General features: G+C 40.3%; 2 protein-coding genes, 1 long non-coding RNA gene, 1 other non-coding gene and 1 pseudogene across 11 annotated transcripts; 3 read left to right on the top strand and 2 right to left on the bottom strand.

Annotated features, from left to right (window-relative positions):
* The first annotated feature begins 137,431 nt into the window (after positions 1-137,431).
* LOC101285192 (methionine aminopeptidase 1-like) lies at positions 137,432-138,592 on the top strand (annotated as a pseudogene).
* A 348,889-nt stretch (positions 138,593-487,481) lies between these two features.
* Positions 487,482-964,784, bottom strand: SEMA5A (semaphorin 5A). Of its 8 annotated transcripts, none has more exons than XM_049708240.1 (24): positions 964,301-964,784; positions 846,136-846,202; positions 840,956-841,050; positions 789,592-789,788; positions 742,314-742,413; positions 725,031-725,076; positions 664,484-664,546; positions 653,518-653,616; positions 651,700-651,913; positions 632,460-632,745; positions 627,450-627,585; positions 618,853-619,057; positions 590,050-590,257; positions 574,471-574,588; positions 566,089-566,270; positions 560,449-560,592; positions 549,787-549,934; positions 515,732-515,957; positions 514,274-514,492; positions 510,381-510,551; positions 508,739-508,894; positions 507,291-507,338; positions 502,286-502,497; positions 487,482-494,986 (listed from the first exon to the last, which is right to left on the bottom strand). In XM_049708240.1, exons 4-24 carry the CDS (start codon positions 789,710-789,712, stop codon positions 494,867-494,869), a joined length of 3,222 nt encoding a protein of 1,073 aa, XP_049564197.1. In that variant the 5' UTR covers positions 789,713-789,788; positions 840,956-841,050; positions 846,136-846,202; positions 964,301-964,784; the 3' UTR covers positions 487,482-494,866. The 8 variants fall into 8 exon arrangements, with proteins under 8 accessions (XP_049564197.1, XP_033292489.1, XP_033292492.1 ...); XM_033436598.2 differs by lacking the exon at positions 964,301-964,784 and adding an exon at positions 853,561-853,796; XM_033436601.2 differs by lacking the exon at positions 846,136-846,202.
* On the top strand, positions 796,975-805,476 carry LOC117203062 (uncharacterized). Its single transcript, XR_004485649.2, has 3 exons — positions 796,975-797,532; positions 799,309-799,473; positions 801,097-805,476. It is a non-coding gene; the product is annotated as an uncharacterized LOC117203062 (long non-coding RNA).
* Positions 964,785-967,482: 2,698 nt separating the features above from the next.
* Positions 967,483-967,552, top strand: LOC117203086 (small nucleolar RNA SNORD123). Its single transcript, XR_004485686.1, has one exon. It is a non-coding gene; the product is annotated as a small nucleolar RNA SNORD123 (small nucleolar RNA).
* A 77,909-nt stretch (positions 967,553-1,045,461) lies between these two features.
* Positions 1,045,462-1,046,353, bottom strand: TAS2R1 (taste 2 receptor member 1). The gene is given in 3 exon segments (XM_033436697.1): positions 1,045,462-1,045,649; positions 1,045,652-1,045,855; positions 1,045,858-1,046,353. Coding segments are annotated over 3 exon segments (888 nt in total).
* Between the last annotated feature and the right edge of the window lie 107,080 nt (positions 1,046,354-1,153,433).

The raw sequence follows: 1,153,433 nt of genomic DNA, 5'->3' as shown, positions 1-1,153,433 counted from the left end.
GTAAATCTCTTAGAAATAATGGAAATGAACAAAAGCAAGTCACAGAAAATATCTTTCCATTTATCTCTAGGCCAAACCACACAGAACTAATAGATACTGTAACCATATGTTTATGTGGTAAAGTGATAAGAAAGTGAGGGAATAATAAAAATTACAAAGAGTAGCTGAGGCAGAAAACAGTGGGTTGGAAGAGTGTTCAAAGCAGACATCAAAGTTCCAACAAGGTCCTAGTGTTTAAGCTGGATGGTGGGTAATATATTGTTTTCATTTTATTGTTACTACTTGCAAATACATATATTTATTATAATAGTATTATGTATTCAATATTTAATACAAATAACCTTCTTAAAATGGAAAGATACAAATAAGATGAAAGTCTTGTCCTTTGCCAATTTACATTTTGATGTAGCTGGGACCCATATCATTTGGACCATGCTCTACGCGTATGCACACACCCACATACACACATACATAGTCACAAGATGGATTCCTTTAGAGGTAAATATATCACATAGGAATGTGTGGCACTAACAAAAAGAAGGGAAGAGATATATGATGGGGGGACAAGCTATGATTCACACCAGGGCTTTTTGGAGGTGCACTGGCTTTCTTGAATGACACCTTGAACTGTAATGACATGAGACCCCTCCAACCAGGATTTGAGTGTTGGTTGGATCAAGGAGTCAGACAAGAGAAGAAGAGACTCTTTGGGAGGGAGGGTAGTTGCAGTGCCTTCCTGGCAGAAGGAAAAAGAAGAGGGGAAAAAAGAGTGGTTGGGAGAGAGGGGAAGCTGGGGAGATGACAGAAAGCCATCTACTTCTCAATAAACTCCTTCCCTGCGACCCTGTGACCACCGAACCTTCAACAATAGCTTCCAAACTTATGTGATACTTGCTGTAGTTTAGTTTTTAAATACAGAAATGAGTAAAGGGACTGAATTTGTGTTTGTTTGACAGTGAGACAACACGTTCTACCTGAGTATAGATAGGACTTCGTGAGCATAAGCTGAGACATTAAATAACAGAAATTGTGGGGAGAGCTGAGGACTTCCAAGGCCATGGACTTAGGAGTCTGAAATAAGGAACCAAATATTCAAGGGGCAGGAAAGCCCCAGCCGGCATCCACCGGGGAGGCATGTGCCCTACACGAGGTTCCAGGGCCCTCGGCTTGCTGGCTTCAGTGCTGACTTTCTGGAGTGGCTCCCGAATCTTCCATGGTGCCAATTTGTTTGTGATCTACATGGCATCCCCGCCCAGTTCGTACTCAGGCAGAAGAAAAATTATGAGTCATAACAAAATTCACTGTTTTCCCCTAACTAGGATTCAAGTGGCTGAGGGCCAGGCTGGTCCCAACACCAGTTGTACATCCCCCAACCATGAAGGCCGTGGTGAGGGTCCCAATCAGACTCCAAGAGAGGGAGGACCGGTTGGGGGGTGGGGAGATGCAGGTCAGTGTCTGGATATGGAGCAGGAGGGAGTGGCACCAGCCACAGGGCACAGGAATGGCCCTCTGATTTCTGGGATAAGAACATATCAGAGAAGATGGGATGCAACTCAGACATTGAAGAGAAGATTGGATCACAGGTCACAAGGGAAGATGTCAAAGGCCCAGTCACTAAAACTGGGTGAGGGGTCAGAGCCCAGCCAGGGCAAGATGAGCTGGCACTGGAACGGGGCCCTCATGTTCCTGGCACACCTGGTGCTCAAGACAGGAAGGCCCCAGGATCTGAGGAACCGAGAGACGCAGGTTAAGGAACCCCAGCTTTGAAAGTTAGAGGGTCCTGAAAACAAGCTGCAGGTGAATCATCACAGGTCAGCAATTCAATAAAGACCAGGACCACTGGCTCTTATCCATTCCATGCAGAGAGAAATTAATGCTAACCACAAATATTTTTTAAAAAACAACATTGTGTAATCAATACAAATTTTAACGGAAAGAAAAAAAGATAGTTTATAAAGAGCAGCAGCTCATTATGAAGATTGCCTTTAAAGACCTAGTTTACTGAGGACAATTTAAGGCCTTTGCAGTTGACACTTCTTTTTTTTTTTTTTTTTTTTCACTTTTAGCCAGTGTTCTTTTGCTATTATGGTCAAGGTCAGACTTTAAAAATTAATTAATTGTTCATATCAATAAGTCTCAAAATGAAGCTCTAAATCCCACTAATTAAGCTTAGAGAACACTCCTAGTACTCAGGGTCATAGATTTTTCCAAAGTTCTAGAAAGATATTTAAGCATTCACATAATTAACTATTGGAGGTTTTTTTCTTTGAATTGAATTGAATTTTTTTTTATACAGCAGGTTCTTATTAGTTATCTATTTTATACATATTAGTGTATATATGTGTCAATCCCAATCTCCCAATTCATCCCTCCCCCTCCCGCTTTCCCTCCTTGGTGACCATATGTTAGTTTTCTATATCTGTGTCTCTAATTCTGCCTTGCAAACAAGATTCATCTGTACCATTTTTGTAGATTCCACATGTATGCGTTAATATATGATATTTGTTTTCTCTTTCTGACTTACTTCACTCTGTATGACAGTCTCTAGGTCCATCCACGTCTCTACAAATGACCCAATTTCATGCCTTATGGCTGAGTAATATTCTATTGTATATACGTACCACATCTTCTTTAAACATTTATCTGTCTATGGACACTTAGGTTGCTTCCATGTCCTGGCTATTGTAAATAGTGCTGCAATGAACAGTGGGGTGCATGTGTCTTTTTTAATTATGGTTTTCTCTGGGTATATGCCCAGTAGTGGGACTGCTGGGTCATATGGTAATTCTATTTTTAGTTTTTTAAGGAACCTCCATATTGTTCTCCATAGTGGCTGTATCAGTTTACATTCACACCAACAGTGCAAGAGGGTTCCCTTTTCTACTATTGGATGTTTTAACATTGACAAAATTACATGAAAAATGCTGTACATAAAAGCCTTTGAACTTATTTGTGATAATTTAAACCAACTTCTACTGGGCCCAAACCAGTATTACTTTAAGTGCTTCTTATTAATTATAGTCAATGATCAGTATTTTATCCTCAAAATGTAGCAATGTTTACACATATTTTCTAGTTCAAGAAAGAAATATTCCCTCTTTTTTTCCTCTCTCTCAACTCAATTTTAACTCTGAAAGGGTTGCATATTTAATTGGTTTTATTATATTTTTCTGGGGCTCAGGATTTGGACTCAAAGCAGGTAATTAGGACTGTAATATCATATTATATTGTTTTAATCTCAAACTTGTCGCCAAATGTTAAACATATTTTAGGTTTTGCAGGCCTCTGAAATCAAGTGTGTGTTGAATGCATTTAAATATCAAGTGTTTTTTTTTAATAGTTTGATTTAGCTAAAATAATGCCAGTGAGGATGTTAATGATAGATGGTAGATAGATGAACAACTAGCTGCTTTCTATCCATCCCAACTATCCAACAATTATTTAGCACTTACTAGGGTCATCCAACATGGAAAGTGAAAAATACTTCTTCTTCATATTGATTTTTATTTGGTTTCCAAGGATCAGTTTCTCCATAATTATAATTTCAGGTATTCTTGTTTTCAGGTAGTTGGTTAATTAAAGGCTGCCCTGATTTCTCATAAATGACTCATTAGCAAAGTACATGCCCTCAGCTTCTCTGAGGAGGTACTTATTTAATCTAAAGGGTAAATCTGAGAAAATCATATAAGAACAGTGCTTTTCATTACATAGCTGCTCTCAAAGACATTAGCTCTACTGATCCTAAGAATTATGCTAATCTATTATTAATGTTTGTGACAATTATGGGATTATCTAATAGAATCCTCAGAAAAGCCCTTATGTAAAGAAAAATTCACATAAAAATAATGTGCAAAATATATTTCAGCTAATAATTACATGTTTCAAGAAAAGGATGACAGTATTATAAACCAACATTAAAAATGATCAGTTTATTAAATCACTATGGAGTATTCTGCTGCTATTTTTTTGAAGTAACCAAGAAGAAAGAAAGAAAGAAAGAAGAAAAGAAAAGAGAAATGAAAGGATAACAGTAGGGAGAGAGGTAAGAGGAAGAGAAAGAAGGAACAAAGAAAAGAAAACATATGAGTTCTTATAATGATATATATCTAAGAAGAAAATATTGTTTTCCATATGCCCAGGAAAGGTTTATTTTTAGATTTGGCCACTGATAATCACTGCACTGCTATAAAGCTGTTATTCCAAGTCATGGCTTACTGCAGGTATTCTGGTGGAAAGGAGACTGGAAATATACAAATTAACCCATGACAATTCAAAGAAGGCCTGTTTACTCTAATGAATTTCATGTGAGAACAATAACATTAACAGTTACACATCACTCTCTCATTCCCAGGTCTATCAAATCTCTTTGTTTTATCATTTAAGGGAATCCTCAACTCCCATCACCTCCATGTAGGTTTATTTCAAAAGAAATAATAGCTGACATCAAAACCAGACAAAGATATCTGAAGAAAAGAAAACTAAAGACAAATACCTCATATGAACAGAGACACAAAAATCCTCAGCAAAACACTAGCAAACCAAATACAGTGAAATATAAAAAGCATTATACACCAGTGTTTTGCTAGTTGCAATGAACAATATGAAAATGAAATTGAGAAAAATTCCATTTATAATAGCATAAAAAATAAAATTCTTAGAAAAATACCTAATAAAAGGAATACAAAACTTATACTCTGAAAACCAGAAAATACTGTTGAAACAAAGAAGACTTAAACAAAACATAAGATATCCCATGTTCATGGATCAGAAGACTTAATACTTCCCAGATTGATGTACAGATTCAATGCAATCCCTACCCAATTCCAGCTGGCATTTTTGCAGAAATTGACAAGCATATCATACAATTCATTTGGAAATGCAAAAGAGCCTGAAGAGCCAAACAATCTGGAAAAAGAAAAAAGTTTTCCTCGGTTCTCCACCGCTTTTGGAGAACAGCATCCAATCAGGATGTATTAACCTGGTTAAGCAGAGCCACAGGCACAGAAGTTACTTCCAGCACTTCTCCTGTCTGGCTTTGTGAATTTGGCCGTGTGGCTGACAGGATCTTGGTGCTCCAGCCAAGCATCAGGCCTGTGCCTCTGATGTGGGAGAGCCAAGTTCAGGACACTGGTCCACAAGAGACCTCCCAGCTCCACGTAATATCAAATGACAAAAGCTCTCCCAGAGAGCTCGATCTCAACGCTAAGACCCAGCTCCACTCAACGAACAGCAAACAACAATGCTGGACACCCTATGCCAAACAACTAGCAACACAGGAACACAACCCCACCCATTAGCAGAGAGGCTGCCTAAAATCATAAGATCACAGACACCCCAAAACACACCACAAGAAGTGGTCCTGCCCACAAGAAAGACAAGATCCAGCCTCATCCACCAGAACACAGGCAACAGTCCCCTCCACCAGGAAGCCTACACAAACCACTGAACCAACCTTACTCACTGGGGCAGACACCAAAAACAACAGGAACTATGAATGTGCAGCCTGCAAAAAGGAGACCCCGAACACAGTAAATTAAGCAAAAATGAAAAGACAGAGAAACACACAGCAGAAGAGGAGCAAGGCAAAAACCCACCAGACCAAACAAATGAGGAAATAGGCAGTCTTCCTGAAAAAGAACTCAGAGTAATGAGAGTAAAGATGATCCAAAATCTTGGAAATAGAATGGAGAAAATACAAGAAACATTTAACAAGGAACTAGAAGAACTGAAGAGCAAACAAACAATGATGAACAACACAATAAATGAAATTAAAAATTCTCTAGAAGGAATCAATAGCAGAATAACTGAGGCAGAAGAATGGATAAGTGACCTGGAAGATAAAATTGTAGAAATGACTACCACAGACCACAACAAAGAAAAAATAATGAAAAGAATTGAGGACAGTCTCAGAGACCTCTGAGACAACGTTAAATGTACCAACATTTGAATTATAGGGATCCCAAAAGAAGAACACAAAAAGAAAATATTTCAAGAGATTATAGTTGAAAACTTCCCTAACATGGGAAAGGAAATAGTCAATCAAGTCCAGGAAGTGCAGAGAGTCCCACACAGGATAAATCCAAGGAGAAACACCCCAAGACACATATTAATCAAACTATCAAAAATTAAATACAAAGAAAAAATATTAAAAGCGGAAAGGGAAAAACAACAAATAACATACAAGGGAATCCCCATAAAGTTAATAGCTGATCTTACAGCAGAAACTCTGCAAGCCAGAAGGGAGTAGCAGGACATATTTAAAGTGAGGAAAGAGAAAAACCTACAACCAAGATTCTCTACCCAGCAATGATCTCATTCAGATTCGATGGAGAAATTAAAACCTTTACAGACAAGCAAAAGCTACAGAATACAGCACCACCACCAAACCAGCTTTACTACAAATGCTAAAGGAACTTCTCTAGGCAGGAAACACAAGAGAAGGAAATGACCTACAACAACAAACCCAAAACAATTAAGAAAATGGCAATAGGAACATACATATCGATAATTACCTTAAAGGTAAATGGATTATATGCTCCAATCAAAAGACATAGTCTGGCTGAATGGATACAAAAACAAGACCCATATATATGTTGTCTATAAGAGACCCACTTTAGACCTAGGGAAACATACAGACTGAAAGTGAGGGGATGGAAAAAATATTCCATGCAAATGGAGATCAAAGAAAGCTGGAGTGGCAATTCTCATATCAGACAAAATGGACTTTAAAATAAAGACTATTATAAGAGACAAAGAGGGATACTACACAATGATCAAGGGATCAATCTAAGAAGAAGATATAACAATTGTAAATATTTATGCACTCAACATAGGAGCACCTCAATACATAAGGCAAATGCTAATGGACATAAAAGGGGAAATTGACAGTAACACAATCATAGTAGGGGACTTTAACACCTGACTTGCACCAATGGACAGATCTTCCAAAATGAAAATAAATAATGAGACACAAGCTTTAACTGATACATTAAGCAAGATGGACTCAATCGATATTTATAGGACATTCCATCCAAAAACAACAGAATACACTTTCTTCTCAAGTGCTCATGGAACATTCTCCAGGATAGATCATATCTTAGGTCACAAATGAAGCCTTGGTAAATTAAAAAAAAATTGAAATTCTATGAAGTATCTTTTCCAACCACAACACTATGAGACTACATATCAATTACAGGAAAAAGCTGTAAAAAATACAAACACTTGAAGGCTAAACAGTACACTACTAAATAAACAAGAGATCACTGAAGAAATCAAAGAGGAAATCAAAAAATACCTGGAAACAAATGACAATGAAAACACAATGACCCAAAACCTATGGGTTGCAGCAAAAGCAGTTCTAAGAGGGAAGTTTATAGCAATACAATACTACCTGAAGAAACAAGAAACATCTCAAATAAACAACCTAACCTTACACCTACAGCAATTAGAGAAAGAACCAAAAAAAAAAAAAAAAAAACCCAGTGTTAGCAAAAGGAAAGGAATCACAAAGATCAGATCAGAAATGAAGGAAACAATAGCAAAGATCAATAAAACAAAAAGTTGGTTCTTTGAGAAGATAAACACAATTGATAAACCATTAGCCAGACTCATCATAAAAAAAAAAAAAAAGGGAGAAGACTCAAATCAACAGAACTAGAAATGAAAAAGGAGAAGTAACAACTGACACTGCAGAAATAAAAAGGATCATGAGGGATTACTACAAGCAACTCTATGCCAATAAAATGGACAACCTGGAAGAAATGGACAAATTCTTAGAAAAGCACAACATTCTGAGACTGAACCAGGAAGAAATAGAAAATATAAACAGACCAGTCACAAGAATTGAAATTGAAACTGTGATTATAAATCTTCACCAAACAAAAGCCTAGGACCAGATGGCTTCACAGGCGAATTCTATGAAACATTTAGAGAAGAGTTAACACTTATCCTTCTCAAACTCTTCCAAAATATAGCAGAGGGATGAACACTCCCAAACTCATTCTATGAGGCCACCATCACCCTGATACCAAAACCAGACAAAGATGTCACAAAGAAAGATAACTACAGGCCAATATCACTGATGAACATAGATGCAAAACTCCTCAACATAATACTAGCAAACAGAATCCAGCAGCACATTAAAAGGATCATACACCATGATCAGTGGGGTTTATCCCAGGAATTCAAGGATTCTTCAGTATATGCAAATTAATCAATGTGATATACCATATTAACAGATTGAAGGATAAAAACCATATGATCATCTCAATAGATGCAGAAAACGCTTTTGATAAATTTCAACATCCATTTATGATAAAAACTCTCCAGAAAGTAGGCATAGAGGGAACATACCTCAACATAATAAAGTCCATATATGACAAACCCACAGCCAACATCATTCTCAATGCTGAAAAATTGAAACCATTTCCTCTAAGATAAGGAACAAGATAAGATTGCTCACTCTCACCATTATTACTCAACACAGTTTTGGAACTTTTAGCCACAGCAATCAGAGAAGAAAAAGAAATAAAAGGAATCAAAATCAGAAAAGAAGTAAAGCTGTCACTGTTGGCAGATGACATGATACTACACATAGAGAATCCTAAAGATGCTACCAGAAAACTACTGGAGCTAATCAAGGAATTTAGTAAAGTAGCAGCATACAAAATTAATGCACAGAAATCTCTTGCATTCCTATACACTAATGATGAAACATCTTTAAGAGAAATTAAGGAAACACTCCCATTTACCATTGCAACAAAAAGAATAAAATACCTAGGAATTAACCTACAAAAGACCTGTATGCAGAAAACTATAAGACACTGATGAAAGAAATTAAAGATGATACCAACAGATGAAGAGATATACTATGTTCTTGGATTGAAAGAATCAACCATGTGAAAATGACTCTACTACCCAAAGCAATCTACAGATCCCATGGAATCCCTATTAAACTACCAAAGGCATTTTTCACAGAACTAGAATAAAAAAAATCACAATTTGTATGGAAAAACAAAAGACCCCGAATAGCCAAAGCAATCTTGAGAAAGAAAAACAGAGCTGGAGGAATCAGGCTCCAAGACTTCAGACTATACTACAAAGCTACAGTAATCAAGACAGTATGGTACTGGCACAAACACAGAAATATAGATCAATGGAACAGGATAGAAAGTCCAGAGATAAACCCACACACATATGGTCACCTTATTTTTTATAAAGGAGGTAAGAATATACAATGGAGAAAAGACAGCCTCTTCAATAAGTGGTGCTGGGAAAACTGAACAGTTACATGTAAAAGAATGAAATTAGAACACTCCTTAACACCATACACAAAAATAAACTCAAAATGGATGAAAGACCTAAATGTTAGGCCAGCCACTATAAAACTCTTAGAGGAAAACATAGGCAGAACATTGTATGACATAAATCACAGGAAGATCCTTTTTGACCCACCTCCTAGAGAAATGGAAATAAAAACCAAAATAAACAAATGGGACCTAATGAAACTTAAAAGCTTTTGTACAGCAAAGGAAACCATAATCAAGATGAAAAGACAGCCCTCAGAATGGGAGAAAATATTTGCAAATGAAGCAACTGACAAAGGATTAATCTCCAAAATATACAAGCAGCTCATGCAGCTCAATATCAAAAAACAAACAACCCAATCCAGAAATAGGCAGAAGACCTAAATAGACATATCTCCAAAGAAGAGATACAGATTTCCAACAAACACATGAAAGGATTCTCAATGTCACTAATCAGAAGTGCAAATCAAAACTACAATGAGGTATCACCTCACACCAGTCAGAATGGCCATCATCAAAAAATCTACAAACAATAAGTGCTGGAGAGGGTGTGGAGAAAAGGGAACCTTCTTGCACTGTTGGTGGGAATGTAAATTGATACAGCCACTATGGAGAACAGTATTGAGGTTTCTTCAAAAACTAAAAATAGAACTACCATACGACACAGAAATCCCACTACTGGGCATATACCCTGAGAAAACCATAATTCAAAAAGAGTCATGTACCACAATGTTCATTGCAGCTCTATTTACAATAGCCAGGACATGGAAGTAACCTAAGTGTCCATTGACAGATGAATGGATAAAGAAGATGTGGCACATATATACAATGGAATATTACTCAGCCATAAACAGAAAAAAATTTGAGTTATTTGTAGTGAGGTGGATGGACCTAGAGACTGTCATACAGAGTGAAGTAAGTCAGAAAGAGAAAACCAAATACAGTATGCTGACACATATATATGGAATGTAAAAAAAAATATATATGGTTCTGTAGAAGTTAGGGGCAGGACAGGAATACAGACACAGATGTAGAGAATGGACTTGAGGATACAGGGAGGGGGAAGGATACGCTGGGATGAAGTGAGAGCATGACATGGACATATATACACTACCAAATGCAAAATAGATAGCTAGTTGGAAGCAGCCACATAGCACAGGGAGATCAACTCGGTGGTTTCTGATCACCTAGAGGGGTGGGATAGGGAGGGTGGGAGGGAGATGCAAGATGGAGGAAATATGGGGTTATATGTATATGTATAGCTTATTCACTTTGCTGTACAACAGAAACTAACACACCATTGTAAAGCAATTATACTCCAATAAATATATTAAAAAATAAAAGAACAAGAACAGAGTTGGAGGACTCACACTTTTAATTTAAAAACTTACTATAAAGCTACAGTACACAATACAATGTGGTATTAGCATAAGAATAGACATATAGATCAATGGAAATAATTGAGAGTCTAGAAATAAACTCTCACATTTATAGTCAATTGATTTTTGATAAAACACCAAGAAAATTCAAAAGGGAAAGAATAATCTTGTGGACCCCATGATGCTGGCTATAGAAATGCTCTGGGAGAAGCTGAATGATTTCTAGGGAAGAAAACATTGATGGGAAGCAGACATAGTAACGTAGCATAACACTGAGACTCAAAGTTCCAAGTGTTTTATTTCTCAACCTGCTTTAATCTTATTTCCCTTCGTAGAGAATGCTTGTTAGAGCCCCCAAACTCAGAGGCAGTAGATTAGTCATTAGAAGTGTGAGGGGAAAGAATAATTTTCCCTCTATCCTACAAGGATCTTGGCTGAGACACCCACTATAATAAAGAATAGATTAACAGTACAAAAACAATCAGAGGTTTAATAACATGTATACCTCCTATATACATGGAAAATACCCAGGAAAACTGAAATGGTCCAAGTCACTATCTTAAGTAACATTTCCAGCTAAAGACAAAAGGAGATGTTGGATAGGATTGGGGGGTAACTTCTACTCAGAAAAAGAAATGTGTCTTACAAAAGGGTAACATACTCATTTTTCAGACCCTCTTTAAAATAATCATTATGCCAAAGAGGCATATTTTGAGGTGGTAAATTCTGCTCCCCTTCAAAAATATATCAAATCATCACATAGTACAATTTAAATGTAAACAATCATATTTGTTAATTATTTATCAATAAAGTTGGGGGGAAAACTACTCAAACATCTGAAAGGAAATCATATGTGAAGAGAAATATTACCTCAAGAGAACACATACAATGGTCAGGCAAAATTACACATCTCATTTTTAAGATTTTTTTTTAATGCCTTTCATGAGTAATTTTTGCATTGTCAGAAGCACCTTGATGGTGTCCTCTAAATCATCTAAACGATGCTGGAGATGACTTTTTCCCATATCAAATAAAAAACACTTGGAGAAAATACAGTAAGTCCCCTACATACGAACCTTCAGGTTGTAAACTTTCAAAGATGCAAACGTGCATTCTCACGTCCAATCACATAAGTTAGTTCATGTGTCTGGCGTACATTCCCACGTGCGTGCATCCTCTACAAGTGGTTGTGCTTTTGTGTACTTTACTGTGCAGTACTGTATAGAGTAGAGTAGTACAGTATCTCTATTTCAAGCCAAGGATGTGTGGAAGCAAGCATAAAAGCAGCAGTATATAGCCAATTGTGTTAGTTGGGTACCTAGGGTAACTTTGTTGGACTTAGGAACAAATCGGACTTACGAACGCACTCTCGGAACAGAACTTGTTTGTATGTAGGGGATTTAATGTAAAATTTAAGAGCAATTTAATAAAAGAGAAGTCACTTTTATTTCTTAGAAGTCACAGATGCTTTGTAAGGACAATAATAGCAAGTGATCTTAAATAATTCAGGAGTTGATGTGGAGATAAAATTAAGAAGCAATTCTCCTCCCTGCCAAATTACCCCTCATCAGCCACTTTTGAGGTTGGGAGAGATGAGAACAAGAACTGAAAAGAAGAGGTCATGAAAACTTGGTATTTTACACATTCCTGAGTTGGAGGTAGTGAAATTTAAGGTGGCAAGAGTCTCCACACAATTCCACCTTCCCCTACTCTTCCAAACTACAGTTCAGATAACCTCACCCCATTTACTTTCCCAAAGAGCAGAGACTCAAAGTAGGAGTTGTAGCCCTTGTACCTTGAACAGTGAGAGGTGCGCTCTTCTATATAATGAAGATAGACATCTGTAACCCAAGCCTGTCTGTGTTAACAGCATCTCCAGTGGCTGCCATGACCAGTTTATAATTCGGGGAAATTAATCACAGTGGTTAGGCACTGGAGCTGTGCAGTCTGACAGCCTGATGTGGAGACATGGCTCTGCCACTGACCAGCTGACCAATATTTGCAGGTCATTTAACTCCTTTTCATCTCAATATTGTCACTTGTACCTTGGAGATTATAATACTGCATAACTTGGAAGTTTCTGAAAAGATTACATGAGGCAGTGCATGTACAGCTCTCAGTACAGTTAACATTACAGATCACTCAAAATGTCAACCGTCATTTAACTGTCCTTTTTGTCATGCTTATCAACTAACTCTGCATCCTTGAGTAGTTTTTAAATACCAGCTGCAACCACAATTTAAAAACTATCATACAAAATAAAACCTATACTGCCTACCTTGACCAATGAATTTCTTCCTCAGTAACTGATGATCTCAACAGTTAGCCTGTTTTCTTCAGTGCCCAATGATATGTTAATACTTTCCTTGATGTGATAAATAATACATGTGAGCAATATTTAAAAAAAATAATAACATGTGGGAATTTGCAAAGATATTGATCAGATATGTGTTAGTATTTTTACTTGAAGAAAAAACACAACTACTTTACATTCCTGTGTCTGTATCTGGGGTCTCCAAGATCATCCCTAGGTTCAGTGATTTGTTAAAAGAACTCACATTACTCAGCATATAGTTGTACTCATAACTAAGATTTATTACACTGACAGCTGCAAAGGACAAAGGGAAAGGACACATGGGAATGAGATCTGGAGGAAACCAGGCACGAAATTCCAAGTCCTCTCCCAGTGAGTCACACAGGACAAGGTTAATTCCCCCAGCAGTAAGCTGTGACAATATGCGTAAAGTGTCCTCTACCAGGGAAGCTCATTAGAGACTCAGTGACCATGAATTATTGGCGAACTCATAGGCACCCTCTACTACCACGAGACAGAACTTTTAGTCTCCCAGGAAGAAAGCAGGTGTTCCACATAAACTACATTGTTTGTACAGTCTAGGCACAGTGAGCCACTCTTATCATTTAGGGAGAGTTCTATATCAGTGCAGGTAATAGTTACCAGCCAAGTTCCCAGAAGCTGCAAAGCATGAACTTTGCAAACAGGTCTTCCTAAGGATGGCAGTCTCAGGCCTGCTATGTTAACTCTCTGCACAATGACTTTTAGTGCTTGTAGACACAATTATTTAGGCTTTTTAGTTATATTTACTTTTTAAAAATCTGTATATAGCTTTTCTTAAGCATACTGAATAAAACTGGTATTGGATATTATTTAAATATAAACTTACTTTCAGTTTTTTAAATGGCTTAGATTAGAAGACAAAGGGGAGATTGATTCAGGAAAATATATCCAAACAGTTAAGAGGAAACTAATTCTTATTTCCATCTGGGCAGCAATTGTACTTTTTTGACAGACTTTTCCTTTCTTATTCCCTATTCAATGCACTATCATTTTAAGTTACAGTGCTGGAAAACTAAAAAGTTTTATGTAATGGAGAATAGATCACCAAATACTTTATATCATTCTTGAGGGCTATTTACTATGCTCATAACCATCTTCATCACAGAGTTTCACTCTAAATTTGTTTCTTCCTGTTATTGACTTATTTAAAAAAGTAATCCTTAAACAATAGTTAATAATACTGTATTACATATTTGAAAATTACTAAGAAAGTAGATCTTGAAAAAAAAGAAGTACTCTTTTCTAGATTCTAGATTCCGAGTGATATTTCTAAAACATTACTCAGTGTAAGTTAAAGCATAAAGTAAAAATGCCCTATGGCATTAGAACTTTTATTACTTTAGATCGCATCTCTAATTTTAGGAAATAGAGCTCCATTTTATTTATTGATTTATTTTTATTATTATTACTATTTTAAATTGTACTTAGATTGGTTTTAATATTCATGAAGAAGACAGGTATGAGAAGCAAAGAGCTTAATAAAATAGTAAGATAACTTATATAATTAATATTTATTAATTATATATATTAATTATATAATTATATATTATGTTATATAATTATATATATAATTATATATAATATATAATTATATAATTAATGCTAATATCAATATTTTTACCAATATATCCAACTTTGTTCAATACTTTCAACATGCCAAATTTAGTAATAAACCAGCCAAAATCATAGTGGGAAGATTGGTAGGTGTAGCAAATAATGGAACACTCTACAGTATAAAAGAACTAATTTGATCTTCATTTAGTCAGTATACACATTTTTCCCATGTTCTTTCCATAGATTTCCCCAATTCTGCAGCATCTGAGAAGTCCTAAAGCCTATTTAATCTTAGCACCACAGAGTTCTAAATAGAAAAGAGAGTGATGAAATGATAAGGAAAGACTTTTATTTCCAGGAACTTTTAAGAGTCAAGGCTTTATGGCTACTGATCAATATATAAGCTCACCAAGGCATTTTATTGAAGCCATGAATTAACACCACCCTGACTCCCCACTTCATGACCTTGTTTTATTTGTTTTGTTTTGTTTTCCATATGTTGAAATTAGTCCTCTGCATCATATTATTTTGAATGAACACAGTGGAGCCCATCTCCTGATAGCCAACAAAACCTCTAAGCTTAAAGGATAGCCAGACCTTCCAAGCACAAAACAATTTTATTTTAAATATTTATTGAGTGTATAACATATGGTGTAACAACCCAGAGGTATGTATTCAGAGTCACTGCATAACTGTGACCTTTTTAATTTTATTAATTAAAGTCTTTGTCTGGAATTCAAGGCAATTATGTCTTAGGCTAAACTCTACTGCAAAGTAAATACTGTTAGAGTGAAGTGGCTACTATTAGACTCAGTAGCCAAAGTATGGAATGATAGAATTGAGGAGCTTTATTCTATTATATTTTGAGATGTAGAAGTTTATATGTTAAAGTAAAATACTACTGGATTATTATTTATTACAACTCTTCACACAAGGCAAAGTCTACCATAATTCATATCCTTTTTGATTGGGTGGAATGGAGTTCAAAAAAAGAAAAAGAAAAAGACTTCCTCTGTTCTTGAAACTATCTATTCCAACACAGTCATGTAATTATACTTTTATCTTAATAGGTATTAACATAGACAAGATAGCAACAAATAATGAGTGGGGACAAAAGGCAACTTGGAATCCCTATCACTCACTGCTGTCTGGTTGACCAACAAAGGCCAGGTGACTGTCCTGGATTCCAGACTTTATCCTTCTTCATGGACCCAACATGACACCCACAACTCATGAAAGCCTGTCTAACCATGGCCATGAGCAGAGCTCAAGAAACAGACATATGGAGGGACAGGCAGGCAGATGAAGTGGAACCAAAAAAAAGAACAGTCATAGAGGAAGGGGAAGGGTCAGAAGAGACAGTATTCTGGATGTCAAGGAAGGAAACAATTCCCTGATTATACAAATGGTGAACACTACTTTCGTGTTTGCTGAGAGGAACTGAGCAGCTATTGGATATAAGACTCAGTTATTTATAGAACTCCAGTCATCAGCATTCTACAGGAGTCACCATTTACTACTTTGCCTCCTGATCTGAGAAGACCTTCAAAGAAGTTGCAAAAATGTCTACCCAGACAGTGCCCAGATAATGTGCCCAGATAATTTCTAACAGCAGAGAGACAAGGGTGCCACAAGAAAATGGGCCTGGAATGTGTCTGGGAAAGGCTGTTTGATTTAGCTTTATGGTAGGCAGCAAGGAAATGCCACATGAACTGTGAGATGCACCGTGAACTGCATCACAATCACTTTAATAGTTGGGTAATACTGACAAATAAAATAAACCAGCTTTTTAAATGGCCATTGGCAAGTTTTCTCCAATTTGTGTTTGTTCAAGTAAACTGAAGTGTGAGAAAATAAACTTATCTCCAAACTTAGATTCCTTTTCTAAAGTCCTAACCCAAGATATTAAACTGATTCTTTCAGCACACCTCCTTCAAAATATATTTTAAAAGCTCCAGAAGTTAGTTAAGACATAAAACTTGTAATTTGTAGAGGTGATGAAGACAGAATTGTCAAGCTAGTCTGAACAATCTTAAAAGCTGTCTGGGAATCCAGCTTCCAGAACTTTTTATGTGTCTGCCCTGAGTCACTGCATATGGTTTGGAGCAGGGCTGTAATTTAGGATGCCGTGCATCCACAGCTTTGTTCTGCTGGAAGGTACCTTCACCCATTGTAAACACCTCTACCCCCTGAGTTTAACAAACCACCTTACTAGTGAAAAGTGGTAACTAGTAATGGTAACCAGAAGAGTTCTTGGTATGTATGGGTATTTTACCAAAATTTCTAACTCTGATTTGACTTAGCAACATCTTGATTATGTATGCCATATAATTTCAATTTGTAAATAGCTGAGAATTGAAAACAAATAAACAAACAGAAAACAAGCCTGTGGAGGAGTCCATTGCAGGCCCTGACATGATCAGACACCCTGGAATCCTTGCTGCTGCTGAGGTCTGAGCTAATCCCCTCCCGGCAGTGTCCAGGAAGAGCACTGGTCTCGTCGTGAGATCGTTCAAGACAGACTCAGCGTTCAAGTTTCCAGGTGGTTGCATGTTTAAAAAGCAACTGATGCTGATGATCATTTTGTTTAGGAGTCTGTAATTTAGGTAATAGAACCAGATTGAGGTTCCATTCAAATACAGTATATGGAATAAATAAATAAATAAATAAATATATATATATATATATATATAAACACCTTTATACCTTTATATGCAGGTTTTGAATAGTGATTAAACAAGTTGACTCTTCCAGAATTAAACTACAAACCCAATTTCATTAAAAGTCATCGGAAGCTTCCAAAACCTTGTAATTATAAACTAATGGAAATACACATCACATTCACATGGCCACTGTCACAGAAAGAGTTATTGGCTGGTTCATTTTCTGCTGTCCCCACTGGAATGTAAGTTCCAAGAGAGCAGGACGCTGCCAGTCTGTTCACCGTCTTACTTATCAGTGCTCAGATAAACCACAAACTAGTAAAAATTCCATAAATTTTAGTGACTCAGTGAATCAAATAAACAAACTGATAAATGTATAATTATAAAATGAGAATTTTTACTAAGAAATGTGAATTATTATTAAGATAAAATAGTGGATATTTTGTTTCCCGAGAAAGTACTAATTATACTGGACCTGAAGGGTGAATACATTGTTTGCTAGACAAAGAATTGGTGGGAATGGAGAGGAAGTGAGTACATTCCAGGCTAAGGGCATCCAATATAAAGGACGAGCATGCAGAACTGCAAGAAGCCCCCAGAAGCTGGTCTGAATTACCTTGAGTTGTACGTGTAATTAACAAAGAGATGGAACATTCCTGCATTACTTAATGTACTACTACAATAAGTTACTTTGGAAATTGGTCAGGCTTAGTTGTAATACCTAATGAGTATTTTCCCCTAGATTTTTAATAAAATGCTCTGTTATTTGTCCCTAAGGGAATAAATACAAAGGAAATCGTTCCAGGAATGCTTCGATGTACTATTCCACAACAAAAATATTTTGCTATATTATCTTTGAAAAGACAAGAAATTATCATGACAAACACAAGATTATATTTCACTTAAAATGTCATCTAACAAAAAGTGCTATTGTCTTAAATTACACAAAATTACATTTAAAAGATCTTATCAAAAAAGCCTTATGTTATCAAAAGTGAAGAAGCAGTAGCAAAGGTATAAGTATTATCTTTCCAATCAAAGTAAACAAAGCATGGAAAAAGAAAAGTTAAGATTTCCTGCAAGTACCACAGAAGACAAAGATGAAGGAGCATTGTGAATTTGCTGCCTGTGAGGAAAAAAGAGAGACCGAAAGCTTGACATTGAAATTGAATGTTTAGAATTTTTTTTTTGGGCCATGCCACAAGGCTTGTGAGATCTTAGTTCCCAACCAGGGATCAAATCCATTTCCCCTGCAGTGGAAGCATCGAGTCCTAACTGGACCGCCAGGGAATTCCCATATGTTTAGAATTTTAAACACAAAATCAGGGAAGGGAGAGCTCCTACCTGTGGCCAAATATATGATGTGGTGAGCAGGTTCTTGCTCTACCAAACCCATGGTCATATGGGGAAAATGGCTGTTAACCTCCATGTGGGATGCACTGTGGTCACTGGCTGTACCACCTCATATATCTGAATGAACTTCTGAGCTTCCTGCAGGCTTCCTTCCAACTGGCTCTTGTTTAGGCCCTGGTTCATGGTGCTGTGCTGCTCGAGGAGATAGGCCATTACTGGAACCAGTCGCCTTGACATGCCCTGCCAACCCTGACCACCCCACATGGAGTCTGACTTGGAAGCAAAATAAGCTGCAATGCATAACTGAAGTGTGCAAACATGCTTGCTTCTCCATTTCGCCAAAAGTCCTCATCTGTGGCGTCTCTCTCATTTTAGATTTGAACTCATCATATTTGGGGAGTCTCTCCACTTCATCATAAAAGGAAATGATCAGAAGTGAAAAATACAGAGCAGAAGTTATGGCTGACTTTAATTTGGATAGCATATGCATAAAACTCCTCAGCCTATTTTAAGTCCCTTGGGAACTGCCTAAATGCATATTATTATATCTGTCTGGTAAACCAGGTATCCAAATTGAAAATCCAGCAATCAACAACATCATATAGATTTATTACTTTCCCTGTTAGAGCAATGGGCCTACAAGGCCATGAAGAGAAAATTATGCTAGTTTTATTGGGAGAGCTTATAATTTTGTTATAACATCATTCACAAGGGCTGTAAAAATCTCTACTTGTCTTTTTGCCTTATTGTTATTCCAAGTTATAAGAAATAATAAACTTATTTAGAGAATAATAAACTTACTAGAAATCTGAGAAATATGCTACATTTTGCATAGTGAGAAGGCAGAGGGAAGGGGAGAGGTAAGGGAGACAAAAGGGAACAAAAGAGACAAAAGAGAATAAAAGAAAAGAGATAGATTTTCAGGTAGAGAAAAAACATGAATAGGGACATGGTATATATAAGGCAAAGACCTGAATTTGCTGAGAATTTAATTCTCTCTATGTCCCAGAGGCGGGGAGTGTATCATGTGTGATGAGCTCTGGGAAGGAGGAACTAAAAAGTAGAGAAAGGAATGTTAAACTCTCCTGGAACAGAGGACTGAATCAGGAAACCACAAGCCTTTTAAAATTTATTTTCATAAACTCTAAATCCCAGTACAAATAATAACTGATACTCATCAGAATTTCATATAAGTTGGTATGATATAAATAATTTGCCTATAAGAATATGAAACTACCATTTATAACATGCCATTCTAGTACTTGCTTTTAATAATAGGTTAGAGGTATGAAAGTATAATGCTTTATAAAAGTAAAAGTATATGTGCAGCATTTGATACAATGTACTGCATGCTACAAAATGAGAGGAAAAAACAGAAGAATTCTAGAATGTTGGGGCTAACTGAATTTTACCTGCCAGGTCCAATACCTGACTTATTGTCAAAACCTTCCTATGGCAATTATATAGTCCAACACCAGTCAGATGAGGAGACGTCATAAGGTCAGGTGAAGGGCACTGCCCTCTACCTAGTTCTGGCTGATGGTCAAGCTGCAGGTCTTATACTAGGGCACTGTTGCCATGTTGCTTAAAATTCATAAGGATTGATGTGGTAAAATAAGCAATAAAGTTGCTGATATCTAGATTTTAATGATAAGATAAGACTTCTATTTAACACACTTAATTGTTTCTACATGCATAAGATGCCTTCAGGATCTAGCACTGCTAAATTTGGTGAAATATAGGTTGAACTGAACAAGCCCATAATCATCCAACTACATGCTTCAGGACTAATAGATTTTTATCACACCCTTTACTCCCTTGCTTGCTTCTTCTACCCATCTTGCTTCAAACATACATTGAGTCCGGTTGAAAAAGGTCAAAACCCTTCAGTTAGTCCTCCAACATCCCACTCATCTGCTTGGTCATTTCAGCTGTCTTATTGCACCCTTTTAACTCCATCAGTGAAAACCAGCCAACCCTGAGGAGCCTTCCTGGTGACAGACTCCCCACCTCCGTGTCCCCTGCTAGTTTGTAGAAAAGATTTAGCCTCCTTGGGCTCCCCCAAATTGCAAAGAGCAAATTTAATCAGAGAAATGCAGAACAAAGGAAAACAGTCAAGCAAGACAAAATAATAGTAGTTTAGTCATAAAACAAAGTCAAGGGCCTTTAGTTCCTCTGTAAAGGTTTTATATAATATCCTGAGCCATAACCTGGAGTTGTTTTGAGGGTATTAAAACTCCCCACCATGTGGAAGAAGTTAACTGCTGACCACCAGTATGTAGACCCAAGACTGGTTGGAACCAGAAGGTTGATGATGTTGACTCCTGACTACCTCACCACCAACCAGTCAGAAGAACGTCCACGAGCTGATCAGGCACCCCACAACCCTCTCCCTCACCTTGCTTTAAAAAACCCTTCCCCAGGGCTTCCCTGGTGGTGCAGTGGTTGGGAGTTCGCCTGCCGATGCAGGGGACATGGGTTTGTGCCCTGGTCCAGGAAGATCCCACATGCCGTGGAGCGGCTGGGCCCGTGAGCCATGGCCGCTGAGCCTGTGCATCCGGAGCCTGTGCATCCGGAGCCTGTGCTCCGCAACAGGAGAGGCCACAACAGTGAGAGGCCCGCGTACCGCGAAGCAAAAACAAAAACAAAAACAAAAACAAAACCCTTCCCCAGAAGCCATCAGAGAGTTTGGATCTTTTGAACATGAGCCACCCATTCTCCTTGCTTGACCCTGCAATAAATGCTGTACTTTCCTTCTCTACAACCAATGTCAGTAAATGGCTTTGCTATGAGGCAGGCAAGCAGACTTATGTTTGGTTCAGTAGTATAAGTTAGGATTCGTGAAAAACAACACTGCACAGACTACTCCACATGCAGACATACTATGGTTGGGTCTGAATATTTTTAAAATTTGTTTCTCATAATTTTTATAATGAAGCTTTGAGTTTGCATTACTATTGTATTACTGCTGCCTTAAATTGGGCATAGTTTTAAGGTGCTAACCACAGTAATTCCTAACTTGTAACTGACACATGTGGGGAATAGTTCATGGTTGTTTAATTGCGATATTTGTACTTAAAAGTGGTAAAGAATCTCTCCTAATCACTCTTTTTATTCTGTACCTGAATCCCTTTTCTATTTCTCTAATGAATTTGGAAACTGTAGTATATAAATGACACGTACCTTTCCAGATGCTGATAAATAGAGATCATCTGAAAAAGTAAGAATAAGAAAAAGAAAAATTTAATCACTTATTAATGCTGATTACTGACAAAAAAAGCACTTTATGCATTTCAGATGGAAGCATCCCTAGATTAAAACTTTTCACCAATATATAGCAGTCAGTGTGTTATCATGAATATAAGTGAGCAAACATATGCTAGCATAACTAGCTCATAGTGGTAAACCAACAGAAAAGACTAGACATGTTTTATTTACATGGATTTCCCCACCAATCTCTCTCTTATTAATTAGGTGATAATGTGACCTTGATGTTTTTTAATTAATTAATTAATTAATTAATTTTTATTTTTTGGCTCTGTTGGGTCTTTGTTGCTGCATGCTGGCTTTCTCTAGTTGCGGTGAGCAGGGGCTACTCTTCTTTGTGGTGCACGAGCTCCTCATTGAGGTGGCTTCTTTTATTGTGGAGCACGGGCTCTAGGCATGCATGCTTCAATAGCTGTGGCACGTGGGCTTAGTAGCTGTGGCTCACAGGCTCTAGAGTGCAAGCTCAGTAGCTGTGGCGCACGGGCTTAGATGCTCTGCGGCATGTGGGATCTTCCTGGACCAGGGCTTGAACACATGTGCCCTGCATTGGCAGGTGGATTATTAACCACTGCACCACCAGGGAAGCCCATGACCTTGATTTTTTAATTAAATTTTTACTTTGAGGTCAACGTAGACATGCAGTTCTAAGAAATAATACAGAGGGATTCCCTGTTAATATCTTTCAAAACTATAGTAAAATACAGAATACTGACATTGATACAGCCCAGACACACAACAATTCTATCACCAAAAGGATCCCTCCCCCTGAACCTCTGTAGTCATTCCTGTCTCCCTCCCTCTCCCCACCCCAATCCCTGGCAACACTAATCTGTTCTCCATTTCCATAATTTTGTCATTTCAATAATGTTATATAAAAGGAATTACGCAGCATGAAACCTTTCAGGATTGGATTTTCTCACTCAGAAAAATTCCCTGCAGATCCATGTTGTGGAATGTATTAGCAGTTTGTGCTTTTTATTGCAGAGTAGCATTCATGGGATAAATGCCCCAGCATGCAATTATTGGACATTGTAAGACAGTTACATGTTTAGGTTTTTTTTTTTTAACATCTTTAATGGAGTATAATGGCTTTACAGTGTTGTGTTAGTTTCTGCTGTATAACAAAGTGAAACAGCTATATGCATATGTATATCCCTATACCCTCTCTCTCTTGAATCTCCCTCCCACCCTCCATATCCCACCCCTCTAGGTGGTCACAAAGCACTGAGCTGATCTCGCTGTGCTATGCAGCTGCTTCCCACTAGCTATTTTACATTTGGTAGTGTATATATATTCATGCCACTTTCTCACTTTGTCCTAGCTTATGCTTCCCCATCCCTGTGTCCTCAAGACCATTCTCTACGTCTGTGTCTTTATTCCTGTCATGCCCCTAGGTTCATCAGAAACATTTTTTTTTTCAGATTCCACATATATGTGTTAGCATATGGTATTTATTTTTCTCTTTCTGACTTACTTCACTCTGTATGACAGCCTCCATTTCCATCCACCTCACTACAAATAACTCAATTCTGTTTCTTTTTGTGGCTGAGTAATATTCCATTGTATATACGTGTCACAACTTCTTTATCCATTCATCTGTCAATGGATGCTTAAGTTGCTTCCATGTCCTGGCTATTGTAAATAGTGCTGCAATGAACACTGTAGTACACAGCTCTTTTTGGATTATGGTTTTCTCAGGGTATAGGCCCAGTAGTGGGATTGCTGAGTCATATGGTAGTTCTATTTTTAGTTTTGTAAGTAACCTCCATACAGTTCTCCATAGTTGCTGTACTAATTTACATTCCCACCAACAGTGCAAGGCGGCTCCCTTTTCTCCACACACTCTCCAGCATTTATTGTTTGTAGATTTTTTGATGATGGCCATTCTGACTGGTGTGAGGTGATACCTCATTGTAGTTTTGATTTGTATTTCTCTAATGATTAGTGATGTAGACGTTTCACGTGTTTGTTGGCCATCTGTATATCTTCTTTGGAGAGATGTCTATTTAGGTCTGCTGCACATTTTTGGATAGGGTTGTTTGTTTTTTGATATTGAGCTCCATGATCTGCTTGTATATTTTGGAGATTAATCCTTTGTCAGTTGCATCATTTGCAAATATTTTCTCCCATTCTGAAGGTCGTCTTTCAGTCTTTATTATGGTTTGCTTTGCTGTGCAAAAGCTTTTAAGTTTCATTAGGTCCCATTTGTTTATTTTTGTTTTTATTTCCATTTCTCTAGGAGGTGGGTCAAAAAGGATCTTCCTGTGATTTGTGTCATAAAGTGTTCTGCCTATCTTTTCCTCTAAGAGTTTTAGAGTGTCTTGATTTACATTTCGGTCTTCAATCCATTTTGAATTTATTTTTCTTTATGGTGTTAGGAAGTGTTCTAATTTCATTGTTTTACATGTAGCTGTCCAGTTTTACCAGCACCACTTATGGAAGATGCTGTTTCTTCTCCACTGTATACTTTTGCCTCCTTTATCAAAGATAACGTGACCATATGTGCATGGGTTTATCTCTGGGCTTTCTATCCTGTTGCATTGATCTATATTTCTGTGTTTGTGCCAGTACCATACTGTCTTGATTACTGTAGTTTTGTAGTATAGTCTGAAGTCCAGGAGCCTGATGCCTCCAGCTCTGTTTTTCCTTCTCAAGATTGTTTTGTCTATTTGGGGCCTTGTGTTTCCATACAAATTCTGCAATTTTTTATTCTAGTTCTGTGAAAAATGCCAGTGGTAGTTTGATAGGGATGCACTGATTCTGTAGATTGCTTTGGGTAGTATAGTCATTTTCACAATGTTGATTCTTCTAATCTACAAACACAGTATATCTCTCCATCTGTTTGTATCATCTTTAATTTATTTCTTTGGTATCTTATAGCTTTCTGCATATAGGTCTTTTGTCTCCTTAGGTAGGTTTTTCCTATGTATTTTATTATTTTTGTTGCAATGGTAAATGGGACTGTTTTCTTGATTTCACTTTCCGATTTTTCATCATTAGTGTATAGGAATGCAAGAGATTCTGTGCATTAAGTTTGTATCCTGCTACTCTACCAAATTCACTGATTAGCTCTAGTAGTTTTCTGGTAGCATCTTTAGGATCCTCTATGTAAATTATCATGTCATCTGCAAACAGTGATAGATTTACTTCTTCTTTTCTGATTTGGATTCATTTTATTTCTTTTTCTTCTCTGATTGCTGTGGCTAAAATTTCCAAAAATATGTTGAATAATACTGGTGAGAATGGGCAACCTTGTCTTGTTCCTGATCTTAGAGGAAATGGTTTCAGTTTTTCACCATTGAGAATGATGTTGGCTGGATTTATCATATATGGCCTTTATTATGTTAAGGTATGTTCCCTCTATGCCTACTTTCTGGAGAGTTTTTATCATAAATGGATGTTGAATTTTGTCAAAATGGATGTTGAATTTTGTCAAAAGCTTTTTCTGCATCTATTGAGATGATCATATGGTTTTATCCTTCAATTTGTTAATATGGTGTATCACATTGATTGATTTGTGTATACTGAAGAATCCTTGCATTCCTGGGATAAACCTCACTTGATCATGGTATATGATCCTTTTAATGTGCTGCTGGATTCTGTTTGCTAGTATTGTGTTGAGGAGTTTTGCATCTATGTTCATCAGTGATATTGGCCTGTAGTTTTCTTTTTTCATGACATCTTTGTCTGGTTTTGGTATCAGGGTGATGGTGGCCTTGTAGAATGAGTTTGGAAGTATTCCTCCCTCTGCTATATTTTGGAAGAGTTTGAGAAGGATAGGTGCTTAGCTCTTCTCTAAATGTTTGATAGAATTCACCTGGGAAGCCATCTGATCCTGGGCCTTTGTTTGTTGGAAGATTTTTTAGCACCATCTCAATTTCAGTGTTTTTGATTGGTCTGTTTATATTTTCTATTTCTTCCTGGTTCAGTCTCAGAAGGCTGTGCTTTTCTAAGAATTTGTCCATTTCTTCCAGGTTGTCCATTTTATTGGCATATAGTTGTTTGTAGTAATCCCTCATGATCCTTTTTATTTCTGCAGTGTCAGTTGTTACTTCTTTTTCATTTCTATTTCTGTTGATTTGAGTCTTCTCCTTTTTTTTTTTTTTTTTTTTGATGAGTCTGGCTAATGGTTTATCAGGTTTGTTTATCTTCTCAAAGAACCAGCTTTTAGTTTTTATTGATTTTTTCTATTGTTTCCTCATTTCTTTTTCATTTATTTCTGATCTGATCTTTATGATTTCTTTCCTTCTTCTGACTTTGGGGGTTTTTTGTTCTTCTTTCTCTAACTGCTTTAGGTGTAAGGTTAGGTTGTTTATTTGAGATGTTTCTTGTTTCTTGAGGTAGGATTGTATTGCTATAAACTTCCCTCTTAGAACTGCTTTTGCTGCATCCCATAGGTTTTGGGTCATTGTGTTTTCATTGTCATTTGTTTTCAGGTATTTTTTGATTTCTTCAGTGATCTCTTGTTTATTTAGTATTGTTTAGCCTCCATGTGTTTGTATTTTTTACAGATTTTTTTTCCTGTAATTGATATGTAGTCTCATAGTGTTCTGGTTGGAAAAAATACTTCATATGATTTCAATTTTCTTAAATTTACCAAGGCTTGATTTGTGACCCAAGATGTGACCTATCCTGGAGAATATTCCATGAGCACTTGAGAAGAAAGTGTATTCTGTTATTGTTTGGAACAACAGAATATGGAGTGTCCATATATGGACATGTCCATATATGGAATGTTCTATAAAGATGAATTAAGTCCATCTTGTTTAATGTATCAGTTAAAGCTTGTGTCTCCTTATTTATTTTCATTTTGGACGATCTGTCCATTGGTGAAAGTTGGGTGTTAAAGTCCCCTACTATGATTTTGTTACTGTTGATTTCCTCTTTTATGGCCATTAGCATTTGTCTTATGTATTGAGGTGCTCCTATGTTGGGTGCATAAATATTTACAATTGTTATATCTTCTTCTTGGATTGATCCCTTGATCATTATGTAGTGTCCTCCTTTGTCTCTTATAATAGTCGTTATTTTAAAGCCAATTTTGTATGATATGACAATTGCTACTCCAGCTTTCTTTGATTTCCATCTGCATGGAATATCTTTATCCATTCCCTCACTTTCAGTCTGTATGTGTCCCTAGGCCTGAAGTGGGTCTCTTGTACACAGCACATGTATGGGATTGTTTTTGTATCCATTCAGCCAGTCCACGTCTTTTGGTTGGAGCATTTAATCCATTTACATTTAAGGTAATTATCAATATGTATGTTCCTATTACCATTTTCTTAATTCTTTGGGTTTGTAAATGTAGGTCTTTCCCTTCTTTTGTGTTTCCTGCCTAGAGAAGTTCCTTTAGCATTTGTTGTAAAGCTGGTTTGGTGGTGCTGAATTCTCTTAACTTTTGCTTATCTGTAAAGGTTTTAATTTCTCTGTTGAATCTGAATGAGATCCCTGCTGGGTAGAGTAATCATGGCAGTAGGTTTTTCCCTTTTATCAGTTTAAGTATGTTCTGCCACTCCCTCTGGCTTGCAGAGTTTCTGCTAAAAAATCAGCTGTTAACCTTATAGGGATTCCCTTGTATGTTATTTGTTGTTGTTATTTGCTTTTCCCTTGCTGCTTTTAATATTTTTCTCTGTATTTAATTTTTGATAGTTTGATTCATACGTTTCTTGGTGTCTTTCTCTTTGGGTTTATCCTGTGTGGTACTCTCTGTGTTTCCTGGACTTGATTATTTCCTTTCCCATGTTAGGGATGTTTTGGACTATAATCTCTTCAAATATTTTCTCAGACCCTTTCTTTTTCTCTTCTTCTTCTGGGACCCCTATAATTCAAATGTGTTGCACTTAATATTTTCCCAGAGGTCTCTGAGACTGTCCTCAATTCTTTTCATTCTTTTTTTCTTTATTCTGTGCCCTGGCAGTTATTTCCACCATTTTATCTTCTAGCTCAGTTATCTGTTGTTCTGCCTCAGTTATTCTGTTATTGATTCCTTCTAGAGTATATTTAATTTCAGTAATTGTGTTGCTCCTCATTGTTTCTTTGCTCTTTAGTTCTTCTAGATCCTTGTTAAATGTTCTTGTATTTATTCCATTCTGTTTCTGAGATTTTGGATCACCCTTACTATCAATAATCTGAATTCTTTTTCAGGTAGGTTGCCTATTTCATCTTCATTTATTTGGTCTTGTAGGTTTTTACCTTGCTCCTTCATCTGTAACAAATTTTTTTGTGGTTTCATTTTTTTTTTTTTTTTTTTAAGGGTGGTACTCTATTCCTGTCTTACTGGTTGTTTGTCCTGAGACGTCCAGCACTGGAGTTTTCAGGCAGTTGCATAGTTCTTGGTGCTGAGATGAGGACCTCAGGAGGACCTCCTTCCTCAGGAAGGCCTCACTTCGATTGACATTCCCTGGGGTCTGAGGTTCTCTGTTAGTCCAGTGGTTTGGACTCGGAGCTCCCACCACAGGAGCACAGGCCCGATCTCTGGCCTGGAAACCGAGATCCTGCAAGCTTTGTGGCACAGTAAACAACATAAAAAAGGGAGGACGAGGGGACAATGGCGGAAGAGTAAGACATGGAGATCACCTTCCTCCCCACAGATACACCAGAAATACATCTACACGTGGAACAACTCCTACAGAACACCTACTGAATGCTAGCAGAAGACCTCAGACCTCCCAAAAAGCAAGAAAGTCACCACGTACCTGGGTAGGGCAAAAGAAAAAAGAATAAACAGAGACAAAAGGATAGGGATGGGACCTGCACCAGTGGGAAGGAGTCATGAAGGAGGAAAGGTTTCCACACACTAGGAAGCTCCCTCGTGGGTGGAGACTGCGGGTGGTGGAGGGGGGAAGCTTCGGAGCCACGGAGGAAAGCACAGCAACAGGGGTGCGGAGGGCAAAGTGGAGAGATTCCTGCACAAAGGACCGGTGCAGACTAGCACTTACCAGCCCAAGAGGCTTGTCTGCTCACTCGCTGGGGTGGGCAGGGGCTGGGAGCTGAGGCTCGGGCTTCGGTAGGAGCGCAGGGATAGGACTGGGATTAGTGGCGTGAACACAACCTGAAGGGGTTAGTGCACCACGGCTAGCCAGGAGGAAGTCCGGGAAAAGTCTGGACCTACCGAAGAGGCAAGAGACTTTTTCTTCCCTATTTGTTTCCTGGTGCGCAAGGAGAGGGGATTAAAAGCGCTGCTTAAAGGAGCTCCAGAGACGGGTGTGAGCCGTGGCTAAAAGTGTGGACCCCAGAGACGGGCATGAGATGCTTAGGCTGCTGCTGCCACCACCAAGCAGCCTGTGTGCAAGCACAGGTCACTAACTATACCCACCTTCCGGGGAGGCTGTGCAGCCCGCCACTGCCAGGTTCCTGGAATCCAGGGATAACTTCCCCGGGAGAACGCACAGCACACCTCAGGCTGGTGCAACATCATGCTGGCCTCTGCTGCCGCAGGCTTGCCCCGAACCCTGTACCCCTCCCTCCTCTCAGCCTGAGTGAGCCAGAGTCCCCGAAGCAGCTGCTCCTTTAACCCCGTCCTGTCTGAGCGAAGAACAGATGCCCTCCAGTGACCTACATGCAGAGGCGGGGCCAAATCAAAAGCTGAGCCCCAGGAGCTGTGAGAACAAAGAAGAGAAAGGGAAATCTCTCCCAGCAGCCTGAGAAGCAGCGGATTAAAGCTCCACAATCAACTTGATGTGCCCTGCATCTGTGGAATACATGAATAGACAATGAATCATCCCAAATTGAGGACGTGGACTTCGACAGCAAGATTTATTATTTTTTCCTTTTCCTCTTTTTGTGGGTGTGTATGTGTATGCTTCTGTGTGAGATTTTGTCTGTATAGATTTGCTTGCACCATTTGTCCTAGAGTTATATCCGTCCATTTTTGTTGTTGTTGCTTTTTTCTTAAAAAAAATTTTTTTTCTTAATAATCATTTTTTATTTTAATAACTTTATTTTATTTTATCTTACTTTATTTTATCTTCTTTCTTTTTTTTCTTTCCTTCCTGCCCTCCTTCCTTCCCTCCTTCCTTCCTCCCTTACCCTTCCTTCCTTCCATCCTTCCTTCCTTCCTTCCTTTCTTTCTTTCTTTCTTTCTTTCTTTCTTTCTTTCTTTCTTTCTTTCTTTCTTTCTCTCTTTCTCTCTTTCTCTCTTTCTCTCTTTCTTTCTACTTTTTCTCCCTTTTATTCTGAGCCGTGTGTATGAAAGGCTCTTGGTGCTGCAGCCAGCAGTCAGTGCTGTGCCTCTGAGGTGGGAGAGCCAACTTCAGGACACTGGTCCATTAGAGACCTCCCAGCTCCACATAATCTCAACTGGCAAAAATCTCCCAGAGATCTCCATCTCAACACCAACACCCAGCTTCACTCAACGACCAGCAAGCTACAGTGCTGGGCACCCTATACCAAACAACTAGGAAGACAGGAACACAAACCCACCCATTAGCGGAGAGGCTGCCTAAAATCATAATAAGTCCACAGACACCCCAAAGCACACCACCAGATGTGGACTTGCCCACCAGAAAGACAAGATCCAGGCTCATCCACCAGAACACAGGCACTAGTCCCCTCCACCAGGAAACCTACACAACCCATGGAACCAACTTTAGCCACTGGGGACAGACACCAAAAACAACGGGAACTACGAACCTGCAGCCTGCAAAAAGGAGACCCCAAACACAGTAAGATAAGCAAAATGAGAAGACAGAAAAACACACAGCAGATGAAGGAGTAAGATAGAAATGCACCAGACCTAACAAATGAAGAGGAAATAGGCAGTCTACCTGAAAAAGAATTCAGAATAATGATAGTAAAGATGATCCAAAATCTTGGAAATAGAATAGACAAAATGCAAGAAACATTTAACAAGGACCTAGAAGAACTAAAGATGAAACAAGCAATGATGAACAACACAATAAATGAAATTAAAAATACTCTAGACAGGATCAATAGCAGAATAACTGAGGCAGAAGAAGGATGAGTGACCTGGAAGATAAAATAGTGGAAATAACTACTGCAGGGGAGAATAAAGAAAAAACAATTAAAAGAACTGAGGACAGTCTCAGAGACCTCTGGGACAACATTAAACACACCAACATTCGAATTATAGGGATTCCAGATGAAGAAGAGAAAAAGAAAGGGACTGAGAAAATATTTCAAGAGATTATAGTTGAAAACTTCCCTAATATGGGAAAGGAAATAATTAATCAAGTCCAGGAAGCACAGAGAGTCCCATACAGGATAAATCCAAGGAGAAACATGCCAAGACACATATTAATCAAACTATCAAAAATTAAATACAAAGAAAGCATATTAAAAGCAGCAAGGGATAAACAACAAATAACACACAAGGGAATCCCCATAAGGTTAACAGCTGATCTTTCAGGAGAAACTCTGCAAGCCAGAAGGGACTGGCAGGACATATTTAAAGTGATGAAGGAGAAAAACCTACAACCAAGATTACTCGACCCAGCAAGGATCTCATTCAGATTTGATGGAGAAATTAAAACCTTTACAGACAAGCAAAATCTGAGAGAGTTCAGCACCACCAAACCTGCTTTACAACAAATGCTAAAGGAACTTCTCTAGGCAAGAAACACAAGCGGAGGAAAAGACCTACAATAACGAACCCAAAGCAATTAAGAAAATGGGAATAGGAACATACATATCGATAATGACCTTAAATGTAAATGGACTAAATGCTCCCACCAAAAGACACAGATTGGCTGAATGGATACAAAAACAAGACCCTTATATATGCTGTCTACAAGAGACCCACTTCAGACCTAGAGACACATACAGATTGAAAGTAAGGGGATGGAAAAAGATATTCCATACAAATAGAAACCAAAAGAAAGCTGAAGTAGCAATTCTCATATCAGACAAAATAGATTTTAAAATAAAGACTATTAGAAGAGACAAAGAAGGACACTACATAATGATCAAGGGATCAATCCAAGAAGATATAACAATTGTAAATATTTATGCACACAGCATAGGAGCACCTCAATACATAACGCAAATACTAAGAGCCATAAAAGGGGAAATCAACAGTAACATATTCATAGTAGGAGACTTTAACACCCCACTTTCACCCATGGACAGATCATCCAAAATGAAAATAAATAAGGAAACACAAGCTTTAAATGATACATTAAACAAGATGGACTTAATTGATATTTATAGGACATTCCATCCAAAAACAACAGAATACACATTTTTCTCAAGTTCTCATGGAACATTCTCCAGGATAGATCATATCTTGGGTCACAAATAAAGCCTTGGTAAATTTAAGAAAACTAAAATTGTATCAAGTATCTTTTCTGACCACAATGCTATGAGACTAGATATCAATTACAGGAAAAGGTTTGTAAAATATACAAACACATGGAGGCTAAACAATACACTACTTAATAACGAAGTGATCACTGAAGAAATCAAAGAGGAAATCAAGAAATACCTAGAAACAAATGACAATGGAGACACAACAATCCAAAACCTATGGGATGCAGCAAAAGCAGTTCTAAGAGGGAATTTTATAGCAATACAATCCTAACTTAATAAACAGGAAACATCTCGAATAATCAACCTAATCTTGCACCAAAAGCAATTAGAGAAGGAAGAACAAAAATACCCCAAAGTTAGCAGAAGGAAAGAAATCAGAAAGATTATATCAGAAATAAATGAAAAAGAAATGAAGGAAATGATAGCCAACATCAATAAAAGTAAAAGCTGGTTCTTTGAGAAGATAAACAAAATTGATAAACCATTAGCCAGACTTATCAAGAAAAAAAGGGAGAAGACTCAAATCAATAGAATTAGAAATGAAAATGGAGAAGTAACAACTGACACTGAAGAAATACAAAAGATCATGAGAGATTACTACAAGCAACACTATGCCAATAAAATGGAAAACCTGGAAGAAATGGACAAATTCTTAGAAATGCACAAACTGCCAAGACTGAATCAGGAAGAAATAGAAAATATGAACAGACCAATCACAAGCACTGAAATTGAAACTGTGATTTAAAATCTTCCAACAAACAAAAGCCCAGGACTACATGGCTTCACAGGCAAATTCTATCAAACATTTAGAAAAGAGCTAACACATATCCTTCTCAAACTCTTCCAAAATATAGCAGAGGGAGGAACACTCCCAAACTCATTCTATGAGGCCACCATCACCCTGATACCAAAACCAGACAAAGATGTCACAAAGAAAGAACACGACAGGCCAATATCACTGATGAACATAGATGCAAACATCCTCAACAATATACTAGCAAACAAAATCCAACAGCATGTTAAAAGGATCATATACCATGATCAAGTGGGGTTTATTCCAGAAATGCAAGGATTCTTCAATATATGCAAATCAATCAATGTGATACACCATATTAACAAACTGAAGGAGAAAAACTATATGATCATCTCAAAAGATGCAGAGAAAGCTTTTGACAAAATTCAACATGCATTTATAATAAAAACCCTTCAGAAAGTTGGTATAGAGGAAACTTTCCTCAACATAGTAAAGGCCATATATGACAAACACACAGCCAACATTGTCCTCAATGTTGTGAAAAACTGAAAGCATTTCCACTAAGATCAGGAAAAGACAAGGTTGCCCACTCTCACCACTCTTATTCAACATAGTTTTGTAAATTTTAGCCACAGCAATCAGAGAAGAAAAGGAAATAAAACGAATCCAAATCGGAAAAGAAGAAGTAAAGATGTCACTGTTTGCAGATGACATGATACTATACATAGAGAATCCTAAAGATGCTACCAGAAAACTACTAGAGCTAATCAATGAATTTGGTAAAGTAGCAGGATACAAAATTAATGCACAGAAATCTCTGACATTCCTATACACTAGTGATGAAAAATCTGAAAGTGAAATCAAGAAAACACTCCCATTTACCATGGCAACAAAAAGAATGAAATATCTAGGAATAAACCTACCTAAGGACACAAAAGACCTGTATGCAGAAAATTATAAGACACTGATGAAATAAATTAAAGAGGATACAAATAGATGGAGAGATATACCATGTTCTTGGATTGGAAGAATCAACATTGTGAAAATGACTCTACTGCCCAAAGCAATCTACAGATCCAATGCAATCCCTATCAAACTACCATTGGCATTTTTCACAGAACTAGAACTAAATATTTCACATTTTGTATGGAAACACAAAAGACCCCGAATAGCCAAAGCAATCTTGAGAACGAAAAACGGAGCTGCAGGAATCAGGCTCCCTGACTTCAGCCTATACTACAAAGCTACAGTAATCAAGACAGTATGGTACTGGCATGAAAACAGAAAGATAGATCAATGGAACAGGATAGGAAGCCCAGAGATAAACCCACACACATATGGTCACTTTACCTTTAATAAAGGAGGCAGGAATGTACAGTGGAGAAATGACAGCCTCTTCAATAAGTGGTGCTGGGAAAACTGGACAGGTACATGTAAAAGTATGAGATTAGATCACTCCCCAACCCCATACACAAAAATAAGCTCAAAATGGATTAAAGACCTAAATGTAAGGCCAGAAACTATCAAACTCTTAGAGGAAAACATAGGCAGAACACTCTATGACATAAATCACAGCAAGATCCTTTTTGACCCACCTCCAACAGAAATGGGAATAAAAACAAAAATAAACAAATGGGACCTAATGAAACTTCAAAGTTTTTGCACAGCAAAGGAAACCATAAACAAGACCAAAAGACAACCCTCAGAATGGGAGAAAGTATTTGCAAATGACGCAACTGACAAAGGATTAATCTCCAAAATTTATAAGAAGCTCATGCAGCTCAATAACAAAAAAACAAACAACCCAATCCTAAAATGGGCAGAAGATCTAAATAGATATTTCTCCAAAGAAGATATACAGACTGCCAAAAAACACATGAAAGAATGCTCAACATCATTAATCATTAGAGAAATGCAAATCAAAACTACAATGAGATATCATCTCACACCAGTCAGAATGGCCATCATCAAAAAATCTAGAAACAATAAATGCTGGAGAGGGTGTGGAGAAAAGGGAACCCTCTTGCACTGCTGATGGGAATGTGAATTGGTACAGCCACTATGGAGAACAGTATGGAGGATCCTTACAAAACTAAAAATAGAACTACCATATGACCCAGCAATCCCACTACTGGGCATATACCCTGAGAAAACCATAATTTAAAAAGAGTCATGTACCAAAATGTTTATTGCAGCTCTATTTACAATAGCCCAGAGATGGAAACAACCTAAGTGTCCATCATCGGATGAATGGATAAAGGAGATGTGGCACATATATACAATGGAATATTACTCAGCCATAAAAAGAAACGAAATTGAGCTATTTGTAATGAGGTGGATAGACCTAGAGTTTGTCACAGAGAGTGAAATATTCAGAAAGAGAAAGACAAATACCGTTTGCTAACACATATATATGGAATTTAAGAAAAAAAAAATGTCATGAAGAACCTAGGGGTAAGACAGGAATAAAGACACAGACCTACTAGAGAATGGACTTGAGGATATGGGGAGGGGGAAGGGTAAGCTGTGACAATGTGAGAGAGTGGCATGGACATATATATACTACCAAAGGTAAAATAGATAGCTAGTGGGAAGCAGCCACATAGCACAGGGAAATCAGCTCGGTGCTTTGTGACCACCTAGAGGGGTGGGATAGGGAGGGTGGGAGGGAGGGAGACGCAAGAGGGAAGAGATATGGGAACATATGTATATGTATAACTGATTCACTTTGTTATAAAGCAGAAACTAACACACCATTGTAAACTAATTATACTCCAATAAAGTTGTAAAAAAAAAAAAAAGAAAATTCTAAGTGATCACATAGAAATGCAGAGAATGCTCACTACAAACTTACAGCACCCAGTGCCCATTTTAGCCTTCTCCACATAAGGGTTGGGATAAATTAAAAACAAGGAATAAAAAAGTCATGAAGTTACTCTGATAAATTTTGATAAAAGAAACTGATCTCTATTAAAGAATAATTGTTGGAATGGCTACCTTTTCTCAAAAAATGATTTCAGTTGTAAAAATAAAATAAAATGGATGATCAGAGTCTGGATATTTAAGGAAAGAGCCTTGCAGTCAGAATTTCACCAAAATCTGACTTTTTCTAGTGTTGACAAAAATCTCTTTCCATGAAAGAATCATGGATTCTGTCTTAACTTTTATATGTACTCTTTGGTGTAAGTAAATCAATGAGTAGATTGGCAGGAATGTGCCAAGTAAAATTAATTAAATTTCCTTAATACATCTGCTCTCTCTCTCTCTTTCTCTTTCTCTTTTCTGAGCAAAGTTTGGAATCATTTTGAATGCCAAAGGAAATACTCTATTTAACAAAAGATATATTTGAATTTGAGTGTATCTTGATTGAATGTCAAAAATGAACACTGATTTGCAAGGATCGAGTATGCTTTGATCCAGAGAAATTCATGGCAGCTAATTTTTCCTTTTGTATATTGAAAATAATTAAATTATTTCATTCAAAAAGAAAAAGGAAGAAAGAAAAGGAGCAGTACAATATCGAAGAATAAAAAACAAAATAAAATTAGAAAGGTAAAATATATATTAGGAAAAATAAACTATAATTGAAACAATTGCAACAGGGTAAAATAAAACCCCAACAGAAAAAAGAGAAAGAAAAACGGGGCAGGGCGGGTACAAGCCAAAAGGAGAGAACAATAACAAAGTATAAAGAATAAAATATAATTAGAAAAATAAAAGGTTAGGAAAAATAAAAATATAAAAGAATCAACAACAATGAATCAACAAGGTTAAACAGAACCCCAATCTAAAAGAGGGAAAAAAAGCAAAAGCCTTGGCTATGGGGGCAGAGTCTAGGCAGGGGTGGAACTTAGGTCCGGGTGGGGTTTTGGGTGAGCTGCGACCTAGGCAGGTTCAGGGGTAACTTTTGAGCATGGGGTGGGGCCTCTGCTTAGGACCTGCGTGGAAGGGGAGAGGCAGCATGTAGAAAGGGGGGCCTCTGGAGTGTGGAGTTCTGGAGTTTGGAGGAAAGGCCCTGAGTGAGGGTGTGTGGGTGGGGTTTAGGCCCAGCTCATTGGAGGGGGCATCAGAGGGGGTCTCCGAGTATAGAGGTGGGGCCCTGGGTGGGGAGGTAGGGGCGGGGATTGGGCTCTGCACGGCAGGAGGGAGGCTCCAAGGGCAGAGGATTAGGCCCGGGAGCCCAACAGGCTCCAGTGCCTACTCGGACAGGGAAGGCGCTGGCCCCTTTCCTTTCCATTCCTTCACGCCCCTCCCCCACCGTCTCCCCCAGGGCCTCCCCCAACGCCACTGGACCCTAACCGTGGGTGGGTCCCTCTGGGTGTAGGAACCCCTCCCCTCCCCTAACCACCCCACAGGGGTGCTGGTCCCAGAGGTCCGGACTTCACTTTTGCTCCCTCTTCCCTCCCTCCCTCCCTCTCCCTCAGGACCCGCATGGCTGAGGGTATTAGGCGCTTTTTTTTTCTTTTCTTTTCTTTTTTTTTTGCAGTACGCGTGCCTCTCACTGTTGTGGCCTCCCCCAATGCAGAGCACAGGCTCCAGACGCGCAGGCTCAGCGGCCATGGCTCACGGGCCCAGCTGCTCCGCGGCATGTGGGGTCTTCCTGGACCGGGGCACGAACCCATGTCCCCTGCATCGGCAGGCAGACTCTCAACCACTGCACCACCAGTAGGCAGAGGATCAGGCCTGGGATCTCAGCAGGTTCCTGGGGGCCCAAGTGGGCAGGGGAAACCTGGCCAAGCTCCTTTCTGATCCTCTGCCCTCCCAATGGTTCCCGTTTCCCCCTTTGGGGATGGGATCCCTTCCCCTTCCCCAGCCACACCTCAGGGGCACCAGTCCTGTCCAGCCTCCATTTCTCCTCCCCCTTCACTCCCCCCACGCCCCACATCCTACCCAGTCTCTGGGGGTTCCTCCCATCCCCTTAGGTGTCCAGGGTCCCCCACTGGTGCCTGGTAGTTGCCCTAGTTGTAAGGAGATGCAAATTCCACGTCTTCCTAGTATGCCATCTTTAGTCCACCCCACATGTTTAGTTTTATATGAGTCTGCCAAACTGTTTTCCAGAGTGGCTACACGATTTTAGATTCCCATCAGCAATGTATACATATCTAGTTTCTTTGCATCCTTGTAAACATGTGGTTTTGTCATTACTTTTCATTTTAACCATTCTAATACATTGTAGTACTATCTTATTGTGGTTTTAATTTGCATTTTGCTAATGGTTAAAGATGTTGGACATCTTTTCATGTGCTTATTTGCCATTTGTATATCCTTTTTGGTGAAATTTCTCTTCATGTATTTTGCCTACTTGCAAATTGAATTGTTTTTTGCTTTTGTGTGTGTGTGTGTTTTAAACAGTTATGTATTGAAATTTCCCTGTGTATTCTAGGTACTAGTCCTTTGTTGGATGCATGGTTCATAAATATTTCTCCCAGTATATAACTGTCTTTTGTTGTTCTCAAGGTCTTTAAGAATAAATGGTTTTAATTTTGATAATGTACAATTTATTGATTTTTTGTTATTGATTATGCCTTTAATGTAAAGTCTAAGAACGTTTTGCCTAGCCTGATGTCATGAAAGTTTTTTTCTATTTCTATACTAAATGTTTTATAATTTTACATTTAAGTATGTGATCTATTTAGAGTTAATTTTTGTGCACGGTGTGACGTTTAAGTTGAAGTTTTTTGTTGTTGTTTTTTGGACTTTGGGGTTTTTTGCCTATAGATATCCAATTGCTCCAGCATCATTTGTTGAAAAAGTTATCCTTCGTCTATTGAATTGCTCTTATACCTTTGTCAAAATTCATTTGGGCTAATAGGGACTTTTCATCTGAGCAAGATGGTATAGACCCATTTCTCTGTGTTCCTCCTCACTAAGCACAACTATAAACCCTGGGAATAATGCAAGAGACATCCAGAGGAGAGCTCTGAAAGGTGGCAGGAGGTTGAACTGACTTAGGGCATCAGGACTGGTGAAGAGCACAGTGGCAGGATGTCTTACAACCCTATATCCAACAGGAGAAGGCAACTCAGGCCTGTCATTTCCTGACCTCTAATGTAGCAACAGAAGGTCCATTCCTCCCTCCAAATGAACAGGAGTCTCCCTGACAAAATCAGTGAGCTAAACATCATTGACAATGGGACAATAAGGACCCTCACCAACAGAAATCAGCCAGGGGAAGCTCTCCTCTGCTGAGAAATACTTAAGTGGGCAGGCAACAGCAGAGCGGGGGACCTGGCTACAAAAAGCAGCCTGGCCCAGGAAGACTTTTGATTCTACTTAATTGAGACTCCATTCCCTTACCAGAGACACCAGGGCAGCCAGAGGGCACCAGTAAGGGAGTCTGACCACAATAACTATACAACTTGGGAAATCCTCTCCATCCCCAAGGGATAGGGGGCATCTTTCCACAGCAAGTGCCCACCCAGGGAAACCTCTTGGTCCCTGTGGGTCTGAGACTCCTTTCCCCAGTAGAGAAACAGTAGGAAACCCTTTTTGCTCCATCAGGCAGCACCAGCAGGGTAGCAGGGCTCAAGTCGTATCACATAACCCAAACAGATACAATAAAGTAACACCCTTCATACAATAAAAAGTAAACTATCATTGGAACCACAGCCCTGAAAAGCAGTCTAGGACCTGCATGCCAAACCTGAACAGAGTGGACATCTACTAAATAAAAAATCTGAATAATACTGGAGTCTCCTAACATAGTAATCAAAATGTCTAGGATATAATCAAAATTCACCTGTCATATCAGAACCAAGAAAATCACAACTTGAATGGAAAAAAAATCAACCAGTTGACAGCAACACTAAGATAAATCACAAGTTGGATTTATCTGACAAGGATTTTAAAGCAGTTATCATAACAATACTTCCACAATCTATCACACATCTTCTGAAAACAAATGAAAAGATAGAAAATCTCATCGATAAAATAGAAGTCATAAAAAAGAATCAAATGGAAATTACAGAAGTGAAAAATGCAATAATGGAAATTTAAAAAACTGGATAAGGTCAATAGCAGACTGGAGATGACAGAGGATGAATCTGAGGACAGATCAATAGAATTCACCTAATCTGAACAACACAGAGAAAATAGACTTTAAAAAAATGTAGCAGAGCCTCAGGAACCTGTGGGAAAAATAACAAAAGACCCAACATATTTATTTTCAGAATCCCACAAACAGAGGAGAAAGAGGGTTAGACTAAAAGAGTATTTGAAGAAATGATGACTGAAATTTTCCAAAATATGGAAAATATACACAATCACAGATTCTAGAAGTTGAGAAAATCCAAGTAGGAAAAACCAAAGAAATCTACACCAAGACACATCATAATTAAACTTCTGAAAACTAAAGACAAAGAAAAAAATCTTAAGAGCAGATAGAGACTTTTTTCCTAATAGTGGAAAGAAAGAGCTGACAAAATTGTGCAAAGTTTTACCTTCATTGAGCAGACTCAAGAGAAATCTGAGAATTATACAGACTTCCAATTAAATTTTATTTTTAACATTTAAACAAAGCCAAAGATCACCAGGAACATACCTGTAGTCGAATAATTTGGGTTCAGTACTTGTTGCAGCAAAGGTGAGCATATGCCATGGAGAATAGTGGGTGTCTCAGTAAGAAAGCATTAAAATGAAGATATACTAATACTACAGTATTTAGATATTGGTTAGGTAGATGGTCAAGGGGCTTCCTGTATATCTGATGCCGTCAGAAAGCTGGGGTGATACTGTTGTTAGATAAAGAAGTACCAGTCACTCGTTTATTAAAAAGGGGTGTGTTTGGTATTCTGTGGGTGGCACAGTGACTGTCTCAGTCACTTTGGAATGCTTTAACAGAATACCACAGACTGGGTGGCTTATAAACAACAGAAATTTATTTCTTACAGCTCTGGAGGCTGGGAAGTCTAAGATCCAGGTGCCAGGCTGGTCAGGATCTGGTGAGACCACTACTCTGTCTGGGCTACAGACTACTGACTTCTCACTGTGTTCTCACATAGTGGAAAGAGGTTGAGAGAGTGCTCTGGGGTCTCTTTATAAGGACACGGATCCCATTCATGAGGGCTCTACCCTCAAGATCTAAAAACCTCCAAAAGACCCACCTCCTAATACTGTCAGACTGGGGGTTAGGTTTCAACATATGAATTTGAGGAAGACACAAACATTCAGTTCATAGCAGTGACCTTGTTTTTGTCTATGTTTAGACAAAATTATAAATTGGCCTTTTTTTGGTCTCACTTTATCATAGCATCAGAGTAAGTAAGTTTTCTCTGAGATTACTTATGTACAACAGGAGGATAATGTGGCCTAGCTGTGAAAGCCAGGTCAGCTTCCCAATGTCAGGAGCTGCTCCTTTTTTTTTTTTTTTTCCTTTCTCAAATGTTATTTGCATAACATTCTTTTGGATGGTATAAGTATTGAACCTATCTATGCCTTTACAAACAGAGTTGCCTCTTAGATATATGCTAATTAGATATATTTATATCTAATTATGTAAATTAGATATATGCTAATTAGATATAATTCTAACAACTAGATTCGATTCTTCTTGTTTTCTCTATTTCTAAGAACGTTCCATTTAATAGCGAGTAATTGAATTTTACAGTGCAATTAGGGTAATTCTAGCAACAACTTTTGATATTCAGAATGGTGCAGACAACAACTATATCTGTTAGAACACATTTTCAGGGATAATTAGGTATCTGTTGAGACAAGTCTATTGGCCATATGCTCTGGTAGGTTGAACTGAATTGTATTCCAATTGACATATAATTAATAAAACAATGAAAACACACTGGACTACAAAAGAGCCTGTAATATTAGCATAAGACACTCACAGACACTTGCCTAAAGACTGAAATATAGAACTGGACTCCCATCATTGTCTGAACCCAGACCATCTGACCCAGAGCCCCTGCATCTAAAATACTCAAAAAATCATGATAAGCAAACAGGACATCAATTGTGCTAACAATACTCAAGGCCAGATTTGGATTTCTCTCTAGTGGCTTAAGTGGCCAAGTTGGCAAGCTCTGAGGTGGGAAGTCGCGAAACTGCATGTGGTGTGGAGAGCAGGTTTTTACAGTAATCAGCTGAAAAGAGTTGTAGAACTGACTGCAGGTGGAGAAAAATGCCCGATGGAACTGGATCTCATGCTCTACGGGCTCTCGGGAATGCCACAGGAAAAGCAAGGAAGGAGGGAGGAAGGGGCAATAACTCTAAAACTTAATGAATATCATTGGAGAACATGTGACCTGGCTCCAGACAAGGCATTTTAAATAGCGCCCACCATGGCCTCCGTGTGATGAGTTCTTTCCTGTGTCTGCTGCATGTCTGTCTTCTACTACACTGAAATGTCTTTAACTCTGATTTCTCAGGTAGCTTTGCCCTCACCATCTTCCTTCCACAGAAGAACCTCTTCTGACGGCTCTAAACCTCCCTGATCTTGCTTGTCTCCAGAAATTATTTTTATGATGTTGCAACTAAGTATGTTTTTAATAGAAATGGTCAAATCAATACATTTTAACCCACTAAGTAAACAAGAAAAGTGTGCTTGAGTACATACAGACCACTTTGTTCAAGGAGCCGAACCATACTTGAGGAAACTGTGCCGCCCCGCAGCATGGCCTTGTAGGACAATGCCTAGCTTCTGATTGTTTGACCTGCTGTTGAATTGTGAAGGTCCATTCCTTAGAAAGCAGAGCTCCCTGAAATGAAGCCAGCAGTATCTTACCCTTTTTCAAAGATGTCAAGGAAGGAATAATATTTAAGTTACCACTGCCCCATAGAGCCTTCAGATAGTAAATAGATCCAGAGGCCCCCATTTACAGATACAATCTGGTAGGGGGTAGAGGGTGAGGGGGCGTAAATCTCACCAGGGAGGATGAGAGGATGCAAATTGTTTTCCCTCCTTTATTTAAATATTTAAAGTCTGCTTCTTACTAAAATGCAATTTTCCACAAACCTAATTTGTGGCACTTTTGAGTTAATCAAAGAAATTATAAAGCCGGCATCACCTAATTTACAATGAATGTGAGTGAAAGAGATATCTGAGGGGACTTTGTACATAATTCATATGGGTACGTATGAATAGATGTGCTAACTAATCAAGGCTGAAAATAGGTATGAGAATATGTCAGCCTGCATAATGATTTCATATGCTTGTGTGAGCCCGGTTTGCGTATAGAGATGTGGCTTTTATCCCATGCACTTGGATAACATATTTACTTATGAATTACATGGTTTCCTATAAAAATTCATGTGCAGGAAAGGAATTATATATAATCTAAGAATTTTGTTTTACAACTTTGTTTCCAAAATGGTCATGTAAAATAAGGTCCCTGAGATTACTCAGAAAAGAAATGAAATTTATAGAAACATTTGGCATGGAGAAGATGAACAAACTCAAAAAGAATGGAAGAGAATCCAGTATTAGTTGCAGCCTGGCTATATATCCAAGTTTCTTTACAACATGCATTTATGTATAGTTCATAAAATAATTTTATTTAGGATGACCTAAGTTTCCTGATTTTATTTTTTAAATTATAATTGAATGTTATTATTGCTGTTTTTAATAAGTTAACCTGCAGGCTCATAAACAGCACTTAGAAGTGTGGAAAACATTTAAAAGCAAAATATTAAGAAAAATAATTTTGAAAAATATTAACTTGAATTCAAAGATCTGGAAGTATTTTATACATAGCAATAGAGTTAAAAGGTCTAATTTTTAAAAAATAAAGTTTAATTGAAAGAATACATTGTACAACAACATTACTTGATTTTCGTCAAATGCCCTCTTCAGCGTTCAAGGAGAGAATCATCCATTTCATTGCTCAGCCCTTGATTCCTAGCTCTTTGAAGAAGAAACTAGTTTTGAGAAACTAAGGCCTTGATCTAGACTAATATACGAAGAAAATAGAAGTACCCAGAGATATTTTCCCCCAATACAGAGTTGAATGATTGTTTCATGATGTTTACCAAAACATAAACATATTAGAACAAATTTACTCAACAATTTGGAGCAAATTTACTAAAACACCCAGATCTGAACATTTTATAAATAGGGTGACAATATAATTTATGACCCAAAACTGGAACACTCTTAGAAACAGGATGCTATAATTACGCCAGGACAACCAAAAGAATAAACTAGGATTTAACTCTCCTTAGAATTAATCTTCAGACAATCAACCTTTAACCATTTTTCTTAGCTGATATATCAATGATAGCACATTCCCATGCAATTCATTGAAGCCTTGTATAATAAGGCATATCTCATTTGTGTGGATTTCATGTTTTATGCTACAGATTTTCCTGTGAGTGTGTACGTTTGTCCCTTTGCCTTCATGATATTTCGCTAGGATAGGGAGATGGATGATAAATAGGAAGTGTTGATTAATCCATTCTAATTTGAATACAGAAGTTTAAATTCAAACGTTTCAAATTACTTACTAACAAGTATAGAGCTCTTATCTAAAGATACAGATTTCATAGTTCCTCGACTTTCAGGCACTTAGGGCTTAACCTATGAATGAAAGAGACAGAATACTACATTATTTCTAAAGCACCAAAGAAATTGATCCCTTTGTGTCTTTTATCACAAGTATGTATACATGAATAAGTTTATTAAATTACTCCAGAGGCTTCTGATTTGGGTTTAATAATCCTGATTCATTTATCTTCTGTGCAAGCCTTTAACAATCAAAGAAAGACTCTGAATTTTTTCAATTTCCTCATATCCCTTGTCAATGGCAAAATCTATCAGGGGATCAGCTTTGTAACACTAACTCAATGCATTTTATTTTAACTTGGACCTCAGCAAAGAAACAAAAGAAGGTTGTGAGGTTTGTAGCCCTTAAAATGTTCTGACCAAACAAGAGGAGGCCGGGAGAAGTGAAGGGGGAGGAATGCAGGAAGCTCTGGAGTTAGATCTGCTTTCAAATCCTAACCCCCGTGGGCCCAGGGCAAGGTGTTTAATTTGTCTGAGCCTCAGTCTGCTCATCTGTAAGAGGAGGACATCCCTATTCAGCATGGAGAATTGTGTGAAGGACTATAGATCACATGTAAATGGAGTCCCCATACCTGGCACATTATAAATAGAGCAGGGAGGCTACTTCTTTAAAATAACCTCTGACACCATGACACCAAATTTGACTTGCAACAAAATCTCTGAAATGCATCTGTGGTACCCAACATAGCAAATCTACCCAGTGCCCTCTGGTGAGGCCAAAACAGGCCTGAAAGTTAGGAAGGGGAGATTCATTGTGTAGCATCACACTTCATGACATCTGTTCAACATGCTCTAAGCCCACACAGCATCACTCTAGCAGGTTGAAACTCTGGGAGTTAGAAATCAGGCCTTAGCCATGTGCTTGCTGACTCTGAAGAGTGCCCACTGTTCACAAAGACACCCCATTTCAAGCATCTTCCCTGATGATAAAATGCACTCCCAACTGGCTCGTGGTCTGTTTTGATTTTACAGTCCTTCTTCACCTCTGTGTTAAATTCTGAGGATTTTCCTTCGTAAACATACTTTATTCCTAATCCCCACTTATGTTTGTTTTGCTTGTTCTCCATCCTCCCCTTCCATTTATGAATTTCCAACTTTAGTAAATGTCATCAGTCCAGGGAGAACTTAGTACAGACGATTCACACCTTTGGGACACTGAGTTGTATGGACTCTGCCAAAGGGGTTCTCACTGTCCCTAGGACATAACCCCAAAAGTCACCACAGCCTGGCCTTGCCTGGACCACTGAGAGGCAGCGTCTGCTCCCAGGGAGCAGGGTCAAGCTCCACAAAGCACCTGTCTTCACAATAAGCAGAGACAATTTCTCCTTGAGTTAAACACAGATAAGACTTTTTCCTCCAGTAAATTACTTCTAATCACTAGAAAGTTAATGATTGTAATTTTTAAACCAGAGAGAGTCTATATCATGCTTAACTCACATCTTCAAAACATTTCAAACCAGGAGAATTAAGTATGTTTAAGAGTCTTCTTTATTAAAAATAATAGATAATAAAATGATTTTGTTAAAATAAGAATGCTTGTAATTAGGTAGTAAGTAAGTGGATTTCAGAAAAGATCACTTCAATATGAAGTCAGGACCCTAAGAAGGAAGAAAACAGTGGAATTCACTGTGACTATTGTGGACAGACTAATAATGTTTTCTCTACAAATGGAAGACAAATTAGGATCATTTAGTGTAGAAAAAACTGATGTCCATGTTCATCTATTGAAGACTTAGGAATTAGTTTTTCTAAGTTCTCACTGATTTCTCACATTATTTACAAGCATATAATTCACTCTGAACTCAGGAGCTCAACTTTACATTCTAATTTGGAAATGTCATTCCTGTTTCCTCAATTTCCATTTACTCGAAGGCAGGTCTTACAGCGTCTCTATTTTAGCTATTATTCATTAAACATGCACTTCTTTTTAGTAACACTGCCTTACAGAATGATTTTAAAAAGGGTTATTAACTGATAAATATTTTAAGGCATTAAAGCAGTGTTGAATGTCTCTGAACACATACACTTGATTATAAGAGTGACAAAGCAAGAGATCTGATTTTGAGACTCAGATTCATTACCAAACACATAACTTATTGTTCCTGTTTTCTTTAGTGACTTATATGGTTGATTCTACTTCCTTCAATAAATAACTGACAAAGCAATCGAAAACAGGGGTACAAAAGATGATAAAAGTAAGACTTGTCCATTTTTGGCCCTAATTTGTTTAAAATAGATCAATCTGTTGTTTTCTTCTTGGTGATAACTAATGATGCTTTTTTTCCCCACTTCTCATTTATCAATATTTTAAATATTTCTGCTGATTCTCAAGATAATTTGTTTTTCTCTTACTCATACAAGAGTACGATAGAGCCTGGACTTTTACCTATTTGTGAGATGCTGGGCATAAAAATGAATAAGATGTCACCCTGAACCTCAAAAAGTTCATAAAACAGTTATCAATGCGTTAAAAAATATTATGATTAAGCACTGTTCTGAACACTTAGAATACATCAATGAACAAAACATAAACATATACCTGCTTTTGTGGAATTTGCATTTTAGTAGTGGGAGACAAACAGTAACAATAACCATAAAAATTAGTATATTTTATGGTATGTTAGAAAGTGCTAAGTGCTATGGGAAAAAAATAGAGCAAGATAAGAGGGGTCAGGAATGCTAGATGTCAGTAAGGAGGTCATGGTAAGCCTCACTTAGAAAGTGATATTTGAGCAAAGACTTAGAGGAACTGAAAGAATCATTACCCAACTGGATACTGATGGAAGAGCTTAATAGGTTGATGGAAAAGCAAGGGCAAAAGGTTGACATTTTAGAGAAAAAGTAAGGAAGCCAATGGGGCTAAAGCTGTGTGAACAAAATAGAGGGTAAAAGGGGAAAATGACAGGGAGGAATGTGAGGGCAGAGAGGAGGGTTTTAAATTTTAGTAAATGTAAAATGCGGACTGCTGGAAGTTTAGAGCAGAGGATTGACCAAGAGCTCCAATACTGTGAAAATACGAATCATAACTTAGGATGCTGGTAAAGGAGGGAACTAATGGAATCCTGGAAAAATTGAAAATTCAATGGAGGATTAAAGGAGGAGCAAGAATTACCCAAGAGGAAAAAATAAAGGAACTAATGTCAAAACTGACACCATTCGTAAGGAAAGAGAGGTAAGGATGAGCATGATGCTCCTTAAAAAAAAAAAACAGGGGGTACATATGGGGGTGCAAGAGCCAAAGCTGAAAAGTAGACTGATCCTAGAGTAGAAAAGGCCAGTGAAGAGGAAGAAGGAAATAAAACTGAAGGAGCTAGGGTGGGCAGCAGCTGGGTCTGACATGCTCATGTCCTCCTAGTCCTTGAGGACAGCAGACAGGTCTTCAAAACATGGACAGTTGTAACAATGCATGTGTAATGCACATTATATTAACATATGACCATGGCCAAGGTAGCAAGATGGCACTTGCACTGTAGTAAAACATGGTACATGAAACTCAGCTGTTAGATCCAAATGACCTGGCTTCCAAAAGGGATATTTCTGTGACCATGGAAGATACTTATGCTGGAGTTTCGAGATGGTGTGATTGGAACTGTAAGAATCTTAGTAAGCTCTTACTTAGCATTTCCTGCATTTGGCAAAGCCTCACTCTGGCGAGGAAGAACCTAATGCATTTGCCGTTAGAAACAAGGGGGCCTAGAGGGCCTGAAATTGCTGAATGTTTCCCAGACTAAAATGATCAGATAACATCTCCTGAAGACACAGTCTTTGTGCCTATGACAGTCTAAGACTGTGGCATCAGAGTGCCCTTTTTGTCATTCTTTCAATTCAATATTTTCAGGGAATAATTCAGGATACTTTCCCTACCAACCAAGTATGATCTTGAGAACAAGGGACTTGAGGAGCAAAAGAGATTCAAGAATAGCCCTCAAGTAGAATGAGGGACACCCTGCCTCTAAGGCTCTGGGGCAAAAGGAGAGGTGCAGGTGGGTGTAGGCAACATTTTCAGTGGATTGTGTGGTAGACTGACTGCACCAATGCCCCGAGTCTTCCTTTGTCCCAAATCCTCGCCCTTTGCTATGTCCTTCTACACAGCCCTCCCACTCTGGGTCCGACCATGGTATTTGCTCTAGTCAATAGAATGTCAGCAGACAACACAAGCAAAGCCTTTAAAAAGTGCTTATTTCTATCTCCTCTCTTGTGTCTCTATCTTCATGAAAGGACATGTCGAAACTACCTGCACAGAACAGAGCAGAGTCACCCTAGTCATCTCAGTCAAATCCATCCTCACTGAGCCTGCCTGGTGATGACCACAGCTGCACAAGTAAACTCAGTGTGGGTCAGCGGACCCACTACAGATTAGATGAACACCACAAACCCATGATCAAAATAAATGTTTGTCGATGAATGCCATTGAGGTTCGTGGTTGTTTGAGATGCAGCATTGTATGGTAGCAGGGAATTGATATTTTAGTTGAGAACAGTGATTTGAATTTGTCTCTATTTAGGGTAGACATAATGCCTTGTCCAAATCAGGACATATTTTACAATGAAAGGGGTAGTGTTAATAATTAGCCATAAACAAGACAAAGCAGGCAAAGCCGGGCATATGGTAATTTCAAATTTACCTGAGAACCTCTATTTATCTTTGAAAAGATGAAGTAATATCATGTGACTAAAATAAAAACAATAAGGCTAAGACAGAAAGCCTAAAAATTTAACACATGCAGCTCAAGGAGAATTAAGGTCTTGGTCAGAATGTAAGGCATCCAAGTTTAAGATTTCATAGTTATGGCACTCTCCCAGGAATTGTGAAAGGAGTGGCTTGCTGAAGTGGACTTTGGTGAGTGTGTGGATGGATGGACAGATGGACAATGGATGGGTGATGTTAGGAAGATTGAACTATTAGGTAGGAAAAATGCCAAGCATATTGCTGGTACAGGGCAAACTCATTAAATGTTAGTAATTGCTATAATCATTACAACAAAGAACCCTGCTTTACATATGTTCATTCAAAGAACTAAGGAATGAACTACCTCAGTGTTCGGAAAATTGTTCTACAGATAATTGAATCACAAGCAATGAATACAGATGCAAAGACTGTTTTGTTTTTGTTTCTGTTTTTTGCCATAGTTAATAGGCTCAATCTAGATCTTCTGGTGCTAAGCCAATTTTCTTTCCACAACTTGAAAGGGTGGGACAAGCAAGATGTATTTGTTTGCTGCCAGAACAGTACCACAGAGTGGGTGGCTTAAATAACAGAAATTTATTTGCTTACAATTTTGGAGGCTAGAAGTCTGAGATCAAGGTATCAGTAGGGCTGTTTTTTTCGAAAGTCTCGCTCCTCGGCTTGTAGATGGCTGTCCTTTCCCTGTTTCTTCACACAGTCTTCCCTCTGTATCTGTGTCTAGACTTCCTTTTCTTATAAGACCACCATATTGGATAAGGGCCTACCCTAATGATCTCATTTTTAACTTAATTACCTCTTTAAAGGCCCTATCTCCAAATACAGTCACATTCTGAGACACTGGGGATTAGCATGTCAACATATGAATTTGGGGGGAACACATTTCACCTCATAACCTTGTATAATGCCCAACACAAGGAATTCTGTTCCTTACAATTTACAGGCAGTTGTTATGATAATGAGTGATAAACTCCCAGAGGCTCTGAGTCCTGCTAAGTCTAGATAGGGGTGAGCAGTGTTGGGCACCGTGTTGAATGTGCTTTGTAGGGGGCCTGGGTGTAGGTAACAAAAGGCAGGAAATCCAGGAGAGGTCAGCACCCACAGCTGGTTAGCCAGAGAGGGAGCAAGTTGCACAGTAGGAATAGCATGACAATATGGAAAGAGGAGGCTTTAAGTGTCAGTAATTCAAGAGCCAGAGTTCAGGTTGGGCGTTCACTCACCCGTTCAACAAATGCTCATTAACTGCCTACTACCTGTCAGAAATTGCATCAGACACTGGGCAATGAATAATCACCTTTATTTACTGTACCTAATGTGTGCCAGGCACTGCATATACAGTCTCAGTATTTATCACCAAAGTGAAGATGAGGAAACTGAGATTCAGGAAGAAATCAACTTGTTCAAGTGGCTGCAGTGGTTCAACTCCAAAGACTCTTTTCTTTCCTCCAAGCTGCACTGTCCTCAAAAAGAACTCAATTCCTGGTAATACAGTGGTACATGACATACACATGGTGCAGGATAAAAGCTAAAGAGAGAGATAGATAAGGAACTAAGATGTTCTGAGAGGAAAAGATTCAAAGAGGTTTGGGGAGCTTTCTCACAGTGACAGCTGCATTTTGCAGACGCTGGATAAAAGAAGGGAAGAAGAAGGCAATTACAGGCTGGGTACATGGTAGAAGACGCTATAAAATAAAGACATGGCAAAAGAGGTGCCGCAATCAGTGGCTGCAGACTGGCAGCCTGCAACTGAATTCAGCCCACAGAAATATTTTATCTCTACTGCATTAACCCCAAAAATGTGAGAAAAATTACTTCCCAATATTTCAGAAAGAGAAGCATTCACATAAAAATTCCAGTTTTCAACCCTTTTAGAGAAATCCAGACAACTGGGCAACGATGGTCCTCTGTTCTACACAAGCAACAACTGACTGAGCTTTCCTGACGGTCGGGTTTGCCACAGTCCTTACTGCCCCTTGGCCTGCTCCACTAATTCAACTTTTAACTGGCTCCTGGATATATTTGAGTTTGTCATTCTCGTGGGGACAATGAAGGGCTTTGGGAAAATTTTAAGAAGAGAATTATGACCAAATTTGCACTTTAAATAAAAGGTGGTTGTATATAGAAAGAAGATACCTGCAATAGATAAGAGATTCCATTCATTCATCCTTATTCATGTATTCATTTATTTTATTTATTCTCTCATTCTTTAGACATTTATTGGATATCTCAGGCATTTTGGATACAATGTTGAGCAAGACAGTAAAGACTCTTCATGGAATTTAATTTCTAGCAAGAGAGACAGACAATAACCAAACACGTAACTGTTGTCATGATCACAAACAGTGGTTCCTGCTAGAAAGGAAACAGAAGGGTAATGGGGTGGAGTAACCCACAAGGCTCCTTAAATGGGATGACCAGGGAAGAAGAAACTGGGGCTGGGCTTTGAGGACTGAGGGATCTGGGGAAGAATGTCTCAGGTGGAAAGGACAGCCTGGGCAAGGGTGCAGAGTCGGAGAGGATGTAGGTGATGGGAGCATGATGGGAAGCAGCTTGGCTGAGTGAGGAACAGGTGGAGAGAGTGGAGAAAGATACGATCCCAGAGGTCCCAGAGCTAGTCATGCAGGGCCTCCAAGGGCCATGGAAGGGAACGAAAATTCTTCTCCTCCCAGAAAATTCAAAGTGTATTCAAGCCTGACAGTGGTACTGGCACTGAAATAATCTGGTTTACTTTCTTTTATCTGATTTAGTTTCTTGTGTTTTTGCTTTTTATAATTAAGGTCGGGCAACCTTACTATTACATTAACATGATTTGCCTTTAATATAGGTAAATAGCTTTTGATACTTTTTATAAAGTGCTTTTTTTTATTGTGGTAAAATACATATAACATAAAATTTTGCATTAGCCATTTTTAATTGTAAAATTCAACAACGTTAATTACATTCACAGTGTTCTGCAATCACCTCCACTATTTCCAAAATGGTTTAACTTTTTAAAAGCTCATCCTGGCTGCCTTGTGGAGAATGGGTTAGAGAGGGACCAGTAGATAGTTTGTATTCCTTATACAAAAGAGCCATGCGGTGCTCTTCTATATATAATTTCTCAGTATTAAATATGTTACATCTTGATTTCTTTAGTTTTTTTTTTTAATTCCTTTAGAAATTTGAAAAATCAGCTTCTAAGCACTAAGGAACTGGTGAAACACAGAAAAATAAGATGGTTAACTAAAAATGCCTTACCACAGAGCCGTTGGGAATTGTATCCACAGTGCAGAAGGAAGGTGAGGTGTCCAGACTTCAGGAAATGGTAGGATCGTGCCCCAGGAAATCCAGGGCCTTTGAAGCACAGAGTGCCCAGCTCAACATGAGGAGAGCCATGGAACTGTAGAGGGCATCTCAGTCAAGTTGCTCAACTGCAGAACAGATGAGAAACCAAATATTTATTCCTCAATGGAAACCCCTTTAATGATGTTAACAGTTTACATCTACCAGCACCTTAATTGAAGCATTTATAATAAGCTCTCCAGAGATCATGAAATAAATAACAGACATTTTATACTCTGACAGAAATATCTGCTTATAGTCATGGCTAGACCATGAGCTTCCCTGTGTGTGTGCATGTGTGTGTGTGTGTGTGTGTGTGTGTGTATTGAAAATGTCTGTTTGCAGTTAGTGAACTCCATGCCATTAAACTGCATAACATTCACAAAATATGAAGTTAATGCCATTCATTGATGCAATTAAAGTCATTGAAATTGTATATGACTTTTATTGCAAATGCATAAATGATCATTATAGGCTTTTCTTCAATAAAGAAATCAACTTAAATATTAACGGAAATAAGACCAAAGCAGAGGATTGGTATACACTATTTTCTGTTAATAAATCTCAAATATAGTAAACAGCCCAAAATAATGTGTATCATGAGGAAGAATATGTGGATATTTAGCACTATGTGACCGAAATATTTTCAAGCAGACACCCTGGTGTCATGTAGCTATATGTTGTGAATCCAGCATCCCAAATGCTTTTGGAAGCTCTTTTGGAGGGCTGGAAAATCTTTATTAATTATGTCACCAATAGGTAGTATGTCATTTTGGTTAGAACCAAAAACTTCACAACCAAACTGAGTCTATGCCTTGGATCTACCACTTACTATATACGTAAATCAAGCAACTTACTTTCCAGCGTTTCTGAGTATCTTTTTGTAAAATGGGGCTAATAGTATTATCTGTGAGTTAGTATACTTAAAGCATTTAAAAGAATGCCTGGCAAATAATAAATGTCCCATAAGAGTTAGCTATTATTATTATCATTATTATTTACTCCCAATAACTAAATATTAATTTGAAAATAATGAACAGAAAACAGTAGTTCATAAATACTGTTCTGAGATTAGTTGAATAATTAGGAATTTTACAATGATATTTCTTTATTATGTTTATTTTAAAAAATCAATTAGTACTATTGAGTTACTTTAGTAGGGCTGCTATGACAAAGTACCACAAACTAGGTGGCTTAAACAACAGAAATTTATGGTCTCATAGTTCTGGAAGCTAGGATCCCAGGATCAAGGTGTTGGCAGGGTTGGTTCTTTCTAAGGGCTGTGAGGAAGACTATGCTCCATGCTTCTCTCCGGGCTTTTGGTGGTTTGTTGACAATCTTTGGCATTCCTTGGCTTGTAGAAGCATCATCCTGATCTCCGCCTTCATCTTAGCATGAGGTTCTCCCTGTATGTGTGTCTGTCTCCAAGTTCCCCCTTTTATAAGGAAATAATCTCCAAAAAAGCTTACATTCTGAATTAGTCTGGGTTAGGACTTCAACATGTGAATTTTTAGGGGACACAATTTAACTGGTGACAGCTATGCATTTGTACAATTCTATTTTTTGCTATGATAATTATACTACCTTATTCTTCCAATATGAATATTCCAAATTAATTTGTTAGTCATAGACTGCTTATCTCACTTGAAGATATTTTCTTATTTTGCATTATGATTATTTGCTATTTTAATACTTATTAAAACCTCAACAATAAAGTAAAATAGAAGAAAATCAATCCATTTTAGGGTCGTTTGATTCCTTGGTAAATTGTTTGAAAGGTACTAGTAAAAACTGAATTTGAAAATCATGTTTAAATTCAATTATTTATGCCAATATTGTTCCCAACATTATTAATGATCCAGTCTTGATTATAAATTATCAAGTATTTATTCAAGTTGACTAGTTCTTTTAAATTAAGCAGTAACTCTTTTGTGAACAAAAATTCTTTTAAACTTCATCTTTTAAAACAACATTCAGTTTATCCTTGTATTGGTCAGTATTCTCAGAAAAACAGAACCAACAGGATGTGTACATATATATTTATTTCTAAAGACTTGGCTCACACAATTTGGGGGGCTGTCAACTATGAAATCTGCAGAGCAGAATAACATTCTGAAGACCCAGGGAAGCGTTGACACTGCAGTCTTAAGTCTGAAGGCAGAATGCCCTCTACCTTGGGTCTTTTTCTCTTAAGAACTTCAGCAGATTAGATGAGACCCACCACTTTATGGATGATAATCTGTTTTAATTAAAGTCTCTGATTTAAGTGTTCACTTCAACCAAAAAATACCTTCATAGGGACATTTAGACTGGTGTTTGACCAAAAACTGGGTACCATGTCCACACTGACATGTAAAATTAACCATCACAATCTTGTCTTATTAAATTCTGTTAAGACTCAAGATGAAGCCATACCGTGTGATTCATACAGACAAGAGTGAAAGCAGTGCTTTCACTGTAATAACTGATTACTATCCACCAAAAACGTCCATATCTAGTTTTGATAGCCTCCCCCTCATATGTAACAGTGTCTAATCAACAGAAAAAAAGATAGTTAATAAATTTATCCAAATAATTAGTATAATAGTATTTAACCATTAAATAACCTTATATTATGATAGGGGGAAAAGATAACTTTTAATTGAACTATCACAGTGTCTCCAGTAAAGTGTATTCATTAAATTTGATCAATGCAAAATATGGAGGCAATATTTAAGTTCAATTAAATTCTCAACACTTCTCCTATTTTGATGGATATAGGTTAATTTTTACCAGCCTAATTTATTTACAAGCCTAACTTATCTTTATAAAACACATGCACAATTGCTGAGCTGAAGATTGTTTTTAATACTGTGCCAGAAAAAGTAACATCTAGCCTCATCTTCTGTACTACCCTGCATACACTGCATGATGTGTTCCAGCTATGGTAAACTACTCGCAATTTGCCAAGTTGAGTCATACCTGGAATATTGCCTGAAATGTCCTCCTCTCACCCCCATCACATCGCCTCCTAAAATTCAGCTCATAAATCACTCACTATCCTTCCTTGGTTTGTCTGGAATCCTAAATTCTTCTTTTGTACTACCATAGTGTGAATGTGAGCATCACATTAAACTGTAATCAGTTATATACTTATCTATCTTTTGCTATATAGTGCTGTTTCAACTTGGCTAAGGCTGTGAACTACATTTCCCAGAATCTCATTTCTTGAGTAGCTCCGGGCTACAGTTCAAAGGAAGAACTTGAGAAAGATTTGGAAAATGGGAGCCTACTATGTTCCTAATTTATGTTTCATGTCTGGTGAACTGATGTCTCACTTGAATCACCACAGCAGAGAGTTTAAAGCCTCTCCACTAATTCTAGAGTTGAGTCAGTTTCCAGACCCAGAGTCTTTTGAATGAAATGAAGGCCTGATATCCTTGAGGAAGGACGATGCCACACTGCCAGAAATTAATACTGTAGTTTTTCCTCTTACTCATCTCCAAAGGGACCTAAGACTATCTAGCAGGATGACTGTATTTAGGGAAGGGAAATAAACTTTGTAGGAATTATTAGACGTTGGCTCTAAAGTGATACTCATTCTTGTGGACCCAAAATGTCATTATGGTCCGCTAGTCAAAGTAAGAGTTTATGGCAGTGATTAATGTAGTTTTGGCTCAGTTACATCTCACAGTGGACCCAGTGAGTCTCCAAATTTATTCTGTGGTTATTTTTCTAATTCCAAAATTCAAAGTTAGAATAAAAATTCTTGGCTCTGGCAGTATTTCTATATTGGTTGCCTCACCTGTGAGAGAAGAGTGAGAACTATTATACCAGAAAAGGTAAAGTTGGAAGGCTTCTACTTACAAAGCAATAAAAGGAATATAAAACTCTTGGAGGATATGTGGAGATTAGGGCCTCCATCAAGGACCTAAAGGATGTAGCTCTTATACAGGAGATTTGGATCTTGGAAAATGACAATGGAGCATCATAAACTTAATCATATGGTAACTCCAATTGCAGATGCTGTTCCAATTGTGATTCCTTTACTGAAACAATGAACACATGCCCTGTTACCAGGTATGTGACTAATAATGTGGTGAATTCTTTTATGGCCATACCTTTTAATAAATGGTACTAAAACCAGTTTACTTTCAGCTGGCAGGGTCAGCAAAACGTATCAACTCTGCAGCTCTGTATAATAATCTAATTCACAAGGAACTTGACAACCTCCATAATCCACAGTACATCATGCTGGCCTTCTACATCAATAATATCATGTTAATTAGATATGGCGAGCAAAATCGAGCAAATATTCTCGATACATTGACTAGATAAATACATGCTAGAGATGGGAAACAATCAGTGAAAGACACAAGGCCTTGCTACTTCGGTAAAATGTCTACAGGTCCAACGTTCTGGGGGTATTTTAAGATATCTCTTCCAAAGTGAAGCCCTCTTTGAATTTGTAGTGTGTTTCTTTGACCTATTTAACAAGAAATCTAAAAGGCTATCAGTTTTGAATGAGGACCAGAGTAAAATAATGCTCTGCAATATGTCCAGGCTGCCATACAAATTAATCTGCCACTGGGGCCTTATGATCCGGTAGATCTAAAAGTGCTTGAAGTATTTATGGCAGACAGGGATGCTATACAGAGCCTTTGGAAGGTCTCTACAGAATCACATTGCAAACTTTCAGGATTTTGACCAAAGCTCTGCCATCTTCCACAGATGCGTTCTCTTTTGATAGCTTCTGGCTCACCACTACACCTAGCAGACAGAACATCTAAAAGCCACCAAGTACCCATTGAACCTGATCTGCCCTTCAAGAACTGGGAGATGTCTAAGCCACCAGGTAAGAAAGCTGAGTGTGCATAGTAGCACTCTGTCATCAAGCTGATGCTTTATATATGAGATTTGGCTCCAGCAGGGCCTGAAGATAAAAGTAAAACAAAATGAGAGATTCAGACTTGCATGGCTCCTTCTGCTGCACTGTCTTTTCTCTCTGAACCCAGATAGGGTCATGTGGCAACTTCTTTGCGATTTGTTGATGGAGGAAGAAAAATTTACAGTGAGTCTGTGTAATATGCTGGTACCACCTGAAAGCAGATCGCTACAGCACTGATCCCCACCCTGGGGTACCCTCAGTAGCCCTTCTCTTCAGGGACTATGAAGGATTGTGATGAATGGAAACCCCTTCAGTGGGCAGAATTTCAAATGATGCCCCGGTTGTTCATTTTTCCTGGAGGGGGAGATTTTCAGATGTACATATCCACACTGACTCATGAGCAGTGGCTAATTGGCTGGCTGGGTGGTCAGGAATTCAAAGCAACAGAATTGGAAAATGAGTGACAAAGAGGTCCTTGGCTAGACCTTTCTGAGTGGTCACAGCCTGAAGATATTTTTGTCCCATTGTAAACGCTATGAAAGAAATGCAGAAGGTAGGATGGAGTATGTAGAAGGGTTTAAATCAGTCATTCTTAAGCTTTGGGGTAGGGGTTGGGGAGGTCACAGATTCTTTTAAAAATGTGATGTATAGAGCGTCTCTCCAGAAAACACACTTAACTGTACACTTTCTGGAGGTTCATGAATCTTCTAACACAAACCATATCTACAAACCTCTTTGACCTGAGGTCAAGAAAACCTTTTAAATAGTACAGACCTGTGAACAATTGGAAATCAACTAATTACAAGATTTCAACAGGAAAGGAAAATCCGTTGAAGCCTAATCCCCAAGTAAGCATCATGGTTAACTGGATACTTTAACAAATCAGAATTTATCCAATCTATCTTCCCACTCAGTCTAGTTTATTCTCTTTGCCTGGTTCACTCTCTTTAACTAAAGAACCACAAAATTTTGTAAATGATCTTAGAGATCAACTAACCTAACTTCTCTTGCTCTGGATTTTATTGATAAAGAAACAGACACAAAAGATGAGGTGAATTACAAGATGATACGATAGAAAATCAGACATAAAAATAAAAATTATAATATGTACAGTGTACTTACTTTCTCTGTGCCAGACACTGTTCTAAGCGTTTTACGTGCATTGAATCATTTAATTCTCACACAACCCTAAAACTGTCATCTCCAAGGAAACTGAGGCTTGAGAAGTCAGTTGAGTTGTCACAAGTCACATAGCTGGTATGTGATGAAAGTTCTTGATACAGGGTCTGACACAGATAGGAATTAAGTGAATAATTAATAGTAATTTCTTTTCCTTTTCTTTCTCAAGAGAACTATTTAATGACAGAGGACTAGAACTAAATTTTTCTAGCTCCAGAGCCTTTTCTACCCACAACTCATACTCTTCCCTTCCATGCCTTCTCCTCTCCTGTCCCCAAACCTGACCATAATTAGAAAACAGGATCTATAGTTGACTAAATGCAATTCAATTCCTTTTTTTGACACAAGTCTCCCTTGAGTCCAATCCTACAAGAAGTTTACTTGAATTAAGTTCCTTTTCACTTCCTTGTATTTTCATTTCACTGAAATTTTACCTGAATTAAGTTCCTTTTCACTTCCTTGTATTTTTATTTCACTGAAATTTCACATTAATATAAAATTTCACATTAATATAAAATTATTTTATCTTACTAAAGTAATTTCTGCATATTTCATATATCAATAAATTAATATTTACAATAAATATAGATGTATAAATCTATATTTATTAATATAAATCTCTAAATTATTATAGTCTATTTTTATTGTTTTCTCAGTATACACTCCCCTTAACTGAGATTCAGCCATCTGACATATTTACGTAGACTTGAAAGCCTCTGAGATATTATTTGGTTCTTCATTAAAAAAACATATAATCAGAGGTAATGTCTGATCAAGAATCACTAGGGCACTGCACACTTGGCTTATTAATTCAGGACTCAGGCTAGAAACCATCAACTGAGAGATGTTATTTATCTTACTTTTAAAAGTTGATTGTTGATCCACTTTTTCATCACAGAATATTCTATAAAATGACACCATATCCTTTGCAGTAAATTCTTCTAAGTTTCCACTCTGTATTCCCAGTGCTGCACGAGCTGGAACGTGGGTGTTTAATTATACTGTTTCCCACACAGAGACTGTGACTATCCATGAATCCTTTTAAGCCAATTTCAGCATTCTGCATTTAAACTTACAAACAAGTTTCTTTAGGGATGCACATGTAACACAGCAGAGCTTACAAAGCAGTCACCAAACCAGTATTTGACAGGTTTTTGTTGTTGTTGTTGTTGTTTTTGCGGGCCTCTCACTGTTGTGGCCTCTCCCGTTGCGGAGCACAGGCTCCGGACGCGCAGGCTCAGCGGTCATGGCTCATGGGCCCAGCCGCTCCGCGGCACGTGGGATCTTCCCGGACCGGGGCACGAACCCATGTCGCCTGCATCGACAGGCGGACTCTCAACCACTGCGCCACCAGGGAAGCCCTCGACAGTTTTTAGGATTAAAAATTAAATTATAAAGCATCAAAGATGTTATTCTCCAGTATTCCTTTTTCTTCCATTTCGAAAATTTGTTGCAAAATCCCTGCTGTAGGTATCAAGCAGTTCCTCTGAGGAATTTTTTTTTTTTTTTAGTCTACTGTAAGACATCTATTCATCCACACTTTCACTCTTTTTTGTTCACTCTATCCCAACTGTATACTTGCGAAAACAGTAGCACACCAACTAGACAAGCTCATTTCCATTTTCTGCACTGGAACTTTTTTAGCAGCTGTGCAAAATCTGAGCCTGAAAGATGTTGGGTGTAAAGAACCATGGACACAGTGTACCTTGCAACCATGATTCATAGGTTAATTTTCAGAGCAGCCAGAGGTCCACATGTGGAAAGATCAGATGAATAAAGAAGATTCCTCTACAGGAGTTATCAAAATCATGTCATTCCCACGTCCCTTTGAACAGTACCTACATTTTTAAAAGAATACAAATATTTTAAATACTGGAAAAGACATTCATTTGAGAACATGCCTCACTCAACAAAAATTATCAGTGTTTATGAAAATAAAAGATCTTAAAAATGTATCAAAGTGTCTGAACTAACTTATAAGCACCAGGACACGACACCAGGGACTTGATCCCTATGTCCTAAAGCCTAGAAAAGTGACTGGTACCTAACAGTAATGGTAACTTTGGAACATTTACAAGGTATCAGGCACAGGTCTACTCGTTCCAAGTATTAACAATCCTTATCCACCGCCAGGGAACCACCACCCTCGGTTTCGAGATGAGAACTGAAGCAAGAGGAGAGTTCACCCACTCAAACACGGCAGTAGCAGATGGGTTCAAACTCAGGCCGTGTGTCTTTAGAGACTGAACGTTTCATATTTGTTGAACAAATGAATGCTGTTAGTTAAGATCAAAATTTTTTAAAAAAAGGACGAGAAGGAACAGGGAGGGAGGGAGGAAAGGAAGGAAGGAAGGAAGGGAGGGAGGGAGGGATGGAGGAAGGAAGGGAGGGAGGGAGGGAGGGAGGGAGGGAGGGGAGAGGGGAAGGAAGGAAGGAAGGGAGGGAGGGAGGAAGGAAGGGAGGGAGGGAGGAAGGAAGGGAGGGAGGGGGAGGAAGGAAGGAAAGAAGGAAGGAAGGAAGGAAGGGAGGAAGGGAGGGAGGAAGGGAGGGAGGAAGGGAGGGAGGGAGGAAGGAAGCAAGGAAGGGAGGAAGGAAGGAAGGGAGGGAGGGAGGGAGGAAGGGAGGGAGAAAACCCAAGGGGAAGATGTTTTACGAATTCTTTGGATAAAATGGTCGAATTTCGGATAGGTCAAGGCAGGCAGGGGCGGCCTCCTGAGATAAGTCTCCTCGGAAACCAGGGTCATGTCTGTCTGAGGAAGAAAAAGCTCTGCCTCAGCAAATAGGAGGAAAAAAAGAAAGAAGTAGTAAAATAAAGGACAATGAGTGGGTAAGAGGCGGAGAGGCCTGGCCTGACCTAAACACCCCACTGGACTACATGGGGGCGTGTCAGGAACTCAAAGGGGAGGGGACCCCAGCGGCCGCGTCGCTCCCATTGAAGAAAGGACCTTGCATCCCACGGGCCGGACGTCCCAGGTCACCTGCGCTCGCACCCCGGGCGGCCGGACACCTGGACCCGAGGAGAAGCCTCAGCCATCATCCAAGTCTTCAAGCTGACAGACCCGCTCCTACCAATGCCGGGGGGCGGGGCGGCCGCCCAGGCACCGCCCACATGCCGGGCGCACTGTGATTGGCCCCAGCGCTGCCACAGGCACAGCTTCCTATTGGTCGTGAGCGCGGGCGCAGCTGGAGGAGGCGCAGCCGGCGCAGTCGCCGCTTTCCCGGGGCGTCCAGGCTGAGCGTACTCACGTGCGGACCTGTTTTCCTTTTCTCCCCGATGCGTGCGCCCCCCCAGCATGGGCCCGAGGTTGAGTGGCTCGGGGTTGGCGAGGGCACCGGCTTCCCCGCCCCCGCGTCCCTTCCCCGGCCGGGCTGGCCGCGCGCGGGTCGGTCAGGACCCCGGCCCCTCGTGGCTGCGGGCGGCGCGCGCGGAGGGCGGGCTGCGCCGGGGACTCGGCCTTGAGGCCTCCCACTGCCTCTGGGAGCGGGTCCCCGGTGGCGCCGCGGCATTTGCACAGCGGAGCCGGTCCCGCAGGTCCCTGTGGGCCCTTCCTCTGTCGGCGTCTTGGTTCGGAACACTTTTCTAGACGGGGTCAAAGGGCACATCGGGGCGCAGGGTCAGGAGAGCGTGTCCGGATGGGGCGCCGGAGCGTCAGGAATGTTGGGAGTGCGGACCCGGCCGGACGCTGGCTCATGCTCCGCTGTTTCTCCGCCGGGCCTTGCCCTGCGGTTGCCGGCGAGCCGACCCCGAGAAATGCGGGGTGCAGTAGCGGCTCTACGAGGTCGTTATGGGGCTGAGGGGCTCATGCTCTGAAGCTCCTAGGACCGTGCGTGGCTCCTGGGAAGTGCTCCAAGTTGTCAGCTGTCCTAAGGAACAGTGTGTTTATCATCACATTTTCCCAATACACGGTGATCCCTAACTGTGTTTTGCCTTTTCTGTATTATCTGGGGGGAGTTAGAGTGTCATTCATGCATTTAACAAATAAGTATTGACATTTAATGTCATTCATTCATTTAACAAATTTGTACCTGCTCTTTGCCCAGTGCTGGTCTGATGCCTGGGAACAGAGTTGAGGTAGATATATTTAGCGAATTTACTTTTTAATATGTTGTCTAACATGATTATTTTACTAATTACTTTCTTTAAGGTTTAGTTTGCTTTTAGTCAGATGTAATTGTCCAGTGGAGCATAAATTTGATTTTAATTCTCAGCAGTCCAAAAGCCTAAATTAACGGTTTGAGTTTTAGTTTAAATCTTTCTTTATGATCCTTTCCTGACAGTTCCCCTAGATGTAGATACTGTGTAATGAGTGTCAGAGTTCTAGGAATGAATTTTATTTTACTCTTGGTAATCTCCTGTGGAAAAGCATAAATGTTTGAGTGTATTGGAATGTTTTTCAATAATATGCTCTTTTTGAGTATACTTATTGTGTACGACAATTAGTTTGCTCGGCACTAGAATGAAAGGTCCATCAAGAAACCTTCAATTGTACTTGAATATTTTTTTTTTTCTTTCTGGAAAGAGCAAGAACAACAAGAAAACCTGTTTTGTAAGCTACACCATGTTGCAATCACTAATTGCATTTAGCAGATAAATATTGTTATTTTCCCCACTTTAAAGATGAGTCCTCTAAGACCGGGTCAGTTTAGTAGCTTGCTCAAAGTTACACATCTCATGCATGGCACATTCCAGGGTTCAAACCCATGGAGTCTGGATTCTGACTTTGAAATCGGCGCTTCTGAATTAGGGATTAATTTCTCTATTACTCCTAGTATAATGGTGAAGATTCTCTCTTTTTAAAATAATTTAGAGTTAATGTCATTAACTCTAGTCACAAGTCTAATTTAGCACATCTTCAGCAGAGTAGGTACAGATTTATCTTACTCTTGAATTTTTGTGCCACAGTATGTCTTGCTTGTCTTCTTTTGTGAATGAAGGGACATTTCTTCATTTACAAAAGAAGGACATTTTTCTGTTGTTAAATATGGCCCTTTTGGCCCTTCCTTCATCATATACGCTCTGAAGGACCAAAAGCATCTCAGAGGAAAGGTAGATAAATCTAGTATATTTTTACTAAAACAAAATTTTATTTGCATTTTTATGTGGATATTGTTGCAGTCTTCCAGAGTTGAGAAACTTGATATCTTGCAAGTCTGTTAACTGTTTAACAGTAAATTTCATTTTTATTTTTATGTTATGTAGCCTATAGCAATCAAAGTCTCCTCATTGCTTTACAGACATGCTATATGATGACAATTTTTTTTTTTTTTTTTTTTTCCGGTACGCAGGCCTCTCACTGTTGTGGCCTGTCCCGCTGCGGAGCACAGGCTCCGGACGCGCAGGCTCAGCGGCCATGGCTCACCGACCCAGCCGCTCCACGGCACGTGGGATCCTCCCGGACCGGGGCACGAACCTGCATCCCCTGCATCGGCAGGCGGACTCCCAACCACTGTGCCACCAGGGAAGCCCCTATGATGACAATTTTTAAACCTTTCTTAGAGGAATGGCCATTTGTGACCTTGTGTTTATGTCCTCTTTTAGAGAGGAATTGTTTCTTGAGTCTTTGGAACACCCTCACCTAGCGGTGTAGAATCTTGGTAGGTGTTCATATAAACACCTTCATCTGGTGCCTGATTCTTAACTAGAGCAACCCATCAGAATCTCCATGGGACCCTTTACACACGACATGTCTAAGTCCTACTTTCTTCCTAGAGTCCAATTCAGTAACTTTACTGAGGAAACCCAAGCCCCGTCAGTGGGTTATTTTGATACGGATTGAGGACCATTTGTGTAAATTTGCTGCATGCTTTTTTTTTTGCTAATCACATGACTCTGAATCCATGCTAAATTTTGCAAATCACGTGAAGTAGCATTACTACTAAGCTTTAGCATTAGTAAGCATTGGACTGGGATTTAAGATTGTTTATGAACTTACAAGTTTGTTGCCAAAGGTTATTGGAAAAATTCCCTGAAGGAGAGAGAGAGGATGGTAGTAAATCCAGGCTTATAAGTAGATGTACACATGCCTGTGGTGATCTAATGACCCCACCCTACACGCTTGGCCAGTCAAGCTTCTGCAGAAGTTACTGCCCAGGGCTACCAAAGACCTATAGAGCAGTTTCATGTTCTAAATCGAGCTCTTTGTCTTTAGACTTTCACATTATACTGTTTCAGACAGTTCAGGCTACAGTAACTAGCAGAGGCTTTTATACCACAAAATGACTTGTGAGCCACTATAATTAGCAGCCATGGTACTTCAAAACTTATCCCACCAATACTCCTACAACACGGAAGTCAAGAAAAGAGTGTCTCAAAGGAGGAGAGTAGTCAACTGTGTTGAATGCTGCAAAGAAATTGGATTTAGCAACTGGTGACCTCGGGGAGGCCAGTTTCAGTGGGGCAGGACTAGAACCACAAAGGGGTTGAGGACAAGGTGAATAATACAAAGAACTTAAAAAATATATATTTTGCTATGACGTGCCAGGTTTGAATCAAATCCATTAATTCACTGCATACTAAATGCCAGGCACTGTTAGGATGTTGGGTGACACAGGATGAACATGATACATGCCCTACCCTCAGGGACTTACTAACTGTTGGGAAAGTCACAAGAATACTTAGGACAGTAAGTGTTTTGTAAGGGGCTACCAGAGCACCCGGGGGTGGGCGACTTCACCCTGTCTTGTGAGTTAAGTGAGTTCAGACATGTAAGCCACTTAGAAAAGGACCAGGCACATAGTAAGTCCTCAATGTGTCATTAATAACAATAGCAACATATACATAGCACATATTATATATTAGCATAAATGAGTTGTAACTCACTTAATCTTTACACCATTCGTAATCAATATTATTCCCATTTACAGACAAAGAAACTGAGGCATAGAGAGAAAAGTGCCAAAGGTCTCACAGCCCTTTAGTGTCAAAGCCAGTATTTGTCTCTGTGCAGTCTGATTTCAGTCAGGGTAACTTAACCCACTAAGCTATGCTGCCTCTTTGTGAGGGTGTGTGTGTAAATGTAATAGCTAATGGCCTTTCCTGGAGATACATCCAAGCTGAGATCTAAAGCCCAATGAAATGGCTGCGGGTGGAGACAGTCCAAGCCGAGGGGCAAAAGTGACAAAGGCTTAGAGGTGTGAAGAAGAGCTTGGTACTTTCAGGATGAGTAAGTCCTGAAGTGTGCCCAGAGAAATGAGACAGGAAATGAGCACAGGTTAGCAAGACCCAGGTCCTGAAAGTCCTTCGACTCCTATTAAAGAGTTTAGTTTTACTCTGGGGCAATAGGGAGGAAGCATTTGAAAGACTTTAATTGTGGAAAAACTTGACCAAATTTGCATTTAAAACCGTCACCCTGACTGAAGGCCTGAGGGTAAGTGCCTGGAGATGAGTCCGGGGGAGGGACTGGTTAGGAAATGTTCAGTTTTCCAAAGAAAGAACTGAAGGGGTGATCTGGTGACTTAGCACAGGGGAGAGAGTTTAGTGAACTAGGGGGATTTGGTAAGAAATTTGTTGTAAAAAATTCTGCACCCTGGGTTTCCCTGGTGGCGCAGTGGTTGAGAGTCCACCTGCCGATTCAGGGGACGCAGGTTCGTGCCCCGGTCCGGGAAGATCCCACATGCCACGGAGCGGCTGGTCCCGTGAGCCATGGCCGCTGAGCCTGCGCATCCGGAGCCTGTGCTCCGCAACGGGAGAGGCCACAACAGTGAGAGGCCCGCGTACCGCAAAAAAAAAAAAAAAAAAATTCTGCACCCTAAATTATTAGTCTTTATTTTTTTCTTTCTCCCTTTTCTTCCTTTCTTCCTTCCTTCCTTCCCCTCCCTCCCTCTTTCTTTTCTTTCTTTCTTTCCTTCTTTTTTCTAGACATGATTAATAGCCAAGGATTTAAGTGGTGAATAGCTGGAGCTAAAAACCTATGAGCACTGAAAATTGTTGACTACTTAAAGCAAAGGGAAACAGTATCTTTAGGACTTTGGGTCAATAAAATCAAAAATTAAAAGAAGAGAAGGTCTTTTTTGGCTGAAAACTCTGAAAGACCATTTTTTTCTGAAGCTACAACTTCATTTTTTAACATTTCCATTTTTGTGGAAGGGGGTGGGTAAACACTTAACAACAAAAAAGAAACCCTCCTGATTTGATATTGCATATTCCTCATCTGCCGTCTCCTCCCTTCCTGTGCCTGTGACCCTCCGCAAACTGGTCTAAGGCTCACTGATTCTGAAAGGCGTGAACCTCCTTGACTCTGATGGATGTGCTGATAGTACAGTGACTGCAACACAAAGAAACCAGATAGCAAACAGGTTGATTCTGTCTTTCTATGTGACAACTTAAAGGGTTTTTTGTTGTTGTTGTTTGTTTTCTAAGTTAAAAAAAAAAATTAACTGCAAGTTGTAAATTTTGGTATAGAAAGTACAAATTTTAGTTTGAAAATGAAATATTTTTCTAAATTTGTATAAGAACTTTAAACTGAGACTTACTTTTCCTTTTTGTTATTCTAAACACTAATGAATGAATCAAGTTACTGCAAGTTACTATTACCAAGTATTGCATTGGTTATACTTTTGTTTATCCTGAAGAGAGTGTTAAATCACATGCTCTGGGGACAAGATACGTTAGATTCTTGGTTAAGAGTTTGATATGATATCGCTTATATGTGGAATCTAAAAAAAAATGATACAAATGAACTTATTTACCCAACAGAAACAGGCTCACAGACTTAGAGAACAAACTTATGCTTACCAGGGGAAGGGTGGTGGGGAGGGATAGATTGGGAGTTTGGGATTGACATGTACACACTGCTATATTTAAAATAGATAACCAAGCAACAAACAAAAAAAGTGCCATCAGAGCAAATTCAGATTCTGCCACATTGTGGCAGACCTTGGGCAAGTGATTTACCTCCCAAACCCAGGGTTTATCATCCGTGAAATGCGAATTATCCCAGTTCCTGTCTCATAAGGTTATTGAGAAGTAAAATTGTCCCGGCACATAGAAAAAAGAAAAGCCATTGCCTATAGGAAGTTCAGGTCTTCTGAGCAGGAGCTGTCTTTACTCCTTGCTTGGCACCCTGTAAATAAACCCCCTACTTTGCTGAAAAAAAAAGAGTTTGGGGAGAGGAGGAAGTAGCAAATGAGACTGAGAAGAATGGCCAGTTAGGAAACTCAAGAGTATGATGCACTAGAGAGCCATAAAGTGTTTCAGGGAGAACGTTAGCGGCGTCTGGGTGCATCACTGTGATAGGTGTAAGAGGCAAACTGAGAAGTATCTATAGGATTTAACAACACTCAGGTCACAGTGACCGACAAGCAATTATAGTGGAGTGGAGGGCACAAAGCCTGACTAGAATGGTGGTAAAAAAAGCCACCAGGGGGAGAATGGGAGTCCCTGGCTATTAACATACAATCCACTTGTATGCGTGAATTCAAGACACTGAAAGTAGATAAACAGATCTTTAAACTTAGAGAGTTTAATAAAAAGAATAGTGGGATAAAGAAGAAGGAAGGAAATGAGGGAAAATTAAGCAGGGTAGAAAAAAATTTAAGTTAATCATTAAAATCCAAATCTAAGTTCTTTGAAATGATGAATAAAGACAATGAAGGAAAAGAGGAGAAATAAGCATCATGGTGGGTTATCCAATGGGGGTTCTGCTGCTGTAGCAAAGGAAAGACTCCTTTAATCAGAATACCAGCAATCTGGGGAGGTGGTAGACTCAACGTCCCCACAAAACTATCTCCAAAGATTCTGCTCGGCCATGAACCTTTTAAAGGGAAGGAGGGAAGTAATCCCAGTTAATCACTGAGATAGGGTCAGGGTTGTCACCATCCCCAGCTGTGTGCAGGCTTGTGTGCAGGCTTGTGGACTCCTCATGATTCCCCTCTAGACGTTATCTTGTTCACACAGCTTGGTCACACAGTTTGTTCAGGAGTTTACTGAAGGGAAACTAGGGAAGAGATCTGGTCATTGGTTAATTACGTAATCTTCATTTCTACTTCTTTGATCCAAGGAAAGAACCGACAAATTAAGCAAGGTATTGTGTGATTAAAAGATTTAAAAGGTGTGCCAGAGATGAGTAGAGCATGAGGGGTGCCTGTTTTAAAAGCTAGTTACAATATAGCTTTGCTAAAGTGACACGAGACAAAAGGGGTTCCTGCTGAGGGCGGTTTCCTGCTAAGAGCTGCTTACAGAAAGGGGGACATAACTGTGTGTCTTTTAGTTTCTACATATATGAGAATTTTTTTGTGTATATTATGTTATTAACCGCTAATTTAATTAAAATTTTTTTCAGAGCATGTAGTGTATATAATATCAATTGTCCAAATTCTGTGGTAACTTTATCTAGGTCTAGTTTATGTTTAGTCTTTTTTTAAAGTTTCATGTGTGTTTATGAAGAATATTTATTCACGATTTGTCAAGTGGACAATTTTATATAATATGTGTATATATGTGTATATATGTATATAAACACCCTTATTAAGTCAAACATTAATTATATTTTTTAAATCTGTAATTCGTCTAATTTTTGGATTACTTAACCTAAAATTATTAAAATACATATGTTATATTTCTGCCTATAATGAGTCTGTACCCTTTTTTCTCTGTAGTTTTGTCTGTTGACCTTCTGAGAGCATCTCTGACACTAGATTAACCCTCGGGGAAACACTGCATTTTGCATTTGTTCACTCCCCCTACACTCTTATAAGGTTTAAGCTCACTTTTCTATTTTTCTGTCATGAAGGAAACTGGGAGTGGTCATGACAAGAGCTTTCTTTCACTTATGGCAAGTTTAGAGTGATAGATTGAATTACTGGTCCCAATTCTCTGCTTTGGAGAATGGCCTCATGATAGGCAGAGTGCACTTGCACACTCCTTGACTTTAGGCTTGTCCAAGTGACTTGCGTTGGTCAGTAGGGTGGTAGTAGATTTGATGCAAATGGAGGTTTGAATGGTACTTGTGTGCAGCTTGCCCTCTTAAGCTCCAACAATCTGCCATGAAACGAGTATATCCCAGGCAGCCACTGACATTCAGCCTAGCCCCCAGAATGAGACACATGTCACAGACCAGATGCTGTGAGCACTAGCTGGTCCAAGAAGGATGAGAGGTACATGAAATGAAATTGAACCTTAACTTCAGCATGGATCCTAGAACCCAGAACCTGGATAGAGTTCAGTCTTCCCTGGCCAAGTGAAGTCAATTCATGAATCAATGAGATGAGAATAAATAATTGTTATTTGAAACCACTGAAATTGGGTGGTTTGTTACATATTGCCGTTGTGCCTATACCTGGCTAATATGCCCAGGAAATCATTAAAATATGTTTTATTTAATGTGTAGATACTTAAGCAAAGAAGGAGTCTTCACAATATCTACTAGAAACAGAAAAACAATTTTCCATTACTTGATCCTACTTCCTACAATGATGTATCCTTCTTCATCCAAAAGAGTTAGTTGAAAAGCCTTAACCTACATATCAAGTTATGTAGCAAAATTATATAACTTAGTAATTTATATAATCACATATATATCAAACTGCAAGTAACACAGGGCATGGCTGCAGTGTGTTTCTGGTATCAACCACCAAGCAGCCCAGCGTGACCAGGTGTTAGATGATGTCTGGGGACTTCTTAACAACAATTACCCTACTTGCTTAGATAGGACAGAGTGAATTGTGATTGCTCTAGGTCAGTTTTAGTAATTCAATTACACCTGCTGGAGACTGACTTGGAAATAGACAGACACATGATCTACCTCTTGTCCATGATGTAATAACTATCATTTACTGAGCATTTACCATGTGCCAGGCACTGTGCTAAAGATATTCCATGGATTAACCCAATCTCCAAAGCAACTTAAGAGACTCGCACTAATCTTATCCCACTGGAATAAGTTAAATGGCAGGGATAAGATATAGACCTAGGTGATTTTCAGGGTCTGCACTAGTCACCATGCCTCTCCTTTGCCACGTCTATTCATTCTTTCACCCAACCAGCAGACTGACATCCTTGGAGATTCGGCGTGCCATGGTCTGTATAGGCGGAATGGAGGAGAGAATAAGAACACAAGGTGACCCCTCTTCCTGAGATTTGCACTTTAGTCAGGGGAAAAAACATGTCAACAAGTAAACGGATTGTGTGTATATGTGTGTATAATATAAAACTGGAAGAGAGAGAGTCTGGGGTGATGAGTTTGGAGTTTATTTTAAATAGGATTATCTGGAAAGACTTCTCTGAGTAGATGCCCTTTGAGAAAAGAGTAGATTCCACTGAGGGAGTGACAATGGGGAAGAACAAATCTGACTCCACACTGGATCTGTTCCTTTAAACTTTGTATTCTATTGCTTTCGCTACAAGTTAGTCACTAAAGGGATGTTGCCTTCAGCTTAAAGTAAACATAATGGCCCATCTCCAGGACATTGTCTCCTATACCTGAGTGTTAAGCTAAAATACCTTTGTTTAGCTCACTGGAAACACCCTGACCAGGCGCAACTGTGAATAACCGCAGGAAAGAAGAAATTAACACATCCCCTCCAGAGTCTGGGTGGAACCAGGATAAGTTTGCAACAACGTGTTGCCTTTTTTACTTTACCTCCTCACCTCCGCCTCTTTGCTCTATTAAAGAAACTAGCATCCAAACCCAGGCAAGATGGGTCTTCGGGACACCAGTCCACCATCTCCTTGGTCTGCTGGCTTTCCTAATCAAGTCGCTACTTCTTGCTCCACAAGTCATCTCTTGATTTATTGGCCTGTGGTGCAGAGGGCAGTACGAGCTTGGACTCAGTAACAGTGTCAAGATCTTGAGGAAGAGCATTTTATTTATTTATTTATTTTGGCCCTGCTGTGCAGCATGTGGGGTCTTAGCTCCGTGACCAGGGATAGAACTCCCACCCCCTGCAGTGGAAGCACAGAATCCTAACCACTGGACCACCAGGAAAGTCCCGGAAGATCATTTTAGAGATACTCTGTTGTACTGTTTGATTCCTAGCATCAGATGATATTCATAACTATAGAGATTTTTGAACCTTTATTGCCCAGACTACTATACATACTCTGCTTTGCTGTAATTTTGATGCAACTAGCTGTTGCACACAGTTCTTAAGGCACTGCCAATTCTGGTCATATCAGTGACTGCTGGATGGGGTTTTGCAGGCCTCTGTGCCTCTCAACAGGGAAAAGACCACCTTCCTGTCTGAGGCATAACTCAAACACTCTGCTACTTTAATTTTAAATATGAAGTCAATGCCAGAAAAAACAATACACACAAACTACTTAAAATTCCAGATGCTCTGCTAAACAATCTTCTTTAATTATCTCACTCCTCACAACCACCCTGTGATGTGTCTGCTATGAAAACTCTTGAGATTTGGCTATTTCCTCTCACTATTGGACTGGTCATACAGCAGTCATTAAAAGTCATCTCCTTCTTACTAGCTTTTTATTTCACTGTTCACAGCTGCTCTCCATGGATTTTAGGGTTGGCTGCTGATACACCTGTTCTGGATGTATTATAGAATGTCAAAGTAAAACTGAGACAGGCTTGAGAGAGATTTTGGTTTGGGAGAACAGGATTTTGACGAAATTAGTACTTGTCCCCATCACTCCTAGGGTAGATGGATAGAAAATGTCTGTGCAGAGGAGTTTGTCCATTGAGGTTGCCAAACCTACAGAGAACGCAGTGGTAGAATGAAGGAGGCCCAGATAAGCATAGCTTTCCAGTTCTTTCTACTAAACATGATGCTTAGAAAGAGGCTTCCTTCCTGGGAAATATCCTGTCCTGTGGTGCTGACATGTTCCAGAGGATTAAACTCAGGCATAAATGTCAGCATTATGTTTCCATGTGGATTATCTTCTACGTGAAAAACGCATTTTTTAAAAATATTTCCTTAAGACCATAACATTTTCTTCAACTTTCTTTAATTTCTGCTAGTTACAGTTTCAGTCAGTTTTGTGGCATCACATTTTGTTGTTATCCCTCCTAAAAATTGTTTTAAAATATTTCTTTTTTATCCATCTTTGTATTTTGGGGGGATTTTTTTAAATCACCATCATCATCATATTTTTAAGTGGCCACAAAATTAACATATGGTTCTTATACCTCATAAATTATAGTATCTCCTTTTGTCCAGTGTTGCAGGGTTGTCATGCTATTCTTTCTACGTTTAAGTTAAAATAGAGACTCAGTTTCACTGCCTTTATCTGATTAGCCTTGATAGCTCACGGTAATGGCCAATGATAGAGGTTAAGTTTAAGATAATGATTAAGTTTAAGATTTTGATAAATTTGTAAAGGCTTAATTCAGTTTCACATAGTGTTAAGAGAGCATCACACTTGGACTCACAGGACCTGTATTCAAAATGCTTGTGCATTCTGCAACATAGGATGAGCGCTTTTTTATTCTCCAGGCTTCAATTTTCTCATTTGTGAAATGAATCTCTGGCTTCTCTTTCCGCACCACTAACTCAGTGGCCAGCTTTCCCTCAAAATAATGCTGCTTCACTCAGTGACTCAATTGTCCTGTAAAAATCACACCAACCTCCTTTCAAAAATTATTTGAGGACATCATTGAAGAGTCCATGAGAAACCAGTAACATTGATTGTCTTCAAGGAGAGGAACAGCAAGGCTGGGAGACAAGAGGAGAAATGAGATTTTTCATTGCACCCTATAAACCTCATGACTTTTGTCCATATAGACTTACTACCTGTTATCACAAGGAAACAAACAAAAAGCAAAATTATAAATAGGAGAAGTGACCTGCGGGGGAAAAAGCAGTCTGCTCTGTTCGGTTCTATGGTTACGGTGACTCCAAAACAACACTTTACTGAAGTTGTAAGGGTAGAAAAAAATATCATTAGAATTTTCTTCTGTCTTTACTATTCTACCAGTAGGAAGAAGAGCTAATGAGCAACAAAACAGCCAGAAGAAAGACTGAAAAATATGAATAATGTATTAAGCCTCTCAGCATTGGAATTCTTGCATTTATTCAATATTTGTTTGGTGTATATATTTCAGTGAGAACACTGACAAATCTAGAGCTAAAACTTGAGATCCTAACAGTCTTACCACACACACCCTAGGAAGATGTTCCACAAAATATTTACTTCCATCTTACCATAGGCCCCAAACATTAACTGAGCAGTTACTATATGCCAGGCATGATGCTACCCTCCATGGGTAAAGACATTTACTCATTTATTTTTACAAAGATTTAAGGCAGAAAATGAGAGACCTTGTTTCCAGTTCTTTGGGAAACAGGATCCAATTCAACACTAATTTTTTGTAATCGCTTTGAGTAAATAGACACATTTTAAACCCTCTTGTACATTTTTGACAAATAATCATGAATTTTTTTTTGAAAGTATTCCGGAGGAAAGTTGTGTTTGAACACCTGTTCAGTGGAGTTAACAGATTGTAATATAGAGTGAATGGTATCTATTCTGGCCATTGCTTATTCTGGCACATAGACATGGAAACATTTTATTTTGTTAAGGATAATTAATCTGTACTGATACTTCTCAGAGAAGTGAATACATAAGAATCATATTTTAAAATGTACTTTAATTTTGGAAAAATATCCTTTGCTGTGTACTGTTAAACATGTTTATGTCAACATAAATAGTACAAAAGTTACAACCATGACTTATATTCCATGAATATTCCTTAACTACCTGCACTGAGATTCAAAACTGAAAAATAAAAAAAGTACCTCATTATACCATAAATTGAACTCCATGGTCTCTACCCAGACCCTCTGCAATCTCAAAACCTCTCACTGGTTTCTGAAAATCCCCCCACTTTGGGAAGAGAAAAAAAATCTTGGCATTTAATTCAGGACCAGACAAGATAAAGAGAAGTGAGCCATTTAGCTTTTGAATGATGGATGATCATGGGTTTACGTTTTAGATAAGATTTCTAAGAGAATGACTTAAATATAGGCTTTTACTGGGAAAATCTTAATGAATTCTCACTCTTCTTTTTCCCCTTGACTGATATTCCTGCCCAGCTGGAGACTCTCAATTTAATGAGGTGATACTCTATTTCTGAGCAGCAGGTCCTGCTTTGAAACAGTCCTGTTCTCTTCTGAAAACTCGAAGATGCTTTCATGCAAGGACTATCGATTAAGAAATTAGTCCTTCAAATGAAGAAAAGAAAAGTTCCATAAGGGGCTTAGCATTGAGAAAGTTTAATTTTTAAAGAAAAAATCCTCCCCTTCCCTAATCTTCCTGGATGCTCTGACTTTGAAGGTATTTCCATTAACAGTAACCATAGTTCTATGCTTTATTTTCAGTCATCATCTTATATTTCTGAATCTGTAATTTGCATTTCATAAAGATAACAGGTGAAAGGGCATTTCTGACCTTCTGAATAATTAATCATAACTTTCTAGCAGTGCATTCCAAAAAGCCAGGAGGGAATAAGTATTTACAATAAAAGCTGAAGAGTAGGATGTGACTTACTGAGTTATCTCAGTTATTCAGACATGTACGTGGACCACCTGAACTTGGAAATTTACCTAACCTAACCTTAACCCTCCTAACCCTACCCCTAGCCCCTAACCCCATGGTTTCGAGCTTAAATTATAGGTGTCTTTTGTATCTGTTTGACAGAGGGATGGTTTAAGTGTCCTTTAAAATGCTTTTTATAGTATAATAGTTTATTGGTCAAGAATTAATGACTGATTCTAAGAATGACCTCAACGAAAATTAGCATGAGTCTATTCAAGTTCTATTCTACTCTCGTACTTTCCACTATAATTATTTTCAGACTCTAGAAAAAATTTATTATCTGCTATTTATTTTTGAAACATCTACAAGAGTAAATGGTAGATCTTAAATGTATTATACGTATAGAAGATTTAATTACAATTTAACCGTTAAACATTCTTTAAAAATCTTTGTTGAACTGTTGCCACTCCTCCTCTCTCAATGTAAGGGCAATACAAATTAAAATTAAGAGCTTAATTCTCCTGATTAAAAATAAAGAATTTACTTGGGAAAATATGTGCCTGTAAGTTCTTTCTATTTTTTTTTTTTTTTTTTATTGTGGTACGCGGACCTCTCACTGCTGTGGCCTCTCCCGTTGCGGAGCACAGGCTCCGGACGCGCAGGCTCAGCGGCCATGGTTCACAGGCCCAGCCGCTCTGCGGCATGTGGGAGCCTCCCGGACCGGGGCACAAACCCGTGTCCCCTGCATCGGCAGGCGGACTCTCAACCACTGTGCCACCTGGGAAGCCTTGTGCCTGTAAGTTCTTTCTGTCTCTTTGAAATGTATGTAAATCTTTTTACAAGCTAAATAGGCCTCTTGACAACTTTACAACCCTAGAATATCTTTCTCCAGGCCCTGGGAACGGTCTCCTTGAAATAAAATCATCTAGGAAGATATGTTCCTATCTCCCAGTTTCAGGCAAGGGTAGGAACCTAACTTTGGTGGGCACCTGTCTCCAAGTTGCAAAACTGCTTCTGTCATAAAGATATGAGGAGTTTATTTTCCTTTGGATAAAGCCAATTGACTAACAAATGGTAACCTCCATTAACAAGTGTATTTAGGATGAGCTATGTGTGACAAATAGAACTGTCAACTTAAGGACAAGTTATTGATTATTGAGGACGTAGGAAAGAATTTTCTCTCCCCTTCAAAGGTTCCTTTGGCTGGTCTAATTATCAAATCGACCTGAGACAGATTAACAGGAAAAAAATAAAATTTAATTTTGTATGTATGTGAACCTCACATATCTAAGAGGTTCAAAGACCTCCACATACATGAGAGGTTTATTTAAAGACAGGTAGGTGGGCTTCCCTGGTGGCACAGTGGTTGAGAGTCCGCCTGCCGATGCAGGGGACACGGGTTCGTGCCCCGGTCCGGGAGGATCCCGTATGCCGCGGAGCGGCTGGGCCCGTGAGCCGTGGCCGCTGAGCCTGCGCGTCCAGAGCCAGAGACCGCAACAGTGAGAGGCCCGCGTACCGCAAAATAAATAAAAAAATAAAGACAGATAGGTAAAATGAGGGGTATATGCCATCCTAAGCTAAGGAATGAGATAGGGACCTGGGGTTTCTAAGGACAGGAGGGTAAGTCAGGATGATAAGAAGAAGAGTAGATGCTGGGTAATTAGATGTTTGCTCTGCCATACAGCGGGCCACTCAGATAAAGTTTATCAGTTTATCTCTGGTAGTAACTATTATGCTGGGAAGGACCCCCAATTTAAGTCTTTCTAGATAGTTAAAGGGAGGCAGAGTTTTCTCTTGAGCCTGGAGTGTCTCTATTGCCTTTGGCTCAACATAATCCGCATGTCAAGGGGCCACACTTTGGGAAGCTCTTTCTGAACCCCTTCAAGAACAAATATGTAATGGATTGTATGGGCTTTCTTATATAAAATGTGAGATTTTTTCTTTCTTTGAAGTCTGAGCAGATGGCCTGTGAGGTACATCACATTCTGGTTTAATGCTAATTCAATAATAAGACTGTTTTCTTTCTCTATTACCTTTTTGAAGAGGTCTTCTTGGTTGGGAGAAGGTTTTGTTTTTAATTATATTTCCCCAACATCAACAATAATACTCCCCCCATTACTCTCTCCCCACATACAATTCACACAATTTCTACAGAAATAGCTTGTGACAAATCTGGGGACTAAGGAAGGCAGGAACTCAAGTACTGGATCTCTAAAATACCGCAGTGATAACTTTTACTAAACCTTATGCTCATATGACAGGGAAGAAGATAGTGACAATGGGTAAAAAGTGCATCACACACTGAGATCATGCACCTGTGGCCATCATTTATCGTGGAGATTACTGGACAGTGTGGTGAGATTTGTCTCTTCTCTCGATTTCTGGGACACTAAAAGGAGTGTAGCTAACCAGTGTCACAAAGAATGAGTTAAATATGTTTTTTATTTTATGTACCTCTTTTTCTTAAATTTATTTGCCTTTTTCTTCCATATAAACATAATATTTCTACCTCTTCCCAATAATAATAGTAAAAGACAGAACAGAGAAGCCCAAACACATTTTTTTCCCAACAGTTATTTTGCCAAATATGTCTCCTTTTGACATCCATTTCTTGTGAAATCCCAACTAAAGTATTTTGTGTACATCTTTGTGATCTTTAAGTGGAAATGACAATGTTCCCTGCTGTTAACCTGGGTGTGTTAGGATATGCGCAGCCAGGGTCTTTGTCTCACCGAAAATGGGAGAAAAATCTTACAAGTCATTGTTTTAGGAAGTGTTAGAAAAGCAAACACAGTCATTAAGCACAGTTAGTGACTATTTTCCTTTATTCTGTACATAATAGATTTGTTTTCTTTCTGTTTCTTTTCACAGGAGTCAATAGCCTTGATAGTCCTTCTTTTGGGTTCAATTTCAAAGAAGTTGTGCCTGCTTTTAAACTTTCAAAGTCAGGCTTAATTATTCAAGCAGATGCTGACTGCTCTGTGAGACTGTCAGACAGAAACTACTTAAGGAAAAACCACTCACCCCATGGTGAGCTCAGTTCCTCCAGAGAAGAAAATTTCTGGAGAAATGTCTGGCACCAGTCGCTAACGTGCACTGTTAAAATACTACATAAAAATCGTGTAGTTTTCTTAGGTTTAAGTTTCACATATCATCAATTCACAGATGAGGACTCTTCTATAATATGTGGTCAGGTAGTAACATTTACAATGAAATACTTTATCCAGAGAGTCCAATTATCTATCATTTGGCTTTTAAAATACCATGGTCATAATAAATCCTAGTGTTTATACTCCTCTAATAATAAGGCTGTTGGAATTCTCCTACCTTCACAAAAGCCATCTGGTTCTGATTTTCCCAGAGAATTTCAATAGAAAAAGAAGTCTGAATACTATATCAGAGCAACCCTGCTTACACAAACTTTTGAGAGATGTAATCAAGGGCTTCCGTCCCTTAAAAATAATATAAAAATGGTTACATACATATTCCACCTCAAAAATAACTCCTCAGCAATGTTTCATGCTAATCTGCCCTTAACTTAATTTAGTGCTGTGATTTCACATTGCAATACATGTATCAGAGATTATTTCTGATAGCATAATGAGGTTTAATTTAAACTTTGTAATTACAAGTTCAAAATTAGCTTTGTTGCCAGGGTCTTGACTGTGTTCTGTTCTAATGAAAAGATAAGGGGATAAAGTTCTGATATATCTGTCTCTAATTCTTCCAAGGGTCAGAACTAGTGTGGAGGAAACCCCAGTACATTTGGAGAGCAGCATATCCCTGTGAATTCTGCTATCCATTCCACAGGTAACTAGGGACTTGGGTCCGGTGTCCTGTACTTGTCTGGGACTGAGGCTACAGAGATTCCCTATGGATCTTTGACCTTGATATTCTAGTGAAGGACAGAGAAGCAGAGTGCTCTGGGAGCCCAGAGGAGGGGTGCCTGGGAGGGGCTACTCAGGGTGAGGGAGGGAAAAACATGTGACAAGAGGATACAGGGCACTTCAGCAAAGGGGAGCAGAGGTGGGGAGGCGTTGGGCAGCATTTTACACAGAGGGCACTTGGCACAGTCAGGAGGCCTCCTCAGAGGGAACAGGGGCTGCAAAGGGCTAGTGGCAGGTGATGGTGGGGGGAGAAGTAGGCAAAGGCCAGTCCAGATGAGCATATGTGACACTACAGACCTCTATCCCCAGATGATGAAGGTATGCTTTACTGGTCTCTTGTGAATACATTTATTAACATCAGTAATATGCCTGGTTTATAATTGATAATGAATAATAATAATATAATATTTTAAAAGCTTTTATCAGTTTTAAGCTACTATGTGTATAATATAAACATATATATACAGTTGGGTGTGAATGTGCAGGTCCACTTATACCTGCATTTTTTCCAATAAATACATACTACAGTACTATACAATCCTTGGTTGGTTGAATTGTTAGATGCAGAACTGAAGATTACTGTACATTATATGTGGATTTTCCACTGTGCGTGAGTCGGCATCCCTAAGCCCCGTGTCGTTCAAGGGTCATCTGCAGTCTTAATCCTCCCAGCTAATATTAGTGCAAAGTCAGTTGACATATATGTTCTTATGATGCACACAGAAACATTGCAAACTGAATAGGCACAAATTTCTTTCTTTCTTTTTTTTTGTTTTTACTTTTTGTTTTAAGTTCAATTGTTTAGTCTTTTTAAAAAAATTTTGTTGGAGTATAGTTGATTTCCAATGGTGTGTTAGTTATAAGTGTACAGCAAAGTGAATGAGTTATACATACACATATATCCATTCTCTTTTAGATTCTTTTCCCATACAGGTCATTACAGAGTATTGAGTATAGTTCCCTGTGCTATACAGTAGGTCTTTGTTAGTTATCTATTTTATATATAGTAGTGTGTATATGTCAATCCCAGTCTCCCAATTTATCCCCTCCTCTTCCCCCCTGGTAACCATAAGTTTATTTTCAACCTCTGTGACTCTATTTGTGTTTTGTAAATAAGTTCATTTGTGTCATAGTTTAGATTCCACATATAAGTGATATCGTATGATATTTGTCTTTCTCTGTCTGACTTCACTTCACTTAGTATGATAATCTCTAGGTCCATCCATGCTACTGCAAATGGCATTATTTCGTTCTTTTTTATGGCTGAGTAACATTCCATTCTATATATGTCATTTCTTTCTTTTTGTATAAATCAGATGTAAGAAGCTTGCTATTTGTATATTTTAGAGATAAAACAAAACTCTGTTTTTTTTTGCCTTTTTGAAAAAGTATTTTCAAAGACTGGCTCATAATCAGTCATTTCATATGAGGGTTTTTGACTCTCCCCAGCTCCATTTTCTCACAACTACCGCTCTTTATTTAACAGTGCATCAAGCCAGACTTCAGTAAAATGCCGTGGAGTAGGTCTCTGAGTCTGACTTGTGCTTCTCTGGCAGCACCAGGCCTTACTCTAGGCAATATGTGATGGTTGAACCCACGTGGGTGTGGGATCATGCAGTGATGTCCAGCCCTGACTGCTCATTTGAATCAGCTGAGGGCCTTTTAATGTAGCATCTTAAGCAAAAGAGAAAAAGTAAAGTGTTTTACTTTTTGAGAATGACATTCTGAGAACAGAAATATTGCAACATTGAGAAACCAACTAGCAAATTTAGCCTCAAGCTCTACTATTTATCATTTCTGACCTGTAGAATCAACTCTATTCCAGAAAACTGACAGGTGCAGGGCTTGACTTATGATTTACTTATGCCAAGACCTAAAAGAAACTTTTAAGACCCTAGATACTAATAGCTCATATACTGACCTATAAGATATTGGATCAATGAAATTCAAAGTAAATTCACACTTGAGTTGCAAAACCACATTGTACTAAACAAAGTCATCTATCTCGATGTCTTGTTTAAAATATTTCATATCTTGTCATTAGACTGCATTTTAATAAGATGGCCTGAAATGATTTGGAGGCACAGAGATTTAGGAATAATTAAAAAAATAACCCCAAACCCTGTTCTTTCCAAAGCTTATTATAACCACTTTTTCTAATTGCTTAAAATAAGATCATCTCAGTCATGCCAGCTGTGAGTAAATTAATTAATTCATTTTAAGAATGAAAAAAAAATATCTGGAGAATATAGCTACCACTGAGCAGATTGCTCTTCGTGCTTTTAAGAAATGGAAAAATAATGCATTGATAAATAACCACCATAGATAAATTTGTCTTGGCTTTATTAAAATGAGATTTCCCCCCAACATTAGTTATATTTAATATTCTTAACTCTCAAGGTAAACAATGATAATAGTTTGGTATATATTCTTTCACACCTTTCTCTGTACTCCTACAGATATATGCTAACATATATGGGTGTTTTTTAATAATTCCTATTTTTTAAAATTTATTTTATTTATTTTATTTTTGGCTGTGTTGGGTCTTCACTGCTGTGTGCGGGCTTTCTCTAGTTGCGGCGAGCAGGGGCTACTCTTCGTTGTGGTGCGCAGGCTTCTCATTGTGGTGGCTTCTCTTGTTGTGGAGCACAGGCTCTAGGTGCGCGGGCTTCAGTAGTTGTGGCACGCAGCCTCCGTAGTTGTGGCCCGCAGGCTGTAGAGCACAGGCTCAGTAGTTGTGGTGCACGGGCTTAGCTGCTCCGCCACATGTGGGATCTTCCCAGACCAGGGCTCAAACCCGTGTCCCTTGCATTGGCAGGCGGATTCTTAACCACTGCGCTACCAGAGGAGCCCTTAGATGGGCTTTTTTTATGGGCTTTTGTTTCCTATTTACAAAAACAGAATCTTAATTAACATATTATTACTTTTACTTTATTATTATTGCATACTATTACTTATTATTAGTCTGCAATCTGCTTTCTTTGAAATCAACTTTACCAAGGTATAGTTTACATACAATAAAGCACTCTCATTTTAAGTGTACAGTTCAATGAGGTTTGATATAAACTTATGTAACCATCATTATAGTCAACATATAGAACATTTTCATCACCTCAAAACATTCCTTTGTGCCCAAAGCATCTCCCACCCAACACCCTGACCCAAGCAAACACTGATATGATATACTTTTTGTTACTGTAGATTAGATTTGTCTTTTCTAGAGTTTCATGTACCTAGAATTACAAAGTATACATCCTTTTGCGTCTGCATTCTTTTGTTCAGCATGATGTTTTTGAGATTCATCCATGTTGTTGTGTATATCAGTAGTTTACTACTTTCTATTGCTAGGTAGTATTAGTTTATATGAATATACCACAATTGTTCTTATATTTCCCTGGTGATAGACATTGAGGTTATTTCCAGTTTGAGCTATTATGAGTGTATCTGCTGTGAATATTCTGGAACAAGTCTTTGTGAGAATGTATACATATTTTTTCTCTTGGGTAAGCACCTAGGAGTGGAATTTCTGGATCATATGGTAGGTATGTAAGAAAGTACCAGACTGTTTTCCAAAGTAGTTGTACCATTTTACCAGCAAGGAATGAGAGTTACAGTTTCTCCATATCCTTTCTCACCAACGCTTGGTATCAATACAGGGTTTTGTTTGTTTGTTTGTTTAACCATTTTAATGAATCTGTAGTGGTGTCTCTACAATGAGATTTTGTTTGAGTAACTGTTTGAAATTAAAGGGAAGAAGAACGATTTTGATTAAGATGTTAGAAATTAATGTATGATACTAACTTGTTAATCCTATAAATACTCTCCTCTTCTCTTGGAAGTAAGGGTGCAGAAAGACCAGTCATTATAATCCTTTATGGCCTCATGCAATTTCTTCACTAGAAGCTGGAGAGCCAGTACAGATTCAAGGGCTAAAACAGTATGCTTTTACTCTTCATTTGGGACTGTAACAATTAGGATACAGACAGTTGCAAGTAACATCAGTGGCTTAAACCTAAGGACACATTGATTACTTAACCTGAAGCAAAAGGCATGTTGTCCCTAGGGTATTAGTTTTCCCACAGTGGCAGGACTGTGACTGATGCTAAGCAACACCATGACTTTTTGGCTCTTCCCCCTCAGGGTTCCAAAAAGGCTGCAACAATTTTAGCATCATTTCTTATGTGACCACCTGTGTGGTAGGAAGTAGCATAGTTGGGCAGTATGAGATTCCTCTGACTGACTGGACTCTCAGTCCTTTCCAGAAGCCCCCAGCTGACTTCCCCACAGTTCCCATTAAAAGAGCCAGAACTGGAGGCCACTCCCACAATAGAATATAGGATGTGAGCCTCCCTGGCCTCTGTAGTTGGAGGTAGTTCAGGCAGGAGGGCATGGGAGGGCCTGGTGGCAGCCGTTCCTACCATGGGTGTTACAGAGACTTTTGGAAGGAAGCGCATTCTAGAGAACAGTGAGACACACCACTATGGTGTGAATAAAAACAGTAGCTGGATTACCTGAACTGTTAAATTAAACATGCCTAATGAATCTTTCTGAGCTGCTCTGCTTCTAACAAACATGTCTCTTCCTGTCAGTCACGTGAGGTCTTAAGTAATAGGGACTCCACATCTACACACCGACCTGGGTCAGAATATCCAGGGAAGGTTGCTGAAGGCATATCTCTGGGTTTGCAAACCCTGGATAACTGGATTGTTCAGCCCTGAATTTGGGTATCATTTGGAAGGAGAAAACTTTTAAATTCCTTCTTAGTAGGGAAACTTATTCTTAGCACCTTCACTTCCACCACCTTGTTTTAGGACTTCATTACCTCTTTCCTAAATAATTGTAATAGCCTCTTGACTGATTCCCCTCACCCATCCTTCCTGCCTTCAAGTTATATTGTAAAGATCTACCAAAATAACATAAGAGCAATGATTATCACATACCTTTAGTGACCTGCTCTGTCTACAAGATAAAATCAAATCTTCTTTTCTGGCATTGATCTTCTTTTTCACATGTTGGCTCTAATATGCAATTTCAGCCCCATCTCTCATCATACTTGAGCCAAGCTGGGGTCCTCACTTTTCCCTTTCCGTCACCTGTGATTGCCCATCTGTTCCTTTGTTTATCCCATTTCTGTTTCCTGGAATAAAATTCACCATGTCTGTATGGAAAAGTCCTTTCTATTGCAAGTGGAAAGCTGCCATTTTTTCCATGTCCAACATACATTTTTCAGAGACCAACATCCAAATTTTTTAACTCTGCTCCAGCTATTCACAATTTGTGGGAAGATTGGTCAACGTGAGATGTCTACTCTGGGAACAGGTGGGTGTGGGACCCAAGACAGACTTGTGGACCCTTCCAGAAAGGTGCCTGTTAAACAGGTAGCACCAAACACAAATGGCATTCACCCATGAGGTAATCACCCCAGAGGCAGCACCCTGATGAGAATCTCTGTTCATTTTCCTTTCAGAGCCTAGCCCTTGGAAGCCTCTAAGCTTACTGCCTTTCTGAGCATGGCTGTTCCACCCCCTTTCTCTGAGTTGCCTCACTCACTTCCTGTACCTCACTTTTTGTTATATTTCTTAGGCAGAGTAAATTGTGTTTCATGCAAGCAAAGGTTCTGGTCCCCTGTTTCAAAGACTGAGTCAATATCTCTGAGTGCTTTCCACAGTATTCTGAACAGACGTGCTTTCCTACTGTGCACAATTTTTCTTTGTGTGGTCACTTTTGCTTCCTCGTATAGCAGTTATCTGTGCAGGTTATTGACGTGTTCTGACGAGGATGTGATGTGAGTCTGTCAGAGACGGAAACCGCATCTCAGTCATTTCCGCACCTGGTCGCCATCATCAGCACTCTGGAGCTCTCTGTGGAAGCAATAATAAGGACAGCTTTTGTCAGGACTCTCTTGTGTTTTGATACATTGCCTCACAAGCTTGGTTATTTCCTGAATGTTCCATGTCTTGGCAAAATATGTGTATTAGGATGTCTCTGGCTGCTGTAACAAATTAACACAAATATAATGGCTTAAAACAACATATATCTGTCCCTTTCCAGCGATGGAAGCCAGACATCTGAAATCAGTGTCCCTGGGCTAACATCAGTGTATCAACAGGGCTGGGTTCTTCTAGAGGTGCCGGGGAAAGTGATTTCCTTGGCTTTTCCAGCTTCTGGTGGCCGCCTGCATTCTTTGTCTCACAGCCTCTTCCCCACAGCATTCCAACCTCTTGTCTCTGGCCAGGGATCGGCAGCCCAAGAATGAGGGACTGGCATTGGGCAGGTCCTTTCTTCTCTGTGGGGCTGTCATGGGCTGAACTGTGTCCCCCTCAAATTCACATGTTGAAGTCCTAACCCCAGCACCTCAGAATGTGACTGTATTTGGAGACAGAGCCATTAAAGAGGCAATTAAGGTATAATGAAATGAGATGACTAGTGTGAACTCTAATTCAATATGACTGGTGTCCCCATAAGAAGAGGAGATTAGGACACATACACACACAGAAAGAAGATCAGGTTAGAACGCATCTATCCATAAGCTGAGGATAGCAATCTCAGGAGGAACCAACCCTGCCAACACCTTGATCGTGGACTTCCAGCCTCCAGAATTGTGAGGCTATAAATTTCTATTGTTTAAGCTACCCAGTCGCTGCTACTATGTTACAGCAGACCTAGTGATACAGACTGAATGTTTATGTCCCTCCAAAATTCATATGTTGAAGCCTAATTTCCAATGTAAGGGGATTTGGGAGTGAGGCTTTGGAGGGTAATTAGGTGATGAATAAGATTAGTGCCCTTATAAAAGAAACCCAGAGAGTTCCCCTGCCTCTTCTGCAAAGCACGGACACAGCAAAAAGACCACCATCCCTGAAGTGGGAAGCTCTCACCGGGCACCAAGTACACTGGCGCCTTTATCGCAGACTTCCAGTCTTCCAATCTGTGAGAAACAGATTTCTGCTGTTTATAAGCCACCAGTCTATGGCATTTTGTTACAGCAGCCCAAATGCACTAAGACACCTCGCTAACTAATACAGGGGCATAGTGTGTCGAGCAGGGAAACTCAGTTGAAGCCTAGTAGCTCCATTGGCTGAACTGGAAAACATCTGAGAGATGAAGAGAGAAGGCTCAACTCAATGGCCACAGGGACACAAGGCTCTTTCCAGGGTCACACGAGGCCTTGGCTCAGGAACCCAAGAGTTTCCAGAGCCTTGGTCAGGGTTGATTCACATTTGGTTTAGGCCCAGCCTGCAAGTGAAAATCCCATAGCTTGTGGGTCTGTAAAGGCTTTATGATGAGTAAGTTATGAAATACTTTTTTGTGTTGCTTTTGTGTATCTAGAAAATAATGGACAATGCTTGTGATGCAACACAAATAAAAAAGCACTGCTTAAAACTATATAATCTGTGTGAAATTAAATTAAAAATTTGTCCATATCGATGTAAAAGTATATTTTAAGTTCTCCTCAATTTCTCTTACAATTGTTCCTGGGGGGCTCAGGGGTGCTATGCATTTTCCAACAATTCTAGAAGAGTCTGCAGTTAGCCAAAGCACACAAAATTCAAAGCACTATTTAAATATAAGTTTATAAATTTTAAAATTTATAAACTTTTAGTAGAGGTAACTGAGTGTTATCTAAATGTCAAGGAGGATATTCTGAATCAAAAGAGCCTGCATCTATGGAAAAGAAAATATCATTTGTTACCTATCAAGTCTCACCTCTTCATGTACTGTCAGGTCAAATTCCTGGATTTTTTGTCAGGTTTTGATTTGTTCCTCATAAGTCATCTTTTTATCTTTTCATGAGTTCATTAGAAACAGTGTAAAACCATGATTCCTCAGGCACAATTTCCTCCAACAAGGTGGCTGGGGACAGTTTTAATAAAACATTCATTTCAGGTCAGTTTGCTGTTCATGGTGTAGTCAGCTGGTCTGGGAACTCATGCTTCTTTTTGGCTTTATTGATATTAGGACAGGAGGCACTAAGCAAAGTCTGAATGTATGTCCTGATCTGGAAATGTCTTTAAAGACTTATTGGGCCAGATTCCCTGAACATTCCTATTTAAAATCATGCAATACAAATAAATACCCATTCTCTTGATGATATTGACAAACAGAAAATAAGCAACCTCTCAAGTTTTTCCTGAAATAGGCCTCCACTTCTCTGGACCTTGCTCATAGGGTTCTTAACAGTAAATGACTTAAGCGAACATGCCGAATAGCTCATCTTATTTTTCTCATTATCCTACCCTCCTGTCTGTCAGAGGGAACAGGACTGGTGAGCTTGCCAGTCACTGTGAATAAAATAATGGAACAAAGATGTTCTGGGGCTCCCCTGGTGGCGCAGTGGTTGAGAGTCCACCTGCTGTTGCAGGGGACACGGGTTCGTGCCCTGGTCCAGGAAGATCCCACATGCCGCGGAGCGGCTGGGCCCGTGAGCCATGGCCGCTGAGCCTGCTCGTCCGGAGCCTATGCTCCGCAACGGGAGAGGCCACAACAGTGAGAGGCCCGCGTACCGCAAAAAAAAAGAAAAAAAAAATGTTCTGGGTAGTATTAGCTATAATTTTTTTCAGTGTGGGCCATATGCCAGACAGCATCCTGGGTACTCTCATGCTTTGTTTTCACAATATTTCAGCAAAGCTAGTATGAACTGATCCATTTTACAGAAGGAGCAGGATAAAATAATTGTCAAGGCACTTTCTGAGTCAACATGCCTTCCCTATATGGCACTGAATCTAATTGAGGATGGGGTGCTGAGGAATTGGGTCTTGTGGATATTGTGCCACCATGATTGAATTGTATGTAAATATGTGTTTAATTAACCATCTTTCCACTAGACTTGAGTTTCACAAAGGCAGGGATGGTGAATGACTTTTGGGAATGTATTCCCAAAATATGGTAAGAGTTCTGGGACTGAAGGGAGGTTCAAGCCATATTTAAGAACGAATGAGTGTATTGGGTTTTCAGTGCTCCTAACATCTCTACTGAGAAGACTGCCTTGAATAGCAACCTCTACTATGGAGTGAACCCACCATCTGCTTGCTCTTCATCCTGCACCAGTTTACTCTTATTTACCAGATTCCACACACAGTTGCTGGCTCTGTCGCCTTTACTCTGAGGGACCCGCCCTCCCATCTTGGCTTAACAGTTGCTATAACATTTGGGAAAGAGGAGGGTCTGTCTCTCATCTGCTTTCAAGCCACCCACTTGTCTGCAGTTCCTTGAGTATCTGTATCATGACTGACCCCCACGTTCTTTAAAGGCTGTGGGTCACCAGCTTCGTACTGGATTGTGCAATCTTCAGACCTCAATTTCCCTCATGTGATGCTGATCTCTTGAAAACAGACACCGAGAGTCCTTGATGTTCCAGGTGGACACACATCAGCTCACGTGAGCTCTTCCTGCCCAAAGGAGTAGCAGGTGTGGCCCACTTAGGGTTCAGTGTCCAGAGGGTCATTGGTGGGTAAAACATGTGTTATCTATGGACAAACTTGGATACAGCAAGAGAACTGACCATGGAGAGAAAGAGAAGCCTCTCCCTAAGATTCCCATAATGAGCAGGGGGGCCCACCCTCACAAGGCGAGAATTTACCAGGAGACAGATCAGCTTCTTCTCTTACTGCTTCTCCACATTTATAACCTACTCTGTGGACCTCCTGGGAAAATACCACCACCTCCACCCTCAAAACCAGTGTCATGTGCCTGTCTATGACAGCAAGCAATGCAACCTTACACTTACACCAGGATTCAGATTTAAACTTGTTTACTACCTTTTATTGATCTTTCAGTGGAGAAAGTGTGCTTCTACCAGCCTTCTTTGCTAACGGTACTGGAAAATAGAGAATGATTTGTAAGGTTAAAGAGAATAAATCTTGCTAAAAGTGATCATAACTTTCATTTTAGACACAGAAAAATGTGAAATAAACCCAATGGCTAATATTGGATTTTTTTTCCCTGAGTTCTGTTATATATAAGCACTAAATCTTTGTGTAAGCCATTTGCATACAAACGCTGGACGTGCCCACAGTGGGATGCAAACTTGGTGACACAGTTACACTGGAAGAAGCCTAAGTGACTGAATTACATAATTATACCATTTGCAGTGATAGCATTTGACTCTTCTCATTGGAAAAAAATGTATTGGTACCATTTTTGCATTTTCCCATTGAATATTCTTCAGGGGTTACATTTTTTTCTTTGTGGTTTTGGGCTTGTTGAGAACTCCTCACCTCCTGCATATGTAGCTATAAAAGGACTTGTGTGTCCCTTGTGGCTTATTAAGGTCAAGATGCTATTAGGTATAGCCTGGTCATTTAAGGTTTTAATTTCCATGCCCATTTTCTCAAGTGCTCCTGTAGTTTGGCATCCTTAAGCAACTAGGCTAATGATGTCCTTTACCCTTGGAGATCACTTTTTTTGAAAGGAGAAATTCTCTCACCTCTTTCGGGTTTCATCTTCTCAGTCAACTTTCACATCAAGGTAGGAATCACAGTGCTGTAGCGAGACCAGCCTCTTCCAGGTCTAGATTGAGCATGAAAGCCACCTATGAAGCTTTCTCTTGTTTTGTTTCTGTGTTTCTTCAAAGCTGTTCTGTCACCTGTATATTCTGATTAAGCAGTCCAGGCTCCCCTTGCATGTTTGCAGTGGGGTCCTGACATCAGGGCAGCCTTCAGGAGCCCATGCTCAGAAGGATCCCGGGAGTGGTGCAGTGCTCTGCCATTGTTGACTTGAGTCTTAATTTTTAAAGAAGGGGCTCTGCATTTTCATTTTGCACTGGGACCCACAAATTCTGTAGCTGGTTCTGCCTAGAGTCGAGACTTAGGTAACCTCCTGAAGCAGGCTTAGCATTAGTCCTAATCACTTCTTCCACCTTCACTTTGTAGGAATCTCCAAGTTTCTCCATGGCATCCTCTTTGGGATTCATGTCTCACCTTCTTGAAATTTCTGCCTTCTTTGGGGGTCAGTGAGCTGGAAGGATAGTACTCAATTATCTCAGGAATAGCTTACTGGCCAATGCATTACCCAGCCCAGCCGTGTGACATTTTACATGGGAAGAGTGGTGACTAATGATGACCAATTCTGGAATTTCAGATGTCCCACATGAATTGTGTGATACTTTCGTCTAGAGGGAAATGTGTTCACCCCCAGTGGTAACTGCCAAGGACACTTTTCAAGTACCTACCCTGTGTAAATGCTGGTCCCTTACTGTATTTATTCTCTCCTTATCTCTCCCTCCCACTTCCACGCTCCATCCAAAGGACATGCTTAGTGAACATCTGGACTATTTTAAATAAATGAAATGCTCCATGTCCAGACTATTCTGCAGAGAGGAGAAAGGGGTCAAGAACTGCAAATCTGAGGGAGAATTAAGAAAACAGCTCTGACTTCTCAAGGTGCTGGCACCTGCTCATCCCCCATTTACAAACCCTCCCTGTTCTGTGTCCTAGTTTCTCTTTCCCTGTCATCACCCTCTGTCTCTCCTTCCTCTCAGCTACTCTCTCCAGGATCCCTTCTGCGGAATCACTGTTTGGGTACAAAGTTGTCTTTCTTTTCTTTAGTGGGAGGAGGAAGTGCCTATTCTCCATCTTCGTCCATCTGCAAATGTGGCCTTGGGTGTCTCCCTGAGATGCTTGGTTAGAATCTCTCACCTTCTGGGTATGCTCCCTATAAAAACACTCATGTATACCTTGGGAAACCTTTGCCTGAGAACTCCCATCTGGGGCTAAAAATTAATTTAAATCTGCTTCTTATAATATATCCACGTGGCTGTCGTATCTTGGTCAAGACATATTTTCCTTATTGTAACACAGGCCTTCTGAAAGTGTTCACTTTCTCCCCTGGTTTCTAGTTATGACCTACTTATATTAACCCAGAAGGAAGCATCCCCTAATCTGGATTATGTTGGTGTTTATTAAAGGAAATTTTAACCAAATAATACGCATTTTTGCAGTTTCATATTATAGTATTCAAAGTTGAAACATGTTACCTTCCTGCTATCACATTTAAATATGGAGCAGGGAATGGACATCTCCCAAAGAAACTCCATGTTCTTTCTTTGATGTTTAAAATTCTATAAATATCTCATATTGTCTACTTTCTGAAAAAATAGTCTGCCTCATCTCCAGTAATGAGCCCTTCATTTATAGTGATTAATTTTTAATGTTAAAGATTAGTGTAAGAACCTGTTTAAACATTTGCCAGGAGCTAAAAAATTAATTTAAAATAATTGATTTGAAAGCCTGTAGAGACATTCGTTTCAAGGTCAGATTCCCTGGCAAACATTCAGCCACTTCTGTGAAGATCTGGATGGTCCTGGAAAAGTAGAGTCAATCATCACAGTGAGGTGTGCTTTAAAGGGCACTTAAAACCTGCACCCAGATGTCCATTTCACTGGGCTGCTGTGGAGATTCCTGCTGTCTTATCTTATCCCCACAGTTATTCCCATAGTTACCTGGCTAACTATGCTTTACCTATGCAATGCAGTTTTTATTTTAAAGAGTGAGATATAGCTATACAGCCAAGATACATGACTACTTTAAAAAGAAAAATGCAGAAGTGTGTGGAGTCTGATTATTGTTTTAGTAGCAGTTTTTGCATGACATATTTTTTCTGGAAGGAGACATTGGAAACGTCGTAGTGGTTAATATTACAAAGAGATTGAACTTTGTGGTTTTATTATATTAATTATAAATTTTTGAACTGTTTGAACTTGTAATCATTAGCACAAGTAACATTTTTATTAACATCAATATGGTGTGTATTCATACAGGCATAGCTTATGCACAAATACCCCAACATCTCAAGGACTTCACATCACAAAAGATTATTTCTCACTCCATGTGGATTGGCAGGAGGTCTTGGCCCTCATGGTGGAGGTCCTGCCATCTGGACCACATGGCCAGATGGAAGAGGGAGAGAGGCTGGATTGGAATCAGCACAAGCTCTCCAACCAGGAAGCAGTAAGTAGGCATGACACTCCTACTCAAATTCTGTTCCCTGGTACTAGTTTCAAGACCCTACCCAATTGCAAGGAAGGCTGAGAATTATAAACGTCCTTTAAATAATTCCCAACCTTAGGGGACATTACTGTGTTAGGCAGATAGATATTGTTTCTGAGACTACAACAGATGGCATAAAAATGTTTCTTGGGAGCACCTCTGATAACTGGCATTTTGCTGTTACTACAATGTAATGGTTTCATGTGCTATGTCCTATTTACCATTTCAGTGAGGATACTTCCATTTCAGGTGTGGCTCTGGCAATATGGCTGCCAGATCTCTTAATATCATGTCCTCGTGCAACTACATTAAATGGTATGAAGAGAAATTTTTTTACTTACTAGTTTCTCTTAGTCAGCATATTAATAAGGGTTAGGTTCAGCTGCATGGCTCCAAAAGCTAAATTTTGCAGTGGCTCAAATACACGAGATGAAATATTATCAAGTTGATGGAAGCAGGGGTGTTCTTACACTTTTATAACTCTATCTAAGTCCCAGGTTTCTTGCACTATTACACTCTGCCAACCCTAGGGTTTGCCTTGTACACCATGGTACATGGTGGCCACAGGAGGCTCAGTAGTTACACCTGCTTCATACAAGCAGGGATAAGAAAAGAAACTAATAAAAAGAGACAAAGGTCTATACATGCTGTCTTTTGAGGGAGATTCCCAGGAGCTTCCCCTGACTCTTTGCTTACTCACCATTTTCCAGAGCTCAGTGATATCATCCTACTTGATTGGGAGAACCTTGGTAACACTACAGAATACCATACTGTTTTTGTAGGATGCTTAAAAACGCTTTCATCTTCTATGTTCAAATATGAACCTGGCCTTTAACTAGAGGATTGTTGGAGTGTTTGGTGACACTGATTCCAGAGTTTTGCCTCTGTGTTTCTGTGAGACTTCTAGCACTGATACTTATTAGCCACTTAGAAAATTTAGTGTGTGTCATTCTTCCCAGATGTTACTTTCCCAGTGGTTTCCACTGAATAGAACCTGGGCCTTTTAGAGGGCCATTGACTGAGATCATAGTCAGAAATTGAACCTTGAAAAACTAATAATTAGTATCAGTTAGGATAAGCCAAGCTTATCAAAAGAGTTTACTGACTAATACCCCAAATATGGAGATAAATAAGCACAGGAGGAATGGTAGAAGTAGAAGGCCAAAATTTTGAAACCTCTAATAAAACAACAGTTAGGCAACTGACTGCCAGCCATGGCTGCTAATACAATAGCATCAGTGAACAGTTGATTGTTATCTGGGTGATGGATATACTAGGCAGAAGCACTGAAACACACTAATTGTAACATCAGTAAGAGTGGCATAAAGAGAAACTATTTATCCTCTGATAATGATGCAACTGAGAAGCACTAATGGAACAGATTTTTGGCATCATTACCACCTGCACCATATGGACTGAAAATAGAGTGTTTTCCTAAAGGAGTACCCCCAAATCTACATCTTTCCAAAAGCATAGTTGGGTACGAATTGGGAGGAACTGCATGTTGTGTTGAACCAGAATATCTCTTCCATGTTTCTACTCACTGGGAGACAGACGTTTCCCACTTTCTTCCCTGAGCATTCACCTTCATACCAACACAGCCAAGATGTAAATGATGAAATTAAAGAGAGGCAGTGACAGGTATAGACACAAACACGTTGGTACAAATCGTGAGAGAATGCAAACGCTAAACTTCTGCAATTGAAATTAACAGACAATAAAACTTTCTTCATCAAAAGACTCTAATTTAAAAATATGCCTAATTACATGTAAACCAGTTAAGGGATAGAGACAGGGAATAGGAAAAGTTTCCTATGGTTGTAAAGGACGGGGTCTCCTTGGATTACTTAAATCAAGGAAGAGGGTTAGGAGATATGGTGGGCGGTTAGTGGTGGTGGCAGTCATCCTAAGAACATATGAGCCCATTAAAGGGGGAGGGGGAGGGATAAATGAGGAGTTGGGGATTATCAGATACACACACTATATAAAGTAGATAAACAACAAGGACGTACTGTATAGCACAGGGAACTATATTTAATATCTTGTAATAACCTATAATGGAAAAGAATCTGAAAAATATGTATATATAAATGTATAACTGAATCACTTTGCTGTATACCTGAAACTAACCCAACATTGTAAATCAACTATAGTTAAATAAAAAAAAAAAGAATATATGAGAAATCAAGAAACCTTGGTCTTATGCTGAGACCTCTTGGAAACCCATAAAGTTGCATAAGCAGTTTCTCTGAAGCATTGGTCAGCTGTGCAGACAGGCTGCAGAGAGCTGGGAAATACTGTTCAGTATAACACAATCACCCCAGTGCCTTCCTAAAATCCTCTCACTCAAAATGAAACCCACATGGTTTGTAGTCTCTCCGGCCTCATCGCAACCCACTGGCATCCTCTTCACTCTGCAATAACTATGGGGATTTATCTGTGTTCATCAACTCACCCAGGGGCCCATCTTGCTCTTCCTTCTTCCTGGAAGACTCTCCTTCCAAGTCACGGTCTCTGGCCGCACACTCAGTCCCCATTTCATAGATCTCCTCCTCCAAGAGGACTGTCCTGACCACTCTTGCTAAAGTCTCCTTCTCCCCAGTTTCTCACTGCTGTACCCTTAATTCTAGCACTGCTCTCATCTATGGTTACCAATGAAATTTTCTTTTCAATGGACCTGAATGAGTGTAATCTATAAGCGCAGACATTTCATAATCTGAAAGAAATGAATTTAAAAGGATGAGAAACACTGATTAAGGACCACAATTGCAGCCTGATTTTATGCTGTTGGTTATAGCATGACTGTGCTAATGAGGGTAAGGAGAACTTGTTATGCGCATTACAGCTGCTTTCTGTGAGTGGCAGCTGGCGAGATCACGGAAGTGTAAAGTGTAAAGTGAAAAATGTGACCAGGAATAATAGTTCTGCAGTGACAAAGTGAAAAAGGCCATAACAGCTATTGCACCCTGTGAAGGCTGGATTTAATAAAAAGCCCGCATATGCACAGTAATAGTTTTTATGGTTAGACATTTATAGCTACTAAAAACATTATCAAGTAATTTCCCACAGAAGACAGCTTTGTTTCTGTGAGTCTGAAATGCTCCCCAGACTCCATTTAAAATCACTGATTTTATGATTTTATTTTTGTAACACTTTTTTTTAACTGTAATTTCAAATTTACAGAAAGATTTCAAGATTAGTATAAAGAACTTTCATATACCCATGACTCAAATTCAGGAATTGTTTGTTTTGCCCCATTTGCTTTCTCCTTCTCTCTCTCTCTCTCTCTCTCTCTCTCTCTGTCTGTCACACACACACATAAATATTTTTGTATCTCTTTTTCAGAACCATTTGAGAGCAATCGGGGGACATTCTATATTCCCTCACTAAACATCTTCTCTTGTTTCCTTGTCTAGTGAGGTGACCCAAACCTCATTCCTGAAGAGTCTGGATCATTAGCAGTCCTGCCTGAATTGGATTATTATAGTTTCCCATCAACTTTAATTACATACTTGAAAGTCCTAGAAGATGCCCTTGATGACCGCTTTCCAGACACACTCCTCCCTGCCTGCATTATGCGGTAGTCACCCACTTTTCCCTTCATAGTCAAGGTCATCACCACCACCAGCACAGAGACCGCCTTCTCTGCCTGTTGACCCAGAGGAATGAGATGCTCAAAGAGCCCAGGAGGCAGTGCTAACTTCCAGTTTGATGGGATCATCTGTCGTGCCCCCTTGTGAAAACATTCCTCCCTTTGGACTTAAGACCTCTAAACAGCAGAACCTAAAATCATAGCCAGGCAGGCAAATAAACCAATGCTGAAGTCAAATTAAGGAGCACTTTTTTCTATATAAGGTAGAGTGATGTATGTCAGGGGGTGCTGATATATAATAGTAATGGAATACTCAGAGCAATGAACCCAAAGAAGGCAGCTCTGAGTTGCAAAAAGCTACCTGTCAAGCAGTGATTAAAATTAGTGGCTGCCATTTGCAGACAGAGAAATCGATACTGATGACTGTAAGATTTGCCTTCCAGGCTGGAAACAAATGGTACACAGCACTGCAGTGGGAGTCCCTACCAGGAGCTCCTTACACAGCAAAGAGCCCATGTATGGGGGCTTCTGTATTCTTTTTGATGCTCATGACCCAGAGGCAGTCTTTAGTCAATCTGGAAACCCAGCAAATAAACCATAGGGAATTTTTTAAAGACTAGAGTTCTCTTGTTTCTAATTTTTAATCCTTCCATTCATTTTTAATAGAAACCTGTGTTTCTACTTACCACATAAGTAGACAAAAATGATTGAAACTTCAGTAATAACAGTACTTTCTGAATGATTGTTCTACAAAATAAAATATTAGGAATATCACAGTGTATATGGGTAGTCCTGAGAAAGAGATGCAAAAGTTTATGTGATTTAGAAAATGTACCCAGAGGTCTTGAGAACCATTACTTTTAAATAGAATTTTTAATTTAGATAATTGTAGATTTACATGCAGTTGGAAGAAATAATACGAAAATATCCCATGAACCCTTGGCCCAGTTTCTCCCAATGGTAAACATCTTGTAAATGTGGTTGTGTAAATTATCACAACTAAGGTATTAACACTGATATAAATCACTGATCTTATTCAGATTTCCTCAGTTTTATATGTACTTGTGTGTGGTATATGTGCAGGAGAATGTGCATTTTAGTTCTATATGATTTTAACACAAGTATAATTTGTGTATCAGTATCACAGTCAAGATTCTAAACAGTCCCATCATCATAAGGGTCTCTCATGTTGCCTTTAATAACCCCTCCACCATCATCCCTAACATATAATGATCAGTGATCTATCTTCTATTTCTAGAATTTTACCATTTCAAAAAAATATTACACACATGAAATCATGTGGTACACAACATGTTGGTATGGGTATTTTTCATTCAGCACGATGTAGTCTATCCACAGTATTCTGACGCATACTACAACATGGATCAAACTTGAGGACAACATGTTGACTGAAATAAGCCAGTTACTGATAGACAAATAGTGTATAATTCCACTTAAATGAGGTATCTACAGTAGTCAGGTTCACAGAAACAGAAAATAAAATGGTGGTGGCCAGGGGCTGGGGAGGGGAAATGGGCAGCTATGGTTTAATGGGTATAGAGTTTTTAGTTTTTCAGAAAAAAAAGTTCTGGAGATTGGTTGCACAACAATGTAAATATCCGTAATCCTACTCAACTGTACACTTAGAATTAGAATTGGTTAAGATGGTAAATTTTATGTTATGTGTTCTTTATCACAATTAAAAAATAATAAAAATTGTATAAAGACATATAAAGGACTAATACCTATCTTTCTCAAACTATTGCAAAAAATTGAAGAGGAGGCAACACTACCACATTCATTCTATGAGGCCACCATTACCCTAATACCCAAACCAGGCAAAGACACTACAATCTGAAAAGGCTACATACTGTGTGTTTCCAGCTACAGTAAGTCCCCTACATTAGAGCCTCCAAGTTGCGAACTTTCAAAGATGCGAACGTGCATTCCATCCACTTCAGGTGTGAGTGAAATTGCAGCTTGCCCTCCGTCTCTTATTGCTGATGATCCTTCAGCTCTACCATCTCCCACCTCTTCTCCCTTCTCCAGTCAGTAACTCTTCCTGCCTGTTCACGCGATGCCAGCCCCTGGATGCCAGCTGTTGTACTGCACTACTGTACTTTTTCAAGGTAGTGTACTGTAAGATTAAACATGTTTTCTTTATTTTTTGTGTTTGTTTTTCTGTATTATTTGTGTGAAAAGTATTATAAACCTATTACAGTACAGTACTGTATAGCCAATTGTGTTAGTTGGGTACCTAGGCTACCTTTGTTGGACTTATGAACAAATTGGACTTACAAATTCACTCTTGGAATGGAACTCATTTGTACTGTATATGACATTCTAGAAAAGGCAAAACAAAAGAAACAGTAAAATTATCAGTGGTTGCCAGGCGTTGGGGGTGTGGGGATGAAAAATGAATAGTCAGAGCACAGAGGATTTTTAGGGAAGTGAAAATACTGTATCTGATACTCTCATAATGGGTACCTGTATGCATCTGTCCAAATCCATACAACGTACACCACCAAGAGTGAATCTTACTGTAAACTGTGGACTGTGGGTGATTATGATGTGTCAGTCGGTGTAGGTTCATCAGTTGTAACAAATGCTGCACTCTGGGGGGGGACGTTGATAGTGGGGGAGGTCAAGTGATGGAGGGGCAGGAGGAATATGGGGAACCTCTGTACCTTACTCTCAGTTTTGCTATGAACCTGAAAAAGCCCTAAAAAATAGAGTCTTCCAAAAATTATAGAATTCACAGACAAAGAAAAGACTCTAATGAGTTCAAGAGAACATGAGCTGATAGCAGTGGGGAGAAGGAAAAAAGGAGCATGAAGGCTTAAGAGACCAAAGGCAAAGGCACAAGAATGAAGGAGAGGAAGTGTGAGTTAGGAGACCAGTTAGGAGCAGAAGATGCACCTTTAACCCAGTTAATCTGTACAAATGCAGCATTGACCTTCACTCAGGTTTTCTTTTACAGGCTCCCAGCAGGGGGCAGACTTCAGTCTCATTTCCATCCCCCTCTGTCTTCAGGTTCACAAAGCTTTCTCACATCCTAAACGATCACAACTGTCTATTACAACCTTCTCAAGGTCTTTCATTAGAACCCAATTGTTATTGGCCTGATATAAATGGGAACAACTGTGCATTTGTCGGCAGCAACCTGTGGCTTATGCAGAAGTGAATACTGTGTATATCTATAAGGTGCTATTATCTCCTTGAGCACCAAGAGCAGCCTCCTTGGCATGCCTAGAAGAATCGACAAGCACTCATTTCCATAGCTGACTTTGCAGAAGTTCCGAGCTATGCTCTGGGACTAAACAAAGACTCCTCTCTGCTTGTTGAAAAGGCCTGGTGAACTGGATGAGCAACTCAGATCAAATAAAGTTGGGGAAAAAGAGCAACTCTGTAGAGAGGATGTCTCAGCAAGCTGAACACTTAAAAAGAAAAGTAAATACTGCACTGATGAATATTATGAAGAAAGGCTTTAGGTAAGCAGAATTATTCTCTTAAGAAAATAGCAATTAACACATATGAGATAGTTGCAGAAAAAATTTTAAAAGAAAGAAAAGATATTGATTTCTTCCTCTTCTGTAATAGTAATAGAATAAGAATAATGCCAAACCTCTAAAAGATGATTTAGCAGTTTTACTGAAAGCTAAAGACGAAACAATTTCAAAATAAAAATGACAACAGGAATCCCTAAATACTATCTCCTTTTTAGCTAGGCTCCAGAATAAGGAAAAAACAGAGTAGCAAGAAAATGAAATCTTTATCATTAAGGCTGGTTTCATAGTCTCTGTAAACCCTGGAACCAATGAAAAGAAAAAAAATCCAAAGAGGGAGTATTTAGTTATTTAATGAATAGCACATGATCTTTCTCCATGTCCCTTGAAAGGAAGAGGGTAAAACTTTATACCTTTCATCCCATAAATCAGTGGTTCCAGGATGTGGTTCCCAGTCCAACAGCATCATCACTTGGAACTTGTTCAAAATGCAAATTCTGTGCCTCTACCCCAGGCCTACTGATCCCGAAACTCAAGGGAGCATCTCATCAACATGTGTTAACAAGCCCCCAACTGTTTCTGATACACACTAAAGTTTGAGATCTACTGCCCTAAATTGTGTCCATATTCCATTTTTAAGCCTTTCTGAAGATTGTGTAAGATGGAAAATATCATATAACTGGACTCAATGCATTTATAATTCACACTTCCAGAGACTTACAACTTGGGAGTTGTACTGACACCTCCCTACTACAGGAATACTGGCATTTGAACAATGATGTCCTGGGAGAATTTTCAAGCAATGAAGAAAATGGGTGTGAAAAGTAAGAGGGAGTTTTATCACTCAAAATTGTCCCATTGTCCAGAATCAAGACAATGTTCCAGGACTTTTCTCTGGGGACCGCCCTCTTTCTGAGAAGTGGGACAGGAGAGAGATCATTATAATCAATACAGACTAAAGCAACATGAATTCAAAGAGGATCTTAGCGCTGTGGTTGACAGGCTTGTGATTGGAAAGTAGCTCACCAGATAATGTTCGTCGTGGTGATATTTTATACACATTTGTCTCCAGTATCCAAGGGGTTGGTTCCAGGACCCCTGCAGATACAAAAATCCCTGAGTGTTCAAGTCCCTTAATATAAAATACTAGTATTCAGCCCTCCACATATTTGCTGGTTCTGCATCCAAGGACTCAACCAACCTCGGATGTATTTTCTGATTGATTGGCAGCTGCAAAACCTGCCAATAGGAGGGCTGGCTCTATTCACTACTTTCTTTCTTATTTATGACTTTTAATGATTTTCCCTTAATTTCCTGTGAGTGAAGAGTTTGATGATTCTGGGAGTCTTTCTCTCTCCCTGTTCCTCCCATAATGTTCCAATATATTTCAGTTTACTTGAAAAAAAATTTTTAAAGGCTTTAAAAAATGATACAAATGAACTTATATACAAAACAGAAATAGACCCACAGACATAGAAAACAAACTTATGGTTACCAAAGAGGAAGCGGGGGAGGGATAAATTAGGAATTTGAAATTAACATAGACACACTACTATATATAAAATAGATAAACAACAAGGACCTACCATATAATACAGGGAACTATACTCAGTATTCTGTAATAACCTATAAGGGAAAAGAATCTAAAGGGAAATAGAAATATATGTATGTATAATTGAATCACTTTGCTGTACACCTGAAACTAACACGACATTGTAAATCAACTATACTTCAATTTTAAAAAGGCTTATTTTTTGCACTTTGTGAGAGCAATTTAATATTTTTAAATTTAGATTTATTAATATTTAATATACCATAAAGCAGTCCTTCTAAAGTGTACAGTTCAGTGGATTTTATTATATTTAGAAAGTTGTGTAGGCATCATCACCAATTCTATAACTGGGAAATGCAGCAGTTTCCTTTTTTATTCCTGTGAAATATGTTGCTTCTCTTTAGTGTCCTCATGAGGAAGCTTCAGAGAGTGGAGTGAATTCAGGTGCATGTGATAGCACCTGTTGTAGACTCCCAGGAAGCAGTAAGTAAATCTGAAAAGCACAATAGCATCAACTAGATAATAGCTTGAGTTTTACAGTCAGCCCTCCGTATTTAAAGGTTTCACATACAAGGATTCAATCAGCCACAGATCTAGATTATTTGGAAAAAATTTTCAGAAAGTTCCAAAGAGCAAAACTTGAATTTGCTGCATTTGGGCACCTGTTTACATAGCATTTACATTGTATTTACTACTATTGACATAGCATTTCCATTTATTAGGCATTATAAATAATCTAGAGATGATTTAAAGTATATGGGAGCATGTGTGTAAGTTATATCCAAATACTGCACCTTTTATAGAAGGGACTTGAGCATAGCAGATTTTGGTAACCATGGGCATCCTGGAACCAATTCCCTGCGGATACTAATGGACAAACTACTGTACTTTGCTTCTTAATTTCTGTAGTACTTGAACATAGAAATTCCAGATGATTACATAAATGCCATGATTTTCACTCGTCTTTTGGTATAGGTCCTCAGGATTTAGAGAAATGCCAATCTTTTAAACTTCACAGAAACAAGAGTAAAAATGAAAGGATCTCCAAACTTTCCTCCTTTTCCCAGATGTTTGCTATTATCTAGTTCTTATCTACCAGGCAAGAATCAAGGGCACCTTGGAAAGGAACCGCTCTGAGGCCCAAGCATTAGGTCTGCAGCATGAGGGAGACCAGATGTATCTCTCTGCTGCCTGCACGCACTGCACCTCACATCCTTCTGGATCTGGGTCTTCCCCCTCTCTGAGTTAACATCTGTGATCCTACCAAGTCTCATGTGACCAAATTATGTCAGCTTTGATCCTGCATAATTGTTTGGAGCTCTCTTCTCTGAATCCAGATGACCAATCCTGCAAACATAGTCAAAATGTCTGAGCATTTCCCAATCCTCCTGGAGGCCATTCAGCCAGATACTGTCCAATACATCCATCTGGGAAACTGAAGCAGAGGGAGATCCATTTTGATGAAACACAGAGCAAGACAGTTTTGATATTAATATGAATGAACACAGAGAGATGTAAACCATGACAGAGTCTTCTGCTGTCTGGCCTCTGAGGCTTAAGTAAGAGCAACTACTTCACATTGTTTGATCAACACAAGAAGCCACAAGGTCACCCCAGACATGCAGAGGGCCGGGGTTTCTGAGGGGACACCAGGACGCTCAGCATCCAGTCCCTTATTCCAAAGCTGTACCCGACTGCTGCTGTGCCGGTGCTACATGAGAACTGTGTTACCCGGGCCACGCTTCTCTCATGCAGGGGAGCGAGAAACCAAGGCCTGAAAATGTGCACAACTCAGAGACCCTGAGGCCACCCCACAGACCTAAGTCCTTTTGTCTCAAATCAGAAGAGAATTTCAAAGGGTTGGGACTATAACAACACTGATTGTTGTTATCTGGTTGATAGGGATTAAGGAAGACATGCATTTAATGGTTTTCCAACTTGGTAAAAGAGTGAAGGTAGCATGTATTAGAGATAGCAAAATTAAATACATTTATTGAGAGCCTGAGAATCAGACGCCATTAAATTACTCCCAAATTTACATTTTTTAAGACTTTTTGAAGATGCATTTTCCTATGTGATTTTTGTTTTAAGAAGGACTAACTTTTTTTTTTCTAAGAACTTTTTCTAAGAACTAACTGAAAGTTATTTATTTGGCATCCAAGAATCATCATGAGTGTTCATTCATTTATTTATCCACTCATTTATTTATTCACAAATATAATAAATTTTACAGAGCTTCTACCATATTCTCTGCCCTGTGCTGGTTGGTGGAGAGATGGGGCAGCCATGGGCTACTTAGTGGGGAACCTCAACATTACTTCTAGAAAACGCAGGCAGATCCTAAATTTCCCTTAGATTTCTCCCCCCCCACCTTTTATTCCTGCTGATTGACCTCTCTACCCTAAATAATTGAGGTATTAATTATTGACACTCTGACAAAAGACGGATTCACATTTTCCCCTCCCAATCCAAGGAAATAATATTCAATATTGAAGCTCAATTTCATTTACATGGACAAAAGATTTACTCAAGAAAGATATTTCCCTGAGCTCTAAATTTTTAGATAATTTTTTCAAACTCACAAGAAAGGAAAATATTATTTAAATACAATTTGGAAAATAGATATATCTTTATTAACATAATTCTAAAATCATCAAATTTCAGATGAAAACATTTCTAGTTTGAAAATTTAAGGATATAAGCCCAAGCTATAATGGATTTAAATATAAAAGTGTAGAGGTGGCACTGTTAGAGATTTTCTTCACAAGTGGATATGATGGATTTTGTAATGCAAGAGAGCTCCTGAACGTCTACGACGCTGAATCATATTTTAACCTTTAGCTTTATGACAGAAGAAAACATTAACTGTAGTCTTACTCACATTGCTTTTGCAGGTGTCAGTCTCTCATAAAATCCTGGAATCTTCAATCAACACTCTGAAGCACAATTGTGCTATTCAGGCTCAGTCTTGTGCTTCAGCTGCTTCTGAGATAGGACCCTGGGAGGTGCTAATAGTGACAGGCTTTTAATCTGTCTTTTTTAAGATTCACATTTTTTATAAGGTCCCTGCTGCTGCAGCACCTACTGGAATAGCATTTTGAAGTTTGAATATGGTGTTGTATTTAGTCTGAATATGTGAGGACCCCAAAGGCATAATGAGGTACAATTAACTCTCTCTCCATTCAGACAATGCATCCAACCCTATTAAGCATGGAGTTGGATGGTCAGATGTAGCTAGTTTGCATATACCAACATCCTTCAGGGATATATGCAAAATGACACATCTGTAGGATATTGGCAGGAATCATCATTAATAGATATAATAAAACTTGCCAAATAACAGGAAAAACTAAAATTTGGGAAGGGCAGACTAAAATGCCAGAAAGAGACACAGTGCCACCTTATATTGTGATGTTTAATTGTATGGGAGTTGCCATGCATTGTCAAAGCATGCTGATCTTAATCCACTGCTAAAAGTAGATTTCACACACACACAAAAAAGGTAACTATGTGAGGAGTTGGATGTGTTAATTAGCTTGACCATAGTAATAATTATAATCATTTCACTGTGTATATCAAATCATCACATTGTACACCTTAAATATATGTAATTTTTGTTTAAAATTTTCTACTAAAAATTATTTTAAAAGTGACCATAATTCATAGTGTCTTTGGCATACCAAGAGATTAAGATGTTTGTACTAGAACTAAGTAGCCTTTCCACAGGGCTGGTTTCAGAGTTAGGGTGTGACATATGAATAGTGTAAGAAAATTTATTCTGTAATATTTTATGCAGTTTTGTGCCATTTTGAATTTATTATGCTAGGGACTTTCAATCTGATTTATTTCTTAAGTTTCAAAACCCACTAAATTTGAGGAAAGAACAAAACTTTTTGGCACTGTGCAACTGCTAACAAATTCATCTTAAATATTCCACTGAGTACCTAAAGAAAAGCTTGAGTGCACTTGAGGAATTCAGTCATGTATTGGACATCAGACATACTCTGGTATGCTAACAGAAAACTACTATAGCTATTCAATGAATTTGGTAAGTAGCAGGATACAAAATTTATGCACAGAAATCTCTGGCATTCCTATACACTAATGATGAAAAATCTGAAAGAGAAACTAAGGAAACACTCCCATTTACCATTGCAACAAAAAGAATAAAATATCTAGGAATAAACTTACTTAAGGAGACAAAAAACCTGTATGCAGAAAACTATAAGACACTGATGAAAGAAATTAAAGATGATACAAATAGAGGGAGAGATATACCATGTTCTTGGATTGGAAGAATCAACATTGTGAAAATGACTATACTACTCAAAGCAGTCTACATGTTCAATGCAATCCCTATCAAGGTACCGAGAGCATATTTCACAGAACTAGAACAAAACATGTCACAGTTTGTATGGAAACACAAAAGACCCCGAACAGTCAAAACAATCTTGAGAAAGAAAAACGGACCTGGAGGAAACAGACACTCTGACTTCGGACTATACTACAAAGCTACAGTAATCCAGACTGTATGGTACTGGCACAAAAACAGAAATATAGATCAATGGAACAGGATAGGAACCCAGAGATAAACCCACGCACATATGGTCACCTTATCTTTGATGAAGGAGACAAGAACATACAATGGAGAAAAGACAGCCTCTTCAAATAGTGGTGCTGGGAAAACTGGACAACTACATGTAAAAGAATGAAATTAGAACACTCCCTAACACCATATACAAAAATATACTCCAAACAAAATAAAGACCTAAATGTAAGGCCAGACACTATAAAACTCTTAGAGGAAAACATAGGCAGAACACTCTATGACATAAATCACAGCAAGAACCTTTTTTACCCACCTCCTAGAGAAATGGAAATAAAAACAAAAATAAACAAATGGGACCTAATGAAACTTAAAAGCTTTTGCATAGTAAAGGAAACCATAAAAAAGATGTAAAGACAACCCTCGGAATGGGAGAAAATATTTGCAAATGAAGCAACTAACAAAGGATTAATCTTCAAATTTTACTAGCAGCTCATGCAGCTCAATATCAAAAAATCAAACAACCCAATCCAAAAATGAACAGAAGACCTAAACAGATATTTCTCCAAAGAATGTATACAGATTACCAACAAACACATGAAAGGATGCTCAACATCACTAATCATTAGAGAAATGCAAATCAAAACTACAATGAGGTATCATCTCACACTGGTCAGGATGGCCATCATCAAAAAGTCTACAAACAGTAAATGCTGGAGAGGGTGTGGGGGAAAGGGAACCCTCTTACACTGTTGGTGGGAATGTAAATTGATATAGCCACTATGGAGAACAGTATGGAAGTTCCTTAAAAAACTAAAAATAGAGCTACCATATGACCCAGCAATTCCACTACTGGGCATATACCCTGAGAAAACCATAATTCAAAAAGAGTCATGTACCAAAATGTTCATTGCAGCTCTATTTACAATAGCCAGGAAATGGAAGCAACCTAAGTTTCCATCTACAGATTAATGGATAAAGAAGATGTGACACATATATACAATGGAATATTACTCAGCCATAAACAGAAACGAAATTGAGTTATTTGTAGTGAGGTGGATGGACCCAGAGACTGTCATACAGAGTGAAGTAAGTCAGAAAGAGAAAAACAAATACCATATGCTAACACATATATATGCAATCTAATAAAAACGGTTCTGAAAAACCTAGGGGCAGGACAGGCATAAAGATGAAGATGTAGAGAATAGACTTGAGGACACAGGGAGGAGGAAGGGTAAGCTGGGACGAAGTGAGAGGGTGACATGGATATACATATACTGCCAAATATAAAATAAATAGCTAGTGGGAAGCATCTGCATGGCACAGGGAGATCAGCTCAGAGCTTTGCAACCACCAAAGGGATAAGAAGGGTGGGAGGGAGATGCAAGAGGGAGGAAATATGGGGATATTCATATGTATATAGCTGATTCACTTTGTCATATAGCAGTACCTAACACAACACTGTAAAACAATTATACTCCAATAAAGATGTTAAAAAATATATATATACAGCATATCAAAATATGTTGAAATCAAATAAAGTTGTGCTGAAAATGAAAGTAACAGCACTTAGAAATGAAGAAATGTCTGAAATCAGTTATTTTACTTCATAGAAAAGAAGAACAAGAACAAAGTAAATAAAAAACAAGAAGGAAGTGAATAAAAAATAAGAACAGAAATCACTGAAAATAAAAACAGAAAAGTAGAGAAAAATCAGCAAACTCAAACTGATCCTTTGAAAAGATCAGAGATCAGTAAAACTGAGAAACCTCTAGCAAGACTGATAATGAAAAGAGAACACCCAAGTTACAAATATTTGGAATGAAGAGGGATTTTCACGACCAGTCTCACAGACATTACAAAAATAAGGGACTACTACAAATTGCACTATGCACATAAATTAGACAACTTTGATAAAATGGATTAATTCCTTGAAGAGTACAAACTATCAAAACTCACCCACGATAGACCAAATAATTGAATAGTCCTACTAATATAATGAAAATTTAATTAGTAGTTAAAAACTTTCCAGAAAAGAAATTATCAGATTTAGATCGCCTCACTGGTGGAGTCTACCAAACTTTAGAGAAGCAATAACAAGAACTCTGTCCAATCTCTTCCTGAAAATAGAAAAACCACTTCCAAAATTATTTTTGAGTGCCTCATCTTCCTGATACCAGAACCAGGCAAAGACACTACTTTAAAAAAATAAAGAGAATTATAGACCAATATTATTCCTCAGGAACATAAACACAAAAAGTCTCAACAAAATATTAGCAAACTAAATCTATATCTATATATCTAAATCTATATATCTATTTATGTATCTCTCTCTCTCTCTCTCTCTCTCTCTCTCTCTCTATATATATATATATATATATATATATATATATATATATATGTATAGTGTAAGCCCTTGCCACCAAATTGGGGAGTTTGGTTTACTCCTGTGAAAAAAAGATAGTCTACTATTTTAAAAATATCTATCAATATAATTTACCACATTAATATTCTAAAGAAAAAATGCCACATGATCATATCAGTTGATGGAGAAAAAGCATTTGGTAAAATTCAACATCTATTTGTGATAAAAAAAAATCTCAACAACCTAGAAATAAAAGAGAATCATTTAATTCTGAAGAAGAGCATCTACAAAAGCCTACAGCTAACATCACACATACATTGAAGGGTACAGGAGCTCCGAATGGGCAACGCTGGAACAATTTGGGCAAAATAAATAGACAAAGTATCATTAAACTATAACACAAAGTATAAAATAAATATCAATGAGTTCATACTAATATAATAATTGAATAAATTAATAAATGATGGAGAAGAGACCAATTTTTTGTGAAGAAGAATGCTGAATAATTTATGTAGATTCTTCACCCTCAAGAAGAGGGAGCCCAAGCCCCATTCCTTACACATAGGCTGTGCAGGTGGCTTCCTTCCAAAGAGTACATCATGGAAAGGGAGGAATAAAGAGTCACTTTACTATGGAGAAACTTGCAAACACAACTTCCACCAGTGATCGTCAAAATCAACAGTGGTAAAACATGTTGATAATATATGTCCCTGATGTGATAAAAATGGCACTTAAACTCTGGTTTTCCTCTCCAAAATCCATAACCCCAGTTTAATCATTAGAAAAATATAAGGAAAAAGTCAAATACAGGGACATTCTCTAATACCTCACCAGTACTCTTCAAATTGGTCAAAGTCATCCATGTCAAAGAAAATCTGAGAAAATTTTACAGCCAAGAGGAGTCTCAGGAGAAATGACAACTAAATACAATGTGGTATCCTGGAGGGGATCCTAAAACTGAAAAAGGACATTAGGTAAAAACCAAGACAATATGAATAAAATATGGGCTTTAGTTTAAAATAACATATCAATATTGGTTCATTAATTGTAGCAAATGAACTATACTCATATAAGGTATTAATAATAGGGGATACTGGATGCAGGGTATATGGGAGCTCTCTGTAATATCTTCTCAAACTTTCTGTAAATCTAAAACTGTTCCAAAAGCTAAAACTGATTTGAAATCAGCTAATGCATTCCACCATCTTATGAGAATAAATGAGAAAAAACATAATCTTATAATGTATACATAAAAATAACTTGACAAAATCCAACAACCATTTATGATGAAATCTCTTAGCCAAATTGAAGTAGAACATTCTAAATCTTATAAAGAGCATATAAAAAACCCTACAACTAGCATCACATTTAATGATCAAATATTGAATTCTCATCTCACTATGATCAAGCACAAGACAAGATGAAACTCTTACTTCTCCTACACATTAACAAAAAATGGACCAAATATTTTAATAGACATTCCACAAAGCAATATGTATGAATTGCCCATAAACACATTAAAAAGTTATCAATCTCAATTATCATTGGGGAAATCTAAATTAAATCCATGATGAGATATCTCAAACTGAAAAATGACCACCAAAATGGCTAAAGTTTAAAAGATCTAAAACACCAAATGTTGGTGAGGAACAGGGAAGCTGGAACACTCATGCAATGTTAGTAGGAATGTAATATGGTACAAACACTTGAAAATGTTCTGGCACAGAAGATATTCTGATGGTTTCTTAAAAAGCCTAACATATGCCTTTTCTACGACCCAGAATTCTTCTCCTATTATTTGTTCCAGAGAAATGAAAACATGTTTATGGAAAGACTTTCCCAAGAATGTCCATAGCAGCTATATTTATAATAGTTAAAAACTGGAAAACATCACTTGTATCCATTGATAGATGAATGGATAAATAAACTTTGGTACATTCCTGCAATGCAACATTACAATGAATAGGAACAAATGTGTGACCTATGCAAGACCATGGATGAATCACAAAAATATGCTGGGCAAAAAGCCCTACACACAATAGACTACACGATTCTATTACATTTATACGAAATTCTACACAAGAAAAACTGATCTTGGAAAACAAATCTGAACAATGATTGCCAATTTGAGTGAAGTAGAAATGAATACTGACTGGGAAGCGGCATAAGGAAACTTCCTGTGGTGAGATTAATATTGTATATTTTGATAAGGTTTAGATTACATGTATACCTTTGGAAAAACATCAAATGTAGACTTATTATTTATGCATTTCATAGTGTATAAATTTTACAGAGTCTCTATAAACAAATATTGAAATCTAGTTATTGGCATACATGTTTAAGCATCTAAAAAGTTGTGTACTGATGTCTGCAATTTATTCTGAAGTGCTTCAGAAGTTAAGTGATCAATATGTGATAAAGCATGCATAATAAAATGATAATGGTAAAATCTAGGTGGAGGTATTTAGATATTCATTGTAAATATTTTTCAATGTTCTGTTTTTGAAATTTTTCAAAATCAAATCTTGGAAAAATTACAATTCTTTATACAAATGTCATTTTCCCACCAAAGCAGAAGATAGGCTGATGCAGAAACTGCTTTTAATCAACTCACTCAATCTTAATAAGGTCACTGAGCCCCTTGTTTACCATTTTATATTTTTATATTTTATATTCATAACTTTCCCTATCTCTCCTACTGCTGTAATCCAACAATAAATTTATGTGCTCTTAAAGATTATGATATCCGGGCTTCCCTGGTGGCGCAGTGGTTGAGAGTCCGCCTGCCGATGCAGGGGACACGGGTTCGCGCCCCCGTCCGGGAAGATCCCACATGCCGCAGAGCGGCTGGGCCGGTGAGCTATGGCCGCTGAGCCTGCGCGTTCGGAGCCTGTGCTCTGCAACGGGAGAGGCCACAACAGTGAGAGGCCCGCGTACTGCAAAAAAAAAAAGGATTATGATATCCCAAGAAACTTCAGACTAGCAAACCTAATTGTTTGGAAGGCTCTTATTTACTAACCTATATTTATGTGCCATGTGTGTATGGTGGGGAGCATACAAACAACGGTAATTCTCCACCAGGAGGCACATTTTAATAACTGCTTTAAGGGAGCAAAGGCTTACAGGGTCTGCTTCCAGCATGTTTCTTATTTACTCTAGGGTCTTAGCTAAGATTTTAAACCCTGAATATAGCAAAGAGACTACATCTTACCAGAGTGCTGTGAAATTACTCATGTATTGGAGTTACACTATTTTCTCCATCTATTATCTTCTCAGCCAGCACATGGTATCCATGCCCTTGAAATCAAAGTGGAAAAGTTTTACACAATTGGACAGAAAAGGTGGTTTTTAAGGACTACTCTCTGAAGTTGAGTTAGGATGTTCTAAAAGAACGTGTACGGGGTGGTCTATTGAGGGCTGTCAATTGGGGCAGTTACTGTTAATGTGCCTCCATTTGTACAAATAGTATGATTAGTGTAGGGAACCTCAAGGTGTATGAGGTCATGCTTTGGTTATTGCTGTTAGCAACCCCCTTAAAACTTAGTGGTTTGAAATATGATTTATTTACACATGATTCTGCAATGTAGGCAGGGCTTAGAGGGGAAAGCAGTACTCTGCTCTACGTGGTGTCACCAGGTGGCTCGACTGGTCTGTAGTATTTGTTTCCAAGATGGTCTTAATCACATGGCTAGCAGGTTGGTCTGGGTTCTGCTACTTGTGGGTGCCTTGTTTTTCTCTGTGCCTCTCCCCATCACTTACAGCATGGCAGTCTTGAGGAAATTGGAAGTCTTACCTGGTAGCTGGCTTATCCCAGAGCACAAGAGTCAAAGCTGCCAGATATTTTTAATAACTGAGCTTGGAAGTCTCAGAACATCACTCTGCCACATTCTACTGTTTAGAGCACTCAAGGGCTAGTCCAGATTCCCAGGGAAGGAAATAGATTCCCCTTTTGAATCAGGGGTCAGGAGAGACAAGAAACCATTGCCAAAGAGCATATGTGTTGAGAGATAGCATTGTGGCCATTTCCCTAACACAATCTACCACATGTACCACATCTAACATAGTCAGGTTTTAATGCATTCATTACATCCTATTACTCATAGGTTTCCTGACTAAAGGGAGACAACATTGCAGAAAAGCCAGCTAACCAAGGATACAGAAATTTATTCTCCAACAATTCTCCTTATGTATGTACGGATTCCTCTCACCTCACTTCTCCTAATTCTCTGCTCCTCAAATACACCTCTTGCTGGGCTCAAGAGAAATTTGTCTTGACTTTTAAAATTAGACATTGAAGTGTCTTTGCTTTACCTTAACTTGTATCTATAATAGTTATTTAGATTTCTCAGTGGTAAGATTTGTCTTTTCCCTCATCCTTTTATCACACTTCCTCTTTATTAGCTTTTGCTAAGGCCGCCAAAGTTACCCCTTTCCTGATTCATGCCCCAGCTATTTTTCTAATCAAGAAGGATCACATCTTTATACCATGTAAGCCACTCTTTGAATCCCAAGTCAAAAAGTGGGGGTAGCAGGAGAAGGGGGCGTCAGAATTCTTGAAGGGCCAAGGAATACGTAGCACCACATATGTTAATTAGTGAAGTTAAGAGATGTTGTTAGTCAATTAAAATAGCCTGTACACACTGCTACATTTAAAATGGATAACTAACAAGGACCTATTGTATAGCACAGGGAACTCTGCTCAATACTATGTAACAACATAAACGGGAAAAGAATTTGAAAAAGAATAGATACATGTATATGTACACCTGAATCACTTTGCTGTACATGTGAAATGAACACAACATTGTTAATCAGTGATTCTCCAATATAAAATAAAAAGTTAAAAAATAGCCTGTAAATTGGCTCAAATTTTCCCAAGGCTTCCAAACTTCCAAAAAGTTCAACCATACTCCAAAGATAATGAACAGCATCATCAATTTCTCCTCATTTCATCTAATAAAGAAAATTAGTGTCTGACAACAGCCAAACTCCCTAGTCCTCACAAATCACCTTGGGCTTCTTGTGCACATGAAATTATATAAAAATAAGAAGATATAAAGGAATTTCTTGCTTATCTTAGGAAAGACCACCTCTAACAGGTTGAAGTTTGGAGGTGACTAACATGCAAGTTATGGAGAGCATTTTTTTTCTATTTTCTAGTCTTTGCTTCTTCTTTGTAATCAATTTTTGCCCTGTCATAAAACTGGCCATCTTGTATTTTAACTTCACTTCCCCTCCATTTGCTGAAGTGAAGTAAGGGGAAGGATGAAAAAATAGAAGACAATTTTCAAAAGTATCATGGGTCATTGAGTAACCTAGTTTTGTGTCTCTTGGCTTCTGCCTCAACAAAATTACTCTCCTTTTTAAAAAACCTTTTATTTTGTATTGGAGTATAGCCTATTAACAATGTTGTGATAGTTTCATGTGCACAGCAAAGTAACTCAGCCATACATATACATGTATCCATTCCCCCAAAAAATTCCCTCCCACCCAGCCTGCCACATAACATTGAGCAGAGTTCCCTGTGCTATACAGTAGGTCCTTGTTGGTTATCTGTTTTAAATATAGCAGTGTGTACATGTCGATCCCAAACTCCCTAACTATCCCTTTCCCCCACCCTTCCCCCCAGTAACCATAAGTTTGTTCTCTAAGTCTGTGAGTCTCAACGAAATTACTCTGATGAGCTTATCTGGTTAATATATACCTGCACACAAACATACACACACACAAAGGCATATGCACATATTTCTCTTTGCTTTCCTCTTTCAGAGCTTAAAACATTTTATTACCTGATTTGTGCCTCAACTTTGGATTTGTAAATTCTCAGATTTCATGTCAAATATATTTCTTTTCACAGATAATGAGTTTGAAGTCTTTATGAACATGTAAAGGTATTATGCTATTTTATCCTGGTAATGAGAGTAGAGGAGAATAAATGAGAGATGTGACTCAATTATGAGGCAAATTAGAGTTATCAGATTAGGGGAAGAATCATGGCAAGATGGGGTAGAAGAGAAAAAATAAACTATGCTAAGACTCGTCATAAGCAGAGGAGATTTGGGGTAAAATACAGAACCTTTAGATTTCCTGTCAAAATCATCACAAGATTCATCAGTGGTTTGAAAGAGGCAGATGTGTGAGCAAATAATCATGGTAAATGTTGTCCCTGATCTAACAGAAATCTTTAAAGATGCTATGAGAAGAAGATGAAGAAACCAGAACACTTGAAAAAGATTTCCTGGAGGAGGTAGAATTCAATCTGATTAATGAGGAGGATGAGAAGTGGTAACGGCCCTTTGGGAAGCTGGACGAACAAGTGCAAAGTATAGAGATACCCAGAGCACTGCCTGGTTAAGAAGTGGTGGAAATCCTGTATTCTGGTAGCCTCAGGTGCATGACCTGGAGAGGTGGGAAAGGATATTGGGGCTCACACACCTGACAACGTTGAATAGGCAGAGCTGCTCCTCACTCTAGGAAAGAGAAACTGAGGACAATGAGGCTCAAACATTGGTGCTGGGGTCAACAACAGGCTGGTGGAGTTTCAGAGAAGGATGGAGAGAAATGGGCTAATGGTTTGAACTTACTATGAGGGCAAAGGCAGCAAAGCTGAGATGACTTTGTGGGCAGTTTCCCCAGACCCCTAATTTTCCCTCCAAGAGAAATAACCCAAGTTTGATTTTGGGGGCATTTGAACAGAAGGTGTAGGGAGGAAGTTCCCCGAATCCACACTGCCTGGAAAGAGAAGAGAAGGGAGAGAGTGACAACTAGCTGAGAAAAGAGACAAGAGCAGAAAAGGCATGTGCATCTGCCTGTGAGGTGGCAGTCAAAAACAGGAGCTTTGGTGGCAGAGGTGACAGCTGAGGGAGAGAAGGGGACCCCACGTGGGAGCAGGGCTGAGACCCACAGTGGAGCCCCCATCTGCAGCATCTGCACAAATATTAACTCTCCAGCCTGAGAGAGAAACTGCTGGAGCTAGTAAAATTTTATTTTATTACAAAATAAAAGCATATGTATGGACATTGCAATAAAGCATATCAGGGAGTTATTAGAAATCCTCAGAGAGTTAGAATCTCTTGTTTTGAAAACTGCTGCAAAACTGCAAAGCAAATACCCACAAGCTTAAAAGTAGAAATTAAATTTAAGGATATCATATTCGATGGTAAATAACACTATCTCCATATGAACCTTTAGAGGAACATATTATTGATGAGGAGGATAATTTTAAAATGAATTGCTATGTTATTGAAGATACAGTGATTGACTGCAGAAACAGGAGTTTTGAATTGTGTGCAAATCATGAATCTGCTTTTGGGTTCTTGTATTTCATCCACAAGTTACAGGAAATGACAGAGGAAACATTAAAACATGATCATGGAAATTTACTTTTAAAATGAAATCGGTACACACAAGAACCTGCACACAGGTTCTTGTTTATAGCAGCTTTATCCATAATCACTAAGACTTGGAAGCAACCAAGATATCCTTCAGTAGATGAATGGATAAACAAACTATGGAACATTTAGACAACGGAATGTTATTTAGTGCTAAAAGGAAATGAGCTATTAAGCCATAAAAAGACATGGAGGGACTTTGAATGTTTATTACTAACTGAAAGAAGCCAATCTGGAAAGATGATTCCAACTTTATGATATTCTGGAAAAAGCAAACTACAGAGACAGTAAATAGATCAGTGGTTTCCAGAGGCTGAAGGAAGGAAAGGATGGAATTGGAGGAAGGGAGATGGGACACAGAGGAGTTGTAGGGCAACAAAACAGTTCTGTATGATACTATAAAGGTGGGTTCATGTTACACATTTGCCCAAGCCCACAGAATACAGAATACCAAAAGGGAACCCTGAAGTTAACTATGGACACTGAGTGATTATGATGTGTCAGTGTAGGTTAATGGACTACAATAAATGTACCATCTGGTGGGGGATGTAGGTAGTAGGAGAGGCAATGCATGTGGGGGCAGAAACTCTCTGCACTTTCTGCTCAATTTTGCCTTGAACATAAAACTGCTGTACTATGTAAAGTTTATTTTTTAAAAATAGCAAACTGAATTTATATTCGAATACAAAGTTCATAATATTTTTAAAAATTGTTCCACAAAAATGATTATCTTTAGGTACACTAAAAAATGTATTTCTTTTTTTTGAACACTGAAAAATTTATTTAAAACCATACAATTTATGACCAAGTGACAATACATTTTAAATTCAAAGTGTTTGCTGACACTTTAAATAGTACTTATTTTTATTAATTAAAATTTTTTAAATCACATTTCAAAATAATGTAACAGAAATTTATCCTACAGTTTTCACAGCATATAATAACCTTCAGTCATAGTTGCATCAACAAAAGATTCTACTTAAAATTAAAAAATAAAAAAAAATGTTTTGTGACCTTTCATTTGCCAAGAGCAAGTGATGTTGCTGTCAATTATGTCAATAGAAAATTAAATTGTTTTTCTGAAGAAACAAGAAAAGTCTCAAACAACCTAACCTTACACCTAAAGGAACAAGAGAAAGAAGAACAAACAAAACCCAAAGTTAGTAGAAGGAAAGAAATCATAAAGATCAGAGCAGAAATAAATGAAATAGAAACAAAGAAAACAATAGCAAAGCTCAATAAAACTAAAAGCTGGTTCTTTGAGAAGACAAACAAAATTGATAAATGATTAGCCAGACTCATCAAGAAAAAGAGGGAGAGGACTCAAATCAATACAAAATGAAAATGAAGAAGTTGCAATGGACACAGCAGAAATACAAAGCATCATAAGAGACTATTACAACTGACTCTATGCAAGAAAATGGAAAACCTGGAAGAAATGGACAAATTCTTAGAAAGGTATACCCTTCCAAGACTGAACCAGGGAGAAATAGAAAATATAAACAGACCAATTACAAGTAATGAAATTGAAACTGTGATTAAAAATCTTCCAACAAACAAAAGTCCAGGACCAGATGGCTTCACAGGTGAATTCTATCAAACATTTAGAGAACAGCTAACACCCATCCTTCTCAATCTCTTCCAAAAAATTGCAGAGGAAGGAACACTCCCAAATCAATTCTACGAGGTCACCATCATCCTGATACCAAAACCAGACAAAGATACTACAAAAAAAGAAAATTACAGACCAATATCACTGTTGAATATAGAAGCAAAGGTCCTCAACAAAATATTAGCAAACAGAATCCAACAACACATTAAAAGGTTCATCCACCATGATCAAATGGGATTTATCCAAGGGATGAAGGATTCTTCAATATACACAAATCAATCAATGTGATACACCATATTAACCAATTGAAGAATAAAAACCATATGATCATCTCAATAGATGCAGAAAAAGCTTTTGACAAAATTCAACACGTACTTATGACAAAAACTCTCCAGAAAATAAGCATAGAGGGAACCTACCTCAACATAATAAAGGCCATATATGACAGACCCACAGCAAACATCATTCTCAATGGTGAAAAACTGAAAGCATTTCCTCTAAAATCAGGAACAAGACAAGGATGTCCACTCTCACCACTATTTTTCAACATAGTTTTGGAAGTCCTACCAATGACAATCAGGGTAGTAAAAGAAATAAAAGGAATGAAAACCAGAAAAGAAGAAGTAAAACTGTCACTGTTTGCAGATGACATGATACTATACATAGATAATCCTAAAGATGTCACCAGAAAACTAATCAATGAATTTGGTAAAGTTGCAGGATACAAAATTAATACACAGAAATCCCTTGCATTCTTATACACTAACAATGAAAGATCAGAAAGAGAAGTTAAAGAAACAATCCCATTCACCATTGCAATGAAAAGAATAAAATGCGTAAGAATAAACCTATCTAAGGAGGTAAAAGACCTGTACTCAGAAAACTATATGACAGTGATGAAAGAAATCAAAGACGACACAAACAAATGGAGATATATACTATGTTCTTGGTTTGGAAGAATCAACCATGTGAAAATAACTATACTACCCAAAGCAATCTACAGTTTCAATGCAATCCCTATTAAAGTACCAATGGCATTTTTCACAGAACTAGAACAAAAAAGTTCACAATTTGTATGGAAAAACAAAAGACCCTGAATAGCCAAAACAATCTTGAGAAAGAAAAACGGAGCTGGAGGCATCAGACTCCCTGACTTCAGACTATACTACAAAGCTACAGTAATCAAGACAGTATGGTACTGACACAAAAACTGAAATATAGATCAATGGAACAGGATAGAAAGCCAAGAGGTAAACCCACACACCTATGGTCAACTAATCTATGACAAAGGAAGTAAGGATATGCAATGGAGAAAAGACAGTCTCTTCAATAAGTGGTGCTGGGAAAACTGGACAGCTACATGTAAAAGAATGAAATTAGAACACTCCCTAACATTATACACAAAACTAAACTCCAAATGGATTAAAGACCTAAATATTTAGACCGGACACTATAAAACTCTTAGAGGAAAACATAGGTAGGCCACTCTTTGACATAAATTACAGCAAGATCTTTTTTGACCCACTTCCTAGAGTAATGGAAATAAAAATAAACAAATGGGACCTAATGAAACTTAAAAGCTTTTGCATAGCAAAGGAAAGTATAAGCAAGGTGAAAAGACAACCCTCAGAATGGGAGAAAATATTTGAAAATGAATCAACAGACAAAGGATTAATCTCCAAAATATATAAACAGCTCATGCAGCTCAATATTAAAACAAACAAAAAACCCAATCCAAAAATGGGCAGAAGACCTAAATAGACATTTCTCCAAAGAAGACATACAGATGGCCAAAAGTCACATGAAAAGATGCTCAACAACATTAATTATTAGAGAAATGCAAATCAAAACTACAACGAGGTATCCCCTCACACTTGTTAGAATGGGCATCATCAGAAAATCTACAAACAATAAATGCTGGAGAGGATGTGGAGAAAAGGGAACCCTCTTGCACTGTTGGTGTGAATGTAAATTGATACAGCCACCATGGAGTACAGTATGGAGGTTCCTTAAAAAACTAAAAATAGAATTACCATGTGATTCAGCAATCCCACTACTGGGCATATACCCTGAGAAAACCATAATTCAAAAAGACACATGCACTCCAATGTTCATTGCAGCACTATGTACAATAGCCAGGTCATGGAAGCAACCTAAATGCCCATCAGCAGACAAGTGGATAAAGAAGATGTGGTACATATATACAATGGAATATTACTCAGCCATAAAAAGGAAATGAAATTGAGTCATTTGCAGAGACATGGATGGACCTAGAGACTGTCATACGGAGTGAAGTAAGTCAGAAAGAGGAAAACAAATATCGTATATTAACACATATATGTGGAATCTAGAAAAATGGTACAGATGAACCGGTTTGCAAGGCAGAAATAGAGACACAGATATAGAGAACCAACGTATGGACACTAAGGGGGGAAAATGGGGTGGAGGTTGGTGAGGTGAATTGGGAGATTGGGATTGACATATATACACTAATAGGTATACAATGTATAAGTAATAAGAACCTGCTGTATAACATAAATAAATATATAAAATTCAAAAAAAAAAGAAAGTTAAATTGCTTTGGATACTCATTTTGATGAGTTAGTAAAGGTATTTTCAGAAAAGGGAGCCACAGAAACCTTATGCTCAGTCAAGATATCAAATTAATGAAATATTTTTATTATTTATTTGTTTTATAAAATTATTACACCAGAATATATTTTTCAATTTATAAGTTTGTGTTGTTGCTTTTGTATAAGATTACTCCTATGAAATTGTATTAATAATAAAATATTTCTAAATAAAAAGAGTCTCTGTTTCTAAGTTTCTAAGTACCTTTAACTGTACTTTTTTTTTCCTGCTTTTTGAACAAGAGGGCCCACATTTTATTTTTGCAGGAGCTCTACAAATTATGTCTCTGGTTGTATTGGGTTGGCCGAAAAGTTCATTTGGTTTTTTTCTGTAGGAGTTATGGAAATGTACTTATAAATGTACTAAATACATAGGATATATTTATTTGTCTACCTCAAATGTATTTTCATTTCTTCTTAGAGGTAGTTTAAGCTGCTCAGCTTCCTCCACATTACTAATGTATTCTGGCTAATTTTCTCTTTCAGATTAATTACTCTGGATGAATTGCATGGGCCTATAGGGTAAACAAGTCTAATAATTTGTCAACTTCCTCCAGCCCTCTGTGTGCTATAGTTTGTAATAGAACTTGTCACTAATGTATTTGTTCACGTTTGTGAAAGTTTCTTCCTCCCAGTGAATACAGGTGCGTTGAACCCATCAGCCTGAGGTGGTGTTGCCTAATCCCCAGTTTAAATATGAGCTGGCAGAGCATCAACACTGGTTCTTCAGGAACCATCCCCAGGATTGGTTCTTGGACACCACGAATGGGTTTGCATCTGCAGTCTGTGGGCCCAGAAACTGAGGGGAACTTCCTTAAACACTACTTTGATCCCAGCTGTCCCCTGGCTTGTAGCAGATGCCAGTGCTGTGCCAACTCACTCTGTGTCACACCAGGCCTTGAAGATCCTAAGAATAGGGCACTACTGTCCCTTCAAATTGGGAGAGAGTGTGCTTCAGGCCTGGCCAGCAGCGTGGCTGGTCTAGGGGAGCCGTGGAGAAAGTGCATGGACAGGGTTCAACAACCAACCTTCCAGGGTGTGAGTTCATACAAATTCTGATTAATGACTATTGCTACTGTTTTAGGAGAAGGGGAGAGATACTCTGCCATGTGATATAGGATGAATAGTCAATCTCTGAATCTAAACTATTTTGTTAGAAGAGGCAGAGAGGTGGTGATGGGAGTGGCCTGGGGAGATGTGAGTTGCCCCACAATCTCATACTCACTCCCAATCCAAGATATGACAAACCTACAATATAAGAAATATAAAAAGCAGAGGATGTTTTCAGATAAGCACTCCGAGACCCCTCCTTACACCCAGGTTGCTTCCCTAAGCCCTTTCTATACAGAAATTCTAGAACCTCCCCTGGGGAAGAGGACTGATGGGAGGCACGGAGGCAGACAGTGCCCTCCCAGGAGAAGCGTAGATTCCTGATGTTCTGTGATATGGAAGGTTCTGGAGCCAGGTACAGAGGGAAATTTGCTCACACCATGGTGACCTGGTGCCGTTTTGGTAGTCCAACAGAGACGGAGGTCTCAACATAACCGTGCAGTGTTTACTCAGCGTGAGGCTGGTCTTTCTCCCAGACGTGATCTGGCAGTCTGCTCACAATTCTCTGTATCCTCTGAAGACTTAACTGCCACTCTGTTCTCTGCTGTGGATGATTAACTTCAGATCTCTAGCTGAGAAGTGCCAGTGCCTTCCTTCGACTACACACCATACATAATTTATCTGTAACAAATCTCTCATATCAGCCCTTATTATCTCTCTTAGCTTTGATTTATGACATAAGGTGTATAACTGTGTCTTTTACTCGGTTCTCCAAACTGATATGGAATTTCTCCTTCAGTAGTAAATGTAAGGCTCCGTTTTCTGAGAGAAAATTTATTAGACATGATCCAAGCAGAGATGGATTGCTGGGGGGCCGGTTTTCTTCCTGTGAAGAATACATGGGCTATAGGCCTGTAACCATCTCCTCAGCATCCTGCCGGGAGGGAGAGGAGTGACTCCCCTGATTGGCCAGTTCTGGAGAGTAACCACGCATGCTCAGCTAGGATCTATTCTCTGCCTTGGGAACAAGCTAGCTGAGGCCACCGCTGTCCAATGTAAACTGAGACTCAATGAGAACATCTGTCTTATTCTGGAATGCAGTGATCTCTCACATAAGCTACATCCTCCAATTTAGCCCCTAGCAATAAACAGGTTATAATTTAACCACTATCTTTATTGAAGGTAGATAAAGGGAGAGAGGCAAGTAGAGCATTGCTATTTATTGTAGGCCATGGGATAACCCAATGTGTGTTTTTTGGTTAGCAGAGTCAGTTGAATTCCACACCATTTACCACTGAACAGTACAGTTGTCTCTACTGGGTGAAGATTAACTTGACCTACAATTGCTTAGTTTTCCTCACAATTATTTACAGAAGTATAATTTGCATACATCCCAAGAAACCCTTAAGATTGAAACCCTTAAGGCTAGTTAATGTTTGAAGATGAAGCACGGGATAGTGATTATTTCTGGACAATTCAATTATGAAGAATGTATGCATCTAGGCGGTGTTGCCTCTGGGTCCTTCCTGCTTTCAGGGTTTCTGGCAGAAATCTATGATGAAGGACCTGCTACTGGTGAACTAGTAATTGCTGGGTTCAAGTGTGTGTGGTGGCCCATACTTCATCTCTACAGAAAGCTGCTCCTACAGAAAGCTGCTCTGCTACTTTGAGATCCTCATTATTGCATTTTGTTAATCCCAGTATTTCAGAATTAATCCGTGCTTCATCCAAATGCAAAATAGGTGCTAGTGCTACAAATGAGCAGAAAGCTAAGAGGAAAACAAACAACAATGACTGAGAAAGAACCAGTCATGAGACAGGCTTTTGATGAATTGTGGAGCAGTCTTGGCGGTAATGTCATGGTTAACAAATCACTTGTTGCTGCACTATTACACTATTTTTATCCACAAAATGTAGTCAGTATATTTTCAGCAAAATTTATTCTAAATCTAGCATAGATGGGGAATTCAAAAGGTGCTCCTTGATTTGAAGGACTCATGGGGGTGGAGAAACTCACCTCTGAAACTGAAACAAGTAGAATTCTACACTTGTGCAAGAGATCAGCTGAAGGTACAAGAAACTTCTCTGAGAGGTGATTTAAATTCTGTTAATAAAACCAGTGTATCTTGTCATTAAATCAGTAAGATGAGATGGTTTTGAAAATATGTAGCATTCTTGTATTTTCTAATGATGTGTAATCAATTACTACAGTGTTATCATGGCCTACCTGGATTCTCTGTTCTGGGTCAATCCACGTTACAATTTGATGTCTGTTGGAATGCATTCTCATCTGGAGGCTTGACTATGGAAGAATCCATGTCCATCTCATTCAGGTGGACAGAATTCATCTCCATGGACTGTTGACGGAGGGTCCTGCTTCCTAATGAATGGAGGCTGCCCCCAGAATTGAGAGGCCACCCACAGTTTTCTGCCACATGATTCTCTCCATAGGAAGTCGTGACACGGCAGTTTGCTTCTTCCAGTCCAGAAGGAGCCTTTCCTCGTAAGGTCTATTTCCTTATAAGGTCTCCAGTTGTCTTTTAAGGGTTTTCACCTGATTAAGTAAGGCCCACTCAAGATAAGCTCCCTTTTGCTTAACTCTAAAAAATCAGCTAATTTATGATTTAATTATCTGCAAAACCCATCAATTTTGCCTTACCATGTAACTTAATGAAGGGAGTGAAAACTATTCCTTTTGCCAATAACATAGCCTAATCAAAGGATTGACATCTATCACGTGTCATATTCTATTGGTTAGAACCAAGTCACATTTTCTGTCACACTCAACAGGAGGGGATGAATCCTCGAAGGTCAGCATCAAGCGTATCTGCCACAATACTTTATAGTTTACAATATTTGCTATAACTTGTTATGTGGCAAATTGAGTAGATTTTAGAAAGAGGGAATTCAGTATCTTCTTAGATTTACCCAGTTCGTCCCAGAGAAATGGGGATTTGACTCTAGCAAATTTTTATTGGTTATGTGAACAGATAAATACCACTCAAGTTTTCCTTGACTAATGAAAGTACCCCTTAAGAAAGTCACTCCCTCCATTCTAACTCTGCTCATCAAACAACGTTGTAATTTACATTTCGTTCTTCTGAATGAACATACACATCACAAGAGGCTGTTCTCAGAAAATTAATAATACCAACAGCTCCAACCCTGTTGTGAATGATTAAATTGTCACTCTGTTTTTCTCTCCATTTTGAAATGTTTTTAGTTGAGATACTGCCTCCATGCTTGATCAACTGGAGTGAGCTAACTTTTTCCCGTAGAGACCCATATAAAGTACCTGCACTGAGCAGCTCTGTCTGAAGTGGGCAGGACAGTTTCTTCTTCAGCATCACTCTATCTGCATTGCCTCTCTCTGCACTAATGTGATCTTCACGGTCTTCTGTCAACACGGATCTAGAATCCATGTTCTTCTGTTAAGGGAATGGTCTCTCAACAGGGCCTTTTAGCAGTAGAAACATCTCCCAATACAGAACCATTTCTAGGTGGTGATAAATGAGGGAAATTACTATAGAAGCAGACAGCTGACAGAAACCAAAGTGTCTGGGTCTGGCTTTAAAACAACATAGTGTTAAGACACAGGTAGAGTGTTTTTCTCTGTCCTGCTGCTGTTACCCCTTTAAGAATGGGGGCAGTGACTCCCCCCTCTGCCCCCAGAGCTGTCACTTAGGGAGTCATGGCAGTCCTGACTTGTCAGCTTTGAAAATTCTCCAAAAGCCTTTCCATGCATTGCATGTTACTGCTGCACACAGTAGGTCCCCGTTGGGAACTCACAGGCATTTCAGGTTTGAAGGAATGGGGCTCAGTCTCTACACGCACCACAACTAACTAACTGAATACCAAGACCCTGGATCCAGATTTTTGGACCCAGAAATCTTGATTTCTGAACCAACACTCTCACCAACCACTGCTGTCTCTGGCCTTAGATTTCCCAGCCTGAAATGCAAATCACATTAGTGCAAATTTACCAGCTCCATTTGAACTTAGCCTCAGAGAGCTGAGCAACATCATTAATAGTGAACTACGTACTTCCTTACCAGTTTCCTCTCCCATCCTAAGTATGGGGGAAGCTCTGGAGATCAGGCCTTCCTTGTGTGTCTTCTTTTGAAAGACTTTTCCTTCCCCACCTCATGTCCTTCAGTGCTTGTTAAGATCCCACCACATTTATTCTCTCTAGTCTTCTCCCTTTATTCCTCTAACTACATTTCCCTTGTATTGGGGATGAATCTCTCCGCCACTCCAGTCCCTGTTTAAGATTTCTTCATTCCCTCATCAAGAGAAACACTCTTGAAGATACCCAATCCAGTAGGAACAGACATTAAGTAGTATTTTTGCAGAAGATTTTAAGAATTTAAAGGTATCATGAAGGTGTTCTCTGGATTTTGTAGTTCATCTACGTTGCCAAGACATAATATTAAAAGATCATACATTCTCCAATACATCATACTTGACAAGTGAGCTCTTTTTGAATATATATGATTCTTAACATTTGTTCCATTTACAAATTTTTTTTTTTTTCCTAAGGCTAGATGAAGTAAACGGTCAAAACCAAAACACCAGAAAAGAATTACTGTAATGAACAAATTTTCTAAGATTTGGAATCTTAGAACTGGAATCTCAGTATGACAAACTGTCTAATTCTAAGAATGCAGCATTGATTTCAATCAAGCTACCTATTTGAAGGTCAAAGTGGAAAGTACACACAGAGTGACACCTGGAACATCTTTTATTTTATTAAATGACACAATAGGATGTCTTACCCACCTTTCACAGAGATCTTGGAGAATTCCCCACGTTCAGTAAGTTACAGTTAAACGAAACTATGTGAAACACATGGTAAAGCCAAATTCAGTGACTACCTTGTTTAGAACACTCATCTCTGGACCCTCCCCCAAAATGGCACAAGCACAAGAAACTTCCCAGGAAATACCATCCAGCACTCCTGCTGCACAATCTCTCCACCTGTTCTCTTTTGGCCACTAATCCTGAATCACTAGTCCCCAAAATAAGTTGTGTTCGAGTATCTTTTTAGTTTAATTTCACATTGTTAAGCCTAAGAACACAAATGTCGCATATCTGTAAGCAATCATCTGAATCAGGTTTTGTTTTCTGTCTTTGGAGTCTGACAGTGAAGGCCTTCTCTGGTGTAGAAAATTCTGTGATTCTCTTTTTGGACAGAAGAGTCCATAATCAACCTAGGGATGTGCTATGTTCAAGGAGAGACAAGTGTCGACCTGAGACAGACAGAAGAATTTATTTGATGGAATAGAGAATGCAGCTTCTGCCAGAAGCTCCTGATGATTTTTGTTCTTCAGCCGCTGTTCTCAACAATTAATTAATCCACTAATGAATATGTACTGAGCCCCATTATTAAATATCTATTACATTTATACTTGTGTTAAAGGCTCCAAAGGGAACAGAAATTAGATTGATGAGATATGCATAATGATGATTACAGAAGTCTCAGAGAATTTGCAATAATGGCCACCTCTGTTTATTGTTTTCCTTCCATGTGCTGGGCACTTTTCTAGGGGCTTCACACAAATTATCTGAAATTGTCCTTGGGGTGGTATTACTAGCCATCTTCTAAAAACAAGGATGGTGGGACTTCCCTGCTGGCACAGTGGTTAAGAATACTCCTGCCAATGCAGGGGACAAGGGTTTGAGCCCTGGTCCGGGAATATTCCACATGCTGTGGAGCAACTAAGCCCATGCATCACAGCTACTGATCCTGCACTCTAGAGCCCACGAGCCATAACTACTGAGCCCATGTGCCACAACTACTGAGCCCGCAAGCCTAGAGCCCATGCTCTATAACAAGAGAAGCCACCACAATGAGAAGCCCACACACTGCAACGAAGAGTAGCCCCCGCTCGCCCAACTAGAGAAAAGCCCATGTGCAGCAATGAAGATCCAACGCAGCCAAAAATAAATAAAAATTTTTAAAAAACATACAAATAAAAAAATTAAATTAAATTAAATTGAAACAAGGAAGGCAAGGCTCAGAATAAATTTACCCAAATCTTCACATACGTAATACATGAAAAAGAAAGCATCACTATTATATTAGCATGACGATATAGCCAACAGATAATTGGTGAGGGCTTCTTATGCAAGTGGGATTATCAGAGGATGAGATGTGTATCTGAGGAGTTGGAATGAAAATAGGATGGATTTGAATTGAATAGTTCAAGTTTTTTCAGGCTAAGATGGAATAGTTTTAATCTTGGGACCTGAAAATTAGAGAACATTTATCTAGCCATGGTCTTGGTATTGAAAATACCTATCTATAAGCCAATTTAATATCTATAAGCCAATTTATTTTTCCACTGAACTGGATAGAAATGGCCAATTTTAACCTCTGTGATTACGCTGTTTTCTTTATGTTTTATGACATTTCCAATTTTTGAAGCTAATGATGAAAAGCAACGAAGATGTCAATGATAGAAAACAACCATGGACAGAGCACATTGTACGTTATTTGCCAAAAGCATGAGAGTGGGGGAGGCAGTTATCTTCACTTTCCTCAGCTGTAGAGAAAGGAATAGCTAATATACATGATGTGAAAATGAATGAGATAATATATGTAAAGTACTCAGTATCTTTTAGGCATATGTAAAGATAGAATTAGTAGATATTACCTTTGGATGGGAAAATTCATCTTTGTCTAATTGCCATCAAATTCAGCTTTCAAAATAAAAGTTCTTGGGTAGTATCTCAATTCATTTTCCTGGTGAGATCCTCCTCTCAAATAAATCCACCAGTTTTCAAAAGATCAGGCATATTATGTAGCCAGCTTTTCATCTTGCTCAAATTTCAACACATTTGAAGATCTCTGATATCAGTTTCCCAGCACCAGTTATTGAAGAGATTGTCTTTCCTCCATCTAGAGAAAATGCTAATCCAAAAAGATACATGCAGCTCAATATCAAAAATACAAACAACCCAATCCAAAAATGGACAGAAGACTTAAATAGACATTTCTCCAAAGAAGATATACAGATTGCCAACAAACACATGAAAGGATGCTCAACATCACTAATCATTAGAGAAATGCAAATCAAAACTACAATGAGGTATCACCTCAAACCAGTCAGAATGGCCATCATCAAAAAGTCTACAAACAATAAATGCTGGAGAGGGTGTGGAGAAAGGGGAACTTTCTTGCACTGTTGGTGGGAATGTAAATTGATATAGCCACTATGGAGAACAGTATGGAAGTTCCTTAAAAAACTAAAAATAGAACTACCATATGACCCAGCAATCCCACTACTGGGAATATACCCTGAGAAAAACATAATTCAGAAAGAGTCATGTACCACAATGTTCATTGCAGCTCTATTTACAATAACCAGGACATGGAAGTAACCTAAGTGTCCATCAACAGATGAATGGATAAAGAAGATGTGGTATATATATACAATGGAATATAACTCAGCCATAAAAAGAAATGAAATTGAGTTATTTGTAGTGAGGTGGATGGACCTAGAGTCTGTCATACAGAGTGAAGTAAGTCAGAAAGAGAAAAACAAAAACTATATGCTAACACATATATATGGAATCTTAAAAAAAAATGGTTCTGAAGAACCTAGGGGCAGGACAGGAATAAAGACACAGGCATAGAGAATGGACTTGAGGACACGGGGAGGGGGAAGGGTAAGCTGGGACGAAGTAAGAGAGTGGCATGGACATATATACACTACCAAATGTAAAATAGATAGCTAGTGGGAAGCAGCCGCATAGCACAGGGAGATCAGCTCAGTGTTTTGTGACCACTTAGAGGGGTGGGATAGGGAGGGAGACGCAAGAGGGAGTGGATATGGGGATATATGTATATGTATAGCTGATTGATTCAGTTTGCTATAAAGCAGAAACTAACACACCATTGTAAAGCAATTATACTCCAATAAAGATGTTAAAAAAAAAGATACATGCACCCCAATGTTCATAGCAGCACTATTTATAATAGCCAAGACATGGAAGCAACCTAATTGTCCATCCACGGATGAATGGATAAAGAAGATGTGGTACATATATACAATGGAATATAACTCAGCCATAAAAAGAAATGAAATTGAGTTATTTGTAGTGAGGTGGATGGACCTAGAGTCTGTCATATAGAGTGAAGTAAGTCAGAAAGAGAAAAACAAAAACTATATGCTAACACATATATATGGAATCTTAAAAAAAAAATGGTTCTGAAGAACCTAGGGGCAGGACAGGAATAAAGACACAGGCATAGAGAATGGACTTGAGGACACAGGGAGGGGGAAGGGTAAGCTGGGACGAAGTAAGAGAGTGGCATGGACATATATACACTACCAAATGTAAAATAGATAGCTAGTGGGAAGCAGCCGCATAGCACAGGGAGATCAGCTCAGTGTTTTGTGACCACTTAGAGGGGTGGGATAGGCAGGGAGACGCAAGAGGGAGTAGATATGGGGATATATGTATATGTATAGCTGATTGATTCAGTTTGCTATAAAGCAGAAACTAACACACCATTGTAAAGCAATTATACTCCAATAAAGATGTTAAAAGAAGAAGATACATGCACCCCAATGTTCATAGCAGCACTATGTATAATAGCCAAGACATGGAAGCAACCTAATTGTCCATCCATAGATGAATGGATAAAGAAGATGTGGTATATATACACAATGGAATATTACTCAGCTATAAAAAAAGAATGAAATAATTCCATTTGCAATATGAATGGACCTAGAGATTATCATATTAAGTGCAGTAAGCCAGACAATTATCATATGATATCACTTATATGTAGAATCTAAAAAAATAATACAAGTGAATATATTTACAAAAGAGAAGTAGACTCACAGGCATAGAAAACAAACTTATGTTACCAAAGGGGATAGTGGGGGAGAGGAAAGATAAATTAGAAGTTTGGGATTAATATATACACACTACTATATATAAAATAGATAAACGACAAGGACCTACTGTATAGCACAGGGAAGTACACTCAATATTTTGTAGTAACCTATCATGGAAAAATATCTGAAAAATTATATATATATGTATATATATACACACACACATACACACACACACACACACACACGTATAACTGAGTCACTTTGCTGTATACTTGAAACTAACACAACACTGTAAATTAACTATAGTTAAATAAAAATAAAGATTGCAGAAAGTCAAAAAAAATCTTTAGGAATGTCCAAGGTTATAAACTAGTGCTGGTATTAAAAAGTTTTGCTTTTGGTGGTGTTTATCATCAATGAATTTAATATTATTCACCATTAGGAGTTCTTGGCAAATGATATATCATACACACAGTTAAAACATGTAAAAGAATGAGGCCTTTAAAGAGTTCTAAGGACCTAAACAAAACTTAGACCTGGCTTTAAATTCTGACTCCCTCAGAGATCTTTTCAGATTGGAAATAATTATCTTCCCTTCAGGAAAAAATGGAATGAAATCTCTGCATTCTGGTATCTCTTTCTACTTCTACCTGGAGGATTAAACTGACGGAAACTGTAATCAAAATGTTGGATCTCAGTTAACAGTTCTAGGACAGGAAGCTTGATCTGACCCAGACAGAGACAATTCTCAGTGAAATCTCTTTCTCATTTTGTTGGCGCAAGGTCCCATTTGAACAAAGTTAAATTCAGAGAGTAAGTGGCTTTTCAGGTATGCTTTTCGGGGTGGGAGGGACAAAGTCTAGCTTGATGTCATGATGGTGAAAATCTGTAAGACTATATTTTTTGTAAAACCTTTTACAAACAACTTTTCAATGACAGCTTTAATAAACAAATCTTAAATCATGCAGAGTTCTTTAACTATTGTATTGGAATATTTTGTTCCTTTGAAAAAACTTTAACGCTCATTGGAATATTCTGTACCAATTCCAGTGAAAGCAAGGAGTTCTTTTTCAGTCGTCATCTCTATCCTACCAAGGAAACAGAATCTTCTTAATAAATAAGGCCAGTAATGGTAATACCATGACACTCTCAACTGCAAACTTGCATTTACCAGATGAATGGGGAGCTATTCTGGCTGTTCCCCTACTTCCACAAAGAATCTAAAATTTTAAGAATTGAGCAAAGAAGATTCATAGAGAAGGAAAGGAAATATTACAATTTGTAGGATTGAAAAATGTGTACTAGTTCTATTCCCATAGACTATTTTGGATTTTTTGGAGATGCGAAGGATTTAGCCACCAACTCGCACCATCCCAGAATCTCATCAAAGAAAGATATCAGGCTTATGCTTTGAAGCCAAGAAGAACCAAGTCACAAATTGTGGTCAGAAGGATGCCTGGAAGAATATTGCTGACTCTTAGTTTAGGTCCACAGTCAAGCTCTTAAAAAAAAAATCCTAGCTTCTCACTGTTTACTGGGAACCAGCAGGTTGGGTCCCCTGGTCTGAATACACCTGCTGTAGGTCACCTATTCTCTTTGCACCTAATTTCTATTTTTATAAAATGAGACTAGCCTCAAAGATGCTTTGCAGTTCTATAGCATCAAAGTGGGAAAATGTGCATGACAACAGTGAACTATTCAACACATACTTATTAAACATCTGCTACAGAAGAAGCTGGACAATCTAAAAATGAACAAAACATAGTCTCCTTTTATTTATTTATTTATTTATTTATTTATTGGCTGCATTGGGTCTTTGTTGCTGTGTGCAGGCTTTCTCTAGTTGCGGCGAGAGGGAGCTACTATTCATTGCGGTGCACGGGCTTCTCATTGCGGTGCCTTCTCTTGTTGTGGAGCATGGGCTCTAGGTGTGCAGGATTCAGTAGTTGTGGTGCACGGGCTTAGTTGCTCTGTGGCATGTGGGATCTTCCTGGACCAGGGCTCAAACCCGTGTCCCCTGCACCACCAGGGAAGTCCTAGTTTCTGACTTCTAAAGCTTATAGTTAGTAGTCTCTGTTGAAAATTATCATTTGAAAATTTAATTATTTTTCTCAACTACTATTCTTAGGATAAATTACTGGTTTCACCTCATTGTACAGAGTTGGAATAAATTACTGTCTCAGCTCGCTTTCCATATATTTTACATTAACAAGTGTCATTTAAGAGAATTTTTAATGCAACACACCAGGTAACATAACCAGGTAAAACATTAAAATTTAGTTATTGGAAATTTAAGATTTATTGCATCCCTCCACCAGTGGGGGACTACTAAATAACCAAAGGGAATTTCCATCTAGGAGACTACATGCTGGAGTAGACAAATAAGGAAGATAAGATTACAAACCAATAAATAAAAACACCTGCATGATATGACTTTACAAGGGCAATGTGCTCTATGATGGAAGGTGAAGACGTTGATTATACAAATCAAACATACAATGAAGAGAAGAACATGGAATCTGAGAAGAGGATCCACAGTATGTTCTGGATATTTTTGCAAGAATGCATGTTCTCTCCTTTCCCTTCCTATATGAGCTGTTCCAGAAATGCCAGAGATTATGCTTTTGGGTGGAGCTACAGTCTTTGTCCAGGTGATAAACTCTATTCCCTATGCTGCCATAAATGTGTACTGCCCTCCTGCCCAAGTGGGTTTTGGAAAGCAATTGGAGAAAGGGAACAGATGTGAAATGTTTAAGTTGTAAATGACTGCAAAGTATGATACTACTTCTTAAAAAACAAAACTGGTAACACAAAATTGTATTTGTTCTTTGAGAAAAACATCTAGGTATTGTATTGGTTGTCAGTGACTTAACAAGATGGGAATACAATAAGATTCCTTCCAATGCCAAGATATTTATGGTTTTCATGTGAATGATATTCATTCAACATTTTGTGAACACAATTGTTTATAAACTGACACTTGTAAAAGTGATTTGTTCTATGTCATGCCTTTTGTTTTCTGTCTGTATCTGTCCAATTCTTCTGAGATACTGAGAAATCAGAATTTGTCCACCTCAAAAGGAGAATATTTATCTTACATCCTCTAAGGCCTCCATATCAGAACAAGCTCCAACCAAGTATATAAAATTTTTCTGGATGGTTAAGTAGTTGAAAATATTAGCCGAAATTATGAATTGTATTGATTTCACCAGATGATGTTCCAATATATAGAGTATTTTTAAAATAATTTTAAGGTCAATAGGAGCCTCTATACTGTGCTTCAGTACACAGCTTTCTCTATTCAGGTGAAACTTGCAAATCAGCTTGCGTGTTGCTTTCTTGGCATTCCTTGCAGCCCTCAGCCTTAGAGCCCTGTAGAGAGCAGGCAACCAGTGAACCATGTGGAAGTAAATGCTTCATCTTCACAATGCTGGTGAAAAGAAAATATACTTCAGTTTTTATCTCATTAAACAGTGTAATTTGGAAATTGATAAGATCAAAATAAAGAGGTTAAAAATAAGGACAAATAATCAGAAGAGTGAAAGGAACAGTTAAATGCAATCTGGAAACCGTCCAGTTTTTTTTGCCCAGTGCTTTTTATAGACTGTTGTTTGTTCCAATGAAAGTCATCACTGAATTGTCTGGTAGAAATAGTCTAAATCTATCTTTTTAAATAAAACTTTTGATTTAAAAATAGATTAGGAGAAATGTCTATTTAGGTCTTCTGCCCATTTTTGGATTGGTTTGTTTGTGTTTTTTTTTTTAGTATTGAGCTGCATAAGCTGCTTATATATTTTGGAGATTAATCCTTTGTCACTTGCTTCGTTTGCAAATATTTTCTCCCATTCTGAGGGTTGTCTTTTCATCTTGTTTATGGTTTCCTTTGCTGTGTAAAAGCTTTTAAGTTTCAGTAGGTCCCATTTGTTTATTTTTGTTTTTATTTCCATTTCTCTAAGAGGTGGGTCAAAAAGGATCTTGCTGTGATTTATGTCATAGAGTGTTCTGCCTATGTTTTCCACTACGAGTTTGATAGTGTCTGGCCTTACATTTAAGTGTTTAATCCATTTTGAGTTTATTTTTGTGTATGGTGTTAGAAAGTGTTCTAATTTCATTCTTTTACATGTAGCCATCCAGTTTTCCCAGCACCACTTATTGAAGAGACTGTCTTTTCTCCATTGTATATTCTTGCTTCCTTTATCAAAGATAAGGTGACCATATGTGCGTGGGTTTATCTCTGGGCTTTCTATCCTATTTCATTGATCTATATTTCTATTTTTGTGCCAGTACCATACTGTCTTGATTACTGTAGCTTTGTACTATAATCTGAGGTCAGGGAGCCTGATTCCTCCAGCTCCGTTTTTCTTTCTCAAGATACAAATCAAAACTACAAGGAGGTATCACTTCACACTGATCAGAATGGTCATCATCAAAAAATGTACAAGCAATAAATGCTGGAGAGGGTGTGGAGAAGAGGGAACCCTCTTGCACTGTTGGTGGGAAAGTAAATTGATACAGCCACTATGGAGAACAGTATGGAAGTTCCTTAAAAAACTAAAAATAAAACTACCATATGACCCAGCAATCCCACTACTGGGCATATACCCGGAGAAAACCATAATTCAAAAAGAAACATGTACCACAATGTTCATTGCAGTGCTATTTACAAGAGCCAGGACATGGAAGCAACCTAAATGTCCATCGACAGGTGAATGGATAAAGAAGATGTGGCACATACATACAATGGAATATTATTCAGCCATAAAAAGAAACAAAATTGAGTTATTTGTAGTGAGGTGGATGGACCTAGAGTCTGTCATACAGAGTGAAGTAAGTCAGAAAGAGAAAAATAAATAGTGCATGCTAGCACATATATATGGAATCTAAAAAAAAAAAAAAAAACTGTTCTGATGAACTTAGGGGCAGGACAGGAATAAACATGCAGATGTAGAGAATGGACTTGAGGACATGGAGCGGGGAAGGGTAAACTGGGACAAAGTGAGAGAGTAGCATTGACATATATACACTACCAAATGTAAAATAGATAGCTAGTGGGAAGAAGCTGCATAGCACAGGGAGATCAGCTCAGTGCTTTGTGACCACCTAAAGGGGTAGGTTAAAGAGGAGGGTGGGAGGGAGATGTAAGAGGGAGGAAATATGGGGATATATATATATATATATATACATATAACTCATTCACTTTGTTATACAGCAGAAACTAACACAACATTGTAAAGCAATTATACTCCAATAAAGATGTTAAAAATAATACCAAACAACTCTTGGAAGTTTATCTATTAGAAAGAAGCACAATTTCCCGTATTGCCTTTCTCTCCTAATTGCCTCTGTAATTGCCCTTTCCTATTATTTTTTACCCTTGTAATACAATACCCTCTTAACTGGTGTCTCTAACTTTTGTGTCTCCCTTCCCCAGTCTTTATTCCACATAGCAAATAAAGAATTAGGTTTGTGAAGCACACAAAAAAATAAATAAGTTAAATTAAATTAAAATAGATTACGATTTACAGAACATTTGTAAATATAGTACAGAGAGTCCCCATATGTCCTACACCTAGTTTCTCCTATTATAAACATTTTATATTAGTAATGTAAAGTTATTAAAATTAATCAACCAATATTGATATGTTTTCTCTTAACAAAGGCCATACTTTATTTGAATTTCCTTGGTTTTACCTGATGCCTTTTGGTAACAATACAAGGATTTTTAGTCTAGGATTCCACAACACATGTATCTGTCATGTCCCTTAAGGCTTCACTTGGCTGTGACGATGTCCCAGTCATTTTCATCACATCATATCTAGGGTACATTTATCACCATGACTTACCACTGTTGACGTTAATCTTGATCATCTGCCTGAGGTAGTGTTTGTAGTGTTTTTCTACTGCAGAGTTACTCCCTCCTATTTCTGTGTTGTACTTTTTGAGAAGTCACTATACACAACCCACAACTAAGGAATGGGGAGTTATATTCTACCTCCTTGAGGTTGAAGTAACTACATAAATTATTTGAGCTTCTTCTGAAAGGAAATTTATCTGTTCTTCAATTTTATTTTCTTACACAGTCATTAGTTTATATTGATATGGACTCATAACTGTCTGGTGTACACTGGGTTACAATACAAAACTTATTAATTTTGTTGTTAAAATTCTCCAGCTTTAGCCATTAGGAGCTCTTTTAGTCTCCTGTATCTCTTTGATGTATTCTCATCACTGGGCTTTTTCAAACACTTACTTTCTGGCACTATAAAATGCTCTAGGATTATCTAGGATTTTTCCATGTCCCAGTCCTAGAATCAGCAATTTTTTTCAAGTATCCTTGGTTCTTTTCATTGCAGAATGGTATTAGAAAACAAGACCTGGCTGATAGGTGTGCTTGTTGCTACTGGGGTGTCATTGCTTCTGGACCCTCTCAACTGACAGAGCAAGGAAATATATGTGTTTATACTAACCTGTCTATATGCACATATCTGTAAATATCTCTGTATGTATGTATGTATGTGTATATATATTCACACTGATTTTTACCACATGGATCATTCATGCCTCCCCCCTTTGCTTATCTATAACCTTCTATTCCAATAAGCAGAAATCTGGTTCCCACCATCTGCTATCCATTTATTTAATTATTCAATGCCAGTTGTTCAATTCCAGTCCACATATATAATGGCTTCACAATTTTTAACCTGTAGGGAACAACTTAATCAGCTATAGCATAGTACTTATGTACAGTTTCCTTTGCTTTTTCTGCATCAGTTGATAAAGTCATAAGATTTTTATTTTTTATATATGATAAATTACACTGATTTTTGAACTATGAGCCAGTCTTGCATACTTGGAAAAAAAATGTCACTTGGGTCATGATATATAATACTTTCTATATATTGTCAGGTAAAATTTGCTAATATGTTTTGAGACATTTTGTTTACATTCATGAGAGATATTGTTCTGCAGTTTTCTTATGATGTCTTTATCTGATTTTATTGTTATAGTAATGCTGGACTTGGATAGTAGGTTAGGAAGTATTCTTTTGTTTCTAATTTTTGGAATAAATTGTGCAAACTTGGTATTATTTTGCCTATGTCAAAGGCAGAAGTGTTTATCTAAGGAAATTTACAGGAACACTTTGATGGGATACATTAGATTTGTTTCCATTACAGCAGATTCTTTCAGAGTGAATAAAAGTTACTATCAGTTCTCATGATTTCCTGAAAGAATTTGAGATTACTAAAAGAATAAAATCAATGTAAAGCAACTTCACATTATATTACAGATTTGAAGAATATGCTTGTTTCAGGGAAAATTTACTGAGATTAGTCTAATCAACATGCTGTAGTCTGGTGCAGGAAGAAGGAAGAATGAGGACTTCTGCTTAGCTGATAAGTTAGACTACTTCATACCTGAGAAGCAACAATGAGCCTAGATGGAGGTTTCTTCTTTACTCAGAACGGTGTCGACTCTCACCCTGATTTACCAAGTATGGTCTCATTTTTCCTATTGTCCAATCAACTTGTCCAGTTTGGCGTTAGTCCTGGATTTTTCATTTTTAAAGAAGTATTGTTAATGGTTGTATGAAAGTAAATTCAGATGTTTGAGCCAGACTTCCACATCGTACATCCAGCTTCTCCTTTGGTTGTCATCTAACCCCATAAATAAACCTATATGTTCTACATGCCACTAAATTTTTTTAAATAAACAAGTCCTCTATGTTTTGCTTGTTTTTGTTAAAACCTGTTTGGAAATATTTAATCAAATATCAAATAAATGTTGGATCAAAAGACGTCAACTTTGAAAGCTTTGAGTGAGTTCCAGGTAGGGAAAATGAAGTTTACATGTAGAAAGCATTTTCCCTATGAAAACATGGAAGAGACTACAACATACATAGATTTATAATTGCACTGTGGAATACTTGGCCTTGTGGGAAGAGTCTTTTGGTGGAGTTTCCATTTTTAATTTGATATGTTATTACTAAGTACTGCAACAGAATATTAAAATACCTGTGGACTTTCGGCATTTAGACTTGACAAAACTTTCAAAAAATCGTAAACACAAGGAATAGTACTCTGGAAAACTGAAGGTGCTCTTTGTACATGGGAAATATTCACACATTCACTTTAAATATTTTTGTGTTGAGAATATGCTCTACTTAACAGAGTTTGCTCTTAGGTTAGCAGGTACTATGGCACTTAGAGAAATAATATTTTTTCTATTAAAACTATTATGATCTATGGAAAAGAGTCAAAGTTGATAACAATTTCAAATGTGCTAATCATAAGATGCAATTTTGAAAATTAAGACTAATATAACCATATTAATAAAATACACTCTCATAATTATGCACTTTTGGTGTGAACCGAAAAATATTATATATTTGAATATGAATTGTGGTGGTGGTAAAAGCATTAACAGACTAGACGGGGGGTGTGGGTAGGTACTGCTGTTGGGAGCTGAGAAAAGAAACTATGGCTGCTCTCTTGTGTGCACCATATTTTGAGTCTGAAAAGAGGAAGCCAAAGCTGGGAGGAGCTCGGTGAGGGGGTCCTCCAGCAGCCAGGCAGCATGGCGGCCTTGGAGATGCGTGTGTGCGAGACGGATGGTTGCAGCAGCGAGGCCAAGCTCCAGTGTCCCACTTGCATCAAGCTGGGCATCCAGGACTCGTACTTCCGCTCACGGGAATGTTTTCAAGGAAGTTGGGTTACTCACAAGTTACTACATATGAAAGTAAAAGATGAAAAGGCCAAGCAAGAAGTATCTTCCTGGACTGTGGAAGGGGATATCAACACTGACCCATGGGCATGTTATTGATATACTAGTAAACTCAGACCACATTATCCACTGATGTCAAGGCCAGTGCCAAGTCATAGTCCAAGACCAGATTATGCTGATCACCCTTTAGGAATGTCTGAATCTGAGCAGGCTCTTAAAGGTACTTCTCAAGTTAAGTTACTCTCTTCTGAAGATATAGAAAGGATGCTACTGCTATGTAGGCTTGCTAGAGAAGACTATGTGGACATTGATGCTGGGGTGATTAAACCAGGTGTAACTACTGAAGAAATAGATCATGCTGTACACTTAGCATGCATTGCAAGAAATTGCTATCCTTCTCCCCTGAATTATTATAATTTTCCAAAGTCTTGTTGTACTTCAGTGAATGAAGTGATCTGCCATGGAATTCCAGACAGATGGCCCTTGCAAGAAGGTGATATTGTTAATGTGGACATCACTCTTTATCACAATGTTTATCATGGGGACCCAAATGAGATGTTTTTTGTTGGAGACGTGGATGAGCAAGCATGGAAACTGGTTCAGACCACGTGTGAGTGCCTGATGCAAGCCACTGATGCAGTGAAACTTGGTGTTCAATACAGAGAATTGGGAAACATTATCCAGAAGCATGACCAAGCAAATGAATTTTCAGTTGTTCAAAGCTATTGTGGGCATGGAATCCACAAACTTTTTCATACAGCCCTCAATGCACCTCACTAGGCCAAAAATAAAGCAGCTGGAGTGATGAAGGCCAGCCACATATTTACAATTGAGCCAATAATTTGTGAAGGTGGAAGGCAGGATGAAACCTGGTTGGATGGCTGGACAGCAGTGATGAGAGATGGGAAGCTGTCTGCCCAGTTTGAGCACAACCTGCTGGTCACGGACACTAGCTGTGAAATCCTAACCCCGTGACTCGATAGCTCGTGGCCTCATTTCATGCCCCAATTTTAATTTCTCCTGAGATGGTACATCTTGGTGATAACTTCTGGCTGTACTTTGCATTTTATTGAGAGTACAGAATGGAAGATGAAATTTTTTAATTACTTGTTTTGTTTTGATTATAGATAAGGAAGGACTACAGCATTTGATGTGTGTCCTCAAGAACTTGTCTTGGGTCTGAAAAAGCCAAGAAGAATAAAGGAAGCATTTCTCCATTCTTCTCAATGCTCCCCTCTCCCCACAAAAAAAGTCTCTGCACACCCATTTTCTTATGTTCCCTTTGAGCAATTTTACTTAAACCTGCTCCTAAGGTGATTTTATCACTGCCACAACTGGGCCATTAAAGTCAGCTTTTTTCCAGGTGAATGTTGGAGACGAGAATCCTTGAAACTTTATCAACATACATTGCTCCCGATTTTTTTATTATATATGTATGGAACTATATATGTATACATTTTAAATTCCATATATGTAATTACTGAACACTATATGACCTGGGGTTTGTGTTGATTCTGCTCTGACAAGGTCAAAAGCTGTCATAAATGGACTTGTCATTTCCAGTGATTTAATCCCCATCTGGGAATTGGCCTCCCTTCCCCCTGCTAATTATTTACTTTATAATTGTGTGTAAGGAAGCACTCAGTCAGCGAGACTTGCCAATGTGGATTCTGTGAGTGAATGGATGTGGAAAAATTCACTTTGGAAAAAGGTTATCAGATTTTAAAAAATCTAGTTTATGGCAAAAATAGCCATGTTCCAAGTGGAAGCTGGCTGTGCAGAGAATGAGATTTTTGTAATCCATTGCTATTTCAGACCTCTGTTTGGTCCTAATGGGAGGAAAAACGCTCCCTTCCCCTCTCTGTCTTATTTCAAGGTCATCCCTTGGAGATATTCAGAGAAGGGTGGAAGGTGCACTGTGGATGTTGATGGGGAAAGACAGTTCTGAAATCTCTCCAGCAGTGAGCAGAGTCTGGAAATTCCAACGTTCAGTAAACCTGGTGGTGATGAGAAATGAACCTCTTTGGAGACTGGACTGTTCCCTTGCAGAAGGGATAGAGCTGTCCTTGGTGTGCTGAAAACACACTTCTCCTTTACAAAGTTTGGAATCTCATTAGAAATGACCTCAGCTGCCCAACATCTGTGTTCCTTTCAGTAGTTCAGTCGAAATGGGAGTGTATCCGGTGAAGACATATCAGATCAAAGTCATTGTCATTAGAGTGTACTTGATTACTGGGTATCTGGTAATTTTATTTTAAGATAATTTGATATCACTGACATGTTACACTTGTACGAGAACACCTTTCCCAGAGTGCCTCAGACCTTTATCACTTTAAAGGAATTATGATAATGTTTTCATTACTTTTATTATTTTAATGATTTAGTAAAGTGGCTGAATTTGGTATAGACTTTTGGGGGTATGTGTGTGAAGCTTTTTAACAAACTGTAATATTTGTGAATGGAATGCCTTGCAACATGAATGTTAATATAATGTGTAAAGTGAGATTTTAAAAGTTTGAATGATTATCCTGCCAAAAGAAAAAAAAAAAGCTGATAAGGGATTGTGTACACCCAGGTGGAGGGTGTAGTCATGCATTCACATACAGCCTGCACGTGAAGCAAGCGGACCATGCAGAAACAAATGGCTTCATGATTTCATTAGCTCCATGATCAGAAACAATATTAATTAATTGAAGGGAGATCCAGACCCACCTCCTATTCCCACCGAGATACAGATACTGTTGCATAATTGCATTTCTTCCCCACACCCAACTCATCCCTACTCCTGGAGAAGTGAGAAGATGCAGGTCACATCACACCTTGTCTTCTCTCTCTCTCGGGAGCTCACTGTAACTGGGCAGAAGAGAAGAAATGACAATGATTGATTCCTAAATGTAAGAGTATTATTTACCCCAATAGAAGTAATATTTAATAACTGTATTAAACTACAAACTCCAAAATAACTTTATTTTTTTTATCTAATCTCTAGAATGAATGGGGAAGAGTGAGTAGGACAATGGCAATGTGGCTTAAAAGGGGCAAGGTTGATAATGATTACTAGAATAAAACCTGTCCTATCTTTGCACTTCACTGAATTCACAAGAAAAGATAAAATACTCTGAACATCCACCCACATTCTAATGCCAGATGATTCAGAATTGGCCTTTACCTTTCCTTATTCTCTATCTCACAAGCCTTATTGATTTTATTGGGTTGTTTTGTTTTTGTTTTTATATTGAGCTATAGAAGCTGTTGGTATATTTTGGGAATTAAGCCTGTGTCAGTCACATCATTCACAAATATTTTCTCCCATTCCATAGGTTGTCTTTTCATTTTGTTTATGGTTTCCCTTGCTGTGCACAAGCTTTTAAGTTTAATTAGGTCCCATTTGCTTATTTTTGCTTTTGTTTCCATTACTGTAGGAGGTGGATTATAAAAGGTCTTCCTGCACTTTATGTCAGAGAGTGTTCTGCCTATGTTTTCCTCTAGGAGTTTTATAGTATTTGGTCTTACATTTGGGTCTTTAATCCATTTTAAGTTTATTTTTGTGTATGGTATTAGAGAATGTTCTAATTTCATGCCTTCATATGTAGCTGTCCAGTTTTCCCAGCACCATTTATTGAAGAGACTGTCTTTTCTCCATTATATATTTTTGCCTCCTTTATCGTAGATTAATTGACTATCAGTGTGTGGGTTTATCTCTGGGCTTTCTATCCTGTTCCATTGATCTATTTGTCTATCTTTGTGCCAGTACCATACTGTCTTGATTATTGTAGCTTTGTAGTGTCTTTTCCTTTCTGTGTATTTCCTGAGAATGTTAACTTCTTTCCAGCACCACCACCATCAGCCCTCACCAGAATTAATGCAGTTTTCTCCCAACTGTTCTCCCTGTCTCCATGTTAGCTCCTCTCCAAGTTATATTCCACAAAGCAACCATAATAACATTAAAGAGCATAACCACACAGGAATTAATCAATTCAATCTATTGCTCTTTTATTTCTATGAAGTGGTTTCTTCAGAAAATAAAATCCAAGGTCATTTACATGGTCTAATTGGCCCTGTGAACGACCTTTATCTACTGTTTCAGCTTCATTTCCTACCACTAAATTTTTTTCTCACTATACCCCAGGTGTACCTATCTTCTATTTCCTGATAATCCAACATCAACTCTTATCTCCCAGTACCTTCATACTTGCCCTCTACCTGGGTTGTTCATCTGCTATGCTTCACCTGGATAACTCCTACTAATCCTTCCTGCTTCAACTAAGTGTCACTTCCTTCATCTTCCCACGCTTGAATTCTCCCAGACCATTTTGAGTCTGCTAGAATTAGCTATTTTCACTTTGCACAGTTCATTATGATTTTAGTTAAATACATTGTGCCACTATGTGTTTCATATCTGTTTTGCTTTTAGACCATAATTTCTATGGCAGAATGAGAAGGAGTGAGGGGAAACCCACACCAGCCTTGTTAACTGAATATTTGAAAGGACATGGACCAGATGGCATTCTTGAGAGTGTTATCTGGGAAAGAAAATTCTCTGTTATCCAAGTGGTGATGGAAGCATTGGCCATTCAACACCATGGGGAGTCTCCCTCTTTCCCAGTGGTTTTATAACTTCTTATAAGTCATTTTGTCAGCCCCTCCAGAGCCCAGCATAAGCTGACAGAATCAGGAATCTAAGCTGGAAAAGTGTGACTCTGTTGACTAACACATGAATCCATTCCAGAAAACAAGGATTGTATTACCAGTTTCGTTAGTAATTTTCTCTGTGCTCCTGAGCAAAGTACTCAGCATTTTCAAGCACAACTTCATCCCTTCAGCAAAATGTTGACTTGGCTCCTTAGGGAAATAACATATTGTAGTGTATTTCAGATTTTAAAAAAATGATATTGAAATGCAAAGCAATTACTTTCTTATGATGTAATATTGATCACTATCCAGCTATCTTATTGACCCAACAACACATTAATTATTGATATCAATTGTTTGCCTGAATCTAATTCAATTAAATGTTGTCGTCATCACCCTCATGGTAAAGTTGCATTTATCACCAGGACTGCTAGACAGTTTGAATGTCCTGCCAGGTGTTGCTTTGTGAGTGGGTTGCTTCATAGCTAAACACATGCCAGAGAATGATGGGCTTGATTCTAGTAGGATGTGAAGGGCACACTCAAATGCCTCACTAGATTTCTCCTAAATTGTGACATGTTCAGTAAAACACTTAAACTATTAAAGGGACTCCTTCCAAATACTCCAAGGGGGCGGGGGCTTGGCTGCTTCCCCAAATTTCTAAAGGCACCTAATTCTTCTTGATTTAAAAGAGTATCACTACTTAGCAAACTATATGTTAAGTAGATTCAAATTAACTAAACTAGACCACCTGATTTTATTTTTATTGTCTTATATATCTAAGCTTGTTAACAGAAATTACAGTGCCAGAAAATCTTTGCTATCATATAAGAAAACAAGAAAATCTACCACAAGCAAGGTGATGAATGTTAACTAGATTCATTGTAGTGATCATTTTGCAATATATACAGAGTCATTATATTGTACACCTGAAACTAATATAATGTTAAATGTAAATTGTACTTCAGTTACAAAAGAGAAAGTCCAATGATATATAACCAAATTCATCGTTAAAAAATAATATATTCTTGAGATGAACACTCTCCTGTACCAGGCAATTGATTTTGTTTAATATATAGAAAAATCAAATATATATTTGTGGATTTTGACATTGGGACCAATTCACAAGAATTATACAGCACCATATATTGGTTTAATAAAAAGAAAGGCTTTAAATGATCCAAGAATAAGGTGAACTATATAGTGAATTCCTGGTCATGGGGAATATAGGCCTAATGATCACTGTCAGATAAAAATCCCATATGATCCAGATGGTTTATTAAAGATTGTCTGATAGCACCCCTGCCTTCAAAGTTCCAAATGTGGGCCATAGAAATAAATTCTGCCCCTAGCTAACATTCACAGCCTTGACTATTGCTATATTAGTTATCCACAAGAGAGTTCATGTTCAGAGTCTCTAATGAACTTGCAGTCAGATGGTGCCTGGAGCTGCAGTACTCTGAAGGCTTAAATGGGCTGATGGATCCAATTTCAAGGTGTCTCTCTTGCATGCATGGCAAACTGGTGCTGGCTGCTGGCCAGGAGACCCAGTTCCTCTCAATGTGGGCTATTTCACAGGAGTACTTGGATGTCCTCATGACATGGTGCTCACCCCAAAGGTGAAAAATCCAAAAGGTCAAGGAAGAAGCTACAATGCCTTTATAACTTAGTCTCAAAAAGCACATATTGGCACTTGGATAAATGTGGGAGGGAACGACAGATTGGCATAGATATTAGGAAGCAAGGCTCATTGGAAGCCATCTTGGAGATTAGCTACTCTAGTCCAGCTTCTGCGTTCAATCTTTCCTATCTCACATGTAAAGCACACGTATGCTTCGTTGAGAGACAATTCTTCAAAGGTCTTTCACATTTGTGCACACCTTATGAGCAGAAGGACTGACTGCCTTTTGTTTCAGACTCTCTTTTCGGAGGTGTTTGTATAATGAGCACCATGAACAATACAGTTTTTTTCCTCTAGAGGAAAAGACAGGTTTGTTTATAACCTTAAAATGTAGTATCTTCCTCTGAAGCAAAGTAGATGAATGCTTATTTTATGGTAAGATAAATATAATGTCTTCCTCTGGACGAAGGACAGGGAAGCTTTCTGTTATTTAAAAATATGGGTTTCCTAAACTCAGTGTTTCTCTCCTGTAATGCAACCAACTCTGCGTGCAGATACCTACCTGAGCCTAACTGCATTGTCTCCATGCTACTTGGGTGTAGGGAACTGACACCATTATACTTATGGTCATGCTTCTTGCTGTGCATTGAGTAATAAAGTGCTTTTTCTCTGACCAGGGTACCAGCATCCTTGAAATTGTGGCAAGGCAACATGTTACCATGTAAGTATGGTACACCATCCCCCAGTCTTATCCCATTACAGCATCAGCTTGAAGACTAGGATCCTGGCATCCAAATCAGATCCAGGTGCACAGGTGTAACCTCAGATACAGCTCTGCGAGGGCAGCTCCTTGAATTTAGTTCCTCTCAGTCTGAAGACCTATGAACTAGAGGCAAGTTATGTCTCCATATACTCAGCATGCAGTGGGGACAGGTGTAACATAACTGCTGTAGACCGTCCTCTTCAAATAGGGGGAATAGGAGGCACACATGAATAATTTCCCCATTGTAAAAATCTCCATAGGAAAATCCTGTGGGGCACATAATGCCAGTTCCTTGACGAGGGCTCAGTATGACTGCCTGAAACCTTGGTAAAGTCTCTGGGCTCTTGGTTCTGACCTCTTAGGCATCCTTCCTTTTGGATTAGAGATAGCCAGTGTTTGCCCTGAACTACCTGAGTAGCTTTCCTAGCTTGCTTTTTGTTCATAGTAATTGAGGAATCCACAGCCTCTTTGTATTTTATACTGACTCTGTCCGTTTTAGTCCAAGCTGGTGGTGTCTCATCTAGTACAATTATAGTAAAAGTTTGTGGGTCTTTTATGGATTTTTCAGGGATTCATTTTACTGGAAAATAGACACACAAATCTTTTGCTTCCTATAAGCCTGCTGTAGGACAATGCCTTATGATTCTTAGAATTTGTATTTGTTTTTAAATTGATGATACATGGGATGTATGCCCTTAATATCCTTAGAGGGGCTTTGGTCTGTTTGAGGCTTCATCTTACATATTTCTGGGATCATTACAAAAGGCTCAACATTTACGTCCTGGACTTCACCAGTGAACCATGTTTTACTGACAGTGTCCTGGGTTTGATCTTTGTCTGGAAGCCTTTTTTAAATTTTAAGATCTTTTACTATCTGGAAGACTAGCGATGAGAAATAGTTTTATATTTGAACACAGCAGCCCTGGTTCCTTTACCTTTAGCAGGTTTTTTTTGTTTTCCTTTACCTTTCTCTCCTCTCTTACATGTTGCTATTTGTTGCTACAGGAAGCTGGGCAGCACTTCAATACCTTGCCTAGAAATCTCCTTAGATAGATCATTAAGTTAATTATGTACTCTGGTGGGGGGTTGTGTTTTCCCACCTTACACAGGAAATAGTATTACTAAATTTCCTGCCATTTTAAAAATGTGATCTCTTTCCTCCATTTTCCTCAAATTATGTTAAACACTCACTGAGAACCTTCCTGAAGGCCATCACTCACGTTTAACAGTCTCTTCAAAGCTTCTTAGGATTTTATTAACACTCTTCCAAGGTACTTGCTGCTTCTGCCCACTGCTGGGTTGCACCACCAATCTCACATGTTTTAGAATTTTTTTTTTTTATCACACCACTTCACTTGTTTGTACCAAAATCTGTACTAGTTACCTATTTTTGTGTAGCAAACCATCCGAAATTCGTATCTTAAAAAATAATCATTCATTATCTCCCAAGGTTTCTGGCAGTCAAGAATTCAAGAACAGTTTGGTAGGGAAGTTCTGACTTGAAGTCTTTTGTTGAGTTCCAGTCAGATTCTGGCCTGGGTTAAAGCTATTTGAAGGTTTGACTGGGTCTGGGTTATTTTCTTTCAAGATGTTTCCCTGACTTTTCTATGAAATAGTCACTGGCTTTGGGTCAAGGACTTCTATTCCTCTCCATATGGGTCTCTCCTTGGGGGTGTTTGGGTGACCCTACAGAATAGTGTCTGGTTTAGCCCAAAGAAAGTGATTTGAGAGACCAGGGTGGAAAGTGTAATATTTTTAATGACCTAGTGATAACTTCCATAAACTTCACTGATCACACCAAGCCAGCTCTGATTCAATGTGATGGCATGTATACCACATTAAAGAAGTGAGGACCACTGGAGATCTTCTTGCAGGCCCACTATTACTGCTACCAGTCATGAATCTAGAAATTTAAGAGTTCTCCATGACCCATGAAGAAGAAAGTGGTGAGAAGAAAACCATTTATGTGCTGGGTATTGTTGATCAGAGGAATATAGTCAGACTCAAAATTTTGCGATTCAAATGTGGAAACAAGGGATGATCCCAAATCCTGTTATCAGGTTGAAATGTGTATGTCTGTATGTCTGTGTTTTTAACTTTTTTACATGAAACATGAGATTTAAAAAATATATAGATATAAGCCTTTTATTTTGAAATAATTTCAGATTTATAGAGAAGTTGTAAAGATAGTATGAAGTTCCTGTATACCTTTCACCCAGTTTTCCCTAATATTAACATCTCATATAACTGTGGTACATTTGCCAAAACCAAAACATTAACATTGGTGAATCATATGGATTAAACTGCAGCTTAGTTTGGATTTCACCAGTTTTTCCACTGATGTCCTTTTTCTGTTCCAAGATTCAGCCTAGGAAACCGCATTACATTTAGAGAATGTAAAGTGTCACATCCCCCTCTTGAACCACACCTCATGTTCCCAGCTCTCCTGCTCCCTCTCTCCCACCACAATCATTTCAAACCTTATTGAGTTGTCCAGTCCCTCATCTCTTTCCTTTTTCCATTCATTCTCCTCTTGGCTTTACTTAATTCTCTATACACCTGGACCACAGGTTTCACTACACTGGTGGTCATTCAGTTTTCACTGCATCAGTTCTCCACCTTCCACAGGTTTTCACTATCCATCAACAGAAAACTCCATTTCTGGATAAATGAAGTCTCCAAATCTGCCCCCAACCCATCCTTAGATTGGTGAGCACTCTTAGAGAATACATACCTGCAGATTAGGACCTCTGAAAGTTCACACTGTCTAATCGCCAAGTTTCCTCAGTGCTCCCTGGCAGTTCTCCTGAATAGCCCTCATCACCATCCCCTATTTAGAATGGTTCTAAGAGTCAATCACTATTTTACACTTTTTATACTATTACACCTATCCCCATCACCATTCAGAAAACTCTCTCTCCAACTTCACTTAGGAAATACAGGAATTAGGAAGAACGTACCAGACTTCTTCCATAGCTGTACCCACCCTGACTCCACACTTTCTGGCACCTGCTCTCATCTTTCCTTACCCCCTGCTCAGTGGAGGAGGTTCTGATTTTGACCATGGACGGTCATCCACATCATACTTGTGATGTACACTCCTTCTGCTCCTTGGAACCTCACCCCATGAGTCATCCCAGCTCTGCATCAATCTGTAACCTCTCCCCACTTGCTGCTCTGCTTCCTCCTGCCCATGGGTTCGTGTCCATTTCCTGCCTCAGAAAAACTCTCTTGCAATCCTACTTCCCCCCTTGCCTACTGCCCTAAAGACATTTCTTTGGTTTTCAGATGCTGTCTTGGGACCTACATGCATTGTTTTGGCTTCACTTTTCATCATTCACTCCTCAATCTTGACAGTAGAGCATATGTCCCATTGCTCCATGAAGCTGATCTTGCTGAGGACACTAGAACCCATATACTGTCAAATGTCACTGCACATCATCAATTATTTTTCCTGAGCCTGCTGCAGGATTGGACTCAATGACCTAGTCTTCCTTCCAAAACACTCTGTCCTTTAGCATCCAGATGACAAGGACTCCGTCCTCTCCTGATCTTGCGGGTTGTTATTTTTCCTCTTAATTCTCTTTCTCAATCTCCTTTGCAAGCTTCTTCTTTTCCACTTTTAATATTGGGGTTTCATCCTGGCTTCATTTTCTATTCTTTCTTCATGGTTAATGAAATGATCATACCAACCCCTCCTATAAACTATCACCCCGCTGGCTCCAGAATAAAATATACCAGGCTTAGGTTTCTTCACACCTAATTTATTTATAGAGCATGGATTTTCAAGTAAATAAGATTTTTAAAACTTTTTTTTCTGAAAACACATGTGTGAAAGTTACAAATATTCAAAAATATTTGAATTTGAAATAATTATTAAATTAAAATAATTTTAAAATTTCTTAAATTTTACTGACATTTTCTAAAAACTGGTTAATTACAGTTTGATATTATTTGAATGCTATTTCCTAGAGATACATATAGGGTAAAATTTTAAATACTTGTCATTTCTTCTTTTATTTTCACTCTTTCCTCATAAAAAATGTCAAATATTTATTCCTATTTGTGTTCTTCCCAGTGGTATTGCAAACTTTGGAAATATCATCAAAGTTATACCTGCAATTTGAATTTTCTGTGTAATACTTATGCCAGAAATTTTAGTTTTTGCATAACTTAATACTCAAAAAAAGTTAGCCATAGTATTAGTCAATTTTTCCTATGTAAGAAACAACCACAAACTTTCAGTAGTTTACAGGGGTCCTGGGTCTGAAGGTGAGCTGTGGCTAAGCTGCTTTGGGCTGAGCTCAGCTAAGTCATACATTCCAGGCCTCCAGAATGTTTCCGGGGTGCTTTCCAGGTCTTCATTTGGGGGGCACAGGCTGAATAGGACAGGGACCACCTGAGGCCCAAGAGCCAAGCCCAACTTCACAAGCACATTTAAAACTTCTGTTGGATCAAGTCCAGTAATGTTCCCTTGGCTAATATAAGTCACATGGTCAAGTCCATCACCGATTTGGTAGAGAGGTGCATTCCACCCCAAGGAAAGGCACTGCACTGTTCCTTCCACATATAGTCCTACTATGGTGAGACAGCGCAGCATAAAGATATAATCTGACCTGCCAATACCAGTGTATAGCTATTAGGGTGGATCTTGAATGACCATCCTGATCATGGGGCATGAGCAGGAATCTGGGCTTCTTTCACTATAAACACTAAACTTATGTTCAAGAAAATCATCTCCAGCATCTTCTCTCTTTATCAGCCAGAGACAGATCCTCCAAAATATGTATTAAGCTCCAGCTTTTTTCAAGACACCAAAAATTCCACAAAAATATTTGACCTTTTCAGTGTACTGGCTTTTATCTTTTTAATTTAATTTTCTATAATTTGTTTCTGATGTGTCCTATATGGGAACTCACTCAATTTAAACTATCAGAAATCCATGGGTAATGAAAAATCACCAACAATTTTGAAAGACTGCCAAGACACAGACCAATCCTCCAACCCTGTTCTCAGACCCTTGAAAAAAGATGTACTCCAGCACAATTATGTCAGGGGGAAATAAGGAAGAAATGACCACTTCACCCAGTTCTAAAACATATCAGATATAGTAAATATGGAGTTACTCCCTATAATGCAATCTGTGATATTCTTAGGGTTAAAGGAATGAGCAAAAATTCCTCGGTATCTCATTCCCTGGATTATATTTTACTCAGTAAGACTGATTTTCATAAATCCATTTGGTCAGGAGTTTCCATTTACAGCCTATTTCCCCATAGCAGTTTCATAAAATCCTACATTAATAGAGTCTTAATAAGCATTATCACCCCTCCCAAATGCCAAACACATTTGGGGAATCGTTAAAACAAGTTATTTGTTATAAGTTTAATCAGAAGATTGAATCAACTAAAAGGCTTTCAACTTCCGAGAGGAAACACAGATGTTCATGGTTTCCCATATGCACTGAACCCCAGACTCTTTTCCTGTGGAGCATCTTAGGCAATAGATTTCTGTAGAACAAGAAAGGGAAAGGCTTATCTAGGGAATGACCCATGAGAACATAACCCCCTCCCATATGCAGGGGGTGCTATCGTGGTGATTGGTCTCCAGTGGGGCTTCCTGCTGGGAAAACAGTGTATGCCCAGCCTCAAGGGACTGACAGACCCCACCCGCTTCAGATGAATACCTTAAGAACAGAATTTCATTAGTGAGAAAATGTAGGGGGAGAGGGAGGGGCCCTGGGATCCCAAAAATTGCACATTGCCTGAGAGGGTCCTCAGGTTCAGGTGGGGTCATTGTCTGTAATCACCTATTTGTCCCTTCACCAGTGTTGCATTTGTTCTGTTTCTAACAGACTTTGAAAACCAAATCAATTAGTCTTTTCTCTTCTAGATTCAGCCTCTTCCTATCACACATGGAGTTAATTTGTAGGTAGAATAGAAGCCTGTGTTCCACTCCATCTAAATTCTCCTTTCTGCTGTGAGCTTGAGCCCAAATAGTGGAAGGCAATATGATGATACTGTCTAATAAGGCAGACAACAAAGTACAATGAAGATGCTTCTCCTTATGTCTATAAATGAGCTATTACCAGAGGTGGAATCAGCAGGAAATCCTTAATGGAAAGAGATGAAGGTAGATTAGATAGACCATCCTGCACAGGCAACAGGGGTTGCACAGGTAGCTGAAGGACAGGGGGAGGGTAGTAACTATATCTATCCCTGGCACAGGGGACTGAATGTGGTGCAGACTCAACAGACTGCTTTTAAATAAATGGTAACTACAAAGAACTGAGAATTGTCCAGCAGACGCCTCAGGCTTAGAGTCTGATGAGTGTTGTGGGAGACGAAAAAAATTCTATTTTTGAATAAAATTTCCAGAGCAAGTGTTAGATGATTTGCCAAAAAGCACAATTTATCTTGATAAACTGTAATATTAAAAAAGGCAAAAAGTACAGCTGGCATGATCATTTCCCAGGTAATCAATGCATATGGAAAGAGGGGTCCTAAAAAGGGGAAATGATGAAACCTGGATATTAATGTTAAAACCGAGACAATCTTCTGTCTTTCGTTATCATAAAGTGGCAGGCAATTAAATTAAGAGGAAAAACTTTTCTCAATTAGAACTATGCCTTGGCTCAGGGACATTCAAAAATGATATTTTGCAATAACATGCCCACAAGAAATCACACCCTTTCTGAAAAACAATCTGAGATTAAAACTATATTTTTAACATATTAAAATTCAAACCCTATATCAGAATATAAATTAAAATGTATTTGTACATGTGTTCAGCTGTCTGGAGATTCCCCCTGACCCCAACTGCCTCCAGTCATATGCTCCTGCAGGTAATAACTTTCAACAGGTTCTAGTTTCCTCATTCCTCAGATGGCTGTCATTATAACATTAATCATCATAAAATAATTTATGTTTTATGCTGACATTTAAATGTGCTTATATATCTATATCAGATTCTCTACCTCTAAGATAAACAATTTCTCATATTGGATAGGAGAAGAGCAGAGTGGGGGAGAGACAAAATGAGTGTGTATTGTCAACTTAAAAAATATGTACAACCTAAAAGTTGAGGGTTATGTTTTATTACTATTTTTTTTATTGAAGTGTGATTTTATTGAAGGTTGATTTACAATGCTGTGCAATCTCTGCTACACAGCAAAGTGACTCAGTTATACACATCTAGACATTCTTTTTTTATATTCTTTTCCATTATGGTTTATCTGTGGTGACCTAAATGAGAAGGAAATCCAAAACAGAGGGGATATATGTATACATATGGCTGATTCGCTTTGCTGTAGAGTAGAAACTAGCACAATATTGTCAACCAACTAGACTCCAATGAAAAAAACAAAAACGAGTAATCCTAAGAGTTCTCATCACGAGGAAAAAAATTTTTTCCATTTCTTTAACTTTGTATCCATATGATATGATGGATGTTCACTAAACTTATTGAGGTAATCATTTCATGAGGTATGTAAGTCAAATCATTTTGCTGTACACCTTGAACTCACAGTGCTGTACGTCAATTATGTCTCAATAAAGCATGAAGAAAAAAAATAGAATAGTTTGCATCTACCAACCCCAAACTTCTAGTCCATCCCTCTCTCCTCCCCGACTCCCTTGGCAATCACAAGTCTGTTCTCTCTGTCTGTGAGTCTGTTTCTGTTTTATAGATCGGTTCATTTGTGCTGAGAGTTATGTTTTATTTGGAGAAATTTTTAGGACTCCAGGCCCAGGAGAGAGCATATCAAGTAACCCTGAGGGAACTGCTCCGAAGAGGTAAGGGGAGAGCTAGTATATATAGGAGTTTTGCAACAAAGGGCAGGTAGTCTGAACTTCAAAAGATTATTGTTAATTAAAGAAACTATATATCACAAGTTAAGGTATTTAGTGCTTTTCTATGTATGGGAAGGTGCAAAGAATCTGGGCTTACTGCAATCATTCCTTTGATATGCACTTTAGCTACATCCTGAGTTTCCTCAGGGCTCACCGTGAGGAGTGGCTGCAGTGTGATGGTTGCTAGGTGGCAGGTGTTCTTTCTTTCCTTCCCGAGTTCCCTCAGGACTCACCAAATCACATCGTCACTGATGACCCTGACATCCTTTGTTTACTGATATGGCAAGTAATATTCCATTTCTCAGTATAATATGTATAAAATTGAGAGCATTTCAAATATCCTCCCATGTGCTTGAATAAACACACCAAATAAATTATGAATTACAGTTAAGATTGACTCTAATCTTTCTCAAATTGGGAATTTAACACAGCACTGAACAAATATCATTATTCCCCTGAGATGGTAAGGGCTGGGTTACACAAAACCTGCAGCCTTCCTGCTCAATGAAAATAAAAATATTGCAAATCTAAGTCTAGGGGATTTAAATTTACAAGTTCAAATTTAAATACGCCACATGCTCAGGTATTTTTCTCTTCTTTTCTTGAGCTGCAGTGATACATTTTGCAGAAATTCAGAAGTGCTGTTACCCCCTTAAAAGTAACTGCCAAAAATTACACTCCTGCCAGCCAATACACGCCTTGGAGTGAAGAAAACAGCAGGCTGAAACCTCTAATCCAATCTGAGTGAGATGGCAGGGACTCCATTTCCTGCTTTGTCCCAGTAGCTGTTTCAGATGTGGCAGCTGACCCACCAATGGAGTTGTTGTTTGTGCTTGTAAGGAATGTCACACACATGTGTCAGGGTTGGCCTTGTCCCCAGTGGCCACCTCGCTGTGATTCCAGGGTTCCTGTGGAGGCTCATCACCCTTCTCCAACTCTCCTCTTTTTCTCCACTCCCTTGCCAAAGTAAAAAAAATGCACAACGTGAGAGGTGTGAGTTAAGTTTTATTTGGGGGAAAATGAGGACTACAGGCTGGGAGACAGCATTTCAGATAGCTCTGAACAACTGCTCCCAAGAGACAGGGGGGGTAAGTTCAGTATAGATGTGATTTTGGTGAAGGGGGAGTCCATGCAATCAAGCACTTTTATTTTTTTTATTTTTTTTTTATTTTTTTTTGCGGTACGCGGGCCTCTCACTGCTGTGGCCTCTCCCGTTGCGGAGCACAGGCTCTGGACGCACAGGCTCAGCGGCCATGGCTCACGGGCCCAGATGCTCTGCGTCATGTGGGATCTTCCCGGACCGGGGCATGAACCCGTGTCCCCTGCATCGGCAGGCGGACTCTCAACCACTGCGCCACCAGGGAAACCCAAGCACATATTTTTTGCAGAATGTTCTGCTAGTCTCATGAAAGTTTCTGCTAGTCACAAGTAAATATCACCATGAAGGATTTTAGTGCTTTTCTAGATACGAGGAGATGGAAGAATTGGGCTCATTAAATTGTCTCCTGAAAATATCTAACTATCTGAAGACCTGTTCTGCGAGTTTTTCCCAGAGCACCGAGGGCGTCATTTCTGCTCTCACCCTGAACTCCTTTCACGGGGTGTTGAAAATCAGCAGCTACAGCGGCTCATGAGAGGTAGATGGCAAGTGCCAATTTGTAGTTGACACCCTGAATCTTTTACTGTTTCAGCATTATAATCTTATAATAAAGGCCATTGTTGTGTGGATTATTTCCAAGATTAAGGTAAGGGCCAGCACTCTTTATCCAATTTTACTGTAGTTGGATATTTCCCATTCCTCTAAATTCACAGTTTTATTAAATAGGACCAGAGCTGGAGAACAACCAGACCCGTGACTGAGGGTTTGTCAGAGAGGGTAGGGTGGGTCCGCGGGAGAAAAAGTGGATATGTGAAGTACCAGTACACAATTTTTCTTCTTTGAACATCTGTCAAAAAGCTAACATCTGTCGAAAAGCTTTCTAGAACTTCATGGGGGAAAAACAGATGGAATTTGCTCATAAATTAGTCCGAAAGGAAATCCATAGTCAGATTCAGAGTGGAGTTGAGCTTCCTTCTCAGTATTACACGTGTGGAAAGAGTAACTGTGCTTTTGATCATCAAGGTCTATTTGGCAGTCGCTTCTTATGGTCACACATTCCTTTGATGAGGAATTGGGACTTTGATCATTTGGGACTGACATTCAGCATTCTGTTTGCTCAGGCAGTCCTGGGTGTCATTTCAAAATCTAATTTGGATTTTGATTTGATTGGGAAAATGCTTTGCTCATTTGGATGTATGGTCCTCTGATGCTGGTAAAACTAATAATAACATTCTTAATGAGCGAAGTTGGTAGAGCAATTATTAACGAACTTTGGTCAGAATTGACATTAAGATCAAGTAAGATGGGACAAACAGAGAACCAATAGTAATTATAGTCTGTGTTAAACACTACAAATCTAAAAGGAAACAAGCAGTGAATTAAGTAAGAGAGTTTAATCTATATAGATGCAAAAGACCTGTCTCAAACTGCAGAATTAAAAAAAAGAAAAAGACAATTTAAAATCCTTGGAGACCATTAGGTCACAAAGTTCATTTTCCAGCTCTGGACTCCTGATTTTTCAGTTATTTGGGGATTTTTTAAAAATTTATTTTATTTTTAACTTTCCTAAGCAGAGATTTCATAGCTATTCAGATCACCCTTTAATATTAATGTGAAGCAACAGTGGCTCTGTGGCCATAGGATTTAATTTAGACTGGGTGGTTTCATAAATCTATCAACAGTACTGGGGTGGAGAACCAATTTAGTTATTTTCTCCTTTGGGAGACTATAGCATGCTGCAGTGATAATTTGAGATGCTGAGCCTTGAGTGGACCTTGTTTTCTATGCTGAGGAGCTAGCATTTTTTGATAGCTGTTTTATGTTACTGTCTAGACGAGATTACCCTTATATGAGACCCAGAGGAGGAAGGCATTAGTTCTAAGGGAGGGAACCATAATTTGTTCAGGGGAGGGGGGATTTCAGTTTGGAAATACTGATAATCAGTGGATGTTAGGATAGGGTGATAGTCAGGGGAGCGCTAATGACATTTTGATAGGTGCATTCTTTATTGTAGATTACCATCCCCCACATTGTAGGACTTTTAGTAAACCTACCCTCCTCCCCATTGTGTCCCACTCAGGCATTATAGCAACCAAAATAGCTCTGCACACTTCTGTGTATCCCACAGAGGGGCAGTATTAACCACACTTGGGATTGAGGGTCTTACTGGGACTAGACCATGTAGAGCTTTCGATCATGTTGGTTTAGAGCCTCTGAGAAAGAGATCTCAACCCCACAGCCACATGACATTTTATTTTAAAGGGCTATGGCTGCATGTGTTTGGGTCAGAGCCAATTCTCACAGGCTGCAACAAAGTTGTCGAGCTAAGCTGGCCTAGGCCAAGCACAGGCCATTCATTCTCAATAAAACCAAAAAGGCACTTGGGTACCAGCAAATAAGTATGTCTTGGGGGTGATCATAAGCAATGGTAGGCATGTGAGCTGTCACTTGACATTGAACTACAAGGGCAAAGACATTGGGCCACAGAAACCTGAAAAGGCATTGTGGTCCACAGAGGGCTTGATTAGCAGGTGTACCTAAGTCAGGGCCTCCTGGTATAAATGCTTAAGGGGACAGTCTATTCCTCTCCAACAGACACCATGAGGAGGCCCAGCTCTGCTCATGACTGGGTGGGAAATTTTACCTAATTCAGGAGTTCAATATTGCCATCTGATCTAAGATACATTTTCCAGTTGCTCTCCTGGGTAGGAACACATAGGAAGTGACCTCAAAGCCCCAACAGTTTCCCTGCTCAACAGAGATTCACATTCTGTAACTCACGCAAACTGTTGAGTATATTGTGACGATCAATTAATCTGAAATGAAGCCCTCACACACTAGGGTTTTGAGGGCTGGTGGAACTGCTGGAAATATTGGGTAGATTATTCTGAGGAACATTATGGCTTCACAGAGGAAGGAATTAAATTAATATCATTATGTAAGAAAGTATGAGAGTTTGGACAGAGAATGCTAATGGTTTCATATTAGATTGTTTCCTTATAAACATGATTTCAAAGACTGAAGATAGCATCTGACGTGAGAAGTGAAAGGGAGTTATAATATGGGTTAAAACAAGACTTCACGTCTGTGTTGCTTTGTTTCCTTATACAGCAGGTACACAAAAAGACCAAGTCATGTTTTGAGAGCATTGCTGTGGAATTTGGTAATGAAGAGTTCTGTTTCACTGAATTGTTTGAAGCTCTTTTGAGACAACATTTGCTGTAGTATTATCAAAATTCACCTGTGATCCAGCTCAGAAGTGAAGACTTTGGAGCATAATATGATGGCAGGTCTTAGTACCTTCTGGAAGGCAGTCACGCTGCTGAACAGTTTGCGCTGGTCAGGGGTGCTAGAGGAATGTGGACTAGCGTGTGGCTGAGTTGGCCTCAGAACACAGAGATGGAATCCTTTAGATCCTTTTAATTGTTGCCCATTTCCCAGTTGCCCATGTCCTCTTGGCCATATCAGCAACAGCAGTGTAAATATTCATAGTCTATTAGCTTTAATCATCAATCAGTATGTAGGACCTACTCCACCTACTGATACTGGTAGCTATCCAATATCACTATCAATTCCAATATCCAATATGAATATCAACTCCAGAGTAGCAATTATGATACACAGCTCAAAATGGTTCGTTTTCTAATCTTCAGAGGTATTGACATTTGAATAATTTTTTAAAAGCCAGCGTAAAATTTCCCAGTTTCTCTCCTAAGCTAATCCTCTGCAATCCCATCAGGGATGTGAACCTTATCTTTAGTAATCACTGCACAGTACCACTCGGAATCTTAAAGTTCCTGTGGTTTGTAGCCACCTGGATCTCAGAGGCACCATCTCCCAGACAAGGGGACACAGGCTCCCTGTGGTTTCCCAGCTCCGTGGAGACATCTGGGTTCTGGGCATGGCCCAAGGCCCAGGAGGATTTAGTGTCATTGGTGCTTTAAGATCTTGAGAGTGTTTCCCTGCAGTGCAGACCGCCTCTCCTCACCATTCTCAAGATGATGCATTTGATCAGTGCCTTGGGAAAAACTAAAGCAGGGGTCACTTTAATCTTCATAAACCATCTTTATGGCTCCTCTCGGGGTTAGACTTATGGCTTCCTCTTGTGGAAAACCCCTTTAAAGAAACAAAATGCTAAGCAGAAATGCTCATGTCAGATGTACACAAATCCTTTGTGAAATTGAAAAAAAAATTCAGAGGATTTTTATTAATCTTTACAAACTGACAGAATGAGAAGGACCATTTTTAATGTTATGTCCCATGTAATGACGGCTTCCTGTCTTAGTCTGCTCAGGGTGTCATAACAGAATACCATAGACCGGGTGGTTTAAACAGCAGGATTTTATTTTCTCACAGTTCTGGAGGCTAGAAGTCCAGGAACAAGGTGCCAGCAGGGCTGGTTTCTCCTGAGGCCTCTGTCCTTGGCTTGCAGACCATCACCTTCTCTTGCTGCATCCTCGTGTGGCCTTTCCTCTGTGAGCACACACTCCTGGTGTCTCTTCCTCTTATTTGTCCTGTTGGATTAGGGCCCCGCCCTTATAACCTTATTTAGTCTTAATTACCTTCATAATGGTTCTATTTCCAAAGACAGTCACATTGTGGATTAAGCTTCAACCTATGAATTTTGGGGGGACAAAATTCAGTCCAGGAAACCCCTCATGCTATGGGCTTTCTGCTTGTGGCATATGAGGTGCTCACGTTGGAAATCAGGCTGCAGGCTTCACACTTAATTGTGCTCATGTTAAGAGCATTAGGAGGGAGCTTCCCTGGTGGCGCAGTGGTTGAGAATCCGCCTGCCGATGCAGGGGACACGGGTTCGTGCCCTGGTCAAAGAAGATCCCACATGCCGCAGAGCGGCTGGGCCCGTGAGCCATGGCCGCTAAGCCTGCGCGTCTGGAGCCTGTGCTCCGCGGCGGGAGAGGCCGCAGCAGTGAGAGGCCCGCGTACCGCAAAAAAAAAAAAAAAAAAAAAAAATTAGGAGGCTCGTCATGTTAACAAGCTTGTATCTGTCTGTTGGTCTCAGATCACCTGAATTGTATAGGGATGGACAGGAAATGTAATAAAATGAGTAGAGAAATGCATTCCCAGCACATTTCCGAGCGACTTAGGGTCATGTCATAGTTAGCTTCATGAGTCAGAGGCTGGCACTAACAGGATACCACATGGGTCAAATAACGTCCCAGAGATGCAAATTCGGATACATGTTCCCAGGAGACACCACAGACCGAGGTCCTTCCCAGAAACACCTCCTCCGATCATCTGAGTTAGAGAAAGCTGATCAATTGTCACTATCTTAATAAGAACCCAAGGTATAAGCCTTTGAAATAATGTGTTAGTAAGACTGTATTTTTCTTCTGTTGAAAATTTCCCTGGCCCTTTCACAATAAAATAAGTCTGTGAGATGGACAAGAGTGGCACCCAGCTTCCTCATTCTCCCTGGACTGCAGGGTCCACCTGGGATCTCTCAGCCTTTAATTCTAGGATGTATAGATATAGAGGGACTGGCTGCATGTGGGGGTAGTCGTTGATCCCTTGCTCCATTACTCCCCAGATGCTACTCCTTTCACATCGCGAAAGGCTCAGGCCCTGGGGCCCCTCCACCTGTCACCAGGAGCTTGTGCTGGATTCACTTCCTTCCCAACGGCCCTTGTCCTTTGGCAGTACCTGCCTGACAAAACCCCAGCCTTGGAGAAGCCCCTTTCTCTCCCAGCACCTGGACAAGTAAGCACTCTGAGAAATTAACTGATCCATATGGGATCCAGATTTCAGAGCCTTGTTGGCCCCAGACTCTGACCCATGGAGCTAAACACACACAGGATTTAAACTTGCTTGGACATGTTCTTGCAATTTCTTTTTCATCTCATTTTATTACCTTTTCAGCCAGTCCCTATACAACTCAGATTATCTGAGACCGATTGACAAACACAAGCCTGTTAACCTGCTGCTCTCCATAATGTTCCGATATGAGTATAAATGAGAGTGAATCCTTTAGCCTGGTCCAGACTTTACCTCATTTCCAGGGCGAGCACATCATTTTTCACAGGCAGAAAGACTTGATGTGACTGACCGTTATTTAGTGGACATATGTCAAAAATGGCTCTCAATTTGTCAATTTTCATAAATTAATAAAAATGCTCTGATGTTTTTTTCCATCTCATGAAGGATTTGTGCAATCTGAAATGAACAATTCTGCTTCGAGTTGTCTTTCTTTAAAGATGTTTTTCCATAAGGGGACCCTGTAAGCCTAACCCCTGGGATGTCTCACCCATGCTTAGTCATGCACACCATCATCACTACTGCACATAACTCCCTCTACACAGATCACCAGTTTCTCTCTTCTCCATCACAGCCAATCTATGTCAAAATGTCTCCAGTCTCCTCAACTCTTTGACACCTCTGTTGCCCTCACTCTCAGCCTGTAGAGGAAATGGAAACCAGCAGGAATGATCGCCCTCAGTTGCTCTGACCCCGACCTTACCTGCATCCTCCTCCTGTTACCTGGGGTGCATGTGTTTCCTTCCCCCCAGCCCAGTTCCTCCTCTGAGACTCTAGACCCCATTACCTCTTCTCTGTTAGGAGTGTAGATGAACGTAATGTTTCTAAATGTTCTAATCATTTTATTAGAGCAAATTATTAGTGATTGAATGGCAGGAGACACACTGTTTGAGACTTTTGGTGTATGTTGGTAAATGGCCTCCAGGTAACCTGAACCACTTCACCTCATACTGACTGTGCATGAGTGTACCCACTGCCTTACCTACTCCCTAATTCATTCTGGGTGTTGTAATTGAAAAAACAAAACCAAAAAACTTTTGCCTGCCCAGTAAGGGGGAACTGGTATTTTATTATTTAAAATTTGTAACATTATACTAGGGAGTAGACATTTCTTACCATTTTTTTTCTTTGCAAGTGCTTATTGACCTTTATTTCATTTTTTCTCTTTTGTCATTGTCTAGTATTCTTTATCCCTTCTCCAGAACACTTTTAAATATTCCACGGTGGCATCCATAAGAGGTTTTCAAGATTACAAACAGATGAAATATTAACACTTTTTCTGTGCTTATTAGGTTTTAGGAATAATTCTTAGTACTTTTATTCTTTTATCTTATTTAATACAGTAGCAATGCCCAGAGCTGAACTTTTTACTCTATCAGGTTTCCCCAATGTGTATATAATTGTCCCCATCCTATCCAATAGTCAGCCTTGCAAATGAATTTATAATGAATCTGTATTGGTTTCATGAATGAACAAGTCAACGAAAGTATGGACGTTTATATGTGACAGTCCAGATCTGAGTATTTTCTTGCAAACTTCATATGACTCAACTCATCTGCTGAATTATAAATCACTATTTGATTTATATGAATGTAGTAGACAACACGAATGTCGTTTTTTTTTTTTTTTTTTTGCTAAGCCCAAAGAAACAGATAAGAGTCTAGAGGTAGCAAGCAGATGCTGACAATAAAAGACCAGGATGCCCTGTTGTGAACTCTTAGCGCCGCTCCATGCGGAGGGCGCCCCCTTTAGGCAACATTGGGCATCTCACGTTCGCTGAAACCAGCAGAGGCTCCGCTACCAGCGGCGCCCCGGCGGGTGTAGACACAGGCCTCCAGCTCTGAGCATAAGCCTCAGGTTTCCTTATTGGTTTGAAACGCACTGGGCCCTAACTGGGCAGATAAGAGAGCGGATACCTACGAAGCTGTAAGTTTTCCTAAGTAGCATGATGCGCGCGCGTTTGGAGAGTCCGACGTTAAGGCTTCTTTGGCTTCTTTACCTGCGCCAGGTGTGCCCTTTGCGGACGGCTGGTCTCTCTCTGACCTGGCTACGCTGCAGGCCCCCGCCTCGCCGACGTGGCCCCTGAGCTGGAGGGTGGAAAGTGAATCTGTGAGGCTCTCAGGTGCGGGAACGACGGTCCTGGGCCAGTTCCTGCATTTCCCGCCGAGAAACCTGTGCCTAAGGGTCCGAGGCGTCTCTTTTTTTTTTTTTAAACAAATTTATTTATTTATTTATTTATTTATTTATTTATTTATTTATTTATTTTGGCTGCCTTGGACGAGGCATCTCTTGACTCCCACGGGGCCGAGCCTCCCCGGGGCCCAGGCGCCCACGGCCAGTTCCCTCTACGGAGCCCGGGCCCCTCCGGACAAGGTCTGGGAAGGTCAGGAGCTTGGCCAGACCAGCCGATCCTCGGTCCCTCGGGGCCGTGTCTCTGCTGAGTCGCTTCAGTCAAAAAGCACCCATGTCACCCAATTTATTTTCAGTGTTACAACCTTACCGACTGCCATTTTGATACAGGATTTTAGCCGAATCACCCTTTACAGGTCATAACTTTGCCAGATAAAGTTGACTCATTCTTTTTCTATAAAGTTCAGTTGTCAAATTCCATTGCAGCTTCGAGTTATCAAAGTACACTTTTTTTTTTGGATGGCCTCGAAGTTGTTTTTTCCTCCTATCTTTTGGAAACTTGCCCTGCATGGAACTGAAATGTCCCAGGGGAATGACCCTGATCACAGCCAGATCTGCTGTGTGAGATGCTTGAACAGGGCGGGTTCCAATCCCCGGGCTGCTGGGTTGAATGACACACGAGTGAGATGTGCTACTTGACAGCACAGATCACCAGCACTTGTAAATAGTCTATTAGAAATTACAGGTGATGTGACGGTCCCTAGTGGTGTTTGTTACCATAACTGTACAAAGTGGGAAACCCAACAGTACCAACCAACATAGGTTTATTCAAACCTAACATATTGAAAGACTTTGACTTTAGAAATAATGGCGTTTATGAAATCATTCCCTAAATGTTTATTGAACACTTGTGATGTGCAGTTACACATCTTCCGGGTAGAAACAAGACCTCCTCTTCTTTCTCTTGTTTCTGTATTTTTCCATGTCCACAGCTTCACAGGTTCCAGCAGGTTCCCGACCCCAGCAGGGGCCAGCGCAGTCCTGGGGGCCTGATGGGCAGGTACACCCTCTCCCCCTCCTCACATCACGTGACTGAGGCTGAGCCCAGCTCCTCCCACCAGCTCCGTCTGGTCTGTCAATCACATTATCATTTCCTCAGGTCAGGAGTTTGCACGTTACCAGGGTTTGCCTTCACCAGGGTCACTTGGATTCAGCATTTCCTTGCACACCTATCCACACATCTAGAGAATTCTTCACGTTCTCTTTTCCTTCTGTAATTTCTGCTCCTTCCACCACCACCTGACACTCACCTGACACTCCTTCTCTTACCTGGATCATTGCAAGTGTTCCTTAACTAACCCCGACTTCATTATTGTTCCTCCAGCTTCCCTCCCAGCCTCCTCCTACCTTTCCCTAATACACGTCTATCCAACCTGCTGCAGCCAAGTTGATCCACTTCGATTGTCAGGTTCATAAAACGTCACGAGATTTTGGACCATTTGCAATATGGCTCCAGCATTTAGTTCCATTTTTCTTTCCGAACTCTTCTTTCCACCAAATCTCTGCTTCAGACTCATTGATTAATCTGGGGCCTTTAAAATATGCCAGGTGCTTTGCGTTCACTCTCTTCTCTACTCTTTGTTGTCTTTCTCCTCCTATCATTTTTTTGAAGTTAAGCTTGTTCACACTTTGTGAGTCTGTCCATCTCGTATGGCTCTGATTTTCCTAGGCTTCCGTCATTCTCCTCTTCTGGGCTCTAAGTTATCATCTGCTCCATTAACTGGGCCTTTTCAGTCATGCCTGTGTGTTTTCATAGCTTCCAAAAAACTACAGATGAGCTTTCCTGTGTCATCAGTTATCCTGCCTCCATCCAGGGCTGGGCAATATGGCCTTTTCTCTTCATCTTCATTGGTTTATGCCCCTTCATTAGCTTAGCATAGCTTAGCATACATTCATTAGGCATCTATTACAGCATAGGCCCTCTGCTAGGTGCTGGAGTTATAAATACTGTAACCTCCCTGGTCCCAGGACACTCACATTGAAGTAATGGCTACCCACATAAAAATAGGCAAATACATTTCAATGAAGAACATGTTGCTATCATATCATAGCACCCATTATCATAGGGTGCTATGATAATAGGTTTGAGTCTAAAGCATGCTGATTTTAATCAATTATTTTTATTGAAGTATAGTTGATATACAATGTTGTGTTAATTTCTGCTGTACAGCAAAGTGATTCAGTTATACACATACAGACACATATATATACATTCTTTTTTTAAATATTCTTTTCTATTATGGTTTATCATAGGATATTGAATAGGTCTCTGTGCTATACAGTAGGACCTTGTTGTGTATCCATTCTCTATACAACAGCTTACATCCGCTGACCCCAACCTCCCACTCCATCCTTCCCCCAACCCCCTCCCCCTTGGCAACCACCAGTGTGCTCTCTATGTGTGTGATTCTGTTTCTGTTTCGAAGATAGATTCATTTGTGTTATATTCTAGGTTCCACATATAAGTGATATCATATGGTATTTGTCTTTCTTTTTCTGACTTACTTCACTTAGTATGATAATCTCTAGTTGCATCCATGTTGCTGCAAATGACATTGTTTGTTCTTTTTTATGGCTGAGTAGTATTCCATTGTATATATGTACTACATCTTCTCTATCCATTCATCTGTTGATGGACATTTAGGTTGTTTCCATGTCTTGCCTATTGTGAATAGTGAAGCATATTGATTTTAAAACTTGCTCTATTATTTATTATTTCTCTCTCACATAGTGTCTGTGTTCAGTTATCTTCTCACTAAGATGAAATGAACAATAGCTCTATCACATGGTGATTGTGAAGATGAACATGATAATTTGATGCAGCACTTAGCTCAGCACCTGGCACCTTATACAAGCCCAACAATGGTCCAGATTGTCATTATAACTCAGCCCAAGCACCAGGGAAACCATCTGAGACTTACAAGCAGGGAATGAGGCAGGGGGTGTGGGCATACAGGCATTAGGGTTACAGGGTAAGATTTGAAAACTTAGTAAAAATTATTTTCTCTGCTGTTATTCTGACTACTTATTCTCCTGATAAAAATTTGCTCCACAGAAAGATTTGATACAAAATCAAGAAAGGGGGAAAAATGAATTAAAATTCAGTTTTAGAACACACAATGTGTTTAGGCAGCAGTATTATTCCTGGAAATACTCTTTTAGGAGAGAAATTTTCATATTCCTGTGTAACTCCTCCTTAGAAATGTTAAGGAATAAACTTGGATAACCCAGTCTGTAAAATTCTCCTCTAGTTCAAAAACACACCCCTTCTCCCACTTGGGACAGTAGAAATCAAAGAGAAGTCCACTCTTTTCTGGCCAAGGAACTGTGGGGAGGAAGGATAGGAGGTATTGGTTCTGCTTTTCCCACCCCTGGAAAGTCAGGCAAGGAAACCCCTCTCCCCAACCCCACAATGATGTGTGAGTCCAATATCCTCTCCCCTGAAACCTGGACTTCCATGAAGTAAAGAAATAAGGAGGGCAGCCCTCATAGACACTGGGCAATTTCTGAATGAACTAAATGAGTTGTTGGTAAGATGTTTGGGCACCGAGTAAGCTGTTTGGGTATGGAGCTCAACAGGACAAAAAGATAAGTTTTGGACAAAGAAAGAGATTAAAATTTCTTTGCACATTTTTTTCTTAGTCAAATTTGCACCATCATTCCATTAGTGGGGACAGAGATGAGAAGTAGCATAATGACTGTGGGAAAAACACTCAAATGCTGCGGTCAGAATAAGGCTGGATGTGTCATCTCTCTTACAGTCATGTCCAACGTGTAAACCCCCAAGCGATGACAGGAACATAAGTGACCTACTGGGAGTGTGTGCTTTGTGCACTCCAGGGCTGGGCCGAGTTGTATTTATTTTTATTTTATGACTTCTACTGGCAAATGGAAGACCTCCCTAAAGTAAAAATAGCTTCCTTTGTCATCTTATCATGGTTTGTTTCTTGTCTAATATTTTGCCTCATAATTTGTTGCTAGCATGATATATTTGGAAGCCAAGAGCAGGACACAGCAGTTAAGGGGGTCACAGGTCATGAGAAGGAAGGAGGAGATCTTTTCACAGAGAGGATAGAGTGGGGGAAAAATTTGAGAAAGTTCTGGTTATAATTGCATATTTTTGAAAAAAAAAATACAGTAAAGTGTTCTGAAATATTGCCACATCCACTGTTCTCAGGGATTAGTGAGTGTTGGAAAGGAGCTGGGAGAAGGAAGCTTAGAGACAGAAACCAGACATGATGTCCTGGTACAGCTGGTATCCTGCCTGCCATGACTGAATGTTTGTATCTCCCCCAAATTCACCTGTTGAAGCTCTGCCCTCAGTATGATGGTACTTAGAGGTGGGACCATTGGGAGGTCACTGGGCTGTGAGGATAGAGCATTCATGATGAAATTAGTGTCCTTACAGAAGAGCAGAAGGTGGCTACCTGCAAACCAGGAAGCAGGCTCTTACCAGACACCAAATCTGTCAGTACCTTCATCTTGGACTCCCCAGCCTCCAGAACCGTGAGAAATAAATATCTGTCATTTAAGGCACCTAGTCTGTGGTATTTTGTTATAGCAGCTCAGGCAGACTGAGACACTGTTGTTGTCTTCTGCCTGCCTTTGGGTGTACCCAGGCATTAACACTGCAAGCCCAGGTTGGAAAGAGCCCTGTGTGCTTATTTCTCAGGGATTTGCTGCCAATGACAGTGTGAATGAAACATCCTTTTGTTAAACAGATTGTACCATGGTTCCTCAATGACTTTGATGCAAAAGTATGACCTCCCAGGGCACAAAGTTAGCAGGTTGGCAGATAATCACTGATGACCACGGGGTGGACATGATGTAGGCTGGTCTCTCCTGAGTGTAGGTAGGAGCGATGACTGCCTGGACATCTCAAGACTGCCCACTGCCTTTTTCAGCCACCTCATCCACTGGCCCCTTAAACGTGCCCAAAATCCCCAGAGTCAGAATCTGTGTCAGTCAGGCTCCAGCCAAGAAAAGAAAAAACAATCTCAACATTGAAAAGCTTAGAGATTTAGCTACACCGGAAACAGAAGATGGGAGAAGCCAATGGGAGATAGTAAGACAGCTAAAGAAATTTCTCCACACGGTCTGGGGGCACTCACAGAGGGGCTGGTGTTTCTGGAGCCCAGGAGCTGGGGTTGCCTGGCAGAAGCTAAGATATGGCCAGTCCGTTGAGTGAAGCTGGATCTAGAAAGACCAGCCGTTACTAGAGATGACACTTGGAGCAGAGGAAAAAGGTGGGGAGTTTCCTGGTTTCTTCCTTCCTCCTGCTCTGCAGTTGCCCCATTGGCAGGAGCCAGGGAAGAGGGAGCCTGGGATCGGCAAATCTCTGCACACGGAGCTCAGGGAGTGAAATGCCTAAGGATCAACCCAGGATGACAAAGTATTTATTGAGCATTAGCCAAATCCAGCGTTGTGCCAGGCACCCCTGGAACATGCAATAGAATCAGACTGTGAAGAGCTTATGGCCTAATGGGGGGTTGGAGCTGCCCACAAAAATCAGAGTGGAAAGTCGTAAATGCCAGGAGACACTGCAGGTTAAGTGCTGTGGGAATTTAAAAAAGGGAAGAGTTTACATCTCACTAGGAGATCACGAAATTGACATGGCAAAGTAGAATCTGAGGTGCATCCTAAGAAGAGGCTGAGTTTGTGTGTGTGAACATGGGGGAAACACACCCAATCCAGGCTGAGCAAATGGGAGATGAGATGGCACAGGGCTTGTGCAAGGGAACTCCGGATGGGTCATTTGGGCTGGAGCCCTGGATTGTGAGGGGGGAGGTGGAAAGGTGGCGGGCCTTGAAAGCCAGGCTGGGGGTTGCTTTACATGGAGTACCATCAGGTCCACTGATGGAACAAGGGTCACAGTGAGTACCACCTTGGAGTAGACGCTATGCATTTTCTCTGTCTCAGAGCAGGCAAGAAAGGTCAATGTCAGTCCTACAAGAAGCCCCAAGGATGGACCTGGTGGGTGCCCCAGGATAAGAGGAACTCAGGGTATGCTGAAGGAGGAGGTGATATTGAAGGGAAGACTGACTCAGGACTTGTATAAAATCCCCCTTCCAAAGAACTGTGGAATTTTATCAACTTTCCTGTTCTGTAGAATGGGACTGACTTCTTCCCTGGGTGGTTTGGAAGGATTAGATGAAGCAATGTGCAAAGTTGCTGCTGCAGTTCCAGCCACAGCAGGCACAAGTCACGTGATAGTTTTATTCTGCTTTGGTAAAAGGCAGATTTGAGGAACTAGGACTCCGTTTTCCTAGGACAGTTTTTCTGTTTTCGTAGGAACTAGGATTCCGCTTTCCTAGGAAACGAGATGGCTGGGGGTCCCACCCTGTCTTGCATCATGAAGCTGATGTAAATGAAGCTGTGAGCCTGCTGAGTGCCCCCTCCCAGGCAGGATGACCCAGGAAGGTGTATATGGTCAGCATCCACTGTATGGTATACATTTCTCACTCCTGCTGGGTGTGGGACCATCTCCACTGGAAGAGGCTGAGTACAAGCTACACATGGGATTTTGGCGTGTCTCAGTGACTTTTTCCCAGATTCTCTCCCTGATTCACCAGACATAGCCTCTTCCACCATCAGCATCCTCCACCAGGGTGGTATATTTGTTACAACTGATGAACCTACACTGCTACATCATTATCACCCCAAGTCCATAGTTTACATTAGGGTTCACTATTGGTGTTGAGCATTCTATGGGTTTGGACAAATGTATAATGACATGTATCTACCATTGTAGTATCATAAGGAGTAGTTTGCTCCACCTACTCGTCCCTCCCTCTCCCCAAACCCCTGGAAACCACTGATCTTTTCACTGCCTCCATAGTTTGCCTTTTCCATAATGTCATATACTTGAAATCACACAGTATGTGGGCTTTTAAGACTGGCTTTCTTCACTTAGTAACATGCATTTAGGTTTCCTTCATGACTCTTCATGGCTTTATAGCTCTTTTCTTTTTATCACTGCATAATATTCCATTGTCTGTATTAACCACAGCAATAGATCCTTTTTAAATAGGAGAGTCTTATTTTTTAATTACAAAAGTAATACCTATATAATTGCTTTAAAGAGCAATTTATAAAACAAAGTTGTATTGTTGGTCCTATAAACTATAGAATTTTAATATGTTTGACAGTAAAAGCACCAAGGAGATGCATAGAACAGAGCCATACTGGAGTAAGAAATGGCATCATTTGGTAACTTGAATACACAGGAATAACTAAAAAAACAGGACTAATAAATAAGAAGGTTCATATACAAACACTACAAATATATACTTGTTCTCCTTTCTTCTCTCAGCTTCTTTAAAATATGTGAAAATATATAAAGTAATAATCATAACAAAGCACTTCTGGGTTGAAAACATTAATAGTGGGAAAATTTGATACCTCACTTTCAGTAATAGATAGAACTACTAGGCAGAAGATAAATAAAGAAATAGAAGACTTACACTATGGAATAAAGCAGACTTAACAGGCATCTATAGGACACTTCATTCAACAACAGCAAAATACACATTCTTTACAAGTGCACCTGGAGCATTCTCCAGAATAGACCATATATTAGACCAAGAAACAAGCCTCAATACATATAAAAGTACAAAAATCCTACAAATTATGTCCCTGAATATAATAGAATGAAGTTGAACATAAATAACAAAAAGGAATTTCGGGAATTCACAAATATATGGGAATTAAACAATGTACTTCTATGTAACCAATGATTCAAAAAAGAAATAACAAAGGAAATTTAAAAATACTTTGTGATAAATGAAAAGGAAGACAAAACATATCAGTACCTAAGAACTGTAGCTGAAACAGTAGTGAGAATGAAATACAGAGTTTTAAATGCATATATCAAAAAAAAAGAAAAGAACTCAAATCAATAACTTAACCTTCCACCATAAAACCTTGGGAAAAGAAGATGAAATTAAACATAAATAAAGCAGAAGGAAGGACATACTTAAGGTTAGAATGGAAATACATAAAATAAAAAATAGAAAAACAATATAGAAAATGAACAAAACTAAAATTTGTTCTATGAAAAGATCAACAAAGTTGACAAGCCTATAGCTAGACTAATAAGAAAAAAAAAGACTCCACTTTCTAAATCAGGAATAAAAAGGGAATAATAACACTAATTTCAGATAAATAAAATATCATAAGGGAATACTATAAACTGCTATAGGCTAACAAATTAAATAAGTAAATAAAATGGAAAAAGTTCCTAGAAGGACACAAACTACTGAAACTGACTCAAAAAGAAATAGAAAATCTGACTAGATGTACAGCAAGTAAACAGATTGAATTAGTACATTACAAACTTCTCACAAGTAAATGCCAGGCCTAGATGGCTTTACAGATGACTTATAATTAACATTTAATAAAGAATTAAAATTCTTCACAAACATTTCTAAAAGCTAGAAGAGGTGAAAACATTTCCAAAGTCATCCTATAAGGTTGGTATTAACGTGATACCAAAACCAGACTATGGCATGACAAAGAAAAATTCTACCCACCAATGTCTCTTATAAATATAGATGCAAAAATTCCAAAAAAAATACCAGTAAACAAAAAGATACATCATGTCTAAATGAGATTTATCTCTGGAATTGAAGGCTGGTCTAGCATATGACAATCAATTATTTTAATACACCATATCTGTAGACAAACTTTTAAGTGCACACACACACACACACACACACACACACACACACACACACACCCTGATATCTAAACTTCCTGCAAAGCCACAACAATTAAGACAGTGTGGCACTGACATAAAGGCAGACATATAGGTCAAAGGAAATTGAGTTTTCAGACATAAACCCTCACATTTATGATCAACTGATTTTTGACAAAGGTACCAAAACAATTCAATGGGGGAAATAATATTCTTTTCAAAAATGGTCCCGGGACAACTAGATGTGCATATGCAAAAGAACAAAATTGGACCTCTACCTCATACCACACATGGAAATTGTCAAAACAGATTGAAAACCTAATGTAAAAGCTAAAAGTATGAAATTCCTAGAAGAAAACACAGGAGTAAATCTTGGTGACCTTGCATTAGGCAGTCCTCTTATATATGACACAAAAGCCACAAAAGCATCAACAACAAAAATAGCTATACTGGATTTCATCAAGATTAAAAACTCTGTGCTGTAAATGATACAATCAAGAAAATAAACAGGGCTTCCCTGGTGACGCAGTGGTTGAGAGTCCGCCTGCCGATGCAGGGGACAGGAGTTCGTGCCCCGGTCCGGGAGGATCCCACATGCTGCGGAGCGGCTGGGCCCGTGAGCCATGGCCGCTAAGCCTGCGCGTCCGGAGCCTGTGCTCCGCAAGGGGAGAGGCCACAGAGTGAGAGGCCCGCATACCACAGAAAAAAAAAAAAAAAAGAAAAAAAAGAAAATAAACAGTCCACAGAAAGGAAGAAAATAATTTTCAAAAAATATATATATGATATGAGCTTTTAACCAGGATATATAAAGAGCTCTGACAACTCAAAAAAAAAAAAAAGTAGAAATTGGCAAAAGGATCTAAACAGATGTTCAAATGGCCAATAAGAACAAGAAAAGATATTCAGGGCTTCCCTGATGGCGCAGTGGTTGAGAGCCCACCTGCCGATGCAGGGGACATAGGTTTGTGTCCCGGTCCGGGAAGATCCCGCATGCCGCGGAGCGGCTGGGCCTGTGAGCCATGGCCGCTGAGCCTGCGCATCCGGAGCCTGTGCTCCGCAACGGGAGAGGCCACAACAGTGAGAGGCCCGCATACCGCAAAAAAAAAAAAAAAAAAGAAAAGAAAAATGAAAAGATATTCAATATCGCTAGTCATCAGGGAAATGCAAATCAAAACCACAATGAAAGATCACATCACTTACACCAAGATGTTTAAATTAAATTAAAAAACAAAAGAAAATAACAAGTGTTGAAGATGTGGAGGAACTGGAACTCTCATTGTAAAACATTGAATCTACGTGGGAAAACAGTCTGGAAGTTCCTCAAAAATTTAAACATAGTTACTATATGACCCAGAAGTTTCACTCCCAAGAGAAATGAAATATATGTCTACACAAAAACTTGTACATGCATGTTTATATCAGCATTATTCGTAAGAGTCAAAAAGTGGAAGAAATCCAAATGTCCATGTGGTATATTCATACAAAAGAATATTATTCTGCAATAAAAAGAAATAAAGTCCTGTATATCCTACAAAGTAGATGAACTTTGAAAACATTATGCTAAGTGAAAAAATCCATAAGGTAAAAGACACACCCCTCACTCTATGATTTTCATGCCTGTGACATAACAGCCATGCTCAGCCAAGATCAATGATCAAACAGCATTATTAGTTAGCTTTTTAATTAACTGCAAAAACAAAGTACTGTAGCGCAGCAGTCAAAGGATACACTACAATGCATAGTGTTCAAATCGAAATAAAGAGGCAATAAGAGAAAGTCAAATTTTTCTCAGGACAGTTGATCCTTTCTTAATTTAATTTTTAAAATTCCTACAGCTATTTTTGTTTCTTATTGTTCTGGATTTTTAAAAACTTTTTTGCCCAGATTTATCTTTGTAAATAAATTTATAATTACCAACTTTAATCCACGAGCAAGCAGTTCATACATTTTCATGAAAATCAATATATAGTAAAATGACCAAATTATAACCATTTATAAAGTCTATCATACATACAGGCACAAGGTACTTTTTATAAACGTTACATACTAAGAAAACAAACTTTGTACGGGTGCAAAAATTCATATTTTCATGGATATTAGTCCACACAACATATTTATCTGAATTTAATTGAATGATGGGCCTGAAAGTTATTCTTAATACACAGACACATAATTAATTTATTTATCTGGTCTGGATTTCCTATTAAAACTTCTTTTTTGTTTGTTTGTTTGTTTTTGTGGTATGCAGGCCTCTCACTGTTGTGGCCTCTCCCGTTGTGGAGCACAGGCTCCGGACGCGCAGGCTCAGCGGCCATGGCTCACGGGCCCAGCCGCTCCGCGGCACGTGGGATCTTCCTGGACCGGGGCACGAACCTGTGTCCCCTGCATCAGCAGGTGGACTCTCAACCACTGTGCCACCAGGGAAGCCCCTATTAAAACTTCTTATAGGCTGTGGTCGAGTAAACTTTATAGTGACCGATAAAAACTTATAGGACTGTCTTCTGAAGTGTGGATTCGAGCACAACTTGGATGTACCAATAAATGAATTCTGGGTATTTTGGGACACAGCAGCTCCAAAGAAAAGCTACTGAATTCTCAAAAGTGCATTTGTATGGTCTACATCCTACATTTAGCTTTCTCCAGCACGAATTCTTGAAAAAACTGGTGCCTCAGTTCCTCACTTTGAACAGGTGGCCTAGCTTCCAGAAGGAATATTTTTCAGTGCCTGGAATACTGAGCAGAGTAACGTACACCCTGATACTGCGCAGGACCAGCTTGTACCCACTCCCAAGGGCCAGTTGTGAAATTTTCAGGAATTTTGTGAGCTGGTTGACATCAAGCTAGTAGCTTGAAATAGGCCATCGTGGGACTATATACACCATAGACATTGGCAAGGACACTTTTACTCCACTCCTCGGAAGGGGAATATTGAAGGAACACTTCCAACTTCTCTCTTTCCCTCCAGAGAGACTTTCCAGAGTCTGAACTGAGCCTGAGTGGCTTTGGATCTCTGTACTTCACCTCATTCCAGATCTGCTACCCCGGAAGCTCTTGTCCAGTGTGTGCTCGGCTTATCAGGGTGGCCACTGGTCTGAGACTGTACAGTTCTGGCTGTCATTGCACATGTTTCCTTCCTGGTGGAATGTTAGGAAGCCCACAGTGGCCACACATCTAGATCAGTTGGGGCAGCAGTAACCATGGTTACATGAGGTTATATCTATCAGATCCTGGATCTATCTATACATGGTTACATCTATCAGAATCCTGGATCTGTCTTCAGTTGGTGCCAAACTCAGAAGGGGAAGAAAGATGCATAGCTTTGGCCTTCAAAGATACTCCCAATATTTTCCTCTTCAGATTAACCACTTTCTTATTTTGTAATTAAAGTTCTCCCAAATTCACCATCTCTCCCCAAAAAACAAATCCATAAATTCAATTCCCTTCTACTTCTTCTCCATTACAAACTTTACTTTTTTAAATTATTTTTTCAAAGACTCAACAGCTTTGTCTTCAATTTTCTGCAGTCCAGTGTCCTTCACTTGTAATTATCGTGTGTTATACTCTGACACATTTGCTTGGATCTGAATCAGCCAGCCCCCCTACCTGGAAATGACTTCCTTTCCTTTCGTTTTTGTCTCTCACATTTCCCAGATTCCAGGTTGTCCTAACCTTCTGCTTTTTAAGTCTGAAAGTCCTGTGTAGGAGCCTTACTGTGAAGGTTAATTTTATGTGTCAACTTGGCTAGACAACGGTGTGCCGATATTTGGTCCAACATTATTGTGGATGTTTCTGTGAAGGTGCTTTCAAAGGTGAAATTAACATTTAAATCATTGGACTTTGAGGGAAGAAGATTATCCCCCATAATGTGAATGGGCCTCATCCAATCAGTTGAAGGTCCTAACAAAGACTGACCTCCCCTGAATAAGAAGAAATTCTGCCTCCAGACAGCCCTTGAACTTGAACTGCAACTCTTTCCTGAGGCTTCCCCAGTTATGTTTTGGACTCTCTGAAGTAGAGAGAGTCAATTTCTCAAATAGAGAGAGAGAGAGAGAAGTCATTATCTTTTACACACCTCCCAGTTCAAACGCCATTGTTCTCCTGGAACTGTTCATTTTTCCCCATCTAAACCTTTTCTGCAGTTATTGTTTCAGCACTGAGGGAGTGAGGATTTGGGGCCTAGATATAGAATCGCCATAGTTTTCTCTGAAACCTAATTATTTCAGAGACCTCTCCCTTAATATTGGTTTCTTTGCAGATGCAAATCTCAGTTCAGATACCTTGTTCCCACGAATAAGACTTACAGTAAATTATGTTCTTAGAGATTAATTAATCAAACTGATAGTCTGGGCTTCCCTGCATATAGTTTCTTGGAAGCTGGCCTCATATTTGTCTGCAAACTCCTCAGCACACATCTCCTCTGGGAAGGGTTTTCCTGCTGCTCCCCCACCCCTTCCTCCAGACTTTGGAGAGGACCCATGCACAGAGGGCAGAAGCTACCTTCCTCTCTGTTTGCTTTCCTCACCTCCACTTGTCACTGTCCCGTGCCTACGTTTCTTCCTGGCATCCCTGTCTTTCATAGCAGACGTTTAACGTGCACAATCCACTCCTTCCAACCACACACATATACACACTTAGACTTGATATTCACTGCTCAGTGCAAACTCTAGAAAAATCAGCATAATTATCTGCATTTAATGGATGAGAAGACTGAGACAAAGACTTCCCTCAACACTCACATCTACTAAGTGACAGAATGGAAGATGCTACTTTTGTCCTGCACCTACACACATCTGACCAGGTACCCCAAGGGTCTTTCTATCCAGTCTACTGACCTGTAACTTCCCAGGATGAAGTTCCTTTCTTGACACTGAATGGATGGTAAGAGAATCCTGACTTCTTCCAAAATATGCGGCAAACCATGGACCTGCATTACTCAGAAGTAGCCTTTTAGGGCTTCCCTGCTGGCGCAGTGGTTGAGAGTCCGCCTGCTGATGCAGGAGACATGGGTTCGTGCCCCGATCCGGGAGGATCCCACATGCTGCGGAGCAGCTGGGACCATGAGCCATGGCCACTGAGCCTGAGGTCCAGAGCCTGTGCTCCGCAACAGGAGAGGTCACAACAGTGAGAGGCCCGCGTACCGCAAAAAAAAAAAAAAGTAGCCTTTTAAATAACTTAATTACAGTTATCTCTACATTTCTGGTATAGAATGACCAATGACTATTAAAAAAACTTTGTGAAAATATTTTTTAAAATCAGATGTATAAGTATTTGTTTTCCAACTCACAAGGCATTCCCACTATGGCTTCTCTCTAGCTCCTACAGCTATGTCTTTAACATTAGATTAAATATTTAGAACTAAATTATTGTTTAAGAATGAATTGGACTGATTATGATTTTTAATACATTCAGTTGGACGAAAATCAGTTTGTAATCCACTATGAAAATTTATAAGTGAATTGCTTCAACCGGGGCCAACCTAAGATGCCTTAGAGGCTGAGCCCCATCTGCTTTTTGATGTTGCATGTTTTCTGAAAAGACCAAGGAATATGGAAGTATAATTTGCAGTTAAAAATAAAAATTTACACTAATGCTCAGATTTTATGATGGAAAATCTAAATCTTCCAGATAAAGTATAAATAGGCATAGTTACACATGCAGAGTCTTATGTACACAATTCCATTCACACAGCCCCATACACACACACACACACACACACACACACACACACAGAGTCACTCAGTTGTGTACATACACATGCATTCACATGCATAAACTCCTTCCTCTTACATTGTGAAAGAATATTAAATGAAAGTTATTATGAGAAACTAAAAAGCATATCAACAATTAAACCACAAATATGGCAACAGCAACAAAACAGCTTAAAACTAAGTCCCATGTGACCTCTCTGCCTTGGCTTTAATGCTAGTGGACATGAACTTAGCCAGTCTGACTTCACCTGGGATGCTCTCACATTTATCTATCAGCGCCTTTGAGGAGCAAACACAGATATGCTCTTTTGTTTCTCGTGCTCTTTACCTCAAATCTACATTTCACATTAGAAAATAATCCAACTTAATGGCTTCTCCTGGGAGATATCTCTAGATTTATACATTTATTGATAGAGTGGTCGAATGGAAATTTAATCTAATGTACATTTAAGTGGAAAGAATAAGAACAGGCACATTCATTATTTCTATTTATCCCAAGTTAATGTTTTGAGACTCTACAGCTGGATATTTTTTAATGAGTATTAAGTGAAACAGAGATTGCCTCATAATTTAATGTTTCTGCTAATGTGTTTCTTGATTCTAAACTACTATAAATTCATTGCAATTAAGTGGCAGAATTATTTAATGCGATTTTGCCTGTCTGAATCGATTATCGTTTGTCCACAAGAAGCTGTCTGGCAAATACCAAGAATGTATATCACTGACAGGCAAATGGATTTCCCCTCTCAGCAAAGCGTAACATGTAATTTTAATTCATTATCTGAGGATGTAAGATCACATTAAATATATAGAAAATAATCATCCTGACCAGGAGCAGCTGAATTTCCACTATCAAAATATTTGTCTCTATCACGTAACACTTTATCTTGAAAAACAGAAGAAAACAGAAGAAAAAATTTTTATCAGATTCGCCACGTGTATTTGTCAGATTCTAGAATGTGTCCTACATTTGTCCACAACTCTTTAGCATTAAGCCAATAAAGAGACCACATAACTCCCTCTTTCTAGTACGTGGACTAGCTGCTGGTCCCCCTTCTACCTCTGTATGTTGTATGAGTACCAACATCCTAAAAGCCCTTTAAACTCTGATATTTTATTAGTTTCTGAAAACAGATCTGTTGGCTTTTTAGCACACCAGAGTTCCATTCAGGATATTTCCTTCGATTCTAGAACATTCAAGTGGAAAGCAACCTACAAAATCTGTCCCCTGGCCCATTTACCAGATAAGAACATTGAGGCCAAGAACTGGCAAATGACTTGCTCTTGTGTAGAAGCACAGCAGCTTTGAGTGTTTAGTGTATATTTCTTTCCCTGGGCTGCCTCTTTAGGTACATCTTACCTGTCCTTCTCCACTGTCCATGCTGAATAGGTCAGCACAGACCTCTTCCCCTGAGGGCTGCCTACCCTAGGGAAGACTTCTGAGACCTCAGAGGGCTGTGACTGGTGGCCCCAGGGTGGTTCTCAGCAGCAGCCAGGCTTCAGGCTGACCTTCTCCATGAAGCCCCAGACTCACTCCATCACGTCCCCACTGGGAACATTCCCCATGCCTCACCCACCGCTGACTCATCACCAACCTCAGTGACATTTCCAAAGGGAAATCCACAGGAGGGTCTTGCTGAGCCTCCTACTGGCAACTGCAGAATCACAACCACCTTTTGAAAGTCAAGATTCCCTGAAGGAACTCACTCAGAACTCTCCACAACTGAGCACATGAAAGAGAGAGACACACACACAGGCACAGCAGGCTCCCATCACATTCCTTCATTCAGGAGATGTTTATGGGGCAACTACTGTGTAGGCTCTGGGGATAGATACATTGGTGAATGTGGATGACACAGTCCCTGCCCTCATGGTGGTGGGGAGGGAGCAGATTATAGAACTAGTCAGTACGTAACAAACAATATTACTGCAGAAATTGTAAGTTTTCCAAAGGAAATAGTCAAGGTGAGGAAAACAAGACAGGTTGAGAAAGCTCTACATTAGGTGGATCTTGGCTCTAAGGAGGTGATGTTTGAGCTGAATTCAGAAGCATAAAAATAAGCTTCTCAAACTCCAGTCACTTTTACCTTTACCCATGAAGCTCCTGCCTCAGTGGCCTCCACTGAGAACCCTGAATCTCCAAACTTGTTGCTGCCTCAGGGCATTTGCTTGAGTGTTTCTCATTCCCAAGGTGCTTCCCTAGAAATCTCAAGGTCAGCTCCTTCTAATCTGTCTCTCAAGTTTCATGTGACCTTCTCAAAGAGGTGGGCCCCACTACTCCATATAAAGTAGCCCTTGATGTTCTCAAACACACCACCCTGTTTCCTTAATTTTTCTTAGGATTCCAGAAATAAATTATATGACCTATCTTTTATCCAACCTTGGTTAAAATTCTAGTTGAAACTGGAAACGTGTAGCAGTTAATTAAAAAATTTTTGAGAGAAACTAGGAGTAGAAGTTATCAAGAAATATAGTGGACAAAAATATATTAAGTGTATAGACATAATTTTTATAATGTTGATAAGTTAATATATATAGTATAAACATATTAAGTGTAATGTAAATTCTACACCTCTTTAAATATTAATTAAAACAACTTTTCTGGTTATAGAAAGTATATGCCGTCATAAAAACATTTTGAAAAGGTAAGAAAAAAATTGTAACAAGAGGATGTCTCATTATCAATAAACAGAGACAAGTGAAAGACCCAGTAGCTCCTAGTAACTGCTCTGATGGAGCAGAGGTGATCCACAAGTGTCAGTCAGTGCAACACTTGTTAAGTGGTTTGGTTATATCCAGTCAAGCGGAAGAAGAGCAAGCTCACAACCCAGCCATGCTCCCAGGTAGATAACCTAGGAGACTTTACACTCCTGCACAAGGACATGTGCACAACAAGTTCATATTGGCATTGGGGATGCAAAAACAGGACACTACCTCAATTCTTATCAGTAAAATAGAAAACAATAATTTTTGTCTATTTCTTCACATGTGCAATTTTGTAGAAGAGTGATTATAACCATACACATCAACATGAAAAATCTCACAAATGTGGCATAGACCGAATGAAGCAAATCCCAGAATACATATGTAGAGTTTAAAAACCTTCAACACATTTTGTTTAGCTATATAAACCTACACAAATACATATATTATAAGACTACTATGTACCGACTATTAAAAAAAGCGACACGAGAAACAGGAATTTCAGGATGGTGGCTCCCTCCTGAGACAGGAAGGGGAATGGGATTGGGAAGGAATACAGAGGGCTTCCAAGGTGTGGGGATTGCCCACATATCAGGTTGAGTGGATGGTATGGGAGCATTTGTTGTGTTGTTATGTTAGTTGCGTATGTAATTCATATAAATTCATTTATGAAACATTTCATAATGAAAATGGGGTCTAGAAGAAGAGAAACCAATATAAGAGCTTTTAGAATACAAAATTCTGACTTAACCATTAAATTAATATAGACATAAGGAAACACAGAGACTATGAACATATCAGTTCTCCTTAAAAAAATTAAATCTCTACTTTCTCTGTATCTTTTTTTAAGATGTTGGGGGTAGGAGTTTATTAATTAATTTATTTATTTTTGCTGTGTCGGGTCTTCGTTTCTGCACGAGGGTTTTCTCTACTTGTGGCAAGGGGGGGCCACTCTTCATTGCGGTGCACGGGTCTCTCACTATTGCGGCCTCTCTTGTTGTAGAGCACAGGCTCCAGATGCGCAGGCTCAGTAGTTGTGGCTCACAGGCCTAGTTGCTGTGCGGCATGTGGGATCCTTCCAGACCAGGGCTCGAACCTGTGTCCCCTGCATTAGCAGGCAGATTCTCAACCACTGCGCCACCAGGGAAGCCCCATCTCCGCATATTTTCATTGTCGTTAATTAATTTTGAAACTTTTATTTTATTTTTCACCCCCTCTCAAAATACTGTTTTTTAACACAGGCTTTTGGGCTTAAAAACAATATTTTCCCTTTTTTAAAATTGAGGTATAATTGAGGTATAATATAATTATATTAGTTTAGATGTACAACATAATTATTGGGTGTTTGTATATATTACAAAATGATCGCCACAATAAGTCCAGTTAACCCGTTGCCATACATAGTTAACAAATTTTTTTTCTTGTCATGAGAACTTTTACGATTTAGTCTCTTAGCAACTTCCAAATATGCAGCACAATATTATTCACTATAGTCACCATGCTGTTCATTGCATCCCCATGACTTACTTGTTTTATAACTGTACCTTTTGACCTCCTTCACCTATCTTGCCCACTCCTCAGTATATATATCAAGTAAACTTGCCAAAACCTTTGTCACTTAAATTTCTCTTAAATTTATAAACTGCTTGTCTTGGAGTTCATTTTGATCACCAACCTTCTGCTAATTAAGAAGGGAGAATGACTTCTCTACTGTGGTTAAAATGAATTTAACCAGCTTTCAACAAGTTAGTCTTCAAAAATAAATTACTAGATATACGAGGGTAACTGCAAAATGCCATGTTTACTCAATTTCCTGGAGCTCTGTTACGATAATTTCCTGTTTGTCTACTTGATTATTTTTCCACCCCTTCATAGAATGTAGACATTATGAGAGGAGGTTTCCCCTGTGACACAGTTCTTAGAATAGTATCTAGCTTCTAGTGAGCCTAGATAAATATTTGCTGAATACATAAAAATTAAAAAAAAAAAAACCTCTTCAGAGATTTTATAGGCAATGGGCATACATCACAAGAGAGTCAAGTAAAGCCCAAGTCTGAGCTTGCTACACACAGAGAAAGTTTTCAAAATTATTGTCAACTAAAATTTTAATGAATACTCTTCATTCCTCATGACTTTCCCCTAAGAATAAAAGATGATATTTCTGATGTTCTTAACTTGAAGGGACATGGTTTTCCCATTAACTTTCTAAATAGTCGATGGCCATTATCCTTGTTGGCAAATATCAAGCAGTGTATTTTTATAGAAATTGTTGCAATGATTCTATAGACCTTCAGTCCTGAATCCTCACATATAATTTTATCAATATTTTTCTACATATTTCTACTGATTTTTTCCTTAGGTGACTATGTTCCAATTCCTGTTATCAGCTTCAGAGAAGATAGAACTAGCTTTTGAGTCACACATGAGCATGGAAGATCTACCTTGTTCATCTCCCTATCCCCCAATCCCGGTTCAGATGCTGACCAGTGGCCCATGAGAGCTTTGACAGAAGGAAGCAGCAGTTACCAGGGGTAAGAGAAATCACAAAGGGTATTAAGATAAATCAAAATAGACATTTTAAAATTCTTATGCCGGACAAAATGGCAGGAGTCGCCATGGCTTTGAAGCCATTGAACAGGTAACTGAACAAGATGAGGATGAAAACTGTCAATACAGAAAGAACTGAGCTGTTAAAATGGCAGGTTTAGAAGGTTCAGGATGAGAAAGCAGATGCTGAATAGACAATGAGTTATAAAACTGGCTAATGTATGCAGTTTGATGAGTTTGGACGGATGCATAACCCATAAGACCATCACCATAAACAAGGTAATAAATGTATCATGGGCGTGTGTATATGCCAAAACTCTTTAAGTTGTGTACATTAAATATGTTTTTTTGGTATATCAATAATGTCTTAATAAAGCTGTAAAAAAAGAATTTTGGCAAAAAAAAAATCCCTCTACACTGAAATGTAGACTATAGGAAATGGAAAGATTCCATTATCTTACATAATGCAGAATTCAAACACAGTCAAGAGAAGTACAAGGAAAAAAATTATATAGGCCATTCTCACCTATGAACACTAGTTTTAATCCTAAGTGAAACATCAGCAAACTGAAAAAAATTTGGCTAAGCTTTTGTAACTTTGAGAAAGTGTAGGTTATGTAAAGCAGACATCATTGTATGGCATGAAGATAATCAGATAATATAAAAGGCTACACTTAAAGATTTGACAATTTTTTTTAAATGGCTAAATACAGGAGTGAAAATTAAAGCGAGATGAGACTGGTTAACTAATAAAAGCAGTAGGTAATTTTTTAGCGTTAATTTTGGTTTACATGGGATATCATTTCCAGTAACTCTACTGTATATGCCTACTGGATAATTTATTCATTCCTGCTTTCTAATCAGCTGTTTATTGGAGGTCAACCACATGCCAGGAACTGGGGGTTGAAGGTTGAATAATTTTCCACCTACAACCCCAAGAAATACATGGTGTTATCTGAATAATCTTTTTGTGCTGTATCCTTGTTGAAAACATATTCCACCATTATACACTTATCTTATTTTTTAATTTGCTGTACTGTTAAAATACAAATACTCCTGTGTGGGATGCTAACATTGTAAATATAACCAGTCATACACACTTCTAATAATTCTAAAAAGTAAGTTAAAGAAAAAATAGCAAGCATTATCACCCTCTTTCTTGATAGCAGATTTATTGGGAGTGATGGAGAGGACAGAAGAGAAGGCTATGAGAGCTTTGGGCGTCTCTCCAGGTAGAGGTACAGAGGCCCCTGCCATGTATAATGTATGGAAATAGTCTCAGAAATGTCTACCTTATATTTAAAATTTTTCTTAGCACTGAAAACGAACATGATTCTTCATGATAATATAACACATTTTAAATTGCATATTTTGATTAGAATCTTCATAGAATTTGACTCATTTGCTAATAAATAGCTGAATTAAATATACTAATTGTTATGGATTGAATTGTTTCTCCCATAAATTCCTACTTGGAAGTCCTAAGTCCAGTACCTCAGAATGTAACCTCGTTTGGTATAGGTTCTTTACAGAATTAAGATGAGGTCATTAGGTCAGGCCCTAATATGACCGGTGTCCTTATAAGAAAGGGAAATTTGATACAGGGAGAACCCCATGTGAATACAAAGATAAACACCTGAAAGCCAAGGAGAGAGGCCTGGAACAGATCCTCACTCACAGCCCTCAGAGGAAAAAAAAAATCTGCTTACATTTTAATTTCAGACTTCTAGTTTTCAGAACTGTGAGGAAATAAATCTGTATTGCTTAAGGCACCCAGTTTGTCATGCTCTTGTGACAGCCCTTGCAAAGTAATATACTAACAATATCTATTGCAGAAATAACTTTGCTTTATTAAATATCAGACTTTCATATAGCTTGTGGTTTAGAAGGGCTATGTTTAATGCATACTGGAATATTTACAGAGATCATAGAAAACCCATGGAGTTCACTGTGACTATTCTCTAAGTGATCACTTCTAGCAAATTAGGAGGCTTGCAGTTTTGAACTGGTTTTTCAAAATTTCTGGATTCTGTTGTTATAATTCACAAAATGAAAGAATTTGGTATAAATTTAACAAAATATGTAAAATATCTATATAGGAAAAACTACAAAACTCTGATGAAAGAAATCACAGAAGAATTAAATAAATAAAGAGATATTCCATATTCATGGATAGGATGACTCAATATTGTCAAGATGTCAGTTCTTCCCAACTTGATCTATAGGTTCAATGTAATCTCATTCAAAATCCAAGCAAGTTATTTTGTGGATATCAAAACATATTCTAAAGTTTATGTGAAGAGGCAAAAGACCCAGAATAGCCAAAGCGATATTGAAGAAAAACAAAGTTGGAGGATTGATGCTCTGCAACTTAAGACTTACTATGAAGCCACAATAATCAAGGCACTGTGATATTGGTGAAAGCATAGACAAATAGATTAATGGAACAGAATAAGCCCAGAAATAGAACCATATACATTTAGTCAACTGATCTTTGACAAAGGAGCAAAGCAATACAATGGGGGAAAAATAGTCTTTTGAACAAGTGGTACTGGAAGAGCTGACATCTACATGCAAAAAAAGGAAAAAAGTCTAGACACAGGCCTTACACTCTGCACAAAAATTAACTCAAAATGTGGATCAAAGACTTAAACATGTAAAACTTAAAACTATAAAACTCCCAGAAGATAACATAGGAGACAACCTAGATGATCTAGGGTATGACCAGGGTATTTTAGATACAACACCAAAGGAACAATCCATGAAAGCAATAATTGATCAGCTGGACTTCATTAAAACTAAAAACGTGTTCTCTGAGAAAGACAGTGTTAAGAGAGTGAGAAGACAAACCACAGACTGGGAAGAAGTATTTGTGAAAGACACATCTGATAAAGTACTGTTATCCAAAACATACAAAGACCTCCTAAAACTCAACAATAAGAAAACAAACAACCCAATTAAAAAGTGGGTCAAATATTTTAACAGACAAGTCACCAAAGAAGATACAGATGTCGAATAAGCATATGAAAATATTCTCCACATCATGCGTCATCTGTGAAATGCATAAAAAAATGACACCACTACATACCTATTAGAAAACCCAAAATCCAGAACACTGACAACACCAAATGCTGACAAGCATGTGGAACAACAGGAACTCTCATTCATTTTTAATGGGAATGCAAAAGGTACAGTCACTTTATAAGACAGTTTGGCAATTCTTATAAAACTAAACATATGTTTATCATATGATCTAGCAATCACACTTCTTGGTATTTACCCAAAGGAGTTGAAAACTTGAGTCCCCACAAAATCCTGTATTTTAATATGTATAGAGCTTTATTCATAATAGCCTAAACTTGGAAGCAACCAAGATGTCCTTCAGTAGGTGAGTGGTGCATGGCACAACCTGACAGTGAAATATTATTCAGCACTGAAAACAAATGAGCTATCAAGCCATTAAAAGACATGGAGAAGCCTTAACTTCATATTTTAAGTGAAAAAAGTCAATCTAAAAAGCTATATACTATATGATTCCAACTATGTGACATTCTGGAAAAGGTACAACTATGAAGACAGGAAAAAAATCAATGGTATCCAGGGGTTGGGGAGGGGAGAGAGAGATAAATAAGCAGAGCACAGAGAATTATGCAATTATGAGAGATATAAGTCATTATATATTTGTATAAAACCATGGAATGTACAACAACATGAGTGAACCATAATGTAAACTACGGACTTTGATTAATTATAAACCACTGTAGATTCATCAGTTGTAATAAATGCACCAATCTCTTGGGAAAGGTTTTTTTTTTTTTTTTTTTTTTTTTTTTTTTTGCGGTACGCGGGCCTCCCACTGTTGTGGCCTCTCCCGTTGCAGAACACAGGCTCCTAACGCGCAGGCTCAGCGGCCATGGCTCACGGACCCAGCCGCTCCGCTGCATGTGGGATCTTCCCGGACCGGGGCATGAATCTGTGTCCCCTGCATCGGCAGGCGGACTCTCAACCACTGCGCCACCAGGGAAGCCCTGGGAAAGGATTTTTAATGGGGAAGTCTATGTGGGTGTGAGTCTATGCATGTGTCAGGCCAGAGTATGAGAAATCTCTGTAATTTCCCACCAATTTTTCTGTAAAACTTAAACCGCTCTTAAAAAATAAAGTAATAATAAAAAATAAATGTACTGAGGGGTTTGCTAAATTCTGTCAATAAAATAGTAAAGCTAAATGAAATCAAAATAATTGTTTCCAACTAGTATTTTCAGTTCTTGCTACATTTGAAAGTATCATATTTCATATTTTGCCCTTTCCATTAAAAATATTATGGTCAATACTTCTCCAATATATGGTCATTGCCATCAAATTGAACTTCTATCAAAATTCCCTTATTTGGTAGTTGGCATATGTTGGCTTCCATTTTCACAGTATTGTTTGATAGAAGTCTCTAAGAGGAGTGTTGGTTTAATTCACCATCTATTGGTATCTTGTTTGTGTGAAAGGTTGTGTACATTTTATCTTCATTGCTAATGGGTGTTTCACTCATTCAATGTCTGGGGAAAGCAGCTTGATCTCCTGCTTCACTAGGATGAAACTTAAAACCCAAATTTTCCAGAATCCCACATAGGTCTTCTGACAACAGTCCATAATACTTCTACTTTATGGTACTGTACAACTTTTATGTCTGACATACAATGTCCACTCTCATTCAAATACATAATGTGTGTATAGCAACAATTCCATGCCCAATATGTGAATTTTCATTCTGTTACTGCTCTGCTTTGTATATTTCAAAATATATCATACACCAGCCTAATTTTATTTGTCAGTAGCTACTAATTCTTTACATTCTACTCTTTATGCCTATAATTAGTCATCTGTTTTAACAAATCATGTATATCCTGGGGGTATTAATTTACATATAGACACATTCTGCATATTATTTAATCAGTTTAATACTGGGGATGGATATCAAGACATTGAAGTAACTAAATGCAGGTATATTTTTATGTTAATTGGCATCAATACAAGATAGTATTAGATAGAAAAAAGGAGCGTGCAGTCTTACTTAAGCAGTCCTACTTAAAAAGATGTAAGTGTGATTACGCATAGAAAAATGTTAATAGAGTTTATCTATGGGAAATGGAAATAGAGTAGGTTTTCCTTCCACTTTATGATGTTCTGAATTAAGGAAGACATGTTAAATCAACCATATGCTATTTGGGGAACTCAGACACCATAAGTTCTAGTCGCTAAGTGAGGTTGACTATAGTCCTAGGAAATAAGAATCTTTCAATTATTTATATCCTTTGGAGAACTTCAAACCTTCAGTTTCTGTGAATAAATTGATTAAAATATACGCAAATATAGTTTAGTAAAATAATACAGAATACAGGAGGCCCAGCACCAGCTATTCCTGAACCATCATCCCCAGGAGGGTCAGAGCTGTATCCTAGGAGCCTTACAGGGGGTCAGCCCAAGAGAATAAGTTTTGTTCTGCCAGATTTTGGGAACTTTGATCTTTAGGATTCTTGCATTAGTTTACTGGGGCGACATAGTGCATTACCAAGTCTCTCTTTTTTTTTTTTTTTTTTTTTGCGGTACGCAGGCCTCTCACTGTTGTGGCCTCTCCCGTTGCGGAGCACAGGCTCCAGACGCGCAGGCTCAGTGGCCATAGCTCACGGGCCCAGCCGCTCTGCGGCACATGGGATCTTCCCGGACCGGGGCACGAACCCATGTCCCCTGCATTGGCAGGCGGACGCTCAACCACTGCGCCACCAGGGAAGGGAAGCCCACCAAGTCTCTTTTTCTAAACGTAAGTGGTCTTCAAAGAAATGTTTAGTTCAAACATTTCAATAAATTTACTTCAGCCATTTGAAAGCCAGCAAAACTTTTGAACATAGATCAAACTTGCCAGAGTAAAGAGAAATCAGCCACAGAAGTTTGAATAGGATTAAAGCCTGCTCTTAATTACAAAACCTTTTGATTTTATTCCCTCACCTAGCACAGGGCTGCTCTCAGCATAGATCCACAAACTTTATTTTATCTTTAGACACTGTTTTATAAACTCTGTATCCTCCTTAACACTGTGCTGTCCCCATTGACTGAAATATCCAGTTGCAGGGGACACATTTGCTCAGGGTCTTCAGCTCTGCTCTTCAGCTCTGCTCACACCTGGTGGGAAGATATGCCCTGATTCTGGCTCAGCTAGACCTGGGCCCCAGGCCTTCTCTTCTTGTTCTAGGGCCTCCTGCACATCCTTTAATTCCTCTGTGCCTCAGTTTCTACAGTTGCATAATAGCACAGCTCTTTGATGATAATGCAGCTGTTTGATAAAAATAAAACTATATTCAACAGGCATAGAATTTTTCAGGTGAGCACCTGAGGCCCTGAGATAAGGAACAGTGTCCCTAATCTAGTGGCAGAGGTGGGACTGAATCCAGGTTCCCTTCTCTTATAGGGCACTGTCACGGCCCTTTCCTAGACTAACCAAACTGGGAATCACTCCTAAATTTCCTATGAGAAATTTGGTGTGTAAAATGTAGTGGACAGTCCTTAGGATATTATTCATATTTTATAAAATGATGGTGTCAGATTTGGATGGCGCCCTTTAAAGAGCAAGGTGTAAAAAGTGAAGGGTGAATCCTGCTCAGAAAGAATGTCTCCAATGATACAATGAGGCAAACGCTTGGATAGAGTTTTCTCCCATTCTGCCTACACTCAAGCAGAGAAATTTTTGTACCAAAAGAAAACAGCCGTCACTGAAAATCCAAGACCCACTAGCTGAGGCTTTCCTACAAGGCAAAGGAGTAAATCCTTCCCATTTTCACTCAGTCCAGGGTGTGTCAGCAGTAAATGCATTTGAAATGCATTTACAAATCTCTTAGACTCTTTACACTAATGAAATTCATGACTTTGCCCTTGCAAATGTTCTCATGCATAGTGTGTGGCCTTGCAAATGTTCTCATGCATGGTGGCTCTTGATTTCTCTAAAATCCTTTGGCTTTGGCTATGATCCACACAATTTAGCTGTGGGTTATCATGTATTATTTTATAATTGATTCACATTGTTCTCTAACTGATTTCTGTCTGAGTCACGTCACTGAAACCATGTCAAGGAACTCTCCAGAAGCTTAAAGAGACTGAAGGAAAATTACCATCTTCTACTGGGAAAATCTTATAAGCAAACCACTACTATAGATAAATAAACATGAATATATATATTCATATATATGAATGTTAAGACCAAGATGGTCTTATAACATTTCCTTCAGCTTGACTAAATTTAAACAGGCTTCTTTTTGACTCCAGACCTGACCTCCCTTCACTTAGAGCATTTACTTGGGAAAATTTACCAATTGTTTTCCGTTCTCTTTGAGATGTAAATTTTTAAAAGGCCTCTTGCCAGTTTTGCAGGCCAGGGATGCCTTTCTCGAGGACCTGGGAGCGATCTCTCTAAAGTGCAATCAGCAAGGAGGGTAGCACCTACCCCCCAGTCTCTGTGGGAGGGTAGGAACCTAGCTGGAAGGCTCTTTGCTCCAAGTTGTAAAACCACTTCCTCACATGAAGATAGAGGAAAGTCCACATTTTGTCAATGAGCTTTGAAACCCTTTCCCAGTTTCCTAACTCTTACCCTTCCCAAAGGCAGCAGTCACCATGAACCTAAAGCACTGCTTCTGGTGTCCCTGGGAAAGGGAAGAAAGATACACAGCTTATAAACCAAGACAGCAGTGATGGGTCCTGAGTAATGTCCACATCCTGCTGGGTTGGAAGAGCAAGACTCACTGCCCTGGCAGAGGAGTCGTCTCCAAGGTGGTAACCTGCCCGCTGGAATCCCTCCCCTTGCCTGTTGTTCTCCAAGGACCCTTTGGAGAGATGCAGGGGAGGCTGTCCCTTCTGGAAAAGCACCACTTAGAAACCTGTTTCTAAACCTGTTTCAGGTTGGGGCCTCAGGGTCACCATAGGGTATAAGCAACCCCAATTCTTTGTTTTCAGCGGACCCCCCGTGTCTTTGAGAAAACAGTCCTGTGAAGGTAGATTGTCTTTCTGTTGATTTGCATTTGGTCAACACAATTAATTAGGGACCAATGCTGAAATATTGTTCCTGGATCAAGGGCAAGTCTGGGATATTCTGCCTCTTAGAAATAGACCTGAATATGGGCCCAGCTCCACAAAGTTCAGTTTAATATGTATCTTGCTCTCTGCCTCAAAACAACAGTTAAGAAACAATGGAGAGTCTGCACTTTGTCTGGAGGTGGAATCCTAGATGAGGCCATGCACAATTCTGATATTTGTTAGACAGGGATTGGGCCTGGGAGAAGCAGACATGAGCCAGATGCCCTTTGCATCTTCAGATATATTTCCTGCCCTGGAGCTGCTATTGGCACTGTAAAAGATTAATAAACAGAAACCTCAATTAAATAGAGTCAGGAGACCAGAAGGGGGAGTTCTCATGCCCTGTGACTATAGCAGAGTCCAAGAGGAAGAAGGAAGATGCCTCTTCTTTCCTAGCAAGGATCCAGCCAATGAAAAGCCATGGACTCTTTATTTACTATGGCCCTTCCAACTTTCTTTTCCCCTGTATGGAATTGCCCTCCTTCCCTGGCTGTGAGGGGACTAACACGTGGCTCACCATGGTTGCAGACCAGAATTGCAATTCTCTGCTGATCCCAGATAAATACATCTTTGCTGGAGAACTATCTGACAATTTATCTGTTTTATGTCAACAGTACCAATTTTAGTTTAGGAGTTGGGAGCTGGACTTTTCCAACATTAAATACTATGATCTCAATGGCCATCCTAGATTACGGTCCTAGGGAGAAAGGTCTTCTTTCAGAAAAGCTGTGTTTTCTCCCTCTTCTAATTTATTTCCAATGCCTTAAATGTTTTCTATCAAGTCCTTGAAAGTTCAGCCACCATTGACACTTGGTGTGCATTCCAAAACAACAACAGCAAAAAATTTAACAAAATGCTGTGCTAACCCATAGCAGGCTTTCCTGCTCTGTCCTCGGGAAAAGCCTGGAGTGAAAAATGACCTTTGCTTCCTCCACGTGTCTTGCTTCAGCCAAGCCCACAGTTAGCATCTCTCACTTGTCCCACCTCAGCTGCAGGTGTCATTCTCTGGACCAGTTAGAGTTTCCTGAGTGCAACTGACACACTGCCACTCTGGCTAATTGTGATTCAGGGAGGCTGAACAATGAATCCTCAGAAGGACAAGAGCCAGAGAACAGTGGAGTCCTGGGAAATGAGATGCAATGGACAGTCCCTTAAAGGTGCAGAGATTCATATATTTTTATCCTTGATTCTATCTCCCAGTCAAGATTCAAGTTCCAGAACAGGGAAACTCTGATTGGCCTTGTTTAAGTCTCACGCTATCTCCTGTGACCAGGGGTTATGGAGAGGGCAGTTTGGTAGATATTCTCACTGTGCAGGATTTGGGGGAAATGGGATGAGCAATGCTTGATTTTTCTGGGAATTACCCAGTTTTATTACTAAAAGTCCTACACACTGGGAACCCTGTCAGTCCCATGAAAAGTGGGGTTAGCTGCTCACACTGAGGGAGACACTCACCTCCTCAGGGAGGGCTTGCTTCTCATAGGAAACTGAGACACTATTACCTTAGGCAGAGTGAATGATGGGCTGGCCTAAAACTGTTAATATCCATGACCAAAAAACAAAAATTAGTGTTATTACCAAAATAAGTATGGATTCTGGGCAGGCCCAAAATTGTAAGTGTTAACTTGTGCCCTCTTTTGATTTCTGTTGTGGTATGTAATTTTCTACATGCTACTGGGTCACCAGAGTGGGAAACATGGGAGAGAATGAGAGCGCCAACATGTGGACTTAGTTTTCCATCCTTGGAGCTCTAGACTCCTTTAAAAGGAGGGAGAGTTCATTAGTTAGCCAGGAACATCAAAGCACTGTCATCGCCTTTTTCCTTGTGTTTTTTTTTCTGATTCTAAAACAAGTTTCCTTAAAAAGCATGGGTTTGAAGGACAGTGTGTACCTGCTCCACACTGACCACATTGTGCTGTCAACAAATTCAGGATATACCAGCTCTAACTCAGCATCTGTTCAAAAACAGGCACAAAAACTCACGTGGAGTTACAAACATGACCAGGCTCTAGACCACAGCTCTGAGGAGCATGCAATGGAGTGGCCCCAGTCATGGAATCAATTTCCTTGGAATCAGTTAATTTTGCTGAGTTTCACGGCCACAAACTGTACCTTCCACCTCCTGCAAACCTCCCTCCAGTGAGTCTCCAGGAGTCCAGAGGAATAAGTTTCCACACGTCTTTGAAACTATCCTGCCTCTCCTGTGAAATCTATAGACCTCCTTAGTACAGTCTGTGAATATGGAGTGTTCCATACATACATTGCACAATTAAATGTAATTTCTGTGTCATGATTAAAATTACCAGGTGACTAATATTTGATGATACATCAACTTCACATTTCATCAGAATTCTTACTTCTATTTCCTATTTCATCAGAAAAGGTATATTTTAATATGTACAACTGAGGTAGCTACACTGGGGACACCTAGGAACTCAGCATTGCCAAAGTCATATGTGATATCTGTTCAGCAGTTGCTGAACATTGTTTTTAAAAAGCCAAATTTTAAAAAGCCTCCTTGAAAATTTAACTTACGCTTCTACTCTGAGAAGATTTTGGAATGTAAGAGCTAAAATATTAGTCCTTAGCTATTCCTTTAGACTTAAGAGGATTTACTCATTTTTACTTCAAGTTTTGATTTTTTTTGCATATGTCCAGATGCTTCTTAATTGTTGTAAAAGTAGATCTTTCTATTTTATTATATTCTTTGCATTCTTTAATCCTAAAGCCATGCACATCCCAAATTTGCAAGGGATGTCCCAATTTATATTATTCCATTTTCTGCATCAGAAAAATTAATCAGATATTCCAATGTTCAGTGTTCAAAGCACATCTCATGGACAACCTCTTGCAATAAAAATGGCACAAAGCTGATGTATTGTACAATTTGCCCCAATTTTTGTTTGGGAGAAGAGGATGATACTCTACAGATGTTGCCCTGAGGAACCAAGGCAGGAGCTTCAGCTGTCTCTCTGCCTGAAAGTTGCAAATGTTAAGAGCAGCTTTGATGATCACAGGAGCATGGACAACATACACTGTGTTTTGTTTTTAGTGAACAAAGATGCATAATGTAATGAGTGTACAGATCCTGCAATTAGCCAGAACATTTCCTGTGAGGCAAGTAAATGTTCAACATATTACTTGGCGTAAAGAAGATACAACAAAAATGGGGGACACAATGCTTTGTGTTACGGGGTGAATTGTGTCCTCCCCAAAGAAAAGTTAAATCACTAAACCCCAGTACCTATGAACGTGATCTTATTTGGAAATGGGGTCTTTGCAGATATAATCAAGTTAAGATGGGGTCATCAGTGTTAACCCTAATCCGGTATGATCGGTATCCTTATGAGAAGATGGAAGTTCAGATTTAGACGCAGGCACACATGTGATGACAAGGCAGAGATTAAGGTGATAAAGCTGCAAGCCAAGGAAAGTCGAGGACTGTCAGCCACCAGAGCGAAAAAAGAGTAAAGGAAGGATTCTCCCCTACAGCTTTCTGAGGGAGCGTGGACCTACTGACACCTTGATTTTGGACGTCTAACTTCCAGGACTGTGAAACAATAAAAGTCTGTTGTTTCAAGCAGCCAGTTTGTGGTACTTTGTTACAGCAGCCCTAGGAAACTAATACCTCATCTTTAAAAAACAGCACTGCACAGAGATTTGTTGATCACCAGCTTTGGAATAGACAGTGGGTAATTTCTGGGGATGCAAAGACGAATAAAATGCGGCTGACTTCTTGAAGAAGTGTGTATATTTTACACTATTTGGATGTTTTGCACAGCTGGGCACGATAGCTGAGGGAAGCCCTAAAGGGCAGTTTTGATTTCTTGGTGCCATCATGCACTTTAAAACCATAGTTGTATTGTGAACCTCTTCCCAGGGCTGTAAGATATCTCAAAAAGGTGTCGATTTATGATGATAAAACCTAACGACAGACTGTTATGCAAACTGTAGTTTTCAGCTCCTATATTAAGGAAACATTTCTGTAGGCTAGAAGATTAAGGGTGGGGATTATAAATCATTGCTTCTCAATATGTTATTTTGAAATCTCCTGTAGGACTCCAAACAAGAGAAGTCTGTGTTCTTTACTGCTGTCTGGTCCTGAGTCTGTATTTCTTGTTGGTGATTGCTCTTGATCTTTTGCATAGCACCTTTGTGGAAGTATCTCTCTTTCTGTCAAACGTGTGATGTTTGATCTTAGGAAAATATTAGTGGCAACTGGTAAATTTGGGATGTCTACCTTTGAAATTGCATTAAAGGCAAAAATACCGTCTGTTGTCTAAAGCTTTTATTTAATTCCAACTATCAGAATCTTTAATAGGAAAGTAAATTTGAGGATAAATCCACAGTGTAAGGAATCCTGAGAGATTCTGGCACTATGAGGAGGATTGCTTTAAAATTATTGCATGGAGAAAACCAAAATTCAAAAAGAGTCATGTACCAAAATGTTCATTGCAGCTCTATTTACAATAGCCCAGAGATGGAAACAACCTAAGTGCCCGTCATCGGATGAATGGATAAAGAAGATGTGGCACATATATACAATGGAATATTACTCAGCCATAAAAAGAAACGAAATTGAGCTATTTGTAATGAGGTGGATAGACCTAGAGTCTGTCATACAGAGTGAAGTAAGTCAGAAAGAAAAAGACAAATACCATATGCTAACACATATATATGGAATTTAAGAAAAAAATGTCATGAAGAACCTAGGGGTAAAGCAGGAATAAAGACGCAGACCTCTTAGAGAACGGACTTGAGGTTATGGGGAGGGGGAAGGGTGAGCTGTGACAGGGCGAGAGAGAGTCATGGGCATATACACACTAACAAACGCAGTAAGGTAGATAGCTAGTGGGAAGCAGCCGCATGGCACAGGGATATTGGCTCGGTGCTTTGTGACAGCCTGGAGGGGTGGGATGGGGAGGGTGGGAGGGAGGGAGACGCAACAGGGAAGACATATGGGAACATATGTTTATGTATGACTGATTCACTTTGTTATAAAGCAGAAACTAACACACCATTGTAAAGCAATTATACCCCAATAAAGATGTTAAAAAAAAAAATTATTGCATGGATTCCTCTTTTAGCTTTTAACCCTTAACAATGGTGTCATGACAAAGTAGATCACAATGGATCCATCTTTCTTCCATATGGTCTCACTGTTTAATATTAACACCTGCCCTGGGGTCTTGTAAACTAACCGTACACTTTTCTTAAGGAATATTACAAGTAAAAGAAAGGTTAGCCAACATTTCTCACCCCATTTTATGCAAATGCACTAAATTATGAGCTCTGAAAAAATTAGGAAGGCTATGGAATCAAATACTATCTCTTTCATTGAGAAAATTAAAATTTAATACTTAGAGATATCATGCAACTACTGGGTATTGAACTCTGTCTCTTTTTTTCACAGAAACATATCTGGAAAAATTCAAATAAGGACTTAGATTTAGATATTATCTTCTTACCCTCCTTCCATTGGAAAAAATAAATATCAGGCCCAGAGTAGTGATGTTTTTATGATTATACAAATGGAATTATATATACTGAAACCAAGAGTGTCATTTTAAAATATACCCCAATATTTATTTGGGATAACCCATAATATGAAATATGCTGATATGTGATATTTCATTTCCTAGAGAATAATAGAAGAAAATTAATTTTGATTACTCTGTGAGAAAAATAAATTTTGGTGAATATTTTCGTGTCTATAGTTAAAGCTATACTTTTAAAAAGCAAATAGAATTTAATATTGACCGGATAGTATCATATCAGTAGTATCATTATTCTTCTAAGCACTAAGCCAACTTTCACACAGAATCCTAGAGTTTAGAGCTTCCCCTGTCCCATGCAGAGATCCTGATGGGAGTGAGGGAGCTGCTGTGCTACACCTACCAAATAGGGTGATAACACCACCTCCATAATTACATTGCAGAACACCACCTGACCCCAAGCACATGGACTGGCTTGATTAAATTCTGGCTGATCCCTGTGGCATTTGATGATTGTGTCCCTCTTAGGCAGTGATGTTGGGGGAGTCATTTAATTTCAAATATTTTCAGTCTATGACTTGGGAACACTAGCAATTTGTCACCAGTTTCCATCAGAGAATATGCAGAGCTCAGTGGTTTTTGTTTGTCTGTTCCGAATCCTGAACAAGACTTTTCACATTTGGAATGATTTGGGAATCTTGCAGAAACACAGGGGAGGAGCCGTAACACTTCTGCATCTCCCCGTTGAGCATGGCCCCAGTATTATTATTTATTTCATGCTCCTTTGGAGTAACTATAAAATCACTTCAAAAGGTAGCAGCTTGGGCTTCCCTGGTGGCACAGTGGTTGAGTCCGCCTGCCGACGTAGGGGACACGGGCTTGTGCCCCGGTCCGGGAAGATCCCACATGCCGTGGAGCGGCTGGGCCCGTGAGCCATGGCGCCGCTGAGCCTGCACGTCCGGAGCCTGTGCTCCGCAACGGGAGAGACCACAACAGTGAGAGGCCAGCGTACCGCAAAAAAAAAAAAAAAAAAGGCCCGCGTACAGCAAAAAAAAAAAAAGGTAGCAGCAACATTTAACTTACGTAAAGTATTTTTTGTTATTGCCAATAAAAGTATAGACATATATAAAAGATATATTTTGAAGAGTTCTACTTTGCTTTGAATTAATTATTTATTTGATAAACTGCTAAATTAAAAGAAATACACATAACATGTGAAAAGAAGACAGGAAAGAGGAACTTGGATCTTAGTCAAAACAAAAGGCTTTAGCTTCATAAGGAGATTGGGATTGACATGTATACACTGATGTGTATAAAATGGTTGACTAACAAGAGCCTGCTGTATACAAAAATAAATAAAATAAAATTATATATATATATATATATATATATATATATACACACAATATGTTTATCTGGCAATTGGAAATAAATATCAGAGCAGTGTTTAAATAATATGTTTGTTAGTTTACTAAAATACTTCCCCAGCAATTACCTTGGGGAATTTATTTTAAAAATATGATTCTTTAAGGACTCTTGTTAGGAAGAAAAGTAGTGTTAATTATCAAATGAAACAACTATGTAACTGTTGCTAGCTAAAACCCGTTTGAATTTATTACAACTACAGATCTTCCTCAACTTATAAGTGTTATCCTGATAAGTCCATCATAAGTTGAAGATACTGTAAGTCCAAAATGCATTTAATACACCTAACCTACAGGACATCTTGGCTTAGCCTAACCTACCTTACACGTGCTCAGAGCACCTACCTTAGCCTACAGTTGGTCAGTATCACCTAACACAAGGCCTATTTTATAATAAGGTGTTGAATGTCTCATGCAATTGATTGAATATTGTACTGAAAGTGAAAAGCAGAATGGTTCTCTGTACAGAATGGTTGTGAGTATATCACTTGTTTACCCTCATAATCATGTGACTGACTGGGACCTGCGTCTGCTACCACTGCCACGCATCAGGAGAGAATAAGTATCACACCAAATATCACTAGCCTGGGAAAAGATCAAAATTCAAAGTATGTTTTCTACTGAATGCATATCACCTTCCCATCATAATAAAGTTGAAAAATTGAAGTGGAATTATGTTAAGTCACGAACCACCTGCATAACTGAGGGCAATATTTTTAAGGGGATTCTGACTTATTAGTGTTAACTTTTAAACCATAGTTTAAAATAGATTAATGCTAGTGAATATACACAATATTAATGAACATATGTTAACGCCTACTCTTCAGCAAGTTACCTAACTTCTATTAGTATATAAAATGAGGTTGAAATAATATGTGTCTCCTTGGGTTGCTGGGAGGAGTAAATGAGTTGATATGCTATAGCAGTATTGATTAGTATTGCTATTGATCAAAGAATGTGTGTGTGCGTGTGTGTGTGTGTGTGTGTGTGTGTGTAATGTAAATAGCCCTACACACTAATTTTCACTTCTCATCATACCATATACATTTTCACTTTGTGTTACAAATTACCCTTCTATCAATGTCTGTGTATAAATCTTTTCAAAAATAGATTCTTAGAAAGTTCTAACATCAAGAAAACAATTGCTGTACCAAAAAATGTGAAAAAAAAGTAGGCACCTAGAACATGTTACCCAATTACATTATAAAATTTCATAACAAATATCTATATAAAACAAATATCTATTATATAAATACATAGAAATAAATATATAAAAATATATGAATTATGTATATATATATATATTTCCTTTTTTTTTTTTTTTTTGCGGGCCTCTCACTGTTGTGGCCTCTCCCGTTGCGGAGCACAGGCTCCGGACGCGCAGGCTCAGCGGCCATGGCTCACGGACCCAGCCGCTCTGAGGCATGTGGGATCTTCCCGGACTGGGGCACAAACCCGCGTCCCCTGCATCGGCAGGCGGACTCTCAACAGCCGCATCACCAGGGAAGCCCTATATATTTCCTTTTCACTTCAAAGTAAAAAGTGAGTTGATGGCCTAAAAGATGGAGGCCTGGATAATACACCTGTTACAGGTCTAGACTCTGTTTTGGTCAAGTGTGCAGAACCTGACCAATGCGGGGGGCCTTACCTAAGTGCTCCTCTTCTTGCAGCCTTCCCCATCAGCCCTCCATACTGGGGTCAATGCCATTGTCAGCTCTTTGATTCTTTAGTTTGCAGCTTCTCTAGGGCAACAGCTACCTCAGATTTACCTTTAATGAGTCTATCTGGTTCCCATTCAAGTCCTGTGAAGTTGCCCATGAGGACATGCAAGTTTAAGTGGGTCAGGCATGCATGTAGAGGGAGGTGTTAATAGGTTACAAAATGACTGGACGGTGGAGGATGCTCCTGAGTGAATCAGGGAGGTCTGGGCAGTCAAGGAAAGAGTTGTGGAAATAACGACTAGCTGGTGGGAATGAGCACCGTCTAGTTATTCACAGCTTTTGCTACAGCAAAAGTCAGTCACCATCACTTGCATTTGGCAGAAATGTCTCATTGTGGAGAACAAGGAAGGCCTCAGGTGTGCCCTGAATGGAGGCTTTTGGCATGGGGAAGCTGGAGGTGGGCTAACTAGAAGCAGAGGGCATCCTTTGTGACTGGTTAGGGTGCATATTTCTCTGGTTGGTCCTATGTGGGAAGTAGGGACAAAAATTAGGGACGCTGTCAGTTATTAACCAAATCCTACCCATTTGGGCCTAACGGTTACAGGGGTCGTTGTTTGGCTTCCCAGATTATTGCTAGAGACAGTGGTCTGACTTCCTACAAGTCTGATGTAGACAGCAGGCTGGCTTCCTGAGCTGGTTCCTTGGTTTCCTGGGCTGGTTGCTGCAGATGGTGGGTGGGTCCGAGTTCTATTGCTCCATATGGTCCGTGTATTCAGTCTCTCAGCCCGAAGACTATGGAGGCTCCTCAAGGCACAGAAATGGGGTCTGACACATATGTCACAAATACAGCTTTCATTGCTTTGCCCCTTAAATACACCATGGCTGCTCCAAGCAGTTGTGGGGTTTAGCAAACTGATAATCTAAGATCTCAGAATTTCTCTCACCCCAGCTTCCACACATTGCCCTGCAGAAGTGTTTCTGTAAAGAGAGATCATTATTCATCTTTGTTCTGTTAATGGCAAAGGAAAAATACAAATGCTGTACTTCTCGAGAGATTGAAAGGATGACAGACGAAAATTTCCTCTTCCCCTGAGACTTTACCGAATTTCACTAATAATGTTCTAATTCAAAACAACAAAATCTCAGTTTTTATCAAAGAAGAGCAGACTTACATCATTTCTAGCAAAATAAAAGTTGGTTTGTGAGTTTGAATTTACATTCCCCACATCACCTGAAATTCTTAATCCCATCAGGTATGTAATTAAGTGATTTTCCCCCGACTGCAGAAATAGCAGATCCTTGCTTCTTTTGCTGGCTGTCATACCAATGTGTTTGTCTGCATTATGGATACACCAAACCTCACAAGTTTGGCATTTTGACAAAACATTTGACCCCGAGTCTTGATGGTACTCATTACTGGCTTGCTCTATGTTTCTGCGAGCTGTATCTTGAGAGAAGGCTCTGTTGCACTGGCTGAAGCTTTTCTGAGCCTTGCAGTGAAATCTGGCAGTGACCTAACATTGACCTCCCTGGGCTGGGGTCTTGCCTTCAGAAATGTGATCTAAAAGAACATATCAGCAGCCTGCATCCCAGACTCCTATTAAACACCAGATGTAACGTTCATGAATAATTTTCACAATCCTGACTCAACTACGTGATGATTTGGAATCTATGCTGCTGTCTCTTCTAGGACAGAGTGTTTGTAATATCTACATGTTGAAATGTGCAAATTGTGTTTTCTGAGATCCAGCGGAATAATCATTGTATTTTGTGAGGTAGCTAAGTGAGATGTGTTGGTACCTTCCTTTGGGTGACCATTCCAATGAACTGCTAGAAGTTCATTATCTGTGATTTGTACATCCAGTGGGCAGTCTCTCTCCAAGGACTTTTCCCTGATCGGAATATTAATCCATCAAATAACTTCAAAAAAGAAAGCTGGTCTGAGAAGTGACAGGGAGAGGTGAAACAAGATGAGAGACCTCATGCAGAAGAGTCACAGGTTTGAGCAGGAATCAGTCTACAGACTTAGGGACCAGAATGAACAAAGAAAAGACATAAATTGTGTGCAAGTTTATTCACAAGGATCAACAGACTGACAAAATTATTTTGTGATAAATAAATAAGCAAGGCTAATGAGTATTCCATTTCTTTGATTCATTCAGAAAATATTTATGTCACTTATCAATCATGTGTTGGGCCTCTCTAGGCACCATAAGGGATACAGAGAAAAGACACACAAGCTGATCACAGACACCATGAAAACTTTCAAAGTAAGGGAGGAGAAACTTGAGTCCAAAACCTTTTCCTGAAGACAAAGTGAAAACTCCTGGAGAATGGGTAACAATGATTGTTTTAGAATTCAAGAATCCGATAAGTCTCCTGGGGGAGGTGATACTTGAGACAGGCCTTGAAGATGAGATGGATTTCAATAGGCAGAAGAGGGGGGAGGAAACAGCTGATATTCCAGAGAAAAGTAATGACATGAGCAGAGACAGAGGCAGAAAAGTGGAAATTTGTTGAGTACATTAAGTTGTGGGTAATAAACAGGGTGAGTATATGAGAAGATTCTCATCTGTCAGATACCTTAGGTGGTTTGTGTCTTCAATGTTAGAACATTTCACACAAGCTATTACAGATTCCAGTGAGCTTTCATATTTAAACAGAAGCAATGCTATTTTTTTCTACCACCCCTCACAATTTGATTCTTAGTTTTTGTACCACTTGTGTTGAGAAAAAACTTTGCACACATCTTAACTGCACAGTTTGGTAAGTGCATACAGGCGTGCAATGCACATTCCTGCACTGATATAGAACACTTCTATCTTCCCAGAAATCCCCACCCCTATTCCTCCGCAACCAATCATCATCCCCATCCAGAGGCAACTGCCATTCTTATTTCTTCATCTAGGTTAGTTCTATATAACTAAAATCACACAGTGTGAATGTATTTATGTCTGGCATATTTCACTCAGATTTATCCATGTTGTTTTGCGTATCAGAAGTTTTGTTTTTAACTGGTCAGTAGTAATTCATTGAGTTAATATAACTCAGTGTGTTAATCAATTCTCCTGTTGATGGGTATTAGGTCTGTTTTCAGTTTTGGGTATTGTAAGTAAACTCAAGTCACTTTGTGGAATATTCTCCAAGTATATTATTAAAATGATTGTGAAGTTCATCCATGTTTCTATGTGTATCTGTAGTAGTTGTTCTTTTTTACTGCTGAGTAGTATAGATTGTATTGATACCCTACAATTTTTTAAATCTACTTACCAGTTGATGGACATTAGAATTGTTTTGGGTTTTGACCATAATTAGATAATATGAATATACACATACAGGTTTAATTGTAGCTATCTGTTTTCATTTCTCCTGAGTAAATACTAAGGAGTGGGATGTTGGAGTCCCATAAGCACATGGTAAATCTATGTTCAACTTTGTAAGAAACTTCCAAACTCTATTCTCAAACTGGCTGTACCGTTCTGCATTTCCACCAGGTAAGCTTGAGAGCTTCAGTCATCCTTCTTCTTCACCAAGACATGGAATAATCAATCCTTTTGATTTTAGCTATAATAATGGTATGTATAGTGGTATAATATTATGGTTTTAATTTGTGTTTTCCTAACATCTAATGATGCTGAGCATCTTTTCTTATGCTTGTTGGCCATTCTCATATCTTCTTTGGTGAGATGTCTGTTCAAATATCTTGCCAATGTTTAAAAATTGAGTTAGTTGTTCTCATTATTATATAAGATATTGTTCCCTTATTATTATATGAGTGATTATTGAGTAAAGTTATTTCATATTCTGGATACAAGTTTTTCATCTGATGTGTGCTTTGCAAATATTTTCTTCTTAAACTCTGGGCTGTTCTTTATTATGTTAAAATATTTTTTTAAAGAACAGAAATGTTTAATTTTGATGAGCATCAATTTATCTCTATAAGATATTTACAATTTACAATGAGGTAAATTTGTCCATATAGATAACCATTTTTTTGCACCATTTGTTAAAATACTTTGCTTTTCCCCTTGAATATCTTTGAAAACTTTGTTAACAACCAATAGTCAGAATAAGTGTGGGTCTATTTTTGGACATTTTATTCTGTTTCTTTGTTTTATTTTTGTATCCTTTTGCCTTAATATTATTTTAACTGGTTCATTCATCAAGTTACTGGAGAATATATCAATATTTCCCTCAATAATTAATGTCTTAAAACATTTGTTCAGTTACTCTATTTATTTGTGATTGACTTCTCAAGTTCTTGACTTCTCCGAAGGGGCATATTCAGATGAAAAACAGACTTAAATCATGCCGATGTGAAACTGGAGTTTAACTTTTGTATATGATGTAAGTGATTAATTCCTCATTTATCTGCCATTTTGAATAGTGTATAATTATGTTATTCTTTTCATCTCCTTTTTCTAAAATTAAGGAGGCTTTAAGTTGACATTTCTTACTGTTTTCTCAGACTACTGATAGGCTTTAGTGCATACACCTCAAGAAATAATGCGTGGGTTGAACACAGCTTTGTCAATCTACTACACAGTTCAATTTCTCCTGCTGCCTAATCTTGCTGCCTCCCTATTCGTTTCATAGGTGTCGATCCCTAATTTCCAATTTATATCCCAAACTCAAATCAAGCATCTGATTATGGAGAAACTGATTTGAGTCAGGAACATAAATCTGTCAGAAGGGGGTTTAAAATAGAACATTCAGTGGAAACTCCTTACTTCATCTATCTTGTAACAACTTCATCAGTTCCTTCATACTAATGCTTTCATCAAATGACCAATTTTGGGGGGGAGAATGTGTTCTCTTTTTGACGCAGAAAGATGAACTGTGTTTGTACAGTTTGGGGGACGAGGGAATCAGTCAGCATCTGTGTCATTAGTTTTGACTCACTGATGATCACTGCTGCCAGGCAGCCTCTCTGGAGCTCCACAGAACTGTGTTATACGTGTCATAGGTGTGTGATACTTTGGGAGTCATTGTGATCCTTACCCTATTTTGTTTTACCATGCATGTTTGCTAAGATTGTGCAGAGTTTCTGAGAACAAACCAACAGATAACAAACAAGGCACCACTTTTTCCTGTCAATCATTCACTCAATTATGGCAAAATGCCCCACGGATGATGGAAGGTAGACAGCTACCTTATTGGAGATACCTCCTTTGTGTCAGCTTAGATGTGTCCCCGAGAGGAGGGGGAATAAAAACCAGGAGTAAAGTCAGTTCAATCTTGTGAAGATGGACCCAAAGTTCCAGTCTCTTGTGAGGCAGGTATCTCCCCATGTTCTGGTACCTCCCTTTCCATCTGCCCACATCACCCACTGCACTTCCAGCACTTGAATTTAACAGACACTGAGTGAGGCCCTCACCATTTCAGATGCCCCTCCCTGCCTCCTTCCCCCTGCCCAGGGGTGGAATCCACAGATAGGTCATGGTTGAAAAAGGAACCAGAAACTTAAAAAAGAGGCCAAAAACAGGACAAAATGGGTTCAGAAATATATGCCATGAGGACTTGAAACCAGGAAGTTTAATGCCAACTATACAAATTAGACCTCAACTGGAGAAATTTCCTCTAAGATTTGTTTTTATATTGTATTTTTTTTGTTTTAATTAATTTTTATTGGAGTATAGTTAATTTACAATGTTGTGTTAGTTTCAGGTGCACAGCAAAGTGAATCAGTTATACATATACATATATCCACTCTTTTTTAGATTCTATTCCCTTATAGGTCATTACAGAGTACTGAGTAGGGTTCCCTGTGCTATACAGTAGGTTCTTATTAGTTATCTATTTTATATATAGTAGTGTGTATATGTCAATCCCAACCTCCCAATTTATCCCTCCCCATCTCCCAATTTATCCCTCCCCATCTCCCAATTTATCCCTCCCCGTCCCTTTCCCCCTTGGTAATCATAAGATTGTTTCTACATCTGTGACTCTATTTCTGCTTTGTAAATAAGTTCGTTTGTACCATGTTTTATAGAGTCCATATATAAGCGATATCATATGATATTTGTCTTTCTCTGTCTGACTTACTTCACTCAGTGTGACAATATCTAGGTCCAGCCATAATTTCCAAACCTTTGATTAGGGAGCTCAAGAGGATTTCAGTTCATGGAATTTTGGCGATGGGCTCTGAACTAGAGTTTGGATTAATTTCTGAGGGCATCTCTTGAGGGGTGATGTGCCAGGAAGATCAAAAAGAAATCACTTGCCTTTGGGCACAATGGGAATTCCAGGGACATTGGTCATCATTGGAGGGCATTACTTTAGGCCCAGGCTATAAACTCAAACCTGAGATTTTGGAGACTCAATAATTCCTTTTCATTGGTTATTGAATGCGGCAGGGGTCAGTGACAATCCAGGTGGAAATGAAATACAAACAAGAGATGTGAGGGGCTCATTTTCCTGACCCAGATCCACTGCCCCAAGTAATACATCTTCTGAAAAACAATAGAGATTAAAATTTTAAAGGTTTCTAGGCAGCAAGAAAAATGGAAAAATGAATCGCTTTTTGATGGTTTAGGAAGTTTGAGGAGGAAAAGTCATTTCTAGACCTATAATTATGAATACATTTCACATATTTATTTTCTTAAATTAGCACTGAGTACTGGATTTTATGTGTGTGTGCACTCTCTTTTTACAATTGATTGGCATGTGTTGACATTTTTCACATTTTCACAGCAACCAATTACCTGCAAAATATTTAATGTTTACAGAAAATGTATTCAGTGATTCTGTAATGGATTGTTAGCCCCTGCTCTTCTTGTTTATAAATAGCTATTTCCTTTTATTGTTCTTCAGGTTTGCTACCAGAGTCCAGAACACGTAAAGTTGATTTTTTTGGTATTCAGGGGACAGTAGATGCTGTTAGCAGGTGAGTGTATGGGGATTGAAACTGGAGGATGGGAGATGTCATTTCCCTTCACAGAAAATCTTTCTCATCTAAAGTAAGGATGCGGTAAGAAATATGTCCAGTGCTGGGGATGATGTGGAAGACTACACTGATGCTCCTACAAAGTTGGGTTACATATCAGAAGAGGCACATAATTTCTAAATCAACAAGAATATTTGTATAGTGGCTTTCATCTGTGATGGTTACTTTTATGGGCAACCTGACTGGGTTAAAAGATGTGTTAAAACATTATTTCTGGGTGTATCCATGAGGGCATTTCAGGTAGATATTAGCATTTGAATCAGTAGACAGAGTAAAAATGACCACCTCCACCAATGCAGATGGGCACCACCCACTCCGTTGAGAGACTGAATAGAACAAAAAGGTAGAGGAAGGATGAACTCACTCTCTGCTTGAGCTGGGACATCCATCTTCTCTGTCCTCAGACACAGGTACTCTTGGTTCTCCAGTCTTTGGACTCTGACCAGGAATTATACCTTCTGTCCCCTGATACTCAGGTAACTGACTCCAGTTGGGACTCACACTATCAGTTCCCCTGGTTCTTATGCCTTTGGACTTGAATGGAATGACTCCAGCAGTTTTCCTGGTTCTCCAGCTGGCAGACAGAAGATCCTGAGACTTTTCACCTCCATAACCTGGTGAACCAATTCCTGTAATAAATCTCTCCTTACATATCTCCCTATACATCCTAGTTGTCCTGTTTCTCTAGAAACCTTAATTCAGCATCTCTCTTTCCTGCTAGTCTGTCCCACGACATGGAGAACACAGGTGGAGTAGATCTTACGATTATCTCAGCATTTAAATGAAGAGGCAGATCAGAGAACTTAGGAGCCTGCCTGAGGGAACTCAGGACCTTGGACTTCACACTCAGAACACCCCTCACCAGCCTTGGACAAGGTTTGTTCTCCTGCTCCTAGAACAAGTCCAGGCTGTAATAAGCCATTGTTTAGCTTCCTCATGAGAACCTGGTGAGGCCGTCAGGGCTGGACCCCAACAGGCTTTCCACAGGCAAGGAGCTCCCCATCAGTCCTGTGAGGCCTGAGGAGAAGGGTCTAGTTTTAAGTAAAAAGCTGCATTCACTCACAATGAATTCACACCCTTGTTTCTCATTGAGAAGTTTTCTTTAGCTTTTCAATGTTAATTTTTATAAGAATATCATTGGGTGATTGAAGTGAAAAGAACGTTAGAAGAAGCAAGACAGCTGCTTCCAACTTTCTTATGGTTTCTTTTTCTAATGGAATAAGTAACATCGCCTCTAAATGTATTTTCTAATTAAAAGTAACACATATCTACAAACGATGAATGCTGGAGAGGGTGTGGAGAAAAGGGAACTGTCTTGCACTGTTAGTGGGAATGTAAATTGATACAGCCACTCTGGAGAACAGTATGGAGGTTCCTTAAAAAACTAAAAACAGAACTACCATATGATCCAGCAATCCCACTACTGGGCATAAGCCCTGAGAAAACCATAATTCAAAAAGAGTCACGTACCACAATGTTCATTGCAGCTCTATTTACAATAGTTAGGACATGGAAGTAACCTAAGCGTCCATCAACAAATGAATGGATAAAGAAGATGTGGCACATATATACAATGGAATATTACTCAGCCATAAAAAGAAAGGAAATTGAGTTATTTGTAGTGAGGTGGATGGACGTAGAGTCTGTCATGCAGAGTGAAGTAAGTCAGAAAGAGAAAAACAAATACCATATGCTAACACATATATATATGGAATCTAAAAATAATGGTTCTGAAGAACCTAGGGGCAGGACAGGAATAAAGATGCAGATATAGAGAATGGACTTGAGGACATGGGGAGGGGGAAGGGTAAGCTGGGATGAAGTGGTAGAGTGGCATGGACATATATACACTACCAAATGTAAAATAGATAGCTAGTGGGAAGCAGCCTCATAGCACAGGGAGATCAGCTCAGTGCTTTGTGACCACCTAGAGGGGTGGGATATGGAGGGTGGGAAGGAGGGAGACGCAAGAGGGAGGAGATATGGGGATATATGTATATGTGAAACTGATTCAGTTTGTTATACAGCAGGAACTAACACAACATTGTAAAGTAATTATACTCCAATAAAGATGTTTTAAGAAAAGGAAGGTATTACTCCAAATAAATTATGCATTTGCTTTGTAGGTACCTCACAAAGAAAAGAAAAAGTAACACACCATGTTTGGTTTTTGCTTTTGCTTTTTGGATCCCTAATTGGCTAGTTACGTCAAAGGAGATTTGAAAAATTAAGTGGAACTACTTTCTACTTGCTGTATTTTTCTCTAGGAAATATTTCTGCCTTATCTGTTCCTGTTCTGCCTTTATCCATCTTCTAAATACATGTTCTTTTTCCTACAGAATACTACACATTTCTTCCTGTGCTTGAAGGAACATCAGACCTGAGAGAGAGAGAATTGGAAGAGCTCTTATACCACCGGGTCCATGTCTTTATTTCTCCAGGAATCACTTTATTTCATTTATTTTTCCTTGGGTTTCGAGCCGCCCCACCATTTACCGAAGTTCAATTACTTCATATGGTCTATTTCTTTCCTGACTTTATTTGCTTATTGAATATATTAATTCATACTTATAATGAATATATTAATTCATACTTATGATAGTCCTTGGCCAATATACTTATTTTTAATGAAAAAATAAGTGAGGTAGGTAGAACAATAGACCCCCCAAAGACCTCCATGTCAAATTGCCCACAGTTGGTGAATGTGATATGTTACATGGAATTAAGGTTGCAAATGCAAGTAAGGTTGCTAATTAGCTGACTTTAAAATAGGGCAATTGTCCTGGGTTATCCTGGTGGGCCCAATATAATCACACAGGCCCTTAAAAGCTGAAGAGGATGGAGGCAGGAGAGTGAGTTAGAGGGACAGGACAAAGGAAAAAGAGGTCAGAGAGATATGAGGTGTGAAAGGGACATGACACACTATTGCTGGATTTGGCAGTGGAGGAAGGGCCGGAGGACAAGGAATGCAGGCAGCCTCTGGAAACTGGAAGAACAAGAAAATGGATTCTCCCTTACAACCTGCAGAAAGAAACCAGACCAGCCAACACCTTGATTTTGGGCCAGGGACACCCATTTCAGACCTCTGGCCTCCAGAATAGTGAGGAAATGAATTTGTATTAAGCCTCCAAGGGATAGTTTGTTAGAACAACCATAGGAAACTAATCCAATGAAGAAAATAAAGCCACGTGGGAAGGTGACAGTCATGATCAAACCACAGCTTTCTAGTAATGAGCTAGCTGCTCTGTTGCCTCTGAGTCCATCCCGAGGAGATGGCGCCTGCAAGGATAGCGGACTGGTTGTCATGGGAACATATGTGCAAAAGCCTTCGAATTTACATGACCTTTTCTTCAAATGATATATAATGATTGCATTTGTGTGTGTGTGTGTGTGTGTGTGTGTGTGTGTGTGTATGGTGGTGTGTTCTAAAATTTTGTTTTGACATTCATATACATTTTTAATATGCCAGGAGCCTAAACACTGGGTATGGGGAAGCTCCGTGATGTCCCACTGGGCATTTCTGAGAATCTTCATCTTCAGAGAGCCTGCCATCAATCTCTGAGTGTTTTATTACAGTGATTTTGCCTTTGTTCCCTCAGGCAATTAAGACCAAGAAATGCAGCATATTTTCTTCTTACCTTTGAGGAACTTTTTATTCCCTTTCTAACTATACACAAAACTACGGATAACACTGCAGGCTCCTTTCCTACGTTTTCCATATATACATTTATATTTATATATATTTTATATTTTCAAAATATAAAGCTTGAAGAAATGAACAAAATAAATGTAATCATCTGTGTAAAATAAAATTTAAATGATAAATCAACTGCCTCTTTAAGCAATGAATGCATAAGATTATATAGAGTATACAGTAGTTCCTGGTATTTAAATTATTCTGTAGAGTTAAACCAGTGGCAAATATTTTCCTGCTGTAGAGTAGTCTGTTTATATTTTCACAACTATTTATCTTTTTTCCATGTTTGGTTAAAATTATTATTCTTGAGGTGCTCTGCATACATTCTATGTTTTGGAAACCCTGCCTGTCTTGTATTTGTGGTGTTTTTAGTGAGCACAGCTAGCACGACATGACACTATTGCCTGTCCTTTATCCTTTATTGAATTAAAAGGTATAAATACATAATATGAGACTGTGTTTATAAATATTCATGGAAAGGCAATGTGATTGGTGTCACCAATTTTATGCAAATTTCAAATTTCCATCCTTAAACACTTTCTATGATCGTTATGAAAATTAGTGAGAACCATGCATAACCCCATCACAGCAGATTATCTGTGTGGGTATTTTTTTACAGTAACTTACTGAGACCTTGAATTCTATTTTTATTATCTTCAAATGACTGACTTAATCTTTCCAGATAGCTGTATAACCATTGATATAGACAAAGAAAATATGCTGAGAATTTTATAAATTATTATGTTTTTAGACATTAGGAGCTGAATTGTGTCCCCGCTCCCAGCCCAAATTCGTATGTCTAAGTCCTAACCCACCAGTACCTCAGAGTGTGACTGTACTTGGAGATAAAGCCTTTAAAGAGGTAATTAGGTTAGATGAGGTCATTAAAGTGGGTCCTAATCCAATGTGACAGGTGTTCTTGAGGAAGAGATTAGGACACAGGCACACACAGAGTGAAGATGATATGAAGATACAGGGAGAAGAAGGCCATGTATAGGCCAGGGAGAGAGGCCTCAGGAGAAACACCCCTGTGGACTTCTTGATCTCAGACTTCCAGCCTCCATAATTTGAGCAAATACATTTCTGTTGTTTGAACCTCTTAGTCTGTGGTACTTTGTGATGGCAGGCCTAGCAAACCAATAGACTAGATCAGGATCTTGAAAACCAGCAACTCAGCTCCTCCAAATGAAGCAGAGGATGGAGTCTGTCATTCAATAACTACCATTTCTTCTAGACAGCTCGCTAAGAAAATTGGTGACATTGACAGTGATTTTACAAGTTTTAGAATTTTTAACTTATTTTTTTACATTTTGATTAATATGTCCCTGAAATACATTCAAAACTAACTAGAACTTAAAAACATATACATTTTACATGAATTTATTTTACTTTTGTTTTCCATTAATACTCGTATTAAATTTTCCTAATCTGTTTGATCTCTTTTATTTTCTAGATTTCAAGTTTATATTTTTGTCCAACCTTTGGATTTCAGAAATTCCCAGGCAAGAATAACTGGAGAAACCAGAGTCTCAACTATTTTTAACATTTGCAATCATTATATGCTTGTTTATAATGAGAGTGTTCATTAAAATTAGCATAGATGATGAGAGTTCCCACTTTTATTTTTTTCTTCAACTATGGGTTCTACCCTTTCTAACTATAGAAGATTAAAATTAGCCATAGGAGGCAAGAAATCACTGGAAAATTGAGTAAGGGAAAGAAATAAATTGGAAAATGGTAAAAGTAGGATGAGGTAAAGATACTTTGGCATGTGCACTTCAAAACAAAAGCAATTTTGGACAATAATTTTCAAAGTTACTTTCTTATTGCAGTTGAGAGCAGTGACAGCCCAGGATTTTTATTATTTATTATTTTATTATTTATTTATTATTTCTTCAACCTTTTTCAAATTTCTATAACATTTTGGTCATGTAGTTATTTACCATATTTGGAAAGATTCTGTAAACAATTGTTCATTGTCTCAAAAACTACCAGTTTTTAAACCATGCAGATGCATTTAGATAAAAAAATAAATAGAGGCAAGACTGGGTTTAAACAACATGAACTATAAACATTAAAAACATGGTTCACTGATTGTTGGCTACTAATGCATTGATTGTGTATTTGCTTGTTTTTGTCCACAGGGGTAAGAAAAGTAGTAAGGCAAGTGTACTATTGATTACTTTCTTCAAGGAGGTTTTTTTGATTTGATCACCTCTGAGTTACAATCTTTTTCTGACCTTTAGAGTAATTTATAATTAATGCCTATTTAGAAGTAAAAAAAGTCGTGGATATTTAATGTATAATAACTTAAGTGTTCAGAGTCAATTAACCATTGTACCATGACCCAAGGATAAATGAATTGCTGGAAAGAACAGTGCTATTCCAGTTTGTTCAACAGGGCTGTGAGCATGAGCTGTTTTCGCTTTAAAATTGTTCTATGAGCTTCTAAAATGTGAAGGCTGCCACATGCCCTTTATTTTTCCAATAATCATCTTTTTTTGACAAACAATAATTAATTCTGTGGTCTCACTTGGCATTATTAAATATTTCTGCTAATACAGACTAATTGCATTGGAAAAGTAGACCAATCCCGGCAAAAATTATAAATGTACAGGTAATATCTAAAATTGTCTTTTTTTTTTTTTTACTTTTCAATGAATAAAAAGAAATTCTATGTATATAACTCTTAAAAGTGACTTAGGGGGCTTCCCTGGTGGTGCAGTGGTTGGGAATCTGCCTGCCAATGCAGGGGACACAGGTTCGAGCCCTGGTCCGGGAAGATCGCACATGCCGCGGAGCAACTAAGCCTGTGTGCCACAACTGTTGAGCCTGCTTGCCACAACTACTGAAGCCCGTGCACCTAGAACCTGTGCTCCGCAACAAGAGAAGCCACCACAATGAGAAGCCCGTGCATCACAAGGAAGAGTAGCCCCCACTCCTCGCAACTAGAGAAAGCCCACACACAACAATGAAGACCCAACACAGCCAAAAATAAATAAATAAATTTTCTTAAAAAAAGTGACTTAGGGCATTTTTAACATTCTACATTTACCTTAAAGTTTTCTTCTGAATTTTGAGCTGTTATTTTATTTTTACTTGTATTAATTTATTAAAAAATTTGTTTTGAACACCTACTATATAGCAGGCTATCTTCTAAGCTCTAATATGTTACTTAAAATATACCAGTTCCCAATGAAAACAATTTAAATTGAACTAAGAGGAATATCTGATCATCTGTCTAAACTTATTAGACTCTCTAGATTGTCCTGATGTATTCTCTGATATCTCAACTAAGTTGTCTCATTTTTACTTCTGTTACAGGCATATAATAGTTCTAATATTGATTACAGATTAATATGGTAGATTACTCTTGGGTCATAGTAGGAAATCAGTTGATGCCATCCAAAATTCAAACACAGTTAAAATAGCAACAACAAAAATAATTCCAAATTTTATGTTTGTGATAATCCTATTTATTAGCCTTAGAGAATTTTCTAGAAATTATTCCTTCTTAAAGTTAAGAGAGATCTAATATAAATTCAACAATTTTTTCAACGTTGCATCTTCTAAATTCAAGTAAAACCAAATAAAATATAATACTTTAATTACAATTGTTCTGTACAATCAAATATATATCTTTATATTATTGTTTTTCTATTCATTCTTCTGTATGATTCTAGGCAGAGGGTATTGTAGGATGATATTTAGGTAACATTAACAATGGTTATTTATGGGTCACGAGATAATTATTGATGTTAAATTTCTTCTTTGAACTTCCTATACTGCAAGGGAATATCTGAGTGATAATGCAGTATTCCAAAATGAAAATAGGGATTAATTTCCTCCCCAATAAGTGTATGACTTTATTATAAAGCAAAAGTCTAGTCATGTTATCTAATGGTACAAGTAAAATTTAACCATACGTAATTGATAATTTAAATGCATTGATTTACATTCTAAAAAATTGTGTTTAGGCCTATTTCCTTAAAATCTCCAAAATATACTTAATCACTCCAAGGGTATATTTCTGGATGCACTTGACCAACTCTAAATGACTGCTTTGGATGAAGGTACATGATAATGGAGAAGAAAGAATCATCAAAAGTAGGAAAACACAAAGCCTGTTTTGGGAGGCAGGAACAGCCCATGTGGTCTCAGGACTAAGCCGCAGTAGGTATCCCTAGGGGACCCCGGTCTTTAAAGTGGAGTGCAGACAGACTGCGGGGGATTTTCCGTGTGTGGTCCATGAGTTTGTGGCCAATTACGGAACCACTCGACGTTTTGATGAATAGAACCTCATTCACTCACTCATTCATTCACTCAACAATCATTTGCCGGCTGCCTCTCCAGCAACATAATGATGGAGACAAATGGGAGAAAGTCATGGCTCCCGCCCTCGTGAAACTCTGAGTCCCCAAAAGGAGACAGGACAGTGAGCCAATAATGAAAGTCCCGGGAGTTAAGGATTAGTAAGGACACGTGAACAGGAGCACAAGGTGGGTGGGATGAGTTTTCCGGGGGCTCATCCTTGAACCCGGGCAATAAGGGCCCCGTGTGTTCTGTGGGCCACCGGGTCCTCAGGGGTCCACGTGCAACAGCGCGTTCAGTGCGCACCAGGCCGGTGGACTTATCCCCCGCTGCCCTCGGATGCAGAAGCACAGAGAGGGCAGGAACCTGCCCAGGTGCACACAGCCCTTCTGCGGTGCAGGTGGAATCCTTACCGCACACGAATGCACTGGTAGACCCCATAGCCTACTGTGTGCATTCTGATTTTCATTCGATATGAAAATTTGAGTAAACTGCCGAAATTTAATTCGTTCATTCGGAGTGTTTTGTTTCTGCAGAGTTAGACAGGAAATGGTAGTGCTCTTCGACTGTTTTTTCAGCCATGTATCCTAGAGCAGAGGTCAACGCCAATTCTTTGAGGAAGACATTAAAGAAGGAAAAAGATTATCAGATTAAGTTCTGAATTTTCCCCCAGTCTTCAACAACTCTTTTGTTTCTACTGGCTGTTTTGAAAGAATTGAAATTCAAAGCTATTGGAAAGAGGAAAATAGGTTGATTTAAACCAAATGTCTTACTAATTCTGTCTGTCTGAAATATCTACAGTTCCTTAGTGGCACATACATTTACGCTAGAGGAAGGAGGCTTGAGGGTCACGAAGAGGTCATAGTGCTTCCAAAAATGCAAACAGCTCCACTGCTCCCACCTAAAACTGGTCCCAGGGCAGAGGGATGGGGGCGGCTGCTGCATCAGGGGGGCGAGCACGGAGCTGAAGGTCCAGGAGGAGACTCTGGGGCTTACAAAGCACCCGCTCCCGAGTTATCCTGTTTGTTCCTCATGAGGGTCCCACGAGGTACGGGACTGCATCATCTCCATGTGACAGATGTGGAAGGAGGGATTCTGAAGGGCCGGGCTCCTTGCCCAGAGCAGTGTGGCTCAGTTAGGGGCACAAGGATGGGAGACGGGCTGTGGAGAGGCACCCCCAAGAAGGACGCAGCCCAGGGATGGCACTGGGGAGCAGGTCCGCAGCTGTAGGTGCACCCACACCGCTACTGCTGCTCAAGGCCTGCTGGCTGGAAATACACTTGCATTATTAGACGCCAATTAGACTCTCTAATTACAAGAACGTGAATGTTCTTTTTGCAAAAAGAACATATGGATTATGACTAGTTAACTCCTGTAATCTATTGTGTCCCAAATCCTATGTAGCTGGCCTGTACTGACTTACAGGTTTAAATGAGTTTCCAGTGTCAGCCACATCATAGAATGTGTTTTCTTGTTTGGGTCATAAATTGTACCTAAGTGCAGTGTTTAAAGGTCAGTGTATGTTTTAACAGCACCGTAAATGTAAACTTGGTACAACAGAGTGTCGTATTGGCTTCAAGGAAGAAGTAGCATTCAGTAACTTTGGGATATATCCCATTTTTAAATTGCTCTCTATTGTGAATATTTCTATGAACTTGGCCAAGTTTTCAGTTTAACCAGGATATTTCTCTCAGGAGCCAGCCACCTGTATCATTCTCTGTTAAGTAGATACAGAATCAAAATAGGCCAAACAATATTACTGGTATTTATGCTACAGAAGACATTTCTGTCCATAGTTACTCAGACCTCAGTCATGCCTCCTGTAGGTTTTACTAATAAATATAAGGGTTTTTTAACTGATCATTTGCTGCATAGATCTTTGGATGGAAGTAGCTTACACTGTGGCAGGAAGACACATTTTTGAGCAGCCTTTTGCCTGGAATTCAAGGCATCCTTTTGTAGTGTGGGAATCTGAGTTGGGAAAACATTTGAGAACATATTTTGCCTGAATATTAATCATCTTTTGAATGTGGAGTTTTCTGCATTAAGAGAAAAAACACAGCAAAACTTTTGTTTCACTAAATAAAAAATTATCATAAACGATATATTTACTAAACCAGAGCTTGCTGGAAACCTGGGACACATGAAGGTCACCCTGTTTTTCTCTACTTTGGGGACATCTGCAGCAGAGGCACGGGAACATCCTGATATTTGTAAACACTGCTGCAGAAGTCTGGTCACTAAGAGGGGACAACAATTCCTCAGTTACTTACCCTGGAAGGAAGATCAGCAAGGCAGAATGGCATGTCTCTGTGGTGGTTTGCTTTCACGGAAAACTCTCAGGTGTGATAGTTCATTGGATACGTAAGACTGCCTTTTGTTAATCTTCCCTAACTCTATACAAAGCAGGGGACACTGGTACCTTTGAAGAAGAAAAATACAAGTTATGTTTGAATTGGTTTGAACCGGGGCTGAGAACAGCAGGATATTTGCTGGGAGATGGAGGACCAGGTCGGCCTCCGTCTGTTGCTCTGGGATCAGAGGATTCTCACAGTCAGATCTGGAAGACCGCAATTGTCACTGTATCCTTTTTTTCCTTCTAGAAAGTTCTTTCTTCTCCTCCATAACAGACTTCTAAAAAGCATCTTTCATAAGTACCAATTATTTTCTTTGTGTTTAAATTCGTTTTTCTGAAGCCCTTCTGTTGGAGAACTGAGTTGCATTTTTTTCCAAAGACTGGAAAGCAATGTATGTATTGAAACATTGTCTGTTTGTCACCTCTGGGGGCCTGGTCATAGTGGGGCAGGCTAGATCAGAGATGACCATGAGTGCAGAGACCCGGACTGGTCAGGGGCAAGCTGTGATGCCAGAGAGGTCCCAGGAGCAGGCAGTGGGAGAGACTGCTTAGGTTCAGCAGGGAGGTGCCCCAGGCAAAGGAGAGAATGTGTCTTAGTAAGTACTTTTATTCTGCATGTAGTTAAGTGTTATATGATGAGACCATGAACCAGGAAGAAAGCAGGAGACTCCTTAATCTGAGCAAAAGCTTACATAATGACATTGAACACAATGTTCTTTCTTGTCATCTGGCCGTGTATCTTACCAGATCTCCCTGTCTGGTAAGATCTCCTGACAATATAAGCCCTCCTTCTCAAATATTCTCTCCTACTTGACCAACCTCTCTGAGATCAATCAGTGTAATCAAAGAGGGGACTATAATTTTCATATTTAGAACTGAGCGATCATCTTCATACATCATGCAAAGTAGAGAGTGGTTCCAAGTTAAGAAGACAATGGGACATATATAAACAAACAAGCAAAGAATGCCAAATGTTCTAGCCAGCACTGAAGACTTAAGCTGAAACAACGAACACTGACATATTTAATGTTTTTGAGTTTCAAAACCTTGGAAGCAAGTCTTCTGAATTTCCTGACAAAGATAAAATATAATAAGTTTCCAGGAAGATGCATGAGCTACACCTAGGCTTAGAAGGATTTGCACCCTTTCCTGTAAATTTGGGTAAGAAGACTGAAATAATGGGCGCTTATCTAGATGAGAGGGTAAAACACTCACACACACACACACACACACACACACACACACACACACAAAGACTGATATTCTTTGGGCTGATGCAGTGAATGGAGTGAGATAAAACCAAGTTTTAACTTTAGGTTCAAAATTGAAATTAGCTAAATTTTTCCTAAGTTGGCTTTTTAGTGTTGAACTATTTGACAGCTCAATAATAATTAATTTCAGACCTAGTTTTGTTCACAAAATTATCATAAATTACAAGAAAAACAGGTAACTGTAATTTTGATCAATAAAATATATGTTTAAAACTTTCTAAATAAAGCATATATTTTGTGGTACAGAAAGTCATGATATCTATTCAACATCTTTCTAACTGCTGAACTTAAAAAGAATAATGGCTTATGTTATTTTATTTTATTTTTTTATTATTTTATTTAGGCTTATTTATTTTAAATTTTGCCCTGTGAGAATGCACTTGTGTCTCTGTATATATAAAGAATATTTCTACTTTCTGTACATTTTATAAAAATAATACAATTCACCTTCCTTTCTCAAGAATTCAGATATTTTGCAATATTTTTGACAAAATTCTTTCACAGATAAGGAGAAAAGAAATAAGCATTGGAGAAATGATTACAGAGACTTTTATTCTGAGGAGAGACCTCAGGAAGAATATTGAGCTATATATTTTTTTCAAATTGTCAAGGTTTTTCAAAGATGACATCACCTCTGCAAATGAAGCCCATAGATGTTTCACCTGCCATTGTCCAGAAGGTGAACATTATGTACAATCAAACAGCAAATGATTCTTCTTACTCTTCATCTGTCACATGATTCATCTTATGGTCTGGAGATCCATAAGGAAGGTGGTATTAAAAAGTTTAATGCATCCCACATTTAAAAATCAGCTAGTAGGGCTTCCCTGGTGGTGCAGTGGTTGAGAATCTGCCTGCCGATGCAGGAGACACGGGTTTGTGCCCTGGTCCAGGAGGATCCCACATGCCACGGAGCGGCTGGGCCCGTGAGCCATGGCCGCTGAGCCTGCGCGTCCGGAGCCTGTGCTCTGCAACGGGAGAGGCCACGACAGTAAGAGGCCTGCGTACTGCAAAAAAATAAAAAAAATAAAAAATAAAATAAAATAAAAATCAGATAGTAAATGCCACTTCTGTAAAGACAGCCAACAACCCTCTAAAATCTGCTCCTCCATATAAGCAATAAGAACACTGGCAAAAATTGGCAACACCAACATTTTCAAAACTCTGGAAATTAACCAAGTTTTAAAAAAAATTATTCTACATAATAACCGAATATTGGTAAAAACAGTGGTATTTTAATGTAATGTAACTTGGCTGATTTCTACCACCCTCCATGATAGCCTTAGAAATGAACAGCCTAGCAATCATTGTAGCAATGAAAAACAGCATTCTAGAAGTCACTGAAAGGGGCACAACAGGTTGGAACTCCCCAAAACCCCATCCTAGAGAATTGTTATTATTTGGCCTGTCAATTTTCTATCAATAGATACCCCAACTCATAGGCCTACTCCTGACCCAGGGTTCAGTCAGTATGAACAGCCTTTCCCCTGGGATTGTTTCTTGAAAACAATTAGCAGTAGTTGTTTAACACTGCAGCTGCCTAAGGTGAACCAGTTGGGACAAACAAGAAGTTGACTACAGAATTTAAAAGGAAAAACTCTAATCTCTCACCTGTGGCTAGCCTTGAGGCTTGGCACAGTAGGAATAAAAGGAAAGGCCAAGTTGTAAACTGCCTGCTGTAGAAATTAAAGCATGCCCCAACACGCACAGAGAGCCCCTCAGCAAACGCTGGGGGACTTCTGGGTTTAAGTCATTCTGGAAAACTTCTGTCAAAGAGTTAGGTGACCACCAAGCTTACTGAACAGAGATTTCAGTTGTCATACACAAAAAAGAATATGGCCTTTGTTGAATTACTTCAGGAAAGTCAGTAAACAAGCAAAGAGAAAAAATAACAACAAATCCCTGAGAAGGGGAAGATGCTGATTTCCACAGCTGGCACATTAAATGTTTTTAAATGTCCAATTTTCAACAATAAATTATTTTTTTCATTTTATTTTATTTTTTTAATTAATTTATTTTTTAACATCTTCATTGGAGTATAATTGCTTTACAGTGTTGTGTTAGTTTCTGCTGTATAACAAAGTGAATCAGCTATACATAAACATATATCCCCATATCTCCTCCCTCTTGCATCTCCCTCCCACTTTTCCTATCCCACCCCTCTAGGTAGTCACAAAGCACCAAGCTGATCTCCCTGTGCTATATGGCTGCTTCCCAGTAGCTATCTATTTTACATTTGGTAGTGTATATATGTCCTTGCCACTCTCTTACTTTGTCAAGCATAAATTATTACATATGCAAAGAAACTGAAAAGGAAGACTCACGGGGGGAAAAAAATAAGTAAACAGAAATTGTCCTTGAGCAAGCCCAGATGTTGGACCTACTATGCAAAGAATTTTTTTCTCCCCAAATTGTGATTCTTTTTTCTAATTTTTTTTTTAATTGGAGTATAGCTGCTTTACTATGTTGTGTTAGTTTCTGTTGTACAATGAAGTGAATCAGCTCTATGTATACCCATATCCCCTCCCTCTTGGGCCTCCCTCCCACCTCCCACCCCCCATCCCACCCATCTAGGTCATCACAGAGCACCGAGCTGAGCTTCCTGTGCTTTATATCATGTTCCTGCTAGCCATCTATTTTACGCATGGTAGTGTATATATGTCAATCCTAATCTCCCAATTCATCCCACCCTCTGTCCTTTCTCTACGTCTGCATCTCTATTCCTGCCCTGCAAGTAGGTTCATCTGTACCAGTTTTCTAGATTCCACATACATGCTTTAATATCTGATAGAAGCTATTGTGTATTCAAAGAACTAGGTACCTAAAGAACTGAAGGAAAATAGAAACAATGTCTCACCAAATAGAAAATATAAATGCAGCAACAGAAATTGGGGGAAGAGGGGTAGTGGAAAAACCAAATAGAATTCTGGAGTTGAAAGTACACAAACTAAAACTAATAAGCATATTTGAGGGAACAGATAAAAGAATCATTGAAAATTAAGATAGGACAATTTAGATTATCTATCATGAGGAACAGAAAGAAAAAAATAAAGAAAAATAAAAAGCACCTCAGACACTTGCAGGACACCAATAAGAATGTACATTATGCATAATGGAAGTCCCAGGCAAAGAGGTAGAGAAACGGGCAGAGGAAAATTTGAAAATACTAATGGTCTAAAATTTCACAAATGGGATGAAAAACTTTATCTGAGAAAAAGAAACCCAGTGAACTCCAAAGTGGATAAACTTGAAGAGATTCACACCAAGATACATTGTGTTAAAACTGTTGAAAGCCTAAACAGAATCTCAAAAGCAGCAAAACAGAAGCACCTTATTGCATGCAAGCAACCCTCAATAAACTAAACGGCTGGTATCTCATCAGAATCCGTGGTGATCAGAAAGCAGTAGAATGACTTACTCAATGTGCTGAAAGTCTGTCAGCCAATATTTCTATATAAAACAAACAACACTATCCCCTTCATAACTGAACATTCCCAGGCAAACAAAAACGAGGACAATTAGTTACTAGGAGTAATGTCCTACCAATAATACTAAAGGGAGTCACTCAGTCCCCTGACCTGTCTCCCTAAGTCCCTGATCAGCACCCGACTCCTGAGCATAGCCGCTCCAGTAAGAGTTTGTTCCCACAGGTGGTTTGTCTCTTCAGGGGTGGCCGAGGAGCACTGAGGAGCTGGAGCGGGTCTGTGGGTTGCACCTTCCCGGGTGGAGGTGGAGCCAAGAAGAAGGAGGAGTTTTGGCTGACTGGCCCCAAGTCCTGGGCTCTCAAGATATGGCTCGACGTCCCTTAGTGGCGATGGCCTTGCGCAACTACAGGGATTGCCTTTTCTAGGCCCCAGGGTCCCTGAGATATTTTGTTCATATAGAGCCTATGAAGCTCTTAAAAAGTGACTAGGGAGATCAGCTTGGTGCTTTGTGACCACCTAGAGGGGTGGGATAGAGAGGTTGGGAGGGAGACGCAAGAGGGAGGAGATATGGGGACATAGGTATATGTGTAACTGATTCAGTTTGTTATACAGCAGGAACTAACACGACATTGTAAAGCAATTATACTCCAATAAAGATTTTTTTAAAAAAGTAAGTGATTAAATTCTGAAAAATAAAAAAGCAAATAGCAAATAAAGGCATGCTCTCTCTCTCTCTCTCTCTCTCTCTCTCTCTCTCTCTCTCTCTCCCCACCTCCCCTTCTCTCCCCCCAACACTCTCTCTCACCTTCTTACCTCCTGCTTCACTGATTTCAATTCTCTCATTTTGGTCTGCCACCATAACATGTAAAATGACAAAGTCCTTTATTCAGTGAGAGGAAGGTACAATTTAGATCCAAGATGATTATCTCAGAATCTGCTTTGTGTGTGTGTGTGTTGCTCACTGTAGCTGCGAAAATTCCTTTATGTTTTTTCATCCTCATAATAACTATGCTTTCATTCTCCACAGTATGAATTAACTGACAGGACTTCCTGCTGCTTATTATCTTCAGTTATTAGGTGGAGGTTTAGTTACTAAGATACCTGATACCTCATCTCTCTCCAGGCCTCATTATATGCATGTGCAGCTCTCCAGGAAGATTTAGAACATAATCACACCATCTTTATTTAAAATAGACAATTCTGTTAAAAAATACCTAAATGTTTACCATAAATAAGCCATCAGTTTTCTCTAGTGTCTTCTAAACTTACTTTTATGATAGACACAGATATTTTCTTAGCTATTTTTCCAGCCAGAGAATTGTAAGAGGCTTGAAGATGATGGCTGGAATTCAATGTCCAATTCATGAAAATGTACAGAGAAGGAGAAAAGGCTCCAGCAATTAAATCCCCCATGAATCCTATGAACAGAGGCAGTAATGTTATCCACAGCCTTATCTTCATCCCAGGTGCCTGCTGTTACCAACACATCTGTCACTCCTCCATGATACAGCACTTCCTCTGCCACCATATCTTTAATTGAAGAAAATTTGTACTCTGAATGGTGATTGCTCATAGGAAGCCGTGAACTGTCAATCACTACTTTGAAATTGAGTCTCTTCTAACCTTGTGCTTGTCCATCGTTAGCTTACTTTCTATGTTTGGGTTTTGTCATTGAGTGTTTCTTTTTTAATGTTTTCTTTGGTCTTTCAAATTTGATTCCTTAAGACAGAAAACAGGGAAATCCGCACATACACAACTTACAGCAGCAGGCTAGTTTAGTGCAGTGGCTGAATGGGTGGACTCCGTGTATACTGACTAGTTTCAAGATATGACTCTGGCACTTCCAAGCTGTGCAACCTTGAGAAATTACTTAACCTCTCTGTGACTGCCAGTTAATTTTATGCATCAACTTGGCTAGACTTGGGTGCCAAGTTTTTCGGTCAAACATCAGTCTAGATGTTGTTGTGAAGGTGATTTTTAGACATGATTGACATTTAAATCTCTAGACTTTGAGTAATTCAGATTACTCTCCATAGTGTGGGTGGGCCTCATCCTCATCCAATCAGTTGAAGTCCTTAAGAACAAAGACAGAGGTTTCTTGAAGAAAAGTGAATTCTACCTCAAGAATGCAACACAGGAACTCTACCTGGGTTTCCCACCGACTGTCCTGCAGAATTTGGATTCAATACTGCAACATCAAATCTTCCCTGAATTTCCAGCTTGCCAGCCTGCCCTACAGATTTCAGACTTGCTTGAGTCCACAAGCATATGACCCAATATCTTAAAATCCTTCCCTCTCTCTGTAGTTCCCTCACCTAAAACCCTGTCATTACCTCACAGAAGAAGTGTAATGATATGCTGCCCTCATTTTAAATTTTTTCTTTGTTTATGCATGAAAACAAACATTTATGGGAACTAGGGATATAGAAATTCAGGATCTAATGAAACAAGAATGAACACAACTCTATGTGTGAAACATTGAAATAGACCATGATTATGGATTATAATTAAGGCTATTATGGTAGAAGAAATATTATCTCCTCTTCCTCTCCCACATCCTGTGGGTAAGTTGGGCTTGATAACTGAGCTTATGGACACAGAAGTCATTGGTGCAAATGTCTTTGAAGAAAAAGGTACAAAGAATCACATGGAGATGAATTTTACAAGAGCAGGAATGGTGCAGAAAGACCTTTAAAAGGGACTAGGCACCAACTGTGCATGAATTGTGTGGTACATAACATTCCATAAGAACATTTACGCTTCTGGTCAAGGTGGGACAAACTATAGATCTTAATCCTCAAGGCAGGAAGTTTGTAATTGATCCAACCTCTTCCTTAGTGTCTAGAGTTTATCAATTGAACTTGTATGGAAATACAAAACAGGAATTTGTGATTGGTTCATTTCCTTGGTCAACATGAAGATCATATAAAGAAGTTCCAATAATTTTTCTTTGGACTCTGTCATTATTGTCTTCTCTTACTCTTTCATTAAACCACGCACAAAGCTTTACTGAGTCTCCCACCTTCTACCCTCCACCCCCTTGTTAGACCCTGAGCCAAGCACTGAAAGCACAGCAGCTGAGATATGATTTTGTTTCTGTGACTCATTGAAACTCAAATTTTAGTGAATCAGCAGAACTTTCTAAGATGGCCTTCTTCACTTACATGCTTAGATTTTAGTGGCTTTGCTGTTGCAGAGAGAATTCATTTGTAATTTCTCCAGACTTCATCATTCTGCACTTCCAAGTTGATATTTCTTTCTATCCTCTTGCGATTGATCCTAATGAAAGACATGTTTTTTCCATGATAATTATACAATGGCTCTCAGTCATAAGGACTGATTCCCCAGGTGGAATGGGGTATTTTTTTTAATAGGTAGGGGTTTGCCCAACTTCTATGGAAAGTTCGAACTTTGCAGTGGTAGAAGCTTATATTGCATGGCTTCCAAGAAACCTTTACCAACGGACCCAGGTCTACCCTCCTAGGAGTCAACACCTTTCCAAGCTTCAGGTGGAGTTGGAGTGCAGACAAGGGGTCCTTTACTAGGTTGCCCAGTGCTGGGAAGACTTGCTTGGATAGCGCTTATATCCAGACCTTTTTTCGGTCTGTCTGTTATAAGCAATTTGTTGTGTTGAAAGGAAAAAAACCTGGACATCAGACGGACCTTACTTTGAGTTTTAGCTTCACCAATTACCATTTGTATAATCTTTAGAAAATTACTTATATATGGTAATCCTCAGTTCCTTCAATGTAAAGTAGAATTGAAAATATCTACCTTGAATTACTTCAGTGATTAAATTACGGAACAATAACTCTAACGTCCATGCCATGACCCAAGCTTGCGTATATGTAGGGAATAGAAATGATCCACATGGTGAATGGATTTCAGAAACTTCATATATGTGTCTGAATCTCAGTGGAGAGATCGGGGCCAAAATATAAAAATGGAGCCTTCAGCATATAGGTGAGAACAGAAGACATAGATTGAGAGGAGATGAGAAATGAATGTGAAACCCTGAAGGGCCCCCAAATGAAAAGAACCGGCAGGAAAAGTAGAAACCAGGTGTAATGGCTAAGATCAAATCAAGGAAAAGATTGCCAAGTGTAGCCAAAAATTTAAAACTAAAATACACTTTAAGTTCTACTCAAAAAAAAAAAAAAAACTTTCACAACACAAATGAAGGAAAATATACAAGAAAAAAAATCATATTAAATGTTTTGCTTTTGCCATTATAACAACAGTATTAGGTGAGCAAGCTCACATCATTGCTTTGACCCTTCAGGGAAGAACATAAGACGGTCCATCAAAGCTATGATGAATTGGATTAAAGGATGAGATAATGTAGAAATTTCACAATTCCACTGTCTCTCCATTTTACTTGTTTTAGTGTAATAGTCTAATGCAATAAAATGTAAGCAATATGTATGACTTTTATAAAAACATGACACGAATACAGTAGCAGAACAAACTCTTAAAGGTTTCATTATTTTAATATGTATTTTGGCAAAAATCAACTCTTTTCTGTGGGTGTGAAAATAATAGCAGTAATTACTGCAGGAATGATAACTCACATTAAAGTTGTGAATATCAAAGTGTGGTAAAATAGTATCTTTTAAAAGTGATTGATTGACATACCATACAAGCCAACAACTTTATTAAAGAATGACATTTATTTGAAGGTACTTCAGTGATATTAGTAACAACATGGCAATATGTTCCAAAATTTACTGTTTCTGTCAAATTCCACTGGCTATTTTGAGGCTAAGTATGAGTACAAATATTATAAATTTTCTCAAAGAAACCTAGTACACAATTTCCTGTCAAATAAAACATTTTGTGGAATTCTTACTGATATTTTCAAAGAGTGAATATGATCAATGGGGCAAATTCAAGATTTCTGTTACCATGTTTAAATCTGAGATTAAATCGTGATGAAATTGAAACATGAAGTTTTCACTGAGGAATAAGGACATAAAAAATAGAATATTTTGAAACTTGGACTGCCTGTTAAAAACATAAAGCACTGAGCATCTAATATTTAAAAAATAATTTTGTTAAATTAGGGAGTCTAAAACTCTCTAATGGTGGTGATAATTTGTTTTAATGTAATCTTGATAGCTGTTGTGAACGTAATTTTGTACAAATATGTTTAAAATGTATTTTAAACATATTTTGATAATTTTTAGTAAGGTTGAAAATTTGTATATTCTACAGCCCAGTAATTACATTAGTAGATAAACTTTAGCTCCTTTTACCAGAAGTTAAGAATATTCAAGAGGCTGTTCATAAGAGCAAACAATTCAGATGGCAACGGGATGATGGATTCACACCTTGGAATATTAAACAGTCCTGAAAAGGAATTTACCACAGCTACAAGCTGTAGCATGAATTAAATTTTGTGACAACATTGAAAAAAGAAAAAAAAAACAAATACATGAAGACTAGATATAGTAAATTAGCCTTGGAATAAAATTAAGCAAAGTGGTAACAAAGCAAAATGATATTCTTTTAGGCATATACATATATATGGCTAGATAATACACAGGTTCTGAAGTTTGCTCTTGGAAGAGGTGAAGTGCCTTTGGTGTTCAAATTGTATCCCCTCATTTCTTGGTACAACTTTGGCTGTATCCATATCTGTGTGGACTCAGCCCCCTGTCATGTAGGGGAACAATAACAGAGGCTTTCTGTATGCTTCTCAGTAGTTCCTTGCGTAATCAAGTCCCTGTGACCTAGAGCAGTGACCTTGAAAATCCACCCACTAAGATTGTCAACTTTGGTGGGTTGGCATGGGTTAGGAGTGGAAGGCGAAGAATAGTCTTGTAAAGGAATAACCATTTAGATATTATAAGAACAAGAAAATAGCTCTGCAAACAATTGCTACCAAAAACAGCTTACAAAATATTTAAAATAAACCCCAGCAAGGAATGTTAAAATCCTTTTGTTAAAAAATATTAAACTATATTGAGTAGAGTTCCCTGTGCTATACAGTAGGCCCATGTTGGTTATCCATTTTAAATATAGCAGTGTACACATGTCAATACCAATATTATGTAACAACCTAAATGGGAAAAGAATTTGAAAAAGCATAGATACATGCATATGTATAACTGAATCACTTTGCTGTACACCTGAAACTAACACAACATTGTTAATCAACTATACTCCAATATAAAATAAAAAGTTAAAAAAACAAACAAAAAATATTAAACTATATAAAACCTATCTGCGCCCTGAATGCATGGAGAGATATACAGTCTTCCCATTTAGGCAGACTCAAGAGTGAAAAGAAAGCAATCTGGCCATAATTATAATATAAAATCAGCAAATTTTGATAAAAATTTCCCAGGAGCTCTTTTATTTATCTTGATAATTTTTTTTTTTTTTTTTTTTTTTTTTTTTGCGGTATGCGGGCCTCTCACTGTCGTGGCCTCTCCCATTGCAGAGCACAGGCTCTGGACGCACAGGCCCAGCAGCCATGGCTCACGGGCCCAGCCGCTCTGCGGCATGTGGGATCTTCCCAAACTGGGGCACGAACCCGTGTCCCCTGCATTGGTAGGCAGACTCTCAACCACTGTGCCACCAGGGAAGCCCTATTTTTTTATTTTAGTTTATCTAAGGTGTTTTACAATGTTGTGTTAGTTTTTGCTGTACAGCAAAGTAAATCAGTTATCCACATACATATATCCACTCTTTTTTAGATTCTTTTCCAATACAGGTCATTACACAGTATTGAGTAGAGTTTCCTGTGCTATACAGTTGATAACTTAATTTTAAATTCATTTAGAAAAAATCCCCAACAATGATCAAAGACATGTAAAACAATAAAGGGACTTGCCTTACCAAGTAGCAAGGTACATTATAAATCCAGACTAATTAAAACATGATATTGATATATAACTATGAAATTCAGTCATTGAAACACAATGAGATAATAAAAATAACATAATAATGAGATAATACATATATATGAAAGCAATTAATCATAAAGATAATATTTCAAATCAGTGATGAATAAAGGAATACCAAAAATAAATTCCACAAGAAACCAAGTAATAAATGTAAAAGAAAGCAAAGCTATAAATGTATTATAAGAAAATAAAAGGAATTACTTTTTAATTTTGAGGTAAAAATAATTTTGTAAGCAAATAAAAAATGAGAGTTTTTCCCTTTATCTCAATAACGATAAGAAAACAAAGGTAAATTTGACATCATGAAAATATGCTTGAATAAGACAAAGTCACTATAAATTTAAATATGAACTAAAGACAAGAAATATTTGCAGCATGTATAAGAAAAAATGATTAATATTTAGAGTATATTTAAAAATCTATAAGTATTCAAAAAACATAAAAATCCAATAGACCAGGGGACCATGAGTGGAGAAAGAGAATTCAGAAAGGAGGAAACCTCAAGGATCCACAAATAGACACAGGGTCCAATTCTATGCCTCAGAGCGAGAGATGTGAAAATAATATCAAGATTTCTTTTTCTGTAAGATTTGCAAGATCAAAAAATGTAAGAATGGCACCATCTAATTTTGTTGACAATGTAGGGAAACAAGCACTGTCATTCACTGTGATGGATTGGTCCAGCCTACAAAGGACAACTTGAATCTTTATAGACATGATCAATGTGCTTCACTTTTAATTCATTATTTTCACTTCTCTGTATCAAATCTTAAAACATACTTGCATGGGAAAAAACCAAGATAGTAACAAAGTTTTCATTGCACCTTTGTACTTAATATTAAAATATGGGGGGAAAACATTTTGACAGTCATCTCCAGGGGAATAGTTATACATCCACATCATGAAGAAGTACAGGGCAGTCTCCACATTAGTCAACCTCTCTCAAATTCCATATTCCTCAAATGTAGCTATGCTAAAGTGTAGTGTCTGTCTTCCTTGAACTTTAAATATAACATTCCAGAGTTTTATTTGGAAATTATATATACATATATGTGTATGCATATATACAAATTTGCATATGTATGCATATAAACCTTTAATATGTAAATGTATATATAAATAATAAATAAATTTGCTTCATATATGTTTTTTAAACACAAAGCACTTTTCTAGCTATATTGTTTTGTATTTGTATTTTTTTAGTTATTAAGGTTGTGGAAATATTCCTATAAAACCCATACGATTTTTCCTTATTTGTATTAACCTTGGTTTAAAAACTCTTAATTGACTATAAAGCACAGGAGAATGATGTGTGTGTGTACATGTGTGTATGCATGTATGTGTACTTGTGTCTGTGCATATTAATTTTTAATTGTTCAACCAAACTTGAATTCCTGGATAAACCCAAATTGATCATGTGCATTTACTTTTTTCCTTTGTTTATTTCATTTTTCACTTTTTAAAAACTGAAACATAGTTTATTTACAATATTATATTAGTTTCAGGTGTACAACATAGTGATTCAATATTTTTATAGATTATACTCCATTGAAAGTTATTACAAAATAATGGCTATATTTCTTTGTACTGTATTATATATCCTTGTTGCTTATTTATTTTATTTTATTTATTTTTTAAAAAATTTTATTGGAGTATAGTTGATTTACAACGATGTGTTAGTTTCAGGTGTACAGCAAAGTGAATCAGTTATATATATTTCCATTCTTTTACAGATTCTTTTTCCATATAGGTTATTACAGAATATTGAGTAGGGTTCCCTGTGCTGTACAGTAGGTCCTTATTAGTATCTATTTTGTATATATAGTACTGTGTATCTGTCAGTCTCAATCTCCTAATTTATCACTTCCCCCTTCGTTTCCCCTTTGGTAACCATAAGTTTGATTTCAAGATCTGTGAGTCTGTTTCTGTTTTGTGTTTTTGTTTTTCATTTTAACTTGCTGACTTTGTTAACAATTTGTGCAGAATTTTCGTATTCACATTCAAGAAAGATTGTCCTGTGTCTTTCTTTTCTAGCACTGTCCTTCCGAGTATTAGCAGCAGTATTTTAAAATTCATGTTTTTGTATTTTCTGTGTGATCTAACAGAGGCTTATGCTTATTTACTATTCGATATGCTTATTGGCTCATACTGCTTATTTGCAACATAATACAGTTATTATACTTTTCATTATACTCTAATAATAATAATACTGGTATTCGCCCTGGAACTCTTATTTTGTGGATATATTGTAATTTATTCAGCTTTAACCCTGAGCACAAAATCTTTGTTCTTGTGAGTCCATTCATTCTGTGTGGCTTTAATGAGCTCTGTGCTAATGGGCCTCATGGTAAAAACATCATGCACTGCTTTGAACAGTGAGGGGCAAAGGTGGAAAATAATTAGTATCTATTTTAGGCCTCAAGGTCTTTCAGTGACAATAGGAAGAGGAGAGGGCAAAACAGAATAATGAGGAAAGAACTTTGCCCAGCAGGACACTGGCGTAATTAATTTACCCCAAGTTAATCTGAAAAGAGTGGAAAATGGACTCAAGATGCTTATACTCACATGCATGTATTTTTTAATCACTAAGTTTTTATTGGAAATTTTGCTTTATCCCAGTAAATAACAAATTTATTTACTTTAATGAAGATACTCTATAAACCTGAAGCAAAAAAAAGGAACACTATCATTTATTCATTTTAATGCCTCCATTCTTTTTTAACCAAATGATAAACATTGACAATAAAGGCATAAAATATGAAATGAAATGGAAGGGAAATACTTCTAAACAAATATTGTTCCAGCAATAATAAAGTCATTTTCTTCATGCTTTATCAAGATGACTCATATGTGATTTTTAGTTATGCTTATTCTTTAATTAGTATTTTTGTGATGTTTTCAATTAGGACCATGAAGCAGATTCAAGGTCCTGTGTGCATTTCAAATAGCCCTGAGTGATCAGGAAAAATATGGAGAGTTCTCTACTAGTTCCAAAGAAGAGAAAAAATAATTTAAACAATATATGAGCATTACAAAGAGATTCACTCTTGGGTTTTTAGATTTTTCTAAGAAACAACTTTCTGAAGAGATTACAACCCAAGACAATATCAAAGTGAAGCAATTAAGTAATTTATCATGATGTCTCAATGAAAGAGTCTCTCCAAAATCAAAGACTTCTAATGGTCTCTTTTCATCTCAGTTCCTGACCTGGAAACTTCACCGAGCCCCTTCTTGCATGAGGACCTCTTTATTAAGAATATGTGCACAACACGTGCTGTAAGTATTGTCACAACGTACAGCAAACTAGTCCATGATCCACTGCATGGTTGTATGATGAGCAGCTGTGATGGTGAATAAAGCAATGTGAGACTCACAATCACAGAGACTCACTTTCTCAACGGTGTCCATTTAGAAAGCCCCGTGACCTTTCTAGTATCATTTCCTCAATTGTAAAATAGACATTATTAGTCTCACTTTATCGGATTTTTAGTAAAAAGGATCTTTTCTTGGAAAACTTTCCTCACTATGGTAGTATTAATTTTAATTAGGTTACATCAAATATTTCCTAAATTCCCATCTTAAGATACTGCAACTGATACTTTGGAGTGATGCTGCCAATCATTTCTCATGAAGTACTAGGTATTGGATCTTACTCTGGGCATAAATCTCGGGATAAACAGATTTATCTGTGGATTTATCTGTAGCCTGTGGACTCCTGTGGGTGGGTGTACATTTGGAAGGGAGTGAAGTGCACTGAGCTTAAACCAGGAAAATGGTATGTTTCCTTTCAACGACTGAGATAATTGTAGATTCACATGCTATCTCAGTTTGGGCTGCTGTAACAAACTATCACGGGTGACTTAAACAATAAACTTCTTTTTCTCATATTTCTGGAGCCTGATATGTCTTATACCAAGGTGTCAGCAGATTCAGTGTCTGGTTAGGGCTCTCTTCCTTGTTCATAGATGGCCATTTTCTCATGGTGACCTCACATGGTGACCTCTCAATGGCAGATTGAGAAAGAGAGGGAGACAGAGAGAGAGAGATTGATTGGCTGAGACCACTAGCACTTGTTTCATGATAAATAAATTTGGTTTATCTTCATTTTCTTCTCAGCTCCTAGGCTGTGATAACTACCATCAAACTTTTTTGTCATTTGATTCCCAGCTTTTGTAAAGGCTACTCTATGCATAACATCAATTTTGGACCAGGATATGACCATCTGCCTTCCTAAATGCCCCTAAATGACATCTGAGCTTCTGATAACCTTCACTGCTCCTGATCTCACACCCCTGCTGAGAAGCACCTGTTTCTACACTACACTCAATGCCCAGTGCCCACTGGGGTGACACAGGAATGATTTTTGTGTCAGTTCCTCCAGACCTCCACAGACCATGCTGGGAGCTGCCTTCAGATGGTTATTATTCTCGGCTTCAGCCATGGCCCCATTAAAGGCAGAACTTTAGAGATAAAAATTCCTGGATCTCATTATCCATCCCTTTCAGACATGAACTCTGAAATTTGAAGGCTCTTCACGTGGCTTCTGCACCTTAAAGACGCCATCAGTATCTCCTACCTGAATGAAGGCTGCACGAATTATGGCCCTGAGATGCACAACTATCTTTCAGTTAATTGAGTTCATTTTCTAGTTTGCAAAAAACACAATTAAGAAATTGTGTATGTTATATTTTTTTGCAGGTCAACTTTGAAATGATAGGTGTTTGATCTGCTCTAAATAAAATGAGAAAAACAGTCCATGCTGAACTATTCATAGGCAGAGGTGATGAACATATGTTTCTAATTTGAGCTAGGAGAAAAGCAAAAATATACAATTTTAGCAAAAGCTTAGTTCTTGACAACCACTCACAATATATTTCAGCTAAGAAATGAGCATATGTTTCAAAGTATAAAGAAACTAGCTGGCTTGATATGGAAATGAAGCTCCTAGGCTCAGAGTTTCATGACTGCTGTAGTCTTGTTCTTTTCTGAGGTTGAGTCTTCAATAATTTCTGCAGATTCTCCCATCAGCAAAAGGAGGCTGCTGATCCATGCAGGTGAGTACTGTTGGGATGGCATGGGTGCCATCACTATTTTATATCACACTTTAGGTGGGATGAGTTTCACAAGGAGATTATTAGGTATCTTCAGAGCTGCCACATCTGGATGTGATCAGGTAGCTTGATTTACTTCAGGGAAGTGTGAAGTGTGATGGGAGAGGGTGTTGATTGCCATCTGAATGGCAAGGAAATATGGGCTCAAAGTGGAGAAGGAGTTTGGCCACTATGATGCTTGGCTTCTTTTTCAGCCAGAATTGCTTTATTCCAGTCAAACTATGGGCAATTTATTTTATTTTTGGCACATCTGTTTTTTTTTTAATTCCTAACCCTAGGTATACAATACTGGCTTTGCATTGTAATTTATAGATAAAACATTGCTTTTAAGCTACCTCTAATGACTGAGTCGGACTCTGAGATGTACAAGGTCCTTAGATGACCCCTGCACACATTACAGTTGAGGAGTGGCAGGAGGCACAGTAACAGTCCCAGCTATTTTCCACTTGTCTCTTAAAGGGCAGCTGAGCCAGGAGCAGAGGACTGGAGTTGAGGCCATGCACAGACCCCTCTGCAGAGGGGGTGGCAGAGGTCCCAACATCATACCCACTTTGACCTCAGCTAGCCTCTTGCTTGGTGACCCATCCCTTTGGTGTTGCCTCACGTACTGATTATGTATCACCAGCTTCCCTGGAGTCATAATTCATTAAGATGCCAGCACTTCCTTTCCAAATAGCATTCCTCAAATGCTGCTTCTCATCCCAGCAGTAATGGCCAGGTATGTTCTTTATGTCTCTCCTACACCCTCACCCTTCTCAGACCACTGGGATTTTTATGAAGCTGTATCTTCCTCTGTAGTTGCAAGGAGACCCTTGTCTGAGGCTTGTCTTCTTCCCTGCCCCACTCACTGGAATGTGACCACAGGTTCTCTGCTCCCAGAACCTGGTTTTTTAAAGAAGGCTCTGTAGTATCTTCTCTTGGGGGGCTGGAGGCTAGAGGAAATATCCTCCAAATTCATTTAGATCTAACTCTTATCTTTTCCAAAATTATTTCTCTCTAAACCTTCAATTCCATTCAGGCAGAAACCCTGTTCTGTCTGCCTGGATCCTCTCTAAGACCCTTCCATCCCCTCTTGGATATATACTAACTTTAACTGATTTCACTCCTGAGTTGGAGGTGAATGGCCATCTCTGTCTCTCACCTGCACTGAGGTGGTCATAAGTGAAAAGAAACAAAGGTGTGGGCTATTTTCTCAAATTTACTTTCTCCTATGAAGATTAAAGCAGCTGATATGAGGGGTCCTGCCATCTACAAGATGAACTTTGCCAACCCTGTTATCTAGACCCCGCTTGAGGTCCAGAAAGATGATAAGCACATTTATCTCTAGAAAGAGATAAGCACATTTTGGGTTTTAAAGAAGTGGCTCTAGATGCAGGATGAGTAGAGGTCAGGAGAAAGATAAAGACAAGACCAAAGGGCTGGTGGCTTTCACCAAGGACTGGGTCCAGATCTGCCCCCGGATGCCACATCAGTGGACTGCCTGTGCTGTAGACAGTGGGTTAGGCTAACCTAATTCCAATTGTCTACTAGCTTACTTAGTTGGGAAAAACCATTTTGAGTAGCAGAGTTACTTTACAACCCAAATGCTATTTGGTTTCCCATTATTTCTGCAGTCCTTAAAGTGAGTAGTGGTCTACTATCAGACTTTGCAGACAGGCTTCGTTCCTGAGAGTGCACAGCACACCTGCTCATTGGGAGTACAGGTTTGTTTGCACAGGTGTGTAAGTGTCCAGCTCCTTTGGGGGGACTGGCCTGTACAGGATGGTTCCCCCTCATGGTTCATGAGTGTTGAGACCTCACTGGTGAGCAACACTAGTCTTCCACTTCCTCAGAATGGAGGCCTTGTCTTTACTTCTCTCTCCTCATCCCCTGCAAGGGAGTTAGAAAGGACTCACTTCTCCTTATGCCTTCGATTGAAAAATATCATGGTAGGATGTGTCAGTCATTCTCTCAACCAATACTATGACTAACCTTTCCAAATAAGGTGTGGAATTCGAGCTATAGAGCATTCCATAAACACATTCCATAAACACAAAACAGCATAAAGTCTGACTCCTGGTGTTTAGTGACATGTGGGACTTTGTCTCACCCACAAGTAGAACTGGAGTAGTTTATGTTCTGGGATGGACCCCAGACTGTGTGCTTGAGGACATGTCTCTGAAGAACCCACCCCCCGCACTGTACACACAACTGTGTACATCTTTTCTCATATCTTCCCAGAGCCCTTTTCACTTCTCTTCCCACCTGTGCTATAAATCTCTTTTGTGTGGGTCAGCTGAATTATTTACCACAATTTGCTGAAAAAATGCCCATAAACCAGATTTGCTAGAATGACCTTCCCATCCATCAACTTGGCCCTACGAATCATCCCAGTTAAATGGTTGGACAAAGTTTCTTGGAAACTGACATTATCTTCAGAGTATGCTCCCTGAAAATGGAGCAAGAGAGAACTTCTACAGGAAACTGTTATTTAAAGGGAATTAGATGTGTACTTGTGTTTCTCAAGCCCATCCCCACAAATAAAAAGAGACTCGTGATCTGTCACTTTTGTTTCATGGACAAGAGACTGCTGCTCATAATGGTAAAATTAGGTGCTCAGATGCTCGTGAGAGTGTAAAAAGTGTGTTAGTCTGTAAACCAGCTACTGCTGGAAAGAACCTGTGCATTTGAAAATAACAAGAGTTGATGGCTAACCAGCATCCTTGGAGTACTTATTATCCCAGTGAAACCAATCATTGTATAATTGAGCCACAAAGATCTTTCAGGCCACTGAAAAGGTGTCACCTCTTACTACACAGCAAGAACAAAGCTTGTAGGAAAATACTTTTGTTTGGAAAAATTACTGGAGATTCTGGAAGCAAAAATGAACTTCCACTTCACATGTTGTATTTCAAACGTATACACCTTGAAATGTAAGTTACTTTTATATAAGAATATATACCTTGCTCTTTAGTTATCTAGAGGATAAAAGGGACTTTTAATATCTACTTCTATAATTCTTTATTGAAGGTAGGTGAAGTTCAGAAATTTTGATTAAAAAAATTATTGTGGCGTCTTTGTGGATCAGTTGAGGTAAGTAAATCCGTGGGCTGCCTCATGTTCTTCCTTTAGTCATGTGTCTTGATTTTAGTTATTTTGTAGGGTGTGGTTTTAAGGCTGCACGATATATTAATATTTTTATTTGGTTGTAGGATTATTGTCTCAAAGTTGCATCTTTAAATTAACTTCAGCTCAGAATGATTCCGTTCTCACTTGTTGGAATAACAGTATTAATAGATAGTCTTAATAGCATGATAGTCTTAATAGAATTTGATACTTGAGAAGTGAAAATATACTTCAATGCAATCCATCTGAGCTTTAAGTTTATATGAGATTATAATATCAGGCCTTGTGAAGGGAGTAAAAAGATAAGGGAAAAATTATTACATCCATTGGCAGTAGTAAATCAGTTAATTTAGTAATTTATTCAATAAAATGTTTGGGTTTCAATTATGTCTTTGCTCCTGTGTTTGCTGGGTATAAAACTTCGGAGGCTACAATCTGTGCCCTGCCAAAGTTCTTAGTCCAGTACAGAGTTACCCAAACTCAACACTATTGATATTTTGGTCCAGATGATTCTCTGTTGCAGTGGAGAGTGTTGTGTGCAATTCAGCATGTTTAGCAGCATCCCTGGCCTCCACCCACTAGATGTCAGTAGAATTCCCGACCCCAGTTAAGACAACCAAACAAGTCTTCAGAGTTTGTCAAATGTCCCCTGGGAGGCACAATCATGGGTGACTGTCCTAGTTGGACAGAGAGTTTAAGGTCAATGAGAGGTGATAAGTGCTAGGAGAGCACAGGGTGCCTAAAGAAAGCTGTGAACTCACCTCACATCAGGGCTAAGAGAGGCAGAGTGTCCTTAATGGCTTGTTTTGATGACAGTTCATGCAGTAGAAGTAGGCTAAAATTTTTAACTTAATCTGGTAGAAACTGAGATATTGTGCTGGCCAAAAAGTTCGTTTGGGTTTTTCCATACCATGTTATGGAAAAACCCAAACGAACTTTTTGGACAACCCGGTACCTCTAAAGTCTTATTCTCCCTGAAGTGATAAGATGAACATTTTTGTTATCAGCCAATTTCTCTGTTCTGAGACTTGAAACTTGTTTATGACTTTAAGATGGGGAAGATTTTCCTAAATATTGTCCTAAGCTTTTTCACAAGTGTTTTGCTTCTTACATTCATACAATATATTCCCACAATTTTAGACTGAGGCATTGATCCAATTTTATTTCCTTCGTGTGGTGAGCAAGTTTTTCAGCCTGGTGATCCTGATTGGTGGTGCTAGGCTCTAAACAACTGTGGTTTGCACTCTACACTTCTTCTATTCTTCCTTATTAGCGCATTTATCTGTATCTTCCTAAGAGCCAGTCTTTGGCTTTGTAATATTACCTCCTATCTAGTAGAATAAGTCCTCTCTTTTTCTTTATCAGAATTGGTTCATAAATCTAGGAAAACTTGTACTACCATAAATTTGAACACCATCCAGTCTCCCCAAAATCGTTTAGGTTTCTATCAGTCACATTAATATTTTTTTGTTTTATTTGGGAAGGATGGATATCTTAACAATGTTTTTCCATATACCTTTTATCTACACTTTATTTCACTAAATAACTTACTTTCTAAAGAGCCAGTATGCCTAGGGTAATTCCTGGCTATGTGATAATCTAATGTTTATGCAAACAGTATACCTTACTGAATTTTCTAATAACATTTTCTGCATTGCCTTAGGTTTATGTTTTGACCCTTATAGCTACTTTGTACTCACACTTTATCAGTCTTCTGTTGATTCTTCTGATTTTTGTATGTATCATATTTAAATATACCCTGCAGATAACAATATTTGACTTTTTTCTCCTAATTCTTATGCTCCTTATTTTTCTTTTCTTGAATAAAAGTATCTAAATGAAAATCTTTATAGATTCAGCTACATTATAATTGGAGAAAAAAACAGAAACAAGAGGCAAGTGATTATCCAGAAATTTATATTTCTTATATAAATTGACATATGACTATTATCTAAAATATTGTAGTAACTCTTAAAATCAATATGGATAAAGAAACATAATCCGGTAGATTAATTATCAATAAATCTAAAAAGGCAACTCATAGTTTAAAAAATCTGAATACCCAATAAGTTTGAGCATCTCTCCATATGCTTATTAATAAATGAGAGAATAGTACATTTAAACTTGAAATATTATTCTGTCTCCCAATTGTTAAAGTTTAAACAGTTACAAAACTCATTGCCAAGGAAATATGTAAACAAAGTTTTAGTGAGAACCTGAACTAATGCAGCAAATTTGAAACAAAATTCAAGCATTTAAATAAACCAGGGTATATGTTTAACTTAAAACACAGTGGTTCCACTACCAAGGAATATACTCGAAGGGAGTTCTGAGTGAATAATTTATTGTGCATAGTGGAATGAAAAGGAGATGTTAAAATTATCTGATCTACAGCAGTCATAAACCATGATCGCCCCAGGCAAACCTGGAATATCTGTAATGCTCATGTAAGTTCAAAGACATCTAAAGAATGCTAATTTCATCATTGTAATATTGAAAAAATGGAAAAGTCTAGATCTATCAATAAAATGGACAAATAAATCCTGGCATATAAATATCTTGAAATACCATAAGATAGCCCAAAGTAGTACATGTCTACATATCAATATAGATTTACCTGAAAAGCAAATTGGAGACGAAAAAAATGTAATCTCTTATATATGGAATTATATGTTTCTATAAAACATATACATCAAAAACACTATTTGCTCATTATTTATTTATATATACATAGTATCTTAGTCTGTTTGGGTTGCCATAACAAAATACCATAGACTGGGTGGCTTAAACAACAGAAATTTTCTCGCAGTTCTGGAGGCTGGAAGTCTGGGTGGCCAGCATGGTCAGGTAATAGTGAGAGCTCCCTTCCTGGATTGTAGATTGCTCTTCCCTGCTAATGCTCACATGGCCTTTCCTCAGTGCGTGTGAGATCGATCTCTCTCTTCCTCTTCTTATAAGGCCACAAATCCTATTGGATTAGGACCCTACCATTATGACCTAATTTAACCTTAATTACCTCATAAAAGCCAACAGCTACATTGGGAGTTAGGGCTTCGTCATATGAACTTGGATGAAAGGAACAAAATTTAGTCCATACAATATAGTAAATCAATAGATTTTTATTCATTTATTATAAGTATCTTTTATGAAGTTTTTATGTAGACATTGGTTTATATGAACACTAGTGTTTCACACATATAAGCATATAGTACATATAAGTATATAAGTACTTATATACTTATAAGTATATAAGTATTTATAAGTAGACATATAAGTATATAGTACATACTATAAATACTTATAAGTATATAAGTACTTATAAGTATACATATAAGTATATAGTACATGGGAAATAGATTAGGATTCAACATATTCAAGTTGCTGTCCATGTGGAAAGGGTAATAAAATAAAGATGCAGAGGAAAGGGTCAAAAAATAAGGCTGTCCATGGACTGATGGATGACAATGTATCCTATACTGGGAAATATAATTGATGGTATAAATTCAATTCTATACCAGTGAGGATAAGCAGATTACAATATATGAATTTAAAACTCCAACAGTGTGTAGAATGAAAAGTCCTTTGGTAATATATCTTGGAAAACTCCCAAGTCTAATTCAAGGTTTTGCTTATTTTGACCAGAGATGGCGGTTAGCAATTATCACCTCATCCATTGTACCCTGCATGGATTCCAAAGAAAATAAAGCAAAAATTCAGTGCAATGTTTTTTTTTCAATCTAGTCTTCTGTGAAAAATAAATAACATGGTATCACAGTAAAAAGAATAAAAATCTAACAGTGTGAAGTGTAATCAAGTGCATGAAAGTGTGGAGGGGAATAAAAATGAAGGGTAAAATGAAACTATTATGAACGAGCAAAGTTGAATTCATGAGAACTTACAATTGTACTCTAAGTAAAAATAAGGTCATATTTTAATAGATGTTAAGTGGTAGAAATAATACCAGTTGAAGGCTAGCACACATGCATGATTTTGCCCCATTTAGATGAGGGCAAATCCATTAATATTTGTGATATTTGTAGCAATTAATAACTTGAAGATAAGATATAAATAAAATGAAGAACTCTAATTTAGATGTGGTGTACTTAATGTGATTCATTTATGATAGAATAACATTTTCACTTATAAGATTAGCACAGGCACATGCTTTCTTTAATCCAGGACAATTCTCATCAGCATCTCATATAACCTCCATGTTGTCACGCCCCATGCTTACTTCCCTGTTCTCATCTTACTCATTTTTGACACAACAGATATTTCTCTAAATAACCTTTTTTTCCCTACTTCCTTATCTGTTTCTTTCCAATCTCACTTGCTGGGTTGTTGTGGGGTTTTTTCCCTCTTCAAACCTGCCTGGGGCTGCTGTTCTCTCTTCTCTCTTCCCTTCATCTGTACGTTCTCTCCATAAGTGGTTTAATCCATCATATGCTACTGACTCACAAATCTGTATCTATAGTCCTACCTTTCTCTGGATCCCTGGTCTTTTACAAACAACTGCACACTTGATATCTCTCCTAGGATGTCAGATATGTATATCACATCTAACATACCCCATATATAACTCTTGACATCTCCCAACTTAGTTCTATGATTTCCTCATGTTAAGAAACAGCACTAGAATTCACTGAGTTGCTGAAATCCCAAACTTGAGTCATCTTCCTTACCCACCCACTTCTAAACTCTTAGCGTATCCTGATGAGGAGGTCTTGAACTACGCATCTTTCTGCATTCTCACTGCTCTCTCTCTAGTCCATCATCTCTAACCCAGATGCTTGCTGGGGAATGGTTCCTGCTTCCAATCTTGCCTTCCCTGGAGTGTCCCTTCCATGTAGTAGGTAAAATGACCTTTCAAAAATGTTAATCAGATCATATAATTCTCCAGTTTAAAAGCCTCCCAGGGTTTCTGATCTTACTAAGGATGAACTACCAACTCCTTACCTGGGTGATTCTGGATCTATATCAGTTGGCCACCGTCTGACGTTCTGACCTCCATTCACTGGGCTCCCTGCTGATGTCATGTCCCAGGCACACAGGCATTCTTCGTACACTGCAGTGCACCGCTGTGTGGCATTTATGGCTCTAGCTCCCTCTGCCTGGGATTCTCTTCCCTTGGAGCTATACCTGGCTGATGCTGGCATGTCATTCAGTTCGCAGGCCAAATGCTTCCCCTGAAGAGAAGTCTTCCCACATAATCCAATCTAAGCAGGACCCTCACAGCCCTTCCCCACACCTATCTTGCTATCACGTTGCCTGGATGTATTTTTTTCATATTATGTTTTCCTTTTTTATTGTAATTATAATTATCGTCTTTACTTCTTGAAGTCTTTTGGAGTCTCCTTTATCCACTAGAACTAAATTTCACGGAGACAAAGATTGTCTCTTCCATTCATTAATATATATTAATATGTTCCTGCTGTGTAGAAGGGACCTGGCACATGGGGAACAGAAGGGCTGATATATTTGAATGCTTGTTATGAACCAGACATGGTTCAAAGAGTGTTACCTTAAATCACTTATTGCTTTAAACAACCCTGTGCAGTAGATGTGATTAGGATTCTGTATTACAGAGGAGCTGTAGTAGACAAGGACAACTGGCTTCCTGGGGATGTATTGCTAATAACAAGCAGAGCTCGGATTTTAACCTAATACGTCTATGTCCAGAGCCCATACTCTACATGGAACATTGTTACTGTGTCTAAGTGTAATGAACTAAGTTGAATGAAAGAACAAATAAAAATCTTTTATTCATGCTGTCATATATTATGTTAGTTCTTATTTTAAGACTGTTCAGATTATCTAATACCCTCAATGTTAAATGTTGGAAATGCCCCAGCCACTGGAGGTGGGAACAATAAATATTATATAAACAAAACTGAAACCATAAAATCCATTGATAAAGTACTATGTATGCTTATTTCCTCATGAATAACTGGAAACATTGAGAGTAATGATTTATACCCACTACCCTGAACTTACAGGCTAAGATCCAAGAGGCCTGAGATCCCTCAGTGAATCCTAAATTATCCAATGTTTTAGGAACGTTGTCCTGAGCATAGATTTTTCTTACATGTAATTATTCTGTCTTTGTGGCATAGTCTTCCATGCTCTTCTTCAGTTTCAGTGGATGACTGTACCTGGATGGTGGTGAGCCAAGGTGCAGCTTACTCCCATCCCCTTCAGAAAATCAACCCAACACCCAAAGTGTGAGATGTGTTTATTCTTATCATTGTCCCCAGTCTCCCACCCGCCATTGCTACTAATAGTCATTAATGAACAATACCAATAGGTGGATCCATGAGTCTAAACCTGTGCCTTTAATTCATGATTTATGCCTTGTATATTACAATGTATACCGTGTGGACCCCCTGTGCAGATTCAACTTCACTTTGTGACTTTGCTTTCATATGTGCATAACCGCAAGGAAGTCAGACAAAATGGCATTCCTGCTAACTACTGAATTTCAGCAAAACTCCTATAGGGCTGCTTATTTTGGACAAAACTTCTGTTCATTTTAGCTGTCAGTTAATAACATACATCATCATGGCAACACACTCTAGGTTTATAGAACTGAGGCGTAAGACTTCACCTTTAGCTACTGAAATAGCAATTTTCATCTTAAAGAATACTGAAGTATGAAAGCTATTGAAGAAAGCTTTCAAATGATTGTATAAAAAAGGGATTCTAATAGGCATAAATCTATCTCTACAGACCCGTTTGCTTTTACTGAGCCTGGCCTTATTTCAGTAAGGCCAGGTATTTATGAAGGATGTCTCTGAATTGAGATAAGGTTAATGAGAAAAAAATATCACCTACAGCATCTGAACCAGGGAAGGGACATAACCTCATGTCAATTTTTTTTTAAGTATGGTCAAGGAAAAAGACCTTCTGGAGAGGAGAAGGTAATGCAACATGGCTTTTTCCCTAACCACAGCCCTATTTGTGTCAGTACTGTGAACTGATTCAGTCCCAGCAGTGCTCACTAATACTAAGACTTGGAAATAATCAAAATGAAGTTTCATGATTAACTTCTTCATCTTCTGACTGGGGGAAAATGAGTGAAAGTGAGTGAGTTAGGAAAGCAGACAAGAAGACTGCTCTCCTCTGAGTTGAGATTCCATAGCTCCATGGTGAATTGAGAAATGATTTGAAAAATTAGGGTATTACCCTTGGGGAACACACACACACACTCACAAACACAACACAGTATATGGTAATGGTCCTGATCTAGAATATTTAACATACTCAAAGGAAAAAACCACAGCCAAGTGATCTAGGTAAAGAGGAGACCACCAAGGTGGGGTTCTCTCCTCTCCAGCACCCAAGTCATTCCCACAGGCTACATGCAAGGGCACTGCAATTCTGGACAGAAAATAAACTGCTACCCCATAGGATGGGAAGAGAGTCTTATAGCTAGCATATTACCTTGAGAGGACCAATAGGATGCCTGCCCAGATTTGATCATCATGAACAGGATAGAATGTTGAATATGCAAACATAGAACAAGGAGAAATATACATCAAAGGGGACAGGAGAAAACAGAAAAAATTAGGACAAAACTTAACTCAGGATGGAGGAAAATGTTATTAATTATTTCCTGATATGAAACTCAATAAAAAAAGTTCATATGAGAAGCTTAGATATAAGACAATAGGAAAATGAAATGCCGTGGGAGATTTCCAATGAGGAAAATAACGTTATGATTTAAAACACCATGATTATAGGTCAAAGTAATGGATTAGATCAAGGAACAGAATAGTATTATAAATATTTAATCACTAACATAGAGGAAAGATTGAGATCATGATAGAACATATATGAAAACAACAAATTAAGAAAATGTGGATGAATATGGAAGACATACAGTAATTTTTATTCCTAAATTATACATTTCAGCATATGAAACAGATATACTTAAAGATATATTAAAATTTTCTTCAGAAATTAAAATATACTGAATCAACAAGTCAATTGATAACATCATACTCCATGGTACTTGGATACAAAATGCTAAATACTAGCACATATTTGAGTTAAGTGATTAAATCTCAAGGAAAAAATCCTTGAGGCATCCAGGGAGAAAATTAGGCAGATCATATTATCAAGATTTGAATATTGGTCTAGGCAACAACCATAAAGTTCTGGGTGTGTGTGACTTAAGGACACTCTACATAACGAAGCCTGAGATAGCTCAGGAAACATTACTCTAGAAGCCCTCAGAAAAACTAAACTGACTTAACAATGAAATTCTTCCAGTTAGAGATAAATCAAAATAAGTATCTCAGAGACTGAGAAACCATGAAAAGTTGAGTAATAAATTCATTTAGATATGGCACTAAAATATGTTCACATGATATTTTAAAAGCTATAGAAATAAATTAGCATTAATACTAAATTTGTGTAACATTTACAAAGCTAGAGAAATTAGAGCTGTGTAATGTGAATATTCCATAGTGATCAAAGATCACTTCAATACTTGATTATGTTAGGACTTCCCTGGTGGTCCAGTGGTTAAGACTCCAGACTCCCAATGCAGGGGACACAGGTTGGATCCCTGATCGGGGAAGTTCTGCATGCCATGGGGTGTGGTCAAAAATAATAAGTAAATAAATAAATGGCATAAAAAATAATTGATTACATTAAACAAAGAAAATATATATTCTAGGTTTGGGAAATATAAATAAATGTTTATACTCATTTTTTAATTTCTAAAAATAAAAATGTAGAATTATTTTGGTGATGAGTAGGTAACTTTGTAAGTTTTAAGAAAATGAGGTTAATATATAGAATTTCTTACAACAGAAAAAAAGAGAATGGATGGAATGGCTAATGACGATTTCATAGAAATTGGAAATCACAAGTATCTCTAAATTACGGTAATAAGTGGCCTTAAATATAGTCTTTTCTCTTTCCCACACAGATATTAATGATATCTCTCTATGCAAAATATGGAGGTGAAAGCTAAGTTTTATCAGCTTTGCAACCAGCCAGTTCAATTTGCCTGATTGTTTTGCAAGTGAGCCTTGTATCCTGTGTCATTCCATGACTTCAGCTGACTTCTTTTGTGTTCCTTGTCAGGGTTGTTCCAATGCTTTGGGGGATATGAAAATAACATACAAAGCCCTGATTTTCCCCAAATGACTCCATCCTGTAGCCAACTGTTGCCATTATTAAGGTCACCCATGGGCTGGTGACTGAAAGAAAGGACAATATTTCCAAAAGCCCGTAGTAAACTAATACTTCTCATATATCACTCGCATATTTACCTAAATTCATTATTTCATTGACAGTGATCCATCTGTGATCCTGTTGAAATACTGAACTTGATTTAAAATCTTGGTACCTCAACAGGATTAGCTCAACACCAAATTAATGAGCCAGTAATAAAATTGGCCACAATTAAGAGCAAGCATCTTGCTCCAAAGCCATCAGCCCCCAGTCCTGTGAATGGGAGGCTGATGTTTTTCAGTACTGCTGCTCTATTCTGTAAGCTTTAAATGGCTTAGCTTAAGTTTTATTGGATCTATTTATGTTTAAATATTTTACAAAACAATGTCATTAATTTGCTTTCTGTTATTAAACACACACACACACACACACACATACACACACACACACACAAACAAATGGTTTGTTTATCCTTCTGAAATCCACTCTGGAAGCTGAATTCAGAGATAGAGACTTGAGGAGTTTTACTTCCTACCAATAAGAACTTTCACACAAAGTTGCCTATTTTAAAATATTATTGGAAGTGCTCAGTAGAAATAGACATGCTATTTTGGGTAACTTTATTAGGCAAAACTCTCATGCAGCTTTATTTTCTAGTCTTCCTATCCTATTTCCCTCTCCCTCTAGTGATCCCATACTCACACTCTAAGGCAAGGTTGGCATCACTTCTTGGCCTTAGCTCCAGACACTATCCCACACCAAACCAGTCACCTGAAAATGTATTCCCACTATTCTTTGTGAGCTAAGGTAAACATTAAAGTCTAAAGATTCTCTTCCTCCCAAAACCTTTTCTTTTCATTCCAACCCCAATCATCTCCCCCTTTTGTGAATTCCTGGAGCATTTACAGTGACCCCAGTGAAACCTAGTTCCAGGTCATGTGTTAGGTTTCACTTTCTACTGTTTCTAGCGGACCATCTATGTCTTGTCTCTAAGCGGCTAGACCATATCTAGAAGAGGCAGGGCCCATGCTCCTTGGGTACCCGCAGACCTGAACACAAAGCTGAGACCCTCTGTGTACTAGACCGTCTTAACTGTACAGTGTCACAGCCAGGAGGATTCTAGCTAAAAGCTTCCTGGCCTGAGACTCTAACAAGGCTCTCATCAAAATTTATAAAATAAAATAATGTCAGAACCCAGATAAAGCGTCCAAACATATACACTTGTTTTAGATAGCATGTGATTGGCTCCAGCCTTTGTTCACAAATCTGCATCCCAAAATAATTACCCAAAAGTTCTGAATAAAGAAAATATTCTCATTTGAGAAATGTTTTATTACATTTCAAGGCAGGTGCATTATGTCTTCTTTTAAAATCCAGTATTCAGCAAGAGTGCATTTTATATGTGTTGGTTTATAGAGTCTAAACATGGTTTATGAACAAAATGAGAGAAAGAAGGTGTCAGACAATATGAACGATCTCCCTCCCAACCCCAGACAGGAAAAGCAAAAAAACAAAACAACCCTGGCGTAATATGCCAAATGTGTCACCATAATGTTAGGTGTCTACAGTCTACATAAAAAATATGTTAAAATTCACAAAGTTCAAAATGATGAGTCTTTTCACTTATCAATCTAAATTCTCCTCCCTCAGGGAAATTTAATCTTACAGATTTCAGTGGGAAACACACTTTGAAATAAAAAAGGACACTACTTTATCTTCCTCAGCAAAGCTGTCACACGATTCTCTGCACGAGAAGAAACACTTATATTAGTGCAGACTTGTTTGCAGGATGTAAATGTTAGTTGTTAAAAAATAACCTTTTTTTTTAACTTTTTAAAGTTATTCTTCTAGAATTTATTCTTCAAAAAAGACACTTTAAGCCATCTGAATAGTATCTTCGAAATTATAACATCCTAAAATCCTTAGAGTTTTTATTTCTTCACTTTTCACACATATTTGAGATTCTAAGCAAATATTAGAATATATTCAATCAACAGAAGCAATTTGTTAAGTACCTACTATGTGCCAAGCATTGCGATGGATGCTGGGAATATGCTAGTGAACAGGACATCCCATCTTCCTGGGAGACAGACAATGAAACCTGTAAAGCTTAATCATGTGATAATGGGAGACACACAGGGAACTAGGGAATGTGACCAAGGTCAACTCAGCCAGGTCTAAAGATCAGAGGAGGGGGCCCTGATAAAGATATATTTAAATTGAGCACTGAACCAGAGGTGAAGGATGCAAGTGGGGGAAGACTGTTCCAGGTGGAGGACACAGCAGAGATGAGAGAGAATATGGCAACTTTGGGACAAATGAAGGAAGTCAGCAGACCCGAACCCTGGAGAGGAAGAGTGATGACAATGAGGGAGGAGAGGCCAGATCTGGAGGGTTTGAGAGAGCCCGGTAGTTTGTACATAGTCTGCACAGTAATGGGAGGCCATTAAGGAGTTTAAGTACCAAAATTATGTTTATAACCATCCCTCTGCTGTAGCATCTAGAAAGGCAGAACTGGGGGCTCATGATAAATCAGAGAGCTGGATCTATAGTCCTGGAAAAAGATGACTATAGGTCCTGCCAGAATTGAATAGGAAAAAAATGGAGGGTTGCAAGAGATATTCCAGAAGTAGAGTTAAACATATTAGGTGATTGTAAGGACTTTGACGATGAGGAAGAAGGAGAATATTAGCATACCCCGTAAGGCTGTGCAGGTTGGGCACTGAGCAACCCAGGGGTACCATTGTCATCACATCTATATTAAAGTCTCTTGATGAAGCTGTGCATTATGGTGGAATCTGAGAGACCGAGGATGAAAGGCTATGTCTTGTTCTCTAGCCTGGCCAAATGAAAATGGTGGTGCCATTTACTGCAAGGTAGGAGGCAAATCAGGTTCATGATGGGTAGGTGGGTAGTGGTGGTAATGACCAGGGGAGATGACAAGGTGACTGCTAAACAGTTTGAATGAAGATGGATGCTAGTCAAGTGTCTGTGTGTCTGCTATTCAGGATACTGGCATGATGGTGTATGTTTGAAGCATCTCCACATTCAGATGATAATGGAAGCAAGAAAGTTTCCTGAGATGAGACAAAGAGTGTGTAGGGACTGAAAAATCCTTTGGAATTTCAACATTCATTGGTAAGGGAGAAGCAAAGGATGAAGAGGTGGGAGAGGTAACTGAGAAACCAGGGAAGGTTGGGGACACAGGGTCCATGGATGAGAGGGAGGAAGGGGCAAAGTAGCTGAGTTTAAAAAAGGGAAAGTGTCCGCAGGGTATAATGACACAAGGGTGGCCTTGATTAGAATAGTTCCATTAGAAAGAGGAGCAGCATCCAGGCTCTAATGGCTTGAGGATGGAATAGAAAATGCAGAAATAGAAACAGGAGGTGTTGACAACTCTTTCATGCAGTTTAATTAAGGAAATTAGAGTGAGTAGGGCAGTAGCAGAGGGAAAGGTAGAGTAAAGGGAGGTTTTAAAAATGCAAAACAGGAGTAATTTTTTTTTAGCAGGTTAAGCAAGCAAAGTTGAAGCGATTAGCTTCCTGTTGAAGCAGATACATATCGTGCTTTGTAATAAGAGAGACTGTTATCCCACACACTTCTTATTTCTGTTTCACTTGAGTTAGCTCTAATCAAAAGGAAATAAACTGATACAGAAAGACATGCAGAAAGAAAATTTTCAGGAAACAGCTTGAAAAATCATATGTTCCCTAATACAATTACTATTTTATCACTTTTTGGAGTTCTTTTTCCCTTTTCAATTTACCTGCTCGGTGGCTTATAAAATTTTAATATTAGTAGTACAGGAAACTCAAATAGTGATACACACACGGCAGCAAAAGAATATCAGTTTTATACCAAGTTAGTTATAGAAACCTTGAAGCTGAATTTCAAAGCAGTAGCTGGATTTTTTTTTTTTTTTTTTTTTTTTAGGTACGCGGGCCTCTCACTGTTGTGGCCTCTCCCGTTGCGGAGCACAGGCTCCGGACGCGAAGGCTCAGCGGCCATGGCTCACGGGCCCAGCCACTCCGCGGCATGTGGGATCTTCCCGGATCGGCGCAGGAACCCGTGACCCCTGCATCGGCAGGCGGACTCTCAACCACTGCGCCACCCGGGAAGCCCCTGGATTCTTGAAAGAAGCATCCTCTGCTACACATCCACAGCCTGGCAACCAGAAGTCCACATTTTTTTTTCTCATAATATTCAAGGAAAGAGTAAAAATTAGTTATAAATAGAAATCCAACAATTTTTGATCAGAAAGGAAATTCAATACTTTGAGTATTTTCAATATATATTAAAAAGAAGAGAGATTATAAATATTGTATTTATCATTTCAAGAAATTATCCAGGGAAAGATTATTTCCAAGAAAAAGTATTTGAAGAAGTTTCACAGATTACTTCATGAGAACAACACATATAATACTTTTGAAAATAGTAATTTTAAATAACTTGTGATTGCTTCTGTTGAAATAGTTTAATTCCTGTTGAAGGAATTTTCATGTTAGAATTGGAGAAACTATCAACTCAGTATTCATTGCAGGACCTAAAGTAGCAATTCCATATAATTAAACGCTATTACATTATATATTTGGTTTTCCAAGCCATTTTCTTTCTCTTGAAGATTTGGTGATAATTCTTTCTTTCTCAAATGTATGCCTTTCATTTACACCAGGGAATTTGGGGGTCTTCTGTGTGATTCATTTTCAGTGTCTGTGTTGGCACATCCAAATGGATGGTCCATTAGCTGGGAAGCATCCAGCCTGTCTGCATTTGGCATCTTAGTCACCTGGAGCACCACCTGTCAGGCTAACATGCTGGCATTCTCCCATATTATAATCAGGTTGCAAAGTCCTACTCTCCGTTAGTGTGAGTTCACTGATTTCTCTTGAGGTGCTAAATTTCTTCAGCTTGATGTTTGTGTATGATGGATAAAATAATCGAATCCAAGCATGGCTTCAGAGACACTGTATTGTCCAGTAAATTATTTTTATTTTGTAGAAACTGTCCCATTCTGTTCTCTTTACTCCTGCAGTGTCTAAGAAATTTTCTGTTTTGCTACATCAGTTTACCAAATTGGAGAGAAATGACAGAATATTTAATGATAATATATGGGAAGACTAATTATAAATAATTAATAGATAAGGTGATACATTTGTTATTTCCTAATTATTAGGAACATTGATCATTTTGATTCCTTTTGAATTCTAACTTTTTAATGCATTTTTTATAGTTCCACTTCCCAACATAGCAAAATGTAAGCATCATTATATGACATTTCGCATAAGAATAAGAAGCACTTTTCTCTCAACCCTCATCACCTGACAGTCAGTTCCTGGCTCTACCACCCCATAATAATTGCTTCTAATTGACAAGAAACAGTAGGATTTTATCCACTGTTAAAAACGAAACTTAAAACAAAACTGTTAAAGCTGTTAAAAAACAAAATTTTTTTTGATTCCTTATGTTAGAAGTTTTTGATATTCTAAACAAAACTCTACTTATTTTTGAGTAGCAAAATCATAGAGGCAAGATAATTCCATATATAACATGTATAATATATGTAGTTCTCTCCAAAGATCCTGAATTTTTTTTCTTAAATTAAGTAAACAAAGTGATGCAAAGTATAAAAGGCTCCTAAAGCATATTAACCGTGGTCAGCACACTATTCCTCCAGAGTGTCTCTTAGTTGAGAAGGACATATTCACTCTCAACAACCAAAACAAATCTCTGCATTTGTTAGTCCCCAAATACAAGATTCTTGCTGTCAACTGAATGGCAAGGCTGGTTTTGAGAGTAGGAGGGATGAAAATCACTGGCCTCATTCCCCTCTTTTACTAAAGGAGGCTCTTGTTAGCATCTCCTTTGCATTCTCTTGCACTGGGTGTAATTTTTGTTGAAGGCTCATACTTAGAAAGAACTCGTATATTTGTTGAATTGAAAATAATGTTCACACTTCTGTATTGACACCGTCTGAGACTTTGTGGGAAGGAATTAAGGAACCAGAGGGACACTGTCCTCTCAAAAACTCAGGCAGAATCTCACATGACCCAGGGCATCAGAAGGGATGGCAGGAAGTAGCAGACTGAGAGGGGAGGGCCGAGGACAAATCTGAAAAGGCTTTTCTGTGATAACTAATACAGAACCTCAAGGCATCACACAATAAAGTGTTCCACTGCAGACAACACTCCAGGGCATTTGTTGTTCTAGGCATCCTCCATCTTGTCATGCTGCCACCTCAACATATGACTTTGAGTCTGTCACTTGTGGGAAGAGAGAGAGAGAGTCACTCAGTAGGTCTTAAATGTTCATGCTCAGAAGAGACAGGGGCCATGCTGCTTGTATCACATTGGCCAGAATTTGTCACATGTCCTTACCGGAGAGCAAGGAGGCTGGAAATGTGGATGAGGTTTGGGCTGTCCAAAACACAGGGGATACCTCTGATGCACCAGATTAAATGCTTTGCCTGGGGTTTTTCTATCAAGTGCATCACGTCTAAACCCTTATCAAGATGTCACATGTGGTGTGTCAAATCTCTCCTCCTCTCTCTCTCTATTTTTCTGCTCTGTGTAAAGTAGTCAGACAAGGAAAGGTGGTCATGCAAATAGGAAGTGAGATACCATTTTCTCATTTATGAAAGCTATGTTCTTTAGAAAATATTAATTGAGGTCTTCAGTTGAGGATGTGAAAGATTTGAAATTTAAGGAGAGCAAATATGGTGTGGAGGTCCGAGGAAGAGTAGTAGGGTTGTCTCATAGGGTAGAGTGTCTTCCTGAGATTTGCTTGTGGGTCCTCATTTGAAGTGAGTCTGGCCGGTACAGACACCGTTTTCTCAGTAATCTCTCAGCCGTGTGTGTGCACTTGTCTTCAATTCTGGGAAACACTTTTCTATTGTTTAACTATTGTCTTCTCTTCATTCACTGTTTTATCTCCTTCTGGTGCTCTCATTAGAAAGATATTCGAAGATCTGTTCTTTCCTCATGCCTTAACTTTTCCTTCATTCTGTCAGTTTAACACCCTTGCTCTGTGTTCTGAGAAAATTCCTCACTTCCATTTTCCAGCTTCACTGATTTTCTACCTATTTTGTATTTAAACTACCTATCACATATCTGTTTTGTCAAAACTGCTAATTTCCTAGTCTCTCTATGATACCCTTTTCTCTTGAATACAATATTCTCTTTATACAATCTGGGATGATGACTACATTAATTTTTAATGTCTACTTTGTTGGTTTTAGACTTTTGTTTATTTCTTTAAGAGGGTACACACTTTCATTGCTCTATTTCATTCTTGGATCCATTTCACCACATCACAAAGATGCTTGTGGATAAATGTTCACCAACCTATAGTCTTAATTGATATTTATCTTACACATGTTAATATGGAAATAGAAATATTTTATATTTATGTTTCTTTGCCCATATATTAACATTTATATACAAATATTTGAGTCATTTATAGTCCTTCTAACTACCTTGTAGTTTTCCTCATATATTCAGTATATCTTTGTTTTGGTTGAATTGGCCAGTCTCTTAATGAAACTGGTTTTTCTGTGTTCTTTTTATGTACTACAGTCTATTTTTTGATTTACAGCTTATAACCTAGAAAATCACATGCTTTCAGTGTCAAGACTTCAAAACTTTCTGTTAATGTTGGATGATTTTCTCTCTTGTGAGTTTCCAGCTTTGGTTGCAGTTGTAGGATTTTTTCTGGGCTATTTTCAAATATTTAGCTATAGTCTCTACTCCTTCTCAGCAGCCAACTTTTACTTTTCAAAACGTTAATACCTCTTTAACAACAAGTGTACATGATTGGGCACATGGACGGTCATAAGGTCAAATATTCTCATGACTTGTGTGTTATTTCCTAGCAATGATGGATATGACCAGTGACAGATGTGATATTAAATGATTCCGTTAGAAACACAACTTGGCTACCTTGCACCTCAGTTTTTAGTTGCCTTTGTTGCTCATTCAGGCAAAGAGTTTTGAAGGGAAATTTGCCTTAACACATTACCTAAGTAGACAGGAAGCACTCCCTAAGAGTACCAATGGCCCCCCAAATTGGGGCTTACTCTTCTCCTTTCTTCTTCCATCTCAAAACTTCCCCAGGGCTCCAGTTACTGGAACAGGATGTGATTCTTCTATCTGATCCTTCTCTAATCCTGTTTATCATATCTGTGCTATGGGGAGGGTTTGGGAATAAGCTGGTTATGAAGTTTCATTGACATATTTATAAGTGAGGCACAGAGAAATCATCTGTTTATCATTGACTCAACTGCACTAATTTAAGGAGAAAACTTAAGCAAATTGTGGGTTTTCTTGTATCTAAGGCTAGTTTTAGGGTCCCTCATTAATTTAATCAGCCTCTTCTTGAGGGAAGAAATATACTACAAATAATACATCAATTATAAGGTACCATCTAATTTTTTAAATATTAAATGCTTTAAAAATTGTGTTTTAGAATAAAGGTATGCAATTGTGAAATTATGTCTCATTTTGATTCAAGATACATATTGTATGCAATACCTATCAATTATCTGAATTCTGGCATTTCAGAGAAAGGGTACAAAAACAACATTTGGTCAGGGCTGGCTACATAATTTGTAGGATGAAGTAGAAAATAAAAATGTAGGCTTCTTGTTGAAAAAGCAGAAAAAAATATGTGAAATACTAAAATATGAAGGTTTTTCCCTTATTCTGTGGTATCTTTATTTGTTATACTGCTTTTTGTATTTGTCATTTAATGTCACTGTAAGTAACGATAGTAAAAATGATAAATTATTAGCAGGTGTTTTACCATTCATTTTTATATTATGCAATACCAATGTTAAATTCAAATATAAAAGAATTTAATTCATTTGCAGAATCACCGAAATTATACAATTCATATTTTATGTCTCATACATACATGCATCTTTTGTTCTTATCAGAAACACTGTACAACATTAAATCACCTGCTTTTTGGTTTTTGTCATCACTTCTTGATGTGCCTGCTTTTTACCAACATTCTCTACCTCTGGCTTATCGATGAGTGAGGAAGGACTGAAAGGAAAAGGAGACATGGATTATTCTATTTTTCTCTTTCCTTGTCATCATTTTTAGCATAAGTGGTTGACTAATACAGGAAAGTAACATAGGTTAAAAAAAAGATATGATTATGTTCCCTTATCAATTGTGTTTCTTACAATAATATTGCCTTCTTTCTCTGTTTGAAGCAAATTCTTATTCAAAGCAAAGTCTGGTTTGAATGGAAAGATTGGCTTCTCAGGGCTGCCAGTGCCCCCATTTACTTAGCTGTAGACCTAACATGCTCACCTTGTGTTCGTGTTGAACCTAATTGAAACACCAGCACCATGAGTCCACAGAAATGCTGTGCTCATTGAATATTAAGAAGGCTGTCTGGACACAGACTGTACACCCTTCCTAAGAATAACTCAGAATGGATCACAGACCTAAATGTAAGATGAAAACTATAAAACACCCAGAAGATAACATAGGAGAAAACTTAGATGACCTTGGGTATGGCAATGACTTTTCAGATGCAACATCAAAAGCACGACCCATGAAAGAAATAACTGATAAGCTGGTCTTCATTAAAATTGTGTTATGGTAAAGATAATGTTAAGAGTCAGAAGACAAGCCACAGTCTGGGAGAAAAGATTTGCAAACAACATATCTGATAAAGGCCTCTTATCTAAAATACATAAAGAACTCTTAAAACTCAACAATAAAACAACAAATTTTTTAATGTACCAGGAACATAGGAGGGAAAAAACCCAGTACACAAGGTGGCACCCTTGCCAGACTAACTGTGCATTTAGATAACCATAAACAGAACTTAAAGAAAAAGCCCCCTATTTAAGAAAAAGCAGTGGACCCACACATTTGTGTCTTTTAATTTCACTCCCAAGCTTTAAAGAACCTAGTGATTGTTTCCCTGTGTCTGCTGATGAATCAGAAGCAAAATAATCTTTCCTGAGTGGCGCCTGAATTCTGTCAGTTCTGCGGCATATTCTCCGTACTTGCTTCAAGGAAAACTTTTCATGAACTCACCTCCCAAGCCACCTACTTTCTGAATCACTTTCTGAATAACAAATCTTAAAATAGAATTAACTCTTCTGGCTCTGGTTGGCTCTAAGAACTTTGATGACCTTAAAGGAACATGAGATATTGACTATCTTCTGCTTTATACATATACTTATTTTTACACGTTTTGTAATTCTAATTCAACGGTAAATGAAATACAAGACAAAAATGTCTTTTTTCATTTTATTGGTAGGAAGGTACCTAATTTATCTCTTTATGTAACTCGTTAGTGTGCATCTAGTTTTATTTCTTATAGCCTATACCTGTGTCTTAAACCTCTAAAGGTTATTTCTGGGTATGTGATAAAATAAATGTGCTTCCAGGCTAATTGCCACCAATTATAGAATTGAAGTGAGAATATCAAAAATTGATGATTGGGACTTCCCTGGTGGTGCAGAGGTTAAGAATCTGCCTGCCAATGCAGGGGACATGGTTTCAGGCCCTGGTCCGGGAAGATCCCACATGCCGCAGAGCAACTAAGCCTGAGCGCCACAACTACTGAAGCCCACACGCTTAGAGCCCAAGCTCTGCAACAAGAGAAGCTACCGCAATGAGAAGCCCACGCACTGCAACGAAGAGTAGCCTCCACTCGCCTCAACTAGAGAAAGCCCGTGCAGCAACAAAAGACCCAATGCAGCCAAAAATAAATAAATAAATTAATTTTTTTAAATTGATGATTAATGTATTTAAATTGTATTAAAGACAGAATGTAAACAAAAAAGAACATTGCCCTCCTTCAAGCCAGCACTGATGCTGCAGCTCTCACCCGTGTTCAGGTTATTCTTTAATCCCATGCTCACCAGTTTTCTCACCAAAGCTGCATCTCCAGTGCTGGACATCCACACTCTGATTTGTCAGCCTCACCTAGAGTTCAACAAATGCAAAAACAGATTCACCATCTAACTTCTCCTCCTCTGACTCTTCCCTTTTCCTAAGGATACAACTTTTTCAGTCCATCACCCTTGGTTGAAGCCTTGTCATCTTTTTTTTTTTTTTTTTTTTTTGCGGTACGCGGGCCTCTCACTGTTGTGGCCTCTCCCGTTGCAGAGCACAGGCTCCGGACGCGCAGGCTCAGCGGCCACAGCCCACGGGCCTAGCCACTCTGTGGCATGTGGGATGCTCCCGGACCGGGGCATGAACCCGTGTCCCCTGCATCGGCAGGCGGACTCTCAACCACTGCGCCCCCAGGGAAGCCCACTTGTCATCTTTTTTTAAACTGTGATCCTCATTTTTGATTGATCAATTTCTTTCATCCCCTTGGGCCATCCAGCCACCAAACCTTTTCCCTTCTACCCACTGCACAGGAATTAACATATCAGACCTGAGACTTCTATCCTTAGAAAGACCTGCTTGCAAGGTTGGTTCCTGGCTGGAGTCTGGGAACTTGGCTGGTATACAGTGCCCTGCACTGATACAGAACTTCCCCTAAATGATAAGAATGGCTCACAGTGCCTAGGCTGTTTGTACAAACAATGTGGTCCATGCTGAACTAGTCCTTTCCTCGTGGGAGTCAGGGATTATACATGGTAGGCAGAGAATGCCTACTTGAGCAGCCCCTTAGGAAAACCCTGGGCACTGAGTCTCTAGTGAAGCTTCCTTGGTAGATGACACTTCTCACACACTGTCCCAACTTATTGCTGGAGGAATTAAGCACATCCTGTGTGACTTCACTGGAGAGGACTGTTGGAAACTTGAGCCTGGTTTCTTCCAGGTTTATCTCCCTGCACGTTTTCCCTTCATTGATCGTGCTTTGTTTCCTTTTGTTGTAATAAATCTTAGCTGGGAGTTTATCCTGAGTCCTGGAGTCTTCCTAGTGAATCCCTGAACCTGGGAGTGGTCTTGGCGACCACTGACACACTAGTCATTTTGTCCCACTCTTTTCACTCCTCTTTAGATCTTTATTGTACATCATATGCTTCTATTTATTTGAGCCAAAACCCTAGCTTGCCTCTCTGGCTCTTGTCTTTCCACCTTCAAAATAACTCTAGATTATTATTATTATTAATCTTATAATATTAATTATTATTAATAATTATTGTTATTCTAATTCTTAAATGTAGTTCACGTCTCTCTTTCTTACCCCACTTTCTCACTGGGACCATTGTGGAGGAGGGTTCATCTGCAACCATCGGGCCCTCATCTTGCCTAGTCCATCTTTCCTAATTTTCTAAAATAACCCATGACAGACACAAGAATAATCATGATATCCCCCATTCATGACACTACAAAAGCTCCCTGAATGACAGTCACTTGATATGTCTCTGGAGGCCCCATGTCCCTAACTTATCACTTACTGAGTCTTAGCTTGTCCCTATAACCCTCCCATAGCTACCAGTCACATCAAACTGCTCCCTGTGTCCTGGATACACCAGATCACTTAATTGCTTCGGGTCTCTGAAAAATGCTTCCTCTCCCAGGGCTATTTCCACCTTGCAGCAACACCTGAATTTCCAGAACTCACATGAAGAGTATTCTCCTTGTGAAGACCTTCTTATATCCCATTATCCTCAGGAAGATTTGACCATTTTCTGTGTGTTGTGCATCCACTCCTGGCATGGCTTCCTTCTGTTCTAAGACTCATGTTTGTATACGGGTGTGTGTGTGTGTGTGTGTGTGTGTGTGCGCACGTTTGCAGACACACATATATCCTTCCTCACAAGAAGCCCAGATGCCCCATAGCATGTTCATCCTGAGTCACTCATGCCAGCTCAGCTACTGTCCTGGATTAGGCATATAAGCCTCACTGAGGACTGAATGATTTTGCTCACCCTCTTCATCATAAAAATTCATTAAGACCCAGGAAAAGGAAACATGGCAGCAACTTCAGCATGAATTAAAAATAAAATTAAAGCTGTGAAACGAAATAGGTGTAATGTAGACAGGATGCTGTTTTCATTCCTTTTTGATATAGATATATCCAGGCAGATAGTGTGAAGTTATTTTCAGTAGTCAGGTAAATAAGGTAAATGATTCATATTTGTTTCAGATGAAGCTGTTTAGGATAATGCTTTCATATTACCTTTCACTGTTTAAAGCAGATTGCCAAAATATATACAATGATTTATTTCTGTGGTTGAACTGGAGAAAATCTGCAATATATCGTATAGAGAATAATAAAAAAATAAGGGCATGAATGATTCTGATGTTTTAACTTGTGTGATATCACATATTTCATAAGGTAAAATAACACATTTTTTCTTTAAAAGGAAGAAGAAGATACAATTTGGACCAGTAAATAAAAATGTACCAGAAATTACAAGGAAGTATGTTTAGCCATATGAATATGAAAGTTGAATTAATGATAATAAAATAACAAAAATTTTGAATTCTTAAAGTAAACGTAATAAAAGACAAACTTTCATTCAACAACCTCCTGGCAAAAGAAAAGTGGGTGAATTTGTTACCGGGTTGGCGTGCATTGTGTCAAGTAGCTTCAACCGAGGAGGTAAACAGGAAGATCCGGACCCGCAATCTCGGTCCTTGTGATAGCAAGCAAAGAATTGCAGACTACCCCTTCTGGTAAGGGCAAAGCAAAGGGAGACCAGGCTGTTTCTGCCAAGTGAAACCAGAACTCCTGCACAGCCTTAAGGGTGTTTATAAGGAGCTTTCTGCAAGGAGGCGGTGGAGTCGGAGGGAGACGGGGTGGGGGCAGCGATTATGGATGAGAGACAGGTGATCATTATTTGATTGACAGTCCCGAGCTACGTAACAAGTTCATTATTGCGCATGCCCTTACCCATGATTCGCTAAAAAAAAAAAAAAAAAAAAGCCCACGGTGTGTGTGGGGGTTGGGAACACATGCAGATTTTATTATAATGATGGTATAATGAGTTTGGGTTTACTATGGGTCATATGCCTGTCTGGTCTGGGCATGCGCAGCCCAGGGAGGTTCCCTCATGTTCCTGTGCTCTGTCTTTAAGTTGCCCACTACCCGACGATAGTTTCACCCATTCTAGGTGTGGTCACAGGAAGGTCCCCAGACGGTTGGGGTGTGACTTAACTCTTCCCCTTTTTGCCACTGTCACCTCCTTGCTGTTCATGTCTGACTACCTAACAAATTGGTTGTGAATATTGAATTTAATGTACATTATTAGGTATTATATGAGTTTTCCTCACTGAGTTAAATGTAGGTGAATGCAGGTAAATATAAAAGGTTGAAAAATCATTGAGTTCATAAAATCAGCATCTGAAAGAGTTTCACATTGTGCAGAGTAAGATTTGATAGTTGTTGAAGTTCAGAATTGTTATCATTGCAATAGGACCTACACAATCTTTTTAAATATACACAAGGTACATGTGTTATGACTATTGACTTAAAAATCAGTCTGATTAGAACTAGCTAGAAACCTGACTCCACAGGGCTCTCAGCTATAGTGCTGGACTGTAGCTCACGAGCAAGTTTCTCCAAAGCACTCTTATGTGATCAGTAGGCCCTGGGTGTCTTGATTGTGCTTGAGTAGTTTCCTGATGTTGCATTCAGGATCAGAGTGAGATTTGGTTATCACTTAGAAATTAGGACTTGCAAGAGGGAAGAGATATGGGAACATATGTATATGTATAACTGATTCACTTTGTTATCAAGCAGAAACTAAAACACCATTGTAAAGCAATTATACTCCAATAAAGATGTAAAAAAAAAAAAAGAGACATGTTAAAAAAAAAAAGAAATTAGGACTTGGAAGGGGTGGAAAACTGCTAAGGACTGTGTATTTGCCATCTGTGCTCTGGATCTGATATCTAGGTCATTTCTGGTGTGTTTTATTTATTGGCTCAAAAGTATACCTTCTTTTTAAATAAAAAAATATTATTTTACCTTATGAAATGTATATGAGATTACACAATATCTAGCACAGCATATGAATAGCAAACATTTGTAGAATAGTGAATAAAATTTAAAAATTAAAATTAACTTTATAATAAGAGGAATATTTTTGGCTATATCTGGACCTCTGATAACTGTTGAAGAATTGGAACTTCGTGAAAAGTGTCATAGCCAGCTCATAATTCTCCAATAAAAATTTTGACCAGGAAAACCTGAGTATTTTGATCTCAATAACTTAGATTTCCATGTATTTCAGAGAGTACAAAAAATAATCAAGTCATTCTATAATAAATCCAGAAAAAAAGTGTACAAATTAGGTTCAATTTTCTTTATCACTTAATTGATATTCTAACCTACAAGAGTAATCTATTTAATAAATTTAAAGTGAAGTCATCATAATTTTTTGTAACATTCAGAATCACTTTCTTTTTAAAGTGAGTATACTCGAATTGGAGCCAGAAAGTTTTTTGTTTGTCTGTTTAAACTTTATTTATTTATTTATTTTTGGCCACCTGGCATGGCTTGAGGGATCTTAGTTCCCCAACAAGAGACTGAACCCAGGCCACCACAGTGAAAGTGCTGAGTCTTAACCATTAGACTGACAGGGAATTGAGTATATATGTATGGGTTTAAAAAAGAAGAAAAAATCGGTTAGAAAATACTGAGAACAAGCAGATTATGTAGTATCTTGCTGACAGGAATTCAATCTGAGTAAAACTCAAAGGTATTTGGAGGGTTTTGAGCAGAGGATTTGCATGATGTCATTTACATTTTAAAGGATCACTCTGACTGCTGTGTTGATAGCAGACTTTGGGGGGGGGGGCGGTCATGGTTGGAAACAAAGACCATTATTATTGTTACATGTACTAGTTCAGTAATTCATGTATGAAATGATGGCGGCTTGAACCTGAATGATATCAGGAAAGGTGCTGAGAAGTAGTCATATCATAAGTGTATTTTGAGATGGATTTGCCAGAGAACATTTCCTGATAAATCAGATGTGGAGTGCTGGAGAAAAGGAGGGGTAGGGGGGGCTCAGAAATGAATACCATACTTTTGCTTGAGCAAGTGGAAAGATGGAGCTCCCACCAGAATTTGGGAAGGTGGCATAATTACGGGGAATTATTGAGTTCTGTTTTGTACACATTAAGTTTAAGGTGTGTATTAGATGTTCCAGTGGATGTTGAAGAAGGAGCCAGTGATATGAAACCTGAGAGCTTGAGAGAGAGATGTCATCTAGTACATAGATGCATTTGAAGTCAGGAAAGTAAAGGAAATCTAAGAAAAGACTATTGATTAAGAAAGCAAAGAGGACCAGAGACTTGGAGCCTTGAGTTTCTCCAACATTAAACGTCAGGGAGAAAGGGAGAAAACATTAAAAGAGATTGAAGGAGGAAACTAAGAGTGAGGTGTCCTCAAAGCCAGGTTACTAAGGATGAAGAAGTGATGCAGCTATGTCAAATGTTGCCAAATAGTGTAAGGACTGAGAATTGATCCTCGGAATTCACAGCACGGAGATTATCGCTGACCTTGGAGAAGAGTTATGGTGGAATGGTGGGGCGAAGCCTGCTTGAAGCAGGTTTAAAAGATAACAGGAACATAGGAATCCAAGACAGCTTGTACAGAAAACTCTTTGGAGAAATGTCATTTTAATGGGGAGCAAGGAAATGGGCAGTTGTTGATGGGAAAGTGTAGTGAAGAGAATGTTATTTTTTAAGGTAGAAGATGAAACACCATGTTTGTGTAATAATATGAATGATCCTATAGAAAGAGAAACTTTGATGATGAAAGAAAGAGGAGAGGGGAGATGTATCAATTTTTGCTCTGGAGTAGGTAGAGGAGAGGAGAACAAAAGTACCAGTGGAGGTACCTGTGCTAGAAAGGAGTTGTGTAGTTCATAAGTACAACAGGAAGTTGGGGTAGGTGGGTGCAGTTGGTGGTTGATGTGTGTAACTGCTAGTGGGCATCTGTGAAAGTTGTTTTTATCAGTGAAGGGTCCTGGTCATCTGCTGAGGGTCAGTGTGGGAAAGGAGAAGTGGCATTGTTTGAGAAGAGAGCCCAAGGTATGAAATGCTCACATAAGAGAGTGGCTAAACAAATGGAAAAGAATATGTAGTATGATCACCAGGTAGCATTGAGGGCCCAGTTGACGTTGATGATCATGAATTAGATACAACGCCATTCAGGGTGTTGTTGCATTTTTATCCAACCTTGATCAACTGCTTGGGTGCAGTGCAGAGCTGGCAGAAAGCCAGCAACGAACTAGAGCACAGCAAGAGAGGCACAGGAATTTCAAAGATGTATGATGCAGTAAGAATATAATTTTACTGCCTTAGCTTATGATTATATTTTTAACTTCATCTCTTATTTGTTTTACTTCTTTACCTTCACATAGTTTGGTCTTTACAAAGTGGTATATGTTCTTCTAAAATTGCCAAGCAGCTCTTAGAAATGTCTGTCCTCTTTAAGAGTTTATTTTCCAACATATTATCTTTTTGTTGGTCTTCAGCACTTTCTCAGAAAACTGTTTTTCCTCATTTCCTTCAGTTATCCTAAAACAAGGCCAACCTTGGTCCACCTTATCAGAAGACACCTTGGATTGATCACTAATGTATGGTTGACAGGTAGAGTCTCTTCTTTAACCCATAGTGAGAGAGACAGAAGGATGCTCACAACTCCCATTCTTATTACCATTTTTTTCACATATATTAATTTTAGTATTTACTGTATCTAACTGTAACTAGGTGCTTTTAATTTTTGTTTTTAAATTATGATTCCCATTTTCAGGGGTAAGAAAACTGAAGTTTAGAGTAGTGAAGCCACACTGATATCTGCTTTGAAAATTCCTGTGTAATAGCCGTGGAATTTAAACTTTCTTTTTGTTGTGTTGATGACCAGATCATCTTTACAACCATTCTATAATATTGTTTGCCTGTAGTTACACCTACAAGTCCAAACCTATAAGTGAGTTTGTCATCCCTACCATGGATTTCCCAAATTTCCTAGCCATGGAATCTCTGAGAAAAACAATATAGTTTGTCGTAACGGAAAGATAATTAGAAGAACAAGTTAATTCACTGCGATCTATGCTGATCACAGATTGCTTCTTTTTCTTTTTTTTTTTGAATTTTATTTTATTATTTTTTTGCTGTACGCGGGCCTCTCACTGTTGTGGTCTCTCCCGTTGCGGAGCACAGGCTCCAGACGCACAGGCTCAGCAGCCATGGCTCACGAGCCCAGCCGCTCCGCGGCATGTGGGATCTTCCCGGATTGGGGCATGAACCCGTGTCCCCTGCATCGGCAGGTGGACTGTCAACCACTGTGCCAGGGAAGCCCCTGAATTTTATTTTATTTTATTTTATTTTTTATACAGCAGGTTCTTATTAGTTATCCATTTTATACATATTAGTGTGTATATGTCAATCTCAATCTCCCAATTCTTCATGGACCAAACTTTCAGCTCTTGGCCAGAGATAATGCCTTGGCAAAAAGTCCTACTGCAGCTTTCTTGGTCAGAAGTACTCTTAAATACTCTCTTATTCTAGCTTTCATTGAGTAAACATATGCTCATTTATCATTTCTACCCCAATACTGAAAAAATGTTTTTCATTATGTTAAATGCTTCTTTATTTTTCAAACTATGAATTATTCATTTCAAACTTATTGCCTTGAGTGAGAATATTTATTATATATATATTTTTTTGTTGCTGATGCCAAATTAACAAGTTTTAGAATATAATGATAGCAATTATTTCTACCCAAGTCTTTTGGACATTTGAACATATGGCTATTCTGTGCATGGTTTTTCATTGTGTAGCATAATTTTGCACTAAATCAAAGATGTTTTTGGCAAGATCATTATGGAAAAGCCAATAGGATTTTGAGATGTGTGTAGGTGCCACTTGGTTCAAGTTTTTGTCCAATATATTTTAATTTTGAGGCTGATAAATGCTTAATTGAACATTATATCCAGACACAGTGAATATAAAAAAAGCTGTGGCTGAAATCTAAAATGAATGGAAGCATTCTTTAATCTCATTAGGATTAAAATAGGAAAACAGTCTGCACATCTATTTCAATAATCTCTTGTATAAAATTTTAAGTTATTTTAAAAGTGTTTACTTGAAGATTATAGACTTTCCAAATCACAAGTAAACTTCAAGATCATAATGGACTTTAACTTTTTTAAAAGAAGTTTCATAGATGTTTGTTTTGTTGTTGTTGCTGTTTGTTTGCTTCTTAGATTTTGCTTTGAATGATTTTTCACTCTGACTATTTTGTTACTCTCAGTTCCTTGATTCATAACCTTTATCTCAAGGGCTCTGAATCCCCAGAGCATGAGTATTTGAAGTGAAGACTAAGAATGCCATATGACCTGGATACTATATGCATGACACTAAAGAAGTCAAGGTCAAAGGTTTAATCTTCATAAATTCAAGTTAATACCACACAAATTAAAATGAAACAAAATATGTACAGTTCAAAAGAAAATTGTATAGTTCAATGTAACCCCTCATATCTACCAAAACTAAGTAAATAAACAAACATATGTGTGTATTAACGATGGTCTGATAACATACTTCTAAATGAATTCCCCACGGTAATATACAATAATTAAAATTAGGTCCTATTAGGTTTATTTGTTCTTCTAATTATCTTTCTGGTATAAGAAACCATTTTGTTCTCAGGGATTCCATGGCTCAGAAGTTTAGGAAGTCCATGGTAGGGATGACACACATCTCTCTCCTGGATGTCTGGGGGCTGGGGGCACAGCTGAGAAGACCTTCATGACAGGAAGGTGGGACACCTTGTTCCTGGTAAATTTTTGGAATTTGGAGATGAGATAGGGAGGTTAAGAAAGTAAAGTGAGGATTTATTTAAGCAAGAATATGGTCTCAGAGGGAAAGCAGGCAGACCGGTGAGGAGATGCTTCCCTGGGTTTCTTTGGCAAGCCTATTATGAGGGGCACACAAACGAAGGGGTGGAATATTCACTGGGGAAGGAGGAGTTTGGGGATCATATTCCCTGATTTCCATCCCAGCTCCATCTTTCTGAGTGGAAGAAGGATTTTTGTCCTTAATTAGCTTAGTCCAGAAGTGTCATGGTGTCAGTGCATGATGGGTACTTCTTATCTGCAAGGCTGATTTTATTATAATGAGAGAATAATGAGCAAAGGTTACATTAAGACACAAGAGATTCCCGCCTTTCTCCACATTTCTTTGTCTTTTTCCAGGACATTTATCACCCAAAATGTGTGGTTTCCTCTCAGTCTGGAGGTTCCTGCTTTTCTTGGCTGCCCATTGACCCCCGGGGTTTACAAGGTGCTTGACTTCCTGCCACCTGGCCTGTGCCCCCGTTTCTCTTCTCATATCTAGCTACCTGCCTGCTGTAACAACCTGGCTAGAAACTCACTTCCAAGGTGGCTTTCACCCTCACTGTTCTGATGCCTAGACTAATACTACCTGAAGGCTGTTACCACTGAGGACCTTTCTCCAAGTACCCAAATGAAGCCTCTCCACATGACTTGGGCTTCTCACAGCATAATAACTGAGTTCTGAAAAAGGGCATGTTCAGGTGGGGCCTCAGGAAAGAGAGCTTCCCCATGATACAAGCAGAGGTTACATGACTTTCTGACACAGCCCCAGAAGTCAAGTGTGGATTCCATTCACTGTATTCTACTGGATGCAGGAGAAAATAGTCCACTCAGATTCAAGGGGAGGGGACATGCCTCCACCACTTCCTGGGAAGCATGACAAGGTCATGTGGTATAAGAAGATGTGGAAGGGCAATGATGCTGCAGCCACTTGGAGAATACAGTTTGTACACCTGAACGCTATTACCATTTGCTTCCATCTCCCAGGATAGTCACATGTATACAGAATACATTCAAACACCACATATGAAGCCACACTTATGCAAATAACACAAATATCCTGAAATCTCCCTTGAGCCCTCTGATGCTGCTACTTGGATCTTGGCTTACTCTTGAGATACCTTACATGAATTATTTATTAAAAAAATCCATATTTAGTTATACTATGACAACAATTCTCTTGAGCATGTTAACAGCACGTGTACAACACAGAGTAATGAAGATGAAAATCAGTGTTAATGATTTCAGTTCCAGACCAAAAGTGGTGAGATACATTTTAAAGTGAAATGGAGCCAAATCAAAGGATATGTACTATCATCTATTTTTTAAGTGTTAGGAGGGAATTGGGGCAAATATAAGATGTTTTGTAATATTTTCTATATGCACTGTAAATTGATGTTATATCAAAAATAATCTAAGAAAAAGTATTCAACCACAGCCTACTACAATATGCATTTTTGTCAATTCCCTTCTGCATAAATATGAAAGATTTCTCTGAGCACAGAGGGTCTGCTGAGAGCAATTTGCTTTGCTTAGACTGCATTTTTTAGTTCACTACTTAGAAGTTTTAAAATAAAATATGTTACATACATGGAATATAGGAAAACATACAGAATTCTACCATACTATATACGTTTTTTATTTTTACTGAATGAAAGTCCTTCCCCCTTCAGGAAAACTTCTGTAGTCAAGTGAATATATGCATGTAATTAATTGGATTACCAAAATATAATTTATTGGATAAAATAGATACATATATGTATTGAGACTAAATAACTGTCCTTTAGATTATTGCATAAAGCAGTACTATAGTACCTGCAGTTGACTTATTAAAAGAGTAACATAAATTTTAAAACTTAAACTACTTAATTAGGTACGTTGGTGACACCTAAGCCTAATCAAAAGTAATAAAACAATATTTATGGAGGAACTGTTTATTATTTTTGGTCATGACATTTTTTTATTAGACATCAGAATCCATGCAGATACCTACACCATTTAAAGAACATCTATATTTTCAGAACTGATTTGCAAATTGTCCAAATAAATCTCTGACCTTGTACTGCTTCTTTCAGACTGAATGGGGTCAAAAGTTACTTGCTCTTCTCTCTCTCTCTCTGTCTGTATTTTATTATTGTGTATTCCATGCTATGTTATTACAGCTCATATATCTGGTACTGCACTTGACTATCCAATCAAGTCCATTACTGCACTTGATTATCCACTGCTCTTGATTATCTATTATCCGTTATCCATACTGCACTTGATTATCCATCTTTCCATCCCCAGTGTCTAGCACCATGAATAACAATCTCCTATCAAAAACAGGAATATTCAGTCAAATTTATTATTTGGTTGAATAAATGAAAGTATGAATGTTAATTCACTTCTGAATCTGCTACAAAAATTGCTATTATCTATCAATTTTCTAATTTTTTTTTCTGGTAAAATCGATTATATTAAATTTATTAGAGTTATCCAATTAGATAACCCAGTTAAAGCTAGGTTTCAGTCATTTCTTAACCTGGACTTGTACTGGATATCCAGTGAGAATTGCTTTATCAAGTCACAGTGTTCCAAGGGTTTTCAGAATGATCCATTAATAAGCGAGTGAGGCAAAGCTTAAAATATATCTACTATATTCATTTTTCCTATTTATTAGATATTTGGTACAATACTATACACACATGTGTTCACCCTGGATTTTTGTACTAAATACATATAGATGATCATTCCAAAAGAAGATGTAGAGTTGTTTTTAGTCATTTTCATAACTGCAGAGGTCTCCACTGGGAGAATGTATTCATGCAACCAGGCTGCTACACATGGACATAGTTTTAATCATTTTTGCTATTACAAAAAGTGCTGCAATAAACAGCTCTATGTATATATCTTTAATTTTCTGCTAGTTTATCTTTGGGATAAATTTTGAAAAAAAGTTTTGAAGACATGCTAAATTGTGCTGTATTTTCAAATACCCCTCTGACGGATAAATACTCAGAAGTGGGATTACTGGATCATATAGTAGTTTGTTTTTTTTTTAATTTTCTGAGGACTCTTCATACGCTTTCCATCATGGCTCCATTTTACATTCCCACCAACAACAGTGCACAAGGGATCCAATTTCTCCACATCCTCAGCAACATTAATCTTTAAAAGAAAAAAGCAATCCTAACAGGTTGTAGTGTCAACCCTGCCTGACCCTTGGGTTTTCTCTTTTTTGTAATGCCAGTGCCTGACTTAAGCTTTGATTCCTGAGGCATCTACTTCAAAGACAGCTATCTCTAATAAACACGTTGCCACCACAAGACTAGATAAACACTCAGAAAGACAAATATCACGTGATACCGCTTATATGTGGAATCTAAAAAAGGGTACAGATGAACTTATTTACAAAACAGAAATAGAGTCACAGATGTAGGAAACAAACTTATGGTTACGGGCAGGGGTGGGGGCAGAGAAGTGTGTGAGTGGAGAGGGATAAATTGGGAGATTGGGATTGACATATATACACTACTATATATAAAGTAGATAACTAATAAGGACCTACTGTATAGCACAGGGAACTCTTCTCAATACTCTGTAATGACCTATATGGGAAAAAAATCTAAAAAAGAGTATATATATATATATATATATATATATATATATATATATGCATAACTGATACACTGTTGTACAGCAGAAACTAACACAACATTCTAAATCAACTATATTCCAGTAAAAATTTTAAAAAAACAAAAACAAACAAACAAAAGAAGACTCAGTTCTCCTCCCTAAGTCCCCTACCCCCAGGCTCCTTTGTTTTAGAGATTTTGATTGATTTCATTAACTGACTATTCGTATCACTTGTTTTAATCTTCCTGCACTTCCATTCCCACTCTTAGGTTGTAAATTCACCAATGAAGCGTGAGCCTGGGAGACCCTAGGCCCTGACCCTCAACCCCAATAAAAGCAGAACCCCAGACCTGGGTTCTCCCTCTCTGTCTCTACCAGGTACCTCTCTGGGTGGCCCCACGTATGGTAGGTAATTTCCGGATCTGTGAGCAGCAAAACTTTTTTTCCCCAAAGTTTCTTGGTTATTCCTGAGAGTGTCTTGCAATCATAATAAGAACCACAAGGGCCAGTCCAGCCATGAATTTGATTAATAATAGTTTGAGACCTGAAACAAAAGACAGGTGTGAGGTGATCTTTCATTGTAGTTTTGTAACAGGGAAGAGCCAATTCTGACTCCATGTTGGATCTGTTTTTTTGACTTTAGCCTTTGCTTTTCATTGCTTTTGTTATTATAATCATACGTAAATGACCTGCCATAGGGAACCCTACACACCTGTGGATGGCTGCAAGAAATGAGAAATTAACACATCCCCTCCGAGGCTGGCCATTCCAGATGTTTTGCAAGACCCTGGCCCTTTTTACTTTACTTCCTCCCTGCTTCTCCCTCTCTATTCTGCCTTTCCACTTTACTCCCCTGTCTGATTCCATAAAAGAAACTGACATCCAGGGCCCGGTAAGATGGTTTTGGGGGGACCCTACTCTGCCATCTTCTTGGTCTGCCGGCTTTCCGAATAAAGTCGTACACCTTGCTTCTACACCTCGTCTCCGATTCATTGGCCTGTCGTGTGGCGAGCAGAGCGGGCTTGGACTCGGTAACAGTTTTGAGTTGCATTTCCCTGATAATTTGTGGTATGTGAATGTAGACTGAAAAAATACACGCAACCTGAAAGTTGAGAGTTATGCTTTATTGGGCAGAAATTTTTAGGACTTCAAGCCTGGGAGGCAGCATCTCAAGTAACCCTGAGAAAACTGCTCCGAGGAAGCGAGGGGGGAGCCAGGTTATATAGAAGTTTTGCAACAAAGGGCAGGGAGTCTGAAAGTCAAAAGATTATTGTAAATTAAAGAAAACCAGATAGCCCAAGTTAAGGAATTTAGCGCCTTTCTATGTATGGGAAGATGCAAGAGTCTGGGCTCACTGAAATCATTCCTGTGACATGCACCTCAGCTATCTGGGGCCAGTATCCTGTGCTTTCCCATCCTGAGTTTCCTCAGGGCTCTCTGTGGGGAGTGGTTGCAGTGTGATGGTTGCTAGATGACAGGCATTATTTCCTTCCTGAGTTCCCTCAGGGCTCACGTTGGAGGCCTGCAATTGCTGATGGCTGTGACATCCCTTGTTTACTGATATGGCAGGCAATATTTCATTTCTCATGAATGCTCCCTCAATAAAGCTGCTAAAATTAAGATAAATACAAGTTATAAGCTATATTAACAAACTTTCAAAGGTACAAGACTTCGTTGGCAGGATTAAACTGGTAGGCAGGACAAGGTATTAAATGGAGCACCTCTTGATTTCCTTTGACCAAAGGTTGGGTACAGTATTCACTAGGGAAGGTGATTTTAGCAAGCGGCTTCAGAGTCTAACATGCGTTATATCAAGACCCAGTTCCCATTTTTGCCCTCAATTAGGGAGTGTGATATTTTCCTTTCTAATTTGTAAATAAAATTTCAACATTTGTGTATTCCAGTGGCAACCCTTACAGATTTCTTTTCTATCCCTGAATTTATTCAGAAGCCATGGGTATATCTGCAGAGTCTCAGAGCTGAGAGGGAAGTTATTAGTCAATAAGTCAAGAAGTATGACCATAGTCTTTCGAAATAAGAAAATATACGTCTAGATGTTTTTGTTGTTTGCCAAGTCAGAGGCTACTGGATTCTGGAAAGAAACTCATTATTTCAGTTCAAAACAGCTGTCCCACTGTATGGGGTGGAGGGCGGTTCCAGGAGCTGTCCCTCCCAGCCCCCAATCTCAGCCTTCCCCCCAGTCCGCAGATGCTCACATGTTTTATATAAAGTGGCAGAGTACAGTTGGCACTCCATATCCATGGGTTTCCCATCTGCAGTTTCAACAAACCACAGATCAAAATTTTGAAATTTCCACCCTCTCTTGAATCCACAGTTCTGAAACCCTTGGATACGGAGGGCTGATTGTCTAAACAAAACACAGGGAGAAATGGTTTCATGAGCCAGCATTTGAGAAGTAATAAGAGCCTATAGGACATAAGCCCTAACAACAACAGCAACAAAAATACACCAGGTAAGTACAATTTGGCTATACGTGTTTGTAGTTACCTGATAAATCCAGTTAGTGGCATTTCCTATCATTTTGAAAAGAAGCTTATGAAATCCACTTATGGGATAATATAACACCTCATTTGCCTGAGCAAATTTTTTCAGGAAATAAGCCAACATGCTATAACATTATGTAGATTATTTAAATCTAGCTTTTTTTTTTTTTTTTTGCGGTACGCGGGCCTCTCACTACTGTGGCCTCTCCCGTTGCGGAGCACAGGCTCCGGACGCGCAGGCTCAGTGGCCATGGCTCACGGGCCCAGCCGCTCAGTGGCATGTGGGATCCTCCCGGAGCGGGGCATGAACCCGCGTCCCCTGCATCGGCAGGCGGACTCTCAACCACTGCACCACCAGGGAAGCCCTAAATCTAGCTTTGACAATACTGTTTCCCATGATATTTTTTACCTTTATTTACTTTTTAATCATCACTTTGCCCTAGAAATAAATATGTGTGTGTGTGTATTTATATATATATACACATATATATACATATATATGTATATATATGTATATATATATACATATATATATGTATATATATACATATATATATATAATTTACTATACAGGCTACTATTGTACTTTTTATTCTAATGCTCATAAGAGCTAAAAATTATATTCGCTATCATCGTGGTTTCACCAATTTACATTCCCACTAATAGTATATGAAGGTTCCCTTTTCTTTATATCCTTGCCAACATTTGTTATGTGTTCTTATTGATGATGGCCATTCTGACAGGTGTGAGGTGATAGCTCATTGTGGTTTTGATTTGCATTTCCTTGATGATTAGCAATGTCGAGCATCTTTTCATGTGCCTGTTGGCCATCTGCACTTCTTTTTTGGAAAAATGTCTAATCAGTTCTTCTGCCTGTTGCTTAATTGGGTTGTTTGATTTTTTGATGTCTAATCAGTTCTTCTGCCTGTTGTTTAATTGGGTTGTTTGATTTTTTGATGTTGAGTTGTATGAGCTGTTTATACTTGTTGGATAGTAATCCCTTATCCCAGTGTGAATTGGTGCAGCCGCTGTGGAAAACAGAACTACTGTTTGAGCCAGCCATTCCACTCCTGGGTATATAGCTGAAAACAAAAACACTACTTTGAAAAGATACATGAACCCCAATGTTCATAGCAGCATTATTTATAATTGCCAAGATGTGGAAGCAACCTAAGTGTCCATCAACAGATGAATGGATAAAGAAGTTGTGAGATATATATATGTATATATATATATATATATATATATATATATATATGTTCAGTGGGATACTACTAAGCCATAAAAAAGAATGATTTTTGCCGTTTGCAGCAACATGGATGGATTTGGAGGGCATTATGTTAAGTGAAATAAGGCAGACAGAGAAAGACAAAAACTGTATGATATCACATGTGGAATCTAAAAAATACAACAGGGATTCCCGGCTGGCTCAGTGGTTGAGAGTCCGCCTGCCGATGCAGGGGACACGGGTTCGTGCCCCGGTCCAGGAAGATCCCACATGCCATGGAGGGGCTGGGCCCGTGAGCCATGGCCGCTGAGCCTGCGTGTCTGGAGCCTGTGCTCCACAACGGGAGAGGCCACAATAGTGAGAGGCCTGTGTACCGCAAAAAAAATAAATAAATAAAAATAAAATAAAAAATAAAATAAAAATACAACAAACTAGTGAATATAACAAAAAAAATAAGCAGACTCAGAGATATAGAGAACAAACTAGTGGTTGGTACCAGCCAGGGTGAGGAGGGGCAGTATAGGTGTGAGATAGTGGGAGGTACAAACTATTGGGTGTAAGATAGGCTACAAGGATGTATTGTACAACACGGGGAATATAGTCAATATTTTGTAACTGCAAATGGGGTGTAAACTTTAAAAACTGTATAAAAAATTTAAACATCATTGTGGTTTCAATAAAAATCATAAATACCACTGTTCACTTTATTGGACGTTTAGAAACCAATGACAAATTGAAATTATAATGGAGTAATCATAGTTCAGGCATACAAAACTGGAGGGGGTCAGCCACTGAGTTTCTCTTCTCAGACACATCCCTGCACCACTGAGAACTTGAAATTTCTGTGAACTATACCTAACCCAAGGACACCAGTGTTTTTAAAACAATATCTTCTAGCTTCTACCTTGTCTCTTAAGGTTGTTTCCCTTGTAACTATGCAACCATTTCGGGCCCCAACCAATCCCTACTTAACAAGCACCCATTTACCTCTTACCAGCTTCAATATAATTCTTGATAAACCACTCACGTAATTAACTGTGACCTTGTGGGTTTTGCTTTTATAAGCCTCCCCTATTTTGTAGTCTGGCAGAACAATTCAAGTCCTTCTTGAATCTGTGTCTCATGGGCTGCCGTCCTAACCAACCCCAAATAGATGCCTTTTTATTTCAGTCAAGTCTCCATTTCTTTGAATTTTGGTTAACGATACTAACATGACTTTATTTTCTGTAACTGATTTTATTCTGGCCATCTGCTTTTACTGGATTTTTTTTTCAATAAATCTGTATAAGAAGACCCAAAGCTGTTGGAATTAATTTCAATATATAATCAATTTATTGTATATATGTTTGTTTCTCACTTTTTCAGTGACATTATTTGAAATAAGTTTATATTCATTATTTGAACTTTGGATCTGTCCTATAGTAGGTGTACCAAGTCAGTATTGACAATATTAGCAGCTATTAATTGGCTGGCTTTACATTTGTGTTAGTTCTGTCTGCATAGTGTTTATTCTTAACTCATGGTTAAGAAAACTATTACTTATAGATGTTTCTGACATATTAATTTCTTTTTGATAGTGCCAGTCTTGGTTATTATTGTTGTTGTTCCATGGTTGTGGTTCTGGTTTCCATGACAATTTTTACATGTCATTGTACAATTATGATCTGTGAACAATCACTAGATAAACTATGAAAATTATATTTTTTCATTACATGAGTTATTAGTCTTCATTTTAAATTTTACTTTCGTTGGAATTAGAGTATTTTTTATTATTGTTAGCAAAAAATGACCTTTCCATTATAACAACTCAAAGGGAAGCATACTAAAATCATAGCTATAGCTATGTTCCTTTAATTAATTAGGACTTTAGTCTCTAACCATGTTCTTAAGGGAAGTAAAAATGTATTTTTTTTGACATTTAACAAAAGCGTAGGAGAGAGCTTCTTGCTTTCTGTTAGATTTAATGTTAGATTTAAATACTTTGGTACATACCAATGTTCAATGACTATTCAAAAAAAATATAGACTATTTTATGGCAAATTATTAATTGCATCTGCAATTAATAATTGCATCTAATTATTAATTGCATCTAATTATTAATTACAAATTTCTCTCCTGACTTGAATCCCATCATTATGGGATTCTAATTAGAATATCCACTAGTATCCAATTTGGTCTTTCTGAGAAATATTGGTTTGAATACACAACATTGATTCTTTCTTGTTGGACATCTTGCTCATTGTTCTTCATCCCAGGAAGGCTGCTGTCTTAGGATTTCAGTGGCTCTTTTATTGTCTGTTTTAGACCTCCCTGTAAAGTTTTTGAGGCTCCTTCCACAAATGGCAGAGTCTAACTTCTCTCCCCTTGAATGTGGACATTTGTAATGAAAAAAGAAGCAAAATTAAAATTACATTACCGCTGAGACAAGGTTAGATATAGTGATACTGCTTTTGCCTGGCACTCTCTCCCTCTTCAGATATGTGCCTTGGAAACCCTAAGGCAACTAGTAAGAAATTTGCCTACTGTGAAGACACCATGCTGGAGAGGCCTCATGGAGAGGACACATAGAAGGAGAAATGCCCAAGGCTTAGCAGTGCCCATCTGTTTGAGTCTTAGCTCAACCCTCTGACGTGGGTGGGCAAATCTTCAGATTATTCCAGTCGATTTTAAGGCTGCCCTACTTACTGCAAATCCTGAGATGACCCTGCCCCTTTCTGCCCTGTCAAAATTCCTGTTCCGTAAAGTCTGTAAGCATAAAAGATGATAGCTATATGCCAAAAAGTGTTTATTTGTTTTGCAGTCATAGTAACTGAAACCTTTCTGAAATATATTCTGTAAAAGACCTAATTAATCCATTGATATCACAGGTCCCTTCAGATGTTCTTTCTCTCTCCCATCTCTGAATTTAAATCAATTTGCTAATCAATAATGGAGTATAAAGGACATATCTGAACAATAAAATAAATAACTTTATTTTATTTTAGAAGCTAAGTATAAAGCTATTAATCTTTTCTACACTTTGAACATATTTAATTCCAATAAAATATAACCTTTATTTACATTTATTTTTAAATATTACCTCTTTCCTTTTTAGACAATGATCATTTGAGTTGGACTAAAGCCCATAAGTGTTTCCTAAGAGACAAATTTTATATGCAAATCATTGAGCCTCCTTCTTAATGAAGTTTATCATTCAATATCCGGATAGGTGAAATTGTTCAGCAATGAGTACCAAGTGCTGCTGAATATTTACAAAGATGAGGAATGAGAGAGACTACAGGTTAATGGTAGCCTTTTTGAGAGACACTTGAATGGAATTTCATGATAACCAGGAGTTTGAAGGATTAATAAGATATGGAAAATAAAGATAGTGAGTATAGCCAATTCAAGATTTTAGCTGTGAAGTTGAGAAGAGATATAAAACTGCAATTCCTAGCCAACGTAGAACCAAAGGAAGGTGCTGATTTTCCTTTTTGTTCTTTTTAAGATGACAAATACTTGAGCAGGTTTAAGTTCTTTATTGAAGGACTCAGTTGGAGAGAAAGATTGACAATACAGGTTTTAGCAAAGACAGAAAAGAGATCAAGATCCCTAACTAAGGGAAAATAAGCTTCCTCATTTCCTACTGAGCTCACAAGGAAGGATTTGTTTAGAGAAGAATAAAGGGTATCGCTTTATGTAAGATAAAATAATATTAAGTGCTAAATAGAAGATTAAACTGAATTTGCCAAAAAATATAAATCCTAGAGTCTTGAAAGGATGAAAGGAGATAGAGAATAATCTAGAAAAAGATTTCTATATTAAAGGACTTGCACTAGGATACTAAAGACTATGACTTCTAGTAAAAGAAAAGATGGGGAAACTCTTCCATCTCCAGCTCTTCCAAGCTAAGACTAAAGAACTACAAATATTTAAAATATCTTCCACAGCTAACAAGGAGGTCTTCTGGCAGAGATGTCCATCAGGTGTCCTTCCTTTTCTCCTCCTAAAAGAAGTAAAAACGATATTTTCATATTTTTAATGATCGAAGCCCTCAATTCCAGGAATATATTATACTACTCTTTTGACAGTATTTCTTTGACATGATGCAAGTGAATAAATCTTCTAAATATGATAACATTTGCCACTACCTTTTTGTCAAGTCATAAAGAAACTACATTAAGTTGTATAATTAGAAGATCCACTTTATAGCTACAAAATGTATATTCTGTGTATGTACCCATGAATCTATGAATAAAGATAAAATATACATGCAGCATTTTCACTTACATTCAATTGCTTTGACAAATAAAGCTATGGGTTGGTTTAAAATTCCAAAAATACTTTGCGGAGAGTGAAGAAGTGCTATAACACAGTAACATTTTGGAGCCATTTCTATTGCACATAGGTGTTTAGGTAGTATTTATTTCTCAAACAGACTTATCTCATCTCAAAAACACTATGGAATAAACAAGATTTAAAACGTCTTATTATCTTTGCTATGTGTAAAATTATTGTGTTCGTTGGTTAAAACCTCCAGCCATAACACAAAAAACAAATCATAAATAAACATTTATGAGACTCTAGACATTTATAAACATTTATGAGACTCTAATTTGGAAGTATTCTTCAATTTCATCAACTTGCATTGTGCCATGGAAGTAACCCCTACTTCCACCAAATATCATTTGGACATTACTGTCTAAAAAAACTATTTTTATCTAGGCAGTCCTTATTATTTTTCAAGCATAAAGCAAGTAACTTTAGCATTTTTTTCTGTCAGACTTTATCATTATTACATTTTATTTCTTAACATCATTCTGAGTTTGAGTGACAGGAGGAGTCTGCTGAAGATCTAGTCCATGGTCCACACTAAAATCCTTAACTATAGGAACTTTGTGGAAGTATAACTGTAGTTATTAGCATTTGTTTGTTTATACTTGCACCCCAGCTCACACATGCACAATATACAAGGAATAAAACAAAGACAAGATGCAGAAAACTGTCAGGAAAGGAACCCAAATGAAAAGATAAAGGAGTCCCAGAAGTTCAGCAATGTCTGGACACACAGGGTCTTATAAAGGAAAGACAGAAATGAAGTGAACAAGAATAATGGTTGTTACTGAGAGGTCAGAACCAGTACTTGTGAGTGCAAAGGTAGCCAGTCATCTCTAGGGGACAAGATAAACAAGGCTTACCTGCCATTAGAAGTTGGTATTGTTGAAAGAGCCATTGGCTTGTCTGTCAACTAACTGATTGTTACAATCAGCAAATCATTCAATCCTTTGAGGTTCAGCTGCTTCATCTGTAGAATGCCTGGGACTGGTAAAACAGGAAATATAAATTTAAAGGCAATAGTACAGGATAGAGAAGTCCAAAGAGTAGACATTAGAAGCAGAAATTCTGCTTTGCCTGCTTCTTCTCAACATCACTTGGGTATGGAGATATATAGATATATAGATATATAGATACACACACACACACATATATACACATATATAATTTCATAAACACACATATATGTATATGTATTTGATTTACTGAAATTTTGTTTAGAATATTTGTCTCGATGTTCATAAGGGATATTGGTCAGTGGTTTTCTTTTCATGTGATTTTTTTTTTTTTGGTTTTGATATTAGTGTATTAGGTGCTATATAATGAGGTGAGAATTGTTCCCTCCTTTTCAATCTTCTAGAATAGTTTGTACAGATTTGGTATTAATTCAGTGTTTCTTAGAATTCTCATTGAAGCTATATGGGTTTGGTGTTTACTTTATGGAAAGGATTTTACCTATATATTCAATTCCTTTGATAGGTAGAGTTCCACTTAATTTTTTTATTTCTTCTTGAATAGGTTTGGTAATTTATTTATTTCATGCAGTTGTTCAGTTTTATCTAAGTTATCAAACACTGTCACAAAATTAATCATAATATTCCCGTATTATTCTTTTAATATTTTAAAATTTTAGGGCTTCCCTGGTGGCACGGTGGTTAAGAATCCGCCTGCCAATTCAGGGGACATGGGTTTGAGTCCTGATCTGGGAAGATCCCACATGCCGTGGAGCAACTAAGCCCATGCATCGTAACTACTGAGCCTGCTCTCTAGAGCCCGTGAGCCACAACTACTGAGCCTGCGTGCCACAACTACTGAAGCCCGCGTGCCTAGAGCCCGTGCTCCACAAGAGAAGCCGCTGCAATGAGAAGCCCGCGCACCGCAATGAAGAAAGTAGCCCCCACTTGCCGCAACTAGAGAAAGCCCGCGTGCAGCAACGAAGACCCAACACAGCCAAAAATAAATAAATAAAATAAATAAATTTATTTTAAAAATTAAAAAAATAAAAATTTTATAGGGGGGACCTTGAAGATGGCGGAAGAGTAAGACGCGGAGATCACCTTCCTCCCCACAGATACACCAGAAATACATCTACACGTGGAACAACTCCTACAGAACACCTACTGAAGGCTGGCAGAAGACCTCAGACCTCCCAAAAGGAAAGAAACTCCCCACGTACCTGGGTAGGGCAAAAGAAAAAAAAGAAAAAACAGAGACAAAAGAATAGGGACGGCACCTGCACCAGTGGGAGGGAGCTGTGAAGGAGGAAAAGTTTCCACACACTAGGAAGCCCCTTCGTGGGCGGAGACTGCGGGAGGCGGAGCGGGGAGCTTCGAAGCCGTGGAGGAGTGAGTGCACAGCAACGGGTGCGGAGGGCAAAGCGGGGAGATTCCGGCACAGAGGATCGGTGCCGACCGGCACTCACCAGCCCGAAAGGCTTGTCTGCTCACCCGCCGGGGCGGGCGGGGCTGCGAGCTGAGGCTCTGAGGCTCGGGTTTCAGTATCGGACGGAGCGCAGGGAGAGGACTGGGGTTGGCGGTTTGAACATAGCCTGAAGGGGTTAGTGCACCACGGCTAGCCGGAAGGGAGTCCGGGGAAAAGTCTGCACCTGCCGAAGAGGCAAGAGACTTTTTCTTCCCTCTTTGTTTCCTGGTGCGTGAGAAGAGGGGTTTAAGAACGCTGCTTAAAGGAACTCCAGAGACGGGCGCGAGCTGCGGCTAAAAGCGCGGACCCCAGAGACGGGAGCAAGCCGCGGCTAAAAGCACGGACCCCAGAGACGGGCGGGACACGCTAAGGCTGCTTCTGCCACCACCAAGGGGCCTGTGTGCGAGCACAGGTCACTATCCACACCCCTCTTCCGCGGAGCCTGTGCAGCCCGCCACTGCCAGGTTCCGGGGATCCAGGGACAACTTCCCCGGGAGAACGCACGGCGGGCCTCAGGCTGGTGCAAAGTCACGCTGGCCTTTGCCACCGCAGGCCCGCCCCGCACTCCGTGCCCCTCCCTCCCCGCCGGCCTGAGTGCACCAGAGCCCACGAATCAGCGGCTCCTTTAACCCCGTCCTGTCTGAGCAAAAAACAGACGCCCTCCAGCGACCTACACGCAGAGGCAGGGCCAAATCCAAAGCTGAGCCCCTGGGAACTGTGAGAACAAAGAAGAGAAAGGGAAATCTCTCCCAGCAGCCTCAAAAGCAGCGGATTAAAGCTCCATAATCAACTTGATGTACCCTGCATCTGTGGAATACCTGAATAGACAACCAATCATCCCAAAATAAGGAAGTGGACTTTAGGAGCAAGATCTATGATTTTTTTCCCTTTTCCTCTTTTTGTGAATGTGTATGTGTATGCTTCTGTGTGAGATCTTGTCTGTATAGTCTTGCTTCCACCATTTGTCCTAGGGTTCTATCCGTCCATGGTTTTTTTTAATTTTTTTCCTTAATAATTAATTTTAATAACGTTATTATACTTTACCTTCGTTCTTTCTTTCTTTCTTTCTTTCCTTCCTTCCCTCCCTCCTTTAGACAACGAATCATCCCAAATTGAGGAGGTGGTCTCTGAGAGCAAGATTTATGATTTTCCCCCTTTACCTCTTTTAGTGAGGGTGTATGTGTATGCTTCTGTGTAAGATTTTGTCTGTATAGCTTTGCTTCCAACATTTGTCCTAAGGTTCTATCCGTCCCTTTTTTCTTTTCTAAATAAGAATTTTTTTAATTCAATAACTTTATTATACTTTATTTTATTTTTACTGTATCTTCTTTCTGTCTGTCTTTTTTCCTTCTTTCCCTCCTTCCTTCCTCCCTCCCTCCCTCCCTCCCTTCTTTCTTTCCTTCTTACCTTCTTTCCTTCTTTGCTTCTTTCTTTCTTTCTTTCTTCCTTCCTTCCCTCCTTTCCTTCTTTCTTTCCTCATACTTCTACTAATTCTCTCTACTTTTTCTCCCTTTTATTCTGAGCTGTGTGGATGAAAGGCTCTTGGTGCTCCAGCCAGGAGTCAGGGCTCTGCCTCTGAGGTAGGAGAGCCAACTTCAGGACACTGGTCAACAAGAGACCTCCCAGCTCCACATAATATCAAACGGCGAAAATCTCCCAGAGACCTCCATCTTAACACCAGCACCCAGCTTCACTCAACGACCAGCAAGCCACAGTGCTGGACAACCTATGCCAAACAACTAGCAAAACAGGAACACAACCCCACCCATTAGCAGAGAGGCTGCCTAAAATCATAATAAGGCCACAGACACCCCAAAACACACCACCAGACGTGAACCTGCCCACTAGAGAGACAAGATCCAGCCTCATCCACCACAACACAGGCACTAGTCCCCTCCACCAGGAAGCCTACACAACCCACTGAACCAACCTTAGCCACTGGAGACAGACATCAAAAACAGCGGGAACTACGAACCTGCAGTCTGCAAAAAGGAGACCCCAAACACAGTAAGATAAGCAAAATGAGAAGACAGAAAACTACACAGCAGATAAAGGAGCAAGATAAAAATGCACCAGACCTAACAAATGAAGAGGAAATAGGCAGTCTACCTGAAAAAGAATTCAGAATAATGATAGTAAGGATGATCTGAAATCTTGGAACTAGAATGGACAAAATGCAAGAACCAGTTAACAAGGACCTAGAAGAAATAAAGATGAAACAAGCAATGATGAACAACACAATAAATGAAATTAAAAGTACTCTAGATGGGATCAATAGCAGAATAACTGAGGCAGAAGAACGCATAAGTGACCTGGAAGATAAAATAGTGGAAATAACTACTGCAGAGCAGAATAAAGAAAAAAGAATGAAAAGAACTGAGGACAGTCTCAGAGACCTCTGGGACAACATTAAATGCACCAACATTCGAATTATAGGGGTTCCAGAAGAAGAAGAGAAAAAGAAAGGGACTGAGAAAATATTTGAAGAGATTATAGTTGAAAACTTCCCTAATATGGGAAAGGAAATAGTTAATCAAGTCCAGAAAGCACAGAGAGTCCCATACAGGATAAACCCAAGGAGAAATACACCAAGACACATATTAATCAAACTGTCAAAAATTAAATACAAAGAAAGCATATTAAAAGCAGCAAGGGAAAAACAACAAATAACACATAAGGGAATTCCCATAAGGTTAACAGCTGATCTCTCAGCATAAACCCTACAAGCCAGAAGGGAGTGGCAGGACATACTGAAAGTCATGAAGGAGAAAAACCTGCAGCCAAGACTACTCTACCCAGCAAGGATCTCATTCAGATTTGATGGAGAAATTAAAACCTTTACACACAAGCAAAAGCTGAGAGAGTTCAGCACCACCAAACCAGCTTTACAACAAATGCTAAAGGAACTTCTCTAGACAAGAAACACAAGAGAAGGAAAAGACCTATAATAACGAACCCAAAACAATTTAGAAAATGGGAATAGGAACATACATATCGATAATGACCTTAAATGTAAATGGACTAAATGCTCCCATCAAAAGACACAGATTGGCTGAATGGATACAAAAACAAGACCCTTATATATGCTGTCTACAAGAGACCTAGAGACACATACAGACTGAAAGTAAGGGGATGGAAAAAGGTATTCCATGCAAATGGAAACCAAAAGAAAGCTGGAGTAGCAATTCTCATATCAGACAAAATAGACTTTAAAATAAGGACTATTAAAAGAGACAAAGAAGGACACTACATAATGATCAAGGGATCGATCCAAGAAGAAGATATAACAATTGTAAATATTTATGCACCCAACATAGGAGCACCTCCATACATGAGGCAAATACTAACAGCCATAAAAGGGGAAATGGACAGTAGCTCATTCATAGTAGGGGACTTAAACACCCCACTTTCACCCATGGACAGATCATCCAAAATGAAAATAAATAAGGAAACACAAGCTTTAAATGATGCATTAAACAAGATGGACTTAATTGATATTTATAGGACACTCCATCCAAAAACAACAGAATACACATTTTTCTCAATGCTCATGGAACATTCTCCAGGATAGATCATACCTTGGGTCACAAATCAAGCCTTGGTAAATTTAAGAAAATTGAAATTGTATCAAGTATCTTTTCTGACCACAACGCCATGAGACTAGATATCAATTACAGGAAAAGATCTGTAAAAAATACAAACACATGGAGGCTAAACAATACACTACTTAATAATGAAGTGATCACTGAAGAAATCAAAGAGGAAATAAAAAAATACCTAGAAACAAATGACAATGGAGACAAAATGACCCAAAACCTATGGGATGCAGCAAAAGCAGTTCTAAGGGGGAAGTTTATAGCAATACAAGCCCACCTTAAGAAGCAGGAAACATCTCAAATAAACAACCTAACCTTGCACCTCAAGCAATTAGAGAAAGAAGAACAAAAAAACCCCAAAGCTAGCAGAAGGAGAGAAATCATAAAAATCAGATCAGATATAAATGAAAAAGAAATGAAGGAAACAATAGCAAAGATCAATAAAACTAAAAGCTGGTTCTTTGAGAAGATAAACAAAATAGATAAACCACTAGCCAGACTCATCAAGAAAAAAAGGGAGAAGACTCAAATCAATAGAATTAGAAATGAAAAAGGAGAAGTAACAACTGACACTGCAGAAATAAAAAAGATCATGAGAGATTACTACAAGCAACTCCATGCCAATAAAATGGACAATCTGGAAGAAATGGACAAATTCTTAGAAATGCACAACCTGCCAAGACTGAATCAGGAAGAAATAGAAAATATGAACAGACCAATCACAAGCACTGAAATTGAAACTGTGATTAAAAATCTTCCAACAAACAAAAGCCCAGGACCAGATGGCTTCACAGGAGAATTCTATCAAACATTTAGAGAAGTGCTAACACCTATCCTTCTCAAACTCTTCCAAAATATAGCAGAGGGAGGAACACTACCAAACTCCTTCTACGAGGCCACCATCACCTTGATACCAAAACCAGGCAAGGATGTCACAAAGAAAGAAAACTACAGACCAATATCACTGATGAACATAGATGCAAAAATCCTCAACAAAATACTAGCAAACAGAATCCAATAGCACATTAAAAGGATCATACACCATGATCAAGTGGGGTTTATTCCAGGAATGCAAGGATTCTTCAATATACGCAAATCTATCAGTGTGATAAACCATTTTAACAAGTTGAAGGAGAAAAACCATATGATCATCTCAATAGATGCAGAGAAAGCTTTTGACAAAATTCAACACCCATTTATGATAAAAACCCTGCAGAAAGTAGGCATAGAGGGAACTTTCCTTAGCATAATAAAGACCATATATTACAAGCCCACAGCAAACATCATCCTCAATGGTGAAAAACTGAAAGCATTTCCACTAAGATCAGGAATAAGACAAGGTTGCCCACTCTCACCACTCTTATTCAACATAGTTTTGGAAGTTTTAGCCACAGCAATCAGAGAAGAAAAGGAAATAAAAGGAATCCAAATCGGAAAAGAAGAAGTAAAGCTGTCACTGTTTGCAGATGACATGATCCTATACATAGAGAATCCTAAAGATGCTACCAGAAAACTACTAGAGCTAATCAATGAATTTGGTAAAGTGGCAGGATACAAAATTAATGCACAGAAATCTCTGGCATTCCTATATACTAATGATGAAAAATCTGAAAGTGAAATCAAGAAAACACTCCCATTTACCATTGCAACAAAAAGAATAAAATATCTAGGAATAAACCTACCTAAGGAGACAAAAGACCTGTATGCAGAAAATTATAAGACACTGATGAAAGAAATTAAAGAGGATACAAATAGATGGAGAGATATACCATGTTCTTGGATTGGAAGAATCAACATTGTGAAAATGACTCTACTACCCAAAGCAATCTATAGATTCAATGCAATCCCTATCAAACTACCACTGGCATTTTCCACAGAACTAGAACAAAAAATTTCGCAATTTGTATGGAAACACAAAAGACCCCGAATAGCCAAAGCAATCTTGAGAACGAAAAAAGGAGCTGGAGTAATCAGGCTTCCTGACTTCAGACTATACTACAAAGCTACAGTAATCAAGACAGTATGGTACTGGCACAAAAACAGAAAGATAGATCACTGGAACAGGATAGAAAGCCCAGAGATAAACCCATGCACATATGGACACCTTATCTTTGATAAAGGTGGCAGGAATGTACAGTGAAGAAAGGACAGCCTCTTCAATAAGTGGTGCTGGGAAAACTGGACAGGTACATATAAAAGTATGAGATTAGATCACTCCCTAACACCATACACAAAAATAAGCTCAAAATGGATTAAAGACCTAAATGTAAGGCCAGAAACTATCAAACTCTTAGAGGAAAACATAGGCAGAACACTGTATGACATAAATCACAGCAAGATCCTTTCTGACCCACCTCCTAGAGTAATGGAAATAAAAACAAAAATAAACAAATGGGACATAATGAAACTTCAAAGCTTTTGCACAGCAAAGGAAACCATAAACAAGACCAAAAGACAACCCTCAGAATGGGAGAAAATATTTGCAAATGAAGCAACCGACAAAGGATTAATCTCCAAAATTTACAAGCAGCTCATGCAGCTCAATAACAAAAAAACAAACAACCCAATCCAAAAATGGGCAGAAGACCTAAATAGACATTTCTCCAAAGAAGATATACAGACTGCCAACAAACACATGAAAGAATGCTCAACGTCATTAATCATTAGAGAAATGCAAATCAAAACTACAATGAGATATCATCTCACACCAGTCAGAATGGCCATCATCAAAAAATCTAGAAACAATAAATGCTGGAGAGGGTGTGGAGAAAAGGGAACGCTCTTGCACTGCTGGTTGGAATGTGAATTGGTTCAGCCACTATGGAGAACAGTATGGAGGTTCCTTAAAAAACTACAAATAGAACTACCATATGACCCAGCAATCCCACTACTGGGCATATACCCTGAGAAAACCAAAATTCAAAAAGAGTCATGTACCAAAATGTTCATTGCAGCTCTATTTACAATAGCCCGGAGATGGAAACAACCTAAGTGCTCATCATCAGATGAATGGATAAAGAAGATGTGGCACATATATACAATGGAATGTTACTCAGCCATAAAAAGAAACGAAATTGAGCTATTTGTAATGAGATGGATAGACCTAGAGTCTGTCATACAGAGTGAAGTAAGTCAGAAAGAAAAAGACAAATACCATATGCTAACACATATATATGGAATTTAAGAAAAAAAAATGTCATGAAGAACCTAGGGGTGAGGCAGGAATAAAGACGCAGACCTACTAGAGAACGGACTTGAGGTTATGGGGAGGGGGAAGGGTGAGCTGTGACAGGGCGAGAGAGAGTCATGGACATATACACACTAACAAACATAGTAAGGTAGATAGCTAGTGAGAAGCAGCCGCATGGCACAGGGATATTGGGTCGGTGCTTTGTGACATCCTGGAGGGGTGGGATAGGGAGGGTGGGAGGGAGGGAGACGCAAGAGGGAAGAGATATGGGAACATATGTATATGTATAACTGATTCACTTTGTTATAAAGCAGAAACTAACACACCATTGTAAAGCAATTATACCCCAATAAAGATGTTAAAAAAAAAATTATAGTGATGTCCTCTCTATTATTTTGATAATTTTCATCTTCTCTTGTTCCCCTAATCTGTCTTGCTAGACATTTATCAACTGTATTGATCTTCTTAAAGGATAAAAGTTTTATTTTGTTGATAATTTATTTTGCTGTTATCTATTTTATTATTTCTGTTTTTTTAGCATTATTATGTTTTCTGCTTACTTTACTTTGATGTGATATTACTTTTCTAGTTTCTTAAGGTAAAAGCTAAGGTCATTGATTTTATACCTTTCTTTTTTCAATAAAGAGTTTATTAGTATAATATAGAATTCCCTATGTATACTGCTTTAGCTATATCTCAGAAGTTCTATCTGTTGTATTTTAATTTTCCTCCAGTACCAAAAATTTATAATTTCCCTTTTGATTCCTTTTTGTCAGATGTATTATTAAGAAATGTGTTTTAGTTTCAGAATGTCTGAGGATGTTTCTCAGATATCTTTCTGTTAGTATTATACAAATCAATTGTATTTGGGTCACAAAACCTACTTTAAACCACTGAAACTCTTAGGAATTTATTGATGCTTGATAATATGGCTGACACCAGGGTCTACATGGCTTGCCTCCATATTTGCAGGTTCTGCATCTGCTGCTTCAACCAACTTCAGATTGAAAATATTCAGAAAAGATTCCAGAAATTTCAAAAAGCACAACTTGAATTTGCCATACACTGACAACTATTTACATAGCATTTACAATGTATGTACTGGGTTGGCCAAAGCATTCATTCGGGTTTTTCCATATGGAACAATACAGCTATTTATATTGCCTTTATCTTGTATTATAAATAATCTAGAGATTATTTAAGACATATAGAAAGATTGTGTGTAGGTTTTATGCAAATACTACATCATTTTAGTTAAGGGACTTGAGAATTCACTGATACCAAGGGATGACTGTGTTGGAAAATGTTCTGTGTTCACTAAGATTGTGTATTCTGGTGTGTGGAATGTTCTAGAAATGTTGATCAGATCGAGTTTGTTGCTGTAAGTCTTCTCCATCCTTACTGATTTTCTATCTTACCTGCTCTATCAATTATTGGGTACTGAGTGTTGAAGTCTCCAACTATAATTGTGGACTTGTCTCTCTCTCCTTTCTAAAGCGCTGTAAGTGGGTGCATGGTATAAATTATTGTGTCATCTTGTTGATTAGACATCTGAGAGTAATCAGAAAAAGTGAACAGAAATCTATTATCTCAATTGCCTTTGAATGAAGTTGACCGTATTTAAAAGGAAGTTGTTTTTCTGTTTAAGACACTGATGAGTTTACACAGACAAATTAGTGATTTAAAGGATACAAGATGGAGAAGCAATTTAAGTTCTGGGGCGGAAGCTCAAAGGGAAGATGCAGGAGTCAGCATATTGATCAGGGCTTTGCAGAGAGAGGGGATCAAGAGGGTACCCAGTGGCAGGGGGACCAAAATGGTACCTTGCAGATTTGAAATGTCTAAGATGGGACTGGTGTTTTCTGTGGGGTGTCTGGCATAAATCTTTCCTAAAACTGATGCACCGAATCTTCATTAAATTCTGCTTTTATACTAATGCTCTCTGTTCGAACAGCAACTTTTTGCTCAATTCAGAACAGTTTTGAGTTTTAAGTCTGAGTCACCATGGTGAGGCCCAAAGACTGACCAAGTGCAAGAACACTGGGTCAGTGTGGCCATCAGAATGGGGATGCCTGAGAGTCTGAGGGAATTTAGGAAGCTTTGGACTTTTTCAAACCATGGAATTTATGGCTGAAGGTATTCACATATGTTCTAGCTGGAAGAAAAAGTTACAGCAAAAGAAAGGATTTTTAATCATTAAATACACTAGATTTACCCTTTTCAGAAGTGGATACAAGGGCAGTCCTAAATTTAAAAATCCTAAAAATTGTACTGCTTCCTGTACTTACTAGACGAAATCTCAGTGGTGAAGCATATCACTGCAACTTTGAATGATTTGCCATTTGTCTATGGTCAGATGTTTTCTGGTTATAGTTTTGAGAACCACAATATATATAGGCTTACGCATTTATTGACATCAGAGGTTCCACACATGTGCTTATAATGAGTCACAGGGTCATTTGAAGGAAATTTACATTTAGCTGAGGAAGCCTTAAGAGCCATTACTTAACATGTTTTGAGTTTTGTTTAGAGTTTTCCATATGTCCAGACTTTAACAATCTGTCACCCAGATTAAAAAAATCAGTTGCAATCACCCAAGTTTGCTTCAGCATAAAGAATATATACCCAGAAATGTTTGAAGATAATTAAAATGAAAACCAGCAGCTTACAGCATACTATGAATTAAGGTATGCTACCTGATTTAAGTGAGAATTTTTTTGAGAAACAGGTGAGCACTTTTCTAAAATGTCAATAGCTTTCACTGATTTACAGGGTCTTTAACTCATTCAGTCCAAATGTGGAGATGGTGCTGTGGGAAAACGAGCATGGGTGTGTTGCCAGCCGTGAAATGTCCCCATAGATGGAATGTTCTCAGAATAAATGTTGAAAAGTGAGTAACAGTTTTTAATAAGTTAATTTGGAGACATCATGAAAAACTCAAAAATTCAACACCCATGCCTCATTCAACCTGTGGAATTGGGGCTAGTTCTTCCCAATATAACTTTACTGTATTTGAAATTTACAAAGCAGTTTAAAAACAGAGCAGACAAAAATCTATAATTATACTGGAAGCTGGTTTATAAGAATGATCAAAGCACTGGCTTCGTATTTTGCTGCAATAAGACCTCATCATGTATCCGTAGGGCTGTTATTTCACTTCTCTGAGGATGATTGGTTCTTCATCTAGAAGACAGAGATGACGATTTCCTCTCCTGATGAGGTTACTTTGAGAACTAAACCAACACGGTACACATGGAAAAAAACTCAGAACCAGGCACTGTACATGGTCAGTGTTCAATAAATGCTTGCTCACATTGTGAGCAAATTCCCTTGTCAGAGGAAGGACATTTGGCACCTTTTGTACTGATTATATGGCACACTACACCTCGGGGATGTATGTTTTAATGGCTTTCATAAATATCAAAGTAAAGGCTTTTCGTTCATAGCTTTTTAAAATCATTCAAAACATTTAAGCACTGGGAAAATGGGTCTGTGTCCTGAGTAAATATAAGCAAAAGGCATAATAAGGGGTCAGTTTATTGTTTGGGGGAGAAAATGATCATTGCCTTAAGGCATCAACCTCTATTATTATGTTAGTGCAGGAACTTTTTGTTATGAAGTACTTACAGGATGGAAATTCAGAGACATGCAGTTTACTCCATCTCACTAATTATAACACTAAAATGAATGAATGGTTTACTTTATAAGCTTAATGAACCGTTATAAAGGTCTGATTTACTAGATTATATCCCTACCATAGAGATTAAGTAAAGGCATTTGATTTTGCAGTACAGTAAAATTGTGTCATCGGGCAATAAGTGAGGTCCAACAGATTCAATCATGTAAAAATGCAGGTTGTATTTTTATGAAATTAGAAGAAAAAGATACTTTGCTGTTCATATATGTCATCATGAAAAGCTCCAAATAAAAGCTAGTGAAACATACAGCAGCCACTGAACTTTCTCTGAACTGAGGAAATCCACAACATCAGACATCAATCACTTCTTATCAAGTTCCCTGTAATGAAGAGCTTGAACCCAACCACATTTGACAACTGGGGCTAACAGAAGGACAGAGGTTGCCGGTGTGTGTTCTTGAACTGGAATTTACTGTCTGTTTCAATGCATCTCTTCTTGCCAGTCCACGTGCAGTGAGAATCTTACCAGCTCCCACTCAGATGTGAACCTCATTGTTAAGATGACACTCACTTTTCTCTGACTAAATTACGTGGTCAACAACCATTCTCGCTTGAGGGTGAATTGTCAGTAAAATCTAAAATTCATGTAACTCAGCTCTGGCTGGATTGTCACACTCCAAAGCTCCTCAGCCCTTCGGAAGAGGGGATCCCAGAAGCCACCTATGCCCCACACCTCCTGGGAGGGTGACCATGGTCTTCATAGAGCAGAATTCTGCCCTATGACTACACTGAGGTTGACACCTGGTGACAGTTCTCTGCAAGCCCAGGTAACCTCCCACAAGCACCATGGTCCATTCTGTGGGACTCAGTGGTCCTTGGGTGTAGCCTGGGCTGGACATTAGGACTTCTCGTCAGCCAGGACAATTTGGTGTGAAGAGTCAGATTCCCAGCTCTCTCATTTGTCTGCACAGTACTGAGGTGAGCTCTACAGGAGGGTTGAGTACTAGTCTACATCTACTAATGCCGCCAAAATCTGTAGGGGATTCTTTTTAAAACTGTGCTTCTCTCAGTCAGGGTGCCATTTTTTTTTTCATCCATAATTCTCTATATATATACATGAAGGAAATACAAAATAATAATAAGAGGGCTATTTGGGTTACCTGTAACTTATATTCTTCTAAATTCTAAATGAATGAATGAATGGATGAATGAATGAATAGCCCTCTCTCTTTCAGAATAGGTCTCTGACCAAATATAACCTCCCTAAAGAGGCATCTGCTGACCTCCAATTTAAATTAGGATTCCTGTGACTCTTTAGGAAAGGATAAGTGCTTTTCTTCAGAACACTCATCTCTACCTAACATCGTATTTTAATGTAATAGTAAGAATTATATTTTTCTATCTCTCCTGCCAGAATGCTACTCCTTTAAGGCAAGTGACTGTCTCTTTGGTCCCCTGTCACATTTCAGCACCTGGAAGAGCACCCGGCACAAATAACAAGCTCAGAAATATTAGATGCATAAATCACTGGATAAATAAATGAGTGATTTGAGCACAGGCAATGATGATTCCAGCGCTCAGCATTTCCCCATGGTAACAGTGCTTTGAGGATCCAAAGGTGATTAAGACAGATCCCTGCCATCAAGCAACTAATTCTCCTGGAGTACATTGCCCAAGCTACGATTTTTAACAACTTTATTGAACTCTAATTTGCATACCAATATTCCACCCACTGAAAATGGACCCAGTGATTTTAGAAAATGTCAATAATCAAGCAGTCACCATCCCAGTTCAGTTTTAGAACACTTCCTTCAAACCCAAAAGATTCCTTGTGCCTATTTTGCAGATAATGCCCACTCCCAGCCTCCACCCCAGGCAACCATGAATCTGGCTTCTGTCTCTATAATTGTGCCTTTCCTAGAAATTTCGTATAAATGGAATCATATAATAAGCAGTCTTTGCCTCTGGCTTCTTGGACTTAGCATAATCTTCTTGAGGTTCACCTATGCTGTTGCATATATCAGTAGTTTATTCCATTTTTTTAATGAGAAGCATTACAATGCATGGTTATGCCTCATATTGTTTATACATTTAACATTGGATGGACATGTTTTGGCTGTTGTGAATAATACTGCTTTGAACATTCACGTACAAGTCTTTGTGTGGACCTAGGTTTTCATTTCTCTTGGGTAGTTACCTGGGATGGAATTTTTGGGTCATCTGATAAATGTATGTTTAATATTCGGAGAAGCTACCAAACTGTTTTCCAAAGTGCCGTTTTACATTCCTACCAACAAGGTACGATAGATCTACTTTTTGTAAATCTTTGCCAACAACTGGTATTGTCCGTCTTTTTGATTACAGCTTCTCTAGTATGTATGCAGAGTTTTCTCACTGCAGTTTTAATTTCCATTTTCCTAATGACTAATAATGTTGAACATTTTTGCATGTGCTTATTAGTTATCCTCATATCTTCTTTGGTGAAGTGTTTTTTCAAATATTTTCCCATTTTTTAACTTGATTATTTTATTTTTATTATCGAATTGTAACAGTGCTTTATATATTCTGGTTATGAGTTCTTTACCAGATAAATGGCTTGCAAATATCTTCTCCTAATTTGAAGAAGTCCAATTATCAATGTTATTTTACAGATCATGCTTGTAATACCATACGTGAAAGTCATTGCCTATCCTGAGATAAAATCAATTTCATCCTCTTTTCTTTTAGAAGCCAGATAGTTTTGACCTTGTAGCTATTAGTTTTCCTTCACCTGTTGTCTTTTCTCTCATCTATCACTTTTATTCATTGAAAACTTTTCCTCAGATTTTTGCAACCAAGGAATAATGGGGATCCCATTCTCTTCTTTAAATAGAATGAGCAGCTGTCATTTGTTTTTGTTTGCTTGCTTTATCTGTTTGTTGTGGTGAGAAATTGCCTCGATGCAATGGTAGCTTCCACGTGTGACAGCCAGGATCCTCCAGGGGCTATGGAAAAGAAAGAGACACTGATCATTTGAGCTACATGAATCACATGGGGTGTATATTTTTAATTTTTCCGGCTTTACTGAGGTATACTGGACAAATAAAAATTATATAGGTTTAAGGTGTACAACATGATATTTTGTTATACATATACACTGTGAAATGATTACACCACAATCAAACTAATTAACATATTCATCACCTCGCATAATCATAATTTTTTGTGTGGAGGGGGAAAACACTAAAAATCTCTCTTGGCAAACTTTAAGTATACAATACAGTGTATACCTATTACCTATACTCACCACACTCTACATTAGAGCTCCAGAACTTATTCAATACCAATCCTTTGTATCCTTTGACCAACATCTCCCAATTTTTCCCACCCTGCTGCCCCTGGCAGCCATAATTCTATTCTCTTCTTTTGTGCTTAGACTTTTTTTAAGATTCCACATGTAAATACAATCATACGGAATTTTCTTTCTGTTTCTGGTTTATTTCACTTAGCATAATGTCCTCCAGGTTCAGATATGGAAATGAGCGTCCATTGATGGATGATCAGATAAACATATGACATATCTAATGAATTTAAAACATCAGCAAGAAGCAAGAAGAAAAAGAAGCAAGGGGGAAGAGAGTAGGATACACGCACAGTGTCAGGAGTTCAGCTGATCTGGGAGACAGAGAGCAAACTGTCAGGTGTGGGAGTAGCTGATTCAAGCAGGAAACCCAGAATGAAAGAGGCAAACCTTAGTCACTTACTGTGATTAAAGCAAGTGTCCAAAACTGGAGAAAGTGCCAACTTGCCATGTTCCATTTGTCTCATGGAGAAGCACACCAATCCTGGGTCAGGTGGTCAGTGCAGACATGGGGGCCATTTACTTTTGAGGGAGCCCTGAACAAAGGCTCCGGCAGATTTATGGGCCCAGTTTTATGGGCCCTGAGGTCAGAGGAAGGGCACAGAGTTGAACAGTACTAGGTACTGAGTCAGATTAGGGAAGGCATTTCAAGGTTTCCTGCTTCTCCCCTTCACGAGGAGGTCTCAGCAGAGAGGTCAGAAGAGGACTTCTGTGGAAGGCTGCAGGAAAAGAGACAGGAATGAAGAACAAACACTGGGCTTGCCAATAACCAGTTGAGCAACTGTAGCTTTTATCTGAGAACCTCAGACAACAAACATGGAGCCAGATGATTCTACTAGAGAGTGGCTAATTTAAGGATAGCGTAGCTTTCAATCTGAGGTGACAAGATCAGTGCCTTATGCAGAGATACAATTTACTTGGTTCATCCATTCTTCCCCATTGAATTCCAGCACAGACCTAACACATCTTACAAGCTACTTGCTTCTTTTTATTTTGTTTTGTTTTGTTTTTAAGCAGGATGGAATATTCCATCATCTCAAGATCTTGGAAGAAAAACCACTGTTGTCCTCGTATATGAATAACACGCACAAGATTTTGTCAAATTACATTGACAGTATTTAAGAAGTACATCAAAATAAGCTTGGATTCTTAACACTGTAAAATCAAAATTAAAACCAGAAGATGGTATATGACAACTGTCTAATTATTAGACAACTGTCTACATAAGCAATTCAAAATGATTGGATTTTTTAAAATGTAGAATGAAGAGGAAATTTTTTAAACTAACTTCAAATTCATTTGCTAATTAAAATTTTGCTTTGTTAAATGAAAAAAATGACATATGATTTTTATTTAGGTAGAGAAAAAACTCAGCAATGAGGAATAAAAAAGGAATCACTGAAAGAAATGTTCAAAGCAGTGGGAACATGTGTCATTTCATAGCTGTATTCATATCAATCTTTTCAAAGTAAATTTTAAGTTTTCATAGACTGTAGGGGAAATTAACATATATATGGCAATACATGAATATATGATTTATTTGGGTCCATACATTCATTAGTCTTTTTTCCACAAGAGAAATGAGAAAGTCCACAGAAGACCTTACAAAATTGGCACATCTATCTTCAAACCTGAATGTCTTTTTCATGCTTTCTTGTGTGCCTTCTAGTATATATATAATAAATTACTTTTCCCAAAGTATTACAATGGTAGGTATGGTAATTAGAGTGAAACAAATTGCAGTGGTCATTTAGTAAGATGATAAATTGGTCAGAACCAATTAGAGGCAGAAAACTTAACATTAAGACTATGATGAATGGGTGAGTGATGGTAAGACTTATCTATGAGATGGAGCTTGACAAGAACTAACTCTCCATATTCAAAGCAACAAACTCTTCATGGTGAAATTGAAGATGCCCGTAAGTTGAAGGGAGATGGATTTCAATTTCAATATATCATGCCAAGTACTTCATTTTATGGCAAAATTACCTTTCCCCTACAAAGAGGACCCTTACTCCTTCAAAAAACAAACTGCATATTTGAAAAAAATCCTATCTTTTTATCCCAGAAAATTACTTTTTACTTCTATGGCAAAAGTGACATTCCTTGAACTCTTATTTTACTTCTCTACTATCTTTAAAGTTTTTAAATGGATTAAATTCCTCCCCATCCCATCATACGACTTTGTTGATCCTGTACCATTAAATAGCTTTTAATTTTATCCAATGGAAACTGTATTAAGATTACTGAAAAGAATCAACTTATAGTAGAAATTTCAAATATACTCTGAATCTAAAAATGTGGTAGTGAATGTGACTGCAAAAGGGAAAACTATTATTTTAAAAGTAATAATTAATTAAAATCTCAAATGAGGACTTCCCTGGTGGTTCAGTGGCTAGGAATCCGCCTGCCAATGCAGGTGACACGGGTTCGAGCCCTGGTCTGGGAAGATCCCACATGCCGTGGAGCAACTAAGCCCCTGCACCACAACTACTGAACCTGCACTCTAGAGCCCGTGAGCCACAACTACTGAGCCCACGTGCCACAACTACTGAAGCCCGCAGGCCTAGAGCCCATTCTCCGCAACAAGAGAAGCCACTGCAGTGAGAAGTCCGTGCACCGCAACGAAGAGTAACCCCTATTCACTGCAACTAGAGAAAGCCCAAGTGCAGCAACGAAGACCCAACGCAGCCAAAAATAAATAAATAAAATAAATAAATTTATATTAAAAAAAATCTCTAATGATTTTATGACATTGACTTGTAGAGTATTGTTAAATGCAAATACATACAAATATACCTGTACCCTTTTGAATGAGAATTCTCATCCACTACCAATAGTACCCTCTTCTGGAATTAAAGAGAGCTCCAGGTTGATTCAAATTAATCTTTTACTTGTACCAACTTAAAACTATAAAACTATTTATGGGTAAAATTATCTGTAGAAGTGACAGATTACTAAAGATTAATATTTGAAAATACATTATAACTTAATGCATTTTTTACTCATTATTGCAGTAACTAAAGTAAATTACATCAGCTGTGTAACAATGGTTACAAGAAGGTTCTTTTCCCCACACACACAGGATTGTTACAGATAAGGCCATGTAAATGCAGTGAATGTCAGCTCCATCTCTGTGATTGAATAAAAGATGGTCAAAATTAATCAGCTTTTAAAAACTAGGAAGGTAGACCCAATTTCACTCCATTTCTTTTGCTGTTTTTTTTTCTGTGCTTAATCAAGAAAAGAAAATTTTTTTCACATTTAGTTTATTCACATAATTAATTACATCTAAATATGGATACCTTTTTGATAAGTCCCCTAGAGATATTAAAAATGTCACAGTAGGATTTCCCTGGTGGCACAGTGGTTAAGAATCTACCTGCCAATGCAGGGGACACGGGTTCGATCCCTGATCCAGGAAGATCCCACATGTCGTGGAGCAACTAGGCCCGTGCACCAGAACTACTGAGCCCGCGCACCTAGAGTCTGTGCTCTGCAACAAGAGAAGCCTCTGTAGTGACAAGCCCACGCACCACAACAAAGAGTAGCCCCTGTTCACCACAACTAGAGAAAGCCCATGCATAGCAATGAAGACCCAACACAGCCAAAAATTAGTTAATTAATTAATTTTTAAAAAATGTCACAGTACACCACCATTTCTCACAGCGTACTCTATTAGAGCTATTATAACAAATAATTAAAAAGTAATTCAACAAGAGTAATTTTAAACTTTTGAATGATGGCTGACAAATGGGGTATGGGCTGATGACTCATGGGCAGGTGAGAACAAGTCAGGTTCCTTATAACCTTGCTCATGGATGCTTAGCCTTTCTGGTGTCATATTCTAACTTTAAGCTTTCCTTGTCAGATAGATTTCTACAACACATTATAAGCACCTCCAAAAAGATAAGAAATTTATGAACATCATACATATGTGAAAATGGGGTCAAGACAGCAAGGTAAAGTTCTGATAAGCTATCAGCATTTTAATTTCCCCACTTTTCTATGAAAAAGAGTGGATAGTTAATTTAAATTCTCTTTTCAAACAAAGTTACCAGAATGTAGAATGTCACTTGCTCTGGATAATCTTTAAGAACTTTATTTGGCATTGTATTTGTTCACTTTCCTTTCTTCAAATCTAATAATGTTACCAAGTCCAACACTGTATTGCTTGCCAAATGACAGGCCAATAAGTCAAGAGACGAGTTGTTAGGGAAAGGAATAGTGACTTTATTTGGAAAGCCTGAGAAGATGGTGGACGAGTGTCCCAAAGAACCATCTTACCCAAGTTGGAATTCAGGCTTCTTCTTTTTTTTAAAAAAATAATTTATTAATTTATTTATTTTTGGCTGCATTGGGTCTTCGTTGCTACGTGCGAGCTTTCTCTAGTTGTGGCGAGCGGGGGCTACTCTTCGTTGCAGCACGCAGGCTTCTCATTGCAGAGGCTTCTCTTGTTGCTGAGCATGGGCTCTAGGCATGTGGGCTCAGTAGTTGTGGCATGTGAGCTCAGTAGTTGTGGCTCACAGGCTTTAGAGCACAGGCTCAGTAGTTATGACGCATGGGCTTAGTTGCTCCGCGGCATGTAGGATCTTCCCGGACCAGGGCTTGAACCCATGTCCCCTGCATTGGCAGACATATTCTTAACCACTGTGCCACCAGGGAAGCCCGTCAGGCTTCTTTTATACTAAAAATGGAGGGAGTGTGGCTGGTTACTGTAAACTTCTTGGTGCCAGAATCCTTTGTTCTTGCAGCTGTTCCCATAGGTCTGGTAACAATGTTCCTCCAACAAGACAGATGTTATTCTCTGTTCTGCTACTTTTTATCTATACAGTGGGAAAGTGTTATACCTTTAAAGGTCACGGCCTTGAGAATGGCCTACCCTGTATATTTCAGGCTATAGGTAACATTCTTTTACAGAAGGTGCAGAGCCAGCAGGACTAAGCACAGGCAACAGAGCACAAGGGTTAGAGCTAAAGGAATAGATCCAATATGGAGTCATGTTTCTTCTTCTTTATTACAGTAAGATAAATCAAAGGCTTGCCCATAGTAAAAACAGAGCCATGTGATATTCTGGGCTCCACAGGCCCCCTGCAATTAAAGGACCCAGGGGATCAGGCATTTTCAACACTGATAATGGATTCTATGAGTGCTGACAATATCCATAAGGATTGTTTGGTCCTTCTGAATATACTCTAGGATTTCTAGGCCCCTTGATCCTAGAGAGGGTGCCCTAGCTGAGGGATACCCAAATTCATCTTTGGTTTGTCCTGGTACACCTCCTATAGTGCATGAATGCTCTGTGGATAGCAGTTAGAAGAACAAGATGCAGATGATCAGGGAGATCTTCAATTCTTGAATCCTATCATCTTTTCTTCATGGCAACTTGAAGAAGATCCAGAGAGCTGTGGACCCACAGAAGACAAGCCTGACAAGAGAATACATATTGTACCATTAAGTCAGCACTCCATGGCCTGAAGGCATGGTCCAGTGCTACCCCCTAGGAACTGGAACTGTAGCTAACAAGCATACTTTGCAGGGCTGGAGGCAGGCCCAGGGCTGGCTGAGCTGCTTCCTGCACACCTTTCCATCTTGACTTGCCCCTGAATCAAGGATTTTATTGACCCTCTGATGATGATGAAGTCAGTCTCAGGAAAGCAGGACAGTCATCAAGAGGAAGGTAGCCTAAGGGCAGGAGAGCAAGGCTGACACTTCTTCATGAGTTAACTTTTCTGACTATTCCTGCAAAGCTCTCATGTTTGGTAAATCTATATTTCATCTCTGCAGATCCAGAAAGGACACTTCCTGGGCATAATCTTGGAAAACAAATAAATCAACATGGAATTCAATACAAAACAGGAAGAAAAATGAAGTACTATCTGCCATCTTTTTTACATTGTAAAACCAAATTTCAGTCAGTAGAACTGGAGACACAAGAACCCATTGGGTGAAATCAAATTATGTGATTTACCCTTAGCACGTTATACTTGATCTAGGGAGCAGTTGTCTATGAGAAACTGAGAGCATTAATCCCTAATCAAACTTGGGATAAGGCTAAATGTGTAAAATCCCTTTTACACTTTTGACTTTGCTAGAAAGATCTTGCTTAGAATGACCTATTAATTTGGAGCTCTACCCCAAGATAAAGTCAGCTGGGGTAAATAAATAAACCATGTAAGCAGAATAATGGTTAGAAACACTTCTCACTGGTGATTCTATTTCACTGCTGAGAGAACTTTTCTGGTAAAAAAAACAGAGTTAATAGGATACTTAGCTCATCTGGAAACTGTTAATTCTCTTGAATGAGCTGAGAGGAAGTTAACCAGGCATGTTATCCCGATTTTACTTCATCTCTAATACTCAGTTGCCTGCCACAGGTCCTACATCCAGTTCACCCCCATGCTTTTGCTTTATCTTCTCCATATTTTCCTGGACTGGCATTGTCATGAATGCTGCTGAGTTCTCACCTTATGTATGAATACAATATGTAATAAATTAGGATGACATTAAAAAGAGGTGGCTCATTAAATCGTGATAGGATCTTACTATTTATCATCCATGTTTGATCATTCTTCTTTCAACTTACTGCCCTCTGGCCCCATCAGGGTTGATGGAAGCCTGTTTTAGTCACACGGGGCTCTTCCAGCTGTGTCCTCACATGTCCCTCTTCATCATCCCTCCCACATCTTTGCCCAGACTTGAAAACTGCAAAGAGTATTGATCTGATGATCACGGGCTACTTTTTCCTGCAGATGTAGGGTCTGGCCCTGGTCAGCATCTGGGTGGCCTTGGACAAGTAGATAACCAGAGTCTCAGCGTCTAAAGGAGATGATAGTTCCAGCCTCAAAGGCAGCTGAAATGAAACGACTCAGTGCATGTGAAAGACTTACCTATATTTCCACACTGTTGGCTATCATTAAGGTTCCCCACCCCCACACTCAGCACCACTGAAGTTTGCTCCTCCTTTTCTGGACATCTTTAACATCCTTGTGCCTCAAATTTATGTCCCACTTCTTTCTTACGGCCTTTCTTTGAAATTCCAGTCCCCACTGGTCTCTCATTTCCTTGAACTTCTACAAAGACAGTGGCTCCTAACTTTATACCTGATTCTATTCTTCCTAGGTTTGCTATGTCCTTGAGTCTGAATCTGAGTTGTCTTCATTCAGGATGTGTCTAGGCAAAGCCAGATTATATAATGTAGATTTCAGCTGAATGAGTAGAGGCTGAGCATGCTCCTGACTCTCTTTCTGCTCTCCATTTTCCTTCATAGGTTCTCCGTACCTTGAGTAAGAACACATTGCTTATTAAAAGTTTACCTGTAGTGGGCACCATACACCCTCTTGGTTTCATAGGTGACTGTTAATTAGCAGACAACATAAAACTTTTTTTTATTTTTTTAATTTTTAAATTTTTTTTATCATAACAGGATTTTATTTATTTTTTAAAATTTATATTGGAGTATAGTTGATTTACAATGTTGTGTTCATTTCTGCTGTACAGAGAAAGACAAATATCGTATGATATCGCTTATATGTGGAATCTAAAAATATGGTACAAATGAACTTATTTACAAAATGGAAATAGAGTTACAGATGAAGGTGGGATTTGACCTAGTAAATAATTCAGGCTTAGCCATCAATAACATGATCTTTTAGGAAAGAGCAATAAAATAAACCTTAGTATAACCACTTTTGTGATTGGCATCTAATCAGATTTGGACTCTTTTAAATTGGTATCTAATTAGATTTGGACTCTTTTAAATATGTTAGATATGCCAAATCACCATATTTGCTTACAAGTAGCCTATGTATTATGTAGCTTCTTAAAATATTTTCTTTCAGTTAGAATTGTATCTTATTGTCATGCTTTATTCCTACTAATTTAGAAGTCTGCCTTTAGGAACAAAATAAAAACGTAGGGATTTTGCAAGTTTTAAATACATCCACAATTATTTGCTATATAAGTATGCCCAGAATGCTATTAGTTGCCAAATTAGGCCAGAAAGAAATGAACTATATTTGAAAATTCTCAGAAATACAGTCTATCCAGATATAAGCAGTTTCTAGAAGCCAAATAATTGTGATTGTCCAAAAGTTCTTTGATAATTTGTCTGCCACTCTATAGAGGGCTTTCGGGAAATCTTGTTCAACACTCACAACCAACACCCTAATAATTATGAATGCCTGCACCATGCCCTAAGAGTGGAGAATGCCATCATTTTCTGGAACTCCATAGTTTATTTGCATTTACTGATATCTATGTTTTTTCATATCGTAGAATGAACAACTTGAATAGTTTACAGTGCTCTCCCAGACATTATTAAAAAACTCACAACATTCCTTCCAGATAAATAACTGAGCAAACAAACCTCTCACTTTGTTATTTATTTAGACACAAGGTTAATAGATAGTAAAATCTAAAAAGAAAGATGCTAAGACAACAACAAAAGATAGCAGCCTGGAAACTGCAGGGCATCTTTTTGAGGCAAGCTAGACCTAAAGTCTTGGTCTGTGAATGATGTAGAGAAAGGCCTGGGACAGCAGTGGGAATACTTCCACCAGCTTACGTGCTTGGCAAGTTCTCTGCATCCAGGAATCAAGTTCTCTCCATGTGCTCCTGCCTAGGGAGCTGCAGGCAGCGGGCTCCAGTTGTCCTTCTGTGTTCACTGAGAAACATACAGGCTCCAGCATTCTGAGGTCTTCCCCAGAAGGCTGATAACTTCACTTGGCAAGATTCTTTAACATTGTTTATTGCTGGGAACCCTCAACTCTACTTGGTTCTACCACTGCTTAGGGTACCTGCACCTCCCTTCGGCCTTATCTGTATCAACCAAGTCCTCTTCTCACAGCTGTGGCCCCATTGGGTCCTGATGGTGCAAAACTGAGATCTGAAACCGCACATTCATCCCTCTGAATTCTTATCTCCCTGAATGAATAGAATTAATAAAAAGAACCCATCTTCCTACTCCTTGTAGTTGACATATAGATTGTAAACATTCATTAAGATATTTGTTTTAACTGTGTTGCTTTTTATCTATTACGATTTATTTGCTTTTTGAGTTATCAGACAGTCCCTCTCCTCCCCACTTTTTTAATGTGCTTCAATCTATCAGTTTTTTTGATCAGAAACATTCTCCCATCTGCATCCCTATAAATATTTTTAAGCTTTGTTCTGGGACACAGTTTCTTAGAAAGTTACTTAGAGACTCGTTGATGTTTTGGGGTCTTGCTTTTTAAGACTTAAAAGCAGGGGAAGAGCTGTTTAGTCCAGGGCTGATTATTTCAAACCACTGAGGCAAGACCCTTCTGAGTATTCCACCCAATGACCCAGGAATTAAGAAATGTTTGAATGTGGCAATGCACACTATTTTCACCCCTGTGTGACTTTCAAGTAGAGGTCTCGCCAATGATTTCAGGAGAGTCTTCCGTCACATGCATGAGCTGATAGCTCTCTGCTGAATAAGGGTCCTCCATGGGTCTCCAGAGTTCCCGTTAGAGGCAGGATCTCTCCCCTTGGTGTTCTGTCCTAAGAACTCCGATCACCTTGCTCTCGCCAGATTTCTGGCTCTATCTCCTTAATGAAGGAAGACCACTGAGTTCCCCCTGAGATCCCAATCCCTGCCCCAAGGCAGGGAAATTCTCCACCAGCAGGAAGCTGGAGAAATTTCACTGCTCACCTCATTTGGATCCTGTCTCTGAGGAACAAAACCCTTGGTTTCTCAATGTCTATTTCACATATTTTGCTTTGCCATATTTGTCTACATATTTCTGTTGTTTCAGACAGGAGTGTAAATCTACCCCCTTTTGCTCTATCTTGGCCAGAAGCAGAATCCAAGTACCATTCTATTTTAATTACTATTCCTTTCTGTTACGTGGTTGACATCAGGGGGTCTTGTTCAAGCTTGTTCCACTGCAGTTTTGGAAACGTTACACCAATTCATACACATTTATTTTTCAAAAGTTCTTTAGAATCAGTTTATCTATATATAAAAACAATCCTCTTTCATTTATTGGTGTCCATTAAAGGCATAGGCTAATTTCTGGAAAAATGGTTTCCATACAATAAAACCTTTTATATTCCAAGAATAGGATGTGCTTTCTTATTATTCCAATCTTGTACACATTCCTCAGGAGCATTTTTAAATTGTATTCCTATGGAATGGGTACGTATTTTGGTTTATTCCTACATATTTACCCACTTTTGTTGGTTTTGAAACTTGATTCTATTGTTTCTTTATATTTATTGTGTTGTTTCTATTTGGGAAAGTTATTGATTTTTGCGTATTAGTTTTGTACACAGGAACTGACTGAATTCTGTTATTTATTCAAAAGTTTTTATTTGAATGTTTTGTTATCTTTTCATACAGTTCTATATATCATAGATACCTACTCTGAAATAATGTATTATTCGTTTGTATATTTCAATATGCACACAGCCTAGGTCCCCTTGCTTTTGGACAACCTTTATTTCTATAAAGTTACTAAGTCCTGGTTCTACCTCTCACTTTTCTCCACGTCGGTTAGAAAATTGTAGTTTGAGGGCTTCCCTGGTGGCGCAGTGGTTGGGAGTCCGCCTGCCGATGCAGGGGACACGGCTTCGTGCCCCGGTCCGGGAAGATCCCACATGCCGCGGAGCGGCTGGGCCCGTGGCCCATGGCCGCTGAGCCTGCGCGTCCGGAGCCTGTGCTCCGCAACGGGAGAGGCCACAACCGTGAGAGGCCCGCATACAGGAAAAAAAAAAAAAAATTGTAGTTTGAGAAAAATCTCATTGATAATTCCTCTCTGCTTTTACCTATTCTTTTCCACTTCAAGGGAGTATCACGTGAATATATAAGGTAAATTTCTTGAAATGATTAAGACTGTTCAAGAGAGAGATTTTACTTAAGTATTAAGAGTTAGCAGAGTGCTTTGTCTTATAAATGTTCACAAATAAAGAGATAGTAACATAAGAATGGTAAGTGGGTTTGGCTGTGTTAAGAATTTAAGCTATGTGTTCACGAATTAAAGGTTCATTCTCCTAATTTACATTAGGAGACGTTTAAGTACATGACTTGGAGAAATTCAAATGCAAATATGTGTCATCTCATGTTGCGCATTGAGAAAGGACACAAAAGAAAGTAGATGTGCTGAGTGTTACAAGGGTGAACAATTTTCACTGTATGTCAATTTTTTAAAATTTTCTAAAAATATTGTGATGTCTATTAACTATAACAGATTAATGCTACAGGGGATAATCAATATCCAAACTTTCAGCAGTTTACCATAGAAATTTGTTCATGCATTTCAGGGATCAGTTGGGATAACAGAAGCAACACTAAGCATTTTGGATACAAAAGGTTTAATATAAGAAATAGCATCTTATACAACTTCTGAAGATCCAGAAAGCTGCCATGGCCGTCTCAGGCAGCCTGATACACTGAAGTGTTTCTTAGTCTCACCTGGAAGCTGCAGAAGTTCTCAGAATCTCCAAGAAGCTCCTGTCAGCTGTGGGGGTCAGTGGCAGTGTGGAGAGCACTCTTCAAGGGATCACTGGGAAGCCACAGTGAACCTTGCATCCACCCAGAATCTGCCTGTAGCTGGTTCTGAGAGTGATGGCTCCTCCTCTGCTGTCTTCTAAATCATGTACGTATAGTCTCTGTGGCAAACTCTAACCTGGACCCAGACAGGAAAGGGAAGTCTCTGCTTCAGCAACACAGAGGTGTTTACAAAGGGGTGATAGACAACAGAGAAAAATGCAAACTCATGTAATGGTGCAGAGGGTAGTGGGTAGTCCTGGCTGGTGTGCTGTCTGGTAGTTGGGAGGATGAGGTAATACTCGCCTGTCCAACATGCTCACTTTCGTCCCCAGCACTTCACCACTTTCCAATAACAGGGATAGGCTATATGGCTCCACCCAGCTACAAAAGGGGCTGCCTCTCAGTGACTATCCATAAGACGGAAGGAGGAAGAGTAATATGAGTGAAAAGTTAGATTAACAAGTAAATAATTTAAAGAAAAAAATTCAATTAACCTACAATCGGCAAAAAAATAATGCTGGATCTAGTATGTAATATGAAATAATAATCTATCAAACATAAATTATACTGTTCACACCTTAGATTTTCTTATTCGTTGAATGATTACTTTTAATATCTTAGAAACAGTCTAGTGTTTTCTTAGGATACAAATATTAGTGCTGAAAATCAAAGCTGCAATGAGGTACCACCTTACACCACTCAGAATGACCATCATTAAAAAGTGTACAAATAACAAATGCTGGAGAGGGTGTGGAGAAAAAGGAACCCTCCTACACTGTTGGTGGGAATTAAATTGGTGTAGCCACTATGGAGAACAGTATGGAGGTTCCTCAAAAAACTAAAAATCGAGCTACCATATGATCCAGCAATCCCACTTCTGGGCATATAACTGGACAAAACTATAATTTTCAAAGATACATGCACCCCTATGTTCACAGAAGCACTGTTTACAATAGCCAAGACATGGAAACAATCTAAATGTCCACCGACAGATAAATGGATAAAGAAGATGTGTTATATATACACAATGAAATACTACTCAGCCATAAAAAAAGAATAAAACAATTCCATTTGAAGCAACATGGATGGACCTAGAGATTATCATACTAAGTGAAGTAAGCCAGACAAAGACAAATACCATATGAGATCACTTATATGTGGAATCTAAAATATGACACAAATGAACTTATTTACAAAACAAACTCACAGACATAGAGAACAGACTTGTGGTTGCCAAAGGGAAGGGCGTTGAGTGAGGAATAGAATGGAGTTTGAGGTTAGCAGATGCAAACTATTATATAGAGAATGGATATACAACAAGGTGCTACGCTATAGCACTGGGAACTATATTCAATATCCTGTAATGAACCTTAATGGAAAAGAATATGAAAAAGAAAATATGTATATATGTAAATGTATAACTGAATCACTTTGTTGTACACCAGAAAGTAATACAACATTGTAAATCAACTATACTTCAATAAAATGAATTTTTAAAATAAATAAATAATTAAAAAACAAATATTAATGCTGAACTAACCCCAAATTTTATTTTTTTATATTTTTTTACATCTTTATTAGAGTATAATTGCTTTACAATGGTGTGTTAGTTTCTGCTTTATAACAAAGTGAATCAGTTATACATATACATATGTTCCCACAACTCTTCCCTCTTGTGTCTCCCTCCCTCTCACCCTCCCTATCCCACCCCTCTAGTGGTCACAAAGCACCGAGCTGATCTCCCTGTGCTATGCAGCTGCTTCCCACTAGCTACCTATTTTACGTTTGGTAGTGTATATATGTCCATGCCATTCTCTCACTTTGTCACAGCTTACCCTTCCCCCTCCCCATATCCTCAAGTCCATTCTCTAGTAGGTCTGTGTCTTTATTCCTGTCTTACCCCTAGGTTCTTCATGACATTTTTTTTCTTAAATTCCATATATATGTGTTAGCATATGGTATTTGTCTTTTTCTTTCCGACTTACTTCACTCTGTATGGCAGACTCTAGGTCTATCCACCTCATTACAAATAGCTCAATTTTGTTTCTTTTTATGGCTGAGTAATATTCCATTGTATATATGTGCCACATCTTCTTTATCCATTCATCCGATGATGGACACTTATAACCCCAAATTTTATTGTATAAAAGTATTGAATTAATATGCTAACTTTTCTCTGCTGACAGTCACAATGATCCTTGTCCTTAAGGGAATGGTCACATTTCTGGGAACTTGCAGAAAACCTACCTACACTATAAAGTGACGAAGAAGATCTGAAGTTTGCTGATAAAACACAGTTTTTGTACAAACATAAAGGAGACCCTTTTGAGCTTCACTCGATCACATATAGTATGATTATGTGAAGTTTTACAAATAAATCATTTTATAACCTTGTTTTGGCTAGAAAATAGAGTCTTGGATTTCACTCATTATTGTGAGAAAAATTAGAGGTTACCTGTGGAAACTTTTAGTAAGCCATGAGAGAATGAACATATTTATGTTTTCTGAAGCACCTTCTATTAAGTCTGGAAGGAGATTTGAAAAATTACTTAAGCTAGGAACATGTTATACATTTAATTCACCTAAATACATCTCACTGAATGGTTTCTGAATGAATGAATGGATGAAGTAAATTATTTATGTAATGTGTTTACTTCTCTGTCTCTATAACAAGGCTCTCAAAATCAAATATTTTATTGCCTTCACCTAACAATATCGGCCACATTAATTTTTGTGAATGAATAAAAGTGGAAATTACAGTCAGATGTGCCTGATCGGCCCTTTTCCTCTCAACTAAATATCCTAATATTTCTCTGTGCAAAAGGATCTTAATTATGCATTCACATCACACCAATTTACTTCTCTTATGCTACTGTCCTCTTACACTATTGAAGTTCAAATAAAATCTACACCATTAATATTACCCAGTCACCTACTCTATATTTAGCTTGCAATGTCACATGCATTTTTACTACAAAAATACTACAGAGATAGATACACTGTGTTTCCCCAAAGCAGCACTACTTTTTAAAAGCACAAGAAGAGTTTTACTGTATGTCTCCAGGTCATCTGAGTTATTACCTAAATAGCCTTAACCATTAGTAGCTGCCTGAATTATAGCTTCTTCAGGGATTATCTGAAATTTGTTTAAAATTTGAGAACAATTAACAGAAACACTGCATTATGGTAGGCAATAATTACAGCTCTGACAAAGGTATTTTACAGATCATATATTTCCAAACAATTTTTTTGTTCTAAAATAAACAGCACAAAAATCTTGTCTTGTAGATGTGTTATCTAAAAAATTTAAGCAAAGTGGATTGAAAAGTGAATAAACCACAAGATAATAAAAGCACATTTCCATGTAATCTAAGGTTGAGAGTAATATAATTTAAATTCTACAAAGCAACTTTTCATGTATGGGGTTTTCATACATGTAATTGTAAAATGCAATTCACAATGGTGAATGGAAGTGGCACATATAGAGTTTGTGAATAGTCAGGTCAGGGACAATCTAAGCTTATAGGAAATTGAGTACCTGTCACTTTATGTGTTTGTAAAGAAAACCTAAAATGAAAGGTAGTAACAGAAATTCATAACTTCCTCGAAAAGGGGACATGAAGTGTGTGTGTGCGTGTGTGTGTGTGTGTGTATACAGACCTTGAGAGCAGGTGCATCTTACAGCCCTCTCAGAACTGTGTTGCCAGGTAGAATAGATTCCCTAGTGTACTTTCCACTGTGACTTACAGTAATAGAGGCAGTTTCTCAGGATAGATTGTAGCATGCTTGGCATTACTGTGTTACTGGTCCTAATCAGCTGTTACATCGGTGTTAGTTTTGGTCATATAAATAGGACTGCATTTTTAAATTATTATGACATATTAAGTAAATAAAAATATAATTGAGTGGGATTAATGTTGTTATTTTAATCTAAAATCTGATAATATATTCTGTCACTGGCACATATTTTAATTTGTCACTAGGCCTCCATGACAATAGAGAAGGTAAACCTGTTATTTGAGATATCTATGCCTTTTCCATAATTAACTATGGAGAAATCAATTATTACAGAAGGTGCACAGTAATTATTGTCTTGTAATTTTATCTCATAGATGACTAAACATTTTGAAGACTTAATTATAAATTAACAAAGAAAAGATAGACATGATAAGGAATATTACAACAGGTTATTGCACCTGTTAATTAAGCAGAGGAAATTGATATTTGTCCACCAGGAAATATCTGTAATCACATAGTATTATATAGAAAACAATTATATTGTCTTGATGAATAAATGAAAATTGATGTTTTTATACCCCAAATTGTTGGTCTATATTTTACCTACATTTGATGATTTTTAAAACATGAATGAAGTTATTCACTCTGTTAAAATGCTAAATTCACTCTATAATTATACTAAAGGATAGTATGCCAACTTTCTGTTCTTTGGCAGATTTTTAGATTAATGAAATAATAGCTTAGCATTTATTATAGTTTTGTATTTCTTATATAGTAATAAAACAAACTAGTAAAGCTTACTTAAAGCAATCTATTTAAATAATTGAAAGTCTACAGAAAGATCTAGACAGAATGTGCAGCTCAAATTGCAAATACTCCATCAGAGCTAATACCAATGTAAACTCTGGTCTGCATGAAATCATTACAAACTAAACTGAAAAAAACTGATATGCACTTGACTGAGCTATTCAGTGTTTAATACCTCCTCACGTGTGCATTTTATTTTTCGATGTATATTTTTGTCAGTTCCTTAGTGCATTTATATAAGAACACTTTTTTCCCCTGGATTAAATTGAATATAAAGCTCCTTAAGGACATTATGTTGAAAAATACTGAGTAGCATTAGAAACTTTCCACATAAGAATTTAACCTACAGGAACAGCGGAGGTTTCAAATGTTGTGAATTATTTTAGTAATGCCAAACCCTGTCAAACAACACTCAAACTTTGCTTAAGGTTAAACATTTTTACTTATAGGGATAGAAATTAACATTTAAATATTTAATTTGTATTTTTTATGTTTCAAATTTTTGAATTTTACATATTCTTTATTTTATAATGTATTTATTGACTAGTAACAAAGTCATATTTTTATGCATGGCAGAATTTACTTTTTTATATACAAAGCAGTGACAAAAATAACTTTGAATTGAAACACTTTTTTTTGTACATTTTTTTTAAACATCTTTATTGGAGTATAATTGCTTTACAGTGGTGTGTTAGTTTCTGCTTTATAACAAAGTGAATCAGCTATACATATACATACATCCCCATATCTCCTCCCTCCTGTGTCTCCCTCCCACCCTCCCTATCCCACCCCTCTAAGTGGTCACAAAGCACCAAGCTGATCTCCCTGTGCTATGCAGTTGCTTCCCACTAGCTATCTATTTTACATTGGGTAGTGTATATATGTGCTTGCCACTCTCTCACTTTGTCCCAGCTTCCCCTCCTCACCCCGTGTCCTCAAGTCCATTGTCTATGTCTGCGTCTTTATTCCTGTTCTGCCCCTAGTTTCTTCAGAACCATTTTTTTTTTTTTAGAGACACATGTTTATAAGTATGCCACTGGTAAAGACAAAAGACATAGCAGAAAAAAGAGGAGAGTAATTTCAGAGAGGAAGAAAAGACAGAGGTGTAAGCACCAGGTAAGAGACTGTGGGCATTGTGTTTTGGTTTTAACATTTGCAGGATCATCACCCTTTTTGGTGAGCACTCTCTGTTAGGACCCTGATAAAACACAGCTAATCTCTTCAGCACCCTCAGGCAAGCCCACGGAGGAGCTCTGGAGCCAGTTCGGTCATTCCCCGCTATTCATCTAACTTCTGAAAAGACCTAGCTATGTTTGTGTCATAGGAACATCTTTAACACTTAATTTTATTACTGTAAAAATGCCAATCCATTGTTTCTGACTTCCATTGCTTCCATTGAGAAGTTAGCTGTCAGCCTTGGGGTTTTTCCTTTGAAGATCATGTGTCTTTTATTATTTCAGTAATGCCAAATTTAAATGTTATATTTCCTTTGATTTTCAACAGTTTTACTATGATGTTCCCAGGTGTTGTTTTCATTGTGTTTTTCTTTTCTGGGGGTTCTCCGAAGTTTTTAATATGTGGGTTGGTCATCTGCATCATCATGACTTTGATTTTTGCTCTGTACCCATTCTCCCTCTTCACTTTTTAAATTGGTTATGTATTTATTTTATTTAATATTATATGGTAGCTCTATTTTTAGTTTTTTGAGGACCTTCTATACTGTTCTCCATAGTGGCTGCACCAATTTACATTTCCACCAACAGTGCAAGAGGGTTCCCTTTTCTCCACACCCTCTCCAGCATTTATTGCTTGTAGATTTTTTGATGATGGCCATTCTGACTGGTGTGAGGTGATATCTCATTGTAGCTTTGATTTGCATTTTTCTAATGATTAGTGATGTTGAGCATCTTTTCATGTGCCTCTTGGACATCTGTGTGACCAGCAATCCCACTACTGGGCATATACCCTGAGAAAACCATAATTCAAAAAGACACATGTACCCCAATGTTCATTGCAGCTCTATTTACAATAGCCAGGACATGGAAGCAACCTAAATGTCCATCAACAGAGGAATGGATAAAGAAGATGTGGTACATATGTACAATGGAATATTATTCAGCCATAAAAAGGAACGAAATTGGGTCATTTGTAGAGATGTGGATGGACTTAGAGTCTGTCATATAGAGTGAAGTAAGTCGGAAAAAGAAAAACAAATATCCTATATTAATGCATATATGTGGAATCTAGAAAAATAGTATAGATGAACCTATATCCAGGGCAGGAATAGGGGTGCAGATGTAGAGAATGGACATGTGGACACAGGGTGGGAAAGGGAGGGGGGGATGAATTGGGAGATTAGGTTTGACATAAAAACACTACCACGTGTAAAATAGATAGCTAGTGGGATGCTGCTCTATAGCACAGGGAGCTCAGCCCAGTGCTCTGTGATGACCTAGATAGTCAGGACTGTGGGGGTGGGGGTGGGTGGGAGGGAGGTCCAAGAGGGAGGGGATATGTATATACATATAGCTGTTCACTTTGTCATACAGCAGAAACTAATGCAACATTGTAAAACAATTACACTCCAATAAAAAATATTATATATAAAATACATACATACATACATACATATATACATATATAAATATAAGTTTCTGCTGGTTTAATACTGAGTCCATTGTTTCAGATATATATATATTTTTCACCTTTTGAATGTCCTTTGGCTAATTTTGTAAATTCTCAATTCTCCATTCTTTCATACAGTTTATATATATTTTTAAATATTTTCTTGAACATATAAATAAAGTTTTTATAGATCCTTTTGTACCAGCTCCAATGTCTGAACCAAATATGATCAGGCCTCCTTGCGTTGTTTTCTTTTTCTTTTTTTATTTGACATGTAATTTTTTTTTACCTTTTCATGTCTCATATTTGTTTCTTATTTTATGTTAGACACGGTATAGAAAAAAAAACTTTGGGGCCTTCAGATGCAGCTGTCTCCAAAAGGAAAGATTTTAGTTGAAGGGCTGATAACCTCAATCCAGTCAGGATGTGGGGCTGGGCTAACATTTAGTCCTATTCACTTTTATTCTCATTTGTTCCTGTTCCCTAGGTGTAGTTTTCTAGGATTTTAACTGTGGGTATCCATCTCCTTAACTCTAAAAATACTGTTGGAAATTCAGCTTTGCCCTTTAGAAATTACCAGCTTGACTGTTGGGCCCACACACTGTGGTAATTTGCTAATATCATGCAGAAGAGACCAGATGTGTGTTTGAAGAATTCCCTCAGATTGGGGCTTGGTTCCTAAACACTGCAAGACTATAAGATATTTTATTGTGCATTGGAAAAGCCTCTAATATAGCTCTGACATATTTTTCTTCTTTATATTACTAACATCCTTCCTGGCATTTGGTGTATGTTAAGTTTATTTAAATTTTGATCCATTCTTTCCAATAATTCTACTTCATATGGCGTATGATATTTTCTTGTTTTTATTTCATAATTTTTTTTTTACCCTGGGGTAGCTAATTCATGGCTAGTTTATTTGAGGAGCAATTTCAGAAAGCCCATGAAAGAGAGTGGGGAGAGTCAGGTTGCTACTATTGTTGCACAGCAAATTAACACCAAACTTAGATTCTTAAAATTACCGTTTCTTTGTTTTGGGGGGTATGAGTTGTTGGTATTTTTGTGGGATTTTTTTTTTTTTTTTTTTTTGCTCTTGAATTTTTGGATTAGGAATTTGGGCTGGACTGCTAGAGCCCACATTTTGTCCATCAATAAGTTAAATTTCTTCCACATGAAAAATTCACTTATCTCTACCCAAGAACCATGAAAATTTTCATCCTGTTATAGCAATGGTCCTTGGGTTGTTACTATCCCCATCACCTGAGAACTTGTTAGAAATGCAAATTTTCACTAACTCTCTCCCCAGATCTACTGAAGCAGACCCTTTGGCAATGATCCCAGCTATCTCTATTTTAAGAAGCCCTCCCAGTGAATAAGATGCACCTATTTAACATTGACTAAGAACGTAGTGACTGAAGTTTCCAACATTTCTGGTTTGAGTGAATGAATGCATCAGCTATGATTTGGGGAAACACAATTTGAAGACTGTAAAGAGTCTTGATTTAAACACATTGGGTTTTTTGTGCTTATAGCATATCCAAATGACCATATCCCAGCGGAAAACTGAATACATGCCCCTAAAACTGAAGGCAGTGATAAGGGTTGAAGTTTTAAATTTGAGAATAATTAGCAAACTGTTGAATAAAACTGCTATTTTGGACAAGGTTGCCCAAGGAAGGCATGTAGAAAGAGAATAACAATGGACCAAAAATATAGTTCACATTGGACCAAAAATATAATTTTTGGTATACAGAGGTATACAGAGGTATACAGGTATACAGAGAGATGGAGAAGAACAATGGACCAAAAATATAATTCACATTGTACAGTAGGTATACAGAGAGATGGAGAAGAGAGATCTGTGAAAGGTAAAGATAAGGAAAGATTGGAATTAATGGAAAAAAGCCAGGAAAGAGGAGAGGTATGCAAAATTTATTAGTCAGATGGTTTCAGTTCCCTATCAGTAAAAATCCATTCAATTTTTGTAGGCCAAAGGCGGAAATTAGTTCATTTAAGTAATAGGGACATGTGAATGAGGATTGCTTCAGCTCAGATGCCTTCAGCAGTTCAAAAGGTGCATTAATATTGTTTGTTCTCGGTCTCCCTTAACTTTACTTCCTCAGTCTCAGGCTGATTCCTGCCTTGGGGTGACCATCAGCAGCTTCAGTGCACATTCTGAGAGATTCAAGTTTAGTTGAAAGGAATGTTTTATTTTCCAAGAAAATCCTGGGAATCAGTCTGATGGCATCATCCTTGAATCAAACACCAAACACAAAACTCAGTGCTTGCCTGGGACGAAGTGAGAGAGTGGCATGGACATATATACACTACCAAACGTAAAATAGATAGATAGAGGGAAGCAGCCACATGGCACAGGGAGATCAGCTTGGTGCTTTGTGACCACCTAGAGGGGTGGGATAGGGAGGGTGGGAGGGAGGGAGACACAAGAGGGAAGACATATGGGAACATATGTATATGTATAGCTGATTCACTTTGTTTTACAGCAGAAACTAACACACCATTGCAAAGCAATTATACTCCAATAAAGATGTTAAAAAAGAAAAATTCAACGCCTGCTTTGCTTTGGCCTGGGTTACATACCCATCCCCTAAAGCCAGGATTAGCCACCAAAACACCATACACTAAAAACACAAAGTGTGTAATTCTTCATGGAAAATACAGGTTATTTTAATGAATAAGAGGCAAGTGTTGCCAAAACTCGATCTCTGTTCACTGGTGCCGAATAAAAACGTGGAGACAGTTTTGGGTGAAGTAGAAAAGAATAGTTTTTATTGCTTTGCCAGGCAAGGGGGCCACATTGGGCTACTGCCCTCAAGACTGTGTGTCCCACCCTGGAGGGGGTAGTGAGGGGTCTTATAGTGTTAAATGAGCAGGGCGTGGTCAGCTCATGGACATTCCTCTGATTGGTTGGTGGTGAGGTAATCGAGTTAGCATCATCAGCTTTCTGGTTCCAACTGGTCTGGGGTCTAGGTGCTTGTGGGCAGCGTACAGTTAACTTCTCCCACCTGGTGGGCGTTTCAGTATCTGCAAAACAGCTCAAAGGACATGGCTCAGAATATTATATATAGTCCTTGAGGAAGAACTAAAGGTGCTTGACTTTGTTTAATGGTTAAAGTATTATTACTTTGTCTTGCTTTCCTGTTTTCCTTTCTTTCTGCATTTTCTCACTTCTCTGATTAAATTTATTCGTTGACTAAAGTTTTCCTACAGACAAAAGGCAGGTGGAGGACGTGGGTGGGGATGTATTCTGGGAAGGCCTCATAGGGTCCTGCTCAGTTACACAAGAAGCACACATATGCCCACAGAACATAACCAACAGAAGTAACCGAGTAAACATCTTCAAGGAGTGAGCTATTGGTAGTGGCAAATTCTACAGAAAGATTCATGAAAATCATACTGACTAGTGTTAGTGGGTCATTATCCTCCCAAATATTATTGTCTTTAAAACTACTAATGCAATTCTTTTCCAACACCTGTATTAAACACGGGGTTTTTTTTCACACAAGCTAACCTTTTTCTTGCAGTACCCAACTAGATTATTATTTCAACTCTTTAGAATATATTATTTTTTGAATCAAGTTTTGTCTGATAGAGACATTTGCAATAATTTCTCCCAAATAGCTCTGATATAAAGGCATTCCTGTTCAATATTATTTGCCAAGATAAATAAAATCTAGTTATATTTTTTAAATCATCTTTTCAAAGATTGATCTTGCCATCATAATAGCAAAAAAAAATGTATTTACTGAACCCCCATAAAGATGTTTAAATTGAAACCCAAACACATTAGTGAATTAGTCCATTATTTTCTATTTGTTTTCCTTACCAACACACATATTGAAATGTTCAATATGTTTCACATATTTTGGTAACTATAAATTTTTCAATATTTTCTTCTTAAATAAGTTTGAAATTTAACAATTATTTAAAATTGAATACAGGAAATAGTTGATTTGGAAGAATCAGTCAAGAATAATAATAAAAAATAACTAAATTTCCTGCTGCTCTGACGACAGACCCAGCTTTGTGTTCAGATGCAGATATTTTCTTTCATAATATTTTCTTAATTTTTCTCCTTCCCTCACTTTATTATTCAGCTTAAAAAATTGCTTGTGAATATTATTGTTTGGGGGCAGTTCGCTATAAACTCCTTCAATTTATTTGAGAATAGTATATTTAAAATGACTGAAACGTGAGTAAATTGTTGAATTATGAATTTTTCAATTTAGTGTGTCACTGATGGTATTTTGTAATGTAGCTTTCCATACTCAAATGAGGTTGTAGGTTGTTATGTGACACTCATTCGTGACATTTCGCATTCTATGTGCTGTCATAAAAGCTTGCTCTTTCTTTAAACTCCCTAGTGGCAAAGTGAGAAAGGCTGGAGAATTAGCAGAAATAATTAGTCTCTCTAGGACTTAAAAGAAAATCTTTCTTTAGTTTACGTACTTTTAAAATTTGGGGCAGTGTCTTATTTGTTTGTTTTCAGGAAATATACTGAAGCAATTGCCTTTCCACACTCCTGAACTCTGATCAGAGCTGAGGGTCTCTTTATAGGAGTGGTAATTATACCACATATCTGCGTAAGGAAATAAATATCCATAACGCTATCCTCTAACAGTCAATGTTTTCAAGGGATTATTGTTAATGCAGAAATCTCTTTCTGCATATTTTTTTCTCATGAAGTAACATTTTAAGTTATCACTAATGAATGACTGATGCTTCTTTCAACGTATATTTTACAGTTTTCTAAAATAATGTAGGGAAACCAGCTAACTGCCAAATTCATTTTGCAACCATTAATACTCTATAAATCCAGGGTAAAGATGATTTTTAAGGATACTTATTCAAGTTTTCTCAGTCATGATATTTTACGTTCAACAAGGTAATATTTTAGTTTGATGATTTCAGTGACTTATGGTCACATTATGCTAGCGATTTACAAAGATTTATTTGATTAGCTTCCAATTTTTCTCTCTCTTCTCTTTCCTAATTGAAAATATCTTTAACTCTTCTCAGTCATGATCATATTTTATATGAATTTCTATATACAGTGTTCTGACCTTTCTATATCGATTCAGATTTACTTTCAGCTCCTAGTAACAAAAACCTGACTTCAGACGTCTGTACTCATAAGGATTCATTCCCTCACATAAAAGGGCAGTGGAAGTTGGCTGTCCAGGGCTCAGAAAGCAGCTCCACTAAGTTGTGAGAGATCTAACGTATATGAATCTTCTATCTATTTTGCCACTTTTACCATAAAGCTTCCAGCTATAAGAACACCTCATGGACCAGGATGGCAGCTAGAACAGCAGAACCCATGCCCATCACATCAATATTCCTGAATGTTGATAAAAGGAAGCCTGCTGTTAGTATATTCCCCCATGTTGGACACCAAAGTTAATGAGATAAAGACACATTTTTAGAGTGAGAGTGAATACAATGTTGAAAACATAAATTTTTACTCACAAAATTTCTTAAATGAGTAATTAGATGAAAGATATGTTTGGACAATGTGAAGGTTCCTGAAAAACAATTTCATTTTATTACAGGCAGAGAGTTTTCCAGATCTATGTTTATAAACATGGTCATATAAAATTGTGGTTTAACAAATCATTCCTTCCGAAAATTTAAACTCTTTTTTTTTCCTTTTTCAGGAAATTCAAACCTCAAACGTCAATGCTGCCAAAAATGGTAATGAACTGAAGATGGTCTACATCAATGAGTATAACTTGCACACCCCTGTGTTAGCAATCTATTGATCATAACCAGCAATAAGAAAGTACATCACCAGTGACTTACAATATATTTGGACCATTAACAGTTTAACATGTCAATCACCCTACCAAACTGATTTATCCCTAAAGATGCATATTTATTTATAAGATTTATTAAAATATTCCTACCTATCTATATGCAGGGCATAAAGTTTATAGTGGTTGGACTATTAAATAGTTATAAATTGTTACCTCATAGAAATTAATTTTATTTAATGGCCGTTGATTTCCCAATAAACAGCTTATTATGCACTTCAGCATCTTGTGAAATACGCATCTTCATACTTCAGTGAATACATGAAGCACTTAAAGTGAATATTCTTCTAGTGGAAGCAGTAATGTTCTCAGTAACAATATTGTAAACTGCTCGTGCTTTGCTAGCATATTTCTCTCCACATGCTTCTGCCACACATACTTTATTAATGCGTTACATCTGCCATTAAAATAAAGTGACTTAAATCTCTCAAAACAGTACTATCCACTTAAGTTATTCATCCCATTTCAAATACTTTGTGCAAAGGGGAAAGTTAAATTAACACTCTGAAACTCATGAAATCCATGCCCAAGATGGTTTTTCATGGATTATTCTGAAAATAGCCTGGTATTAAGTTTATGCCTTGTTTATTATTTGTCTTGGAATCTCTGAAGATTTTGAGGTGCCTATGGCTTAATTTGAAATCCACCCTCTCCTTAATATTTTCTTCTTAAATTAACTCAAAGAATTCTGAGAATTTTAGCACCTGTGTGCTGAAGTGAGCACAGAAACACGAGGACTGTCTTCTCAATCTAGTTTGAGATTTTAGTGCTCTGCTTTGAAATGTATCTACTATTGGAGCTATCAAATCTAAAGAATTCTAGTCTTGGACTGCCTTGCCTATAAGCGTGTCATGTTTCATAAATGGATTTTTCAAGTGATTTTTGTCTCAGTTAATCACATTCAGTCAATTAACAAGTATTGACTTAATATCTGTTGTATCTGAGGCATAACATTTACATCTGAACTGTGTCTTCTGCTGACATCTTACCGTCTTAGAGACTTTGCTCCTGTATTTGAGCCGCTTTTTTAAGCTCCACATCTGTGCTGATCTAAAACTTTACCTCCTGATGACTTTCCACACGCCTGCCTCTAGGACAAGCCTGGCTCTTCACCTTCTCCCAAAGACCTCCATTCCACTCAACCGATTTGTTTAGAAAGTTCCAGCATGTTCCTGGTGTTTCTTAAATTACTCCTGAGCAAGTTTATCCAACTACATATTTCATTTGCTAGTGTAAGGAAATAAATTCATAGATAAAGTTTGAATCAACTGCATGTAAAAATCATCAATAAGAACAGGGAATGGGATTTTATTCTGGGATTTAGAACTGAGACCCTAATGAATTTCTGAGAATTATTTATAATAGTTTATCAGATAGATTGTATTGCTTAATTCATGGTGTTCTCATGATCTTCTTCTTTTTTTTTTTATTTTTTGTGGTACGTGGGCCTCTCATTGTTGTGGCCCCTCCCACTGCAGAGCACAGGCTCCGGACGCGCAGGCTCAGCGGCCATGGCTCACAGGCCCGGCCGCTCCGCGACATGTGGAATCTTCCCGGACCGGGGCACGAACCCGTGTACCCTGCATCGGCAGGCAGACTCAACCACTGCGACACCAGGGAAGCCCCATGATCTTCTTTTAATAGTACATGGAAACCAATGAGTGTATTGTCTAAGCTTTATATACTTCTACTCACTAAAAGCCAACACGCTTCTGACAGAGCTATATAATCTTGTGGGGAAAAAAACAGATTTTAAGTGCTGGACAATAACTTGTCATTTTCCTTGACTTCTTATCCAACTTTGTCTTTGGCACTTGTCATTTAGAATAAAGCATTTTACATTCATTACACTTTTGTGACCCTTGACTACTCTTGTTGGAAAAGCCAAGCACTTCAAGGAATAAAATTGTACTGAAAAAATCCATGAGATCATCTCATCTCTCTAGGCTGTCAATTCAAGTCCTAGTTCCTTTGGGAAATTGTTCAAAGGGACCTCAATGTCATTTCAATACAAGGATACTGAAATGTGTCTTTCATTTCACAGGAAATAGGAAAAATAAGGGGAAATTACTCATACCTCTATGATTTCACGGCACCTTCAACAGACCCAGTGGGGTGTATTTTTCTGTGTTTACTTGATTTGGCATCTAACTCCCCAGTAAGGCTATAGTTTTTTTTGAGGGACCGTTAAAAATATAAAACCTCTCCAGTATCTAGCATAATATTTGTTATATCAATAGTGATCAACACTCACTTGAATAGAGAAATATCATAGCTGCTAATACATAGTATATATGCCTGCTTTTAATTGATTTGATAGATGCTATTTCTAGTTTAGTTTAGGTAAAGTTATTATATCTTATTCATTTAGGCTTGGTGCAAACTTGTACTTTGTACATGATAGTCATGTAGCTGAGAATATATGCTTTTTCTTTTTGTGTTGATATGCAACACTGCAGCTCAGCAGCCTTACACAAAGTTTCCATCCTATGGCTGAAGGTCTTCAAAGAGGAGATACGGGCTAGATATATTTTAGTGGGGTGTTCCTATTTTCTTGATACTCTTGGCTCAGTGAGAAGTATTGTTTGTCCTTTACTCTTTGTTAAATGCAAGAATGAGTATGGACTTCTAGGAAATGCTTTTTCATGTAAACTTCTAAATATTGCCTCACATTCACAGCTTTATTAATTTTGAACTTCTCGTGTTTCTGTAACTAACATTACTTTGTCTTATGTGCTGTCCTTCTTAGATCTTACTAGATTTCACGGTAAAGGCTTTTACGGATTTTTGTATTCATATACAGATTTTAATGCTAGCACATATTAATCTGAATAAGATAAACTATGTTGAAGTAATGAACAAACTCCCAGTCTCAGTAGCTTAAGCAAGAAAGGTCTATTTTTAGCTGATGGTATAGATGCAAAGCTGTTGAGCAGGGGACTCCATAAAATCACTCAGGGACTTTAATCCAAAAAGTCATATTCATCCTTTTCTGGCCCCATCAGCAGGAGCATGAGACCTTCAGGGTCACTGAGGCAGAGAGAAAGCATAGGAATCTATGCTTTCTTTCCAGCCGAATGTCAGTTCTTGCAGCCGCTGGCTTGAAGTGTGGACTTGTGGCTCACTAAGAGGTTGGGTTGTGTAGTCTTTCTTGTGCCTGAATGCAGAATTGCATATTGGTAAGCCATGGTAATGTGGAACATGTTTCTATGTGTTATGTTCTGGAAGAATTGCAATAATTTATAGTGGCTACTTCCTAGGATTTCTGTGATGATTAAATAAGTTAATATATGTAAAGCAAATAGAGCTAGGCACATAGTAAGTACGAAAACCTGGCTGCTGGTATAATTATTATACCAATTAGGAGTAATAATGGTGGTGGTATAGTGGTCAAGATAGTAACAACAATCGCATTTACGTTAGTAGCAAGAGTAGTAATATTGGCAATAGCAGTAACAGCAGCAGCAGTAATAATAGCGACAGTGGGGATAGTAGGAGTAGCAGTAGCAGTAGTCATACAGGCAGTGGTGGCAGTAGTTGTAGTGGGAGCACTAGTAATAGTAACAGTAGTAGTAGGAGTAGTAACAGCAGCAATGGCAGCAGCAGCAGTAGTATCAGGGGAGCAGTAGTATTTGAACTACAGACAGACCTTGGGGATATTGCAGGTTTGGTTCCAGACCATTGCAATAAAGATAATATCGCCATAAAGCCAGCCACACAGATTTTTTGGTTTCCCAGTGCATGTAAAAGTTATGTTTACACTATTCTGTAGTCTATTATGTGTGCAATAGCATTATGTCTAAAAAGACAATGTACATGCCTTAATTTAAAAATACTTAACTGCTAAAAAATTCTAACCATCATCTGAGCTTTCAGTGAGTCACAGTAGTAACATCAAAGGTCACTGATCACAGGTCACTATAACAAATATAATAATAATGAAAGTTTGAAATATTGCAAGAATTATCAAAATGGGACACAGAGACACAAAGTGAGCAAATGATGCTGGAAAAATGGCACCAATAGGCTTGCTCAATGCAGGGGTGCCCCCAAACCTTGAACTTGTAAAAAGCTCAATGAAGTGAAATGCAATGAAACAAGCTGTCTGTAGAGCAAGAGTGGGGTTAGTAGAAGCAGGAGTGGCAGTAATAGTAAGGTAGCCACAGCAGCGGTCGTAATAACTGTACTATCAGCTCCCTCAGCACTTGGCAAAACTCGTGTATGTAGGCATATATACAGCCCTTTACTTTTTTAACACTTAGCTCTTAGATTCCATATTCCATTTTCAATTTGCTTAGTTTATTGTTCTATTCAACTTTCCATTAGACATTTAGTTAAGCATTAACATTTTTACCTTCATTTATTTAAAAAAAATGTTGAAATATTCATTCTGTGATTGCACCTTATATGCTCACAAGACCGTTCTAGTATCCTCTGAGGTGCTTAGATTCTTGGATACCAAAACTAGATTTTTCTGGGCTTTGGTGCTGGCTCCCACTCCTGAGTTTTCTGTTTCCTCAACTATAAAGTGTGAATCACAATAGTACCAACTTTGTAGAATTGTTTTAAGGATTAAATGAGTTATATATATGTGAAGTACTTTGAACGGTGGCAAGCCTAAAACAATTGCTCACTGAGAATTAGTTCTTACTGTTACTTAGATGGTGTCTCTTTTCCTGTGCTATTTATTTGCATCTGCTCTCTTTCTCTCTTAATCACACTTGTCAAAGATTTCTCTATCTTTCACTTAATTGATTGCTTTTCGTTTCTGGCTCTTATATTTTGTAATCCACTCTCTTCTGCTTTCTTTGGCATTTTTCAGTTGTTTTCACCAAAGTCCTACAGTTGTGTAATTAGTGAATTTAATTTCAGTGTTTGTTCTCTCAATATAGGCATTTAGAGCTATACTTCTTTTCCCTTCTTTTCTCTCAATATAGGCATTTAGAGCTATACTTCTTTTCCCTAACAGTTTGCTTTGTATTTCCTTAAGGACCAATAACGTACAGTATTTTGTCATGTCCTTATTGGCCATTCATATGTCTTCTTTGTGTTGTGTCTGTTTAAATCTTTTGCCCATTTTTATTAGGTTTTTTATTATTGAATAGTAAAATATTTTATTATTTATATTATATATTATGTTATACATATTTATATAATCTAGGTATACATTCTAGATGCTGCAAATATCTTCTAGTTTATGACTTGTCTTTTCATTTTTTTATGACATCTTTAAGAGTGTACACATTTTTTATTTACATTTCCTTTACCATTTTTGATTTTTGTATTCTAAGAAACTTTTGTGTGCCCCAAGGTCACAAAGATTTTCTTCTATATTTTCTTTTAGAAGTCTTACAATTTTACACTTAGGTCTTTGTATGGGGTGAGATAGAGTCTATCCTCCCACACCCCCTGCATATAGGGACATCCTACTGCTTTAATACCGTTTCTTGAAAATAATACACCTGTATCTATTATTTTACTGTTTGTTTTCTTTTGATCTCACCAATCTGATATATCTTTTTTGTTTCCTCTTTTAATTTCTTTTGGATTAATTCATTAATTATCATTATCTGCTCTTTAGTTGTACACTCTTTTACATTCAGGAGTTGCTTTAAAGATAAACAACATACTTCAATGAATTATTTTATCTTAAAATAAGTTATTTTATCTATATCTTCTTATACTAGTATTTGAGAATACTTTAACTTCATTTACATCAAAGACTTTTTAAAATTTTATTGTGCTTGCCTATTTTATATTTACACATATTTTATATACTACATGGCATTATTATTGTTGTTTTATAATGTTAAAATTCATTTATATTTACCAATAGATTTATTCTTTCTGTTGTCCTTGATTCTATTCTAATTTCTTTTTTTCCATCTTGGATTATTTTACTCTGGTGAGAAAACTACCTTTAATATTCCTTTTAAGGGATATCTGCAGGTGATAATTCTGTTTTCATTCACTTTGTCTTTATTTATTTTAACTGCATATTTGTAGGGTGTTTTCACTTGATATGGGAATTCTAGATTGGAAATTATTTTCTTCAGCTTTTAATACTGTCATTTTATTTTCTTCTGACTTCCTTTATGTGCTGACAATAGCAGCTGTCAGTCTTAATCTTGCTCTTTGGAAAGTGCTGTATATTTTTACTTCTGTCTGCTTTTCATAATCTCATCATTTTTTACCAGGACTTGTCTAGGTGTGGTTATTTTGTATTTAAGCTGCTTGCACTTACTAAACTTCTTGAATCTGTAGAGAGTGATCCCTTTATTGATTTGGGGAAATTATCAGATTCCTAACTCTTTCTCTCCTTTTCTTCTGGGATTCTGATTATATGGAAGTCAGACCTTTTGACTAAGCAACCTCCTTCCAGTTTAAACTTGGGATATTATCTTATTCCAGAAAAGGTTCACCCTATCCTATGGTAGCTAGCTGGAGTGAAGCAAATAATTTTGTTCCAGTATAGATCTGGCTCAAATTTGTGTTGAAATTTGGAAACTTCTGCCTACCGCTGATTCACCACTGCTACTACTGCATAGCTCTTCAGTTGTCAGACTTAGAGTCTAATGTATTGCCAGGGTTCCAAGCACATCTTAGGTACTCAGCTCTAGTTTCTACCTCCTCTACATTGCAAATCAACTGAAAAATACTCTCTGATGTTCAGCTTTTATCAGCTTCGTTCCTCATGCTTCACCTGTGCAGTTTAAGAGTTTTGCACTGCTCAACCCTTCTCTTTTCTCCAAGATTTTGGCCTCTTGAACATGAATTGTCTACCATTTTGGTTCCAATTATGCCTTTGGAATAAAATTCTAGCATAGCAATTATTGGGTAAACGTCTTAACTTAATAAAATTTTGACACATGTTGCTAAATTGTCTTTCACAAAGATTGAATCAATTCACTCTTTTACCAAAGTGTATGGCATAAAGTGTATTTACTTGTAAAGTGATTATTTTCTATAGTCTCTTGCATCAATATAGGCAATAAATGAAGACGAACAAAATTGAAGGAGTGGTTTTATCTGTAAGAAAATCCTTCCATAAGTAAGAGGGGAAATGAGTGGCAGAGATTCCTTTTAGCTTAATAAGAGAAGATAAACTAATGGCGCTTCCTTGATGAATCACAAGCATCATATAGACATCACCATAAATTTAGCACTAGACAGTATATCAAAGACTCATGTTACAGAGAATTTATCATTTCACTCACATCATTTGGCTGTGAGAAGAGATAAGTCTTTGCTTTTTCCTTCTACGGGTTTGTGTATATTTTTATCAAGGCATAAATGTTTATGTGTTTTAATAGACTCTAAATTATCTGAGGTTTGGGACTCTGTCAGTTCTCCTCCAGTTACATGTCACAGCACCCAGTGCATTGTGGGTATTTAATAAAAGTGTGTTGAGTGAATATTTCTGGAAGGATGCAGACTTAGCAACATCAGCAAAATCTTTAACCTAAAATATGTCATCATATTTGCCTTTTTCTAAGAAATATCTCATGAGTTGGTAATAGATTCCTCTTTGTAGGTCAAAAAACATTACTGGAGCATCCAAGACACAGAGAAGCCTGGACCAGTCAAATGGGTCAATTATCTTGTTAAACATATTATCTTATAATTTTAAATTTCAGAATCTTTTCTTGCTAGTACAGCTAGTATCCGAACAAGAGGGAATTGTTTGTTTTTACAATATTAAAATTAAGACTTAAAAATATGGTCTGGGGGCTTCCCTGGTGGCGCAGTGGTTGGGAGTCCGCCTGCCGATGCAGGGGACACGGGTTCGTGCCCCGGTCTGGGAGGATCCCACATGCCGCGGGGCGGCTGGGCCCGTGAGCCATGGCCGCTGAGCCTGCGCGTCCGGAGCCTGTGCTTCGCAACGGGAGAGGCCACAACAGTGAGAGGCCCGCGTAATGCAAAAAAAAAAAAAAAAAAAAATGCTCTGGGAGGGCTTCCCTGGTGGCGCAGTAGTTGAGAGTCCACCTGCCGATACAGCGGACATGGGTTCGCGCCCCGGTCCGGGAAGATCTCACATGCCACAGAGTGGCTGGGCCTGTGAGCCATGACTGCTGAGCCTGCACGTCCGGAGCCTGTGCTCTGCAACGGGAGAGGCCACAGCAGTGAGAGGCCCGCGTACTGCAAAAAAAAAAAAAAAAAAGTATGGTCTGGGAATCTTTCATGATTCATGCCCTCAGACTCCCAGGGTCTATAAAGTATGGACACATATGAGCCTGAGAACAAATTGTGACTCATGCAAACTAGAGGAAAGGACTCAGATCACACACACACACACCACAGTGTAGTGGGGACGTCTGAAGAATTATTCACAACTGTTTCACTCACATCTTTTAGTCAAAGTTCCCCTTGTCCCATAATAAAGGCCACATGGCTTTGTTCACCCTGATAGATTAAATGTGTCTGCAGAGCTTCAGGCACATCCTCACAAACATTCTCTCCAACCACATGTTTTACAGGGCAATGGAGCCCAAAGTATCGGTGAAACTATTAATCAGTATTATTCTTTAGAACTCTTAAATTACAGCCTTTAATATCCTTGTGACAGTCATGATTTGAAAGGACCTAGACTTCACTGTTTTTATTTGGTTAAAAATTCCCCCAAATTCTCAAAAACTTAATGTCCTAAGACACAAAGTTTCTTCCAAAATGCAGGCATTTTGTAGAATTAAATTAGAAGAGTATCAGGCCTTAAGGGAAAGTCCTTGTCAAATAACCATCTCAACAATGTTGGGGAAAGATTGTTTCTGCTTCAATGATTGGGTCGCCATTTACTATTTCGCTAAGCCAGGTGCAAGTATAGTTATAATTGGAAAGTAGTTTACCATATAAGATTAAAAAGCAACATGAAATGTATGGACACCAAGGGGAGAGAGTGGTGGGGGGGTGGTGGTGGTATGAATTGGGAGATTGGGATTGACATGTATACACTAATATGTATAAAATGGATGACTAATAAGAACCTGCTGTATTAAATAAATAAATAAAATACAATTAAAAAAATAAAAGAAATAGAAATAAAATAAAAGATATAACTTGCACTTTGCTGAGTGCACAAATCTTAAAAAAAAAAAAAAAGCAACGTAGGGCACATTTAACAATAGTCAGGTTTATGATCAGGAGTGCTCTTACCTATAAAGCTGCTAACTTTCAAACCTTAAAGGGAAAAGATAAACACCAGTGGCCAAAACACCAGTGTTTTGGTTATACAACAAGAAAGCCTGGACAATGAGAATTTTTTCTGGGTTGGTTCCACTGATGCTTTGTCCTTGAAGTCAGAAAGTACCTTATCATTAAGCGACTGCATTTTAAAATTCTATTGATATTGAACAACTCCTCTGGCCACACAGAACCCCATGAGTTCAACACCAAAGACATTGAAGTGGTCTACTTGGCCCCAAACAAAACGTCTTTAACTCAGCCTCTGGATCAGAGGGACATAAAAGCCCTTAAGGCTCATTACACATGGTACTCTATGGAAAGCGTTGTCAATGCTGTGGAAGAGAACCCCGACAGAGAGGACATCATAAAAGCTGGGAAGGATTACACCACTGAAGATGCCGTCATTGTTATAGAAAAATCCACAAAAGCCATCGATCCTGAAACAATAAGCTCCTGCTGGAGAAGTTTGTGTCCAGATGTTGTCCATGATTTCACAGGACTTACAACAGAGCCAATTAAGGAAATCATGAAAGAGATTGTGACGATGGCTAAAAAGGCAGAGGAGAGAAGGGTTTCAAGATATGGATCTTGGAGAAATTCAAGAGCTAATAGACACGCCACCAGAGGGATGAACAGAAGACAACTTGATGGAGATGAGAGCTTCCGAACCAGCCTAGACAACAAGGAAGAAGACGTAGAGGAATCAGTGACAGTGGAAATTCCCTGGTGGTCCAGTGTTAGGACTCTGCACTCTCATTGCTGATGGCCCAGGTTCAATCCCTGGTAGGGGAACTGAAATCCAAAAAGTCGCTCGGCATGGCCAACAAGAAAAAAAAAAATGTAAAAGCAGCAGTGCCAGCAAACAAGTTGACATTAGACAATCTGGCAGAAGGGTTCCAATTAATCAAGATTGTTTTTGGCTTCTTTTACAATGGGGACCCTTCTATGATATAGGCACTGAAACTAAAGCAAACAGTGGAAGAAGGCTTGATACCACATAGAAACATTTTTAGAGAAATGAAAAGCCACAAAGTCAGAAATTACGAGATATTTCTGTAGAGTTACACCAAGTGTGCCTGCCTCTCCTGCAACCCCTTCCACCTCTGCCACCTCCTCTGCCAACCCCAAGACAACAGGACACACCCCCTTCTCCTCCTCTGCCTGCTCTGCATGATAACAATGAGGATGAAGACCCTGATGATGATCCACTTCCACTTAATGAACAGTAAATAATCTCATGCTGTACAGTTAAGAGACTCACCTCTTGTGTATGTGTGTGTCTTCATGTGAAATCTAGTAACTGTATGGCAAGAACCATATGAGATGCTTTTGTACCATCCTCATCATCACCTAAGTATTCATTGTGTAGAGCATTGTATGTAAGACTTGTACCAAGGCTACACTTACATGGCACAAGGTGAGTGATATTTAATATAAAATTAATAACATGCTATTTTTCTTACTGCTTTATAACTTTGCTTTCAAAGAATTACATTGTTGTACAGTGTGCCTCTCTCTCACTTGGAGAAACTGAGTATCAGCCTATCATCACAGCTAGGTAGGTGTTTTTTTTAATGTAACAATGTTTCCAATACTGTATTATAAATATGACTGTAATACTGTATGCCATAAAAATTTTATAATGACTTAGTCATTAGAGTATAGGCTAAGCTACCATGAAGCAGTTGTATCAATTACACTAGGCTACCCTAAAGCAATCTTATTGCTGCTTCTTCATTATCAATGCGTAAGTTGTTATACCTGCAAATAAATATGAATTTATTTTTCACACGGTCTTTTCATTTTGGCATCTAGTGTTGTAATACATATAATGACTACATTGTTTTGTATCATATAAGATAATACTGATGTAGGTACTGATAGATAATTCATCTTGTAAACAGATGATGTAAACGTACGTTATCAATAAATACAGTACAGTATTGTAAATATATTTTCTCTTCCTTATGATTTTCTTAATAACATTTTTTTCTCTAGCTTACTTTATTCTAAGAATACAGTATGTAATACAAAAACATGCAAAATGCGTGTTAATCGACTGCTTATGCCATTGATAAGACTTCCAGTCAACAATAGGCTAAGTTTTGGGTTAGTCAAAAGTGATATGTGACTTTTGCCTTTACTTACCCAGAGATCATAAAGGTATTTTTCTATGCTAAAAAAAAGAAAAAAAAAGTAAATAAAAAGCTCTCTCCATCAAAAAAAAAAAGTCTACAAATAACAAATGCTGCAGAGGATGTGGAGAAAAGGGAACCCTCCTACACTGTTGGTGGGAATGTATATTGGTGCAGCCACTATGGAAAACAGTATGGAGGTTCCTCAAAAAACTAAAAGTAGGGTTTCCCTGGTGGCACAGTTGTTGAGAGTCCACCTGCCGATGCAGGAGACATGGGTTCGTGCCCCAGTCCGGGAAGATCCCACATGCCACAGACCAGCTAGGCCCGTGAGCCATGGTCACTGAGCCTGCGCGTCTGGAGCCTGTGCTCCACAATGGGAGAGGCCACCACAGTGAGAGGCCCGCGTACCACACACACACAAAAAAACAAAAACAAACTAAAAGTAGAGTTGCTATATGATCCTGCAATCCCACTCCTGGGCATTTATGTAGAGAAAACTATAATTTGAAAAGATACATGCTGTTCACTGCAGCACTATTTACAATAGCCAAGACATGGAAAAAGCCTAAATGTCCATGGACAGATGAACGGATAAAGAAGATGTAGTACATATATACAATGGAATACTACTCAGCCATAAAAAGAATGAAGTAATGCCATTTGCAGCAACATGTATGGACCTAGAGATTATCATACTAAGTGAAGTAAGTCAGAAAGAGAAAGACAAATACCATATGATATCACTTATATGTGAAATCTAAAATACAACACAAATGAACTTATCTATGAAACAGAAACAGATTCACAGACATAGAGAACAGACTTGTGGTTGCCAAGGGGGGACAGTGGGTGAGGGATGGATTGGGATTTTGGGAAAAGCAGATGCAAACTGTTATATATAGAATGGATAAACAACAAGGTCCTACTGTATAGCACAAGGAACTATAATCAATATCCTGTGATAAAACATAATGGAAAGAATATGAAAAAAGAATTTATATATATGTATAACTGCATCACTTTGCTGTATGGTAGAAATTAACATTGTAAATCAGCTATAATTCAATGAAATACATTAAAAAAAAATAAAATAAAAATACAGAAAAAAAGAAAAAAAGTGATATGTGAACTTTCACCTGCTTAGGAGGTCGACACCCCTGACCCCAAGTTGTTCAAAGTGGGGGCTGTATACTTAAACCGTTTACTTAAAAGGAGATAAACTTGAAACCTCAAGACAATCCAGAGAACACATTTTAATAACGGGCACCAACATGATACCTAGAGTAAATAGGAAGAAGAAATAATTGACTAATGGGTGTTTTCTCTCCCTCCCTCCCTCCCTCTCTCTCTCTCTCTCCCCCTCTCTCTCTCGCTCTCTCTCTGTCTCTCTCCATCTCTGTCTCTGTCTCTGTCTGTCTGTCTGTCTCTCTCTCTCTCTCTCTCTCCATCTCTCCCTCTCTCTCTTCAGTATTGCATACTTGAAATAGTACGTAGGAGTCTGTAGGAAGAAGAAAAAATAGTAGCATATCCTGGATAATTCTCAATCTAAATAATAACACTCCAATGCTCTTATTTGGCTTAAAATTATCTCTCTGTACGTAGAAATGGAAGGGCTGGAATTTCTAATAAAATATACAGGTTCCATATAATATCCTGGTGTTGTTTTAAAATTAAGGACACACAAACTCTTACAAGTGGGAAAACTCTCATGACACTGTGTCTATCCAGTGTGTTTGGAGCAGTTGAATTATTCAACTCTATGCCTATAGAGTTACCCTACAAGTAATAGAGTATACCCCTATTACCCCTGCCTTACCTAAAGTCGTCATTAGGTAAGATAAGCAATGCCAAACACTGAGAGGGGGCAGAATTTTTCAAATGCCTATTTCAAATATTTGTGTCAGTAGCTGGAGAATGGGGGAGCACTCTTTTTCTCCGCAGCTTTACTGAGATATAATTGGGATATATCATTGCATAAGTTTAAAGCATACAATGTGTTGATTTGATACATTTATATGTTGTGAAATGATTATCACAGTAATCATTTGGCTAGTTGTGAAATGATTATCACAGTAATCATAAGGCTAGTTAACACTCCTATCACCTCACATAATTATCGTGTGTGTGTGTGTGTGTGTGTGTGTGTGTGTGTGTGTGTGTGTGTGTGGTAAGAACATTCTCTTAGCGATGTTCAAGTATATAATAGAGTATTGTTAACTATAATTACCCTGCTGTGCGTTAAATCTCCAGAATTTACTTATCTTATAACTAGAGGTTTGTACCATTTTGACCAACATCTCCTCATTTCTTCCCATCCTCAACCCGTAGCTATCACCATTCTACTCTCTGTTTCCATGAGTTCGGCTTTTTTATACTCACTACATAAGTGAGATCATACAGCATTTGTCTTTCTCCCTCTGATTTATTTCACTTATTTCAATACCCTTCAGTCCATCCATGTGGTCACAAATGGCAGGATTTCCTTCTTTTTATGGTTGAATAATATTCCATTTTATGAATATACCACATTTTCTTTATTCATCCATCTGTCAAGAGACACTTAGGTGGTCTCCATTTCTTGGATGTTGTAAATAATGCTGCAATGAATATGGATGTGCAGTTAATCCCTTCGAGATAGTGATTTCATTTCCTTTGGATGTATACACAGAAACGAGAATGTTGGATCATATGGTAGCTCTATTTTTAATTTTTTGAGGAACTTTTGGGAGCACTTTTGAAACCTGAAAATTTCTCTTGTATATTCATTAAAATTTCACATTGTTCCTGGTCTTATTCCATATCTTCTCTACTGATGTATGAAATACTACTTAATGCATCTAAATACAAAATATTTTCTTTACATAAATTGGTAAGCAATCATATAGTTATTCCTATTTAGAACTTGTTAAATGCAGTAACATACACAAACAAGATAAGGTACTTGGGGATATGACACTGTCAGTGGATTATATGATCTGTGCCAGTTTTTTTTTAAAACACAGATTCCTCCTAATCTTCCTCTCATTTCTGATGATGTCTTTATAAGTCACCAGCTGAAAATTACGTATCAAAAATATTTGTTTAATATACTAGTTGGATCCCTTTTCCCTATTGGTAAACTTGCTTAGAAAATTAAAAACACAAAGTACTTTAAAAAATATATTTTCTTGGAAATGTTTCATATTTAGAGAGAACAGCATTTACAGCAAAGCAACAAAGAATTAGATGTCAAGGTTGAGGATTTTCGGAATTTTCTCCTTAGATTTTTAGTGTAACATTTTAAGCATGTCACTTATGGTGTTAAACCAAATATGACAATGACATTATATATTTTGAAGGTACTTTACATTGGAGTTCTGGGAGTTAAAAATGCTGCTCTTCCATCATTAAAAATCCTGAAATTGCTGTTTTAAGAACGCTCTGTTCAGTAATACATTTATTTTCAGACATCCCTATTTAGATGAATTTAACTGCTGTCACAATGGTGAGTCGCTGAAGTCAGATAGAACATTTTGCTGACAAATACTAATTTTCTTATATTGTTTGTATTCCATAAAAATTATTCAACATATTTGAGGCCATGTTAACCATTTTTAAAATAAAATATTAATGGTATGTTTTCCTGTGGATATCTGGAGCATCACTACATATGGTTTTGTTGTCAGTTGCATAAAAGTATAAATCATAGGTACTTAAATATTGGTATATGCATCAGTCCTACTCTACTCCATTTGCACTTCCAATTTAAAAAATATTAATTTTCACCAATGCAGTAAATGAATGTGTCCATATAATCATATCTTTACAATCTGATTTATAAAATTATATCATTGCCTGAAATCCCCAGGTTTATATACCACCTTCATTCACTGCAAATGTAAGATGCCTCAGGTAGTGCTAGCGGTGCTAACGTGTCTGCATGGAAGGATAGAGTATGGATATTCTGAGGGGAGAGAATAGCAAGTGTGTCTTCCACTGACAATATCTAGCAATATAGCTAGATTCTTCCACATGACAGCCACCGACCCTGGGCCATGCAAGAAGTCCAATTCACTGGGAAAGTTAAAGCAGTTTATCCACCAGACTGCAGAGACATTTTGTAGTTAGACAGTCATTTCCCAGCATGTTCCCTTGTGTATTGTCATTGACTTGAATTCTTGTGGGCCAGCATCCCACTAACCAAATCTGAATTTCTTTTCTTTGACATAGTTGATGTCTGGTGCTCTGACGGCAGACACCCTAGGTCACCTATCGTGTTTAGTACATGCATTCAAAAGTGGAGTGTTACTGTCCTGTGTTCTGCTAGGCTACTGCTACATCTAAGTGCTTATATAATATTTGAAGGCTCAAATTAAGAAATGTATGCCCTCCATACATTTCCCAAAGAAATGTGCATTAACTGATCATATCAAAACTTACACTCAAATATCCTACTATAAACTTTGCTCCTAAATATTTACTTTGGTTTGTTTTTGAGGGATAATAAAAATTACACCAATTTGTCACTTTTATGTCACTATATATATCACAGGAAAGTAAAAGGGAGGAACTGGGAAGGAATGGTGAAGAAACCAGTCATACCCTCCAAAAAGGGTATTTAGTAAGCAGTAGCTTTAGGAAAATACCTTTTTCTCCTAGCTGATGGAGAAGCTTTATAATGACTTAATTTCCAATAAAGTTCATATAATTAATAAAGTTGTCACTAAGTAAAAGTTGGTCAAAAACAAGAATGCTTCTTTTATCTTTGGAATTTAAAAAATGCTTTTTTATACACTAAGGTGATCTAGATCATTTTAAATACAATGAAAAACATACCCACTTTGCTGAAACTAAAGTTTCAAAAGCATTATCAGATTAATTGCTTAAATGGCATACAGCAAACATAGCCTTGATGACTTGAGGCTATTCATAGGAACATTAAGTTTTGCAATGTCCCAGGAACTATAGGCCTTTCAGATGTGGCACTGTTCTCATTAGCCTATATTTGCCTCTGCTCTTGAGCTACCTCGGCTCGGATTCTCAATCTTACCTTCACCAGTTTAAATCCTCTGGTTGTCTTTTGCTCCCCAAATCATCCTCCTAGGCATGTCTTTATCAAATGCAAGTTAGTACAGTCAAACTTCCCTATTTCTTTCATTCTGATCTCATGTGACTGCCACCCATAGCTATTTATAGCCAGTTCTCTGTCAACAAGACATTGCAGGGTAGAGGTCAGGGAGCAGCTTACTATTTAGTCTGAGGCTCATAGAAGGGGTCAAGGCTGGAGACTGACATTTAGAAGTCATCAATGTGGAGACAGTATTTGGTGCCTATACATTTAGCGTCACTGGATAGTGTCTTAGTTCGGGCTACTATAACATAATACCATAGACTGGGTGGCTTAAACAACAAACACTTATTTCTCACAGTTCTGAGGCTGGACATCCAAGATCAGGATGCCAACGTGGTTGGTTCTCATGACAGCCCTCCATCTTGTTCAGACAGCTGTTTTCTCATTCTGTTTCACATGGACAGGAGAGCAGAGAAAGAGCAAGCTCCCATGTCTTCTCTTATAAAGGCACTAATCTCATCACAGGGGCTCCAACTTCATGACCTAATTACCCCCCAAACTCCCCACCTCCTAAAATTATGACCCTGGAGTTTAGGATTTCAACATACGGATTTCAGAGGGACACATTCAGTTCATAACAGATAACCTGTGATTTCCTGAGAGGGAGAAGCACCAAGGTCTGAACTCTGAGTTACTCAACCATGTAAAGGTTTTACCAAGAGATTGGGACCAGCAGAGGAACTTCTCAAGGACTGGCCAGTAAGAACAATTGAAAACCAAGAGAAGAGGTCTCAGAGAAGCTGAGAAGTATAGTGTTTCAGGAAGGAAGGAGAGGTCAAAGGTTGAAAAGTTTATGAAGAAGAGGATTTTAGGCAAAAAATGGTAAACTCATTCTCCTTTAAGGCATTGGTGCTTTGGAAGATCAACTGTCCATGCACACAATGAAAATACCTACAACTGTATCATAAATGTAGGACACTCTTTCTCTCTCTCATTAATGTGAATAATTATAAATCTCTTCATCACAGGTATTTTAGAAAATGTTAGTTTAAAACCTTTCTAGTATACTTTGAAGGCTAGAAGCCAAGTTTGAAAAGCATTTACTGTCATGGAACCATCTTCTGTGCCAACTGGCTTAGTGGGAAAGGTGCTGATGCACAGCCAGCCAATATAAAACAAAAACAAAAGCAAAACCCTTAACTGATCATTGAGATAAAAGCAGATGATGTAATGGTGTAACAGAGGAAATGAGACTAGAAGGTAACCATTCATTCTCTCAAGGTGCCTGGGTTTCATCCTCTGTGGTGCAGTAAAAGAGCACCCTTTGATGTCAGTCGTAGAGACAGCACTCTGATTCTGATTAATCTCTCACAAGCTGTGTGATTCTGGCCAAGCAGATCAGCTTCTCTCATCCTGTTTTCTTGCCTGGAAAATGGGGGAAATCATATCTACTTCATGGAGTTTGTATGTAGACTAAATTAGATATTTCTGTAAAAAGTTTAGAAGGGCATTCAACTGTCCCTCAATAAACATCCTCACCCCCAACATATACTGATATATTTCCACGTTATCTGAATAACAACTAACCTTTAATATATTTTTAGATGAATAAGTAAAATAAATTTCTCTTATTATATACTAACCTTACTCATAATCTCCTATATGCTTGTTAAATAATGATGGAAAGATAATCTTTGTCTCCTCTCTGTTATGTTTTAGCTCCTGTATCCCCCAACTCTTAATATTTTAGTTGATTTTTTTTTCTCAACGTATTTTGCAAATAAAAAAGCTTCAGGTCATAGAGGATGAGGGACTGGCTCATAATCATATAAACAGTTTGGAATGAACAAGGGAAGGAAAGTTCATCCAAACCTTCTGTTCTGTTCACTAGTCAGAGATTCCGGAAAGCATGAAGATTGTATCAGATTAGTTAAAACTGTTGCACCGCTAGTTGTATGTTTACCCTAATATTGTGTACTTGTGGGTGTTTAAGACATCATATCTGTAATTTAGACCTTTATAATACTTAGAAAAATTGGGAGAAACCCCATAAGGCCCTATTAGGAGTTATTCACATAAACTTGCAGAAGAGGGACATTCAGTGATCACAGATAGTTATCTTGAACAGCACCCAGAAGTGACTTTTTATCAGTTATCATTTATTTTAGAGATATTAAAATTTTTTTGGTTAATACTACTTTGAGGATATAAATAATTCATTTTTGCTGTTATTTTTCTGTCACCTCACAGCGAAAATCCATTCAGTTTATTTTTAACATGAGACATTAAGTGGGAGGTTTAATTAATTTTACAACAGTGAATCACATGATTGTCTGAGTTTTTTAAAGTGTGTTGTCTTCATTTAAAAGTTCACTGTAATTTCATGACAAAAGATTAAATCCCAAAGTCACTTTACATAAACTGGAGAAACAATTTGGCTCTCCAGGTGTGTGGGATGTTTTTACTTTAACAATTAACTGACCGAAAAATAAACATTGTCACCTAAAGATGCCAATTACTGTTGTCTGTTGGCATGGAGGATTTGAGTCAATATGCCTTGTCTAGAAGCACTTTGTTATCGATAACATATGGCTGCTGTACCTTCTCAAATTCAGAGCTAATCCCATAATATGCTTTAACTTTCATTGAAAGTTAAACTGATTCCAAACCAGTTTAATTAAAGTTTTGAGGGGTTATCATTATTAATATTTTAAAGCTAAATATTATAGATCATGTTCATCCACACACAGTTTATAATCAAAGAGAATTAATCATCCTTGATAACCCGCTGACAGGTCAATTTGAAAGCCTGCCCCATTTCTTAGTTCAATTTTAACCTAAATAATCAGCCACGTTTCCTAGTTCGTATTTGAAAGGTGCTGTCATCCATGTGCCTGAAATTATAAATAAATGGATGAATGAAAAAATAAAGAAAATGAAACAATACCTCCTTTGTCCTGTATAGAAGTATTATCAGCATATAATATAAAATGTAAAGATACAGAACACAAAGACAAAAGCATCACATTCAATGCCCTCTCCTGAGAAAAATCACTTTTTACCACTTTTACAACTGTGATGTTTTCTGCCTGTAACAGTGTATTTATAGAGGTGCGTATGTACCTACGTGTGCGAAGTTATACAAACACAAGAGGATGTTTCCACATACATATGGGTATAGATAGTCGTTTTGCATATTCTATGTTCTATTTTTCTATCAGATATTTCTATTATTTTTCATTTTCTAATAAGTGCTTACGTTCAGTTAAGTGGTAAATACCATCCCTATGCAAAATCCATCTCAGGCTCTTCAGCAGCTTGTTCCTGCCGTGCTGGAGAGTCTACCTGAAGGTGAGTGTACTACCAACTTTACTGTCACTTCTGTTCAGCAGCCACGCTAGCCCACAGTCTGCACCATATTTCATTTTACCCATAGCATCTTAAACCCTGCTTTCTAAGGACATGGTCTTTTTATCTCGCTCCCTTTGGAAACAAGACTCAAATTATACTCTTAAATTTTGGATTTTTTGCCCTTTGGTTTCTCAGAATGAGAGTGATCAAAGAAAAAGACCCACATGAAAGGAAACATTAAAAATTCTGTACATTTTTTCTCTGCCCCAGACAACACTGTTTTGCAAAGGAGAATATACTTATGATACTAATAGAAACATTTATCTCAATAAAATGAGTATTGTAATTGTAGAGATTGTTATTAAGGGCAGAGGTGGTATTTTATATGTCTTGAGAGGTCAATTCTTTTTTTTTTTTTTTGGAAATTTATTTCTTTTGGCTGTGTTGGGTCTTAGTTGCTGCACGCAAGCTTTCTCTAGCTGCAGCGAGAGGGAGCTACTCTTCATTGCGGTGTGCGGGCTTCTCATTGTCGTGGCTTCTCTTGTTGCAGAGCATGGGCTCTGGGCACGCAGGCTTCAGTAGTTGTGGCACATGGGCTCAGTAGTTGTGGCTCTCGGGCTCTAGAGCACAGGATCAGTAGTTGTGGCTCACGGGCTTAGCTGCTCCTCAGCATGTGGGATCTTCACGGACCAGGGCTCGACCCCATGTCCCCTGCACTGGTAGGCGGAGAGGTCAATTCTTATTTTAAAAGTTTGGTGTTTTTCATTGGTAAATCTGTGTTTTGTTATTTATTAGTGCATTGATCTCTTAACTTCATTATTAATAACATATTTACAGTAAATAGAATTCTCTCTCTCTCTCTGTCTCTCCCTCCCACTTTCTCTTCTCTCTCTCTTTTTTTCTCTCCTTATTCTGACCTTCCAAATGCCTTCTCCACCCAGCTAATTCTAACACTGTGCTCTTGGACTTCAAATATTCCTGAGCTAGGGATAAGAGAAAAAGAACAAAATTTATTTAATTTTTTTCCCCAAGGACAAAAGAAACAAGTTTCTGTGACAGGGCAGAGAAGAGAGCAAGTTAAATAATTTATCAAAGAAAAGAAAGCCCTGCCCATCAGCCTACAGAGAAGTTGTCAGCTCATTATCTCTGTGCTGACTGGTGGACACACTGCTATACCAAGGTTAAAACCAAAAGCGGTCACCTTATGTTGTCTTCAGGCAAAAGATTCCCAAAAGATAAAGCACAACTTTTTAATTTCTCCTGAGGTTAAAAAATAAAGGTAAGAAAATGAGCCAATTTATTTAGGAATAATCAAAAGCAATGTTTTCTTTATTAATCTAAAATGTTTAATTACTTACCATACCATTTGACTATTATACATTAATCACATGATTAATCTAATAACCTTGATATTCATAGTAAGAAAACCTTGTATGATATGCACAAAGTGAATCTAGTGAGTTGAGTTTAAGTTGGAATGATATTTAAAATTTTTGAAAGAAGAAAACTTAAGAAACATATAAAGATATGTGACAGATTTGCATAATTATATAATATTTTTATAAGTTACAGAATACGTAAGATGGGCCATGATTCATGATTTAAGAATGCATCACATCTATTTCCTAGACTGCATTTCTCTCATAGGGTCCTAGGAGTTTTGCTTTAAGACGAGGTGTGTCTACTTCATAAAGAGGGACCATGAGAACTGTGCATTTCATAGTCTACACAGACTTTGAGCCTGGCTTGAATACATTGGGTTCTCTTATCTGATTTCACCCTCAGCTTATGATTAACTTTGAAAAATGTATATAAAGATACAAAGTAAGTAAACACTGGGAAACATGCCACACCTCCACCCAACAACAATGCTTATATGTAGAATGTTAGAGGTTTCAGGCATTTTCGTATTATTTGCTAAGAGTTTTTAACTTGGGCATTCATAGTGAATAGATTGTTCAATATTTATTCCCTCCAAAAAACTATTTTTTTTCCTTTACAAATTTCTAATGGATACTTTTCAAAAAATGTTAATAGTTTTCCTTTTTTATTAAGTGAATGAATGCACATATGAATGTATTTTTAGTAGAGCCTATCAGACATCTTAACCTTGGAAGCCTCAGAAATGTCAAGTCAGACAACACATATTGAATAATTCCATGATGCAAAAGCAATTTCAGAAACTGTTTGTCCCAGGCTGAAGCATTCCATACTGTGTTGCTCCTTGAGTTATTACATTTGCTCTTTATGTTTTTTTTTTTTCTTCTTCTTCTGCTGTCTGCTGACATTGCTCAATGCCAAGCATATCCATTCATTGAGGAATCTTTTCAATGATGTATGGTATCTGCTCTGTTCTGGGAAGCTGCATGCCCAAACTGAAAGTACGGGAAGAAAGTAAATGAGATATCTGAGAAGAGGCACATCGTGTAGTGCCAGAAGCGAAGTGCTCAAAGAAAAAAGAAAGAAAGAAAGAAAAGACTAGAATAGAAATGAGAACACACTGTCAACTGGACACAGGAGCCAACTGAAATAACCAATAACCAAAGCTGGAATAATCTGGGCATCAAAATTAATAAATAAGTAATGGATTATAACCCAAAGTAGAAAATAAATATCCATGAGTGTATATTAATATAAATAAATGATTGAATAAGTAAATAAATGGGAGGAAAAGTTTCCTATGCAGAAAAATTCCAAATAAATTATGTTTATACTCTATCCTCCTTCAGGTGGAGTTTACTCCCCACTCCTTAGATGTGATCTTCACATAGTGACCTTCCAATTGTACAGCAGGGAAAGAGGAGATAAAAGAATAACTTTACAGAAGAGAAATCTGACAAACGCCATCTCAGCCAGTTGAATAAGGTCACCAATGGCCATAAATCATGTTGAGATTATATACCCTTGATATTATGTGATGAGAATGGCACTTTGCCTCTGTGGTCTTTGTCCCAATAATCCATAACCCCCATCTAACCACAAGAAAAATGTCAGACAAACACAAACTGTGGGATGTTCTACAAACTACCCGGCCAATACTCCTCAAAACTGTCAAGGTCAACACAAAATACAGAAGTCCTGAAAAACTGTCACAACCAAGAGAAGCCTTACTAGATATGATGGCTAAATGTAATGTGGTATGCTAGATTAGGATCCTGGGACAGAAAAAGACATTAGATACAAACCAAGGGAAATCCAAAATAAATTGGGACAACTGCATGAAATAACGAGTTAAGAATAATCTATTGGGCTTCCCTGGTGGCACAGTGGTTAAGAATCCGCCTGCCAATGCAGGGGACACGGGTTCAAGCCATAGTCCGGGAAGATCCCACATGCCATGGAGCAATTAAGCCTGTGCACCACAACTACTGAGCCTGCACTCTAGAGCCCACGAGCCACAACTACTGAGCCCGCGTGCTGCAACTACTGAAGCCCGTGCGGCGAGAGCCCGTGCTCTGAAACAAAGAGAAGCCACCGCAGTGAGAAGCCCGCACACTGCAACAAAGAGTAGCCCCTGCTCGCAGCAACTAGAGAAAGCCCGCGCACAGCAATGAAGACCCAACGCAGCCAAAATTTTTAAAAAGTAAATAAAAATAAATGTATTTATTTTAAAAAGAATAATCTATTAACGTTTGTTCGTTAGCTGGGATAAATGTATCATACTAATATATGCAATGTTAGGAATATGCAAGTTGGGTTGGGGTATACAGCAACCCTCTATACTATCTTTGCAAATTTTCTGTTAGTCTAAAACTATCCTAAAATAGTTTACTATTTAAAAATAGCAACAGCTTATTTCATAATACTTGAGTGTGTTAAATCCCCCTATTATTTATGGGAGGTGTCATATAATCTGTCACTTTAAATCAGTGTTTCCCAAACTCTAATCTGCGTAAGAATCACTAAAGTCTTTGTTACAATCTTATAAATAGTTCAGAACTGCTGTATGTTGGCTTTCCTTGTAAAACTACCTATTCCCGCACCCCTCACTGATAGACTTTAATTTATTTGCTCTGGTGTGTGCCTGGACAACAGGATTTTTAACCACTCCCCAGTGATTTTGACGTACTGACAACAATGTGAAACCCTGTCTTCGTCTTATATTGCAGATGATAGCAGTGTTTTTTCCCCCTCAGGATGTGAATAGCTGACCAGTTTTTTACACATGAACCTTCCTGGTTTCTACTCCACAAGTTAGAATGATGATCTCAAGGTTTAGGTCAAGAAATTCCAATTTAGCAGCAAATTGCTCTTATCCCTGTGTGACTTTCAATTGGTTGATAGTGTAGAGTCTTAAGGAAGGAGAGAAGCGTGGGGGGAGAGAATGATTTAGGGAGGGAGGAAAGAGGAGGGGGGACAGAGGGGAGCCAAAGGCAATGGAAAATAAATTTTAAAGACTGAGAAGAGAATAAGAAGACAGAGGAAGAAGCCAAAGTAAAGAAAATAGGAACTAAAAGTTATTGGGTTTATGATTATCCATCTTCCATATATTATGTTCAATATATTGTCTTATTAAAGTCTCATAAGAACACATTTTTGGTGGTATTGTTGTTCCTATTTTACACATGAGGAAAAGACTCAGTGAGGGTTAATAACTTGCCTTGAGAGAGTCTGTGGAGCTGGGAGTCTAGCAAGCACCGAGGAGGGGTGGGAGAGAGGGGTGTGAAGCAGGTGTTGCCTGCTGCCTGGGAGAGGACAGAGGGAGTTGATGATGCAGCTGGAAGATTTATATCATCGAAGCAATAAAATCAGGTAAACCCACAGCAATTCTTGTGTCTGAGTCAGTGCTTCTATGGAGAAGTGCTCTTGTAAAGTCAATACACCCCTTAAATAGCTTAATATTAGAATAACTGCATTGATCGATGTAACGAGTGCTTGTCTTGACCTTTCATTGGCGTTTTACTTAAGTTGTTAAGTATTTCCTTTTTGAAATAATGTTTTGTTTAATATAATCATAAAGAATGTGTGCATTCACCATGTATTATCTAGCTGTGGATGCTTCCTCTCTTTTCCAGGGGGTTTCTTCTAGCGCACCTGTAAAGAAGTACCTGAGTCAGGGGGACTTGTATCAGAAGAGGTAATAACCCCGTGTGGGCTCTTCTGCACGGGGCACTGCACCAGCTGGGATGAGTACATGGTAGGAGTAAGTATACATGAACATGAGTGTTTCAGGTCCCAGGATCGAATTCTGAGAAGTGACTGGGAAAAGCTGTTGCAGAAATGGCCACAATATGGAATGAGAATATTTAATGATGCTGTAGAATATGTAGACACTAATTGCAAATGAGAAACATCAGGAAAAATACCTCTTCCTATTTGGAAACATTATCATAGTGATACGTGCTTTGCTTAGGGAGAGAACTATAGTACTATTTAGCTCAGGAAACATGGAGAGAAATGTGTTCTAAGAAGAATTAGGAAGCATCCCTTGATAATGATGAAGAGCTCAGCATATGCCAAATGGAGGAACTCATTCATCAATGGGTACCACTTGTGTTGCTATATTCAAATGAAATGAGGGTCTTGGCTGCAGACAGTGAAAAGGAAACTAGTGGGGCCAGCTGTATAAATGACTTCAGAGGGAGATTCCATCTCAAGCTACCTGAAAGACAACAGAAGAGAAAGCAAAATCCTGTGGTGGGTGTTCAGGTTTCATTCACAAAACTCTCTGATGTTGCTAACTGTTTACATGGAAAGAAATTAGTCTACAAATGATTGAAAAAAACTCAGCAAATCAGGGGGTTAGGGAGAAAGGCACGATAAAAGAAATGAAAATAGAACTTCATAAAGATAAGAAATTTACATTTGTGGAGATATTTTCAGAAGAGAACACATGCTGGAGTAATTCCCTTTTTTTTTTTTTTTCACTTTTTGTTATTGTTTCCTATGAGTTGCAAACCAGGCATGTTTTGGGTTCACTCCTCTGTATATATTAAAATATGGTATATATATGCAATGAAATGTTGTTCAGCCTTTAAAAAAGGAAATTCCACCATATGCAACAACATGGAAAAACCTGGAGGACATTATGCTCAGTGAAGTAAGCCAGACACAGAAAGACAAACACTGTATGATTTCACTTACTTGAGGTACCTACAGTAGTGTGACCCTGATCTTGAATTAAAGTTGTTGAAGTGTATGACAAATATTGACAGCCATGTATGTACAGAGCTGCGAATTGTTCATTCATTAACAGCATGAAAACAATAAGATAATTCCCTACTGCTGACCTAGTGCCCTGGCAGGTAGACAGGGAGTGTAACTCTGGGTTCCCCACTTGGAGGTCTGGTACCATGAGGATGTGCGTGCCCTCTGGTAGGCTATTCCACGGCAGCATGCCCTGTGTCCACTGACAGACCAGCCCTGGGGATGTCTTCCCAACCTCAGACCTCAGATGATGCAGACTCGTGTGTGTGTGTGTGTGTGTGTGTGTGTGTGTGTGTGTGTGTGTGTGTGTGAGAGAGCGAGAGAGAGAGAGTGAGTCTAATTATCAGCCAATATCTAATTGATTTTGTCTAATTATCAGCCTCCTTTCAGTTTCAGCCCCGCTTCATCCTTAGGAAACCCAGGGTTTCCTGGGTCCTGACATAAGACAGCATTAACTGAGTCACTGTGATAACTTGCTTAATATGGTCAACAATTTGTGGAAATAACAGAACCAATACCACTCATCTACTAACCTGAAGTGCTAACGTTACCAGAGATGTGCCGTGGCTTGTCCATCTCCCTAGATGTTGTATAAAAATATTTGAGAAAATAATGTGTAAAAATCATTCTGGTGGGCTTCCCTGGTGGCACAGTGGTTGAGAGTCCGCCTGCCGATGCAGGGGACATGGGTTCGTGCCCCGGTCCGGGAAGATCCCACATGCCGCGGAGTGGCTGGGCCTGTGGGCCATGTCTGCTGAGCCTGCGCGTCCGGAACCTGTGCTCCGCAACGGGAGAGGCCACAACAGTGAGAGGCCCGCGTACCGCAAAAAAAAAAAAAAAAAAAATCATTCTGGCATTATTAAATGCCAGAAGCTATTTAATATTAGAGACTGGTGAGGTTAGATCTTGACCGTATAGTTCAAAATGCTGATTTGGACTGAAAGGCATCCAGGCCAATATAATTAAATTCAATTTATTAAAGTAGGAATCTTTATTATAAATATTCATATTTAACATAATTCCATAGAATTTTTAACATAACTTAGGTAATATTCAACCATAAATCATTTTAGAGGTCAACCTTTTCTTTTTGTATTTTGAACTGGAATGGAGGGACTGACCCTGGGAGGTGACTGTTTTGTATAATACATAGCTTTGTTGAGGTATAATTGATATACAAGAAACTGCACATATTTAAAGTATACAAGTCAGTTAACCCCAATATATACACCTGCAAAACCAGCCACAGTCAAAGCAATAACATACTCATCACCTCTAAATTTCCTCCTGTTCCTTTGTGTTTGTTGTTTGTTTTATTTTTCATTGTGGTAAGAACAGTTAACATGAGATCTACTCTCAAAATTTTAAGGGCACAATACGGTATTGTTGACTACAGGCACAATGTTGCACATCAGATCTCTACTCTTTATTCATCTTACACAGTAGAAATGTTATACCCATGAATAGCAACTCCCCATTTCCCCCTACCCCCAACCCCTGGCAACCACCATTCTACTCTCTGCTCCTATAAGTTTCACTTCTGTAGGTACCTCATGTAAGTGAAATCATACAGTATTTGTCTTTCCGTGTCTGGCTTACTTCACTGAGCATAACGTCCTCCAGTTTTATCCATGTTGTGGTATATGGTGGGATTTCCTTTTTTAAAGGCTGAATAACATTTCATGGTATGTATGTACCATATTTTCTTTATCCATTAATCCATAAATAAACATTTAGGTTGATATTTTGGATATGACACCAAAGACAAGGGCAACAAAAACAAAAATAGACAAGTGGGACTACACTAAACTAAAAAGCTTCTGCACAGCAAAGGAAACAACAGAATAAAAAGGCATCCTACAGAATGGGAGCAAATATTTGCAAAACATATATCTGCTAATAAGCTAATATCCAAAATATATAAGAAACTCCTACAACTCAATAGCAAAAAACCACCAACTAATCCAATCAAAATGGGCAAAGAATTTGAATAGACATTTCTCCAAAGAAGACATACAAATGGCCAACAGGTATATGAAAAGGTACTCACTATCACTAATCATCAGGGAAATGCAAATCAAAACTACAATAAGATAGCACTTCACATCTGTCAGAATGGCTATTATAGAAAAAAAAAATACTGGTGAAGATGTGGAGAAATTGTGCATTGTTGGTGTGAATGTATTGATAAAATGGTGCAGTCACTATGGAAAACAGTATAGAGGTCTCTCAAGAAATTGAAAATAGAACAACCATATGATCCAGCAATCCCACTTTTAGGTACATATCTAGAATAACTGAAATCGGGATTGAAAAGATCTCTGAACTCCCATGTCAATTGCAGCACTGCTCACAATAGTCAAGACTCTGGGAGATCTTGCTGCCACATTAACTTAACACATCCAAACATGAACTCACAAGTTCTTGAGCAGACCAGTTCCCAGACCAACCATCTGTTGACCATCAATTTTCTACCTGAACATCTCTCAGGTTCTTTCTCTCTCTCTCTCCACCCATTCTCCTGGCTATCCATTTGGGACCCTGTTGGAAGAGGTGTGGACACAACCCAGTAGATAGCAGCCCCCATCAGAGCTAGTCAGCAGTCGACTGGGGGAAATGATGGTCAGGATTCCTGGGGTTGCAAAAAAGCTTGCTAGAGGGTGAGCACCATCGTGGGTACCCCAGGCATACCTTTGGTAGCCTTGAAGCAAGCAAGTAGGAAGCCCACTGGTATAAATATTTTTAAAGCCCTTTCTCATGCAGTGTCCCTCCAGCTTCCCACCTCCTGACATAGTTTAACATCTTCTTAGTTGGAAAAGGAGAACTACTTAATGTTGCTTGTTATTTTATCATGGAGCAAGATGAGGGTGTATTTGGAGACGAGGGGCAATAAATTGATAAGTGACCCAGCTGCTTTCCTGGCATTGTCTTTGGTGTGTTTTATTGGCTCATACATTTTTATTTTGTGTTTTCTGTCTTCCAGAGTACTTAAATCTGACCAATGGAGGCCCATCTCAGCACTAGAAGACTGAGGACTGGTTCACACAAAAGGCACTCACAACATGGCAAATGAATTGATAATTCAGTAAAGAAAGCAGGACGTGGCGTGCATCTGTGGATGAGAAGAGCTTAGTCATCGTGATTCATTTGTTCAACAATACTGGAGTGTTTAGAAGGGTCACTGTCAGAGAAAAATGTGAGCACCTTAGTTTGTATAAAAGGAATCATTCATTTTAATAACAAGGATATAAACATATAAACTCAACATATTTACACATAAGAACTTGGTTATAATCACAATCAATAAATTTTTGTATTGTACTGGGGAGCTTATTACCAAAGTATAAATCAATCTCAATCTCTCTCTCTCTCTCAGAATATTTTCATAATATGAATAATGTCATAAAGTATTTTTCACAAATTCAAAATTGTAACACTCTACTTTCATAAAACTAGATGATCATGAAACTGGTTATGCCAAATATATTGAAAATCACCTCTCTGCCCACTTGTGATTGTGGCTGAACCTGGATCATTCTTCACTGATAAAGCCAGGCCATTATCTTCATAAAGTTACTGTCTCCTGCCTAGGGAGGACAGGATGAGAGATGGCTTTAACTTCACCTGACAATCAATGCCAAAGTGTGGAGACAAGCCCACCACATAAGCCAGCAAACCCAAACTCTTATTCAAACAAGAGCCTGGATTGGAATCCACTGAAAATATCCTGAAGGATGTTAAGAGTTGCCATAATCTATGTAATGAATTGGGCTTTTACAACTCCTCCCAAGAAAGGCTTCCTCCTAACTGGTATTCGAGGAGTTTTTTGAGACATGTACTGTTTCACTGTGAAATAAATAATGACCAAAGTATAAGTGTGGGGAGATGTAAGGAAGGGGAGCTAGAGAGTTGGGGGAGGGTGTCAGTCTTATTGGAATGAGGACCAGGACAGCCACCTATTTGGCCATTCAGCGGTTTAATTTGTGCTACGGTTACTTGGGAAAAATGGAAAAATCTTTACTCCAAGAATTGTATTTCTTTTTAGATATGACTAAGTCTTGATGACAAAAAAATGAAGTTAAATGAATTATTTTGTTTAAAATCGATAAAATAAGTTACAATATTTTCTTCCAAGAACGATCTAAAATAACTGTTTATATATTCAGCTTCAGTAAAATGCCACCAGACCTCATATAAATATAGGATATCCAGCTCTTAATGATGCATGAAATATTAGGAATGATTACAGACCTTCCTATTAGTTTTATTCACATGGTAGAAGCTCATTAAATGCTGAATAATTGACAGAACCTGTAGACTGAGACACTGGACTGGAAATCAAATTCCATAGGTAATTTCTTTTTCCCCTGGATGATTCCTCCACATTGCAATTCCTGAGTTGTGAGGAAGCTCTCAAAAGAGATGTCAGTGTCCTTTGGAGGATTATTTACATTTCCAATATAGTGTGAGTTAAAAGACCCTCAAAGAAAAATGGCATAAAATAACCTGGGCCCCAGGGGACCCCATAGGAGGATGCGACTGGAGTGAGTTACTTGAAGAATGTAAGGCAAACACCACCCTGTCAATAAAGACAAGCTCTTTCAGAAGATGAGTTGTGGGAGAATGAATCATAAATAGGTTTTCAGGTGTCAATCAGGAAATAAGCCATTACTTTTTCCCAAGTGAAACAGTTGGGGACAACAGAGCAGAATATTGCATATCTGGAAGCTGCCACGAGCTCTGGGTACCATGACAACCAGGACAGCATTGGGAGTAACAATCATTCCCAAAGGAAATGGATCACAACAGGTTTCCCTTCTGAACTCAGAATACAGAGGCTAAGAGGTATAAATGGATCATTTATTTCACTAACTTCATGCATGACATTCTGAGAATGTCCAGAGTTCTGGAGACCATCAGGCAGGCCCAGGGCTATGGGTGGGTGATGGAGAGCTAATTCAAGCAGTCTCTCTTCCCTCCCTTTCTGTGTGAAACCTAGCAGCATCTCATTTTCACCCTGTACAGAACAGCACGGCTCAGAATCTTTACCAACTGCCACTGGGAAGCAGACAATAAGGGAATGAAGTGGAGATGTTTTGAAATCAAACAACTTCAGATAACTTATATTTTGCATAGAATGTGAGTTATTTGCTATTATAGAATGATAATTTTGAAATTCTAAAGACTTTCATCACCCATTCATCCTGGGATCTTAGTAACAAGAAGAGCTGGGTGGCAGGACACTGGGTGATCCCCTTGAATTAGTTCTTTGATTCTTATTTTTGAGTGACATTTCTTTTAAGATAATAAAAACAAAAAGCTTGGATCTGGGCTTATGGAAATACGAGTGGGCCAGAATCAGAATGTACCACATGAGACATATTGATTGAAAATTTAATGTGCTATTTGCAATCTTCCTTCTATCACAGTTTTCTCTGCATTAAAGTGGCAATCTGTCTGTTAAAGGCTAAATGAATTAGTTTTTGGTATAGTCAGGATCACTCCACAGCCTGTTTAAAAAAATACTTTTGAACTCCCTTACTCCAGACCTTCTCAAGTTATGGCTACAATTCTGTACCCAGTTCTGATGTGTGGGATTTTCCCGCACACCAAGCAATTCTTCTCACCAGCTGGATAGCCTAGGATTCAACTCAGTTCTGATGCTATCTACCTGAAGACAGCATCAGATTCCACAGGTTAAAGGTTCAGTCCTACAAGACTGGTGACGTGGTGTCCACGTCAGACACCAATCAAAAGGCCAGGTTGTTATCTGGGCTTCTGACCAATTTGCTATGGTTTGGAGGTTCCCACAACTGCATCCTTGGTTCAGTTAATGTGCTAGAGCAACTCACAGAACTCGGAGAAATATTTTACTTACTAGACTATCAGTTTATTATAAAAGGATAGACCTCAGGAACAGGCAGAGGGAAGAGACACATAGGGCAATGTATGGGGGAAAAGTGCAAAGCTTCCATGTTCTCTCCAAGTGTACCATTCTATCAGAATATCCACATGTTCACCAGCCTGGAAGTTGTCTGAACCCCATCCTTTTGTGTTTTTATGGAGGCTTCTTCACATAGGCATGGTTGATTAAATCTCCAACCTCTTTTCTCTCCCTGGAAGAGAGGTCAAGGGGGTGGGGCTGAAAGTTCCAACCCTCCAATCTCAAGGTTGGTTCCCCTGGTAACCAGCCCCATCCTTAGGTGCTTGTCAAAATTCACCTCATCGACATAAACTCAAGTGTGGTTGAAAGGTATTTGTTATAATTATAAATTCCAAGGGTTTAGGAACTCTGTGCCAGGAATGGGGACCAAGACAAAATACATATTTCTAATTATAAATCACAATATTTTAGTGACTCATATGTTCCTGTGGGCCCAAGGCATCTTCTCAGATACAAGAATTCTGTAAAATCTTTATCATGTTGTGTTTTTATCTCATTGAGAGTCCTGATTTTTTCTGTATTTTAAGGAAAACCTTTTCTTTTAAATGTATAATCTGTGTTGAAGGATCTTTTCATAGAATAAGCCCTTTGATACTTCAGTAAGTCTTTTGCAAAGTGGGATTGCATGTTCTTGCTATTTTATTTCAACTTTAAAGGAAAATATTACTCAAGTTGGGGAAATCTGCTCTGTTCACATCTATGTACCACTTGTTCCCAGAACTTTGGCATATAACCCAGAAATACTAAGCAATTTGCCTCTTTCTGGGAGTCCAACATGACTGCCCTGTTTTACTCACTCTCCTGAATACTAAAATCAACACCTGTTAACACCAACATTGAACAGTAAAATACTAATATGAAAAGTGAACAGAAAATCTAACAGGTGTTGAGAAAGTATCAATCTGTACGCTTTTTTTTTTTTTTTTTTTTCTTTTTTTGGCGGTACACGGGCTTCTTACTGCTGTGGCCTCTCCCATTGCGGAGCACAGGCTCAGCGGCCGTGGCTCATGGGCCCAGCCGCTCCGCGGCATGTGGGATCTTCCCGGACCGGGGCACGAACCTGTGTCCCCTGCATCAGCAGGCAGACTCTCAACCACTGCCCCACGAGGGAAGCCCCAATCTGTATGCTTTTAACGCAAAGAAAACACTTCAGATTTTTACTTTCAGTATTCAAAGATGTGGACAGGGAACAGAGAATATGACTAAAGCAAAAAAATAAACTATTTGGAGGCTGAGTAAATAAATATATGACTGCTGATTAGTTGTAAATCCATTCAAGCATTAGAATTAAACCAGAGTGTTAGGAGACAATCCTCCATGTATTTCTCAAGTCTCTGAGAGTCATGTGAACCAATTGGATAATTGACTTTATTCTGGACTATCTTTCCAAGGAAGTTTGTATAGCAAACAGCTTTAGAAGATAGTGATAGAGGGCACACTTACTGCTTAGTAAAATAAAGACAGCTTCTCCCTCCAAGCAAAGAGTAGGCATGTTTACTGCCTATTTTAAGAGATTCGGGTTCCTGAAGCACAGAGTTCCTCTTTTCGAATGCAATCCATGTGTGGGTACAAATATCATCTAACCCTCCTCACATCTTCCTGTCGCAAGTGAAAAATGTGTGCTTGAGCTCATCTAATATGAAATAACAGAGATATAGAGCTATGGAATTCAGTTAATGAAAGGTTAATGCAGACTGCTCTGGTTCCAAAGACAGACCTGAAAACAACTGGAGGGGTTTGCAGGAAGGTCAGCTTCTGGAAATTCTGAGCTCATCAGAATTGAATTGGTTAGTTTTTGAGGAAGTGTATCCCCAGTTTTTTAGCAGAGTCTGCACAGTTATGCAAAGAGATGGGATCTGTGCCTCTGGTGATATTGGTTAAATGAGCTCCAAGTGGCCTCATTATATTCCTTTACTCTGTGGCTGGAGGACCTGGCTGTTGAGAATGTGGAAACCACAAAGGCTCAGCGCTCAGACCAATGTGTTCTGCATATTCCATATTAAAGCACTTGCAGCCACTGAAAACACTACTAAGAATGCTAGCAATGTGCCTGCTTTCCTATCCTATCACCTTATCATCGCGAATCATCTTTGTGTACCGAGTCCACTCCCTCTGCTAGCTGCAGGACAGGCCACTGAATCGGAGAGGAGATGTTGAAGCAGGGAGTACGACTTTATTCGGAAAGCTGGAAGACTAGGGTCCCCCCAGAAACCATCTAAAATCAGAGAGGGAGAGGCAGTGAGGAAGTAAAGTAAAAGGGCCACCAGTCTTTCACAACATCACCTGGAATGACCAGCATCGGCGAGGGTATGTGTTAGTTTCTTCTTTGCTGCAGCCATCATAGGTGGGCAGGGTCAGGTCGTCCCCCAGTGAGCTGAACTGCAGAGGGGCAGGGTTCCCTGAGGCAGGCCGTTATGTATGAGTATAATAACAAAAGCAACGGAAAAGCAAAGGTTAAATTCAAAGAAACAGATCCAACATGGAGTCTTTGCTCTTAGCTCTTCCCTGTTACTTTTGTTTCCTTTTTTCTTCTGGATAAATAATGGGAAACATTCATATTGAGAGGAAGATCATTCATCAGTAAAATATGTCATATGCCATTTATCTGGGATTCACCTTTAAGGATTATCCCAGTATAAATTTTCATGGTGGTTACACAACACTCTGCATTTGTCAAAACTCAGAAATATACCCCCAAAAGAGTAAATTTTACTGTAGATTAATTAAAACATATGTTTTTTAAAGCTGACTTCTAAGATTTCTTCCAGATCTAACAGTCTTTATTTAAAGGAAGATTTTCACTTCCCAGAAATGTTTTCCAACATTTCAGCAGAGACTGCCTTTGAAGGTTTGCCTTAGTATAGGGTCCTGACTTATACTGGAGATCTAATTAATATTGAGAGAGGGCTACACCGTATTTTTCTTGGGCTGAAAAGAGTTTCAAATTAGTAGTAGTCATGAAGTTGGCTTTCGAAGGAATGGAGTCACTGACTGAGTTGAAATAGCTTCCATTGGAGTTTGCAGAAACGCAGCATGTTTATTTGATGCAAAGTAACACCTGGTGGTGTTTTTTACTTCCATAAATGACTGAAAAAAAATTTCTAAATATACTGACACTAACAATCTTGGGGCACTGTGCAAAATGTTTCAAGTGGATTGTTACACTTAACCCTCACAACAAATTTGCAACCTTGATACTGTATGTTATTTTCATCTTTTGCAGAGGAATAAAATTAATTCACTCATGCATGATCATTCAACTATAACAGACAAGGCTGAGATTTGAACCCAGGTCTGGCTGTCTCAGAAGCTCACCTTGTCAATGACATACAGTAGGTCACATACATCTCAGTTTCTCTGAGCTCTATTTAAATTGATTTTGAAGCTCTCTCAGAGGCTGGATAAACTTTGTAGCCTTCTTAGAAAGCAATAGGAACTCACCCCTCTGTTAAGCATAAAATCCTACAAATAGGGTGTGGAAATGCTGCTTTCTATGACTTAAATAACCACTTTATTTGACTTATTTTTTTTAATCTTCTTTTAAATTTTTAAGAGTTTTGGGCCACGTTGTGCGGCACGTGGGATCTTAGTTCCCCGACCAGGGATCGAACTCGCGCCCCCTGCAAAGGAAGCACAGACTCTTAACCAGGGGAAGTCCCTGACTTAAATTTTAAATCAACATTTAAATCCACCATTGTTGCTTCCCATTTGAGATAAGGAAACAAAGCACTCTTTGGGATTGTGAACATTCTCAGCCAATGTGACTGCCTATGAGGTTTAACAAACTCTGTGATTCTCCTGAAGTGAGACGTGCCCTGTGGACGCCTGCAGGCTCCAGGGCCGGGATCTGACGACATCATCCAGTGGCTGCCCTTGGTTTTCCTGGAGGGACAATATGTGGCTTGGGGGCCAGCAGGGGGTGACACATTAAGGTGTTCAGCCATATGTTTGCTTCTGCACGTTACATTGAACCAGAAGTCACTCTCCTCTGTGTCTGTCATGTTGTCTTTGACAGATTATTTTTTTTTGTCTTTGTTATTTTTTCTGTCTTTGACAGATTATTTTTTCCAAATTATTTCTGGAAAAGTTCAGTGGCTTGTGAACTTCACGCTTTCTTTCTGATCTATAGGCAAAGAAGTTCTGTTCGTGATTCAGCGATCGGGGGTGGGGAGAGGAGGGGCTCCTTCTTTGCCTGTGAAGCCTCCAGGTGACCATCCTGTACAACGACGGGAATTGAAATTACTGACCTCGGTAATTTAGTCTATGTTGCTGTTTAATCACTTTCATACTATTGCTTTAGGGAGGTTCCAAAGTCCTTTACATGTGTTTTCTACAGATTCCTTTCCCACAACCATATTCTGTTCCCCCTATAAAATTACCAGTACTTGGGAAATATTCAATACAAGTAAAGCTTCTGTATTTTCCATTACTACCACTTTGTTTTCTGTTATAACAATCTGGTTTATGAAGCAATAGAAAGGACCTATGTTCACTTAAGAAAAGAGAATAATAAAGTCACCCCAATCCATTCAGTTTCTTAGTGTCAAGATTTAGGTGAAAGGGAGATAAGTCTATGATAATGGCTTTAAGATATTTCTCTTCTTCCACAAAGCTATGTTCGTGTATCTATGGACCTTGCTCAGCAACTGTCTGGAGAACAGGAGCCACTCCATAAAACATGCTGCGTTGTGTGTGTGAGGGAGGTTTTTCCTTTTGCCTAATTTGGAAATGCATGCTGCAGTGGTTCCGTACAGAACATTAAAATCACAGGGCTGTGAAGCGTGAGTTCCTCTCACTAATATATCATTTATTTGCACTTGGATCATTCTCTGACACTGAACATCTGGTCAGGAGCTTACTGGGCCCAACACGTCCCCCCAGAGCTTCTCCAGCAGGAGAGCAGCAGGCTGGCCTCAAGACCAGTCCAAATGAAACTCTGTGCGTTTCCTTTTAGTAGCAGGTGCTGCCTGAGCTACCATAAGCCTGACAACTTAGAGAAGGAGAGAAAAAATACAAAGCGATAATGCCACAAAAAGTAACTGCTGGCTCAGTCTCTTAAGACTCGTAATTTCACAACTTCTGCTGAGAACATGAATGGGGAATTAATTAGCCATTGTTGTGACTGATACTGAAGTCCATAATTTTTCTTTTTATGGGACCGATGTGTTATCTAGGCTAGTTTGCAGAAGTTTTATAACAAGAGGTTTCACACCAGCATGAAAAATAAATCACATGTGATGAAAACCTATTAAAAACATTCAAATAATCAGTCTGCAAACTGCCACTCCCAGTCACTGAAGGTCATCAAAAGATAACCAAACAAAGGAATCCATTGAGAGCTTCAGCTCAAATTCCACATTAAAAAAAAGGACGGGCTTCCCTGGTGGCGCAGGGGACAAGGGTTCGTGTCCCGGTCCAGGAAGATCCCACATGCCGCGGAGCGGCTGGGCCCGTGATCCATGGTCGCTGAGCCTGCGCGTCCGGAGCCTGTGCTCCGCAGCGGGAGAGGCCACAACAGTGAGAAGCCCGCGTACCGTAAAAAAAAAAAAAAAAAAAAAGCAAGGCTGATCCTATCACTTTTCTGTTTAAAATCTTCTAATGAATTCTTATCAGATTTAGGGTAAACGTCAAACGCTGGCTCATCAAGGATCTGTATGTCTGGTTCTGCCATTTCTCCATCCTCCAGCCTCACCACTCTCCCCTCTCCCACTGCAATCTGACGTGAGAGCCTTCTTTTTGTTCCTCAGCCACCTCAAAGAGCCCATTTGTAGGACCTTGGGAATAACTATCATCCCTGCTTGATCTCTACATAGCTGGCTTCTTCCTGCCACTCAAATCACAGCTTAAATGTCACTCTTTAGAAAAATGTTGTCTGCCCCACCTCCATCACATAACGCTATTGAAACTCTCATTATTACTCTCCTTACTGGCATTGTTCTTGTTAATTTGTTTGTTGTTTATAGGCTGCCTCTCCCAAATGTAATTAAGGTACATGAAAACGGGCTCTGTTCTCTTTGATCAAGTCAGACTGTGCCTGACACCTAGAAACTCAAATACTATTTAAACAAATTAATTGTTATTTCCCCAGTACCTCACAACCGCACTTGGCACGTTCAGTGAAGGTTTTGAAGGTTTTTTTTTTTAATAAATGAATCCTGGAAAAAAGAGCCCAAAAGACACTCAAGAGTCATCCAAGTGTCTCATTTCTCTTCACTGTATCACTTGAGTAGGCAGTAACATGTAATTTTCATAATCTTTGAATCAAAATACCTCTGTGACAGCTGGCAGCCGAGTACTCTGATATGCCTAATATTCTCCTTCCGTTTTGGACATAGAAGCCTTATCTCAAGATTGTCAACCCGATTTGTCATGTATTGTTAAAAATTGTCACTAAGTGTTATCGTCCCCCATGAATCACAACCATGTGTCCTGTTTGCCTGAGGATGGAGATTAGTGCACCTGTCTCATCAAAAGAAGATTAGACTCCTCTTTAACTGGGTAGGGGGGCATTTCCTTCTCTACTGGGAAACATTTCACTCTCAGATGCAGCAGTCTGATTAGAAAAATAGGAGCGTATTTGCAGATAGGCTGCAATAAGCATTTATTGTAGAATAAATAAGTAAATTAAGTAGATATTCCTTTACTTCCCCACAGAAAGCAAAAAGCTAGTTCAGTCTGAATAACGAACACAATCAGATCTCACTAAAACAGCCATTTATCAAATTGACTCTGTTGCACTCATGGGGTTGAGGGAGGAGAAGAGGAAAATGAGAGTATTGAAAACATCATCACCCAACTGGGGTCTGAGCCCGAGAGTACAATAAGGTGGTCAGCAGTCTCGGGATAAACACGGCTTATTATACTGCAGCACTGATTTATCTCAAATTTTGGAGAAAATGTTAGGCAATTAAACTTACAAGTTAAGATCATCATTTTTTTAAATTAAAATAACACATTCTTAGGAATGCTAAGAAGCAGAATGCATGTTCACAAGAATTTATGTGATATAAGATGAAACTGTAAAGGGAGACCCTTTAGGCTTAAGGACTGTTTAGGTTATATAATCTGGGCCTCTGGGGAGTTCCCACTGCCATTCATTTCCCACTGCTATTAGAAATTTCAGCAGAAAAATTCAAGAAGCCCAATGATGAACAAGACCACCTTCCTACTGCCTTTGCCCTAAACCCCAACAGACACATCCACCTTCCAGCTGTGCTCTTTCCTTTCTTGGCAAACCCTAACTGGCTCCTCCATGACCTGCTCATGGGCATTCCCTCAAGGAGATTTTACCATAAGGAAGACACGTAAAGTACCCACCTCACATTCCACAAGCTGCCTAGACTTGCCCATTCCACTGGCCTTCACGATCTGCTCCACCACCAGAATGGAAGCTCCATCACTCAAGCAGCCAAGCTTCATCTCTGCATTCCTGACTTCTGGTACCATCAGGCCTCGATAAATGCCTGAAGATTTCATGGACTTACTTTTCTTCTTAGATAATTGTGCTGGACCCGATGATAGAATAGTGGACAAGAAAGTCTTATGAGCAAAAAGAAGCGTAAAGAGGGTAGGATGTGAGGGGTATAACGATGTGAGATGATACTGGAGAGGTAAGGAAAATCAGACCATGCAGAGCCTGGAAGGTCAAGGCAAGGGATTTGGACTCAGAAGAGGTGCAATAAGAAGCCTTGAGAGTTTTCATGGAGGGCACTCATAAATTAGCAAGTTATTGCAATTTGCATATGATGGCTGAAGGACATTTTGCAAAGTACTTTTAAATCTTAAATTCATATAGTCTAAAATAATCTTAAATGTGTAGAGTTTATATGCAATTAAATGGATGCAGAAAGCCAGAATAGGAAGTGGTTTCATTTATTTTAAATATTTAATATGATTTAATTAAATTTTCTTTAAATTTAAGTAAAATTTTAGCATCAATAAAAAATTTGACATAAAATATTGTATTCAATAATTATGTTTATATTCTCTTCTAATTTAGATGTGTAATTCTTAATGTTTAACTTTTTGTCACATTTCCTTTAATTTAGATGTTTGAGGAAAATAAATTCAACTTTGTATACTTCAAATACAATTACATTTTACTTTTAGTCTTCTAGATTATGAATATCGATAGGCTAAAAAGTGAATTTGTGTCTCACAAAATTGGTGTGAAAATCTTGACTATAAAAACAGTAATTTTGTCTCAATGTTATTATTTATCCAAATATTGTCATCCTACTAACAGAATACTCAGACACAGGCAATTATAATTTGTTTCAGTTATTTTAATATTTTGTTGACTTTCAGTTATGTAAAAAACATACCTTTATTCTTTTTCAATGTAATCATTTTAACAATATATCTGGAAATGTAGGATGAGAGAACACATTTTATTGGACAAATTGTTAGCTTGATTTATATGTATTATCTGTGACATGGTTTGTCCCCTTGTTATGAGTCCTGCAATGTTAGGGACAGATCCACTGCCCTTCACAGTGAAGCACAATCAACTCTTACCCAAACTGGTGATTCCTTTGCCTTTGTCTTTCTACTTCAACTCTGATCCAAACCCTGACTGTGATTAACACAACCGTATTTCATGTGCCTCCTACACCTGGGAGCTGATCTGGGTGGGGCAGGGTCTGGGTGGGAGTTTGGGGATTCAGAATCATACAGATGAAGCTACCACAAATTGGTCCTGTCACATTGATTGGCCCCTCAGTGCTTCACCACAGATACTGTGTATCCCATAAGGCTGTTTCTCCTCTGATGATGATGATTATTTCCATCCTCTGCTCCTCTCCAAAGTGAATGCTAATGAGTCAGAAGAGTTCATTGACAAGAGCAAGTATCTGAATTCTATCTCCACTATTTATTTAACTTGGGTAAATTCCAGAGCTTCTCAGAGCTCAAGATTCCTCACTTGTAAAATAGAGATAATAACCTCTATCCTTCAGGGTCACCATAAGGATTAGACATAATCAATAGAAGGTTCCAGTCACTCTTGATACGATATGTAAATGGTAAGAGTGTTACCAGATCCCCCTCCTCAAAAAACTCGCAAAGAAGACGTCATTACTTCCCCCTAACAGAAAACGGGAGCCATGGAGCAAGACCTTTCTCAACTTCCTGAGTGACCCGTTAGTAATTACTCATTTTTTTTCTCCCTTCTCTTCTGTTGCAGATTGTCCCTGCCCCCCATAATGTAAATGTCATACCCTTACTTTCAATGACTACATATCCTCATCCAATCCCCACTTTATTGTATCTTTATCTTCCACTGCCTATTAGTTGATACTTATTGGCTTTTAAACTAGCTTATACAATACAAAACCCAAAAATTTTCTCCAAAGGAACATTTTGTGGCTTAGGTCTTCTGTCCCAAACCATCCCTCCTCCCTTATGATCACATTCTTTATGTGGTTTTACTGGTAGTGATTTTTACTAAGGTGTGACCATGGAAGTGAACAGGTCAGATGGGTTTTACCCTTGATTCTACCAGAGTTGCTGGTTTCATCAATCCAGGGCCACTTTGTATGGTCTTGTTGCACTTCATATCATTGGTATTCCTGATCTGTGCAGGTAATGCAAATTCAGACTCCACACTGCTGTGTGGCCAGAACTCAATATTAATTTTCCATAATTCAACAGCTATTAACTGAGCACCTGTGATGTATGTGGCACTGCTCTGGATGCTGGTTACAGCTGTGAACCAAAGAGGTAAAAGACCCTGTCCTCATGAAGCTTACATTTTCAGAGGGTATAGGGTCTCTTACCCTGGGTTACAGGAGGAGAGCAAGCTCTCTTACCAGTTCTGGGTGGTGGTGGTTTTCCTTACATACTTGGACTGGCAGCATTGAAAGAGCTCTGTCTCTGGCCAGGCAGTCAGCTCTATTTCCCCTTCTTGGGTAGACTCAAGGCCACAAAACCACCTTCCCATGGGAACACTATCTATGCAGGATATATGTTTAGAACCCTATCCCCTTGTGCTGGTATCCAGATCCTATATCACCTTAACCTGCTATAGATTCAGCTTGAGTTCTCCAACAGTCAGTGTTTCTCTTACTTTTGAGCTAAGCAATTTATTAAGGTCATTTTTATTATTTAGTACATCTCAGGGTATCCACAGAGCCTGGAAATAAAGATTTTTTTATACTAAAGATGCCCTAGATGCTGTTTCATATATTAATCTATGTTTTCAGACTTTATGGACACAACTGTCTGTAGAGAGCAGGTTTTGATTCCACTCAGTCCACCAAGCCACTGAAGATACATTCAGAAATCCTGCAGTCTTCACGTCGGGTACCATGTCCACCTTCCCACTTCTCACTTTAACACATTCTTATTGTGGAGCAGTAGAAAAGGAATGAGTCACAGACCCTGTCCTGATGAGGATATACCACTCTGCACAGTCTAAGGAGCCAACGCTCTCTCCTCCTTCTCTTTCAGGACTGTGATCTCTGAGTCCATCCATTGTATGTTCTCTATTTTCTTCCAGGGTTTTGTCTCTGCCACCTAAGCACTGGTGGGCTATAAGCCTTGGTCCTCAGGACTCTTTGTTTCCCACTCTCCCCTAGGTGGTAAACAATATTTGTTCTGCACGCCCAGCATCTCTTCCTCCATCCTTGGTTACAGTGGTCCTCTCCACCTAGGGAACTCTTTTCTTCCTCCTCCATGGTTGCTGGTGGGACTGTTACCATGAGTGCTCTGCTCTCCATGACAACAGGAGGGGAAGAGTGAGCCAACCTGGCCCATTGTATAGCAACTCCAATATTTCAGGTATGACAGCTGGGCAGTAAAATACCCCAAAACTCAGATTCTTAAAACCACCTTAATTTATATTCAGTAATGTGTTCTGTGAGATCATAGGGTAGGTCTTTTGCTCTAAGTGAAGTAATCTGGTGCTGGTAGATGTTCCACCTGTAATTCCTTAGGTCTGTCCACTTCTCAGTCCCCTTCTCCTGTAGCTAATTTATATCCCTCATCAATTCTTATGGCAACAGACTCCTTCCATTCATCTTATCCTATCCCAGTGCTGTTCACACTGTTGTCATGGTGATATTCCTGAAGTACACATTTGATCATGTCCCTTGCAGGACAGAATCCTGCAAAGTCTCCACTTAGACTTCAAAGAAAATCCAATATGATGATGTAGCATGAACGAACCTGTAATCTGCTCACTCCTTTTATCTTTTCCAGCCACACCTCTTACCATATTTCCCCTTGCTTCCTCTGGGCTTCACCCATACTGAAATTGCTTCAATTCTCTAAATATATTACACTTTCTCTAGAAACAGGGTTTTGAAACTCTGACTAGATTCCCTTTTTGCCCTTTCATCTGATCCCCCACTGAGACCACTATAATGTTTGTGTCCAGGGGGTTTTGGTAAGATTGAGGCAGCAAGTGGGAAGGAAATTATGAGATGAATATTAATCCAATATAAAAATGGACTTATCCCTGGACTCAAAAATTATACTTCTAGTTACCTAGTAGAAAAATTACTCAGAGTTGCTCCAAAATTATTTAACTGAAACATATTCCATCACAGCAAAAATTACAAACCATCTACATGTCTCTCCTTAGAGAACAAATGTATGGATACCAAGGGGGAATAGAGGGGTGGGAGGAATTAGGAAATTTGGATTGAAATATATACACTAATATGTATAAAATAGATAACTAATAAGAACCTGCTGTATAAAAAATAAATAAAATAAAATTCAAAAATAAAAGAACCTATATGTCTCTTGATAAGAGACTGATTAAAAAATGTTTTGCACATTTATACAATGAAATATAATACTAGGCCCCTGCTAGAGCCATATGTAATAGGACTAAGAGAAATATATTATTAAAGAATATGAAGAAGCAGGGAAGCTGAGCACTTGGGAATGCTGCACATAAGAGACTGTTACTTTCTCTGTTGATTGGAATTTTATTATTTATTATCAGAAAGAATGTATATGTCATTTCTGGAACATAGAGGTAGAAATGAGTTTAGATGTATCAGCAAACAAATCTTAACTTCTAGGTCAGAATTAGAAAACTTTCATCCTATAATAAAATCGTCTATTTTTCCCTTTGACTCTTTCTAGCTTAATTTTCTGTCTGCATTTTGCTGCTAAGGTGCATGAAAGATCTATGGAAAACAATCAGCTATGTTTGAGGAGTCACTTTTATTCTAAACTCTTGTCCTTAGTCACTTATAACTTCTTGAAAAATATTAGATTTGGACCTAAAATTTCTTTAGCTGCCTTCAAGCCAACAATAAATTTTATTTTAGAACACTTAAAGGGGGAAAAAACTTAGCTCCTTTCAGTTATTAATATTTAAACCAATTGTGGTTCTTTATGCATAGAGAGAAAAAAATAACATTTAAAGCCTTCTGCCCTTATTGATTAAAACCTGAAAAGGTTTACATTGAATTGACCTCAGATGAGCATGGTTGCAGTCTGAATTTTTTTTTAGTTTTCTCTATTTGTACCTACATCCAGGTGAGTAAAAGTGAGCAGTATTGCCTTTGTGACTTCTCTGTATAAACATCAATTTCCATGTGGATCCATGCAGATAAATAAGTCTTTTCATGGAACCAGACCATTGTTTAAGTCTTTCCTTACATGAACACATTTCTTTATGCTTGCTTTTAATTATGGCAGCAAGTCAATATGGCATCTCTCATATTTTTACATTATTCTCTCTCTCTCTCTCTCTCTCTCTCTCTCTCTCTCTCTCCCTCTCCCATCTGTTCTTTGACTCCAGTAGACATTTTTTCTCTTAAAATGATGAACGCTAGCATGGGTCTATTTTATAGATACTATTTATCTAAACATTTCTTTCCATCTTCCTTATTTTAGCTCCTTTGTTCCCATGCCCTGTGATGCTAGATGGTGCCAACTTGTAAGCCATTTGAAGAATCTGCCATGTAAACTGAGTAAACTGAGGTTCCCACCTTCTCTCAACATGCTTTTAGAGTAGATGTGTTCTTCCTCAAATCACAACATTATCTGGAAGCCTCAGGTGTCCCAGGTCTGTCATCAGCATCTTCTTCCAGATTCCAAAACCCCCTTGCTCTTGTGGCCTCTCCCGTGTTTTGTGTCTTTTTAAAACTAGTTCTGTTGTGATTTCTGGAGGGAACAGATTTACTTCTTATAGCTTGAATTCCATCTTCCAACTTATCCTAGAAGTTGTGTATAAACTTTAATATGAGTGCAACGTAATTCTGCCTTGTAAGTGGTTCTGGTAAGCTGAAATGGGCAAAGAAAATTTGACCATGACATCCACGATTGATTCCTTATTATCTTAGGCAGAAAACAGGCTAAACTCTTCAGAACTACATGTAATAGACAGAATAGCATTTTGTACAATAACAAATTAAACATATTCCAAAGCAGCAGTACTAATGCATCTAAGTTCCTGTGTTACTGAAATATTAAAGAATCATTTAATATCTTACATGTTAAGATGCAAAGTTAAAACCTTACCTGTAAAATATACAAATAAGTTAAAAGAGAATTATGTAATGTCTCTGCATGAGGTGGATAATTATTGATAACTTCCCAGCTCTAAGGTATTTGTTCTAAACCATGAACTAGAGGAACATTTGAAGTGAGTTTTATGGTACATTTTTTATTATACAATTCAACTTCTCCTAAAAGTACAATTAGAAATTTATGAGAAAGGAATCAGAACTCATTAAAGAGTAAAGCTGATATCAAATTTCTAATTTGTGGACTTTCAAACTTTTAGCCTTCTAAATTTACTTCTGAAAAACATAACTCATTCCAAATATGTTTTTTTGGAAAATGGGTCTATACTCCTTAAAAGTGCATAGAATGAGGAATGCTGGAAAAAAAGTATGGCAATTATACTCGGAATGAAGATAACTGTAAATTGAAGAAAGGAGAATTAAAGAAAACAATTTTATTTATTTCAGCTTTCCACTGAATTTCTCATTTTGCATAAGCAGTCACACAGAAAATTAATTTAATATGTGATTAAAAATTTGAAACATTTCTAATTGTTTTGTTCTTCACTGATTCCTAAAGTGCTTTATGAGAATAAAATTCATGGTTATAGCCATTGAAAAGATGCATGTTTTTTTGCACTATCCAGAAATAGCATACATTATTTTCAGTCCTCCTCAGACAGTTATTGGAAATATGCTTGTACATTATCAAAGTGTTTCTGCATTGATATAATAATAATTATTCTTCTGTCCTGTGACATACAACTTTTGAGTTTAGTCAACAGAGTTTAAATGTAACAACTTCTAGATTTGTCCCCATTCAATTAATAGTTGCAAATATCTTAGATATATATAAAGTAAAAGGTTACTATTTTTTAGAAGGATGACAAATTCTTTTGACTTTCAAAAATACAAAAACATAGTGCATGCATTTTATCTCAGAGAAATACTAACATATGGCATATTGTAGTAAATTTCTATTTATGTGAAATTCTCTCTCTTTAAAAAAAATTCAGGGGGTATATCATAACATTCAGTATTCAGAGTGACTTTTCTAAGGCCCTGCAAAATCTTGACTCTTAGATAAATGAATGCTTCTCAACCTGCCAGTTTCTCCCAGGATCCCAATCAATTAAGAACTTCTGAAAATGGGGCTCAGGCATAAATTTATTTTTAAAATTTCCCTAATCATAATGTGGATACAAGGTTGATAATTACTGACAAAGTTCATCAAATAGAGGTGTCTGTTATATCTCAATTGTTATTTTTCTGATAAATATATATATGATAAATAAATACATGTTTGCATATAAACTATTAATCAGAAATTTAATTCCAAATAATCCTGGATAAGTTTGTATTTTATATTTGTTTGTTTGATAGAATATATTAAAAATAAAAATTTAATCTAAATACACACTGTAGAAATGAGCTCCAAGGCCCTCAGAGAAACTATAGAGCAGAGAAAGGGTTTATCTCAGTGATAAAACTCACCTACAGATCCTGGCTGAAAATTAAATGACCTCAGATGAATTATTTGCTTTTTTCTTTTGTTTACTTCTGAATATTTCAATTTTTAAATAAAGTGATGCATGTAAAACTAAAAAAAAAAATAAGGAATAAAAATTTAATATAGAATAATAGGGTAAAACTAGGGTGCCTTGACATATATCATACAAGAGAATAAATATAAACTCACTGAGTTCCTCCAAAAACACTATGAAGGGACAAAACTACTGCCATTTTAAGGTAAGGAAACCAAAGCACTGAATAGCAAAGTAACTTGCCCATAGTCACAGGAGAGGGAGGAACCAAGGATGAACCCAGACAGTCTGGCTTCAGAAGTCCCTTCCTTTACACTTACACCCATACTTTCCTACTCATATAGCAGTGATTTCCAATGAAAAATAACCTTCCTGGAACATCCATTCCAAAGGTGTCTTCCTTCTGAGTCTCATAACTCCTGAATTGTTTTCTATTACTACCTCTCAAGATAACCAGAGAAAATATTTTCATTCTTTTTTCTAAGGACAGTACCCCCGAGTCTTGGTCCCTATTATTTCTATGGGGTATCCTGGCTCAATTTACCATGTACACACAGTTCACCAGTAGCTCCTTCAAACAGCTTCTACTCTACAGCAACGTGAATGTGGCAGATGCTCCAAGTCCATGCCCATATCCCCTAAGGCCACCCAGAATTTACCTGCAGCTTTGGAAGAGAGCTTCCAAATTCACCTATGGCCTCATTGCTCATGAACCCTTGTCCTTCTGCCTAAGGGCTGTTACTGAGAGCAGGAGTGTCTAGACTCACACAAGTGGCAGGGAGTTGATGTTTCAAAAAGCAATCCTTTACCATGAAGGGAGGGAGAACAGTGGATAAGAACCCAAGGTTCCTTCCTCCTCAGTGGTATAATTCTGTGTTGTGTTTTACACATTCTCTCAGAGGTTGCCCAGTGAGAGCCCTCTACCCTGTAGCCCATGGTGATCGCCCCCTTATTAATGCATCCCTTACTGGCTTTCCCTATTCCCACTTTGTGCTCCTGGGGTCACCTTCAAATAGATTACATGCACCAAATTCTTGATTCAGAGTCATTTCTTGGGGGAACCCAAATTAAGTTTCTCTCCTTCCATTCCTTGTTACTCTCTGTCCACCTCCTAAGGAAGCTCTTCTTGCTCTGTCCATTACTTGAAGGATGGTATCCTCAGGATGCTGCATGGACCCTATTCTCATCTCACTTCCAGAGGGAGCTCATCCATTCAAAATTAAATTATCTTAAATTACCATCTGTATGTTGATTGTTCCAAAATCATTAACTTCAGCTCACATGCCTCTCCTCTGTTTTATCATTGTCTTTCCAGTCAGTTATTCCACAGTATTAACTACACATTTAGGTTGTGTCTGGCACTGTTCCGGCCATGAATATGAGATCTTCAAACACAAATCCTACCTCAGGGGGTTCACATCCCATTATGGAGAGAGAGAACACCAACAGACAATTACAAAGTATAACTGACAAGATTATCTACTGAGCATAATAGAAATACAATGAAAATTGTGTCAGAGATTCATGGAGTTGAAGGCGAACTTTGGCTAAGATGGCCCAGGAAGACCTTCTGCAAAGTTAGTACCTGAGATGAAACCTGAGTTTCCTCCCCTCCGTTGAACAATGCCATCAGGTACCAGATTATCTTTGTGAGAGCTCCACTTAGGTGTCTAGCTATTGAAAACTGAGCACAACCAATACTAAATGTGTGATTTTCACCCAGCTATGCTTTTTCTGCATTCTTCCCCATGGTCAATTCTATCGGTCCAGTTTCTCTGGACAAGGGAAAAACAAATGACCCATTTAAGTCTTGCTTTTATGATAAGTTAGGTGTGACCAGGGCAGTGTTTAATGTAGACTTAAGTATTCCTCACTATGAAGGCAGGACCCTTTGAGCATAACTCTGTCTCTGTGAATTAGATGTTGTAGTCTGGGTCATGGGAGCAGGTGCTCTTCTATCTGATTCTCTTGGCAGTTTCCTCCTCCAGATTTGAGGAGTTTATTTATACATATACACTATTCAGTACTCTGTGAAACATACTCTGTGAACATCTCCAGATCAAGACCCTCTGAAGACCTCTGGGTTTCTTTCTCTCTACAGGTCTCTTTCCTCTCTGATTCTCTGTCCTGGCAACTCTAGCCAGCTTGGTCTTCTGCTGATATTGGAGGAAGTAGTCAATTGATGTCAATTATATCCAGTTGATTGATGGTGCTATTGAATTCAACTGTGTCCTTCCAGATTTTATGCCTCCTGGGTAGCATGTGTCTAATTCTGATAGGGGGTGTTTCCAGCTATAATAGATTAATTTATTTCTCCTGTATTTCTATCAGTTTTTCCTCATATATTTTGATGCTCTGATTTCAGATGTATACACATTAAGGATTGCTATATCCTCTTGGAGAATTGACCCTTTATTGTTATATAACACCACTCTTTACCCTTAATAATTTTCCTTGGGCTGAAATCTGCTCTGTCTGAAATTAATACCGCTACTTCTGCTTTCTCTTGAATAATACTAACATTGTATGTCTTTCTCCTTCCCTTTACTTTTAATCTATATCTGTCTTTATATTTTAAATAGGTTTCATCTAGACAGCAGACTTGGGTCTTATGGTCCACTATGATTATCTCTTTTAATTGGTATACTTATAACGTTGACACTTAATATGATTATTGATGTAGTTGGATTAATATCTACCATATTTATTGAGATATAATTGACATAGAACTTTGTATAGTTTTAGGCATACAACATAATGATTTGATATATGTATATATTGTGAAATGATTACCTCAAAAATTTAGTTAACATGCATCACCTCACATAGGCACTAATTACATTCTTTGTCATGAGAACTTTTAAGATCTTCTCTCCTAGCAACTTTCATATAAGCAATACAGTATTGTTGACTATATCACCATGCTGTGCATTACATCCCCAGAATTTATTCATCTTGTAACTGAAAGTTTGTGCCTTTTGACCACCTTCACACAAAACTTTCTGTTTTTATTTGTCATCCTTGTGTTTGTTCCTATTTTTATCTTCCACTCTTTGTATGCCTTTTTTTGTTTTAATTGAGCATTATATATATTCTATTTTCTCTTCTTTATTAGCATATCAGTCATATTTTTCTTTACCTTTTTAGTGGTTGCTCAGGAGTTGGCAATATACATTTACAACTGATTCAACTCCACATTCAAATAACATCATACCACTTTATAGATAGTGCAAGTACATTATAACAACAACAAATTCCTAATTCTTCCTTCCCATCCCTTGTATCATTACTGTCATACATTTTACTTATACATAGGACATATATATTTGCATAAATAATCAAATGCATTGTTGCTATTATTTCTAACAAAATGTTATCTGTTAGATGAATTAAAGGTAAGAAAAATAAAAGTTTTTATTTTACCTTAACTGATCCCTTCTTCCATACTCTTCCTTTCTTTGGGTAGATTCTACTTTCTGAACAATATCATTTTTCTTCCCCTTGAATAACTTATTTTAAAATTTCTTGCAAGAAAAGTCAACTGGCAACAAATTCTCCTAATTTTTGTTTGTCTAAGTTAATCTTTATTTCTCTTTCACATCTGAAAGATACTTTTGCTGATCATAGAGTTCTAGATTGGTGGGTTGTTTTTTCTCTCAACAATTTAAATATTTCTTTCCATTTTCTTTTTGCTTGTATGGATTCTGAGGAGCTGACATATGTAATTCTTATCTTTGCTCCTCTGTAGGTAAGGTGTTTTTTCCTCTGGCTTCTATCAAGATTTTATCTTTGATTTTCTGAAGTTCGAGTAATATATGCCTAAGTGTACATTTATTGGCATTTATCCTGCTTGGTGTTCTCTGAGCTTCCTGGATCTGTAGTTTACAATCTGACACTAACTGGGAAAAATTCTCAGTCCTTATTGCTTCAAATATTTCTTCTGTTCTTCTCTCTCTTCTTCTTCTGGTATTCTTTTATGCATATGTTACACATTTTATGTTATCCCACAGTTCTTGGATATTCTGTTCCATTATTTTTTGCCTTTTTTTTCTCTTCTCTTTTCTGTTTTGGAAGTTTCTCATGACATATCCTCTACTCAGAGATTCTTTCCTCAACTGTGTACAGTATATTAATGAGTCCATCAGAGGCATTCTTCACTTTTGTTACATTGTTTTTGTTCTCTAGCATTTTGCTTTGATTTTTTTCCTTAGAATTTTCATCTCTCTGCTCACATTACCCATATGTTCTTGCATGTTTCTACTCTTTCCATTAGAGCCCTTATTATATAGATCATAGTTGTTTTAAGTTCACAGTCTGACAATTCCAACATCTCTGCCATATCTGGATCTCAGTCTGACACTTTCTCTGACTCATTACATTGTGTTTTTTACCTTTCTGTTTGTGTTATAATTTTTCTTGAAAGGCGGACATGATATACTGGGTAAAAGGAACTGCAGTAAATAGATCTTTAGTAATGTAGTGGTAAGGTGTGAGGAAAGGGAAGTGTTCTATAGTTCTACGATTAGTTCTGAGTCTTTTATTGAGCAAGTGCCCTTGGACTGTGAACTTCCACCAGTGCTTCTCAGTTATTATTCCCCTCCTAGGTGGGCCAGGATGGCTAGAGGGGGCTGGATTTGGATATTTCCCTTTCTTCATGTTCAAGGCTAGAGGGAACTAGAGTTGGGCATTTCCCTTCCCCCAGGCTTCTTAGGCTCTAATAAAACCGCAGTAAGTTAGGCTCTGGTAAAATAATTGCTCTTGAAGGCAAACCTTGTTAAGAAGATAGAATGCTCTGATGTATTTCAAGATGCTTACTTTTCCTCTCTCCCTGCTGGAAGCCAAGGGGATTTTTCTTAGATCTCCACTGTGAGAATCTGTTAGAGTTCTAGGAAGTAAAGCTCACAAATGCATGGGGACCTCCCTATGACCATGTCCCCCTGAAGTTTTTAACTCACAGATCTGTCCATACTTAGTCTCCAGCAATTTGTCAATTACTGTTAATGTTTTCCTACCCCAGCACTGGTTTTCTGGGAGATTTCTGCTCAGGGGTTTCTGTGTAGGTTAGTTGTGATTCTCTGCATCTGCCTGTCTTTCCAAATTTGGAGGCAACAGTTTGCCCTGTGATCTCACATCTCTGAAGTATCTAAGAAGAGTTGTTGATTTTTCAGATTGCTCAGCTTTTCACATGTTGTCAGGAAGTAGTGGCCAATTCTGAACTCCTTAAATGACAGACCAGAAAACAGGAGTCTCTGATTCCACTTTGATTTTTATGCTACTTCATAGATTAACCTTCATACAAGTAAGGAAAAGAATAAAATTTTAAATATAAACTCACTTTTTAAATACTGTGATTAAAGTGCCATGAGCTGGATATACAGTTTTCTTGGTTGCTTTTTTATTTTATTTTTTTTCTAGTGTGATGTATATGGTTTGAAAAGAAAAGAAAAAAAGCAATTCAGTATTTATAAGTCCTGGTATTAAATATATCTTCATTGAACACTATATTATGCTTTTAGCCAACACTGAAGAGTAACTTATAGGACTATATCCAGAAGCATGTTATTAAATATCCATGAAATAAAGATTTTATACTTTCTGGAGTCTTTGCTCACTTGGTAAGACTTCTTAGCAGAAAAGGAGGATATAAAATTTGTATCCCTTGTGAAACTTGATTCTATTTAAGAGGTGTTCCCCCCCCAAATCAGGCATCAAATCAGTAGTCAGATATTTTAATGGACAACACTATGTTAATTTTAAGATGAGTTTTAGGAAAGGAAGACATTTCTGATATTAGAGAAACATGCTATCTTTGTTAAGAGTGCTTCTGCAGAGCCTGCTGTCCATGGAAAAAGGAGGCTTTCACACACGTGGCCATCTCACTGTGGAGTTAACCCAGGTCAAAGGAAATTCTCCGAAAAGACAGTTCCCAATTGTACCATCTCTTTAAAAAGTCATGTCACATTTAACCACAGCCTGACATGAATGTATTGAGCAAAATGTTTTTTAAAAAAATTTAAAACGTTTGGTGCAATATGTGAAGAAATCAGATTAATACTTTACTTAGAGTCTTTTTGAAGCGATTGTCATATGTGGGTACATCACTATTGACTAACCCAAAAACCTCTTTGCACTTAAATAGACAAGATGCAAATATATGTCCTCAACCTCCAATCAGGTCTCATTGCTCTCTCTTTTCCTTGGTTTCTTCTCTCTCTGTATCTCTCTCACACACACACATGCACACACACATATACACACACAAACCAGAAAATCTAAATTCAGTTATCAAAATTCATCCCTTCTCACATCTTATATTAATTGTTCACAAGTGTTAAAGAAAGTTTATATGGTGATCTCTGAGTTATTCAGATAAAACTTCAAAATATTTTCTAATTATATTCTGTTATATTAAATTAAATTAGTTCTCTAATTTAATAATATTGTGTTACTGTGTAATCAACTACAGAAGATAAATGATTTCTACACAAAGTCCTCAGTTTGATCCTTCATATAATGAATAAATATGAAATGGGACTTTTAAAATATTTATGTTTGCATTATTTAAAAAAATACTTATTTTTTAATATGAAAACATTGAGAAATCTAAAAGAAAATTGACCTGAAATTTTGTCTAGAATTAAGATTAAGAGTAAAAAGTAGTTATTTGATCATTCCACAGACAAAATATAGAAAGTTCAGAGTGAAATTCTCTATTATTATTAAAATTGCAAAATTTTATACCACAAAAACATTATTTCACTAAAACATAGAAAGGATAAAATTATCATTCTGTTCATGCTGCTCTTTGATGAATAGACTATGAAATATGTAAATGCAATTTAATATACAAAACAAAAATTAATATTAATTCCTTTACATGTAACAATACTTTTATTAAGATCATTGTCTGCATTTAATTATATTTTCATTTTGTTTGAAGCTCTAAAGTCTTACTAAAAATACCACTTAAAATACACTATAAAATAACAATTGTGGGCTTCCCTGATGGTGTAGTGGTTGGGAGTCCGCCTGCTGATGCAGGGGACGCGGGTTCGTGCCCCGGTCTGGGAGGATCCCACATACGTGGAGCGGCTGGGCCTGTGAGCCATGGCCACTGAGCCTGTGCGTCCAGAGCCTGTGCTCCGCAACGGGAGAGGCCACAACGGTGAGAGGCCCGTGTACTGCAAAAAAAAAAAAAAACAGTTGTTAGAATAATAGCCTTTTGTAATTAAAAAGGTTTTTTTGCGGAAAATCATATAATATTGTACCAAATATTTCATTACTTTCCCGATATGTACTTTTTCAGAAGTTATCATTTATAACAGGGGAATTAATCCAGAAAATTCATCCTGAGTTATTTTTTCCCTACTGATCAATGGCAGAGCTAAATACTGATGCAATTGGAATATTTCCTACTTACATATATTTTTCCTGAGGATAGTTTGAAATTACTTACATTTCAGTCATTAATTTAAATAGCTTGTATCACAAAAAATTCAAACAGGACACACAGAGCAGCTCCTTGTTTATGGTTTACTTGTTGATTGATTGAGCCATTGATTGCTTCACACCGTATGTACTTTCAGAAAGGCTTTAAGGCAGTTCGCATTAACGCACATGATGTAGTAAGATAAAATACAATTAAAGCTCAACTGGAGCTGGAGAGTGGGCCATTCTTTCACTCGTGTGTCTCTATCCTGCCTTCCTCCACAGGTCACACAGTGTTACTCAAAATCTCTAATTCTCTGAGAGAAAAAAAAGGACCCATCAAAGCGAGTCGAATCTGACTAAGACACATGGTGCTGAATGTTCTAGAATGTCCCCTGTGGGAATTCTGACCATTCATGGGTCTACAATTTGGGCAATTTTGCATCTGGCAGACGTATTTCACACGCGACCACCTGACTATTCTTGTATTATACCTCTTTGCAGACTCTTTTACTTCACTTTTTAAAGTGGAGAGTTTGTCTTCCTAATCACAAGCTCACACAGAAGGAATAAGAACTGGAATTTATAATACTAGTGTTGCAGAAGCTTAGGAAATGCTCTGTGCTGTGGGACCAACACCTGCTGGCCATCCAAGATAAATAGCCATAAGCACCTGGAGCAACGAAGGAGAAAGCCACAGCCTCTGGCCAGGCCACCAACACATTCACTTTCTCAGGGAATCAACTCAAATAGGGCCTAATCAAAAGATAATTATAGCTACACACGACTTCTTGATTTGTCCTATTTGGTAACATAAAAATTTCCACCAATAAAATTATATTCATTACTTTTATAAAAGTCTCCATTACTTGAGCAAATTTACTTGCTTCATAGATGTGTAGTTTTATACCACTTCTCAAAAGTGAGGCAAAATGAAAATTTTCGCAGGATAAAAATTTGTCCATCTTGACAAACTGGTGGTTTACCCTTTTCTTTCCTAAAGCTGATTGGACAAGTGAATCCTAGAAAATGTCATCAGACCTCTGTGTTTTCCCTGAATTCTTTTCTGTCCCCTCTTCACTCAGACCACCAGTCAATTGATTATCCACCAGGTGCATAGGGTGTGGGAGACCCATGTTAGATCCCAAAGACACAAACCCTACAGCACCTATCTCCATCTAGGTGCTCCTGAAGCTCTAGGTCCATCGGAGTAGATTGTCCAAACAAGTAAGTAAGTAAATCAATAGGGAAATGATTAGAAACTGTGATGTGCATTACAAAAGCATGAGAACAGTGATGTGGAGTGAACCGCACAAGTCCCAGGAGGCTGGGCTCTGGGCTGGGCCCCCAGCAGCGTAAGAATCCAGAGGTAAGAGATGGGGGTGGGGGAGTGGATTAGGAATTAAAAGTGACTTCTAGAGGTTGTCATACCGAGTGAAGTAAGTCAGACAGAGAGAGACAAATATCATATGATATCGCTTATATGTGGAATCTAAGAAAATGGTAGCAATGAGTTTATTTACAAAACAGATATAGAGTCACAGATGTATTTAAACAAACTTATGGTTACCAAGGGGGAAATGGGGTGCAGGGAGCGATAAGTTGGGAGATTGGGATTGACATATACATACTACTACAGTATATATAAAATAGATAACTAATAACAACCTACTGTATAGTGCAGGGAACTCTACTCAATACTCTGTAAGGCCTATATGGGAAAAGAATCTAAAAAAGAGTGCATATATGTATTCGTATAACTGATTCACTTTGCTGTACAGCAGAAACTAACATAACACTGTAAATCAACTACACTCCAATAAAAATTAATTTTTTTAAAAAAGTGACTTCTAACTCTATGACCCTGGGCTAATAACCTCTGACGTGTTTCCTCACACTGTGACTATTGAACTTGACATATAGTACAGTAGGAGTGAGTAAATATTTAGTCTGTTCACCTTCCCTTTCCATTGCTCTCCCTTTTACAGTGCACTTCTTCTCACCTCCATTCATACCCCAACCTGCATTTCTCTCTATTCTTGAAGAACTCACTGGGTCCAACCCAGGACTCATTCTACTCTTTAAGTCCTTTCTAATCCGATGACCAGGGAACCCCATATATACCTGAGTTCATCTAAACAGGAGATGTGCCCTATGCCAACATAGCCTTTAGTCCAGCTTTCCCTTAAGTCAGCCACACAGGAGTCCAAACTGGGGAGCTATGGAAGGAGACAGTCACAGAGAACACTGCCACTTCCAGCTTCAGAGCAACAAACCTACACATGGCCTGTGACCATTCCAGGGCTTTTGTTGTACTGATGAGGGCATATCCTTTTTACCTGAGGATTAGCTACCAGTGCTTCCAGTCACAGGTGATCCAGGGTCCTCGATTCTTCTGTTACAGACAAACTGGCCCTCGAATTTTATGTGTAATATATATATACCTGCACTCCCCACTAGTGAGAGTTATTGTGTTTTTTATTATAAATCTGTGTTGTAGACAGAATAATGTCCCTCAAAAATGTCCACATTCTAATCCCTTGGTCCTGAGAATGTCACCTTACATGAAAAACCAGGGGCTTTGCAGATGAGATTACATTAAGGATCTTGAGATGGGGAGAAAATCCTGGATTTCCTGAGTGAGTCCAATCTAATGGAATAAGTCCTTGAAAGCAGAGAACCTTTCCAGGCTGTGGTCAGAGAACTACGTGACCACAGAAGATAGATCAGAGAAATACAATGCTGCTGGCTTGGAAGAAGGAGGGAGGATGTTTTGTATTCTTTCATGGATGGTCAGTGAGGTATGACCAGAAGAAGACACACAGGAGAGATGCAGGAAAGCAAAGTGTATCTCACTACAGGTCCTAGAGAGACAGAGTTACCGTACATCATGAGGGGGTCACATGGAGGGAGGACGAAGGGAGATGACTCCACCCAGCATGGGGGGAGCCCAGAGTGAGGACCCTGGACCAGTGCCTTTAACGGGGTCAGGGTGAAGTACATGAGCAAAGGGCACGAGGGGGTCTCATTGGTGCATGTGAATGTCACTAGGTCACAGTCAGGGGAGGGCAAGAGGGGAAGCTGGTCCCCTGGGAGGAGTATTCACAGTGTGTTGGTGGGAACCTTCAGGCAGCAGGAAAATACTGTAATTAAAATTCATAAAACTGACCTAAATGGGAACGAAACCTAAAAAAGAGTCGATATATGTATATGTATGATTGATTCACTTTGCTGTACCACAAGAAAATAACACAACATTGTAAAGCAACTGTACTCCAACAAAAATTAATTTAAAAAAATTAAATAGATAAGTCAATATAATTTATTTATTTTTGTGGTGCTTCAACATCAACAATACTAATTGGGATGGATGACACTTGCCACCTGGGTTGTGGAGAAGTTTAGGTGACTAGGACCATGTGACCCAGCCCCTGAAGGCAAACTTTGATAAAGGCAACAACTAGGAAGAGTCCCGTTAGGCATATGATGAGGGTTTAGTTCCCACTTAGTACTTTGTGGGAAGAAGTACTCAGGCTCCTCTGGGTTAAGGGAATCTGTTGGAAGATTTGGTTATGTTATGAAAGACCTTTATCTCTTGGCCTATTCCTCATACCTTGGCCTGCACCCGCATTTTATGTACATTCAGCTGGAGGTGCCCTGAATGGCACAAACCCCTCCTTCCCTGGCTAGTAAAGCCAGTCACGAGCCAGTCTCTTACCCATACCCTTGGCCCCTGGGGACCCTGGCAAATATGGGAGAAACGTCTGACGTCCAAAGCTGCCACGGGTGCTGATATAACCAATGACCCTCCTAACATATGTCAGCCTGACCACTCTCCTCCCTTTGGTCCCCTCCCAGTGCTACAGAAGCAGAGGATCCCCATGCGGGCTCTATCTGGAGATATGCCAGGGTTGAAATCTCTGTTCATCACGTCTGGATGTGACCTTGGGCAATTACTGAGCCTCCCTTGACTTTAGTTTTGTCCTCTCTAAGATGGGGATAATAAGTAGTATCTACCTTCTTGTGTTACCATGAGAATTAAATGAGTTGATATATTTAACTGCTTAGAAAGAGAGTGAGCATGTAGTTAGGGCCAGTAAACTGTATTTTTCCCATGGTAATTATACCTCCTGACGTTCATCTGAAAGGGGAAAATTTAGAGGAAAAATAAAAGCAGTCAAAAAACACAAGCACAAAAAACATTGGTTTAGATGCAGAAAATTTTAGGACAGAAAGAATCGTAGATATACTATCTAATCCAAATTCCTCATTTTCTGAAGTAAGGAGGAAACTGTTTTGTACTGAGTACCCTCAGTGAGTTAGCAGCAGGACCTGGCTGGAATCAAAAATGGAACCAAGTGCTGGATCAATGCCCTTTCTATACCACTGAGACTTCTCTGCAGACTCTTCTTCCAGAATCCAAGTGGAGAATTTATTTGAAAACCACCAGGGAAAACCAGGGTGACAGCATGTACATTCTGATGAGATATATTTGCTTTTCTCTCTTATAATTCATTTTTTATTTCTAGTTTTCTATCTATGATAAAAAAGAGGAAGAACTACTTACTATCAACTATTCCGCATTGTGAAGAGACGTTAAATTATCTATAAACATCTTCTAAATCAGCCTGGATAAAGAAAAACCATCTAAGTCATTTATCTTCTGCAGCACACCAAGTTCTGACAACTCTGTAAATGTCACAAGACAAAGATTTTGTTGTCACCTGTTGGGTTCAACAGGTCTTTGAACTCTTCATATGAGAAGGGCTTTTAAAAAATCCCTCAAACACCAGGACACACACAAAGACAATTATACCAAGGAGACAGTTAGAATTGGGTGGTCTAGCTCTCATTCTAGGCGCTTACCAAGAGTATTCTAAGTAAAATGGGTAAATATTTACATGATGAGGATTGAGAGATGCATGAGAATTGCCCTTTAAAAGTCAAAAATTTCCTTTTGCCCCCAAGAAACTAAAATTTTATTTCTTGGGTACCTGGAAGCAGAGGTCTGGAGGAAAGGAGTGAATACATATAGGGCTGACCTTCCTGATTTCAAATTACTGAGATAAGCTTGGGGTCAAATAAAAATATATCTCTTGTCACAGATGTAGAGAACAAACTTATGGTTACCAAGGTGGGGAGGGATAAATTGGGAGATAGAGATTGACATATGCACACTACTATATATAAAATTGATAACTAATAAGAACCTACTGCATAGCACAAGGGACTCTACTCAATACTCTGCAATGACCTACATGGGAATAGAATCTAAAAAAGAGTGGATTTATGTATATGTGTAACTGATTCACTTTGCCATATAACAGAAACTAACAAAACATTGTAAATCAACTATATTCTAATAAAAATTAATTAAGAAAATGTAGGGACTTTCCCGGTGGTCCAGTGGTAAAGAATCCACCTTCCAATGCAGGGGATGCAGGTTTTCTCCCTGATCGGGGAACTAAGATCTCACAGGCCACGGGGCAACGAAGCCCGTGCGCCACAACTACTGAGCCCCTGCACCTAAACCAAACATCCTGCATACTGCAACTAAGACCCGACACAGCCAAAAATAAAAAACAAATAAATTAATAAATTAAAAAAAATATATATATATATATTTTTTTTTTTTCTTTGCAGTACACAGGCCTCTCACTGTTGTGGCCTCTCCCATTGTGGAGCACAGGCTCCAGACGTGCAGGCCCAGCGGCCATGGCCCACGGGCCCAGCCACTCCGCGGCACGTGGGATCCTCCCGGACTGGGGCACAAACCCGTGTCCCCAGCACCGGCAGGCGGACTCTCAACCACTGCGCCACCAGGGAAGCCCAATAAAATATTTTTAAAAAGGGAAAAAGTACCTCTTACCCCAGATGTGCAAATTATAAATGTTTTAAGTTTCTTTTTGCTTCCCAGGCTGTTGCTAAGGTGCTATTTGGTCCCTATGCACTGGGTCGCTTCCTCTCTCCCCAGCCCAGTTTGGCTCATTACTTTTTGTTTGTTTAGCTTGGCTTATTCCTGTTGTTTCCCAACCTCAACTTCAGGTGTCACTTCCTCCAAGACACCTAGCTGACCCTCACTGTAGAGGGCTGGGGGTTCTTCTATATGAGACCCTGTTCAACCACTGTCATAATGATTATCACACTGTGTCTCCATTGTTTTGTCTATCTGTTCCTCTGAGCAGTGAACTCCTAGAGCACAGGAGTCTTCCATCTCTGTCTCCATGGCACAGAACACAACTCCTGGGGCATAATGGATGTTCGGAGAAGACTTTACTCAAACTCCAGCCCTTTCTACTCTCTGACACCATCAGGGCACATGTGCTAGCTTCCATACCAACCCTTTATTATCCCCTCATGAAAGAGTTATTCGAATGCAAGTGATGGAGGGTCAGGTTCTAAGGGTAGCACTCCATCAACTTTGATATACAATAAACAAAGAGATACTATGAAGCCACTCTAACTAGTAACAGATGGCCTGTAAAACACCTCATGTCAGATTACAATTTATAGGTGTTTTACTAATCTGGAGCTGATAAACTAGTACTCGTGGATAAGGAAAAAGAAAGTTCTGTGGAACAGATATGTCCCCAAAACACATGAAGACACAAATATTACCTTGGCTCGAGCATATTACCTATGCTCCCCCATATTACCCATGTTAAACACAAAGATATGGGGTGAGGGGAGCAACTGTCAAGAATCCCAAGTTAAATGTTACTTTACAATAATATAAGTGTCTGCCTATAGCAAATATATAATGACTCTCCTCCAAGGTATGCTAAGTACTAACCATAGAGGGGTAAGGTATAGTGAATTCAGGAACTACTTCTGCTATATCTACTTAGATTTATTTGGTAGCCAAGTCTACCCTGTTTTCCTGACTGTGATTTTAAAAATGTAAATGTTGACTCATACTATAAACCCAGATCACAGTCCTAGTTCACAGAACCACAACAGGAGTTGAGTAAAATCGGTTGAGGAATTAACATCAAGCGAAACGTTAGGAGATGAACTCTAAGCTGAAAAGAAATGTTCTGCCTTTGTTCCATGGTCATCAAAGTGAAAAGTGTTCTAGGCGCCATGGAGTGCACCTAATGACCATCCACGTGGAGGGATCCATCCTGTATTCAGTTGTCTCCTGGCAGTCATGTGTGTACAGAGCACCAAACTGGAGATGTCAGCCCCCTTAAGGGAGAGCCAGATGTCAGTGCAGGGTTTCAGAATCAACACTGGCAGACAGAGATGATGTTTTAAAATCAAAATGCTGTTCAGAATTTTTAAACATCTACTTTCTCCATGGAGGTCAGTGCTGATGGCATCTCCCATAGTAATTCAGTCCTGTGAAACCCCAGTTTGATGTTCAGTTCTGTTGTGGTGCATTTGCTATTACCCTGTGTGAGGGTGTGGACCTCACAGGGGGAGCTGGGCAGGGAACATAAAGGCCAGGCTCCAGCCTGGCCCCCATATTGCACTTGGGTGCAGGAAGCTCTCTGCACTGAGTTTCGTCCAGTGACGATGACAGTGAGTGAGGACCTCAGCCCAGAGAGTCCACCAGAGAGAAATATCTGTCAGGATCCCTTGGGGTGTTTGAAACAGAAGAGAGCATGAGAAATGGACATTGACAAGGAGTGAAGGATGATTAAAAGCATCAGATATGAAAACCAGGGTGCAGTTTTACCTCAATTGTTTCAATGCTGCTCTCTCATTAAAGTCCATGAGCAACAAATGTCTACATCTTAAGGCTTAAGGAGACTCATAAGAGTGAAGGCAACTAACTTACGCAATAAGTTGCAATAATTTTTCTGAGATATCGAGGCCTCACTATCGTCTGTCCCTGGGTGAGGTAAATCATAAGAACGTTACTTTTCTACACTGATGTCCCCCGTGAGCCCCCATCCAAGCCCATGTGAGCAAAGCTTCAATAGCAGCTTTCCGTGAGTGTGATTTACTGGCTCATGGAGAACTGACAGGAATGCTATGGACTTGCACATCAATGTCTCAGTCTTTTGTGTAAAAACCATCAACATCACATAAAAGGTATACAATTAAACATGCGGGATGTTACAAAAGGCAAAGTTCCACATATAACAGAAAATGTGCCAGCCCTCTTGGGAAAACAGAGCCCATCAGTAAAGTGGGTTATATTTTTACTCTGAAATTACTGGTTAAAATCAGAAAGTAAACAGGAGAGAGAAAAAGGGAGAGATGAGAGAATTTCATTATATTTGGATTTTAAGTTCATGTATAATTATTTTTGTAGGCTGTTGGATTTTTTCCATTGGGATATGGAATTGGTCCAATATTTTTTATTTAATAATAACTATATTATGAGATCAGCAGAGATATTGTGCGTGTATTAAGGACTTTGTTCTTTTTATCCTACAAGCACTGAAAAAAATTATTGGAAGGTTTTATTAAGGGCAAGACATGATTAAATTTACTTCAGAATCTAAAAGAACATTCCCCATAGAGTACAGAAAACGGATTAGAGGATCAAGAAAGCTTGTGTTGTTGGATTGGACTGTTTCCATGTTCCTCTTTGGCATTAAATGTCATGATTCTAAGATGAGGGTCTCAAAGCAGCCTTTTTTCCTTGTATGTGAGTCACATGAACTTGACCAAAAGTTACATTCTGTAAAAACCCTTCAAGGATTGGTATTACTTTTTCCAAAGATGCAAAGAACAGCTTTGAATCTATAAGACAGCAGGAATTCTAAGAGGCCAACAATAAATTCAAACAGGGTATTCAACAAATTCTGCAGCCAACAGAATATCAGTGTTCTGTATCGAATGCCTTTCAGGATGGCGAGATTTCAAGAAAGTTTATATGACAACTGCAAAGATCAAGATCGTATTGTGTTGTAGGTCATTTTAGAAACAGTATGATATATATATATATATATATATATATATATATGTCATTTGCCAAAACTGAGAATTTCAATATAGGCCATTTACTAAAAGGATGGAAATTGTGTGGATGAACTAACTTAGTACTTTCATTGGACCAAACTCAAGGAGGTTTTGTGAATACTCAGATGTACCTTTCCCCCAATCAATCAGCTATGAAGTTCTGGTTATCTATTGCTGAGTAACAGCTAACTGTATTAAAACAATTTGTCATCATCTCTCACAGCTCTGCCAATTGATTCACAGTTCTGGTTCATCTGGGTATCTCCTTCTTGGGGTCCCCATCAGTTGAGGCAGGTCAGGGCTGAGCCTGGAGACATCTGAAGCCCTCTTACTACATGCTTGGCATCAGTCCTGGACCCAAGATGGATAGAAAAGCTGGGGGTAGGCCAAGCACCTCTTTCCATTTGTTAAAAACAATCTTGGGATCCTTGCATACACAGTAGTTTCAAGGGGTCAAACATCTTACATGGCATTTGGATTGCACCAGCGCAAGTGGTCTGAGAAATCATGGCACAAGTTTCATAGTGTCATTTAGGTTTCTTGTAACTTAGTCCCAGAAGTCAGACAGCATCACTGACACTACATTCTTTTGGTTACACAGAGTCAGCTTGACTTAATGTAAGAGAGAGCTACCCAAGGGGCGTGAATGCCAGTAGGCATGGTTAGGCATGGTTCATTGTGTCATTGTTCATCAGGGCCATCTGGAAGACTAGTTACAAGGAGGTTATATACATCTACTGGAGGCTAGTGGAGCAAAGAAGCTGTGACAATAAGGGAGTATAGGTTTTCAGCCGAATTTCTTTGAATAAGAGGGATGTGTGTTACACAGTAAATCAGTGCCGTGATGCCTCATTGAGCACACCCCACACTGGAAGCCAGTTTAATTAAAAAGGAAACTCATTATTATTTAATATTTGTTCATATTTTGGGAGGAAGCAGAGAGTAAGATAGGCACTGAGCATCGCTATATCTTCCTCCTAGAAAAGGATTAAACAACTGAAATATCTCTTGGAGTCAGCAGGTTAAATTTACTTGATAAACATTTCAGGAATGGTTATTTATTGCCAGGAAGTGAGGAACCAGCCCACTTCTTAGAATCTATCAGACCCTTGAACAGTCCCAGCAATCAAGGAAACTAGTAAATGATTTACCTGGAGACCAGAAATGTCATTTGCCTCTATCACCAATCAGGAAGATGTCCTCTTGAGATGTTGTAAAATGTGCTGCCTGGTAAAAATTAGCCACGATGAATGGATCTCTTTCTCCTCATTTTCCTCATCCTTTGGTGGCTACTGTCACAGGAATCACTCCAGAAACTCAAAAGCCCCAGGGCCTTTCTGTTAAACGCTGCAGTTATCTAAATTCTCATGATTACGAAAGCTGAATGTCAAAAGAAAAAGAACAATTCCAAAAGTGCTCTAAAAGTACCTCCTTGTTTAATTTGTCTGCCAGACAAGTCGGCTAGTCTCCAGCAGGACAGAAGCCGCCAGCAGGACAGAAGCCGCCTTTGCAGGAAGTGTGGAAGCCGATGACTAATACAAAGCAACTCGACGTGAGAATTTAAGTCAGGAAAGAAAAATGCATATGCGATTGGAATCCCAAGAAGGAGAATCTCTGTGGGCACCAGGAATGATTCCAAACTCTGGAGAAGAGCCTGTGAGGCCCGAGGCCCCAGGAAGACCTGGGCTTAGATGCTCAGGGGGAACCTCAGCCATGGGAAGACCCGCCCACCACCAGGCCCCGCCAGTGGGGTTCTGGGGCTGTGGAGGGGAGGTCCTTTGCCACCTGCTGGGCCACTGAAGACCCAGGAAGGTGCAGCGATAAGCAGTAGGACAAGAGGGATGCTGCACACATGCACAGAAGGTAGAAGCACCTGAGGACGAGCTAGTTTATGGACGTGTTCTCAGGGGATGAGACTCAATGTGGATTTGCAAATACGTGAAAGAAAGTCATCAGGTTACTCACGTGCCACATATTTAAGCTTTTCCTTTTTTGCTAGTTCTAGAAGTCTGAAGTGAGTCAGTGTATAAATTGACTCTGTCTTGGAGCAGTTTAACAAACAGGAATAGATACGCAAGGCAAGCAGCACATCTCCACCTGGAGGACCAGGAGAGCAGCCAAAGGCGGGGCAGGCAACCAGGCTCATTTCTCTTCTCACCAAAGTCCTCTTTGTGTTGGGCGAAGGGGATGCTTTGTGTCACCTCCCAGGGAAGGACGTGCTGGGGTGCTGGCGCCTTCAGGGCCCGGGCACCCTCACTCCTCAACCAGGGACATCACGCATGCTAGTGAAATGGCACATTCAGGCCCAACCTGACCTCAGGAAACAAAAGTATGTTTGGCTCTGAATGGACTCTGTCAACACAGGACTGTTCCCAGCAGCTGTGCAAGGCTATTAGTGAACACAGTCAGCACTATTCTTGGTTGATTTATTTCTCCTTATTTCACTTTGCTAAGTCTCCCCAAATTCCCGGGATTAACAGAAGAATGCAGTGTGGGGAGGGGTAGACACAGAACTCTGTGCTGGGCCTTAGGACTTGTTTCTAGAACTTTGTAGTTTTACAGCCTTGCTTGTCAACTCCATCCATTTGGATTTCATCCTCCTTAAACAAAAACACAGGGTTTGGACCAGCAGATCTCTGACCTTCTGTGGCATTTAGAGGAAGCCATGAATGATCATGAAGCATAATCAGGATATTGTTGATTTCATTCATTCATCATTCACTTATTCCATATATGGCTTTAAAGCCTGATATATGCCAGAAAGTTATGATAACAGAGATGATACAATGTAGCCCTGGTTCTCAAGCACCCACCACCATAATGAAGAAACAGAGGCACAATGTCTTTGATTATGTTAACTGATATATTAAAAGTAATTAAAGTTTAATGTTTACTAGAAAAAAAGAATGACCTCTGACCTGACTCTTCACAATTTGACACCACTTGATTCCACGGCTGTCAAAGACCCACACCCATGAAGCTCCTGTGATAACGGGAGGAGTGAAACCAGGCATCTCTTAATACAGCTTGTAGGGGTTCAATGAAACAATAGCTCATCAGGTGAGCAGGACAGATTAAAGTCCTACTACCTTCTCTGTCACACTTTTGACAGGTCACTAAACCCTGAGACAATTCTAGGATCCAACTCAGAAATTAAGACGTCTAAAGGATACCCCCAAAGTGAGACTTCAATAAAAGTATGACAAACACTCTACATGACACGCGACATTCCCCCAGCCACTGTCACGTGCGATATTGCATTTGATTATCTCAGAATCGTGTGAGGTACACAAATGAGAACAAGCTAGGTTCTGGGAGTTTAGTCTTCCCAAATCTTCCCAGCTGGTAAATGGTCTCCGTGAATTTCTTTCAGGTGGAAATGCCGTCCTGTTTGTTGAAACAAAGGATGCCAACCCCAATCTGGCCTTCGTTCACTTAATGCTTTTACCTGGGGTTCACTACTTGGGGTGTGTTATCAGAAGTCCCGCTCACAGGCACAAGAGAACAGCTTCTCGTGATGAACTCTAGCCTGCTCCCCCAAGGCAGCCACTTTAGCATTTATAGCCACTTCTTAATCCTCATGGCTTTTGCCCTGTGTCGCTTTTGCTTGACCTCTAGAGTTCAAGCTGTTCTATGCTGGGTTTTGCTTTTTTTGTTTTTGTTTTTGTTTTCTTTTCCACTAGGCATGCTCTGTGAAGCATCAGCTCTCTGCACAGAGTGAGCTCAGAGTGACTGTCATTCGAATCTATGGGCAAAGGTCTAGAGAGAGACCATGCTTCACGGAGAAGCTCAACACACTAAGCTGTTCGCAGGTCATCAGGGAGAGGACTCAGATGTCAAGGGCGATCAGAAGTGCTCCTATAAGGTCAGAGCTGAGAACCACAGACTCCAGTAAACTGGAAGGAGAGGGGGTTGGCTGGGCTTGGCTCTGTCACCATCCCACTCCCACGTTAGCACAGGATGGGAAAGGCAAGGCTGTGAGAAAGTCTAGGGACAGGCCCTGGATGGCCCAGAGCGTGTGGGCAGTGCTGGGTCCTGCAGACATGCCTCCTAATTCCCAGCCCAGAGTCCTTTGACCTCCCTGGGACCCTGTGCCTGGCTTTTCCCTTTGTCATTTACAATGACCATATTTATCCAAGAATGGTGCCCATGGGGCTTTTCAGAGGACCTTGGGGAAAGGGTATTTCTTGCGAGGTCAGGATCCTTGACACTTAGAGCTGAAGACTGACGTGAGACTAAATCACACCAGCCACTTGTTCCCAACAGATACGCACTCAGTGCTTGTTGTGGGAGCCTTGCAGGTGGAGCTGGTGCACGTTCTCTGCAGCCCTTACTTCTCCTGAGCTGCAGGAGGCTGAATGCAGTCATTCCGGGGATGAGAAGTGAACCGGGGAGTCTCAGCTTTCCTCCACGTCCAACAGCCTCTGAAGGGGCGGGTCCCACACAGGCTGGGGCTGAGACCCGGGGCTGATGAATCAGCAGAACAGGGCAAGTGCGTGAGTGCATGTGTGTGTGTGTGTGCATGTGTGTGTGTGTGCATGTGCGTGTGAAGGGGAGGGAGGAGAGAGAGGTGGGGTGGGAAATGCCTCTGAGAGTATGTGTGTTTTCAGCATAGGTTTGAAAATGTGTTTGCTGAGTGGATGATGAGTGTAAGAGAGTGTGAGTGGGTGCGTATGAGAGTGTGCAAGTGTGTCTGTGAGCACCTTGTGAGTTTGTGTGGACGCGAGTGAACCGTATATGAAAATGCAAGATTGTACTTGTGACTAGACGGATGGGTGTAAGAGTGTAGGAGAGCGTGAGAGTGTATTTGTGTATCTGTGAGTGAGTATGAGTATGTGGATATGAGAGAGCTTCTGTGTGAAAGGGGATGTGTGTTTGCGTGTTCTATAGGATTGGGGAAATGTGGTGAGAAGGGACATAGAGTCAGGCATTTTCCTAGGAAAACACAGACCCTGGCATTTCCCCTAACTCATGCTCGTATGTCTTGCTGAACCACAGGCCCCGAAAGCCTGTAAAAATGATGTGGCAACCCTACAAAATGAAAAATAGGATCCCTTGTAAATACAGCGTCCCAGTGTGCATTCTTGTCCTGGCCCTGCAGGACCTTTACCTTGCGGGCAGCTCTCAATCCAGGTGTGGGTTTGCAGTGTGGCTGGAAAGAAAGTCAGCTAGAACCACCTGTGCAGATCTGGTGTCCTGCTCTCTTGTTTTTTCAGCCTGTCCTGTAGTCCCTTCGTACTTTCAGAACATATGATGCTGATCACTTCTGGGCAATAACTTTCAAATAGAAATGATTTGGAAAAGGTCTGTTTGCTTGTTTTAGATTCTGCTTCCATACACCTGTTAAAGCAACTTACGTAACAAAATCAGCAGAGACTAGAAAAATTTATGAATTTGCTGTTTCTGTTTTGCCCTGAAGGAATCCCCATAATTGGGCACTGGCAGCTCATTTGAAATTGTTAACCGGGGAGCACGGCTGCACTATTTTCCCTTGTAGACAGAACACCCCTCCCCTGCTGGGAAAGGTCTTTCTCTCATGGGCATTGAAGGGCTGCCATGGAGCAAAGGAAAACCCTCATCACGGCCACCTCTTCTGCCTAATCTCTCTGAGAAAATGAGTGTTGTCAGCTCACATCCCCCCAGACAGCTTCTTTCAATCCAGGACTTCTCTAGAAGAAGGAAATGCATTCACTTAGGGAGAAGGCAAAGATGCAGGAACAAGGAAAGAAGACAGACTGTTGGAACGTCCCATGCGTGAGAACCTGGGCCCAGGAGTCAGGACCCAAGGTTTCCTCTTCAGGCTTGCATCTTGACATGTGATTCCAATTCTGAAATATTGACATCCCATATAGATACATTTAATAATTATTTTGAGAAATCTTGCCTTAGTCTATGAGAATCAAAGATCATGTTATAAAAGTCTATTTAACTACAGACTTTTGAGTCACAAACAAAGAGCTATCAGTGGTAGCACCTCAACATGGGAAAGTTTCTGTGTCGATGATGCTGAACTACAGGCCCAGGCAAATGGGGATGGAGACATTTCAACCTTTCCGTTGGCCTTTGTCTTGGGTCCATTCTGTAGCTCCCTACAGTGGCCACTGTGGTCATGGTGTCAGGAGATGACCTATACAAAGAGGAGGCAGAGCTGGGTCAGGGTCTCCGTGCTCCCAGACGTTGTGACCCCGCCCTGTAATTACTTGGTCTTGGCTGCTTTTTCTTTTCTGAAAATGCAAATAATGCCTCTCCTTTATCTATTCATATCAGTATATGTGTCATTATTGATATAGTTGATCCTACTGGAAGAATATTCCTCCTGATTTGTTTCTTTATGGATTTTCGCTTTTACGACCCCCATGGTTCTAAGATTCGACCCAGAGCCAAAGAGAACATACCTGCTAATACTGAGAAAGGCATTTCAGTGTCATTTCTCACATTTTAAGAAGCCAAGATATTTTCATTTCCAAGAACAGCACCCGCAACAGGGACTATGCCTTGAGCTTTTCTTACTGACTAAAAATAGAGACCCGGGGCTTCCCTGTTGGCGCAGTGGTTGAGAGTCCGCCTGCCGATGCAGGGGACACGGGTTCGTGCCCCGGTCCGGGAAGATCCCACATGCCGCGGAGCGGCTGCGCCCGTGAGCCATGGCCGCTGAGCCTGCGCGTCCGGAGCCTGTGCTCCGCAACGGGAGAGGCCACAACAGTGAGAGGCCCGCGTACCACAAAAAAAAGAGACCCGGAAGGATTTTTAAAACCTCTAGATTGAAGAATGTGGGGAAGAGTGCAGTTCCACATATTAGTGACGTCTCTGGAAAGTTACCTGGGTCATCTGTACAGGGCCTGTCTTAATCTCTCTACACCAACACCGACGGACTTGCACTGGTTTCCTCCAGCCTCAGAAAGTCAACCCAACATTCTCCGGTTAGGTGTGTGCTACAAAGAATTGAGGGAGAAACAAGGAAGACAAAACTAAGATTCCACATTGAACACTGGAGTGTTTTTCACTGTAAGGTCACTACATTCAGATGAAAATACCTGTATATATTGCTGTATGGTGACCAGGCCTTGTATCCAGTGAGAAAGGTATCTCCTTCAGTGAAGCTGAATATGAATGTTTTAGCTTTAAGTTCCTTAAAGAGAAACCAGATTGCTGGTTCTGAGAAGATACTGAAACTAAAAGATCAGTGTGATGTTTAGATAAAAAAATTCAGACTTCCAAAATGGTATATTCTAGAGCATGGAATTTAGAAGAAGCAAAGTACTTTTAGTGAATGCTGGAGCGAAATTTAAAAATGTGCATCCTGGCATAGTTGAAAAGATTTTGTTTTTGGAATGTATGGAAAATGCAAGTACAGTATTGTGTTACCCTACTGATACAGGTCCCAGGAACATAATGAAAAGAAGAAAGAATGCATTCATATATACCAATTTAGACATTAAGAGAGGAAGCTCATTGAAGGAAAGCTATAAGACATCTAATTGCCAATCAATGAACTATAAATTAAACTCTCATCTAAACAGAGATACATCTATTTAAGTAGAGCTAAAAATAAGAGTATTTCTCATATTGTTCTAAGTGTACCACAACCATTTTAGTTTTGTATTCATTGTCTCCATAGTATTTTGGACAACTTGATACGCGCTTTCCATGTTCTGAAACAAGTAGCGGAATTTGAAGCTATGGAAGCGTACCGTACCATTGCCTACACTCAGAAAAACCATTGCCACTGAGGCGAATTTGCTACTCTTAAACATACCTTCTTGCAGCTGTGTGTTTTAGTCAAGAATGTAAGCTTGCTTAGTGGAAGGTAAACCACGCTGCTTGGATATTCCATTTGCTTTGAAAGATACAAAGAATAAAATACAGGTACTGAGTTGGTTCCACAGTTGCTGCCATGACAAAGGACCAAAAATACAGAGGCTTAAAACAAAAATTTATTACCTCACAATTCTGTAGGCTGGAATCAAGGTGTCAGCGAGCTGTGTTCTTTGCTGGACACTGGAGCTTCACTCCTAGGCTCCTGATGACGGTTGGCAGAATTCAGCACCAGGTGGCTGCAGCTTTGAGGTCCCCATTTCCTTGCTAGCTTTTGCCTGGAGGTCATTCTTAGCTTCTAGAGGACACCTGAATTCCCTGGTACATGACTGCCTTCATTTTCAAAGCCCATGTCAAATCCCTCTCAGGCTTCAAATCTCTCGACATTCCTTTCTGCCTCAGCAGAAAACAGTTCTCTGCTTTTATGGGCTCATGTGATCTGATTGGGCCCACCTGGACAATCCAGGAGCATCACCCCATCATAAGGTCCAGAAATTGAATTAGATCTGGTAAATCCCTTTTTATTTTTAAGTGTACATTTCTTTAATTTTTAAAAGCATGCACAAGAGAAGCCATGTGTTTCACATAAGAGCGTACATATTAGTAAAGCATTCCTTAGTTTTCTAAAACTATTATAGCAGTCTGAAATTTATTGATTAAATATATCCAAATTTTTAATGTTAAATTGAAATCCCTAAAACTACTGGACATGCTAGACTTTTTCCAAAACCAAAAGAACAGAGACTCTGAATATGGTGTGTACTAAATAAAATTTGTTTTTAGCTCTACTGAATATATTCTATAAGATGCACCATTATTGTGCCTTTACAAACAGGATAACTTTCTTTAAAAACTGACCAAAATTTTCAACACTTATAGTGCTATATGACAGATTACCGTGCAACACTATTCTCATTGTGTGACTATAGACATATTATAGAACCCAAGAGCACCAGGTAAGCAAAAGAAATACAACTCTGAGCCATCTGAACAAGATATAATGGAAAAAATTCATGGGATTCAGACATTGGGGTGCAGACATCTCTGTGTAGCCATTATTCTTTCTGTCTTGGGTACTGTTTTTAAATAATACAGAAAGTTTAACAATTATCCCCATATAAGCATCTGCTATTTTGGAATAAGATATTAGAATTTTCAATTTAAACTATTTGGAGTTATTTAATACTGAATTACATTGTTCAAGGATCTTGGTAAGGATATATGTCTCATATTGTTTCCATTACTTATGTCTCTTACTGCACATGCACACATAATTTGTATGTTTGTATTATATATAAAATATAGCATATGTATACATGAATGTGTGCATATTAAAAGAATAAAATAAAGGTCACCGAATTTTTCTTATCTGTATTGAGTATTTCAATCTCTGATGATTCATTACTTTCTCCTTTCTACTGTTTTTTGATGTTTGTTTGTGATTTTGTTGCTCTTGTTTTTTGTTTTAATGGTTATCATTTATTTTCTAAGTCATTAGCAAAGCATTTAAAGACAGTTTCATTGGGGAAGAAAATGCTCAAATAAACATGAAGGAGATCTGCATCTCTTCTCCTACACATTTTCTCCTATAATATAGTGAATTATTTTAGGGCTTGTACAAAATGTAGTGGGTTATCTCTCAACCCAAATGCTATGATTGTTAATAGGGAAAATATAAATTAATAGGGGAAAACTAAAATGATTATAGTTCACATTTTATTTATCTTTATAATGGTCCACATTATTTTTAAGGGCATAATATTTACGTTTATATTTTGCATGTACATTTTTGCATTCATATTTACTAGAATCAAATATTTAACTTTCAAATTGCAAACTGGGTTGATTTCTAAGAAATATATTCCAATGTGATCCCACAGAGGATAGATAGTTGCAAAGACAGGGCCAGATGCTAATACCTGATGCTTCAGAAATCTTCATTCCAAAACAATGACTAAAATACTGAGAAAGGGGCTTCCCTGGTGGCACTGTGGTTGAGAGTCTGCCTGCCGATGCAGGGGATACGGGTTCGTTTCCCGGTCCAGGAAGATCCCACATGCTGCGAAGCGGCTGGGCCCGTGAGCCATGGCCGCTGAGCCTGCGCGTCCGGAGCCTGTGCTCCGAAACAGGAGAGGCCACAACAGTGAAAGCCCCGCAGACTGCAAAAAAAATTAAAAATAATACTAAAAAAGAAGACTGAGAAAGCACCCAGCACATTTGCATTTCAAGGGAAGCCTTTGGCTTTTCTCAGGCCACAGAGAAAATATACTAAAACGCTTAAAAGCCTGAACGATTTTTGTTGCTCTAATAATTTGTCACAGTTAACACTGGACAGGAGAAAACTTTGCTCCTGTCTGTCCAAGTTTCTAAACAAAGCACTGAAATTCAGGTCACCATATTGCCAATACTCAATATGTTTTCTTCTTCTTTTTTAAAAAGTAAATTCTTTTTTAAACAACAGCTTGTAATTTCTGTTCAAAATAAAAGGCTGATTTCAACTCATTTGCCATAGAAAGTTTCTAATGTAAGAAATTCAGAGCAAAATAAATTGAATTAAATTTCTTCTAATGCACTGCTTAGTGACGGCAAAGACTTTCGGCAAAGAGACAATTACAGCACTAAATGTTACATAAAAAGGAACCCTGAAAATAAAATGACAGAGAGGAAATATTAAATATGAGAAAAGCTGCCCTGAGCAAATACTGTGCATTGATGTCTTGATTTCATGGCATTTCCAACATCGTTTGTAAAAATGTTCTACAAATTGCCTTTAATACTTTGAAAGGAACTCGATAGATTCAGGCAAAGTTGAGGAACAATATCCACCAGTGGAAGCTAGGGCGCCTGGCTTTGGCACCAGCGTTGACCTCATGGCCTCGGACCCCGAGTCTCTGCCAGCCTGTGAGTCCTCCTCTGACGTCACCCAAGTGCTTGACGTCAGTGAGTTGCAGCAATGAGTGACGTCACCCCAGGCAGGGTGAGGGCAGGTCAGTCGCTTCAGCCTCACTCACAGGAATGAGAACACACGAACAAGGATGTGGTCACGGCACAAACAGTTCAGTCTCCCCGCGACAGGCAGGGGGTGACGGGGAGACCAAGGAGTATGGTGCAACCCCCCAGCCCCATTTCCCCACCTGCCCTCTGCATCAGTCGGGGAGTCAATGAGCAGATGCCTCATTGGAGCATCACCTCCGTACCTGGTAAAGGCTGTTTGAAGGACACAGGCTCCTGCAGAAGAAAGGATGCTCCTTGAACCCGGGAACAAGCCACTCTCCCTCCTCCGCCCAGGCCAAGGGCAGGGTCTGCAGGGCAGACTCACTGGGTCGGGCAGGTGCCCCCAGAGAGGCCAGGACAGGATGGAGCCGGGCAGCTCAGCTCGCTCTTCCCAGGGTCCCGGCTGGACACGGCTCTTCCCTGGGTGCAGGGGGGAGAGTGGGGAGAAGCCGGGAATCACACTAAAGAGCTCCCTTCCCGGGGGTGAAGAATCAGGGATGGGACTTGCCTCCAACACACGGGCTTTGGGGTGAGACACCTCTGACCTTGACTCTGGACCAGCCACCCAAGATAGGCAAGCTTCCTGATTCTCATGAGGTTTCCTTTCCTAATATGTAAATGCGGATACAGTTCATTATGTAGATTAAGGAATGGGAGATGAAATATGTGAAACAGCAGATGCTTAGTAAGTTAATATAAAAATTGTGACTCTGAGCCAAATGTATATTTAGTCAGTCATGGTTTTTTGATACTTATTCATACATTAACATCTGGCTGGTTACAGTTACTCCACACCACAGTGTCACTCCACTTAATCTATCTGCATTCATTCTGATACAAATCAGAATATCCTGGACAAGGATAATGGCGTATTTTCAATCAAATGCATGCAAGTGTAACTAGGTTATAGCCAGGTGTTATAGACTGAATGTTTGTATCTCCCCAAAATTCATATGTTGAAACCTAATCCCCAATGTGATGTAGTAGGAGGTGGGGCCTTAGGGAAACGATTAGGTCATGAGAGTGGAGTCCTCGTAACAGGGTTAGTGCCCTCATAAGAGAGACCCCAGAGAGCTCCCTCACTCTTTCTACCATGCGAGGACACAGAGAGAAATGGCTCTCTCTGAACCAGGAAGCAGTTTTACCAGACACTGAATCTGCCAATGTCTTGATCTTGGACTTCTCTGTGTTCACACTGTGAGAAATAAATTTCTGTTGTTTGTAGGCTCCACAGTACATGACATTTTTATTACAGCAGCCTGAATGGACTAAGATACCAAGCTTTCCCCCCCAAAATCCCTCTATTAATCTTACCTTCTTAATATGGCTTAAATTTGTTTACCTTTCTCCACTTTCTCAGATACAACCTTGGTGAAGGCAGCTCTTACCTGTCCTCCTAAATAGGCTTCTGGTGACTGATCTGCTGCCTTCAATCTCTACCCCAGCTAACTGAGAGAGATTCATCTAAAACTGCAAATCGATTCAAGTACTTCCCTTTGCCTCAAGACAAAATCTAGGCTCTGCTTCTCTCTGCAACTTTATCAAATGCAGTCACCTCCTAGAATCTGGGCTCCAACCATCCTTGCTTTAGACTGAGTCAGTTTCCCCCGTGTGCCCACCCTCTGGACCTTTGCCTTCTCTCATCTGCATCCTGCTCTCCTCTCCTGGCCTGGTCAACTTTACTAGTTTTTCACCTTCGTGAGTATATCAGTCTTCATATTAGACGTGACTTTCTCAGGAAAGCCTTCTTTGACCACCCAAGGCTGGAGTAAACACTTAATATTCAGGCCATAATCTTATATTTCACTTTATGTTATAACTTAATTTTTAGCTGCCACTCCCACCAGACTGGACACTCGGCCAGAACACAGAGCAAATTACTTCATGAGCGTTCTCACTACTAGGCCCAAGGATAAGCACATATTATGCCTTGAATAAACACTTCTCCAATTGACTAAGAATGAATGAATAGGATAAAAGTTCATGACTTTCCTTCAGTGACTCTCCTCTCTCCGTTCCCATTCAATATTCCTATTTTCCCAGTCACCACCTTTCCATCCCAGAGATCAGCTGTGACATTCCTTTACACTCCACAACCCCTAGTGTAATTAATGTCACACTTCCTTCTTTATCTGGAATAATCAGGGTAAGATTCAAAGTCAAGGTCACTACTGTGACATAATGATGCAATCAGTAGAGTTCTCAGCATAAATATTAAAACTATAGGACCCACTTGGTGCATCCCTTTGAGAATCTTTTTTTCTTGGGTTTCTTCCTCTTTGATTTCTCGTCTTTTGCATCCTGCTTAGTACTTCCTCCTTCTGCATGTCATAATCATCCCTATTCTTTTGGACTGGTCAACTTGAACATTCTTTTGGCTTTTATATATTCATTTATCAGCTAAAGCTGGCTACATCTGCACAAAACTAACATCCGGAACTTTAGAATGGACAGGAAAGAACCCAGAGGAAAAAGATTCAAATCTTTGACCAGCTATATGAGACTTGAGAAAGTAAGCATCTCATTCTTCTCCTTACGAAGTAGAAACCTGTGGAGGATGAAAAAGAGGGGCAGGTCTAGGTGTGTGAAAGATGCTAAAGACAAGTGTTTTTTATTCACTCTGGCTGTCCTGTACAGGTCAGAACCAAGTCTGTGCAACTAACATCCAGTCCATACTGGTCCACCAGGCACAAGTCTTCCACACTGTGTTCCTAGATCAAAGAAGAAAGTGATAAACATTTGCTTACTCTTCCCTGCTGATCTCCTTCAGATCCTTGCAGAAGTGGGTGGCGGTCAACTACTGGAGGTTTTAAAGACCTTGTATCCAAGCTATTTCTCCATGGTTTCTACACAGACAAGGAGGATATCCTTGCCTCCTGATGAGGGGCAATCCCCCTCCTAGTGTCTCTGACTTTATCTTACCTTGCACGATTAAGCATGACTTCTATCTCGTGTCTCCTTTCTCCTCTCTGGTTGCCCCCTTCCTTTAGCATAAAGCAGTCTCTATTAGTCATCTTCTCTAAAAGAAATCTTTCCTGAATCTTCTCATCATTTCTTCCTCTCATGCAGCTGACCTATCTCTATCCTTCCCTTTTCTTCCAAACTCCTACAAAGAACCATCTAGAGCCACCGAACCCACTTCCTTAACTTTCATTAATTGTGTAAGTTCCAAACTCTGTTATCTCCTTGAAATCAAATGGGTTCTTTCTTATTTTCTGGAAATTCCATTTGCCAAGGTCAACAGCGGCCTGTAATTTGCCATATCCAATTATTTTCTTTTCATTCGAGGGACCTTTTCTAAGCAGGCTGTTAAAATGTTCTGGGGGCTCTTTGGCCTTTTGAAAGCATGGCCCTCTCCCTGACATCTTTACTGACAGCACTTCCTCACAGCTCACCTCTCAGTCACTCAGGTCTTCTCCTCTTCCACTCCCTCCCCTTATCTGGTGTCACTCAGAGGTCTAATATGAGGCCTAATTTCTTCACCGTCTCTGTGCCATTTACAGATAATACTATCCATCCCCATGTCTTTAGCTACCACTAACACCTTTTAAATGTCTTTTAGCATTTTGACTTTTTTTTTTGAGGTTTAAATCCACATTTCCCAACTGCATAGAGAACAGTTTCATGAAAACATCTTAAGGCAACTGAAATGTAAACTTCTAAAACCAGATCTTATTATCTATCCCTAAACACACTCTCTTCTCCTATACTCCTTATGGAACCAGGATGGTTTTGTTAATAACGGTTTATTAATTATTTAAAATCATTACTGTTTTCCATAGGGAAGGCACTATAACAGAGGCATTCTTATTGAGCTACAGAACACTTTGGGGTGGATGTAAAGCTGAGTTTATCAGTGAAAGCTGGAGTGAGTTAAATGCTTGACATAAATAAGAATTGTGAGTGCCCACGTACTTTCCAGGAGAAAGAATGAGGAATTAATACAGGATAAGGGAAGAAGAGAAAAGAGCAGGCAAAATAATAAACTGCAGTTTGATTTGGTAAAGAGGAGTTAGTGAGAGACTGTCAGGGTCAGGGTAGCTAAAAGGAGACACAGGTCATTGTGAGTTTCAATTCATACCGAGTGCAAGGTGTGCCCTCTCAGCATTCCAGGAAAGAACCTTCCAACCAATTTAGTGATTGCCTTAGATAGAGGGAATAAAGCAGAAAGGATTATTTCTTGGGTCTGGAATGTTACCAGGGCAACGACTTAAGGACCATCTTAAACCAGACAGAAGACAATCAAATTCATAGAGGTAATATGTTGACAACAAAGACAAGGAAATGTGGACCCTGATGAAAATTTGGAGACATCTGGGGGATGCGATCAGACTTCCACAGTTTTTGGAAAAAAGGTTGGAATCAATCTTTTCTGATAACTCCCCCCAGAGTGGATTTCCTCAACTGAGTTCACAACTTGATCACAACCAGCTATCTGAGTCACACTCAACTGAGAGATATTCACCATTACCACCTACGTCTCCAACGGGTTCTGCTTCTTGACCTGTTGGTCTTTACCCCATTCGTCTCCATCTTCTTGCTGCTTTCTAGCACCAGGTCCATCTCTGCAGGCTTCATCTCCTATTCTCCCATGACAGCTTTGTTCTGGTGGGATCCGGCCAATGGGAGGCTCCAGAAGGAAATGAGAGGGTAAAGAGAAGGGAAAAATCAGAGCATTTCTTCCCTCCATCTATCGTTGGTGGAGTCTTTGTCAGCCGCTAAGTCTCCTCTGTGGATCCAAACAGAATTCTGTGCTTGTCCTGCCACTCGGTGACCCCAACCCTGGGCTCTGTAGACTGTCTCCTGCCTTTGAGCTTCCAGCTTGCAGAGGAGTAAAGTCCTGTCCTGTGTGGCTCATCCCTCGGTGGCCTCACCAACACGTTCAGATTCTCAATTTCTCCATCACATGTATAAGCAACGTTGTTTAAATCTTCTCTGCTTTAAATACTCAAAATGGTTTCCTTTTTCTTGTTTAAAGCCTCACTGATAAATTACTTATGGACGAAGTTTCCCCAAAAAGCCCTAATGAGACATATACACTTGTGTTTCAGTTTGGATGACATATTTCAACCGATATCATTTCTCAAATTTAATATTAGAAAGATATCTAATGTATTAAGTACATAATCTATACTAAACAGGGCTATGTGAAGGGTAAAAAAGCTCTGGAATGTAAAATGTTTTCTTGGCATTTTGAACAAACCAGAGAAAGGAAAAAAAGTCGTTCATCCATTCATTTCTCTGCACCTATTTGTTTAACAAATGTTTAACAGCATCTCCCATGAATCAGAAATTCTCCTTTGTTTCTGCAGGAGAGGGATTAGAGGCGTGTGGACAGGGATAAATGACAGCAAAATCAGAAACAACAACAGAACTGGTTTCTGCCTCTGAGGAGTTCAGATTCAATTTCAGGAGGAGAGCATAAACAGATAATTACTGCCTCCAAAGAGGTTCTGCTCCCGCGTAAATCAGTGCCAGCTGGGGAAGGAAGAAGCCCACAGTCATTCTCATTCAAAACACAGAAGTGTTAACTACTAAAAACAAAACAAAACAACACCAAAAAAAACCACACAGAAGTATGACTTTTAAATAAATATGTATTATCTCCCGTGTGTTTACTCTTACTGCAATTCGCTTTTCTGCATCTTCTGTTTGACTTTCTTAAGCTTGTTGGATGCTCTGTCCTGCAAGCCTTGCATTCTCACAGCTGCTGGGGACTGAAGTCCATGTTTTTGTGTGAATTTGATTTATCATACAGGAAACAAATGTGTGCTCTGCCAAAAGGACCAGAGCAGCCACATAACAAGAGACTTATTTTAAAACTGACTACATTATGTATTGCTTTTTTTCCAATTCATTGAATATTTCCCAGAGCAGAAATACATTTAAATTTGTTATTTCGTAGACTTATCTGTGCACCACCAAACACAATACTTCATTTGATTTGAAAGCCAAATGCAGTCTAAGCTGTTCCCCATATCTTTTATGAAATGTTACAGCATGGAGCAAACCTTGAAGAATCACAGATTGTGAGTGATGTCGTGTGGATCACCTCAGGATCTGTGGAGCCAGACCCATCTCCATGATTCATAGCTATGGGCATAATTTAAAAGGGGCACAAAAACATTTTTGAAAATCAATTGTGTGACAGACTGTATATACAAATGGAAAATGTCAGACCATATATGGAAATAGAACTCTGACGCACAGTCTGCAGCACCCAGCCCAGGAAACCAAACCATTATCCACATAAAGAGCCCAGGAAGCCAGCCTGCTTTCTGTGTCACACTTGTAGGAAGTCAGGCCACTATCTCTAGTGGCTAATCCTAGAAGCTAACCAATAACCCCTGTAACAATTGGCCAAAAGGAAAAAAAGACTTGGTTAATAACTGACAGCTTCCCTAATTTTTGCTCCCACTTTAAATTGAGTGTATTAAACCAAATACACACCCCTAACAGTCACATAGGATACCTCACTTCTAGTGAGCCTGCCTGCACCTTCCCCAGGCCAACAGCTTCCAATCAGGGCACACCTGAAACTGTCCCTTTTTTTTCCAAAATAGAATTTCCCACTCCTCTGCCTGCCTTTGAGTCTGCCAAAATGCAAGTGATAGTAGCTGACTCCCTTGCTATGGCAAGTTCTGAATAAATAGCTTTTGCTTTTCTCATTTGGTTGGTCTTTATTTTCACATATGATTTCTCTGCTTTCTCTTTGCACGTGCCAGACAAAGAGTTCATTACTGTGTTGAACAATGCACTCAGGTTTTAAAGCAAGATTAATTGACAGAGCTTCAATAAGCTACTTCTGAGAGAGACTGTGAAACTGTTTATCATAGCATCTTGACTCTAAACCTGAATATATCTAATAAACCCAATAAATGTACTAAGAGAAATTCCCTACTGGGGTCTATGTCATTTGTGCTAAGCAGAAATGTAAGTTCTTATGGGGACAAAAGCTAAAGAGGTGAAATTAGAATGTGCCTGGGGAGCAACTCGGCCATATGAAAGAGGATCCTTAACAACCACAATAACTGGGGAGAGGGTCAACAGGACACCAGGATAGGTCTGGAAGCCTCATTAGAGTGTGCCAGTTACAACAGGAGACAGTCCACCCACAGCAGAGATAAAGAAGAATTTCACAACTTTAAAGGGATCTGTGGTTGGAAGGAAAAGGCAGTCTGTTTTGTGATGCTCTAAAATACAGTACAGGGATTAGCATGTTGAATGTATATGGAAAAAGGTATTTCAAATGTATGATTTGGGGTGGGCATTAGACTGGATGATTTCTTATCTGTCTCTAAGATTTTATGATTCCACACAACTATAATTATTATACTGAGACAGTAAAGTAGCCAGATATTTGCTTTGCAAATCTCCTAACTAGTGTACTTCTACTGAACAAATCCAGGACATTGTTTTGAATTCAGGAAGGAAGTTTTTCTCTCAACAGTAGCAAGAGCTTGCTTAATAAGAAGAAACGATAAATAAATCCCATGTTTTATCCTAGGTGAAATCCTGGAACAGAATAAGGAGAATAGGGAAAAACTAAGATAATCCAAATAAAGTATGAAGTTTAGTTAATAACAATGTATCAATCTTGGCTCTTTAGTTGTGATAAATATGCCGTACAACGTAAGATGTTAACAGTGGGTGAGAGTGGAAGGAGATCAAGATGGTGGAGTAGGAGGGTGCTGAGCTCACCTCCCCACCACAGACACAACAAGATCCACCTACATGTGGAGTAATTCTCACTGAAAATTACCTGGAGTTTGGCAAAATGGCTCTTCTACAACCAAAGATAAAATTAAAAGAGTCCATTCATACTAAAACGATTTTACAAGAAGTGTTAAAGTGTCTTCTTTAAGTGGAAAAGAAAACACTACAACAAGAAGTAAGAATTTATAGGAAAAGAAAAATTCCACTAGCAAAGGCAAATATAAAGTAAAGGATGTGGATCAACCACTTAAAAAACTAGTATGAAGATTAAAAGACAAAAATTATAAGATCAATTATAATTACAATAAACCATTAAGGGATAGACATGAAGATATAAAATATGACATCAAAAGCACAGAATGTAGGGGAGGGGAGCAAAAAATGTACTTTAGAATGTGTTTGAATTTAAATGATTATAAGTTTAAAACAAGTAGATATAGTTACAGGTCAACATATATGTAGCCCATGGTAAGCACAAATCAAAAACCTACTATAGATACACAAAAACTACTGAGAAAGGAACACAAGCATAACTCTAAAGAAAATCAACAAACCACAAAGCAAGAGACTAAGAGAAGAAGAAAGAGCAGAGAAAAACTAAAACAAAATAAAACAAAACTCCAAAAAGCAAGTAACAAAATGGCAATGCAATGTGTACACACCTATCAAAAATCACTTAAATGTCAATGGACAAAATAATCAAATCAAGACATACGGTGGCTGATTGGATAAAAAAACCTGGATACACCTACATGCACCCCAGTTTTCATGGAAGCATTATTTACAATAGCCAAGATATGGAAGAAACTTAAGAGTCCATCAACAGATGAACTGACAGAGAAGATGTGCGACACACACACATGCACACACACACACACACACAATGGAAGAATGGATGAAATTTTCCCATTTACAACAACATGGATGAACCTGGAGGATACTATGCTTAGTGAAATAAGTCAGACAGAGACAGACAAATACAGTATGTTATCACTTATACGTGGAGTCCAAAAAATAAAACAAGCAAATAAATATAACAAAACAGAAACAAACTCACAGATATAGGGAATAAACTAGTGGTCACCTGTCAGGGGAGGGATGGGGAGAGGGCAAATTAGGTATAGGGGCTTAAAAGGCACAAACTACTATGTATAAAATAAATAAGATACAAGGATACATTGTATAGCACAGGGAATGTAGCCAACAATATATAATAACTTTAAATGGAATGTAATCTATAAAAACATTGAATCACTATGTTATACCTAAAACTAATATAATATTGTAAACCAACTGTTTTTTAATAAAGAAAAATACAATAGAGGAAAGAGTATAAAATATACAGGAACTCTCCAAACTACCTTTGCAGCTTTTCTTGAAATCTGAAACTATTGTAAAATTAAATGTTTATTATAAAAAAATTAATGCTCCTTGAAAATGCAAATGACTGAAAGTGCATAGTTTTTTTTATTTTCTCTTTCACTAGGGTTATTCAAGTAAGAACATGTCAAAGTCATAACATATCAGAGATATTAGATTAAGTTCTAACCTAAATCTGTGAGGTGGGAAATTCAAATAAAGTGAACAGAGCTCATGCTACACAGACAATTCACAATAGTCAATATATTTAGGAAAGTTTGAGATTCAGTCATTGCCGTAGTTTCAACCCCAAACCATTTTTATTTAATAGTTTTTCCAGTTTTCGAGATTAATGTTAAGGCATGGGAGTAGAAATCTTTATTACAAAATGTATAAAATATTTTTAAATGGGCAGGTTCTTTCATGAGATTCCACTTATGGATTTGGATTTCCTTTCTAAATAGTGCGGGAATTTTACTTTTAGTCACTACACTAAATTAACTGTTATAACCAAAGACTCTAGATAATGACACATTATTTAATAAACAGCCACTAACAATATTCAATTATTGGGGGCCTTCCTTGGTGGCGCAGTGGTTGAGAGTCCACCTGCCAATGCAGGGGACACGGGTTCATGCCCCGGTCTGGGAAGATCCCACATGTCACGGAGCGGCTAGGACCGTGAGCCATGGCCGCTGAACCTGTGCGTCCAGAGTCTGTGCTCCGCAATGGGAGAGGCCACAACAGTGAGAGGCCCGCGTACCGCAAAAAGAATAAAAAAGTTAAACACGAGAGATGAAGGAAAAAAAATAAAATATCTGTAAGCAATTCAAGCAATCAACGCTGGATTTCATTAGGAATTCATCATAAGATATTTTATTTTAATGCATGAAAGTTAAATTATAGGAGACAATTATAGAAAGATGACTTACTTTTGCATTTTGAAGTATGTATATATGCTGGAGCTTTAAAAAAGTTTTATTGAGGTGTAATTGACATATAATAAACCATATATAGAAACAGTAAAATATGTGCAAAAAACATAAGACTATTACCACAATCCAGATAGTGAACATATTCACCATCTCTGTAAGAGTCTTTGTGCCCTTCTGTAATTTCTCCCTCCCTTCAGTGTTTGCCTCCCATCCCCAGGCAAATACCAATCTACTTTCTAAAGTTTCTAGATTTATATATAATTAGATGATAGGTAAATACACACACACACAGAGAATATACTTCTTTCACCCAGTCTATTTTGTGATTTATCAATGTTGTGTGTATTACAACAATAGCCCATCCTTTTTAATTGCTGAGTAATATTCCCAATATTTTATGGTATGGAGGTACCAAACTTTGTTTATCCATGCACCTGTTCATAGACATATCAATTGTTTCCAGTTTTTGTCTGTTGACAGTAAACCTACTATAAGCATTCACATACGAGTCTCTGTATGGACATAAGCTTTCATTTACATTGCCTAATACTTAGAAGTGGAATAGCTAGGACATATGATAGGTGAATGTTAATGTTCTTCCAGATGGTCATACCATTCCATGTGCTCCTCAAGAGTGTATCTCTGCACCATCAACAATACTTTTTGTGGGCTCTCTAAACTTTTAGCCATTCTAGTTGGTATATATCTCATTATGGTTTTAATTTGCATTTCCCTAATCACTAATGAGGTTGAGAATTTTTCGAGTGCATATTTGCCATCTATATGTCTTCCTTGGTGAAGTGTGTTTTGATATATTTTGCCCATTTTATTATCAGGTTGTTTCCTTTTTATTGAGTTTTGAGGGTTCTTTATATATTCTGGATACAAGCACTGTATCAAATATGTGACTTGTAAATATTTTCTCCCAATCTTCTGTAGTGTCTGTTTTAATTCTCTGAATATTGCTTTTCAAAAACCAGAAGTTCTTAAATTGGATGAAGTAATGTGTATCTGTTTATATTTTACATATCTACATGTGTGTGTAATTTTATTACATATAAATCACTTCTTCCATATGTTGTTTGCTTGTTCGAATTTGCCCAGCACATTCTCATTCTCCAGGAATCCTAAGAGCCGAATGTTTAAAAGACTCACCCTCCCCCAAGGAAGTGAAGTATATCTTCTCATGCCTTAAGTGTGGGCTGCATATAGCAACTGCCTTCTGAAAAGTACAATACTGAAAGGAGTAAAAAGAGTAATTTCACAGCGAAGAAACCTGACAAAACTACCTCAGCCAATTGATCAAAGTTAACATCAGTAGTAATTAGTCATGTTGATAGTATGTAACTTTCATATGATGTGAGGAAAATGGCACTTTATCTCTGTGGTCTTCCTCCCAAAACCAAGAACCCCAGTGTGAGAAAAATAGACACAACCCAATGCAGGGGGATCCTACAGTATAAGGGACCAGTACTCCTAAAACTGTTACAGTCATCAAAAGCAAGGAAAGTCTGAGTAAATGTCACAGCCAAGCAGAGCCTTAAGGAGACATGACTGACTAATAAATGCAATGTGATAGCCTCAATGTATCCCAGAACCAAAAAAGGACATTAGGTAAGAATTAAGGAAATCTGAATAAAGTATGGACTTATAATAATGTATCAACATCAGTTCACTAATAATAACAAATGTACCACACTAACGTAAGCTGTAAATAATAGAGGGAATGATGTGAGGCATATGGGAGCTCTGTGTATTATCTTTCCAAGTGTTCCTTAAATCTAAAAAGGCTCCATTTTCAAAGGTATATTTTTAAAAATTGTCTAAGGACTTGGACTTAATACCTTTAAGCTCTACTTTGGATGTAGATATTACGAACTGAAGTGTCATTTTCTATATTTCTTGTAATAGAAATTGGTTACCAACTGCCATAAAGCTGCTGATTATATAAGAGAGCAAATGTTCCTTTTCCTGTTCCTTTGGTCCAAGTGAGTTATTATCGTGAAAAGTCACTGCGTATGATTTACAAAAGTAGATAAATATTTCACATCAAAGCCTCCCATGGCTTATAGAATTTTCTTTGCTTGAGTGGTTTCTGAGGATGAAGTTCAAGCTGGAACAGATATTATAATGAAATCTTAGTGAACTTTGAAGAGTTCTGAAGGATTGAAAACATTTAGTGAAACAAGAAAAATATCACTCCTTTCCATAGATAATGCAGTAAAAATATAACCAACTGAACTATTATGTTAAATAACTTTAGTGACATTTAATATTTTGACAGTTCTGTATTTACCATATGAACATAATGTGAGGATTTAATTACACGGTTGCTATAAAATCATTAAAAACAGAGTGGTAATAACAGGAAGAAATAGTGCAAGGTGGTATGTCAGATTCTGGTCTCCACCTTACTTGCTATGCTATTTTAGGTAAACCATTTAACCCAGGGTGTTCATTTTTTTCCATTCTGTAAAAAAAGGGATAATAAAGTATCCACCTCCTAGGATTATGAACTACTGTTATTTTTGTCATATCATTTACCCCTAAATACATCTTAAAACCTACTTTATAGTGCTATTCTTTTAAAAGTCAATTTTCTTTTAAATGAAATAAAGAAGAAAGAACCACTGTCTTTTATAGTTAATCATCCATTTATCATGTATTGTGCTCACCATTCCTACCTCTAGATCCAAGTTTCCAGCTGGCCTCATGGCCTTCAGCCTGAAGGACAGTCCATACTTACCATTTCCTGTGTTACAAATTGTCTCAGCTTTTGTTAACGTGAAGGTATCCTGATTTCTTCTCACTTTTGGAGGACTTTTTGGCTGATAAAATTTTATTTTTTAACATTCAATACTTTAAAAAAAGTAATGTTTCTGTAAATCAGTTTTTCTTATCTTTACGTGCCCATACATAATGTGTCTTTTTTATCCTCTGGCTGTTTTCAAGGTCCTTTTTGTTCTTTTCTTTGAATTTGGTTTATACCATTTTGACTATGGTATGTGTTGTGTGAGTCTTTTAATACTTAGTTTGCTTGCGTGTTACTGAGATTCTTGCATACATAAATAAGTTTTTTCATCAAATCTTGAAAGGTTTTAGCTATTATATCTTCAAATATTTTTTCTATTCCAATTTTACACTTTTCTGTTTCTGAGGAACAATTACATATACAATAGATAATTCGATATTATCTACAGTTCCCTAAAGAGCGTGTCATTCTTTCTCAATCTAGTTTTCTCTGTTTTCAGATTAGATAAATTCAATATTTATATTTATATTTTAATATCATAGATATTTACTATTTTATACATTTTATAGATAAATATTATAAATGTTTAATATGAATAATATAATATATAACACATACACAATATATTACATATTATTTATATATATGTTATATATTATAATTTACAATATAATTATTAGTAAATATATATTATATTAATATGAATATATTATAATATAAATATTTATAATTCATGTAAATGATATATAAATATATTTAACCTATAAAATTTAGACATATTTAATTTATATTTTGATTATACATAAGGTGTCTAGTATATTATATAAAAATAATGTATAAATATTATAATATTCTATGTTTAATATTTTATACATAGTTTATGTAATATATTTATATTTAATATAAATATGTAAGTATAGATGTTGTATGTGACAATATGTATGCATATATTTCAATATGTATGCATATTTTTGCTTTAAATAATATATGTTAATTTTTTTATGACTCAGATGCTTAGCTCCTCCATTTATCTTTTTGCAGATTATAATTATGTAGCAGTTACCACTGTCCTTCCTCAGTAGATTTGTATTTCCTTGATATCCTGAGCTCACACATGGCAATACAACTTGCTTTGGTCAATGAAATGCGATTGAGAGTGACATGTGACATTTCCAGACATTGCTATAAGAGTCAGTGTGCCCTTCATCTGATATTCTCTTTTCTCTCTGATTTGTTGTCTATCCGTCTTCCAGAAAGTTGAAGTCTCATCAGGCTGAGTTTGGCATGAAAATTACAATCATGCAAAGCAAAGATCTAAAATGATCTGAGGGAAGAATAAATATTTGTTGTTCTAATCAATGAGATGTGGGTGTCACTTGTTACTGTAGCCAAGTTAATTTATCCTGCTGATACCTTAGATAATATATGTACTAACGTATTACAGTTTTAGAATAACATGTCATTTTTAACTACATTCCATTAGATATTTCTTGGAATTTTATTACTCACACAGAATAATTCAAAGTAATAGACATATTTAGATCATTGAATCATCCCCTTCAAAAGGATAATGTGTGTTTCCATTTATGTAAATCTTCTCTTATGACACGAAGGAGGCATTTTAGTGTCTGTTATAGCATAATTTATGTCAACCTTTTTCTAATGAACAGTAAGTATTTTTATCTTTAATCTATTAATAGTAGGATAATAAAATTATTCTGCATAAATATTTGACATGACGTCTAATTAATCCCTCATCATAAATGCATAGAGTAGGATTATTAAATTAAAGATGATAATGATTTTTAAACTCTTTTTTTTTGCTGTATGCGGGCCTCTCACTGCTGTGGCCTCTCCCGTTGCAGAGCACAGGCTCCAGAGTCTCAGGCTCAGCGGCCATGGCTCACGGGCCCAGCCGCTCTGCAGCATGTGGGATCTTCCTGGACCGGGGCACGAACCCGTGTCTCCTGCATCGGCAGGCGGACTCTCAACCACTGCACCACCAGGGAAGCCCTAAACTGTTGATTACTGACAAATAATATCTTAGAAAAATTGTTTGAATTTACTTTCCCACCAGCAATACATCTATACTTGTAATTTCACACATACAATATTATTATTATTATAAAATTTTATCTTTTCTTCAGTAAAGCATTCAGATGAGTGAGTAGACGGATAGAGAAATAGGTAGATAACATGTGTGTTTTGTGAGTGTTGGTGAGGAAACCTCCGCAAATAACAAGTATTTTAAATGTATGTATGTATATGTGTGTATACACACGCACGTGTATTTTTCACCTAAACAGTGAAATATACAGATATATATACTTACACATATTCATATATTGTTGGCTGTTGCTAGCAGAGTTAGAAATCATTATTTGGTCAGTCTTACTTAATTTGTAGCCTCTAACTTCCTATTGGAGCACAATGCAAATCCCAGACATCATATAATTTTACCTATAAATTCTTCACCCAAGAATCTTTCACAGATAAGAATGCAGCACCATTACTGCTATTAGCAAAATCATAGTGCTTCCTTATATTGATAGCTATATAATATTCACTTTGTTCAAATTTCCCCAAATATCTCACAAATATTTGATGTTTCAGACTTTTTTTGTTTTTCTGTTCCATTTATCAATGGGATTTTAGATGAAAAATTACTTAAAATAAGACTGCCTTTAACATGCTGTGCATATATCCTTGTAAATGTGTGATTCATTTTATCTTTGGTCTCTACATAAAAGTGGAACTGTGGGATCATGGAACAATGCATCTTCTCCTTTTTTGGGGGGGATGATACTAAATAATTCTCCAAAGTGTTTATACTTATTTATCTAACCACTAATATAAATTATTTTTCTTATTTCTTATTGATCTACATCCCAGCTAGAATTTACTTATAATAGTCCATTATCTATTGCTAGATCTGCTTTCTCTAATTATTAGTGCAATCGAGAATCATTTCATGTTTAATTAAGGCTTTTGTGTTCTATCTTGATTTTTTGTTTAGATCCTTGGATATTTTTCTCTAATAAGAAGCTTTGTCTTATTATTATTAACTGTTAAGATAATTTGTAAGATACCTATATATATTCTGAATATTAATCCTTTGTAATAAGCAATATAAACATTTTCTTCTAATCTTTGTTTTGACTTTTACAAGGTTTAATGGCACATAGAAGTCATGTAGTTTTACATTTTAATGCAGTCAACCTCTTCCTTTATGCATCTTTTTGTTTCCTGTATAAAAATTATTCCATATTACAAGACCATAAAGATATTTTATATATTCTCTAAACATTTTAAATGGTGCTTTCACATTTACATGTTTAATCTATCTAAAATGTATTTAGGATATTTCTCCACTTGGTTAGTCACTTTTCTCAAAACCATTTTTTTTTCTCATTTTTTCCTCAACATTTCTGCTATTCCTAGGTCTCATTCATGTTTCTACTTCTTGTTTACCTGTTTTTTAAAAATTTATTTATCCCTACAAGAAGAAAACTCAAAGATGGTGTAATTATAATTTTCTGATAAATTATGTTATCTTGATTAAGTCAATTACTACTATTCCTCTTTTTCCTTCAACATTCTTCTTTATTGTTCTTAAAATTTTATTCTTCTACAGGAAGTTTAAAATTAGCTTATCAAATTTGATTTGAAAAATCTTATCAGGATTTTGATTGGAATTTATTAAATTCATACATTATTATAGATAAAATTAACATTTTACTTTGATTATTCCTGTATTTCCCCATTGTGTTATTCTTTTTTTTCTTTTCTTTTACAAAATATTTCACAGTTTTCTCCATATGTTACATCCATCTTTTTTTACTGTTCTATTTCTAGGTGATTGCAGTAGACTTTTCTGCTTTTTACCCACACTTCCATTCTCTCCTCTAGACCCTTGGAAGGATTAAACTACCCCACCTTGAATTTAGATGTGGACAGGTGTCTTGATTTGACCAATGAGATGTGGACAAAACTGATGTTTATGATTTCTAGATGTCAGCATTTAAGAATCAGTATCTTGGGCTTCCCTGGTGGCGCAGTGGTTGAGAGTCCGCCTGCCGATGCAGGGGACACGGGTTTGTGCCCCGGTCCGGGAAGATCCCACATGCCACGAAGTGGCTGGGCCCGTGAGCTATGGCCGCTGAGCCTGCGCGTCCGGAGCCCCGCAACGGGTGAGGTCACAGCAGTGAGAGGCCTGCGTACCGCCAAAAAAAAAAAAAAAATCAGTATCCCATTGCTTATGATCCTATAATGAACTCACAGCAACCAAGGGTATCTCATGTTACACACGGAAGCTAAAGGACAGTGTTGCCTCCTTCAGCCTGGATGGTTGGTATACGGGGGATATGAAGGATAATTGATCTGGAGACACAATCAGACTTGCAGTGGACCCTGAATCAGCAAGAAAGATTTCCCGTGCTAAACTTCTCAAGTTGGGTGTTCTACAGCATAATTTATCCTAATCTGATTGATATAGTACCCTCCCAGTAAATTTTCTATGTAGACTATATATATACAGTAAAAATATTCTTTCTTCCTTTGTAACCCCTATACCACTTATACATTTTCCTCATCCACTTGCATTGGAAAGAATCTTCTGTGCATTATTGTACATGCACTGAATGCTCATTGGATAATAAGGGGACAGAGGATGACTTTGTTTTGCTCCTTTGCTTAAGGGAATAGCTATTAAGGTATCTCTAAAAAGTACTACTTTTGTTGTAGGTCTCTGACCACTGATCTTTATCAGGTAATAGAACTTTAACTTTTATTTCTTCTTTATTTGATAAGTTTGGTTTTTTCTTTTTGCAGTATGCGGACCTCTCACTGTTGTAGTCTCTCCCATTGCGGAGCACAGGCTCAGGATGTACAGGCTCAGCGGCCATGGCTCACGGGCCCAGCCGCTCCACGGCATGTGGGATCTTCCTGGACCAGGGCATGAACCTGCGTCCCCTGCATCGGCAGGCCGACTCCCAACCACTGCACCACCAGGGAAGCCCCTATTTGATAAGTTTTTTAAATCGCATATGAGGCCAAATTTCACCAAACATTCTTTATGTATCTTTCTCATAAGACTTGGAATCTGGTGATAATTATTCAAGGTAGTTTTGTATTCTAGGTCCTTTGTTTTTACACAGAAAGTTTAGAATGGACTTGTAATTTTCAACAACAAAAATAAAAACAAAGCAACAACAAAACCCACTGTGATTTTTGAATTCGTCAATCTATTTGGGGAGAATTAATAGTAATAGCAATATGGAATGTTTGTTAACTTCATTATATGTCATTAGTTTTATATAAAAAGAGTGTAGACTCTAGGTATGAGCTGTTTTGGTTTACTTGTTTGTTGGTTCTGCTTTTTTTCCTGCAGAAAAGATTATCCCTGTCCTGTTAGGCTGGTGTGATGAGGGGCTGATTTCAGTTCAATCAGGAGATGAAGAAGGTCCCAGTTGATAGCTGCGTTCGTGACACCAAGTCCTCCTCTGGTTTCTAACATGTGTAGCCTGTGGGCTCTGCTGTTAGGCTTGTTGCAGACTCTTCCTCCAGGGGGACTTTGTCTCTTGGACTCCAAGAGGATGCAGCCCTGCTGTTTACCCTCCCTTCCCAGTCCAACACTAAGCAAATGCTCCATGGAGAAAAGCAGCCTCCTCCTAGATGGGGTCCCCCTGACGTCTGACCTAGCAGCCTTCCCACTCTGCTGGTGTCGTTCTCTTGCAGAGTCCTGTGCCCTGAACCAAGATCATTTCCTCCAAGAATTGCCAGATGGCCCAAGAAAATAATGTCCCATATCTCAGCCCATTGACTGAGGGCTCTTCTCCATAGAGAATTTTATTTTAACTGGTCCTCTCTCTGACTCTCCTTTATCTTTAAAAATTTGATTTCTGTAATGTGTCCACCTTTTTTCTGGTTTATGTGGTAGGGGGCAAGAGTTTGTCACTATCTACTATATACCCTTTAAAAGAGGAAGTTCTTGTAAGATTTTTGAATGAATTCTTTGGCAATTTTGAAGAATTTTACCATGATTACTGGTATTTTGAGATTTTGTACTTCTTGAGCTAAATGTGGTAATACTGTTATCAGAGCATTATACATTCATACTTTCATGCATTCATTTGTTCATTCATTGACTTTTAATTATATTAGCATAGAAATGTACATAGCTGTCTACTACATCATCTTGTTACAAAGTTAATTCATGTTTTCACTATTTCAAATTAATCAGTGATTTATTTGTTTAAGCACCTTAATCTCTTTTTATCTCATTTTCAGTTTACACTTTTACTTTCCAAATTTTATTCTCTTTGCTTTAATGTGTTTGATGTTATTTTCTACCTTTTCGAATATCCCTATATGTAAGAATACAGAGTGAAAATTTCTGCCCAAAATAATGTTATAAACATTAAATGAGATAATAGTGTAAAGGCTCTTAACACAGGTCTTAGCCCATTTTAAGGGCTCAACATCATAATGATATATAAGGCTTTATTTAATTACATCTTTGACTTATACTATATTTTTGATACATATTACTCTCCTTATAATTGTTACTTTATATAACTTTTAATTCAGTCCTTAGCCCATTTCTGATCCTAAACTTATACATATAATATTTATATAAACTATATATGGCCACATATGTATATATTTTTATATAGAGATACACACATATATATCTAGAGGTGTACACATATACATATAGAATAGAGAACTTACACAGAAGGGAAGATTATATTTAATTGCTCTCCTTGATAAAATCTTACCACGGACATCTCTCAGTGGTCCCCTCCTTTTGGATCTCCCCTCTCTCCTGCAATCGGCAGTCTCCTGCAGCCTCCCCGCCCCTCCATCGCCCACTGTGTCTGAGCACCTCTCTCTAAGGAGCCATCCCCTAGCGCTCATCAGGCAGTGTTCTGTTCATTATGATTTGGGCTCATACCCCTCTGTATTCCTTCGTTACCTTTATTCTAAGCAGGAGGATACATTTCCTGCATTCACTTACAGCAAATGAAATAACTATTTGAATTATAAAACGTTATACAAGTTTTGTGTTGTGATTTTTTGTTACAATAAACTCTTAAAGTTAATTTATCTCCCTTCATCCAGTAGGCCTTAGGAAATGGAATTCTACATCTTCTCGCAAACGTCCAGTCCTTTACCATTTACAGAATGTGCGTTCCCACCTTCATTAACCCGAGAGAACAGCTGCTCTGGGGGCCTTTCCCAGCACTTCTCCGGGAAGACAAAGACGTGAAAGTCCTAAGGCTCTGTGATCATTTAATCCTACTTGTAAACTGCTGGCTGCACGAGCTATGGTCTCACATTACTCCATGCACTCCGAGCCTTGCAGCCATCCTTCTTGCCCCTTCACTTCCTTTTCCTTTTCAGATGTAGGATGGAGTTCTCGCCCAGCTGGGAGTCCCAAAATACTATCTTTATCGGGTACAGACACGTCGTCAGTTGTTGGTAGCACCCCGCCCACCAACCCCAGCCTGACAGTCCCCACTCCTTCATTCAAGCAACTCTGAAGAACAGTCATCTCCGTGGGTTATTCGACCCCCGGAAGAGGCTCACTCTTCTTCTGCGTTCTGAGGCCCCAAGTCACATTCAATCTTTGCTTCTCCATAACAGTAACTACACCACAGGGCTGCTTTGTCCATGTTTCCCTGCACCCAGGCAAGTGGAAGGCCCCCTCCTGTGATCATTTCCTGTGGATGCCGCCCTCACCTTCCCACACATAGCTCCCAGCCGGACCCCTGGGTGCTGTGGGCCCTCGCACCTCTGTGTGCCTCCGAATTTGCAACCCGAGGTGATCAGGGGCAGTAGAGACCATTGCATCACTGTTAGCAAAATGCTTTGTCCAAAGTGGAGTCTAGATTCACTTCAGAAAGTGCTGGGATGTGGAGCCGGGCAATCTTGGGTCCTGAGCAGAGAGAAATTCATGACTTCTCTTCTCCTTAGGCAACCATGTTCTCATGACAACCAGCTTTTTGATGGGTTACAAAATCAGGCAGAATACTATACATTAAAATTCACAAATACTGAAGACAATTAGAAGTGAGAGTGTAAACCCATGATCTTTCAGGGCCTTGCTGCCTGAATCCCTTCCAAAGAGAGGAAGGGATTCCAATTTCGCTGGCTGGAATGGCAGCACAGATGTCTTAAGGATCCCACACATAATCTTTGGAGTAGGGATGAGCCATATGGGAAACCAATGCACTCCATGATGGAATATTGTAAAAAGCTGCTGAGAGAAGTTTGGCCAATCTTTCTGACCTTCTGTTCTTCTCTCAGTACCTTTCCCAGAAGGTAAGACAAGAGGAGAAACTTGCAGCAGTGTAGTGAAGCTTTCTTCTGACCCATGTATTATTTGCCTGACCATTTGCTGGAAGCACTTGCTAGCACTAAACCACCAACAGTCCCCTGTTTTTTTCTGTTTTTAGCTGTTGTGTGTCATCTCATGCATCACATCTCCATTTTAGCAAAGGTACAATTGATGTAATGCCAGAGACTTTCCTAGCTGCTGTCATTAGCCAAGAATTCTCCCTCAAACACCTGTTACCCTGCAGACAGAAATATCATTAGAGTATATCAGCCTTAAGGAAACATCTTGAACCCTAAAACAGTGCTTCTGGAGAGCAGTGCTGCTTTCTTTGAGGGGCTGAAAAAAATGAAGTCTTTCCCTCCTTGGCACTTTCAGAGCACAGTCATTCAAGGGAGGGGTGATTCTTGCATATTTCTCTGTTCCCCGTGAGGACACAGTTGACTGTTTATGAGGCAACATCTCCTAGAGTCTCCATTTCCAACTCACTTGTTAAAATATACACACTTGCCCTGATTCTAGTCAGTTTCTGCAAGGGAGCAATTTCTCTGTCTTACAGCAACACTTCTTAAAATCTTCCTCCTGGCATAAATCTCAGGGCAGAGAGAGAAATGGACCACTTAGATGTCAGGGTGAAAGTATAGCTTCAGAGAAGCTGAAATTCATACTGAACCCTCATGTTTCACCTGTAAATACCATGTGAATTTTTACCATGTGCCATTTACATTTATTTTTTTCAGAACAGTAGTATTTTGTGTAACTCATCTTCAAGCAAAATTAATTCTACCTGAAAGTTCCCCATCTTCATCTTGCAGTTTCTTGTCCTCTCTGACATATTGAGTCCCAGTTTTTAAATTAAGGGTTTAAGTTTCTTAGTTTCTCTTACATGGAAATACTGTATCTCTTAAGTAGCAGATCATGGAATAGTTTATCAGTCAACTAGTCAATTACAGTTTAGTATGAATAAGCTTGTTAGATCTTTCTTAAGAAAGAGTGAGTGCAGAAGAAAAGGTAGGATAATTATGAGGATGCTGGTGAACTAAAAGGGGAGAATGGATAACACTGAGTGAAGATAATGACACGGAGCTGAACAGGAGGACCAACGAATGACTGTGAAGCAACACACATCCGACTGTTATTTTAGGAACTAGTACTAGGGATCAGAAGCTGGCCTTACTGTTTAATTAAGGCAATTTTAATAACTTCTATAAGCAGTAGTTCTTTTAATCTTATAAACTACATTCCTAATAACAGTTAGGAATAAAAAGTAGAACATATTCCCAGATTAAAATGAGATCTAATAGGAAGTAGATATGAATGATTGAGGCAAAGGCAATGTATCTAAGCATGCCTCACAAGGTTGGCACCTGCCCTAGGAGTTCAGTTCATGGAGAAGGGGCCATGGAGCTTTTTAGAGGATGAAGATATATTTAATAGCCTCATATGGATAATGTGGATAGTAAATGGATAGACTAGAAAAAATCAAGTTGTACAGGAAAAGAGCTCATGGCACATTTGAAAAATCACCAATTTTTAAAACCAACTTCATTTTTTTAGAGCAGTTTTAAGTCCACAGCAACATCAAGCAAAAGTATAGCAATTTCCCATATACCCCCTGCCCTCATCAGCAACTTCCGCATTATCAACATCCTCCCTCAGAGTGGTACGCTTGTTATAGAGCTGATGAACCTACACTGACACATCATTATCACCATAGTTCACATTAGGATTCACTCACGGTGGTGTACATTCCATGGGTTTTAACAAATGTGTAATGACATGTATCTGTCCTTACAGCATCATAGAGAAGAGTTTCACTGCCTTAAAAATCCTCTGCGTTCTGCCTATTTATCACCCTCTCCTTCAATACCTGATACCATTGCTTTTTACTGTCTTCATAATTTTGCCTTTTCCAGAATGTCATATAGTTGGAATTAGACAGTACGTAGCCTTTTCATGTTGGCTTCTTTCACTGAGTAATATGAACTTAAGGTTCTGCCATGTCTCTTCATGGCTTGATAGCTAATTCCTTTTAAGTGCAAAATAATATTCATTTGTCTGATGTACCACAGTTTATCTATTCACTTACCGAAGGGCATATTGACTGTTTCCAGTTTTTTGGCAGTTATGAATAAAGCTGCTATAAACATCTATGTGTGAGTTTTTGTATGGACACAAGATTTCAGCTCATTTTGGGTAAATACCAATGAAGACATTGCTGGATCGTAAGGTAAAAGTATGTTTAGTTTTGTAAGAAACCACCAAACTGTCTTCCAAGGTGACTGGACCACTTTGCATCCCCACCAGCAATGATGAGAGCTCCTGTTGCTGCACATACTCACCAGCATTTGGTGTTGTCAGTGTTTTGGATTTTCATCATCCTACTAGAAATCATCAGTTTTTAACTTGGCTGGAATTCAGGGCATTTGTAGGGGAGTGGTAGAGGCTAAATAAGTAAATTGAGCTCAGGCTGTAACTGACCCTAACAGCCCTCCTAGAGAGACCACATCATTCACTAGACACATGATCTAAGTGTCCTCTTCCCATTTTCCAAAGGTCAACTCTTTCCAGGTCCAAGTGGAAAGAGGACAGAGTTTATCTTACAATCCTCCAGTTTGGGGCTCTGGACTTGCTTTTCCCTGGCCTCACCCAGTCCCTCCCAACCTGCCCATACCCTCCCCCCCACCTAGTATCTCTCTGCTCATTCCCTCCCCCACAGTTCCCTTCCTGGCCCCTTCCCACACTTCTCATTCTCTGCCCCCATCCCACCCTCCTTCTTACTTACCTCCTTACCTCTCAGCCCCTGCCCATCTCCTCCTGCACTTTTCCTCTCCCACTCTCCCCAGTGGGGCAGATGCTGCACAAGAAGATGTTCCTCTGCAAGTGTAACAGGAAGGAGACCTCAACTGCCTTGACTTCTCTTCTTTTACACCCTGTCGCCCGACCCCACCCGAGGCTCTACAGGTGGGTCAGGGCACACCTGAGCTCCTAACACAGTATTTTCTCCTCTTCACATGCCATAACTTTGAAGAAAGGGCACCACCCCAAACCTGTGATGGGTCAGTCTCTACCTGCCTTTCCAAAAATGGGACTCAAACTCATAGGGGTGGATTTGCCCCATAATCCATCCCCTCTCCCAGAAGTGCATGTTGAAATCTGACTCAAGAATGACCTGTGACATCCCAGGTGCCAAGAAGGTCCCAGGAAGGGCTTTCATGATCCAGCTAAAGGTCCCAAGGGCTTCCTGGGACAACCCTGCCTACCCCCTTCAGAGGTCATGGCTTCTCATCTTTGCAGGTGAAAATTTACTGTCAGACACAGGAACCACACACGTGTGTGGAGATTCTCCCTGCACAGACATGAACTGCTGACACCGGCTCACCTGCAGCTTCCCCCACTGCCTAAAGGCCACTGGTCCTAGTCCAGCCAACAGCCTTGGACTTCGCTCCCATCTATTACCACAGGTCCCCATCCCAGTGACACTGGTGTCCAGGTACTCATCCTTTTCCTGGCATTTTTAGAGACAGCTATTTCATGAAGCCTGAAATATGGCTTGATCAATGTGAAAACAAATGCCTGCATGCCTGCTTCTGGCTTGTCTGGACTTGGGCACCCACTCACTTGTGAGAGATAATGACATAGTGAGAGAGTAATTGAGGTCAGCTTCTGTCATGCCTGGACTGTGGCTCTACCCTGAATTTTTTCATTTTTTATTTCCTCTTAGCCTAGGAGAGGTCACGACAGTAACTGACCAGTTTAAAAAAAACACCAGTATTTTGATTTTGCATTTGAAGGTGTGTTTTGAAGGTGGTCATTGGAAACCATCAGCACACTCAAGGAGATTTTGTGAGAGCAGGCTTATCTGTTTCAGTAGTTTAAGCATTTTGCTTACAAGAGGATAAATAACATTATAGAAAAATATATTTTCAAAAAGCAATGCTTTCTCATTAGTTTGTCAACCGAGGAAGATAACTGGCATTCTGTTCTGGACAGGGATGCACATGAGGCAAGAGCACTAACATATGGGAGCCCTGAAGTCGTAGAGCTTGGGGCTTGGTTACCATGACCATCACCCACCTCTCACCTATGGTGCACCTGTGATAATTAAGATTAACTGTTGTATTTTACTTTGGGCCCATGGATGGACATCACAAAGAGCCAGTTTGGGAATTTACACAGTTAAAATCCCTACTGGAATAAAGTATTCCCATGACTGGGTCCCACCCAGAGATTTTGGCTTGCTTGTTCTGTGATCAGACCTGGACACTGGAATGATTAAAATGTTCACCCAAGATTATATATCCCTGATCACCATGCAAGGTGGGGATTAGGTCTTAGGCAATATTGTTCCAAAGCTTCTTTTCTCTTTTGAGTCTTGGTTTGAAGACTGATTAAAAAAATAATAATGGTAAGGCACCTCTGTTCACACATACTCTCCAGGATTCCAATTAGCTTTTGATAAGCACAAAGTTTTCTGGGCTTGATGGGATGTTATATTGAATCCAAGCACCTTTCCTTTTCCCAGGAGGTGACTTACTTTACGTTAACAGACCCAGGAATGAATGACTTCACCAGGAACATGGAGGCCATCTGAGGGCTGACCCACATGGCCCTAACCTCCACCACTCATGGCTTTTCAACTTGTGAACTGAAGGTGTTAAACTGTGTTACCATGAAGTTCCCTCTCAACCTGCATTTCTACCAACAGCTTAACTGTGTCACAGACATTAGAGATATTTACAAACGGGTGTCTTGTCCACCTTCTTCTGCACATGTCAAGGCTGAATTTCATTTCTCTCTTTAAAAGTGGGTTAGCATGTGAGTTGATTTGGCCATTCAAGTATGACAACTTAAATAAGTAGATAAATTTCTCCAAAGATATCAACTAAATTGACAAAAAAAAGAAGTAGAATATTTGAATAGTCTTATGCCTATTAAAGAAGTAGAATTTGAAACTGAAAACCTTTTTACAATGACACAGCAGTTCTAGATGACCTCACTGGTGAAATCCATCAAATATTTAAGGAAAAAAAAATACCAATATTACTCAATATTTTTAAAATAAAAGGGTAAAATATTTTACAAATCCTTTTATAAGGCCAGCATTGCCCCATTACCAAAACCAGACAAAGATAATGTAAGTAAAACTGTGACTTTCAAGAGCACTTATTCAAAATCCCTTAAAAAATATTATTATTTAGCAAAATAAATATAATATAAAAAAGTATAAAAACTTAATTCATTATGGCCAAATGAAGTTATTCCCAGGAATGTGAAGTTGATTTACAAATCAAAAATCAATTATTTAAATTCTTCATATTGAGAGAATAAAAAAGAAAAACTATATGATCATCTCAATAGAGGCAGAAAAAAATATTGTCAAAATTCAACACCCATTCACAAGTTTAAAAATTCCTCAGAAAACTAGAATTAGAGGGGAATTGTCTCAACTTTAAAAAGATCATTTACCAAAAATAATAATAATAATAACTTTACACACAACATAATATGGAATTGTGAAAGAATAAATCCTTCCTGTCCAAGTTTGAGAATACTCAAGTATGTCTTCTCTCACAAGTTCTATTAAACATTATATTGACGATCCCAACCATTGAAATAATGCAGGAAATTATTACATTGTAATGCAACGAGATGGATTATAATGAAATGGACTCATCACATAGAATATCCTAAGGAATTTTCATTAAAGCTATCAGAGTTTATAAGTGATGATTGAAGGGTAATAGGATATAAAAAGTCAACACACAAAATAAATATATAATATACAAAATGAGATATATACACATACAAATGAACACTTGAAAAAATAAAACAAAATCTCCTACAATTACATCAAAAACACAAAACTAGACAAATTTAATGAAAATATTCAAGAGCTATATACTGAAAACTATAAATCATTGCTGAGAAAAATTAAAGATCTATATAAGTGAAAAGATATATTTTGTCCCTGGATCGGGAATCTCAATATTGTCAAAATGTCTATTCTCCTCGAAGTGTCTATGGATTCAAGGTAATTCCAAATCAAATTCTAGCAGGTTTCTAAGGAAATTTGACAAACTATTTCTAAAATGTATGTAAGAAATGCATATAAATTAGAATAATCCAAACAATTTTCAAAAAGAACTACTATAGTTCTTTGTTTCAAGAGTTATGTTAGAGCTAAAAGGCATTAAATTGGAGCAAGGTGGATAAACCCACATGTGGCTTCATTTTAACCCTGAGGCTGTAGAAATTATGAACTTCTAAAATCATGATTCCAGAATTCAGGATTCAGTCAATGACAGAATCATCAGAGATTGTCACTAAAGCCGTGGCTCACTTCTGCTCCAGGCTACACTAAGAACAGTGGGGCATGGACCTGTAGACTCAGTATATCCCCATTCAGAAGCCCTGACAGCCTGGGTATTTCTGGGCTAAGGAGTTAAACATCCTTTAGTCTTATTTTGCTAATTTCTTATACCTGCCTTTGTGGGGCGGTGGATGGTCTTCTTTTAACTTTTTTTAAAATTCTAAATAGTCTCCCTTAAAATTACAAAGGCATGTTTAATGCATATAAAACCAAGGGAAACCATAAGGGAAGAAATTAAGATTTGACCACTGAATAATGAGAAGAAACTACTTAGTACTATTTTTCTAAAGCCATACAAGCAGAGATACAGGCAAACGTGAGATGAATGTCGAATGAATATTAAGAAACTGGTTTGGACTTACCTGTAGCAATAAACGTCAAGACAGTAGTTGCCTTCAGGAGGATACAGAGTAGGAATGAGCACTTGGAAGCCTTCAGGATGCTGGAAATATTCTCTAGTCACATGTATGTGTAAATACGTAGAAGTAACTCTGCTGCACACTTAAGATTAAGTGTGCACCTTACTCTATGCATGTTTCCCTCAATTAAAGAGCACAAGAGAAAATTTGGGAAACTTCATCTTGCTAGATGTGCTGGGAGAGAGAAAATACAAAATTAAATATGGAACTATTTTATTGTCCTGTCAGAATCTTTCTTCTTTTAAATAGATCTAAAACATATTGAGGTCAGGAGAGGTAGGCTTTGTTTTATCACACAGCTCAGCAGTCATGTGGGATCCAATTAATGAGAAGAGAAATAAAATCATCCCCCATCAGTGAAAGTCCCCACCACCCAGGACTGGAGTTCTGCTGAAAGGCTGAGCAATGACCTGCTGACTTCACAAGCAGCATGCCTACGAGAGTGCCCTGTCAGTCTTTATTTATGACACTACACACTCTCCCACGACACACTCTCTCACACTTAACACAGGCATCCCATGTACAGGTTGTGTGTGCCAGCAGATTTTTAACTACCAGGGTCACTCTGGATCATGCCACTTGCGGGCAAATTCCCTCTCTGAGAATTGATGCCCACCAATTGTTCGTCTTTCACTGATGCTACATAGACAAGGTAGCAGCAAATTAAGGAAGACTGAAAGCTGAACCCTGGGAGGCTCTCTCCGCACAGTTGGGTTTATTTGTTCTCCTTACAAGGCAAGATAATAAAGGCCTTTAACTGGGTAGATCCCAATATTATTGCAGATGGTAATGACTGACTAAGGGACAGACTACTTAGCTAGCGTAGTGTAGAGTATGGAAGTCCTGGGCTTTGTAAAACAAAGGTCCTGCAAGGAGACAGGGTAAAATATTCTGTGTGAGCATTTACAACCATTTCAAGTAAGACAAGCAAAATATTTGGAGGAAAAACAGGTGAACCAGAAATCCCAATGACTCAGCATAAGAGAAAATTATTTCCTGCTCCTGTAAAGTACAATGGATGTATTCAACTTTGTGCAGACATTCAGGTGTCCATGCCACTGGAAGCTCAGCCATATGCAACATGTAGGTCCCCAGGCCACCTGCATTTGACTACCTCCCAGCTGATGGGGGGAGAGAGAGATTGGATGAACATAAATTATAACCACCCACATCCAATTTACCAGAAATCAGTGACCCCATTCAGATAAAAAAGGGGTCATCAAAAATAGCTACATAATGGAAGAGATGCATGAGTCTTTGGTGACCAGAGAGCTTTCTCCACCACAGACACCGCAGTACTGTTTGAAATAAGTTTCAAGACTATTAATGCAGTAAGGTACTTACATGGGTCCAAACCAGAAAACGCTTGCTCTGAATATCAAAATATCCAATATAATTAGGTGAGACTATCCAAAAATAATCTGCTAGAAAGATTTGTCTTCGGGATAAAATAATTTCCACTTTTAGGGGAGAGCAATAAGCAAGATTTAATAGGATGTGAATATACATGTTGAGAAAAGGGAATAGAGGCCAATATTTCCTAATTAGAGAGAGTTCTTAATGAGGATATGATTAACTAATTTCCCTATTAGGGTATGGGAGCAGAAATTTTAAAACATATACAACATTTAATTTTTTGAATAGCTGTTTTATTGAAATGTAATATATAAAAACTGCACAAGTGTGCACCTCAATGGATTTTCACAAAGTGAACATCCTAGGAAATACACACCCAGATGGAGATAAAGAACATGACCAGCAGCCCCCAGCCATCTCCTGTCCTACACCAATCACAAGGCCAGATATAGTTAACTGCTCTTCTGGCTTGTTGCTATTCCATGCCAGTTCTACCTGATTTTGAACATTATAGAAGAGGCACCATATGTTACATGCACTTTTATCTAATTTCTTTTCCCCAACATTGCATTTGTAAGATTCATACATGCTATTGCATTTAGCAGTAGAATACACACTTGGTTGCTGAATGATATTCCATTGCTACTTCTGAGACTACTCGTTCCCAGGAGTTTGTGCATAGCCTTTGTTTTCTGTTTTCTCTAAAATCTTTCTCTAGAATTTATCTCTAATTTCCACATAATACTGTACTCTCACTCATTCCACCTCAACCTGGACCCCTCTGCTAATGACAATGCCTGCCTTTTTTGAGAAGATACTAAGCATAGAGCCTTGAGGTACAGAGACTGGTCTATGTAAGTTCTGTCTGCAGCTTTCCCCAGTCTCTGCAGTTAGGTATGGCCATATAACTGGATTTCAGCCAATGGCATGTGTGTCTAAGTGATGTCTGAGACTTACAGGAATGGCCCACAGGAATCGCGTTCATTTGATCCTCCGTGTTCTTTTCTCCCCATCACCAAGCATGGGGACCTTGGAAATCACCTGCTCAAGATGATGGAGGCTGCACTCATGAATCACTGCTTGAAGGAGAGACTTCTGCCAATCCAGAACACCAGTTATGGGATTTCTATGAGTAATAAGTAATCTTCTACTCATGCTTGAGATATTATATCTGTTTTTGTTTCTTACAGCAGCTAGAATCACCTTAACTAGTACTCCTGCTGCAGGTGCACATAGCCAGCTGCCCACTGACAGCTCCCCTGTAGGTTTCATAGGCTCTTCAAGCTTGGTAGAATTGAACCTGTTCTCCAGAATTGAACCTGTTTCTCCTTCCCCACCCCCAAATGAATTTCATTTTCTCCATGCCATGTGTGCAATCCACCCACATATTTGGAAGTCAGCCTGGGACCACCATAACCCCAGAGTAATCTATCCCAAAATTTTTATGGATTCTTCCTCCCAAGTATCTCTTTCTCCCATCTCCTTCTCTCATTTCTCAACATCATTGCCTAGTTTGAATCTCTATCATGTCTCACCTGAACCTCCTTGTTATTTCTGCTCTCTGATTACTCTCTGTATAAATCAGGGTTCTCCAGAGAAACAGAACAAACAGGATATATAGATATATAAGAGCAGATTTATTGGGAGACTTGGCTTATGTGATTATGGAGGATGAGATATGCCAAAATATGCCATATGCAAGCTGGAGAAAAAGGAAAGTCAGTGGTATAATTCAGTCTGAGGCCAAAGATTTGAGAAGTGTGTGTGTGTATGTGTGTGGCAAGGACAGGTAAGGCGTGCTGGACTAAGTCCCAGAGTCTGAAAGCCTGAGAACCAGGAGTTCTGACTCCAAGAGCAGGGTAAAATTGATGTCCCAGTTCAAGAGGAGAGAGAGAATTTGCCCTTCCTCTACCTTCTTGTTCTATTTGTATCCTTCAAGGGATTAGATGAGACCCACCCACATTGGTGAGGGCTGATCTTCTTTATTCAGACTAATGATTCAAATACTACTCTCTTCCGGAAGTACCCACAAATATTCTACTGGCTATCTGAGCATCTCTTAGTTGAGTCAAGTTGACACATAAAATTAACTGTCATACCGTCTGTCAGAATATTATTCCTATAATAAAAATCATTCCAAACTTCAAAGTCCTTAATGGTCCTTAATGTTTTTTTTAAAAGGCCAAATATAGAAGACTTTTTAGGATCTATGATTACTGTCCAGGCGCATCTGACACTTTCCCCAGCCCCTCCACTGTGAATGTCCCCATGCCTAACCACTGACACCATCCTGTGATTCACCTGTGCTAATGAACTTCCTCTGACATGTGAAGATGTGTATTTCCTGGAGGCTTTCTTTATTCCATGTTCTCTGCCTGGCACACCCAGCATCATTTTCTGAATTTTGGGGAAATCTACTCAGAGCTACCCGTTACCACAATCTACCTTCCTTAGAGGGGAGCCAGGGTTATTAAAATCATCTGTTTTCTGTATCAAAAGCAATATTCTCTCTCTCTCTCTCTCTCTCTCCCCCCGCTCTCTCCATACTGTTTTCCTTGGCATATCAACTTTTCTAAGCATTTCTGATCCTGGAGTTCCAAGCAGCTTCATTCATACCCAAGAAATTTAAGTCACTATTCCAAAGGTGAGGTTTCATCTTCCATCATTAACAACTCATTTCACAGCAACCTGGCTTCCATGTCTCCTCCATCCTCAGATATTTCCTTTGATTTCCTAACATAACTTTAAACAAAAAAACAACTTCAGTCCTAACAACTTCCCATCTCCTTCAGCCATGACATCGAAGAGTTTAATTCCATCCTGACCTCAATTCCCTCCACACTGCTTGAGCCCTCTCTGGGTTTGTTTGGGACTCTTGCTAAAGTCACACTAAAGTCACACTAAAGTCACATTTCTTTGGCCGGCCCCTCCCTCAAAGGCTCTCTCACAAGCTCTGTCCCTGACTCTCCAGGTTTCTGGTTTACATCCTTTCCTGGATGTCCTCGTGCAACTCCCAGTGCTGTCTGATAGCACCTGGGTGATGAGGATTGAAGATCGGTACCCCAGCTCTCCTCTGGACTCGGGATTTCCTCTGGTGCCTAAAACTCATGATATCCCAAAGAAACCTGCTTTCTCTACCTACAAATGTCCTTCTTCACTTTCCACTCAGCTTTTCAAGCAGTAACGTTTAAGCCTTCTTCAATCTTTCTTCCTTCCGTCTCCCAAATCCCTCTACCTCCAAAATCTCTCTTGTGTCTTTCCACCTGCATTCCTCACCAGGTGAGGGCAGGGTCCTGGTTCTGCCTCAAGGGATACAGATAACAATATTTTTGACTGTTTATAGAACCAAACCCCCAACAAATGGAGTTAGCCTTCTTCATTACAGAGAAGACGACCTGAAGCCAGATTAAAGGAACCAGAGAAGCTCATCAAGAGATTACTTGAGACCAGATTAAAGGAGTGCAGGTCCTGCACACACCCTAATGTTATCAGCAACCCTGCCCTTGAACCATTGTTATAAAACTCCTTACCAAATTGGGTAAGGACTCACAGTTTTCAAAGGCGGTGTCCCGCTGTGTCCCACTTTGCCTGGCAAAGCAATAAAGCTATTCCTTTCTACTTCACCCAAAACTCTGTCTCAGAGATTCGATTTGGGACTGGTGCACAGAGACCAAGGTTTCATCAGCACTATCAAGCACTTACATTCTATTTTGTGTTATACTTCCATGTTGGAATTTGAGATACTACTAAAGCAAACCCAGGAAAATTTGTATGATGTCATTATTAACTTTGAGAAAACGTTCTTTATTCACATTATTATTTTTCCAGGGCCTCCTTTTTTCATAGAAGCTTTAAAGGTTATGTTCAGCACAGCTTGTCTAACTACTGTGAACTCTGAGCTAATGGACTCTGAATGAGATTTTAGAACATAGAGTACTTTCTATTGTGGAACAACATGATTGACATATTAATAGCCAACATAACAGCATTTAAAGTTGAGGATTCAAGACAAGTCAATCACTTTAAATACCCAGTAACTTAACCGATAGACAAACAATGACATTGGTAACAGTGGTCCTAAATATAATTTCATGTACTTTAAATCCTTAGATATTGTCTTCACCAATATGGGGGAAACACATGACAAATACACTGGTAGTGAAGATTAAATAGCAGTTAAAAAAAAAAAACACTCATGGCGAATGTATCAGACTCATGAGGAAACCAGCTGGATATTCTTTTCATGGTTTAAAAATCTTGAGATAATGTAATGTATATAAGAATAGTCAAGAGTTGAATGCATCTCAGGCCATCTACAAAAACAGAAACTCTTAACCATAGGAGAATTCAGATGCAGTTTCTATAAGGACAGCAAGGAAGCCAAAATGGGTCACAAGAATACCCATTCTTGAAAAGGTATTCCCTTTCCTGGAAAACATCAGCACTTACCCTATATCATGTACACATAAAACTGGAATGCCACCAAGGACTTCTTGAACTAGAGATACCAAACATTCAGCTTCTGGACAGCCTACATTATAAAGGACAGAGCTTGACTACATCACCTTGCTTCTCCAACAAAAATATATCCCTTTGAAAAGAACAAAAGACAAAAATTCTCCATACTGAGCTCCTCTACATTTTTTGTTTTTTGTCTCCCCACGTATTTTTTTTCCAATGTCAATCTTTATAAAATCATATTTGCTTCCTAGCCTGGTGCTTGGGCTTGGCTGTCTACCAGGATTATTGTTGATGTTGTGATGCTGTTGATTCTGTAATTTAAGAGGATATCTAGATGAACCATTTCTACTTCCTGACACCTGGTGTTGAAGGGCATGTCCTGGCTGGGGAATCTATTCCATGAGATAAGCATTACATCTTTAATTGCTCTTCAAACAGTCTTCTGATCCATAACAGTCCTTTGCCTCTTCCTGAAGAAGAATCAGTCCTTCCTTCAAATGTTCCCAAGTCACAGAGTCACTAGTACCAGTGTGACAGCACAGAAGGAAAGAACAAGTTTCATATACTAGAGGGAGCATATATTTCTTTTCTTCCTTTCATAAGTATACTATTTTTCATCTTAATAACTGAGTTTACTTGGGTAATTAGTTTTCAAAGAAGCTACTTTAACTCAGTTTTTCATTGATCTGAGGATTTTTTGTTTGTTTCTTTTTAAGACTGAGGAGTATTCTACATCATTTTTCATTAATGAGTTACTGTGATTTTCTGCAACAAATTTTCTCAATAGTTTTGTTCCATGAACAGGTGGCTCGGAACCTTCATCATTTTGTTGCATTGCTTCCTTTTCCTCAGTTCATTCCTATGGCTTCTTAGGGAATTCCTGATGATCGGGTGAGAGAAAATGTAAAGATTCAAGCCTGGTTTACAAATGGGTCTGCACAATAAACTAGTAACACTTGAAAAATCAACAACTACAGTATTACAATCTCACTTGGAGAACTTTCTCTCACCTCTGTCCTTCAAGGTCACCTCTGAGTGCTGGGGCAGACCCTTTCTTCCTCTTATCCTCTGCCTAGCACAGCCTACCTAGATGTCCAGTTGCTCTGAGACCTGGGGGTCTTCAGTGTTCTCATGAAGCTGGGGCAGCAAGAGGGTCCTCCATGGTCTTTGCAGTCCGAGGTCATGAGCCCGTGGGAACTTCCCCAGAGAGGAGGACAAAGGGGCAGTCTTGTGTGTTTTGGGGGACACATAGGGCAGCCTCTAAGAGCTTCCAGAAATAACTGGAGGACTCTTGGGGGAAAGGATGGATGCTCCATCACTAACACAGAAGGAATTTATCAATTCAATGGCTACTGACTACGTCATTGTTTCACACAGCTGTGTTACTCTCCCCATGAGCAGTTCCCATGGTCTCTTGGTTAGGTGGTTTATACCATTTATACAGCAGACTTCACTTTCTCCTAAAGAAATGTATTCATGTTCTTATCATTTCTCATAATTCCAGAATTCCACTCCCCAAACTGATTAAAATTGAAAAAAAAAAAAAAAAGATGATTCCCCTAGCACTATTACTGATGTTCGATTCCTAGCACTAGTGAAGGTACTTCGAAACGAAGTAGAAATATATCAGGATAACCTTTCCAAAGAGCAATTTAACAATCAAATAAAAAGCCTCAAATACATGCCTAACTTTGACCCAGTAACTTCTTTTTACAGGAAATGTCTTGAGAAATGGAATATTTCTTGCCATATCAGTAAATAAAGGATGTCACAGTCAACATGATTGCAGCTACCTCCAACTGTGAGCTGGTGAACCCTGAGGGAACTCAAGAAGGAAAAGAATACCTGCCATCTAGCAGCCCTCAGACTCCAGCCACTTCCCACAGTGAGCCCTGAGGAAACTCAAGGTGTGAAAACACAGGATACTGGCCCCAGATAGCTGAGGTGCATATCAAAGGAATGATTTCAGTGAGCCCAGACTCTTGCATCTTCCTATACATAGAAAAGCACTAAATTCCTTCATACAGAGTGAAGTAAGTCAGAAAGAGAAAAACAAATACCGTATGCTAACACAAATATATGGAATCTAAAAAAAAATTTTAAATGATCATGAAGAACCTAGGGGCAAGACGGGAATAAAGACACAGACCTGCTAGAGAATGGACTTGAGAATACGGGGAGGAGGAAGGGTAAGCTGGGACAAAGTGAGAGAGTGGTAGTGTATATATGTTCATATATACACTACCAAATGTAAAATAGATAGCTAGTGGGAAGCAGCCGCATAGCATAGGGAGATCAGCTCGGTGCTTTGTGACCACCTAGAGGGGTGGGATAGGGAGGTTGGGAGGGAGGGAGACGCAAGAGGGAAGAGATACGGGGATATATGTATATGAACAACTGATTCACTTTGTTATAAAGCAGAAAGTCACACACCATTGTAAAGCAATTATACTCCCATAAAATTGTTAAAAAAATAAATAAAAGTGCAAAGGAAAAAATAAATCATTAACAATAATATTTTGATGTTTAGACTACCTGCCCTTCGTTGCAAATCCTGACTCCCCCCCTCCTCGTCAGAGCAGTTCTCTCAGGGTTACTTGAGATGCTGCCTCCCAGGCTTGAAGACCTAAAAATTTCCACCGAATAAAACATAACTCTCAACTTTTAGGTTGTGTGCTTTTTTCAGTCAACAGTCTTAAGACGTACTTACAAAGATAGTCATCTCAGCCTTGTTTGTAATAATGACTCTTGGAAATGACCTAACTTCCCACAAATAGGGATTTTACATTTGTGACATGGAAGCTATGGAGTCACTTGGCATAATGGAGAAGAATACCTAACAGCTTGTTTCATGGAACAAATTCATGTACAATGTTAAGAGAGGAAAAACAGGTTAAAGAGTATTTGGCTGCATATTTATAAACATATGTATAAATGCCTGATCATGCAAACCCCTCACTGGAATAGGCACATTCTGGATATGGGTTTGCCTGGCTAGCGTCACCATCCATAGATTCACAAAATCCTTGTCTATTATCATGGTGTCCACACAACAATGCTTTTGATCAAGAACTCACTTCACAGCAGTAAACACTGCAATGGGCTTATATCCATGGAATGGACTGCTATCATTACATTTCCCCTCACGTGGAAGCAGGTGGACAAAATGAATGGTGGAATGGTTTACTGGGGACTCAGGTATAGCACCAGTTTGATCACAATACCCTAAGAGAATGACGTCCTTCTGTCTTACAGGTGCAGTTTATTCTTTGAATCAGAGACCATCATATGGTGCTCTCTCCCCCATAGCCAGAATGCATGAGTCTGGGGATCAAGGGTTGAAAGTTGGCATGTCTCTTCTCAATATTATCCCTAATAGGCAACTCACAAAAGTTTTGCTATCTGTTCCAGACACATTGAGCTCTACTGGTTTTGGGGTCTTATTGCCCAAAGGGTAATGTTTGAAAGAAGGGATACAGCAATAGCTCACTGTGTTGGAAATGAGACTACATCTGGACATTTTGGTCTTCTTATGTCATTGAATCAACAGAAAGAAAAGGGGTAACTCTACTGACTGAAGTGATTGATCTTTATTACCATCAAGAAATGCAATCACTGCACAATGGCAGACAGGGAATACAGTCTGTAGAACCCATAGGAATTCTCTGGGCCGATGCTTAATACTTCCACGCCCAATGGTAAAAGTTAATGGAAGACTACAGTAATCAAAATAGTAGAACTCTTGAGTATCAATACTATAGAGGCATGAAATTTTGAACCACTCCACTAGCTAGAGAACCCTGACCAGCTTAGGTTATGGCTGAGGGCAAGAGAAATGTGAAATGTTATTGGAAGGAAAGAGCCAGAGATAATCAACTACAGTCTTGTGACCAATTTTTTAAATGGGGATTATTGTGTTGATATATTTGCATATCTCCTCATATTTTATATATATTTATATTATTTGTAGATACTAATTTGTTTTCTTTTCCCCTCCTTTCCATTTTTATTTTATAGGCAAGTTATTGGCAGTAACTTTACTATAAGTCTTTAGTGGTTGTTTTGGGAGAGACTAGCTTGCCTTTTAATTATCCATGCTTTCCTCCTTCCTCAGTCTTAACACTCAAGTAGGTAAGAAAAATTATTCCATAGGACTTGGTGAATATGCAAATGAATGGTTATGCCCACGCAAAGTCAATTATAATTAAATTTATCATGCTTTCAGCTTGGTCTGATTCATTACAGGAAGGTAAGTTTTCAGGCAACTTTGAATTAATACTAGAATAGAATTTTGGTCTCTAGTTCCTTCCCTTGAAGCACTATTAACAGTCAGCCAGTGGCTGTGATTTAAATGCATTCCATTTGGAAGCCAGCCAGAGGGACTTCCCTACAGAATTAAGAGGAAATGAAATAACTTAGCATTTTCATAGGCTTATTTCAAACTGCACACCATCAAAATTCATTGAAAAATGTGTTTAAAACTCAGCTTCCGAATCTGTTCATCCTTGTTTGGTCACATTTCTAATGTAGTCGTTGAACTAACACGCATCTTCCCAAAGTCACAGATGAAATCTCTGAACTTCCAGCAGTACAAAAGTCAAGCAACAATGCAGCTCAAAATACATGACATTACTAGCCTCAGTTTCCTTTTCTGTAAAATGGGGGTCAACTTATCAATTTCAAGATTTACTGGATTTAAATGAGATACTATTTTAATACCCAGTACCATGACCACCTCATAGTAGGTATGCAATTGATATTTGTATTCACCTCCTTTTCTACTCACAAACTTCAAAAACTAACTTCTGCTCGGTCTAGGGCTCAAGTTTATTCTCTGTTTGGTTTCAGTTTAACTTCTACCTTGCCTTCAATTTTTCTCCTAAGTCCTCAGCTCTCCCCTGAACCGTCTTGGTATCATCTTCCAATCACTGTGTGTTACCACCTCCAGCCTTGCTTCTGCCCTGGCTGTTCTCCCTCCCTTGCAGGCTCTCTGCTCTCTCCAGCTCCCACACCTTGGCGACCCCCAGTTTTCCACCTGCTACCTCATGAGGGCCTCTCCCACCTGCTGCAGCCATCTATTGGATCTTCATAGCAGAGTCACCATCTCATTGTGAAGGTGAGGCCAGGTAGCACTAAAGTTAACGGGGTGGGTGAGGATCTAGAACACCTGACTTACTTACTAGTCGTGTGACTTGGGCAAGTTCCTTAATTAATCTTGAGGAGTCTCATACCCCTGTCTGTAAAATGGGATGACAGTGTGCCTGCGTCATAGATTTGTTATGGGTAAGAATCAAATGATGGGCACACCTGAAGTGCTTAGGATAGAGCCCTGCAGGTGGCACATGCTCACTAACCCCAGCGCCCTGCATCATGCAATGACACGGATCCTCTACTAGGGGACCTGGCATCAGATGACTCATCCCAAAGCTCTCAGGGAAGCAGGATGCAAAGGGAACACCTTCTGGTATAAGCGAAATCTCACGTGTCCACCATTGACAACAAATAGGTTTCCAAAACAATGGAAACTGAAAACGCTACATTATACTTTCTATATTTCATGTGGTACCACTTGATTTCTTTCATTTTATATTTTAATTAGCAGCATGATTCCTCTAGGAAACTGAGAAACAATTAATTAAAAGGTAAACCGCCTGCTCTTAATTTTAATTACATTACATATTCTATACATCATACTTTAGTTGAAAAATATTAACCCAGACTCTAAATCCAGCTTGAAAAATTACTGGCCACAACACCCTAGAAAAATGCATTTCCCTTCAAGAGCCTTATTGTTTTTATTTAATGAAACACAAATAAAACAGCTGCCCTCACAACCTAGTGTATTTACTGAGAGTTCAGATTGAATAATTTATATGAAAGCTGTGTGAGGGCTTTGAACTACTATTGAGTCACAGAAGTCTATCAGGAAGCTGAACTTACAATGTTTTAAATTACAAATTGCCTGGTGACAGGTTTTCAATGTGTCAACTGCTCAAAGTTGCACAGAGCAATGGGTTGTTACTTTAGTCCAGTTATGGCTTTTTGGAATTCATGATCAAATCAAACTGGACAGGGGGATGAAGTGTGGCCTTTTCTTTCCAATCTCCTTAAGTTAATTATTAATGAATCAGGTTTGATTTGTGTGTTTTTGTGTAGGAATAAGACACACAGCCATTTATGTTAATGTCTAGACTCTCAGAAAAACCATAGAGAAACGACATACGCTTCTGCTAGAAGGGAGTGATTCAACGATTGTTTAAAAGGCAGAAAGAATGCACGTGATTCCAGAATTTTAAGTCTTCTTACTGTTTCCAGCTCCTTGTGTCCAACAGGATTTCCCTTCACAGCACACCAGAATAACAAGAGTGTCACGATTGTGTGGTGCTGTCTATCTACCTGCTGTGACAGTGGCCATGAAGCAGGAGATGGGTACCATCACCAGATAAGCAGTGCTGTTTGTGTTTTTCTGCTGCTCAAATGCTGTCTAGTTTTGCAGAAGTAGAGAGAAGTCACTGCAGAGGTTGAGAGCCATTTAACTCTCCAGCATTCTATTGCCCCATGTACGGCATGGGGATGATGGGACCATCCCTCACAGCACGGTAGTAAGGATTAGACGAGAATTCACAGACAGTGTCATGGGAATCCTGTGTCAGGCTTTTCTTCCCTCTGTACCTGCCTGGACACACACTCCCTGCCTGCAAGCAGCTGGACTCCACAGGATTCCTTGTGCTAGTATAGGAGGCGTCAACAGGTGCGTCTGCCTTGAGAAAGCTTGCGATTTCTGTGGTTTCCATGAGCGCTGCTTTCTTCTAAGTAGGATAAAGCACACAGAGTACCATTAGAAGGACCTTCATGGGGTTTGCCAAGAGTGAGAAAGACAGGGGCCCCTTAACCTCTCCCCACCAGAAGCTGCGGAAAGTGCAGGAGATCAAGGAAGGGAATGGAAAGAACTGGAATCACCAGACATTTTCATGTTCCCTTAAACCTCCCCAACAGCACTCTGAGTGGGGTTATCATTCCTCCCATGAAGAAGCTAGGAGGGATAAGTCACATTCTTATAGTCACGCAGAGAGGGCACGCTGTTCCTGGTTGCCTAGGTACAGACTAGATCTCTTGGAAGACCCTGCATCCCCCTGGCAAAGGAGGGGACCAGTTCACCTCCAGGCACCCATCCCCCTGGATGTGAGATGAAGGAGGGCAGGGGAGGTGGGGAGAATTACTCTGTGGATTCACAAAACTTTTGCTTGGGAAGAATATCTCTTTTGTCGAGATGAGCAAAAAAGGTCTTCCTTTCTCCCTGTCAAGGGCTTTATCATTTTTCTCCTTTCAGTAACTTGGAGCCAACAAAGGATTGAGAAGCACCGGGGGAATGCCCCTCTCCCGTAGCTCAGAATGAATGACAGGTGGCCCATGGGAGGGGGAGGTTTTGATGAAATGCCTCTTAGCCAAACCATTCACCTGGTAAAATGCTGACTCCTCCGTATGTCTGCCTCAGCCTTTGCCAAGACATTTCTTGGCCAGTACGAGCGCAAGCCAAGATTCTTATGCATTCCTGGAAAGGAACAAAAGAAATACTCATTTAGTGAATCTGAAACTACAGAAAATTGGTCAAGTTAATGATATACACGTCACCATTTATCATAGAACAACTAAATTTATTCTGGATGTTGCAAGAAGATGCTATTATGGGACATTCATTTTCTAGTTGAAATTATCTTCTATATAGCATGCATTTGTTGGCAGCAATGAAAATCTTTCAGATCAAAAATATAATGGTTTGTAACTTAGCCAATTCAGAAGTCCTGGTTTAGTAAGAGGCAAGCAAAGTCTGGATTGTGGTTGATACTGTGCCTCAGAATGGTTTACAAATCGAAACTGGCAAGCAATTGCTTCGTCCATATATTATTATTATTAAACATTTATCATTGAATTCTTAATTTAAATACATTTCAGTTGCTTGCATTGGGAACACCTCATAAATGTATAAAAAAGAACGAGATAATTTGGATATTATGGCATACATGTTTTAAAAGATTCTTTGAATACTGTGATTTTGCAGAGGTGACCTTTATAGCTTAATATAAATTTTGAACACAATATAGTAAGAGGTGTGACATTGGAGCTTATATACTTAAATATTAATCGAAGGTGTGTGATACCAGGAAACTGAAAGGGCAGATACAGATAGGTCAGGGCAGCAAACATATGACACATGAAATGTCTTCTGTAGAAATCATGAAGAAATTGTGCTGACTCCATGGTGATATGAGGGCAGTAAAATTTGCATTTTCAGAAAAAAGAGATTGTAATTGTGCATTAAAATTGCATACTTAGCATGTTCCTGGTACTGTGCTGAGGATTTTACAGGAATGTCTCATTTAACCTTCAGGATTTATCAGTGAAAGAACAGCAGGACTCAGCAACAAGGAAAAGCAGTGAACTTCAGATTCGACTTAATAAGGTGGTATTGAAAATTACTTTTATGAATGGCAAGACATCCCCTGCCATCTAGGAAGAATTTTCTGCAAAGTGAGCGTTTCTTGACAGTGTATGCATGTCAAAGAGTTTCAGTTATTCTGAGCACCCTGTAAACTGGTATAGTGTAAGGATAATGAATAAACAGAGAAAAATGCACTAAGGAGGAAAGGAAATTAAATAGGATCAGATCATCAAACGAAATGGAGGACTTGCTCAGCCACACCCGCCAAATCCCAGAGTCAGACCAAACACATGACATCCTATCTTATTCTTATTACATCATGAGCTCATCTGGATCAGTGGTTAATTGAAGCAGAAGCTGAAGAATTTCTCTCTAAGGGATTGAATCATGAATGTATTTTCAAACTTTTTTTTTCTTGTGTGTGTGTGTGTGTGTGTGTGATACGCGGGCCTCTCACTGCTGTGGCCTCTCCCGTTGCGGGGCACAGGCTCCGGATGCACAGGCCCAGTGGCCATGGCTCACGGGCCCAGCCGCTCCACGGCATGTGGGATCTTCCCAGACCGGGGCATGAACCCGTGTCCCCTGCATTGGCAGGCGGACTCTCAACCACTGCGCCACCAGGGAAGCCCCAAACATTTTTTAGTACCATAAATAATACAAGTTGGACATAGAATGAAACTGGGTCATCCATCACACCTTTTGACCCATCTAGCTGTGACTTCGGGATACTCAGTTTTGGGGACTCTCATTTTCCTTATCTGTAAAATTTGGGCAATTGATTACCTTGTCCCTTTAAGGTAGATGATTCCATGGCTCTGAAGAATATATCCCTTGCCAGGGAGTTTTATAATAGTGCTACACAGAAAATGTCAAAACATCCAACTTTCCTGCCCAATAGGTGAATTTTGTTTTCACTTCAGAACCCAATGTTCCCATAGAAAGATTGACACACCTACCCCTAAATAGAAGTAGTCGGGAATAGCAGTATATGACAGGTTCTCGAAATGGGGCCTGAGGACCCTAGGGAGTACCTGAGTCCCTATCAGGCAAAATACAATGTCAAAACTATCTTTATAATTATTCTAAGACATGATTTGCCTATTTTACTCTCATTCGGGTAGAGTTGAGTTTTCTAGAAACCCCATGCATGATGTCACCATCACTCTGATAACTAGTAGAGTGTATGTTTGTATATTCCTGTATTTTCTAGAGTTTTCTAAAGTAGTATATTTAGTATACAAATATAAGTGTGTACATTTTCAGAGATCAACTCAGTTGATCTCAGTATTCCTACATCCAGTTCTATCTTGAGCTATGCCTGCTAAATTTTCTTTAACCTCAGTATTATTAAGTAATAGTTACTTTCACAGCTGGAAATTTTCCTTAGTCATATGCAGAAACACAATAAGAGGCAAGTACAATTTGTTTCTTTTGCAATATATTTTTATTTTTTTATGAAAAACATTTCTAAATTTTAAATTTTTATTTATACCTTTATTTATTTTAGAATTTGATAATGTATTATTTTAAAATACAAGATTATTTATATTACCTTTTCATATTACCATACGACCCAGCAATTCTGCTCCTCAGTCTATACCTAACAGAAATGAAAATATATATCCACACAAAAACATGTACACAAATGTTCACACAAGCATTATTCATAATGGTCAAAAAGTGGAAACAACCCAAATACCCATCAAGTAAAATGTGGCATAGCCACACAATGGAATATTATTTGGCAATAAAGAAAGAACGAAGTACTGATACATGGTACAACATGGCTGATTCTTTAAAGCATTAAGAATGAAAGCTAAATAAAAGAAGTCAGTTACAAAGAATCACAAGGTGTATAAGTCCATTTACTTCAAATGTCCAGAGAGACAAAGTATATTAGTGGTTGCCTAGGGCTGTCGGGAAGGGGAAGTAAAAAGGGGAATGACTGCTAATGGGTAGGAGAGTTTTTTCAGGGTGACAAAATGTTCTAAAATTGATTGTAGTGTTATTTTTCTGGATTTTGTGAGTTTATAGCACTTGTCATCTTTTTTAAAATTTATAATTCATTGTGATTTGTTCTCATTCTAAATAGTCTCTTCTGTAAAAATAAATAAATAAATAAATTTTGTTCACAAAATCAGAAAAAAAAAAGTTAAATAAATAAATTAATTAAATTAAATATCTGATTATTTATATTACCTTTTCCTTGTGTTTGATGTTCCATCATTGACCTAAGAAGGTGTTTCAGCACTCACTTTCTCAAACTGTAGCGGCACTGTCTGTATCTAAAAATGCTGAAAAAATGGGGTTTCCATGTCAGAGTACTCTGACTTATGAGAGAAAAGAATCTACTCCAAAGAAACTGGGTAAAGCTATATATAAGATATTAAAATAGGATGCAGACAATTTTTCCTCTGGTTTCATAGGTTTTAATAATTGCCTATATCGAATCTCATGTAATAGAACATTTTAAATAATATTATGGTGCCAGGTAAGTTGCAGCATCATTTTGAGACTAATCATTCAAAGATTAAAGAAAAAGGAATTGACTATACTAAGTGTAGATACAATGAGCTCCTTAAGAGACACAAACTGTTACAGACTTTCACACCAGAAATGAGAAAACCAGGAAGCATCTTCCAGGGTGAGTTACTGCAACGTATTGGCTGAGGGACCACAAACATCTGAGAAATGCACTGCTGAATGCATTGTCACTTTCCCAGGATTCAGTAACTTTTTGATTCACAAATTTTGCTACAAAGACTGAGTCAATATCTCAGGGACAGAATTGCACTTTGCCTTACAAATGGCTAAATCTATAGATGTGATAGGACTTGCTGTTCTGCTCACATTGGTCCAATATGAGCACCAAATCATCATTTAAGAAAGATTTTCCAGTACAGTAAATGAATATTTAACACAAGACTTAAGTGGTGCTGAAATATTTGAACTATTGAATAGCTTTTAAAATCATAGTTTATCCCAGAACAAAAAAAGTATTGATATTTTCACTAATGATACAGAAGCAGTGGTGGATAAAACTGCTGGCACATGAATCAAAGACATTGCAGGAAACTGTACTAGCAGGCTGTATTCCTCCCTACCACATACCCCCATTAAACAAAAGAAACAAATTTCAAAAAGAGTTATAGTTAAGAATGTCCTAGATGAAGCAGTAAAAGTTATTATTATTAAATTTCAACCCTTTAGTATACATCCTTTCAAAAATATTTTGGGTGTTAAAATGGGAAATGTAATGGTTATCTCAAGAAAAATCACTTGTGTGATTTTTTAAAAAATTAATCTATTTATTCTTGGCTGCCTTGGGTCTTTGTTGCTGTGCGCGGGCTTTCTCTACTTGCGGGCGAGCGGGGGCTACTCTTTGTTGCCGCGAGCAGGCTTCTCATTGTGGTGGCTTCTCTTGTTGCGGAGCACGGGCTCTAGGCACGCGGGCTCAGTAGTTGTGGCTCACGGGCTCTAGAGCGCAGGCTCAGTAGTTGTGGCACAGGGGCTCATTAGTTGTGGTTCACGGGCTTAGTTGCTCTGCGGCACGTGGGATCTTCCCGGACCAGGGCTCAAACCCGTTTCCCCTGCATTGTCAGGCGGATTCTTAACCACTGTGCCACCAGGGAAACTCCTTGCATGATTATTTGAATTACAAATAATACTAGCTATTTTTCCACAGAACACCTTTTACATTTGAAAAAATAACTGACAGATCAACTATGGTTTTTCGAACATAGATATTTGGCAGATACTTTCTTAAAAATGAATAAAATGAGGCATTAACTTCAAAAGAAATAGCTGACAAGACTCGTTTTCCATGACAAAATCTGAGCTTTCTAGTAAACACTGAATTTTGGAAACTTTATGTTGTCCACTGTGAGCTAGACTGCTTCCTGATATTTTAAAAATGTTTCTTATGAGCTCGGTAGCCATATTAACAAAAGTGATTATTTGCATGATGTCTCAGTAGATGGAACACTCATAAACAAAAGCTCTTTTGGATCATTCCTTAATGTTTTAAGAGTATAAAATAGCCCTGGAACAACAACAACAAAAATTTGGAAAATTAGTGTAGTGAACTGTTGCAGGAAAACAGAAGAGAATCAGTGGAAAATAAATCCTGGTCAGACCTACCAGAAGAGAGACAATTTTCTTACTTCAATTCAGCACCTTTGTGAGGAGGGACCAACAGTATTTCTAATATGGAGCCACTCTAACATCAATATGGTTGAACCAGAGCTGTGTAAGCTGTGCCTGAGGAAGACCAGATCTCACTGTGTGATGTGGGGCTCAGCCTTGCCTGGGTGAATGACCAAGGGACATCGGTATTATTGTTACACAGTTCATGCTCACTCTGCTCACCGTACGACAGGCCAATAAATCAGAGAGGGGGTGTAGAGGCAAGGAATACGACTTTATTCGGAAAGCTGGCAGACCAAGAAGATGGCAGACTAAAGTCTTGAGATAACCAACTTATCGGCGTTTGGATGCCAGTTTCTTTTATAGCACAGAGAGGAGGAGGAGATGAGGAAGTAAAGTAAAAAGGCCATAAGTTTTGCAAATGTCCCCTGGAATGGCCAGCCTCGGGGAGGGGATGTGTTACTTTCTTCTTTCTTGTAGCCGTCCACAGGTGGACAGGGTCCGGATGCTTCCCTGAACAAAGGCACTTTGGTTTAACATTCAGGCAGAGGGGCAGGTTTCCCCGAGGCAGGCCATTATGTACAGACAGTATCCTTTTAGTGAACCAAAGCAGCGGAAGCAAAGTTTAAAGTAAAAGAAACAGATCCAACTTGTAGTCAGATTTGGCTCTTCCCTGTTACATCATGGCCGATGAAAGCACTAATGTTGGGATAACAGGTACCTACACGTGAGTCCTGGCTCTGTCCATAACCACTCTGTGACTTAAGTTGGGCTAACTGAGAGTTTTCTTATTTTTAACGTTAGGATACAGCAGTACATAACTCATAGGGTTGTTAAGACAATGCACATGCATGCAATGTCCTGACAAGAGTGCCTGAAATAGAGTGAAACCTTAGTCAATGTTCTCTGCCTGCAGCAATTTCGTGCCCAGAGTGGCCAAACGGAAGCCATCTTCCTTAGAGCAGTGGTTCTCAAACGTGAGCGTGTTTTCGACCCTCAGCAGGACACTCCAGGGCCTTTGCAATCAGGTGCCCAGTTCTTTTACAGGCTCAGCTCCACTGTATGAACAGACTGTGATCTAGTAAATCACCTGCCTGGCTGTTCCCATTCCTGGGCCCCCTTCCCCTCCCTAGTTTCCTCCAGTTAAAGTGGAGCAGCTGTGCTACTTCTATCAGAGGCCTCATGCACAGCCAGAATCAGTGTCCCCATCTTCTGATCCATCATCACCCTCTGTGGTTTCTTATTACAGAATTATTTGTTATAATGTGTGTCTTTCTTATATATGAACATACCCAACATTCTATGTGACACATAGATGACAATCTGGAACTGTTTCCTGAAATGAACTGAGAAAATTTCCTCAACAAAGTGGCATATTATCAGAGAAGATAGAACCTTCTCAACTTCAGGGTGATCTTCCTGATATCAGTGTCTTGGTATGTAATGGTGGCATACCAAAAATGATAAGACATTGCAACAAACTCTATTGCTTTTAAATTAATGTGAGAAAATATTTCAATAAAAAGTCATGTCACTCTTTTGATGCAAGTCCAATATAATGACCGAAGTGACTAGTGACAAGAATATTCTTAAAGTATTAAATGAGTAATCACCTTTTATGTTTATGTAAACTTTCAGGAAGCAATTTCTGAACTTTATTAACTTAGAATACTATTAGATCATGTCCAGTCCCTGGTCATATAGGCAGTTCTTTAGAGGCCAAATTTTGCACCTATAGAAAGATAAAAAGAAGTCAACTCAAAGTGTGGCCTTGTCGCCTTTATTCAAGCTTGTTTCACTTCAAGTAAAAACTGTTGATTCAGTAGGATGGTAAAGTATATGTCGTTCACATTTAATATGCAGAAAAACTAGTAGACACTTCTAAAAAAGTCTAAGATCATAATACATGTGGAAAGTGAGTGTTTTATGGGATAAAATTATTCTTGGTTGTATTTGGTTCACTTGAATGAGTTGGGGTACCAAAGATATCTATCACAGGCCTAATATTATGTTGCTTATTGGAACAAGTTTGGGCTTTGAACTTGGTCATCGACACCTGTCTTCACATTCTAACCCTTACGTGTTTGGCTATGATGCAATTTACATTATTTCTCTGTGCCCCAATTTTTCTAACCTATACAGAGAGAAGGAGATTTTCACTTCTTGGCATTTTTGGAAAACTAAATGTGATACAGTACTCAAAGTGCCTGACAGAGGAGTCATTATTTTTCTGTTTATTTTGTTTATTTGTTTTTCTTTTTTTGGAATGTCGCAGGCTTCTAGGATCTCAGATATTTTAGAGGCTGCATGGGTGATCTCATTTCCTTATTTATGAAGGCATGTAGAATATGGTACTGATATTAGGGGCAAAGGATGAATTAAACAATGAGTAGTATTTACTCAATAACAGGTCATTGCTACAAAGAAATTACTGGACAAAGACACCAAAAAAACTGGGTTTGAGACACTTGCAAAATGGGCCTAATTATCTTTTTCTTCTCCCACAGATGTTTGCAAGATTCAAATCCAATAAATGGAAGTACTTTGAACACACACGTATACACACATGTGCACACATGAAGGATACTGATTTTATTCTGAAAATTAAAGAGGAATTAGATTTAACATAAAGGAAAATATGCAACAAACTATAAAATAATCTAATTGTTCACCATTTTCACTGGATCCTCTTCAAGAACTTAGAATATGGATATTGAACACTCCCCACCATGTATTCTTTCAACCAAATTATACAGCAAACTCTGTGACAGGCAGGATGTCCATGCTATGAACAAAAAGAACACTATTCTGCCTTCAGAGAACCCTTTGTCAAGCCAAAAAGACAGACATTTAACAAATACGAAACAAGAAAACAAAGACAACTTTAACTGCATGTGTGTTAAGTCCTATAAATGAAAACAATTATGAAAAAGCAGTTATGAAAAAGAACCTGGGGAGGGGGCGGGGCCCTGATTTGGACCCAGGTCAGGGCAGTCTCTGCCAGGGTGATGTCTACCCTGAGATGGGAAGGATGCATGGAGGTGAGGCAGGTGAGGCAGTGGGCGATCTCCAGAGGGGAGCAGCATGTGCCAACACCCTCAGCTAAGACAATGGGCCACCGTGGCTGGACGTTAGAGCGCAAGGGGGGGTATCGGGAGTTGGGGTGGAGAGAGGACATATGAGAGGTTGTTTAATTTAAACCATGTGCAATGGGAATCCATGGAGGGCTGTCACATGGGAATGGCAGGATCCAGTCAAGGACTGCAAAGGTCACTCGAGATGCTCTGCACAGAGTACACAGGAGGGGAGCAGGTGGGTGAAGGTGGATCAGCAAGGACAGCATCCCTGCCACCAGGTGTGGGGGGGGAGGAGGGCCTCTCGCTCCTGGGAGGGGTGGGGGGAGGAGGGCCTCTCACTACTGGGAGGGGAGGGGAGAGGAGGGCCTCTCACTACTGGGAGGGGAGGGAGAGGAGGGCCTCTCACTATTGGGAGGGGAGGGGAGAGGAGGGCCTCTCACTACTGGGAGGGGACGGGGGAGGAGAGCATCTCATTACTGGGAGGGGAGGGGAGAGGAGAGCATCCTGGGTACTTGGATGAGAGGAAGGAAGACTGGACCCAGAGGGAGGGAAAGAGGTAAGTGGAGTCGGGATATATTTTGCAGGTAGGAAGGCCAGGTAGGTTTGCTTAAATTATAACAGGCAGACAGCATCATCATCTATCTCACTGTGTGGGAAAGGCAATTATATGAGCAGGAGGAAATAGCATGACTCTTTTAAAAAGAAAATTTTGCTTGACTAATGGCTTTTGAAAATTATTTACAAATATGATTTAAAATGTTGTATAACTCTATTTTCCTCATGGGAAAAAAAAGCAATATTCTAGTAATTTCTCAAAAAACAATTAAAGCAAAGTATTGGGTGATGCTAAGAGTGATAATTGGCAATTACTTTAGTCAATATTATTGTTTCATTTATCCCAAAATTGAAAGTTTATCATCATAATTCTATAATAATGATTTTTATCATTAGTTTTTGTGATTATACTTCAGCACTATTATCATACATTTTCATTTGCTACTTCTACTTTTCTAAAGTTTCCCTACATATATTTTTACAGAGATATTTTTATGTTAAATGTTTCAATATATTAAGCCTTCAATAATTACATTACTCACAGCTCTATTTTTATCCTATTGTCTTTTTTTAACTTGATTTTATAGCAAGGGTATTGCAAGATATGGCAGGTTTTCATAACCATTTTAAAAATAGTTGTACTTAGGATGATATTTCTCTGTAATTTTGATAAAATAATAATAGCATTATGACTAGTTTGTCAAGGAATGGAAAAGGAACTTTTCACTGTAGATACATAAATCATACACATAAATCATACAGAATTTTACAATAAACTGGCCAGCCAACTAGCATCTGAGATAAATGTCTTCAGGTTTTATTCATTACCACGTTTAAGCTTGTTACCTCCTCTGCATTATTATTAAGAACTCAATTATCCCTCCTCCAGCTCTGTCTGCACTCATGGTACTCCCTTTTGGGGAGCTGGGCAGGGTGGGAGGATGCATGTTCTCTCACATGAGGTACTTAAGCTGTCTGAAATTCTTCATCCTCTTTGTGATTTTCTCACAGCAAATGTTTCCATATACTCCTTTCTTTTCAACGTATCCAGTGACTGATTCTGTAATGCATCTTTCATTCACCCAGGCACTCATAAAAATAACGTCGTTTGCTCCATGACATCAATAATAGGAGAACTACACCTGCTATTTGCTATGACTGAAGATGCTACCTATCAGCCAATTCATGTGAAATACACTGATCATAGCAGCAACACTAATAAAGTTTTATAACAGTTTCATGTGTCTTAAGATTGTGAATCGTGGCCAAAGCAGTAAATAATTAAGAATCAATCAACTCCACGGAGATTAATAGCTTCCAACTTAGCAGGAATCTCAGGAAGCCACCTATGGTACAGGGAGAAAGGCTTCCAAATTCCCAAGAGCTTCAGTTCATGACTTTATGGAGACACTTAGCCCTCCTGGAGGGGCAATCTTGGGGAAGAAAGAACTGGAGAATAAATTATCTTGGTTTCTCTTAGATGTTTTCAGTTTGGTCAGAACCAGCAAACCTTAAGCTACCTGCTTAGGATCAAAGATGCCAAAATTGTTTATCTTCCTTCTGAGCCCTTAAAATTCATGTAACTCCAAATACTGGGGGTAAAAATAGGGCGTGTTGAGTTGTTTTGGTTCTATAGATAATATTAAATTACCCAGGAAATAAATCTAATTTTGTTTCTTCTCATAGTTCTGTCCTCTCTACAGAACAACATAATTATAAGGAGACATTGCGTGTAGTTTGTCTTCTCCTATAGAAAAGAAATTCTATTAAAAATAACAATGAAAGTTTTAAACACTCATTGCATAATTCTAGAAAGTTGACATAGGCTTCCTATCAGTCTCTCATTTTTATTTTATCTACATAGCAATGCAGTGAGGAAGGCAGAGGGGTCATTGGCTCTATTTCATGATGGAAAAGATCAGACAGGAAAGTTGTATAATTTCCCAAAGGACTTGAAGCTTGGACACGGGGGAGAGAGATTCAAGGCAAGATGTTCTAATCTCTTCCCCCAGTAAGCTAAGCCTCCTTACTGCTCCTTTCTTCCCACTGGTTCGCAGTGCTTTGGGACAGGGACTCATGTAAATTCTATTGGTTTAAGGATAAAGCTACATGAAAATCACAAATGTATTTAAATAATATTAGTACCTATTTTCATTATATTACTTTGTGTTGGCTTGGCTAGGTTTCTAACAAGTTATCAGTGGATTTGCACTCTTCTGATAATTATATCAATAGATTAGTTTATTGCACTCCAACCCTCCCACCAAGAACAACTAGAGACACTGACAAAATAAAAGGGAATATCTGTTTGAAGGCTTTGTAGAACTACCAAGGCAGGAGAAGCCAAGATCCCAGAGATAAAAGGAAGTGCAGAGAAGCAAATTGACCATGAAACATGATTTTTTTCCCTTGAACCATTTGTAAATTAAAAGGCTAGTTCCCACTGGCTCAGAAGCCAATCAGGTAGCTAAAGCTGAGAGGTTAAGAAGCTGAGCAGAACATTCAGAAGTCTCATTGTATTAGAGACACCAAAAATGGAGTTCAGATCTCAGCAAGAGGAGAATGCCTGGCAATTAACCCAGGCATTCAGTGCAAATCCTGAAGGGCTACATACTGTGAGTAAGAACAAACTGAAATGAACCAACCCTTTAAGAAGAATACAGCTCAACCTCTAGTTAGTTAATCCCTGGTCAGTTTCAATTTATGGTTTGCTTCTGAGCCACTGGGTTCTGAATTTTTAGTTCACAAAATCTCAAGGGTCAATTGGTACTTAACAATGAATTATCTGCTTGTCAGAAGTAAAAACAGATCATCTCTAAGGATGATAACAAATTATCTTTACAACATTTAAAAATGTATGTGTGGCATTAAATTTTAAAAAGTACTTAACACACCAGGAGATAAGATCAAATGATAGAAAACAAAGAAAACAAACAAAAGGAAACAGACACAGAACCATGAGAAATCCAGACATTTTAATTTATGTTATCAGACACAAACTTTAAAGTATATACACACATATTAATATGACCAAGAAATTAGATGGCAAAATGGAGATTATCAATAAGGAAATTGAAGCTATAAAAGTAAATCTAATGGAAAATATAAAATTAAGTGTATGGTATAAATATAATTAAAAGCATAATAGATTGTTTGACAACAGGATATTGAGAGCTGAAGAAAGGATTATTAAGTGGAAAGACAGGTCAAAAAAATAGACTAAAAGTGAGGGAAAATATGGTTCAGAGTATACAAGATAATATAGTTCATGATGAAAAAGATCTAACATTATTATGTTTAAGTGGAGTTTCAGAAGTAGAAAAGAAAGAGAATGCAGAAAATCTGTATAGGAAAAAATAAATGACAAGAACTTTCAAAAACTTATAAGCAATATACTCTATACACTAAACAAAAAATGTGAAGAGAAACACACCCATTAGAGTAAAAACTTTCAAAATTTAGAGCAAATAGAAAATCAAGAGTGGATAGAGGGGGAAAACAAAACAGAAACTTCAATGATGAAAAAAGTTTGACAGAATTTCTCAACTGAAAAAATGCAAACCAGATTACCTGATAGTAAAATCATCAACATGTTGAAATAAAATATATGCTAAACTAAAATTCTATCCCCACCTAAATATCATTAATTTTTAAAAGACAAAATAAAGATACTTTCAGACAAATAAAAACTGGTGGAATTTGTAACTTCCACACCAGATAAATTATCCCAGATAGGAGGACAGAGATATAGAGAAGAAAAAGAGCAAGAGAAAGAATTAAATATGTGGGAAAACACCTAAATGAATATTGACTTTCTCAGACAATTATATTGTTTCATTGAGTTTTAAATATCTAGAGTATTAAAATATATGGCAACAATAGCACAAAATATGAAAGAACAGCAAATAAAGTGTTCTAAATTCCATGTAGTAGTAAAAGTAAAAAGTATATATTCAGGTTGTAAACTCTCCGGCATTTGTGCACCAAGAGACATGAATAAGAATGTTATAACAGCAGTATTTGTCATAGAAAAATGAAACCTGGAAACGACCCAAATAGTCATCAACAGGAGAATGTCTAAATAAAGTATGGTTCATTCATACAGTGGAGAACTATACAGTGATAAGAATGGACACACAATATGAATGAATGTCAAACACACAAGAAGCAAAGCACAGCAGAATACTACTGTTCATGACTTCCCTTATAAAATTGTCAAAAATCATTAAAGCTTAGCTATGCTATGTGAAGTGAAGATAGTGTTATCCGACTCAGAGAAGAGAAAAGAGCTGGTGATAGGGAAGAGCAGAGGTGAACTTCTGATGTGTTGGAAATACTCTATCTCTTGATATGGGTGATGTTTACATGCTGGGTTCACTTTGTGATAATTCATTACATAGAACATCTATTATTTCTGCACTTTTCTGTACATATGGTATACTCCAATAGAAAAGAAAGGAAAGATGTCTTGGAAACTAACAAGTAACGATAATCTGTGGCCCCTGATTCTCAGGGTAATATAGAATGCCCTTTTCCAAAAGCCACCAGTGTTTGTGCCAGGCTGGAACCTCTACTGAACCAAAATATCTGCTTTTGCTAACTCCTGCAAATTCTTCTGTGTTTTCCCCAATGTTGATATTTTACTTTTTACTGAGGCTGGAAGGAATAAGGGAGAGGATGAGCAGGAAGTGTGAGGATTGTGTGGGATTGCATGAACGTGAGCCGTACAGAGTAAGCCGCCCACTTGACTGGCCTGGAGCTGTGTTTATAAAGCAGTTAAGTTAGAATACATTTGGTTATATTAAGTAAAATGTCTCAAATTAAATTTAAAAATTAGAATAGAATTACTTATATTTATAACCATACCAGCATTATTCATTTATAAGTTTACTTCTGCTGGAACATTACCCAAAGTGTAAGACTGGGTTGAAATGAGTTTACAACTCATTGGCAACTGTATTAAAAGATCAGAAATCAACCACTGAGATTTTTTCCAGTAAAATATAAAATAGAGAGTACACACAAGTTCCACTACTTCTCACTAGAATACCATGAGTAATACTTTTATAAAGTTAGCTTTTCTTTATTTCTTTGAACACCCTTCTCTCTTCTATTTTTTAGTATGGAGTGATCTGGAATAAAAAAGTTTTTCTCCAAATCAGAAGTAGGCACTGAACAATATCATTGTACATTCCTTCTTTCGTTCATTTCGTGGTCTCTTATCTATTTGTCTTATGAAACCCCTGAGCTCTATGAGTCAGTATTGAAATCAAATTCTACCAGATCCTTACAAAAATAGTACATGGGAAAAGATATAACCAATAGACACAGAAGCTACATCATATTCAGAGGGGATTTTCTTTCTATCTTCATTCAAAGTCATTACTAAAACTCTGCAAACTTAAATCAATGGTTTATTTTACAGTAAAGATAGCAAATATGTAGGAGAAGTTATCTTTCGATTAAAATAAACATCCCAGAATGGGATGAGAATTTGTTCTCATCCAATCCATTTGAGTCTCTAAACTATGACCAATTCACTTTCCCATTCTCTATGGGTGATTTCAAATATTTTCCCTTCTCCTAAAACTCCACTTCCATAGAAGCTCTCCTTTCTAGCATCTTTGGGAATTTAACCATTGCCTGATCTATGTCAGATTTTTATCACCAGTTCCACGCAGAAGTGTTTTCACTTGTATTCATCATTCATTTCTCCCCTTCTGTCCTTGGGAGCAGATGCTTCTGAATTGAGCCAAGCTTCTCCCCAGATACCCTGTGGACTCACCCACTTAGCCACCTCCTCAATTCACAGCAGCCCTGAACTAGCAATTATCTTATTCTGCTCTATAGTCAACCTCACCATTTTTTTTTAATCTCCTCATCAGCATTTTTAAATGCTCAAGATTCTCCCTTCTTAAAAAAAAAAAAATCCCCTTGACCTTATATATTCCTCCAGTTACCCACATACCCCTCATTTCACACCAAAACCTTCTTGAAAATTTGCTACATTTTTTCCCTCCATTTCTTCACCACTACTCTCCAACTCGATCATAGCTCTCATTTCTCCCAACATGCAGTTCAAACTACTGCACATAAGGCTCTAGTGACTCCTTGCGGTCAGACCCAATGAATGTTTCACATCTCTTCCCGCCCAGAACGTGATCCTCCTTTCCCAGCGGCACCGTGTTCTACCCAGAGTCAGAAACCTAGCAAGGGGTGCCGCGGAGATGAGAAGAAACATCATCTTCCTGGTTCACTGCCCATCCTCATGAGATCCTGCCATGTTTCGCAGACGAAGTAAATGCCAAACGCTTTTTAAGGTTCTTGAAATATTTTGGCAATTATCTTCCAGAATGTTACATCAGTTTATTATTCTACTTAGAAGTTCACGAAAGGACTGGATTTGACAACCCTGGGATATTTTCATTCTTTCTTTTTGTCTTGGCCAACGTGGTGAGTGAGAAATGGTATTTTATGTTTTTGAGTTCCAATAAGACTGGGATCCTTTCCCATAGCTCTTGGCCCTTTGTGTATTTGGGGCTTGCATTTTTATCTTTGGCTCATTTCCGTATACTATGTCTACTTCTTCCTGGTTTGTAAACACTCTAAAAATTTATATGACTCTTTTGAGTACATTTTTTACCTATAAAATATACCCAAGTTATATATTATTTTAAGTCTATTTACATATATATAAAATACAATCAAATAAAATCAGCTCAGAGTATGGTAGAAGATCACCAACTGTCATTAATAAAATACCAGCATCATGGTAGACCCAGCTTTGGGGCTGGGTAGATAGTAATAGGGCCAATGAATTACATCTTACTCAGAGTGAAGAAAAACCTTGAGTGTTTTACTAGTTCATTCTAGGACAGACACTATATTGCTTCTCAATGAAGCTCAGAGTTCTTGCTTTTAGTCAGTCTTCAAGGCAGGAGGATTGCAGTCTTACTTTATAGTGAGTTGTGAGGTGTCTCCAATCTCTCCCGTGTGGGTGTATGTCACTGTGATGAGCAGCTGCTCTGCCCCTCCTCTGGGGCTGGGGCAGGGGCAGTACTGGACGGTCGGGGTGAGCTGCAGAACTGAGCACAACAGCTGTCTCATCAGGCCCCAGTATACGTGAGAGTCAAACACTGGCTCTTTACAATTATGTGATCTCAGTGCTGAAAAACAATGATATGCAGAAATCCGGACTAAGCAAGAGATTGTTTTCAGCTCTTAGCAGACAGACTCCACAGGGTTTCCTGGGCGCTCTCACCCCAGCTCTCTCCACTCCTTACCTGGAAGGTGCAGCCGACCTTCCCAGCCTCCCTCCCTGCAGGGCTCCCTCCCAGCCCGAGTTACGCAAAGTCAGCTGATACGTCTCCCCAAACTTTGACTTTGGTGCTATCACCCTCTCCGGGCTCTAAAGGATAAGAGTAGGTTTAGGATATCTAGTTCAATGTCTGGCACTTACTCCCTGAAGAAAGTATGCGTTCCTTTTCCAAACTTTGAATGATAATGATAATTCTTTTTTGTTTTATTCGCTAGTTTGTTATGTTTTTAGACTCCACATATAAGTGATACCATATAGTATGCCTCTGTCTGACTTATTTCACTTAGCATAATGCCCTCTGAGTCCACCCATGTTGCTGCAAATGGCAAGATTTCATTCTTTTTTGTGGCTGGGTAGTATTCCATTGTATATATATATATACCACATCTTTATCCATTCATCTGTTGATGGACACTTAAGTTGCTTCCAGACTCACAGATTTAGAAAACAAACTAGTGTTTACCAGTGGGGAGAGGGAAGTGGGGAGGGGCGATATAGAGGTGGGGAAAAAAGGGTCATTATGGGATTATATGAAATCACATGTGTGAAACTTTCAAAAATTGTAAAGCACTATAGAATTTAAAGAATCTTTCATTCAATAAAAAAAATAAAGATACTAATAATTCAATGAATCCCCTCTTTACAGATAGAGTGTAAGCATCTCAGTACCCAGTTGAAAGCCTTGCCTCCCCAGAGGTATCCATTTGCAGACAAGATCCTCTGTCCCCCTCTTCATTCTCCCCTAAAGGACCCATGGACCCAACTCACTTTGACCTGCCTTCTGCATTTACTAGGAGTCCTGGCTCCTCCCTGGGAGCCCCCTCCTGACTCAGGATGGGAAAACCCTATCTTTCACTGGTTTTCCTCCAGCCCACATGCCCACAAGGACCTCAAACTCCCAGTGTGTGTGTGATGAGCAGCTCAGCATCCCAGAGCCTCAGAAGATGCTGCATCTGGACACGCCCTGACCCCTGGGTCAGAATTTTAAAAACATCTGGAGGCCAGTCAATGCTCCTTCGAGTCCGAAAGCACTGATGCGAACACCCTCCACGTGTGACTAACCCACAGCTGTCAGCACCTGTTTTCTTAGCTACCGAGAAGCAGCCCTCGGCCTCTCCTTCCCTTTGCCCCTGGGCTCTCCAGGCATTGGCAGTGATCAGAAATCCACTGGGCCTTAACCCCAGTCCCTCAACCTCCTGGCTTACAGGTCTCAGGGTTGCCTCCCTCTCTTGCCCGGAGCTTCTGCTGAGGCAAGTCTGGACCTGCCTGCTGGTACCTGGATTCCCTCATGTCCCACATGGGGCTCAAGGCTACACCTTCCCACGGAGTCTGTGGCTCAGCCCCTGCTCAGCCACACACGGCCCTGGCCTGACAGACCCCTGACAGCGCCCCCTGCTCTTCAGATGACAAGTAAATGCACCCTTCATCTGGGCCTCCCCCTGATGCAGGCATCCCACACACAGGATTTCTGAGATTCCTGAAGAGGAAGGGGTTTCCTGGGACCACCTGATTGCCCTGGGCACTGCTGGTATTAGCAGGAGAATCAGAAATCACAGAAGTACCTTCTCTCTGACACTCCTCCCTGTACCAGAAAACGCAAAGAGAAAACCCAGTATGAGCAACCGAGAAATCTAAGCTTATACGTGGGATTATGATCTGCCCAAGACAGCTTGTTTTAGTGAGGCAAATGCCACCTGCAATTTGTGGTGAGGGGAATCCAGTATTCGTTCCAAATCCCCTGAACATTGGTTTGGGTTTGTAACTCCAAGGGAAAAAAGGACAGAAACGAAATCCCCCACTTTGCTGCCCTACATTCTATCCCCTCAATGCCCACACATGATTCTTAGAAAAAAGGAGGCAAGTACAAATAAAAAGAAAAGGCCAAATGGCAAGAGTATTCACGTCTGATTCCTGTTGCTTTCGGAATGGTAAAAATCGCTTAACTCATTCAAATACAGAAGCCACTCTGATTAGTTCCTATGTGATCGTAGCACATAGAACACTGATAAAAGATTTGGTTGATGAGTTAAGCTATTAAACATTTATAACAGTTTATATTCATTCAGATCAATTCATATTGACTCCTCATGAAGTCTGATTATATAGATCAAACTGAGGAAGAAATTTTGTAATCACGCAGTTACTGTCAAAGATGGTAATTGCCAACATAGATTAAGTCAGGTAAAAATGGCCTTCATTTCATGCCTCAATTATGCATTTTCACTGATCCTTGAAATTTTCCATTAAGAGGACAAAATAGAAAATCATTCAGTCTAGCCATTTGACAATAAAGATAACTACTAAGAAGGCTAGTTCTTCCTAATTGTGGCATGTCATTTCTTCTTTGATTTTGCAGAAAAGTTGATTATTTTCTTCTAAAATCTCTTTCCTTTTTTACCAAATTTGTCATCATAATAACCAGTAAAACATGTTGAGACTACTGTATCACTTTAAAATAAGGTGAATATCTGTCTAAATGTGTGTGTGTATGTGTGAAATATGAAAGTATGAAAGGTTAAATGTAATCAGGGTAAGTTAAAGGAAAAATGAGTAGATAGTAACTACCTTATATGTGTCTAGTTCTGTGTTTCTTCTTGTTTTATCTTCTAATAAGTGCCTGTGGTCACATTTGGTTGCTGTTTTTCATGATGATTGTTAAGATGTCTGGAATTCTGTTGATACGTCTCCTCATATTATTTTGTAACTTGTTTCAGAGTTTCCTTCAACTGCAAGTAATAGCAAACTGAATAATGAGAATAGACTAATTAAATTTTCTCCAGAGGCACCAGAAGGGTAGATGCATTCTGGTTGGAGGAGTATCTCTAAACTGAACCTCAGAACCAAGTTCCTCCTACCTTCCTGTTCTGTGATCCTTAATGTCTGACTTTCATCCTTATGTTCACGGAATGGTTGCTGTGCCTCTAGGCATCACATCTGTAGTCCAGGCAGCAAAAAAGAAGGCGGGAAAGGGTAAAAAGAGTGTGCCAGCTGAGTCTGACACTTTTTATCAAAAACAGAACAGCTTCTCCAGAAGGCCCACCCCCAAATTTGGATTCTTTCTTATTGGGCAGAATTATGTCACATGGTCATCACTAGCTAGAAGGCAGCCTGGAAAATCGAGATTTTTTTTTAGCTGGACACATGGCTGCCCAAAATGACATAGAGGTTTCCTTAGAAATGGAAGAAGAGGGCTAATAAATATGAGTAGACTAATTACAGTGTCTTCTGCAGTTCCTGCTATGGTTAGGGTATAGTTATACGGTTATTTTAGATGTAATAATTAACACTGGATATGAGTTAGAGATATGTAAGACTCATAATATTTGTGGTCTGAGAAGAGGGAGCTGTGATCCAGTATGGAATCATCAAACACTGTCTGACTAGTGTGTGGCAGTGCTCACGGGATTGTCAGATGAGCCCCTGGAAAATGGCTCTAGTACAGCTGCCGATGCTGTTAGTGTGTGTTCCCTGGGTGTCCTGGTAGGAGAGTGGGTGGGAGAATGGCAGGGTGTGAACCGGGAGAGAAGGGGCTCCCAAGGTGCAATGTGGACGGGGAATGACTTACAGAAACCCTGAGAAGGTTCACTCCTGTGCAGGGCTTCAGATACTGCATCACCGTTTCCCTTGATTCTGTGTTCATCACAAGTAAGTATATTTTCCTGAAGTCCTGCAAACAGAACACTGTCTAATTTCTCCACAGGACACTGACCACCCCAGGGGGACCAGTGATGGTCATTATAAACACAAAAATTTATCCAACATGTGCTAGTAACTGAGTTAGATTTTTTTATTGATACTGCAGCAGATGCTGTGTTGGGTTCTTCACCTGCAGGGTCTCTTCTAACCCTTGTAAAAACCCTGTGAAGCAGGAATTATTAACCCCATTTACACATGTGTACCCATGACCAGGCAGATCTCCTGCTGACCCAAGTCCACATGTCTACAGCATTGTATTATTCAGAGTTCTTCAGAGAAACAGAACCAATAGGATGTATATATATATATATATATACCTGTGTGTGTATGTAGTGTGTGTGTGTGTGTGTGTGTGTGTGCATGTGTGCACCTGTATGTGGGTATACGCACATCCAGAAAGCAGGGGAGGGGAGAAATGGAGAAACAGAGGTACCCGCTGATCAGGTTAGAACCTCTTGGTCCAGCCATGCCCAAACTAGATTTCTGCTCTGGGAGCCATTAAATCCTCATTTTACATTAAGCTAGTTTGAGCTGAGTTTCTGTTTGGGTAGAATCTTTTCAACTGCATTTAATAAGCATCTCTTCTTCCCCTGCTGCCAAATGGATAACAAGCTGTACACATTTCCCTTTGAGGGGTTCTCCTTTCAGCATACATGAGCCATCCCCAGGGTCGGGGCGGGGGGGAAAGAACAGGTCAAGTGCAGCTATCACAAAAAATAAAACATGCACAAATACACCAACACACAGTTCCTAGCCCTGAGAGAACTGTCCCTGCAAGGCTCTGCATGTGTAATTTTGAAGTCATGATTTAGCAAAATGGATTTGTACTCTTGTATAAAGAAAATGAATCTGCTCACTTTCTCTTCATCATATCTCCTCATTTTGGTGTTCTTTGCCAATGTAAAACAAATTAGGATTCTTAGTAGAATAGTTGATATTCTTAGATTGTGTTAAATCGTTTTGCATCAGGAAAATAAACCAAGTTTCGATCTGTGATGATACACATAATCTTTCTTTCATATGGAAGTCCTAATACGATGTGTCAGACAGCATTTATATTCTCTCCCACCACTACTATGACAATTGCATCCCGAAAGGAGCACTTTCCTTTCCACTTAGTCCATTGTGAAACCCTCTGCCTCATCTCTATCCCTCTGTGAGAATAAACTCTTTCTCAATACATCCTTTCATGCAGTCACTTTAAAATACAACCAATTTATTCTCTCTTTAAAATATCTATTTTAAAATCTTTATAATTTCTGGAACTCATTGGCCATGTTTCATGTTGACAAGAAAATCATCTGATTATATGATATATATTTAATGTATTCCATATGCACACAGCCAGACTTACTCTTCAGAAAGTAGTTTAGTAGCATAAATTGAGGACAAGCGAATTTACACACCTAGAAATAGATGTGGAGTTCTTTTATTCCTTTACTAATTTTCCAAAATGGTTGTCCTGGCACCCCAGCATTTTAAATCTGGCTAAATAAGGGAGAGCTAAATTCCTCTTAATCGTCTCAGATGTATCACCATGTCCCATAACTTCTCTTTCTGAGCAGGACATTCTCTCCCCTGACCAGACTTCCCTCTGCTGGCACTTAGCATCTCCCAAATCCAAAAATAACAGCTAATTTACAGGCCGTTTTGTTTCCACTTCTACCTAGTTCCGTGCCAGTTGTTAAGAACCATTTAACTAAATTACTGGCGAAGATGATCAACCTTCAATTGACAATATTAGAACCAATTATTAAAAGCACATTTAGTGATTTGTTTTGTTTGTTTTCTCTTTTTCTCCTTCGGGCTTCAAGAAGCAGAAAATGTTTGTGTATTAGATTAAATCATAAGCAAATTTGTCTTTGACCTTGTTTCCCAAGGTGGGGAGGCGTGTGGCTAGTTGAGGGTCATACAGATTGTTTTTGAGTTGGAAAAAGGCTTTGATACGTGTGAAAACAACCACATTCAGAATGGACAGGGTCACAGGTGGAACATCATCTGGAATGTGGGTAGTGGGGTTTCATTTGCATATGACACTTGGGGAACTCGGTGAGCTCCAAGTGAATTTTTACTTGTGAGTCTGCCAACAACTGTGGCTATAAGGACATAGCTGTGGAGTCTCCAGCGATTATCTTTGGAAAACCATGCAAGATCCAAGAGACTGCTAAAGCATAGAAAAAGATACTCTTTTTTTTTTTCGTTAAAAAAAATGGCTAAAAGGAAAACCTTCCAAAAATCGAGGCGTAGATAGTCAAATTTAACACATAAAAGTATGGAATGAATTGCCAAAGAATCCATTTGTACTCACTTTCACAATCATAAGGGATTCAGTCCAGAAATCTATAGAGCTTTGTGAGGAACTTATTCAAGAATACCAAACCAATTTACTCAGCTATTATGACATGCCTGAAAGCAGACAGGGCCAGTCTCCTGCGAAAGCCATCGATCCCTCCAGCTCTCAGACCGCAGCTTAGAAAGTTTGGTCCTTGAGGTCTTAGAAGAGAAACACAAATCCCCTGTAAAATTAGCCAGCACTGCAAGCCAGTAAACTGAGGATATAACCAGACATAATTCCCAGCAACTATTTACTAAGAAAATCAACCCTGGGCAAAAACAAACAAACAAACAAACAAAACTTAAGAAGAGGCTCTCAGTATGACTATAATAAAATTAAGCAAAAGAGAAAACATAAGTTGCACTGTTTTAATATATCTCTATTGGAACTGTGCCTTCTGGGGCCTTAATTACTTAGTCATCTTAATTCATCTTATATTTTACTCAATAATCCAATAATATTGTTACTTACTATTATTATTGGTAATATTGAAGGGATACTATTACTACTATGTATATGCAATTTCACATGCAACTGAACCCCAGTCATGATGCCATCACAATTTCTGATTTTAAAGAGGAAGGATCTGGGTCTTCATCAGTTCACATAAAGTGTCCCAAATACACACAGTGAGTGGCAAGAGCAGAGATCTGAGTCAGGTTGTCTGAGCCCAGAGCCAAGTTCTGTGCACTTAGGCATCGCTGCCTCCCAAATTCCTGTACTTATTATCTGGGATTTATACATTGAAAAGGATCTTGAAACCAAGGTCACTAATTTCATCTCTGCTGGAGGCTTGACTTGTGTAGTTGTAGAAAATCCTCCCTCTGAGATTGTCTTTCTCTCAAGATGTTTAAATCAACTTTTGTAGCAGGTGCTTAAACTAAATGTCCGCAAGGCCAGGCAGGTAACCTGAATGTGTGATTTCTCCGAGTATAAGAAGATACATTTCAAATATCTTCACCCATCTGGTAGGCTGTCTTTTTGTTTTGTTGATAGTTTCCTTTGCTGTGCAGAAGCTTTTTAGTTTGATGTAGTCCCATTTGTTTACTTTTTGTTTTTGTTTTCCTTGCCTGAGGAGACATATCTAGAAAGATATTGCTAAGACTGATGTCAAAGAATGTACTGCCTCTGTTAAGTTTTATGGTTTCTGGTCTTACATTCAAGTCTTTCATCCATTTTGAGTCAGTTTTTGTGTACCGTGTGAGGTAGTGGCCTAGTTTCTTTCTTTCTTTCTTTCTTTCTTTTTTTTTTTGGCATGTGGCTGTCCAGTGTTCCCAACACCATTTATTGAAGAGGCTGTTCTTTCTCCATTGAATGTTCTTTGTTCTTTTGTCATAAATTAATTGTCTATATGTGCTTGGGTTTATTTCCAGGATAAAGAAGATGCAGAATATATATAAAATGGGATACTACTCAGCTATAAAAAAAAATGATGAAATCTTGCCATTTGCAACAACATGGATGGAACTTGAGGGCATTGCGCTAAGTGAGATAAGTCAGAAGGAGAGAGACAAGTGCCACATGATGTCACTCACATGTGGACTATAAAAAACTAATAAACAAACAAACAAACAAAACAAAATAAATGAACAAACCAAACAAAAATGAATACATAGATACAGAGAACACAGTAGTGGTTACCAGAGGGAGAAAGGTGGAGGGAAAGGTGAAAAGAGTGAAGGGGATCAACTGTCTGGTGACAGATGGAAAATAAAATTTTGGTGGTGAGCACATCTCAGGATACACAAAATTAGAAACATAATGTTGAACACGTGGAACTTATATAATGTTAGAAATCAATGCCACCTCAAATAAACAAATAAAAATACAAGATGAAGAGGTCTGTATCTAAACATACACACACACTCACACACACAGGTGTGTGCTCACACAAATACTACCCCAGGCATTCAAATTCACTTTTATAGCACAACATAGGCTGACCGAAGGAAAGTGCTCCACAATCCAGATTGTACTTGTGGGCAAAGGTTTGTGGTCCTATTTCTGATGTCAGCAGTAAAATCAAGTGAGAAAAATGCTCATTTAAAACTTTGCTCAAAGTACAATTAGTGAAGAAGATTCAGACTTTGAGGTACCTTTGTGAATGCTCTGAATAAGTAGGTTGTAAATGGATATTCTTTCACAGGATTGAAAAGGAAAACTATTGGAATGAAGTAATAAACTTATACTGTTATTCTGAGGGCTATTACACTGAGCTGTAGTGGAATAAAAATTGGGCCATACTAATATTCTAATTATATGCATTGTTGAATGCTGCTGCTGTTATAGACTTCTAAGTTTTTCAGAGGTTAAAGTCTTCTGTTCTTATCTGATGTGAACAATCTTCAGTTATTATAAATGAAAAACTAGGGATGCCAAAATGAAATTTTCAACTCATGCAAACTCCTTGAGCATTTGAATCTATTCTGTAGCAAGTTAACTGAGAAAGATAAGGTTCTGAGCTTCTATAATTCATCTTTTTTAAACTGTAAAATAGTCTAGTGTTGAATCAAAAATGACTGGGAATTATATTTACCAGTGTTGGAGAATATTAAGGTACAATGTACAATGTAAACCTGCAACTGGGATTACCATGATCATCGGGCCACTTCAACAATCATAATGTAACTACCTTTCGGAATCACTGTTTTGGAAGAAATAACCTTTTAAATTTGTACTTTAGCTGCCTTTGGTTGTCTATACCTTACATCAGCAAAATGTTGTGTTGACATTGGATTCACACTAATTTTCAACTGTAAATGGAAAAAAAGAAACATAAAAAGAGGTAGGACTGTAACAGAAGATGTCCATGTGAAGGCAGAGACACCGAGACAATGTCCTGTGAAACTGGAGGATTGGAGTGACGCATTTACAAACCAAGGAGTGACAAAGATTCCCAGAAAACCACCAAAGGCTAGGAAGCGGCAAAGAAGGATTTCCCTACAGTTTTCAGAAAGAAAATGTCCCTGCCAACACCTTAAGTTCAGACTTCCAGCCTTCACAATTTTGAGACAATAAATTTCTGTTGTTTTAAAGCCACCTAATTTGTGGCACTTTGTTATGGCAACTGTGGGAAACTAATACAGTGGAGAACCAGAAATGCACCTAATCAGTACAGTTGCCAAAGACATTGCCATTTTACATTGGTTATCTTATTAATAACATTCAGGAGGTGGTAATTTTAAATAACCTCTGAGATAGAAAAGAAGTGTAGGCAACGTGTACTTAGTTGACATGCAGGAAAAATGGTTGCTTCAATTCCTAGCTCAGTTAATCTGCCTGTGAATGGCAAAGCATTCAAAAGATTCAGGAACAGTGAGTAGAAACTCAGATAAAGAGAAGAGGACTCTGTGAGTTCCCATTTTTTACAGCTTTTAGCTGAGGCCAGGCTTCAGTCAGGGTCATGCTGGGTGTCTAAAACCCAGATGGAAACACAAGGCCTTATTGGCTTGAGAAATGAAAGGACAGAGTTCAAAGTGAACATGGAAGCTGGAAAGAGAGAAAGGAAATCCTGATATTGGGAAAGCCACAGTGGAAGAGCCCCAAATTCTGTATATAAACTACCCACATCTCTGACTGACTCCAGAACTATCCACATGTAGTTCTACATGTAGACTAAGCTAAGTTCATCTAAGGCTAAAAAAACAGAACAGAGATTTTAGCTACTGTCCATTTCTAGGGAGACAGGGTGGGGAATTTGAGTTTAGTCACAACAGAAAACTAAATCGACACTTTTGAGAGAAATATGTCAGATTTCATAGTTTTTATGATATCTCAGTCATAATGCACATGATACAATCCAAAATTACCAGATGTACAAAGAAACAGACAATGTGACCGCATACTCAAGAGAAAAGGCAATCAATGGAGACCTCCTTCCCTGCAACTTCAGCAAAAGAAGAAAAGAAGCAAAACACTCAGCTATGACCACTTTCTGGCATATAGAAGCTAGGTAGAGCCTTCTGCCTTGGAGTACCCACAATATTCTCTTTTTATTTTCACAGTTCCATTGTCAAGTGCCCTTACTCCAAACCCTCATCAATTAACTTATCCTTTATTATTAGAGTGATGGACAAAGATAGCCTGAGTGGGAAAGAGTGGAAAAGAGGAGGGAAAGCAGTTTTTTTTTCCTAGTTAGGTGAGTTTGTTTTACCTTTATTGGACTTGAGGATATGACACTTACGGGAGCTGCTAAGGAACAATTTTTGAGCTTTGGTGATCCTGCTGTTCATTTACTATACTTTGCAGGTCTGAGCAGAGAAGGTAACTATGTCCCTGTCAAAGACTGTGCATTGTCTCCATTTACCTCCAAGTCATATTTCCTAGTTGCTTTATTAATTTCACTCCGTAAGAGCTTAAAGGGCCCTGGGTATCATCTGATCTACTCTCCTCTTTTAAGAATTAGTCCCAGAAAGCTCAATATATTTACAAAGTTAAACAGCTGGTTAGTGTCAGTACTGGACTACAGCACCGTACCTTAGTGCCCAGCACCTATGTTCTCTGCACTTCAGCATCCTTCCACCAATCAATCGTTTGATTAATATATTGAATGTAATTTTGTCACATGCCTATTGGGTGCCGAGAATTGTCCTGGGAGATGGAAGTGCATTAGTGAACGTGATAGTGGAGGTTTATGCCCTCGGTCTATACTTAGCATTCTGTCTTGGAAGCTATACATCTCCTGACTTGGACTTTTAATCAACTGATAAATTATTTATATTTATTTTTTAATTTATAATTATTTATTATAATTTTCACTTCTGATAAAGAAATTTCATTTGTTGATTTTCCTAAACTGTTAACCCTCGGCCCCTGTTTAAGTGAGTTTGTTAAATAAAACTAGAAGTTAAATAAAACCAGGCATTGCAAAAAACAAAATGATACCTATTTAACCTTTGCTATAACTAGGCTTGCTTCTAGGCATTGCTCCCTTCCATTTATGCTATTAATCATTCATTAATGATTAATATCTATGAATCATTCATTCATGTGACAATGGACCCATTAAAGACCATTTGAAATGATACAAGTTACACTCCATGGAATATTCTCTATTCCAGAGTCATTTAAACACCTTTTACTTGCTATCCTCTTGCTGCTTTGTTCACTGCTGAGAACAAAGAAAACAACAGAATGAGTCATTACTTTTTACTTACTTCTTTTGGTAAAATTCATTGTGATCTAATAAAAATTCATTTTTCAAAAATTTTTTTAAAAATTTGCATATTAATATAAGATTCTTGTTGCTTTCCATGATTGTCTTCTCTTTGTTGAAACTTGACTCATGATATTTGGCCTTCACTGATTGGCTGTAACTATTAAAATTGAATTCAACTAAACTGTAACTGCAAAGCAAACACTAAAATCATGTGGTTATTCATTTGCTCTAAGGTGACTGAATATGTAAGTGTGAGTGTTTATGCGTGTATATGTGTGGGTTTGACTATTTTACTACATCTATGTTATCAAAATAAAAAATAATGTGATTTTTTTTAGAATGAACATGTGGAATACCTTTTATGATACACTAGGCTATGATTACTTCTCATTTATATGCTTCAAAGAAGCCCATATCTTAATCTACACTGTTGTACTATTCAATATCTAATATCCAAAACCTAAAAATCGGTTAGCCAGCATTTTAAGACATTAATTATACTACTCTCCAATTTACTCAATAAAAGAGTTTCATTAATAAAGTATTACTGAATCTTCTAGTCCTTTAATCTGTGCATGTACTTATATAACAACAGGAGGAAGAAATTTCCTTGAAGATCTAATCAACCCTTGAGGATATTTTTCAGATTCTCTTCAAAGTTTCCTTTGTCCTACTTTCCAAAAGTGAGTCATTATTTCTAAGATTAGACTTCTATTCAAAAGAGCAGAATATGCCCAAAGAACTCTGCCTTCCACTCAAAAATATAGAAAAAATGGAAGCACACACACAGACACATACACACACTCAAATATAGGTTAAAAAAATAAGCAAAATTAAGGTAATATATCTTTGTATATTTCGACAGAGGGGAGCCAAATATTTAGATGTCTAAATATTCTAGAATTAGAAGCAAACAGTGGAGGCTCACATTTAATTTGTTCAGAGCAACAGCAATTGAATGCAGCCCACTAGTTGCAGGAGACCATAAAATGCCTCCCTACATGAAGGGAGGCCTAAGTCTGAGTTCTTTTCTTATGAGCAGAAGCTGAACATGCCCTGGGAACCCAGCTGCCATATTGTAGGGAAGCCCAAGCTGTCCCACACAGAGACCACAAGGAGAGTTCACCTTCAGTGGAATCCCAGGCCCTGGCTGAAAGCCAGCATCAACCAGCCAACATATGAGTGAATGAATCCTCAGATGACTCTAACCTCTGGGTTTTCCACATGAGGACCCTGATATTGTGGGGCTGAGACCAATTGTCCCTGATGGTCCCTGTTTGAATTCCAGACCCACAGAATCTCTGATTGTAATAAATGTCTGCTTCACACTGCTGAGTTTTAGGGTATTTGTTACATAGATGTAGTAACCATTCACAATTTATCTCTTTATAATTTACTGAATGTTGATGATTTTGCCAGAGCTCAGGACAAGAATATGATTTATTTTCTCCCAACGTTTTATTTTCATTAGAGAAAAATGCAAGTAGATATGCACCAGGCCTGCTCTGCTAATCTTTTTCATTGGTGACTTTTGTCAATATGTATTTGCTATTTAAATTTATGTAAATAAATTGTACAAACTTTCCATAACCAGGGTTTCTCAGGATATTTTTTCATTAAGATTCATTATATCTCTTAGGTGGAGGTGAGGTGGGGAGAGTGTTTTTCTCACATTTGTTCCTATATTCTCCCCAAGTCCAAGGTTTAATTAGACTCTGCTTTCTGTGTAAGAACTCGATACTCACGACACTTATGCTCCACTTCCATCCACACATACAATTTTGTCTTAAAAATAAGTAAAGTTCTAAGACCAAGTCTTAGTAATTTCCACATCAACCAGAAATTAGAAGCTATGTGAAAAGTGAACTCAAGTCTGAATACATAATCTTTTCTTACTATTTAATTGAAAGTTGGCTTTTATATAAATTCTGCAGTCCTCTAAAGGCATATTACAGGGTGTTCTTTGGCTAGCTTTATTTCTTTGAATAAATTAATATTTTTGGAGTCACTTAGCATTTTTGTCACTATACCCTTTTTCCTGAAGCCAATATTACCAATGCAGTCATCTGACTGGCAACACAAACAGCAATTACGGTGGTTACTTGTCAGCTGTTATTCATGACTGTATGTTTTTAGTATTTTCATTAGACAAATTTCTCTCTAATCCACTGGCTTCACATATCATGTAGATTTGATGTCCTCCTCATTTGCACTAAGTATACATTTCCATAGATGATAACATGAGACACAGACTCTTTCAGAGTGGACCTCAGGAGGTAAATTCCAGTGTTGTGCTGAAATTACAGTTCTTATGTGTTCTGCTGAGGGTAATTTAATGTCACTCTATCTTAAGTTACTAGCAATGGTGATAGAAAATAAGATCTGGTTGAACACCTCGGGTGTCTACTCAGGGTGATGAAGATGGAGTGAGAGTCAAGATGCCCTTGGTGTTAGCCAAGCCTGGCCATATAATGCCCCCAAATGTGTGATGATGAGTTTTCTATAACACCTAACAGAGTACTTCCTATTGTGAATAATTATGTTGTTATTTTGCGTGTGGAAACACGCATGCTTCCCATAAGTTATCCTGCTCATAGTTATGAAATTCTACCCTCTTGACAAGCGAACTAAACTCCTCTCCAAACTTTTGTATTTTTAGAGATGTTTTCTGCTCTCCTTTTTCTTTAATTAAACAAAAATCTAGAGACATAGACTATCATGACTACACGCCTCCTTATTTACAAAAAGGCAGGACACTGTTCACTACTAGTCACATCACTGGCAATTCAGTCCCACGTGTCTACAAGGAGCTGAGTTAGAGCAGTTGCAGCAAAGCATCAACTTGCACGTTCTCTACAATTCGAACTATGTGGAGTTAAGAATTCTTATAATATGATTTCAACACATTGAATGGTCTACTATTAAAGTGGGAACAAATAGTTTGTTTATTTATTCACATGTTTATTTTAAAAATTTCTTAATCTAGCTTTCAGGGAAGACCTGCTGTATCTTATGTTAGACGCATTAGATGTGAAGGACATAATAAGATAAAATCCTTTCATTCGCAAAAAAAAAAAAAGTCTAAAAGAGAAAAAAATAGATGTTAACTAGAGAGAAAATAATCTACAGTCTAAGGCTGCCTTGTGTCCTTTCTTGAGTGAACTCTTCCATTTTTCTAAATTCTATAGCAGTGTTTGTCCTTGCATCTAATATGACGGGCATCTGTCATGGAAATGGGAGAGAGATCATCCAAGTTTGGGGAAAAGATTATTTATGGTTGATGTTGAAAGAAAGCAAATTAAGGACATTGTTTTAAAATCCAGCATAAAATTTAAAAATCTTACATTTTAAAATTCTTATATCAATCAAAATATACTCCCCAATTTTAAGCATCCAATGCGTACTTACTTCCAAGTATTCTACTTCACAATCTCACACAAGACTTCCATTGAGATAATCATTTTCGGGTGAGGAATGACTGCCTTTAAGTGAAGCAATGCCTTTCTAGACATGAGATGATTTCATGTTTGAAACTGGAACGCACAGGTGGAACTTTCCTCCCTACTTGAGTTGCAGAAAGCACATGGTTAGCTCCTTCTAATAAGTTAGCCCCTTCTAATAAGCTACTCATACTGCTTTGCTGAAATCAAAAGATGTGAAGAAATGATCTTCCTTCTTTCCTTCTTCAGGACCCCGTGGGAACCTGGCTGGCCCTCCTCTGAATGAAGCCATCACTATTTACCACTCTTCTAGAACTTATCAATGTCTCCCTGGTGTTCTTACATAAACACATAATAAAGTATGAGCTTCTGCAGGGCAGAGTCTGTGATTATCTCGCATCCCAAACAGCCCCAATGACGGGGGTTGACTCTCTGAGGTTGACTCTCCACCGTGGCTTCTTGAATGTGAAAGGACGAGTTCCAGGATCCTCACAGATGCTTTAATTCCATCCCATGCTCAACAGGGCAACAGCTGCTGGTGAACAGCTCCCTTATATTTAAGAGAGACATTTTTTCCAGAACTTGGAAACCCCTGTTATTATTATTATTAGTTTTGCGGTACGTGGGCCTCTCACTGTTGTGGCCTCTCCCGTTGCAGAGCACAGGCTCCGGACGCACAGGCTCAGCAGCCATGGCCCACAGGCCCAGCCGCTCCGTGGCATGTGGGATCTTCCCAGACTGGGGCACGAACCCGTGTCCCCTGCATCGGCAGGCGGGCCACCAGGGAAGCCCCACCCCGGTTGTTTTTACTTGTCATAATGCACACTTGTGCTCCACAGATCTGCTCTCTGCCTTTTCGTTAAAATACGCTTGGCTCTGTCTATTATCCCAAACCCACATCAAGTGCAGCAAAGCTCCGTGAATTTGTGCACGACCCAAGAAGACAGGTGTATGGATACATCTCCTTAATGAGGCTGGAAGATCAGTCTTGTCTGTAGGCAACTAGCGTGAGAGTGAGGGCCGTGCCAAGCGTGTCATCTGTGTTTTCATGCAGCTCAGGGTGCTTGGTGCCCTTTGCCTGGCTGAACTGAGAGGGGGGACCTTAGGGACCTGAGTGACACTGACAGGAGGGAGACAGCCGGCATAGACCCTCCCACACCGGCTGCTACAATGTGTGTTAGGCCAGATGCACACCCAGGAGACCCCACCCCAGGACGCCAAATGTCAGAAGAGTAGATCCCAGCCCTGACTCTGTCCCAATGACATCTGGGACCTGGAAAGTCACTTTGCCCTCCTGCTTCGGTTTCCTCAGGGGTGGAATGATGGGGCTGTAACCAGATTAGCTCCAAAGGCAATGCAAGCTCTGGTACTTGGTTCTTTAAAAATGTCAGAGACAAACACAGTCATCTTGAGTTCTATCATCTGCCCAAGAGTTTTGTGACTGTAAAGGATGTACCTCTGTCTAGAAAGAGAGTTAAAACGAGATGTGTGCAGCTGCAGCTAGTGTTTCCTGTGACAGAGAAGCTTGAAGATGGTCCTAAATGATCGCAGGCCTGTGAGGAAACAAAAGGCATACAATATCCCAGGATTTCTATTTTTCTCTGAGGAATTTACAGAAGCCAAGGCCCTTAGATTTTTATTCTGACATCATACAAAAGAGAGGAGTGTACCCCAGAGCAGCACAGCCTGAGGGATCAAGCTGTCACTGGAATAGGACTGTGAATACAGTTTTTGACAGTAGTTTTGTTTTATGAGGAGAAAGGTTTCTATCTCATTTAAATTGTATTACCTTGAAATCCACGAGAAAAATGAGATGGCAAAGATCAAAGAATCATTATCAAAATATGTTTATTGTATGCTTGGTCACTTTAAAGCATAGAAACACTTTACAGTGATTTTGCTATGGGTGTCATTTTTTTCATAATGTTCATGAAAATTTTGTAGCTATAATTTGGAATTAAGTTTTCTTTAAAGATACACATCCCTAAAACCTATCATGTGTAAAATATAAGTATTATCAGATATAAGATGTAGCTATTTTTGGTAATATTCTTCTATGACTTGATTACTGATGCAGGGGATTGTTACAAGGCATTCTCATGTCCAAGACACTCCTCTATGAGGTGATTTATGGATGTGGCCACCTTGGTCTTTCCTCTGGGGAGTTACAATCTGCGAGATAAATGCACACACAGATAACCACAAAACGTCACACTGACAGGTAAATACCTATAATAGTACTTCTTGGTGTAGGTTGTTCCTTCTTAAACATTAACTTTGTGAATCCTCTTCACAAATCTGTGGAAGAGAAAAGGGTAGATGATATTATTCCAAGTTTACTAATGAAGATGTAACCTCAAATCACCCAAGGGCAGAGTCAGCAACTGAGAAATGCAGGATTTTACTTCATCCCAGTACACCAAGCTATACTTACAACTCAGAGGTGAGCATGGTTACTGTATGCCCCTGTTGAGATCAGTAACCGGAGAAAGCTTTTGATTTGAGTCAGAAGGAATAGGTGTGAGTTATCTTAATGGAGCCCAGGGTGTTGACACTTCAGATGGAGGAAAGAGTATGAGCAAAGGACACGCGTGACACGGTGTAAGGGAACAACACACTGACTGATGTATGAGGCACCCGGAGGGGAGCAGGGGCAAAAGGGCACAGAACAGAAGGCTCATGTGTCAGATCTGAGCTATCAGGTGGTGCTTGGTCACAGAGAATTAGTCCATGGAAACTGAGAGTCACTGGAACCATGCTAGCAAGCCAACGATGGGTCAAGTAGGTGATTTGGAGAAAGTACATTGGAAGCATCTTTTTGACTTAGCCTGAAAGAATCTAACTGGAAATAGAGTGAATTTGGAATTAATGAGGGTGGAGGGTAAGAAACTCCACTGAAATTAAATAGCAACTCAATGATAAGCCACTTTTACGTCTAGAGGGCTGCCATTTCCTAACCACCCCAGCTTTAAAACCTGCCAATCCTAGTTGGAGAGATTGGGTTTAGCAAACATGTATCTTCCTTGCTTAAGCAAATAAGAAACTCAGTGGATAGATATATGAGAGATGATGATAGATGATAGATAGATAGATAGATGATAGATAGATAGATAGATAGATAGATATTTCATGGTAACCTCTTCCTTTGACAAGTGGTGGTTCCACCAAATTTCCTTGAAGAGCCTCTCTTGGTCTCATTCCAAGAAACCTGAAACAAGAGGAGAACCCAGAGGGCCGCTTGATCCCCACAATTGATAAGCCTTTTGAACTGCTGCTCGTGAGTCCCGAAATAGTGATATCAGATCTGACCTATTTCATGGAGCTTTTACTGTTGAATTTATTTTCTTAGTCTACAACTTGTCTTAAAAAATAGGCTTTTGAATAAAGGAATTTGACCTTTCCTGGGGAGGTGCAATATTTGGTAACTATCGTCACAACTAATCTGATTCTTGTACTGCTTGTCTCACTTTTACTTTTTGTTCCCTTATCTGTACCAAGTCCTGTCTTGTATGTTTCCTTTTTTTCTGTATCATGTCTGTTGAGTGAACAAGGGGCTGCTCTAAGGGGAGATGCAGGCATGGGCCAAATAAGCCTCCAATCAAGCGAATCCCATGGACTGATGTTTGGAATCTGCAAGAATAATAACCAATTTGGGCAAAGGCCAGTGACGTTTGGATCTCCTCTTCTCCCCATACCACCAACCAAGTCTCTGTGAGGACATTCCTTGTCTTATCAAACCCTGAAAGAAGATCACGTTGCTAACTACTTATTCTGAAGTCAGTCTGCCAGGTTGTATATCATATGGCTTTTTGCTAGCCTGTATTCTTCAAAGACCCAAGACAGCATTCATTAGTTTAGACTCCTGACAGACTATAGCCTCATTCATGTTTGCCACGAGCTTGTCTTCATCAAAGCCACAACCTCCTCCAAAGGAACTCCTGTTTCCTACGTTTGTCCTCTCAAAATAATCCCTGTGACCACCCTGATAACTGGCAATAGTTCATTAAAGAAGACCTAGAATTGCAACAGGCATTAAGTAGATGTTTTGGTATATAAAAGGTACATTTAAGAGGAACTCTAGAAAACAGATAAAAGGTGAAACATAGTATGGTCAGCTTTCTCTGACTGGATTTGGAAGCATCAACAAAAAGAAAGGCTCCAGAGGAGCCTCCTTAAAAATTCTATAGGAGGGCTTCCCTGGTGGCGCAGTGGTTGGAGTCCGCCTGCCGATGCGGGGGACACAGGTTCGTGCCCCGGTCCGGGAGGATCCCACATGCCGCGGAGCGGCTGGGCCCGTGAGCCATGGCCGCTGAGCCTGCGCGTCCGGAGCCTGTGCTCCACAGCGGGAGAGGCCACAGCAGTGAGATGCCCACATACCACAAAAAGAAAAAAAAAAAAATTCTATAGGAAAACCAAGGAAAAAACTGCACTGCCACCCAAGCCTTCTGAAACCTACACTCTTGCATCTCTCTACCTCTGATTTTGTCTTCACTGCTCATTCACACCACTTCCATTCCTTCTACTCCTCCTTCTGACTTTCTTAAAGTGCTACATTTTGCTCAAGATTTGCTTGTATCTTTACTTTTAAATAGAAAAGAAAAATCACATTGAAAAACTTCCTCTTAAAATGTCTAGATCCAAAGCACATGAATTTATACCCTGGTCTAGAAATGAGTTGAGGACTTTAAAGTTATTTCCCTAACGTTTAAAAGTATTTATGCCTATTTCATGAAGACAGACATTAGTGACAGAATTCAGGATTTTGTTACATAATTATTGTTGTGGACTACTATGTCTGTATTTCCTTTCATTCTTAGGCCCTTGGAAGGGGAAAATGGTTAAAGCAACATTGTGGGAAATTCCAGGAGAGGATTTAAATAATCTTATTGCACATAAATCAGAAAATGGGCTTTAGAAAAGGAAATGTATTATCTGAGGTCATTTCGGAAGTATTTCCCTTAAGTTCAGATGGGGCAAAAACATAAAATTATAAACAAAATAAAGATGAATCAAAACAAAGGTGAATATCTTTTAAAATAGGACAGAAATAGTTCAAACAATATTCTGGGGGGACTTCCCTCATGGCACAGTGGTTAAGAATCCGCCTGCCAATGCAGGGGACACGGGTTCAAGCCCTGGTCCGGGAAGATCTCACATGCAGCAGAGCAACTAAGCCCATGTGCCACGACTACTGAAGCCTGCGCACCTAGAGCCCATGCTCTGCAATGAGAAGCCACTGCAATGAGAAGCCCACACACCACAACGAAGAGTAGCCCTGCTCGCCGCATCTAGGGAAAGCCCGCGTGCAGCAACGAAGACCCAACGCGACCATAAATAAATAAATAAAATTATTTGGAAAAACCCCCAATATTCTGGGGTACATAAAGAGTTGAATTGAAGAGAGATTTATTCCTCTTTAAATGAGGTTCAAATATTAACAAGAGGCTTAAAAATGGAATTGGAGATTGTCAACTTAGAAGACTTTGAACATTTGGATGAATATCTTCAAAAAGCCCTAGAAAGTATTTGCAAATCATTATCTGATAATATGTTAGTAATCAGAATATGTAAGAACTCCTAAAACTCAACAACAAAATGACAAACAACCCAAACAACTCAAAAATGAGCAAAAGACTTGAATAGAGATTTTCCAAAGAACACATACAAATAGCCAATAAGCCTGTGAATGAATGTTCACTATCACTAAACTCTAAGGAAATGGAAATCAAAGCACAGTGAGAAACCACTTTACACTCACAGGATAGCCATTGTCCAAAGTATAGAAAAAAACAAGTGTTCACGAGGATGTGGAGAAATTGGAACCCTGATGTATTGCTAATGAGAATGTAAATGGTTCAGCCACTGTGGAAGACAGTTCCTCAAATAATTAAACAGGATCACCATATAATCCAGCAATTCCACTTCTAGTTATACGTCCAAAATAATTGACATCAGGGACTCAAACAGAAAACTGGACACCAGTGTTCACCAGAATCATTCATAATAACTAAAAGGTAGAAACAACCAAATATCCATCGATAGGTAGATGGAGAAGCAAAATGTAGTGTATACATAAAATAGAACATCATTCAGCCTTAAAAAGGAATGAAGCTATGATGCATGCTACAACACGGATAAAACTTGAAAATATTATGCTAAGTGAAATAAACCAGACACAAAAGGACAAATATTGTATTAGTTGACTTATATGAGGTATCTAAAATAGTCAAATTTGTAGAGACAGAATAGAAGAGGGGAGATTAGGGGCAGGAAGGAGGGGAATTATTCTTTAATGGACACAAAGTTTCCATTCGGGATGATGAAAACGTTCTGGAAGTAGTTAGTGGTGATGGTTGTACAACAGTGTGAATGTATTTAATGACACTGAATTAAGCACTCAAAAAGGATGAAACTGCTACATTTTAGGTCATGTATATTTACCACAATTTTAAAAGAGAGAAAGTCCTAGAAAGTAAGCAAGCTAGGAACCAAAACCGATGTGTAGCATTCTATATAAGAAAAGCTGGATCCCCAAACAAAAACATGACCCAAAGGCACTTTAATTTTTTTTAAATTAGGAGACTATGGATCAGGACCCTTGTAGATAAAATAAGCACAAGGACTCCTGGAAGGACCAGGGTCCCATGTTGTCTAAGAAATAGAGAACAACTTTCAAAATCTTCCCAAAGATGCTCTGGACACATCATCACCCACAGATTCCATGTCTGTATTTCCCAAATCCTGTGTTGAATTTGTACATAAGTGTAAAATAACATGACTTTTTTTTGTGGACATGAGTCCCTCTATAGCTACCATTTATTTTGATCACTGATGATTTAGAGCATCGATGATTTGTGTGTAGGTCTTAATTTATAAAAGCAGTGCAGTGACGACATGCAGAGGTCAATGACATTAAAAGTTTAATGTTACTCACAGTCCCCTTAGAAATGAAAGGCACAGCATGCCATGCAGGCCACAATGGGAAACATCAGAGTCATTCAGGAGGGAGAAAGGAGAGAGGGGAAGGCATAGACCAGAGTCTTTACTGGAATCTCCAGGGGAATGGCAAGGCAGGGAAGAGTAAACAGTTTAGGATTTGCTAGTTTTAATAATTCCAGCCAGCTTTGGGGCAAAGGAGCTATCCCTAGTTGTCTGATCCCCTGGCCCTGGGTTGATTTAGGGCAGGGGAAATACCAGCCTGGGGTCTGAGAGTCAGATAAAGGATGTGGCTGGGGGTATGGACTTGGGATTAGTTGCTTCTATATGAAACACATAAGCTTTGTGAACTCAGAACTTCTCTAACTTCCTTTATAGCTTTGCCTGAATTTGTAACAAGAAGAGCAAATAGTAAAATTTAAATACAAGATGATGATTACATATTATAGAGTATCATATGTCCCAGACAGTTTTTCCTAGAATGACCACCTCTTTGTGAATCTGATGAGAACACATAACACCTAGCCACCCCCCTCTCATTCTCGCGAGACACACAATTATAAATGGATAACTTACTCAAACTCCTGCAGATCAGAAAACCCACATGACATTCAGCCTTCTTTGAAAAGAAAGGGAGCCAGCTCCTTTCATATCCATCTACTTTCGATCTGACCTCTTTTACCTTTAGAACATGGCCCTTATTTGCCTGCTACTCATTTTCATTCCCAGGATTCTAGACAGGATTTCCCAAACCATGTACTATGGAACACTGTGCTGCATGGAAAAAAAAACAAGTTGTAAATAAATAATTTGGTGGAAACACTAAAAAATAAATGAACAAACAAACAAACAAACAAAAATAAATAAATGAAAGGGAGCCAGAAGTCGAGGGAGAATCATCCAGTTTGGTTTAAATACTCCTTGACTTTAACCCATGTGTTGTTTGCAGAGTCATAGCTGCTTCCATGATGTGAAAATGCTGAAAACAGAAGAGATGACTTCATAATAGAAAGTACATAAAATTTGATTTCTCCCATGGTGGTGGAAGGATTAAGAGCCATTCATTTGATTTGCAAGCTAAAACCCATTAACGTACTATTTCTTGTCAGTAAAAGTAATATGATCATGAATGTAAAACATTTCCTCAAATGTTATTCAAAGTTAATTTCAATTTTAATAATAACAATTCTTTCCTGATCTTTAAATGATTCATAGTAACTGATTATGCAATATAGGAACCACTGAGTTGTCCCTTCTATATTGGCATAATTTAAGAGACAGTAAAAACACTTAATAATTTCAAATGTTTCTTTAATATCCTAGCTAACATTCTTGTTGCTAATAAGCTGTTTTTAAGTTGCATTACTCCTTAGAGACTATGCTTAAATATAGTCCCCCTTCAAACTCTATCGTAACAGTTTGCTAATTAAAAATAGAGAATAAGTTATTCCTAAAACTATCAACAGAGTAGCAAATACAGAATTTGACTAGAAATAAAAAGATACTACACAATTCCTATCTATTGCAGGTTTACCTTTTTTGAGACCCAAATCATGGTTGATACTGAGTGCAAAACTAAGCACGATGGGGCCTTTATGATTGCTGTAATCGGAGGACACATTCTCTGAGGAAATCAACAACCACCACTATGCATAAGCTGTACATTTCAGAGACATGGTATATACTTAAGGCTGCATCAGTAGGTTTCCCAAGAACAATTAACACACTCCAATGGGATATTGATAATGGTGTGTGCAAGGTTAAAATAGAACCAAAACGACGTTCTAACACCCCAGATTTAGCAATTGTAAGGCTGTGACCCACCGTAGGTGTATGTCATGGGGGGAGAGCAGCTTTCAGAACCCAAAGAGAGAGTTGTAGCTAGAGAAAAAGGTCACACATAAGAAGCAGTGCCCTTCAGTGAAGGACCACAGCCACTGTCCACCCATGGTCCAGTAGGCAGTGAACTCGGATTAACTATTCAAACTTTCTTTTCCTCCCAAGTTATGATCTGCTCCTAGGACTTCTCATTGCACAAGTTCAGCTGGAATCCTGGGGACAAGGGAACCAACTGAAGCAGTGCATAACGGCACAGAGCAGTGGAGATAGGAGGTGGAGAACAGATCTGGCGGAACAGATGGAGAATATCCAGCACACGAGCTTTGCTGCTCTTCACGTCTAGCGGAATCCTTCTTCCCTTCAAAGGGCAACAAGAACATCACCTTTCCATGAAGCCTGTCCTCTTTGAAATGTCAGCTGCTCTTCGAGCCCTTTATACTGACCACACTGTATTGTTTCTCACCCGCAGAGCTGCTCATTGTGACCTCATCGTGAACAGAGACACTGTCTTATTCATCAGTGTCTTCCCAGCACCTGGCAGGATACCTGGCATAAAGTGTATAAGAAAGGTTTGTTGATCGAATAAATGTATAATTTATTGGCACAATAAAACTGTTTGATATTAGTTAATATTATGAAAGGACTTTTCATTCAGTGGGGAAATTATAACTACAGTGGAACCCGGTTCTTCCAGAAATGCCCCTAGTGCTGTGTTCACTTCAGTAACAATCTTATTTTTGCCCCCTAAGGCCGATTTCATGGAGTTTTCAGAATACTGCATTTCCCTGTCATTCATTACTACCATATATCCTCAATCAGACTCAATATCCTAATGAAATGTATCCATCATGGAGAAACTCCTAGCTTCCTATCTTCCCCTAAACCCTGTGCTCTGCCGTGATTGTCCTTTGATCCTGGTCCAGAGACGTACTCCCCTGAGTCATCTCCAAACGCAGAGCAATTGCCTTCAGTGGTCACCAAATTCATTTTGACTAGTCTCTCTGAATCAAACTAAGACTGAGGGAAGGTTTTCTAGCAAATTCCCTAAACAATTTAAGAATCCAAGTCCCTTTTCCTCACCTTCAATTCCAGCTGAGCTCTGCCCTCATTGATTGGGTCTCAGGGCTCCTCTTTCCCTTCCCGAGTTTCGTCCGGAGAATTCCAAATCCCTCTCTCTGTGTCTCTGGAGGCTTTCTCATGAATTGAAGTGGCTTTCTTATCAAAATATTTCTTCCAGACAAATTTAGCACAAAGCTCAGTCCATTGTAACCACCAATGAATATTAATTTGCAGAAGAAATAATAGCTAACATTTATCTAGAGCCAGCTCTCCTTTTTTATTTTTTTTTCGGTACACGGGCCTCTCACTGCTGTGGCCTCTCCCATTGCAGAGCACAGGCTCCGGATGCGCAGGCTCAGTGGCCATGACTCACAGGCCCAGCCACTCCACGGCATGTGGGATCCTCCCGGACCGGGGCACGAGCCCACGTCCCCTGCTTTGGCAGGCAGACTCTCAACCACTGCGCCACCAGGGAAGCCCCAGCTCTCTTTTTAAATGAACTCATTTAGTCCTCACTAACAGCCTTATGCAATAGCTGCGATTATGCACCCCATTTTATGGGATGAGAAACTAAACATAATCAATTTGGCTTGACCCAGCCTGAATAAATCACCAGCAAGAGGAATGGGGGACCTCCTGTGCTTTGTCCTAATCAAGACAATTTCAGCTGCCAGCTCGTGAATATACACGCTGCACTGGTGGAGTGTACTTAATGCTGAGGGATAAACAGAAACATCTCATTTGCAGGTATCAGAGCACAGTGGCCAGGCGCACTGACTGGGGGGCAGGCCTGCCTGGGTGCAGATCCTGGCCCCTCCCTCATGAACCATGTGACTCCAGAAAAGTTACTTAAGCTCTTGCAGCTTCAGTTTTCTGATCTGAGAGGTAGGGTAATAATGGGACATACCTCAGTAGGCATGGTTTAAGGATGAAATTAGCTTAGGTGACTTAATGTTGAGAAGCAACATACGGGCTGGTACGCTGCCATTTCCAGTTAGATTTTACTGCCCAAACACATATATAACATTTACTATCTGTTTGTTAAATGCCAAAGTGATGGTATAGCTTCAGACTAATAATAAAATTTCTCAAACTTTCATATTTTAGGAGTCTGTAATATTTTTCACAGAGAGGGGGAAATTGGGGCCTGCCCGCTGGGTTGTGGAGGACACAGGGACCTTATGAGGGAAAGGTTTTAAGATCCACAATGAGAGCGTGTGAGGCATGGGGTGAATGGGCCAGGACAAAAGAGGAGCTAGAAACTTCAAAGCTGGAAGTTTATTACTTTTCCTTGTAGAAAAACAGGTAAAAACAATAATTTGTAATAGAAATTGAGCATTTCTAGGTGTCAAACAGTGTGCTTGGAGGTTTACAGGAGTTATGAGCAAGTAATAGTTTCATACTCATCTTCTAGATAACGAAACAAAGACAGATGTTCAGTATGTCAAAATTATAGAGCTAGTAAGAAGAAAGAAAGAAGAAAGAAAGAAGAAAGAAAAAAGAAAGAAAGAAAGAAAGAAAGAAAGAAAGAAAGAAAGAAAGAAAGAAAGAAAGAAAGAAAAGAAAGAAAGAGAAAGAAAGAAAGAGAGAAAGAAAGGAGGGAGGGAGGGAGGGAGGAAGGTCCATCCGTTTCCCATGCTGCTGCACTTTCCATCTTACCACTGCTCCTTACTGCTCACGGGGCTCTATTACACCCCCAGACAGCTCCAAAGTGAAATAACACCACCAGCCACCTCCCTGCTTTTATTTAAAATGCATTGCATCCATTGCAGGCTAACCACGTTTCACTTTGCTCCTTTGCCAAGAAAATCCATGGCCCTGAGCACTTGCACAGGGTGTCTAAGGAATTCACGGCAGCGCAAAAGCCAATGCACGTGAGACGGCAGTTTGCTCGGGGGGTCAAGCCCCTCTCAGCCCCTCAGTAGGATCCTTTCATTCCATTCACACACATGGTGTTTGAGTTTGAAAATGGGAGGGGAGAGGGGATATTTTGGTGAGGGGAGACTAAACTGAGAAGAGGAGAACTTTGAGGGGTCAGGGGACACCTGCTTGCTGAGGTCCCTGGTGCTGGTTTAAACCTCCCAGCAAGAGAGGATTCAGACGCTCCAGACTGCTGACCTGGCTGAAGAACTTTGTCACCCGGGTTGCTGAGCAGCTGACCTTGTGTCCAGAGTCACAAAGCAAAGCACCTTGTTGCGGGGAGACCCCTCCTGCCTCCCGGCTTCTTCTCCCCACCAGCCTGCAGCCTGGAGGTCCGGCAGCTCTGAGACAGAGACTGGGACAGCAGGGGGTCTTCCAGGGGTCCTGCAGGCAAAGCCGGTGGGACAGCGCGGGGCGGGGTGCGGGGGGTTGCCAAGAGAGGAGGACAAAGGCACAGGATTGTGAGGGTATATGGGGCACCCTCGAAGGTCTTTCAAAACTCACTGGGGTGGAAAGGATCCTTGCGGCAAAGGACTGATGCTCCATCACTAACACGCTAGGGACTTGGCAACCCAAAGACTGCCAACCACGTAATTATTCTACGCAGCACACCGCTGTCCCAGACCCAGTTCTGGTCATCTTCCAGTTGAGATGGTTTACGCCTTTCATACACATGGACCTCAGCTTCTCCTAATTATCTGCATCTTCTTAGCACCGCTCACAATTCCAGAATGATGTTACAAAGATTTTTTTTTTTTTTTTTTTTGCGGTACGCGGGCCTCTCACTGTTGCGGCCTCTCCCACTGCGGAGCACAGGCTCCGGACGCGCAGGCTCAGTGGTCATGGCTCACGGGCCCAGCCGCTCCATGGCATGTGGGATCTTCCTGGACCGGGGCATGAATCCGTGTCCCCTGCATCGGCAGGCAGACTCTCAACCACTGCGCCACCAGGGAAGCCCTGTTACAAAGATTTTTTAGAAAAAGGTGATACCCCTTAGCACTAGAGATGGTATGTGGAAAGCAGGTGGAAATACAAATTGGGATAACCTTTCTAAAGAGCAATTTTGTAATCCAAAGCCTCAGATACCTGCCTAACTTTGACCCAGTAATTTTATTTACAGGAAATATCCTAAGACGTACTTACAAAGATAAGTCATCACAGCCTTGTTTGTAATGACAGCTGGAAACTACCTAACTTCCCCCAAATAGGGGTTGTACATTCCTTACAGGGGAAAAAATGAGCCACTTAACATGATGAAGAAGCAAACAGCTTGTTTCCTGGAACATATTCATGTACAGTGTTAAGAGAGGGGAAATGGTTTGAATGGTATTCAAGTCTGTATTTCTAAAACCATTTGTATATTCCTAATAAAATGAACGTTAAGTGATAGCCGTCATCTCTGGATGACAGGTTTATATGGCAGGTACTGCTTTTTATCCACATATTCACCCTCCTGCCCTTCGTCCCAAGAGAATCCTTCCTTTGTTTAGAATTGCAGCGTACCAGGTAAAGAAGGATACTTTCCAAACTCCCCTGCACCTGGAGGTTTAACCAGATGAGATGGTGCGGCCGTCTGCCAACAGTTCTTAGGAATATTTTGCTACTCCACAGCAGGGACACCCTTTCCTCCTCATGCCCTCCTACCTGCTTCCTGTCTGGAGTAGAGATGACACTTGGAGTTGCAGGAGGGCAAAGACCACTTGCTAAGAAGAGTAGAAACACTATGAATAGAGGTGCTATAAACATCTGTGCACAGGTGTTTGTGTGAGTATAAAATTCACTTCTGTAGGAATGCAATTGCTGAGTCATATATGTTATATATATGTATATAGATACACACCTATATATATGATTTATAAGAAAATGATCAGTTCTCCAAAGAAGCTGTACCATTTTGCATGCACATATCACAATAGTTTATCAAGGAATGAGGCTGGATCTACCGATTGCTAGTCCAAAGACCTTTCTTCTAACTTGCCGTCTGCCACATTTAGGTTCAATTGTTCATATTTACTCTATGTTCTCAATATGTTCATATTTTCTCTAATATAACTCAATATGTTCATATTTACTCTAATATAACTCAGTTATGAATGAATGTCATAAACGTTGCTATTCTTGTCTTAACATTGTCATTCTTTTAGTATGCTTCTACATATAGGTGTCAGCACCTTCTCCTCCCTTAAATCTGTGACTTAGAATCATTTCTATCTTGTCCAAGTTCGAGAGGCGCAATGAGACGTACTACAGGTAGGTGCCGTGAAGGCTCCACAGCCAGCAGCAAGTGGAAACAGGGTGAGATTCTTTAGACTCTGTAAGGGTTGGTAATTAAAGTTTCTAAAACCTCAAATCATGGCTTCCATCTTTAGAAGGTTTCTCTCCTTGAAAGCACTTAAAGTATCTTATCTTCCTAGAGGATTCCAGAACCTTATATTTTCCATTTCTCATCAATGCATAATCTCCATGAACACAACAGTGATTTTTCACAGAGGCTTGACATTAAAGGTACTGAAATTCTCTCTAGGCATGACCTTGAGCAGTTCAAAGCCATAACATAGAATCTCTGTCTCTTTAAGAAATTACCTCTATCTTCTAGTAAGTACTTTGATTATTTTGGGCTAACATGGAGAAAATATACATGGTGTAAGTTCAAGATCTTCATTAAGTTCAAGATCTTCTTATGAATCAGAGCCATTTTAAACATTGCTTATCTCTAATGATACAGCAGAGGGAACTGACCAAACAAACAGTCTTGAAAAATATTACAATTATCTTTTTAAAAGATCAAAGGGCTTAAATGCCTGAAAGAGGAAGCATGTTTCTATAGAAAGAGACATTTTAAGTGATGTGTGTTAACATTTAGGGTAAGCAAACTGACTGAAAGAATAGATCTCAAATTGCATAATGGTTCAAACACCATAAGAGTTTGGTTCTTGTGTACATGTATTACCCTGGTCAGTGAGGCCAGGAGCCGGGGCAGGCGGGGGGAGGGGCATGAATTATTGATATATTGGTATATCAGCAACTAATTATCCTGAGTCTTTTGAGGGTCCCCAGTGGCAATGCCAATGCCTTAACTCCCAAGGACTCATGGACACCTCCAGTCAGCACTTGGAGACTCACACTGGAAGTGAGATATATCCTTTTCCGTTGCTCACAGCCCATTGGTCAGAATCCTTACCTCACTTAAAGGCACTAGGATAGGGAAATGAAGTCTCTCTCTGCATAGCCACTTCCCAGGAACAACTCTGGCCTATAATTGGGGAACACCAATCTTTTATGGACAGTTAGCTCACTTTGACAAACTATTGTTCCAGAATTTGTCATTTGTTTTATTCATTTATAGAATACCGGGACATTGAGATATGTCTTAGATATTTTTCCCTAAATCTTTTCCTCTTTATTTTCCCTGAGTGTCTAATCCTTTTAGTTCTATCAACTGCATTAAATCTAAGCAAGATAGTATAAGCTGGTATCCGACAGTGCTTTTGAGTATTAATATACAGACGTAGCTGTATATTAAATCTTTTCATTGTTTTTGTCATGACTCTTAACTTCTATTTTGTATTTCATAGCTGTGGTTCATTTTGTCTTATTTCCTCAGTTCTCTCTTCTAATTACTGTCTTCTCATCATTCATATCTAATTTACCATTTACCCTTCTTTTGAGATCTTTTTCAATGATTATAGGTGTTTTTTTTCAGAATTTTGATGGATTTTCTGCCTTTCCATTTTCTTTGTTCATCATGCCCTATTCTTGGCTTATAGATTCTACCATTTCTCTTATCTTTTCAAACATCTTAAACATACTTATTTTCAAATCATTTTATAAGATTTGAAGTAGCCCCAAACTAGAAATAACCCAAATGGTCATCAACTAATGGCAGTGTCTGAATATCTCTCAAGGTGGGGTCTTCTCTTATGGGCCCATATTCTTTCCTTACCTTGTGTGAGAACTGTTTCAGGGAGACACACGTTGCCCCCTGGTGTGGAGAATTTATAATGAAACTTTACATTTGTCTCTGTCTGGTCCACAATATTTTATCAGTTTCTAGACTTAATTTTTTTCCGTTGGCATTACTGAAATATATAAATAACACAAAATAAATTTTAAGGGTAAACTTTCATCATTGTTGACAAACATGTACATTCTTTTAACAATTATAGTCATTTATATCACCCTAAAATGTCCCTCTAGCTCCCTTAGAAAGAAGGAGCTCCCTTCCCGCCACAGCCCAGGCAACCCCAAATCTGTTTTCTGAAGCAACAAGGATATACTGTACAGCACAGGAAATTATAACCATTATTTTCTCATAACTTTTAATGGGGTATAATCCATAAAAATACTGAATCACTATGCTGCACACCTGAAAGTAATATAATATTGTAAATCAACTATACTTCAATAAAAAGAAAATCTGTTTTCTATTACTATGATTTTGCCTTTTCTAGAATTTCATATCAACAGACTCACAGATCACGTAATGTTTTTGTGTGTAGGGCTTGTTTCACTTAGTATCACGCTCTTGAGATTCAGTTATGTTGGTGCGTATCAGCAGTTTATTCCGTTTCGTTACTAAGCAGAATTCCATTTTATGAATATACCACAATTTATCGTTCACGAGTTGCTGGACATTTGGAATGTTTTTACCCTTTTGCTACTGTGAACAGAGCTGCTATGAATTTTGCATACAAATATTTGTGTCGTATTTTCTCCTTTGCATGCTCGGTGTTAATGGGTGCTGAAAATTTCAAATTTGTGTTGTTTAATGTTGAACTTTATTTTATTCCTGTATAGAGTATTGGGACTTGTTCTGATGACCAATTATGTTTCATTTCAATTGCTTTGATCTTTCTAAGATTTGCTTCTAAGTTTGTTAGAACATGAGCAGATTTTATTGTTAGAACATGAAGCAGACTACCCTTCAACCTTTATTTCTATATTACATTTTTGCACAGCACACAGGCTGTGGGTTCTTCGTTGTCACGGGCTACTCTTTTCCAACCATAGCCCGGAACTTGTTCTCACATGGGCCTGGGATTCCTAAGTAGTGAGCACAGGTTGTTCATCCTTATGTCATGGATGGGCCTGACTTCCCAGTTCCTGACCCTATATCACAAGGTCAATTCTAGTTCGCTCCAGCACAAAAGAATACCATCCTTGCAGAGGCATTGCCTGGTTCCATTGTGCCCTACTTCTCTACAAGAATGTTTATAACCTCAAGTATAATTTGCACAACCTTCTGCTTTAATAGAGCATTTAGTTTAAGAGACAGCAGGCTTTATGGTAGAACTTTCTGGATGGGAAACCCTTAAGTATCACAGCTTTTTCTGTAGATGTATTCTATTTCCCTAGAGACACTCTTTGACTATGTGCAGGATGGGTAGCATAGGAATAGGGGACTTGGTAAGCACTGGTTACAGTACTTTACAGGTGATATAAGAGCAACGCAGACCTGCTTTTCCAAAAGAAATAGTTTCCCTCTTCAAAACACATATAATCGTTAAAGGGAGAATCCAGTGTAATGGAACAAAGAATGATTGTCTTCTCAAGACAAAACTGGCAATATTCTCTCTAACGAATCCATTTGTGAGTTACATGTGTTAACTTGCTTTTGTTTTAGGCTATCAAAATTTCGTAAATGACGATGCCCAGTTGCGGCAGTAGAGATGTAGGATTGAGACACGCCGGATATTTCCCCTAATCCCTTCCTCTCTGTTGTTACCATGCATCTAGTCCTTTTCTTTCCATTAGCCACGGTAAGCTGGGCAAGGAGAGTGAGCCGCCACCTCTCAGGTACTAGAAGCAGATTCAAAGCGCATTTCCACCTGGGCTGGGTAACATCCCATTGTCTCACTAAAGGATCACCTTCACAAGCCCAAAAAACTTCTTAGACTGTTCGATAATAGGGTTGATTGTTACCTAGGTCCCATTTTCATTTTATTACACTCTTGAAAATTGTTTTCTGAAAAGCTTCCAGAAAATAACCTGACCACATTGTAAAGTTCACAGTGATGGGTTTTAAGATAAACAGGACGGCTGGCTATTTTCTAAGCACTGAGAGCTCACCCTGGTGAGCGTCCTGGTCTCCAGGCCTGGCAACCTGACATTTGCTGACTGCCAAGGATCGAGGGCCCAACACAAGCCCAGCCCCTGGCCAAGGGGCCTTCCGTGTTCTCAGCACACCTATCTTCCCTCCTTCCTTCTCTCCCTCTAGATCACAAAGCCGTTTTCCCCTAGCTGTGCTGCGTTTGTTGCCTCTGGGTCTATGAAAGGACCATCCCTTCCTGGTGATGTCTTCCAGGCGCTGATTCTTCCCAGGGCAGCCATGTGGTTGGGAGTTTGGACGGTACCTGCGGCCCTGGCCATGGGTGAGAGCTTGGAAGAAGGTCTCTCTACGCCTCGCCATACCAGCTCCACTCTTAACTGTTCTAATTGTGCTTCACAAAAATTTTATTTTAAAAAGAAAGGAGCCGCACAATTTAAAACAAACAAAACAATAAGGCCACTCATTTTGCGTTGTTTGTGTTTTTGACAAAGGCTCCCAGCGCCGTCCGTGGCGGGCCCCTCCTGACCTTTCTAACTTCTCTCTCCCCTCACCTGGCTCCACAGAAACGCTCTGTCCCCTCAAACTCTGCTTCCTCCCGGCCTCGCAGCAAACTGCCCCAAGCAGCGTCTCGGGCTTTCACCAACTAATACTCTGCTTTGCCTGGACATACGGCTGCTGATTGTGACACCTGCCCTTCCTCTGCTCGGTCCCCGCCTCCCGGGAAAGAGGCCGCAGGGTCTCTCAGGAGTCTCCTCCTCCCTGGTCCTGGCGACTTCACACCAGAGCCTGACGTCTCTCCTCCTTCCAGGCACCCAGGGCTGTGAGCAGAGTCCCAGCTGCCCTGCATCTGATGGCCCCTCGCTGCCCCTGTGCCCACAGCAGCCCGCAGAGTTGCCTGCTAGCTGGGAGCCAGCAGTCACCCCAGCTTCACGAATTCCAGTTTTGCATAACTTTAGACAGAGGTTTGCGTTTTCAGGAAGACATCTTCCGATGAGATTGCTCCTATGAAGGAGTAGGTTGTATTTAAATTAGGCTGCTGTCAAAGGGATGATTTTGCTGAATTACGTTTATCCGAGCAGGTGCCGGTCCCTCCCCAGGGATGAGGCGTTTGGATGCAGTCAGTCGACCTGATCTGGCACGCGGTCTCCCTCTTGCGAGGACAGGGACCTGCGGATGAATGGGAGGAGGAAGAAGGAAAGAGAAAAGCACCGAATCTGGGTATCTCTCGATGAAGGCCGATCACATCTGGGTGCGGGCAGTTGTGGAACTTACTGAGATGCCTGACGCCGCCGTCCTGCTGGCCGTCCTCAAGCCAGGCATTTCCCACGTGGCGCTGGCGTATCTGAAGGGGTTTCCAGGCCCTCCCACTGCACGTGCGGCGGCTGTGCTGTCGTGATCACGCACACACCATCCCACACTCCTGCCGCCAACTGCGCACGGCGATGCGGGGCTGTCCTCTCGCGCATGCGGAGCTCGCTCGCGCCTGGGTACCTTTGGGAGGTGACGCGCGGCAGGTGGGCTGGAGCAGATGTGCTCCCGCAGCTGAAGGACACCTGCGGGCTCCGTGCTTCGGCCTCACCTGCCCCTCAGGTGCTCCGCAGGTGCTCGGCCCGCGGCCACCTGCACCCCAGGACCTCGGGAGCCCCGGGCCGTGTCCAACGGCAGGACGTGCACCCGTGGCCACACCACAGGAAGGGGCCCCGTTCTTCTCACCTGGGCCCACTGCCCTCCCTGAGATCAGCACCTCCGCTGCTGCCTCTGCTTGCGGTTGCTACCACTCGACACCGCCCCCCCCCCCCCCCCCCGGGGAAAGGCAGGGGTCTCGCCCAGGGCACTGCTCTCGTTCCCAAGACCCAGCGCTCAGGGGACGGAGAGCTCTGGGCCCGCACACAGCGTGGGGAGAGAGTATTCTCCCCAACTCATGCCGCTTCTCAACACCACACCAAAACTGTGCTCCCCAAGACGCCCCAAGATACTTGCCTTCTCTTTAAAACCCTTCAAAAGCAGATAAACACTCACAGAAGGAGTTTCACCCAAGAGCCATCTGTTTCCCTGGGCGGTGGCCTCTGCTGTGGCTGACACTGCTTCCAGGCTGAGAAGCCCCGGCCCTGACCTCCCTCCCCCCACCCGCTGATCCCATCGCGCCTCAGCCCGCCTCACCGCAGCGCTCTCAGAGCCTCTGCCCGCCTCACCTTGTGCCCAACCCGGGGGTCCCCTTGCTTCTCACCGGGACCCTCCCGACTCTCCTGTATATCGAGGGAGAGCACGGGGACCTCTGTGTCACCTGGTCTCACTGGACGCCAGGAAGACTCGATTTCCTCTGGTGGCTTCCTCCTCACTCACACCTTGGCTGGAGCACTGAGACTTACGGCCCAGCCTCAGTTCAAAGGGGAGAGGAAGCAAGGAAAACAAATAAACAGGAAGACTGGGAACAGAAATGCAAACTAAGTCATTTCAAAAGTGCTATCCTGGGGCTTCCCTGGTGGCACAGTGGTTGAGAGTCCGCCTGCCGATGCAGGGGACACGGGTTCATGCCCCGGTCCGGGAAGATCCCACATGCCGCGGAGCGGCTGGGCCCGTGAGCCACGGTCGCTGAGCCTGCACGTCCGGAGCCTGTGCTCCGCAACGGGAGAGGCCACAACAGTGAGAGGCCCGCGTACCGCAAAAGAAGAAGAAGAACAACAACAAAAAGTGTTATCCTGGTTCATGTTCCAATCAGAGCGACACCTGAGCCCCTTTCCAGGCACAGGATAGGGGCTTTTACCCACTTTCCTCCGTTGATCTCCTATCACCAGCTGTGGTGGGTTCTCCGCTCTCCTTCCAAAGAAATCTCATCGCCCAGGTTCTGGTCACATGTCTAGGCCCTTCCATTGGATGCCTCGGCCGGATTGGCGAGAGGCTCTGTCACCCGAAGCTGCTGCCGCCCCCGGTCTTCTTTTTATCTATTTATTTTTTATTTTTGCGGTACGCGGGCCTCTCACTGTTGTGGCCTCTCCCGTTGCGGAGCACAGGCTCCGGACGCGCAGGCTCAGCGGCCATGGCTCACGGGCCCAGCCGCTCCGCGGCATGTGGGATCTTCCCAGACCGGGGCACGAACCCGTGTCCCCTGCATCGGCAGGCGGACTCTCAACCGCTGCGCCACTAGGGAAGCCCTGCCCCCAGTCTTCAAGCTGGGTCTGGACCTGGCTCTGTCCTCCTCGGAAGACAGTATCGTCAGGGCAGTGGGCAGCCACTTACCGTCAAATGTCTAGACTTTCAATTCTTCTGTGAATGGCTCTCCTTTGGACTGAATCACAATAGCTAAAAGGACATGTTTACATTTAGTTCTGTTTTCTGCAAAGTTTTCTTTTTCTGCTGCTCTCAAACACCAGAATCTGGCCAAGGCTACTTTGTATTTATGTGAGTCTGTGCAAGTAAGACCCCACCAAGTGGCTTTGGAGTCCCTCCTGTGGGTGCAGTTTGCATGGCTCCATTCCAGCTGACTTTACTTGTTCATGTATTGCTCTTACCTGGAGCCCCCTCCATGCAGGGGAACACTTCTGGAAAATTCCAGGACGCAGGCTGTCTGAATTTTGGTATTTTACAACTTTTCCATATCCTGATTTTCATAAAACTTCTGAAAAAACCGAAGCAGTGAAAAATCAAACCGAAAGATCAAATGAGAAAACATAAAATACGCGGGTCATAAAATGTGTTTTCTCTAGCAGGTAAAGAATTCAACTGCATGTAAGACTCCTTCCTCTTTCCATCCTGATTCCCCACCCCCTTATCACATTTCCCCTTCTAGTAGGGGGCACTGGAGTGGCTGTGGGCATTTCTGGGAGGGTTTGTGGGGAAACTGAGGTGGGGACTACATTCAGTTGGACTTCGGGAAGAGGGTGCACGTGGTTTGTAGTCACCTCCATGTAAAGTGATGTTATTGCAGAGTCTTGTTGTCGATGTGGCAGCACTCAACCTCCCTCCGTCATGTCACCATGTGCTGACACAAAGATGTGGCATTGGAGGGCCCGTCCTGCAGTGCACAGCCCCCAAGTCTGTGAATAGTGAAGAAAGATTTGGAAACACAGAGCCATAAGCTGGTCTGCGTAGGTAATCATCCTACTGTCTTAGCTTGTACCTGAAGGGAAGTTGGTAGAAATGTTCCAAATGTTGTTAAAAATGCTAAAATTTTACATGTGGTTACACATAACAAGGTAATCCACCTTGATTAATAATTATTTTCTATTCTCTCAGTAGAATAGTTTTTATCTGGCAGTTAACACATGTACTCTGTTATTTTTCTTCAATTTATTACATATGTAGTTTCTGTCGTAATTTTTTTAAATTTGAAGTTTGTACAGATTTCTTTTCTAAATCTGAACGAACATGAATTTTCATCCTTGACTTCATCGTGTGAATTTTGTATTCCTTTTCTTTCAAGGACACTCAAATTACATAAGCTTCAGATGCTTTAAAGTGGGATCTATGTCTTACAAAATGCATGTCACAAAGAGTTAGGTTAGAATGACTTGAAGCCCATGGAAAATGTATCTCCCAGTTCAGAATGGAGCCCCTGCCGCTGTCCTGTGTACGAGTGTGATGAGTGTGTGTTCCCTTGTCTCTTCAGCAAACAGGAGCACCTCCTAGATTCAGAATGGGAACTTTCCAGCTGCCGTGCTGATCTGCGAGTGTGTGCACTTGAATCCTCCCACTGGATGGCTATCTAGTCCTGGCTGCCCATCTGTCCTCCGGATGGGAATGTCCGGGCGCCATGTTGCTTCCCCCAACCATGCTTCTCTCAGGGAAGGGCGATGCCTGGCCACCAGGGGGCGCCTGTCTCAGGCATCTAGTAGCAGGAACAAGGAGGTGACAGCAGTGCTGAGGTGAGAGAGAGGAAGACGGAAGAAACTGAAGAGGAAGAGACCTGTGGACAGACCTCTGCACAGCACTTGAGTGTGGCTGTCTTCACTGCTCCCAGCTTTCTAAGGAAAGGTGGCCCATGAAACTGTAATCAAACCCAGGTTTGGCCAATAATTTGAGAGGCAAGTGTCAGCAGAAAGGAAAGGCGCCGGGAAGTTGGTGGACTTGTGTCCAGAGACGAACTCCGAAGATTCCGCTCAGCCAGGTTGGTTTTTAAAGGGAAAAATGGGGTGGGGTGGGGGGAGAATCTCAGTGAATCATTGAGGCAGGAGGTTGGGTTCTGCATCTCCACTGCGTGCAGACCGGCTGACTCTTTCTTCAGACGTTATCCTGCCCAGGTGATCTGCCTGCAGGACTGCTTAGCGGGGCCTACTGGGGGTAGAGAGCTAATCTTACTTCTTTTTATCTAGGAAAAGTATCAACAGGTTAGAAAAGACATGGTGAGCATTCAGGAGATCGTAAGTCAAGAGTTAGTTTCAGTTGCTTAGTGATCTCACTCTTATAATTAGGTTCTTTTAAGGTTAGAGGGGAAGAGAAATGGGCAAACAGGAAAGGGGCAACAGAGCTGCTTTCAAAACCACCACTGTGACGAACAATTCACCCTCTGGCAAAGGCCACGACAAATACCTGACAAATATCGTGGAGCGCACATGCATTAAGATTGAAAAATCATATGAATTTGATTTGAATTCATTTGGATCATATGAATTTGAAAAATAATATGAATTTATTATTCATAAAAGATGCAGAGATTTGGGTTATAGTTCAGCAAAGTTTTCTCTGTGTTTTATGGTAAGACTCATTTTCAAAATATTAATAATGGCTTTTGAAACTAGAGATGAACTTTTGCACTTCCTGTGTACTCAATGAGGGATCATTTCACAAAGGGTTATTACTTTTTGACTTTGTTTCCTCTGTTACGCTTTTAGTAACTGGTCTAAGGAGCTCTGAACTGCCCAGAACTACCAAATGTTTATCAAATGTGTTCCTGTTGTTTTCAGATCTGGTTCTGATTGTGACCGCAGGGGTGGGGTGAGAGCTTCATATACTCCAGAGGAAAATGTATGTCAAGCCGATTAATGAGAGAAAGGCCATTTCAGACATCACTTTCTGTTTGATTTTATAAACAAACTCCTTTAAAGAAGTAAACCAAGTATAAACAAGTGTAATTCCAGAAAATAAACATAGTTTCAGATACTATTTTAAGGAACATTTCTTCTTACATTAATGCCCTACAGTTGTGCAGTCAATACATTCAATCATCCCTACTATTCTTCACAAGCTGAGCTCAAGGAGGAACTTTAAATGGAAATTTACATTGTATATTTCAAATATGTCCAGAAAGGTATTTTAAATGACATTTCAATTGTATTTGTTAAGAGTGAATGAAGTAGATACTAAAAAGAGGAGATGGATACATGAGCATTGGGTGAGAATGTCTAAATATTAGAGTACATCACTGTAAATACAAAGATTCAGAAAAAAAATCACAAGGAAGAGAATTGTGGGACCGCATTTATTCCACTCACTTTCTAAACTAACAGTCAAATGTAGGTTCTTCATGGAATGCTTTAAGATTTTAATATTTCATCTAATACAGATACTCAGAATCCAAACTGATTTGGTCCGAGATGGGGTCCGGGTGATATATATATTTTTCAAAGTCCCCAGATAATCCTAATATGCAGCCAGAACTAATAATCTCCTGGACTGTCAGGAAAAACAGACCTCCCCCAAAAGCTGTAGGAAATTATTCTTCTGCCCTTTTAGCACTAAAGGACATCCAACCTTCCCAAAGCAGAGAAGTCTTTTAATGTGTAGTCAGCCTGGATCATCTGGGTAAAGACAGATTTTATAAATTAATATTTCATTAGTTGGGGTTAAAAGTAGTTTAATCATTATCACATGTTTCGCTAGTTTATATTTTTGTATAGCTTTATTTTATTATGTTAATGTTTGTATCCATATTAAATGGGCCTTTCAGCTTTGTGCTAACTGGAAATTATATATATGTGCAATTATACACATGTATGTTTATATTTACATGAATGTGAGTATATATTAGACATATATATGTGTGTGTGTGTATATATATATATACACATATATATATACATATGGAGAGAGAGAAGGAGATTTCACGGGATCATGAATACTGAAATACGTCTTTCAGGCATCTTCTAGCTGTGTTCATGCTAATAGTCAGCACTTCATTGTAGAAAAACCTTGTTTTATGCAAGGAAGAATGGAATATGGTGTGCTGTAGAGAAGGCGAGCTTAATATAACGGTAAACCAATCATCAACAGAACAGGTTATCAACTCCTTGTAAATGAAAAACCTGATCGATTTTCCTTGGCACACACTTCTTATTGTCCATGGAAATACTTGTAAAAGTTGTCCACGGCGTCATAGAATCATCACAAAGCTGGCTAGTCTTGTCTTGGCCTCCACACAAGAGGCTGTGTCATCTGATCACACAGGAGCGCGTTATGGGGTTCTCCCCAGAGGTCGTCTGCAGTCTCAGTCCAATGAAACGCTCTCCTTCAAGTAGTGATCGCGCTCAGCACATCTGGGGACACAGGGGCCACTGAGGCTACGCAAAGAAAAATGCTACTAAATTGTTTCCTAAATGGTGGAATTTATTTCAGTGCTAACTTACAATGGAATGAGATAAACTATCTACATAAAGCTTAAGTACAAAAAATATAATACAATTTTTACTGTACATAATCAGGATTCTTTTATTTTGTCCCCCAAATGTTGGCAGATAGAGATGAAGAGGGGGCTGGTATGGAAGGAAGCTTGGGGGACTGTTGGCAATACTCGGGATCATCCTTCATGAATTTATTATTCATAAAAGATGCAGAGGTTTGGGTTATAGAACCTGGCAACTTGCCAAGAGCAGGGAGTGAGCGGGACACTTTCACTTCTGGGATACCAGCTCAAAAATATGCCTGTTTTCCTCTGAGTTCAGGCTGGGAGCCCGTGAGAGTTGGTTTCTGCTGACTGGTTGGGAGACATCTGCCTGCACCTTCCCTGAACTTATGACATTGATCCAGGGCAGCGGGCAATGGGCGCCCTGCCTGCACTGCCTCAGATGGTGTCTTAAACTGATTTTGAAAACAATGTATCTACCAGGTGTCATTAAACAACTTTTGTAGATATAGACCTGGACAGCTCTCAAGTGAGCATTTAAGACCAGTGAATTGATAAACAGAAAACAATGAAGACCACTGGAAATCGGTATTACACATTTTTAACAACAAGGTTTCTAGTGAAACCTTGAAAGTCAAATGTAAGGGCTGAAAAACCCTCATCCCCCATTGGTCCTGAGGGGGAATACCCAGAAATCCACAAGCATTCCAACAGGGCAACCAAAGCTCTGTTTTTCTCATTCCAATAAAGGGGAGACAGTGCTACCTCATTCTAAGAAAGCTCCATTATGATTAATATATATGGTCTTTTAAAAATTAATTTCAAGATCAGTAACTTTCTGTAAGTATACCAAGGGGTCAAGGTGGCTTCGGGAAAAGCTTCCATGAAAAAAAAAAATGAAATAATCCCAAATAAGTTTATTTTGTATCACAAAACAGCAACAGCAAATTAACACAGAATGAGGCATTTAACATTTCATAACATCTTCAAAAGTCACATCAAGTGGCATAACACACAAATTTAGTTACACACTTTTGAAGAATCCTACATTGGACTGAGTTTGTGCACTTCCCTTGCAGACAGTGTAGAATTTTGGTGGTGGATGTAGGTGCTTGTGTTGAAGGTTCATAGTGTGCTTTCTCCCAAAGTGCAGAAGTTCAAGTCTGATTTTGGCCAACAGTCATGGTACAGGGGAAAAGGAATCAAATTTAGCAGAGAAAACACTGTTAACTTTCTTAACCCAGACTAAGAATGAAAACTTTGTGAACTTATGAAGCAAGTTTGACATTGAGTTCAAACAAACAGCAGGCCATATTCTAGGTGGTTCTCATTCCACTCACCATATCTGTGCCAGTCATCACCAGCCTATGTCTGATTTTCCTGTATCTACAGACTTGCCTGAAGACAGACAGTAACAAAACCCTCTAACTTCTATAGGCATCCTATTGACATTCCTACTACAGAACGAACGTTAAGGTGTTTTTTGGAAAATGTAGAATTAAAGTGATGTCAGTTTCTGGAAGGCTGGGTTCACCTAAATTCTGAACACATCGTGGCACCCATTCTGGCATCATAGCCGCAGTGCGGGTGGAAATCACATCTGACGATGATGTACTTCTTGTTCATTTTCTGTTCCTGAGTTCAAAGAGGCATATAAGAATGATTTTCTTCAAAGTATAGCCAATCAGTCCTCTGCTTTCAACCAATAATATCCAGATGAAATGATAAATCATTATCTTAAACAAGGCACTGGCAACTTTTAATAGGAAATTAAACCATCTGCACTTACTAATCAGGCTCTTTCTTAGTGACACGTGAGGAGGATAGTTTGGATTTTCTGAAATCCAGATTTTGCTCTCCAGCTTGTATTTATCTAAAATGGGGATCATTTTGAACTATAATATTTGGGCCATTTTTGGCATTAAGTTGCCAAAAATCTGAGAAAGTACAGGATCGTGTTTGAACTGCTGGCCTCAGATTTCTGACTGATATGCAAGGAGTGGAATGAATTCTATTGCCCATCCAACACGTTAGTTTAAGAAATACCATAGAGTGGTTTTCTATCTCAATTTTTCTCCCTTCTGGTCTTAAAGTATATTTCACTAGTTACTGTCATCATGGCAACAAAGTAAAACATGTTTGCCTGAATGAGAATTGGTACTGAATCATGGGAAACAAGCTTGATAGCTTTTTTTCTTTTCTATGGCAAAACTAATACGGTCTTTTGAAAATACTATATGAGACACCTTTCACTAGGAACAGTACATTCATGTCAGGCTCTGATTTTGGTTTTGATGATGCTCTTAGACCCTTTGCAATGTGAACTTACATTTTCAAAAGAGAACAGGTCGCCATTCTTAACGCTTCTGAAACATGTACCAAATTTTTGATGATGCAACATATGATCATTAAAAAAATCCCACTTTGATCCATCTGCTACAAAAATATCTATAACACATCTTTAACATAAAACCATAAAAAAGACTATGGAATAGTCATTTTAAAAATCCCTGCCAATGGTCCAACTTTACGTCTTGTTCATTACTTTTCAATTTCCAAAAGAGAAAATAAGCAAGGATGAAAGCAATATATTTTCTTGTGTTTTATCAGGTTATCAAAATGGATAATCAGAATGCATTGGTTCTGTATTTATAGAGTTACAAAACATCTTTAAATCAACTAATATTAATGACTTCAATAGGAGAGAACAGCAGAAATAAATTCCACAATGGCCACTGGTCTCCAAATATTTTATCTTACATGGTAATACACTTGAAATATTTGGCATTCCCTTTTGTACATTTCTCAGGCCAAGATGAATGTTCTCCCACTTCACACCCATTGATCAGAATGGCTTTCTAGTGTCTGATAATAGTTAAGGATAGGTAATCAGAGGTAATCAATTTTGGTAATGTCACGTCAACATGAATCACCAAGCCAACATAAATTACCATGAAATGATAGAAACAGTAGAAGGAATAAATGTGCTGGGCATGGCCAATGAGATCTGTGTACTCCAATTTGCATCATCTTAAAAAATAAGAGCAGAGAGTTTGCATATGAGTAGATTTAAGGTTAGTGTTTTAATTCCCTGCCTTCACGGACAAGGATTATTGGAGCTGTGAGATTTAAGCACAGCCCTGCCACATGGAGAGCAGACTCAGTGCTTGGCATCCACTACTGCTACCCTACCTGTTGCCTCTGGATAGATGTTCCAGAGTCACTTTCTGAAACAGAAAGACAGAATTAAATACAGTTACCCCAAAATGCCACACATAAGAAAACTCCACTGAAATATAAAAGACACCCTGGGGCTAAGGAAAGTTGATGCCCGCAGGGCTAAGTCAATGCTGACAGTGGTTTGACAGTGTTGGGGTAATGGACATGATTGATTGATTCTAAAAGTTAGGGAAATCTCATAAAGGGGCACTGGGATATTTGTAAATTCAGACACTAAGGAGGCTGCACCTCCAATGTGCATTAAGGACGTGTTTACACAAAATGACTAGCTGAACGCAGACCTGATATATTTTTTAATAAAATCTCCTTTGATCTGTGGTTACACAAATAGCATCCCTTCAGGTAGCCCCTGGGATTCCCCTGCTGAGACTTTGTCCATAACTTGAAAGGCATCTGACTCACGAACTCTACCAAAGTCTCCAGTGGGAACTCTCACCACACAGGCTTTGATTCTCATTAATTTCATCCTTTTGCAAATAAATAAGGAAATAGAGGCACCTTCGCCTGCACTCTGGGCAGTTGATCCTGCAAGATCCAGGGATCAGCCCACAGGACTGTGCAAGTGGATCGTGGGTCTCCACCTGGGAAGGACCAGGGAGGGTCCAGGTCTCCTTCTTTTCAAGGTCACCTTCTCCCACATTCACTTCCTTTCTCTTTGCATCACTGGTGAGTCAATGGGGCCAGACCCGTGGCTCACACCGTTCCCATGGGCTGAACCCTCCTGGGGACAGAGGCTTCTTCACAGCAGGGGGCCCTCACGTCCACTCGCCCTTTATTCCTCTCAGTTCCTTTAAAATCTCTGCCCACCCTTGACACACACAGGGAACCCTCTTTTTTCCCAGTATTAATGCCGATTCTAGTCAGAATCTATAGGCTTAGTGAAATGTCTCTGAAGGAGCAGGGAAGTTCAGAACCTCCCATAAGCGTCCAGGGGCAGCAGCACAGAAACATGCCTAAAGCGAGTCAGACAACTGGGTAAGGAAACACCCAAGTCTGGGGATGCTGGGTCTTCACGCAACAGAGGCTGATCCTGTGCCCCCCAGAGCACCTCAGAATTCACAGGAGTCCATCTCATTCAGGGTGACAAAGCCCTCAGTGCCATCAAAGCCATCATCTTCAGAGCTATTTGGGGAAGGCCACCTGCTATGCAGCGAGCAGGGATTCCGTGGCACTGCAGGGTTGATATTAACAGTGACTAGTCTAGTCTAGAGAAAGCACTGAGCACGGGGAATCACTTCCAAAGAATTTAAATGTGAGATTAAAGCCAGTTTCCTAATGAAAACCAGCCAAACTTCAATGGTACCCAGAAATAACCCTAGAAATTAAACTGTGATTAATGTCATTTGATGTTAGGCTCAGAGAGATGCAATTTAAAAATATTAGTCTCTATCTGTACCGCTTGTACCAGAACGAAAGGAAGGAAGGAAGGAAAGAAGGGAGGGAGGGAAAAGATAAAGAGAATGAAGAAATCACACAGTAATTTAAAAGGTGACAAGTGTTGGCAGGAATCCCAACCATCCCAGCCTAAGGAAGAGGTGCTTTATGAAGGTTCCAGCAGAAGTGGTAGGTACCAATGTGAAAGCCCATCACATGGCGGCTTGATGAGGGCTACGGAGGGGAAGCATAAACACATAAGCAACAGCTCTACACTGATGGGAAAACAAAAGTTATTCCATAGATTCTTAAAATACTTGGATTATAGCTAAAACTAAACAAACTGATATCCTGTTAAGTAAGAAGGCGGGATGGAGGGAGGGAAGGAGGACGAGAGAGAGAGGAGAACAATTTTCTTTTGAATAGAGTGTCAGGGAACAAAAATGAGTGAATTTCTTTGCAGTGATAATTGTAAAGATTTATGTAATCAACAACATGAAAATTCCGTTGTAGGGAAGGGTGGTTTCCCTAGTCATTGCACAAGATTGATTAAAGACCAACTTTGATGTCATTTGGGAAGCATTTCCCATCAAGTCCAGTGATACTTCTTTGAAATATCAGTATCCTCTTTCCTAGGGGAAAGAGAATGAACTTTTAAGCCTTGAAAATATTGCGGGGGAGGAATTAAAAAACCGGCTAAAATACGCTACACAAATGAGGACATTTTTCTTATAGGAAAGTGATGAGACAGGTTGAAGCATCCAATGAAAATCCAACCCAAGGAAAATTAGAAAACTATCTGGCTAAATTTCACTTCCTAAGTGTGGACTTTGCGTAGAAACAGAGCACTCTCATACAGCATACAAGGAATACGGGAGATGTAGCATGAACTTCCCACTGGAAAGACCCGGAAAATCATTCATTTGAAATCTATCAGACCTCCCAGAGCCCAACTGCAATTTAGAATTTAATTTTAGTAGAGTCGTTTCTGAAAATTTGGGCATATAAGAATATTTTGAACTCATCAACATTCATTACTAAACATAGGATTTTTCAAATCTTTAAATTGGATAGGGTGAAAACCTAACCAACCTGTGTAGGCTAAAAGTCTGTGTCCCTCAATGCCCACACTGTAAGTTTTCCCAGATCTGAAGTTTCATTTATCAATAAGAACATGTCTTTATGTCCACCCAGGCCTTTATCATGACACCCAGAGGCATAAAATGAATAATTTCAATCTTGTTCTTACTTTCAATAATTATTCAACCAACTACTATATGTTATGCATCAGTTTTTTGCGAGTAATCTACCCTATTTTTTTTTTTTCTCCTGGGGACCCCTCTGGATAGTATCATAACACCCTGAAATGCTTATGAATGATCGAAGCTCAGAACCATAGAATCATTAAAATCCTTACTTGCCAACACCCTGACCTCTCAAGGTACTTCTTGAAATGCTGCTGCCCCCATGCAGGGAGAAGTGGGAGCGGATGGATGGCAAAGCAGCACTGAGATCAAAAACAAGAGGCACCAGAGCTGAACATCTCCTCACCTGAACTAGAGGAAGCAAATGACAGCTTGGTACTTGGGGAGCACTTCAATATGTACAGCAACAAGCTGCAGAAAGCCAGCTTTACACATCATTAATGCTCTTGGTAGGGGCTGATGGCCATACATTAGTTCTATCAGGGAGACAGAAAATAAAAAAGTTGCTTTTCATTAAATGTCAGGTTTTTCAATACTTTCTGTAACATGGAAAATAAAAAAAAAGTTGTCTTCAATTATATTTCAGTCCTTTCAATACTTTCTTCATCAGTATCATGAATGTTCAAGATTTTTCTTTGCAGAGAGAGGGGAGGTGTAGAGTCTGTTATCCAAATGCTAAACAAGTGGTTATTTTACAGAGTGGTTCTTTAGGATGTTACTGTGGACCAGACAGGTGGGCTACCAGGCCGATGCGTGACAAGGAGCTCCCTGAAATGCCATGAAATCCACAAGTCAGAATAAGGCGAGCTTCACGACAGCATGTAGAACACGTTCCCCCTTCATCGTGTCTGTACCTCTGCTCTTTACACTCACCTACCCCAGGGACAATACAGTAACGGCAGCAAGACCAAGGGTAGAGCATCTCACGCCTCATACCATCACCTTTGCAGATATAAGCCAGGTTGAATCCCTGGGTGACCTCAGGCAAGAAGCATTCCAAGTCCAAACACACACAGTATCATCCAGATTGAGAAGATGGAGATCCATGGTGAGTCACTGTATGGCCACATTCAGATTCTTCATTTTATCAACACTATAAACCGTGCGGAGGTGGGGAGGCTCTCATATAAAGTGCCTAATTTCTTGAATTAAAACATCATGAAGATTTACGCTCAAGGTCAAGAAGATGTTCACATTTCTAAAGACCCCTTCCATTGTGGGTGGTACAGTTATGAAAAAGCTCAAGAAAACAACTGACTTGTTAGAAAAATGGACTGAACACAATTAAAAAAACCCTGCACACCATGGCTCATTAAACAATGATCAAGAATTGTAGACCAGATTTTCACGATTAGATTTTTGTTGCTTTTAAGAATGTGTCTTTTTGGCAGCAATGGGACACTAGTGGCTTGAAATGCACTTGAGATGTACCCAAACTCCATCTCTGAAGTCTTGGAGACATGGGCAGTCATGGAGCACAGGCCTTGAGGAACTGGGGCAGTTACAGGAAGCCAAAAATAGAAGAACTCTTAGTACTCATCATAGTTATTGAGATCTGTAAAGTAGGCATTAGAATAGGTCTTCCCAGTGAGATGTGGGTTGAAGTATTTGTTTCTTTCCTCTAAGATCAAGTTGTTTTTGTTAAATGCCTGTAAAAAATGAAATAGAAGATTTAGGAATATTCAGTAAGTAGTATTTCAGAAAGAGAATATAGTTAGGAGACAATTACAGTTGACCCTTGAACAATGTGAGTGTTAGGGGCACTGACCCTCCTCGAAGTGGAAAACCAGAGTATAACTTATAGTCTTCCCTCCAGATCCGTGGTTCCTCCATATCTGAGGTTCCCCTGTACCCTCAGTGCTGCATCCTGGATACAACCAACCTCTGATCATGTAGTACTGTAGTATTTAATACAGTAAGTCCCTACATACGAACCTTCAAGTCGCGAACTTTCAAAGATGCAAACACGCATTCCCATGTCCAATCACATAAGTTAGTTTACGTGTCTGGCGTACATTGTCACATGTGTGCATCCTCTACAAGTGGTTGTGCTTTTGTGTACTTTACTGTACAGTACTGTATAGAGTACAGTAGTACATCTTTATTTCTTGCCTGTTCACTCGATGCCAGCCCCTGGATGCCAGCTGTTGTACTGTACTACTGTACTTTTCAAGGTACTATACTGTAAGATTCAAGTATTTTCTTTACTTTTTGTGTTTGTTTGTTTTTTATGTATTATTTGTGTGAAAAGTATTATAAACCTATTATAGTACAGTACTATATAGCCGATTGTGTTACTTGGGTACCTAGGCTAACATTGTTGGACTTTCGAACAAACTGGACTTACGAAGCACTCTCAGAACAGAACTCGTTCGTATGTAGGGGACTTACTGTATTGAAAAAAATCTGCATATAAGTAGACCCGCACAGTTCAGTATTGTTCAAGAGCCCACTGTATGTGGAATTCGAGCTCTCTCCTAAGGCTCCATTATTTTAAAATGTGTTTTCTCACTTCTCACTTGCTTCCTCACATCATTTGCTGAGGACTTGCCTGGTAACTAGAATGAGGCTGGTAGGCTTTTAGACCAGACCGCTTCTGAGCTTTACTCAGAAAGTCTACTTTTGAACTTTAGTCAGGAAGTTTCCAAGTGTTAGAAAACCTAAATCAAAATCTCCCAGAAACCTAAAACTCTAGTGATTTCAAATTCATAAATGCTTTGAATATTACCACTTATAACTGGATAGGTGTTTAAGCAGCTTTTGGATTGTCATTGGTAAGAGATTTTGAAGGAAAATATTTAAATAAATGCATGGGATTCTTAGTTTCTCTTCATTTTCTACACTTGTTGGAAGGTGACTACCGTGGCCATTTCTGACACAGATGCTCTTCCTCATTAACAGTCATGAAAGTTACCCGTACTTTTAAAGAGCTGAACTGTCCGAGAAAGAGGGTAACTTTTAAGAGGACCAAAATAAAGATGTGAGGTCGTAGGCACGTCCAAATGCCCAGGACTCGTCTGGGCAAGGAGTCAGAAGAAAGTTCTAGAAAGATTCATTAGAGACTAGGCAGCAGTACTTTGCCTTCAGAGCAGCAAGGTTTCTGATGAAGTGCCTACTGGGTCTTCAGTGAGAACAGAAGACCAGCTAAATTATCTTCTGATGCTTGAAGCAGTAGTCACCACAGATAAGCTGATGGGATGGGATCACATTGAGAGGGGCTGCATTCTTGGGTCCTGGAGGTTTCTTCTTGAAGAGTCTTGGTTCTGAGAGGGTGCGTGGGGCGTGTTATTAATTCCTGGTGCTTCACTTCCTGGCTCTGTTATCTGATCAGTATAAGGTGCTGATGGACTCTGGATCCTGCTGTAAGTAAGACCCATGAGTAGAAGTGAATTGGCTCCGTCTCTGTGCATGTGGGTGCCTCATGGCGGGGGTGGGGAGGGCAAGAGTGAACACTGCAACTCCCAGCACATGAGACCCTCCAACCAGTGGCAGTTGTAAGGGCTGAAGATATTCCGTACTCCCACATGGGAAGGAAACTGAATTTCAAAGGAAACCATCATAGCAGAGAGAGGGCATCAAATACTCCCTAAGAATATTAAGGGGAACCACCAACTTAACAGGAATATCAAAATTTAGGTAACTTAATGAAATATTGCCATTTGCAGCAACGTGGATGGACCTAGAGATTATCATACTGAGTGAAGTAAGTCAGACAAAGACAAATATCATATGATATCACTTATATCTGGAATCTAAGAAACAATACAGATGAACTTATTTACAAAACAGAAATAGACTCACAGACATAGAAAACAAACTTACAGTTACCAAAGAGGAAAGGTGGGGGAGGGATAAATGAGGAGTATGGGATTAATAGATACACACCATTATATATAAAATAAAAAGCAAGGATTTACTGTATAGCACAGGGAACTAGATTCAGTATCTTGTAATAACCTATAATGAAAAAGAGTCAGAAAAGAATATGTATGTATAACTGAATCACTTTGCTGTACACCAGAAATGAGCACAGTATTGTAAATCAACTATACTGCAATGGAAGAACAAAAGAGAAAAAAAAAAACAAGAAAAAAAATGAAAGTAACTTAGCTCATGAGAACTCCCTGCATTCATGTGGGTGGTAGGGGAGGTTGGGTGCAGTAACAAGAGCCTGTGAGGTCTTTCCAGCCACATTCCTGACCTCTTGTGTAGACACAGTAAGAACAACAGCCACTATTTGCTGGATGCTGGGCTTCATGTACCTTAGTCCATTTAAACCTCACAACAATGATACAGGAGTACATAGTGTTAACCCATTTTAAAGATGGAGAAACTGAGGTTCAAAGAAGTAAGTAACTTGTACTCTGAACCAGGATGCAAAATGCCTCAAATAAAAACCACTTTTATTTTGCCAGGTAGTGTTCAAGGCATTGTGTATAATTTACCTCACTTTATTCTCATTATCTCCAATTCACCAAGAAAAAAAATGGAGGCTCAGTTAGTATGAATACCTGGGAGAAGTCTACCTGACTGGTAAGTGACTCATAAACCTAGATCTGTCAGGCTCACCCTTTTTCCACCTTTTCTTCCTTAGAACAAGAAGGAGACTGGTCATTCACTCTAAATTTCTGGGTGAAACACTGGGCTATTAATCACCCACTCAGGAAATTTAACACAATGCATCACCTCCCCCCACCAACTGCACCAGCATCAACATTACACAGAATTGAAGAAACTTCATTATGCTTCAAAGTTATTAGAAGGTAGTCTTTATAATAATGTAACAATTGTTCTCAGGATGCCATCCTGGGGATTCCTGTAATGGACCTGTACATGGACATGTATATCCGATTGACCAAACCCCGTCCTCATTTCACTGCTCAGCATGTGCAGGTCCTCAGCACGGAGCTCTTCTCTTTGGTGGGACTGCTCTTTGGGTGCTGAGGCACAGTGGAGGCAGATCTGGATGGTGACCAATCACTCGATAGTTTCCAGCATTTTATTTGTTGCCATTTCCATGTCCCATTTTTAACCTACTTCCCAATATGAGAAGCCACCTTTTCACAGGAACAGCGAAGCTTAAAAGGCATGTCAGAAAATGCTTGCTTCCTCCCTTTGTAGCCGTTGAGATGTCTGCCATGTGGCTGACAGGGTCCTGGTGCTCCGGCCGGGTGTCAGGCCTGAGCCTCGGAGGTGGGAGAGCCAATTTCAGGACACTAGACCACCAGAGACCTCCTGGCCCCACGTAATATCAATCGGTGAAAGCTCTCCCAGAGATCTTCATCTCAATGTTAAGACCCAGCTCCACTCAACGACCAGCAAGCTATAGTGCTGGACACCTTATGCCAAACAACTACCAAGACAGGAACACAACACCACCCATTAGCAGAGGAGCTACCTAAAGTCATAATAAGTTCACAGACACCCCAAAACACACCACCGGATGCGGTCGTGCCCACCAGAAAGCCAAGATCCAGCCTCATCCACCAGAACACAGGCACCAGTCCCCTTGATTAGGAAGCCTACACAAGCCACTGAACCAACCTCACCCACTGGGAGCACACACGAAAAACAATTGGAAATACGAACCTGCAGCCTGCGAAAAGGAGACCCCAAACACAGTAGGTTAAGTAAAATGAGAAGACAGAGAAACACACAGCAGATGAAGGAGCAAGGTAAAAACCCACCAGACCAAACAAATGAAGAGGAAATAGGCAGTCTACCTGAAAAAGAATTCAGAGTAATGACAGTAAAGATGATCCAAAATCTTGGAAATAAAATGGAGAAAATAGAAGAAACATTTAACAAGGACCTAGAAGAACTAAAAAGCAAACAAACAATAATGAACAGCACAATAAATGAAATTAAAAATTCTCTAGAAGGAATCAATAGCAGAATAACTGAGGCAGAAGAACAGATAAGTGACCTGGAAGATAAACTAGTGTAAATAACTACCAAAGAGCAGAATAAAGAAAAAAGAATGAAAAGAATTGAGGACAGTCTCAGAGACCTCTGGGAAAAATTAAATGCACCAACATTTGAATTATAGGGGTCCCAGAAGAAGAAGAGAAAAAAAAAAGGGACTGAGAAAATATTTGAAGAGATTATAGTTGAAAACTTCCCTAATATGAGAAAGGAAATAGTCAATCAAGTCCAGGAAGCACAGAGAGTCCCATACAGGCTAAATCCAAGGAGAAACACACCAAGACACATACTAATCAAAATATCAAAATTAAATACAAAGAAAAAATATTAAAAAGTAGCAAGGGAAAAGTAACAAGTAACATTCAAGAGAATCCCCATAAGGTTAACAGCTGATCTTTCAGCAGAAACTCTGCAAGCCAGAAGGGAATGGCAGGACATATTTAAAGTGATGAAAGGGAAAAACCTACAACCAACATTACTCTACCCAGCAAGGATCTCATTCAGATTCAACAGAGAAATTAAAATCTTTACAGACAAGCAAAAGCTAAGAGAATTCAGCACCACCAAGCCAGCTTTACAACAAATGCTAAAGGAACTTCTCTAGGCGAGAAACACAAGAAAAGGAAAAGACCTACAAAAACAAACCCAAAACAATTAAGAAAATGGTAATAGGAACATACATATCGATAACTACCTTAAATGTAAATGGATTAAATGCTCCAACCAAAAGACATAGACTGGCTGAATGGATACAAAAACAAGGCCTATAAGACACTGATGAAAGAAATTAAAGATGATACAAACAGATGGAAAGTTATACCATGTTTTTGGATTGGAAGAATCAACATTGTGAAAATGACTATACTACCCAAAGCAATCTACAGATTCAATATAATCCCTTTCAAACTACCAATGGCATTTTTCACAAAACTAGAACAAAAAATATCACAATTTGTATGGAAACACAAAAGACCCCAAACAGTTAAAGCAATCTTGAGAAAGAAAAACGGAATTGGAGGAAACAGACTCCCTTACTTCAGACTATACTACAAAGCTACAGTAATCAAGACAGTATGGTACTGGCACAAAATCAGAAATATAGATCAATGGAACAGGATAGAAAGCCCAGAGATAAACCCACGCACATATGGTCACCTTATCTTTGATGAAGGTAGCAAGAATATACAATGGAGAAAAGACAGCCTCTTCAATAAGTGATGCTGGGAAAACTGGGCAGCTACATGTAAAAGAATGAAATTAGAACACTCCCTAACACCATACACAAAAATAAACTCAAAATGGATTAAAGACCTAAATGTAAGACCAGACACTATAAAACTCTTAGGGGGAAAACATAGGCAGGACACTCTATGACATAAATCACAGCAAGATCCTTTTTGACCCACCTCCTAGAGAAATGGAAATAAAAATAAACAAATGGGACCTAATGAAACGTAAAAGCTTTTACACAGCAAAGGAAACCATAAACACGATGAAAAGACAACCCTCAGAATGGGAGAAAATATTTGCAAATGAAGCAACTGGCAAAGGATTAATCTCCAAAATATGCAAGCAGCTCATGCAGCTTAATATCAAAAAACCAAACAACAATCCCCAAATGGGCAGAAGACCTAAATAAACATTTCTCCAAAGAAGATGATTGCCAACAAACACATGATAGGATGCTCAACATCACTAAACATTAGAGAAATGCAAATCAAAGCTACATTGAGGTATCACCTCACACGAGTCAGAATGGCCATCATCAAAAAATCTACAAACAATAAATGCTGGAGAGGGTATGAAGAAAAGGGAGCCCTCTTGCACTGTTGGTGGGAATGTAAATTGATGCAGCCACTATGGAGAACAGTATGGAGGGTCCTTAAAAGACTAAAAATAGAACTACCATGCGACTCAGCAACCCCAGTGCTGGGCATATACCCTGAGAAAACCATAATTCAAAAAGAGTCATGTAGGGGGCTTCCCTGGTAGTGCAGTGGTTGAGAGTCCACCTGCCGATGCAGGGGACATGGGTTCGTGCCCCAGTCCGGGAAGATCCCACATGCCGCGGAGCGGCTGGGCCCGTGAGCCATGGCCGCTGAGCCTGCGCGTCCGGAGCCTGTGCTCCGCAGAGGGAGAGGCCACAACAGTGAGAGGCCCACGTACCGCCAAAAAAAAAAGAGTCATATACCACAATGTTCATTGCAGCTCTATATACAATAGCCAGGACATGGAAGCAACCTACGTGTCCATCGACAGATGAATGGATAAAGAAGATGTGGCACATATATACAATGGAATATTACTCAGCCATAAAAAGAAACAAAACTGAGTTATTTGTTGTGAGGTGGATGGACCTAGAGACTGTCATACAGAATGAAGTAAGTCACAAAGAGAAAAACAAATACCATATGCTAACATATATATGGAATCTAAAAAAAAAAAAGGTTCTGAAGAACCTAACGGTAGGACACGAATAAAGATGCAGATGTAGATAATGGACTTGAGGACATGGGGAGGGGGAAGGGTAAGCTGTGACAAAGTGAGAGAGTGGCATGGACATATATACACTACCAAATGTAAAATAGATAGCTAGTGGGAAGCAGCCGCACAGCACAGGGAGATCAACTTGGTGCTTTGTGACCACCTGGGGGGGGAAATAGGGAGGGTGGGAGGGAGATGCAAGAGGGAGGAGATATGGGGATATATGTATACATATATACAATTATACCCCAATAAAGATGTTAAAAATAAATAAATAAATAAATAAGGCAGGTCATCCAAAGAATTTAAAGAATAGATACATGTATATGTATAACTGAATCACTTTGCTGTGCACCTGAAACTAACACAATGTTGTTAATCAGCTATGCTTCAATATAAAATAAAAATAAAAAAAATAAGAGGAGCCACTTACCTTGTCCCCCACCCTGTCACCTATGCCACCACCACTGAGCTTCGCCATAAGGGTCCACCTGCCTTCTCTGCACACCTGGCTGCAGCGGAGGCTGCTGACCCCTTACCTTGATGGCCTCCACCGAGTCATACTTGTCCAGTTTGTTGATGTGGTTAGTTATGCTGGTGTTGAGAGGGGCGGGTGCAACGGGGTGGATGACGGTGTTATCGTGGGACTGCTGCTGGTACCGCTGGCAGTAGGTGTAGACAAGCAGCGTAAGAAGGCAGCCCAGGATGGAGCTGCTGAGCCCCACGGCGATCATGTGGAACAAGTTGAACTCTGGGAAGACAACGTCAAAAGTGAGGCCACCCTGGAAAAGGACGTGCTCCTCCCCAGCTCAGTGGGCTCAGAGAAAAAGAGAAGGACGCCATGGAAAGCTCCACACTCCTAAAACTCAGGAAATCACAGGGCCTTCCTTTGAAATGTCGTGGCCACCAAGACACTTCTCTGCAGCGAGCTCAGTGTAGTTTAAGTCAACGCTCTTATGGATTATAACCACCGTATAATATGGTGATCTTTTAAAGATCACCAAATACGCTAGCAGAGACACTTTTTTCTTTAAAGGCTTGTAAGAGACTGTTCTTCTGTTTCAAGTGCAGCATGATCTGTGGTCTGGGGGGTTTCTAGTGAACATGTGTTCCGTTTTCCTGAACAGGCTGAGTCCCTGCTTGCAGCCTGGCTGTGTCCCGGGAACAAAGCAAGGATGTATCTAGTACTTCCAATCACTGCTCACCTGCAAGCCCGACTATTTCCCCCTCCTTTATCATTTCATTTTATTTAAAAATGTGTTCCGATTATATCGTTCTTATGTTTTCCATTACATTTTTTGGAAAATGAAGATACACATATTGTATAACATTTGATTGCATGAAAATAAAAGTGCAAAAGGATATACAAGAATAAATCTTTTTTTCTTTCTGAGAGGAAACCACTGCCACCACCTTCTCCTGTGCTCTTCCAGAGACACTCCGCGCACTTGCATGCTACGTGTGCGTGTTGTAAACGTTATCCTGGGTACCATTTTTTCACTCACATTGTATTTTGGAGACCTTTTAAAGAAAATGGCTTACTCCAAAGAAACAAAGGATTTGTGTCAAAGGAATATGATCTATTAATGGTCATGAAATGACCCTCTTTTTTTACAGTGTTTTTTCTATCTAATAGCATCTTTAAGTAATTTTCTTTGAGTTATAAATACATAATGTTGAATAAACAAGCTGACATGGACTCATGTCTCTAAGACAGGATTGGTTTGAGTGACATCAAGGTAGCTTAACCAAGAACTGCTTAATCTCTGACAAAGAGCAACAAAAGAAAAAAAGATATTCATTGTGTGTTGGTAAAACACCTTACAATCAAAATTTTAATCCTTTCAGGGAATAAAGACAACATCTGAGCCATGACCATGAAGCTGAGATTACTGAAAATCAGGTAAAACAAAACAGGACCTCAATTTTTCTATGCTGTGTTGGCACCGTATAGCTAACCAGTTGCCTAAGTGTTCTTGGCCCTGTGTCTCCACTGCACATCCCGGGGATCTGGCTTTTCTTCCAAGGTGTCCCCTTCATGCACCACCAGAGGGCTGAGTGACACCCTGGCTCTCCCTGCACCCAAATGGGACCACTGAAGATGCCTGCTGGGCACCCCTGTGGATGCCGGGTGAGACTGCTGGGCCATGTGGGGAGGTCCCCAGGGCTCTCGGGGACAGAAGACCCGTGAGTTTGTCTACTACACCCAGGTTCTGGGATGTTTTCTCCTTAAACACCTGGGATCCTCCCGAGGACTCTCTGAGCTGTCCTCGCCTCACCTGGGATCCACAGCACAGGTGGAACATCCTTCATCCGTCCCTAAACCCTCTAAGCTTCTCCCTTTAAGCTGTGCCCCTTTGCTGTTCCTGGACACTGTTTTTCGGGGCCCTGGGCCCTGGGAGGTAGATTCGCTCCAGGAGGTGGATGAACACCGCGCGGAGAGGCAGCCTCGTCCTCTGTTCTCTGTGAACCGGAACCAACGTACTCCACCCACGCTGAGACTCCAAACAGGTGACTCCTAACACGCGCCTCAGGTGTCTTCAGCACCTGGAGCTGGATAATCCAGGAGGACGTTACTAGAACATTCCACAGATATCACCCACTCCCTGACATCCACCTCAATTTTTCACTTCTTGATTATCCTGTCACTGGTTTAACAAAGTGAAAGGAATCGCTAAATCTTTGGCTGTTCCTGATTTTGTCTGAAGACTCTAGGGCTGAACCTGGGACAGCTGGATAAAGCACCCAGGGGCCATTCTACCAGCAACGCTAGAAGCTTCTACTCTAACCCTGAAGCTGCCCTCAAGATAAGCAAGAGTGATTTCATACCTGTTGTCATCTCTCGATACTTTAGCCGTTTGGACCCCCCAGGGTCAATGCAGCATATGAATAAAAGTACTTCTGCTGCACTGATAAAATAATATATAGAAGATGTATGGCCCTCTCCCTATGCAGGTACTTTGTTATTAGTCAAATGAATCATTCCTGCAGGTGCCTGGGGAAGGCTGGGGCCAGCTGACACCTTTATGATGATTATACAGTCTTTGTGCCTCGTGCAACTAAAAATAGCTAAGTCGGAACATTTCCATAGGCCTCCATTTTGTCTGCATAAGTGAAGAATCAAGCCTATTAAATCTCTTGAATCTGCTTAGCATGGCGCTTTGCTTTGAATACAATGCTTTTTGCTGTTGATTTTGGTCAGTAAAGCTAGAATAGAAACCAACTACCCAGCGATTCAACTGGCTGATTTTCTGTGCAAAGTTTGATTCTTCTCAACAGACTGAAAAAAGCATCCCCAAACATCCTTGCTAGGTGATTGTGTTTACCTCTCAGCCCCACAATTAGCCCCATCGGACCTCTTACCCACCTACTCTGCTGTGTCAACGTCAGCAGCCTAAGATCTAAACGATTGGTTCTGAATATTATAGAGTAATTAAAGTTTCTGTGACTGAATCAATAGCACCTCAAGGCTTGATCTGGTGCAGGCTTTGGGACAGCTGGTTCAAACACACAGAAGCTGCCTTTTAGGATGCAAGCGAGCCTTCGGCACCCTGTCCTCCCGGGTGCTCAAGGCCTTGGCAGGACTCCCGTATCTGAACCCTGAGAAGGCTGGCCGAGGAAAGTGGTTTTTGAACTTGTGTTAGGCCTGGAGGGCATGCTGGCTGCCCCCAGGTTCTGCCTTGACCTCCCTCAGGGCAGGAACACTCTCTACAAGCTCTGCTCCAGTGGTGACCCCGGGCGTTGTCCAAGAGTGTCGCCTGGCCAGGGCTGCTGTGGCTGCATACCCCAGACACCCTCCTCTGGGACACTCTGCACCAGGCCCCTTTTCCCGTGGTGCTCCGGGCTGAAAGCTCACGCTGGGATCCCCTTGCCCAGATCCAAAGCTGGCTTCACTTAGACTGTTTGTGTGAACCTCATCTCTCTGACCCTCACGATCCCTATTTATAAAATACAGATAAAAAGACGTGGCTGCTATCCCTTTCCTACAATCCCCCAAACAAAAATTTCTCTGAAAACTGATTTTTCATCACTCACCTGGCAGTGAAGCCTGACCTGACCTGATCATTTGCTGCAGAACCAGGATGATTGGCAGCTTCACTTCACCTACATTTAACAGCAACGTCATTAAAGAGGTTGGTTACAGAGTGCGACCCCCAGACCTCGCTGTGTCATACCTTGTATGACCCGTATTACCCATCTGTAATCTGAAGAATGCTGACTTCCAAACCCTGCTCTACCTTCAAGGGTTTTACATAAAGAACAGTGGGCTGTGGCACCCATGCGAATGCTCTTTGTGAGGATGAAACAGGATACCTCTACGGTGTCTGGCACACAGTGACTGCTGACCTAAAAATACTACAGCTATAATTCTTTTTATGTGAACAAGCCAACATTCATCTTGCAGCCGGATCCCCAAGTAGTGGCTCACTGAACTGACCCAGTCAGACACCAGACACTGCCCTTCTCAGGCACAGGGCTCTCTTGGGATATGACTTTTGGTTCCAGAGGGGCTGGGGCTGTTTGAGTCCCCACTGTAAGCTCAACACCCCTCACAAAACTGACACAGAGTGGGTGCTCAGGAAAGATGATTGAACAAATGGATTAACAGATGGCTGACTAAACAGATAGAGCGTCACAGATAGCAGAATCTTAACCAGTGTAGTTAATAAATAAGTACATTCCTAAAACACACCGATGAAAATCCAGATTCCTTCTGAGTGTGAGAGACCAAAGCCCGTTGGGCTGAGCTGCCTGGGACCTCCCGCTGGAATGGATTATGTTAGAAATGGTTAGGAATAGTCATCAGCTGCACACATGAAGATGCTGGTCTTGTGTGTGGTTTTTGACTCTGACACCAAAGGTGGACCAGGGCTGGGCTCTGATCAATGGACAGCCAGTCCCTCCCATCCAAACAGGATAGAACTAGATGGGAAAGTCCAAAAGCATTATGGATTTGACCCAGAGAATGTGATTTCTGTCATTCAGGGTTGCAGGAAGTTAGAAAAATATCTCTGGAGATATAGGTATAGCCTTTTGCCCATAATAAAATTCTGACATTTTATCATTTCAGCAGTTTGGAGATTTGAGGCTGGTTTCTATGGATTTGCACTATACATATAAAGAAAATGGTTGAATTCTGTTTTACTCATAGGAAATCTAACTGTAGCTAATACCCAGATCACTGGGCCATAAAGCTTATGTCCACTAGACTCACCTGAAGGGCTTATTAAGCCAGAGTGCTGGGCCCCTCTCAGGGAGGTTCTGACTCTGTAGACGGTGGTGCAGCCTGAGAATCTGCATTTCTATCAAGTTCCCAGGTGATACTGATGATGCTGGTCTAAGGACCCCCTGAGAACCACTGATCCAGATGTCAAATATGGACTCCTTAGCATTTCTACTGCCAAAATATAAGGTGTTTGGATTCAGGAGTTTCTCCAGTTTTATTTTATTTTTTTCTTGGCCAGTAGCTGAAACATCATATGAAACATATGGCAAGAGAAATGACTGGAAAATACCTGAAATTAATTAAGAAAAAGAACTTACCTCCACACCTTTTCTCTTCTACGCTGCTGGATCTTGCCACAGATACTTCTGGAAAAACAAAGTTTAATCACAATGTATAAAGGGTGTAGGGAAGGAAGATCACATTAATGATTCATTTATGAAATGTCTAATGATTTTGAGTTTTATGTGAGTCAGTTTCCAAAAGCCTGATTAATTGTTTTTAAAAACATATTTCTTTCTTTTTTTTTTCTTAACCAACCGGAGATGTATTTGGTCAAGGTCACCTTGATTGGAAAGGGGTGAGATTCATTATTACAAAAAGAAAATGCTATGGTCCCTTGGGTTGGAACCAGGGCACTAGCTTCAAAGTAAGGCTGGCATATGGGCTGATTTTCTGTTACAATGTATTCTGCCAGCTGTGGAACCCCACAGTGTTTGTCTGTAGTATTTCTGCCTCAGATTTTTTGTCTCATCAAAGTCAGTGTTGTCACATTGTCTGGGGAGGGGGACCACTCCACCAGAGCTCAGAGGAACTTGCCAAAACAAATAACCTTCCTACTCGAGCCCATTCATGATCTTTGCCATGGCCCATGTGAAACTGACAAGTAGGATGCCAACAAAAGGAGAGATCCACCTAAACGTTTAAGCCCAAGGATAAACACCATTTCAAGAGTCCAGAAACACTATTCTCTCCTGTATTGATTTCTCATGCGTTAACAAGAATTAAAAATACGTCTATGGTTGAAAAGGAAACAACAATAAACACTCTTGCAGTTCTAGACCACAGAAGATTGAGGTGTCTTTTGAGGCTGAAGCTGATAGTTTTTTCTAAAATAATATCTTTCCTTTAGTGAAGGAAAACAAGGCATTCCCTGTTATTACCTTGTAAGAAGTGAGTCTCTGCTTTTGGCCCACATCAGAGTGCTAAGGCACGTGGTGGGCATATATGCAGGCCCGTGCCTACAGTGAGCATGTGATGGGTGACTAGCTGTCACTAATAACTAAACATCGATTTCACATGGAAAAGCCTGTAGCCAAAAGGCCAAGCCAACCTCTTCTCCAAGATGAGAGCAAGGACAGCCTCCCTCTTTCCCAAATAAACTAAGGTTGTATGAAGAGAATGGCCCTCTTTTCTCTGTGCAAACACATACGCACAACCTTGCCAAAGCATTTAACTTAATATTAAAGTAACCAAATAACCTATTTTCATTTTTTGAACAAACTATTCTGACCGTGTTATAGGCAATAAATTGTAGAAGAAGACATTGTGCTTAAAAAAAACCTTAAAACTCGTGGCCTAAATTCAAGTCTACAGACGTAGTTATCTACAAATCTATAATCACCTTGAAACCACAAGAGTTGATTGAATCATCTCTGTTTTAGCAAACAGGACCTCATAGAGCAGATAAAACTCCCACCTAAGAATCATTGTCTCTCAAAATATCGGAAATGATTTTGTTTGCACTAATAGGCATCTCCCCTCTTACCCGGGAGGAAATTGGAATCAAAAACACAGGGCCGGCTCTCCGTGGTGTTTCCGGAACACTGGCTGCCCACGGGGAACAGAAGAATGCACTGGCGGATGCGGACCTGGACCCCAGACACATCACACTCGGACCATTCTGACCACTCCGACCAGCTCTCTGCAGGGGCCAGAAGACAGGAGATGCGGCAACAAGACCCACTAAGATCCATCGATCTGGAAGTTGGGTCAGCTTATGTACATAAGGTTTCATATGATGTTTATAGTGGGTCTGTGTATACATAAGATGGACTCGTATCTTATGACCAGTCCAGTAAATAGAATACAAAGGAGCAAGAATAAAAGAACTCATATACCTTTGATTAGAAATAATGTGCTTAAAATACATTTTCTAAAACTCACATTACTTTAATGCTCTAAATTAAGCCTGGCTGTGTGTGATCCTTCCTTGGTGGAGAAGAGATCATCAATGCAGACCCCATTCCTACGGGGTCATACTCAAATCCTTCTCCAGAAAATTTCTACAGGCCTCAGTGCTCAAGCAAGAGAAATGACAGTGTGTTAATGAGAAAGTCCTGGTTGTGAAAGGGGTTCAAGCTACTACAAATACTTTCTTTCCAGTTGTGAAAACAACTTTGCAGGGTCAGTACACCAAAGGCAGGCTGTACTCATGGTAGAATTCACTCTATCCCTTGTTTACTGCCACTGAAGCACATCCACACACAAGTCATCAAGGCCAAAAGATGAACTAGCTAAAGTCACTTTACCCCAAAAAGGTAGATTCGCTAAGATGTGTTAAATTCACTGGACCTACAGATGTGTGAAAAGAGAGAATTAATACTCATTTTATGTAAGGAGGTTAAAAAAATGAACTCTCAATATTATTTATGAAATATTAATAATGTAAAATAATGTTTTTCTATGCAGCTTGTTTTTTTCCTCTTTTTAAATTAAAATTGGCAACCAAACTTGTGTTTTGATCCATTGTAAAGGGTATAATTTTCCTTAGAAATTTGTAAAGTGCCAGTTTTGGGGATGACTGAGAATCTGGTTTCTAGGCACTTTTCAGTATACATGGAACCTTCAAGGAAAGTCTGCAGGAGCTAGTTAAAAATGTGTGTGTGTGTGTGTGTGTGTGTGTGTTTCAAAGTCGAAGTTAGACTCAGAAGAGATTGCCTCATTTTCATTCCAAGTGGTCCCTACATGGCAGAAAACAAAGCTAATTCTTGGATGGGGTGGGCTGCTGCAGGGCATCCACTGGGCACATGGGCCAGCTGGCCTCGGAGCCTGGAACCCCCATGCCCACGGTCCTGGGGGGATTCCTGTGAAGCCACTTCACAAGGGCTCTCCTGCTTCCCCACCTTGATTCTAAGCAACTAAATGTCAGCTCCCATTACCAGCTTAAATATTTTAAGAATACTTGGTTATCACTGGTTTCTGTAACTAGTTCTGCAACTACAGCATGGTGGGAATGATTCCATTGCAGAACAATGTATTAGGAGGTCACATCACTGGCAATAGTGTGGCATTGACGTGTTCCCCTCTTTTGGTCTTATCGTGATGTGGTTTCATCGTTTCACCATTTGTATATCAGGAAAAGGGTGAGTCTGCCCTGCTGTCTGCACGGGCCTGGCCAGGTTGCTTACCGGGGCAGGGCTGCGTGTTGCAGAGAGCCTCTTCCGTGTGCAAGCCCAGGCAGATGTCGCCTCCATAGGCGGGGGCTGGGTTTGTGCACGAGCGGGTCCTCATATAATGTCCACCTCCACATGTCGCTGAGCACTTTGACCAGGAGGACCAGCAAGACCACACGCCATCCACTGGGAAGGGACACAAAGTCACACCGCTTCTGAAATCCACATCTGACCCATGCGATGTGGCTACAGAGAGTCTGCACTGTGCGAATGCGTTGTGCGCACCACTGACCATCACAGGAGGGGATTCAGGACCTTCCACCTGGCTTTTCACATTCCTCTCTACGCTTCTTCAGTTCCTCCTATTCTTTCAGGAAATAGTTCTAAGCATGTAAAATACAAGCACGAGGATGACCAAGGAGTGCATGTACATATGCAGTACAAAACCCAGTCTCTGGGAAAGACCATGAACTACAGAACAATGTTCTGTAGTTGTTCAGGTGAAGCCCCAGCTAGCGCTACCTCTGCCAGCTGCCCAAGACAGAACCAGTGTCTTATCCTCCTTTTGTGTCACTTGCAGTTTACAGAACAAACTGTGGACTCAAAGATTTCATGGACAGAGAGGCGAGGAGTGTTCTTAGCACACCATAGGTACTTAACTGATGTCATCCACAGAACACACACCTGTCCAAATTCACTTTGATTCAAAAGGTCTCCCCTCCATGAGATTCTCACTCACTGTTCCTTCTTCCTTGCACTTACTGCTTTCATAATAAAGAAGAAATAAATTATCTTATTGAATTGGAATATGACTTAGGAACAAAGAACCATCTGCTGTCCTTTGTCAGCCAAGGTCTGGAATCAGTTCTGAATCAAACACGAATTGAGAAAAAGGAGTGATGGAGAAAGACCAAGCTATTTCTCAATGTTGGGAATAAATTATGTCAGTGAAAGTACTAGTTAGACCAAACCACAGGATCATTTCAACATGGGCTCAACTTTCAAACCTTACTGCAAGTTTTGATCCACATTAGAATTGGAGATCGAATTTTTCATTGATTAATTTAAGAGGTAGTTTTATATTTCTCAGGTCTTCGATTAATTTTCAAACTTAATCATAATGAGAAAACTTGTTTTTAAAGAAAATATACCACCCCTTTGTAACTGCTTCTTGTGGACCCAAGAGGACAAAGGAGGAGTAAATGCATAGGGAGGAAAGAGTCCTAAATGAAGTAAAAATAGCCTATAAGAGCCCTGAGTCTTCCAACCCCTCCGTGTTGAGTTGCATCCTGGCCTGTGTTAGGAATTTTCTAGGAGGTGGGAGAGAGAATTGACATTTGCCCCACTCAACAACCCCCTGAACTCATGCATTCCCAAGTGGAAAGTGAGAAGGGCCACTCTGAATATTTTCACATCCCTCTATGGAAACTTGGCTTTCAAAAAGAAGGTGAGGACAGAGCTATTTCAAGACATTAAGGTTACGTGTACCTGATACTGTCTTGACCATCAAATCAACGAAAATAAAAACAGCCACTAGATCATGTTAATGGGAAGTCTCGGACGCGGGCCCGCGCCTTACACCCGAAGGCCAGGGCAGCATCCGAGCATCTGGAGGAGTCTGTACATTCAGCCGACAGCAGCATGGACCTGTGTCTGGAGCCTGGGGAGGCAGAGTGGCTGGAGGGATCCTGACTTTCCCATGTGGCTTTCCCTCCCCCACTTTACAGGATGGATCCTCATCTAATCATGTTGCCCCAGGGGTCCCCTCAGCCCCCGGGGAGGAGCCCTTCCATTCTCCAGGCTGGGGCTGTGGGAAAGACATGTCTCTGTGACCTTTCCCAGCACCTCAGCATTGCTTGGCCAGGAAAGCTGGGTAGTTTGGAGGGAAGCATCTCCTGAGGCTGGAGAAACTCAGGCAGAGACAGCAGAGGAGGACTGGAGAAGCAGGGACATTACTGAGTGGCCCACCTACAAAGCTGGGAGCTGTGTTTTCAGCTTAATGTATGTGTTGATTCATCCATCCATCCATCCATCATCCACTTATCTATCCATTACCCATCCACGCATCCACTCCTTCATCCACCCATCATCCATCCACCTATCCATCCATCCATTATCCACTCATCCATCCATCATCCATCCACCCATCCACCTATCCATCCCTCCATCATCCACTCATCCATCCATTACCCATCCACCCATCCACTCCTCCATCCACCCATCATCCATCCACCTATCCATCCATCCATTATCCACTCATCCATCCATTACCCATCCACCCATCCACTCCTCCGTCCATCCATCATCCATCCATCCATCCATCCATCTATCCATCTATCCATCCATCTAATAGATGCTCACTAAGTACTGCTACAAGCCAGTTCCTTGCTTAAGGAACTCAGAAAGTTGTTTGTACCAACTGAAAAAGATGCTATATTTGCAGTGGTGTGTGCCTTTAAAACCAATGTACACAGTATTTGGAATGACGCCTCATGCCCCACCCCTGCTTGTCTATATGACCAACTCCCATCTGTCCCTCAAGGCCCAGTCCAGGGGCAGCCTGCTTGGCATAGCTGCCATGATTCCAGCTCCATGGGTCCCCAGCTGATGTAGCCATTGCATCTTGTCATCAACCCAACCATACTGGGTTGACATTATTCACAGGATGCTTCCTCACTGAACTCTTAAGTTCCTTTCTGACCTGGACCAGGTCACTGTGTCTTTCTTTACTCAGTGAATAGCACACAGCAGGTGATCCAAAATTGTTTGCTGAAAAACTGAATGAATAAAGAAAGGAAGATCAAGTAACCAACTGCTTATTTTCTCATCATTCAATAACCATCACTGAGAGCTATTTCGAGTGTGTGCCAGGCCCACGCTGGGAGCTGAGGGCACTGCCGTGAGTGAGATGGTCCTGCCCACCTTGGGTGGTCACTCTGACAAAGTCAAAAGGCAGGATGCACAGCCAGAGGCCAGCACTCAAGATGGCCGTGAGGCACTGGGTTAAATTAAAGATCCTCTGACTGTGGGAAGGTCAGGGGGAAGCGATCCAGGTGACAGAGCTGCACTCAGAGCTGGGGCAAGAGGAAGGCACAGATGGTTAGAGCATTAAAGGTGACAGAGGAGCCTTTGGGGCTGTATTAGCAGACAACGCCCTGAGCGGGGGCGAGGGGGCTCCTTAAGGTCATTTTATTAACCCTGTGCTTCTGTGGGAAGCCTGCGGAATGAAAAGCCAGGGGTCAGGAGGAAGACCCAGACAACACAGCTCCTGTGGGTCTCCAGGAGAGGATGCTGCGTGTTTAGAGGACTGACCTCAGGAGGATGTAGACCCCTGTCAGCTGAGGGCACCAGGGACAGGCTTGGCAAGGCCCTGCTGGGCCACCCCTGATAACTGTCACTCTGGTGAGGACTCTGTGGTATGGAGGGAGGTCAGTTCTGGGGGGCGCTGGGCACATCAGAGTCTGGGAGGGACCAACCTCCAGTTTAAAGACAGGACACTGCTCTCTGGACCATGGCAGCCCAGCCCACTTCTCAAGTGGTGCAGTGCTTGGGGCCACAATCCCTTAGAGGGGCTCCCGAGAATGCTTCAGTTTCTGTTAAAGCAGAAGAAATAGATGAACATAAGCCAGCCTAGGTGATATCTGTCTTTATACCAATGTAGTTGGAAGATTATAACTATATCTATCTATATCTATATCTTTATCTACATCTGTATCTATATTTATAACTGTTATATATCTACATCAATATCTATGTCTATACTTATATCTACATCTACATCTACATTTATATCTATCTATCTATCTACCACAAATTATGTCTCAAACATAAAGCCAGGGAAGCTGAGTGAGAAAGTCTTCCAAGGCCCTTGATGTTTCGGTCTTTTCCAGATTACTCGATCCACTCACCTGGGCAGGGCAAGATGTTGCATTCCTGGTATTCCAGGGAGGGGCCCAGGCAAGGCATGCCCCCAAACTTGGGCTCCGGGTTGTTGCAAACACGCTTCCGGTTGCGAATGCCCCTGCTGCAGTCTCGGCTGCACTGTGACCATGAGGTCCAGGCTGACCAGGCCCCGTTGATGGTGTGGGAGGAGTATCTCCCAGCACGCAGGAAATCACCAGAAAGGCCTGCAAGGGAAATGGCCAAAGCACGATTCTGTTAGGAACTCTTAGAATAACCAGAGTCCAAACTAACTTTCATTCTGTAGCACTGTCTGCTTTGCTTCTGCAACTATACTCTCAAATATCAGTGGAACACTTTTTACACACCTCAGAAGCACAAAACTAAATAAAAATAACATTGTAGTTTGCATGATAATCTCCTATAACTCAAGCTTCTTTCTCTGCAGTTGCTATTAACAGGGGTGCAACTAAGAACTCAATTTGTCAATGTAGCAAAGTCCTTATACAAGTAATAGGGTTTTATGGGTAATAGGTCACTTATTGTTCTGAGAAATTTCTTACAAAGAAAATACACCTTTCTCACTTCCATTGGGAATTCTACAACAAATTGTCCTTGTGCAATTCATGTTCATTTTGATGCAAATGCCTACTGACTTAAAATATGAAAAAATATTCAGTCATTTTCTCAAAGGTAGGCAGTGTGACACAAGTTTTAAGAAAAAACTCTCAAAGTATGCCATGAAGTTCTGGGGAAATGTGAGAAGGCAGATGTGTGAACAGTTCTATCCATTGTTAAGTTTCTTGGTTCTCTACTTAAAAATTCTGGCTCAGAAACCTAGGCAGATGCTCTTCAGAGAAAATAGATTAGAAACCTTTTTCTCTGATGAGAGAGTAGTTTGTGGTTAATCAATAAAGAACACACAATTTAGCCTAATTTCATGTGATCAGAGGCAAACAGGTCCAATTTTGTATTCTCAAGATATCAATACCAAAACGTATGGCTAGTCATTAGAACTTGAAGCCATTAAGATACAAGAAGGATAAAGTATTTTTTAAGCCATGCCCACAATATACTTTTGGAGGAAATATAAGAAGTCTTTTATAAATGTTTATCAAAATTTTTCCTTAGTTTATATCATTTAAAATGAATATTAGTGTTGGTTTTATAGGTACCTGAGAATGGAAGGATTAAAAAATATATGTTTGGATAAGAGAATAAAGTTAAAGAAACAATGTCATTCATTTTCTCTTTTTTTAATTTGATGTCGTAAGAAGTAAGTTCACAGCCTGCTCTGAAATAAGGGAATAAGTGACTGAATTGGAGACAGGGTTTTCAGATTTAGCAAATAAAATACAGGAAGCCCAGTTAAATTTTAGTTTAACTGGGCTCTTCTATGAACTTAGAGATAAGACAGATCACCTGTCCCTGGAAGCGAGTCAGTCCCTACAGAGTCGCTTACTCACCGTCGGTGGAGCAGCTGCTGGTTCCATCACTAGAACAGTACCGCATCTCAATTCTCTGCCTTCCCACTTCCAGCAAGTTTGGATCAGGCAGGCGGGCCTTGCACGTGTACCGAAATCGCTGCTCGTAGTGGCCCCCATTGTCAGAGATGTTGACAGGCGTCCAGGGCGTCCAGGGTGTGGTCTTTTTCAGCTCAGGGCATGGGTTGGTATTACAAGGCTGGTACTCCTGGAGGAGAAAACACATGAAGTATGCTTATCATACTGCAGAAATAGAGACAGGGGCATCCTTCCTTAAGTGAAGGAGAGGGCTCTCTAAAATTTCAGGTCCTTACACCCACCAGCTACTCTGCAAAGTTAAAAGCACACTTTTTTGTCAAATTAGGCATTGAAGAGAATGTTCGGTGTTCAAGTTAACTGCAAAGAAATCTGCACAGTTTCTACATCAACAATGAGAATGAGATAATAAATGTAATTTTGTGTGAATAAAAATGGTGATTCCCCCCAAATCATCTTCCTTTCATTGATAAGTGACCCAAAATGTTGAATATTCTGACGTTAACTTTAGCTTTTTTTTTTTTTTTAAGATATTAGTTAAAATGAGGGAACCAGAATTTGATTTTTGGACCTCATTATGTTCAGTCTAAGATTTATATTTTAAGCTCTGGATCACAGATTCAAAGTGTTAGAATGGTAGCTTTCTAGTTGGTAACACAATACATGATAACTTTTGGTCTATAAGAAATTTTCACAAGATTTCCCTAGTTAATACATGGTTGGCATTTTTCAGTCTCACCTCCCTTCCCCAGTAACAGATACCTCCATTGTAAGCACAGCGGGGAGGACCCTGGCAAGTGGGACATGCCATTTTTGGGAGGTGGACTTTAGGACTATAAATTTGGGTCTCTTAATCTGGCAAGAATTTTAAACATTGTGTCTTCAGAAGCACGACCAAATCTAAGGGGCACAGGGTTTGACCTTGAACATAGCACTAGATGTTTCATTAGAGGGAAAACCCACAACATATAATACATTCAATTATGGCCATACTTTTTTTTTTTTTTTTTCTTTTTTGCAGCACGCGGGCCTCTCACTGTTGTGGCCTCTCCCGTTGCAGAGCACAGGCTCCAGACATGCAGGCTCAGCGGCCATGGCTCACAGACCCAGCCGCTCTGTGGCATGTGGGATCCTCCCGGACCGGGGCACGAACCTGTGCCCCCTGCATCGGCAGGCGGACTCTCAACCACTGTGCCACCAGGGAAGCCCTATGGCCATACTTTTAAAATAATTTTATTAATGTTAAACATACACAGAAAGGAAGAGTTAAATAGCTTTCTAAGATTTATTATGAAAAAGAGAATTGTTTTATCCTTCCACCATCTCTTTCAGTTATCTAGATACTTATCCCTTAGAGCTAACAACAAGAATTTTCCAGCATCAGGCATTATCCATTAACTGTGCACTATGGGAAAAGATTTAGCTCTTTATTCTTTACCCCTTTACCCCTCTTCCTGTGTCTCCAACCCAGATGCAGCCTTCCCATCTCCCATCATCTTAATGTAGTTATGCTGCACTTTTGGTTAGATCCAAATCCAGTGTTTGCACTTATCGCTAGATGAACATTATCCACAGGTGGCTGGTGCAGAGAGCTGATTGGTTTCTGTTTTGTGTCCAGTTCCCTCCCAGTCTGACTCAAGGACTCGCCTGGTTTGTCGGGGTAGTTGTCTAGTTTCTATGAACTTGTCATGAATTCACTCCCCATCAGGTATTTTGACACAGTAGGAACTGTGATGGCTGGTTTATGCTTGGAAAATAAAAAAGTCTCGGTAATATTGTATAACTGAATTCTGGTAGGAGAGAAAGTAGCCATGTGTATCCACACCAGAAGGTTTAACTGGAAGCCTGTTAAAATATTTATTTTGTCATGATTCTAATTAGTCTAACTAGTTTTCTTTACGCAGGGCCTATCTTTTAAAAGTTTTTTACAAGGGACAATACTCGAGGGCTCTTCATGTTTGTGACTTCATACGCTTCTAACAGAAAACATGTAGAGTAATCATCACCACTTTCCTGATTTGACACCTCTTGCTTCCCTTCCCTGGCCCACACTGATGCTCCCCAACCCCACACCAACACACACTGGAAGACAGATGATTTCATTTTCCTTTGTTTACAGCATGTTTTATTATGGCATCTTTTGGATGCTGCCTTTTAAGTGAAAAAATAATAACCCCAATGGATGCCATAAACTCAATCATGTGAAACACTAGACAGAACACGTGTGTGCTCTTTTTCACTGGAATGGAGACCACGTAATAGGAATGCAATCGGCCTTGTCTGGGACCTTCCAGGCCCAGTGTGTGGCAACACTGCCAGCCCCAGATTGAAAATGCCATATGCATTCCCTTCATCACTCTGCGTCAGCCTGGCTGGGCAAGTGTCCAGGGGCGGCTGGCTCCTTGCCTAACTGGACTTAAAACATATGCTGTTTATGGACCCCTGCTTTTTGCATTAACAAGTTTGACATCACCTACAAAATAGTAAGATCCCGTGTCTCAATAAACAAACACAGAGGGTCCTCCCAGTCATTCTGAGCTTCCTTGCACTAGAAATTTCACCTCTTCTATGGAGATGAAGTTTTTTTTTGAAACAGATGAATAGAAAATATATTTTAAAGCCTGGTTGGCCTCTGTGTACTGGTAAAATGCTCAGAAGGGTGGGGGGATGGTGGCGGCTGTCACATGTCCCAGAGGTGGGTACACCTCACAGGTGAAGAAGATCAATTCAGGCCCGTTAGACCTCAACCTCTGATAACAAAGTCTGTTCTTATGTTCCATTAGCTCCTCACTGTACAAAATCCAACAGGAGTCTCAGGACCTCTCCTTTCAACTGCCTTTTAAGATTTGATGATGATGCATTCATTTAAAATATCAAATTATGAAATACTGAGAAATGGTATGACTGATGTGTTTTATATTAATGACCAAAATTATAAAGTGGTTCAATCCAGTGGTGAGTAGTTGTATGGCTTAACTGAGCCTGTATGCTCCAAGTTACTGAGGAACTGCTGCTGTGAGTAAAATAGAGAGATGGTGACAAGCCAAGCAAACCCAAATTTGAATGGAACTTGAACAGCATTATAGTTGATGCTTAAAAGAGAAATTATTTTAAAAGGGATTTCAGGGAGCTAATTATTATACCTGTCACATAGGAGTCTTAATATTCTGGTGGAAAATATTAGATAAGAATGGTTAATAAATCAATCTCACTGTTGCTATATATCCAAAGGAATTAAAATCAGGATCTCAGAGAGATACCTACACTTCCATGTTCATTACAGCATTACCCACAATAACCAAGATATGGAAACAACATAAGTGTCTAGCGACGAATTAATGGATAAAGAAGATGTGAGATATAACTGATTCATTTTGTTGTGAAGCTGAAACTAACATACCATTGTAAAGCAATTATACTCCAGTAAAGATGTTAAAAAAAAAAAAATAATAAATAAATATATAAATAAATAAACAAAAAAAAAAAAAAAAAGAAACATCCTACAAAGAAAATCCTAGGACACACACTACAAGAAAACTAGAGATTGATATCCTTTATGAATGTAGATTAAAAAAAAAGAATGTTCAAACCAAACTCATAAAAAATACACATAGAATTTTACACCATAACCAAATATGATTTATCCCAGGAATGCAAGAGTGGTTTAATATATGAAAACCAATGTAATACATTATACTAATATTATAAGGGATAAAAAAAGAAAAAAAAAAAAAAAAGATGTGAGAGAGACAGACAGACACACACACACACACACACACACACAGTGGAATATTATTCAGTCACAAGAAAGAAGGAAATCCTGCCATTTACAACAACTTGGTTGGACCTTGAGGGCATTATGCTAAGTGAAATAAGTCAGACAGAGAAAGACAAGTTCTGTGTGACGTCACTTGTATGTGGAATCTAAACATGCCAAACCCAGAGAAACACAGAGTAGAGTGGAAGTTACCAGGGGTTGGGGAAAATGGGAAAATGTGGGTCAAAGGGTACAAACTTCCAGTTACAAGATTATCAAGTTTGGGGATCTAATTTACAGCATGGTGATTATAGCTAATAATACTGGATCCTATACTTGAAAATTTCTAAGAAAGTAGATCTTAAATGTTCTCACCACAGTAAAGAAATGATAATTTTGTGACAGGATGGAGGTGGTAGCTAATGCTATGGTGATAATTATTTTGCAATTTATAAATGTATCAAATCAACACATTGTGCACCTTAAACTTACATAATGTTATATGTCAATTATATCTCAATAAAGCTGGAAAAAAATAAAATAAAGACAGCAGCCGATGCAAGGACAAAAAAGAAAAACAAAAGGTCAAGAACAACAAAGGAAAAAATAAACATGGTTACTACATCAATTTGAAACAGTTCTCCTAACATGTTGCCTATGTTTTATATGTCCCAGTCAACAGTGATACAACCATCCATTTAAAAGTTTAATCTGGAGACCTGGGAGGCACCTGCCTATTCTCCCTCACCTCTAGGCCAAGTCCTATAGATATGGCCTCTTAGGCTCCTTCTCTCCTCCCCTTCTCAACTGTTTCTTTTCTAATTCAGGTCACCATCATCTCAGTCCTGTTTCACAGAATCAAAGCGTGTATTTCACTGACATTTAATTGTGTATTTATAAGTCTGCCTCCACAAACAGATTGTAAATTTGTCAAGAGCAAGAACTTTGCCATATTTATTTTATATTACCAGTCCTAAGTATAATACTATAATTTTTTGGTGAATGGATAAATCAATTCACAAATAAGCCCATTCTGGTGGAATCTACATAAATCTGGGGAAAAATTAGATGGTTAAGCAGGGCCCCATTTTGCTGTTTATTTTTCCTTTGAGAAAACTAAAATATCTTACATTCCATAGGTAGAAAGTAAAATAGATGGTAACAGTCCAAGAAAAATTTTGATACCATGTGTTTAGCACAAAATAAGAAAATTACCCTTGAAGTGTTTTCATCAATAGCTGAATATGTGAACTAAATATATTCTCGTATGGAATACCTATGGTTTCCATATGTACTTATCAAATACTCTTTCAGTAACTAAGTTGTTACACTCTGAAACAGAAAGCCATTCTGCACCAGAGGAACAAGAGAGTAATGCAGCTGTGCTTGCGAAGGGCCAAGGTACTGAAGCATACGTACAGAGGTAGATCTGTGATCCCAGGAGCTTGAGGAAGCAGAGCACAGATTGACAGGAAATCCTGGAAATTAGTTTCGTGGTCCCAGCAAGAAAGAGAAAGAAAAGGGAGACAGCGCATTCAAAATTATAATGCCACGGAATGACTTCTGCTTCCAACCAAGATGGGGTAACACAAATGGGATGAACTCTTTCACCAAGAATAACTTTAAAATACATAAAACAATAGTTTGTAAGACATCGGACGTTAGGCAACGAAGGGCAGTGATCACCAAGTTTCGGACCCATGAGGTGAGCTCCACAACCGACCCAGCCTACAAACTGGAGAAGGTTTCCAGGTGATGGTGGAGGAAGAAGAGACCCAGGCACAGACTAGTGAGTGGGGAGACAGAACTGGGAGGTAAAGGAAGCCAAAGGGGCCGGGGTTCTCAGCAGGAGAGGGCTGCACAAAGAAGAAACTCCAGTTATGCACAGCTCCCTCGTTAGGTATTCAGCTGAGTAGAAACCCGTGAATGTATGTGTATGAAGAGACTACACATGGGTGGGGAAAGACCCACCTGAAAAGATCAGAGGGAAGAGTGCACGCTGGGGATACTGCTTGCTCCTAAGAGCCAGACTGAAAAGCTTCATAATTCTCCTCGCATCAGTTAGGGTACCAGGAAGGGTCTTGTCTCCACCGTGCGGAAAAATCACCCCAGACTAAACTCTGCTCTCATCTCAACTAACAAAGCTTACAAGCAAAAACCAAACAGATCAAACCTAGTTTCACATAACTTGATCTTGTCCCAAAGGACAGCTCTTGCATAATCTGGGGAATACAAAAGTGTCCAACGTACAACAAGGAAAAGGTCACAGTGTCTTAAATCTAATCTAAAATTACCAGGTATGCAAAGAAGCTGCTAAAAAAACACAACTTAAACTGAGGAGAAAAATCAGTCAATTGAAATTGGCACAGGAAAGCCATAGATGACAGAATTTGTAGTTAAGAATATGTAAAACTGTTATAATAACTGTATTGCATATGTTCAAGGAGCTAGAAGAAAGACAACCTGTTAAGTAGAAACATGGAAGATATAAGGAAGAAATAAAATCAACTATACACAACATTCTATGAGGTCGACTTTAATCTGGTATAAAAAACCAGACACAGACATAAGAAGGAAAGAAAACTACATGTGAATATTCCCCATTAACTTAGACACAAAAGTGCTTAACAGGATTTTAATAAGCAAAACTCCAAACTATTTAAAAAGGTTAATAGCTCATAATTATGTAGGGAGTATGTCAAGGGTGCAAGGTTCATTAACATTTAAAATTGGATCAAGGTAATTCACTTTATTAACAGTCTAAAAAGTAAACCCATATGGACATCTCAATAGATACAGAAACGTCATTTGATAAGATGCCCAAACCCACTCCTTATAGAAACTCTCAATCAACTAGGATAGAAATAAATTTCCTAAGTCTGACAAAGGACATTTATTAAAAACATAAAAGCAACATCTTAAAGGTTAAAGCCTGCATGCTTTTCTTAAAGCTGAAGAATATAAGATCAATATAAAAGATTAAGTCTGTTTCTATGTACTAGCAATGAGGAATCATAAATTAAAAGAATGCCATTTACAATGCTCTCAAAAATATGAAATACTTAGGAATAAGTCTCATAAAATATGTGCATGACTTGTACACTTAAAGAAAACTTAATCTTCTAAATGATCTATAGAATCAATGCAATCTTAGTCACAATTCCAGAAGGCCTCTTAAAAAAAATAAAATTTGACAAGCTAATTCTAAAATTCACACAAAAATACAAAGTATCTATCAATAGAATAGCAAAAGCATTTTGCAAAGAAAGGACATTGTTGGAGGACTTACACAACCTGACTTCAAGATTCATTATAAAGGTACAATAATCAAAATGCTGTGGCATTAAGATTGAAAGATTGAGCAAAGGAGTGGAATGAAAAGCCCAGAAATAGACCCACATGCATATGGCTTATTGATTTTTCAAAAAAGGTGCAAAGGCAATTTAGTGGTAAAAGCAGTCTTTTCATCAAATGGTGCTGGAACAATTTGATATCCATATGTGAAAACCTGAACTTTGATCAATAACTTGCTCTACCCATGATAATAAACTCAAATGGACCACAGAACAATATCTAAAAGCATAAAACATATAGAATAAAACCTGGGAGAATATTTCTGTGACCTTAGGTTAAGCAAAGATTTCCTAGATACAATGCCAAAAGCATCAGTCATAAGAGAGGTAAAAATAAGTTGTGTTAATCAAAATCAGAAACCTCTACTTTTGAGAGACACTGACTGTTAAGAGAATGAAAGACTAGTCACACATGGGAGAGAATATTTGCAAATCAGTTATCTGATAAAAGGCTCATACCCATTATACACTTAAAAACTTAAAACTCAACAATGAAAGAGGAAAAACAGTATAATAAGCATTGTCAAGCGTTATGGAGAGACATTTCACCAAAGAAGATATACAGATGGCAAAAAAGCATATGTAAAGGTACTCAACATCGTTGTTTTTTGTTTTTTGTTTGTTTTTTTAAGAATAAAAGTAAATTAACACAGATATAGGGAACAAATGTATGGACACCAAGGGGGGAAAGTGGGGTGGTGGGGTGGTGGTGTGATGAATTGGGAGATTGGGATTGACATATATACACTAATATGTATAAAATGGATAACTAATAAGAACCTGTTGTATAAAAAAAATAAAATCCAAAAAGAATAAAAGTAAATTAAAACCACAAGAAACCACCACACACTTATTAGAATGGCTAACATGAAACAGAACAAAAGAAACCTCGAACCTGACGATATCAAATGCTGGTGAGCTTGCAGAGCAACAGGAACTCTCATATCCTGCTAGTAGGAATGTAAAGTGACACAACTGCTTTGAGAACTATTTGACACTTGGCTAAAAGCTTAAACATACACTTACCATATGACCTAGACATTTCCCTGCTAGATATTTACCCAAGAGCAAAGAAAGGATATGTCCATACAAATACCTGTACATGAATGTTCACAACAGCTTTATTTGCAATAGCCAAAAACTGGAAACAATGCATATACCCATCAGCAGGTAAATATCTAAGCAAATAATATCCAAATAAGAGACTACTCAATAATAAAAAGAAATGGACTGTTGTTATATTCAACATAGAAGAATCTGTAAAGAATGGTGCTACGTGAAAGAAGCCCCCAAAAATGGAACGACAATGTATAATTCCATTCACATAAAATCATGAAAAGAGAAAACTATGCAGAATCAAAAAGATGAGTGGTTACCTGAGACTAGGGAAGGCAGGGAGGTATATGAGGGAGGGGTTACGAAAGGAAACAAGGAAACTTTTGAGTTGATGAACACATTCATTCTCTTGTGTTGATGGTTGCATGGATGTACATATCTGTTAAAATTTATCAAATGCTAAACATGTGCAGTATATGGTATACCAATCATACTCAATAAAATATTAAAAGCTATGTGGTCACTGAAAGACAATTCTCTTTCTAAAAATTGGTGGTTATTTTGCTAATTTAGAAGTGATATTCAAAACAGTTGTGTTTGCACGTACCTGCACACAAACTAAGATTACAGTTATTTTATGGCATTCATGCTGGAATATTTGAGACCGAACGTAACTACTATTTGTAGATAAATGTTTCACAAATACAAAATGTGCACGATCAAGCCAATTTTACCTGTCATCCCACATCCTACATTGTATGATAGAAAATGTTATTTTCTATCACACGATCAGCCAGTGTAGCAACTGCCTGCTTAGCCTACATATACATGTGCATCAACTGCATTCTTTGATAATCTTATTCCTCTTACAATCAGTGTCTTTAGCTTCAGTGCATTTTCATGCTGATACAGGTCTTTGAACACGAAGGAGTTAAAATTATCTTCCGTGGGGTTTGGAGATGTTTGTGAGTCACAGGATGGCTTGGTGGAAGTAGCACTCAGCCCCAAGGCCACCTTCTAACTTACTGTATAATCCTTGGCAAATCTTTTGAACATGTCTTAATCCGTTCAGGCTGCTATAACAAAATAGCACAGACTGGGTGGTTTATAAACAACAGGAATTTATTTCCCACCATTCTGGAGGCTAGAAGTCCAAGATCAGGGTGTCAGCATGGTTGGGTGAGGGTCCTCTTCCGGGTCACAGATGTCTCTTTTTATCCTCACATGATGAAAGGGGCTAGCTGGCTCTCTGGGGCCTCTTTCATAAGGACACCAATCCCACTCATGGGGGCTCCACTCTCATGATCTAATCACCTCCCAAAGGCCCCACCCCCTACTACCATCACCTTAGGCATTAGGTTTTCAACACATGGATTTTGGGGGGACACAAGCATTCAGCCCATAGCAGAACACACTGCAACAAACACCAAATGAAGGGTTACACAAGATGATCTCAAAGTACTTAACAAACACATTTTGGAATCCAGAATCTTGCTTTTAATCTAGTCGGCCAACCCCAAATAAATATTCAGTGATGCACTTGAATCTGGTTCATAGAAGGTAAAACGATTTGATATCCAAAGGCTACATGACAGTCTATGCTAGCTACTTTGAAGAGGGGATGCTGATTTAGAGATTTTAAAGAATGTTCTTGTTTTATTTCCATTACTATTATTAGTCATTAAAGGCCCAATGAAATAAAATAGAAATACTCTTTAAAATGTGAAAGCAATATTGGAACAGAAAGAGTGAATATTTTTAAGTAGAAAATCCCACTGTTCTATTGCAGTAACTGCTTGCATTTCAGCAGACCTCCTCTGGGTAGCCACAGTCCTCTCTTTGGCCATGTTCATACATCTTTACTGTATCACTCGTTTGCCTAAGGGTCTCCAAACCCTGCAAGCGTTCTGAGGGTAAAGCCTGGGGCTGATGCAACTTCCTTCCTCATTTGGGTGACTGGCAGCACCTCTGGCTCCAAAGGGGGAGAGGATTGAGACGAACATCTCAAGGGCTTTCAAATGGGTGCATTTATCAATACTTTCAACAAGCAGTCAACCTGCGTTCTTCTAAGTGCAGAAAAAGCAGCAAAATACTCCTCTGCTTTCATATTAAAAAAAGATGTGTGCGCCTGTGTGTGTTAGATTATATGCATGTGCATATCTATAAAAATGGAGCTGGCTTTCCTCCTTACACATACTTTTAGGCATTCCTTTTTATAACACTGTAGAAATCCCAAGAGAATAAGAAAATCAGTGCTGTCGCTGGTAATCTTTTTTTATTATGGAGGCTGTGATTTGTGGGCACTCTATAAACTTACATCTCAAAGGAGAAGATCCATTTATTTGGTTTATTCTCTCACTATCATGCCCTTAAATTCTTAGTCCCTGAGGGCGAACATCAAGAATTCAGATATCTTTTTTTTTCTGGCAAATACCTTGCAACAAGAGGAGAAACTACTTTTAGTTAGGAGTGAAAGCCTACCATTGGGAAAAATGTTTCCTTCCCAAACTGACCATTGAAATGGGTGACCTTGAGCAAAAAATCCACCCTTTATTTCCATTCCTCCATTTTTAAAGAAAAAAAATGCTTAACTGTAATATACTTGCTTCAGAATAGTTGGACCTATTTTAAGAGTTCTTATGAGGAATTTCGGAAGAACAAGAGTAAATAACACAAACCAAACTGACGTTGTGTTATTTAAGATCGAGGCTTTGAAAGGACAACTCATGGGGCATTGCTTTTACACTAATACATGGGGGCAGTCGCCCTGGATTCTTTTAAGTACAAAAAAACAATAGTCACTTGCCTTCTTACTAGAAAATGATCCTGTGTGTGGGGGTGGGGGTGGGTGGGTGTGTGTCTCACCACCTCACTGTACATATACAACTGCAGAAAAACATGGCTTAAGAAAAGAAAGAAAAAATACTCCCTATCATCATAGGATTTGGATGTTATGGTTATAGCCATATTTGTGTGGGCTAAAGTGGCTTAATTTCTTGGCAAGAAGATGCAAAATCAAATTAGATTAATGGAGTGGTTATGGAAAATTCAGTCATGAAGATACAGGCTAAAACCATACTCATGGCTTGGGCAAACCCTAATTAAAAAAATTAAATGTATTAAAAGCTGTTACTTAGCAGCCTAGGCAACCGTTGGTATTTTACCAACACCTGGTTATTAGTCTGTGGTTTGATAAGTAAACATTTATTTTATATATAAATTAATTTCTAAAATAATTTGTTTTGAGCTTTTGAGGAATGTATTAAAAATAAATGTGAGGGCTTCCCTGGTGGCACAGTGGTTGAGAGTCTGCCTGCCGATGCAGGGGACACGGGTTCGTGCCCTGGTCTAGGAAGATCCCACATGCCGCAGAGCGGCTGGGCCCATGAGCCATGGCCACTGAGCCTGCACGTCCGGAGCCTGTGCTCCGCAACGGGAGAGGCCATGACAGTGAGAGGCCCACGTACCACCAAAAAAATAAAATAACATAAAATAAATAAATAAATGTGAGTCAGATGGTGATGATAAATATATACAACTTGTTTTTACCTGACCATTGACTGCAAAATGATTAAATACCATTTTCCTCTTTTAGATAATTTGGATGCTTTTATTTTTTTCTTTATTCTGCATGTGTAGCTAAAGGGACATAGGCCAAAACAGAATTGTAATGTCTTTTTCTATTTGCTTACTCAGCTGACATCAGTTTTCTTCTGCCTTTCATCAGGCATGGAGGGTTGAGTAGTCCTACTTGGAGCCTTGGGTCTGGTCTATTTGGTCATTAGTCACCTCCACCATGCTTCCTTGGTTATGGCACAGCTATGATCTTAAGGGTGCCCTGACAGTAAGCACCCACTCGCAGACTCTGGTAGGCAGAATTCTCACACGCCCCCAAGAGCCCCACCACCTGGGTATCACATCTTATGTAATCCCTTTCCTGTGAGTGTGGGTGGGTTCTATGAAAATGATGGCATAGGGAGGTTCCTCCTAATCTAAGACCTCCTTGTAGTGGACTAAAGACAGATTCTCCTGCTGGCTTTGAAAATATTGGCTGCCACATTGTGAGGGGACCACATGGCTAGGACCTGAGGGCAGCCACTGACAACATCCTCCTACCTACAGCCAGAAGAACACGAGGACCTCAGTCCCCAAACTTCAGGTCACTGTGTTTGAGTGAAATAATGTTGGGTAAATGTCTTTTGTTTAAGGGCACGAACAGAATTTAAGATGGTGTTCTGTTCCTTCTATGGAAGAGCTTTTCCTAAAGTGTATCTTCATGGGGTGCTCATGGCACTACAGAGACAAAAGCATCTGTTGTCAGGAGGGACTGAGAAGCTCTGGGTTCAACAGAGTTAAACGGGTTTCGTCAAACCAGGAGTGCTCAGGGCTGATCTTGGAGCCCTTTTCTTAGAGCTTCTCAGGGAACCAGAGTGGAATAGAGGGCACCTTAGCAAATGCTGTCAGAGAGGATGCTACCGGGAATCAAACAAGTTCTCAAAAGGTGAGAGCAGTTTTCTCATCGGAGCACTGATTCTACAATCAACTTTATTGATTCAAACTGAAAATAGGGGTGTATCCCCAGAGTTCTGAAGTTGTATGGAAGTCATCCCTCTTCTGCCAAACCTAACCAGGATTTAACAGACTGAGGATGCAGTCCTACGTTCATAAGATCCTTAGCCCACTTGACTCCATGTTCTAATCAGGAAAGCCATCTAGAATATCCCTCTCCTTTAAGCCTGTGGGTGGGTGGCTTTCCAGAAAGTGTATGAGGTATAGGGAGCTGGTACTTCATTTGTCTTGCTCCTCCAATGACTTCCAGTCTGAGGTTATCTATAAGTGGGCTAATCAGTTCTTATTGTGAAACTCTTCGCTCATTTCCAAGTTCATTGCCTTATGTGATAACCAGGGGAGGCCACCAGGTCTTAACCTAACCTAGGGCCTCAGCTTTCTCATTTGAAAAATGGGCACATAAAGAAACATCATTGGGACTTCCCTGGTGGCTCAGTGGTTAGGAATCTGCCTGTCAACGCAGGGGACACGGGCTCAAGCCCTGGTCCGAGAAGATCCCACATGCCGCGGAGCAACTAATCCTGTGCATCACGACTACTGAGCCTGTGCTCTAGAGCCCGCGAGCCACAACTACTGAGCCCACGTACCACAACTACTAAAGCCCATGCGCCTAGAGCCCGTGCTCCACAACAAGAGAAGCCACCGCAGTGAGAAGCCCGTGCACCGCAACAAAGGGTAGCCCCTGCTCACCGCAACTAGAGAAAGCCCGCGTGCAGCAACAAAGACCCAACACAGCCAAGAATAAATAAATAAATAAATAAAATAAAAAGAAGCACATCATAATTATCGGGGACTGTTAACAAGATAAGGTGTTCACAGTGATTAGCAGGGATCCTGGCACATGGGGCATCTTTGGTCTGCACAGAAGCCTGGAAATGAAGATGGGATGCAGAACGTGAAAATATTAGGGGTTCTGCAAAGTTGGTCACTAGCAATCTTGAGAAATCACCCTCTGTCCAAGAAAACGCGGATGGTCACAAAAACCCCTAATGATCCCAGCAAGGTTACACACAAGGGAATGGATTTGCCTACCTGACAAAAAAGGTTTGAACTTAACTTGCATCCAAGTTTCCAGGTACATCATTTCACTCGCTTGGGAATGTGATCATCCAGTAGAAAATTATCTTCGAAATTTGTTCTTAACTGAGTTTACATGAAGCTGACTTTCTATCAGTTCACATTCCTTAAATAATTAGTTAAGATTTCATGTCCTAAAAGATAGTAGTAGGAACATTTATTTAATCTAAAATTCCTACACCATGAATGATGCATTTGGAACACTCACTGCTAAGGTCAAAGTTCTTCTGTCATTTCCTTTCACCAGTATGGAAATGTTCAGAACTCTTGGGTATTCTTTTGCCTGTCTAAGCTGGGATCCCATCATTTAATGGATATGGGAAATGAAAAACACGTATGTTTTATCAACATCTTTGCTTAGAATTTAAAGCACAAGGAACCCTTTTTTGGCTCGTCTTTTGGCCAATTTACCTTGGGAAATTATGTTCCTCAAATAAAGTTGTGTAAATGACTTTCTTCTTATAATTCAGATGAACTAGGTTTCTATTACCTCATGAATCTTTCCTGCCAGAAATTATGGGTAATGTCCTAAGTATCTAAATTTAAACAATTATATTTTTGAAATTAAAAGTCAAAGTAATATTGTACAAATGACGTTTTCAATGAACAACACAGTCATGAAAATAGAAGTATCATGTTATCCATCCACTCATCCATTAATCTTTATTCCAGTCATCACCGTTGGAGCATCTATACCTCGTGCAAGATGCTAAGCTACATCCTCAGGGGGTCTTAGATGTTAGTGGTGAAAATGAACAGGGGGAGTTCAAGGTAGACACGTGAAAGTGCCATTAAGTCCCACACCAACTATGTGTTATGGGAATTAAGATGCAGGGGGAACTTGATCTTAAATCACATGAGGACACAGTAATTGACACTGTGGCCAATGCCATGGGCCACTCGGCCTGGGGTTCTGTGTCTGACAGACCGACCAGTTTTATACCAAGGGGTGTATTACTCCCCAGCCACAGCATCAGAGGTTGGACGCACCCAACAGCTTAGTTGCCTTGAGCAACCAATTCTGGCTAAATTATCCATGCCTTCCTAGTACGATGTCACTGCTAATACAAAACAAATGAAAACCCCAGTGCAATCTTATCCACTTTAAGTTTCAAGTTTTGACTACAGAAAATAAAAAACTAACAGGTTAAAATATAAGTTGTCAAAAGAGTTGGGTATGTGTCCATATTTTTTCTTAATAAAGTTAAAATTCGTTATGCTCCAATTTTATAAGTGTTCAGAATGCATGCACAGGGTCCCAGCAGCAGGTCTGATGAAAAGAGGAAAGTGCGACAGTGACCTGCTCAGGACTGTGGTCACAACTGATGGCCAAGGGTCATTCCAAGGCCTGGGTGCTGTCTCCAGATCTTCCTTACTCTACTGGCTTTCCTCTCAAAGCTGGGAGCTACATTCACAAGCGACCACCAATCTCCCAGCAAAGGAGACTCGTTTCAACCTGAGGATAGAGGTGTTGCTCTTTCTTGGTAGAGTCACAATCTCAATGCGGTAATATAAATATATAACGACTTTCCTAATATCATTTTCAAATAGACTATCACAAAAGTGAATGATGTTTCTCAAATAAACTATCACAAGAACGAATATTCTGTCTAAATGAAGTGACAACATCATAACACAATCATTTGTCTAAGACCGCTCTTGAAGTATAAGATTTATAAACTTCTCTCCCAGAACTTAATTTAACAGTTTATTGATGTCTTGGGGTTATAATTAAATTTATTTATTACTGACAATACTATTAATGCATTCGGTTTGTTGCTGTTGCTGTTTTCCAGAGCCTAAACACATTTCTCACGTTTGCCTGAATTTTTTTTTCCGTGACCTGAGTTTTCGGCCACAGCTCTGCTGTCTTATGCCCCCGCTTCTCGCGGTCCTCTTTCTCCCTCCATCTATGTGATATTCTGGACAATGGATCATTAAGCTGATTGGAGCACACAGCAAAGAGAACAGGCAGAACTTGTGAGGGCTTGGAGTCTGTGCCACAAGGCTGGACAGCAAAACCTTTGTACACACCTGCTTCCTAAACCTGGCCTGACCCTGGCTGCCAGCATTGATGTGGCGGCTCTCCCGTTGCTGAGGACTGCGGTCGAATTAGGATATTCAAGATGTTAAGTTCAAACTTATAAGTTAAACAATTCTGGCCTTTAATATCCTTAACGTGTGGCTATGATGCAAAACAGTTTACCTAGAAGTTTGCTATAAAAAATAATTGTCCAAATCAACTTTTAATGACTGATCTACATTATGGATTTTCATCTACTTAAATACAATTTGAACATCTATAAATTCCTAATATACAATATGGTGATTAAATTATTAAGTGGGTAAAATTCCATCAAATCCATATATTGGTCAAAGATATTTATTTATCCTGACATAATTTGTACATTCCTTAGATTTTAGCCATACAAAACTTCCCCAATTGTCACTATATAAACACACTTGTATGTGTGTGTGTGCGTGTATATATATATATATATATATATATATATATATATATATATATATGAAAATAGAAAAACTTATAATGGAGGTCACTTATGTGGAAGTTCCTACATGAAGATTATCTAAACCAATAAATGTGGCTACAAGTCTCTTGTTCTAGAATGTTACTTCTTTAATAAAGCAGGGATGTTTCTTTTTTCTTATTTAAAGTTATCTTTCAGGACTATAGAAAATGTCCCAGTTAAAATATTTAGGATTCTGTACTGTGAATGACTTTAAAATTCATTTTTTCTCTTCTAGGAAATGTTGTAAAATTTAAGCAAGACTACTGACTGCTTTCTGCTTCAATTTATATTCATTTAGGCAAAAAAAAAATCATAAGGCGGCTGAATAAAAACTCCTGTCCTTCCAAAATATGACTGAAGTAATTCTAAATTGCTTAATTTTCCTACAAATATAAGTATATTGAATAAGAAAAATAACTGGTACGTTAGGGTGACAATAGACATCTAAGTTTTCTCTTATGTTGTGACAGAAAAAAGTTTCGTTTTCTTCTTTTCAATCATTCCTCAGTGTTAGAGGTTATTTGGCTTTATTATACCATGAAAGGTCCTTGCCCATATTCAGACAGAACATTACAGTCAGGGGAGTGAGATGTGCGGTGTTTTCAAACAAGAGTTTATATGGGCAGGCAGGAATGACACCAGCAGCTAGAAGCCTAAATATGTAGTAATATATAGAACATGCAGTTATATATGAAATATATATATATAATTTCACAAAATTATAGTCAAGGTCATATACAAGGAGGCTCTACCGTAAGACAGTCTGAATGGTGGAGGCGGTAGCCTCGACAAACGCTGGCTAATTAGTGTTAATGCATTTCCGTGACTCCATGTTACCAGCAGGATAAAGCCCAAAGTGCTCAGCTTTCCAGACTCAAAAAATTAGATCCACTGCACTGGCTCAACCCCTCCCATCCTGTGGCCTGTACCTGAGCCATGTGGCAGATACATGTCTTAAAGACCCACAAATACACACTGTGGCTTCAGGCCTCTCTGCCTTTGCTGCTGCTGCCTTTACTGTAACATATGATTCTCCTATAGTTACCTGAAAACACCACTCCCTCCTTCACGTCACATTGTGCCCTGGAAAGTAACAGACGAAGGATGCAGCGTCACAAGGACCTGCCCGCACAGGGTGTCTCCAGTGATTTGTGAAGACACCTGCTACCTAGTTCTTGTGTTCTGTTTCTAGCTCAGCACTGGACACTTGCTGCTTGTCACACAGCAGAAGACCTCCCGGCCCTTCCTCCATCAAATATGGCACTAATGGGGTCCATGCATCTGAAAACCAGCCTTAGCTCCTGTATTTTTGATAACCTTTCCTCAACGGTCCACAAAATCTTTAAAAACACGGAATAATCTTTCAATCAATAAACAATACACGAACAGACAAAGATCAAGCGGCCATGGTTCAAGTGGGGTAGGGGCCAGGAGCTCGTCCAGCTGGGCAACAGCCCTGCCCCCAATGCCACCTACAGGGGCTCAACGGGGTGCCCTTTGCCAAATACACAATAACGTCTGGCCTACAACTGAAGACTGGCCATTAACTAGTAGCCCCTGATCTTTGAGACACAGGTAAGTGAGCTGGCAGGAATCCTTGGGATAAATCATTCCCATCCTTGACCTGACAACTCTTATTTCTTTGCCTTGTTGTACTGAATTGGCCATGATCTCCAGAATAATATTAACATTAGCAGTGCTGGCAGGAATCCATGGCTTTTCTTTGACTTTAATTGAAAAGCTTCTAACCTTTCACCATTATGTGTGATGGTGTTTGCTGTATCATTTTAATAGGTATCCTTTGTAAGGTTAAAAAAGCTCCCATCTGGGCTTCCCTGGTGGCGCAGTGGTTGAGAGTCCGCCTGCTGATGGAGGGGACGCGGGTTCGTGCCCCGGTCTGGGAAGATCCCACATGCCGCGGAGCGGCTAGGCCTGTGAGCCATGGCCGCTGAGCCTGTGCTCCGCAACGGGAGAGGCCACGACAGTGAGAGGCCTGCGTACTGCAAAAAAAAAAAAAAAAAAAAAAAGCTCCCATCTATGCTTTATGCTTTGTTTGTTGACTTTTTAAAAAACTGTTATGAATGAGTGTTGAATTTTATCAAACATTTGTTCTGCATCTATTGGAATGACTCTGACAGTCTTTCTTCTTAATCTTATTAATATAAAATATATTATTTATAAATTCTCCATTTGCTCATTGTAAATGTCACACTATGAATATGAACATATAAGTGCAATGTAAATATTTATATATGTAAAATTTATATTTGTACATAAAGTCTGATGAATTAAGGTTGTACAAGGTTGCACAATATGTACACTGCAAAAAAGAAGATCCTGGCAAAGGGGCATGTGAGAGCTGAAATTCAGCCTGCATCTTCTCCTAAGCCATGAGTTTTGGCAGAGGGCTGTCTGTCCTCAGAGAAAGGAGCCTAAGAACCTGCTGGCTGCCTGCCAAGACCTGAGCCTATGCCGTTGTGACCCTCAGAAGGGGAAATATGTACTACTTCACACAAAGGCACTTTACAGGTTAGCAGTGCTTCTGGGGCTCATCCATTTCTAGCCCTCGAGGTCCATGTCATTTACCAAGCAACTCAACCACTGGATATCTTGGGAGAACTTGCTACAGGATCCTCTCACGTTTAAACAAATTGTCCCTTTCTGTCTACTGCTCAGAATCCCTGCCACCATCTCTACGAGCTGGCACTCTGATTTTTAATGCCTTTCCCCTACTCAAAGAGGTGGCCACGAGAAAAGGGACACAAATGTTTACGTGAGGGAGAGAGATACAAATACAACTTAAAATGATGAAGACCTGACACTTCTTGCAAATATGATGATCGTTTGGGGACCTCTGGAGAGAATGCTTGATCTCTGCTCCTGGTTTAAATTTGTGACAGTTCTCCCTTCATGTGAATTTTTCCAGGGCCTTTCACACAATTCATTGAGCAGCTAGTTTGTGCCAGCTACTGAGAAGGTGCTGAGGATGCAGGGCTGAGCCTCAGAGACAGGGCATCTGCAGCTGGTGGCTTGGAATCTCACAGTGTTCTCTGCAAAGTATCCCCAACCCCCTGGGGAATCTCCCCTCGCTAGTGGAGAGGACCACAGAAAAAGCATCACCCAGCTTTCTCGAAATTCAGGCTCACCAATGATTTCACCCTGGTCCAGTTACAAGGACATGATTGACAACTTAAAACTGTGCCCAGCAAAGTTCTGTCTTCCACTGAGACATAAATAGAATGTTTGCAAAGTGTCAGATTGTAAACCTTTTTTTTTGGCCAGGGATCGAACCCGTGCTGTTTGCAGTGGAAGTGCGGAGTCTTAACCACTGGACCACCATGGAATTCCCAGACATGTCTTTTATAACACTAGACCCTTATCTTTTTTAACTTGAGTACATATGCTGAAAGTTAATTAAGATGCCTTTCAAACAAATGTGGCAAAACCCGATAAATGTGTAGTAAACTCATAGCCACACCTACTCAGAGGCCTCCCCTACACAAATATTAGTCTAAAAGCAACAAAAGGGAAATTTTAAGTTCTGCTAAAGGACAAGGAACAATGAGTACTGGGAAAAAAGTTACAACTTCTATGGATTATATATATATTTTTGCCAAGATCCCAGTAAAAGATAGAAGTGAAGAGTCAGAATTTGAAAAATTGACAATTTGTATCAGGATGGAATTGGATTTCCTTTGGCCAGATTCCTTTCATTAGGCTGTGACTCCTGGATCACATCTAAGAATAATACGATCTATGAGCACCAAGGATGACGAACAAGAGAGAGCGGGAGAGGCCCTGAGAAGGTCATTTAAGACATATGCACCCAAGGAAAAGGCTGCCAAACCCTCACAAAGGCGCCCACGTGGAATGAAACCTCCTTAACAGCCCCAGGAATTGGGGTTTACAGGACCTAGAATCAGCCCCAATGGACCAGAAGTATGTACATTTCCAGTTTACTGGCTGTGCAGGCTAAAGGACCCGTTTGCTTCAATGAGATCCGCAGCGCATGGAAAACATAACAAATGCACTGGAGGTGCTTAGGCAGATCTCTATTCCGCAGGGTAAACAGGGGGAGTCCCTCAGTGGATACATGGGGGGTACCGGAGGCAAGGCACCCCAACGTGCACCCTCGGGGAAACGCCAGGGCCTCAGCCAATTCTAGTGCCAACCCCTCCTGTTGGAGCAAACTAGTGGGGACACCATTTGTATTTGAAGTCCCACTGAGCGCTCGTCTTCCTAACTCTCAGTAACCCCTAAAACACCCAACTGACTTCTCCTAAAATAGTGAGGTGGGGCTTGTCCAGGGAAACCCATCCCGTGTACAGGGGGCTTAAAATTGCAAACTTGACTCCTTGCATCCTCTGGACACCTGTAGCTTATATTCAATATGCCACTGTCTACCAGGAGTTTGTGCTATGGGGTTGTTAGTCCCAGGCTGAGAGCTCCTTGAGGTCAAGAAGAGCAGCTTACCCAGATTCATATTCCACCCAGCCTACATCCCAGGCCGTGGCTCATACACATAGGTGTTCAAGACTAACTTGTCGAGGGAATAGAGCTCGACTCAACATTGCCTGGGAGCATGAAGTGCACCAAAGGAAATAATACAACATTTGACTAGCATGCAGGACGATGGTCTGCAAAGGGCTCAGGGCCATTACATTTAATTTCTTATTTACAAAGGAGAGCTCAAATATTGGAATCCGTGCAACTGTAAAATATTAAATTCAGATTTCCTTTTCTAATTGGGTGCTCTGTAATAGTTATATGTACTCAAGTCTTGCCTATGGGGGTGTGATAAGGTCTTGGAAGGTCACTGCCAAGTATAATCTAATATCAAAACCAATTTTAATGAACTTCATACACTATTACTGCAGGCATACTGGCTTTCAGTGCTAAATTTGATTCGTTTGGAGCAGCCTTGTAAAACTAATTAGGAAGAATTCGAAATAGTTTAAGAATATGAACAAGAAGTGAAATGTTCCTAAGCTAATATCATGGAAAGAAAAATTAAATATGAACGAAAGGCAGCTCCACTGGGGTATGAAGAGTCTCTGTGAAAGAATAACCACAAAATATGTTCCTTTATAAGAAACTGTAAGAAAGAACCAAAGAGTAGACAAAAACAATATAATGCACAAGAATGATCACTTCGTTTGAAAAGATGTTGCTAACATTTTGCCAAATTGCCATCATCTTTTAAAAAAATTAGTACATAAATTTAATAACTAGTTTCATTTATTCATTTTCTTACACTCTGCTAGGTATTGAGGATATAATCGCAAATAAAATAGATATCGTCCTTGACTTTAAAAATCTCAAATATCTTCTTTTTTGGTATTAATAAGTTTAAAAACAAATTAATTTATCTCATAGTAACGTTATGGAACTTTCCCCTTTGAAATAGGACTAAACTCAAGTTTCTATGACATATTTGGGGGCAACACTGACCTTAATTTATATTATTTTAGGTTTAGAAGCACCTACTAAAGTTGAAATAATGATTGTGGGAAAGTAGCAAATTTAAGAATAAGGACTACACATCTACACACCCACACGGATTTGCATGCCTAACGTCAGGTATGTATTTACAATTAGATGGCTGCTTTTAGATAGTAAAATCTAGACGATTCTTTTTTCTTTTTTGCTATAAGGAAAAATAATTGAAAACATGATGTGACTTACCTGCTTGAAATCACTGATGGGTTTATATTGTGGAAATATTAACACAAGAAAGTTATCCTAGCCCCAATCATGTAACTGAAGTAGCAAGTAAGTAAGAGTCAAATGGCTATCTATGCCCTTCAGTCTGATACCCAAGACCTATCAGGAATGAAACACCTTACTTTCCCTGTCTGCGTCTTGCCATATTCCTTTATGCATCCTCAACCACGCAAATGACACTACTTACGGATCGCAGTGTATTCCCCACACCCTTTGATTCACAGCCTTCGTTCATGTTTCTTTCACAGAGAAGCTCCCATTCCCATCTCAACTTGGCCAAATCCTAGCCACACCTTTGGGACCCTTAACCCAGCCAGCCAGAGGTAACCTCTCCCTCCTCTGGACTCACTGTTTTCTCTTAATGGTTCCATTGGCATTCCTGGCTTCTTCCTTATATTCTGGCCATTAGGTTTATATTTTTCTCCCTTGGTTCGGAGTTTTCTTGTATGCATCTGCATACCTTCATCTTCCATAGGACCTCGTACAGTTCTTTACACACAGTAAATAGTCAACATTTTTGGTTGACTACTTATATAGATGAAAAGATCTGAAAATTCTACAGAGGGTAGAATGGAAGACATGAATCAGTAACTGATGTCATTGAGAATGTTCTTTTCTTCCATATGTAAAACTGTCTAGAAATTAACAATTACATATGAGATCACACCAAGCTTTAGGGAAATCAATTATCAAACACGACTCATGTAACAGGCAGAGTTCCTTTCCACCCTTCACTTTCAGATGTCAAGGCTTATCCCTAAAAGCTATTAGCAGTGGCAAGAAGATAAGAGAAGGAAATCAATTACGTAAGCTTCCTAAGGAAAACTGCTTGGCGAACATCAGAGAGCTCCTCCTGATGTCTGGATTCCATCTGTTTGCCACTGCTATTTTTGTCTCTCTCTCTTTTGAGAGGCGATGCCTCATGTGCTCCTGCGGAGTCTGAATAATTTTATAAGGTAGATTCCACAGCTTATTTCTTACAGCCACTGCCATTTCTTTTTCCCACATGATGACACTCGAGTTCCTTGAAAGACTGCTTTTCAATAGTTGTAAACTGGGCAATTTCATGGGACTAGGATAGACTGGAACAGATGTGGAAAACCTTTCACATCATGATAGAAGCAAGATCCCAAATAGTAGTGTGTAGGATGTTACTTTCTCACGCAGCTTGGCTTATATAATAATGCAAGAATGTGACATGGTACGAGCCAACTCCATCTTCAAGAGCCTTTATTGCAACTATTTCTTTCAAACCAGAACCTCATGAGATTCTGCATGTCAAACAGATCTTGAAAAAAACACGCTGTGGAGTGAATTGAACAGACAACTGTTCTAAGAATGTCTGTTATTATAGCACATCCTTAGATCACAGAGCAAAATAATTCAGCTTTTTAATTATTCTGACAAATGTTGAAGGCTTCTAAATGGAACCTTGTATTTCTACTTAGAAAAAAATCTAAATGGAGCAGTAGCTTCTTTATTCTTTCTTGTATTCACATAGATGAGTTCTGAGCTAGGCTTTTATTCTTAGAAGATTTGAGGATTAATAAAGGGATAACACTTGGGCAGAAAGAAACCATGGCATCTGTGAAAAATACTCAGTGCTTTAAACCATTTTTTTTCACGTTCCAACATCTGTTACTTCCTTCTTTACTTAATTACAAGTTGCTTTGAAAATTATTATGTATGTGCGTTGTTTTAACAACTGAAATTATACATGTTCAGTAATTCCATTGCAGGCACTCAGATGAAATAATAAAAAATAGGAAATGCAAATCTTAAGCAAAACACCAGTTAAAACATATTGTTGATGTAATTAAACACTTACGCTACTTCCTCCAAAAGGAACAACTGTAGGCTATGAATAAAACCAAGTGACGAGTATAACAAGTATAACGATCAAAACTTATTTTAAAACTCTCTGGCTGCAATAGCATACATGTGAACTCTTTCTACAACACACCTCACTCTTGCTAAATCAAAATTGGCACTAAAGAATATTCTGAACGACAGCACCTACAAACCAAAACAAACTAATGAACAGACTTGTGCGTGGACCAGTTCAGGTTAAGCTTCACAAGTGAAGAATCCTTCCCAAGTTTTAAGCAGGAACCATGAGTCCCTTACTCACTGTGGTATCCCCAGAGCCTGTTATAGGGCAGAAGCTTAATAGTTATTCAATAATAATGGCATGAAAATGAGTAAAAAAACTAAGATGCTCAGATTCTAGCTACATTAGTATGAGTGCATGCAAACATCTATTAAGACTGTGATGTATGCAGGTCTGGCAAACCTGAGTCAGCACAAGAGGCACAATCAATTAAGTAAATGACAAAAGGCTTTGCCGATCGGAGGGATGTCTCCCCAGGCTTTGTTTGCTTGTTTATTTCCTTGCTTTTAGAGGGGATTTTAGAAATGAGTCAGCTGAGTCAGTATGTTGGCTTCTATAACATAGAACCTACAGTAGATCGGACCCTGGCTTCCCTCCATCTTTCCCATCAGTTGGTTGAGCAGAGTTAGTCTCAAGTAGAACCACAGGTCTCGGATTGGGATGGCTGGATGGACAGGATGTTCTCATGCAGCCATGGCTCAAGATACTGTAAGATATGAAAATATCTCCTGGAAACATGGCTCCAGCCTGTGCAGTGAGGTGCTGGACCGAAATATGATTTTTTTTAAATTGGGGTGGGGAGGGAAATGCCCAAATGCAACAGTGCATCCTTGATGCTACAAACTGCACATGGAGGACAGGAAGTCCTCAACTCCAAATGAGAAGGACGGCAACACAGCACATCATATAAAGGCCAACTTGACAGGATAAATAAATGGCTTTTTAGAAACTATGAACAAGCAAAGCCTTTTCAGACTCCAAGAGAGCGTTCTCTTTAATTGCAGTGGCAAGTGCCCGGCACAACCAGAAGGAGACAAGGTGAGCTACAGAAATTGACCAAAAATAAGTGTCCAAATTGACAGAGACATCAAATCGACTAAATTACCCCAGGAGTGTTCTCTGTGGATAACCCACAATTAGCCCAGAGTGTCAACAGGCCTACCAAGACTGAAGATGCATTTGGAAAAGACTATTCCCTAATTGTTTTTATAGGAACTTCTACTAAGGCTTTAAATTTAGAAAGCCACATTTAATTACTCATTTTGTAGCAGGTAAAAATCTGGCATCATTTAAAAGAGGCCTGGGTTTCCTATAGCTGAGTATTTATTTATGCCATTAGAAAATCAGTTTCTTCTGTGTGTACTGTGTATTTGAGTAGGCCTCCAAAAGATTTTTAAGCTCATGGTCATTTAGTGGAAATTGGTATGGCTGAGAATTCTGTTACTGTGTTTCCATAAGTAAATTTTAGGTATTTTAATATCAGGTATTGGAAAACCTTTATCGTGGAATTTATTGGTAAACTGTCAAGGAAGAATTTGTGTGTGTACGTGTCTGTCTGTCTCACTTAAGTCACTTTTACAACAGAAGACCTCTATTCATGAAAACTTCTCTTTTCAACTAACTTTGCAATCACTGTATTTGAATTGTCATAGGCAGAAACAAACCTGATTCTTTGCAAAGAAATCTGGGCAACAGACGCTTCTAACATTATAAATAAAACATTTTTGTGAAATGCTCCAGATCTCCACACCAACTATAATTACCAGAGATTGTAGAATAATTTTTGTGCTCTAGAGGCAGACTTTTGATGGAGTAACTCCTACAATCCATCATTTTCTCTTCTCTCCGTCTGCATCATACATCATTCTTGAACTTGATGACCAAACTTCCAGGTCTAAATTTCAGAATGCTTACACTTCTTCAGCTCTCCACTGTACTACTCCTTGATTTTGTGCACTGATATTAACTTTTTCGAAATACTCAAGCCTCTTTTAACAACATGTGGCATCTTTACACTGACAATCTTTCATCTTTGCAAGCTCTTCACTGAGATCTCACATAACAAAGGAAAGCCAATTTTGCATTCCCATGCTTCGGAAGGTGTAATATCCAGCCAGTTTTAGCTAGGGAGAGCGATCATTCCCCTTGCAGAAGAATATGTGGAAATACACGTGAATGCATTTCATAAGCACAGTGCAGTGGAAGAGTGACAGTGATGAAAAATATTATTTTTAATCTATAAAAACGTTTCACTGTTTCCACTGATTTAGAATCAACTATTTGAGTTTTGCTTAATTTTATTTATTAAATGGTACTTCAGAAAATAGCCTTTTTAGAATTATGAAATGGTATTTTCATAAACAATGGATAAAGTTAACTGTATCTAACCCAGAAGGGCCACTGGCTCATTAAAGTAACTAGAGCTTCCAGACAGCTCAATGAGAAGCCCATGCAGGAAGCCCAGGCGAGAGGTCAGCGTCTGTGACCGAGCTTTCAAGGTATTGCTGGGGCAGCAAATAAACATGCAGAAATGGATCTTGGTCCAAAGTGAAATAATAACCCTTTAACTAACACATGCAGCTTGACATCAACTGGCAATGCTCAAGTACCTCAATCTAGCATAAGCTGGGCTTACCTTGTACAAACTTAATAAATGCAAACCAACATAATCGGACAAAAAGAAAACGTGCTATGTACCTCCTCGCAGAAATGTTCCCGTCCTCCACGGCAGGACTGAGGATCTCTAGAAAACCACCTTTAAAAGTGAGGAAACACCAAACCGGAGTGCAAAGGAAACCAACCACCCATACCATCAAGCAGCCAACTCAAAAACTACTTGTTCAGGTTTAAAAACTTGAGTCTCTCCCAGCTGAGGTTTCCTCCATACTTTATGCAGAAAGGAGGTGCCAGCTATCCCATCTGAAGAGACGCAGGTGCCACTGCAAGGAGGTTATTATTCTCTTGAAGGTAACTTAGTACTAAAAAAGGAAAGAAAGATGGGGCAGTAAAGATAACTATCATTTAGGAGAAAAGGAAATGAGTCTTCTAATAACTCCTTTTTTAACGGATCCAGCTTTGTGGGCGGGGACATTACCTCCTGTCAGTTAATCAGCTCTTGTTCTAGCATCTTCTGAGGAGGCCACAGCATCCTGGACCTTTCAGCTCCTTAGGGGCAGAAGACCTGGACCCAGGGTCTTGCTCTGACAACCTCAGGGTTTCGTGCCCATAAACTATTTTCTCTGGGCCCAGATTTTCTTATTTGGAAAACCAGGAACACATGAGATGATATTTCTCAAAATATTTTGCGAACTCCACTGTGCTACACAAAAACAAGTTATCTTTGTAATATTGTCATTATTTTCATACATTACAACCTATTTAAACTTCCAACTGCCAGGTTTTACTTGCTTCTAAATGTATCCATGGTGCCATTACTTGACCCAAACAAGTGTTAGTGTGTCATATCAACTCTGATTAACCTTCACGGAATCCCTTTGACAGCATGTATTGATTTTAATGTCTTTATTCTCGACCTTTCAGGGGCTTCTGTGGTCCAGTTCCTTTGTATCTAGGATATAGATATCTCTCCTATATGCTCCCTGCTGATATGTGAAATCACAGCTTTTGTCAACTGTTTTACGCCGTGTGTGATATTTCAGTAATAAATATAGTGCTGGCAGGAGTAAGTCTGTTTCTGCTTTTGAACGATCTTTGCTGTATGTGACACAGTCTTTAGCTTTATTCTTTCACACATCTGCTAAACCTTTGAGGGAATTCCGAGTCACATTAATTTGAGAGGCAATTCTATTTATGTACTATAACATTTTGTCTTTCTTCCTTTCTTGTGTTGTAATTTTCAAACAAAACATATAATTAAGATTTGGGTTGTGAGTTCAATTAATTTCCATGATCATGAGAATCTATTAAATGGAATTTTCATGGTTGGCAGAAAGGATATTATTGCAATATTATGGACATCAAGGGTGCTAATGAAGAAGAGAAGCGTTATGGAAAAAAAAGAAAAACCTCCTCTTTCTTTTAAGATACACTTTGTACTTAATAAGAGTAAAGAAAAATAAAATCTTATCATTTATTACTTAACATTAATCAAAAAATATTATGCAAATGTAGTTGTGTATTTAAATTCTATTTGTGCCCGAAGAACCAGTTCTCAAATGCTGGCCTAGTCACCCACTGGCAACTGGGTACTGGCTAAGTTCATTAATCTTTCTCAAGTTGAGTTTTCCCATCTCCAAGTGGAGAAAATAGTAAAAACTGCCTAGCAGGGACACAGGGAAAATAAACATAATCTATTTTGATCACTCTTAGTACAGTGCACGGCCGCAGGTGCTCAATAAAAGTTATTTGATCATGTAACACAGAATTTCTGTCTATCATAACACACCTAAATAGTAACTCCAGTCTGCTTGGTTATAGTTTCAATATCTCATTTGATATCAAGCAGTAAGTTGGGATTTGTAAGACTTGATATAACAATTATCATCATGGCTATCATATATGACTGAAAAAGGTTAAAAATTAAACAAAAATATGCCAAAGGTAATTAAGACCCAAGTGGCTATTCTAAAATGATCTAATAATTTTACGTTAAAATAATTATAACCTCAAACTTCTAAGTCACTGCTGTGGTCTAGGCTTGAATCCCAGCAGTGGGACCTGGAACAGACCCTGACCCTCTCTCTCAGCCCATCTTCTCGCAGGTAGAAGGGAAAGAGTGAGCAGAATGGTGCCAGTTCTCCCTGAGGCCCACCCCTCCAGGGGCAGGCTCAGTACCCTCGGGCACTTTACCCTGGGCTGTCTCACTTTCCTTCATCCATAAGCAATGGTGTAGCAGAGTCACACTTACAGAGTTGTAACAGAATGAGAGCAGATAGATCGCACCCAGCTCTCAGCAAGTACTCAATAAAGAACGCCATTTCTCCTTATTTCTATTGCCATCCAGGGTTACTGTGAGCACTTTGTTATATGACACAGGAGTCCAGCCTATCATAACATGCCTGGATAACAACCCGAGTTTGTCTAATGATAACCTCATTTCAGTAATTCATGTGACAATATGCAGTAAGCTAGGATTTATAAGATTTGATCTGACAATCATCATCATGGTTACCAGGTATTATCAAAAGAGGTTAAAAGCGAAACACATATGCCAAATATAGGTAACATAAAATAATTTAAATTTAATATAAATTTATATATCTATATAAATACAAATTATAAATTACACAAATATTAATATAAAAGTAACTTTAAATAGAAAAACATAAAATGTGACTTGTTAATGGTATATTATTCAAGAATAGAAGCATTGTCCTGGAGACTGTGACTTGATGCCAATAATGATGGTGACAATTTCTATTTGTGTTTGCCTATGTTGCTTTGTCACTGAGTAGGATATATAGACATGTATCTCATACGTTCTGTGTATCCTCCGAGACAGCCAGGTGATTGCATTCGAGGATGCAGCCTGGAGATGCGAAACAGGGCCCCAAGTGTCCTGCCGACTCAGAGGCAGAGCTGGGGGGTGGCTTTTCCTCTCTCACCTGCCTACTCGCTCTGGGAGGCCACAGGCGTGAAGGGATGCTGTGGAGAGCTGGGGAGGTGCAGCGGGAACCGGAGGAACCCAGCACTCCTGAGGGTTCTAGACAAGCTCACTTGGAAGTGGGAGAAAATGTCTGTCCATTAAGGATCCTGATGTATCTCATTCCAAACTCATCAGAGACCTCCGCCACCAGGGAAGGACACGTGTGCCACCAGGGTCCAGAGAAGGGGTACCAGGATCACAGAATCAGTCATTTCAGGGCCAGGGAACTTGGACTCTAGCTGGCTTTGCCCTGCACTTCGCGGAGGAAGACAGGGGCCCCGAGGATAGTGGGTGGGCCTTGGAGTCACACAATTAACTGACTGCAAAAGATCCAGGCCCTCCCTCTGTACGCGTCAATCAGCTCCCCAAACAACCCAAGGCTCCATGGGCCCCCAACATCTGGAACTTACTTTTCTTTAACTTTACTTTTTATTATTTTATTTTGTCATGGTAAACATGACAAACATTTAACATGAGATCCACCTTCCTAAATATTTCAGGGCTCAGTACCGTGTTGTTGACAGAAGGCACAATGTTGTAGAGGATACCTCTAGAACGTGCTCACCTTGCTTAGATGAAACTTGATTTCCCCATTTCCCTCTCCATGCAGTCTCTGGCAGCCACACTTGCACTCTTTGATACTATGTGTCTGACTATTTCAGATACCTCCTGTAAGTGGACTCACATGGTATTTGTCTTTCTGTGACCGGCTAATTTCACTTCTAGCACCAATTTCACTTAATGTCCTCGAGGTTCGTTGATGTTGCCACACAAGGTAGAATTTTCTTCTTTTTTAAAGGCTGAGTGGTATTCCGTTGTACATCTCTACTGCATTTTCTTTATCCATTCATCTGTAGATAGACATTTAGGTTGTTTCCGCATCCCGGCTATCGTGAATAGTGCTGCAATGAACATGGGGGTGCAGAGTGCTTTTCAAGATCCTGATTTCAATTCTTCTGGATGTGGAGAAATCGGAACCCTTGCATGCTTTGGATGGGAATGCAAAATGATGCAGCCACTACTGGAAACATCGTGGAGGTTCCTCAAACAATTAAAAATAAAACTACCATACGACCCAGCAAGCCCACTTCTACATATGTAAGCAAAAGAACTGAAATCAGAATTGTGAAGAGATATCAACATTTGGAACTTTAAGAACAGAGTTTCACAGAAAAAACAAATGGCTCTCAATGAGGGTCTTTAACTGTCTGAACTGACCATCTCTTACTGAGATTTAAATAAAGGCATGGAGGTTTAATCAAAGATAAGGACGTATGAATTTCACAGGTGAAATATGGGAAATCTTTTCATGAAACTTCAGTTTAAAAATGGTGGCGCAAGAAAAGTTTCTCAAGTCTTTTTATCCCGTTCATACCTGAAATTGAAACCAACTCTTTTTTTATTGGCTGCTGTAGTGCTCAGGAAATTCAAATTGTTATACTTTTCACAAAGCTGTCCTTTACTGTGTAAATAACATTCCATTAGTATACAGTCATTTGTAATAAGCTTGGACTCAGAGAAGCAGCTGAAGCCCAGGAATAACAATTAAAGAAATGAGAGTAGGAAAGAGAACTCACAGGGAAGGTGAGACCTTGTGGCTGAACATCAGGGGCATCACCGCACCTGATACAGCAGCTCTAGGAGGGATGAATGATCACCTTCTTCTTAGTGGGGGAGACAGAGACTCAGAAATATCACCTGACTTGTCATCCAGCCAGATACCGGCAAGGAGATAATCAATTTCATGAATCCAAAATCCATAAATTATACTTACAGCCACTATCATTTTTTCCAATTTAAAATGTCCTTACATTTGTTTCTTAATTCTGTTTTTTTTTTTTTTTTTTAAAGGAACAGATCTAATATGGAATCAGATTTGTTCTTCCCTATTACAGTAGCTTCTTTGGTTGGAGAGCCCTGCAGAAAATACATGGACTCCCGTATTTTTTTTTTTGGCTGTGTTGGGTCTTCGTTTCTGTGCGAGGGCTTTCGCTAGTTGTGGCAAGCGGGGGCCACTCTTCATCGCGGTGCGCGGGACTCTCACCATCGCGGCCTCTCGTTGCAGAGCACAGGCTCCAGACAAGCAGGCTCAGTAGTTGTGGCTCACGGCCCAGTTGCTCCGCAGCATGTGGGATCTTCCCAGACCAGGGCTCGAACCCGTGTCCCCTGCATTGGCAGGCAGATTCTCCACCACTGCGCCACCAGGGAAGCCCCCTTAATTCTGTTTTTTAATGTTTAATTTAATTTTTATTTTATATTAGAGTGCAGTTGATTTACACTGTTGTGTGCCACTATCTTGGTAGAAGACAAAACATCAAAAACAAACATACTTCATGGCCAAAGATTTCTAAACTGCAACCAGAATATGATCAACATATTACTTTATCTAAATAGCTATTAGTTTTTTTTAAAAAATCTTACAAATTGAACTGATAGGATACATTTTCTAAGCAAAGAAACCAAGCCCCTCCTTCATTCTACTTATGTCCCTCATTTGGCATTCCTGCCTTAGAAGAGACAGAAACTGGAATAAATAGAAAAAAAGCCATGCAGGAAAAAAATCAATGCTGCGCTTCTATCGTAAAAGAATAGATTGCTCCAGTGTACCATAATAACACCTTCCTGGAATTACATGGCCAGTAGATTAACTATGGTGGGGAAGAAAAAGAAAACGAAACTAAAATACCTAAAAACTTATATTAGGCTTCTTAGAAACATTCATGATATTACTCTGGATTTGAAAACTGATGTTATATTTTTTCATAAACCATAATTTTGTAAATTTAGACACAAATAAAGCCAAAATACATGAACATTTTGGAAAGACATTCAGTTTTTACATTTATAATCATATGTATCACACACACACACACACACACACACACTCCAGTGACTACGTAGGAGATAGCCTACTCTTTCCTTAATATAATTTTTCTTTCATTAAACTGTTTTTAAATGTAATAATTGAAGTCAGTTTGCAATAAGAAAATGAAAGACCTGAAATGTTTTCTGAGTTCTTCGTATTGCAAAGTTTTAGAGACTAAAGTGCAAGATCAACTCAGGTCATCCATCCCTGTGGTTTCCCAGCAGAGGAGACAAACCTTGATATGGGAGTGGAGATCCCAGTGTTAAATGTCGAGCCACCGGGAACAGGACGATATATTTCAGCAAAGAATAAATCTACCACATTTGAACTGTTTTCCTAGAACATGTGACTGTTCACAGATTTACCTGCCACATTTTCATAAATAATTTAAAATCTTAGCATCTGAAATATTAATAAATACATCATCCTAAACTGGATACTAAGATTTTCCTTGGTTGAAAGCTAGTTCAGTGTGACCTGGAAGGAAGTGCCACTATAATCAGTGATAGATTCGATTAAAGTTACTGCAAACTTTGCCAGTGCAAAGGGGAAGAAATCTAATTGCAAATCCCAATAACAGAAATCTCCTTGGGTTGGACGTAATATCTGGCAAAGCATCTAATAATCCTCTTCTCTCCAAATTTCCCAAGGCTATCTGGAGTGTGTGGCCTTTGCATCTCACAAAAACAAACTTTACAGCAACACAGAAACATCCTAAGCCTCATGAGCCAAGGTTACAAAATTGCTGCAAAGACCAACTGGAAGACCAGTGAGGAAGGGCGCCAAGCCAGACCTGCTCAGGCTGAACCTCTCCACCAAAGCACCTGCACTGTCTTTGCAGCCACTCTGCAGTGCCAGCCCCAGGGGCAGACAAATAAAGTGAAAGCCCAGCAGCCTTTGGTGCTCAATCATTCTGACAGATGACACAGGACGAGCAACAACAGGCCCTTGACAAGTGGAATTTTATTTGAGAGTCTAAAGTGTTAAGGGAAATAGGACCCGTTAAGGCAGAAGAAAAACAAAACCATCGTTTGTCTTTTATTCCCTCAGAATTGGCACCAAATGTGCTCTGACAATGGCCCCATAAAGGTTCTCAATCCTCAGTGTCTCAGGTTTGTCCACATTTTATAACTTAGCGCAGGCCTGATATGATGACCTTATTCCATTTCCCAAACCAAATATAGTGCCCAGAGTTAAGCAGACTGAAGTTTCTGTACTAGCTCAGAAATGAGAACTGGAAAACTCCTGGGGCAGTATATCCCACATGAGAATATTTATTCCAATCAGCCTTCAGGATACTCTGAATTTCCAGTATCTCCTCCAGACATTCTCATTAACCAGAAAGACTTACGTGATTCACAGCATCTAGTGCCTCGATGTGTCATGTCTATGGAGCATTTAATGTTTGCAGTATATCTAGTGTCTGCGGAGGATCTTGTGTTTGCAGAATATCTTGTGTTTGCAGAGCATTCAGAGTTTGTAGGACATCTTGTGTTTCCAGAGCATCTCGTGTGTGCTGACTCTGGACTCCCAGCTCTAGACTGTGGGCTGGGGATGAGGAGGGCTACTCACCACACTACAGCCCGCACAGTCAGGACCATTCTCGCAGGTTCTGCGGCGAGCTTGAATGCCGCCTCCACACTGTGCTGTGCACCGTTCCCAGGGACCCCAGCCTGTCCAGAACATGTGTGGGGGGCACAGCAGATGCTCATTGCAGTATCTGTAATGAGGAAACCAAGAGGAAAAAAGCAAGGGTTTAGTGGAACGTGAGGCCACAGGCTTTCCACTCTCTGGCCCTGCACGGGATGTTGAACCCATGGGCATGCTCCGCGTGAGGGGCGTTTCGTGTTCCGGGTGGTCACCCAGGGAAGGAGGCGGATGTGGCGCTGGCCATGCTGTGTGTGCACAGACAATGGGATGCAGAGGAGACAATGAAAAAATGTTAGACTCACAATGCAGGATGGATCTTCCTGTGCAGCCAATTAGAGGAGAAACAAACAAAAAACCCTTCAAACAGACACTCAAAAAATGAGAACACATAGAAAATACCTAAGTAGGGCATGTATCTTCTAAACATAAACACTGAAAGATAAAGTAGGTTATGAATATAAAGGCAGCAAATTGTATTTGGAATTCATTTCTCATCCTCGAATCAAATAAGGCCCGCAATCCTACTAATATAAGTCAAAGAAAAGTTAGTCTAATTTTAGCATGAAGCTTCAAGTCACATACTGCCAAGTTATTGTATTTTTAAATTTATTTGTAGACTCTCAGAATGATATCCAGCTACCTTAATTTAGATGACCACCTGTTGCCCAAAAAGAGTTGAATTACTATTGACAATTAGTCCTAATTTTTAGTGATTGACTATACTTCTACATGTACATTCATACTGCCAATTTTTAGCCAAATATACATGGCTTTCCTTAGCCTTAGAAGGATCAAATTTCTCCTCATCTTTAATACTACAAGTGAAATAAAGCGAAGGGAGGGAAACAAACAAAAAATAAGAAGGAAACAACCTGGCAAGGCACAGGTTTACAGCTCATAGGGAAGATGTTATTCTGAATGTAGCCAAACTTAGTGAGACACATCTGGCAATTGTGTCTCACTAAGTGCTCAAAATCACAAAGAGTACTTCCCTATCACAGGTGTGTCCAACCTGAGATGCATACAGGGAAACAGACCCAAGTCCAGGATGTGCAGGATAGAACACACTATCTTTATTTCCTTATTGAAGTAGACTTAATTTACAATGTGGTGTTAATTTCAGATGTATAGCAAAGTGATTCAGTTTATATATATATATATATATATATATATATATATATTTATATATGATATACATTATATATATTTTTTCATATTCTTTTCCATTATTGTTTATTACAAGATATTGAATATAGTTCCCTGTGCTATACAGTAGGTCCTTTTTTTTTTTTTAACCTATTTTATATGTAGTACTGTGTATATGTTAATCCCAAACTCCTAATTTCTCTCTCCTCCCTTTCCCCTTTGGTAACTCAAGTTTGTTTTCTATGTCTGTGAGTCTGTTTCTGTTTTGTAAATAAGTTCATTTGTATCATATTTTAGATTCGGCATGTAAGTGATATCATATGGTATTTGTCTTTCTTTCTGACTTACTTCAATTAGTATGATAATCTCTAGGCCCATCCACGTTGCTAGAAATTGCATTATTTCATTGTTTTTTATGGCTGTGTAGTATTCCATTGTATATGTATACAACATCTTCTTTATCCATTCATCTGTCCGTGGACACTTAGGCTGCTTCCATGCCTTGGCTAGTGTAAATAGTGCTGCTATGAAGTGGGGTGCATGTATCTTTTTGAATTAGAGGTTTTTTCCTGGATATATGCCCCAGAGTGGGATTGCTGGATCATATAGCAATTCTTTTTTTATTTTTTTAAGGACACTCCATACTATTCTCCATAGTCAGAAAACACTATCTTAATGAGCAAAAAATAGACGTAAACAGCTGATTTCCAGAATGTAAGAGAGGTAATTTGGGGAACGTAGTTTCCTGACAGCAAATGTTGATACGATTCAACCGTCTTCCCATTAAACCAGGGACATTTAATGAAGAATGTGATGGGTTCCGTAACAGGTACAGCCATGAAAAGCAAGAAGCCAGGCCAAGCTGAAGGGAGTCAACAGGATGAAGCACAGTGAGCATCATTGGGCATTCTGGAAAAGAACAGAAGGTAGGAGTGGGAAGAGTGAAGTAAAAAGGGGATTGAGGGGCTTCCCTGGTGGCGCAGTGGTTGGGAGTCCACCTGCCGATGCAGGGGACACGGGTTCGTGCCCCGGTCCAGGAAGATCCCACATGCCGCGGAGCGGCTGGGCCCGTGAGCCATGACCGCTGAGCCTGCGCGTCCGGAGCCTGTGCTCCGCAACGGGAGAGACCACAACAGTGAGAGGCCCGCGTACGGCGAAAGAAGAAAAGGTGACTGAGGAGAAGTGAATAGAAAAAGGCAAAAGGAGTGGAATGATCTATCTTTACATGAATAGGGTGGAAGAATTTGAACTTTATTTGCAAGGAAGCAAGGAAATCCCACCAAGCTCCAGAGACAAAATAGCACCGTCAGAGTTAGAGTGAAGGCTGGACTACAGGAGTTGGTGTCTCCTCATCCTGCTGGCGCTGGAGCCCCTGAGGTGAGAGGAGCTCTCCATGCCTGAGGGAGGGGTCTGAGCCTCCAAAGGCTCAGGGTGAGGGGTCACGTGCAGGATGAGTTTCTGGAGCAGATGCCGGCCAGGAGGGCATAGATGCCAGCCACCTGAGGGAGAGATAGCCCAAGGTGAACAAAGAGGGTGGTGATGGCAAGGGAAGGGACGGGACATCACATCCACGGCATCTGGTAGAATGGGAAAAGATGGCAGCCATGTGGACTACAGAAAAGCAAATAAGTAAACAGCAGAGTCCAAAGTCAGCCTCTCAAATGTAAGGAGGAGGCATGCTTCTAGGGAGAGAGGGTTGATATCTCACAGCGGAAGGAGCCTTCAGAGAGTCGAGAACCAATCAGGAAAATGGTTAGGTCTCTAAATCTCCACATGAAAGAGTAGCCAGTGCAACTGAATACTTATCACTCTTCCTTGTGTGCTTGATTGTTTAAGACAGATAGTCCTCTGGGGCCCTGAGTCTGGGAGCTCAGGACTCTGGACAGTTTCACATGTGGGAAGGAAGGGGAAGGAGGCTTCTAATTAAGAGAGTGTGACCTCTAGATAGAAGAGCCAAAACAACACTGAGGACACAATAGATGAAAAGCATCTGACCTCAGGAAGCCTGTGCAGATGTGTAGAGTTACCATAAGTAAAGCAAAGCATCCTGACTCCTTAGTGATTATTAGCATACATGTTGGTGCAAGGATTGTTCTGTGAGGCAATTGCCATTTGTTTTAAGAACGCGTTTGGAAGAAGTAAGTCAAGAAAGCTCAGAACATCAGAACTTTCAGCATTTAATTCAAAATATCCATGTGTAGCTTCTCTCATTGTGGATAGAAGGCCACTCCTGTTTCCAAGGTGATTTTGCCCATATTTAAAAAGGAGTCCTTGACTCCTTGACATGAATTTCAGCTTGCAGAAACAAAAACAAACCAGCAATAAGAGTAGGGAGGGCAAAGGAAAATCTTACCAAAAATACTTATAAAACCTTTGACTTTTAATAAAAGGCACAGCAACTGAGCTCCCACTTCCCCACAGCAAAATAAATCGTAATGCATAAATCCTTTCTCATCTCTGCCTACAGCAGGCCCTCCCTTGAACACACTCAGCGTATTATTACAGCTGAAAGTCCACAGCTGGATAATTTGATAACTGCGTGTAGCATAGAAATTTCAACCAGTGTTATAAATGATTTACTTGGCCTCATTTTTAGGTGGTCAACAATGTGCTTTCCCCCTTCTCTTTCTCTTTCTATAGTAGTCCCATGACAAAAGGCACACCAGGATATGTGACTGTCGCCCTCTGCAAGGGAGGTCAGAGGGAACTAGAAATTGCCAGTTTGTCCCTTTATGTCTGGATTTCACTCACGAATTCAACCTGGGAGAGTCTGCTCAGAGGCTAAGCCCTTACAAGCTCCTAACTCTGGATTCTCTGCAATTTCAAGGGAGTACTGTCCCTCTGCCCCGCTAACTCCTTCACCCAACAAACACGTGCCACTGAGAGACGTACCTCTTGTTAAACTCCTGATTGGGCCTCTAGTGTCACAAACAACAATGGGCGTCTAAACTTAGTTACCTTGGTGACTCTGGGTGTGCAAGGATTTTTATTAATTTATGGATAAAATAGCTACACAGTAGACCAGCCACTGGTTCCTCATTCTCTAGTCCTTAACACACAGCTGGCTTTTACCAAATGATAAGCTAAACAGTTTTGAAATTTTATTTGCTCTCCTGGACCTCTAGCTTCTTAAAGCACTGACAGTCACAGATACATTTCATGATGCATTAAAAATTAAGATTTTAATTTTACCCATGACTACTCATTCTCATTTTGCACTTTAAAAATGAATTAATAGCCCAGCAATATTTCTCCATAAATTATCCATTTTTCCACAAACCTAGTCTCTGTGAAGAGCACTGTCTTTCACAATCCTGTATAGACTAGACTTTCAATACCATATCATGTTCCTTGTCCTATTTCTCCATGCTACAAATTGTGTTCTGCTGTGGTTCAATCCACGTTGGTTTCTCACTGAAACCTCTGTTAGCCTGAACCAATCAGAGTACTGTTAGAACTATTTTCTTCTTGGTTTGCTTTAAGTGATTGTTCCTTGGCTGGGCCACACTGGGATAATGGAATCTTTTGTGGCACCAGAGAAACCGTACATGTATCGAGTCCTCCATAATATTATTTTTTACCCCAAGGGAAAGCTAAGGGAACCAGTAGGATAGAGTGATGATAATGACTTGCAAAGAGCATCACTTTGGTTCATCACAGGATTAAGTAAACTTGCCCATGAAGACGAAGAAAAATCATATAATAAACCTCCTTGGTTCCTGGGTCTCTTAACTTTGGTAATGCAGTGGAAAGACTCTAGCATGGTCTTCATAAGCCTTGCTTCCTGGAATTCACATCCTGTGTAAACCCCTCCCACTCAGTGTGGGTGGGACCTGGAACTTGCTTCTAACCAATAGAATATGGCAAAGATGACAGGCTGTCACTCCCATGAATATATTACATAACAGTGTAATGTCCTTCTTTCAAGAAATTCTCTCCCTTGCTGGCTCTGAAGTAGTAAGCAGTCGGATGCGAAAGGCCCAGGTGGCAAGGAATTGTGGGCAGCTTCTGGATAACAGCTTCAGTCCAACGACACGGAAGGAACTGAATGTGGCTGACAACCACGGGATTTAGGAAGCAGTCCCCTCCCCTCTCCTACTGAGCCTCAGATGTGACCACGGCCACAGTCTACACCTTGGTGCACCCTTGTGAGATCCTGAAGCAAAGGACCCAGGTAAGCTCTGTCCAGACTACGAAACCACAGAAACTGTGAGCCAATAAAGCATGTGGTGTTGTAGGCAGCTAAGTGTGAAGTAATATTATTATGAATGACAACTAAGACAGATCTTGGCACCTAGGCATGTAGTGCTAGTGTAAGAAATATCTAAAAATATGAAAGAGGCTTCAGGACTAGAGAATGAGTAGAAACAAGCAGAATTTTGAAAAGCATGGTAGAGAAAACCCAAATCACCTTGAACAGACTGTTAGTATACATGTAGACTTTGAGGATGCTGCCAGTGAAGGTTTAGAAGGAGATAAAATAAAGAAGTAAAGCTCAACAACAACAAAGCAAACCCAATTAGAAACTGGGCAAAGGCCTAGACATTTTTTAAAAAGGTATACAGATGGCCAATAAGCACATGAGAAGATGCTCAACATCATTCTTCTTAGGGAAATGTAAATCAAAACAACGAGACACTATACTTGCTAGAATGGCTATAATCAAAAAATGAAAAATAACAGGTGTTGGCAAGGATGTAGAGAAATTGGAACACTTGTACATAGCTGGTAGGGATGTAAGTGATGAAGCCAATGTAGAAAACAATTTTGCAGTTGCTCTAAAAGCTAAACATGGAATTAATATATGACCTAGCAATTCTATACACACACACTCCTACATATATACACAAAAGAACTGAAACAAGGACTTGAACAGATACTTGCATGCCAGTGTTCATGGCAGCATCATTCACAGTAGCCAAAAGGTGGAAATAACCCAAATGTCAACTGATAGGTAAATGGGTAAACACAATATGATGCAGCCATGCGGGAAAATATTATTCAGCCGTAAAAAGCAATGAAGTTCTGATACATGCTACAACATGAATGAACTTTGAAAACCATATGCTAAGTGAAGTAAGCCAGACATAAAAATATTGTATGATTCTACTTATATGAAATCTCCTAAATAGGTAAATGTATAGATTAAAGGTTATCAGGGGTTGGAAGGAGGAAATAATAGGGAGTTATTGCTTTTTGGTTTCAGAGTTCCTGTTTGGGGTGATGTAAAAGTTTTGGAAATAGTGTTATGGTTGCACAATACTGTAAATGTAATTATGCCACTGAACTGAACAGTTAAAAATGGTTAAATGGCGAATTTTATGTTATATATATGTATATATATCTTTAGCGCAATAAAGAACTTAAAAGAAGATAGGATCATATTATTAGAAGCTAGAAGAAGGGAGACCCTTGTCATACAACGAAGACAGCTTCCAAATTTGTCACCGCAGTTATATGGAAAGCAGAATACGTAAGAGTGACTTGAGTTATATAGCTAAGGAGATTTCCAAACAAAGTGTTGAAGGTGCCACCTGGTTTCTTCTTGCTGCTTATAGTAAAATGTGGAAGGAAAAATAATTGAGGGAAGCAATATTAAATGGAAAGAAACAGGTCTGGATTGTTTTGGAAATTCTTGGCCTCTCCTGATGGCAAAAGATGCTAAAACGAAGAAGCAGCTTCAGAGCACTGTCAGGAAAGGTGGACATAGAGTAAAAAGCTGAGGATGTGACTGTACAACCTTTTGTTAAAACCTCAGAAACATCAAAAGATCAGAGTAGTGTTCAGTCATACAAGGAGTCCTTTCAAAAGGTCAAGAGCAAGAGTCGCAGATCCTTTCAGTCACAAGCAAGCTGGAGGGTGTTGTCCCTCAGCCATCTCAGCAGGAACCCCAGGTAGAGAAGGGCTATCTCAAAAAGATCTATGGGTGTAGATGTCTTCAGCGGAGTAAACCCCAAGGAAATTCACAGAAGACTTATAGAGTTTATTTCAGCAAAAAGATCGCCAGCTTAGACTGAAATGTATGGAGAAAGTACAAATGAAATGAGGCTGTTGGAAACCCAGACTTGTACTGGCAGGAAGCAGGCTGATTAAACTGCCCAGCTGGAAGCACATGCTACCTTTCATGAGAAAGGAAGGATGATTCAGGAAACAGAAGTGAGAGCCCAGAACACAGAGCTAAGAATTGTGGAGAATCATGGCCAAGCCTTGAAACTTAATCAAGCAACTCCATACACTTGTCTGAATAGATTTCAGAATTTCAGTGGAAATTTCTTTGTACTTTCCATTTCCCCCCTTTTTCAACAGAACTATCTGTAGCTGTAACCCTTTGCCTGTCCCACCGTGGGTTCACTGGGGGTGTTGGTGGCAGATAACGTGTCTCTCATTTTAAAGATGGACAGACTGAGATGAACTACACCCAGGAAGGCTCATTCACATATGGGTCTGACTTAAATAAGGTTCTGGACTTTGGGGAAATGATTGAATGGTATAAAATTTTGTGGAAACTTGGGAGGGGAGAAATGCATTTTGTACACGTCAGGGACACATAATCGACGCTGGCAGATAAACTATATGGTGAGCCCAATGATCCCTGCCCTTCTGATGTTCGTATCCCGTGTAATGTCCCCCTCTTGATTGAGGACTGGGTCTGTAACTTTCTTCTAGCCAATAGAATATGGAATGGTGGTGGTTTGTCACCTTTGTGATGACATTACATAGGAGAGTGATGTCCATTTTGCAAGGAGATTCTCTTCCTTGCTGGATTTGAGGAAGCAAATGACCATATTGGGAAGGCTCACTTGGCAAGAAACTGAGGACCGTCTCAGGCTGACAACTAGTGAGACGCCAAGATCCCAGACTGACAGCCCACAAGGCACTGAATGCTGATAACAACCACATGATCTTGGAAGTAAATCCTTCCTCAGCTGAGCCTCAGATGAGACCACAGCTCTGGCTAAGCAGAGAGCCCAGATGAGTCATGTAGGAACTCCTGGTCCACTGAGACTTGAGTTAATAAATGTTGTTACTTTAAGCTATTAAGTTTGTGTCACACAGCAGGAGAAAACAAATACAGACAATGACATTTGCATTTTGATAATATTTATACACAGAGATCCATTGCTTCATCCTTGCTGGTAGTCTTTTTAGGAGTGAGTGCTTCTATTCAGTTTCTGTTACTCAAGAAAATCACTTTCCAGGAAGTTTCAGAACAGAAAAACAAAATGCCCATGCCTTTTAAAGTACAGCTAGAATATAAGTTACATATTTTCTTTATCCATTATGTAGAAAAAATGATGTAGCTATTTCTGAGATCTCTGTTGCAATAAAGCTCTCATTGAATTTTTCATATATTGGAGATTTTATCCCAAATCAAAAGTCACTGACTGTAGTCCTAACATTAACTTCGGGACTTTCCCAGGAGAGCCAATTTATTCATTTGTGGCCACTCAGGAGTTCTTTATGGTTGACGGTGTTCAAATAAACACAATGTGATTTTATTAATGATTGTGTATGTCTAGTCCATCGTCTTTTGTACCTTCTCAGGGAGACAAGGCTCTCCTTTACTCTCGAGTTTAGTTCTCAAATTTCCCTTTTTTCAGAATCAGAATGGTATTTCTTTATATTACTTAGGTAGAGAGACTTCCTGCATAACATGGCAAAGAAACCTAAGAACCGTTTGTTTGTGAAGACCAAGAAACTGATATCGTGTGTTTGTCTTTTCTAGTTTTCATTATTTTCTTGAATCCTCCCTAGAAAGGCAGTTCCAAAGGGAGACTTCCCCGGGCCACAGGCCTTGTTCTTATCATCCAGGCGTCTCTTACTTAAGTCCCAATGTTCCCTTCTTAAGCAAATATTCATCTAGCCCAAATGAGTGTTTCTTCTGTAAAATAAGAATATTTTAAGTGTAAGTTCCCCAGACACATTAGCCATCCTGATCTCTTTCTGAAAATGAAGCTTTATGAGCACTCGTAAATGGATACGGAACATACACCTATGTTAACCACAGAATTAACCAGCTTCTTCCTTCCTGCGTGCTCAGCCTGGGAAAGGTGATAACAGGTGTGAGGTTGTGGAGGTGCCGTGATTTTAGGAGTGGCTTCGCACAGATGAAGGCGACTTTCCTGAATGGGCTCTATTACGTGACAACGTATAGCATTTTACAACTTCCAACCAATTTAAATCTTATAACCCTGGGAAATAGCAGGGAGACAACTTCCCCATAATCGGCTTTCCCACTTATCAACTGGTGTCAGATTGGAAATGACAAGCTTATGCAAGTCTGTCACTGGGGACTACTACAAAAGCGACCCACCCTGCTTTGTAAAGGTCATCCTTCATTTTTCTCTCTGAGTCAAAAGAACAAAGTCTTAATTGGTGATTTAGGAACACAGTGAAGAAAGAAAAAAAAAATGATTCCAGTTAATTTCAGGTTGTGATAAGTATTTAGTAGAGAATTATCTATACACTAAGCCTGTGGTTTTGTCTATATAAATATTAATCACATAGCAAATAACTGCATACAGTATTTTCCTGAGGCTCCCACTGAACCCATTTCACTGGCTATAAGCCTTACTACATTTTAATTAAAAAGTACCGAAAGCCAGCTTGTTTCTCATGGATCAATGGGATAAGTTTATGTGATATGGGGAGTAAGAATCCTGAAAGTGATGTGAAATTCACCTACTTGGATTTTCTCCCATAAACGAGAATGTACTTTAAATATGCAAGAAAGAGTCAATTATGACAACTGTAGATTTTATGAGGCCAAAACCAAATGTCTGAGTCTATAGAAAGCAACAAACTGTTAAATGCGAGACTGAACTCAAATGTCCCTATGATGTGTGGAAAGCTTAAAATACACGTGGAAAAGGATCCCCCCTTCTGGGTTGTCCTGCAGCTTCACTGAGGGTACCTGTTAATAGACAAGTGCATAGTTGTAAATATAACCAAAATACTGACTATGTTCTCACCTACATGCCAGTGCTTAATTTAGTTGTGATGGAAAACTTACCTCATCCGAGCAATACCATCTGGACCCAGGACCAGCTCAGGCCCTATTCAGGATTGGAGGTTTGAGACTTGAATTCAATTCTAGTTGAATTCTAACAAGAACAATCATTCTCCAGCAGACCCATAGGCTTAGTCTCTGGGGAGCCCAGCACAGAGATGCCCACTATCCTTGCATCTCCAGTCCCTTGGAAACTGCTCAGCTGAATGAACTGTGCAGGCTCCACGGCGGCCCAATGGTGCTGTCAACCCCAAGCTTTGGTCAAAATTAAAGAATGCCAGGAAAAGAGGAGGGTCATTGAGCTCAACAGAAAGGGATGCCACAGATAAGCCGAGCCGGATGCAAAACTGAAGCTGCAGGGGAACCGACCACACTGGGATGACAGTAAGCGCGAGAATGGCGATGCCGGGAGCAGAGAGGGTACATACCTTTCCTCGCGGTTCTGTCCCACACACACCCGGCCCCCGTGTCGCGGAGTAGGGTTGCTGCAGGACCTCTGGCGCACCTGGAAGCCGATCCCGCAGGTGGTGCTGCAGGGAGACCACAAGGTCCAGGGGGTCCAGCCTCCACTCCTGGGGGGAGGAAGCCACGGGGTCATTGGGTCCAACTGGCTCGGAGCCCAACCTCTGTCTGCACCCGCCCCCAAATTCACACGTTCCCGACACGGACCACTGACTGTGGGCTGTGAAGGAAAAGCCCGCAAAGAGCCATGGGAATAAAGGTCCTATCCAGGAACCTCAATCACTGTGAAGTTTTCTTCCCCACGTATCTGATTTTAGAATCAAAATAGAAAATCTGAGAGTCAGGTTTTAGCAATATTAGGAGCAATTAAGAAAGTTTAGTTATGAAAACATTAAACTATAAACTATTGAAAAATAATGTTATTTCACCGAAAAGCAGTTAGAGATGAATCCCTGAAACCTGAGAGTTTAGGAATTTAGTTGACTTGTACCATGTCAGTTATCATCTATGAAAACTGCACATTTGAACAAAATACTCATCTAAATGTTTATTTTAAAAACCTGTTAACATCAGTGAAAATCAGTAACTTTCTCGATGGCATTCACATTGATAAAGAGCACCGTAATGTGCGAAGTTTTAAAACAAGCTTTATTAAAAATGAAGAATGGGTATTTTAAATTCAGATTCTTGGCTATTTTCTTGCAATTTGACAAAGATGTAGTATATAAATAGGAAGTGCAAATTGCATAAATCTTTATTTATGTTGTTATACATATAAAATAAGGTGGATATATTAAAAATGTAAAATAAAAGAAAATGAACCACTTTTATAAAAGTGGTTTACAAAATAAACTGCTCCTAGCAGCTAGAGAAAATTTTTGTTTGATATTGTATTTTTTCCTTAACATGGCTGCATGTAGAATATTCATAATTTAAATAACTCCCTTAGCAGTTTGTCCCTGCTGTTTAAAAACAAGCTATAGGAATAAAAAAATTTTTTTAAGTATTAAAATATCTGTTAAATCCAGAGTCCAAACTCCCACATAGATGGTTTACGGCATGTAGAATTTTTTTTATTTCTCTAATTGCATATGTGTTTCTAAATAGCTGTTACCCTCATCTATAGGATTGATAGTTCCACTGAAAAAAGTCAACTCACATGAATTCTTATTTTACTTTATATGTTCCTTTAAAAGCATGGCGGTCCACAGCTCAAGGTACAAACAACAAATTACATATGTAACTTCTAACACAATTTCAAATGAAAGTTCCTCTGAGAAAATATTTAGTGTATTTCATATTTCCCTACTTTATTTTCTGAAACTTAAAAATAATCTCAATAAAATATAAAGTGATACCTCGATGTACAATACAATAACAAAGCTGCTTTGTGAAAATTTAACCAAAATAACACAAAATAAGACAGACTTCCCAATTTGCTTCTAAAAGTAATTAGTATCTTATACGTCATTACCTACACAATTTTAAAAAGTATCCAAGTAATTCATTGAATTACATGCAAAAATAGCAATTTCAACATGAATAAAATGATATTTTTGCTTTCAAAGTTTCTTTATATATGAAAAAAATGGTTAGATAATGCAGGAAACACTGCTTCCAAAATTGTTTGGAAATTCTTAATTTCCTAAACCTTTTAACAAACGTGACATCTGATGATATAGTCTACTTACAATCTATGGAACCTGCTGTATACAGGGAGGTAGGTAAGTGGAAGTGTTTGTAAATAATAGGAGTATAATACCTGAGGGAATAAATGAATATATTGTCCATGAGTGTGACTATTCTACGGAGCTGGGTTTGCACAACTTAGAAACGCTGCTTAGCGGCAGATGTAGTAGCAGGCAACCAAAGAAGTAAGCATATATCAGCAGATGGATCATTTTTGTGATTAAGTCAGTCCAAAACAATCCACTTATGCATTTAAAACATCACTAAAGCAGGTTCATTTATTTGAATTTTAGTCTTGAAATAACCACTAATTGTATCACGGCTCTGCTTAGTGAATGACATTCCACAGCTAGAACCAGAGCCGAGGAGGTATCGATAAACAAGTCACAGTAAGGCCTGTGATCGTCCTTGTTTTCCATGAAACAATATAAAAAAGAATATTACTCATTGACTATAATCTTCCAACAATAACAGTTCTATGGCTTTTATAAAGTTTCTGCCAGGCATCCGTGGAAACCAACTTAGCTTTCTAGAAATAATGCAGCACATAATGCAAGGTTGATATGTTGTAGTTTTCTGTAATAACACAAATAATGTCATCTCTGTAGCCCTGATGGGCTCCTTTCAACTTTGTGCAGTGATCTGAGCTGGCCTATGGAAAAGGTGAGCAGAGGGCAAAATCCGCCCTTGTGGCTTGCCTTTCCTTATCTGACGGACCTTCTCCTCTTGGGCAGGCAGAGCCCTCACGCCCTGGGTTCCCATATGGTGTGGTCACCCAACGTGCTTTTCAGTGTTAGTGATGTCACAGACAACTCGCCCAGAGGTCTCTGCATTCTATATAGGCTCCTGGAGAGAAGATAACACTTAATAAAAATATCCTACATGAAGTGAGGCGGAAGAGTTCGGACACTGATCCAAGAAGCTTTCCTGGTGCTTGCTTTTTAAAATTTTTTATCTTTTTTATTGAAGTGTAATTTACTTCCAATGTTGTGTTAGTTTCAGGTGTCCTGGTGCTTGTTTTAAAATATGAAATATTGCTGTGGTCACAGTGCTATAGGTGATGCGGGGAAGGGAGGACCAAACTGAGTATAGTTGTAAAAGAAAAATCAAACAAACGACAACAAAACAATATACAAAGGAAACAGGAAACCTACTCCACGGATCACACTGTTTGAACCATTCTCCGGCAGATGTTAGCTGAGCTGGGACGTTCGGAGCAGAGCTGTGTGATTAAGGACTTGGCTTCTATCTCCCAGCTACTGGGAGATAGTGCGCAGTAGTGGACGCTGTGGTCTGCCTTTCTCCAGATGCTGAGGGTGTTGGTGGTTACGACTCTCAGGTGAGAGGATCTAACAGCATCAAAGAGCTGCCAGCTCTGGAGCTTCCTGTGCGACCAGCTGAGGTCTTTGTGCGGCCTGCAGCCCAGCTCTGCCCAGCTTCCTGCTCCCCTCCCCCACCTCAGCTGCAGATGCTCAGAGCCCTCTGCAGTTTCATTCCCGCACACAGATGATCTCGCTGTCACTGGTTCTCCGGACCAACCCAGGATGGACACAGGTTTTGCTCCTAGAGAAAAGTCCCCTAAGAAGGTATAGGTAAGGACTTCCCTGGCGGTCCACTGGTCAAGACTCTGCGCTTCCAATGCAGGGGCTGCGGGTTTCATCCCTGGCCGGGGAACGAAGGTCCCACCTATATGTATGTAGAACTGAATCACTTTGTTGTACACCTGAAACTAACGCAACACTGTAAATCAACTATAGTTCAATAAAAAAAATTTAAAAACAGAAGGTATAGGTAACAAACGTTGAAAGTTGCAGACTTATTGTATTTAGATGACAAAGTCCTGTCAAGGTTTCAAGCCTTCCTTGACGTTCTACCTTTCTGCTTAGCTAGTTACAATTCTCTCTCTCTGTTCCTCCCTCCCGCCCCAGGAATTAGAATTCAGAAGTGACATACACATTCCTGTGTTCATTTTAATTATAAAATTAAACCAGATTTTCCTGATTGATAGGAAGTCTGACTTGACCCTGGTTTGATAATAAAGTCTGGCTTAGCTAATTACCTTATCTTGTGGGTTCATTTCCATAAATTGAATGCCTTTAATCTGTGGCTCCAAGATAGTGAGAAAACAAATTTAAATGATGTGATACAATAAAAGCGTTTAATCAAAGATACTATATTTGCAAAATGTATTGAACTAGCAATATTTTGAATTTCCCAACAGTTTCTGAGTATATTGGATTAAACAACTACAATAATAAATAAAGAAGAACAGGTTTAGCTTAGCATCATTAGATCAGTCTTTGTAAAGACTTTTGGATGTACTTTGCACAAATTGAGGAAGCCCTTGACGTTGCTGACTGAGCCAAAAAATATGGGTTTGTAAGTTAGGTGGTTTCCAGTTTTTTGCTTCCAACAAAATCGAGGCCAATATAGACAGGTTATCAACTGATAAAGGGCATTAAAAACAATCTCTGATGTTAGATTACCATACTCTGGGCAGACAACTTCAAAGGAATATGTAGACTAGGAGTCCCCTGCTGCTAGAACAAAAAACATTTGCTGCCAACTGGCCAAATCCACTTGCTCCATTGTCTCTTTCCTTTGACAGCATCAGTGGCTTCCAATGGTTAGAAGCAAGTGAGCGGAATGGGCCATCTCTCCAGACCCTGCCCTGAGGTGGTTCATAAGAAAGAAGGCAAATCTCAGATAGAATCTGGTGACACACACGAAACTGTGACATGGCCTGTTTTTGTAAATGATGGAGTCCCAGCTTCCTATCCCTCAGGCATGCTGAAATGTTCACTCATGAGAGAGTCACGGGAAGCAGATGTGATGCTGCTGACAGCAGACAGCTGCTCCAGCCAGCTTTCTACTCAGAGCAGGGAAAGGTATCCTACTCCGTTATCAGGGCAGACGCTACCCCCCAATCCACGCAAGGACAGAGATGCACGGTGTATCAGCTCATGTCTTCTTGGACACCCCTTAATTCATCAACCTAAATTTATCCCTAACAGCCCATATACCAGTAAGTGACGCTCTCATGCACATTTGGAAAGCAGTATGCACTGTTAGAAGCAGGCTCCTCTGCCATGTGAGCACCAGTGTAGGATAGTTTTGGTAGTTTCAGAAGAGGCCCCTAGAGTGACATTCCTGAATCTGTAAAGGACAGATATAGGGTAGCAACTAAAGTTCCCGTGATGTAGCTGTGATGGGACAGCTGTCACTCACAATGTTTGTACTTGGACAGTGTGGTTTCCGGGCACGGTGGTCTTCATAGCAAGTTTCTCACCTGCCCCCTAAAAGAATGGTGATAAACTAGATACCTCTCAACTACTTGTAAGTTGGCATCAAATTTTTTTTTCGTCAAAAGCTTCAAAAGTTGCAAAGGTATAATTTCTGTTACATCATTATTTAAATGTGTGAGGGAATTTAAATGCCATAGTGATTTGATAGCCACTTCTCCATTTAAAAACTTGATGAGCAGGGTCTAATTAAACATTCAGAAATGTTATGCTTTTCCTTCTTCTAACATCGTGCACTCTCAAAATACTTTCCCTCATCTAACAACGAACACATGAATAGGTTTAGATTTATCTCAACATATAAACAGGCTTAGAATCTAATTTGTAATGTTTTAAATTGAAGTACAGTTGATTTACAATATCGTGTTAGTTTCAGGTGCACAGTACAGTGATTCAGTATACATACATATGTATATTATATATATGTATATTACAAACCTAATTTGTAATTTTAAATCTGCTCTCATAGATCACATCATTTTTAAGTGGTAAGTGTCCCTCTTTTTCTGACATTTCTCTTGAAGAGGGAATGCACGTATTAGAAGTGATTTCCTAAATTCCTCGGCAGGCTGAGCTCACACGTGAGTTTAAGCCCGAGTGTTGCGAGGGACACACCTGGAACAGTTAGCGATCTCCATGCGGGGGCCCTCGCACTGCCAGCCGCCGCACTGGGGGGCCGGGCTGTCGCAGGAGCGGGTCCGGCAGAGGCAGGATCCCACAGTGCTGCCGTCGGTGTGCGTGCATGGCGTCCACGCTGACCACGCGCCGAAGTGCCCATCCACGGTGAGATTCCTCATCTAGGAAGCAGATACAAACGTGGATGTCAGAAAGGGTCAAGGCTGCAAACATCATAGGGAAAAAATGAAAGGTCTCCCACAAGACCATCAGAACTCATCTGGAATATTTCATATTACGATTAAAAAGAGAGGAACAGGGATGTATTTTGAAGTAAAGCAGCAGAGGTCATCGGTGGAGACAGTGATGGAGGAGGGGGAGGGGAAAAAAGAGGCAGAGGGGAGGAGGGGGCAGAAGAAAAGAGGGGTAAGAAGGATATGGTTCTATCTGCCTCCCTCAAGGAGGAGGGGGAGATGTAACGACTTGTCAATCAAGCGATACTAGGCTTGTTCACTCAAGTGAGAAACCCAAGGAACAAGAAGAATTGGAGTGAAGAATCGCATCTGTACTACTCTGTTGCATTTTTATGTACCTTAAAATAATGCAAGATTGGTCAGCTAGCATTATGTAAGACCTGGCCTCAAAAGTCACCTCAAACTGACAATATTTAATTTATAACGTATTAAAAGAGCGTGTATTAAGCAACCGGAACCTACTAGTTGTTAGGCGCATCCCCGTCAAACCCGTCCTATATCCACCCTCCAAGAGTTTGTAAGCTGGCCAGGAGGAGCTGGACCACTCATCATTACTACAAGTAAATCCAGTGATGGAGCTCTGAGCAGGGGCTGTGGGCAGAGAAGGGGCTCTCGGCAAACTCGCAGGATCCTTAAGGATGGTTAGGAGGCTGCGCTGTGCCCTGAAGCACGAGAGAGGCACCAGGTGACGGAGTCGGCTGGAGCCGCTGAGGGGAGCAGCCTGAGTGATGACAGAGGGGAATGATGCTGCTGTGTGGTATTGAGGGCAAGCAGGCTCTAATGTCGCTGGGATGCGAGCAGGTGGTCCAGAGGAAGCAAAACGGAGAGCTGAGCTAGGAGCCACGGCAGGGTCTGAACAGGGGGCCCGGATGCTCTGTGATGTGGACGTTCTGAGGGCCTCCAGGGAGGGTGGAAGGCAGGGGCCTCTCTGGCGGGCACCCCGGCCCATGGTGACTAGCTCCAGTGCAGGTGGAAGACCGCACGATGTCACTGTAAATCTGACCAGGGAATTTTCTCAGGAGCTAGAGTGTCCTCCAGATTTGAGAGTTTGGGGCCCAGCCTTCAGATCACCCAGACCCCAAAAAGGAATCTCCCCTCTGAAAAGGGACAGAAGAAGGCCTAAAGTCCAAACCTCCTAAATTTAACATGGGGCCTTATGCATTTCTTAGAAAATATGACAAACGAAGAGAAGGCATCACAAGTAAGTTAACGTGCTTTCACGTTACTCTCTGCTGCCCCACCTTCTCGCCCAAATGGTCCCACCCTGGATGATTCTGGGGGATTAAAGACTCATCATTCACACAGGAGAGGACTCCACAGATGAGACAGTTAATTTCTCTGGGGCAAACTGTACCTGCACGACACGGTTTCAGAACAAAGCTGACACCATATTTTGTGTGTGAAAATCCAAGTGAGCTTTACCTCTGCTCTGTATCCAAATACAACAGGAAAGAGTAAACATTAAGCATGTTCATCTCCTCTGACCTGGCTGGTTGCCCATCTCCAGCTGCCACAGTTATGACTCTACCCCTCTTGTTTCTTATCGATACTCCAAGACCTTACACTCCCACTAACCACACCTGGCTATTTCTATAAGAAGCAGGGACAAAAGGGAAAGGATGACACTGCATGGTCCTCTGGATTCAGAGTGATTCACCGGATCCCACCCAGAGTGAGGTGATGTACAAAGGCAGATTTTTCCTAAGAGGAAAATATCCCCATTTCTAAGGTCCTGTAACCTCCCCCATCCCACCAGGATAAGAATACAGCTCCTACCGTACGGTGACCTCAGTGTTTTCTTGGAGAACAGACCCCTGCGGGACAAGGGGGTTCACACCACGAATTTCTCCCTGAATTTGTTGTTAAAGCAGCAAAGGCCCTGCCACTTGTGAGTTTCAGGATTCCTCCTCCATCCTTTAACAGCCCTCTTGCTGCCTCTGGCCGAAAGGGCTCTTGTGCAGGTAGAAAAGGGATCAGCAGATGCTCGCACTGGGGTTGACCATGCTCACAAGTCCAAACACCTGCCCGCTATGTAAATGTGGCTATGACTGTTTTCACGGTAAAAGGCGTGAAGCCCTTGCTCGTGGAGCCAGCATCAGTACTAACAGTGATCACACAGCATATTTGTATGATATCTACACAGTATAGGTCCATATTATTTTGACTGATCGTGATCATTACTATTACTTTGTGAATGTGCTCTGAATCTGGGGAGCCCCCCTCTGCTGCTCTGCCCTCAGGGTGCCGTGCGGGGCTGGGCATGGGGGCTGATGCACCAGCTACCTGTGCTATGGGGGTGGGGGAGGCGGGGAGGGGGGCTGGGGCGGGGGACCATCCGTCCCTAGTAAAGAGGGGTGATGAGAGTTTCTACCCTTGGGCTGTGCTCGGAGGCTAAGGAAAACGGCACCTGAGTACTTGTCAAGTGGTTGGCACAGGGACTACTGTCTAGTTAAGGGCCGACCAGAGGTAGAAGCGTTGCACGGATCACACAGAAATGATGCTGAGTTCCATTTCGATTTCACAAATGCAAATATGGTTCTATCTGCCTCCCTCAAGGCATCCAAATGATGCTGTACCTCAGACAAGACCCAGGTCTGGGCCACAAGGAAGCCAGTTCCCTAGTCTTCCCCATCTGCTTCTGACATGTAGGTGATGGCTGGAAGGGGAAATTGGGGACAAGAATTCTTATAGTGGGATAAAAAGGAGAAGGGGGGCTTCTACTACTGCTTGACACAGTTTCACATTGAAAACATTTCACAACTTTTATTCAATTTCCTGGTAGGCTTGGGCCATTGGCTGGCTTTGTACAGGATATGAGGGACTCCTTACTGAGCGGGTTATGGGTGAACAGATAAACTGTGGAAAGGGGGGATTATCAGAGCCCAGGACTGGACTGTGCTTCCAAGGTGCTGCTCTGCGTGTGATGTCGGGGTACATAGTTGTGCCTGTTACACCCCAAACACACACACAAACATATATGTCGCAGCTCATGGAAAATCGTGCAAAGACCTAAGGAGCTTAAAAGTGAATTTTTAAAGCAACATGAAAAACCAATCAAAAGAGAATATCACCATCCATGTAGTTTATCACATCATGTTGACTCTAAAATTTTACATCAAAAACGTCCTCCTTCTCTGAAGGCCTGCTGTGCTGTAGACTACACTCCAACCCAGCCCAGAAGGAGCCAGAACCCTCTAGAATGTTTGCTGGTGGTTCAGGCAAAGGGAGCCCACGAGTTACAGAGTATAAAATATCACGGCTTCATGGTACCAGTGAGGTTTCAGAGGTGAAGATCCAAGTCTTAAGCACGTGCATTTATGATGGTCCTGGCAGGAGTGTGGAATGAACGTGATGAGGGCAACCTGGGCAGAGGTGTGGGTGGGATTAAGGGAACCATCAAGGGATGCGGAAGCCACAGGGAGCAGAAACACGGGGAGCTACGACCGTGCTCATTGCGCCGGCCTGCTGGGGAGAGGGGAGGACAGGTTATGGGGGCCTGAGGGAAGAATAGAGCCTGGGAAGGGGCTGCCTGACAGAGGCTGTGATGCGGCATGAAGCTCTGGTCAAAGCTGCAGGCTGAGCTGAAGGAGGGCAGGAAGGAGGACCCCAGCCTCATTCTCCTGCCCGTGGTGCACACTGGCCAGACCCAAGACAACAAGAAAGCCTGGGAGGAGAGAAAGAACAGTCTGGAAGTGGGGAAGCTCAGGCCCTTGGGGCAGGGGTGGGGAGGGGATGTGGACTGACTAGCATAGACCAGCATCACCATCACCAGAGGCTCTCTGAGACTTCCGGTTCCTTCCATTTGCCTCCTTGTCTGTGATGGTGAGAAGGGTCATGTAGGTCAGGGAAGTCCTTGTGATTTTTGAATGTCTATGAATCCTCCCAATACTGATTAGAAACTTTTGTAGGGGCAGATGATTTGGGGACCTGCAAAGATGGGTTAATTCTCTTAAATCCCCCTTGGCTTCCGTTTCCTTGTCTAAAATGCAAAGGAAACAGCACAGAGATTGTTAGGATCTCTATAACAACAAGAGATCATGAATATACAAAACTCAAAGATTTGTGAAGTCGGGGAAATACAATATGATGGTGATGAATGAATAAAGATGGAAGCAGCAATCATTCGGAATGTTGGAAGACGACATTTTATGATGGAAAAATATGTAGAAACTGGCAAACTAAAAGAATAAGTCAGTGACTTGTAGAAAGGGGCCTGCGGGGCCATGAGTTGAGTGCCAGCTGAGGTGGCCTTTGTAGAAGCTAAGCTTATCAGTGAGGTGAGGCACTGCACTGAGTGACTGACAGGTATTATCTCACTGCATCTTCACAGCATCCCTAGAGCGTACATCTCACTTTATAGATAGGAAAACTGAAGCCCAGGTGTCACTCAATTAGCTCAAAGTCACTCTGGTTGTAAAAGACCCAAGAATCAGTCTAAACAAGCTTAATCCAGAGCCTGTGATCTCAGCCATTTCATTGGGTAACGTGATTCTTAGAACTTTCTTTGATGAGACTCTTATGGAAATCAGCTTCATGCACTTTTACCACCAGTTGTGTAACAGCAAAGTTCCCTTCACCTAGGAAATAATGGACTTCCAAGAGCTGGCTAGAGCCAACTTTTGTTAACAAGCATAATCCTGAATCCCACTTTTGATTTATTCATGTTCAATTCATTAATTCCCAACTGATGAAGGATGTAGATGCATTTGATGAGCATAAAGGTCCCTGGAGCATATCTTTAGGTTCTTACTGTTCTCCAACCATCATGTTCTTACGACTAAATTGAAGTCTTATATTTTCTATTTGGATATTTTTTCAGAACTTAAAATGTTTTCCTTTATTTACTTTTAAGGCTCATGTACCTTTGGTCAGAGACTGTAACAAAACAGGATATTGGATGCACTCTTTGGAGTGGCTTGTCTCATGTTATGACATCAACTTAATATTTTCCTTAAGTCTATCTGTATAAATGAAGTACATGAAGGGAAGATAGCACCTTTGAAGAGAACTAAGATGGAACTCTGTGTGGCCTCCGCAAGATGGGTGAATAGAGGTAATCTTTATTGCCTCTGAATCCCACTTCTTCCATCTATGAGACAAAATGGAAGCAATAACATCATGAACATTAAATGAGATACTCCACTGAAAGTTGCCTAACACGGCACCGAGCACATGATCAAAACACCCAATTAACCTCAATTCCCTTTTCCTTCTTTTACAGTTGATTTCGGTGATACCTCTCAGGCTACATGAACATAATATGCCGATGACTAATGGGTCACCAAGCACTGAGTCCACTGATCAGCCACTGCTTTGGAAGACGTTGACAGCTGGGAATTACATCATCTTGTAGACTAGGAATAATGTCAGAAGTACTGGATTTAAGTCGATTTCTTTCTCAGTGTAGTTTCAGAATCTTGTGTAAACCCTTTAGTCTCTGGTCTATGGTACTGGCATCTAAATAAAGGGCTCTGGGCTTAATCACTGCTAAATTCTCCTTTCACTCCAAAGATGATAATTACACAGTAGCCAGGGAAGAATCTGTTATTTTAACACATTTAGGTGCTTATTGGGTCTATGTATTTTGCTAGTCACTGTACGACGTATTTTGGAATAGAGACTCATTGTATGATATGGTATGCTAATAACCTTATGTCCACACAGGATGTGGATGACATTCACGCATAAATAAAGCCCAGGTAGATTTTTAAGATTATGCTATCCTTGTTAAGCAATATTGCAAGTTATGCAGGACGGATATATTATTTGAATCACGCTAGGTATGTAAATTTAGATCTTGCTTGAGTACTTCAAATCTCTTAAACCGAGAACAATGTTTTTAATTACAATAATATAAGAAAAGAGAATGTTAACCAATATGTTGGTCAACTATTGCCCTGTCTCCTGGACAAAAGAAATCCATAAACATTTTTAAATAAGGATCTTTAAGTGGAAAATAGTTCTCTGTCTTTACTCTGCTCCATAAAGTCAAGCCTTTCTTCCATTTCAGTCAAAAATTTAAAAAAAAGAATAATATAGAAGCAAATTACTATTTTAATAGCTTTTAAAAATACCTCTCTAAGTCTGCTCTATATTAATGCTAATCATTTCATCGAACTCATTTCTTTCTAAGAGATTTTTTGAAATGGATGTATAATTAAAACAATATTTGGGTAATATGGGATTTCCCATTTTCTATCTGGTAGCCTATATAAGTCAGAAAAAATATGTTTTTCTTTCCTGTGGTTTGCTCAAAGTGATAAAATTTATTGTCCGTTGTCAAATGCTTTGCATATTCTTATCAGGAGTATATCTTGATAAATGACAAATTACACTGCATGAAATGACAGAGATGGTTTTGTATAATGAAATCACCTCAAACCAGAAGAAAAAAAGACCTTGTCATGTATGGTTTAGGGACAGCGAATCAGAGATCACGTCTCAACTACATTTTTTTAAAAAGAGATAGTGGAGGGGCAGCTGTGAAACCAGCGCAGGTCCACATCGCCCTCTGACCTTCCCTGAGTTTATAACAGAAGCTGTCCTCTCAGCAGAAAGAAGCCACTTTAGTGATAACCCTCCTGTCGCTTCTTAAATACCAGGTCTTTCATTTTCTGACCGCAGAAACATACAAGACGTACTTGTTATAAACTAAGTGGATGAGTGTGTATTTCCCCTTGTGTAACTAAGCATGTCCCAGATATCCACTAAAACAGCCTTGAGTCCTGGACCAATGGCTTTACTGCTTGAGAAGAACTGCTATTATCTTCCGTCTTTTTTTTTTTACCATTAAAACTCTAAGGTCAAACATCTACAAGAAGATGCGCTGATTCTTCTAAAGTGTGTGTCTGAACTTTAGAGGTACATTTCAGATAGCGCACTTTGTGTTTTCTTTAGCTGCAAAGAATTTAAGGTGAACACCTTGTGCTTTTAAAGTGTGTTGCAGACATTAAGAAGGAACTTCACACAGACAGTGGCATGTTTTAACCAGTTTCACAAGACACCACAGAAAAGTCTGCTTCTAAATTCAGAGATCCAAAGCTAAATAACCCAAAGGAGTAGCAGCTAACCCCACTGCAAGGCTTTGCTCAGAGCCTGGATGTGGTGACACACCCGCTCTCCAGCGAAAGGCCTAGATCTCCTGCCAACATTTGGGGAACAACACTGATTTAATAGCCCTTGCCTCCCTCATGACACTCTGCCTGATTTTCTCACTTACAAACTTAAGGACAGGCTTCCTGACACGTGGCTCAGATAATGGAAAGTGCAGGTTCCTTCATAAGAAATGGACAGACTGTTCAGACGCCTCAGGCAGTTCTGAACAGAAGGAACAGCACGGATTTAAAATAACAGCCTGTGTCCCTTGCCTTCTCACCTCTGTCTTGCAGAGGTGCGGCCAGAAATGACAGCATGGAGATCAGCAGTGATGTGACAGCCAAGGGACTTACTAAATTTTCAAATATATTGAAGTTAATAGCTGTTGTTCATGTTCTCTGAGAACAGAAAGAGACTTGGAATGACTTGATTGAGGGCTCTGAAGACAAAGGGGAAGAAAGGCTGGATCCTATAAGTGAGGATGCAAACAAATAAATTGGCAAAGGAAAGTGTGAAATCTGTTTTCTTGGATTCAGAGTCCGGCTCTAAACACAGGGGAATTTCTCCCTATTCTGCAGGGTTCCCCGTGGGAATGTACATTAGGCTGTTTCTCCCAGGACTTTTTGTGACCCTGAGCAGTAGTGAGGAGACTGTCCCACATGGCGTTCCATCATAATATCCTTTAGTTTATTCTTTCAATTGCTATTTTATTAATGCTACAAAGGGCAAAATAGTCCACACCAAGCTCTGGACATAAAAATCCAAGAATAAAACAGAAATGTTGCATCCCATTTTCAAATCAGCACTGCTCTCTCTTAAGATATTTCTCTTCAAAACAGACAGCAAGGTGTCAGCAGGATCCCATGTGGCTCCATGCAAGGAGGGGCTGAAAAAGTTAAGAGAGCACAGACTGGATTTGCGAGGAAGGTTCTAATATGAAAATGCATGGACACCACGGAAGCGTGGGTTAGGATTGTAGGACAGCTTGGTTCCCATGGACAGTGTTTCCAGAGCTGGACACACAGACACTCACAGGACAGGTGGAGATGCTCTGCTCCCACTGCATCATGCTCAGGCTCTCCTCCAGGCTCGTGCATTTCTTCATCACCGAATCCCAGCCACAGTAAGGGTCCTGGGCCCCAATGCAGGCACTGGAAACACACACCAAAGGGGCAAGAGAAAGGCAGGTTTATCTAGTACCGTAGATGCAAGCTAAGAATTGACTCTTAGGCCTTGACATGGGATGAGAAACAAAGTCTTCGTCTGCACAGTAGAGAACATAGCTAACTGAATATGACAGTAAGTATCTAATTAAAATTAAATAAATTAATTTTATTTGAAATATCTATTTTTTTCTAAGATCCAGGGCTGACAACCAAATGATTGTCCATGCTAACATGAAGCCTTTTGGTGTCATGAACAATCTAGAGTCAGAATCTTGCAAGGCTCCAAAATACTAGTTGTCATCACACCATCATCATCCTCACCCCCTTAATGACAGGTACTATTTGTTGAACATCTACCGTGGTATATAAAATGATTGCATCCTTTATACAGAAACAACTTTTATAGGAATGTATTAATGTTTTCACTTTATTTATCATCATCATCATCACCACCACCACCATCATTGCTACTATCATTATCATCATCTTCATCCCCTTAATAATGGGTATTATTTGTTGAATACCTACTGTGATATATAAAATTATTATGTCATTTAACCATTTAAACAACTCTAATGAGGGAGGTATTATTATTTTAACTTTATTGATGAGAAAAAGGAGACACCAAAAATTTCTAATATTTGCCCAAGGACAAACAAATATACCCCAAACCCTGCAACGTGGTCGGTTCAAATTTAATAAAATAGAGAAGTGTTCCTTTTGAGTACCATAGCTTAAAAATGCATTAAAATTTTCAATTTAATAGTGGTTTAATATAGCCCTGTCTACAATATTCAACATATTAAATCAGAAATACTGTAGATGGTAGATATTTTATTTTAGCTTTGTCTAAACGAAAGAGTTCATATACAACATGGGCATCATTAGATGAAGATTTCAGCCCCTAAGTTATAAACACAATATAGTGTAGATGTGGGGAGGGAGGAAACAGACAGAGATGACTGTGACAGTCAAAATTACACAGAAGATGACCCCACAGAAATGCAGGACATTGGACACCTTTTCTCTGAAGGGTCAAGAGATCAGATGTGCAGGAAAGGGTTGTGAGGGAAGGCAGGTGAGTTCAGCACGGAAGTGCCAAGGTCTTCTGAGTTAGGGCAGAACTTACAAGGGGCTGAATCTGTTACAGAGTTACCAGTTTACCAAGAGTAGGACTAGAAATCATAGCATAATCATCAAACATGGGGCCAGGGAGGCAGTCGAAGTAACAATAAGTCATTAATATTAATGATATTAAAAACCCTTATTAACACATCAAATATGTAAACCTTGCATAAAGCACTGTTCTAAGAACCGGACCTCGATTTGTTCATGTAAACCTCATAAAACCTTTAAACAGAGTACCTCCATCAGCTACTCTATTTATTCTCGTTTTAAAACGAAAAAATCGGAGCAGAGAAAGGAGAAGTTCAAGTTCCACAGCTGGGGAAGATACATGTAAAGATAATAAATGAAGCAATAGAGGTATAAAACTATTACTGAGGGCTTCCCTGGTGGCGCAGTGGTTGAGAGTCCGCCTGCCGATGCAGGGAACACGGGTTCATGCCCCGGTCCAGGAAGATCCCACATGCCGCGGAGCGGCTGGGCCCGTGAGCCATGGCCCTGAGCCTGCGCGTCCGGAGCCTGTGCTCCGCAACGGGAGAGGCCACAACAGTGAGAGGCCCACATACCGCAAACAACAACAACAACAACAACAGACTATTACTGATTAAGTTACCATGCAATTATTGTGTATTAACCAGCCCAAGAAGTTCAAATGGTTAAAACTGGCGCTTCTCACAGCAGGACTAGGGCTGGGAAGGAGTGTGAAACAGTTACCTGTCACCATAACCTCACTGGAACTTTTTGACAAGTGACCCTGTACCTGTTAAAAGATAAACTGAGGTCGATTAAACTGTTCAAGAGTTCATTGGAGCAAACATCGGCAGCGCCAAAGGGGCCCTGGTTAGGAGGCTCCGCCCACAGGGGCTGAGGAGAGCCTTTTACAGGGAAGATCCAGAAGCAAAGCTCGAAAGTTATTCGATTGCCTACAGCCTGAGCGGTGCCTTATCTGGGAAAGCCTGGCTGTGCTCTTGCCGTTGGTTGTTCTTAAATTTCATCTTTTCCGATTCCAGGGCATTGACTGGCGTAGGCAGGACCAGAGTCCCAGTCGTACTGAACTAGCGTCACTGCTGGATTCCACGGTGTGCATCACACATCGGAATCCTCTCCGTGTTTGATCCCATTTTCCCGTCAGGGGGCAAAAAGGGCAAGGCTACACTTCGGGAATTATTCAAGAAGCCTGAATTCCGTTTCATGTTTCTTATTCAAGCAGTATGACCATGAGACAAACTTAAACTTCCAAAAACGAGGAAATCCCACCAAGCCCCTAACGTTGCGGCTTCCCCCTTGCAAAGCTGTCTGTAGAACTGAAGCAACGCCACAGGGTTACATGGAATATTTTAAGCTGTTTTCAATGAAAAGCTGTTTGTAATAACGTCTCTTTCTTCCGATACTGCAGATGGTTCTGTAGATTCTTAAGATTACACTTAAAATACTAAAACTTCTCTACAATCACAAGTGCCCATTCATTAAAAATACCGTTTATATTAAATATGTTTTCCTCACTTAAAATGTTTCATACCATGGGGAACATTCTGACGAACTCTACCTTTATTCTAAATTATACCTTAAGAAAAACCAGTGATCATAACTTACTATTTTTGGAAGTTGCGTCCCTTAAGGAGATCATGTGGAAAATCACAGAATTCCTATGAACGGAGCCATCACGAAAGTGGCTTTTCTTTATTCCACTTTGAAAATGTTTTTCTTTGTGTGATGAATATTTTTAATAATTTTTTTCTTATTTTGTTAAGAACCTTAGATTATTCTCACGTGATATACTGCCCTGGTATCTGAAAGTATCTGAATTCAGAAAACAAGTTGGTCAGAATCTGAGGTTTAATTTGAGAACACATTTATTGAAAGCGTATTTTAGAGCAAAAGCATATTTAGATGTAGGCCTTAATTCTAGAAGGATAAACTACTTTCTTTCTTACAGGAAATTAATCTAATGACATTACAGTTTATAGAAACTCTTCCTTTACTTTTTTTGGTTTTTGTGGTACGTGGGCCCCTCACTGCTGTGGCCTCGCCCGTTGCGGAGCACAGTCTCTGGACGCGCAGGCTCAGCGGCCATGGCTCACGGGCCCAGCTGCTCCGTGGCATGTGGGATCTTCCCGAACCGCGGAACGAACCTGCGTCCCCTGCATCGGCAGGCGGACTCTCAACCACTGCGCCACCAGGGAAGCCCTCTTCCTTTACTTTTTAAAGTTTGCAGTTACGCTATTTGTTGAGTAATAGAAATAAATGGGTATATTCATTAAAATCTTCCACTGTATTTCTGCAAAGCTGGAGCTAATTACTGAATATGATCCCCTTGCATATTAGATTATCTAAGTATCTATGACTTCATCTGGCTTGTTTCTGCCACACTAACTGCCATTATGTCAGTTTATTTCTGATATTAAGAACTCTTGCCTTATCAACAACACGTATTCATTAAACATGGGATTTCAAAAGTATTTCCATCATTCATTTATTCAGCACACACTTAGCACCTGTCTTGAACTGATTTTGAGAGTGTTTCCTGGGTGTACCGGGAAACAAAACTGACACAGTCAGTTGTACCCAAAGAACTCACCTCTTAGTGAAGGAAATAAACATTAAACAACTGCCCAGATAAATACCAGCAGCCAGTTGCAAAGGAAAAAACAAAAGGGGGAGGAGGAGACATATGGGGAGAGCCATTTAAGCTGGGACCAATGAGAGGAACAGAGTGACTGACGTGATACTTTTCAGCAAAAACAGAGCGTTTCGGCAGGAAGACCAGCATAGGGAGAGCGTACAATGTAGGAGGGAGTAAACTTGAGAGTTTGAAGAAACGCCTAATAAATGGAGGTGGCGCTTTGGCGGAAGTTTGGGGTGTAGAATCTGCTGAGTCCTCAAGCCTCCCTCCCTAAGCATTTAGGTTCCCTTGTAAGTGCTGCACCTTTAAAGTGCTTCCCAAATTCTGCACAAAAATCACATGTCAAACGTCACTATTTTTATTTGTATTATCATGGTGATGACACTGAGAGAGAACAATTTATCTATTTGTGAATAATAGTGTCTTAAGACCTAAGACAATCTCAGTTGCCTTATTCTTAACGGCTATGTCACCATGTACTTCAGGACCTGCTTTTACTTTGAGTTGCATTAAAAACATTACCTCACTGAAAATAAGACTGGAAAATTCCAATTGGACAGTAATCTTCCTGATGAATACATTCTAAGACATCCACAAGTCCCTCAGTTAGTAAATCCAACCGGAGCATATTTTTTTTTCAGTTTCCTCTTCTGCAAAACTAGGATAATACCTCACTGGGCTGTTCTGAGGATTAACTTACATCATGTGGTAGAAAAAAACAAAGTTTTTTGGAGATGGGCTGCATATACTTATTCTACTTAATCTATAAACATAATTACAAATTAATATATGCTGTCAATTTCTGGGAGTGTTTGAAAACATTCTATACCAAAAATACTAAATCTGTGAATGCCACGGAGTCTTTATTTAATAAGGTGATGTGAGACACCACAGTGTGTCCCATTAAACGGTGCAAAGTATTTCAGCTACATGTTTGGATCCATTCACAATGATTTCTTTTGCTACTTGCATGTGCAAGCACAGTGCCATGTGTTGAAGACACAAGGATCACGAATGAACTTGCAGTCTAGTGAGGGGGGAAGACGACGTTCATGATCATTGCTTGACAATGTCATAGTGAGGAATGACTATTGAGAAGCCCTGACAACCGGTGCTATAGGAATCAGAGGAGAGAGCTGTGGCCCAGAAGAGTTTCAGGAAGAGGTGCTATTTAGGCTGGCCTTTGAATGCAGCTGGGGTTTGGCTGAATAAGAAACACATCCCTGGTCACAGTGGTTCCAGGAGAGACAACAAGGAGTCCTGTGCACATGGCATGATCCTGTGAGCTGAGCAGCTTGGCTGGGTCGAAGTTTCCTCAAGATTCCAGAGAAGTGTACTGATGTGATTAAAATATGGGGGTTTTGCTTAAGCAAGGGCAATTTGGCTGTGGTGCGTAGGATGTGTCAGATAGTGAAATCTACTAGAAGAAGAATTTATAATTCCCAAGAAGAACTGAGAGACAAGTACAATTGCAACAGCATTTTTAAAAGTTAGGACACATGCCAAGTAAGCAAAGACACAATTACCAGTAAAAATATATGTTTACACTCAGTCACTAACATTTAATATATTAAAAACTGTTCGCTATTGGCTTATCATTAAATTACACTGATTAAATTAAATGAGGATTTTTTTTCACATTTCAATTTGCTTTTTTTATTAATTAATTTTTAAAAGGGATTATTATAATAATAATTTTTTAAAAAACTAGTTCTTCATGCATCCTTTCCAACATGTTAAAGTGAATTATTTATGAATGAACCTTAGATGATGGTGATTCCATATTGACTATAGTATGAATTATCACTGACTGCAGTGCACTGTAGGAAGTAGGTGCTCAATACACGTTTACTGCATGGCTGTGACGTCACTGTGCCTCTATTTCTAGCCCCAAGCTGTAGGAGCAGTCTCATGCATTCTAGAATCAACTTATGTTTGTTGTACTCTCTGAGAAACTTCTTCAACTTTATCTTCTAAACTTTTTATTGAGTTGCTCATATTAGTTTCTTAGTGCTCTTAAAACAAATACCAAATTTAAATAATATCAAATTTAAATAATTCATTTGTACTGCCAGTAATATTAAGCAAACGGTTTTTAGTTAAAATCTTAGGGACTTCCCTGGTGGCGCAGTGGTTAAGAATCCGCCTGCCAATGGAGGGGACATGGGTTCGAGCCCTGATCTGGGAAGATCCCACATGCCGTGGAGAAACTAAGCCCGCGAGCCACAACTACTGAGCCCGTGTGCCACAACTAATGAGCCTGCATGCCTCGAGCCTGAGCTCTGCAATGAAGAGTAGCCCCCGCTCGCTGCAACTAGAGAAAGCCCACACACAGCAAGGAAGACCCAATGTAGCCAAAAGAAAAAAAAAAAAATCTTATTAGGTAGATATAAAAATTTTACAGTGAGACATTATGGGAAAATTGATAGTTTAAGAAAACAGTGAAAAAAGTAGAGGGCATTTGAAGTAAGCAAAACAAAAATGCTTTCTGGAAATCTAGCACTTGCAGTCAGCTTTGGTTTCTGATGTGGACAGTCCCATTTCACCTAATTTTCCTGCCCAGATTCCTGAGCTGTTTACTTTGGCCTCTGGGTGGGCCTTAGTCACTGGGGACTTTTCTCTAGAACAAACACAAAATTTTTCTGGAAAGGCCAATTCTGCCGCCTGAGGGAAGCTCTCCAGGGAAGGCAGCCTGTCTAGCCTTGTACTCAGGAACAAAAGGGGCACAGAGACTAAACATGAGCCCTTCACAGCTCAGGGATGTTGAAGTAATTTCCAGAAGTGACTTGGAAAATGCTGTGTCCCTGTGCCCGGGAGGGAAAGCATCCACTGGCCCCTTCATTCAAGGAAAAGCCTACACTCTGGTATTTGATCTTCTGTTGTCTGTAAACTAGAGGTAATCGTAGGTTTCTCCAAGTCCACTCTCTCAGTCTACCCTCCTCTCCAGCCAGTCAAGGATAAAAATGAAGACACAATTATTTCTTGTCCATCTCATGTTTCTTCAAGAGAAACCCTTCTGTACGTGAGGGTTTAGTAGGCAGAATCAGAAGACACGGAAGAGGTAGAAGGGTCAGCAGTCACACCTGAAGACTGTACGAAGTGTCAAGTTATCCATCTTAAGTTTTACACAAAACCCTAGAGGACAATACGTCCAGAGAAATTTTTATTATTATTATTATTTTGGCTTCTTATAATTCACTCGACTTAGCAGTTTGCCTGCGACTGAGTGGGTGAGGCTTGGGCCGAGGCGTCCTCCTGTGGAGCACAGCCCACCCCAGGAAGGACATCCGCCCCTCTCAGCAGAACAGTTGAGGCACGTGTGGTACCCACCTTGCATCTGGATTCTCTGTTGCCCTCCCCAGCCACTGGGATGGGCAAAGGTAAGCACTTGGCTCTCCTCACACCCGGCCCTGTCCAGCCTCCATCAGCCCCGCTTGTATGCATATGTACCTGCTCACTTGAGATGGGGGATTACTGAATACCCACCGACAGACGCCCCTGCCCGTTGGCTGGGGCCATGCTGACATCACTCACCTACACACAGAACGTGCTCGAGGTAGAGTCTCACAACCGCCAGAAAATCCATTTGCGCAAACAGACCAGAGCGAGGTAAATAACTTAATGCAAGGAGCGGAATCTGGCCTGACGGGCCCTGTACATCTCAGAAAATGTGAAGTTGTTTAAAGGTGGAAGAACGAATTCACAACAGATTAGTTTGCCCTCTGTTAGGTCCAGAGGCAACGTGAAGTATATCTGGACAATGAAAGCAAATCATGTGTACGAGAGCAGCACCGGCTCAGCAGGACGTACATGAACTGAATATAATGCCCACGCGGCATAGGAGAGGAACCATCTCATATTGGATTCTTCTTATTTGCCAGACCCATTAGATGGTCTCTGTCTTTTGCTCTAGTAACCCACTGAGTAACCTCCACATAATCACACACCAAGCCAAAGGCTTATCCAGGATCCACCTGCATCCAAAGCTCATGATCTTTCCGTATGCGAGCTGTTTTGCAGACACATAGGGATGACGATTTCCTTAAGAATCGTTAATTCACTGGACCAGGCTGCAAATACAACCTTAGGAGGAGCTCAGGGTATAAAAGCCAAGGTGTTTCTGCTCAGAATCGCTCAGATGCAAGGATCTGGAGCTGAGAAAAACTGCTGCAGCCCAAGCCTCCCCATGGAGTTCTTTACATAGCGTTAAATCTGGGAGCTCAAAAGCAGGAGATCTGTAGAGTAGACATTAAATAATGAAACCTCGCAGCGTGAGCCCTTCAGTTGTGCCTCTCAAACACAACTGAGGTACAAAAGGTTGGTAACTGTACTGATTTTAAAACTTTATCCAAGTGACTATCTGGATTGCCATTTAGAAGACAGAAACATGCTCTTTTAGGAAACTGAACAGGAAATGGAACCTGAAACTGTCGGGTGGCTATAGCATATCTACAAGATGGCACTCAAATATTTTCTTTGCTTTTATTGTCCACCTGGATCATACGTACGTTTATATCATTGTCAAAGGTGGATTTACCATGAAGCTAAGGAAGCTTGAACTTCCTTACTTCATGAGACCCTTTAGGATTCTGTGATTGTAGGTGACATGGATGGAACTAGAGACTGTTATATTGAGTGAAGTAAGTCAGACACAGAAAAGACAAGTATCGTGTGATATTGCTTATATGTGGAATCTTAAAAAAGTGGTACAAATGAACTTATTTACAAAACAGAAATAGAGTCACAGATGTAGAAAACAAACTTATGGTTACCAAGGGGGAGGGGGGAGGGATAAACTGGGAGATTGGGATTGACACATACACACTACTATAAATGAAATAGATAACTAATAAGGGCCTACTTATAGCACAGGGAACTCTACTCAGTACTCTGTAATGACCTATATGGGACAAGAATCTTAAAAAGAGTGGATATATGTATATGTATAACTGATTTACTTTGCTGTGCACCTGAAACTAGCACAACAATGTAAATCAACTATACTCCAATAAAAATTAAAATAAAAAGCCACGGCCATATCTGATTTCTCTCTGTATTCCCTGCATTCAGAATAAAGCTTGCCTGGAACTGTTCAAAGAATGTTTGATAGATGAAAAAAAAACGATTCTGTGATTGGCCTCCGTCATGTTTGTATTTATAATTTGATATTCTTTTCCTTAGAATAGAGAATTCCTTTTAGAATAGAGAATCCCTCCCAAATTGTGTGTCACACCACACATAACCTACATTTTTCCCTGATTATTACAGAACAGTAGTATGACTTACATGTCTTAATTTACTAGTCTAGTTCATGCACGTTCATATTCTACGTATCACATTTTGACTGTTCCTTTTCCACCCCGCCCAGGACTTGGGGGTGTAACTAATGAGTTTCTGGAAGACGCTGTGTTCCAGCCCAAGCCCACCTCGGACCCCCTCTTACAATGTTGCAATTAGCATGTTAGCATGTATTTCACGGTTGTAATTAGCACGTTGGCATGCATTTCACGGTTGTAATTAGCACGTTGGCATGCATTTAGCAAGCAAGTTGGCATGTGTTTCACAGCTATGATTGGCACGTTGGCATGTATTTCACAGTTTTAATTAGCATGTTGGCATGTATTTTGGAGTTGTGAACAGCATGTTGGCATGTATACTTTCGGTCTTTTCCTTCTATGTTTTAAACAGTATTAATGATGGCAAACAAATAACGTGTCTTGCTTTTTTCAGGTAATATCATATCATACAGATGTCTTCACTGTCATCATTTAATGCCTTCAGAATAACCCACTGAGTGAATACTCCACCAAGTCAGTATATCATAACTTGGTAATTAATTCCCTTACTATTGGAAATTTAACATTGGAGCACTGGTTGTGATTCAGATATAGCTTAAAAAAATAATTGTACAGCGATGGCAGGCTTGGAGATTAGGTCCTAGTGGAGTCCAGGGTCAGACTTTAATGATAAATCGATTTGGGGATAAAGTCTAAGGTAACTCCAAGGCCCTTTGGCTTGAATCCACAAGAGATATTTGGGAGATTTTATGTATGTCAGAATTTCTCATTAGATTCTGAGCCCCGCGAAGACAGGGTCAGTGATGTCTCATCTATCATCATACACTCAGAGCCTGGCTTGGTGCTTGGTACACATAAGATTCAATAAATATACTATAAGTGAATTAACTAAGGAAAATCCACAGTCGTTAGAGGCTACACCAAAGCCAAAGCAAACAAAAACTCAAGATGTTGAGATTAGGGAAATATTAAGTTTATTTTGAAGGGAGCATATTTACTTAGTAAAATGGGTAGATTTCAAAATGTCCTTCTGATGTTTATATGATTCATAACTGAATGGCTAGGGCTGTCTTGCTGGGGCACCTTGTGGGAATCCCGCAATTGCTCTCTATACATTGTGTTTCTCCCATCAGGCAGATGCTGTCTTTAGAGAATATGTAATTAATAAAGGTGACAACCTATTAACTCCACCTTTTAAACTGTAGCTCTTTCAAGCAATAAATATCCTGCAGGAATCTCATTTCCACACTAGTTTTCTTAATGAGGTGTTAATTTTTTTATTACAGGCTAACTGAACTAAGAATGACTAGACACCCATTCACAAATGGAGCCAACGTATTTTTCTTAATGGTTTCCTCTTTCCCTCCAGTTTTATAAAGCAAAATTTAGAAGCCATGTCTCATGTTATATACAGGCTATTCATCTTCCAGTTCCCAGCTTTCCTTCTCTCTCCAAATAGCTTTTACAGCAAAGCAAAAATAAAATAAACACCTAAGGACGAAGGGTTTTCAATCCTTTGGCTAATGTTTTATATCACTGCACTTTTCTGTAAAGGGAGCTTTACTGTTACACAAGAATTGAGGTTTTCTTTTTAGGTTATAAAGAAAAATAACAGAAAGGGGAGAGGCAGAGTGTCCATTTGTTAATTTGATAAGTATTTACTGAGCCTGTCTCAGGCCGGACACGTGCTGAAGGCTGTACGGAACCTGGAAAGACAATGCCCAGCCTTCAGGAGCTCACATTCCCAAAGGCTGAAGGAAGAATTCTAATTTCTGTTCTCTGACTGATGATTCTTTGGACATTCTCTCTCTGATTCCGATTGCTCCCTCATCTATAAAATGTTAACACTACAAGCTGATAGGTTTATCTTACCTCAGAATCGTGGTAGGTGTCAAACAGAAACTAAAGAATATATGAATGTCTGAAGAGTAGAAAACGCTCTGTTGTTAATTTACTAGGGTTTAGAGTTAAACTATGTAATTTAACACTTACTTTATGTAATTTAACACCGAATTTTAAAAATTAGTGTATGTAATGATGTAAGGCACATTCATTCATTCAAAAGGCGTACACGATAATAATCTAATTCAGGAATCAGCAAATGACAGTGCATGGCCCTAATCCAGCCTGCTCCCTAAAGTTTTACTGAAACACAGGGTAGGCGAATGCTTGACCCTCGTGCCCTGGTGGCTTTTCATGTCTCCACATAGGGCAAAGCTTAACTACAGCTAAGCTAAGCTTTGGCAGAGCGCCCTGGGACCCGCCTGATCACACGCATGGGAGGATTATGAGCGCCTGCTACAAAGCTGTTTTCCTCCCACCTCCCTGTGCTCCAGGGAGGCTGTCAGGAGATGGTTTCTCATCGCCTCCTGGGTTCTAATGAGATATAAGGCTTTTTGCCTCCTACTCTCGCCCCTACTGGGAGGCAGCTGCAGGCTATAAAACCGCAGCACAGAATCAGCTCCTCAGCAGCGTGGGGCCCGAGTTCTCCTGCGCATTGTCATCTGGCCTCTTTTGTTTTGGTGTCATCTGTGGGATAAGGGACCTGGGTAACTGACACCTTTTCTGCTCTTACTTTTGTTGTCTACATAAGTAATAAACTGACTGAATCTAAAAGTGAATCCTTCCTTTGCCGGATGAACCTGTGTGCCTTTTGCTGACACACAGCCACACCCACTCACTATGGTCTGTGGCTGCTTCCATGCTACAAGGACAGAGTTGAGCAGCTGCAAGAGAGACCCTATAGCCTGGGAAGCCTAAACATCTTCTGTCTGGTTCTTTACAGAGAAAGTTTGCCAACCGACTGATCTAATTAATGCACAATCCTTAAAATGGTTTTAAAGTCTAAATCAAAAGCCTTTCCATCACCACTTCCCCAAGCTTTCCTTTCCTTAGGCCTGAGGAGCTTCAATCAGCCAGACTAACTGAAGGTTACACTATTTCCTTGGGGGTGGTGGTGTGGGGAATAACAGCTTGATTTCTGGACGTGACTATTGCAGCTCAAGTCCTGTGATCATTCTTTTCTTCTTGAAGCAGGGAGATAAGACCTCTATCAGCTCTTGGCCAGTCTGTTTTCCTCCAAGTGGCAAGTTATGACTTTATGTTGGTACTTACATCAGTAGGAATAAAGTTAGTGGCTATTCTTGCCTGCTTCACCTCGTGCATCCCTATGAAGACCTTTTACCACTTTCACGCTGCTATTGGGAGCCCCTGGCTGGGCACCGGCCTCAGGTGAGGGTGGTGTCAGCTTCCCTACCTTCCATTTCACATGCTGTACCCACACGCAGCCCTTTCCAGATTCCCATCTTCTTCAGAATTCAGCAAATATTCATTCATTTCATGAAACTAACACATGTGTGTGGTAAGTAAGTCTTAGAGTCCCAAGGATACACAGGAAAGGTAAAATTTCTCTCCCACTCTACATCCCCAGAAGTCACCATCCAACTTGATGAACTGCTTTATCATTTGCATAGTTTTTCCAGGCTAGTTCTTAAATGGATTGTGCAAAAAAAAAAAAAGGTTAAAATCAAAACAAAATCTTTCTGCTTAGTGTTTGAGGTCAAACTCATCTGAAATATATGTTTAAAATATTGTTCTTTCCAAACAGCTTTCCGAGGAAAACAGCTACGGGAAGTTAAAAACACTGTGCCGTTGGCTCCGTTTCAATGTGTGCACAGTGTGGAGGGCGCAGGCGTGCACTGTTTGCAGCCCCTCCTGGGTCCAGAGTCACCTCTAGAACAGCTAGAGAATGGAGACTCATTTTACAGTAACCCAGGGGTACAAAACCTCTTTTTGGTCTCCTTAACCCAGCCTGGTGGCAGGCATGATAAGGCAGGAACTAATGGGAAGAAGCCGGGAGTACTCGTCCGTATACCTGAGTTCAGCCTGTCCTGGTACTAACTAGCTCTGGCTCGCAAGAACACCACGAAAAATGCCATCGAATGGCTCATCCCTGGCTTCCCTGGTGGCGTAGTGGTTGAGAGTCCGCCTGCCAATGCAGGGGACACGGGTTCGTGCCCCGTTCCAGGAAGATTGCACATGCCGCGGAGTGGCTAGGCCCGTGAGCCATGGCCGCTGAGCCTGCGCGTCCGGAGCCTGTTGCTCCGCAATGGGAGAGGCCACAACAGTGAGAGGCTCGCGTATCGAAAAAAAAAAAAAAAATGGCTCGTCCCTGCTGAAATCTGACCACTGAGCATGATGTCCTCATTGTACCAGGGGCAACACAATGAACCAAAGATAAAGTCTGGGCCTTGGGGTCAGAGAGTCCGGCTCTGAACCTGGGTTTCACATCACATGAGCTATGTGACTTTGGACAGGATGCCAGAAGTCCCAGACACCATTTCCTCCTCTGAAAAATAGAAATGATACTTGACTTTACTGTCAGGGTGTAATGATGAAGGAAAGTGGGGATAAGATATAGCACAGTGCCAGACATGTAAAAGAATCCTGGGAAATTGTATCAACTGTTATCATTTATAAGCATTTTAATTGATATCAAACTGCATTGCCTCTGAAAAACAGATATTCAAAAAAATGAACAATGTGAATATGATTTTGAAGGAGACAGGTAATTTAGTTAAGCTCAATTTCTCTTCTAAACACTTCAAAATTCATTTATAAAAATGATTTTCTGATAACAAAATTACTTACATTGTACTATGAAAAATATATTTAACAAAGAAATGAGTACTTATTGTTACTCAATTGTTATCCTGTCCCTATGCCGTGTATTTCTTTAGGCGTATTTCTTGAAAGTTAAAATTGCTTTTGTCCAGAAAAAAAAAACAAAACCACACTATCTTTCTCCATAATTTATAAAAAAGAGATCTGGTCATGTAGACACCAGTTCCTTAAAAATGGATTTTTTTCTGCAATGAGTGTTAGAGAGGTCTTCCTATCTTTCTATAAGAGGAAGATAGCAGAGAAACATGGGGAGAAATCCTGAGAAACTCTTGGGTTGAAATGTTTAGATTTTCTTTTCTCTAATGGAATATTTAAGGGTCAAACACAAACTAACCCACTCTGGGTGTGAGCACACAGAGGACCACAGTCTACCAGTTTACAATAAAGTTATCATCTCTCACTGCTTTTCTCTGAGCGAGTGGACAAGCAAACAGCAGGGAGATTCAGCTCTAGCTATAACTGTAAAATCTTGTCCTCCCAGGAGCCTGATAAAGACAGGCAAGGGGCTTATTCTCCTTGAAAGAAAAAGGGGGAACTGTCAACTCCTCCTGGGCAGCTGGGCCTGGTGGTGGTTGATGCCTGTGGATTCATGGTTGAACTTCAAGTGCAGCTGCCTAGGAGACAGGAGTGCGCAGACGATGCCTGGCCTCCCTGACCTGATGCAGGACCTAGTTGCCTAAGTTGCACCTACAAGTTGCTGAGCTAGCAGAGCACCAGGATGAAGGTGAATTGCCTTGTGCTTTGCAAACCAGAAACTCTCATTTCAGCACCAGAAATACCTGTGTATGGCACAGGCCTGTTTTCCTGCCTGTTATCCCCTGTCATGTCCCCCAGAGCATGCTGGGCTGCAGCTGGAGGACTGGTGCCCTTCCAGCTTCATTTAACTTGTGACACTCCTGTTAAAGAGACCCCAACCCTCCCTGTCGCCCACTGAACCATCAGCAACTGGGCTAGAATAATTCCTGCCCTAGGCTAGTCCTGCAGGAAACACAAATCAGAACAAATTTCAAGCAGCCATCAGTTAAATTTAGGGAAAAGGTGTTATATAAAAGATAGTTGTTAATCAATGTCACTATTTGTTATTATTAATCACAACAGCATCATTATTAGTTGGGAGGTCCCTAAGGTTATTTATTTCTCGACACTCTGATACCAAAGGAGGTATCACATTATATACCTCATTGTCTAAAATCATCTAGAAAGGAATATTGTAACGATTTTTATTAAACATAAAAACCTTCCTTCTACATAAGAATACCCATTTTGCCCATTTGCATTTTACATTACATATATTTTCCCATTTGATTCTACAGCAATTCACATGTGTTAGATGAGAAAGTGAGGTTTAAAATACTTTAGTGGCCCGGTTAAAAAAAAAATATGTGTGCGTAGCAGATTAATTCAGGAACACCAAATATGGGCATCATCACTGAATGTTATAACGCACTGAAAAATTTATTTTAATCCTGACATCTGCTTACAGATGTTACACAGTGGCTGCTCCCCCACAGATACTGATGTGTTACTGTCATCACCACAGCCTGGTTCGCATCAGAGCTCTCTGCGTCCTGGGATGCAGGATTCACAAGGATGCTGAGGTCCTCATCCCATTCAACCACGGGAAATCTGAAAGCCCTCGGGGCTCCTGTGCCCTCTCTCTTGGTGGCGCCTCGACAAGGGGCGCCAGCACGCCGGACGGTCCCCTGGGGCTGCCCTACCTGCGCGTGTGGTGGAACTGGCACCTCTTCAGTGGGATCTTGGCCACGTGCTCCCGCAGACCCACGAACAGGACGCTCTGGCTGTGGAGGATCTGCAGGCTTCTGATAGGCTCCGGCCGCCTCTCGGGGAAGAGCTCCATCTCTTCCAGCAAACAGCTGCCCGAGGTCTGAGTCAGGGGCGCCCGCACTTTTTTAATGGTGCCGTAATCTGCGGAGGCGACAGGGAAAGAAGAAAGTGAGGTCAACGGGTCGCACCAGCCACTCGCCAGCTGAGCCACCGGGGTTCTCCAGCCTGGCTATCAAGTCATCTAAAAAAGGAAATAAAATCAAGAACCTCTGGCTTCAAGGCTTCCGATCAATCTGCTAATCTCACAAAAGATTTGGACATTAAATACCTTTACAGTTTTTCATTCCTAGGAGAGTCCTTAGAGACGAAGGATGTTTACATTTAGAGAGAAAATACCTAGGTGGATATATATTATCCTAAGTTCATTAAGAAACGTATATCCGAAACATCTCCAGTGAACATTTATTGATTATGAACTGACTGCTATAAGCACTATGCATGTGACAGTGTATAAAATTATGCATATATTAATGTATGCAGTATCAGTAAACCACTGCTTAATTTTATTTTAGGTTAGCTGGTTAAACATGTCACTTTTGAGAAAGTTCAAGCACAAACAGGATAACTATGTATACTGGGAAGATTAAAAATATAGTACCTGTCTCTTTTTTTTAACATCTTTATTGGAGTATAATTGCTTTACAATGGTGTGTTAGTTTCTGCTTTATAACAAAGTGAATCAGTTATACATTTACATATGTTCCCATATCTCTTCCCTCTTGCGTCTCCCTCCCACCCTCCCTATCCCACCCCTCTAGGTGGTCACAAAGCACCGAGCTGATCTCCCTGTGCTATACAGCTGCTTCCCACCAGCTATGTATTTTACATTTGGTAGTGTATATATGTCCATGCCACTCTCTCACTTTGTCACAGCTTACCCTTCCCCCTCCCCATATCCTCAAGTTCATTCTCTAGTAGGTCTGTGTCTTTATTCCTGTCTTGCCCCAGGTTGTTCATGACCTTTTTTTTTCTTAGATTCCATATATATGTGTTAGCATACGGTATTTGTTTTTCTCTTTCTGACTTACTTCACTCTGTATGACAGACTCTAGGTCCATCCACCTCACTACAAATAACTCAATTTCGTTTCTTTTTATGGCTGAGTAATATTCCATTGTATGTATGTGCCACATCTTCTTTATCCATTCATCTGTGGATGGACACTTAGGTTGCTTCCATGTCCTGGCTATTGTAAATAGAGCTGCAATGAACATTGTGGTACATGACTCTTTTTGAATTATGGTTTTCTCAGGGTATATGCCCAGTAGTGGGATTGCTGGGTCATCTTTAAGGGAAGTGTGTGTTTGTGAACGCACAGCAAGGGAGTGGGCGGGAACAGAGAGAGAGGGAGAGACGGGGAGAGGGAGGGGGGAGAGAGAGAGGCAGGGGAAGTCTACGCAGCAAGGCAGCATTTTAACAAATGCTCACACTTAAAGTGTGCAAAACAATTTGTATGTATTTACTGTGTAAGTCAATCTAATTTTGACCTGGAGACCACAATTTCCAGCTGGCGGGAAATCCAACCCAGTGATGTTTGGGTCTTCCTGCTTGCATGGGGCAAAGCATCAAAGATGAGCCCGGCACCATGGCAGGGATGGGAAGGGGCAAAGCATCAAAGATGAGCCCGGCACCATGGCAGGGATGGGAACAGGTGGCAGCTTCAGGGAAGGTGACCTCAGCGTAGTGTCTCAGCCCCAATACCCCGAGAGGAGGTCTCCCCCGGCAGATGGAAGTGCCAGCCTCCTGTGGACCAGTGACAGGCACGGAGCCTTTGCTGCCCTTTGGGACATCCCGACAATAGGACGCGGTCCGAGACAGAAGTTAGGAGCCAGGGCCTGCCCCCATCCGGTGAGCTGCAAGGCTCTGATGAGTCTTAAGTAGAGACTCTTGGGAATAAACACACCACTCTATATAAAATAGATAACTAGGGCTTCCCTGGTGGCGCAGTGGTTGAGAGTCTGCCTGCCAATGCAGGGGACACGGGTTCGTGCCCCGGTCTGGGAAGATCCCACATGCCGCGGAGTGGCTGGGCCCGTGAGCCATGGCCTCTGAGCCTGCGCGTCCGGAGCCTGTGCTCTGCAACGGGAGAGGCCACAACAGTGAGAGGCCCACGTACCTCAAAAAATATATATATATATAACTAATAAGAACCTGCTGTAGAGCACAGGGAACTCTACTCAGTACTCTGTAACGGCTTATATGGGAAAAGAATCTAAAAAAAAAACCAAAAGAGCAGATATATGTATATGTATAACTGATTCACTTTGCTGTACACCTGAAACTAACACAACATTGTAAATCAACTATACTCCAATAAAAATTTTAAAAAGAGAGACTCTTGGGATAAAACAGAACATTTTAGAGCAATGCAGGGGTGGAGGTGAGGAGGGCCAGAAGAGGCGAGAGTCCAGGTGGCGAACTGTCATCTTTTGACAGTTACCACGCTATTTTCATGGGAAACATGGGTGAGAGAACTAAATCCTATTCAACAGGTGCACAGAGACTGCTGGCTGTTTATTATTTATTTTGCTGATGGATTATTACTCTGAGAAACCAATCAATAACAATTCAAACGTCAATATGCTCATACGCACTTGGAATTCTTAAGCTGTTGTGCGGGGAAAAAACAAATTTTCAAAGATCTTTACTCATTTGATTTAAAAGAGCTAACCATCATTGATCAAAACTTCTCAATGTGTATTTCTGCACGCCTTGTATCTGACTTTCCAGCTGACTGGGATCTAACAAAACTAGAGGACTTCTTAGCATTTCAGAGAAGGGTACTCAGCGTGGACTTAGGTGCTCGTCCACCATCTATGCCTCTGCTGGGTCTTCTTCACTCTGGGCCACCCGATCACGTGAGGAGACTCGTGAAGTTCCCCGTTCTGTTGGCAGCAGGGTCAGCACATCTGGACCCCAGGAGCCTCCTTCTGTTCCCTCGACGCCTGCCCTTCCTCAGCCGGCAGCTTGGCCACACTGTTCACACACTGTCACCTTAGTGTAGAACACCTTCCTCACCTGGACGCCCCCAGAACACTCACCCTACGCTCCTGTCTCTGGCGTGAGCATCTGGACACGTGCACAACCACACCCCTCTCCTGCCTCGGACCCTCTGCATCAGGTGTCAACATGGTACCAAGTCACCCATGGGCCATGTGAGGCCCGAGCCCCAGCTGGTGTCAGTAAATCAGCTTGACTGCATGTGGGCAAATGGACCCAGGTTTGGTTTGGTAACAGAGCAAGGATGTGGCAAAGGCATTTTTTTTGTTTGTTTGTTTGTTTGTTTTTTCTTTTAGAGGCAGAAAGTCAGAGCCTGGCTCCTAAGAGACCAAGGCACAAAGATCCACTTCCTTTGAGAGGACAGAACAGCAGGACTTGGGGGGGTCCCTCAGAGTGCTCTCATGTTTTGCTGTCTTTGCTTTATAATATCTGCCACAGTTTAACTACTAATTTAGTTGTTTTGTGGCTTCTACACTTGCTGTTATTAAGCTCCACGAGGGCAGACACCATCAGTTTTGTCCTCTGATGTCTGCAGAGCGGCCACCACTGTGGCCTCACTGTGGTACTCGTGAAAGAGAGCTACTGCAAGATTTTTCATTTTCAGGCCGATGACAGCTGATACAGTATGGTTGTCATTTGAAAGACATGAATAGTTGTAAGTATATGAAAATGTAAATATTGTGCTGAAGAACCTATATTTGCCTAATTTCAGCAGAACAGGAAGCATGCTTATACTTTAGGGGGTGGGCAGATTCAATAAAGCATGCCCACTTAAATAGATAAACCATTCATTTTTTTAGTATTAGTACATCCAATTCAATATTATTCATGGTTTACCTGAAATTCAAATTAAAGTAGGCATCCTATATTTTTATTTGTTAAATTTGGCAGCCTTATTATATCCACATCTCATGTAATCATCTCAGCAAGCTGGTGAGGATGTGACAAATATATGCATGAGTATTCCCACTTTACAGATGAGAAAACTGAGTTTCAGAGAGTAGAAGATCTGATATATATTTCCTATGAACTGTACTTTTAAAATCCTGTAAGGGAGTCAGACATGAAATGGAGGTTCACGTCAACGCTAATGAACAAGAGAAAGTAACAATGGACCCCAAATAAGCATTAATTAAAAAGCCAGTGTGATACCTAGGAAAGGGTAGTTATATTTATTTTTTTAATTTTATTTTATTATTATTATATTTTTGCAGTACGCGGGCCTCTCACTGTTGTGGCCTCTCCCGTTGCGGAGCACAGGCTCCGGACGCGCAGTCTCAGAGGCCATGGCTCACGGGCTCACCGGCTCACCGGTTCCGCGGCATGTGGGATCTTCCTGGACCGGGGCACGAACCCATGTCCCCTGCATCGGCAGGCGGACTCTCAACCACTGCGCCACCAGGGAAGCCCGGTAGTTATATTTAGATTGTTTGCATACTCTTTTTATTCCATGAAATCTTCTGGAAGTCATGAAACATAGCCAGTTGGGAGGTAGTTAGAAGGAAGGCAACATCCTGATCCATCGGAAGCTGCCCACGTGGAGGACAAACACGGCCAGCAGCTGCTTCAGAAAGCACCGGGGCCTCCTTGTTACCAGGACCACATTCCTTCCCACAATCCAGGCAAAGACAGGCAAACACGGTGACTGATGTCTGTGCTCCCTTACACCGTCTATCTAAAGAGTGAGGCATGCAGAGCCAGATCAAACATGTCTGGATGAACAGAAGTTGTATGTACACTTAAAAGGCAGTATCTCTGGGAATAAGAGAAAGGGACAACTATCGCCCAAAACAACAGCCATGCAAGGCACCGTCACCAGACCAGACCTTGAACAAATGAAGGGCTTCACTGAAGTGCTTGCCAGGGATATGAGAACTCTTCTGGGCACAAATCATCAGACTGTAGGTCCAAACAATTCCTAATACTGATTTTTTGCTGGTGACTAATAAAGTCATGGAAGACCAGAGGCACATCTGACGGCAGGTGGAAAACACAGAGGCAAAATTGGATTATCGTAATAAGAGAGGAATTCATTTCAACCTCAGTATTCTGAGCCGTTAGGAAAATGACCAAAGGAAAAAGCAAAAGTCATAAGCAAAATCGTATACTAAGGTGAAGCTGGAACATTGTCACATGAAACAGTAATAAATCCAATTTTAAAAGTGATTTCTGGGGAAGAAATATTTACATAAAACTTATCAGAAGACTGGAGGGTTACTTGAAAAGGACATGAAGAAATCCCCCCCAAAATTCCAACCACAAGAAACGATCCATGAAACACTGAAGTTTGCTCCACGACCTCCAACCCACAGCAAAATATGTGCACGTCCTATAGCTAATGAGCTACCAAGCACCTTAGGGGAAGAGTAAGTAAAATGAGAACAAAACCAGGGCTTCCCTGGTGGTGCAGTGGTTAAGAATCCACCTGCCAATGCAGGGGACGTGGGTTCGAGCCCTGGTCCAGGAAGATCCCACAGGCCACGGAGCAGCTAAGCCCTTGTGCCACAACTACTGAGCCTGTGCTCTAGCGCCCACGAGCCACAACTACTGAAGCCCGTGCGCCTAGAGCCCGTGCTCTGCAACAAGAGAAGTCACCTCATGGACATATATACACTACCAAATGTGAAATAGATAGCTAGTGGGAAGCAGCCGCATAGCACAGGGAGATCAGCTCCGTGCTCTGTGACCACCTAGAAGGGTGGGATAGGGAGGGTGGGAAGGAGACGCAAGAGGGAAGAGATATGGGGACATATGCATATGTATAACTGATTCACTTTGTTATAAAGCAGAAACTAACACACTATTGTAAAGCAATTATACTCCAACAAAGATGTTAAAAACAAAAAAAAGAGAGAAGCCACCTTAATGAGAAGTGCACTTGCTGCAACTAGAGAAAGCCCGCACACAGCAACGAAGACCCAATACAGCCAAAGAGAACAAAACCAAACAAACAAAAATGTGTGTTTTTCTGCAGAAAAAAATATATTTTGGTTTCAATGAAAAAACGTTCTTAGAGCAAAGTGTGGTAGTAAAGAAAGCTGCCCGGACACATTCCTAACGCATTTCATGGGAACAGAGCGACTTGCACATGGGACCTGAGGAAGCAACAATGACTAGAATCCCCACAAAACTTTCGAGCACTGATGGCTGGAGGCGAGAGCCCACAGAGTGAGTCTAGACCGGCGTCATCCAACGGAACTGTAGCACCATCCATGCAAGTAATTGAAAATTTTTCTAGCAGCCACATTTAAAAAAGAAAAAAAAAGAGCAGGTGAACTAAATTTAATTACAAGTTTTTATTTAACCTGATGTATCCAAAATAGTGTACAATCTTCCAATACATAATCAATATAAAATGATTGAGCTATTTTGCATTTTTTTTTCTACTAAGTCTTTGAAATGAGGGTTCAGATTACCCACGTTTCGGGTGTGCAGCAGTCACATCAGTTTATGGCTATGGTATTGGACAGCTTAGAGATGTAGAGAGGTGGCCCAGTACTGCCCTGAAGAGCCAGGTGCCCACCACTGCCCAAAACGGGCAACAGCTTCATAACCCACAACATGGCAAGCTTCATTTCACATATTTAGCCTTGCCATATGATTTCTACTGAAGAAAGGGTTTCAGCAGGAAGGGCTGAGAATAACTGAACAAATGTTTGAGAATGCTTGCACTAGAGATCCTACTGCAGGTAAGGTGATGCAGGTCCTCAAAGGTTAACTGAAGGCTCATGGTGTCCAGCCAGTGAGTGTAGCCCTGATATTAGAACCTGGCCCCTAACCCCTCACCTGGCCACCTGTGTCACCCGCTGGTAATCTGCCCACAGGCAAATGACAGATGTCCTGTGAGAGTGAATGCAATTACTGTCAGCTTATATCAGAACCTTATGGACTGCCACAAAGCACAACCACTAAAGAAGATTCCTTCTGTTTTTGTTCGTTTTCTTTGTAGAGTTTTCCTTTAATTAGAGGTTAAGCTTGTCCCTACTCTTTTGGAGTAGAGCTTCTGTATCACTTTTCTGAGAAAACCAATGACCCTGACTGCCCTCCCAAACAGAACTGGTGAGGGCGAGGAGACTGTTCGTCGTTCACAGCCTGGATAATCAACATATGAAAGCCAGTGCAAACAAGAAAAAAAAAACCAAAACACTGATGTATTTATACCAGAATTAAGCTAACAAGGAAAGAGAAGCATAGATGTAAACTTGATGTACAAATAGAAAACTACAGACCGCTTTTATTTTCCTAATTCAGTCAATTTTCAGAATCCAAGATAAGTCCTTGGGGGAGAATACGAGAGACCCCATTGGTATGGGTACGCTAATTGCAAATCATCTACCATCATTATGATTTCTAAACTAAAATTTCAAACAGTCGTAGGACATTAGAGTTGGAAGGAACCTACAACAATCTTTTGAATTTTGCAGGTGAGGAAAGCAAAGCCCAGAAAGGTTGAGTTCCAAAGATCAGACGATTTGGGCCAAAATGTAGGTCCTCTGCATATCAACCAAGTGCTGGTTTCTAAATTTTTGAAGGTATTTTTGTTTTGAAAATATGGAAAGTATAATATACAATCCTTATAATGGTGCATCAGTAATAGTATGGCTGATAAGTTTCTTAAAAGATCAGGTGGTCTTATCAGACAGTGTATTAAGCAGTAGTGGTTATTCAAGACAAAGATTAAGCTATGATTTACAGACACGCTTATCTTATCCCAGAATTCCCTACACACGTAACTAATATATAAGTGGTGCCAGGACAGACCTGACTTCTCTCCCAGGCTAGGGACTCTCATCTCCTCAAGTTCAGGAAGCAAACATGAGAATAAGTGGATGAAAAATGCCTAGAATATTCTAGTTCAGTTATTTTTTTTAAAAAAAGAGGATTTAAGGTGACAAAAGATTGGTTTAAACAAAAAACTTTTACAATAAAAATGACTCTCTAACCACTAATTGCTTTATGTGATGTAAACTGTATGTAATATAAACACTAATGGATGTAATTCAGTTATTAGTGGTTGAAAATTCACTATATTTTTGACTTTGGGGGAAAATAGCTGGTCTTTCTCTAAATTTCAGCGATCAGTTTGCTAATTAACATGGATTCAATAGTTTAAGCATGATTCTATTCTGCCTCTTGATAGGGATGTTCAAATACAGCAATCTCTCATTTGCTGTGAAATATACCTTATAATAAAATATGGATTATTATGGGCTGGATTGTACCCCATCAAAATTCTTATGTTTAAGTTTTAATTCATAATACCTCAGAATGTGACTGTATTTGGAGATAGGGCCCTTAAAGAGGTAATTAAGGTAAAATGAAGTCATGTGGGTGGTTCCTAATCTAATGTGACTGGTGTCCTAGTAAGAAGAGGAAATTAAGACATAGACTTGTGCACCCAACATGTGAGGATACGTCTGGAAGATGTCTGTCTGCAAGCCAAGGGGAGAGGTTTCAGAAGAAATAAACCCTGCCAACACCTTGATCCCGAACTTCTAGCCTCCAGAACGGTGAGCAATCAACTTCTGTTGTTTAACCCACCCAATCTGCACTACTCTGTTATCTTTGTTAAGGCAGCCTGAGCAGGCTATCAGAGGGACTCCATGTCAAGAGTAAGAAGATCTTGTCACCCAGATAATTTGCTCAAAGCAATTTCAAAACTGGACTGCAAATTATTTTTCCACATTTCCCTAAGATATTATGACTCAAATTCTAATGCAAAGGCATTATAAACTATATTAGACAATTTTCTTTTTTCCTTGTATGATTGCAACGTAAGATTCATCTTAGTAACAGCCTGGTATTATCAAATATTGTCATGTATTTCACTTAATCCCCTATACATATGATCCTGGGCTAGAAATGCAGCAGGAGATGATACAGAACACGTAGTATTGTAGAAAACTGATGCATTTTGATAAATATCATAAAATAATTCAAATAGCGGAAGCCTTGCTCACAACCTTTATGCTAACAACCCTGGTGATCTTTGGGGGACAATTAGACCTAAATGAGTGCTCAGGAATGAGCTTTCCAGTATTTGAGGGAAAGGTCATTGGTTATAATGAATTTCTTTTTGGAGGATGTCTAGAATTTTTGTTTCACCGAAATTTTGAGGGTTCATGAAAATATTTTTTTTTGGAAAGAGGGAAGGCAGAAAGGAAGGAGGGAGAAGGAGAGGGAAGGAAAAGAAATATGATCAGCTCAATATAACATTTACTACTGCTATAAATAACAATAATAATTTTTGATTTTTCGTAATTATATACGATCAGACAGCCTTCTGCAATTCATTAAAGCTTCAACAATGAAACAATACCAAAAGAAAAAACTCATCATGTCCTATGGTCCTACGTGTATAGCGGCATCAACTGTAATGAACTTGAGAGCCCTGAACAATGAAAAAAGGCCGAGAAATCAATTCTCCTTGAGTATAGCAGCCCGAAGCACTTCCAAAACACTTTGGAATAAATATATATTTCCTCTAAGGTGAAATAAAACACTTAAGAGGGTGGAGCTGTAACATACTGGATACATAGAAAATTTTTGTTTTAAGAGAGGGAAAAGTCACACCATGAAACAAAGAGAGGGCTAGTTCAGGGAAATGTGATATAAAAATGAAGGATTATTGCAAAGCCCTGGACGGTTAAATCTTTTATCTTGACTCTGTTTTCCTCTTACTACTTTTCTAAGTTCTGTTGTATTTTAAAGGGATGTTTATTATTCAACTTGCCATGTGCTGAATCCAGTACAGAAATTAAACCTGTGAACGGGACAGGCAGTTCTGACCATGGTTGCCTGTGACAGGGCTGGAGATTCACTGCGGACATCAAGGCCACTAATCAGGGAAGCTGAATTACCTTATTTCCAATTGTGCATTTGACTCTATTTGATTCTCTGGTGTTGTATCCAAGAGACATTTTTCGTGTTTGTCTCATTGACCCAGAGTTACTGCAGAGTAAAAGGAAGCACTTTGTATTTGCATCTGTTACTGTTCTGAGCATTATCAGTGAGGTAATGATGAAATGCCCTCTTCCACTCACTGGGCAGCATGTTACCATAGCAACAGATCGTTAGATAAAGTTCATCAATTCAGCCAGTTGTGACTCCAAAGTAGCAGACAGCTAATATGTGTCAAAAGTTCTTTCTTTTAACCCATAATTGAGCAAATGAATTAAATTGGTCTTGGCACTGGGAGCTCAGTATCGCATTTATATAGTAAAAGGGAATTAAAAGAAGAAAACAAGCCTTCTTGGCTAGTGAATGCCTGAAAAGGAGATTTTAATTAACTCAGTTTATCAGATTCAACTAATGGCTTATTTTTTCTCAAAAACAGATATGTTAGCCAGCTTAAACATCCTAGTCATAAATTATATGCAACATTCTTTTATCCCAAAGTATTATTTTTAAACCATATTCCTGTATCCTCACCCTCGGCATATAAATTCCAGGTAGTCAGGTGCTGGGGGACCTAGCCTGTCTTATTGACAGTGATCTTACTGGTGTCTGTGCCTGACACACAGTAGGTGCTCAAGCAGAGCACATGGTTCCGTGTGAGGACCCTGGAGCCCGATGATCCAGGTTAGACTCCTGTCTCCAGGTCACTCACATCTGTGTCTCCTTCACCCTGGGGTCCAGCTCACAGGCCAGGGGCCATGCAGTGAGCTTATCTATGCAGAAGGCCTGGACAGTGCCTGGCACGCAGGATGCGTTATCTGAGAATTCAGTATTATTATTTTATTGCTATGTTTAGCTTATAGATTATAATCCTTACCCAAGTTTTGTCTAAAATGAGCAAGCTCCCTGCCTCTGTCAGTACTGGCCGCACATAAAGCAGAGGGGTGGATGATAGCTCTACTGCCTTACTGAGAAACAAAATGAAACAAAACACTCCTTTAAGTACTCCAAATCATAAGCTGGTGCTTTTAGGAAATTTACCAGTGGAGTTTTCTGTGAATAAAAACCATATTCCACTTAAACTGAGAGTGCAACTAATAGAGTCCTCTGGGTATCTTTTCTAAGCTCTCCTCTAACCCCAGAGCTTAATTCTAACTCTCATCATTCTGTTAAGGAGACAATTCAAGTTTCTAGAAGGTAATAACTTACCTTAGATTTACTCTATCTAAATTACAAAACAACGACCCAGTTGGCAAAGTCGGCAGCCCTTCTCTGACAGTCACCAGGCAGGAACACAGAGTCTAAATTACCCTCTCACCCCAGGGGTAAAATTTATACTGTGCCTGGTCCCATTAGGTGTGGACTGAGATGGCTGAGGAAAATCTATGCAAAGAACTTTTGTAATTTTGCATCATTAATTTGGAAGAAAAAAGAGAGCTCTCTACTCAATGGAATGAGAAAATTATTTTGTCATTTTCCTGAATCATTACATTACACTGATTATGAACTAGTGGCTGAGATTCCAAGCTATTTTTTTTAACATCTTTATTGGAGTATAATTGCTTTACAATGGTGTGTTAGTTTCTGCTGTATAACAAAGTGAATCAGCTATATGTATACCTATATCCCCATATCCCCTCCCTCTTGCGTCTCCCTCCCATCGTCCCTCTCCCACACCCTAGGTGGACACAAAGCACGGAGCTGATCTCCCTGTGCTATGCGGCTGCTTCCCACTAGCCATCTATTTTACTTTAGGTTGTGTATATATGTCAATGCTACTCTCTCACTTCGTCCCAGCTTCCCCTTCCCCCTCCCCGTGTCCTCAAGTCCACTTTCTACATCTGCATCTTTATTCCTGTCCTGCCTCTAGGTTCATCAGAACCTTTTTTTTTTTAGATTCCATATATATGTGTTAGCATATGGTATCCCCAAGCTATTTGGGAGCTAGATTTTCACATGCTTTCTTCAGGCATGATCTCACCCACTTCTATAACTTCAAAGCCAATCTGAGGTCTCTGTTACTGATCCAAACCTTTCTCTTTGGCCTCAAAGAAGTTCCAACCGACTGTCAGACCTACCACAGGAAACTGGAACTCAGCATATCCCAAAACTGAGCTGTGTCTCCCCTTTGGCTCAAATCTGTTCATGCATCTGAAATCCCTTTCCATTTGTTAGGATAAAATTTTCAATCTGACACATCCCACATTTTAGCTTCACCTTCTGTCTCTCTATCCACAATGCCAGCCTTTTAGAACACTTCCGCCTTTCAGAACACTCTATGCCTTTCTATATCTGCAGGTTTTCCATATCCTGTGCCTTCTCCCAGGAAGGTCTGTCCAAACCTTCTCCACCAGGCAACCATCTCCCACCTTCCAAGGGCCAGTTCCCCCTCTCCTCCGTGGGGTGTTTCTGACCCTCTCAAGCCAGGTCATTGTTCCCAAGTCTCTGTGTCTCTGGGATCTAGAGGGAGAAACCCTTAACCAGTCTTTGAGGAGAGGATGGGGAAGGGAAAGTCTACACTTTTCAACTGGACCTTGAAAGATGAATGTGCATTCACCCAGCAGAGAAGGAAATGAGGGCAGGTCGAGGAGGGAGGGTGTCCTGACCAAACTGGGGAAGACTGGGGACCGTGGCTCACAGACATGTAGGATTAAATGTTCCTTAGAAGGGTGATGCATTGGGTTGGAGCCAGAGAATGAACACTGCGGAACAGTCCAGTTTACATGTGTTTGTGCAATGCCACAAACTGGATCAAGTGCAATGAAGCTGTGAGTTCTGCAAAACACTTTGGCAAGCAATTTGGAATAGTGTAGCAGAATTGAAGATTCCAGTACCCTGTGAATCAGCAACTTCCGCTTCCCAGCCCACGGGCCATGACTAGGTTACACATATACCATGATATAGACCTCCTCCACTCCTGAGGCAGTGTGGGCAGCTCTGCCCTGCTGGGTTGGTGCCCATGGTAGCAAGTGACCTTGATTTTTCCAATGTGCCGTATACAGAATGTCATTTTCTATGGTTGCCATGATTGGGAAGCCCTGTCCTGGACACAGTTCTTGGTACAGGCTCCAGGGGATGTGCACAGGGATGCGGGGGCAGATGTAGCAGCACCACTTACAACAGCAAAAGACCAGAAATCCCGCAAAGGCCAGTCAACAAGATTACCTTAGATTCAGGCAGATAATGAAAAACTGTATATAGTGGCAAAGATGAAGGGACTTCAGTTGCGTGCATGAACATGGATGAATCGTTAATTTAAAAAATGTTGAACAAAATTTTAAAAAGAGAATCTTAAGAGAATATGCATAGACCCATTTACCTAAAGTTCAAAAGCATATAAAATTAAGCTATGCCATCTAGGGAATAAAATATGGTGATATTATAAAAGAAAGCAAGGAAATAATAAAAACAAAATTCAGGGTAGTGAATACTTTGGAAAGAGGGCATGGGTTTGGGGTGGTGGTGAAAAGGGGGGCCTTTAGAACACCTGTGCAGCTCTGCTGTGCGACTTGGCTGGTGGGTAAATTGGTGTGCCCATGTTATTACTCCTTATACATAAAATATCTAATATCTAAATATCTAAAATAAAATAAAATATCTAATATCTAAATATCTAAAATAGTAGTCTATAATTTCTCCCCCCCAAAAAAACTTCTTAAAAATGGAAAACTACTATATAGAATGCAATTCTTGACCTTTGCATACTTGGCTTCTTAGGTGGATGAACACACCTATCTCTTATACCATGTGCTATACACCCCCCTCAAGACATACACACACACACACACACACACACACACACACACACACACACATGCTTATACCATAGGAAGATAATTTAGATGCAAATATATTACAATAGAAGTGAGTATTAAAAACAAAAGGCAGGGCTTCCCTGGTGGCGCAGTGGTTGAGAGTCCGCCTGACGATGCAGGGGACACGGGTTCGTGCCCCGGTCCAGGAGGATCCCACATGCCACGGAGCGGCTGGGCCTGTGAGCCATGGCCGCTGAGCCTGAGCGCCCGGAGCCTGTGCTCCGCAACGGGAGAGGCCACAACAGTGAGAGGTCCGCGTACCACACACACACACAAAAAGGCATTATAAGTATGTAATAAGGTGCATACACTTCTATTCCCTAATATTCCTCTAGGATGGAGGCAGGTATTCCCTGGAGCGTGTCCTGAACAGAGCTTGAGATGGGAGCCGACACGCTTCCCCTTTATCTGCCCTCTGCACCGGATATGGGGAGAGGTGTCAAGGAAGAAAGGCTCCAGATGAGATATGGGTAGAATTTTCGTTGGGAGCCTATTGAGAAAGGGTGAAAAGATAAAGGGGTGGGAGAGAGAAGGTAGGGAGATGGAGGCAAACTGCCAATAAACCTTCCCGGTGACCATGGAACCTTCATGGCGTCTTCTAAACTCACGCAATACTTGCTATGTCTTGCTCTTTTCAAACACAATCTGGAGAAGGAGACGACTTTGTGTCTGACAGCGTGAGAAACACAGTCTGCCTGAGAGTGCACAGGACTTCGTGAGCATAAGCTCAAAATTAATAAACAGAAATTGTGGGGAGAGTGGAGGACTTCCATGACATTGGGAGTCTGAAATAAGGAACCAACTATTGAAGGGGCAGGTAAGTCCCAGCTGGTCTCCACTGGGCGGGCATGATGCATGTCATTAAATGTCTGTGGTGGGGGGAATAGGCTTGCATTGTGACTCGTTACCTGAGATGAAAAGCTGGGGTATTCAGCCACTAAACATGCCGCACACTAACGACGCAGATTCCGGGGCTCTGGCCTGCTGGCTTCAGCGCTGACTTTCCGATGCGGCTCCCGAAATTACTGTGGGTGCCGATTTGTGATCCACATGGCATCCCAGTCCAGTTCTTACTCAGGCAGAAGACAAATTAGGAGTCCTAACAAAATTCCCCGAACTAGGATTCAAGTGGCTGAGGGCCAGTGTGGTTCCAACACCAGTTGTACATCCTCCAACCATGAAGGCCAAGGTGAGGGTCCCAATCAGACACCAAGAGAGAGAGGACCAGGGGGGCAACAGGTCAGTGTCTGGAGCAGGAGGGAGTGGGCACCAACCACAGGGCACAGGAATGGCCCTCTGATTCCTGGGATGAGAACATATCAGAGAAGACGGGATACAACTCAGACACTGTAGAGAAAACTGGATCACAGGTCACAAGAGAAGATGTCAAAGGCCCAGTCACTAAAACTGGGTGAGGGGTCACAGCCCAGCCAGGGAAAGAAGACCTGGCACTGGGCTCGGGCCCTCGTGTTCCTGGCACACCTGGTACTCAAGGCAGGAAGGCCCCAGAATCTGAGTAACCCAGAGGTACAGGTTAAGGAACCCCGGCTTTGAAAGTTAGAGGGTCCTGAAGACAAGCTGCAGGTGAATCATCACAGGTCAGCAATTCAATGAAGACCAGGACAACTGGCTCTTATCCAGTCCATGCAGAGAGAAATTAATGCTGCCCACAATAAAAAGAAAAAAAAAGAGCCAACATTATGTAAGCAATACAATTTCTAATTTAAAACAGAAAATTAAAGTTTAACTCAAAGAGCAACAGTGCATTGTGAAGACTGCCTTTTAAAGACCCAGTTTACCAAGGACAAGTCAAGGTCTCTGCCAATGGGGCTATCTTTCACTTTGAACCAGTGTTCTTTTGCTATGGTCAAGGTCAGATTTTTAGAATTAATTGATTATACCAGTGAGGGCCTGCATTAAATGCCTACACTGATAATCTTTGAGATCACTTCCAATACTACAGGTAAGGATTTCGTTTTTTATGAGATTTTGAATATTTAGACAATTATTGAAATTTGTATCATTAACACAAATACATGAAAATTGAGGGCATGAAAACCTCATATCTGTTCTGGGGGTGTGAAAACCAACTTCTACTGGTCCTAACTCAGGATCATTGTAAGCAACTTTTACTAATTATAGATAATTCTCAATATTTTAGCCTCACATGATAACAATGCTTAACACATATTTTCTAGTTAAAGAAAAAAAAACACCTATCTTGAGCAAATTTTCTTTTCCTTTCTCTCCACTCAAGTTTAATTCCTCAAATAGAAAAAATTACATATTTAATCAGTTTCATTATACTCAGTTGGAGGGCAACATTAGACTAAAAGTAGATAACAAGAACTGCCCTCTGAACATTGTTTTAATCTCAAAATGCCTTAAAAATTTCAAACAGAGTTAAGCTTTTGTAGCCTTCAGAAATTAAAAAAGTGATGATAATTATTCACTTGGTCAAAAAGTTAATTTGCATTAAATGCTCTTAAATGGTTAAAAAGCTCAGAGTGTTTTTTCTTCTTTCTTTCATATTTGGGCTTAGTTAACACAATGACAATGGAGCTTGGTGACTGGAAGGATGGCTGGATGGCCAGATGGACATCTACCCATTTATTCAGCATTGATTTAGCATTTACTATCAGCCAATGCACAGCGGGGGAAGGTACTTTTTTCCTTCATGTTCACTTTTCTTTGGTCTACAAGAGTAACTTCGTACGTAATTATAATTTCTGATATTCTTGACTTTAGGAGTTGGTTAGGTTTGGGCTGCCTTGATTCTTCATACAAGGTCTCATTAGCAAAAGTCACGTCCTCAGCTTCTCTAAGGAAATACTTACTTATCCAACAGGTAAGTCAGATAAGACCAAGTAGGAAGAGCATTTGCCCCTAGGGACATTGGCTTAAAAATTATTCCATTCTTAACACTATGAGAATTGTATGGTTCCTTGATAAGAACCTCTGCAGCATCTTTCTGGAAAGACAGTTCTGTTTAAAGACCATAAAATACCCTACTTAAGAAACATTGATTTGGCCACTTCAATATTTCAAAGAGGAAAGGGGGATGAAAATAGTATAAACCAATAATTGGACAGCTTTTTAATAGCACCGTGGGATTATCCAATTTTTTTGCAAGAAATAAATGAAAAGAAATTCTGATGTTGACATCTCTGCGAATGACAAATACCGCTTCCCACACCCACACAGGTTTGTTTGCAAACCTGCACTGTCAATAATCACACCACCATCAACTGTTTGCACCAATCCCAGTTTGCTGCAGGCATCCTGGTGGGAGGATGAATTCCTTCCACCTGGGTTAATTCACCACTTCCTTTAATGGGCTCCAGGTGGGAACTATAATATTAGCAGGTATACCTCGCCCCCTGTACCTTAGTGCTCTCTTACTCCTAGGTCTGTCAAATCTCTTCCTTTTTGCACTAAGGGATTTCTCTACCCACATCTCCTCTGCAAAGAAATGATGGGGTGTTTTTTTCTTCCAGTCACTCTCCTGTGTAACAACTTCTGGAAGAAAGCCTGTATATAACGTCATTGCTAATGATATTTCATCTTTCGGTGGAGACTGCACTTCTTCGTTCCTGGTCCTTCTGTGTGCACTGCTGTCTGCTTTAGAATTTAATTACCTGGAGGCCATGGCCTAAATCTGCTTAGTAATGCTTGGTCATCATTGTTAGGCAAGGGTCACATATACAAGCCAGTAAGGAAGGTAGAAAGTGCTTAGACGAATGAAAAAGGTAGATGGTCAAAGCCAAGGTGTAAACAATCCTACAAGTAATTTGCTGCCGTGATCAGATGTGGGTCCACTTTGGCCCAAGCAACCCGACACCTTTGCAAAGCTTCCATTACCATGTCCTCCTGCGTGTCAGACGAAATCATTTTAGAATGATTTACTCTGAAGACCATGTTCCTTTCAAAAAGTGAGAGGGGCCAGCACTCTGGCCGAGTTTTCCTAGTGCAAAGATTCAATTTGTTAAGACATCATAAACAGAATCAAATCATTCCAGACTTTATGGTACTAAGAAATGTCGCTTTCTGATTTAACAGCTTAGAGAACGATAGTGGTGGGCCAGTTGATGGCAATTTCACAGATTACTTTAATGCTCACCAGCAATGTGGAGGGGTGGGAGAGTCCTAAGAGTCTCTTCCTTGCATTCCCAAAGGAATCACAAAACTGCAACTTGATCCTGTGTGTTCACAGAGGTCCATGTCAACCTCAAGCGTCCGACAGGCTCTTCTTGTGGGAATCCTGAGAGTTCCCCAGTAGTCCTGGAATAACTGGGTGTCAGAGAGGCAGCACTACCTGGGGGAGATAGGCAGTCGCCTCCCCGCCTGTAGGATGATGTCAGAAGGATTCTCCTGACAGGGTGTGTGTTTATCTCTATAGTCAGGAGAGGCCCACACCTCAAGGTCACAGTACGAAGAAAGGAAGGAAGAGAGAGAGAAGGCAGACATGGTGATGGCCCTTACATTTTTAATGTTGTAAGATATTTCATTTGTTTTTTTGTTTTTGGCTTGTGAGGGAATTATCTGTTAAATGCCATAGAATATATGGCATTTCCCCCCTGCCTTTCACTTCTACATTATTGATTTTTTTTTCCAGTGCAGACATTAGCTCATGGAGCGCCGGAGCCAATGAAAAATGACTTCATTCTGCCATGAGCACTTCAGCCGGGTCTAGATGACCAGGCACAGAACAAATAATTGATGCAACTAGGCAGCTCAAACTAGAGCAAGAGATGTTTTTTTCCCTTTACATATGAACAGCCCTAGTAATTCAAAGTGTAGATGTTTGCCCCAAGGAGAAACATTTTATATTTAATTTGAAACTTTCACAAGCAAACTTATATTTAGGAGCTCTTTTGTTGGTTTGTTTGTTTGGTGGGAGTGGGTAGCAGGTATGGGGTGGGTGTTTCAAGAGACTTCCTGTAGTAGCAAATTTCTAGAGTGGCTCCACAATTACATGGGGGTGTGTATATATATATATACACACATATGTACCCCTTCTTCCTGAGTGGCCCAACCTGTGATGATGGTATGTCATTCCTGTGATTAGGTGACATTATGTGGCAACAGTGAAGGGATTCTGCAGGTGTCATTAAGATCCTAAATGAGTTGATTTTGAGCTACAGTGGGATTACCCTTTGTGGGCCCGACTTGATCAGGCGAAAGGTCTTCAAAGAGGGGCAGGACCTTCCCTGAGAAGAAAGGCTCTTTGCAGCCTTGACAGAGAAGCCTGGCTGGGAAGGAGCTTCAGGCAGCCTGTAGGACATGAGAGTGGCCTCTACCAAGAGCCAGCAAAATCCTGGGCCCCTCAGTTACACAGCCACGAGGACATGAACTCTGCCAACAGCCTGAATGAGCTTGCATGTGGATTCTTCACCAGTCCAGCCTTCAGATGAGACTGCAGTCTTACCTAACATCTCAACTGCAGCCTGGTGAGACCCTGAGCAGATAACCCAGCTAAGCCCAGGCTTCTGACCCACAGAAGCTGCAAGATAATATACGTAAGTTGTGTTAAACTGCTAAGATTACATATATATATATATATATATATATATATTTAGATAAAATCCCTTTTAACAAGTTTCGTATGAAGAGAAGTAGTTAACAAGTGTTGGTAATAATTGTACAATGTATTTAATGTGTTTTGTCCCAGACGATGAAATGAATGAGGATGAAGTAGCCATTTAATTGGGAGATTTATTACCTATGGAGATGTTGGTTTTTAAGATCAACTAGAAAAGTTCTTTTATAATAACACTTGCAGGTTCATCATCACATTGGCAGACAAGTGAGTCTTCTCATAACTGAATTTCCAGGATAAAAGTATCTGCAAAAACATATTCTAAATTATGCATTCCAATCAATGGTGATCTACATTAGACTCGCCTTACCACGGCATGGCTTGTGGGATCTTAGTTCCCTGCCCAACCAGGGGTCGAACTCAGACCCCTTGCAGTGGAAGCTTGGAGTCCTAAAAACTGGACCCCCAGGGAAATTCCTCACAGTAAGTGGTCTGAATGTTTCTCTGCAGAAGTGGAGATCTATAATTCACAAAACAAGAAAACCTGGGACATCGGGTGGATGTTGCCAAAACCTGTTTGGAGTTATGACATCATTTCACACAGAAACAATTATATACTAACTAGAATTTTGTAGAAACAGGAGGACAGCAGTCCTGGGAACATGATGCAGGACCTGCCATGACATCTAAAGAGGTTATATCAAAAATGCACATCGGGCAGGATTTATATGAAAAGATGAGGTGAAGAGAGATAGTTTGTATTTCTTTCGTCCACAGACTGCAACAATTTACTACCTGGGGCAACTGTCAGTCAATCCTGATCATGTGAAACATGAAAGACAGAATGAAAGATTTACATGGGTCTAAAACAAAGAAAGGCAGGAGAGAGAAAGCAGACGGAGAGGAAAACAGCAAAATTGTCTCCTCTCTAAAGGCGGAAGTGGATTGCATCAATTTAGAGTAAATTGGGACATTTACTAATTAGCGTATAACTTCAGATTATTTTGTGGTTGGGGAACTAGGCACAAAGTACTAAAATTACTCAGAAAACATGTTTAAAACCAAAACACATTAAAAAGTAAAAATTAAGGTTCCTATATTTAGTAAAACAAAACAATTAATTGTTGTTATACCATTTTAAGTGATTTGGCATATATTAAATTGTATTCAACAGATTTTTCATTTTAATCGGGCCTGACATAAAGTAATACTAAAATACTGATTTTGGTTTTTTTGGTGTATTTTTTTATGAATAATGAATGGATTGTTACTGTATTTATAAATATGTATAAATACAAAGTCATATCCTCAATATATTATATAATATTAGGTGAAGTATAAAATCTATCCCATGTTTTCCAATATTGACTTAAGATCCTAGAGGATTTATGAATAGATAATGCTGCTTAATACACTCATAGAGTTTATCAGATCCTAATATAAAATACTAATTTTGTTTGTCAGGTTTAGGACATTGAGAAATGTCAGGGGAGCAGGAGAAAGCCAGGCTAACGTTTTAAATTGGCTGCAAGGTCAGGTGCAAAGTGAAAAAGTATACCCAGGTGGATTAGTGTCCTGGGGCAGCTATAATAGAATACCATGTTCTAAATGACTTAAAGCAATAGGAATTTATCATCTCACTGTTCTGGAGGCTAAAAGTCTGAAATCAAGGTGTTGGCAGGGCCATGCTCCCTGGAGACTCTGAGTAAAATCCTTCTTTGTATCTTCCCAGCTTCTGGTGGTGGCTGTCCATCAGTGGTGGTCCCTGGCTTTCAGCCACATCCAATCTCTGCCTGTGTTGTCACATGTCATTCTCCTGTGAGTGTCTTTCTCCTCTTCTTATAAGAACACCAGTCATATTGGATTAAGGGTCCACCCTACTCCAGTATGACTTAATCTTATCTAATTACATCTGCAAAGACCCTATTTCCAAATCAGGTCACATTCTGTGCTATTGGTGGGTTAGGACTGCAACATATCCTCTGTGGGAACACAATTTAACCATAACACCAGGTAATTGGAATTTTCCTACATTGTTGTTATTCATTACAATTACTTTATCATTAAACTCAAAATTCATTAAGTTTTATCAAATAAGCACTAGAACGACATAATGCTCCCTTTCACCTAGGGAACACCTTACATAAATGGGCACATATAGAGAAAATCCAGCTTAGGTTTGGATTTCCAATTTCCAGTGAAAAGGACAGAATTTGGAGTGATTGTAAAAAACCTTTCGCCTATAGGATTTTCACATTTTTTTTTTTTTATACTTCTTTTGGCTGCACTGAAGGCCATGTGGGAACTTACTTCCCTGACCAGGGACTGAACCCGCACCTCTTGCATTGGAAGCGCAGAGTCTTAACCACTGGATCACTAGGGAAGTCCCAGATTTTCACAAATTAATGTTTGCTTGTGACACTTAGGTAGTTACAAATTGCGTGTAAATATTAAGGGAGATAATAGTAACGGCAACAGTAAATGTATTACTTAATTTCTGGTGCCTGTAAAGATTTCCCTAGGGTCCTTAAGTCTTATGTACTTTAGTTCAAGGCAATACCTGAGGTCTGTCCCTCCCTCATTATTATTATTATATTTGTATTAAAGCCTTACTATGGTCTATAGAGCATATATCATTTATCCCTGCCTTCGTTTGTAACCGGACAACTCTGCATGGTTGGGTGAATTCTTCCTTAGTGTGATTGCCTAGAAAGCAGAGTATGAAGCAAGGATTAGAAGCTGATGCATCGTTAGGGGTACAATCCCAGGGCTGTGTGAGTGAGGGAAGAGATACAGCAGGATGAGGGGAGTAGTGCCGCGTGAAGGGTCACCATGGGCTACTCCTGTATGCTGAGCCACAAAGAGATATCTGCTTGGCTACGTGAAGAACCCATTGAGTTCCTGAATAGCCCATTGGAAGGAAAAAAGAGAAAGGAATTTATTAGGTGGTTCCTTCCCATATCCTGCCTCTTGTTGGTTGAGATTAGCCTCATGGGAGTTAATACCCCTGCACTTCCGCGTTGTATCTCCCAGATCCTTTAGCATCTGCTTGAGAAGCTATATCCCAGGCCAGTGGTGTGATGTCTCATCCATGTCCAGAAGTGGCACGAGGGCGTGGCCATCAGCTGGTCAGCCCCAGTGGGAAGAACCTCATGGTCCTGCCCAGGCATTTATCAGCCCAGGTGACAGCTGAGATGGAGCAAAAGGCTGAGGGTCCAGGAGAAAGGAAGGCCAAGGAAATCTGAGGAGGGGCTTAAGACATGTCCAGTTCATGGACCTTCTCTGAGTGTTCTGTACACACGATGCTTCACCAGCTCTCAGAGCCCTTCATGTTCTACAGGACACTTTATTTTTTCTTTCATCTGAAATTAAAATGGATCCTCAGTTCACCACCCACCCTTTTTCCACGACTTCTTTCCTGATATTTCCATTCTGATATTCTTCTTTCACTAGAAATCAGGGTTTTCTGTTTTGATAGATGCTACATCCCTCAATTCTCCATGTACCTTTATTTCTGAAGGAAAGATTAGCCTAGAATGAAACTCTTGAGTCACATTCAATTTTCCTCCAATTTTTACATATATTGCTTTACTTGAAATCTGGTCTTGAGTGTTCCATTATTTTGTTTTATTTTGTTTTCCTTTCTTTCTCAAAGCTTCTCCATCATTTGTTTGGCTGAATCTAGCCAGTAATTAGCCTTGTTTTTGCTTGTAAAAGACACTCCTGGTATTTATTCTATTGCTTGAGATTTTCATTTTGCGGCATGTCTGCCTGTTTTCTTTATTGCTGGTTGAACATAATACTCTTGATTCATATTTTCTTTTTTTTTCAGAATATTTTTGACCACATTTCACAGATTTATGCAGTCAGACAGTGTTCTGGAGCCACCTAACATTGTTTTCCATGTGTAGGTATTTTGTTCTCCTGAGTACCGGAATAATTCTTTCTTTACTTTTGCAATTTAAAGACTTAACCTGACTACATTCAGTGTTCTTTTATTGAGTCAATATTGCTCAAATATGGTGTGTTTTGAAATGTACAGACTCAATTCTTCCTTTATTTCAGAGAAGTCATTCCTAGTACTTTTGCCTGTCCCTGCCTAGACCACCAGGTTCTATTACATATGATTTCTGACTTTTTTTTAGCCTGATATATTGTAGTCATTCTGTATCAGTTTGCTGCATCCTAAAACATTTTCTTTCAAATCAAGTCACATCTGTTTTGCTAACTAGTTAGCAAATCATACCAGCAACTACAGAGATGAACTGTAAACATGTCTGCTCCGCTCATGTTGGATAACAGATTTTATATCTGCATCACAAACAATTAGAAATCCAAGCACAGAGAGAGGCAAGGTACATTTATTATAGAGAAGTGATTCTAAATTTAAAAAAAAAAAGAAACAAACAAAACAAAACTATTATTTCCTCTAGAACGGCAGTACTTAAATACGGACCAGAAATGCCCAGCATTGAGTTGATCTGGGATCCTGTTAGAAACACCCTACTCTCTGTGCTGAATCAGAATCTCATGGGGTTGGGCTCAGGAACCCACATTTCTCATGCCCTCGAGGTGAGTCTTAGCCATGCCCTCGTTGAACAGACACTGGTCTAAAATAGCGCTCCAGAAATAAGAAGGGTTTGAGTTAAGGGAATAAACAGTTACGGAAAAATAAAATAAATGGTTAGCAGAGGTGGCAGAGGATTCAAAACTATAGAACGTGGTACCTGAACAAAAACAAGAAAGCATATGGGAGAAGGGGCAGATTGGTAGACACACTGGAATTGAGATCAAGTCAAAATAAAGTAACATATTTCACCCTAGAGAGGACAGTAGAAACTCTGAAACTGAATGGTATTTCCAGGGAGATACCATAGAATTAGAACAATCATAGCTAAGGGCAGAGCAACAGCCATAGGTGAGGGGCAGAGAGAACACCTGGAGCTGGCAAAGGAATATCACAGAGGGAGAGGTGCCAGAAGAGACAGGGCTCCGCAAGTCAAGATTCCCAGAATACGCGGATGGTCAACGTGATGCTAATTTTATCTTTGTAGAGAGGCACTGAGCAGCTGTTTGGATATAAGACACAGCCACGTATAGATCTCCAGTCATAAATATCCTAAAGGAGTTACCATCGCCATTTTGTCTCCTGCTCTGAGAAGACCTTCAAAGGAATAACTTACAAAGTATCAGCACAGTCATGGCCCAGATAATGTGCCTAACCGCGGCCGGATTTCCAAGAGGAGAGAGATGGGAGTAGCATGAAAACAGACCCAGAAGGGGGCCGGAAAAGGCTGTTTGACTCAGCGGGGTGGCCCCCTGAGTCAAACAGCCTTCCCTGGTGGCCAGCAGGGAAATGCCATTCCAGCTGCAAGAAGCAAAGTGAACTGCACAATGAACAGAGGTTTTTTCACTTCAATTTTTAGATAATACTGACAAAATTAACCAGCTTTCAAATGGCCATGGATAGGAGTTCTCCAATTTGTGCTTATTCAAGTAAAGTCCAGGTGAGAGAAAATAAGTTATCACAAAACCTGATTCCCAAACCCAAGATATCAAACTGATTTGATAAGCAAGTTAGGAAGTATTCCATCTTCACATTCACTGGTTGTGAATGTTACCCTCATGCTCTGTCGGCTGAGCACTTATTAATTCCTGACTGAGGTACAGCATGTGGACACAGTTTATCATCAAATGCATCCAAGGTTTGACTTGACGTAAACTACTTGGGCAAGATATAAATAAAGGACCACATAAACATCAGCCTTCTGAATTTTAAAGGTCAAATTCTGTAATCTTTGTCATCCCTACTTGTTAGGAGTTGTTCAGCTCTTAGCTGGTTTAGTTAAAACAGACTGGCGTTTTTGGATATTCTTTCTAATATTCCATTTTTACATTTCAGTGCCTTAGAAATAAAGAAGAAAGCTATTTGCTGGATCATTAAAAATAACATCCTTTAAAGCTAAATTTTATTCCGAACTAAAACTTGTAAAAGAAGAGATCACCTTCAAAATGTATTCATCAGTGCTATAAGAGATAAATGAAAAGATCCAGAACTTGGTTGAGACATGAAATTTGTACTTTAAGAGGTCCTAAAGTTAGAACCATCAAACTAGTCTAAACAAACTTAAATAACATCTATGTATCCAGATGCTAGGAGAACTCTGCATGTCTACCCTGAGTCCCTTCATGTGGTTGGGAGCAGGGCTCTCTTTGGGACCCCATGTATCCATGGTTATTTTCCTGCTGGAAGGGGCCTTCACCCACTGCAAAACCCCTTCCCCTTGAGTTTAACAAACAACCTGACTAGTCAGTCATGGAAACTGCAGAAGAGTTCTATGTATGGCATCATTCTCCATAATCCCATCCTGTGATTGCTGTTAGTACATCTTGCTATGCCATGACTGAATTTACAAACAGGCAGCAGATTAAAACAAAAGCAACAAATCAGGTCTGCAGAACAAAAAAGTGAATCTCTGTAGGACATATTTGGTGAGTGGCTTGCAGTCTATCATTATCAGAATGAGAACTGCAAACCTGGAGCCAGGATCAGACAGCCTGGGGTAACCATAGCTACTTCAGGCTGAGCTAATCCCCTAGCTTTAGCGTAGGAGGGGATGGGAACCAGAGGGGGAGGGGAAGAGCAGCAGCCCAATCATGAGATCATTCAAAACAGACTTGAGCAAGCAAGTTTCTAGAAGGCTGTACTGTTTAAAAAGTCACAGATGCTGACTATAATTTAATCTCAGATTGGTAATTTATCTAAGTTGTTCTGTTGGAATTTGATTTAGATTCTGTTCAAACATGTTGTTTGTAATAAAAATCCTCAAATATTTTATCCCAGTGGCCATGTTTTAAGTTGACAGAACAAGTTGCTCATTGCTATGGACTGAATGTGAGAGGCCCAAAATTCACACTGAAGCCCTAATCTTCAAAGCAATGATATTTGGAGGTGGGGCCTTTAGGAGGTAATTAGGTCATGAGGGTGGAGCCCCATGATGGGATTAGTGCCCTTATAAGAAGGGACAGGAGAGAGATGATCTCTCTCTCCACCAAGTGAGGACACAGCAAGAAGATGGCCATCTACAAACCAATAAGTACAATGCAAACAAACATGACCTTCCCATGGTCTTGGTTGTGGACTAGGTCTGGTTTCTCAAGTTGAGGTCATAGGCTGCTCTGTGCTGACCTACCCAGGCCTGCTCAGGACCAGCCCATCTCCCTTCACCATCCCTCCTCCAAGTACTGATGAGGAACTCATAAGCCTCCTAGATTTCCAAGAGGACTCTATTCTCTGTGGCATCAACCAGAACATTTATGGGAGAAAAATAAAGGAGAAAATAAAATAGGAAAATTTTGGAAATGTCCATTTCATTCATTCCTCAAGCTACCACACCCTATGGGGGAATTAAGATGAAAATAGCAGAAAAAGGGTCATGGTTCCTTATTAGACTCTGGTGAGCGAGATAGACACTGTGATGGTAATTCCTTATCTGCTCTTAAAACAGACTTGAGGTCCCATCCCCTCGGGCTAACACATCAATCTTCTACAGGCCTTCACTGAATAGCTTCCGGAAGCCTTGCTCATGGTAGCTGTTTCCCCCTAACCTCCTCCATGCTCCCTCCCTGTCCCCCACCTCCCTCAGACTGACCTTTAGAGGCACCAGTGGCCTCCTTTGGTGATGCAATGGTCACATCTCTGTCCTTAGCTGAGCTGACCACACAGCAGCACCGGCCACAGCTGACCACTGCTGCATCTGGCTCTTTGGCTGTGTCCCTCCTTGTGCAAACCCAGCTCTTCCTCCTTGGTCAGCTCTCAGCTTAACCTCATCGGCCAAGCACAGGAGCCTTCCTGGCTCTCCTACCACATCACTTTAGTCACACCCACTGCATAAGCTTGGCATCACTTCTCACGATTTCCTTAGTGGTTGGTTCGTTATGTGCTGTCCCCGCAGGAATATAGAGAAAGATGCTGCTGGTCTGCTCACCATCTCACTTCATCAGCACTCAGATGAACCGCAAAATAATAAAAGCTCAGTAAATCTTAGCAACTTTGTAAATAAAATTAACCAACTGATGGATATAAGATATTATTAACAACAACAGTGGAAACTGTGTTCTATGAAAAAGTGCCAACTATACAAAACACTGGACAGAGGATGTAGCGATGGGGTGGACTTCACAAAGCGGGATTTTCTATACAGGAAGACCTGAAGCAAGAAAGAGCTGGGCAAGTTTATAAAACTAAGACCCAGCCATGAGACCAGCCTAGGGCACCCAGCACTCTTCACGTAATGAACAGAGATGGAACCTGCCTTCAACAGGTGAGATACTGTGGAAACCGAAGAGGTCTAGTTGTCACTGATAATTTGATAAGCATTGTTGCCTGTGTTTTCTGTAAAATATTTTCTTATTTATGCCCCCAAACATATTCTTCAGAATGCTTCTACCTACAATCCTACAACAGGAATATATTGCTGTGAGCACTGTTTGTAAACCAATTGGAAATCATATGACAATCTCAGGATAATATTTCACCAGACAATGTCCTCTAACAAATTTCACTGTCTTAAATTATCTGAATTAAAATGGTCTTTCCAAGAAAAGATGTATTTTATGAGTAGTTGAGAAATACTAGTTAAGAAATCAGTATTTACAATAGCCAAGACCTGGAAACGTCCTGTCCATCAACAGATGAATGGATAAAGATATGATTATATATATATATACAATGGAATATTACCCAACCATAAAAAAGAGTGCAATAATGCCATTTGCAGTAACATGGATGGACCTAGAGATTATGATACTAAGCAGAGTAAGTCAGAAAGAGAAAGACAAAGACCATATATTACTTATATGTGGAATCTAAAACACGACACAAATGCACTTATCTATGAAACAGAAACCAGCTCACAGACAGAGAGAACAGACTTGTGGTTGCCAAGGGGGAGGGTGGGCTGAAGGAGGGAAGGATTAGGAGTTTGGGATTAGCAGATGCAAAATAGTATACATATTATGGATAAACGACAAGGTCTTACTGTATAGCACCAGGAACTATATTCAATATCCTGTGATAAACCATAATGTAATAGAACACAAAGAAGGATACACACACACATATATAACTGAATCCCTTTGCTGCATAGCAGAAATTAACACAACGTTGTAAGTCAACTATACTTCAATGAAATTGAAAGAAAGAAATCAGGCATTGGTTTTCCAATAAAAATTATAACTAACACAGTGAAAAAAGATGATGAGATTATTTTCGGAGGATGACGAAGATAAGGAAGCATCCTGGGCTTTGCTGCTTGGAGGAAAGAAGACAGGCCCAAAGCTTGACACTGAGATCTCATGTTTAGAATTTAAAACACAAAATCAGGAGATGATAGAAAGCTCCTCAGACGAGGGCGAGCTCCTACCTGTGGCCAAATAAATGATGTGGATGAGCTCGTCCCTGCCCTGCACCAGGTCGACGGCCACGTGGGAAAAGCGGCTGTTGTCCTCCATGAAGGAGGGCACTGCAGTCACTGGTTGTACCACCTCATGCATCAGGATGAACTTCTGAGCATCCTGCAGGTTCCTTTCCGTCAGGTTCACGTACAGGCCCTGGTCCATGGTGCCGCACTGCAGAAGAAGACATGCGGTTACTGGAACCAGCCACCCCAGCTGGAGGGCAACTGGGAATCTGAACACCTGAGTGGGCCAGGTGTGCTCCCTTCTCCATTTCTGCCGAAGTCCCCATCCTTGGTGTTCCTCCCATTTTAGGTTTGAACTTGTTATATTTGGGGAGTCTCTCCACTCCCATCATAAATGAACGATGAGAACAAATGAACTTATCTACAAAACAGACTCACAGACTTAGAGAACCAACTTATGGCTATCTGGGGGGGATGGGTGGGGGGAGGGATAGTCAGGGAGTTTGTGACTGACATGTATACACTGTTATACTTAAAATGGATAACTAACAAGGACCTACTGGATAGCACAGGGAACTCTGCTCAATGTTGTACAACAACCTAAATGGGAAAAGAATTTGAAAAAGAATAGATACGTGTATATGTTTAACTGAATCACTTTGCTGTACACCTGAAACTACCACAACATTGTTAGCCAACTACACTCCAATATAAAATAAAAAGTTAAAGAAAAATAAATGAATGATCACAAGCTTGAAGAAAATGGAGTAGAAGTCGTTGCTAACTTCAATTCTAACAGCATATACAGAAAATCTCCGCATCACATGTGGAGTCCCTTGGGAGCTGTCTGGCTAAGTGCACACTACTCAATCTGTCACACAAATCAGGTTCCCAGATGGAAAACACAGCAATCAAATGCATCACGTAGATTTGCTAGTTTTCCTTGGAACGGCGGGTTTATAAGCAAGACATGGATTCCACCGAGATAGAATTAGGTCATTTTAATCTGTAAACTATGTGATATTGTTGTACTGTCTTTTACATGGGCTACAAAACACTGTGCTGGCCTTATTGCTTTGTGCCCATATTCTGAGCTAGAAGAAGCAAAAAATTCACATAGAGTCGAGCATCCGAGAAAAAACATGGGGCAGGGGAGCAAAACTTCCCACCCCAAAATGTCTTTCTGGCGTGTGGATTATTTCGAGCTGAAAACAACGAAGGCCCAATAGACTCAGGAAGAAACTTTGACCTTCCCCCTAAATGCCTAAAAAATTTAGATGGAGGGCCTGTTCCTGGAATAGAGATATCTCCAGAGATATCAGCAAAGAATATGGGCTAAGTGTGGTGGGAGAAACTCAGCAGGTCCTAGAGATCAGAGCCCCCTCGGGGTCCCATTGTCTCTGTAGGCCCAGCAAACACTTATTTACCAAAGATTTGCTTTTCTATCTCCAGGTCAATTGCTTTCCTCCCCTTTGAAGTCTCAAACCACTACCCTCAACATGCTCTTTCATCTTTAGCTAAAGATGGTATTTAAGATGAGGGTTTCGGCCACTTGGGTGAGTTACTCAGTTTTCCTGGGTCCCTCCCACGTATACATGTTATTAAACTTTTGTTGGATTTTCTCCTGTTAATCTGTGTCATGTCAATTTAATTCTTAGACTGGTCAGAAGAATCTAGAAGGGCAGAGGAAACTTGCTTTCTCCCCAACAGTGATGAATTTTCAAGAAGAGAGGGGAGTAAGATAAAGGAAGTGAGGAAGGAAGGGAGATGGGCAGAGAGGAGTGTAAAGGAAGAAATCAGAAGGAAATAGGAAGGAAGGAAGAAGATTCTCAGGTAGAAGAAATACCACAAAGAGGAATCTGTGATACACAGGGGAAAAAAAAAATTAGGCCTGGAAATTGCTGAGAATTAAACTCAGAGCCGTACTGCGAAAAGGCTGGCAGGTGTTATGTAGGATGGTCCTGGGCAAGGATGAGGTTAAAAGAGGGGTAGGAAAGCAAGCAAAGCTTTCCTGGGGCAGAACATAGAATCAGAAAATTATCACCAAGCTTTCTCATTTCTTTCATAAACTTTAAATTGTGGTTCCAAGAAAGGCTGTTCCTCGGCAGAACTCCATAGAAGTAGGTTTGATGGAAATGAATTTCCCTGTTCATACCATCTGAAACTACCTTTATAACATGTCATTTCTAATACTTGGTTTTATAATAGGTTAGAGGTGCAAAAGTATAAGATGGACACGGCTTTTTAAGAATAGACGGTATTTTTGTAGCACTTGATAAAATATCCTACCATGCCATAAAATGATAGGCTGATTTAGAATTAAAGTATCTTGGAGCAAAATGGATTCCAAGACTGGTCCAATGCTTAGTTGAATGTCACACCCTTGCAGGGGGCCCCAGGTACCAGGTGGTGGGATGGTCAGGTGAAGGTGAAGGGTACAGCTCTGTGGTCTCAGGTGAGGCCCTGCCTCTCAGCCTCTGCCTCTTTACCTATAAGGTGGCTAGAAAAACACTTCCTCTGCTCACTTCACAGGGCTGCTGTGAGGCCAACTGAGACTATCAGTGGAGAGCATTTGTAAGTTAATTGAAAGTGCCTGTAAGTGCCAAGGAACAAGGCCGTGTGCCTGGCACAGAGAAGCCATTCAAACAATGGTAAATGGTCAATGGGTCCGTCTAGTAGCAGGGCAGCAGTTCTATGGGCCATTGAGCTGCAGGGGCCCGAGGGAATGAATGAATAAATAAAGGGAGGAAGGAATCAGTGGGTGAATACATAGCAGTTGTATTGGGGCGGGGGGGGGGGCATGCCAGGAGATTTTCCATAATTAACGTATTTAACAGTAACACTTGGAGGATGGAGACAGTGCCTGTTGACCAATGTGTTACAAAATGCTCTGAAGTCTATCCAGGTGAGTTCTAGTTCCGAGAGTGACAGTGTGTGGCGGTTTTCTATTCCTGAAATCAGCAGCAATACTTAAGTCACGGGTAGCAACGAGCAATCGGACTGCTGGGTGAAGTTTTGCATGCAGGTTTTGTTTCCTATGCACAGTGTAAAAAAATGGCATCAGAAAGATCAGGAGACATAATATAAAACTGAGGACCTCTGGCTGCTCTTGAAGAATCTGGGGACCTAAGTGACGCAGAGGCCTGGGTGGGCTGGGGCTTCAGAGCAGGAACCCCGACTGTTCCTTGTCGTTTTCACGATGCTTTATCTTACTTAAATCAGCAACCTGCATTGTCACTATGATATTGTGATTTATAATAAGAAATATATATTTGGCCTTTGTCCCTGTTCTGTCACAGAGCTCCTAAAACCCTTGAAATTTCCTAAGTGATGAGAGCAATACAGGTGTCTTTTGTTATGTTAATAAGGTGACTTTTGGACCTCACCTAATGATGGGGGCTAGTCCTCAGCGGACCCAACCATGTGATTAGAGGGTTGGAACCTTCAGTCCCACCACCCTGACCTCCAGGAAGGAGAAAGGTGCTGGAGGTTGAATCCATCACCAATGGCCAAATGATTTCATCAATCACGCCTATAGGGAAGCCTCCATAAAAACCCCAAAGCATGGAGCTCTCAGAGCTTCCGGGTTGGTGAACAAGAGGAGGTTCAGGGAGCGTACCCACCTCAGAAAGAGCTCCATGCCCTTTCCCCATACCTTGCCCTACTTGCCCTGTGAATCTCTTCCATCTGGCCCTTCCTGAGTTGTGTCCTTTATAATAAACCAGTGATCTAATAAGTAAAATGTTTGAGTTCTGTGAGCCTCTCTAGCCAATTAATGAACCTAACGGACCTTGGAATGTCCCACCTATAGCCCACAGGTCAGAAGCATGGGTGACTACCTGGACTTCAGAATAGCATCTGAAGTGGGGCTCAAGGGGAGAGTCTTGCAGGACTGAGTCCTCCACCTGTCATACCTGATACTATCTCTGGGTGAACAGTGTCGGAATTGAGTTGACTTGTTGGACACCAAGTTGGTGTTGGAGAATTTCTTGGTGGCGTGGGAAAAAAACCCACAAGTTGGAACCGACTGACAAAATCTTTAGCCAAGAACTGGTTTTAAACTATACTCTGTACTCCACAGTGTCCTTGTTTCTTTTGCCAGTCTATAATGAATATCTCACCCAAGGATTCTTTTTCAAACATTTTGAAAGCTATTTAAATTTATAGCATATATTTATTGGATCATAAGGAACCCATTTAGCTCTCTAATGGGCTGCAAATGTTCTCACTGCACCTTATACATCGGGCTCCTGCAGTGTCTCTGCGACACCCCGGGTACTCTGTGCAAGAGGAAAACAATAAAAATAATAAGAACACAGCCATCATCCTCCTGTGGCTTACCACCCATAACGGTTGTCTTGCTAACACCTCTGAAAGTAATAAGATCAATACTTGTACTAATTCTTAATACAATAATACTTGCACTCTTGTTTATTTTTTTCAAGGATGACAGAACCATCCTCATCCTAGCTTGCCAACCCTTGGTGGGCAAGTCCACGATCACCTAGCCTCATGATGAAAGGGCCTGATTTTGATGGTACCCTTCCTCCCGTCTTGCTGCAAACATGTATCCTGTACCAAAGGGTGCTGATGGCTTGACCAAGTTCCTCCATCTGGTCCTCCAGCAGAGGCCTCCTCACCTGCCTGACCACTTTTGAGGGTCTGTTTTCCATTTTGGCTCCATCACTTTTGATTGGTGGTAATCAAAACCACCAGAGTCTGTCCCACTGCAGGTGTGCCACTGGATCTGAATAATGTTTTCTGGAAGTGACTGATGCTTTTCCTAGTGAGGGCTCAGAGCCTGGGTGACTTCGGGGACTGAGGCCTCTAACAGGGCAGCCTTTCACAGCACCACCTACCATGGTTTCTAGATTGCAACTGATAAAAATAGTACTTTGTTTTGTTATTGTTTTCAATGGAGATTTCTGTATCAAATCTTGAAAAATTATGCATTGTTCCTCCTAACCCATTCTTCCTCCTGAACCTGAATCATGTTTCTGCTCTCCTAATTAATTAGCTACTTCTAGTACATAAGTAGTGCATAAAATTCCAAATGTCAGTAGGCAAACAATAATAAAAAATCTAACCACTTCTAACTGTTGGTTATTGCAAACATAAGGTCCATTATACACAACTAGTGAAGGGATCCTTAATTCAAAACATATTCCCACCCTATGCCTGCCTAGATGGTCTCATGGAAGTCAGTAAGGTTGCCTTAAGTTAGCACGGTTATCAAGTATGGTAAACCGAAAGAAAACATTTGGTACCTACTTGCACCAGGAATTATACAAAGGATCACCATAATCTATATCTCTCACTTCGTCCCAGCTTACCCTTACCCCTCCCTGTGTCCTCAAGTCCATTCTCTACATCTGTGTCTTTATTCCTGTCCTGCACCTAGGTTCTTCAGAACCATTTTTTTTTTAAGATTCCATATATATGTGTTAGCATACAGTATTTATTTTTCTCTTTCTGACGTAGTTCACTCTGTATAACACACTCTAGGTCCATCCACCTCACTACAAATAACTCAATTTTGTTTCTTTTTATGGCTGAGTAATATTCCATTGTATATATGTGCCACATCTTCTTTATCCATTCATCTGTCAACGGACACTTAGGTTGCTTCCATGTCCTGGCTATTGTAAATAGAGCTGCAATGAACATTGTGGTACATGACTCTTTTTGAATTATGGTTTTCTCAGGGTATATCCCCAGTAGTGGGATTGCTGGGTCATATGGTAGTTCTATTTTTAGTTTTTTAAGGAACCTCCATACTGTTCTCCAGAGTGGCTGTATCAATTTACATTCCCATCAACAGTGCAAGAGGGTTCCCTTTTCTCCACACCCTCTCCAGCATTTATTGTTTGTAGATTTTTTGATGATGGCCATTCTGACTGGTGTGAGGTGATACCTCATTGTAGTTTTGATTTGCATTTCTCTAATGATTAGTGATGTTGAGCATCCTTTCATGTGTTTCTTGGCAATCTGTATATCTTCTTTGGAGAAATGTCTATTTAGGTCTTCTGTCCATTTTTGGATTGGGTTGTTTGTTTTTTTGATATTGAGCTGCATGAGCTGCTTGTAAATTTTGGAGATTAATCCTTTGTCAGTTGCTTCATTTTCAAATACTTTCTCCCATTCTGAGGGGTGTCTTTTCATCTTGTTTATGTTTTCCTTTGCTGTGCAAAAGCTTTTAAGTCCGTGCAAATCTTAAATTCTACCCAAAGAAGACACACTCAGGTAAGCAATTTCCCTGCCTGAAAGGCATGCCACATTCTGCAGGTTTCATTCATCACACTGCATGGCCCAACTCCCATCTCATAAACGTGAGTAAGCCCTGGCATTATAAAACCAGATGCCCATGGACTCAGGAAATGAGGGGATTTGCTGTTTGCTACAAATATATCCAGACAAAGGGGCTAAAAGTTATCCACTGCCTGGAGTCGGTTAGGCATCACAAAGTTTGTTAAGTCACTGTTCACCGTGAAGACACTTGCAATTGAAACGTCAAGACATTAAAAGAACCCTATAAGTATGGTGAGCATCTTTGTTAATTTTTTTTGTTTTAAACTTCAGGATTTTACAATCGACTTTCTTAAAGGGAATGATATATTTCACCTTCATGGTTTTTACAAAGGGCCTTTTTAAACAGTTACATTACCCCAAGAGCCAGGGGACACAGGTGGGGTTAAGATGCAGAGACTCAACAATGGGGCAAAGAGAGTCAGTGTTCAGTTAATAATTACATAAACTGTATATATCAGGAAAAGTGACTACTTCATGTTTGGTTCCCACTAAACCGTCAGCTTGCCCGAATTTCTTTGTCTAGTACTGAACTTGGTTAGTAGTGAGGCTTGGATAACAAATGTAAATCTGATCACTCAGTTTCCTGACTTATAAGTGGGACTAATGATGCCCACTTCATAGAGCTGCTGAGAAGAGAAAATAAGACAAAGCACCTAAAAATAAATAATCCTAAAATAGTCCTCCTTCTTCATTTTATTGATAAAAATTAGGATGGGAGATGCTAAATAATTTTCCCAAGTAAAGCAGCAAGTGGTAAAGTGGACATGTAAACCCATCCCAATTGCCAGCCCTGTGATCTTTAGGAAAAAAAACCTCAAAACAATTAGAATTGAATGGTCCCTGCCAAAGTCCAAGTAAAGCGTAAAGTAACTGAACTTTTCCCTACTAGCAGTTTTCTCAAAAGCCAAAGAGGTTTCATGTGTTGGGATAACAAACCCACCAGTATTTGGAGGCCTGGATACAGGACCCAGTTCTAGTACTGATTAGTTACGAAAACTAAAGTTTCTCTAGTCGGAGGAGGTTGAGGCTTTGTATCTGAGGACTGGGGTTGGGAGCCCAGCTCGGCCACTAATCAGCCAGTGTCCTCGGCCTAATTATGTGCTCTGAGGTTCAACAAATGCCCTTCTCTGTCTGTGGGAGAAGCTGTTACCAATCATGGCACAGTTGCCAGAATGCGACGAGATACATGGGAAGCACTGAGCCCAGTGTCTAGAACTTGGTGGTTCTAAAAATTACACCCATGATGATGATGATGACAATGCCATGAAAGTTCTTCTCAGAAGAAAGGCCCTCAAGGGAAGCCTGCTGTTATGCATGAATGTCTCCCCAAAATTCATATGTTGAAACCCTAACACTCAGGGTGTCTGTATTTGGGGTTGGAGTCTCTAAGGAAGTGACTGAGGTCAAATGAGGTCATATCGGTGGGCCCCTGATCTCATAGGATTAGTGCCACTCCATGTTCACTGAGGAAAAAAAGCCACATGAGGACACAGTGAGAAGGTGGCCGTTTGCAAGCTAGGAAGGGAGCTCTCGTCAGAAAGTGAATTGGTCAGAACCTTGATCACGGACTTCTAGCCTCCAGAATTGCAAGAAAATAAATTTCCCATCTGTGGTATTTTGTTACGGCAGCCCGAGCTGACTAATACACTTGCTGACTGACCAAACATGAGTAGATGGCTTCATCTCTTTGGGTTTCAGCTTCTTCTGAACATGGGTATATGGGAGGAGATGATGTACAGAGCCCCTTACAGCTTGAACATGTGGCAATATTGTGATTTGTACATGAATGGCCTCCACCTGCTCTTTATTCCCTCACAGCTGCCCCATGACATCCCATTCACCCCAGCGGGAAATCTCACCACATTCCCAATTAGAGCTCAAATTCTGTTTGTGCATCTCCACTGCTCTGTGTCCTGGACCCCATTCATTACAGTGTCATTCATTAGGAGTCAGAGCTTCTGGGGACACAGAGTCCACCATCATTAGTACTAATTGAAGCTTGGATTCCCAACCTGTTGCATTATGCTGGCCTTTTTCAGGCCAGGCTCAGGCGTCACAGCTGACAAAAGGCCCTTTTTCGGTCAGGCGCCTCAGTAGACAAAAGGCCTCGGTCTATTTACATGAGACAAGCCGAGTGTGGGGCTGTCCCCAGGGGCTGGGTGGCAGTGGCTCACAGCCGTACTGTGCACGCGCTGGGGGGTTACATCGCCCCAGCCAGTCTGTCTACACAAGGACTCTGCATGCTATGTGGGGGGATGATGGGAAGAGTGCCCCTTTGTCCCCAGAATTACCTGGAAGTTGGGGTTAGGGTTGGGATACGGTAGCCAGGCGGACCGAGAGCTCTCCTGGTACTTGAAGGGCCCGTTAAAGGCCTGCGAGATGGCGCTGAGGTTGAAGACGCACACGGCAGAGGCAGCGATGCTGTTCCTGGGAGCCGAGGAAGAGAAAGGAGAAGGCAGGTCAGAGAGCCCCGCTGTGATCCCTGTCCCAGGGCCCTCCCACGGGCCCTGGGTGCCAAGGAAGCACCTTCTAGGGGAAGACTGACCATTAGTTTCCTAAACACCCCAAGGATGAAGCTGAAGCACCTGGGGTTTCTTTATAGGGGAACAAACACTTCACTCTAGGAACACGGGTATTCAGCAGTTATGACACTCATACTCCTGCCAGATGAGATGAATTCACCCAGCCACAAGGGGAGTGACAAACGCTTTTGTCCCCATCAGCCTGGCAGGGCTCTCCCCACCTGTTCATCTGCTTACTTTAGCTGGCAGTGGGGCAAGCTGCTGCTGCTGCTTTTTAAAGGAGCCCCAGATAGGGCTTCCCTGGTGGCGCAGTGGTTGGGAGTCCACTTCCCGATGCAGGGGACGCGGGTTCGTGCCCCGGTCCGGGAAGATCCCACATGCCGTGGAGCGGCTGGGCCCGTGAGCCATGGCCGCTGAGCCTGTGCGTCCGGAGCCTGTGCTCCACAACGGGTGAGGCGGCAGCGGTGGGAGGCCCACGTACTGAAAAAAAAAAAAAAAAAAAAAAAAAAAAAAAAAACGCCCCAGATAGTTGTGGTTATATGTTATCCTTTAAAAAAAATACCAACTAAAAGCATTTTGCAAAAAGTGCCTGCCAGAGACCCTTCATATATATATATATGTATGTATATAATGTATCTATATATATTTTTTTTTAATTTAAAAAGAATTTTAAATTCAAAGGGTCAGAGAGAAACATTTGACACAGCACTGACACAGGACATCTTGAAGCCTTAATTTAGAATTCAAGCTGTACAGAATTGAAGGCTATAAATGAGAGGCTCTCAGAGTCCCGTGCCCTTTACTAAGTGGAAACAGCAATATTTTTTTTGTTGTTAAATAAATCTGCATTGTGAGCTCAGCTATGGTTTTAAAATTTCGTGTTAATGCTTTTAGCCAATAACATGTCTACTTATCCATTTTTCCCCCCTGAATCAAAGAAAAAGTCATGAAACTCCAAAATGGAAATATCTACCTTAAACTTGGTTCATCTGAAAAACACTGAATAGGTGGTAGACACCTAAAGGCTTTACAAACTCCAACTCATTTAAGCTTCATAAGGTAGGGGAAATTCATTGTTCGGAAATTGGGACCCAGTGAGGTCAAGACACCTGCCCCAAATCACCCAGCCACTAAATGGGGGAGTTGGACTGAAACCCCAGGTGGGTTGGTACCAAAAAAGGAAATTTTTGAATTCTTTGTGACAGCTCTGTGTGGATGGTAATAAAAAACACCCCCCTGGAAGGTTAGAGCCTTGAGAGCAGGGGTGCGTGTTCCCTCTGGAAGCTCCAGCACAGAGAAGAAAGTCTGGTGGGAAGATGCGTACCCCTCACTGCTGGCAAATAAACTGATAAACGATAAATATGAACTTATTCATATTGCTAATTTTACTCTTTTTTAAGAAGATGAGAAGTCAAATTGTGTAAGGAAGAATTAGCCTTTGGACATGTGACTGGACTTCAGCGAGAAGTCAAAGACAGCTCTGCTGGAGCAATAAAGGCCAGCCAGACCCACAGGAGAGGTTCTACCTGGGGACCAGGTGACCTCGCCTTGGCCCTGGCACAGTGACAGTCGAGGGTGGAGTGTTAATAATACCTCCCTGAGCCCTCTGCTGAGTGCCTGAAAGGGAGCATCTTATGTATTACAGGGAGCCTCTAGACCCTGAGACCAGCCTGATTTTACAGATGTAGGAACCAAAGCACAGGGAGGTTACTGAACCCAAGTCGCAGGCTGAGGGGAAGTAAAGCAGGATTTACATGGGGCCCAGGGGTTCATGCCTTTGACCCCATTGCTATGCTTCTTCCCGGGAAGGGAAGAAACTTATCGTCTCCCTGCTGGCATCCCATTTCTCAGTTCGCTGCGTTCACTCACTCTGAAGGGGGCTGGGCGGGGTCTCTGGTGTCACTCTGGATGTCCCAGTGGCTGCCAGCCTGAGCATCCCTGACAGGTGTTGGTGGACACTTCTTTTTGCCCCTCAGTGAGCTGAGGCCCATCGGTACAGCACATGTATGCCATGTGCACAACCAACACACACACACACGCACTTTCCTGTTCTCCCTCTGCCCTTTAACTTGCGGTGATCTGAGAAGGGTCAGGGGCGAGGACTTGGGTGACTCCCCAGGAGCTCTTCCCCCGCTCTTCCTGGGATGGGCCTCCTGCTAGAACTGTGCATTACTCACCTTGCCTGTCCCTGCACGCAGGGGAGGCCAGCCCAGGTCTAGACTACTATGACCTTGGGGCTGCGTCTGCTTAAAGCTGGGGTCGGTAGTCATAAGCCCATTTGGCTAACAGACCTTCAGTCACATATCGCAAGCTGGCCTCTATCAGTAGTCATGGTGATAACGTGGCCTTCATCTAATGCTCTGTTTTATTTCTTTACTTGTTTACAGCCCAGGCAGGTAAAAGTGGAGGTAGCCCCCGGCCCTTGGTGAGCCCAACAATATGGGAACTTAGAGTTTCCTTCCTTAATCTGCTGGAAGCCGCTGGTAGAAAAGTAGAGAAGTTCCTCCTAGCTCTTCATCTCCTAAGGAGGGAAGAGAAATCAAAAGTTTTGCCCTCCCCCACTCCTACTACTACATTATCTGAGAGCCAGCATTTTTAGCTTTCCAGGAAAAAAACAAGCAAAACCTTCAGAGATTCTGTGGCAGGAGTGTACCACTTCCTGCAGCCCAACTCATGCCCTAGGGGTTGAGAAAACCCCACAGCCCTAGGGACAGAATGGGCTGGAAGAGTGAACTTTATCCCCATTCCCCAGTGCTAGGGACCTTGATGAATATACAGGGACAAACCAACTCTGTGAGCAAAAGCCCGAGAAAGCTTAGCCAGGGCATTTTTAGTGATCAATTCAGAGACGGGACATAACCGGTACCTCGAACTGTCATTTTCTTTCAATACGGAGCAAGTCTTACCAAGAATGCAGTCACCTCCTGAGAGGGTAAGAGCCAGGCAGAGACAGGAGAGGGAGCCCAGGCAGAACATATTATGGGCTTAGAGATGAAAAGATGAGAAAGTTGTTCCCAAGACCTAGTGACAATAAGTATTCAAGAGAGAAAGGGAGGTCTAGCAATTCTATTTCTGTTAGTATAGATGCCCCATATAGGATGATTTCCAACGTGATGGGCATTTGCAACACTGAACAACTAATCTGGAATAGTCTGAAATGTATTTTTGCAAGTATCCAAATTGACTATCCACCCTCTTGGAATGGCCCAGACACAGTAATTTTATAACTTTTTAAATTGCTTGTTTTTGCCCGGAGCCAGGGGAATGAACAGCTCGGGAAGCCAAGCTCCCATTGTGTGTAAAACTGATGTCAACAGAGCAAGCGCACATCTGTCTCGTGCAGCCTATACTACTTCTTAAACAAGGTTTCAGAAGGCAAATCAACCTCAGAAGCTATACACTGATGTTTTTCAAAAGAAACTTATCAAGGAGAGAAAATAACCTCTGGGGTTGAAAACCAGATTTACAGGAAAGATGGGCGTAGTGGGGTTGGGGACGGGGAGGGAGCCGTCCATTTTAGTCTAATTTTCCTAACTTCATGTCACAAAGAAGACCCTTCACGAGTAAACGTCATTATCAAGCGAACGTTAACACTTCAGCTCAGCTGTAGGATGAACGGGAGGGGAGAGGAACAAGGAAGTAAGATGCAGATAAAGTGATTCTTCAGAAATGCAATTCATGGGCAAGCTTCTGATTGCAGAAGAGATGAAAAAGTAAGTTAGCAAGACTGGGGAAGCTGAGGAAACATCACAGAGTGACCGACTGTCCTGGTTCGCCCAGGACCGAGAGATTTCCCGGGATGCAGGGCAGTCCTCAGTGCTAAAAGCTGTGCAGTCCAGGACAAACCCAGATGGTTGGTCATCTCACCCCGTGGATCGGCACTTTTAACCCATCCTGATTCATATTCTTTACTTTGGATACAGATATTTGGCTTTTGTCCAAACCATTAGGTCACCAGATAAGAGATTTCAAAGGTGACGCAAAGCAGGACCCACACTGCAGAATCATCATGCCCACAGCCAATGCGGAGAAAAGTGGAGCTCAGAGCCTCTGTGATTCCTGGGGGTGGGGTGTGGTCTTGTGGAGTCTTAACACATCAGCTAAGAATAGACATTAAGTGTGGGGTTAACCTACACTCCACCAGACAAAGAGTGAATGAAAGACAACTTCATATGCTTTGCCTGGTCCAAACAGAAGTACCTCCCCACAAGAAATCAAATACTGTAATTTTTTACAAAAATATTTAAAAAGTAGAATCATAATTTTAGAAATGCCTAAGTTAGCCATCATCTAGAACATTAGTTTACAATGCAGCTATGGGAAAATGAGGAGGTGCATTTCCTACATGAGCAGGGGTCCAGGTAAGAGTTACATTATCTCAAAGATCAAACTCTCCAGACAACACTGCTTTCATTATGCAGAGACATGACTTGTGTATAGGAAAAAAGAAAGACATCTAATACATTCCAGCATTTCCAAAAGTGCCCAGAGCACATTGGTAAATCAGGAAGGAAAAACTTACAGAGGATAATTTGATGCTACCATGACATAAGGATCGATCAAAACTTTCTGATTAGCTTTATTTTCCTAATACCAGTCTCAGAAATCACATCACTTTTTGTAACATTTAATGCATATGCAAAATTTCTTTTGGCCGTTAGCCCAGTAAAAGAAGAAAGATTACTTTTAAAGCAACTTGTAAACCTCAAAGGTCAGAGAACAGTAGACTCATTCAGAAGGAGTAGAAAAGCAGGGAAGGAATGATTTCCAGTTACGTACACGTTGGTGGTAAAGATGCCATAGATCAGATCCAGCTCAGGCAGGAAGAAGGTGCCCTGCAGCTCATTGTAGTAGAAAGGGAGCTCGCCAGGGCGGGAGCAGTTGAGACGGGCCTTCATGAACGTGGTCCATGTGTCCTCCAGCAGGAACCGGCCCCCGATGTCGTTCTTGCAAAGGCGGGCAGCTCGGGAGAACACGGTCTTCCCACAGTCATGCTCCACGGCATTTTCGCGGAAAAAGAAGTAGGTGAAATTCCCGATGTCATAAGATGACACGAAGTTTGGTTCTAGAAACAACAGGAAAGAAGAAAAGTCTCAACCTACTGGACAGCACAGCAAACTCTGCTGGATATTATGTAACAACCTAAATGGGAAAAGAATTTGAAAAAGAATAGATACATGTATATGGAGAACTGAATCACTTTGCTGTACACCTGAAACGAACACATTGTTAATCAGCTATGCTCCGATATAAAGTAAAAAAGGTAAAACCAAAAAACAGGAAAGAAGAAAAGTCTCAGCGTCCATGTGCTACTCCTTTGTGTCTTGCCTGCTCTGTATTTCTTCCAAGGAGACCTGATTTTCTGCGGAAACCCACGGTTCTTATAGAAGAAACAGGAAGCCCTAAGAGCAACTTAGTGGTCTATGCCACTGGGTAGGACTCAGTACATGAGCTCTAAGTGACAGGAAATTACCAGCGTGATTCCAAACATCACACATAAACATCCTGAGTTAAGGCAGCACTTAGGTACATAACATTAATACCACCAAAAATGGGCAGCAAAAATGTGCAATACACTCTAAAGCCACAGATAGCACTTCACTTGTATACTCTTACGTAATCTTCAGAAACAGTGGGAGATGAACTGATTTACAAAACAAAACAGACTCACAGACTTGGAGAATGAACTTGTGGTTACCAGTGGGGGAGGGATAGATTTGGAGTTTGGGATTGACACGTACACACTGCTATGTTTAAAAGAAAATAAATAAATAAAAGATTAAAAAAAGGAAAAATAGGGCTTCCCTGGTGGCACAGTGGTTGAGAATGTGCCTGCCAATGCAGGGGACACAGGTTCGAGCCCTGGTCTGGGAAGATCCCACGTGCCGCGGAGCAACTGGGCCCGTGAGCCACAATTACTGAGCCTGCGCGTCTGGAGCCTGTGTTCCGCAACAAGAGAGGCCGGGACGGTGAGAGGCCCGTGCACCGCGATGAAGAGTGGCCCCCGCTTGCCTCAACTAGAGAAAGCCCTCGCACAGAAACGAAGACCCAACACAGCCATAAATAAATAAATAAAGCAAACTGTCAACAAGTAAAAATAAATAAACACTATTATATTAAAAAAAAGGAAAAATAAATTAGACACAGTGAGAGACTAGCAACTATAACAATAAAATAGAACAATTATTTCAATATACTATAATAAAGGTTATGTGAATGTGAAAAGAAAAAGAAACAGTGGGAGGAAATGAGATTAAAACATGAAATGTGATTCAGAATATAGGAGTCTGGTATCATGTTTGTGTAGAAGACACCAAAATTCTTTGATTTTACTTATATACACGAGCATGACTTTGACATAAGTTATGTGCTTTTAGTAAGGACTTTAAAAATGGTTTCCACTTGTGAAAACTGAAACTATAAGGTTAGTGTCCCGAATCAGCTTTAGCAATTCCTGTTACTATGGTGACCATGTAAATGTGATGATCAATTCTTATCTTCCTATTTCTGGGTTGCTGGGGCATCCATTTAAAGGAGGGAAGTGTACTGAGATGGAGCCATTGTCTGGAAGCTTTCTGACCTCATGATTAGATTAAAATTAGGAACTTAGAAATGAAAAAAAATTATGGCAAACTTTTACTTAATCACCACTCTCATTAGGCATTCAGGAATTTTTTATAGATTGTCAACTGAATTCCATTCATAGCATTGGAAGTGTTATCTTCACAACTTCCTGTTTGAGTCTATTGATGATAAGGATGATATCCTTTCAGATACAGGTGTGCCCTAATACTGATCTTTAATAACCAGGTTTGATTCTTACTCTTCTCTCTATTGCTAAGAGCTTTCCACTCCATTAGCAAATGTCTTAATTTATGGTGCAATTAGGATAATAGGACAATATCCTTTGGCGTTCAAAATTAATGGAAAGATATACACAACAGCTATATCCACAAGGACATATTTCGGGGATAATTAGTTCTGTAGGACAATTCAACTGGCCTTGTATTATTCCAGATTCAATCGGACTGTATCAACAGACATGCTATTGGCGGGACAACTAAAAATATGTTTGGCTACAAAATGACCCATTAATGTTAAGAGGAACACCCACCACAGGCTCACCTGAAATGCAGACAATGATTCAGAGGCTGACAGGCAGGTGGCACTGAGTACCCTGCTATTCTGTTCAGAAAGCCCAGTTTTCAGTCAAATTCAACTGAATTTCAATCAATATTTGCTGTCATCACAAAATGCTTCAATTTAATTCAACTTCACATTCTAAAAATGTAACAAATATTCTCCATTGTATATGTCATGTACTTTTCTCTTCAGCCCATGATATTGTTCTTAAGTCATGTTAAGTACGTTAAGTAATAGAGAATTTCATAAGAACTGATTTTAATTTATAAACTGTCAAACATAGTGTCTGATCACTTGCTTTAACTTGAAATGGATATTAAAAAAAAAAACCAAAACACCCTGGATTGCATTAACAGGTATGAGATGGAAGTTAGAAATATTTACTGTGCAGTACGCTTTAATATCCTGGAGAGACGCTCACAAAAACAGGAGGTTACACATCTCCGGCTTGTGTTTTTGGAAAGTAAAGCAAAATATTGGGGGATTTTTGAACCTGTGTTCACTGTGAGTCTCACAAAGAGAATTACTCACTGAAGCAGATCCCAAAAGCAAAGGTGTGAAACAATTACAAAACTGTATTTAGTTTCTGAAGATAATATTCACATGTATGTCTAATTCTGAAGAGAAGGCTAAATGATATGAGAGCAGGTTCTGCAGCCAGGCTCTTATAACCAGACTGCAGTTTGGTCCTTGTACTGAAAACAAACAAAAAACCACCATCATCAACAAAAACAAACCTTATCTAAAATGAAGAAAACAAAGAAAGAAGATGCAGGACACGTGTGTCTAGCTACAGGTCCCAGCACATGTGGACGAGGTATGAGGCAGAGTCCACAAGGTTTATCAAACACCCTCATGACTACCTACTTCTGCTATTAACTTGGGGACAAACAGCATGCAAACCACATAGTAAACAGTATGTAGGAAGTCTTGCGTAGGAAGTCGAGGAGCTGAAAAAGTTAAAAGATCTGCCTTGGTTTCTTCCAGCTCAAAGCTGGCCTATAGTTTAAAAACCCTGTCGAGTGCGAAACTCTTGCGTGAGGCTCTGAGCTGGGTGTCCCCCCTTCATAAGCTCAGTAAATGCACAGGAATTATAGAGGGAGATACTGTGTGACTCCTCCCATTTCATAGATGAAGACACTAAATCCTGGAGGTTAAGGAACCTGTCCAAGTTCACACAACCAGCAATGGTGGTTGGGTTATGTCCCAAATCCAGACCATCTGACCTCACAGCCTACACACGTACCCTTATACTACACTGAAGAAAATAATGGACTGCAAGAGAACAATCAGTTACATTAACAACAACATTCAAGAACAGGACTTGGAATTCTGGGCAATGCTTTAGAAACCAAAGTGGTGAGTGGATTTACTCAGAACCAAGGTGAGGAGGGCTTGGGAACAGACCAGAGGGGAAGACAGATGCCCGGATGAATGTTTACTCTGGAGCTATTAGAGACATCAAGGATGCCACAGAAAGAAGAGCAGGAAGAAGAAGCCAACAATCCAAAGGCTTATTAAACAAGAATATTGCTGGGAAGCGTTTGCCCCAACTCCAGAGATGACGTTTCCAATGATGCCCACCACAGCCTGGGAGTGCCCTCCAGGGACCATGAGAGCCTCTCTCTGTGTTCGTCATTTCCACTGCCCAGCCACTGAACAATTTCACCCAGATATCTCATATGGGAGGAGTACTGAATCATGCCAAGCAGATTAGCCCACGGCTTCCTCTTTCCATGGAGAACCTCCAATGTCTCTCCAAATCACTGCAAACCCACTTTATGATAGGGTGACAAAGAGCCTTTTAGATAGAAATGCTCAACTATATTTTTTCCTGCTGGGAAAACAAGGGAAGAATTTGTGCCTTGTACGTAGTGTATGTGTTTCTCTAACTCACCACATATTACAGGTCATTTTAGTTGGGGAGCTAAACTACATTTGGAAACACATCCTGCGGCCCCACAGTGGTCCTGCAGGCAGATGATGGGCCCTGACTGGGTGACCTGCTGTCACATCAGGAGGCTCCCGAGACTTTGGAAACTCAGCCAGCATCCTATTCCTTTTCCAAAGATAGAAGAAAAGCAGAAATAATTGTTAAATAGACAGCCAAGTAGCTCTTGCGTTTATAGATCTAAACCTGGAGGTAGGGGATGTTTGAATCTCACCAGGCAGGATAATAAGATGCATATTGTTTCCATTCCATTGTTGAAGTTCTGTCTCTTGTTAAAATGCAATTCACCATAAGCTAGTATCTGTCACTCCTGAGTGAACTGAATGAGCCGTAAATCAGTCAATGGCCTCCCTGTCTACAATGAATGTGAGTGCATGAAAGAGCTCCTTTATTCATTATTATTATTAGAGCTACACATGAATAGAAGGTGCTGCTAATTCAGAATAAAAACAGACATGAGTATGTGTCAGCTTATTACAAATATATGCATGGAAAAGCTGTTTTTTTCCTCATGTTTTTAAACATATTGAGTTACGGACTACAGAGTGTTCTACAAAATATGTCAGGTTTTAAGAAGGACTGTGTTATGATATGAGGACTTTTATTTGGCACATTGACTTACATAATAGTGGTCATGCGAGTACTGGGAGTACTGAGTAGGGAAACACAATATAAATAAACAGGAACAATAAGAAGAGCAAAAGTATCAACATCTCTGAGAAGATTCTGACCATGTAAAACCAAACACTGAACATCCTGATGGATCCTTCCCCTCTGTCTTCTGTCTATTCCAACGCCTACTGCATCTGTCTGGAGGGGCACCAGGTTCAATGGTCCAATCTGATGACTGACTAGATCACTGAGAGGCTCTCGATATAGAAATATTTGTCTAAATTGATGAAAATGGACATTAAAAGGAAAGGAATTCCAATTTTCCAACTCTATAAAAATCTTACTAGCATCAAAATCTATCAAAATTATTTTTCAATCAAAGGCCACCTCGTGATACACCTGTCAAAGGCAGACTAGAAAATGGTGGGGTGGAGCCTGTATGGGTTGGACCCCGCCCATCCCAGCTTGAAACCCTGAGCTGGACCACTGACATCTGGAATGTTCCTTTATCCTGCAACAATTCGACCTAAGGATTAAAGAGAATGGTACAAAGTAGCCTCGCAATAAATGATGGTTATAATTTTTATTTCATGATTTACTTTTTTTTTTTTTTTGCGGTACACGGGCCTCTCACTGCTGTGGCCTCTCCCGTTGCGGAGCACAGGCTCCGGACGCACAGGCTCAGCGGCCATGGCTCATGGGCCCAGCCTCTCCGCGGCATGTGGGATCTTCCCAGACCGGGGCACGAACCCGTGTCCCCTGCATCGGCAGGTGGACTCTCAACCACTGCGCCACCAGGGAAGCCCTCATGATTTCTTTTTGATTTCCTTTTTAATAATTTCTATTTAGTGGAACTTCACATAATGATAATGAGTAATCAAACATGTATATATTAAAGGTGATCAGAATTTGGGAAACATAAATAAAGCCAGGCTGAGTTTTTAAAATAGCAAGCGATTCCACAAAAAAGAAAGGAGTTAATGGAAACAATATTTAGACATGACACACAGTGAGCCAGAGGTTTTCAGTTCCCTAATTTGTTGATGTTGGTTACAGCGAAAACCATTTCTGTGCATATTCCTAGATTTCAGATACTCTCTTTATTGTGAACAGTTTCCCTTGTCACATCTACACGAACATGTGCTGCAGAGGGTTCCAAAGTAAAGCTAATTTTATCTAGAGATTTATTAAGAGGGGATAATTAAACCAAAACTAAATTAAGTAAAAAGTGGTTTAAAAGCCATTGATATACTAAAATTCTTTCCTTAAGATTTCTAGGAAAAGATTAGATATATAGATATATAGATAGATAAATAGATATAGATAGATGGATAGATATACATGTTTGTGTGTGTATGTTTTTTGTGTGTGGCATACATATGTATAGGATTGAGGTATATGTATATATGGCTCAATACTTCCACCTACTGGCTGTATGAGCTTAGTCAAATTACTTAACAACCTACATTCTCAGTTTCCTCCTTTTAGAACGGTGATAACAATACCCAATATGTAGTATCATTGTGAAAAGTCAAAGGCAATGCATGCCAAGTGCTTACCACTTGGTCGCTAATCATCAAAATATAGGTCACTATTTATTTATATATATAAACTATCATATAAACAATAAATACATAAATTAATAATAAACATATACAAAAATATATAAATGAATACAAATGCATATGTTGGTAAACATACCATCAGTATTTACTTAACAAGTTAACTCATTAGATTTGCATTCTGTATATCAAATTAGGGTCTGTGTTCCTTTCAGAAAATCTGGAACCAAACATGGTGGAGGGTCTGTGGTAGAGGTGGAGCCTTGCGTGCCAGCCAGAGCACCTATATCACCAGGTACTTCCTTACCACCCACTGTGGGGCTGTCCTACTGTCCTGGGCCCCAGGTATTCCGCAACCCATGCCCTCAAGGCCTTTGTAAGGCAACAAACAAGAAACAGACCAATGAGCCATCACAGTGAGGAGAAGACTATGGGGGCCAGGGCAGCGAGGTGAATTCGAGAATCAGAAAGGAGGGGAGCAGGGAAAGGGCAGATGCCAGGTTCGGATGGGGCTCCGGGCCAAGAGCAGGAGAGAGAGCAGCTGGAGAGAAGACCCTAAGGGTGGCCAGCAATGGAAGGAAGCTAGTGTTGGCACAGAAGGAATCAATAGGACAGGCGGCAGAAGGCTGGGCCAGGCCAGCGATCCACAGAAAGGAATCTGGAATTCAAGGGCCACTGGAGAGACACTGAAGAGTTTTAAAGACAAGCTTATGACCCAAATTTCCGTGTGTGTGGTGGCAATATCAGGTGAAGGTGGGAGTGGGATGTGGTCCAAGCGTGTCCTTAGTGATCACTGACATAGTAACATGAGCTTTGGAGCCCCAGGTCCTTCACTCACTGAGGCCCCAGCAGAAAGAAAACCATTGCTAAATCATCTTGGGAGGACGAGAAACATGGCTCCAGCAAACATGATTCCTTCCTTCTTCAGGGGACCATAATCTGTTGAAAGTGTGTTACTTATATAGATTTGCAGGTTCAAGTAGGAGCAACTTGTACCACAGGGACACGTTGCTGTCTCTTCCTAAATGAGAACTGCCACCTGTACATCAGCTGTACCCTAGGAGCCCAAACTCTCACCAAGCATCCTCCCTCTCTCAGGGTCAACAGGAGCTCCATTAACTGGCTATTGGTCCACCTGTTCTAGCTCACAGGGCCAGAGACATCCTTCTCTATCCTGCTGGCTCACTCCATTCCAAGCACCAAGCCCCTGGCAGCCTTTCCAATCTCCTGTAAGATTCGACTGAATCACACAGTCCAGGGGCTCAATTAGTTATAAGGAATTTCATGACTATGTATTTCTGAACATTTTCAAAGCTTCAAGTTTCCATTGACCATGTTTATTTTTTCTTGATTATATTTTAAATGTATAGGTTCACTTCTTTCAGGAATTAATCATTTTACCTGCTGAATTGTAAAACGTAAGGAGTTTTTAAATTGGAATATTAACTTAAATTCAAAGATCTTAGAGATATTTTAATGCCTGTAAAATATTTTTAAAGACTAAGAGGAAAACATGCAAGATTTAATCGAAAGAAAATACTGGGCTACAACACTGTGCAGTTAGAATAAGTAAACTCGTATGATGGCTTGGTCTTTGTCTCCTGAGCTGATCAGGGCCAGGGCAAGAAAGAAGACAAAAACACAGAGATTATACCGTCCAATGTTCAGCAGTGAATGAAAAAATGTGAGAGGCCACTGACTGAGGGAAAACAAGAAGTTTAATACAATAATATGGAGACAAATTTACTGAAACACAGAGAACTGAGTATCTTATAAACAGGATGACAATATGATTTATGCTCCAAACTGGAAATCTTTTGAGAGGGAAAAGGAGTAATGTTAATCATGCCAGGTGTCAGGAGTGATCTAGGACTGTCACCAGGAAACAGCTATGATGTTTAGACAATGAACATCAAAACATTTTCGTGAGTGGTTATATAAGTACTAGTAAATTTCTATATAGCATATTGTGTTCTCTATAATGGGGCATATCTTCTTTGCGTGGATCTTTTTTTTTTTACGCAGGTCTCCATATGCCTTAGTGTATACAGTTGGTGCCTCTGGCGTCATAATATCTTGATGGGGGAAGGAAGAGTGGGATTTATCCATTCTCTTTTTTTTTAATAAATTTATTTATTAAATTTATTTATTTTTGGCTGCATTGGCTCTTCGTTGCTGCACGTGGGCTTTCTCTAGTTGTGGTGAGCCGGGGCTACTTTTCACTGCAGGGCATGGGCCTCTCATTGCGGTGGCTTCTCTTGTTGCAGAGCATGGGCTCTAGGCACGTGGGCTTCAGTAGTTGTGGCTCATGGGCTCTAGAGCACAGACTCAGTAGCTGTGGCACATGGGCCCAGTTGCTCCACGGCATGTGGGATCTTCCCAGACCAGGGTTCAAACCCGCGTCCCCTGCACTGTCAGGTGGATTCTTAACCACTGCACCACCAGGGAAGCCCCATCCATTCTCTTTTGAAATGTGTAAATTGGAAGTCCAAATTGCAACTGAGCAGGACCCTTCCCAGGACAAACGCCCCACCCCCGCTGTCCTCTGCCTGCCTCTTGTCTGTAAAAAAAAAAAAAAAAAAAAAAAATTTGGCCAAAGAATAAATTTAATCAGAGAAATGGGAAAATACAGAAGCAAAGGAAAACAGTCAAGCAAGACAAAATAATAATCGTTTAGCCATTAAACAAAGTCAAGGACCTTTATTTCCTCCTCAAGGGCTATAGATAATATTCTGAGCCATGTCCTTTGAGGTGGTTTGCAGATACTGAAGTCCCCACCAGGTGGAAGAAATTAACTGTACGCTGCCCACAAGCACAGAGACCCCAGACTGGGTGGAACCAGAAGGTCAGTGATGTTGACTCCTGGCTACCTCACCACCACTCAATATGAAAAAGATCCACGAGTTGATCATGTACCTTGCAACTCTCTCCTCAGCACATGGCCCCTTCCTCATTTCCCTGTTTAATCTTTGAGCAAAACCTGGGGAGTGGGAGTTGGCTCCTGGGGACATGAGTCCACCTTCTCCCCAGAATGGCTGGCTTCCTCAATAAAGCCATCTTTCCCTTTACCTAACATTTGTCTCTCAGTATTGGATTCTTGAGGAACATGCAGCCGAACCTGAGTTCGGTGACAACATGACTTATTGGCAAGTATAGAGCCTTCATCACAACACTAAAGGGATTCTGTGGCTGCCCAACTTTCAGGAACTCAGCACTCAATGACTGGGACAGAACACACTAGTTTCAAAGAGCACAATAATTGATTCCTTCCTGTCACCTACCAGATGTTTGTGTCCATAAAGGGCTGTGTTAAATAGCCCCACAGGCTCTTCTTCTTTGGGTTTAATAACCCCAGCTCATTCCATCTCCTTTTGCAAGTTTTCACCAATCAAGAAGCACCGGCCACTATTTCCAAAGTCCCTGGATCCCGCTTCCATGGCAACTTGTGCATAAAAATGTGGACATCAGGAGAGAGACGGAGGCAGCTTATGGTGGCAGTATTTCCTAAGATGTTGACTAAACACAGGGGAGGCCAGAAGTCCACAGAGGGGGAAGGATCTGTCTTCAAGTCCTAGCTCGTGCCTGCTTCAGCATGTAGCCCTGGTTCAGATAACACCTATGTGGAGTCTCCCAACCACCTGTAAGTTGAAAAGAGCCACTGTGACTCCCCCTTGCACCTGGAGTAACAACTGGATGTACCAGAGGCTCCAGCAGGTGCACGGACAGGCAAATGGTATGCAGGGAGGCCATTTATTTAAACCCTTTTTCTGACCCTATAAAGATCATCAGACTTGGTTTACAACACTCTTTCCAAATGGTGTTTACATCCATCCCACACAAGACAGACAATCTGCCCAACGCCCTCTGATAGGTTTGATCAAGCCTGAAAATTAGAAAAGGGCAGCTCGTCATGCGGGGTCTCATGTCACACAACTTTGCTCCCATGCTCTAAGTCCACGTGCCATCACCTTCCCAAGTTGAAACTTCACGAGTCAGCTGTCAGCTGTTAGCCTTTCAGCTGCAGTACTGAACAGAGCCCACTGTTCACAAGGACGGCCCTCTGAAAGCATCTCCCCAGGTGCTGTCTGGTAAAGTACAAAACTAGGCTGCTGATGACACAATCGTGGTTTTTGTTCTGGGTTTTACCTAGCTCCTTTTCCTTGGTAAACACTACAGATTTCCTAAACAAGTACACTTCATTCCCAGGCCCCTCTTGTCTTTATTTTGCTTATCTGGGAACTGCCTGCATTTATGAATTTCCTGCTTTAGCAAATCTTGTCTGTCCAGAGGAGCCTAGTGCAGACTGTTCACACCTTCAGGGACTGCACTGTGTAGACTGCCAGAAAGTGATCTCACTGTCCCCAGGATGGAGCCCAACAGGGTCACCGCAGCCTGGCCATGTCTGGAGCCCCAAGAAGTGGTATCTGCGCCCAGGGAGAAGTAGGGAGCTCCACAAAGCACCTGTCTTCATGATAAGCAGAAACTATTTTTCCTTGAGTTAAGCACAGAAGGATTTTTCTCCCTCCAAGTAAGTTATCTTTAATCACTAGAAGGTTAATCATTGTATTTTAAAGACCTCAAAGAGTCTATTTAATGTGTGGGTAACATCGATAGAGTTATTTCAAACTAGGAGAATTTGAGATAGTTACAGACAGAGTTTTCTTGACTGGAAACATAATAGCTCATTAAAAATGATACAATGGGGCTTCCCTGGTGGCGCAGTGGTTGAGAGTCCGCCTGCCGATGGAGGGGACGCGGGTTCATGCCCCGGTCCGGGAAGATCCCACATGCCGCGGAGCGGCTGGGCCCGTGAGCCATGGCCGCTGAGCCTGCGCGTCCGGAGCCTGTGCTCTACAACGGGAGAGGCCACAACAGTGAAGGCCCGCGTACCGCAAAAAAAAAAAAAAAAAAAAAAAAAGATACAATGGATTTCAAGTGTGTTTTCCTCCAGGTGGAGGTCAAGCCTGGAATCTCAGAGAATGGGAGGAAGCAGCAGAGTTCTGTGGAGAAAACCCAAGAGAGAGACAAACGCTGCCTCCAGGGAAGGAAAATAAGCAGGTTGCTGCCTGCCAGTGAGATTAGGCCCCCAAAGATGTCCCTGCTGAAAGCTCACTGACAGATTCCTTTTTCCAAGTTCCTATCGAGGTTTTAGTCCATGTGCAGGCACGCAGCTCCCCCAGAACCCACACACTCAATCTGTACGATGCTACTTTGCAGACGTATTTTTTTTTCCCTTTTCATGGGTTGACTGTTTCCCCGATTTGATTGCCAGTTTCTTGAAGGCAAGTTTGACAGCTTCTCTATTTTAAGCATAGACCATTAAACATGTATTACCCTGCTTTACCATAATCATTTAATAAGGGTTATTAACAATTAGTATTTTAATGCGTTAAGGCTGCTAAGGTACTTCTCTAAACACGTAAGTTTGTTCGAAGAGCGATTTTTGCACGGGAAAAAATCCGATTTTGAAACTTATAGTCGTGACCAAACATATAACTCAATGTTTCAAGTTCCTCCAGAACATTATCCAATTAATCATACTGTCTTTGATAACTAACTGAATACATAATGGTTGAAAATGGGAGTCCACATGAGAACGGCAAAAGAAGATTCTTTACATGTTTGGACCCGCATCAGTTTCAAACATACAAATCTATATTTTTAAAGTTCTGGGTTACAACTCATATGACACGCTCCCTTTGTTAACAACAAAATTCGTATTTCTGCCACTTATGAAACGTGCCTATCTCCTAGTCATTCAACAAATATTGATGGAGTCTCAACTGTGTTTCAGGCACTATATGAAATGCTGACCACACAACAATGGATCCCACCTAATCCCTGCCCTCAAGGAATTCAGAAACTCATGGGTGGGGAAAACAAAGATGTAAACTACTCATCTATTAGTTCACTTATTCAAAAATGATGTAGTGGGTGTTTACCATGTGTCCAGCACTGTTGAAAGTATACGGGATCCATCGGTGACCAACAAGTAAGCCTGGCCACTAGGGAACATTCATTCTAGTGGAGGAAAGGAGACAAGTACTAAAAGCATAACACTAAGGATAAAAGTCTAACGTGACTAAGGGGAATCAAGAGGGCCAGACGGAGGAGGGGGTCGTTTCAAATAAGGTGGTCAGCGGCGAGGTCCCATTGAGAAGTGGCATTTGGGCAAAGATAATGGAGCTAAACCCACTGGCCAGCTGGATTGCCTGGGGCTGAGAGCTCTCCAGATAGAACAGGGACCAGCAAACTACAGCCATCAGGCCAGATCCTGCCCGCTGGCTATGAATAAAGTTGTATGTGCACGCAGCGTGCATTGGTGACGGCTGCCTTCATACTACGATGGCAGAATTGAAAAGCTGCAACAGAGACCATACGGATGCAAAATCTAAAATATTCGCTCTCTGGCCCTTTATAGAAAACGTCTGCTAATCCCTGGAAGAAAGGAGGGAGCCAGTGGCAATGCATGTAAGAGGTTAAAGCAGGAGCAAGGGTGGGTAGGAGAGAGCACAGGGAAGCATCGGGAGCTGGCCAGCACTGCCTCAGCTTTCTCTGCAGGTGAAATGCGGATGCGAGCGGGGTTGGAGCAGGACAGGGGCCACGCGCTCCAGCATCGTGGGGTGAAGACAGCCATGCACAACGCCCGTCAAGAAGGGATGAAAGGGACCCACCGAGTCTTGGGGAAACTGCAACTTCAACTGAAGCTACGGAGGAGCAGGAATTACGGATGAGGGAAAACTCAAGGGAAGAAAGAACAGTATAAACAGCACGTGGGAAGGAGCATGGTGAGGAAAGCACAGTGCAGCCAGGGAAATGCACACTCCGCCTTAAAGCATGCTGAGAGGGCACGTGGGCAAAGGAGCAGCGGAGTCAGATCACACAGGCTGGGAAAGAGAAAACCCGATGAAGGTGTCACAGCCAGCCCTGCTCTCCTCTCCACGTCAGCCCTTGCTGGCAGCTGATGCACGGCCACCACCTGGGTCTTGCTGCACTGGTGCAGGGGCGCAGGCGGGACACCCACTCATGGGTGGACAGCTGTAATGGTGGTGGTATCATAAGACAACGCACCTGGAACTCTGGCATTAGATCCAAGGCACTTAGCTTGCTCAGGGCATGTTGTTGGAACCCTACCACGTAGTATTTATGCTGGGTCTCTGGGAGGTGTGGTGGGAAGATTAGAGGCTTGGTAGGTCCTTACTCAGGGCTCTCTGTATCCTGGCAGGACGTCACCCTGGACAGCCTGATGTCACCACTTGCCTGAAGAGTAGCCCTGAAGCAAAGGAGGTCCCCAGAGGCTTGGGTCCCTGAAGGGTCATGACTTGCCATGTTTGTCTACATGTTCTGACATTCTGAAGAGCATCCTTTGTGCCGTGTGCTTCTCTTGCTCTGGAGGGTCACAGTGCTGAGTTTTGCCAAGCCTTCACTGCAGCCCTTTGAGGGAGTAATTCAGACACAGAATGAGGGGGATGAAATCCGCTTTAGAATGCTGCCTAAGAGAGAGGCACCCCTTCCCCAGAGATCGCGAGGTGGAGGAGGGATGCACAGTGGATAAGGCTACAGTTTAAGCGGATGGACTGTCCACCCCAGTGCTCTGGAGCATGGAAGGAGGAAACGGGTGCAGGCCGGCTCTGCCCTGGGCGAAGACAACAACCCCTTGAGCCCTACCTGATGACTTCTGACGCTTTTTATTGGGAACAAGAAGGGAACACTGTCTGTCGAGAACGAGGAGAACACAGCTGAGACCAGGAGACTGAGTGTGGCCAGAGGATTCACCCGCAACACAGAAAGAGACGTAACAGTGTCATTGGAAAATAAGACGCAGAAGTTTAAGATTTCAACATTTGAGCGTTTCCTGATTAGGGCACTATTGCGGGTTGCATTGTATCCCCCCAAATATATGTTGGTACCTATAAATGTGACCTTGTTTGGAAGTAGGGTCATGGCAGATATAATTCGTAAAGATGAGGTCATACTGGGATAAGGGGGGCCCTAATCCCATAGGACCCATGTGAGGACACAGAGCCACAGGAAGAAGACCGTGTGAACAGAGGGAAAGACTGGAGTGTTGCTGCCACAAGTCAAGGGATGCTGAGGGCTGCGGAGCTACAAGAGGTGAGGAAGGGCCCTCCCCTGGAGGCTTCAAGGAGAGCACGGGCGGCCGACACCTTGATCTTGGACCTCTCGCCTCCAGAGCTCTGAGCGAACACATTTCTGTTCTAAGCTACCCAGTTTGTAGCACTTCGTGGCAGCAACCCTAGGAAACAAACAAAACAAACACAGCCAGCGTCCAAAACGTCGCTGAAGGCATGGCTTGAGGCAGTGAAGTTGGTTGGTGCCTAGCTGCTGGCTGAGGCGGGAGATGCCTGGCACAGGGCTGGAAGAGGCAAACGAGAAACGCTAGCGACCGCTGTACCACTCATGCCGTGAGTTTGCCCTGTACGAGTTAATTAACCCAATTATGGAAAGGGTCTACCTCCCTGTACAGGCAAATTATCCTATACACAATTTAATCACAGCAGGGAAGCTGAAAACAAAAATTCTGCTGACCACGGTTCACAGGTGCTATCCCCCACACCTCCCCTGCCGAGAAAGTTTTCTTTCGTCAACAGAGAAATGTTGGCAGAAAACTGGTAAATGTCCAAACCAAAGACAGGAGCTCTGCTTATCATAACCTGTAAGCAGCTGTTAGCTGAGTGATGGCCTCCCAGGGACCCTGAGCCCGGTAGACACCTGGAGGTACTGAGGATTGTGCAGTAGGTGAATGTGTCCGGGGGACCTGGATGTGGCAGCAGCAGGACATGGCAGTCAGGAGAGTCCAGCCCAGAGGGGCAGCAGGGGGCACAGTGGGGAAAGCACAGAGGAGGCTTGTCCGTGTCAGGAAAGATGGGAAACAAGAGGCTGGTAGGTGTCAGTAATCAGGAACCACAGCCCAAAATGTTCCTCCACGAACCCAGCCAACAGACATTTACTCACTGCCACTACGCATCCGATGTCGTATCAGACTTTGGGGAGTTCTCAGTAATTACGTCTATTTATCGAGTACCTGCTGCATGCCACCAATATTCGTCATATCTTCATGGTCTGATTTTTTATCTCACAACTGCCAGGTACGGCGGCAAGTTATTTCCAGGTTGCAAGCGAGGAAACCGAGAATTGAGACAAATCAGCATCCTGAAGGGTGAGCACTGATTTGCCGGCAGGACTTTCCACCTCCAAAGCCTCCATCCCCTACCTTCTTATACGACCACTGAGCCCACTAAAAGACAGTGACCTCTGCCCAGATAACCTTGTAAGTTAATAGATGTTTGCTACCCTTCTCTCTATCTCCTGCTCTTGACCTGGGATGGAGGGCTGCCCTTCCCCAGCTCCTGGGGCCTGGGTTCTGGGATCTGCAAGTAATAAACCTTGTGACTGTACTTTCTTTGCGTGAGTGTATTGAAAACGCACCTTCAATCAAAGCCCCAGGGTTTTCACTTCCCCAAAACGGGAGGTTGGATGCTGAGGAAGCTGCCTGCCAACCCCACGTGGAAGCTTGTACCTCTTCATTCAGCAGGTCATAATCTGCATATTCTTAACACACCAGCCCTGGGATTTTCCAACACTAAGCTCTATCAAGAACAAATCTAACTGTCTGATCTCCATTTACTGGGCACCTAATATCACACAGGAAATAGGACTCTTCTTGGATACTGCAGAACTAAGGGTGTTTTTAGTTTCATTGCATTTCTTTGCCTTTGTCTCATGGAAGAGGGAGGAGATCTGAGCATTTTTATAAAAAGATGGTGATTATCACCAGAGAGCAAGAAATTTAAGGATATGGAAAAAAAGGATAACAGGTAAGGCACCAACCTCCAGTAAAGAAAGAAAATTACTCCAGAGCACAGTGGAAAGAACAGAGACAGGGTGTCTGGTCAAAGGGCAGATGGAAGGAAAAGTGTGGATTCCAAGAACAGTGAGAATAAATGTCCCTGCATCCGGGCCCAGCAGGGGCACAGAAGCAGAGCTCAGTGGGGCTCAGAGGCCAGAATCTATGCTGGAGGGAGAGTCAGAGCAGAAAACCAGGGCCAATCAGAGGTAGAAATGATACCTCAGGGTTCAGTAGAAGAAAGTGTCCCAAGAGAACACAGGAGAGGGAATCAACACTCAACTTGGGAGCCTCAGGGCTCTCTGTGCTCTGCCCTGGGAGTGAGGGCCTTCCTAGTGGCGAACAAGAGGGTGACACTCCCTGAGGACGGCGGGACAATTCAGTGCCATGCGAGTTATGATGACACCGTGAGCAGAGTGGCGGCTCCGCCATGTTCACCTTGGACTTATTTGCAATCGCCACAGTTGTTGGATAATATCATTTATGATTTTAGGACATATATGCCTACAGTGACTGTGGAAACCCTGGGTGAGCTCTTCAGCTGTCCTTATGACATCACCTGACTCTCAAATGGGAAAGATTACACCCAGAAGGTTAACAGCATCTGAGCACCTGATCAGCCTGGGCATCTAAGTCACATGGAAAGAAACAGTGTTTCTAACTCATGCCATAACCTGAATTATTTTCCCAAGATATTCTTCAGGGTGTCGCTTCCGGGGAAAGAAAGAGATTGTACTCCGAATTAATTTTTACTTTGCTTTCAGCAAACTCTAAATGCAATGCTTGTGGCTGGGGAATAAGTCATTTTGATTTTTAACTGGAAACTGCTTGGCCAGTAAAACTCAACAAATGAAAAGAAAGAACTTTAAGCTACACAGATGAAAGAAAGCATCAGAGCGGAAAGGAAACCTTCCACAGAGAGTCGAAAGGTCCAGTTGAAACCAGTTCAACAGAAATAATGCTAACCTAGGGAATCTAGTTCGTGCTTGGGTTTGAGAAAACAATTCACGTTGCCCTTTGGAAGCTCACGGAGTCATTCAACTTGCTGAAGAAACTGGATGAAGACTCTTTTCTCTACAAGGGAGTCTTTTAAAGGCAAACTGTGATGGCTGGTTTGACTATCTTATTTGACAAAATGCTCGTGTGTATATATACACATATGCATAAATATGCAGACGTGATCATTCTAAACCAGTGGTTCTCAAAGAGAGGCAATATTTCCCCCAAGGAATATCTGGCAGTTTCTGGACAAAGTTTTTGTTGTCGCAATTCAGGAGGTGGGCCATGCTATTGCAACTAGTGGGTATAATGCAGGGTTGCTGCTAACCACCCTGCAATAATCAGGACAAACTCCCTCCCCCCAAAAAAGAATTATCTGGCCCAAAGCATCAATAGTGCTGAGGTGAGAAACTCGGGTCTACAATAATGAGCTGGTACTTGATGAAAAGCCAGTAAATCTTCGTAGGACTCGAAAGCTCAAAATAGTAAATATTATCATGGCAATTACAAGATTTCATCTTTATGCGAACTATCAACTAAATGACTGAGGGAATGGATTACATATGGTGCATACATCTATCGATAACATTGTGTTTGCTACTGTGTGTGTGTGTGTGTGTGTGTGTGTGTGTGTGTAACATTGTGTTTGCTAGTGTGTGTGTACCCATATGCAGAGGGCTGAATTTCAGCTGGCAGGTCTCAGTACCTAGCCAACTTTAACTTCAATTTGGGTGGCTGGAATCACTTTCTATTTGTTAATTGAGCAAGTGACGAAGTTCTAGCCCAGGATTCAAGGGAAGTCTTCTGGGGGTTTCTGATTTCTTCAAAAAAAGGACACAAGGAACGTGGTTCTTCTTCCCCTGGATATTGTCATGTCTGGATGCAGTACCAGGAATTGTAGCCGCAGGCTTGCACCCATGAGCAGAGCTAGCCTGAGGACCAACCTGACAGACTGTGGGTGGCAGAGACAGCGGTGACAGGACTTGGGTCCCTGACTAATTCTTGAGGCATTGAAGTGAGCAACTCTGAAGACACCTACCCTGACCTTCCAGTTGTATGACTTGACACCCTTTTTTAAAAAACTGTGGTCAACTTATATGTGGAATCTAAAAGAAAAAATGATATAAATGAACTTATTTACAAAACAGAAACAGACTTCGAAAACAAACTTATGGTTACCAAAGGGGAAACGTGGTGCGGAGGGATAAATTAGAAGTGTGGGATTGACATATACACACTACTCTATATAGTGTAGCACAGGGAACTCTACTCAATATTCTGTAATAACCTATGTGGGAAAAGAATCTGAAAAAGAATGGATACATGTATACGTAGAACTGAATCACTTTGCTGTACACCTGAAGCTAACACAACATTGTAAATCAACTACACTCCAATATAAAATAAAAAATTAAATTAAAAAAGCACTGGTCAAGTTATTTGGAGCTACCTAAAGCCAAACACATTCTTTTACACAACTGCCTGAAACTTTCATGAAACGCTAGTAATTTCCCTTTTTAGGTATCTAATAAAGAAGTTAAGAAAGAAGGCACATGAGGCTACAGATATCTTTGACATGACATCGGATTTCCTAAACTGCAAACAATAATATGAAAAAGCAGCTTCAGTTTGAGGAACGCTCGTATCACCATTAGCTTTATTATCATGTCCTAAGTGCGGAGAATATCACTTCTCTTCCGAGTTGGCAAAGAGCCATCTGATACCTTTCCACACTGAAATCCAAAAGCGGGTACATTTTGATTTCTTTAGAAAATGAAGAAATTATTTTATTTTTAGAAACGGTGACAGTTTGCTTTTGAACACCAAGTCACCGGGCATCACAGACCAACGAGAGGGGAAACTGGGAGTGAAGGTAAGACTTACCGTTGAGCCATTTGGAGTTGTACTGCGCGGTGCGGAGAGGGGGCAAGACGCCCAGACTTCGGTAAATGGCGGGATCGCGTCCGGGGAAATCCATGGCCGTGGCTGCATAGACCTCCCCGCCCGCCGTGAGGAGAGCCGTGGAATTGTGCCGAGGGCTGTAAGGACAGCGTGCCATGCCGCTGATCTGATCATGGATCTCCGTCAGGTTACTCAGCTAGGTGTGAAGACGAGACAGAGAAACAAATTATCCCCCGGGAAACCCCTTTAAGAGCGTTAATGGAGCATATCCACCCAAACTGCAAAGGAAGCATAAACGCTAAACTCTCTGGGGCTCATACAATGGGACAAACTTCTGCACTCTGATTGGATGAGAACAGTACACTGTGGTCCTCCTTAGACAATCTACCAAACAAGCTCTCTCATCATCCTTTGAGAGTTACTGAACCTCTGGCTTTTGGATACTCACAAAAGATGAAGTGAGATTATTGTCTATGACTTTATTTATAATGCATGGGACAGTGCAGATTTTTCCACTTTAATTTAAAAACCCAACTTCAATATTTATAGAAATACAAATTGCAATAAAATTTATGTACAATTTTATCAATAAAAGTGAATCGAAATATTATGAACAGCGCAAAACTGCATTCATGGGTAAGGATGTATGGACATTTAGCTCCACGTAGCCCAAATTTCCAAGCCTTTAGTCTTTAGTTTTCAGAGAGGCCACTCAGTGCCTTGCAGTCAAGTGGTGGGAATCCAGCATTTGAAGAGCTGAACAATCAGTGCATGAGAAAAGTTCTTTGGATGGGGAGGGAATCTTTGCTCTCCTCTGGTTTCTTTACTCTTACCTGAGAGGTACAAGAGCAGAGGGGTTAGGCAGGGGGGCTCAGATACACTGCCTGCTTTATTAGACGTGTAGCCCCGGGTAAGCTACTTCAAGTCTTTAAGCCTTAGACTCTTATAAAGTGGTGACCCAAAGGGTAAGCAACACATAGGGTGGATGTGAGGATGAAGTTGTAAGGTGCTTCGGACAGGCCATGGTACCTAGGGAGCTCTCTGTGAGCATCACTTCTTATCATCAACATCCTCCCTTTCTTTCCAATAACTGAATGTTATTTGAAAATAATGAATACTAAAAGAGGATGGTAAGCTCAGGTCTTGAGAGAAAGTGTGTAACCAGGAAATTAACATAGTGATATTTCTTCATCATGTTCCTGGAGGAAGATCAAATGAATGTCCCATATAAGGAAGATTACACGTGTGCTCTGATAACCCGGCAGTTCTACGGGTATAAGACCTGGATGCTGAAAATTCCCCTGTCAATAATGACAGGTTAAAATAAAAAGACAGAGGGTGGCATATAACTTTACTTTTCCTAGGGTTCCATTTGTTTGCTAGTTTGCTTTACTTTTCTGACACTCTTCTCATCCAATTTGTAAACTGTATTTTCTTCACTTGGATTATGATTTTAGGTTATTTTAATACTTAACAGCCTCCCTACGATAAAGAAGAAAAAGAAATAAGAATACGTTTAGGATTATGTTTAGGGTCTGGTGGGAAATAAGCTGGTAGAAATAGTCTGAAAGCATATTTAAATTTAATTAAACAAGCTAGAATTATTACCAGTTCTTTATATAATAGTGTTACTAGTAATAGGTCAGTACATCAAATATTTACTCAGTTTGACAAAAGATGTTTTTTAAAATTAAAAAGCAACTCTTTGGAGAATAGAAACACGTTTAAAACTAGGGTTTGAATAGAATGCTTGGATTTTCCAGGTATTAAAATCTGTCAAAGCTCCACCTGAAGCCGTACCGTGCGGTTGGTGCAGACCGGCGTGAAAGCGTTGGTTCCACAGGTAAATAACCTGTCGCCACCCACCAACAGTACCCGGATGTAGTTCTGACATTCCTCCTGAAAAAATTAAAAAATCACAAGAAACTCGTTAAGGAGGCCTGAGCGCAAGAGGAATGGTGAATATGAATACATCTTGTCTAGTTAATAGATTAGATGTTAATTAACCAGTAAAAACAAACAAACAAAACAAAAAATCCTCTCGGATACTGACCAAAAAATAACAACAGAACTCTAAAATAGTCTGACTTTCTCTGCACACTTGCTCAATGGAGGATATTTGTAAAGATAGATATAAATAGACGATCAGTTAAAATCTCAAAGCATGTGTCTTCTTTTGAGGAATGGGCTTTCATTTTGAGTTGTAGCAGATAACAGTGTGAGCCCTAAATTGCCTTTGACATATATTAGGAAAATAAATAAACACTGCTCATGAAACAGTGTCTTAGAAAACTTCCCCGGGAACTTGAAAAAACATGGTGAATGCTTCTCCAGATGCTAGGGTCACATGGGAAACTCTGATTGCAAATTGCAAGAAGTTTCACATAAAGTTCTCAAAATGCATACACAGCAAGAATCTATAAACATGTTTGATTCTTTGATGAAAAATTAAAATATAACTAATAAGTCAAGGATGTCTGGAACAAGAGGCATGAAAGCTCATGCTGAGGGATGGCTCACAGCTGAATTGTTTTGCTGTGATTGCAAAACATACATAGAAGTCTAGGACATGGTCACAGTAGTGCAGGAACTTTCAGGTAGAAAGCTCTTCATTCATTCAGCCAGCAAGCATTTACTGATTAGATACTCTTTGGCAGAGACTGTGGAAAAAGTCACAATCTAGGCCCGTAGCGCAAAATTAAAATACACGGAGCTGTCCACGTACTCTAATGAGGAGTCACCGGAGAGCAGCATATTGCTAGCTCCGGAGGAGAGGGGAAGGGAGGAGGTGTAGGAAGGCTCCCTGGAGGAGATGACACCTGAGATAAGTTTCAAAGGAAGAGTAGGATTTGCTGAGGCTTCCTTGAGGAGGTACCCCCTGACACTTGCAGGATTTTACCGAGCAAAGGAGGGAAAACACATTCTCAGCAGAAAGAATGGGCTGTGACAAGGCATCATGGTTGGAGAAAGCACCATGCTTTCACTATGTACAGAAGAGGTAGACATAAGCTGGGGAGCCAGACACAGGCCAGGTGTGCCAGACCAGTGAGTTTACTTTTTATTCTGAATGTGAAGGAACCGTTTTATGTTTTTACTGCATGCAGTTGTTGTTTTTTTAAACATCTTTACTGGAGTATAATTGCTTTACAACGTTGTGTTAGATTCTGCTGTATAACAAAGTGAATCAGCTATACATATACATATATCCCCATATCCCCTCCCTCTTGCGTCTCCCTCCCACCCTCCCTATCCCACCCCTCCAGGTGGTCACAGAGCACCGAGCTGATCTCCCTGTGCCACTGCATGCAGTTTTGACCTGAGGTGATGTTTGTAAATGAAGGACCACTCTGGACCATGTGGAAGCTAGTAGAGATGTGATAGGGCAGTTCAGGAGACGGGTAAGGAAACTACTTCCACAATTCAGTCCCTCCTGCTTCCGTGTGAAAGGGCAAAGTCAGACTCCAGCAAATGAACAGGAAATGGTGACTGACCAACCAACCAGACCTAGAAGATGCTGCATGATGATATATCGGTTTGACACACATTTCCCCAATCAGGAGGATCTGGATCTAATGGCACAGCAGTGCTCTCTTCAGTGGAATGGAGCCTCAGTCTCCACGAAATGTTGCTTTGCCATAACTCAGCCTGTGGCATGGCCTAGCTGTGGATATAAAATGAGCTACAATATTTGAATTTGTTTTCTAACTGTAAAGTGAAATATCGAAGGTAGATAATTTTCCTAATACTACTACTAACAATAAAAGCAACAAATTATCCTGCAGTCTAAAAAAAAAACAAACAAACAAAAAAACAACTAATACTAAACTTTCTTTGATTTTTTTGTATGGAAATATGTTAATATAAATGTTTCAGACATTACATGAAATTTCTAAAAATCTTATATGTTCTGGTATAATGTTATAAGTCATAATTCTAGTTATTACTTTAAAATGTATATCTCAGAAATAACTAAATTTCCTTGCCAATTGCATTATTATGAACTTTCATCAAATCTTTAACCGTGGTCATTTTTAAGTCTTTTGTCTTTTACAGACAGTTCTGGGTGTACTCTGATGCTTTTGCAAAAATGTTCCAGTAAAAGGGTTTCATCTTCAAGGAATTCATGGAAAAGACTCTGACAAGTACAGGTTTCTGGTAACTGACTATACTGCTGAACTGAATGAATAAGCATTTTCAGAACTCTAATGGAAAACCGATGAATTCATAAAAGTGCTAACAAAAGATCAAGATGAAAAAAAATTAATTACATGGGACTGAGTGAACTGATGAGGATGATTACAATTTTTGTGACTTTCTGTTTGAATTAAAAAAAAAAAATCCCACGAGGACTCAGAGGCAAAAAATATACCAATCAATTTTCACTGCAAAGTAAAGGAGCTGTTACAGTGGAGGATTCCTGGACTGAATGTCAATATTATGACATAGTGTGAGTGTGTTTCGTGTTTGGTAATTGCAATCATTGTTGCTTCTGTCGTGTTCATCCATTTACAATGCTTGGTGTCAGTCTATTTATCTCCTGTAAAAATAAAATACAGTGTGTGTGTGCGGAAAAAAAAAAAACAACAAATTATCATTGGCTGCTAAACTGAAGATACTTTGAAGAAAAAAAAAGACAGAATGAAAGATCGAAATTAACTATTAGACGAATTAAGAAATGAGTGTCAAAGGAAGACAATAAATTGAGTAACTGAGAAAGGTACACCTGATAGGGAGGCTTATTTTGTCCTGCTCTGTTTTGCTTTTATACCTGGGGAAAGGGAAGGAGAGTTCTGAAGAGAAAGAACAAACCAAGACATCAAAAAGGCACATCGTTATCCCTTCCCAGGGTCAGGGAGCTCTCACTCAGAGAACACAGAGGAGGGGGTGCGCCGCCTCAGAGAGCAGAGGGGCACAGAGCTTGCAGAGACAGGATCAAGGCCAGGGTGGAAACCCCAGACCTAATGGCGTCTGAGGGCACTCCAGAAAGACAACTCGGGGAACACAGGGCTGAGATGGCTCTTGATGGCCGGAATGGACAAAGCAGACACAACAATGACACTATAATAAAGAATGAGAGAAAATTACAGACAGTGGAGAGATGTGGAGATTTTGTTTGTTTTCTGTTGCTGCTTTTAGAACTCTCTCAAGAATGAGTCAAAACATAAAAGAACTTTTCGCGTTTTGTTTTTTTAAAGCAGGAGACTGACACAGGTAGAAATGCTCTAGAGGCAGTCATATCACCGTGAACTTGGCCAAGGGTAAGTTATTCCAAGAGAATCCTCCCCATTGAAAAGAGGTGCTCTCATGTCTGAGTCTTACAGACCTGGTGAAGAAAAAGCAAGGGCCTCTAATCAATTTTGGGAAGAGAAACAATAAAGATAACAGATGTGGTGTTTATCTTAATCTCCCAAAAGAAAGACAAAGTGAAAACAGGACTGTCGGTCATTAACCTTCCTGAAGGCCCATTACAAACTTGATGAAGAACTAGAAAGATGGCTGGGGATGTGATACCCAGGATGCTGACGTGTGTCAGAGCAGAAGGACAAATCCAACTGGTTGTCAAAAAAAATCCTGGAAAAAAGTAAATGAGGGAGGGCACAATATTATTTCAATTAGAACAGAGAGGGACTTCCCTGGTGGTCCAGTGGTTAAGACTTCGTCTTCCAATGCAGGGGGTGAGGGTTCGATCCCTGGTCGGGGAGCTAAGATCCCACATGCCTCGCGGCCAAAAAACCAAAACATAAAACAGAAGCAATACTGTAACAAATTCAAGGAAGACTTTTTAAAAATGGTCCACATCAAAAAAATTTTTTTAAAGAATTAGAACAGAGAATTTAAAAAGTATGTTCTGGAAATCACGAGAATACACTGTACCCTCTGGGAAAGGTTACCTGGGCTGTGTGTCTCCCCGATGCTGATAGGCTCCCTCATGTTGAGTGAGGATGTAGGGAAGGAAGCAGGTAAATGTCAGGAAACTGGACAATCGGACATGGAGGCTTATGCAGTCTTTACTAAGAGGATGCAGGCATCACCAGCTCCGTGAAAGCCGAAGTTGCTTATGTACGGTAAGTGGGGCCTGAGGAGGGTAATGCTTTAGGTAAGCCCAGCATGCAAGGTTGGAGGGAACAGAGAAGAGGATGGGGGGGGGAAGAGTTCTGTCCCATCACCAGTGAGGCTGGACGAGCTCTTCTCACCCTCTGTGTCCAATAGGAGGAACCACTGGAGGCGGGGTGGTACTTCCGTGTTTCTTCTTAACTGTCCAAGGCTGAACTCATTCGCCCGACAGTCTGGGTCAGCTCAGCTCAGCCCCTTCCTGTTTCACTCCCCTAAATGTTCCCTCATGGTTAATTCACAAACTGCTCAACTGATTCTATCTAGAAACAGACTGGATGTGAATCCTAAGCAAATAAATACATTGCAAATAACAACTTTCTTTTTCTTTCTTTTTTTTTGATGAGAGATTGGAGAAAGTCCAAGCAAAACAGAATGTAAAAACAGAAATGAAAGAAAGCAGAAGTACTTTGCTTTGGAGCAGAAGATCAATTTATGAATCAGTGGTGGCGCAGTGGTTGAGAGTCCGCCTGCCAATGCAGGGGACGCGGGCTCGTGCCCCGGTCCGGGAAGATCCCACATGCTGCGTAGCGGCTGGGCCCGTGAGCCGTGGCCGCTGAGCCTGTGCGTCTGGAGCCTGTGCTCCGCAATGGGAGAGGCCACAACAGTGAGAGGCCCGCGTACCGCAAAAAAAAAGAAAAAAAAATTTAAGAATGACAGGAAACGGCTGAGTGCCAGGCCCTGTAATACTGAGTCTCCTCATGATGGTGATCCCCAAATCCAAATTCTCCTATGGGAAAATCCATAGTCTATCACTTTGTCAGTCTTTGCTACAGACAGGGGCTTTTCACGGGTTACCTGAACCTACTACAAGTACTGCTTGGACCACGTGTTTTAAAATAGAACACAGAAGTCCTTTCAGGAGGTTCTACTCTAGGTTTATCTTTTAAATGAGCTTATCTAAATGTCCATGATAAGAATCTCACCTGAGAATTTGTTTCTTTTCTCCCATTTCTGTAGCTCAAAAATGGCATAAGGGGATTTAAGGAATTCCAGTTTTCCAGGAAGACACAGTGCACATTCCAAGGCTCCCGGGAGCCTGCCAGCACATGGCTTCTGTTGTTACAATGAAACTCATCTACCTCACTTTGATAATAGCACTTAAACATTAAAATAACCCGCTTGTGCCTGCAGTCCCACCGGTGGGTCAACCTGTCCTTGACTTTGAAGCAATTCCTGCTTGAATTGAGAGCTGACATGCACAGTTGCTGACTCACCGAAAGAGCTTTTAGATGCGACAGCCGATGCCCACTTGATCTCAAGGACATAAGACCAAGGCCCCAGCAGAGAGAGCATGTGTTTGGGGACAATTTTCTTCATGAAATAACTGGGTTTGCCCTGCAGCACTTCCTCATATTTATTTCCCAAACAGATGTTCTGCTTGAAGAAAGGCTAACTGTGGGTCTTGAAAAACTGGACCATCCAATCAGATGTAAATATATATATAAACACACACACACATATATAAGACATATATACATATATAGGAGACATATATATTACATATGAATATATATGCATACATATTACAGAAGCATTTATATAAATATATAGACATACTATTATGTCCATATTTAGATATATAAATATAGATATTTATATGTATATCTATAAAACTAAAAATATACGGATACACATATATATGAATATATATTAAAAGAGTGTATGCTATATAAGTGTATTAAGAGAGTATATTATATATATTTATTTACCTAATGAGATTGTTTTCAACTGAGCTCTGACTCCAAGGGGAACTTGTTAAGGAACCTCAATTTTATGAACCAAAATTTGGTACGTGTAATCTGCACAGGTTGTTAGTATCTGATCTTAAAGAACCCTCCATTTTTGGAGCAATTATACAGAACAAAGGCAGTTCTGTATTGTGCTGCCTGCACCAGTTAACTCATAGCTTTCCAAATATTGGCACCTTGGATGAAAACGTTGTTTCACCCCCTACATCACAGGTTCCCAGGCGGGATGGCATCGTGTTTTTCTTCTCTGGAATTTACCTGTTTATGAGCAGAATTTGACAACCTGGGAAGCAGGACCACAGGACACAGCAGGAAGAGCAATACACAGAGCACTGGATTCTAATCCAAACTCTCCCACTAACTTGCAAAATCATTCTAGGAACTTGCTGTTAAAAATACTGAAATGAGATCACAAACGAGAATCTTTTGAAAATTATAAAGTATAATATGTGCATAAAGGAGCTCTTTCATTCCCTTAATAATCGGTTGTGTTTCCTCTGTGAAGTTCCTAAAGGTCATGGTAGGAAGGGCTTTGGTTTAGACATAATAACCCCAAGCAGACAAGGAGCTTTTGTTAGATCACAAGAGAATCAACTATTTACGTTTAAAATAACATTTGTGTAAAACACATTTAAATACTTCTAGAAGCCAATGTCTAGAGTGATGTTTCAAAAATAACTAAATCCAACAGATTTTATTATGAAACCTTTTTGAATCCATAAACAACACAGATTTCCCACTCCTGTTTTCATAGATAGGATGTTTAAGCCATTTCAGGTCAAGTCACCCCTTTTCTCCCAAGTGAGCTGAAAATTTTAAGTAAAATAGAATTCAAAGCTCACCAAGAATTGACAGTCTCCGTCCTCCCTTCTCTGCTACACAGGCTCAAATCAAAGATCTGGCTACATTTTCTTGACGTTGATTCCCTAAATGGTCATTTTAATCGACTGAACGTGAAATGATGTCCGTGTCGGTCCCAGCAACATGGGGAACACGAGGAAATGTGCCCTCTCTCTTCTCCCCTCTGCAGCCCGCGGAGGAATGCTCTCCCCAGAGGACTGAGTGGGCGCACCCCTGAAGGCCCAGCGCCTCATCCACGCTCCACATTCTTGGCTCTGCAGTAAAAGGCATTATGTGGAGAAGCACAGACCACTTTTCTTAGGGTAGGAAAAAATGAGTTCAGACAAAATGGCTAGCATTTTTCACATTTTTGAGATGTCACATTTTGCATTACTCTATTTCAGGGAGAAGGGAAACTTTGTAAATTTGTGTGTAAGTTTCCATATTACTCTAACGCCAACAAAAATAGAAAACAATTGAATTCTTATTTCTAAACTCAGGGCTACTAAGAAAATCTGAATTCCACTCCCCCAAAGAGATGTTACATTTCAGTCAAATGGACACTATGGAAATGTCTCCTGATTTGGCTCCTTGAAATGTCAGAACAGGGAAATTGGGGTTGAATGAATTCTGAATTCAGGGACTAGACCTTTGGAGCTGTTTGTTTCCTTCCCTTCTGTGTTCCAGGAGCTGGGCTCAGGGTCTCTGATGGCTGTTGTGCCAGGTGCCACTTTAAGAAAGCCACAGAGATGCTATATAAGAGAAAGGAACTAGTAACAGAAAATGAAGAGTCCTGGTTGTCCCTCTGCTCTCACCAGCCCTGGACCAGCCCAGCAGCACTGCCTAGGCTGCTGCCTTCATAGACCTATCACATCATTTTGTGCACATGAACTTCATCGCACATGGTTCTGCTACAAAACCGAATTCTATTTCAACCAAGCGTAGGTTGTTCAAAACTGTCTGTGAGTTTATCAGTGTACTTCATGCAACCTAAAAGAATATGCCATTTCTCTTTCTCACACTGGCACTTTGAAATTCATCTTCATCTGTCTTAACGCATTCATCTTAAAAAAAAAAAATCCCATCCACAAACACAGTTTTGAATCGATTTATAATTACTGGGGTTTGCCATTGTTCTTAGCCCATTGAAACCAGAAACATGTGGAACTTAAAGGTACGATTTTCTTTGACAATGTTTGTTTTGCTCATTTTCTTTCTGTGTATCAGGAAACCTCAATTATGTATAATAATGATCTGTCCTTTCTGTGAATCAAAGATATATTCCTAATAGGCATGAAAGATGGCCTTTCCTGTGTGTTCTCTGGTTTTTACTTGCTTAATTTCTAAGCATCAAACAACCAATGATCACAGCTTAAGGAAAAATATGGGACCATTTTGATTCAGCAGAAGCAACTTTTCACCCCAAGGAGTAATAATCTACTAGTATAAGGCTACCACACGGATTGTTTTAAAATTGTAGACTCATAGACTATTAGCAGGAGAAACCTTGGCTAGATTAAGTAATTGAATGTTTTCCTTTAACACACAGGAGACTGAAGTCCACAGAGAGGACATTTTTTTAAAGCCCTTGAAATGTATAAATAAGTGTGAGCTAGATGAAATATGAAAGTACTCTTAAAGGGAGAGCAAAATTCAAAATAGACAATGTAAAAGTTGCCAATACAATACCATCTTGGGAATTACGCCTGGGATTTTCACCCAAGTCACTGTCCGGCAATGTCTGGAGACATTCTTGGTTGATCTTGGTTGTCATGATGGGTGAAAGGAATGACTGGCATGTGGCAGGTAGAGGCCAGGACAGACTCCACCACAAGAAGTGGCTCCGGCATCGGGAGTGGTGAGGGCAGAAGCCAGATGAAGGCTTACGTGTTTGCTCGCTCCTTCGTGGATTGGAGTCAAACAGCCACTACAGGCTGTGTCCTGGGCTCAACAAGAATTCATGTGGCCCAGCTCAGGGGAGGGGGCTGAATAACTAAAACGCAGCCTGACCAGGAAATACAAACGGCTACTGAGAAGTGATGCAGAGTGGGGTGGGACAGGTCAGGCAGGAACCCCTGAGGAGTGGGGACACACAAGTCCAGGGAGATGGGGGAGGGAGGCAGGGTGGGGAACAGTTAGATGGGGCCTCGGAAGGGAAGGGAGGCCCAGCCACCCGCCGACCCAGGGCTACCAACTACACATGTCCTCAGACAGGCCTTAAGACAGGCAGGTGTCCACAAAGATTTTGGCGGGGTTTCCCAAAACTGAATAGTGCTGCTTGTGGGTGTATCACAGCACCAGCAAGAAGGAAGGGGAGGAAGAAGCCCTAAAGTACCAGAGGAAGATGAAGACAAGAAGAGAAAAGAGAGAAAAGAGGAAAAGTAAAAGGGAGAAGAAAGCATGGGCAGAATGAGGTCACAGACGGTGCCCAGGGACCCTGGGGGCACTGATGTCGCCAGACAAAGGGAGCAGTGTTGGCATGAGAACCTTGGAGAGAGAGGCCAATGCTTCCCATCAGTGGATCTTGCTAGAGGAAAGAAAGTCGTTTTTCCCACCCTCCCCCCCGAGGCAGATCTGATTCCCCAGCTTTCACTCCTCACTACGGGGGTCTTACTTGAAGAATTTCTTGTGCTCCGAGATGAGTGAGAAGCAAAAAAAAGGGCAGGAATCCACCTGTCCTATCAAACATGTAAGCGTTACAGGGAGGAGAGGAAAAACCAAACAGGAAGAAGGTTTTCAAAGGTTTCATACATAATTTATACAAACTCTTCTGAATTTGTTATAGAGGTAAATAAATTTACTATGTACTGATTTATTTATTTTGGGGGGTAACTTAAGAGACGATATTCTGATTCTTTGGAACCTGGTGCCACTTTTAAATCTTCTTGTGCCTCTGATGCTTTATCTCAGAGGTACCTTCTGAGGATAGATTATCTTTCAATAAACAGCATTCATCAATTTCTGCTTTTGTAAAATGTCTCCAAGTGTTTCTCTAGCTAAGATCGCATTTTCTTCCTTCTCTCCTTCCTTCTGCCTAGTTCTTTACTTCCTAACTCTTTCCTAGTTTTGGGAAACCCAATGACTAAGTTTGCTGAGACCTGCTTCCATGTCTGACTCTCAAAACTGTTGAGTTAAAAGACAAAGAAACAGAAAATGAAATTGGGTAAAATAAAGCGCGTAACCCTCTTGGACAAACACAGATGGTGTAAGGATCTTTTAGCAGCGCCCTCTCCGTTTGCTGTATTTTTCCTCAAGCCCTTGGCCCTGGGACCACACTTTGTGCAGTGAGCCCTCTTTGCTGCTCCCTGTGAGTCTGCTTTACTCGGTGACCCAACGTGTGATTCACATCGGAAAGGCCCACGTTCCAATAAAGTATTAGATGATCACTAACAGAATGAGACATAATGAGCTTATGCACCAGCTGCAGAAGCGTTTCCTCAAGATGATCCAGTGGGATTTCCTCAGAAACAGACTTCCTTGGAAAAGAGATTCATGTCTCTTTCTAAGCCCACCAGTCGTGTGAAAGTAGGCCTGCAATGTTCACAGTAGCTCAAGAAATGTATTTCCAATGTTAGCTATAATCTGCTCTTTCCTTAGGAACTTGGCCATGTAGAGTTTCATATGGAGAGAGAGAGAACTTATTTTAAAGACATGTTAAGATAAATTATAAAAAACCTCAAATCATTTTTGATATAGTAATTATATTTATCATATAGCTACTTTCTGGAGTTAGCTGTAAGATATGATTGGGGGAAATTAAAATAGTGTTTTCAAAATTCAAGCCCATATCTTTCGAAATGACATCATAACCAATTAATTTCTTATCTTACTCTAATGACTGGGAGTGCAAATTATATCTGATCATATGTTCTGAATCCTAACAGCTGATTGTTGTTAATCTTGCTTCAGTGTTAAAACCTTGAGAACTGACTGTGCATATATTTTGAATCTTGCTTCTTTTTTCAGTTTCCATGGCATCATAAGCGGGAATAGCCTTCATATTAAACGTTCCATGTACTATCCCTCACAAAGGTGATGACTACCCATAACGGCATCTTCCTTACCTGGGACTTGCCTTTGCTGTAACAGGCCTTCTTGGTTGCTTCATCACACTCCCACTCCACAGCCTATAGGAAACACCAAAACGACAACAACTGAATAAAAGGCCTTTGACTGAGTAAAAGGGAAAAAAATAATAAGGTATCGGTAACCAGATTAGGTAAGGTGGGCACACCATGACACCAACATTTTCATACTAACATAGAATTTACACCAAAAACATGGAATTCAGTCATGTGGGTTTATACTGAGCTTTCAAATTGAAGCATTTTAAAGGACTCACCCCCTAAGTATTTTCATTTGTGCAGTAATAACGTGCTTTAAAACTAGTCAGTATAAGAGAAGCACATGCCCTGAGTTGGTGACTACTTCACTGATTACAGACACACTCATTTCAGTAAAACTACAGAAGAGATTCATAGGATGCTGAAAAGAGAAGCCTTGAAACAAAATGATCTACATTCTCATTTAGAGGTGTATATCCTAGGTTAGTAGTCTGTCATTTACCAATATTCACAGATAATGAAGCAAGAGTGATTTTGCACATCCTTACTCCCCAAAGACATATATAAACGATGAAGAGTCAATAAAATAAACAGCTCATGCAAAAGCCCAGCTACTACTTCCTCCCAATGCCAATAATTTTTATACAGTTATTAGCTCTGGCTAAATACTTAGAGCCATGACTTTTAAATTTTCTCCCTCACTTTCCAAATCTAACTCATGCTGATCAGTGTAATATGCATTCTTTCACATCTGATGCTAACCCACAAATGGACCTGTGATTAGTTAAGGTAACATACAGAACCTACTTCACAGGAAGAAATGATACCTGCAAACATTAATGGCCAATATGTTGAGACTGTGAATCATATTTTGAAAAGATCTAAGTATCTGAGATATATATCTTTTCCATTATTTTATGGAATGTGGACTTTTATAGGGCAAACATGTTTTCTCCATTCTGTCCACCTGTTACTACAAGTATGTTCTATCTTACTATTAGAGTTGGATTTCTGAAGAATTCAAGATTTCTGAAGAACCAGTTAAATCATTATCAGAAAAAATTGAAGCGAGGGACAATTTGCTTTTAATTTGGACTATTGTTACACAATAAACTAAACTAAGCCAAAAAATACTAATGTCAAATATTATGAAAGAGAATAATGCCTTCACTCTTACTTGTAAAAAGAAGGGTTTTGTTTTTTGCTAATTCTCCTAAACTGAGAATAACAAAGTCATATTAACACCATTATCTAATATCTACTGTTCTCCAAAGAATGTTACATAACAGAGATTAAAACATAAAACGCTGCATCTTGCATCGTATCTTACTTGGCAAATACGAATTCATAAGAAAAGTGTTCTTTTCTTTTGTATAAAAGAGAGAACCACTTCAGTGCCTTTCAAACAGAAACAATACTATAACTGTTTTCCCTTGTGCAGACTTAGAGATTTTTGTCTGTGTCAACATCTGATAAGAGAAGTTGTTCATTCTTCCTGTGATGTTTTCCTGTTCATAATGTTTAGTGGCAACAATAAGGTTACAGCTAATTAGCATCTAATGCAAACAAATGGCTTGAATTCCTTACTAGAATGACAGATACTTTTATGAGACGTGATGACACCTCCAGAGAAGAGCTAAGAACTTCATGTACAGTTGCATAATTATATATCCCCATGAAGCACAGATAAAACAAGCGCACTGCTGTTACTCTGAGTGGAGCTTTCCTTTAGCAGATCCCGGTATAAAAGCTCATTCTGTTGTTTTCATTTAAATAGAGATATCCATGCCTTCGCCCTTACTTAAACTCAAAACAGGATTGATACACTATGATACATTCTTTAGCAAAGTACACCCCGTAATAGCTTGGATTTTATGTATCATCAAGAGGATTTAGAGTTATACATCACAAGGAGGAATGTGTGCTCTATAATTACTAGGAAAATTATTAAGTGAAATGATTTAGATAAAGAGGAATTCCTAGTGGCTCTCACTGGTTTACTGATTTTGTTGAAAGTTAAATAGTAATGCTGCCTTCAGTAAACTCAAGAGCTGCAAGGGGCAGAGTTAGTCCCAGAGTTACAAGAAGAATATTTATCAGATGCCATCAAAATTCTTCAAATCCTTCTGCTGAAATGGCAAACAATCAGCTTCCCAAGTCTGCCTAATGTCCAAGTAACCTTTGCATTTTCAAGATAAACACTGGCCAAGGATTGGAAGGGGATAGTAAGAGGAAAAAAATGTGAGAGCTCTCAAAGATATTTCATTGCTTTATCCAGTTTCACCAGAAAGAGCAACTGCTCACACAAGTTTATTAGGCCAACAGAAAATAGGAAAAATCTTATAGATTTTTCTGAAGACGGTTATTAAAAGTAGCAAAGTTACTTTCCTGAGGCATTTTTATTACAATATATCAACTTTCCAGTAATGTTCAAATCCAGAATTAATTAAAGACCATGATTGTATAGCTTTTCTGTTGATTCACTTTCTACCTGACTAGAAGGCAGGATAAAGGGAAATTATGTTAAGAATGGAACTGAACTACCTATTGTAGCTGAACACATGTGATTGGATGTCACAGAATTTGAAAAACAAGGGAGTAGGAAAATGTGTCTTTTCAAGATTGGCCTAAAACTGGGTGTTCCAGACGAATCACCTACTGTCTGTTCACTCAGCAAACTAGATTTTACCTATTTGACCACTTGGCAGCAATGGAGAAAAACACTTTCTCTAGAGAGAAATATGGATATCAATGGAACTCTCCAGTACCAGATTTCTCAAAGTTACTCAATTACTCTGTTTGAATTAGATTATGTTTTAACCTGGTCACAACTTTTCTATATTCCACAAGATGTATTCTAATCAATTAAACTTCTTTAATCCAGCCTCCTTGTTCTATTATCAATGGAGATTCATTGTTATTCTTTCATGCATCATAATTTTGGAACAAATCCCACTGCTGATTTATGAAGCCATCTTTCTGGTTGACTCCTTCTAAGACACTTTTCTCCCCACCCAAACCTATGTTTATGACAGTCAAAACGAAGGCTAGGGCTTCCCTGGTGGCGCAGTGGTTGAGAGTCCATCTCCCGATGCAGGGGACACAGGTTCGTGTCCCGGTCCGGGAAGATCCCACATGCCGCAGAGCGGCTGGGCCCGTGAGCCATGGCCGCTGAGCCTGCGCGTCCGGAGCCTGTGCTCCGCAACAGGAGAGGCCACAACAGTGAGAGGCCCGCGTACCGCAAAAGTAAATAAATAAATAAATAAATAAATAAATAAATAAATAAATAAAATAAAAGACACAGAGTTTCTTGTTTGTGGCACAGCTTTTTTTTTTGTCTGTAAATAGTTAGAAATAACATCTGTGCTATTCAATAATTTGCAGAGGTGTTGCTTTACGCAAATGCACTCACCATTCTCTCTTTCACTTAATAAATATTCATTAAATACCTACTAAGTGCAAGATACTGATAGATAATGAGTGATAGAAGGAAAAACACACATACAGATAATGTTTGCACACATCAGGTATTAGTCTACAATGAAATATAAGTGAATTCCATCAGCCTAGATAACATCATGCTAAATCTGAGAATGCATCTGTGGTCATTTTCATTGTTGCAGTAGCCACGTTCATCTCAGAATCCAGTGGGACACTGGAACGTACAACATCATCAACTTTCAGGAATTGACAGTGCTATGGACAGACCTAAAAGGAAAGTGAGTAGGTTTACAGAAAATCATTTTACACCTGCTGAAACCCTCGGGATCTATGGAAGCACCTACTGTTTCATGACACAGCACACATCTCCCTGTTGTGTGCACACATTTGCTCAGGTTATGATAAACAGAGCTGGGATCTCAGGAGTAAATCAGATGTGAGAAAGAAAAAGATTGGCTCCTTTTATGATCGAGTTACATACATATAAATCCACAGTTCTCGGAAGTATATAAACAAAGTTGTGTATTATCACATTCTGCAGCGAGAGAAGTTAATTAGACAGGGACCAGCAAAGGCAGATACTTTTCATAAAAATGAAGAGAACAACATTCTAGGCAGATGGACCAGTACTCTTTCAGCAGATGGCTTTGCTAATTAGATACTGGCAAAAGATAACATTAAAAAAAAAAAAACTAGTTTAATTACACAGTACCAAAACTTAACAACCACCTGAGGGCTTTTTTTTAATATGTTTGCATTCATATTCTTATGGTATGGATTTCTGTGAAATGCTGGAGAATGTTAAATTGTCATGGCGATTATAAACAAATTGCCGGGGAATGTGAGACTGTATGTGTTCAAAAGAGAAGCAGAGTGCAAACGAGTCAGAACTTGAAACAACTGTGATTTTTATGTGACCTGACTCAAGTGTCAATCTAGTTATCCTTAAGCAAAGGCATCTTCTTTGCTAATGGCTTTTAGTGGTCACAGATGATGGGTTCAAAACAAGTGGCACTTGGGAATTCCCTGACGGTCCAGTTGTTAGGACTCCACGCCTCCACTGCTGGGGCCCTGGTTCAATCCCTGGTGGTCGGGGAACTAAGGTCCCGCAAGACATAAAGGGGTAGAGTTGAGTCACTTTGGACGGATTTGTCCAGCTTGCCTCTCTGCCTTTACTCCTTAGCAGATATTTGGTGTATCCGTTCACTTTTAATATCAATTTGCCATACCCCTGCACTTATGCCCATGGCAAATATAGGCAAGTCCATTTCATTCTTACTGGTGGTCTCCAAATTAGAGAAGTGGAAGGGGACTTTCATCATATCTTCTAACTACTGTTTTTTGTTATTTTTTTAACATCTTTATTGGAGTATAATTGCTTTACAATGGTGTGTTAGTTTCTGCTTTATAACAAAGTAAATCAGCTATATGTATACATATATCCCCATAACTCCTCCCTCTTGCATCTCCCTTCCACCCTCCCTATCCCACCCCTCTAGGTGGTCACAAAGCACCGAGCTGATCTCGCTGTGCTATGCGGCTGTTTCCCACTAGCTCTCTATTTTACATTTGGTAGTGTTCATATGTCAGTGTTACTCTCTGACTTCGTCCCAGCTTACCCTTCCCCCTCCTCATGTCCTCAAGTCCATTCTCTACGTCTGCATCTTTATTCCTGTTCTGCCCCTAGGTTCTTCATAACCATTTTTTTTTCTTTTAGATTCTGTATATACGTGTTAGCATACGGTATTTATTTTTCTCTTTCTGACTTACTTCACTCTGTATGACAGACTCTAGGTCCATCCATCTCACTACAAATAACGCAGTTTCATTCCTTTTTATGGCTGAGTAATATTCCATTGTATATATGTGCCACATCTTCTTTATCCATTCATCTGTCGATGGACACTTAGGTTGCTTCCGTGTCCTGGCTATTGTAAATAGAGCTGCAATGAACATTGTGGTACATGACTCTTTTTGAATTATGGTTTTCTCAGGGTATATGCCCAGTAGTGGGATTGCTGGGTCTTATGGTAGTTCTATTTTTAGTTTTTTAAGGAACCTCCATACTGTTCTCCATAGTGGCTGCATCAATTTACATTCCCACCAACAGTGCAAGAGGGTTCCCTTTTCTCCACATCCTCTCCAGCATTTGTTTTTTAACTACTGTTTTTTGATTCTTACAAAACTGAAGTCATCCAACATTAGAGAAACATCTAACCTCAGACAGTCCCATAAATATGTGTTATAACTATTTTTTAAATCATTATATCAAAGCCCAAGATTTTCTTCCACAGAATGATACCACATCAGACTTCCTTTGATCACTGGCGGGTGGAGCTGCCAACCTGTGAAACGCTCATTGGGGCTTTTTGTTTTCTAATTGGGCTTTTTAAATTGAGGGCTGTTTTTTTTTTTTTTTAATTGAGCAGACAATGTATTAGATTCCTAGGGGCTTTGTAACAAAGCACTGCAAACTGGGGGGCTTTAAACAATGTACATTTGTTTTCTCACAGTTCTCAAGGCTAGAAGTCTAAAATCAGCCAGAGTAGATTCCTTCTGGAATCTCCAAGGGAGAAGAATCCCTTCCTGGCCTCTCCCAGCCTCTGGTAGCTGCTGGCCATCATTGACCTTCCTCGGCTTATAGAAGCATCACTGCAGTCCTCACCTCTGTCGTTACCTGGTGTTTCCCCTGTGTGTCTCTGTCCAAATGTCCCTCTTCTTATGAAAACGCTGGTATTTGAATTAGGGCCCATTCAATTCAGTAAAACCTTATCTTAACTAATTACACCTGCAAAGACTCTGTTTCCTAAAAAGGTCACATTCTGAGAGTCCAGGTGAGCATGAATTTTGGAGGGATCCCATTCAACACAGTACAGACAGCCAGACGTCGTGATGTAACAAATTCTGAAACTGACAATTGATAGCACACTGAGAGCCATTGCTCTGCTGCAAATTAGCTTCCAAATCTTACCAAAACACTGGTAACATTTCGTAAGACTGGTTATGTGCTAAACACAGCGCTAGGTGCTTTCTATACGTTTACCTCATGTATAAGTCTCTCTATAATTTTATGTGGAAAATACCATTACGGTAATATTCCGGATGAGGACAGTGGCTAAGCCACTTTCCAAAAGCCACAAAAATAGTAAGTGGGGCACCAAGATTCAAATTTGGTAACTTGGCGGGAAGCCTAGGCTCTAAACCACTCTCCCTTCACTGAAATTGTCAAAGTAAGTGACCTTCATTACTGATTGTCACAGTTTCTTTCTTTCTTTTTCCCACAATTTAGAAAATATATACCAAAAGCACAGAAGTGTGTGCACATCTAAGGTCAGAGCTGTAGGCATTCAGTAAATATTACTTAATCATAAAAGCCATCGATTCCCCTGTCATGGAATGTATTCATTTTTAAAGCCTCTGGACCCGTTCATGGTCCTAGTATTGATTTTAAAGGGGACATGATTCATCTAATGAAATTCTAGAGTTAATAACTGTATGGCCAGGGTATGATATAAAAACCTTAGGTTGATTTTGTGAAATTACACAACTTGAATATGAGAACACGGTCTGCTCTTGACACAGCGCAACGTTGTGCTTTTAAAACGGATGTTGAGATACCATCCCCTCTCTGCCACAGCCCTCCAGGGGCCCTTCATTCACCTGGAGTAAAAGCCAGAGCCATCTGGAATGTTCTGTGAAGTCGAGCCACTTATTTTCTCTCTCTCTGATTTCCTAGTACCCTCACTCCCACACCCTGGTCTGATCCTCAGACAAGGCAGACCTGTTCCCTGGGGCTGGTGCACCAGCTAGTCCCATTTTCTGGGACCCACACCCGGCTAATGCCTGTGCCTCCTGCATGTCTTTGCTCAAGTGTTACCTCTTCACTGGGGCCTATATAATTATGTAGGACAAATGGCAATTGCTCTCCCCACCCCCGACTAGAAGGTGATTTCCACTTGGACAGGCATCGTGTCCTTTTGGTTCACTTCTATGTCCCCAGGGCCTAGAACAATGCTTCACACACAAGAACTCAGTTGTTCAACAATCCACTTGCTGAATAAATGCATGGGTATAGAATGCTCTCCACGCGCAGCCTTGCAAGTGGCTCCAGGTGCCCCCAAGTGGAAGGGACAGGTGAGGCTTTGGAGCCCTTGAGCTGTCTGGGCAAGACTGCCATGCCCTGCGCTTCTGCGGCCAGTGCCCTGTAAGGATTCCTCTTCCAAACCTTTCCCTGCATCCTGACAACAGGAAGAGGAACACCAAGGTGGGTGCAGAATCCACTAGAGCACTAGAGCACGGATTTCCACACTTTCTCTGCAGAAGACTCATTTTGTTAAGTAAATTCTTACGCCTAATCCCATATAAAAGAATGCAAAAGCGGTATTTACTAAATTCTTGTTATAAATATAATGCAAGAGGATAGCATTAAATCATTTAAAAAACGTGAGGCCAAGTGACCACTGAGTCATAGCACTCTCAGCATCCAGTCATTTCGGCCGCTTACTTTTGAAATAATACTGACGTATACAAATTAAGTAGTGTTAAACAAGGTCACCTTGGAATCTCAGTTAATTTGGAGTAGAATCTGAAATGATAGCAATTTATTCCCTGCTCTACAATACCAGGTTATCCAGGTAATATACAATAAAAGTTGCTTCACTGAGGACCGCCAATGCCTTAAAATTTTGTATATGGGGCTTCCCTGGTGGTGCAGTGGTTGAGAGTGTGCCTGCCGATGCAGGGGACACGGGTTCGTGACCCGGTCCGGGAAGATCCCACATGCCGTGGAGTGGCTGGGCCCGTGAGCCATGGCCGCTGAGCCTGTGCGTCCGGAGCCTGTGCTCCGCCACGGGAGAGGCCACAACAGTGACAGGCCCACGTAGAGCAAAAAAAAAAAAAAACAAAATTGTATATGGTATACTTTAATATAACGACTTTTTAAATAGTGGAATTAAAACATATGCCATGCATAAAATCCCTTAGCATCTATAGACCTCTGGGGCTCCAGGAAGCATATTTGGTTCTAAGGAACCAAGCATCTTTGATAAGCAATTTAAAGTGCTTGGAATGAACCTGAGGATGGAGAAAAAACAAAATAACAGAAAATGAGTTCTAATAACCCTACTCCTGAACATCAGTGAGCCCCTCTAGATGATTTTGTGAAAAAAAACTTGCATTAGGAAAGAGGCCAGTATCAAAGGACATTATAATATCTGGTGTAATATTTAGAATTATGATTGTCAGACACGGATACACCAAACAACTGTTATCCTTCCAAAATGTTGCCATCAATGAAAGCGTTGCTGGAAGGTAAGCCTAGTCAGAGCAGCTGCTCTCAGTTTCAAAGAAATTATTTTCATGCATCCAAGAGGGTTTGGTTTGAAAAATGGCATATTGTCCAATTTGTTAGCCTCAATGTAGGCAAAAGCATCTAATTATTAGAGAAATGACTAGTAGTTTTATACATAAATTTGCTAAAGTGTTGTATATAAAATCAATCAAGCATGGGATAAAAGTGTTGAAGTCAGAGTGGACTGACTTCTCAAGGACAAGCTCCCTAGCTGAATATTTCCCAAATGTCTGAAAACTGTTGCTTCTAATGCCAAGTTTTCAAACATACAATTACGTCCTCCATCACCCGGATGATGCAATTCAAACATCACAAAATTTGTTATGTTCAACAAAAATTGTCATGTTCACTAGAAATTAAATATATATATATAATAACTGAATTAAAATTAGACATTGTAGCTAATGTAACATTTATTCTGCACATGCAAAGAAGTACCCTGAAAGGAATAAATTGATTATATAGTCATGAAAAATATCAGACCAAGATGAGCTTTTTAACACTACTTGAAGACTTTACAGGACAATGACAAGAGGTCTTGTAAAATAAAAAGTAAAAATAGAGGAGGAGCAGCATATTGGCATGGGATGCTCTGTAGAACCTCAATCGACTGGAAGGGTAAACACTTTGTGTCATTAATGTTGTGTTGGAAGTGTCTTCACAAAGCTAAATTTGTAGTATGGCTTTGACCAAAGGATTCTTATGTAGAGCACTTGACTACTGGCAGTCACATTTCAGATCCATTGGGAAACTGAAGAGATACAATTCTGGCCCTGATACAGAAATGAGTTTCCCAGCCATACAACAAGATTTTATTTAGGAATACAGTTAAAAGATTCCAAAGGAACTGTATCTCACAAATAACATGAAGGACCAAGGTTGTTATTTTGAGGCAACATGAAACAGACGTAGAAAAAGACTTCAGCAACCACAACATGAAGATGCGGCAAATAAAGATGTAGACCCCTGTAATTCTTTGAGTTTTATTTATGTGTCTTATAAAACTTAGAGTTTTATTTTATTGATGTTAAAAAATATTTTTGTCTTTTCAAGACACATTTGTGATGGTGTGTGCTAGGTTTCTCTCGCTGGAAGCATAAGGTCACTTTTATTGGGTTCATCAGTTTGGGTCCTATATTGTTATCTGGCTAAGTCCTAATGAAGGCATTCTACCTGAACTGTGACCTTAATAGTCAACATAAATGTAAATATATGGGTTTGTTTTTAATTTTTCCATCAATATTTTCTATCATTTTTTGAAACTAGCTTCATGAAAACAAAAAATACTTCATGCCCGATTCCTTTTCTCCATGGTTCTGAGTTAGAATGCGTTACTAGATTCACTGAAGTACTTATAAAGGCCAGATTATGGATCCTTACTGGGGAGTTATTTTATACCAACCGAACCACTCATAATTTTATTATTCACGCTATAAACGTTTGCTTCCTGAGAGGCACCCTACCACTACAAAGATGGACTTTACTTCAACTTCAGAACATATTGATCTATTTGCCAGATCACAAAATATATGGAAACCCCTTTTTAGCAGACTTATTCAGCATCAGTTCCATAAATTTCAGTTTGCAGCTGAGAGAAATGAACATTAAAATTTGTTTTCTGGTTTATAATATGGGCAGTTTCATTTCTCTCTTATTTTACATAAAATGTGTGACAGGGTGATATACTTCTGTTCAAGAAACATTATTTATAATATTAACACAATGTTAAAGGAGAACTTAATGAACATTACTGATATAGTCACTTCCCAGTTAATATTTAACAGTCTCATAATTTTATGAATACCTGGTTGAACTTACGCAATCAAATAAATAATTTAGCCTTCAACAGCAATGTGTGATTTTGCCATTTATTTCTTCAAGAATTTGTCTCTCTTCTATAGTATAATCAGTTTATTTATGTGCCGGGGGAATATCATCATAACTGTTACTAAAGTCTTTGACGAGAAAGAGCTCTATCTCGTAAACAAGGCCAAAAGTGCTTCAAGTATCAGAATGAGAGCTGGTGATTTTTCTGACAGATGCAATGTCTACAATATTTGGATTGAAAATGGATATTTTTGTTATAATTTTACAATAACTTGAGATAAACATCACTCAGTTCCCCTTTACCCCTTTCCATCTGTTCTCAGTAGATCTTCTGCTCTGTGATTAGCCTGAGTTGGTGATTAATTGCCAGGTGTCGCAACTTTACCCAGTTTTGTGTGAAGGAATTTGATTTTGATCTCTATGGCTCTGAGTAGCATCCACAAACAAAAATTCGTGTATGTCTTGGGGTGGGGCCTTGTCGGTAGATTTGAATAATGGCCCCTGCAAAAGATATTCATATGGTATTCCCTGGAACCAATGAATGCCACTTTGTAGGGCAAAAAAGAACTTTGCAGATGTTAACTTAAATTAAATTAAGGATCTTGAGATGGGGAAATTATCCTGTATTATTCAGGTGTGTCCTAAATACAATCAAATGCTTCCTTATGAGGAGGCAGAGGGACATTTGACAAACAGCAAGAAACAGGCAATGTGACCACGAGGCTGAGATTGAAGGCATGCAGCCACCAGAACCTAGAAAGGGCAAAGAAGAGATTCTCCCCTAGAACCTCCAGAGAGAGCGCGGCCCAGGAGACACCTTGATTTTAGCTCCATAACAATCATTTTGAACTCCTGGCCTCTAGAACTGTGAGAGAATAAATTTCTGTTGCTTTAATTCCCCAAGTTTGTGTTAATTTGTTACAGCAGCCATAGAAAAATGAATGCAGACATAATTACACATGAATTACTCATATGTGCTGTGCGCACACGCATGCACACAAACACACACACACAAATGATTTTAACGTCATCAGGTGAAGAAATTCACCTCCATGTTTCTGCCAGACATCTGAGTTGGTCTCTGTACATAGGAAAGATGCAGTTTCTGTTATGCAAGGTCTGTTGGGGGGATACTTGCAGTGGTTTGGGGAGCGCTGAAAGCACCTGACCCAGGTGTGGTTAGGGATGAATCAAGGGAAGTTTCCCAGGACGGCAAGGCTTGAGCTCGACTGTGAAGGAACTGACAGTGGAGGGGTGGATGTTCATGAAAAGGGGAGGAATCGGCTATTATGAAGGCCTGCAATGGGAAGAAAGTGTGTGTCTGTGTGAGGACCTGAGTCCCTGGGGCGGGGAACAGAGAGGGCCGTGGCTTTCTGAGTTGGATGCAGCTCAGGACAGGCCTCACGAACCATGCCAAGGAGTTCAGATGTTTTTCCTGAACTACAAGAAGCCACAGATAAGATGTTAAGCGAGATGTTGGCATGGTGAGATCAGTAATTGAGAAAGAAGTCTCTGGGGATATGACAAGGCCTGGAAAGGAGCGAGGTAGGTGAACAGGAGATTGGCATAGAGGCCACTGCAGGCAGCCAGTGGGCAGATGTCGAGGGCCTGAAATAAGCGGGGACAATGGGATACAGAAGAAGTGTTGAGTGACCAGCCACCTAGTCGTGGGAAGAGCACTGCCTGTTGAAAAAGTAGATGTGAGGGAGGGAGATGCCCACTCACCTGGCCAGACAACTGGTGGACGTCAGTAGCTCAAATCTGTCTAAACTACACTATGAAACTGATTCCACCCACTCCTCTGGCTAGGTCTGGGCTAAGCACAATTCTGGACTGCCTTCTTTCAACCCCACAAGTAACTCCCGTCTTAGAAAAATTACACTACATTTACAATGCCGTTTGAAGTAAAACATAATAGAGCCGTAAATCTACTATCAAAATCGCAAAGTAGTTGACAAAAAACCAAATTCATAGGATGCTTTGATCATCATACTTTTGAATCAAACATGCTTTAGTTCATTGGTAATAAATTCTGGTTTTTCAAAACCACCTAAAGCAAAAACAACAACCACCAGAAAAGCATATTCATCAAGTGAAAGGTGTCACTAACATTATAGGAATTCATAGTAGTTCAGTGAAAGAAATTCTCTTTCAAAGTCACACAGTGACTTATTTGCTTAGAACTCTGCGTCCTGAGATAAGCAAGTGAGATGATATAAAAAAAAATGACACAAACGGAAATGAAAAATGAGGGAAAACTTATAACCCTTGACTTACAGGACATTTAGTAAAGCTCAAGAAGTTGAAATTTGTAAGTGGAAAACATAAGGAAAATACAATAGAAAAGATTAAGCTTTCACGTCTGTTAGGAAGATTTCTCTTAGATGGTCACATATGTGGAAAATTCTGAGAAAGAAACATGCTATTAAAAAGGGAAATATGTATTCACTTCCTAATCAGCCCAATTCAGAATTCACGCTGGAGTTTCAGGTATACTCGGGTTTCAATTATTATAATTCTCAATATCACCAGAGGAAATTTAATGCCATTTTTAGGGAACAATTTGGGCCTGACTGATTTTTCAAGTTGTGACTTTGAACGAATTCATTACTGCCGACCTTCTGAATCAGCATAGTGAGTTCAGCCAGACCCAACAGACAAACATGTATGCAGAAAGCTGTCAGTCAATCTGGAGCTGACACAATGTTACAAGACGAGCAATACAACAGCAGAAACCAGGAATCACACAATGAGTGACAGTAAGACACCCTCAAATACCTGCCAGAAAGATATATTGGGGAAAATATTCTAGAATTCCTGATGGGGATGATGTCTGCTGTTCCCTCACAATAGTCACATGAAGCAGGCACTAGTATTAAGTTCATCCTACATAGTAGATAAAAAGGTAAACGACGTACAAAGTTCTCCAAGCTATTAAGCAGATGACCTGGGATTTGAGCCCAGGCCACCTGGCTTTAGCATCTCTGACGTCCGCCCATGGGCTATGGTCCCTTGCTTTAGAGAGTAGGGCACTAGGAACGCCCAGATTCCTGATGCCTTTCTGCCTCACCAGAGTCCTATGCAAAGATGGAGTTTGCTTGCTTTGAACTTCTCAGAGGAAATAAAATGTGTTGCTTTCTCTTTGTAATAAAAAGAAGAAAGGCTCTTGGTGGGAAAACGGGAAATAAAATGATTTGGTTGAAGAGATGATGCCTGTTCACTCCGTCTTTACTGAGACTTTGACAAAACCATTCCTAGTTTCAGCGTTGACTCCGTACCATACATACTCATTCATTTGAACGCGTTGGCAAGCATCCCCCTGCCCATCCCATCTGAGCTCTGAAAGGGCATGGAGAACACAGAAATAAACTTAATTGAGAATAGTCTATCACTCTGCAATTCTGTTGAATTATTCGAACTCATTTGAAATAATATTCAAGGTAAGACACAGAGCGTATATGAGAGGATAAGTGTGTCTATAATCCCAAGGAACCACAGGGCCTGGGGCACTCCTGGGTGCTTATACTCGCTGGGAGCTGGCCGAACCGGTCTCTCCTAGAATGTCACTCTTCCTTGTGTCCAAACAGTCTCAAGATTCCCCTTGCTGTCCTCTTACCAAAGGACCCAGCCCTGCAGAGTCTTCCTAAATGGTCCCCAGGTTGTCAACCCTGCCACCATTAAAGGGCGAAGCCAAACCTTCCTCCGGAAGCCATCACACAGGCTGTAGCAAAGCACTGGCTCTAAAGTTAGTATTTTCTAGCACAATCATACCCTAAAAAAGCCCTAACGTCCCTGAACTAAGTGATGCTAACAGAGGTACCCTCCTCATTTCCTGAGGCCTACAGGTCTGATTGGGCTGAATAATTAAGCGAAGCTGCTTTTTCTTACTTGTTTTTCCAAACAGGATCGCTTTTTCCCGTACATGTCTATATGTGCTCTCACCCAAGGGAAACTGGTCTAATGGATTATGATGATGGATAATTAGGTCTCTTAATTATTTTCTTAGGATTATTGTAGCTGTGAAAATCAAGCCACGTACACATACATTCAAATAGCAATGATAAAATATTTAATTGCTTTTTAAATTTAGAAATGATATCTGGTTTTGAGAACTATCTCTGTCCGAGTGTGTTCATCCTTTTTCTTTGCATATTCAAAGACCTTTTCCATCTATTTATAACCATTTTGATTGGTTTCCTTCTGTGGTGGTCTGACAAATGTCATTTGTCATTGGTTAGATTTGTGTTCATGTTAATACACAATCTGGGTGATTCGACCAACATATAATGCTTAATTACCCAATTTTAATCGAATCTATTTAAAACATGGATGCAGTAAGTCCTAATGTGACCTATAAAACCTCAGAATTTCACCTTTTCTAGATATCCGACCCTGGGCGTTTCTACATTTCATCCCTAGGGCTTCTCTGTCAGTTCTGGCTTTTCCTTTAAACAGTGATGAGTCTCAGGAGGGAGAAGCTCTTAGCTTCAGGACAAAGCTTTTACGTTGCCGTTACATCAGTGATAAACAAAATTATCATTGCATAATAGTCCTAAGACGGCAAAGCAAACTTTCTCTTCTGATGCTTAACAACACTAAGGACGGTCCTTGAGGCTTGTCTGTGTTTAATATGAATGAACTCGTGAAACAGGAAATATGGATAAAAGCCCTGTGTAACCCTTAATCATTTGTAATTAGTTCTATGCCAAGAACACACCCCTCCCCCAGACAGGCAATGTTAACTATCCAGTCATATTTCTACCTAACCCAGTTTACAACTTGTAAACTTATTTATCTAAGATTTTACCGACAAAGAATATTCTGTCCGTGACAAAATTGGGGATCCAACGGGCTCCTTTCCAAACCCTCCTGCATTTTAGGAATTCTGAGCCTAGCAGAGGTGACAGAAAAGTCAAGAGTGATTATAACGCAACTTGGGAAGTAAAAGTGTACCCCGGGAAAGCATGGAGAAAGGAAGACACTGGGTAGAGGACATGGAGCGTCACACGAAGAAGCTCAGCCAGGCTCGCATCTGAGCAGGGTTGGAGGAAAAAGGGAGGCTCCTCGGGTAAATGAAAGGGGCAGATGCTTCCTGGGAACAAGGCAACAGCATGTGTAAGGTCTGTGAGAAATGAAAAGGCATCTCACGGTCAGGGAACTGCAAGAACGCTGTACGGCTGAAGGCCCTGAGGGACGGCGGGGACCAGCAGGCTTTGATGCTGGAAAGAGAGAAAATTCAGACCGTGAAGTTTCTTAGATGATGCAGTTTGAAAACAGACATGTTTACATTTAAGGGGTTTAAGTAGGAAAGTAATATAATAGTTTACCTACATTAAGACATTAATCACAGTATGAGGCAGGGGAAACTAAGGCACGGAGCATTGCAAACAACTGACCAAAGTCAGGAATATGATCAGATAAGCAGTTCAGAAATTGACTGAGGAAAACAGATTGAAAAAAATGAGAAAACAGAAAACAACTCATGAAAGAACATTACTTAGTTTAAGCCCATGGGGGATAAAGCGAAGGGGCCAAATTCAAGAAGCCTGAATAAGGCAGAATCAGATGTAGAAGTGGACAGAATGTACAAGTACAGGCTCCATAACGGAGATGGGAAACACCACAGACATCGAGTGCTGTGGACAGAACGTCTTGAGTCTGTTGTCTGAGATCAGTTTGAGGTGCTGCATTCACATGGTGGTGGTGCTATGAAAAAGTATTCTATTGTTCAGGAAGGAAGCTGAATTGGAGGTAAAGAAAAAACGTTGTTTATTTTGAGCTTTATATTGTCTTTGCTTGGGAACACAGGGGCTATAGTGATATGAGTGGCTCAGAGGTTGTGATTTGGCTGTTGTTTTGTTCTTTTCTGGGAAGGGAATGGAACAAGAAGTTGCAATAGCTCACACAATCACGAATCTGCATTCTACATGCTGATTAACAGGCAGGGTCCATGCCCAGCTGCCGATCGTATTACCGTTATAACTGAGGATAAACCTAGACCCTTGTGTGAAACACTCTTGCTCAGAGTGAGAGATGAGTTACTGGAACACAAAGACGCATGGCCAGAGCACGGTGACATTAGGATGAAGAAAACTCAGTGCAGGTTGTTCTTCTGCAGAACAGAGTGAAGCGTCCATCACAGCAGTTGACTGTCTAAGCGCTTTGTTAATGACTTCTCAAAAGCATTAGAGACTTGACCTCTCTTTTCTTCTAGAACCACCTTCTCCCCACGCTCTTCGACTCCTATTGTCAAGGCTGTCTTCTTCACTCACTAGTTGCTTCTTCTCAGCTTCCTTTTTCGGTTCTTCCTCTGCTGTGTTCCCTCCAAATGGTGGCCTGCCCCTGGCATCTGCCTGGCACTCTCATCTTTCCTTCTTGAGGACGATGACCTGGTCCCATGATGGTGAAAACCATCAGTACAATGTCTCTCCATTCCTATCCATTGCCAGGAAGTATTCATTCTTCTAACCCTCATCCATTTCCAGGAACTATTCATTCTTCTAACCCTGTCTTGGATATATCCCACGGGATAATCAAAGGGGGTCTCCAGCTGAATGTATCCAAATCACCATGCATGGTTTCCTTCAGTGTGTCCCAAATTGTTTCTCCCCACCGTGTTCCCATATCACTACCCACTCAGTTGCTCGAGTAAAAAATATATGAGCCATCCTTGATTCCTTTTGTTTCCTCATTGCCAACATCCAAGCCACCAGCAAATCCTATTGACTATAACAGATATAAAAAGATATCAACCCATCCATTTCTTTACCAGTATCTCATGTCTAAACTGCTGCAACAATTTCCTAACTGGTGTTCTTCCTCCAACCTTGCCCCGTTATAACCCCTTCTCTACACCTCAACAAAAAGTATCTTTTTAATATGAAAATTAGACCATATTGAATACCTTCCTGTGGCTTTCCACTGCACTTAAAATAAAACCCAGAGTCCCTGGCCTTGGTCACACACTTCATGAGACTTTACCACCACTTCTCTGACCATGTGACACCATTCCTCTGCCCCTTGACCACTAGAAATCAGTAACTCGAAACTTCTTTACATTCCTTGGCTCACCAAGGTCATGCCCTCTTCTGGTCCTTTGGATCTGCTGGTCTCCCTTTCCAGAAATCTCCTCCCCTCACCTCTGCCTGATTCCCCATCATTCAGACGTTACCTCAACCATCGCTTTCTAAGGGTGGGCTTTTCCCGACCACCTTATCTACGGAGCCCCACAGACACTACCTATGGTATCACTGCATTTGATTATCTAATACTTTCCTTAACTATCAATTGAGTAAATGTTTGTCTCCAATGGTTATCAAATTTCTAAGAGAAGAAAGTCCTTCTCTCTGGCTCGCCCCTTTACTCCCTGCACTCAGAAGTCTGCCTGCCACATAGGACATCCTGATAAGAAAATATTGAAAGAAAAAATGAATCTAGGCGTTCAGGAAGGCACAATGACTTTGCCTTTAGAAACTTTCCGAACAGAAGATAAAATTTTGTTTTGGGGTGGCATGTGGGATCTTCGTTCCCCAACCAGGGATCAAACCCGTGCCCCCTCCAGTGGAAGCATGGAATCTTAACCACTGGACCATCAGAGAAGCCCCTGGAAGGTAACAATTTTAAGGTGAAAAACCTCATTGCATTTGTTATCACGTGACCTTGTTTCAAGACCATAGGTTTAAGATGAGTGTGAAGTTTAGGCAAATCATTCTGCACATCTATATAATGGGAATAATAATCCCTGTTTTTCTTGTTTCATTAGATTGTTGTAAGATGTGAAGAGATGGATGTGAAGCTCTCTATTAACTCTAGGGCAAAGTAAGTCAGTAGTAGCTGGGCCTGGGATCTTCTGTCTTCATTAGGCGTTGGAAAGCTCATTCTTGTACTGATGGATTTGCTGCCCATTGAGTGGGTGTGGCATAACCAGGGTGGTGGCCATCACCACCTGGCCCTGAAGAGTTTTGCATCTGGCAAGAGTATTTGCATCAGAGAATAACTCCTTTGCAAGGTAAAAAACACAGAGAAAACTTCTTAGCTGTCATCTCTATAACTTCCTCATAGCAGCCTGTAGTAAGACATTCAGATTGCTCTACAGATGAAAATCACCTCACTTTTTGCTTTCAGTAGGATACATGGTGCATGTACTATTACACTGGAGAAAGAGTCACACAATTATTATAACAGGAAAGAGTAAAGCTCAACATATCTGGCAAACTATATATATATAATATGTATGTCTTTTTTTCCTACCAAATTAAGTTACACTGAAAGCAAATCAAATGAAATAAAAGCTTCTGTGTCATATCTACAAATGTTCATCAAAACAGACAGCTCCAGCACAAATTGTGTGGTTTATATTAGGGACTCGGACTCTGTATGGCTCTAAAAAATGGATTATAATTTCTCCTTGGAACAGATGAGGTCAGTGAATAATGTTTAGAAAAAATGAAGCCCCCTACCTTCTTCTTCCCCCGACGTGAGCCACAAGGCAGCCCTAGCGATTCTGAAGCCCGGCACTAGGACCTTCAGCGGCGGGCAGTGGTGCTGGCCGTGGCTTCCAGATGTTTGACAGGGGCAGCAGCAAGAGGCATCAGTGGGATGTGTCCACAAGGTGCAGGGGTAGGTTACAGAAGAGCGAGCAGAGGAAGGCGGGCTCTAGAGCACTCTACACACGGCAATGGAGGCCCCCAGGAGGCGCAGAGAAGGCTGGAAGAGGACAGGGTGGGCCCGGGTGATGTCACTGCACCCTATGACCAGCCACAGGCGCCTACAGCAAAGCCCCAGAGGTTTGCCCCTGCTGAAGACTCATTTCGACTCAATACTGAAAACTGGCTGAGAAGGATCACTGAGGAGAAGAGCTGTCAAATGTGACACCGCTACAATAAAATAGAAATGTTCACGCTGATTTGGAATCTCTAGAGAAGTTACAAGTCTTGCCCTTTTCCCATCACATAGGTTCCCCAAATGCTAGTTTGAGGTGTAACTCTATGTATTCATTTTAGTTCTTAAATGAGAGGGCTTGGTGAACCAAAATTTCACTACACAATAAAAATCCTAACTACTGGGTTAAAAACGTATAGCTCAAACTTACTCAGTCTCAGGGATGGTGTTATATTACCTAACGAACACTGATAGCCAAGCAGGCAGCCTGCCAAACAAGGGGAGGGACAGCAGGTCTATCTGTCAGTCTGTCTTCTCCACTTGCAGACTCAAGGCCCAAGTCATTACCGCCATGGGCCCTCTCTCTTCATTTGCTCCAACCATCCTTGGGTCTGTCTGGGGGTGGAGAGGCCTGAGCAGAATCCTGATGAAGCTGAGGGACCCGCCCGGGTACAAATCCTTTCCATGTCCCCCGTTTCTTGTTTGTAGCAAACAGGCTTCATTCAGCCTCCTTGACCTTCCCTGAGCTCCAAAGAGCAGATTCAAACAGCTGCTAATCAGGGAAGGGAGGGGATGCAGAAACAAAAGAAGAGAAGTCAAGAAACTATAGTGCAGACAAGAGAATGAAGCTAAATGACTTATTCAAGGGCACTAGGCCAGCCAGCACTATGCTATTGATTTAGATTAATAGTTTTTATTTGGCCAGTTGGATTGACCCCCAGAAAGTGAAAAAAACAATTATCAAAGAGCTCGAGTCAAATACAAAATGGATATGAGCTTTTATGTTAATATAATTTCCTGATCCTGGTGCCATATGGCAAAAAGGAGGTTGCACTGATTGAGAAATGGGACATTAAGTGTTTAAATAAATAGCACAAGGCAAGCAAGTGATACAGTTTTATAAAGTACTTTGAACTCTGACTTCCAGTCAAGTATTTTAACCAGAACTCTCCAAGCAGCATTCATATATATCTTTAATATTTATTTTTGATTTAAATTCCAGGGTAACATTATTTTTTTTTTCTTTTACCTAACAAGTATGTATTTATTTGACTTACTGTCAGGAAGCTTAAATACATTTGTATTGGCATAGTTACTGAGTTTTAAGTGTCCAAGCTATAAATTTCTGAATATGGAATTTCAGATTATAAATAAAAAATTCACATTTATATTCTTAAAACAAACGAACAAACAATAGTGCAGCATTGGGGCAGTGTCCTGGTTGCTCCTCAAGGAATATATGTAACAATACCTTTGAGTTCTTCTGCAGGAACTAAGGCCCTCACCCAGATGGAGGATGGTAACTTTAGGCTGAGTACAAGATTCCCAGAATGCTGTCCTGTTACCTCACCTCCAACCAATCAGAAGAAAGTCTGCACACAGTGGAAGCTAACGAAGGCTCTGACCCCCCCGCCCAGATGATTCTTGCTTTAAAACTTTCATGGTCACGCAGACTCTTTGGACTTGGTTTTCGTACACTAGTCTGCCTTCTCCTCAGGTTGTTGGCTTCCTGCATAAAGCAATCTTTCCTTTCCAACCAACACTTGTTTCTCGAGTATTGGCCTGTGAGCAGCGAGCAGACGAACCTGAGTTTGTTAACACTGGCAATGTGAGTTGATGGAATCTTTTCATTTCTCTCTCCCTTGTTATTCTTTATTGGTTAATGGGTATAAATAGCAGCAAAAAATCTTAAAAGGTCATAGTGAGTACTGAAACTGAGCACGCCTAAAACTGAGTTCCCATGCCAAGGTTGATTAACCTCTCTATCCAAAACTGTACTTCCTTGTCCCATTCCTGTTTCCCTCAGGATTAAAGAGTATCAAAGAAAATAGGAGATTGAAAGGAGCAGAACCCCGAGGCGCCTTCCCGGGCACAAAAGCCCCTCCATGTCCCTCATCTCCTGTTTGTAGAAAAGGATTTAGTCTCCTAGTTACTAATTAGGGAAGTGAGGGGAAGCAGAAAAAACAAAAGGAAAAGTGGTCAAAAAAGAAAAGCAATGATAACTTAAACAACAGTTCAGTGATAAAACAGAGACTTAGTTCCCCCTCAAGGGTTATACATAACAGTCTTTATGATGCATGTCTTTGAGTTGTTCTGCAGAAAATAAGACCCCCAACCAGGTGGGATGGTGACCACACGTTGACCACAACACATAGACCTGAGACTGGTTGGAGCCAGAAGATTGATGATTAAGATTCCAGAAACATCACCCTGTTCCCTCAACACCAACTAATGAGAAGAAGGTCCATGAGCTGCAGCCTTCACGCCAAATGTTGCCTTTAAAAACCCTTCCCTAAAAACCATCAGGGAGTTCGGGTCTTTTGAGCATGAGCTGCCTGTTCTCCTTGTTTGGTGCTCTGCAGTAAACACTGTACTTTCCCTCCCCACAACCTGGTGTCAGTAGATTGGATTTCTTGTGCGTCAGGCTAGCAGACCCAAGTTTGGTTAGTACTAAGAAGCATTTATAAATGGCATTTAATACAGAGCCTTAATTAAATTTAATTATTTAAAGAAACATCCTTTTTAATCCCCTTCTAATCCTTCAGGTATCTGCCTTTAACTTGGAAATACAGCTACAGTGGAAGGGATAAATGCAAACAGCTACTGGGCAACAGTTTGCTTTTTATATTCTTAAAAGGTTCATAGTAACACATCTTTCCATGTGTGTGGACAAGAAATTGTTCTTTGCTTTGGAGGAGATTTGAAAATAAAATTTCAAACAAATGCTTAAAGAATTCCAAATGATTTGAAAAGCTAAATCCATTCAGTCAAAAATGGATTTAGATTAATAGTTTTTATTTGGCCAGTTGGATTGACCCCCAGAAAGTGAAAAAAACAATTATCAAAGAGCTCGAGTCAAATACAAAATGGATATGAGCTTTTATGTTAATATAATTTCCTGATAATTTTGCTCCAAAAACAAAAAAAAAAGATATCTGCCAAAATAGTCTGTTCAGAATATTAAGTTGCTTATTGCAATATTTGGAGAAAGCTGGAACAAACAGTGCTATGCATTGAGCAATTCATGAAAATTTGTTATCAGTGTGTGATACAATGAGAAATATATATTTGGTCTTTGTCCTGTCCTTCTCACCCTCAGTTCCTGACACAGAGCTTCTAAAACCCTTGGAACTTCCTGAGTGATAGGAATGTCTTTCATTATTCATAACAAGCTACTTTCAACCACACCTGAATTTATGCTAATAAGATGACTCTTGATGGGCCCAAAGATGGCTTCAGGATGGGGACTCATTGCCGGGTGAAGCAGCCCTGTGATTATAAGGTTGGAACTTACAGTCTTGTCTGCAGAAAAGGGGAGGGGGGCTGGAGATTGAGTTAAATCATGAACACCCAGAGATGATTTATTCATCCATGCTGATGTAATGAAACCTCCCCCAAATGCCTAAATGACGGGGTTCAGAAAGCTTCCTGGTTGAGGTCGGTGACCACTTCAAGGCGCTGGGAGGGTGGTGTGCCTGGAGAGACTATGGACTCTGCTACACACACCCTCGCCCAATGCATTGCCTTGCCCGATGCATCTCTTCCATTTGGCTCTCCCTGAGTTGCATCCTTTATGATAACCTGGTAGATGAGTAAAAGTAAAGTGATTCCCTGAGTTTTGTGGACTGCTCTAGCAAATGAATCTGAGGAGGGGCTGGTGCAAAGCCTTGATTTACACCTGTTGGTCAGAATACAGATGACAACCTGGATTTTCTGAAGCAGGTATCAGTCTAGTTGGGCTGAGTCCTGAAGCTGTTGCAGGGTCTGGCGAACTCCAGGAAGTTGGTGTCAGAATTGAATTGAATTGTCCTTTATTTGGAGCCCCCGAAAGGTGAATAAGATTGTCTTTGATCTAAAATTCCTTCTAATCTGACTCTTGGGATTCTCCACTGTAATGTATACACACTTTAATATTTAGGAATAGAAAAGTACGGAAAGAGTATTAATATATGAGCTGAGTGACCAAAACAATGTGTGAGTGGTCCATTGGGATTGCAAAGAAGTGCATTTTTTCTTTTTTCTCGAGTGTAGTGGTATAAGGCCTAAAATTAAGGTCTACTGTTATGTGCTGCCTCCAAATCCGGGGGAAACCTGGAGGGTCTCGAATGGTGTCACTGCCAAGGTCTCCTCTGCTCTGCCCCAGTGAATAAGGTCCCTTGGCCAAACGACCCTCCTATCACAGGACCAGGCACTGTTCCTGCTCATTCTTGTGTCGCGGCTTCAGTTCCCTGTCAGCCCACATGGTTATTCAAACAAGCCCATCACATCCTCCTGTGGGAACCAAGGGGCACCCCACCCTTTGATACTATAAAGCCTGCTTCCCACAGCCCCGGTTGTTCCCTGTCTTCCCAGTGTGGCCCTGTGTGGCTGCAGTGTCTTCCTACCCCAGTTGTGAGTACACGTGACTCACAAACTGTTATCATCTCATCTGTCCAGTGCTGGGTGTCCTGTGTTCAGCCATCTCTATAACCCCGATGGCAGGGGATCTCCTTTCTCACCATTGGGGTGAAAGAAGGCAATTTAAACAGACATCACCTCCAGGGTTAGGCTAAATGAAGTTCAACTGAGCTGCCCCCTCAGCTTCCTTCCAACCTTCATAGGACTCGTTTCCACCCACATTGAATGTCTGGGGTCCAGACACGGGAGCAGCAAGCCCGAGTCCGTTCACCACCACGCGCTTGCAGGAATGTGAGGCACTCCACTGGCACACTGTGTTTTCATGTTGAGGGCCTGGCATCTGAAAAATGTGGGAAGGAGAAGGGCAGTGCTTTGCGGAGGACGACTAAAGAGGAATTGCTAAGTTTTAGTATTCCTCTTCCCACAGCAGCCCCTCCTTCCAAGCCTCTCCCACATTTTCTCCCACCTCCACCAAAAAACCCACTTATCTTACATTTCCCAACCTGCTGGTGAACAAAGGACATCAGTGCTCGACTGCTCACTGTGTGAGCTCTGAATGTTGCTGGCTCTACGTCTTCCCTGAGGGCATCACAGGAGAAGCTGGATCCTTCAAGTCTCTGAACACAGGTTGATGTTTCCAAGGAGAGAACCATCTTGTCCAGAGTTTTGTGCTTTGTTTTGATGTTTCAGATAACATGGAATGTCAGAGTTCACCAGGGCACATTCCAAAGCATTGAGAGGGTTTCTGTACTTTCTAAGTATCCTATAAACAGAATCTATTGGCAAACCTCTACTTGTAAATACTGTTAATAAAGAGGATGAATAGAAACATATAATTTGGGGGATACTCTGTCATTTGTGACAATCTCTAGAGGGCTATGTCTCCATGAATGTGACTACTACACATTTACCAAGTCTCTATCAATATAATGATGTAATGCTTCATTGAATAAGCCCTTCTTATTTAATGTAATTTTAGGCTACAGTGGAAACTTTTATCAGGTCCCTTAAGACATTACTAGAAAACGATATGTTATGTTTAAAGCAACCTCTTCCCACCCTCTTGAGAAAGAATGTAGGAAGATTACAGCAGTGAAATTATTGCAACTACTCTCTTTCGATAGGAGGAGACAAGCATGATCAGACTAAATATATCCTTGTTTCTCCCAGAGTGATGCAGAGAATTCGATCCATCCCAGAATGCCCGCCACACTCTAGCCTCCCTGTGAACAGACCTTGTGTAACTCATCATTGTACCCCCAGGTCAGACTGCTGAACAAATTAATACAAATTCAACTGTATCAAAGCAATATTAACATGCAAGGTTTCAGAGGCTCTGGACATTTGAACAGTAAGTTCAAACACTGAACATCAAGCCACTAACTGAGTACACAAGAAAGGAGAGAGACTTAAATTACGGCCCCTTGTTAAATTTTCAGAGAACTCCTTAAAAATCCCATATTAAAGATTAGCAGGCTGAGGTTCAGGCTGAGGGAGATATCTCATTGAACCCTGCCCAGCTAGAAAGTGGTAGAATCCAGGTGAATTGCTAGGTTGCTGGCTCATAACACTAGGATATTTCCATGTCCCTTGGTACCCACACTACAAACAGTAGGATGAAGCTCTTACCTGGCTTTCATATTCAGAAAAGATTAGATTCCTATTTCATAAAACTATAAAGAGGTTGAGCTGAGAATCCTACCATACTTCATAGGCTCTTGGGTTTGGAGAGAGCCATGTGACTTCAATCTCACCTAAATCCCTTGTACCTGCCCCTCTATGTCACGCTGCCGAGCTGTTGCCCTATCCACTTGATAAATCCTGTTGGCTGAAAACATCAGTTTCTTGCGACAGTCCATCGAATCTTCAGCCCACTTGGCTGTAGGAAGCTCTTTCTTTAACTGAGCTGATATCGGTCACCCCATAGCTTTTGCCTATTAGTTCTGGTTCTACGCCTTAGAGACACGAAGATAAATTCTTAACCTTCTTCCACATGATTGTCCCTTTCTTGTTTATGGACCCCTAAATCGTCCTCCTGGGTCTTCTACTCTCTAGACCAGTATAGCCAAGTTCTTTTTCTCATTTCTCCAATAATATGGTATCCGATTCCTCTTATTATTCTGGTCCCTTTCCTCTCTCTTCTTTCTGACTGCCTGTGACTCAAAAATATAGAATTCAGCCAAAATGTTGGAAGATGATATGACATGTTTCAGATTTGCTTCAGAATAATCTGTGGCTAGGGGTGGGTGTGGGAGAAGTGGTTAAGGGAGTAGATGAAACAAGATTTGCAAAATATGTGGATAAATTTTTAAACTGACTGCTGAGTACACAGAATTTCATAATGCTAGTCTCTTTATTTTTGTCTAAAAGATTTTTAAACAGTATAACATCCGAAAACACACATGATACTTCAGACATGATAGGATTTGTTACAAAAAAGCTAAGGCAACACATTCTGTATCATAATATTGTACATTGATTAATGACAAACATGATTGCTTTTTTTTTTTTTTTAGAGCCATGTAAATTTTGTTGATTTGTGTTTCCTGAAAAACCTATGCTATTTCCTATTCTTGATTAACGTAATCGGTTCTTGTTTTTAAATATTATTTCGGAAGATTTCATCTGTTAAGCACCAATGGACCGTAAAACTGTCAGTCAACTTATTCATTTTCGACTTTACACAAATATTTTTAGCACATCATTTAAATCCTAATCTGAATCACTGGTAAAAATACTGAGAGGCTGAGGTTAGAAACCTAGAGAATGAACTTGCAAAACATTTTCTGTGTGTGGAGGATGTGCACAGTTAGCAATTCAGTCTGGAAGGCTGATTCAACAGACAATGGTAAGACCACCCTTTCATTGAGGAAAACACAGAAAATGAGGTCATGGAACTCTCAGGGAAGGAAATGTAAACCTTACTGCTTATCCTTTGTTTTGCAATAAACTTCAAAATTTGTTGGTAATGTGATGACACTGACTCGGAATGTAAAAAATCTTAATGACAATGGAACTAAAAATGGCATGTTAATAAATATTATTGTCCCTGAGCAGTAAGAGTTGCTGCAGAGGTAGGACATATTGAAGCTAGAAGTGAGGGAAAGAGATAATTGGATGTCAATAAAGAATTTATTTTCCTTCTGCTGTGGCAAATTTCATTTATATCACACTTTATAAATAAGCACCTCCAACACTTCAACAGATTGCTGCAATTTATCATGAATTTTTAAAATGCTACCTTGTATATAGATAATGCGTCAGCCCCAACTGTTTGATTTGTAATTGCTTAATAATTTGGGGATAAAGTATATTTATCTCTGTTTTAAACATACTAATTTATTTTTGAAGTAGGTGTATTTCAACTTGTTTTAGAGACAATGACAATTTCATGATAAATAAGCTAGTAAGGTGTACAACATTTGCATCATACAATTATCTTCAGAGAGGTTAAGCAAAAACACATTTTTTTCCCTCTAGATTGTAAGATCCAATCTTTAGACTAAAGGAACTACCAAAAATGCATCCCTTGGAATCATCACAGAAAGCCAGGCATGGAGGGAACTGTACCAGGAGAAAAACTATTAGATGAAGAGCTGAGAGCCCCATGCCTCAAATTTGTTATGTCACAGAATCACCTGAAGTCCTCACCTGCAACAAACTGCCAAGAATAGAATCCCCATCCCCAGTTTGAGACACCTTGGTGGCAGTTGGAGGAAAGGAGATAGGCAGGTAGATGACATAAGGGAAAGTTTAATACTATCTCTGGTAGGCATGAAACAAACAAACAAACAAAAATAATGCTAATAACAACCTATTGTGTTGCAGGTGTGACTCTTATCTGACTCAGGACAAGACACTAGAGAAAGCTGTGGAGTTCAGAGGGAAATATAAGGACAGTGTTTGTGTGCTCTTTTTTTTTTATTATTACCTATGTAAACTTGAACAAATTGTCTAACCTGTCTAAGTTAGTTTGCTCATCTGGAAACATGGAAAAAAAATAAACACCCTCGTTACTAAAAAACAGTGATACAAAGTTCAAAGGAGATAATGTCCATGAAAATACTCTTGTATTTTCACTAAAATAGACTATAAACACGTTAAGTACAATTATCCATGTAATATTAGCCAAAAAAAAAGCATAAAATATAGAATGCAAGATTTTGTGTGATAAAAGATGATCTTAAGGTTTCTATAAATGTGTATAGGATTTCTCAACATATATTCTCTACTTCTACTTATGCTGGATTAAAATATAAAAAATCTACATGGGCATAAAGTAAGGGGTAGTTCTAAGGGTCTTTTCTGACTCAGAGATCCAGTGCTATTAAATTAAATTCCTCATGACAATGAACTCCAGTCCCCTTTTAATAAGTGTGCAGAAAGGAGTTCGTAGAGCAGATCTGAGACTGTGATCCCTAGAATGGCCTGTTTGCAAAGTTGGCCTTCAGCTGGTATCTGGGAGCTTGGATTTCAGGAAGGGTTCCACCATTTCCCAAGAAGAATGGTTCACTGTGCCTAAACCATTTATGGAACAAGGTGGTTTATGCGGAAACCTGCTTTCCTTCAAGGAGTCTGGAGGTTTAGTAGGTCCCAGGCAGAGGGTGCCTATGTGACCAACCCTCATAGAACCCCTGGGCACTGAGTCCGATGAGCTTTCCTGGTAGACAGCACTTCACAGGTGTTTTCACAATCTTTTGCTGGAGGGATGAAGCCCATCCTTCATGGCTCCCCTGGGAAAGGACAATTGAAGTTCACGCCTGTTTTCCCCTGGATTCTCCCCTTGTGCCTTTTCCTTCCACAGACATGGCTGTGTATCCTTCACCGTAAGGAACCACAGCCCTGAGCACAGCTGTGTGTGGGGTCCTATGAATTCTCCTGGAGAACGACAGAAGCTGGGGGGGGGGGATGGGGGCTTGGAGACCCTCCCCCGCCAAACACAATAACTTTACAAATGTATGCAGAAATGAAAAATTTCAGAAGTAGATGGCCAGACACTTGAGCAGTAAGATTTCATAAGTCAACCTGAAACAATCACAACCATGTCTCTAGACTCTAGTCAGAAAAGAAAGCGTGAGAGGGCTGGGAGCAAGTCCTGGCCGCTAAGACACGCAGCCTTCACTTTGAAACACCTTTTCAGGTGGGCCTGAGCGCTCCTGGCTTGGCCCTCGATGAACCACTGGAGAACATCAGCCTGGACTCATTCTAGTCAGATACAGAGATTTCTCCAGGACAAGGTGATGAAACTTTGTTTTATCTGGAACTTTTGCTTAGGAAGAAAGTACTAGGAAATGTGAAGTTGTTTTTAAAATAAATAAATATATAATTATATGTGGATGGGTGTTTGTGTTTATACCTTATAATTTAAAAATCTCTTCATTAACTTAACCCGATTCCTGGTTGATAATATTAGTTAACATGAATTGAGAACTTCTGGGCAAAATAAAAGCCACTTTGTAAGTCTCATGTAATCCGCACAATAATGCTATGAGGTAGGTGCCCTTGTCATCCCCATTTTACAGATGAGAAAATCAAATATATTATTATTACTGAATTAAGATGGGTTATCAAAATTTAATTTCTAATATTTAATGATCTTTAAATCTACCTTTACCAGATTGACCTGGTAAAATAACAAAACACAAAAGCAATAGACAATTACTATACTTTGATAATGGCCTATTTACTTCTATCAGAATAAAATTTCCATTTTCCCTCTAACACAGAATGTCTCTCTACTGGAATTAAAATATTCTTCACCTCATTCAAGTACCTAAATTAATCCAGCCAACAGCTCCTAGGGAAACTATGTTTTCCCTGCTATTCTCGGATATGTTTATACCAGTGGTCCCAACTGGGGATGAGTCTGTCCCCTTAAGGACATTTGGCAATGTCTGGAGATGTTTTGGTTGTTACACTAGGAGGGGGTATGCTCCTGGCATCAGTGGGTGGAGGCCAGGGTTGCTGCTAACCATAGTAGAATGAATGCCTAGGACAGTCCCACAATGCAGAATTATCCACCCAAAATGTCTACTGTGCCAAAGGTGAGAAACCCTAGTTCACAGGACAAGTAAATCCCATCCCCATATTATTGAATATTTAATTGATTTTCTACTGATTTATTGATTGACAGAGCTATGGAGAGGTAACTAAGGAATATCCAGATTCTTACAAATATTTCTAAACAGTAAGGTAAAGAGAACCATGAAACTGGATTAAAAGAGATCAAGAAATGCTGCTGTCCTTGACAGGGGAGAAGACAGCTATTTGACATTTGTCAGGCCACTTAACCTCTCGGAATACTGGGGTCTCTTAAGGAAAGTGAGAGATGGCTCGTGTCTCATTTCCTTCCCACTTGACCACCAGAGCATCATCGGAATTCAGGTCAAACAAGGTTCATTCTCTGGAGCAAACAGATTAATGTCAAACACACTTCTTTTTTTTTTTTTTTTTTTTTTTTTGTGGTACGCGGGCCTCTCACTGTTGTGGCCTCTCCCGTTGCGGAGCACAGGCTCCAGACACGCAGGCTCAGCGGCCATGGCTCACGGGCCCAGCTGCTCCGCGGCATGTGGGATCCTCCCGGACCGGGGCATGAACCCATGTTCCCTGCATCGGCAGGCGGACTCTCAACCACTGCGCCACCAGGGAAGCCCCAAACACACTTTTAAAACAATAATGAATACAAATAAAATTTTGAAGACCCAACAAATAGTGGAAAGTACAAAAAGAAAAATGAAGCAAAGAGAAAATTAAGGTGGGAAGGATGAGGAGCCAGAACAAGCAGTGAGGCCTGTGGGCATGCTGGCAGTGAGCCATGGATTTGTCCCTGGGCTTTTCAATAAGGCAAGCGAAGCGGACCCAGGACCCCATCAAGGCAGTGACTGGAAATGCAGTAAATGCATGTTCCCACAACTTTCAATCAAAGGAACACACGTGTACAAAATGACACACTCTCTTTCTTTGTGAAATGAGTATTAAGGGAAATCTACATTATACAACATTTATTTATAGCTAAATCCACTTAATTTACTACCATTTCCAGAAATAGTGTAATCTCAAGGACCATAGGTACACTGAGGCATTACCCACTTTCTGGCAGTCATACCTGGCCAGATGGAGAAGGGAATTCCCAACTGGGCTCCCTGCCATGCCATCGGAATGGTCCTTCTGAAACACATATTCCACCATGTCGCATGTGTGCGTCCCCATTCCACGACATAAAACCTGAATTCCCAGTGGTAGGCAGAAAAGAGATGTCCATGCCCTAACCCTTGGAACCTGAGAATGCATTAGGTTACATGGCGAAGGAGGGATTTAGGCTGCAGATGGAATTAGGCTGCTAATCATTTGACTTTGAAATGGGGAGATTATCCTGGATTATCCAGAGAGTCCAATATAGTCACAGGGGTCCTTGTAAGTGAAAGGGGGATGCAGGAGAGTCGGAGTCAGAAAAAGAGGTGTGATGGAGAAAGCAGAACCCAGGGTGATGAAATCACTACCTTTGAAAATGGAAGAGGCCATGAGCCATGGAATGTGGGCAGCCTTTAGAAGCTAGAAATGGCAAAAGGAAAAAGATTGTCCCTGATGGCCTCCAGAAGGAACACAGCCCTGCTGACACCTTGATTTTACCCACTTTGAAGTTCTGATATCCAGAAGGGTAAGATAAAAAATTTACGCTGTTTTAAGCCACTAACTATGGGGTAATTTGTTACAACAGCAACAGAAAACAAATGCACTCTTGTTTTAGACTTCTATTGTTTTCTAACAAGTTGTCATAAACTTAGAGGCTTAAAGCAATACCCATTCATTAGCTCACAGTTCTTGTGGGTCAGAAGTCCAGATGTGGCTTAACTCTGTTTAGGATCTCACCAGCCTGAGGTCGAGGTGTCAGCTGGCACTGAGATCCCTTTTAAGGCTCAGGATCCTCTTTCAAACTCAAGGGCTGTGGCAAAATTCCATTCCTTGTGGTTGTAGGACTGAGGTCCTCTGCTCCTAGAGGCTGCTCATCAACATTTGCTGTGTGGCCCTTTCCACAACATGGAAGTTTGCTTCTTCAAGGTCAACAGCAGAGCATCTGGCACTACCTTGGAATCCCTTTTAAGGGCTCATATGGTTAGGTCAAGTCCACCTAGGATAATATCCCTTTTTGATTAACTTATACTCCACTCATTAGTGTTAATTACATCTGCAAAATCCCTTTACCATATAAGGTAACCTGATCATGGAAGTGAATCCTATGATCTTAACAATGATGCCTACACTCAATGAGAGAGGATTAGATAGGGAATGTCCACCAGGGGGCCGAATGCCGGGAGCCAGTTAGAATTCTCTCTACCACACTACTTGGCTGGGAAAACTAGGTACTTGACCAGCTTGCCCCTGCCGACATATCTTCAACCAAATCCCACAACACAGGCAAATTAGTAAGTTGTAAGCGACTGCCCTGGGTATGCTCATGGTTACATAGAACCTGTGTAACCTCAGGCATGCCCCTCCAGTGACGGCCCCAGTGACGGCCCCCAAGTGGTTCCCCCAGCTCCCTCTTACCCATCTCAAGGAGTGCTTAAACTTCACCTTGTTTTCATGGTCAAAGTATCTAACACAGTACGTGGGATGCATGGAATTAATTACTATACACCTTAATGCACACGATCCATGGTTTTAGTAAAAATATGTATGTAATGATTTTGTCCATATCAAATGTGTTTTCCTGATTGAATACTCCAATTCCACATGAAAGCACATTGTAATGAATATCTAGCAATGCGATCATTTTCAGAAGACTATAAAACAGTAGCTAATATAGAATTGTGAAAGAAACTAATAGTGACAAGGTGAAAGCCAAAGACCTTCATTTTCATAATGTAAACTCAAACCTAGATCTGCTTGCCTGGAAAGTATCAACGTTGACACATCCTGAATGAATTATGTACAGAAGATGACCCTATGGGAGTTAGCTGAACCCTTGAATAAGGAAAGACCAGAATATAATTACTTCCATTCCTTTTGTAGGACGGATCGGGTTGATTCAAATTAGACCCTATTTATCAATAATTATTAACAATCACTAGTGATGGAATTGTTTTCCTTTATTTTCTAACTCAAGAACTCTTTCTTAGGGTCACATTTTGAGAAAATCACAAATGGAAGAGACTCCCTGATCATGGGCTAGTGAGAACCTAGGGGGCTTCTATGTGAAATGAAGAACAGCCTTCTTCCTTGTTCTTGCAGTTTTCAGCTGGAAGAAGCCTACCAGTTCAAAACGGATACGCTTTAATAAATAGCTCTCCTTGTGCCAATGCACCACACATTGCTTCAATTATAGTTCTACTCCAGTGCTGGGGGAGGAGGGATCAGTCCTCACAGCCAAGCCTCAGGAAATGTGATGGTAGCACAGGAAAGAGGGCTCCCCCTCGGCCAGCCAGATATGCTCGGCCAGTCTGGGACAGCCGGTCCAGCAAGAAAGCTCACGTTTCCTAATAATTCTATTCTAATAATAACACCAAAGGAGAGGAAGGCAGAAAGAAACATCTGTAGTTGTGTGCTAAATTCCTCACGCCTCCAACACTTCCCCAGCCTCCACCCCGGCTTTAATTAGAAGCATTTACACCTCCTCACAGGTTTCCTCTGCCTTCCATCCACTAAGCCTAAGATGCCTTCCACTCTAGTAAGAATTTTGAGCATCTCTTGTCAGAATATGTTCCTGCCCACAAAATGCTTGCATTTCAGGATGCAACTCACCTACCTCCATCGTGTGGTGCTGGATTCTGCAAACCATCTGGGAAGGGGTCCCAAGCATCAGTCGCTGAGATGGGAACCAGCCAAGATGGCGGCCTCTGTGAGTTAGCTTGAAAGGCCAAAATGCCTAGAGCTCTTCCCCTCCAAAGAACACGGGATTAACAAGGAACTCCTTACTTAGTCTCTCTACATCCTAATGTCCAAATTAAACACATCGTTTAACTCAAACCATAGTCGCCCCGTTAAAGCCATGAGTCATGAGACTCAAAACCAGCCAGGCCTGGTTCTTCTCTAAGCCAAACTTAGACATCAGCTCTCTAGTTTCCAGAACAGCTGTTTCTGGCTACCTGATCCATCTCTCTGCCAAACAGTCATCTTGGGCAGGCAGTGGTGACCTCTGATGCATGGAGGGCTGATCTCAGGAGCGCAGGTGAGGAGTACACTCCCCAGGGGGTCTCAGAACAACTGTCTCCCTCTGAGGAGGTGGTACCCTATGAGGAATCATGACCCATGCGCTCTGCTGGGGGCTGCTTCATGGGGAGTGGAAGAAATACCATCAAAACACGTGAATGCCTCCAAGAAAACTGAGGGAGAAGGTATAAGCTTTGAGGCAAATCTTCTATAGAGCTGCACTAAATGACACTTATCTCTTTGTATAAAGCTTCCAAGAATATAGAGAATTATACCACCATCCTGACCAAATACAGATGCTAAATTAAAGTGCTACAATTCTATCTGTAATGTTATATTGAAAAGAAATTACAAAGAGATTTCTCATGAAGCTATATTTGAAATGTACCTGTGTGCTGCATGTAGGTGGGTTACCCTCACCTGATTGTATCCACATAAAGTCAAATTTTCAAATAATTACAATTCTTAAAGAGCTATTTTTAAAAATTATATTATATATATATATATATATATATATATATATATATATATGGAATAGTTTTTTCCTACCATTTTATTGATAGCTTTATTTTCCATAGACTCTGGAAAATAAAGTAGACCTTTCTCTCTACCACCCAGTCCAATAGGTTAAAAAGGGTCAGATCCATCTTTGTGGCCTTATTTGGAATTCTCACATACTGCTTTGGGCAACAGTATAGACATTGGGGGTCTTCTCCTTAGCTCTCCATGCTCAGTGCCAGGGAAATACTCCTTCAAAGAGTGGCCCCAAAAGACATGGGCAGTCTGCTTCCTGGTCTTAGCTGATTGGACCAGGCATGGACAGTTAACCTATTCCACTCCAAATAAGATACTCCTTAGTCCTTTGCTTTCAATCATCATTTATTGAACAATCATTTATTCAAATGTTCATATTCAACCTCTTCCTATCTCTTACACACACACACACACACACACACACAATTAAGACTGCAAAACAGTAAATTGATGTCTGCCAACACCTGAAGTAGAGCCAATCAGCAGAGAAGAAAACAATCCGTGAGTCTCCTGAGATCTGTCTGGGCCAGCGTCCTCCCGTACTCTGACTTTGGACCCTTCAATCTTTGAACACATTCCCCTTATTAGTTACAGTCAACACATGCAAGCCCATTTCAGCCCATTGCTTTTGTTCTGCATGCACCCTTTACAGTGAAGGAGACAGCACACACTCCATAGCGGTCAGCAATGCAGAAGACCAGGAACTAATGGATCGTGCATGCATGCACAAACTCACATGCACACATGGAGAAAAGGAATAAGGACATTCATTTTTATATGTAACTCAAACATCAGCATGATCTGAAAAATACCATCTGTATCCACACTTGCTAGGGTTAATTAAATACCTGTTAAGTGGTTTCAGAGTCAGCAAAAGTATCAAATGTTATTTTTAGGCTTCACACAATACACTAAATATTATTCAATTCAAACAAACTAGGCACTTACTCAAGTTCTTTTCATACATACGTAGTTCTTACAGGCAAGTATTTCTGTGTACACTGTAATTATTTTTAGACGAATATAACTAGGAGTTTTCTGTAAATAGAATTTAAATAATAATTTAAGCGGCAAAGTTTTTATAATTTTATCCATTGTGAAGCTTTGTAATTTATATGCCTTTAAAAACTCTATGCTTTTGAAAGGAATTATATCCATTTCCCAACCTTGTGTTACTCTAGTACAGAAATTAGCAAACCACAGCCAGCAGGCTAATCTGGCTCACCACCTATTACTATAAATAAAGTTTTATTTATACAGCCATCAGTTCATTTACATATTGTCTGGGGTTGGTTTTTGCAACACATGGCAGAGCTGGTCAGTTGCACCAGAGATCACATGGCCTGCCAAAGCTTCAAAATTCACTATCTGATCCTTTACAGAAAAAAAATTACCAACTCTTGCTGTAATCAAATATGGCAAAGCACTTTGAAAATCTTTATTCCTCAAACCCTAACTTAAAAAATTTAAATGCTGTCCTATTCAACTCAATTAAAAATGTAGACTCTTAAAATCTCTGTCTCTCTTCAAAACCTTGATGGATGGGGAGAACTAGAAAATAATATAAGACTAATTTAAATGCATGATGTATATGCTGTGTTCTAAAATAGAATTAAAATACTTCTAAGCCTGGGAAAATCATAAAATACCCGTATGGGATACTTTATTAATCAAGGGTCATATAAGAAATATGTGACATTATCACATGAGATAATTTGAGGAAAGCTTAATCAGAGGACTATAAATTAAAATGTGAGTGGGTAGAAGGAAACACCAGAGTCCACAGCAGCTACCGGGGGCCCAGACGGACAATGAGAGAATACTGGGTCCCTAAAGAGAGAGCCAGGCAGTACAGAGCTCTGTGATCTGAGGCCTTGGGAAGCTGGCCTTTGGTCAAAAGCCACAGTCAGTCTGAGGTAACGCTATGGGAATGATAACCCTGGCCTCCCTCTCCTCTCTACCCAAGTTCTATGTGACTTCTCCATTGGCCCCATCCAACCAACCGGAAGCTTGAAGGCACAGCAATATGAAAGTGGTCCATGCAGCAGGGCCCCATGGAGAAGGAGAGAGTGTACTGGGAGGGGCAAGAGAAGATGCCCAGCACAGGTACATGTTCTTTCAAGGGTGATGAAACGGGAGAAAATAAATGCAGTGCAATTCTCAATGGTGTTTGTATTTCTAGCAAACACAGTCTCACAAATGAAATTCATTTTCTAAAATGAAGAATAAGGGGGTTTCCCTGGTGGCGCAGTGGTTGAGAGTCCGCCTGCCGATGCAGGGGACACGGGTTCGTGCCCTGGTCCGGGAAGATCCCACATGCTGCGGAGCGGCTGGGTCCGTGAGCCATGGCCGCTGAGCCTGCGCGTCAGGAGCCTGTGCTCCTCAACAGGAGAGGCCACAACAGTGAGAGGCCCGCGTACCGCAAAAAAAAAAAAAAGAATAAGGGTGTTCTTTTTTCCAACATTAAACTAAAAACCAATTTTACCTAAAACAGGTTGCATAATGAAGTGGCTGGAACCGAAAAGTAGTCTTGATAAGATTACAATTAATCTGGCAGTAGGGAATTCACAAGTTTTAAACTAGATCTAATTAATACCATGTGGTATTTGAAAAAAGTAAAAATGACAAAACAAAGTAAACAAAAAAGCAGAGAACATTTAATCATGTTCTCCAAGCAAAAGTTTTGTTGTCTAAAAATTATTTTTAAATGAAGTGGCTTTTTGCTGGAAAGAGAACCCTAGCTGCAGTAATATTTTATTTTTAACTTTGTATTTTATATTGGAGTAGAGTTGATTAACAATGTTGTGCCAGTTTCAGGTGGACAACAGAGCGATTCAGTTATACATATACATGTATCTCTTCTTTTTCAAATTCTTTCCCCATTTAGGTTGTTACACAGTATTGAGCAGAGTTATATTTTAATCAGTTGTTTACGCTTCCTAGAGACCAATGTGTGATGTTCACAAAGCATTTTTAATATGACTACCAGTATTTCCCAGAATGTTTTGCCCATACACTCTTATCAGTAGTAAGACTTTTGACATTTACTCTCTATCAGTATATATTTCATCATTTATATATTATACACACATATTATACACACAACTGTGCATGTGTACATATATATTTTCATTACATTTTAAAAGAATTACATACAGATACAGTGAAAGATATTATGTAGAACAAATGTTATTTTAACTGAACAAGTTTTTTAAAATCTTGGAATAATAATTTATGATATAGTGATACAGTGATTTAAAATTTTGTTTAGAGAGTTCGTTTTCATATTCAGTTTATTTTGACTTTTAGTTTAAAACTGTTATAACTAAAGTAGACATCTCAAACAGATGGGTAAATCCAATTGCATTCTTGACTATTCTTACTAAATTTCGATTTCTTTCAAACCCATCTTCTGATTAGATGATTTTTTTGTGTGTTGAAATTTGCCAGTACATTTCCATCCTAAAATCTCTTGCTTGAAAACTCATAAGAAAAGTTTAAAATGAGCACAAAGCACACTGAAGCCCTCCAGTTGGAAGTTTTACAACCAAGTTAAACGTGTAGATAAGAATGTTAAAAAAAGAATTTTCTAAATTTCCAAATCTAAAGTACGAATAAGGCCATTATTATAGTGACACTTTTATTTCACTTTCTTTCTTTTTTTTTGGCCATGCGGTGTAGCATGTGGGATCTTAGTTCCTTGACCAGGGATCGAGCCTGTGTCCCTGCATTGGAAGCATGGAATCTTAACCACTGGACCGCCAGGGAGGTCCCTTTTATTTCATTTTAAACCACAAATTCCTGTAAGGATGGAATTGTTTTAAAGTGTCTGATTAAAAAAAATTACTTTTCCATTGTATTAGTTTTTATTGAAAAGCAGAATCTGTCTCATTCTTGAAATAAAGATTGTATTTTTTCCAAAAACACCTATTTAACACACTATTAAAAATCACATAAAGTTCAGCAAATTTGGACCACTTTTCTTTTTAAAAAGGATGGATAGATAGATAGATGGATAGATAGATAAATAGATGAATGGATAGATATTGAATAGATAGCTGATAGATAAATAGATGAATGGATAGATATTGAAAAGATAGTCGATAGATGATAGACACACATTCATATATTTGTGTATACATACGTTAAGTTTAATTGTTTAATATATTATATTAATATGACAATTTAAAAAATATGTTGCCACTAAGTACCTATGGAACCTCTCTGTGGAACACAAAGTAATGGTCCCTCCACACTTCATTACAAACATTATGAAGATCCTACTGCATAAATAACATAATGCAAAAATTCACTTTCCTAGCACTTGTAAATTAAAGTCCTTCCCCATTTGTCCATGATCCCCTCAGGATACCCCAGAAACTGACCCCGACGTGTGTCAGCAGCTTAACATATTGAGAAAGCGAGGGCACCGCCATCACCTTGCATATTAATATTAGTAACTTTTATGCTACTTACTTTTATATAAAAATAATAGAAACAGAAATTATAGCATTTCTTCCCATCTATTTTTGAAATAATTGCTTTTGACCCTAGACTCCCTGCATCAGACTCACCTCCAGGTGTTTGTTAAAAATGAAGATCCTTGGTCAAGGGGGTCAGAATCTATGGGAGGCGGAGTCACAGGACACAGGCCTTAAAGAGACAGGCAGACCGTGAGCCCTACAGATGGCTCCACAGTGTCTCCCCACCACAGGCCCTTCTGCAATGGGACCTGCAGATCCCCCCTCCAGAACTGGAGTCCAGTTCTCCACCACTTGGCATCCCTACAGGCCTGTGACTGCTTGACCAATAGAATACGATATAAGTGGCCCTGCCCCCGCTAGCTCCCTGCCCAGTCCTAACTGGCCTGACAGCCTAGCTTCCTGCCTCGTGAAGCCAGCTGCCAGGTAAGAAGTAGGACTGTCCTGAGAGCAGCAGCGGGAGAGTCCCCTGGGGATAAAATGACAAGGAGGGGTAGGCAAGGAGATAGATGGGAAGAGCTGGGGGCTGGGGGACAGAGAGTGGGGAGAGAGGGAAGGAGAGAAGGAGGGGAGGAAGAAGAAGTGGGAGGAGGAAAAGGAGAAGGAGAAGAAGAAGAAAGCAGAAAGGGGAGGGGAGAGAGAGGTAACCCAAGAAGCAATGAAGTGCAGACACAGTAGTGGATAAACCAGCTTGAATAAGGAACTTCGGGCTGCAAGGGCCTCCATTGATGCCATGTTGGTCATACACCAACTCCCCAACTTAGGCTTTTGGAATTTCCCGATTCACAAAATTGTGAGCAAAATAGCAATAAAATGGCTGTTTTAAACCACTAAGTTTTGCGGTTGTCTTAGGCACCAATCAATAGCCAACTGAAGCAAGGACTCTGCCACAACTCTGGGTGTCTAGTAGGGACACTTTCCCTGCTAATCACAGGTGCGCATGTCAAGCCCACCCTCCTGTGGAGTCTGCGCTCAGCCTGCAGCCCCAGAGACAAGCTGGCTTTCACCCCTGTCTCAGCAGCCTGCCCAGGCTCCCTTTGCCCAGCTGGGCAGAACCATAGCTGGGGCAGGGACAGTCGTGGTACTTAGAAGATGCCAAATATTAAAATAATGATGTTTTTAAACGTATGCAAATGTTTAAGCCCCCTTTTCCCTTAGCAAATGCCTTTGGTCCCAAATTTACAAATGAATTCTGTAAGTCTCCCAGCCCATGTATGGTCTTCATCTTAAAATACAGCAGTTACCAGAATACACTTGATTTGTAAAGTTTGTGATTAAAACAGTAAAATAATAGTGACACCCATTTAGTCCTTATGACAGACCAGGCTGCTTGCACACTGTTATCTGCATTCACTCGTCAGAAGAATCTGCAGGAAGGCATCACAATTATTCCCAAGAGGAAACTGAAACACAGTGAGTTTAGGTAACTTTCCCAAGGCCACACACAGAGACAGGGCGCACCCAGAGAGCATTTTCCAAAACTCCTCTGCACTGCCTCTAGTTATTAATACAGAAGTTGTAGATGAAATGCCAGATGGCTAAACTTTGCTGAATTTATAGGAAGATGAACTACTCTAGAATTCCTTGTAAGTTTAACTAGTTTTCATGGTACTTTATTAAACAAAAACTAGCACAGAAAATAATATTTGTTTGAATGTCCTAAGTAATGTAATAGGTATGCAACTGCTTCTGTCATGGTAATTCCAAAAGCTGAGCAATTGCTGTTAGCTTCGACCAGCAGCTCGATAGCCTCCCTCCGGCTCCAGGGAACATACGGAAATGCCTATGACATTTTGGTTGTCATAATTAGGGGGGAAAGGCACTGGCATGTGCAGATAGCCTCCTCCCTCCCCCACCCTTGTCATGAAAAAGGATTATCCAGCCCAAAATACCGGTAAGGCAAGGAACCCTGGTATGGAAGGTGATCTGAGCTTTGCCCTGTCTTCTCTGTCTGGTCCATGGTCAGTGATCCCGTCTGCCTGCTCTGAGCTCCGCTGTCTGATGTCACACACTGGCACTTAATCACAGAGGGCCTGGGATAGCACTACTACTATTACTATTACTTTTGCAGGAGCTTAAATCTTACCTTGTCAACTAGAACATAAGATTCAACTGAGTTGTCATGTCCCTTTCTTCCCTGACAGAACGCACTGCAAACAGTCAGCACCTGGTATCTGTTTGTCAATATGATTTACCTTATGCTTTCTGTTTCTTGAAAACTTGAAGTGAAGGATTGAAAGCAATCAATCATTGTTTCCCTCTGAGAAAATGTCTTCATTCAACGTCTTTGACTTCTTAAAGGTTTATGAAGTCATCCTTTCCACCTCCCCCTCCAGAGGCATATGAAAAACAAACTCTCTCTAATTTTAAATTGCAAGAAGAAGTTATCATGAGAGAAACACAAATGTGAATTTTTGAACACGCAGTGTTGACAGCCCGCTGTTTTATATTCACTATATGGACGACTGGTTAATTGCTGATTTTTTGCAATAATAATAATAAATCTAATGCATGTCATTAAATTCCACACTGTTCATACCTCTGTCACAGTTTGCAGAATCTTTCTTTCATGACTGCCTCTCCTATACCATTTGCTCATCTAATTTCCTTTTTTCACTTTTCTCTCTCCTCTTCCTCCAAATTTAAATTTATTTAGATCATTTCTTGATCGGCCATATGCCTACGTTAGCCATGCTACACACGGTATTCAGAATTAAGAAACTGTTAACCCAGGTTAGTCACTGATATTCAGGTGGAGTTGGAGGGGATGTTGGTATTTTTTGCAAAAATCAATAAATAAGTAAATAAAAAGGTGAATGCTATTGGCATCTATGTTAGCTCTATATTAACTATGTCAGCTCTATATTTTTCTCTGAAGTATGTTTTTCTTGATTTGCATATCATAATGACAGTCTATAAATTTCCCCCTCTCTGACTTATCACCTGGTAGTACCTCTGCCAACAGAGGTATAAGTGGTTCGAAAAAATGTTGGCTTTTAACTAATCATATAATTGAAGGGAGAAAAGAGACAAGAAAATGCAATGGTGAACAGAAGCTCAGATCACACACAGCAGTGGATAACCTCCAAATCTTGTCTTTGAAAGATGGCCAGAAGGAACTGGGCTGGTCGCCATGCATCTGTGATGCAGGAACCCTCTAACCACCACCCGGCTCAGCTCCAATGTTTCTGCTCAGAATTTGAGAGCTGGAAGGGCCATGACTCTTTGGAGGAGCTACACCTGGGAATAAGCCTCAGTACATGCAACCTGTATCACTTTGGGGAATCACTTTGAGATATTCTCCATCGACATCAGCAAAGTTGCCCCAGACACGGGCAGCAACCCTTGCCTTGGGCTCAGAAGTCATGGTGCTGCCGGACACCACGAGATGGACACTGGAACTCATCCTTCCGTTCTCTCTTGGATTCCTCCTGCTGTTCCTCACACGAGGATTGACATTATGCCTCCTTCATGTCATGCCCACTGGTGCCAAACTCCCTGCTTCACATATCCAAATACTCAGTGCTGTCCAGATACCTTGGCCAAAAGCTCTTCATAGATCCAAGGACCAGCCTACCTGCTTAACCTCTCAGAACTCCAAACCCTGCATCTCTTATCTGCTTTGTCCAAGGACACTGGAGTCCTAACACCTCATCCACAGAGCAGACCGCTGCCTCTTCCTTTACACCAAGGACTCAAGGCACAACTGGCTTCCCCATGAGCCAACAATCTAAGCCCCACTTCCAAACCTACCTGGTCCATAATTCATTCATTCATCTACTTATTCATTCATTTTCTTCCTCACTCTTTCACTTTCATTTGCTCTGTTTTCCTCCTCTTTTCCTCTCCTTTTCTATCCCCACTAAGATTTTGAACTGCCTCTTCAAATACCCACTGGACAGCCAGCAGGATGCCTCACCATCACTCAAGGTCACTAGCATCAAAGCAGAATGTCCCATCTTCCATCTCCTCAACCCACCCGACATCCAGTTCCTCCAAGCCTGCTCTTCTTACTGCTCTCCAGTACTTCTAGCCTTAGGTGCACTATTTTCACAGCCCATGTTTGTATCCTTTCCCACAAAGTATGACTGACACCAGTGCTCAGTTCATGTTCATGAACTTTCCCAAAGTTCATATTCAAAGCAGGAATTCCAATGGCTCAATCCTTATTCAGTAGGCGTGGAAGGGATTTGGGGATTTCCACCTTTAAAAGCCTATTCAAGTGAATCCGATGATCTAACAGATTCTAGAACCACTGTGTTAAAATATCAGTGAGCCTCTTGTCTAACTTGCATTTGTAACATGCATGCTAGTGGAAAAGGCAGCGCACAGAAATAAACTAACTTTTGTGAGTTAGAATTAAGTGAACAAAGAGAGAGGTGAGAGACCAAATAATTCACAGTGAGTGCTTGGTAGAATTTTCCAGTGGTTCAGGTGGTATGTGGAAGCTAAAAGGGAAAGGGACGGACAAGGGGGAAGGGAGGAAGAGGGGTCGTTGTCCCCCATCCCGCTCTTCAGTATTTATGTTAGAAGGTTAAGAACATGTGGTACAGCCAGGAGGTCTGAGATCTAATCTGGAGTCCACCAAGTTTACAGGTGTGTAATACTGACAAGCTTTCTTCAAATGCAAAATCAGGATAAAGATGGTGTCTATCAAATAGGAGTCCTGATAAGAGTCTAAGAGCAATGCATGCTGAGCTCTTAGCACACAGATATATATATCCTGCCACCAGGGAAGCCCCTAAAGGGTATTTTAATAGGATGAATGATAATTAAGGACTCAAAACTTCAAATGCTACCATGTTAATTTAAAAGGGGATGTATAACTGGGGCAAGGAAATATAGAATAGAATCCCACATGAGGAAAGGAATAGGGTCTAAAAAACACCAGTCATTTTAGAAGGTCAGGAAAAGGTTATCAGTGTATGAAATGTGTAATTAATATACTATCTATACCTCCATTCATAGGCTTATCATATCTTAGAGGCTGACCTATGAATCTTCAAATATGCTGGCTATATTTAAACTGCTTTGACAAACTGAAATTTGTCAAAACCCGATAAAACAGGTTTCTTTCTAAAAAAGCTAAATGTGATATATTTATACAGAGCTCTCCAAGCATCAGGCTGAATGTATATGATGTGGCATACTCTATAACTATGAAATATACATTTTCCACAAAAATAGATAAGTCCCTGTGTCTATTTGAAAAATGGTACTTTTCACAAATGTATTTATTAAAAACTAATGTGCCTTTTCTGGCAGAGTTCACTCTCACTTTGAACGCTATGCAAAAAAGTTAATAATTTGAGGCTTCCCTGGTGGCGCAGTGGTTGAGAGTCCGCCTGCCGATGCAGGGGACACAGGTTCGTGCCCTGGTCCGGGAAGATCACACATGCCGCGGAGCGGCTGGGCCCATGAGCCATGGCCGCTGAGGCTGCGCGTCCAGAGCCTGTGCTCCGCAACGGGAGAGGCCACAACAGTGAGAGGCCCGCGTACCGAAAAAAAAAAAAAAAAGTTAATAATTTGGGGCTTGAAATTTGACTTATGACCTAATAAAGGTAAAAACAAAATTAACTGAAATTTACAGGAAGATAACAATGCTACAGTAAGACAAATAATTTCACTAGCAATTTACTTATTGCATACGTGTCATGTACACTAAAGGGTTTTGTTCAAACTGAATCACCTTTTTCTCCTCCTTTCCAATTCACTTCAAGCCTATACATCTTCTCAAGTTTAATGCTCCTGGATCATGCATTTTCTTTTTGTGTATAAAAAGAAAATTCATGTTTCCTTGACCATGAGCAATGAGCTTAAGATCATAGATATTTGCTTCAATCATGCTTTAAAATGATAAAGGCCATTTTAATTATGATTTCCTTGTGGGAAAAATCACCTATGATTAGAACTATACTTTTTTTTTTAAGCTTTTAAAAATTTTTAATTGTAATATAGTTAATTTACAATGTTGTGTTAGTTTCAGGTAAACAGCAAAGTGATTCAGTTATACATATATATATTCTTTTTCAGATTATTTTCAATTATAGGTTATTACAAGATATTGAATATAGTTCCCTGTGTGATACAGTAGGTTCTTGTTGTTTATCTATTTTATATTTAGTAGTGTGTATATGTTAATCCCAAACTCCTAATTTATCCCTCCCCCACCCCTCTATCCTCCTTGGTAACCTTAAGTTTGTTTTCTATGTCTGTGAGTCTATTTCTATTTTGTAAATAAGTTCATCTGTATTACTTTCTTAGGTTCCACATATAAACTATATCATATGATACTTGTCTTTCTCTGTCTGGCCTATTTCACTTAGTATGATAATCTCTAGGTCCATCCATGATGCTGCAAATGGCATTATTTAATTCTTTTTTATGGCTGAGTAAAATTCCATTGTATATATATACCACATCTTCTGCGTCCATTCAACAGTCAATCAATGGACATTTAGGTTGCTTCCATGTCTTGGGTATTATAAATAATGCTGCTATGAACATTGCAGTGCATTATCTTTTAGAGTTTTCTCCAGATATATGCCTAGGAGTGGGATTGCAGGATCATATGGTAACTATTTTTTTAGTTTTTTAAGGAACCTCCATACTGTAGAATTATACTTTTATTCACACATGTAAGGCAATAAAAAAGCCATCAATGTGAAATCTCTATTTACCAAGGTAAATAAATTACACTTTCTTTTCTGACTCAGGGAACACATTTACATTTATGGTTATGTGTAATTCCATTTTATACTCAGTTGTCAAAAGGTATTGTATTATTATGTGCTTGGTCAAATCTTTATAATGCCGGATTTTTTCTTTTTACACTTTATAACTTTGATGCTCAAGGTTAATTTGGTTACTTGTTTTTTCTAATTACAAAAGGAAATCTGCATTTTAGAAAGTCTCCGACCAAATATAAATGTAAAACATCATACAGAAAGTAACCTGGTCCAGATGGAATACTTTATTTATGATTTTTAAGTTTCAGGATTAGCTTATGAAATAACACCTCTGCAATATTTTATAATTTTTAAATTTCAAGATGAGTACGGACAGCAAAAATATCAGGCAGGGAAACAGGGAAAGGAGATAAGGGGAGGGAAAGACAGAGTATATTCTGTGCCTCAGTCATCACGCTCCAAACTGCATGGGTTCAAAAAACCGTGTAAAAACACTCTCCTCTCCTCAAGGAGCTTTAACTGAGTTATGGCAGAAGCTACAGGATCTCCCTCTGGAGGACAAGACAAAGGAAGCGATACATGACAGGCAAAAAATAACAGTTAAATTTCAGAGAAGACAGCCAGCATCACTGGGTGCTCCGTCAGGAGGGAACAAAAGGGTGGGGGAAAAGATGAACAACAAGGTGGCATAACTGAGTCACTTTGCTGTACAGCAGAAGTTAACACAACATTGTAAACCAACTATAATGCGTTTAAAAAACAAAACGAAATAAAACAAGGTGGCATGGTGGTTACCTAAAAGAAAATCTAACAACAGCCGAATGTTGTTGAAAAGTGATAAATTCAACTTAAAAAAATATATACCTTTTTCTAAATTCCATACCATCAACTAAACTATTCCACTGGGGGTGGGGGGCTGTTGATTTTCTTGTTCACACACGTGTGCAGAATTAAAGAATATGTAGATATGAATTTAGGTGACTAAAATGTCACCTATCATTAAAAATGATATTGATAGTGTTAAAGGTTGAATTGTGCCCCTCCCCCAAAACGATAGGTTGAAATCCTAACCCCTAGTACCAGTACCTCAGAATGTGATCTCCACTGGAAATAACGTTTTTATAGAGGTAATCAAGTTCAGATGAGGTCGTGAGGGTCTGCCCTAACCCATATGACTGGGGTCCTGCCCTAACCCATATGACTGGGGTCCTTCTAAAAAGGGGACATTTGGACACAGAGATGGGTAAGCACAGAGCGAAGCTGATGTGAAGACACATAGCGAGAAGATGGCTATGAGACTAGGGTGACATCTACAAGCCAGGGACGCCAAGGACTGGTGGAAAACACCAGAATCTGGAAGAGGCAAAGAAGGACCCTCTCCTAGCGCCTTCAGTGAGGGCATGGCCCTGCTGACACCTTGATGTCTGGCCTCCAGACCTGTGAGGGAATATATTTCTGTTGTTTTAAACCACTCAGTTTGGTTGCTCTGTTACACCGCTCCTAGGAAACTAATACAGATGGTTAGAATGAAAGCATCCCAATCCAACCTTTTTTAGAAAGGTTTTTGAACAGTTCTCTCAAACAACCAAAAATGCATAAATAACAAAAAGTATTTGCATAGCTTAATTTCCTAGTGCTGTACTGATTCCAGTTTTTAAAAGAATCTTAAATATGAGTTCTGTTTCCTGGCATAGAATTTTGAACAAGGTTTTTAAAAGAGAATATCTGTAATTAAGGTGCTTTTTCAAGAATGTGGGAGTAGCTGATATTTTTGCAGCTTTAAATTACAAAGTGACATCTTTAGTGAAAACGGATGGTAAGATTTCAAACACTTTAAAATGGCCCCATTGTCGTATGATTTCCAAACCATCATCATAATATTTTAGCGATGAGCTCTCATAGTCTTTGGCTCTGCCCACTGTAGAATGGAGGTCATTAGCCTAAGTAAATACTTGCCTCATGGAGCTGTTAGGAGCTTGGGATCTCTTCAGTTAGTCATTTGGACAGGCTTGATAAACCAAGCCCACAGTCAACTGGCCATTAAAGACACAGAATGAGCTAGATTTGTTGCACCCTCAACATTAATTAAACATGGATGGGGAGCTTAACTGTTCTGAAGAAGGGGACAACCACAGCAATTGAACATGTAAATCTCATAATCTTAGAGCTGAATGGGCCCTTGGAGATCACCCATCCATCTAGTCTAATTCTGTTGGGTTGGAGGAGAGCAAATTAGAACAGGGACAGGACCGTTATGAAGCTACAGATGGCATGGAGGAGGACAATTAAAATAATAGTTGCCAGGAGTTGATTGGGAGGAGAATATAGACAAAGACATAGGGTCTGAACAGGAGAAACAGCACATGGAGACACAGGTGGGAGGTTTGAATTCAGCTGGAGGAGATCAGGCCAACACTCATGAATCAGGAAAGTTGGGAATGATTAATTGATGCCCATCTTGTCCTGGGGACTTTCTCAGAGCTGACCTTGCATTTTTATCAGCTCGATGTCTCAGGCTGGGCACTGATCGATAGACCAGGGAGGGAGGGCAGTGAGGGGGGAGAACAGGGCAGAAGAGCGTCACAGGCGGTCGGCAGCCTAAGTCCACCTTCGCAGGGTGGGGCTTAGGTACCAACTTTAAGCATTCCCTTAGGCACAGTCTTAGGCAGAATTTCATCATTTGTAAACACCTGTCACTTGAACAGGTTTTGGGAAGGAGGCCATCAGTGTGTAACACCTTTCTCTGCCCTCCTAACTGAAACTATAAAAAGTCAAAAAATCTTTACAAGAAAAACTGGGCAGTGATTATTACAAATGGCAGAGAGAAGAGCTAGGCTTCACATTTCCTTTTTCCCTATGGGGCTGGACAGCGGATATCCCAATGTATGAAATACATCGGAGGAGAGCTCCTGAAACCCTTCAGGGGCCCAGCTCAAGTGAGAACTATAGGCCCCCAAGGCTGTTACCCTGACACATTACTCTACTGAAACAAAACAGAAACAGAAGGAAAACTGCATTCCCACCCTCTCTGTATCCAAAGGCGTTTCCAGTATGCTGTGCTCTCCCATAGCTGCCTCAGGGAAGTGAGGATACCTGTAGCACCCGCTGGTGTAGCAGAGCAAGCCGAGCTGTGATCATCTTCAAGGAGTCGTCTTCCAGGATATCACTGAGAGGTGCATTAGGACAAATACGCTCTATGCTACCATCGACCTCCTTGTGTGTCTAAGGTATGTCCACTCCAGAAAAGGGTCAGAAAGGCAGGTTTCCATACTGCGTTTGTTTTGCCAGAAAAAATCCATTCTTTTCACTTCCAGTACAGGAAAGGCAGAATTTACATTTGTCTCTGTGCTGTCCAATTTCCTGTTTTCTTATCTTTGCCTTTCAGTTGAAACACATTTATCATCCTCATTGGGTGATGTGGGGATAGAGCCATGCTTCACAAGTGGGGATGATTCCCCCAGGGGACATTTGGTGATGTCTAGAGACAGTTTTGGTGTCCCAACTGGGAGGCAAGGTGCTACTGGCATCTAGTATACAGAGGTCAGGCCTGATGCCTCTACCCTACATCCTAGAGTGCACAAGACAGCCCCCCCAGAAAAGAACCCCAAAGAATTATCTGACCTAAATGTCAATAATGCTGAGGTTAAGAAACCCTGAGACAGAGGAAAAAAGGAAGAGTCGTTAAAAAAATGCTCGCAGCTATAGCACAAGGAGAAGCCTCAGAGCACCATGAATAGGTAGGATCTCTTTGAAACAAAGAGGCATAAACTCGGAAAGATGTCTTCTAAAGACCCCCTGAATACTACCCGCTTTGGGTTGAATGGTGGCCGCACAAAAAGGATATATCTACCCAGAACCTGTGAATGTGACCTTGTTTGGAGAAAGGATCTTTGCAAGTCTAATTAAGGATCTCAAGATGAGATCCCCCTAGATTATCTGAGGAACCCTAAATCCAATGACGAGTATCCTTATACAAGAAAGGTGAGGGAGATTTGAGACACTCTGACACACGGAGAGGATCATATGAAGATGAGCGAGAGAACAGAGTGACGCGCCAACAAGCCCAGGAACTCCTGGAGTCGCCAGAAGCTGGAAGAGGCAGGAAGCTTCCTCCCCTAGAGCCTCTGAAGGAAGTGTGGCCCTGCTGGCACCTCGATTCCAGACTACTGACCTCCAGAGCTGTGAGAGAATAAATATCTCTTGTTTTAAGCCACTAAATGTGGGGCAATTTATTACCGCAGCCCTAGGAAATTAATATGCCACCCAAAGGATCGTATGTTCAGACTTAACTTGTGTGCTTTCTAAAGGACAGAACTGCTGGTCTAAATGTGACTTCCAAATGAATTCTTTGAGATCTGCATTTATGAGCCAAGTGCGTTTCTCAGAGCTAAGGGACTCCCTTAACCAATGGTAACATTTATTGTAAACAGAAGATAGTCACACTTGGTGACCCAAATCACACTTTAGACCCGACGCTCTAAGACAGCCTCTTTTCTCAAAGGGTAGACAAATTTCAGGTGGTATATTCATAAGCTTCAGGAGTCTTAAAATAAGAGTACGCTGGCATTCTAATCTATCTTGAGAAGTTTCAACATGAACATGAGACAAAATTAAAATCATTTTAACCAAGCCCTTAGAACTTGTCACTATCACTGTGACAAGTGATAAAAACTAAACTCCAATTGGTTTAAGCCAAAAGCAAAAGGTTTAAAATATTTTGTAACTGGGAAGTACAATATGAGAAACCCAGATTCAAGCACAGACAAGCCCAGGGATTCAAAGTATGCTGTAGGAATTCAACAGTGCTGATTTCTAGTTATGATAGCCTCTGTTGGGCCTTATTCTTCAGCAGACACCACATGGGGACAAAACGGCTGCACATAGCCTACAGTGACATCATCCTTCAAGCTTACGCTTGCAAAGAAAAGAGATTAGCCTTGTTTCTTTCAGGGCATATTTGAAAGTCCTTTAAGGCCACTAATTAGCTGCACTTGGGTCGTTTACGGAACCCTGGAGCAAGGAGACTGGATACTCTTACTAGTCTTCCTAGGTCACCAGCCTGACTGCAAGATATAAGAAATAGAGGTCATGTGCATTATTTCCTGTGGCTGCTGTAATAAAATGTCATAAATTTAGTGGTGTAGGTGAATAAATTTTATTCTCTTAAAGTTTAGGAGGTAGTTCTGCCACAAACCAGTTGGGGGACCTTGGCTAAATCACATAAACTCTCCAAGCTTCATCTCCTCCTCTGTAAAATACTGAAAATAATACCTACACCTTAGTGCCACTGAGAAAACAAAACTGAGATGATGTACGTGCAGAGCTGAGTACTCAGTAAGGGCACAGGAAATGCTGTCGCCTAGTACTGTTGTTGTCCTCATTATCTTTTTTGTTTTGTTTTGTTTTGTTTGCGGTACGCGGGCCTCTCACTGTTGTGGCCTCTCCCGCTGCGGAGCACAGGCTCTGGACGCGCAGGCTCAGTGGCCACGGCTCACGGGCCCAGCCGCTCCGCGGCATATGGGATCTTCCCGGACCGGGGCACGAACCCGCGTCCCCTGCATCGGCAGGCAGACTCTCAACCACTGCGCCACCAGGGAAGCCCTGTCCTCATTATCTTATGACAAATTAGGTCATTAAAGTTACATTGAATAAGCACAATGCCAAGTTTTCCATCACAGGGAAAGTTTTCCGTAAAGAAGGAGGAACCCAGGAGTCAACATTTAAGCAGTGACAGAAGGAAGAGTCAGCAGAAGGATGGCACATATTAAGATTTTAACACTGGAAGGGACTGCAGGGATGATCCAGCCTACTCCTCTCCCTGACTCTGCTCTCCCAACGCACCGTCAAGATAACTGAGGTCCAAAGAGGTTAAGTGGTTTGTTCAACGTATCCCTTCTTTGTTATTTACAGAAATGTTAGATGTGTGGATAAATCTGTGTGTGTAGTAGAAAATTAGAATTGCTGGAATGGCGGGGGGGGTAGGCGCAGACAACAGGATCAGTTCAGTGCATCCTTAGGTGCTAATCTTGTTTTTCTAGCACCTTCTGGGAGAAAATGCTAATGCATGCCGATGGATGTCTGAAGGTCTGAGTCTTCTGCTTCTTCCCGGGTATGCAGACAAACTATAATCCCAGCCTCCTTGCAGTTGGTTGAGGCCATGTGACCTAGTGGTGGCCACTGGGAGGGAGGGAGGCATGCCATTTCCTGGCCTGGCCCATGGAGGTCGCCCCTGCGCGATCCTCCACACTTCCTTCCGCGCTGCTCTGGAGGCGTGGGTTGAAGATGGAGGCACCACAAGCAGAACACCCTGGGCTCCTGGATGGCAGCATAGAACAGAGCCCCTATAGCTGCTGCCCTGGACAATCATCACGAAAGTAAGAAATAAGGCTTCTGAGTGTGTGTTTAGCTACTGAGGGTGAAGGGCTGTTTGTTAACAGCATTCGTTCAACGTGACTAATATTCTCTGAAACTAGTAAAATCTGAGTCCTCATCTACACAAAATGTACATCAGCAACTATAAATCCTCTTAGAAGTTATGACAAAAGGAAAGTAAATGTGTTTCAATAAACAGGTAGATGAAACAGCTCCTGACAGGGAATTTTCACCAAGGGAGTGGAAGAGACAAGAATCTGGGGATGAGTGGTGACACTATGGGTTCCCAACCTATAGGTCACAGTCTAGGGAGGACCATGAAATTATAGCCCAGGGAGTCAAAATTAACACTGTTGTCCAAACAACCAAATATTGTCCTAAGAAAAGCAAAGACAAAGAATTACACTGCATTATCCTGTGTTCACTCACCAGGAAATACTCACTGAGAACTTGATCTGTACTAGTACCAGGCGACAAACTTTTCCTTAAAGGACCAGATAGTAAATACTTTAGGATTTGTATCCCAGACGTTACTTGATACAACTGGTCAACCCAGTTGATGTAGCAGCCATAGACAACATCCAAAGGAATGCACGTGTCTGTGTTCCAATAAGATGTATTAATGATGACCATGGGCTGGCAATATGCAAATGAATGGGCATGGCTGTGTTCCAGTAAAACTGTAACTATGGTCATCAAGTCTTAGTTTCTGAAACCCTGAAAGGTTTTAATAAAGATCTCTAAGCTCTTTAATCTCTAAGATCCCTGCCACTTCTCTAACACTATGATTTCAAGAACATATTTGATAAAGAAGGCAAAAAAGAAATAAAGTTTAGAATCATGACTGTGGATAACTACATGGGAGACCACTCTCCCCCATCCAATATAAATATAAGACAAGATTTAAAAAATTAATCAATACAAATATCTCATTTGAATAGTTACTCTAAATTACTAATTAAAATATCATTCTTTAAATTATACAGAAGAATTCCAACAGAAGGTAGTTGTATCAAATTGTTATGACCCATTAGAGAGGGTACTGGTATTATAAAATTGACTCTATTTTTAAATTTAATTTAAATTTAATTTCATATTAATAAAAGGAAGCAATTTATACTCAAGAATCCCAGCAGCTTCTTTAGAAATGGCCACTGAGGGCTCATACACGTGTTTGGTTAAATATACAAAGGAATCTAAAGAGGAAAATACCCCAAGCATATCAAAGATCTTCTGGATTCAATCAAGACATGTTAACATCACAGATTCAAAAAGTGGCTTCTTCAAAACATGTGGAAGCCGAGGCAGTGATCACCTAACATAGGGTTTCTCAACCTTGGTGCTATTAGCATTCTGAGCCAGGAAATTCTTTGCTGAGCGGCGAGGGGCTGACCTGTGCATTGTAAAACATTTAGCAGTGTCCCTGGCCTCTACCCACTAGATGCCACTAGCACGTCCCCCTCCAGTGGTGACAACCAGATGTTTTCAGCAGGTAAAACAGCCCCTAATTGAGAAATACCGATTTAGAAATGACTGGAGATGAAAGGCAATTCCCCAAACCCAAATATACAAGAAACAAAGTTAACATTTACCTTAACTTTGGAGAGAATTCTCCACCAATATTGACCAGGTCGTCAGAGACATAACAGTTTTCAATTTAGAAACCAGAGACAGGCAGGTGGTAAACTGGAACACAGATTGCAATTTTTCTGCTTATTCCAGCAGTCGTGAGTGAGAAACAAGCTGTGAATTCCTTTCCCTCAGTAAAAAAGCAATATAAAAATGGATTTTGAGCTATTTCCCAAAAGACTGTGAGGAAGACATTGAGGTGAAATGAGCTGCAGTCTCTTTGTGTTCTTAGGACTGTGCTCAGCGCACCTCTACCTCGGGCCATCCCAGGCACGATCCCAGATGGGCAAATGCTGTCAATTCATCTTAGGGACGGCTGCATTTCTATATTTTCCAAAAAGCTTGTTCTTGTAACATAACCGCTGTGATCAAGGCAAGAAGAAAAGTGACGCTGAAGAGATGGATCTGTTACCATGACAAGAAGTAGGAGAGATGCCTGATGGGAAACCTCCACATCCTCTGTCACTGTGCCTGAAAGTGACTGGTTTCCAAGACGTGATGTCTACATTTCAGCACACGGTGAGTTGCAAGATTTATCACAGCCTCCGAGTGGAAAGACACCTTATAAGTGACGTCACATGAATATTTGATTCTCCAGTCATTGATGAAAAACAGGTTTTGTTTCCTTCAAAGCAACTCTTGGTCTTTCACTTTAATACACTGAGGTATGTTTGAAAATCACAATATTCCATATAGAGCCATTCTACCTCATGGTATATTTATATGTGAATATTTTTGTGGTGATGCTAAGGGACTTACCTCAAACAGATAATGTTCACTGGGGGTAATAATAACCATGTACCGACCCGATCCTTGCTCAAATCTTGACTGCTTCAGAAACTCCACTAGTGACGTCTCAACTTTATTAGGGAGAAAAAGGGAAAAAGAACCCTTGATTCGGGGTTCTGTTGATGCCCATTCCAGACCGTGGTCAGTATCAAGCTTATCAGGCAGTCTGACCTCATAGTTCGTTTTCTCACTCTAAAGCCACTTCACAAAAGTCCATTTTTCTTATCAGTGGGTTTCCACATGGTTCCACAAGCTGAGTTGCAAGGCACAACCACGTTGGATGGACGACGTGCTCCTGTGGATAATGCCGGCAGTCCATGGCCCACCCTGCCCTCACTGCTTGGGCAGGAAGAAGAGCTGGGACCCTTCTTCTCCTCTCACTAAAAGCAGAAGTTGGGATGATCAAGTCACTGTGTGGGGACCACCTTGGTGTGAGGAAGGGAAGATGGAAGGATGCACCACAGGTGTGCATCATGCTCCCGCTGCAGCTGGGAACTGTGCTGGCTGAAGTACACACACTAGCGCATCGAATTTGGGGGTCATTGACTGGGGGGAGGGGCTTAGAACTCTGTGAAAATCACTAAATAGAAGAAAAAAAAAGGAACCTTGTTCAACAACTGCTTTCTCATTACTGATCCTTAAACAATGTCCAGGCAGAAGAATTTAGGGCAGAAGAAAAGTGCAGAGCAGTATCGAGCAGACAGGTGACTGGTGCATAAGAAAGGAATGGATCAGAGTCAGGAAATATGTATACTGTCCTAGAAACTTCCTGTGGGGTGAGAGTGTGCACACGTGTGTTTTAGGATGCCTCTTCCAGCAGGCATTCCTCACTGCTCTAGTCGCTGGGTTTCATTACTTTCCTTCTCTTGAATTTAGGGACAAAAATATGAAATTCACCCATGCCCTACTAATGATAAGTTTTAAAAAGTTGCAGAGTGAACATATTTATTAAATATCAAGGGATTCAAACGTTCACAGACATTTGTCTTGAGTCTATCACCTGTCAGGTAACTGCATCTAATGATCTACTTTCATCTAATACTGAGGAGACAACAATTCAAACCCTCCTCACAGCACAGAGTGAATTTCAATCTGAGACAAGAGGGGCTCGTCAGAAATAAAGGCTGAGGCTATGAAATGCATCCGAGGGTCATCAGCCCAAACAGACTCAAGGTGGGTTACAAAGAGGTGACAGTTAAAGTGAGACCAAACGATTGGCGGTCTTCTTCTAGATCGAGGAGAGGATGGGGTTAAAATTGTTCACAAGAAAGAGGACATGAATAGATGCTAAAAGTTGGGAAATGGCCTCCAGTCTGGGAAGCTATAAGCAGCTTGGCATTACAGACACAGGGAAGCATCCCGAGGTGATGGGGGGCTGCCCCTGGGAAGTGGACCCTGCTGTCAGGCAGAGAGGGGCCAGGTCAAACGAAGTGTTGTCTGCTGTTAAATAAGGGCTGTCACTGATTCTCAGTTCTAATTCTCTCCACTGTTCATGCAAATTGCTTTTCCTTCCTCATTTTCCCATGTTTCAACAATTACTTTCTATCTTCAAAGAGAGAAGGAAGGAGAAAAGTTTTAGCCTACTATATCCAAATTAATCCGGATGGTCCCTGGAGAAAACAATATTTCTACAACATAACTGAAGGCGTACAAGTCATAAACGCTTCTGCTTCTCATGATCTTAAAGTGCACTGTCCAGTTGGGTAGCAACAGCTCCACTGAGCTCTTGAATGGTGGCTAGTCCAAATTCACATGTGCTCTAAGAGTGAAATACACACCAGAGTTTGAAGACTTAATACAATTAAAATAAAGAAATGTATCTCATTATTTTTTTGGAATTATTGCATGTTAAAATGATATTATTTGAGATATAACAAGTAAAATATATTAAAAATAATTTCCCCCGAAGGGATTAAGAGGTACCAACTACTATGTATAAAATAAATAAGCTACAAGGATATATTGCAGCACAGGGACTATAGCCAATATTTTATAATAACTATAAATGAAATATAACCTTTAAAAATTGTGAATCACTATGCTGTATACCTGAAACTTATATAATATTGTACATCAACTATACCTCAATAAAAAAATTGTCCCCTGTTTCTTTGTACTTGTTTCAATGTGACCATCAGATAATCTTAAACTACCCATGAGGCTCACATTATGTCTTTACTGGACAGTGCTGTTTGTAACACCAGTACAGCCCTTTCTTGATCAGTGTGCTTAGTCTTTTTTGTTACCCTTAGAAACGGTCATTTAACTTAAAATAAAGTATTCATAGAAATCAAAAGGACAACTTAACTGGAGCCATGTATGAAAAAGCAGTCTGTCCTGAAGAATTCCCAGAGTCCTCTCTCCACAGTGAGTGAAAGGTAAGCTGCAGAGCATCGTACACAACCACGAAGCACAACAGAGGAGGGTGGCGCTATGTGTACCCACCGCACCGCGTGGTCTGACGTCTGTTATTAGGGCCGTGTTGTCAAAGCTTCCATTCGGAAAGCCCCTGTCGTCCTGCTTGGCCCTACGTCAGCAGACTGTGCTCTCTCTTACCAGGAGGTGATGCTGATGAGTTTTCCAAACGTCAATAAGAACACTTCAATTTCATCAGTAACCTCAACCTGATTTCCACCAAAAGGTAGTCATGACAATGAGAAGCAATAATGAAGAAACTACAGTTAGTTCCCTTGCCCCTAAAATAACATTATACACACAGTAATGGCAAATGCATCTCCTGATTTTTTGCAGCTATTTATTTCAAAATAACATCGAGAAAAGTTGCAAGCAAAGTTCAATGGACTCTCATAAACCCTTCACCTAGATTCTTAGAGTTCCCTCATTAACATTTTATCGTATTTGTTCTATCATTCTTTCTCTCTGTGTGCATGCATGCATGCGTGTGTGTGTGTGTGCATGTGTATGCCCATAAACATATATATATATGTATATACACATACAGTAATTTTTTAAATCACCTCAGAATAACTTTCAGAAATGATACTCTTCACCCTTATTTATCTCAGAAGGTTTGTCTAAAGAACAAAGACATTCTCCTTCATAACCACATTACAGTTACCAAAGTCAGGATATTAATACATTTCTACTATCTTCTCCGCAGACAGTAAAATTTCACCAGTTGTCCCAAGAGTGTCCTTTACAACAAGAAAAAATTTTTTTCCTGTTCCAAGATGCAATTTGAATCAAATGTTTCATTCAGTTGACATGTGTACTTTTTTCCCCTTTATGATGGAATAGCTCTTTTTTCTTTTGACTTGGTGATTTTTGAAGAGTAGAGACCAGTTTTTTGTAGAATGGCCTTCAGGTTTGGTCTGTGTGATGGTTCCTCATGATGAAACTGGTTATAATTTTTGGCTTTAATATCATGGAAATCTTGCTGTGGCCTTTTCAGTGCATCTAATCAGGAAGCTTATACTAACTCTTTGCCCCATTCCTAGCGAAAGTACCTTTAACTAGCTGGTTATCATGGTACTGGCCAGCTATCTTCATTATCAAGTCACAGGTTTTCCTCTGGCAATTAATACGTATTTTATAGATAAAGACTTTGAGACTATATAGATATCTTGGTCATCATCAAACTCTCACCCACAAATTTTGCATCCAATTTTTTCCTGAATCAGTTTTTAGTGTGAGTGTTGTCAAATTATAATTTTCTAAGTAAATCATTCCTTCAACATTTATTAGTTGGCATTTTAGAGTAAGGAAGAGCAGTCCCTTCTGTCTCATTTGTTTATTCATTTATTTTTATGTTAGTATTTACTCATAGTAGTTACTCATAGTTGATTCACTGTGCTGTAAACTGATACTATCATTACTTATTCTAACAATCAAATTGTCCCAGATTTCTTCAGTGAGCCCACATCAAGCTGGCTCCTATAACCTTTTGACCTGGTCTCATCATTCTTTGAGTACTCCCTTAATTTCTGAAACATCAAAATCTTCCAGGCTTATCTGGAACTTTGGTTGTCCAGGCCCTGGAATCAGCTACTTCTCCAAGAAGGCTTGGTTCTTTTTTTTTTATTTTTGGCCACACAGCATGTGGGATCTTAGTTCCTGACCAGAGATCCACACCCCCTGCAGTGGAAGCTCAAAGTCCTAACCACTGGACCACCAGGGAAGTCCCAAGGCTTGGTTCGTTTTAACGGAGAATGAAATTTAGAAACCAAGTACTGGGTATTAAGTGTGCTCATTGCTATTAGAATGACAATATTCTAGACCTTCTCAGCCATAGGAGCTGGGAAACTAGGAAATCAATGCACATGGATATGGAAACATACGTTGGCGCACACACACATATCTGCACATTTCACTTTTTCGGCACACACAATATGCCAAATAATATACTATACCCTGAGAATCAAAATGAGCATAATTATATATATTATTTTATATAATATTATTATTTATTATTTATATAATATTTTATAAAAGATTATTTAAAACCAGAGCTTTAAAATGGTATTCTGCATTAACTGCTGATCATTCTGAGTTCTTATTAATACACTCATAATTTTACCAATGATCAATTCATTTAAAGACTTCACTTATATTACCAAATTGCAGTGGAAAGACAATTCATTGTCCAGTGTGATGAAATAATTATAAGAAGTTATTATTTATTGTTATCACTTTTAAAAAACAAAAGCGATTAACATTTGTTGCAAAAGTACTATGCCTTATCTCTTGTGCATGCCTTACTTTATTTAATTCTAGCAAAGACAGTATGGGGTTGGTAGTGTTTTGTGGTCATTCCACAGATGAGGAAACCCCCAATTGCTGGGAGTCACAGAGCTAGATCACAAATCCAGGTCTATGGGTTTTCAAAGTGCTTTACCAATATTAGTTTTCTGGGGGGTACTGGCTTATTTTAAAGCCCTGGTGAATAAAACATAGATCTACTATTAAACCCTAGATCTAAAGTTTCCTGAATGTTCCCAAATATCAGCATCACATAAGAGAAGAAAATAATATAAACTTCTCTCCAACCACTTCTTGGAAGTCTAGTAGATGAGGGTGATTAAAGAATTTTTCCAAACTACACACAGCCCAAGGATTCTGGCATGCTCCATGGGGAATTCCAGAATCTTGGTGAAGTGGGTATTTATGCCATGACCCTGTCCTTCTCCAAGGACACCCTTCTAAAAGACTAACAGGGTGAAGTGGGCCTTTGTGGTTCAGATCTGCCACTAAAATAAACACTCTATCCAGGCATAAGCATCTCAGGTTCCTCCTCCTTCAAACCGCAAAAAAACACAAGTAGGTAAATTTCATTTTTATCTATCATCACTAATTCTTTGTTATATGTGTTTTTTTTTGTTTTTTTGTTTGTTTTTTTGTGGTACGCGGACCTCTCACTGTTGTGGCCTCTCCCGTTGCGGAGCACAGGCTCCGGACGCGCAGGCTCAGCAGCCATGGCTCACGGGCCCAGCCGCTCTGCAGCATGTGGGATCTTCCCGGACCGGGGCACAAACCCATGTCCCCTGCATCGGCAGGCAGACTCCCAACCACTGCACCACCAGGGAAGCCCTATATGTGGTTTTTAAGCCGTAGAGTCATATTTATTTAATTATAAATAATAAAGAGGAAACAAAGGTGTTTTTCTAAAGGGGGCTGATTTTTACAAGAATATGGTGGCTGGATGCATCACACTAAATAATCAATGATGATTCTAACTAGGGGGAAAAGGCCACTTCCTAACATTGAGGAAATGCCCTTTGAATTATCTATCATTTGGGGAAGAGTAAATCAGGGTGATACCCATGAAAGGAGGAGAGGCCACACAGTAGGAAGAGGGCTAATTGGGAATTAAGGCAGGTGATGACTCATGTCAAAGAGGGCAGCCAGGCGTCCCATGGCCTGACCTGCTGAGGAAGGAACGGCCTGCTCTGGCTTGATTAATACCTTCAAATACATCTGTCTTCATCCCCTCAAACACGGAGCTAATTGAGATGAAAAATGAAAGTTTGAGAAAAATAAATTGCACCTACCTGGATCAGAGACAAATCCTCAAGCTGTAATCTGAAGAGGTAGTTTCTACAAAATACAAAAAGAGAGCAGTTTCATTTTTAATAGATCTAAAAAAATTACAGTACGTAAAAATTATGAGAATAAGGGGAAAAAACCCAACAATTTTTGGCTTCTGAAGCAATCTCCTGCTAAGACTGTGTGTAACACAGTTTTCCTTGGAACTCAGAGTTCAAAGAGGCGTTCAATACGTCAACAGAAACACACATTTGAGACTGGTGAGAGAGCTAAGGAATAAGGGGTGGGGACTAAGGTATATCTAAATTATTAATCAGCTCTCTTACTCGATGTGAAATGGACAAGCGGAAGTGGGTCTTTAATGCTGAAACTGAGTTAAGTTAAGCAAGATGATATAAAACCATCTTCACGAGCCTTTATCCTGACAGATCACCTACACTCACCATGTTGTATAATTAAAACACATCCAGGTTTTGAATTCACCAATGGTCTGAGCATTACACCGCTCTGCCTCGCTGGATGGATTCAGTGTGTAATAAGTTTAGAAGCATGAACTTGTTGTCTGTCTGTTTGAAAGAGTCAGCTCTGGCTGCCCAAGCGTGAAAGAGGAAGCCAGAGAAAAGGAAGCGATCAGCTTTCAACAACGAAGGGGAAGAACCGTGAAATACACAACAGAGATCCGCAGAGCTCGGGGGGTGGGGGTGGGGGTGGGGGATGTAGCAGTCACGTGAGACTTTGAACTGCACTGTTGTGACTTTTAGAAACAAGGGATTGGCCTCCAGCTCAAGCCATGAACGAACATCTCCTTAACATCATGTAGATGAGAAGCTGGTGCAGCAGGAAAGCAACCCAAGGATGGATGGCGGAGAAAGTCCACCCAGGTGTGAGCAACGATGGCAGGGAGAAATTGGCATGTAGTGGGAAGCAGCCCCTAAGAACGCATGAGTGGGGAGGGGTCTCAGAGAAGCTGAGCCTATTGTTATAATGGACTGGTCCAAGGTGATTACTGTGGCATCAGGAGAATAACAAAACTCCCCTGGCACCAGCAAGAAACAAAAGTAAATGACTTTCATTCTCTGGGAAGGCGGGCAGATGTCAGAAGTGAACATGCTGTCCCAGTAGAGGTGACAAGGGACAGCCACGACAGGCCATGGGCACAGCCCTGAGAGAACCAAGAAACATCCCTATGGTGTGGATGCAACGGGGAGCACAAATCAACAGGGACGACTCCATCCCGGGCAGGCTGCTACCAGTAGCACGCATGCACTGCCGGAGGAAAAGAAGGGATTCCAATCACCTTTAGGGCGGCCTCACGAGTCCCAGGCAGCGCCCTCTGCGCGCTCAGTGTTCTCACAGTGTGCCCCCCGCCACGGGAACACTGCCATCCTGCACGCTGAAAACTGCCTCCTCAACCACTACAATGGCTTGTACAACACACTCTTTCTGAGCCTCCAATTTAACCTCCGAAACAACACCAGAGAAGCAGTGCGTGGCACGTGGCGCTTCCCTCACAAAGCCATTGGGAGAAGCGTCCCCTCTCTTTCCTTACAGTCGAATCATCCCTCTACGCAGAGCTCAGGATGCCTTTGAGGAGGGAATGTGGCAGCAGAGTCTACTTCTGTTTAGTCTGCAAGTTTTCCACCAGAAAGGTCGTCCTGCGGCGGAAGGAATGAGAACTCAGCGCAGACACGGGGGAGCGGAGCCGAGCTGCCAAGGTAAACGCCACTGGAGGCTGCCTGGCATTCGAAGAGTTGCCAGGCTCTCACGTGATGTGGAACAGATACCAGCACAACTGCTCTAAGAGACTTTAGAGATCTACACGTACACACAGATAAATCTTTCAGATAAGGGGCTTAGAAGAGGCCCCAGAGGCAATTACTGGCCCCGACGCACTCGCACTCATTGCCTTTATGAGCGTCACGGCTCCCTACCCTCAGGCTGGCTATATCGTGGGCTTCCAGCTGCAGGAAGCTGCCAACAGTCCCTGCCCCTCCACTACGGGGGGCAGTGTTGCCTAGTGGTTAAGGACATTTGTGTCCATCAACAGATGAATGGATAAAGAAGATGTGGCACATATATACAATGGAATATTACTCAGCCATAAAAAGAAACAAAATTGAGTTATTTGTAGTGAGGTGGATGGATCTAGAGTCTGTCATACAGAGTGAAGTAAGTCAGAAGGAGAAAAACAAATACCATATGCTAACACACATATACAGAATCTAAGAAAAAAAAAAAAAGGTCATGAAGAACCTAGGGGCAAGACGGGAATAAAGACACAGACCTACTAGAGAATGGACTTGAGGACACGGGGAGGGGGAAGGGAAAGGTGGGACGAAGTGAGAGAGTGGCATGGACATATATACACTACCAAACGTACAATAGATAGCTAGTGGGAAGCAGCCGCATAGCACAGGGAGATCAGCTCGGTGCTTTGTGACCACCTAGAGGGGTGGGATAGGGAGGGTGGGAGGGAGGGAGACACAAGAGGGAAGAGATATGGGAACATATGTATATGTATAATGGATTCATTTTGTTGTAAAGCAGAAACTAACACACCATTGTAAAGCAATTATACTCCAATAAAGATGTTAAAAAAAAAAAAAAAAAGAACATTTGTGCAAAGGCCAAAGCTCTGCCACCAGACAACCTGGGTGGGCAGGGGGAAAGCTGAGCACTGTATGCTTCAATCTTTTCAACTGTAAAATGGAGCTAACAGTCATATCTACCCCTGATGTTGTTGTGAGGTTTAAAGCCAAGGAAAACACTTAGAATAATGGTGTCTGAGCCATTATCAGCGCTCAATTAACAGTAGCTACTTCTAGGCAGTTTACGGAAAATATTAAAATTTCCAGCCATGTTGAAATTCTCAGCATCTTCTCCATTTAGGGAGAAGGAAAGAGCATTTCCGCCCTCCAGCAATGGCAGGTTACGGGCATAAGCGGGCACATTTACCTCTGTGTGTTCAGGTATTGGGGTTGTTGTCAGTAGGGATGGTGGTGGCACCACTGGATTTTTAGGAAAGAAGATAACATTGTTTATCTTGTCTTGGTTCTGGGACCCAGTCATCCCACTCTTTCCAACTCACTGGCTCTTTTAAGAAAAACTTTTCTACAAATATTCCCAAGAAAGAAGCCATTCATATTTTTAATCAATGAATTGGTTGAGAGCTTTAATGATATTGCAAGGCTCTCTCTCTCTCTCTCTCTCTCTTTCTCTCCTCCCGCCCCTGCCCCACACACATACACGTATACAAGCATGAATGCCCACACTACAGTATCTGTCTCTGAGAACTTTCTAGAAGGGCAGCTCTCATACACTAAGGAAGAGCTGGAAGGCCTTCACATCACTGAGGAAAGAAGATGGTAGTGTCCATGATTTTCTGTGGAGCTATGGGCAGGGTGACTGGACAGAAAAGTTCAAAGTCTCTCTCGTTGTGCTAAGGGTAGAAGGAGGTATAGAGCTCATTCTCTGGGTCCCATTTTCAGGTGTTTTTCACGGGGGAAGTGTTATGGTCTGAATGTTGATTTCTCCCCAAAATTCGTATGTTGAAATCCAACCCTCAAAGGTGATGGTATTAGGAGGTAGGGCCTTTGGCAGGTGATTTGGTCATAAGGGTGGAACCCTCACAAATGGGATTAGTGCCCTTATAAAAGAGGCTCCAGAGAGCTCCCTTGCCCCTTCTACCATGTGCGGACGCAGCAAGAAGTTGGCCATCTGCAACCTAGGAGAGGACCCTCACCAGAACCCAACCAGGCTGACACCCTGATCTTGGACCTCCAAGCCCCCGAAATGTGAGACATAAATCTCTGTTTATAAGCCACCAGTCTGTGGTATTTTGTAAGAGCAGCCCAAATGGACTGAGACAGGAAGACACTGATTTACGATGACAAACATGCCACACTCTCAGCCTATATCTCTCCAACAAAATCTAACTCTGCTGGCCACTTCTGCCTCTCAGGTCCCAACAGTCTGAAAAGGGACCCCTCTGTTCCCCCAGGCATTACCTAGGTGGATTTCAACCATTTACTCTTCCTTCCACAGACATCTGAGAACTATGGTACCCTCACAACCATCTCATCAGTAATCAATCAGTATGGCAGAGGTATTCAATAGGTGAACAGAAGGGGCAGAAAAGAGGGGTATGCTTACTAGGAAAAACAACACAGTAATTATGAGGTACCATCACCACCACCACCATCACCATGCCCAAGACCCTAATAAAGAGAAGCACCAAGGTTTTGAAATTTTCCTTTGGTATTTCCTGGGTTACAAGATGTAAGGTGGTGATCTTTTAACCCATCCTCAATTTTTTTTGACCTAAAAAAATCATAGAACCCAAGAATTTGGAGCTAGGTTGTCATTAGAAAGTATATACCCCTCAACTTTTAGATGAGGAAACTTCTGTAAATTAGGAGGTGCACTGTGATTTATCCAAGATTATTAGGATTCAGAGAAAGTCCTATGATTAGAAACAAGACCCCACACACACACTTTGCTGTCCCTTATCCCATTGTGCCAAATGGCGTCACTAGTCAGTCATCCAATGTCCCTTTCTAATTTAACTGGCACCAAACACACACACACACACAAGGGAATCATTCTTACAGTACAATTATTTCGTCATCATTGTTCATTCACAGGTGCATTTACAAATCATTTTGAGACAATTCAAGTCTTAGCACTACTCATAACAAGCTTTCGACAAAATTCAACACCCATTTATGATAAAAACCCTCCAGAAAGTAGGCATAGAGGGAACTCTCCTCAACATAATAAAGGCCATATATGACAAACCCACAGCCAATATCATTCTCAATGGTGAAAAACTGAAACCATTTCCACTAAGATCAGGAAAAAGACAAGGTTGCCCACTCTCACCACTATTATTCAACATAGTTTTGGAAATTTTACCCATAGCAATCAGAGAAGAAAAAGAAATAAAAGGAATACAAATCGGAAAAGAAGAAGTAAAGCTGTCACTATTTGCAGATGACGTGATACTATACATAGAGAATCCAAAAGATGCTACCAGAAAACTACTAGAGCTAATCAATGAATTTGGTAAAGTAGCAGGATACAAAATTAATGCACAGAAATCTCTTGCATTCCTATACACTAATGATGAAAAATCTGAAAGTGAAATTAAGGAAACTCCCAGGAGGGGAGGTGTGGAGAGTGACCTGTGCTTGCACACAGGCTGCTTGGCGGCGGCAGCAGCAGCCTTAGCATCTCATGCCTGTCTCTGGGGTCCCCGCTGATAGCCCCGGCTCCTGCCCATCTCTGGAGTTCGTTTAGGCGGCGCTCTGGATCTCCTCTCCTCGCGCACCCTGAAAAAATGGTCTCTTGGCTCTTAGGCAGTTCCAGACTTTTCCCGGACTCCCTCCCGGCTAGCTGTGGCGCACTAGCCCCCTTCAGGCTGTGTTTACGCCGCCAACCCCAGTCCTCTCCCTGGGATCCGACCAAAGCCCGAGCCTCAGCTCCCAGCCCCCGCCCGCCCCGCCGGGTGAGCAGACAAGCCTCTCGGGCTGGTGAGTGCCGGTCGGCACCGATCCTCTGTGCGGGAATTTCTCCACTTTGCCCTCCCCACCCCTGTTGCTGTGCTCTCCTCCGTGGCTCCGAAGCTTCCCCCGCTGCCCACCCCCGGTCTCCGCCAGTGAAAGGGCTTCTAGTGTGTGGAAACTTTTCCTATGTCACAGCTCCCTCCCACTGGTGCAGGTCCCGTCCCTATCCTTTTGTCTCTGTTTATTCTTTTTTCTTTTGCCCTACCCAGGTACGTGGGGAGTTTCGTGCCTTTTGGGAGGTTTGAGGTCTTCTGGCAGCGTTCAGTAGGTGTTCTGTAGGGGTTGTTCCACATGTAGATGTATTTCTGTTGTATTTGTGGGGAGGAAGGTGATTTCCGTGTCTTACTCTTCCGCCATCTTGAAGCTCCTCTCAACAATTTTTTTAAAAATTGTGAAGGATGAAACATACATGAAAAATTTGTGGAATTCCCTAATCACCTCCCTTGACCTCAGAATCTGACAAAACATAGAGTGGATTCCAGTATTCTCAAAACCCTGTCCTTAAACTATTTGGTCCCAAATACAATGCCAAGTATTTTTGCTTGGAAAAAATCCAGCTCAGCTAGCAACATGAGGGACCAGAAATCTCCCAAGACAGCTTGATCCATCACAGTTTAGGTCAACGACCTATGAAGTTAAAGGTTACAAAAAGAAAGAAAATCTTCTAAAGGGAATAAAAAATGGATACTCCCAAATGCTGGGTCACTCGGGCACTAAAGTAAGATCTATGGTTCCCTGCAATTGGCAGCTCTCCAGGGCACTGCAGAAGAGGCAACCACTTTATCTTACAATTGTAAGCACACAGAGGAGGAAAAACAATATATGTGAGGTTCACAAGAAAGGCTACCAACCTTTCCAACAAGAAGGAGTAATGCTTCTGGCTCCCAGCCAAAAGGAATGCTAACCAAATGTTTCACATAAGGTCAGTTTCTCTAGTAGGGCAATGCTTTGAGCAACCCAAAATATTTAAGTGGCCTCATTAATCTTCCTAACACCCCTAGGTGTAAATAGGTAGTGATGAGGAATACAGCCATATTCTTCAGGGAGAAAGGCAGTGGTGCAGAAGGTTAAGAGATTAGATTCTAGGAGCGTATTAGTTGTGTGGCTTAGGGGAGCTAGTCTCTGTTGCCAGGTCCCCCCTCTCATCATAGAAGTACAAAGCAAGAGTTTAACCAGGCTGTAAAGGTTCAATTTTATGGCCATAGTAAATGAAAGTATGGAATCTTCTTTCCTTGGTGTGAACTTACTTTTTTTCAAATGCCTTGGAATAAAATTTGACATTGCACATTCAAATGTAGTAACCGTATTACTTTTAGGAGTGATATATGAGGAATACAGAAATCCAATCAACTGAATAATTCAAATCACAAAGCCATTTAATTTGGCAGATACAAACTGACAATTGTGAAGCCCATTCATCCTTCCCCCACTAGACACCTGAGTGTGTGGTCTCCCTCTTCACCAGAGTGTATTTCTTTTGGACTATAGGACTGAATAACTCATTCCTACCTCTCATCACATCCTCCAGTGGCCTATTAGCAGCAAATCACTAAGCACAACAACATAGTCTCTGAGGTAGCAGTGATGGCCTTAATAGACAAAGTTCATTTGTGTCTTCATGTAAAGTAATAAAATTCAGCCAGCATTAAAGAAAAGGTTGCGCCATCATGAGCATATTAACTAAATGACTCATTTTGTCTAGAGAGACTATAAAACTCAACTCTGACCTCCATTAATTATGAAAGACACAGGTGTTTTAAAATGACATTCTCTTAGAATAACTCAGTTGGTCTCTGATGAATATAGCTATAAAATCAAAGGAAAAAATTCCAAGTTCTTATTGAACATGTAGGTCAGAGGCTTGCTTATAACTGAGGAGCAGAAGATGGAATAATTAAGAAAGACAGACTTGCACTTGGCACTAAGAAAATCAAGTAAATTGAAAAGAGACAGTAAACCTATAAAAAATGTTTTAAACAACAGTGATAGAAACTTATGTTTGTTGTTTAATAAAAGTTTAGACCATTGTTGATGATGAAACAATCTGAGGATAGAATACCCACTGCACGTAAACTGTGACCACTTGGGTAAATGTGATAGTGAAGCTAGCCTCACCTGTACCTGTGCCAGCTTCATCCGCTCTGTGATTTCCGTTCACTGCACGATTCTATCCTAACTTTGTCAATAACCCACTGGCACAGAGCCTGACACTGTGACTTCCTACATGACTCCCGAATTTTCAGTTGCATTGATAGGCCTAAAGATTAAAATATAAGTGTGACTTTGAAGCTGAAGTAGTAACTATATCCTTTATAGCACAAAATGTTTTCATAAAAATTATTTTAATTATCTACATGTAAATATTTAATATCTCAATCACATCAAAATTTTAAGAATATGAAGATTTAGGGCTTCCCTGGTGGCGCAGTGGTTGAGAGTCCGCCTGCCGATGCAGGGGACACGGGTTCGTGCCCCGGTCCGGGAAGATCCCACATGCCGCGGAGCGGCTGGGCCCGTTAGCCATGGCTGCTGAGCCTGCGCGTCCGGAGCCTGTACTCCGCAACGGGAGAGGCCACAGCAGTGAAAGGCCCTCGTAACACAAAAAAAAAAAAAAAAAAAAAAAGAATATGAAGATTTAATTTCAGCATGTAACCTTGTCATGTACTTCACAAACCTATCTATTCTTGCTATTCCTAAGACTTTCACTATGCCGATTGATTCTAAACAAATTCTAGGAGGCTTTATTTTTTTCTGTTATTATAACCATTCTGAAAATATCTCTTTAATGTTCTTTTCCCATAAGTTTCTGGGAGCTTAATTCAGTTTTAATATTACCAAGTTATTTTAAAGATATAGCGCTATATTTAAATAGTGGGATCACATTCAGATCACAGTTTTTGAATGCTGATTTTTTTTACTTTGCTAATGTATTTTGAAATATGGTGACAAACGTATAATATTATAATGTCATATTATGAGCTACCTCCTCAGTCAGAATTTTTTCAACCCTCTTCAAAAAAAATAAATATATGTACTTTAGGCTATAAAACATTTTAAATAATTCTGATTTTATTATTGTTGTTGTTACCATATGTGTCTAGTACTCACTCTCCCAAAATTGTATTGGCTTATCTCATTACCTAGCCCAAAAAGTCTATTTCAAACCCCTGAAAAGTCTTGGTTACTATATATAGGTTTCAAAGAATACATCACAACCAAAATCAAACCATTTTAATAGTGCTCTTATATGTTTAAATACCAAGATTAAAAGGCACAGAAGTAGATGGATAACCTCTTACTATTTTGCAAGTAGAATCAAATAACAAAGGTGGATTTTTAGTGGCATGCAACAATTAAGACCAGTGTTGTTAGCAAATTCCAGAGATAGGAAACCAGAAAAACCTTTTCCCATAAGCATATTTAGGGACAAAGTTACTAATCAGTACTGTCAGTAATCACACTGATAATTTAAATTTTATTATGTTCTAAATATTATGTGCAAATCTCTGAGTGCTTTGAGGATTACAGATGGTGACTTAACTGCTCTAAATTTAACTCACGACTTCTGCTTTTGCTGGTCCATTGGGTATTTGATTTGTTCCTTTCATTTTTCAGTTAATAGAGATCATTTTTCATTTGAAAAAATACCAACTGTGTTATTCTATGATTCCTTTCACCTATGCTTTCCTAGGAATATTCACTCTTCAAATTATCTCCATATACACTATTTTTCTGGGTTATCTTCAGAGTTAGTAAAATCTGAGATTTTTTTTCTCATGTATCTTCAAATAATCGAAGAATTACAGCTCACTTCTCAAATGCTCAGTCCCAGCTGATGTCATTACAACAAGCCATACTTTCAAATCTCACTCCCAAATCTTATCTTTGACCCTTGCCCTCAGCCACCAATCGTGATTGGCCATCAACCACTGTCAAACTCAGCTCTGAAATGCTTCTCAAATCTGACTTACCTCCATTTGCACTTTCACTGCCTAAGTTTAAGTTCTCACTACTGTCTCCTGATCCATAGCCCCTGATTGCTATCCATACCTCCAAACTCTAGTGCACTCTGCACGCAGTTATGGTGGAAGCACCTCCCTAATGCAAATCTGAGCATGTAAATGTATGGCCTTAGAAATCTCCTGAGTTCCTACTGTCTTTAGCAGAGGTTCTCAAATTTTCCAGGCCAGGAGATTACCAGAGGCTTGATTAAACCAAACATTCCAACATTACTTCTAGAAAGTCTAATTCAAATGTTCCGAGGAGAGGCATGGCCATCAGCATTCTTGAAAGATTTCTCAGACAACTCTCCTGACTGCCGGAATTGGAACCACTGGGCTAGAGGATGAAATCCCAGCTGCTCCATAATATAATTCTCCAGCCTCATCTACAATTACTCCTCCTCTCCGTCATTAACAGGTCCAGTCAAGGTGTGTTCTTTTCAGTGTCATCAGGATCTCTGACTTCCCCGTTCTATGGTCCTTCTGGCAGGAAGACTCTCTCCCACCTGCCAGACCCCTGATTCCTCTCCGAGGCCCAACTGAAAAAGCACCTTCGCAGTGAACCCTTTTCACCCCCAAGGACCATCACCTTTCTTTCCTCTTGGTGTTTCCAAGGCCCTTTATTCAGGCCTCCCTGGAGAAATTAATTGCTTGTATTCCTCATATCCACCAGGCCAGGAGTGAGGAAAAATTTTCATGGGCTAAGTAGCAAATACTGCACCTTTGTGGTCCTGTTGGAATGACTCAGCTCCGCAGTGAAAGCAGGAAGGCAGCCACAGGCAATATGCAAATGAACAGATGTGGCTGTGTGCCAATAAAACTTTATTTAAAAAATCAGGAGGCCAACCTAGGGGCCTTAGCCTGCCAACCCTTGCACTAGGCTCTAAAGTCTTTATCAGGTAGAGACTGCTGCATCTTCGTTTCACCAATGTCTAGGATACTCCCTGGCACACAGTAGGTTCAATAAATATTTGATGAATGAAGAGTAACTATGTGAACTAATAAATTCTGATGGACCCCATGTGGGACTGGTTAGGAAACAAGCTCTCAACACTCAAAACTTGTAGCACACACATGCACTCAAAGAGGTTGGTTAATTTTTATCACACTCCTTTGTTGACTCATTCAGGGAATATGGGAAAAGGGAAGACCGTATGTATATTTATAACCTAATAAGTCACTATTCTGCTAGGTCTATCTTCTCCCCACCTCCAGCAGAGAAGAAAACGCAGAGACTATTTTGTTTTTAATAACAGCGAAAGGAAGACAATGGTTGGGCGCCTTTCCCACAGGAGTGTCTGCAGACCACCTGTTTGTTAAAAGCTCACACTCTGGGACCACCTTCCAGCCCCCTGGATCCGCAGAGCTGGAAGGAGGGGCAGAGGAAGCTGCGTTCTGAATGAATGCCCCGGGTGATACTTAGGTACACCGCTGTTGGAAAATTCTGGGCAGAAAGGTACCAAAGCAGGTAGACAAAGAATGGAGTCTCTTTTTTAACACAGATTAGGTTAATTAATCAAACAGGCCTGTTGGCCGACAGGGGAGAAGAGGGAGACGGAGGAAGAAAGGCAAAGAGAATCTTAAGAGCAAAACACACCTATGAATCAAGAGCCAACAGGGAGAAGGAAATATTTAAACCTTAAAGTGCAGTCGAAAAAAAAATCCTGTTGGGCTGGGCTAAGAATGAAAAGCAGAAATAACAGCTCCATCCTTCCTTTCATCACCAGCTGTTTTCCTAAGTCGTATTTAATGTAAATACAATGTCAACATCATCATTACCTCGGATTTCTTTGCATGATGGGGGTTTACTGCTTTTTGGATTCACTCCTAATTGCTGATTTCACTCCACTTAGCGAGAGTTCCCTTTAATTGTATAAACTTGACTAAAATGTGTCCTTTGGAAAATGGAAAGAAGCTGTGGCTACTGCAAGCAGAATTGCTGATCTCGTAAAAATCTCCAGTTTTTCTTTGAATTATAGACTGCTTCCAACAGATTAATGCCAAGGTAAAACTTTAAAAGGAAAACAGTAATTATAACCACCAGAAAAAGAGAGAATTCTATTGGTCAGTTTTCAAAGGTGACACTTATGTGACTCTAAAATTTAGCTCCACTTGTTTAGAACCAATGGCAAAATCATTTTGAAAGGAGCAATTTATACTAATTACATAGAAGCCTGCTCATTCATTTAATGTGATCTTATGAGAACTTATGCTTGGAATACTTAAAGCAAATTCAGTCCCAGCATAACAAAAGCAAGTTAATCTTTCCCTTTTATCTTTATTTCTGAAGATTCAAACCATGGGCAAAACAATCGTTTAAAGTAATACACTAAAATTTGTCAAGACCAATTTGCTGTGACTATAGGAAAGACCAAGATTTGTCTTGAAAGCACTTGGGGTTTATTTATTTATTTATTTATTTATTTATTTATTTATTTTGCCGTTTGCGGGCCGCTCACTGTTGTGGCCTCTCCCATTGCGGAGCACAGGATCCAGATGCACAGGCTCAGCGGCCATGGCTCACGGGTGGGATCTTCCCAGACCGGGGCACGAACCCGTGTCCCCTGCATCGGCAGGCGGACTCTCAACCACTGCGCCACCAGGGAAGCCCTAGTTTCTTATTTTTAGTAGTAAACATGCTGATTAGAAATCCGTGCTATTTGTCACACAGATACGTGTACAGAAATATCTTTCAATATATGGAAATAGTCTATTGACTGCAATGGCAAGTCAAAGAGTTCCGTACAAGGCACACACGTGGCTCTCGGCTGGTACTCACATGGGTACCAGCATCCCTGCTACCCTTTCAATTGATATCTTCATAATGTTCCCGTTTTAGTAGAGTTGAAATTAAAAATTTTCCAAGACATACATAAATCTTATATTTGTCATCAGTTATGATTTTCACCTGACTCAGTGTTGGGTCTATGAGCGTCAATCCCATCACCTTAATCATCGGCAGATGGGTGAGCTCCCGGACTCACAGGCACGTGCGTGAGAGCTCACAGGTGAGTGCCCTTCCTAAAATATCATAGGTTGCAAGACTATGCCCTTCAATGATATGTTTCTATTACACTGAGGCTTGTTAGAGAAGAGTAAGATAACCAGAAGTCAACTTACAGGAACAAAATGAAGAAAGACCAAGAAACAAACAGAAAAGCTGGAAGAAACTCACTTTCTCTTTGATGAGAAGCTCTTTTTTTCATTACTATTGTATAGCTTTACACTACAAAAATATGGCTAATTTGACAATGCCCTGATTATTGTCAAACACTGCTTTGTGTATGGATCAAGTTAGTTGCCATTTGGAATAACATTTGAATTCGGCACAGAATCACTTGTCATGCATACACTGAACCCAAAACACTAAAGACATATTCATTTGGAGAAGAAAATGTCATCACGCTCTCTCAGATCTGCTGTTACAGTCCTATACACCACGAAAGTGAAACTTTTATCAACTTTGTGAACTATTATTACTATCATTACTTTTATAATTATACACAAACCTCTAAACGTCAACATTTGGAATTTTCATGTATATATAAAGTAGAAACTTTTTTTAGTGGGTTCTTTTAACAAAGAAGTATACAAATCATCCATGAACTATTATTCCAGTAGTATAAACAAACAGATCAAATACTGCGGGGACATTACTGAAAAGGTTAACTGTGATTATTTCTGAAATTGTGTTTTTTCTTTATGCTTTACAGTATTTTCTACAGTCTCTAAAATGAAAGTGCCTGAGTCTCATCACTGAAAATACAAACATTATTAGTTTTTAAAGAGGCATGGGTAAAACAGCATATGAATATCAATGCTTTTAAAATAATATGAAAGATTATGTGCACCTTGGAAATGGTCAATTTAAGGATCCTTCCAGAAATTGCATGAATTCAGATGCAACTACCTTCGGGTACTATATAACCACAAATCACCTAAAGAGAAGTGGCTTTTTGGGTTGGTTTGGTTTGTTTTTGTTTTTGTTTGTCTTTGTTTTTGTTTTGCAGCAGGAGAACTTCTTTTTGCAAAGAATTTTTAACTGATTTCAATTTCAGGAACATAAAGTATCTCTGGTATAAAGTGAAACCATCCAATAAATGGCTTTACAAGGCCTAGTGCTAACTATGAAAAAACAAAAATACTATCACTGTATTTTTCCATTGCTCATATATTTAAACCATTACGGATTTCTGCAATATACACCTGCTATCTAAACTTCTTTTGCTAGGTCAAGCCCTCCTAAACAGGAATCTGAGTGCTGGGTTATTTTTAAAGTTGTATAACTGGCTCACACTCCCTCTCAAACCTTCTGAGCCTAATCCCAGCAACTATCTTATGTAAAATTGCTATTCTCCGCACTCAGTGGTATCTGCCTGAAATGCATATGCACACGCATGCGGAAACCCACAGATACCCACACAGCTGCCCCACCACGCCATGCTTACAGGATGCCTGTCATTGTGACAATCTCTCTTCCTGGATTATTTCATTTAATCCTCACAACAGCTGAAAGGGGTAGAAATAATTATATCAACTTTAAAGATAAGAAAATTAGACTCTGAAATGGGCTCAAGGTCATGCAGTTAAGCAAGTCCATCTACCCCTTTCTTTCGTTTCGTTACTGAGTATCCACAATGTACCATGTCCTGTTCTAGAATAGAAATACAGCCCATGCTCCTAGGGTTGCTTGTCTGAAATTCAAGTTTAACTGCACATCCTGAACTTTTATGTGCTAAGTCTGGTGATCCTATATTGCTCCTGGTCACTATGCCATAGTGCAAGCTAGGTTGACTCAGTGGGTAGGCCAATCCCTCCCATGGCTGGTCTGGGACTGTGGTGAAATGAGATGGATAGAGACCTTAAGAAACTCTGGGATGGAGACTTCCAGGAATGCTGGGATAGAGACTTCCGGGGACACTGGGATGGAGACCTCCAGGGAGGCTGGGATGGAGACCTCAAGGAATAATAGAATGGAGCCCTCTGGGGATACTGGGCTGGAGACTCTCAGGAATAGGTGTCCCCTGGGGACAGTTCTCAGGTGCTGTCTGCAGTCAGGACAGAACTACGGTGATGTCTCTTCCAAATCTTCATTTTCTCAGTGGCTTCTCACATCCCCATTAGGAGAATCTGTGTCACTGACCAAAAGCCTACCACCTGCAGAGTGTAGGCATATATGTGACACTGCCCTGTTTGTGTAGTGCCAAGGACCTCCAGAAACAATGGAGTGTCTTTCGAGTCAAGCTCACAGGAAAACTGTTTCCAATACTCTTTAGAGTTGAATGAGACATGCAGGATTCAGATACACCAGTTGAGGTCATAGTTGCACCTGCTACCCCAGCAGGGGGCCCTTCCCCTTAGCTAAGGGTGAGAGTCTGTTTTCCCTAAGGATTAGCTTTGGGGTTTAGAGACTGCTACTCCCTGTGTCTTGTCCAACTGTAGACATCTGGAATAAATCTGCTACGACTCCACCCCCCCTTTCCCTAAGTGTCCTACCAAATGCAGAGGGTCACACATAGAAATCAAATCCTGGAAATAAATATGGTGAATCAATAGGTATCTTTGAGCTTCTGCCCGGAGGAGAAAGTGTGCTACATTTTAGAGAAAACAAGAAAAGACAGCCACATCCTCTACCATCTGGTACGTCACTATCTGAGAATGGGAAAGGGGAGAGTGAAACATGAACAGAAATAATGCAATAAGTGCAGTAATGAAGAGAGATGGCAGGTGTGCCAACAGAACCATACAGAGCAGGGAACATAGCAGCTCAGTCCCAAAGGAGGACCCTTGAGCCAGATCATTACAATGAGTATGAGTTCACCCAGTGGATAACTTGAGATGTGGGTGGGTGGTTAGCTAATATTCTAGGAAAGCAAAAGAGATTACCAAATCCCAGAGGCAAGAAGGAGAACACTCTATAGTTGTGGGCAACATAAATAATTCCTCGTGCCTGGACTATGTGAGAATGAAAAGTGTGTCTCTATAGGATGTAGGACGATGAGCCAGAGGGTCTGATGGGCCACACCAAAAGAGCCTAATAAATCCAAACTAATCCAGATGATCCCTGGAGAAAATAGTATTTCTATAACATAAGGGAAGGCATACAAGTCATAAGAACTCTGGTAGGAGCTACTGAGGGTTGTATTTTTAAAAGATGACTTTGGCCATGGTATGCAGAAGGAGGAGAAAATCTGGAGGCCAGGAGACCAGTTAAAAAGCCCTGCAGGGCTTCCCGGGTGGCGCAGTTGTTGAGAGTCCGCCTGCCGATGCAGGGGACACGGGTTCGTGCCCCGGTCCGGGAAGATCCCACATGCTGTGGAGCTGCTGGGCCCGGGAGCCATGGCCGCTAAGCCTGCGCGTCCGGAGCCTGTGCTCCGCAACGGGAGAGGCCACAGCAGTGAGAGGCCTGCGTACCGCAAAAAAAAAAAAAAAAAAAAAAGCCCTGCAGTGCGTGGCCCAGGCTCCCAGTGATGGAATTTGATGGAAGTCAGCATTAGAAATCCCCCAGCTAGTCCCAATGGGCCGAAGTAAGTATAAGAGTACCAAGTAAGCCCATCCAATCCATACTCACTGTCCAATCAATAAACACTAAAAGAGATACAAGTGACATGTTAAGTGCCAGAAGCTAAACCGACTTCTGTCTGTTCATTTAAGTTATGACCGTACGTCTTGAGTCTTCAAGTGTTGGGTGGATGAACGAGGTCTTCTTAAGATCTGAGAGCAAAGGCAGTGATTCTAGAAACTGTTCAGTGTTTGTCCAGAGCTTAAGCCAGATTTAGCTTCACTGACGTAGAAATTGCACAACCTCTTTTGCTATGAAAGGTATGTTTCATAATCTAGTACATTTGGCCGAAACAGATAACGTGCACTCCTCTGTCTAAAGTGCTTTCCTTGAAGGCCAGAAGAGTCCAAAATCTACAAATCATCTCTTTGGGTTATTACATATTTTTCCTAAGAGATGAACATAAAATATTTTTTAAACATCATCCTCAAACACACTGGCAGGATAGGTGATTGGAAGGCAGGGATTACACATGTTTTCTAAGGAAGTCATGGTAAATACGAGGGATGCAACACAAGATCTGTTCTGATTGGGTTCCAGTGGCCTCACCTTCAAACTGGAAGGTCAGGCACTGACCTGGAGACAGGAGCACACGCTCCTTAAGAGAAATAAATAATAGCAACTCCCTTGAATTCTCAATTGACTGGTAAATATCATAATGGGGGTCACAAAGAAAGGTAGTGATGCGTGTTGGAATGTGTATCAAGGTCTCCTGATGTCTAGAATTATGATGAAGAGTATACTGACAAATAAGAACATGGTTTTTGGACTCAAACATTGACTGAAACCTGGGTCCATCTTTGATTCAACATAATAAATGTGTCCCTGGGGTAACATTTATCCACCTTCTGTCTCAGTTTCCTCATCTCTAAAATAGGGATGGTGACAATACCTACCTCTCAGGTTCCACAGGTGGCAAAAATAAATGAATTCATGTTAGAACTGCTCCTGGCACTTGGGAAACACCCAATAAACTCCTGCTATGAAGAGCAGCAGTCATCTTATTAGTTGTAGCACACTTCATGACACTCGTACGGAATTTCATTCTTAGATTAAATATTACTTAGCACTCGTCAACTACGGCAGAGAAGCTTGTGTAACTGCAGAGATGTCAAATGAAGTCCGAAAATATCTGCGGAGGCAAAATGTAAGCTCTCTCACCTTGCTCCTACAAGGAGTTCTTTCTGTCCTGGGTCAAATGTTAACTGCGAGAAATCCACAGCATTCTTCGCTCTGAACTCCTGCAACCAGGGGCCAATTTCTAAAGAGGAAAAATAAATAAATAAAAAGATAAAAATGAATTTTCTTCCCCCCTCTGGGGACCACAGACAACGCACATCAGGTAGCAAACGTTACATTTCAGAGGATTTGAAGGGCCCCCCAGGTGATCATTTAGGGGCCACTGGAGGTTTCTGTCAGGGTGTCACATAAGCCACACTGAGAACGTGTAAAACATAGAGGGCAGCCGCCCAATAAAAAGGAAGCGAAGCATCAATGCGTGGTTGTGATTTACAAGCCAGATGTGCATTTTCCTTTTGCCTCTGGACTGGGCAGAAAATAACACAGCACTCACACGATTCATTAGAGGAATATTGAATGCAAACAAGATCATTTCCTGTGCAGCTTGATGGGAAGGAGCCAAAGATGTGGGAAAATCACAAAAGCCACAGAAGCACCATCTGCCTTCTTTCAAAGTGGACATTCCATCTCCCTGTCCTTTAGATTTCTATTTGGGCCCCAAGATTAGACTAGTTAAACACTCTCAGTCCTTTCTAGATGAGAGATTCACAGTCAATTCTAGGCCTCATTTGCATTTTTTAAGGGAAATCAGAAAATAGCCACTCTTTAGAGACAGGTTTTTTACAAGCACTGTTAACTCCTATTAAATGACCTCCAGCCTAGAGTCCGATTAGTACAACATGAGAGTATTTGAAGAGGGATAGAACTCAGCCTTATTAGCCATTTTTGCAACTTTCATTAGCTCATTTCTGACACAGAAAAAATCTTCAGTGAGTTGTCTGCCAGTTGTGCTGAACCTTATTATTATCCTTGACAACTATCCATGTGATCTGATTGTCTTTTTTTTTTTTTTTTTTTTTTTTTTTTTTTTTGCGGTACGCGGGCCTCTCACTGCTGTGGCCTCTCCCGTTGCGGAGCACAGGCTCCGGACGCGCAGGCTCAGCGGCCATGGCTCACGGGCTTAGTTGCTCCGCGGCATGTGGGATCTTCCTGGACCGGGGCACGAACCCGTGTCCCCTGCATCGGCAGGCGGACTCTCAACCACTGCACCACCAGGGAAGCCCCTGATTGTCTTTTTCCTTGAGTTTAATATTTTGAGTGATGTCACACTGACTAAACAGGTGCATGACAACTGGCAAATCGACAGTTATTGGTTTGCGGAAAAAGTGTGTAGCACAGAAATAATCTCTTCCACAAAACCAGATGCTAAAAAAAGATCTAATATGGAAATATGCCCATGTCTTAACACATGTCTTGTAGAAAGGTCTTTGTTGATGTAAATGAGGTAGATTATTTCCAAGCAATAGCTTTGTGTAACAAATATGGCTTTTCTCTACTATCAGTTATTGGGGGAAAAAATGGACATGAACTGAAAGGTCTATTCCGCTTAAAGGAAACCAGTGTTGAGTTATATAGAGATCTGTATTTGGTTTTTGATATTTTCATGTTATCTTGACTGTTTTTAGTATTTTATATAAAATTCTTCATTTTATAGGCAAGTCAATTTTTTTTTTAAAAATCCTTATTTATTGCAAAATAAGTACAAGGTCCTGGAGCTATAAAAAGATGTTAATAAATGATCTGTTCCAGGAGTTTTTAATTCAGTTAGGGAAGGAGCACAAATACCTTCTTTAAACACAGTATCTATAGATACAAGATCTTTACAGGTATTTATAGGGTTACAGGAAGTATTCATACACAGAAAGGAGAGATGACTGAGGGGCTTAGGGACCAGGAAAAGAGAGATCTGACCAGAGATTCACAGAACACATGTGTCCTGAGGAAGCAAGAGTGCCATGTGGTGCCCCCTGTGGCTGTAACTGGTATTGCTCATATTCACTCCTATGGGGCCCCAGATCAGTTTCTCTGCTCTTGGGCAAGAACACTAAGGCTCTTATGTTTGCATTGCTCACTGCAGTGCCTGCAGCTCAAGGTACAGTAGGTTGAATGTATAGGCAATACTAAATGTGTGGAATGAAAAAGTAAGAATAAGCTAGGGTTCTGTCTGTCCGTTTTTTTTTTTAATGAATTAAAAAAATTTTTCTTAATAATTTTTTTTCTAATTTTAATAACTTTATTTTATTTTATCTTCTTCTTTCTTTTTTTTCTCCCTTTTATTCTGACCTCTGTGGAGGACAGGCTTTTGGTGACCCAGCCAGGTGTCAGAGCTGTGCCTCTGAGGTGGGAGAGCCAAGTTCAGGACGCTGGTGCACAAGAGACCTCCCAGATCCATGTAATATCAAAAGGAGAAAATCTCCCAGAGATCTCCATCTCAACACCAAGACCCAGCTCCACTCAACAACCAGGAAGCTACAGTGCTGGATGCCCTATGCCAAACAACTAGCAAAACAGGAACACAACCCCACCCATTAGAGAGCGGCTGCCTAAAATATAAGGCCACAGACACCCCAAAACACACCACCAGACGTGGATCTGCCCACCAGAAAGACAAGATCCAGCCTCATCCACCAGAACACAGGCACTAGTCCCCTATACCAGGAAGCTTGCACAACTACCTGAACAAACCTTAGCCGCTGGAGACACAAACCAAAAACAACAGGAACTACAAAGCTGCAGCCTGCGAAAAGGAGACACCAAATACAGTAAGATAAGCAAAGTGAGAAGACAGAGAAACACACAGCAGATGAAGGAGCAAGGTAAAAACCCACCAGACCTAACAAGTGAAGAGGAAATAGGCAGTCTAACTGAAAAAGAATTCAGAATAATGATAGTAAAGATGATCCAAAATCTTGGAAATAAAATGGAGAAAATACAAGAAAAGTTTAACAAGGACCTAGAAAAACTAAAGAGCAAACAAACAGTGATGGACTACACAATATATGAAATTAAAAATTCTATAGAAGGGATCAATAGCAGAAAAATTGAGGCAGAAGAATGGATAAGTGACCTGGAAGATAAAACAGTGGAAATAACTAAATAACTACTGCAGAGCAGAATAAAGAAAAAAGAATGAAAAGAATTGAGGACAGTCTCATAGACCTCTGCAAAACATTAAACACACCAACATTCGAATTATAGGGGTCCCAGAAGAAGAAGAGAAAAAGAAAGGGACTAAGAAAATATTTGAAGAGATTGCAGTTGAAAACTCCCCTAATATGGGAAAGGAAATAGTTGATCAAGTCCAGGAAGCATAGAGAATCCTATACAGGATAAATCCAAGGGGAAACACACCCAGACACATATTAATCAAACTATCAAAAATTAAATACAAAGAACAAATATTAAAAGCAGCCAGGGAAAAACAACAAATAACACATAAAGGAATCCCCATAAGGTTAACAGCTGATCTTTCAGCAGAAATTGTGCAAGCCAGAAGTGAGTGGCAGGACATAGTTAAAATGATGAAGGAGAAAAACCTACAACCAAGATTACTCTACCCAGCAAGGATCTCATTCAGATTTGACAGAAAAATTAAAAGCTTTATAGACAAGCAAAAGCTAAGAGAATTCAGCACCACCAAACCAGCTTTACAACAAATGGTAAAGTAACTTCTCTAGGTAGTAAACACAAGAGAAGTAAAAGACCTACAATAATAAACCCAAAACAATTAAGAAAACGGTAATAGGAACATACATATTGATAATTACCTTAAATGTAAATGGATTAAATGCTCCAACCAAAAGACATAGACTGGATGAGTGGATAAAAAAACAATACCCATATATATGCTGTCTACAAGAGACCTATTTCAGACCTAGGGATACATACAGACTGAAAGTGAGGGGATGGAAAATGATATTCCATGCAAATGGAAATCAAAAGAAAGCTGGAGTAGGAATTCTCATATCAGACAAAAGAGACTTTAAAACAAAGACTATTACAAGAGACAAAGAAGGACACTACATAATGATCAAGGATCAATCCAAGAAGAAGATATAACAATTGTAAATATTTATGCACCCAACATAGGAACACCTCAATACATAAGGCAAATACTAAGAGCCATAAAAGGGGAAATTGACAGCAACACAATCATAGTAGAGAACTTTAACACTGCACTTTCACCAATGGACAGATAATCCAAAGTGAAAATAAATAAGGAAACACAACCTTTAAATGATACATTAAACAACATGGACTTAATTGATATTTATAGGACATTCCATCCAGAAACAACAGAATACACATTCTTCTCAAGTGCTCACAGAACATACTCCAGGATAGATCATATCTTGGGTCACAAATCAAGCCTTGGTAAATTTAAGAAAATTGAAATCGTATCAAGTATCATTTCTGACCACAACGCTATGAGACAAGATATCAATTACAGGAAAAAACCTGTAAGAAATACAAACACATGGAGGCTAAACAACACACTACTTAATAACCAAGAGATCACTGAAGAAATCAAAGAGGAAATCAAAAAATACCTAGAAACAAATGACAATGAAAACACAACGACCCAAAACCTATGGAATGCAGCGAAAGCAGTTCAAAGAGGGAAGTTTATAGCAATACAATCCTACCTTAAGAAACAAGAAACATCTCAAATAAACAACTTAACCTTACACCTAAAGCAATTAGAGAAAGAAGAATTAAAAAAAACCCAACGTTAACAGAAGGAAAGAAATCATAAAAATCAGATCAGAAATAAATGAAAAAGAAATGAAGGAAACAATAGCAAAGATCAATAAAACTAAAAGCTGGTTCTTTGAAAAGATAAACAAAATTGATCAACCATTAGCCAGACTTATCAAGGAAAAAAGGGAGAAGACTCAAATCAATAGAATTAGAAATGAAAAAGGAGAAGTAACAACTGACACTGCAGAAATACAAAGGATCATGAGAGATTACTACAAGCAACTATATGCCAATAAAATGGACAACTTGGAAGAAATGGGCAAATTCTTAGAAATGCACAACCTGCCAAGACTGAATCAGGAAGAAATAGAAAATATGAATAGACCAATCACAAGCACTGAAATTGAAACTGTGATTAAAAATATTCCAGGGCTTCCCTGGTGGCGCAGTGGTTGAGAGTCCGCCTGCCGATGCAGGGGACACGGGTTCGTGCCCCGGTCTGGGAAGATCCCACATGCCGCGGAGCGGCTGGGCCCGTGAGCCATGGCCGCTGAGCCTGCGCGTCCAGAGCCTGTGCTTCGCAACGGGAGAGGCCACAACAGTGAGAGGCCCGCGTAATGCAAAAAAAAAAAAAAAAAAAAAATATTCCAACAAACAAAAGCCCAGGACCAGATGGCTTCACAGGAGAATTGTAGCAAACATTTAGAGAAGAGGTAACACCTATCCTTCTCAAACTCTCAAAATATAGCAGAGGGAGGAACTCATTCCCAAACTCATTCTAAGAGGCTACCATCACTCTGATACCAAAACCAGACAAAGATGTCACAAAGAAAGAAAACTACAGGCCAATATCATTGACGAACATAGATGCAAAAATCCTCAACAGAATACTAGCAAACAGAATCCAACAGCACATTAAAAGGATCATACACCATGATCAAGTGGGGTTTATCCCCGGAATGCAAGGATCCTTCAATATACACAAATCAATCAACGTCATACACCATATTAAAAAATTGAAGGAGAAAAACCATATGATCATCTCAATAGATGCAGAAAAAGCTTTCGACAAAATTCAACACCCATTTATGATAAAAACCCTCCAGAAAGTAGGCATAGAGGGAACATTCTTCAACATAAAAAAGGCCATATATGATAAACCCACAGCCAACATTGTCCTCAATGGTGAAAAACTGAAACCATTTCCACTAACATCAGGAACAAGACAAGGCTGCCCACTCTCACAACTATTATGCAACACAGTTTTGGAAGTTTCAACCACAGCAATCAAAGAAGAAAAAGAAATAAAAGGAATACAAATTGGAAAAGAAGAAGTAAAGCTGTCACTGTTTGCAGATGACATGATACTATACACAGAGAATCCTAAAGATGCTATCAGAAAACTACTAGAGCTAGTCAATGAATTTGGTAAAGTAGCAGGATACAAAATTAATGCACAGAAATCTCTTGCATTCCTATACACTAATGATGAAAAATCTGGAAGTGAAATTAAGAAAACACTCCCATTTACCATTGCAAAAAAAAGAATAAAATTCTAGGAATAAACCTACCTAAGGACACAAAAGACCTGTATGCAGAAAATTATAAGACACTGATGAAAGAAATTAAAGATGATACAAATAGATGGAGAGATATACCATGTTCTTGGATTGGAAGAGTCAACATTGTGAACATGACTATAGTACCCAAAGCAATCTACAGATTCAATGCAATCCCCATCAAGCTACCAATGGCATTTTTCACAGAACTAGAACAAAATATTTCACCATTTGTATGGAAATACAAAAGACCTGGAACAGCCAAAGCAATCTTGAGAAAGAAGAACGGAGCTGGAGGAATCAGGCTCCCTGACTTCAGACTCTACTACAAAGCTACAGTAATCAAGACAGTATGGTACTGACACAGAAACAGAAATATAGATCAATGGAACATGATGGAAAGCACAGACATAAACCCATGCACATATGGTCACCTTATCTTTGATAAAGGAGGCAAGAATATACAGTGGAGAAAAGACAGCCTCTTCAATAAGTGGTGCCTGGAAAACTGGACAGCTACCTATAAAAGAATGAAATTAGAACACTCCCTAACACCGTACACAAAAATAAACTCAAAATGGATTAAAGACCTAAATGTAAGGTCAGACACCACCAAACTCTTAGAGGAAAACATAGGCAGCACACTATGACATAAATCACAGCAAGATCCTTTTTGACCCACCTCCTAGAGAAATGGAAATAAAAACAAAAATAAACAAATGGGACCTAATGAAACTTAAAAGCTTTTGCACAGCAAAGGAAACCATAAATAAGACAAAAGGACAACCCTCAGAATGGGAGAAAATATTTGCAAATGAAGCAAATGACAAAGGATTAATCTCCAAAACATACAAGCAACTCATGAAGCTCAGTATCAAAAAAAACAAACAACCCAGTCCAATAATGGGCAGAAGACCTAAATAGACATTTTTCCAAAGAAGATATACAGATTGCCAACAAACACATGAAAGAATGCTCAACATCATTAATCATTAGACAAATGCAAATCAAAACTACAATGGGATCTCACCTCACACAAGTCAGAATGGCCATCATCAAAAAATCTACAAACAATAAATGCTGGAGAGGGTGTGGAGAAAAGGGAACCCACTTGCACTGTTGGTTGGAATGTAAATTGATACAGCCAATATGGAGAACAGTATGGAGGTTCCTTAAAGAACCACAAATAGAACTACCATACGACCCAGCAATCCCACTACTGGGCATATACCCTGAGAAAACCAAAATTCAAAAAGAGTCATGTACCAAAATGTTCATTGCAGCTCTATTTACAATAGCCAGGACATGGAAGCAACCTAAGTGTCCATCATCGGATGAATGGATAAAGAAGATGTGGCACATATATACAATGGAATATTACTCAGCCATGAAAAGAAACAAAATTGAGCTATTTGTAATGAGTTGGATAGACCTAGAGTCTGTCATACAGAGTGAAGTAAGTCAGAAAGAGAGAGACAAATACCGTATGCTAACACATATATATGGAATATAAGAAAAAATATGTCATGAAGAACCTAGGGGTAAGACAGGAATAAAGACACAGACCTACTAGAGAATGGACTTGAGGATATGGGGAGGGGGAAGGGTAAGCTGTGACAAAGCAAGAGAGAGGCATGGACATATACACAGTACCAAACGTGAAGTAGATAGCTAGTGGGAAGCAGCCGCATAGCACAGGGAGATCAGCTCCGTGCTTTGTGACCACCTGGAGGGGTGGGACAGGGAGGGTGGGAGGGAGGGAGACGCAAGAGGGAAGAGATATGGGAACATATGTATATATATAACTGATTCATTTTGTTGTAAAGCAGAAACTAACACACCATTGTAAAGCAATTATACTCCAATAAAGATGTTAAAAAATTAAAAAAATATATTCAATAATAAACTGTTAGATACATTAAAATATTTTATACCAGTAAAAGCGAAATAATACAATTACCAGAAAAGCATAAAGTATCTTTTATTTACACTTTTATTTGCAAACATGACACATAAAACACAGCATTTTAAAATGCTAACAGTGCTTTGCCAGATCCTTTTTGTTTTTAGCTGCATATCTGCTCACCATGAGTCTAGTGTTTTATCAAGTCTCTTCATATGTTTCTTTGCAATGACATACAATAACCATTTCTCACAGGTTCACTATAGGAAAAATCCACAAACTGCAAGTTGTACAAAATATTTGTTCTCTGGAATTGGGTTCTTCTAAACTTTACTGCTTCACCTTGGACAGCATGCCTGGTGGATTTCTAAGAAACCAAACAGTTATGATAGTTCATTTTTCTTGAAGTGCTCCTGATTTGGGTGTTCTTAACTCAAACGCAATTTAAAAACCACAAGTCTCAAATTAGGCTATGTTTTACAGCCTGGAATCCATGGTATAATAAGTATTCACAACATAAATAGACATTAAATAATAACCACAAATCAGTTAAATTATAGGAAAGAATGCATATATTATTCTAGGAAGGGCAAAAGCAGAGAGCCTGTATCAGAGGGTATTTGTCAGATGAGGCTGGCCAGGGGCAGGCTGAGGGCATGCTTCACTCTGAGAAGGACTTGCTTGTGTGACTTTTGGATATAGCATTTCTCAAAGTTAGATAATTGCAGGATAACACAGAACTAAATAAATGCATTTCATACTTATCCTGGGTATGTATTTTAAGAAAAATCTTAGGAAACAAAATTTCAGTGGGATCAACTACCATTTCATAACGAAATGAGATGTACTCCCCTTCTGAATAAAGTGTAGGATTTGTGATTTCCATTGTTTCCCCAACTTTTCATTCGTTTGCATGATTTTCTGGCCATATCAGAAACACTTGTTCATTCTCAGGATCTAAATGTAAGTGTTAGGTGAGAACCAGGCTTCTCTGGTCCCCCAAATTCTGAGTTGTCCAGTGGTTACCAGAGACACACCTGGCAAGGCATAAAGAGAAGCTTCTGAAAGTTGTTAGTGAGCTGGGTTCAAAATCCACCTGGTAGGGGGTGTTGCCTTCTCCTTTGTTTATAACTTTTAAGATAGTGGAAACCTGTTTCATTAAACCATCTAGAGCCCTTGCTGCTGGTGACTGCAGGATAAGAACCAAATTAATCAGTGGCAGGTTTTTACTGCTGGATAGCTCACACAAGAAGCAATTTCTATTTATCCATCCATCAAGGAAGACTTTTTTTTTTTTAGTTAAAAGATTATGCAAATTCATACGCAAACTAGGTGAGACCCTCAAATTCCTGGCCTGTGGCTGGCTTTGTCCTCCAGGTTGTGAAGTTGGTGCCTGGGCTGCCCTGCCCTGAACTCTGCTTGGCTTATAAGCTCCCTGCGTCACCCACGGGAAACCTTCCTGGTGCAGAAGGTCTTAATTTTGCCTTGTGACCTGAAGCATATGACTGCGGGCTATAAAATCTAATTGCAAAATCTTAATGTTGTGCCAGAGGACATTAAAAAGTAATTTCCTTCAGATTTACAACTTCAGAATTACAAATGATGTTAATATGATGAAAAGTATAAAAATGAGTGATTCCTATTCAACAAGCACTTAGATTATTCCAAGAGTCAGCCATGTGCTTGTGTGTAAGCAGTCATGACGAGAAGTCTGAGAGGCACAAGTAAAGCCATTTGCCACTGGGTAACTACAGGGATTGCAGGAGACAGTTTCAGGAACTTCTTAGAATCTTAGGGTATTTGGTTTTAAAATATTCTTAGACTTTGTTCTGCCACATACTCAGGAATTGCCAGACTTTGGCTTTAAGACAATAAATCATTTGTTGAAGCTAACATCTCTTTCTGACAATTCAGGCTCAGTTTCTTCTCTGTCTCCTTGCTAGTGGAAACAGCATATGTTCTCATCTAAGACTCTACCACCACAGACCTCAGGAGTCAGGGGAAGAAGGAGGCCTCCACCACTCAAGAGACAAGCTAGGGTTGTCCCAGGAAGTCTCCTCATTTGAAGAAATGTGAAAAAGTCCCAAGGTGGTGTCTGCACAAGTACTGATTCTATCTGTACATCAGAACTAGAATGATTTCCAAAAGAGACCCAGATTTTTCCAGGAGCTTTAGGGTTAAGCATTAAGACAATATATACCAAGAATATTCTTAGATAGTTTACGTAGTCAACTAATATTTCTTGAGTACCAGCTACATGAAGAACCCACCGTAGGTACTGGCTAGGATACAAAGTTATGTAAGATAGACCTCTGCCCGTGAGACATTTATAATTTAGTTTAAAAAGTGAGATATATACACAAGAGAGTTAAGCCAAAGAAGAGAAATGCTTGCTGGTACCAAGGAAAGTGTGATGATAAATGTTCCAAGGCAGCACTGTCCAATGAAAATATATTGCTACCTACACATGTGAATTTTTCCAGTAGTGACACTGAAAAGTTGTTGATTTTCAACAATAGTTTATTTAACCCATATAGCCACGATATTATTTCAACATGTTATCAAAATAAAAATTTTGGAGACATTTTCATCGCATGTGTATGTTCTAAGTCTCTGAAGGCCAGTGTGTATTTTGCACTACCTACTGCACATCTCAGTTTGAACTAAGCACATTTCAACTGCTCAGTAGCCAAACATGGCTAGTGGCTACTCATTAGACAGCACATATCCAAGGTATTAGGAAAAGGACCTCCTTGATAATATAGAGGCATGGTTCTGTTACAGCCATTACTGAAAAGGAAATTAACTCTGGGTCCTCTCAGAACCAACTGCCAGCACCAGTTGCCTTATTTTTTTTTAACAAACTATAAAACAGGAAAATAATAGAACAATAGTATGTGTTGGGAAGAATATATAAATTAATTCCCAGGAAGCAGCCCGAAGAGTACCTAAAGCATGGGAGGGTCTCAAGAAATACCAGTTCCCAACTTCACCACTGGGGGCAGTAAAGGGTGGTTTTCACCCATCTCACAATTTTACCACGAGGATGGCTCTATTAAATCTTTTGACGACATCCTGCGGACGAGGCCACATATCTGATATCAGTTTTGCCTCCTCTTAGAACTATATTCACTTTCATGTACTGAGGTTGGCCAAAAAGTTTGTTCGGGTTTTTCTATATGCTGTTATGGAAAAATCCAAACAAACTTTTTGGTCAACCTAATAAATCACATTCTATCAATACCTACCCAGGGTGTAAGACCCAGGCCAAATTTAGAAAGGCATGAAGAACCATTCAAAACCAACTGAAAAAGTAACACCCTCTGTCAGAAATCTATTAATCCAGTGAGAGGTTGTTCAGAAACGGGTTGACTCAGCAGGTCTGGGGCATTCAAACCCTGCACTTTCCGAATAAAGTCTGATCCTTTACCAGCTCCTGGGAGATAATCTCTAAGACCTTGGCATATCCTGCCTGCTAAGAGTGATTCTGTATACCTGGGAGCCCTGATTAATGGTGGAGACCTTTGACCATGGTGTTATCAGTATGACCTCCATAGGGACAGGAGTCTAAATAACTAAGGTCAGCCACATGGGTGTTCCATGCCTACCGACTGAGTCAAAAAAAAAAAAATAGTAAAGCTCAAGTGAGATTCCCTGGTTGGCAATATTCCATACATTTTCCCATACATTTTGTCACGCATCTTGCTGAGAGAATTGAGTGCTGTCCAGATGGTTCCACTGGGAGAGAACAAATAGAAAATTGCACCTGTTTTCTCCTGGACTTTGCTCTATGTGCCTTCTACCTTTGCTAATTTTAATCTGTATCCCTTTTTTGTAATAAACCATAACAATGAGTATAAAAACTTTGCTGAGTTCTGTGAATCTTTCTAGTGAAATCATTGAAACTGAGAGTAGTTTGGGGGACCCCAAACTCAGAGGTTATCCCCCTTGTGATGATAATCACAGTAAATAAAATAATAAGACCCATATAAATATTCCTGGAAGGTATTCTAATACAGACATGTGGGTTTAGGTGAGTCAGAAATACACAGAAATCACTCTCTCCCTATATCACAGGATTATGCAACCTGCTTTTCTAAGAAGAGATACTAGTTCCCTTGAACAGCTAAGACTCTCTTAGGTAGTCTGTCTACAGCTTTTCCAAAGGGGCAATTCTTTCCTAGGATCAAGCTCACCAAATTCTTTTTGTGAGTTGTAATCGATCTATGGCTGGAAAACAGGTAAATGTTATTCATCATATTATTAGTACATTTCACTGTGATTTTCTTCACATATTTTACAGCCCCTGTCCTGTTTTTTGTTTTGTTTTCTTTTTGTTTTTCTTTTTGTTTTCCAATCCACTACAAGAAATTCTCTGCTTAGGAATTTTTACCTTGGATTCTTCCACAGAAACCAACAAGATAACAATAGATTAACGAAAATGAGCAGACATTCCATTAGAGTATTCATTGTTCTATTCAATAATTAACACTGGGCTTCCCTGGTGGTGCAGTGGTTGAGAGTCCGCCTGCCGATGCAGGGGACATGGGTTCGTGCCCTGGTCCAGGAAGATCCCACATGCCGTGGAGCGGCTGGGCCCGTGAGCCATGGCTGCTGAGCCTGCGCGTCCGGAGCCTGTGCTCCGCAACGGGAGAGGCCACAACAGTGAGAGGCCCACGTACCGCAAAAAACAAAACAAAACAAAACAAAAAAACATGATTAACACTGATATTCAATGAAGAAAGAAAGCCAAAATGCAACTGCTTTGGAGAGGTCTTTTAGGCGGGTTGGATAAAAGAAAGTCAGATTCCAAGTCATGAGTGTCCCAGTCCTCTCGTGCAATTCACACACACATTTGAAGGCACATTCTCAGTCTATGATGTCCCTGTGAACTCCCACCAACAGCCTTTGGAAGGCCATCCAATCTCAAGTGGCAAGGCTGCACTCTGCATGCACTGGCTTCCTCTGCCGGCAAGGTTCCATGGGCCACGGCCAACTGCCTTTGCTGGCCATCAGCCGCTCTCAAAGCCCCCTGCCCTTCACTTCTCTTCTTTTTTTCCCCAACAAACCCCCCACTAGTTGCACCACAATCAGCTTTTCACTGAACTCATTCCCACTTCCCCACTTTGCTAACTCGATTCCACCTTTTCTGAACGACCTTCCTTCCTGCTCTCTAACAAATATAACAGGCTGGGAGCCACTTAAGAGTAGGGTGCAAGTTTATTAATATCTGTGTTTAGGATGTACTACAATAGGCCTCAAATAGATATGCATTTGAAAATGAAAATGAACATTGAATAATATAATGCTGAACATTTCAAGGCCCAGTGCAGTCCCAGAATCTACCTGCATCCTTCTTTAATAACTCTCACTAGCCATTCTCTATCCCTTCTGGTCCACCAGACATCACCTGTGTAATGTAATACCTCTTGGTTGTTGATTATGTTTCAGTGGCACTTATGAACTATACCATTCTTTCAATTGTTTTATATGTGAACAAGTTCATATACAAATAATGTTGTATATTTATCTTTAAAAGCCATTTTTACTATTTGGTAAAGTTGTTAATATCTAGGCTCTAGAACAGGAACCGGTAAATGACGGTCCATGGGCCACCCTGGACCCATTGCCTGTTTTGTAAATAAGTTTTCATGGAACAGAGCATTCTTTTATGTATATTCTAGGGCTGCAATTGGGCTACACTGGCAAAGTTGAATACAGATTGTCTGACTTTCAAGGTCTAAGATATTTACTATCTGTCCTTTTATAGCAACAAAAATGTATTTCAGCCTCTGCCCTAGAAGATCTTAAACTAAGAAGAGCTCAATAAATATGTACTATAGGTAATTAAACATAGTAAGTATAATTCTTTAGTAACAGACACAAAAAATAATACACAACCTTTAAGTAAGAAGGAACCTCTAGACACATCTACTCAAATGCCCCATTTTAAGGATGAGAAATCTGGAGTAATCATTCACCCTACATGATTTGCTCTGTAACACTTAGCATCCATAATTAATAGCATTTCCAGAATATTTTATTCCATTAGTTTCATTTGTCCTTTAATATCTTTCAACTAAAGCAAAAAAAAGCACACAGAAAATCATTATTCTCCTCATGGACAAAAGTTGAGTGTTCCCTGCACAGAATCATTTTGAAACACCAGCTAATTACTACATTTCCACTTCCTCCCCCCAAAATAAATGCGCCTTTTGAAATTCCTAGCATGGCCTATCAGCTGATGTTATTTATGGTTCCGGAAAACTTATGCATCTCCCTCCCAGGCTTACTTTGGGACCAGTAGCACCAAGTCAAACACTCAAGATGTTAGACTGAAAAAAAAAGTGTTTCAGATTCTAAACAAAAGCTGACATTTATGGGTTTTTATTCCCAGCAGAGGTGGATTTCTGCCTGACCCAGCATCCCCCAGAGAGCTGCACGCCATGCATTCAAATCACCAACCTCCACAAAAATGAGTTCACAAGTGGTGCACAGTCAGAGGAGATTAGGGAGGATAAATGCTCTCTTTCCCTTTGTTTTGTCCACTCTGGGCTTATTTTGGTGACGCTGTGGTTGTTTTCATTTCCGGTATTAACCTGACAGGCACCATAAGGCTGATTGTGTAAGAGCTGCTCTCATTCCCAGCAGGCAACCAAGCCACTGTGTGGACAAGCCAGGAGCTGGACTTCTAAATTCCTTGGAGACAGTTGTGAATTCAGTGTCACAGTCACATTTCCAATCTTGTTTTAAGTTTTTCTTCACAAGTTCACACTCTCATTCCCTGATGTACCTCAAATGATTTCAGAGACCCTTCCTGCTCTGTGCCCAAGGTTCACGGCGTTCCTCATGGTCAGCTTTGATCACTGCTCGATCCCATTCATGTGTCCTCCCTGGACCATCCACTACCAGGCGTGTGGTGGCTTTCATCTGGCAGACACGTAGCAACTCTGCATCTGGCCCTGTTCTAGGAACCAGAGACATGGTGGGATAATAGACAGAGAAGGTTCTTCCTCTCGTTAGATGAATATACTAGTGAGGAGGACAGAAGCAGGCACATAACTAATAAGCGCCATGACGTAAATTGAAAGGATGACTTTTTAGGATGTGGCTTGGAGCTACACTATGCACAGCACAGAGAAGACCGCTCTGTCGAGAAGGGCACTCCAGGAGAGGGACCGTCTGCGGAGAGGCCCCGAGGTGGGCGTGAGCCAGGGTCAGCGGGCAACACAAACGAGGCGCGTGTCCTGAGAGCTGAGGCCAGGAGAGGCCAGAGGGAGGCAGGGCCAGCTCCGGCAGCGACTTGCAGGTGAAGGTGGAAAGTTCAGACTGAATTCTACAGGAGCGATTGGAAAATTCTTGCTGTAAAGGGCCAGAGAGCATTTTAGGCTTTGTAGGCCATGTGGTCTCAGTCACAACTACTCAACTCTGCTGTTGTCACTACAAGCAAATACAGATGAGTGGGTGTAGCTAGGCTCTAATACAACAATATTCACATCGCTGGAGGTGGGCCAGATCTGGCAACACGTGGCAGTTTTTGCCAACCCCTGTCCTATGGCACAAGGAAGCCAAGGTGTGAGGGAAGCGGGTGAGGATAGAGGGAGAAGCATGAACTACTTTGCATTTTTTAATTATTTTATTAAAAAATTTTTTTCGGCCATGGCACGAGGAATCTTAGTTCCCCGACCAGGGATCGAACCCACACCCCCTGCAGTGAACGCACTGTAAGTGAGGAGACTTAGCCACTGGACTGCCAGGGAAGTCCCAGCTTTGCATTTCTTAAAGTGCCTATGGTTACAGCGTGGAGAAGGACCCCAGGGGACTTAGAATGCAGGAAAGGGGCTTATACCTCAGCAGTCCAGGGGAGCCTGAGGGAAGGGGTGAATGTAGGAGGGGTTTTGAACTAGCTGATTGGGGAAAGAAGGAAATGTGAGGAATTAAGGATGACACCCAAATTTTCCCCTAGACGACCCAATCTATGGGGACATTTCTGAAATAGGAGAGATGAGAAGGAAAATAAGTTTGGGAGTCTGGAAATCTAAGTGGAGATCCCCACTAGAAATCCCAGTGTCGATACGAGTAGGTAGGCGCGGGGCAGTTCTGGGGCTCAGGAGTGGTTGAACTTGAGAGAGAGAAATCTGACATCCATCCACACAGAGATTATTTGATATGGTTTTCGACAAGGATGTTTAAGGAAGCAAGTTATTCCCACATTGAACGTCAGCAGAACACCTTCTGGAATGTGGAGCAAAGGAACAAACACACATGCAAGGATGAATGAAGGAACTCCACACTCTGCATTCATAGGGTCATGTTAGCCCTCCCCCATCATCTCCAGCTCCTGTAGAGTTCCCTGTAGAATTTCAAATCTAATCACCCAGATGGTACTGATCTTAGAATTAATTTGACTACTTAACCCCCTCCCTGAAACCAGTAAGCCCTTTATTGCATATGTGCTTTTAAGTGTCTCCCAATAAGATACTGTTACTAGCGCCATATATATAAATTCTAATGTGCCTCCTTGCCCTTTATAGGTCCAGTTAGGTTCCTAGCCTCCCTGAAGGTGCATTTCCTCTCCGTGGGCTCCCTTGAAAGACAAACTCTTTTGGTGGTAATTAGATGGGTAACTAACATCCTTTTTGAGCCAGTTACTAGATATTTGCTCTGATTTGTTTCTGCCTTTTTATGTTGTTACACCCATTTTATGTGTATGAGCAGGAAAAGGACTATGTGTGCCTCTGTGTGTGAAGAAAATTTAGTTCTGTCCGTCTTTGCCTCAGGGTATGGAATGTAACAGATGTTTCAGGAACTACAAATCTTTATGCTTTAAGAAAAGGATGAAGGAGGTGGAGTGGGCTGACTTGAAGGCTCTTTTGGATTCCAAATCAGACCAAAAAAAAAAAGGCTTTGCACACAGTTACAAGAAGAGCAAGCAGAAAAGAACCCCTATGAAGTTCAAAGGGACCTGAGTTTAATCAGACAAAAACAATTTCTATAGCCTCAGGAACCCACTCGGTGATCGAGGAACTTGTGCATTAGGCATTAAAGCCAGCACGCATTTGTATTATTCTCTCTTCGTTTGCAACGAGTGTTCAAAGAAATTCACCTCCTAAAACAGATACTGAAGTGGACCAGACTCACGAATTAACATTGTCACGAAAAGCAGCTTCCTACTCTGTGCAAGATGTGGCCTGTCAATTACAGTCCCTGCCGAACTCCCCTCTTCCTGGGGTCCCATAGCCTGGTTCACTTTGACTCTTCCAATGATGCACTTGATATGATCATCAAGCTACCTCCTGACCTCACCAATGAGCCCGACTTCAAGAAAAAGCCCTGAAAGAAGGGGCAGCAGAAGCTGGCAAGATGTACAGTCCTTTTCCTCTGAAAAATCTTTCTCCTTCCTGGGCCCATTCACACCAGGCTTTGTCTGTTTCCTGCCTGAAGGTCACATGCATGGCCAGAAGTCCATCTTATTAATTACAACTGTTGGCAAGCCATTAAAAATCTCATTTCATTTTACCGTTCACCCTCATTTTAACTGATTTTCATAATTACAATTCCATCTTTGATATACTAGACCTATTAAATTTAATGCCGTACAGAGATTTTAGAACTCCTGAATAAAAGACCAATGCTGGACTGTGTCCACCAAAAAAAAAAAAAATAGTCCTTGCTTGAGAATAAGTGAGGGGGAAACTGCAGAGAGTTCTATTTTCATGTGGAGAGAAAGAAAAGTCAAGTTAATTGCATATGGTCAATATAATAATGCTGTCCCTCTGGAAGGGCTATAATTAGGCAGAATTGTTTTCACAGGCGGGACCCACCAAGCCTATGACTCCAGCTTGCATTAGTTCTTTTTTAAATTTCCCCACCTGTTATAAACATTTCTATTTTTATTCTTCCCAAAACATAAACACTACTACATTAAAGATGCCCAAGCATAAGAGATCCTGACAATATTTTTATAAACTCTAGGAATAAATATAAGCCTCTTTTCAAATGTTGTGTCTATTAAAAGGATTAGGGTGACAAGAGAGTAGTATTGTGACCCAAGGAGCCAACACTGAATTGGTGACGTGGAGACGAAAAGCCCCAGGTGAAATGTCTCTTGTGACTGTGTTAGTACTTGTACTAAAGGGAGACACACAGAGAAGTCATCTGATGCCCAGTGTAAAGATGAGAGGGTCATCTGAATCTTTCATGTCTTAACATTTATTAGGCCATAAAAAGAATGAAATAATGCCATTTGCAGCAACATGGATGGACCTAGAGATTATCATACCAAGTGAAGAATGTCAGACAGAGAAAGACAAATATCATATGATATCGCTTATATGTGGAATCTAAAAAAATGATACAAATGAACTTATTTACAACCTAGAAATAGAGTCGCAGATATAGAAAACAAACCTATGGTTACCAGGGGGTAAGGGGAGAGGGATAATGTGGGAGATTGGGATTGACATATACACACTACTATATATAAAATAGATAACTGATAAGGACCTACTACTGTAGAGCACAGCGGAATCTACTCAGTACTCTGTAATGACCTATATGGGAAAAGATAAAAAAGAGTGGATCTATGTATATGTATAACTGACTCACTTTGCTGTGCAGCAGAAACTAACACAACATCATAAATCAACTATACTCCAATAAAAATTTTTAAAAAATGTATAAGGCAAACATTCTTTATCTCTACATCATACAGTATAATATCAATGAATACTTATGGATACATTTCTAATCCACTTTTTAAACCAAAGTTATTTAACTAACATTATTGGGACAAGAATTACGAGAATACATTTTCCAGTGCTGAAATTCAACTAAAAAGGTAGGAATGGTCAGGTTTTAATGAAACTGAACCGAAAGCAGTGAATTACCCTGGAATATATTGCAGTGATGCTCCCCCCGCACGCATTCATGGAATCCTGTTGCTTCTACTTCTTCAATGTGCATTCTTTGTCCCCTTCCCCCGGCCGTGGCTTTGCTGTGGGCCACGGCTCGCCTGGCTGCGCGGAGTGTTGCTCCCTCAGTGCCCTGGCCCTGCAGTGTCCCCTGCCTGTGACCCCATGTCAACATCCCTGGATGAAACGTCAGCAGAACCACACCGACCTGGCTCCTCTCCAACCCATTCTTTCTGCACTTTGGGCTCTAGCTGTATCAAGGACTTTTGCTCCAGGGATTCTCCAGACCTCCCTTCCCCTCCCTCTCCTCACCTGGAGCTCTGTTACCTGTTTGCAGAGGTCAGCTGTGACGGCAGCTCTTCGGGAAAGCCCGAGTCTCCGGAGACAAGAGGAAGGATGCGTCCCACGTGCACACATGGCACAAGCTTTGCCCTATCAGAACCCAGGATGCCTTGTCAATTTGCCTGTTCATGCAACTGTCTTCCCGCTTCCCGCATTCCCAGAGCCTAATACAAAGGATGACACAAAGCAGGCACCCACTGGGGAAAAATGTATTTAATGAATGAGCGGATGCTGGTTTAATGAATAACTGAATGAATGAATGTTGAACACAAAGATGAATGAATGAACATTAGTCCTTAGGTAGCCGCTCTGCGATGAAAACCATCAATCTGGAATATAAGACAAAGCTGAGGATGTAGACAAGTTCTTTCAACTACATGTGGGTGGGCTGTCTCTCTGTAGTATAATAAGGACCCCTGGAATCTAGCAAAGGAGACCCTTGTTTTGGCATGAGGTACATAATGAGATACTCTTGCCTCAAACTTTTTGACTCCAGGGGCACAGCACTGGCTGAGAGCCCCCTGTAAATCTGGCAGCCAGCAGGGCAACGAGAAGCTTCTGTTAACCTGAGGAGGGGAGCATACATATGTAGGCGAGGGTGGAGCACGCATCCCTGCCACCCAGGCCCCCAGCTCCTCAGGGGCACCCAACCCACCCCCCACAACCTGCAACACACACACACAAACTGAGGCATGCACAGAAGTCTGGAGCAGCATAGAACAAGCTCCTTCCCTCCAACGCTAAGGGCTGCAGAATTTTAGAGACTGACCTATGCATTCCAGCAGGTCAGGGTTCTAGGCCCTGCTTGGCTACATATGCACCACGGGCTTGTGGTCAAGCGACTTCACTCCTCTTAGCCTGTTTCCTGGGCTACATAAAAGGGTAGAGGCAGTGCCACGTTATAGAAATTTCATAAAGACTAAAAATCTGTGGTATGTATTACAAAAGACTCAATAAATATTAGTTGCTGGGTTGTGAGGCATTGTTGGAATTCGAGACCGCTCTTCTTTATTTTCTTCATGATTATCAGCCCTGTTTTCCTGCCATAGATTCCCTTTGTAACACAGTGGCCCAAATAATGAAGTGGCCAGAGAGGGAACTTCCAAATATCCATTCAGATTAAAGCTGAACTCATGACAAGCTGACATCCATGGAATCCGGAATGAGTCCTTTCTCTCATAGAGGGCACTTTCATACACATAATAATTATTCCCGTACACCCAATTTTGCCCCTTCCTTTAAATAATTCAAAAAGTCATCAATGCCAGCTTGCTCTGTCTTTACGTTTGACACCACATCATGGTGGCTTGTTGAGCAGTGAAATATCCACGTTAGTGTAACTCAACCATTTTCTTGAGGGCGAGGGAAAAAAAATCAACAAAAAGCCATGGAAAAAGTTACACTTTGAGGACAAAACATCCACCCAGTTTCATAAAAACCACTGAGGCAGAGGAGGCAGAATGATCTGGAATTCAAGACTGTGATAAGAAAGTTATTCCTTTGACAACCCTTCATGATTGATTCTCCTGAGGTCATGGTAACAGATTTTAGAATTTTTGTTGTCCTAATTTTATAGGCAGATAATAAGACAATTTTTGTTTAGTTTTTAAATTCGAGATAAACAAGAATTTCAAATGTGACATCATCTCTTGGCAATGGCCTTGGAGCCCTTTGGGCAGTTCAATGACCTAGGCACCCAATGAACCATCGTTCACCTCTGTAGTGGGTATCATATCTCATCTGTATTGTATGGACACTAATCCCAAGTTAGCATCAAGCAGGGGCACAAATACTTGGAGATAATATTCAGGGCATTATCCACAGGGATGGGATTTTGATTCTGTTAGCAACCCTAAGAAATCTGACAGACTGAATATATTTCAAAAGAGACAACATTTTAATAGTCTAAAAATCAGTAAAGGTGTTTTTCGAAATAAATATATTAAGAAAATAAAAGGCAACTATAAAGAGAGGTTAGATTAAGAGAGACAGAAAAGAACTATCTCAATAGTATTCCCCCAAACAAATAATTTTTTATTACAACTCATACCTTGCTTTTGACAACAAGACAATAGCTACCAAATGAAATGAAGCCTTGAGGAATTTTACTTTGGATGATGGTGAAAATAATAAAATTACAACGAAAATAATAAAACCAGTGATGGTATGTATTTATTGCACACAATATTTTAGGCTTTAAGCTAAGAAAAAAGGTGGTTATTCTACAATTTACATTCCCTGAATCTTGAAAAGTCCTGAATGAAGCAAATATTATTATCTACATTGTAAGAAAACTAGAATTCTAAAAGTTAAAAGGCAAAGAAAAGCAAAAACCACAAATAATGAATACTTTTTATTTCATAATTTTCTCTCAGTCTATGATTTACCTTTGAAATGCCTTTTTTTTAAAATTTTCTTTATCCTATTGGAGGAAGTAAGCCCTCTGAAAGCGAAGAATTAAATATAAAGTCATTCTCTCCACCATATCTGTGAAGTCCTTGTTTTGGGTACAATAACAAATAAAACAGAAATCTCACCCTCTAAAAACCCCAAGTCTATGCAGAATCACATACTTTTCTCATTGAAAATAAGGGAAGAATATATGGCTCTTTTTAGAGAGAAAGGAGGGAAAGTGATAAAAATTAGACCATGGAGACTTCTATTTTTTTTTCTGTGACGTAGGACTGAGTCATCTATTTCTTAAGTGTTATGATTTCTAGATAAATACTTAAATGAATCCCTGACTCTGAATTCAAAGAGAGATTAATCTATCCTTCTCTCTGTACTACATTTGCACAGATTTCCTCAGGATATTTTTCCAATTCAGACACTCTCTTTTGGTACATCTGTTTTGTGTCTCATCTATGTCCTGGCCTCTTGCGCTGGACATTTTGATTATACTTGGGTAACCCTTACACACTTTAAAATCTGTTGGGGGTTGGTCTCCTATATAGGTCTCGGGGTATAAGTTCTGCATTGACTGTGTCTGCTGACTCTCTTGGGGCAACTTATGGTCTCAGTGTTACGTGTTGTTTGACTCTGAGCTCACCTTCAGCAAGAGTTAGTCCCGCAAGAACCTATGATCCAGGAATGATGGAGGCATTTCTAGAGAGCAGAACACTAGAGGGCCCTCCCAGGGCCCAAGGTCTGGTGTTTTCCTCTCAATTGTCAACTTCTTTGTTTGTGGCCCCTCCCTCACAGGGAAGTATATGTTTGGATGCACAATGGGATCCCATAAAACAGGCGTGATGTTTGAATTTCCCCTTTAAGGGTCTGTTTCCACTCACAGCCAGCTACCCTCCCCCTGCTTCCCAGGGGCCTGCTTCTTCTGAACTTCCACTTGGCAGGTAGGACTTGTGGCTTGTAGCTTTATACTGGAAGTTGAGTTTCTACTCTTCCTGCCCATCAGGATCCCCACCACCCACTTCTTCTATTCCTAAGTGTGTTTTAAAACCTCAGCCCCTAAGGCTTTTCAACTTGGATTCCTACTGAGAATTCCAGACCTGACTCTTATGTTTGATACCTGTCCCCAAGACTTTCCCCTTTTTGCTTTTGGAGGATCTCTGTATTTTATAATGCCATTATATGAGGATTAGGGATTTCTCCCATCAACTCATTTTACTGTTTTGCTGGAAATCTTCAATAAGAACCGTCTTCTTTATGTTTTTGCATCAATTCCTCAGGAACTAAGAATATTACCCCAAAATGAACAGAGACAATTATCCCCTACATGTTCATGTCCATAAATATTCACATTTTAAATCTTCAGGGAAGAGCTGTGTAATTTTCAGTCCCTACTTTCTATTTAACATCTGCTTTTTTAAAATAGAATTTAAATTACTATGGTAAATCTCATTTAACCATTCATTATATCAAAACAATAAATAAAGAAAGAAAGAACATAAAAACCAAGTGAACACAAAATTAATCTCTGTGCTCCATGATTTGGGGATCCAGCCCACACACATCCTAATCTCTTTACAGGGCCTCCATGCTAGATAAATACAAAATGCGAGATGATTTCAGTGGTTGGGAACTGAGGTTAAAGTAGAAAACCTTTTATCTCCAACTCAAATCTTAATTTTTTTTTACAGTTTTATAAATCTTTTTTTTATTTTAGCCACCAGTCTGGTCAAAAAGATATCTGTGATAGATGCAAAAATCCTCAACAAAATACTAGCAAACAGAATCCAACAGCACATTAAAAGGACCATACACCATGATCAAGTTGGGTTTATCCCAGGAATGCAAGAATTCTTCAATATACGCAAATAAATCAACGTGACACACCATATTAACAAATTGAAGGAGAAAAACCATGTGATCATCTCAATAGATGTAGAAAAAGCTTTTGACAAAATTCAGCACCCATTTATGATAAAAACCCTCCAGTAAGTAGGCATAAAGGGAACTTTCCTCAACATAATAAAGGCCATATATGACAAACCCACAGCCAACATCATCCTCAATGGGGAAAAACTGAAAGCATTTCCACTAAGATCAGAAACAAGACAAGGCTGCCCACTCTCAGCACTCTTATTCAACATAGTTTTGGAAGTTTTACCCACAGCAATCAAAGAAGAAAAAGAAATAAAAGGAATAAAAATCGGAAAAGAAGAAATAAAGCTGTCACTGTTTGCAGATGACATGATACTGTACATAGAGAATCCTAAAGATGCTACCAGAAAACTACTAGAGCTAATTAATGAATCTGGTAATGTAGAAGGATACAAAATTAATGCACAGAAATCTCTTGCATTCCTATACACTAATGTTGAAAAATCTGAAAGTGAAATTAAAGAAACACTCCCATTTACCACTGCAACAAAAAGAATAAAATATCTAGGAATAAACTTACCTTAGGAGACAAAAGACCTGTATGCAGAAAATTATAAGACACTGATGACAGAAATTAAAGATGATACAAATAGATGGAGAGATATACCATGTTATTGGATTGGAAGAGTCAATGTTCTGAACATGACTATAGTACGCAAAGCAATCTACAAATTCATTGCAATCCCTATCAAACTACCAATGGCATTTTTCACAGAACTAGAACAAAAAATTTCACAATTTGTATGGAAACACAAAAGACCCCAAATAGCAAAAGCAAACTTGGGAAAGAAAAACAGAGCTAGAGGAATCAGGCTCCCTGACTTCAGACTATACTACAAAGCTACAGTAATCAAGACAGTATGGTACTGGCACAAAAACAGAAATATAGATCAATGGAACACGATAGAAAGCACAGAGATAAACCCATGCACATATGGTCATCTTATCTTTGATAAAGGAGACAAGAATATACAGTGGAGAAAAGACAGCCTCTTCAATAAGTGGTGCTGGGAAAAGTGGAAAGGTACACGTAAAAGTATGAAATTAGAACACTCCCTAATACCATACACAAAAATAAACTCAAAATGGATTAAAGACCTAAATGTAAGGCCAGACACTATCAAACTCTTAGAGGAAAACACAGGCAGAACACTCTATGACATAAATCACAGCAAGATCCTTTTTGACCCACCTCCAAAAGAAATGGAAATAAAAACAAAAATAAACAAATGGGACCTAATGAAACTTAAAAGCTTTTGCACAGCAAAGGAAACCATAAACAAGACCAAAAGACAATCCTCAGAATGGGAGAAAATATTTGCAAATGAAGCAACTGACAGAGGATTAATTTCCAAAATTTACAAGCAGCTCATGCAGCTCAATACCAAAAAAAACAAACAATCCAATCCAATAATGGGCAGAAGACCTAGATAGACATTTCTCCAAAGAAGATATACAGATTGCCAACAAACACATGAAAGAATGCTCAACATCATTAATCATTAGAGAAATGCAAATCAAAACTACATGAGATATCATCTCACACCTGTCAGAATGGCCACCATCAAAAAATCTACAAACAATAAATGCTGGAGAGGGTGTGGAGAAAAGGGAACCCTCTTGCCCTGTTGGTGGGAATGTAAATTGATACAGCCACTACGGAGAACAGTATGTAGGTTCCTAAAAAAACTAAAAATAGAACTACCATATGACCCAGCAATCCCACTACTGGGCATATACCCTGAGAAAACCATAATTCAAAAAGAGTCACGTACCCCAATATTCATTGCAGCTCTATTTACAATAGGCAGCACATGGAAGCAACCTAAGTGTCCATCGACAGAGGAATGGATAAAGATGTGGCATATATATACAATGGAATATTACTCAGCCATGAAAGGAAACAAAATTGAGTTATTTGTCGTGAGGTGGATGGACCTAGAGTGTGTTATACAGAGTGAAGTAAGTCAGAAAGAGAAAAACACATACAGTATGCTAACACATATATATGGAATCTAAGAAAAAAAAAAAGGTCATGAAGAACCTAGGGGTAAGACAGGAATAAAGACACAGACCTACTAGAGAATAGACTTGAGGATATGGGGAGGGGGAAGGGTAAGCTGGGACAAAGTGAGAGAGTGCCATGGACATATATACACTACCAAACGTAAAATAGATAGATAGTGGGAAGCAGCCGCATAGCATAGGGAGATCAGCTTCGTGCTTTGAGACCATCTAGAGGGGTGTGATAGGGAGGGTGGGAGGGAGGAAGATGCAAGAGGGAAGAGATATGGGAACATATGTATATGTATAATTGATTCACTTTGTTATAGAGCAGAAACTAACACACCATTGTAAAGCAATTATACTCCAATAAGGATGTTAAAAAAAATGAAAGATATGTGTGTATGAAATTAATATGTGCTAGAAAGTAATGAATTTTTTTAAGTCTTAAGTTGCTGAATACTTTTTAATTAGGCAATTATTTTTGAGGTGTTTTTTGCTGTTTGTTTTTACAAAATTCTGCTTTGAGGATTTTTTTTTTTTATTGAAGTATAGTTGCTCAAATCTTAATTTTTACATGCAAAACCATCTGTAAATGCTTAGAGGAGAAATGATGACCTGCCCCGATACCATTTGGCACCCCACTTGGCCCTAGGGAGTACTTCAGGAGGATCCCTCAGTGACTTACTGGTCACATAGGAACGTTATTTGTGAATGAGTATTTTTTTGTTTGTTTGTTTTGTTTTGCATTTTTCTTTCTTTTTATATGGTTAGGAAACCCACTCATTAAAGATCCCAGAACTCCACAGTACATTTCATTAGAGTAGGAATTTTCATGAGATCTTATAATCGTGTTAGGTTCTTTGGACATTGTTTGTGTGGTTCTGTGTCCAGAGGAATTGGGTCTCAGACTATCAGAGGCATAAGTCCTTCTAATCTACACATGAACAAACACAGCACACAGGAAATCATTGCCAAGTGCTGAAAGAATCATTTGTTTTACTCCATCTGACGACGGTTGCTGTCCTCTCCATGCGTTCTGGTCCCTTAACGTTCTGCAGATGATAAAAACAAACAGCAGAATCTGCACCTAAAAAACACTTAACGGCTTCTTCCGTCACGTACCGCAGTAGTAGAGGGAGGTCACCATTATATGGTAGGGCAGGAACAGGTCAAAAGCAAATTGCTGGGATGAGAGAAGTTCTAAAAGGCCACACGGTGGGACTGGCTGGAAAGTAGCTCCAGCTCTGGCAAATGCTTTTGCTTGGCCTGAAGTCACAGCAAGAGCTGTTGCTACATAACAGAATTACACATCTTTTGAGAGATATCTTTCTCTCACTTGGAGTTTGAAATTCTTGGCGACATCAACTGAAGTTTCATGTAGGTATAAACGTAGAAGAAACCCAGAGCGTTTGAGAATTACGAAACAGGCCGCAGATGGAATATTATCTAACTATATGCCCCAGCCCCGCCCCCTGCTAAGCAACAGTTACATGGCTTTTGCCAAGAGCTACAGACCTGCAATGGGTCAGTTGCTCAGTTGCAATGAAAACAATTTTAAATTCATGCAATGGGATGGCTGAATCAAAAAATTAAGTAAAATAAAATAAAAAGGCATCTCAAGTGATCAGAAAATAAATGAGTATATGGAAATAGGCAAGGCATGAGGCAGGATATAGCTGGGAGAAACAGTATTTCATTGGTTGCTTAAAAAAAAAAGGTTGCTTAAAAAACCAGGGGTGCTCAGGTTTGGCTCAGGAAGAAGGGGAAGTCTTAAATAAGAACAGTAATGATAAACACATGCAAAGCTCACTATAATCTTCCCACTTTTTCTTTCACTGCTGTGTACATTAAATTTTCTCATAGCAGGCATCTTTAACAACCAACTATGAAAATTATTTCCATATGATCTTCCTTTTTTTCCCCCTCAATTCCAAACATTGCTCTCAAGAGCTTTCAAAGCTGAATTAAATCAGAGAAGACACTGAGTAGTTTTGTGAAGACACATTTGAGACTGAAGAATTTATATCTCATAAATGGTGTGAATAATACATTTGACCCTTAACACAAACTTATTTTATAGCCTTGCAGGAAATTCTCACAACATATCTATATTAGACAGGCTTCACAGGTCTAGATGAAACTTTTTCATATGAAATTTTCATCATAGGAGGGTTACTTGTTTTCATAAGGAATAGACTGATAGAACTTTAAAGCTTTCCCAATGAGAGATGGTAGCCTTGCTTTTATCATGTTCCTTGAGGGGAAAAAAAGCCTAAGAGGTTTCAAATAAACAGCTTATCAATATCACCTAAGAGTTAATCAGACCAAAGATAGAGTGAGATTAATATTACAGGAAGGGTGAATTCTTTTGTACCAGCTCTCATATTGCATAATTATAATTTCCACAATTTTGCAACATGATTTCTTTGAGAACATTCTTAGTCACTCAAAGAGACTCAAATTCCCACTGCCCACTTCAGGAGACACGAAAAGGCACCAACAGATCTTTCTATCCTCTCAAACTTTTCATGAATCATATTTGTCTCAAGTCATTCAACAATATTTCTTTTAAAAAACAAGACAACACAAAAGTGAGGAATTCTTGCTCTTCTTCATGGTGTCTCAGATTTGGTTGGAAACAATCTGCTAGGGGAAATTTTTTCTGTCTCCTAGCATGAGAGTGTCTAGTCAGTGTTTCAGTCAAAAAGAGTGTTGAGTACTACTCCTGTTCAGAAATAAATACAATATAGAGTATACACTCTGTTTATTAACCAGCGTTTTAGAATATAAAATATTCTATGACACATATATAATGATTTATTCATGGGACAGATACACAAGAACCAGTGGCACAGCTCTGGAGACAAAAGCTATGAGCGGCCTGAAATTTCCTCCTTGTGAAATTTAAGAGGGTGCCAAAAAACTCAGCAATCAAGATAATAATTTAATGCAATATTTTTAAAGGTGTAAATTAACACAAAAAAGCTCATGAAGAACAAACTATCAATATTTTAAATAAAGACATTGGATCTCCATAGGGCTTGGAAGGAGACTGTACTGATCTTGACTATTTAAAATCCGGATAGTTTGTTCATTACAGATTTTTTTGTCCTTTGTATTGATTTTTAAAAATATATATTGCATTAACGTATCTTAATTACTGAGTTTTTTTTTGGTGGCTCTTAAATATGCATCCCAGGTGAGTTCCTCATCTCACTCTATCCCCAGGCCTACTGGACTCAGGGGTTAATTCATGACTTTTCCCATTCCATTTTGCCAGACACTTCCTTTCCCTTTACAACTTGAGGCAGCCATGTGACATAGCTCTGGCCACTTGCATATAAACAATTCTGCACATGGCTCCCATGAAAGATTTTACACTTGTTGATTTCTGATATGAAACAGATGGGTCAAGAAGTTCCTTATCTCCCATTCTCCTGCTGCTGTCAGCCTCTGAATGCTGACAACAGCCATCCAAACATGAAATAAAAACAAAAATCAAAGGCCAACTCCATGAGGACGATTGAGCAAAATGACAGAGCTTGGGACATTGTTTACATTTCTGAGCTCGGATGCCTAATTCTTTAAGTCTAGTCAGGGAACCATAAATATCCTTACAATTTAAACCACTATTAGGTCAGCTGTCTGTTAGTTGCAGCCAAGATATTTCTAACTGATATTGTAAGTTTAATAGCCAGTGAGCTTTCAGAGTAGGAGTTTCTAAACTTCACTGCGTCAGTGACTTAAAATATAAATTAATATTTCATCTCTGAGTTGTTTGCTTCTAGATAGAAAAAGTGCCATGTCTAAAATGAAATTAATTCCACATTAATACATTAATTAATTGTGGAAATATATGAAAATGAAAGGGCAAACCATTCTTTACATATGAAATAAATTCATTTTTCCTACTAAACATTTGTGATAAAGATGTGGTCAACGTCAACAATGTCAATAGAAATCTCAATTTCTACTTTGCTTTTATAATACAGAACTTTACATCACTATTGTTTGAGGCATAAGAGAGGAGGGAGTTTTCTTAAAGACCTAAGGCCCAAATGTCCTTTGGGCTACCTTATTATCCTAGTTTGAAGAGCAATAGTATCATAAGTATGGTAAAAACCTTTGATATAATAGTCCAGTATACTCATTTTTCGTTTAAAGAAACTGAGATCAAAAGGAAAGACAACAAGAGATTTCCATTACATTAGAGAAATAGTTAATAGCAGAATTATAACAATTACACAATTTTCCTTTCCCTAGTCCCGTTTTCTTAAAACATGAACCATGATGCTTTCCAAAAAAACTGACTCAGAGAGGATGCCAGGACACAGGGCCTTTGCGTAGACACACAAGAACAGCAGCCTATGCCAATATTTATTACATAGTGCTAGAAGCCAAAGGTCCATACCTGTGCTATCCAGCATGGTCGTCACCAGGAATACATGCCTTTTTATATTTTAATTTTAGTGAATTAAAATTAATAAATTTTAAAATTCATTACTTCAGTTGCGCTAGCTACATCTCAGTCCTTAACCGCTACACATGGCCAATGGCTACCATGTTTGCCAGTGCAGAGCGTCCTTCCATCCTCACAGAAAGTTCTATTGGACAGCACTGCTTTACACAAATGGGTCCTTTAATTGCCCCATTTCTAACTGTAGAAGTAGGAAAAAGGAAAGGACCACCTATAGAAAATCAGCCCTGGAAAGAATAAAGAAGTATTATATGCACTATGACCAAAATTACTGTAGCTAAATGCATGCCTCTCTCATTTCCTCACTATGCTTTTAATGGCTGCTAATTCCAAGAAGTCTTATTATCTCTTAAATTGAAAAGTAACTTACAAATCAGCAGTTCTCAGATGTGAGGACATCTTCTCAAAGTACACGAGTCAGAAATATTTTCCTCCAAAGATTATGCTTGGGCGGGGGGCAGTGTTTGAAGAAGCAGCTTTCTATATAAATGACCTCTCTTACACCAAGTTAACCTGTGCTACAGGGTTTTTGGCTTTTAAAATAGCGCTGGAGGGAAAAACTTTAATGGTTAAACAGCTTATGTGGTGGTTTTCCATTGAAGACCTATCTTGGATTTTAAGTAGCTCTGCTGATACACGCATATGTAATACACACACATCTTATTAAATGTTGCATAACATTATTACACATAACAATTTTTCTCATCATAAAGTTCTCACATAATGCTTGGCCTGAATGCCAAGGAAACATGGCACTCACTGTGTTTTGACAAACTCAGGTGATTTCTTAAGCAATTTGATCCTACATTCTGACAAGTCCATTCTTTTCCATTAGAGTTGGAACGAACATAGTTTTTAGTTATTTTTTCCATTTTATTTATTTATTTTTTACATATACGTGTATCTATTCTTTTTCAAATTATTTTCCCATTTAGGTTATTACAGAATACTGAGCAGAGTTCCCTGTGAGAACTAACATAATTTTTAAAATTCACTTCCCTGAGGTATAATTTAAACACAATAACATTTACCCACTTAAATTCAATTACTTTTACCAACTGTATAAACCTTATCACCACCACCACCTCAATCGTGACATAAAATGATTGCATCAACACACACATTTTCTGAGGAACCTTTGCAGTGGGTTCCATCCCTTGTCCTGTACCCAGGCAACTATTAATATGTATCCGGCTACTTTAGTTTGCTCTTCTATAGAATTTCACAAAATGGGACAACACAGAATATGTAGTCTTTTCTATCTGGAATCTTTCACTTAGTATACTACTTTTAAGTTTCATCCATTTCATTGTCTGTGTAAGTAGTTTATGTCTTTGTATTGTCTGGTAGTATTCTATTTTACATAATTAATTTGTAGCCACCCCCACTGATGGACTTTTGAGTTGTGTCCAGTTTGGATTAGATGGGATGAAGCTACTGTGAACCTTTGGGTACAAATCTTCCTGTAGACATTATTCAACTTTTTAATAATCCTTGGGCAAAGAGCTATGAGTGAGTTTGCTGGAATTTAAGGAAAGTGTATATTTAACTTTTGAAGAAACTGAATGTTTTCCAAAGTGGCTGCACCATGTTGCATTATCAGCAGCAAAGTATAAGAGGTCCATTTTCACCACATCCTCCTCAATGCTTAGTATTATCAGTCTTCTTAATTTTAGTCACTCTGCTCAATGTGTAGGGATATCTCACCATGGTTGTCATTAGTATTTTCAAATTGCCTAAATCTCTAGTCCATTTATAAATGTTGTAAGAGTTTCTTTATATATTCTGGACACAAGAACTTTAGGAGATATATGTTTTGTAAATATTTTCACATAGCATCTGGATTGTTTTTCCTTTTCTCAATGGTGTCTTTGAAGAGCAAATGTTTTTAACTTTTATGTGGTCCAGTTTATCAAATTTGCTTTTATGGGCTGTTTTGTATCCTAACAAATTTTTGCCTAATCTAAGGTCTGAGATAGTTGTTTTTCAAAAAGTTTCTTCTAGACAGTTTATAAGTTTGCCTCTTAACTTTAGGTCTATGATCCATTTCAGTTAATTTTTGCATTGAGAGGTCCAGTTTTTCCAGCACCATTTTTTGGAAGAACTATATTTCCTCATTAAATTACCATGGTCACTTTGCTGAAAATTGACAGTATATATCTGGGTCTACTTCTGGTCTCTGCTTTCTGTTACATGGATTTCTATGTTTATCCTTGTGCAAACATCACACTGTCTTGAATTCAAGTACTGTAAGACTTCCAAAATTACTCTCCTTTTCAAAAACTCTTTCAGCTTTTCTAAGTCTTTTGTATTTCCATGTAAATTTTAAAACCAGGTTTTCAATTTACACAATAAAACCACATGAACTTTTTACTGGGTTTGTAAGAGTCTAAAGATTGCAATGCATATGTTACAGTTGAATTTATATCTTAACATTAAATTTCTGATCTATAAATATTTATCTTCAATTGTTTTGGTCTTTTTATTTTCTCAGTAATGTTGGGTAGCTTTCAATGTTTGGCTCCTGAACATATTGTTAAAGATATCCTTATTTCATATTTATGAGCTACTATAAATGATATAATTTAATTTCAGTTTATAATTATTAAGTGATAGCATATCACAATGCAATTGAATTTTTTTTATATTATGTATCTGGAAATCATGAGACATTCACTTAATAGTTCTAATAGGTCTTTTTAAAATTTCGGTGACCGCTCTTATTCTTTCTTTTTAATCTGTATGCCATTTGTTTATTAAATTACTTTTATTATAATATATTATTTATTTATCTAATATTACCTTTCTCAGGGGCCAGTACAATGATAACTAAAAGCACTAAAAATAGTAATGGTAAACATCCTTGTGGGGAAAGCATTCAGCCTTTAACTGTTAAATATTATATTATATTTAGATTTTTTTTAAGGTGCCTTTTGTCACATGTGGCAACACCCTTTACTTCTAGTTTTTATCATGAATGTGTGTTGAATTTTATCAAATGATTTTTCTATATCTATCAAGATGAATTTTAAAAAATATTTTCGGTCAGTTAATGCACTGATTTACATTGATTTTCAAGTGTTAAACCTTGGAAATCCCATGCAATCTTATATTTATGCAATAAAACCCACTGGGACATGATGTATTCTCCTTTTTACAAATGGCTGGATTCGACTGCTGAACTGTTATTAAGGATTTTTGTGCCTATGATTGTGCGAGATATTGGTCTATAGTTTTATATATTAAAATGTCTTGTCTGGTTTTGGTAAGAGTAATAATGACTTCTTAAATAAGCTGAGAAGTGTTCCATCCTCTTCTACTCTGGAAAAGTAGAATCAGTGTCCTTTTTTTTTCCTTAAGTACTTGTCAAAATTCACTATTGAAGCCATCTGGATTTGAAGTTCTCTTTGTTGGAAGAGTTTTAAGTACAAATTTAATTCCTTTAATGGATACAGAATTAGTTTATCTGACTTTTCTTAAGTGAACTTGGAGAGATTGTTTATCTTCAAAGAAATTGTCCACTTCATCTAAGTTGTCAAATTTATTGGCATAGAGCTGTTCATTGTTTTCTATTAATCCTTTTTAACTTCTGTAGGTTCTGTAGTGATGTCTCCTCATTCATTCCTAATATTGATAAATATATATCTTTCTTGTTCCTAACCAATCTAGTTAAAGGTTTATTGATATTACTGGTCTTGTTAAAGAACTAGGTTTTAGTTTCATTGATCTTCATTATTCTTTATTTCCACTTAAACTGATTTATACTCATCTTCATTTTCTGCTTCCTTCTGTTTCCTGTAGGTTTAATTTGCCTTTTTTTTTGTAGACTTCCTTAAGAAAGATCCCAAAACCATTGATAGCAGATCTTTCTCCATCCCTAATATAAGTAAATAATGATATAAATTCCCCCACCCTGAGCTCTGCTTTACTATATACCACAAATTTGGATAAGTTGTGCTTTTATTGTCATTCAGATGAAAATATTTTAGAATTTCCCTTTAATTTCTTATTTGACCTATGAGCCAGTTAGAATTATACTGCTTAAATTCCAATATAATTTTCTATATATCATTTTGTTACTGATTTTTAGTTTGATTCTGATGTGCTCATTGATTACACAGGCATGATTTCAACCCTTTTTAATGTATTGAGACTTGATTTATTCTGATCTATGCCTGTATTCTCCATTACTGTGCTATGTCTTGGAAACTACTTACAGTGAGCTGAGCCAATCGTTGGACTCATTTTGTTTATTTCCTTTCCCTAAGAAATTACAATCCTGTGCCACCCTCTGCCTGTTGTCCATTGTCTGAAAACTGTACTTGCTAATATTTTGTCTGGTTTTCTTGTTTAAATCACGGAGGTAAATCAAATCCCTTTTTCCCATCATGGTCAGATAGAAAAGTCCCCTATATCATTTTTCAAATTAAAAATCATCTGTTGACCAAATCTTGGTCAAACAAGAAACATATATGACAGAAAATTTCTGTCAATTCATATACAATTTGCAAAATTAGTATTAGATGTTGTGGTTAAAAACTCTATCATGAAAGTAGAATTCACACATTCACATATTTTGCATTGGTTTGCATTTACAGTCCCAAAACTAATTATTTTGTGTTAGGGATTTATACTTTTATCCATGGATTTATCAGATAAGATTTTGTTTTCTCACTATGAAATGGAGAAATTATTTTCATGCTGGAGCTTTACTTTTATAAATATGTTTTTTTAAGTAGGGCTGACCCTTTGGAATTAAGAAATAAAAGCATTCAAATGAGCTCTAAATTTGAATGAGTCATGCTTTATATTATTCTAGTCTATTTTTTTTTAATTCAGAAAATGTTTGAGTCTGGCTTGAACCATCCATGCAATGATTTGAAGTTTTCTCTTTAACTACTAAATTATAACTTCTCAACATACCTTTGCATTTTACAGTAACTAACATTAAAACCCAGACAAAAATAATAAAGACTAAATATTCAGATTTCTTGTTCCCTTCATCACTGCTAGTTCCCAAATTGCTGTGCCTCATAGAGTTTTCAAAAAATCGCTCCCCAGAAATACAGACTTGTATACACAGCTGATTACTTGACATTTCCACTTGGATGCTAAAGAAACATCTCACACTTAACATGTCCAAAACTGAGCCTCCCAAACTCCTTCCAAGTGTGACTCTCTTACAACCTTTCTCATCTCAGTAAATAGCACTTCCACTCTGATCAATCGCTCAAGCCAAAAGCCTTAGAGTCTCTCTTGCTTTTCTCTTCCTCTCACAGCACATATACAATCTGAAAGGAAATACTTTGGACCTGACTTCCAAATACACTCTATCCAGAATAAGGCCACTGCTCCCTGGTGCCCACTGTTAACACTCTCAACTAAGCCACCACCATCACCAGCCTAGATCACCCACCAGTCCCCAAAACGCTCTCACTGCCCTAAATCCCACACGCCCAAGCACAATTCAGGCTGTCCTCAGCACAGCAGTCAGAGTGACCCTTTAAGTCATGTTAGTGCCTTACACTATCATTCCTCTGCTCAAGATCTTCCAGTGCCCACCCCCCAAAATAAAGGTCAAATTCATAAAGGCCCTACAGAACCTGGCCCTTATTATCTTTCCAATCTCACCTCCATTACTCCCTCCATTCAGGCCACACTGGCCTCCCTGCTCTTACTCAGACCTGCCAAGTACCCTCCCACCTCAGGGCCCAGGCACTTGCTCTTCCCTCTGCCTGGAACGCTTTTTCCTCAGTTATCCCCATGGCTTGCCCCCTCACCTCCTTAAGCCTTGACTCAATGGGTCATTCTGTATACTGCACAATTTAGTCAGGAGAAGAGAAACCACCCTAGGTACCTCAAACAGAGAACATTTAATAGAGGGAATTGGTTGTAAAGGTATTGGAAGATAAAGAACAAAGGAAGAATGCATGCCACACAGAGATGAGCAGCTGCTAACAAGCTGGGCTGGACCCCACAAGCCTGTTCCTGCTGCTGTGCTCTTCTCAAGCAGCTGTGACTCAAGCTGTGACTGCCTACTCCCCAAGTGGGGACTTAGGATCGCCTCAGTCCTCAGCCACGCTATGCAGGCATAAATATGATCCTCACTATTCCTCCAGCCTCCTCAGCAACTGCTGGTTCCTCCCATTCACACATCCTAACAGGAACCCAGCTGGGTCAGAAGGCTGAGAAATTTCACTGACTCTCTGACCAGTTGTACAACGTGAAATATAAAAGGGACAGCTGTGGGGACAGAGGCAACAGGTAAATGCCAGGCACACCTGGTTACCCTGATGAAAACTGCAAGACCCCTCCCTTCCTTAACGCATTCCCTGCTTTACGTTTTTCCTCAGCCCTTAGCACCATATAACCCGGTCTATATTATATCATCTTATTATTGTCTGTCTCCCCTAATAGAACGTAAACTCAGCACAGGCCGAGATTTCTACTGTTTCGCTTACTGGGGTAACCCCGTGACTGAAACCATTTCTGGCACACCATATGCACTCAATAAAGATTGATTGAATTATTAATGAACTGGAGCTTTGGTTTTATCTTCAAACAAGCAGAAGCTAAAGACTCTGTGTGATGAGGTGAGGGACTCCAGTGGCACAAAAATCAAAAATATGAATAAGAATAACAATCATTAATCACCCTCTGAGAGCCACCAGGAGCGCTCCACCAGTCCAGCTGTTCCTGGCACCAGGGTCTCATTTCATTCATTTTATTTAATAGGGTTTGTAGTGTATCTAACACGCAGTCCAGAGGTGCTTTCAAGGTGGGAATGGTCAAATAGCATTACGACAAGTTTGTCATCTTGCAGATTGGAAGAACCTATTCATTTGGTGTGTTAGCATGCATTATCACCGCACTCTTGATTATGAATGAGAATGCTTCCTGCCTCACGTGACACATGTGATGAGGCTTTCTGAAGTCTATCCCTGACTTACATGAGGGAAATGGGAAAGCAAAAGAGAAATTAAAAAAAAAATAACTCCTTTTCTTTAAAAAGCTTCAGGAAAATAAAAGGTTATGGTGCTGACTAAATTAGTACACAAACTAAATAAGTTTTAGAAACCTCAGTGTAGTCTTTTCTTTGTTATATTGATAACAGAAAAATTTCAGCACTGCTGTCTGCTGAAGTGGGTGTAATGTTTTGTCTCCTCAAATGTGACCATGGCAGATTACCTTGCCTTGATATTAGAAGAAGACAAGAAGTCATAAATCCAAGAAAAAATATTGCTTAATTAAAAGTTTATTCACCCTACATTTAATCTCCAACTCTTACTCATAAATAAAAAAAGGATTAGATTTTTATCTATCATCATTGTGAGAAATGGACAAATTGCCCATTTAATGCTTAGAAAGACTATAATATGCTTAAACTTAAATAAAATACAATAACATGCCATTTGAGGCCCAATGAAATGATTGTTTTAAATCAGAGTCCTGACAATAACTTCACAAACTCTTATCCCCAGTTTTAATGCAATCCCTTTGAACTACTTAACTTATAAAGTATTCCATTTGCAGTCTCAGAATAATAGAAACTATTTCCCCACCCAGACAAATCAATCAAAAATTGATTATCTCAAGATAAAATATAGATGTGGAATCTTACAAATTATTTCATTAGTGGCGCTAGAACACAAAAGTAATCCAAAAGTTATTGATCATTCTCAAAACTCAATAAATTATTTTCATCAGAACTTAATCATTGTTTATAAAAATCATACAACAGGGACCCTCAGCTTTCATCAATCGAAGGTCAATAACAACATAAAAGTACAACACAGGTATTGCAACCAAGTCACTCAATGAATAATGCATAGTGGTTTTACCATGAGTGCATTTTCTTCTAACACCTCTATGCACTCATGAATGATCATTACATTCCTACATTGTAGAGTTGAAAAGAGGTGTGTTTTTTAATATTCCATTTTTTCAGATAGCAAACTTGCAACAGACTTTAAAATAAAAAATGTATTACCAAGTGCAGCTTTTAACTTATAGAATAGGCAGTGTACTTATACCTTAGTTGTTTCATTTGCATATAGGTTCAAATATTTTGCCCACATAACTTTGAGATTACATTACATGAAACATTCATTCATTTGCATGATAACAGAAGTTAAATTATTGATGGGTCAAATGACTTTTTATAGGATCCATAACAACACTTTTCTTTCCCAAATAAACGCAAAGGAGGATAACTCATAACCCGTTATGAAACCAAAGAGAATCACACTTGATTTATGTAAATTTTAGTTTTTACAAAGAAAAGCACTGAGTTCAAGATACTTTTCAACAGTAATCAGTATCTTGCTATTATTTAATCAGATTCACATGAAAATATTAAAATGAATTTTATGCAATCTATTTTTAATTAAAATAAATTTTCCTAATTCTTCCTTGGAGAAAATGGGCCATTGCATGCAGTCATACACACTTATGATTTATAAAGGTCAAATGGCAGATCTGAGACTAGAAGAACAGGGAGAAATACTGTAAGCAATTTTAATCAAGGTCTTTCCATGCTCAAAGACTCTGAAATCTCTGAAACCTGACAGGGACTCTAGAAATTATCTACGACAGCCCCTCCTGTGGTGATGAGCATCCTAGATCCTAGGAGAAGAGATAAAATCCAGCCAGGATCATGAAGCCACATGCCTGTCTGGGGCATGAGACACCGCACAGCAAAAACCCAGAGAGAAAATGGAGCAGCGTGGGACCTGTATAGAGCCCTGGGATGTTCATGAGGCCATGGGATAGGTATGGAGCCCCAAGACAGGCATGGAGCCTTGATATGTGCATGGGGCTGTGAGGCCACATGAAGAGCCACACAACAGCTATAGAGCCATGGGAGATGCATGAGGCCACGGGACAGGCGTGGGATCCTGGGACACACGTAAGGAGCCCCAGAACAGGTATGGAGCCCCAAGGGGAGCAGGTGGTGAGCCAAGCAATGCCAGTGGTCCCGAGGTCTGTGAGCCAGTCAAGGGAAGAGTGGTAAGAGGCAGGTCCATGGGCAGGGTTGGCAGTTAACAGGGAAAGAGGAAATGTGTACATGACACCCTCCAGACTGGGAGAAAGACAGCCTCTCGGAGGTAGGGAAGAGCTGGGGCTCCCAGTAAGTTAACATAAAGAAGAGCCAACAGAAGTTACAAAACTTGCCACACATTTTTATTGTCAACACCGAACACATCAATGCCTTTAACAGGAAGGCAATGGAATATAGTAATACCATTTGAAAGAAAGACAGGATCCGTGAAAAATCATCATTCATCCTGTAGTATGGGAACAGAACCCGAGTATAAAATCCTGGGTTGGCCCCTTTCGGTCATGGTTTTTTGAATCACCCAAGGCTACATGTGGGGATAAGGCAGTTGTTTAAACTTGAGGGCCACATGCCACATCCCAGTCCAGTCCCAGTGATGGCGCAAGCTGGAATATCCATTTCGAGTCCCTCCGACCTGGGGCCAAATGTTGCTAATCTAGTGTCAATCATCCATACAGTTCTTCCATAAGTTCCAAAACAATTCTCAGGCCAAACAACAAATCCAGAAGTAGGAAGACACTCAGCAGGAACATCCAGGAGTTACAGATAGAGATCCCAGGGAGCTGAGAGGAGAATTAACAGCACCTGGCCTGATTCTGCAGGCAGAAGTCATCTTGGGCATTAATATTAAGCGCTGTCAATCTCAGTCTTGGGCAAATATGTGGACAAAACTATAATTCAAAAAGATACAGGCATCCCTATGTTCATAGCAGAACTATTCACAATAGCCAAGACATGGAAACAACATAAATGTCCATTGACAGAGGAATGGATAAAGAAGATGTGGTACATATATACAATGCAGTACTATTCAGCCATTAAAAAAAGAGTGAAATAATGCCATTTACAGCAACATGGATGCAACTAGAGATTATCATACTAAGTGAAGTAAGTCAGAAAGAGAAAGACAAATACCATATGATATCACTTATATATGGAATCTAAAATACGACACAAATGAACCTATCTACGAAACAGAAACAGACTCACAGACATAGAGAACAGACTTGTGGTTGCCAAGGGGGAGGGGACGTGGGTGACTGGATGGATTGGGAGTTTGGGATTAGCAGATACAAACTATTATATATAGAATGGATAAACAACAAGGTCCTACTGTAGAGCACAGGGAAATATATTCAATATCCTGTGATAAACCATAACGGAAAAGAGTATGAAAAAGAATGTGCACATATATAGATGTATATGTATATTTATATATATATATGTATAACTGAATCACTTTGCTGCACAGCAGACGTTAACACAACATTGTAAATCAACTATATTTCAAATGAAATAAATTAAAAAAAATACTAAGTGCTGTCAGCTAAGACACTGAAAAAAGGCCTCCAAATTAGTCATGATATTAAAACTGCAAGACAAAGTAAGCCTGAGTACAGCATGACTCACCCCAGCGGTGGTCTTTCTCTGTGTGTTATGTGAAATTGCCCGATTCCTATAACTGGAGCACACTCTCTAAATTGCGAGCGTGCTGGGTAAACTTTAATCATTAAACGAACAAAAGCAGAATATGGCACTATCGCCTTAAGTGGACATTAAACATTTAAAACTCATTTTGGATACAGTTATGAGATTCAGTAAGCGTGCTGAGAAACACACTGTTTTGAAGGGTCACTATTTCCCCCCCCCCCTTTATTGGAACAGACGTTTAAGCAAACGACACAGACCTAAGTGTGAAGGGTGCGTCTGTCATGGGTCAGGGTGTTTTAGCAGCCACTGCACGAGCAGGGATAAATATTCCAGAACATGCAGTCAAGGGAGTACCCTTGCAAACACAGCAAGCTGTTAGGGCTTGTTGAGCAATGAACTCCACAAGACAAGTGGAGCCCGAAGTGGTAAATACTTTCCCAAGGCTGGGAAAAAAGATCCTGCCAGCACCTTCTGCCCAGCCAAGTAAATCAAATCAAGACTTCGATGAAATGTGCTTGTACTGAGATGTTCCTGCAGACTCTTCCTGAGCAGCCTCCTGTGCAGAGTGCCTCCAACGTATAATGCTAAATCATGAAATTTTAAATGTACCCAGAAACCAAGATGGTAAACATCAAGATGATCCAACCCTTCCTTTATTTCTCTCTTATCAGTGTTTCATCATACCTTCTCAAACTTTCTTGTATTGAGCACAGAAGAGTGTTTATGGGGCATAGCCATGGACACCTGCTCAGCTATAACAGGAGCCATTTCAAGGACTGACTGGGCTCCAAACAACCGCAGGGAATCTTTTATGTCTGTTTTTGATCAACAGTCTTATCCTTTCTTAAGAGAAGCACTTCCTTCCTAAAGTACCCATACTGTTGGCCCATGGCCTGCATACTCCTTTCTCAGCCAAGATGGAGGTCCCCAGGTACTCCCTCCCTCTAACTGCCCTGCATCCTGGGTGCCCTGGCCTCCCACCCTCTGGGCTGGCTGGAGGTGGGGTCTACTTCCTGTGAGCTAATCCCTCGCCTGTGCCCAGTATCCTATCCCCTCCTATAGCCCCGGGGACTTTGCCTAGTCAATTATATCCCCCTGTCTTTTCTCTCTTCACCAGTACCATTTAAGGATGATTAAGTAATGCTCTCTTAAAAGCCATTCCCTGTCCTCATGTCCCTGCCAACTGAGAGAGTAATTTTGATGTCTATTTCTTCACCTTACCTTTGTCCCTTCACTCATGAGCATCTAGTTTTATTCCCAGCACTGCTGTGAAACTGCTCTGATAAATGCCATTTGCTACGGGTTGATGTGTCCACCCCACGCCCACCCAGAGATATGTTGAAGTCCTAACCTCATGTACCTGTGATGATTGTGAACTTATTTGGAAATAGGGCCTTGATGTAATTAATTAAGATGAAGCCATGCTGGGTGACGGTGGGCCCTAAACCTAATATGACTTGTGTCCTTATAAAAAAAAGAGAGGGGGCTTCCCTCGTGGCGCAGTGGTTGAGAGTCCGCCTGCCGATGCAGGGGACATGGGTTCGTGCCCTGGTCCAGGAAGATCCCACATGCTGCGGAGCGGCTGGGACCGTGAGCCATGGCCGCTGAGCCTGCGCGTCCGGAGCCTGTGCTCCGCGACGGGAGAGACCACAACAGTGAGAGGCCCGTGTACTGCCAAAAACAAAATTAATAATAATAAATAAAAATAAATAAATAAAAAGAAGAGAAAACAGACACAGACGCACAGAGAGAATGCCATGTGACTACAGACTCAGAGAACTGGAGTGATGGGTCCACAAGCCAAAGAATGCCAAGGACTGCTGACAGCCACCCGGAGCTAAGAAGTGGCAAAGATTCTTCCCTAGCGCTTTCAGAGCGTGGCCCTGGTGACACCTTGCTTTTGGACTTCTAGCCTTCAGAACTGTGAGAGAAGATATTGTGATTGTTTTAAACCACCCAGTTTGTAGTATGTGGTTACAGGAATACTGGGAAACTAATACACCATTGCTGACAGAGTTTCTGGGAAGGTAACCACCTGTCCCAGTTTTCCCAGAAGACAGCAGGGCTTTCAGTGCTATATCCCAAAAAAGTCTCGGGCAAATCAGGATGAGTTTGTCACTCTACCTTCTGGCCCACAGGTGCCTTGAACTGGCTGCATCATCAGACACTCTGACGGCCACCTCCCTCTTGAAAAAGCTCTCCTTTCTTGGTTCCCATGACACCTGCTCTCAATTAGTTAACTCCATCCGATGGCAGCTAGGAACTCAGCTTTCTCGATCTAACATCATTTCAGATTCCCCTTCTTTACCCCGTCTGGAACCAACAGCCAAGAACTCAGGGCTCACTCTCAGTGCCTCCTGCTTCCTCCTGTCTTATATCCTTTAAAACGTCAACAACTCCCTCTTCAAGTCTCCAGAATCCACCCAGTTCTTTACATTTCTGCTACCACTCCCGTAGCTCAGGCCCTCATCACTGCCCCCTTTGGTCACAGCAGCGGCCCCAGAATTTGCTCTTCCTGCCAGCATTTCTCCATCCTCCAAGGTGAGCCTGTGCAGACAAGACGGGGACTTCTTGAGATGCCTTTTGATGCCGTGCATTATTGATTCCTCACTGTAAGTTTCATCTCCCTCTACTTCCTCTCTGTAATCTGAACTGACATTTCATGACTTACTGTACTCGACACTTGCCAAAACCTGCTGTGCGCCCCTCATGAGATTCATAAACACCTTCTAACAATCATCTGGGACTCAGCTCTGGCACTGCTGCATCCTAGAAACCCTCCTTAACCATTCCTCTACAGCCCAGGCTGTCTGGTTCCGACACCCCTTCCCTGGGCTCACACAGCACCCGGCAAAGACACCCGAGAGGACCCTTAATACAATGTAATTCAACGGTCCTTCTGGTTTAGATTCCTCAAGATATTCTAGACCCTTAACAGGAACTAGGTTTTTTACCTCTATCTCCTCCATATTTAGCACAGACCCCCGGTACATATATAGGCAGTTATTAAATGCCTGTTGAACGTTCACTCCAAATTTTAAAAATGAAAATTAAAAGTATGTTGAGATGCCATTTATGAGCTATGGGGTTTTCCCAAATCCCAAAACTTAACAGTGCACTCGGTTGGAAAGTCTAGTGCGAAACAGATACTCCTATCCAGGGCAATGAGAATGCAAAATGGTGCAACCTTCATGAAAGGAAATCAGGGAGTATCTAGCAAAACTACAACTGCATTCACCCCTTGACCCAGCAATTCCAATTCCAGGAATCTCTGTCAATGTTACACTTGCAAAAATATCAAAAGATGTGTGTGCAGGAGTCATTACACATTGTAACACTATACCTGATCACTTCTCCCAGCAGGGAGTTGCTGAGTAGACTAGAGTTCATTACATAGAGGAGAGCTATGTGACCATGAGAAGAAGTGACATAAACCCATACTACTGGGACGTGGACTCCAGGGCATATCATGATGTCAAAAAATGCTAGATAGTGAAAACTCTGTATACATGCTACTTTTTAAGAAAAGAGGGTATGAATATATATGTGCATGTGTATGTGTGTGTGGAGTTTGGTTCATATTTAAAAAGAAGCATAAACTATAAACGATAAGTAAAAGGTGAGCTAAAGGCAGAGAGCGTGAACAAGGTAAGGAAAACAGTTCCTCTAAACACCGCTTGTTTTATTAATTTGACTTTAAAACACTACAGAATAATGTAATGTAAATTTTGAAAATCTCGAAAAATCAAAAGTGAAATTAAACAAATGAAATTAACTGGATTTTGAGTTGGTGGCACTACCATACAAAGGGAAATTGTTTCGATTTCAAGGCGCTAATTTTGCTTCCATTTTCCAGTGAGATTTATACCCTGAGGACTAAAAGAAAAGAAGAAAAATCATCCGAAAGGGTTTTCTGTATTCAATAAGGACTAAAGTTGCACAGAACTTTTATTCTGAAATGACTAAGTATGAATTACAGGAAAAGGCAAAGGAATAATTATGCTGACCTGCAGAGACAGGATTCTGTGCACAGGAGAGAAAGATAGAGACATAAAATAGAAGAGGATCAGAAAGTCCCTAGAGTCCTGGAGATGAACTGGAAGTATCCAGAGCAACTTCTGGTGTGTTTTAAAGAACGTGTTCCTTAGCTCTATACACTGAAAACACCTGACTTTGATCACCGCTATGCTTGAATCAGATACAAATGGCTGATTCTCAGGTCAATGGAAGGAAATGGGTAAGAGGAGTCTTATTATCCTAGAGAATAATCAAGCCACCCAAGGCCACTTGGGTTGTTGCCAAAGAACTCAGGGGCCAACCTCAAGAGGCTCCCCTAGGCCTGAAATGTGACAATTTCACCATCTGTAAGAACATAAGTTGCAAGTGATGGAAATATACCAAATATTGAAATCCATGTATTAAAAATAATTCTAATAACCACTTTTTTTTAAAAAAAAAAAGCAAACATGACATTTTATTTGTCCCCTCTGGATAACGCTGGAGAACCAACTAAGTAGGCTCTTTACAAAAACGGTAAAGGGAAGAAAAGTAAGCATTCACTCTGCCTTTCCTATGTCAGTTGCACCCTCAGGATATTCAAATAGTTGAGGAGGAAAAGTTACTTTATGTAGAAATATTTCAGCCATTAAATGAAAAAAGAATAGTAAAATTAAAAACTCCCAGTTTTTCACCCATGAATGAATCCGGAGATTTAGGCCGTGATCCTCGATGACTGATCATTTCACATCCCGTTGAAGGACACAGCACCACCCATGACACAGCAGAGACACAAAGATGCACACCTGAATCTGGGCAGCCCCCGGATATCACTACTAATTTACAGACACATTCAGGACAGAAGAGCGTCCGAATGACATCAATGGGAAACTGGGCAAACCCTGGACTGTGGAAACTCTGCAGGATGATGGGCTCAAGTTTCTTTAAAAATTAATTTGCAAGGGGAGAGCAACAACAACAAAACACAGTGAAGGATGAAGAGATTCAAGACATACACCAGCCAACTGCAATAGACGACACCAGCCAACTGCAATAGATGAAGGTCCTTCCGTTCCTGACTCAGTTCAACTGTTACCAGAACAAGGCACAAGCATTCCTGTGACCATCAGGGCTCTCACAGTACTCACTGGATGTTTGCTAATTTTATGGCATTGGTTTTTGTCTGGGTTTCTGATGTTTTGGTGTGATTATGGCATTATGAATTCCTTATCTTTGATAGCCAAGAAGTGAAATATTATGGCACTATTATATCATTTCTTGAATTTGCTTCAAAATAATTTGGTGAATGTGGGTAGAGCACGGGTGGGGATATGCAAGAAAAAAGGTGGGCCAGGGATTAATAAATACAGGGGCTGGGTGTTCTTAGACTCTTCTATTTTTGTATATATTTCAAATCCTTTTGTGATACAAAAGTTACAAAATAACAGACCACAAAACTATTCATTGGATGAATTATTAAAATACAATGTCTGATTAATTATACTCAGTTTCATGATATAAGAGCAAGTTCCTTGAGGACAGAGACAAAGACTAGTTTACTTATCACCTTAAATGCTTAGAAATGTCCAGGGTGTAAAGAACCCTAAATAAATTTTGATGAATTAAAGAAGAAAAGAATGTGTATACACACTAATCAATTGATCCTACAGATATGTAGGCATATTTGAGACAGTAAACCAATTCTGTCTGCCATGCAATACCAGATAGAGATAAAGGCATACATTGTGTGGTGGGACTAAGGCTTTGTTGGGAAATGCCGAAATGAAGAATTTTTTTGTTTTGCTTGGTTTTGTTGTTATTTCTGTGGGTCACATTTTTCTCCCCCGGTTCAAATGCCTAGGAGGCTGACAGCACCTGTTAAGTAAAAGTGGCCTCAACAATGGGACGTTCTGCCTATGATAATTCTGAGCTTGGATTCTTCTTTTTTTTTACATCTTTATTGGAGTATAATTGCTTTACAATGGTGTGTTAGTTTCTGCTTTATAACAAAGTGGATCAATTATACATATACATATGTTCCCATATCTCTTCCCTCTTGTGTCTCCCTCCCACCCTCCCTATCCCACCCCTCTAGGTGGTCACAAAGCACCGAGCTGATCTCCCTGTGCTATGCGGCTGCTTCCCACTAGCTATCTACCTTATGTTTGTTGGTGTATATATGTCCATGCCTCTCTCTCGCTTTGTCACAGCTCACCCTTCCCCCTCCCCATATCCTCAAGTCCGTTCTCTTGTAGGTCTGTGTCTTTATTCCTGTCTTACCCCTAGGTTCTTCATGACATTCTTTTTTCTTAAATTCCATATATATGTGTTAGCATACGGTATTTGCCTTTCTCTTTCTGACTTGCTTCACTCTGTATGACAGACTCTAGGTCTATCCACCTCATTACAAATAGCTCAGTTTCGTTTCTTTTTATGGCTGAGGATTCTTCTTAAGATAGTGATCAGTTTCAGAATATGAAACTCTTGTGATGGGGGATTTTGTAGTTTTGCTCTGATTTTAAACAATGTCTAAAACAAGACTCACAGAATGATAGAGTGATAACCACTGCTATTCTGAGTATGCAACGAGCATTTAAATGGTGCCTTTGCAATCAGAGAGTGCTCGACCCTCACCTTTATAGGAAATGACCGGGTGCTCTGCTCTCTGGCACTGAGATGCATCTGTCTCCGGCTGGGCAAGTCTCCACCATCCCAGGCTTAAGAAGAGCCACGCAATGATGCAGGGTCCCTTCATGGTGGGCAGGAGATCTTAGGCTCTGGACACTTGTCTTTAACCAGAAGCTCGTCGTCCCGTCATGTGGGGAAAGTGCCTAAAACACACAAAAGAGAACAAGTGCATTAACATGGGTTCACGTTTTCTGGTGGCTGGTCTTTTAGTAAAGCCCCATCACGCCCTTTAAAAAAAAAAGAGCCTTGCAGTGCTTGGACAAACACACCTTTTTCTAGGAGATATTTCAGAAATGTGTGAGTAATAATGTATGTCTCAATCTAGACCTCTTTTCCTCCCAATAATTTTATGAGATAACCCATTGATTATACAAGAAGAATGTTCAAGTTTAAGCTCTATCAAGTCGTCATCGTCCCCACCCCCATGAAGAATTCAGTTTCAGAGTTGTGACCATTGATTGGTTTTCCCTTGGAACATCATTCTCGCCCGGTCATGCAAATGCAGATCTACATGTGGATGCCCTAAGAATCCCTCCCCTTCCCTTTTCAAAATACAAAAGCCCCTATTAAATAAGGTCATGACCATTGTCCTTGACTAATAACCTGATGAATACTATCTACCCAACTCTTAAAAATCATCCACAGTGGGTGCCTTTCTCCTTTGAAATTTACAGATAACCTTCCTGCAAAGTTTTTGGCTAGAGATCAAGTGTGCATCAAATAAAACCTATACGGAGCACCTACTGGGTGAAATGAAATTGCCGTGCTGGGAGCTGGGAAACTTTAAAGATTACGAATAATTTAAAAGATTAATAAGCTTTAAAATAAGACAGGCTTATAAAAATAACCATAATCCAAGCTGTTAGAAAATCATAAAAAGAAGCAGGAGCGCTCTGGGGGTTAGGAGAGAGAGTACGACTGCTACTTAGAGAGATCAAGGGTGGGTCAAAGGAAGACTTCATATTTGAGTTTAATCGTGGAGGATAAAGAGGATTTCAACAGATGCAGACTTCTGGAAGTAATCCAGAAGAGGATGAAATGATGCACTGGAGGGCCAAGAGGAATGAGTAGGCAACATGTGTTGGGAACAGTTTACTGTACTTGACCCCAGGGGATAGAAAGGGGAGAGATGGAAAGCAGCTTAGAGAGAATGTGGGGTTAAGATTTGGAAGGTGAATGAATGATACTAAGGTCTGAGGTCTCTATTTTTAGACAATAAGCTACCACAGTATATTAACATTAGAAGAAATAGTAATCATTCTCACCATAGCATACACAGGAAATCGGCTAAAGAAGAGCAGAAAGGTCGAGAAGTTAAATTGAAGATACAGCAATTGTTCAGAAGAGAAGGAAAGGAAGCTGTGACTTCAGGTGGGGTCAATGTGAACAGAAATTAAGGTAAACCCAGCAAACACTCAGTGTGATGGGTCAGGCAAAGTACAGAAAATTAAAGATGTCCACAGCTTCTTCGACCTTCCTCCCACTGAAGGCTGGATCTTCACCCCCTCTCTTGAATCTGGGTTGGCTCTCTGACTGCTTTGCTCAGTCAGATACAACAGAAGTGATGGTACCCTAGTTTCTAAGCCCATACCCTAAGAGGCTAGCAGTTTCTACTTCCTGTCTCCTCTGGGGCACTGAGACACTGGGTCAGAAGTGATGGTACCCTAGTTTCCAAGCCCATACCCTAAGAGGCTAGCAGTTTCTACTTCCTTTCTCCTCTGCGGCACTGAGACACTGAGTCAGAAGTGATGGTACCCTAGTTTCCAAGCCCATACCCTAAGAGGCTAGCAGTTTCTACTTCCTGTCTCCTCTGGGGCACTGAGACACTGGGTCAGAAGCCCAATGTCCCTGAAACTGTCATGCCAGGGAGACCACATATACGTCCTCCTGGTGATGTTTCCCACTAAGCCCAGCTTCCCAGCCAGCCCCACCAAGGCACCTGATATATGAGTAAAGCTGAAACCCACTGAGTGACTTTAGTATCACAAGAGCAAAGAAATCAACTAGTTGAGTGCTGTCCAATTTTCTAACCCCCAACGTGTGAAATATAATAAATGGTGGTTGTTCTAATCTGTTAAACTGGGAGGAACAGAAAGCAAAGAGGCACAGATGGACAGAAGATAAAGAATGTGAGTCACTTTGAGGACAGTCATGCCATTTTTTAAAATATGATAATCAACAGAAGAAGTTTTAGAGGAGGATATGATCATTTGGTTTTGCGCATGTTGGGTTTAAGATGCCAAGAGAATATTTAAGGAAATGCAGCTGACTGTGGAAAATCCAGGTTGGATGCTCAGGAAAGAAAAGAATTCAGAGACAGCATATAATCTTTGCAATGTTTAAAAGCATGGGTGTGGTTGAGACTCACCAAGGGAAAGCACGAGAGAAAAAAAGGGCTAAAGAGAAGTGTTTATTTAGAATTTGTTCAAGAAAAGTAACCACACGAAGATGAGACAAGAGAACAGATATAGCGCATCAAGTGAACACAGCACCATGGGAGCCAAGATAGAAATAACACATTTTAAAAACAGGTCTCAAATGTAAAATAGATAGCTAGTGGAAAGCAGCTGCATCGCACAGGGACATGAACTTGGTACCAGAGCACCTAGAGGGGTGGGATAGAGAGGGTGGGAGGGAGACGCAAGAGGGACGGGATATGGGGATAGATGTATACGTATAGCTGATTCACTCTGTTATACAGCAGAAACTAATACAACATTGTAAAGCAATTATACTCCGATAAAGATGTTAAAAAAATTTTTAATAAAAAATAAAAAGAGGCCTCGTCCACTGTACCCTGATGAGGTAGAGTGAAGACTACTGGCTTTAGTCAAAGGACATATATACACTACCAAACGTAAAATAGGTAGCTAGTGGGAAGCAGTCACGTAGCACAGGGAGATCAGCTCGGTGCTTTGAGAACACCTAGAGGGATGGGGTAGGGAGGGTGGGAGGGAGGGAGACGCAAGAGGGAAGAGATATGGGAACATATGTATATGTATAACTGATTCACTTTGTTATAAAGCAGAAACTAACACACCATTGTAAAGCAATTATACTCCAATAAAGATGTTAAAAAAAAAAAAAAAGGACAGTCAATGGTCAACTCTGGGGTCAGTTTCAGAAAAACAGGAGACAGAGTCCATGACATGAGAAACCAAGAAGGGAACAGATGAAGCAAAAGTGCGACAGAATATCTGTGGTAACTTGAATGCTAGGTAACCCCAGAAAATTCAATGAAATCAGGTAAGCACGGAAGGACCAAAGTTCAGAAAATTTTAGGGTACAGAAAACAGATCATTAAATGTGGTTTCTTTTCTGAGGAGTGGTGAGTGGAGAAGAGACTGCAGATTTAAGAGGGAGAGGTGGTATAAGATCCAGAAAAACAGGGGCGGCAAACTATTAAGGTTCCAGTAGAGAGGGTGGTTATGAAAGGGAGGAAAGGGGCCTCTTCTTTAACAAGGGGTGTGCACACGAGTACGTGGTGATACGTCAACATAGAGAAAACACGAAGTGGAGGGTACATCGAATTTCAGTCTCCATATTTTGCGCCCCATTGACTCAATCCTCCCATGGATGGAAATGTTCAAATTAGGCAGAGAAAAAAGGGAAGGGGCTGCAAATCATGATGAGGCAAGAGTATGGTTTCCAGAGGAGGGAGAGAGTCTGAGCATGAACGTGGGGGAAGGAAAGGAGAGAAAAACTGGGAGCCAAGGATACATCTGTCCAATGGGTCCATAATCCCTGACCAGGCCAGTACATTGTAATGGGCAATGGAGGCACACGTGCTATTTTTTCCTGGGTTTTAAAATTGAAAGTATGATTCATTTCACTCTTGGAAAAGGGGTCACAGTCTGCAAAACTGGAGACTGCTCTTGAACTCCAGTCTGGAGGCAAATACATGAAGCAGCCCATCTTTCTTCTCCCTCTGACCTGAGACTTATGACATGACATTTTACCAAATGACATATCTTAATAGGAGTTTGGGATGAACACATAGACACTACTATATATAAAATAGATAATCAACAAGGACCTACTGTATAGCACAGGGAACTCTACTCAATATTCTGTAATAACCTATATGGGAAAAGAATCTGAAAAAGAATGGCTAGATGTATATGTAGAACTGAATGACTTTGCTGTACACCTGAGACTAACACAACATTGTAAATCAACTATATTCCAATATAAAATAAGACATTAAGTTTAAAAAGAGTAACACCCATTAGAGGCGTTTATTTTATTTTTTTATTTTTATTTTTTGGCTGCGTTGGGTCTTCATTGCTGCACGTGGGCTTTCTCTAGCTGTGGCGAGCAGGGTCTATTCTTCATTGTGGTGCACGGGCATCTCATTGTGGTGGCTTCTCTTGCTGTGGAGCATGCATGGGCTCTAGGCACAAGGGCTATTGTGGCGCACGGGCTCAGTTGCTCTGCAGCATGTGGGATCTTCCCGGACCAGGGCTCGAACCTGTGTCCCCTGCACTGGCAGGAGGATTCTTAACCACTAAGCCACCAGGGAAGTCCTGTTAGAGTTGTTTTAGATGTAATTTTGATCTGTTCAGAGCAAGGAGATTTGGAGCACCCTCAACAGTACACTCGGGAGAGGGCTGCAGGTAGAGTATCACTGCCCCACATCAAAACAAAATGGTGATGATAAAAAATTATGGGAAGGGGCTTCCCTGGTGGCGCAGTGGTTAAGAGTCTGCCTGCCAATGCAGGGGACACGGGTTCATGCCCCGGTCCGGGAAGATCCCACATGCCGCGGAGTGGCTAAGCCCGTGAGCCATGGCCGCTGAGCCTGTGTGTCTGGAGCCTGTGCTCCGCAACGGGAGAGGCCACAACAGTGAGAGGCCCACGTACAGAAAAAAAAAAAAATTATGGGAAGGATAGTGAAAGTAACAGTGAACTCTCAGCAAGTGCTAGCTAGCTGTGTGGCAGGCAGGACACCAAGCACTTACACCCCCACCTGGCAGCCAGCAGGCACCCAGAGCAGTATCTCTGACACATCAACTCCCACTGAACAGCATCCCTCACAGAAATGAATGGAAGCATGGCCGTCTCGACCTCTGAGACTGAGCTCAGGTCACCCTAGGGCTAAAAGCAAATTCCTCTCTTGCAGATAGTTTTCAGTGTGTCAGACCCAAGCCAACATAGAATCCCCTTCTGTTAACCATGAAACAAGTTATACAGACAACTGCCAACTGGACCTGTCCTATATTTCCAGTAGCCATGCATTCCCATCTCAATTCTAACATCTTGCCTCCCGAAGGAAAGCTGAAGAAGAATAATGCAAGTGCCTGACACGTTCCTTCCCTGGGATGTTGAAAGTGATGATTAGAGAAGAAAATGCCCTGTCAAGTGAAAGAGCTGCTAAAATGGGACAGATCCATGGTCCTATGGGGATGAGATGAAATTATATGTTTGCCACGTTAAGCTAAGGGAAGCACATTTAATGAGAACAGGTGATTTTTAGAAGGTTATAATTTTCAGACTATAACACGTTACCTTTGTTCTTAAAATAAAGGTACTGTAAACAGTCAGCCTGGTAAGGTACCAGGGAGGCGCGTTCACAGTTTTCATTTACATCAGGGTTTTCTGAGTATCCTACCAAGCAAAGCTAACTCGTTGAATAGTCCTTTACTCAAAACAGGCTCAGATCTACATATCAGGTCCTTCCATCCTGGACTCTCACCTCTCAGTGGAATATGGTGGGGTGGGGAGAAGCATATTTATATCAGAGGTTTTAGTGCTCAACCTATTGACATTTCGAGCCAGGTAATTCTTTGTTCCGGGAGCTGTTCTGTGCCTTTAGCAGCATCCCTGGCCTCTCTACCCACTAGATGCCAGTAGCAACCCCCCAACCTGTGCCAACCAAAATGGGCTCCAGACTTTGTCAAATCGCCCTGGTTGAGAATCTCTGATTTGTATGTATCAAAATACCTCTCCCTCTTTAGAAATTAAATAAGCCATCATCACTTGAAAGATTATTTTTAAATATGCTTATATAAATCACCCAACTGAATTCGTATTGAGTCATTTCAGCAAAATTTCAATAAAAACGAAAGTCACGTTAATTATAACTCTTTGCTACATTGGGGAAATACATAATGAAGGAATGTTCAAAGGATCAATTTCAATAAGAGTTGTTCAAATTTCATCCTACCACCTCTGGAAAATTAAAAATATGTTTGGTGACAATACTAAACAAGTTGATTTTGCCAATAGGAAGATTAATACAGCAGGCCACTTTGGGCTACAAAACAGAAGCATTTTCGTTGCATCTACTTCAAAATCCCTGAAGCCCTCCCTTTAGTTTCCTGATGTGGGAGTACGTTCCCTCTATAAGCTTGATCTAAATAAGCAAAGTTCCATATATACATGTTTGTGCAATAAATAACATTTCTCATTCACACCCACACTGCAGATGAATAGGCTTTGGGGAATAGAAAATAACTGTTCCTTTTAGTTAAAAAAAAACTGCTGTCAGATAAAATAGAAATCAAAAGAATGAAAGCTTACACAGAAGTTATGCTTCAGGAACAAAGTCTAACTAGTGATGAATAAAACCAGAGCCAAAATAAGCTTCACGTACTTTTTTTCAGGGGAGGCTGGTGTTCCTCTGAATCTCTGACCCACTGTAAAGTTGGAAGTGGCCAGATGCATGGGCGCAACTCAGAGAGTCCACAGAAACTCTGCCAGCCCGGCTCCTACCTGATGGCTTTAGGACCTCCATTGCAGACAAGATGGAGAAGTCAGGTGAGAGAACTGACCAATGAGCTGCTCGGAGAGGACCAGGAAGCCGAGCCCCACACCCACTGGAGCACAGCAGCCCTTGGGAGGATGCTTCGCGTGCGCATCTGAATTGTAAAAACTTACAGTCTGTTGTAACATCAAAAGCACAACGACAGGATTTATAAGAAGGGGATGGACAGCTCTTCTGAAAGGTCTGTGTTTGCCCTCATCTTTCCATCCATCTCTTGGCCCTATTCCATGGGATCAGATGAAACACTCCCCCAGAGACTAAAGCCCCAGCCCGAACCGAAAGCAGCAGAACCACTGAAGAAATCAGTCCATCATCTGAACAAACCGTGGAGCCTGATTCCCGCACGCCCTGGCACAGCCAAACATGGTGTTACAACATCTACTGCACAGTCGTCAGCTGCTGCCAGGTAAACAGCCTTGCCCTATTCAAACCCTCTCAGGATTTTCCACTGCTTTCCGAAGAGAATACTCTGCCCTTCCACCAACGAGCCATCTCCTCCTAATTCCACCTCCACTACTCCCAGTGCCAAGGCTTCCCTTCAGCCCCTCCCGCCTAGCCACGGTCCTCTGGGTAAGCCTTGCACACTCTTTGCATGTTTGCTGATGCCTCGGGCCCCACTGCTGCCCCGAGTCTTCCCACTACCCAAGGTCAAGGCTGGCCTCCACCTTCTGCACACACAGCGGCCGCCTACTCCAGCCAAGGTGGCAGATCCTTTCTGGGAAACCCTGAGGAACCAGTTACAGTGCCTGCTTCCTCACCAAGGTTCCATGGAAAGTCATATAACCTTTCGCGTTTCGTAAACAAGCTGCGGGTTGAACACGCAGTTACAGCCCCAAATGTATGCAATCCGACAAGCTGAATCGGCCATCTGAATGAATCAGAAGTCACGCGGCCGACGTTCTATTTAGCAGCATCCAGAACTCACGCATCCCTTGCCACTGAACAGGCACCACTGTCAGAGGGTTTATGCAGCCCCTTGGCACACAGGAGACAGGAAGTGAGTCAACAACTCACTGAATCCACGAGGTGGAGGGGCCGGCTGAAATCACCTCATCTCTCCCTTCACTTTGCAGCAGACAAAGCGAAGGCTCAAATGGATTGAACGGATCTTACAGATTAAGGTAAGATCAAGTGTGCAGTGTCAGGCCATGTCAAAACAGGAGAAAAACCCTCTGGCCCTTTGCCTGGCACACTCAGCCTTCCTGCTCACGCTGGTGAAACCACACATTTATGGCCGCAAGTTCAAACAACCCAAATTACCCCCAGAAACACAGTCTTCTCCCCAGAGTAAAGCGTAAGAGATGAACACATGGCCTGGAAACAGGGGGCATCCTTAATCCAGACAGTCATACTGAAGGATGCCACCTGTGGGCAAGGGACAGCCCTCCAACACAGAAGAGGACACAGTCTGGGCATTTCCAGCTCACAGGTGTAAGTAGTCAAGCAAGTAAAAGTCCACCTTTTGATAATTACCAAATTATCCTAGAAGTAGGAGCAAAGTCTTAGGGAACATAGAAAAGGGAGGAATCCCTCTGAATGGATGAAGAAGACAGAAGCTATGGCTTCTGAAGGGGTTCAATTTCAAGTGTTCAAAGAAGGGGGAATAAAGGTCAGGGAGCATCTAAGCCCTCACTGTCTTCATGGCTGGAAGGAACCTGTTGAATGAATCTGTGCTCTTTCCTAGTAGTAATGTCAGACATTCTAGGTACTGAGCAGGAAATGGGATTAAATGAAGAATCAATAAAACAATAAACTTGGGCTTCCCTGGTGGCACAGTGGTTGACAGTCCGCCTGCCGATGCAGGGGACACGGGTTCGTGCCCCGGTCCAGGAAGATCCCACATGCCGCGGAGCGGCTGGGCCCGTGAGCCATGACCACTGAGCCTGTGCGTCTGGAGCCTATGCTCCGCAACGGGAGAGGCCGCAACAGTGAGAGGCCCGTGTAACGCAAAAAAAAAACCCAACAAAACAATAAACTTAAGTTAATGCACAGTGTTCAAGTAAATAGATTCTTCTAAACATTTTCAAAAACAATAACCGAACATTTTATTCTTTGGGAAATAAAGCAAAATTAAAGTTTTCTTGTTATTGCGTTGAGTCTATAAGGGCAATCAGGATGTTCACCAGACATATTGCATCTTCACTTTTTAGGTACATTTTTATGAAAATTGGATCCTCTTTATATTATTTTAACCCATGTACCGTCACTGCCAAATTTCAGCCAAAAGAGGTTTAACACAAATGAATTAGTGCAACGTTTTTAGGAATGTCTTAATGAAAACACTGACCGCCCTCAAGTACAGAAACACTGCCAGATGCCACCTTCAGGTAAGTGAGTAAGAAAATGACTTTATTACTCATAGGTTTTCATCGTATCTGAACTGAGATGAGATAGGATTTTATGGCTATATAAAATGACTTCATGGAATAAAATGGGAAAAAGCAAACATTGACGTATTTTACATATTTCAATAATGGTTCAGCTCCAGCGACCTTATTTTATATCTCTCTTCAAAGGGAACTGTTATTACACTTTTGTCTTTTTCCCCTTGTTTAGCTCCAGATCGCCTGGAGGGACCATAAAAATAAATGAAGTCCATTTGATAAAATTATCATTTACACAAAGGCAATATTAATTTTATCTGTCAGCAGGTTTTAAAACTAAGAGAAGGTTCATTCAATCTACTTCTGTAATAGGTAAATCAACAGGAATACTTTCTAAGACTGAAAAAAAAAAACCCTTAAATAACGGGTGTTTCAAGGCAATATAACTATATTGACAATTTCTAAAGGATTTATCTAGAGAGAGGAAACTCATAGGGACAGAACAAAATAATCACATTATAAATGACTCTCATAATGTGACAATTACTATTCATAGCTCCCGTTCATTTTTAGGTGAGATAGGCAGGAGCTGCAGTGCCACTTTGTCTCTTGTCACCTAGAAGGTGTGATGTCTATGATGACCTGCAAAAGTATGCAACACTGGCAGGAAGAAAAGAATGCTCCCCAACGTTTCTGCTCTGGTCAGCGTCACTGGTCGCCTTCTGATTGCCAAGGCCGGTAAGCTGATGCAACTGGACATCTGTCACCACGGCATCTGCGCCCATGACCTCTCCAACTGAATATCTCCGCAAACCCTCTCCTCCCTGGTTTCCTTAACACCCCAATCTCCCTGTGTGCTTACTGCATCCAGAACTCTTACTCCTGTCTTCCCTTTAAATGAAAGTGCACCCCACCCCAATTTCTCTCTCTGAGGAGTCACCCACCATTCTCTCCTCCTTCATCTTCCCAAAGGTCATGTGTCATTTTGTCTCTGTGTTCTGACAACTCTTCCCTTTTACCCATATTTAGAATCATGCCCCACTCCCCACCCTAACCAACCCTCTCTATTTCTCACGTCTACATGGTTAGCTGTTTTTGACAGGTTTCCCTGCCTCTAGTTCCAATTCTTAAGCTTCATCTCTGAGTAGCCTTCTCTGACTTTTTTCCACTCCCCGCCCCATCCCCATGTGGCCCCTCTGTACCTCAACACTCATTTCTACTATAGTCGTTATCACCCTGAACTACAATTGCCTGTGTGTGTGCCTCATTCTAAAATAGTCTGTGAAACTCTCAACCTCTGAACAATACAGGATGTAGTAGACACAAAAAGTTACCACCTGAGGAATGAGTTAATGGAGAAAAACAATGTAAATCAACATACACCTCTCTACCTTCTAATCAATATTTATGCTTCCATTAAAATGCAATTCTTGTTCCCTTTCCTTCTATGACTCTACTATTCATTGTCACAGATGTTTTATTCCTCTATTAAAATTCTCTTAACATCTGGTCCAAATATGAGGATTCCCATGGTTTTGAGAAATGTCCTTTCTAAATGTCATAATTTTCCAATTAGTGGTCAAAGGGATGAAGGGATTACTATAGGCAGACCAGCTAAAAAGAGGAAGTCTCCCAGGTCTGGAAACATGAAAGCACATGGAAGGTATAACTGAAGTGTGTGAACCCTGAGGGGTTTGAGTAACTTATTCTGGCACACCATAATTTGCTGGAACCACTTGAAAAATCAAAAGACAAAAAAAAAAAGGAATATATTACAATTCACAGCAGAAGTAAATTCATTATTCTAGGGTGAAAATGCAAATACCTTGAAACTGTATCAGATAAATTTACAGATAATAGCCTACTGATACACTTGGGAAAACTAGGCTATTTAGTGAAAAGGCCTCTGATTGGTGTTTTCAGATTTCAGTTGGGAATGGCCCTTGTGTGTGATGTCTGATGATACCTATTAGGCCAGTGGACCAATACACCAAAGCTGATTCATTTGAGTTCAAATGTGTCGCACTCTTTGGTCTAAGGACAAAAAAGATAGACCTCAAGAGCACTCATTACATTTTTGGGGTCCGTTTATTAAAAACAAGAATAAGAAATCCTTACAAAAATAAAAAATAACTATATTGTACTGCATATTTGAAATTTGCTAAGAGAGTAAATCTTAAAAATTCTCATCATAAGAAAAAAATACTGAGCCATATCATATCAAAATCAAAGATTCTGCTAATCGGAGTACAATAAAATACAAGAAACTGCAAAGAAGGTTATGTGGTGATGCACAGCATTAATACATCTCTTGTTTTCCTGAAATAAGCCTGTAAAATAAGTATTAGCATTCTTTCCTAGTCTACAGATGTGAAGACTCGAGGAGGTCCCACAGATAAACAGAAGAGCTAACAATTCTAACAGGTACATCCCTGGCTCCAAATAAATGGTCATCTCGCTACACTGAAGGTACCATCCCAGCGTATACCGCGTTTCTGCAGTTATCATTTATTGACTAGGAGTCGGGAGCTCTGCTAGACACATGGATCCTCTGGTTAAAAAAAATTAGCAGGTGCTCTATTTCTACCAACTGACTTCAGTTGGGCCTGAATATGTGTTTCCTCAGGGACAGAAATTTCGTGAAGTGACTGGCAGCATCATTCACCAATCCTGGAGCCTGAGACCTCACTGATCATAATTTAATCCAGATGGTGATGAATGTGCACCAGCCCTTGAACAACTATGAGATGGCCTTAGCATCTAGTGTCACCCTCTGCTCACCACCTACACATCCTCCTGGGAGCTCAAGTTATGGAAGAGCAACCATCAGCAGGTGAACATAGATGTATATCTCAGCTCCAACCTGACCCTGACACTGCAACTTCCATCCTCTCTTCTCTTCTACTTGAGTGCAGAGAATTACCTCCAACCAAACATGGACCTAACAAACCCTCAGTTGCCCCTCTTCCCCAAATCTGCTTCCTGCCTGAGTCCTCCCCATAACAGCTAGAGTCATTTTGGCTTCTCTAATTCCCCCACCTGCCACTCTACACCATCAGTAAACCCTGTCCTAACCCTGTCCTATGGATCACACACCTGGCCCCCTCTCACCTCCATGGCTGCAATCCCACGTGAAGCCGCTTCCGCTCTCCCCTGGACTCAGCAGAAGCCTATCTAGTCGGGGTCTTGGGGCTTTCACGCTTGCCTCCCCTGCAACAAAGCCTATTACCTACGTTACAACCAGAGCAATCTTTGTAAAGAGACTAAACAAGTCAAACTCAGAGAAGCAGAGAGTAGAATTGGCTGCCAAGGGCTGGGGAGTGGGAGAAACAGGGAGATATTGATCAGGGGGTACAAAGGTTCAGTTATGCAGGCTGGATACGTTCTGGAAATCTAATGGACAGCATGGTGGCTATCGTTAATAATACCATATTGTGTGCTTGAAATGTGCTAAGAGAGTAGATCTGAAATGTCCTCACCACACACACACACACACACACACACAAAGGTAACTAGGTGACGTGATGCATATGCTCATTAGTTTGACTGTGATAATCATTTCACAATGTGTACATATATCAAAACATCACGCTGCAGTTTGTCCTAATGATATGGTATGTTTATATGATTTCCTAATACTGGAGCACCTTTGCATTACAGGCCTAACTATAACTAAATCAAGGCAGATTGTTATTTATTACAACTGATTAATTCACTTTACTAAGATCTTAAGTCAGTTGTGATTTTGTATTACCGTTTTTAGGTTTTGTTATCGAAGTTATGTAAGTTTCATAAAATTGTTTAGATAATTTTCCAATAAAATTTCCACCTTATTTGCTCTTAAAAAAAACCCCAAAAAACACATCATGTTGTACGCTGTAAATATATGCAATTTTTATTTGTCAACTGTACCTCAATACAGCTAGAAACAAAGAATCAACGAAAATAAAACATCTGTATTCTTTAAAGGGTTGTCCCCACCCACTTCTGCACCTTCCCCAGCACTCCCATGCGCCGTGCTGGGGCCATGCACACGCATACACGCATCTCTCTGGTATTTTCGCCCACCCAGCTCATCACCTTTCAGATGCCACTTGCTGGTCCTTAGGTCCAGAGGTTGTTTCTCTAAGTCCTTCCAAGGGGCCTTCTTCTCATTACTCAGGTGTCCTTCAATGTCACCTCCTCAGAAAGACCTCCCCAATCAGGCCAGCTGAAGCACAGCCTCTTCCCCTCTACCAGATTCCTCTACGTTCACTTCTTCAAGTCACTCAAAACTACGTGAAATCACTCAGCTGATGTATCTGTTTATGGCCTGTTTAACCCACAAGAATATCAGAACTGGAGGACTGAGCCTGGGTCTTGCTTGCTGGATGTCCCCAGGGCCCAGAAGACAGTATGATATTAAGTATTATAGACTGACCGACTAGATCCTAGAGGCGATAGAAACCAAGACAGCCTTGAACTAAGTGATGGAAAAATCACTGTAAAGGCCTGGATACTTTCTGCCAGTGCCACTGAGGAGTGCTCACGGCAAGTTTCAGGGGCGTTTCCATGGAAAACTACAAGTTCCCTCCCAAGGAATCAATCTATTAGGTGAGATTTCAGGAGAACAAGTCAACGAAGACCATGAATTAGCTGCCACAGAAACATCGAACGATTAGCACATAATGCAACGCGGGGACACGCAGACGTGCTGTGAACACATGGTGTTTTATTCTTCAATTCATTAGCCTGAAACGTGGAAAGGTCATTGAGGACATTACAATAAAGGTCTCCCCAACTGTGTTAAATTCTGCACTTCAAAATATTAAAAGCTATGTGATGGTGGATATGTTAATGGAAACACAAAAAGAATGATTCCTAAATACAAGTCCAGGAAAAGCAATGACAGATTGCATCAATTTGGCACGCTGTTCCTTAACAGTAAAGGGGGCTAAACACCACTGTAGGATGCCTGCTTGCTTGATTTTGCCTTGTGAAAATTAAGAACTACCTATGGTACCCCTCAGCCCACAATGTCCCGGTGACCCGCCCTGCCCATCACCGCTAGTTTGGGAGAGGCAGCATTGCAGAGATGAAACATAGACACTGGACTCAGACCACCTGGGTTCCAATTAGCTCCAACAATAACCTTATGTCTCAGGTTCCATTATCTGTCATATGGAGATAAAAACCCATAGCTTAAGATTATATGAGTTAATTTGAAAGAGCATAGAAAATTCCCTAGCGATTAGGAAGCACTAAAAAAGTTTTAATAAGTAAGAGCTATTTAAAAAAATGCTTCTTAAATCTTGCAGGAAAAGAAAATCTCTAACCACCAAATTAGTGTCTTCCTACAAAGAGATGATAAAATCAGTTCACTGTTTAAAAAGAGCTGTGATGGTGGGTGGCCTCAGCCTTAGGAAAATTCCACATCTCCCCAGGAAGCTTGTAAAAGAACATTCATAGCAGCATTTTTCATAATAGCAAAGACCCAGAAATAATACAGGTGTCCACTAAGAGAATGGAAAATTTTATGGTATATCATATCACGGGGAAAATGGATGGACACCAGCTACATACAACATAAACAGATAATGGAAACATCACAGTGAGAGAAAAAGTCAAGAATAATATATAATATAGTAAATCACTATTTATTGCAAATAGACAAAGAAGCAAAACTAAACAATAAATTGAATTTGTTAAGACTATATTTAAACACAATATTGTAAATCAATTATATTTCAATTTTACAAAGATAATAAATATCATGGAAACATGTTTTAAGACAATTTAAAAATGTGACAAATGAAACATAAAAAATATATTTAAAAAGCAAGGAAACGTAAACAGAAACTTCACAGTCGTGCTCATGTGAAAGTGAATAAATAATTGAATGAACAATGGAGATAATTCACTATTTCATCACCTCTCCATGATCAAACCACTTGGATCAATTAGACTCACTAATCTCCTCAGCACCCCCCCCCAGCTTGTCCACTTCCACCTTTCTGGCTGGAACACACTCTTCTATGTCTGTATTAGAACCTCATGCCTCCTCTGAGGTCCAGATCAAACACCAGCTCCCCCATTCCCATAACCACTTCCCCAGTGAGAAACAAGGTTGCCTCCACTGAGCCTCCTTGGGATACAACTGTCTTCACAGCCCTCAGCTCACACTGTCCAGCTTCTTCTGCCTGTGACATGGCATCCCTGCTGTATGGGAGGACCACGCAGGAAAGCCTGTGCCCTACTTGCTACCGTAGCCCCTCAAAGCCCACCACATTTTTTTGCACATAGAAAATGTCTAATATTTTTTGAATGAATGGGTCAACCAACCACTTACAAATAGTGGAAAGAAGGGTCCAGCTAACATAGGAGGAGGTTGGAGAACAGGTGAGTTTTGGAAGCATGGGAATCATGTGACTGAATTGGAAATAAAAAGATCACATTTTGGGCAGAGAAACAGAATAAAGTCTCAGGGTAGAATTTACTGAGGATGGGGGTAGTACACACATTTATCTGCATGAAATTTAAAGACCAAAGATATAAGTAATGAAATCAAATAAATCATGGCACATCCATATCCTATTAGATAGTATACAGCTTGTAAAACCAATGTAGTAAAACTCTGTACACGGACGTAAAAATCCAATAATGATGCTGAGTAAGAAAATAAAGTGTAGATATTTATTTATCTCTAGAGAGAGAAAAGAGAGAGAAAGAAAGAGAGGGGTCCCAGTTTTGACTGAAATAAACCAGATGATTTTTATGTTTATATGTTGAGACTGGAGCCCTAATGTCCATCTTTAGATTCAGCTCAGGTTGACTCACTGGGTATAAGGGTTAGAAAATGATGGGAGAACAGGAGCTGAGGGCAGGACAGAAAGCAGGGCATGTTTAAAGAGGGAATGGTTAGAAGGTACAAATGTTGACAGAGCAGAAGCCAACTTCCCATAAGGATTCTCCAAACAAAACAGGAAATTCCTATTATTCTCATTTGAAGTCGGGTGAAGAACACTCATGATGAAAATACATGACATGCTGGTGTAAACCATGAGTCAGTATAGACATTTCTACAACTGGGACCTCCAACTCCTTTACTTACTACACTCATTTTACCTGGGAAGAAAAGGAAATCTTCACTCTAACTAAGAAAATGGGATTGGTTTTATCAGCCTTGACAGATGAACCATAACATGCAAAGCCCTCTGTTCCTACAGAGAGGAAATGATCAGGCGGACAGGCTTTGACAAATGCTTTCCATCCTGACATGGCCATCCTGCATTTTTGTTCTCAAAGTTGCCCCTTTAGCTTGGTAAATAGCACATACTGTGAAATCATTACAGGAAAGTTAGCTCACACGTTTGTTTTGTTGATATGGGATAGACTGTGTTTCCGGTTGAGTGCCTAGATGAAAGTGACATACCTTCTCTAACACCATATGTACGAGGCAAAATGTTACGGTTAATCTCGCTATTCTGGAAAATTCACGCGGTTCTCTTTGATTGCAACCACAGGACCACAAGAAGCAGGTCCTTACCCACAGAGATAAGACTGGAGGTGGACGAGGCTGTGTTTTCACTCACAAACACTTCATTCTGGAAAGTAGGATGTTTTCCAAGCACAAAACTCACTGTTTGAGGACACCCCCTTGCAGCAGGGACAGATCTATCGAGTTGGTAACTAATCTCATGAATCATAATAAATTGGCAAGTTATGGAAGAAAGCTACGTATTTAAGAATTCCAAAAGAAAAGCTCGTCTCCACCTTGCAGAATCCGGTCTTGCTTTAACAATTGCTATTTTTGAAACGTGAACAACCAGGCACTTGGCGGTGGCTACGGCTGCTTGACTTTGATACACCAACACACATACACACACACACACACACACACACACACACACACACAGAAAAATCTTAAGGGGCTTAAAAGTATTCATACACTTTGCTTTGGAGGTTTCACCTCTAGGACTTTCTCCAAAGGAATTCATCACATAAGCCAACAAAGATTTACTTTGAAATATATCCCTGCTAGTCTGATTATTATGTATTACAACCATGATCTGGAAGCTTCTGTTTAGGGAAAGGGAAATATAAAATAAAGAAGATCAGGAAGGTCTGATCTGTTTTTAAGAGAAAAACAGGAAGAGGATACTGTTTTTAAGAGAAATTTTAAGGACATGAGAAATACTCAAGATACAATATTAAATGTATGGGCAGAAAACTAAACTCTGTGCCTAGCATATAAACAAGTGCATGTGTGCACACAAATGCGAGCTCACATGCATGGACACACAGACATTCTCATACTGAAATGTAAACATACAAACGCTGGGAGCCTGGGTGCTGAGTCTGACTGGACATTGGATGCAAATCCCAGTTCAGTTTCTTGCTGGTTGTAGGGCCTGTATTTCTGTCTTCAAGTGGAGAAAAGCTTTGAGGATTTAATTTTTTAACCAATGTGAAACACTTAGAACAATGCCAAGCCCATTGTAAGTACTCAATAATTGTTAGACACCACAACGTGGATCTGAATTGTTACAATTAACATCTGGAGGAAAATACACCCTATCATTAGAATCATCTGAGATGTGCGGTTCTGCATAATTTTTTAATACTTTTGGGGGTTGTTTTGCAAGTTTGCTGCAGATGGGCATGCATAATTATTATCATCAGAAGAAGTGTTTACATATTCTTTTACTGAGAAAATGCTACAGAGAAGAATCAAGATGGGTTGGGAATGTAAGTCCCCTCTCTGACTCTTTTCATCACCAAAGGACAGAAGCAGCTCTATCTAATAAGTCCAGTCTCTGAATATTTGTTACACGTGTCACGCTTGAAGATGCTAGCAAGAACAGGGAAGATGGCTTCGAAAATAACCATTAATTATTTTTAAAAGGACCAGATTCTTGTATCTCATCAGAGCTAGGTCACCCTATGAAAAGCATCTCCCTAACTCAGGAGCACCTACTACAACTGAGTGGTCCCCTTCTCAGAGAAGAGCTGATCAGTGCTGTAAGCTTCAGAGAAAAATACAACAGAACAAGATGACATACCCAAATTCTCTGGAGGAAATTCCTCATGGCCAAAGATTTTGCTCACAGTAGGAAACTAGAATTTAAATTAGATTCATTACCTAAGGAGTACAGTGACCCAAGACCTGCTGGCTGAAGCCAGCGCAGAAGAAAACAAATAGAGAAAAACAGGATAATGTTTGAAAGCCTAGAAAAACCATGACAACGGTGTGGCATCAAATGTGAGATCAAACGAAGGGTGTTTGCGGTGGTCATCCACAGCTTCCTAAATGGAAGTCAGAGCTAAAGTGTTCAAAAGCATGTCGCTGGAGTCTTCATTTATCTTGTGAGTTTTTCCCATGCGCCATACTGAAGATAAAATACAATGAGATCATAACCCTTCAAAAATATCGTCCAATATTTTTCTCTAGTGGTTAATGGTGATTCTCAGAGATTAGAACAGAAGAGGTTACAGGAAGAGGCAAGAGTACAGACACATTGAGAAAACAATTTTCTAGCAGGTGAGAGCCACAGGTGAGTAGCCCGGCATAGCTTAGGATACCGAAGAGCTGCAATCCACGTGTGCGGGGGACCAACCCCTTCCGCCTCTAGGTAAGCAGTCTCCACCATTTACCAAATCTACCCACACAATGTTACTATTTTCTGCATGCAATGACAAGAAATACTTTGGAAAAAGCTGTGAGAGTTTGTGAATCACAGACCCGCGTTTTACCCAGTCAAGATACGATGACTCAGAGAACTCAAAACCTTTTGGCTGAAGGTTACCAGCAGTCTAGAAAGGGGCAGCGCCAGAACATGAATTCACGTGTGCTTGACTCAAAAACCACTGTGCCATCCTGTGTCGCCAGTGGTATAATGACCGACTGCTTTAGGCAGACTGACAACTTTGCAGCCGCAGAATACCAACCCCACTGGAGAAAGTCCCACATTTAAAAAATGTGTAGAGTGTATGCTACATTTCAAATGTAAGATGGTACTAAACTATTGTCTCTCTGTAAAAATGAATCCCAATAGTCCAGCAATTCCACTTCTAGGTATATACCTAAGAAAAATTAAAACATATATCTACACAAAAACAGGTACATGAGTGGTGATAGTAGAATGATTCATAACAGTCCAAAAAAGAGGAAATAATGTGAAAGTCCACCAACTATTTAATGATGATTAGAAAAAGAAAATGTGGACTGTCCTACAATGGAATATGATTCAGCTAGAAAAAAGAATAAAGTGCTGATACATTCACAACCTGGATGAACCTTGAAAACATTATGCTAAGTGAAAGAAGCCAATTACAAAAGGCTGCACATTCTATGATTCCATTCACATGAAATTTCTAGAAGAGGCAAATCCACAGAAACAGAATATATGGGGCTTGGGGAAAGCAAATGAGGAAATTCTGCTAATGGATACAGGTTTTCCTTCGGAGGTGATGAAAATATTCTAAAATTAAATGGTGGTGATTGCACAACTCTGTGAATATATGAAAAGAGCTGTAAACTTTAAAAGGGTGAATTTTATGGGATGTGAATTATATGTCAAGTAAAGCTATTATAAAAAAATTCCAAATTCCAACTCAGGCCACCATGTTCTTGTGACGATGAAGCTAGGAGTAGAGAAAGAAGGTGTGTGTACAGCTGATTTCCAGGAGGGATCTTAGGGGATCTTTTCAGTTTAGGGGAGGAGGGCCCCCAGCAGTGATGGAGGTGGCAGTGATGGTGGGGACCCCGTAAGTAAGGAGAGACCTCTTCATATAGAGAGCTTTTCATAGGCTGGAAAGAGCTGTGAGAGTTTGTGAATCACAGACCTGCGTTTTATCCAGTCAAGATACTATGACTTAGGGAACTCAAAACCTTTTGGCTGAAGGTTACCAGCAGTCTAGAAAGGGGCAGCACCAGAACGTGACATAAATGAGGGCGGGGGCAGGGGTGGATGAATTACTGCTGTATAAAGAAGTAAAAGAGCCATACAAGGGCTTCCCTGGTGGCGCCGTGGTTGAGAGTCCGCCTGCCGATGCAGGGGACACGGGTTCGTGCCCCGGTCCGGGAAGATCCCACATGCCGCGGAGCGGCTGGGCCCGTGAGCCACGGCCGCTGAGCCTGCGCGTCCAGAGCCTGTGCTCCGCAACGGGAGAGGCCGCAACAGTGAGAGGCCCGAAAGCCATACAAAACCCAATCTGAAATTGACATTGTTATTCAATACTTTGAGGTCAAAGCACATTTTTAGGTTGAAATGCACTAATTATCCAGATAGCTTGTTGCCACATACATACTCATGAAACAACTGACTCTGCAATAAATTTAAATATCTTTCACTATTTATAATGAAAAATTACTTTATAATTTATATTATCCATCATTAGGGATTACCTCATCATTTATATTACTTATATTCTATTACTTAATAATTGTATTGGTGGAGAACTGGCTCTAAGCCCAAGAGTTGATGTCCCCAACATGCCATGTGCATGCACCTTTGGACAATCTCCAAAGACTATGCCCACACTTCCTCACCCAAACATATTTAATAGAAATTCCTATTCTTTTCCCAGTGTTTTTCCAATGTGAGAGCAATTATATCAGATAGCTAAGGAAAATTTTTACAGTACTGTATTTCTCATTTTCCAAAGAGAAAAGTAAACAGAAGAACCAATGAGCATGAAGGTGGCTGGGTGGCATCTGCACCCTTGGTCCTCTTCTCAGCCTTTAAATATTAGTCTCACCCCTCCCTCCACTGTCCCCACAGCATGAGGTCACAGAGTGCTGTGAACCGTCAAAGTAGCATTTCAGATCACAAGAGAGTAATATTTTCCCCAAATCACAACCCTATATAAATCTTTAGCCAGCGTATCTTTACAAATCTATTCCTAGACCACAGAGCAAGATTCTCACCCTATGGGGATTTTCTGGGCAGGATTCTCAGCACATGGGAGTTTTCCTACGGAATTCAAGGATAAGAATAGGCCTAGGGTTGCTAGCTAAGCACAACACAGCCTAACAAACAGCTGCCTCTTCTGACTGTCACCATTCCTTCCAGAGCAGCGTCTCTGAGCAGGCCAAGCGTGTCTTCAGCACGCTCTGATAAACCAAATGCAAGCCTGTCCCAGTCCAAGTGGGCTCCACATATGGCTCACTAGACAGTCCTCTGCACTGGTCTACAGCATGGAGACTTGTGTCCTTATTTGCTGTAACCACGTGCTTAAAATGATTAACTCTGCACACACACACTCTCTCTCTCTCTCTCTCTCTCTCTCACACACACACACACACACACACACACAAAGGACTCAGATGTCTAAACCCTTTCCTCTTGGCCCACTCTTTTCACGGAATGTCAAAACCCGTGAAGGAGGATCCATGAAACACCCATATATCTTATTATTAATAAAGTGATTTTGCCCATGGCCAGGGGCTAATTAGTTCCATGTAAACATACAATCACAGAGCAACAAAGGACTTTGATATTTTGTCTTGTCTACTGACACTTCTCTGGAATTTTTAGAAGCAGCATGTTTCAAACTCGTCGTCCATCTCAGAAGAGATGCTACAGCTTTATCTCAAATCGGATTATTCCACAGGTCTAGCCAACGACTTTTGGAATCAGACAGATGTGAGTTTGAATTCAGCCTACCTTCTAGCTTGAGAACTTTGGAAGAGTTTCCTAACCTTTGCCAACTCTCTTTCCTCATCTAAAATACTAGGACCATCTAACTGTCATGGTTTGTGTGAGGACCACACAAGCTCATGCTTTTAATGCTCCCAACACGTCACCAGGCATATATTAATGGTACATGGTGAATGCCCCTCTCTCCCTGCCCCAGCCAGTGCTCTGGTTGGATCATGACTTGCTTTTCCTTTCTCTTCCATCTATCCCCAACATGGTTTAAACGCCTCTGTCCTGACCCTCTGCATTTGATCCTGGGGACAGTCCCTGAGCATGGCTGGCAAGACGCAACACAATCTTACTCCAAACTCCCGTCTCACACTCCACCAGGCACCAAGCATGATTCAGAATTCTTCAGACACCAGCATGCTTACCCTTACACACCCCTTTCACTCTTCATGCTCAGAATGGCTTCTCCCAACTACAACTCCTCCTATCCTGTGAAGGCCCACCTCAGATGCATCTGCAACAGCATGTTTATTTACCCACTCTCATCCCACATGAGAACTAGTTGTTCCTTGGACCTTGCACTCAAAACCCATTGCATGTATCTTTTATCATGCCACTTACAAAGTGATATAATTCTTCATGGACTTGGTATCCTCAATACAGCATCAGCCCATGGGCAGAGACAGTGTTATTAGTAGACTTTATTTTTATCACAATAGACAACTTAGATATTAAACATTATGGAGACACAGTTAATGTTTGTGAGACAAATGAGGAGGTACAGGAGTGGTTGGGAAGTCCAGCTCCACCATCAGCCTTCCTCAAAGTCATAAAGTCAAGTGGTTTCAACTAGCCCTCTCATATATATATATGGGAGAAAAGCAGGCCTAAGATTGCAGCTTGGTTACCCATAACCTGCTAATACCAATGATAATCTCTAAGCCAAGGCTAAACCATTTACAAGATTTAGTAACAGCTCAAAGTCTCTAACACTATATCACTAGGTTCCTTATTTAATCAAATTATTTTGAAATGTATATTTGCAATGATGAGTGATTAGAAGGCTCCTCTTATAAAGGATCATTCCAGTGTCCCATTGGCACATAATTTGAAGACAAATAATTTCCCCTTATTAGGCAGAAATCGTGATTAGACTAACCTCTGATAGCTAGTTCTTGATATCACAGGATGAAAATAACCACAAATGAATGAACGAACACTAAGGCCTTCCAGGTAGACCATCTCAGGTGACCTCCGAAGGTTAACTCATATAAGGGGAATGCTGGCATTCCAACCCTAAACCAACAAGCAATGGGCTGTTTTGCTGTCTCCGTCTTCCCAACAGGTACTAGATTCCAGAAGGGATTATACAGCCGCCCAAAGAAAGGGTGACTAGAGGGTAACCAGCTCTCAGGCATGTTCTCTCACTGATTTACTAAGGAGCCATGTGGTTTGGAAGCAATTTCTAGAGTTACAGAAAGTTAATCAAGATACTCATTATTTTATCCTACCGTGAAATAACAGGCCCAAGCAGCCAACTCCAGGAACGTCCCCGGAGACTGTGTTTGCACACGTCAGGAAACAAAGCAGGGTGTTCAAAACACCTGCTGTTACAGCATTTGTGTCCCTTCAGAGAATCTGAATAACACTTAGAAAATGGCTTCACAGAGAAATGGTCTCCCCAGAGATCCAAAATTCTGCAGGAATCCCACAACGGGGACTGTCCTACATGCTCTCACAGAAATCCTCCCTATCATCCTGGGGCTATGGCTTGGTCTATCTCAGGGCACAGAAATCCTCCCTATCATCCTGGGGCTATGGCTTGGTCTATCTCAGGGCTTCTCAGACTTTCCATTCATACGCAGCACCTTTCCTAATTTTAAGCCATATTTAAAGGTAAGTTTCTGAAGGCCCAGGACAGCATTCCTTCCATACCTGGTCACCTTCCTTCACTCTCATGGAACTGAATGATTTATAATGTATAAAAGCCAGTGGGGTTCCAGTGGAGAGACACAGTGAGAAGAATACATTACTTGGAGCTGGGCAGACGTGAGCCAAACACAGAAATAAAAACCTTGGCTCAGTGACTTCAGCTCTGTGAGGTGAAATAAGGATACCACGCCCACCTCGCTGGATGGTTTGCAAGGACTAAATGAGCTAATATAATAACCTGCAAAAGGTTGCCAGGGTGCCTGGTGCCCAGCTGAGGTCAATCATGAATTCGTTTGCATGGTCTTTTAAAAGGGGGACTTTGAATCTTCTAGATTCTCTTCCATATCACCCATTACTCCTTACTGCTGAATGGACTACCTGGAGGACGTGTGTGGATAGACAATGTCTGTAAGAGGGGACACCAGAACAGCTGCCCTAAGTACACACAGCCTGCATCTTACACACTCACATGACAGGCCAGCAGGAGAAAGGGACCCACAGGCCAGCAGAAATGACCAAGAATGATGAACGTCTGGGCTCTCCCTTTACCTACCAGGAAAAAAGGAACTTTGGTTTTCTAATTCCCCATGATGACGCTAATTCATGTCCCCTGGCTTAACTAGTCAGAGAAATGGACATGGGAGAAAGAATTTGTTAGAAATTAGATAAACAGAACACAGTGAAAATGACACCACCAAATCAGCTCTGTCTCAGAGGGCTTCACACACCCAAGAGCGGGAACCGTCCAAATAGATACATTTTCCTAAAGGCAACTGCTTACTCATCATTAAGTTTGGCAAAGTCATGGATATCTATTTATAATATCATAAGAAAAAGAGAGCATAACATAGGCTTTTCAAAGTTTGGCTAGAGGGAATAGTCTCATAAAGACTCTACCCTAGATTTATTAAAAATAAATACAATAATTAAAGCCTAGAGAAGTAGAAAGCTAAAAATATTTCCTCAGACATGAAACAAACTATCCTCATGTCAATATTCAAATCCAGTGAGATTTGAATGTATTTCTGCTTTGACAGTAAAAGCAACACTGATTTTTCTCTTCAATGAAAGGAATTATGGATATCAAAATATAGTATTTTGATTTGTACGAATGCTTCAAGTATCAAACTTAACCAAATTTGGGAAGAATAAACACATACATAAGTTGATTACTAAGAATTGATAAAAATACCAAGTGGAAATGCGTAAGATAGCTGTAGCCTTAACATTTAAACTGGAAATGTTTGTATCTAGAGAACAGACAGAGAAGATATAAAAAGAAATTAGTCCAGTGCAAGAAGGTTTCTTGTGCTACACAGATTTCAAAGAGGTCTTCAAGTAAAGATTAGATGTTCACTGTCATGAAATTTGGAAAATGGAAAACAAGAGATTCTAGAATGAGAAATTTATTCTATCAAATTTCTCATAGAATAAACACTACATACCAGAGTTTCTTAACTGCAGCATTATTGGCATTTGTTGGGGCAGGGATGTTGCTGGGGGGAGCTGTCTGAGCACTGGAGGCTGTTTAGCAGTATTGCTCGCCTCTACCTAGGAGATGCCAGTAGCTCAAGACAATAGTCTTGACAATCAAAATGTCTCTAGACATTGACAAATATCCCTGGTTTGGGCGCGTGGGTGGGGCCTGGCATCACCCTCCCTCCCACTGAGATCACTGCTACATACAAAGTTAGTATCTCAAAGAAGTTTCTGAGTTGTGACATAACAGGAGGACTACACGTAAAAAGGGAGCATACCAATCTTTTCTTCGTACTTCCATTTTCTTGTCTACTTACTGTGCCAATATGATCCCGTAAACAGAATGTGCTACACATATTAATCCAAACCGTATCCTAATCTGTACAACACACAATTTCGCCACAATGAACCATGGGTTTCACAAAATAGTTATATAACGGAAACCAGATAAATGTGCTTGTTACCACAGTAACAAAGACAGCACAGTTTGGTAAATGAAATGAACACTGTCAAAATTTGTAAGCAAAGCCTTCACCTAATCCATTTCAAAAACCTGAACAGGAACCCTGAATGTCCTAAGGAAGCGTCCTTTGATCTCTCTCAGCTACCTGGCTGCTTTTGTCTCGCTTTGCAGATGGGTAACAGAATTAGAAGCCAAGTACGCACCCGCGGAAGAGGCTATATGACCTTCACAGGGGTCAGCCATGAAGTATAAGAAGAAAGCAAGCTAGCTGCCTATCCCCACCTCTCTTCTCCCCTTGCAGCTAAGGGCTTTCTGCCTTCAGTCCCAAGAGTCAACTGAGCCTTTTCTTATCAATTGGCCTGGAAGCTCTAGGTGGGAACAGCACAATAGTTACTTAAGATAAAGAGGAGAGTCTCCTGTCCTGTCCCAGTACCATCACCACCACCCCGCCATCATCACCACCATTATCAACATCAAAACCACCATCCCACCATTAACACCATCAAAACCACCATCCCACCATTAACATCACTTCCACCATCAATACCACCACCATGATGATCACCACCACCACTGTTTCCATCATCAGTACCACCACCATCACGATCACCACCACCACCATTTCCATCATCAGTACCACCACCATCACGATCACCACTACCATTAGCTGGAAGGTACAATTCCTATAGCAAGGAATCCTGCAACCCTGCATTGTGCTCCAGCACAAGCTAAGCCCTTCTTAGACATAAGCCCACTAAACTTTCCCAGCACACACTTCTTACCCACACTAGACTTTTCCACTTCTAGAAGGTCAATATTTCCAAAACTTGCCCAAGTTGTTTTCTTGGCCTGCAACTTCTGCTCTACACAAATCCTTAATCTACCACTTTATGAAGCCAAGGTGGAAACACATTGGACATGCAGAAAATACTGAAACTGTTCACCAATTGCAGAAATTCTCTCCATGTTACAAAGCAAGTTTTCCAGTGGATGAGCACTCATTTATTTAACTCTTACACAGTGCTTCCAGGTGCCAGGTGCTGTTCTTAATATTTTACAGTTATTAACCATCTTGCCCCTATAACAACCCAATGAAACAACTACTATCATTATTATCCTCTTTCTAAACTAATAGATTTTATATTAATTTTACATATATTAATTAATTATATATATTTATATTATATATATATAATTACATATATATGTATATATAATTACATATATTAATTATATATATACATATATATGTATATATATTAATATATGTAATTGTATATATATAATTACATATATTAATTAATATATTAGTTTATATTTTTAAAGCTGCTTTCATTTCGTCATAAAATTGAGGGAAAGGTAGAGATTTCCCACATGCCCCTTGACCTCACACATGCAGAGCCTCCCCACAATCAACATCCTCCACCAGAGTGAACCTACACTGACCAACCATTATCGCCAGAAGCTACAGTCCTCTTTTCACAGATGAGGAAACTGAGGCACGGGGACATTAAGAAACTTGCCTATGGTCATAGTAAATGGCAGAGCTGAGATTCGAACCCAGGAAGCAGTCTCTCCAGGGTCTCTAAACCACTCCACTCTGCAGCCCTTCTAAACTGAAAACAGTTCCAAAGCTAATTTTATGTTATACCTTTTGTAATATGTAATACTTTTTGTAAATTTGTAAGTTACACTTTTTAAATAAATGTCACAGACTCATACCGAGCTCCAGGAACCTTCGGTCTGCTGATTTGCAGTCTTTTTTCCTAACAACAGAACCCTATGTTCAAAAGCCTTGAGCCCTCCGCCCAGAGCACTTCGGGGTAAATCTGGGGCCATTTTAAACACAGTTTAGAAACCACCGATTTTACTTCGACCTTTTCTTTTTGCAGACACGGACACTGAGGCCGCAAGAGGGAAAGTCGTTTGCCAGAGAACCACGGAGCTAGCTGATAACAGAGCTGAAACAAGGACACAGGAGTTCTGGTACCAACCAGCCACGCTTCGATTATTCCTTGGCACCCTGGCTAATCGACAAAAACATAAAAGTGCAGTTTATTACCTGAAAGTTTAGAGATGTGGCTAAAGACACATGGAAACAATTCCACAGGAAAACCAAAAGATAACCACTCACTCAGACATGCCTCTCTAAACCTTCAGGGTCAAATATCCTAGTGTGAAATCTAGGATCCGGGGCTGTATCTCTCAGCTATGGAGTCCAAAGCCCTTTTCAGGCAAATCTGGGCAACCAAGTCACCGGCACAGTTGGCCAGGGAGAAACTAGAACAAAAACTTCGGGGATCTGAGTTGATGGCTGGGCAAGAACTAAAACCCGGGTCCTCTGTCTGTCTGTCCATCGGTGTCCAATGTACCCACAGCCCCAGGCTCTCCCTCCCAGCCCACACCTGGGAAGAGCCATTTACCTGCGTGTGGAGGAGACACAGCGGCTCCTAGGTAGCTGCTCCGTAATTGATCTACGGGTTGACCCTGAGACCTTCACATCTTAAACCTTTCCATGACTAAGTTCCTCCCTGCGGATAAGTATTCCTCCCTCCCTGAGGAGTTGTTGCGAAATGATTGAACACACCTGGCCACGGAGTGAAAGTGCCTCAGACAGAGGCACGAGATGGGGTGTCTGTGCTGTTACCAGGACCGTTTCCGTCCCTCATTCATGCAGCTGCTCAAACCAAAGTCTCCAGGCAGAGAAAAAGATTTCTGGAAAAACTGTGGTTTTAACAAATGAGTAAGACCACCTACTGCTCTGTGGTCTCATACTGAGATTAAGTGTGATCCTATATCCTTTGCTTAGGGTTTTTTCCCCTAGATCCAGGCATGATGCAAGCTTAATAAAAAATGTTATGTATCTTCCTGTAAAAATAATAATTTGATAGGAAAAAACTCTTTTAGCTTTTATTTTATCATGAGAATTTTTCTTTCCTAGAAACTTAATTACAAGTTAGTGCTAGAGAGCTTCCCTGGTGGCACAGTGGTTGGGCGTCCACCTGCCAATGCAGGGGACACGGGTTCAGGCCCTGGTCCGGGAAGATCCCACATGCTACAGAGCAACTAAGCCTGTGCACCACAACTACTGAGCCTGCGTGCCTAGAGCCCATGCTCTGCAACAAGAGAAGCCACTGCCATGAGAAGCCCGTGCACCGCAAGGAAGAGTAGCCCCTGAGCACTGCAAGGAAGAGTAGCCCCCGCTCGCTGCAACTAGAGGAAGTCCATGCACAGCAATGAAGACCCAACACAGCCAAAAATAAATAAACAAAAAATAAATAAATTTATTTAAAAAAAAAAGTTAGTGCTAGGGTTTTATTTTCTGGCATCTTTCATTTGTTCTCATTAAATAAAGGAACGTGTATAAATAAGAGATAAGCATGTACCTACACCTATAATAGGGCAAAAGAAATCGTACGGTTGTGTCAGTCTATTTATTAGCAAGTAAAAAATGATAACAATAATAATAAAGAACTCCAGTGAGAGCCTAAGATCTTATTAAAATTATCCTATGTGTAACTAATAAATTTTCTCTGACATTTCATGGGCTCCAAAAGGTAGGACCTTTCTTTATTCACCTTTTCAAAGCATTTTGTTCCATTTTCCTGGGGCTGTTTTAATGTTTGGTTTCCCTGGGCAGTCAGCTGTCAATCTCCCCAGGATTGGGATTTCCATTTCATTGGTCTTTAATCTTGCAAAGCATCCAGGCTATTCTTTTCACAGATTATAAATAAGTAAATAAAACAATCTGCAAGTAAGGAAAAAAAGGCATACAAGCTGCTTACACTTCCACAGCAAAGCATTCTGTACCTACTCACTTTATTTATTCTTGAGTTACAGCAAATGACAATTTCCATCTGGACGTTTTTTTCATAAAAGGCATTTTGCATCTCATCCTGTGATAATTTGAAAAACTATGTACACTGTGTAACCATAAATAAAATAGCTTGCAGCACCACTCCAAAAATTATTCTCCAACGTCATGCATACTAAAGCTAGCTGTTCCAGCCCAGCCAAAAGAAACAGCGTCAGATGGCTGCACGATGGACGGGAAGAAATAAAATGGCATGTCTCTGGCATGTTCTCTGCTATGCTGCTGATTATCTTGTGGGGCTCCAGACTTTGATAAATCTTCTTAATTGGACACTTAGCTAGGCCACTGGGTTAAAGCAGTCAAGTAAGAGAAGACTCTTTGTCATCCATTTGTACTCTGTGCCTTGTCTATACCATGGGTATCCTCTGAATTCAGCCACTTCAGGGGCCATACATATCCAGCCCATATCCAAGCAACATCAAGTGAAAGCAAAAGTGTGACCCCAGCTGCAGCCTGATAAAAGCCACCTGTCTCACATATACTATTCTCAACTACAATAAGCTGGGCAATTCTCTTAAGTCACCCATAGACTGATAGTCAAGTCACATCATTACCATGTTTCACCCACTGCCAGAAGGATGTCTCATCCCCAACTCAAAGAATTAAACTGTGCTGTGAACTACCCACAAGGAAGGGATGGAAGAAGAAAGAAAGAAAGTTAAACTTGTGCCCACCAAGTAGAAAGACTTACATTGAATATACAGTTATGATTAGAAAATACCACAAATTATAATTTACAGGAGGATAAACTGAGGCTCAGTAAGGTCAAATGATATTGTGACTGCCAGTACTAGAGCTGTATTTAGAATGAGACACAGGGTCTTAGCTAAATCCATCCCTGGAATTAAAAGACAGTCTCTTTCAAGACGGCTGTGTCCTGTCCTTGTAAATGATGGTGGAAATTCAATCTTATCATGGATTCCTTTACCCTTCTCTTCTTCTGCTGCTTGTTCCAATTAAGCTAGAGAATTCTTTCTATGAAAAAAAAATATAGTCAACCACTTCCCAGATTATCCTATATGTAAATGACTTATCTTTGGAATGGCTATCTTGATTGACTAAGAATCTTTAGACTTTCATATTAAGAGCATCATATAAAGCAAGGAACTATGAACCACTTTTACTGTGATTCCTCTACCACTTTACTATTGTTTTCAACACTGAACAGTCCCCATTGTTAATATTTTCCTGTATAAAGAGACTTCATTACCAAAACACAGAGTTCATCCATCCATCCATCCATCAGCAATCTCTGGTGTTTCACCCACAGTGTCTACCATTCCATATAACCCACCATGTGAAATGTACGTGGAATTATTGCTAGCAGGTGGTAAAACAAATTCTGCATTCCCAGCTAGGGGCCACGAGGTCAGGCGGCCATGTGTTGGGCTCCTTGGGGCCAGAGTGAAGAAAACTCTGGGAATGACAGGCACGTCCCCAGGAGAACGGGATATAACATTATCCAATGACAGGACAGTGGGCAAAAATCCTTCCCTAAATCACTATTAGAGTACTCCAGGGAAAGAGAAAGGGCATGACTTAAACATATACCACCTATGATAGCAAATGTAAAAGTATATACTTGCTAGAGATGGGACTAATTGGAAATAAGGGAGTTGGGCTGAGAAGAGTGAGAAGGAATTCAACCGGCTTCTGCAGACTTAGATGAGATTTAGAAAGTTTAGGTGAGGAGTATGTAAGGCTTACATGGCATGCCCGTGCTATCGGGGAGGGTGGAGCTAGGACTCACATCAATGGGCTGGTGTACATTGCTATGTTGGGATACCTTCTGGTACATTCAGTCCGACCTCCTAAAGGAAGAAGCGCAAGACTTACAATAGTATGAATTGGAAAGAATGAAGAGGTGAGCTGGAGCGTGTGACAGAACCTGGGTAGAAGAGGGAAAGTTAGAAGAGAGAGTAAGAATGAATGCTTGAAATCGCTGCATAAACTGGAGAAATTAAGTCATGATGTATTTCCACCCTGTTGCATATACTTGGTTACAGGAATGGAAAGACAAATGATAGCAGATATTATTTCACAATGTTTTGTTCTACATGGACAACAAAAGCTCTATCTGCTTAATAAAAATAAATTACATAGGATTAATAATTTGTTTCTGAAACATTTCTGTACTCTGTATTTCCCCAACAGTCTAGCATTTACAAAGCTTATTACTTCCCCTTTAAATGAATTTCACTGAATGCAAGCAAGGTGTGTCCCAATATAGGTATGTAAAATCTCTATAAAGTAAAACTCATCTGAAGAAATTAGGAGACAACATCTCTAACTTTTTTTTTCTATCTAGTAGAATCTGATTCAAAATTATCATCTACTCTATTTCCTGTTTATCTAAAAGGATACCCAACTCTTTTGTCAATGTGAAATGAAAATTGATTATGTTATTATTTTAGGAAAACACATATTACATGCATAAATAGACATTATTATAATCATCATATTTCATTGCAATAGTATCTGAGACTTTAAAGAATACCATCAAACAAAATTAATTTCATTTACAATAAATGAAGCATAAGATATGGAAAACCTTACTCAGTTGTGTTCAAGATCTAGCAATTCACTATGAGTGAGAAAAAATTACTTCATCTAAGATGCGAGTTTTTCTCCAGCTCTTTCTTCTGATGCCTAGACAGTATATTGTCTCCAAATGAGCATAAAATTAAAAAGTCCCTCTGATTAGATGTTATAACATAAATTTACATTCAGTGCTCTAAGTATCATGAATTCTGCCTATATATTAAGATGGAAATATGTCCATTTTCAAATGTTTATAAGGCATTTGCTTGAATGACGGTTTTATTGTCTACTAATCATAATATGAAAACACTGGCCACATTCTTTACTAGAAACCTTCACACAATGATACAAGAAAGTCATCCAAAACCCTTAGCAAAACCTACCAGATCTACTGATGAGAAGAAAATATCAACCACAGGTGTCATTCACAACTAAGAGAAGAATATTTCCCAAAATCAGAACAAGGGTTTTTAAGTTAGAAGATCCTGGAATGAATCTACCTTCATGATTCTATGTTGGGAAAGTTAAAAATGTCTGTGTCTCAGCTTTATCTATTAAATGGGAATAAAATCCTTTACTTTGCAGGGTTTTCACCACGACTGACGTAACACTCAAAAAACTTCTAGAAACATGCCTGACACATAGCAGCTCTGCTGTAAATATTACACCATTTCATAGATGGCTATTCAATAAATGTTACAGCATTTCATACATATGTCTCAATTTTGTGTGATTCATTGCCATCCAAGGCTTAGTGCACTCGATGCTGAGTTGGAGAAGATCTGGTCCCCATGGGTCATGATGGATCTGTAAGCGGATGGGCATTTGACCCAAATAAAACAGAGACTTGTATTTTTCAAGTGCTAAATCAACCACTTCTTGACTTATCTAGTAAGTGCTTCCAATCAGTAGTTACTTTTAAGATGCAGCTTTCAGAAAACTGTTTTCTTGAAGTAAAATTTCATTAAAGAATGAAAAAAAAAGTCTCTGGCCAGTAGACAAGAAGCTGTACCAACCAGAGGACCTTGACTGCTCACTGACTAGGGTTCATCAGTTGTAAGATGGAGCTCTCCTACCTAATACAGTAAAGATGATCACTGAACACAGACACATGTAAGAAGTATTGGGCTTCAGAGTTGTTAAAGGAGAGCAAGAGGAAGGATGGAAATCTAAACACTCTGTTGCACATTCCAGAGGACAAACACTTACCAAAGAAAACTTAAAGGATCTTAATTTAACTTAGTGCATGTGTTAGAAGATGAAAAATTAGCATTTCTTTTCACATTCCTTTAAAATCAGTATTTTTATAATTTTTTCATCCTCTTTTTTTCTTTCAGTTGGCAAGGTGTCAAAAGGCTATAAAGAGAGAAAATACTTCCAGATGGTGGGTCTAAGCAAATTGGGTGGAATTTTCCTTTAAATAAAATGGAAAATGTATGTAATAGAGGACACGCTGAACACCTATCAAATCAAAATGACTACTGCCTGCATCGTTATAATTCACTCACTGCTTTTCCGCCTCCCTCTATTTCAAAGAGTCTCCCAAATTCACAACATGTTCTGCAATGCTAGAGTTTGCATCAGGTCTCTGATTCAGCGCAAAGATACAGACTGTGAAATCTTCCGTTGTTAGAAAACATTCTTCTTGGGAACACAGTTGAGAAAGCTGAGCAACAACAAAATAATATTTAAAAAGAAATTTGTGTCCTTTCAAAGTCAGCTTTAACCTGTGCTCGCTCAGCTCAATAAAATCCATGGGTCTCAGGGGTAACATCAAAAAAACTCACTTTGACACTCCAAGTATACATTTTACTCTAATCATTGTGTTGTTTTGGAGGGTTGTCAGTTAAAATAAGGGAGGCAAATGAAATGATGGTAGAGGGTCATCAGATCATAGATTAACTCTCCAAGCTCTTAGAAAAACTTACTCTTAATTTCTTCAACCTTCAGTTGGGGGGTTGAATTTTATTTGTTTCACCCTTTCCACTCTAAAATCCATAAATGACGGAGAAAAGCGTTGAGATTTGGAGATGGGGGAAGTCAGGGAAGGTAGGGGTTAACCAGTGGCAGCGTTGGTCCACTCTAACCCATTTCTGATCACTGGTAACTACGGGGTGAGCCCCCAAGTCATTATTCATCAAAGGCAGGCCCCGCACTACCCAGCAACGAGATGCAGGTGAGCCTCCCAGGGCCCCGAGGCGGGGGGGAGCAGACACTGTTAGCTGCAGGTCTTGCCCGCCTCCTTCCCCAGGCAGGACTGTCTCGCCCGTGTACTGGCTGGAAGCTGTTGGCCCAAGGTTGGGAATACTGTCAAAGGCAACAGGAAAATTGCAGTGTATCAAGTCCAAGCCCTGGCCTTCACAGACGTATGGCTACACGAATACACACGACGTTTTCAAGACTTAGATTTGTCCTGCTTCTAATTTAGAAGAGTGCGTTCAGATCAATAACTCAAAACCAAGGGCGATTTTACTCCCTCCACCTGGGCACATCTGGGAATGTCTGGAGACAATTTGGGCTGTCACAACCAGGGGATGCTACTGGCATCTAGTGAGTACAGGTTGGGGATGCTGATAAATTTCCTGTAATGAACAGGAAAGCTCCCCATAAGAAGAAACTATCCTACCCAAAGTAGTGCCAAGGTTGACAAACTGCTCCAGCCTAAAACAAGAAACAAAACCCCCTGCAATTTAGGGAGCACTGTGCCCTGTGATGAGAGAAGGACTTGGTATGACCAATTACCAGTCGTAATGATCAGACCCCCTCCATGATTGCAATGAAAGCCTTGCCGTTTGCTCACAATTCCTGTCCCAACAGGAAAGCTCCTTATCCCCTGCGTGTGACACGTATTCTCCATAGCTCACAAGCTGTAAGCTATGGAAAACTATAAGCTCCTTACCACTGAAACTTTTCTCAGCTGCTAAAATCGGAAGGCTGCTACAGTCATTGGACAACTTCCTAATTATATTTTATATCCTATACAGATTCTCTTTTTATTCTGCCATGTAACAAATGAGAGGCAATTTATAGCAAGCATTTCAACTCTCTGCTATATTATTTTAAGATGCTGCTGCTTTTACATTTTACCCCAAAGAAGTCCCCCTAGAATATAAAAACCAATTGGACACAATTCATGAACAATTGTTTTTCAAAGGACATTTTTTTCAACGTTATAAGCTGCAACTTCTAATTAAATATTTGATTCCACTGGATTGTATAGGCAGAATGTATTTATTGTTTCTACTTAATGCACATCATTTGCTTTGATAAAACATTTTTTAATTTCTCACGTAAATCTACATTTATTTAAGCCCTGAATGGGATCTCAGTTTGTGCATTTTTCTTTTCAACTACCCACACCCATCTGACCCCAGTTATTCCTTGGCACTGCCTATAACCTGCAAAGTAGGAACCGACTATTACTTCTTACAGTTTTCAAAGTTAAGAGGAATAAGAATGATCCTGAAGGTTCAGCCCACCTGATTCCATAACTGCATTCCTGTCTCTGGAGACATTTTTCCTTCACTTCTGTGCTGTATCTTTATTGCCACAGATACTCAGATCCACATGACCCTGGCCTATCAGTCATTCTGTTTGATAATTTCATTTTACCATTTATTAAAGCCCTCCTGTCTTAGTCAGCTTGGGCTGCTATAACACATTACCAGAGACTGGGTGGCTTTTTTTTTTTTTTTTTTTTTTTTTGACTAGGTGGCTTTAAGAGCTAATATTTATTTTCACAGCTTTGGAGGCTAGGAAGTCCAAGACCAAGACGTTAGCAGCTTTGGTGTCTGGTAAGAACCCTCTTCCTGGTTCACAAAGGCTGTTTTCCTGCAGTGCCCAACACTGTACAGAAAGAGAGGTGGGTGGGGGAAAGAAAGGGGGGAGGGGGAAGCAGTCTCATGCCTCTTCTATAAGGGCACTAATCCCATTCATGAGGGCTCCACCCTCAGGATTGAATCACCTCCCAAATGCCCCACTCCTGACATCATCACATTGGGATTAGAAATTTAACATGAACTTCAGAGGGACACTACCATTCAGTCCATAGCACCTTTTATATGAAAGATGGAGCAAAATTAGGGCACACGCTCCATTTTCCAAGTTCTTTTCCTTGGTAAGAACAGCACTGGACTTCAGTCCACAATGATCAGACACCCTCCTGTGATTCCAGTCAAAGCCTTGCCATTTGCTCGAAATCCCTGCCACCCAACAGGAGTGTTCTTTATCCTCTGCATGTGACAACTGCCCTCCCTAGATGACAAATACTGAGGGCATGCTAAATGGCAAGATCCTTAAGATCAGGAACTCTGATATCTGTCTTTATACACAGAGAGCAACAAACTTGTCCTAAATATGCTCCTGATGTTAATGAGGACGAGTAACAGGGTTTACTCTACTTGAAACACCCTGGTGCTGAGAGGGGCTCAGGTGGCCAACCACCTGAGCATCTTAACCATTTAGGACAAAGTAAAGCACAAATAGAACATGTCTTGGCCAGACTGTGTGCCTCATTTAGGAAGTAAAGGCAGAGGCAGAGGAAGGGTGGTACAAAATCATGATCACGGTCATGCTCAGTGAGGGAAACCTGCACCTCTGAGCTGAGGATCAAAGGGGACAAGGTGATGACGGACTTTGGATGCTGACTTCCTAGCTACCTTGTCTCCTGGGTACAGCTGGGCAACCTTTGTGATGCTGTAGGTGCCCAAGAAGTCGTAGCCCATGGACGGACCCGATAGTGTCTTGACAGCGGGGATAGCGCTCGAGGCCTCAGGACTTCCCTGGGGGTCCAGTGGTTAGGACTCTGTGCTTCCACTGCAGGAGCGGGGGGGAACGGGTTCGATCCCTGGTTGGGGAACTAGGAACCCACATGCCACGTAGCATGGCCAAAATAACAAAAACAAACAAAAAACAGGCGGCCTCAGCTTTCCTGCGGTCTGCATCCATGCACAAGTGCACAGCAGATTTAAATGTTTATAAATGACAACCACATGACTTCTGTTTATTAATCTGGGGAGCGTTTCACTTTCCTCAAGAACCCATGTATGTCAAGATACAGCAAAGCCCAACTAAATCAACATATAACCAGTAAAAACAAATCAAGTTTTCAGAAGGGCAAATTAAGAACAACTTTTGTTTGTCTGTGGTGTCACATAGAGAAAAGTTACAACTAAGCAGACACTCTTTGATGTGCATCCTCAAAGCCCTACTAGTACATCTGCAGCCAAACCCCTGGCTTCAGGACATGCTCTGCTGGGCCCCTGGCTACCATATTGGTTCCAGATGGAGCTCAAATACTGGAAGGGAGTTTGCCCAAGGGCAGCACCACTGCATTTCTCCTTGGTGTTATTTGCTGGTACATGTGCTCACATGGCACTAGAGTGAACGATCATGAACCAAGCACAGTGCACTGGACATTTTCCAAAAGTGGACCAGAGAGTCTACTGAAACTCATGGGGATGGCCACCTTTGTCACTGGCTCACATGTATGTCACCATGCACGTGATACATATTGTCACTGTGCATCTTTCTCTCCCCCACCCCCTTGCCAGTTTCCCTTCTCTTAAGTAATAACAGCAGCATTCACGCACAGAGCAGTGCAGGAGGCTGTATGAGGTTCAACCTTTCTGTTTATGCAGCACCTCTTGATAAAAAGTTACACCATTATAATTTACCTGAACTATAATATTTGTCACTACCCAGAATACCCAAGAGAATTATGGTATTTGAACACATAGAAAGGGAAAAGGAGACCCAGGAAGCATTTTTGACTTGACCAGGTTACTCATGTGCTGGAGAGAAGGGGGAATGTTAAATATCTGACATTAAATACCTAAGAGAAGACTTAGGATTTCTAATGCGCTGCTGGTGAATGTTTGCCTTCTATGAAGGGAACTTTCAAAGGAGAATGAGGGCTTCCCTGATGGCGCAGTGGTTGAGAGTCTGCCTGCCGGTGCAGGGGACACGGGTTCGTGCCCCGGTCCGGGGAGATCCCACATGCCGCGGAGCGGCTGGGCCCGTGAGCCATGGCTGCTGAGCCTGTGCGTCCGGAGCCTGTGCTCTGCAACGGGAGAGGCCACAACAGTGAGAGGCCTGCGTACCGCAAAAAAAAAAAAAAACAAAAAAGGAGAATGAAGGCTATGAAAAGACAGTGAGAAAGGATTCCTGACATAAGGAAGCAATGGCTGGGGGGTGAAGAAGAGCCTACACCCCTTATAGGAATTATTTTAAGCACCTCGCTGATGATCTTACTTATAACCAGACTCATCTATAACCAGGGTAACAGGATTAGTGTTCATGACCCCAGATTCCCCAGTCTTCATACTTCTGCAAGCTTAATGCCTACTGTAGGGCCATTTCTCAGAAGCTGCTTCTCCCCCTACCCACAGAGCCATCCTTAGCAGTCTGGTGGATACCCGTCTAGATCTTTCCCCATGTTCACCTATCACACACAAACATGGTACACAGACTTGGGGGATGAATGTCTTTCTGCTTTATAACATGAGATCTACTTTTCTCACTGATTAGGAAAATCTCTCCATGTTAACCAGGAGTGATTTAAATTAGTCTTTACATTAGGCTGCATCATATCATAGGCATTCTTATAATATAATTGATACATAATATATAATCAGTTGATACATACTCAATATTTAGGGTAGTCTTTATAGATTTTGGGGGGCAAAGGAGAGCACTGAAAACAAAGGTACTATAGACACCAAATGTACATGCCCTTATACATGTATGCTGGTGTTTTCATTTTTATACTCTATATTCCCAGGAGTGGTAGCGCTGCCTCAAAGAATGTGTACTTTTTAAATAAGAATTGTCAGACTGCTTTCCCCAAAATATAAACAATTCACATTTCCCTCAGGAATGGGTGAGAGTCCCCTTTTATTAGCATCCTTACTACCAGCAGCAAGTGTTTTCTTCTCTTTTTCTTTTCTTTTTTTTTTGATAGTTGGAAGTGGATGGAACATTATTTCACCTACTTACTGGACATCAGAATTTACTCATATGTGAATTGCCTATTCATATCTTTGCCCATTTTCTTGTGGGCTGTTTGAATTTTTCTTATCAATTTACATAGCTTTTTGTATATTAGAGATATTAACCTTAAGGCCATAGTATGATTTACAAATATTGTCTGTATGTGATACTCAACTTGTTAGATTGTTTACATTATCTTGTAGCATAGATAATTTTTTTAAATGGCAACCAAATTACATTCTAGTCCTTCAGTTGCCAAAAAAACAAGAGGAAATCAGCAGAAAATTCCCAGTCTGCAACTGCTAAAATTAAGACTCAAAAACCCACTGAAACATAAACTTGGAAAGGATCCAGTATAAATAAAATGACATGTCCAAAAGTGCACTCTTCACCATTGGCACAAACGTCATTTTTCCCCTTCCCTGGCTGAGAAGAATGTGACTACCCACACAGTAGATAATGTGGCTGGTCCTGCCTGCCCCTTGGGGTGGATGTTACCAAATGTAGCGCTATTTGTAATTCTTAAATCTGGGCAGATTGTTTGTTTGGGAGTTTTCAGCTACAAATACTACTCTGTGCTATCCAGAGGATGGACTTTTTTTTTTTTTTATCAGAACAGATACATGGTATGTTTAGCTCAGAAACTATCTCCAGCATTGGGAGAATCAGGAATCCCAAAAGTAAAGCAGTGTAGCTGTGTATATGAAATGGGGTGAATTAGAGGGAGAAACTTCTCTCTGTCTCTTTAAAAAAGGTATGCGGCATCAGGGTTTTTCTCTACTTTAGAGATAAAGAAACGAGAAGGCTGGCGTGAGGTACAGTCCACCAGAGAACCGGTTCCTGACATTTTCATTGAGAGTTTGTTTTCCAGCTCTGTCATCTCCCAGAATTTTGCAAGTAATCAAGTCCCAGCCTTTTTCGTTAGGTGGTAAAGTGGGAGAGAAATACATTTATCATTTTAGCTGATCCTTGCAAGCATCTTTTAGTGTTATTGGGTTGTTTCATCTTGTTGAATTTTTATCGGACTCTCGTTGGTATCAACATTAAAGATGCTGTATATTGTTTCTAATCCCAAAAACTGTGGAATAAAATCAGTCTTAAAAAGGATATGAAATGACACACTGGAAAAAAAGTAACTTAATCTTTAGTTCAGCTCATCAGTTTTAACAAGTGCTTGATCACTGTGCCTTACAAATTATGGGTGTCCTTTTCACAACGGTCTCTGTGTGGACTCTGGACGCTCAAACCCATTACTTCTCAACATACAACTCTATATCCTGGCTTACAGCAGAACACATCCATCTCGGGGAATCTTAATGGCCAGTGTGAAATCTTATTGTCACTAACTAGGAAAAATGAGAGTCCTCAACTTCACATTCATCGGCTCGATGCATTTCTCTTTGACAGAAATCAAAATTCTAAGCCACTGATAAAATTCTGGTGACATCCTAAGATTTGTATCTTTGAGCCTTTTACAAAAGGTGTTAACAATGCAAGTGGGGTTCACTAGAATCCTTGCAGGGAATCAGACACTGAGTGGCTCTCTGGCCTGCATCATTATCCGCTGCATTACTATTAACAGCATGTCATAGAGTCTCTTACCCAGCACATTGCAATGTTCACAGAGATTCATTTAGTCAACAGATATGCAGATGGCTGCCAGAACTGACGTTCAGAATGTGAAATTCACTGGCAAAAACATTCCCCAGGCCTCCTAAATACTGAACTTTCACTAGCCCACGGTCCCTGGAAAAAAATATAATTACAGTAATGAAAAGAGCACGCTGAGGGATGAGAGAATAGTAGCACAAAATTTTAATTTCAGAAAGTAGCATGTTGTTAATAAAGAAAACTGGGCAGGTCGTTAAAACCCACGTCACACCTTGCCCCATGCCTCCCAAGGCTCAACTGGCAAGAGACTGTTTTTGAGAAACGGTGGGAACCAGAACTGCTGATTGGAAGAAAAAGCAAAATAAAGGCTGAAAATAAATTACATTACATCACATACAGTTGACCCTCTTATCAGCAATTTCCATATCTGCAATGCAACCAACCACAGATCAATCTGGGGAAACTGAGGACCAACTGTATTCACTGCACTCCACCATTTAATATAAGGGACTTGAGCATCCTCGGATCTGGGTATCCGGGAGGTCCCAGAACTAATCCCCTGCAGGTACCAAGGGACTACTCTACTTCACTGTAAGGATATGACCTTATTTCCCATAACCAGAATGGCATTTTAGGTTACAACAGTGAAGAATTTTGCTGCTAACACGTTGAATGAAATCCCTCAAGGGGAGAATTACCTTTGGGACTTTTTGTCCCTTTCAAGATCACTTCTGAAGTATCAAAGCACTAGTACGTCAAGTGGAATATTGTGAAGTGCTCTCCAAGGGATACCAGCCCCCTGCTCAAAGCCTCCAACACCCACGGTTCTGCCTGAGGTGCCCTTTTACTCACTACAGTCTCTCCTGGGTGAAAGGCCTGGACTTGGAATACTGTCAAATATGGAGGTGACTCCACAATACTGATCTCTGGTCCCAATCATCCCCAGACAGTCCAGACTCACATATATGACTGCTTATTCTCTCTGACCTTCAACCCCAGTTTTATATGACCCTAGGATAATCCCTGACTTTCCTTCCAAAATCTACACAAGTCCCCAGAACTTCTGTCTCAGTAAATGGTCCACAATCCAACAACCTACTCAAACCTAAAGTTTACTATGGCTCCTAATTTTTCTTCCCCTCTCCCCCAGTGCCCAAGCCACCAGAGTACCTCTGACCCTGCTTCTAGAAACGTGCCACATCCATCCAGTTTCTCCACCAAAACCCTAGACAGTACCACCACCATGCCTCGCCCGGTCCCCTGTGATGGCCAGCTAGCTGGTCATCCTTCTTCCCCTCTTGCTGCTCTACAATCCATTTTCTCCATGGCGACCACGAAAATTTAAATGACAATTTAAAAATGCAAATAAATCCTGTCCCACTGCTACTTCGGCAAAGGTTTCCCAATGCCCATAATAAATATCGAGGTGTCCTGTCCTGTCTTACAAAGTGCTATGCACCCTAACACTTGCCCATCTCTTGCTCTCCATTCACACCACTCTCCCCTTCCCCACTGCACACAGGTGGCCCAAAGTTGCCCCCTAGTCACTGCCTATCACGTGACCCTATCTGGATTCTCCGCATTGTACTTACCACTATATGTTACTATTAGCGTTTATAATCTAACTCTCCCCCAAAACATACATTCCATGAGAAGTAGGAGGCTTCATATTAGCCAGTATATCATCAATACCTAAAAGAGTTCCTACCCTGTGTGTACTCAATAAAGATCTGTTTGGAGAGAGCAGGTGGGTGGACACAGGTTATTTCTCCTTGTCACTTTCCTTGCAATTTTCAAGAAAATGGTTAGTGTGTTACAACAATAATAGAAACATAATTTCCAACCCGACATTAATTGGGATGCCCCTGATGACCCCCGTGTACAGGAAGAGATGCTTCAGAGGCACCATGTGTTTATACAGATGTTTTATCCATGATGGATTTTTGTTTAAGATTAACCACCAATCATGTGTTTTCTGCAAGGAAATTACACAGGGAGAGTGGGTTCCAACCCTCAAAATACTTGCTGCCTCAGTGAAATAAAACCAAGATACTATGTGCAGAAACCTATAGCTGCTTTTAAATAACATTTAGGATAGGTGGGTCTATTGCTTTATAATTCTTCTCTGTAATAGTCTGCCATGGGAGCTCCCTTGGTGACCATTATAAAATAAAGGGGGTAAAACACACTGTGGATTCAAAAGTTATAAATTATTCACTGGGGTCGGCGTCCGAGTAACCTCTAAATTACCTTAGCAAGTTTCTTAACCTCTCCATGCCTTGGTTTACTCATTTCTAAACTGTGGATAATATTAGAACCTGCTGTGCATGGTTGCTGAGAAGATGAAACGATATAAATAAAGTAGTTATACCAGTGCCTGGGATGTAGGGTGTGCTCAAATAACTTTAGCCACTGGTATGAATTATTGCTAAGTTAGTACCAGTGGTTTATAACATGTTCCATATTATGAAATGCTGGAGAACCTCTATCAAATTTCTATTATCATTTCCACATTACAAGGGGCTGTTCAATGACCTCCTCTTTTTAACTGGTCCAAGTCCTTCAGACACAAACATGCAGGCAGGTGGAGGTGACATAGAATATTTACACTCCACCCTTTCTATGCACAGGGAACTGGCCTGCATTCAGAAAAAGAAGAACCTACTCCAAATCAATAGTCTTCACAAACCATGCACCTGTGGTTAGAAATGTTAGCTGTAGGTATCTCTGACCAGTCAGGATTTGCTTAAGAAAACAAAAATGACCTTGTAAATGCTCTTCCATAAAGACAAAACTTGAACCAGAAAATAACAGTCAAAGTTAGAGTATACATGACACTTAACATTATAACCACAGAACAAAGTTAGACCATCATAATTCACTTTTCTTATTATTGCTATTATTATGACATCCCAGAAAAAACTTCTAAGACCTTGACACCACCCTAATTCCATCTGGATTATGAAATAATCTTAGAAGAGCATAAAAGCACATAAAATAGAAAGCTGCAAAAGAAATGTAATCAGCTCCTAGAAATATAGCAGTGGAATGATCAGGTTAGCATATAACTACATATCAAATAGAGTTAAGAAGGAATTCCAGAAAAAAAAGAGAAAAGTCAGAGTTGGGAGAAAAGAACTAGATTTGCCTACTAAAAATATGCTTGTTTCAGTGAAGATATTTCAGAATGAGCATTTGTACGGGAAACACGTGGTCATTCCATGCTTCACTGATGTTGTTCCTTCTTCTTTGGGTCCTACTGTGTGCCTGGCCTGTGGAAGCTTCCTACCTGCTGGTCACAGCTCAGCTCAGAACATGTGTATGTGTTCAGGGATGGGTGATAAAAATGGTGGCCAGCGGTCCACACCATCCAATGAAAACCATTGTGTGTATATGTGTATGTGCACGTGCTTGTAGCACCAAGTCAGTGAAAGATCATTTAAAAGGTGCTGCACAGCTGTGGATCCTTCAGTAGCTATCAATTAACTTATCAGAAACTCATAATTAAGCCACAAAGCTGGGCTTTAGTACACTGTTTTAGACATTTATTTCATTGATTGTATTCCTGCCTTAGTGACCTTCATGAGCTCAAGGCTAGTGCTATCTGTGCCTTTATCTACAAACCTATATATCTATCAACATATCTGTATCTATTTATATCTATCTCTCTATCTACCTACCTATCTGTCTATAGATATACATATTCAACTGACTCAGAGTTGTGCTCCCAGCATAGCAGGGACTCTGTAAAGGCACATCAGTGCTGTTGTTTGAACATGCACATCCCTGATATCCGCTTTACAGGAAATACGACTTCAGAGTTCTGAGCCTGGTCAGCCCCATAACCTAAGAGTCATGCTACTCTGTGCTATTTTTACATTTAATAATACGTACTCCTTGAAGACAGATACAGATGAAATTCCAGTGCAATACTAAGAGTGCGTGTGAACACTCAATTTAAGAAACGTTAAATGCCAGGAAGAAGCAGACACCTGATCCTACTGCATGGTGGAGGGGGCCATTGGTCTTGGTCTGTGTGATACTAGACTACTGTCAACTTCTCCTCCAGTTATCTTCTCGACTCATAGACAACCATCAGGGAGAAACAGACTCCGGAAGGATTGTGCAGTCTTTCCTCTCTAAGAAGTACTATGAATGATGTGCACTTACACTAGAAAGCAGCAAACACTCTGGAAAAACAGTGGAATGAATGGCCTCAGCTGGACAATATGGGGACAGTCCATAACGGCTACCACAAATCTAATTATTTAATTATTGCAAAATCATGAAATAAGCATCTTAAATCAAACATAGCATAATCAGAAGGCTGGAGGAGCACATTCTTATCACACTCTTAAGGACCATTACAGTAAATCATGTTTTACAAAATTTCGGTCGGAATCACTTCACTAAATAACACATACGTATTCAGTGCTTATTGTGTGTTGAGTATGGGGAAGATGAACACAATCAAGTCAAGGGTTTCCTGGTCTGAAAGGGAAAGACTGCGTGTTTACAAGGAACAGTACAATGAATCCAACTTTAAATTGCCATTGTAGGGACATGCCCAGGAACGTGGGGACACAAAGGATGTGCCACGTAATTTATCTAGCCATGGAGACAGAAGATAAGGGTCTATAGAGGAGGTGACATGTGAATTGAGAATCGGTGAACAAGTAAGTACCCACCTGCTGGACAATATGGGGAAAATTATACCAAATACACTAAACTCTGGTTGGGGGTAGAGGGTGAATAATCCCATTCCTTCCTCTTGCAGACAATCTCATGTACTTCCAGTTCTGTATCCAAATTAGAAATAGGGTTTTTCTTATCCAGTTTGAAAAATCCCAAAAGATCCATCCATCCATCTACCCAACCAATAAACATTGACAGCTTTTATGTCTCAGGCCGTTCGCTATGCCTGAAGATAGAGCAATGATCAAATGAGGCAAAAATCCCTGCCCTCATGGAGCCTACATTATGGGTAGGGCAGAACTTATTCAAATGGTGAGGATGGCGGGGCAAGAGGTGAAGTCAAGGCACTGAACCCTTCGGACTCCAGTAGGGAAGGGAGATGAGCAATTGAGGTAAATGGCCAGAGATGTGGAGTGACACCAGGGAATGGTGGTGTCCTGAAGCCAGATGGAGCAAGTGCTTCAAGGAGCTGAGAAGGAGGGATTATACTGTACAAACACTGCTGACACTGTCACGTGTGATGCTGCCTGCATGTCGACCACTGGATGTAGCAACATAGCAGGATTGATGGAAGGACTGTGTGGTCCAAGTGGGTTCCAGAGGAAGTGGACACACAGGAATTGAGGATAATAATTACAAACAAATGTTTTCAAGGAATTTTTCTGTACAGAGAAGAGAATTAGGTCATAGCTGGAGGGGAAATTCAAGCCAACACTTCATTTATTTTTAATGGTTTAATGTTTGCATTCCTATTGGAAAGATCCAGCAGAGCTGGGAAAATAAAAACTGATGATGCAAGAAAGAAAGGGTCTTTGAGTAGAAGAGAAGGAATGGGATTTTGGTGTCCAAGCTGGAGTCTTGGCCTCAAGTAGAACTGTTCAGAGTGGCCACCAGGTGGGATGTGTGATTGGCCAGTTGGGGCAAGAGCCTCACCATCACTGTAGCAAGGATGTGACTTTCTATGGAAGGAGGAAGAAGAGCTCTCAAAGGCTGTGAAGCTGTGAGCAGGGCGGTCACCTCCCCCCATCCCCCCAAAAAATTCTGAGCAATGATAAACAATTTAGATATACCCACCTAATTCCTCAACGCTGGAAGTGGAAGATCTGATCACTATTTTGAGACATTGTTATACGAGAATATGCTGGTATTTACTTCCCAGAACCTCCTGACCATCTCTCCAACCTTTGCTTTTTCTGCTTTGGTTTAACCAAGAGTGGTTACTGCCCAAGCTTTACGCAAAAGCAAATGAAACAAAATGACTCTGCTCCCTTTGTGGCCTGGGAGGCTAAAACAGACACAAACACACATGAAAACCGCATGAAAGGCCCCAGTGGATAAAACATGAACTGATTAGGTTTGTAACCCTGCAGCTATAGGAGCCTCTCCAATACTCTGATCTGGAGACCACAAGGCAGGAAAACCTCAAGTCCCCTGAAATCCAAAAATCCAAACATGGGGTCATTTTTATGCCCTTTGGAGATTTCTGCCAAAAAAATATCTTACGCACAGTTTAATCAAGGGGGCAGTATCCTCACACACACACACATAAAGCTTCAAATCCAAGCAATTAACCCCACACACCTCTGCCCCTCAAATCGGTGTCTGAGAATGAACAGTACACATATGGCATTCCCAGCCCGACTTAAACACAAAACGAAGGAAAGAACATGGATTCTGAACTTCACCACACATCTGTGACTCACAAATATTTATAGTAGTCACAAAGCCGGGACAATAACACACTTGGCAGTTACTCACCTAAACAAGCAATTAAAAAAGGCCAAAATTCCAACAGGGAAGAGAACAGGAGAGAAAGCAAGGTTTCCCCAGCTCCCTAACGGGAACTCCAATGCCTCCTCGCGTGGATAATGGAAGCAGACAATTCTCCTGTCCATGGACTTAGCTAATGTGGAGTGAGATGCACACGACAAAACAGATCAGATATGCAAGGGGCCTTTCCAGATCGCCTCATGGTGATTTTCCATCCGGCTGACTCGACAATGGGACAAGAATAATAAGATGTGGAGACCACAGCTTTAGTATTCCAGACTTTATTGAGAATGACAGGCTAAATCTTGATCCCCAAATACAACCACGCAGTGTGTTTAAGCAACAGCTGTACCTTGCGTCAATAATATACATAGAAATGCATTGCAAATACCACAAAATAGAATTCCTATCAGCACAGCAGCACCACCTGAAACAATGACAGCAAAATTCAGAATTTTACAGCCAACAAATCTAGAAAACTAAGGAAAGATGGAGACTTGAGTTGGGGTTCAATCTTTCCAGGTTCACATCATCTCAGAAAGAGAAATCTAGCTAATTCTCTATCTTTTGGAACTCATAAACTATGAAACCATTATGGTAGGCACATGAAAATTAATAATGAAATTAATATTTTAGGTAAGTGCTTTAAAAGTCAACAAGTGAAGACATCAACCAATACACATGAGATTCAACCAGTGTTGCCTTGGTCTTTCAGATGCACCACAGAACATTTAATGCAAACACCAAAAGTTAGGAACAGAAATGAAACAAGAGGAAAAACACTGAGATATGACTTAATACTGCTCAGCATAATGAGTTAAATTCTATTAAATAAAAAATGTGAAATACGGTTGTTAAAAAAATAGGTAAAATGCAAACGTTAACCATTCCCTGACCAAAAGAGGAAAGTAAAAGAATGAAAGAATTTCAGTTGTCTGGGTGTAAACTTGGTCTCTATTTGTAGGATGAAGCAATGTGTCGTTGAGATCTCTCATTCCTACAAATATTTTGATTGTCTGAACATATTCCTTAGATTAACATTGTCAGATAACTTTTGTCAGAGAGCTAAAAGAGAGGCACAATAAAACTATGAGAAGAATTACAAAAAATGATAGCTATTCTTAAATAACTGAACTCTTCCCTGAATGAAAGAATTGAATATTTTTAATAACATCAGAAGAAAGTAAAGGAAAATTTTTATTAAATTTCTAAGCACTGGTGAAACAATTATGAAGGAACTATTTGGCAACACTAAAATAAACTTCTTTAAGCTTAAAAGGATAAAGTTAACAAGCAAATAGAGTGGGGGGAAATGACAAAAAGGGTTAATATTCTTTTTTTTTTGCGGTAAGCAGGCCTCTCACTGTTGTGGCCTCTCCCGCTGCAGAGCACGGCTCCGGACACGCGCAGGCTCAGCGGCCATGGCTCACAGACACAGCCGCTCCGCAGCATGTGGGATCTTCCCGGACCGGGGCACGAACCCGTGTCCCCTGCCTCGGCAGGCAGACTCTCAACCACTGCACCACCAGGGAAGCCCACGGTTAATATTCTTAAAAATAAATTCTGTTAATATCTGTAAGAAAATGCTGAATCTCAAGAACTAAATGGGTATAAAATAAGGACTAAAAATTCTTTCACACATGTAAGTTCCCTTTCTACTTTCTCTCTGTCTCCCCCTTCTCAAAAAATGGCTAATTATCACAAAAAGTTTTTACAAATCTACCAAATACCATAATGAATAAACAATGGAACATATAAAAGGAAGCAATACTATTAAATTGATTAAAAAATTAATGATGATAATGATAGTAAGGTTTTAGCAAAACAAACTCTCTAACATATTATTGGTGAAGTATAAAGGTCTAGGACACTTCTGCAAAGCCTACTGGCAATCTGATTAAAACTCACTGGCTCTGAAATAGCAAAGCAACTACAGCTATTCTGACTTAATGAATTAACCTTCAATTTTAAAAAAAAGCTTTATAATAATAGCTGATATCATGAAGCATCTACTTTATGCTCCAAAATTTCTACTCTTCATAAGGTAGTGATAGTGTGAGGTGTAAAAAACCAGAAAGCAGCAGTGGAATCCAGGTGTCTGCTACACTCCCCTTGTCATGATCCTTTCACATTGTCTATGATTTTTGTTAACTGAAAATAATATATACCTCCAGCAAAGAAGAAGCAGTTAAATTACATTATACTGTCTTTACATGATAGAATATTATGATGCATTAAAATGAGATTTATTAACAATTTTCAATAAGATGATATAGGCAAAATTTTATGTCTAGTGTTATTTCAACTCTGTAAAACATTCACAAAAGACTACATTAACTGACAGCAGTGATTGTCTTTGGTGGAGGCATTATGGGTGAATTTTCCCCTTCTTTTACATAATTTCCATAAGTAGCATTCACTATTTTAATCGTTTTTTTCATATTTTTAAACTGCAAAACTACAACATTCCTGAGAAAACTTTAGATAGTGAATATATGGCTCGTAAAGGGCAAACACCCTCAACCCCAGAGATAATCTACTGAGAGTTTGGTATGTACTGGTCTATGTTCTACCAGACTTTGTAGCACACAGGCACTTGTGTGCAGAGACGGTGTGTGTGTGTGTGTTTAAGATGAATGGGATTCTATTGAATATATTATTCTGCAACCTGCTTTTTCCAGTTAATAAGGTACCATACACAGCTTTCCAATACTTTTATAATCTGAATTTTACTTTTTATATCATTGCCATTAAAGTGAAGAACACTTTTCCGTTACTTGTGGAACAAGTACCAAGGGACGAGTGGCTCTGGAAAAAGGCACATCTTCAAAAGTGATCCTACATCAGGCTCACGGGCTTGCTACAGTTACTTATTTCTATGAAAGAATAGGACAGGTCCCTGCTTAAACTCCTTCAAGAAACACAAATTAATTGGCTTTGCTTTACCCGTCTTGCTAGATGATAAGCAGTGAGATAGAGAGTCAAACAAGCCTTGAGGTGTCAGAAGTATCCTTTTGTAAGAAAAAGTTAAACAGAAAAAGTTAAACAAAAAACAAACCTACTTCATCTGATGTATGTGGCCAAGGGTATGGCCGTGATTTAAGTATGTCAATCTTGTTCAAACTTGACTCTTGTAAACATCTGCTTTTGCTCAGAATAAAAGATGAAGATTTGATACCAGAACACTTCTGTGCAACATAATTACAAGACAGCCCAAGATAATTGCATATTTGCCCTAATATGTATAAGCAGCAGCATGTATAAGGCTACAAAATAAAAATGTCACATTTAGAAATTATATGGAGACCAAAATAGGAAATGCTACCTGAACTTATTTTGTAAATGAGCTATACATTCTGGATTACCAAAATATTCTTGATCAGGCCCTGTTTTGAGCAGAGCTATAGTCTAGGTGCTTGGACTTAGACTAATACACTAGAGGCATGCCGACCATGGAAAGCATTGGGACACCAAATGCACTCACTCCAAGGAGTAGGTTTTTGCAGCTACAGTAGACTTCATTAAAAGTGGGTTATGATTAAATTCTGAGCATCCAAGCTAAATTTTGTTAAGGGACTCATACCTACTGGCCACTAAAACACTCTCACTCTCTGCACTGGGATCTTTGAGCACTGCATGTAGATCAGGGCTCAGTGAACTACAGCCTGTGGGGCAAATCCAGCTCAGCTTGACAACAGTCTTTGTAAATAAGTTCTACTGGAACACAGCTACGTTTGCTCATTTACATATATCATCTGTGGCTGCTTTAGGCTACAACACAGAGCTGAGTTAGTGTAACAGATATGGCCAGCAAATCCTAAAATGTTTACTACCTCACCATTTTCAGAAAAAGGTGACCATCTCCTGATATAGACTGCTGTTTGAAAAACTGATTTCTCACTATTTATTGTGAGCTTTTCTTTAAGGACCTGAGTATTTCCAGTACAGAATAAAAGTGTGTCTGTCCTTATTCTCAGGAGCCATTTTTAGTGCTAAGAGGTAGTACTGGGTTAGGGCTTAGAACATAGGTTCACATCACAGCTCTGCCTCTGACCGCTTGTCAGATCTTGAGCTGATTACTTAACTTCTCTGTGCTTTCACTTTCTTTCTGGAAGCCTGCTCATTCATTCACTGCCATTTTTAACAGCAGATATAAGTGGTGCTCATCAACCATCACAGTACCTCAATCTATAAAACTGTTGGCTTCTTCATTTCCCATCGGAGCGTCCGACTTACCAAGGAGGGAAGGGATGGAGTGTTTCCTTGATCATGTATCACACAAAGGATCCACAGTCACTCGGGCAGGGCAGCCCAACTCTCACATACCAGTGCTTCAAAAAAGAAAAGAAAAAAAAACAGAGATTCTATTAACCCGTTTTAAAAGAGGCCATGGTCATTTTTTATCGATTCTGGAAAGTTCCATGAATGCCTTGCACAGCCAGCTGCTTTGGCAAGGCTTAGCACAGAACAACAGAATAACTTGGAAATCACAAATGTGACAGCCCTAGCCTCGTATCCCATGCACCAATGGACTTCTTTCTTCAGAAAAGAAGAAATAAAAATTCAAATATTGTTAATGTATGAGAACAAATCTCATGAAACTAATAAAAGGACCATCATTCCACACCTGTTTGAATTACTTTTAGCAGTTTGAACATCAAATTCAGACAGATGGTGTGAATCTACCCATTTTATGATGGCTCTTCCATTCTGTTTTGGGGAATATATTGTACCTTAAGTAATGCATTTCAAAAACAGGAGATAAAGGCAGAAGGTATAGAATAAACTATACTAGATTTTGAGCTTGTATTTTTATTTACATATTAATTTGTTTGATGCACAATATGATAACTTTATTTTAAAAAGGAATTGTAAACCATGAAAATAATTCACTTTACTAAAACCACGTAAAGTTATCCAATCTGCTCATTCAATTTAACACATAAAAATCCTGAAAACTGGATATCGGAATGTGATGAAAAACTACCACAAAGCACCAGCCTCCCTAGAACCATGTATGCCAGAAATTGAAGAAATGGGTTACTTTCCATTTCATATTCAAACAAGAAATGTGTCCATTACTATTTAGTGATGCCTGTCACTTCATATATTACAATTTGGGGGCTCATGCTTTTTCTGTTGTCCTAGTTCACGCAGTGTCTTTCTACTCTCTTCAATCCGCAGTTTCTGGCTGCCATAAACCTCAAACACACTGATGTTGCCTATCCCAACACAAACACTTGAGTAGCAGCTGAGGATGATGATGAGAAAAGGGGGAGAAGTTCCCAGAACATTCTGGAACATTCTGGCTAACCCTCTATGCCATGATTCCTACACTGTCTACTTAGTAATAATCTAAAGGCCATCTGCTTGTAGAAGATCAACTGAATTACATCTGGAAATTTATAAGATTTTCTATCTGCTGAAATGCCATTTGAAAGTCCTGAGGTTCAGAGGTGAGAGGGCAGTGGCTGGGTGACAATGTCTCTCTATGAGGCTCCTGGCCTCCATGAGGTGCCTTTGGTAAGTTCATGGGAAGCAAGTGGGTGATCCAACATATTCAGAACTTATTCAGAACTGCCCGGGAAGGCGCCCACAGCCCAGGCGCATTCATGCACTGCAGCATCACTGATCCCTATGAGGTCCCAGCTGAGTCTTTGAAAGTCTGTGACTTCATACTTTGGAAAGGAGGAGGTGCAGATGCAAATCCTTGAGGCCAAAAGAGGAGTAAGGGAGCTCTCCCCAAGGTAAGAAGGCATACTCAGCCCAGGAAAAATTCCTAGGAGCAGCCAATTCCTTTCTCACAACACCAATAATATCCTCTTTGGGTGTGGCAACAAATATGTTAGTTGGGGTTTCTTTATTAAACAGCATGCTTGAATACAACAACTTCCGCTCTTGAGCCCTGAAATCTATTTTACAATTAGTACTAAAATTTCTTTGTATTTGTTTATCTCTTAATCAAAATTTAACTAATAAAGTTGGACAGGTCCACCGGTTACTGCCATGAATACCCAGCAATTCCTACAGACTCCCATGTGTCAGAATTAAATTAAAAACAGGGCTGCTAATTAGGTCCGGAGGCTAAGCGCCCCCATCCTCCCTCAGTGAGATTATAAATTAGCGGATGTCGCCTCTCAGCTAGGACATCCAAGAGTCACGCCTACAGAGAATGGCCAGCCTCTTAAACGGCAAAGGACACAGAGGCCAAAGAACACATTGGAAGAATCCAGAAGCACTGACAGAACCCCACGACAAATACCACAGGAAGAGAACATCCCTGCTGAATCCAGGCAGGGACCGCCTGCAACCTGCACGGCCAGACACTCCAGGCCCAAATTTCAGACTTCAAAAGCGAGTCCCTTTCTTGTGAAAAGGCGACACTCAAGGCACGGAATGCCCATAGAGTTCACACAGCTTGGGGGACAGCAGGACTCCCTTTAGAATCTGAAATCTAAACCAGAAACTAGTTCCAGCAGCAGGATCCAGGGACACACACCCTGAAAGGCTGTAACTATGCCTGTAGTTACATCAAAGGCGAAAAGTGTGTTTTACCACCCTGGCCCATGACAGCCAAGCAAACAGCATCAGGACCTTCTGCTATGGAGGGTAAACCCTTGCCCGGGTAGGCATGCCACCCTCTAAAGGAATATATACCATTCAACATGACACCCACATGTTTTAAGCAGTGTAGGGTCGGGAGCGGAAACCACAGCAACAAAGCAGTGACCTTGAATAGGCTAAGCTGAAGTCACAGACATTGGCCCCTCCAGGTCTGGAAGCTGAGCTCTCTCATCCTCTCCCAGTGAGGTCATAAATTAGCTGATGTATAAACGGTAAATCACTGCCGTATTTCCCAGAAAACTGAGGGAAACTTCAAAAGGTTAAGAAGCTACAAAGCCCCCGAGGGTCATCTCAGACTGAGGTTGGAATATTTTAAAGTGGATATTTAACTCCCCATTAAATAAGAAACTGCTTATGTTTTATTAATATATATAAATGTCCCCATTTGACTCGATTCCATATTACCCTTACTATTTGCTCTTTTACTTAATATCAACTTTAGTAGAAAGAATTCCTGTGTCCTCTGCCTCGTGATTCTCGATTAGAGCCTCACCACGGCAAAAGAGCCGCCATCAGCAATGTGCGGACCAGCTGGGGAGCGCGCAAGGCCAGTCCATCTGAAAGGCCACTCCCATGCACAGCTAAGTCGTAAGAAGGCTCAAAGGAGCAGCTCCAAGGAGCTAATAGACTAGAAAAGCAGACAATTAGGGCACATTAACATGAAAAAGAGAGGAGACTTCATCCAAAGGAAGGGGGTGTCATGGAAGCCTCAGTAAAACGCCAGGATGAGAGTGGTATTTAGGAGAATCAATATGGCAGCTCTGAAGAGAATAGACAAGAATTGGAGGAACCACGGGCGAGAAGCTGCCACAAGAGAACTGTAAATTTTAAAATATTTTTTAAAAGACTATAAATCATAGCCCATTTTTGCAAAACATTAGCTGTATAGGAACATCAGTCTAGAAACTCAGTGTGGACCCATGAGGAATGAATGTCTTTGAAATTAAGACAATAACAAACTCTGAGAATCAGAATCTTCTCACTAGGAATGAAGATACAAAATAAGTAAAGGATATTATTGTTTCCTCCCTCGTCCAACACCACTCAGAGGTGAACGAGGAGTTGAAGAAAATGGGTTGACTGTCTCTGTACACGCCATGCCGCTCCCCTTCCTGACACGGTCCCTAACTTCGCAGTCCTGCGTGACGTCACCTCTGACAGTCTCTGCCGTTCCCTTTCAAACACGTGTGCCTCGCTGGATGGTGCTTGGAGAAATCAACAGCAGACACTGAGGGTATAGAAAGATGCTGCCTGAAAGTAAGGCAGGCTCCTGTGGGCTGGGAGGGTCATCAGAAACCCCCAGGCATCCAGAAAAAGAAAAGTGCTGGCAACAGGAACAGGGAAAGGGGCAGGAAAGCAAAAATGGTAGAGAGGAGAGGGGGAAGAGGGAGAGAGGAAAGGAGGACACTTAGAAAAGCAAGGAGGGGAAAGAGAAGCAAATACACAAGCAGCAGCCTGCAGAGACATTGGGGTGCTCTGAAAGGTGCAGACTTCTAAGGACATAAGTGATCACGGGCAGGCTGGGCTCCAGGCAAGAGGGACGAGGGCAGAGCCTCTGCTCCTAAGTTCCTAAGCAAAAATCCCAGCATTCCAGAAAACAACGTGAAGATTGAAGATGAAAAGCCAAACGCACATAAAGCTTGAGGTGATGAACAAAGCATCTGGTAAAGGCAGCGGTCTGTACGGGGCCCTTCTGAGCGTGCTCTGGGGAGCGGCCACCTGCCCCTCCCCTCCAGGCAGATGGTGGCTGGTGTCAGGAGCTGGTCCACAGGGCCAGATCTCCCCAGATATCTTTACACTTAAGATGGGGTCAGGATTCACATTTTGAAAAGTGTTTTGTTTTTAAGACAGGTCTGTTGTTTGTTCAATATCCCCATCCAAACTTTGAACATTATTTGACATTATGATGTATAAATGCTGAAAGCAGCGTTAGAAAAGTGATGAGGTGGCCCAACTCTTAGGGTTTTTTTCTTTTCGGAAAGGTGTCCCTTCACCTCGAGGTTTGCCCGCACTGGCCAGTGTTATGGAATCTGTGCTGCACCCCAGTCAAATTCTGTTTGCAAGAAGTGCCTGAATCAAGTAGCATTCCATAGGGACAACATCAGTGCAAATAGTTGTGGCTTTAGAAGGTTAGAGATCTTACACAAACATGCATGATACAACAAACGTACGGGGAGAAAAAAACACATTTAAAATCTTCACAGTTGTAACTACACAACAATATTGTATCTGAAAAAGCAAAATGGATGTTTTGCCTTACTTCCCACATCAGTATACACGGCCAATCAGACAGTTTCCTGCATCACAGTTGGGTTGAGGATGTATCAAAGGATGACATACATAATGCCACCATTGCGTGTAAGAGTCCTGTCCTCAAAGAATTCACCCTTTGGCTTTCTCCAAATCAGAAATCATCTCTTTAATAACCAACTAATTCATTTCTATACAAATAATGCCACATATTGATCAAGATCACTTAGTAAAAAAATCTCTTTGATAATTATCTCACCTACATTTAGAAAAGACAAGTACCAAACGTCACCATTTCCCTTCTTTAAATTTCTGGCTGTCTTAGGGTCAGAGTAGGAACCCCTGGAGACCAGCCCCAGCAATGGCCGAGGCTTCAAGGACAGTGTGTCCTCACGTGGGGACACAGGACCTCACATCTGGGTCATTTCATGACACAATCATCTGGCTCTGAGACCAGCAGAGGTAAACCCTACTTCCCTGAGCAGAAGAGACACTTCTGACAGTCGTATCCAAAGAGCAAGATGCACAAGGAAAAGACATACCCTTCCTGCTTGGAGCCTTCCCACACAGATCTGCGCCGAGACCCTTCTCTCCATGAGACAGTCATCACTGTGAAATGCGATGGTTTAGAAATATTAGACACAGCTGAGAGCTACAGAAAAGGGAGGCGGAAATTGGGGATTTCACTTCTCAAAGCGTTGACTAATCCTAACAACATATGGGAAGAAAAAACCCAATTGTTTTCCATCTCGTCTTCCTGCAGCTCATCCTTTGGTGAGTATTTAAATCTGGTAGGAATTGCTGACCCTGGAACAAATATATTGTCTCAGTAACTGACTCAAAGCTTGTGTAAAAAACTCTTTCTATTCCTCTGTTCCCACACCAGACAATAAGATACGTTCTGAGCTGCCAGGAGGCATGGGAGCAGAGAGAAAGAAAGAGCAAAAAATGACTTTATTCAAGCAAACAAGTTGCCTAAAACTAAGCGACTGCTCAAAATGAGCAACTTCTAAGATCGGCTTTCTAAGGACACCAACGTCCCCGAGTGGGGACTACTTTCTTCTTTCTGCCGCCATGTGCCTAGTTTTCAAAGGACAGACTCACTTTTCATGCAGGCAGTTTTGAAGCTCTTGCACAAGTGGTTAATTTGCATGGGCAGTTGGCCTCTCAGCTTTCATTTTGACAGCTAAATTGATCCGTCCTTTGTAGACTAGAATATCATTACCCAGAAAGAGAAGGCTGTCGGAGGCTTTTTGAAAAATCTGGTCTCTCAATTCCTACTTGTTCGGAACAACACACTCAACAAGACTACCCTGTAAGCAGTAGCTTGCCCACACAAAAGAGATTCAAGATTCAACTTGGGCTCGAAATTCAAGATTTAATTCTAAGATCAAGATTGAACTCAAAAAGTTACTTAACTACTGTTGCTACTTCTGTTAAAGCAAACAGGACGGGCTTGGGTTCTTAAATCAGCCCTTTGGTCATTACATAGGAAGAAGGAAATGCCTGCCACAGATTAAAGTCACAACTGACACCAAAACCTTCTCAGGATGAAGCTGAGCTAAGGCAGACAAAGGTCTCATGCAAGAGCATGAAGGAGAAGACGGTTTTTACCCCTGGAAAGATGGCAGACTGTGAAATTCACAATGAACTGTTACTGAAACGGCAATGGGGTAAATCACTCAGAAAAAATATTTTCCTAAAAAAAGAACAGATAGAAGAAGTCTTTTGGAACTTTCCAGCTACAAAGGATGCTCTCTCTCCAATTCAGTAGAGAGAAACATAAAGACATTCTCCTTTAACTCAGTAAGCACAAACAGATTAGTACAAACCCATACGAGCCAATCCAATATGCATGCTGGGCTGTGTCAGCTCTGGGTTCTCCACGTCTTCATTTATTTTATGTGCTCAGACTCTAATGCTGCTGTTTTACATGGGATACAGCAACCTGGGCCAAGCAAATCGTGTTTTGATTTAACAGTGAAACTATGCCCTTGTTTTTTGGCTTAAATCCAGCAAATGCACTGAAATCATTTCAGAACATTCATATCTCCAAAGGCATGAAGAATAATGGACATTTAGTAGCTATATGAATTTACATTCCCACCAACAGTGCAAGAGTGTTCCCTTTTCTCCACACCCTCTCCAGCATTTATTGTTTCTAGATTTTTTGATGATGGCCATTCTGACCAGTGTGAGATGATATCTCATTGTAGTTTCGATTTGCATTTCTCTAATGATTAATGATGTTGAGCATTCTTTCATGTGTTTGTTGGCAATCTGTATATCTTCTTTGGAGAAATGTCTCTTTAGGTCTTCTGCCAATTTTTGGATTGGGTTGTTTGTTTTTTTGTTATTGAGCTGCATGAGCTGCTTGTAAATTTTGGAAATTAATCCTCTGTCAGTTGCTTCATTTGCAAATATTTTCTCCCATTCTGAGGGTTGTCTTTTCGTCTTGTTTATGGTTTCCTTTGCTGTGCAAAAGCTTTTAAGTTTCATTAGGTCCCATTTGTTTATTTTTGTTTTTATTTCCATTTCTCTAGGAGGTGGGTCAAAAAGGATCTTGCTGTGATTCATGTCATAGAGTGTTCTGCCTGTGTTTTCCTCTAAGAGTTTGATAGTGTCTGGCCTTACATTTAGGTCTTTAATCCATTTTGAGTTTATTTTTGTGTATGGTGTTAGGGAGTGTTCAAATTTCATTCTTTTACATGTATCTGTCCAGTTTTCCCTGCACCACTTATTGAAGAGGCTGTCTTTTCTACATTGTATGTTCTTGCCTCCTTTGTTGTAAATTAGGTGACCATATGTGCATGGGTTTATCCCTGGGCTTTCTATCCTGTTCCATTGATCTATATTTCTGTTTTTGTTCCAGTACCATACTGTCTTGATTACTGTAGCTTTGTAGTATAGTCTGAAGTCAGGGAGCCTGATTCCTCCAGCTCCATTTTTCAGGAGAACAGTATGGAGTTTCCTTAAAAAAGTAAAAATAGAACTACCATACAACCCAGCAATCCCACTACTGGGCATATACCCTGAGAAAACCATAATTCAAAAAGAGTCATGTACCAAAATGTTCATTGCAGCTCTATTTACAATAGCCAGGACATGGAAGCAACCACATATATATAATGGAATATTAGTCAGCCATAAAAGGAAAAGAAATTGAGTTATTTGTAGTGAGGTGGATGGACCTAGAGTCTCTCATACAGAATGAAGTAAGTCAGAAAGAGAAAAACAAATACAGTATGCTAACACATATATATGGAATCTAAGAAAAAAAAGGTCATGAAGAACCTAGGGGTAAGACAGGAATAAAGACACAGACCTACTAGAGAACAGACTTGAGGATATGGGGAGGGGGAAGGGTAAGCTGTGACAAAGCAAGAGAGAGGCATGGACATATATACACTATCAAACATAAAATAGATAGCTAGTGGGAAGCAGCTGCATAGCACAGGGATATCAGCTCGGTGCTTTGTGACCACCTAGAGGGCTGGGATAGGGAGGGTGGGCGGGAGGGAGATGCAAGAGGGAAGAGATATGGGAACATATGTATATGTATAACTGATTCACTCTGTTATAAAGCAGAAAGTAACACACCACTGTAAAGCAATTATACTCCAATAAAGACGTTAAAAAAAAAAAGAATAATGGACATTTAAAACCTGCTGAAATCAGTCCCAATGACCTGTCGGGTCTTCCATTGTCAAAGGTGGGCTCCAAGACTAAGGAAGAAGACAACTCCTTTCTTCATTACTGCGAGAGGCCAAGTTGCTCAGAGATGCATTTGTTTCATGGTTTTGAGGCTACAGCAGGATTAACACTATATGAACCCCTGGGTGTGTTGCATAACCCAAAATCTACTTGTGTTCTATTTGCCAGCCTCTCAATATAAATTACTGATAAAAATAAGAAATAGGCTACTCTGTATTGAACCAGATGGTGTCTAACTTTCCTATAAACATGGCTGTGTTTAGAGTGTTTACACATGTAGGGGACTAGAAAGATTTTCATTTCTTTACATTTGGCAATGAGTCATGTCACCCGTTTCAGCACAAACTGTACTGAAACTTCTTCCCCAGGAAGAACCAGCATAGCTTCACTAATGTTTAAAAACAACCATGTCAGCTGCCTTAGATTAGTCATGAAGCCGTTCTTCACATCCTGCAGCCTCCAGCAAGGACAAGATCTGATCAAATCGGACTCACTAAATGGAACCAGAAGGCCGGGCGCGTCCTGATGCAAACCTGCTGTAGAAGAGACACTCTTTTTTGTATGAATCAAAGATGCTTTCTCCATTTTCTTTGCAACACACACCCTTAAACATGTCAGCCCACGACCCTGACTTAAATGCGTCCCCCCTACCTGCGTCTCTCTCCCCATCCTTGATTAGTGACACCGTGGACCAAAATATCTGACCTGGGACAGGAGTGTTGAATAATGGGGAAACTTCTGAGCTTACTGACTATTAAATGAGCCACAGTCAATTGCTAACCACCACATTCAATACAAGCCCTGCTCCACTGGACTAAGTGGAAAGGAAACAAGACTGGTTTGAAAGACAGACGGCATTTTACAAAATTGTGTTCCGTTATTTTCCATTGACAAGCTCTACCAGTAAATGTGACAACACAGGGAGAGTGATCCAGGTCATGTCTGACCCATACAAACCCCCAGGGACTGTTTTTCCTGTCCCTTCTCCCTGCCTCCAACACGGGGTGGGTTTGGGTTTCCTTTTCATAAACCGTCAAGAAGACAAATCCCTCCTCTTTGGGATGGACAGGATGAAACTGACCACTGCCATTGCTTTGTTTTTTTTTTTTCTTTTGATTTTACAAGCTACTGAGAAAGTAACTCCCCTCTTTGTGGTACATACGAAGTTTATTTATGAATCTGAATCAAGAACTCTGTATTTCTTGCCCTTTTGGATTATATCTTGTTGGCTCAACCTCGTCACTCAAGCCAATCATCCTAAGAGCCGTTCCTGCATCCCAGCTGGTTCTCTGAAATCCACGTGTCCCCTGTGTTCCCATGCAATGCAGTCACCCCTCCTCTGTTTCCAGGATACCCAGTGCCTGCCTCTGGTTATATCACATCACCCTCTGTTGTTTATTTGTCTGCTTCCCCCATCAAGGGCACTCATCCTGTCCTATTCAACTTTGAGTCCCCAAGCCCAGGCTTAGGCAGACGGGCAAACATCCGATAAGGTTTCCTTCATTTTACTTCCAGGCGTGTGCAGATGATAATGGACCCACGGACCCAGGGGGAATAATTCTAAAGTCAGCTTCTTGAGATACTCTTCCAACTTGGCATCACATCATCCAATCTGACAGCAATCAAAATCACCCAGAAAAAACAGAGCACACCAAACCTAGGTGGGATCGAGATGCTGCCTGACCCTCCTCCAGGTCTAGAAGATGCCAGGCGCTCAGCAGGTGCCCGGGTAGGAGATGGTGGGTGGCGGCTGTGTGGGAGAGAAAGTCCTGAGGAAAGGAAGTCACACCTTCCTGGACCAGAGGCTTGAGGCTTGCCTTGATCCCATCTCTGCTCAAAATAAAATTCTCCTTTCGCCTCTCTTTAGGATTTCAAGTCTCAGAGGCAGCTTTCTGATGTTACTCCTACAGGTTTGGGTCTGCTTTTCTACATCCTGTTTATGCTCTTGTAAGATCCAAACTTATCCCAGACTCTCCTGTGCAAAGAAGCCAAAATCGCTCTCTTCTTATCTATGAAGCCGACTGACATATACAAGGGTCCTTCTGCAGACTCCCTGGGGGAGCTGCCTCCACTCCCCCCAAAACCTCTCTAGGTGCTCAGAGATGTCCCCATGGAGAGATGGCCACTCACACGAACAGAGTCAGGACAGGAGAACAAGGCCAACCCAGTGGCCAACAGTGACCAGTCAGGAAAATGCCTTTCCTTAGTGATATACACATTTTGTTTTGTAAATCGAATGCTTATACTGATAATTCCCTTAGTAAACCCATTTTTCACAGCTACCAGGTGAATTGCTAAGTAAAAATTACTCTAAATTCTGAACTAATAGTGTTCATTTGAACTGGAGTGTTTCCTACATAGCAATTCTGTAGCGATTGATTAAAACAAAATCCACAGTGTTTTGTCCTTGGGCTTCCGTTCTCTCTATAATCACGGGTTTCAGGCCCCTTCACCCACACAGTGTCCTGAACATACTTGACCCTCAGCTGATGGCCTGCTCACCCTATGTCCCTTCTCCCCAGTTAACTGCAGAATAAGGAAGTATAAAGCAGCTCCCTTTCACCCTCTAGTTTTCCACGTCACACATAGCTTTAGAAAACATGAACGTGCTCTGGACAACGTGAACATGAAATTATGACGTGCTTTACCCAGTTATAAACTTAAAAGCATTTTAGATAATTCAGTAGCAGAAAATCAATCTGTGCTTAGGGACATTTTATGCTTGACTTTAAAATGTGCATTTTAATCTCAATGTTATGTTTTTTGACTCCGTTCATACTTAGGCCTACAAAAGTGATGCTATTCCATGAGGGTAATGAGCCTAACAATTGAATCCAGCTTTAAAGAAAGGTCTATATGACTCTAGTGAGGAGGACAAAACAGTGATACAGAAAATAAAGTCAAGTGACAGCAGGACACAGACTTGTCCTTGCTTTGGGAGTTTGTTTTTCAAACTATATACTCATGTTAAAATAAGACATTCTTGGGCTTCCCTGGTGGTGCAGTGGTTGAGAGTCCGCCTGCCGATGCAGGGGACACAGGTTTGTGTCCCGGTCCGGGAAGGTCCCACATGCCACGGAGCGGCTGGGCCCGTGAGCCATGTCTGCTGGGCCTGCGCGTCCGGAGCCTGTGCTCCACAACGGGAGAGGCCACAACAGTGAGAGGCCCGCATGCCGCAAAAAATAAATAAATAAATAAGACATTCTTGTCACATCAGGTTTCTCATCCACGTCCCCTCTCTTGGACCAGCAGACAGCTAGCGTCTCAGCACAGTGTTAGTGCAAAATCTGTCTCTCCTCACACATTTCACCAGAGGAACTACCATCTAATTATGGACCATCCCATCAATGCAGCTGTCACCGTGCACATCAGGGAAATTAAACCATAAACAGAACCCCTCATTCACATGGAAAGCTGATAGCAATGTGGGAAGATGTGATAAGACCCGTTATTATTCTTGGAACAAAACATCTCGCCTTGTTGGCCATTTACATGGTCGTGTGCTTCAGGTTGCCCTGGGGCAGGGCTATGCATTATTTACTGACAATTTCTCAAGTGATGCTGCCTTTCCAAATATTGTAAAAGAAGCTGTAAATCAGAAGAGTAGCATGAAATTTTGGTTACAGCTGCTTGTCTCAAAGACTCCTAAGGTAAACCACCAAACCATAGCTTGATGTAATAGCATGGTCTTTACCCACATTCCTTGACAAACTCCTTACCCCCAGCACACTAGGTCTCTCCTAATTGTATATTCTGGGGGTAGGGGGCAGACGCAGGGTCTTTCAACAGAAGCTAAAAAGATGCAAATTGATCATAACCACCCTGAGATGAGAAAGACCCAGCTTTCATGATTTCCCTCTGCTGTGAACCTTGGGAGAGGTCAACCTCCCCATCGTCATCTTCTTCTCTTGGCCATGGATGGCAGACGGGAACTCCACTTTGCAGACAAGGCACCTGACAAAGTGTGGACACCAAGTAACAGTTTTGGTTCTATCTGAACCATACAGTAGTAGGAAAAAAGTAATCATCATGGTGGAAATCTGAATAACTGAAAGGTTTTAGCCCTACACCTAGTCCATCTGCCATCAAAGGACAAACTGTCAATAGAAACAGACTCTTCCCCTCGTTCCCCTGCTTCACCTTTCCCACCAGCATCTTTTCCTTTTGTCAGTCCTACAGCCCACACCACAGGCCCTACAGTGCTCCTTATGGCTACAGCAGACCTTTAAAGAAAGGAAGGGCAGAGAACTTACAACGACACGAGCTCTCCTCCCTCAAGGACATTCACTTTGGGAACTGTCACTGCTCAGAAGACATCTTCATCCCTGCTGAAATCACCAGAGGCAGACCCCTTCTCCTCGATTTCAATCTGCTTTGACAGACACACAGTGATCGAGGAACCGCAGGCTTCCCAAAGCAAGATGCTGTGCAGGAATTTCAGAGCTGGCCTTGGCTCGTCAGCAGACGTCGGCAGCTCGGGGAGAAAGCTCTGTTGCAACTCAGCCAGGGTGCCAGCCCACGTGCCAATACATGATCTCACAAGAAGAAAAGCATCCCCGCCCAGATTATTCCAGCCCGGCCCCCGATGGCTCCCACCAGGGCACGGAGGCCAGCACTGTGTTTCAGAAGGAAGTTTCACAGCCCTGTTAAAAGAAGAATCATGGTGGGCTCCCACAAACAAGGCCACATCTTTAACCCGGAGCAAATGAAACTTTCTTTTACCTTCCAGCCACACTCTCCCTAGGCAAAATTTAAAAAGAGAAACTAGAGATGCAAAGTAACCATTGTCGCCACTTGCTTGGTAGATGTGCCTAGTTTCCTCACCCAGCTTGTTATTCAAGGTGCTATTTATTACAAAAGCTCTAAAATCATTGTTCTCCTCCAGGTCAAAGCAGAAGCACTGATGTCCAGAGATAAAGAGGCCACACAAGGACAGGCAGGAAAGTGTCCAAAGAGGTCCAATTCCATCAGGAAGAAGGAATGTCTGAGAGCTGCTTCAAAGGCTGGGAAGTTTTCCACCAGTGACACTGCAAATACCAAGGACACAGGGATTGACAGAAAATCCTGCTTCCTTACCAGGAGCTTAAACATCTACTTTGCACCTATGGGATTGAGAATACAAACGGAGTTGGACAACTCCAAACATTACTTCTTTCAAATGGTAACTGATATTCATGAGAGAAAAAGAAAATACAGTCAATCCTCATTATTCACGGATTCCACATTTACAGATTCCATATTTGTGAATTCGCCTACTGGCTAAAACTTATTTTTTACCACAAAATGTGCTGCTGGCTGTAAGTGCAAAGGTAAGGGATCAACTATATAATAAATAAGGTGTCTTTATCAGAAATATGCATTAAAATGAGGTTCTTTATTCGTAGGTTGATGAAGATGTTGGGACCAGAAGCTCACAGGAACCTAGCCCCGTATGTCCCCTAGGAGCGATGATTCAGCACTAGCTAATTCAGGGTTCACGATGAACTTACAGGGCATGAGTACTATGAGTCCTCTGTAAGGACAGACTGGAAATAGTGAAGGTCATGAACAACAGACAGAATACCATAACCATGTCCCAGCTCTACATGGGAATGTCAGATGCTGGCTGACGTAAGATGATGTGAAGGTGGGCGGCAGGATTGTGTGAGTGGAGTGTATGTCACACAGAGGAGGGGCTGCCTCGATGGACAGAGATGAAGGGTCAGGCAATGGAAACTCCAAAGACACAAGCTACCTGACTGTTCCTGAGAAGAAAACGATTGGCCCTCTGCCTTCTCAGGAGTCCAGAACTCATCACGCTAGGAGCGAACTGTGGGAGCCCCTGGTGCCTGGCTGTCTGGCATTAACCTTTCTAGAGTGACAGTCAGACCCCTCAGAAACAGACATCAGGATGATTCTGGGCATCAGGGATGACAGGCCAGTGGCCAAGGTCACTTGCTTGCCGACTGGGGGCTCTGGCTTTGGCTGGCAGGACTCTTTAGTGCCCTCATTGTATGATGTGAACCAGATCCTTGGGTTCTGCAGCAGATGATGATCCTTGCTCCCTCGATTTAAAGGCTGATGACAGTCTAAAGAGTTGATTGTGTCTCATTACACTTGAGATAATAGATGCCTGACAACCGAGGCTATTAACTTGAAGTTCCAAACACATCACACTGGCCCTCTGGCATATTCCCATCAGTCACATGTCAAATAGGAAAGTGTTTTCTTGCTACACAGCGTATAAAGGAGAAAACGTCAAACTGGTACAGACCGGCGAGTACTGCTTTTTTTTCCTAGTCCATGAAAGTCTTAATTCAATTGAGTCACTACACTACAAAGTACACTGAGACCTTTAACATTAAAAAACAAAATAGGCAAAGCAATCCATAAAGGCCATAAAATAAAAAGGCCCAAAGCCTTTACTTTCTTGTTTCCTTATGGTTTTACAGGCTTTTTCCTCTAGAAAATCCTCCCCTTTATTACAATATTAAGAATTATAATTAATACCTTTTGGAATGGAACTGACTTCCTTGTAAACTAGATTCCTCCTTTTATAATGAAGAAAAGGAAAGAAAACTGAGCACCTTCCCCCCACCTCCACCTATACACAGGGAGTTGTCCAAAGACAGAGAGTGAAAAGAACAGAAATGGCTCACATGTGCCCTCAGACTGAGAAAACATACTGAAAAAGCAATGCACAAACAATTTCCCAAGTTCAGAAAGAGTACTTTCAGCCATGATCACAAAAATAGAAGCCGGTAGGCTCCACAAACACATTCATAGAGAAAATCCGAATCATCTATAAACGATAAATCAAACCCAAGAATGATAGCTATGAGTCAGGTACCTGCATTTTTATTTCACCAGCATCAGACAGGGCTGTATCTTGCCTACACCTGAAGCTGTGATTATTGCAGACTAACCACACCTCTCAAGGAGTTCCCTGGTTAGTTAGCAGACCAGGGGCTTAGCTCTCGAGACCAGGAGGTAATGTGCCTACATGAACAGGCCAGGACAGGAAACGGGTTTCAGACTGGGATCGAGCAATCCTGTAATAAGAAATCGTGAGAACTTTGTTTTTAACGACTATTCCATCTGGCTTTTCAGCCAAAGCTGGCTCTAAAAAGTCCCTGCTCTCTCCGAATACTAGATGCTAAAAATAAGGACGTGTGTATACGTTAACTGAGAGTTTTGGAGAGATCTAGTGGCAGCATGAAAGGACGGCTTAAGCACCACTAAAATTTTGAGCTGAAAAGCAGAGAAACGGTTGGAATTTGACTAAAACTTTCAGAAGACCCTTCCAGGAAGTGTGAGTCAGCAGGGTACACGTTATCTGGAGAGCCTCAGAGGCACAAAGCACAGAGAGAAGAACGTGCTCAAAAAGAGTTTGAGGATGACCAGAGAAGGCGCTTAGAAAGAGTCAAGTCTCCACCTGCCAATTACAGCAGAAGTCAGCTCTTTGTTTCCAAGAAGCCCGCAGGTACGGGACTTAGATTGGGGCATAAATTCTAATTAAAGTAAATCCTTCTAGGTTCCCTGCAGAATTTCTACTCACCAGCTTCATCTTTCAGCAGGGTTTGAATTCCTTGTAACCGAGCTCAACAAAGAGCTGCTCTGTCCCCAGCTGGGCCAGGGAGGGACATACGTGTCATGGTCACACTGTGCCTTCCTGGGCAGTTTAATCTCTCTTCAACAACCCACTGCAAATAATTGCTGCTATAAAGACAAGCGTCAGGAATCTGAGTGCAGGTGAGAATCAGGATTTGCCTGGGGAAGAAGAGGGGGTAATTGAAAGCAGAGAACAAAACATCAGAAAAGGAGAAAATGAAAAACCCTGACTTTCAACGGAACTCAAGGAGAACACAGAGAGGGGAGAAGAAAAGAGGACCATTTCTGGTGAGTGGGCAGAGCCCCATTAGGGGCACCTGTGACTTTGGGTGCTAACAGAAAGCAGATGTGTCCGTGGCCTTGGCCTCCTGTCCCTTCAACCCAGTCCTAAAGCTCCAATCAGTACCCCAAACCACAAAAGGGCTGGAGGAGACAAGGGAGGACTAAGTGGGTCCAGCTGCAATAACAAAACAGAAGGGTCCAACCGCGAAAGCTTTTAAAAATAAACGGTGTGATTCCAAGCGAGGGGAAACCCAGCTCTGGGGAGCTTCAAGCAGCCCTGGACCTCACCAGACCTCATTTTAAAAACCATTTAGAACTGCCTTTCAATGAGGTGTTTAAATGACCACAGAGGGGCCTGCCTCACCAAAAGAGAATAGGATCAAACAGGGAAATCCTCAGAAGAACTCTACTCAGACTGCTCTACAAAGAGACTCAACTGGCCTTTCCTCTCCCCATGGAAACTTCCTTAGTCTTGAACAGGCCTCAAAGCCCCCAGGGCTTAATACTGTTACCCCCTAAATTTTCTGAATCAATCCTAACAAATCAGCCCAACCATGTACCTATTTCAGAGCTTTTGGGAAATAATTGGTCTCCCTGTTTCTGCTAAAAACCTGCTGCTTCTAAGTTCAACTCCTGAAAGTATATGGCCCAGAACTTTCCAAGTTACTTTATAAAGTAACAGAACATGTCACCCACCCATAATGGCTGTGCCTGAATGAATCCACAACTCCTTCTTCTCTAAGAAAAGTTGGAAAAAGGCTCCCAGAACACTAGAAATGGCACCATGACCCAAGTTAAAATCCTGTTACTACTTTCTACCTGGGTAGCATGGACATGGTTTTTTGTGGATTTTTTATTTTGTTTGATTACCTTTCTTAAGTTGTTTCCTACGTAAAAACAGGGAAATAACAGCAATCAGGTTAAAAGAAAGTTATGAGCTTCCAAAACTATGCATGCCAAGTTCCTAGCTCAAAGTTGGTACTCAATAATTCTATAACAAATGGAATTGTTCCTTAGACCAAAAAAGGGACGGCCTAGAGGGCCAGGGTTAACTTATTCTATGAGCCTGTGTCCACAGATTTACCTTGGTGGGTTTCATTGTTTAATCTATAAAATGAAGTTGGTATGTTTAGATAATTTTCTTTAATGCCAGTTTCAGGTCTAGAAAATCTACTTGTCTGGGAATTTGGTTTCTTCCTCTGTATTGTGCAACTGCAAAGACTCATTCTATGCCTATCATGACATTTTTTTTCTCCTAGCAACTTTTCCAGAATAAAAAACTAAGAAACATCAATTTGATGCCCTCTAATACATAAGGACCATGTTCTGAAAGGGTCACAGGACAAGTTTTTGATATGAAGTACAAAAGGAAAAGGAAACTTATTCTCTAAAAATCAGCTCCTCTCCTTTCATATGAGAATGGGGCAGAGCAGTTATGCCTTACCATGTGGAAAGGTCCAGAGAGCTGATGACAAATGGGTCCCATTTTTTTTCCCTAGTGATAATAGTTTTGTTCTAAATCTTCAAGTGGGTTACCTTCTAAAAATTGATCAGACCAGTCTTTTGTTCTTTCTCAATGATTCAGGATAACGTAGAAAGTATAAACCTGAGGTAACTGCTTGAAACTAAGGGGACCATTTGGCAATGAGGCACTTTCCTCAGATGTTCAGCTGCTCCACTGTGTAAGCACATCAGTAATAAAGCAGGTAATGAAATATGGACGCAGGCACCCATCCACGTGTGGTCCAGCATGTAGGTTCAGGCAGCTAATGGTCAGATCGCGCATCAAACTATAGAAGGTGGCTGCAAACTGTTCTGGGGCTGCATGATGAGTCCATTAGCTGAAGCTCCGGGATGGACCAGGGAAAGTGTCCGCAAATGGCTGGTTGTCCATATGTAAAAGTCAAATTTTCTATGAAATATATTACAAGAAGTTTTGGATTGCCATGGATGGCAGTGCCAACTTCATGGAACATGTCTGAGCATCACTACCTGGGGGACCCAATGACAGCTAACAGGCAGGTGTGAGAAGCCAAGAGGCTCAGCCAGGGAGTCCCAAAGGGGTACACATTTTATAATCAAATTTGCATCAACAGTGACATCCTTTAAAACCATCACATGCTACTATCAGCTTCAGTCAGGAGAAGATAAGCTATGTTGGATGAAAACCGATTCAGGTAGGCTTAGAAGACTAAGCTCTTGATTTCATCCATTTTCACAAGATAAAATATGGACCAGGAAGATTTTTAATCAATGCTGGTAGCAATAATTAAATACAGTGCATTTTATATATTATAAGGTTAATATCTAATTTTTTAATTTCCCATAATTACATTGTTTTCTTTAAAAACTGGAAATGTCTTCCAGAAAGCTATTGATGGGTCATGTTTCAGGAAGACTCCAAGACAGCTCCCAGGATACCTGCCTTGCAAGATCCCCCTACTTGAAGGTAGGTGGGACCTGTGACTTGCTTCCTCCAACAGAACACAGCAAAGGTGACAAGCTATGAATGATTACATGACTCTGTTATATCAGAGTGCAGCACCTGCCTTGCTGGAGTCTCCTTCTCCCTAGCTGGCTCTGAGGAAGCAAACAGCCAAGCTGGAGAAGTTCACGTGACGAGGAGCTGTGGGCAGCCTCTAGTTGCTGAAGGAAGCCCCTGGCAAGAAGTGAAGCCCTCAGTCCTACAACCACTAGGAAATGAACCAAAAAGTAGATCCTTCCCTGTCAAGCCTTCAGATGAAACCTCAACCCCAGTCAACTGCCTTTGATTGCAGCATTGCTGAGAAGCCAGAGAAGCTGTATCCAGACTCCAGACCCACAGAAACAGTAAGATAATAGATGTGTTCTTTTAAGCCACTAAGTTTGCTGCATTATTTTAATATATTAATAAGATAACTGATACAGCCCATTAGAATGATACAAGCAATTTTATTTAAAATAAGCATATATAGGATACTATTCCATTGAACTGGTCTATCATAAACTATAAATATACATTTCTTAAGTGACTGATTTTAATAAGATTATTTTTAACTACAGTGCAAAATCAAGCATTGTATCAATAAATGGCTGATCCTCATTTTCCACTCACTACTCCACAGTGGTTCTAAAGATAGCAAGGCCTTAACCTAGTAAGAGAAATAAAGTTGCATATGATCAAAACAGCAACATTTGATCATTAGTTACTAACCATGGATAGTTCACTTTTAAATTGACCTGTGATTACTATAAAATGTCACATCTATGGGCTTCCCTGGTGGTGCAGTGGTTGAGAATCTGCCTGCTAATGCAGGGGACACGGGTTCGAGCCCTGGTCTGGGAGGATCCCACATGCCACAGAGCAACTAGGCCCGTGAGCCACAACTACTGAGCCTGTGCGTCTGGAGCCTGTGCTCCGCAGCAAGAGAGGCCGCGATAGTGAGAAGCCCGTGCACCACAATGAAGAGTGGCCCCCACTTGCCACAACTAGAGAAAGCCCTCGCACAGAAACGGAGACCCAACACAGCAAAAATAAATTAATTAATTACTAAACTCCTACCCCCAACATCTTCTTAAAAAAAAATAAATAAATAAAATATCACATCTATTATTGTCAAAGTTTATTTTCAAAATTCTGATAGTTTGTATAAAGTATTCCTGAGAACGCACACTAGGAGATTTTGATTTTGATGTTAACAATAGTATAAATGAAGGATCTGGTTGTCTGAACAGGCATGAGAAAGGTATTGCTAAATTGTTTTATGTAGACTGTTTCATGTTTGGGAGGTATATTTAGACTGCAGGATGTGTTGAAATAAACAGTCAGAATAGAAAACTAAAAACAGAATTACCATATGATCCATCAATTCCACTCCTGGGCATATATCCAGACAAAACTATAATTCAAAAAGATACATGCACCCCACTGTTCATAGCAGCACTATTCACAACAGCCAAGACACGGAAACAACCTAAATGTCCATCTACAGATGAATGGATAAAGAAGATGTGGTACATATATGCAATGGAAGAGTACTCAGCCATAAAAAAGAAGGGAATAATGCCATTTGCAGCAACACGGATGCAACTAGAGATCACCATACTAAGTGAAGTAAGTCAGAGAGAGAAAGACAAATACCAAATAATATCACTTATATGTGGAATCTAAAATATACAAATGAACCTATCTTTGAAACAGAAACAGAATCACACACATAGAGAACAGACTGGTGGTTGCCAAGGGGGAGGGGGTTGGGGGAGGGATGGAGTGGGAGGATGGGGTCAGCAGATGTAAGCTTTTATATATAGAATGGATAAACAACAAGGTCCTACTGTATAGCACAGAGAACTATATTCAATGTCCTATGATAAACCAGAATGGAAAAGAATATTTTTAAAATGTATACATAAATATAAATATAAATATATATATATATACATATAACTGAATCACTTTGCTGTACAGCAGCAATTAACACAACATTGTAAATCAACTATACTTCAATAAAAATTAAATTAAATTAAAAAATAAAAAGATTTGTTTCTTATAGTTATGGAAGCTAGCAGTCTAAAATCAAAGTGTCAGCTGATTCAGTTCCCTGGTGAGGGCTCTCTTTTCGACTTGCAGACAGACGGCCACCTTCTTGCTCAGATGGCACAGAGAGAGAAGCAAACTCTCTGGTGCCTCTTCGCACAAGGGCGCTAATCCCCTCATGAGTGTCCTACCCTTGTGACTTCATCTAATCCTAATTACCTCCCAAAGACCCCATCTGCAAATGCTACCACATTGGGAATAAGGGCATCAATATACAATTTTTGGAGGGACACAGTTGCGTCCATAGCAATAAGCATGAAAGTATTTTTTAAAGCATGTTTATGAGTTAGTTTAAACTCATGATTGGATGTTTAAATACATGCTTTCTGTCTGTATTCTTTTAAAGAGTCTAAAAATGCATGTAATAAAATATAGTATCCTAGATTTCCAAGTAGGAAAATTTTGCTGCTTACTCAAAGCTAAATGTTTTCAATCACATCTTCATTTGGGGAGGAAAAGGGGGAAATGTTTTCCTCATCTTGACATGTTTATCAATTCGAAACAGAACCAAATGTTCCATGTTTACATTTTCTAGCTCCCAGAAATTATGGAATTCCTTAGTTCACAGAATTCATTCTTCTCTTGTCATTGAAAGTGTACAATACAATCAAATGAAAATAAATACTGTATTAAAGCCATGTATTCCTCTACTTATAATAAACTGATAAGCCTTTGTCATTATGTTTTGAAAAATTTTAGATTATCTGTTGCCTTAAGACTTAAATTTGGTTATCTATCATCTATTTTGCTCTTCTTATGGAGAGTAAGCTTCCAATTATTCCCTCTGTTTGCTGTCTTAGACATCCCTAAGCCTTGCTGAACAAGTAGCACAAGGCTTCTCTTTGGAACTAACCCCAAAGATGGCTAAGTAAACCAAATACGTACAGTCTACTGTAATTTACATCATTTGTGGAAATGCTTATTTTCTTAGTCACAGGCTTTGCCGTGCATTAAGCATAGAGATTTCCTAGCACAGAAATGATATTTAAAAGCTCTAGGGCAGAAGACCTAAATAGATGTTTCTCCAAAGAATATTTACAGACAGCCAACAGGCACATGAAAAGATGCTCAACATCACTAATTACTAGAGAAATGCAAACCAAAACTACAATGTATCACCTCACACCAGTCAGAATGGCCATCATCAAAACGTCTACAAATAACAAATGCTGGAGAGGGTGTGGAGAAAAGGGAACCCTCTTACACTGTTGGTGGGACTCTAAGTTGGTACAACCACTATGGAGAACAGTATGGAGGTTCCTTAAAAAACTAAAAATAGAGTTACTATATGAGCCAGCAATCCCACTCCTGGGTATATATCCGGAAAAGATGAAAACTCTAATTCGAAAAGATACACGCACCACAGTATTCACAGCAGCACTATTTACAATAGCCAAGACATGGAAGCAACCTAAATGTCCATCGACAGATGAATGGATAAAGAAGATGTGGTACATATATACAATGGAATATTACTTACTCAGCCTTTAAAAAGAATGAAATAATGCCATTTGCAGCAACATGGATGGACCTAGAAATTATCACATTAAGTGAAGTAAGTCAAAGACAAATATCATAGGCTATCACTTATTTGTGAAATCCTAAAAAATGATATGAATGAACTTACGTACAAAACAGAAATAGATTCACAGACATAGAAAACACACTTATGGTTACCAAAGGGGAAGGGGGGGAGGGAGGGGTAAATGAGGAGCTTCGGATTAACAGATACACACTACTATGTATAAAATAGATAAACAACAAGGTCATACTGTAGAGCACAGGGAACTATACTCAATATCTTGTAATAACCTATAATGGAAAAGAATCTGAAAAAGAATATATATATATAACTAAATATATACATAACTTATATATATATATATATATAAATCACTTTATTGTACACCAGAAACTAACACAACACTCTAAATCAACTCTACCTCAATAAAAAAAAATTTAATTTAAAATACACAAATGTCTTTATCTTTTATTCCCTATATATTTCCCCTCTGTCTTTTATTCCCCTTATATATTTCCATTGTTATGATGGTTGCATTGCTACATACAATCTTGGCCTAAAGACTGGAGACCGCTATGACCAACCTTGACCTCCACTCTAGTGCTAAGAGCATCTGTATCCCAAACCTGAACTAAATGTATGGCAAGTCTTCCAAAAAAGAAGGATGCACCAGGCTCTCAAAAAGACTCATATCATGGGGAACACTCAATTTATTTAAAACAAGAAAGTCTTATTTGGGAAAGACATGACCTGAAAAAACACAAAGGATTCTCAAGTGCAAAGTAAGGCTTCCGACACAACCAGTGCTAGGTAAAAGTTCACTGAAACAAACAAAAAGAGAAGGGAGATTTGGTGATAAACTGCATTTGAAAGAGTTGCTTTAGATCCAGAAAAAAACAAAGCTACACATAAACGTAAGGTATCACCTAAGCAGGAGAAGTTGCCAATAGCCTCTGGGAAGGACAAGAGATCTGGACAATATTAATAATTAAGCATGGTTTTCCTAGCAAATTAGTTTGTTTTTTTTCTTAAACTTAGTCAGTAGCAATCATTCTATAAAGAAAACATCCTTTCTCCTGGGTATGAAGTAAACACAGCAGAGCTGTGACAAAAATAAAGCAGCCAGAATTTAAAGCATACAAAAATCTGGGGCTAAAAATGGATACTCTCATTTTGCCTGCGAAATTATAGGTTTGGCGGGTGCTCCAGGCCACCAAGGTCTCCTCTGCCAATGTGACCTTCCTCTGTCCCCAAGGAGCTAGCTCTCCTCCAGCAGAGCCTTGCAATAGGAAATAACAAGGTATGTTTAATATACACACAGTAGGCGCTGAAACCACCGAAGTCATTCCAAGCCAACAGATGCATCAGTCAAACCCAGACTGGAACACGCTGCCTACACAGCAGTGCCCCTCACCCCCGACAGCGTTTTCACGGTCTATATTTTGTGGCTTTGGGGAAATGTTATCTCTGTTGTTGTTACTGGTTGGTAAGCTACACTCTAAAGGCAAATCCTGTGGAGTCCTAAAATCAGTGATGCTATATAGCAGGTTTCCTCCACAGTGGAAGCACTGACATTTGGGGTCGGCTAATTCTCTGTTGTAGGGACCAACCCGTGCATTTAGGGAGACTGGCAGCATCCCTGGCCTCTACTCTCTAGAGGCCAGCAGCACCCACTACTGCCCCCCGGGCTATGAAAACAGAACCATCTTTAGACATTGCCAGATGTCCCCCGGGGAGCAAAATTGCCACTGGTTGAGAGTCACAGGGCTAGAAGCATAGGATGGTATAATTTTCAAATGCAGGCATTGAAAAGGATGGGGTAAATCTATTTGCTGCCCTAGAACTATCTTTGAGACAAAGAGTTACATGAAAACAAGCAGGAGTCAGAACAATATCTAAGTTCCCGTTTCTTACAAAGTCTGTGTGGTATGTTTCCATCTGCTTAGAAAACTTCTGGAGAAAAACCTGAGACTTAATCCTGCTTGTCTCTGGGGAGGGGGATCTCGTTTACATTTTTCTACCATTTAAATTGTTTGCTATACTCCTTTTCATCATTTAAGAAATGATTTTAATAACTTTCCATATTTTTAAAATTGTAGCATTCAATATATTTTCCAAAAAACTAGGAGTTTTTTGTTTGTTTTATCTTTTAGTAAAAGTGCAGTTTATTTATTTTATTGAAGTATTGCTGATTCACAACATTCATTAGTTTTGGTTATACATACATATATATATGTATGCAGTGATTCAGTTATACATACAAATATATATTCATATAGATATATGAAAATATATACCTATTCTTTTTCAGATTCTTTTCCCTTTAGGTTATTACAAAATATTGACTATAGTTCCCTGTGCTATACAGTAGGTCCTTTATGGTTATCTATTTTATATATAGTAGTGTGTGTATGTTAATCCCAAACTCCTAAATTATCTCTCCCCCTCCCCTTTCCCCTTTGGTAACCATAAGTTTGTTTTCTATGTCTGTTGGTCTACTTCTGCTTTGTATCAAGTTGCAGTTTAACTGGGGTTTGAACCTCGGAGACTCAGCTGGGGAAGCTGGCTCCAGGGGCATGATGCCACCAATGCCAGCCTCTCTCGGCACTGGCACTGAAGACTGCTGACCATCACCGCCTACTCTGAGTGGAAACGGGGAGAAAATGTGTGAAAGTGACACAAGTGCCCATAAATGATTGCTCGCTGTGAGGTAACCGTAGCCCTAGAACAAGATCATGACGACTAATGGACTCGGGCCTCCTTTCAAGCAGATGTGGGCGGCCAGTCCCACCCGCTAGTCTGCAACCACCCGTGACTGGAGGTTTGCTGCACCATGCCTCCACAGAGTAGTGTGGGGAGAGGGGCATGTCCAGGTTCCACGGGTCTCCTAGCATCACCCAGAACCTTTCATTGCATCATCAGTTTCAGGAGTCCCAGTTCCATCATCCAGGACGCACATGAAGGCTGGATGACACGCAGTCGTTCAGTGCCGGGTTCTGGCTGTCCATCAGAATGAGTAAGGAAGCATCAGAATGCAGGGTCCCAGGCCCGTCCCAGACTCACTGCATCAGAATCTCTACTTGTGGGGCCTCAGAGTCTCAGTTTTAACAGGTTACCAGGTGATTCCTAGGAAACTGTCTTCTTATTTGTGAATTTCCTTGATTTTCCCATGAAGATCAGAATCTTATGGAAAATACACTAACTTTTCCAAGAGCTGAAATCTCAGGATTTCCCCCAAAGCCTCCATGGATGATCTTGAAACAGGTTGAGAGAAATTTATTCATCAGAGAACAGTTTCAATCACCCACAACGAGCTAAGTTAATATAATCAGTTTCAGTCCATTGGGCTGACTGCCTGTAGATATTTAATTACACCATTTTGGGTCCTAGTCACTGCCTGGAGTTCTAGAAGCCTGATGGAGAGCGTGGAAGGCACTAACGTGGAGAAGCGAGAACAAAACTTCCGGGAGAAGTTCCGTGTGGCCCAAGTGTAGACACCCTGGCAGGGAGTTTGGAGATGAGGTTACAAGTTAAAGTGATGCCAAGCTTTGGACCAGCAAGTCCTTAAAGTTCCCCTCGGTTTGACTAAACTTTAGGCACCTTTCTTCCTGACCCTGGGACCCTGACCACCCTTTTCTTAGAACATTTACTTTAGAAAACTTAGAGTCATCAATACTTTCTCTGCCCCTTTGAGATACAAATCTTCTCACTGCCTCGTGCCAGATTTACAACCCAGGATTGTCTGTCTCAAGGACCCAGGGGCCATCCCTTTGAAATGTGACCCTCAAGGAAGATAGGGCGCCTGTCTCCCAGTCTCTGTGGGAGGGTGGGCTCCTAACTGCTGTGTGCCAATCAGTAAACACAGGTGGTCTCATCACACCAGCCGGCCACCTCCCTAATGCCCTCCAGTACTTCTGCATTAGCTCTCCCCAGTGCCTACAAACTCTTCCACTTTTCATTTCAGTGGGATTGAGTTCAGTCTCTCTCCTCTGTTGCAACTGTCTTGACCCCTATTGCAATAGCCTTGAATACAGTGTTCCTGACCTAAAGTCTAACTTCTCCAGTACAACTTTCCTTTGGCATTTTCGAAGGGACCTGCATATAAGCAAAGTCTGCTTCTTACTTTATCTCAAGAGCGATGGGAATTCAGTGAGGTCTCAGAGCTGGGGGTACACAGATCTGAGTGACTGTTTATAAAGGTAATCCAGATACCCTTGGGAGATCACTTGGAAACAAGGATTAAGCCACTAAAACTAAGAGGAGTCATGAGGCCAGTGAAGGAATGATACCTCCATCTATCAAAGCAGAGAAAGAGAACAGAAAAGAAGGGCTAGAATTTTGGGGGTGTGGTGGTTTATGAGGTAGACTTGGGCAGCTATTAGAGAAAGGGTGTGGAAAATAAAAGGATAGACTGTAGAATGAGTCTGAGATCTCTAGCTTGGAAAGCTAGGTAAATGTGTTTATATACAAAGACAAGGAAATCCAATTACCAAAGAGTCGTTAAATGAATACAATCTGTTCTTATGCTACTATAAAATTATTTTCAATGTTTATCATAAATATTTCGGAGTTAATGAACTGGGACTGGTTTCACCTGAGTAGTTGGCTGATTTTTTTTCTCATCCTTCCTCTTCCCACACTGCATTAAGTAATTGGCATCCACTCCCAACAGGCGTTTCTAAAATACTCTTCAAAGTCACTGCCAAGAGGGAACCTGTGTTTTCAGATCAGTGTGTCCCAGATTTATCACAGGAGTGGGCAGACGTGACGGAAGACGAGAATGAGGTCTGGCAATCCCAACGCAGAGACAAGTTTCATGGTCTGTCGTGAGTACCAGCAGGCAGCAGGCAAAGGCATCCTCACAAATGAGTGTCCAAATAAATCCTCTTCCCCAGACACAGAGTTTCTGGCCTTTTCATCTCACGAGCCATATAAACAAGAGGAATCCGAAGCCGGAAACAGGGAACTGAGCTGCATGAACTGTTCTGAGCCCAGCTGAGCGTTGGCTTAGTCCCAGATTATGACTTTGAGTGTCTTCCACTTCCACAGGTAGGAGCTCTAGGGCACTCACGGGGGGATTCCAAGCTTCCACCTGGCTGTGCTACTCTGCAGAGCTCCCACAGCTTAGATGGAAAACTCTCTGTTTCCTGGCACAGACTAGAGGGCTGTGAGCATGCGTGGCTTTCTACCTGGACAGAATTTGGTAAAGAAGCCTCAGGAGCCTAGAAGGCAGAATCAAGCTGAGGCGGGCCCCAGCAGCTCTGGGCCTGGCGGTAGGGGCCAGGGTGGGTGGAGAGGCCAAGGCAGGCCTGAGCCCATCCTGGTCCGGCGTGAGCCTGGCACCATGCCTGCAGAAGGCTGGTTCCTTGTGCGGAATTACTCAATGCTACAAATAGGGGAACATTGCTGATGAAAGTTTTACGGGTTTATTAGTCATCGCACCATTCAGGGTACTAAAACTTCAAAGTCCTAAGAAGTCCCACTAATCCTTACAACACCCCAGTGAGCTAGGGAAGCAAACAGGGATCATTGTCCCCATTTTAGGGAGAGCAGAGACGGGTAAGAAGCTTTGCTCAGAGCGATAGGAAGATCAGCGTTGCTCACGTCTTGGTGACCGCCAAGTCCAAATTCAGAATGGCAGGCTCCACTGACTCATGCTAGGAGGGTCAGCTAAGGAGTCTTTCGTTACTCAGAATGAAACTTGTGACCAGATTTTATTTAAAATAAAAGCAGCAGACATTGTTTTTTTTTGTTGTAGCTTTAATAACAAGTAAATGACAGTAATTTTGCCAAATTAGAAATGTCTGACTTGAGGCACTGGCCAACTCCTCTACTGTCGCAATGTAGACTAGATGATTTTGACAGATCTCATCCAGAGCTGGACCAGGATCTCCAGGCCTCCTCCCTCATGTTGCCCCATACTGCTTCCATGGCAACCTGAAAAGCTTAGGCATGAGTACTAAACCACCCTCAGTGTTGTTTTTCAATCTCCTTTTAAACAAATTATAATATTTTTCTGAATATTTATCTATATTGTGAGAAATTTTGGAAAATACAAAAAAGTAAAAAGAAAATAAGAGTCGTGAGGGATCTCTTACTGGTGGATTATAAATGACCTCTGGGAACCTTTGGGGGCATGTGCTACCTGTCAATTTTTAGGTATGTAAATATATTTCTATTAGGTAAAATTGGAGTTACTTTCCCTATTTTTACCCAAATCCTTGAATATTATTCAAACACATGGATTAAGTAACTACATAACCACCCACCAAATGGTGGTATCCATTTATTTAGCCAATCTCCAACTATTGGGTACTTTGGTGACTTCCAGTTAGTGCTAGCATGACTCTAGATAAACATTTCAAATAAAGCTCTCTGATTATTTCTTTAGGGCAAACTTGTAGAAGATGAATCACTGAGTCAATGGATTCACACATCTTTAAAGCTTTTCCTATATGTATCAATACTACCACACTATTCTCCAGAATGTTGTATCAATTTCCACTTTTGCCTGCTTTAAGAGGTTAATTTTTCTGATCCCTCCAAAATTCCTCTACTGGTGGGGCTTAAGAGTGGCCATGGGTTGCAATCATGGCTAGAACATTTGGAAAAAACCATGTTTAAAGGAAACATAGGTTTCAGTCAGATGGAATGCTTATTTGGGATGGCTAGTGAGGGCTGCCAGCCAAGGGAGAAAACTAACATGTCTCCATTCCTCCAAAAAGTCACCCCCATTCATTAAGTGACTATGGAAGACAATTCATGTTCAAGGCCCTTGCAAGGTGTCCCCATTTTACGCTTGAGAAAAATGAGGCTCACAGAGATTCTCTAACTTGGTCATAACATGATGGTGCCAACATGGCAGCCCCCGGCTGTCTGCTCCCTCCCACCGAGATATAAATGGGAACCCTAACCATGCTGGGAGCTCTGAGCGGTGTGGGTAAGTGGCCCTTTTGATCATGGCTATTGTCCCTCCTCTTCTTCAAATACTAATGGCAGAGAAGTTTTCAATCCTAGACCCAAAGCAACCTTTATCCTGCAATGAACCTCTAACAGGCCTGTACTGAAGGAGTAAGAACCCTGGGTACTTGGAGTACTTTTACTTATACCCTAAGGCACGAAGGGTTCCAAAGGCAAGCTCTGAGTCAGACAACTGTGGGTTTTAGTCCTGACTCTGCAACTTATGACATGTATGACTTTGGGCATGCCACCCACTCCTCATTTATTAAATGAGGATGAGTAAGAGTTAAGGAGACAGTGCAGGGACCTCCCAGGCGGTCCAGTGGTTAAGACTCCACGCTCCCAATGCAGGGGGCGTGGGTTCGATCTCTGGTGAAACTAAGATCCCGAATGCCATGTGGCATGGCCAAAAAAAAAAAAAAAAGAGAGAGAGAGAGAGAGAGAGACAGTGTACACAGAGGGATTATCCCAATGCCCAAAACATGGTAAATGCTCAAGAAATGCCCTCTAATAAGAATTCTTATCATTGCAAACAAAGTGATAAGGATGTAGCACAGGTATTTGACTCAGAAGGAGACAGGAAATAATCTGGCTTCCACACGCTGCAAACTCTATCCTCAGGATGTCACAGTATTTCCCTGGGCTGCATTACCCAGGCAGGCACAATTAGAGAAGGTCCGGGAATGGCAAGTTTCTTGTCCCTGCAGTGCCGGCCTCAAAAGAATTCTGCAGCAACCTTGTGCAATGGCTAAGAGCTATGGCTCTGGGGAAACAGACAAGACTAGATTCCACAACCAACTCTGTCCAACACTGTCGGGCAGCTTTGAGCACATACACATCCTATATAAGCCTGTGTGTAAAATAAGGATCATCACAGTTCCTACCTGTTGGGGGAAGTAAATGAGATGATACTACACATGCAAAGGTTAGGGTGGCCATGCCTGACACATAAAAAAACAAACAAAACTAATTGTGAAATCTGTTCACTTGTCTTCCTGGAGGTCTCCTCCCAGCACCTGGTAGAATATCTCACCTCCCCACCTCTTTAAAGTGGGCTATGAACACATAATTTCTCTGGCTGCTATAAGTGGATTGGACTGGAGTCCCCTTGGGTAGAAGACTTTAAGAGACAGTGGTCCATATTACCATGTTCTCTCCCTCCCCATCAAAATGACCAGCAACAATCCAGGTGACAGTGGCCCCAGAAGTCAGCCTGCCCCCGAAGAGTGAGGATCGGGGTAGCAGAGCTTCTGGAAACCCCAGAAGCACACAGAGCATGAATGAGAAACAGACACTAGCTAATGGATGGAAATTTAGGGATCCTTTGTTACTGTAACTTAACCCATCAAATTGATGCTGATGTAATTATGCGTAATCTGTCAGACTAGTTCAGAAGATGGAGAAAAGAGCCCAACTTTTGATCAAAACTTTAATAATTGTGATCGAGGACTTTCTCAATTAGAGTAGGTGGCTAAGGAGAAAAGCTTTTCCAAAGCAATGGAAAGTCAGAAGCGAGAACTTTGTTCAGGACCCGGTGGGAGCAGACTCTCCCCCCTCTCCTGCAGGTCAGGAACCAGGAGAACCCAATTCCCTCACCTCCAAGGATCACACCCCTAAGTCTACACGACGAGTGATGTAGGTGAATTGAGGATGAAAGCGTGATGGGGTCTAAAACCAACAGGGCTGATTCCTAGGTTCCTGCAGGACTATGGGTCTCCCCTCAGCGCTGCCCAGCAGACGCCCGGAGACAGATCTATTCAGGGGATGCTGCACAGGGACAGAACAGATCTGCTGGGACTGGGCATGCACACCCCATCTCCCCGAGGCTTCTGCTATCATTGACTGAGTCGGTGAGGGAGAGAACGGTGTGACTTCTTTCCGCCAATCCATAACCACCAGAGACACAGGAAATGCTACAGTATCAGGTTTAGAACTAGCCACGACTTCAGAAAATTCAAAAAGATTGTTGTCAAAGCAACTGGTTTGGGGTTCGATTACAATAAGCAAGAGAGATTTGTTAAAACACCCAAAACATGCAGCATAATTCAGTTTTACAAGTCATGTGTAATACGTTGAATAACTGTTGCTATTAACAGCTATTAACAGTTTCGTCAACCAGTAAGTCTGCATGTATTCATTTTAACAAGATTCATTAACGACCTTGCTGAATGATACAGTTACAAGCAAACTCATTTACTTAAAATTAAATGCTCTGTGGTACACTTTTAATTTCCAATTTAGCTTGAAGGAATAATACAGAAAAGTAGAAAAAGTAAGAAGTTGCTGCTTTTAGTAAAATGATGTAAAATACTCTTTACTGTATGAGATTTAAACGCAAATTATTAAGAATGGGGCTCTACAATTTTTAATTTTAAAAAAGCTATAAATTCTCACTTTTGTCTCTCAAAAGTACATATAGCCAGTCATGTTTTCTAAAGGCATCTGTCCTTTGGGAAATTTTTCTTCCGCTTCTCCTCTGAAAGCTTGGCGGTGTTTGCTTTTGTTTTTTTGTTTTGGTTTGGTTTTCTTCTATCTGCCTCTTATCATTTTTGAGCATAGAAAAGACATCATATAGTGCTCTGGAAGAGTTTTTTGTTTTGATTTTTGTTCTTTTATAGCACCTCCTGATAGCATTACGTGACTCTGGAAATCTGTTCTGTGCTCTGCGAGTAAGGTATGAAATGGAAAGTTCCTGCCCTGTGTTCGAAGAACAGAGTCAACCCTATTGAGGCTGTATTGTATTCTTTCCTGTGTCCTATAGGCATAGAAATAATCCTTGGCTTGGTCTGGGGCAACAGCCAAAGGAATTATCTAAAACAGCAGAACCTGAGGAGGATAAGAAGGTTGGGAGGCGATGGGGGGAAGCAGTCAAAAAAAACTGTATAATAATAATTTTTGTTCACTTCCAGATATGTTCTTAATGTTTTCATAGGCCTTTTTTTCTTCACTGTGTAATCTGCATATATTCATTGTAGACATTTATAAAAGTATAAAAAAAAGAAAAAAATCCTTCACAATCTGACCACCAAGAAATAATCACTATTATCATTTTGCTGCATTTCTTTACAGTCTTTTTTCTTAGAAATGTATATATATATATGCACATATATTGCATAAATTTATATAGGCTTTATAGTTATTGAAAAGATATGCATAAAATATATTTCCAGGCATATAAAGTGAAACCTTTTAAGTGCAGGATTTTTAACAACTGCATAATATTCATGTTATTTATGCAACATTATTCATTTAACTGTTTCCTTACTGCTGGCCATTTCTTTGATCCATATTTTAAGTTGTTTTTTTTTTTCTATTTTTTCCTGTCTATTGCCACGGTTAACAAGAACGATAAACATCAATAGGGAATGAACTACCAGATCACCTAGTCAAGTGAATGATTTAAAATAACAATAAAAAAAAAAAGAACTTAAAAAAAACTACTTGTAAGCACCAGTTTTACAGTGAATTATACAGCTTTAATTCGTACAACCTACTGGAAGAATATGGAAATCAGTAGTGAAAATGAAGACTACTAACTGACCAATAAGCCCAGCAAAGACCAGTACAACAGCAAAGGTGCTATGACTCTGGGTTCTGACTCTCCAGGGGATCAGACCAGACACCTGGGGATCAGACAGCCAAGACCAAGTTTCCCACCCAAGGAAAACAGCATGTAGGGCCTAAGGATCTGATCCTGAAATTTTGGCCGAAACTAGGGTAGAGTATATTAAGTGGAGAGAGGAGTGAAGAAAGGGAGAAGCTGGCGGGGGGCGGGGGGGGGGAGAATGAGGGGAAGAGGAGCCTGGGGAAAGGATGAAAGGAAGAGAGAACAAAGCAATCCAGGAGATGGCAGTGTGATGGCCCAGGGTGGGTCAGCACAAGGACCCTGACAAATGTCCAGCCTGGCCAGCTGACGCATACTGAGCACATAAGCATCTGCACACAGGTCTTGGGGAAACCACAGCCAAGGACTGGAGACCCCATAGGCCCTCCTGGGCTGGGGGCAGGGGGTCAGATCAGCAGGGCAGAAGCCCAGATGCTGGAAGCTGGAATAGCAGAGTTGGGAGTCAGTGATCAAAAGACAGGATCACCAGAGTGACACCATTAGTGATGCCAAAGAGTCCAAAGATGCTGGTGAGAAGCATGGCCATGATGCCCACTGCACATTGCATGTGATTGCTTGTTATGGAGCACGCAGGACACATACCGTAGTTATCTGCCTCCAAAAAAAATCTACATCTATAGCTACATCGATCTATCTATCATCTATTTATCGTCTATCTATCATCTATCTATCTATATCTATCTATGCCAAAGAGCTTTTTTTTTATTGAAGTATAGTTGATTTACCAAAGAGTTTAAATACTAGAAAAATGGTGAACAATATGATAAAGGAAGAGCTAATAAAAGCTGTGGATGTTGAAATGTGGTATCACCTCACACCGTTCAGAATGGCCATCATCAAAATATCTACAAACAATAATGTTGGAGAGGGTGTGGAGAAAAGGGAACCCTCTTGCACTGCTGGTGGGAATGTAAATTGATACAGCCACTATGGAGAACAGTATGGAGGTTCCTTAAAAAGCTAAAACTAGAACTACCATACGACCCAGCAATCCCACTTCTGGGCATATACCCTGAGAAAAGCATAATTCAAAAAGAGCCATGTACCACAATGTTCACTGCAGCTCTATTTACAATAGCCAGGACGTGGAACCAACCTAAATGTCCATCTACAGATGAATGGATAAAGAAGATGTGGCACATACATACAATGGAATATTACTCAGCCATAAAAAGAAAGGAAATTGAGTTATTTGTAGTGAGGTGGATGGACCTAGAGTCTGTCATACAGAGTAAGTCAGAAAGAGAAAAACAAATACCGTATGCTAACACATATATATGGAATCTAAAAAAAAAAAGAAAATGGTTCTGATGAACCTAGAGGCAGGACAGGAATAAAGATGCAGACGTAGAGAATGGACTTGAGGATATGGGGAGGGGGGAGGGTAAGCTGGGATGACGTGAGAGAGTGGCATGGACATATATACGCTACCAAATGTAAAATAGATAGCTAGTGGGAAGCAGCCGCATAGCACAGGGAGATCAGCTCAGTGCTTTGGGACCACCTAGAGGGGTGGGATAGGGAGGGTGGGAGGGAGGCTTAAGACAGAGGGGATATGGGGATATATGTACACATATAGCTGACTCACTTTTTTATACAGCAGAAACTAACACACCACTGTAAAGCAATTATACTCCAGTAAAGAGGTTAAAAAAAAAAAAAAAGCCGCAGACGTTGAGAGAAAGAGGCCCTCTCCAAGGTGAAGAGTTCAGCCTCTTGGGGCTGGCTCTGATCTGACGATCAGATGTGCCTGTGAGCAGAAATGACTGTCTGTTGAGTCAGAACACCTCGAGAAAGGCCGCTCTCACACACCCAGCTGAGGCCAAGTTTGAACATGGCATGTGGGGTAGGGCTGAGCCTGAGGGCAGGGTTAAACCAAATCATCTACCAGTTAGTGGGGTTCTGGGGGAGAAGCCAGACACATGGGGACACCAGCTGTGACAGATGTGAATCAAAGGCAAGGAAAGGCCTTCCTGCCAGGAAACAGGAGTCTGGCTTGAAAAAGACCAAGAAGTCAATAGGCACATCTGAGAAGTACCTTAACTTGTTTTTGTAGGACATTCTGATATTTCATCTGGAAGAGTCTATACATGTTTTAGAGATTTATCCATTCACCAAGTAATTAGGAGAGGAATACCCACCCATGTGCCAGGCGCTATGGAATTAATCTTCTACCTCAAAGTTAATTGGATTTTGCCCGGCATCTCAGAATCTTTTCCATCATAGGGTGCAAACAGCCTCTCCACTATGCACAGTGGCAATGCAGCCTTACAACCACCTGTCACCTGCCATCCAGGCCCTGCCTGCCTGCCCTGCCTTCACTCTGGCCACACCAGTCCACTTTGGCCAACTCTCGACCACTGGATTCTGTTTTTTTTAACTGAATGGAAGATTCTTTAAATTCTATTGTGCTTTACAATATTCAAAAGTTTCACACACATGATTTCATATAATCCCATAATAACCCTTTTTTTCCCCTGCCACTATATTGCCCCTCCCCCTTTCCCTCTTCCCGCTGGTAACCACTATTTTGTTCTTCGTATCTGTGAGTCGGCTTCTTTTTTGTTTTATTCACTAGTTCGTTGTAATTTTTTAGATTCCATATATAAGCGATATCATACAGTACTTGTCTTTCTCCATCTGACTTATTTCATTTAGCATAATGTCCTCCAAGTCCATCTGTGTTACCGCAAATGGCAAGACTTCATCCTTTTTCATGGCTGAGTAATATTCCATTGTATATATGTACCACATCTTCTTCATCCATTCATCTGTTGATGTACACTTAGATTGTTTCCATATCTTGGAAACTGTAAATAATGCTATTAACATTGGGATGCATATATCTTTTCAAAATTAGTGTTTTTGTTTAAAATCTATGTCCAGGAGTGGAACTGCTGGGTCATATGGGATCTTTTCCTGTCTCCATGATTTCACACATGGAAAGCTCCCCACTGCCTGTATGACTGATTCTTTCCCATTCTTCTTGTCTACTTTAAATTGTCCTCTCCTCAGAGAGACTCTTATGAACAGCCTTGTCAAAATCCAGCACGCTCATTTCCCATTATCTCAATTTTAATGATATATTCAACTCTTTGTTTCCATATTTGGTTTCTATTTCCTCAACTAGACTTTACAACGAAAGAACCAGGACTTCCCTGGGGGTGCAGTGCTTAAGAATCCACATGCCAATGCAGGGGACATGGGTTTGAGCCCTGGTCTGGGAAGATCCCACATGCCGTGGAGCAACTAAGCCCGTGTGCCACAACTACAGAGCCTGCACTCTAGAGCCCGTGAGCCACAACTACTGAAGCCCGCACACCTAGAGCCCTGCTCCACAACAAGAGAAGCCACCGCAATGAGAAGCCCACGCACCGCAAAGAAGAGTAGCCCCTGCTCGCCGCAACTAGAGAAAGCCCGCACGCAGCAACAAAGACCCAACGCAGCCAAAAATAAATAAATAAATAAATTTATTTTTTAAAAAGAAAATAAAAAAGAAGAACCACGTGCACCCTGCTCATTAATCCATTCCCATGTGCCCACCACGTAATCGGCTCTCTGTGAACACATTCTCCAATGTATGCATTTCAGACTGTGACACACACAAAATAAGTTTTGATGAAAATGCAGCTCTTAAAATAACATTTATTTCCTATATCATAATGATTCAAAAACTATTTCAGAAACATGCAAAATATAATTCACTTGCACAGTACCGCATAACTTTATTTCTATTTTAACCTAATTGTCCTGACCAACAAAGTAACTGAGGACCACAAAAATAGAAATGGGATTAATTTGGCCAATAAGTAGTATTTTTTTAAAGCTTGCCTGGAAGCTACTCTATAGCAGGAAAAAATGTCTCATTCACATTTGTGCCATCGGTGTTGAGCAGAGCACATGGCGATTAATAGGTGCTCGATAAATGTGTTCTGGGTGAAAAGGTTTTCCATTTCAAACTAATATATAATAGTCATCTTTAAAAGTATAGAATTATATACAGTGCAAAAAAACCTCCCCTCCTTCCTCCCAATCCAATTCATTTTACAGTTAGCCAATGAGAACGGGTTAATGTATATTCTTTCATTTTCCATGTATTTATGACCAAAAATGTGCACACGAAAAGATTTACACATGCTATTTCATAACTTACTTCATTCACTCAATACATCATAGACATATTTCCATCGTTGCAAAAATAGATATGCCCCAATCTTTTTAAAGGACATGTATTACTCCATCCTTTATAAACCATTTATAAATGTCCCTTCTTGTGGACATCTGGATTTTTCTACCATTAAAAATAAGAAATTAGTGAATATCTTCTACCATTGCACAATTAGTTGAGCATAAACAGAGGATAAATTCCTAGACATGTTACTGCCTGGTCAATTAACCTTGACAGATATGTCCTAAAATGCCCAGTGGCTGTTACATTCCTATCAGTCCTTGCACACATTCCATTTTTTTTAAATGTTTGCCAATCCAATAGGTGAAAATCAGTTGACAGTTTAAATGTTCTTAATTATGAGTGAGGCTAAACAGCTTTTCATACTATTAGCTGCCTTTTCTATTTGTTTTCTAACTAATAAAGATGATCTGATGCCTCCTCGCCAGGCAGATGCTAGACACTTGAGGGTGTTGGAAGACTAACAGCCCCGTGGGCAGGAGGCTGTATGAGTCAAGACTGCAATGCACACAGAGCCCGATCCACCTGCCCCTTGAGCTGAATTGGCCCAACACACCCCTAACTCACCCAAGCTTCCACACAATATGCCTGATTCGTCTCTAATTGCATGTGTGTCATTTCAGCTGATGTATTCTCCATTATTCTTTACCATAACTTTGAATAAGACAAAATAAAAATGCCTGCTATCATTTGGAAATAACAGGGCTTCTCTTCCCAAGAGGTTCAAAGAGAAGACACAGCAGAGATGTGGGATGGGCATGGACCCTGCTGCTTGTCACCGCGAGCTGGATACACAGCTTACCATTCCTGGGCCTCAGTTTCCTCATCTGTGACAGCATCAACCATGCAGGAACGTTGTGTACAGTGCTCTGAACTTTAATGTGGATAAAGTGAGAAATCAAAGTGGATATTATTGGCCATGTGAGACAGGGTTTTCATGTTAAGCCGTAAAATCCCTCTTGGGGCATTATTTCTCACTTCACACAGGAATACAGAACAGGAGGCATATCTGCTCTCTTTCCCCACCATGAATCATGACTGCTGTCTATCCATCTCAAGGCGGGAGTCATGCTGGGCGTGGCTGTTCCCCCACTAGCCCACCTCCACCGGATGGAGCTGCCAGCAGAACATGTAGGGCGATGATGTTCGCATCATTACCCCCTCTGCCAGCCTGGTACCTGAGTATAACTGGTGCTCACAAAATGCCTCTTAAAGAATGAATGAAACGTCCACCCAGGAAGCTCTCTGATAAATGCTCTTTTTTTTTCCTCCTTAAGAATCTGTTTAGACCAGGGGTTCTCAACCACGGCACTGCAGGCGCTTGGAGCTGGATGATCCTCTGTCGTGAGCGGCTGTCCTGTGCAGTTGGCAGCATCCCTGGCCTCCACCTGGACACACCTGGCACACACGCCCCAAGTGTGACAACTACAACTGTCTCCAGACATGGCCAAATGTCCCCTGGGGGACAAAATCTCCCCCAGTTAAAGAACCACCGGTTTAAACCAAAGGAAAACAACCAAATATGTTTTTGTTTATTTTTAAAAATGCAATGTTACAACTTGCTTAAGTTTTACTATGTTCCTGAATCCAGAGCTGTTGTGAGAGCTGAGCCAATAATATAAACTATAAGTTAGCAAAAGAAGTCCTCGGGGCTACTTACAACTGATTGGAGAATATTAACCACCTGAGACAAATCGGTCATTAGCTACTACTGATCTGATGGGGGACACAGCACTAATAATTCAATAAAGCAAAGGCTGCAGGCAATAAAACCCCGGGGTTATTTATTTAGCTAATTAGATTCGTTTTTGGTGGCAACCCTGCTCTTGTGAGTGGGAATAAGCCATGTGTATTTTTCAATTAATCAGGAATATCGTACATCGCAAATCTGCTCTTATAACCTTTCAAGCTGGAAGATGTGAGGTGTGAGTGGTCCCCCAGCCTGCGGAGGAGGGAAAAACCAGCTTGGGAGGGGATGCAGACTCTTCACTTAGCTGCCTCTCAGGGAACAGAGAGGCACGGGAGAGGTGTGTAAATCAGACACCTTGGCCGCAGCCTTCCCGCTCCACTCCCTTGCAACCTTCCATCGTCAGTCCAGGGCAGGACAGACAGGAATCCCACGAGGTGAAATTCAGATGTGCTGACATGTGGACAGACACAGTTTATTACTGTTAGGGATGAACAATCCTATCTTAACCACTAAAGGAGACTGGAAAACATGGTATAAGCATATGTCTGGTATCATAAATGCAGGATTGTTCTGTTTACACCTTGCTCTCGACTTAGGATATGAGAACCATGGGTCCTGGAAGCGGACGTTTTTGGGAGGGAGGGGGTTATTTTGGTCCAGGTCACAATGTGTCCTATCAATCAGGAGTCATCTCTGAGCCCTCTAGGCTGTGATTGCCAAATTGGGGGGGAAAAAATCACCATTAAAAAGACTATCTAAACCTACATACTTTTGTTCCCTGAGACAAACCAATGGAAATTCTAGAGATTTCTGCCTAAACTGCTGAGATTTAGAAATGTCTTCTTTTTTTTTTTTTTTTTTAGTTGCTTGTTTCCATTTCTAGTCTTCACTTCACTTCCTTTTCTCGTTCTCTGTCTCCTTTCCCATTTTTCGGTTCTACTCATCTGTTCAGAGGCCAGGTTTATATTTTTTAATTAATTTTTATTGGAGTATAGTTGCTTTACCTTGTTGAGTTAGTTTCTGCTGTACAGCAAAGTGAATCAGTTATACATATACATATATCCACTCTTTTTTAGATTTCCTTCCCATTTAGGTCACCACAGAGCACTGAGTATAGTTCCCTGTGCTATATAGTAGGTTCTCATTAGTTACCTATTTTATACACAGCATCAATAGTGTATATGTGTCAATCTCGGTTTCCCAATTCATCCCATCTTCCTTCCCTGCTTGGTAACCGTAAGTTTGTTTTCTACCTCTGTGACTCTTTTTCTGCTTTGCAAATAAGTTCGTTTGTACCATTTTGCTAGATTCCACATATAAGCGATATTACACTATATTTGTCTTTCTCTTTCTGACTTACTTATAAGGAGAGGTGCCTGTAAGCTCGGAGGCACCAGGAAAAGCCAGATGCTAACAGAGACCAGCTGCTCCCTGAAAGGCCACTGACAAGATTCCAATGAGGAGGTGGCCTCCTCTCTAAACAAAGAGCATGGCCCTACAAACCCCCCAGAGAATGACTTCAAATGCACAGACAGATCTATTTCAGCCTCCATGGACACGCAGGGTCAGCCGCATGGCCCTGATGAAAGCACAAAGTGGAAGTCACATCTCTACACCATCTCTGTTTCCCTGAAATTGAACTGATGGTTCAGTAAACAAAACATAAAGAGTCTCTGCTCCTCATGAAATTTCACTAACCTCAAAAATTATCTTGGTCTACCCAAACATACTTTTCTTTTGTCCTTTAATGTGCTTTTGGTTGTGTTGCCCAAGGTCCGGGATGTACACAGGCAGATTCGGATGACACTGCTGTGACCTGAGGGCTGAACAGGGCCTGGCATTGCCTCCATTTAGGTGATGGGTTTGTCTGACTCCAGAAGACCTTTGTCATATTTTTAAATGTGGCACCTAGGAGCAGTAGCCTATTACTTCATCGCAGTCTCAGGGCCTTATACCAATGGAATCGGAGCCCCCCTAATACAGAGCAGTAGCTTACAGGAAGGGAACTCAGGGCAGATAAAGTTTGATTGAGGAAGAGAGAAAAGTCAAGATACCCACACGATACCCACTGCCTCGAGTGGCTGTCCTTAGAGGCCGGCATTCTGTGTGGGGGGAGGGGGGAGGGGAGACAGCCCTTGTGGGCACGCAGCAACAAGTGCTGTGGACACTGGTCACTGGAAGAAAACAAGGGGCACCCAGAGGCGTGCTGCTCAATGTTTAGTAACAGGGTTTCCCGGGGAGCCCTTATTTGTAGCATTTGCCAATTACCATGGTGTAAACACTCCCACCAGGGCCCACTTCAAGCTACCAGCAGGAGGTCACTGGACACGAGAATGGGAAGAGATGCACACAGCTGGCTCTCAGGAGATGAAAGGATGGACCCAGCCCGGCCCACCACCGGCAAAGGAAGTAAGAACTGAAGGGGACCCGGTTTGGGGCCCTGAGACCCACTTCCCATGTGTGGGGACTTGCTCTGTAAGGGGCTTTGATCTTGATACAGCTGGGCTTTACTGATCATGGTCGTTGAATGGAGCTTCTTTCCTTTCTCTCTCTCCACTTGCCCTTATAAAATTCTTAGGAATTTAAAAATTCATGAAGAGCACATATTAACTTAAATCCAAACCTCAAAGGACTGTTCATTTTCTTCCTGTTGTGCCCCTGTTGCATTAAATATTGCATGAAATTATCAAGCCACTAATTTGGATTCAGATGCACTTCAGTTATGCACAGATTTCCTGTTAATGGCATTCACTGACCAAAGATTATCACCTTCTCATTCTGAGACTTGCTGGTCTGTCTTCACCTCTCCCTCTATCACCCCCTTCTCTGTCCTTTCCTTCCCTCCTACTGTTTGCTCTCTTTGGGGGGACCCCTCCATCTCGTCTCCATTTTTCTTTCCTAGTCTCTCTCCACATCTCTCTCAATCTCTCCTATTCTCTCCTCTTTCTCCTCTTCCCCCTCTTCTTCCCCCTTTACCATTCACTGCCCTCATACCTCTCTCTCTCTTTCCCACTCTTCTCTCAATTTCTCAGTAAGGCAAAGATTTATATGCCTATCCTCATAACATACTTGGCAACCCAGGCCCTGGTTTCCAATCATGTTTAAAAGAGTGAATGACAAGCCAGACTGTAATGGGAACAGAAAGAAGTCAATGAATCTGAGCACAGCAAATACGACCCCTTAACAAAAGCCCAGATGAAGCTCAGAGTGCATGAAAAAGTACACATTATCTATACAGACTTAATATAATGTACCAAAAAGAAGTGTGGCAGGACAGAAAGCATGTACAGACACAAGAGAGTAAATCACTAACCATTTGAATAAAGTTAGCTGAAAATGCTGCAGTAAGAATTCTGAGTGTTATTTCTCTTTTATTTTCTGGTTTCCCCTTGCCGTTGTAGGTACTAGCCAAGCCCTTAAATTCTTACATATCAAAAGGTTCAGAAGAGAAAAGTAAATTAGACTCAAAGATTGAAAAGCATAAGTCACAAAATGAGTGCAGTCTAAAAAAAATAAATACTCTAAATTTAGGGGGCGCAAAAAAAAGCAGCTGTGAGGGATTAGACAAAAAATAGAAAACCTATTAAAGATATAGATAATGTCAAGGTCAATTACTCCCTTCTGCCTGACACAGACAGTGCAGCCAACATGTGCCTGAACAGATAGAAAGTAATATGACTCTAAGTGTGACAATTCTTTGGGAGCTAATTCTTTATTCACGGAATCATACTGTGCAATGCAGGGGTCCCAGGAAATACTAATTCAAAATGATGTCCCCTGAGAATAATAAAAAAAGGAGAAAATGAATTGTTGATATCCACAGACTTTGCAGAGGAAAAAGGAACAAATTTCCAACTTGAAAACATTAAAATGCAAGCAATTTTATACAGAACTTTTTTCCAAAGATTAAGGCAAAGCAGGCATTCCATGTTCTTCTGCTAAATAAAAAACAAAAGCTATATTTATAGTTCTTAGAATCATTTTAAAAATATGTCAATAATAATTAGCCACTAACATTACTTCATTGGCCTCCCACAGTCTGAAAAATATTAAAATTCCTTATGTGATCTCTTTGTTTTAACACACTCCTTATTTAGCATGTCGTCAGGAGGCTGTAAGCAAACAACTATTTAGCTAGCTGTCACAGTCAACATTCAACATCTTTGAAGTTAATGATACTAAGTGGAAACTCTAAAAGAACTGTAATTAAAGAGCGTGTTTTAATAATATGACTGAAGAAGTATTTTACATTTCAAGCAAAGTACCAGAAATAACTAAGTAGACTCTATGGTATCCTATTTGAAGTGTCATTTATCATTATATATAAGCATATTTATTGTTAGAAATTCATTTATTCACAGTTAAATATTATCTGAATCATTCATATACTTAATTATTGCTACGGTCTGAATGTTTGTGTCTCCCCTGAATTCACATGTGGAAATCCTAACTCACAAGGTGATGGTATTAGGAGGTGAAATTGATTAGGTCATGAGGGTAGAGCCCTCAGGAATGGGATTAGTGCCCTTATCAAAGCAGCTGAGAAAGTTCCCTCGCCCTTCCACCACATGAGGACGTGATGCACAGGCACCGTCTATGAATCAGAACTCAGACCTTCACCAGACACTGGATCTGCTGGCACCTTGATCTTGGGCTTGCCAGCCTCCAGAACTGCATATGATATTTATTATAGCAGCACAAACAGACTGACTGTGAAGTAGTCATTAAGAAAGCACCAGACAATACCAGGTAAATCAGTCTTGGTTCAACTACCATTTCATTTGGTCCAGTTCTCAAAGTGGATGATCTAAAGCATATGCATTGTCGGGGTCTAGGGAGGTCCATCCTTCAGGGCCCCTGAAGTATGGGTCATCATCTCCTCCGCCCCTACTCTCCATCACACACGTTCCTGTAGAGTCAGTGCAGCTTCTGTTCACCAGACACCCATGGGTAGGGTTGCCAGACTCAGCAAATAAAAATATAGTATGTGCAGTTGAATTTGAATAGAAGATAAACAACACACAGTTTTTTTAGGTTAAATGTAAATTTCAGATAAACAGTGGATACTTTTTTTAGGTTAAGTACAGGACAGATTTATACTAACACAATTATGCATTGTTTATCTGAAGTTCAAATTCAAATGGGCACCCTGTATTTTATCTGGCAATCCTACCCAGGGAAAGCTGTGTGAAACCATGTATAGTTCAGGGTCCTGACCCTGGGTACCTGCCTCCTCTTCCCATCCTGGGATCCTGGAGATGACAAAAAGGACGTGTGCATTTAAAAGAAACTGTTCATGAAAGTGCTAGAAGATGAAAATGCCACACGGGCCAGAAATCTTGAGGAATCCCTGAAAGACAGAAAGGAAATCAGCTCACATAAAAAGAGGAACTCACAGCCTCAAATATGACCTGAAAAGACTGCTAGGAAACACCATGGTATCTCTAGGGCTTCTCCAAGTTCAGAAGCAACAGATGCGATGACGAGCAAGAGAAATGAAGGCCTTGGGGATTAGTTGGGAAACTCCATTCAGAACCTCTAAACAACGGTCCCTTCTACCTCCACCTGGAGCCAAGTAGCATGAGCATCTGCTCTTGGGATGGAACCACCGGCATGAGTACTTGGACCAAAGAGGCAGGAAGGTGCCCTGAATGACTGCTGACACTCCGAAGGCACAAGAAAATAAGACCTACTGTATACCCAAGCTCACTATCCTCAGTCAATGCACTCCAACTACGGAAAGCAAAACAGCAACCACAGATAGAAGATTTCAGGTTCTTAGGATGATCTAATGACCAAGAACCTCAGGAAAACCAACATCAACACCGGGAGTCACCAAAGAGCTATATGGGTCCTACACATTCTTTTAAGTTAATTCTTAGATATTTTGTATTTGCGCTGCCATCATGAATGGGATCACATTATGCTGTTATACATTCATCATTTATTGCTGGTAAATAGAAAACTGTTGACTTTTGCATATTTATTTTGTAACCTGCAACCTGACCGAACTCTTATTTCTTCCAATACTTGTAATTGATTATCTTGTGTTTTGGGGGCCAAAACACAATATAACATGGAATAATTTTATATTTTCCGTTTCAACATTCATATTTTCTTATCCCCTTTTCTATCTAATTGCATTGCTTAAAATTTCGAGTACAGCATTAAATCACACTGGGAAAGCCAGCATCATCCTTTTCCCACTTTAATGGGCAAAGAAGAGTTACCTCTCCCCCCATTTCTCTTAGTAGTTATGTTCTGCCTGGAAACATATGCTCTACCAGTGCTCACCTGTGAGGCTACTCCATCCGCACTGCAGCTTGAATCACTCGCTCTTTGGTTCCTCTTTGGAAAGATGAAATCTGTCTAGAGGGGCATCTCTACCTGCAGGTGAACCGAGATGAAGCTGGAATTCCCACACTTCCGGATGGGCCCACTGAGCATTTTACAACTTGTAAGTACCACTTATAAAATAACTCCAGATGTTAAATACACTGCCTGTCACAGGTAAGTTTGTCATGAAAGGCCACTTTGACCTGCCATATTCTAATGTCACTATATTCTACGATTTGTGACCATATTTTTCATTACTGCTCTCAGGTCAGGAGGATCAATAACTAGTCTCAGCCCTGCGTCTGTTGATACCAGCACCTGTATGGAGCTTATGCCGGCCACACACCTGCCGAAGACCGTGTCCTCAACTTAATTTCTAAACTGACCTGGCCCGTGTTCTCTAACGTGCTGCTTGTGTGTCCCCAGAACACAAGTATTCCCTACAATTATTTTCTTTTTATATTTTCGAATAAAATTTGCCCATTGCAGAGTCTTTTCCGGAAACAGTAAGATATTTAAATCTATTTGAAATCCACCATCGGGTTAAAAATCGTGGAAAGGAGAATGTTAGAAATCTATGAAGTTCCTTCTGAACTGAATAAATTTTAGTACGAACTCTACTCCTGTGTTCTTTTGGACTTTAAATCAACACGGCCTTTTTCGCAAAAGCACCTTTTGAAATGTTCACTAGTTGGTTGGTTTGATAGGTTTGGTTTCTATTGTTATTTACTTTGCGTTAAGCTCCAGCGAGAATCTTTCATGACTATCAGCCCTCTTTGAACAACCCAAAATCTCTGGTGGGGCTCACACACCATCTTCTTGCAGGCTTTCCCTAGGTCCAGACAGGAGGTGACACAGAGCAACATTGCATCCAAAGAGTGTGCTTTCAGCACTTTGCTCCAGTTAGAAAAAAAAAAAAAAAACTAGATTTGAATGAAGAATGAAACTAACAATGGCAGGCTTTAGTTCTAACGAAAATTGTTCAAAAGAGAACAAAATGTTAGCTTTATCATAAAACCTGTTTACAGGCCCTTATTAAACGGCAGGTGCTATGCTTAGCCCAAGTTACAACGGTTCTTTTATTCCACTTAAAATTGCGCAAAAGGGAACAAAACATCAGCCTTTCCATAAAATGCATCCCCTTGGTCCCTCCGAAAAGACACGTCCTCTGTGAGGCTCAAGAATGTAATCAAGAAGCTGCCATTGGGAAGAGAGCCAGGGCTTGGCAGATACGGTGGTAATGTATTTTGCCACAAATAGATGGTACGTGCTAGATATTGTGGATTACGCTGTGAATGGTCCATTGTGTTCATTCTGAGTAACAGAAATTTTGAGAAAAACCACTTTTCAAATAGCACGGTCAAAATAATTCAAATAGAATAAAGGAGTGAAGTAGGTATTTAACACTTAAGAAATGAAAGTGCCCTTGAAGCAGAGCTGGGAGGAAGATGAGAGCAGCTCCAAATGGGAACGGCAATCACAACTCTGCACATGGACGGATGCGTTATTTCTAACACTATTATCCATTACGATTCATTACAAATTTCTATCTAATAGGCTACCCAAGTGAGGCTCTGCTCTAAATACACTGCCTTCAAACACCACTCAAGACTTCCAATTTTTAGCTATGTAATGCTGAATTTTAGTCGGCACTGCTTTACCCTCATGCTGTCTTTGGCATTTTTCTTCTTGCTACGTGATCATGGAAAAGATACACAAGGGAGCCAATCGGCACAGACCATTTGAAATGAAATATATGAGAAACTTATAATTAGAGACGGGAATGATTCTCTTTTGCTCCCCAAACAAACTGAATTCCTTCGTGAGAATGCCTAGGTAAAAGAGTCAAACATATTATGTGTAAAGTGTCTGAGCTGATTTCTTCAAAGCAAATGCACTCAACAAATAGGACTGCCAACTTTCTTCTGCTCATTTGCTAAAAAAGAGCAACGTTTGCAATCTGAGAACATTAAAAAGGCCCCATTTGAATTCACTAAAGGTCTCATGCAGCAGAGAACAAAAGGCAAGCATAATACATCTTATTTAAATTGACACAAGTTTTGTTTTAGTACAACCCTAGCCTTACACTGCAGCTTCCGGAGACTATAAGTCAGACTTTGAGGACTGAGTAAGATGGAAAAATAGAAGCTCATCTTCCTCTTTCACGTGATCCATCATTAATTTCTCGGTATCAGGGAAAACATCCTGTGAAAATAATTTTACATGAATATTATGCCTTGGCCATCAGCATTTTATTTCAAAAACATTAATAAGGCAGATATATAATAAATAAATAAGTGTATTCCTCCTTCAGGGTGGTATCCAGTTACTGTACTCACAGGGGCTGGCGGGGAGGGTAACTGCAGCTCTTAAAATAACCAGCCTCAAAGGTCCGACGCTAAAGCCTAATCCCACATCTGGTGGGAGAATGGGGCTGCTCTGCTGCTGCTTCTTGGGGAGAACTTACTTGAAGGCCTCACGGGGGTGGAGGTGGGAGGCCTGTGGCTGCTACACCATGCGGGGGACAGTGTCCTTGACGATAACCACCCATTTCACACAAGCCTTAAACCTGACTTCTTTTTTTTAACTTATCTCCCAGACCTGGCAAGTGTCAGTCCTTCTTATGCCAAAGCTCACGCTGTCTCCACTGCCACACACCGCCTGCCTTTCCACTGTGTCCTTTTCTGGACCAACAAAGCGATTACAGCAGAAACCTTGTCTCTTCTTCTTCAGCCTCATGGAATGGCTTGTAAGACAGCGCTGGCAGACGTGGTGGCAGATCCGCAGCAGAGAAACTAGGAGTCTCCTGGCCCAAACCAGCCACTGGCAGCCCTCCTTAGGTGTCCACTGCCCGTGGCCTGCACTTCACTCATGATGTCCTCGAGTTCAGCCTCAGACAGAAGGAGACGTACTTCTGTCACACAACCTTTTGCCTCAGTTTCCCCCACCTGAGAACTGAGGCTGTCCCGCCCTGCGTGAAACTCGTCCCCAGGCTCTGACCATAGCAGCTACTCAACCTACATCTGGGGCTTTGAAGTTCTTTTATACTGATGTACCTAGATTGTCTGTACAATTCAACGACTTGAATAGATGCAAATGGAGGTAAAACATTTAAGGAATTAAAAGTTTATGAACAGGTAATAAGCACTGGCAACTTCTCTGATTAAAGCCAGGTTCAGATTTCTAACATCAACTTTTCTGTTTTATTTTAATCAGACCACCTTTCAACTGCCACTGCCAAACGAATGTTAAACTAGAAAGAAAAAAATAAAAAGAAAATCAAAAATAATTTTAAAAAAGAGGGAGAAAAAAATTTTATTGTCACTGCCATGTTATCCATCAGAAAGGGACAAAGGTACCCTAATTTCTTGTAGATCAGTTGGTTTGTCCTACAATCATAGTTGAGATTGTTATTCAATATATTTATTGAGAGAAGAAACCACAGATACAATTAATTGACTTTCCAGTAGTGGCCCTAATTTATGGACATTCACACTCTTCCTTGGCATATCTGTGGTCAGGCTTCCTGAAATATAGACAAAAGGCACCGAGCAGCTTCGATAAAGCCCATCGGTTCCTTTGGAAGCTTCATTCACTCATTCAACAGCTATTTATTAAGTGTATCAGACATTTTTCTAGGCACTGGGGATCCATCAGTACACGTCAGATAAATAGATCTGCTCTCATGGTGCTCATATTATTATAGAGGAAAAAAAGACAGTAAACAACATAAGAAGTAAATGTTAGAATAAGCTGGGAAGTGAAGTTCAATGGAGAACAGTCATCTCCCATTGACCACTGTGTGCCAGGATTTGTGCACACAACACCAAGAAGGCATTACTGACACCTTTTCTGGAAGAGAAAATCGAGGCTCAGGAAAATTCAGAATCTTGCTTAAATTCATACAAATTGGAAGCTGACTCACAAGTGGAGATTCAAAGGCACATCTGGATAACATTACAGGGTGTTTGTCTAATCATTACACTATTGGATTCTTGGGAAGTCCTAAAGGGACCTCATTAACTATCTGAATAGGGAAATCAGGTCCCACACCAAATGCAATCTGGGTAAGAAGTTAACACAAGGGAACTGGGCACCAGATGAGCCAATGCCCCTCAACATCCCCAATACTCAAGCTTCTCCTCTCTGTCTCCTTGGTGTCTGCAACACCCAAATTCCACTTGCTTTTCATTTTTACAGAAATCTTTATTGAAAAGAAAATAGCATAAAAGAGATTTCCTTTAAAAGCATACTGTCTTATCCAGAGTTGTCAAAACATGGGAGGAACCAAGATGTCCTTTAGTCGGTGACTGGATAAATAAACCATGGTACTTCCAGAGAGTGGAATATTATTCAGGGCTAAAAGGAAATGAGCTAACAAGCCAAAAAGACTGGAAGCAACCTTAAATGCCTGTTACTAAGTGGGAGAATTGAATCTGCAAAGGCTACATTCTATATGAGTCTCACTATATGACACCCAGAAAATGGTTAAACTATGGAGACAGTAAAAAGATCAGTGGTTGCCAGGGGTTAAGGAGGAGGGTAGGAGGAACAGAAGGAATGCAGAGGATTTGTTCCGTCAGTGTAACTACTCCACATGGTATTACAGTGATGGATACACATCATTATACATTTGCCAAGACCCATAGAATGTACAACACCAAGAGGGAACCCTAATGTAAACAATGGACTTTGGGTGATAATGATGCGTGAATACAGGTTCATCAGTTGTAACAAGTGTACCCTCTGATGGGGGATGTTGATGGCAGGGGAGATTGTGGGTGTACAGGGTGGCGAGGGGGTGTATGGGAAATCACTGTACTTTCCACACAATTGTGCTGTTCACCTAAAACTGTTCAAAAATAAAGCCTATCGATAAATGTGTGCATATAGATATACACATATATATGTATTATATTTATATATATGTATCATATAATTAGATTTATATATGTATATAAATCTAATTATATAATACACATAATTATATGTATAATGTATAATTGTATAAATTTAATACAATTATATAATACATATAATTGTAATTATATGAATAAATGTATAATTTATACATTTATAAATACAGGTGTACATATATATACAGGTGTACAAATATATATATATGTATAATTTATACACATATATACACATATATATGTATTACACATATATATGTGTAATACACATATATATGTATTATATTTGTATATGTATTATATAATTAGATTTATATATGTATATAAATCTAATTATATAATACACATAATTATATGTATAATGTATAATTGTATAAATTTAATACAATTATATAATAATATAATTGTAATTATATGAATAAATGTATAATTTATACATTTATAAATACAGGTGTACATATATATACAGGTGTACAAATATATATATATATATACAGGTGTACAAATACAGGTGTGTGTATATACATATATACACATATAAAAAAATGTTAAAAAGCATACTGTCATCACCACATATTTATTCAGAAAACTTAGTTTTTCAAAACAGCTTCCCTCTATCTTACCCACATATGCCCCATTTGATTACTGCAAGACTTCTAGAATGATGCCCCTGTAACATTAATAATTAATTTTTAACGTATTTATTTCTATGGGGAGAATGTCAGTACAGTCTATTTATAAAAGAGAGCTAAAAGCCTATTTTACAGAAACAGAATAGAACAAGGGAACAAGAAGAGAAAAATCTCATTAGGGCCTGACAGTCCTTGATAATGGGATTAAAGTTATTTTCCTCCCAACTACAAATGTGCCAAGTTAAGTCCATATTGTGTTTTCTCTTCTTAGAAATGTGCGCTACCTCCTTGCAAGGAACTTTCCCACATTATCTTGTCCCTGACTCCCGGGAAACAAAAGATGAAAAATGTAACCAGGTGATGGCTTTCATGCAACGTCAGCAAGAGGCCAGCACCTCACGAAGTGGCACACACGCCAGCGGCAGCTCAGAACTGACCTTTATAGAAATGAACGTTTTCGAAAAAATGTTTTGTAGCGGCGAACCAACCCATTCCCTGATCTTATCTCTCAGTGCACTCAGGGTCAATGCAACAGATGTAGGGTCACCATACTCTTCACAGGTAGCATCTGTTTCTAGCATGTGCTAAATATTCTGCCTATTTTTAGTGAAATTTTAAAAATACATTTTTAAACATGAGTGAGCCATGTTCTTATCTGGATCTGTACTTCCAAATGTCCTCCATAAAGACAGAGCTTAATTATCCCTTTTTTAATAAAGCCAAATTAAATCAGCAACTATCCACAGAGCTCTTTCCTTTTGTGTAATTAGCCAAGTGTTATACGAATAATAATATATAAAAGAAATGCAAGGTGTAGACCCTGACCTCAAGGTGCTTTACTTATGGAGGCTGAGAGAGAGCTAAAAGGATACCAAGAAGTTAATCTTTTAACTCTCAGACCCAAGACAACTATAGAAATAAACTTAAAGGCAATACAATATTCACTCTGAAACTGACAAGCTATACTGTATAATGAAAGAAATGTCTGCTTCTCAATGTAATCTTTGTGCTTTCCAAGTGAGTTCCCAAAGACTGGAGCCTGGATCAGAACAGAATCTATGCAGGAGACGTGTGGATACGATGGAACAGTGATTCTCCAACCAGCCTGCTCATCAGGCTCGCCTGGGAAGCTTTCTAATCAGCCCTGCTCCTAGCCCCAGGCCTCCGATTTTCTGATTATCAGGTCTTTGTTGAGTCAGCTTCTGCCAATTCCCCTTCTCTCATGGCCCCTGCCGACCCAATATTTGTCTTGTACTTTAGAGTCTGCAAAATTTCCTTAAACCTCCTAACTTTGAATCTTGTATGAGATCATGATTGCCATCATTTTAGATGAGAAAACACAGGCTATGTGGCACATTCCTATTTGCAGCCAGCAAATAATAAATGCCACAGGTTAAATTTAGACGTTATTCAAGATATATTTCCAAAACAAGTATTTTGTCCTAGAGACTGGTGTATATTAGTGGCATCAACTCACATTCAAAAAGTCATAATTTCCAAAGTATCTGGTTAAAATATTCACGTTTCCCTCTCTAAGAAATAATAATAAACTCTCCTTTTGGCTGTTTTTACTTTAAAAATTTTTGGGAACTGATTGTATATATTAAAATATTCATTCCGAAGGGAAAACTAGGAATTTCAGGAAAAGAAAAATATTTGTACTTAGGTGCATGAACCTACTTTAAAACCAAAGTAGTTGTAAAATACTTCAAAGTGCTGAAATTCTTTATGCCCTTTGAGACTGCCATTATTTCAGGTACAACAAAAATCTGTGTTCCTTCTAAGCCATGGGGCTGCGACATCTTTAGCCCTACCTGCAGTACACTGGGGTCCTGACGAGATGATTAATTACCCAGAGGCAGTGATTCAAGTACCATTACTAGAAGTCAGCAGGCAGGCATGGGCAAGGACAGGGTCTCTGAATAACAGCTTCACCCAAGAGCAAATTCAAGAGCTACCTGTGAAGCGTTCTCACAAGAGAGAAAGTCAATGAGGCAAAGCTGGAAATGTTCTGGGTTGGAGAAGCTCATTCTTACAGGTACCTCTACTGCCCTGACCTTCACGATTTCCCAAAGCAAGAAGACTCACTCCTTCATTTGCAGCAAGGACCGTGCCTAGAAAGAGAATCTGTGTTTTCCACCATTTGATATGTATTTGTTGACTCCCTACCAAGTGTCTGGCCCAGTAGGAAATGCTGGACTATATGAGGTAGCAAGACTGAGCCCACGGTGAGGAATTTACCTGATTGAGTAACTAGTCCCTCAACCAGTAAGTAGTCACGTAAACAAATGTGTCTGCATGAGGCTGAGGAAAGGACTGGTAGGGACCATCCCAGCCGGAATAGTCAAGGAATATTCATGTATTTTTAAGTGATTCTTGGCAAAGCAAACTAATATTTTTACATTTAAAACTGGACAGTAAATAATAAATCAGTCTATTTGAGTTTTAGCCTCAATTCTTCCAGTTTAGCAACTTATCTTTTTCCCTAAGCTCTACTTAGAAAAACTAGGAAATGAGCTTCGAATGTAATTTTCTTTGTTTGTATTTCTGAATATATCTCTGCTCTTTAGTTAATGCACAGGAGTATGTGATTTCCTATTTGATAATTAAAATGTAATAATTCTTTCTTATTAAAAATTTCCTTCATGCCAGTTCAAAAACTATGGTATGTAAGTTCATTTGTATCTTTTTTTTTTCTTTTTTCAGATTCCACATATAAGTGATATCATATGGTATGTGTCTTTCTCTGTCTGGCTTACTTCACTTAGTATGATAATCTCTAGGTCCATCCATGCTGCTGCAAATGGCATTATTTCATTCATTTTTATGACTGAGTAATATTCCAGTGTGTGTGTGTGTGTGTGTGTGTGTGTGTGTGTGTGTGTTTACACACACACACACACACACACACATCCCACATCTTCTTTATCCATTCATCTGTCAATGGACATTTAGGATTTAGGCTATCTACAAAACAGAAATAGACCCATGGACACAGAAAACAAACTTATGGTTACCAAAGGAAAAAGGGGGGGAGGGATAAATTAGGAGTTTGGGATTAACACATACACACTACTATATATAAAATTTATAACCGGGCTTCCCTGGTGGCGCAGTGGTTGAGAGTCCGCCTGCCAATGCAGGGGACACGGGTTCGTGCCCCGGTCCGGGAAGATCCCACATGCCGCGGAGCGGCTGGGCCCGTGAGCCATGGCCGCTGACCCTGTGCGTCCGGAGCCTGTGCTCCGCAATGGGAGAGGCCACAACAGTGGGAGGCCCGCGTACCGCAAAAAAAAAAAAAAATTGATAACCAAAAAGGACCTTACTGTATACCACAGGAAACTATACTTAATAGTTTATAATAATCATAAGGCAAAAGAATCTGAAAAAGAATATATTATATATATGTGTGTGTATACACATATATAAACTGAATCACTGTGCTGAACACCTGAAACTAACATGACATTGTAAATCAAATACACGTCAATAAAATAAAATAATTATTAATTTTTAAAGCTACAGTATAAATTCAAGTTGCAAAGATTCTTCTAAGCATTTATTTAAGGTTTTAGCTGGCTGAGAATTTATCCTCAGAGTAAAAGTAAGAAATGCATGTAAACTGTAAAGTGCAGAAAAGGTCCCACATTCATTAGAAGAAAGTGTTTTAGTCACCGTCCTGCTCCCATCTGGACCACAGTGTGTGACCGACTACAGAAGCTGGCGGCAAGGGGTTTGCCTTTCACAGTGTGGGGTTAGCCTGCTGGCATCTCCTGCACATGCAACACCTCCCCCCATCACCTCTGGGATCAGAAGGCTAGTGGTCTTCAAGTGGACAACTCTCCTGGGATGGGCGGGACAATCTGACATCACCAATAATGGACGAGTTTTAAAAGGAACAAAACCTAGCCATTTCCTAAAGGTCCAGCTAGGGTTTGCAGTGAAAATACATGTGCAAGTGTTTCAGAAGAATTTTCTACTAATACTGCTGCTTTATTTTACTTATCCTTCCTATCAATAAATAATTAAACAGCAGATATTCCAAATGTTTCTTTTTGCTAAAAAGAATCAAGAACACACATTCATCAATTCATTCAACAAACATTTATTTACATGAATGAGCCTGCTAAGTAGCGAGCATGGTACTAGATACTGGACATGAATGCCCTCCAGATGCTCACGGCCTAAGAAGGACATCAGAAAACTATATCATTGGTGTGAATAAAAAAGAAATACATGATATGACGCCATGTTAGGACAAGAAGAGAATAATCAGCTTTGTGGAGAGATCAAAGAAAAACTTTCAAAAGTTAGGAATAATCAGTTGGACAAGGACAAAGATGTATGAAGTCACAAACCTCTGAGCTCCCAAGAAAAGCTGTCAGTGGATACTTGTGAGTGTTGGTGAACAATTCTCTGTGGGTGTTCATGCTTCCTTTTCTTTTAAATTGAAGTATAGCTGATTTACAATATTGTGTTAACTTAGGTGTACAGCAAAGTGATTTGACTATACATATATATGTATATATCTATACTATATTCTTTTTTCCAATTATTTTCCATTATAGTTTATTATAAGATACTGAATATAGCTCCCTGTGCTATACAGTAGGTCCTTGTTGTTTATTTTATATATAGTAGTGTGCATCTGATAATCCCATACTCCCAATTTACCCCTCCCCGCTTCCCCTTTGGTGACCGTAAGTTTGTTTTCTATGTCTGTGAGTCTGTTTCTGTTTTGTAAATAAGTTCATTTGTATCCTTTTTTTAGATTCCACATATAACTGATATCATACAATATTTGTCTTTCTCTGTCTGACGTTTTTCACTTAGTATGATATTCTCTAGGTCCATCCATGTTGCTGCAAATGGCATTATTTCACTCTTTTTTATGTCTGAGTAATATTCCATTATATATACACCACATCTCTTTTATCCATGCATCTGTCCATGGACACTTTGGTTGCTTCTGTGTCTTGACTCAATAAATAGTGCTGCTATGAACACTAGGGTGTTCATCTCAAGATGCACTGACACCTTTTGTTCTGGACTATCTTTCCAAGGATGTTTGTATAACAAGCAGTCTTCAAAGACAGAGATAGTGTCTCTTTCCAAAAGCAGAGGGCAGATTTGTACAGATAAAGAAAAATACGGTTGACAAAACGGTAAGCTGGTAGTGAACCACAAATGCTGGGCTTCATCGTGGACAGAGTTCACTTCAGACTCAACACACTCCCATGGATACTTCTAATGAAATAATATGGGTGTCACGGAACATTCTTGGTTTTCAAGTCAAAATCCTAGGTGTCAAAACTATTCTAGTTTTAAGTGTATTTTCTACAAGTTTGTCAAACAGGCTCTATATGAAAACCATTTTTTTATACCAAAGGAAGCTGTCCAAGTTGAAGGGGGAGCTCCTGTAAAAATTCAAGAGGCCATTTAACAGAGTCTTCTTTACACCTTATAAGGGACTGTCTTCAAGAGTGTCTAGGGCTTTCTAAGAGATTCTAGTGGCCAAGCAGTCTCAACAGGGAACATTACAAGGGAGCTTCCTGGGGCATCATCTCTACCACTTTATTAACAAAAGTAATGCTGATGCACACAGTTCCTCTAAGAGTCACATCTATAGGAATGTCTTTGAAAGAGAAGCTTGAGGAGGTGAGAGCAGATGCTCTGGCCCAGCTCAGGCGCCTCCCTCAAACCTTCATCGCACTATAATTATAGGGACACGGAATGAGCAGACCCTTGCATGACCCCAAGTTGGGGCCAGTTCAGACTGATCCAAAGTGCAAAATGTGTCGCTTCTCTCTGCCTTCTCCTACCATCTAACCAACATCCGGTCAAAATGCAGATGTTCCCAGATTTTAAACCATATCAAATGTGGTAGAGGGGAGCTCGGTGGGGAGGAACAGGTAAATGAGATGTACATGGCTATTTCCAAGCCATCTTTACTAACGAAAACAAATCTATCATGGTGTTAAGAGCAAACTACAAGTGAAGTCCATTCCAGCTCCACTACAGTAACTGTTTATAATTTTCAAGGCAAAAGAAAATTTTGCCATCAGACTTGCTTAACAGGTCCCGATACCTGCCCTGATACATCCTATAGAGACCAACATAAAACGTGGCTCCTCTCAACCAAGCTGAATACTTTGTTTCCCCAAAAGTAATGACAATTCACGCAATGAACCCACCCTTTAAAATTCTGTGAGAGCTTTCCCCACCTCTGAGAAGGCAATTTACACGACAGGGTTTTCCAAGGTATTGTCAGTGCTGGAGAAGGGAGAGGACAGAAATGGACTCTCACAATTTAGGCTGCTTCATTTTTCTTTACAGAATCTGTTTGCCCCTGATAGACTGAATATTCACTTGTTTGCTCATCAATGATCAGTTGCCCCTGATAGACTGAATATGCACTTGTTTACTCATCAATGATCAGCTGCCCCTCCCTCGTCCACACACACTATGATGTAAGTTGCATGAGGAATGTAAACTCCTGGATCCCCCAGCATGCCTGGCACACAGTGGGCACCAAATATTTCTTGAATGACCATTTGAGTAAATGTGAAGTCCTTGAATGAAGAATGTACGATTACATATCCTGATACAATGTGTTTTAGAGCAGCTACCTGGAACAGTGAAGCTGCAGTGAATACAGTTCCCCAAAATAACATTATATGCATTTTTCAGATCGTGAAACACGTCTAATTTAACCCAGCTAAGTAAGTGGCAGCATCAAGATTGAGGGCTGTTGAAATCTGAAGCATATGCTCTGTCCAGTCAATACACCAACCTGCCCACCAAGAGACAACCCAAATCACTGTCCTGGAGCAGTTGGTCACTTGCCTAAAGAATAATGAGCTTTTAGAGCTGCTTTGATTCTTCATTCTTTTATTTTTAGATACACATTTTCTAATTTACAGATTAGTCCATGAGAATATTTTTAAAGTCAAAAAAACCATGCACACTCTGCTACCAGTTACCGGGAAGGAAAAGATTCTGAGCAGCCTGAGATAATCACTGTTCATTTACATTTTAATATGCATGGGGAAAAAAGCCTTAAAATAGCCTTGCACACGAATCCAATATTTGTCTTTTAAATTAGTTAATCTGGTATGGGCTTCTAAATGCAGTGCCTCATTAAAGAGAACATAATACGGTAACTTTTTTCTTTCTCCTTTTAGCTTAGTGTATCAGAGACTTACAGGGACATGATGTTTCTCTCTGAAACACCTGGAGCTGGTGAAACCGTCAGGCTATGGAACAATCAGCATTCACACTTGACAGAAAACGATGACTTCTAACGGTAACTGGCCTGTGTATATTTAACGCCAGTGGTTTCTCAGGGAAAGCATCACCATCGTTCATACTGCCTCAAAAGCTGTTATGCTCAAATATCTTTTTATCTTTACTTTAAAAGAAAAAAAAGGCCTGCATATACATATATATTTTGGGGGGGGGGGCTGCACCCCGCAGCGTGAGGGATCAAACCCGTGCCCCCTGCACTGGGAGCGTGGATTCCTAACCACTGGACTACCAGGGAAGTCCCAGACCTGCATGTTTTTTTTTGTTTTTTGTTTTTGCAGTACGCAGGCCTCTCACTGTTGTGGCCTCTCCCGTTGCGGAGCACAGGCTCCGGACGCGCAGGCTCAGTGGCCATGGCTCCCGGGCCCAGCCGCTCCGCGGCATGTGGGATCTTCCCGGACCGGGGCACGAACCCGCGTCCCCTGCATCGGCAGGCGGACTCTCAACCACTGCGCCACCAGGGAAGCCCACCTGCATGTTTTTGATGCTTGCTGCTTTTCCATGATATTTTCAAATATAGAGTCCACCCTGTGTGACACGTTCACCTGGGGATAGATGCTACTCTAATGGCAATGATGGAAGATGTATCCGAGCTCAGGTCATTATTTTCTAGGACATGTCAGTAATTGGGCACAACTCCCATTATCTGAGACTTGAGGTTGAGTGTCATAGCTACTCTGGTGATAAATGTCCGAAGGGAGGTTCCCAATAAAGATGGTGTTAGCTAATATTTAGCCAGCACTTCAAGCTAGGAGGCATCTGAGCATGATGGTGATGGTTCAGGTTCAACACAGCCCCATAAGGAAGTATTAACTCTTGTCCTCACTTTACGGAAGAAGAAGATGAGCCAGAGAAGTCAGGATTTTGACAAAAGTCACACAGCAAGGAAGTCTAAGCAGTGATTCAGCCAGAAGCCTCGCTGTAAAGTTGCTGCTCTTAACCATTGGGCTCATTTGCCTTCATTAATTTCTTGCTAAAACTGCCTATTTCTGATGTCAGTCCCTCTTTCCCATCACGGGGTGGCCTCTCGTCTCACTCCTGGCTAGTGCTCAGAAACAGATGGACTGCACTGTATTCTAAGTTGTAAACTGTGTATTGATTGTTGGGATGTGATGCATGCAGAGCTGGGTACAGTGATGGACACCAAGACTTCATCCCAAGTCAACTGCACAGAGGCCGAGGGCAACCCCCCAGTACAGTCCATCTATCCCTATAAATCACTTGTAAGTCATTGGAGTTTAGGCTCCAAATGAAACTAGCCAGTAATGTTCAATGAACTGCCCCTTATTCTCCTCAACTGAACGATAACAGCTGAGTATGAAATTATTGAGTAATTGAAAATTATTCCTGCATCCTTAATATGTTTCCATTGCCTACAAACATTTTTCTTTTGATATTATAAGAAACTCATGTAACTAAGATAGCTGGGAGGACCATTTATCACATTCTGCTGTCACTGGAGATTCATGGTCACCTTTTAGGTGTGATGAGCTGCCATGGATCCCTTGGCCGACTCCTCACTTGGGACAGGACAGAGGCTGGACCAAGATGAAGGATGCTGGCCGGGGACACTCCTGGCTCCTCCCAGCCACCCTTCCTAATCTGCTCAAGTTCAAAGGTGTTTTAAACAGGTGTGCTCCAGGGAAAGGACACTTCACTGTACTCCAGGAAAGTGCTACTTTTCCCCTGGGTCAGAGAGGTAAGGACATGAGGGAGGAGGGACAGGGCAGATGGGGCCACTTGGGAGCTGGGCAGCCCGGCAGCTCTGGGTGAGGCTTTCAGGCTCCCTATCTCTGGAACCAAGGTGAGCACCAGTAGCTTCCCTGAGCGGACGCCGGCCTGAGAAGCCAGGTGTCAGCCCCTAAGCCAGAGAGTCCTGGGTGCTGGGGAGCTCCTGATGGGTGCTCCTCTGCGCTCCCATATTTGCTTCTTTTATATGGGCTGGTTCATCTTTTTCCCCAGATTGGCCTTTCCTCAACAGTGAAGGAGTCAAGATTCAAGCAGAGGTTTGCAGGGAAATGGGCAAAGAAGGAAGCTTTGCCTGCTTGAGGATCGAGTTCCTCACGCAACAACAAATGTGTCCTTGCTTCATATGGGGGTAAAGGGTGGGAGGAGAGGAAGTGGAGGGGGCGGGACAGAAGACAGAGAATAAGCTGGGATTGGGGCACAGGTGCAATAAGGTGCTCTGTACCTGGTCTTGGCCTTGGCTTCTGTACTTTCATCTCCCTCTGGAACCTGTCAAATGGTAAACCCTCAGAAACAGGTTTCAGGTATTCCCAAGCTCCCTGCTGTCAACCTACAAATCTTACAATGCTTAATACGAAATTTACCCTGATGAGATGTCTTATCTGTTCATGTAGAATTGAGAAACCATTTCCTGAAATTGGGTGCAATCACTGCCCACAGAGTACAAATTCTGAGCCCACACTCAAAGATGCATCTGTTACCTATATTTGAAAGAGAGTTTCTAGAATCACAGCACAATTACGACAATACATTTGATAGCATCATTATCATAAATAAACACAGTCTAAAATATGGCAATGCCACCAGAAAGGAAAATGACTTTCAATTCACCCTCCCTTCAGCTCTTTTGAGAAAAATTACACCAAAAATCTGTCATATTTTCAGTTCAGAAACAAATTTTAGAAACTGTAAAACAAATTTCAGGAAGTTATGACATTGTTTTAAAAGGCAGAGTTGCAGTTATTCTTAAATACGCTCAGACTCCTGTGTGGATTCTAACACGGAAGGCACTTTGTCACTGAGGCAGGTCCATTAGGGAGATGAGGTGTCCACAGGGTCCATTTCCCAGCCCACAACGCGGCACCAGGGAGCAAAACACCGTGAAACAGTAGCTGAGCCTCAGATCACAAGTTTCAACAGGCGTTCTCTGCAGTTGCTCATTTCCCATGGGTATGCCATCCAAGTACGACAATAGCCAACTCTGACCAAATAAACACATCACGCCTGGGGCCATTATGACTCAAGACTGGACGGCTGGAGTTGAACTAGAACCATAACACCAAAGGTGATGTTTAGCATGGCTGGAGCTGGGCTGGGTTTACCATAGTTCGCATTTGTTTTCCTTCTGTGTTTATTTCATGTATTTGTTTTGTGTGTATGATTAACAATTACAGAATTCACTCTATCCAACAGATATATCAGTGACTGCAAGGTAAAGGAACGTGATGAAAATGTACGCATGCTGCAATTATGATAATGCCACAACCCAATGAGTAAACGCAAAGCAGTGGGTGTAAATACAAGCACAGAAAGGTCCTGTGCTCTCCCGAGGGTGTGAAGATGCTTGTGATTTTGTGGTGCCACCTGGTGGAGCCAGGGAGGTGGGAGCACCGATCATAAAAAAGGGGTGACTGCCCCCCACCTGCTTCCACCACCACCAGGAAACATCACAGGAATACAAAGCATTACCACTACTAAAACTTCAAAGACCTTTATGGAACATCCTGAAAACAAGGATTTTAGGGAAAACATCAAATAGCTTTTACTGTCGTTCCTTTACTTGCTTTCTATCCCTACCTGAGTTATTTTTCCCATATTTAAAAAAGTCAGCAAATGCCAAAAGGAACAGACAAAAATAATGGGTGTATTTGGTAATGAATGCACGACAAAATCACAGGAATTAAACTGTTAGAAACGGCACAAAGAAAGCTTGCTGCCGATGCAACATGAAGAATGTCTCATCGATCTAATTATCTGGATATATGTTTTCTTCTCCCCCCATTAAACTGCAAGCTATCTGAAATCAGAGAAACACCACTTATATTTCTGAGTATCAGCCGATGCCTTATATACAGAGGCTCTATAAATAATCTATGTAGGAGCACAAAGTTTGACGACTGACTTCTTTTCCTACGGTCCAGAAATGGACACTTCGATTCTTTAGTATTTTATTTTTCTGTTATCGTTAAGGATAAGGAAACTACAGCCATTGCAGATAAATAACAAAACCACTGTCATCAATACATGAATAGCGCCATTACCTTCAAAGTGTTTCAACCTGGTTATGTATCATTAACTTCCACCCACTAATAACAAAAACCAAACTCCAGGGCACGGCTACTCTCCCCGTCCCACAGGAAGGTGACGAGAAGAAACAGAGATAAGAAAGTGTAGGGGGACTTCCCTGGTGGTCCAGTGGTTGGGACTCCACGCTTTCAATGCAGGGGGCTTGGGTTCGACCCTTGGTCTAGGAACTAGGCTCCCACGTGCTGCGCAGCACGGCCAAAAGAAAGAAAGCGTAGGAAAAGTGAGGGGAAAAAGGCTGAAATTAGTGCTGTCCTGAAAAAGAAAAGTTTTATTTTACAGGAATAGGTATATAAGTAATTAGAAAACTATAAGGAGAAAATATATGGGATGTGAAGCTCCACAAACAAGCATCCATCTGTTACTCATATTTTAATATCTTCTGTATCACCCTACAGCACAACATATGCAATTAAGAAGAAACTGCGAAGCAGTTGTTTTTGAATAAGTCATTGGCAACAGGCCGACCACACAGAGCCAGATGCAAATCAGTCAATTCAGCACCAGTTGATAAAGTCTTGATTAATCCTCAGCTCGTTTTGTGTTATTTTAATTCATTATTAAATGCAACACACGGTTCAGACTCCACCCTTTGCAAAGTCACCCCATACCGATCGTGACGGTGGGGCAGCTGTCATCCCCATGAGGCCTCAGAAGCGATACTCTTTCCCAATGACAAGAAAACTTCTGTTCATAAGACACATGTGCAGATCTATGTGGCAAAGCACCAAATCTTCCAAAGGCTTTGAAATTTCATCACTTGGTAGTAACCACTGATAATACTGATATTTGGGGATATAACTGGCCAAACATTTTTCTGTGTGTGTGTATGTTTCATTAAGCCATAGACATGTATTTGTTTTGTTAAAATAGAATAAAATAATACAGATTTTAAAAAATCACACTATTTCTTGATATGTGTGCTTTTTTTTTTTTTTTTTTTTGCGGTACGCGGGCCTCTCACCATTGTGGCCTCTCCCGTTTCGGAGCACAGGCTCCGGACGCGCAGGTTCAGCGGCCATGGCTCACGGGCCCAGCCGCTCTGCGGCATGTGGGATCTTCCCGGACTGGGGCACGAACTCGTGTCCCCTGCATTGGCAGGCGGACTCTCAACCACTGGGCCACCAGGGAAGCCCCAGATATGTGTGCATTTTTAATCAAAGTGTGCCTTGTTATTCTACCCAGAACACTCATTTTCTCCCGACTGGTCCAGACACCACCCTTCCAACCCTGGGGACTGCACTGAGCTGATCCACGTTGATGGAGCACAGTGGCCATACAGAGGTGCCCTGAGGATGGAGCGCCAGAGAAAACCCAGGACACCCAGTTAAATTTGTATTTCAGATAAATAACAAACAACGTCTTAGTATAACTAGACCCGAAGCAACACTTGGGACATACTTACACTAAAATATTTGTTAACTCAGGCAACCCCACTTGCACAAATTCAGGTTGTGGACTGTGCCTGGCCCCGTCCTCGTTATTTGTTTCAGAAACGGAAAACATCGGTGGATCTAGTTTCAAGTTCCCTTGCTCCCCTGTGAGTCTCTCCCTGCCTTTTTGGTGCTTGCCAACACATCCCTTCTAAGCTGGGCCTTTACTCCATAAGAATCTTTCATCGATATCTTCAGAAGCTAAACTGTTAATTAAAGGTCAAAATAAATTAATTCCCCAGTGAAAGAATTAACTATCCTTGCCTTTATGCAAAAAACCTAGACACTTATTTAATAGCCCCTGTGTGAAGCTAGAATCTCTTACACTGATTTTCTTGATACTTATAATGATGTTACACAAAGATAACGGAAAAAAATTAATTACCAACGTTCTAAAACAGCTTTTCTCCAATTAAAACATGTCTGGGGCTTCCCTGGTGGCACAGTGGTTGGGAGTCCGCCTGCCAATGCAGGGGACATGGGTTCGTGCCCCAGTCCGGGAAGATCCCACAGGCTGCGGAGCAACTAAGCCCGTGCGCCACAACTACTGAGCCTGCGCTCTAGAGTCCATGAGCCACAACTACTGAGCCTGCGTGCCACAGCTACTGAAGACGCTGCACCTAGAGCCTGTGCTCTGCAACAATAGAAGCCGCCGCAATGAGAAGCCCACATGCTGCAAGGAAGAGTAGCCCCTGCTTGCTGCAACTAGAGAAAGCCCACGTGCAGCAACGAAGACCCAATGCAACCTTAAATAAATAAATAATTATATTTTTTTAATGTAGGATGCTGACATAAAAGAACTAGACTGCTGATCAGTCACCTGTTGCTCTAAAGGCAATTCAAATATACACATGTGTCTGTATGAGTGTGTGTGTATAAAATACTCTCTTATAAAGTATATATACACAAATATAGACACGCATTTGAGTGTTTTTCTATGTGCTGAATTTTCTTTAAAAAATAGAATACAAAGTGGGCAAAAGAAAGCATCCAAAAACTACATCAGTAATTGGAAGAGTTCAGGAACATGGTGCAGACATTGGCGTCGCCCTCTCAATATCCCTTCTCTCCTTCCCCCCAGCTCAATCATCCCTACTCAACAGTCCTGGGGCATCCACGTGCCCACCTACCCCTCCCTTGCCATCAGGGTGACCCTGGATGGTTCCAGGCCACTGGGAGGCCAGCAGGAGGCACTGGGGGGAACTTTGGGAAGCTCTTTAAGAGGAGGGAGAACCGGCTGCCCTGCCCCTCTTCCTGCTGGAATATAGGCTCTCAGCTGGAGGGGGGTGAGGGGCAGCCTTCTTGCACCCTCCAAGTGCCAGGCATGAAGACAAAAGCCACACACCAAGGATGGCTGAGGGAGGGAGAGAGGAGCCTGGGTCTCAAAGGTCACCCAACGGGCTCTGGACATGCAGCGTGCTACATGAGAAAAACACAGGGCTTAGCTGGCTAATCTGCAATAAATCAAGTTTGCAGATACATGTGGCTGAACATTTTCCAAACTGTTACAAAAGGGGAAACTTAAAAAGCTCTCGAATCTACCTGCAGAAAAGGTAACTTGTTCAATTTCTAGATTGTTCTGTAGTAATCCCCAAACATAAGATGCAATTCAGGTATGTACACTGTTTTCATGGCATAAGAACAATACTGAAAACAATCAAAGCTACCGCAGAAACCAAAACAGACAAACATCTAATCATGAGCATTCTGAGCAAACCCACTCTCTGCCCTTAGAAGAGGTACAAACTACTATGTATAAAATATTACACAACACAGGGAATAAAGCCAATATTTTATAAGTCAAGTGTAACCTTTAAAAATTTTTAATCAGTATATTGTACACCTGTAACTTATACAGTACATCACCTATGCTTCAATTTTAAAAAAATTTAAATAAATTTATGTATTTGTTTTTATTTTTGGCTGTGTTGGGTCTTCATTGCTGTGCACACACTTTCTCTAGTTGCGGCGAGCAGGAGCTATACTCTTCGGTGCAGTGTGCGGGCTTCTCACTGTCATGGCTTCTCTTATTGCAGAGCACGGGCTCTAGGTGCCCGCACTTTAGTAGTTGTGGCATGCAGGCCCAGTAGTTGTGGCACACGGGCTTAGTTGCTCCGTGGCATGTGGGATCTTCCCGGACCAGGGATCGAACCTGTGTCCCCTGCGTTGGCAGGTGGATTCTTAACCACTGCACCATCAGGGAAGCCCTAAAAATTTTTTTAAAGATGTCATTTTTTTAAATAAACATGGCAAGACTGCAGAAGCATCTGAAGGTCCTTTGTTAAGAACTGAGAAAAAAAACTGATGGGCACATACTGTACAGCACAGGTTTCTCTACTTAATGCACTATGGTGTCCTAAATGGGAAGGTAATCAGGGTGGAGGGGGGAATATATGTATGTGCACGGCTGATTCATTTTGCTGTGCAGGAGAGTCTAACACAACATTGTAAAACAACTATACTCCAATGAAAATAAATAAATAAATAAATATTTTTTTTAAAAGAACACATCTCTGGATGACGGATAGTTTTTCCTGGAGGGTAGGGTTCACTGCTCTGTGGCACTTAACATGGAGGCCAGGAAACATTTCCACGCATAACTGGCCTTTAAAAAACAGCAGAAGCGGCCACCTATCTGCAACGCAGACCAAGCTGTGCTTACACTTGGGGACTCATTCTCGGCGATACGTGTGCATATCAGAGGCACCAGGTGGCCCGGGGTAAGAATGCCTGGCTGTGCCAGCAGGTTCCTGAGCACACGTGACTGAAGAAACCGAGACATCCACGTGGTGGCCAAGCCGACAGGACGGACAGCAAACCGCGTGCCAGAGACAGCAGAGCGCTGGCCTGGACTCCCTTCCAGTCGTGCACGAGTATCTGGACACATCCTGCATCTCAGGCTTACAGAGTTTCCACGGGCTTCCTTGAGTGTCAGCCAGCCTCCTCCTGTGCAAGGAAACACGTGCTGAGCTTGCCACCTGGCGCGCTCCTAGAGAAACCAGAGCGCAAGGTCCTGGCGGGAGGCCCCGGCACTGCAGTCCCCAACTTCAAGGAGAGGAGCAAGTTCAGTGTGAAATCCATCAGGGACAAACTGCCTGGGAAAACAGAGGCAACCCTGTAATGAAATACCCTTCCCAGAGGGAAGGGGGAGGAAAGAGGAAAGAGGAGCGAAGATTGGAAAGGCAAGCATGGGGAATCAACAGGGTTCGTTCCGTTCTCTGATTTCCTGGATATTTTCACAAAGGGACACTGGAACGCTAAGCCCCGACTCAACCAGTACTGCAAAGTTTTCCTCCAGAGAAAACGTCTTCTTGATCATCTTGCACCATGCTCTGCACATGGTACGTGCCCAAATAATGACAGTACAGAGAATGTGTGAATCCCTGGAATAGAGCTGTCAGTACAGGAAACAGAGCCTCTGGCCTCTCCCACATTTAAACAAACAAAAAGAGATGAGGAAGAAGGAGAGTATTTAAAACATTTTTATAATCCCACCCACTTGCAGGACTAGGTGTGCGTAAGAGGGGGGACGTCTGATCTCCACACCCCATGGGGAAGAGACTTCCTAACACTGTGCCGGGTGCTCTGCTGGAGGACAGCAGCTCTTTCCTCCACAGGAACACAGAGCGTGACCTAAGGCAGAAGGGACGCTTCAGCTGAGAAGAGGAGGCTGAAAGAGCCCCAGGACCCCAGCACAGGTTATTCCTTGGACATTCACAGCAGGCTGATGGGGAAAGCCTTCCATACCTGAGAGCCGGTGTCCTACGAGTCTATGTATTTCCATGAAAAACTCCCAGTAAGTGGATTTCAGAGCCAAACACAGAAGGCAGGTGTCACAATGCCCACGTCCATTCCATTACTATATACACTGAGCAGACTGTCCATGTCCTGGGGCTACCCTCAAATGCTCTGAAACGCACATGGGGACCATCTATGTGTATTTCAAACCACATACTAAAGTTATGTATGTTCAAAATTTTAAAATAAACCCTTCCAACAGAGGACAGCTTGTAATGGATGAAAGTCAGCACAGGGGCCCTACTCCAAGATGACGTCACTCTTGACTAAGGATAGAGGAGTTCACTGCCCGACAATGGGGAAATCATACAACTGCTTGTTGCAATGGGATAAAGATTGAGTCATTAATTTCTTTCAAAGCCAACACTTGGTATCATTTGAGACAGGAAGTGTCCAGATGCCTGGCATGGAGAAAGTGCTCAATAAATGACAGTTGACATTAACTGTGACTCTTAAAGGATGTTAACCAGTTACAGACGATGAACTGGAATCTTCTCCATGTTAATGTTATTAAGCCAAGAAAATACAAAGGTTTATTTTTATAGTTTCCACAAAAGACAATGTTAATTCTTTCAAATACAGTACTCGTTTTACAAATGTTGAAGCATCTACTGTTTTCCAGAAATTTCTGCCAGCCCCAGAGACGCATAGGGAGCCAGACAAAGTCCCCATTCTCACAGAGGACGGCTGCATGCCAGGGGACAGAGAATAAACCAATAAATACATAGATATATGATGTAATGGTGGGTGATCAGTGCTAAGAACAACAAAGTATGGTGAGGGACAGAGAGAGATGATGGGTGGACCACAGATGGAGCCGTCAGTGGAGCTGCCCCAGAGCAGGAGGTAGTGGGGCAGAACCCTTCCTGAAGGAAGGCAGGAGCCATTGCACCACCGGGCAGCTCAGGGACGAGCACATGGGTGAGCGCGGCTAGAGGATGGGTGCCAGGGAGAAGGCAGTGAATGAGGACAGAAAGGGGCCAAGGGCCAGGCCACGTGAAGCTCTGTCACTGGTGAGTCCTGAGCAGAGATGCCATATTGCTACTGATGACATCAGTGGATTACGTCATGGTGCCAACCGAATGCTGAGGGGCAATTCATTGGGTTTCTTCTTTATCCCACCATCATTTTTCAGTCTATCACCTCCTCCAAATGCTTGGACGTCCCCCTCTGTTTTCATAATCCCCTATGCTTGGTCTAGCAAACAGCTTGATGTCCAATCATCTCTGGCATTACAGTAACTGCAGTTTTCAGGGAAATCAAAGTTCATCACCTAGTAATTTCTCCTGACCAAAAATTGCAACAAAACTCAGACTGCTGAAGAATTGAAAGTCTAATTTAGCTTCGTTATATTTCTTCTATCTGGGCAGAAATATAAAATAACATGTGGGGGAAAAAAGAGTTCTGGAAACATCTAGTATTACTGTAATAATGACTGAGCAATTTCACATGGAGGGGCCTAAGGATGAGATGCCCAATTTCCTCCTCCTATCCTGGATCTAGCTCTTATTTTAATAGTTCACAGAAGGCAAATGCATCTTGATTTCAACAGAGAGCCCATTTGGGCTTAGTTTATCCAATGAAGAAATCCATTTAGTAGAATTTTTAAAACTATATTTCACATGTCTCTGACTCAGACTTTCAAATCACAACCTCATTTCATCAGTGATTTTCACCAATTGCCAGTGGGAGCTCTCAGATACAGCTTCACTGCCAGGGGAACAGGAGACAGTCTGTAAGATAGATGGCAGCCTCATCTTCCCCTTGGGGACAGGTCCACAGATTGTCAGAATTTCTTGATGACATGGTGGAGGCAGTTAACTCTCCTCTAGTCCATTTGACTTCCCTGAAGCACTGGGAGGACAACTGCTTAATCACCCTCTTCCAGAAAGTAGAGCAGCCAGAGAGCCAGTGCCTATACCCAACTAGTCCCAGTCCTTGAGGCCTGAGGACCTGGAGAGGCAGAGCCCATGGCACCCAGCACATCTCCACTGGCATCTTTTCCCGAGAGGAAGAGCAGATTCATAAAACTAAGACAGTGATCTCTTTTCTAACTGCTGCAAGGAGATACAGCGTGGGCTTGAGAATGGGGAGCATGATTTTTCTCCATTGTTTTTGACTTCCAGGTTTATAATTTCAGAGATTAATGATAAGAATAGTCTCAAAGTGAGCAATCAGAAATGTATCCGGGTAGATTAATGTCACACAAGCAGCCCTTCTCCACATTCACCAAGAACACAGCCAAATGAAATATGCCCCAAAAAGCACCTTGGGCCACCGAGGTGGGTTCTCAACCCCGTGGGAAACTTTCAAGTATAATTAAATTAACATATCCACCCGGACTTCCCTGGTGGCACAGTGTTTAAGAATCTGCCTGCCAATGCAGGGGAAACGGGTTCAAGCCCTGGTCCGGGAAGATCGCACATGCCGCGGAGCAACTAAGCCCGTGCACCACAACTACTAAGCCTGCGTTCTAGAGCCCGTGAGCCACAACTAATGAGCCCACGTGCCACAACTACTGCAGCCCAGGTGCCTAGAGCCCATGCTCCACAACAAGAGAAGCCACCGCAATGAGAAGCCCGCTCAACACAACGAAGAGTAGCCCCCTCTCGCCGCAGCTAGAGAAAGCCCACGCACAGCAACCAAGACCCAATGCAGCCAAAAATTAATTAATTAATTAATTAATTTAAGGAAAAAAAAAAACATATCCACCCAGAATAATTTATATGATGGCTGCAGACAGCTGAAAGAAGAGAATTTAGGCTTCCTCTTGCAATCATTTAAAGATTAATTTACCATTAGACAGGGGCCAATTTAATTGAAAAAGCCTAATTTTATAGTAGCTGTAATGGGGACACTCTTTTATCAGACTACATGTATTAATTTCATACCATTGGTTAGGAGTTGCTAAAATTACCTGACTTCTTATTTTGTTCATGTCTCCATTTAGCTGCTATAAAATGTAATCATGCACACTTAAGGTCCCAAGTTTGTTAAACAGATCTGATGTTTAACTCCCAAATTATTTTTTTAACCTACTACCAATATAAAAGGTCTTTTTAAAAAACTTTTGGGCTGCAAATAGCTATCATCAGACAATCTTATACCTGGTCCAGTTTTTAGAGAGACAACCGCGGAGAATCCCATTTAAGGAGGAGGCCATATGTGATGGTGGGGAATCCCTGTGGGGCTTTGTTGCGCCCCTTACAAATTGTGGGCAAAGGTGGCAAGTAGACATGTTGAGAAGGTGATGAAATCCATCATAAACAAAGTCTTTAAAAGCCAAGGCCAACAGGGAGCTTTCTGGAACATCAGATTCCAGTTATGAGGTCTCAGAACACAACCAGCGTCAATTCCCAAGAGCGCACTATTATCCTGAAGACCTGTCTCCCACCTACGTGCCATCCCAGGACCAGCATATTTTTTACTGGGGAGCACTCCACTGTAACTTCTCTGAAGCATGAGCCTGTGCCAAAATAATCTTGAAAATTAAATAATTACTGAGGATTTGTTTAAAGCTGGTCATCTTATAAGTTTGCTACAACCAATAATAACATGAAATGGGTGTCAATTCCTCGTAGAAAAACATCCACTCTTGTTGGAAAAAGGATGAAATTAGTGAGGTAGCATAGGTGTTATTTTACTAGGAAAAAAATACTGTTAAGCAATGACATGGTTGTGTTCCATCACAATTAGATCTAATTATGTTTATTGCCATGATAAAGGAGCACGTGCTTTGGAGAGACTGAGTTTTTAACCATCGCCTCAGACTATCAGGTCTTCAGGTGAAAACCATCCCAGAATATTTGGGGCAGATTTACATGTTAACAAGTTCCTTGGAGAGAGGGGATGTGAGCCGTCTTAGAAAGCAAATGCCTTCTGGCACAGTATGACTTCTCGCTGACCGTTTATGAGTGCCATCATCTTGTGGCAACACACATGCCTTAATCATCTTCTTCAGAATAAATCAGCTGTCTTGTCAAACTTGCTTTTCCATGCCTTCTACACAATATGGTTACAGATGCTTATTACCTTGTGCAGGATGTACTCCTGAGGTCTTTCCTTATTTCCTGGCTTCCATATTTGATGCACTATGGTGCACCTAAAGCCCATGACATAAATTCTCAGTCGGCCTTGGGGGGAAGGAAACAGACTCCTGTAACTGCCATATGGTGCCCCAGGCAGGACCCAGTTTCCACCCTAGAAGTGTCCACCATGGAAAGCTGTTCTTCCAGAACAAAGGAAAACTTTAGAAACACAGTGTGGGGAATTGTTTGTAGAACATGATCATAAAGCTATCATATCAACTGGAGAGAGATGAGTCCCTGCAAGTGGGTTGAGTCTTGAGAGCCAAATATTTGAATTCATTCCCCCCAAGCCCCACTAACAGCAACAGCTCATATGCCTTCTCTAGTTGCTCACCTTGGAACAGAGCAGCCCTTCTTCTAAGGATCAAGCAGGAGACCAGTGAGTGTCACCTCCCATCATGAAGGCCCCTCCTCTTACCACATCTATTAGTCACCAAATCTTGCACATTGAGCCTCCTAAATTCCTGCTAAATGGACCATTTCCCTCTCACCCACTGTTACCTCTCCAATAAAAGCTGCCACCATATTGGGCATGGGCTATTGAAGAGGCTCCCAAACTGGTCTCCCCACCTCCAATCTTGCCTTCCTCCAATCTATTCTCCACCGTGTGGAACAGATGGTTTGGAGAATCCCACAGATGCATGCCACTGACCATGGGACAGACGGTGGCAGGACAGACACTGGTCAGACAGAACGTCTCCAGGTCTTCAGCGGCTCCAAGCTTTCTCGCACCCCAGCTCCCTCTGCCTCTCCTACCACCCCATCTAGGTCCTCTCCTTCCCTGGGGTGTCTACATAATGGCCTCCTTTTTAAGGTCTTCCCTGCCACCTCCCCACTGCTATACACTCCGGAGCCTTCTCTATTTTCCCTTCAGCAACCCTCCTCCCACTTCAATGCAGTTACTCTATGACTTTCCCATCTTCTTTGGCACAATGGAAGTTCTGTGAGATTCTACTGCCATATCTGTCTTGTCCACTACTGTGTTCTTGGTACTTATTACAAAGTAAGAGCTTAAAGTTAAGGACAAATGTAAAGTGAATTATAATGAAGGACAAAGGTTCAAGACAGAGTCTCACTGGCCACCCTAGAGGATGCTTATCAGAACCCTTGTGGGTGCAACAGTAAAAGCAGAGTATTTGTCAATGAAATCATGCGTCCAAAAGAGAAGAGAGACCAAGTAATCTGCAACCATTGACCAATTCTGGACAAGCAGAAGGTATCGGGGTAGGTGCAAGGAGAAGCCCACTACCTCTCTCCAGAGCTGCATTACTAAAAGTGGAAGGCAGAGGATGACGGGGGCCGAGGACATAAGAAATGGATGGGGGGACAGGACTTGGGAAGTCCACTTTTACATTTCTTTCAAGACCCATTAAGCATCCACTGCCCAGCACTTAGTGGGCACTCAACAAAAAAATGTTGGATGAAAGAATGTTGGTTCTAGAGCCCCAGGGTCCCTACAGTACTGTGGTGTCAGCCCATCCACATGGGCCCAGGGGGTTATCATTCTAATATTCTAAATTCTGTCAGCAGTCTCAGTGTTTCATCTTCATGCTTAGTTTCTGGGGAAGATGATATACAAATCAGCTCATTTCACTAGACAGTTTCTTTTCAAATGATTTCTTCCTTCATGCATAAAATATTTACTGAGAACCTACCATGTATCACTCACTCTTCTAGGAACTGGAGATATATTATTGAATAAGATAAGGGGCCTCCAATCATGGACCTTAGTGGAGAAGACAGAAGAAAAACAATATATAAACTAGAAAGCATATGATTTCAAATACTGATAAGAATGAGAACGTAAAAAGAGGCAAAGCAGCAGCAGCTCTCTCATGGGAATAACCATCGTATTTCAGATAAGATGTCCACACAAGGACTCTCTGTGATAGGTCAGGGTGATAGGAAAAATTAATTTCATGGAATCTGGAAAAATCTTGGAAAGAAAAAGCCTTAAGACTGGAAGACATACCACTTTAGCCCCGTGGCTCCTGGAACAATCCTGAGCTACAAACTCATATGCATTTACCCATTCAGTCTTCCGTTCATTTACTATCTCATTTATTCCTTCAACAAAGGGTCCACTGAGGATTTACAGGCTGCCAGCACTCTGGCAGACAGTAATAATCTACTATAATAAATGTTTGCTGCTTGACTGGAAAAATTAAAGTGAACCTGATCATATAAAATCTCTAATATTTGACAAATTTTGACCTACAAAATGGCAATTTCATATGATTCAGAGGTGATGTTTTATCCCTAAATTAGTAAGCACAAACTATTGGGAGGTAAATAACATGTTTTAGAACCTGGATTTTTCAAGTTTTTTGTAAAAGCTCATTTATACATCATCACAAAATATTAGTACTTTTAGTCAGCAAAGGAATCTCATCTCTGGGTGATGGGATACTTTTTAAGGGATCCTTTGTTAACCTTGTTCCATTTACAGTTATAGCTGAAATGAGTAAAACTGCATGTTCTTTAAAATTTTTTTAAATTTTATACTTCAGACCCTTGTCTCAAGTTAATGCAAAGTTAACAATATTTTACATGTATTGATATACAACAGAATTCCTTCCGTTTACCTCCCAACAAGAATTTCAGCCTAAAATTATCTTTCCAATCCCTCAGGTGAGATATGTTTTAAAATATAATTTCAGATAGCAATTCAAGGAACTAAGTTAAACAAGTTTGGAAAATATTTTTGGTAACAACCATTACACACATTAAAAAAAAAAGAAAGGAAAAAAAAAACCTGCTACAATAAATGGAGTCATAGTACATTCAGCCTATCACATCAATTCCAACAGACACATAATTGGAAGTTGCTGTTTAAGTCATTCACATTTCAGTCCACATTCTGTGAGTTAGAAATATTCTGAGTTCTTTCAGTAGCCATTAATGGCTCTTTAATTTATGAGCTCATCCAAACCCTTATGGAATTCAGGTACAGTGAGTAATTGTAATAGATTCCTTAACTCTTGGGGTGATGAATTTTAGAGGTGTATTTCCCACTGCGCAACACAGTCCTTCCACAGCTAGGCAAGAGTGTATCGCATTCAAGAGATTCCATGATGTACTAACATAATGAAGTTCCTCTAATCTACGTTATTCACAGTGATACAGAATTGGACTATGTCCTGTTCTCAGTTCACTGTAAGTCGAGGAGCTATATCCTTTCTACAATAGTCTAACCTTTTTATCTGGATGATTCAAGAGGCAACCACAACTACAAGGGTGAAAACTCTCTGACATTGTACGTACCTGTGAATATCATTCCAGATTCTCAGAATCCAAGAAAAGAAGTATCTCTGATATACCGGAGACACAACAGCCCTGATGAAAGAAACTGAGGGCACCAACTCTCTCAGAAGACCCCTCCGTCCAACCTGCAAATGTTCCAGTCTGTCTTGTCTGGTGCCTACGTCCCAAATATACTCTAAAAACAAAGCTAAATTACCCTGTTAATAACCAGGAAACAAATGATTTGAGGGGAAGTTACGATAAATAATAGTATGTAACACAAATGCAAACAATACCTTCCTCAGACAAAGTGTGACTTCTCGTCGTATCTGTTCTTCTTGCACAGACATCTCGTTCTCTCTTAGCCAGGAATGAACAATGGAGAATCTGGAAACATCCTTTATATAAGTTTGGGGATGAATGAAGGCAGAGGGGTATTCATCGGTCTTAGGTTCATGATAACAAAGGTTAGAGGAAGTCACAACCGTGGCTCCCAGAAGAGAGAGGAGCTGAACTAGCCCAGGTCCACCTCCCTTGCTTCACTGCATGGGAGCAGACCCAATTCTTCTCACTTTCACCCCAAAAAAGTAAACAAGTGTACAAAAAATGTACCTTCCTTCTACTTCAGCCCTGTTCAAAACACCCTCACAATTAAGCATTTCTTTTTACATAAAATTATATTTTATGAAGTGTTTGCATGGACCTAATTTTTAGATCCTCCAAAGAATCCTAGGTAGGAAGCAAGGTGCAGACTGCTATTTTGCAAATGAAGAAACAGAGGCTCATGCCTTGAAGGGATTGTCTAGAAATATGTGGGTAGGAAATGATGACTCAAAAAGTAGAAACCCTGGTCTTCTAATTCATAACCTAGAGTTATTTCCTTTCTTTTTTATTTTTTTAAATCACGTGTTCATAGCAACTGAGCAATCTCAATGCACACGGAGTGGATTTAAAACGCAACCCTCATGTTCAATTCCACTGCTGGGGACAGTATTCTGGCACCAGGGACAGACCTCAAGAAGAACCTGGTCTCCTGCCAGCAGGAACACTGTGATGCATCTTGCTTCTCCTTTTAAGGCATTTTAAATTAATGCCTTAGATCCCATCTCTTTCTCTTCCACTCGCAACCAAATGCTTTCAACAAAAGCGCCCATTTAGTTTAGCGGCAGATTATTGTTATCTATTTTTGAACGTCACGTAAACTTAACCTGAACAAATATGTTCCTCTGCATGTTCTTCCTGAATTGCAGTCAGAGTTTTTCAGTAATTAAGCATTTTTTCTACAGCACTGTGAACCAAATAGTGCTGTGTGCCAAAGCAAGGAAAGCATTAATGAAAACGGAAAATAAAATGAAGCCAAGTTCAAGTAATAAGAACGTTCTGCCTTATTTCATCTAAACGAGATGCAAAAGAAAACTATGCAAAGTAAGGAAGAGAGTGCGTTCCTGGTTGTCAATGTGAATTCATCAATAAAATCTTTTAGGAAAATAAATCTCCCATCTCAAGAACTTAAAAAAAAAATAACGGTCACATGGGTTTAAGGTGTGTTTTGGTAAATTTAAGAACATTAATGATTCATTCCTATAACATTATTAAGCTGGAGAATTTTACTATCTTTAGAGGGGAAAAAAATAATCCAGAGAGGGAGCTTCCCTGGTGGTGCAGTGGTTGAGAGTCCACCTGCCGATGCAGGGGACACGGGTTTGTGCCCCGGTCCGAGAAGATCCCACATGCCGCGGAGTGGCTGGGCCCGTGAGCCATGGCCGCTGAGCCTGCGCGTCCGGAGCCTGTGCTCCGCAACGGGAGAGGCCACAACAGTGAGAGGCCCGCGTACTGCAAAAAATAAATAAATAACTAAATAAAATAAATAATAATCCAGAGAGAATCCTATCTCTGCATCTCATCCAAGAAAGTATCAAATCCTCTAGATTTCATCAAATTACTTAAAAAATTTGTTTTTCTTTCTAAAATGTGTTAAATCAATTTAAATATATATATATATATATATATATATATATATATATATATATATCCTAGAGAGTAGTCTTCCAGAAAACATCAGCCACTGGGAACACATATTTGTTTGAGGGGGCTGGGCGGAGAGGGAGAAGAGGAGGGAAAAGGTTGGGAAGAAAGACAGTATCACATCCTCAGCAAAATTTACAGTCTCTAACTGTACTGCACCCTGGCAGCAGCAGCCCCTTGCACAAAGCAGATGGTACAGCACAGAGCTGTGCCATAAAGTGCCAAGAAACTAAAGAATCACTGATCCTGTCTACTTCCAAAGCCTTCCCAATCTATACCCCAGAGTCACCTTTTGAATTTTTGCATTTAAATCTCCCCTTATTCCAATCACTATGGCTATTATAGTTTCACACAGCCTCCACTATACATTTGAAAATTAACTTTATGTTTTAAAAACTCAATGCCCTCAGATGCAATGCTTACGAATTAGATAGTAAAGTGACATATTAGTTTCCTATGTAAGAAATTACGATAAACTTGTGGTTTAAGACAACTTAAATGTATTCCCTTGCATTTCTGGAGGTCAGAAGTCTGAAACGGGTTTCCCTGGGCTGAAACCAAGACCTCGGCAGGACCTCGCTGAACGCTCTAGACAGCAGCCGTTGTCTTGCCTTTTCCAGCTTCTAGCGCTGCGCTCCTGCATCCCTTGGTTTCATCCCTTCCATCTTCAAAGCAACAACAGAGCATCTTCAAATCGCTCTCTGCTCCATCTTTACTTCCTCCTCCTCTGTGTCTGTAGCAAATAGTCACCTGCTTCCCTTTTACAAGGACCCTTGCGATTACATTCAGAACTCACATGGATAATCAGGATGATCTCTCAAGGCCCTTAACTTCAGCACATCTGCCAAGTTCCTTCTGCCATGTAAGGTAACGTTCGGAGGGTCCAGGCATTAGGAGGGCGACCTCTTTGGGGTCCACTATCCCGCCTAGCACAGCAGTATACGTTTACCTCTCAGTATCATCCTTCCAAACTATTTGCTAGTCACCTTCGCAATGAGTACATGCTTTCTAATCACAACAATCAGATCGTTGAAATCTTTGATTAGTTTAATTTCTACTCCCACTTAATCGTTAACCCTGTGCATTATGAAACTCTTGGAGAAAAACTACAGGATGGGATCTTTGATTCCTTCATTCTGCGAACAGAGAGGGTGGAAAGTTTCAGGTCAGATTCCTCAAAATGTTTTCCCTGCACACTCAAATCATAGTTTTATAACAGCAGTCAAAACCCAGCTAGAAATTGGTCCTATTTGGTAATTTCTATCTGTCACTAAAAAAATAAAAGTTTATTAATTTAACATTAAATCCACTGCCCAAACACATTACAGTCATGGCATGTAAGAGGAAAATATCATCATCTGAATGTGATCATGGGATATCAGGGTTACAAAATAAATAATTGGATATTTGAGCCCAGACCCTCGGTTATCTTCAAGGTACTGCTAAGCTGATTAACATTATATTTTTAGCTAATAGGTCAGAAGGAATAAAACTTTCCAGTTGTAATTTTAAATTATTTCAGCAAAGGCCAGATGAAACAACCCACTTCAGTTGGTCACAAGGGACCGTGTGAAGCACGCTGCAGCCCCCAGCTCATTCCTACTGGAAGGTCACAGCCAGAGAAGGCACAAGAGGGTCTGCAGCTGCTCAGGCTGGTGAGCGAGCTGTCCCCGCACCCCACCTGCTGAGCAGCGCCCGATGCCTCTGCCCGCTGCATCACCCCCCGGACGCAATTTCTGGTTGCATTTATTCTGTTGCTGCAAACGTCTAGCCTCCTTAGGTAGCTCTGCGTGTCCTTGGTGACACGTTGTCCTGTAGCCATGGCCCTCGGTAGTTTCTGGAACAAGCACCCCATCTCTTCAAGAACTTGGTCAGCTCTGGAGGGCAGAGCACCCATCCTATCCTGCACTTTCTGAACAAAGGCTTCCGAGGTAGAATTTGATTCATGCTGCTGGCTCTTCCCCGGATGCTAATTTAACTGTTATTAGGTTAGGGGACAACTGAGGTTAAATAAGTAAAGTACACATTACTGTGATCAGAATAACTGCCTCTCCTCCACCTCAGAAAAATTAGTCTCCCTGGTCGCAAATATTTTATGTAACTCTGTGGTCTCTAATGTTTAATAAGATGAATAATGTTGCTGTTGATGACAATAAAAATAATACATATATAGTGTGCACCGGGCAGGGTTCTACATGCTCTTTTATATTAATTCATATATTAATTCATGAATCCTAACAAACTTCCTAACAGATGAGCATTAGCATCTGCATTCTACAGATAAAGAAACAGCACAGGGCTTCCCTGGTGGCGCAGCGGTTGAGAGTCCGCCTGCTGATGCAGGGGACACGGGTTCGTGCCCCGGTCCGGGAAGATCCCACATGCCACGAAGCGGCTGGCCCGTGAGCAATGGCCGCTGAGCCTGCGCGTCTGGAGCCTGTGCTCCGCAACGGGAGAGGCCACATCGGTGAGAGGCCCGTGTACCGCAAAAAAAAAAAAAAAGAAACAGCACAGAGAGGTTAACTCTTTTGCCCATGTCACACAGCTAGTAAGTGGCCCATGTCCAGACAATTGGTGTCCAGAATCCATGCTTTTAACCACTACCCCAAACCACTTCTTTATTTAAAACATTTAGCATAAAAAGAATTCTAGAAGTTTATTCGTATTATTTTTTAGATTCCACATATAAGTAATATCACATAATATTTGTCTTTCTCTGTCCCCAGACCTCACTCCATCAGATGCTATCGGAGTGGTGCCTCACAGACAAACCAGTGACAGAATTCTGTTCTCTTATTAGTTCATTTGCTCCTTCATTTGTTATTTGAGATTGGTGGATTCAATCTGAAAGCAATCGCTTTTCATTCCATCAAATGCAGTACTCATGCATTCAACTCACTTTAACCAAAGAACCCTTCTTTACTCAATGTAAAGCATCATGTGAGGCACTGCAGAGGGTACCAGGCTGGACTCGATTCCAGCCCTGCCTGTGAGGAGGTACACGTGCACGCACATGCACACACACAACATACACACACATGCATACACACCACGCACACATACACACACACCACAGACATACACCCCACTCACACACATGCACACGTACATACCTCACGTACCACACAAACCACACGACACACACACAAACCCACATACCGACACCACACGTATGTACACACATATACTCACAAACATACCACAGGTACACACACCACACAAAAACATATGCCACATGCATGTATAAATACAAATGTACACACCACAGGAACATGCATGCACTTACATGTACATGCACATTCACACAGGCATGCAGATATACGTGCATATGCACACCCCACACACACACACAGATACATGCATGTTCACATACATACATGCATACACATACCGTACGCCTAATGTGTCACCCATGAAGAGCAGGAGTCGTCTTATTAATGGCAGGGAAAACTAAACGGCCTCCACAGGTAAGGGATTTGGGAGCACCATTGCTTGGGTGGAGGGGGTCCCAGTTAGAATCTCTAATAAAACAGATTCCTCGTACCCACGGTTTCTACACGCTCTCACAGTGGTCCTTCCACATACTCAGTTGCACAGGTTAGAGTCCATATCGGGCAAATTTGAAAAATTTAGAAAACTGCCTTCACTTTAGTGTGAACCAAGGAATCTCCCCCCGAAAGGAACCCAGTGCGAAGAGGCATGATGGTCTGTAAGGTCTTCCATTTACTGAATGGTTGACCATTTCCAAAGATGTTGCCTCATCATAGCATCCGGAGCCCCAGAGTAGGGACGTCCCTTGAAGAGTGCCAAGGGGCAGCTGAGTGGAAGCAGGTCTGGCTGCCCTGGGCACATAACTGGAGAAGCAGCGACCATGCAGTCCTGAAGCCACGCTGGAGTGACACCTCATGGGACACAGGGACGCCCTGAGAGGCACCATGGAACCACGGATCCACATACACGCTTACTTAAAGAACATGCCCTCCGCCGTTAGACTCTGAAATGTGCGTAATATCCTAATGGAAGGAACACAGGTACCACAGAACTGAAAAGAACCTCTCAGTTCTACCAAACCCTGGTATTATTCCCACATCGGCTTCTTTGGAAGGAAATAGAGAAAAAAGTCAGTCATATCAGTTCCTGATTATTTACTTTCTTCTCGATGACATTAAAACAGGAACATCTACAACTTCTTGGTTGTAGTACAGACAAAAAAAAAAAACCAACTCCCAAGTCTAGGTGGATGGGAAAAAAAGCCCATCATTGCTGTCACCGTTCAAATAACCAAACACCAGTGGAAAAACAAATTCTGCGATGCCTGTGGATAATCACATTTTTTTCTAAATAAAGAACAGGAAGATTCAGCAGAAATTTTGCCTAGCCCGTTCGGTAAATGTCTGTGGAGGAGGAAAAGGGAATTTACTCAGAGGTTTTTCAGGGCTCCGGAGCTTTGTGTAGCCTAATTGTGGCTAGTCAATGTGAGGGCCCAAGACAAGTAGCATCAGTTTCATCTGGGAGCTTATTAGAAATGCAGCATCTCAGGCCCTGTCCTAGAGCCCTGGATCGGGATCTGCATTTCTACAGCATCCTCAGATCCTCTGTGTGTACCTTTCGGTAGGCGAAGCAGTGGAATCAAAACCAGGAGTGCAATCAAGACCAAAACAAGTCACTTATAGTTTCCTTTTTCAAACTTTTGACTATAATTAATTTCTCTGATTAATGAAGCTAGCCTAGCAATGACTTGGAATTCCCTGGCTAAAAGGATGAGTTTTACTATAATTAATCAGTGCAATGGTCAGTTTTTGTGCATCATTAAAGTTTACAAAGATTATTTTCCCAGCTCATTATGAAGAAAGTAATATCACAAGAGAATCGAGGGACTGCAGCTTACCAATGAGCGACACCCTCCCATCTGATTTCCTGTTAGCACAGCAGCTCACGTTTGCAGACTTAGAACACAAAAAAAGCAAGCAAACTAACACAAAGGAGATTTTCCCCTTCTGGTCAGGGTTTATTGTAGCAAAAGGTGAGAAAGGTCGAGACAAGCAATGATTTGCACCATCCCATGGAAAAGAAACATGAGTAGTAACTATGGCAACCAGACAAAAACTTCAAAAATGACTTGCAACTTACAAAAGGCAGGGCAACTCTATTTCCCTCACACACACACACAAAAAATTAACCATGGGCAAATCCACAGAAACTTTTCCCAGAAAGAGCCCAATTTGCAGAAGACAGTAACACAAATGTTTTACTTAGGCACCTTCACAGATTGTTTGATTTGCTGTGGAATTGTTAAATTACATATTTTTACCCTTGGGTTCTTTAGGTGTGACTCCATTTAAATCTAGGTTTTCATGTCGTCTAAAGACAACATGGGCCCTTACTTGAGTCAGCTCATTCTTTGGGTGAAAGGCATATTGTTTTGCAGGTGAATTAACTGTTGAAGGTAAGTAGGGCGGCATCTCACCAATTTTCAAGATTTAAGGAATTCACGTAAATTCTGAAGTGTCTAATTTGCACCTTAGGAAGATGAATGATCTCAAGCATCCTGCCCGTTATATGTTTTCTAAGTTGGTCTGCTATAGATTTCCTATGGAAGGATCAACCTAAGTTGACATATTATTTACAGAGAGAAAATGAAGAAGGAACACTTCAGTGTTAATGTGAATTTACGCACTGCCTAGAGATGTCTGTCCATCCGATCCCATTGCCGTAAGCGACACCCCCATGGGTTTCTGTAGACTCTCCCATTTATCTATTTGATGCTCTCTCTCCCTCACTTTCAGACCAGATATTACCTTCTCCCTTTTCACATCAGCCTGTGCACTGCCTGATGCTTGATGGAGCCCCACCAGGAGCAAATGGTCACTCCATTAACAAAATGAGAAGATACTGAACCACAACAGAAAGGAGTTTTAAAAACCTGTAGATATGAGTCTCAATGATACATTTACAGTCCAGAATGACATGTTTGTCTTTCATTTATTATTTTCATTCCACATCAGAGCAGAAAATATTTTGGGGGCTGGATAAATGAAGGCTCACTAGGGGCACCTGCCATCTTAATTCCCGCTCTCTGGGTTAAATGAATTACTCTGGCATATTTTAAAGACATAAATACAACACTGATCTCCATCCTTCCTAGTGTATTTATGTGAGCTTTTGCCTCATTTTGCGTGTTTGTGCTTGGTTTTCCTCCTTTCTCTGCAAAACACGCCACTGCTAATCATCACTGTGTTATTACTTACCGGCAGACTGTGCAAATAAACACTGACATTGTTTGCGAAGCTCTCCTGGTTGTGACTTTTTTAAGTGAGTGCCTCATTTTCAACTGACATCTAAAAAGAACCCTAAAACGTTTCAAAATTCAATATTTGATTCTACTATGTGCCTAGCACACTTCTGATGGATTGTCCCCCCCAAAAAAATTTCTTTAATTTAACGCTGGCTGTTTATGTGGTATTAAAATAGAACAATACCCTTGAACTTTCCGTTGTTCAACTCAGGGTTTACAAAGCGAGAAAAAGCTTTCCATCCCCCAAAACACAAAAACAACCTGAACTAGCTGCTGTGACCATTCAGCGCCATTTTAATCTGGGGCTAATTCTCTAATTGGCTCATTTATTTTTTCTAACCACATAATTAACACTGAAAGAAACGTTTGAGAGGTTTGCCACTGAGTGCTGTGTGTCTCAGTAGAAGGAAAAATTCCTTAGATAGGTTTCCAATCGCGGTGCGTGGATGGAAGCCAAAAACCAACGAACTATCACAAAATCCACACAATTAAGTGCTGAAACCAGTAGGGCCCAAGACAGCTAAGACCATGCTGAGACCAGCACAGGCTGGTTTTTCTGGCCTGTAAATGGGATTGCACTTCAGTGCTTTCTATCACATGATCATTACATGCTAATGCATCATTTGTCCAGGATCTAAAACATCGATTACATACCCTCTTCCTTTTGCTTTCGAGTAATATGTTTCTGATAGATTCTGATGCATTTCCCTGATTGAAACCCATTTCAATACTCCTAGACTGTGTGCTTCTGCAAATACTGTCACAACACATACAGTAACCAAAAGTTCAGACCTTCGTGAAGAAAAGTGCTGAAGGAAAACAGCCGCACTGAACCCCACAATCCTCAGAATATAAGTTTGTGAGAAAAGTTGGCAGAAAAAAGCCAAGTGATTCGCACCAATGGTACTGGAGGAAGGCCCATCACCGTGGCCCAGGATCAGGCTTTATTCACCCCAAAATTATAACCTCAGATGTAGAGGAGCATGGTCTAAAGGCTGTGACCTTTCTTTTGACAAAAGGACACATAACCTACACAGGACGCTGGTGGTGACGAGCCTCATGGGGAAAAGAGAGTAGGACAAAGGGTAGCAGAAGCGGGGTGGGGTGCAGAGGGCTGAGATGGGATGTTGGGGAGGCCACCGGAACAAGAAGACTCTGAGCAAGCACGGGGGGAAGGACAGCCGCGGGCGTCTGGGACAGTGAGGGTGGGAAGTTGGGGGAAGTAAGGACCGTGGGGTGGAGCTTGTTTAGGGCCTTGAAGCCCTCCAGAGACTCTGGATTTATATATCATTCCATATTTTATGCCATCTCAGCCAGGTAATCAAGGTCAACATCATGAGTGACAAGTCATGCTGATGGTTGGACCCTCGACACCCAAGAGGATGACATTTCACCAGTGTGGTCTTCCTCCCAAAACCCGGAACTACGGTTTGGTCCAAAGAAACACATCAGACAAACCCAAACTGAGAGACATTCTATAAACCACCTGAACAGTACTGCTCAAAACCGTCATCACAAACATGGACAAGGCTGAGAAACTGTCACAGCCATGAGGAACCTAAGAAGACACATGACAACTAAATGTGGGATCCTGGGTGGGATCCTGAGACACGATCCCACAGGAAAGGACGGGAGGGAAAAACTGAGGAAGTCCAAGTAAAGTACAGACTTTAGTTAATAAGAAAGCACTAATGCATCAATGCTGGCTTTCCTGGTGACCAACGTAGCACTCTAACATAAGATGGTGTATGGGAACCCTGTACTATCTTGGGAACTGTTCTGTAAATCTAAAACTATCCTAACATTTTATATTTTAAGCTTATCTTGTTAAAAATATGCAAATGCTCTCTGTCTAGAAATAATGATTCTGGAATACAAACTAAAACAAAAATGATGGATACGTAACAATTATGGAATAAATGATTCAGGATTTAATGCCTCTCTGCACGTTCCTGCTGAGTGGTTGATCAAGTCTATTTGAACGCTCAAGGGCAGGCCATTCCATTCCTTTATGACTCTAAATTATTATGGGATTTTTCCCCCCATTGGCCCTAGTTCTTTCCTCTGAGGCACAAATGACAAGGAAAACCTCCCTCCCTATCAACAGTCCTTCAAGTCTTTCAAGAATGCTCTTCAACTCAAGTACTTTCTTGCTTTCACTCGTTCCAAGCTTCCCTGCATCAATAATGCATGTCAGGGTGTCCCTTATATGTCCATGGGGTGTCCCTGATGTGTCCATGTCTATCATGACTCCAGGGAGCGGGGCCAGCCTGGCATCTTCGAGGGAGGAGGTCACAGGTGAGACTGTCTGCTGAATATTCACACAGGTACCTGAGATGCTCAGGTAGGGCTGCTGCCACACCTGCCCCAAGCCCCTCCTGCACCTTCTCTAGGCTCCAGGGCATGGGCTCAAGGTGGCCTCTCTGTATAAGAGCCCCCCTGTCGGCCTGGATTAAACCTTCTCAGAGACCTCATTTCTTCCGTCGTCTGTCACCTTTATAGCCAAACACAGTGCCTACATCCACGGATCATTCAATAAGGGATGCTGACAACTTCCAGAGAGTAAAGCAAGTTCAAGCTAATGTAATAAAGGATCTTATGCCTCTGGAGCAGCCAGGTGTGCATACGAGAGAGAAAATGAGGAAAAGATTAGGGGCCAAGGGAGAATAAAGGAGGTATATCTGGAATGATGCCCCACTCTCCTGAATGGTTTTAATTCCTGAGCTTCCAAAATGAGCAATTTTAACCTGGAAGGTTAAACTAAGCCTTTGAGGTTTATCATAACTATAGAATTAATCATATTTAACAGAAAGTGAAATCTCCTAAATATGGTCTCCAACCAACAAGCCTTAACATAATTCAGCTTCTCCCTTTTATGTTTTAGTTGTGGAACTTCATCACAGCTCTTGATCAAATTGACCTTCTGCTGAAATTGAATTCACACAGCTTTTTACATAGTCAGGACCATGCAGCTGCTTATAACAATATTTAAACAATTTATTGGAGGTAACTCTTTTTTCTTTTTCAAACTACTATGCACATGCATATTTTGAGCTTTAGTAAAATAAAGATATAAGCAATTTTACAGGATAAAGCAATTTGTAAGTGATAAGAGATTTGATTTACATAGCTAATAAAAGAGTATTTAAAATCTATTAGAAGCTGAAGAAATCTGTCCTTTACTTAGATAAAATGGGAATTAACTCTTCCCAAGTTGAAACATACATAAGAGAACTGTGTAACTGCCAAACTGAGCTCCCACAAAGGACAATATGATTTGGGTAGAAAAACTGAATGTTTTAAATGTTTCAACATTTAAATGTCACCTCTATGTCTAGAGCCTTATCATATCACGGTCCTGTTAGAGATGTAGGCTCCTGTACCATCACCTTCCTTAGAAGAAAGTGGTTTCAATTTCTAAAATGAGAAACTTAATCATGCTCATGGATCCCATAACAATGCAGGAATTGTAAACATTTACCAAGTGAAAAACCTTCACTGCATACTTTTCAAATCTTAGCTGTAATTGTAACCCCTCTATATAGTATGCGATTGTTTATAAAAGCTCAGAAATCAAAACGATTAAACATATTCTAAGTGTTTCTAAATTATCATATAAATATATAAAAAGATATAAAGAGGGACCAAAGGGAAGGTGACATGAGTCTGTTTCAGCAGTGAATTATCAATTATCAGTCATCGTTACCACATATATCACCTCCTGGGTGACTATTTTGTCAGCAGTTGGTCTGGAAGAAGTAGCTCCCATGCAAATTAAAATCAGCAAATGTTCATTAAGTGCTCAAAAACGTCTCTCCATTCTAGGTCCAAAGCAAGTAACTTGGGACCACCCCAAGAGGCAGGAAAGTGTGGACCTGACTCAGCTCAACCATCAGGCTGCCAGCAAGAAGCCGTCCCTGGTGCCGGGCACCCCACATCCCTCCCTCATAGATGGTAAACTGGGCTGAACAGTGTCCCCCTAAATTCATGTCTACCTGGAACTTCAGAATGTTATGTGATTTGGAAATAAGGTCTTTGCAGATATAATTAGCTAAATTAAGATGAGGTCTTTCTGGATGAGAGTGGGTACTAATCCAGTGACTGGTGTCCTCATAAGAAGAGACACAGGGATACACACAGGGCGAATGCCACCTGACGACAGAGGAAGAGCCTGGGGGGATGCGTCTACAAGCCAAGGGACACCAGGGACTGCGGGCAACCATAGCGAGGAAGCTAGGAAGAGGCACGGAAGAGGTTCTGCCTCGCAGCCTCGGAAGGAAACAAGCCCGCTGACACCTTGATCTCAGACTTCTGGCCTCCAAATCTGTGAGAGAACGAATTTCTATTGCTTTAAGCCACCATGTGTGTGGTGTAGTCACCCTAGAAAACAAATATAGGTAGAATCGACAACCACGACAACAATTATGAAAATCCCCTCGGTCACAGTGTAAAGACGTAGGAAATCTCAATCACTACTAATGTGATAATAAATATAAACATCCTAGGGTAACCAAAAGAATATTTAATAAGCTATAAGTTTTCTTCCAGTGAAGGGGTTTTGAGTTTAGGGTTCTGCATTTCATCATGAACTAAACATACACTTGCTGCATGACCAAAATATTTCAGGCTTTGACTTGGCCACCACGGAGACTAAAAAGCTTAAAAATAATTAAAATAAATAAAAACAGGAGACTGAGAGAGATTCAGATGACTGAGAGAGATTCAGATGTATTTGGAGTAGAAATGAGACACATTCAGATGATAGTGAGATTTACAACGAAGTATACAATATATTAGCTTGAACCATATGAAATTGCCAACAGTTGACTTTTTTGGAACTACAAAAATAGCTATTTCATATGCTTTAAGACAGGGATCAAAAACTGCAGCCCATGGACCAAATCTGAACCACAGCCTGTTCGTATAAATAAAGTTTTATTGGAACACAACCATGCCCACTCCTTTGCATGCTGCCAACAGCTGCATTCATGCTTCAACAGCACAACTGAGTAGTCATGACAGGGATCACGTGGCCCTCAAAGCCTAAAATAATCACCAATTGGCCCTTTACAAGAAAACTTAGGCAAGCTTGTTTAACTTCATAGTTACATCAAATGACTGGCAGAGACAGCAAGGTCAACAGAAGTTCAGGAGGAGGCAAGATGAATGCAATGTGTTCCCTGAGAGCCCAGACTTGAGCTGGAAAGAGCCGGACTCTGAACCAGAGGGAAAAAGGACTCTTCAAGGGATGGCAACAGATGATACTGGCTGTGCTGGCTCTTGGGACCCAGATGCCCCAAATGGCACCCCCAGTCACTGGGACAACCAAAAACACCCCACCACTTGCTTCCAGGCAGTCTCTGCTGAGCCCCCTGGGATGAAGTGAAGCTAGAATGAGGAAAGTTTGGTACGGTTTTCAGGGATGTCAAAATTCCCAGAACACCAGACGGAGCACGAATCAATAGAGGGGTGGGACAAAGGTAAGATAGATGTGTTACGTTAGGGAGAGAAGTTCTACAGATGTAAAATAATTAAATCTAGAGCAAAAACTGTATTATTTGGAACATCTATCCTTGTGGCCCTTTGTAGGATTATATAATGAAGAATAATTATTCCAATGTTTGCAGTAATTATATTTTAAAGAATTCTGGCACATTTCAGACAATTGGGAACCCCTTTGGATTATCAAATTGAAAAGTAATCAAAAGGAGCCTCATTAATAAGCCACACGTTTCTTCCAAAATATGACCTGCTACAAAGCTTTTATTTGCCCTGTACATTGAATTGCAAAGTTCTTGCTACCAAATGCTTCCCAAAGATATAAAAACGTTGAAAGGAAGAGAGACATTTGTCTGTGCCAGGAGAGACCTCCTCTTTTCCAAAAGCACATTAAAATCTTGTGGTAACAGACACTGAAGATGAGGATTCAGCTAGAAAGCCAAGTGGGATGTGTGTGTACAAACCAGTAAGTAAATAGATATTTGCATGTTTATATATCTGAAATTACATATATGTTGAACCCCATTTATGAGGACTGTTCATAAACAGAGGTAAAACAGTTTACTGGTTTTATCAAAACTAATTCACAGCATACAGGTGTCTGTCATTACATAAACCAGCTATCCACTGCCCAGAGAAGACTTCAGTTTGGAAAATTAGAATCATCCAGCTTAGAGAGACTGATGTAGAACACGATTGCTCCCAATTTCTATTGGAAATGCTGCCAGCCCTTAGGCACCTGCCAGAGGTGACTTCTTCCCCGAGAGCCACCAGTGACTGAAGAGCACTGGGCTTCAGGCTGCCAGTTCAGGCCCCTGATTCCAGCCCCACTAGTGGCTGGTGAAGTCGGGCGACTAAAGGGCCAGGATTCTGGTCCTGTTTCAGCACACGATCGTCTTTCTGGTGTCATGATCTGCTTCACCCCTAGTGTTTTGTTTTTGTTTTTAATGAGGAAAACAAAAACAGAAACAAAAAGAAAAAGTAATTTACCTCCCAAAGCTGTCAAAGGAATTCAGAATTTTTTTTCAGTTTCAACTTTAATTTATAACCTGATACATAGCAATAAATATGACCCACAAAAACCAAAACACTTTGGAGGTTCTCAATAATTTTTTTTATGTTTCCAATTGAATTTATTTACTTATTTATTTATTTATTTTTAACATCTTTATTGGAGTATAATTGCTTTGCAATGGTGTGTTAGTTTCTCCTTTATAACAAAGTGAATCAGTTATACATACACATATGTTCCCATATCTCTTCCCTCCTGTGTCTCCCGCCCTCCCACCCTCCCTATCCCACCCCTCTAGGTGGTCACAAAGCACTGAGCTGACCTCGCTATGCTATGAGGCTGCTTCCCACTAGCTACCTATTTTATGTTTGGTAGTGTATGTATGTCCATGCCACTCTCTCACTTTGTCCCAGCTTACCCTTCCCCCTCCCCGTGTCCTCAAGTCCATTCTCTAGTAGGTCTGCATCTTTATTCCCGTCTTGCCCCTAGGTTCTTCATGACCCCTTTTTTTAGATTCCATATATATGTGTTAGCATACGGTATTTGTTTTTCTCTTTCTGAAATATTTTCAAATGAAGCAACTGGCAAAGGATTAATCTCCAAAATTTACAAGCAGCTCAATATTAAAAAACAAACAACCCAATCCAAAAATGGACAGAAGACCTAAATAGACATTTCTCCAGAGAAGATATACAGACTGCCAACAGACACATGAAAGAATGCTCAACGTCATTAATCATTAGAGAAATGCAAATCAAAATTACAGTGAGATATCATCTCACACCAGTCAGAATGGCCATCATCAAAATATCTACAAACAGGGCTTCCCTGGTGGCACAGTGGTTGAGAGTCCGCCTGCCGATGCAGGGGACACGGGTTCGTGCCCTGGTCCGGGAAGATCCCACACGCCGCAGAGTGGCTGGGCCCGTGAGCCATGGCCGCTGAGCCTGTGCGTCCGGAGCCTGTGCTCCACAACGGGAGAGACCACAACAGTGAGAGGCCCGCATACCACAAAAAAAAAAAAAATCTACAAACAATAAATGCTGGAGAGGGTGTGGAGAAAAGGGAACCCTCTTGCACTGTTGGTGGGAATGTAAATTGATAAAGCCACTATGGAGAACAGTATGGACGTTCCTTAAAAAACTAAAAATACAACTACCACACGACCCAGCAATCCCACTACTGGGCATATACCCTGAGAAAACCATAATTCAAAAACAGTCATGTACCACAATGTTCACTGCAGCTCTATTTACAGTAGCCGGGACATGGAAGCCACCTAAGTGTCCATCAACAGATGAATGGATAAAGAAGATGTGGCACGTATACACAATGGAATATTACTCAGCCATGAAAAGGAACAAAACTGAGTTATTTGTCGTGAGGTGGATGGACCTAGAGACTGTCATACAGAGTGAAGTAAGTCAGAAAGAAAAAAAGAAATATCCCTAGTGTTTTGTGTGACTTTATGTGAGCTTTGTGTGACGCCTCAAATAACAGGATGACTACCTACCATACAGGGATGGCAGTGACATTCACCCGAGAAGCTGGGGAGGGAAACACACAAGGCATAGTTCAGAGCAGGGTTACTCACAGCCGGCTCAGCTACCATCGCCGGGCCTGCTGCCCTGGGAGGAGGGAGCATTTCCCAGTCCTGAGAACCTGTGTGGAGGCCCCTGATGGGCGCTAAGGCCTTGGGTGGAAGGGTGCAGCCAGCCCATGGAGACCTCTCGGGGCACAAGCCCTCCTTCCCCCGTTCTCCAGGGTTCCCATCGGGGGATGCCAGCCAGAAGCAGAGAGCTGGCCAGCCTTTGATATGGTCCACGCAGATGAACCTTCCAGAGCCCAGACAAGGCTAAGACAGGATGTGCAGTGGCAAGCAGAAGATACCAGAACAAAAGGATAAGACATCACCAACCTTTCCTTCATCTTTTCCTCACCTAGGGATAGGTGGGATAGAGAGGGTGGGAGGGAGATGCAAGAGGGAGGAGATGTGGGGAAATATGTATATGTATAGCTGACTCACTTTGTTATACAGCAGAAACTAACACACCACTGTAAAGCAATTATACTCCAATAAAGATGTTAAAAACATTTTTTTAAATTTTTTTAATTTTAAAAAAAGAGATACTTGTTTTCATGTAGAGTATAGCAACAATTTCCATTCCAGCAATTGTTATTTTTAGCCAATTCCGTTTTTTCCTTCCACCTTCCTTCCTTCCTCCGCCCTGTGTGGCATTCCCGTACAGGTGCCCTCAGAGTGGGGCTGAGCCAAGTGCACTGTGCCACATGCTCTAAAGTGCAGGAAGATGTCAACCCACACCGTGGCCTGTCGAGAGAACATCTATTCATCGAATCATCACAACAGTAATACCTGCTAACATTAAGAGCGTTCACTATGGAGCAGACAATTTACATCCATCAACAGTCACGAATGTTCACAAAGACCCCTACGAGGCAGGAACTACTCTTATCATTTTAGAATTGAGGAAAGTGAGGCACAGAGGGATTGAGTACCTTCCTCAACTTCTCATGGCTCTTTAGTGGCAGAACTGAGCTACAAACCCAGCCATCTCCATCTAAAACCCACTCTCGTAACCACTACATCTCATAACCTACAGTGAAAAGGTTTACAAGACCTTGATGCTTAAAGAAATCCTACAACTAATCTTCCTTGTGGAGTAAAAAAAAAATCCATTTGAGTGAAAAGGATCACCCATTTGGTGATTTATAAGTTGGCCACTGCATGTTGTATTTGCTGAAGTACCTGTGTGCTGGCTTCCAAATCCTGTCTACAGAAATGAAGTCGAGGATGATTGACTTAAGCGAGCGATTACACATTTATTTTGTCGGTTTTCATATGCTGAGGAATGGGGTGGCAGATGGTACTTCTCCACAGATGGCCTCAACACACCCTGCCCCCAACACATGATCTTCTGCAGTGCACCTGCCCATCAGTAAGCAATCTATTCCTCCAGCCTCCTGAGTCTGGGCAAGCCCTAGGACTGCCCTGAGTGATAGAATACAGTGGAGATCCTTGGTTCTGGGTACAGCCTCTAAAAGGCCTGGAAACTTCGGTTTTCTGCCTCTTGAAACCCACGCCTTCATGTGAGAAGAGGGAGACCATATGTCCAAATGAAGCCATCTGCAACATCCAGGTTTACAAAGTCCCTGATGAGGCTAGCCCACTAGTCCCAGCTGCCATATGACAACAACAGCAGGAGAAACAGGAGGAGAACCGCCCAGCTGAGCCCAGCCCACCCAAAGGACTGTGAGAGGGAATAACAAAATACTGTCTTAAACCACTAAATGATGAGATTATTTGCTACATAGCAAATAGATCATGGAAGCAAATGAGTTTATCAATTTAATGTATTTTCTTTTGAGAAGAGTGAAAGGGTAAGAGGGCCCTGAGCCAAATATAAGAGAACTACATTGTTTCCTTAAATTCCCAGGCAGAAAAACAATTTGACCTGGAAGCCAGGCATCTATAGGAAATTTCAGTAAGACCCAGCTCCAGAGGTGTGGAAAGCTTTCATGATAGGCAGTCTTTTCCTTTTTTTCTTTTTTCAACTAGCAGTTTGTACCTTGTGACACTTTTCACCAATTTTGCCCACCCTCCTCCCCTACCTCTGGCAAACACCAATCTGATCTCTATATCTATGAGTTCTGGAGTTTTGATGGTTTTGTTTTTTAAGAATCTACATATAAGTGAATCATTCGGTATTTATCTTTCTCTATCTGAATTATTTCTGTTAGCATAATGCCCTCAAGGTCCATCCATGTTGTCATGAATGTCAGGATTTCCTTATTTTTTATGGCTGAATAATATGTGTGCCTGTGTGTGTGTGTGTGTGTGTGTGTGTGTGTGTGTGTGTGTGTGTGTGTACACCATATCTCCTTTATACATTCATGCCTCATGGATACTTAGGTTGTTTCCATGTATGGCTATTGCAAATAATGCTGCTATAAACATGGAGGTGCAGATATCTTTTCGAATTAGTGTTTTCCTTTCCCTCAGATAAATACCCAGAAGTGGGATAGCTGGATCAAGTGATAGATCTATTTTTAATTTTTTGAGGAACCTCCATACTGTTCTCCATAGTGGCTGCACCAACTTACATTCCCACCAACAGTGCACAAGTGTTCCCTTTGCTCAACATCCTTGCCAACACTTATTTCTTGTCATTTTGATAATAGCCATTTTGACAGACGTGAGGTATTATCTCATTTTGATTTTGACTTGCATTTCCCTGATGGTTAGTGATGTTGAGCATCTTTTCATGTGGGCCATCTGTATGTCTTCCTTAGAAAAATGTCTATGCAGATCCTTTGCCCATTTTTAAATTGGATTATTTGGTTTGTTGCTATTGAGCTGTATGAGCTCTTTATATATTTTAGATATTATCCCCTTATCAGGTATATGATTTGCAAATATATTTTCTCCCATGCCACAGGATCGCCTTTTCATTTCACTGATGGTTTTCTTTGCTGGGCAGAAGCATTTGAGTTTGATGGAATCTCACTTGTTTATTTTTGCTTTTGTTGCCGTTAGGTAATTTGTAAGGTATGGCAATTATATTTGCAGGTCTTGGTGCTTCCAGAAAGTCCAGAGAGATAGACAGAGGCAGGCTTTTCTGAGCTTTGAGACTCGTTGTAGTGCTGTATCCAGATGGTTCTGGCTATTACCATGAGTCTTCCTTCCAGTTCTGAAAGCACAGCCAGCTGTCAGCTCCATCACGGTCTGACGAACTGTCCAGGGATGGCGGCCAGGCCTTGGGTACGAAGAGCTGCCTGGGTCAGGGTGCCAGCCTTGCCTCACATGTTTCCACCAGTATCACTGAAGCAAACATCCCACGGTGTTCTTTCCGGCTGCCAGCCTTGTCAGCACCTTTCTGAGAGGTCAGGATGCCACTTGGCCAGACCCGGGAGGCAGCTGAGAGCTCCCCCTTCCTCTGACTGCTCCCCACCAGAGACACGGCTCCCCCCAACGTCTTCAGGATATAGGACCGTGGCCTTCCTTTCACGGTGAGCTACTGAACCAAAGTTACCACTAATAAACTTCAATTAAAACAAAATAAAACATGCAAGCTCTCTATACCATGAACATTTCAAACTTTGACCTAGAGGCCTAGGCTAACATGATTAAGATATCTACTGATCTGGAGTCAGAATTTTTTTTCCACATTATAAACTGATAACTCGCATTTAAAATACTGGCCTTCTATTGATATTTCGATCCTTATAAAATTCCATGGGCACATTTGCAAGTAACTCTGAAGGTGGCCTGCAGTTATTCATTCTGTTTAAAGCTCTCCAGCAAGAAGCGGGTGGGGGATTGTGAAATAAAAGTTCTTTGGGGGACTTCCGTGGTGGTCCAGTGCTTAAGACTCCACGCTTCCAATGCAGCGGGTGCGGGTTTGATCCCTGGTCGGGGAACTAAGATCCCCCATGCTACATGGCACGGCCAAAAAATAAAGAAATTTTTTAACTAAAAAAAAAAAGTTCTTTGGAGGCAACCTGATGTATGTTTAAGTTCTCTTTTTGCTACTTAACTACCCAGATTCTCAGTGCTTTATACTTTCCCTCAGATCATGGAGAAGTGTAGCCTTTGGAGTAGTTGTCTGCAACTTAACCACCATAAAACCCAAAAGGTGTCGTGTTCAAATAGACTCCACACAGTTTCCAAAAGGCTCAGTGGCCAGTGTGACCTCTGAAGAGAAGGCAAAGTCAGAGAATCAGCCGGGCAGACAGAAGTGCTGGGGGCATTTCCTCAGAACACCCACTTGCTGTTCCTGACCCCTGCATGCTCTAACTCTCTTAGACATAACTGTTTCTGGAGATGATATCAAAAACCAGTCGGGGGGAACCCACAGGCAAGAGAGAGAGAGAGAGAGAGAGAGACTGTCAGTTAAGCATGCTCCACTGATTATGCTGGAGTTCACTGGCTTTAACCAAAGGAGTAGAGATGCCTGAGTATTTCCAACAGAGACTGAAACTAAGAAGCACTAAACCAGAAACCTATAGCTTAGAGATGAACTTTTTAAATATTAAAACGGTGAACCGAGAGGGGACCTTCAAGATGGGAGAGGAGTAAGATGTGGAGCTCACCTTCCTCCCCACAGATACATCAGAAATAGATCTACAAGTGGAACAACTCCTACAGAACACCTACCGAACGCTGCCAGAAGACCTCAGACCTCCCAAAAGACAAGAAACTCCCCACGTACCTGGGTAGGGCAAAAGAAAAAAGAATAAACAGAGACAAAAGAATAGGGATGGGACCTGCACCAGTGGGAGGGAGCTGTGAAGGAGGAAAGGTTTCCACACGCTAGGAAGCCCCTTCGCGGGCAGAGACTGTGGGTGGCGGAGGGGGAAAGCTTCGGGGCCACGGAGGAGAGCGCAGCAACAGGGGTGCGGAGGGCAAAGCGGAGAGATTCCTGCACAGAGGATCGGTGCCGACCAGCATTCACCAGCCCGAGACGCTTGTCGGCTCACCCGCTGGGGCGGGCAGGGGCTGGGAGCTGAGGCTCGGGCTTCGGTCGGAGCGCAGGGAGAGGACTGGGGTTGGCGGCATGAACACAGCCTGCAGGGGTTAGTGCACCACGGCTAGCCGGGAGGGAGTCCGGGAAGTAGTCTGGAGCTGCCGAAGAGGCAAGAGACCATTGATTTCGGTGCGCAATTAGAGGGGATTCGGAGCACCGCCTAAACGAGCTCCAGAGACGGCTGTAGGCCGCGGCTATCAGCACGGACCCCAGAGACAGGCATGAGACGCTAAGGCTGCTGCTGCTGCCACCAAGAAGCCTGTGTGCGAGCACAGGTCACTATCTACACATCCCCTCCCGGGAGCCTGTGCAGCCCGCCACTGCCAGGGCCCCGTGATCCAGGGACAACGACCCCGGGAGAACACACGGTGCGCCACAGGCTGCTGCAACGTCACGCCGGCCTCTACCGCCGCAGGCTCGCCCCGCACTCCGTGCCCCTCCCTCAAGCTGGACTCAGTGAGCCAGAGCCCTGGAATCAGCAGCTCCTTTAACCCCGTCCTGTCTGAGCGAAGAACAGACGCCCTCCAGCGACCTTCACGCAGAGGCGGGGCCAAATCCAAAGCTGAGCCCCTGGGAGTTGTGAGAACAAAGAAGAGAAAGGGAAATCTCTCCCAGCAGCCTCAGGAGTAGCAGATTAAAGCTCCACAATCAACTTGATGTACCCTGTATTTGTGGAATACCTGGATAGACAACGTATCATCCCAAATTCAGGCGGTGGATTTTGGGAGCAACTATAGACTGGGGGTTTGCTGTATGCAACTGATTGGTTTCTGGTTTTATATTTATCTTAGTTTAGTATTTAGAGTTTCTTATCATTGGTAGATTTGTTTATTAATTTGGTTGATCTCTTCCTTTTTGTTTTTAAAATGTATGTTTTTCTTTTTTCTCTTTTTCTGAGTGTGCATGTGTATGTTTCTTTGTGTGATTTTGTCTGTATAATTTTGCTATTACCATTTGTCCTAGGATTCTATCTTTTTTTATTTTTTAGTATACTTTTTAGCGCCTATTATCATTGGTGGTTTTGTTTTTTGGTTTGGTTGCTCTCTATTTCATTCTTTCTTTTTCTTTTTTTTTTTTTTTACTTTTTTTTTTTTTTTTTTTTGTGGTACAGGCCTCTCACTGTTGTGGCCTCTCCCACTGCAGAGCACAGGCTCTGGACGCACAGGCTCAGCAGCCATGGCTCACAGGCCCAGCTGCTCCACAGCATGTGGGATCTTCCTGGACCGGGGCATGAACCCGTGTCCCCTGCATCAGCTGGCAGACTCTCAACCACTGCTCCACCAGGGAAGCCCACATTTTTTATTTAATAATTTTTTATTTTAATAACATTATTTTATTTTTTTTCTTTCTTTCTTTCTTTCTTTTTTTCTCCATTTTCTTCCGAGCCGTGTGGCTGACAAGGTCATGGTGCTCCAGCGGGGTGTCAGACCTGAGCCTCTGAGGTGAGAGACAAGTTCAGGACACTGGTCCACCAGAGACGTCCCAGCTCCACGTAATATCAAATGGCAAAAGCTCTCCCAGAGATCTCCATCTCAATGCTAAGACTCAGTTCCACTCAATGACCAGCAAGCTACAGTGCTGGACACCCTATGCCAAAAAACTAGCAAAACAGAAACACAACCCCACCCATTAGCAGAGAGGGTGCCTAGAATCATAATAAGGTCGCAGACACCCCAAAACACACACCACACATGATCCTGCCCACTAGAAAGACAAGATCCAGCCTCATCCACCAAAGCAAAGGCACCAGTCCCCTCTACCAGAAAGCCTACACAACCCACTCAACCAACCTTAGCCACTGGGGACAGCAACCAAAAACAACGGGAACTATGAACTTGCAGCCTGTGATAAGGAGACCCCAAACACATTAAGTTAAGCAAAATGAGAAGACAGAGAAACACACAGCAATTGAAGGAGCAAGGCAGAAACCCACCAGACCAAACAAATGAAGAGGAAACAGGCAGTCTACCTGAAAAAGGATGCAGAGTAATGATAGTAAAGATGATCCAAAATATTGGGAATAAAATGGAGAAGATATAAGAAACGTTTAACAAGGACCTAGAAGAACTAAAGAGCAAACAAGCAATGATGAACAACACAATAAATGAAATTAGAAATTCTATAGTAGGAATCAATAGCAGAATAACTGAGGCAGAAGAATGGATAAGTGACCTGGAAGATAAAATAGTGGAAATAAGTACTGCAGAGTAGAATAAAGAAAATGAATGAAAAGAATTGAGGACAGTCTCAGAGACCTCTGGGACAACATTAAAAGTACCAACATTCTAATTATAGCAGTCCCAGAAGAAGAAGAGAAAAAGAAAGGAACTGACAAAATATTTGAAGACATTATACTTGAAAATTTCCCAAATATGGGAAAGGAAATAGTTAATCAAGTCCAGGAAGCACAGAGTGTCCCATAGAGGTTAAATCCAAGGAGAAACATGCCAAGACACATATTAATCAAACTATCAAAAATTAAATAAAAAGAAAAAATATTAAAAGCAGCAAGGAAAAGACAACAAATAACATAAAAGGGAATCCCCATAAGGTTAACAACTGCTCTTTCAGCAGAAATTCTGCAAGCCTGAAGGGAGTGGCAGGACATATTTAAGGTGATGAAAGGGAAAAACCTAAAACAAAGATTACTCTACCCAGCAAGGATCTCACTCAGATTTGACAGAGATATTAAATCCTTTACAGACAAGTAAAAGTTCAGAGAATTCAGCAACACCAAACCAGCTTTACAACAAATGCTAAAGAAACTTCTCTAGGCAGGAAACAAAAGAGAAGGAAAAGACCTACAATAACAAACACAAAACAATTAAGAAAATGGTAATAAGAACATACATATCGATAATCACCTTAAGTGTAAATGAATTAAATGCTCCAACCAAAAAGCACAGACTGGCTGAATGGATACAAAACCAAAACCCATATATATGCTGTCTACAAGAGACTCACTTCACAGCTAGGGACACATATAGACTGAAAGTGAGGGGAAGGAAAAAGATATTCCATGCAAATGGAAATCAAAAGAAAGCTGGAGCAGCAATTCTCGTATCAGACAAAATAGACTTAAAAATAAAGACTATTACAAGAGACAAAGAAGGAAATGACATAATGATCAAGGGATCAATCCAAAAAGAAGATATAACAATTGTAAATATTTATGCACCCATCATAGGAGCACCTCAGTATATTAGGCAAATCCTAACAGCCATAAAAGGGGAAATCAACAGTAACACAATCATATTAGGGGACTTGAACACCCCACTTTCACCAATGGACAGATCATCAAAAATGAAAATGAACAAGGAAACACAAGCTTTAAATGATACATTAAACAAGATGGACTTAATTGATATTTATAGGACAGTCCATCCAAAAACAACAGAATACACTTTCTTCTCAACTGCTCATGGAACATTCTCCAGGATAGAACATACCTTGGGTCACTTATCAAGCCTTGATAAATTTAAGAAAATTAAAACCGTATCAAGTATCTTTTCCGACCACAACGCTATGAGACAAGATGTCAATTACAGGAAAAAATTTGTAATAAATACAAACACATGGAGGTTAAACAATACACTACTAAATAACCAAGAGATCACTAAACTAATCAAAGAGGAAATCAAAAAACACCTAGAAACAAATGACAATGAAAACATGATGACCCAAAACCTATGGGATGCAGCAAAAGCAGTTCTAAGAGGGAAGTATATAGGAATACAATCCTACCTCAAGAAACAAGAAACATCTCAAATAAACAACTTAACCTTACACCTAAAGCAATTAGAGAAAGAAGAACCAAAAAACCCCAACTTTAACAGAAGGAAAGAAATCATAAACATCAGATCAGAAATAATGAAAAAGAAATGAAGGAAATGATAGCAAAGATGAGTAAAACTAAAAGCTGGTTCTTTGAGAAGATAAACAAAATTGATAAACCATTAGCCAGACTCATCAAGAAAAAAAGGGAGAAGACTCAGATCTATAGAATTACAAATGAAAAAGAAGTCACAACTGACACTGCAGAAATAAAAAGGATCATGAGAGATTACTACAAGAAACTATATGCCAATGAAATGGACAACCTGAAAGAAATGGACAAATTCATAGAAAAGCAAAACCTTCCAAGACTGAACCAGGAAGAAATAGAAAATATAAACAGATGAATCACAAGCACTAAAATTGAAATTGTGATTAAAAATCTTCCAACAAACAAAATCCCAGGACCAGAAGGCTTCACAGGTGAATTCTATCAATCATTTAGAGAAGAGCTAACACCTATCTTTCTCAAACTCTTCCAAAATAAAACAGAGGGAGGAACACTCCCAAACTCATTCTATGACGCCACCATCACCCTGATACCAAAACCAAAGATGTCACCAAAAAAAGAAAACTACATGCCAATATCACTGATGAACATAGATGCAAAACTCCTCAATAAAATATAGCAAACACTCCAACAGCACATTAAAAGGATCATACACCATGATGAAGTGGGGTTTATCCCAGGAATGCAAGAATTCTTCAATATATGTAAATCAATCAATGTGATAAACAGTATTAACAAATTGAATGAGGAAAACCATATGATCATCTCAATAGATGCAGAAAAAGCTTTAGACACAATTCAACACCCATTTATGATAGAAACTCTCCAGAATGTAGGCACAGAGGGAGCTTACCTCAACATAATAAAGGCATATATGACAAACCAACAGCCAACATCATTCTCAATGGTGAAAAACTGAAACCATTTCCGCTAACACCAGGAACAAAACAAGGTAGTCCACTCTCCCCACTATTATTCAACATAGTTTTGGAAGTTTTAGCCACAGCAATCAGGGAAGAAAAAGAAATAAAAGGAATCCAAATAGGAAAAGAAGAAGTAAAGCTGTCACTGTTTGCAGATGACATGATACTATACATAGAGAAGCCTAAAGATGCTACCAGAAAACTACTAGAGCTAATCAATGAATCTGGTAAAGTAGCAGGATACAAAATTAATGCACAGAAATATCTTGCATCCTTATACACTAATGATGAAAAATCTGAAAGTGAAATTAAGGAAACCCTCCCATTTACCACTGCAACAAAAAGAATAAAATACCAGGGAATAAACCTACCTAAGGAGACAAAAGACCTGTATGCAGAAAGCTATAAGACACTGATGAAAGGAATTAAAGATGATACAAACAGATGGAGAGATATACCATGTTCTTGGATTGGAAGAATCAACATTGTGAAAATGACTAGAAAATGACTATACTACCCAAAGCATTCTACAAATTCAATGCAATCCCTATCAAACTACCAATGGCATTTTTCACAGAACTAGAAAAAAAATTTCACAATTTGTATGGAAACACAAAAGACCCCAAATAGCCAAAGCAATCTCGAGAAAGAAAAATGGAGCTGGAGGAATCAGGTTCCTGGACTTCAGACTATACTACAAACCTACAGTAATCAAGACAGTATGGTACTGGAACAAAAACAGAAATGTAGATCAATGGAACAGGATAGAAAGCCCAGAGATAAACCCACATACATATGGTCGCCTTGTTTTTGATAAAGGAGGCAAGAGTATACAATGGAGAAAAGACAGTCTCTTCAATAAGTGGTGCTGGGAAAACTGGACAGCTACCTGTAAAAGCATGAAATTAGAACACTCTCTAACACTATACACAGAAATGAACTCAAAATGGATTAAAGACCTAAATGTAAGCCCAGACACTATAAAACTCTTTGAGGAAAAAATAGGCAGAACACTTTATGACATAAATCACTTCAAGATCCTTTTGACCCACTTCCTAGAGAAATGGAAATAAAAACAAAAATAAACAAATGGGACCTAATGAAACTTAAAAGCTTTTGCACAGCAAAGAAAACCATAAACAAGATGAAAAGACAACCCTCAGAATGGGAGAAAATATTTCCAAACGAAGCAAATGACAATTAATCTCCAAAATTTACAAGCAGCTCATGCAGCTCAATATCAAAAAAACAAACAATCAAATCCAAAAATAGACAGAAGACCTAAATAGACATTTCTCCAAAGAGAAATACAGATTGCCAATAAACACATGAAAGGATACTCAACATCATTAATCAGTAGAGAAATGCAAATCAAAACTACAATGAGGTATCACCTCACACCAGTCAGAATGGCCATCATCAAAAAATCTACAAACAGTAAATGCTGGAGAGGGTGTGGAGAAAAGGGAAACCTCTTGCATTGTTGGTGGGAATGTAAATTGATACAGCAACTATGGAGAACAGTATGGATGTTCCTTAAAAAACTAAAAGTAGGGGCTTCCCTGGTGGCACAGTGGTTGAGAGTCCGCCTGCCGATGCAGGGGACATGGGTTTGTGCGCCAGTCCAGGAAGATCCCACATGCCGCTCCGAGCGGCTGGGCCCGTAAGCCATGGCCGCTGAGCCTGCGCATCCAGAGCCTGTGCTCCCCAACGGGAGAGGCCGCAACAGTGAGAGGCCCGCGTACCACAAAAAAAAAAAAAAAAAAAAAAAAAAAAAAAACCTTAAAATAAAACTACCATACGAGCCAGCAATCCCATTACTGGGCATATACCCTGAGAAAACCATAGTTCAAAAAGAGTCATGCACCACAATGTTCATTGCAGCACTATTTACAATAGCCAGGACATGGAAGCAACCTACGTGTCCATCGACAGATGAATGGATAAAGAAAATGTGGCACATATATACAATGGAATATTACTCAGCCATAAAAAGAAACTAAATTGAGTTATTTGTAGTGAGGTGGATGGACCTAGAGTCTGTCATACAGAGTGAAGTAAGTCAGAAAGAGAAAAACAAATACCACATGCTAACACATATATATGGAATATAAAATAAATGGTTCTGAAGAACCTAGGGGCAGCACAGGAATAAAGACGCAGATGTAGAAAATGGACTTGAAGATATGGGGCGGGGGAAGGGTAAGGTGGGACAAAGTGAGAGAGTGGCATGGACATATATACACTACCAAATGTAAACTAAATGGCTAGTGGGAAGCAGCTGCATAGCACAGGGAGATCAGCTAGGTGCTTTGTGGCCACCTAGAGGGGTGGGATAGGGAGGGTGGGAGGGAGACTCAAGAGGGAGGAGATATTGGGGATATATGTATACGTATAGCTGACTCATTTTGTTATAAAGCAGAAACTAACACACCATTGTAAAGCAATTATACTCCAATAAAGATGTTAAAAAAAAAAGTCTGTCGGCAATTCTTTGCTGTGTTGGGTTATCCCATGAAGAGACAGATCATGTGTTTTAAAAAAAGTTATGTTCACTTAGGCCTGCAGGTAACAGGATGAGAGTTCAGATATTTCCTTTTAAACTAACAGCCACATTTTTGTTTACATTTCAAGGCTTTCACAGATGCATACAACTTGATGGATAATTATAACATCAACACCTTTATCCAAATTAAACATCCAAAAGGAAAAAACCCACATCATCAATAAACTCTTCAAGTCTCAAACAATGTCCTGGAAAAAAAAGGGGCCTCCTTTAAAATAGGCCCTTTATTTCCAAGATATTTGCTAACATTCATCCCCAAACGAGGTGCTTCTCTTTCAGGTTTATATAAAAGACAAAGGGAAGAAAATAGAACAGAAGTGAGTTAATTCTTCTGGCTCACAAACATCTCTGCAATGAGAAATGATGGATGGACCCCACCGGCACACAACCTGAGTGATGTAAACAGTCACTGGCATTCTGTCGTCATAGAACCCACTGATGATGGCTCAAGTCAGAGAAACGGAGCATTTGGGATACACGGAGGAAGACTTCCGGAAGAGAAAATGACCCTGTCCAGCAGCACACGGTGTAACTAGGGATCTTGACCAACAAGCTGAAATCCCTCTACAAAGGAGCGTTCACATAAACCTGGACGCTATGCTAAGGGGCTCGAAATCAGCGTGAGAGAGGCAGGCGGAGTGTGCGGGCATCCCTGGGGAAGGCTGGCCAGGAGTGGGTCTTAAGCAGCTTAGTTATCTGACTTTGCTCCAGCGCCAATCCCCCTCTTCACATCCTGAGGCTCTTCAATTTCGGGGAAGGTCAGCATCCCTTCTTTATCCTGACTGCAAAGTGCATCAGACACTGGAAATGACAGTTCTGCAATGAAGGGGGATTACGTGATTTCTGTCTCCTAAAACACACCAAGAAACCCATCTCACGTTTGGAACCAGTGACATCAACACCTTTCTCCAAATCATACAGTGAGCTAATCATACAGAGGTCTCAGCATCCAGCCCTGGTGAGGAAGGACTCTGAGCCACCCCACAGAGATGCCTGCAAACTTCTCTAAGATCCTGAAGGGAAGGCTGTGAACAGTTCCATCTTTCCCTTAGCCATCTTGAAGCCATTTCTGGGTTCCAGGTCCTCTATGCTCACAGAGAACCATATCTGAAGGCACGTATCCCAGCTACACGTGCTCTGAATGGGTGCAGCTGTGCACCCAGAGTGGAGGGTCCTCCCCAAAGCCCTGGACCAAGTACCAACCGTGTGTCTGTGCCAGTGGGGCATCTTCCCAACCTCCTTAGCTCCCTTTAGTCCCAGCAAGGAAGGAAGCTCTGCCAGAGCGTGGAGACAAGAGTGGTATTCCAAATGTTCCCATGCCCCCAGTCTTCGGCCTGCTGTCGCCTCATGCTGGCTCGAGGTTCTAGGCAATCTTCAAAGTTTGCTGGTGTCTGAAGCATCATTCAGGTTCTTGAGGAACACCGGAGAAAAATGGCATCCATGCCACGACAAGGAACATCCACCTGGAAAATCGTCACCAAGAGAGCAGAGACCATCTCTGTCCTCTACACACTCTGTATTCCCAGAGCAGTGCCTGGGATCTGTCACAGAGAAAGTTTCTGGTAAACATTTCTTGGATGACCAAATGTCATCTTTCACCTGGTGCTCCTCTGGAGCTGGACTACAGTATAAACTGATGGCCCACATCATAATGCAACACCCATGTTAGTAGACAAAGAGATGCAGTGGACAGCCTCAACAGTGTCCCCCATATTCTGCAATTCTATGGAATGGTTATATCAATTAGAAGGCAGTCAACAGTCAACAAATAAGACACTACGCTTCAATCAAGTGCATTTCCCTTCCTTCGAATCAAATCCACCTCCCCGGCTGCCATGTCAATTTAAATTAAGACAACAGAAAGGGTTTGTCAGAATAAAGCTATTAAAAATTAGCCCATCCTCTATCAACTATAGATTACTTTACAACCAAACAAAAAATCTTCGGGAAAAACAGTCATCAATGAACACAGCAAAGGATAATTGTATGCTGCGAATATATTTAATAAGGAAGTGTTTCTCTACACATAGGGAAATGTAAACTTAATTATTCCAAAGTGAATTGGTCATTTGTCTCTAGAATGATTGGGGGGCAACATGTGTAAGAAGAGATCTTTTCAGGAGGGTAACTGTATCTTTCCTTTTTCTACAGATGAAAGACCCCTGTGATCATCAAGCCTTTCCTGCCCTAGGGGGTCCCGCCAACCTTCTCCTTTGACCTTCTTTTCACGTAAACAAAACAGAAGAGGAAAAAAAAAATCTCAACTGTTCTTTTTTATGACCCTACCAATAAAATTAAAATGTCCCTGTTAGGTATTTAACCGTTCTCATCACCAAGAGACTGTCACCTTCCAAAAGTCTGAAAGTGTTCCCAATTTTGGTCAGCACCCACTTTACCTAGCACGTAATTCCATAGCTCCTGACCTCTTAGCTCACAATGAGAGGTTATCCTTTTGTTTTCTCCAAAGAATGCTATATTGTTTGACCAAAGCAATCAATGCTAGCGGTAGATTTAGGTTGACAGTTTAAAGACATGGAGCACGCTGATCATCTGAACCCCAGACACTGTGGTGGCCAAGATCCCATGACTAATTTTGGATCATTGGAAATCAGCCACCACAGGGTACATTGGAACTCATTAAAAATAGCCCAGCTACCCCTCGGAACATTTCAACTTACTGTGGCAGCCACAGAAACGTGCTTCTCATCTCAAAACTGGCTTCCTCCTGAGGAATGCAGTAAAGGAGTAGCATTTCATGATAGGGAAATTTTCAGGGTGCTCCTAAGATTTTTTTAAACAGATTTTTCACTTTAGAGCTAACAGTTAAATAATTTTAAAAAGATTATTAATATAAAATTGAATGTCTTTTCTCTAAGTATAAGCAAGCCATAGTGCATATTGTAGATCAATAGAAAACAATTGATACTATTTTCAGAACACTCCCTGGGCCTCCACTTCACTTAAATGTGAACATTTAATTAAATAAATCCCATTAATCATCTGGAAGCTAATGTAGGAAAAGGAAACAGCTAACAACCTCCCAATTGCTCAGAAAAGCCAAGCATTTCAAACATGTATATTTTACAAGTTTCAAATGTACCTCTAATTATATCTTTATATGAATTCCTTTAGCTTTCAACAAATTCTTAAATGTCTAATGCCAAACTCTTTGATAGAAATACATTTATAATACAAATTGTGTTCTTCCCACATAGAGGAAAGACACAGGGGTGGATCTGGCTGGCAGTGATGGTCTCCTTCACCAGGGGTTTTTTAAAAAATCTCACATAAACCGTAACATATTTGGGTCACACGGCCATTAGCAGGCAAATTGGCTAATTGGCAGACATCAAGGTCCATCCCAACAGCTAGGTGTAAAAAGACAGGGTACATATATACAATAGTATATTACTGAGATTGGTTCAAGGTGGCAGAGTAGAAGAACGTGCTCTCACTCCCTCTGGTGAGAACACCAGAATCACAACTAACTGCTGAACAATCATCGACAGGGAGACACTGGAACTCACCAAAAAAGATACCCCACATCCAAAGACAAAGGAGAAGCCACAATGAGACGGTAGGAGGGGCACAATCACAATAAAATCTAATCCCATAACTGCTGGCTGGGTGACTCACAAACTGGAGAACAATTATACCACAGAAGTCCACCAACTGGAGTGAAGGTTCTGAGCCCCCGTCAGGCTTCGCAAACTGGGGGTCCGGCAACAGGAAGAGGAATTCCTAGAGAATCAGACTTTGAAGGTTAGCGGGATTTGATTGCAGGACTTCGACAGGACTGGGGGAAACAGAGACTCCACTCTTGGAGGGCACAAACAAAGTAGTGTGCGTATCGGGACCCAGAGGAAGGAGCAGTGACCCCAGGGGAGACTGAACCAGACCTACCTGCTACTGTTGGAGGGTCTCCTGCAGAGGCGGGGGGGTGGCTGTGGCTCACAGTGGGGACAAGGACACTTGCAGCAGACGTTCTGGGGAGTACTCCTTGGCATGAGCCCTTCCAGAGTCCGCCATTAGCCCCACCAAAGAGCCCGGGTAGGCTCCAGTGTTGGGTCGCCTCAGGTCAAACAACCAACAGGGAGGTAACCCAGCCCCACCCATCAGCAGTCAAGCAGACAAAAGTTTTACTGAGCTCTGCCCACCAGAGCAACAGCTAGCTCTACCCACCACCAGTCCCTCCCATCAGGACACTTGCACAAGCCTCTTAGATAGCCTCATTCACCAGTGGGCAGACAGCAGAAGCAAGAAGAACTACAATCTTGCAACCTGTGGAACAAAAACCACATTCACAGAAAGATAGACAAGATGAAAAGGCAGAGGGCTATGTACCAGATGAAGGAACAAGATAAAACCCCAGAAAAACAGCTAAATGAAGTGGAGATAGGCAACCTTCCAGAAAAAGAATTCAGAATAATGATAGTGAAGATGATCCAGGACCTCGGAAAAAGAATGGAGGCAAAGATCGAGAAGATGCAAGAAATGTTTAACAAAGACCTAGAAGAAGTGAAGAACAAACAGAGTTGAACATTCAATAACTGAAATGAAAACTACACTAGAAGGAATCAATAGCAGAATAACTGAGTCAGAAGAACAAATAAGTGACCTGGAAGACAAAATGGTGGAATTCACTGCTGCAGAACAGAATAAAGAAAAAAGAATGAAAGTAAATGAAGACAGCCTAACAGACCTCTGGGACAGCATTAAATGCAACATGACATTCGCATTATAGAGGTCCCAGAAGGAGAAGAGAGAGAGAAAGCACCCAAGAAAATATTTGAAGAGATTATAGTCAAAAACTTCCCTAACATGGGAAAGGAAATAGCCACCCAAGTCCAGGAAGCACAGAGAGTCCCATATGCGATAAACCCAAGGAGAAACATGCTGAGACTCACAGAATCAAATTGGCAAAAATTAAAGACAAAGAAAAATTATTGAAAGCAGCAAGGGAAAAACGACAAATAACATACAAGGGAACTCGCATAAGGTTAACAACTGATTTCTCAGCAGAAACTCTACAAGCCAGAAGGGAGTGGCATGACATACTTAAAGTGATGAAAGGGAAGAAACTACAACAAAGATTACTCTACCTGGCAAGGAACTCATTCAGATTCGATTGAGAAATTAAAACCCTGACAGACAAGCAAAAGCTAAGAGAATGCAGCACCACCAAACCAGCTTTACAACAAGCGCTAAAGGAACTTCTCTAACTGCGAAACACAAGAGAAGAAAAGGACCTACAAAAACAAACCCAAAACAATTAAGAATATGGTAATAGGAACATACATATTGATAATTACCTTAAATGTGAATGGATTAAATGTTACAACCAAAAGACACAGGCTTGCTGAATGGATACAAAAACAAGACCCATATATATGCTGTCTACAAGAGACCCACTTCAGACCTAGGGACACATACAGACTGAAAGTGAGGGGATGGAAAAAGATATTCCATGCAAAGGGAAATCAAAAGAAAGCTGGAGCAGCAATACTCATATCAGATAAAATGGACTTTAAAATAAAGAATGTTACAAGAGACAAGGAAGGGCACTACAAAATGATCAAGGGGTCAATCCAAAAAGAAGATAAAACAATTATAAATATATATACACCCAACATAGGAGCACCTCAATACATAGGGCAACTGCTAACAGCCATAAAAGAGGAAATCGACAGTAACACCATAATAGTGGGGGACTTGAACACCTCACTTACACCAATGGACAGATCATCGAAACAAAAAATTAATAAGGAAACACAAGCTTTAAATGACACAATAGACCAGATAGATTTGATTGACATTTATAGGACATTCCATCCAAAAACAGCAGATTACACTTTCTTCTCAAGTGTGCGCGGAACGTTCTCCAGGATAGATCACATCTTGGGTCACAAATCAAGCCTTAGTAAATTTAAGAAAACTGAAATCATACCAAGCTTCTTTTCTGACCACAAATTATTAGAAAGGTATAACCTTCCAAGACTGAACCAGGAAGAAATAGAAAATATGAACAGACAAATCACAAGTAATGAAATTGAGACTGTATTTGAAAATCTTCTAACAAACAAAAGTCCAGGACCAGATGGCTTCACAGGTGAATTCTATCAAATATGTAGAGAAGAGCTAATACCCATCCTTCTCAAACTCTTCCAAAAAATTGCAGAGGAAGGAACATACTCAAACTCATTCTATGAGGCCTCCATCACCCTGATACTAAAATCAGACAAAGATACTACAAAAAAAAGAAAATTACAGACCAATATCACTGATGAATATAGATGCAGAAATCCTCAACAAAATACTAACAAACAGAATCCAACAGCACATTAAAAGGATCATACACCATGATGAAGTAGGGTTTGTCCCAGGAATGCAAGGATTTTTCAATATACGCAAATCAATCAATGTGATAAACCATATTAACAAATTGAAGGAGAAAAACCATATGATTATCTCAATAGATGCAGAAAAAGCTTTTGACACAATTCAACGCCCATTTATGATAAAAAAAAAACCCTCCAGAAAGTGGGCATAGAGGGAACTTACCTCAACATGATAAAGGCCATGTACGACAAACCCACATCAAACATCAGTCTCAATGGTGAAAAACTGAAAGCATTTCCTCTAAGATCAGGAACAAAACAAAGATGTCCACTTTCACTACTATTATTCAACATAGTTTTGGAAGTCCTACCCACGGCAACCAGAGAAGAAAACGAAATAAAAGGAATACAAATTGGAAAAGAAGAAGCAAAACTGTCACTGGTTGCAGATGACATGATACTATACATAGAGAATCCTAAAGATGCCACCAGAAAACTTCTAGAGCTAAACAATGAATGTGGTAAAGTTGCAGGATACAAAATTAATGCACAGAAATCTCTTGCATTCCTATATACTAATGATGAAAAATCTGGAAGAGAAATTAAGGAAATACTCCCATTTACCATTGCAACAAAAAGAATAAAATACCTAAGAATAAATCTACCTAGGAAGACAAAAGACCTGTATGCAGAAAACTATAAGACACTGATTAAAGAAAGTAAAGATGATACAAACAGATGGAGAGATATACCATGTTCTTGGATTGGAAGAATCAATATTGTGAAAATGACTATACTACCCAAAGCAATCTACAGATTCAATGAAATCCCTATCAAATTACCAATGGCATTTTTTACAGAACTAGAAAAAAAAATCTTAAAATATGTTTGGAGACACAAAAGACCCTGAATAGCCAAAGCAGTCTTGAGGGAAATAAACAGAGCTGGAGGAACCAGATTCCCTGACTTCAGACTATACTATAAAGTATACTACAAAGTATAGTATACTACAAAGATTACTACAGTAATCAAGACAATATGGTACTGGCACAAAAACAGAAATAAAGATCAATGGAACAAGATAGAAAGCCCAAAGATAAACCCACGCACCTATGGTCAACTAATCTATGACAAAGGAGGCAAGGATATACAATGGAGAAAAGACAGTCTCTTCAATAAGTGGTACTGGGAAAATTGGACAGCTACATATAAAAGAATGAAATTAGAACACTCCCTAACACCATACACAAAAATAAACTCAAAATGGGTTAGAGACCTAAATTTAAGATCAGACACTATAAAACTCTTAGAGGAAAACATAGGAAGAACACTCTATGACATAAATCACAGCAAGATCTTTTTTGATCCACCTCCTAGAGATATGGAAATAAAAACAAAAATAAACAAATGGGACCTAATGAAACTTAAAAGCTTTTGCACAGCAAAGGAAACCATAAACAAGACGAAAAGACAACCCTCAGAATGGGAGAAAATATTTGCAAATGAATCAATGGACAAAGGATTAATATCCAAAATATATAAACAGCTCATGTAGCTCAATATTAAAAACACAGGGCTTCCCTGGTGGCGCAGTGGTTGAGAGTCTGCCTGCCGATGCAGGGGACACGGGTTTGTGCCCTGGTCCGGGAAGGTCCCACATGACGCGGAGCGGCTGGGCCCGTGAGCCATGGCCGCTGAGCCTGAGCGTCCGGCGCGTGTGCTCCGCAATGGGAGAGGCCACAACAGTGAGAGGCCCGCGTACCGGAAAAAAAAAAAAAAAAAACACAAACAACCGAATCGAAAAATGGACAGAAGCGCTAAATAGACATTTCTCCAAAGAAGACATACAGATTGCCAAGAAGCACATGAAAAGCTGCTCAACATCACTAATTATTAGAGAAATGCAAATCAAAACTACAATGAGGTATCACCTGACACCAGTTAGAATGGGCATCATCAGAAAATCTACAAACAACAAATGTTGGAGAGGGTGTGGAGAAAAGGAACCCTCTGGCACTGTTGGTGGGAATGTAAATGGATACAGCCACTATGGAGAACAGTATGGAGGTTCCTTAAAAATCTAAAAATAGAATTACCATATGACCCAGCAATCCCAGTACTGGGCATATACCCAGAGAAAACCATAATTCAAAAAGACACATGTACCCCAATGTTCACTGCAGCACTATTTACAACAGCCAGGTCATGGAAGCAACCCAAATGCCCATCAACAGACAAATGGATAAAGAAGATGTGCTACATATATACAATGGAATATTACTCAGCCATAAAACGGAACAAAACTGGGTCATTTGTTGAGACATGGATGGATCTAGAGACTGTCATACAGAGTGAAGTAAGACAGAAAGAGAAAAATAAATATTGTATATTAACGCATGTATGTGGAATCTAGAAAAATGGTACAGATGAATCTGTTTGCAGGGCAGAAATAGAGACACAAATGTAGAGAATAAATGTATGGACACCAAGGGGGGAAAACGGCAGCGGGGTGGTGGTGGTGGTGTGATGAATTGGGACATGTATACACTGATGTGTATAAAATGGATAACTAATGAGAACCTGCCATATAAAAAAATAAAGAAAATTCAAAAATTCATAATAAATAAATAAATACCTTGTCACAAACAAAACAAAAAATAGAATATTACTCAGCCATTAAAAAAGGATGAAATAATGCCATCTGCAGCAACATGGATGGACCTGGAGATTTTCATACTAAGTGAAGTAAGTCAGACAGAGAAAGCCAAATATCATATGATATCACTTGTATGAAGAATCTAAAAAAAAAAAATGATACAAATGAACTTATTTACAAAACAGAAACAGACTCACCAACTTAGGAAACAAATTTATGGTTACCAAAGTGGAAAAGTGGGTGGGAGGCAGGGAGGGATGAATTCGGAGTTTGGGATTAACGTGTACACACTACTATCTTTAAAATGGGTAACCAACAAGGACCCACTGCATAGCACAGGGAACCCTGCTCAATATTCTCTAATAACCTAAATGAGAAAATAATTTGAAAAAGAATAAATACATGTATATGTATAACTGAATCACTTTGCTGTCTACCTGAAACTAACACCACATTGTTAATCAACTATACTCCAATATAAAATTTAAAAATTTTTAAATAAAATAAAAAGACAGGGTAGCACTCACCTTAAGAGTAACAGTGATAAACACGAGGGGTTCCCATACCCTTTCAAGCAAGCAGCCTTCCCTAACATGCTTTTGACTTGTTATCGTAAGTCTACCCCCTCAGGCTTAATTAAACTGGGTGTTCACTCAACAGTGCAATTAAAGAACCCACAAAGGGCACTTGGCCCTGCGGGTCTCCCACCTCCGTCTCCGATCTGAGCCGTGCGCTAATTGTGCCCTTTGCCCAGGCCTCCTAATGATGATTTTGCCAAGCGTCCAATCACGATTTTTATTCTTCCCACTTCGCCCCATCTCCAACAACCTCCAGGCAGGAAATCTGGGCCCCGAGGCCAGTTCTTCTGGCACACATACACTTTTAATTTAAAAATGAAAAATTAAAAGCCCATTGAAAGGCACTTAGCGGCAAACCCAAAACCTGCATCAACGTTCACGCACTACGACCAGAAATGAAAGAGACTCCACGTTACAGATCACCCAGGGGTGAACTCGTAGCCTCGCATCGTGGGTCACAACCTCCATGGCGCCCACTCCAAGGGGCAAGTTGGCCAGTGTCCCAGTCCACTGGGGCTGTGCTCCCACGCAAATGCGTGACATGGTGCTTCGTGGCTCTTCTGCAGATCACAAGCTCGCTGATGACGGGAAGGATCAGAGCTGTGACTGCTTTTGCAAAAAAAGGATCACTGTCTGGGCTGCGAGAGGAGGACAGAAAAAGTCAGTATAGAATTTATTAAAAGGAAAGGAAAAGACTAAATGGAACCAACATTCTCTGGAGCGCAGAAGGATTTCCAGCATTCAGGGCACTCTTATCCTTTCTGTGTCCCTTCTTCATGTTGACCCCAAACCAATGCACCAATGGAGCTGGGCATTCTGATAGAGGACAAAGATATGGGTGACACTCTGGAGAAGTATGAAACAAGATCTGCACCTGACTGAGTTTCTCCTCTAATCCATACTTACTAGGTAAGAGGCCATGATATTCTTTTCCCTCTTGACAGAAAAGAGCAAAGTAATCGGCCACCAGAAGAAAAACTGAGATTTCTCTGAAAGATTATCAAGGAACTCAAGGTCCCAAAGATTAAATGAAGAATGTTTATCTATTTCCCAAACTCACTCCAAAGCTAGTACTACTCCCATTCACAAACCCAAACAAATAAATCAAATATACTTCTAAAGTGGGTTTGAATCTAAAGTGTTTGATCTTCTGTTATTATTTTCATTATATGAGAAAAAAAAAGTCCCTTTTAAATACTACGTAGGCCTTGGAAGCACTATTCTTCCTAATCAAAAACATAAGGTATGTTACTCTCTGTATTCTCTTCCCCATGTTGGGCAAGTCAGTCTCTCCTCTAGCCATGGTCCAAGTTCAAAGCATTGATTTCCTTGAGCCTCCCTCAATAAACAATTAATTCATTGACAGACACTCTTCTTAAAAGTGTCTTCAACGTATTTGAATTGACAAGGTGTCTAACCACTATGAAGACTTGACTATTCCCCTCTACGGTCTAACTGGGGTTTACAGCTTTAGCAACTAACGTCCAAGCACTGGTATTTACTCCACGGAGTTCAAAAGAAGTGGACCTTACTGCACAGATTCCTGGGTCAGGGATGAGTGAGGTGTGGGACATCCAGAAGGCCCTTCTGCCAGTACCATCTCTGGGGGGTGTCCGCCAAGATCCCCACCGTGAGCCCTTTACCACCACGGACTTTCCTCTGCACCAAGATAAACCACAAGGAGATGGAAACCCAGCAGGTGGGCCTGGAGAATTTGTTCGAACTTAAAAGTTTCAGGCGTCAGCTTTCAAGTGAATGAATCTTTGCAATTCTTACTCACCAGCTTGCAGTTTCCTGAATGATTTTCTTTCACAAGCTGGCAATAGAAGCTAGGAATTCCATCACTGCTGGCACACAGGGAGTAAATCTGGCTCCAGGCCTGACTTAGGACTCTGCTTGGGAAGCCTTGACAGCCAATGTGCCCTGCCCGGAGGTGCAGAGCTCCAGGACCTCCCATATCCACCCTCACCCAGCCCCACCCCCGACTACGGCACAATTTCCATTCACGAGGGGCATTTACACTGGTTTCAGATGTGCATTGTAAGGAAAGTGGGGATAGACAGGTGGAGTGGGAAATATTGTCAACTGAAGCATCTGGGTTCAGGTATCCTCACCTTCCTGGCACCAGCTTTGTGACCAGGGGCCAGGGACGTGAGAGTTCAAGGTGGAGAAGAGGAAGGGCCTTGAGAAGCATAGCTCCAAGGCTTCCGATCTCTTCCATCAGGACTGGAGGCTGAGGGACGGAGAGGTTCCCACTGCCTTCTCACAAGTGCTTCTCTCACCTGATAAGCCGATGCATGCTTCTCCCAGCCTGAGAGCACCATCAGATGTGAAACAAATGCTGGGATGAAATTAAATTGCCACCGCATTCCCGTCATACTTGTAACTGACCTAGACTGACTTATAGGAGCCAACATGAAGCAGCCCAGGGACAAGACTGAGCCAAAGAACATGTCCGTCGATGACACCTACGATATCACAGCATCCAGCAGCAGCTCTGAATCCCCAGAGCAAAGAGGCAGGCACTGGAGATGCCACTGCCTGGACAAAGCCTGGCAAGTCCCTTTCACATGGGGAAGGGAGTTGAAACAGAGGAGGGAAGGGCAAGAGAGTGAAATTAGAGGCAATTCATATGTATCTCTACCCATAACCTAACCTCAGCTTGTGCTTTAAACTGCAAAAACATGTCAAAGAAAAATGGAAAGAGCCATAAGTGATCCTATGGCTCTTCTTCTAATGGGGGGAAAAAAAGGCGCTCTCCACTTCAACCATTCAGGCTCCGGGCATTCAAAACTATGCATTGCGCCACTGGCTCTGGCTGTTAGAAGTAACCTCACCAGGGGAAGCAAAAGCTCTGCTAAGTGAACAAGGGTACAGAAGCAGGTGTCGTGCACTTTGCTCCATCCCAGGAAACCAGCATCCCTTGGTGAGCAGAGCCATGCTCTGGGAGTCCCAGACCCTGCAGCTCTAATGAGATCAGGAGACTATGTTTTCAAAGATTCCCACCCCCACTCCTGGAGCGATGTCCATGTACCAATAAAACTGGCAGAAGAGAAGTATCCTCTAACAAACGACTGGGAATCGGGGTGTAGCAAACATGGAATAGCCAGGTGGGCCGATGAGTTTAATGGATTTGATTCGGTTCCGTGGTCTCATCTGGAAACAACCTGGATTTGCTTGTTTTCATGACAGAGATCACAGCTCTGATACACTTCCCAGGAAGTGCCGTGGGATCAAAGAGAGGCTGTTTGTCCTGGCATCTGGTGGCCAAGGCACTAGGCTTTGTGAAAACCCTGGAAACACAGACACAATTCCCAGGAAACACAGCAGGATTTGTTTAGGTCATGGGGTTTCACGTACTCTAACTTTAGAGATTATGTCCCAGATTTCTTTTTTTTGTAAACAACTTTACTGAGGTATAGGTTACATGATACAACATTCACACACTGTTAAGTGTACAATTCGATGATCCTTGGTAAACGTACAGAGCTGTGTGACTATCCCCACAATGCAGTTTTAGAACATTTCCATTGCCCTGAAAAGTCCCACCTGCCCATTTGCAGTGCCTTCCAACCTGCAGCCCCAGCCTCAGGCCACTGCGAATCTGCCTTCCGCCTTCACAGGTTTACCTTTTCTAGACATTTCCTATAAATGGAATCATACGACATGCAGTCTTTTGTGACTGGCTTCTTTTACTAAGCATAATGTTTCCAAGTTCACGCTTACTGCAGCCTCTATCAAGAGTTCATTCATCTGATTGCTGAATAGCAGTCCATTGTATTGCTGCTAGACCACATTTTATTTATCCACTCATCTGTTTCAGCTTATTAAATCTATAAATCCAACTAAGTGACAAGGCTTATGGGCCTCATCGCAGAAATAAAATAAGAAAGGCTTCCCTAGTTCTAAAATATTCTAGAATTTCTAAAAGTCCCTGTAATGTGTGAAAATACATCATGAGGATACAATACATTCCCTGGAATTTTTGTGCCTATGGGTGGGCGAGGGGAGGGGAGCTGGTCTCAATAAGTAAACAACATCCCTGAATTTCACTTTTTTATGTTTTAATAAACTATTTGAATACACATAAAGTGTTTTATGCTAATCTCCAAGTCCAGCAAGGTCATCAATTGACGGAACAAGCATTTACAACGGTGCAAATAGCCCTGTATTAGGATACGTGAAGTGCACAGTCCTTGACTCACAAAGACATCTTTATTTCAAGACTCTGCAAATAAATCAGTTTGGGGGTATTTGAAACACTTTTCTCCACCTAAATAGTGTTCAGCTTCCACGGTTGGCCCCCAAAGTCTTAGTAAGGTCACAGCCTTTATCCAGGACACTATATCGCAGTCTGTACTATTTATATACCACATAAAGGCATCTACTGATTCATTCATTCACCACACGTATGAACCCAGGGCAGCCTGTGTGCCAGGCGCTGTTTTAGACATGGAAGACTCACCAGTGGCAGTCTCATGTGGCTGCTAAGCTTCCATTCTCTGTTGGTGAAAGTCTTTAAGAAATACAGCATGGGGCTTCCCTGCTGGCGCAGTGGTTGGGAGTCCGCCTGCCAATGCAGGGGACACGGGTTCATGCCCCGATCCGGGAAGATCCCACATGCCGCGGAGCGGCTGGGCCCATGAGCCATGGCCGCTGAGCCTGCGCGTCCGGAGCCTGTGCTCGGCAATGGGAGAGGCCACAACAGTGAGAGGCCCGCATACCACAAAAAAAAAAAAAGAAATACAGCACGTTGGGTTGGAGCAACCCAACATCCTCATCACTCTTGTAGGGAAGTCCTACCCCACTTCCTGGCTACTCCTCCCCTTCTATCTTCTGGAGGACCTGCTTCTAAGGTGGGGGCCCCCAGGGGCGATGCAGGCCTGGCATCCTGACCCACCACTGCTGCCTGGCCGTCTCCAAGTCCATCCACATGCTCCGCCCGCATCCTCTGTGCAGGGCCCTCCCAGGACCTCTATCTGACACCCCTCAGTCACACGGGGACGGTTACGCCACTGTGAACTGCTGCTGCCCTCACCACCCCTCTCCAGCTGGCCTGCAACCTGTCCAACCACCGCTGACATAGCTCCAGCACAGTAGGCGGGCCTGTCCCGTGGGGACCTCTCCCTGGCCATCAAGTGCTTCACTGGAGGCCAAGGCCTCTCCCAACTGCCCTGCCCAATTAGGCAAGTACTCTGTTAAAGCCCGGGCTTCTGGTAATTTATTCTACCCAGCTTTCCTAGCACTAACTTTCCCAAAGTCAAGTCCACAGCTAGAACAGGCAGGAATTGACAGGCGTCTCAGAAGCAAATTCTTACTCAGTTCCCACATGTACCTTGACTGGCATGAGCCATGGCTTAAGAGCAACGTCTGCTGAACAAAGAAAGGACGGTTGACATCCAGAGCAATTATTTTTGCTTTATGCTACCAGCTACACACAATGTTCTCAGCTTTACAATCGGTAAAGTTTTACAACAGATCTAAATCTCAGCCCCGTAAAAGGAATCACAGAAGCAGGGTGTGATGCTAAAGCCCATTTGGCTGCAGGATGTCCAGCCATAAATGCCCCTGGCCTCTGTCGGGGATGCTGGCCTGGCACTGAGTGCTTGAGTAGTCCTGGCCGTGGGGCAGCTGCATCCTTGGTGACTGACTGAGCACAGGTTTGTAAGCCCTCCCCAAGATGTGTCACATCTCCAGTTTCTTTTACAGAAAGGGAAGTTCTTTGTATGGAATTGTATTGGGGTCAGCTGGTGAGAAACGGATCTCTTCCGGGAAGTTACAGCAGGCACTAACCATCTTATGTTTCTGCAGACAACTTACAGGAAATGGCTTAGCAGAATTTTTCTTACTGCTTTTTATTTTTTCTGACTCTGTCTTTCTTTGCATAGGCATATCATATATCGTTGCCAAGTGTTGGGTGAATGTGAACTGATTGAAAGAGGCTCTATTTCCTGTGAACAATTTGTCCTTGCTCAATCCTGACGGTCACTTTCCTAGAACTTATTTAATTTCACATCTCAGCAAATACAGTATTATTTCTCCAGTAGAGTTGCCTTCTGATAGCATCAGTCTCCTGGTTATTTATCATACATATCTGTAATTGAATTACCTATTGCAGTAATGTAATCTACTCTCAAATGGACATAAAAATGCAACATAAAATAAAATTGTTCCAATGTGTACCTCCTCGTCATTCTACGTGAATCCTAGTGTAGCTGATTCCCCAGAGAGATGGTGACAAGTAATGAATGACAGATAGGAAGATAAAGATTAGTGAGTCCATGGCCTTCCAGAAATAAAAGAAATTCACCCTCTAAAACTTTATTCTCTTTTAAAATATAGTGGTTTTCAATATTAATCAGGAAGCCAATTCTAGTACATGTAGGAAAAAAAAGAGTAAAAAATGGAATGATTTACTTTTTTCCAAATGCAACAGTACTAACCTAATATATTTTAAAACTTAGGAAAGAGAAGCAAAGTGCTCAACTTTGCTCTTGTCAAACAACCATTAATCTTGGACAATAAAAGAAGGTAAAGAAAAAAAGACAACAGCAATTCCTTTGAGAAAATTTTCTGTTTTCTTGAGCCCACCATTGGGTTCATCCTATTTTAAATGTCACACCCCAGGGAACTATATAACTTGGCTTTGAAGTTGCTTCAGAATACTCTGTGAAATTCAGAGCCTAGTTTCCCTAGCTCTAGAACCTTTAGATGGCAAAGCTTAATTGTGTCAATACCAGTACATTATAAGTTACTTGTTATACTGGACCTTCTCTTGGATCAAGTTTTCGTTTGCTTTGTTCTGTTTGGCATAAATTCTGAATCAAAACAAGTTTGTCTATGTATATTCCAGCTTACTTTAATTTTATTCCTCTTTTCTTGTCGTTAGAAATTGATTCTATATATATCTAAGATACCCAGTACCCGATAAATTCATCAAAGAAATCAGTGATAGCTTTAGCAAGCACAACAAAAGCTGCTTCTTCGAACTGCTTCCCAATGAACTAGCTACTCCTCACCTGTTGAATTTATCTTTAATATGTCACCAATTTGTGCAGGAATTAGAGACAGCAGATTGCCCCCTATCTACAGCTGATCGTTTCTACAAGGCAGCAAGCAGAGTGATAAAAGCCAGTAATTTTCAACAAAACTTCTGCATCTCAGTTTTAAAAGGTTGCCAGAGACATATGTGAAAATGTCTACTTTATCAACAACAGTACACAAAGATAGTATAAACAGCTTAAAGTGCTTGTGTGTACTCATCTTAGGACTCAAGAAAATTGTTCGCTTTCTCTATATAAATATGCAAATAGACACGTGTGGGCAGAAATGTACCAGGTTCCGTGCACACACTTTGCACTTCAGTGCAACTCAATTTGCTCCAGGGCAAAAGCTACATTTTAAAAAATTTTATTTAACTCTAAACATAAAAACGTGTCACTTTGGTGTTATAATTATACTCTAAGCAATTTGTCTGCGTACCTGTAGCAACAATGTCAGGAGCATTTTTAAACACAAATATGGTGTGATTTTAGAATCAAGAATTATGGGGGATTTACTGCAGGATGTGGAACTTTTCTCAAACACCTGTGCATAGACTACTCCAAAAACGGAATCCTTGACTCTGACATATTATAAACTAATTAACTTGTTCTGTCTCACAAACTGGAGGATTCTGTGATCCAAATTTCTTGTTAGGGATTAGTTCCTAACCTTAGTTAACTCTAGAGTTGCTGATCACTTGTTTCCATAATGGAATGCCTTTAGACCTTTGGCTGGACCTTTAATGAAGGTCTGTTCCCCCCTCCGCCACTTTCCCGTATGCATATCAGAAGAAAAGCCTTAATTTCAATGACTTTATAACAACAAAAACAGACATTTGGAATCATTAAAAATAATCACGAAGTTAATAAAAATTATGTAATGATTCAGCTAAGCAGCTCTCTCTAGTATCAGGGGCATATGAGAGAGTCCCAAGGAACCAGCATCTGTTATTTTGAGCAATTAGCATACAACACAGAGAAAAGTTTGCTGCTTTTTAACATCTCCGATCAAGCATCTAAAGTGAAGCAAGATTTCTCACTGCAAAGCTGTGAATGGGGATTCAGAAGGTCTACAAACGCTAAAACTTAAGCAAAAGTTTAGAACATGCGTAATTCATCATGCCCCACTGGCCGACATCTTTTAACAGCCACTGCACTATATGTTTCTATGTTTCATTCTATCCAGACATGGAGAAGAAATCATTTTAAAAGGAGACAGCAGTGAAGAGCACAGGTTTATTTTTACCAAGTTTTGAACATCTCAGAAACTTCTTTTGGACAAAGGCAAGCTTTACCACCCAGGAGACCAAAGTCTTTGCTCACAGCAGGAATCTCACAGCTGTTTGCCATTAAAACAACCAAATAAGTTACTGTAGTTTGTAAAAGGCATAAAATGATTAGCATCATCCACCTTCTCCCTATTAAGGAAGTACATACAAGGCTAAAAGCATGTAAAAGCAGGTACCAGTTCATCACCCCCCCAATTCCATGAGTGTGCAAATGATGAGAGTGACCCGTGCAGCACTGTGGATGAGCTGCTATTTCGTGGCAAAATTTCTGCAAGAAAGAAACTCAAGAAAAAAGCTTCAAGGGGCCCAAGCAGTTACATTTCAGACTGCTTTTTCATTTAAGACAAGCATGGCAAAAGATCTTTGGGGGTACAGAATCCCTGTTTCCTCTGCAGTAAACGCAGACATAGACAGGAATAGTTATTTAAATGATACACAAGGTAAGGTATTATCTGCCTGAACTGAAAGTGTGAATTGGTCACTCAAAATAGCGTATGATAAAGTTTACCCTCTCTTCAATAATGAAAGTGGCATTAACTAGCAATTAATTTAGCAATCCTAATTAGGTGTTAAAAATCTTCCCTGGTAAAGTCTGTTTTTGTCTTTCTGTGTCTCCTTAGGAAAGACTAACTCTATAATTAATAACATATCTGTCGTTTCCAAAGGTGGCCATCGTGACAGAACTCTTCTGGATAAGCTAACTGTGACATACAATTGTTTTGCTTAAATACGAGATTCAACATAAACCTCAATTTTAAAAAAAAAAGATGCGACAATTATTTGTAACTCCTGGCATTTTAACTAATGTGCACCTGAGAACTTAATGTCAATATTAAACATAACTCACCTTATCTTCACTCAATTTCGATTTCTTTCTGAGTAAATACAGCGGTCACAGGGAGGAAGACAGATGCACAAACAGGAACAGTTTACAAGGATACGTTTGTCTCTGAAAGGAGTCTTTCTACTTAAGGGCCTTGAGTTTGGAAACCACCTTTCCTGTCCCTTCTTCTAACAAGGCTGACAGCTCCCTCAGGTCAACTGACCAACTCCTCCACCATCCTCCACCTCTGTGAAATCACTGCAAGATCCGCCTGGTCTCGCTCTGCTGACTCGGACCTCCACCCACTCACCCAGCACCGAGGGCTCCTAGCATCCTCTCGCCCTCTTCCTGAGCTCGCTCTCAGCGCCCCCTGCCGGGGATCCCGGGGACGCCGCAAACGCAGGAAAGTTAAATCCCAACTCTGAACAGCCGCATCCAGGTACAAAGCGAGGAAAGGGCGAGGAGGTGAACGCGCTTCCCGCCAAAGCCCGGGGAATCGGGATCTGACTGAGCTAGGCCGGGCACCGAGCGCCGCGGGGAGCGATCCCGGGGAGACCACTCCTCGGCGGTGGCTCCATCGCACGTCTTCCCTCCGGCGCCCAGATCTACCTCCGGCCCCGAAATCCTGAGCCAGGGGATGCGAAATCGTGGAGCGGCGTAGAGATGCCCGCGGAAACGGAGTGGACTGGCTACAGCCCATGGAGCAAGTGGTTCCCCAGGCCCCTACATCCCTGGCCGCGGCGTTCTGTGCGACCGCCAGCCTCAGTCTCCCTCATTAACCAAAGCGCTCGGTGGAGTTGAGCCCAAGTCCCACCGCCTCCCGGGTTCTCGCGGGCGCCGCAAAGCCCCAGTAACTCGCCCAGAAAAACCTTGCCCCGGGCGGCGATTACCGGACTGCGAAGTGTCGGCCACCGGGACCCCTGCTTTTAGCTCCCGACAATGCGAGCCTGGACACGCGCCGGCTGCGTGCAAAGACCTCCAGTGCGCACCTTATGGAGGTGTTGGGTAGGGGTGCCCTCTCTCCCACCGCCCGGGCGCCCACCGGGTCGCTTCCGCTCCTTACCTCTGCACACTCAGACTTCTGCAAAGGCAGAGACACAAACTTCCAGCCCGTGTACTAGCTCAACTGTGCGCGCCCCTGCACTGACGGTAGTCCTGACCCTGCCCCCGGGCTGCCCCCGCCCAGTGCCTGCAGATCGACCCAGCCCGAGATCGACTCGACCCACCCGCCGACCACTGCCGCCCCCGGGTCCTGGCCCCAAAGGGGCTCGGTCGGGGCTGCGGCTACGGCCACGCGGGGACGGGGCGGGGGGGTCGCTCACCAGGTGGGAGGCGCGCTCCTCGTGCCAGTCATCCAGCGCCGGGGACCCGGAGCAGCTCTGAGGGGCTTCTTCAGCGCCCGGCGAGGGAAGTCGAGGCAGCAGCCGCCGCCCCCCGCCACTTGCCCAGAACCACCCCCAACTCGCAGCGCTCCGGGCTGGGGCGCCGGCTCGAGCGCCAGGCGCACCGTCCCCGGGCGCACGGCCGGACCGGGGTTGAGCAGGTTCGCGCCCAACGGGGTCGTCGGGCGAAGAGGCAAATTTGGGTGCTCCAGCCAGCTCCGCAGAGGAGCCCGAGTGGGAGAGGAGAGCCCCTCGGACGGGCCACAAGGGCTGGGCCGCCCCAGCCGAGAGAAGTGGAGGGTGGGGGCCGCCGCCGGGGAGGGACCGCGAGCGGCCAGGGGCTGCGGAGTCCACCCGCGGCGGGAGCGCGGCGCGCGGGAGCCGACGCAGGGAGAGAAGCCGCCGCCGGCGCCGCCTTCCCGGCGAGTAGAGCTGCGCGGGGAGTACTGGCCGGGAGCGCGGGGCCGCCTCGCCCCGCCCCAGGCCCCGCCCAGGCCCCCGCCCCCTCTGCCGCGCCTCCTCCTCCTCCTCCTCCTCCCAGCCCGGCTGAAACCCGAGCGCTCCACCCCGTTTCTGACCTCCCTGGGCCCCTCCCCTGACACCTCCCCTTCCCGGGACCGGACCCCCTCCGCTACCCCGGCGTCCCCCTGGACTCCAGGGGCCCCACTGCTGCCTGCCCAGTGCGACTGCGCCCGAGCCTGGACTTTCAGGGACGCCCTCTCCCCCGCCTTGCAGAGACTTTCTGTAGCTCCTCCGCCCCCGGTCCCGCAGCTCCGACGTGGCTGCTGCGGGGGGAGGGGACCTGGGGAGAGTTGGGGGGTCGGCATAAAGGGCCGGAGGCAGCGCGGGCGGAGACCCGAGATGTGGCGCGTCCACTCCGCCGGCCTCAGCTCCAGGTACGTGCGCGTCCCCCGGCTGAATCCGGCCGTGTGATGAGAGCGGGGGCAGGGGCCGCGGGGTCCTCCCGACTCCGACTCTGTGATTTTGTTCTTTCTGTGCGACATCCTCCTGCGCGCTCTGAGCTGGAAACTTCTTAAAGACCGAGGGAGTTGCTGCGGATTCTTGGAGGAGCGATTTGGGGGTGCGCCTCCCGGCTAGATCGGCTCAGTTTCAGCAGAGTTGAGTTAGAGAAACGAACAGATGCAGCGAACCAGGGAGGCAGGTCAGGGGTCCCCAGGTGGCCACGCTGAGCCAGAGAGGGGGCCGCCAGATGGACAAAGTTATCTCGACCAATTATGGGGCAAATGTGATTGATACTTGCTGCCCTTTTGCCGAATCTTTCGCCTTTATCGAGCGAGTACTCAGGTGAAAAGATTCTTAATTGGAAAGCAGAGTACCTTTCAAGACTCCTGAAATTTGTTGCAAAATTTGTTGATACTCTGTTGCAAAACTTCGGTAAGGAAAGCTGTAGGGCCGCGCCTGACCCTTTCCTTGTGGATGGGGGTGGGGAACAGTCTCTCTGGGCCCTTTTTCCTCCATCTCGGCCTCAAAGGGTGGCTTTCAAGTTTCCGTTGCGTAAGGAAACTCATGAACGTCCCCACCACGACCCTCTTACCGCAGTGACAATGGAAAGCTCTACGGCCCACATTCACACAGCCGCTCCAGGGCCAGTGGCCGGGTCTTGGGATTCCCGATAGTGGGAGTGGCCCAGCGTGCCCAAGACTGTGCCCTTGAGTTCAGCTACAAGACAAAGAACCCATCTCTAGCTGCAAGGTGTCATGGCTCCCGCTGTAGCCACGCAGATCCAAGAGAAAAAGAATCGGAAAACAAATTGACATTGATTTGTCTTTAGTTTCTAGAAATATTTTTTTTAATAAAAGAATTAAATGAAAGTAGTTCCGCAGGTTTCCATGGAAGCTCAGCCCAGCCTCAGAACTCCAGTCTCTCTGTAGCGCTGGTGATGGAGCTGCTGTGGGTACTCAAGGCCTCACTCGGATTTCCTTTAAGACGTCCGGAGGAAATGTCAGTAGCTGGGCGGGTCTCGGAGGTGCATTCTTCCTTGGGTTGTGCTGGGAGCGCTCAGCCTGGTGCCTGGCAGCTGCCGGGCTCCTGGGGCCTTAATGAAAAGCTTAACATGCCTCCTTCTGTGCTTGACACGTGGGGCACTAGCTCCATTCCCGACATTCCGATTCTCCTGTTTACGTGGCACAGAGGCCCAGGAGCGCTCCCCCCCGGAGGAGGAGGCTGGCCAAGGTCTAGCCCGACTGCTCTGTCCCTGGGGAGGTGGGAAGGGGAGGGAGGACACTGCCCTACACCTGACCTTGCAACCCTTGGGTGGATATGCTGACCTTGTATCCTCCAGATGCCAGGGCAAAGGGAGAAAGAAACTAGAACCCAAATGTGTTTAACTACTTCTTGTTCTTTGCCCCTCAACACTACAGTTAAAGGCGTTAAAAAAAAAAAAATTCTCTGCATATAGAGAGCTAAGCGGTGGGAAGGAAGTAGCTATCTACTCCATAACCCAGGAGGGCTAGTAACATTTAATTCAATAAGTTATGTAACTTTATATGTATGTTTGGGGGGGTCGATTTTACAGGTACTTTACAGACTATACCAAAGCATTATTAAAATATGTATTTTTAGTGATAATGAATTACAAATACATTAATAATAAAAATAAGGAATGGGAGAAACCAAATAATAATTTAGGGTGCATCCTTAGTTTTAAAGCAAAATGGAACTAAACTGAAGTCATGACTTTGTCTTGTGACCTGGAGAAAGTTCCTGAACTTTTCTGAGGTATAGTTTCTTCATCAGGAGCTTAAACAAACCTGATGTCACATAGGTCCTTGTAAACATTAAAGGAAAAAGAAAGTGACATAAGTGAAATACTCACCCAGGGCCCAGCACAGAAGTAGGCTCTCTACAACAAAAATTATTTAAAAGAATCCACAGGTGTTTCCTTTTTCCAAATGCAATTTCTGGGATTTTTCCTTAGAACTACTCACCGAAGAAATTCTGGCATTAAGCTGCTACACATCACAGTCAAAACTGGAGGTGATCATTTCAAAACAAAACTGTTTAGTTCTCTTCCTTTAAAAATGAAATCATAGCTTTCCCTAAACTGTGTTAGGTAAGCCATGCAGTTAATGTAAAAGAATGAGAAATCCAACCAAACACGTGGTGGAAATGATGAATTCTGGGGCGCTGATTCATGTGATTTGAAAAACGCCATCCATTTCCTGATTCACCTCAGTTTCTGGGTGGAACTATGAAGGATCTCTTATGTCTCTGAAATAAGTAATTGATTTTGTCTTGTCTTTTCTTCCCTCCCTTGTGCTTGAATTCCAGCCACATGGTTAAACTGCCAACTTAGAGGAGAGAAGCTGGGAGAGGGCTGCAGAGAACATCTCACCCAGAAGAGATCATGATGCTGCTGTGGGTCACAAGTGACCTTAAAGGGAAACCTTGCTGTTGGTGATCCTTACAATGTGATGAGATTATATTAATATCATGAAAAACTTCAGCCCAGAAGTTGTGACTCTAGACATTTACATCGTAACTGGATTTTCCTACCAATGAGGCGGGAACACGTTACAATCACCATCAACATATGTTCTCTTTTCACCCCTGTTTTCCTTCTTTTAGATCCATGGCATTTAAGAATTGGAACAACTGCCGGATCATCTGATCAACCCCATCAGTTTTTTTTCTTAAAATGGCCAAACATTGATAAAAAGATATCTGTTTGAGCATCACTAAAATTGCACAATGCTGCTTTTTGTTCACCAATTTTAAGTATTTGGAAGACCCATGAATAAGGTTGCAGGTGACATTGGGATGCTCCCCAGAATTTTTACAGATGAAGAATCACCGAGAAAGGAGAGTTCAGGGAGTCATCAGCTCCTACTCACATCCCTTGAGCTTCCCCAGAAACTCTTTAGGTTTTTTTTAACCCAAGAAACGCTCACTCCCCTTTTAGTGTAGCAGCCCACTCCCCTGGCAGAGGTAAGCAGACCAGTTTTATTCCAAAAAAACAGCCCAGGAACTAGGATAGAATGGAAAAAATAGTTATGACACATCTGAGCATGGGCATGGGACAAAGTGCAATTTCCTGGACCTTAAATGGAAGGACCAGGTCAACCACGTGGGCACCAGCGCTCTGCCAGTCTGTGCACTGGACATTCCATTGTGTCCCCTTCTCTGCAGTCTCAGTTTCCACCCAAGTCCATCCAGGGCCTGCTTCAAGCTTCCCACGTCTGGTCAGGTGAACATGCTTTGCCACTGCTGGTTGTTCCGTGCAGGTTAGCACAGAGTAACCTGGCCCTCGCCCCATCCAGGTGAGCTCTGCTCACCAGTGAGCTCTCTTGATCTCACTTCACAGGTGAAAACCACCTTCCCAGACGTCACAGCCACGTTCAAGGGAACAGCCTGCTTAAAATCTATCTACTGCGGACCTCAGCAAGAACTCAAGGATACAACGATCAGGGCATATATTCAATAAGAAATGCTCACTTATTTTTTACTTAGAAAAGCTTAGTAATTAATCTCACTTTCAGTAAGGGTCTATTAATAAAAGATGTGTTTTACCTCAGCTATGTATCCAGAAGACCAAAGTATTCTAGAAATCTGAAGTATTTTTCCTGGTGTTTATGGTTAAATGTCTAGATATATTTTTCTAGCAACCCACTTTCCTTAAAATAAAATCAGTATGCTCAAAATACCTCAAGTCCCCTTTTTATAAGTATTGTATGGGCGGGGGGTGGGGGGGAAATGCTAAGTTTAAAAGATTGCGGGGATACCTACAGGAAATGCAAATGGTTTGCAGCATGGAGATAAAACACTCCTGAGTGTAATTTTCTGACATTGAGCCTTGTATATATCTTGAGTATCTATAAGCAAAGAAAGACTGTACCTTTAAATATATATATATGTTTGATACTTATTAATCAATGTCCTCTATATTCCTCTGTCTTTGGAAATAGAGCTTTGGTGGGGAAATAAGTACATTTGGGAATATATTTTTAAAAATAATGCTTATCCTACACAGATTTAGAAACACAAATTAGTCTGTCTTAGTTAATTCCATCATTTACCAGGGAGATCAACTCATAATGATCTTGAATTCAATGAAAAGAATATCTACTAAGTGAAATTACACCAGTAGGCAAAGTGTCTTCTGAAGCAAATCAGCAGGAAGATGAACTGTTAAGGATCCTGTCGCACCGTCTGTCAAATCTCATTTCAGACCCTCCTTTCCATTCCCGTTATCGTTGCCTTAATGCAGAATGTCAACTTCTCTCACCCAAAATACCAACCCCTCCTCTTACCTGTCTTCCTGTCACCCCTAGTCTATATCACTACACCACAGTGATCATCTGCAAACAACAACCCCTGCCCCCATCACCCTTAATAACATAGACCCCCGATTATATTTAAACTGTAATCTTCCTGGCTTTGAAAATAATTTTTTTTCTTGCACCGAGGTTTGACTGTGGAATTTAGCCATGACGAATAAGATGTAAGTCCCTGGGATTCCAAGGAAGGCTTCATAAAGGGGGGCAATACCTACCTGGGTGTACTCTTTCTTGCCCTTCCCTCCCCCTTCCAGATTCCTGCCTGGAACTTGGTTGTGATAGTTGAAATTCCAGCCACCATCTTGGACTTGTAAGGTAACCTTAGGATATAAGCCATGAGCTAAGGATAGTAAAGCTGGGAAGAAAAAAAAAAAAAAGGCCTGAATCCCTAGTGACTTTACGAAGCCTCCTTATCAGCCCAGGATTGCTACCTGCAGACTTCATAACATGAAAAAGAAATGACTTCCCCTTCTGTTTTATCCATCATTGTCTCTATTCTGGTTTTCGCAGAAGAATGGGATTTCTAACTGACAGAACATGTATGACTCTTCCGGATCCAGCATCCCTGCAGGTTCATCTCTCAGCATTACCACCCATGCAGCCCTCCTTCTCTCCATCCCTCCCTCCCACACTGCTTTTCTGCTTTCAGTATAGCTTGTTGCCTGGCATGTGCCCGGCACTTGGATGCAGGTTGAGTAGAAGGGAGAGCAGCACAGCCAATGCCTGCCCTGTCAAAATTACCTTGGGGAGGTGGGAATCAATGACTGATCTCACAAGTATGTCAGCATAAGCCCTGGGAAGTGCTATGAAAGACAAGTTTAGGAGTGTCTGCTTTAGTCTGGGGAGTCAGAACAGGCATCATTGAGAAGGTGGCATTTGAGCTGACATTGGAAGGATGAGTAGTGACTAACAAGAAAATGGGGGAAGAGAGTAAGATTCCAGGAAAAAGCAGAAATATTTAACTTTAGAAGTTAACTCATACACAGTTGTTAAAATATCAAGGATAGTAATAGTAATTGCAAAAGAACAACCAGAGATACAATCTTCTAAAACAGTAGAGAGGAAAAAAGATGAAATAAAGACAACTTGCTCAATCCAGTAGAAGACTAGAAAGGGAATGAAGACAACTGTAAAGAAAAAAGTTGTAGAGAGAAAAACTAGAAGAAATTAAGTAAATATATAAAATCTGGTTATATCAGAAAGCACAATACACAAAGCGGAAAATACACCAGACAAACATCAGTCAGAATAAAGCTAGTTTACAAATACTAATACCAGAAACACAGATATTTAGATTAAAATATTTTTCAGTAAAAATATTTACTATCTAAAAATGATTCAGTTCATTAGGAGATACAGATACGTATACAACTAACAAAAGAGTTTCAAAATATAAAAAGTAAAACTCTACAGTATTGTAAGGAAAATTCACAAATCCTCAATCACTGATGGAGCATATTTCTCTCACTAATTGACGGATCCACAGGAAAAAAGAATTGTATGGGGCTTCCCTGGTGGCACAGTGGTTGAGAGTCCTCCTGCTGATTAAGGGAACACAGGTTCGTGCCCCGGTCCGGGAAGATCCCACATGCCGTGGAGCGGCTGGGCCCGTGAGCCATGGCCTCTGAGCCTGCGCGTCCGGAGCCTGTGCTCCGCAATGGGAGAGGCCACAACGGTGAGAGGCCCGCGTACCGCAAAAAAAAAAAAAGAATTGTATGAATTTAGATATCCTGAGAAAAGCAATTAGCAAGGTTATTCTAATGGTATATCAAATGCTCATGCAAGATTTAGAAAAATTAATCGAGTCTGGGGCTGCAAAGCAAGTCTCAATAAATTCTGAATAGTTAGTACCATGATTAGGTTACAAGTTAGTAATTTAAAAAAGAATTTAGAAAACTTCACATTTGTCAGTTGTAAGCCATATTTCTAATAACACATGTGACAAGACATAATGGAAATGAGAAAAATTCATATGTTGCATAAAAATACAACATGTAAAACTTACGTGATATAGGTAAAGTCATATTTACAGAGAAATTTAGCCTTAAGTACTTATATTAGGAAGGAAGTAGTGAAATTTTTTTCTTCCAGCTTTATTGAGACATAATTGACATGCAGCACTGTATATGTTTAAGGTGTACAGCATAATGATTTGACTTACATCATAAAAAGATTGTCACAGTAAGTTTAGTGAACATCCATCGTCTCATATAGATACAAATTTAAAGAAATAGGAAAAAAATGGTTTTTTGGGGGGATGAGAACTCTAAGAAAGACTGCAATTAACAAGCTAAATGTCTAACTCAAAAACCCAGAAAAAGAACAGAGCAAGGAAAATAATGTAGTTACTATCACATTTTAATGAAATAGGCTATAAAGATACAATACAGGGAGTGGACAATACCGAAGCTGTTTTTAAAAAATCATAAAAGATTAATAAAATAGACCTCTGAAAAGATATGTAACTCACTAGAAAAAAATCAGCTTTAGAAAACTAACTAAAGAAGAAATGAAAATCCAAAAACACTTATAACCATTAAAGAAACTGAATCAGTAAAAAGAACAGGGAAACAGGTCTGCATGGTTTTCTAGGAAGATTCTACCAAATATTCAAGACACAATTAATCCCTATTCTATGAAAGTTATTCCAATGAATACGAAAACCATAGACCAAACTCCCCAAAATTCAAGGATGTTTTATCATTAGAACATATACCAATATAAAGCACCTCATCAACAGAATAAAAAAGAAAAATCGTATGATCATTTGAGAAACTACAAAATATGCTTTGATAAAATTCAACATATGTTTATCATTTTAAAAAACCTCTTAGCTATGAGACTAGTAGTAGAGACCTAAATGTAAGGCTGGACACTATAAAACTCTTAGAGGAAAACATGGGAAGAACACTCTTTGACATAAATCACAGCAACATCTTTTTTGATCCACCTCCTAGAGTAATGGAAATAAAAACAAAAATAAACAAATGTGACCTAATGAAACTTGAAAGCTTTTGCACAGCAAAGGAAACTACAAAGAAGATGAAAAGACAACCCTCAGAATGGGAGAAAATATTTACAAACGAAGCAACTGACAAAGGATTAATCTCCAAAATAAATAAACAGCTCATGCAGCTCAATATTAAAAAAACAAACAACCCAATCCAAAAATGGGCAGAAGACCTAAATAGACATCTCTCCAAAGGAGACATACAGATGACCAAGAGGCACATGAAAAGCTGCTCAACACCACTAATTATTAGAGAAATGCAAATCAAAACTACAGTGGGGTATCACCTCACACCTGTTAGAATGGGCATCATCAGAAAATCTACAAACAACAAATGTTGGAGAGGGTGTGGAGAAAAGGGAACCCTCTGGCACTGTTGGTGGGAATGTAAATTGATACAGCCACTATGGAGAACAGTATGGAGGTTCCTTAAAAATCTAAAAATAGAATTACCATATGACCCAGCAATCCCAGTACTGGGCATATACCCAGAGAAAACCATAATTCAAAAAGACACATGCACCACAATGTTCACCGCAGCACTATTTACAATAGCCAGGTCATGGAAGCAACCTAAATGTCCATCGACAGATGAATGGATAAAGAAGATGTGGTACATATATACAATGGAATATTACTCAGCCATAAAAAGGAACAAAATTGGGTCATTTGTAGAAATGTGGATGGATCTAGAGACTGTCATACAGAGTGAAGTAAGTCAGAAAGAGAAAAACAAATATCATATATTAACGCATATATGTGGAACCTAGATAATGGTACAGATGAACCGGGGCAGGGCAGAAGTAGAGGCATAGATGTAGAGAACAGACGTATGGACACCAAGGGGGTAAATTGGTGGGGGGGGGGGGGGGTGGTGAGATGAATTGGGCAATTGGGATTGATATGTATACACTGATGTGTATAAAATGGATGACGAATAAGAACCTGCTCTATAAAAAAATAAATAAAATAAAATTCAAAAATTCCAAAAAAATTAGACTAGTAGTAGAAAGAAATTTAACTAATCTAATAGACTATACACACACCAAAAAAAAAACCCAAACTTGACGTTTAATTGTGAAAAGTTGGAGATATTTACTTGAAAGAGAAGATCAAGACCAGCATGCACATATCAACACCTTAATTCAACACAGAAACAATGGTTGAAAAGGAAGGAACAAACTTTAAATTGCAGACTGTATAAGTGTCTCCAGTAAAAGCACTTAAGAACATCTACAGATAAATACTTAGAATAAAGAGAAAGTTCTGCAAGGTTGCTAGATAGAATCTCAACATACAAATCAATTGTGTTCCCATAAGCCAGGAGCAAATAGCAGAAAATATAATTTAGGAAAGATAACATTAACCAAAAAAAAAAATTGTTACCTAGGAATAATGTTGGCAAAATATATGTTGAACCTTTGTGGAAAACTTATAAAACTAAATTTTAAGATCCTACAGATGATCTAAATAAATCAATCCTATCTCACATTTAAGGGTGGAATGATTCCGTGTATAATATCTTGAACATGACATATTCATTTAGAAATGTCCATCTTCCACAAATTAATCCTTAAATACAATGTAGGTCCAATCAAGATCTCGACTGGCTCTATGGAACTTAGGTAGATCCTAAAATGTATAAGCAGGACAAGAGCAAATGTTTAGGAGTGGTTACATAACTTCTGTAGAAAATGAACAAGATAGATGGGAGTCATTAGATATCAGTACTGTTCATAAAGCTATAGCAATTATGACATTTATATATTGGCACAGAGAGAGGCAGAGAAAACAATAGAGCAGAGGGCCCATAGACAGACGCCCACGTATGACAGCTTTAACATGCGACAAAGGGGCTCACTGGAGAGAAGTGGGGCTCAAATGGGTCTAAGACAATTGACTATCCCGATGCAAAAACATTTCATCAGATACTTCCCTCAAGCCAGTCATAGAAATAACTTCAAAGTTAGATTAAAGCCAAAGTGAGAAGCAGCATATTCAAACATTTAGGAAAACATGTTAAGCATCTATCTATATGACCTCTGGGTAGGGAAGCAGTTCTCAAAATAAGATACAAAGACCAGTCTTAAAGAAAATAAAAAAGATCAATACAGCAAACAACATTAAAGTTTAGAACTTGCATATGACAAAATACAACTTAAAGCAAGCCATAGCCCGGGAGAATTGTCAGTGCATACAAATGACAGAAGATGGTAGACAGAATATATCTTCTAACTTCCACCCATCCACTGGAGAAGGAGGAAGCAATAGAAAAATGTGCAAATGGAACAGGAAGCTCAGTGGCCAATAAACACAAGAATAGAATACAACCTCCCTAATAATCATGGAAATTTAATTAAAGCAAGATGGCACAATGCCAAACCAATCAGAGTGGCAATAACGAAAAAGTCTGGCAATACCACCTGCTATCACATATTGACTAGGGGAACTTAGAGGTGTAAACGGGTAAAATCACTTGGGAAGGCATTTTGGCCACCCCTATAAAGTTGAAAATGTACATTCCATACAGCTCAGTGGGCAAAGTTTCAGAGGACATTCAGTATATTGCCAGTTCATATAAAGTAGTAAAACCAAAAATCATATCTGTATAACGTATGGATATATACACAGTATTTAAATAGCAACAGAAATGATAAACATTCATGTCTGGGGAGGGAGGGGAGAAGGAGAATTTAGAAAGATAAACAAGGGACACCAACTTTATCTGTGATTCTGTTTTCCATTAAAAAAAAATAAGATATGAAGCAGTATTGAGAAATGTTAAGATTGGATAAAGCTGGTTTGGTGGGTGTTCATTAGATTATTATCCTTTTCTGTATGCTCACAAGATTTCGTAATTCAATAAAGAAGGTTCATGGGAAGTAAGAAAGTGCACACAGTAGGCAAAGAAAACTCATTAGAGCAGTTTTGTCCTGAAGAGGAACAAAAGGACTGGTGGCAGCTGGAGAGATGTGTGTACAGAGGGCTATTTATTAAAGTGGGTCATTTGAAGCATGTTTATACATTGATTGAAATACCTTCAGAGACAGAAAGAAATTGCCTATGTAATAGAAGAAAAAAGGTAATACCAGGAACAAAGTCCTTGGAAAAATAGGAGATAATAGAATTTGTGTTTGGAGAGAGCAGGGGTTTGTCTTAGCGTTGTCATGGGAGAGAGGGCCAGGGAGAGACCAGGCACAGGCAGGAATGGACTTTTGTTGGTACAGATGCACGCCTGCCCTTCTGATAACTTTTGTTTTCCTAATGAAGTATGATGTCAGGTTCGGCTGGGGAGTAGGTAGAGGGCATGAAGTTTAGAGAAGAGAAGCTGTGAAATCAGCATCTTGGAAATCGGGAAAACAAACTTACTGGGATCTCCATGCTGCACTGAATGACAAATGAGGCTTGTGGTCGTCATCATAAAATGAACCCCATCCACATGCTAGTGACATTTTCTCCAGCAAAGTTCAGCAGCCAAGGCACTGGTGTGGGGAAGGCTATTGATTGGGTCCAACCAGGAGATGGTTTCCCCAAGCAACGGAAAAAGAGAAAAGCAGGAAAACGGAAGATGTTTATAAGCAAGTGACTTTACAGTTTTCAATGGAAGCCAACTAAGGAGGACGTGGGGACAAAAAGGATGGTGTCAGTGGACTGGAGGATAAGATAAAGTCAGGAATCACTGCAAGGGATCCCTTTGAAAGTGAAGCAGAAGAAGTTGTTATGGGGGAGGGGTAGGTTGAGGAGGGGCAGTGCATCAAGGTGTTTCCATGGAGACGGGGGCCAAGGGGGAGAAGTCAGTGGTTGTTGAAAGTGGGGAGGACAGATGGGTCATGGAACAGAAGCCCAGCATCTTAGATGTGTGATCAGTGTAGGTGCTGAAATCCCCAGGAGGAGCCTTCAGTTAGAGAGGCAGGGTGACCCAGGCAGGTCAGCAGACAACAGCCACGAGAAAGGGGCACCACCTTATTCATTTTACAGAGTTTGAAAATATGGTTCAGAGAGAATGAGTCTCTATGAAGTAACCCACAAGCTAATAACTAGAGGAACCCAGAAGGGTTGGACACCAAATGCCACCCTCTTCCCACTGTACTAAACTTCTCATACAAGTTTCAACACAGTAAACCTGAATAACTGTGCAATGGAATTCGATGTTAACCTCCTGTATCTCTTCTAGAAGGAACTGATCATCACAATCCTTAACCAGTGTGACTAATCAGAAATATCTCGGGAGTCTGTCAACAAACACAACCCCAGGCTGACCCTCAACCCAGTGAATTCATCTCTAGGGGGTGAGTTCAGATACGTGATTTTGAAAAAGCTCTCTGGGTGAGTCTGAAACACAACCCATATTGACTCGGGTTACTGTCAGTTCAAAAGCTTACTTCTCTCTAAATCATGAGTGGTTCTGTTAGTCCTGAGGAAGAAATGATCCAATAGAACAAAGGCTTGAGTGCTCAACTGGGAGTGTTTTTCTATCCATCTCTAAGCTTCTGGAATTCTTGCTCTGAGTAGCCTATAGAGCAACTCATTCCATACTAAGCTGTATTGAGAGACACGTTTTTCTGTTTAGAATCTTATATGATCAGAGCAGATTCTTAATATTTGCTCACCTTGCCCCAAAATTCATTAAAAATCAATTTTTATCATTGATTTCTATAGAATATTTTGTTTATCTGTAGTATCTCCTGCAAAATGTTGACTTGATTATTAGTTTAGAGATTGCCTGTATTATGAGAGCCTCTGTCTCTGTCTCTCCCTTTCTGCCTCTGTCTCTCTCTCACACACACACTCACACACATACACACACTTTTCTCTTCTGCTAGGATCAGATTTTGCAGCTTTGTGCATGGATGAAAGCACCTTCTGTGGGATATGGACTGAGAAAGGATTCCCCACTGAGTAGCACCAAGACCATTCTGACCATTGTTTACTCTCTCCCTACCCTAAATTCTCAGCTCAACCAGCACAGACATGTTTCTTTAATCATGCAAGCATAGGAGTTACAATAATATTTATTTCACCTTTCACTGCCCCCAGGAGATGATATCATTCCAGCTCACCCCGGGGGAAAATGTCTGACTCTTGGGTGGGTGAGGAAATGGCCTGTAGGTACCTCATTCCCAGAAAATTATGCCACACCTGCCAGCCTCCACCGAGCCCCATACTGCTACCCTCTCCGAGTAGGCAGGATTGTCTTCTATGTCATTCCTCAGAGCCTCGTGCGTTCAGGGCACGTGATTCATCTATGGTGACTGCTCAGGTGAAGTCACAAACATCTGAGGCTCAGACAGTCCCCAGCCAAGTGTCTTACAGTGTGTCTTTCACGTATCAATAGTTGACATGTGTTGAGTATTTTCTGTTTACCAGGCTCTGGGCTTAAAGGTTTAAGCTATTAACCTGATAAGTCCTCACAAAATCTCTGCGTGCTGGAAACGATTATTATCACCACTTTATGGATGAGAACACTGAGGCAGAGAGATTAAGTCATTTCCCCCCCAATCAGACAACTGGGAGGGATAGATGGGATTCAGATGGCTGTCCTGAGGCTGGATCTTCTCTACCACCACTACTACGCACTAGACCAGAGGTTGGTGAACTTTTCCTGTAAAGACCAGGTAGTAAATATTTAGGCTTTGTGAGCCATGGGGGTCTCTGTTGTAACTCCAGACAAGAGATAAATGAATTGTGTTCCAACAACACTTTATTTACAAAAGCAGGTGGAGGGCCACCTTTGGCCCCCAGGTGGCTGATCCCAGTGGCACCCAAAATTGAACATGCCTCAGAATCATTGGGAGAGTTCATTAAAATCAAACTGGTGCCCAACACCCTCCCGAGTGTCTAATTCATTAGGTCTTGAGAGAGGCCCAAGACTACATCTTTAACTGTCTCCAGGTGATGCCAATGCTGTGGGTCTGGGGATTGCCCTTTGAGAACGGCAGCCACGGAGAATGTTAGCACACACGGCCTGCATGTTATCTTCCGAAGGTAAATCAGAATTACCGTAAAGTCTTGCCATTCCTATAACTTCCCCTTTGCAGTCTTTACTCTCAGGAATTTTGTTTCAGGAACATCAGCTCTTCAGACCTGGACCAGATTTTATCTTCTTGGTATTCACAGTGCCGGCATAGTGGCTTATGTTACTGGAGTTCAAAACTATTTTCTTGTAGAGTGAAAACAAAATGAATGACTCTAGTGCTCTGTTAGATTATTTCTAACATTTTTTAGAATGTGACAGAAATACTAAGGATTTCAGTCAATTGCTCAGACTCAGAGCATGACATGACCCAGTGTGGGGAAATCATTTGTATGGTATAGTAGCTAATTTTTCCCACTTCACAAATTTAAGGAAAATCTACATTTTAAAACAGTCCTGAGTTTTGTCCAAGTCCCATTAAATGTAGCCTGCTCGGAGTTGCCATTCTCCATAGAAGAAGCCCTTGCCTGTCAAAATATTCCTTAGAGATTGGAGACAAAAGGAGTTGTAGGTTCTAGGATTTCACAAAAGGCATTAGCAATCTAGGCAACAACAGATCTTACGGTTAAAAGATTGGGTTAAGGCTGACTGGACATGTGTAGAAATAACTCGAGCACAGGATACCTGTCCGGACTGACTCCCCTTCGGGGTAAGTGGCCAGATGTAAGGCAAGGAGCAAGCCACTTGCAAATCTCAGTGCCCTGGCCGAACCATAAGGGCATCAGGGCCCCTGGTTCTCTTTATTTAGAAAAACGGGTGGGACATTTAAATGTTCTCCAAACTATTTGAAATAAAAGAAAAAGGAATCTTGTTTAGCTTCAAAGTATGATTTTTCCTTTCTTTTTTCCCAGTTCTGGGAGAAACTGAATGCAGCAGCAGAGTGAAAAGATTGTTCGCTGTGTTTGGGACCCAAGCGTCAGGGCTGTCCTGCGTCCAAATGTTAATTTGAACTGACAGAACACTCTCAACACTTTAATTTTATTTCATAACAAAAAAGGCAAACTTAATTTCTAAGTGTTTTTATTCCAGGTTTAATGGCTCCTATTCCCAAGGTCGGCAAACAGATGGAGTTGAAGGCGAGAATGTATAATTGCAGATTAAGAAACTGCAAAATTAATATTACTTTGTTAATGTCAAGATAAGATTTGAGAGCCAAATGGGATTTTCAAGATCATTGATCTTGAACTTCATCACACAGATGAAGACACTGAGCCTGGAGAGACTATGTGTCCCTTCTGGATTCCCAGAGCCAGCTGGGGACAGAGCGACATCTGATCCCGGCCTCCTGGCACATAAACTAGGCCCCCTGCCCCTATGCTTCACTCTCCCCAGTAATTCCTTACAGGAAAGGGGCTGCGATTTACCTCTCACTGCTTCATCTTCCGATGGGCGTGTATGTGCACAGGTGCACACGCATCTATAATAATTATTTGGCTATACATTTGAGTTTAGTCCCCCATTTTCAGATATTTCATAATTTACTTGGATCTGTCAGCAAAATATTGTACAAAGACCATGAAAGAATTATTCAAGTATGACTTAACCTCGTTATGTGTGGTAACAAGGATTTAATTGGACTTTATATGACAGAGACGCAAAATAACAGGGGCTTAAACCCTGGGGGCAAAGGAAAAGCCAGGGCTGTGATGATAGATCACTTCCGAAATTCCTCAGGAGCCTGGCTCCTCTCTGGGGCCATTCCTAGTGGGCTTCCCATGTCTTCACGGTCCAACATGTTTAACCACCACCCCAAAATTCCAGCCATGAAAGAAGGGAGGGGAAGAGAAAGGGAATGCAATACTCTTTCTCATGTGGACATGCCCTGGAGGCTGCACACACATGACCTTGGCTGGAACTTAGTTACATGGTCAGATATAGATTCTGAGTCACCATGTGCCCAGCTAAATATAGTGTATGGAATTACATACTATAGAAGAAACAATGGTTATTGCTTTTGCATTAGTTCTGTCTTAATTGGCCTTTCTGGCCATCCAAATATCCAAGCCTAATCACCTTTTCATGTGAAGACACATCCAACCCCTAACCCAGGCAGGCAATCCCATATTGTCATTGCATTCGCCTCCAAATGTGTGCTGTCTTCACCAGGTCCAGGCTTGGTCCCCTAGTCTAGCAAGTATACATTAAAAGATAAGTTTTCTGCCCATCCATCACATCCAATATACAGTGGTAAAGTAGGAACAGGAAACTTCAATGAAAAAAAAAATCTCCCATATAGCAGCCACGGGTTCTTACTAGTTAGCAAATCCTTCTGAAGTCGCCCTGCCCAGGAAGTGGAGTCAACTCTCTGGTCACTTCATCTGGACACCCTGGGCAGAGCTCTCTGGAAGGAGATCCTCGTCCTTTGTCTTGCATGGCTTTGTCTGCTGGGGGTGCCTGTGTGGTCCCTTTGCCCTTGTGGTCCCTTAGCCTGTGTGATCCAGCTGGGGCAAGCACAGCCTCCAACAGGATGACAGTGGGTCACCAATCACATAGGTACGCAGGCTCGCCTTGTGGTTTCCTTAACAGCACGCTTTCCTCAGAAAAACGTAGCAGTGACTGCCATTTCAACCTTAAAGTTCAGCATTTTTATTTCCTCACTTCTGTGCTCTGCCAGAATTCAAGTAAATGGTGACTGCCTTGAGGGTGTCTCAAGGAAATATGGAAATGACCTTGTTCTGGTCTCTCGTTGTCTGACAGGAAACTCCTTATTTGAGGAACGTGAGAACAATTTCCGAGCTCCTGCCTTTGTAGCCTTCTCTAAGCTGCCTCTTGTCACTGTTTCAGTTTGGGGTAGGGTATGGATTTATCAGCCTTACCAAGTCCCAAGAGGACCCTTAGTCAACTCAATTAACTACAGGGGAGTTAGTCGCTTCCTCAAGAGAGAATGTGACTTAGCAGAGCTGAGGTCCTTCCGTTTTTGCTGAATGTCTAGCTGGCTCTAGTTGTAATATACCTCTCTTATGTGTCAAGTAGCAGCCAGAACACACCAACATTCTGAATTTTCTGATCATTTTCCTGAACGGTGGTGAAGGCATGTGTTTTGCCTCCCAAGATACTGCAGAAAACAATATCACTGAATGTTTTGTCACTGCATAACAAGGATCACAAGCTTTCCACCCTCCAAGATCTGTCTTTGCCACCCACTGTCAAAATGTTTCCTCTAAGACAATGACATCAATTTTAGTTTCTAACAAAGGCAACGTTGCAGTCCCAGGAATCAAATTCTTCTCTATAGATTCACCCAAATTTATGATGGCTTAGAAGTTGACTGCTTTCTCACTCAGAATCTAAACTTGTATCTCTGTTCCACAGGGTCACCAGGCATCCAGGATCTTTTTCCTGGTCGCCTTGCCATGCCTTGGTAACTCTCTGGTCTTCAAGGCTCAACATTTCTTAGGACTATGTCCACCAGTAAAGAGGCAGAACAAGGGATGCTATGTCCCTGGAGATTTCACACATCATTTCTCTTCAATCCTATTATTCAGAATTAAATCTTAAGAATAAACTCATTTTTCAGCATGGCTTAGTGCCCAGACAAAACTCAAGTGTTTTATTGCTGGAGAAGGAAGGGAAGTTGATATCGTGGAACCTCTGCCACATCATGGAATCTTTTTAATGTGAAGCATAAATATTTAGAAAACAACCTATAATTAGTTTATAGATGTAATTGCAGGGCGACTATATATTTTTACCTCTGAATCTCCCTCCTCTAGAAAATTGGTGATATTGCCAACAAGGAAACTTTAGGAAATTCCTTATTCGAAATATTAGGGCAACCTCATCCTCCACTGTCATTTGATCTTCCCTCTGTTCCCAGACAGTGAGCATCCACCCTGAGTGATGCCAGAACAGGTTGTCCTTCTATCTGAAATGATATTAAATTGAGTGAATAAGTCTTTAGGTAACTGCTTGAAGTTCTTATTTCAGATACAACTGGTTTAACTCCTTATTTTAACATGCCCATTATTTTCAATGGGCATAATTTTCATTGTTAGAATGTATGTGGTCTTTTTGTAAGGATATTGAGCTTATTTTCTGCTTTCTTTTGTGGCATTAGTCATCTCAAGTATGCTAATTTTGTCCTCAGTATCCTATATTTCTAGTGTCTGAATCTACTCTTTGTGTTTTCTGCTCACTTGTGCACATGGTAGATTGTTTTTTGGTGATTTTTAAGTTTAGATTGTGAGTGTGTGCTCAGTGGGACTTTATCTGTGAAAACCCTGAGTGTCCTGGATTAAAATATTTCCCTTGGAGAAGGTTTGGGGTTTCCCAGGAGTGATACCAGACTGAGGTTATGTTTTTGTTGTTAATTTCCTCCTTTGGGGATCCCATGTGTAGTAATGTCAAACTCAAAACCCTCATGAAAGAAAGCTCAGGGTTATAATTTTTAAGAGAAGAGTTTTTCCCACCATGAGCCCAGGAGAAAATCACTTTATTTTCTCTTTGCTGGCTAGTGGACATTTCACATTCCCTTTCACTGAGGATATAGCCAATCAAGGGATTTTGGGGTGGAGGGCGGGGAAACGATGTCCTCATACGCTCTTGCATGCCCCAAGGCCTTATTTCCCGTGACCTTAAAATCTAAACCCCTTGGTTATTGGTCACCAGGATAGGCGTGCCCTACCTACCCTCTCCCACAGTTCACACAAAGCAACCAAGTGAATTTCTATTCTCTTTATTTTTAACCCTTGAGGGTTTCCTCACTTTGTTGTGAGCACAGCTATGCATTTTAAAGAAGTTTGGTGTATTTTTATCCAGCCCTTCCTGGTGTTCTGCACTTCAGAATACCTAGTGGGCCATGTTTCCATAAAAAGAAGTCAACTCCTTATTTTGTTCATGTAGCGGAAGTTACATGCTTCAACCTAATAAATTACAGCAGAAGCAACAGGCTAAAAGAAAATATTTGCAACATTTGTCACAAAGGCTTAGTGTGCTTGTACATCAGGCCACATGTGGCTATTTGAGCTGGATCCCAGATGCTCCTAGGTAGAGACAGCTGTTCTACCTCCCTTCCCAGGCTACTCATCCCCTCTCTTAAGCCTGGCAAATTCTTGCACCCAAAGGACAGCCATCCGCAGAGTTTACAGGAATGACACTACTGCTTTGCCACCCTAGAGAAGACCATTTCTCTGTTTATTCCCAAGAGTATTCCTGACCATTGATGGCAGCTGTATGGTTTCCCAATATGGTGTCTTGATGGTACACATGGCAAGTGGAAGGCAGACCAAGGTGGACAGAAGTCAAAGAGCAGGCGGTGATGGCAGCTCACTAGCTCGGCTTATTAGCATGTGGTCGGGGGGCTTCCCTGGTGGTCCAGTGGTTAAGACTCTGTGCTTCCACTGCAGGGGGCATGGGTTCAATCCCTGGTCAGGGAGCTAGGATTCTGCTGTCACGCGGTACAGCCACAAAAAAATATAAAATAAAAATAAAAATAATTAGCATGTGGTGGGATTCCTCTGGGGTCTCTCAGAAGTAATAGGGAGTGGATGCTTTTCGGTGAGCTGATTCCTGGCAATCAACCTGGGGGCGACTAAGTTTCCGCAATTGATTGGGTCCCTAAAGCTAGGGTAACTTTATACTGCTAAGACGTTGACCACCTGGGTGATGCTAATTACACAGAGTGCTTAAGAAAAAGAAAATCTCATATAAAAGATGAATGAAGGATAATTCATAAAAGGACCAAGAAAATAGATATCAAACATACACATTAATTTTGCTAAAAAATTAATTAACAATGAGATATCATTTTCATCTACCAAATTGACAAAGGTTATCAAATATGTATTTTACCTTATTTTTCTGACGGGCATGTAAATTTATATAAATGCTATGAATAGAAATATTTAGCAAGAGCTTTTAAAATGAACACACCATTTTACTCCAAATTAATTTAAAGAAAGAGTAAGAGGTTTACAACAGTTGGGGACAGAGGTTCTCACAGTGGCACTGTTATACACAGTAAAAAGATGGAAGCAACATAAATATCTCACAAGAGAATTATAAATACATGTTTTGCCATCCATTACATAGCTAGTATGGAAACATTTGAATCTCACTTTCTTCTCAAAGCCTATTTCAACTCATGGGAAACTGCTTATGACATTCTTATGAAAATTATTTACAACATAATTATGTTATGACATAGGTGAAATACACTGGTTGTAAAAATGCACAGTATGTAAAAGTATGTAAAATATATAGTCCTAATTTTGTATTTATACAAGTATTCATGACAAAACAACTAGAAGTGTGTATACAGATGAGTGATTATCACTTTCTCCATCATGAATTTCTCCATTTTCTCAATTTTTCACAATGAACATGAGTTATCTTTATGGTCAATGAAAAGGACAACAAAAGCCATTATTGTGATTATATTGTCGCTATCAGTTGGATTTCCATGGCTCTAGAGTTTTTACTCCCATTTTCCCTGATATACATGTCTGGAGAGATGCTCACAGAGAGGATGGCTCTGTGTTCCCATGACCAGGACTGGTCCCTCCTGGTCACTGTCCACTGCGAGGACGATCCATGGGGACCACATTGGCTCTGGGCTTGGAGGGGTCCCACTCACGGTCAGGATGTTCCCTGAGTTGTTTGTCGTTATTGAAGACTCGTATTTTGCGTTCCTTTTCGTTTTTTTTTTTTTTTCTTTTTCCTTTGTTTGGAATCATCTCTTTCTGAGTTGTTCTGCTAGTTAGCAATTTCATCACTCTTCATACTGAGGTGCCCGTACATATTAGGTTCAACCAGATGAAAGTGCTAATACTTAACAACATTTTTTACTTCTGTAGAAAAACTTTCAACTGGTTTAACTTACTTCAATTGCGTCTGTTCCTCATTTAGTGGAAACATCTTTCTCCTGATTGATTAGACATTCTAGTTAGCTGGTTGCCCCACGTAGGCAATGATGCTGGGTAGAGCTGTATGGGCTCTGAGCAGTGTTTTCACATAAACACAAATTGGTTGATTTTTACTTAGTATTTTTAGGATAACACTTTCCCACCCATCATTTTACAGGTTCAGGTTGGAGTATTGACATTGAAATGGGATATATATATATATGTACAGTTTCCACCTGCCTTCAATTTAGAAGAATAAGCCAGAAAAAAAAATTTTACAACATTTTATAAATTGATTAGATTTGTGGGGTATTTCAAAATAAATTTTAATTCAAATGTTAAAAGCTACAGATGACTGGAAATAATGTAAAAACAGAAAATCCAATTTTAAAATACATAGTTCATGTCAGAGTAGAAGAAATATGCATCTCAAATTATTCCTGAAGTTTTCAAAGAAGAAGAATAAAATAAAATGTGATCTAGAAACAAAAGAAGAAAGATGTTAGCAGTTCTTGGGCAATGATTAGCAAACGGTCAAGCAATTACATTTTAAAATAATCTATATTATCTTTCTAATATTATTTTGCTTTTAATCTTGGTTTAAGAAATGAGGTTGTCTTGGTGCAAAGTGATGATACAAAGTATTCTTCGGGCAGGCAGTTGGGGTGTACAAGTCTGAAATTGGAGAGCGAGGTTTGGGAGTCTTCAATTGAGATATGATTGGACACGCTAAGAACAGGGATACAGGGATGGAGAAGCTCAAAGTGCAAGGAGTGAGCCCCAGAGCTCAGAATTCGGGATTCGGGGGTGAGAGCAGGTGGAACCAGCAATGAATTCAGGAGTGCCCAATGAGATAGGAGGAAACCAAGGGTGGCTTAGTGACCTGGAAACCAGGAGAAGGAAGCAGGTCCAGGGAAGGGGTGGAAATCAAATCCACTGATGCTGCTGAGAGGTCAGCTAAACAGAGAAACACCCACTGGATTTAATCACATGAATCGATGAGAGCAGTTATTGGGAGTAGAGGGGCGGAAGTCTGAGAGCTGGTGAGAGAAGAAATGGAGGAGTGTGGACCATTTTTCAAAGGTTTCTTGCAACTATCTCCTAACATTTAAAGATAGAATGAACAGTAAAAAGAGGCCCACTTTACTAAATATTTAAAAATGTAAATGCAATTAATTAGCTGTTACAGAAAAGATGCTCAATCCTCATACTGGGAAAAAAAAAAAGATACTTTTAACGCAAGATGTTGCCATTAGAAAAAAACAAGTAAATCATACCTAGGATCTCGCTGGAGATTTTCTTACCACTGCATGTGGATCCACAATTTCTCAAAAGTTATCATTATAATTATCTCAAAAGTTTAAAAGAGCTATTTTTGAAACCTGGAAGGCCAGGTTTGAATATGATATTAGAACTCCGTCAACCTCTGTTTCAGATCTGGGAGAAAGGACTACCTGTATCATTTTCAGGACAAAGTGCAAATGAAAACTGGGGAGGGGCGGCTCATGTTCAAGAATGATCAAGAATTTCAAGATGTGGCCATTAGATGTGGTTTCAAGCATTAAACCAAATGTGAAGCCGATCTGAGCAAGGCTGTGTGACTGCCCGGGATGTACAGCCCCTTCTAGCAGGGGTTTGGGCTAGACCTCCTGGGGCAGCACCGCTTCATTGACATCTGGGGCAGAAGGGGAGGGAACGGCAGTGGTGTTCCCTTGGAAGCTCTCAGCAGCCATACATCAAAATGGGGTCAAACTTTTTCTCCTCCTCCAAGCATTTGTCCACATGTCGGTTTCCCAGTGATGCCTACCTGATGGTTCCATTTAAAATGTCACCACCCCCCAATACACCTAGTTACTCTGTGGAGCTCCATCCTCGTCCCCCATCCCCAGGGCACCTATCACTTTATAACAAACTCTACATTCTATTTTTATTAGGAAAAGAATACTTTCACTAGAAAATAAGCTCCATAAGGACAGGGATTTTTACCTGTTTTGTCCTGAAAACAGTGCCAAGCTGATATTAAGTGCTCAATCATATATGTTTCTGAATGAGTGGATGGATGGATAAATATAAGGTCTAATAAATCAGCCTTGATGTGAGGGCTCCCTGCAAAAGCCTCCGACCCAGGACATCTCATCTAGCGAGTCTTAAATTACACCAGTGCAGCCCAACCCCTCGCTCTTCCTATGGTCCTCTCTAAAATGCAAACATTGCAAGGGTCGAACATTATTTAACACTAAGATTGTGTCAGCATTTTACTGCTTTTGACTCCAGAAGAAGGTAGAAAGACTCACAAAGCAAGAGAGTGGAAATATCACCTTTAAAGTTTAAAACTGAAAACACCAGAAGTTAGAGAGTGACTGGGCAGAAGAATAGGTAAAACTTTAAAAGTTGATTTCACAAAAGCAGTCATCAGACACCACTGTGTGATTTTAACTCGAGATGCTCAAGTAGCTCTTGCTCTGATTGTTAAAACAGGAGAATGATTGGCTTTAAGAGGATTTACTCCTCCAGGGAACCTGAGATTCCCAGATTGTCTGGAGGAACCAGAGTGCTTGTGATGGGGGAGGGTGGTGGGAAAGGGGAGAGCTGTTAAAGGGAGAACATCCAGGGGTCCAGAAAGGAGGGGATAGGAGAGGCGTCACGAGCAGATTTCATCCTTTCCCCAGAGCCCCTCAGTGCCAGGCCTGATCACCTGAGTCTAATTGAGAAGCATGGACTTTAGATCTCATTTCAGGTTAAACGATGAAATCAGTCTCATGTCAATTCATCTTTCTTCTACTGTCCACATTTATTGAGCTTCAGAAATAGGGGAAAAGCCAAGTGAAGAGCTCCTTCCAGGCTACCCACATTTTACTGTATCTCTGCCTTTTATGATCCACCTGAGTAAGTTCTACCTACACTTCCATGGAACTGAACTCACTGTGTTTCTTTATTATTTAAGTTCTGAATCAAGATTAAGTCTGATTTACGGGCCTTCTCGTGTCTGCTTATGGGGGCAAGATAAGAGAGTAAAATGAAGTTGCAAAAATGACAAGAGGAAATAAAGTAAGTTCATCTGATCCAACCCTACATTCACCAGTACCCCGCATCAAAATCAATCTCTTTATTCGATGGTCCTGATTCTGGAATCTGGATTTGCCCCAGCTGTGAGGAGAGCCTGCAGTCTTTCATCCTCTGCCCTGGATTACTTTGCCAGCCTTCTCTGTGGATTAGGGAAATGGCTGTACCTCAATCTTCATACAAAATGGAAAGGAGGCACACCAAGGAATTATCATTTCTACCTTTGAGATAGAAATATATTAAAAAGAAAAGCAAAACTCCTTAATCACTGCCCGGAAATGATCATGAGTTTTCCCCTGGGACATGGAAGGTCACACTATTAGATAATGGTGTCATGCATAATATGTCAGTCTTTGGGCTTCTGTATCAGTCATAACATTAGCAAGAGAAGAAAATCTTCCACACACCCTATCCAGCCACAACTGGGGAAACACACCAAACACACTGGGGAAACACACATCAAACTAAGGAATTTTTGTAAATAGTTGGACCACTTGCTAAGGAACCCATTTATGTTTCAATAGCATTGAGGGGAGCAATAGTAAAGTTCCAAGATAACAAATCAGTAACTCTTGTAAAGAATTCAAGAATCACAATACCCTGCCCCAGGGTAAGGAGACTTGGCAAACTTTGCCCAGCTGATGTGACTGAGGTGTGCCTCCTATTCCTTAAAAAAGGAGTGATTATTGTGTGCTTTTCCTTCAAAGATAACTTTTTGGCCATTTGTTTGTTTTTGTTGTTCTTGGGTCTCCAGATAAGACCCGATGGAGAGACTCTGTGAAATCCTGAACTTTGATTGAAAGGGCTCTGGGGAATATTTTCCTCTGCAAGAGGGTGATGTCTGCTGCGTGCAGAGGTGGGTAAAGGAATTTTTGTGACCGAGAGGTTGCACTGGGGTAACTTTTGCTACTGTTGTCAACTATTGGCTCCTTCTCTCCCACCTGCGGCGGCTGACAGGTGTGAGCTGACAGGATGTAGGCTACCTCTCAGCAGGAGCTCCAAGAGGCACGCAGTGTTTGCCCCACCTCTCTCATTCTGCTCCTTTAGCCACACCCATGGCATGTCCCCATCAGGGGCCATTCCTCCAGCTCTGGTGCTGGAAAGAAGATACCTGAAACTGACCCACAAAGGACATCAAGTGTGAGTGAGAAATAAACCAGAGATCCGGGGGTTGTCTCTACAGCAAACTCTGAAAACTGATGGATGGATTCTGGAATAACCGAACTCTTTGTTTAATTGATTATTCCCATAAGGAGAACAAAGCAATGCTCTGCCTATGAAGTGTCATGTAATATAGTCAAAGGTATTTGTCAATTAAAGTTTTAAAAATCTGAAAGATGAAGGGCTGACAGCATGTAAACAACACATTTGGATTATATACTAAAATTTGCACTCAAGTGAAGATGTTGCCTGCCCAACTATTGTTTGACTCTAATCACGTTATGAGAATTCTTAATGCTTTTGAATTTAGAAGTACCCAGTAATTAGAACTGGCTTGCACTCTGCTTAACTGTAATGTGTGCTATTTGTGATTTTCTCAGGGAGTAATCAAAACTGACTTCTTCAAAGACGAAGCAAAATTCAGAAGTTCTTTTAGCTGGATATCTGTGAATTTAGAATGGGGTATCCACCCATAACTGATTCAAGTGTTATTTGATATCTCTCCTGTTTTTATTTTGCTTTCTTTATTTTTTTTGATGTGACCCTGTTTTTTTTTAAAGTCTTTATTGAATTTGTTTCAATATTGCTTCTGTTTTATGTTTTGGTTTTTGGGCCACGAGGCATGTGGAATCTTAGCTCCCTGACCAGGGATTGAACACGCACTCCCTGCAGGCGAAGCCTTAACCACTGGACTCCAGGGAAGTCCCCTCTCCTGTTTTATATAAGTTAATGTTAAAGGAGAATTGACACACTGGTATTCTTTGCCCTATTCCTCTCTTTTTACCCCAGATAAAAATATGAAGACTCAACAGATTATTTTTTTTAAAAAAAAACCAACATTTAAACTCACATATTCAAAGTCATTTGTATAAATGCCAGGAAAGCTGTTGCCCTCCTTTGATCAGTGGACTCTAAACAGAAGTTTGATAAAGCCTGTCAGTCTGCTTGTTAGAGTATCGATAACCTTGGCCTTCAGGAAGGAGGCTGAATGAAGATGGATGGGTGGCGGGCTCTGGCCAGGCAGCCTCTTCCACTGCCAATTGTGGATGCCGACACATTTCCCAGCGGCAGTCCTACCCAAGTGCAATTAACAGATGCCATGGCCAGAACAACTGTTCATCTCACTCTATGCCATCACTCTGACTTTGCTGCTAACTCTTAATCATTTTAATAAAATGACACCCTGCTATTTTTGTTTGTTTGATACATGCTGGAGTGACAATGTTTTCCAAAGAATTATTATTTATAATGTGATAAAATCCATAGGTTAGTTGTGAAAGGTTTTTGTTGTCTTTTTTTAATTGTGACATTGCATATAGTATATTCCTTTTTTTCCTTTTATTTTAAATTAATTTTTGTTGGAGTATAGTTGCTTTACAACAAGTTTTAAGTATTTTTAGTTGCAGGAAAATTAACACATATGAGTGTAGTCCTGACAGTAAAAGAGGCACCTTGGAGTCTCCCAGTCAATAGGAAAATATAACCACACGTATACCTTATGTTTCCTTAAATATAAACACTTTATATTTGCTTAAAGATAAAATATAAACCCACCACGCATTAATTTACTTAAGTTGTTTTTTATTTGTATACTTTTTTCAATCTATACCTCGGTTTTATTAGGGCAGTGCTATAATAAACCCAACATTTGAGTATTTTAAGATAATGTGATTTTTTTCCTTCTTGTTCATGTAATAGTACAAGGAGAAATTCCTGGTTAGTAGGCAGTTTTCCTCTAACTTGTGATTCAGAGACCCTAACACTTTCCATCTTGTGGCTCCACCATTCCTGGGTGCTGTGTTGGACCCCTGAAGTATTGTTTTCAACCAGCAGAAAGGCAAAAAGACAGTGGATAAGGCTCCTCTGCTTCTTAAATACCCCAGCAAAGACGTGATACCCATCACTTCTGCTCATATCTCACTGGAGAGAAATGGTTCATGGCCAGACCTGTATAGAAAGCTGAGCTGAAAAATGTCCTAAGTTGGGCAACCACCCACCATAATGTCTCTACATTATGGAAGAAGGAGCACAATTTGGGGTTTATAGCTACTTTTCCTGCCATAATCACCTGGTGGGGTAACATACTTTATGATTTTTTCCCCATATATTTAAAAACACTGACCTTCTTTTATGTCAACAATATGTCAATTCTATTTTGAAATTCAAGGGATAACGTCTACATACAGCACTGAATTATTCACAGTCCGACTCCATCTTTCTATAGAAACAATTTGCATTCTAGTTCTCAAAACATTGTTGTATAAACACTTGCTAATTAAAGTTTATCTAGTACTACTGGGCCCATTTGGAGAGTTTCAGTCTACACTCACGATTTGGGGGTGGGGACAAACATGGTATCATGAAAATCACACATTCCTTCTTTCAGATACCATAAAAAATCTGATGACCTCAGAAAGTTATTCCCTAGGAAGGAATTCAGATAATTTTCAATTATCTCATTCATTCATTCATTCAGACATATTCATTATTCTCCTACTAGGATCCAGGCACAAAGTCTCATTTTACATTCTGGTCACTATAAAATATTTAATTTAATTACCTGTAATTTTTAATGTAAATTTGTTAAGGATTTTCCAAAGGGAAATAAATTGTGTTAACTGATTCTCCACCCCTCTCTCCAACATGTTGAACTTGTTGTTCATTTCCTCAAAATGCTCTGGTTTATGTGTCAGTCAGGGAGCTATTCTCCTGGCAGTGCCCTATTTATTAAAACATAGACGTTGAGCTGGCTTTCCTTGTTGGAAGCCATGACTCACAGCCCCAGAGAACATACTCTCCACTTCCCTTCCCCAGCTCCTTTTTGTGCTTTCTGCTCACCCAGGGGACCCAGCGGTTCTGTAGCTTTTTAAGGGGTAAAAAGTCATTTTACTGAACAAAAGCATTCCTCTCACTGTTCCTTGATCTTCCCAGGTAGCTGTCTCAGAGATGCACACTTCGAGAAATGGGGAAATGAGTCTATACTAATGACTTGATAATAAGTCAGATTGGCTTCCAATTTTTTTTTCAACAAAATTAAAGGAGAACTTAATTGAATTGTCAGCTCATCGAATATTGAAAGTAATTTTTGATGATAGATTGTAATATGATTTCTGAAGTGTAGCTTGGAAGAGTTCAAAGAAATGAGCAACATAATAGAAATAGAATTGATACTGAATCTTCTTTCATTTTAGCAATAGGTAATATTCATCCAGAGACATATGAACTAAAAGAAAAAAAAGAACAAAAAAAAAAGAAAAGAAAATGAAGGAAAAAAAATCACCCATTTCACTAATGATGCATTTGTTTTCAATAAAATGTTATGTTCTTTCTTATAATTACCAAAGTTTGTGAGACATTTTCATTTTTGTTCCATTATGCAATAGTAATTATTGTAATGATAACTAAATCCAGAAGTAATTATTCAAAATGTAGACCAGGGTTTTTAAAATATCACATGATATTCTAGAAAATTAAATTTAAATACAGACCCATATTTATATTGCAGAGAAGTATAATGGAAATGCAAATTTAATGAGCAAAAGAAATGATGTAAAACTTCTCCTGTAAAAGAAGAGTTTATTCATGTAGTTTAAAGATAGCTGGTGGTGGATGTCAGATCACTTTGGGATTGAGATTCCACTGAATATATTTAAAAGAGAAAATATTAGGGTTTTACTCTAAGTTTCCAATGTTGACAAGACATTTGAAATTATAACCTTGCAATTATTTAAATTTATGGTAAGACATTTTGCTTTTTTTTTTTTTTTTTTTTTTTTTTTTTTTTTTTGCGGTATGCGGGCCTCTCACTGTTGGGGCCTCTCCCGCTGCTGAGCACAGGCGCTCCGGACATGCAGGCTCAGCGGCCATGGCTCACGGGCCCAGCCGCTCCACGGCATGTGGGATCTTCCCAGACCGGGGCACGAACCCGTGTCCCCTGCATTGGCAGGTGGACTGTCAACCACTGCACCACCAGGGAAGCCCTATGATAAGACATTTTGGATATTAATCTAAACATGTGTGAAGGGAAACATTCACACATTCAACATTCTGTTAGGAAAAATATTTGAAGATGCCAGTCCCGGTGTTGGTGCATTTACACATCGGCATGCACCAGATTGGACTAAAAGCACACAGTGGAAGGATGCACAGATCTTCACCCAAAGCTCCTGGGGCTGGAGATGTATGTTTACAAAGGTTTTTGGTACCTGTATCGTAGAGTACATAGCATCTTGTGGTGGGTTAAGAGTGGTCACCAATTCTTTTCTTTTTAATTAATTTTTATTGGAGTATAGTTGATTTGCAATGTTGTGTTAGTTTCTGCTGTACAGCAAAGTGAATCAGTTATACATATACATATATCCACTCTTTTTTAGATTCTTTTCCCGTATAGGTCATTACAGAGTACTGAGTAGAGTTCCCTGTGCTATACAGTAGTAGGTCCTTATCAGTTATCTATTTTATATATAGTAGTGTGTATATGTCAATCCCAATCTCCCAATTTATCCCTCCCCCACTTCACCAATTCTTTACCACGTCTCCCATTGAGAGGTAGAGTCCATTACCCTGGTCCTTGAATCTGGGCCGGTGTGTAACTCGTTCTGGCCACTAGAAGGCAGTGTAATTGACACCCTAAACATTGAGCCTGTGCCTTGAGAAAGCTGTAGCTTTTCTTCCATCTTCTTGGAGTTCACCCTCTCAAAATTCAGCTGCTGTTATGAGGAAGCCCAAATGAGTCATAGAGAGAAGGTTGTGGAGGAGACCTGAGACATCTCAGTCCAAGGCCCGGCTCAGCCCTGGCTGCCAGCTGTGTGAGTGAGCCATCTCAGAAGTCCCCGCCCAGGTGGACCTCTGATGACTTTAGCCCACAGCTGACACCAGCTGGAGCAGGAGAGCCACCCAGATGAGCCCATCAAACCACAGAACCATGAGAGATAAGAAACTGTGATTGCTGCTTGAAGCCATAAGTTTTGGGGTCCCTGTTTGCATAGCACTAAGATAACTGGTATACACCAGTATAGAGACATCTAGAAATAGTCACGATGTGGGATAATAGCAATTATAAATAGCCTCACATCAGTTCATGTCAAGTTTTCACTAAAACGTTTATTAGGTCATTTCTTGTAGCCACATGAGTTATGAATAAAATGGTTTTTGAAGCATTTTGAATTTTGGAATTGTGGACATGGGATTGAGATTATGGGTATGTATAACTCTCATTGTGAATTTAAATCTGACCCTTAGTTTAAAACCCAGATGAAATTCAAAAAACTGCAACTAATAACACCTATCACAGGTTCCCTATAACCTGATAGCCATCACTGTACGTTCAGAGGTAACTTTCCTCATAATTTTGTATATTTCCTTGTTGCCAAACTAGGTTGTGTGCTCCCATGAGGCAAGGAAATATCCTTCTTCTTCCCTTTCTTTCTAGTAATTTCAAGAATCGGGTTTTACGCCCAAGGTAGAAATTTGCCAGTCTCACTGTTCCAATGTCTCATTTTTATTATATGGCTACAATTATTCCCAGTTTGTAGATGAAGAAACTGAGGCCCAGAGAGGTTAAGTAAGCATCCCAAAGTCACAGAGCTAATAGATCGCAATGTCTAGACTTGAATCTGGGCAGGTGAGATTTGGAGCACTACAAATGCAGCCTGCATTTTGGAGAACCACCAACTGAGCTGGCAAACCCAACAGGCAGGCATTTCTCAAATGAGAGAAGGTTATATATGAACCTGTGCTTTTTTTCTTACAAAAACTTGATACAATTCACAGATCTTTATAAAGCAGCCCAATATTGTATTAGTTACTCAAGGCAATGCAAAGATAATTGACTATTCATGGAAATCTGTAAATATACAGATATAAAAATGCCTACTGCTCAATTAATTTTGTTGAATCATTGAATGAATAAACTATCAGTTCAATTACCCTGGCTCATCTGTCAAGGGAGATCCCCTTCACTACGAAACTAAAACACAGATTCATCAAAGTAGATGCTCTTGTTAAAAGCAGCACAGTCCAAAGAGAGTACATAGTAAAAGAAATATAAGTTTAGTAACAATCACAGTATTCCTGAATAATGAATAATGCTTATCAGATATAAGCTTGACTAAAGTATTTTTTTTCTTTACACTTAACTTTTGTCTTTCCTCCTTTCCAAGACATCACAGACCTTCTCAACACCCCTATTATTCCAGTGCCAAGTCCATTTCATTCCAAGTTTCCTCTCTGTCCCTCTTAATTCTTTTCGCTCTCCTTGTTTTGCATCACCAAGATTCTTCAACCTGGGCTGGTAATTGACACTTCGTTCCCTCCTTCAAAACTGATTCAGAAACATCCCCTCCTGGTGAGAAGTTTTCCATTTCATAACTGCCTTCTACAGAAGCCAGGTTCTTTTTCTTCGGAACATTTATAAGTCAGCAGAACAACCAAACATTTAAAACAACGAGTGAGTAGATTCCCTAGAGAATCTAAATGAGTGTAACCAGTTTGCACTGCACTGAGATTATGACATAGCACGTTGGAAGAATGTACAATTTGGCAACATTGGCAGCAAATAATTGGCCTCCTTATTTTGGGAGCAAACACTTTTGGAGAGAGCCAGCATTCCACTTGCTAAATCACGTAAAACAAGGTGGAAGAGAAAAAGATTCAACTAAATCATCATTTGGGGATTTCAAGGAAAAAAGATAGTAATTTCTCCACATAAAAACTCTTAAACCACAATTATGATGAAGTTGAATGATTAGTAATAATCTTTCAGATTTAAAAATCAGACAACTTGATCACTGAATTGGAACAATCTCTTACTATTTAAATCAAAGTTATTAGAGGTTGAGCTTTTAAGTTTATGGCTTATGTTAATAAAATTAATATAAACAAATAAGGTTAATATTTGTATTTGTAACATAGCTTCATATATAAATGCACGTTTTGCCATTTAAACGGTTAACATCTAGAGCGTTGTGTAATGCATATTTAGGTTCATGAAGAGATCATATATTTAGGTAGTATTGTTGATAAAGTATTTTTTGTCCCAAAAGACTGTTTCTGAAATAAGAGAAGCTTTCGTATTTCAAAACAAATGCAAATATTTTCCTATTTGCTGCTTACTCTTATTGTACCAAAAACCCACGCGAAGGGCGACTTGCTTTTAGACTTCCTCATCTTAAATAAAGCAGAAACTAACACACCGTTGTAAAGCAATTATACTCCAATAAAGATGTTAAAAAAAAAAAAGTAAATTGTGGGACTTCCCTAGTGGTGCAGTGGTTAAGAATCCACCTGCCATGCAGAAGACACAGGTTCAATCCCTGGTCCAGGAAAATCCCACATGCCGCGGAGCAACTAAGCCTGTGTGCCACAACTACTGAGCCTGTGCTCTAGAGCCCGTGAGCCACAACTACTGAGCTGGCGTGCTGCAACTACTGAAGCCCGCGCGCCTAGAGCCCGTGCCCCACAACAAGAGAAGCCACCGCGATGAGAAGCCCGCGCACTGCAACAAGGAGGAGCCCCTGCTCGTCGCAACTAGAGAAAGCCCGCATGCAACAACAAAGACCGAAAGCAACAAAGATCTGAATTTTCAGCGTGGTGGAGGGTGACGTGTCTGTGCCCAGTGGTGTGCATTGCACCTGGAGAGGTTAATAACAACTGTCCACACCTGGACAGTCTCCTCCTCCTCTGCCCAAGGTCAGGTCACAGCTGGGGCCTCAACTCAGAAGATGAAGCACCTGTGTGAGACACAGTTTCCCTGACAAAGTTATTCCAAAAATTCAGGTCCTTTTGTAACTTGTTATCTGATCCAAGAGAGCTGTCTGCATTTCTCCAAAGCCGTCAGCTCCTAAAGGCTGGTTAACATAACTAGTTAACCAGCACGGGGCCTCCCCCAGCACTGTTCTGGACATGTAGGCTGAGTGCACAGCACTGATGAGGCAGATAAGGGCATCAGGCCTGTGTTCACAGAATGTCACCCACTTGCCTTAGGTGCCCGTTCTGTGGTTATTCTAAACCTCAGGTCGGTAATGATCATAAATTAATTGTACCAAGGTGCCTTCATCAGGGTGCTTCACAGACTGGAGATTGCACCCCGATGAAGTAGCTGACCATCCCCACACTTCCTGGACAGCCAGCTTATTAGGAATATACCCTTGTCACCAAAGGCTGTTTGCTCTCTGCAGAGAGGGCTGCAAACTCCTCTTACCCATGCCAGGGGTAAATGTCCCTGAGGGAGGCTGGTGGGAATGTCAGGCATAGTCCAGGGAAACTGGTCACTGTTTGTGATTTGGGTGGGAGGAGTGGGCGTAGAAAAGACCAGATGGGTTGTTTCCTTCTGGCGGCCCTAGAAGGTTAGATTTTGATAAAACAACCCAACAGTAATAGTGCCATTTTACATCATTTATATCTGTTGGGATTAGGTTTGGCTGTATGGGACAGAAAGCCCAAATTGGCAGTGGTTTACACAAGTTAGATATGTTACCTGTCTTGCCTGTAAAAGTAGTCCAGAGGAAACAGTGATGGCATGCATGAGCCTGCTCCCCTAAGTCTTCAGGACACAGGATTTGTCCAGCTGACATCGCTGCTATCCCCAGAATGTGCCCCAGGACCTCAGAGTCCCAACTGAATGCCAGAGCTCTAGCCATCACAGCCATGGTCCAGGAAGGAAGAAGGTGGCCCTGTTCCTTTAGAGATACTTCCTGTGACTAGCACAAAACACTGACTTACATTTCCTTAACCAAAACACATGGCCACATTTAGCTCTGATGAATGTGGGTAAGCAGTCATTTGGCTTAGCAACAAAAAGATTAGAAAAAAAATTAAGATAAGGGGAAGGTGGAACGGAGGAGCAACTGGGGTTTCTGTTGCATATAATTATAACCTCTTAGCATGCAAAGCACTTTCATTAGGCACTACTCTTGGAGAATAATTTTCTTTTTTAAAGCAATCGTATCACATAACGCTAGAAAAAAAATAAGTGAAGAAGGTTTGCCTATTCGTTATGATGACATGTAGAATTACATCCCGACTAGAAATTATTTGAAATCCTATAAAATGTATTAATTATATATTGAATCATCAAGTTTCTAAAGAACGTTGAATACTGTAAATATAACCATAGAATGAAAATAGGATTCTCATTTTGTTAAACCAGAGAAACAGCAAAAAATCTGTGAGAAAAAGTTATACTTACCCATCTGGAAGTTCTAAAGCTCAAATCACTAAAGCTTTCTATACAAGCATTTGGATTCAAGTCATAGAAGAATTAAACCTTATTTATTTACTTGGAGAGGGGCTTCTTACTACTATCTCCCCAGTGCCCTCCCAAAATATAAAATCGAAGTTTATGTTTTGAATTCTAAATCTGGTTGCTATGACAGTTACAATAATGACACTCAATTCCATTGGACCATACTGGTTTCATTTGTTTTTAAAGGAAAGGATATATTTTAGTCCCAGGGAGACAGGGATGATGGATAGAGTCTCAGACAAGAGGTCGGAAGACTCGTTTCTATTCTCAGCTCCCAGCATTGATTTGTGTGGCCACAGGCTAGTTACTTAAAGTCTTTGGTTTTATATCTACTTTCCACAAAGCTTGGCTACTTTTTACAGCTACTCCATAAAGCTACTCCATAAAGATGGTAAGTATTAATTGGGGAATCTACTATGAAAACCTTTGAGGTCCTCACATTCTGAGTACTGCCCATCTTAATTTCCCTATGTAGGTAATTCCTCTACCTGACCCAAGAAAGTGTAGTCCATGTAGCCGATATATTTGGAATGCTCTTTTCTTGGCAAGCCATTCTCTCTCCAGACATCTGCAGACTTAGCAGCTTCAAAGAATTTTTGGATTCAGATGTATTCAGATTTTTAAAAACTCATTTATGACCCATTTGCAGCCAAGGTATGGGAAGCAGGTTTCTCTGGACACTTGTGTGTGGAATTAGACAAGACCAAGAGAGTTCAACCAAAGCTCTGGGAAGTTCAATGCCAAGTCTCAGATCTAGGTAGAGATGTGAATGAAGAACACCTGGGATTATCCATTTCTGGCACAAGACGGTCATTTTCACCTGCCACACAAATGTGCCCGAAGAGTTTTTTCTTTTACTTCTGAATGGTTTCCTGTCACATTGAAAAATACGGTGAGATCAATTGTTCTCTTACAGTAGAGTTTGGAGATAAAACTACTCATGTCAAAATAAACCGGTCTGCTAAGAATATTTTTGTTCACTAGAGACTTTGAGACTGCCTACATGTCCACAACTGGAAAACCAACCCTTTAAAATATTTTAAAAGGTCTGTCAAAAATAAGAATATGTGAAGGGCCAGTATGATAAGTACCGTGCACAGAATCGAATTGCTGCTTGTGAAAGAAGTCATAGAGTTTTTACAGAGTTAATAAAAATCTATGTCCTGAGGACCATTATGATATTTGAGACCAACATTGGTCACACTTTATTTTTTTAATTGGGGTATAGTTACTTTACAATGTTGTATTAGTTTCTGCTGTACAGCAAAGTGAATCAGCTATATGTATACATATATCTCCTCTTTTTTGGATTTTCTTCCCATTTAGGTCACCACAGAGCACTGAGTAGAGTTCTTTGTGCTATACAGCAGGTTCTCATTAGTTAATCTATTTTATACATAGTATCAACAGTGTATATGTCTATTAATAGTGTTAATTAATAGTGTTAATAGTGTATAATTAATATGCACTAATAGTGTATATATATCTCCCAGTTCCTCCCATCCCCGCTTTCCCGCCTTGGTGTCCATGCATTTGTTCTCTATGTCTGTGTCTCTATTTCTGCCTTGCAAACAGGTTCATCTGTACCATTTTTGTAGATTCCACATATATGTGTTAATATATGATATTTGTTTTTCTCTTTCTGACTTACTTCACTCTGTATGACAGTCTCTAGGTCCATCCATGTCTCTGCAAATGAACCAGTTCCTTTCATTTTTATGGCTGAGTAATATTCCATTGTATATATGTACCACATCTTCTTTCAAAATTGATATCACTTTAGCTCATCAACTTTAGAGTCAGACAGACCTAGAATAAATCTTATTTTGGTCATTTACTATTTGTGTGATCTTCAGGAACTGCTCTCTCTGAACGTCCATTACCTTATCTATAAAGTTGAAACAATCTCTGCATTTCAGCACTATGAGGGTTAAAGAACTTTAGGGATGAGAATGCAACAAGGCTTTAACATCGTCAAGTATCAAAAAAGTTATTTCCTTTCTGTTTAGAAGTTGTCTCGGTGGAAGAAGGAGGCACATCCCAGGCAGGTGGGAGGATTTTATGCTCATGCCTGAATGACTTTGACTCCTTCCTTCCAATTTCTGTAAAACACATAAATAATAAAACAAAAACTGGAGTTCCATAATCAGTGCAAAACCCCATCAAGACCAGATGGAGTCTCTGTGTCTCACTCTTTGTTTTCTCTTTCTACTTGTTTGGAGGAACATCTTTATCCTGTGGACATTTAAAGAAATGTCAAGGTGTGATTAACATATACACACTACTATATATAAAATAGGTAACAAACAAGGACCTATTGTATAGCACAAGGAACTCTACTTAGTATTTTGTAATAACCTATAATGGAAAAGAATCTGAAAAAGAATATATATATATATATATATATATATATATATATATACGTGAATATATATATATAAAACTGAATCACTTTTTTTTTTAAGATGTTGGGGGTAGGAGTTTATTAATTAATTAATTTATTTTTGCTGTGTTGGGTCTTCATTTCTGTGTGAGGGCTTTCTCTAGTTGTGGTGAGCAGGGGCCACTCTTCATTGTGGTGCATGGGCCTCTCACTGTTGTGGCCTCTCTTGTTGCGGAGCACAGGCTCCAGATGCACAGGCTCAGTAGTTGTGGCTCATGGGCCTAGCTGCTCCACGACATGTGGGATCTTCCCAGACCAGGGTGCAAACTCATGTCCCCTGCATTAGCAGGCAGATTCTCAACCACTGGGCCACCAGGGAAGCACCTGAATCACTTTTTTAAAATATTTATTTATTTATTTATTTTTCACTGCATTGGGTCTTTGCTGCTGCACACAGGCTTTCTCTAGTTGCAGCAAACAGGGCTGCTCTTCATTGTGGCACAGAGGCTTCTCATTGCGGTGGCTTTTCTTGTTGAGGAGCACGGGCTCTAGGTGTGCGGGCTTCAGTAGATGTGACATACGGGTTCAGCAGCTGTGGTTCACGAGCTCTAGAGTGCAGGCTCAATAGTTGTGGCGTATGGGCTTAGTTGCTCCATGGCATGTGGGATCTTCCAGGACCAGGGCTCAAACCCGTGTCCCCTGCATTAGCAGGTGTATTCTTAACCACTGTGCTACCAGGTAGTTTCCAAAACTGAACCATTTGGCTGTACATCAGAAACTAACACAGCACTGTAAAACAAATATACTTCAATAAAGAAGAAAAAATAAAATAAAATCATCATAAAAAGTAAATAAAGTGAAAAACATAAAGAAAATGTAAAAGCAACTGTAGCTGGTGCTGGGGACACAGGACTCTGTAAGAGAGGAGAAAAGATTCTGCATGTGCTTTTGACTTAGTTCCGCCACCTTGATAAGAGCATAAACCATCCCTGCATTCATGGAGCTTCAGGATGGCATGTAGGACCCAGAAGTTTCCCTGGATGTTCGTCTCCTTCTGTCCTTGCTCATCCACAGATATGAGCATAAGGTCTCAGGAACGTGGAAGTTGGGCTATCCTGGAGAAGGAGGAGCCCCTTAGCACCTTGGCTTTCTTTCCTATCCCTCGGTAGGCTGAGTGGAGCCCAGGGACTCCATAGTTAGGGAGTTTGGGATTGACATGTGCACACTGCTATATGTAAAATGGATAACCAACAAGGACCTACTGTATAGCACAGGGAAACCTGCTCAATACTCTGTAACAACCTATATGGGAAAACAATCTAAAAAAGAGTGTTTATATGTATATGTATAACTGGCCAAACAAATGAAGAGGAAATAAGTGGTCTACCTGAAAAAGTATTCAGAGTAATGATAGTAAAGATGATCCAAAATCTCAGAAATAGAGTGGAGAAAATACAAGAAATGTTTAACAAGGTCCTAGAAGAACTAAAGGACAAACGAACAATGATGAACAACACAATAAATGAAATTAAAAATTCTCTAGAAGGAATCAATAGCAGAATAACTGAGACAGAAGAATGGATAAGTGATCTGGAAGATAAAATAGTGGAAATAACTACCACTGAGCAGCATAAAGAAAAAAGAATGAAAAGAATTGAGGACAGTCTCAGAAACCTCTGGGAAAACATTAAATGCACCAACATTTGATTATAAGGGTCCCAGAACAAGAAGAGAAAAAGAAAGTGACTGAAAAAATATTTGAAGAGGGGGGACCTTCAAGATGGTGGAGGAGTAAGATGTAGAGATCATCTTTCTTCCCACAAATACATCAAAAATACATCTACATGTGGAACAACTCCTACAGGACACCTACTGAATGCTGGCAGAAGACCTCAGACTTCCCAAAAGGCAAGAAACCCCCCATGTACCTGGGTAGGGCAAAAGAAAAAACAGAGACAAAAGGATAGGGATGGGACCTGCACCAGTGGGAGGGAGCTGTGAAGGAGGAAAGGTTTCCACACACTAGGAAGACCCTTCACTGGTGGAGATGGAGGGTGGGTGGAGGGGAAGCTTTGGAGCCATGGAGGAGAGCACAGCAACAGGGGTGCAGAGGGCAAAGTGGAGAGATTCCCACACAGGATCAGTGCTGAGCAGCACTCACCAGCCCGAGAGGCTTGTCTGTTCACATGCAGGGGTGAGCAGGAGCTGGGAGCTGAGGCTCCAGCTTTGGAGTTCAGATCCCAGGGAGAGTACTGGGGTTGGCTGCATGAACACAGCCTGAAGGGGGCAAATGCACCACAGCTAGCTGAGAGGGAGTCTGGGAGGGAGTCTGGACCTGCTGGAGAGACAAGAGACCATTGTTTTGGGGTGCATGAGGAGAGGGGATTCCTACCCCACATGTCCACAGAAGGAAGAACACTGCCTAAATGAGCTCCAGAGACAGGCACGAGCCTTGGCTATCAGCTCAGACCCCAGAGATGGGCATGAAACCTTAATGCTGCTGCTGCAGCCACCAAGAATCATATGTGCAAGCACAGGTCACTATCCACACATGCGCTCCCCCACCCCTGGGAGTCTGTGCAGCCCGCCACTGCCAGGGTCCCATGACACAGGGACAAGTTTCCCGGGAGAACGCATGGCGCTCCTCAGGCTGTTGCAATGTCACATTGGCTTCTGCTGCCGCAGGCTCACCCCGCATTCCAATTATGACTACCGTACCCCTCCCTCCCCCCAGCATGAGGGAGCCAGAATTCCCTAATCAGCCGCTGCTTTAACCCCATCTTTTCTGGGAGGGAACAGAAGGCTGAGGGTAACCTATAGGCAGAGGCAGGGCCAAAGCCAAAGCTGAACCCCGCGAGCTGTGCGAACAAAGAAAAGAAAGGGAAATCTCTCCCAGCAGCCTCAGGAGCAGAGGATTAAATCTTCACAGTCAACTTGATGTACCCTGCATCTGTGGAATACCTGAATAGACAACAAATCAACCCAAAATTGAGATGGTGGACTTTGGGAGCAACTGTAAACTTGAGGTTTGCTGTCTACGGCTGACCTGTTTGTAATATTTGTGTTTATCGTAGTATGGTTTTTAGTGCTTGTTATCATTGGTGGATTTGTTAGGTCGGTCTCTTCTTTTATATTTTTTATTACTTTTTAATTTTAATAGTTTTTAATTTTTAAAAAAAACTATTTTATTTTATGTTATGTTATTTTACTTTCTTTTTTTCTCCTTTTCTTCTGAGCCCTGTGGCTGACAGGGTCTTGATGCTCTGGCTGGTTGTCAGGCCTGAGCCTCTGAGTTGGGAGAGCTGAGTTCAGGACACTGGAACACCAGGGACCCCCACTGCCACACGTAATATCAATCGGCGAGAGCTCTCGCAGAGAATTCTGTCTCAATGTTAAGACCCAGCTCCCCGCAATGGCCATCTAGCTCCAGTGCTGGACACCCTATGCCAAACAACTAGCAAGACAGGAATACAACCCCGCCCATTAGCAGAGAGGCTGCTTAAAATCATACTAAGTTCACAGACACCCCAAAACACACGACAAGACGCAGCCATGTGCACCAGAAAGACAAGATCCAGCCACACCCACCAGAACACAGGCATTAGTCCCCTCCACCAGGAAGCCTACACAACCCACTGAACCACCCTTAGCCACTGGGGGCAGACACCAAAAACAACAGGAACTACAAACCTGCAGCCTGTGAACCACAAACACAGTAAGTTAAGCAAACTGAGAAGACAGAGAAATATGCAGCAGATGAAGAATCAAGGTAAAACCCCACCAAAACAAATGAAGAGGAAATAGGAAATCTACCTGAAAGAGAATTCAGAGTAATGGTAATAAAGATGATCCAAAATCTTGGAAATAGAATGGAGAAAATACAAGAAACATTTAACAAAGACCTAGAAGAACTAAAGAGCAAACAAACAATGATGAACAACACAATAAATGATTTTAAAAATTCTCTAGAAGGAATCAATAGCAGAATAACTGAGGAGAAGAACAAATAAGTGACCCAGAAGATAAAAGAGGGGAAATAACTACCACAGAGCAGAATAAAGCAAAAACAATGAAAAGAATTGAGGACAGTCTCAGAGACATCTGGGACAAGATTAAATGCACCAATATTAGAATTATAGGGGTCCTAGAAGAAGAAGAGAAAAAGAAAGGGTCTGAGAAAATATTTGAAGAGATTATAGTTGAAAATTTCCCAAACATGGGGAAGGAAATAGTCAAGTCTAGGAAGTGCAGAGAGTCCCATACAGGATAAATCCAAGGAGAAACATGCCAAGATGCATATTAATCAAACTATCAAAAATTAAATACAAAGAAAAAATATTAAATGCATCAAGGGAAAAGCTACAAATAACATAGAAGGGAATCCCCATAAGGTTAACAGTTGAGTTTTCAGCAGAAATTCTGCAAGCCAGAAGGGAGTGGCAGGACATATTTAAGGTGATGAAAGGAAAAAAAACCTACAAAGTTTACTCGGCCCAGCAAGCGTCTCATTCAGATTTGATGGAGAAATTAAAACCTTGAAAGACAAGCAAAAATTAAGAGAATTCAGCAGCACCAAACTAGCTTTACAACAAATGCTCAAGGAACTTCTCTAGGTAGAAAAGACAAGTGAAGGAAAAGACCTACATTTACAAACCTAAAACAATTAAGAAAATGGTAAGGGGAACATACATATCGATAACTATCTTAAATATAAATGGATTAAAGGCTCCAATCGAACGACATAGACTGGCTGAATGGATACAAAAACAAGACATGTGTATATGCTGTCTACAAGAGACCCACTTCAGATCTAGGGACACAGACAGACTGAAAGTGAAGAGATGGAAAAAGATATTCCATGAAAATGGAAATCAGAAGAAAGCTGGAGTAGCAATTCTCATATCAGACAAAATAGACTTTAAAATAAAGACTATTACAAGAGACAAAGAAGGACACTACATAATGATCAAGGGATCAATCCGAGAAGAAGATATAACAGTTGTAAATATTTATGCAACCAACAGAGGAGCACCTCAATACATAAGGCAAATGCTAACAGCCATAAAAGGATAAATCGACAGTAACACACTCATAGTAGGGGACTTTAACACCCTACTTTCACCAGTGGACAGATCATCGAAAATGAAAATATATAAGGAAATACAAGCTTTAAATGACACATTAAATAAGATGGACTTAATTGATATTTATAGGACATTCCATCCAAAAACAACAGAATACACTTTCTTCTCAAGTGCTCATGGAACATTCTCCAGAATAGATCATATTGTGGGTCACACATCAAGCCTTGGTAAATTTAAGAAAATTGAAATCGTATCAAGTATCTTTTCTGACCACAATGCTATGAGACTAGATATCAATTACAGGAAAAAATATTGTAAAAAATACAACCACATGGAAGCTAAACAATATGCCACTAAATAACCAAGGGATTACAGAAGAAATCAAACAGGAAATCATAAAATACCTAGAAACAAATGACAATGAAAACACGATGACCCAAAACCTATGGGATGCAGCAAAAGCAGTTCTAAGAGGGAAGTTTATAGCAATACAGTCCTTCCTCAGGAAACAAGAAATTTCTCAAATAAGCAACCTAAACTTACACCTAAAGCAATTAGAGAAAGAAGAACAAAGCTAGCAGAAGGAAAGAAATCATAAAAATCAGATCAGAAATAAATGAAAAAGACATGAAGGAATCAATGGCAAAGATCAATAAAACTAAAAGCTGGTTCTTTGAGAAGATAAAAAATATTGATAAACCATTAGCCAGACTCATCAAGAAACAAAGGGAAAAGACTCAAATCAACAGAATTAGAAATGAAAAGGAGAAAAAACAAATGACACTGCAGAAATACAAAGGATCATGAGAGATTACTACACACAGCTATATGCCAATAAAGTGAACAACCTGGAACAAATGGACAAATTCTTAGAAAAGCACAACCTTCTGAGACTGAACCAGGAAGAAATAGAAAGTTTAAATAGACCAATCACAAGCAGTGAAATTGAAGCTGTGATTAAAAATCTTCCAACAAACAAAAGCCCAAGACCAGATGGCTTCACAGGCGAATTCTATCAAACATTTAGAGAAGAGTTAACACCTATCCTTCTCAAATCTTTCCAAAATATAGCAGAGGGAGGAACACTCCCAAACTCATTCTACGAGGCCACCATCACCCTGATACCAAAACCAGACAAGGATGTCACAAAAAAAGAAACCTACAGGCCAATATCATTGATGACCATAGATGCAAAAATCCTCAACAAAATACCAACAAACAGAATCTAACAGCACATTAAAAGGATCATACACCATGATCATGTGGGGTTTATCCCAGGAATGCAAGGATTCTTCAATATACGCAAATCAATCATTGTTATACACCATATTAACAAACTGAAGAAGAAAAACCATATGATCATCTCAATAGATGCAGAAAAAGCTTTTGACAAAATTCAACACCCATTTATGATAAAAACTGTCCGGAATGTAGGTATAGAGGAACTTAACTCAACATAATAAAGGACATATATGACAAATCCACAGCCAACATCATTCTCAATGGTATAAAACTGAAACCATTTCCACTAAGATCAGGAACAAGACAAGGTTACCCATTCTCACCACTATTATTCAGCATAGTTTTGGAAGTTTTAGCCACAGCAGTCAGAGAAGAAAAAGAAATGAAAGGAATCCAAATCAGAACAGAAGAAGTAAAACTGTCCCTGTCTACAGAGGACATGATACTATACATAGAGAATCCTAAAAATGCTACCAGAAAACTACTAGAGCTAATCAATGAGTTTGGTAAGGTAACAGGATACAAAAGTAATGCACAGAAATCTCTGGCATTCCTACACACTAATCATGAAAAATCTGAAAGAGAAATTAAGGAAACATTTCCATCTACCACTTCAAAAATAAAGAATAAAATACCTAGAAATAAACCTACCTAAGGAGACAAAAAACCCATATGCAGAAAACTGTAAGACACTGATGAAAGAAATTAAAGATGATACAAACAGATGGAGAAACATACCATATTCTTGGATTGGAAGAATCAACATTGTGAAAATGATTATACTACCCAAAGCAATCTCCACATCCAATACAATCCCTATCAAACGACAAATGGCATTTTTCACAGAACTAGAACAAAAAAATTTACAATTTGTATGGAAACACAAAGACCCTGAATAGCCAAAGCAATCTTGAGAAGGAAAAATGTAGCTGGAGGAATTAGGCTCCCTGACTTCAGACTATACAGTAATCAAGACAGTATGGTACTGGCACAAAAACAGAAATATAGATCAATGGAGCAGGATAGAAAGCCCAGAGATAAACCCACACACATATGGTCACATTATCTTTGATAAAGGAGGAAAGAATATACAATGGAGAAAAGAGAGCCTCTTCAATAAGTGGTGCTGGGAAAACTGGACAGCTACATGTAAAAGAATGAAATTAGAACACTTCCTAACACCATACACAAAAATAAACTCAAAATGGATTAAAGACCTAAATGTAAGCCCAGACACTATAAAACTCTTAGAGGAAAACAGGCAAAACACTCTATGACATAAATCACAGCAAGATCCTTTTAGACCCACTTCCTAGAGAAATGGAAATAAAAACAAAAATAAACAAATTGGACCTAATGAAACCTAAAAGCATTTGACAGCAAAGGAAACCATAAACAAGATGAAAAGACAGCCCTCAGAATGGAAGAAAATACTTGCAAATGAAGCAACTGACAAATGATTAATCTCCAAAATATAGAAGCAGCTCATGCAGCTCAATATCAAAAAAACAAACAACCCAATCCAAAAATGGGCAGAAGATCTAAATAGATTTTCTCCAAAGAATATATACAGATTGCCAACAAACACATGAAAGAATGCTCAACATCATTAATCATTAGAGAAATGCAAATTGAAACTACAATGAGATATCATCTCACACTTGTCAGAATGGCCATCATCAAAAAATCTAGAAACAATAAATGCTGGACAGGGTGTGGAGAAAAGGGAACACTCTTGCACTGCTGGTGGGAACGTAAATTGGTACAGCCACTATGGAGAACAGTATGGAGGTTCCTTAAAAAACTAAAAATAGAACTACCATATGATTCAGCAATCCCACTACTGGGTATATACCCTGAGAAAACCATAATTCAAAAAGAGTCATGTACCGCAATGTTCATTGCAGCACTATTTACAATAGCCAGGACACGGAAGCAACCTAAGTGTCCATCGACAGACGAATGGATAAAAAAGATGTGGCAGTTATATACAATGGAATATTACTCAGCCATAAAAAGAAACGAAATTGAGATATTTGTAATGAAGTGGATGGACCTAGAGTCTGTCTTACAGAGTGAAGTAAGTCAGAAAGAAAAACAAATACCATATGCTAACACATATATGTGTTATATGGAATCATATATATGGAATCATTAAAAATAAAATAAAATAAAAAATGGTTCTGAAGAACCTATGGGTAGGACAGGAATAAAGATGCATATGTAGAGAATGGACTGGAGGTCATGAGGTGGAGGAAGGGTAAGCTGAGATGAAGTTAGAGAGTGGCATGGACATATATACACTACCAAATGTAAAATAGATAGCTAGTGGGAAGCAGCCGCATAGCACAGGGAGATCAGCTCAGTGCTTTGTTTCCACCTAGAAGGGTGGGATATGGATGGTGGGAGGGAGATGTATGAAGGAGGAGATATGGGGATATATGTATACATATAGCTGATTCACTTTGTTATACAGCAGAAACTAACACACCATTGTAAAGCAATTATATTCCAATAAAGATATTAAAAGAAAGAAAAGAATCCTGTACCACAATGTTCATTGCAGCACTATTTACAATAGCCAGGACATGGAAGCCACCTAAGTGTCTATCAACAGATGAATGGTTAAGGAAGATGTGGTACATATATACAATGCAATGGAATATTACTCAGCCATAAAAAGAAACGAAATCAAGTTATTTGCAGTGAGGTGGATGGACCTAGATTCCGTCATACAGAGTGAAGTAAGTCAGAAAGAGAAAAGCAAATATCATATGTTAACGCATATATATGGAATCTAAAAAAAAAAAAAAGTTTCTGATGAACCCAGGGGCAGGACAGGAATAAAGATGCAGACGTAGAGAATGGAGTTGAGGACATGGGGAGGGGGAAGGGTAAGCTGGGACAAAGTGAGAGAGTGGCACTGACATATATACACTACCAAATGTGAAGTAGACAGCTAGTGGGAAGGAGCTGCGTAGCACAGGGAAATCAGCTCAGTTCCTTTTGACCACCTGGAGGGGTAGGATAGAGAGGGTGTGAGGGAGACCAAAGAGGAAGGGAATATGGGTATGTATGTATACATATAGCTGATTCACTTTGTTATACAGCAGAAACTAACACAACATTGTAAAGCAATTATACTCCAATAAAGATGTTAAGAAAATAAAATTAAAAAGTATCATTGTTTTACAATATTAAAAACAAAAAAACAGAAACAGACTTACAGACTTCAAAAACAAACATATGGCTACCAAAGGGGATGGGTAGGGGGAGAGATACATTAGGAGTTTGGGATTGACATATACATACTACTATACATAAAATAGTTAATCAACAAGGACCTACTCTATAGCACAAGAAACTCTACTAAATATTCTGTAATAACCCGTATGGGAAAAGAATCTGAAATAGAATGGATACATGTATATGTATAACTGAATCCCTTTGCTCTACCCCTGAAACTAACACAACCTTGTAAGTCAACTATACTCTAATATAAATTAAAAATTAAATTAAAAAAGTTTCCACGTGTGATTGGTGAGGTATCAGACAAGATAGATTGGACAGTGCTGTAGAAACCACCTGAAACATCTCAGTGGTAGATGACATAGTTTATTTCTTGCTCACACTGTGTGCTGCCGGCTCTGCTCATCTTAATCTCTCAGAGACCCTGGCTTCCAGGGGCTTCCTGCTTTCATCATCTCAGATGAGGAAAGGGAGCAAGGGGCTGGCTCGTAAAGCTTCCATCCAAACACACTCGTATTTCATTGGCAAAGACGAGTCACATGGTCCCCTTCAAGGATGCTCGGTTCTCCACAGGGAGGGGCACTGAATAAGAGTGGGTGCTGATGCAGTCTCCCACATGGGGAACTTTGGGGGAACTAAGAACACGAGATGCTGACAGTCATCACTTATTTTTCTTCCCTGGTGTAGTTTTGAAAGAGGAGCACTTTCTGTAATGAGGGGTTGGACACACCCTCAGTCAGCCAGGTGAGCGGAACCAACCCTGGTTCTCGATTGGTGAGTATAGTCACAGTGAGAAACATTCCATCCAGGCAGTGATATACGTATTAACTCTGCATAATTAGAGGGTCTCCTGGGTGACCAACAATAATTTAGTTCCATTTTGTTCAATTTGTCCAGTGGATTACCCTAAAGAACGCCTAAAGAAAAATGAGAGCATAATCAAAATGTGGGGAAATAATCTCTTGATGGAGATGTGAAAGGTTCTGTATCTATTTGCTTACGGACAAGGAACAGGGGGACACAGTCCACAGACATTAAGTAGATGAGCTGGTAATACGTAAATAGATTTCCTCAGTCTTCCTAGAGAGGAGAAAAAAGAAATTATTTCATTAATAGCAGAGTCACCTTAGGTTAAACATTAGAAAGAGCTGACTCTGCATTTCATTGTCTAAGGAGGCTGTGAGGTGTTAAGATCCTGGTAAATATATTGATAGTATCATTGAATTAATCTCCAGATCCACTCCCCTCCCTCAAATCAAATTTGGAAACATTTACTAGGGCTTTGCCCCTTATACACTAAATCAACCTCTTCTTTACCAGAGCAGTCAGCTGAGCATATGCATGGTCTCTGCAGTTCTATAAAGTTTAAAAGAAAACAAAATAAAAATGAATTTTATACTGCAGATATTAGGGGCTCGGAATAAGTTGTTAATTTTGGGGGGCGAATTATTTTGCCATAAAAGTAAGTTTCTGCATTTTCTAGAAGTCCTCATTCTGCCTGGGGATCTGATAGAGCTGCTTCTCAATACTCACATGCTCGGCTTGCAAAGGGAGAAAAATGATTGTAAATAGCTTCGCTTCTCCTCAAATGGAGTCCTTGAGGGCTTTGGAAGCTGAGGCTCTAATGAAGGGAGACGCGCTGCTCCAAACTCCAGGCGCAGAGCTGTTTCTGATAAGATTAAAAGGATGTTTTTTCTTACCAGATACATTCCCTCTGAATGCTATATTTCCTAAACAGAGTGGATTATATGCCAAATGGTGCAATTTATCTCATAGGAGCCCGATGACTTGCTTCTTAGTTCCTGATACAGTGATTAGCTCTGGATTTTTTTTTTGGTCATATTTTGTCCCTTTTTTTTTTTTTTTTAATATTCCCACATCGGAAGACAAACTCAGAAGCTATGGGAAGAAGAAATTAATGTCCATTATGAATCTGCTTTATTATCAAATCATACTAAATTATGAGCCTAATTTAAGCAAATTATTGCAAATTTGGTGAATTTATTTCATTCTTCCCATTGATTTAAAACCAAAAGTATTATTATATTGATGCCTAATTATTTCTTGCAACTTGTTTTATAATATACTCAACCAACTAATTTTGTTTACTGTGATAAAATACAGATAACATAGAATTGACAATTTTATTTATTGATTGATATTTATTTTTATTGGAGTATAGTTGATTTGCAGTGTTGTGTTAGTTTCAGGTATACAGCAAAGTGAATCAGTTATATGTATACATATATCCTCTCTTTTTTTAGATTCTTTTCCCATATAGGTCATTACAAAGTATTGAGTAGTTCCCTGTGCTATACAGTAGGTCCTTATTCCTTATCTATTTTATATACAGTAGTGTGTATATGACAATCTCATAGAACTGACCATTTTAACCCTTTTTAAGTCTACAATTCAGTAGCATTGAGTTCATTCACAATGCTGTACCAACCATCACATCTATCCAGTTCCAGAATTTTACTAAAATTGAACATGCCTAAAAATTCAAAGAAATCTCCCTTCCCACAGAAAATGTGTATCTGTTGCCAAAAGATTTTATCAAACAGTATTTTTTACCAAAATAATTTCTCAAGCGTAAGGACAGGAAATCATAAGGGATTTTCCTTTGGAAATCCCACTCTCCACTCAAGTTCCTCTGTGTGTTCCATCTAGGGTATCTCTGGGATGACACCATCCTCCCATGCAACCCCCACCCTGGCCCTACGCCAGCCCCAGAGGGATGACCACAGAGCGACCTGCCACGGACACAGTTAAATCTAGAGAAGCAATCAGTGTTAATGAACTGCGCAACGACTCCTTGTGTAACAACTCACTTGCAATCTCAACCACCACAAGTGTGTGGGGGGGTATACCAAGGCCGATGCCTTCAGAACCAACTGAGAAGCTTGACATTTTGATAAGAGCAGTTGCAAAAGTGAGAATTGAGTCTCACACCTTTATTTAACCTGAAGGTTCTCTTAATTCCCTGCATAGCAGTGCCAAGAACTCTGCTTTCTGAGACTCAACTGGACTAAGAAGACATGTGGATTTGATTTCAGAGGGAAAAAAGGGCCAAGACAATGAAATGAGCACCTTTCCAAATGTAACGTTTAGGTTCATGAAATAATTTCATCCTACTCCTCGGCCCCCTCTCCCCACCCTCCCCATGCAAACCCCTCATCAAATCCCAAATGCATCTGGCCGCTTTCAAATATGAAATAAGCCTTTTAATTCATACCAAAAATGCAGGCTACAGCTTTAAACCCTTAATCATTCATGTGGAGGCAAAGGCTTAAGAAATCTGGGGTAAAATATTCTTTCTTTGAAATACAAACTTTAGAATTTTATAATGAAAACAAAACGTGTTTCCTAGTAAGGAAAGCACTGCATGTCTCACTTGAACCTGAGCCTCCCTGATGTATCCCAGCACCTAGAACATGGTCTGGCAAGGAATAGGCACCCAAAAATATTTGCTGGATGAATAACCAGTGTTGTAGTGCCTCATGACAACATGGTATAACTTACTCCAGAGACAAGTATTGGGTCCAGGGGTGGTGGCAGGGCGAGCTGGATACCTCACAGTACAGTTTCCACTACCCTCCCTCTATCTCTTCTTATGCTCATTCATCGTGTTCCCTGACCATCCTCCCTCCCTGATGCCGGCTTCTCTATAATATACATTTAGACCCCTGCTTTCCTCTCCTCCTTCCCAACACAGCCCTGTGCCTTGCTCTAGGCTGAATGTATATGTCCCTCCAGAATTCTTATGTTGAAACCTCATCCTCAATGTGAGGATATTTGGGGGTGGCATCTTTAGAAAGTGATTAGGTCATGAGGGTGGAGACCTCATGAAAAGGATTAGTGCCTTGATAAAAGAGGCCCCAGAGCTCCCTCTCCCCTTTCACCACAGGAGGACCCAGAGAGAAGTCCGCTGTACGGGAACCAGAACTCAGACTTCACCAGACACCAGCTGTGTTGTCATCTTGAGGCTGGATTTCCTAGCTTCCAGAACTCTGGTGTTAGAGTTTTTTGGCTGCACCGCACGGCATGCTGAATCTTAGTTCCCCGACCAGAGATCAAACCCATGACCCCTGCCGTGGAAGTGTGGATTCTTAACCACTGGGCCACCAGGGAAGTCCCTTGTTAGAGTGTTTTTGTTGGAGCAGTCTGAGTGGCCTGAGACCTGCCTTTTCTCCTTCTACTTAATTCCCATTTCTCCCTCTGTGGGTTTTCTCTTCCCTCTTGCTCTCATTTTCCATTTTGCTTCCTCTCTCCTGTCCATCTTCTCCCTTTTTTAACAAATACATGAAACTAAGTTGCATTTTAAGTTGGTATTCTGATTTATTAAATATTAGACTCCCAGTTCTTAATTTTTTCCTATGGAACATTAAAATTTTATAAGTGTCTGCACTGCAACAAAGAACAGTTATTTTTTATTTGTCTTCAGGAAACAAAAAGTCAAAAACAAACAGAAAAGGCTGTCTCCATGATGGCAAGTGCTGTAGTGTTCCGGAAAGTTGGCCGGTTCCGTATGATGGAAATAAATTATTCTATTGCCCACATCTCCTACTTTATGAAGAAAATAGAACACAGACTCAGGGGAAAAAATAATGCTTTTGGAGATAAAGGATAACGTTGCTGTTTTAATTGGGATGACTCAGGTGGTGTCTTACCTTGTTAGGGGACTAGGTAGATGGCTTGTGAGGAGTGCATACTATTATCCACAATCTCTGCTTTCCCATTTCCAGCTTCCAGTTAAGGTTGGTACAACATACATTAAATTGAAGGGTATCCATGCATGCAGCAGAGTGCAATTCCTGAATTCCTGGGAGAAGAGAAACCTATTTTTTAAGTTAACAAAAATAAGCATGAGCCTTATTTCTAGTGTTTTCTATAGGACAATCAATACTTACTTCCCATCATATATCTTTCTCCTTAGTTTAAAGGAATAACTGATGAAAGTTAATCAGCAATGTCAGCACGGCACATCACACTTTTAATGTCCTGATGTCATTAAAAACATTTATATAAAACTGGAGGATTGGAAAAGAAAGCAAGATAGTTCATCCTTCCTAGTTTCAAACACCTGAGTTTTCAAGTTCTCCAGATAAGTTAAACAGATTCTTCCATAAAATGGAAGAAAGAAAAATCTTTTTCTGCTCACATCCTATCCATTTGTACTGTTTCTTTTTGCAAACTTGTAGAAGAAGCAATTGTTAGCTTGTCTTCCTAGTTGGTGGATTAACTTGCCTCCACTGTGTGTCTCTGCAGTTTTCCCATTCGTTCAGATTATACCTGCAAAGTCAAGAAATATGATTTGACAATTAACCTACCTGTGATTTCCAGAGCCTTTGTTCACCTCCTGTTGATTCCTAAGGTCTCACCAGGGAAGGTAAGCTAGCATGTCAGTAGGCAAAGACTCTTCTTCAATAAGTGTGGGTGGGTGAAGGAAGGTTGAATAGCAAGAGAACAAAAAGGGAAGAAAATAGCATACTTTTTCATTTCTATAACCTTTGCTAAAATTTTTCTTCTGAGGTTATAAATTCATTTCTTTCAAACAAGAAGCTTTGTTGAATAAAACTTAAATCCTTAAAATTGCCATTAAGTGCACGATTTTGTTCAAGATGAACCCATTAAACATTTTCTTTATTGTAATTAAGTCCAATACACAACAATTGGAAACATTGTCCAAATACTAACAGCTTAGCTATCAGCTTTGTGTGAGGTGGGAAGCCAAAGAATAGATGTGTATTCACTAAGCCCCAAAGAGGTTGTTTTGTTTTGATGCTAAGAGAGCAAAGGCAGGTGCCTGAAACCCAGGACAACTGCTCTGTCTCCTTCGTATAAGCCTATTTAGCTCGGCTTTGTTCACATCTACAAATGCAGTCATTTGGACCAGGGACGGAGGGGAGTCCTACAACCACACCAATGACCTGTAGAGGAGAGCAGACAACCAGGGAAAGGCCAAGGGCAGCCTGTGTGGTGCACCCAGATGGGAATAAACCTGGTTAATGGGCTGTTATGTAAGGAAAGCTGGTCACCCAGCCTCCCAGCACTGGCTGTTAGAACCTAGACTGTTTTCAATTACATTGCATGCCATCTAGATGTTTATCTGCAATGCTATCTGTGACTCTTTAAGGCACAAAAGGATTGACTGATAAAGACTGTTCATATAGAATGAAAACTACTTACAGTTTACTGAATCATCAGTTTAAGTCTATCCAACAGATTGTAAATAATATGGAACTGCAGGATAACCTGATTGAGGACATTAATTTTTTTCCTGTGGTTATAAAAAGAAAACAAGCATATTTCCCTTTCTTTTCTCAAGTGGAAAAGAGCTCTTGGAGGGAAAGAGCTGGATCCTTGCAGAAGAGGTGTGGAAAGGGACAGGGAGAGGAGAGTGGACCAGCGCACATGGCAGGACACACTGGGACTCGGGGATGGATATTGATGGGGAGTTTGCTGGGGACACCTGGCCTCCACGGAGCACCTCATCTTGTAGCCACCTATTAACGTAGTTTGTAGTGGCTTGAAGACTTACCCCTAAGAGCTGTGCCCTTTGAGGCTGCATAGGAGGTCCAAGTTGCCAGATCTGTTGCAAGGGAGTGGAAGTTTGCCTACCTTTGGGTGGTCCAAGGATAAGTCTGCAAACTGTGGTGTGTGGACCACATCCAGGCTGCAGCCTGTTTCCTTAAATAAGGTTTCGTTGGTGTGTAACCGTGTCCATTTGTTTACGTATTATCTATGGCAGCTTTCACACTACCAGAGCAGAGTTGAATAGTTGCGACAGAGACCACAAAGTCTAGAGTATTTACTACCTGGCTCTTTATAATAATAATGTGCTAATGCCTGAACCGTTAGCCTGGAATGTGGGTTTAGATGATGGGCATGTCAGCTGTTCTTGTCAGAGCCTGAAGTCAGGAGATCCTTTGTAAGTTGTCTGCATCACCTAAGTCCTCAAGGATACAGGTGAGATCCTAGGCCAGGAGAAGGATCGATACTGACTCATGAAACACCTTTCCTTATCATCCCAATTCAAGCCAGTTTAGTTCTAGGTTTAAATATGAGATGATATTCCATATTTCTAGGATGACATACATGTTAGAAATTAATGTGTTTCTTGGACTAAAGCACTGTGACACACATCCATACCCGTTACATACTGCATGAGTTTCCCATCGCTGCTGTAACAAATGACCACAGACTTAGTGACTTAAAACAATACAAATGGATTATCTCACAGTTTGAGCTCAGAAGCCCCAAATCAGCCTCACTGGGCTGAAATCAAGGTTTTGGCAGGGCTGTGCTGCTTCAGAGGCTCCAAGGGGAGAATCTGCCCCTTGCCTTCTAGAGGCCCCTGCAGTCCTTGCTTGTGGACACTTCTTCTATCTTCAAAGCCAGCAGGATAGAATCTTCTCTCCTCTCTGACCTCTGCTTCTCTGTCACCTCTTCTTTGACTCTGACCATCGCCCCCCACCCCACTCCCCTTTTACAAGGATCCTATGATGACATTTGACCCACCAGGTAATCCAGGATAATCTCCCCAGTAAAATCCGTAACTGAATCACTCTGCAAAGTCCTTTTTGTCACGTGAAGTCACATATTCACAAGCACCAGAAATTAGGACGTGGTGTCTTTGGGGGTCATAGTCAGCTGAATGAGGCTATGATACTGCCCTCAACATGTAAGGAATTGCTGAACAGCTATGGAAGGTTACAGGAAATGGGTCTGTTCTGGTCCAGTACAGAGTCTCTACTTTTTATCCATCTGCAACTCTCGTTCAGGAAAGGGGTGAGTGGTAATGGCACAGGTGGTCCCTTGTGGTGTCACCAACCCCTGCTGGGTGAGAACAGCCCCGCCCAAGAGATAGAGTGAGCTCTTGGACTTGCTGGTTCTGCGACCTCGGAGGGGTTCCCTGACTCCTGCTTTGCTCCCTAAGATGGACTTTATTGTCTGTGTCACATCCTTCCTTGGCCACATCTTAGGAGGACTTTGGGAAGGAAAGCAGATAGAGTTTTAGTGGAACAATTCTTGTGGTTGCAGGTTTACTGACCAGGAAACTGTCTCAGGCTCAAATACTCAGAGGCTATTAGTGACTGGACTCCAAACAGCTTTAGAAAGCATTTTCTTGAAAGAAGGAAGGAAGGAAGGAAAGAAAGAAAAAGAGAGAGAGAGAGAAAGGGGGAAAAGAAGGAAGGAAAGGAAAGGCTTCTAGTCTGCTATGGGCTGAATTGTGTTTCCTACAAAATCATGTGTTAAAATTCTAACTCCCAGGACCTCAGAATATGACTGCATTTGGAAATAGGGCTTTTACAAAGGTAATTAAAGTCAGATGAGTTCAGATGGGTGGACCCTAAATCAATATGATTGGTGTCCCTGAAAGAAGAAGAGGTTAGGACACAAGCAGACACCGAGAGAAAACCATATGAGGACACAGGGAAAAGATGGCCACCAGTAAGTCAAAGAGAGAGGCCTTAGGAGAAACAAGTCCTGCCAATACCTTGACCTTGGACTTCTAGCCTCCAGAGCTGTGAGAAATAAATTTCTCTTGTTTAAGCCACCCAGTCTCCGGTTCTCTGCTGTGGGTTCTCTAAGAACCAATACAGGCTCCAGGAAGTGGAAGCTCTGGAAAGGCAGGGGGCATCGGTGAATCTTTAGCAGCCAGTGTTCCCAGCAGCTGGGGACGCTGGCCCAGGAAGGGCATCTGGGCCACCAAAACAGCATCTACATAGCAGGCAAGGTGCAATCATAGGAAAGAGTGCAGATGCTGGAGAGTGAAAAAGAATGAGAGCTTTTCACAGCTCTGAGCTGTGAAACTCAAAACTGGGACACTATCAGGAATTTTTGAAGTTAGAGTTTGAAGCCTCTTTGCAGGCAGAGTATCTTTGCCTTAAAACTAGCATCCAGTGGTGGTGGGGGGAACACCCAATGAAAAACAATGGCATCCAATTAAAAATATGGTAACCAAAGGTAAGGATGAAGAACATCTAAATCTACGTTGCTTTGTCATAATGGGCTACAGTCTTCCCTCTGGGTTGACATCAGTTTCATTCTCCTCTTTGCCTAAAGTATGGCCTGGAAATGCTGATGAATTCCTAAAGCAGGATGGAGAGATAGGTCATGTTTTCTTCCTCTCTACCTAGATGCTTCTCAGTGTAGAAGCTTTCCACTTACAAGATACGCTACTTCCCTTTGTCCCTTAATCTTCTCAAACTTGGTTGCGGTCATCATCCTATTATTCACTCCATACTAGATGGATGGATTTTCCCTGGTTTCCTATTTTCCACCCTGGTGCTCCTGTCCCTTGCAGGAATAACAGAGCACTGTCCTTCCCTTCCTTTAAAAGTTCTGTCCTACAGAAATGCTTCTCTTCGATGCTCTGGTATAAACCATGGCATCGACCCCTACTCATGATTTCCCTGACCACAGATTCTTTGTGGCATAGATTCTCATTTCTCATTTCTCCTGTGATATTCCACCCTGTGTCAAGCACAGAATGAATAATGGAAACAACGTTAACCTTTATTTTCCATGCTTGGTAGAACTGCAGAGGCTTGTAGCAGATGGCGTCAAAAGGTGAAGGTACAATAAGACATTCAATTTCATAATCAAAGAGGTCACTTTAAACAAGATGGAACACCAGCTTGTGGGCTAATATTGACACAGTTGTTTAATCCAACAGTGACTCAGGTTATGTTTTTTAAGCAGCCTACATGTTTTCTGTTGCATAGGACACCAGACAAAGAAATACAAATATTTGGGTTTTTTGTTACAATCAAAGCTGGGAAAGTTTAGGGTGTTTTCTTAGTAAAATGTCTTGGTGTGGTTGGGAAGAGGTCTGTGAGGCCATGAGCAATTTCTCTATAAGAAAACTCTATGACATTGCACTTTCTGCTGAATTTAGTTTTCAGATACTGAATGCATATAAACTGAATGGACATTAATAAAAAGGATTCAGTGAGGGGGAAGAAAAAAAACAACCAGATGAAGTCTGGACCTTTCTTTGCTGCTGATCTGAGGACTGCTACATCCAGAAGTGAATTACTATGAAGAGTGTAGCTCAAGCAGCAGAAATAATTAGGAACTATTAGGAGCTATTTGAAGAATGTAGTGGATAAGCTGATCCCAAGTAGGCAGGTGAAAAGATTTTGAGCCACTAACAATATTGTGCAAAGATGCTCAGAGCATGAATAACGAGCTGCATGGCTGGTTGTCCTCACTGTGTTCGTGAGTGCGGTAAGGCCATGGGGACTGGGAGCTCAATGGAAGAGGCCGGTGTGGAGAGAAGAGTCTTTGTTATTCACGGGACTGGTATTGAAATCAGCTCCATGTGTGTTTGGTTGATAGTAGCTCAACAGGAGGTGGATTCCACAGGAAAGAAACCTGAAGAAGAACTATGAAGGAAGCAAGTCTATTCAACATACTTCAGTTCAGCTGGTGGTCTCCTTAACTAATGCCATGGCTCATCCCTTCAACCTCTGTTTACTGAAGGACTGTGATGTGCAGTCACTCGGTCGATACCAGGAGTGAATCAGGCAGTATTCAGGCTGCTGTTACAAAACACCACAGACTGGGTGGCTTATAAACAAAAAAGACTATTTCTCACAGTTCTGGATGCTGGGAGGTCCAAGATCAAGGCACCAGCAGGGTCATATTCTGATGAGAGTCCTCTTCCCGGTTCATAGCCAGCTCTTTCTTACTGTGTCCTCATATGGTAGATGGGGCTGGGGATCTCTTTAGACCTTCTCTTTCAAGGGTACTAATCCCATTCATGAGGGTTTCACCCTCATGACCTAAGTACCTCCCAAAGGCCCTGCCTCCTACCATCATTTCTGAAGGTGAGGGTTTCAATATACAAGCTTGGCAGAGACGGAAACTTCAGACCATAGTCGTCTCTTCCCTCATGGAGCTAACCTTCCCGAGGAAGAACAGGGGATCCTGCTACAATGTAGGTGAGGGGCTGGAGAATGCGGGGGAAGGGAGTAAGGTTTTCTACTGTGTGTTATAGAAGGCCTCACTGAGTGGGAGGTCTTTGAGCACAAAGTGGAATGGAATGAAGAAGTGAGTCATGTGGAGACCCTGGGGCTGGGAGAGGAGGGAACATTCCAGGCAAAGAGACGATGTGCAGAGATCTTCAGGTGACAATGAGGTTGGCAAGCTCCAGGGGCAAGAGGTCGGTGGGGCTGAGCAGGGATCACGAGGGAGATGAGAGACTCAGACAGTGGCCAGGTGTGTGGGGTCCTATAAGGAACCAGGATTCCATCTTTCATGGGATGGGAAGCTGTCGGTTTTTCATGATTAGAAAGAACTAGAAAGAGATGAAGTCCAACTGGTGGTCTCACTGGCCATCACCATAGTACACTGGAGTAGTAATCAAGAACCCGAAATCCCAGAATAGGATGTATCACGTATTAGCACATTGGCTAAAGCAAATCACTTAAATCCATCTGGGACCTGGTGTTGCACAAATCCAGATGCTGAACTCGAAGACTCCAAGTTACTTTTTGCTCTCAGTGAGCTGTATAATGTATAAGTGAAATACGGTGATATCAAAAACTTTAATATTGAATTTTATTGTGCTTTACACATGATTTTTATTCTATTGCAATAATAGAATAAAAATGTTACAGGACCCAAAGGGTCCCAATTAGGTCATTTAATTCATTTTTAGCTTTGTATATGAAAAATAATGAAAAGCACAATAAGTTAAAATAACTCCATTGCATATATATGTATATTACACACACATCCTTCCACCCAGAAGGAGTGTTTCCATGTTGTAAGTGCCATCCCAATGTGATCAACACTCCCTGAAATTCTACCATGGAATTCCAGCCACTCTGTTTGTACCCTCCAGAGATGATCACTGTCTACATTAGTTTGGAACCTATCTCTGCTGGACACGTCATATTTTCTGGCTTCACAGCAAATTTGAACACCCTTGGTATGTCTGGGCACTTCTAGCCCTGTGAGTCCCACCTCCCTAAGGCAGATCCCAGAGGACTTGGGGTCCCAGCTCTTGGAAGCTGGACCCCACATGTTTCCAGCCTCCACCAAGCTGATCCTCACACACAGGCCCTGCTTTGGGAAAGAACATCCTGAGAAAAGAGGCTCCAATGGAATCCACTTTTGGTGGAGGCATGTGGCTCCTGGGGGCAGCCGCGCTTTCCTACCTAGTCTCTGGAACAAAAGTGGTGTGGGATCTGGGGCAGCTGCAACTGTGGTCAAGCCTGGAAGCAGTGCACACTGTAGCATCCCAGGCTTACTTACAGCAAAGGTCCCACTGTCACTGTCACGCCAGTCTTTGTACATGGTTTGGGACACAGTTCCTGTAAGTGGGGAGCTTATTTCTCAGATGTCTCAAGAATATCAAGGGCTCCTCAGTCTCTTCTTTTCTGCTGAATCTGCCATAATTAGTTATTGTTACTTGCAACTACTAACTTGGTCTGATCCTGGCTGCCCTAGCCTTGTGAAAACATCTCCCCAGAATCTATACACATATAAGCAACAATGTATTTTCATATTTAAGAATGGAAGTCTGCTGTATGCACTAGTTAGTTTAGACCCGTAATCTCTTATCAAAGCCATGATGTTCCGTGGTACTGTATCCTACACCATAATTTGCTTAACATGCTCCCTATCAATTTACACTTGAGAGATTTTCCTAAAACTGTTATATACAACATAGCAGTGAAAACTCTGACACATTTATGTTTGCCAACTCACAATATGGTGTTTGTATAGATTCCTAGCAGCAAGATTGCTGGATTATCATATATATATATTAAAAATTTAATATATGAACTATACTTTAAAAGGTTATACTAATTCATACTCCCACTACAGACGTATGAAGAAATCAATTTTTCCCACACATGCTCTAACACTTGATGTTATTAGCCTTTTAAGATGTTGCCATTTTGAAAGGCAAAACTGCATCTCATTTTACAGTTAATTTACATTTTAAAAATTATTAGTGAGATTAAGTATATTTTCATATATTTATTGGCTCATTTGTATTTTTCATCTTTGTTTTGTCTATTTATATCCTTTGTCTATTTTCTATTTTTTTATTAATAGAGATCACATTATATTATATATTCTAAATATATAATATATAACATATATATTATGTATATATTGTAAATATATAATATATATAACATATGTTATGTAGTATGCAATTTGTATGCATTGTATTGAAAATAATTTCTCTAAATCCCTCCCACTTACCTTGTAATTTTATTTATGATATCTTCTACTACACGCACTACACAAAAGTTCTATTCCAGGCTTGCTGAAAATGGTTCAACTTTAAGGGATCTAGAAATATTATTAAATATATTAATAAAAGTTTGAGTAAATATTTATATCATCATATCCTGAAGAAAACCTAATCAAGAAGAAAATTTTGTGATTAAAAACTTTAAGTAAAATAGAATTTCTAATTAAATACTTCCAATAAAAACTTCTTAAAATGATTTTTTAAATAATACCAGATACTATTATAAAACCTTATATTAAATAGTAAAATCCTAAATGTATTCTTACCACACTTAGAAACAGGACTAATGTCAGGGATTTGCCTGCTAAAATTCAGTCTTTTCTAGAAGAATTTAGCTAATGCAATAAGCCAGAATCAAGTAAACTGTGTAAATTTTGGAAAAGAAGTGAAAGCAGTATCACTTTTTGCAGCTAATGTGATTTTATACCTAGAAGATTCAGGAGGCTTAACTAAAAGAAAACCTCTTAGAACTAATTTTTTTTTTTTTTTTGCGGTACGCGGGCCTCTCACTGTTGTGGCCTCTCCCATTGCAGAGCACAGGCTCCAGAGGCGCAGGCTCAGTGGCCATGGCTCACGGGCCCAGCCGCTCTGCGGCGTGTGGGATCCTCCCGGACCGGGGCACGAACCCATGTCCCCTGCATCGGCAGGCAGACTCTCAACCACTGCGCCACCAGGGAAGCCCAGAACTAATTTTTTAAAACACCACCATATGAAGATGTCACTATATAAGGTAAGTGTTTGAAAAAGCCAACAGTTTTATTCAATAACCATTTAGAAGTTGAAATGGTAAAAGATTCCATTCACGACAACTACTAAAACTACAAAATAAATTTATCAAGGAAGTCATAAGATTTTTTCAATATATTTTTTTGATTTGAAATCTTTATTAAATGCTTAAAATATGGTAAGACGTTCATGAAAGGAGGCAAAACTTAAGGCACAAACATACACATATGTAATTTTTTCCTTTACTGCCAGATTTCCAGCCCCTTCTTGAGGAAGAATGGAATGAAAAGTGAAAAAAAGGAAAAGGAACGAATTATGGTAGGGGAGAGCAGATCCAAGAAGTAGCTCTGACGTACAGGTAAAAACCTGTCGTATACATACTGTCATATTGTCAGAATATTTTTCTGGGTTTTGTCCTGTCATGTTGCTGTCTTTCTGGTATGTTCTTCTGAACCCCTATCCCCTCCAAAGCCTTCGTCCCTCTCCCTTAACTATAGCTTCAGTCAATTTCATCATTCTAGCAAATATGCAGTTGCATGTATTCCTTCAACAGAAGTTTGAGTTACATTTTATAGATGACATAAAAGAAAGCTTCAGTAAATGAAGACATGTCATATCCCTGAATGGGAAGACTGAATATCATAAATGCATCTCCAATCAGTGTGTAAAGTTAATGCAACTCCAATCAGAATCCTAATGGTTGTTTAAGTATTCTGATCTTGCTTTTGAAATTAGACAAACTGATTATAAATTTCATATGAACAATAACCTTGATCATTTCTGAGAATGTTTTGGAAAAGAAACTATAAGGGACTTATTTTCCAGATACTTAAATGTATGTTAAAGCTACCCTAATCCAAACAATATAGTTTGGGAATACTGGCACAGGAATAGAAAAATTGATGAGCAAAACAGAACATAGAGTACAGAAACCAAACCAAAAATGCTTGAGTTTTTAATATATGATAAATGATACTAGAACAAATAGCTAACAATTTATAAAAGAATATATATATATATATATGCATTTATACAAAATTTAAAAATGATTTAAAATGATAGATTGATTAAAGATCTAGAAAGGTACAACCCATTTAATGATATAATAAGATACAGGAGTTATGCTTCTTTTTTTAATAATCATTAAGAGGGGAAGGTACTTCTAAGCAAGACTGGGAATTCAGATACCATACAAAAACCAAAACAAAATAACCCCTTATCTCTTTGATTATATGTTAACTCCATCATTTTACAGATTTGGATATAAAGCCTACAGAGGAGAATAAGTAACTCATCTAAGGTAACTCAATTCAGTGGAGATAGGGAATAAATGGCTACTCAGGTGATTAGAATATTTAACTGGAGTAAATTATACACTTTTCTCTTTTCCAGTGGTTCTTAAACTTCAATGAGCAAAAAAATTACCTGAAGTACTTGTTAAAACAGTTATCTGGGTCCCACTCCCAGTTTCTGATTTAATAGATCAGTTTAGGGCTTGAGAATTTGAATTTCTAATTAGCTCACAAGTGATGTTCACACTGCTGGTTGGGGCCTCACTTGGAGTAATATTTCACTATAAAACTTCTTTATACAAACTTTAATGGTGCTACGATATACACTAGTTTGACTACCATCAATAAATACACATTTTAGGGGTGTACTCATGTTATAGGACAGTGAAAACTTGGGTCTAGGGGGATAAGTAAGGACCAAGAATCAGGGTCAAATTCCTTCAGGAACAGAGCTATCAGGTCAGGCTGAGGTTACATAAAAGGAGCATAATTAAGATACTTCATGTATCAAAAGAAAGTTAAATGACATCAATGAAAAGGCAGGAAATTCTTTTCTCCAAATATTCTATTCTCCATGAAAGCAATGAGACAACTGGCAAAAGTTGTCAGAATCAAATTTTTCAGAACTCTGGAAATTAACCAAAGGCATGGAGTAATCTGAGGAACATTTATTAGAGAATAACTGGCTAAATCTCAGTAAGACCAGTGAGCTTCATGGCATTTAACTTGCTCTAGTCCCATCCCCTGCTCTCCAGATCTATAATAACCTTGAAAAATGAAAGCCTGTATTTCCACTGCAACCTAGCAAACACTAGAGGTAACAGAATGGAGCTGGAGCTCTTGCAAAGCCCCAGTCCCAAATAACTGCCATTATTCGACCTGTCTCAGTGTTCCCTGGAAGATCTCACTTGCAGGGTTATCTGCATTTAACCTGACTTAGAGCTTGCCTAGTGCAAAAAGTCTTCTCCCCAAGGGGTGCTTGTTGAAAACAATTAATGTTGACATGTTTAACCTTGCAGCTGCCTGAGGTGGTGGATAACAGTTGGGAGAAACCCTAGACTAACCAAAAAGCTTAAGAGAAAAAACTGGGGAATGAGAAATTCATAGGGACTTAGCAAAGCTCTGACATATTTCTAGGAATCTAGAAAGACTGTGCACATGCCCTGAACTGTGTGCTTGCTCAGGAAAGCCCTAAGAAGGTCCTGCTCTCACCTTTGGCTGACCTTGAAGCTCTGTGCAAGCAGGAAAGGAAGGCAAAGGCAACATTATCAACTGCCTGACTGAGAGTTGAAGGAGCACCTCAAAACACATACAGAGACCCTTGGCAAAAACTGGGAGACTTCTCTTTCCTTTCATGAGGTTCCCAATGTTTCTTCTATCAATAGATAATTACTTTATGCAAGTCAGGTGACTCTTAGACCAAAAAACATTTCATGATAAACAGATTATCATTAGGTGCATATCTTATGGATTTTGTGAAATGTTATGCCTGTGTTGCAAAAGTTGAATAGTTTTGTCTTTATATATTGCTGTCCTCAGTGTACGCATGTTTTACTTAATTGAACGTTACTGTTTAATATTTTCTTCTTATCCAAGAGACCATGCCCTTTTGTATGACATGTTTTTTTTTGAAATTTTGAATTTTATTTACTTTTTATACAGCAGTTTCTTATTAGTTATCTATTTTATACATATTAGTGTATACATGTCAATCCTAATCCCACTGCCCCCCAGCCCCCCGCTTTACCCCCTTGGTGTCCATACATTTGTTCTCTACAGCTGGGTCTCTATTTCTGCCCTGCAAACTGGTTCATCTATATATGGCATATTTTAATAAATGTTATCTGTCAACTTTATAAAAGTTTTGTTTTTCACTCTGGAAATATGATCACACGTCTTTGTTTTCATTCTGGCTTTTGCTTCCCAAGAATAAAAGTTATATTGTGGCCTTTTGATACGTAAATGCCAAATAGACAGCCTGAAAAAAAATAAACTGGGAGACATTGGTGTCCAGGCATTTAAGGAAATCTCTGTCCAATCACTAGCTGACTGCTAAGTTGAGCAGAGACTGCAGTGGCCACACATGAGGAAGATACAGACTTTGTAGAATTAGCTCAGAAAAGTCACCAGACAAACAACGACAACAACAATCCAGGATGGGGCAGGGAGAAATCTGATTTTCAGAGTTGCCACATTATATTATTTTAATAGTCTGATTTTCAACAAAAAATTATGGGACATGCAAAGAAACAAGAAAGCATGGTCCATACACAGCAGGTGGGCAGGGGGTAAGCAATCAATAGAAACTGTCTCTAAGGAAGATCAGACATTGGACTTATTGGACAAAGATGAAAGATTTATATGATCTGAAGAGGAACCAGAGTATGGACAAAGACTTTAAATAAACTATTCAAATATGTTCAAAGTGTAAAGAAGTCTGTGTCTAAGGAACTAAAGGAAAAAAATGATGTCTTCTCAAATAGAGAATGTCTATAAAGAAAGAGAAATCATTAAAAATCACATAGAAATTCTGAAGTTGAAAAGTACAATAACTAATATGAAAAATTCACTTCAAGGCTCTTGAACTTGAGTTCTGAGCAGGCAGAAGAAACACTAAGTGAACTTGAAGATAGTCAATTGAGATGATCTATTTTGAGAAACAGAAAGAAAAAAAAAGAAAGAAAAATGAACACAGTCTCAGCGACCTGTGGAACACAAGCAAAATTCTCAACATATGAATAATGGGAATCATAGAGGGAGTGGAGAGAAAGGAAGGGACAGAAAGGATATTTGAAGAAATAATGGCTGAAAATGTCCCAAGTTTGATGAAAAACAGTCTACTCATCCAATTAGCTCAAGGAATTCAAAGTAAGACAAACTGAAGCTATCTACATATATACATCATCATCAAACTGTCAAAAGCCAAAGACTGAGGGAGAATCTTGAAAGCAGCAAGAGAGAAGTGACTGACTTTGTACAAATGATCCTCTTTTAGATTGATGGCTGATTACTCACTAGAAACCATGGAGATCAGAAGTAGGTGGCATGACATATTCAAAGCATGGGAAAAAAACCCTGTCAGCCATGAATTCTATATCGGGCAAAACTATCCTTCAGAAATGAAGGAGAAATGAACATACTTTCATATTTCAAAAACTGAGATAATGTGTCTCTAACAGAACTACCCTACCAGAACTACTAATGTGAGTCTTTCAGGTTGATGTAAAGGGACATCAGACAGCAACTTGAATCCACACAAAAAAATCAAGAGCACCAATAAAGGTGAGAACATAGGTCAATATAAAAGACAGTATAAATGATTGTTTTATTTGTAACTTTTTTCCTCCTATCAAATGTAAAGGACAACAGCATAAGGAAATAACTATAAATCTGTGTTGATGGGCATACAGTTTACAAAGATGTAATTTGTGACAATAATACCACACAGGGGCGGGAGGGAATGGAGCCATACAAGAGCAAAGTCATTGCATAACACTGAAATTAAATTGATATAATCTGAACTAGATTGTTATATGATAAGACATTACTTTTCATCCCCAGGGCAACCACTATGAAAATAACTCAAAAATATATAGTAAAATAAATGAAAATAGAATTATAATGGTACACTAGAATACATGTATCTAACATAAAAAACAGCAGTAATAGAGAAATAGAGGAACAAAAAATGACATAAAACATATAGAAAACCAACAGTTAAACATCAGATGTAAAAGCAAGGTGAGCATTCTTGTCTAGGGTACAAGGAGTGGGAGGGGATTAATAACCAATACTAGGACTCGGCAGGAATGAAGAAGGACCAGGACAAGAACACATGTAGAAGAACACCTGGAAGCATAACCATGGCAGGAAATCCTGTCCCCTTACCCTGGAAGGCAGTTCCATCTGTCCCTCCTGCAGGCTTTTGAACCATTCCTACCTACTCCAAAGTTGGCTTCTGCTCAGCAGTGAGGTTGCCACGAAGAAAACGAAGCTTACACAAGCTGTGCTCTCCTCCAGGGATGCAGGGAGGCTTCAGCAGTTCCAGCTGCTGGCCAGAGGCATGGAGCCCTGCCCCATCCTAGGGTCACCTGTACGTCCTCCTTTGGGGACCAGAAAACTGCCAGTGCCATGTTCCATCCTGTGGCCCCAGCATCAGCCTGTCTCTTGTGGATTCATGGAGCATCTTTGAACTCAAGGAGAAGGATCTGAAGGTGCTGCTCTGTCCTCTGCTTGGAGAGGACTACCCCTGGTGGGAGGATGGACCTGCCACTGAGGCAGTGACTGGGGGGGGGGCATATCCAGAGAGCCTGGGGGATGGAGGCTGTGGACCTCTGAGGACTTGACCTGATCCTGCACCCACCCCACCCGCCTGCCAGGGAAGACCCAAGGTCCCCGAGAGCTTCCCTTGACTCTGCATCCCTCCCTAGTCCCGCTGGGAGGACCCACTGAGCAAGAAACTGCACAGAATGTCACCACTGTGACATTGCCATTTACAGAGGTGGTGCCGAAAGCAGCTTTTCCAAACTATCAACTATAAAAAACAAATTTCTGTCAACCTTGCTGGAGGAAAGATGGAATTAGCTTTCTGTTCTCTCTACAGAAAATGATATTGCTAAATTATTGTCATAGGAGGAAGCAATAAAAATGTACAAGGAAAACTCAGAGAAGTGAGCATTGCAGATGTGTGGCAAAACGTCGGTTACGGCTACTACTAATAACAAAGTCATGTGATTTTTCTGGGTTTTACGATCTTTGTGATATTTGTCAGCTTTTTAGTATGTAAATTTGTGTGATTTTTCTCTCATGTCATTATCTAATTCTGTATAAGCTTCAACCCACACCTGGCCTGGGCTGGGCCTGTCCCCAGTGTGTCCAGATGGCCAGCAGGGGGCGCCAGGGCAGGCAGGGCCGCCAACTCAGCGGAATCTTCCCTTTATTGTATGAAGTCGGTCAGGGAAGTCTCATAATTTTTAAAACTTTTCCTTTACCTGTTTTACCTCCTTTGTCATCACTAATATAATTTCTTTGCATCTTCCTCTTTTTGATTTAATCTGCTTTCTCAGTAGTTTATTTTCTATTTTCTAAAAACAGCTTTTGCTTTTGTGATTTTGTTTCTCTATCTTCCAGTTCATTAATTTCTACTATTGTTCCCTCTCTTTCTTTTCACCAGTAAATATGGACCAGGAATTTTTGGGGGGAGGAATTGTGGATACAGCAAAGAACAAGCCAAAATCTCCCCATGATGGAGTTTTGTTGCAGGCAGGAGAGGCAATAAACAAACAATGAACAACTCATCAGGTGGTGATTGAGGAGATTTATGGAAAAATAAAGGTAAGTCAGGGGAAATGGAATGATGGGGAAGGTTCTGTTTTAGATTAAATGATCAGGAAAGGCTTCTTAACGGGGGTGACACTCTAGCAGACACCTGAATAAGTGAGGAAGAGAGTCTGACTGTGCATTTTTCTGGACCAAGGGAAGCAAGTGCAAAGGCCCTGGGGTGGAAATGGACTTGGTGTGTTAACTAGAACAGCATTGAGACCACTGTGTCCCATGCAGACCAGGTAAGGTAAAGAGAGGGGGAAAAAATTCAGGGAGGTGCCAGGGCTCAGATTTCATGGGATCTTATAAGCAACAGGGAGAGTATGGTTTTAGTTCTGAATTTGAAGGTGAGACAATGGAGGATTTTGAGCAGCAGAGCGATAAACCAGATTTACATATTTTAGAGCAGCCGCTGGTGCCCATAGACCTCCTTTCGCTTTCAATTCTGCTTCTGGAAACTCATTCCTGGTGTGAAACCAGAAGCCTAAAGGAGCTGGATCCCACGGGGAACGTCTGGGCAGGAGTTGACATGGGATGTGGGCCTGATACAAATGAGAGAAAGAGCTACAGGAGAGTCTGGAGGATTCAGACCAAAGCCCAGCTTTGAAGGTAAGGCAGAAAGTGGGAAGTCAGAAAGAGTCACCCACTTTGAACAAGTTCCAAGAATCAGAATAGGTAGCAAAAAGGCTGCTCAAAAGTCACAGGGTCTCTTTTCATTTTTATTATTTTGCTTTTATTATTTGTTTATTACACAAATAATACATGTCGCCTGTCAAGATTTTAGGAACTACAGATAAGAGAAGAAGAAATGAAATCATTCTGATTGGCAAATCTACAGAGAGCTACTGAATGATATTTTGATACATGTAGTTCCAATTTTTCTATATATTTATGTATAAGTATATGTAAGTATACTTATATATTTTACATAAATAAAATCATATGTAATACCTTAAATCTATTTTTTGCCTTTCGTGTTTTATAAACATCCTCATGTCCGTTAAGTGTAGGTCAACATAAATTTTTTTTTTTTTTTTTTTTTTTTTGCGGTACACGGGCCTCTCACTGTTGTGGCCTCTCCCGTTGCGGAGCGCAGGCTCCGGAAGTGCAGGCTCAGCGGCCATGGCTCACGGGCCCAGCCGCTCCGCGGCCTGTGGGATCTTCCCGGACCGGGGCACGAACCCGTGTCCCCTGCATCGGCAGGCGGACTCTCAACAACTGCGCCACCAGGGAAGCCCCATAAATATTTTTAATAGATGCAGGATTATTCCATTGTATGGTTCAACTGGGGTTTATTTAAACTCTTTCCTAGTCATTTAGGGTTTTCCACATTTTTGCCTTCATAGCTTCACGTCATGAAGCTTTCTAAATTTTTGTTTGGAGTACTTACTATTTCTTGATACTAAGTACTTAGATGTGGAGTTGCCAGGTCAAAGTATTCAGACTTTCCAGTCTCAAGGTACAATGGCCAACGGTTCTCAAAAAACTCTATGCTGATACCAAACCTGCCTGCACACCCCGTCCTCCACCCGCAGAATCTCCAGCTCTGGCTACCGCATCCTTCTGCATCTTTGTTTACCTGCTAGCTGAACTATGGTTCTACCCAATCGCTGTTCCAGTTTGCATTTTGGGTACAAATTTCTCATGTACTTTCCAGCCTTTGTTGAATCGCCTACATCCTATCTTTTGCCGGCTCTGTTGAGCACACTAAATCTTTTCTCGTTGCTTCTGAGAGTTCTTACTATATTAATATTAATTCTGTTGTATAGGCTGTGATTGTTTCCCAATATTCTAATGATTATCTTTCAGATTATTTTTCTGTAGAGGTATTTGAAATGTTTCTGTCGTCAGATCTGCAAATTTTTGACTTTTGAGTTTCTGCTCGGAAAGAACTCTCCCGCCCTCAGTTCTATCAGGATGCGGTTTATCTTTCTGTTGGTATCTTTCTGTTGGTAAAGACTTATATTTACATGTTAACCAGGCTGTCTGTCTTGGTCCCCCTAGCATTCTGGTGAGAAAAAAAAAAGAAAATTAAAACAGAGTCATACTCAGAGAAAGACAAATATATGATACCACTTATATATGGACTCTAAAAAAAGGGTACAAATGAACTTAACTACAAAACAGAAGTAGAACTACGGAGGTAGAAAACAAATTTACAGTTACAAGGGGATAAGGCAGGGAGAGGGATAAATTGGGAGATTGGGATTGACATATACACACTACTATATATAAAATCGATAGCTAATAAGGACCTACTGTATAGCACAGGGAACTCTACTCAATACTCTGTAATGACCTACATGGGAAAAGAATCTAAAAAAGAGTGCATATATGTAGAACTGAATCACTTTGCTGTACACCTGAAACTAACACAACATTGTAAATCAACTATACTCCAATAATAATTATAAAAAAGCAAAACAAAAGCAGAGTCACACTGTTACACTAGCTCTCCACACTTACACTCACAAACATTCCTCGTGACACTCGCCCTGCTTGCAGGGTCAGAGTCTCCAGAGAGCAATCAACCTGTCGCCATTTGCCGGGACGTCTGCATGGGCTCCCATCAGATAAGGCACAGTCCCTCCTCAGGGGGAAGTGCTGTCCCCAGCTCTGAGAGTGGCCACACATAGCTTCTCAGGAAGGAGGTGAAGGGCAATAGCACTGCTGGCTGGACAACCTGCCTGCTTGACTTGACCTCTCCCCCAACGCATCTAAAGAAGTGATGGATGACGGTGCTGGAGACACCCTTGAACTCTCTGCAGAGGCTTGTCTGCACCCCCAGTGACCCAGCAGGCAGACAGCGGATGCCGCGGAAGAGGAGCGTCTGACCTGGTCTTCCTCCACTGCAGTTGCCCCCATTTGCACTCTGTGCTCTAAAACCCACGCAGAGCATCAGATGATGTTGTCTGAGCTTTAAGGACAGCATCCTCCTTAAGAGGAACTACAAGCAAAAGGATGAGGCTAGTACGTACCCATACCACTGAAATGTCCTTATTTGGGGGATATAACAGCTGTTTCTCAGCGGCCATAAACAGTGGTTTGAAACAGGAAACAAGGGAGACCATGTCGAGGGGAAAGCTTCTGGGAGAAAGACAAAAACAGAATTTGAATCTGGTTCAAATGGCACAGTTCTGAGTTTTATCTGGAAGGTGATATTCACAGAGACTCAGTGCTCTATTATTTAATTGTATGATTAGTACCATAGTCACAGATTACTTTTAAATTATACAAGCGTCCATCTACATATTTATTAGTCCATTTTCCCTTTGTACAGTAAAATAAACAAGTTCTGCTAAGACAGTTGTTCCCACCCGGGAGTGATTTTGCCCCTGAGGGACATTTGGCAACATCTGGACACATTTCGTGCTGTCACAACAGGGAGGGGAAGTCCCGCTCCTGGCATTTAATGGGCAGAGACCAGAGGTGCTGCCATGCATCACCTCCATGCATAGGTCAGCCTGTCCCCCCGAATGATTACCCAGCACCAAACGCCTGTAGTGTTGAAGTTGAGAAACCTGGTCTAGAGCAATGAGGAAAAGGGTCTCCTCCATGGTCCCTTTCAGGTTTTCTCTTAGTTTAATCCAAGAAGGAGAATGTTGACCTATACCTGGAGAAACCTGAGTGATGCAGGAAGAACGTACACGAGGAAACAGGGCTCATTGCTAAACAGATGGAGAGGGTCTGGAAAATCAGCTTTGCTCAGGGGGCTAGGCCAGCCCCTTGCCCTGGGTCTTGTCACCCCCATAGTGTGACTTGAGGGTCCCTCATATTGTGAAAACCCAACAGCAGAGGCTCTGTGGAAACTTCCAGGCAGTCTGCTGGTCAGGGTACTGGGAATTTCCCGAGTGCTTGACTGCGGAAGCGCAGGTCTGCGGTGGCCCTGAGGCTCCATCCTCAGCCCCTACTTTGTAGGAACCACGAGGCCCACAGGCGGCTCTCAAGGTCCCTCTCCACCTCCTTCTTAGCTCCTTCTCCTGCTCAAGGTGAACTCTGGCCAGCCCTGGACCCTTCATCCTCTCTGTCACTGTCCCAGCAACACATCTAGAGGGTCTCCCATCTCTCCCTGCCCAGCGCCCCTCCTGCTGCCCGTGGTCGCCTATGACAACCCTGAGCCCACGTACCAGCCTCTCTCCTGAACCCCCCTGGCCACTCTCTTGTGCACGTGGCTTCTGCTTGCTGTCTCCTCCATCGTCCACAGTCCTGTGTGCCACACCCGCTGCTGAGCATCCCACCCTCAGCACCCCCTCAGGGCCAGCGTTGCTATCCTGTCCCTCATGCACATGAGTTAGGAGAGCCACTGGGAGTCATGGCTGTGCAGGCCACTCCATCTCTGAGGTTCAGTCTCCTCATTTGTAGTGGGATCAATAACACCCTCCTCAGGTCTCAGTTTTTAAAATACTAAGATCAGGACAATTAGTGCACATCATCATCTTCATCATCATTGGTACTTCCATGTATTATTGATTCAATATTAATTTCTAAATAATAAAGAAGAAGACAGGGGGTAATCATTTAATACAAGTGTGACCTTCTTTCTGGGTAAACCTCACTCCAGGTAAGACTTTGAAGGACTCACACCCAGCCCAGGGTGTCCCTATGCCCCAGCACTGCAGGGCAGCCCTCCAAGCAAGGCCTGTGGAGTCAGATCACCTGAGCCTGGATCCTAATGGCCGAGGCATCCTGGGCAAGCAACATCCCCAGGGCCCCATCCTGAATCTGGAAAGTGAGGATGAAAGTGAAGCCGCCTTGCACACCACCATGAGGATTTAACAAATAACTGATGACCCTGTGAGGACAGACTGGCCGATGTGAAGCAAGAGGTAGTTGCCAACCCCAAGAGGGCTTCGTGGAGGATTGTCAATAACACCTCATGGTCTTCCACACACATCCTGCCTGAGAGCCTTTCCTGCCAGCCGGGGGCCACCCTGAGCCTTAGACCTCTGCCCTAGAAGAATTTAGTGACAGCACACAGTGACAGCCACCATGGGCCAGGCTCTGTGCTGCGGGTCATTAAGTGGTTAGGGAGAGTCCAGTGACTCAAACTTGTCCCCTTTGCCACACAGAGCCAGTGCAAGACGCCTCCGACTCGCTGAAAGAAGGCTTCTTGAGAAAGGTTAAAAGCTGATCCAGTTTTGTGTCAGGCCGTAGGAAAGGCTTCTAAAATGAAGATAAAATGCAAACGTTACTCAGTAATTATTTTAAAAGAGATTTGCAAATTGAAATCTCTCACTCTCTCTGCACCTATGAGATTAGCAAATATTAAAAAAAAAAAAAAGTCTTAACCAAACAGTGCTGCTCAGGACATAAAAATCCCAGCTGTCTTATGCATTACGAAGTGACAGTCCAGCAAATCTGTACAATCTTCTTATAAAGGAATTTGCTGGTGCACTTAATAGTCACCGACCTAGGAATCCTCTTTCCAATAACTTTTCCTAATGAAATTATGCAAAGAGTAGGAAAAACCATAAGAGCCATTAAACATTATTTAAAATAGTCAAAATGGAAGCACACGCAATGCCCCAAATAAAGAAGTAGATAAATAAAATATATTAACTCATCTTTTCAACAAATATATGTTGCCTCTATTTCTAGGCATGGTGCTACATATCAGCTCAACAGAATATTCTGTAGTCATTAAAATGATCAAAAAGAAAAAAACATCATAAAGGAAATGGAATTTATAAAAATATACCTTTGCCATGATGATAATGAGGTAAAAATTGAATATTTTAATTCACAGCATTTGAAAGGGAACATGGACAGATCCAAATGGCTGATTTATTAGGAGGTGAATTCTGGATGATTTTCTTCTTCACTACTGGTTAGTCGTTTCTACGTTATTTGCAGTAAACAAAAAAACTAATTGAAAATGTAAAAATCCCCACTTCCAGCCCAGTGAGAGGATGGCTGGACCTTTGGAGCCCACAGTCCCTTCAGGATGCTTGCTCCACACTTGAGAGGGAAACCACCAGGTCTCATTTGATCTTGGCCCCGAAGGCTCAGCCCCGAGAGCCCAAGGTACCTTTCTCAGTTAGTCTTTGCCAGCTTGTCTACCCTGTTCTGCTTTATTTTATTTTTGTTCTCTCCAGTATAATTTAAAGCCCCGAAGAGAACATGCTGGAGAGTTATTTCACACAAGGTCCGTTCATTCTTTTCCTGTAAAAACAGGGAGAACTGAGAGCTATTCATACTCCGGATACCTCCAGGAATTCTTTAGAAGGAGTGGCGCTAAGCCTGTAACTGATAAGCACATTCCAGTAGATCTGGGTGGAAGGGATGAAGAAGCAGCTGCGATTTGCAAGGCAGAAGCCTGGAGGGTAACAAAGCAGGGAAAAAAAGAAAAGTACTACATTTTCAGCTGAAATTGCCCAGGTAAGCTAGCTGAACTAAACGCTGGTCACATTCATAACTGGACAAGGTCAATGATCCCCAAAGAGGCACCCCAGCGTGCTCCATTTGGGATCTCATGTTGACAGATACTGGTTCCATCCAGGGAAGTGTTTTTTTGAAGGTTCTGGAAACGGGCCATTTGTAATCAGTTTATTCTCTCTGAATTATCTACCAGTGACTGAATCAACCTTTAAAATTCTCTGCTATAGCCAATCAAGTACAACTTCGACGCCCTGAGGGGTAAGAATTTCCATTCCCTGGCAATTTTCCCCAAGTGCCCTCTGCCTATTAAAAAAAAAAAAGGAAAAGAAAAATAAAGAAAGAGAGAGAGAGAGAGAAAGAGAGAAAGAAAAAGAAAGGAAGAAAGAAAGAAAGAGAAAGAAAGAAAGAAAGAAAGAAAGAAAGAAAGAAAAAGAAAGAAGGAAGGAAGGAAAGAAAGAAAGAAAGAGAAAGAGAGAAAGAGAAAGGAAGAAAGAAAGAAATTTACTTTTTAGGTTTATTTGTCTTTGACCCTTGAGATGAACTTTTTAAAGATGATGTCAGAGGACTTGATTTTTTTCTCTATTCTAAACAACCACTGCATATTCTTAGGTCAACGTCCTGTAAAGGCTTGTGTACTTAGAGGAGTAGGATCTCCTATTCGAATGGTAATTATCTATTTAGATTCTAAAAGCATCTAGGTTCGTAATATTTATCTATTCCCACAAGCTGATTCTAATGAGGAAGGCTGATTTAAGATTTAACAGTGAGTTAATTCATGATGGAGAATTACCTTTGACTTGTTTTGCCCATGAACCATACCACAGCACATTAGGAGTTTGGGATTAAGATACACACACTACTATATATAAAATAGATAATCAGCCTGGGCCTACTGTATAGCACAGGGAACTCTACTCAATATTCTGTAATAACCTATATGGGAAAAGAATCTGAAAAAGATGGATATACGTATATGTATAACTGAGTCACTTTGCTGTACATCTGAAACTAACGCAACATTGTAAATCAACTATACTCCAACATAAAATAAAAATTAAACTAAAAATAAAATATTACACCCAGACCTTGCCTGTTTCCTTTTCTGGTAGAATTTTTTTATTGTGGTAATACATACATAACAGAAAATTTACCACCTTAACTGTACAATTCAGTGGTATTAAGTATGTCACAGTGCTGTGTAACCATCACCACTATCTAAGAACTTCTCAATCATCCCAAATAGAAATTCTGTACCAATGAAGCAATAACTCCCTCCTCCCTCCAGTCCCTCGTATCCTCTATTCTACTTTCTGTCTCTATGAGTTTGCCTTCTCTAGGTACCTCATATAAGTGGAACTGAAGCTGAGCAGGACCCTGTGGGGCTCCTGGGCATGGAAGCCTTTCTGTCCCCTGTTTCTTGACTCCAGTCTCCAAGATCTTCCCTGAGTTCCAAAGGGAAGATTTCAACAGCTGTTAATCCAGGAAAGGAGAGGATGAAAAGACAAGGGAAGGGTAGCCAAGAAACAGCAGTGCAGCCTTGGGGCAGGACCCTGGTTCCACCCCAAAGGATACACATAACAATATCTTTAAGGGCTTTACGATGTCAGCATTCTTCATACCATAGAAAGACCACCTGAGGCTACATTAAAGGAGTCAGAGAAGCTCATCAAGAAGATTACCTGAGACCAGATTAGAGGAGTGCAGGCCCTGCATACACCCTAATCTTATCAGCAGCTCCACCCTTGAACCTTTGCTGTAAAACTCCTCATCAGTTCCTCCCAGCTTGGGACACATAGCTTTTCAGGTCAGGAACCCGCTGTGTCCCCCTTGACCTAGGAAAGCAATAAGAGCTTTCTTTTCTACTTCACCCAAAGCTGTCTCCAAGCTTCGACACTGGTGCACAAAGGCCAAGCTTTCAGCATCAGAACCATACAGGATTTGTCGTTTTGTGTCTGTGTTCTATCACTTACAATGTTTTCAAGGTTCATGTATGTTGTAACGTGTATCAGAATCCCATTCCTTTTTGTGTCTGAATAATATCCCATTGTATGTCTATTCCACATTTTTGTTACCCATTCATGGACTCTTGGGCTGTTTCCACTTTTTGGCAACTGTGAACAATGCTGCTGTGAATATCAGTTTATAGGTGTTAGTTCAAGTCTCTGTTTTCAGTTCTCTTGGGCATATACCAGGGAGTGGAATTTCTGGGTCATATGGTGATTCTATGTTTAAGTTTTTGAGGAGCCACCAAGCTGTTCTTCACAGCAGCTTCCCCATTTTATATTTTACATATGGTAGAATTGTTTTTATTCCCAAATAGTTGGTGTGAGATTTCATCTCTCTCCCCTCTTTATGTTGGATTTGTCCACTTGCCCCTGGGAGTGGATATGGCAGAAGCTTTAGAACTGCCCTGTGACTCCCCAGCCTTTGTTCTTTTCCCTCTGCCTCAAGGACAGTGCATCTCAAACAGGGGCTGCTCCTTCGGGACTCAGAACAGCAACAGGGCTGCTGCAGACTCACAGTCATCATGCAACACATGTGAGAATGAACTCATGGCTGTGAGGACTGAAACACTGGCCCCACTTGTTACTGCAGCAAAGCAGCCTGATACACCCTTCATTCCTTCTTTCGCTCTTGTGCTTTTCTATGTTTTTATTTCCTTTATTTGCCAGATACCTCTACACATGCTGCTTCCTTTATCTGGAATTAGCTCTCCTCCAAACTCTGTGATTGTTTGTTTGATGATTATCGGGGTGAACCGTAGGAAACTGTCATTTCAGCAGATCAAAAATGGCCCCATTTCAGCAGTTACATATGGTTTAACAACAAAAAACACCACTAGCAGCAGCCAGGCATGGATTCCATTGGTTCATTAGCATATCTCATTCAGCCTGTGATAATCCGTGTGCCCACTTCAAAGATGGGGAAACATGAGCTTCAGGCTCGTCAAGTCACCCAATTCACGAGTGCTGGGTCTAGATTCCAAATCAGGCTTTAATATGACCCTCTATTGTTCAACAAGTTTCTTCCCAATGCCCCCCGCCCCATCCCAAAGTGCTGCTGGAGATTCCCTGTGACCATATCTATTTCAGCCCCTTTACTTGGGATTTGCCTTCATTACTGCTCACAATTACATACCTGGAACTTTATTAAGCATGTGATACCTATCATTATCATCCCCATTTTATAGATCAAGGAACAGAGGCTCAGCTCATTACTGCGCTTACGGCATTGCACAGACGTTGCCTAAATGACCCAAATAAGCAGGGGCAGTTCTAGCAAGAACTGAGGAGACCAAGTTACTGGCTTTGGAAGACAGTGGTTTGTCTTATGTATGGATTAGTTTCTGATCTCTATAAAGTATGACACAAATCTACTTAGCCTCCCAATTTAAATTATTATGCTCAAGGCTTCCTCTCTCCTCCCATAGAACCTGTTCTCCACATCCATCATCAAGTAGTGCCATTAAGGACATCATGCCTCCGTGATCAAAGGCACAAGTCCTTGACTCAAGAATTTCAAGTATGACAGCAGACACACAGTGGTGCATATGCTAGAGAATATTTGTCATGAAACCGAGTTTTTTGACTATAGCTGGTCAATGCTTTCTGGAAGCCAGTTCTCCAGGTTTCAAGTGAAGTAAAACGTATTAATCTGCAATCAAAAGCATAGCTCTTGCTCTCCAAATGAGTGAGTTTGTGGCCAGAGGACCTCCCATATATTTAGTAATACAATATCCTAGCTAACTGTTAGCCACTTATTTTTTTTTCCCAATCCATTTCCACCTGCTTATCTTCAGAAGAATCTGAAGTTTCCCCAGTGGTTCTGGAATCTAGGTCATTCAGAGCGTGCTTACCATGTGCTGAGCCCAGTCTAGCTAAGGGGCCTTAGATACTCCTAAATTCAAATTCTACCTGGTTAACACAGGGTGCGTGCTTATGTTATATGACTTATACAAATCTATAGGAGGAGGAAATTTTAGTTACTAGAAACTAAAGATTTCACTTAAGAACATGCATTCCAACCTCAAAAATTGAAACAGTTACAAGGTGTGTTTTCGCTCAAGAATGTTGAGGTTGAAAGAAAATGAATCTTCAGTCATCATTTTAAAAACAGACATGTTTTCAGAGATTTAAGTAGATATTTTATTCAAAATTATGTTGTATTGCTGATCTTGTGGAGAAACATTTAAAACAGAAACAAATAGAGCACCAAAAAGAAAAAAAGGAAACCCACACTTCATTGATTTGAATGTTTTAAATTACAGGCTAAAATCACCAACCTGGCCCCCAACCAGAATGATTAAATAGATCCAGATGTCACAGATATGACGCCAAATGTTTAAATCACATCTCAAACGCAATCATTATTTCGTCCTGCAAAGATATGGAGTGATGCATCGGATGGTCTAATGTATCAAGGAGAGAGAGAGGGGGAGATGCTAGCTTTAAATAGGAAGACAATGAAACAAAAGCCCATGAGCTATCTGAATTTATGTTGATTCCCCCCCCAAAATCTTGATGTTTTCAGCTCGTGGTGACTGATTTTCTCAGTCCCTACCCTTTTCCCAGCATAAAGTTTTCAGATGACAGTCTACAATGATTAGGTGGCAAAAATATAATTCTTTCAAAATGAATATACCATTGACATTAAGTTTGTGTTAATACAATCTCTAATGTGATTCCAAACTCATACCCTAGCAAGACCCTCTTTAAAACAGGTGAGTCTCCCTGCCTCGTCATTTGAATTGTTCTCCAATATGAGCGCCATCTGTCTGCAACATCTGTTATCCCACTGATTGCCAAAGTTGATTTGCATGACCTGGCTGGTTTCTTTCTTTCTTGGATATTTCTGACTACCTATCCCTCCTCTCACCCAACGAGATATAGGTCTACATGCCCAAAAGTTGTGGAAATCAGATTTCTCAAGCCTAAAATTAGAATACTTATAGTTTGACAAGAATGACTGTACTTAAGCACATGGAGCATAATATTTAAACTGTCTGAAGTCTCTAGAATGGGTGGTCCCTAACCTAAAGAAGACAAGTAAACATTAAATGCTAATGTCTTCCTCCCATTTTTAGGTCCAGATTATTCTAACTTCAAGCCTTTACTACATTTGAATGAGAGACTGAGAATTTAAAAGGCATTCTTAATCTGTGAGAGTTTTTAAATTGTTGCCTTTATTTCCTGAGTCAAATTGTTGCAGCATTTACATTTTGAGAAATCTGTTGCTATAAGCACACAGATTTAACCTTCTTGGTTGGAGTCACAATCTTATGGTCACTGAAACCTCAGAGAATCCCTGGACTTTGGGCACTGAAGGGGTCAACATCAGAATGGAGAATGGGATGCAAAGTGGCAGCATTTGTCTCCTGGTTTGGGGGTGTCTGACCTCTCTCTGAAATGGAATGGAATGCTATTGCTGGCCCCTTTTTCAATAAGAGCCTGCCTCTTTCCCCATCTCCTTTGTTGCTGACTGAGCAGGAAGGCCACAGGAAGTAGGGGAAGGGTGGACAGTGCCTCATCCTGCAGTCAGCAGTCCTCTGGCTGGACCCATGGGCATGTTATCCCACAGCCAAGTCTCCTGGGCAACTGTGTCCCACTCCATCTCAAAAAATTCAGGGACAGGGTGGAGGACAATGCCGTATCATGATAGAGGCTAACCCCATGCTAAATGAGCAGGACAAAAACAATTTGTCAAGGTTAGGGAGTCCACATAAGGGTGGCTCCAGAGACACAAAAGACCCAGTTACTTTTGCTTTAACGATGGAGCAATTATTGTCCCATGCACTACCCATCAACGTGATAGCTAGGTGATGTTTCTGGAAGAAATATATTTCTAGGAAAGTAGACTGCAAAAGCATTTCTAGAAGAGTTTGCTTTAGCATGCATTATCTTTTTTATAACTTTGGTAACTTTCAAGCATACGAACAATCATACCTTCGTATTCATCTCATTAACCAGCATTATTAAAGCAGGAGTTGCATGAAATTGAATGAGAATTTGGCATCTGAGTAAAAAAGTCACATGAGAATTGTGTATTTACAAGTTTTCCCCTGAATATTTGAAATCTCTTCTGCTCTCCTTTTCTCCACCTGCAGGTATACACACCACGATTCAAGGATAAGGCATCTGAACTTGAGATGTACAGAAAATAAAAGTGATTCCTCACTGTCCCCTCCAAAGGAAGGGGCAATCATCACCTCTGTTACACCACTGCTCTTCCCAGAGCTGACCACCTGAGTGCACAATTAGCTATAAACCTCCCACCTATTGGGACATGGGAAAACAAAATAGCAGGAAGACCAAGGCTGTTATTTTGCTCTTTCCTCTGTGGGAAGAGGAAGAACAGCCTCAGAGCTTTCCACACCCAAGAAGATGAATATTTCCCTGGGTCTTCTGAAGCAAAGACCTCAGTTTAGTACAACCACGCCTGCATGTCTTAGGCTTATAAACCAATATTTGAATCCACATTATTGATGATTGTCAAACCTAAACACATTTTCAATCATCATGTGTGAAGTTATAAGCTATAGCCAAAATGAGGAACATCTTTTGCTTCACTGGGAGCAAAAGATTTCTGAGGTTGTTTTAGAAATATACATATATATCTTAGTTAGCATCCAACGTCATCGTCAAATAGAAAATGCATTTGTGACTTCAAGCAGATGGAGATACCTCCAGCCCACCCACCTACTGATGTCACTTCATGGGGAAGACATGCAACGTGATAGGAGCTCCAAATTGCCACCATCAGTTGAAAGGGTCCCAAAGCTGAGAACACAAGTGCAAAGTGAAATATATTTGCAAGCTATTGTCTGTTCAGTGTGTCCAATTGGGGGAAATGGAAAATGAGAGTTCAGCCCTTGATTTCTCTTCCTCTTCTATCTGTCTGCCTTTTTACCAGTTGATGGGACACGTCACCATGGCATCTAGGATCTTGGCATCATGGAGCAGGTGAGCCTGCTTACAAGGACAGAGAAAGACAGCCTGTCCTCAGCTTCCTCTCTGATCTGATGAGGAAAAATGGTTCTATTGTCTGTGACTCTAACAAATAGTGCAGAAATAATATCCAGGTAGACAAGAAATGAGCAATCAGTGCTTCCAGCCAGGATAAATCATCTAAGACCAGGCATCAGACACACAGGGTCCCCACGACATTCGTGCATCTTTCTGCCATCACAAGTTCAAACATGTGCTTCCCTTTTTCTTTAAACTTTTTATTTTGAGATAATTATAGACTCGCATGCAGTCATAAGAAATAATACAGAAAGATCCCTGTACCACTTACCCAGTCTTCAACAGTTAGGTAACATCTGGCAAGGGTACTGACATTGATGTAATCCAGCAACATGCATTATGCTTTGAAAATCAGTGTAACCCTTTGAAAAAGGAAAGAATCCATAAAAATGTCTCAGGTTGGACAAATAATCCTTAGATGATGTTTTGTATATTTATGAACAGACTTCTTCGTTTGTTTAGGGAGGCATGGCAGGCACTGTTAACTCACTGAACTGCCAGTGTTTTGACTGGATCAAAGTTCTCTCTCACTGACAGCACTTTCTTTGGAGGAGCAATTTCTTTGCATTTTGTTTCATTTTAGGATTTCCTAAAATTAAGGTAATAGAGTGTCCAGAGTGGTATGAACCAACCCGCAAGATGCAGAACAGAAATATGAAGCTTCTAAAGTTGAAAATTTGAGAAAAGAGCAAAGCAGCTGTCATGGAGTGGCAGAGAGGACCAGAAAGGACAGGATGGAGAGAAAAGTGCTGATGTGCATGCATGTGCGAGGGTTCCTGGGGCCTGTTGCTGTGTTTCTCATCTGTCAGGTGTGTCTCCCCAGAGAAAATATCAAGAGCAGAGAAGAAATAAGGAAGATAAGTAATGGCAATGAGAACTCAGCTAAAAGAAAGGCAAACTGTAAAGCGGGTATTTCTTTGATTGGGTGGTTGCATTTGGGGAGAAAAGGCCCAGGAAGTGTTCTTTGGAAAATATCCACCTATGTTTGCTGTGGAAAACATCCATGCTGGATGCATATAGCAGGGACTCAAGTACCAGTCAAGGAACCAACTTGGATATCCTCACCTTCAAGCGGAAGTGTGGGTGAGCAATGGTGGCAATCTTGGCACAGTAGAAAAGGCTGAGCCATGTGGCAAATCAAAGTCCCGATTCATTTATAAATGTGAGAATTACGAACTTCTCAGCAAGCTGAGGGAATTCAATCAAGGAAAGAACAGCCAGGTTAACGTAGAAGATGGCTAATTGCAGACAAATCCTGGAAATCGCCAGGCAGGAAACAAGGAGATCCAATGGAATCATCTTTCTCTGCTTGATCAAGTAAGTGCCATTCACAACCACAATGATGCCATTTACTAAAACCCCAAAGAGAAATTTTATCACTGCCAAACAAAGGTGGCTAATGAGGTGAGACTCCAGCATTTCGAGAAGAAAAAATCACCTACTGTAAAAAAATGATATAGTTATAGATTTTTGGACAGTTTGGATTATTCAAGTTTTCTATTTTTCTTCAACTAGATTAGAATCCCTTTGGAGGACATGACTCTTAACAATAAAGGTAATGAGGTAACAATGTGGTAGACATTTGTTTGTATCACTGTTTTCTCAATTTAGTTCCGAGGCAGTAAAATAAGAAAGAGACTCTAGCAACAATTTGCTTCTTAATGATGGTGTTCGCATTTTCCAGGTCTACTTAGCTTTCAACTTCATCACAAGCAAATGGTGGAATCACCTTCAAGGCTGGGAGAAGGGTTCCTCCACTATATAAGCAGTGGAAGTTTCTCAGTCCTTCATCTCTACCATGAATATTTAATTGTGCCTGCAGGTGTGATTCTACTTAACATTTGTGAGTCTTCCTTTTTTTTTTTTTAACATCTTTATTAGAGTATAATTACTTTACAAAGGTGTGTTAGTTTCTGCTGTATAACAAAGTGAGTCAGCTATACGTATATATGTATCCCCATATCCCCTCCCTCTTGTGTCTCCCTCCCACCCTCCCTATCCCACCCCTCTAGGTGGTCACAAAGCACCGAGCGGATCTCCGTGTGCTATGTGGCTGCTTCACACTAGCTATCTATTTTACATTTGGTAGTGTATATATGTCCATGCCACTCTCTCACTTCATCCCAACTTAATCTTCCCTCTCCCCGTGTCCTCAAGTCCATTCTCTACATCTGCGTCTTTATTCCTGTCCTGGCCCTAGGTTCATCAGAACCTTTTTTTTTTTTTTAGATTCCATGTACATGTGTTAGCATACGGTATTTGTTTTTCTCTTTCTGACTTACTTCACTCTGTATGACACACTCTAGGTCCATCCACCTCACTCCAAATAACTCAATTTCATTTATTTTTATGGTTGAGTAATATTCCACTGTAGATATGTGCCACATCTTCTTTCATCTGTCAATGGACACTTAGGTTGCTTCCATGTCCTGGCTATTGTAAATAGTGCTGCAATGAACATTGTGGTACAGTACTCTTTTTGAATTATGGTTTTCTCAGGGTATATGCCCAGTAGTGGGATTGCTGGGTCATATGGTAGTTCTATGTTTAGTTTTTTAAGGAACCTCCATACAGTTCTCCATAGTGGCTGTATGAATGTACATTCCCACCAACAGTGTAAGAGGGTTTCCTTTTCTCCACGCCCTCTCCAGCATTTACTGTTTGTAGATTTTTTTGATGATGGCCATTCTGACCAGTGTGGGGTGATACCTCACTGTAGTTTTGATTTGCATTTCTCTAATGAGTAGTGATGTTGAGCATCCTTTCATGTGTTTGTTGGCAATCTGTATATCTTCTTTGGAGAATTGTCTATTTAGGTCTTCTGCCCATTTTTGGACTGGGTTGTTTGTTATTTTGATATTGAGTGACATGAGCTGTTTGTATATTTTGGAGATTAATCCTTTGTCTGTTGCTTCATTTGCTAATATTTTCTTCCATTCTGAGGGTTGTCTTTTCATCTTGTTTATGGTTTCCTTCAATGTCAAATGCTTTTAAGTTTCATTTTGCTCCATTTGTTTATTTTTATTTCCATTTCTCTAGGAGGTGGGTCAAAAAGGATCTTGCTGTGATTCATGTCATAGAGTGTTCTGCCTATGTTTTCCTCTAAGAGTTTGATAGTATCTGGCCTTACATTTAGGTCTTTAATGCATTTTGAGTTTATTTTTGTGTATGGTGTTAGGAAGTGTTCTAATTTCAATCTTTACATGTAGCTGCCCAGTTTTCCCAGCACCACTTATTGAAGAGGCTCTCTTTTCTCCATTGTATATTCTTTCCTCCTTTATCAAAGATAATGTGACCATATGTGTATGAGTTTATCTCTGGGATTCTATCCTGTTCCATTGATCTATATTACTGTTTTTGTGCCAGTACCATACTGTCTGGATTGCTATACCTATGTAGTATAGTCTGAAGTCCAGGAGCCTGATTCCTCCAGCTCCATTTTTCTTTCCCAATATTGCTTTTGCTATTCAGGGTCTTCTGTGTTTCCATACAAATTATGAATATTTTTGTTCTAGTTCTGTGAAAAATGCCATTGGTAGTTTGATAGGGATTGCACTGAATCTGTAGATTGCTTTGGGTAGTATAGTCATTTTCACAATGTTGAGTCTTCCAATCCAAAAACATGGTGCAACTTTCCATCTGTTTGTATCATCTTTAATTTCTTTCATCAGTGTCTTATAGGCCTTGTTTTTGTATCCATTTAGCCAGTCTATGTCTTTTGGTTTGAGCATTTAATCCATTTACATTTAAGATAATTATCGATATGTATGTTCCTATTACCATTTTCTTAATTGTTTTGGGTTTGTTTTTGTAGGTCTTGTCCTTCACTTGTGTTTCCTGCCTAGAGAAGTTCCTTTAGCATTTGTTGTAAAGCTAGTTTGGTGGTGCTCAATTCTCTTAGCTTTTGCTTGTCTGTTAAGGTTTTAATTTCTCCATCGAATCTGAGTGAGACCCTTGCTGGGTAAAGTAATCTTGGTTGTAGGTTTTTCCCTTTCATCGCTTTAAATATGTCCTGCCACTCCCTTCTGGCTTGCAGAGTTTCTGTTGAAAGATCAGCTCTTAACCTTATGGGGATTACCTTGAATGTTATTTGTTGCTTTTTTCTTGCTTCTTTTAATATTTTTTCTTTGTATTTAATTTTTGATAGTTTGACTAATATGTGTCTTGCTGTGTTTCTCCTTGGATTTATCCTGTATGGGACTCTCTGCACTTTCTAGACATGACTATTTCGTTTCCCATATTAGGGAAGTTTTCAATGATAATCTCTTCAAATATTTTCTCACTCCCTTTCTTTTTCTTTTCTTCTGGGACCTCTATAATTTGAATGTTGGTGTGTTTAATGTTGTCTCAGAGGTCTCTGAGACTGTCCTCAAATCTTTTCATTCTTTTTTCTTTCTGCTGTTCTGTTGTAGCTATTTCCACTATTTTATCTTCCAGGTTACTTATCTGTTCTTCTGCCTCAGTTATTCTGCTATTGATTCCTTCTAGAGAATTTTAAATTTCATTTATTGTGTTGTTCATCATTGTTTGTTTGCTCTTTAGTTCTTCTAGATCCTTGGTAAATGTTTCTAGTATTTACTCCATTCTATTCCCAAGATTTTGGACCATCTTTATTATCATTACTCTGAATTCTTTTTCAGGTAGACTGCCTATTTCCTCTTCATTTGTTAGGTCTGGTGGGTTTTTACCTTGCTCCTTCATCTGCTGTATATTACTCTGTCTTCTCATTTTGCTTATCTTACTGTGTTTGGGGTCTCATTTTCGCAGGCTGCAAGTTCGTAGTTCCCATTGTTTTTGGTGTCTGCCCCCAGTGGGTAAGGTTGGTTCAGTGGGTTGTGTAGGCTTACTGGTGGAGGGGACTACTGCCTGTGTTCTGGTGGATGAGGCTGGATCTTGTCTTTCTGGTGGTCAGGGCCAAGGCTGGTGGTGTGTTTTGGGGTGTCTGTGACCTTATTATGATTTTAGGCAACCTCTCTGCTAATGGGTGGGGTTGTGTTCCTGTCTTGCTAGTTGTGTGGCATAGGGTGTCCAGCACTGGGTCTTGCTGGTCATTGGGAGGAGCTGTCTTAGTGTTGAGACGGAGATCTTTGGGAGAGCTCTCACCAATTGATATTACAAGGGGCCGGGAGGTCTCTGGTGGTCAATGTCCTGAACTCAGCTCTCCCACCTCAGAGGCTCAGGCCTGGCACCCAGCCAGAGCACCAAGACCCTGTCAGCCACACAGCTCAGAAGAAAAGGGAGCAAAAGAAAAAAAAAGAAAGAAAAAAAGTAAAGAAAAGAAAGTTATTAAAATAAAAAATATAGAAAAATTATTTAAATAAAAACAAGTAATTAAAAAGAAGAAGAAGAGAAGAGAGCAACCAAACCAAAAAAACAAATCCACCAATGATAACAAGTGCTAAAAACTATACTGAAGAAAACAAAAAAAAAAAACCCTGAAAAACAAATGAACAGACAGAACCCTAGAACAAATGGCAAAAGCAAAGCTGTACAGACAAAATCACACAAAGAAGACTACACATACACACTCTCAAAAAGAGAAAAAAAAAATATATATATATAAAAAGGGAAGAGAGCAACCAAACCAATAAACAAATCTACCAATGATAATAAAGTCTAAATACTAAACTAAGATAAACATAAAACCAGAAACAAATTAGATTCAGAAAGCAAACCCTAAGTCTACAGTTGTTCCCAAAGTCCACCACCTCAATTTGGGATGGCTCTTTGTCTATTCAGGTATTCCAAAGATGCACAGTACATCAAATTGATTGTGGAGATTTAATCCACTGCTCCTGAGGCTGCTGGGAGAGATTTCCCTTTCTCTTCTTTGTTCGCAGAGCTCCTGGGGTTCAGCTTTGGATTTGGATCCACTTCTGCATGTAGGTCACCTGAGGGCGTCTGTTCTTCGCTGAGACAGGACGGGGTTACAGGAGCAGCTGATTCGGGGACTCTGGCTCACTCAGGCCGGGGGGAAGGAGGAGTACGGATGCGGGGCAAGCCTGCGGCAGCAGAGGCCAGCATGATTTTGCACCAGTCTGAGGCGTGCCGTGTGTTCTCCCAGGGAAGTTTTCCCTGGATCACAGGACCCTGGCAGTGGCAGGCTGCACAGGCTCCCAGGAGGGGAGGTGTGGATAGTGACCTGTGCTTGCACACAGGGCAGCAGCAGCCTTAGCATCTCATCCCCGTCTCTGGGGTCTGCGCTTATAGCCGTGGCTCACACCCGTCTCTGGAGCTCGTTTAGGCGGTGCTCTGAATCCCCTCTCCTCGTGCACCCCAAAGCAATGATGTCTTGCCTCTTAGGCAGCTCCAGACTTTTCCCTGGACTCCCTCCCAGCTAGCCGTGGTGCACTAGCCCCCTTCAGGCTGTGTTCACGCAGCCAACCCCAGTCCTCTCCCTGGGATCTGACCTCCAAAGCCCGAGCATCAACTCCCAGCCCCCATCTGCCCCGGTGGGTGAGCAGAGAAGCCTCTCGGGCTGGTGAGTGCCGGTCGGCCATGGTCCTCTGTGTGGGGATCTCTCCGCTTTGCCCTCTGCACCCCTGTTGCTGTGCTGTCCTCCATGGCTCTGAAGCTACCCCCCTAGCACCCCCATTTCCTCCAGTGAAGGGGCTTCCTAGTGTGTGGAAACTTTTCCTCCTTCACAGCTCCCTCCCAGAGGTGCAGCTCCTGTCCCTATTCTTTTTTTTTTTTTTTTTTTTTTTTTTGCAGTACGTGGGCCTCTCACTGTTGTGGCCTCTCCCATTGCAGAGCACAGGCTCCAGACACGCAGGCTCAGCGGCCATGGCTCACGGGCCCAGCCGCTCCACGGCATGTGGGGTCTTCCCGGACCGGGGCACGAACCCATGTCCCCTACAACGGCAGGCAGACTCTCAACCACTGCGCCACCAGGGAAGCCCTGTCCCTATTCTTTTATCTCTGTTTTTTCTTTTTCTTTTGCCCTACCCAGGTATGTGGGGAGTTTCTTGCATTTTTGGAAGTCTGAGATCTTCTGCCAGCATTCAGTAGGTGTTCTGTAGGAGCTGTTCCATATATAGGTGTATTTCTGATGTTTTTGTGGGGCTGAAGGTGATCTCCACGTCTTACTCCTCTGCCATCTTGAATGTCCTGTCTGCAAGGCATCCTTTACAGAAAACTCTTTTGAAATCATCACTTGTGCTATAATGATATAGTACAATCGGCAACATAAGCCTCCTAAGTAGTAGTTCTCCAATATGCAATTGTTGAGCAAATTAGGACCACCCAAAATTTAAAACAGATATATATTAAAACATATGTGATAAAACACAAGGCGTGACAAACCATCATGGCAAAGTAATTAAGCTTAGAAGTCTGTGTATACAGTACGTCCAAAGCTTAAAGGAAGGTAATGTAAGAGCCATTCAGCACCATTCCCATCAGTAGCCAACCATCTGCAGGATAATACAGGGCTTGAAACCTTTTCCCTACTAGTTTTTCAAAACTGTGACAATTTTATGACATGAGCTGGTTGTTCCAGGAAAAATGTAATGATAAAAGAGTACATGATTCAATTTGCTGTTATAACTGTCTTATGGACTGTTTCTGGAAAAATTATGTGAGCGTTTATTAAAATGTATTCTGTGTGAGGTGTTATGCTAAACCAGGTTTTCTCCATCTTGACACTGTTGACATTTGGGGCTGGATATTTAAGGCGAGTTGGTGGATGCTGTCCTGTGCAATATAGCATGTCTCCCAGCCTCTAAGCATTAGATGCCAGCAGTACACCATTTGCCCCAGGTGTGACAACCAAAAGTGATTCCAGACTTTGCCAAATGTTCCCTGAGTGGCAAAATCACATCCCACTGAACACCGCTGTCTAAACATGTGGGGGCAAAGGTGGATACAACAGTTTCTGTCCTCAAAGCATTCAGAAACTAAAGGCAGGTAAAAGCAAGTCACCTTGTACAGTGTGGCATAAAACGAAATTCAGTATTTGGAGAATTCACCAACAGGCACAAAGTGGGGAGCGATTTATTAAACCTTTGTGGAATGGAAGCTTTTCCAACCTAGAAGTTGATCACAATGGACCCCGCAGAGCCCCAAATGGGGCATATGTCACTATGGATACTTGTTACTTTGTCCGAAGGTGTCTTAAAGGGCTCTTAGGATGAATCTCACTTTTGGAAAACTGGAAGGGAAACCATATGAAACCATTCGAGGTGAGAGCAGGTACCTAGGTTTCTTTGTGATTCTTCTCTGAATATGCAGTGTCTGTGCCACCTAGGACTCGACTCTGTTCTTTGTGCTACAACATAGATGAGTTGTAGGGAACAGCCATGAACATCATCAAGGAGGCGTCGAGGGAAGTTGTTCATGGGTGGGTCCTATGAAAACTGATCCAGGTCCAAGTACGACGATCAGGATAAGCCTTATTCTTCTCCCTTGGGTGGAAAGAGAAGAATACTAAAAACTTTCCAATTTTACATTCTGCAGGCAGGAAAAGCAAAAAAGGCAGAGCATCCTCCTATGAAATGAGGAAGCCAGGAGCTCTCAAAACAGCAGCGACTACAGCTTCTGTGATTTCTCCATCAAACCTCCGTCGTTGTGCCTGTCACTTTGCCTGCAAATGCTGGGTCCTTGTCTGTACCCTGCAGACTCTGGGAGGGCATATCTGGGTTTTCTTCTCATCCCCAGAATTCCTTCTCCCTTTTGGTGTTTGGCAGATGGTACATTTTTAAGTAGAACAAAACTCAATTATATTAGGGTCTTCATCGCAAAGGGAAGAGAAAAAAATATTACAAAGTCACTTTAAAAGAGAGCTTTTGTTTTCTAATTCTCTGTTCCTAAAAACGTCAGGTCACAAGACCAGCACGTGCCTCTTCCCTGTCGCCCCTGTCTTGCCATGACGTTTACATACTGAGCCCTTCGGCATGGTTTGTGCAATTCAGTTTCACAAAAAAGTCATGGTAACACTAAAGGGGGAAAATGTAAAAAAAAATTCAGTTCTGAGTCTAGACCAGCAAGATTGTTTTTCAGCACCAACTCAAGCCAGCGGAGGTAACGCACAGCACACTGAAGACTTAAGGGAAATAACCATGCCGGATTCTACGTATTCATGTGCTGTTTGTCTTTTGAATTCAATCACCTGGAGGGGGTATTTGGTTCTCAAATATTCTATTATGACTTTTGTGAGAACTAGCTTGGGGAGTAGCAGTAATTCTTCATAGAAAACCGTATTTCACGTAGACCAGGTCTTCTGGCACAGGAATCCCGAGGAGTAAAAAATAAAAATTCATGAGGCTTAAGCTACATTTTTTTTCCATTCAATAATTTCCATCACCAGTCTCCTCAGTGAGCACACACAAAGGCTACTGAAGGCACATCAACTCGCCTGAGACGCGCACTGGTTCCGTGGAAGGATGGGGGAATAAGAAACGTCTGTCCCAGGCGCGCAGCCTTCCTGCCGCTGTGGAACTGATGCCATACACACCCCAGAGGCTGCATTTCAGTGCTCGTGGGAAGACCTCCGAGGTCGCCTGGTGCAGCCTCCCCCTTAGAGTCCACCACATCAATCAAGATAACCATGGTTGTTGGTTGTGCTCTTGTGCTAAGTGAGGGTGAGCTAAGTATTTTAATGAGCAATGCAACAAACCAAATAGAAGAAAATGGTCCTGAATACAGAACCGCTTTGTGTCTTTGAAGCCATTTGTTTTAGTGAGAAGGACACATCAGAGAATTTCTGACTCTGAGACGAAAAACGTACAAAAGTCTCGCCTCACCTGTCAGTCATTAGCTCGGAATGGTGACAGTTTTACATGGACAAATGGCTCGGAACAGATGGAACAAATCCTGATGTGGAGGAATTCACATGATGATTACCCCATATTACCCTGATTAAATCTGCTCACTTGCACTCATCTGTAATGAGCAGTCATTAAAAGAGACAATACTAAATATTCTTGAGGTAACTGACAGGCGGAAAGGGTCGCTTATTTATATTCAAATCATTCAGCTCCTCCAAAGAAAGTGCTATTTTTTTTCACATGCAGTTAAATTGACATTGGCAAGCTTCTCACCAGGTAGAAGGCTATAATGATCATCCTTCTGCTTTCCAGCGAACACGGACATTTACTTTGGGATTAGTGTCATCATGAAGTGAGCGATAGTTTTAATACCTTTCCCAAGTGGGTCTTCCCACTTCATTATCAAGGGAACAATTCCTGCTTTAAGGAACATGCATCTGTATTAACGTTATTGTATATTTAATAAGATTGTTCAAATAAGAAAGAAATAGACTCTGGGCAAACCAGGGCAGACATCCTTTCTGAACCTTCCCTGTAGAGAATAACTCAGCCCTTAGAAAGCCTATATGGAATTTATTCCATCTAAAATTCACAACATTTTGGTTGAAAAGCTCCAGAGTCTTTCAGACTAAGAATTCTTTAAATCCATTCATTTGCTTCTCTCCACTTGAATTTGAGGTTGATCTTTAGGACTAAAATTTTTGTCTTTAATATTCAGGTCACTCCCAGATGCTTGTCCCTTCTCTGCTTTATTTATCCTGGTAATATATTTCTGTGCTTTTCCTTACTCCTCTCAATGTCCTGAAATTTACTTGCATTGAAGCAAATAGAATAATGGAGCCATGTAATACACTGAATTTGTCTTACACGTAAAGAACTCAAAGTGCTTTACAAGCAAGAATCCCTTGTTAGTTACAATGAGGAAAGGGATGCTGCACTTACATCACTTGAGTAACCGCTGGTTCTCACGATTTTGTCTTCAGCTCTGAACTGAGCTGGGGAATTTCAAATACTTCCTTGTTTCTTCCCTCCCTTCTCCCTTCCTCTCTCCCTCCTTCCCTCCATATGTGTCAACACATATTTGTTAGTCATGTTATGACTAGGCACTATTCTAAGCATGGAACACACAGCAATGAACAAGACAGACAAAGTCTCTGTCATCTTGGACATTACATATTAGTTGGGACGATGATAAATGAGCAAATTAGGAAATAAATACTTCCAGGTAATGCAGAGAGAGGTGCACTTTTAGAGAGCATGGTCAGGGAAGGCAGACTCCTCCAGAGAGGAAGTGATAACTGAAAAGAGAACTGAACGAGAAGCAATCGTCTATAGATATTGAGGGAATGAGCATTCCAAGTGGAGAGGGCAGGAGATAGCAATGACCCCTTGAATCAAAAAAAGAGCTTGAAGTGTTCCAGGAAAATAAAGGCCCAAACTTTGCAATGCCTGGAGAGCATGAGCAAAGGGAAGAGCCCAAGGAAGGGAGAACAGAGGGGAAGGCAAGGCCAGATCATGGCAGGCTTTAGTAAGGACTAGGTTACATCCTCATGTCATGAGAAACCACTGCAAAGTTTGTGTGAGTGTATGTGTTTGGCAGGGGAGGGGGTGTATTTGTCACAATCAGATCTATGTTCTAAAACATTTACTCTGACTGCTGTAAGAAAAGAAAAGAGAAGAAAAAAGGAAAGTAAAGGAAAAGAAAAGAAAACATTTCCTCTGGAGAACAGACTTGGGAATCAGGAAAGAGCTAGAGTGGGAACAGAAAGACCAGTCTGAAGGCTGCTGCGGTACACTAGGCAAGGGATGCTGTTGCCCCAGATGAGATTGGTAGAAGAGGGTGGAAAGAAATATCTGGATTTGAAATCCCAGCAGGGATTTAAGATGGTTTTGATAGGGGAAGTAAGGGAAAGAGAGAAATCAAGAATACTTTGGGGTTGTTGACATGCCCCACTGGTGACCAATGGTGCCATTTTTCAAGAAGGGAAGATTGGGAGGAAGTTAAAATCAAGAGCTCTATTGTAGGCATTTTCAGTCTTAGGTGCCTATTCCAGGAAAATATATTACTAAGCAGTGGGTGATAAATTTGGAGTTTTGGGGGAGTCACAAGGGCTAGAAATATGCACTTGGAATTTACTTGCATGTCCATGAGGCTGGACAAGATTATGTAGGGAAGAGGTTGCCAACTGGAGTGTCCGAGTTCTATAAATAAGAAATTATTTTGTGCACTCAAGTCACTCCAACTGTCCTGTCTGATGCCATCTCTCTGGGGAGGGAAGGGTAATGAGAGCAGAGTACATGAGTTAATACTTGCAACCCTGAAATCAACCCTACCAGTCATGGGATCCTAATCTCATTATATATGGCTGATTCTATTTGCTGTTTAATTTAGAAATACCACTCCTTTATTTACAGGGAAGACTGGTCTGGAGATTTTTCTGGTGCTATATTTGATCAATTTGATTATCCACGTTATGCTAGATTTATCAAAAAGTTGTTAAGCTTTTCTTATTTTCTATGCACCAGAACAATTTAAATTGCATGGGAATTATCTGTTTCTTGGGGAATGGAAAGAATTCGCAGTGAAAGAATCTGAAGCCAGAAGCTTTTGGGAAAGGGCAGAATCCTTACCATTTATTTAGCTCTTAAAATGCTAAACAATTGACAGACACAGTATCAATCTGCCTTCTTGACCACTCTATTGAATCAACATTATCTCCACTTTACAGATGATTAAATTGAGGTGCACAGAGGATTGGAAATTGCCCAAAGACATGTAGTTAAAAAGTAACATTTCCAAGATGTGGACCCAAATCTGATATTAAATACTATTTGTGTCCTTAAACATTAAGCATCACTTCCTCCCATGTTAAAGCTCAGTGACAGTGAAAATGCCTTTGAGCGGTTCAGGGATAAAGGTTGGACAAAGGCTATTTTTGGCCTTCCCCACATTCGTTCCCTCCTTTTTACCCTGACTTCCTTTGGAGGAACCAACACCCCCGCATCCATCTTTGTATGTCTCTTATTTGGGGCTGTCCTCATCTCTGAATCCAGGAAGAAGCACATGACCAAGTGTTAACAGTTAACATAACCACTCACCTGGCCAGGGGAGATCCATTCAAGGATGAGCATGAGGTCTAAATTCATCAAGTCAGAACGAATCCCAGAATTTTTGATATAGCAGGCTGGGCAAAATAAGCCTCTCTGTCTGAGATAGGATGTTTACCTGAAGATGCTGGCAGCCATCTTGCCACCATGAGGAGGGACCTGAACCTGCCAAAGAATGGATTCTATGCAATGAACATCAGTGCCCAGAGAAGAGAGAGCAAGACCAGTGCTCAGAACTCGTCAGCCCCCAGAGTCAGCCCTCATATACTGTTGGCCTTGACCTTTAAATGCACCTTTAAATTCCCAGTTTTTGCTGAAGAAAGCTTGAGGTGGGTTTTCCTCACACTGGATGTACTATAATATAATAGCTGTGGGCTATATAGAAAAGCAGAGATGTGCTTTTCATTTTTCACATTTAAGAATTAGAGCCAGAGAAGTGACTTTCCTACAGCCAGGCGTTTAGTGGTATTCCTAGGGCCCAAACCTGTGAAGTTAAAGTTGAGTGCTCTCTTCAATAAATGCAAAGTTTTTTCAAACATATTTGTAGGAGAGTTGTTTAGAAAAAATAAAAAATTATTTTCTGAGGTTTCCCTATACATTTTTTCCCCCAGTTTATTTATTTATTTATTTTTGGATGCGTTGGGTTTTTGTTGCTGCGTGCGGGCTTTCTGTAGTTGCGGCGAGCGGGGGCTACTCTTTGTTGTGGTGCTTGGGCTTCTCTTGTTGCAGACCACGGGCTCTAGGCACTTGGGCTTCAGTAGTTGTGGTGCGCAACCTCAGTAGTTGTGGTTTGGAGGCTCTAGAGCACAGGCTCTGTAGTTGTGGCACACAGGCTTAGTTGCTCTGCGGCATGTGGGATCTTTCCGGACCAGGGCTCGAACCCGTGTCCCCTGCACTGGCAGGCGGATTCTTAACTACTGCACCATCAGGGAAGCCCTCCCTACACATTTAATGATTCCTTCCCCATCACAAACTCACTTGAACAGCTCAGGGTTTTATTGTGCTATAGGAAGAGTTCACAAAGCGTGAGGTTACCATATGGACATCAGTTTTATTCACTCCGCACTGCATAGACTGTCACTGGCATTGAACACTGAATGGCTATACTTTGTTCAGAAGATGCATGGTCCTATAGACTTTAATCTGCATTGGCGTATCTGTTGGTTGCAACCATCAGACTGGACACATGGATGAAGATGCTGCATACGATCTTGAAAACCATAGCATGGTTTCTGCCCTGGTCCAATCTTGAATGGTTCCCTTTTAACCTAGGAGCTGAGACTCTTTCTCCTGCCCCACAGAGAAAGGATATCACTTAGGAATTACAATGAAATGTAATTGAAATGAAATGGTAGGACTGGGCATTCCGGGCTTTCATGCATAAAGACTTGTTTCTCCTTCTCCCCCTCAAGACAGGATTCCCCAGACATAATTTTGTCAATTTCTAGAAGACCCAGATTGTTGCTTCTTGCTTTGTTTCCCCAGCAGCTGGGAGTACGCTTCATGGTCTCCCATGTCCTGTGGTCTGGGGACACGGCTCATCCCCTGCATCCAAGAAGAGACATATATGTGTGGATATATATGGTGATACTCTAGAAACATCTGCTGAGTGAACAACAATGAAAAAATAAATAAACAAAGCTTCTCAGCTTTAGGAAGGTGTTGCTAGTCAGACTTCAGTATTACATAATCTTTGTAATGGTTTTCCTCTGGCAGAGAATATTATTCCATCTACCCACCATAGTCTAGCATCTACCTGTTGTGAACATTTCTGGGACAAATGAGCAGGATGAAAGATACAACCTGTGACTAGGCAATAGAATGAATCGCACTGATTCAGAAGGAGTGAAAAAAAAAAAGAAAACATGAACTTGACTTTCTGAATTCAATACAGTAAACTTAATACAGAACCACATCACCCCAGATCTGCAAAGGATATTAGTGCTTATTTGTGCCAACTCCTTATTGTATGAAGAAAGAGAAAACAGAATTCCAGAAAAGATATACAATTCTCTTTGACTTATTCCAGTGAATAGTCAGATGTAGTCTAGAAGAGTGGATACTGTGGATTTACTTCTCCTAGTTATGACTAGGGCAGCCTTCATGGGAGCAGGAAGGAATAATGGTAGGACATTGATGAATGGGACATGGTGGCTATGGTCCTTCCAAGGCATGACTAATGACCATTTTTGGCGGGAGAGATGTGCAAACCCCCCATATATGTGCCTGTATCCCACCAATATTGACTGCAAAGTATAGACACAGGAACTTGCAGTCTTTTCTCCAAATGTGAGAAAAAAAGAACATTTAACAATGGTATCCAAGGCTCTTCAGCCATTCATAGATTAAAATTGGTCCAACATAATTTAAATTGCAAGGTAGTATATTAGAAATGGAAACACAAAGGCAACATTTCATTACAAGTTTCTGTTGTTATTAATACTTACCCTTGTACATTTACAGCTCCCTACATATATAATAAATGATGATAGAGAATTTTCATTTTATGAAATATTATCCTTCCTCAATTACCCACCAATCTGAATATTGTCTTGTTATAGTTAAATCGATAATACCAATTTTTAAAATCTACTCTTCCTGCCGGGCACAAAACATGTTTTAGGTAATCAGAGATTCTACTGTAGCAGAGGAGATTTGGGTACTGTTAACAAATTAAGCAATCAGGAGTAGCTTATTTTTTTTTGTTAGGTTTAGGTGACTCTTTGTTAGGTTTAGGTGACTCTTTTTTTCTAGTTATGGCTTAACACAGTGATTTACAAGAATTACTTCCTCCTAAGAATTCACACAATCATGAAGAAAGAAATTTTGGCTATAAAAACGAGATGAGATCAAATATACTCCAAAGTAATTGTTGTCAGAGATATTCCGAATGCATCATACTTTGATCTAAAACAGAGAGAGAGAAAGTAAATATGACCGTGGATACACAGTGGTACAGAGCAGGGAAGGAGGGGAGAACAGCACGACACATGAGAGGAAAACATGATCTTAATTATATGGACTGTTAATTTATGCAGCTCAGATCTCTTGTGTTGATCCAGATTGCCAGGAACAGACATTTAGACCTCATTTTAGTTTCTAACCACTTTTAAAACTGATTTATAAAACCTATTTTCATGTCTTTTTCCCACCCAAACAATCGATCAGGTCTACAACAGAAGTGATCTGCATTGTTTCCGCATCATTTCAGGTGGGCCGAAGTGTGACAGGAAGAGGCCAGAACCACACCCTCTGTAAGGTTAGATGAAGCTCCCATGCACTGGGCCTTGGGGGACATGATGGTTACCCCAAGCAGAAGCAGAGGCCACCTACTTTCGCTAAGTTTCCATCAGCCCCATAATTGCCACTACTGGAGGGACAGCAGTAAGGAATGACACATACTTTGCAAAGCAGGGTCCTGGCAAAATGAAGACCTCAATTTCTTTCGACACTTCTGCCCTTTTCTGCTAGGGACTTGTAGCATCGTGTAGGAAGAATCTATAATAATGATCTATGCCCAGTGACATCTAGCAAACATTTGGATCTCAACCTCAATTCAGTGCTAGCAAGGCTGCCCACTCGTGTAGGGGGGCAGAGCATCATCAGTACCAGAGCATCCTTGAAGGCTCTCCCTTCCAGCTTTTCTCCTCTGGAAAGCCCCTTCTCCATCAGCTCACTCTTAACTCTGATTTAAAACTCTTTTAGCTTTTGGTTCTGATAGTGAGTTTGTTGTGAGGTCCATAATTCCTCACTGCTAAAAGGGAGCTAGAAACACCTGCTTAATTCTGAGGGTCATCATCAAAAATGGACCTGACCAAAGCAGTGTAGGAATGATTTAACAACTGAAAGCTATCTTAAAGATCCACTAACTACTTCGTTCAGCAAATGTACCAAGCACCTTGGCACACACAGGTCTTTGACATTGCACTTATTTTTTTGTCCACTGAACAAATACTTCCTGGGCACCTACTGTGTTATGTGCTTATTCATATGCCTCATTAGCAAAGTCTGGAAGCAGCAGAATGATTAAGTTAATATAACTACTCAAAAAACTGTTCACAGAAACAGACTCACAGACATAGAGAACAGACATGTGGTTGCCAAGGGGGCGGGGAAGGGATAGCTTGGGAGTCTGGGATTAACAGATGCAAACAATTACATATAGAATGGATAAACAACAAGGTCCTACTGTATAGCACAAGGAACTATATTCAATATCCTCTGATAAACCATAAGGGAAAAGAATACGAAAAAGAATGTATATACACACACAACTGAATCACTTTGCTCTACAGCAGAAATAAACACATTGTAAATCAACTGTATTTCAATAAAATAAATTAAAAAACAAAAACCAAAAAACTGTTCACGATTGCATTTGAAATAAGTTACTTGCCCCTATTTTCTTTTAGAGGCCATAATATGGCAAATGTTACGAGAGAAGTATAGTTGACAAGAGTTGGGAGTGTTTGTAAAAGATCTGTGCGAGTGCTTGCCGACTCTGATGTTGTAGCCTCAGTGTAGTGTCTCAGGGTTACTCAAGCTACATCTTAGCTTTCCAAACTACTCCTGGCTGATGCCTCTCTGGAATGTAACTTTATCAGCTTCTAGTTTGCCAATTTCCTACAATTCAATCAAAAGTCAGCAGTCACATGTCCTAGGGCAAATCCTATCTCAAATGTGGATTTTTAATGACACACAAATATGCACTGCATGTTCCAGCAAGGTATTCTGCGCTATGCAAAAGTGTATTAAAAGTGGAGCCACATTTACATTTGTTTTGCACTTGTGACTGAAGAGGTCAAACTATGCAAACTGCATCCACTCTTGTCAATACTTTCAAGCAAAAGAAAATTTTATTCAAGTAAAGTTAGATTCATGACTAACAGAACAGCTAATATTCCTCATTTTGGAGCAAAGGCTGCATTTAAAAAAAAATAGGCATATATGTTTTATCTAAAGCTGAGAATACTTAACAAATATGCCTGTCTGTTTTAAACCAGGTATAATAGCCTGCATATAAATATGCAATTAAAAAGCAGATTTAATTATAAGCAGTTTACAGCCCAAATGGAGATAGTTATACAGTCTGCAATTGGTGCTGGAAATTCCCATATGAAAAATAAAATTAGTAATAGAGGAATAAAAGACATTTAGTGATTTCCAAGGAGGCGTTTTAAAGACAGCCAATTCTTACCCAAGGTCTACAAATAAAGAGTACATCCGTAAGACACTTTGTATTTTCTAAGTAAGGTGATAGAAAAAAATCTTCCCTAACATAGCTACAGAATTATCATCTTATTATATACATGCTGGACTTTTTATAGCTGCTTCACCATAGGAAATTTTTTTCCAAATGAAAGAAATCGGATTTTTTTAAAAAATCATCAACAGTGTTTGCCCCTGAAAACACTGAACACCAAATGGCGGAGGTGGGGGGGAGCAAAATAACAATTTCACCTGTGCAGTGCATTTCCCATGTACCTTTGGCCGTGTAGAGTGCATGGATCCACGCTGGCATTTCTATAGTGTTGCCTGGTTCCTCTATGAAGCTCTAGATCTGCCACATCAGGGTTAATGGGACTTTATGCCTCTGGTTTTGCAGGGATTTTTGTTGGGTGTGGTGCACCCCATGCCAGGTGGACCCTGTGGTGTGCAGGTGTCGCTATCCAGGTAGCCTGAGTTTAACATGCTTGGAACACTCTTCTATAGCCACACGATTCAGGCCCTCTCCTAATTCAGGTCAAATGGCACCTCATCAAAAAGGCCTTATCTGATTTCCCGAACCCACACCATCATCACTCTTCACGCCCCCCACCCCCCGCTTCAGTCTCCTTTCCTTCCATAACATTTAGCACTATTGAACATATTAACTTTTTTCTTTTAACATCCTTATTGGAGTATAATTGCTTTACGATGTTGCGTTAGTTTCTGCTGTATAACAAAGTGAATCAGCTGTATGTACACATATATCCCCATATGCCCTCCCTCTTGCATCTACCTCCCACCCTCCCTATCCCAATGCTTTGGGTGGTCACAAAGCACCGAGTTGATCTCCCTGTGCTACGCGGCTGCTTCCCACTAGCTATCTATTTTACATTTGGTAGTGTATATATGTCCATGCCACTCTCTCACTTCATCCCAGCTTCCCCTTCCCCCTCCCCATGTCCTCAAGTCCATTCTCTGTGTCTGCGTCTTTATTCCTGTCCTGCCCCTAGGTTCATCAGTACCTATTTTTTTTTTTAAGATTCCATATACATATGTTAGCATACAGTATTTGTTTTTCTCTTTCTGACTTACTTCACTCTGTATGACAGACTCTAAGTCCACCCATCACACTACAAATAACTCAATTTCGTTTCTTTTTATGGTTGAGTAATATTCCATTGTATATATGTGCCACATCTTCTTTATCCATTCATCTGTCGATGGGCACTTAGGTTGCTTCCATGTCCTGGCTATTGTAAATAGAGCTACAATGAACATTGTGGTACATGACTCTTTTTGAATTATGGTTTTTTCAGGGTACATGCCCAGTAGTGCGAGTGCTGGGTGGTATGGTACCTCTACTTTCAGTTTTGTAAGGAACCTCCATACTGTTCTCCATAGTGGCTGTATCAATTTACATTCCCACCAACAGTGCAAGAGTGTTCCCTTTTCTCCACACCCTCTCCAGCATTTATTGTTTGTAGATTTTTTTTTTTTTTTTTTTTTTTTTTGCGGTACACTGGCCTCTCCCTGTTGTGGCCTTTCCCATTGCGGAGCACAGGCTCTGGACGCGCAGGCTCACAGGACAAGGCTCACAGGCCTAGCCGCTCCGCGGCATGTGGGATCTTCCTGGACCGGGGCACGAACCCGCGTCCCCTGCATCGGCAGGTGGACTCTCAACCACTGCGCCACCAGGGAAGCCCTGTTTGTAGATTTTTTGATGATGGCGATTCTGACCGGTGTGAGGTGATACCTCATTGTAGTTTTGATTTGCATTTCTCTAATGATTAGTGATGTTGAGCATCCTTTCATGTGTTTGTTGGCAATCTGTATATCTCCTTTGGAGAATTGTCTATTTAGCTCTTCTGCCCATTTTTGGATTGAGTTGTTTGTTTTTCTTGATATTGAGCTGCATGAGCTGTTTGTATATTTTGGAGATTAAGCCTTTGTCAGTTGCTTCATTTACAAATACTTTCTCCCATTCTGAGGGTTGGCTTTTCATCTTGTTTATGGTTTCCTCTGGTGTGCAAAAGCTTTTAAGTTTCATTAAGTCCCATTTGTTTATTTTTGTTTTTATTTCCAATTCTCTGGGAGGTGAGTCAGAAAGGATCTTGCTGTGATTTATGTCATAGAGTGTTCTGCCTATGTTTTCCTCTAAGAATTTTATATGTTTGTTTGTTTGTTTTTTCTGTACGTGGGCCTCTCACTGTTGTGGCCTCTCCCATTGTGGAGCACAGGCTCCAGATTTGCAGATTCAGCGGCCATGGCTCACGGGTCCAGCCGCTCCGCAGCATGTGGGATCTTCCTGGACTGGGGCACGAACCCGTGTCCCCTGCATCGGAAGGCAGACTGTCAACCACTGCGCCACCAAGGAAGCCCATCCTCTAAGAATTTTATAGAGTCTGGCCTTACATTTAGGTCTTTAATCCATTTGGAGTTTATTTTTGTGTACGGTGTTGGCAAATGTTCTAATTTCAATCTTTTACATGTAGCTGCCCAGTTTTCCCAGCACCACTTATTGAAGAGGCAGTCTTTTCTCCATTGTATATTCTTCCCTCCTTTATCAAAAATAAGGTGACCATATGTACATGGGTTTATCTCTGGGCTTTCTATCCTGTTCCATTGATCTATATTTCTGTTTTGGGGCCAGTACCATACTGTCTTGATTACTGTAGCTTGGTAGTATAGTCTGAAGTCCGGGAGCCTGATTCCTTCAGCTCCGTTTTTCTTTCACAAGATTCTTTGGCTATTCGGGGTCTTTTGTATTTCCATACAAATTGTGAATTTTTTTGTTCTAGTTATGTGGAAAATGCCATTGGTAGATTGATAGGGATTTCACTGAATCTGTAGGTTGCTTTGGGTAGTGTAATCATTTTCACAATGTTGATTCTTCCAATCCAAGAACATGGTATATCTCTCCATCTATTTGTATCATCTTTAATTTCTTTCATCAGTGTCTTATAGTTTTCTGCATACAGGTCTTTTGTCTCCTTAGGTAGTTTTATTCCTAGGCATTTTATTCTTTGTGTTGCAGTGGTAAATGGGAGTGTTTCCTTAATTTCTTGTTCAGATTTTTCATGATTAGTGTATAGGAATGCAAGAGATTTCTGTGCATTAATTTTGTGTCTTGTTACTTTACCAAATTCATTGATTAGCTCTAGTAGTTTTCTGGTAGCATCTTAGGATTCTCTATGTACAGTATCATGTCGTCTGCAAACAGTGACTGTTTTACTTCTTTTCCTATTTGGATTCCTTTCATTTCTTTTTCTTCTCTGATTGCTGTGGATAAAACTTCCAAATCTATGTTGAATAATAGTGATGAGAGTGGGCAACCTTGTCTTGTTCCTCATCTTAGAGGAAATAGTTTCAGTTTTTCACCATTGAGAATGATGTTGGCTGTGGGTTTGTCATATATCACCTTTATTATGTTGAAGTAGGTTTCCCTCTATGCCTACTTTCTGGAGAGTTTTTATGATAAATAGGTGTTGAATTTTGTTGAAAGCTTTTTCTGCATCTATTGAGATGGTCATATGGTTTTTCTCCTTCAATTTGTTAATATGCTGTATTACATTGACTGATTTGCATATATTGAAGAATCCTTACATTTCTATGTTAAACCTCACTTGATCATGGTGTATGATCCTTTTAATGTGCTGTTGGATTCTGTTTCCTAGTATTTTTTGAGGATTTTTGCATCTATATTTATCAATGATATTGACGTGTAGTTTTCTTTTTTTGTGACATCTTTGCCTGGTTTTGGTACCAGGGTGATGGTGGCATCATAGGATGAGTTTGAGAGTGTTCCTCACTCTGCTATATTTTGGAAGAGTTTGAGAAGGATAGGTCTTAGCTCTTCTCTAAATGGTTGACAGAATTCACCTGTGAAGCCATCTGGTCCTGGGCTTTGCTTGTTGGAAGATTTTAAATCACAGTTTCAATTTCAGTGCTTGTGATTGGTCTCTTTATATTTTCTATTTCTTCCTGGTTCAGTCTCAGAAAGTTGTGCTTTTCTAAGAATTTGTCCATTTCTTCCAGTTTGTTCATTTTATTGGCATACAGTTGCTTGTAGTAATTGCTCATGATTCTTTGTATTTCTGCAGTGTCAGTTGTTACTTCTTTTTCATCTCTAATCCTATTGATTTGAGTTTTCTCCCTTTTTTTCTAGATGAGTCTGGCTAAAGGTTTATCAATTTTGTTTAATTTCTCAAGGAGCCAGTTTTTAGTTTTATTGATCTTTGCTATTGTTTCCTTCATTCTTTTTTCATTTATTTCTAATATGATCTTTATGATTTCTTTCCTTCTGCTAACTTTGGTGTGTATTTTTGTTCTTCTTTCTAGAGTTGCTTTAGGTATAAGGTTAGGTTGTTTATTTGAGATTTTGCTTGTTTCTTGAGGTAGGATTGTATTGTGATGAACTTCCCTCTTAGAACTGCTTTTGCCACATCCCACAGGTTTTGGGTCATCATGTTTTCATTGTCATTTGTTTCTAGGTATATTTTTAATTCCTCTTTGATTTCTTCACTGATCTCTTGGTTATTTAGTAATGTATTGTTTAGCCTCCATGTGTTTCTATTTTTACAGTACTTTTCCTGTAATTGATATCTAGACTCATAGTATGTGGTTGGAAAAGATACTTGATACGCTTTCAATTTTCTTAAATTTACCAAGTCTTGATTTGTGACCCAAGATATGATCTATCCTGGAGAATGTTCCATAAGCACCTGAGAAGAAAGTGTATTCTGTTGTTTTTGGATGGAATGTTCTATAAATATCAATTAAGTCCATCTTGTTTAAGGTATCATTTAAAGCTTGCCTCTCCTTATTTATTTTCATTTTGGATGATCTGTCCATTGTTGAAAGTGGGGTATTAAAGTCCCCTACTATGAGTGTGTTACTGTCGATTTATCCTTTTATGGCTGTTAGCATTTGCCTTATGTATTGAGGTGCTTCTATGTTGCATGCATAAATATTTACAATTGTTATATCTTCTTCACAGATCGATCCTTGATCATTATGTAGTGTCCTTCTTTGTCTCTTGTAATAGTCTTTATATAAAGTGTATTTTGTCTGATATGAGAATTGCTACTCCAGCTTTCTTTTGATTTCCATTTGCATGGAATATCTTTTTCCATCCCCTCACTTTCAGTCTGTATGTGTCCCTAGGTCTGAAGTGGGTCTCTTGTAGACAGCATATATACGGGTCTTGTTTTTTATCCATTCAGCCAGTCTATGTCATTTGGTTGGAGCATTTAATCCATTTAAATTTAAGGTAATTATTGATATGTATGTTCCCATTACCATTTTCTTAATTGTTTGGGTTTGTTTTTGTAGGTCTTGTCCTTCACTTGTGTTTCCTGCCTAGAGAGGTTCCTTTGGCATTTGCTGTAAAGCTGGTTTGGTGCTGCTGAATTCTCTTAACTTTTGCTTATCTGTCAAGGTTTTAATTTCTCCATTGAATCTGAATGAGATCCTTGCTGGGTAGAGTAATCTTTGTTGTAGGTTTTTCCCTTGCATCACTTTCAATATGTCCTGCCACTCCCTTCTGGCTTGCAGAGTTTCTGCTGAAAGATCAGCTGTTAACCTTCTGGTGATACCCTTGCATCTTACTTGTTGTTTTTCCCTTGGTTCTTTTAATATTTTTTCTTTGTATTTAATTTTTGATAACTTGATTAATATATGTCTTTGTGTGTTTCTCCTTGGATTTATCCTGTATGGACTCTGCTCTTTCTGGACTTGATTGACCTTTTCCTTTCCCATGTTAGGGAAGTTTTCAACTATAATCTCTTCAAATATTTTCTCAGTCCCTTTGTTTTTCTCTTCTTCTTCTAGGACTCCTATAATTCAAATGTTGCTTGTTTAATGTTGTCCCAGATGTCTCTGAGACTGTTCTCAATTCTTTTCATTGTTTTTTCTTTATTCTGCTCTGTGGTAGTTATTTCCACTATTTTATCTTCCAGGTCACTTATCTGTTCTTCTGACTCAGTTATTCTGCTATTTATTCCTTCTAGAGAATTTTTAATTTCATTTATTGTGTTGTTCATCATTGTTCATTTGTTCTTTAGTTCTTCTAGGACCTTGTTAAACATTTCTTGTATTTTCTCCATTCTATTTCCAAGATTTTGGATCATCTTTACTATCATTACTCTGAATTCTTTTTCAGGTAGACTGCCTATTTCCTCTTCATTTGTTTGGTCTGGTGGGTTTTTACCTTGCTCCTTCATCTGCTGTGTATTTCTCTGTCTTCTCAATTTGTTTAAATTACTGTGTTTGGGGTCTCCTTTTTGCAGGCTGCAGGTTCGTATTTCCCATTGTTTTTGTTGTCTGCCTCCAGTGGGTGAGTTTTGTTCAGTGGCTAGTGTAGGTTTTCTGGTGGAGGGGACTGGTGCCTGTGATCTGGTGGGTGGGGCTGGATCTTGTCTTTCTGGTGGGCAGGGCCACATCCAGTGGTGTGTTTTGGGGTATCTGTGAATTTAGTATGATTTTAGGCAGCCTCTCTGCTAATGGGTGAGGTTGTGTTCCTGTCTTACTAGTTGTTTGGCATGGGGCATCCAGGACTGGAGCTTGCTGGCTTTTGGGTAGAGCTGGGTCTTAGCTTTGAGATGGAGATCTCTGGGAGAGCTCTTGCCAATTGATATTACGTAGGGCTGGGAGGTCTCTGGTGGTCCATGTCCTGAACTCAGCTCTCTCACCTCAGAGGCTCAGACCTGACATCAGGCCATAGCACCAAGACTCTATCAGCCACACAGCTCAGAAGAAATGCGAGAAAGAAAGAATGAAAAAAAAAATTAGCATAAAATTAAAAATAATTTTTTTAAAAAAGAGAGTTACCAAACCAATAAACAAATCCACCAATGATAACAATTGCTAAAAACTAAACTATGATAAACATAAATCAGAAACAAATCACTTGCAGTCAGCAAACTCCAAATCTACAGTTGTTCCCAAAGTCCACCACCTCAAATTTGGGATGTTTCATTGTCTATTCATGTATTCCACAGATGCAGGGTATATGAAATTGGTTTGTGTGGATTTAACCCACTGCCCCTGAGGCTGCATGGAGAGATTTCCCTTTCTATTCTTTGTTCGCACAGCTACTGGGGTTCAGCTTTGGTTTTGGCCCCACCTCTGTGTGTAGGCTGCCTTCAGTGACTGCTCCCTCCCGAGACAGGAGGTGGTTAAAGGAGCAGCTGTTTCAGGGGCTCTGGCTCACTCAGGCCAGGGGGAGGGAGGGGTATGGATGTGGGGCGAGCCCTCAAGCAGCAGAGGCCAGCGTGACGTTGTACCAGCCTGAGGCGCGCCATGCATTCTCCCGGGGCCGTTGTCCCTGGATCACGGGACCCTGGCAGAGGTGGGCTGCACAGGCTCCTGGGGTGGAGGGGAGGTGTGGAGAGTGACTGGGCTTGCACACAGGCTTCTAGGTGGTGGCGGCAGTAGCCTTAGAGTTTTATGCCCGTCTCTGGTGTCCGCGCTGATAGCTGAGGCTCACGTCCGTCTCTGGAGCTCATGTGGGTGGTGCTCTGCCCTCTGCGGGCAGACAGGGAAGGAATCCCCTCTCCTCGTGCACCCCAAAGCAATGGTCTCTTGCCTCTTCGGCAGCTCCAGACCTTTTCCCGGACTCCTTCCCAGCTAGCCGTGGCGCACTAGCCTCCTTCAGGCTGTGTTCACTTAGCCAGCCCAAGTCCTCTCCCTGGGATCCCACCTCTGAAGCCCGAGCCTCAGCTCCCAGCCCCCGCCCGCCCCAGCGGGTGAGCAGACAAGCCTCTCGGGCTGGTGAGTGCTGGTCGGCACCGATCCTCTGTGCGGGCATCTCTCTGCTTTGCCCTCCACACCCCTGTTGATGTGCTCTCCTCAGTGGCTCCAAAGTTCCCCCCTCCGCCACCCGCAGTCTCCGCCCGTGAAGGGGCTTCCTAGTGTGTGGAAACACTTCCTCCTTCACAGCTCCCTCCCGCTGGTGCAGGTCCCGTCCCTATCCTTTTGTCTCTGTTTATTCTTTTTTCTTTTGCCCTACCCAGGTACGTGGGGAGTTTCTTACCTTTTGGGAAATCTGAGGTCTTCTGGCAGCATTCAGTAGGTGTTCTGTAAGTTGTTCCATGTGTAGATGTATTTTTTATGTATTTGTGGGAAGAAAGATGATCTCCACATCTTAAAACAAATACATCTTAAAACCCAGTTAAAAAGAGAATTTAGTATAATCTAAATTCAATTTAAAATATATATACAGACAAACCTGCAGAACCATACATCTAAAAAATTAATTGGTATTTTCTCCAGACAATGGAATTATGGGTGAATTTTTTCCTTTTGCTAACCTGGTGTTTTCTAATTTTTATTTCAATGAACATGACTTATTTGTGCAATTTTAAAGAACCAAAACATTAACCTTGTTCTTTGGAAGCTCTGTTATCTTTACAGTGATGGGCTTCACCTTGAAGTTCAATCTCTCAGTATTGAAATGAAAAACAGATGACTGAGATCCTCTCTCTTCTTAAAAGTTTTATTTGCTTCTACTACAAATATTCCTACCCTGATTGGTCTGAACACTGGCCTACACTTTGCCTATGTTACCCTAGCAGGACAAGAGACTGGGATGATGTTTAGAAAGAAAGTTTCAATGACAAAAGTGACCTTAAAAACCAACAGGCCAGTTGTGGTGAAGAAATGTTCATCAGATACATTCAATGGTGTGGTCGAAGCCTTGGAGATACAAGCCCATTCTTCCTTGTGCCATATCTGGGGCTCCTCAGCCTTCAATCACCACCATTCAGAGGCTGAGCTCTCAGCAAATCAGAACCAGTAAAGCAGACATTTGTATATTCTTTCTATCAGCCCTGGAAGGAAAGCAATAATAATAGCAAACACTTAGCATGTGCTTCCTATTTACCAGGTACTGTTCAGAACACCCTTTACCTGGGCTGACTTGGTTAACCCTCACAACAACCCTGGGAGGTAAGAACCATTATTAAACCCATTTTACAGATGAGAAACTTGAGTCTCAGAGAGGTTATAAGTAATTTCCCCAGAATATCCAGCCTGCAGTGGAATAGCCAAAATACAAACCCAGGCAGTCTGGCCCTAGAATCCATGCTCTTAACCATTTGATGCACAGAAGAATCACCCAAAATATTCATTAACACCATTTCTTGGACTCCGTCCTCAGAGAGTCTGATTCAGTAGACTGAACCTGCATGTCTGTCAAGCTCCCAGGTAGTGCCAGTACTTTGGTCTGAGACCCACAAGCTGAGCAGCTCTGCAGAAACGAAGGGTTGCAACAAAGTACACAGCTACTTCCAGAAAGTAGCTGTACTTTCTGGAATTAAATCTAGTAAACAATTAATAATGGATGAGTTACCCACGGATCAAATTAATTTACCTCAAATGACTTCCTATTGATATAGCAGTGATTGGTAGCAAAGTTCGTTGATAATCCAGTTTAAAAGCTGTTACTTATTCAACTACATTGCGGCAAGTATGAGATGATGCCTTCCCGTGACAAGCCTGCTGGGAGTCCAGAGCAATTGAAAACCGAGTGGTATCACTTACTGTAAAACCGCCTGAACAGCACAACATGGTCTTCTAATCACTAGAGCCTCCTTTTCAGAAGTCATAGAAGACACAATATGAATACAACATCCCACAAAGCCCTCATGCTCCCTTTGCTCTTGGTCTACATCTGTTTTTCCTGGAGAGGTTGCCTTGGATACAAGTATCCTTATGCCTGCAAAGTCTACCCCCTGTGGCAAATTAGCAAATCGGCATTCAGTTTAATAAATCTGCCTGCTATTAACTTTCCTGCATGGCTCAAACTCCCAAAGATTTCATGGAGATTTGATAAGCTCTGTGAAAACTGACAAAACCAGTCCCTGGACTCTCAAATTGGACAGCTGAATCCAGACTTGTGGTGACCATTGTGGGGGCACAGGGACCATCCTGAACTCCTGCCCCAGGGGAAGGAGAGCTTCTTTCTTGTTAAAGACACTGGGACTGCAGTGACTGAGGTTGGCTTCTGAAAAGCCACCTGGACTTCCCTAATTATGCCTAACACTCAAGACCTAGACCAGCTGTCCTCCAGGAAGGATGACAGTACTGCATCCTTAATAATGATCTCAGGCTTGACCTTCCACTGCTTAGAACAATCAGCCAGGGCAGTAGCATGGGACTGCTTTCCTCCTGCTGGGAGGTCTTCCATCCCTGTGAGCGCCCTGGAGAGCTACCATGCTGGTGGCCAGTGGACAGAACCACATGACATCATTTGGCTCCACAGTCAGGTCTATCTGATGTATAAGAATTTGGTGAGTGAGCACATACCTAGTGATGGCTCCATGGCACAGCAATCCAAAGCTATTAGAAGGGAAAACACATGACATGAACATTTTGTTAGGTCATAAGGCATCAGGCCCAGTAGAAGATCTTCATTTTATTACTGGATTCCCTTTTGTATTTATCATCCTGCCTCTGAACGAAATCCAAACAATGGTCCCAAATAAATTCTCTTGCTATTTGCACTCTCCATTCACCTATGCTTACCGTGAAAGAGGGGGATCTGTCTGGGTCAGAACCATTCCCCACAGAGTCAGGAGAGGAGACCGTAGGATGTCCTTCAGGTCATCTCACTCTGCAGTGAAGAGACTCAGACATCAAGACTCAGATTCACTCTGAGCCCCGAATTCACCAGCGAGTCTCTCAAGACTGGGGAATAAAAAGCACTAAGCATTCATCTACAAAGGAATTCCCACATAGAAGGAGGTAGTTAAACATGCTTTTTAAGAATAAACAAAAGGTATTATGGAAAAGTCTGATATATTTCTAAACAAATTGGCAAAAAATAAGGCCTACACATGAAGCTCATTCTTCCTTACACAGAGCATGCCCTAGCATTCACTGCGTCCCCCAGATTTCCTAATCCATTCCCCAAACTGCCCAGACTGGGAAGTGAGACCCAGTGGTCATGAGGTATTTAAGACCTACACCTCTAATCATCCTATGCCTCTCTGTAGGCTGTGAGGGGCTGAATGATGCCCCAACCTTGGCAACAATGCCTACGTCCTGATCCCTGGAACCTGTGAATATGTCACCTTACGTGGTGAAATGGACTTTACAGATGTGATTAAGGGACATATCTGGAGATGGGAAAATTACTCTGATTATCTGAGTGGGTCCAATCTAATTGCATGAGTTAAAATTGGAAGAGGAAGACAGGGGAGTGAGTCAGAGAGATGGCAGCACGAGGAGGACCTAGAGGTAGGGAGAGTGTGCCAAGATCTGAGAGAGGCCTCTGGGAAGTAAGGGCAGCTCCCCACTGACAACCGGCAAGGAAATGGGACCTCAGTCCTACAAACTCTAGGAACTGAATTATGCCAACGCCTGAATGTGCAAGAGACCAGGTTCTTCCCTAGAGCCTCCAGAAGGGAACTTACCCTGCTGACACCTGGATTGGAGCCCAGTGAGACCCACACTGGACTAGGCTTCTGACCTCCAGAACTGGAAGATAATAGATGTGTGTAGTTTTAACCCGTGTCGTCTGTGTTTATTAGCTATAGCAGCAACAGAAAACGAATACATAGTTTTCATGCAAATTTCCTTTTTAATTAAAACCTTTCCAATAGCTAAAACGTGGAAGCAACCTAAGTGTCCATCGACAGATGAATGGATAAAGAAGATGTGGCACATATATACAATGGAATATTATTCAGCCATAAAAAAGAATGTTACTCAGCCATAAAAGAGAATGAAATAATGCCATTTGCAGCAACATGGATGGACCTAGAGACTATCATACAAAGTGAAGTAAGTCAGAGAAAGACAAATATCATATGATATCACTTATAAGTGGAATCTAAAAAATGATACAAATGAACTTATTTACAAAATAGAAATAGACTCACAGACATAGAAAACATACTTATGGTTACTAATTGGGAAGGGTGGGGAGGAATAAATTAGGAATTTGGGATTAAAATATACACACTACTGTATATAAAATAGATAACCAACAAGGACTTCCTGTCTAGCACAGGGAACTGTACTCAATATCTTGTAATAATCTATAATAGAAAAGAATCTGAAAAAAGAATATATATCTATATACATATATATGTAAAACTGAATCACTTTGCTATACACGTGAAACTTGCACAACATTGTAAATCAACTATATTTCAATTAAAAAGAAACAAACAAAAACTTTCCACTTTAACCAATCCTATTCTTTCCAGTTGAAGACTTTAATCAGCCTGAACTCTGGTTCTCTCTTGTAAACCAATCTCCTTCCTCAGTTGAGATAATTTAGAAATGTTTTTATAATTTTTATACTAACTTTTCAAATATATTAAAAGCATCAGTGGATTTCCATGCTGCATTTTAGCCCAAGTGATCCCAGCTTGACTAATCACAGCAGTGTCAGTTAAGAGTGATGTAATCCTGAACTCCAAAAGGAGAATGGATGCTATCTTTCCTGACCCTGAAGGTGGTCTCAATCACGTCTGGCAATGACTGCATAGTGTATTCTGGAATGCATCAGGGCGTAGAGGGAAAAACAAAGATACTGATCTTCTAACCTCACAATCTGGTTTTAATATAATTTGTCTGCAGAAGAATCAACTATTAGAGAGTGATTTCCTCAAATCCAAATTTTAAGACCCCTTTAATCTAGCCATCTGCTAAGATTATCTTGATAGGAATGAGGGAAATTTCAGTGAATATATGAATTTCTTTGTTTATAAAATAAAAACTGAATCACATTCTTGACCCAGTCTGCTGATAAAAATTATGTTGACATATACACATCAGTACATGTGTATATGTATATACTTAATGTATATACAGATTTATACTATACACACACAATGATACATATGTGTATGTGTATATATAATATAGTCACATTTGTATTACACGCAAACACATAACTACACACACGCATTGATCAGGATAAGCTAGTTTAAGCTGCATCTGTTATCCATTGCCACATACAAACTACACTACCTTAGTGGCTCAAAACAACAAAATTGCATTCACTCACAGTTCTGTGGGCCAGTGGTTTGGACTGGGCTCAGCTGGCAGTTCTTCTGTGAGTTTTGCCTGGGCTCACCCATGTAGTTCAGTCTTCTGTGGCCCATCCAGGGCTGAATGGACCAAGGCATGTCTATTCCCATGCCTGGAGGTGTATCCTGGCTGTCAGCCAGGTCTCTCTCTGCACATGGTCCCTCCCGAAGGATGCTGGCTACACAGGGTGGTCCAAAGGCAGCATGGAGGTCGAGCAAAAGTTACGAGGCCTCAAGAGGCCTTTGTTGGGGACTCCCTCAATGTTACTTCTCAGTTTATTCATCAAAGAAAGTCACAAGCTCTGCCCAGTTTTGGGGGCTGGAGAAAGAAATTGTACTCCCTGATGAGAAAAGCAACAATTCACATTGTGAAGGTGATGGAGGAATTTATGGCTGTTTTCATAATCTATCGTAACCCCCAAATCTCAAAGGTTTATTTTTACTAATGCTGCATGCCCACCTTGGTCTGCTAGGGGCTCTGCTCCACATTATTCCTCATAAGGAAGGGCGGGGTGATGGATTTCTCCCTCGGTGCAGAGCACACTGGGTTGGTTACCATAGCTGAGGGAAAGATACCAGTCAGGTGTCTTGTGGGCAATTAAATGCTCTGTCAAGGAGTGACATGAGTCACCTTCAACCAGTCACGGTACGAAGTAAGTTACAAGGCCACACCTGACCTCAGAGGAATAGGAAGCAAAGTCCTTATCATGTGCCTACAAAGAGGGGAACTCAAATATGAGCAAACATATATGTTAATAAGCAACACAACATATATGCACACACACATACATGCATACACTGTCAATCTGTTGGTTTCACACAGGCATCTCAAATATTTGGAAGTGTCCAGAATGCTATCAGTGTTTTGGATATCTTCTATCTGTTGAGAAAGAAAAATAACAAAATTGGTAGTATTTTTGTCTTTTCTGTAAGAAATTTTGGTAGGAAGACTAATTCTCTCTTGTTTGTTCCAGAGATAATGATGAAAATGGAATTTACTTGTCAATATCCAATTACTTTTGATCAGATATGGAAGGATTTTATCCACAATCTGACTAAAAAGATATTTTGCCATTTTGTAGTAAGTCTTTAGACATTCCAAGCTACGGTAGTTCGGGTGTTCACAAATGTTCAGTCTCTTTCTCTTTCTGAGTGCTGGTTAGTCCCCCATCCAAGTAAAATTAAATGCTGTCATGTGACTTGCTTTGGCCAATTAAATTCCACTTTATATTTGCATATGATTCTACATTACAAAGCATTATTACAAATATTTTAACAGAGTTATCAAGACAATAATTAGAAGTTAGCTTGCTCTCATGCAAACTTTGCTAAGTAAAGATGATTCTACAAACAACATATGTGCTTTTAAAAAAAAGGCAAACCAAATACTGAATCACCTCGACCACCAGTTAGAATTGTTGGACCCAACTAATGGCAATATTTTTTAAAAATTTGAAATGAAGGTAGAAAATAGTTTATATTTTTTAATTGTATTTTTTCTTAATATTTTATTATTTTTCATGTTGGAATCTACAAGTCTGGAATGTAGTAGGAGGAGAGGTTTATAAATTCTAGTTGCATATAATGGCCCAACTTTTTTCAGGGACTTAATCTTTACTTCCTTCTTCTAAGAATGAGCTTTTCTCTTCATGCAGAAGATTATACTAATATTTAACTGAAATCTAAATTAGAGAAGTTTTTTAACTTAAAATGCTACCGCCATAAATTAGCCACATTGGGTTTGCTCTCTTTTTCCTCGTATAATTCCACATTTATTTAAGAAGGTTTTTGCTATTTCTCACTAGGTTTTAGGTAATAGTCCATCTAAGGATTTGAGTGTCCAACACCAGGAAAGATATGCCCAAGTCCTACCCCCTAGGACCTGTGAATGTGACTATTTGGATGAAGAGTCTTTGCAAGTGTAATTGAGTTGAGGATTTTGAGATGAGATCACCCTGGATTGCCAGCTGGGCCCCAAATCCAATAACTAGTGTCCTGATAAGAGACAGAAGGAAAGAGGAGAAGGCCATGTGAAGACAGAGGCAGAGATTGGAGCAATGTATCTACAAGCCAAGGAAAGCCAAGGACTGCCAGCTGCACCAGAAGCCAGGAGAGAGGTAAGGAAAGATTCTCCCTCAGAGCCTCCAGCAGAGACCAATATTGCCAAAACCTTGATTTCAGACTTCTCACCTTCAGAACTGTGGGAGAATAAATTTCCTTTGTTCTAAGCCACCCAATTTGGGGTGATTTTTTTGTCGCAGTCCTAGGAACCTAAGAAGACCCTCCATGTCTCTCAGGATTGCCTTCCCTCCTACATTTTTCTTTTTCTTTTTTTTTTTTTTTGGAATTTCCCAACAAGGCAGCAGAACCGTAATCTCTGAATTAATGCTGTTTAAAATCTCAGTGATTTCATTTCACAAGACTTCCTTTGAGTTCTGTAGAAAAGTGACGGTTTTCATACCACATATACCAGGTGTCAATCACAGATGTGAACGTGCATCTTGTGTTTTACACAGACATTTTTTAGCTCTCATTTGCACATACAGAGTAAATGGTACAGAGCTGAAATAAAAATGAGCCCTGTGTTGGTCCTGCCCCTGACAGTTTGCTGTGTGAACATGTGATGTGAGCTATAAACTACTGTATATATTCTATACTGATTTCCTTTTTTTTTTTTGCTCCTATTTTGTTTTCCAGGATTGAAAGTTGCCTCCAAAAGATGCCACAGTCTGAGATCAGTTAATGTTCTTCTGCCTATTAAAATGCAAATTCATACTTCTGCACAAGTGATAGATTTGGGTAAACTTTAGAGCTTTCTCCTCTCAATTCTTTACTGGTTTAATTGTAATCTGGATTGTCTATCAAAACTCAGCCTACCTCTCAAAGTTCAATTAAAGTGCCATTTCCCTTGTTTAGTTTCTCTCTTTCACTCTTAACTCTTACAATCTACTTTTTATACCTGTGAAATGCAGCCACATTTATTGAACTCTTAGTAAGTGTCAGGTGCTATGCCAGACTGTCATGTAATGATTTCATTTATTCTTCAAAGAATACACCTACCATAAAGCCCTCTTTACAGATGAAGAAACAAATCATCAGCATTCAGGAACTTGTCTGAGGTCACTGTATTAGTATGTTATTGCTGTGTAACAAAGTTCCACAAACTTAGTCACTTGAAGCACCAATTTATTATTACACAGTTCTTTGGTCAGAAGCCCAACACAGCAGGACTGGTTACTCAGCTTGGAATCCTTCAAGGCTAAAAATCAAGGTGTTTGCCAGGCTGTGCTCCTTTCTGGAGGCTCTCTGGTAGGCTCTGCTTCCAAGCTCAGGCCCATTGTTGGCAGAATTCAGTTCCTTGTAGTTGTAGGACTGAGGTCCCCATTTGCTTGACACCCGGCCTCCTCCAACTTCACGTCAGCAACAGCACATCGGGTACTTCTCGTACTTTGAATCTTTTCAACTTCTTCTCCTGCCTCTGCTGTTAAGGCCTCCTGGGATTACACTGGGCCCTCCTAGATAATCCAGGATAATCTCACTATTTTAAGGTCAACTGATTAGTAATCCTGATTACATTTCAAATTCCCATTGCTGTGTATGGTAACACATTCATGGGTGTGGTATCTCATCATTTTCAGTCCTGGAGATTAGGATTGGAATGTTCTTAGGGATATAATTCTGCCTACCCATATTTTTCATAGCTTGTAAGGGACAGACCAAGGCTGTAAACCCAAATCTGTTTTATTCTTTGACTTATATCCCGCTTCCTCCTTAAACTCACCTTAACCTAGATCTGAGCTGTGGAAACACAAACAGTAAACTCTGAGGATGCTAGTGAGATGGTAGAGTGTAATGTCTAAAACCACAGACTCTAGGTCGTCCTGTCTGGATTCAAATACTCAGTCCCCTCATCTGTAGGATGGGTGTAATATCAATATCCGCCTCTAAGGGTTGTTATGAGAATTAAGTGACTTAATATTTGTAAAAGCCTGAGAACATTGCCTGGCATATGGCAAACATTGTAGAAGTGATTTTAAATAAATAAAAATAAATGAACATAAGGTGGGAGAGAGAAAGAGACAGAGAGGACAGCATTTGAGATGTGATTTTTCCCATGTTATTACACCATGATAGTTTATAACTTGTTTAAATGTTGAAGTATTTGTGATTGTAACACCACCCTACTTTTCAGCTAATACTGTAAGATGTATCTTCACCAAGTTTCAACCTACTTTTGGGGATAAGGAATATGATTCCTATGCATTAGATGCTCACTAATCACTTGAGGAGTTGAAATGGATTCAGGAAAATTATATAAAAGGGACTTCATGATTTTTTTTTGATGTTGCCTATTTCCAGACAGGTTATTAGGTGGGAAAATAATTGTAAAAAGATATTTTTCTGTTCTTAAAAAAGTTTCATTTTAGAAAGGATTTGGAGAGTTTTATTTATTGAAGCAGGTGCTCTGACTAAGAGCAAAATCACAACATAGTTAATAAATAGTTAAAACAATCTCTGTGACTGAAAGACCCTTGTTAAAACTATGGTGTTATAGCTGACATAGCTGCTGATGTCTTCCATGGACAGCTCTGACGTATAATATGAAGATATCTACAAAGCTTGCAACTGCCCTACAATTCCATGTCCCCTGGTTGACCACAGCTATGGAAACTGCTCTTAATGTCTAACAAAATATCTTTATTAATACTCATGATACCTGAGAAGGATAAGTCTTCATCTGTGAAATAGCACCTGGTAATTTATCAGATGATTGAGAGAAAGATAAGAACTATTCCTTTCTTGGAACTGATGCTTAGAAAAAAAAAACCAGATTTTTCCCAATGAAATTATATGTAATATTTGCATACTAGCATATTTACAGTACAAATATACTGGTAAAACCTTAACACTAAATAATAGTAGAATAAAAATAGGTTGCATGTCTTCAACTCACTAGAGAGTGAAAAAATACAGGAAACAATATCTAGATCAGCAGATGAAAGGGAACAAAAAAAAAAAGGAAACAGGAAGCAAAAAGAAAGAAAGAAAGCAGAAGTAAGAACTAACAAATCAGTTACAACAATAAATAGGAGTCGAACTCAATTGTAAAACAAAAGATTCACAGATTCACAAAGCAAATTCTACTATATGCTATTCAAAAAGAGACACACTTAAAATAATATATGGCTTAAAAATAAAATGATGGGAAAATATGTAAGGCAAATGAAATTAAACAAAGAGAAGTAGGAATAACAATATTAATTAAAAAGTCAATTTCGAGGCAAATTTTTTTTAAATGGTCATTTTATGTAGTTAATTGATATGTCCCAAAATAGAAATTCATGAGACATGAAACATTTGTATTGATTTCTAGAGTTCATTTTTCCTATAAATATTTAATGCATGTCTACCATGTGCCTGGCATCGTGTTAGAAATTGAAAATACACATTTTTAACAGATGTGAGTATAGTCTCTGCTTTAAAAGTTTAAGCTTAAAAAAGTAAATTAATGTACTAATAATTTAAATATACATGTAGGAGAAAGAGATTGGAAGGAGATACAACAAATGTTAAGTGTGTAGGCATTATGATTTCTTTTTTATTTACATGCTTGTTTATGCTTTTATCTACTTTACAATTTTTCTACACTAATAAATACTATAAAATCATCATACGATACTTGTGCTCCTAACCACTGCTCATGGCTTGCCCTTGCCTCCAGTCTCTCTGCCCAACTCAGAGAATGTTGGGAGATTCTCCTGGGATTGCTTCACTCAGTTCTGAGGAGAGCTGGTCCCTCACAAAAGATGACATCATCAATTATGCTCCTTTTTCAAAGTTTCCGGCATCAGGATGGCTTTTTATCCTGGTTTTCAATGCTGACTGAGATTGAGAGCAGACATACATAGAACAAAAATACGGAGTAACCCCAATAACTGTATTTTACCTGCAAGCTATGTCAGACCTTACAGAAGAGTCAAGCCAACACTTTCATACCATTAATCTTGAATAGAATATTATACTATGAAACATTTCAGATATTCAAAAAAGTATGAAGAATACTATAATGATCAACAATGTCCCAACAGCATAGCTTAAGAAACAAATGAGTATATTTCCACTTAAATATCCCACATATTCTTAGAACATATATGCCAAAGACTGAATGAATCTTCATCCAGTATTACATACATATAAGAATTATATATGGTTAGGAACATTGATCCTGGGGCCAGATGGTCTGGATTTAAATCTAGTTCCTGCTATACAACTAGGTAGCTTTTAGTAAGTTACTTAATTTCTTCATGTCTCTGTTCCTCATCCATAATTTGAGAATAATAATGGTATCTACCTCATAAAGATTCATAAATGTTGAGTTTAATATATGTAAATGCATTCAGGATAATTCTTACTACTTCTAAGAGTTTCCTCTCTTGATGAATGGTGCTGCTTTACTGCCTCATTGTCCAAGCCAGCTACGTTATACTTGCTGATAGTCACCAGGTTCTACAGATTTGTCATTTTTCTTGAATCCATCTTCTTCTTTAAATTCCCCCTTCCACAATTTTGAAAACCATTTCTTAATTAGGTTACTGCAATACTGCCTCCCTTTCTACTTCTACTCCTTTTCTCATGTAACTCAGAAATTCATCATTTAAAAATTAAATTATGAGAATAAGACAAGGATGTCATCTGTCACCACTCCCATTCAAGTTCATCCTGGGAAACCTAGGTAGTGCAATAAGACAAGAAAAGAAAAGGTAAGTGAATTAGGAAGGAATAATTAAAACTGTCTTTGTTCACTGATGACATGATTGTTTGTGTAGAAAATCTCCCAAATAAATCAACAAAAATACTCCTGAGACTAACTAGTGATTATAGAAAAGTTGCAGGATACAAGGCTAATGTTCAAAAGTCAATTGCTTTCCTATATACTAGTAATAAATAATTGGAATTTGAACTTAAAAAAAATTACTTAGCACCAAAATAAGATACTTAGGTATAAATCTAGCAAAATATGTATAGGATGGATATACAGAACACTACAAAATTTTGATTAGAAAAATCAAAAATCTATAAATAAATGGGGAGATATTTCATGTTTGCAGATTAGAAAACACAATATTATTACTATATCCATATTTCCCAACATGATATATAGCTTCCACAAAATCCCAGTCAAAATATCAGCAAGCTATGTAGTGGATATCAACAAACTGGTTTCAAACTTTATAGGAAAGGCTAAAGATCCAGAACACTCAACACTATACTGAAGAAGGAAAAAGTTGGAGGACTGACACTACCTGACTTTAGCACTTACCATAAAGCTACAGTAATCAAGACAGAGTAGTGAAAGAGTATATACAAAGATCCACAGAATAGTATGGAGGACCCAGAAATAGACCCATACAAATATCATTAGCTGATTTTTGACAAAGAAACAAGGGTAACTTAACAGGGAAAGAACAGTGTTTTCAACAAATGATGCTGGTACAATTGGGCATTCATATCGCAGAAAAAGTGAATTAGACAGAGACATACAACTTTCACAAAAATTAACACACATAGATCATAAATCTAAATACAAAATACAATGCTATAAAACTTCTGGAAGAAAACATAGGAGAAAATATGTGACTGAGCTTAGCAAAGAATTTCAGATATAACACCAACGGTATAATACATGAGAGAAAAAATTGATTAATTAGACATTACTGAAGTCAATATTTTGGATATATGAAAGACACAGTTAAGAGAATTAAAAGACAAGCCACAGACTGGAAGAAAATATTTACAAAAGACTTATTTGATAAAGGACTGTTATCTGAAATATATAGAGAACTCTTAAAACTAAACTATAACAGAAGGAACAACCCAATTAAAAAATGGGCAAAGATCTGAACTGACACCTCACCAAAGGAGATATACAGATTGAAAATAAACATATGTAAAGATGCTCAACATCATTTCTCATTAGGGGAGTGGAAATTAAACCAGGTAGATACCACTACACATTTATTATAACATACAAAATCCAAAAACTATGAATACTGAGTTCTGGAAAGGATGCAGAACAATAGGAACTCTCGTTCATTGCTGGTGGGAAAGTGAAATAATACTGCCACTTTGGAAGGCAGATTGGCAGTTCCTTACAAATTTAAATGCTAAACATAGTCTTGCCATATGATCCAGCCACTGTGCTCCTAAGCACTTACCCAACTGACTTGAAAACTTATGTCCACACAAAATCCTGCATATGAATATTTATAGCAGCTTTATTATAATCACCAAAACCTGGAAGCAACCAAGATTCTTTCAATGGGTGAATGGATAAACTGTGGTACATCCACACAGTGGAATGTTATTCAGCAATAAAAATAAATGAGCTATCAAGTTACAAAAAGACAAGCAGCACATTGCTAAGGGAAAGAAGCCAGTCTGAAAAGACAAGATGCTGTATGATTTCAACTATATGACATTATGGTAAATGCAAAACTATAAAGGCCATAAAGTGACCAGTGGTTGCCAGGAGCTCAGGGAGAGGGATAGAAGATTAAATGGATGAAGTGCAGAAAACTTTTAGGACAATAAGACTATTTTTATGAAAACATAATGATGAATATATGATGTTATGCATTTGTCAAAATCCATAGAATTTTACCAGATAAAGAGTGAACCTTAGTGTATGAAAATTAAAAAAAAATCATTTGGAATGCTGGGCTATCCTAATAAGAGATACAGAATGTGACAAGAGAATCTAAATCTATTACAAATGTATATAATTTCTCCTCACCCTCATTAAAAGGGGTGAGGAGAAAAGTTGCTGACCTAAGTGACTTTGGAAATGAGTAGAGTCTCTAAAACTAAAGGCCAAAGGAACTGCTCATAAACACAGTACGCTAGTTGATAAAGTTGTTTCCCATGGGGTGTGGGTTAACGTTGATACTGCTCTACATGCACCCTAGAATTAAACAAATAAGTAAATGAATGGCAAGTGGTGGGAGACAGGTTTCTCCCTGTAGGACTGAGAATTTACAGGTGAGCACAGGGAGGAGGCTAGAATGATGCCTGCGGTACTTGATTAGAGATGGAGACAGGAGTGTGAACTTATGTTTAGCCTAATACAAACGTAAATTGTTACATACAGAAATATTTATAGCTTTGCGTATAAGTGAAGCTTAATACATACCCATTTATTTCCTTGTTTTATCAGCTGAGAGAGCCTAAAAGAAACAACACCCTAGGAGCAATGAACACCCCTAGCACCCAAATCTTGGTATCTGATACCATCTTCCAATAGAAGGAATCTGGGCTCCTTGAAGAAATGGCTGGTTCTAGAACTGAGGCAGGGAAAATACAAGGTAAGCCTGGAGCATCTTGTAGTCCCAGATAATGAGAAAGTACCAAAAAGGAAACACCCTCATGATGGGTTATGTCAATAAGACATAGGTGCCGCTCGAAGGGTTCCCAATAAACAAAGCTGGACAGTGTGAGCAATAAATTTAATAAGCCCTGAATCGTAAAGTACATAAAATAAGGTAGCCTCTGAAGAGTACAATAAATATGCATGAGTCGGTACTGATAGAAATGACCGAATAAAGTTGTAAATGGGAAGAAGAGACCAATCTCCTATGCAGCGTATTTCCAAATAACTTACGTAGATACTCTGTCCCCAAGGAGCATAACTCCTACTCCTGAAGTGTGAATCGTGCATAGTAACTACCTTCCAAAGAGCACAGTTTGGAGAGGGGTTGGGGGAAGAGTAACTTCACCATAGAGAAACTTGAAAAGTACTAGTTCAAGATCAATAACAACAGTCATAAGTCATGTTGAGCTTATGTACCCTCACTATTATGGGATGAAAATGGCACTTTCCCTCTGTCGTCTTTCTCCCAATAACCAATAATCCCAGGCTTATCAGGATAAGAATTCCAGGTAAATCCCAAAATTGGGGCATCCCACAAAATATCTGACCAATACTCCTCAAAACTGTCAGTCATCAAAAATAAGGAAAGTCTCAGAAACAGCCAGAGCCAAGAGAAACCTAAGGAGACGTGACAACTAAGTCTAATGTGGCATCCTGGATAAGATCCCGGAACAAAAAAAAGGATATTAGGTACAAATGAAGGAAATACGAATAAAGTATGGATTTTAATAAATAATAATATATCAATATTGGTTAATTAATTGTAACCAATGTACTATGCTAATGTAATATGTTAATAACGGGGAAGATTGGTAGGGAAAAGATGGGAGTCTTCTGTAATATGTTCTCAATTTTTCTTTACATTTAAAACTATTCTAAAAATTAAAGTCTGTGAAAATTTTTAATTAGATCATGAAATTTCCCTTTAAGTTCTTTAATATCCCCAGTCACTTGCAGGATAAGATCGAAACTCCATCCTTAGCACTGAATTCCATCACTTATTTTCTCCTCTTTCCAACACACGCTCCGTTTCACACTTGTGGGAGCTTTTCATGGTTCATCAATAACCAAAACAAACAAACAAACAAACAAAAAACAAAAAAATCATCACTCTCTTCCACAGTTCCTCACGTGGAACTGGAAATTCCTTTACTCCAGATATTTCCTGACAAATGTCTCATCTTTGAAGATTCAGCTTAGCTGTCCCATCCTCAGAGAAGTCTTCCCTGGCCTCTCCAAAATGGACGGAGTGGATGCACCTTCTCTGTGCAGTTTGGCTCTTAGGGAGTGCAATTTTTTGTATAGCCTTGCTACTTGCTACTCAGTGTGGTCCATGGACCAACAGCATAGGCATCACATGGGAGCTCATTAAAAATGCAGAATCTCACCTCACCCTAAGCCTACAAAATCAGAATCTGCATTTTAACAAGATCTCCAGATGATTTGTAGCCATATTACAGTTGGAAATGCTTTGAGCATCCAAAATTTAGGTCTCTCCAAGCCCTTCACATGTGGTTCTCTGAATTTTTTTAATTGTCTGTATCCTTGCCAAGTTATGAAATCATTGAGGACAGGGGCCATGTTTCATTTGTTTTTTCTTTATCTCCAATATTATCACAGCATCTGGGACATTCATGGGAACAGAACTGAATTAATGACTGGCTCAAGGACACATTAAATGAAAAGAAAGATATAAGTTTTATAGGTTAATACCTAACACTCCATTTATCTTTGTCAAAATTTAGGAACCACTGAGAGACAGGCCAAGGGTCAGACAGATGATGTACAAAACATCAAGTTTATTGCCGATAAAGCTGATTTGGGAGAACATGACTTTGCTCTACAACTAGGCAGCTTCTTTACACCTTGCCCAGAATTAAGCAGACATAAAGCTTATCCAAACTTCCCCTTAGGGAATGGGGATCTGCTCTTATAAAACGTTAAGGCAAGGAGGCACAGACTTGTATTGTTCCCTCTCCAGGCAGAGTCCAAAGAGTGGAAACAGAGGTGCCTGTTCAACTTGGTCAGGATCTTCTTTCTAATTCTCAGGCAGCCCTGCTCCCTCCATCCTGTAGTGAATAGTTAGTAGGTTACCCTGATGAAGTGATAAGTTCTGCTACCCACAGTGGGAAATTCAGAGGAAAAAAGGAAAGAAGAGGGATTATGGGAGAAAACAGAAATATAATACACAAGATAAGATCCTGAAGAACTAAAAATCACAGCGTGAAGATGGTGCAACTGACACGCATATAGAATTCTGAAGGGCTTGACTTGGCTGAATTTTGCCTTCTTTAGGATGAGACCCTCTGACCTGCTCCACTGTGAACCAAACTAGATCTGAACTGTCTCCATGTGGTTTCCAGGTAAGCCAAGGGTGGTCTAAAATGCCTGGCTCAGCATCCAGCCCCAACTAGCTGCACCAAACTGAAGGGAATGAGGGCCACTATTGTTCCACTTCTTCCAGTGAGCTCACTTTCCAAAATCTCTGCCTCTATTGACTGGAAAATTACATAATATGACACATAATGGCATCGTTAATCCATTTGATAAGGATGAACTCTAAACAACCAACCAACAGAAATAAGTTGAATTTTGAGATGACCAGGGACATGGAAAGATCCTTGAATGTAGTCTAATACAAAACTACAAGAGCTCAGAACCATGTCATTTGAAGTATTATTTATTCTTTGCATTTTGTACAATTGAACTCACAAAATTTGTGTTTTTCCCTAAAACCTTTGGTTTATATGTATTATAGTATCATATGCATTATAAAAATGTAATATTATAATGTCATGTTATTATCATCCTCCATCAGGCAGAATACCATACTCTGTAAGCTTCCAAGTCTTTTTGGAAAGCCTTTTACACAATGATTTAAGACCCATGTGTACGTTATCTTAAAAAATTAAGATGATGATACTCACTAGTCATATACATTAAGAAAAAAAAACACAGTACAGTTTGGCAGCCACAATTTTGGAAGATTTGAGTGCTGATATAATTACCCTGGGGGAGCAGACTCCTCCTGAGGCACAAGGGGCTTTAAACACAACTCAGCAAACCATTCTTATGCTCAGGCAAACATCCAGTGGTAGTTTCCTCTAGTTCTGTTAGAAAGAAATCTATGTTAGGAATATAGGAGGTAAATGCTTAGAATTCATGACCATATACCTCTAGCTACTGCCCCTGGCAGACATCACTAATTGATCACAGCAATCTTCTGTCTCAACCTAGATGGAGCCTTCTCAACCCAGAGCTTGAGGCAGCCACGATTAATTGATTGGAGTTCGCACATGAAATGAAAACTATCTGCTTTCCAGAGCTGGGACCTTCCTCTCTCACCTGCTCTTCCCCCCATACACAGAGCTGCATGTACATGCCTCAGCAGCTTCTGCTTTTGCTGTGATTTTTTTCAGAATGTCAGCTCAAGCTCTATATGCCTTACTGTCATATTGCCAGCATCTAGCCAAGTGCGTGGCACATTTTTGTTATAAGATTAGAAGAAAGGGTCAAGGGAGGTGCCAAAAACTGAAACAGAGACTAGGGGAGAAGAGCAGGTCTGAGCTAAGCCCAGAACAAGTTCAGTTTGAACTGAGTGAGTCTGAAGTTTTGGTAGGACATCCCTGCCACCCTCCTCCACTGCAATCTACACCCCAAAGGACAGAGACTTTGGAGGGTTCAGATCTGCCTCTGCAACTCATACAGGTCCAGACTGCATTTGCTGAAAGTAGGGTGAATTCACAGGGCACATGAACAAGACCTTTGCATGTGTGAGTCTGGAGAGCAAAGGTAGACTGGATCTGCACCAGGGGTAGGTATGAGAGGCATCAAGGTAAAGTTCACAGGCAAATCTACAGAGAACGGGACCTATAACATAACCTGGTAATATTCTCTTCTGATGAAAGCACTAGAGAGCAGTTTTATCATTTAAACAATCAAAGGGGAGACTATAAGAAAAAAAGTGGACTTTTGCTCTTTGAAATGGATTAATTGACCACACAATACAACCTTACAGAAGCATAGAATACACTTCACCTCGACTAAAATATGTCAAGGAAAAACACTTTTGGAGTGCTAAAGATACAATAATTAATATTTGTGTATTATATCTATAATATAGTTATATATTTATAGTAATCTCTATTACATATCACATTTTATACTATTGTATTATGTTATATCATAAATATACTTATAAAAATGAAACTGGACAAAATGAATCTTGGAAATCAGGTACGCTGGAACCACAAGCCCACTGGGTTTAGTCACATATTTAACAACTGGGCTGAAGTCTGGGCATATTAGTTTTGTTGTTATATATTAGCATCAGGTCTTGTTATATATTAGCATCAGCACTATGTATACTGCTGGTGCAAACCACCCAGCCAGAGCTGATGGTAGTTGATAAATGACATATACTAGTATAATTCATACTATAGGGTGCCAAGGAGGAAGTCTAATTATTTCTACAAATCATTTTCAAGAAAAGCATAGTGCATTGTCCTATATATAGAATTAAGTATTTCTACGTAATGCAGGCAAACTTTACAGATCATGCCACTTTGATTGTATCTTTTAAACAGCAGTTGAATGACTCTGTTTCATAAAATCTTCAATTCCTATATTTATTCATCAGCACCTCAAAAGCAGATAACCATCCTAAATGTCAGAGTGTCATCAGGAAGACAAGTTGCCACTGGGAAAAATGTAAAAAAAAAAAAAATTCTTATTCTTGAGGAAAGAAAACAGAATGTTGATCCAGCTGTCCTTACTATTATCACTAGGCATTTCCCAGAGACTGGATTACCAGATGGGAGATCTGGTCCACAGTGAACTCCTTCCTAGGGGCCATCAATCCTGAGAAATTCCTTGAGATTTTGCTTTGTCATGTTATTAATCACACACAGACCTGTAGTGTGATGTTCAGGGTAACTTTATTTACAAGAGTAGCAAGAAAAAAGAGAGAAGGAAGGAAGGAAGGAAGGGAAGAAGGAAGGAAGGGAAGAAGGAAGGAAGGAAGGAAAGGAAGAAGGAAGGAAGGAAGGGAGGGAGGGAGGGAGGGAGGAAAGAAGGGAGGGAGGGAAAAAATAGGAGCAAAGAAAAGAAATCATCTAAAGGTCCAACGTATGAGGAAATGGCCGAACAAATAACATTATATCCATGTACTGGAAACTAGCAACTATATGCCTGGGAAAATTTGCTTTTCAAAAGCCTTAATGTTATGGAGAAATTCTCCTAATAAAATGGTAACTTTTTAAAGTTACTACGTTATAATTTAACGTATATATATACTATGTATATACATAGCATATAACGTATATAACGTAGTATATAACGTATATAATGTAGTATATAACGTATATAACATATATAACGTAGTATATAACGTATATATACTACGTTAGAATTTAACGTAGTATATACCCCAAAATTCCAATTTTATTTTAAAACACTTGTTACTATAAAAATGAACCTAAACATTAATAGTAATTATATCTTGGTAACAGTTTAATGGATTAGTTTTATATCCTTCTACCTGTTTTTCTGTATTTGTTATTATTCTGTATTACCCATCAATATAAATATCTAGTTGCCCTTTGTGTGTGTATTTTTCACACATATAAAATATTCAATAAAAATTTTAAATCATGATGTTTTTGTACAGACAAGAGAAAGATAACTTGAGTTATTAATATATAATTCAAATACATGTCCTAATATATGATGTACTTTAATTCGGAGTCACTAACTTATGATGCCTTTTAAAAAAACCCACAGAACAAATGGAACTTGCTTTGGTGTGTCAATTTACAGAGCCTGCCATACCTAATGATCTCTTAGAAGCCAGTGCATTATGACATAACAGTACGTCACTGGAAATGAGTCTTAAAAGCATAAATATTTACAGGCTGCAGAGAATTCTATCCATGGTTTTGTTGCTTATACTAAACTATTGCCAGATGAAACAAGGGCCACCAGTGAAAGGGGAAGCGTGGATGCTTTCACTCTACCTGGGAAAGGTTTTTGACTTTCAGGTGATGCTGGCGTCCTTATGCAGTTCTATCTTGTGATCCTCCTGCCAGTGAGAATCCCAGGAGAACTGCTTGATGAGCCTGATGGACTGTGGTGGGGAGTGGAAGGGCCAGGCAAATCATGCCCTGGGCTCAGATGAAGGTTTAAGGATCCCAACATGGATCTGTTCTTTCTGCTCTCTATTGTACTACTCTAGCCAACAGAGTCATTTGTGTCTGCAGCATATTCCCCAGCATCTCCAAGGGCCATGCACAGAGCAGTAAGAAATGGTTGTCCAATGACAGTAAATTTCCTGGTGTCACCAGCTCCATCCTTGTATTTCTCTAAAGCTTCAAGAAGGCAGAGTTGGTGTCGCATCCTCCTTTATGGCTCTCTGAAGCACCTGCAGAGACAGCTCGCCTGCAGTAGGTCTTCACTTAGCACTTGCTTTGTTTAACTCTAATTGAATGAGGCACTGAGGAATAGAAGGTAAGAGCCCTTCTATAGATGAGAATCGATGGGGAACTTCATGGGTAGCTTGGTGCTGGATGTGCCTAGGTCCAATCAAAAGAGACACTGCGAGAAATCCCCGGAGTCACTGACATGGGAGAACGGACTCTTGCATAGAGAAAAAAGTAACCAAAAACTTCTTTCAAAACAAAGCAGCAAATTAACCATTGCCCCATGCCTGGGAGATTTAAGTACCAAAAACCTCAGAACAAAGACGTAATTTTTCATCCTGTGCTTAGATAACTATGCTAAGTGATATTAATTATCTATCAATAGGAAGCTGGGAACCCTTTAAACCATTAATGGAGTGACCTTTACAAAGCTTCAATATTCTTGCCGTGTACGGAGGGTTGATTTATCACTTGTGCAGGTTAAATGAAGTCTTACACGGTTATATGAAAATGTGTCCTTTTCAGAAATAGAGCAATTCTAGAAGTCTACTGAATAAAGAATAATCTGTTGGGATTGTTTTTAAAAATAGAGATTCCCAGATATCCCTCAAAGATTCTGATTGAATAAATCTGAGACAAGGCTGGGATTTGCATTTTCGACAAGTACCATAGGTGAGTTGGATGCAGGTATTTCTTTCCATTTTTAAAATTAATTTTTATTGGCATATAGTTGATTTTACAATGTTGTGTTAGTTTCTGCTGTACAGAAAAGTGAATTAGTTTTACATATACATATATCCAGTCTTTTTTAGATTCTTTTCCTATATAGGTCATTACAGAGTATTGAGCAGAGTTCCCTGTGCTATACAGTAGGTCTTTATTAGTTATCTATTTTATATATAGTAATGTGTATATGTCAATCCCAATCTCCCAATTTATCCCTCCCCCTTCCCCCCTTGGTAACCATAAGTTTGCTTTCTACATCTGTGACTCTGTTTCTGTTTTGTAAATAAGTTTATCTGTACCATTTTTTTAGATTCCACATGTCATACGATATTGCTTATATGCGGATGTGTGTATTTCTGATGTACGTTGGACAATGGAGACAGAAGAGACAGACAGACAGACTTTGGTGTTAAGTAGATGCCCACTTCCACACACTTCTGGGGGCAAGGGTGAGTCCCCTAAGTTCTGGAAGGCTCAGTATCTGCATCTTTATTATGGGGATCACATCCAACGCCATGAAATGCTAGGAATGTGAAGAACCTTGCCCAGCAGATGCTCCATAGCGTATCATTCCCACCAGGTCCAGAAGCCCACTGTGTAACCAGACTGTAAAAACTGTGGCTGTAGGAAGGCAAATCAGGGTAAAATGGAGAACTGGAGGGCCTTTCCATGTTGGCAGCTTCATGCCTGGGGACTGGCTGCTTCAGTACAGGACACAGACCACTTAGAACTGGACACTGGGAAAAAGTGCTCAGCAAAGATGGCCCTGACCATCATTACATGGGCACCACCTGCATCTGCTAATATAGGGCATTTAAAAGCTTAAGCTGGGGCTTCCCTGGTGGCGCAGTGGTTGAGAGCCCGCCTGCCGATGCAGGGGACACGGGTTCGTGCCCTGGTCTGGGAAGATCCCACATGCTGCGGGCCTGTGAGCCATGGCCGCTGAGCCTGCGCGTCCGGAGCCTGTGCTCCGCAAAGGGAGAGGCCACAACAGTGAGAGGCCCGCGTACTGCAAAAAAAAAAAAAAAAAAAAAAAAAAAAAACTTAAACTAACTAAGGTGCCCCTGCAAACTGTTCCAGTACCACTCTGAACAGAGGACTCTGATTTCTGCCCATTTACTTACTTCTATCAACCCTATTGCTTTGTTCTGGCCTGGCCAGGCTCCTTCCACCTATCTATCTATCTATCTATCTATCTCTATCTATCTATCTATCTATCCTGTGACCTTTAACATTTTTGCCCATGTACTTAATTAATCACTCCTGTAAAAATATCCAAATATCCAATGGACTCCAGATACCTAGGGGTGACCCTTTTCAAAGTGTAGTCCCCAGACCAGTAGTATCAGAATTTCCTGGGAACATGTTAGAAATGCAAATTTGCAAGTTCCATCCCAGACCTACTGAATTTGAAACTCTAGGAGTGTTTAAGAAGCCATCCAGATGATTCTGGTACATTTTCAAGATTGAAAGCTATTGTATAGGGAGTTAACACCTACCATCATCCATTTAAATTTACATATATAAAAATAAGCTCCTTTTTAACAGTTGGAAAATTTCTCTCATTCTTTTTTCTCCTTGGGCTCTTCTTCCATAGATTTTTATTGTAGTGTAATACATTTTTTAGGCTGGAGAGTCTTGTATGGGTTACTCTATCATACTTCTCTGGAATAAATATAGATAGATAGATAGATAGAGAGAGAGAGAGATACATATAAAGTATCTTCAAAAATTTCCTCAGTCTATGAGTTTCTAAATGTTAACTATTTCTTCTATTATTATAATATACATTACAATAAATAATTGAGAAAAACTATATGATACCAACTTTGATATTATTCACCAAAAACAGAATATTATTACAGATTCGTCTCTTAATGTGATGAGTGATGGTCTTTTATTCTCACATATAGAATGAGCTAGGAATCCTCATCAATTCTTTTCTTATTTAATGTCAAATGTTGAAAACTATGTATAAATAAGTAGATGGGAATAGAAAGAGTTTTGTTAAAACATTTTCACTCAATTCATTGAAATTTGTCTAAATTATGTGATCAAAACAATATAGTAATATGGCATTAAAAATTATCTTTAATAATCTAATAACATGACTAGGACCTTCTCTACATTGAAAGCAAAGGATTTGAACCCATCTAACTGGTAAAAGAATTTGTTACCTTATTATCACTACTTTATTATAATTTCTGGAATACACATTCAAAAAAAAATAACGTTACCAAGATTTATCAAATGACTTTCCTGAAGAAGCACTTTGTTTAATTTGACACACTCATAAGCATTTGGGAAAATAAGATTTTATGAATTATATTATTGCATAATAATTTAAAAATAAAATGCCCAGGTTTGTGAGTCTGACTACACAGCTTGTGCACTGACCAACTTAAGGGGATAACATTTGCAGAGACTCTTAACACAAGTGGCAGCCCTGGATAGACACAAAGTGGTGGCCCTCAAATGCTTTTTTCTTATCAGGTGCTTTAAGTCTATTCTCATTAAAATTAAGGACATAACTCAGCTTGCGGGAAAATTGCCTTCCTATTATCTAATGAGTCAAATGAGTCATTGTCAACCCAATCAAGTCAGCCTTAATTTCTGTCAGGGAAAAAGAAAAGTCTGCCTTCATTTTCAGTTAAAAGTGTTGATGCCTCCCTTGACCAACTATCTTACTTCTGAACTCTAAAGTGGAGATGGAGAGATAGATAAATAAAGCAGAGATACCCACCGGGGTTGCTGACCATGTGCAATAACATACAACTGGCTTCAGTTCCAACACCTTTGCCTCCATCGTGCTGTGACTCGTCCCCCTGAGCAAGCCATCCTCTGCCAACAATCAAGGAATAAAAGGGAGGTCATGAAAAAATGAATGAAGAAAACCCTTCTCACTACCCACACTACCATATAGCTGAACTCAGATCCTTCAAAACCAGGCTAAAGCCCCTCCCTCTAATACCATACTTCACTCTTTCCAGAAATGCGTGTAACCACAGGAGATAACTCAGTCCTGTGGGGGGGGTGTGCACTGCAGTGTGTTGAATGGCATCCCCCCAAAAGATACGTCCGCATCCCAAACTCTGGGGCCTGGGAATGGGACCGTATTTGTAATGATGTTAAGGATCTCAAGACGAGATCATCCTGGAATACGCTAGTGTCCTCTAGATTCACAAGTGTCTTTGGAAGAGACACACAGAATGAGACAGACACACAGGAAACAGAGGAGAAAGCCATGTGAAGACGGAGGCAGAGACTGGAGTGATGCAGCCACAAGCCAAGAACGCCTGGGGCCACCAGGAGCGGGGAGAGGTGAGGAAGGAACCCCCCCAGAGCCTTTAGAGGGAGCACGGTCCTGCCAGCACTTTGACTTTAGACCTCCAGCTTCCAGAACTGTGAGAGGATAAGTTTCTGTGGTCGGAAGACGCCCAGTTGTGGTATCTTGTCCCAGCAGCCCCAAGAAACAGCACCCACACTCTTTGATTGTGTGAGGCTTGCCAGGGCCACGCTTCCTAAATGTGCAGAGCTTGCTGTCTCCGAGCTTCTGGGAAGATTCCAAGAGGGTGAGAAATGTGCCTTTAGTCTGTATTATAGGTGATTATAAAAGGGGAAGGGAAAGTAATGCTGGAATGACTATGGAAGAGGTGAAGCGAAGTCATGTTCTGGAGTCAACCAGTGTGGGCCAATGTTCTAGTCAGGGAACAGGTAGGACGAGGGAGCCCTGAGATGCTGATTACTTGGTGAAACAAAATGAGATGTCTAGTGCTTTGTTTGAGGTCTTTTCTTAGTTTCTGATTCTACCAATAGGACTTACTCAGCTTAGACTTAAAAAAAATGTCTACAGACTACCTATCCCTTAAAAATGAAGCTTAGATTCAGGTAGGGGCAGATCAGATGATATTTTCCAGGAGGATTAAACAGGGGTGAAGTGCAGCCCCCCATGGCCCTTTCCCTGGGACTTGAATACCTTGGGGCCATGGCCAGAGACACCGCCTGTGGGCCATCCTTTCTCTATTGTTTGGAGGGGGTGGAATCTAAAATATGACACAAATGAACCTATCTGTGAAACAGAAACTGAATCACAGACGTAGAGAACAGACTGCTGGTTGCCAAGGGGGAGGGGGTGAGGGAGGGCTGGAGTGGGAGGCAGGGGTTAGAGGATGTAAGCTTTTATATGTAGAATGGATACACAACAAGGTCCTACTGTGTAGCACAGAGAACTATATTCAATATCCTGTGATAAACCATAATAGAAAAGAATATTAAAAAAGAATGTATATGTGTATAACAGAATCAGTTTGTTGTTCAGCAGTAATTAACACAACATTATAAATCAACTATACTTCAATAAAAAAAAATAAGTCTGGTCTCTGTCCTCAGCTATTTTCATTCTCATGAAGAAGAGCAGTGGCCTTATACCTGGGCTGTGTCCTTAGCTTCCACGTCACACTGAACCCAGCTCCAGTGATTATCAGAGCTTGTGTTTCTTCTCTGGTTGTCAAGGACTCCAGCCTTCTAGGTGCCAGGCAGAGTGCACCTTGGCCTCCAGCCAAGGGTTACCCATACCTCAACTCAGAGAAAAAATATTGGCATAGGGTTGCCTGAGAATCAGAGACCACCCTTCCTCCAGACTGGTGATTCTTAAAAAGTGCGGGTCACCATTCCAGAGCCTTCTGACCTTACGGAATTTCATAAGGCTGCACACTCAATTTTTGTGTACACACTCAATTTTATGGGGGTTATAGTCATTCCTATAAAACACAATGATTTTAAATATTAAGCTTTTATTCTTGAATTAACTCAGACTATCAAAGAGCCTAGTCACGTAGTTTGGTTACCTGTTAAGATGCTCAAACCAAACAGCACTTTGGTTTGATACCATTTGCTTCCAGTAAGGGATGCTGAGCCAAAGGGCGATTCTCACTTGATTTGTGGTCCAACTGTAGTGGACCCTGTAGCTCATGACATCACAGGGCACTGTCTCCATGAAACAGTGAGAGGACTGAAAAGAGCTGTGCCTCCCTTGAATAACATGTTTATATTTTAGGGACACCAAGAATTACATGGCAAAGCATGTTCTCTCTGTGTGACCTGGAGCTGGCTTTGCAGCTCACCTCTTCATCCATAAGCCTCATCCTGGCCCCATCTTACTTTTTTTTTCTTCACCCTGACTTTCTCACTTATTTTTAAAAACTTATTTACCAAGAAATATGACGTTCACTGAGGACGTGTGAGACCCACGTTAAAGGAACGTGCCTGTGTGGACTTGTTGAATTCAGAAGCCGTTTCCCTCCCCACCCAGCTATTTCCACAAGAAGAGCTTTGAAAGGCTGTTACCCTTCAGTGCATGAGCCCTGGGCTTGAGCAAAACACAAAGTTGATGGTGAATCAGAGATGGCTGTCGGCCTTCAGTCCACCAAATGAAAAATAAATATATATAAACTTAAATACAGATAGATACATTGTACAATGACGATTTAAAACACTTGGCTTCTTCAGGCATTTTGCAAAGCTTCCTCAAACGTTTTTCAATAGAGAGGCACAATAAAGAGGCAAATGCCTTTCTTAAATTTCTTGTATCCCTTGCTCAGTGGTAGCACGATCTCTGTTGTGACGCTTTCTGTTGCCACACTGAGTTTGCTGACTACATTGCCTTTTTTAAAAAATAAGTTTTATCACACAGCCAGCAGTTAATCAATGCATGGGTCCATTTGGAGTTTGGTTTGTGTGTAGCGTTAGCTATCATACAGCAGTTTAAAAAACATGGCCAGTTCTTTTTTTTTTTTAATTTTTATTGGAGTATAGCTGATTTACAATGTTGTGTTAGTTTCAGGTGTACAACAAAGTGAATCAGTTATACATATACGTATAGCCACCCCCTTTTTTGTTTTTTTTAAGATTCTTTTCCCATATAGGCCATTACAGATCATTGAGTGGAGTACCCTGTGCCATACAGCAGGTTCTTTTTTTAAAAAAAAATTATTTATTTTTGCCTGCGTTGGGTCTTCATTGCTCTGGGCAGGCTTTCTCTAGTTGCAGCGAGCAGGGGCTACCCTTTGATGCGGTGCACGGGCTTCTCATTGCAGGAGCTTCTCTTGTTGTGGAGCATGGGCTCTAGGTACACGGGCTTCAGTAGTTGTGGCTCATGGTCTCTAGAGCACAGGCTCGGTAGTTGTGACGCACGGGCTTAGTTGCTCTGCGGCATGTGGGATCTTCCTGGGCCAGGGCTCGAACCCATATCCTCTGAATTGGCAGGCAGATTCTTAACCACTGAGCCACCAGGGAAGTCCTGACAGCAGGTTCTTATTAGTTATCTATTTTATGTATAGTAGTGTATATATGTCAGTCCCCATCTCCCAATGTATCCCTCCCCCCGCCTTAACCCCTGGTAACCATAAGTTTGTTTTCTACACAACATGGTCAGTTTTATGCTCGAGAACAATTTAGAGTGTAATACATTTTGATAGAATTAAACCAGCTATTATGACTCAATAACCCTCACCTCCAAGATTAAGCATAGACTATCTTCAAAGAAATTACTAGCTTTATTATTTTTTCCCCTGTGTGACATCAATTTTAACAAAGCTATTCCAGCCCTAGTTTTACCATGCAAGGAAACTTCTTCTTAGTAATTCACAAGGGAAGATTTACAACTAATTAGGTCCCTTTTGCCTAATTTAAGACACAAATGAATCACAACATCAACCCTTTTAAGTGTAGCGTCTAAAGATGTTTGCAGCTGTTGACAATAAGAAAGCAGATGATAAACTGTGACAAGTGGAATAAACAAAATCAAACAAGTTTTTAATTCACAAAAATATGGAAGAAATTAAGTTGAGATCAAAGGAAATTCAAGTAGTTACAAATCAAACAAGAGATGAACCCACAGTGATTTCTTGTCTTTAGCTTAAGGGCCACCAAACTAAGGCCTTGAAACTAATATTTTCTTCCAAAAATAAAGGTAAAAAGAATAAGAAGAAGGGATTGTGTTACTCTACTTATAAAATAAAACTTTTTATTAGTTTTGGTTTCCAACATTTTAATAGGTGTCGTTTAGTGTTTGAAGTATATTACTTCTTCTTGCCACCCGTAGATCTGTGAAGGGAAAAGTTAAAGGGCCAATTTCTTTCTAATGGGTTTATGTTGTTTGATCTTAATTTTACATCTTTTTCTATTATCTCATTTTAAATCTAGTTTTGTAGGTGATGATGTTTTGGTAGAAAGTTGTGACAGTTACAACATAAGCACTGAAGAGGATGGTATGTGAAAATTAACCTGAAAATCAGTAAAACAATTATTCTTTAGCTCTTTCTCGCATATGGATTAGTTAGGTTAATTTTGATCATTACTATCCCATGGGAGTCATTCCATAAATTTATCTCTTTTTCAGTAGCTGTCTTTAGAATTCACTGAATTTTCAATTTTCCATCATGTTACTTCACTAGTTCACCATTAAAGGACTTTTCTCAATTCCAAGACATTGTTCATAGTTTTATTCTTGTGTTCTGGGGGTAGACTAAGTAACATGTAAAATTATTTCTATTTCCAGTGCATGGACAGCAGTGCTGATTCCAGAGTTAAACTGTCTGGATGCTCTGACCACTATTTACCTGCTGTGTGGCTTAGGGGCAGATTCACCTCTCTGTGACCCTTTCCTCATCTGTAAACAGGAGAGAATAATAGTATCTATTACACAGAGTGTATTAATAAAGTAATTCAATAATTCACGCCTGCTGCTCAGGCAAGCTCTTAACAAAATCATTTCTGTCATTGTTGTTTATACTGTAACTAGTAGTAATATCATTATTGTTTTTGTTGTTTCAGTTTGTCATCTCATGATAGCCCTGAGAAAGTCTCAAGAAAGCCACAATTCCTCTCTCAATAAAACAACTTTGAAGATACAAGGGAACATGAAAACTCATAAACTAGATCTACATCTGACAGAGTTACATTTCTATTTCCAGCATTTGGAAAAAGTTTGCATCAACCCTGAGGCATATGGAACTGGTCTGAGATAAATTTGGGCCAAAGGAAAGTCTGTATGATCTTCCATATTCCCTACAGAGTGAGCTAAGGAGGGTGGGGGAAAGCTCAACCTAGATGCTGGATATTGAAGCTGTAAAGGTTGACAGAACCTCCTTCTGAATATCTGAAAAGCTGTGTGGATGCCCCCAAGGGGATGGAGAGTAAGGCTGTCTGGAGCTCAGAGACTCAAACTTAGAGAAATGGCGGTTCTCCATGACTGCAGCTGAGGATGACCACAGGAAGAAAAGACCCTCACACCCAAGCAGCACCTGTGAGAAATCCCCTCAGGATGAGCAGGGGGAATGGCATCTTGAAGATGCAACAGGGGGACCGACCACAGTCAAATATTTACCATAGCAATTGAAGCATGATTCAGGAAATGGAGTGTGAAGGAGACAAAACAAGTAGGAAGTTAGAAGATGTCACTGCTGAGAAACAGCAAGGAGAAGAACACAAAGAGAAAGGCTTCAGTGAAAAAGACACTGAATGAAATAAAGAGAGATTACCTGAAAAGTTTTTAAGTGAACTACATAAAATATACACTAAAGAAAGTAATAAGCCACAATAATAGGGTAGAAAATAATTATATAGTGGATGAATTTAAGTGGGCTGCTGACAGTACAGAAGAAAACAAATGCAAGACAAAAAATAATAATTTAATGACAATAATTTATTTTGAAAGTCTCAGGATATATTACCAAAGGCAGATGGAGAGTAGAACTTTTGTGATTTTTCCTATTGCCTGGTGGAGTCAAGATAAAGGAGAGATTTTAGTCTTCCCTTTGAAAATAGGAGGTTAAACAACTTTTGCAGATACATCAAATTTTAAAATAACCTATATAACCATTGGTTTAAAACAAAATCAAAATCACAAGCTATAAACATAATAATAATAATGAGAATAGACCATATGAAACGTTAAAGCATATTGCCAAGTATGTAATCAGAGGAAAGTTCACAGCTGTAAATGCTTTCATTACCAATGAGATAAAACAAAGATAAGTGAACAAAGCAATCAACTAAGGAAGTTCAGAGGGAACAATAAATAAGAAAACGAAGGAGAAGAACAAGAAGGGAAAGCAGGAAAGAAAGAAGGAGGAAGGAAAAGCAATTGCAATGGGAATAATTGAATTCAAATTCAATCTAAAAACTGTCTTAAAGAAAAAATAGATAACCTCTTGAAACAAAAAGGAGATAAAACAGGAATAAATACTATCAGGAAAATGAAAGTGGAAATTGTCCCTCAAGAACAGAAGATTTTGTTACAGTTAAAAGAGTACTAGACTATGGTGAGGGTAATTGAAGAAAACACAACAAGTGAGAAGATATCCATTCATGGATTGGTAGAATTAATATTGTTAAAATGCCCACACTACCCAAAGCCATCTAAGATTCAATTCAATCTCAATCAAAATTACAAGACGTTTTTCACAGAAATACAAAAGACAATCTTAAAACTCACATGCAACCACAAAGGACCCCAAATAGTGAGAACAATCTTGAGAAAGAAGAACAAAGCTGGACATCATACTTCCTGATTTCAAATTATACTGCAAAGCTATAGTTATCAAAACAGTATGGTACTGGCCTAGACTCATGGAACAAAACCAGAAACCCAGAACTAAATCCCATATGTGGTCAGCTAATATTTGACAGGGAGTCAAGAATACTCAATGGGGAAAGGATAGTCTCTTCAACAAATGATTTTGGGAAAACTGGATAACCACATGCAGAAGAATGAAATTGGACCCCTATTTTATAACACTCACAAAAATTAATTGGAAATGGATTAAAGTCTTAAACATAAGATCTGAAACCATAAGACTTCAAAAGAAAACATAGGATAAAAGCTTCCTGACATGGACCTTGGCAGAAATATTTTGGATATGACATCTAAAGCACAAGCAACAAAAGCAAAAATAAACAAGTGGGACTACATCAAACTGAAAAGCTTCTGCATAGGAGAAGAAACAACCAACAAAATGAAAAGACAACCTATGGAATGGGGGAAAATATTTGCAAATTATACACCTGATAAGGGGTTAATATTTAAGATATATAAAGAGCTCATACAACTCAATAGCAAAAAAAAAAAAAAAAATCCAATTAAAAAATGGGCAGAGCGATTCCCTGGTGGCTCAGTGGTTGAGAGTCCACCTGCCGATGCAGGGGACACAGGTTCGTGTCCCAGTCTGGGAAGATCCCACATGCCGTGGAGTGGCTGGGCCCGTGAGCCATGGCCACTGAGCCTGCACATCCAGAGTCTGTGTTCCGCAACGGGAAAGGCCACAACAGTGAGAGGCCCGCATACCGCAAAAAAAAAAAAAAAAAGGGCAGAAGCTCTGAATAGGTATTTTTCCAAAGAACACCTACAGATAGCCAACAGGTATGTAAAAAATATGTTCAACATCACTAATCAGGCAAATGTAAATCAGAACCACAATGAGACATCACCTTACACCTGTTAGAATTGCTATTATCAAAAAGACAAGAGATAAAAAACATTGGTGAGGATACAGAGAAAAGGGAACCCTTGTGTACTGTTGGTGGGAATGTAAACTGATGCACCCACTATGAAAGACACTATGGAGGTTCCTCATAAAATTAAAACTAGAACCTTAATATAATGTAGCAATCCCACTTCTGGGCATATATCCAAAGGAAATGAAAACAGGATCTGGAAGAGATATCTACACACCCCATGTTCACTGCAGCATTATTCATAATATCCAAGATGTGGAAACAACCTAAGTGTCTATGAATGGATGCATGGATAAAGAAGATGTGTGTATACATATACAATGATAAATTATTCAGTCTTGAGAAAAAGGAAATCCTGTCATTTGTGACAACATGGTTGGACCTTGAGGGCATTGTGCTAAGTGACATAAGTCAGACAGAGAAAGACAAATATTATAAGATATCACTTATGTGTGGAATCTAAAAAAGACAAACTCATAGAAACAGAAGGTAGAATGTTGTTTCCCATAGGCGGGAGGCGGGGTAAATGGAGAGATTTTGTTCAAGGATATAAACTTCCAGTTACAAGATGAATAGGTTCTGGGGATCTAATATACAGCGTGGTGATTATAGTTAGCAATACTTGATAATAGACTTGAATAGTTGCTAAGAGAGTGGAGTTTAAATGTTATCACCACAAAAAGAAATGATAGTTATGTGACATGATGGTAATTATATGATGTTAACTGATGACATGTTGGTAATCATATAAATGTATCAGAACAACATGTTCTACACAAAGTTATATGTCAGTTATATATTGATAAAGCTGGACAAAGAATATAGCATATAATATCTACAATGGAATTTAAGATTGTTTTTTAACAAATGGATTATTTCTGAGGAAATATCTGTGTGGGTATGTGTGTGTATTCTGAATAAAACAAAAGCTACAAAACACTACACACCATAAAGATTTCAGAACTATTTTACAGATGAGTTCCTTGAAACTTTAAAGAAAGAAGTAGTCCCTATAATATGTAAATTATTCAGATGATAGGAAAATAGACAAAGCTATCCAGTTCATTTTATCAAGTTAGCAGAAGAGCATTTGACCAATGTGTAACATATATAACACAAAGTAAATGAAAACTCAAGTCTAATTTCACTTGGAAATATGGGTGTTAAATACAATTTAATTATACCTGGGAAAAAAGTACCCCAGAAAAGAAAGTTGACCCCACCAATGCAAACTGGTTTAATATTAGGAAATCCACTAATAGAGTTTTATAAATTAAGAGAACCAATGAAAAATGAAGAATTATGCTATTTGCCAAAAAACAAATTCATGGAATTTTATCACTATTTTAACACTTTTTTTTAAAAAAAGCTTGGGTAATATACAAATAAAAGATTACTTTCATAACACGATTTTTGTAAGCATCAAACCAACAGCTACCACACTTAATCTTAAAATACTAAGGACTCACTGGTTAAAACAAAGAACTAGATAATCATTGCTGTTATTATTTTGTATAATTCTGAAAGTCTGATTTATGCAATAAGATACAGAACAAAAATTAAAATGTAACCATTAGGAAGGATAAGGGAAAAGTTATTACCAACTGCAAAAAAGGAGACTTAAAAATCCAAGAAAATCAATAAAAAAAAAATCTCTGAGAATTACAAAGAAAACCCAATAAAGATGACAAAAATTAATCTTAGCCTCTGCCCCAGAAATATTTTATAGGCAGGCAACTTGTTCTCAGCACATTCAGAACATAAAGCATCAAGGACTAACCTCATTAAGGAAAGATAATGTTATTGTGAAAGACAAAATATTTTTTAAAAAACTGAAGGAGAAACATGCTATGTTCTCAGATAAGAACATGATGAATATTTTAACATGTCCATTTTCCTTAGTGAATACATAGTTCTAATGGAATTCTAGTCAAAATCCCAGTAGAATTTTTTTTTGGGACTTGGAAAACATGATTCAAAACCCCTTGAAAGAATAAGCTTGTATAAATAGCTTAGGTATTCTTTATTAATAGTTTTCAAATGAATTATTTATATGTGATTGCTACAGCAATATCATAACATAAGATATATGCCACCTTTAAGCATTGTCAACATAATATCAAAATTGGAATCCTAAAATCCTTGTTAATCTATTTCAACGGTTGTACAAAAAGTGCCTTTCTGTAAAGTTGTAGTATTTAGCTTTGTTTTTAGTTAACGTGAGACAAATTTTTCCATTGACTTGCGAAGTTTAAAAATGTGCAGGAAAACATAAAAGGAAGGAGGTAGATATCCTCACAAATACAAACACACCTGAGAATAAAATCAGCAGATTTTATTTTAACAACAAAGACAACAAATTCTTAGTAATTACACCCCGTGAAGGCAGAGAATATTCTGGAAACTCCATCCTTTACAGTTTGTGAAATTCTTGTGAACCCCAAAGTTAAGTGGCTAAACTGTATGCAGATACAGCCAGAAGTCACCGATTTCATGAAAGAATGTTATTTTTTAAAAAAACATTTTTCAAAGAAAATGACTCTGTATATGTTCTTTCTCAGTGTTTGTGTTCTAAATTTGTTTGCCCCATTCCCCCACATTTTAGTACATATAGTGAAAATGGAGTGACAGCCTGTTATTCTTTTTGCAAGAAAGGAGTTCTACAGTAAAGGAGACTTTCCTATTTAAAAACTAAGCTGAAAATAGATCTCAGCTTACCTCAGCCTGTGTAACACCCAGCTGGAAGAATTTCAAGAGAAATGTCAGATGGTACAATCCCAAAGAATAGATTGAAATTAGGATCTCGAAGAGATATTTGCATTCCTGTGCTCATTGCAGCATTATTCACAATAGCAAAGATATGGAAACAACCCAAATGTCCATCATGAATGCATGGATAGAGAGAATGGATAAAGAATATATACTTATAATGGAATATTGTTCAGTATTTAAAACAGAAGGAAATCCTGTCATAGTCAACAACATGGATAAACCTGAAGGACATTATGCTAAGTGAAATAAGACGGACACTGAAAAAAACATTGCATGATTCCACTTATATGAGGTAACTAAAATAATCCAACTCAGAAAAGCAGAGAGTAGAATGGTGGTTGTCAGGGGCTGGGGGGAGGGAGAAACAGGGAGTTTTTGTTCCTGGGTATAAACTTTAGGGTATGCAAGGTGAGTAATTTCTAGGGCTCTAGTGTATAACATACTGCCTATAGCTAACAACACTGTATTGGAGACTTAAAAATTTTAAGAGGGTAGATCTCATGTTAAGTGTTCTTACCACTGAAAAAGTGGGTGCAGGGGCAGGAAACTCTTGGAGGTGATGGATATGTTTATTACCTTGATTGTGGTGATGGTTTCATGGGTGTGTGCATATGTCTAAACTTATCAGATTGTATATATTAAATATATATTTTTTGTCTATCAGTTATATCTCAACAAGCTGTTTAAAAGGAAAATTATATAGGTAAACTGTGAATTCATTGAGAACAGGCCAAGACATATAAAAATAAACTTGTTCTCACAATCACCCTCAAACTATAGAACAAACATAATGATTAATAGCATCTGGTTCATGTAAACATACTGAATGATCTACCTTGTAAGTCCAATCAGAGGTGTAATTAACTCTATGAACCAAAGTCAAAGTGATGAAGCTGAACATCCATGAAAAAAATCAGTTCCCTCTGATGCTTTCATGCTCCTATTAATATGTAGCTGATGCAGCTTTTTGACTTCTAAGGATGTTTTTTCCTCTGGGGAAGATTTATATGAGTTGCAATGATACAATCCTCTTTCATTACTTGTGTCTAATGCCTTGAGCCACTACCAAATAACAGAGATTCACATCAAAAGCCAAAGTGAGATTCTATCACCAAAACTCATATGGTGTCCGGGATTCTGTGATTGTTTTTTCTGGCATCTAAAAGTCGGTCTCTAAACACACTTACCCCTGTGGACCTTCATTACTCATGGAAAAGTCAAGTGCTCTGATGTTTGGCCATACTTGTGGGCAGCTTGATAGGACCCTGATGTGCTACAGGCCAGCTGTCCCTCTGCCACTTTGCCTCTCTTCTCTCAACAAGCCTATATTCTTTTAATTGTGACATGCTGTTTCTGATCCTTGACTACTTTGCCCTCTACAAAGACATTGTTAGCTACAGGCCTATAACACCTTCGAAGTAATAATTCACTTTTTTCTTATATCAACATAAAGTTAGCAGGGTCTGTGGGTCATCATCAGCCCAAGGAAGAACCACAACTATGCATCTTTGATGGAAAAGAATTGAGCCTATTTCTTCAAAGTTCTTCAGAGAAAGATAGCCTATCATTTCTCTGATAACCTATTTTAGTATCTTTTAAACTCCAAAGAAATTCTGGTGTTTAACCTAATGCCAATATATGAAAAACAGAGCTTTGCTCTGCCTTAAACAAAGAAAACTAATCCATAAAATTCTGAACAGATTTTTTTCTCATCTTTTTCATCACTGTCATCTCATCAAGATTCTAACTGAGTTGATTTTAAAAATGACTCTGATTCAGAATCCAGCTTATGTTTCCTAACATTGTAATTGAATCATTCATCAAGTTCACAATTTTGAAATAATGAGGTTTTCGGACCAGAAACTGTGTCTATTCTAGTTCCATTATGAGTACAATTAAACAAATAATGAAAATTGTGATCTAGGCAATGTATTGATAGAATTCAGTTACAGATTAGCCATAGATGTAAGGAGAAAAAAAAAAAATATATATATATATATAAAATGTATCTCCATGGAGATACCCTTCATTACCTTTGCCCTTATTTTCAATGTGTATAGTTGTTCAGGAAGCAGTAGGAAAGACAGACTGGGGAGGTCATTCCAGGAATTTAAGGAATCCATATTACACAATTGCACAACAGACTTGGAATATAGTATATGAGTTTTCTAAGGCTATCATAATAAAGTACCACCAACTGTGTGGCTTGAAAATATATTCACACAATTCTGGAGGCTGGAAGTTTGAAATCAAGGTGTCAGCTGGGTTGGTTTCTCCTGAGGCTTCCTCCTTGACTTGTAGATGGCCATCTTCTCCCTGTGTCTTCACATGGTCTTCCCTCTGTGCATGTCTGTATCTTAATTTCTTCTTCTTATAAGGACACCAATCTGTTGGATTAGGGCAAACTCCAGTGACCTCATTTTAACTTAATTCTCTCTTTAAAGACCCTATTTCCAAATATAGTCACACTCTGCAGTACTGGAGGTTAGGATGTCAACATGTGAGTTCTGGGTGAGGGAGTGAGCATAATTCAGTCCATAGCATATAGGAAACACCAGCATTGCAACAACATTTCTCAAAAGAATGATGGGACTGATCAACAGTTCTGATATAGGGGAACACCACTGGCCAACTACTCTCTCAAAAGTAGAAGTGGTAAAAGCAAATTACGTTTCCCCATGTACGTAGGTGGTAAGCAATTCTTGTTGAAAAGGGGTTACTATTTCATTTGCAATATGGCGGACGTATCACGTAGGGAGTCTTGTAATGATATTCATCTCTTTCTTCCCTGAACTCTTCTTTCATTAAAATTCCTTCTCTTATGTCTGGCAAGATGAACAGCAACTTTTCTGGGACTAGGTTGGATAACTTTGAGTTACTTCATGGAGCAAACTACTTTTCTGACAAGAAAAATAAAATGTGATGGGGTGACACGGGTGTTCAAAAGACTTATTAATATTGCATATGAGTATAACTTGGCACAATGATAAAGGGAAAAAGATGTTTGTTTCTCTGTGAAGCAAGAAACCAATGATCAGTATACATAAACTGAAGGAAACCTAAACACTGCAAATTAGAACCAATGATGATTTAACAAATACAAATGTTAAAGCATACCTGTATGTGTATTAACTCCAAATACTTTTGTAAAGTTGTTTCTTCATATATTGGAAAAAAATTCCCAATTCTTATTACAACAGGCTTTCACATGTTCCATATGTCTTGAAAGATTATTAAACATTTCTCAAATCAAATTTACACAAATGTCTCTTCTTTCTTGCAATCACACTGCTACCATTCATGATAAAAATATTTCTCAAAAGTTAGAGTCTTTTTTAGAATGGACTATTTTAAAATTTAATATAATTAAAGTCTCTGCTAGAATGAGGTGAATATGACTTGCAGGGGACAAAACTGGCCTAAAGGTCCCTTTATGTAGAACGGAATGAAATTTAGATGCGCCATCTCAAGAAAACTTTAGAAGAGATGGTGAGCACTGAATCTACTGCTAGAGCTGGGCGTTTTCCATCCTCTCATTTCTCTAAGGCAGTCAGTTGCAAGGCTATTTCCTTCCTCTGTTTCTTTTGAGCCTTGAAATACTCCTCCTGGTAAGAATCTATCAAAGGTTGTCCAATAAGTGTCAAATGCTTCTAAAATTTTGCATCTGTGGGGGGGAAAATGCATTCACTTATTAAACATACATTTATTCAGTTCTCAGTCTTTCAGCTATTGTAATAGGTCAGTGCTTCTCAATCAAGGGCAATTCCCCCATCCCAACCTCAAGGGACATTTTCAACATCTGGAGACATTTGGGGTTGTCACACTGAGGAGGGGGTTTTTAACCAGCATCTAACAGGTAGAGACAAGAGATGCTGATACACAGCCTACAATGCACAGACAGCCCCCCCCCCGCGCCCGCCGCACCCGGCACACAAACAAAGAATTATCTGGTCCAAATGCAAATAGTTTCAAGGGTGAAAAACCATGTGTTATATCCTTGGAAATAAAAATAAACTCATAAAGTAGAAACTTATAAGTGCACAGAAACTCACCCAGCTGAGCCCAGCCTAAATTGCTCATCAGAAGAACTATAGGTTCAATAACTATTGTTTCAAGCCACTGTATTTGGGGGTGATTTGTTACATGGAAATGACATGAATTGGTCATTTAAAAAATTGGCCTAGATAAGAACACCCAGAATGATCTTGTCAAGCTAGAAGAGATGAGGGGAGAAGGATGCAGTACTGGAGATAGGCAGGTTTTAAAGGAATGGTGGAGTGATGGAGAGAGCCAACAAAAGTGAGGGAGGGAAAAAATACACAAGAGAGACAGAGCTAAGTGAGCCAACAGTGACGAGAAATGAAAAGGAAAGGAAAGTTCCAACAACAAAGGGGAAAATAAAATCAGATGAAATGGAGAGGCCAGTAAGAGAAGCACTGAAAGGGCCAGTTAAACAATATCTCCTTTGACATCATCGCCTCTTTTTTTTTTTTTTTGGCTGTGCCATGCAGCGTGCGGGATCTTAGCTCCCTGACCAGGGATGGAACCCACACCCCCTGCATTGGGAACACGGAGTCTTAAGCACTGGACTGCCAGGGAAGTCCCATAAAATCATCGCCTTAAAGCAAAAACAAAGCTAAACCCCAGTAGATTGTTTCCAGCCTCATGTACCAGGGTACTCTTGGAGACTTGATTGCTCTCCTGAGAGGAGATGTAGAGATTTGGGACTCTAATACCAGAATACTCATAATACCTGGATTAAGGGCACCCCCTCTGCCAACAACTAGAGGACAGTTCTTACTGGAGAGAGAAGATGTCAAAAGGAGGAGGGGGGTGTGAGAGGGAGGAGGCATGGGCATTCCATCAGGGGCCATGGCTGGTCTGTGGCTGGGGTGACTCTGTGTGTGACACTGTTTGGTAGAGACACAGACTCCAGTCCTTTTCAAACCAACATCCCCCAAAGAGAAGACTGGGGAAAAAAATGAATAGATAAGTCTACAACACTGATCAGTGTTTTAGAAACGGAGCTCATCAGACTGGTCACATTGGGCATTCAGTAGAAGGACAGTCACTTTGTAGAAGAGCTATGAGAGCACCAGTTTGGGGGGAAGCAACAAGGGCCCCATGGAGACGAGAGGGGGAACATCCAGGCAGAAAGGATCCAACCATAAATACACAAAAGTTCATCCCACTCAGCAGAAGTGACTGCAAGGAATGAGGTAGACCAATCCTTGGTAAGCTAGGCTGGCCAGCCATTGAACAGGACTTATGTGGCTACCAAGAAACCATGTAACTGTTCTCAGAACATGAAAGCCAAGGTCTTTTGGGAAACTCGGCCATCTCCTCATTTTCCAGGTAAAGACTCAGAGCCTGGCTGACTTTGCATCTGTGCCCACAACTGCTCAGATTTGAGCGGATGATGAGGCAGGACTGACTATTAGAAGGATTTGTTCATATTCTTATAAGATGAAGTGTCTTAGCCACTAGATGAAATTCTTCCCCTGGGAACAAGCAATATCCTATAAGATCAAGATTTTAGGGCTGCAAGTTTCAACTTTATCGTAGTGGAAAGTGATTCCAGAGTGGTCAAAGTTATAAAGCTGATTTGTAGTAAAATCAAACAAATAGTTATCTACCCTGAATTCCTAGTCTAGAAAAATTTTTAACTGTACTGTGTTCTATTTAAATTAAATAGGAAATATTAACTGACACTCTGATGGACAGGTAAAAAAATTACAGGGAAAAAAAATGCAGTGATTTCCCTACAATAGCAAACTTAGGATGAAATTTGCATTTAGATCACAAGTGTCGGACCTCATGAGTTTAAGAATGCCTTAGCTTTTTATTGTATGTTATGTTCATCTGAAATTTCTGTATCACCATTTCTTCCCTCAAAAACTTAACCCTCCTTAGAGTATCTTCTTTTTTATTGACCCATGTTCTTTATCCACTTCCTGCAGCAACAGCTCCACTGAGAAAAGAGTTTAGATATTATAAATCTAATTTGCTAAGTGAAATAGATCCCATGAGTTGCAGGCTGACTGTTCATGAGCTTCAGCAAGATTTAAATATTTAAATTTAAACAGTTAATACCCTCAAAGGACAATAAAAGGCAATTCATGATGAAGAAAGCAAATAAAATCATCCTAAAACTATAGGATTTTTTAAGAAGCAGACGCATGCAGATTTCAAAAAGAAGGAGAAAAATGGATATGAAAAATTAGTCCCCCCCACACACACACACACAAATCAAACAAGTGGCCAGTTAGTGACCAATTTATTCAGGCCAACAGTGAACTGAGATTCAGCTTAATTTATGAGTAAAATAATGCAAATAAAATTATAGCTTATTTTTCACTATCAGATTGCCAGAGATAAAGAAGTTTGATAATACCCAGAGATGATAAGAGAGTTTGAAAACATTCTCACACATGTTAATAGCAATGTAAATTGGTGCAGTGTATCTGTAAACACTTCTAAATTGTCAGATTGTAAAATGGATGTATACGGTGGTATTGCCACTTATAGCAATTTATCCAGTAGGTACATGTGCACAAATGTGCTTACTAGTTTATTCACTGCAGATCGTAATAGCAGAAAGCACAAGCTAAATATCCACAAGTGGCCAATTTGACATTGTTCTTTGGTGGGAAGAAAGCTATACAGTCATTTTTTAAAATTTAAATAAATGTACATGTGTTCTTAGGGGTGGAACTTCAAAATAGAGTTACTGCAAGGAAAAAAAATGTGGAAAATTGTTCGTAATGCATATATACCTGTGTATAAAGAAGCGTTTATATGCATTGAAAGTTAATAGACTATCATCAGGAAACTCTTGAGAGAACCCCGAGCTAATGGCTGGAAGATCTAAAGGATGGTTTTTTTTGTTTGATTTCTTTTTGTTTTTTGGCCACACCCCTGAGGTTTGTAGGATTTTAGTTCCCTGACCAGAAGTCAAACCCAGGCCCTCAGCAGTGAGAATGCTGAGCCCTAACCACTGGACCACCAAGGAATTCCTCGGAGGATGACTTTTAATTGTTATGCTGAACTGTTTTGTCTTGTTTGAAGTATTTCCTGTGACTATGCTTGTATTGCTTTTCTAATTACTACTTAGTGAAAAGAAGCCATATTACTTCAGATTGACCTCCATCAGAATTTAGGCCCAGAAGATGGGTGTTTGCTTTTAAACCCTCCTCAGACCCTCAACAAATAATTCTGGGACTACTACTACAAGCTAGCACCATTTTCCATGGTGCTAACAATTCAAGTGTGGTCACCCCAGCTTTAAGGAATGCCGAGGCTACCTCATGGCAGTGGGGTGAAGGAGAAAGCTGAGCTGTGCTCATACTCAGGGCTAGGGGAATTGGCCTGGCCATCAAGGCCAGCAACCCAAACCCCAGTGCCCAGGTCAGGCTCCACTGCGGCCAAGACATCGATAAGAAGTAACCATCCAGTGGATAGACAGGGAGTATCGAGCGACTCCTGGAATGCTGCGGTCCCATCTCCCATGTAATATTCTGAGCAAACCCCAAAGCACTGGTGGGGACCTGAGCGTTAGATGTGGGGGCCATGCCCCATGCAACCAGGCAAGGGTTTAGGGAAAACCACCTTTCTCATCAAGGGGGAAATACTATTGGAAACCAAACAGAAGTTACCCTGTGCAGCCCTGCAGACCCAGTGTATTTGAGTAACTGAGAAGGGCAGGCAGAAAAATAGAGCTCAGAGGATATTTGGGTGCTCAGAACTCACCACCGCATGCTGCCTGATAAAGAGTAGAGAGCATCGAGTCTAGCTCTGCGCACTGGCTACTGGTAGGGAGGGGGCTTCAGGCTTGGTAAGGCCTGGTTTACAAATAAGGTAGTGAAATTTTGAAGCTTCACTGAGCAGGACTGGTGACAGCAGACTCTGACATTAAAGGGATATTTTGAGATATTAAATGATGCTGTTTTTCTTGTGTGGGGCTTTTTCCTTCATTTTACTTTCCGTCTTTCCTCACGTCTTCCCATGCAAGATACTTATGAGTTACTCTGCTCGTTATTGCCTCCAGGGTGGGATGTGACAGAGTGAAGGACAGAAAGATCCCAAGACCTTTATTGCTGCTCCAAAGCCAAGAGAGAATTCCAGAGACAAAATTTACAAACCCTTGAGAAGAGAAGGATTTCCTCAAGACTAGGGAAGGATTCCCTCTGGCTGGTGGTAGAGATGGGAAGAGGAGTGAAGAAGCAGGAGCACAGGAGAACAGGGAGGTCTCCTAATTGTACCTCGAATGCCAGGTGGAGCTGCCAGATCCCTAGAGGACACCATGGTGGGCAATGTCTGGCCCTCATCCTTCAGGACGCTGGATGGCCTCACAAACGTTTCTACACCCCAAACAGTCTTGGAAGACCAGAGAGCCTGCCCACCTGAACTTACCACTTACACCTAAGTGATGCCTCAAGAGCCACTGTGGAGCTCTCAGCCCATCTTTCCCCTAGCTTTGGCACTGTGTAACATTCTGGAGCCAGGGCACCAATCCTGTGGGGAAGTGATGCAAAATAACTCAGTTTAACTGTTGTACCGGAGCTGTGAAGACACCTACCGAGACCCCGGTGGCACTCGCTGGTCCAAACCACACTATTTTTTTTTTAATTAATTAATTAATTTATTTTTGACTGTGATGGGTCTTCATTTCTGTGCGAGGGCTTTCTCTAGCTGCGGCAAGCGGGGGCCACTCTTCATTGCGGTGTGCGGGCCTTTCACTATTGAGGCCTCTCGTTGCGGAGCACAGGCTCCAGACGTGCAGGCTCAGTAGTTGTGGCTCACGGGCCTAGTTGCTCCGTGGCATGTGGGATCTTCCCAGACCAGGGCTCGAACCCGTGTCCCCTGCATTGGCAGGCAGATCCTCAACCACTGCACCACCAGGGAAGCCCCAAACCACACTATTTTTTTGCTGCAGACACATGTGACTCTCTGCCTGGGGCTGCTTCCCACTCAGGGTTGCTGGCTGAGATCAGCCATGAGGCCTCCATCTGTATCTCTTATCTCTAGTGTCTACTGAAAGTGAGGGAACAGAAAAGACTCGACCATAATACTCTGTCTTTATGGTACAAGCTCCTACTAGGATATGTCATCATTTGAAGGTAGCCTAGAAAATGGAAATAAACTTCAAAGTCCAAAGGGGGAAAAATGAAGATCCCATAGAATATCCTTCAAATGAAATTAGCTGACCAACCAGCGCTTTGAGGCTTTCAGGCTACTCAGTTTAAATGAGAGTGAACATATAATACGGATGGCAGAACCTGCTTGGCTACAGACCGTCACTTCCTTTTGGTTCTCAAATAAGAATGCTTGAAATGCTGGGCCACATGGCAGATTCAATTTTGTTCACTTAATTTTCATCACTCTGACATAGTTTTCTTCTGCAAAAAAATGGAGATACCATTTTCTTCAAAGGCAACTTACCATTTAAAGAAATACACATAGAGAGGGAACAGAAAATGGAGATCCTCATAAAGCAATGCATTATCATACACAGTGATGTCTCTCTTTTTGTACAGTCTAAATTTCACACACATTGATTAAAAGCTTCACTAGGATCTGTCACTCACCATCTACATTGGAGTTTTGTAGCAAAACAAAGACAAGTAGTCTTTCTTTTTTAGCCCCATGACTGCTACCTTGGTTTAGGCTCTCAGCATCCTTCCCTTCATTCCTTTGTTCACTTCCTCAGCATGTGTTAAGCATCATACTAGACATGAGGAATATGAAGATGAACTAAGCATGGTTCTCTCCTTTAACCATCACCTGCTTGTCTTTTTCACGTGGATGTCCCACAAGCAGGTCAATTTCAGCAGAACTCATATGGACTGGACCCTGCTCTCCTTTTATCTTTTTCATTTTATCTAACATCACCATCATCTATACTATTTATGAAACAAAAATGTTGCATAGTTTTTATTTAATCTAGTCTTAAACCAATCAGTCTTAGAGCTTGAAATGCCTCTCTCTCCCCCTATATGTCAGGAATGCTTTCAGCAGCACATGACAGAATGGACAACTCATGGTGGCTTAAATTCTTAAGATATTTATTGTTAATGTAACAAGTTCTAGGGTTGATTGGTGACTCAACAATATCACCAGACACTCAAGGTCTGCCCATCCTCCCACTCCACCACATCAAATATAATGATTTGTCACCTCATTGTCACAAAATGCCTGCAACAGCTCCATGCATCATGTTCCCACACAGTTATATTCAAAAGCAGGATAATTCAGGGAGAAGCCAGGGAAATTTTATTACCTTCATTCTTCAGCTCTCTCTTTGATTAGGATAGAAAAATTTTCCTAGAAGTTCCCACCATCAGACTCTCTTATTGATTAGAAATGAGCCATTGAATCAGTCACAAGGTTTCAATGATTTTATTTTTTAAGTATTTGTCAACGCAGTTACTCTTTCTTTTTTCTAATTACAATAACCCCTCATCAACATTCTATTGAATCAATATTCTCCTAAAAGGTCCCTACCTCAAATCTATCCGCTACATAAATGCTAGCCCAATATTTAGTGTGGTAGCCATACTTAAAGATGGCCACCAATGATCCTTGCCTCCTGGTATTCACACCCTGTGTAGTCCCTCCCACATTGTTCCAGAGTGGCAGGTGGCCAGTAGAAGATGGCAGAAGTGGTGGAATTTCACTTCTGAGGTTAGATTATAAAAGGCACTGTGGCTTCATCTTGGGCTCTCTCATCCCTTGCTCTGGGGAAAGCCAACTGTCATGTCCTGATGATGCTCAGCAGCTCTATGGAGAGGTCCACACAGCGAGGACTGAGGCCTCCTACCAACAGCCACATGAGTGGGCTTGGAAGTGGATCTCCATCCCCAGTCAAGCCCTCAGCTGACATCTTGACTAACAAGTCATGAGAAGCCCTGAGCTAGAACTACCCACAAAAGCTGCTCCCCAATTCCTGATCCATAGAGACTGTGAGATAATAAATGTTTTTGTTTTGAGCCACTACATTTGAGGATTATTTGTTATGTGACTATAGGTAATGAATTCACTTAATGTGAAAGTGTCCTGTTTAAAACCTGTAAGTAGTCCCTACGACTTAGAGCAGAGGACCTGCCCTTACCAGCAAGTGATGTTTGGTCCACAGATTTAAATATTTTGAACTGACATTTCAAATTAGGAGATGTCGCATAAACATCAGAACAACTGGCCACACTAGCTCCCCATGTCTACAGAGCACCGTGTGCTGGGCCAGGGGATCAGCTGTTTCCTTTAAAAATTCAATTCCAATTCATTGAGTGTCCTTCACTATTATTCCTTCAATGGTAGTAAGGTCACATGATAGTTGCCATTTTTTATCCCTGCTTGTACCATTATTTGGGGCATAATGGAGACATACTGTTGTGTAACCATACCCCTGTCCAAAATGGGGAAAAAATAGACCAAAAATTCTCTGTTAAAAAAGCAGCTGGGGGACCATCTTCATAAAAAAGAATGTTCTCATGTGTTTAGTATGTAAACAAAGTATAAGAAATAAGCAGGTCTCAATTCACCCATTTATCTTACCTGCCTGGTTCCCTTAGGCATCTGTATTTATGATCCCAGATCTACAGGGCAATGGTAGTTCATTAGCACAGTTCAGCTTCTCTGGAATCCAACCCAAGATCACTGATTTATCATGTTCACCACCCCTTGACTCATCACCCACTGTGAGGGTTTTATGTGTCAAATTGGCTAGGCTGTGGGACCCAGTTGTTTGGTCGAACACTAGTCTAAATGTTGCTGTGAAGGTTTTGTAGATGTTATTAACATTTAAATTGGTGGACTTTGAGTAAAGCAGATTTTTCTCTAAAATGTGTGTGGGCTTCATCCCATCAGTTGAAGGACTTAAGAGCAAAGACTGAGGCTTCCTGAATAAGAAGCAATTTGGTCTCAAGATAGCAACATAGAAAACCCTGTCCAGCCTACCTGGCCTGCCACGTGGAATTCAGACTCAAGACTGCAACATCCACTCTTGTCTGAATTGCTCGCCTGTTGGCTTATCTAACAAAGTTTGGACTTGCCAACCTCCACACCGTGTGAGCCAATTCTGTTTCTCTCCTTTCAGATACATATAGTTCTGTTTCTCTGGAAAACCTTGACTAATATACACACTACTATTAACTGAATTGTGTCCCCCCCAAATTCATATTGTTGAAGCACTAACCCCCAATGTGATCGTATTTGGAGATGGAGCCTTTGTGACGTAATTAGGATTACATTAGATCATGAGGGTGAGACCCTCGTGTTGGGATGGGTGTCCTTATAAGGAGAGAAAGATAGAGTAATCTCTGTCTTTTTCTGTGTCCCTTCTTCTCTCCCCCGCTCCACAGCAACACAGAGGAAAGACCCTGTGAACTTCTAGTAAGAAGGCAACCACCTGCAACCCAAGGTGAGAACCCTCAACAGATACCACCCCTGATGGCACCTTGGTCATAAAACATCCAGCTTCCAGAACTGTGGAAACATAAATTTCTGTTGTTTAAGACACCCAGCCTTTTGTACTTAGTTATGGTAGCCTGAGCAGAGTAAGACACCCACCTTCTTCATCCTTCCTGATTCTATCTTCCATGGCCTTGGTCATGCCACCCCCTTCCACCCAGGTCACCTTGCCCCCACCTTCACTACCATCACCGGCTCCTCCTCTAAGACTCAGCTCAGCCATGATCTCACCCAGGAAGCTTCCCATGACCATGCAGCCTGGGACACGAGGTCCTCCCTGATGACACTTACTTTGCAGTAACCCCTCTATGCCCATGTCAGATTGGAATATAACTATTTCTTTTATGTGGCTACCAGCGTAGGCACTGACTCTTTTTCTCTCCAGTGAATGAAGAAATAAACAGATGAATCCTAACACATTGTCACCGAGGAGGACACACAGAGAATAATTTTAGACACAGAGAGTCAGATTTATTTGCTGAAATGTGATGAGAAGTGGGATAAGCGACATACTTTACACACGGCTCCAGTTGCTAGCACAGCTGTATTTCTGAGAAATATATTTTAGTCCTTTTGCTCCATTTCTTTTGTAATTTAATAACTGAAGTACAAAGCTCATGAAAGCTGAGAACATGTTGGAAGGTCAGTGAGAAAAAATGTGTGTGGTATAGTTAGGAAAGATGAGGGAGTTAAAATAACAGGGGAAATTGATCTTTCTGACCAATGGTTGATGGCTAAATGTCTGTTTCAGCTAAAGACCAAACATTGGCTTATATCCACAAAAGGGTGGAACAATTAACAAATTCAGAGTAAGAATTCCTTTTGTTCCTCTCTTGTCAGTATAATTATTTGTTTAAAAATTATTTTGTTTAAGGTGAATAGAGTAATATTTTCATGTCAACATATAAAAGCAATGGTGGCACTGGTTCTGCTCTTTGAATGACAGACCTACACATTCAAACCTTTTATCTCAGCCAGCACAGAGCCTTGCATGCAGCATATGCCATGTGCATAAATGGCTTCATGTCAAAAATCAACATGTTCTGAGAAACCAGAAACTTGAACAAGTCACTAATGATGGGCTGATTATCCTCCCTGAAGGACAGTAGTTTGCAGTCTTTACTTGGTATTGCATCTGTAAATAGGCTGTAGATAATATCTTCATGGTTTCCAGGGAATCTGGTGTTATCCACACCAGTGTTCATGATAACAAACTCAGTGTCCCAACTGAACTTTTTCATCAGCACTTTCAGGAGAATGAAGTCTGCTTTCATTTAGCAAATGCATTTGATGCTATTGAACCATCTGATGCTGTGATGAAGTACAGAACACAGTCTCTGTAATCAGACAGAGCTCCAGCCATATCCAGGTTTGGCCTCACCAGATGTGTGATCTTGGGCGAGATGTTTTGCCTCTCTGAACCCCAGTACCCTACTCTGTAAAAGGAGATGAACAAAAACCACCTTACAGGAACAAAATGAAAATTAGTTCAAGCATTTGGAATAGGGATTGGCACACAAGAGATGATCAAAAATGGTAGAAAGTGTTTGTAACAAAATATGGTTGACACCTTTCCCTTTGGTTCAGGATTCTGGCTGAAGCTTCAAACGAATAGGGGTAAAGCCCCTCGTGGTCAAAAGTAAATGCTTAACACATTCCTTCTGGACTTATTAAAAGACTGAAGAGCCAGTCTAGTGACCAAACTGTGTTTAGCATGATGATGCAATATGTGTGCAATATGCAACTTATACGTCTATATCTCATATATACACGTCATATATATGCTATATAGGATAGTTATATACACACATACATATATTTGAATAAATGAGTTCATTGAAGGGAATGAGCCAAAGGAGGATTTGACAACCAGGGAGGAGATTGCTGTGGACAGTCCCTCTAGGAGAGAGGGAAGTAGGGTGCTTGCCCACCCTTTCAAGCTAAGGAAAAGGAAGCTCCAGGAAGAGATATCACAAGAAACTATACACACTTTAAGAGGGAGAGATTGACATATTTCTACCCATTACAGCCAATGCCCTTCATGCTAAGTAAAGCAAGAAAGGGAGTTCCTAGGAGGGTTAGATCTGTGTTTCTTAGAATTGGGGGGTATATGTAAGAAGAAACTGTTGCCTGTTCCTCTCCTGGAGAATTTGGAAGGTGAGAGGCTTGCTGGAGCAGTGCAGTGTAAGAGCTAGGGAGAGAGGACCCACTTGGGGCCCTTCTGTGCCCACCATCTTGAATGATAAGGATACTCGAGATGGTGGCCAAGCCACGAAGTTTGGAAGCACCCACCCATAGGGAGCCTACTGAAGTGAGGGTCCCCTCACCAGGAGGCCATTGGTATACCATCAGAACAAAAGCAGGAGGATTTCAAAAGGTCCTCAACAGAATTCACCCATATATTTGCAGAGGCCTCTATGGGGCTGCCCAACAACCACAGAACCACCTCCAAAAGAAGTACCAGCTTTGGAGAACCAATCACACAGAGGGGGCAGGTGGATTACAACAGCATCAAGCACTGAAGATTTGTCCTCTTTCTTCCATTCAGTTTTGCCCTGCCTCTGTCCTGAATAGGTGAGGAGAAGGAAAAAGGCAGGAGAGGAGGGATGGAGCAGAAGGTGTCTCCCTTCCCCACTGCGGGACCCTGAGCTGGGCTTGGGGAGCAGCTCTGCACTGAATGTAAGATTCAAGCTTTTAATCTAACTAGATTTGTAATACCTGACAGTGAATCTTCTCTAAAACTGAGCCAAAGCATCAAGAAAACTGTATGAATCTGCCTAAGGTGTCTTCTTAGGGCAGGGAGGGAAACTCCAACAGAGCAAGATTGAAAATATGAGCGGGGGGAAAATGAAGTCATTTCCTGTGTGTATATTTCAGAGTTCAGAGGTCACAATAAACCAGTTACATCCTATCATGTTATTATGGCATCCCCCAAATAGGGAATGACACACCCAATTTCACAAGTCAGATACTTTTTTACTGCCAAAAGTCAGAACATGGCAGGGAGGGCTGTGGAGAACAGTGTATGGTGCCATTCATTTGTGAATCTTATTAATTTAAACATAACCTAAATTAGAGTGCCTAAATTACTATAGTGGGACAAAGCCCCAGGGACGGCAATCAAATTAAGTCAAATCCAGATTTCCACCAAATCTATGTTTTATAGTTTTTACCTGAACTTACTCCTGAAACTCTTTCCTCAAAATCACCCAAACATTGGACTAAATGGATTCCCTAATTTCTGCCCCCAAAATTTCCCTGAACAAGCCCCTTTTGTGTAGAGGCACAGAATTTCTTCATCAGTTGAAATTGCACCTTCTCTTTACTCCATAGTCTGTGAACATACTCAAGTCTTTCTCCAATGGGGGGAAAGACAACTTCTGATTTGAAATTTAACTCTAGGTTTGCCTAGATATCAAGCTTGTTAAAAATACAGTCTTCAGCATTGGGAGAACAAGGATGGGAAGGTTTTGAACCTTGGCTTCCCTTCCTAAACAGCCATGAAATCAATAAGTAAAACAAATGAAACTTAAAAGAACTCATGCCTTCAGCACTGCCAGAAGACAGAGAAAGTGCAACCTTTAGGTTACTTGAGAGTAGAGAAAAACAGCAACAAATTCCTGTGGTGCTCCTCTGTACACTCTTTGCTTCTGAGAACGTGTGGATGAAGAGAGCAGAGAGGGGAGACTGGGAACAGCAAAAGAACAGAGGGAATAGGGGGCTTAGAAGAAGTACAGAAAAAAGCAGCACCAGAAAGAGGAGGTGAAATTATAAATGCAAAATTACTCAACACCAGTCAGGAGTTGGAGATTCATAGGACTGCTGTGGAAAAGGAGCTTGGAAGTGGGACCAGAGGGACAGCCTCAAAGAAGCATCACTTGTAGGAGAGACGCTGACATGTAGAAAAGACATGGTAATCCTTGGAGATGAGGCAGTGAAGGGAAAAAAGGAAATAACAGGGGGAAATAAGTATCCTGCAGAATAACTGAACAAAAAGAACAACATCCCTTGTTCTTCATTCAGATGTCTCAATGTTATCCAGATGTCAGTACTCCCTAAGTTAATTTATAAATGTAATGTAATCCCAATAAAAATTCTAAGGAGCTTCTCAATGGAGCTAGACAAGTCAGAAACATAAACACACAAGAATAGCTAGGAAAACACTGACAAGGAAGAACTCAGTGGGTGGGGGAGTTTGGGGGAGGAATAGGCCTACCAGATGTTAAAACATAATACATATCCTATACAATTAAAACAGTATGGTACTGGCACAGGAACAGACAGAATTGTGGAACAGAATGCAAAGTAAAGGGAAAAAATGCAAACAGATATCTCAAATCACAATAATCTCTTTAATAAATGATGTTGGGACAATTGGTCAGTCATTTGGAGAAAGATAAAATTAGAGCCATTCCTCAAACCGTACATAAAAATAAATTCCCGGTAGAAAAGTGAGCTAAATGTGAAAAAGAAAACTATATGCACATACATACTAAAAGAAAACAGAGGTAAATTCTCCTATAAACTGAGTATAGTAAAAGGCTTGCTAATTATGACTTAAAATTAAACACCATAAAAGATTAAGTTTAACTGTAAAAATAAAATAAAAATTTTCGATGGAATAAATACAACATAAGCAAAGTCAAAAAAAGACAAATGGAAGAAGAGACTATTACAGAAAAAAGGATTCATGTTACTAATTTATTTTAAAAATTGTAGTGTTGTAAAGCCATCTATAAATTCAATCAAAATCCTAATGTAAATTTTTACATAAATAGAAAAAAACAATCCTAAAATTCATATGGAATCACAAAAGACCCCAAATAGTCAAAGCAATATTGAGCAAGAAGGACAGAGCTACAGCCATCATACTTCCTGATTTCAAAATATATTACAAAACTACAGTAATCAAAACAGTATAATACTGGCAGAAAAACAGACATACAGACCAATGGAATAGAATAGGGAACCCTGAAATAAACCCACAAATATATGGTCAACTGATCTTTGACAAGGATACCAAGAATATACAAAGGGGAAAGGAGTGTCTCTTCAATAAATGGTGTTGGGAAAACAGGATGCACACATGAAAAATAATAAAATTAAACCCTTATCTTACACCATCCACAAAATCAACTCAAAATAGATTTGACTTAAACATAAGACCTGAATCTGTAAAACCTGCAAAATAAAATATAAGGAAAGAGTTTTTTTGAAATTGGCCTTTGAAACAATTTTTTGAATATGACACTGAAGCACAGCAACAAAGGCAAAAATAGACAAGTGTGATTACACCAAACCAAAAGCTTCTGCACAGCAAAGTAAATAACAAATGAAAAGGCAAACTATGGAATGGGAGAAAATATTTGTAAATCATATATCTGGCAAAGGTTTAATATCCAAAATATACAAGGAACTCCTACAACTCAGTAGCAACAAAACAAAACAAAAACACACAAAACCCCCAAATAACTCCATTTAAAAACAGGCTAAGAAACTAAATAGACATTTCTCCAGAGAAGACATACAGATGGCCAACAGATATATGAAAAAGTGCTCAACATCACTAATTATCAGAGAAATACAAATCAAAACCACAGCAAGAGATTATCTAACACTTGTTAGAATGGCTATTATCAAAAAGACAAAAGAAAACAAATATTGACAGGGATGTGGCAAAAAGGCAACCCTTGTACACTGTTTGTGGAAATGTAAATTTGTGCAGTGACTATGGAAAACAATATGGAGTTTCCTCAAAATATTAAAGCTAGAACTAAAATATGATGTAGCAATCCCACTCCTGGGTATATATCCAAAGGAATTGAAATCAGGATCTCAAAGAGATATCTGCACCTCCATATTCATTGTAGATTATCCACAACAGCCAACACATGGAAGCAATCTAAATGTCCACTGAGAGATGAATAAAGAAAATACATTCTATACAGACTATGATATATTATTCAGCCTTAAAAAAGGAAGGAAGTTCTGTCATTTACAACAACATGAATAGATATGGTGACATTATGCTAAGGGAAATAAGCGAAATACAGAGGAACGGTAGGTTTATTTATCCTAGTGATATGGACAAAGCAATTCTGACACTATTTTAGATATATTATAGGACTGAGCAACTTAGTAAACATGCTAATATTTTTGGAAGCCAGAGTTCTCACTACGGAAGAAGGGACATGTTTATATGGGAAATGGAGAAGGCAAGAAATAACCTTATGGGAATGGATTGAAATTACTGTGACTGTCTTCAAAAATGTGTTCATGTATGTGTGTATGCATGCTTATGTGCACATGAATAGATGTATATTTATATGCATACAGGAAGTGTTTGGCTGACCTTGGTGAAGATTTTCTGGCCGTGGCTCTAAGCTACAGGCTAGTCTGGGTCTGCTCTGTGTGTGTCTCATCCTCTATGGAGCAGTGGGTTGGCTGGGGCATGATGTTATGGCAATGTCAGAAGGCAAAAAAGCAAACAGAAATTAGTTATGTCTCTGGAGCCCTGGGCCCCAAACTGGCTCACTGTCATTTCTACTCACATCCCATTTGCTAAAGAAAATCGAAGATCAAACTCAGTCAAGGAGCAGACAAGGATACTCAGTCTCCAGTGGGAAAAATGGCCAAGGCTCACTGGAAACAATATGGCCACAGTGAAGGACGTGTCTGGAACCCTCTAGAAGCAAAAAGTATGAAGCCATTTGGAAACTGTCTCAACTGACTCTTGGTAAGGGTTCCTGTAACTGAAATGATGGCAGCAGAAGCACGCAGGCATCATGGTGAGGAGCCACTGGGGACCGACCAGTGTTCTTCATGGTGGGGACACAGGTAAGTACAGGTGTCAGGGAGGGGCAGACAGAGTATCCACCTGGAATATCCATTTCGTGGAGGTTTTTAAAGAGCCTTTCTTTTTGGGGATGGAAGGCCAGATCTTCCACTCTCTAAGGTTTTTAGATTTCTTCCCCCACCCCACAGTTCTGGGGAGCTTCAGGGGTGTCACACTGAACTTGGGGGGTTACTGCCCGCACTTCTCCTGGTGCTGTCATTTCCAGTTCCTTTGGGCATGTGCAGTGGCTGCTGCGCTGCCCAGGACCCTACAGGTGATGTGGTGGCTCCACTGGGACCCCCATATATCCCACCCCCTCACTTCCCCATCCCCGCCTTCCCGAGGCAGTAGCTGAGAACCAGGGGTGTGTGAGGTTTTCCCTGCCAGTGGGTAAACTGCTCACATCGATAGCTAATAAAGCCTGTTTTGGCAAAAGTTCTCTGACAGGCTAGGAGCAATGTATATACCAGCAAAGAGCAAAGGAGCTTTCCAAAACATGGCTCTTGTGAGAATAGTATGTTTGGTACAAAGGCTACACACATTTTTTAATGCATTTGTTGTTTTTTAAAATGGTCCAGAAGAAAACTATATATGAGAGTACTTTCTAAAGCCAGAAATATGGAGGAGCTGTGGAGTATAAAGGTTAAAGCTACAGGCTGTGGGGTTAGGCTGGGTCACAGCCCTGGTGCTGCTAACCAGCTTTGTCATCTTAACTCTCCCAAGACCACATTTCTCCATCCATAAAATATGGCCCATCCTAAGCTTGCAGGGCTGTATACGAGTGAAACAGAAGACTGTATTAAAAGCCCTTAGTGTCCTGACTAACCCACAGTAGGCACTGAATAAATAAAACCTTAGGAGGCTTCCCTGATGGTCCAGTGGTTAAGACTTCGCCTTCCAATGCAGGGGGTGCGGGTTCAATCCCTGGTCGGGGAGCGAAGGTCCCACATGCCTTGTGGCCAAAAAACTGACATAAAACAGAAGCCATATTGTAACAAATATAATAAAGGCTTTAAAAATGGTCCACATCAAAAAAAAAAAATCTTAAAAACAAAAAACAACCCTTAGTATCCTGACTAATCCACAGTAAACACTAAATAAATAAAACCTTTAAAAAATGTCCAACAGGGCTTCCCTGGTGGCTCAGTGGTTGAGAGTCCGCCTGCCGATGCAGGGGACACGGGTTCGTGCCCCGGTCCGGGAAGATCCCACATGCCGTGGAGTGGCTGGGTCCAGGAGCCATGGCCACAGAGCCTGCGCGTCTGGAGCCTGTGCTCCGCAATGGGAGAGGCCACAACAGTGAGAGGCCCACGTACCGCAAGAAAAAAAAAGTCCAACAAAAAGTATTATCATCATCATAGTTTGAGTGTTGCTGGAGTTTTTTTTTTTTTATTTCTCTTTCTTGCTCATCCACTACAGATGTGTTACTCAATTTTGACAGATTTAGTTTTGAATATTTTTAGCCCCTTTGTGTAATCTCCTCCCTTTGTGGGTGGGCTGGGCATCACTTGCTTCTAATGAGTGATGTGCAGCAAGAGCGATGGTATGTTATTCCTGAGATAGCTTATACAAGACTGATTTCCCTCCCGTTTTTGCTTTCTCTCTCTTTGGTTCTCCTGGCTTGTTTGCTCTGCTGAAACAAGCTGCCATTCTGTGAGGTAAGGGGCCAAGGAACTGATGATGGCCTTCGGCCAATAGCCAGAGAGAAACTGAGGCCCCCAGACAAACAACCGAGGTTGGTCGGTTGTAACGCAGTGTAATTTTTTTATGCGACAAATACCTAACTGATACATCTACATTGTACTAAACACGATAAGAAAGTTTGGGTTTAACCTCCAAGAGGTGAAGAAGTTGAACTTGCAGCTTTCTAGGGAAACCCAGTGGATGGCATTCTTGCCAAAGCACTACACCTGCCTTTTGAGCAACGGCTATTTTGGAGGATTCTACTGAAAAAAATTAAAATGCTAAGCCTCACCATCATGGGCTGGCCTCAGATTTGCAAAGCAAATGTTTAAATTCCCATATTCTTTTCACTTGTATCTAGTACCTATGGTTCTATCTTCTTTCTTTCTATTGCCTATGCTATTTTCTGCAGAACTGATCCCTCACACAACCTCCTAAGCTTACTACAGAGAAATACCACCTAGTACTTAGAATGTCAAAAGCACATTGTGAGTGAGCAAGCATATTCACAGTGTATAGTGACGCCAAGGCTGAAAAATCGATGCTTGGCGTATACCCAGCACCATCGCTCCAGATTAGGCCCTCGCCAGCTGCCATCAGCTCGGCCTTGCCTATACTGCTTACGCAGAGATGGTCATTCAGGGTGTAAAACGGCCCAACAGAGCAGCCCACAAATGTGCCCCTGCTTCAGGACAAAGATTTGCCCAGTTCTCGAATGGGCCACCTGCCTCCAAAGCAGATGGACACAAGGGAAAGCAGGGTGGAGATCAGGAGTGTGCACAGAAATATTTCCGTCTCGGGTAGCATTGGCATTTGGGAGCTTCCCACCATCTGCTGCCCCAGGGTTCCAAGTTTGCTAATCCAGCTTGCAGATGGATTGACATTCTGAAATTCTTAAACCTTGGGGATAGAGTCAATGGTTCTCTGCGGTTGCTATGAAGATTGTGCCCATGCTCTATCAAAAGACAGCTGAGGTCGATAGCTCTAAGGCTCCAATATTTTACCAACTAATTATTATGGGCCTGTAGTCTTTTCCTAAGGGGAGAGTGCACTGTCACTGTGGACTTTGAGGGACAAAACCTTATTACCCATCTTTCCATTGTGTCACGGGGGGCCCACAGCACATTTTTTTTATGGACAGAAGACAAATTGAAAAGATGAGGCCAACCTCAACTCCAGCCACGCTTATTCCCTGTGATCAGCCGTGGACAATTTCTTATGCACCATCACAACTACCACCAACAGCAACAACAATAACAACAAAACCACCAGCAGCACTACCACCAAAAACAGCACACTGACCACCACCACCAATGACAACAAAACTAACAAACCACCATGACCGACACCACCAACAAAAATAACAAAACCACCACCACAACTGCCCTCAGCAGCAGCAAAGCCACCATGGCCCCTATCAGTCACCACAACAACATCGCCACCACCATCCCAACCAACAACACAACCAGCGACAACAAAATTATCATCACCCCAAATAACCACAGAACCATCACCCCACATTTATCAGATGTCCTCTCTGTCAAGTACTGTACTAAATGTGTAAGTGTTGCATGTGGATTCTTGTACTTATTCCCTACTCACTGGGGTCCTTTGAATGGCTCATTCTCTCTCTAGCTTTAGAACTTGTGGACATTTACCGCTTAAAATCCAGTACCTCTATCCTGTCACTCAGCGCACCACCACTTCCGACTCTTTGGCAAACTCTATGCATCTTTTAAAACTTGACTTGAGCATCTTAGGGAGAATCAGGTGCCTCTTTCCTCTTCCCGTGAGCACTGCTCTCACAGAAGTTATCACGTGGTAAGGTAATTGCTTATTTCCGTGTGTCTCCTCCAACTGTGGTTAAACTTCATCAAGGAGACAGATTGTGTCTTCATCACATTTGTGTCTTCAATGCCAAGCACAACTACATAGTATTCACTGCAATGAGTAGTAAAGCTCTACTGGAAGGATGCAAAAGGGGCGGGGGGGGGGGGTTGTAGAGCAGGTGTGACCTAGATTTGCATCTATCATAATAGAAAGTCAATAAATAGTTTAATATTTACATATAAATAATGAATCACAGAAGACATCTGTTTCGTGATACAGACCTAACTGCTAGAGGAAACAGCTCAAAGAGTTAAAATAGTTTTCCCGGAAAGTGGGTCTGGATTGAGAAGGGGGAAACCCTGGGGATTCTTGCTTTACATGAGAAGCAGATAGAACTTGGAGAGCATATTTCCATACGAAAAGATACGCTGCTGTTCACCAAATACCACGTTCCTGCCTTTTCTTGTTCCTGCCTTTTCTTTTTTAATCATCGTAACACCCCAGGCCTTCAAGTCACTAAGACCCCAAGCTCCCAGGTCTCCTGCAGGAGGAGAGCAAGGAGCGTGGGTTTGATGTCGGATCTGGGCAGCTGTCCCAGCTCAGCCAGTTACCCAGCGTGTGATACTGGGAAGGTCATTCATCTCTCTGAACCTCAGGTTACACATCTATGCAGTGAGGATGACAATTCCTACCTGACAAGATTCTTGTGGGAATTAAATGGGGAGATAGATGCAAACTGCTCAGCATAGAGTAGGGTTGCTCTTCCAACATCCCTCCCCCCAAATATACCAGCACCAGTTTGCAACACTGATGAATTACCTGGGCAAAGCCACTGTCACTCCACCCAGACTGTGCACATTTGATTTTTTTTAAGATCCATAGTGGCCTTTTATTGAAGTTTGTAAACCCCGTCTTTCTTTATCTCTACCATTGGTCCACGTGTGTGTGTGGTACCTACTTCTCCGATAAGAATTTTTCTATTTTTGCCTCTACCTGCTGCTGCTGCTTTCTCTCTGTCCTCGGCATGGCTCTGCTTTAAGCTCTCCCACGCTGGGCCCAGTTTTCTCTGTGCTTCCTTCTGGAGCAGAGTTTCTCACCCTTGGCCCTGCCAACATTCTGGGCTGTATAATTCTTTGTTGAGAGGCTGCCCTGTGTTTTGTAGGATATTGAGCAGTATCCCTGGCCTCCACCCAGTACGTGCCAGTAAGACACCACAATTCGTGAAAATGAAAAATGTCTGCTGACAAATGTCCCTTGGACAGCAAAGTTGTCCTTACTTGAGAACCACTGTTCTAGAACTGGGCTTTGTCCCAAAGCGTGTGCTTTTGCCCTAGCCCCTTGCCTTCTCCTGGCCTAGGTTTCTCAATCCCTATAAATGCCTCACCAGGATCTGCTGCCTCACTAGGAACATTGGGGAGCCCTCCACCTGCTGTCACAGCTGCTGGTCACCCCTGGTGGCACTGGTCAGGGATGACCCCACCCATCTGGTATAACTCTCCCAGGGGTGGAGCCCAACCACCCTGCTTAGGGTTCTCCAGCAGGGCCAGGCCCAGGAAAATACTCAGGGTTTATTTTATTTAAAAGAAAGACAATTTATAAAGAAAAGAAATGTGGGCATCTGCAGGACAGAGAGCCCCCTACTGGTCCACATCTGCAAAGAGACGTCCACGTGTGAGTGAAACGCACTGACCATCACCAGCACAGAACCCAGGCTGATTCCACCTTCAAGGGGATCAGTGTCAGGTGCCTTCAGGACACCTGACGGAGACCAGGGATCAGAAATTGGCCACTCTCTTCACCCTCTCCACGCACCTGGACCTCAGGTAGGTAAGGGCTAGAGCTTTGGGCGACTCCTTTCAAGAATGGAGACATCAACAACTCTGTGTACTGGGGGTCTCACTTCACTTTCCTGTTATGGTAAAACGACTCTTTTTAACAGAATGTATAAGAAAGGTGAAGTTTTACAATCCCTGCTTATATACAGTTATATTTGCAATTATATTTGAAAAATAAAACACATTTTGGGGGAAAAGAAGTGCTCTCCACTCTCTCAGTCCAAGGGGAAGCTTTTATATTGGATTCAGAGATAAAAAAAGAAAACGTAGCGTCCCAACAAAGTAAAACTGGGAACGGCATCACTGAAATAAAGGGGAGCATCCTCTGTCTGCTTTCCTTCATCCCTTTGGAATGATCTCGCGACCCTTGACCTGTGGACCTGGGGCACATCTCAGACAGTCTCCTGCAGGCCTGTGATTGAGAATCGCATTCATCCCTTTGCAGAAAGCCTTTCCCTGTGAAGACTCAAGGAAGAAATAGTTCCTTTCTCGGTGTCAGGAGGAGCAGATACTTTCCTGACCAGTCTACACCTTTTTGAAATTCAACTCTGAGACTGGTTTCATTTGTGTCTTCTTTTTGACCTCATCGGGCCCAGAACTAAATTTGTGATTTACCTCCTACTATGTGTAAGACTGTCTGACTTGCCAGGAGACCCTCCCTCTGATTCTGTTTTGATTTCAGGCCCCTTATCCTTTATTTGGCTTTCTAAAAATGCTTCTCTTAGATATTCCTAAATTTTTTATTATGTTGAAATATTGCATCTTCTTAAGTCATTTTCTATATTTGCAAGGAGATACAATATAAATGAATCACTCAATATGCAAAAGGAAACTTTCTCCCAATTTTTATTTCCAAGGGAAAAAAATACTGTTTAAATTCTGCTGCACCGTGGATGGACTACAAATGTAGTCTTTGTGCTTTTCTCAAGCACATCTTCCAACAAGACCTGGCGCCTTCTGTGAGCCATGGCGACGAATTGTATCCTTGTGCGGGTAACAACGGACAAGTTCCCGATATCATGCAGCCAGTCTGAGTACGTGAATGGCCACATTTCTTTTTTTTTATTTTTTTAACATATTTATTTATTTATTTATTTATGGCTGCATTGGGTCTTCGTTGCTGCACGCAGGCTTTCTCTAGTTGCGGCGAACAGGGACTACTTTTCATTGTGCTGTGCGGGCTTCTCATTGCAATAGCTTCTCTTGTTGCAGAGCATGGACTCTAGGTGCACGGGCTTCAGTAGTTGTGGCACGTGGGTTCAGTAGTTGTGGCTTGCAGGCTCTAGAGTGCAGGATCAGTAGTTGTGACGCACGGGCTTAGTTGCTCTGTGGCATGTGGGATCTTCCCAGACCAGGGCTCGAACCCGTGTCCCCTGCATTGGCAGGCAGATTCTTAACCACTGCGCCACCAGGGAAGCCCAAGAATGACCACATTTCTTCAACATGATTTTCCCTTGAGGGAGATCTATGAGCAAGTGTTCTCTGATGGCATGGCTTCAGGGCCAAATCCTAAGTGCGTACCATGTGAGGCCACCTGGCTAGATGCTGGGCAAAGAGTTGAAAATGGTTTGGAGAAACTTCTCTCTGAGGATTTTATAATTTAGGAAAAAATACTGATTGCAATGTAATTCTCCCAGAGCAGTGATAAGATCAATAAATCCAGAATTATAGAATCCTGAGAAGGTGTGCCTTAAGGCCTGGAGTCAGGGAGGCATTTCATCGGGCAGTCCATTTGGGACATGCTTGTGTGATACGGTAAATTTTAGGATTGTATTTCTGTGAAAAATGCCACTGGAATTTTGATAGGAATTGCATCGAATCTATTGATGACATTGGGTAGTATAGACATCTTAAGAATATTAACTTTTCCTATCCATGAACCACGGGGGCCACAGGGTCATTGAGCCCTAAACATACGGTGTGCATAGTGATACAAGGGGAACTCCTGAGATAATGGGGTGAACCTGTTAAAGGAACCCTAGAGCCTACTGGGTGTGATCTCTCATAGATTTTCCAGATTTAAAAGTGTGACTTCTAAACAGGGGGACTGAACAGTAAGCCTTCATCAAGCAATTTTTCTTATGATAAGAGAGTGTTCATCAGCGCAATGCATTCCCTATGGAAGACTTGTCTTCACACTGGTGTACCTACCGACATATGAAGCTTTTCATGTCAACCGTGAGCAGCTGAGGGACACATTTTTCAATGTTTAAAACAGGATCTGCAAATTGCCCTGCTCCATCCTTTCGGGAAGGATCACCAAATTGCTTCACATCCATGGTAAAGCAGTCATTTCAAATTCTGGACACAGCGATTCCTGAGCTCCAAACAATACCCAAGAAACCATGCAGATGCTCCAGTAGCCCCAGGTGACCTGACCTGTGCTCCCAAAGTGCTTTGTTTACACCCTATTATCATGCTTTTCACACCGAGGCAGCTCATTTTTTTTTCATCACCTTCCTGAGTTTTTAGGCCTTAAAGAGACAGAAAGCAGACTTTCAATAAATGGTTATTTAATAAATAGAGCTGATGAAAAAGAGAAACAGTTTGTCTCAGATAAAACTTTTCAGTACCATCTGACATTACCCTTCCATATTGGCTTGCACTTTTCACCCTTTCACTCTACTGGAGAAAGCAGGAATAGAAGCTCAGGTAAGTAATGTCACAGCAGAAAGCAGTGAAGAAGCTTTAGAGTTTTACAAGTCTAGGTTCCAAGTAAAAAAAAGTCTTTCCATCCTTTTCATCCAGGAAAGATAAGGATCCCCAGGCTGGAAGGAGAACAATCACAATAAAAGCAATGGGAGCTAAGATGCTGGCAGGGCTCTGAGCAAAGCATGGCACCTGTCCTCCCAGAGCCCGAGCCTGAGGAGTGTGGATAAGGATTCCAGAGTGATTTGGGGGGTTTGGGTCTGGCTCCACATGGGGGTTAAGGAAGCAGCAGGACCCAGAGTAGAAGTGCTTGTGTAGGGTGTCTTGCTGGAAGAACTAAAGAAGCCTTGCAGAGTTCCTGGGACCGCAGTGAGGGCAGGAATGGCTGAACACTCGATGTGCCCAAGCATGGCATGGAAGTCACCACACTCAGCCCCATCGGAGTTGCTCTTGCCCAGTGTGGGTGGAGGAAAGGCAGGTTGAATCCTTGGTAGAGATGTTCAGACAGTCGCTGGATCTATGGGTGAGCCATACAGAGATGGAGGATGATGCAGAGATGAGGAGCAGACATACAACAGGAGATGCTGAGAATTCTGGACATACAAGTGCCAAATGTTATAAGAGCTCTGCCATCTTCTCTCGCAATCCTCTCAGAACTTATATACAACCCCAGAAATGTTAGGATAACCCCAAGCTGGCAAACATTTCTACCACCCCGTTGCAATGGAGTCATAAAGGTAAATTACAGAAAAACAAACAAATATCATTTCCTGCACACCAAGACAGTGCAGAATGAGATCTACCCAATGCCATGGACAACTGTGCCACCTGAAATCTAGAAATGAAGGTACAGCAGATCTGATTTTAACACAGCTTTCCTTGGTATCATAACTGAAACATCTAAAAACAATAAGGGGGAAAACGAACAAAGTTCCAATATAACATTCTGTTTACATAGTATTTTCACTACCTGAAATCCAAGCACTCGTAGACAAAATAGTCCAACCTTCCCCACACTGTCACTGCTGAAGAATGCCATTGAGTGTCGTGTTTTTAAGTATTCAAGGGAGAAAACAGAGCAGGATTCTAAGAAGTCTGCTAGAAGTCAAGTTTGCCCCAAACTAATTCACTGAGAATTCTGGAAGCTTGCCCCATCAGCGTGGCCATTTCTGTGTGGATTTGAGTAGTGAACGTGAACTGGGAGCTGCTGGGATGCAGAGACACAGGGAAAGAGGAGCCCAATCCCAGGTGAGGCCAGGCCAAGAAGAGTGGAAGGAGAGGGGAGCTGGCACATATGAACGTAGAGCTTGTGTCCTCTTCTGTCCTTTTTCCAGCACTGAGTGTCAAGATCTTGGGGCTAGGAGTTTGAAAGACTCAACACACTTGCTTCTTGGAGAAAACCAGAGGTTTCCTGGAACCCGGAGAAGGAAGATTCTTGCAGAGACACTGAGGCCCGGAGGAGGCCTTGTGAAGGACCAAGGGGAGGAGGCAGAAGGCAGGTCACCAGACCAGGCCAGGCTCCCGAGGGGAAGAAAACAGCAGCCACCTGTGCCACACAGGTACCACTACCTCTCTTATCCTCCAGTCCTGGTCTTTTCATCTCGTCTTGTAAAACCCCACACTCGGGGGTAAAGCCAGGGTGGACCCGGGTCTGATGGAGCCACAGACCCTGCTCGCCATGGATGTGTGCGTGTGTTTGGTGGGGTCGCTGTTGGAGAGTGCAGAAAAGAAGGTCTAATCAAGAAGGACTCATGCCCTCGCAGGGGCGCCGCTCTCAGGGAGAGGCCTGTGGTCTCTGACATCACAGGGTGATCATTGAAGAGTAGGGCTCAGTGTTCTAATGGCCTGGCCTCTGCCTTCCGATCACCGAGCAGCTTGGAGAAAGTGATGCTCCAGTCGGTCTCAATTTCCGCCTTCCTGACCAGCTGTGACAACACTTTGCTCCTAACTGGGGCCCTGTTTATTCCTGGGCACATCCCCTACTGACACACCACCAGCAGCCTCCCTGTCGAGGAGGGGAAGTCATGAAGAAGCTTCCGGAAACCAAAAGCCAGCAAAAGGCCCTTCCTGAACCAGAATGGAGACAACTAGGGTAGAGTGAGTTAAACCAGAGACAGAATGGGGCAAGTAGGCAATACACTTCTTGGAAAGTTGTTTTAAAGTCTACCTTCACCTAGAAATTCTTTTAAAATGTTAGTGATTAATGATCAGTTGCCTATTATTTCAGAGAAACATCGACACTGTCGTCCTCCATGACACACTCGAAAGAACAAGGTTTGCTGCCAGTGTGTGGGCTGACTCAGTGACCCTTGGGGGAAAGTGGAGGGGGAATCACATTTTGAGTTACAGTTCATCGAGCAGTGTTAAGCTTCTTTTTTTTTTCCTTGTTCTCACTTTTCATGCTGATACCCACGGATATTTTCCTCTAATTTTGTGTGATGAAACTACCGAATGTGTCAACAGTGGACAGGTTAGATGAAGGAGGCAAGAGTTCAGAAGAGGAAATTCTACAGGAGGAAATTTAGAGTTTATAAACATATAAATAACAACTCCTTGTTTTTATGTTTTTAAAGACATCTTGTATAACATACCAATATAAAATCATAGGATATAGTGGGAATGATTCCTATTCGACTATGTGCATGTTTAGGTATTAACTTTTTCAAAAGACCTAAAGATGATTTTGACACATATGGATTCCAAATATCACTGCGACATGAAGAGGAGGCTCAGGCAGAACCAAGAGAAAAATTATACTTTGGGCTCTTTCGTCCAAGGTTTGGGTTCTCCGCCACTGCCGTCTCTTTGACCCTAATAGTGAGTTTGGGGGTTAGGCTGAGGGAAGAAATTTACATCTTGGCTGTGCATAAATGGCAATGGAGACAAAAGCCTCATCTTCACACGATGACCTTTTGGAAATAAAGTACAAGGCTTGGTATCTGATGTGTTTTATGTGTAGCTACAAAGCAGCACATATAGGCAGGTGTGCTATACCTGTGCAAGTAAGCCAATGAGGTACAGACCACAGAGGGGGTTTGGAGTAGGATGGAGCCATGTAAATAAGGATGGGAAGGAAATATGTTTCAGAGGCAAAAGCAGGAGGCTGGGCTGCCTTCAAGGATTCTGGCTTTAATAACTGATGGATTGGTTTCCTGAGATGGGAAAGATTGCTGAAAGAATGGATGGATGGATGGATGGATGAGTGGATAGGTGGATGGACGGATGAATAAACAAACAAATATGTAAAGATAAAAACATAGTAAAAGAGAATGAGTCTTCAGGACAAACAGTAGTTCATCAGGCATATTTCTCCTGTATCAGTCAGTGTTCTCCAGAGAAACAAATCTTAAGATATACAGATATATAGATATATAGATATATAGATATATAGATATATCACGTGCCTGGGGCCCTGACAAATTTGATATTCTTAGGGTAGACCAGCAGGCTAGAAACACAGGCAGAAATTGGTTTTTCAGTGTTGAGGCAAAATTTCTTCTTCCTAGGGAAACCTCAGGGTTATGTTTTGTTTTGTTTTGTTTTGTTCCCTTTAAATCCTTCAACTGATGGGATGAGGCCCACCTACACTATTGAGGATAACCTCTTTTACTTACAGTCAGCTGACTATAGGTGTTAATCACATCAAACATTCCAAATGCCCTTTACAGCAGCACTTAGATTAGTGTGTGATTAAATAACTGGGTACTCTAGCCCAGCCAAGTTCATAAAAATAACCATCAGAGCTGCAAATAACTGCTCGATAGAAACCGCTAGACTTCACTAATGGTATAACTCAAAGGTCAGCAAACTACAGTCAGGGGGCCAAATCCTGCCCATCGCCTGTTGCTGTGAGAAATGTTGTTTTGGAACACAGCCAGAACCATTCATTTGGTCATTGTCTACGGCTGCTTTTGTGTGGCAGCTGCAGAGTTGACTATTTGTGACAGAGACCAAGTGGTCCGCAAAGCAAACGTGTTTTTGCTACCTGACCCTTTACAGACAACGTTTGTGGAGTTACTCAGGCAAGGCAATGCGGCTGCTTGATGGAAAATATTCAGGATTCAAATAGTCAGCAGGTCTGAACCCAGGGAGATCTGGGGAAATTTTAAAAGAATAGTCAAACATGACATTGGGGAAAGAAACCCAAAGCATTTGCATTTGCCTTCAAAGCAGCTCACAATCTGGCACAGGGCAACTGTTACCTCACTGCTCAAAAATGAAAGCTTGGGGCCTCTGGACAAAACGCCAACTCGTAAGAAATCTCACACAGGAAATAGCACCTGCAAGGCAAACCCGGCCCACTTGCTTGATTTTGCAAGTAGCAACTGGCTCACGTTTTCATCTAATTTTTAAGCAGCTTATCACCTTGAAAAGAGGGAAAAATAACTTTCAAAAACTTGTAATGCTTTTTTTCTGATGAGCATATGATGATATTTTAAATTTTAATGAACTAGTTTTCCCACATAATTATTCCTAAGTTTTGTCTACCAGGGGACATATTTGAATATTTTATCTTATCAGTGGAAACTCCCCCCTTCCCACCATCCCATTGTTTCTTTTTTAGGGGTAAACTTTGCTGAAACCAACTGACTCTTATATCTCAATTCATCACCCTATATCTGAACCAAAATAATGTTTGTTGAAATACCAACTGAAAGGAAAATTTTTAGATTTTTTTTATTGCCAAGGTGTGAGAAAAATACATAATAATATAAGCATATGATGAAATAAAATTAATTTTTACAAGCAACAAAAAAAATCCCACAATGCTTGATCAAATAAAATTAACTCCAGTACTTTATCATGTATTGTAAATATAATACATGGTACTATTTACCTGGTGCTAGACCATGTTTTTTGCATAGAAAATCCCCTGTAATCCCTATATGGCAATCCTGGGAGATGCGTACATTTTAATCTCAGGTTTACAGGTGAGAAACCAAGCCAGGCTGAAAGACCCACCTCCAGCCCACATCCCAACCACTGCATGAAGCGCTATCCCTAACTTAACAGAAACTGCTACCCCGAAATAATCCATTATATAATTGTATTCCTCTTGGCTGACCTGAATAGTGTTTGTTTCTATCTAGGAATGTAACCTTTTAAAGAATGTATGATTTCATTGAAGAACCTGCACAGCTATCTCATATAACGGAAATATGCCTGTCCTTATGTTCTAGATGGAGAGCCCTGAAGCAGCCAACTTTCCCTCCAATATTTGGTCCACATTCTCTGATGGATGACAGAGAGGACACAAGCACTTAGCATCTGAGCATCGGTTTTCTTTGTCACCCCTGCCAAGACTCCATTCATCCAATTTGCAGACCTTATACTGAAAATGCATCATAACTCCTCTAGTGTTCTTTGTATTTTGACTAGTTTCACCTTATTCTCAGTGCACAGTTTCATATAAAAGCATGGCCGAATGGTCCACTGCTTGTCCCAATGCGTCATACAGGTGCTGTTGAAATGGGTACCCCTGCCTATCGATCCTCTTTCTCTTTCTCACCTGCCAAGGCAAAGTCAGAATTTATCTGCGAGAGACCCCAAGCTTCTTGAAAAGACTTGCTTGTAGCTTCCCTGGCTGGAGAACCACAGAAAGACAGATTGCACATGCGTCAATACACCACCCACCCCTCTGTGCTCACACATTGGTCCAGGGTCAGCCAGGAGTCCCATCTGCTCTCTTGTGGTGCAGACCCAAAGTGTCCAGGAATTAATGTCCCTTGGGTTGAGAGTGGTGGGTCACCACCCCAGCACCCTTGGTCCTCCTGTGGGGTAACTTTAAGGTGCATCCTCTAGACAATCTCCCAACGGGCTTGTGCTCCACGTGGCCACAGTGGTAACTTGCTTGGAGATGCACCTTTCTCCCTTGCGTGCCTCGAAAAACCCACCTCCTACGTGGTGTTACTTGGGATGGCCAACAAAGTACTTGTGTTGAAACCCTTGTCTCAGGATCTCCTGGGAATCCAAGCTAAGTCAGCATCATCCATGACTTACCCCACCTCCCCTGCTCAATGCACATTTCTCTTGAACTGTGTCTTATTTCAGTCCTGAGTTCCATCCTAGCAAGTCTTGCAGATCCCCAAGCGGACCTGGGTAGAAGAGGAAATCTCTCTGCTGTATCACATGCAAGGTCACAGAGAGGAATGACCCTGCCCGCCTCACTCCAGCCCTCACTCTCTATCAGGTGTTCCTGACACACTGTTCACACTTGGCCTTTCATTCAACTCTTCCCATTCATATATTTTGAGATCTTGGTTGATTTCAGCAACTCTACTCTACCATTTTTCGTTGTACTAGGGTCTTGATTGAGTCATACAAACGGACAAATTGTAGAGCCAGAGATATCACTATCCCTATAGATTCTGAGAGTAAGCAGTGGCCCTGGTCTTCGTTCTTTCCCAATGTATTCAAAAGACCCACAATCTCACCTCCTGCTAGGATGTAGACTCTTCTTTCCCCACTAACAACTAGGGTGTTGAGGCACATGATGAACCAATGTAGCTGTGAGGGCTTCTGGAATCTGACCAACGTGGCTCTATCACTAGCTGAGTGACTTCGGGGAAGTTATTTAACTTCTCGTAGCCTCAATTTTCTCATCTGGAAATTGGGAACAATAGTGATAACTATGGCATTAAGTCTTCATGAGATTAGGTGAAATAATGCATGACAAGCACTACTATTTTTGACAGCACCTAGCACATCAAAGTCTTCTGACTGATGTCAGTGTGGCTGACATCCTTCCCCCCTCCCGGGGCAGACCCAGCCTCTGGGGGGTGATGGTGAGGGTGGGAGAGGGATGTGGTCTCCAGCCTGACAAGATAAGCACAAAGAGGTTGAGGTGCTGCTGTTCCTTTTCCTGGCTCCTTCCAGGTGGCCCTGTGGACAAATAACAGGCAGGACATTGTGGACATGAAGCTGAATGATTATTCACACTGACTTAACCAGAGTAAGTTAGCAGTATCCCAAAACTCTGAAGGACAGAGGCTCAATTAGCCCTTCTATTCATAAGTCAAATTCCTCTCCTTAATGACTTGCATGAGCCAAAGTGTCCCAAACCCCTCCCAGACCTTCCCCAGGGTGGAGCTGTTTCTCAGCAGTGGGGCTGCCTCCTAAAGACTGAGTCCTTCACTTGTGTGTGTTTTGTCCCCATGTGATGCTATTTCCATCAATGGGGTTTGCATGCCAGGACGACCCAGAGGGAAGAACATGCACAGGGCCGTCTTCATCCAGCTGTTCCCACCTGGTTGGAGACCCACTTCACTCCAGCTGCCCTCATGCTTGTGGTTAAAAGAATATAAATCATTTCACCATTCTGCCTTCTCCCTCTCTCTCTCCCCCCCCCACCGTGTGTGTGTGTGTGTGTGTGTGTGTGTGTGTGTGTGTGTGTGTGTGTGTCTTCCTGCCTCCTTCCCTCCTCCTGCAAGATTTGATTTGTTTTCTCCTCAGGGTCTGACATTGTTTTACTTCTCGGGAAATTACGACTTTTTCAGGAGTTATTACCATTCCATTCTCAGAGTTTCTAAGTCCATGGGTGAGACATGATCCAACCAGAGCTGGAGCTCCTGTTGGAAATGAGGAGCCAGTCTCTGTGTGCCCTGGCCTGGGAGAGGGGACACTCAGGCCCTGGTAGCTGTTCTGTTTCCTGAAAAATAAGCCAGAAAAATGAAGGAAGTAGATGGGGAGAGAGGAGGTCAGAGAAAATGGTGTCTCCTGGGGTTTAGATCCCTGATTCCAAGCTTTCCTGAAGTTAAAGCACAGTCCTTACTTCGGGTCCCAAAATGCGACATAGTATTATTCTAACAGAACCACCTTTGTTTAGTCTAAGTTGAGAATGGTCATTAGCCAATCCAACAATGAGTGTTATACTATTTAAACTGACCCCATTTCTGTTTCTTCAGGGCACTAATGAATGACCAACCCTCTGGTTGATGAGCCAATTCACGCTAAGGTGGTGACAGGGAATAACAGTCACCATGCTAACTTTGCCTTGAAATCTGACGTTTAGTGTCGACTTAAAGTAATGACTTATAAACCAAATGTCAGCTGCTGGAGACCCTTGGAGAACAAGCTTCAGTGCAGATTGGCCTTCAGACAGCACTGGGTGTCTCTTTCCCTGGGTGCACATATGCTAAGGCTTGAGTTTAATTTTTTTTCACACTATAGAGATAAGCTCTGCCAGTAATTCCCACGTCAAGCTGCTAGAAAAGCCAAACTCATATCATCATATTTTTCTGACTGTTTTAACTCAGTTTGAAAAAAAACACACAAATTTTCTTCAGTGCCTGCGTAGTTCTAGAAAAAGCTAACTGGGAACTAGAAACACAGAAGACTGCCTTTACCTTCCTCAGTAATGGAACTTGGTCCCTTTGCTTCCATGCCCTTCCTTTTCCAAGATACTAGTCCGTATTCACTTATTTGTAGAGCACAAGCTCCCTCACTCCTATGAGTTCAAATCCAGTTGTCTTTCCCCTTTGGTACTTTTTCTGGTGAAGTGGTTGCTCTCACAGTGAACAGTGACCCCTCTTGTTCCTCTGGCCCAGTCACCTCCTCCAGCCCTCCTCTGCCCCCTGCATTTCGGGTGGGTCAACAGTGCCCGGGAAGGGAGGGGCTTTGCCTTACCAGCCACAAGAGGGACTATTTGTTGGGCAGTGGGAAGCCCGAACTAGATTCCAGGTTCACTCACTTGAAAATGGAATTAATAAAACTAAGGATTAATAAATAATGATATTTTGAAGTAGTTACAACGCAAGCCATGTAAACCCATACTAACATCCAGAAAAAATGCTGGAATTCACTCTGTCATTGTTGGTAGTACCCAGTCTTGTTACATCTTTAGCTGCATAGTCTGTAAAAGGCAAGTATGATTCCCAGCAATTCCTTAGAGTTATGGTGAAATTTATTCATGCAAAAATTATATTTAAGAGATTCAAGAATAAAGGCTTTTAATGCTTAAAGATCTCTTTCTAATGCCCTTCTCCTTCTCTTCCTTTCAAGCCCTAGTAGCCAAAGCATTCCTAATTCTAAATACATGAGGACTACTTGAATTTAGGGAATTTAAGATATCTCTCAATCAGGATGAGTCTTATAACAGAAGCCATGTCATAGTTTAACTAGCAGCATTTTTTTCCTTGGAAGTACATAAAATAATGGTGCATTTTATAACCAGTGGCATTTTAAGATTCTATGAAATACAGCAATTCAATGAGTCCTTCTAGAATTCAAGGTCTTTTCAGAAGCAGGTTAACTTTGTTATTGGATTTAACTCATATCTCAGTAGCTTTTCTCAAAATTCGCAGAAATCGTGTCTGTGGACCTCCTCATTGAACTGGGAAGGATTATAGAGGTCATCTGGCCCCATGTTCCTCAGGGGTGTTCCTTGGTGATAGAATTTAACCCCAAAATGTTCCATTGTTCAGTTAGTTAGGGAAATGTCGTGACAAAGTTTCTCAGGTTCTTTGATGCCCTAATATAAATGATGGGTGTTCTAGTGTTCAGGATTTCCCTCACTTATTTGACCACTAAGCCTATTTCTTAGGACTGATTTGTAGGTGAATAGAAATGCTGAGAAAATGAGGCCCCAAGAGATTATACAATTTGCCCCAAAGACCCGGCCAATAAGTAATAAAAGCAAGAATACAGTCTGGATCTTCCCATTCTAGCTTCAGTGCTTCTACCACACAGCACTATTTCATGCATCATTTTTCAGTGATGCTAGTAAGGCACCATGGTACAGTTCCCTCTTTCTTAAAACACTGCCTTAAGAATTTCAAAACCAGCAAGTTAGTGGAATCTAGTTAAAGATAATTTCACACTGGAGATCAACAGCTACCTCAGTTGTGGGATTTTTTCGCGCACTGGGATGTCCGTTGGAATTTGTCACCCGACTGCCTTCCAAGAGCCAAGAGCAGCTTTTGGAGCACGATTTCAGAGCAGGTACACATTCAGAGACAGAAGCTAAGAGATAAGCAAACACACCTCCATTGCTACAGGTCCCTGTGCCTTGAATTTGACAGAACCCTCGAGCAGGTAACACTCACCAGCAGCAAGTCCATGTCGCTGGCTTTGCGACACCTTCACTTCTGATTATGAAAATATCCTGATTATGCTGCACTGCACCATAATCATTTTCATTTTTATTGTTTTCACTCAAAAGTTCCTAACTTATTAAGATAAGCACCATTAAACAAAAATCTGAGTAATTAATTCTTTTGATGCATCCTGGTGGCAGCAGAGAAACTCAAAGATGTTTATTAACAAAAGAATCATTCTCAGGTGAGACTTATTATAAACAGAGCTTAGCCCCAATGCAACCTCTCATTAAATCCTGATCAGGAATTGGATATTTTTCTCTTCCCATGCCACACTTCATCAACCAGCCTCTGCCACTTGGGTAGGATCATTATACCTTCCCCTCCACTAAAATACCACAAATCACTGCTAACGTGGTGTCCCAGAGGGTGGTCAGAACACAAGCACACACTCTTTCAGCATCCACAGACTCAGAGAACTTTGAAATCAGAAGAGAATCTCAGAGACCTTCTACCTTACTCCCCTCATTTGACCCATTAGAGAGAGAGATTCAAGTAAACTGAGATTCCCCAAAGGCCCACAGCTGGCAATGCCACCCATCTCCCATCTCTTGTCCCAGTGAATTTTCCAGCCCACAACACTCCAGAGTGTCCTACTGAAGCCAGTGCCTGAAAGTCACCAACAGATTCCTGCTGTTCTAAGTTACTTATCTACGGCAAAACACCCACACTCTCCCCAGAATGACAAATGTTATTAATGTCAAATGTTGATGTGAAATGCATTAAAATAAGGACATTTGTGGGATATTAGAAAATTACCGAACAAAAGATTTACATGAAGAAAAGAGCGATTTTATTTTGCATTCTTTGGAAGACAGAACTGTGAGTTGATTGACATCTATGGCAGGCAGGGGATTCGGTTTTGTCCTCAATCACCTCTAAGATACCCAGCGAATGTTGGACCTGTTGGGGTCTCAGTCCCACATCTGGAAAACAGGCTGACCAGCAGCTGACTTGAACGCAGTGGGGGAGGGAGGGAAATGAGCCAACTGACACTTGAAAGTGCCTTGGAGATCCAGGAGCTCCTCTTCCATTCAGATACCTTCCCTCCTGTAGGCGGGCTGCTTTACAGTTTAAGTGTCATTGTTAATGAGGTTTTCTCCCCTGTGTCATGTAACATACAACAGCACAAACAAGATTTCAAGTAAAAGATTTCCTGTTAATCTCTCAATGTTCTGTTAACACATGATCTCCAAGGAATAGATGTAGAAAGAGACCATTCAACTGTCTCCTTCACCTGCTGAGAATCACCCTCTTAAAAACATTAGCCGGGTGTAAGGTGTCATGGAAATGAACTTCTACCTGCATACCTACTCCTGAAGTATCATACAAAACACATGCTGAGTCTTTAGCGAAACAACTGTACTTCCCCCAAAATGTTTAGACACAATCTATCTCTCTAACATGATACTTTCTACATGCAAAAACAGAAAAACCCAAGTTTAGAAGGAAAAATACTTCAGATGGGCAAAATATCTCCGAATTTGACCCTAACTTCCTAGTTTTCCTCACTTCTATAGCTAAGATCTGTGAAAAACAATGTAAAGTTTAGTAATGATTTTCTTAAGAAAATATTCGAGTTGTTTTTTTTTCCATACGCGGACTTTATTTTAACTCAAATTCCTGCTGTCACCATGTACCATATTAATAACCTCATGTGCTGAGAAGATTTGAAATGGGAGGTGTCACCAGGTTGGTGAGGCTTGGCTGAACCTAATTCAGCATCATTCACAGGAGAGGCTGAAAATCGTTTCCTGCCTGAAGCCCTAAATGGTAAAGGAAGAGAAAACCCAAAAGATAAATGAGAGATGCATGTCTAGGTTAGAACTGAACAGGGGAAGTTGGTGACATAGAGGGTCAGAGACGAGAGTGGTAAATTCAAATGTGAGGAGTGACTGGGAGACATTATTAACATAAACAAAAGCCCCCATCAGGAACAAATCAGAAGGGCAAACTCAAATTTGCTGACACATGAAAAGCAATAAGTAATGCATAAAAATGCTTGTGCTCATTTCTTTTCCATTTTCTCCAAACAGACAACACGCAAAAGAGACTGTACTTGCAAAAAGTTCCAGATTAACTTTACCAACTACATTGTTTGCCTTTACTGTTAATTAGCGCCAGAAGCAACTCCCTTTTGCTCTTCTCTCTCCCAGGATTCCCCTCTGGAAGCTAATGAAGTTGAGAGAGTTCTAAGTTTCACAGTCTGCCTTGAGCAGTGCTATTCTTTTCCACTGGCAATACAGAAAAAATAAATTAACTTGGAGGATTTGTTGATGGAAACAGTTTACAATCAAACACCCTACTGTTGACAAAATCATCATGACTGTCACTTCACTCCTCTCTGCCAACTGCATACTTAGTGCCATTACCCAGTAAGTCATGGAAATATAAACGAGTGTGGATTATACAACACACAATTGCATAAATATGAATATTTTATAGAACCTAAGAATGTTGCAAATTGTACATGACATGCACTTGGCACTTGCTTCCAGAGGATCTTAAGATCTCTCACCCAGACTAAGTAAACCCTCTCATGATAGAACTTTAGAAAGATGTTTCTGGGTGGATATTCCTGAAGGCAAGTGATGAGGGGGAGAGGAAGGGGAAATATTCTGTTTGGAACTGATTTAAAAATACATAAATTTGTTAGCACATTTTTATGTTTAGGACAGCCGTTTCATTTATGTATTTTCCTAAGTGAAATATAATTTCCAAAAACAATTTTTAAAGAACAGAGTTTAAAGTGAAATGCATCTAATTTGGTATCACCTACTATTCTGGATCTTTCATGTTTGAATACTTTGACAAAAATGTTAGACCAGACCACTCTGCACCCAAATTGCCTGTAATTCCTCCACCAGGGGTGCCTGTCTTCCTTTCCCCTCTGTCCAAGACCAGCTCAGGATATGGGTTTTTTTCTCCCTTCTTTGAAATTATTAAGCCTGGATCCTTGAAAGTATATCCTTTGACATTTCTTAGATTCTGTAAGATATGACTGTCAAACTCTTTGTTTGTGTTAATTACATCTATGACATTTCCATACTTCCGCAAACCCTCCCCCTCTCAGTGTCCAAAACTGGACTCAAAAGTCATAGGCACTCCCTAAATATGTAAAGGAAATTATTAAATAAAATGGCATGTTCTTCAGTTTCTATAGAACATAATATGGAAATGGGAAAATAATAGAAGAAGCGTGAGTACTCCTTTCAGCCAGGTGAGATCACAACCTTGGAAACCATAAATTCATACACAAAAAAGTAGTGTGTTCATTAAAACTTGCTAATGGAGGTTGGTAAATACTTTATTAATCAAGATTATTTATTACAAGTGTGGGTGTAAATTAAGAAGCTGCTGAGTCTCACATGGTATCACTGGATTATCAGCTCCACAAGGAAAGTTTTGTCTCATTGTACATAGCTTGATAGACAGAATAATGGCCCCCAAAGAGGTCCACAATCTAATCCCTGGAAACTGATTGTGTTAGGTTACCTACTAGGCAAAAACAAAACACAAAGCTCAGTCTTAAGATCCAGGAACTGCTTATCATGTTTAAATTCTCCACTTTGACTCAGTTATTATACTTTATGAACATTTGTAATGTAATGGCGAAGTTTCAGAAAACCTTTGAAATTTGCAACTGCACTAAACTAAAAAAAAAAATCCACTTGTTCAAAGTTCAAAATACAGATTTTTATTCAAGAGATGAGGCTGGAGTGATAAAAGTTTGAAACTTCATCTTATAAGGAACTTTATTGTATAAGTTTTGAAGTAGCACCAAGCAATTGACACGATAACATTTGAGTTTATGGAAACTCATTCTAGGCACAGTACAGAGAATGAATTGTTTGAAAAAGCCAGCAGGAAGACCAGGTAGGAAGTACTGCATTAACTCTAGCAAGAGGATCAAGGGCTTGGCCTTGGAGAGTGGCCATGGGAGTGGAGAGAAAAGGATTAATTCTAGGAAAGTTTATGAGGTAATATTGACAGGAATTGGTGACTGGAGGAGGGAGAGAAAGAAGTCAGTGGGGATTACAAGTTTTGAGTTTGGACAACAGGGTGGGTGATAACCATTTAGTAGCTGCAGAGCATGAGATACTATGGCTGAGTATGAGATATATTATACTTGGTCACAATATAATGAGCCCTGATCTGGACATGTTGAGGTTGTAATGGGGGAGAGGACAGTAAACGATTGTGGGAAATAATAACAATTGGATATATCAATCTCCAGCTCAAGGAACAGATTTTGTTAGAAACATAGATTTGAGAGTCATCAATACATGAATGCAGATGGAGCCCATTGGGTATGACAGTACACAAGATAAATGTATAGATTAAGAATCTAGGGGGAAACTCTGGGGAACACTGTTTTTAAGGGGGAGGATGAAAGAAGAATGTACACAGGAGACTAAGAGCATAGCCAGAGAGAAAGAAAACCAGGAGAATTCAGTGTTATGACAGCCAACAGACCATTTCAAGATTGTGGCTATAATCCAAGGTGCCAAATGCTGCTGAGAGATGGAGCAAGATGGAAGGGTGGGCATTGAGTTTTGCAATAGGGATACCATTAGGAACCAGAATGATAACGGTTTTAGTGGAAAACTGGGGACAGAGGTGTCCTGAAGGATGTTAAGGCGGGATGAGTGCAAGGGGAAGAAGAAGGAAAACAAGTCAAGAAGCTTGACAAAAATAAGAGAAGGAAGAAGTTGACTGATAGGGAATTGTGAAAAAACACTGTATTTCTAAAAGAGAGAAACAATGATCTGAAGAGGGCAGTAGAGAAGATGAGGTTGATAATTTAGGTTGACTAGGAGATAACTGTTATCATGAGGGGATGGATCCAGAACAGAAGGGAAGGGATGTGCTATGGATGGCGATCTGAGACATGTGTTCCACTCTGGTGAGAGGGAGCAGGGAAAGGATGGATGTAGGAGATTGAAGGTCAGTTTTTAGGTCTGACAGAGGAAAACTGATAAAGTTACCATCTGTTGGCTTTTTATTCTTTTGTTAAGTAGGAGCTGAGGTTATCTAAATGCTTAATTTTGAAAAGAGAGATAGATATTCTAGAATGTAAACCAAAATTTTAATACTAATAAATCCAACGTCCTCAAGTGGTACCATCTTAGCATAGATTTGAATTTTTAAAACCCTAATCGAGTGGTCTGAAGTAATTTAAAAAGGGATTGCAAACTTATTTGATGTTCAACATTATGGAAAAGCTCATTCATAATACAAAGAAAAAATTCTCAAACCTCTTTTTACTCCCCCATGAATCTTTCACTCTTATAGGTTCTCCAGAGCTTCTCAAACATCAGACACCAAACATGCTTCTTTATACCCAGCCTGTGACCACTTTCTTATCCTCTTCTCATTTCCTGCTCTCTGACTCTCTGTTATGAATATAAACTGAAGCTCTTTCATTACATTGTTTTCTCTTTCCTCCTACTTCTCAGGCTTTTTTCTCTCTATCCATTCTCTAGATTCAAAGGTTTGCATCATAAAAGATCCAGGAACAGTTCTGGAAAATACAGAATTTTTCTTGGAACACTGGGACAGGAATATTTAAAAAAAAAAAAAGGAACAAGGAGAAAGAACTCACACATTATTAAGTTGTGGGACAGCCATCTCAGTACAAGAGCAGCTTTTGTCGAATGTGATGTCAACATTGGAGAATGACCCAGCATGGCCATCAGCTTGGAGTGTAGACCCAACCACTGAAGGCTGCCTCTGAAAGGGGGCAGGGCTTAAGTGGATAAAAGGGTGATCAATAACTCTGAAAAATTGACCATGGCACAGTACTGTGGCTGACACTGCACAAAATTTGAATTATTGGTCATGTATGTCATGTATATATTTTAGGCATAATATTCCAGATACTGAAAGAATGAAAAGGAATGAACAGGAATATTGACCACATGACTCATTGGAGACTTGAGGTTAGGTTGAGCCAGTAACAAAATCCCTTTTATGGGTTTTGAACGGTTTAATGAAGCTTAGTAAATCCACAGGGAAACAAGGAGGTGGATTTCACTCCTCCATCCAGCCATTGAAGGGATTATTATCTTTGCACACAAACAAGAGGAACATTGAAACTCCTCCCTTGGGCTTCCCTGGTGGTGCAGTGGTTGGGAGTCCGCCTGCCGATGCAGGGGACACGGGTTCGTGCCCCAGTCCGGGAAGATCCCACATGCTGCAGAACGGCTGGGCCCATGAGCCATGGCCGCTAAGCCCACGCGTCCGGAGCCTGTGCTCCACAACGGGAGAGGCCACAACAGTGAGAGGCCCGCATATCGCAAAAAAAAAAAAAAAAAAAACTCCCTTGCAAAGTGCCTAAGTTCCTATTCAGAGTGGTTGTCTTAGTCAAGTACAAACAAACAAAATCTCACTGACAACACAGCTAGATCATTTCTTGCTCATGCAAACTTATTGGTGGATCCAGCAAACCTCAGGACAGCTGTCCTCCAAGTATGGAGCTGAGCCCTCCAGGCTGCTCTGAACCTGTTTCTCTTCCATTGTGCCCACTGCAGGGGAGAGGGTGCTGAAGGATTCTGTGTTGAATCCTCTTGCCAGCATTCTCCAGCCTATTCAGTCGCATAGGCTTATCTGTGTGACCTTGTTCTCTGGTTCTCATTTCATTTGACCAATGGGGTGTACCACACCAGCAGAAGCTAAGTGAGTTCGGGGTGTTATTCCTCCACTCGCAGTCTGTGACGTCATGGTGGCCTGGCTGCATCCCTCTACTGAGGACCAGAACTTTCTCTCTGTCTCTCTGCATTCTGATACTGACCCCTTCTCTTGTCTTTTCAAGCCCAAGTGCTGTAATGCTTCCCTACTGTTACTAGACCAGAGTGTACCACAATCACTTGCTGCTTTCTTAAAATCTAGCCCACATGTCTGCAAACATTTTTGCAAACTTAAAATCCGACACCCTCCTTTAGTAAACTCTCTTCAGTTACCCAGATTTTAAATGCTTTGGTCTGAAAATGGCCCATGTCATTTCCACTTGAAATCATTGACCAGAATTAGTTACATGCCCTGCTTAACTACAAGGGGCCTGGGAAGTTCAATCCCCTCAATTACTCCAGAGGAAGAAAAACCCAATATTGGTAAAGACCAGAGGTCTCTATCACAGAGGCTCAGCAATCAATATAACGTGATTTACGTGATAATTAGAGAGAAAATGGTCACTTTGCCACTTTCATCATTAGAAACAGCACATAACTTATCACAATTCCTTTTTGGTGTGAAGAAAACTGGATCACTTCCAAAAGCAGTGATCAAATGACAAAACTGCCAAATTAACCACCAGTTGGCAATCAGATTGAGATAGCTGTTTCCTCTCAGGTTAGAGAAGATGAACCATTAGCTTTAGAAGAATAAGCAAGGCAAGTCACAGACCTCAAGCAGTAGTGATTGGATGTGCCCTCACATACAAAAAGTTGCAGAGTAGCTTTCAGAGAGCTATTACAGGGACCTCACTGGCAGTCCAGTGGTTAAGGCTCTGTGCTTCCACTGCAGGGGGTACGAGTTAGATCTCTGGTTGGAGAACTAAGATCTCACATGCCACATGACCAAAAATAAATAAACAAATGAATAAAGGGTCTGGACTTAATTCTTAAAAAAAAAAAAGTTATTACACAACTGTCACAGAAGGGGCAGAAACACAATGTTATCTTTGAAATACTTTGCTGATTAAGACAACCAGACAGAGGTAGGCATAGTACCCAATCCTGAACAGATGTGCCGAGGGCACACAGGACATAGTACTCCCCTGACTCTTACATACTACTTAGAGTAGTATATAAGAGTCAGGGACCCCAGACCATGCTCTCCTAGTAACTGGCTGGATGCCCTTGGCCACATCTTCTAGTCTGGTTTCTTATGTGTAAATTGAGGCAACTGGATCAAGAGCCTTTTAACCTGTGATATATGGATATATCATGAGAGCTGCTAAAACTGTGCAAATTTTGGAATATATTTGTATGTTTGATTTTATTTTTGCAGAGAGGATTCACAGGTTTCATGAAACACCAAAAACATCCTTTATCTCTCCCCTCCAGAAAAAGGTTAGGACCAGTGGGCTAGATGATGTCCAGTGATTCTTCCTGATCTAACATTTGATGATCGTATGTTCATTTCTGGTCAATATATTGGCCAGATGAAAAAGCATATAATATATGGTAGTTTCCCAAGGAAACAAAGGAAAGAGGAAAAGATTTAATATGACCCAGAAGCATGATCAATATCCACAGGCATACAGCAGAGGTTGGAAATCTTTTTTTAAAACAACGCTTTGTGTTCAGTTAGGAACACTTTCCATCCTGGCATTTTCAGAGTGTATTTGGGGTGAGGCTGAATACGTCTTTGGTCTTGAGAAGGGGGTTGAATGTGCAGATTCTCACAAGGACAGGTGAGCATGTGTCCTGTTATTTAGTGTCCTGTCAGCCAAGATTAACTTTTGGTAATGGCAGAAAATAAGTATGAAGGAACTTTTGTACTAAGTATTGCAGCCTCAGGCTTCTCACTTAACACACACTGTTTTTGTTCTTGAACACACAACTCGCATTTAGGGATTCTTCACTAAGATGTCAGCATTAAATTCTTGTCCAATATTTTCTTCCTATAATCTCCACTTTGGGTTTTAAAATTTTTTTGGTGAGACATGGGATTGGTCAGGTGGGTTAATTACAAAGTCTATGGTTCATTACCCCACTTCTGCATACCTCAAAAGCAGAATTATCAAAAGAGTGCTCCAAACATGGACTCAGAAACAGGCAAATCCAATGAGCTGCTTGGTGTTAGCTGAATGATGTGAACTGGACAGACTGTTAAAAGATGATTTTTCAAAAGAATCATTTTCAAATTCATAAAATCACAACTGCTGTATAATGTAAAATGAACATATGTAACAGGTTCAAAGAAGAGGCTCAAGACCAGATATATGTAGAATATCAAAAATGCTAAATTTGTTGATAGATGCAAAACTAGACACAAAATGTAATCTTTGTAATGATATTTGGATGATCTTTTCTACAGGGTAGAAATGAGTTGTATCATGACCAGACAAAATTCATCTGCATTTCTGTAGACAAGAGTCATTTGCATTTCTACCAGGTTTCTACAACTTACAGAGCTGTGGTATAGCCTAGACAAAAGCAATCAAAGGGGCATCCCTCTACATAATCAAATAACCCTGGAGGATCTGCTGGACAATTCCCAGCATTCTATTTAAAAGTACAACCTTAAAAGTTTTTCAAATATGTTCCCAGCAAGCTTGCCCTGGGGATCATAAACACCATCTGCTAATATTCTGCTTGATCACAAAAGTGCTGGTCTCATTGGTTTGGCCTTCTTATTTCCATAGGTGCTGCCCAAGGGCTAATTAGCCATGTATTTGCTTTGTTAATTGAGAACCATGCCATTCTGAGCTACTACTAAGGCTGCAGAATTAGCTTCTGTCTGGAAGTTTTCATAAGGAGATTGAATTTTATTTTTTAAAGCCTCTGTCATTTGCTATCTGGAAGTTAGGAAACCAAAATTCAAAAAAACTTTCTCTACCAGATTTCACTGGCTAGGCCTACAAATTGGGGTGAATTCCTTCCTTCTCAATGTCCCCAAAACTTGCTAAGTTTCTTGGCCCAACAAGAAGTGACCTTCCTCACTATCTGTAAGGCCAGGACCCTAAGTCAGGCTAACCCTAAGAGATAAAGTTTCTTCTTTAAAATAGCTTGCCATTCTTGATTAAATAACCATTCTTTTCAAATATGACACCCCTTGAGTGGCCGTGGTTGTACAATCTAATTATATTCTGGTAAAAAGGTAGAGAGATTTGCATTAAGCAAATAACTATATTGCCAAGAAAAGACTCAGTGAAAATTGATGATTTCTGAGGGATGAGTGAGAATCAGATACCATTTCAAAATGTTTTATTTCACTTTACAAAAGCAGAGTCTACTTATCAGTTAGTGATGATTGAGAAAGAAAAAGGACCTCTTAATATAAACATGAAAAATAGAACATTAACCAAATATTAAAAAAATTCCAAGCAACTAATCACAACAAAATTTCTGTCATCGGTTCATTCGGTCTCTTCTTCTGCTGAATCGTGGGTCACCAGCCTGTT

The sequence above is a fragment of the Orcinus orca genome, chromosome 3, assembly GCF_937001465.1.
Source record: "Orcinus orca chromosome 3, mOrcOrc1.1, whole genome shotgun sequence".
Classification (NCBI taxonomy): domain Eukaryota; kingdom Metazoa; phylum Chordata; class Mammalia; order Artiodactyla; family Delphinidae; genus Orcinus; species Orcinus orca.
Note: the sequence above shows the minus strand (reverse complement) of the source record. Positions and strands in the feature narration are given on the sequence as shown.

Coding starts and splice junctions, on each gene's coding strand:
- SEMA5A (XM_049708240.1), bottom strand. CDS start 789,712: ATGAAGGGACCCTGCATCATTGCGTGGCTCTTCTTAAGCCTGGGATGG. Junction 653,617..664,483: donor ACAGCAAAGGCAAGTCCCAG/GTAAGGAAGATG, acceptor TAATTTTTTCAG/GAGGAATGTCAGAACTACAT. Junction 590,258..618,852: donor CATCATTTATTTGGCCACAG/GTAGGAGCTCGC, acceptor TCGCCTCCGCAG/ATTACGGCACCATTAAAAAA.